A 1149348-nucleotide genomic window follows, 5' to 3' on the forward strand; every position below is an offset into this window, starting at 1 on the left:
TGTATTTTAAGTAAATAAAACCACGAAATAAAACGTCAAGAATGGGCAACTAAGGGCATTAAGCTTTATACAGCAGAAGGACATGAGGGAAGTACACTAAGATGTGTTTAAATTTATGATTCCAGGGAGCTAAGAAACGGGTACGTAATCTCCTCACAGGATTCCTTGCTGACAGGTCTACTTGGTTGAGCTCTGTGAATGGCTGAGCCACCACCCTGTCCGTTCCCACAACCCCAGAGTCTCCAGTCAGGCCAGGCTCTAGCACCACAAGCCCACATGCTGAAATCCACTCCGGGTCAGCCGCAGAGGCACCCAGACCAAGAGCCTTTCCTCCATTTCCCTTTGTGCCTCCCCTCTGCCCACAGCCTCTTATTTCATTTCAAACACAGCTACTACAACACGCTTTATTTCACTGGAAAAATCTGTATAAAGAACCAAATCTGGTTCCCATGAAGAAAACATTTACCACAGCTTAAATAAACGTTAAGGGAAATGGGAGGGTAAGAGTGCCCTGCCTTGTACTAGCTCTGTCACTGCCTCAGTCTGAACTCGGGCCCTGTGTGACGGAAATCACAGGCGTCCCAGAGAATTCTCTGCCTGGCCCTCTGATTAGGCCTTAAGAGCAGCTGTCATGTCTGCTTTCTGGCCCTGAGAACTGAAATCCTGAGAGCTGCCATGGTAGGTAGTTATCAAGAATGCATTGGTAAACAATGCAGAAGAGACTGCATTGGTGTTTTCAGCTAGTCACACAAAGGCAGTGACACTTCAACTAGGAAGGAAAATATATAATTTTATCAAAAAATAGTTCTAATATATAGAAAAACATTTCAATCCTCTGGGGCCTTTGCCCCTTATTTACATTCACGAAGCCACTGAGTGAACCCAGGACTGACAGGGGAGCAGTGAGGTGGGGCCTCCTCGGTGGGGCATTTTGGTCGCCTACTTTCTAAGCAGACGAAGAGAGAGGTTAAAGCAGTAGGAGAGACATTTGCTCATTTTGTGACAGGATGGAGAGGAATCACTAGTGGCGAAAGCAGCAAGACAGTCCTGGGTCAGTTCTGACTCCCCACAAACCCCAAGACAGATCTTTGAAAGCTTGGACCAATGTCCTGTGTCCTTGAGAACCAGTGTTGTTAACAAGTGGCTGATCTGAATGCTTTGTTGCCATGGAACCAATGTGGCTTATATTCTTTTTTTCACTGTTTCTTCCCTCAAAATCCAGATGGATAAGGTATTGGGTGGGGAAAGTACCAAACAACTGAGGTGACAGGAAAGGGTCATATGGAGAGGGCACTACACCAGCTTCTTGGCCTCAAAGAAGCTCTTGAGGTGACGCATCTGCCAGATGCCAGTGAGGATGAGGATGGCGGTCTGAGCGATGGACCACCACAGGACTCTCTGGTTGGTGCTCTCACTGATCAGACGGAAGCGCTCTTCACGATACTGCGTAGGACAATGGATGCAGGATTAAATGTGTAGGAGAGACAGTCCCAGCATTTGTGAGGCCCCTCCCTCCTGTGCGACGACTCAATTGTGGGACCAAATGCCTTTTGAAATGCTGCCTCTGGTTCCCCTGGAAGTGCCCCAAGGAAGTGACATGCTGCCCCTCCACAAGCATCTCTGCTAGGACAGAAATCACGCTCTTACCATTTCAGCAAGATCCCAATGTAAAGAGGTAGGCAATGGCTATTGATAGCGTGTGAACTGTCCTCTCTACCCTTTATTCTACGGAGCTGAAAAAACGGCTGATAGCCCTTCGTTCCAGTCTTTGAACAGCTGATCTCCCAAGCAGGGAAGGCCCCAGGCAGAAACTTCCAGTAAGTGTAGTGGGTATAAAGGTCAACTGCCATGTCCAAGTACAGTGACATGCCCTTACCCTTTGGTAATCCTGCTCCTTCTGGATCTGTTCCACCTGATCCAGCAACTGGCGGGCTCGGAGCTGCAGCTCTGTCAGTTTATCCTTGGCAGCAATCTCGGGGTAGTTGTTGGCATGCTCCCCGACCTGGATGTCTAGATGCACACGCTAGAAGGAAACAGGGTTGGACCCCAAAGTCGTAAGGTCAGAGACACTCTGTGGTTATGGTGTCTAAGTGGTGGGACCTCCGATGGTCTGTTCCAGGCTATGGAACCCACTCTTGTCCCTGGCTGTGGGACAGAAGGGCAACGTCTATTTCTTGCTTGTGACTGTGCCAGAAAGTGTTACAAATGATAAGGGTAATAAATCAAAATTTTGTAACCAAGTGAGAGATTCTGAGCTATGGCCAAAGAGAAAATTCTCTTACCAGTCTGCCGCCAGCAAAGAGAGCCATCCTGGTAGAGTTGGAGTGCAGGCAGATCTGATGGTCACCAGGAGTGTGGGAAGTGAAGGTGAAGCGGCCCTCTGAGCCGTACTGCCGGGACAGCACCACCTGCAGCACAGCAGTCAGTGAAAGCCCCCGCCTCTACTCTGACCTCTCCAAGTGCAAGCTCATGTCTTCTGAGCTCTGTCCACCCCAAGAGCTCTAGTGAAGGTGGCCTTACCTTGCCTTCAGGGTCTTTCACCTCCACATGCATGCCCAGGCCGGGGGTCGAGGGTAGGAAGATCTCCTTCTGCTTATCCCACATTTGGGTGCGGTAGTTCCCTGCGGAGCAGACGGAGCTGTCACAACCTACCTAGTCCGTCTGGCTCCCACGCTCCGCGGGGCGCCGCGGTTCCCAGGACGCCGGGCAGGGGGCACTGCTCCCCCGGCCACGGTCCGGCGTCCACAGGGCGCCGCTAGGAGCGGGGAGCCGGACCGCGTCGGGAGGACACGCAGGGCCCTGTCCACCCTCGCCCCGCCTGACCGATAACCATGGTCTCGTCGGGGATTTCCTCGATGAAGCAGCGCTTTTCGGTCTCGCCGATGTGGAAATAGAGCCCTCGGGCGCCCGGCGCGCACAGCGCGATGAGCAGCAGCGCCAACAACCCCATTGCCCGCCGACGCCCAGCCCAGCCACCTGCCAACGCGCGCCCCTCCACCCAGGGCGCATGCGCGCACCTGCGCCCAGCTCTCAAACGACGCAGCAAGACCCGGCGCAGAATACGCGTGCGCGGTGACTCCCTCCCTGCGTCCGCTCTGCCCCGCCTCGCGTGCGTCTTCCAGGCCAGGATGCACAGCCGAGGGGAGGGTGCGCACGCGCAGGACGCTCGGGGCTTCCCTCCCGCTCTCTGGCTGCGCAGTCTGTTTGGTCACCGGCCAACGAGCGGTTTATACCCAGTGCGCATGCGCGCGCCCACGCCCCGCTCCCAGTAAAGGCGGCACGGCGGAGTGGAGAGTAAGCGTGGACTGACGCCTTCTTTGCAGATCCTGCTTAGAGTTCTGCTGGCCTGCGCCGGGGCTTGTGTCCCAGATCTGGACGGTTGGAGGGCGGGCCCCAGATCTGGAAGATTGGGTCCCCCGGGGCGTCCGGACTCGGGGTCCGCGCAAGGCGGGAAAGTCGGAGCCCAGGGGCCGACGGGCACTTCCCGAGACCCAGGCTGGGCGGGTGTCGGTGTGAGAGCCCTTCTGGCGTGCAGGGGCCTTAGGCGCGTCCGGTGCCGCCTGGAGGAGAGGCCCGCCCGGCCTTTGGAGTCCCTGACCCGGGAGAGGAGGCCTTGCCTGGATGGGGCTGCAGTCCAGCCGACAGGAAACGACATTCCGAGCCAGTGGGGCTCCAACAGACTTTTAGGTGTTCCTGATTTTAGGAGTTTGTCGGGGTTTTTTTGCATGCGATGTCGGTGTTGCAGTGGTTATTTTCTGACACTCCCCTGCTAGGGGTACACACTGAAGTATCCACAGATAGTCACCCGGGGGTGCTGACCTGGGAGAGGAGGTGGAGATTGGGCTCCAAGTGAGAGATGTGTGGGAGGAGGGACGATGCGAGATGGTCCAGTTGTCGCTAGACTGCTCCCGAAGGGCGGGGCGAGGCTTGGCGGCGTCTCCGCCTGTGTTCTCCAGCCCGTGTTGCTCTCTCAATTTGTCCGACTGCCCATTGTCCCCTAGGTGAAGGTGATATGGGACATGCAGTCCCTTGGACTGCGGGTCTGCTCCACTGGCCCGCAGTGGTCTGGGGCTCAGAGTGGAGAGAAATGTGGAGCAGAACGAAACCTGTCCTCGTGGCTCCTATGGGCCCGTGACAAGTGCAAGTGGGGGCCCATTGCTTGCTCTGCTGCCTGCCTTCCTTGCTAAACACAAAGAAACCCTGTAATAGCGTGCTTAGTGTTGCATATGCTCCTATTTATCGCGTAAGAAGTGGGATTGAACCAAAGCAAACATCCTTGTGGAATTAAAGAAGTTTTACAAGGCAAACCTCCCTGAGGAGCAGCTGTTCTGCGGTGAGGATGGAAAATAAGATCTTTTTAAGAAGCTGGAAATTTGGGTTTCAGTATGAAATCTGATTGTTAAATATTAGCCTGTGACTCAATTCTTCTCTAATGGAATGAACAACAAGGCACAATCTGGCCACATTCAGCAGTCATGTGAAGAACATGTGATCTCATACAAATCCAGTGGGGGACAGTCTTCTGGTTTAAGTGACTTAACCTGTTTGCCGGCTCCTCCCTTCAGGGTTCTCTGCGTCTTTCTCCTTTCTTTGAACAAACTGGTACAACTTGAGACTGAAGATCTGGGCTAAGAAAATTGAGGAAAAGTATGAGGAAAACTCAGAATGAGTAGCTCCATGAGGCCTGTTTACATCTCCTAGTTACAGCACCCCTCTTTTGGGATGGAGGAAGGTGAAAATCAAACCAGAAAGTTTCTTACTGGGCATGGAATTAGAAGAAAGGTTGAAAATTTGTTTTAAATTTTCTAATAAGAGAATTTTGAAACATAAAAGTAGAATAACTACAATGAACTTTCATATACTCATAAATCAGTTTCAACAACAGTCAAGATTTTGCCTTTCTTATTTCATTTATCCCTTTCTGCATTTTTGTTTTCTCAAGTGTGTTAAAGACTCCCTGGATATCATATAGTTTCACCTATAAATATTTCAGTGTGTCTCTAGCAGAAAAGGACCGTTAAAAATACCATTATCATACCCAACACAATTAAAAATCATTCTTTAATAATTCTAATACATAGTATATATTCAATTCCTCCCCCCTCCCCGTCTCAAAAAACTTTGGATTATTTAATCAGGTCTAAACAGGTCTGCTTACTGCATTCATTGATATATCTCTTAAACCTCTTTTGATACACAGTAGTCCCCCCTTATCCAAGGGGGATACATTCCAAGACCCCCAGTGGATGCTTGAAATGTCAGATAGTACCAAACTCTATATATACCATGTTCTTTTTCTATACATACCTCAGGTAAAGTTTAATTTATAAATTAGGCACAGTGAGAGATTAACAATCACAAAATAGAACAATTATACTTTAACAAGAGTTATGTGAATATGGGCCCTCAAAATATTCTGTTGTACAAATTTAATGCCTCTTCCATCTTAAGTTCTCATCATGCACTGTGGTTATAACTTTTGCAGTTTGAGATTCAACAGCAAAACCAGCATGAATTTCTTTTTTCCTTCTTTAAAATTCCACAGAAGTTTTGTCCTTAACATAGATCTTAGCAACTTCAGCATATGATTTTTTTTCTTATTAAGTCAATAACTTTCACCTTTTCAACTTAAAGAAATTTACGGCTTCTCTTTGGCATATCTGAATTGCCAGCATCACTACTCTTGCACTTTGGGGCCATTATTAATTAAAATAAGGTTTACTTAAACACAAGCACTGTGATACTGGGCTAGCCAATCTGATAACTAAGAGGGCTACGAAATGGGCGGGATACACTGGACAAAGAGATGATTCATTTCCCAGGCAGGACAGAGCAAGATTTCATCACGCTACTCAGAACAGCGAGCAATTTGAAATTTATTAATTATTTCTGGAATTTTCCATTTAATATTTTCAGACTGCAGTTGACCACAGGAAGCCAAATCCATGGATAAGGGGGACTACTGTATTAACAATTCCCCTTCCCTTTTTGTTGTTGATGGTGATGATGATGCTATTTACTTATTGAAGCAACTGGATCATTTGATAGAATGATAGAATTTTCCACATTCTGGATTTGGTTGATTGTTTATTCATGTGTCATTTAACAGGTTTCTCTGGCCTTGGTACATCCTTCAAACAGTTAAATCTAGAGCCAAGGAGTTACAGTAAGACAAAATGTGTTTAAATCCATTAAACCCATTACCCTTATTTAAAGCTCAAATTCTCTCATAAACACTTTTGCTATGCTCTTTTTTGACACAATTCCAGTAGCGTTTAGGGGCTTCCTTACATTCCATTTTGTACATTTCCTGCCCTAGACACCAAATCAGCCATTTATCCAAGGAATCCTAATTCACTTTTAGCAAGAAATGGTATCTGTATTTCTAATTTTTTTTTAGGAGGACCCTGAAATTTGTCCTAATTGATGGGTAATTGTAAGAAGATTGCATTCCCCACAGGAAGAAACCTGCCTTAAGTAATCTAATTCCCGAGGTCCCAAACCTTTTCCCCTCAAAGGTGGGAGGCGGGAATTTTTGCCAACGTTTACCTAGGCTAGCTACCCCTTCATTCATTCATTCAGCCAATATCTGCTGAGTACCCATTTGTGCCAGACACTGTTCTAAACCCTGGGAACACACTGGTTAACAAAACACAAAAATCCTTGTCCTCAAGGATTTATCTTGGTTATTGTCTGTCAATAAACAAGATAAATGAGTAAATATATAGCATGTCAGATGGAGATAAGTATCGAGGAGGAGAATAAAGGGAGTATAATGAGTTGAATGGTGGCCTGGAAAAAGACATGTCAATGTATGAGTCCCTGGAACCTGTGAATGTCACCTTAATTGGAGAAAGGATCTTGCAAATGTAATTAAGGATCTTGATGAGATAATCCTGGATTATCTATGCAGGCCCTAAATCCAATGACAAGTGTCTTTATGAGAGACACAGAAGATACCTCACACCCACTAGGATGGCTACTATTAAAAAAAAAGAAAGAAAAACAGAAAATAGCAAGTGTTGATGAGGATATGGAGAAACTGGAACCTTTGTGAACTGTTGTTGGAAATGTAAAATGGTGCAACTACTATGGAGAATTGTATTGAGTTTCCTCAAAAAATTAAACAGAGTTACCGTATGTCCCAGCAATCCCACTTCTGGGTAGATCTCTAAAAGAATTGAAAGCAGGATCATGAAAAGATATTTGCACATCCATATTCATAGCACTATTCACAATACCCAAGAGGTAGAAGCAACCCAATTGTCCATCAATGGGTGAATAGATAAGGGATAAACAAAATGTGACACATATATACTATGGAGTATTATTCAGGCTTAAAAAGGAAATTCTGCAATATGCTACAACATGGATGACCCTTGAGGACATTAGATAAGTACAATGGTGGTTGAATTGAAGGGGAAGGGGAAGTTGCCTAATGGGTACAGAGTTTCCGATTTGTAAGATGAAAATGTTCTGGAGATCTGTTTCACAACACTGTAAATGTACTTAATGCCATTCAACTGTACACTTAAAAAAGAGAGAGACAGAGAAAAGGAGGTGGCCGTGTGATCGCAGAGGCAGGCATTGGAGTGAGGCAGCCACAAACCAAGGAATGCCTGGAGCCACCAGGAAGAGACAAGCAATGAAATTTCTCCTAGACCCTCTGGAGGGAGCACAGCCAGCTGACAACTTGATTTCGGACTTCTGCCCTCTCTAATTGTGATAGAATGAGTTTCTGTTGTTTCTAATCCAGTATGTTTGTGGTAATTTGTTATGGTAGCCACAGGAAACTAATATAGCGAGTGTCTGGTCAGATGTGGGATGGGATACAGAAGAGTGGCCAAGGAAGGTTCCCTGAGAAGATGCTGTGTGAGAGAGGCCCTTAAGGGGCAGGTTACATGGATACCTGAGGAAACAGTGAAAGACCCAAGGCTGTTGTGTGTCTCGTGAATTGAAGCTCAAGGAGGCCAGTGTGGCAGGAGGAGAGAGAGTGAGGGGGAAAGTAGGAGGAAACGAGGCCATAGATGGGTGTGGGAAGACTAGGTAGGGTTCTTAGACCATTTAAGGACCTTGGAAAATAAATGAGAACCTCTTAGGTGAGTTTTGAGTAAGGAATGACTCGATCTGTCTTAGATTTTTTTTTAATAAATTTATTTAATTGTTTGTTTACTTTGGGCTGCGTTGTGTCTTCATTGCTGCGCGCAAGCTTTCTTTAGTTGCGATGAGCAGGGGCTACTCTTTGTTGTGGTGCACAGGCTTCTCATTGCGGTGGCTTCTCTTGTTGCGGAGCATGGGCTCTAGGCACACGGCCTCAGTAGTTGTGGCTCGTGGGCTCTAGAGCACAGGCTCAGTAGTTGTGGCGCATGGGCTTAGTTGCTCCGCGGCATGTGGGATCTTCCTGGACCAGGGCTCAAACCCGTGTCCCCTGCATTGGCAGGCGGATCCTTAACCACTGCGCCACCAGGGAAGTCCTGTCTTAGATTTTTAAATGATCCTGTTCAGGCAAAAGATGCTCATTGTAAAACGTAATCAATGAATACAAAATATTTTTGTAAGTTATGTTTAATTTCAATTAGGCCTTTGTCCATCTTGCAGTTTACAGGAAATTCAGAAGTTAGAAGACGTCATGAGGAAATAATAAGGTAAATCCAGAATCTGGAACAATTGACTCCAACCTTTCAAAAACTAAAGCCAAAAAAGGGGTGGGGGGAAGTGGGAGAAATATAAATACTAATTTAAGAAACTAAAGATGGATAATACTAATTAAGACGTGAACCTTGATTGGACCTTGGTGTGGTAGAATGTCTGTGAAGACCTTCTCCAACAATCCCTCCTATCCCCATGTGCACATGCTGCTCTTCCCACTGAGGAGTGGAATCCATTTCCCCTCCACTGAAATCTGGTTTTGACCCTGTGACTTGCACTGACCAATTCAATGCTGTGGAAGAAAAGCTGTATGGCTCTGGCGCCTGGACCTTAAGAGGCCTTGTGGCTTCCATTTTCACTCTCTTGGAACCCAGATGATATGAGATCCAGCCTGAGCCACCAGTGAACAGAATGAAGCTCTTTTGGATCCTTCAGTCCCAGAGGAGCTGCCCCAGTCAATACCATATGGAACAAAGATGAGCTGTCCCCACCAAAACCACTCTATGCAATTATGCCACTGGAAAAAATGAAGCTACTCTTTATGAACTGATATATTTATAAACATTTCCAGGATATTTTGCTAAGTTAAAAAAGCAAGGTGCCGAAGACAGTACATAGTATGCTATCTTTGGTGTTTGTATTTGCATGAAAAATGCTGGAAGAATATGTAAGACCATAATATAAGTGGTTACTTATAGGTAACATGAATATTCAGCAAATATACACCAGTATGGCTGTGCTGTGTAAACTACAGAATACTTCTGTCCTAGTTAGTAAATGGCCACTCTCCAAGCCCCTGAATTCCCTCCATCTCTGCTCTCCTCCTGGGATACCTGATTGCTCCATGATCCAACAAATAAAGAGTTACCCCTGGCAGGGAAGGGGTCTGCCAGGCCAGCAGATAATGACGTGGATGGTAACAGGGGTAGTGCAAGGGAGACTTTGCAAACTAGACCTTTTAATATCTTTCTGATTTCTGAACCAAATGGATGTGTTACCTAGTTAATAAAATATATTTTAAAAACAAAAGCAGTGCTACCGTGATTCTCTATCACAGCACCTTGTTTTATGGATTTCAAATCATCAATTTCTGTCTTGTTGGTTTACTCTAAAAGGTCAGCACTATGACAATACAGATCCTGCCTGTCTGTTGTGTTCACTTCTGTATCCCCAGCACCTAGACCCAAACTGGTAGAAATATTTGTTGAATGAATGCAGAATGTATATTTTGATGAAAAAGCATACTGAACAAAAGCCACAGGATGCAGTGAAGGCAGTGCTCAGAGGAAAATTTATAGTTGTAAAAGCCTGCATTAAAAAAGAAGAAAGAAATCAATAACCTCACTTTACAATTTGATGAACTAAAATAGAAAGAATAAAGAAAAAAAAGCAAACTAAACCCAAAGTTAGCAGAAGGAAGGAAATAATAAAGATTAAAGTAGAGGTAAATAGGGAATTCCCTGGCAGTCCAGTGGTTAGGACTCTGCGCTTTCATTGCTGAGGGTGCAGGTTCCATCCCTGCTCAGGGATCCTGCAAGCTGCACAGCACTGCCAAAAAAAGAAAAAGAAAAGAAAAAAAGGAAAAAGAAAGAAAGAAAAAATGGCAAATGAGGCTATCTTAAAAATTATATATAAAAAAGTAGAGGTAAATAAAACAGAGAATAGAAAAGCAATAGAGTCCATGGAAGGTATAAGTTGATTATTTGAAAAGATTAATAAAATTAACAAGGCTTTAGCTAGACTGACAGAAAAAAAAAGAAAGATATAAATCACTAAAAAATCAGAAATTTGAGGCATTACTACTGACCTAACAGAAATAAAAAGAATAAGAGAGGGCTTCCCTGGTGGCGCAGTGGTTGAGAGTCCGCCTGCCGATGCAGGGGACACGGGTTCGTGCCCTGGTCTGGGAAGATCCCACATGCCGCGGAGCGGCTGGAGCCTGTGCTCCGCAACGGGAGAGGCCACAACAGTGAGAGGCCCGCGTACCGCAAAAAAAAAAAAAAAAGAAGAGAATACTATGAACAGCTACACACCAACAAATAAAGTAATTTAAATGAAATGGACAAATTCCTAGAAACACACAAATTACCTAAAGTGACACAATAAGGAAAAGTCCAAAAATGGACTCTCCTGGTGAATTCTACCAAATATTTAAGGAAGAATTAATAGCAATCCTACTTAAACTCTTCTAACAAATTGAAGACAACACTTCCTAACTCATTCTATGAGGCCAGCATTACACTGATACTAAAGCCAAAGATAGCACAAGAAAAGAAAATTCAACCAAAATCCCTTATGAATATAGACGCAAAAGTCCTCAACTAAATACTAGCAAACCAAATCTAACAGTATTTTTTTTTTCTTTTTGCTGCGCTGGGCCTTCATTGCTGAGCACAGGCTTTTCTCTAGTTGTGGGGAGCAGCAGGGCGGGGCGGGGGAAGCTACTCTTCGTTGTGGTGCATGGGCACTGCAGTGGTTTCTCTTGTTGTGGAGCACGGGCTCTTGGCACGCGGGCTTCAGTAGTTGTGGCTCGTGGGCTCTAGAGCGCAGGCTCAGTAGTTGTGGCGCGTGGGCTTAGTTGCTCTGCGGAATGTGGGATCTTCCTGGACCAGGGCTCGAACCCGTGTCCCCTGCATTGGCAGGCGGATTCTCAACCACTGCGCCACCAGGGAGTTCCCCCAACAGTATGTTATGAGGATTATACATCATGACCAAATGGGATTTATCCCATGAATGCAGGGATGAGTCAACATAAGAAAATCAATCAATGTAATGTATCACATTAATAGAATGAACGGGGAAAATAAACATGATTATCTCAATTGATGCAGAAAAGGCACTTAACAAAATCCAACACTGTTTCATCACAAAAAACACTCAGAAAACTAGTTAAAGAAAGTAACTTCCTTCACATGATAAAGGACATCTGTGAAAATCCCACAGCAAACATCATACTTAATGATGAAAGACTGAATGCTTTCCCCCTAAGATCAGGAATAAGACAAGGATGTCTATTTTCACCCTTGCAATTCAAGATTGTACTGGATGTTCTAGCCAGGTCCATTAGACAAGAAAAAGAAACAGAAGGCATCCAAACTGGAAAGGAAGAAACACTACCTCTATTTACAGATGACACAATCCTAGATATGGAAACAATCCCAAAGAATCCAAAAGAAAGCTACTAGAGCTAATAAATAAATTCAGTGAAGTTGTAGGACACAATATCAATACACAAAAATCAATACACCAGTAATGAACAATCAGAAAAAAGAAATGAAGAGAGCAATTCTACTTACAAATGCATCCCCCCAAAAATCTAAGAAAAATTTAACCAAGGTAAAAGGCTTGTACACTGAAAACTGAAAACATTGCTGAAAGAAAGTAAAGAAGATAAATAAATGGAAAGACATCCCATGTGCTTGGACGGGAAGACTTACTATTGTTAAGATGTTGTTACTGAACCAAACCAGGTTTGTTTGCTGGACAAGCAGCAAGCCAAACTCAGAGACTCGGAGGTTTGCAGCTGAGAAAGTGTTTATTCACAGGGCAGCCAAGTGAGGAGATGGGAGAAGAAATCTCAAGTCTACCGTTCCAAAGACATAGGGCTTGGGATATTTATGGTATAAAGCTGAAGCATGGGGAGTGTGGGGAAAGGTGATTAGAAATAAGAAGGTGAGATAATCATCATTCTGCACAGGTGCAACTAAGCTACAGGCTTCATCATGGGACACATTCAGGAAAAGGTGGTGTTAGCATGTTCTGAGGGTAGAATTTTTGGCCCTCTGACGTCAAAAGGTCATCAAGTGGACACTTGCTTGGTAGTCTTAACCAGTCTTAATGAGCTCAAACTGGACATAGCTGACTCCAAGTTCCTGAAAAACAACTTGGGCAAACATTTTATTGTTTAGGCTGCAGGACACTTGGAGGACATTGATTGATTGATTTGATTTAGGCTGCACCAGGTCTTAGTTGTGGCAGGTGGGATCTTCCTTGAGACATGCGGGATCTTTAGTTGTGGCACGCATGCATATCTAGTTCCCTGACTAGGGATCGAACCCAGGCCCCCTGCATTGGGAGAACAGAGTCTTACCCCACTGGACCACCAAGGAATTCCCAGAATTTTTTTATAGGAACAATTAAAGCGAGCTTGATCAGTGAAGGCAGGTTACAAGTTTAATGGATCTAACTGATGATAACCCTTGGTTTCAGTTTCAATACTACCCAAATAGATCTACAGATTCAACACAGTCCCTATCAAAAGTCTAACAGTCTTTTTTGCAGCAGTGGAAAAGCCAATCCTCAAATTTATATGGACTTGTAAGGGGCTCCAAATAGCCAAAATAATCTTGAAAAAGAAGAACAAAGCTGGAGAAATCACATTTCTGGATTTCAAAACTTACTACAAAGTTACAATAATCAAAACAGTGTGGTAATGGCATAAAGAGAGCATACAGACCAATGGAATAGAATTGAGGATACAGAAATAAACCCAACATATATGATCCATTGATTTTCAAAAGGGTGCCCAGTCCATTCCATGGGGCGAGAATCATCTCTTCAACAGATAGTACGGGGATCACTGGAGTTCCACATGGAAAAAGATGAAGCTGGACTCATACCACATATCATATACAAAAATTAACTCAAAATGGATAAACAACCTAAATATAAAAGCTAAAACCATAAAACTCTTAGAAAAAACATAAGGGGAGGGGCTTCCCTGGTGGCGCAGTGGTTGGGAGTCCGCCTGCTGTTGCAGGGGACACGGGTTTGTGCCCCAGTCTGGGAAGATCCCACATGCTGCAGAGCGGCTGGGTCCGTGAGCCATGGCCACTGAGCCTGCGTGTCCTGAGCCTGGGCTCCGCAACGGGAGAGGCCACAGCAGTGAGAGGCCCACGTACCGCAGAAACAACAAACAAACAAAAACAAACAAACAAACAAAAAACATAAGGGAAATCTTCATGATCTTGGATTTAGCAATGGATTCTTGGCTATGACACATAACACATTAAGCAACAACAACAAACATGGATAAAATGGACTTCAAAATTTAAAACTTTTATTCATTAAAGAACATTATAAAGGGGACTTCACTGGTGGTCCAATGGTTAAGACGCTGTGCTCCCAATGCAGGGAGCCCAGGTTTGATCCCTGGTCAGGGAACTAGATCCCACATGCCACAGCTAAAAGATCCACATTCCACAATGAACATCTCGCGTGCCACAACTAAGACCCAGCACAGCCAAATAAATAAATACTTTTTTTTTAATGAAGAACATTATAAAGAAAGTAAAAGACAACCTACAGAATGGGAGACAATATCTGCAACTCACATATCTGATAAGGGATTAATATATAAAGAACTCCTCCAACTCAACAATGAGACAAAAAACCCAATTCAGAAAAGGGCAGGGGACTTCCCTGGTGGCACGGTGGTTAAGAATCCACCTGCCAATGCAGGGGACATGGGTTTGACCCCTGGTCTGGGAAGATCCCACACGCCACGGAGCAACTAAGCCCGTGCACCACAACTACTGAGCCTGTGCTCTAGAGCCCGTGAGCCACAACTACTGAGCCTGCATGCCACAGCTACTGAAGCCCACTCTCCTAGAGCCCATGTTCCACAACAAGAGAAGCCACCGCAATGAGAAGCCCGTGCACCGCAATGAAGAGTAGCCCCCGCTCGCCACAACCAGAGAAAGCCCAAGCGCAGCAAGGAAGACCCAATGTAGCCAAAAAATAAATAAATGAATGAATAAAAAAATTAAAAACAAAAAAGAGCAAATGACTCAAATAAACTTTTCTCCAAAGAAGATATACAAATGGCAAATAAGCACATAAAAAAAATGCTTGAGGGCTTCCCTGGTGGCGCAGTGGTTGAGAGTCCACCTGCCGATGCAGGGGACATGGGTTCGTGCCCCGGTCCAGGAAGATCCCACATGCAGCAGAACGGCTGGGCCAGTGGGCTGTGGCCGCTGAGCCTGCGTGTCCGGAGCCTGTGCTCCGCAACAGGAGAGGCCACAACAGTGAGAGGCCCGCATACCACAAAAAAAAAAAAAAAAAAAAAAAATGCTTGACATCATTAGTCACTAAGGAAATGCAAAACAAGACAACAATGAGATCGCCTCACACATACTAAGATGGCTATAATACAATTTTTAAAAGAAAATAAGAAGAAGATGTGGAGAAATTGGAAATGTCATGCATTGCTGGTGGGAATGTAAAATGGTGTGGCCACTATGGGAAACAGTTTAGCACTTCCTCAGAAAGCTAGACATAGAATTACCATATGACCAACCACTTATACTCCTAGGAAATACACAAAAGAATTGTAAACAAGTACTCAATGGATACTTGTAAGCCAATGATCATTGTAGTGGAGCCATGAAGCACCCTGTGGGACCTTCCCAGGGACAGACCCCAGTGTCCCCTGCCTCTTTTTTTTTTTCATATTTAATTTTATTTATTTGGTTGCACCGGGTCTTAGTTGCGGCAGGCAGGCTCCTTTAGTTGCGGAACATGAGCTCTTTAGTTGCGGCATGTGAACTCTTAGTTGCAGCATGCATGTGGGATCTAGTTCCCTGACCAGGGATCGAACCCAGGCTCCCTGCATTGGAAGTGCGGAGTCTTAACCACTGTGCCACCAGGGAAGTCCCTCCCCTGCCTCTTGTTCGTAGAAAAGCTTTAGCCTCCTAGGCCCGCCCCATGTTCCAAAGAACAAATTTAATCAGAGAAATGCGAAAATGCAGAAACAAAGGAAAACAGTCAAACAAGACCAAATAATAATAGTTTAGCCATAAAACAAAGGCAAGGAAGGACCTTTAGTTGCTCCTCAAGGGCCACAGATAATACTCTGAACAATCTCCCTGTTTTGCAGATACGAAAGCCCCCACTAGGTGGAAGAAGTTAACTGCATGCTGACCACAAGCACATAGACCTCAGACCAGTTGGAACCAGGTTGATGTTGCTGAATCCCGAAATCCCACCTAGTTACTCCACCACCAACCAATCAGAAGAATGTCCACGAGCTGACCAGGCACCCTGCAACCCTCTCCCCTACCGTTGCCTTTAAAAACCCTTTCCTGAAAGCCCCTGAGTTCTGGTCTTTTGAACATGAGCTGCCTTTTCTCCTTGCTTGCCCTTGCAATAAATGCTGTATTTTCTTTCACCACAACCTGGTGTCAACCCAGTTTTGCTGCCAGTCTGGTGAGCGGACCCAAGTTTGGTTCAGTAACAGTAGCAGTATTCACAAAAGCCAAAAGGGGGAAATGACCCACGCGTCCATCAACAGATGAATGGATAGACAAGGTGCAGTATAGCGCTGTAATGGCATATTATTCAGCCATGAAAAGGAAGGAAATTCTGACCCATGCTACAGCATAGATGAACCTTGAAAACATGCTAAGTGAAATAAGCAAGACATAAAAGGACAGATAAATACTGTATGATTTCACTTATATGAGGTAGGTGGAGTCATCAAATTTATAGGGACAGAAAGGATAGTAGAGGTTACTAAGAAACAAGAGAGGAGGGGAATGGGACTTTATCACTTAATGGTTACAGAGTTTCTCTTTGGAGTGGTAAAATAGTGGTCATGGTTGCACAACATTGTGAATGTGATTAATGCCACTAAATTGTCCTTTAAAATGACAAATATTATTTCTTTTATATATTTTACCACAATAAAAAGAGAAAGGAAAAAAAATACTGAAGTTTTTTCCATGGTTCCTTCACTTTCTGTCTCCAGATCCTTATCCCACATATCAGCCCAATTTTGTTCTTACAAGCACTTATACTTCCTACAGAAAAAACAAAAAAGAAAAAAACACCTCCTACTTTGCCTTTCCCTTTTAGAAATTTAGAAATCGCTCTAAGTCTATCACACCTGTGAGCAGGTGGCAAAGTCCTCAGTTTGAATTTCAGCCCAGATTCAGACATTTGTGTCCTCTATGGAGCTTTCATGGTCAGATCCCTATGGTCAGATTGCTGGCCTTTGTCACCCCAGTATCCCTGGCTATGCCACATGACACAGCCCTTGTCTTCAAGTTTTGGGGAATAAACACTGAAGAACAATTCAAGACAGGGTGGAACAGCGTTTCCCTAACGTCAGTCATTTGGATGCCACCTTCCCATACTACTATCTAGTTAATGTAGTCTTAAAATGGAAAATTTTATTACAAGAAAAAACTTTTTTAATTATATTCTTTTTTTTAAGATTTTTTTGATGTGGACCATTTTTATAGTCTTTATTGAATTTGTTACAATACTGCTTCTGTTTTATGTTTTGCTTTTTGCCTGAGGCATGTGGGAATCTTAGCTCCCGAACCAGGGATCGAAGCCGCACCCCCTGCATTGCAAGGCGAAGTCTTAACCACTTACCACCAAGTAAGTCCCCCAAAAGAAAACTTTTTATTACTGTAAATCAGAAAACCAGTATCACTTGCCATAAATGTCAAAGATAAACTGTCACAAATCAGGAAGACAAAGTAACTTAAGTTCTACCTATATTATTATCCACCAAAAGTTTTCAGCCTAATTTCTTATCTCTCTTTGTCAAAAAAGGGAAAGAAGAAAAAGTGGAGCTAAGGATACACTAGCACGAAATGAGGCTTTCTCCTTGCTGTAATGAAGATAGAAGAACTGCAAGGGCTTTCTCAGTATGTGATTGAATACAATTTACCATAGTTCATCAAATCTGACCGTTTTCCCCCCACATTTTGAAATAGAGCAGCATCTTACGATCGAGGTGTCCTAGTAACAGTTTTTTCTTTTTCAGCAGTAAGTAAAATAAGCTCTGAAAGCAGATGACCATTTGTATTCGATGAAATGGCATGATACACCGTCCATGCACCACGTGAAGGTCCCCGCGATCCCGCTGCCCACTTTGGGAAACCGTTGTGTCGGCGCTGGGGCTTCCTGGTTCTCACTCCCCCGGGCCACTACCTGCTGCGCCTCGAGCGCGCATTTGCCGATCAAGGTTCCTTTCTGTCTGGCAGCACAGACTAGGTCAGCTCTCCATCAGAGGGCTCCTGACAACCCACTGCAGGAGACACTACTTAGCAACGTGCAGACCCCCTATTCAGACCCGTCACGCGTCCCGGTAGGGACCGGCCGGACGACTCCCGGCCGCAGCCTGGGCATCTGCACTGCTCCCCCAAGAACGCGCCAAGAGCAACGAGGCGGCAACTCTGTGACGTCAAGACCCCGCTCACGAGTTAGGGGCGGCCCCTCTCCTCCCAGGGCGGGGCGGCGTGTTGACGCCACACGCCGGGGCGGGGCCGAGAGTTTGGTGCCCCGGAGTGGGGTGTCGGCGCCTCATTCGGGTGGAGCTGAGTCGGAGACAGGTAGGCTCGGGCTGCAGCCGGGCTCGGCCGGATTTGGGAGGCTCCGCGCCGGTCGGGCAGGAGGCGGGGGTCGCGGCAGGGGGCAAGGCCGCCGCGCCCTCGTTGCGACCGGTACCCCGGTGACAGGGAGTGAAGCTGGCTGGAGCGGGGCTGACGGGGGGAGGTGGGTGGGACGGGGCCTGACAGACGGGCGTGGCAGCCAATGGCGCGGCGGGCGTCTCCTGGCGGGCGGAGATTGGCGGGTGCGGGCGTGCGCAGAGGTCGCGCGGGGCTCGGAGCGGCGCTCCATTGGCTGTAGCGGGCAGGGGGTGGGCCGCACGGCGGATGTGAGGGAATGGGCGCCGCGGCGCGGGTGACCCCCAAGGTCGAGGAGGCGTCACGTGGGAGTCGCCCGGCAGTGTCCTCTCCACACCCGGACGGATGGAAGGGTGGCACGCCCTTGAAGAAACGGCTGCGAATTGTGGGCAGTCCTCCCTTTCCAGAGCGCGGAGACGCTGGTCGGCTTCTGTCCGGGCTGATCCTTTGCTCCTGGGGTGAACCCTTGAGGAACGGATTACCCCGCAGTACCCGCACTTCTTCAGTAGCCCACCGTACTAATCCTCCCTGTGTTCCTTGGGGTGACTCCCTTGAGGAGCGGATTACCCCTCAGTATCCTCTGTGTTCAGTACCCGCTATATCCATCCTTCCTGCCCTTTCCTGGGGTGAACCCTTGAGTGGATTACCCCGCAGCATTTACCTTAGTCAGTATCTCTACTGTACTCAGGACGCACCGTACCCATTCTCTGTGTGCTCCTCAGCGTGACGCCCCTGATGAGTGGATTACTTTGCCGCAGCATACCGTACTCAGTACCTATATACTCAGGATCCCTCCATACTCAGCACCCTCGGTACCCATCCTCTCTGTGAGCTCTTTGGGGTGACACCCTTGATGAGTAGAATACCCTGCGGTACCCTACCGTGCACGGTACGCCACCATACTCCTCTTTCTCCCGGGGGTTTGATAGCTCATGTTGAGATGAAGTGCATTTCCTCGAGGAACACACTAGTGTACCTTTTCCCTTTTACCTGATGTCGGTGTAAGTTGGGTACCGAGACTTAGTAGAAAACCGGTGGCGAGAAACGAGTAGATAAGAAACTGCTTTCTCTGCTTTTCGCCCAGAACAGATGACTCAGGCCTGAGGTGTGAACTCTGTCCTGGGGTTTCTCTGCGCCTTGTTCTGCAGTCCTGCGCCTTGAAGCAGGGACTAGAGGCCCACTTCCAGGTACACTGCTCTGAGCACCTTTAGGATGAATCACCTGGGATGAAGCCTTGTTTGCACTGTGTCAGGACGTGCAGCAGTCCAACCGCACAGATTTTTGTGCAAGACCTGCGCGGTATGAAAGTATATAATACTATTCTAGCTTTGCATATTAGCTGAGGATTAGCTCTTGAAAGTTGGAGAAATATCAGAGTATCCTGATTATATTTTTGAGAGCAGTTTCCAAGTTTCGAGTATTTTTTTTTTCCTTAACAGCTTTATTGAGATACAATTCATGTATCATACAATTCACTCTTTCAAGTATGCAGTTCAGTGGTTTGTAGTACATTTACAGTATGCAACCATCACCAAATTTCAGCACGCGAGATCCGGGATCCAGCCCCGCGCCCCCTGCAGTGGAAGCACAGAGTCTTAACCACTGGACTGCTGGGGAAGTCCCAAAATTCAGTTACTTTTAAAGACTAACTTTAATTTCAGAAATATGAATTTCTGTTGATTTCATTTAAATTTGAATGCACAGTTTATTAAATGTGAAATATTTACCGTGTTTATTACCTGTATATCTTGCATATACATCTATGTGTTTCACATCTGCTTTTAATCAGTCTTAACTCCTCACTGCCCCATTTGATGGAAGTACTGTATCATCTCCATTAAAATTTTAGGTAGTTTTATTTTGGGATAATTGTACAATTATTGAGAAATTTATTTTAGAATGGTATAATTTTTAGAAATTGTACATGCAAATCTATTACATGCAGTTATAACAGATGGTACAGAGAGGTCTCAGTGTCCCTTTACCCACTTTTCTCAAATGATAACATTTTACAAAAACTACAGTATTATATCACAACCAGGTATTGACATTGATAACAGTCAAAATGGAGAACATTTCTATCACCACAAGCATCCCTCCTGTTACCTTTTTATGGCCATACCCACTTCCATCCTGCTTCCAATTCCTTAGCTTCTGGCAACCACTAATCTGTTTTCCATTTCTGTAATTTTGGTGTGTTAGGAGTGTTACATAAGGAGACTCATACAGTAAGTAACCTTTTGGGGTTGGCTTTTTTAATTTAAGCGTAATTCTCTGAAAATGCATGCAGGGTGTTGTCTGTGTCCGCGGTTTGTTCCTTTTTATGCGTCCAGGCTATTGATGTACCACAGTTAGTTTAACTCTCCAAACATTGAAGGACGTCTGGATTGTTTCTGTTCTTTGGCTATTAAGCTGTTATAAACATTTATATACAGGTTTTTATGTACGCATAAGTTTTCCTTTCTCTGAGGTAAATGTCCAAGAGTGTAATCACTAGGTCTTATGGTGGTTGCATGTTTACTTTTTTTTTTTTTAGAAATAGACAAACTGTTTTCCAAAATGACTACCATTTTATATTCCCACCAGTAATGTATTTGTGACCCAGTTTCTCCATATTCTTGCCAGCGTTTGGTGATGTTACCATTTTCTAAAATTTTAGTCATTCTAATAGATGTGTAGTGATTGTGGTTTTAATTTGCATTTCCCTGATGTCTAGTGATATTGAATGTCTTTTCATGTGTTTATTTGCCATGGATAGATCTTCTTCAGTGAAATACCTCTTCATATCTTTTGCCCATTTTGTAATTGGATCATTTGCCTTTTTTAATGTTTCATTTTGAGAATTTCTTACACATTCTAGTCCTCTCCTGGATATGTGGTTTGCAGATATTTTCTCTAGTCTGTAGCTTGTCTTTTCATCATCTTAACAGTATCTTTTGCAGAGCAAAAGCTTTTAATTTTGATCAAGTCCTGTTTATGAATTTTGTCTTTTATGTGTTGTGCTTTTAGCGTCAAGTTAAGAAGTCTTTGCCTGGCTCTAGTTCCTCTTACATACTTTACTAAAAGTTTTATAGTTGTGTGTTGTACATTTAAATCTATAATCCATTTTGAGTTGATTTCTATATAAGGTGTGAAGTCTAGTTCGAGTGGTTTCTTTCTTTTCTTTTCCTTTCATTCTTTTTTTTTTTTCCCTCCCCATATGTATCCAACCAGCAGCATTTGTTGAAAAGACTGTTCTTTCTCCGTTGAATTGCTTTTGCTCTTTTGTCAAAAATCAGTTGATTGTGCTTGTATGGGTCTGTTCTAGAGTTCTCTGTTCTGTTCCATTGGTCTTTTTGTCTATTTCACCATCAGTACCACAAGTCTTGATTATTGCAGCTACATAATAACTCTTGAAATTAAGTAGATTGGTTCTTCCCACTTCATTATCCTTTTTCAAAATTGCTTCAGCTGATCTAATTCCTTCGCCTTCCTATATAAATTTTAGCATAATCTTGCCTATATCTATAAAAATTCTTGCTGGGATTTAGATAGGAATTGTGTTAAAGTTGTTTATCAATTTGGAGATAACTTCTTTACTATGTTCAATCTTCAAATCCTTAAACAAGGTATGTCTATTTATTTAGGTTTTTTCTTCCTTCATCAGTGTTTTCTAGTTTCTAGCATACAAGTCCTGCACATGTTTTGTTAGACTTATACTATTTCCTTTAAAAAAATTTTTGTTTTCATGTGTCTGTTGATAGTTTGTAGAAATACAGGGGTTTTTTTTGTATATTTATCTTGTATCCTGTGACCCTGCTGAATTCACTTATTAGTTCTATAAGTGTTTTTGTAGATTCCTTGAGATTTTGTCATAGATAATCATGTCATCTGCAAATAGTAGTAGTTTTATGTTTTACTCTCTGATACATATGCTTTTTAGTTCCTTTTCTTGCCTTATTGCTCTGGCTGCAACTCTCAGTGCTACACTGAGTAGTAGGGATGAGAGTGGACATCCTTACATTGCTCCCAGTTTTAAAAAGATGCGTTCAGTCTTTCACCATTAAGTATGTGTTTGCTGTAGACTTTTGTGGATGCTTTATATTAAGTTAAAGTTCCCCTTTATTCCTACTTTTATGAGAGTTTTTATCATGGGTGTTGAATTTTATCAAGTGCTTATCTGCATCTATTGATATGAGCATGTGATTTTTCTTCTCTAGCCTGTCAGTATGGTAGATTACATTGTTTTTTGAATATTGAACTAGCTTACATCCCTGGAAAAAACCCCGTTAGGTCATGGTGTATAATTGCATTTATATATTGCTTAATTCTATTCGCTATATTTTGTCAAGGTTATTTATATGCATCTGTATTCATGAGGAATATGAGTTTAAAGCTTTTTTTTCCCTTTTTCTTTTTTCTATCTTTGTTTGGATTTCATTTCAGGGACATACTAGCTTCATGAAATGAATTGGTAAGTTCTCCTCCTTGTATTTTCTGGAAGAGATTGTGTAGGTTTGGAGTTAATTAATCTTTAAACATTTGATAGGATTCTGTAGTGAAACCATCAGGGCCTGGAAATAACATTTTCTTTTTTTTTTCTTTCTGCACTGCGTGGCTTGCAGGATCTTAAGTTTCCCAACCAGGGATCGAACCCGTGCCCCCTGCAGTGGAAGTGCAGAGTCCTAACCACTGGACTGCCAGGGAATTCCCTGGAAATTACTTTTCCAGGAGCTTTTAAATTACATGTGAAATTTCTTTAATAGTTATTTCAAATTGGGTGAGTTGTGGTAGTTTGTACTTTCGTTGAGTTTCTCTGTATCCTTGCTGACCTCGTGTCTAGCTTTTCCATCTCTTGTTGAAAGGGGGGGTTGAAGTTTCCAACTATAATTGTAGGTTTGTCTTTTTCTCCTTTCTCTTTTATTGGTTTGATTCACATATTTTGCAATTATGTTGTTTGGTGCGTACCCATTTAGAATTGCTATATCCTGTTAGCGGATTAACCGTTTGTCATTAATATCTCTGTGTCTGGTAATTTTCTTTGCTCTAATGTCTACTTTATCTGATAATAATATAGTCCTTCTCCTTTCCTTTGATTAATGTTTTCATGGTATATAATTTTTCATCCTTTCACTTCCAACCTTCCTGTATTGTTACATTTGAAGTTTCTTCTATTATTGGATCCTGTTGTTTTATCCATTCTGCCAATCTCTGTTTTCTAATTGGTGTATTTAGGTCATTTACATAACATATCAAGTAATTATTGATATGTTAGGACTTAAGTCTGCCATTTTATCCTTTATTTCCTTTTTCCTTTTTTGTTCTTCTGCTTTCTTTATCTTGACTTCTTGTGGGTTACCTGAACATATTTTTAAATTCTGCTTTTATTTATATGTAGTGTTTTTGAGTATATCTGTTTGTGTAGCTTTTGTAATGGTTGTCTAGGCATTATATATACATAGTTTATCATAGTATACTGGTGTCATCATTTTATCAGTTTGAAGTATAGAAACCATATCTCTGTTAACATCACTTTATCCTACTCCACTTAAAATTGTCTTTTAACACATTTTTGACTGGAGACATATTATGGCCACAGGCGTTAGTTTCTGCAAAAATCCCCCAGTCAGTAATGTGTTAAATATTTCCTTTACAGACATATCATTAGAACCACCTCAGATGTGTTGAAATTTTTGCTTCATCAATCACACATCATTTAGAAGATTTCTAGAGGAAAAGGAAATTATATTTACCCATATATTGTCTTTCTGTTGTTCTTTCTTTTCTTCATGATGTTGCAAGATTCCTTTTATCATTTACTTTCTGTTTACAGGATTTCCTTAAGCCATTCATTTTGGGTAGGTCTTCTGGCAGCAGATTTTTTTAGTTTTTCTTCATCTAAGAAGATCTTTATTCCCCTTTTGTTCCTGAAGGATACTTTTTCTGGATATAAGATTCTGGATTAACAGTTATTTTCCTTCAACACTTGAAAAGTGTTATGCCACTTTCTCCTGGCCTCCATAGTTTCTGGTGAGAAATATGCTATTCAAGTTGTTTGTAGTTTTCAAAAGCTTGTGATGGGTCTTGGAGTGGATTTCTTTGGGTTTATTTTTTTTATTTTATTTTTTGTGTGTGTGTGTGTGGTACGTGGCCTCTCACTGTTGTGGCTTCTCCCGTTGCGGAGCTCAGGCTCCGGACGCGCAGGCTCAGCGGCCATGGCCCACAGGCCCAGCCGCTCCGCGGCATGTGGGATCCTCCCGGACCGGGGCACGAACCCGTGTCCCCTGCATTGGCAGGCAGACTCTCAACCACTGCGCCACCAGGGAAGCCCTGGGTTTATTTTGTTTGGGGTTCTCTCAGCTTCTTGAATCTATAGGTTTATGTCTTTTTGCCAAATTTGGGAAGTTTTCAGCCATTATTTGTTTGAATACGTTTTCAGCCCCTTCCTCTTTCTGCTCCTCCTGAGGTTCTGATGACATTTTATATTCAGCATTAGGTCTTTTGTTATAGTCCCACGTGTTCCTGAGGTCCTGTTCTTTTTTTTTCCCCCAGTCTGTTTTCTCCGTTCAGATTGCGAAATTCCTTTCGTTCGTGTTTGTTCATGTTCATGTTCACTGTTTCTTCTTTCTTCAGTTTAACCTATCCATCAAGTTTTTTATTCTGGTTATTGTAATTTTCAGTTCTGAAATTTCCGTTTGGTTCTTCTTTATATCTTCTTTTTCTTTACTGAGGCTTTCTACTTTCATTTGTTTCAAGTATGTTTCTAGTTGCTTGTGGAAGCATTTTGATGCTGGCTTTTTGAAAATCTTTGCCAGATAATTCTAACATCTGTGTCATCTTGGTGTTGGTGAGCTTCCTCTGACACTGCTGGGGGGGTAGGAGGTGCTGCCTGGTTATGGAGGTAGAGGCTCCTCACCTGGCCCCCTTGGTATCTGTGGGTAGGGACTCCTTGTTACTGCTGTGTGGGTGTAATTTCCCAATTACACCTTTGGGATTCCACCCTGCCTGGGAAGGGAGAGGTGCTGCCCTGTTACTGCTGGGCGAGAGTAGAATCCAGGCTCCCTCCTAGATTGTTGGGGTGGGGAGGGTGGCTCATTGTCACCTGGTGGGGATGGAAGTCCCTGATCTCCTCTGACACTACCAGGTGGAGTGGGAGTGGGCCACAGTGTTTCTGTGGGGTTGGTTGCAGTAGAGTTGTTATTGTCTAAAAGTATTCTGTCCTGCTAGGCTGCCCCATTCCTGGTCCTTTGGCCAGAGAGGGCAGGCTTTTAACTGCAGCTTTTTTTTGGTCTACATTAGTTGGTATTTCTGGGTTGCCAGCTTCTTCAGCATCTAGCCTGGAATATATGAGGCAAAAGGAAAACCGAGAACTCAATGCTCAGTCTTTTGGGGCCCCAAGGCCCCTTCCCAGTCTGTCTCCTCTCCACCTTTCAGAGTCTTATGTTTTGTTTTGTGTTAAATGAAGCATCTCATGTTTTTAGCTGCATTTAGTGGGAAACAGAAGTCCTGTATGTGCTTTTTAAATTTTTAATAAATATTGACAAGTGTCTTTGCTTTCCATAAAAATTTAATAATTTCTACTTTAACCAACACCTTTAAAAAGTGCCTATTTACCTATACCATACACCACTGCATTCAGGGCACCTTTGGAAACACAGTGCCGGTCTGGGCAGGATGGATCAGTCTTCAGACCCATGCACTGAAGCTTGTTTGGGGTTCCCACTTCAGAGGTGGAAGTCCCCCCCAGCAATCTGGTCAGCTACCCACTCCAAATTTACTTCTGTTTAGTTTTACCTCGGGAACTTCAGCTTTTTAAGACATACCATTAGTTGTGGGGTGGGTTTTTTTTTCCTTCTGGTAGATTATAGTCCTTTAGTCATAAAAATACCTAAAAAAAAAAATTATTTATTTTCGGCTGTGTTGGCTCTTCATTGCTGTGCGCGGGCTTTCTCTAGTTGCAGTGAGTGGGGGCTACTCTTCGTTGCGATGCGCGGGCTTCTCATTGCAGTGGCTTCTCTTGTTGCGGAGCACGGGCTCTAGGTGCGCGGGCTTCAGGAGTTGTGGCACGCAGCCTCAGTAGTTGTGGTTCACAGGCTCTAGAGAGCAGGCTCAGTAGTTGTGGCTCATGGGCTTAGTTGCTACGCGGCATGTGGGATCTTCCCAGACGAGGGCTCGAACCCATGTCCCCTGCATTGGCAGGCAGATTCTTAACCACTGCGCCACCAGGGAAGTCCCATAAAAGTACTTTTAAAGTGTGCAAAGTTCTTTCATGTTTGTATCATAATTACAAAAAACATTGAGGGAGCAGAAGTGATCGCATCCTTCACTTTATGGCAAAGGAAACGAACACAGATCAAGTGATACATTTAAGGCTCACACAGCAAGGAAGAGTCACTCTGCCTGTTTGCCCTGCAGGCTCAACCACCCTTTCTGTGTAATAACGGCAAAGTACCTTTGTAGTTTAAGAGTACTCTGCACTACCTCTCAATCCCTCAGTTTATGTTTGATGAGGCATCACAAGTGAAAGACGTTGCATTCTCTTGAGATTCTCAGCCAGTAAAAGAAAATTGGTACTTGTGCTCTCCCCGTACATAATGTCTTTGTATCACTGCTAAAACTAGAATAATGGATTAACAGCGATAGGTATGTAGCAAGCATTGTTTTCTTGATTCATCATGAAAATCTTAATGAGTCCAAAACCAAAAGAAAACAAAAAACAAAAAGTCTCTCAAGGTAAGTTTTTTTAAAATGGTTCTTAGGCAACACACAATGGTAACAATCATTTAATGATGCATGTGCTTTTCCCTAAAAGACTCATGTCCTGAGAAATGCCCAGGCTGTTTTTGCCTCTTTAATTACTCCTCTGCTAGCCAGCATGAGGGTGGTAGACGTCAGGAGTCAGTTTATCTCCTCATCCTGTGAATGGGGAGGTGGCCTTGGGTAAGGTGTGTGCTGCCTGACTGGGGAATGTCCAGGCACAGATAAACTGTTTTATTTTCCTAAGGGCAGAGCACTGAACCCTTAAAAACAAATTTTGCTTTGGTTTTGGGGGTTTTTTTAATGTTATTTTTCTCAAATGTATAGATTTATACTTGCATTTTGAAATTAATGGGTTACAGATAGTGTCACTTTGTGTACTTTATTGATAGGGATAGGCTCGTTTATGTTTCTTCTTAGACTTTTTTAAAAACAACTTTATTGAGGGGCTTCCCTGGTGGTCCAGTGGTTGGGACTCCATGCTTCCACTGCAAAGGGGCACGGGTTCGATCCCTGGTTGGGGAACTAGGATCCCGCATGCCGTGTGGTGTGGCAAAAAAAATAAAGTTTAGGTTTGGGCAAATCTCTTCACAAACATTTAAAAACAAAAAACTTTATTGAGGTATAATTCATATACCATACAATTCACCCATTTAAATTGTACAATTTAACATTTTACAGTATATCATAAGGTTGTGAAACCATCAGCATTATCTATCAATAGTTTTAGAACATTTTCATTCCCTGCCCCCCCCAAACAAAAAATAAAACCCATACCCATTAGTTGTTATGTCTTAGCCTTGCTACCCCCAGTCTTGGGCTTTCTGTCTGTATCAATTTGCCTCTTTTGAACATCTTCACATAAATGAAGTCATACAACATGTGTTTTTTGTGTGTGAATGACTGTTTTCACTTAAAAGTTTCAAAGTTCATCTGTGTTGCAAGAGATATCAACATTTCATTCCTTTACATTGCCTAATACTATTACATGGTATGGCTATACCACACTCTGTATACCCATTGATCAGTTGATGGACATTTGAGTTGTTTCCACTTTGGGGCTCATATAATGCTGCAGTGAACATCCGTGTGGACGTATGTTTTTGTTTTTCTTGGTTGTATACCTAGGAGTGGAGTTGCTGAGTCGTATGGTAATTCTATGTTTAACTTTTTGAGGAACTGCCAAACTGTTTTCCAAAGTGACTGCACCAGCTTACATTCCCACCAGAATTGTATGAGGGTTCTAAATTCTTCACGTTCTCTCCAACACTTGCTTGTGTTGATTGTATCTAATCTAGTGGGCATGAAGTGGTATCTTCTTGTGGTTTTGATTTGCATTTTTTTCCCTAATGACTAATGATGTTGAGTATCTTTTAATGTGCTTATTGGTCATTTGTGTGTCTTCTTTGGAAAAATGTCTGTTCGTATCCTTTGGCAATTTTTAAAAAATTAATCAATTTATTTATTTGGCTGCGTCGGGTCCTAGTTGTGGCACGAGGGCTCCTGGTTGTGCTGCATGCGGGGTCTTCCCTGTGGCATGCAGGATCTTTAGTTGTGGCATGCAAACTCTTAGTTGCGTCATGTGGGGTCTAGTTCCCTGACCAGGGATCAAACCTGGGCCCCCCTGCATTGGGAGCGTGGAGTCTTAACCACTGCGCCACCAGGGAAGTCACTTTTGGCAGTTTTTTGATTGGGTTATTTTTATTTTCATTATTGAGTTGTAAGAGTTCTTATCAGCTCTATGATTTGCAAATATTCCTTTTACTCTTAGACTGTCTTCTCTTTTTTGATGTTGTCCTTTGAAGCACGAAAGTTTTTATTTTGTTGAAGTCCAGTTTGTCTATTTTTTTCGTTGTTTGTCCTTCTGGTGTCCTAACTAAGACACGTTGTTTGTCTCAAGGCTATGAAGATTTATTCCATTTTAACTTGGAAGTTATAAAACTTCTAACTAAGAGTCTTACAGTTTTAGCTCTTACATTTAGGTCTTTGATCCATTTTCAGTTAATTTTGTATATGGTGTGAGACAGGGGTCCAAACTTCATTTTTTCACATGTGGATCTCCAGTTGCCCCAGCACTGTCTGTTGAAAAGACTATTCTTTCCCCATTGAGAATTTTTGGCCCCCTTGTCAAGTAGAAATATTGTTCTAAACCACAAGTCAGAACACTTGGACTTCTTGGACAACCCGAAGCTTTCATGAAAGTGTTTGAACAATTCAGTGTTTCTACCAAAAATGGTGCACTATTCGTAATGTTGACTCTGGAATTGGAAGGATGGAATCTGACCCTACCAAAATCTGAAATGTATATATACCTGCTGTCTGCTCTGTGGGTCCATAAGATCGTGGATAGAGAACAGCTGTTCCTGGTCTTCCCAGGGTGGAGGCCGGGGATGTTGAGCCATCTGCTGAAGGGCAGGTTTTCCGATGAGTCATCTTAAGGGAAGTTTGAAAATTGCTAGTAACAGTGCTCGGCAGCACTGAGCTATTTGTCAGATTCCGTGACTGTAGATAGCTAGGTAACGTGGTTTGTTTATAGTATCATATTGGAAGGACTGCATTGGGAAGAACACATGAAACGAGCAGTTTTGTGCTTGTCAGTGTGGTGCCTGTTAATTGGGTATCGCAGCAACTGAATAATGACAGTTAATGGTGGTGATGATACTAATGGAGGTGATGATACTGCTGTGTTCTAGGAGAAAACCCCAGCTCAGGGGCCATCGAGTGTTTCAAGCTGCCTAGATAATAATGACATTGGAGGAAAAAAATGAGTGTTTTCCTTTGGATCTGAATTTTTAAAAAAATTAACGTGGAAAGCAGCAGTAGTAGTATTTTTGCCATCAGTGTCTTTCTTTGTCTGTCTGTTAGAGAAAATGGGAGTATAGTTGGAGGTAGGAAGAACTACTGAAGTTACTTAAGGTTAAAAAGAAAAGGAATTAAGATTGCATTCTATAGCAAAATATAGGCTTGTTCATCTTTAAATTTTAAGGAGGAAGTTTTTGTTTGTTGTTCAGTTTGTTTTTAAAGTACCTGTTCTGCTTTTCCCTTTTGCTGACCTGTCTTTTCTGAGCAGGAGAACAGGCCAGACACTCTGTCAGTGTCCTTTATGCGTATTCTGATCATATTTGGCTTAAGAGGAAGGGTTCGTATAAACTGTGTAGAGGATAGTTTATGTAACATTTATTTCTGGGTAATTCTCAGCATGTCTCAGAGCTTGGATTTCCTTCAGGCAGGAGTGGAGGTGGGGTGTAATTCCAACTTGACAGCCCCGGCACTTGCTTTAAGGCAGATTTAAGGGCAACCATGTGTTAGGCCAGCAGGCACTGTATCTCAGGGCAGAGGGCTGTGGTGAGCCTCGTCCCTGCCCTGGGGCTCCCTTCCCCTCCCACAGCCTCTTTCGCTTTGACTGGAAGGTGCCGGGATCTTTATGGGGAGAGGAACTGCACAGTGTCCTTATCCCTTCCTGACTGGGTCCCTTCCCGGAGGCATCTGGATTCTGACTCATGCTTGGAAGTGGTTCAAGACCCCTCTGGGGACAGTCTAAACTCTTTCATGATCTGGTGGGTGCATCAGCTGCTTTTGTAAAATGGCTAGCGTATATAGAGTTACATACTAGATTTAGTAAAATTACAATCCTCAAACTCAAGGTCTATTCAACCTTGGGGGAAAGTTAAACTCAGAAAGGTGACCTGTAAAACAGAAGAGCTAGCGCCTGCCTTCTAGGGAGTTGGTGGGGTTCGTGAAGAATCCTAACATGTCAAGTTGATGACCACAGAGCGCCCCAAGGTAGGTAGACACTTGTGTAGTCACTGCTGCCCGTGCTTCCTCCCACAGAGCCCGCTCCCAGTCCCAGGAAACGGGGCTCAGGACCCCTGGCTGTCCAGCCAGTCCACCTCTCCTGCCAGACAAGACGATTCTTGCTCTTCCCCTGTGTTCTGCTCGCCTTTCCACCTCTCTGTCTTTCCTCCTCCTGATTCTTATATTTAGAATGCCTGCCGTTCCGCCTCTCCAGAGCAAAATCCTCCCTGTGCTCCACCCCTTCCCCAAGCTTTCCCAGCTGCCGGAAAGGAACACCTGGGAGGAGCGGCTTCTCCCATGGAGTTGTGTTGGCATTTTCTGTGCCTCTCAAGCGCTCAGTGCTGTCGCTGTAATTTTTAATTTAAAAAATTTTTTTTCTGCTGCTCAAAGATAAATTATTTGAGGGTGAGCAAAATATTTTTCCAATGTCTCCGTGTTCTCCAGAATACCGTGAGTCCAGCGGGTACTCGGTAGTCTCCGAATAGATTAGAAAGTATCTTTCTCATTTTACAATTATATTAATCTAATCATTCATTAATCTTTGTTGCCTTTGCCTATAATTGTTTTATACAACGTATAAACTTACAGGGCGTCACATATTTATCATGATATATCGTATCCCTCAAACTAGATTGAAACTTGCAGGGGAAGACCATACCTCTACAGCTGTGTTCTCTCCTCCCCATGTGGAGCACAGGCCCTGTACATAGGAGGTTGGTCAGTTTGACTACCTCATGCTGTGTCGTGCTCTCTGAAGCAGGGCACGCGGCCACAAATGCATTTACAGGGTCTTTCTCCTCCAGCCACAGTCCGCGAGGTTTTCCCCCAGTAGCCTTGGCTGCTACAATGCTCTTTCTAACTTTTCTTTCTTTTTTTGGTGCAGACGGTCGTGAGAGACTTCAGGACAAGAATGTTTCACTTAAGGACTTGTGCTGCTAAGTTGAGGCCGTTGACGGCTTCCCAGACTGTGAAGACATTTTCACAAAACAGACCAGCAGCAGCTAGGACGTTTGGGCAGATCCGGTGCTATACTGCCCCCGTTGCTGCGGAGCCCTTCCTCAGCGGGACTAGTTCGAACTATGTGGAGGAAATGTACTATGCTTGGTTGGAAAACCCCAAAAGTGTACACAAGGTAAGGCTCAGAGGAGCAGGTGTCTTCGTGTGTTTGGAGTCTTGGCCGATGGTGGCTGGCCATCCAGGTAAGTGCATGTGTTCTGAGGACCGTCAAAAAGGAAGGCAGGCAGGTGGCTGGAAGCCCCACCGACCTGAGTTCTCTGCGTCAGCCCAGCTCGGCCGTCACACCAGGCCCAACTGGAACCGCCTTCTCTGGAGGGGCGTGTCCCTCTCTCCGTGTGCGGCGCGCTCAAGGCCTTGCTCCCTGGAACAGCCAACGTGTTAAACCGGCAAGGATGTAGAGGGCACTTGCACCACTCCCAGGCTCTCACCAAGGCTGCTGCAGGATGGTGATGCTGCAAAGGAAGCCCACGGAAGGAGAGGCCCCGCAGGAAGCTCCTCTGTCCCGCTGTCCTCGGAACACCTGAAAACCATTTCATGTGATTTCTGTATAAATGACATTTTAGATCAGTATGTTCACGTTTTTCTCTTGTATTTGAAAGTAAATTCTGTGAAGGCTTCCTTCTAATTTCTCTGTGTTAACCAGTGAGGCTCTTCCTTAGAGCCTCTCTCTTCACATGTTTACTTGATACAGAGTGTGCCTAGTGGGAGAACTTCTTCACAGCATTTTGGCCAGTGATATTTATGGGTTTTGATGACTGTTTCTTGGTTTTCAGGTCAGGCAGCTGGCCCAGCAGAAGCTGGAGGGTAGATCCCCAAGTTGCTCAGACTCCTTGTGCCCCATTGCGGGGTGTGTGAAGGAGACAGTATGTGTGAGGTGCTCAGGGTCTGCGCAGAGAAAGTGCCCACCGGAGGCTGGCTGTTGTCACTGTTGATCTGGCTCTTTCCTTGTGAATTTTGGGGACTTGCTATCTAAAGGCAGCCTGCTTCCATTGGGCCCTTGAGTGTAAGCTTTACCCTTTTACCCTGAAGCACTAGTGACATTTAGATTGGGTACGTCTGACTGCGGGAGCCACCAGTCCCGTTTCATCAGGAATGCCGCCTCTTGGTCTGAACCTCCTTGCCCAGCAACGTTTCCATGGCAACCTGGAAGGTGCATTGCTCCATGAGCAAGATGAGACCTGGTTTCCTATGGGAGGAGATCTGCGGTATGTTTCCCAAGACTGTAGACAAATGCACTGCCCGGAAAGAAGTGCCTCTGCCTGTGATGTCAGATATTAGCGGTTTCTGAAGACAGTTACTACAAGGTTATCTCTCAAATAAACTTAGCCCAGAGGTTTCAGAATCAGACTTTCATCTTGTGTCCAGGCTGTCCCTTGCCTTCCTTTTCTCAGACGTAACCTCTTTATGGAACCAACCAAGTCTTCTTAAGTTATATTTGGTTTTAGGGAGAATAGCACATGAGTGAGCTATTGCAAGTTAACAGGGATCTAGGTTGGGGAACGTCCGTGTGTGAATGCCTGGTGTCACGGGAATGGGTTGCAGTGGTGAAGCACACTGTGGCTCTGTGGTGCAGAGCTCTGGAAAGTGAGGCTGAAAGCATCACAGTGGCTGTTACCATTATTAGTATTTGTATTAATATCATTATCGTTATTGCTTTAAAAAAATTGTTTAGGGCTTCCCTGGTGGCGCAGTGGTTGAGAGTCCACCTGCCGATGCAGGGGACACGGGTTCGTGCCCCAGTCTGGGAAGATCCCACATGCCGCAGAGCGGCTAGGCCCGTGAGCCATGGCCGCGGGGCCTGTGCTCCACAACGGGAGAGGCAACAGCAGTGAGAGGCCCGTGTACCACAAAAAAACAACAACAACAACAAAAATTGTTTAAAAGACTTATTCTGTAGAGCAGTTTTAGGTTTATAGCAAAATTGAGGGGAAGGTACAGAGATTTGCCATGTACCCCCTGCCCCCACATGCAGTCTCCCCGCCATCAACATCCCCCACCAGAGTTACAACATTTGTTATAATTGATGAACCTACACTGACGTGTCATCATCACCCAAAGCCCACAGTCTACATTAGGGTTCACTCTTGGTGGTGTGCGTTCTGTGGTTTTGGACAAATACATAATGCCATGTATCACCATTATAGTATCATAGAGAGTATTTTCACTGCCCTAAAAATGCTCTGTGCTCCACCTATTCTTGAAAAGGATTTTTATCACATGGTGTCGAGGAAGGTAACACTTGGGGGTTCTCAGGCTGCGTGGGAGGGTCACCGTGTCCATCTGTCCCAGGGGTGAGGACAGCACAGTGAGAGGACTACTGACAGGCACAGATAGATGCAGCCTGCTGAGGAAGAATGCAGAGTGAGGATTGGGTCCTTGGGCTCCGCAGGTCAGACAGAGCAAGCACCTCTTTAGCACCTCTTTGAGAGATTCTGCGGGGGATATGGGTAAAGGATCTCAAAAAAGGACTTTTCAGTTTAATAAGAGAATACATGCAGGTTGGCGTCTTTGGGCCAGATTTTATGTGCTGGTTTCTGTTGTCAGTATTCTCCAGGGGACACAGCGTCTCCTTGAGGGAGAGGGACAGGATGGTGTAAATCAGTGGACATTTACAATGGCAGTGTCCCTCTGCGGCCATCCCAGCAAAGTGGACTTGATCGCCTCTCCAAGTTGAATTAGGCCCAATACCTGTTGTATGCTCATTTTTTGAGGGACAGGATCCAGAGCTTTCATCAGATTTTCAAAGGCATTTGTGACCCACGGAAGGCCTTGGAAATTGTTGGTTTTATTAAGAATGCTTTGTTTGTGCTCTGTGTTAGAAAAAATAGTTTAGGGAGAGATAAAGAAAATTAGGTTTTAAGATTTAGATTGATCATCTTTCTGATCTCTCATTTCTGCATCAGATAAGGGATGTCACATTCCTTGTCCTGAGAGCTGGTTCTGTCATCATTCTCTTCCCTCCCTTTGCAGAGGGCTTATGAGGAACTTCTAGGACTGAATTTTTTTGTGTCCAGCAGAAACAGCACAGATTTAGCATCTTCCCCCTCCCTGCCCTTCTATGCTCTGCTTTCCTATTATTTTTTAAACTTTTTATGACGTTTTCAAACATACGATAGGAGTGTCAATTACAAATTGACACTTAGCATCTACCTCTACAAGGATCAGATTATGAGCTCTGCAGCTGCTGACCTTCAACACCCCCTGAAAGGAGTTCAGGGGGTGGAGATCAGGAATGAAGCACTCTGTGCTCTGGGGAAAGCTGGGAGAACAGGTCTTCAGATAGATATCTTCAGGAGAAGATTTTATGAGCCCAATTCTGTCATCTCCCTGTATCTAGAGAAGCACTAAAATCCTTCATGGTGCTGTCTGCTCCTCGTGACTAGCAGAAACCTTCTGCAAAAAATGTGTGCTCGATTGCATGGACTCCCCCTTCACGAAAATCACAAATATACTGACCTTCCCCCCCACCTCTTTAGAGCAGTTTCTCGGAGCTCTCTGAAATGCTGTCTCCCGGGCTATAGTCCTCATTTTGCCGCAAATAAAACTTAACTCACAACTCTCACGTTGTGCTTTTTTTTTCTTCCCCCAGTTGACAGGAGTGTGAAATGAACCTCCGTGAGGAGACCCATCATGCAACTTCAGTAGCTCTCTGCAGTTTGCCAGTCTTTAAAAATCTATTCCTTCCCCACTTAATTTTCTGTCATAAATGCATCTGAGTGGCTCTATCAAGGGAATGGTTTCTTCACCACACCTAACAAAATTAACAAGATACTTCTCTAATACTATAATCTCATTCTCAGTCTATATTCAGCTCTTTGTGATTATCTTAAAGCTGCCCTTTCACGTTTGACTTTATAATTTACTTTATAATTTTGTCGTATCCCTATCTTTAAAGAAAAATTTTAGGGCTTCCCTGGTGGCGCAGTGGTTGAGAGTCCGCCTGCCGATGCAGGGGACACGGGTTCGTGCCCCGGTCCGGGAAGATCCCACATGCCGCAGAGTGGCTGGGACCGTGAGCCACGGCCGCTGAGCCTGCGCATCCGGAGCCTGTGCTCCACAATGGGAGAGGCCACAACAGTGAGAGGCCTGCGTACCGAAAAAAAAAAAAAAAAAAAAGAAAGCTTTTATTTCTAAATGTTTAATGGTGAATGTTATGTTTGTGGTAAAGTAATCAAGCAGTTCAGGGGTGCGAGCCCCCGAGCGCTCCCCGTGCCTCTGCGCCCAGTTACCTGGGTCTGCCTTTGCACCCCGTTTCGCCGTCCCTCTGCTCTTCGTCCCTTGGTGTGGTCCTCTCCTAGACAGCCATCTCTTCCCCATCATTTTCTCCAGTTCGGCCTCTGCGCTCCAGTCGTAAACACCTTGTCAAGTGTAGCTCGCCCCTTGCCCCCCTAGGACCCGTCAGCCAGGGCCTGTTCTGTCAGCGTGCAAAGCCCTCATTAAGGTCTTGTCCATGTTGGGGACAAGTCAGATGGTGGCATCTTATTTTTGTTTATGTCTTAAAAAGAGTCAAAGCCAGATTGCCCTTGTTAGTGTTTTACACAGACAGGTAATTGAGAGTTGCTGAGCCCTCACCGAGCCCCTCCTGTGCAGCAGAGGCAGGTGCCTGCCCTCACCTCCACCCCCACCACAGTCACAGTGTGGTGTCAGCCCTGCGGGGAGATCCCAGGGTCGGGCCCTGTGCCCTCTCCACCCTGTGGTGCCCTTTGTGCCCCTGCTCACTGAGCCACCACGGCCGTCCTTGGTGCATCGGAGCTCACTTCCCCTGCCTGGGCCTTCTGAGTGACCCCTGCCCACTTCCTAAAAGCCTGTCTTCCTCATCTTGCTGACTGTGTCCATTTCCTCTCCTGCCTTCTGCGGGCTAGCTCCCACGTGTAGTAACAGCTCTCTGGTCCAGTGTGGTCACCACAAGAGCTCTGTGTGGCGCTCGACATGCAGATCCTAGACTCTCGGTCCCACCTCTCTGAGCTCGGCCATGCCACCCTTCTGGGCCGGGCACTTCTGCTTCTTCCTTCCATGCTCGTGAAACACAATGCTGTTATTTTCTGTAATTGAACCAGACAAGCAGAGCAGAAACAGACACACATCGTCCCCAGTATGGGGTGACACCGTTCCTTTTCATTCTGCAGCTTTGAAACTGCCTTGGCTGCACTTTAAAAACTCAGCCGCTGTTCGCCCTAGTTCTTTGCTGGCCTTGGGGAAAAGCACACACGTGGTATACTTCAGGGGCTTTCAGTGATCGAGGCTGTTAAACCTCACTTTGAAGTTCCCCCTCCATGCTCAGCTTCCTAAATCAGGATGAATCTCAACCCTGGTGACTTTTTGTGTTAAATCGACTAAACCAAAAAAGAACATCTTCCCTAACTTCAGTATAGTATTTTACTCTTAAAGAATTTGTGTTTATACCGTCAGGGACATAAAATTAACACCTTTGGAAAGTGTAAGGGTCCTGAAGCAGTGCCTTCACCTTATGTGTGTAGCGGTTCACAGCTCGCGACAGTTTTATTGGAGGACTGCGTCGACTGGCTGCCAGGAGGTGCGAGTGTGCAGGGCCCGCTAGCTCGTGGGCCCGTGGGGACTTCAGTAAGCCGAGCACAGTTAGAATACAGAGTAAACCTCACCAGCTTCTGCAGGGAAGCGCCAGTTGTTCTGAGTTTTGAAGGGTAAGGAAGGGGCCTGGCCAGGGACAGGGTGGCTGTACCCAGAAGAGGCACGTGTGAAGGCAGAGGGCTACAGGGGCATGGTAAGGGTCGGGGGGCACTCAGCGAGCACTCACAGAAGCTCCTGGGAGGCTCGGCACCAGGAACCCAAGGCAGCAAAGTGAAGACCAGCAGTTTGAGCTGCGACATACGTGGAGGCCCCGAGATCAAGCCGAGGGGTGTTGGCTTAGTTTGTGAAACGCTGTGGGAGTGTGGACCCCTGAGCAGTTGGCAGAAAGTGAGGGTGTCAGACGCTGATGGAGAGCTAACTAAGCCTGCAGTGGCCGGAGGGCGGGCTGGGAGTAAAGGCGTGCTGCATCTTTGGGAGCGTGATTTTTTTAATGCCTATCCTTTTATACTGTATTTTAAGCAAGAATCGTGGGTTTTTAAATGTCAGTGATAACTGGAGAGAGAGATCCAGAGCGACCTCAAGGGGAAGGTGGACACCAAGAGCAAGAAAGGAGCGAGTCAACCTCGGGGCCGGGGCAGCTCCTTTTTTTTTTTGGTCGCACCAGGTTTTAGTTGTGGCAGGTGGACTCTTTAGTTGTGGCATGTGAACTCTTAGCTGTGGCATGCATGTGGGATCTAGTTCCCTGACCAGGGATTGAACCCCAGCCCCCTGCGATGGGATCGCAGAGTCTTATCCACTGCGCCACCGGGGAAGTCCCTGGGGCAGCTCTTGAGAAGGGCGCAGCGAGCTCTGCCCCAGCCGCCTGCCTGGCACCTCCTCTCTGGGGAAGGGAAGAAGGAGCGCGTTGTCAGCCGGAGGCGTTCTTTGGGGCCTTTCCCAGAAAGGGGCTGTGGTGGTGATCACATCGTCAGTCCAGAGCCTCTAGGCCACTCACTCCCCGACTCCGCCTGTGCCAGGCCCCCGCGAGGGGTCTGCAGGTCTGCTGGGCTCTGGGCTCTGCCGTCCATGGGCAGTTTCTGAGTTTAGGGCCTTCTCTCTTAAGTGGTCCCGACTCGCAGAGCCAGAATTCTCTCTCAGCCTGAGGCTTGGCTCCGCTGGGCTAGGTCCTCCAGGTGGGGCCATCCACTAGGCGCGTGGGGACCAGATGCCCACTGTGGTCCCGCACAGCCGCCCTTGAGAGTTGCAATTCTGAGTTGACAGAATGCACTGTTGGGTGCGGACCGCCAGGCAGAGGGCAAGGGCTCTCACTTCCTGAGAAATGCCAGAAAAACTGCGTATGAGAGCCGTCACAGGCGTCCTGCGTATAATATTCTCCTGCCGTAAAAGTCTGCTTTCTATGAGCGTTTGTGTAATAAACCAGCCCAAAACTTGGCAACTCGAAACCCCACCAATGAAGTCTTTCTCATGGTTCCCAGCTTCCGTGCAGCTGAGGTTTGGCCAGGCTGCAGCCCCGCAAAGGACCCCCTCACATCTGGTGCTTGGTGCTAGCTATCCACCAGGCCCTGCCATCAGCCAGGGGACCAGAGAGACTCCCTCACAAGTCCTCAGTGTAGCTCCAAGAGGAGAAGAGAGGAGAGAGGAGGAGAGGCTGCAGGCCTTGGGTGCCCCACCCAGAACTCACACTGCCATTCCCACCCATGGCCTTGGTCAAAGCAAGTCTCAGGCCAGCCCCCAAGAGCTCACCCCCAGTGGAAGAGCCACATGGCCACTGCAGGGGGCCTTTTGTGGACCTGGGAGGACGTGTGGCCACTGGGCAGCCTACCACAGTCCTTTCTGTAATGATCTGATGGGGCTACTTCCTTTAGGGCAGAAACCCAGGGAGTATCATTCCTCTATCAGCAGATTCCTTAGAGCAGAGCTGAGGCAGCTTTTCTTAGCTAATCTTGTGTGTTTATTGACATTTTACCTGCACGCCCATACAGAGAGAAGATAGTAGAACTTGTCTGGAGATGTTCTCTTGCCTGTGCTACACTGTGCTTTAAAAATAACAGCATCGCTCTAATCGAGCACAGTTCATTTGGCTTCTGTGGCTGAGGCATCCCCGAGCAGAACGCCCAAGTTTAACTGCTCCCAGTATAAATAGATCTGTGGTGACAGGTCAGGCAGGCCCTGATCCTGGTGCCTCTTAGATGTGGTGGTGGGCAGTGAGCTGGGTCGGGACATGGCCCCGCCCGTCCTCAGCTGGGGACAGTTTGAGCAAGGCCCTGCCTTGGTAGTTGGAGGGGTCTGCAGCCCAGCACTATGCATGTCTTTCGAGACTGCCTAGCCCTGAAGCAGGAACCTTTTGTGCAGGTCTGTGGCTGTCCACCGCGGGTCTTCTCGCCCCCTCACCCCGGGCATCGTCTCGTCGGGACGTTTGGACAGTCCCACACGGTGTTTTCAGGAAAGGCATGGAGCCCAGCAGTTGGCACAGACAGGGCACAGCAGGAGGGTTGTAGACACTGCCCCATGCAGGCTTTTCATACACAGCACAGACATGAATCGCTCAGCTCCACGCCATAGCTGGGCTGGTGTGCACAGAAAGCTAGGCGCTTAGGAAATAATTGCAGAATTTGCCAGCACACTTTCTAAGCTGGAAGAGCCCCTGTGCAGGGTGGGTAGGGAGACGTGCAGCCTCAGAGCAGTGCCAGCTCCCTCCAGGGCACTAGGGTCCTTGAGGAGCGGCACCTCCTCAAGGACGGCTGGCGCTGTCGGCCAGCGAGTCACAGGTGACCATCCTTGGCTCAGGGAGCTGTTGCCTGTCCATTTACTTGACTGAATTAGCCTGAACCCGCCAAACCCTTGTTTGGCCATGCATGTGTTTTCCTTGGTCACTTGTTCCCTTGAATTTCACGTTTGTGGCAGTTAAAAAGCATTGTCAGTATCAGAACATAATGATATGGTTGTTTGTGACAGTGCTGGCATCTGACGTCCAGACCCGGCAGTCATTAGTTTATCAACTGTGATGGCCTTTGAGCCTGGGGTTTGGTCCATTCAAGAGGTGGCCAGAGGCTGCCCCGCCCGCTCCCCCGCGTGGCGTTTACATCAGGGTCCTTGGCAGGGCGCCCAGCAGAGGGTGGTGGTGGCTAGCAGGTGACATCATGTTCTAGACCAGGGTGCGTGATGCGGGTGGGTGGGGTTTGTTCCATAGCTAAGGTGGAGACGAGACAGCAGGGCATCTGAAGGGGACTTTGCACGAGAGAAAGTGGCCTGGCCAGTCCAGAACCCAGAGTCATAGAATTGAGCAGCTAGAATAAGCATTAGTAACCCTGGGGTTAAGCTTTGATCATTAGCTTCTTGAACAAATACGAGTATACCTACAGGTGCTTTTTAAGGTGTAAAAAGCTACACAAGTACAGGGCTGTCCTAAGTAAGTGCTCCCTACCTTTATAGGCAAGGAATGAGGCACAGAGAGCTGACGCGACTTCCCTGGCCCTCGCCCAGCCTGTGGGGGTCAGGACTGGGGCTCCCAACGCCCAGGAGCGGGCGGGCAGCAGGCAGGCCCACTCTGGTGGGCTCAGCCTGTGCGTGGCCCCGGTAGGTCACACGGTTGCACTGGCCTGCGTATCTGACACACATCGGGGGACTTTGAGACGGGGTGGGGAAGGGCGCTTGGTAGCAGGCTTGTGACCCCTCCAAAGCCAAACCCTTCGTGAGCAAGTCTCTGTCACGACCTTCACAGTCAGGAACTTGGCCCTGACACTCTTGCGATCTGCTGACAATCAACAGGGTAAAGTCTGCTTGCCTCACTGAACCACTGACGCCCACGTCCCCTGGTTAGCACTCCCACAGTCACTGAGGTCAGCGCCTTATCTGAGATGAGGACTCTGGACGGTCCACGGTCTTACAGCTGTCACCGCACCCACTGCTGCACCTGACACCCTGCCTAGCACAGCACTTAGCACCACACCTGACACCATACCTAGGACCACGCCAGACCGAGCACCTGGCATCCACCTCGCATCACACCTAACACTGCATCTGATACCACCCCTAGAACCACAGCTAACACCCCCCAGCACCACATTTGACATCCCAGGGAGCACAGCACCTAACATCACACCTGATACCAGCCCTACCACTGCACCTGACATTGCATCTGACACCAAACCTGTCAAGATGTTCGCTTTTGAAGGAGTCTGACCTGTCTGAACTTAACTCAGCAGGAGTGTTGAGCACTTACTATGTGCAAAGCACCGGACCCGCTTCCTTAGACGTTACAGAGAAGGGATGTGTTTGCAGCTTTGAAGAGCTCCCTCTAACTGGGGAGAAGAGGACTGGCGGCGGGCGGCAGGGAAAGCCCGTTGGGGCTGTGAGAAGCCTGGGAGGTGTATGGGGGAGCAGAGGAGCTAATGGCTTTTGAAAACAGACCTTCATGTACTACAGTTAAATGCTTTTAGTTATCTAAAATTAAATGTAAGAATTCTGGTTTCACTTCACCCAGAATGTTATACTTATTTGTACTTGAAATCTATCGTGTTTTGATTTAAGTCATTTCAGCAACAAGTTGATGGCCTTAAACCCATTCATGGGAGGTGGGTGGCCTGCCTATACCTCCGTTGACGGGCCAGGGCTGCTCGCCTCTATGGCACGGAGGCCGCGAAGCTCCACGTGCAGGGGGCATGTGGGACCGCACAGGCGTCCTCTTCTTGAAGTTTTCTCTTCCTTTGGGAAAGGGCCCACTGACCGGTCACTTCAGCCTCGTGGTCACCTGTCCCTGCAGCGGGTCTGCAGACACTTGGTTCTGACAGCAGGGAAGCCGCTGCCAGGGAGAGAACCGGAACTGGCAGCAGGTAGACATACGGGTAAACAAAGCCTCAAGTTCAGATGTGTGCAAACGAGGGCTGCGATTATCAGAGGGGGAACCCTCTCCGGATAGTGGCAGAGCCACAGGTTGAAGATGACGCGGGTCAGTGTGTGGAGAGGGGATGAGCGCCCCAGGCAGCAGGAGTGGGGGAGGTGCAGGCTACTACCAAACGAAGGTGGAAGCCAGTTCAGGTGTGGGGAGGGGAGGGGTGGAAGAGGCATCTTGGAGAAGATGCTGGAGGGAGAGAAGCTCTGCCTCTGAAGGGCGGTGAAACCTAGAAGCCAAAAAAAATGACCTTCATTTTCACAGCCTTTTTTTTAAATCAACTTTTTTTTGAGGTCTGACTTACGTGAAAATTTACCAGTTTTAAGCTGTGGTGCGAGGGTTTTGCAAAGTGTATGCCGCCAGGAACTTTCTGTCACCCACGTGTGCAAACTGATCGGATCTGGTGGAAGGGGGCTTGCTGTTTGTTGGGGTGGGCTCCTTGGGCGGGCCCTCATCTGAGTGCAGGTACCCACACCTGCCCAGAGCGTGCGGGGGAGGGCCTGCCGGAGCTGCAGGGAAGCGTGCGCAGCGGGGGTGAATTACGGGCCTGGAGGAAGCTGCATTCCTGGCATATTCTTTCCCAGTGTTTCCCAGCTCTCTGCAATACTGGTAGGAACCAGTTTTTTCTGACCGCCTCCAGCTTGAGCAGAATTTCAGTCTGTGTCGCTGTCCTCAGCCAATTGAAAATCACCTGGAGTTTTATCCCAAGCACAAAAGAAGGTCAGAGAGAGGAGGCCCGATGACTGCGATTTCCCTCCCCACCCCACTGCCACCCAGGGGCCTGGCCTGCGCCCTCCGGGTGTCAGCCCTGGAAATCCTTTGATTTTATTGTTTGCTGGCTTTGGCAAGGGTAATAAGCCAGCCTGAGAGACGCTGTTTATGTAAGGGTTGCTCTGTCTTACTTAACCTGATCAGTATCTCTGCCTGGTGACCACGCTGTCAGTCCTGCCTGCCTGAACCTCTCCCCAGGAGGCCGTAGTTGGCATTCCAGGTGCTTGGAACATCAGTGTGGTAACTACTCCTACCTCTGTGGCTGCCACTACTGTTCTTGTTATTCAAAGCTGATTTTTCTAAAGAGAGGTGAACTTGTGTTTTTTGCTATGCCTTTTGGCTCTGGGTCTGTCAGCAGCTGGTGCCCATCAGGGCGAGGGGTCGGCGTGCAGCCAGGGGACCCTCTCCATCCAAGGTCTTGTCGTTGGGCGACTGCCGCTGCATTTCTACACATGTGTTCATGCGTTCTGTGGGGAAGAAGACAGTGTTTAAGGCTTGAAGAAAGTTGGGATCCTGTGTGCTGCTCTCCAGAGGCTACTTGGTTTCAGGGTCATGCCCTGTCCTTCAGCCCCCCTGCAGCCCCAGGGTAAATGTCCAGAGCAGGACTTGGCATGGACACACGTAAGGGTGGGGACGCCAGTGCTAGAGCCCGCTGGGGGCAAAGCAGAAACTAGATGAGGTTTTACAAGGCAGGAACGGTGTGCTGTTGGTTCTTGCCGTGCAGGGCTGGGCTGACTCCTGCCGCATCCCCTACCCTATCAACGGGGCTCCTTTCAGTCCAGGCCCTCGGTTACTGGAGGTATGGGTGGGGGCCAGGGAGAGCCCTGGGCCAGAGCTGCTCCCAGAATGCGTGGAGCTTGCATGGCCTGCTGTACGAGCTCACAGAGTCAGAAATGTTTGGGGGTGTCCAGCGTGTCTGCTCCTTAGGCCTGTGTAAGGAACCAGGTGGGTGCCGAGCTTGGGGCCGCCTTACCTTGCCCAAGGCTGCTGATCCTGAGGCATCCTCTCCTTTCTCTCCCAAGAGTAAGTCGGTTGCTTTCTCTGGTGGGCATACTGCTTTTACCCCTGTTAGAGGACTCAGAGGGAGAGAATGGTCTTGGGGTTCCAAGCCCTGGGTGTAGAATGCCCCTGGTTGTCAGGTCACGTGATGCAAGGTGCTCTGCAGTCGGTGTTATGGCCTTTGCCAAAAGAGAACCCCAGAGCTCCCTTCTACCATCAGCTGACATGCTGAAAATTAACCAGAAAGGTAAACACAGTAAAACCTTGAATAGTGAGATATGTTAAAACATTTAAAAATTGTTATTGAGGTAGAATTCACATGTAAAAATTGTACAGTTCTGGTTTTTAGTATATTCACCGTGTTGTACTATCATCCCTAATAGTTTGATTTTTTTAAATTAATCTTTTTGAATACAAAAGGACTGTGTTCTTATTGTAGAATGATATAAACATTCTGGAAAGCTCCCCTCAGAAACACTTTTAGTGAGAGGCCGGGCTGCCTTGTGTGATGCTCCAGGCCTGTGCGCATCCCAGGGGTTTGTGACTGGCAGCAGCATGCAGCCATCTCTCGGACCGTCCAAGTCAGTACGTCTACATGTCATAAAGAGCCTGCCTGAAAAAGCCAGAAGACCTTCAGGCTTCAGGACCAGTCTCAGGGTTTCTGCCCAGACATAGATAGACCCATTCGATACCTGCCCAAGCTCCCAGACGAGCCCATCTGGACAACATCTTGGTAGCACTTAACTGGGAGGGCGAACAAAAGTCTAGTGAAGTTTCTCCTCTCCAGATTTTTCAAGAAGTCTAACCAGAGTTTATTGACAGAAGAATCTTGGAAACTGGAAAATTCATGGCAGAGAAGAAAGACAATGTTTTCATGTTTCTAAACTCTTTGAGTTTTAATATATATTTTTTGGCAATGGAATTTTATTAAGTCTTAGTTTCTCTGACCTCTAAAATTTTATTTTAAGCTTCACGTCTTTGTATGAGATAAACTATTATAGTTCACAACGTCTATGCAGATTATAAATTGAATCAGGGAATTCCCTGGGACTCCAGTGGTTAGGACTCCGAACTTCCACTGCAGGGGGCACAGTTTCGATCCCTGGTCGGGAAACTAAGATCCCACAAGCCGCACAACATGGCCAAAAAAAAAAAGAAAAGAAAAAATTGAATCAAATACAAAATAGCCAAAAATAATAGGAAGAGGAGTTAGTTCACATTAGCACAAAGGAAGTTGAAACCAGTAGTAATACCAGTTACTACCAGTAATGCCAACTGCCTACCAGATTGTGTGCTAAATGCCTTTAGTCTTTACAAAAACAACCTATGAAGAATATATAGATTTTTTTTGTCCTCATCTTACGGATGAAAGAACTGAGCACAGAAATTTAGGTTATTTGCCAAGATCTCAGAGCTCAGATTTAAGTTTCTGCCTCCGACTGCACACCCTGAGCCCTTAATGACAAGACTATTTCTGTAGGGGTCAGTGGGGACGCTTCAGGCTTCACAGGTCCAAGCTCCGGGCTGCCTCTTACATAAAGGCCTTGATTCTCTTTGGGTTTTTTTTGCTTTTGTTTTTAATATTTATTTACTTATTTGGTTGCGCCGGGTCTTAGTTGCGGCAGGTGGGCTCCTTAGTTGCGGCTCGCCGGCTCCTCAGCCATGGCGCACGGGCTCCTTAGTTGCGGCATGCAAACTCTTAGTTGCAGCATGCGTGTTGGGATCTAGTTCCCCGACCAGGGCTCGAACCTGGGCCCCCTGCGTTGGGGGCACAGAGTCTTAGCCACTGTGCCACCAGGGAAGTCCCCCTGATTCTGTTTTATGTCCGGCGAGAAAGCACAAGCAAGCAGGCCTGAGCTTCAAAAGCTGTGCCACGCCTCTGGGGTCTGGAAAGAGGATCTAAATGCACTCAGTTCCCCTGAGGAGGCCCAGTTGGGGTTTGAGGACCTGGGGCAGCTGCAGCCCTAGAGGCAGGAGGGCCACGAGCATTGGTCTTCCGGATGACTAGACAGGGAACAGATGGGGCAGGAAGGCCTCTGTTCACCTGCCTCCTGGGCTGCCTGCCATGGAAGCAGTTGGCACTCACAAGCCGGGCAGAGCTGCTCGGCCTTGGGCCTTGGGGGTTTTGATGGGAGGGCATCTGCGTCGTAGGGTTGGGGTGAGGAGGCGCATCTGAGGGAATGATGGAAGCAGGGGCCCAGCCTCTGAGAGAGCCACCCGCTGGGGGCAGAAGCAGGCTGTCCAGAGTAGGAAAAAGTTGACCCAACCAGGCTACTGGTAGATGGGCATAATCAAGGCTTACCTGCCAAGAACAGTTCTCTTTTTGGCTAAAAATGAGTCCTAGGCCTTAGGGGAGCAACGGAGTGACATGTGTGTTCCTTCTTTGTCTTCAGTCATGGGACATTTTTTTCCGAAACACCAACGCCGGAGCGCCCCCGGGCACCGCCTACCAGAGCCCGCTCCCCCTGAGCCTGGGCTCCCTGTCAGCTGTGGCCAGAGCGCAGCCCCTGGTGGAGGTTCAGCCCAACGTGGACAAGCTGGTGGAGGATCACCTGGCAGTGCAGTCTCTCATCAGGGCCTACCAGGTAAGGTGGCAGCGGCCAGCCATCCATGACAGAGTGCCCCGCTGACCCCATGAAGGTTGTCGCTTAACTTTCACCCCCACCAAACACTAGGCGCTCTCTCTCCCTGCTCTGGGCTGGAGGGAGGCAAAAATGACATATGACAAGAGAAAAGGAGCCCAGGCAGTCTTACCCTGTTTGAGCAGATCTTCTGCCACCTTTAGCACCTGCCCTTATTTCTTCCCATAGCTTGGCAAGAATGATTTGTGAGCAGGGAAACGCGGTCAGTGCCCGGGTGTCAGGGGAAGTGCCGATGCCCAGGAGGGAGCAGTGACCAGGAGGGGTGTGCTGCTCCCCTTCTCAGTTGCTAGGGCCCAAATGCAATAAGACAAAATGAACCTGTAGGGTTTGGGGACAGAAGCAGAGCCCATGGAAGCAGGGAGAGGCAGGTGAGGGGCAGCTGAGCCTGCAGAGGGGCCACCTCTCCAGGAGCATTCCAGTCAGTGGTCAGCCCCGTTGGAGGAGGCTCATGCAGAACCAAGGGCTTCCATGGCCTTTCTCAGAGCCCAGAAGCCCCTTCCAGGATATCCGCGTGGTGTGGAGAAGAGCCCAGAATTCAGACCTTACCACCTGGTCTGTGAGTAGTTCTCAGGAAGAAAGGAGGAGAAATCGGGCCCGGGGAGGCCCTTCTGGGAGCTCCCAGGACATGGGCTTCCCTGCTGCCTCTTCTGGCATTGCTGCAATGTAGCAGGGGTGCCACACCACAGAGTTCTGTCTCCGATGTTCTCTTTCCTGGAAATGGCCATGTGGACCGTTCCCTTCCGCCCACAGGGCCAGTTGCCACAGGTGTCAAGACAGGTAGCACAGGGTGGGTCTGTCCTGTTGGAGCCTGGCAAGTCAGGCTCTCTCCCCAGGGCAAATGACGAGACGCACACCGTTCACAGTGGGCGTTTCTGTAGAAGGAGGCACAGTTGGTGTGTGCTGACCACTGCCTGACTTATTCAGCCTCAGTCATTTCTGTTGGTCTTTAAGTGACTTCTCAGCAACTGCTCCCCTTCCCAAATTGTTAGCAAGAAACAGTGGATAAAGTATCCAAGACTTAAAGAAACAAAATTGGAAGGGATTTTACGTGTCTTTTTGCTTTTAAATGGTTCAGATCAGGCACTGAGGTCCCTGTTGTAGCTGTCTGCTGTTGTGCCCCCTGTGCCCTGACCCACGCAGCAGGGCCACGCCCACCCCTTCCTTAGGGACTTCGTGTTCTAAGCTGACTGGTCTTCGCACTGGTGCTAAAGTCCCCAGCATATCCCATTGCTGTTTATCCAGGAAAACTGTGAAGGATCCCGAGAAGTGGGTCCTTTTAGACTGCCAGGTTTATCAAAACCTGAGGAGCTTATCCCCTTTTTATAAAAGTGCATTTATGCACAATAGTGCTTTAAAACAAACTATTGTAACTCTTTTTACTAACTGACTTTGTTGTTTGGGTTCATTGGCACTCTCAGGGAAAGGTTTGACCAAGTGCAACTTTTACCCCTCGACACAGCCCACAGGACCTGCTTAATGACTGCTTGTATTATTGCTTCCAGGTCAGGGGTCACCACATTGCAAAACTTGATCCTCTCGGAATTAGTTGTGTAAATTTTGATGATGCTCCAGTAACTGTTTCTTCAAACGTGGGTGAGAATTAATCTGTAAACACTAATTTTAATGTAATTTTACTTTTTTTTTTTTTTTTACCCCTTCCCTCTTTTTTTTCTCCTGTCCTTTTGTGTGTGTCCTTCCCTCTCCATCGCTGGCCCATTCATAGATACGAGGGCACCATGTAGCACAGCTGGACCCCCTGGGAATTTTGGATGCTGATCTGGACTCCTCCGTGCCCGCTGATATTATCTCATCCACAGACAAACTTGGTGAGGGTCTGAGAGCGGCCAGCGCTGCGCTGCGTGGCTCCTCTCTCTGTGTCCCAGCCTGTGGCAGCCAGGACGTCCACAGGCGGAAGGGAAAGACTCTTAAGTTTCCTTCGTTCTGATCACTTGACATTTATCAGTCATGTAGCCTTAGTGTGTTTTGGGCAAGTTATTTTTATCTCAGCTTTTCAGCCAGATCGTATGAGCTCAATTATCTAAGTCTCAAAATTGGAAAGTAAAATTTGGGGGCAGAAAAGGTTTGTGGCACAGAGAAAAAGATGACCCACCCAGGCAGGCGGGTCAGAAGATATTCCAGAGACCAGCTCGTCTGGCTTCGGTTTCCAGATCTCAGGGCAGTGCTGCCCCAGACGGGGCACTGCTCAGGACCGTTGTCACACACTGTCTGCTCTGAAGCACGGTGTGGCCTGCCTTTGACAGGGTGAATTCCAGAGCAGGTGGTGCAGTTTGGGTGTCTCGATTCTCAAATGCCGGTGATCATACTGAGGAAACTTTGGAAGGCGTCCCCGCGGGCGCTTGTAGTCCCGCTCACCGTACCCTCTCTGTCTTGAGCAGAGGGGCGTGGCTGGGCTCACACCTGCGGTTGCTTTCTCAAGTTAACCTGTTCTAAGTCACCGTGCTGCTAACCTGTGCTGCAGAAATGACAACGTGACTAATTTTTAAATGGCCAGGTTGTTTTCGAGAAACACTGTGCATGCTAATAAAACTGATGATTACCTACCTGCCTAACGCTGCTCTTTGGGAGGGGATGAAATTTGCCTCCTGAATAACAGTCACTAACGCTTTGTGGTGCCCGAATGCCCTTAGAGGCGTGTCCGAGTTGTGACGTGGGAGGTCAGGCACTAGTCAGGTAAGGCTGGATTTCAAACAGTGTTGGCCCTGGGATTGCTGTTAGAGGTTCATCTCTGCTCCGTCTTCATTTCAGAAACACTCCTAGGTAATGCAGGGTTTCCTCTACTTTGTACCTGCACTTTTGGAAGAAAGATTAGAGAAGCCCTCCTGAATATGATTAAGTAGGGCCAGTTCAGATTGTCGGCAGGACGTGAGCTTAATCCTGCTACTTTACTGAGTGGTGACAACTGTGCACCCCAGAAGTGAGCTGCTCTTTGCAGTGTCCCCGAGGACACTTGGAGCTCCTTTCCTCTTCCTCGCCACTTAGTCCCCGCAGCACCCAGGCCCGACCCAACCTGTGCTCACCAGTGCTGAAGCCCCCTCGGCACCGTGAGTCCCCTCCAGGTCCAGGGCAGAGCACCCCCTCTACGTGAGAGGCCTGCGAGCCCCAGGGCACCAGCTGCCTGATGAGAGCTCAAGGCCCTGTGCCCTGGAGCTGTCTCTCCAGAAAAGGAGGACTGCAGAGCCAGCCCGGCCCAGGCCCAGGCCACAGAGCCTGGTGTTCCCATGCACAGTCAAGCATTTAAACAAGAAAGGCACAGGGGAGGTGGGGTCTCCTTCTCCCATCCGAAACTGCATCTCCCCTGTTCCTTGTGCCATCCCTGGTTGCTAGTTTCTTGGTATCAAAACGGACCTTTTTCGGTGGTTCCCAGCTCATTAGTACTGCCTGGGGAGCCTGGAGCTCTTCTCTGTCCCACGCAAGACTGCTCAGGGTGGGATGGCGCCCGCCGCAGCCCACAGGCACAGGTGGGGCTTTCTTGGAAGCGCCCCCCAGGCCATCCCAGCCCAGGAGTCTGTGAAGGGTGGGAGCCCCCAGGCCTGTTGATGCTGCCTGGCTCCTCAGTTCACAGCTCTCGTCAGGGGCAGGGGCAGAGGCAGGACCTCTGTCCTTCTTCCTAGTTCTTTCTTGGCCATCTCGGCCTTGCCTTACATTCTACTCGGGAATAGTGCCCCGAGTGTGCCCCTGTGAGGTTCTGCGTCAGCATGGCGAGGGTTATAAGCCAGAGACACACAGAGGTGGCCCAGAACTTCCTGAGCTCATTTGAGGAAGACTGGGCATCCTCCAGCTGGGAGCCCTTCAGAAACAGCAGGAGAAAGTTGGGCAGCAGACCCCTCCTGTGCAGGAGAAAAGGTCACTGCATCCCGAGAATTCAAAGTAGTGTGACATAAAAGTCATGATCAGTGGGGTTAGTGTAGGAAAGTTAGTCTTAAATTATCTCACCCTTGATGTATGTAGGTCTTTATGAAATCAACTGGTCCAACGTGACCGCTCTGTTCAGGGACACTGGACAGTCCCTAGAGCACTTTCCTGCCCACCATCTTATCCGAACCTCAGGGCCTGGGTTCGAGCCAGCTCCCTATGTGGAAGCCCAGCTCTGCCAGGACTAGCTGTGTGCCTCTGTCTCTGTCTCCTCGTCTGTTAGGTTGTTTCAGAATTAAATAAACTCCTGAGAATAGTGCCTGGAGCTTACTAAGCTCCATGAAGGTGTGAGCCACTGTGATTGTTAATAATCTTTTGAGATAAGCAGCTGCTGGTCTCTCTGGTAAAGATATATATTTAGAAACCAAGAAATGGAGCAAATAACCCAGAGTGGGTCCCACAGGAGTTGGTAGTAGTAAGGACTGGGCTGCACCCTGAGTGATGAGACAGGGTAGCTCCGGGGCAGGGACCTGCCAAAGCGGGGGGTCGGCGTGGCCCACGTGTTGGTCTGGGGTAAGTGAGTGACTGCAGTGGTGTCCTGTGTTGCACAGAAGCCTTCCCCAAGCCTGCGTCCCACTCGTAACACCTCTGAGCTGCCCTTCCTTTCTCCCGGTGGATGCGGCACGATTTCTCCATCCTCTTGTGGGGAAACCGAGGCCCAGGCGGTGATCACCCCTCAGGTATTTGAGCATTGTGCTGTTGCTGGAGCAACACGAGGGCCAGAGGAACAGCTGCGAGCCTTGGGTGAAGTCAGGAAGCCGTTCCCAAGGGCAGCGCTAGCCAGTGCAGGTCTGCAGGGCGAGTGGGGATGATGTCCCCTCAAAATTTTTTTAATAAGGTGGAAAATATGAAAAGTTTCCACTGAGTTCTTGCCCTTTTCTGACCAATTCTGAGAAGGTTGGGAAACGCTGGCCTAGGTTCCTTATGCTAACATCCTAGAAATACTCATGGCCCCTGCAGTCACTGGTAGAGAGTGTTAACAGGTAGACAGCCGACTTGGCCGACATGCTCCAGCTGCTGGATGGTCCTAGCATGTCAGGGTCACCGTGAGACACGTGCACACAGAACATACTGTGAATGCAACAGAAATATCATTAAGATGGTGGGGTTATCGATTATTTTGATTAAAATTTAACAATTAATGTTAGAACAGTTTCTCAGTTAGGTGTGGGTTATGGTCTAGAATTGTGCGGTGACTGCTTAGGAAAGGGGGGCCTTTTCCCAGAATGTGTTATGTTAGGAGCCAGGTTCCAGGTGTCCCCCAGAAGAGCATCTTGATTTATGTCGCGTCGGGTGGAGGAGAGTTGAGCTCCAACCTGGGATGCCTGGGCACAACATTCCACATTCCTCCCTAGGGAGAGGTGGGAAGTCTCCAGATGGGATCAGGTTTTCTAGCGAGGCCTCTCCTGGTTGGCCCTAAAGAAGGGTCAGCGTGCAGCTTTTGACAGCGAGTCCCTTGGGGTCGGGGTTGTTGCCACCTTAAGTAGAAACAAGTAAACTCCAGACAGCCTGTGCGCTCTTCCCCCTCCAGGCTGCAGTCCTGCGCTGGCATGCAGTCCTTGCTTCGCTGGGGTGAGGACGGGGCGTGGGGCAGTCTTGTTTCTGGCCTCAGCAGAGCTGCCCTTGGCTGGGTGGGGACATGGTGAAAGTTCTCATTAGCTCTTGCCCTCCATTTCCTCTCCTCTTCCAAGGGCAGCATTTGAGTTAGATTCCAGCTTAAAAGTGCCATCGTCTGTGGTTTCTGTATAAATTCTATAGTATAACTATTCACAGTGACAAAATGATTGAAATTTACTTAAATGTGAGACTTAAACATAATTAAAGGAGAACTCAAATTCTGTAAATAGAGAGGAAGGCGTGAAACTTCTGTTTACCATTAGTGTTTGCAAATTGTCAGTCTTAGGAAATGAGCTTGAGTTAAATAGTTAAAAGGGCAATTCAAAAGTCCAAATGATGGCAACATTTTAGCTACTTCATGTCCAGCACAGCAGGACATGAAGTCTCCCCACCCTTCTGACCTTCCAGAGCGTTCTTTCTGGTTGAGTTTTGCCCCCTTGATGGCTGGGAAGAATGAGCTAAAAATAGAGTTGAATTTTAATCTGCTTTCATAATTTCAGAACAATAGAGGGCAGTTTACTTAGCATTTATTGGCAGCTGTGTGCAGTGAGTGTGTGGTGCCACCAGACCACTGAGTGAAGAGTTGGGATCAGGTTCCCCAAGTGACTCAGGAGGGCAGGCCAAGCTAAGGTCATTGTGGGTACCTCCCCCTGCAGGGGTGTCCTCCGTCCTGGATGCCCAGGAACTGGCAGACCAAGGCACATCCCTGCTTCTTGCCGGCTATGCTTCACTTAGGAACAACACGGCCAAATCTCAGCCGTTCTCTGTCTCTCCAGCAGAGCATCTTGTGCTCATCAAGAAGTAATTTTTTAAAATGTTTTAAAGTGCTCAGGTGCTGGGAATCCCTTGCGCTTTCTGTAAATGACAACCAGAATATCTGTTCTCTTTCCATTCTCCTTCGGTTTGTGTCTTTTCTTTGTATTTTATTTTAAAAATATCCAAAAAGTGCAGATAAGAATAAAAGCATCCACGTATCCAGTACCCAGGGTGAACAAATGTAAACATTTTACCATATTGCCTTTAGATTTTTTTTTTAGTTTTATTTCATTATTTTTTGGCTGCGTTGGGTCTTTGTTGCTGCGTGCGGGGTACTCTTCATTGCGGTGCGCGGGCTTCTCATTGCGGTGGCTTCTCGTTGCAGAGCACAGGCTCTAGGCGCGCGGGCTTCAGTAGTTGTGGCACATGGGCTCATTAGTTGTGGCTCACGGGCTCTAGAACGCAGGCTCAGTATCGTGGCGCACGGGCTTAGTTGCTCTGCGGCATGTGGGATCTTCCCGGGCCAGGGCTCGAACCCGTGTCCTGTGCATTGGCAGGCAGATTCTTAACCACTGCGCCACCAGGGAAGTCCCTAGATTTTTTTTTAACAGATGCACGTTTGCAGTTCCCTTTGAGGCTGGCGGCGGGTGGGGAGGTGGCAGGGGAGGTGGGGAGATAGTCCCACAGGCAACTCTTATGGCTCCTTGGCATGGTCGTATGTCTTGATTATGAGGATTGAAGGAAAAAAATGAAGAGTCTTCATCCTTGCCTTAAGCAAAGCATCCATGCTTTTGTGTAGGACCTGGACGTTCCATTGTCTTGAGAGCCACTGGCTCTGAGGTCTTTGGTAGGTGCTGCCATCCTCGAGGGCGAGGAGGAGAGCTTTATCCACTCAGAGCAGGCATCTCCGTCCTCTCTGAGTCAGAGCTCTTGCCATCAGCGTCCAAGGATGCATTGGCTGGCCTTCCTCTCTACTCCCAGGGCAGGGAGCAGCCACAGTGCCAGTGACCATGCTCTGACCCCTCAGTCATCAGGCCCACCCTCCCAGGGAACCAGCGTCAGGAGGCATTTTGTGTGTCCAGATCAACATCTTGATTTTCACTAGCGCCAGGCAAGCTTCCAGGTGTGAGGCAGGAGTGTGTGCAGCTGTGCACGTGTGTGGCTCTCAGCCTGTGTCCTCAGCAGCTGAGTTCCTCCATCCTGGTTCTACCTTCTTGAGAGGGGAGACCAAGGACCTACCTTCTACTCTTTAGAATCCAGCAGGAGCTTGAGGTTTTGGGTCTAGTCTGCTGCCTAGTGCTCCAGTTCTGAGGAATGGGACACAAACATTAGGCTTTTTCATTTTCTTTTCCCCAGTTTTTTCATCCCAAAGCAGTCTGGACTGGGTGGATTTGACTTCCCAGGAGAGCTCTGTGTCGGCCACTTGTTCAGGATGGGGAAATGAGGAGGCCTCAGCTGCCACCACACGGTGGCTTCTCGGTCTCAGGGAGCGGCCTTTCCCTCCTTCAGATTCACCTTATTCCAGCTGTTCATGAACCGTTTCCATGTTTATCAGACCACATATCCCCCCTCCCTTGTTCTCCTTCAGTGTCTATGTCTGTGTGACAGTGTTTGTGCTACCTGTTCCTGCGGTAATGGTGTAGGGTTTTGGGTGTTTGGGGTTTTTTTAAACTAACTCGCCTGTCTTTTTCCCTCTGCACTCACCCATGCTATCCCACTCTGCCTCTCAGATCTTGCAGTTTTCAAGGAACGACTTCGAATGCTAACAGTAGGAGGTATGAAAATAACGAGCCTTTCACTTTTCTGGAGCTGAGGACTTCATTTGAGCAGGATGTGCAGCTTTCCCCAGCATGCAATTTGGGGAAAGTTGACACAACTCTGTCGAGTGTTCTGAAGTTTGTTAATTGTCTTGAGATATGTTTTTCCTGTCATATAGCTGTTATCCAACAGGTAGAGCTACTTACCATGTCATATTAGCTTCTGTCCATTTGTGTTCTGAAGAGCATTTTCACCTCCACGTGTCCACCATCGCTTCGCTGGGCTTCCATCTTTAGCGTAGGCTGTCTTTAGCTCCTGCTGTAGCCAGCGGGGACCTGAGGCCACACTACATTCTGCATGTTGGCACGTCGTTTCCTCCACATCCTGCACTGTGCCTCTGACTGGACTCTGGATTCTTTCAGATTCTGCTTCCTGGGCATTTTTTCCCTTTTGATCTTCCCATGTTTGAAGGACAACTAAAGTACTGATAAAACGTTACTTAATGAAGTAAGGAGTCCTTAATGACCCTTGGTTCTGGGCAGAGCACCTTTGAAGAATCCAGAGTGGGGTGCCGGGGGTCATCTGCCTGCTGTCACTCACCACAGTGGCCAGTCTTCCTTCCATGCCAGGTGTCACTCAGAAGTTCTCTTTTCCTCCATCTTATCATGTCTGTGAGACTCTAGTTTTGATTAAACTTTTCATTTTGAAATAATTGTATGCAGTTATGAAAAATAACAGAGACATTCTCATATGCCTTTCAGCCAATTCCCTCAGTGGTACCATCTTGTAAACCATAGTACATCACACCAGGATACCGACACTGACAGCAGTCAAGCCACAGGGGTCTACATCACTCCAGCGGCCATTCCTGCTGCCCCTCTGTAGCCACACTTACTCCCCTTCTACCCCACCCCCATGTTTGACCCCTGGCAACCACTGTTCTGTTCTCCATTTCTATAATTTTGTCCTTTCAAGAATGTTTTACAAATCACAATATGTAACATTTTGGAATTGGCATTTTTCAGTCAGCATGCTTTTCTAACACTAATTTTTTCCTTCTTAATTGCTGAGTAGCATTCCTTGCCATAGGTGTCCCAGAATTGTTTTAACCATTTACTCACTGAAGGACCTTTGTGTTGTTTCTTCTGTTCTTCAGCTAATAGGGTCTTTTACAGAGCAAAAGTTTTAAACTCTATAGTCCAGTGTATCAATTTTCCCTTTTATGGATCATGTTTTTGGTATCAAGTTTAAGAACTCTTTTCTTAGCTCTAGATCCTGAAGATTTTCTCCTGTATTTTTCTAAAGGTTTTATAGTTTTGCATTTAACATTTAACTCTGTGATCCATTTTGAGTTCATTTCTGTATAGGATATGAAGTTTAGATCAAGGTTTGTTTATTTTTGGCCTGTGGATGTCAATCACTCCAGCACCATTAACTGAAAAGTTTGTCTTTCTTATCATTGAATTGCTTTTATACACTTTTATCAAAAATCAGTTGGACTGATTTATTCAGTGGGTCTGTTTCTGGGTTCTCTATTCTTTTAATAGGTGTGTCTCTCCACCAGTACCACACTGTCTTGATTACTGTAGCTGCTGAACTTTATTTTCCTTTTCCAGAATTGCCTTGGCTGTTCTAGGGCCTGTCTCTTTCCATGTAAATTTTAGAATAAGCTTGTCTACATTTACAAAAACTCTTGCTGACATTTTGGTAGGAATTGTGTTAAACCTATATAGATGAATTTAAGGAGAATTGACATCTTTACTATGTTGCCCTTCAATCCATGAACATAGTATGTCTCACTTATTTAGATCTTTGATTTCTTTCATCAGCTTTTTGTAGTTTTCAGCATACAAATTCTGTACATGTTTTGTTAGATTTACATGTCAGTACTTCCTGTTTTTAAAAAAAATTTAGTGTCCATCTATTCATTACTAATATCTTGAAGTACAATTGATTGTTTTTATGTTGTGTCCTGTGACCTTGCTGAGCTCACTTATTCTAGGATTTTTTTTTTTTAGTAGATTCTTTAGAATTTTGGGGGTAGACAATCATCTCACTTGAAAATAGGAACAATTATTTCTTCGTTTCCAATCTGTTTGCCTTTTATTTCCTTTTCTTGCCCAATTGCCCTGGTTGGACCTTCCAGTACCATGTTGACTAAGAGGCATAAGAATGAACATCCTTGCTTTGTTCCTGATCAATGGTGGATTACATCGATTGATTTTCAAGTATTGAACCCAACTTACATATACTGCTGGAATAAACCTCAATTGGTCATGGTATATAATTCTTTGTGCATATTGCTGCATCTATATATATATGTATTTGTATCTGTATTCATAGGGAATATTGGTCTGTAATTTTTTTTTTCTGACTGTCTTTGTCTGCTCTTGGTATCAGGGTAATTCTAGCTTTGTAAAATAAGCTGAGAAGTTTTCTTCCTACTCTAATTCCTGAAAGAGACTGTGTAGAGTTGGTGTTAATTCTTCTTCAAACATCCAGTAGAATTCCCCAGCAAAACCATATGGGTTTGGATTTCTTTTTCAGAAGCTTTTTATTTATGAATTCGATTTCTTTAAAAGTTAGAGCTATTCAGATTATCTCTTTCATAGTGGGTGGGTAACAGCAGTTTGTGTTGTTCTAGGAATGGTTTGTTTACATCTGAGTTGTCAAGTGTATGTTGTTCATAGTATTCCCTTAGTATCTTTTTGATATCTGCAGGGTCTGTATTGATATCCCCTTTTATTCCTGATACTGGTAATTTGTGTCTTCTCTTTTTCTGTTAGTCCTTTTAGAAGTTTGTCAATGTTACTGATCTTTCCAAAGAACCAGCTGTTTCATTGATTTTTCTGTTTTGCTGTTTTCAATTTCATTGATTTCTGTTCTTATCTTTATTTCCTTACTTCTGCTTTCTTTATATTGTTTTTTTTTTCCTTCTTTTTCTAGGTTCTTGTGGTAAGATCTTATAGATTACTGATTAGAGCCTTTTCCTCTTCTCTAATGTTTGCATTTACTGCTATAAATTTCCCTGTCAGAACTGCTTTAGCTGTCCTACAAACTTTGACATACTGTATTTTCGTTTCCATTCAGTTCAGTGTATTTTCTGATACCCCTTAATATTTCTTCTTTGACTCATGGATTATTTAGAGGGTGTTGTTTAGTTTCCAAGAATTTGGAGATTTTCCTTTTATATTTCTCTTATTGATTTCTAGTTTGATTCCATTGTTGTTGGAGAATATACTCCATATAATTTCAGTTCTGCTAAATTTTTTTGTTTTTGGCTTCATCGAGCCTTAGTCGCAGCACGCGGGATCTTTTGTTACAGCGCGTGGGCTTCTCCAGTTGCATCGCACTGGCTTCTCTCTAGTTGCAACGCACAGGCTTAGTTGCCCCATGGCATGTGGGATCCTAGTTCCGCGACCAGGGATCGAACCCACATCCCCTGAATTGGAAGGCAGATGCTTAACTACTGGACCACCAGGGAAGTCCCTCAGTTCTGCTAAATTTGTTGAGGTGTTTTTATGGCCCACTATGTTGTCTGAATTGGCATTTGTTCCATGGACATTTGGAAAGAATGCATACTCTGCTGTTGTTTGGTGAAGTGTTCTATAAATGTCCATTAGATCCTGTCAGTTATAGAGTCTTTCTATATCTTTGGCAACTTTCTATCTACTTTTTTAGTCGATTATTGAGTGAAGGGCTTTGAAGCCTCCAGACGAACTGTGGGTTTGTCTATTTTTCTTTTCAGTCCTCAGTTTTGGTGTTTTTTTCCCACATATTTTGCATCTCTGTTGTTTGGTGCACGCACATTTAGAATTGCTATGTCTTCTGGGTGGATTGATCTTTTTATCATACAATGTCCCTCTCTGTCTCTAGTAATTTTCTTTGCTCTAATATATATTTTATCTGATGATAATATAGCTACTCCTGCTTTTGTTGGACATGTTTTACATGACATATCTTCTTCCATCCTTTTACTTTCAGTCTGCCTAAATCACTGTATTTGAAGTCAAGCATATAGTTGAGTCCTGTTTTTTTAATCCACTCCGTCAATCTCTGTCATTTAAGTAGTATATTTAGACCATTTATATTTAATGTAACTATTGATATGTTAGGGCTTAAATCTACCATTTTATCCTTCATTTTGTTTGGCCCTATTCATTTCTCTGCTTTCTTTTCCCTGACTTCCTCTAGGTTTTTAAACCTATACTTTAAAATTCCATTTTTATTTATGTATAGTCTTTTTGATCATCTCTCTTTGTGTTTTTAGCCTTTTTAGTGGCTGTTTAGGTGTTATATCACTACATAACTTATCACAATCTAATGGTGTCATCATTTTACCAGTTCAAGTGAAGTGTACTTACCTCCCTTTACATCCCTTCCTTCTCTCCATGTAAAATATATAGTTATCTTAAACATTTCCTCTACATATGTTTAGAACTGCATCAGATAATATTACAAATTTTGCTTCAATCATCAAACATAATTTAGAAGACCCACGAGGAGAAGGAAAGTCTTTTATTTACCTGTATTTTTTAGTTCCATGTTCTTTCTTCCTTCCTCCTGTCTGATTCCTTCTGGTATCATTTCCTTTCTGTTTACAACTTCTTTTAGCCATTCATTTAGGATGACACATTCTCTTAGTTCTCTTCATCTGAAAATGTTTTGATTTCTCCTTCATTCCTATAGGATATTATCACTGTATATAGGATTCTGGGGAAACAGTTCTTTTCTTTCAGCTCTTGGTAAGTGTGGTCCTACTTCCTTCTGGTCTCCATGGCTTCTGTTGAGAAATCCTCTATTATTTTGTCCTCTGTTGTTTTGTCCTCTGTTGAGAAATCCACTGTTATTTGAGTTGTTTTGCCCTCTAGGCAAAGTGTCACTATATTCTGGCTGCTTTCAAGATTTTTTGTCTTTAAATTCAGAAGTTTAATTGTAACATATTTTGACATGGATTTCTTTGGCTTTATTTTGTGAGCTCACTGAGTTTCTTGAGTCTGTGGAGTAAGTCTTCTGCCATATTTGGGAAGTTTTCAGCCTCCCGCTTTCTCTTCTCCTTCTGGGATTCATCAACACAACTGTGAAATCTTTTGTTACAGCATCACACGTCCCTAGGACTTTCTTCCGTTTTTTTTCCCCCAATCTGTTTTCTCTGTATTCTTCAGGTTGGTTGATTTCTGTTGTTCTCCCTTTAAGTTCACTGATCCTCTGTCCTCTGATAATGCCATTGAGCCCGTTTACTAAGTTTTAATTTGGGTTATTATATTTTGCAGTTTCAAAATTTCCCATTTGGTGCTTCTTTGTATCTTAATTTTTTGCAGAGACTTTCTGTGTCTTTGCTGAGACTTAATTTTTTTTTTCATGTCTCTCTCATGTTTTAATTGCTCACTGAAATCATTTGATAATGGCTTCTTGAGAATCTTAGATAATTCTAACATCTTAATGTCTATTGATTATCTTTTCTCGTTCAATCTGACATATTCCTGGTTCTTGTTATAAGTGATTTTTCTTTTTTTTTTAACATTGAAACCAGGACATTTTGGGTACTATGAGATGGGATCTTGTTGAAATCTTTGTTATAGGAAGGCTCCTCTGAACACTGCTCTGGTAGGGAGGGGCCCACCTAGTTACTCCCCGGTGGAGATGGACATTCTGGGCCCCAAAGTCTCTGTTAACATTAGGGTGGGGGAGTGGGCTAGTGCATTACCTCCCAGAGGGAATGAAAGTTTGGGCCTCCTCTTGGGCCTTCTTTGAAACCTTTGGGTGGGGTCAGAGGTCAGAGTGCACTGCAGCCTGACAAGGGTGTTGATGGGGCTGCAGTGTGTTCCATATGTTTGGGTGGAACAGAGCAGTTACAGTCTAAAAGTTTTCTGTCTTGCGAGGCTGCCTTTCTCCTGGTCCTTTAAAGAGAGCAGCTTTTGTTGGGGCTTTTTCTGTCTACACCTGTAGAAGTTTCCACATTCTTTGCTCCAGGTCTGGGATATGGGAGCCCAAAAGGAAACCTAGGGACCTCCTTGGCTGGTTGGCTTTTTTCTCCACCCTTTGGCGTCATCTTACATTTGTTTTATACATGATATCTGGGGTTTTTAGTTGCTCTTGGTGGGGGAATAGGTAGGCATATGTCTATACTACCTTCCCAGACGTCTGTAGATTTAAGTTGTCAAATGACTGAAGAACTCAGAAGCAAGGCCAGCAGTTTTGAAGTTCAGTAGTAGAGCCCAAGAATGATCAGTTCACGGTGATGGAAATGAAGAATCACACATGTGGTGAGGCCAAGGGCTCTTCATGCTGAAAGGTCATGACAAGCCCACGTTCTCCTCTGGGACACACAGGTCGTTGGTTAACTCCACAATCAAAATGTTCAAACTGTTCCCAACAGAGTGTGCACTCTTTGGATACCCCGGTTCCCTTAGCCCCCACTGCTGAGTGTTCCCATGAGCTAGGAAAAGTGTCCCCCAAATAACTCTGGTTTTCCTCCATAAACACTGAGAGCTGGGCTGTGAAGGGCCAGAGCCATGCTTTATCAGGCCCACGTGATGGCCCATCCTCATTCTTGATAGAATAACGGCAGGAAACGGGTGCATAGCTTAACCAAGCCACTCTACCATCACCACCACCACCCCAAGGTGAAAAAAAGCCAGGTTGCTTTTGTTTTAATAAAACAAAAAAAGGTTGAAAAACATAGAATTTGCTTTTAAAAGTTTAAAAAAAAAAAGTGTCCTAGAGCATTAGATAAATAAAAGCTGTGGTTCCCAAGCCAGCTTGAATAGGATCATCCAGGGATGTTCGTGGCGCATCCATGACCAATTGAGTCAAGTCCTGGCATTGGAGCCTGGAAATGTGCATTTTTACAAATCTCCCAAATTCCCTAGAGATTTGGATACACAGCTGTGTTTGCAAGCGACTGCTTGGGTCCCTTACTGGGCCCTCTGTCTTATTTACACTTAATTAGGCCAGGAAATGGGAGACTGTCTGATCTTGCACAGTCAGGTGTTAGAGACTGTGGGTGCTCGTTTCACATTTCATCCTGGCGTCTGGGATTGTGAACTGCACCTTGCCTCACTCCAGCCAATATCTTGTGGGTGGGAGCCTAACCTATAGTGTCACTGGGCAGTTTTCCTCCAAGTCTCTTCCCCTTTGATAATTATTGCAACATGAAACAAGCGCATAATGCCCTGGAAAGAGCCCCTCCGCTCCATCACGTGTTTGTCAGTTTGAAATATGCTTTCAGATGAGGAGGCACCTTGCACGTGGTGCTCAGCAAATAGCAGTGATGAGTCAGTGATAGTCGGTTCCTTAGCAATTAGTCAGTAAATACGTGTCGGTATTGGACTGGGGAGAGCGATAATCAGATCTGTGACTTACGAGCACTGTCTGGAGGATGGGTCTTTATGTGCAGTTGGAGGTCTTCCAGGAGATGGCGCCGTCCTTCATCAGAGGTGGCCGTGGAAGCCTCTGCCCTGCTGCCTGGCAGCTCTCCCGCAGGCCACTGGGCTTCTTGGTGACTGTCCCTCACTTCTCAGTCTCCTAGCTTCCACTCACCACATACAAAAGCCATCACCATTAAGACATATATGACCTAGTCTAGTCCAGTTCCTCATTTTCTACTTGAATTCTCTCCTTAACTGTTTTTCATTTGCTTTCTGATTGACTTACCCAGTGCCTTTTCAAACCTAAATCGCTTTGTGTCTGTGGGGCCTTGAAATACATTTTTCTCTAAATTATGAATAATTGGTGCACTGGACTAATATATGCATCATATGAATTTATTCTCCTTTACCTGTGATGCCAGTAATATACTCAGCTTCTGTTTGTTGCTAAACTTTGTGTTTCTGGCTGTAATATAGTATTTATTTTCATACATAACAGAGGTTTTTATGATTTTGTTCTTCTTTTTTCTCTCCCCCGGGGAGTCCCTCCCCCTTTTCCTAAACTGTGGCCCCCGTATGGCTGTGCCCATCTCTCCTCACCCCCGTAGGGTTCTACGGCCTGGACGAGTCTGACCTGGACAAGGTCTTCCACCTGCCCACCACCACGTTCATCGGCGGACAGGAGTCGGCCCTTCCGCTGCGGGAGATCATCCGGCGCCTGGAGGTAAGAAAACACAAGTCGTTTCCAGAAAACTCCAGTGGACTTGCTAAAAACTTGTGTTGGCAGGAGGCCTCCAGACTAGGTTGTTTTTCTCTTGATCCTATATATTTTTTTAATGTAAGGGAAGGGGAATTGTTTTGTTCTGTTTTTTGCTATTTTGTTGATGAAATTCCATGTTTTTTTATTTTTACAATCAACGATAACAAAATGTAGACTTTGCTTCCGACTTTAAAAAATGTGTCCTGGGCTTCCCTGGTGGCGCAGTGGTTGAGAGTCCGCCTGCCGATGCAGGGGACACGGGTTCGTGCCCCGGTCCGGGAGGATCCCACATGCCACGGAGCGGCTGGGCCCGTGAGCCATGGCCACTGGGCCTGCGAGTCCGGAGCCTGTGCTCCGCAATGGGAGAGGCCACAACAGTGAGAGGCCCACGTACCAGAAAAAAAAAAAAAAAAAATGTGTCCTAAAGCATTAGGTAAATAAAGGGTGTCATTCCCAAGCCAACTTGAATAGGAACGCCTGGGGAGATTCCTGGCCCACCTACGACCAACTGAGTCAGCTCTGGTTTTGGAGCCTGGAAATGTGCATTTTTACAAATCTCCCGGAGATAGGGATACGCAGCTGTGTTTACAAGCGACTGCTCGAGCCCCAGGTTGTACTGATCCAGCATTTGAAAGGGGCAGAGAGCCATGCACGGCTCTCATTTCATCCAGTGCCAGAACCCAGGAGTTGGGCTGTTGTGGACCCTTGGACCTGGACTCCAGGGGTCCCAGCCATAGCACCCCCTGTCCCCAGAGGGCCCCACGTCCAGGGCTCTTCCAAGAGAGCCTACCATTCTGACTTGTCCCAGTTCGGAATACCCCTTCTCGTTGTTTACAGATATTTGTGAACACTCACCCGATGATGGTGGGTTAGGTATGTTTACACGTGACATGTGCGTGCACTGGGCGGCTGTGTGAGCTGACAGAGCTTAAGTATGTTCTTGGTCCTGTGACATAATAATCAACTTGCAGCTCTTTGAATATTTAGAGCGAGTGCAATTTCTTGGCTTCCTAACGTCTCACTAGAGAGAGAAGCTAAGAATCGGCACCTAAAACTCCCTGCCCTTTTCTCCTGGGGATTGAGCCAAGAACAGGAGAAACAAAATATGATCCAGGGGCCCAGTAACTATGTGTCCAAGTTAATAGCTAAATTCATGCTGATAATAATGGAGACATACTGTTTTTGACCTAATAATTTCCTTTGAGCCTTTAATTGTTCAGTAATGGACATACTGCCCATCAGGCAGAAGGAGCACGGGCGTGTTCTCCTGCCTCCATGGGTAAAGGAGGGAGCCCCCTCCCCCTCCCCGCCTCTTCCCTCCCCACTTCCTCCCTCCCCCTCCTCTCCCCCTTTCCCTTCCTTCATTCTCTTCCCCTCCCCTCCCCTCTCCCCTTCCCCTCCCCTCTCTCCCCACCCCTTCCTCTCCTCTCTGCTAGGCTTACAACTCAGACTTGGGTCCCAGGGAAGATGCACCCTTTTTTAAGCTGATGGAGGAAGGTTCAAGGTTCATGTTAACAGACGCTGTGGCTGGGCCATATTTTCTCAAATGTGTTTGTGTAGAAATATACTTTCTTCTGCGGCTCAGTAGATCAGGGCACTGTCACTGTACAGCTCCGGTGGAAGTGGTGACACGCGCTGGCTCTGAAGTCAGGGAAGGCAGGCCAGCACCCCCCATCCCTGGGCTTCTTGTGCATCCAGTTTAAAAGTTCCCAGTTTATCACATGAGGTGTCCTCAGGGAAATATAGTTTTGGAGTTAATGAAAACACCTTAAACACCAAGGTCTTTCCCAGCTCCATTTCCTCTTTTTGTCCCTAGGCAAGATTTTCCTCCTCTTGGCTAGGATGATAGTGAGCGCGTTGTGGTTGGCCATTATTTTGAGTTCAAGCAAATGTCCCTTTGTTTCATTATCATAGAATTAACATGCAGAGGTGCCCACCCCTGCTCTGGTGTCACATCTGGACCCACCACTGGGATCCCAGGTGCATCCTCACCCTGCACTGTGCCAGCCAGTTTCCATGTCTGTTGTGAAAACCAAAGGGGGTCACAGACAGAACCACCAAGCAGAACCCGGCCCTCTAAGTGCTTGGTCAGCATGGCTGCTGCGAAGATGTTGAAAGGCATTTGTGGGCTCTAAAACTTATTGTCGGGAGTTCCCTGGTGGCCTAGTGGTTAGGATTCAGCGGTATCACTACCGTGGCCTGGGTTTGATCCCTGGTCAGGGAACTGAGATCCCACAAGATGTGCAGCGTGGCCAATATATATATATTAATTAATTTTTAAAAATTATTGGCACACCAGGGCATTGCTTTTTAAATTCCTAAAAGCAGTGGTTAAGAATCCTCCTGCCAATGCAGGGGGCATGGGTTTGAGCCCTGGTCCGGGAAGATCCCACATGCTGTGGAGCAGCTAAGCCTGTGCACCACAACTACTGAGCCTGCGCTCTAGAGCGCATGAGCCACAACTACTGAGCCCGCGTGCCGCAACTACTGAAGCCTGCGTGCCGCAACTACTGGAGCCCGTGTGCCTAGAGCCCGTGCTCCGCAACAAGAGAAGCCACCACAACGAGAAGCCCGCACACCGCAACGAAGAGTAGCCCCAGCTTGCCACAACTAGAGAAAGCCCACACACAGCAACAAAGACGCAACGCAGCCATAAATAAATAAATAAATAAATTTTAAAAATAAATAAAAGCCTGCTAACTTAAGTGGCCACTGAGCTGTGATATCCACCGGCAGTACAGGGCCTTTCTTTCTCAGGGTGGTGGGCACAGTCTGACCTTGAGGTCAGAGAACCTGTCTTCCCCAGGAGCTTCCCCATCCCTGGGCTGGTGCTTCTGTCCTCCCACCATGAGGGGAGCATGTCTCGGCTTAGTGGTTCTCACTGTCCCCTCCCTGCCTATTGGGCTCTGTACTCTGTGGAGGAAGTATTTCATGGCCAGGTTCGGAGTGAGAGGAGGTTGTGGGCCCAAACTTGGTGCCCCAGATCACAGCTGGCTCTGTTGCATTTGAAAGGGAGGCCACCTGTTCCTGCCAGCCTTCTGGCTGAGTGGGCAGTCAACACGCCTGGGGGGACATCCCCTTGATCGTGTGTGTGTGCGTGAAAAACAGATGGCGTACTGCCAGCACATTGGGGTGGAGTTCATGTTCATCAATGACCTGGAGCAGTGCCAGTGGATCCGGCAGAAATTCGAGACGCCTGGGATCATGCAGTTCACCAACGAGGAGAAGCGGACCCTGCTGGCCCGGCTAGTGCGCTCCACCAGGTACGGGGCTGCACTGGTCCCGTCAGTGTGGCACAGCCTGTTGACAGGGGTGGGTGGGTTTGGAGCGTGGCCACAGCCCCACGAGAGCAAGGTTGGCCCTGGTGACTTGGCTCTTCAGAGTGGCTTGGTTCCTGTCCAGGTTTGAGGAGTTCCTGCAGCGGAAGTGGTCATCTGAGAAGCGCTTTGGTCTCGAAGGCTGCGAGGTGCTGATTCCTGCCCTCAAGACCATCATTGACAAGTCAAGTGAGAACGGAGTGGACTACGTGATCATGGGGATGCCGCACAGGTACCTGGCTGCCCTTCATGCATCCAGAGCACGGGGTGGGGCACTAGGCAAGCAAAGAGGCTGGCTCGCCTGGAACGCACTTGCACCCCTGTCCTGGGACAGCCATCGCCACAGCATCCCCCTCCCTCAGTAGCCACTGTCACACTCAAGGCCATAGTGGTTTTAGGCAGGCATCTTGGCCTCATGCCCTTGTCGGGATCACCACTGAGGGAGGTTAACCTAGAGGGAAGGCTGCTCGGTGACGTGGAGCGGAGACCTCAGCTTGAGGCGGCAGCGGAGGCTGAGGGTGGAGCGTTCGCCGCAGGCCGGCAGTGTTTCTCCGTTTTCTGCCTTTCTTCCTCCCACCTCGTCGTGGCCCTGGGTGCCGGGCAAGCAGAGGCTGAGTGTCCCATCAGCTCTGCTCTCAGCTCCTCTCGGGCTGCAAACCGAGGCACTGCCTGTCCATCGGGGGAGGAAGGGGCTAGAACAGCATTGCCTGCTGCCCGGAACACAGCTCAGGCCCTGCTCGCTCCTCTGTGTACCAGAGGGCGGCTGAACGTGCTTGCAAACGTCATCAGGAAGGAGCTGGAGCAGATTTTCTGTCAGTTCGACTCAAAGCTGGAGGCAGCTGATGAGGTGAGACACCTGATTTCTTTTAGAAACTAGCATAGCTCCGACCCACACCAGACCCTGGTTCCACTTGTTTCTCCGGAAGCACCTGGGCCTGGGATCCTCCATACCACTCACAGAGGAGGTGGCCGGTGGCCGACCTCCCGGAGAAAAGAGAGATCAGAGGCTTGGCAGCCCCCGCAGTCCTCCCCGCTGGGGTTTGGGATGTGTGCCTCTGGTTGAGGGACCTTCTCCCTGTGCCCTAGGTAGAGCCGTTCTGGGGAAAGGCTTTCCATCCTTCCAGGAATGGGGGTTCTGGGAGGAGAAGTAACACAGGACAGGGCTGTCGTGAAGAGTAAGCATCTCCATGCCCAGGATGAAGACTGACTGTTTGTACCTTCAGGGTTCTGGAGACGTGAAGTACCACCTGGGCATGTATCACCGGCGGATCAACCGTGTGACCGACAGGAACATCACCCTGTCGCTGGTGGCGAACCCTTCCCACCTGGAGGCTGCCGATCCCGTGGTGATGGGCAAGACCAAAGCTGAGCAGTTTTACTGCGGGGACACAGAGGGAAAGAAGGTAAGGCCACGGGGGCTGGCCAGGGGCAGCCCTGAGGCCACATGGTCCAGGACCGGCTCACAGCCTCAGGCACGTCCCAGACCTCATGTTTCTGGAATTTAACAAAATATTCTGAATGGATCTTGAAAGAGTAGCCATAGTATTAATAAATTAATCCGTTACAGATAATGCTTCCTTCCAAGTTGTGATCACCAGAGCTAGGTGGGGAGTAGATTGCTTTCATTGTCACCACACCTGTGGAGAAGCTAGTCTTGTACAGTATCATGGCGGACAAAGAGCCTTTGTCACTGAACAGGAGGAGAGAGTCTTAAGGAAAAGATGTGGGTGAGCCTAAAGGAGGAACTGTAAAACTGACAGATGGGGGGCTTCCCTGGTGGCGCGGTGGTTGAAAGTCCGCCTGCCGATGCAGGGGACACGGGTTCTTGCCCCGGTCCGGGAAGATCGCACATGCCGCGGAGCGGCTGGGCCTGTGAGCCATGGCCGCTGAGTCTGCGCGTCCAGAGCCTGTGCTCCGCAACGGAAGAGGCCACGGCAGTGAGAGGCCCGTGTACCGCAAAAAAAAAAAAAATATATATATATATATATATATATATATATATATATATACTGATAGATGGGAGGAGAGGTGTTCGAGTTTGTAGCAGGGTGGCACCGTTTAGAGATGGAGAACAGCTCGAGTTCCGGGGGGCCCTGGTACCGGCATTTTCCAGGTGTGTGACACTGAATGTTTAATGTTGGTTGGACAGCCTACTTACGTATAGAAATCCTCAGTGGATTTTAACTGTTTGTCCTTGTTTAACCTCAAAGTAGAAGTCTGTCTGTAACAAATTGTACAGTTCTTATTACTTAATGATAACCTCAAAGCCAAGCAATAAGAAAAATCAAGTTTTTGTAATGTCTGCCTGTGCATTCTGGGGCATGTTCAAAGTCAGCATCACCACCCTACTCTCAAGCATCTCTTGTTCTTCCTAGAAATAGGGTCATATGTGAGGAAGCTAACAGAACATACACAATGTGATGTAAAGCTGCAGGTTCACTGGTAAAGAACTTCAGAAGACGTATATGGGTGTGGAAGGAAGTGGAATGAAAGGCAGACAAATCCTCTCATCAATAGAGTAGGTAGTTGTCATATTTAATTAAAGAAACAGCAGGATTTAGGTAGACGGGAAGAAAAGGACATTCTCTGGCGATGAAAGAAGGACAAGGATGGAGGTGGGGTTGTGCTGTGGGCAGAGCAGGGAGGAGCTGGGCAGGGCAGCCTGGCCCAGGGATGCCCTGGAGAGGGGTCAGACTTTTTAGAGGTGGAACCAAGCATTAGTCTACTAGGTTCTATAATTTAAAACACTGTGAGTCTACTCGTACTGTGTTTGGACGGTTAGAGGGTAACGGGATCCCGACCAGAGGTGGCATTGGGAACAGGAAGTGGTTCCTACACCACAAAGAGTGTGGCCCACGGGGAGGGTGTTGGGACATGAGAGTTACTTTGCTGAGCTTGGGGGCCTGGATGGTGCCTCAGAAACTCCAAGAGGGTAGAAAGTGGCTTCCTGTGCAGCCCCCGAGACCACCAGTGACACAGTGGCCGGGGACGGATAGGGAGGAAACCAGCATCAGTGACCAGTGCCTCCAGCATTTCCGCTGTCTGTGGCTGGAACCCTTGCCCAGGCATTTGGGGCCAGGGAAGGGAACAGGATTGCAGAAAACTTTGTGACATCCACGTTCATAAATTAGAGACGAAAAGCCACTCCAGCATCGCTTGCTTAGAATGCTGGAGACGTCCTGAAAAGGAATGAAAGAACTAGGGAGAAGTGGTGGAGGGTGTCTAACATGCTTCAGATGATCACAGCAATCCATCCTGAGGCCAGGAGAGGCTGATTAGCCCTGTGTGGTCACCAGGCACTTGTCTGAGGGAGTGCCCTGTCCATGGGAGTGCCCTGCCTGGCGTGGACGGCCCATCCCTCCAGGCCCCTGCCCCCGCCCCTCTATCTGAGCCCACCCTTGCCTGTGCTCAGCGGGCGGGTCCAGACCCCACCAGTCCTTCACACCTGCTCTCCTGGCTACGCTTCCCAAACCCTTAGGCAATTATCTGATTTCTGTTAAACCCAGAATCCAGGGAGCTGGAGTGTTTGTTACATAACCTTCAGTGTTTCAGAAAAAAACTATGTAATTTCTATAAATGTGGCCAAGGTTGTTCTATAACCTGGTGCAAGACTGAGCCTGACCCAGCTTGGCTCAGGGCTGATGTGGCCCTTGGGGCATTCATGTGGGAAAGCAGCTCCCTAGCGCTGCGGGTGGCCTGCCACGGACGGAGACCCGCTCCTACCTGGGTCCAGATCGGGCCGCCAGGGTGTGTGATTTTAGCAAGCAGCGCTGCGCTGAGGAACACAAGGGACCGAGTGCAACCTAGCAAGGGGCACAATACAGCTTCTCCAGAAGATCAAGAGAAACAGCGTGAGGAGAGGGGAGGCTGACCCTGAGGTGCCCGACGGCAGAAGGCCGAGGTTGTACAGAGAAGGCTCTGCAGAGAAACGCACGTCCTGGCGAGCAGGAAGAGGCACCGTGTCCCCCGGTCGTTTGGGCCCTGGCAAGGCTGCAATCCTCTGAGGAGGTCCCTGCGCAGACCCGACACTTGTGTCCACTTCCACCTGTCCCAGACAGCGTCCCTGTGTCCTTCAGGGCAGGACACATGGGGTTCTGCTAAAAAAAAAAATCTAGATTTTTGTCCCTGAAGAGCACGTGGACCTTCTCTTCCTGGCGCTGCGGACCAGGGAGGTGACAGAAGCTGAGTAAACACAGCAAGAGGGCGTCAAGGAGCAGGGGTGGCAGGGCCGTGGGGCTGTACCAAGCAAACAGGTAATGTGTTGAGGACAGTGAGAACAGTGTCTCACGGTGTAGGAGATGTTTATAAATGCAGAAGGAGGAAGACCCAGAAAAAGGATTGGAATTGGAGGCATCACAGTTGTACAGTGTACAGATTTAGAAATCTCTGTGTACGTGAACCTGTGCATCTGGTTTTTGGCTCTGTGCTGAAAGAGCCTAGAAGTGTGATGTTTCTAGAGTGATGAGCACACAAATACTAGTCTTCAGTGCCGTCCTCCACTGAAGGAACCAGGCTCCTTAGAGAAGTGTCTGATTCCAGGGCTGGGCAGGAACAGCGCAGCAGGGGGCTGAAATCTCTGTTGTGCCAGAAAGCCCGGAGGCCCCCACGAGCCATGGGACCTGTCCAGACGGCACGGGACCCCCACGCCAAGTATGGGGCAGTGTGAGCATCCAAATAACTACAGATCCTGGTCAGTTACAGCCAGCTGAATAAAACAGGAATCCGGGAGCACATATTAATACAAATAAATAAAAGTCGAGAAGGGAAAGCTTTTATGGAATGCCAGCGCGTGAAGGCAGGAGTGACACCTGGCAGCATCCCGGGGTGCCGCTCAGGCTGCTGGGTGGGTGGAGGTGTGGTAAGGAGCAAGATCTAGAAGTTCTCCTCACTGTTCTCGTTACCGAGGAGAAATGGCAAGTTTAAAGGGAGAAACACAGACTTCCTGGTGGTCCAGTGGTTAAGACTCTGCACTTCCACTGCAGGGGGTGCAGGTTCGATCCCTGGTTGAGGAACTAGGATCCCACATGCTGCGCAGCGTGACCAAAAAAAAAAAAAAAAAAGGGAGAAACAGACAGCTACCTGTCCATGTGATCCAAGTCAACTTCATCCACGTGGGGTAGGCCAGCTCTGGCGTCCCCTGGTACGGAATGCACCGTTCCTGAGTCTGGTCACACAGGACCATCGGAGCCCAAGGCCTGTCCGCGACGTGGAGACGGGAGACACAATGGGCTGCTCCAGGTCGAGAGGCTAAAGAGGCGTGGCCCTAAGAGCACGTCCACGTGGGGTCTGGGCCAGCATTGCTTTCCTGATGAGAGGGTCCTGCGTGGTGGGTTCAGGGGTGGTGGGCATTGGCTCTGCAGCAGATGATGGCAGGGTGGCTGGTGTGCAGACATGGAGGGCACCCTCGTGGAGCACATTCTCAGGGGGAAGGGGGTGCTGGGGGGGCCTGGGGGGTCTTTGTGCCTTCCTGCCATTTTCTTTCTAAGTTCGAAATTATCTCAAAATACATCATTTTTTGAAAAGTGGATTGTGACTGAATCTCCAGTGTGCCTTGTGGACGTGGTGGTCAGGACCATGTCACATTTGGGGTCTCCTTTGCATGTCTGCAGGTCATGTCCATCCTTCTGCACGGGGATGCTGCGTTTGCCGGCCAGGGCATCGTGTACGAGACCTTCCACCTGAGTGACCTGCCGTCCTACACGACTCACGGCACTGTCCACGTGGTCGTCAACAACCAGGTAACCTGGGCTCCAGGCGGGCTCTGGGGTCTTTGCAGCAGAGAAGGCTGTGGAGGCCACAGCATCAATTAGACTTTCTCCTGAGGCTTCTACGCTCACATCAGCCTTACTTAGAATGACATGGTTTCATCATTTAATACATTTGTTGTTTTCTGATTAATAAACTTGGACAAACAGGAAACTTTCTTTAAAATGGAGAGATTTTAATTACAGTGTTTTAAGATCATGGTGTTATTTCAGAATATTTTCTTCCATATCTACAAGCATATAGATGGCTTTCCTCTTTTAAGAAACTGGGTTCCATACACACAGTTTTATATCCACTTCTTATTTACCACAGTGTTTTCTCATGGCATTATATATTCTTAAAATATTAATTTTAATGGAAATAATTCATTATAGGTTGTTTCATAAAATAGATATTGAAAAGGTGCCAAGGAAAGAGAAAGGTCTAAAAACAACCTCTGAACTGTGTTTTAAACAGATGACCAAACACAGAGAGTCTTTACTGCTTTTTGGGTAGGGGCTGAGATGCTAACAGGAATGGTCTTCAATCTGGAAGAGTACAGCAAAGACCATTCACAGGGATTGGAAGCCCAAGACACCGGGGGATTTTTTTTTTTTAAAGAAAAAAGTTTTTCCATGAGTAGTCTCCAGAGTCAGGTGAATTCCATCCCAGGAGTTTTTTGCTTGGTTGATTGGTTGGGTTTTTTTGGTGCGGTTTTTTGGGGGGTTTTTTGATTATTTATTCTTTTTTTAAAATTAATTTATTTGTTTATTTTTGGCTGCGTTGTGTCTTCATTGCTGCACGTGGGCTTTCTCTAGTTGGGGCTGCTCTTCATTGTGGTGCGCGGGCTTCTCATTGCGGTGGCTGCTCTTGTTGTGGAGCACGGGCTTTAGGCACGTGGGTTTCAGTAGTTGTGGCATGTGGGCTCAGTAGTTGTGGTGCGCGGGCTCTAGAGCGCAGGCTCAGTAGTTGTGGCACACGGGCTTAGTTGCGCCGCGGCATGTGGCATCATCCCAGACCAGGGCTCGAACCTGTGGTCCTTGCATTGGCAGGCGGATTCTTAACCACTGCACCACCAGGGAAGTCCCTCTCCATTTGTTTAGATTGGGTAATTTCTGTTCCATCTTTAAGTTCTCTGAGTCTTTCCTTTCTCCCTTCCATTCTGCTATAGAGCACCTCCATTCAGGTTTGGGGTTTTTTTCCCTGATTTCCACCCCCCCCCCGGGGGGGGTTTGTTTGTTTGTTTGTTTTTTCAACTCTGAAGTTTCCACTTGGTTCTTTTTGTATCTTCTGTTTCTTTGCTGAGTTTCTATTTTTTCATGTATTTCAGGAATGTTCATAATTTTTATTGAGGTATTTTTATGAAGTTTGCTTTGAATTTTATGAATTTTAATTTTATGGTCTTTGTGAGGTAATTCTAAAATCTGTGTCATCTCAGTGTTGGCTTCTAATGATTGCTTTTTCTCATTCAAGCTAAGATTTTTCTGGTTGTTGGTATAACAAGTGATTTCTTATGAAACCAGACATTTTGAGGATATGTTATGAAACTCAGAATCTTATTTAAACCTCCTGTTATAGGAGGTGTCCTCTGGACATTTCGGGTCGGGGTTGGGGGACACTTGTTACTGCCAGGTGGGGTGGGGTCCAGGTTCCCCACCCCAGGTCTGTTGATACCCAGGGAAGTGAGGGGACGGAGGGTGGGTCAAGGGTGCTTTGTTACTGCTTCCCAAGTAGCCTCCACTAATACCAGGGATGGAGTGGTTGCCTAATTACCAGCAGTCTAGGGGGGCTGCTGGGGACACCGGGCCTTTGCTGGGGCAAGTGGGGGTGGCCACGGTGTTTTCTGTGGGGTTGGCTGCAGCAGGGTGATGATTGTCTAAAAATCTTCTGTACTGCTAGGTGGCCTGTTCCTGGTCTTCTGGCCAGAGAGAGCCACTTTCCTTGAAACGTCTTTTTGCTATGCCTGTTGGCGTCTCTGAGTTGCCTGCTTCCCTAGCCCTAAATCTGGACTGTATGAGGCAAAAAGATAGCCCTGGGAATGATCATAAGTCGTTCCTCGGGACCGGAGGTCCCCGGCTGATCTGCTTGCTTCTGTCTGCCTTCAGTGTTTGTCTTATATATATAATGCCTCGGGTTTTTAATTGTACTTATTAGCAGGAGAAGGAGGGAAAGGTACATCTCCTCCATCTTCCAGAAGTGGAAGTCCCTATGAGCACTTTTTTCTAAGTGTAAATTCCATTTCTTTAGTAAATGCAAGACTATTCAGGTTATCTGTTTCTTCTTGAGTGAGCTCTGGTTACTTCTGTCTGGAATTTTTTCATTTCATTTAAGTTGTAAAATTTATGAGCATAAAGTTTCCAATGTTCTCGTATTAGGGCCTGTTGTTTTATCCCTTCTTTCATTCCTAATTCTGGTAATTTGTGTGTTTTCTCTTTTTCTCGGTTATATAGATTTGTTGTTGGTTTCAAAGGAACAGCTTTGGTTTCATTGCATTTTCTCTGTTGTTTTCCTGTTTTCTATTTCATTGGTTTCTGCTCTTTGTACTTTCTTTCCTTCTACTTGCTTTGGGTTTAATTTAGTCTTCTCTTTCTAGTTTTTTATTTCTTATTCATTGACTTGAAACCTTCCGTCTTGGCAATATAAACATTTAACAGTATTTCAATTTAAGAATCACATTACATGGGCTTCCCTGGTGGCGCAGTGGTTGAGAGTCCGCCTGCCGATGCAGGGGACACGGGTTCGTGCCCCGGTCTGGAAAGATCCCACATGCCCGTGAGCGGCCACTGAGCCTGCGTGTCTGGAGCCTATACTCTGCAACGTGAGAGGCCACAACAGTGAGAGGCCGACGTACCACAAAAAAAAAAAAAAAAAAAAGAATCACATTACACAAATGCAGTACAGGTAAGCCTTTGGTTTGTCAAACTTCTTATGACAGAAGGTCAAGCATTTTGGTTGAACTTAAGTGAGACTGTGTCCAGAGGAGAGAGTCTTAGGATGGCGTAGTGTCTGGAAAATTACCCTAAAAGGAAGCCGTGACCATGTAGCCCAGAAGATGGAAGACTCCTAGAAGCATAAGAGCTGTTTTCAAATAAATGAATGCTTCACAAAGCAAGGAATATAATGGGCAGAGTCAGCACCAATGCATAGCAGTTACCAGGAAGCAGCAGATTTCAGCTGAATGAAAAGAACTTCCAACAATCAGACCTGTTCCTTTTTTTTTTTTTTTTTTTTTTTTTTTTGCAGTACGCAGGCCTCTCACTGTTGTGACCTCTCCCGTTGCAGAGCACAGGCTCCAGACACGCAGGCTCAGCAGCCATGGCTCACGGGCCCAGCCATCTGCGGCATGTGGGATCTTCCCAGACCGGGGCACGAACCCATGTCCCATGTCCCCTGCATCGGCAGGCAGACTCTCAACCACTGCGCTGCCAGGGAAGCCCCCTGTTCCTTTTTTTTTTTTTTTTTTTGCACCGGATAAAATTTAATAGGGTGGGGAAGACACTGAAAACGGGACAGGGAAGAAGGTGCAGAGTCCGGGTTGGGTGAGGGCCTTAGTTAGCCAAATCTGGGGCCTTCAGGCCCACCCAGCTGCATCTGCAGGTTGACGCAGTAGCCCTGAAAGCTGCAGAGCGCCCAGCACATGTGGGAGCAGGGGTAGTGGCGTGGATGGGGGCAGCCAGGGACAGAGCTGCAGGGTTGAAGGAAACAGGGCTCCAACCAGGATAGACCATTTGCCTCTCGCGTCCCCTCTGGCTCTCAAACCCAGCAGTTCCACTTTGTGGGGTTTTCCTACTAGTACACTCACTCCCAAATGTCTTCTTTAAAGATATCACTTGGGGAATTCCCAGGCTGTCCAGTGGTTAGGACTCGGTGCTTTCACTGCCAGGGCCAGGGTTTGATCCCTGGTCAGGGAACTAAGATCCTGCAAGACACACAGTGTGGCCCAAAATATATATATATATATTTATAATATGTACATAATATATATGTCACTGCTGCACAATTAATATCTTAATAAAACTGGAAGAAAAAATAAATGTACAAAACTGAAATAAGTAAATAATATGGAGGGGCATTGTGGGGAAGCTATGACTGCTGCAGCAAGACTAGAAACCAGAGTTTCTACCACTACATCAGTAGGGAGCTGGTTAAGTAGTTTATGATGTATCCATCCATGTGTTACAAGGCTTAAATGAATTAATACATAGAAATTAATATATATAAAGTGCTCAGAATAGTGCCTGGCCCATAAATAAGCACTAATGTAAGTTAACTGCAACTGCAGTGTAATAAAACCATTTGAGAGAGTAGGATCTATATATACTGTCGAAATGAACTATAAGGTACGTTAAGTGGGGAAAAGAAGTGCAGAGCAGAACGTGGAGTATAGCTGCATCTCTGTGTGTGTGTGTGAGTGGGTGGGTATGCGTACACCCACCATATGTGTTTAAAGATGAAGAAGTCAGGGACTTCCCTGATGGTCCAGTGATTAAGACTCCGAGCTCCCAGTGCAGGAGGCCTGGGTTCAATCCCTAGTCAGGGAACTAGATCCCGCATGCCACAACTAAGACCCGGCACAGCCAAATAAATGAATAAATATTTTTAAAAAATAAAATTAAAAAAATGAAGTTGGTAACAGTGGTGGATATTGGGGAGGGCAGCTGGGGGACTGAGGTCTCAAAACTTCGAAGCAGTTCACTTTCTGTGGTGTTCTAGCTGTAATGTTCATATTATGATCACTGTCTTACCTGGTCCCTACCCTCATTTCCCGATGGGGAGACCCAGACCCAGATGGACCCTGGGATTGATCAAGGTTCTCTGTAAATGCTCATCAGAATTCTCCCTGGTACATCTTTTTTTAATGTTCTCATCAGTTTGTGACTATTTCTAATCTTTTCTTTAGTCAGTGTAATAAAGGAGTTTAGTAAAAGCAATTCATCATAAACAAATAAATAAAGAATTCTCAGACTTCTGTAAGAACTACAGTTTTGCTAATGTTTTCTTAAATCTTTTTACTGTTTTTGATAACATCAATCATGACATGGGGCCAGTAAGATCTGTAGCAGGAAAGGAAAGACGTGCTTTGCTGAGGCTCTTGTTTCTCTAAGGACACACGTAGGATTTCCTATTCTGAATTTTTCTTCTAAGGAAGCCATCAGTTGTTAAATGCTTTTGTATAAGAATGTTTATGGGCGGGGTGGGGGGGCTTCCCTGGTGGTGCAGTGGTTAAGAATCCGACTGCCAATGCAGGGGACATGGGTTCAAGCCCTGGTCCGGGAAGATTCCCACATGCCGCGGAGTAACTAAGCTTGTGTGCAACAACTGCTGAGCCTGCGCTCTAGAGCCCGTGAGCCACAACTACTGAGCCCGTGTGCCACAACTACCAAAGCCCGTGTGCCTAGAGCCTGTGCTCCACAGCAAGAGAAGCCACTGCAACAAAAAGCCTACGCACCACAATGAAGAGTGGCCCCCACTCACCACAACTAAAGAAAGCCGGGACGCAGCAAAGAATACCCAAAGCGGCCAAAAATAAAAATAAAATAAATTTTAAAAACAAAATCAAAAAAACTTACTCAAAAAAAATGTTTATCGGGCTTTCCTGGTGGCGCAGTAGTTAAGAATCTGCCTGCCAATGCAGGGACACGGGTTCGAGCCCTGGTCAGGGAAGATCTCACATGCCACGGAGCAACTAAGCCCGTGTGCCACAACTACTGAGCCTGCGCTCTAGAGCCCACGGGCCACAACTACTGAAGCCCATGCACCTAGAGCCCATGCTCTGCAAGAAGAGAAGCCGCCACAATGAGAAGCCCGTGCAGTGCAACGAAGAGTAGCCCCTGCTCGACGCAACTAAAGGAAGCCCATGCACAGCAACGAAGACCCGATGCAGCCAAAAATAAATAAATAAATTAATTTTTTTAAGAAAAGATTTTTCAGGGAAAAATTTAAAAAAAAAAAGAATGTTTATAAAAACCAAAGAGTCTTTGTATAAATTTTGGCAAAGCCGTAGGAAGCAGTATTATATAATCATTAAAATATTTAATATCCTGGGGAAACGGTCACAACATGGTGAGTTTAAATGCAGGTTACTCATGCTGCTAGTAGGAGGGTGAGTGGTACAACCACTTTGGAGAGCACTCGATGGTATTTAGGTGCAATGTTCTGACCCTGTGGCTTAGTTTTCCCTTCTTAGGAGTACTGCAGAGAAACTCAGTGCTTGCTGGAGAAAACCTCCGTAAGAATGTGTACAGTAACAGTGTATTAACCACAAGTTGGAAACAACTAAATGTCCAACAACCGGAGAATGGATAAATGAACTGTGGTATATACTATTCAGTACTTAGATTTCACTAAGCTCTACTACAGGACGTAGAGGTGCATGTTTCAACCTGGATGAACCATGAATATAAATATTGAACAGAAAGCAAGTTGCAAAGGATTTGCACAGCATATAGAGTATGACACCATATGTAAGGTACATAGACTGTATATCTCTATGGTTTAAAAGACATGGAAATACTCTTCCAAAATGTCAGTGCTATGAAAACCCAAGAAAAGCAAGAAGGCTTCAAGATTAAAGGGGACTAGAGAGAGGTGACAACTAATGCAGGGTGATGTGCTGGATTGGATATGGGACTGAGGCAAGAAGGACTGGGTATCGTTAGGACAATTGGTGGAATGTGTCTACTGAGGGTCAGATAACGGTATTCTGTAATATTAAATTGCTTGGGCCGAGAACTGCACTCTGGCTGGTAATGAAATGTCCATGTTTTAGGGAATAGGGACATCTACTACTTACCTGCAAATGGTTTAGGAAAAATGTGTGTGTGTGCGTGCGTGTGTAATGGAAAGAGCATGAATAAGAAAAGGGGCAAAATGGCAACAGTTGGTGAATCTGAGTAAAGACTGTGTGGGAGTTCTCTGTATGCTTTCAACTTTTCCATAAGTCTGAATGATATCAAAATTTTAGTGAACAATAAGCCTAAGAAGATACCATATATTATTTATGGACACATGGAATACATATTGCAACATGTAGAAACTATGTCCTCCACTTTCAGGGCCGTGCTCTCTGTGTGGGGGCCAGCTGTAGCAGAAATGTATAAAAAGTCCTGAAACTGTTAAGATTTGTTCATTTTGGCTTGTGAGTTCATGGGTGATCATTATAGTATTATCATACTTTCTATATGTTTGAAGTAGTCCATAAAAATAAATTTTAGGTATTTGTTTTTATTTTTATTGTTTTGGTTGCATCAGGTCTTAGCTGTGGCATGCGGGATCTTTTGTTGTGGCATGTGGGCTCTTCGTTGTGGCATGTGGGCTCCTCTCTAGTTGTGGCGTGTGGGTTTTCTCTCTCTAGTTGTGGCACGTGGGCTCTGTAGTTTGTGGCACGCAGGCTCTCTCGCTGAGGCGCGCGAGCTCAGTAGTTGTGGCTCGCGGGCTTAGTTGCCCCGCAGCACATGGGATCTTAGTTCTCCGACCAGGGAACGAACCTACATCCCCTGCACTGGAAGGCGGATTCTTTACCACTGGACCACCAGGGAAGTCCCCATGAAAATAAATGTTAAATGCAGGTTATAAAATTACAAATATATGATTAAGTTTTAGTACATCTAAGTGGTGAGGCCTTTAATTTTCTTTTCAAAGAAAAAAATGCTAATGTTAAGTTACCAAAGTACAAAACTACAGAAATGATAGGATCTGAAATTTTATATTTATATTTCATGTGTATGCATGCAAAGAAAATCATCTGGAAAGGAAAACATCAAAATATTTACACTGAACCTGGTAGAATATAGTGACTTTGTTTAATTTTTCATTAAACTGTCTTCCAAACTCTGTTGAACATGTATGAATTTTGTTACCAGAATAGGAAAAAAAAACAATTAAAAAAAAAATAGCCTTTGGGAACTGTCTTAGAGTAGGCCAAGGGCAGCCAAGTGGCCTCCAGCAGGTGACCTTCAGGCTCCACCCTGCCTGCCGTTAGCCCCGCCCTCACCCTCAGACACATACGTTCCTGCTCCTGCCCTGCCCTCTTATCCTGCCCTGCCCTCGGCTCCACCCCCTGTCCTGGTTCCACCCTGCCATTGGCCTGGAGGGTGGGCCTGCTCTGCCCCGCCCCACCTCTGCCCCACCCATGCTCAGCAGCATGCCCAAGCCCCCTGGCCAAGCTGCCTGTCTCTTGCAGATCGGCTTCACCACCGACCCACGCATGGCCCGCTCCTCACCCTACCCCACCGATGTGGCCCGAGTCGTGAATGCCCCCATTTTCCACGTGAATGCGGATGACCCGGAGGCAGTCATGTACGTGTGCAAGGTGGCAGCTGAGTGGAGGAGCACCTTCCACAAGGATGTGGTGGTGGACCTGGTGAGTGACCTTCGCCCGTGTCCTGAAGAGAGGGGTCAGGGCTCCCTAGAGCCAGGGCACCTCAGTGCCCCTCCTGAGGGCTCCTGCATCTTCGGCCTGGGTGACCTGACCTGGGGAAGAAGGTAGTTGGAATCCTGTCCCGAGATAGCCCCAGGTCACTCTCGTTTCATCTCATGTGACAGTCAAAGCAATTCTAGCGAGTGAAGGAGTGAGAGACAGGACCCTAATTCTAGAAGAGGTAAACTGAGGTGTCACATAGGAGAAATGGGGGCAGGTCCTCGTGGGTCCCGGGTCCCAGCCAACATGGTCCGTGATGCTGGCGTCTCCTGGCTGTGTTCAGGTGTGTTACCGACGCAATGGCCACAACGAGATGGACGAGCCCATGTTCACACAGCCGCTCATGTACAAGCAGATCCGCAAGCAGAAGCCCGTGCTGCAGAAGTATGCCGAGGTGCTGGTGTCGCAGGGCGTGGTCAACCAGCCTGAGTATGAGGTGCGTCCCCGGCTCTGGTCCCAGTGGGCCTTTCCAGAGCCAGGGAGGGATAGAGAAGGCCCACCACAGGGCAAATGCTCGCTTTCGCAGAGTAATTAGGATCCAAGTGAGAACACATGAAATATTTACAACTATAGCATTTCGGTGCATAACTTCTTGGAGAGTCCAGGCTACTGAGGCGTTGGGTGAGGGAGGTGGGACCTGAGAGCACTTTGGCACAAGGCAGTGGCCTCCTTGGCTTACAGAGTCCAGTGCACAGGGGTGAGAGGGCGAGAGGCTGATGAGGGATCCAGCTCGTAAAGGGCCTGCTGTGACCTGGTCAGTTCTGGCTGGTTATGAGTGCGAAGGCCCGTGCAGGGTGACGGAGAAATGGAGCAGGGCTGCGTATTCAGGGGCTGTGCTCGGAGCCATGAGAACTCATCCGAAAGAATATGGTGAGAGGGTGGGCGGGGACAGGGCTCCAACTTAGAGCAGAATCTGCAGCCAGCAACTGTGGAGAAGCAGCTACGGGAATGAAAACAATAAAACGGAAGCTTCCCACAGACCTCAGGGGTGATGCGTGTTGGGAGGAGAAGGCCTGGAGGCCAGTGGAGTCTGAGGGACTCTGCACTCAGGAAGTGCAGGCGCGCACTGGCCGTGTGGCTGGCGTGCCCTGTGCAGAGCGGCCCTGACGGCTGTGTCGGGCCCGACCCTCCAGGAGGAGATCTCCAAGTATGACAAGATCTGTGAGGAGGCCTTCACCAGGTCCAAGGACGAGAAGATCTTGCACATCAAGCACTGGCTGGACTCCCCCTGGCCTGGTGAGTGAGGAACGCCACCAGTGAGCCCCCTCCCCGCTCCACAACACCCTGTGGGCCCTGGACTCGGACCCCTGACTTCGGCTCTCGGTCCTGGCCACCGCTGCACAGCATCTCGCGTGTCCACGGCTCCTTGAGGAGTGGCACCTGTGCGTCAGCTTGCCGCTTCTCTGCTAGGCTTCTTCACCCTGGACGGGCAGCCCAGGAGCATGACCTGCCCCTCCACGGGCCTGACGGAGGATATTCTTACGCACATTGGGAACGTGGCCAGCTCCGTGCCTGTGGAGAACTTCACCATTCACGGAGGTAAGGGCGCCACCTGGACCTTTGGAAGTGTTGGGCCGAGTCCAGTGCCAAATGTGTCCCAGCATGAGACCAGTCCTCGCCCACCTTAGGTCCCTGCTTCGTTCAAGGCCGGGGTGGCTGGATGAGGGAAGCCCTCGCCTCACCTCACCCCTGCCCTGGCGAGGTCCTCAGCCGGCGGAGCAGTGGAGGAAGGGATGGGATGTCACGGCCGCTCTGGCCTGGTCTCCACTCAGCTCCCTTCCCCACTCTCCCGGTGAGTCAGGACTCCCAAAAGCTGGGGCCAAAGGAAGCTCAGCTCTTGTCCCGAGAGGGGGTGCCGGGCGGCTGGTGAGCACCCTGTCTCTGCAGGGCTGAGCCGCATCCTGAAGACCCGTGGGGAGCTGGTGAAGAACAGGACGGTGGACTGGGCTCTGGCGGAGTACATGGCTTTCGGCTCCCTCCTGAAGGAGGGCATCCACATCCGGCTGAGCGGCCAGGACGTGGAGCGGGGCACTTTTAGGTAATGGTCCCGGTGCTCTTGTGGGCCCTTCAAAGCATGGGAGATGGAAAGGAAGGGCTCTGGAGTTCCTCTCCCAGAAGAAAATCCCTGCCAGGAGAAAATCGTTAGATCCCATTGCTCAGACCCAGAAGCACCCTTTCCCTGCTCTGATTAGACGCTTTTGTTAAGAACGGGGCTTTGTGCTCTCCCGGCGGTGCACGGGGCTGGCTTCTGCCGCTAATCTGTGCTGTTCTCCCTCAGCCATCGCCACCACGTGCTGCACGACCAGAATGTGGACAAGAGAACCTGCATCCCCATGAACCACCTCTGGCCCAACCAGGCCCCCTACACCGTGTGCAACAGCTCGCTGTCCGAGTACGGGGTCCTGGGTGAGCACCCCAGCCTGCGAGGCCCTCCTCCCTGCCGCCTCCCCGCTGCTTCCCCTGCCACCCCTTGCCCCTCCTCCCCTCCGCCCCACTCTCCCCTCCTCCCTGCAGCCCCCTTCCCGCCCACCAGCTGACTCCTGTCCGGTCTTCTCCCTCCCTCCTGCCCTGCAGGCTTTGAGCTGGGTTTTGCCATGGCCAGTCCTAACGCCCTGGTCCTCTGGGAGGCCCAGTTTGGTGACTTCCACAACACGGCCCAGTGCATCATCGACCAGTTCATCTGCCCGGGACAAGCCAAGTGGGTGCGGCAGAACGGCATCGTGCTGCTGCTGCCCCACGGCATGGAGGGCATGGTGAGGCCCCCGCCCCTTCCCGGCAGACCTAGAACGTGGGAAGGGCCTGCCTAGGACCCTGACCCCGAAATTGGCACCATACAGGCTCTGCTGGTGTTCCCCACCTCCCTTGGAAGGCAAGAGGCAGGTCCTGCTCCGTTACTGATGAGAAGTGGCAGTGCGGACGGGGACCTCCCAGGCTCCGGTGTTCCCTGTTCTCTTCCCTCCTCCTCCGCCAGGCCCTGTGGGGGTCTTGCTTAAGAACCGGGTTTGGAAACCAGGAGGAACCAGGAGTGCTGGGCCCTGTCCTGATGTGGAAACGCCCCCTCCACGCTCCATGTGCAGGAGGAGAAGGAATTAAACTGCCAGCAGTAAAGAGACAGTTTGGTGTTTTTCAGACCAAAATGAGCAAGTTGGTTAAGGAAGAGATGTACTGAATGCAACGGTCAGCATGGGGGAAGCTCCTGATCTGTAACTTGTGTGTCTGGTTCCAGGGTCCGGAACATTCCTCCGCCAGGCCGGAGCGGTTCCTGCAGATGTGCAATGACGACCCAGACGTCCTGCCGGTGAGTGGCACACCTGGGCGTCTGTGGGCAACTCTGAAGGCACGACTGCTCTGTGCCTCTCGGGAGTCGCAGGTGGGCCCCGAGCCTGCTGGTCTCCACAAAGTGAGAGGCCTTCTTAGAGCACAGAAGACAGTGCCGGGCTGCCTCCTGTCATCCCTGCTGCTGTAGAAAGCAGAGGCGCTGAAAGCTACAGCAGAAGCTTCTAGGAGTGATACTGCCTGTATTTTGATTCAGGCAAACAGTTTAGAGGAAAGAACTCTGGGGTGATTCTAGTGAAATTTTAAGAGCTAAAAGGAAATTTGGGGGGTTCTGTTTCTAAGGAACATCAGAATTGGTTTTAGGTAGAACCTGTATCTGTCCCAGACCAGGCAGTAGTTTTCAGAGAAATAGGGATTACATGGGACTGAGAATCCCATTCAGAGCGTGGGGCTGGCTGGCTGAGCTCTCGTCAGTGCCCCCTGTGTGTGCATCTCTGGAGGAGCTGTGGCACCCTAAGGCTGCGGCCATGAGGCCCTCTGCCTTGATGCCCCCTGCGACGGGGTGCTCAGTGCCGCCTGGCCTCTGGCCCTTTCCCTCCTTGCTCCAGGACCTTAAGGAAGCCAACTTCGACATAAATAAGCTGTACGATTGCAACTGGGTTGTCGTCAACTGCTCCACCCCTGGCAACTTCTTCCACGTGCTGCGTCGCCAGATTCTCCTTCCCTTCCGGAAGCCGGTCAGTTGGGGGTGTCCCAGCTCAGAGAGGCCTGGCCTGAGAACTCCAGGGCCCCAGCCCAATGGGAGGATGGACTTGTGGGCGGGTGGTCGTAGATGGTGCGTTGAGCTTGGAGGAGAGCTGAGCCCCCAGGAAGCAGTCTCCTTGGTGAGGTGTGGAAGGGTGAGTAGGAGTGTGAGTGAAGGGTCCAAGGGGAGAATGCCCCCTGCTGCTGCCGGCCACAGTGCAGGGCCAGGCAGGCCCATGGGACAGGACAGCCCTGGCCACAGGCAAGGACGTCAGGAAAGGCTCAGGGGTCTTCCCCGGGTATAGGGTAGGGGGCACCCAGGGCTCCGAGCAGGCTGGGACAGACCCTGGAGGAGTGGATGCCCAGTGTCTCAGGGCGGAGGAGAGGGGACAAGGGGAAACCGCATCGTTCTGTTTTCCTTCTCTTCACCTCTACCCTGCGGATCCCGCTGACCTGACCGTAGAGCTGGGAGGGCAGCATTAGATGCCTGTTCTGAAGGCGAGGCCTGGGCAGCCCCTTGCTGTCGGCCCTCCTTCTGGAATCCTTAGAACCTGAGCCTGTGCTGCTGTGTTTCAGTTAATCATCTTCACCCCCAAGTCCCTGCTGCGGCACCCTGAGGCCAGATCCAGCTTTGACGAGATGCTTCCAGGTAGGCTTGAGGGGGGTGAGCATTTGGAGTGGGTCTTCACTGCTACTCTGTGGGGGGCTTATCCTTGTCAGTCTCACTCTGGTCCTTGCCACAGTTTTTGGTTGTTGGGTAAAGACCACTGAACACGACAGCCTGGATGTCAGAGCTCATGTGCAAATTGGTCAAACAGCATGTCTCGCGTCCCACTGGGGTCTGTGACCCCTGCCTGGGTGCACCCCCGCAGGACTCTTTCAGAGGCAGTGAAGTGAGTCTGAGGTTAGAGTTCACGCTGCTGCCTGGGCACCGCTCCTGGGGGGCTGATGGCAGCTCACCGCCAGGAAAAGAGGAGAAGCACCGGTGGGTAGGGGCTGCCACGTAACATGGCAGCTCAGTGGTGTGAGGTGAGGCCCACAGCACTGAGATTTCCCCCCGGACAGCAGACATCAGGTGGCTGACAGCACACAGTGGCCCCACACAACCCCGGACTTACAGGGCCAGGGGAGCCCACTTGCTCCCAGCCATGGAGCCCCCTTTAATCTTCGGTCAAGGTAAACCCCTTCTTTGGTTTTTTTCCCATTTTTTTTTATTATGGTGAAATATACATAATATAAAATTTACCATCTTAGCCATTTTTAAGTGTACAGTTCAGTGGCATTAATAAACACATTCACGTCATTGTGCAACCATCAACCCCGTCCATCCCCAGAACTTTTTTCATCTTCCCAAACTGAAACTCTGCACCCATTGAAGAACTCCCCCATCACCACCCCTCCCCCAGCCCCTGGCACCCACCGTTCTGCTTTCTGTCTCTGTGGGTTTGGCTGCTCTAGGAGCTGCATGTGAGTGGGCTCATACAGTATGTGTCTTTATGTGACGGGCTTATTTCACTCAGCACAGTGTTCTCAAGTTTCATCCATGTTGTAGCAGGTGTCAGAATTTCCTTCGTTTCTAAGGCTGAATAATGTTCTGTTGTATTTTTATACCACTTTTTGCTTATCTATTCATCTGTCAGTGGACACTTGGGTTACCTCCACATTTTAGCCATTGGGGATAATGGCTAAAATCATTAGCCATTATGGCTAAAATTATTAGTACACCTATGAACATGGGTGTACAAATCTCTCTTCAAGACCCTGCTTTCAATTCCTTTGGGTATATACCAAGAAGCAGATTGCTGGGTCATATGGTAATTCTTCAGGCATACCATACCGTTTTCCATACTGGTTCACAGCAATACACGAGGATTCCAGTTTCTCTACATTCTTGCCAACACTACTGTTTTCTGTTTTTGTTTTCTTCGTTTTTGTTTTTGTTTCATAATAGCCATCCTTGTGACCATGCAGTAGTATCTCATCGCAGTTTTGATTTTTGTTAACCTAATGATCAGTGATGTTGAGCGTCTTTTCATGTGCTTATTGGCCATCTGTATGTTATCTTTGGAAAAATGTTTAATCAAGTCCTTGTCCATTTTTTAATTGGGTTGTTTGTTTTGTTGTTGGGTTGTAAGATTTCTCTCTGTTTACTGGATACTGCTGCCTTATCAGATATGTGACTTGCAACTATTTTCTTCCATCTGTGTGTAGTCTTTTTTTTCCCAGGCCTGTTTGTGTGTTTGTTTGTTTGTTTATTTGCTGCACCACACGGCATGTGGAATCCTGGTTCCCCAACCAGGGATCAAACCCGTGCCCCTTGCATTGGGAGTGTGGAGTCTTAACCACTGGACCACCAGGGAAGTCCCTGTGTGTTGTCCTTGGATGCACAAAATTTTTAAATTTTCATGAAGTCCACTTTTTCTCTTCTTTTTGTTGTTGTCTGTGCCTTTGGAGTCACATCTAAGAAATCACTGCCAAATTCAATGTCATGAAGCTTTTTTTTTTTAATAAATTTATTTATTTTTGGCTGCCTTGGGTCTTCGTTGCTGCGCGCAGGCTTTCTCTAGTTGCAGTGAGCGGGAGCTACTCTTCATTGTGGTGCGCGGGCTTCTCATTGTGGTGGCTTCTCTTGTTGTGGAGCACAGGCTCTAGGTACATGGGCTTCAGTAGTTGTGGCGCGTGGGCTTAATAGTTGTAGCGCACGAGCTCTAGAGCGCAGGCTCAGTAGTTGTGGCACATGGGCTTAGTTGGTCCGCTGCATGTGGGATCTTCCGGACCAGGGATCGAACCCCTGTCACCTGCATTGGCAGGCGGATTCTTAACCGCTGTGCCACCAGGGAAGTCCCAATGTCATGAAGCTTTTGCCGCATGTTTTCTAGTTCTGTAAAACATGCCGTTGGTAATTTGATAGGGATTGCATTGAATCTGTAGATTGCTTTGGGTAGTATGGACATTTTCACAATATTGATTCTTCCAATTCAAGAACATGGTATATCTCTCCATCTTTTTGTGTACTCTTTGATTTCTTTCATCAGTGTCTTATAGGTTTCTGAGTACAGGTCTTTTGCCTCCTTAGGTAGGTTTATTCCTAGGTATTTTATTCTTTTTGTTGCAATGGTGAATGGGATTGTTTCCTTAATGTCTCTTTCTGATCTTTCATTGTTAGTGTATAGGAATGCAAGAGATATCTGTGCATTAATTTTGTATCCTGCAACTTTACCAAATTCATTGATTAACTCTAGTAGTTTTCTGGTGGCATCTTTAGGATTCTCTATGTATAGTATCATATCATCTGCAAACAGTGACAATTTTACTTCTTCGTTTCCAATTTGTATTCCTTTTATTTCTCTTTTTTCTCTGATTGCCGTGGCTAGGACTTCCAAAACCATGTTGAATAGTAGTGGCGAGAGTGGGCAACCTTGTCTTCTTCCTGATCTTAGAGGAAATGCTTTCAGTTTTTCACCATTGAGAATGATGTTAGCTGTGGGTTTGTCGTATATGGTCTTTATTATGTTGAGGTAGGTTCCCTCTATGCCCACTTTCTGGAGAGTTTTTATCATAAGTGGGTGTTGAATTTTGTCAAAAGCTTTTTTCTGCATCTATTGAGATGATCATATGGTTTTTATTCTTCAATTTGTTAATATGGTGTATCACATTGATTGATTTGCGTATATTGAAGAATCCTTGCATCCCTGGGATAAATCCCACTTGATCATGGTATATGATCCTTTTAATGTGTTGGTGGATTCTGTTTGCTAGTATTTTGTTGAGGATTTTTGCATCTATATTCATCAGTGATATTGGTCTGAAATTTTCTTTTTTTGTAGTATATTTGTCTCGTTTTGGTATCAGGGTGATGGTGGCCTCACAGAATGAGTTTGGGAGTGTTACTCTAAGTGTTTGATAGAATTCACCTGTGAAGCCATCTGGTCCTGGACTTTTGTTTGTTGGAAGATTTTCAATCAAGGTTTCAATTTCATTACTTGTGATTGGTCTGTTCATATTTTCTGTTTCTTCCTGGTTCAGTCTTGGAAGGTTATACCTTTCTAAGATTTGTCCATTTCTTCCAGGTTGTCCATTTTATTGGCATAGAGTTGCTTGCAGTAGTCTATTATGATGCTTTGTAGTTCTGTGGTGTCCGTTGTAAATTCTCCTTTTTCATTTCTAATTTTATTGATTTGAGTCCTCCCCCTCTTTTTCTTGATGCGTCTGGCTAATGGTTTATCAATTTTGTTTATCTTCTCAAAGAACCAGCTTTTAGTTATATTGATCTTTGCTATTGTTTTCTTTGTTTCTATTTCATTTATTTCTGCTCTGATCTTTATGATTTCTTTCCTTCTAATAACTTTGGGTTTTGTTTGTTCTTCTTTCTCTAGTTCCTTTAGGTGTAAGGTTAGATTGTTTATTTGAGGTTTTTCTTGTTTCTTGAGGAGGCTTGTATAGCTATAAACGTTCCTCTCAGAACTGCTTTTGCTGCCTCCCATAGGTTTTGGATCGTCATGTTTTCATTGTAATTTGTCTCTAGGTATTTTTTGGTTTCCTCTTTGATTTCTTCAGTGATCTCTTGGTTATTTAATAATGTATTGTTTAGCCTCCATGTGTTTGTGTTTTTTACGTTTTTTTCCCTGTAATTGATTTCTTACCTCATAGCATTGTGGCTGGAAAAGATGCTTGATATGATTTCAGTTTTCCTAAATTTACTGAGGCTTGATTTGTGACCCAAGATGTGATCTGTCCTGGAGAATGTTCCATGTGCACTTGAGAAGAAAGTGTAATCTGCTGTTTTTGGATGGAATGTCCTATAAATATCAATTAAGTCTATCTGGTCTACTGTGTCATTTAAAGCTTGTGTTTCCTTATTAATTTTCTGTGTGGATGATCTTTCCATTGGCGTAAGTGAGGTGTTAAAGTCCCCCACTATTATTGTGTTACTATCTATTTCCTCTTTTATAGCTGTTAGCAGTTGCCTTATGTATTGAGGTGCTCCTATGTTGGGTGCATATATATTTATAATTGTTGTATCTTCTTCTTGGATTGATCATTATGTAGTGTCCTTCCTTGTCTCTTGTAACATTCTTTATTTTAAAGTCTATTTTATCTGATATGAGTATTGCTACTTTGGCTTTCTTTGATTTACCTTTGCATGGAATATCTTTTTCCATCCCCTCACTTTCAGTCTGTATGTGTCCCTAGGTCTGAAGTGGGTCTCTTTTACACAGCATATGTCTAAAAGCCTGTGTCTTTTGGTTGGAGTATTTAATCCATTCATGTGTAAGGTAATTATCGATATGTATGTTCCTATTACCATTTTCTTGTTATGGGTTTATTTTTGTAGGTCCTTTTCTTGTCCTGTGTTTCCCACTTAGAGAAGTTCCTTTAGCATTTGTTGTAGAGCTGGTTTGTTGGTGCTGAATTCTCACAGCTTTTGCTTGTCTGTAAAGCTTTTGATTTCTCCATCGAATCTGAATGAGATCCTTGCCAGGTAGAGTAATCTTGGTTGTAAGTTCTTCCCCTTCATCACTTTAAATATATCATACCACTCCCTTCTGGCTTGTAGAGTGTCTGCTGAGAAATCAGCTGTTAACCTTATGGGAGTTCCCTTGTATGTTTTTTTTCGTTTTCCCTTGTTGCTTTCAATAATTTTTCTTTGTCTTTAATTTTTGTCAGTTTGATTACTCTGTGTCTCAACGTGTTTCTCCTTGGGTTTATCCTGCCTGGGCCTCTCTGTGCTTCTTGGACTTGGGTGGCTATTTCCGTTCCCATGTTAGGGAAGTTTTTGACTATAATTTCTTCAAATATTTTCTCGGGTCCTTTCTCTCTCTCTTCTCCTTCTGGGACCCCTATAATGCGAATGTTGTGTTTAGTGATGTCCCAGAGGTCTCTTAGGCTGTCTTCATTTCTTTTCATTCTTTTTTCTTTATTCTGTTCCACGGCAGTGAATTCCACCATTCTGTCTTCCAGGTCACTTATCCGTTCTTCTGCCTCAGTTATTCTGCTATTGATTCCTTCTAGTGTATTTTTCATTTCAGTTATTGTATTGTTCATCTCTTTTTGTTTGTTCTTTAATTCTTCTAGGTCTTTGTTCTTTAATTCTTCTAGGTCTTTGTTAAACAGTTCTTGTATCTTCTCAATCTTTGCCTCCATTCTTTTTCGAGGTCCTGGATCATCTTCACTATCATTATTCTGAATTCTTTTTCTGCAAGGTTGCCTATCTCCAGTTCATTTATTTGTTTTTCTTGGATTTTATCTTGTTCCTTCATCTGGTACAAAGTCCTCTGCCTTTTCATTTTGTCTGTCTTTCTGTGAATGTGGTTTTCCTTCCACAGGCTGCAGGATTGTAGTTCTTCTTGCTTCTGCTGTCTGCCCTCTGGTGGATGAGGCTACTTAAGAGGCTTGTGCAAGTTTCCTGATGGGAGGGACTGGTGGTGGGTAGAGCTGGGTGTTGCTCTGGTGGGCAGAACTCAGTGAAACTTTAATCCGCTTGTCTGCTGATGGGTGGGGCTGGGTTCCCTCCCTGTTGGTTGTTTGGCCTGAGGTGACCCAGCACTGGAGCCTACTGGCCCTTTGGTGGGGCTAATGGCGCCAAGGAGTACTTCCCAGAACTTCTTCTGCCAGTTTTTTTGTCCCCACGGTGAGCCACAGCCACACCCTGCCTCTGCAGGAGACCCTCCAACAGTAGCAGGTAGGTCTGGTTCAGTCTCCTAGGGGTCACTGCTCCTTCCCCTGGGTCCTGATGCACACACTACTTTGCGTGTGCCCTCCAAGAGTGGAGTCTCTGTTTCCCCCAGTCCTGTCGAAGTCCTGCAGTCAAATCCCACTAGCCTTCAAAGTCTGATTCTCTAGGAATTCCTCCTCCCGTTGCCGGACCCCCAGGTTGGGAAGCCTGATATGGGTCTCAGAACCTTCACTCCAGTGAATGGACTTCTGTGGTATAATTGTTCTCCAGTTTGTGAGTCACCTACGCAGCGGTTGTGGGATTTGATTTTATTGTGATTGCGCCCCTCCTGCCATCTCTTTGCGGCTTCTCCTTTGTCCTTGGATATGGGCTATCTTTTTTGGTGACTTCCAGTGTCTTCCTGTCGATGATTGTTCAGCAGTTAGTTGTGATTCTGGTGCTCTCACAAGAGGGAGTGAGTGCACTACCTTCTACTCTTCCATCTTGAACCAATCTCCGCATGTTTTCTTCTAAGTTTTATAATTTCAGTCTTGTGTTTAGTCTTTAATCCATTTTGAGTTATTGTGTCTGTATGGTGTAAGGGTACAGCTTCCTTTGCATGTGGATATCCAGTTTTCCCAGCACCATTTGTTGAAGAGACTCTCCTTTCCCCATTGAATAGTCTTGGTTCCCTTGTCAAAATCATTTGACCATATACGTGAAGGTTCATTTCTGGTCCCTCTGTTGTCTTCCATTGGTCTATATATGTCTTTATGCCAGTACCACTTTGATCTTGTAGCTTTGTAGTAAGTTTTGAAATCAGGAAGCATGAGTCCTCCAGCTTTGTTTTTCTTTTTTCAAGATAGTTTTGGCTATTCAGGGTCCTTTGGGATTCCATGAATTTTAAGGTGGACTTTTCTATTTCTGAAAAAATGTCATTGGGATTTTTTTTTTAAGACGTATTATTTATTTAGGCTGTGTTGGGTCTTTGTTGCTGCACACGGGCTTTCTCTAATTGCGGCGAGCGGGGGCTACTCTTCGTCGTGCTGAGCAGGCTTCTCATTGCGGTGGCTTCTCTTGTTGCGGAGCACGGGCTCTAAGAGCATGGGCTTCCGCAGTTGCAGCACGCGGGCTCAGTAGTTGTGGCTCACGGGCTTAGTTGCTCCACAGCATGTGGGATCTTCCCAGACCAGGGCTCGAACCCACGTCCCCTGCATTGGCAGGCGGATTCTTAACCACTGCACCACCAGGGAAGTCCCTGTCATTGGGATTTTGATAAGGATTGCGTTGAATCTGTAGATTGCTTTGATAATATTAACATCATGGCAACATTAAGTCTCCCGATCCATGAACATGGAGGACTTCCCATTTATTGGTATCTTCTTTAATTTCTCTCAGTAATGTTCTATAGTTTTCAGTGTACAAGTCTTTCATTTTCTTGGTTAAGTTTATTCCTAAGTAATTTTATTTATTTGATGCTGTTTTGAACAGGATTTTTTTTTCTTAACTTTTGGATTGTTCATAGAAGTACAACTGAATTCTGAGTGTTGATTTTCTATCCTGTAACTTTGCTGAATTCATTTATTAGTTCTAACAGGGTTTTTTTGTATGTGGAATCTTTAGGGTTTTCTACATGTAAAACAAACAGATAATTTTATTTGTTCCTTTCCAATTTAGATACTTCTTAGTTCTTCCCCCCCCCCCAATTGCTCTGGCTAGAAATTCCAGTGTTACGCTGAATACAAGTGGTGAGAACGATCATCCTTGCCTTGTTTGTGTCTTAGGAAAATGCTTTCAGTCTTTCACCATTGAGTATGATGTTCGCGGTGGGTCTCTCATATCTGGCCTTTCTCACGTGAAGGTAGTTTCCTTCTAATCCTAGCATTTGCGTGTGTACGTGAATGTGAGCATGTTGTGTGTTGCTTATGTGTCATTAAGGGAACCCCTCATTTTGAATGCAGCTTCCTGAAGTCGGCCTTGTTCGCAGGGGAATGGTCCCGGCCGTGAGCATCTGAGTATTTGCTCTAGTTTCCAGTGTGGCAAGTTTTAGTATTTGTAAACTTATGAGGAGTCTGAGCAGAGTGGTCATGGGATGGTCTTCTAGACCTAGTTGTCCCTGAAGTCTGAGGTAGGTCGTTCTGAAGAATGAACTGATGTCCCTTGCTCCTCAAGGCTGGCCTTGCCTACTGTGCCGGTTAGGCTCTCTCAGCGTGGATTAATGCAAGGGCATCACAGGCTGGCGAGTGGGGGAGAGCCCTAACCCTCAGAAACTAAATGTTCTGGTGTCAGTTGTGGCACAGCCCCACCTCGTGGAGGGAGGGCCCTGGACACCCTCAGCCAAGTCCTGAGCAGAGCCCCAGCTGTGGGGATTCTCTTGTAGGTACCCACTTCCAGCGGGTGATCCCAGAAGATGGCCCTGCAGCCCAAAACCCAGAAAACGTCAAGAGACTTCTCTTCTGTACCGGCAAAGTGTACTATGATCTTACCCGAGAGCGCAAAGCACGGGATATGGCAGAGCAAGTGGCCATCACGAGGATCGAGCAGGTGAGGGCAGGTTGGTGCCCAGGCCGGTCCTGGCGTTCCTCCTCTGGGTGTCTGGACCCCAGAGCTTTCCCAGAGTTTCCAGAACATCCTTCAGGGGTCACTGAGCTCCTCACCTGGGACACCAGCCCCTCTAGGACACCAGCCTCGCCCAGTACTCTGAGCACCTTCTCCTGACAGGAGCTCCTCTCTCTCTCCCCAGCTGTCGCCCTTCCCCTTCGACCTCCTGCTGCAGGAGGTGCAGAAGTACCCCAGCGCCGAGCTGGCCTGGTGCCAGGAGGAGCACAAGAACCAAGGCTACTACGACTACGTGAAGCCCAGGCTGCGGACCACCATCAACCGCGCCAAGCCTGTGTGGTAAGGTCGCGGGCAGTCGGCTGGGGCCCGGGGAGGGCAAGGGGGCCCGGGCCCCTCGGGGGCCTTCGCCATCACCGCGCACTGTCGCTCCCCTCAGGTACGCCGGCCGGGACCCAGCAGCGGCTCCAGCCACCGGCAACAAGAAGACCCACCTCACGGAGCTGCAGCGCCTCCTGGACACGGCCTTCGACCTGGACGCCTTCAAGAAGTTCTCGTAGATGCTGCCTGGGCTCCGCCTCACGACCGCCCCTTGCTTCTCCACTACAGAATAGTGCTCCGCGCTGCCCCCGCCTCTGCCCGTCCCTGCACCACACACACCCCCTCCTCGCTCACTTAGGAATTAAGCCGCTCCCCCACGTGCTCGGCTGCCCCCAGGCCAGGTGCTCCCCAGGCTCTGTGACTTCTGTCCAGCTGAGCAGCCTTCATGGAGGCAGTGGAGAGCGGGGGGAGGAGAGGCAGCCCCCGCAGGAGTCCTGGGAGGGTCACATCTGCCCTCACCCCCGGATCACCCCCAGGGCCCGCCTCATGTGGCACACCCTTGTGCTGGCGGTCCCTGTCACCCAGCAGGGTGGCTTCCTCTCCTCAGGCTGAGCCCAGACCCCTCAGAGGAGCCACCACGGTCAGAGGCTCTGTGGGGTGGGAGGGCTCTGTCAGGACCCTCGCCGCGCAGTGAGCAGAGGGCACTGCCGCGGGCTCGCTGGTGGGAGACGGCCCAAGACTGACCTGCACAGAGAGGGCGGGTCTGCTCTCCTCAGCGTCCACTTCCTCCCCTCGAGAGGGTCTCGGGCCGTGCACAGGGGCCGTGCACACTCCACCCGCCTGGAGCTGGGTGGCACCTGGGCCCGTGGGGCGTGCGTGGCGGGAAGCGCCACTCGGGGCTCTCGGGCGCAGGCGCAGGCTGCTCATCTGGGTCCTGCCCTCCCTTAACCTCCAGTTCCACCTCCTTTCCTCCTTCCTTCTACACGATGGAGACTCCGAAGCAACCTTCTCTCTGCTGTGCCAAAGCTGGTCCGAAGGGGAGAGGAGGGCCAGGAGTGAGGGGCAGCACTAGGCCGGGGGCCAGCTCCCCTGACCTGTCACAGGGACAGATCTGATTTATTTATTTTGGTTAAAAAAAAAAAATAACGAAAACAACTTTGCATTGCATTTGGCTTGACCCATAAACTAAGTTATCCTTGGGCCTGTGTGGTGTCATTCTTTCTGCTCCGCCCTGCCTGGGAAGCAGCCCCTCCTCGCTGCAGGGCCTGCGTGCCTGCGGGGCAGCACAGGGGTGGCGGCGCCGCCTCCTCCCTCCGGCCTGGCCTCGCCGTCATCGTTGCAGACTGTGTTGGACACACCCTGGTTTCTGAGTGTCCCCTGCTCCCAGGTCCCCCAACACTCCACCTAAACTAGTACTCTGCAGTCTGTGCTTCAGCCAGCGTGGGTGGTGGGCTCGCCCTGGGACATTGCTAGCAGTCTCCAGGAGCCCAAGCAGCTCATTGGGCCTCTGGAGGGGAGCCGGCCATGCCAGCTGAGCCCTTATGAGGCCGTGTCCCCTCTTGACAAGAGCCCCACTGCCTTCAGCCCACAGGACGCCAGCCTTGGTTTTCTGGGGGTTGGAGAGGTCCCGGCACTGAAAAAGAGCTCAGGAAAAGGCCTGGGTGTGGACATGGGGGTACCCTCCAGCAGTGGGGCCCCCTGCCGTTCACCACATCCTTTGGGCCACACCCGGGTCCCTTGTCCTTGAAGGCTTTTCAGAATGTCTTCATTTTGTCCTGTGGCTTGCCCAAGAGTCTTCCGGGCCTGGCATGCCTTGGGCAGGTAGCAGCAGGGGAAAAGCTGTCACCTGCCCCTGTGCTCCTGTGTGTGCTCCAAAACCAGCACCCTGTCCCCGTGTCTGATGCGGTCAGCCAGGCAGATTAGAGCTAAAAGGCAAAAAAGGAGTCAGGAGCCCCTTTCCCTGGAGAGAATTCTGGCGCTCTAAGGGGGCAGCTGTCCCCATCCTGCACTCTGTGTGGTGAGTTAGGGTTCCGCTCTTACCCCGAGGCAGAGCACATCGGGGTGAGACACGAGATGGAAGTTCGCCCTCACCTCTTGCTGCTTCTAATCTGGTCGGTGGGTACAGGGGAGCCAAGAGCCCAAGGGGGTCTGGGCACTTCCTGGTGGGGTACCTGAGGGAGTCCAGGGCTCCCAAGAGCCACTGGCCCATCTGCAGGAGCCGAGGCAAGGGACAGGGCGAGGGACTTGGGTCTCTCCCACTCCCACAGCTCTGCGTGGGTCTGCAGATGAGGGGCAATCAGGCCACACTGGGCCACCCGCCAGACAAACGCTTCTCTGGTCAGCTGTGTTCTGCTACGGTTCTCAGTCGCCCCTTTCCTAAAACGAAAAGAGCAATGGTGAGAAGGAAGAAGCCTCATAGTCTAGGACAGCAGCCTATATGCTTAGACTTCCAGAGGACCCGGACCAGTGTGTGAGAGCATGCATGTGTGGGTGTGTCAGTGTGTGCACGTGCATGTGTGTGTGTGTGTGCGCACGAGAGTGCCTGGGCCACTTGACGTGGATTCCTGGCCTTTCTGGATATTAAAGGTCCATCTGGGCTTCCCTGGTGGCGCGGTGGTTGAGAGTCCACCTGCCGATGCAGGGGACACGGGTTCGTGCCCCAGTCCAGGAAGATCCCACATGCCGTGGAGCGGCTGGGCCCGTGAGCCATGGCCGCTGAGCCTGCGCGTGCGGAGCCTGTGCTCCGCAAGGGGAGAGGCCACATCAGAGGCCCGCGTACCGCAAAAAAAAAAAAAAAAGGCCCATCTGACAGCTGCACCTGTGAAAGTGTAGGAAGAGGGTCAGCCTGCCACGTCCCTGTTCCCGGGAGCGGCCCCCAGGACAGGTGGGCCTGGGGGGTGCTGGGGGGAGAGGAGGGGCTCGGGGTGAGGCACAGGTGGGGCTGAGGCCTTACCCATAGTTCACCCTTGATGTGTCAGGTGTCCACCCACTGGGGTGATTTTACCTCCATTGGAAGTGGAGTTGGAATCAGTGTCAAACCTATTTCTGCCCTCAATTAGGTGGGGCTGCCCAGTAGGGTAGTATTCACCTGGGACCGGACTACAAAGCTAACCACACCTCAGATTTCCCCCAGCTCTTGGCCCCTGGGAGTCCCAGCTGCCACACCCAGCTGAAAGGAATGGGGTCCAGGTCCCCTCCAGCAGGGCTGCTCTGCCCCTCCCCGCGCGGCCTCACCCCCAGGACTTAACCCTTGCACTGTAGTCTACCCTCCCCCACGCCCTCGCCTCCCCCAGGGCCTCACTCCCACCAGGGCAGACCCCTTCCCCGCAGCCCCATCACCTCCCCCCAGGACCTCAACTCCCTCCTGACCCTTTATTTAATTGATATATTTGACATATAACATATTAGTTTCAAGTGTACAACATAACGATTGGAAACCAACAAGGACCTACTGTATAGCACAGGGAACTCTACTCAACATTCTGTGATAACCTATATGAGAAAAGAATCTGAAAAAGAATGAGTATATGTATGTGTATAACTGAATCTCTTTGCTGTTCACCTGAAACTAACACAGCATTGTAAATCAACTATAATCCAATAAAATTGACGGCATGATGATTCGATATTTGTATATATTGTGAAATGGTCACTACAATAAGTCTAGTTCACGTATGTCAACACGTTTCCATTTTTTTTTCTTGTGATGAGAACATTTAAGAGTTTGCCCTTAAACAGTTCTCAGTAATAATGATCTTAAGGGAAAAAAAGATCAAACTGTTATCAGGCAAGAGAAGTAACAATAGCAAAGATAACAAATCACCTGTTATCCAGACTCCCAGTTCTGCTTCTTTGGTAAAGACTGGCCTGAAGCACTTTCTTGAGCCATTTTGCAGAATTTAAGCCCCCCTCAGGTGCTCAACCACGAGATCAACAGGAACCTAAGGTTAATGATGATGTTGACGTCTTCTGACCCTCGTGACTTCAATCAAGTAAAGCTTGGACTCTCTCCAATACCCAAGCCGCTACATGAACATGCATGTACTCTTAGCTTAAAACTTCCCCAGGTTTGCTCTTCGGGGAGAAACTGTGTACGGTCAGGCCACTCAAGGTGGCTGTTCTCTTGCTCTCTGTCCATCCCCTGCTCGACCAGTGCCTGCTTCACCTACATGCCGCTCACAGGACTGACCTTCCCACTTGCTCCAAACCCCAGCTAATGATTCTTCTTATCAAAGGGGCGGTGAGGGGCGTGCCCCTCGGCTGGTTTCCCTGGTAACCGATGAGCCAATCTGACTCATCAATTCCCCCTATAACTGGCAACCTCCCCCGCCCCCCCCCCCCAGAGCGTCGACTTCCGCCAAGTCCAGCACGACCAGCGGGGAGTCGCTCCAGGACCTTGCTCTAGAACTGTAAGCTCCCCCATCCATTAAACCATTGATGTCTCTGTGGCTGACTCTGGGCTCTTTCTCAGGTCTGGAAGCTGAACAGGTACAGGCCTCGTAGGCCTGTGGGATGTAGCCCCACATATATATTCCTTGAGGAGGAACTAGGACTCTGTTTTTTATCACTGAACTATTGTTTCTTTTTTTTTTTTTTTGCGGTACGCGGGCCTCTCACTGTTGTGACCTCTCCCGTTGCGGAGCACAGGCTCCAGACACGCAGGCTCAGCGGCCATGGCTCACGGGTCCAGCCGCTCCGCGGCATGTAGGATCTTCCCGGACCGGGGCACGAACCCGTGTCCCCTGCATCGGCAGGCGGACTCTCAACCACTGCGCCACCAGGGAAGCCCTGAACTATTGTTTCTTGATTGCTTCTCCCTTGTCCCTACACTCCCTCACTATCCTTAAGATTTTTAATTACTGAGACCTGTTCAAGACCAAGCACTCTGGTCTGGCTTAGATCACAAAATGGCTTAGGCTAAAAACGTCTTCTCTTATGTCAAGAAAGCCATGCCTGGTTCTCTTTCTCTGGGACACCCTAACCTATCTGCTTACGTGGAGAGTCTGACATATCTCGTGGCTGTGGTCCCCCCTCACCCGATGAGTCAGAACTCTCAAAACACGGTATTGGGGCTTCCCTGGGGGCGCAGTGGTTGAGAGTCTGCCTGCCAATGCAGGGGACACGGGTTCGTGTCCCGGTCCGGGAAGATCCTACATGCCGCGGAGCGGCTGGGCCCGTGAGCCATGGCCGCTGAGCCTGTGCGTCCGGAGCCTGTGCTCCGCAACGCGAGAGGCCACAACAGTGAGAGGCCCGCGTACCGCAAAAAAACAAAAACAAACAAACAAAAAAACCCACGATATTGGTTTTCTACCCTGCTTGATTGGTTTCAGTTTCCTATTGCCTATAAGGAAAATTATGAAGCGCCTATCAAATAAATTAGGCAGTCATCAAGAGTATTTTAAAGAATTTTAAATAGTTTTTACCAAATCTACAAATAATGCATCCATCCTTACAGTTTGGCTCATTCCTTCCTATCATTTTTTAATGCCTTTAAAAATACTTTTTTTAGATTTCCCAGCTAACGCTGGGAAATCTAATTTGACACATTCCTTTATTTCTATCTACACACACTTAGTTGTTTTGGTTTAATCATGTGAGCTTAGTTGCTGACCTCATGACCCTTCACCTTAAATACTTCTCCTTGACAGTCTCCTAAGAAGAAAGGCATTTTCCAAGCCCACAATGCAGCCATCACTCTCAGGGAATTTCACATCCATTCAATGCTATTATTATCTCATCTCTGGCCCTTATTCAAATTTCCCTAAGTGTCCCAATAATGTCTTTTTTTTTTTTTTTTACCCTCTTCTCTCTTTTTAAAAATTTATTTATTTATTTATTTTTGGCTGTGTTGGGTCTTCGTTGCTGCGCACGGGCTTTCTCTAGTTGCAGAGAGCAGGGGCTACTCTTCGTTGCCGTGCGCAGGCTTCTCGTTGCGGTGGCTTCTCTTGTTGTGGAGCACGGGCTCTAGGTGCGCAGGCTCCAGTAGTTGTGGCTCGCGGGGTTTAGAGCACAGGTTCAGTAGTTGTGGCGCACGGGCTTAGTTGCTCTGCGGCATGTGGGATCTTGCCGGACCAGGGCTTGAACCCACGTCCCCTGCATTAGCAGGTGGATTCTTAACCACTGCGCCACCAGGGAAGCCCCCCCAATAATGTCTTTTTCCTCCATCCAGAGTCCAATCAAGGATCATGGCACTGCATTTACTTCTTGGTCTTTCTGGTGTCCTTGAAATAGAGCAGGGCCCTGTGGGGCCCTCTAGGGTACAAAAGCCTTTGCATGTCCCCCGTTTCTTATTTATAGGAAAAAGGCTTCAGCCTCCTAGACCTTCCCTGAGTTCCAAAGGGCAGATTCAAACAGTTACTAATTATGGGAGTGAATGAATGCAGAAACAAAGGAAAGGCAGTCAAGAATTTCTCATGATTCGATTCAGGTTGAACCTTTCTGGCTGGAATTTCCAAATGCAGTTTTCTGTATCAACACTGAGCATCGCACCAAGGGCATAGGATGTCAGCTGGTCCCACACTTGGTGATGCTGACTTGGTTAAGGTAGTGTCTGATCCATGTCTTTATTGTAAAGGTACCTTTCTCTACTCATAATGATTAGTGGCTTGTGGAAGATTGTCTGCTCCATAAATGTTTTTTACCAGCTAGCATCATACAACTTTGTATCCTATTTTTCTTTTCTATTCTTTCTTTCTTGCTTGCTTTCTTGCTTTCTTGCTTTCTTTCTTTCGGCCATGATCCCACGGCATGTGGGATCTTAGTTCCCCGACCAGGGATAGAACCTGTGCCCCCTGCAGTGGAAGTGTGGAGTCTTAACCACCGGACCACCAGGGAAGTCCCTCTCATACCTTTAAATATTTCAAAAACATGATTTTGGGTGCCGCATAAATTCCAGCCTATGGGGGTGTTTTACTAAACTATTACCTAGGAGAATTGAACTATTGGCTTACTAATGAATGCTCCACAACAGTGGGATTTTTGTCTGTTTTACTAGCTGCCACATTTCCTGCGCTGAGAACAGTGTCTGGCAAATAGAAGCTCAACAAAAGTTTGTTGAATGAATGAATACAGCTTGTGTCTAATTTTTCAATATCATAGATAATGCCACAGCAAGCATCCTTTTATATAAATCTTTGCAGCGTTTATTTTATGAGGATCACAGATAATGATAATAAGAAGGGAAATGTTTGTTAATAGAGTGAAAAAATAAGGATGCAAAACCACATAAAGGCTATAATCTCCAAACCACACAGATATGCAGAGAGAACCATCAGAGATAAAATAGACCAAAATAACAAGGATTCTCTCTCAACATTTGTGGGTTTTTTTGCGGTACGCGGGCCTTCCACCGCTGCGGCCCCTCCCGCCGCGGAGAACAGGCTCCGGACGCGCAGGCCTAGCGGCCATGGCTCACGGGCCCAGCCGCACCGCAGCATGTGGGATCTTCCTGGACCGGGGCACGAACCCGCGTCCCCCGCATCGGCAGGCGGACCCCCAACCACTGCGCCACCAGGGAAGCCCTCTCTCAACATTTGGACAGTGGAAGGTTTTGATTTGTTATGAACATTTTTCTGTATTCTCTACAATTAGAATATGTCGCAAAAAAAGTAGCAGTTTTTTCTTTTAAAAGTTAGTTTTGCAAGCCAAGATCACGTCAAATTATTGTGCTTAAGAGCCATTCATAATAACTGAAGGTCCTGGTTAAAAACCAAATTCTGGTTTAGGCCACATTAACTGCAGGAAAGAGCAGACCCACAGAAGCCCCCATGCTGTGCTAGGCTGGCCACTTTTAGAATATTGTGTCCCGTTCTTGGTGTCACTTTTTTTTTTAATTTTTACTTTTTAAAATTATTTTTAGCTGCATTAGGTCTTAGTTGCGGCACGTGGGACCTTCATTGCAGCAGGCGGGCTCTTTCGTTGTAGCATGTGGGCTCTTCGTTGTGGTGTGTGGGCTTCTCTCTACTTGTGGCATGTGGGTTTTTCTCTCTCTAGTTGTAACGGGCGGGCTCCAGAGTGCTTGGGCTCAGTAGTTGTGGCACGCCAGCTTAGTTGCCTCATGGCACGTGGGATCTTAGTTCCCCGACCAGGGTTCCAACCTGCGTCCCCTGCATTGGAAGGTGGATTCTTTTTTTTTTATTATTTAATTTATGTATTTATTTGGCTGTGCCGGGTCTTAGTTGCGGCATGCGAACTCTTAGTTGCAGCATGTGGGATCTAGTTCCCTGACCAGGGATCGAACCCAGGCCCCCTGCATTGGGAGCACGGAGTCTTAGCCACTGGACCACCAGGGAAGTCCCGGAAGGTGGATTCTTTACCACTGGACCACAGGGGATGTCCCTCAGTGTCACTTTTAAAAGGATACTGTCTAACTGTCGTGCATTTGAAGGAGAGTGGTCAATCCGTATGGGGTCTGGAAATCCTGTGGCTGTTAACACTTAAAGAACTGGGCGTGTTTGTCTTCCAACAGCAGATTCCAAGGGAGTAAGTTTCTTCTAATACCTGAAGAACTGTCAAATAGCAAAATGAGGATTCTCATTTTATACAGTTGTAGAAGGGAGATTTTAGGAAGGCAGATTTTTTTCCAGTAAATAAGGGAGACTTTTTTTTTTTTTTTTTTTGGCTGCATGGCTTTCAGGATCTTCGTTCCCTGACCAGGGATTGAACCTGCGACCCCTGCAGTGGAAGAGCAGAGTCTTTTATATTTATTTATTTATTTATTTATTTATTTTGGCTGCATTGGGTCTTCGTTGCTACATGCAGGCTTTCTCTAGTTGCGGCCAGCAGGGGCTACTCTTCATTGCGGTGTGCGGGCTTCTCATTGCAGTGGCTTCTCTTGTTGCAGAGCATGTGCTCTAGGTGCGCGGGCTTCAGTCGTTGTGGTACGTGGGCTCAGTAGTTGTGGCACACGGGCTCTAGAGCGCAGGCTCAGTAGTTGTGGCGCATGAGGTGAGTTGCTCCGCGGATCTTCCCGGCCCAGGGATCGAATCCATGTCCCCTGCATTGTCAGGCAGATTCTAACCACTGCGCCACAGGGAAGTCCCAGAAGAGCAGAGTCTTAACCACTGGACCTCCAGCGAAGTCCCCTAAGGGAGACTCTTCTAACAATCCACATAATCGAAGATGGGAGTGGGCACCAAACAGCATCTCCCAGTGGCATTGGGAGGAGGTAACAGAGCTGCCTGCAGAGTTCAAATGCAGCACCCTGGTGTGGCCACTTCTGGCCTCTTCCAGGAACCTGCCTGCAACTCCCCCAAACTCACAGCCTCTTGGAGGCAGAAGACGGTCAGGTTCCATGGGGTCTGCCTCCCCCTTCACGCTCTCTCTTCTCGGGGCCAGCTCTCTAGAGAATTCCCCCCTCCCATTTCCCAGCATTCCCATCCTCCGGTCTTGCTTTATTTTTCTTCCTAACCCTTGCCCTGATGGAAACATTGTTACCTGGTGAGTCATTTCCTTCTCTTTGTCCCTTCTAGTGGGGCCAGAGAGGACTTTCAAACGTGGTCACTGGGGCGTTCAGAGCACAGACCAGTGACTGGCACACAGCAGGCCGGCCATATTTGTTCAATGAAGTAATGGTTCTCAAAGGATACAGAGCACAGGGTTCAGATAACCTTGAGGGAAGAAATTTCAGCAATATTAAAAGTTAATTGTGGGACAAGCCACAACTACGGAGCCCGCATACCACAACTACTGAAGCTTACGTGCCTAGAGCCCATGCTCCGCAACAAGAGAAGCCCCCACTGGCCGCAACTAGAGAAAGCCCCCACTCAGCAACAAAGACCCAACGCAGCCAAATTAAATAAAAATAAATAAATAAATGAAGAATTGTTTAAAAAAAAAAAGTTAATTGTGGGACTTCCCTGGTGGTTCAGTAACTAAGGTTCTGCACTCCCAATGCAGGAGGCCGGGTTGGATCCCTGGTCAGGGAACTAGATCCCACATGCCACAACTAAAGTTCCCGCACGGCACAACAAAGACCCCATATGCCACAACTAAGACGCGGTGCAGCCAAATAAATAAAAATTTAAAAAACAGTTAATTGTGAGACATCCATTGATAGAGGAATGGATAAACGAAATGTGGTATACACACACAATGAAATATTATTCAGCCTTCAAAAGGAAGGAAATTATGCCAGCTGCAACAGGGATGAAACTTCAGGGCATATGCCAGTCACAAACAAATATTGTATAATTCCACTTCTAACGGGTCCCTAGAGTAGTCAAATTCAGAGACAGAAAGTAAAATTGTGGGTGGGAGGGGGATGAGGAATTATTGTTTGATGAGTACAGAGTGTCAGTTTTAGGAGATGAAAAAGCTATGGAGGTGGATGGTGGTGATGGATACACAACAGTGGGAAATGTGCTTAATGCCACTGTACACTTAAAACTGGTTAAGATGGTAAACTTTGATATTGTATTTTACCACAATAAAAAAATTGTGGGTAATCGGGTGAACGTGGTCTTCCTAAAGGAAGGGTAGAAAATAGTTGCAAATAAAGGCTGCTAATAGCATATGAAGATGCCAACTGATCAGAGGTTGCTTCATCTGGCTAGAACTCGAATGACTTTAAGAATGCTTCAACAGGGCCGCCCTCTGGGAAAAGGGAAGAACAGCGAGGAAAGCGACTTGTTTGGTTCAGCGTGGTTTTCCTTACAAGACCCCTCCCAGAAGTGGCCGGTTGACACCGGGTCACCTCCGTAGGCCCCGCCCTCTTCTAGGCCCGGCCCCGTCCCACCCCTCCTCCTGGACCCGCCCTCTTTCTGGACCCGCCTCCTCCGCCCCGCCCCGGCGGAGAGCGAAGAGGAAGCGCGGGTGACTCTGCAGACGCCGCGTTTGGAAAGGTGTGAAGGGGGCGGGGAGCACAGGTCGCCCCCAACCCGCCCTCCCTCCCCGCCCCGCCCCCGCCCCGCCCCCGCCCGGCCCGCCGCCCGGCCCGCCGCCCTGGCCTGCGCAGGCCCGCGGCCACTCGCTCCTGAGCGCCGGCTCTGGGCTCCACTGCTCTGGCCTGGGGGCGGGGCCGGCGCGCGGCGTCATGCATATGCATGAGCAGCGCGGCGGCTCCATTGTGCCCTCGGAGCGGGCGGTGGCGAGATGGCGCGGACCGCGGCGGCCCCGGGGCGGCGGGCGGCGCTGAGGGCGGGCTGAGCGCATGGAGCGGCGCGGACCGTGGGCCGCGGCGGCGAGGGGCCTGGCCGGGCCGCTTGGAGGTGAGCGGACCGGGCGGGCAGGTGCGGGCGGCGGGGGCGGCAGGTGCGGCAGGTGCGGGCGGCGGCAGGTGCGGCGTCCCCGGGCCCGGCTCTGCAGCGCCTCGGCGGGGCCCCGGCGGGGCTGGAGCCGGCCCTGCCGCCCACCTGCCGCACCTGCCGCGCGTGCGTCGTGGTCCTGGGCCGACTGGCCCCGTGCGCGCCGAGGCGACCCTTCACCTGAGCCTTTGTTGGGGCTGGCCGGAATCCGGCCGAGCACCCGAGGGGTCTGGGACAAGAGGCTGACCCGGGCCCTCGCCCAAGCTGGTCCCGCTGCCTCTTCTCCGCGGTGTGGCCTGAAAGCTCACCTTTCGGGCCCCTCCGGGCCGTGCGCGCCGCCGGCACGCGGATGTAAGGTCCGCGGAGATAGGCTCTGGGGCTGGCGACCCTGACCTTCCAGCCCCCAGCCGTGCTTTTGGTGGAGATACCCTGTTCCCAACAGGACATATTGAAGTCAGGCGGGAGGGTGTCCTGCCCCCCGGCGTGTCTTGCCTTAGCCTCCCGCATCTGTTCCCTGCTGCCCTGTACCCCCCACCGCGCTACCCTGCTACCCCTGCCCTGCTCTTCCGGACCTTCCCCTGCTCTCCTACAGCCTGCTCCCCATACGCTCTTCCCGGTAGTTGCAGAATATCCATGGTGATGTCTTTAAGTCCTTCGTATAATATTATCTCAGAAGATTTCACAGGGAAATACACAGAACATGTGACTCGATCTGTAAGACAGTTGATAGGGCGAACACAGACTCACCCACCAAATCCTGTCATACTAGAACCAGAGAGCTTCCGTTGAAGAAGCTTGAGAGAGGTAATAGGATAAGTGAAGGAATCTCAGCCTCACCCCGTGAGTACTGGCCTTGGGGACTTGTCACACCCAGAGGGTGGCTCTTGGCTGGGAAGAGAAAGGTGAGATGATGAATGACAGATTCAGAGCCACTCGTGAAAGACTGGTAGGGTATGCCCGGGGAGGATTCCTGATCATTGGATTGATCGCCAAGGGCAGCCAGGCCTCCCCATGGAGTGTCCACTAGCGCTTGGGTCCAGGATGGGATCGGGGGCTGATGACTTAAAGGTGGTCACGTGTTCTCCCTTTTCCTAGTCCTAGAGTGGCCACCACGTACCTATTTTACACATTGTAAACTGAGGCCCAGAAGAGTGCAACCCTTCAACTGTTCTCTGAAATGACCCACACCTGGGCCATTCAGAAATGCTCATTCCTGGGCATTTTGGATGAACTCTTTTTTTAAAATTTATTTATTTTATTTATTTTGGCTGTGTTGGGTCTTCGTTGCTGAGTGTGGGCTTTCTCTAGTTGCAGCAAGCGGGGGCTACTCTTCATTGCAGTATGCGGGCTTCTCATTGCGGTGCCTTCTCTCGCTGTGCAGCACGGGCTCTAGGCGCGCCAGCTTCAGTAGTTGCAGCACGCGGGCTCAGTAGTTGTGGCGCACGGGCTTCGTTGCTCTGCGGCATGTGGGATCTTCCCGGACCAGGGCTCGACCCGTGTCCCCTGCATTGGCAGGAGGATTCGCAACCACTGTGCCACCAGGGAAGCCCCTGGATGAACTCTTAACACTTATGTTAGTCAGTGTGTGGTCTCCCAAGTAGAGGGGCAGGACTTTGAGCCACTGGAGCATGTGAGCCCCCCCCCATGGTGTCCTGCGATGCTCGAGCTATCATTCTCCGTTCTGAGCGTGTCTGGTGTTCCTCTGGCTGGGGCCCGTCACTGGAACCCTGGGAACTGTGGGCCCCCTGCTGCGGGGGGAGGCAGCGAGTCCCTGCCCTCCTGGGGTCGGGTGGTGTGTCGCGGGGCCTGCTGCTCCTGGGTGACTAGGCCGGGGTAACGGAGCGGAGGTAGAAGAGGGTGGACCCATGTTAATTAATGTCTGCCTTTGGAGACTGTGGTGCAGGCGCTGTGAGGTCCTGGGGAAGAAGGGTCTGGGTAGTGAGCTGTCTGTAGCTCTTTTTCGGGAGGAAGATGTAATCTGACCCCCAGAAAACCCTGTGGCCTTCTAGACTGACCTCAAGCCAGGACGTTCTGCCGAGGTCCTGGCTTCCAGTGAGTGTCCGTGTACAGGGAGAGCCCCCAGCCGGCAGGAAGCACACACACCCAAGCTCTTTCTTACCTCTGCCTCTGAGGCCAGGAGGTGGGAGGAGGGTCTGTGCTCACAGCACGCCTCTCCCTTTGTCAGGAGCAGAGGGTCACGGGGTCCCTGACCTGGAGAGTTTGGGGCTTCTCAGGGAGGAGACCAGACTTGGTTCAGGAGCTTGGCAGGAAGTCAGGAAGTCACTGCCCCCGCACAGAAAGCTCAGGGGGAACTGGAAATGTCTGTGGTCTCGTCCACAGCCGTGGGGCTGGAATTCCCCAGAGTCACGTGATGTAGGAAGTTGCCCTGGGCCCCAGGCCAGCACCCTCCACGGGGGGCCCCCCCGCCCTGCACCTGCCCTGTCCCCCTCCTCCCCAGCTCCCCTGGGCTCTCAGATTGTGGTCCGAGTACCAGCAGCGGCAGCACCTGCAGACTTGTTAGAAATGCACGTCTTAGGCCCCACCCCACCCTGCGAACTCAGAGTGGGGCTGAGCAGTCCTAGATTCCGGCGTGCTCCACCTGCCCTGAGGCTCTGACCCAGGCGGGGGGCGGGGGCTGTCTTCCCGTCTTCCTCCTGCTTTTCCCTGTCCTTTGCTTCTGGGACAGCAGAGTGGGCCTGGCCAATCCAACCAACTTTGGGAAAGGATTGCCCTGGGGATCTCTGTGGGGAGAGAGAGCTAGTCGCGGTTGTACATTAAGTAAATTTTTATTTTGAGAAAATTGTAGATTTATAAGCAGTTATAAGAAATAACACAAAGAGCTCTGTATCCTTTACTGGCTTTCCCTAGTGGTAACATCTTGCAAAACTGTAGCACAGTATCACAGGAGGGTACTAACTCCATCAATACAGTTGAGATACATGTATTTCCATCCCCACCTTCTTATATTCCCACTCGCTTCCCTTCTCCCCACGTTTAACCCCTGGCAACCACCAGTGTGCTCTCCATTTCTATAATTTCGTCATTTCGAGGATGTTATATAAAGGGAATCATACAGTGTGTAACCTTTGGGGACTGGCTTTTTCCACACATCATGATTCTCTGGAGATTCCTGCAGGTTGGTGCCTGTATCAGTAGCTCTTCCTTTTTATGCCTCCAGGCTCACAGTTGGTTAACTCTTCACCGCTAAGGGACATCTGGGTTTCCATTCTTTGGCTATTAGGAATAAAACTGCTGTAAACATTCACGTCCAGATTTTTATGTGAACATAAGTTTACACTTCTCTGAGATACATGTTCAGGAGTGCAGTTGCTGGGTTGTATAGTGGCTGCATGCTTAGTTTTATAAGAAACTACCGAATCGTTTTTCAGAGTGGTTGTACCATTTTATATTCCCACCAGCCATGCACGAGAGATCCAGTTTCTCCTAGCCAGCATTTGGTGGTATCACTATTTCTTATTTTAGCCATGGTGATAGGTGTGTAGTGATACCTCGATGTGGTTTTAATTTGCATTTCTCTGATGGCCAGTGATGTTGAACATCTTTTCATGTGCTTATTTGCCGTCTGTATTTCTTCTTTGGTGCAATGTCTTTTCGTGTCTTTTGCCTGTTTTCTCATTTTTTTTAGCTTTCGCATTTTGAGAATTCTTTATGTACTCTAGATACTAGTCTTTTGTCAGATACGTGGCTTGCAGATACTTCTTCCAGTCTATAGCTTGCGTTTGCATCCTCTTAGCAGGGTCTTTCACAGAACAAAAGTTTCCAGTTTTTCCTTCTATGGATCATGCTTTTGGTGTCAAAGCTAAGAAAGTTCTTACGGTTTTGTGCTGTACATTTAAATCTGTGACCCACTTCGAGTTAGTTTCTGTATAAGATGTGAAGTTTAGGGTTTTTTTGTTTTGTTTTGTTTTTGTCTTTTGCTTGTGAATGTCCAATAGCTCCAGCACATTTGTTGAAAATGCTGTCCTTCCCCCAGTGCATACTTTTTGCACCTTTGTCAGAAACTCTGTCTGGGTCTGTCTTGGGCTCTCTAGTTTGTCCCATTGACCTGTGTGTCTGTCCCTCTGCCAATACCACAGTCTAGAGCAGCCCGCCTGTATTCTAAGTCCTGAAAGCGCTGCGTGTTGCTCCAGGCCCCGCTCAGCAGGTTTAGGGGGCGTTTCTGGCTGTTGGCAGCGCTCCCCACCCCCAGCCTCCCACTGCAGTGTCACCAACCTGGGGGTTGTCCTCGCTGGGGACAGCCAGCCTTCCCTTGCCTGGCTCAGTGATTCTGGCTCCGAGGGCTGAGTCCAGGGGCCCCTGAGCCCTCTGGAGCCACCAGCCTCCTGCTTTCTTGGCCTTTGCTTCCTGGTTGGCATGTGGTCTGGGGCCCGACTCCTCTGGGAGGGGCGTCAGGAAGGAGAGCAGGGCCAGGCGTGAGGTGGGCAGGCACGCCAGCTGCCTCACTCCTCTTGTCTGACCGGTCCATCACCTTCCCTCCCAGCCCTGGCTCTGCTGCGATTCTGGGAACCACTCACCCCAGTGCTCTGTGGGAGGCCTTGGGCCCAAGTCACAGCCCTCACTGTATCCCCCACCTGCGCTGGGGCCCTGGTCAGGGACTCGGCCCCCGCGTGCCGCCTTCAGGACTGTATTTACAGAGGACATGACGATGTAATCCTGCCTCGCTTGGGCTGCCCTGACGGTGAGGTCCTGGTCAGTGCTCAGGAATGCGAGCCTTGGGGTTGGGTGGGTGGCACTGTGAGTGCTGAGGCGGTGGGATTGAGCCACCAGAAGTTAGCTTGACCAGGTGGTGTGTGTGTGCGCGTGAGGCCTTGCAGCCCCTAGAAGGCAGTGGTGCTCTAGGTTGGAACCTCGACCCAGAGAAGGCAGACAGGGGCGTCCCCGGAGACCCCCAGACAGCCACAGCCAACATGCCTCTGTGGTTAGGCTGGGTGGAGGTGCGCGTGAGAGGTGGCCCTGGCGGTGCCAGCAAGGGCCCTCGGCCTGGTTGGTGAAGGGTTTGCTTGTGGAGGTGTCGGAGGCGTTGGCAGCCAGGAGGGGCAGCTGACTGCTGCCTTGCTCGTTTTCTGAGGTGCTAAGGGGAAGAGAGCCAGCCCCACAGAGTGGGAGGAAGCGGTGCCCCATCCCGGCACGGGCTCACAGGTTCCATGCGTGTCCCCCGGCCATGGCTGCTGTGTCCCCACTGGACCCTTGCCATGTCTGTTGGGTGCCCACCAACCCTCCGCCCTTTGCGCTGTGTGTGCGTCCCCGCCTTGTTGGGAGCTCACCGTGCAGGTCACCGCGATCTGTGGGGGTCAGTCTTCCCGCCTTGCCCCTGTGCGCACACCGCCCTTCTGCTGCTCTGGGGAGAAGCCCTGGGGCTGGGGGGCTGCCAGCCAGGGATGGGCTGCTGGCTCCACACCTAGTTCCGGCCCCTGCCTGGCCCCAGGCTGCAGGTTAGCTGACCTGGTGCTGCACCCCCACCCCCACCCCCACCTCCGGCATGCAGAGGCCCCTCCCCATAGTGGGCAGGCCCCAGACCCTGAGCAGGTGACGCCTGCTGTCTGGCACTCCTAGGCCTCTGGCCTTGTCCTCCCCGCCCCCCCCTCGGGTGGGGTGGAGGCAGGGGATTCTGGCAGCTGGGTTCTGCATGTCCCCTGGCTTTTATGCGTATCCAGGCTTTCGTGTGGGGGAGGGAGAACGTGGAAAGTTTGGGGGATCAGAAAGTCTGCTTCCAGAACCATTCCGGGGGCTCCAGGTGGCAGGGCCCGGTCAGAAAGGGTCAGTGCTGGCTTCCGGGCTGGGGCTGGGGAGGGCAGAGATCTGCCAGGGTGGGCAGCGCGGGTAGGGCCAATGCTGGGCTTCCCTGAGCCCCCTGAGCGGGCCCCCGGGTCCCCGTCTCACCTGCCCTACCCTTCATCGGTTGGAGCAGAGGAAGGACGGGGCTTGGTGCTGATAGGGGTCTCCCGTCAGCATCTCCACTGACTTCCTTCCCTCCTGTCCCAGCAGCCAGAGCATCTGAGTCCCACGTAAGCACCAGTGAGGGCTGCTTCCTGCCACCCACAGACCTGGCCTTAAGGCTGCTCCCAAGCCAATGAACCCCATGAACCCCATGAAACCCGCCCTGCCCCCCGCGCCACACGGGTGAGTGGGGTCTCCTGCTGCCCTCCCCGCTCGGGCCCCAGGACACGGGTGGGTGGTAGAGCGGGACCCCTCTGCTCCCAACCTTCGCTTCTTCCCAGGCGGGGTTCTAGGCACCTGCGGCCTCCTGACCGAGCCTCCCCGCCTGCCCCTCTCCTTGTAGTGATGGTCCATTCGCTTATGAGGCGGTGCCTTGGCAACAGAGTGCCACTCAGCCAGCAGGATCGCTGTCCGTGGTCACAACCGTGTGGGGAGTCGGCAACGCGGCGCAGAGCCAGGTGAGCCCACACCTGGGCCCCGCCCCGAGGGGCGCCAGAGCCCCCCTCAGATCTCGGAGAAGTGGAGCCAGGGTTTCCTGAGTCTCCCACGTCCTCAGAGACCAGTTCTTCCACACGTGGCGTGGGGTCTCTTCCTGTCTTCACCTGGCCCCCACACCACCCCACCTGTGAGCAGCTGCACCCCCACTGGACCACCCTCCCCTCTGCCCCCGCCTCCACCTCCTCACCTGCCCAGCCTCTCCTTTCCAGCACTTTAGAACCACGGCATGAAGCAAGTTGTTTGGATGGTGTCCTTTGGTGATTCTTGCTTCCTTGTAGGTTTTGGGGAACCCTATGGGCCCCGCAGGGAGCCCCCCCGGCAGCTCCATGATGCCCGGCATGGCAGGCGGCAGCTCTGCCCTGAACTCCCCGCAGTGCCTGGGACAGCAGGCGTTCGGTGAGGGCGGTGCCAACAAGGGCTACGTGCAGCAAGGGGTGTATGGCCGCGGGGGCTACCCCGGGGGCCCCGGCTTCACCGCTGGGTAAGCAGGACCGCTCCCCTGGCAGGCGTGCTAGGAGCCCTCTGGGGGCGACGCTGCTAACTTGCTGGGTGCCTGGGAGCTGTGTGACACTGATGTGTTGAACGTTGCATCTCTGCGGCTCCTGCCGGCTCCCAAGCTAACGAGGGGGGTGTGTGGGAAAGAATGGGGCTCCCCTCGGGTGCCGTGTACCGCCCGGGAGATGGCAGGGGAGCGCCTCTGAGCTGAGCCGTCTGTCTATTACAGGTATGCGGGCGGCCCGGGGGGGCCGGGGGGCCTGGGCCTTCCCTCACAGGCCGCACGGCCCTCCACCGACTTCACTCAAGCAGCGGCGGCTGCTGCCGTGGCTGCTGCTGCCGCCACGGCCACGGCCACGGCCACGGCCACCGTGGCCGCCCTCCAGGAGAAGCAGAGCCAGGAGCTGAGCCAGTACGGAGCGGTGAGGCCCCGCAGCTCCTCCTGTGCGGCCCGTGTGCGTTGGTGCAGAAGGCAGGGTCTTGTCAGGCAGCCAGGATTGAGGCCCTGGGGACACGCACGCTGTGTGCCGGGGCCGATGAAGATGAGGCGGGAAAGGAGTAGGGAGCTGAGGGGAGAGAACCCAGGCCGGGGGGGGTGAGGGGGAGCCCGCCTGCAGGGGGTGGGCACAAGGCTGGCGCCCACAGCGGTGGGTAAGGCCTGGATGGTTCCTCTCTTCTTTTCCCAGATGGGGGCCGGACAGTCTTTTAACAGCCAGTTCCTGCAGCACGGCGGTCCCCGGGGGCCCAGTGTCCCCAGCAGCATGAACCCTGCCAGCGTGGGAGGGCTGATGGGCCCCTCCGGCATGAGCCCCATGGGCATGAACCCCACCCGGGCAGCGGGCCTAGCGCCCCTATATGCAGGGCAGCGCCTGCCCCAGCACGGGTACCCTGGGCCCCCCCAGGCCCAGCCCCTGCCCCGACAGGGCGTCAAGAGAGCCTACTCCAGTGAGGTGAGTGGTCAGGCCCCCCACCCCGAATGCCCTCAGAGCCGTTCTGTGGAGGGAGAGTCGGCTGTGCCTGACAGGGTGGGTACCGCCCTCCCTCCCCGGGAACGGGCTTCCCCAGCACCTCTTCTCCTGGCCATTTTGCCTCTTTCCTCCTTCAGGTGTATCCTGGGCAGCAGTACCTGCCAGGAGGCCAGTACACGCCCGCCGCCACCCAGTACGCGCCTGGCCCCGGGCAGCCCCCCGCCCTGTCCTCCTATCCTGGGCACAGGCTGCCCCTGCAGCAGGGTGCGGGCCAGTCCCTGTCCACCCCCAGCCCCGCGGGACTGCACTACAAGGTAGGGCCGCTTCTCCCGGGCCTCTGCAGCCCCTGCTAGCCCACGCCAAGCCCTGTGGGATACAGGCGGACCTTGAGGCAGCCGGGGCTGGCGAGTGGGCTCGCGTGTGCTTGGGTGGCCGAGCAACCAGGAGCTTCCCGGGGGCCCTGATCAGCGTAGGGCAGCTCCCAGGAGGGGAGTCCAGGTACGAAAGGCCCCTCTGTGAGATTCAGTGTATGGAGCGGCACCCACACCACCTGTGTGTCCTTCAGGGACAGTGTCCCCATCCCCTCTGCTTGCTGCAGAGAAGCCCAGCGAGGGGACAGGCCAGCGGGGCCAGGAGCTCTTGAGGGGAGGGGCCCAAGCGATAAGAGTGCCGCTGGAGGGCGGACAGGAGGTGTGTGTACCTGTGTCCTTTCAGCCTCTCTGTGGCTTCCTCATAAACCCCTCTGATGCATGGGGTCAGCTCTTTTTCTGTAGTGGTCATTCTTAAAATTATGAAATCAGCACGTGCTCCCTGTAGATTATTTAGAAGACACAAAAAGCGTATAAAGAAGAAAGAAGCCAACGCCCGTGTGTGTGGTGGGCCCCCCTGTCCCCAGCCCTCTCCTAGGGTCAAGTCCAGGACCCTGTGAGCGCTCAGGGGCAGGCGGCAGTCCCAGGCACACGCGGTTTTCTCTCCTGCAGCCCGCAGAGCAGTTCAGTGGGCAGGGTGCCCGCTTCAACGGGGGGAGCGCCAGCTACAGCCAGCCCGGCCTGAGTGGGGTATGGGCGGCGGGAGGCCCATGGGGTGGGTACCTGGAGAGAGGGTGCCCAGGCAGGAGGAGGCGTGGACTCCCTGCCCGTTCCTGGTCTGACCGTTCCCATTGGGCGCTCCAAGAACAAACTCTACCCCTACACCACTCCACCTTGACTGTTTGCTCAACCCCACAGCCCGCCCGTTCCATCCCCGGCTACCCCAGCTCCCCACTGCCAGGGAGCCCCACGCCGCCCATGACCCCCGGCAGCAGCATCCCCTACATGTCCACCAGCCAGGAGGTCAAGTCGCCCTTCCTGCCCGACCTCAAGCCCGGCGTGAGCAGCTTGCACCCGTCACCACCCGGTGAGTGAGGTCTGCTCTCAGGACAGATGGGCAGGGCTCCAGACAGTCCTGCAGGGACCTTGGCGGGGGCGGGGGGCCTTCACCTTTATTTTCTATTAATGGACCTCTTTGCAAATCCATTTGAAGCATCCATCTCCTCTGTAGGAAAACAGCCATGTGCACAGTTTTGTGTATGGTTTCAGGGGCCCCCTGAAGCCCACTTCTGGTTAAGAACTCCTACTTTCTGGGAGACCACTGCAGCAGCAGTTGGGGGTCCTAAAACCCTAGCTTGAGCACTAGGGTGACAGCAGGTGGCCCGTTCGCACCTCTTCTGTCTCCTACCCCCTCTGAAAGCACCAGAGGCGCCATTTTTTGGGGTTGGTGGGGCATGTTCTCTGGTCATGATTCAGGGATCATTCTCGGGGCTCCTACTGGAGCAGGACAGAATGGCGGGACACCAAGATCTGTTCCCGTTGGAGGTGGAGGCCGAGCCCAGGGTCCCGGGAGAGATGCTGCCCAAGCCCCAGCCCCATGGAAGGGGAGGAGGGGCCACAGCCCCCGCGATGGGGCGGGGGCAGGCCGCTCGGCCTGGTGGCCATCCTGTAGGTGGCCTGCTCACACCGGCATGGCCTGCTTCCAGGCAGTGGCCCCTGTGACGAGCTGCGGCTGACTTTCCCCGTGCGGGACGGGGTGGTCCTGGAGCCCTTCCGCCTGCAGCACAACCTGGCCGTAAGCAATCACGCTTTCCAGCTCCGTGACTCCGTCTACAAGACCCTGATGCTGAGGTGAGTGGGCGCCTGCCCCCAGCTTGCAGCCCCTCGCACCGCCCCCTCGCTCTCAGCATCCATCCTTCCCGTGCAGGCCGGACCTGGAGCTGCAGTTCAAGTGCTACCACCACGAGGACCGGCAGATGAACACCAACTGGCCGGCCTCGGTGCAGGTCAGCGTCAACGCCACCCCGCTCACCATCGAGCGTGGCGACAACAAGACCTCCCACAAGCCCCTCTACCTGAAGCACGTGTGCCAGCCGGGCCGCAACACCATCCAGATCACCGTCACGGCCTGCTGCTGCGTGAGTGCCCTCCGCGGGGCTGGGTTGGGGGCGTCATGGCTAGAGCAAAAGGCACTGGCTCTCCTCCTTCCCATCCTGGGCCTTGTAAGTAAAGGATCTCAAATAAAAATGCCCTTGCTGCTTTCGGGTTAGGTTCAGTGACTAAATTTGATGCTCATGTTAATTATGTAAGGGAAACTAGCTGAGCCTGCCTCTTTCCTGGAGGAAGCTCACAGGGTCCTGAGTCCCAGCTGACCCTGAGTCTTTGTTAAGGAGTCATTCAGGTTCCAGCAGGCTCCGGATCCAGGACTAGAAGAGGCAGGATGCACTTAGCTGCACAGCACTGATCAGCCCGGGTGGGAGGGGGCAGAGGCGGGCAGCCCCGATGCAGTTCTGGGATGTTTTCACTTGGACCAGCGTGGATAAAGGTGGATGCTGTAGGCAGGGCACATTCAGGGGCCTCTCAGATAATTGTGTTCCGACAGAGAGGCCGTGGTTGGTGCAGACACACAGTGAGCTTTCCAGATAGGTGTGGGCCTGGTCCCCTGGGCTCCCCGGGGAGGGGCAGCAGGTGGCCTGCCTGTGCATTAGCCACAAGAGGAGAACGGGCCTGCGCTGCGCCTCCCCGGGCCACGTCCCGCTGACCGGGTCCTCCTGTTGCAGTCCCACCTCTTCGTGCTGCAGCTGGTGCACCGGCCGTCCGTCCGCTCGGTGCTGCAGGGTCTCCTCAAGAAGCGCCTCCTGCCTGCCGAGCACTGCATCACCAAGAGTGAGTGGCCCTTGTGTTCCTCGGCCCCAGGCAGCCGGCCCCAGGCAGCCGGCCCCATGACAGACAAGGCTGCCTTCTCTGGGGCGGGGGCTGCATGCCGAGAGCAGCAGTCAGCCCTGGAACGCCCCTCGGAGGTGCTGAGCCAGAAGTGGCCGGGTCCCGCTTGGCGGCCCTCAACCCACGTCCTCCTTTCCCCTGTCGATGTCAGTAAAGCGGAACTTCAGCAGCGGCACCATCCCTGGCACCCCTGGGCCCAACGGAGAGGACGGGGTGGAGCAGACGGCCATCAAGGTGTCTCTCAAGTGCCCCATCACCTTCCGCAGGATCCAGCTCCCTGCCCGAGGCCATGACTGTCGCCACATTCAGGTAGGTGGCCACTGCAGAGCTTTGCCAGAACTTCCGTTGCCCTTTAACTGTCTTCAGCGGGAGTGGCCTCAGCACCTCGGCTGGCAGGTGACAGGACAGGCCGGCCAGTGGGCAGGTGGCCTGGCTCCCCTGCCTTCTCCCCTCAGACTGGGCTTTTGTTTCTTCTAACATTATTCTAAGCCTAACAGCGGTTTCACTGCGTTCTTGGGGCTCCGATTTTAAACGGCATCCTGGATGCAGGGCACTGTCCTCTCCCCGCCCTGCCTCCAGGAGCAGCGCCTTTGTTTGTCTCTGCAGAAACGCTCTGCGTGCAGACAAGTACGTGCACACACACCCTCCACCCCCCCGCCCACCTTTTGGTTACATAAGCGGTAAACATCGCTCTGCATCATGTTTTTCCTCCACACCACGTCCTGGAAGTCATTCCCTGACTGGGCAAAGCTGCCCAGTTCTTGCTTTGGCCACACGTCATTCCCAGGGAGGGCTGCGTAGGCTGTCCCGTCTCTTACATCTGTTAGGATGATGCCGTGGTAAAAGCCTGGGAGCCGAGCCTTCTCACACAGGCAGTAGATAAGCCCCAAGTTCCTGAAACCACAGAGCATGGCCGAGTTGGCCCGGCCCCAGTGTGAGGAACTGTCTCGCCCTTTCTCTGCAGTGCTTTGACCTGGAGTCCTATTTACAGCTCAACTGTGAGCGAGGGACCTGGAGGTGCCCCGTGTGCAAGTGAGTGTGTCAGAGACGGTCCCCACGGCTCTGGGGGCGGGTGGCACCTCCTCTGAGGCTGTTAATGGGCGTTTCCTTCCACAAGCCAGGTGTGGGGCTCACAGCACAGGCTAGGAGGGATGGAGTGGCTCAGGGCAGCGACGTCACGCAAGGTTACCTCACACCAGGGGCTGAGACATGACAGGGCCTGTGCCCGGGAAGAGGTTGGGCCAGCCCTCTTAGCTGTGTGTCCCCTTGGTTTTCTACAGCAAGACGGCATTGCTGGAGGGCCTGGAGGTGGACCAGTACATGCTGGGCATCCTCATTTACATTCAGAAGTGAGTCTCCTTTCCTGCAACCCCAGCATCTTTGGTCAGCAGAGGGCAGCCCTGGGACAGGTGGGGAGATACCCCATGCTGATCCAGCGTGGAGCGGGCTCGACTCCAGGCCGTTGACGGAATCCACATCCGACCCAGGCCCGCAGCCCACAAGCACGTGGAATGTGCTGGGTGGCCACAAGCATTTGAGTGGGAGGTCTGCCTAAAAATGGCCCAGGGCCAGGAGAGGCAGCAGGACAGGTGGTGACCAGCCCTGCATGTCCCCGCCCAGCTCTGACTACGAGGAGATCACCATCGACCCCACGTGCAGCTGGAAGCCAGTGCCTGTGAAGCCTGACGTGCACGTCAAGGAGGAGCCGGACGGGCCGGCGTTGAAGCGCTGCCGCACCGTGAGCCCCGCCCACGTGCTCATGCCCAGCGTGATGGAGATGATCGCTGCCCTGGGCCCTGGGGCCGCGCCCTTCGCCCCCCTCCAGCCCCCCTCAGCCCCGGCTGCCGGCGATTACCCCAGCCAGGGTGAGTACAGGGGGCTTGCCCTAGAAACAGACGGCCCTGGGCAAACGATCCGTCCTCTCCCACCAGTCTGCCGCCTGTGGACGTGTCACTCCGAGGGCCGCGAGCCTGGGGGCCTGGTTGGGGACTTGGCGGCATAGGCGCAGCCTCGGCCGAGCCGGCGGGGATGGGCACAGGGCCTCGGCCGCAGCTGCACGCAGCCCCGCAGTCGGGGACAAAGGTCTGTGATGGCACACTTCCACGGGCCGGCCCCGTCCGACCGCGCGCGGGAGTGTCCGGGTGCGGTGGGTCCCATTCCTGTCCCCTCGCAGCCTCCTGGCAGTGTCATCAGCCAGCTCCCCCAGCAGCAATGAGAAGAAATGCCCTTTGCCGAATAGCAAGTTCGTAAAGTCAGACGTTCTCTGGGTGAGCTCAGTGAGTCCTGCCCACGCTGTGGCTGGCCTGTTTCCGTGCTCTACCGGCATGAGCCCCCTGGCTCTCCTCTCTCAGCTTCCAGCTTCCTGGGACCCGGGACGTTCCCCGACTCCTTCCCGCCCACCACGCCCAGCACCCCGACCCTTGCTGAGTTCACCCCGGGGCCCCCCCCTGTCTCCTATCAATCCGACATTCCCAGCAGCCTCCTGACACCGGAGAGATCTGCCCCCTGCCTCCCAGGCCAGGTCAGTGCCAAGGCGGGGGGCTGACAAGCTGTCCACCCGGAGAGCCCCTGGGCCATTTTACTAGGTTCTTCTCTCCTCCTTCAGATGGCACCAGCGGGTCACCTGGACCCGGCCCATAACCCTGGGCCTCCGGGGCTGCACGCCCCCAACCTTGGAGGCCCCCCAGGGCCCCAGCTGCACCATCCAAACCCTCCCCCGGCATCCCGGCAGCCCCTGGGCCCGGTGAATTCGGGTCCCATCGGTGAGCTGGCCTTCAGTGCTGCCACAGGCATGATGGGGCCCCCCGTGTCTGGGGCAGGGGAGGCCCCGGAACCGGGCCTGGACGTGAGTACTGGGCCCCGTGCTGGGGAGCACTTGGAGCCGGGGCTGGGGTGTGGCTTATCTGTCATCCCAGGGTCCACATGCTTCATAGAAGGGAGGACAGTGATACCACCGTGACTTCCAGACGCAGGGAGAGCTGGTCGGGTGACGTCAGCGCTTTTGTTGACGAGTGTGAGGTATCCAGAGTAGCCGTGGGTGACTGTGTCCAGACATCTGGCCCTGGGGACCTGGGTGCCACCGTGGCATGGGCAGAGTCCCCGAGAAGACTTGGCTTGTAGCTGGTGACCCTGGCCTTAAGGTCTGATTTGACCTGTCTGACTCACAGGTGGTATGTGAGCCAGACTCAGTGCAAAAAAGACAGGTGACTGTCTCTTGACCATGGTAAATGAATACAAAGTTCAACGTGAAAAAATGTAGAAAGCACAGCTCAAAGCAGAAAATCCCAGGGAGTGGGATCCCACCTTCTGCATTCGCCCTGTTCACGTCAGGGACCCCTCACGGTCCTGGGTGTCCCATGTTGTCCTTGAACAGCTTGTCACAGGTGATTCCTGGTCACAGAGCAGTCTTTCGCTGGAAGAGCCCCTGTGCAGAGCAGGCTGAGGGGCTCCAGTGCCAGCCTGTGTCGGGGTGAGGGGTGTGCCGCATCCCGGCTGGGGACCCAGGCCCAAAGCTGGCGGGTTTGCTTTGTCCTCAGCTGCTCCCAGAACTGACTAACCCTGACGAGCTGCTGTCCTACCTGGGCCCACCCGACCTCCCCACAAACAGCAATGACGACCTGCTCTCTCTCTTCGAGAACAACTGATCCTGTTGACCACCTGGCCGACGGGGACATGCCCGCAGATGTCACACACCCTCCTCTCCAGCCCGGCCCCCCCGACACCAGCGGCCCTCCCCACACGTACACCTGGAGCCAGGACGCGCCCCGACGCCTGGCCCTGGAGGCTGGAGGCGGCCCTGCACTGGCTGGGAGGGGACCCCTGGGCGGTGGTGCTCGCTGGCCCAGTTTGCAGCTGCAGAACTGTTTTTGATGAGATCCCCAGCCCCGCCCTTGTCCCTGCCCCGTCCACACCCCACCCATGCTTGTCCAGCCCTGCCTGGTTCATGCACACCTGCCGCCCCTGGCCCCCCGACCCCTGCCTGCTCTCACCGGCCTGCATCTTGTCCACCGTTGACCTTTTTACTTCAATGACCCCTTGGCCCTGGGCCGGTGAGGAGCGGGGCTGCTCTGTCCCGGGGCCCCGTCTCGCCCAGCCTCCTGTGGCAGGGGCTGGGGGTGTCCCTCCTCCCACCCGAGGCTTCAGGCTGACGCTGGCGGTGGGGCCTCTACAGCACAACAGTGTACCTAGCGTAGAAACGCTGACAGATGTAGGGTGGCTGGGCCTCTGTGCAGCCGGGGCTCCTGCCCTGGCCGTGTGCATACAGCGGGGGGGGGGGGGGCAAGCTCCCTCCTGCTGGAGGCGGGGCTCGGACTCGGCTCCCCCAAGCTCCCCTTCTCCGTGAAAGTGAAGAATTGGTCTCGCTGTGTTTTTTAAAACCACACCTCTCCCGTGTCCGCCCTGGGGCCACGCCAGGTGGGGGAGGAGCCGCCGCACTGCAGGTGCAGGGCCGAGCTGTGTCCCCTGTCTGCCCGTCTCTATTAAAGGACTCCCTCGTGGTGGACCTGGCGAGTCCCTCCTTCCTGCTCCACCTGCGTCCTGCGCCTGGGCGGGGCTCCCTGCTCCAAGCCAAGGCCCAGCTGTTCGCAACCCCGGGTAAATTTCCTTGTCCCTGGAATTTCCCAAGTTGGCTTTGGCAGGAGAGCTGTTTGGTGAAGTGTCACCAGGGCTGGGAGACGCATCTGCCACCACGTCACTGTGTGGGCTTGCCTCAGGCAGGGAGCCAGCTATGGGGCCAGAGGCCTCAGGAGGGGCCGGACCGAGTGCCTTCGTCTGTGTGCTAGCTGCCTGAGCCTCCCCGAGGGCCTTCCTGTCCAGCAGAAAAGGCTTATGTGTCCCTTGGGGGAGGAGGGAGGGCGCCCCCGGACACCTGCTGCGGGGGGAGCGTCCGGTGTGGGCGGGCTCCACGTTGCCCGCTGACATCTTGGAACCCCAGGTGTGGGCCTTCTGTCGCTCTGCAGCCTTGCTTCTGGCTTTTCTGGCTGAGGGAACGGAAGTGGAGAGAGGCTGAGGGAGGAACGGCGCCCCCAGTGCTGCAGGGAGCAAAGAGGCAGGTCCCGGGGTTTGCCCAGAAGCCCAGACCCAGCAGAGCCCACCCCCAGGGGGTGGGGGGCTCCTTTCTGGTGGATGTTAGGCACAGCTGGGAGCGCTGTCCCACTGTGTGGGGCAGCTGTGCACCCTTGGCCTGTGATGTGCTGGGTAGAGTGGAGAGATCGGGAGATGGGCTGCTCGGGCTACACCCACAGAGAGGTCGGGAAAGGTCTGAGGGGCACCTCAGCCCCGACGTCACCGTGGCCACCTCAAACAGTGAGGGATGAAAGCAAGGTGTGGGAGTTCACGCGGTGTGATGCCCTTTTTATAAAGTGCAACACCAGGTCTGCATTTCATGGGATCCGCACACGTGCAACAGGAAGGAAAGCAAGGCGGTCAACACAGTGGCCACAGTGCTCCCTGTGGGGACAGCACAGGGGTGCGTCTGGGGAGAGTGACAGTGGCAGTGGTGTTCTGACCCTCAAGGGGAGCGGTGGTTTCACGGGTTTTCACCTTATGCTTTGTGTTATATATCCTTACGAACGTACCAAATATGCAACTTAAAAAGCTACCTAGGCCTGACAGACACACAGAACACCCAACAACAGCAGAATACACGTTATTTTTAAGTGTATGTGGGACGTTCTCCAGGAGAGACCACACGTTAGGCCGCAAAACAAGCCTCAATAAATTACCAAGATTGAAATCATACAAAGTACCTACTCTGACCACAGTGGAGTGAAGCTAGATAAGAGAAGGGAAACGAAAACTCACAAATGTGTGTAAATGAACACTCTTCAACAGTCAGAGGGTCAAAGGAGAAATCACAAATAAATTACAAGATAAAACACTACACACCAAAATCTAAAACACAATGAAAGCAGTGGTAAAGAGGGAAATTTATAGCTGTAAACGTCTACATTTAAAAAGAGGGACTTCCCTGGTGGTCCAGTGGCTAGGACTCCATGCTCCCAGTGCAGGGGGCTAAGGTTGGATCCCTGGTCAGGGAACTAGATCCCACGTGCTGTGGCTGGGAGTTCGCATGCCCAAGTAAAGACTCTGCATGCCGCAACTAAGACCCAGCACAGCTGAATGAATGAATGACTACAAAAAAAGAAGTAGCAAAAAAGAACTCGGTTAACCTAACTAGGACTGAAGGCAGTAGAAAAAAGAAACTAAATCCAGAGCTTGCAGAAGGAAATAACTATTAAACAGAGGGAATAGGAAGACAATAGAGAATCAACGTAAGCAAAAGTTGTTTCTTTGAAAAGCAACAGAATGAACAAGCCTTTAAGCTAGATTGACTAAAAGAAAAGAAACAAATGACTAAAATCTGAAATGAAACTTGGGGAAATTACTACTGACCTTAAAAGGATAAGAGAATACTACGAACAATCGTGCACCAACAAATTAGATAACTTAGATGAAATGGACTAATTCCGAGAAATACAAATTACCAAAACTGACCCAACAAGAAACGGAAAATATGAACAGACCTACAAGTAAGGAGATTGAATCAATAATCAAACCTCCCCCAACACAGAAAAGTCTGGGACCAGATGCCTTCATGGGTGAATGCTACCATTTAAAGGCTTATACCAATCTTTATCCCACTCTTGTAAACACTGCAGGGGAGGGAATACTTCCTGAGTGTTTCCTCTCGGCAGCTCCCTGCCAGCAGCACTGCCATGTTCCTGGCCTTCTCTCGCTCCAGGCTCGGTGGCCTGTGTCCTCTCCCTGCAGCAAGGGGCTGCCACCCCTGCCCCCTCAGCTCTACCCCCTGCAGCCCTGTCCTCCTTAACAACCTTTCAAGCTTGGGTGGTCCCTGAGACCATTCATCCTGCCTGCCACGGGTTCTACGAGAGAAGCAAGGACATTGCGGCAATGGCTGGAGGGAGGAGTCTCTAGACAGGATCAAGGGAGTGTTTCATGGGCCCAGGGACTGCTGAAGCCTTTTTTCTTTTCTTTTTCTTACTGTTTAACCTTTTGTGTTGGGAGTCATTGGCCACTGGCCTGATCCACTTTTTTAAGCTGACATACAGAACTGAGTTCTGTAAGGTCATACACCTGTGGAACTGCTGTCCAGGTGAAGACAGATGTTTCCACCATTCCCCCCACCCCCTCAGCTACTGCTGCTCTGGCCTCTGTCACCAGAGGTGAATATGGCCTGGTCTTGAACCTGATATAAGTGAATCATAGGTCTGCACCCCTGGGTTAACTGACCCTTAAAGCTCATGTTTTTATTTTCATTTAACTCTAAGTTGTTCCTAGTTATGACTAGCAGTGATTAACACCGCTCCCCAGCCTCCGACACCCAACTCTTTCTGGCCAGGGTGCTCCTCTGCTGAAACTCTCTCCATGGGGTGTTAGCCACGACCCAGGTTGCAAGTGACCATGACCCACTCGGGACCATCTTGGGGCAAATTATGGACAAAAAGACCAAAAAAAAAAAAACCAACTGCCACTTCTGAAGAGCCAGGAGCAAAAACGGTGTCAGAAGCAAAAGCAGGGTACTGTGCGTGCCCCCTGCGCACAGCACCACCGAAGGGTGGGCAGAACACCCAAGCTGGACCCCTGGACACACCCCTACCCTCACCCCATGGAAGGAACCAGCTTGGCCCCGCCTAGGGGAGCGGGCAGGGGAACCTGTTGCTTGTTCTCTCTCCCCGCTGCTGCAGCAGGGGCCCCAGTAAAGCCTTGCTTGAATTTCTTGTCTGGCCTCTGGTCAATTGCTACTGATTGGGGAAGGCCAAGAACCTGGTCAATGTCAGGGACAGCTGGACATGGGCAGGCACACCCCAGGATGGCATTCCTCCCCTTCTGAAAGGTTTGTTCTCCAGACCTGAGCTTCCAAGCCTGGCTCAAGTTGACTCACCACAGAAAGGCACTGACCGTCTGTTTGCTTTCCGGTCTGGCTCTGGTTGGCTCAGCTAGGGGGGCCCCCGTGACTAGAGTGGGATCATGAGCGCTTCCTGAGAGAGGGGTCAGTTTTCAGAAGGGGGTGCAGGTGGCCCCCAGGTGCCCCAGGATGAGGTCCACATTCCTTAGCCCAAAGCCAGCCCAGCCTGGCCTCACCTCCTCCAGCCAGGCTTCCCGGCCACAGAGACCAGCACCTCTGCCTCCCCACTCCCCACCCCGTCTGAAGATTTCCAGGTTTCTCAGTGTCTTACCCTAGCTTAGGCTTTGGTTGAACTGCCCCTTCCCCAGGGAGCTCTGTTTCCAGAATGAGTCGGAGCGTCTTGCTCTGGCCATGGTTCACCTGTGGGTTGCTGTCATGGTCCCCATTGTAGCTGATCAATTACAGACAATTATAATTTATCTTTGTGAAGTTAAAACATAGTACAGTGAACATCCACACCACCTTTGGATTCACCAACTGTCAATATTTTGCCCTGTTGCTTTACTGTTCTCTCTCACTCCCTCCATATATCTGTATTTTTTAATGCACACACTCGCTTTTTTTGTTGCCAGCTTCAGAAAGTAAGTTGCAGAGAGACATTTCATCCCTACTTTTTTTTTTGGCCGCACCATGCAGGATGCAGGATCTTAGTTCCCCTACCGGGGATCAAACCCACGCCCCCTGCAGTGGAAGCGCAGAGTCCTAACCAGTGGACCGCCAGGGAAGTCCCCACACTTCATCTCTAAATACTTCAGCACACATCTTGGAAAAACAAGAATGTTCTGTTATAAACACGTTACCATTATCACACCTAAGAAAACGAACAGTAATTCCATAGCTTCACCTATTATATTCAAAGGTCCCATTTGTCCTAAAATGCCTTTTATCACTTCTTTTTTTTTTTTTTTGCAATCCATCAAGCTTCCTTGATTCCATCAAGGTTCACTTTTGCAACTGGTTATTAGTCTCATTCAATCTAGAACAGTCTTTGGCCTTTTTTTCCCCCTTACATTGATTTTTTTTTTTTTTAACAGTTCAGTCAATTCACCTTATAGAATGTCCCACATTCACCTGGTTGTTCCCTCCTGGCATTGTTCACTTTCTCCTTTATCCCCTGTGTGTCCTGTCACTTACAAGGGAAGTCTAGAGCGTGGTTAAACATTCTTGGTCAGAGGAGATCATATAAGTTTTTAATCTGTTTTCCCCATGAGACAGTGAACTCCATGAGGGCAGGGAGCAGATCTCTCCTGTGTCCTGGATTATTCCGGTGCCCAAAACATTTGTCAAAGAGATTAAGGCAGGAACGAATGGGCTGGATGCAAAGCTGTCTTCTGGAGGTACATGCGGCCTGGCCCATTCTCCCCGAGGGCCGCCGCGTCTGCTCACCGCCAAGCGCCTCGCAGGCACGCAGAGCTTCTGCCGGCATCTTCTCCACTCAGCTTGTGACTGTCCCCTGCTAGGGACTGTGCCCTGCAGGGCCACTCTAGGACACTCAGCAGGTGTCCAGGGAGCATTTGCTGGTTTGATTGAGGAAGAGTTTGGCCATCTGCTTCGATGGCTGGTGGCAGAGCTAGATCCAGGCACAGTGACCCTGCTCTCTAGCTGGACCCCTGCCCGCCCCCCCCACAGAAGCGGCTCCCTTCCCAGCTCCTCTGCAGCTCCTCATGGCCCCCTTTGGGTGCTGGGACACTGGCTGACTGCGACGGGGCCACCTTCTCCATACTGCTCTTCCTTCCTGTGGCTGGACGTGGATGGCGGTCAGGATTTGACCACGAGGTGGAGCGGGGTGGTGCAAGCTCTGGTGACGCCAGCAGGACTGGAGAACCGACCCTGCTGATGTCAAAACAGGTCCATGTGGCCAGAGCCAGCGTTGTGTGGTATTGTCTGTCTATAGCCAAAACTCCTCCTGACTGAGCCCGCACAGGACCACAGAGCCCGAGGTTTCTGGCGGCTGGTGTCTGTCTGCTCTTTTCTCCTCCACCCTCTCCGCAGGAGCCCAAGACAGCAGAGGCCTCGGTGGAGCAGCCGTCACCTGCCAACAGTGTCACCGTCTGCTTGACTTCCTTGCAACATGAGCAGGAAACACTGCTTTTGTACAGTAAATACACACTCATGATAAAAAATAAAACACGAAAGCGACAGGAACCCTCATTCATTGCTGGTGCGAATGCAAAATGGTCCATCCACTTTGGAAGACAGTTTGGTGGTTTCTTATAAAACTCAACATACTCTTACCATACAATCCAGCAGCTGGGCTTCCTGTTTTTTTTTTTTTTTAATTTTTTTGGCCACATGGCACACGGGATCTTAGTTCCCCAACCAGGGATCGAACCCGTGCCCCCTGCAGTGGAAGCACGCAGTCTTAACCGCTGGACTGTCAAGGAAGTCCCCGGGCTCCTTGGTATTTACACAAAGGAGTGGAAAATTTATGTCCACACGAAAACCTGCACACAGATGTTTATAGCAGCTTTATTCATAATTGCCAAAATCTGGAAGCCGCCAAGATGCCCTTCAATAGGTGAAGAGATAAATAAATTGTGGTACAACCAGACAATGGAATATTATTCAGCACTAAAAAGAAATGAGCTGTCTGTTGTACACCAGTAACTTTTGTTATATTGCACATCAATTATGCTTCAATAAAAAAATTTTTAAAAGACATAGAGGAACCTTAAATGCATAGTACGAGGTGAAAGAAGCCAATCTGAAAAGAATACATACTGTATAATTCTAACTATATGACATTCTGGAAAAGGCAGAACTATGGAGACAGTAAAAAGATCAGTGGTTGCCAGGAGTTGGGGGCTGAAAGATAACAGGTGGAGCACAGAGGGTTTTTAGGGCAGTGAAAATACTCTGCATGATACTGTAATGGTGGGTACATGTCATTATACATTTGTCAAAACCTATAGAATGTATCGATACAACACTGAGAGAACCCTAATGTAAACGGCGGGTTTGGGTGGCTATAATGCGTCAGTGTAGTTTCATCGATTGTAACAAATGCACCACTCTGGTGGGGGATGATGATAATGGGGGAGGTTGGCCAGGGGCAGGGGTGGAGAACAGGGGATATATGGGAAATATCTGTACTTTCTCCTCAATTTCCCTATGAGCCTAAAACTGTTCTTAAAAAAGTTTCTTTTTAAAAAGTCTGTTAAACAATTGGTACCTTACATATTATTTGTAAATACGATTCTTAATTATTGTTACTGACTTTAAAAGAAACAAACAGCCTAAACAGGTGGAAAGCAGGAAGGACCCCTATACGGTCTGTCAGAAGTCCTCTGTGTGCATGGAGTCCAGGAAGACATCTGCTGTGTCTAGGGCCCCTCAGAGTCTGGAGTCCTGCCCAAGCGGCCTCGTTGCATTGTAAGGTCAGCTGTCTCATCATTGGCTATTTTCAGTGGTAACCAGCAGCCTCCCTTGGTGAAGGGGCCTCTCCCCTACTGTATTTGTAAGTGGGCTGCAGAGTAAGGACATTCAGCATGATTTCAACATGGTTTTAGCCCCCATTGAGGGTCCTTGACGATGCCCATGATTGCACTGCAAAGTGATTTTCCTCCTTTGATCTTTCCTTCTATATGCATTGCCTGGAATTCTGTGAAGAGCGACCCCACCATACATACACTTGTTATTTAGAATCACTGTGGACTTGGATTGGTTTCTGTCCAATGTGTCGTAACTACTCTCATTATTCTTCTTGATACTTAAATTGACCCGAGTTTGACAGGTGGTACCCTGGCTCCTCGACCCATTTGGACTTGAATACTCTTGCTTTCTGGCCCAAGCTGTTCGGGGCTCACCTTGCCCTTTCCCTGCCTCCGACCTTTGGTCGGGCATTTTCCCAGTGGTCTCTGGTTTCCTTGCATGGGAAAACCACATATTTATTTATTTATTTATTTTTTTGCAGTACGCGGGCCTCTCACTGTTGTGGCCTCTCCCTTCGCGGAGCACAGGCTCCGGACGTGCAGGCTCAGCGGCCATGGCTCACAGGCCCAGCCGCTCCGCGGCATGTGGGATCTTCCCGGACCGGGGCACGAACCCACGTCCCCTGCATCGGCAGGCGGACTCTCAACCACTGCGCCGCCAGGGAAGCCCTGGCTCTTCTTTATTGTTTCTATCTCTCTGTTTAAAATCTCACCTGTCGTGACACCATCCACCCTTTGCAGTATATCCTGTTACACATTTACCATGGTTAAAGTCTCTTGTCTTATAACACAGGCTATGTCTGGGTCTGGTTCTATTGATTGTTGCCTTTCTAGATGATGGGTCACATTATCTTGGGGTTTGTTTGTTTTTGTTTTTGGTGTCTACATTTAGTCAGAGTTCTCCAGAGAAACAGAACCAATAGGAGATATACATATTTGTTTGTTTGCTCATTATAAGGAATTAGCTCACCTGATTATGGAGGCCGACAAGCCCCAAGATCTGTGGGGTGAGTCAGCAAGCTGGAGACCCAGGAGAACCAATGGTGTAAGTTCCAGTCCAAAGACAGGAAAAAGCCAGTGCCCCAGTTCAAAGGCAGTCAGGCAGGAAGGATTTGTCACTGAATACCAAGCACAATGTGTAAAGAATAGCAGTGGCTGAAGTAAAGAGTTGGATGCCCAGGAAACGGCACATCCTTCTGTGTTGGCTGTTGGTGCTGGGCTCAGCCCATCTGGCCTGTGGGTGAGCTGAGTCTGGACTTTGTTGCTGCTTTAGATTCAGCTCACCACAGGCAGCAGGATCAGACCTTCCTTTAGCAGCGCTGGCATCTGAGTGTGTGAGGGTCTGTTGCGGCAGGCCCGGTGCCCCAGCACCTTGGCGGGTGGTCTCACCCTGCTCTTTCACCTCCTCAGTGGTCGACGGCCATTGCCTGGCAGTCGCTGTGGCCTGGGGACACCTGTAGTGTTTCTCTTGATCCCCCTGCTCTCAGAGGCCCCATGTGCCTGTCCTTCAGGAGGTCTCAGCTCTCCTGACACAACCCCACTGGTACACGGTGTAGGGCCTGGCATGTCCACCCTCAGCCTCCAGTAGCGCCACGTGCCTGACCCTCGGGCCAGGTCTTACTCATGATGCCCCAGGGCAGACAGTCACTCCCAGGTGCTTACTGCAGAGCCCTTGTCCTTGGAGGGTCTCTCAGGACCCCTGCTCCTCCCCCAGAGCCTCAGGGAGTCTTCTCCATCTCCTGGACCAGCCTCCCGTCTTCCTCATGAGCACTTGGTGATGACTCTTGGAAAAGAGCCAGGGGGTGAGTGTAAAGTCCCCTGTGTCTAGGGCTCCCAGGGATTGACGGTTTGCCACCAAAGGCAGTGGCAGGGCCAGCGACCCATGCAGCCACACAGGGCTCGGTGCTCAGAAGGGCCCTGTGCTTGGTTTAATGCTCTGCCATCCCTGTCTTGGAATCCTTGACCATTTTTGAATAAAGGGCCCCACATTTCATTTTGCTATGGGCTCTATATATGACGTAGCTGCTCTTGGACAGAGGACTGAATGGTCCCTGCCTCAGTTTCCCCTCCTGGTTCTGTCCTCACCTGCTGTAGTTCCACCTTCAGCATTAGAGGAGGAGGCCAGGATGGTCACCACAGGAACGTTGCTGAAATCACCCCAGGAATTTGGAGAACTGAGCTTTGTGAGTAATGTTGACCTTCCCTTGGTGGTCAGACCCACACACACGTCAAAACTGAGTGTGAGTTATCACGCAGCCAAGTTGAGATCCAGCCAATGGATACAACCTGGGCGCTCAAAAAAAAAAAAAAATCATGACACTATCAACAGAATGAAAAGGCAACCCACAGAATGGGAGAACATAGTTGCAAATCACATATATGTTAAGGGATTAATATCAAGAATATGTAAAGTATTCCTAAAACTCAACAACAAAAAGCCAAACAACCCAATTGAAAAATAGGTAAGACTTGAATAGATGTTTCTCTGTTCAAAGAGGACACACAAATGGCCAAAAACACAAGAAAAGATGCTCAGCATCACTAATCCTTAGGGAAATGCAAGTCAAAACCACAGTGAAGTACTGCCTCACACCCATTAGGATGGCTATCATAAAAACAAACAAACAGAAAATATAACGTGCTGGTGAGGATGTGGAGAAACTGGTATGAATGTAAAATGGTGCAGCTGCTGTGAAAAACAGTATGGCAGGCTTCCCTGGTGGCTCAGTGGTTAAGAATCCGCCTGCCAAGGCAGGGGACACGGGTTCGAGCCCCGGTCCGGGAAGATCCCACAAGTCGCGGAGCAACTAAGCCCGTGTAACACAACTACTGAGCCTGCGCTCTAAAGCCCACGAGTCACAACTACTGAGCCCGCGTGCCACAACTACTGAAGCCCGTGTGCCTAGAGCCCGTGCTCCTTAACAAGAGAAGCCACCGCAATGAGAAGCCCATGCACCGCAAAGAAGAGTAGCCCCCGCTCACCGCAACTAGAGAAAGCCCGCACGCAGCAACAAAGACCCAACGTAGCCAAAAATAAATAAATTAATTAATTAATTTAAAAAACAGTATGGCAGTTCCTTAAAAAATTAAAACAGTATTATTGTCTGATTCAGCAATTCCACTTCACAGTATATACACAAAAAGATTGAAAGAAAGGACTCACCCATGTTCATAGCAGCATTTGTCACGATAGCCAAAAGATGGAGGCAACCCAAGTGTCCATTGATGGAAGGATGGATAAACAATGGAATATTATTCAGCTACTAAAAGGAAGGAAATTCTGACACATGCTACAACATGCATGGACCTTGAGGACATTATGCTAAGTGAAATAAGCCAGTCACAAAAGGACAAATATTGTATGATTCCACTCACATGGAGTTCCTAGAACAAGCAAATTCATAGAGACAAGCAGCAGAAGAATGGTGGGTGTCAGGAGCTGGGGGAGGAGATGGGGAGTTAGTGTTCAGTGGGGACAGAGTTTCAGTTTGGGAAGATGAAAAAGTTCTGGAATGGATGGTGGGGATGCTGCACAATAATAGGAATGTACTTAATGCCTGTGAACGGTACACTTAATAGTGAAAATGGTAAACTTTATGTTATGTATATTTTACCATAATTTTTTTAAATTTCAGGATGTGGCATGGTGGTGAGGTGCACAGGGCCCAAAACCAGGTAGAATGGACATCTGGCTATACCTCTTCGCAGCTGTGTGAGCTTGAGGAAGTTACTCAACTTCTCTGAGCTTCTGTCTCCTCTTGTGAAAAATAGGGAATTCCCTGGTGGTCCAGTGGTTAGGATTCCATGCTTCCACTGCAGGGGGCACGGGTTCCATCCCTGGTCAGGATTCCTGCATGCCATGCCATGCAGCGCCGCCAAAAAAAAAAAAAAAAATCAAAATAATAGTATCTACTTCAAAGGACTGCTATGAGAATTAAATAATGATCGTAATAATGGCACCCGATATTTTCTGGAATCTTGAATTAACTAACTTAGGCCTCATTTCCCCCTTTTTTGGTTACTGTGCCCCTTTCTGTGTTAGGGAAATTCCCCACCTTATGTGAGAACACCAGACACCACCTTTCCCAGCCTCTGGTGATCTGGGGTGATCCAGGGAGATTGGGAATGATCTGGGCTTCACTAAGCAGATGCAGCCCCACCCCGGTCCCGCCCTGCCATCAAATCCAACGTTTGGGGGGTGGTCCTCCCCCAGGCCAGGCTGAGGTGGGTTTCTCCCTGTGTCCTGATGTGCAGGTTTCCTAAGGGCTGAGAACTCCCAGTCCCTCCCAGTCCATCCCTTTTCTGCCGGGTCAGCAATAGTTGTTGCCTCGGATGTCGCCTGCTGTCTCCCCAAAGCAGCCATCTTGCCTTCCTCCTTACTATCAGAAGCCGGGTGGCTCAGGTGGCAATGTGCCCAGATCAAAATATTCATCTTCCTGGATTCCTGCTGCCAAGGGTGAAAGCCGCTGGGTGGGGCTCCTGGGAAAGCTTTGCAAACAAGGCTGTGATGGCTCCACTCCCAAGCCTTCTGCCCTTTTCTTTTTCTCCCCCTTCCTTAGTCTTTGCGGCAGTCAGACGATCTTGAACATGAACTTGGGGGATGCAGGAGGGGAAGGGAGGTGGTGGCACCTGTGAAGCTGTGAAGTGATGGGGCTGGAGCTGAGGACGGGGTGGCGGGGTGAGGAGTAAAGTCCTCTGGGTTCCCTGACGTAAGAATTGGAGCCCTGCATCTTTTCTTATGTAGCAAGACTACTCAGGAGTTATTTTGTTATATTTTAACAACTGATATTTAATGTATTAAACTACAATTTAAAATATAGTTCTTCAGCTTACACATAATATTTGTCTCTTTATAGGTATGGCAGATTTGAACTCTTTTAATATATCTTCAAATATTTAAACTGCATTTATAGATGTAATACATTTGGTTTCCTTTTAAAGTACTTCATTGTCCAAATTAACAATGAAAAAACCTCCCTGGGCATTAAACAATTCTGATAAACTTTTAAATAGGTTGAACCTAAAGTTCTCTTAAATGTTAAAATGCAATATGTAGGGACTTCCCTGGTGGCCCAGTGGTTAAGAATCCGTCTGCCAATGCAGGGGAGACGGGTTGGATCCCTGGTCCGAGAAGATCCCACATGCCGCAGAGCAACTAAGCCTGTGCGCCACAACTACTGAGCCTGCGCTCTAGAACCCATGAGCCACAACTACCGAGCCCTTGTGCCACACTACTGAAGCCCATGCGCCTAGAGCCCATGCTCCGCAACAAGAGAAGCCACCACAATGAGAAGCCCATGCACCACAAGGAAGAGTAGCCCCCGCTCGCCACAACTAGAGAAAACCTGCGTGCAGCGACGAAGACCCAATGCAGCCAAAAATAAAAGAAAAAAAATGCAATATATAAACTTTAATATTTCCAGTTGAAACCACAAGTCTAAATCAATTTTTAACTACACAATTTTAAAAGCAGTTATTGGGTGGAAACAGGGAGTTACTAAAAATGGGCACAAGGTTCTTTCTGGGTGAGGGAAATGTTCTAAAATTAGATTGTGGTGATATCTGCACTGCTCTGAATTTGCTAAAAAGTCACTGGATTGTACGCTTAAAACAAGTGAATTTCATGGTATGTAAACTACATCTCAAAAAAGCTTCCATACCATGAAATTCATTTGTTAAAAGCTGTTAAAAAAGAAAATGCAGGGAATTCCCTGGCGGTCCAGTGGTTAAGGGCTCCATGCTTTTACTGCCGAGGGTGAGGGTTCGATCCCTGTTTGGGGAACTAAGATCCCCACACGCCGCACAGTGCAGCAAGAAAAAGAAATGTATACATAAGTCAAAGAGACAGAGAGAGAGAAAAACAAAACAAAACAAAAAACTACTGCACATTTTACCACCTAACTCAGGTCAGTAATGCCCTGGCTGGCCTGGCTGCAGACAGGATCCTTTTGGCCACGCCTGCATGCCTGCCACAGAGACCCCCGTCTTTGGGGCCTGCAGAGGACATAACCTGGCTTCCCCTCACTGCCTCTAGCCCTCGCAGGTGGAGGGTGCCCCTCTGAGTTCTTGGTAGAAGAAGTGAGTGAGAGACTATGATGATGGTGAAGAGAAGGGAGGGCCCTGAATAGTAATGTGAGGGAAGTCATAAGTGACGACCTTATTATTCATTCATTTATTTCTTAGGAGGGGTTCCTAACTGCTTTAAGGTTCAGAGTGGAGGAGAGAGAAGTTGAGGGAGTTTATGCCTGAGGGCCTCGGGTCATTTTTTCAGTGTCAGATAAGGACAAGCAGCTTCCTCAAGGTCAGAAAGCACCGGTGCTGGGGAATGGGCAAAAAAGCAGTTGCTAGTTCTGGCTTTGCTAATACTCCTAAGCTGGTTACTCTGAGCAAGCTACTTAACATGAAGGATGCTCACTTTCCGCATCTGTAAATGGGGATTCTGGGGTGGTTGTGAGAACAAAACCGCACTCTTATAAATTCTGAGCAGATGCAGGCTCACAATGCCATTATTAATAACGATGGCATGATGCCAGACACTGGATTTCATCTTTCATAAGGACTCTCATTTGCTTCTCACAACCCTATCCTGGTTTTGGAGATACTAAATAACATTCTGAATGTCAAAGGATATATAAATTTTCTTTTCAAGGTTTTCCGAACAAAAGACCAGGGCCATATAAGTGCATTTAGTACTAGTAATAAAAGTATTATTAATATCTTTGCCTAAGGGAGTTCACTTTTCTTTATTTAAAAAATAAATTTATTTATTTTTGGCTGCGTTGGGTCTTTGTGGCAGCGCGCGGGCTTCTCATTGCGGTGGCTTCTCTTGCTGCGGAGCACGGGCTCTAGGCGCCCGGGCTTCAGTAGTTGTGGCATGTGAGCTCAGTAGTTGTGGCTCGCGGGCTCTAGAGCACAGGCTCAGCAGTTGTGGCGCAAGAGCTCAGGTGCTCGACAGCATGTGGGATCGTCCCGGACCAGGGCTCAAACCCACCTCGCCACATTGGCAGGCGATTCTTAACCACTGCACTCTCAGGGAAGTGACAGGCTCTTGTTTTAACGTCTTCCTCCTGGAGAAAATTCAAGCAGAGTGTGCAAGATATTTTCGGAAAGTAGGGTATTTTGGAAGCATTTCATAACCTTTCAGACTAGGGGAGAAAGGGGGAAGGGAGAGAGGGCGGCGGCTGCGCCTCATCCTCATCTGCAGTGGGAAAATGGTGATGCCCAAAGCCACCTGGCCTCCCAGAGCGGCATGGGCCCTGGACCCCGAGCGACCTTGGCGGGCGGCGCGACCTTGAGGCCTGCGTTTGCCTCAGTTGCCCCCTCTGCGCGATGGGAAGACGTCCTGGCCGCGGGCCCAGGCAGGTGCATGTCTCTCGGGCTCCCACCGACCCAACCGGCCCACCAGGGCGGTCTCCAAGTCCCGTCCCCAACACGGTCGCCTCAGCGCGACCCCACACCGCAGCGCGGAGACCGAAGCGGCGGGCGGGAACCTGCCTGCATCTGCCAGCGCGCACGCGCGTCTCCCGTCCCTCCTCTCCGGCGCCATCTCCACCCATAGGCCCAGGCACACCGTCACTTCGACTGACCCACGGTCGCGATTGGCCAGAGACGAGGCGCGCGACCGGCCATGGGCGGGGCCTGAACCGGCTATAAAAGAGGCGGGCGGTGGGGCTCGTGCTGCTTTGCAGACGCCGCCACATCGGAACTTCCCGCGCAGCCCAACCATGGTCAACCCTACCGTGTTCTTTGACATCGCCGTCGACGGCGAGCCCTTGGGCCGCGTCTCCTTCGAGGTTGGGGCGGGCGGCGGCGCGCCGGGTGGGCCTGAGCGGGCGGCGGGGGGGAGGCCGAGGGGCTGGGTGCGGGCGCCCCGCCTGAGGAACGCGGGCGGCGCGGCGCCATTTCCTGACGAGGGGCCATTTTGGGAGGCCGGGGGCGGCGGGTAGACAAAGGCGGGGCGGGCGGGGCGGGCGGGGGAGGCGCGGCCGCGCCCTTCCGGCCGCGCACGTGCTCGGGCCGCGAGCCGTTGGCCGCCGCGTGGGATCGCGGGGCCCTGAGGGTCGGCAACGCCCCAGACGGAAGGCGGGCGCCGGCCCTGGGCAGCCGCGACCTTCTCGGGGCCGCCCTCGAGGACTCGGAAGCCGCTTTCTTCGAGCCGACGCGGCGGCCGCACCTGAAGGCTGCCTTTTCCCGCGCCGGGCGCGCCAGGGCCGGTGGGGATAGCAGCCCATCCGTTGTCCCGAAGGACGCTTGCTAGTTCAGGGTTGGGTTATAATAAGGGTGTGGGGTCGGCCGGCTCGAGGGCTTCCCCGGGTGTTTTAAAATCGCGAGGTTGATGTAGAGAGAGGCCCCTCCCCGCCCCCACCCCGAGCGGAAATGTGCCGGCCGCCTTCCCTCCGCTGGCGCCGAGGCCCGCCTTCCGCTGCGGTGACGGCGGGTGGGAGGCGCCCGGGCCCCTCCCGGTCGTCCCCGCGCAGAACAGGCTAGTCGAGACCGGCAGAGCGGCAGGCCTTCTGCGCTGGTTTCCTAATTAGTTCAGGCGTGTTACGGGTACTTCTTAATCAGTTTGTAATCACAGCAGGGTAGCTAAGTAAGTCGGCGGGCTCTTCAAACGGTAAATGGGATTCCGTTCCAGTTAACCCAGCATGGTAGGTCTTGGGGTGTAGCCCTAAGTGGTTTTATCCTCTTTGACCACTTCTCAAAGAGCCGCCAGTGATCAGGTTGTAGGATCTCCGCCCAAGCTTAGATAGCCCCCCATGCAGATCAGTCTGTAGCCCACTCTCACTGTATTCAGAGCTAAGAATTGATAAGGGCCCATGTGGAAACTTGCCCTGACGTAAAAACTGGAGAAATATTACATCCAGTAGATGTATACTCCACCTTTATCCGAAGTCAGCTGATAATTGGCCAGGGGCCACGTGGAAACTTGGCCTGAGCCTAACTCTTTGTAGCATGTGTGTCTCAGGTTAGCCAGAGGGCTTAATGGAAATGAGATAGGCGCTCTGACAGATCCCTTGGTGAGAATGGAGGTGGAACTGCCACTGCGAGCTTTAACTTTAGTAAGGGTCTAAAAGGGAAACGAGTTAGTACGAGGGTTGGAGACACGTTAATACTTAAGAGACCGTATGTTTTATATACAGTACTTAGAAGCTAAATAGTAAGTCTTCTAAGAAACATCCAGGGATTTCAGTAGATGATTTAAGTCACGGATCTGTGGAATAGTTCATTAAGTACTTTAAACTGTCTTTATTGCAAGGGCTTGCGTTTTCTATGGTATTTAAGCTTTTTTAGCCAAAATGTTTGATATATGCAGGAAAGGTTCGAAGCAGTTGTACTAGAAACCAATCTTTATTTTTTACCCCACTACTAGGTAAGGGACCTGGAAACCAAGAAGTGACTGCTCATCCAATCCATAAAGCTATGTTAACAGATTGGAGGTAGTAGCATTTTCATTACCAGTGACTAAAATTACAGCTATTTACTCCCTGATCTTGCAGGAGTACTTGCTATTCTTGAAAGTTCTTGTCTTTAGGTTCAAGTTGAAGTTGGGGGAGGTGATGTACCTTTGAGAGACCATCTATCTGTTTAGAAGTAGGTGTGATACACATAAAAGTTTTAAGTCACTTTTTAGAAGCCTCACACTATCTGAGTCATTCCTGGTTCTGGAGTTTTGGCATGTCTTTGGGTGTCATGTTGCTAACCCAACCCCGCAGGACCTTAAGGCTGTCAGGAGCCGTTCTTATTTGGGATTCAAAGTAATTACTGAAGAAGCATTCTCTTCTAGTGAGAAAATGAATTTATGATTCAGAGGCCCCTAAAGACAAGGGTACTAAGCAACAAAATATGTAAGCAGATGTTTTTCATTAACTGTCATTTTCTCTTACAGCTGTTTGCAGACAAAGTTCCAAAGACAGCAGGTTAGTTTTATTTCTTTTTTAAATGTTTAACAAAGGTATTCTGATTTTAACTGTTGTGTCTATATACATATACACTTTATTTTAACAGAAAACTTCCGTGCTCTGAGCACTGGGGAGAAAGGCTTTGGTTATAAAGGTTCCTGCTTTCACAGAATAATTCCGGGATTTATGTGCCAGGTATGAAATTTACTGATACTGATTTGGGTTCTCTTAATTTGGGATTGAGCCAGAACATTTCAGGATGTGCACATATGGTCTGTCTGCATTGGTGCCAGTCTACTTTTATACTTTGTTTTCTGTTACATTTGTCTATTTGACAATTTTGCACTGATACCATGCCATCTAAATTGCTGTGGTCTGTAATAAACAAATGTTTTTTTTTTTAAGTGCATATATGAACTAAAATGTTAATTCTACCATTTTGGTTCCACTTGACCCTTTTAATTAGTTTAAACTTGAGTTTTAAAGTTTGAACCTTGCAGACTTGGCATGTTTTCCAGCTGTGTTGCCAAAAGTGACAGGTTCCTCTTTTATGTTCACAGGGTGGTGACTTCACACGCCATAATGGCACTGGTGGCAAGTCCATTTATGGGGAGAAATTTGATGATGAGAATTTCCTCCTGAAGCATACGGGTCCTGGCATCTTGTCCATGGCAAATGCTGGCCCCAACACAAACGGTTCCCAGTTTTTCATCTGCACTGCCAAGACTGAGTGGTAAGAGCAGAACATAGCAAAGGCAACCTTTCCCTGCTGTTCCTGCTCTAAAGTAGTAGAAGGGCATGAATAGTCACAAATTTAGATAGTGCACTATAGAAAGTGAGATACTCTAATAGCAAAACAGGGCACTTTGTTGAGTAGTTGAATTTAAGAGTGGTGCTTTCATCTAATTAGCATGTGATTTGTTGGCTCTTTTTTAGGGGTCCATTCTAAAATTAGGATTAACAGTGATTAGAGACTCTTGGAGACCACCTTTTTTAGACTGGCTTAAAGTAATCTGGTGTTGACACTTTTTTTTTTAGGTAAAAGGATAAAATGTTTCCAGTATTTAACTAGTCGGCGTTAGCTAGTGCTAAAAGCTGGATAAACCACTCTTCTGGTCTTCTCTTGCTTGGGTATGCTATATTGATTTGTGGGACACTGTTCTTATCTCAATGCACAATGCAGGCTGCTTATTTCTCTCTATTTCATTACTACCTGCAGATCGGAGGTAGTAATGTTTATTCTTCTGTTTCCAGGTTGGATGGCAAGCATGTGGTCTTTGGCAAGGTGAAAGAGGGCATGAATATTGTGGAAGCCATGGAGCGCTTTGGTTCCAGGAATGGCAAGACCAGCAAGAAGATCACCATTGCTGACTGTGGACAAATCTAATAATAAATTTGACTTGTGTTTTATCTTAACCACCAGACCATTCCTTCTGTAGCTCAGGAGAGCACCCCTTCATCCCCATCTGCTCCAAATATACTATAATCTTTGTGCTCTCATTGCACTTCTTTGGGTTCCATATTTTCCTTATTCCCCTCCAAGTTTAGCTGAATTGCAAAGTTAAGTTTATGGTTATGAAATAAAGACTAAACAACCGTTGTCTGTCCTTGTTTGGTTAGGGTATTGATGTAGATTTCATTTTTAAGCAGCAACACGTTACTTCTAAGACAACAGTTGCTGTGTTTGTTTAAAAGTATCTTGTTTTTTTGCTTCCCTGATCCAAGAATAAAGTTTTGCTGATCGAGTATCCCAAGGGCAAGCTGTGAGTGGAATACGGAAGATGTAGGCTCAGGCAGGGAAAAAAGGTGGAACTTCAAGATTGTGACCATGTTGGAACAGTACTCCTTTAAGGATGACAGTGGAAAATTCTCACTTGGCACATTTAGGGTTATCCATCAAAATTACTATAACAAATTGAAAATCAGCTAATTTTAACAAAGCTTAATTTGAGCGTATTCTGTGGTGGCCCTCCTTGAGGGAAATATGTCAAGCTTTAGCCTCTGTGGGGAGGGGTCTTTGGACCATGTTCTTGGGATCTCTAGCTGTTTGAGAATGTAGATGCAGAGTACAGGGCTTATGACAGCTTAATTGTGAAGTTCAGTCCGCTAGAGAAAGGCAGGCAGACCTGGTGTGGTACAGTCTACCTGCAGAAGGCATCTGGCTCTGCCTTGCTCCAGACCAACTGGTGACCAGGTAACTGTCTATAGATGAGGGAACTTCTCCCTGGCTAGTTGTAGAGGCCGTCATGGTCATTTGAGGTCTTCTCATTCCATTGTGCAGACCTGGTAATCTGAGCCATAATCTGGTCCAGTTGAGGTCTTTATGTTCGTGAACATGGTTTCCTTTAAGATCAAGAACTCCCCTTGGGAGGCCTCCCCAGTTGCATACTCTGTCCCTCCCAAGAGGCCCTTTTTTTTTTTTTGAGGTCACTGATTTTGTGTTTATCACTCTATCACCTATGTGTGTCCCTAAAAACAGACTGTTTAGGTTTTTTTTGTTTTTTTGCAGTACGCGGGCTTCTCACTGCTGTGGCCTTTCCGGTTGCGGAGCGCAGGCTCCGGACGCGCAGGCTCAGCGGCCATGGCTCATGGGCCCAGCCGCTCCGTGGCATGTAGGATTCTCCCGGACCGGGACGTGAACCTGTGTCCCCTGCATTGGCAGGCGGACTTGCAACCACTGCGCCACCAGGGCAGCCCCATACTGTTTAGTTTTGGAAGGGTAAGTGGCTGCTACGTTATGAAGGCCTCCAGGACAAGGCAAGGTGAGCAGAATCGATTACAGTGTGGCCTCAGCTTCCCTGAGCACAAGAGCTGCTGCTTCCAGAGAGGGCCAGCCACGTATCCAATAAGGTAGGGCTCACCCAGTTGCTTTAGCACACCTCAGAAAATAAGCAAAATCCATACAACCTGCAGTGTACGGTCCTTATTCAGATTTCCCCCACTGGTTCCGGAGGTGGTTTTATTTTTGGCTGCGTTGGGTCTTTCTTGTGGTGTGCGGAGTTCTCATTGCCGTGGCTTCTTTTGTTGTGGAGCATGGGCTCTAGGTGCCCGGGCTCGGTAGTTGTGGTGCACGGGCTTAGTTGCTCCGCGGCATGTGGGATCTTACCGGCCCAGGGCTTGGACCCGTGGCCCTCTGCATTGGCAGGCAGATTCTTAACCACTGTGCCACCAGGGAAGTCCCTAGAGGTGTTTTTAAAATCAGCTTTATTAAGGTATGATTTACATACAATCAATGTATTTAATAATGTGCTCTCCCGCCCACACACCCCCCCCACTGCCCCCAAGGATCCAACCTAGGTTCACACACTATTTGATTGTTAGGTCTCTTTTGTCTCAATCTAGAACAGTCCTTCCACTTTTTAACATATTGTAATTTCTATTAATGTTAAAAAAAGGCCTATTGAGATAATTTATACACCATAAAATTCAACCATTTTAAGAGTACAATAATTTTAGTGAATTTACTGAGTTGTGCAACCATCACCGTAATCCACCACACCAGGAAGACCCTGTGCCCATTTGCAGTCCCTTCTGCTTTCACTCCCAGTCCCTGGCAACTACAAGTTGGCTTTCTGTCTCTAGATTTACCTTTTCTGGACATTTCATATAAATTGAGTCCTACACTGTGTGGTCTTGGCCTCTTGCCTTTTTTTTTTTTTTTTTGACATCAACTCCTTAAACAGTCCAGGACATTGACTTCGTCGAATGTCCCTGATTTTGGAGCTACCTAAGGTCTCCATTCCGTGTTACTTGCTTGTTCCTCTGGCTCTTGTATTTTCTGTAAACTGGAAATTAGGCAGAGAAGCTTGAATGGACACATGTTCAACATTTTATGCAGGAAGGCGTTGTAGGTGATGCTATATGCACTTAATCCTGTTGTCAGATAGCATATGATCTCATGCTGACTCAACAGGAGGTCTGACTGCTCCACTGGAAAGGTACTTTATATTCTTTCTGCTGAGTAGGTAACCTGTGGGATGTGTGAAGACCCTGCTCCCAGACCTTTCACCTGATTATTTTCTTTTAGCATCAGTTAATGATCTTCACCTGAATCAATTTTTAAAAAATAATTTTGGCCATGCCACGTGGCTTACAAGGTCCAAGTTCCCTGATCGAGGACTGAACCTGTGAGTGAGGAGTCCTAACCACTGGACCACCAGGGAATTCCCCTGAGTCAATTACTCTGTAGTTGAGAAAAATTGAGTAATCTTCTAATCTCTCTCTCCCTCCTCCTACCACTGTGGATTTTCATTAAACGTGTTACGAACAATTGCACTCATTATTTTTTATATTTATTTACTTGGCTGTGCTGGGACTTGGTTGCGGCATGTGGGATCTACCTCCCTGACCAGGGATCAAACCCTGGCCCCCTGCATTGGGAGCTCGTAGTCTTAACCTCTGGACCACCAGGGAAGTCCCTGCACTCATTGTTTTTGATGCTCAAATCATCCCAAATTTGGCTAGTACAAGCCCCTCTAAGTTGACCTCTGTGGCTCTTTGACATGATTCCAGTAGCCTTTAAGCCCTTCTGAAGTTTATGCTTCCCTTCCATTACACAGCATCCCTTCCATTACACAGCAGTTGGAGGCCTCGGAAGTGCCACGGATATTCAGATTTTTCAGCAGCCCGAAACCAAACCCTTCATGTTAATATGTAAAATGGACTTTAGACTTACATAATTATAAATGAGTTTTTCGCATACACTAACATCTGGCCAGACGTTTGGAAGTCAGTGGGGCAGTCTCAGGCATTATAACATGTCCAGCATTGCCCCCATCCACTGTCAGAGGCCCACAGATTTCCAAAGTGCCTCCTGGCTAAAAATCACTGACGTAATGAGTTAGGATGCAGCTGTTAAAAGAACAAAGTAGGGACTTCCCTGGTGGTGCAGTGGGAAGAAATTAAATGAGTTGCTGTGGCAGCTATAAAACATCTGGCAGAAGGTAGGTAGTATTCTGCATTATATGAAAGGCAACTCAGACATGAAGGAGACATGGCCTTACAAGAAAACAATAGACAAATCGGAGAGTCTTTTGTAAGGAAAAATAATATGCTTAAGATATATATGTGTCAATTATTTTTTAAATATTTATTTATTTATTTTGGCTGTGCCGGGTCTTAGTTGCAGCACTCGGGATCTTAGTTGAAGCATGGGGACTTCTTAGTTGCAGCATGTGGACTCAGTTGCAGCATGCATGTGGGATCTAGTTCCCAGACCAGGGATTGAACCTGGGGCCCCCCCACAACTACTGAGCCTGCGTGCCACAACTACTGAAGTCTGTGAGCCTAGAGCCTGTGCTCTGCAACAAGAGAAGCCACGGCAATGAGAAGCCCACGCACCGCAACAAAGAGTGGCCCCCACTCAGCGCAGCTAGAGAAAGCCCACGCGCAGCAACGAAGACCCAATGCAGCCAAAAATAAATAAATAAATTTAAAAGAACAAGGTAGTGCATCTCCAAAATAGCCTCAGCTAGACTTTTATTTGAAAACAACAAAGAGCAGTAGAACACAATATAACACATGCTACAGTTTTTGTAAAAAGCAGAATGAAGTGTATCTTTGTGCTTGTACATACCCTTGGGAGGATACAGAGAAATGTTTCCCAGTGGGTGTGTCTGGGTAGAGGGGTGAAGGCCTGTGGGCAGAGAGGACTTTGTCACCACACATCCCTTTTACTTGTATTAAATATTTAAAATTTTAAAAACATACATTCTAAAATGAATCAATAGTACAGTTGGTCTTCCATATCCACAGGTTCTGCCTCCACAGATTCAGCCAACCATGGATCAGAAATACTGGGGAAAAAAAATTCCAGAAAGCAAAACTTGAATTTGCCATGCACTGGCAACTATTCACACAGCATTTACATTGTTTCTGCAACTATATACATAGCATTTACATTGTATTATGTATCATAAGTAATCTAGAGATGGGTTAAAGTATCTGGGAGTGTGTTCCAATGTTGTGTGCAAATGCTACACCATTTTGTATAAAGGACTTGAGCATCCTGTGGATTTGGATATCCAAGGGGTCCTGGAACAAATCCCCCATGGATTCTGAGGGATGACTGTATTTGGCTCACTTCAAAATGCTTAATATAAGAAAGATATTACTGGGACGTCCCTGGTGGTCCAGTGGTTAAGACTCCACGCTCCCAATGCAGGGTGCGTGGGTTCGATCCCTGGTCAGGGAACTAAGGTCCTGCATGCTGCACGGTGCGGCCAAAAAAATGAATAAATAAAATAAAACAATTTACTTTAAAAGAAAAAAGATATTACCTAAGTGTCCATCGACAGGTTAATATATAAAGAAGATGTGGTATATATACACAGTAGAATACTACTCAGCCATAAAAAGAATGAAATAATGCCATTTGCAGCAACATGGGTGGATTATCATACTGAGTGAAGTAAGTCAGACAAAGACAGATATCACATGACATCACTTATATGTAGAATGTAAAAAATGATACAAATGAACTTATTTATAAAACAGAAATAGACTCACATAGAAAACAAACTTCCGGTTACCAAAGGGGAAAGGGTGGGAGAGGGATAAATTAGGAGTTTGGGATCATAATATACACACTACTATATATGGAGTAGATAACCAACAAGGACTTACTGTTTTCAATATCTTGTAATAACCTATAATGGAAAAGAATCTAAAAAAGTATATATATATATATATATATATATATATATGACAGTCTCTTTGCTGTAAACCTGAAACTGACACAAAATTGTAAATCAGCAATATTTCAATAAAAATTTAAAATATAAAATTTAGTAGAGAATAACAAAAAACAATAAAAAATAACGATATTGCTCAAAAAATTACTTTTTCTAAAACAAAAACTAGAAATCATTCCTGATTATATGGGTAAAATAAGACATACTTTATTTTTGGCAACGCTGCGTGGCTTGCAGGATTCAGATTGAACGCATGCCCACTGCAGTAGAAGCGCGGAGTCCTAACCACTGGACTGCCAGGCAATTCCCTTCTTGTTCATGTTGGTCAACCTTTCAATCAGATGTTAAGTTGTCTGCAGAGGGGTGACTGTCCACCCGTTTATACAGCAGAAGTCTCTCCTGGCAGTCAGGACTGAAGGTGATGAATTGAAAAGTATTGGTTAAAAATAATTTGGGAGACTTCCCTGGTGGTCCAGTGGGTAAGACTCTGTGCCCCCCCGACCCCTGGTCTGGGAATTAGATCCCGCATGCATGCTGCAACTGAGTTCGCATGCTGCAACTAAGAAGTCCCCATGCTTCACCTAAGATCCCGAGTGCTACAACGAAGACCTGGCACAGCCTAAATAAATAATAAATAGAAATAAAAATAAATATTAAAAAAATAATTCTGACACATATCTATCTTAAGCATATTATTTTCCCTTAGAAAAGACTCTCCGATTTGTCTGTTGTTTTCTTGTAAGGCCATGTCTCCTTCATGTCTGGGTTGCCTTTCATATAATGCAGACTACGACCTACCTTCTGCCAGATGTTTTATAGCTGCGTCAGCAACTCATTTCTTAAAAAGGAATTTGTGGGCTTCCCTGGTGGTACAGTGGTTAAGAATCTGCCTGCCAATGCAGGGGACACAGGTTCGAGCCCTGGTCTGGGAAGATCCCACATGCTGTGGAGCTACTAAGCCCGTGAGCCACAACTACTGATGAAACATTTTGGATGTGAATTGGGCCCCTGAAATCCCACACTAGTTGGTGGGGCGGTATTGCTGGTGTTAGAAGCACATAGGATTCGAGGGAGACCCGTTCTGAAACCTCAGCTTACCTGGGTTTGCCACCTACATCTACTTCGAGCCGAAGTTACTGGCTGCTTACTGTGACTCTGCTGCCACACTGGCCCCCAACCCACCCCTCGCCACCCCCTCGAGTCCATCAGGCGTTCCTGGCCATTTCCAGCGCTGGCCTGAGGCGCCCCCAGTCTGGACGGGCCTGAAATCAGTGGTGTTCTGGGAGGAGAGCAAAGGTGAGTGACTGGGGACCTCTGTTCTGGGCCCCAAAGGGAGGGAGGAGGGCAGAGGACCGGCCCTGGGGGCTCAGATCCAGGTGAGCCTGCAGCTCAAGGGTGGGGCTGCACCAGGGGTCCAGAAACCAGCCCCAGCGATGGTTAGTGATGCAAAAGAATGAAGAATCAGTCTCACTGTGTAAGAGCCAACTGCACTCAGTATGTGAACAGCTTCAGTTTATTAGTCACTTCCCATGATGCACATGAAACACGTCGAGAGGAAGTAGTGCACATATACCAGTCACAGGACTAACTCCCGTTTAGGTACCCCCGGATATTAAAGTTTGACATTTTATGGAAGAACACTGCTCGCCACTCCTGCAGAGGGCTGGCTGGAAGAGTCAAAGAGGCAGCAGAGGAAGCAAATGTGCTGGAGAGGCTGGCGTCAAAAGCCCTCTTGTTGTACATTTGTTTGGGTTAATAAATATTAGAAAAGGTAGAGCCGTGAAAGCTGCACAGGGTTTTGATGCTACACCAGCTCCGGAACCAGCTCCCCATGAGAGCAGAGGAGTGCACAGCACAGCCTCTGGCATCAACTGGGAGGAAGCTGAGCACCAGGTGTGCTGGTGTAGTCAGCCGCCTGGGAGAGGATGGATCAGTGACCTTGCAGAGGACGGATCAATAACCTTACGGAATTCAGACCAATGAGCTTTTAGAAGAACAGATCGATGACCTTGTAGAAAGGCAGATAAATGTGAGTGACCATCTCAGGCTGGGCTGGAGAGACAGGAAGTCTTATTTTCTCCTCTTCACACCTAAGGAAGGATGACGGATAGGGAAGACAGGAACTGACTGGGGTTTATTCCAACAGCTTGTGAATTTTAAATGGCTCCCTTTGCCCTCTGGCAGCAAATTTTTAGACTAAGCCGTGACTCTGGGGACCTCCTCCTGGGTCAAGGCCACAGGGCCCAGGGTCCTCCCAAAGCCTTGACTGCTCTGGCGGCAGCACTCCTGGTTATGGCAAATGGTTCTAACGTGCTGCCTTCAAGAGGCTCTTCCGTGAGGCCCTGCCTCTTTGGCTGAGCTGGTGAAGGCCGTCCCCTTTCTCTGGAGTAGAATACGGGGTGTCTATCCAGACCCAGCTCCCTTCATTCTTGGGTTGTCGATCCTAAGCTCTCTTCCCCTTCACCTTGTCCTCCATGTGGCTACCATGCTTTTTTTTTAATTGAACTATAGTTGATTTACAATGTTAATTCCTACCATACAGCAAAGTGATGCGGTTACACATATATGCACCTTTTAAAAAATATCCTTTTCCATTATGGTTTATCATAGGATACTGAATATAGTTCTCTGTGCTATAGAGTAGGACCTTGCTGCTCATCCATTCTGTATATACCAGTTTACATCTGCCAACCCCCTCCCCCTTGGCAACCACAAGTCTTCTCTAGGTACTAGGCTCCTCTTTTTCTTTTAATGCATTTTGCTGAGCATTAAAAAAAAAAAAATTATTTATTTTTGGCTGCATTGGGTCTCCGTTACTGTGCGCAGGCTTTTCTAGTTGTGGTGAGCAGGGGGTACTCTTTGTGGCGGTGTGCAGGCTTCTCATTGTGGTGGCTTCTCGTTGTGGAGCACAGGCTCTAGGTGTGCGGGCTTCAGTAGTTGTGGCGCATGGGCTTAGATGCTCTGCAGATCTTCCTGGACCAGGGCTAAAACCCGTGTCCCCTGTATTGACAGGCGGATTCTTAACCGCTGCGCCACCAAAGAAGCCCCACTCAGAAACTTCTGTGTCCACCTCTGTCCCCCCACTTAGGCTATGAGCCTCCCGAGTGGAGACCGCAATTTATTTTTTAATTAAAAAATAATCATTAATGAATTTTGGCTGCATTAGGTCTTCACTGCAGTGTGTGGGCTTCTCATTGTGGTGGCTTCTCTTGTGCAGAGCATGGGCTCTAGGCGTGTGGGCTTCAGTAGCGGCACAGGTTCAGTAGTTGTGGCTCGCGGGCTGTAGAGCGCAGGCTCAGTAGTTGTGGTGCACGGGCTTAGTTGTTCCGCGGCACGTGGGATCTTCCCGGACCAGGGCTCATACCCATGTCCCCTGCATTGGCAGGCGGATTCTTATCCACTGTGCCACCAGTGAAGTCCCTCAATCATCTAATATAATGAACAACATGATCTGGTCTAAGAACTTCTCTAACAAGAAATAACTGGACAAGCAGAGAATAAAAACAGCAGGCAAATGAGGGCCATCTCACAGACGAATAGTTGTTATAAAACAAATATAGTAAAATATTAATTGTAGAATCTAGGTGGTAGGTGTTAAGAATTATTCACTGTATAGTTAACTTTTCTGCATATTAAAATTTTTTCATAATAAAATGTCAAAAAAAGACCATCGTACTATCAAAAGAATAAAAAGGCAACCTACGGGGACTTCCCTGGTGGTCCAGGGGTTAGGAGTCTGCCTTCCAATGCAGGGGACACAGGTTCGATTCCTGGTTGGGGAACTAGGATCCCACATGCCGCGGGGCAACTAGGCCTGTGGGATCTAGAGCCTGTGTGCCACAACTAGAGAGCCCCGTGTGCCGCAACTACTGAGCCCACACACCACAACTACAGAGAAGCCCACGCGCTAAAACAAAAGATCCCGTGTGCTGCAAATAAGACCTGATGCAGCCAAACAAATAACTAAAAAAGAAGAAAAAAAGGCAACCTACGGAGTGGGAGAAAATATTTGAAAATCATGTATCTCATAGGGGGTTAATACCCAAAATATATAAAAATAACTCATATGACTCAGTAGCAAAAAAAAAAAAATCCAATTAAAAATGGACAGAGGGTTTCCCTGGTGGCGCAGTGGTTAAGAATCCGCCTGCCAACGCAGGGGACATGGGTTCGAGCCCTGGTCCGGGAAGATTCCACATGCTGTGGAGCAACTAAGCCCGTGCACCACAACTACTGAAGCCTGAGTGCCTAGAGCACGTGCTCCGCAACAAGAGAAGCCACCGCAATGAGAAGCCTGTGCACTGCAGAGAAGAGTAGCACCCCACTCACCGTAACTAGAGAAAGCCCGCGCGCAGCAACAAAGACCCAACGCAGCCAAAAATAAGTAAATAAATTTATAAAAAAAAAATGGACAGAGGATCTGAATAGACATTTGTTCTAAGACATACAGATGGACAACAGGTACATGGAATGATGCTCAGCATCACTAATCATCAGGGAAATGCAAATCAAAACCACAATGAGGTACTGTCTTGTTTAAATATAAAAAGCCTTCTTTTTAAAGCTTTCTTTTAGAGTTACCTATTAAAGTATTACAGGTGCAATATGATGGCTGGGACATGCTTTAAAAAAAGCCAGTGGGAGGAAGGGGTGTATAGGTGAAGCAAGATGGACCAAATGTGGGGGTGAGGCCCCAGAGCACATGGCCCAGTTGTTCTATTTTTTTTCCATCAGAAAACAAAAATACAATCCTGGGAACACAGTAGGAAACAAATAATTACACTACCAAAAGGAAACAGATATTTGAAGCAATTATCTAGAAAACTCTAGTAAAAGACCCTATTCTCTGATAGGTTATTTTGCCTTCTTTTCTATTGCTTCTTTGGTTTCTAAAAACTACTAAAACTTCACACATGGATAATCGTAGATCCTTTCAATATAGAAGCTTCTTCAAAATATGTGCCAAGATTCAGTAAAATCCACACTTAGAGACAATCCTGTAGGACAAACAACTCAGTTTCTTCAAAAATTATAATAATAAAAAAGAAACCTACAGATTAAAAAGAAATTTAAGAGCTATCAGTAAAATGTAAGACATAGTGTCTGGATCCTGATTCAAACAAACCAACCGTAAAATTATGAAACAATCAGAGAAATCTGAATACTGACTGGGTATTTGTTATTATAAAATGTGTTAGCTGTCTTAAGACAATGGTATTGTGGTTATGGTCTAAAAAGTACCCCATCTTTAGAGACACATGCTTAAGTATGTGGACATGAAAATAAAGCATGCCTGGAATGGGATTCAAACCAATCAACTGGGATGGGTTCAGGTTGGGGATACAAGTAAAACAAAACTGACCACAGGATAACTGCTGAAGTTGCAGGATGAGTACACAGGGGTTCATTATACTATTCTCTTTATTTTTGAAAATTTCCATAATAAAATAAGTTTTTAAAAATGAGAGTTTTGTTTTGATACTGTTGTATTATAAAACATTAAAGAATTTCCATTTTTAATGAAGACTTCCAGACTTCCAGAAAAATATAATTTTCTGATGGACCGTTAACTGATACATTAACTTAAATCTTACAAGTTACTTAGAAACTGACAAACAAAAATAATTTTTAAAATATTGTACAAATTACTGAATGTTACTGTATCAATAAAAGATCACTAAAAGCTGGAATTTTAAGCCAAAAGCAGACAACTTTGATCATCTTAACTTCAATTCTAGGTAAGGGTGTGGGCTCTGCAGTCAGCCAAATCTAGGTTTATATCCTAGTTCTGCCCTTTTCTATCTATTAGATAAATGTTTTCTGGCAAGCCATTTAACTTCTGTGAGCCTCAGGTTCTACATCTTTAAAATGGGGGTAATAAAATTTCTTCATCAATAAAGCGCTTAGCACAGGGCTTGCCACATAGTAAGTGCTCATTAAATAATTCAAATAATTCCACTATCCTTCATCAATTCTAAATGCATGTTTTCATACTCTAACATCTCTGAAATTGGGATGCATCTCATAATTGATGGCATATTATGGTTTAATTGGCAGTTTTTTTCTTTAGTGGTATGTAAAATAATTGGTGCCTACTACTAACAGGTAGCAGCCAAGATTCAATATAATATGGTATCAATCATGATCGAAGTAGATTCCCAATTTCTGTTTTAAGATTTTTCTGAATATATAACCAATTTGAAATTTAAAAAATTTTGAAGTATGAGCAAAATATTTTCAACACAGCACAAACAGAACGGTTTAGAGACAAATTACTTTTTTAAAAAATGGTTTATCAATTCCATTTTTGTATAAAACACATGGGAGAAACCTAGCCAATCAACACACAACTGTTGCTACATGAAAAGATATTTTTATCAAACTTCGAGTCTAAGAACATACAAATGTTTCTTTTTCATATCTACAGTAAATTGTCTATGCTTTTCCACTTAACTGTTTTAAAAATTCCACATATCCCCATTATTTCTTCTGTCCCAGTTACAGTACAATGACGGGGAGGAAGAAGGTTGGTTAGAACAACTCTCTAAGCAGTTTTCTGCTGTCCCTTCTTTCCAATCAGAGACTTGTGGATGTGAGGGATCACACCTAGAATGAAATGAAAAGAAACAGTATTAGTAGAAAAACTTTAAGCTGGCTATATCTTTTTTTTTTTTTTTGGCTGCACTGAGAGGCATGTGGGATCTTGAGTTCCCCAAGCAGGGACTGAACCCGTGCCCCCTGGAAGCATGGAGTCTTAACCACTGGACTGCCAGGGAAGTCCCTAAACTGGCTATATCTTACCACTTTAGGGCTTCAACCCCAAAAAGCAATTATATAAAGAATGAGGACCTCCCTGGTGGCACAGTGGTTAAGCATCCGCCTGCCAATGCAGGGGACATGGGTTCAAGCCCTGATCCGGGAAGATCCCACATGCCGCAGAGCAACTAAGCCCATGCACCACAACTACTGAGTCTGCACTCTAGAGCCTGCGAGCCACAACTACTGAGCCCACGTGCCACAACTACTGAAGCCTATGTGCCTAGAGCCTGTGCTCCGCAACAAGAGAAGCCACTGCAATGAGAAGCCCGCACACCGCAACGAAGAGTAGCCCCCACTTGCTGCAACTAGAGAAAGCCCACAAGCAGCAACAAAGACCAAATGCAGCCAAAAGTAATTAATTAATTTAAAAAACAAACAAAAAGGCTTTTAAAAAAGAATGAAATTTACTTAAGTCCCCTTTCACATTCTGATTCTGTTAAAGTATCTATACCAAGGGGTCCCCATCTTGGGGTCTGGGAACCCCCCTCTAAAACTGTATGTAAAATGGTGTGATTTTATGTGCTTTTTTTAGAGAAGAGTAACCATAGCTTTCAAGAGGTTCTCCAAATGTGATCCAAAAAGTATTAAGAACCACCAATTTATATCTCACCTTCACTGATCCTGACTCATTCAATTATCTCAGCTCTGATTTTCAAGAGCATTTTAAGCAATTTCTCATGATCATTTTTCAAACACAGTTTAAAGGATATGGGAAATATTTTAAACACCAGGTTTTAAGTCTCACATATGATATTTAGATGAAGAACTTGCTAAAATAAAAATAGCATTGTATATGGCTACAAGGAGAAGAAATATGTATTCAGATCATAATGAGAAGTCTAGAATTGTCAGACTTAACACTTTTGGAACTTAAGTTTCTATGTTCTCTAGTTGGTGATACAAATGTACTGGATCATCTATCTGAATTATCTATTAGTTAGGCCAGTTAACAATCTAGGCTGAAGAGGAAATAATACATACCACCCCCAGCTATGGTAGCCTTGATAAGAGAATCCAACTCTTCATCACCACGGATTGCAAGCTGCAAGTGGCGCGGAGTGATCCGCTTAACTTTGAGATCCTTGGAAGCATTACCTGCCAGCTCCAGCACCTACAAAGCATCCGTTAAGATAGCACATCAAACAAGGGTGAAGTGTTTAAGGATTCAGTTTAGGCCTGCAATTATAGCTAAAAAGAGCACTACAGCATCTACACACAAAACACACAAGATACATATATAAACCAACACTAAATTTTTTCCAAATTTCTATAATGCTTTTATAGAACTCTTATTACTCCATTTCGTCCTTTTTTTTTTTTCTTTTTTTTTTTTTTGTGGTACACGGGCCTCTCACTGTTGTGGCCTCTCCCGTTGCAGAGCACAGGCTCCGGACGTGCAGGCTCAGTGGCCATGGCTCACGGTCCTAGCCGCTCCACGGCATGTGGGATCTTCCCGGACCAGGGCATGAACCCGTGTCCCCTGCATTGGCAGGCAGACTCTCAACCGCTGCGCCACCAGGGAAGCCCCATTTGGTCCTTTTATATTCATTCTCTGCAAGAGAACTAGAAACTTGAGCAAAAATCTACTTCTATAGAAAGAAAAAAGACAAGAGATAATATCCCTTAGCCAAGAATCTATTCAATAAATGTGAACATCTAGAAATATATTTTAATATACCCATGTAGTCTATTTTTTCATGGCCCTTAACAGCTGAAATTTATTGCTTAGCACTTGTAGAACAATTTAAAAATATAATTTAAAATAATTTCTTATTCAGAGTTTTTAACATCACTGGGCCCTATAATCTGTAGGCAATAAGCTAGAAGCCCTTTATTCTATAAGGGCAATTTTCAACTAGAGGAATTTCAAAGTCCCAGTTGGCCATAAAATTGCATTTTTCTTTTCTTTTCTTTTTTGCCTCCATAGACTATACTGGCATTATAAAACCTTTGATGGAAGTAACACAAAAATAACTCCACAGAACCTCCTCACTTAAACAGAGTGGTGGGAAGCCTCGGTGTACATCCGAAGCAATCAGTGTGCTTTAAAAACCACCAGTACTCTCTACTCCATTCTCCCTTGCAACCTTCACTGGTCTGGAGTGAGGCCTGGCACCAGTATCTTTTGAAAGCTTCATAAGTGATCCTAGTGTGAAGCCAACGTTGAAAAGTGATTACCCCTAAACTTAGATTTCAGTATTTTCTTTACCTCTATTATTGACTAAAACCCCAAAATTAAATATTTGGAAAATACACATTGACTGCATATGTGTGTATGTATATGATTATTATTTAATCTTAAACTAAAAAATCATAAAGTTCCTAAGAATATAGATAATGGGAATTTAGATGGGACTTGAAAATCTGAACCAGAAGCCTATGCCTCTACATGAGTGCACAAAATGCATACCTTTCTGAAAAGTCTGCAGGTAAACAAATAAAAACTGGTATAAGAGTGATAAAGCAGAAAGGCTCTTAACTAGTACCAATACAAAAACATTACCAACACAAAATCCCTGCTTGTGACATAGTGAAGTTGAAACTATCAATGTTAAATCTCCAATAGGAAAATAAATGACTTGGTAAGGTTAATGAAATGACAGCAGTGATAATTAACACACAGGTTAAAGCTAAATCTTTCAACCTAGCTCCCAACCACATCTTTCTCAAGTAGGAAGCTTCCCCATTTCTATTAGGTTGGCTATCTCTATCAGTTGACTTGCTTGTTACTCAACTTACTTCCCCTGCTTGGAATGTAGTTGAAGGAGTTTCATGGCTTCCCTTTTGTTTTCCTTAGGAGGGATTAGAATGGAGGAAGTAGTAGTCCATGACCTAAGAATTAAGAACTCTTGCCCAATTAACTTATCTTCCTGAAAAGTCAAACTGAGTAAGATACAGCATTTTATGCATACAACCATGCACAGAACCAGAAGGTTGCTTAGGTCTTTTACCAAATTTTGTTATCATAATATAGTTGTGATATTTAAAAAATATGTATCATCACACTGCCAAGACTTCACCCCACCTCAAATCTTTATTAACTAAGAGTTATGCTGGGGCTTCCCTGGTGGCGCAGTGGTTGAGAGTCTGCCTGCCGATGCAGGGGACACAGGTTCGTGCCCCGGTCCGGGAAGATCCCACATGCTGTGGAACGGCTGGGCCCGTTAGCCATGGCCGCTGAGCCTGCACGTCTGGAGCCTGTGCTCCGCAACGGGAGAGGCCACAACAGTGAGAGGCCCGTGTACCGCAAAAATAAAAATAAAAAAAAGGGTTATGCTGTAAAAAAAAAAAAAGAGTTATGCTGTAACTTCACAAATATCACCTATCGATTATATACGTATTTCAGAGTTCATTTAATTAGTAGTATGGTATTTAAATTATTTTACACTTGTCACGTCACTTAAAAATATGGATTATTGACCCTTACTTAACTTTAAAAAAGAGCACACCAAAGTTCTATTTGACACTGGTACTAGGTAACAGGCTGATAAGATACATCTAAAACCGCTATTAAAAGAAACTAACAAGAGTTTGTCTTTTTTATTTCAAACCAATATTCCATGGGTTTTAGCCATTTATGTCCAAGACACCTCCAGGATTCCCATATATAACATTTCCCCCACTAACCTCAGCAGTGAGGTACTCCAGAATTGCGGCACTGTACACTGCAGCAGTGGCACCGACCCTTCCGTGACTTGTGGTACGAGTCTTCAAATGTCTGTGGATGCGGCCCACAGGAAACTGAAAGAGACCACCCAAATGGGAAGCACTGAAGTCTTAACATCACACTACTGAATGTAATCAAAGGCTGAATAATATGAGTAAAGCATGAACTCAAAACCAACACCATTCTCCCATTGTGACCCTTTCTTTCTACTTTCTGAGAACAGGCACTTTCTCACCTCCAAAGTTCCCTAATCCCACTTGTCTGTGCCTTTGACTAACCCCACTCCCAACTTTCTTAAGGACCTTCCTTACCCCGTTACTGCTCCATCATTCAACAGCTCCAATTGCTTCCTTTTCGCTGGCTCCTTTCCTTCTGCACACTTCACTTAAAATGTCTCCACGTGTCTACAGCAACTGCCTCCAGTTACAGTCTAGACATCTCCTTTCCAAAGGCAAGATTTAAAAGCAAACCCTGAAACCCCTTTCTTGTCACCCATTTTCTCCCAATCCAACCCTGGCTTCTGTTAAACACCATTCTGAAAGACGAGCAGTAACATTTTAACTACTAAAATCTACTAGCCAGCAAAATCTACTTCCAGATTGCATCCTTAAAGAGAAAAGGCATGACTGTTTTGTTTACATCCTTCCCTAATTCTAAGCTCCCCGAGACCAGGATCCATGTCTTACTCCCTTCTGCATCCTCAGTAACCGCATGTTACGTCGTCTGACACAGAGGACCCCAAAAACCATTTCTTCTGGGCTTCCCTGGTGGCGCAGTGGTTAAGAATCCGCCTGCCAATGCAGGGGACATGGGTTCGAGCCCCAGTCCGGGAAGATCCCACATGCCGCGGAGCGGCTAGGCCCGTGCACCACAACTACTGAGTCTGCGCGTCTGGAGCCTGTGCTCCGCAACGGGAGAGGCTGCGACAGTGAGAGGCCCGCGCACCGCGATGAAGAGTGGCCCCCGCTCGCCGCAACTGGAGAAAGCCCTCGCACAGAAACGAAGACCCAACACAGCCAAAAATAAATAAATTTAATAAAAAAACAAACAAGCAAACAAAAAAACAAAACCATTTCTTCTTAGGCCGAAGCAATTACATAGTTCTAATACGAACTCTGACTACTCCTCAGTCTTTTCATTCTTTGACTCAAATACCACATCAAATATGGTAGGGGGTCCACCAATGCCTTTCTGATCCTTTCTCATGCTCGACTTAGGAAACTTATCCACAGCACAAGCTGCCAATTTTACATAAATGACCTTAAATTTCTAATTCTTTTCATCACCTCTCTTGGAAAGCTAGACTCAAATCTACAACTTTTGGACATTTTCATATGGATGTTTTGGTGGAACTTCAAAACGACTGCAGTTAAGTTTATTATTTCATAACTTGCCCCTACTACAAACTCTTCTGCTCCTTAGGGTCTAAGCCTTAGAGAAACTTCTCTTTGACCGTCCTCTCAATCCCATACCCCTCCTCCCATTTTTGGGGAGCATACACAAGCCTTCTATTCTTTTCCATCCTACTCAAGTTCAAGTATGTTATTACCTTATTCCTAAACCACTGCAATAGTCTGTATCTGTCTTGCATCTCCCACTTCAAGGTAAGGACACTTCAAATAAATTCTAATTGAGATTTGCATGATGTTCTAAAATACAGAACGTACCCACCAAGTACAAGTTCTCACCCCCCCTTCCTTCAGTATCATCCAGATCATGTCATCCTCTTCCTCAAAAACTTTCAATGGCTCACTACTGCCAAGAAGATAAAAATCCTAACCTTATAGTCTGGACTTCAAACTTTCCTGTTTAAAAAGTATCTCTTACATGTAGGGAATAATTCTTACTCATCCAGAAAATTTTGAGTTTGTGGATTAAATCTGCAACAATTTAAATATACGAAATTTGAAACCATTTAGGGCTTTGAGTATATCACTGAGTCTACACTTGAAGGTATCGGGGAAAGATTCACAGGACTAGTGGACAGTTCATTATTCTCTCATCCTGAAAGCCGATGTACCACGACAAACACTCTTTAAAATAAAAGCCACAGCATACTCACTTCAATCTGATACAATTTATAAAAGAACTAGGAACATAATTATAATCTAGAAATAATAGATTTTAAGAGAGCAAAATCACCAAATTCATTTAAGATCTTTTCATAACTTGTCCTTGTTTAGAAGAAGAGAATACAAATTATATACAAGGGAGTTGCAGGACTTCCGTGGTGGTCCAGTGGCTAAGGCTCTGCACTCTCAATGCAGGGGGCCCGGGTTCAATCCTTCGTCAGGGAACTGGATCCCACATGCCGCAACTAAGAGTTTGCATACCACAACTAAAAAAGATCCCGTGTGCCACAACTAAGACCTGGCGCAGCCAAACAAACAAATAAATAAATAAGGCAGTTGCTTTGTGGTTTATATTTTGACCAATTAATCTCATTATCAAAGGCCAGTAGTACAAGTACACTTTTGTAATTAAAGAAACACCTATGAGTCATGAATTATAACAGTAAAGAAAATAATGAATTACAACAGCATGGATGTTACCTGTAACCCAGCTCTCTGTGAGCGAGACACTGCCTTAGCCTTGGCCTTCCCACTGTCCTTTCCAGCTTTGCCTCCAGCCTAGGTGGAAAAGAGTTCCAGATGAAGAATCGAAAATGCTATTTCAAAACTATTTAGGACTACAAATAAACTTACCTACAAAACAGAAGTACAGTTACAGATGTAGAAAATAAACTTATGGTCCCAGGGGGTAAGGCGGGAGGAGGGATAAATTGGAGGATTGGGATTGACATATACACACTATTGTATATAAAACAGAGAACTAATAAGGACCTACTATATAGCACAGAAAACTCTACTCAATACGCTGTAATGGCCTATATGGGAAAACAATTTAAAAAAGAGTGGATATATGTATATGTATAGCAGATTCACTTTGCTGTACACCTGAAACTAACACAACATTGTAAACAACTATACCCCAATAAAAATTTAAAAAAAAATTAAACTTAGGAAATAAAATTTCTTCTAGTTTTACTTTAGGTAGTTAAAAAAATCTAGGTGATCTTCAATTTTAAATATACATGTGTTATATCTCCATTTATTTTATTTTTAAATAATTTTATTTGTCCCACAACTGATGATGTCCATTTTTTTTTTTTGGCTGCACCCTGCGGCATGTGGAACTTCCTCGACCAGGGATTGAACCTGCACCCTCTGCAGTGGAAGCGGAGAGTCTTAACCACTGGACCATCAGGGAAGTCCACTATTTATTAATTTATATAGAAACAAGGTCAAACCTTAAATACTTTTTAAAAATGAGATTTCTAAAAATTTGAACATATTTTTCAGACTGAAGAATCTTCATCAAGTCAATATAACTCTCATGCTATAAGTATTTCATAATAAAATAATTTAAAAAAATGTCAGTGTGTATCATTTCCACAGAAATATTCAGAACTTAGCTCTATGGGGAGAAAAAAAAGCATCTTAAAAAAAAATTAAACAGAGAATTACTCTATGATCTAGCAATTACACTTCTGGGCACATACCTAAGGAATTGGGAAATATCAAACAGATATTTTCTATACTATTTGCTATTTTGTTTATATCAGTATTATAAACAACAGGTAAAAAGCAGAAACAACCTAAATGTCTACCACAGAAAAATGAATAAACAAAATCGTGGTATATACACACAATAGAATAGTATTCAGCTGTAAAAGGGAAGGAAATTCTGATACATGCTACAACATGGGTAAACCTTGAAGACATTATGCTAAGTGAAATAAGCAAAAGGACAAATATGTATGATTCCACTTACATGAGGTACCTAGTCAAAATCATAGGAACAAAAAGCAGAATGGTGGTCACCAGAGGCTGGGGAAAGGGGCAGAATGGAGAGTTACTATTTAATGGGTACAGAGTTTCAATTTGGGAAGATAAAAAAGTTCTGGAGATAACTGGCAGTACACTGAAAAATGGCAAAATGGTCAACTGTTATGTGTATTTTACAAAAAAAAAAGGGACATACAAACTTATTCTTAAGGGGTTAAACAAATACTACTTTCAACTGATAAAGAAATATTTCTCAAATAACATGAATGGTCACAAACAGGACACAGTATATAAATGCAATGGGATATTATGCAGCCCTTTCAACAAATGAGTTACAGATATGTGCTGATAAGGAACAACTCACAAAACATACTTGTGTAAAAGGCAAGGTATATGCAAGTGCAGTGAGCTTTTGTTTACATAAAGTGGAGTACTGTAGAGTGTGTGTACATATACATTTCTAGAAGGTCACACAATACGTCAGAAAAGTTATTTGCCTCTAGGGATGGAATACTAAGGATCTGACTTGAGAGGGAAACCAATATTCTCTTTTGGGCTGTTTGATTTTACTACTTAAATCTATTATTTCTTCTCTGTTAAAAGAAAAATTAGTTAAATAAATCAGTTTACATGATTGGCTAGTTGTTTGAGGATGTTTTTGAAGCAGAGGTTAAGCTTTGAAATGGCATATTCCCTTTGTCCCTTTGTAATGGTTTCCTTAAAATACTTTTTAGGCTAAAAATCCCCCCCCCATGTTTATCTCCCAAAACCATATGGGGGAGTAGCCATATATTCTCACTTCTTCAAATAAATCTTTTCAGCTCTATTTGCCCTGCTGTAAATACATTAAAAAAACCTCTCAGTTGGTGCATGAGTCTAAAACTATAATCACTCTCTATGACAATTATGAAATTAGTAGTTATCCATTAAAAACTACCAATTGCAGGGCTTCCCTGGCGGCGCAGTGGTTGAGAGTCCGCCTGCCGATGCAGGGGACATGGGTTCGTGCCCCAGTCCGGGAAGATCCCACATGCCGCGGAGCGGCTGGGCCCGTGAGCCATGGCCGCTGAGCCTGCGCGTCCGGAGCCTGTGCTCCGCAACGGGAGAGGCCACAGCAGTGAGAGGCCGGCGTACCGCAAAAAAACCCAAAAAACAAAAACAACAAACCAAAAAAAATTACCAACTGCAAAACTTCCCAGGCTTCCCAATTTACTGCTCTTAAGCAATTTTATCACTTCAAATCCATCATACTTGCTATTTAACCTATTTGCTTTTTAAGGAAGTAGACATGAAATCAGTTTTTTTTTAAATCTCAGTGTTAGGACTTCCCTGGTGGTGCAGTGGTTAAGAATCCGCCTGCCAATGCAGGGGACACGGGTTTGAGCCCTGGTCCGGGAAGATCCCACATACCACGGAGCAACTAAGCCCATGCGCCACAACTACCGAGCCCACATGCCACAACTACTGAAGCCCGCGTGCCTAGAGTCCAAGCACCGCAACAAAGAGTAGCCCCCGCTCGCCGCAACTAGAGAAAGCCTGCGCACAGCAACGAAGACCCAACGCAGCCAAAAATAAATAAATAAATAAATAAATAAATTTTTTAAAAAAAATCTCTAAGTTAAATGACTATTTCCGTGGTTTCCGGATACATTTCTCATACTTAACAAAAACAAAGTCTTATGGAATCAAACTTGTGCGAATATAAAATTGTACAGTAAAAAAAAAAATTGTACAGTAAATAAATTTTTCACAACCCCCTCAAACTCTGTATGTACACCCTCCAACTTCACACATTCATTTTAATATGTCTGATGACTGATTGAGAAACAACATACAAGCACCATAAAATTTTTGATTCTAAGAACTGTGTTAGTATTAACCTGGGTTAAGCATCTCGGTAGAAAATACGCCTATGGAGCCAACTGGAGTGTATTTCAGTCAGGAAAAGTTGAAAACTGGATGCCAAGAAACTTGCATACTAGTTCAACAGATAGATACATGCTCACGTCCCCTCAAGTTTAAAATTCTCAAAACAAGAATGACAACTCCACGCCTCCTGTATTTTTAGCTTATGCGACCGTGCATGTATTTTTAGCTGCTGGTAAAAGGGACAGCCAATATGTGGCAGGTCGCTAGAAATTAAATGAGTGACACCTTCGAAACCAGCAAGGACCAGGAGAATCATCCGCTTGAGCAAATCAGTTTACAGACAGATCTAATCTGTGCCTGAGTCGGCCGGCGGAAGCGCTTCCGTTAACTGCACAACTACAAGTCAGAAACGGGGTGCGACCATCCATAAGGTCGAAGCCAGATCTAAGACGCGAGAACGTCACAATAACCACAATTTCTGTTTGTGGTTCAGCCCCGGGCAAGGCTGTCTCCGTAGGGCGCTCGGGCGGACACTGCTCGTCGCCTCGGCATCGCTGCTTCGCTCCCGCGCGGGGCACGACCACCTTCCAGCGCCTTTCCCTCTCAACTTCACAAGGGGCCAAGTTCCCTCCTCTCGCGTTTCTAAAAACCGCACTTTTTTTTTTTAACCGACGCACAATTCAGGAGTCAAAGTCGGTGGCAGGGGCAGCGGAGGTGCTGCAGAGAGCCAGGGTTGTCCCGCTCAGGGCCATCGGCCTCGGCCCGCGCACTCAGTTCGCGCCGGCGCCGCGGCGGGCGAGGCCGGGACCGCGGGGAGCCCCGCCGCCTGACGCCAGCCCAGCCGTCGTAGTCGCCTGACGCCCGCCCGCCTGACGCCCGCCGCCTCAACAGGTAGCGGCGCCGCCTGGCCATCGCCACCCACCCGGCCGCCCCGCAGACTTCACCATGGTCTCGGCCGCTCCCGCCCTCGGTCCCGCCGAGCCACCGCCGCCACCGCTCGCGCAGCACCGACCACCGCCGCCGCCACCGCCGCCGCCGGAGTCCGGACAATAACCGGGGCCCGCCTCGCACCACCCCAGCCAATGCCCGCTCGCCTTGCTCGTTTGAACCCCGGCGACCGCCCAATTGCGCGCCTCCTTCTAACCAAACCCCGCCCCCAGCACCTCCTCCCTAACGGCTGTTTGTTTTTGCACACGGCACGCGGAGGCGGAGCCTCCGACCCCAACACAGACGCGCCTGTGCGCGACCGGGGGCGGAGCCAAACACCACTCTCCGCCTGTCTCCAAGGCCCGAGCCTGACGAACGGAGACACTGACCAATGAGAGCGGAGAGCTGGCGGAAGTCAGCCAGTAAGAACATCGCCCGCGAGCAAGGAAGGCGGGCCTGCGGGAACGACAGCGGGATTAGCCAATAGGTGGAAAAATTGGTGGTGGCTTTGGCTTTCCCGCCCTTTCTCAGCATCGGCTCTGGGGTTGCTGAGACCTGTTTGGGAAGGAAAGGGTTGCTGTCGTTGCTTCTGCTGGCTGCTTTTCACAGATTCCGAGGGTTTCTCCGTGCTAGCGGGAACTCCCTCCGCGGCGGGCACTGTTTCCAGGCCTGGCAGCCCTTCTCCTCAGCGCCTTCCCGCTGGCGTTAGGTTAGCCGCCCAACCTAAAGGAAAGAAACTCGGAAATGGGGTCGGCGTCCCCGCTCCCGCTGCGAGATTGAGGGAAGGGCGCGAAGGAGGGCTTGTCTGCCCATGGCCGCTCCCCCCGGCTGCCCTCCCCCCTCCCCAGGCGGCGTGCGGGCCCGGTTGTCCCCGGGACGGCACAGTCCGCGGTCGCCGGGGCCCAGGCCCGGGCTCGGGGCCAGTTCTCACCCGCTGCAGTTTGAAACCTTTGCTTCTTTTCACAGTTGTCTGCACTGACCGCGCCGGGCAGCGTTCCGGGTGCGCGGAGCCGTCCGTCCCCGCGGAGATTTGGTTCTGGCGGGATTTCCCCAGGCGGGCATTTCAGAAGTATCACCAGGTGGGCAGATGCTGTCCCAAAGTGAGATTTCTCTTTCGTCTGACACGGGGGACCCTGAGTCTTTAAGGAAATGTAACTTGAGTTCGAGGAGAGGAAGGGGCTGAGCTTCTAAGTAAGAGTTTGGAAAAATGCGAGTGAAGGTGTAGACGAGCGTGAGGAAGGAGGGGCCTTTCAAGGTGGAGGCAGAGAGCAGTGTGCCCAGATGAATGGAAAACCTGACAAGTAGGTGGAAGAGTTAGGAGTTAATTCAGTAATCAGTAACCATTGTTAATTGCTGCCCCTCCTTTCCTGTTTCTGGCCTGAGTGACTGGCATTACACGTCTGCCAAGGCATCCACCTGTGAGTTCACCGTCAAACAGTCACCGAGTGATTTGTTGGCACTGTTTGGAGGCGCTGTGCTGGGTATTGGGGATTCAGGGGTTGGCAAAATAGACCTGTGCCTGCCCTAACGGTCCTTGACAGCAGGGGTCAGATGCTACAGAAGTAAACAGGCAAATGTGTGAATTACAAGAAATGCAAGTGCATGGAAGGGAAGAAACAGTGCTTTGAGAGAAGCAGAGTAAATGGAATTTAGAAAGGGTGTAATTTAGCAGTGTTCCACGAAGAAAGAGCAAGTATAAAGGCTCTTGAAGTGAGAAAGACTTGTCCCTTGTGAAGGGACTTAAAGCAGGCTAGTTTGGCTGCTGTAATTCTGACCAGATCCCTCTACTTCCTGAATATCAAATCTGGCTTTTTTTATTTGCTGTGTGTATTGCCACTGATTCAGTTTAGCCTTTGTCATTTTTCTCCTGGATCAGTGCAAAAACCTGTTAACTAATGTCCTATTCTCTTCCTCCTTCATTGCACCCTCCACTCTTTCTAAAATACAAATCTTACTATATCTTCCTTTAACCTCACTGACTTGAGAACAAAATTCAAACCCTTAGCATGGCATAGAAAGCCCTACCTTTTTCTGGCCCCTGCTCATCTTATGTTTTGTTGCTTCTCCCTACCACCCCTGAAACTCCATCTTGCCTTTGCACATGTCTTTGCTTGAAACAGTCCTCAGTCTCAGCTTCTCCCTGGCTAACTTTTAATTATCTTTCAAGGGCCACCCCAGACATCACTTTCTTCAGTATGTCTTCCTTGACACCCCTGATTTGGATTAAGTGCCCTGTATGACCCAGTGTATTCTACTGTCATCAGTCCTTGTCATGCTGAATTGTGTTGGTCTGCCTTGGCGCGCGGAACTCTTTTTTTAGGTTGTCATTGTTTGCTTGGTACAGTACCTAGTACCATGAAAATGTCACTTGGCTAATGAAAAGAAAGAATACTAACTCATGTTTAGGCCACTTAGATAGGCAGTGTGGTCTGTGGAAAGACTTGAGTTTGAATCCAGACTCCTTTACTTACTAGTTGTGTGATCTGGGTGAGGGATTTAATATTATCTATTTTGTCATTTGTAAAACTGAAAATAGCAATACCTATTTTACAGGTTGTGACCGAGCACCAATTCAATAATGTATGAGAAAGTATTTAGCACTGTACCTAGCGTGTAATAAATACCCAATAAATGTTAACTTCTTTCCTTAACAGGAAATTCATTTTCTCACTTGCCACTCTCTACCCCTTAGCCTTCGTGTCATTGATTCAAATTTTGATGAAAATGGAGTCAGATTGACAGAAACTGGTTCTCATCACAGACAATAGTAATCCCTTTAGTGACTTATACATCTTGTTTAGAGATGAATGAAATATATTGAGGCCCACAGACTGAAGGAAAATGGATGGAAGTTTTCTGGCATCTGTAAACAGAAAAACTGCCTATTAACTATTTTATAAAGCAAGTGTGTTAGTGAATAAAGTCTAATTTACAGTGAACTAGGGTTGCAAAGAAGGCAGCATGAGCTCATAAGGAGCACATCTAACCAGAGAATCTTAGGTACTAGCATCTATAAATTATAAATACTAAACATTAACAAATGATTCAGCTTTGCTGGATTCAACCCAGTAAGATACAGTGGAATGGTTCTCGTAGTGTGGTCCCTAGGCAGCAGTATCAGCACCACCTAGAACTTGTTAGAAATGCAGATTCTGACCCCCAGCCACACCTACTGAATCAGAAAGTGGGGTGGGGCTCATCAAGGCCTGCAGGGGATTCTGGTGCACACTAAAATGTGAGAACCACCAGTATAGTACATGTAATATATATAGTATATAGTATAGTATAAGCTATGGTACAGAGTTCCAAAGCCCTTTTCAAAACGGAGGCACTTATTCCTTCACCTCCTGAGAGTGTTGACCGATCATTGCCCGGTAGTCTCTTCCCAGGAATTGTACTCATCCAGAAGGAGCTGCATCACCCAAGGTTAACGCCTTTTCAGCGGGCAGCCTACTTCCAACGACTGGTGGAAGTGGGGTAACTGCACAGCTGCTTTGCCTTAATTTGGGACAACTCTGAAGGGCCGTTCCAGCTCCAGAATTTTCTGTGTGATTAACACCAGTGCTTGAACTGTATGGCAGTTCAACTTCTCCCTCTACTTAATCCTGCTTCCTTCATTTTCTTATAGTAATGTTGCCAAGAGTATTACTGTGGAATCACAGTAAACTTCTTGAAGGCAATTAGAGTCTGCTGGGAAGCCTGATCTAAGACGATGGCTTTTCTCTGCAAAAATTTAGTTACTTTTTGATAGGGCAGTATATTCACATGTACAAAAATTTAAAGGTACAAAGGCTGAACAGTGAAAAGACCTTCTCCAGTTATCCATTTTACCTATACATAGGCAGCCAGTGTTGTCAGTATAGTAGAAGTATTTCAGCCTTTAGAGAGGAGAGCCTTAATGATTACCTAGTTTTTGCGGTGCACGGGCCTCTCACTGTTGTGGCCTCTCCCGTTGCGGAGCGCAGGCTCTGGACGCGCAGGCTCAGCGGCCATGGCTCACGGGCCCAGCCGCTCCGCGGCATGTGGGATCTTCCCGGACCGGGGCACGAACCCGCGTCCCCTGCATCGGCAGGCGGACTCTCAACCACTGCGCCACCAGGGAAGCCCTGATTCCAGGAGTTTTTAATCCCTGTGTTCAGTTTTAAATTTCCCTTTAACACTGCAGTACTCCCCCTAAATATTATAAAGCCTTTAAGAGACAGAAATTTTCTTCTAGTCAGTCTAGTAAAGGACAAATTCTTTTTATTTTTTAAAACATCCCTGCTCTTCCCTTGTGGTCCAGTGGGTAAGACTCCGAGCTCCCATTGCAGGGAGCCCGGGTTCAATCCCTGGTTGGGGAACTAGATCCCACATGCATGCTGCAACTAAAGAGTCCGCACGCCGCAACTAAGAAAGTCCGCATGCTGCAGCGAAGATCCATTGTGCCTCAACTAAGACCCGGTGCCGCCAAAAATAAATAAATAAATATTAAAAAGAAAAAAAATCTCTGGAGGTTTATGCCAGATCCCAGTGGCTGGGCAGCTATTTCCACGAGCCAGAACCTGCCGGGTTCTAATGAGGTCAATCAGGATGCAGTATCCACCTACCTACATTCAGCTTTGTGATTCTGAGGCTGGGACTCTGCAAACATTTCTGCTTTGCCTTCTGCTTCCCCGCTAGGCTTTGCCAGTAGGGAGCACTAGAGGGAAACTCCAAGAGTGGAGGAGGGAGAAGGGACTTTTTCCTTTCTGTGTGCTTTCTGTCCCTCCGAGGATCATCACCCAGCCAATGCTTCTTTACTCTGGCAGCAGCAGTTCCTTTGGTAGGAGCAGCTAAATCAGCTTTTCCAACATTTGTGAAGCCAGCCTCATTGCTCCCTCCCCCTTCACGAGCAACCAGCCAGCTCCTTCCTTAGAGGTTTGAGTTCTTCCTAGCTTCACAGGGCCCTTCCTCTAGGTTTCTAAGGTTTTCCCTTTGTTTCTTCAAGGTAACTACTATTTGTTAACCTCTATGACACCTTAGAGTTCTCTTTTTACCCTTTAACAGTTAACTTTGTATTCAGTTACCAATACTTTGTTAGTTCTCTCTGTTCAAATAACTGGTGTTTTCTGCAACCTGAATGGACCTTGACTGATAAGCCTATGATATATATATTTCCAGTTTTTTATTATGGAAAGTTTTAAACATATACAAAGTAAAAATAGTAAAATGAACCTGGTGTTCCCTTCACACAACTGTAATGATCATCAACTCATGGCCACTTTTGTTTTATTTTACATTCATATATACATCTGCCCCTCCCCTCACTGGATTATGTTGAAGCAAATCCAAAGTAAAGGAAAGGGGCAGCAAATCTTTTTACAGGAAAATAGTTTCCTTACAAAAACCTTGGGTCATCTTGAATTTGTGCAATGTGCATGCATTGCTTACCTAAACAAGACAAAAAAGAGCAAACAAAAAGCAAGCAGAATGAAGAAGAAAAGATTAGAGAGAAAAATAAATGAAATAGAGAAGAAAAACAATAGGAAAAAAATTAATGAAATCAAAAGTTGGTTCTTTGTAAAGTTCAACAAAATTGACAAATCTTTAGACTGAACAAGAAAAAAAGAAGATTCAAATTACTAAGAAGTTAAAGGGGAAATCACTACTGACCTTACAGAAATAAAAAGGACTATCAGGGAGTACTTTTGAACAATTGTGTGCCAGTAAGTTAAATAACCTAGATGAAATGGGCAAATTCCTAGAAAGATATAATAAACTACCGAAACTGACTCAAGAAAAAAATAGAAAATCTGATAGACCTATGACAAGTAAATTGAATTAGTGACTTAAAATCTTCCTACAAAGAAAAGCCCAGTCTTCACTGTTGAACTCTATCAAATGTTTAAAAAAGAATTAATACCAGTCCATCACAAACTCTTCCAAAAAATAGAAGGGTACATTTCCCCATTCATTATATAATGCCAGTGTTACTCTAATACCAAAATGAGACAAAGATACAACAACAAAAAACCCCACTGGCCAATATCCTTTTAATCCAATCAATATGCCATATTAATAGAATAACAGGCAAAGACCACATGATCATCTCAATGAAGGCAGGAAAAGCATATAACAAAATGCAACACTTCATCAAAAAAAAACATTCAACAGCTAGGAGTAGAAGGGAACTTCTTTAACCTGATATATGTCATCTGAAAAACACACAGCTAATATACTTAACAGTAAAAGAATACTCACTCCTGAGATCCGGAACAACATGAGGATGTCTACTGTTGCCACTTTTATTTAACATTGTACTGGAGCTTCTAGTAAGGGCAATTAGGCAAGAAAAAGAAATAAAAGTCATCCAGATTGGAAAGGAAAAAGTTATCTCTTCACAGATGACATGATCTTGTATATATGGAAAATCTTAAGGAATCCACTTAAAAAGCTATTGAGGGACTTCCCTGGTGGTCCAGTGGTTAAGACGTCGCCTTCCAATGCAGAGGGTGTGGGTTCGATCCCTGGTTGGGGAGCTAGGGTCCCACATGCCTTGCGGCCAAAAGACCAAAACATAAAACAGAAGCAATATTGTAACAAATTCAATAAGTCTTTAAAAATGGTCCACATCAAAAGAAAAAACTTGGGGGCTTCCCTGGTGGTGCAGTGGTTGAGAGTCTGCCTGCCGGTGCAGGGGACACGGGTTCGTGCCCCGGTCCCGGAAGATCCCACATGCCTCAGAGCAACTAAGCCTGTGCGCCACAACTACTGAGCCTGTGCTCTAGAGCCCGTGAGCCACAACAACTGAGCCTGTGTGCCGCAACTACTGAAGCCCATGCACCCAGAGCCTGTGCTCCACAACAAGAGAAGCCACCGCAATGAGAAGCCCGCACACCGCAACGAAGAGTAGCCCCCACTTGACACAACTGGAGGAAAGCCCACGTGCAGCAAGGAAGACCCACGTGCAGCAAGGAAGACCCAAAAGAGCCAAAAATGAATAAAAATTAAAAAGAAAAAGAAGCTTAAAAAAAAAAGTCAGTTGTGGGACTTCCCTGGTGGTTCAGTGGTGAAGAATCCACCTTACAATGCAAGGGACGCAGATTCGATCCCTGGTCAAGGAACTAAGATCCCACATGCCATGGGGCAACTAAGACCGTGCGCCACAACTACTGAGCTCTCACGCCTCAGCTAGAGAGCCTGTGTGCCACAGACTACAGAGCCCACGTGCCCTGAAGCCTGCACACCACAACTAGAGAGAAACCCACACGTCACAATGAAAGATCCCGCATTCCTCAACGAAGATCCCGCGTGCCACAACTAAGACCCAACGTGCCAAAATAAGTAAAATAAAAAAATAAATAATAAAATAAATCTTTTAAAAAGTCAATTGTATTCCATATATTAGCAATGAATAAACTGAAAAGCACTTCCATTTATGATAGTATCTAAAAGAATAAAGTACTTGGGAGTAAATTTCACAAAAGAAGCACAAGACATACTTTGAAAACTACAAAACATTGGTGAAAAAAATTAAAGATCTAACCAGAATCTCAGCTTGCTTCTTTGTACTCATTGACAAAACCATCCTAAAATTCATATGGGAATATAAGAGAGCAAGAATAGGCAAAATAATCTTGAAAAAGAATGAAGTTGGAGGACTCACATTTCTCGATTTTAAAACTCATATCTGCTTATTTTCATAAAAGTAGAAATATTACCTTTTAATAAATCAAAGTCTTGGGCAAATGCTAAATCTTGGACAAATGGGACACGGAGACAACAGACAAAAATGGGACTGTCTAGAACAAACACTACCTGTGGGAAGGTTGGGGATGGATGGAGACAGTTAAGAACAAGACTTCTCAATTTCCTTTTCATTTTCTTTTGATTTTGAAATATGTAAACATCTATTTTAAAAGTTAAAGAGAGGGCTTCCCTGGTGGCACAGTGGTTAAGAATCCGCCTGCCAATGCAGGGGACGTAGGTTCGATCCCTGGCCCAGGAAGATCCCACATGCCGCAGAGCAACGAAGCCCGTGCGCCACAACTACTGAGCCTGAGCTCTAGAGCCTGCAAGCCACAACTACTGAGCCCACATGCCACAGCCACCAAAGCCTGTGTGCCTAGAGCCCATGCTCCGCAACAAGAGAAGCCACCGCAATGAGAAGCCCATGCACCACAACGAAGAGTAGCCCCCACTCGCTGCAACTAGAGAAAGGCTGCGCGCAGCAACGAAGACCCAACACAGCCAAAAATAAATTAAAAAAAAAAGTTAAAGAGAAAAGCAAGAGATAAAATAGTGTATAGAATGCCATCTGGGGCTTCCCTGGTGGCACAGTGGTTGAGAGTCCACCTGCCGATGCAGGGGACACGGGTTCGTGCCCTGGTCCGGGAGTATCCCACATGCCGAGGATCCCACATGCCGCGGAGCGGCTGGGTCTGTGAGCCATGGCCACTGAGCCTGTGCGTCCGGAGCCTGTGCTCCGTGATGGGAGAGGTCACAACAGTGAGAGGCCTGCGTACCGCAAAAAAAAAAAAAAAAAAAAAGAATGCCATCTGTTTATTAAAAAAAAAAACCCACCTGTCTATAGTTTCTTCTTATTTTAAAAAATATTTATTTATTTGGTTGCATCAGGTCTTAGTTGCGGCACACAGGATCTTTGGTGCGGCATGTGGGCTCAGTAGTTGCGGTGCTCTCGGGTTTAGTTGCCCCCCAGCATGTGGGATCTTAGTTCCCCAACCAGGGATGGAACCTGTTTCCCCTGCATTGGAAAGTGGATTCTTAACCATTGGACCACCAGGGAAGTCCCTATAGTTTCTTTTTTTTTTTTAAACATCTTTATTGGAGTATAATTGCTTTACATTGTTGTATTAGTTGCTGCTGTATAACAAAGTGAATCAGCTATACATATACATATATCCCCATATCTCCTCCCTCTTGCGTCTCCCACCCTCCCTATCTAGGTGGACACAAAGCACTGAGCTGATCTCCCTGTGCTATGCATCTGCTTCCCACTAGCTATCTATTTTACATTTGGTAGTATATATAAGTCTATGCCACTCTCTCACTTCGTCCCAGTTTACCCTTCCCCCCCCATGTCCTCAAGTTCATTCTCTACATCTGCGTCTTTATTCCTGTCCTACCCCCAGGTTCTTCAGAACCTTTTTTTTTTTTTTAGATACCATATATATGTGTTAGCATACGGTATTTATTTTTCTTTTTCTGACTTCACTCTGTATGAAAGTCTCTAGGTCCATCCACCTCACTACAAATAACTCAATTTCGTTTCTTTTTATGGATGAGTAATATTCCATTGTATATATGTGCCACATCTTCTTTACCCATTCAAATAATATGGAACGCTTCACAAATTTGCATATCATCCTTGCGCAGGGACCATGCTAATCTTCTCTGTGTTGTTCCAATTTTAATATATGTGCTGCCTAAGTGAGCATCCTATAGTTTCGTTTTAAACAATATTCTGAGGCTCCTCAAATTTGACTTGTAGTCAGTGAAAAGACAAAAGTATAAGAAATTCTCTTTTTATTCCAAGTAAAAAGTTTCTCAGCTTGCTGTAAAAGAAAAGGTTAGGATTATAGTATGTAATAGTTTAACACAGACATTTGGTCAAAAATGAGTAAGAAATAAAAATTCTATTTTTTATTTATTTCTATAAAACCTATAGCTATCTTTTGGGTAGGTTCCTAGAAATGGAATTGCTGGATCAAAGGGTAACTTCTTAGGTAATTTGCTAGGTATTGCCAAATGTTTTCACAGGGGATTTTGTGGTCCCACAGCAATATATGAATGTGCCTGTTTACCCACAGAATTGCCAATGGCTGCCAATGGAGTTTGTTGTCAGACGGTTGGGTTGGTTTTTTTTCCTCAGCTGGTAGGTGGGAAATGGTATCTCAGTATAGCTGCTTAAATTTTCATTTCTCTTATGAATGAGATTGAACATATAACTATGGACCATTTGTATAGCTTTTTTTCCTGTGGATTGTCTGTATCTAGTTCTTATACACACGTGATTTGCTTTTTACCTTGATGTATTCAGAATCCCCAGGACCCAAATAAAGGATCCAGAAACTGCCATGGCAGAATAGTCATATTTTCTTAACTGTTGCCACTCTGCCTGTAAGTAAGGCTATAATGCCACAAAATAAATAGTTCTAGCACAGGGAACTGAAAAACTGCCAGTTATGGAGAGTTTAGCTCTTCTTCTGGGAACCTGGATCAGTCTGGAGAGTTGTAACTGGAACATTATGTGTGTCAGTCATCTATTAGTATTTATTGAATTTTAACAACGGTAGAGTACCTTCTCCTGAGCATAGTAACCTGTGTGCTCCTTGTTTCAAAGTTAGTACAGTGAAAACATCACAATGCCCGGTCACTGAATCCTGGGAAGACCAAGTTTGTGGGCTTGATGGGCACGTGGAAAGGCCCCCTGTTGGGCCTAAAGAATCAAAGAATGACCACTGCCTCCTGCTCTACTCTGGAACACACCCTAGCAATATCAGGCCTGGTCCTTAGAGGGCAAATGAAAGCAGCTTTTAGGGAAAATAGAAGAGCTAGCCCCATCAAAGTGTGACCTTTGAAGGCTAAATCGTAGGTGCAGTGTAGAAACTCCAAAACAAAAGCCCCCAAAATTCCCCATAAACTTGTTTCTTGTCCACAAAAGAGAAAACCTTGAGCTGACGAAAGCTGGGGAGAGTTGAGCAGTTGTATCCGAAAGAGAACTTGCAGTCCCCACCAGAAAAGGTATGGTGTGGAATGAGGAGTAGACAAATGAAATCCCACTGCTCTGATGAGTCACTTTCCTGAGTGATGTCACCAGCTGGGTTTTCACTGCTGGAAAGTCAGCAGCTGCTGGACTAGAACATTCCACATTGCTGACAACAGATCTCCTTCCATCAGAAGACTGTTTTCTTTTATTCTTCCTCAGAACCTAACATGCTTTCTCTTTTTACATTATTTATACTAGGGTGGGGAATCTGCCTTTCTGACCTGAACTATGCATTATAGAGGACACTATATATTCATAGGGTGGTTTCTGAATTCTGAGCAAAATCTTCAAGATCAGAAGCAGCTAGATGTAGGTATAATTTTTTTTAATGTACAGACAAAAATACCTCACTGTAGGTCTTATAACAAATTATTCATTAACAATAATTTCTTAACACAAAAGCTAAGGGTAACTGGGTCCCTGTACCCAGCTGAAAGAATTCTCAGCAATCACTTCATTTATTGACTTATTAATTTTATATGCAAGTTGTTTACCTGAAAGACAAATACACACAAAGTAGAACAGATCTGTGAAATGCAACCAGCAAATGCTCCATTTATCAGAACTCACGGAATACAGACATTTTCTCTAAATCTGGAGGCTGGAGAGTTGTTTTACCACCAGAGAAGGTATATTTGCCTGTGCCAGATTGAATGGAACCTAAAATAATGAAAATTAAATTACTTTTCAATTTAATTTCTGCATAAGAGTTGTTGGCTTTGTGGCACAGCTTAAAAATATGTACATTAGAAAATACCACAGGAAACAGCCATCAATGTACCTAACATGAACTCCTTATTAAACCTATTTAGTTAATACATTTTTTTCAATATATATCAATACATACATAAATGTGATTCGCCATTTAATACTGTTGAGATTTTTTTAAACTAGCAAAAAATTTCAAAAGGATGTACGCTAAATTATTTAACAGTAGTTACCTTTAAGAAGTGGGTTTGGAGAAAGAGAGCACATTCATTTTTATTTCTTTACAGTGATTCTCTTCTGTTCACATTTGTTAAAATAAGTATGCATTAATTTTTTAAAAAATATTTATTTATTTGACTGCGCTGGGTCGTAGTTGTGGCATGTGGGATCTTTTTTTTAGTTCCAGCATGTGGGATCTAGTTCCCTGACCAGGGACTGAACCCAGGCCCCCTGCATTGGGAGCACAGTCTTAACCACTGGACCACGAGGGAAGTCCCTGCATTAATTTTTATAATGAAGGAAAGTTAGGAGATTATAACTGCCAAAAACAATGCCCGTCAATTATGAGGGGTAGTGAATAAATGAGGCCAAAGACAGGGCAGTTTTGAGGGTGGGATATCTAGGGAGAGCTTCCTGGAAGAGTCTCAAAGTTGAGAAGATGGGGAAGCCTGTGTGATGGTTGTGTCTTGGCCAGTCTTGTACCCATGGGCTCGAGAGCTTTAGTCCATCCTCCCCAACCTCTGTTCTATAAACTACCCATGGGAATCCTGATCTATAGTTGAATAAATGGACCACTGCTCATTCTTACTGACTTGGCTATTTCTTGGTTTGACATCTAGGATAGGGAAAATACAAAATGACATAAAAGGAGCTATTTTCAGGTCCACATTGCTTTATGTCACTGATTTCGTATTGAGTACCTACCTGGTTCCAGTCCACTCGGCAATGTGACTTGTGTAACCATTTGTGTTCTGGCGAGGACATGATTTTAACAGATAGAGGGTGTGCTGTTGGTACTTATGATTGAATTGGGGATCTTAAGCTGTTTGCCCTGATAGAAGACTAGCATTTTATTTTTTAATCGTTGATACAAATGAATCAAATTGGCATGTTTTTCTTTTATCTTTTTTAACTTGGGGAACTATTTTAAATTTTGTTCTCAGATACGTATCCTGAAAACAATGAGTGTGACCCACAGTTTCTACATCTGACTGCCTTCGGGCAGAAATCACATGAGGTTCTGCAGAGCTTTGTGGAATACCTGTGGATTCATCACGTGTCATCTTAGGCTCCTAGCATAGGAGTGTTCTCCTTTCTGTGGCAGTGTGGTATAGCAGATGAGAGAACCAATTTAGATGTGTGTTCACTCTTGCCACTGACTAGTTTGGAGCCTTTTATTGGGCCCACTGAGAGGTCTACCAGAGTACTACAGAAGAGAAGTTACCTCTTGAGTGGGGAATATCTTCTTTTATGGTTTCACTGCTGCTGTTTCTTTAAGGAGTAAAGGCCTGGGCCAGGAATGATGTTGCAAATCTACTTCTTTATTTCTCGACTGCCTGGATTGAGGCTTGGTTACTAGTGAGGGAGACTGGTTTACTCCGATCTCATTAGGAACCTCTCACTTAAAAAAAAAAATTTTTTTATTTATTTATTTATTTTGGTTGTGCCGGGTCTTAGTTGTGGCACGCGGGCTCTTCGTTGTGCCATGTGGACTCCTTAGTTGCGGCATGTGGGAATCTAGCTCGCCGACCAGGGATCGAACCCGGCCGCCCTGCGTTGGGAGTGTGGAGTCTTACCCTCTTGACCACCAGGGAAGTCCCTCTTCATCTTTTTTTTTTTAGACAATTTTAAAAATATTTTATTTATTTATTTTTGCGTTGGGTCTTTGCTGCTGCGCGTGAGCTTTCTCGAGTTGAGGCGAGTGGGGGCTACTTTTCATTGCAGTGTGTGGGCTTCTCATTGCCGTGGCTTCTTGTCGTGGAGCACGGGCTCTAGGTGTACAGGCTCAGTAGTTGTGGTGCGTGGGCTTAGTTGCTCCACGGCATGTGGGATCTTCCCGGACCAGGGCTCGAACCCGTGTCCCCTGCATTGGCAGGTGGATTCTTAACCACTGCGCCAGCAGGGAAGCCCCTCTTCATCTCTTCTTGATGGAAGCACGAGCAAGGAGGAGCACCTACTGGACCTGGTCAAAGCCCAGTGCTAGTGCTCACTACCCGTGAGCCTGGAGCCCGTGCCCCGGCGACGGGACCTCGCCCCTCCCAGGTCCTGACTGTATGATGAGAACACGGACCAGGGCTCTGAGCTGATTCTCCTACTCCTTCCTTCCTCTGTCCACCTACGCTGGGCCCACTTCCTCCCTGGGGTCTGGGGAAGCGACTTCTCAGGATTTGAGATCGCACAGAGGTGTTTTACTGAGGAGGGAGATAAGTCTAGTAAGTTTGAGCTGCAACCCATCCTAGCCTCCTGAAGACCCAGGGTCACGTGAACCAGGACTTTTGAACCCTAAATATACCTCAGCCCAATGTGACTTAGTTCCTTCTAGTTCTTCCTAAAAGCTTTCTGTTCTTTCTCCGGACTAAACTGTAAGTTCCACTCGGACCGTGGACCATATTTTCTACACCTAGTATATAATACACGGCATATAGTAGCTACCTAATAATGAACTGAATGAATGAATTTACAAATGGTATGACCTCACAAAGGTTATTTAAAAAGGTTTCATCACTGACCACCAGGTGGCTCTCATTTTCTTGAGAACCAAAGGCTTGACTTCTCTGGGGAAACTAGACACTGTTGTAGGACCTTAGGATTTTTAAGTGTTAAAGATACTAGCTCAGTCACGCTATTAGTTTATGACAGATTCGGGGATAGTACCTAGCTTACAACATCCACAATACCGAAACTATGAAGTAAAACCCCTATTCCTTGAGGCGCTGGCTCCAATAGAACTCCTCAGGTTATAGCCTGGCTACATCTAGTCCTTAAATTTGTTAGGTGACAACTTCATACCAAGCTAAAAAATTCAGCGGGGCTATGGCAGAACTAATGCGTCAGGGTAAAAGCTTCCTGACCTCTGTCAGTTGGTGGCAAGTGAGGTAATTTTTACCAGAACTTTTGTGATTTCTGCAGCGAGTCTCAAAGAGTGATCCTCAACTAGCAGCATCAGCATCACCTGGGAACTTGTTAGAAATGTAGCTTCTCAGGTTCCACCCAGATCTGCGCACTCAGAAACTTGGCAGGGTGGGTGGGTGGCGGGGGTAGGTGGCTCAGTAATCAGCTCTCCAGGTGACTCCAGTGCACACTCAAGGGTCCTCTGTGCTAGTAAAAGCCCCAGATTTCCCCAGTGAGGGGGCTACCAATACAATGCTCCATGATTCCATTTGCAAACTTTTCCCATGATTAGTTATTTGGGGGTTTAAGTGGTAGTGCGGGTAACGTGGGCAACAGGAGTCACAAGGTGAAAGCCGTATGTTCAGGGAATGCTCTGCCATCCTCAGTTTCTTTTATTCCCTCTAGCAGAGATTCCCAGCCTTTCATCCCTTTCTCTTCGTACCGCAGGCCACTGGTTCTCATCCCTGACTGACTAGACTCCCTTGGAGTCTCAGGAATTAAGAGGTAGAACAGAACGCACAAAACACTGGGTTTATGTCCCCCAAATTCTGATCCAGTTGGTCTGGATGGTGCCTGGGCATGAGTATTCAAGGCTCTCCAAGTGGTTCTGCAGTCAGCATTGAGCACTGCCAGGTCAAAGAAGTGGACAGTCACAGGAAAATTACATACGTGTGTGGGCTGGGGTGGTGATAGGAGTAATTTATAGTAAGAGCCTCTAATACAGAGATCGATCATAGGGAGAACTAAAGGATTAAGCTATCTTAGGTCTTTTCCAACCCCACCCCTTATCTTCAGAAAAGCATGATTTACATACCAGTCTAGTTCAGTGGTTCTCAAAGGGTGATCCAGAAACCTACAGAGGCCTAAGACTTTTAGGGAGTCCAGAAGTCTAATCTACTTTCCTAACAACATTGTTAGCTGCCTTGTTCACTTTCATTCTCTCACAAGTTTTTAAGTTTTCCAGAGGCTAAATGATGCGAGGTCACTGCTCTATAGCAGATGGAACACGTACTTATGTTGTTTTTGTCTCGGAAACAATTCAGTTTCTAATAGATAGGTATCAATTGATAAAGCCCTGAAAGATAAAAGCTCCTTGAAGGTCTTCAGTAAATTTTAAGGACGTAAAGGGGTTCGTGAAACCAAAAAATTTGGAACTACAGCCAGGATGCATGGACATAAAATTTTTATTTTTCCTTTAGCTTGGGGTATAGGAGACTGGCCTAATCTACTCTCTAAGCAGTCAGTTATGATAAATGAGTGAACACATGGGGTAGCAGTTTCTTTACAGCCTTTGGAAATGATAGGGCCTAAAAGCAGGTAGAATAGAAAGAAATTAGGGGAAGCAACAAGTGGCCCGTCTGGAATATGAACCAAAGTATGAAACTATGTGCAACTTTGATTTACTCCACAGATTGCTTACTAACTAGAAAAGGGTTTTGGGAACCCAGAGGGTCTAGAACTGGCTGTATTTCAGATGAAATGTGCAACAGCTTTTAAGTCATTTCAAGTGGGAACTCACCCAATTCCAGACCCATTTACGAACCCCAGCAGATGGTGTGTGGTATTTCCCTCCTGGTCACCACGTAATCCCTTAAATTAGAGACACCAGCACAAGATTATCATTCACTTTTTCGCATACTTTATTTGTTACAAACATACAATTTTTTAAATATAGACTGTAAAACTCCATCTGCAAAAGTCTGCTATTGTAAGGAGTGCACACCAGCAGTAAGGATTTTTTCTCTATGAGTTTTTCTGTCAGTTTTGCTAGTTAGTGGTAAATACGGGACCCGCCATTTTACAGACCTGACTGAAGCTTCTGGTTGTATTCACATTGCTCTATTGAAGCAGCCCTGCTCATCTCTAAATTGACCGGAATTTGAGCTTCAACCTCCAGGCAGTGAGATCAACAGCCCATCTACACTCTTTGAACGGTTTCCAGGAAGTATGATTACTGAATGGGTACTGCATTTCACGGATTTGTTTGAATTGCCCATGCAGCTCTGTGTTTGTTAAAGTGCATTCTTCTTTTAAAAAATAAGAGGAATAATCTTTACTCTTTAACCAAGGTACTTAAAAAAATGAACTTTTTGGTCTCTCAGCAGATATTCCCAAATTGATCCTATCACTACAAATTTTAGTGTTCTATTTACAAATATTTATAGGGTAACAGGCGTAGGGGACCTTATAAAATTAAAGGTGCATTTTCTCTTGAAGCAGAAATCAGTTCTACAAATTCATACATAGGAGTACACACTTGGTTTACAATGCACAAGCATATGGATATTTACAGAGACTGAAGACATCCTCCAAAACCCCCTTTAAAAGTAACTTCTAAACTCTACTTGTAAATCTAGATCAGGAAGCTCTGTCTCCTGCTATCAGGATTTGGTTTTAATTCATTCAAATTACTTCCATAGATTCTCTACTGGCAGGACATCAGTCCCAACTTTGGAGTGAAGAAAAATCTAGTTTAAGGAAGCCCCTGGTAGATATGACTGGCAGTGAAGGTTACTATAGAAAGTGTGTCATCTGGAAATATATATCAAGATGGATAGACTTCTAGAAATGGTCTTGGAAAAACGTCTGCATGAAGGTGCAAAAGGAAGAATTCCTACTAATCATTGTAGAACTTTAGAAAAAAGAAGTCCAAATACACTGATAACTTTAGTTATTATTCAAATATTGATAATCATTGGAAAAATACTCAAATTTACTTGCCTGCTACCATAACATGCAAAACTCTTTTTAAGTGTGCCCTGTACTGATTTAATATCAGTTTCTGGACTTTTCCCAATCTATTAGCTTCTAGGAATCCAGAGAGCTTTTGACACAGAGAGAAAAGGGAGAAAAGGGTTTAACGCCTCATATCTGAACAGTTTAAAATGAAATTCTCAAATTCCTACGATACAAACGTACCTGTTTTTCAAGTTTCTTGGGACTCTCCCTGCAGTTGTATGTCCCTGAAAAAGGAATTTAAAAAGGGAAGAAATCTACTACTTGCCACTCTATTTCCAAATATGTGTAAAGATTTTTCGAGCCAGCCTGATCTTGAAACATAGGGCAAGACTGGGGATAAGAGTTTGCCTTTAAGAAATAAGAGATGATCTAAATCAATTTTCTTGAAAGGTTTACCCATTAATGTCTTCGAAATAGGGAAGAGAAAAAAAGACAAACTCCTTCTTTTGCAATATGCTAGTGGACAATGAACTTGAATAGGTCTATTGCTTTCTCTTCAATACTCTGGGCCCACATTTCATCATACTAAAGGTATGATCAGCCCTCTCTTATCCATGTCAATGGATATTTTACATATAACATAGGGAAAATGAAATATGTTCCTAGATGCAAAATCCCACGTTAATCAAAAGTAGAGTCATACTCTTTCATCAAATCATTTGTTAGAATCACCTATGGAAAAAAATATTTTTGCATCAAATAAAGCTCTGCCCTCTTGTTATTAGAAGTCCTATTGAGCACTGACACTACCAATTTGGCATTTGCTATTGTTTTAACATGGCTTTACCTATCCCCACTGGAATGTCTAATCTGAGAGGCGTTAGATTTTCAAATGAAAAGTAAAAGATTGCAAATAAAGGTGATTACATTGATGGCATATTCTCTATTTCATTAGGAAATATAAAATACATTCATAAAGGTCTTACTTAGATCAGGGGTACAGATATCAATTGGAAATTACTAGAGTAATAAGTCTTCATGATGCAGTAGTATTTTCCAAATTTAATTTTCATACTGACAATTGGACCACATTTACTGAAATAAGAGTCTGTTAAATTCATCAGTAATGAAACTAAGTTTTAAGACTGAGGGCTGGGAACAGCAACTTTAACTAAATAGCAGACAGATACTGATATATCAAGAGAAGTCATCGTTCAGTCTATCTCTTGAAACTTCTGGGGGCTAACACTTGAAAATTAATGACTTTGCTTTTCTAGATTAAAAACAGGGAAATGAGGTTATAATTTGCCATTTCCACCTTATGTCTGGAATTTCAAATGAGGCATTGTCATGTACTTCTTTCTTCTGTGTCTATATTTTTCTTTAGGTAAATGTGGTTTTTTTTTTTCTTTTTTTCTTTTCTACAAACAATCCCCCCCGCCCCCCCCCCGTCCCACCCACACACCCATTATCCAGTTTATTCAATGGGAACAGTAACTGTTTAGGAAGACAGCTAATTGATTTACAGTACTCTAAAACCAACCCTGAAAACTGGTAATCTCATTCATTTACTATAACTTCAGTGCTGTTATTGACAGAAAAAAAAGTTACCTTAAGGCTCAAGGGAAAGTAACTTATTATATTGTGAATGCAGCATTATTTACTCTCCCATCCATTGGAAGCTAGCAAAATGCATTCTAGATCAATAATACAAACTTTCTAACATTAGCAAAGATTTCCACTCTTCTTACACAGTTAGAATGATATTCATAAGCAAATTATCTAGGGGAGCCTGAGAAACCATGATCCATATCACACAAAGATTCCATGTATTCCATGATCAAAAAGTGCTTTATCTTTGAGAAATATGTCAGGGTTAAAATGGAAATATACAATGTAAAATCACGAGACACTTTCTCAAGTGAAGTACAAAGTGGAAAAGGAGCAAAAAGATGGGAGGCTCTGCTCTCTGAACAGGCCTTATGCAGGTGACGTTTAGGGTGTACTAAATTAAAATTGTTTTAAGAGTTAACAGTGGAATTTTACACCACTATATATATTCTAAAACCTGAGATTGGACATCAAAGCAGTCAACTTTTTTATCACAGCAATTCTGATACTTCCTAAAAACAGAAGACAACTCGACTGAATTAATAACTCCAGGGTCAAAAACATTAACTTTCCCCAATCAACAAGGAGACTGATCACAAACGCATTAGACACTAAGAGTGCTGCAGAATGACTCTCGGCAAACGAGTCATTTTACATAAGCAAAAAGTCACTTGTTTCCTTCCCCTTCTCACCGATCAAGGCCACACTATTTTCAAATGAATATCTACTGAGAGATCAGTTGTGCATTGGACAAAGTACCATAATTGGGTTAAAAATGAAAACAAAATTTACAGTGAAGAATACCTATGTGCATGACTTACACACTCAAGCTTCTTAATTTCATCCACCTCAAGAGCAAGGTAGACACAAATGAACAGTTACCTTTTAATACCTTGTGTAGAGCACATTCTACCCCCTGTAAAGCCAGTCAAGGTCATATTTAACAAAGCATCCTCAGCAACTATAGTGCCTGAAGTGTGCAGCCATTTACAGACCACTCAATATGAGGGCATTATTATAACCAGCCTCTTTTGCCCACAACCCTGCATTTTCAGATAAGCCAGGAAAATTGTTTTGTTTTTTGAGAAAACTGAAGCTTGAATCTCTTAAAAGACCTGCAATTTATTGCAAAGTGATTGAGAGGTAACAAAGGAAGTAGTAGGTTAATAGGCTGCCTGCACCAAAGCCTCTCAGTCATTTTGCAGTAAATAATTATGGAAAGTGACTTGACAAGTAGCCATGTGTGCATCACAGCTACAGTCATTTACACCACCTACATGCCTCCCATAGTAACATAGGGTGTCTGGGTTTTTGGTTTGGTTTTCACTTTGATTTTTTGGTGCCATACAGATTTACATTTTGTACTGTGCAGCATATGCACTGAAAATGTTCTTTGCTGGCTAGAACTGCCATTCTACTTGAATGATAGGTAGGGACAATAGAAACCAGAAGGGAAGAGGAGTATCTTGACACAGATTTTTGCTCTTTTGATTCTGTTCCTGAAGTTTGATTTCTCATGTCTGTAACTGCAGTAGTTTGAGAAACAAACATTCTACCAATTATCTGAAGAGGAATTTTAGTTCCCTACTTCTCAAGAATATGACTGTTTTGAACATGTGATTAGCTGGGATGTTTGCCAAAGCTGAAAAACAGCCCTAAATCACTGTTCATAATAGTGGTTGAAAGACAAAACAAAAAAATTGGTTTCCCATAGTCTGTACAATGCCATTTTCTGACTGGAATTAACAAAGATCATTTCCTTTAATAAGCAATACTTTGAATGAGTTCTAAAAGCTAGCCTGTTACTATCACCTGTTTAACAAACCACACACCAAGTGTAGTCTCTATGCTTTGCAGATTTCTATTGTCCCTAGTACTGGAATGAGGATCAGTGAATGCTACAATTAATCCACATCCTCCTGTAATCTTCCTGCAGTGAGAAGAGGCCGTGAACCACCCCCTGCAGGAGAAACAAACCTTTGAGATTGGTTAAGACTTAAAAACCCACCACTATGACGTTTACCACTTAATCTTACATAGGCAGGTCAAAATTTTAATATAAATTACTTTTTCCAACACATAGCTTATGCATTCTTTGCTCCTTTTTTTGGAGGATTCTCAAATTGATATCTAAAGATTTACATATGATATACTACTGTTATATGGTCTAATGACTAAGAAAATTTCTCTGGTAACCAAAGCTGATGCCATATATGGTAGTGTTCTTGGCATATACTCTATATGCCTCAGACCACTTCCACATTCTTTCTGTTCAGCTAATTATAGCTTAGTAGCCACTGGTGAAGGACTGTGAAGACCCTGTCATTTCTACAGAGTAGAAAGGGCAAGGCTAGTTACTGCAATTCAGCCAAACAAAAAGAAAAGAAAAAAGAATAAACCAACCCCTTAGAAAGGAGAGGTACTGCACCTTTGCAAAACTGAACTGGCTCACAGCAGCTGAGCAACAGAACCACCACTGAAGCAGGAAAACAAGTTGGTCTCTACAGGAATTATACATGTTTTGAAAATGAAAAAGTTACAGCTATCAACTAAGAGCTGCAACCTTAATTTTCATTGCTGCCTCAGAGTTTGAAACTTAAACAGTTTCTGCAAACCTAATAATGCTTAGTTTCTCAGCTCCTTTACTAAAACTATTTAGGGATTTGTTCTCCGCAGCAAAGAAATAAACACTCAAAACACATAGGTAAATACAGCAGGACATTATTGAAAACAGCTGCCTTGTAGTACAAAATACAGTACAAGTATACAGATGTCATTAAAACATCAAAAATACTATTGCTCCCATACAATTTAGGAAACATTCTTTGCAACGGAGAAACATTTTTTAAAAAAAGAAATGCTTTAAAAAAAATCTGTTTAAAAAGTCTACTGTGGATGATGAGAGTAGAGAAATAGTCTGAAAAGGGCACCAATGTTTGTGGCTCTTCCACTATTTTTTAAAAATCTAAGATGAGATATTCTGAATCAAATCTAATTTTTAAAAAAGCCTAATTTTATATACACAATTATTCCCTCCCTCTCAGCCACTAATTCATGAAAATGACCTTTTTGTATATTACTCATTTCCCAATAAATACAAAAAGATTGTATAGACTGAATACCAAAATAAGATAATAAAAAGGGTATGCAATAAATTAAAAGGCAGCTCAAATAAAGGGCAGGCATGCAGTTAAAAAAAAAATACTAAGATTGTGGAAGTGGGGTTACTTGCCTCCTGGTTGAGAAGGTGTTGCACAAAGTATACCTGAAAACTTTGGAAAGAACATTAGCTCCCATTCAATTCAGTTACCTAGGTTCTGACACTTCTAGGAATACCTTTTGATGGGGTGGGATTAACTTGATTAGTAAAGATCATACTGAAAATCCATTTAAAATATAGAAGAGGCGATCCTTGAAAACCCCAACTTTTATTCTTGAAAGACAGCTGGATAAACTGGCAAAAGGCAGTTTTGTTGAAATTTCAAGATGGTATAAAAATGCTTCCAGGATATAGTCAGCATATTCACGTTCACTTCAGCTCCATTCAGATGGATTTCAGCTTCCAAAGGGCACGCTACTTGAATCACTCATCCATCGTTTGCCAACTTGATTGTGAGGTACTGATACAATGGATCAAGTTCTTAAAAATTTATTTTAAAAGAATAAATGTTGCTGGAATTCTGGACCTGAGGATCTTTAGTGTTTAAACAAATCCACAGATTAAACTGAAGGTAGATGAAGACTTCAGTTTTGGTTATTTCGAACTTTTCTGTGAGGACTTATATTCCATTAAAGCTCAGGCTTGTAGCCACTGTTCCTTTTGTAGATATCTTCAAGTTTTACGGTTTAAAATCCAGCCAACCAGTGGCTGAAACTGCCGAATTAGCCATAATTCACTGGCTCACACGGTGGAGCCACGGGGATCTGGCTCTCATTCATATCTAAGACATGACCTCCATATTTGGAGATCGGGGAAGAACTTTAGTGAGCAGCAACCAATCCACTCAAACAGTTTTCCTTGTGCTTTATGCCTGATTTCTGCTTGTGCCTACCTCAGCAACCCCCAATGTAAAACTGCTTTTATCTTTGAAAAAGTTTTGCCAACTTCCAAAATATTATAATAACGGATTCTAGTTCAAGGACTGACACCTGAATCCATCTGCATCCCGGAAAATAATTCTGCAAAGACAAGACATGGACCTTGTTCCAGGTTCCATGCAAAACCATTTAAAAAAAAAATGGATCCGACTTGTTTCTGTATTCCCTGGTGGCTTCTTGAATTCTTATTTTGCCCTGTCTATGATTACTTAAAGTTGCATTCCTTTTCATAAAACTTGTACCCTCAGAACTGGGTAACTGCAAATGCCTCTCTCTTCACAAAAATTCCATGAAGATCTAGATCCAAAACGCTGATTTCAATGGAGGTGAAGGGATAAGACACTATCTTAAGACCAGGTTACCCCAGGTATAATACAAATTCAGCTGTCATCAGTGGGTCTGGGTAACTCAAGAGGTGTTCCTTGGCCAATGTGCAAGGATCTACCCCACCCAGGATTATCCTGATGGATTTAGGAACCTCAGCTGGGAAGCAACAGAAGTTGAGACTTTTGCTCAGGTGAGGAGGCGCTGTCGTCCTCTCTTTGTAGGTTGCTGTCAATTCCTTGGAACTTTACTGCTTTTCTCTAGTTGTCCGTGACTGTTCTCTCTTATGGTTATTTCTCTTAATTAACTATATTATTTTAAATTTTGTCTTCTCCTTCTGGGGCCTCCCTTGCTCCCCCTCCACTAGCTCACTGGGATGAACAGGAAGGGGGGCTCTCTAGTGGTGGGGTGGGGAGGCCCGTAGGGGAAGCTAGGCGTTTCAATCCTCATCCACCTCCTCTCCCTCTGACTCGTCTCCGCCGCGTCGCTCATAAAGCTTATCCCTCTGCCGCTCCTGGATCTCTTTCATCTCATCCGCATACCGGCAAAAGGCGCCCCCGAACTTGCCCCAGGCCTTGAAAGGGACGGTAATGGCGTTGCGGTAGGACGGCTTCACCTCGCTCACGCGCAGGAACACTCCGTACTTGTTGCAGCCCACGTCGAAGAAGAAACGCTTAGAGTCCACCGTGATGGAGGTGCCTTCCGGGAGCTCCCCGTACAGGCCGCCCCCGGGGCCCCCGGCACCGCCGCCCGGGCCCCCAGCCAGCTCGTCGTCCTCGCCGCCGTAGTCGTCGATGAGCTTGGCCAGCGCGTCGCGGAACTCGATGAGGCCCTGCGCGGGCAACGCGATGGTCTGGCCGCTCTGCAGGCCGCCGGGCCCCGGGCCACCGCCGCCGCGGTTGACCGTCTGGCGGATGCGCAGGAAGCGGCCGCGCTGGTTCTCCTTGAGGTCCAGGTAGTACTTGCGGTTTTCGCGCACCAGAAACTCGCTCTTGAGCGCGCGCCGCGGCCCACCGCCCTCCTCGGCGCCCGCTGCCGCTGCCACCTGCTCGGGGCTGCTGGGGCCCAGCTGCGCGTAGTGTTCGATGAAGTCGCCCAGGTAGTCGCGGAACTCGGCGGCCACCGCCATGGACAGCGTGAGGCGGCTCTTGGAGCCGCCCGCGCCCACCTCGGCGATCTTGAGGAAGCGGCCCTTGGCGTTCTGCTTCACGTCCAGGTAGAAGCGTTTGTTCTGGATGTCCAGCCGCTTCGAGGCCAGCTCCTGCGTCTCCTGCTCGCCGCCGCCGCGAGACGCGGGCTGGAAGCCGCCGGGCCCGCCACCGCCGCCGCGCTCGCTGCCGCTGTCGCCGTCCGCCATCTTCTCGGCCGCCGCCGCGCCCAGGCCGCCGCCCGCCGCCCGCCGCGCTCGCGCCCCCGCCCTCCGCCCTGAGGCTCGTTCTCCGGGGCCCCCCAGCCTCGCCCGCCGGCCCGCTCACGCACTCCCGCTGCTCATCGCCGGCCGCCGCCGCCACCCCCCATCGCCCCCGTGCCCCGCCCCGCCACTTCCGCCGGGCCCGCTTCCGGCGCACGCCTCCGTGACGCCCCGCAGCCCCGCCCCCCACGTCCTCGCTGCCGGAAGCGCCGCGCACAGCGGCGGCGGGGCGCAGGGCAGTGACGTCACGCCCCGCGGGGGCCCGGGGTCAGGGCGGGCTAAGCTGGGAAGGAGCTCGGGAAGTTTATGAGGGCAGGAACAGTCTGCGTCCTGTTTGTGGTGGTGGTTTCACAAGTATGTCAAAACTCACTGGAATGTACGCTTTAAATAAGTGCGGTTTATTCTAGGGAAATGGTAAAGTTATTATTTTTATAAGCAGGGAGGAATTAAAGGAGGGAGGATATGGGGTCATCTGTACTCAAAACAAAACTAACCTTATAGGATTGCTGGATGATAAGCCGTGAGTGATATTTAGCGTAATACCTGAGTTATAGTGAGTGCTCAACAAATGTGCACTCTTATTTTTAGTTCGTGAAATACCGTACTTAGTGCCTGGAACATGCATGATAACATCGTCACCGTCACAGCAGCATAAGAAAAAATGATGGCCTGAACTAAGCAGTGGTAGTGGGGATGGAGCGCTTAGGAAAGGAGTTAACTTTTAGCAAACACCTATGTAGAGGGACTGACAGCCATTTTACAGGAAGAATACGTGTTTCATGTGTTACGTTGAAGAAACAGGAATGGATTTTATTTTATTTTTTTTTCAGGAATGGATTTTAAAAGTAAGAAAGTATGTCTTTCGGTGGGAGGAGGTGTGTGCTGAGAGTCACTCTGCCTGGATCTGAATCCCATACTAGCTGTGAAGTCTTGAGCACTTCAGTTAATCTCTTAGTTGCCTCATTTTTAAAATGGGAATAATAGTACCTATTTTGTAGGGCTGCTGTAAGAATTAAATGAGATAATGCACATAAACTGGCACAGAAGAAGCATGCACCGAGGTTTTTTTGGAGGGGCGGCGGTTTTTTTGGCCATGGTTCGGCCACGGTGCAGGGATCGATCCCGGGCCCGCTGAAGTGGAAGCCCAGAGTCCTAACCACTGGACCGCCAGTGAAGTCCCTCCCCAAGTATTTAATCACCCTTTCTCCTGTTTCATAAAAAAGACCCAATCAAACAAAATTATATAATAGCTATCAACCAAACACAGGAGAGTCCAGGGGAAAACATCAAATCTGGGCCTTGACCATTTCAATCCTGGAGAGGATTTGGACATTTCAAATCCCTAGGGAAGGAATGTGATGTCAGGCATCACTTGGCCTTCATAAAAGGTGTCCATGAAGCTCCTTCTCTAATTTCTTGCTAACCAGACCACTTCCCTGCATAGGGGACGCCAACAGTCAGTTCATGGGAAGGACTCTCTACCCTTCTGTTCATTTCTTTTTTTTTTGAATGAGCCTGCCCATCCATTCCTTTGTGAGCCTTTTTTTTTAAATTTATGCATTTTATTTATTTACTTTTGGCTGTGTTGGGTCTTCGTTGCTGCACATAGGCTTTCTCTAGTTGCAGCGAGCAGGGGCTACTCTTCGTTGTGGTGCTCAGGCTTCTCATTGCAGTGGCTTCTCTTGTTGCAGAGCAGGGCTCTAGGCGCGTGGGCTTCAGTAGTTGTGGCAGGTGGGCTCATTAGTTGTGGCTCGCGGGCTCTAGAGCTCAGGTTCAGTAGTCGTGGCACATGGGCTTAGTTGCTCCTTGGCATGTGGGATCTTCCTGGACCAGGGCTCGAACCCGTGTCCCCTGCTTGGCAGGTGGATTCTTAACCATCTCGCCACCAGGGAAGTCCCCCCCTCTGTTCATTTCTTATCAGTTTGGTTTTAATGAGTCCGGTTCTATTTAATGAGTTAAATCTATTGCTTTGTTTCCTTTGAAATTTCATTCTTGGCTTTTAAGCTGAGCATCTTCTCCCTTTTAATCTATTCGACAACCATACTTTTTCAAACTTTTTACAGTTCAATTTTTTTAATACATGTGATTATATCATATATTTCTATTGAATATATGATACTCGATATTTTATGTTTAAGTCTAGTTTATCTAGAATACATTTTGGTGCATAGTATGAGGTAAGGAATCTAAAAAATTTCCTCCCAGTGACCAATTGTCCCAGTACTATTTATTGAATAACCCTTCAAGGACAGATCTCGACAGGTGGAGATGAATGTAGGTTATTTTGGGCAGAGGGAACATGTGTTCCCAGATGGCGAGAAGTCTAGTTTGGCTGGAGCCCAGGGTGTGTGAGGAGGGGGTGGTGAACAAAAGAGTGGGAAGCAGCTAAACCTGGGCCCGGCGGGGAGACCTTCATTTGGGGGCAGGGGACTGGGCTGGAGTCAAGGGCGAGCCCCTGGAGCCGTGTGAACAGGAGCGTGATGCCTCCCCTCTGTGCTTGGATGAGGTGACCACGGCAGAGGACAGCATGGGTGGGCTTGGTCAGGAGGCAAAGACCACATTGCCCACCCAAGCCAGAGAGGACTGGACGCAGCTGGTGGAGCGGCAAGGAGCCAGTGGGGCTTTTTGGGGCACGAGAAGGGTCCAGATTTAAAAACCGAACGTGGGGGGACTTCCCTGGTGGTCCAGTGGTTAAGACTCCATGCTCCCCATGCAGGGGCCCAGGTTCGATCCCTGGTCAGGGAGCTAGATCCTGCTTGCCACAGCTAAGAGCCCGTGCAGCCAAATAAATAAATATTTAAAAAAATAAAACATTAAAAACCGGACGTGGGGATGTGAGAGAGGAGTGAAGAGTGGTTTCAGAGTGTGTGCTCTGAGTGACTAGAGGCGAGGCCGTTGTTGGAGATGACAGGGGCACTGATGTGAGACTTCAGAGATCCAGATGCTGCAAACCTTAAGTGCTCTTCCCCTCCGTAATTCACAGTAAACAGTACCCAACAGGAAGAGCTGCTCTGATGCATTTTGGGAATATCAGGTTCTTCCCCCGGAAATTTATTACTTCTTGGTGGCCTTAAGCACTTGCTGTGACTGCCTTTTGGCAAATCCAGCACGAGTGAGTGTGAATCTTAAGTACTGGCATCTTAAGTTTGAGGAACCAGCTGGGTGCCGGAGGAGGGGTGTCTAAGCAGCTGTGGGACCCAGAGAAGTGGAGTCGAGAAGAGGGTCCTCAGCGGAGACGCAGGTTTGGGAGCCGCCAGCAGACAGCGTGGACTTGACAGCAGCTGCCAGGAGGCTGCATAGAGAAAACAGGGACAGGTGAACAAGTGGGGAGGGAATGAGGCCAGGGGTCCGGTGTCACAGTTCATAGGGAACCTACACAAACACTTCCCACCGTCCTGGAAACGTGCCTAGAATCGCACAGCTCTTAAGGGGTGGAGCAGAGGCTGCAGCTCAGATCTCCAATTCTGAATTCTGTCTTTGACGCTGCCACCTTGGGGGGAGCATGGAAGCCGTTTGTCACAGTTTGAATGAGGGCAGGAGTATGGCTTGAGGGGCTGCCCCGGTGACAGAGGGGCTGGTGACTGGCAAAGAGAAGCACGAAGCTGCCTTGTTCAGAGATACCTGAGCCAGCTCCGAGGCTGGGGGAGCTTTGAGGGGGACTGGTTGTTGAGTGAGGTCCTGGAGATGGGTACGGGGTGGGGGGGAGTTGGGGGCTGGCGCTGGGAGGCGAGAAGGCATCCTTTGGCTTGTGATACCAGGGAGAGTGGAGGAGGGGCACAGGAGGTTCTGGTGGAGAGGAGAGCCGTTGGAGCCATTCCTGCGTCTGCTCCAGGGCCCAAGAGTGAGGCCACGTGCTGAGAGGGAGGCCGTGAAGACTTGGGAAGCTTGCACGGGACGGGACGAGAGTCCCTGAATAACCCGGGATCCCGCTAAGGCCGGGAAGAAGCACACTTTCTCGAGTCACTTAGAACAGCTTGGAGGCTGGGCAGGAGGCAGCAGATGGGAGCAGGCCTTGCCAGGTCTGGGGAGACCCCTGAGGCAGTGGGGGACAGGGGCCAGTGTCCTCAGATGGCCAGAGCCTTCTGGTTTCAGGCCAGGAGAAGGAGGAAGCGGTCAGACATTGTAGGGCACACGTTTGTTTTCCTGTTATTTTTCCTATTAAGCTTAAAATTGAAACTCAGAACAATTGAAGAATAATCCTGCTCACGCAGATCTCCCAAATGTTAATATCTTACCATATTGGCTTCCTCATCTCTCTGTGTAGTTCTTCTTCCTCCTGAATCATTTGAGAATAAGTCGCAGACATGATGCCCCTTTACCCTTCAGCATCTTTTTCCCAAAACAAGGGCATTCTCTTGCCTAACCAGAGCACAGTGATCAAAATCAAGCAATCAACAGAGATCTGATACTCTTCTCTAATCGACAGACTTGAGTTAGATTTTGCCAAATGTCCCAATTATGTCCTTTGTAGCAACAGAAGTTCCCGTTGCATCCAGTGGGCCCTCATCCTTCTTTGCTTTACTCTGGAGCCGCTTCTCCCGCAACCTGTCTGTGTCTTTCCCAGAGCTGACGTACCCGAGGGGGGAAGGGGCGTTATTTTGTAGACTGTCTCTCACTTTGGATCCGGAGAAACTTCTTGACTTCAGTCTGAAAACCCGCCCCGCCCTGGCTAGCTCAACTCCCCACGGCAAGCGAAATGCTGCCCGCCACCCAGATGAGCCTTGGTGCCAGAGCAGGGGGGAAGACGAGGTGGTGGAAGGTTCCAGAGTCAGCAAGGAAGGCAGGAGTGGCAGGCGAGACTCGGTGGGGGGTGGGGAGTCAAAGTGTGTTCGTGACCAAACCTGCAGTGGAAACTGCCCGCAAGCCTTCCTGCCGCGCGCTGCTCGGAAGCTGCATGACCCCCTCGCCTGCTCCGTCCTTTCCCATCCAGAAGGAAACTGGACTTAAGAGAGGAAGGCGGTCTGGTGGCTTAGGAGAAACTGGGATCGAGGGGTGCCATCCCCGAGGGCACTGGCACTGGGATTCCCGGGCCGGGAACCCAGCCCTGCAGATGCATCTCAGCTTGACGCGCCGGGGGCCGGTATCCAGCTGGCGTGCGTTGAAGCCTCCAGTGACATTTTCTTGGGTTTGCTGGAAGCAAGTGTGTTCTTCTTGCACAATCTAAAGAGATTGCCTCATCTGGCCTGGGCAGAAGGCCTGCACCTGCTGTTTATTCTAGGGATTTTTGTCTTCCAAGAGGTAGAAAATCAATTCCTTGCATTGGTGTTGGGGTCCAGGGGGCACAGTTTCTCAGCCTTGGGACTTAACTCATAGCCCCACCTCCCTGCCCCCTGCCATAATTCATAGCTCCTCTTGGCCTTAAAAAATAAAATGCTTGGGACACTCGCAGAGGCTGGAGGTGGCTTTAAGCACACCCATCAAGCCCTCTGTACCCCACATTCGCCACCTCCCAGTGACCCCCGATTCCCTGGAAGGGGTACGTGTTCCTTGGAACGTTCCAGGCCTCCACTGCTTCAGTCCCGTTTCCCAGCTGTGAAATGTGTGCAGACCCCTCGGTGGGTGCAGGTGGCACACGAGAGCCCCAGACAGCATTGCCCCGTAGGTGTGATTCATGGGTGTGGCTGAGCTTCCTGTGGGCGTTTCCCTCAGGCTCCGTGTTCTGCAGAGACCCAGTGCTGAGTAGAGAGAACATGAACACAAAACCCAGGAGGACTTCTGTCTTTCTTTGGGAGGCACATTTGTTGGACAAGAGAGTTGAAGCCCCAACACAACCATCTTAAAAGGAACGGGATCCCTAGAAATAGGACAGTCGGAAAATGTATCAGCTGATAATGGATAAGCAGGCCTGAGGAGGCTGTAACTCAGGTCACTAGTGTTTGAACCCACTCACGTCTTAAACAGCAGGGGGCCGGCCTCCATCCCCATGGTCTCTCCTCAGTGACAGGGGGGTGTGAGGGGCCTCCTCCCAGCTGCCCCGGCGGCTCAGTCAGAGCCAGCTGTGCCCACAAAGCCTCTAGTCAGGCCTCTCCTCCCAGCTGCCGTGGTGAACAGGTTTGCCCTTTCCAAGCGCCTTTAGGTCACTTGTGGTCTTTCCATGGAGCTGGACAACAGCCATCTGTTCTGTTTCTTATTTCGTCCAGAAAATCCCAGTGTTCTGTCCCCCGCCTCCTCCTAGGGGTTCTGTTTCAGCTCCCCTGTCCAGCCTTCCAGAAGGCTGTCTGGCTCTGAACCGGGCCCTGCTGGGTTCCTCCGTCTGCCCTTTGTCCAATTAGACAAAGACTGGTGATGCCCAAGTCCATGCTGAGCACAAGCAAGGCCATATGGTCAGGAGATGAAGGTTTCTGAGGCCAGTGGTAATGATGATGACCTGAACTGAATCTGCAGCTTTTAAAGAACCTTTACCTGGTAGAAGTTAGGAACATGGTCTGGGGAAGATGAGAACAAGCCCTATGGGACTGGATTAGAATTGGAGGTATCAACATGAGCTGGTGGTTTCATTACACAGACTTGTGTGTGTGTACATGCACACACACACAGGCAAATAAACACAGAAACACACAGATACACACACATGTAGATGCAGAAATATATACACACACTCAGACATATAGGTATGGGTGTATGTATTTATACACATACAGTTCCTAGAAGCAATGACACCCCAGTAGCAATGAGCACACCTAGCACCCAGACCTTGGTTTCTTAATACCATTCACTACTAAAAGGAACCAGAGCTCCTTGGAGAAATGGCTGGTTTCAGGGCTGGAGGACAGAAAGCACAAGCTGAGCCTGGAATATCTTGTGTCAGAAAGTAAGTAAATGCTCAAAAAATAAGGGGAAAAAAAAATAAGGGGAACATGTCAAAAGGACGCCCCTGTTGGCCAAATCTGAGACAATTTAAGCATCAAATATAGAATGATAGTAACAGACTATAAGCCACTGAATAAAATAAGGTTCCATGTATACATGCTGATATAAATGAGTAATTGAGGGAAAGGAAAGCTCTTCTTTTTCTTTAATATTTATCTTTTTTTATGTCATTGCGCTGGGTCTTCGTTGCGGCTGATGGGCTCCTTAGTTGTGGCATGCAAACTCCTAGTTGCAGCATGCATGTGGGATCTAGTTCCCTGACCAGGGATCAAACCCGGGCCCCCTGCATTGGAAGCGTGCAGTCTTAACCGTGGCGCCACCAGGGAATTCCCAAGAAAAGCTCTTCTTTTCAGTAGAAAGCAAAGTGACAAGTATAGAAGAAATGGTGGAATCTGACAAGCATCAATAGCAATTATCACAGTAATAATTGATTCCGGCAAGAATCATCAATGGATATTAAAAACAGTGGGTGAAAATTTGCTGGGTAAACTGAATATTGACCTAGTCTCAAAGAATCTCACTGTAAGTACGTGTTAATTACAAAAAGAAAAACAGTGACTCTGCAGTGGAGAAACCTGGCAGCCACCACCCTAAGCCGAGTGATCGCGGGTAACATCACCAGGAATGGGACAAATCGACCTCAGGTGTCGTATGATCACAGAGAGGGACACAGGTCACCTCTGTAGTATTCCTACCAAAAATGCAGAACCTGCATCTAGTGTTGAGAAAACAGCCGACAAACCTACACTGAAGGAACATCCACAGAATCACAGACAACTAACTTCAAGAATGCCAATGCCATGAAAGACGACGACTGCAGAAGCGCTTCAGATTAAGGGAGAAGGAAGAGATGTGACGGCCACGTGATTTCTTCGCCATAAAGAACATTATTGGTGAGATCTGAATAAGAAAATAATGTGGTGTTAATTTCCTGATTTTGACAATTGTACTTGTGGTTGTGTAAGAGGTTATCCTTGTTTTTAGGAAATACACCCTGAAATATTTAGAATTAAAACAGACATCATGGCTGCAATTTACACTCAAAGGATTCCGAAAAAGACGCACCTGTACAGAGAGCAACAAAGCAGATGTGGGAAAACTTTAGCACTTGGAGGATGGGTGAAGGGTATACAGGAGTTCTTTGTGCTAGCCTTGCAGCTTTTCTATAAGTCTGAAATTATGTCCCCCAAAGTTAAAAATACATCTTCAAGTTGTCAAAATGTTTTAAAAATCATCCAAAGTAAATTGTGTTGGCCCTCCTTGTCCCATTGTACCCTTTTCATATTCACTGCCTACTTCAGCATGCAGTCCTCTGGGACTGGTCACTTGCCCATTTAGAATCTACGTGAAGGTTTTCGAAGCCTTTCTGGGCAGCAGGGAGTCCTCGCTAGGCTGAAACACACAGCTCGCGGGGTATTCTCACAGCTCCTACATGCTCTGCCCTGTGGTCAGTTATTTCCCAAGGCTTATTTTACTGCTGGTCTGCAAACTCCTTAAGGGCAGGGACTGTGTCTTATCTTTGCGTCTCCTTTACAGTGAATACTCAGTAAATATCTAATGGAATTAAGTTGAAAGGAAGTATGCATCTTTGACTCTCCGTGTCTTTGACCACTCGGTAAATCATGAAAATAGCACGCAGTGAGCAATTACAATTGAGTTACAACTGGGCATCCTGATGATGTTACTGTGTTTTCCCTCCTATTAGAAAATGTGTTCTTTTTTTTTTTTTTTTTTTTTTTGCGGTACGCGGGCCTCTCACTGTTGTGGCCTCTCCCGCTGCAGAGCACAGGCTCCAGAGGCGCAGGCCCAGCGGCCATGGCTCACGGGCCCAGCCACTCTGCGGCATGTGGGATCCTCCCGGACCAGGGCACGAACCCGCGTCCCCTGCATCGGCAGGCAGACTCTCAACCACTGCGCCACCAGGGAAGCCCTAGAAAATGTGTTCTTTTAAAAAATGTCTTTATCGTAGAAAATTTGGAAAATACAGAAAAGCAAAAGTAGGAATGTAAATGATTCAGAGATGGCAGCATCAGCTCTTCCCTGATGAAGAGCCACCCACTACCCGAAGATATCAGTGTCTGTCCTTTCGAGCGTTTCCTATGCAAAATTTTAAACGCGAACTTACACATAGGTGTGTGTATATACATATATTCATATTATGCATACTGATGTCTGACATTAAGTTTTTGTTTTTATTGGCCATACCACACGGCATGTGGGAATCTAGTTCCCTGACCAGGGATTGAACCTGCGCCCCCTGCATTCAAAGTGTGGAGTCTTAACCACTGGACCGCCAGGGAAGTCCTGACATTGTTTTTATTTTATGCACAGAATTAGATTGATCAAAATCTTTGGTTACCATGTATTTTTATTATTAGTCCATGCGTCACAGCTCTCTTTTATCATTCATTCATCAATTCATTCAATAATAATATTGTAATAAAACTCAAGAATTAGAACACTGACAATAATTGACATCTACCCTATGTATTCCTCCCAGGGTTTATCCCCCCACCTCTCAGAGGTGACTGAAATCCTAAAGTATAAAAAATACATTGTTTGTTTTTATTTTTTTAACTTTATAAAAAGGGAATTATACTGTAAGTTGTATAAGTCAGGGTTCTCAAGATAAACAGAACCAAAAGGATATATATATATATCCCTAAAAACAAGGGGGTTGGGGTGCCAAGCCTCCCCATGGTTGAAAATCCAAGTATAATTTAGTCTGCCCTCTGTATCCGCGCATTCAACAAATCACAGACAGTGTAGTACTGTAGTATTTACTATTGACAAAAATCTGTGTATAAGTGGATCCATGTTGTTCAAGAGCCAGTTATATATATACATGGAGAGAGAGAGAGAGATTTTAAGGAATTGGCTCGCGCTACTGTGAGGCCAGCAAGTCTGAAATCTGTAGGGCAGGCAGCGGGCTGGAGAGCCAGGGAAGAGCTTGAGTCCAGAGGTCATCTGGAGGCAGAATTCCCCCTTCCTCAAGGGAATCCAGTCTTTTTTCTTAAGGCCTTCAACTGATTGGATGAGGCCCACCCACATTATGGATGGTAATCTGCTTTATTCAAAGTTGACTGATTTAAACGTTAATCTCACCTAAATAATACCATCACAGCATTTAGACCGGTGTTTGAGCAAATATCGGGTACTGTGCCCTGGCCAAGTTGGCACATAAATTAGCCATCACATAAATAACCTCCTGGACTTGATCTTTTTCACTCCACATTATGTTATGAAGATTCCCACACTTTTTTGGGTTTGCTTGTTTAGCTGGAGTTGATTCACGTTCACTGCTGTATAATATTCCATCACCCTGTTCCATCTTCTGCTTGTGGGCATCAGGGTCATGGCTGCTGTCACAAACAGCCTAGGGGACCCTCTGGCACTTGTTTTCTGGGGTAGAGGTGCAGGGCCTTGTCTTGGGTATATACCCAGGTGCGATTTCCTGAGCTGTGAGGCACGTGAATGTCCAAGTTCATAAGGAAAAGTCAGATGGTTTTCCCGAGTTGTTACACTGGTTTCACTCTCCTCGGCCGTGTTTAAGAGGCCTCTGATTCACAGCCTCTCCAGACCTTGGCATTGTCAGATTCTTCATTTTTGTCATGAAATGGATGAAAAACTCTTCTTTTTTGCCGCGTTGGTTTATGTTTCCCTGATTAACAAGGCCGGGCATCTCTGTGTGTGCTTCTTGGCTGTAGGCGTTTCCTCATTGGTGAAATGCCTATTCGTGGCTTTTGTCCATGCTTCTATTGGGCTAGTAGTTCTGTATATGTTTTTAACACAATTATTTGTGCTCCTGCCCTGCTTACCTCCCATTGCCACCCCTTTGGGGTCCCAGTGGTCCCTCACGCCTTGCCCTTGAGTGTTGAGGGACTCTGAGCCCTCACTGCTTTCCAACAGGTCATGTCCTCACCACAGCCCTCGACCTTCTGTCTCCTTTGGGTTCTCTCACTCGCTCTCCATACGGGCAGCTCTAGCTGGCCATCTTGCCTGCATCCTGGACTCCATGTGGCTGAGACCAGCCCCGGCCCCGGCTGTCCCCACTGTTGGAGTCTCAGCCACACCATCTGCCTCCAAGTCACCGGCTCTAGCTGAAATTACCCTGCAACGGAACCCGACACTGAGAGTCAGAGCCATGGGTCAGCGTCTTGACTATGCTTCTGTTTCCAAAGTCTGGATCCTCCTGTTTTCAGAGTACAAAAGGGTAAACTTCAGGTCCAGGGAGGGGGTTATAACTCTCTCTCTCTTTCCAAACAATTCGTGTTTTCCTGCCTGCCTAGTGGGTTAAGCAATGAGACATCCCCTTTCTCGTCCTCGGATTGAGTTGCTTCTTTGTTTAACACAAGCTTTAGTTCAGGAGATAGAAATACTTATAAAGTATCATTTAGTAAAACTTTCCTGAAATATTAAAGGAAGTTTAAAACGAAAAAAATGTCCTACATAATCCTACCAATTCCCTCCGTTTTCATTCTTCTGGTTCCCTTCTAGTTTCTATCCACATGCGTATCTATTTTTATGTTGTAATTACTGTGTGTAGTTATATATAGTATATTGAAAATGAAATAGTTTCTCCTCCCCCCCCCCGCACTCTACATTACTTTTACATGGCTTGAACATGTCTCCATATTTTTATTGTTATCTTAGTGATCACCAATTTAGATGAACCGGTAGAATTAAGTGTCCTGTGACGGGGGCTCTAGGCTGTTTCCAGTTTTGTGTTTGTTATAAGCAATGCTCCTATGAATAGTTATTTTTACTTGGGAAATCTGCAGGGCTGGCCCACTGGGTCAGAGGTGACGCTCGGACGTCTGCGTTTCCAAATCGGTTTCCTCCACCTAGGTGGCTCACAGTGTAGATTTCCGAAGCTGCTTCCCCACAATTTGTTTTATCGTTTTCCTCTAAATATGGATTTTAAGAGACTGGAAAGTGGGGGAACTAAGATCCTGCAAGCTGCACAGTGCGGCCAAAAAGAATAAATAATAAAAATGCTCAAAGGACTTGAAGAATAGATGTTTCTCCAAAGAAAAAATATATATAAATGGCCAATAAGCACATGAAAAGATGCTCAAAATGACTAATCCTTAGGGAAATGCAAAACAAAGCCACAAAGAGATACCACTTCACACTCATTAGGATGGTTATTACAAAAAAAAAGGAAGGAAAATAAGTGTTGGCAGAATGTGGAGAAATTGGAACCTTGTTCTTTGATGGTGGGAATGTAAAATGGTGCAGCCTTTGTGGAAAACAATCTGGTAGTTCCTCAAAAAACTAAACCATAGGGCTTCCCTGGTGGCGCAGTGGTTGAGAGTCAGCCTGCTGATGCAGGGGACATGGGTTCGTGCCCCGGTCCGGGAAGATCCCACATGCCGTGGAGCGGCTGGGCCCGTGAGCCATGGCCACTGAGCCTGCGTGTCCCGAGCCTGTGCTCCGCAACGGGAGAGGCCACAACAGTGAGAGGCCCGCGTACCGCAAAAAACAAAAACAAAAACTAAACCATAGAGTTACCATATGACCCAACAATTCTACTCCTAGGTATATCCCCAAAAGAATTGAACACAAGGTCATGCAGAGATATTTGCACACCTATGTTCATAGCATCATTATCACAATAGCCAAGAGGTAGAACCAACCCAAGTGTCCATCGACAGATGAATGGATAAACAAAATGTGGTATATACACACAATGGGATATTATTCAGCCTTAAAAAAGAAAGGAAATTTTGCTGTATTCTACAACGTGGATGAAATGTGAAGATATTATACTGAGTGAAATAAGCCAGTTACAGTATAAGTAAGGACAAATACTGAGTGTTTCCACTTACATGGGGTCCCTAGAGAAGTCAAACTCATAGAGATGAAAAGTAGTATGGTGGGTGCCAAGGACTGGGGGAGGAAGGATGGGGAATTAGTGTTAATGGGTAGAGTTTCAGTTTGGTAAGATGAAAAGGTTCTAGAGATGAATGGTGGTGATGGCCGCACAACAACGTGAGTGTATTTAACACCACTGACTGTGCACTTAAAAATGATCAAAATGGTAAATTTTATGTTATTTGTATTTTACCATAGTTAAAAAATATTTTATAAAAAGAAGAAAAAGAGAGAGAAGAGCCCATGAGCTGTGCTGGTGAGACCACATGTATGTGTTGGTTGGACAGAGCCCCGAGGCCACATTTTCAATGGTTTAGTGGCAGGTAAACCCTTGAAGAAGCTTGATGAGGCTGGAGAAGGGCCTAGAACTTTGGAGGAGCTAGGTTAGGAGTTTTGGCCCAAATTTGGAGCTGGGTAGGGGTGGGAGGGTGGAGAGGATGACCGGCCAAGGTAGTCCCAGACATGGAAGGACAAACAGAAAGGGGCTTCTGTGTTGGGTGAGGTGTGCATTAGCCCAAGAGAGGCTGATTTCAGCTTAGTAGGAAGGAAGACTTCTCACAGTCTTGAGCTCTGAGTCATGAGAGAGTTGCTTTGTGGCACAGTGACTCGCCTGATGTGGTCTAAGTAGGACCCGGTGACCAGCTGAAAGTCCCACCCCACCAGAGAGTAACCCCCTGCCAACGACGAATACCTCTGCGGGGCCTGCCAGACGAGACGCACCTCCAGTCCCTGCAGGGCTCTTGTTCAGCAGTGCTAGGATTCCTTTAGTGATCCCAGGGCCTCGGCACCTCTCAGAGGCTGAACTACAGCCAAGCAGCTGTTTTCACCAGGCCCTGTGTTTGTTTTTTTCTGACATCAACCAATTCTCCGACACCAGGTGGGTGTCAAAGGATTCAATTCATTTCTCACATTCACCTCCCGAGTGAGCACAGACCCCACAGGGGGAGGGCCCAGTCCCACAAGGATACCCACACCCTGAAAGCAGTTGGTACAGGCTGCCCACACTTCTGCCCAGCTGACTACAAATTCAGGGGCTCCTACGACCCTTTCTTTCATGTTCCACACATGGCTAGAATGACTCACAGAACTAGGAAAGCACTGTACTTGCAGTTGTAAAGGAAATAAATGAACAGCCGTATGAAGAAGAACAAAGGCAGGTTTGGATCCTCTGGGTGGGGCGGCAGAGTGCACCACCCTCCCAGCACGCGGGAGCGTTCACCCACCCGGAAGCCGGCCCCTCACTGTCCAAGAGCGCTACGGACATTTCATTACGTGGGCCTCAGTGATGAAGCCACTGCCACAGACGGAACTCCAGCTCCAGCCCCCGTGCCCCCCGGGTGGGAGCTGATGGTTCCAGGTCTTTCTGGTGACCAGCCCCCCATCCTGAGGCGAAGTGAATAACAAGAGACACTCCCACCACTCAGGCAATTCCAAGGGTCTTAGGAGCTCCAGGCTGGGACAGAAAGTATACACCAAGTACATATTTCTACTATGTTACACCATGGGTTCAGATCCACTGAGAGCACCTGGTGGAAAGTGCATTGAGGCAGCCCGGTGGTCTCAGAGGGGTGGCTCATCTCCCTTCCTGTCTCCCCAGGGTCCGCAGGCAGACAGATCCCCATTTCCCTCAGTTGAGAAATGAGGGCATTCACTTTAAGGTTAGTTGTGAAGATCAAATGAGGTGTGTGTCAGAGTGCTTTAGAAATGTCAGAACTAGTGTCTGAGTCTGCCTTTGGGCCATTTCTGCACTTGTGCTCAAATACTGAGATTGGGCTTAATGGCAGATGTGGAAATCATTCATTCATCCCACCAGAGCCTTTGGTGAGAATCATTCTTTCATCCCATGTGGCCTCCCACTGAGCCTGGCCTTCTGTTAGGTTATGAATACCCGCCCACCACCTGCTGAGTGTGGCCTTCTGGAAGGGTCCTCAACTTTAAGAAGGGGAGTTCAGAGGGGGCAGACCACCTCCAGATGTCTGGGAGTTTTTCTTCGGGTGGAGATGCCACCAGGGTGTTTGCATAAGAGCTCCCCAGCCCAGGCCAGCGCTGCACTGTAGCATCCAGTGAGGGTTGAGCAGAAAGGCGAGAAACCGGGCAGCCGGCAGAGCGCCCGCGGCCCCTGGTGGCCGCCGGCTGCACCTCGCTCCTTCCCGGACAGGATCTGCGGCCCGGCAGCCTGGCTCTGGGTTTCCTGGTCCATTCACTGGTTGCTCTTGAATGGCTTGCGAGTGCCTGCGGGCCTGCAGAACTCTCGGGCTGTGCTGTGCGCCACCAGCCACAGGGCTCTGAGCACTTGCAGCGGGGCGAGTCCAAAGTGAGGTGTGCAGCCAGTGGCAAACACACCCTGGGTGTCAAAGACAGTACCCCCAGAAGTAGAATGTGATGTTGATAATTTTATATTGGATGCCTGTTGAAATAATAATATTTTCAATAAGTTATGTTAAATAAAATATGATTTAAATGCATTGTGGCTGTTAGAAAGCTTAAAATTCCATATGTGGGGTGAATCCCATTTCTTTAGGTTGGATAGTGCCGTTCTAGACCCTTGGTTCCCAGGCTTTGGGATTTCACGGGTGAGCAAAAGCCCGCCCCCCTGCCCCGCCCCGCCCCGCCCCAGGTCTGACTACCAGTTTGATACTTTGCTAAGTGACGGTGTTTTAAAAAGTACTACCACCGCCATTCCCGTGAGGATGGGCGTTCTGTTATCAGAGATGCAGGATGCCACGGTCAGAGTAGAGAGCCCGCTGAACTGCCCACTCATGGCCCATTGATTCGTTTTCTCGTTGAGTGGGGAGAGCTCTGTCAGGCCCAGAGTGCAGGGCGGCTCTCCGAGGGGCCTCTCTTGTGAATGCGCACACGGTCTTGCCCTCTCCCTTCTCGGCGTCCACGCCTTCTGCAACCCGATACTTGCAGGAGCCCTGCGAGGCGCGGGGACCAGGAAAGGTGAGGAGGCAGAGGACTGCCCAGCCTTGGTCTGTGGGTGTCACCTGGTCCTTAGAGCCACGACCACTGTGCGAAGCTGAGCGAGACCCGGGCAGCTGCAATCAATCCCGAGAAGGAAGGGCAGGCTCAGTCCCTAGACCTGGCCCTTGGAATCCCATCACTGTCCCCTGATCCCTGCTGCCCACCCTGCTCTGCTCAGGGACGGAGAGAAATATGCTAGGGAAGGACACATTCCAGGCCCACATCCATAGGCTCATTGGCGTAGTTCCTTGTCAAGGGTGTGATTTGGGCTCAAAATATTTTTTTTCTTACTGCAACATAAAATACGTTCAGAGCATAAACTTCAGAAAATAGAGTTGACTAAAAGGAGATAGACACACAATGACATCATACAAAAGATAGCACCGTTAGCAGTAAGATCTCTCCTGTCCTGCCCTCTCTGATACACACCCATATATTTTTCAAAACTGTAATTAGAGACTTGCCTGGTGTCACAGTGGTTAAGAATCCGCCTGCCAGTGCAGGGGACACGGGTTCGAGCCCTGGTCTGAGAAGATCCCACATTCCACGCAGCAACTAAGCCCGTGCGTCACAACTACTGAGCCCATGTGCCACAACTACTGAAGCCTGCATGTCTAGAGCCTGTGCTCCACAACAAGAGAAGCCACTGCAATGAGAAGCCTGCACACAAAAACGAAGAGTAGCCCCTGGCTGCAACTAGAGAAAGCCCGTGCGCAGCAATGAAGACCCAACGCAGCCAAAAATAAATAAAATTTTAAGATAAAACAAAAATAAAAATAAAAAAATTAATCAGCAATCATATTAGGTACAATTGTATTTTTTTAAAAAAAGGGGAAAAAGGGACTTTCCTGGCAGTTCACTGGTTAAGACTTCATGCTTCCATTGCAGGTGGTGCAGGTTCAATCCCCGGTTGGGGAACTAAGATCCCACATGCCTCACGGTATGTCCAAAAAAAAAAAAAAAGGGCAAAATACTTGAATAAACATTTCTCCAGAGAAGAGACACGAATGGCCAATGAGCACATGAAAAGTTGCCCAATGTCATCAGTCATCAGGGAAATGCAAATCAAAACCTCAATGAGATACCACTTCACACTCTTTATGACGGTTATTTTAAAAAAAAGAAATAGGGCTTCCCTGGCGGCGCAGTGGTTGAGAGTCCGCCTGCCGATGCAGGGGACGCGGGTTCGTGCCCCGGTCCGGGAAGATCCCACATGCCGCGGAGCGGCTGGGCCTGTGAGCCATGGCCGCTGAGTCTGCGCATCCGGAGCCTGTGCTCCGCAACGGGAGAGGCCACAACAGTGAGAGGCCCGCGTATAGCAAAAAAAAAAAAAAAAAAAAAAAACCACCAAAAAACAGAAAATAACAAAAGGTTGGCAAGGATGAGGAGAAACTGGAACCCTTATACACTGGTGGTGGGAATGTAAACTGGTGCAGCCACTTTGGAACCATCTGGTTTTTCCTCCAGAAAGTTAAACTTAGAGTTACCATTTGACCCAGCAATTCCACTCCTAGGTATATATGAAGAGAATCGAAAACTTACATCCACGCAAAAACTTGTGCACAAACGTTCACAGCACCATTATTCATAATAGTCCACCAAATGTCCATCAACTGATTAATGGATAAGCAAAATGTGGTATATGCAAACAATAGAATATTATTTGTCCATAAAAGAATGAAGTACTGACATGTGCTACCATATGGTTGAACTCTGAAGACATTATGCTAAGTGAAAGAAGCCAGACGAATGGGATCACACATTGTATGATTCCATTTACGCCAGGGGTCCCCAGGCTGCGGACTGCTGGTGGTCCGCGGCCTGTTAGGAACCGGGCTGCACAGCAGGAGGTGAGCCACGGGCTAGCGAGTGAAGCTTCATCCGATGCTCCTGATGGCTCCCCATCACTCCCCACCGCTCCCCATCGCTCCCCATCACTCCCCATCGTTTGCATTATCACCTGAACCATTCCCCCCACCCCTGTGCATGGAAAAATTGTCTTCCATGAAACTGGTCCCTGGTGCCAGAAAGGTTAGGGACCGCTGCTTTATGTGAACTGTCGGAATAGACAAATCCGTAGACACAGAAAGTAGGTTAGTGGCTGCCAGAGGCTGGGGAGAGGGGAATGGGCGTGACTGCCAGCTTCTCTCTGGGGCGATGAAAAGTTCTAATATTAGATAATGGCGCTGGCTGGTTGCACAGCCTTGTTAATATACTAAAAACTACCAAATTGCTCATGTTAAAACGGTGAATTTTGGGGACTTCCCTGGTGGCGCGGTGGTTAAGACTCTGCGCTCCCAATGCAGGAGGCCTGGGTTCGATCCTTGCTCGGAGAACTAGATCTCATATGCCACAACTAAGGAGCCCACCTGCCACAACTAAGACACAGTGCTACCAACTAAATAGTGTTTTAAAAAAATGTTACTTTCTTCTTTAAAAAAAGTGGTGAACCTTGTGTTGTGTGAATTATACCTCAATAAAAAGTGGCAGGAGTGTACGCAAGGATAATTGAAAGAATTAAGTCTACACATTTTTTGAGGGGAGACCAGCATAACTTTACATTTTAAAAAAAAGGCCACCTTTAGGGTTGTTTCCTCATCTGCTAAATGGAGACGGCCTTTCCTGCTCCTGTGGTTCTGGTTCTGGAGGGACCAGACACGCTGAGGGAGCCACCGACTGAGCCACACATGGACTTTTCACGTCCCTGCATCTGGATAAGGCTCACCCGGCATGCTAGACATCTTCCCTAGGGCCTCATGTAGTCCTCGAAACAACTTTAGGAGAATGTTCTAGCAGACTTGTTCTGTTGATAGGAAGCTGAGAGGAGGGCCCATGTCTGGGTTACCCGATTCTAACAGGAAGAGCTGGAATTTTTGTTTTTGTTTTTTAGAAATAGACCCCACATATACAGTCAATTGATTTTTAATAATTAATTAATTAGTTTTTGGCTGTGTTGGGTCTTCGTTGCTGCGCGCAGGCTTTTCTCTGGTTGCGGCAAGCGGGGGCTACTCTTCGTTGCAGTGCGCGGGCTACTCATTGCGGTGGCTTCTCTTGTTGCGGAGCATGGGCTCTAGGCGCGCGGGCTTCAGTAGTTGTGGCACGCGGGATCAGTAGTTGCGACTCACGGGCTCTAGAGCGCAGGCTCAGTAGTTGTGGTGCACAGGCTTAGTTGCTCTGCGGCATGTGGGATCTTCCCGGGCCAGGGCTGGAAACTGTGTCCCCTGCATTGGCAGGCGGATGCTTAACCACTGCGCCACTAGGGAAGTCCAGAAGAGCTGGACTTGAACCCAGTCTGTGGAGCTTCGGGGTGGGTGCCCAAACCCTCAGCTCAGCTTCATTGTAGGGAACGGCCACAGTCTGACATGCCCAGAGCTGGCAGGTTTGTTTTGTGGGTACATGGCCCTTCTGGGGGGAGTGTGTACTTTGGGCATGGAAACTCTATGTGGACAGTTCCCATCCTCAGTGGGAAACCTCAGCAGGTCAAAACACAAGACTGCAAAAGCGGCCCCTTCTGTGGAAGGCGGCCCTCCTGAGAGACAAACCCTTGACAAACCCTCTCTAGACCCAAGCCTGTTTGCTTTCGTTTTCTCACTGACGGGAGCTTTCTCTGCCAAGCTGCCACTCAGCAACACCTCCTGTCGTCGGTCAGTGAGTGGGCCGTGTGTGTCCACCAGGGCCAGCCCCGCACTGGAGCCAGCAGCTGTGGCGCTGAGCAGAGCAGCACCCATCAGGGCCACCGTGACTGGCAGTGAGGACTGACACAAACAAACGATGACAGAAAGCAATGAAATGTCTGCAGGTGACCTGCGTGCGTCAAGAGGGAAGTACTGTGTGTCTCACTAGCTCAGGACAAGGTGCTCCGCAGAAGGGGGCCGTGAGGGTGGGGTGGGAGGGGAATTCAAGGAATAAAGAGCATGTAGGAGAGGACCCGAGGAAGGAGGCTCAAGCAGGTGAAGAGGGCAACAGGGACACTCCTCCCAGAGGTAGAAGCATGTGCAAAGGTCCTGAGGATGGAAGGGGCTGGGGTCCTGTCACCTGAAAGCGCTCTGCGCTTGTGTGTGGGGATGATTCTGGAAGGCCAGCAGGCCCATCTGATTAGGATGCTGCCGTCTTCCTAAGTGCAGTGAGAAGGGGGTGTTAAGCCGGGTGGCATTCTCCACGGACAACTGGTAGCCACGGGGAATTAGACCGCAGCAGGTTAGGATTTGAGAGAAGGCGCAAGTCCAGGGTGAGAAGTGTGCTGATCCCACAGTTACTCAGGGGTGGAGCCAGCTTGCCTCGGCAGGGGCCCCACATAACGGATGGAGGTGAAGGGAGGCAGCAGGGTTACTGGTGTGAGCAGCAGGGACAGGAACACCGGGAGGAAGGGCTTGTCCCAAAGCCACCAGAGTCACCAGAGCTGGGGAGAAATGCCGGAGTAGGCCATCTGGGGGCTTTGGGGGCCTCCAGGCCTCTTCCAGGGCAGGAGCAGCCAGACACAGACCTGCATGGCGGGAGGTGACCCCCCCTGCCCCCCAGGAGAGGAGAGGTGACAGTGACAAGGGGAAGCCTCAGTAAGTTCTCAGCCCTTCCATGACACACCCAAAGGCCACGGCAAACAGCGACCTCTCTCCACACCAACAGGGCACAATCAAACAAGGATGCCCCCAAATTTAGGGTGCCCCAGGAAGAGGAAGAGCTTAGCGTTGGGGACAGAGAAGCCACCTACTGAGAGAGGAGAGGAGAGGGCCTGGGGCTGGAGGGGGCCGGGGCAGGGGCAGGGGCTAGGGAGAGGCTCTGCTAGCCTGAGCGGGGGCGGGTGTGCTCAATCTGGCCTTCCTTGGGTTGGCTTCCTGGAGAAACCCCAGGCATGGGGACGGGCTCCCAGAGTCTGGGGGGTCCTGGCTACCGGTGTCCCAGAGGTAGGGCTCCCAGGCCGTGGGACAGCATCTGGGACAGTGTGTGCCCCCAGTGTGTGCTCTGCCCAAGCCCCGTCCCAAGACGGCCCTGGGACCCCCAAGCTTCCCCAATGGCCCAATAGGAACAATGGAGTCCTACAGGAGGGGAGGAGAGAGAAAGAGACCAAGGCGCTGGGGACATTCGGAAACCCAAGAGGGGCAGCCTTGGATTCAGGGGTCAGCAGAGGACATTGGGGTGACATTTGCCAAATCGGCAGTGGCTGGAGACTGTCCGCCCCCCGACACAAGCCTACGCCCATCACAGACTCAGCGTCCTTTATTGCACAGCGAGACTGCGATCCTTCCCCGGTGTGGGTGCGGGTGGAGAACCCCTCGACCAGGCCCCGGTGTGCGCAGGTAGGCCGGCTCAGCAGTCCGGCCACAGGAGGGTGAAGGCACCGCGGCTGCAGCGGAAATCCGGCTCTGGCTGCTCCGACTTGGGCTCCACGGAGACCAGGCGCCGAGCCCCGCGCTGGGTCAGCGGGATGCAGTCGGAGACCCGGACCTCCAGGGCCCGGCCCTCCCTGAAGGATGGAGGTCAGGGTCAGGACGGGCAGGGCTCCGCAGCCCCGCAGCCGCCCCCGCGCCCCGAGACTCACCCCTGGCAGTGCGCGGCCAGCACGCCCACCAGCTCCCCGACGCGGTTATCCAGTGGCGGCCGGGAGCGGTGCAGACACACCACCAGGTCGTCGTAGCCCCGCGCGTGCAGCACCACCAGCTGGTCCCGCCCGCTGGTCACGCTCAGCCCGGTCACCTGAAGGGGGCGGGGTCTCAGGGTCAGGGGCGCAGCAGGCCCTCCTCCCCAAACCTGCACCTACACCCCACAGCCCAGCAGCACAGGCCCGCCCCCCGCACTCATCTTCCCCTCCCCAGCACCCCGCCCGCTCCCCTCGGCCTCTCCTGAGCTCCCCTCCTCTCCCCCAGGCCCCACAACCCTGCTGTTCCCTCTAGGTCCCCTTCCTCCCTCTCTGGTTCTGCCCATAAAGGCGAGGGTCGGGCAGGGCGCACCGCACACGAGGGCTTTTTGCCCTAATGGAATGTCCTAGATCTGCACAGTCTAACGTGGCGCCACTGCTCACCTGTGGCTCTCCAGCACCCGAATGTGCTGGTGCCACTGACGAGCTGAACTTCTACTTTTCTTTCCTTTTCATTGCATTTAAATAGCCACACGGGTCGTGGCCACCATACCAGATGGTCCTCCAGCCTGACAGTTACACGGACCCCCAGCCTCAGTCCCTGCCCTGGGTTGCCCCTTGGCCTGTGGGAATATGAGCTGCGACTCCAGGGAGCAAGTGGGTCACAGAACTGGACAGAGGGGTGAAAGGCGGGGACAGGGTCCCAGGGGTGGCAGCCACGCACTGCAGCCAGCTCCACGCGGTCCCGTGGCGGAGACCCCCGGGCGGGCACTGGCACAGGTGTGGGGAAGAGGGGCCATTTGGCATTTCGTTCTGCCAAAGAGTGGAGCAGGAGGGGGGCGAGGAGGCTGAGGATGGGGCTCTGGGCCCCCCACCCGTGGGGCAACCGGAAGCCTCTGCAGGCTGTTCAGCAGGGGCGCATGGGGCGGGGGAGGAGTTGTCGTCCTGAGCTGATGCTGAGTTCTAGAAAGCTCCAGCCATCCCAGGTAGGCATGAGGGGAGGGGCCCGGCAGTGCCCAGCAGGACACCAGGCCAGCTAGGGCCTCACGGATGCCCCCGCCCCCGCACAGGGCTCACCACGTCCAGGGGCACGGCCCGCATCACCCGGTACTGCCGGCCCGGCTCCAGCTTGTAGAGGTGCCGGTCTGTGAGCAGAAGCGCCCGGTCCCGGCTTTTGTTGAAGCGATTCACCTGCAGGACAGGTGCTCTCAGGGTCACTTGCCTGCCCCAGGGGGCTCCCCAGCAGGTGTGGCCAGTGGCCTCGCCTCCCTGAGGCCACTCTCTCACTGACGGGGCTGGAACTGACGACTTTTGAAGTTTCAGGGTCAGCTGTGAAACCTCTAAGCTAGGCCTGGGCCAGGGCTGCCACGGGCCTGCAGCCCTGTATCCACTGCTCACCTTTCGGACATGGCTGGAGAAGAGCACGGCCCCGAAGCCGTCCTTTTCCCGAAGCGTCTTCAGTCGCTGAGCAAACAGGCCTGAGGCTGTGGGGTTGTCTGCGGCCTGAGGACAGATGGGGGCTGCTTGGGATGGGGTCTTGGGACCATGCTTGACTGACAGCAACTCTCAGGGAATTGGCACAGTTATCCTTGACCTCAGAGAACCTCATCAGGCCATGCGCCAGCCTCCTGGTGGGTCCACCTGCCACGCTGGCTTCCCTAAGGCCCACCGCATAGACCCCCTGCAGCCCTGAGGTTCTAGGCACACATGTCTGTGCCGTCCACACCACCCACCAGCCCAGCTCCCCACGCCAGGCCCGGGCAGACTGAGAGATGGAAGGGGCTGGTGGGACCTCGCTCCTCCATGCCAAGCCACCCACCTGGGCAAGCCTCTCGCCCCTGAGCCTTCATCCCCTGCAGAATGGGGCCAGGGGGCGGCTCACAGCACCCGCTGTGGGCCAAGGGGGGCCATGGCATGGAGTCAGGGGGCTGTGCCTAAGAAGGGGGATCTGTGCCGGAGACTGGGGGGGCTGACCTGAAAACACAGGAAGGCAAGTGGGAGGAGGGCAGAGGGGGAGGTGCTGAGTAAAGCCCAGGCTAGCTGGTTCTGGGTGAAAACCCTTGAACTTCAGAGGCCAGGGGCAGGAACAGAGGGGTACAGCCCACAGGACAGCCAGGCTCAGGGAGAGGACAGCTGAGGCGGACATGGGCAAGGTTTCAGCCTTGAGCCTCTCCTTGGCACCCAGACCCCACAGCCCTGACACTTACGGAGGACAAGTAGTCCCGGGCCCAGGCCCGCCGGCAGCCCCAGTCCTGTCGCAGCTCCTGCAGGGCCGCCATGGCGGCCACCTTGGCCTTGATCTGAGCCATGTCTGAAGGGGGGATGTTCTTCACCAGCTGCCGGGCCCGCCACCTGGAGAGGGCCAGGTGGTCAGACAGACCACTGTGCAGGCCTCACCCTTCCCTACTCCTGGTTCTGCCCCTTTTCCTGAGAACACACGTTAGTGCCTTTTCATGTCCCTTCCCCCACAGGATAAGGCCAGGCCCCTCAGCCAGGCACTAGCCACCCTCTGTGTCCCAGCCTCCCTGGTCTCAGTGGAAGGTGGCCTCTCCTGCTCTGAGCACGCTGGTTGCCCTTCACACCTCTCCTAAAGAACTCCTACTCAGCCTTCAAAGCCCTGCTCAGTTGTAAAGTTTCCCCCACTTCTAGCTCTGACCCACCACCCTCCCTGCAAGCCTCTAGCAAGGAGATGGAGGCCTGCATCCCCTCCAGATGTCCAGAATGGTGCTGGGGACATTAGGAATCTTCCACCGGCTGTGGGGTGTGGGCAGCCAGCAGATGTGCACAGCCCCCTGTTTTCTGCTTATCCAGTGGGACCACCTGCCTCCTGGCTAGCACCAAGGGGTTCAGATGGCCCGGTCCGGGTGTTCAGTGGGCTCTAGCTGAGTGGAAAAGAGTGAGGGGCGGTGGCAGAGGGCGAGTACCTGCAGAAGAGCGCCTGGCAGATGTCCTGGAAAGGCTGCAGCACAGCAGGGGGCAGCGGCCACACAAGGTCACGGCCGTAGAGTGGGGGCTGCCGTGCAGCCTGGAATCGCCGCTGCATCTCTGCCAGGTGAGCGCGCACCTTGTGCCTCCGGAACCAGCGCATGATGGTGTAGACGGCCCTCAGTCGCCGGAAGTGCCGCCTGGCCAGCGTGCCCCGCCATGCCTGGGGGGCCAGTGGGAGGTGGTGCTCCATTAGGCCCTGCCAGGCCCCGCCTCCCTCACCTTAGGAGACCCCAAAATGGAGGGGCACCCGAGAATGTAACCATCAAAACCCAGACTGAAGAACCTACAAGGCAAGCAGCCCAGCGAACCCACAGATTAAAAGAGACTTAAGCAACGTATAGACCCTGAGTTGAACAGACTGAGGACACGACTGGGGACGTGTGGTTATTGACTGGACAGGACAGCAGCAAGTCAGTGTGAACTTTCTAAATCCTGTTTCTGTGATGCTATTAGGTCATGTTCTTAAAAAAAAAACCCTGTGTGTTATAGGAGATAACAGAGGTAACAATGAAATGCAGTGTGTCGTCCTTAGTTGGATTCTGGGTTTTTAAAAGATGTAATGGAGGACTTCCCTGGTGGCGCAGGGGTTAAGAATCCGCCTGCCAATGCAGTGGACACGGGTTCGATCCCTGGGTCAAGAAGGTCCACATTCTGCGGAGCAACTAAGCCTGCGTGCCACACCTACTGAAGCCCGCGCACCTAGAGCCCGTGCTCCGCAACAAGAGAAGCCACCGCGGTGAGAAGCTCACGCACCGCAACAAAGAGTAGCCCCCGTTCGCCGCAACTAGAGAAAGCCCGTGTGCAGCAGCAAAGACCCAACACAGCCAAAAAAAAAAAAAAAAAGACTGCTCTACCATACCATTTAAAAATAAAAAAATTAAAAGATGTAATGGGTCATAGTGGGACCCTTTCAGAAATTTAAATATGGCCTACATATTAGACATTCAGATGTGTAGAATATATTTTATCAGTGTTAGGTTTCTTTTTTTTTTTTGGCCATGCCCTGCAGCATGCGGGATCTTAGTTCCCCCACCAGAGATGGAACCCGTGCCCCCTGCAGTGGAAGCGCAGGGCCCTAACCACTGCACCGCCAGGGAACTCCCAGTGTTAGGCTTCTTGAATGTGCTAATGTCAGTGTGGTTGTAAAGGTGGATGACCTTGTTCTTAGGATATGCGTGCTGAAGGATCTAGGGGTGTCATTACTTTATATGGTTTGGGAAAAAATACAAATATATGCATATGTGAGTATCTGTATGTGCGTATGGAGAAAGAGAGATAGAGACAGAGAGAAAGAGACGGGGTGGGGAGGGGAGAACATAATTGGAGCAATCCAGGTGAATAGTAATCATTTCCACTTTTCTGTAGGTTTGAAATGTTAAAAATAAAAAGTTATGGGGCGAGGTGGGAGAATCCTTATCCTTTGGGAAGACATACTGAAATGATTATAAATGAAATGATTTGCTTCCGAATAACTGGGATAGAGGTGCGATGTCTACCCAAAACCACGTTGGTCATGTGACGTGGTTGACACAGGGCAGTAGCGTGTGGGAATAGAGCACACCATTCTGCATGCTTTTCTCCAGGTCTGAAATCTTTGAGAATAAATGGAAGAAAAGAAGGAAAAAAGAAAGGAAGGAAGGAAGCCAGATTCCTGAGTGTCTGTTTTGAGCACCTGGGCCTGAGGCTGGTGGCCACGGAACAGAGGGGACCCGAACAACAGCCCCACTTTTTGCTTAAGTCAGTTTCAGTGTTGGTTTGTCACCGGCGAGCAGGGGCTCCCCCGGTACTTGGAAGTGTGCCTGTGCGCCCCCCAGGTAACGCACATCCCCCCAACTCCGGGTGGTACACATCCATCTCTCCTCTCCCCCCAGGTAACGCACACAGCTCTCTCCTGCCCATCCTCCCACGCCCTCCCTGGGGGCCGTCCAGCCCCGCCGCACCTTCTGTAGCAGCAGCACGATGATGGGGATGAGACACGCGCGGCTCTGCTCCAGCGTGACCAGCGTCCGGGGCGAACGGATGAAGAGTTTGCTGTGGCCAAAGGCCACGTCCCCCTGCAGCCCGTGCTGCTCCAGGAGGGCGCTCACGGCCGCCCTATCGGAGCCCAGCAGGTGGTTTGGCCACGTGTACTCACAGGTCATCTTGTACCTGTCACAGAAGGACCGGGCAGTGGGCGCCAGACCCTGTGGAGGAGTGCGGATTCGCCCCGCCTTGACTCGCCCCGCCCCCATTCCCCCCCCAACCCCATGCATGCAGGCTCCCGCCTTGAAGTCTGAAAAGCGCCCCACGGCCCGCTGCTGGAACCCCTCAAGGACACGCCCCTGGGGGAGGGGGCCGTACCTGAGCAGGAATCGAGAATAGGGCTGGCGGGAAGCGAAGCCAGCCCTGCGGACCCTCACGTTCTCCAGCAGCCCCAGGTATGCGACCTGGTGCCGACAGTGGCCCTCGTCCAGCTTCGCGGCCACCTTGTCCTCATTGGGCTTGATGCAGCGGATGTAGAAGGGCTCCTGTGGGGACAAAGGACACTCGGAGAGGCCAGTGTCACGGCCCTACAGTCACCTGGCAGGGGCAGCAGCTGTCTCCATCCTGCCGTCTCCATCCTCCCACGCTGCCGTCTGTCCGCGTGGGGAAGAGGCTCTCAGGGGAAGGGGAGGCTGAGGGCCCAAGGGCAGGCCGAAGGCTGAGGCCAGGAGGAGACTGCGGATGAGGGGTGGCGGGCAGCATGGGACCTGGGAGCCCAGTGCTGGGTGCGGGCAGGAGGCTGGCCCAGAGCCAGGTTCTGACCGGGCAGCAAAGCCCCTTAGCCCTTCCTTTCGCTTCCCAGAGGCCCTGCTGAGTCTCTGGATATTCTGCTGTCCTTCCACTGCCCCCTCTGACTTTGGGCCCCAAGCTCTGTAAGGTGCTCGTGCCACTTTCCTGTCCCTGTGACCCCAGCTTCCAGAAGCTAACCCGTATCTGGGCAGCACCAGGGCTGGGCCAACCCAAGCTCTGAGCAAGGTCTCCCCCAGCCCATCCCCAAGAGGCAATGAGGCCAGGGGAAGGCTGCTGGGACCCCGCATTTACTCAAGCCTCGGCCTGGTCCAGGGCATCTTAACCTGTGCAGTGGCCGGTCCCTCCCTGCTGGAGGGGTTGTGGCTTGCAGCAGAGAGGAAACAGAAGGATCCGGAAGGATCCAGACTCAGGGTGGGGTTGCGGTGGGGGGGCCCGTACCTTGGAGGCCAGGTTTTCCACCAGGGCCACCATGGAGTTCTTGAAGAGCGTGCCAGCCGTCAGGGGGCGCTTGGTCACCTCCGTGATGTCCTGCTGCCCATCTGGCCACATGGCCCGCAGGGTGGGGTCCGCGCTGTGGACACAGGCTGCATGGCCAGCCGCCCTCCAGGACAGCCCACACCCCAGCCTGGCCATTTGTAAGCTTCATGGCCTCAGCTTTGACCCTCAGGCTGTCTGTGAGGGTCAGACTGGAGTGTCTGAAGGCCCTTCCAGCCAGAGGCCCTGGGCCCTCGCCCTCTGGTGCCCACACGCATGCCCACAGAGCCTGCTCACCTGTTGTACAGCAGCCGCTTGAAGTCCTGGAAGAGGGAGTCTCTGTTCTTGTCAATGAAGCCCTCCACCGAGTACCTGGTCGGGGGGGACAGGGCCACTGAGGAGACGGGGCCCTCGGACGGCCCCCAGCATGCCCCTCCCCTCCCCCCACCTGGTCAGCCTCTCTTCCTTCCTCCTCACGTGCTCGTCTTCCTTTCCCTGTCCTTTCTGTCTTCCCTCTCATCACATAAGCCCTCCTCCCTCCAAAGCTTCTCTCCTGAGAGATGCCAAATGTCGCATCACTGAACCCTGGCTCTAGCACATACGTGCGGTGTGACCTGACCCAGGACAAGTTACTGAAACTCTCTGTGCCTCAACAGAGACCACGAGCTCAGAACAGTGCCTACTGAGTTTCCAAAAATATCAGCGATTGCAATTACAACCAGGAACTCCTGAGTCATTGGTCTATTTTGTTCCAGTGGCACCGAGAGCCTCAGATTCATTGTCTCATCCTTTGACTGTTAGAAAGCTCAGTGCTAAAATCTTGGCTTCACTTGCAGCTCCTAGAAAGGCTCAAGGCCATGGGATCTGACTTCTGGTGGCTTCGTCTTTTCGACTCTTATTTCTTCTCCTTGCGAAGGACACGTTGGACACTTGTGCCTCTCTCTGTGTCACCTCAGATCCACTTCCAGGTGAGGTGAGTGACAGGGAAATTAATAATAATCATGGCCACTCCTGGAAGACACCTGGGGCCTCGGTACTCAGTGTGTAGCCTGAGGACCCGCAGTGTCCATCTGGCCTGGGAGCTTGTTAGAGACACAGCCTCTCGCCCCTCTGCTCCTCCTTGCTGGCCTGCACCTTGATGTGCAGGCTTTGCTCAAAGCGTGACGAGAACTGGCCCTGGCCTAGGAGCAGAGGTCCACCCTGGCTGCACCTCGGAATCTCCAGCCCCTCTCCCAGAAATGGGCATTTTTTTTTTTTTTTTGAAATGGGCATTTTTTAAAAAGCTTCCCAGAAGATTCTATGATGCAGCCAGGGCTGAGAATCGCTATCTTAAAAGCCCCATTGTATGTATGCTTTTTACTTGTGAATCTGGTGAAGGGAATATTTTCAGTGCCTTAAAAAGGGGAAGGGGCAGAGGAGGGGGACCAGACGCTCAGTGGGGGGCCCTTACATGACATCCCCTGCATAGTGCTTGATCCGGAAGTCTCGGCCAAACTCCATTGTCTTGTCTGTGGGGCAGAGCTATTGGGGGGGAGGCAGGCCAGGTCAAGGCACAGAAGGTGTGGGGGGATCTGGGGGAGGGGGGGCAGTCCTGCAGAGAAGGCTGAGCCACCGCCAAGGACCCCACCCCCACCCCAAGACAGGCAGCGTGGCACCTGTGGCGCCCTTTCCAGTGCTGGGACCAGCCGGGGGTGCACAGGGCGGGGGAGACCGCAGGGGCGGAGGGGCACCTGGCGGCTGGTGTAGTGCGGGTGGTGGCGGTGGTGCGTGTCCAGGGTCTGCAGGAAGATCCGGTCGGTGATGGGGCCCGCACTGCCGCAGGCCTCATCCAGCACAGCCAGGATGCCCCGGTGGGGCCGCTCCACCAGGTCCACGATGGTGGCGTTGTTGAAGTACTCCACCTGCGGGAGGGCAAACAGGGCAGCTCCCGAGCCCCGTCGGCCGGCCTCATGCCCGAGTTCCTGCCCGGCGCCCGCTCCCCCACCCCCACCCCCACCCCCACCCCGCCCTGCTCTGCACACACCCGCCCGCCCAGCGCCATGCCTCTCCCTCCGGGCCCGCGCTGTGCAGGACGGCCCGGCACTCACGCTCTGCCAGGCGATGCCCTCCCGCTCGTACTCTTCCTGCTCCTGCTTCAGGATGAGCTGGATGAAGAGCTGCTGCAGCTTCTCGTTGCAGTAATTGATGCAGAACTGCTCGAAGCTGGGGGCGGAGGGGCCGCTGAGAGTCATGCCTCGACCGCCCACCTCAGGGCTTTGGCTCCACGGGGAGCGAGCGCAACAAATGGCAGGCTTCCCCGCAAACAGATCCCCAGAAGTCTGCCTGAGGGCGCTGGTGCCAGGCGTCCCAAGTGGCCTCTCTGTCAGGGAGCATCTCCCGCTCCGGGCCGCTCTTTTACCCGCCTGCCCCCAAGTCCAGCACGCACGCCCTGGAGTGGATCTGGGAGTCCCAGCGAGGGGAAGTGAGCCGAGATATCGCCTTCCCAGGCACCAGTGGACGGCGGCACAGCTGAGGCCGGCTTGAAGGCACGAGCCTGGGGCCAGGGACCGATCGGCACTGACGCCGGACCCCCTGCTCCCCAGCCCAGCCGAGCTCCCCAGGACTAAGGCGGCCTTAGAGAGTGGGTGGGGTCAGGGTGTGGTGGCAGGGCTACCCACCTGTTGACAGGGAACACCTCGAAGCCGTAGATGTCCAGCACGCCGATGACTGTGTCCTTGCCGTCGCGTCGAGGGTCCCGGTCCCGGGGTTCCATGACACGGTTGATCCGGTCCACCACCCACTCAAACAGCCGCTGGTACACTGCCTGGGAAGAGGCCAGGAGCCAGCTGCCTCTGACTGCCTCTGGCTTCGTCTCCTCCGGGAAGGCCTCCAGGTTGCCCCCCCCCACCTCCAGAGCACCTTGGCACAGGCGTCCCGGGCATAGCTGGCCTCAGCCGCAGTGTGGCCCTTCTCGATGAGTTCCCTGCCTCCCGAGGCCACAGTGCGAGCCAGCAGGCAGCGCAGCACCATCTCCCGGGGTGTGGCCGTCAGCTCAGCCACGTGGTCCACCAGCACCTCATCAGTCACCGCCAGGCCCCTCTGCTCCAGACTGCCCTCCTCCGGCTCCACAAACTTGATGTTTCCCTGGTGATGCAGGAACCATGAAGTCAGGCTCCGCGCCTCAGAGGAGCCTGCTGCACCCCTCTGCCCCTGGGGGGCGGGGGGAGGCAGGGACGCGGGGTACAGTAGAGCTTGGCTTCTACCACATACACAGCCAGAGAGAGAGAGGGGAGCGCTTCCTGGAGCATGCCAGAGCCTTCCCCAAGGCTTCCCACCCGAACGTCATGCGAATGGTCCCACTGCATCCTTCTGCAGCTGGCTATGTGCTACCCATTCCTCATGCTTCCTCAGAGAGAACTAAGGCTCAGAGGCGCTGAGTAACCTGCCCAAGGCCACACAGCTCTTAGGTGACGGAAGCAAAAGGCCAGTCTGCATGTGTTCAGCTTTACTGAGCCCAGACTGCCCTTGCCTGCTAAGTCTGGGCTGACCTGCCAGACCAGGACGAGGCCCATTCTGGGCACGCAGGGCCCACGGCTCAGGGCCCGGCCTGTGGGAACCCAGAGCCAAAGCAACTCAGTTTCAGCAGAGGGAGAAGTGGGCCGGTTACATGGCTGGTTGTCAGAGGCCAGTCTCCTCCTGCAGGGGAGGCACCCGGCCAGGGCACCACGTGGGGAAACGGCCGCAGAGCCCACAGCCAGGCTCACCAGGTGCAGAATGGCGGCCAGGATCCGGTGCACGGAGGCCACCTCCTCAGGACTGAAGCCAATCACCCGCATGGCCTCCGTCACCGCCTGGTGGTGGCTCTTCTCGTCGCTGTCCAAGACCTGGGGGAGAAAGGTCCCAGCACCCAGTGCCACGCTGAGCCTCGACTCCTCTGTCCCAGTGAGCATGCCCACCCACTGCACCCCCATCCCGGCACTGAGCCCCGATTCCTCCAACTGAAAGCCTGCCGAGTCAGGGCCCCACCAGTCCCTCTGAACCATGCACACCGCCCTGGCCCCTGCTGAAGTCACTGGCCACTAGCACCAGGGTCCTGGGACTAAGCGTGATTAGAGCCTCGGCTCCCTGCCCCCACTCACACTGAGCCCCGCCCCCTGGCGGGTGAAATTATATAGCGCAGGGTTTCTCTGCAGGTGCAGTTCTTGCAGCTCTTTGTCCTCACAGCCCCGCAGCACCTGAAGGACCCGACACCCCTCCGTTAGGCCCCTGAGCTCCAAAGACCCCACCCACGTACGCAGGACAAACAGACGCGTCCTTCAACCACCGCTGACCCAACAAATTCATGGTGTGGGTCAGCACAGTGATGGTGTGGACACTGCCTGAGCCCAGGGAGAACCTACTTCTAGGTCAGATACTGTGTAGACACCACACCTATCCAGGGAAAGACCACTTCAGTGGTCAGACATGGTGTAGATACCACCTGAGTCCACAGAGACCCACTTCAGAGGTCAGACACATTGCAGACATTGCCTATGTCCTGGGAGGACCTACTTCAGTGATCAGACACCATGTAGACACTGCCAATGACCAGGCAGACGCACTTCGGTGAGTCAGAAAGAATGTAGATACCACCCAAGTCCAAGGAGACCCGCCTCAGTGGGCCAAACATGGTGTAACCACCTGAGTCCAGGGAGACACCACCTCAGTGGGTCTAACCCAGTGTAGACACTATCAGTGTCCAGAATCCACCTCAGTGTCAGACATGGTGTGGACACTGCCCTGCCCGCGTCCAGGGGGACCCCACGTCAGAGTCAGATGAATGAGGTGTACACACAGCCACGTCCAGGGAGCTCCCACTGCAGTAGGGGCGGGGCTGGGGCGATGGCACGGAGGGAGAGGGGAGGGAAAGGGACTGTGGGTGGGGCAATCAGAAGGCCTTCCCTGCAGGTCTCCCCCTGCCTGCTTTGGCTCACCAGGTAGAAGGCATGGAAGTTCCTCTCGCCCACGTGCTGCTTGAGGACCCGAGACTGAGGAGAGAGGAGCAGCTGGACAGAGGCCTGGATGTTGGCCCCACCCCAGGGGACCTGTCCCAGAGCCCCTGGGGCAGTGCAGGTGGGGGTGGTGGCTGACCTGGCTTCAGGGGGAGCCCCGCCCAGTGAAGCTGGGACACCTGAGAAGGTAGGTTCCTGTCCCCAGGATGCCAGGCCTGGGGGGCTCGGCGTGGTGGGGCAGCTCTGCCTGGTCCCCCCAAGGGAGGCCTTTGTGCAGCCCACCTGCCCAGGGTCTCAGTGTTAAGGCCCACCTTCTCCAGCAGGTAGCTGTGGATGTGTCCCCCCACGGGGTCTCCTTTGAAGTCAAAGTTGATATCCATGTACTTGCCGAAGCGGCTGGAGTTGTGGTTGCGGTTGGTGCGAGCGTTGCCGAAGGCCTCCAGCACGCAGGTGGACTTGAGCAGCACGTCCTTGACCCTGCGGGGGGCAGAGGGGCTGAGGGGCTGTAGCGCAAAGACCTCGCGCTGGGGGCCGTGCCCAGGTCCAGCATCCCCGTCTGAGGCTTCCCCATCACAGGAGGAGAGGGAGCCTGAGGGCCTGGCCTCACCCTGCGCTGCCCCTTGCAGGCCTTTGACTCTGAGATGCTGGGAAAGGCACCTGCGGGGGCTCACGTCGGTTGTCCTGTAAAGCCTTGAGCCTTGAAAGGCATTGGCCCTGCCTTTCCAGACCAAAGCTGCAGCCCAGTGAGGAGCTGGGTCTGCACGCTCGGCGCTGCCAGCCGTGTATGCTTGGGAACTTCCATCGCTGTTCCCACCCCGCTCCTGCCCCGAACCCCACCTTACCCCACCTCAACAGGAGGAGCCGGGGCTCCCACACAGCCCCTACAAATCCCCGCTGGTGAGCAGCTGGCAGGCAGGTGGGCCCTGGGTTCCTGACCCAAACCCTGACACCCGGCCTGGCATCCTGGGCCTTCCTGACAGGCCAGCCAACCTCTCCACTTCCATCAGGTCCCGGTGAGGCCTCGGCACCCATCTGTCGGCCCTCTGCACCTCACTCCCTTCCTGTCCCTAGGGGAAGGGCACCCACGTGCTGGGCCTCGCCTCTCCTGGGGTCGAGAGGTCCGGGCTGCGGCTCACCTGGAGGCTTGCTGACAGCCACTGAACTGGGCCTGAGCCGGGCTCCATCGTGTCTCTTGCCCCCATCAGGCAGGAGGCCCCTCCCCACCCCCTCCCCAGCCTCACCTCTCCACCTCGGCCCTCTGGCTCGGGTTGGTGACGGCAGCGATGTACTGCATGATGTGCCTGCTGGCTTCCGTCTTCCCTGCCCCACTCTCCCCTGCCGGAAGGAAGAACAGTCAGACAATTTCTGGCTGCTTCCCCTTAACCAGCTCCCGGTGCCCATGCCCACTCCCAGGTGCTCCAGTCACCTCCCCATCATTGACAGATGAAAACACCGGGGCGCAGGGAGGCTGTGAGCCAGAGCCTGGGCCCTGGCTGCAGGGCAGGTACCTGAGATAACAATGCAGGTATCCCTGGACCGGCGCTTCATCGCCCTGTAGGCAGCGTTGGCCACAGCGTACAGGTGGGGCGGCCGCTCATAGAGCTCGCGTCCCTGGTACCTGGCGATGGCCTCGGGCCCGTACAGGGGCAGCTCCTGGTAGGGGTTCACGGACACCAGCACTTCACCGATGTACGTGTAGATGTGGCCCTTCTCGAACCTGGCACAGGCAGGGCCAGTCCTCAGTGCTCGGGGCCTCGGGGACACACACCTAGGTCCCGGGGCATTGGGCCCAGGCGGGAAGCCTTGGGGCCCTGGCCCACCCCCAGGGCTGAGAGTAGACGAGGGAGTCGGGGGGGGGGGGGGGAGAGAGGGTGCCGGCTGACTTGAGACTTCCTGGTGCCGTTTGCCGGGAGTCGCACCCCACACGAGGTGGTGGTGGGATCCAAGCTGCTCTCCACGGGGATCCTGATGTCACGGGAATCATGACTACCCACTTCATTAAGGGACTGACTTGCCCCAGGCCTCACTGGCCAAGGCAGAGCTGGCAGTGTGGGAAGCTGGGTTGAGGACCAGAGCAGATGGGGGTGGGAGGCGGAGGGAGGGGCCTCCAGCTGTTTCCGCCTCAAGACCTGGGCGGGGACCCAGAAGCAGAAGCGACCCAGCCCAGCCCCACCCAGACAGCAGGGACTGGGAGGGGTGCCACCACCCTCCCCCCGGGCGCCTCCTCAGAGTTCTGGGCGCTTCCCTGCAGGAGCCTAGTCACCCGGAAGGGTGCCTGTGTGCATCATCCCTCCCTCGACCCTTCTGCCCTGGGAGGAGCCTGCTGCCCTGCCGGACCCGCCCTGCCCCTGACAGCCGGTCCCGGGTTCCTCTTCCTCAGCTACCTCAGACGGACGCGGGAGTTCCCTGGCTTGGCTCCCTGCATACCCGGGACCTGCTGGAGACAGACTCTCCCATCTGCAAGCTGTGTGGCCCCAGGCTCGGGGTTCCATCGTTAATACGGAGATGGTAATACCTGTCTCAGAAGCTAGTTTATAGGAATGAAGTGAAATCATGCTTAGCTCTCTGCCGCTAAGAGAGCAGCTCATTTCCTGTCTGACTCTCCATCCCACAGCCCTGACCTTGGCTCAGGGCCCGCCTGTGCCTGACTTCAGCAATTGGGGGTCAGTGGGACCTGTCCCCAAGCTCTGCACAGTCACCTTCTACTCTCCCTGGCTGTCCAGGGATGAAGCCAGCTCCTGGTGCCACGACCAACTCCTCCCTGCCCTCTGCCCTCTGGCAAATAGGGCCCCGTGTCTCTTCTACCGGCCATGCCCTGAAGCACTCCACATGCCCCCCTGAGAGTGTCATCTCAGCTTGTCCACCTGCACCCCCCAGGGTGGGCCCTGACCACTTCCTTTGGAGCCCCCAGGGCCCAGCACAGCCCCACTAGGGGGACGGAGCATCCACCCGGTCCGGGGGCCTGGCACCTGCCAGGAGGAGGGGTCAGGAGGCACCTGGGCTGTGTGGAAGGCCCGGGTCTGGGAAGCCTGCTCTAGCACTGGCTGGTTGCCCTGGCCCTGAGGCGACAGTCCTTCCTGTCCCAACGTCCCCCTGCAGTCACGCAGACAGCGGGCTGGGGCTGGCAGAGACCAGCGGGAGTGGGGATGGGGAGAAGGGGAGCCCCTGCCCTAGGTCTACCTGAGCTTCAGGTTCTCCATGAAGTCTTCCATGGTCACTTGGTCCAAAAGCACAAAGTCGGGCTTGCTGCACTCAGGGCCTTCGTCCTCCATCCTGCCGGCGGGAAGCACCCAGGCCAGGTTGCCCCGACCTTCCTGTGCAGAGCAGCTCAAGGGAGGGGTGCTCTCGCACAGGCCCAGCCCTCCCTCCCGCTGCCAGTGTGGTGAAGTAGGAAGTGGGTTCTTGTGGCCCCAGGGAGGGTTTGCCCTCCCTGCCTGCCGTCCCAAGGGGCTCTGAGCCGTGCTTCCTGGTTCCCCTCAGGGCGTGCCTCACGGTGGAAACTCCGACCCTCTGTGATCTCACCCTCGCCCCAGGCAGCCGCGTCTCTGCGGTCCCCAGCCCTGCTGCGCCCAGGCCACGGGTGGGCCCCTGAGCAGGGTTTTCTTGACATGGCGGTGGCCGCAAAAGCCGTCAGCTCTCAGACCTCAGCACTAGGCGGATTTTCGGGTAGGTACATTGCACCTCGACGAGGTGAACAAATGCCGACACCCAGGCCTTTGGGGCAGGAGCCTAGGCAGTACTCCTTCCAAGTGTGACCACGCCGCGATGTGAACCACAAAGCCAGCTTCCAGGCTTAGCCCGCCACAGCCACGGGGCTGGTGGTCTGGGTTCGTCATGCCGAGACCCAGTCTTGCCACTGGTCCAGGCTTCCGGATGTTTCCCAAAAGGGTCCTTTGTGTCCTCGGGGCCCGCCTGCCTGTCTCTCTAGTAGTGAGACCCAGGAGCTGCGCCAGGAGCCCTCCTGTCCCACCTTGGCCCTCACCTCCCAGAGGTGTGGCCTCACTCCTCTCCGTGGAGCAGGCGGGCCCTTGACAAGTGGCCAGACGGGCCAGCTCAGACTTCGACCACACGGCGTCCGGGTTGGGGACACGAGGCAGTTCTCTCTCATCCCTCCCCTCGCACAGGGAAGACAGCGCATTTCCCAAGTTTGAGTCATCCGTGTACTACCTTTGGGATTCTCTACTCAAAAAGCTAGTTTATTTAAGAACTGTCTTTCAGTCAAGTCACTTTTTTTTTTTTTAACCTGAATGAATAAAAGAATTTATTCTATGACATTTAGGGTCTAGACTAGAATACAATTTGGGGTTCATTTTAGCTCGAGACTAGAATAAAATTTCTAACCAAGCGTGATCAAAAGTCTCTTTTTTTAAATCAAGTTTTATTGGAGTATAGCTGCTTTCTAATGTGTTAGTTTCTACTGTACAGCAAAGTGAATCAGCTACACGTGTACATATATCCCCTTTTTTGGATTTCCTTCCCATTTAGGTCACCACAGAGCATTGAGTGGAGTTCCCTGTGCTATACAGTAGGTCCTCATCAATCAACTCACTTTTTAAACTCTGAAACATTGTTTGATATGCAAGGGTTTTTTTCCTTCAGAGACTTTAAAACGAATACATATCTAATGAAATTGTAAAGTGCTTATTTTCAAACGCCTGATAAAACCAAGCCTCACAGCACTGCGCCCATTGTTCTGAGGGGACCCTCCCGTCCGGACCAGGCTTTGGCTCCACCCTGCGCCAGGCCTGGGGCTTCTCGTCAGCAAGTTCTGGTCAAGTTTCATCCTCCCAGTCTCTGAAGACTCCCTTCGCACCCCCTGCCTCTTTGGCTGGTGCTTTTGAAGGGTTTTCCAAACCAAAGCTCAAGAGTACCTGGGGAGTTCTCACAGAGCCTCAAGGTTTCACTTCCCCAATCTCTGGGCCTGGGGTTTGCATTAAATTAACAAGTGAAAAGGATGATGTGGCTGTTCCAGTGAAACTTGAGACACAAACCTGAACTCAATAAAATTTTCATGTCATGGGACTTCCCTGGTGGTGCAGTGGTTAAGAATCCGCCTGCAGGGAACACGGGTTCCAGCCCTGGTCCGGGAAGATCCCACATGTGACGGAGCAACTAAGCCTGTGCACCACAACTACTGAGCCTGCGCTCTAGAGCCTGTGAGCCACAACTACTGAAGCTCACAAGCCTAGAAACCGTGCTCCGCAACGAGAAACCACCGCAGTGAGAAGCCCGCGCACCACAACGAAGAGAAGTCCCCACTCGCCACAACTAGAGAGAAAGCCTGCATGCAGCAATGCAAAAACCCAACACAGCCAAAGCCAAAAAAAAAAAAAAAAGCTTAAAAAAAATGTTCATGTCACGAAATAGTTTTCTTTAGGTTTTTTTTTTTCCATGTAAAGATGTCAAGACTAGTCAAGACTATTCTTAGGTTGGGGGTTGGCCCGTGGGTTAACCAGCCCCAGCTTTAGACCCTGCTGCTGTGGCCCTGCACTTAACTGCGATCAGGACTGTGCTCTCCACTGACAGCTTGCACAAAAGATTTGCCACTCAGTGCCTTATTTATCTGAGGCCAATGACAGCTCACCAGAAATCCTTCCCCGTCCTGGGTCTGGCTGGACCTCTGGGTCCGCTGGTCTCAGGCAGGACAAAGGGTGGCCCTCTATGCAGCTTCCCCGGGGTAGGGTCTGACAAGTTGGGGCACAGTGACAGGTAGAACAAACAGGTGGTCAAGTGAGGATGGAAGGACGGCAGGGAGGTGGCCCTGGGGGCTGAGGGCGGCAGTTTCACTCTCATTTTCCAACCTAGGTCGATTTCAAGATGCCGCCCTCTGTCCAGTCCCTTCGATGGCCCCTCACTCTGGCTCCCCTTGCTGGTGCCACTGCCCTCTGTAGCAGGTCCCCAGTCCCTTTGTTTCTCAGTTCCCCTACACACTGTATCCACTTTAGGATTTGCGTTTACTTCCACCTCATCTCAGAGCACACACACTGTTGGGTAGTTGCAGGGAAGGGCCCTGCCAAGGTGCCCTGGAGCGGCATGTACCCACAGAGGCCACACAGCTCACCCTCTGACGGCGCTCGGGAGGAGCCGCCACCTCTCACTCTTCCTCGTCTGCTCGGGAGGCTGTCAGAAGCGGTTCCCCTGGTACCGGCTCGGAGCTGTGAGGCTTTATGCCCCCGCCCCCTCAGGGTGTAGCTGCAGTGACTTGCGGTGGAGGGACCTTTGGTTACTTTTCCATTCACAACATCACTAACAAACTGAATGTAAACGCGGCTCACTGAATCTTTTCTAGCTCAGTCGGCCTTGGCCTAACCTACGGACATTCCTTGAAAAGGTCACAACGTTGAGCTAAATGGGCTTCCACTGTGAAGTTATTTATCAAATGAAATAGATCGTGAGGGTGCATCACTCATCCTAAAAGTATCAATCCACACACCGTGGACTCAACACTTTGGTGTGTAACCGAGTCTGACCCACGCTGGTGAAGAGGACAAAAGACAGAGAACGCCATCAAGCCAGTGGAAGCTACTCCAGGAGTGGTGCCCTACCACCCACTCTGCAGTCTCAAAAGCAATGAGAGTGGGAGACACCCCAGGGGCCCCCTCAAACTTGGCTGAAACTCCTTCAAGGAGGGGAGGGCCCTCCTCCTCTTTGTACCTAACAGAAACAGAGGCTGGACTGAACTACAAATTTTACACCGTTTTATTAAATCCCTTGTTTCTCATTCAGGAGATGTCAGAGGGGCCTGGGTCCTGATGTACAGTGAAGATCCTTGTTCTGGAAGCAGACAACACGGCACCGAAACCTGGGGTCAGAGAAGGTCAGTCAGACATGCACACCTGGCCCTGAGCCACCCACACCTCAGCTGGGCCAAGAACCAGAAACTCCTGACTCCTGGAAGGGGAGCAAGTGAGGATTTGAACCTGCTCAGAGAACTGTGGTGCAAAGGCCTGGGTTCAAATTCTGCTGCACCTTCACCAGGTATGTCAGTGTGGGCAGGCCACCACCTCAGTTCCCACTTCCTCTTCTATAAAAAACAAGGAAACAGGGGTTACCCTGATGGCGCAGTGGTTGAGAGTCCGCCTGCCGATGCAGGGGACACAGGTTCGTGCCCCGGTTTGGGAGGATCCCACGTACCGCGGAGCGGCTGGGCCCGTGAGCCATGGCCGCTGAGCCTGCGCGTCCAGAGCCTGTGCTCCGCAACGGAAGAGACCACAGCAGTGAGAGGCCCGCGTACCGCAAAAAAACAAAAAAAAACAAAACAAGGAAACAACTTGGAGGCCTGCTGTTAAAATAAAGTGACGTGAGGATATAGCCAGGGACTGTTGTAATTGCCCACTGCTACTGAGTGGCAATAAACAGAAATGAACCTGAGTTCCCACTCCTGACTCCACCATGTGCCAAGAGGCCTCTGTGACAGAGACTTAGTAGCAGCCCACCCTTTCCAGGCTGACACACCACTGACCTAGGAGATTCTTGGGGAAAAGGATGCAGGTTGAATCCAAAACCACAAAGGCAATCAAAATGCCATGCCAAAGAATCAGACCTCCACGAGTCTAGATAGTAGACAACTATCTGTCCACAAAACAGTCTCGGGAGCTTAAAGACAATTCATCTGACACTCAATCACCCGACTTACAATACGGGAAGGTAAGGATAAATGTATGGTTTTGAACCTCTTGACAAGGGGACTTATGGAAAATTAACATATAAAATGGAAGTGAAGTGATTTGCTAGGCCAGACCCTGCACACTTACCACTGCAGAGTCCCCAGAAGAACCTGTCGTCCTTGGAAGGGATCATCTCTCAGGTGTCTTCTAGCTCTCACATCCTGGGATTTCTGCTGCTGAAGCTGGAGCAGGAACACAGGGCAGAGTCTGTTGGGGGTTGGGAGGCTGTGCTTTCAGGAACTGTGAAGGGTCTGACATAACCCCCAGCAATGGCACGTGACAAGGTAGCCCATCAGTTACATGGAAGCTGGTAGGAGACACAAAGCAAAGACAGCTGATTATTCACCACAGCAGTAGGTAGACAGAGCACCAGCGTTCTCCACCAGCCCCATTTCCCTTCGGGTGACACAAGGGGAGCCAGAAGGCACTCGCAATGCAGTGCGCTGCACCACAGAAAAGGCACCCTGAGCACAGGAAAGCCAAATCTTTTACAGTCGACAGTGGGCAGGCCTGCTCTCTGCTCTGGAAGTACTAGCTCGTACATACCCAGGCTGTCTATTTGAACATCTTTGAAAAGAAAGTCAAAGGGCAGCCAGTGCCTCGCTCCCAGGACTGCAAAACCATGAGGCTCACCGACAGTGTCCCGACGGCAGCCCCAGGAGACTGGTGTGTTCAGCATTTGCACTTGGACTGAAGAGAGAGATCCGAGTCTGCTAGAAGCCTTGACCTTCAAGGGAGAAGGTGTGGTGTGACCCCCGCCGTGCAGGAGCATAGGAGCTGTGCTGCCCTGCTATGACCATGCTGGCCATATCCCTGCCTGTACCCAACAGCCCTCGCCCCAAGGCAAGGCCCAGTGGCATTTCCCTAGAACCAAAACTTCCTACCCGCTTCTGGATTCCATTCCTCCCTCCCTCCCTCCATTCCACCACTGCAGAATTTAGCCTTTGCTTCTCTTTGGTTTACCCGCAAATGGTAATGTCCCAAAGGGCAGGGCCCATCCCTATCATTCCTTTCTACTCTTTATTCCTTGCTGCGGGTCTAACTTCACCTTTACCACTCTCTCTGAGCTTCACTTACAACTTCTGTAAGCCTTCTGTTTGAAGGATATAATAAAATAATACAATAAAATTGACCACAAGCCCGGAACAGAGCAAACACCTAAAATCCAAAACGACTTTGGCAAAGACATCAACGTTCTCTAATCTGCCCGGTGCAATATAGTAGCCACTTGCCAAATGTGGCTACTGAGCATCTAAAAATGTAGGTAGGGGGAATGAAAAACTGAGTTTTAAATTTAACCATATGTGTCAAGTGGTCACCACATCAGACAGTACAGGTCTGTATGCTGCCCAGCACACCAGATAGGGAAGGCAGCAGGGAAGTGTCTGAAATTTCTATAACCTTGCTCTGGATGGAGCAGGGCAAGGCCTCAAACCATTTCAAAATTTTTCTTGCAAGCACTGTAGGAATGCACAGGGCCACTGCAGACCCAAGCACGCTGGAGGCTTGCAGCCCACATTCCTTCCAGCCCCTAAAGCTCTGGACAGACAGCCGCACTCCTACTGAGCACCAGCCGGGACCAGAAACTGGGACAAGAGACCACGGGTTGAATTAGGCCTACTTGGGTTTACCCACTGGACACAGATAACTGACCAATAGTAGGAAGGGAAGGACTCCGGACAGCAATCCCTTCTGGCTCAGGGAGTAAGGGAAGGAGCCTTGGGAGAGGCAGCTTTGTCAAGCAGTTGAAAGGACAGGAGTTAACTTTAACTTCATTCCTTACGACCCTGTAAATATCCTTATCACCACCTCATTACACAAAATCGAGTTTTCTTCCACAGTCTTCGCAGAACTGTAGACCATGACACAAAAGTTGACTCTATCCTCATTTTACCCATGAAATAATGGTGGAGAAGAACTGCGGGCCCAGTTCCGGGAATGGGGAGCTGGGGCTGGAGCAATCGCACTTACCAGGCCATCTTACAGATCATCTGCTGCGGAGCAGTCGTGGGCCGTCCACCTGGAGGGGGCACGGGGTCAGCTCAAGCAAGGTCTCGTGTCGCCTTCCTAGTTCTCGCCCCTTGGGAGGCTATACCCACGAGCCCATTCCTCCCGGCGCTGCCTGCCAAGGCCACATGTGTACTCCGAACGGGACCCTCAGAAGCTCGGTTAGAACCACCCTCGCGTTTCCCCTCCAACCGCAGGGCGGAATGGCCCAGGCCAAGCACCCGCAACGATCACCGGACCGACGGAGCCAAGCGCGGAATAACTTGGAGACGGCGCGCCCGCTCCAACTGGGCCCGGCGCCCCGCACCTCGCATCCCAGCAAGGCCCGCACGCCCTACGACCCTCACCTGGCCTCAGTAGATGGCAGACACCGCCTGGGACCCTTGATGGCACTGGATGGCCACGACCCCAAGGAGCAGCCTCACCCCAACTGCCACCCATGGGTGCAGCCGCGCACGCTCCCGCCGCCCGCTGGCAGACGCACGTGGCGTCACGTGACCCGCGCGGCCCTAGGAGATGACGTCACGAGGGGCGCCAGGGCGAGGCTGGGTGCGCGTTAGCTGCGCCCCTCGGTAGTCCCTTGTGAGGCCGAGAGCGGAAGTCTAGTAAACCGGTGGAGACGGGGCGCGCCGCGTTCCTGTTACCCCCGGGAGGAACTGGGGGACCCAGGAAGGCGGGGAAGCGGGCCTCGTAAAGGAACAGGAGGACGGCAGCCAGCGGGGAGCTGGGCGCGGCAGGCTGGTGCAGGCGGAAGGTCGCACAAGTGAGAAGCTGGACGCTTGGTCCCTGTTCAGAATAGGGGAAGACACCCCCTTTGCTTTTAGAATTGAATTCTCTGCCCTTTTCAAAGGAATGTCAATCCCTAATGGCTAAATATGCCCACGGCTAGTCTCACGACTCAGGATTGTTTCCCAAGGGCCTGGGAACACTCTTTCTGAAATGTTATTGTCAAGGGGGAGAAACTCTGATCTCCCAGTGTCCTGGGAGGCTAAGGGCCCACTTGTCACCTGACTCCAAATTGCCCTTAACTATACGGAAGAGTGGGGTTTCTTTCTGTTTTTGCGTCCCTTTTAACTGTGATGTGCATCACATTCTGTCTTTGTGGAGAGGTTCTCTGCGTTGCGAGGAAATTTGGGGTTTAAATATATTTTTTCCACGCAGGCAGAGGAAAGCGCATTGGAAGGTACTTAGACTGGAAAGGGCGTGGCTTGTTGGAAATACAACTAAGCATTAACAGGATTGTAGAGTCTTCTCCATGACGAGCAATGGATAAGAACTACATATTCAAAGGTCTTGAATATAAGGCTACGAAAGCAAGAACTTGGTTCTGTAAAGAAAAGCTGAGTAATACTTGAAACTCATACTTTATGTATAGCACCTAGTAAATACATTCAAGCAGTTTATAGTATACAAATCCCATTATTTTGTTAAATGTCATGAGACAGATAGGGTGGGAACAGATTGCTCACATGGAGACTAACATTCACCCAAAGGGGTTAAGTGGCTTGCTCAAGGTCTCATAGACGGCTAGGGCTTGTTTTATCTCAGATCACTGCTCTGTCCATTCTGTCACTCTGCCATGATGTAATCGAGAGAACCAGGAAGGTAACTGGTTATGGAGGGTCAGAACATGGGTGACAGTGTGGGTGTCTATGTGTGACCAAAAAAGGTGGGCTTGCCAAGGACTAAAAGAGGACAGCTTTTTTTCTGAGATGATAACCAACAAAATTCACTAGAAAGGGGAAGATGTTCCATGGAAACTTTTATCCAAGTAATAAAAAAGGATGCTAAAACATTAAAAACCACATAATCAAAGCTCAATTGCCTTATACTAGGAGGCTGCATGAGACTGGCACAAAGAGAGACAGACCTGTCAGCAATTTCTTAAGTACTTACCAGAATATTGAAAAGAACTTTTTCTAAAACCACATCTCCAAAGAGTAACTCCATTATTCTTCTAAGCCAAGTGGGATGTATGCCTGGAAAGAAAATCAGAGATTTGGCTCTGAAAGAATACACAGAAAGCAATAGGAGCTTCCCCAGTGGCTCAGCGGTTGAGAATCCGCCTGCCAATAGAGGGGACACGAGTTCGATCCCTGGTCCAGGAAGATCCCACATGCTACGGAGCAACTAAGCCTGTGCACCGCAACTACTGAGCCTGCGCTCTAGAGCCTGCAAGCCACAACTACTGAGCCCACGTGCCACAACTACTGAAGCCCGTGCAGCTACAGCTCCGCAACAAGAGAAGCCACCGCAATGAGAAGCCCATGCACCACAATGAAGAGGAGCCCCTGATCGCTGCAACTAGAGAAAGCCTGCGCGCAGCAACAAAGACCCAATGCAGCCATAAATAAATTTTAAAAAAGCAGAAGGTAATAAGCAAGGAGGTATCAAAGTAGGGCTTACAAGGTTTCTTTCACCGGAGGCACACAGGGTGGCTCTATTTCCAAGGGGTCATTATGATTTAGCGTTGGTTTGGTCCTTTATCATTTACAGGCCTGGAAACTGGATATTATAAATGCATTGAGAATTCACTTGAATCAACTCTAAAGAAATTCTTTTCTTCACTAATTAAGTCAATACTGGATTTGTCACATGCACAGCATGGTATGAAGTATTGCATGGCATATGTCGAAGAACAACTCAGAGACATCTAGGTAGTTATTTGCTAGCTATTTAGTTCTCGACAAGTGAGAGGGACAAAAAGGAAAAAGCTGCAGTCAGCCTTGGAAACAGTGAAAAGATTCACTTAAAAAAAATAAAGAGCTGGAATCTTGAAAAGATGGGAGTCCAGGAAACTGTCTTTGAACAGGTCAACTGAGGGTAAATTTTCAGTTGTTCAGGGATTTTTCGAAAACTCTAGCTAGGAAGCATCTGTACAAAGGTGTCTCCAGGTGATGTCAGTGCCTTTCCATCTTAGTCTGGCCTGGTGCACATCATTCCTTTCATTAGAACTCTCAGATACAACGAGGAATCCCGCACAGTCCCTATCTTTACAGGAACTTAACGATCTAGTACAGGAATGTCCTAACATGGTTAACATCAGAGACATATGAATAAAGTGCTTTGGGAGCGGGGGAGGAAAAAATTTCATCCAAAGATTTAGTGGAAGAGGTGATACTTGAGCTGGGTGATAAAATCTAACAGGTAAGTCCACCAGGGACAAACCAGGTGTCCAACGAAGTTTGTTTTATTAATCTCCTGCAACAAGGGAGAATCCCAGGGAATTCTGGGCTGCCTCTCGTTACAAGAGTAGAAAAGGGGTTTTGTAAGGTTTGGGATTGCCCTGAATAATTCTGAGGAGAGGAGAGGGGAAGTGAGGATCAGCTCTAGATTGCGGCTTTCATGAAGTGCAGGCAGTTGAATAACTGGGTCCCAGTCATTTTTGTTCATGGGATGGGGCCACAGAGCAGGCTAGGGAAGTAAGTGGTAAGAAAGCAGTAATCACGAAAAAGAAGGAGGTTGTTGGGACACTTTACAGTCGAGGTGTGACCTTGGCAGAAATGTTGTTCTCAATTACCACTGCAGCTAGCCTTATGTCTGTTACGAGAGACTGACTACACAGACAATGGTCTGACCATTTATAAAAATAGCATTCTGACCCACAAACCGTAGCAACCAGCCCAGGGAACCCACCCCTTCTCTACAGTAGCCAGCCCAGGAAGCTGGCTGTTGTTAAATCAGACCTGGAGGGAGTCAGACTGCTATCTCTAGTAATCCAGGAAAGCAAATGATAACCTCCAAGCAAGCCAAATGGCCAGAACTTGGTCAATAATTTACAGCATCCCTAATTTTTGTTCCCACTTCTAAATTAGGACCAACCAGAGAAAGCCCTACACAGTCCTCCAATCAATCGCATGGATACCCCACTTCTAGGTAGCCCACCTCCAGCCTCCCCAGGCCACACCCCCGACTTTTTCACTAGGAAGCTCTGCCACTCCTCTGCCTGCCTTTGGGTCTCTGCCAGATGCACGTGATGGTGGCTGACTCCTTCACTATAGCCAGCTCTGAACAAATAGCCTTTGCCTGTTCTCATTTAGTTGGTCCTCCTTCATTTCCAAAATTATCACCATCTGATTATTAGTAGGCAAAATTTTACTTGAAGCCTGGACTTGTGTGTGTGGAAATGAGGCAAAGGCGTTCTAATGGGTAGGAGCAGCCTGAGGAGGGTCAGCCTGGGATCAGGTTGTGAAAAAATAGGGAATACATATATTAGTCTCTACCCCCGGTTCCTAGCACAGAGCTCCCACATCGCTTGAAATTTCCTGGGTGATAGGAATGTCTTTGTTCTAATGAGGCAACTCTGGGTGGGCTCCTGGATGGTTACTGGATGGGAGCTGGTCACCAGAAAGACCATGATTAGGAGCTTGAAATTTTCAGCCCCACCTCCCCATCCTCCAGAGACAAAATAGAGTTAATAATTGATCATGCCTATATGATGAAGTCTCCATAAAATTCCAGTAGTATGGGTTTCGGAGATCTTCTAGGTTGCCGATCACGTGGGGGGTGGCTGGGAGAATGGTGTGTTCAGAAGACAGCTATACCCCTTCCCACATACCTTACCCTAAGCATCTTTTTTTTTTTTTTTTTTTTTTTTGCGGTACGCGGGCCTCTCACTGTTGTGGCCTCTCCCTTTGCGGAGCACAGGCTCCGGACGCGCAGGCCCAGCGGCCATGGCTCACGGGCCCAGCCGCTCCGCGGCATGTGGGATCTTCCCGGACCGGGGCACGAACCCGCGTCCCCTGCATCGGCAGGCGGACTCTCAACCACTGCGCCACGAGGGAAACCCTTAAGCATCTCTTTTATTTGTATGTTTATCTGTATCTTTATCATATCCTTTTATAATAAACTAGTAAACAGTAAAGTGTTTTCCTGAGTTCTGTGATTCATTCTAGCATATTAATTGCACCCAAGGAGGGGGTCCTGGGAACCTCCAATTTATAGCTGGTCAGAAGCACAGGTAACAACCTGGACTTTCAATTGTCATCTGAAGTGGGGGGCAGGGCAGTCTTATGGGACTGAGCCCTGAGATGTTTTGCTCTCTCCAGGTAGATATTGTCAGAATTGATTTAAAATGTAGGACGGGACTTCCCTGGTGGTGCAGTGGTTAAGAATCCGCCTACCAATTCAGGGGACACGGGTTCGATCCCTGGTCCGGGGAGGTCCCACATGCCGTGGAGCAACTAAGCCCGCACACCACAACTACTGAAGCCCGTGTGCCTAGAGCCCATGCTCCGCAATAAGAGAAGCCACCACAATGAGAAGCCCAAGCACCGCAACTAGGGAAAGCCCACGTGCAGCAATGAAGGCCCGATGTAGCCTAAATAAATAAATAAAATAAAAACAAACAGTAGGTATAAGGAGCAGCTACTGTTCTGAGGGCTGTCTAGGGAAGACCCCCTCCCCCTCCTCCCAGGCCTGAGGGCCAGACTTTGTTGGAGAGAGAATAGCTTCAGCTCACCGAATGGCAGAGAAGTGCTGGCAGAACTGGCTGAAGTCCACCCTCTGGAAAACTGTTGATGGAGGTGTCTTGATGACCACTCGGATATAAAACTTCCCAGCGTGGGTGCTGGAGGAATCTGCCAGCTGCTGGGTACTGGGTACTGCTGGCAGCCCCGCACTGCAGAGCCAGGTGCTTCGCAGAACCCAGAGCTGGAGAAGCTACCCTTGATGCAGGGAGGTAGGCGCTTCAGAGGCCTCTTTCTGCAGGTGCCTGCCAAGAAAGCTCACCGGAACCAGGTGGCAAAGCCCCTTCCTCCTGCACTGCCTCCCAGCAGTTTCTCCTGGCAAAGCTTCACACTGGGCCACCTGGCAAAGCAGGAATGCTCAAAAGGCCCAGCTCCATGCCGCGAAGAGAAATGAGAGTGAATGTGGAGCTGAGAGACAATATATTGACCACTGGCACAGGAGACAGTACTCAAAAAAAAAAAATCAATTGAGACAAATACTGGTTTGGTGTCAGTTTACATTCTAGCTGTGCTGCGAGGTTCTTACTGCCAGCTTAGTCTAGTGGCAAAATAGTGGGACTGCTGCTGCAGACTCCAGTTTGCAGTGTGCTTTTGGGCAAACCAACCCATTGGGACCTCATCCGTAAAAGGTGGCAGTTATTTCTAAGTGACTGTTAAGGTTCCACTTTTTATTCTGATAGGGTCCGGACGGGCTCGCTGTTGTATTTAAACTTTCCTGACGGGTTTGCCTAAGGAAGTCTGACATTGGAACAGACGAAGACTTAGAAAAAAAGCTTCACTGTGGCCGCAGGAATGGAAGGCAAAACGAGAAAAGAAAAGGGAGTGGGTCTTACGCCCCTTCCCCAAGGCCCGGCTCCTCCAGGAGGCCCCGCCTTCGGTTTCCCGCAGGCCACGCCCTTCTATTCTCGCCGGCCACGCCCACCCGCGGCCCCGCCCCTTTTCAGCCCCGCCTTCCCCTTCCACAGGCCCCCTCCTATAGCCCCACACCCCACCCTCTTCCCGTCCTTCCCTTCCCCACAGGTTCCACCCCTCCCACCGGCCCCGTCCTCTGCTTCCTGTTGGCCTGAGCTCCCTCTCCCTGAGCGCCAGGCAGGCTGGGAAGTTGGCTGCCGTAAAGATGGCGGCAGAATTGAAAAGCTGGAGCAGCTCCCTTGGCCCTGAGGGGCCGAGAGGGTGGGCTGAAGGCGGGGCAGGCGCGCTCGGGACCTCCCTGAAGGAAGTGCGGCGGGATAGGGGCGCGATAGGCGCGCTCCCGCGGCCCTGAAGGGGTGGGGAGGGCAGGCGCGTTCTCGGCCGCTCGCAAGGGTTGGGGGCGGGGCGTGTGGGCCGAAGGGGCGTGCGCACGCGGGGAGGGGCGTGCTCGCGGGGGCGGGGCCGCGCCCTCGGCCCGGAAGTGCGGGGTGCGGGGTGCGGGGTGCGGGGTGCAGGGCGCGGACGGCCCCTGGTGGCCGCGGGCGGAGACTGCGGCCAGGCAAGCAGCGCAGGAGCGGCAGCCGCCGCGGGGCCCGGGCGAGCATGTAGCGGCAGCGGGCGGCGCGGGGCTCCCGGGGCGGGCCGGGCCGCGGGGGCCGCTCGCGGCGACATGGAGGAAGAGGGCAAGAAGGGCAAGAAGGTGAGCAAGCGGGGCGCGTCCTCCCGAAGGCCGGGTGGGGGGCGGGCTGGACCCCAGACCGAGGCAGGCGGAAGGCGGAGGGGCTGGGGTTCGGGGGGCGAGGGGAACACGGGAGGGTCCCTCGGGACCGCCCGTCGGTCTGCCAGTGCGGGGCGTGGGAAAGTCTGGCTTGGGGATGTCCGTGGAGGGGAGTTCTGATTTGGGAGGTTCGGCGTGAGGAGGCTAGGCGTGGGGAGGTGCGGGACAGGAGTCTGGTGGGACTCCAGCGTGGAGAGGTCCCGGGCGGGAGTCCGGCGTAGGGAGGCCCGGCAAGGGAAGTTCCGAGGTGGGAGTCCGGCGTGGGGAGGCCCGGGGGCGCACACTGTTGGAGGTGAGCGTGGCGGGCAGGCCGGGGACCCCGGGTGGACGGCGCACGGTCAGGCCCGGGACAGGGTCGCGGGAGTCGGTCTCCGCGCGATGGAGTAGGAGGCGAGCCCCTGGACAATGGGGTTAGGTGGTCCTTTGCCGGCCGGGCGCGCGGGGGAGGAAGGAGCCACGCCTTTCCGCCCCTTCCGGTCAGTGACTCTCCCCCAAACCCAGGCTCTGCACATGGCCTTGCCCGCGGGTCAGTGACCAGGGGCTGCAGAGGAGCTGGACCCCATTATGGGCCAGAAAGTTTTCCAGGGTTAGCATCTTGAGAAAATGGGGTGTAAGGTTAATGTAGAAACATTTGCTGCTTAGTTGACTTCAGTATTGGGGTACCAAGTAAAAGCAAAAACTTCTTCATGGTACAGCCCGTTCACGGTCCGGTTCGGCCGGCGCGGGTTGAGTTTTGCTCTACCTAATACCAGCTGAGTGATTTCAGTGACGTTACATTTGGCAGTTGGATTTAGGACACAGTTCAAGAGGCTCCTTAGTCTTTGTAATTTTTAAAATGTGGCTTTAATTACAAGCTAGAGTAATTGATAAAGAAACTCAACATTTTAAGGAGACAAATAACCATGTGAGATAAGCTATCCTTAAAATGTAAAATGGATTTCAATGAAATGTATCTTTTTCAAATACAGGCTTTATAATCGAAGTGTCTTACCTGTTATTTTCGTTTTAATAAATGTATGTGCACTTTCATGTGCAAGTTTAAAACAGACCTTGATAAATCCTCTGATCTTCTGCTCTTCAGAGCCCGCTGTGTCCTTCAGTTGGCGATTACTCATCACAAGGTGTCCCATTTTAAAAAGGTATTTGAAATGAAGTGTAGCCAGGTGGTCTTCGGGGAATTGTGCAGTGCTTCTCCTCTCACTTTCTTCATTCATTGTTTTGTTGGGTTATTAATACACATGTGTAATTTAAGTGCAGTATCAGTTGCAGTTACCTACAAAGATGGTTTAAGTCTGGAAAACAGCCCAAGAAAGTGATTCAGCCTGCAAGCATTAGACCACAGAGGGATGCTGCCCACCAAAAAGGGGGAAAGCTGAGTTTATTTAGTGTTTCTACCAAAGCTGGTAGATGCCTTCACAAGAAATGTAGTCAGTTGCATCCTTTCCTGTCACAGGTAGGCAGGTGGGCCAGGGCCCTTATAGGAGAAGGCCTGTCACCAGTGCTCATGGCTGCCAGCGTTCTGTAGATAAGCTGGCTCAGTCCTAGCAGAGGACCAATCCTGGCCACACGGTATCTTCCACAATCAGTCCAAATGGTGCCTGCTAAGGAGAGTTATTCTCTTCATGTGGGTACTAGCCTATCTGATGGGGAAGGATGAGAATGAATTTTTCCCAGAACTTTCAACCAGCTCTGGAAGAAACATTTGAACATTCAGCATATTGAGAGAGACAGAGAAGTGGTGAGACATTCCTGAGCTTTTAGAATAGAATCAGTAAATCTCAAGAATTTTATAGTGGGGGCAATGGAAAGATTCAGGCATAGAGAAGATTAATACATTTCATTGTCTCTATTAGAGGAGATGAGCAGTTATTACACAGTTGCCGAAGCCAGGAGGTTTGTGTTTTCTGTGTACTCTGCCACTGCCGTATCTCATTTTCCTACAGGCAGGCTAGACAGAGAGCTCTGGGGCATAGATTTCTATCCAGGCCACGACTTAGCACACTTTACCTCTTGCTCTCAGCCAATCACAAGCCAGTAGAACCTTCCTGCTCTGCTCCCCCATTCAATGTGAGGTCACCTCCAACTCAGTCAATTTGATGCTTAAGTGGTTCTCATTATCGTAAATTAACTAGAGCTGTCGATTTTAAAACTTACACACAGATTCAAGCAGAAGCAGCGAGTAATGACTTAATAGTTTTATGAAAGTACCATTTGGACATTTAAATTCTCTTTCCAAGTTAGCTTCCTCCAAAAGTGCAGATTTAAGCCTTTAAAAATGTGGATTGATAGGCTCTTCAGGTCTTCAGATGCTTGTCTTGGTGTTCTGTCAAGCAGTTATTCAGGCTTGTTCTAACGTGGCCTGTTTCCTCAGGACAGGACTCATCGAGCTGCCAGAGAACCAGTAGACCAGAGTGGATTTCATATAAAGTGCACAGGTACAGCCCTGTCCTTACTCAGGCTACCTTGGCACACACGATGATGGTGACTGGAGCCAGTAATGTCCCGTGGAAGGTGCTGGGTGATGGGGTGTGGGAGGAGCTGATGAGAAGATGGGGAGGTCTGGGGTATGGACGTGTGGACAGAGAAGTCCACTAGCTGCCAGAGGCGTGGGACCTGGGGAGTAGGAATGACCATGGAGGTCACTGTCCTGCCTGAACGTCCCCAGAGTGACTGGTACCTTTCAGGCCACCATTCCTGCTTGGGGGTTCGGAGAATGAGGCTTCCTCCTTGCAGAGCAGACCCAAGTTCCATGCATTTTGATACTCTTCTGTTAGGATGTAATTCCTTTTTGTAGGAAGCTTAGGTGTACACTTGAGTTGGATTATGTGCATTTTTATAAAAACACTTGACTCAGATGCGGATCACAGCCTTTGGGAAGACACAGTTGTGGGAAGTCACCCTTGGCCCTCAACCTTGTTCAGGTCCCGGTTTCTGCTGCTTCTGCTGCTGTCGGGGCATAGGTCGCACCACAGGTAGCCATGATTTCAGCCTGAACAAAGTTAAATAGTTTTACATTGGTCTGTTTTATTTGTATTCTTTAAATGAAAAAAAACAAAGGTTATAAAGTACCCTAGAAATGTAGGACTTGGTGTAAATGATAATGAGGCATTATTATTAATTTTGTTGGGTGTAATATTTGTAATGTTTTGTCAAGTTCTGATCTGATAGACATATACACTGGGGTATTTATAGGTGAAACAATATGATTTCGGAGATTTGCTTTACTCAGACTAGAAAAAAAAGAGGGGAGACAGCTGAATGTTTTGGCAGTGGTTATTCATTATTCGTTATTCTGCTTACTTTTGTGAATTTTTGAAGTTTCCATAAGAAAAGTGGGGAGAAAAATATTCCTCTAGGTTATGGGTCCCCAGTTATCAGCCCACGTACTTGCCAAATCATCCCTTAGCTATTGTCTGTGAGGAAGTGGGAGTTTGAGCTAGACCAGCCCTCAGGCAGCCATACCTTCTCTACAGGTATGTGTGCATATGTGTAAGTATTTGTATAGCTGAAATGAAAGTTTAAAGAAATAATTATTACTACAAGCAGGGCACTCTGATTTTTTTTATTCTGTTCTTTTTTTTTTTGTTTTTTTTTTTAAACTGCTGGTCATGACCTACTAAATTGCTTTTATAACTGTATTGATTCTGTAGGTGTCACAGCCATAATATGGGTTAACAAAGTGAATTTGGGCCTCTCTACCTTTTTTTATTTCCTCTCGGATAGTTGTCACAGTGATTCTTCGATGGCAGTGTTGCACCCTGGGGTGAGGAGGCCGGAAGACCACTGCAGGAGGTATCTGGTGGAGACCAGACGTCAGGCCGTCAGTAGATGAGTCCAGAATAACTGGCAAACATGGGGCTCATTCCTCTTCTGGTTTGGAGAATTACCGTTTACATAGTATCATGTATTTATTAATTTTCTGCATTAGGAACTGTAAATTCTCTGGTCTTCTTCAGTCCGATTGATAACCCACTGATCATGATAATTTAGGTTCAGAAAGCACATCAGAATCTTCTAGTACTTTTCTATTTCTGCTCTGAGCATCGTTTGAGAGGAAGACATTTTTATGACCAATAGTACTGCAATAGGGGGCTGCTCTGGAATGGGAAGGGCTGTCAGTGTTCTGCCCTATGAGGTCAAGGACAAGTGCCTTCTGTACCCAGTAGGTTTGGTCACTGCAGTTACTGTTAGTCTTTTATTTCTTCATTTCTGTCAGCAATAATAACCCACCTGCTCCATCCTCATCACCATTCTGTGGTGTGATGCAGTTAAGTACTGTAGATTTAGCTGATTGGTGTGAAATCATCCTATTTATTTATTTGGGTGCCTATTACATGCTCAGTACAGTGAGAAGGGCTGAGGCCATCTCATTTTATTTGGAGAGTAAGCTGCTCACACCATGTTAGAGAATGAGAGAGGGCCAGTGCCCTCATATCAGGAGAGACAGGCAGGCATCAGCTAATTCCACCCGGGAGACCATGCATGTGATGTACAGAAGCAGGCAAGGTGGGGACTGAGGCCCTGAAGTGCTGGGAGGGCTTGGAGCCCAGGGTGTTTGTGTGTAGGGTTGGTTTTGGTCCCGGGTGCAGCTGAAGCCATTGGAGGTTTTCATTCATTGCTTTAAGAATTGTTCATTGTCACTGTGCGCCAGGTGCTGGGGAGACAGATGAGGTCTGTGGTCACAGAGATTGAAGCGGAGCTCAGAGGACAGATGAGGATGGATATTAGGAAGTGTGATTTGATAAGAGTGAATAAGGAAACCTTTTTGTTATGAAGGCATCAAGTACAAGTGTAGAGAAAATCTTCTAATGCAGATTCAAATGCCACAATGTCAGATATCATCAATGCATGAGCAGGTTGTTTCAGGTACACTTTTTCCTCATCCACTCCTGCTCCCCAGGTGTTATGGGCTAAACTATGCCCTGCGCCCCCAACTCATATTGTTGAAGCCCTGACCCCCCCAGCACCTCAGAATGCGTCTGCATTTGGAGATAGGGCGTTTAAAGAGGTGATTAAGGATAAGTGAGGTTGGGCTTCCCTGGTGGCGCAGTGGTTAAGAATCCGCCTGCCAGTGCAAGGGACACGGGTTCGAGCCCTGGCCTGGGAAGATCCTACATGCCGTGGAGCAACTAAGCCCGTGCGCCACAACAACTGAACCTGCGAGCCACAACTACTGAGCCCGCATGCCACAGCTGCTGAGCCTGCGTGTCACAACTACTGAAGCCCGTGCGCCTAGAGCCCGTGCTCCGCAACGAGAGAAGCCACTGCAATGAGAAGCCTGTGCACTGCAACAAAGAGTAGCCCCCCGCTCGCTGCAACTAGAGAAAGCCTGCGTGCAGCAACGAAGACCCAACACAGCCAAAAATAAATAAATAAATAAATTTTTTTAAAAAAAGGGTAAGTGAGGTCACTAGGGTGGGCCCTAATCCCATATGACTGATGTCCTTATAAGAAGAGGAAATTTGGACAAAGAGACACCGGGGATGTGCATCCAGTAGAGGGATGTTGTGGAGATCAGGGAGAAGATGGCTGTTTCCAAACTGAGGAAGCGGCCTCGGGAGAAACCAGCCCTGCCGACCCCTTGGTCTCGGACACCCAGCCTCCGGGACTGCGAGACAATAAATAACTTGTTGAAGCTGCCAGGTCTGTGGTGCTTTGTTCAGGCAGACTAAGTGGGTTATTTTGAAGCATACCCTAGACATCATGCTGATGTGACAAGAGTCTAGTGCAGTCAGTCCTCTGCTAGGACTGGTTCGGTGGGACCTGGTCTCATTCTAGCCTGGAGGTTCTGAGGACCTGGTCTCCACTGTCGCCTTAGACATGGATGAGCAACTCAGAGTGGCGGGACCACCTGCATGTGCTCTGTGTGGGCCGCAAACCGCACACTCACTGTGGTCATGTGACCTAGGGTCTGTAGCAGGGGATTGGGCTGAGCCACATTTGCCCAGCCTCCGTGCCATTGTCCTGCCCTGTGTTCTTTGTGGGCACTTTCACTGCTCCGTTTGCTCTTTCTTATCCCTCAGTCCAAGGCCAGTGGCCGTTCTTCAAATGTGACACTCAGTATTAATGGTTATGCAGTTGCGACAGAGTTTAGATTTGGATTTGTCGATTTAGTAGAAATAAAAAGGACATTTCTTCTTAGCTGTGTGCTGGTGCCAAAAATGTTACAGGTTTTCCTCCGAAGTGTGCCTGAACAGTAGCAGTTTTCTCTGGATTGCGTTAAGAATCAGGGCATTTGATCACAGGCATTAGATGTGTTCAGTGCCATGAAAAGAAATCCTCTTTAATGAGTGCAGTAGGAAGTTGGAATTTGGGCTTTTGTTCAAGGCTTAGGATGGTGAACTGCAGTGTGTATCTTGTAACCCGGGAGGCGGAAAGAATAGTTGAATTCGGAAAGTGAGAAAAATGGTCAGTCTGACCCTGTTGTGTTACCTGGTGTGGGAGATGCTGGCTCACCTGTGTTGTTACTTGTGACTCTGAGAAGAAGAAACTTTTATTTATTTGAATCTTTATTATTCATTCTATAGTTTGAAACGACATGCAGTTTTTTCCCCAGATCTCTAATATGCTTCCTGTGGGTCGTTACCATTAACTCTACAGTCAGGTGTGGTTTAGAATATTCCATTTTCCCCTTGCCGTTTACATGGTGGGGATACAGTTTTATTAGTTTAAGGCCTTGGACAGACCTACGTGTCAGGTATGTTATCCTACTTGTCAATGTCAGGAAACGTTTTGGGTCTGACTGTGTCTAAGTGTTTTATTACTGCCGGTAGAGGTGTTGCTCTAAATAGCTCTTACATTTTATGTTCTGAAATATGCATAGTAGATGAAGGCAGGTACATCCAATGTCAGGCCTATTTTAGGCTGTGTTCTAAGCCTCCACATAAAACATGTGCATCTTCAGCGCCACTTCTCGGAAGAGGAGTCTACAGCCACAGTCTGCTTCCTCCGCCCCCCACGCCCCAAGCATTTTATTATGAAAAGTTTTGAATACACCAAAGTTGGAAGAATTTTATGGCAAATACCCATTTACCCACTGCCTAGATTCTACCATTAACATTTGATATATTTGTTTTATCTCATGTCTGCCCATCTCTTCATCCTTCTACCTGTCCATCGACCCATTTTATTTTTCTGATGCGTTTCAGAGTAAATTGCAGACATCAGTTCACTTTGATCTAAACACTTCAGCATGCGTATCATTAACTACAGTTCAGTATTTGTTTACAGTTTTCTTTCTCTGTAAAATTTATGGTGAAATGGACACATCTTAAATGTACATTAGCTAAATTTTGGCAAAAGCATACACCTCTGTAACCCAAACCCCTGCCAAGAAATAGACCATAATCCGCGATCAGAAAGTTCCCTTCCCACCTCTTAGGAGGTCCCTTTCCCAGGCAACCATTGTTCTGTATTTCCACTATAGATTATTGCTGTTTGGATTAATTTCCAATATACATTAGTATTGTCTGAATTAGTTTTATCTGCTCTAGAACTTGATACAAATGGATTCATACAATATACTTGTGTGCAAGAACCTCTACTCAGCATAATGTTTTTGAGATTCATCCATAACGTTGTGTGTATGTTATTGCTGAGTAGTAGTCTGTGGTATGTATATACCACAGTTTGTTTCTCCGTCACCTTTTGTCGGACATTAGGGTTCTTTTTAGTTTTGTATTATAATGAAAAGCTGCTGTGAACATCTGTGAATGACCCATTGTGTGGACATATGTTATCATTTCTTTTGTCGGACATTAGGGTTCTTTTTAGTTTTGTATTATAATGAAAAGCTGCTGTGAACATCTGTGAATGACCCATTGTGTGGACATATGTTATCATTTCTTTTGGACAATAACTACTAATGGAATTGCCCAGTTATCTAGGAACTATATATTTAACTTTGTAAAACACTGACAAACTGTTTCCTACTGAATTTTTGTATGCTAATTCTGTCAGTTATTGAGAAGGGGGGTGTTAAAGTCTCCAGTTATTGTTTTAGGTTTGCTTGTTTCTCCCTGTAGTTCAGTTCATTATGGCTTCGTGTGTTTATTTTTTGATAAATTTATTTATTTTTTAAATTTATTTTTGGCTGCGTTGGGTCTTTGTTGCTGCGCGCGGGCTTTCTCTAGTTGTGTTGAGTGGGGGCTGCTCTTCGTTCTGGTGCGCGGGCTTCTCACCGCGGTGGCTTCTCTTGTTGCGGAGCACGGGCTCTAGGCTTGCGGGCTTCAGTAGTTGTGGCTCACGGACTCTAGAGTGCAGGCTCAGTAGTTGTGGCACGTGGGCTCAGTAGTTGTGGCTTGCGGGCTCTAGAGCACAGGCTCAGTAGTTGTGGCACGTGGGCTCAGTAGTTGTGGCTCGCAGACTCTAGAATGCAGGCTCAGTAGTTGTGGTGCATGGGCTTAGTTGCTCCGCGGCATGTGGGATCTTCCCAGACCAGGTCTCGAACCCGTGTCCCCTGCACTGGCAGGCGGATTCTTAACCGCTCTGCCACCAGGGAAGCCCCCCAGTACTCTCTGAGTTCTTGCTTACGTTTGCCACAAGATGCTCCAGGTTCATCTGATACTTTCTTGTCCAGCCCTGAGCTTGACATTTGTCCAAGGAGCACTGGTTGCTCTCGGTGGAAATGATATTTAGAAACCAAGATCTGGTCAGTAGATGTGCTTATTGCTACTGGGGTGTTATTACTTCTAGATCCTAGAGTTCATAACCCTGATTTGTGAGAAACTTATTCTGATACAATCTACTCCTCTCTTTTGCAAATAGGAACCTCTTTGGTGTTATTTTTTCTTGACAATATTTTCTGGAGCTCTTTCATTATGGGTATGTAGATTCTTTATTCTTTTTTTAGAGCTGAATGGCATTTTCTCCTGTGGATTAATATAATTCATTTAAACAGTAGCCTGTTTATGGACTTTTAGGTTGTCATTTTGCTCTAACAAAAAAATGCAGATATTAGCTTTCTACCAACCTTTCACATGTGTGTAAATGTATTTATAGGATTAATTCCTGAAAATGCAATTATCAGGAAAGCATACGTACATTTGTAATTTTATAGATATTGACACATTGTTCCCCATAGTGATTGTTCCAGTTTTTCTTCTTCCATTTTTTTAAAAAAAATATATTTGTTTATTTGGCTACTCGGGGTCTTAGTTGTGGCATGCGGGATCTTTAGTTGTGGCATGTGGGATCTAGTTCCTTGACCAGGGATCGAACCCAGGCCCCCTGCATTGGGAGTGTGGAGGAGTCTTAGACACTGGACCACTAGGGAAGTTCCTAGTTTTTATTCTTAACAGCAATTTATGATGAGCGTGCTTGTTCTTTAATATCTTTGCCCACATGGCATATTTCCAAGCTGTTGAATATTTGCCAAGCTAGTAGATGAAAATGGCATTTGCTAATAATTTTGGATTTTATTTTCCAAAGTGTACTTAAAAGTTGGTTTTTTAAAAAAATTAATTAATTTTTGGCTGCATTGGGTCTTTGTTGCTGCGGGGCTTTCTCTAGTTGTGGTGAGTGGGGGCTACTCTTCGTTGCAGTGTGCAGGCTTCTCATTGTCGTGGCTTCTCTTGTCGCGGAGCATGGGCTCTAGGCATGCAGGCTTCAGTAGTTGTGGGATGTGGGCTCAGTAGTTGTGGCGCACAGGCTTAGTTGCTCTGCGGCATGTGGCATCTTCCCGGACCAGGGCTCGAACCCTTGTCCCCTGCATTGGCAGGTGGATTCTTAACCACTGTGCCACCAGGGAAGTCCTGGTGCTTTCTGTTGGTTTTATTTATTCACTTATCCATTTTGTTTGATTCCTCAGTCCTCACTCCTCTTTCATGCCCCTCCTTCATTGGCAACCATCCTTACCTGTTTGATGCAGGTCCTTTGGTTTGTGTACCCTTGTAAAATGTTTATTATTTTGATGTGTGGTTTTTTTTGTTTTTGGTTTTGTTTTGCGGTACACGGCCTCTCACTCTTGTGGCCTCTCCCGTTGCGGAGCACAGGCTCCGGATGCGCAGGCTCAGCGGCCATGGCTCACGGGCCCTGCTGCTCCGCAGCATGTGGGATCTTCCCGGACCGGGGCACGAACCCATGTCCCCTGCATCGACAGGCGGACTCTCAACCACTGCGCCACCAGAGAAGCCCTGATGTGTGTTTTTAAGAATCTTTTTATTTTGAAATAATTTCAAACTTAAGAAAAATTGCAAAACTGGCCCAGGAATTCCCCCTAATTCCTTAGCAGAATTAGCGCTGAGGTGGTGGCCTCTATGGAGGCGGAGTTGCACGTGCAATGCCCATCCCTTACGCTCAGCAGGTGCTCGGCGTCCATGTACGCATCTCCTGTGTTGCTTCCATCACATTCCTGATGATGTGCTCACCAGGGATGCGGATAGGTTTCCAAAGGCCGTCCTCTAGGCTGCACTAGTCTCTTCTGGTCGCCCATCACCAGGGGGTCAGGCTCTAGTAGAGATGCTCGTTGACTTTGCCCATGGCAGCGCTTCCTTTGTGGGTGCTTACGCGGGCTCCATGAAGATTCGACGCGTGGATAGGTTGTCACATCTGTCCTGCAGCAGGGAACCTGGATGTTTGGCCCTTGGTCAGTGTGTCCAGTGCATTGGACTGTGGGACACTCATGATCAGCCATGCAGGCAGCTGTAGCCTTCCATGGGTCATGCACCTCAGAAGTGAGGCAAGCTTTACCATCCGTGACCTGGGTCCGGTCTGGTGGGCGAGGCTCTACCTGAGTCAGCAGTGTGGGTAAGGTAGTGGACCTTGCTTCCTCTGGGGCCAGACCACGTGCAGCCTCCTGTTTATGGAAGTACATGGGTTTTACCTTTAAGTGGAGCTGTTCTTTCTGTTGGGCGTTTCTGGGGCGGGTCTCACCTTATGAGAATGCAGTTGGGAGAGAACTTGTTCGAATTGTGGTCGAGCTGTCATCGTTTTGCCTTCGGTGAGCGTTCCTCCCCCTCATCCCATTCCCACCTCGGGTGCTCCTGTCCTTACGGGAGAAGCGCCTTCTGTATCCCAAGGGGCCATCAGGGATTGGCATCCTCTCTGTTAGTGGCTGTGGGGTCAGAGTGTGACATGCTGTCCGTGATGCTGTCCAGATGGCCCACAGGTGACCCGGGGAAGCCAGGCCTTGGACTTTGCTCTCCTCATGACCTGCCCCTTTAGACAGAGGTGGGCGGGTGGCACGTAACCCTCGCAGGTGGTTCTCTCTGGGAGCCATCAGTCTGCTACGACTCCCACAAGAATGAAGTCCCACCGTCACTCGGCACGTGCCAGCCGGGCAGCCGATGGAGGGTTCAGGCAGTAAAGGTCAGCTGTTCACTTTGCCAGGTGTAGGCAGACTGACCTGTTTTCTTGCCAGAGGGCACAGCGTTCTTTCAGAGGGCACTGGTGGTGTCTGAGGTGGCACATCGGGAGCCATCAGTGGCAGCAACACATTCAGGCCTGGTTGCCATGCCAGGTGGCATGGGGACAGCGGCCTTGCTGTTTGAGGGCTCCGTGCACCAGTGGCTTCTATTACGCTGACTGGGTGGAACCTCGGGCCCAGACATGGGTTCAGTAGTGCGTCTTGGCCCTTTTAGGGGTGCCAGCAACTCTTGCCGTGCATTTGTCAAGGCTTGCCATGCAGGGTCACCTACACCAGCCTCCAGGCCCTCCCATCAGTGCCTCGTAGCTTCTCTCCCAGTTACACGGGCCGATGAAAACAGCTAGTGCAGCTCAAATGCAGAAACCACAGTCAGTGTTCAAGTCAACAACACAGGAATATGTGGGGCCTGGGGGTCCTCGCCCTCCTCCCCACGTACCCCAGCCCCCCAGTTCCTGCACCCCAGGCTGGGCTCTTGTATCCGTTGCTGTCTCCTCCCGTCCTGTTGCTCTACAGCCCCTCCAGCCAGCTTGGCTTTTCCCTTCGTCCTGTTGGAACGCCAGCGTATAATAGAAGATCTGTTTACGATTACAAGTACATACTTTAGGGTTAAAATGAACAGAAGCATCCAAAATCTCTATAAGAAAATCTCCTGAAACACACAAACATAGACTTGAAGAAGTGGAAGACACCTGTGTTCGGGTGGGATAGTAGCATCGTGACTGTGTCTGCTCTCCCTGAATTAATTTTTAACATGATCCCAATAACAATACCATGGGGCTTGTTAATGGAATGAGACCACTTGACTTAAAGCTCATTTTTTGTTACGCACAAGCAAGAACAATCTCTGAAGAAGAAAAATGAGGGAACAACCCCAGATTGGGTTGTGCTGTCTCGCCCCCGATTGAAGCTGTGGGGTTGTCCTGGGATAAGCTGCAGGAACAGAGGAGAAAATACAGAAACAGACCCCCCCTCCATGGGGAAACTTGAGTGCCCAGTAAAATGGTGTTTCATAGCAGTGGGGACAACTGAGTAATGGGTGATATTGGGGTAACTGGACAAACGTGTGGAAAAGGATGAAATCAGATCCATCCTTCCTAGTGTACACAAGGGTGAACAACAGATGGTTCAGAGATTTAAATGAAAGCAAAAATAATTAAGCCATAGAGGTACTAGGCAAAAACATGGGTGAATTCTTCAATGATCTGGGAGATGAGGAAACTTTTTTTTGGCCGTATCGCGTGGCTCGTGGGATCTTAGTTTCCTGACTGGGGATCAAACCTGGGCCCTCAGCAGTGAAAGCGTGGAGTTTTAACCACTGGACCGCCAGGGAATTCCCGAGGAAAGTTTTCTTAACTATTATTCAAAATTCAAAGCAAGGAGGGGAAAGACCAGATCTGATAACATAAACATAAGCAAAGTAAAAAGACAACAAATCGAGAAAAAATATTTACAACTTATAAAACAAAAAGCAAATATCCCATATCTAAGGTGCTTCTAAAAATAGAGACAACAAAGGCTGAGGACCTGAGAGGAAAAAACAAGTCAAGAGATGGGAACAGACAGTTCATTGAAAAAGAAACTCAAATGGCTTTTAAATGTGTGAAAAGGCAACTCAGACTCTCGCATAATAAGAGAAATGCAAATTAAGAGCACACTGAGCTACCTTTTCTCACCTTTCAGGCCAGCAGACATCCCTACTTGGTCAGGCATGAGGAACCGGCCAGCATAGCTCCTGACAGGGCATAAGGGGCTATGTCTGGCTGAACTCTGGGGCCGTGACTGACCCAGCATCCCACTTCGGAAACCTCCCCCAAGGAAACATGGGCAAAAACACGAGGCAGTTTGCGCACCAGGCTGTTCATTTTGGCCTCATTCCACCCCTGGGGTGCAGGCTCGCTAAACCATGCTGCAGCTTCACAGCGGGCTGGGGTGGGAGGGTGCAGCGTGGAGCCCTATCTTCGATGATTATCTGGAGGGGAGGGGCTGACCTCTCAGCATGGGCCTTGTGAGTTTGGACCATGTAACGACTTGAAGGATTACAATTGACTCCAAACATTAAAAAAAAATTACTTAAAAAAATCAAAAGCAAAGTATTAGTAAAAAATGGCAAAAACAAACAAAAGACGTAACCCCACAGAAAAGAGTTATTTCAAGTAATTAAATCATAGAAATTCGACAGCAGGCCGACAGTGGGACATACACCAAGGACAAGAAAAGCAATGAAAAAACTTTCAGCAAATTGTTTTCAGTAATCATTTTATTAGTAATAATACTGGTATTATTGCCACTGTTCCATATGTTTTAGGATGAAGTGGAACTATAGTTACATTAACAACATTACACACTGGCTTTCACCAGCGGGGGAGTGGGTGGGTGCAGATAATACCAAAGAATGTGATCAATAACCCTGTAATCCTGCTTTGGGTTGGAAATACTGTGAATTCATGAGGTTTTTCTCTTAAACACAAGGTGCTTATTTCCTCACTCTCTGGTGCCAAGTCCCAGGCGCAGTGAACACCCTTGGTGAGTGGCAGTGGGCCTGAAACAGCACTTTCCTCTAGAAGCAGCAGTGGCCAATTCTAGGTCTGAGGAGCCCTCAGCAGCTGCCAGGGTCCACTTCGAAGAGGCCGCCGCTGGCCGGGGCGGGACAATTGGATCGTCCATAAGATGATGACTAATGGATTGTTTAGCTCCAGCGATTCCAAGGAAGCAGCATTGCTGAAGAGAAAGGATGGTGCATTTAACTTGACTTTTCTGAAGGATCTGTACCTCAGGGTGACCAAGTAGTCGAGGAGGGAAAAGGTCTCTTTATGTAAATGTTTCCACTAATAAATGATGAAGGGATTGTGGAACCAGACTGTTGAAAAATATCCAACTATGAGACAAAGGGGCCAGGCCATAGCCATCAGTGGCAGGTCACTGCCCAATATTACGTGCCCCCTGATGGAAGCGTTCTTGAAAAAACATCGCACTTGAGTGAAATAAAGCCTCACGATCTAACCACCGGTCTACAAGAAATACAGGGGCTGAGAAGCATCTTCAAAGTTCTGACAGAGATACAGCCTGCAGGAGCCAGAAAGTGGGATATTCTACAGGACGACCTGCCCTGGCTATTTAACAAATGCATCAAGAGACTTAAGAATTGTGTCGGCTCAGGGCAGTCTATCGATGGACCTGATTCGCATCTTGATTTGAACAAACTATTAAAAAAAAAATGTGAGTCTGTTGGTGAAAAATTTGAACACCAACTGGATAGTTGAAGATTTAAAAAAATTCCTGTCAAGTTTTAAAGCAAAATAATGCTACTGTGGCTGTTTTTTAATTTTTATTATTATTTTTTAATTTTTTTATAAATTTATTTATTTTGGGCTGCATGGGGTCTTTGTTGCTGCACGTGGGCTTTGTCTAGTTGTGGCGAGCAGGGGCTACTTTTCGTTGCGGTGCACGGGCTTCTTGTTGCGGTGGCTTCTCTTGTTGCAGAGCACGGGCTCTAGGCGGTGGGCTTCAGTAGTTGTGGCACGTGAGCTCAGTAGTTGTGGCTCGCGGGCTCTAGAGCACAGGCTCAGTAGTTGTGGCGCACGGGCTTAGTTGCTCCGCGGCATGTGGGATCTTCCCGGATCAGGGCTGGAACCCGTTTCCCCTGCATTGGCAGGCGGATTCTTAACCACTGCACCACCAGGGAAGTCCCAATATTTTCTTAGCTTTCATCTTTCGCTTTATGTTCTAGGATAGAGTTGGCAAGCTTTTCATGTAAAGGACCAGATAGTAAATGTTTTAGGCTTTATGGGCCAAGAGGTAACATTGAGGGTTTTAAGTAGGTATCACATCAGAAGAGAGAAAACAAATTTCCACATTTTCATTGGTGAAATTCAAAGTATGATAATCACTGGGTACAGTTTTTTTGTGACTCAATCCTAATAGGAATGGAATTCTTTTGGCGGGGGGCTCACGTTTTGCTTAATTGGGGTTCAGAGTTAGTGCTGTCGATCATCAAGATGATTGGAACGTTCGTTTGTAACAGTGCCACCATATTCCGGGTCACTGATTGGGCTTTCAGTTACACCCGTTTTATTATTCAGCGACCGTGTATGTAACTTCTAAGATACCTTTCTTGTTTGCTCTGTCTGTCTCTGTCTCTCTCTCGGCTGTGTTTATGGATGCTGTTCTCCTCAAATGCCTCTAAACCCTCTAGAATTTAAGCCCCCATCCAGTCTGTCCTTTGCCCCCTGTGCTCCCTGCCCTTTCTCTTCCATGCTGACCCTGGTGATCACTGTATCTGTGAAAGCAGGACAGGTTGGCTTGTATGTGCAGCTGGTGGGCTTCCTTTAGTTTCCTGTGTTTCCCCGGGAGGGGCAGCTCTGGGACTTTGGAAGGGTGGGCTGTGTGTCGCATGCAGGGGGACCTCGTGGGGAGAAGGCAGTGGACTCAGGCCCCACAGTCACCAAGTTACGTCCTGGGGGCTGCTTCACCTCCTGAGGTCTCTGAATCTCACTCCTGGTTCCCTTTCCCTCAGGGCTACCTGATTCTGCTCTGCAGGGGCAGCTTTTAGAAAGAAGGAGAAAGCGGAGTCCAGACAGTACCCATGGTGCCCTGTGTGTCTAAAGAGATAAAGGGATAGTCCAGTCAACACCAGATGTTTATTCAAACAAATCTAGTGCAGTACTCCTTACCCGGTTTACTGTGCTTTCTACATCTGTGGCATGTGTAGTGGTAACTGAGGCATGAAATTATTGTTCTGAACCAGTCTTTTCAGAATCAGGAAATACTAAACTTTGTTACAGTTTAAATTGAACCATATGAAATAGCCATTTTTATGGGCAGAAAACTGTTGAAAGTTAGCACTTTGATCAAATCAAATCTAATTTTAATCTAATATTAATAAATCTAATGTCAGTAAAATTGTATTGTATTTGTCATGTTTTGAGCTGTGAATATGGTCACTCTAAATCATCACCCTAATTAACCAGAACAGTTAATTAAGTAGCCTCTCCTATTTGCAGCCCTGCTGGAACATCTAGAGAGTGTAAGGGTCTTCAGCATCAACAAACCCTACTTCTCCTTTCCAGGATCAGATTTGACCCTGAAGGAGTTAAAGTGAGCTTGCTCAAGGACATACTCTTTAGTTTCAAAGTTGCATCTCAAACGCAAGAGTCCTGGAGGCAGGTAGAGGCTTTTGTAGGCTGACGGTCATGGAAAAGGTGTGCTCTGCACAGGCCCCCTGGACTACAGTGCCCTGAAGCAGGCAACAGCCGGCCAGAAACAGCCAGGTCGGCGGGTCCCACCACATAGGTGACAACGCACGTCAGGAGGGGGAGCCCCAGCAGTGCTCTCAGCTTCCTTGCTTACTCTTTCTAACTTTGTCGTTTGGATTTGCAGAATGGTCGGACTTGCAAAATAATGTCCTTCAACTGACTACACGGTATTGGCTAGAAATGTGGGGAGGCCACCCGTGGGCTCTGCGTGCTAGAGGTAGTAAGGAAGATGCACTGGTTTAGTAAGAGGATGGGCTGGTTTAGTAAGAAGATGCACTGGTTTAATAAGTCTGTGCACTGGTTTAGTAAGAAGATGCGCTGGTTTAGTAAGAAGATGCACTGGTTTAGTAAGAAGATGCATTGGTTTAGTAAGAAGATGGGCTGGTTTGGTAAGAAGATGCACTGGTTTAGTAGGAAGATGGGCTGGCTTAGTAAGAATGTGGGCTGGTTTAGTAAGAAGATGTGCTGATTTAATTAGAAGATGGGCTGGTTCAATAAGGAGATGGGCTGGTTTGCTAAGAAGATCTGCTGACTTGGTAAGAAGATGGGCTGGTTTAGTAAGAAGACGTGTTGGTTTAATTAGAAGATGTGCTGGTTCAGTAAAGAGGTGTGCTGGTTTAGTTAGAAGATGTGCTGGTTCAGTAAGGAGATGTGCAAGCTTAATTAGAAGAGGGGCTGGTTCAGTAAGGAGATGTGGAGGTTTAGGTAGAAGACGTGCTGGTTTAGTATGAAGATGTGTGGGTTTACTTTATGTCTTTTCGTGCATGCAGCCTGTTTGGATTTTGCCAGCAGTTTTAGGGTGTTGCCTGCCTCAAACTTTTTTAAAAAACTGTAAACAGCTTCAGTGGGGTTTGCAGAAGGAAGCTGTGGTTTCTGGTCTTCCTGTTCATTCACATGTTTTTTTCAGAGGGAGGGCTAACATCTGACCATATTTTTCAACAAGCTCAGAAGTGAACAGAGGAGAATGCCCAGTAACTATCGGCAGAGGGGGAGGAACCAGAATTCCTCCAGAGAAATTCCTCCTCACACAGACTTTCCAGCGGGGTGTTCCATGGAGAACGAGGTAGGTGCAAACCCAGTGTGGAAAGAGCCGTCTAGAATGATTGTTTGGGTCTTGTGGCCTTTACTTTGGGAAGGTGGGGTGGAGGGTTCCTGCTGGCTTCCGGGTCTGAGAACTGGCAGCCCCAGTGGCCAGCGAAGTGAGCAAGGTGAGCTGTTTGTAGGTTGTTGGGTGTGTCCATCTTCACTTAAGGAGTAAGAGACTGTGGATGTCAGGTCTGCTGAGGAAGAGTGACGTTCATGTAGATTTGTAGTCAGTTAGGACCCAAGCTCTGAGTTGGAAAATGATTTAGGGAAGAGGTCAAGAAAGAGCACATTCACAGTGCAGACTCGCGCCTGGAATTTCACCCGTGACGCCTGAGGGAGGAGGAGTGCCCGGCAGGAGTGGCCTCGGCCGCTGCGTGGACGGTCAGGCGCAGTGTGTGTCACCAGAGCAAATGGCTGCAGTGGGGGAGGTCAGGTTCATGCCTAGTCCTGAGATAGGGAACTCGAGGTCTGTGGGAGGTCCTGGGGCACGGGCTGTGTCATACTCCTTATTTGGGCCTCTGCGGCACCTAAGAAAGGCTCTTTTTCTGTTGGTAGGCGCTTAAGTGCTTAACTTCCTTTTTAAAAAGATAGTGAATCTGTTGACTTGCGTTACAGGGAGTTGGAGTTAAGATAGGCAACGTTGAGATACAGCTTTAAACAGTGGTGCTTATGGGAGAGGATTTGTCGGGGTGCTTCGTGCACTTGGGCGGGGGTGAATCTGGGGAGTAGCCGCTGCCTTGCCCAGCTGGACAGTTGGACAGTGGCTCTGCCCGGCCCACGCGCTGGCCTGGGTGTCTCTCCCTGGTGTTGTCCCGCAGCCCTGCGGAGCCTGATCCCCGCTGAGCAGTCCCCCTCTCCCTCCCTCAGCAGAAGGGGCCCTGGGGCAGGGAAGGGGGTCCCTTGAGGTGCAGCCCCAGTGCCGGGCACATGCCAAGTGCCCATTAGACGTTTGCTGAATGCTGAACTGAAGGACCCCAGGGCATTGCACTTGAAGCCTTTGTTCTGGGGCGGTTTTGTGTTACTAACTAAAGGAGTAGGTAAGGGTGCGTGAACACCGTACTGAGGCATTCGAGGTGCCCAGTGCGGGTTTCCTTCCTTCACTGCCACACGCTTTCTCTAGAACGCGCTGGGCTGAGCACTGTGCACATGGAGTGCCTTGGTGTATGTCACCTTATTATTCACTTTGGTCCGCAAGTAGAGGCCACTGTCCCATGAGCAGTTGTGCTGGTTCCTTCAGCACACGCATTTCATACTATAAGTTAATAAACAGACAGTCTGACGGAGAAGTTAGCCTCTGAGAATTTGTTTAGGAGATGCAGTTGCTCGGAGCCTGGTCACCCCAAGTGAGATGCTAAGTCAGGCTTTAATCTAACAATACCCAAGGCCAGCCTGGCCCCTGGTCCCTCCTCTAGGAAAGCGCTAAGTGGGCCAGAGTTTGTGTGTGTGTGTGTGTGTGTGTGTGTGTGTGTGTGTGTGTGTTGAAGAGCTGCATTTGAGGTTTCCAACTTCAAAAGTTGTTTCAGGCATAAGATGGAAAATGTATTGTCAGAATACTGTAAGCATCTAGGTATCACTTCTGAGCCAGTTCAGAAGTTCTGCACAGTTCTAGGAAGCAGCGTGTGTTCCATGTGAGAAGTCTGCAGGTGCCTGACAGGGCCACTGAAGCCCCGCATCCCCTCCCTGGATCTGTGCCTCGGACCCTCGGTTGGTTCCTTCAACACTCAGGGCCCCCGTTTCTTCACGCGAGATTCGGGTATAGATGGACGCCGGGTGGCACTTGGTGCCAGGGCTCCATTCACGAAGAGAACCCGTGCTTGGCGTTGTGCTCCTTCCAGGGGCTAAATTGCTCCTTTTGTCTTTTGGGGTCAGAGATGGCAAGATCATTTCAGTGATGATGAACATGGGCGCTCAATGAAAATACCTGTTGAGTGAAGGATGAACAATTACACGGGCTAACACCACTTTTTAAAACTCTGTATTGATTTGGAGGCTATTCCAGTGAATTAAAGAATCCACAGTCGTTTAATGGAATCCTGATTCTGTGCATCGGAATATTCTTTTTCTAAAATTAATTTATTTATTTTTGGCTGCGTTGGGTCTTTGTTGCTGCATGTGGGCTTTCTCTAGTTGTGGCGTCTGGGGGCTACTCTTCTTGCGGTGCGCGGGCTTCTCACTGTGGTGGCTTCTCTTGCTGCGGAGCACGGACTCTAGGCGCATGGGCTTCAGTAGTTGTGGCACATGGGCTCAGTAATTGTGGCTCGTGGGCTCTAGAGCACAGGCTCAGTAGTTGTGGCGCACGGGCTCAGTTGCTCTGCGGCATGTGGTATCTTCCTGGACCAGAGCTCGAACCCGTGTCCCCTGCATTGGCAGATATATTCTTAACCCCGCTGCGCCACCAGGAAAGTCCCAGAATATTCTTAATTGTTCTCAGTTTATTTTTTTCAAGCAGAACTTTCTTTTACATTTTCATGTTTAAAAGCAACATAGGCTCCAAAATCCTGAGGTGCCCTCTTGTTCATTGTGTTTCTGGAGAAGCTGAGGGGCCCCCACTGTGCCTGCCATCTCCCAGCTCCCAGCCGTGTCTACTTTCCAGCTCCTGCAGCGGGAGCGGGGCGCACACCTCCTGTGTCACACGCCTGCTGTCCTTGGGTGGGGCAGCCGCCCCCGTTCTGTGCTGAAACAGGGTGAGGCGGCAGAGGAAAGCTGCAGGTTTGCTGGGTGCATTTCTTTACATAATGGTTTCAATATTCCACTTTCTAGGGAGGCTTATCCACCGGTTGAACATATTTGGGATGTTAAAAAAAAAAAGTACATGATGCCTGGGGTATGCAACACTGAGGACTGAGTTAGGGAGGCCGTGTCTGATTCCAAATCAGTCATGCCAAGTTCATGCTTGGCCAGGTGGCCTTGTGTGCAGCCTGGGTTCCAGGGCGGCTCCCCTCGCCTCCGCCAGCCTGTGAGCAGTGGAGGGCACGCGCCATTATTCGTCACGGGGCCTCACGGGGCCTCACGGGCCGTGCCTTGTTGCCAGGGTAGCTCCTTTAAAAACAGGGCATTTGGGCCCTAAAGTACACCTTCGAGGCACCTGGCTGGCAGTTCTCATCATGGATTCAGTCCCTGTTCATCTGCTTTGGGCTTATCTCCCCCGGCTTGACAGTGACCACCTTGAGGGTGGGAATTCCGTCTCATACCCCCACGGGGCCTTCCTGATGCTGACTGGCACAGGCATCAGACACATTACTGCTCCCCTGTAGGGTGCTGGCTCCCAAGAGGTAAAGGCAGCAGAAGACGGAGTGGGGCTCAGCGTAGGGTAAGCTGATCCTTGAGCAGTAGGAGGCGTCTGCAGTGGGCGTCCTGGTTTCCTTGGCCTGCAGGGGCCAAACAGATGAGGCGTATGGACTGGCAGAGGGTCTCTCCTTAAGGTGGGTTGCAGGACTCGGGCTCTGGGTCCTTGCCACACACTGATTCTGTGTGCGGACTGTGACTTTTATGACCCGTCCCTCAACATTAAAATAACAGCATGGTTTGCATGTGGCCTGTGGACCTGGCGATTTGGCACGGGCTTCTTGGTAGGAGGCTGACCTTGGCAAACCCCTTGTCTCAGAACTGGTTTCCTGTTGCTTCCCGGTGTAGAGGAGTAGCGAGGTAGAGCAGCAAACAGGTCGAGCTGAGCTGTTCTCGTGCGCCATCAGGCTCAGAATCAACCGTGGGCTGTGCCCGTGCTGGTTATGATTTGGGGGAGTGAACTTGGTGAGGTTACCAGGTAGAAATGGTGTAGGGACAGATGTTTACTCCGGCCACTTCGGGATATAGGTCGTCTGTGTAACATTGTGCCGCGTGTCTCGGTACTTCCACAGCCCTAGGGCAGTGCCTTGCGCATCACAGGAGCTAGGAGGCTCTCAGTGCAGATAACAGTCAAGCGGAACAGGATCGAAGAGTCATGCGTGTGCCGTTGATCGCCTCGGATGCCAGCCAGAGTGGCAGTTACGGTTCAGGGCCTGGCCTGGCCTGCCCGCAGTCAGGCTGGTGAAACGTGATGTTTACATTACTCGGCTCTCAGTGTCGCTTGCTTTCAGTGTAAACTTTACCATCGGTCTGGCAAATTGTGGGTGACAGTGTCCCACCGTTTCCACGTGAGCCCTACATCACGGTCACCTGGTCCAGACCCCGCCTGCCCCGGATTTCACCTGAAGTGCCTCACCCTCTACGCCACTCGCCGAATTTGTGCTGGGGCTGACAACTCCTGTGGGATCGAGGAGAAAGAAGCCTGAGCGGCCCCGGGGGCGGGCTGTCTGAGGGCTGGGGTCAGCCGTCTCCGGCTCCTCCGAGGAGCCCCCTCGCTCCTCTGTAGTTGGTCTGAGACTGTGGAGATGATGCTCTCCCTATGATGATGCGATTGGTTATCTTGCCTCCCTTAACCTTTTTGTGCTTTTATCTTGTCTCAGCTTAAGTGTAAGCAGTTGTAGGCAGGAACTGTACTCATCCTTTAAAAACAAAATCTTATGGACGATTTCAAATGTAAACAAGAGCAGAGAGAAGTCAATGAAGCCGCACACAGTGCAAGTCTCGTCTAGCGTTGATCCTCCCCAGCCCTGAGGGACTCACATCAGCATCATTCCCCCAGCCCCCCACCCCCCGCGCAGCGCGAAGCGCTGAGGGGCTGCATTGGGATGGGCAGTGGGAACTCGGTGGGTATCCAGTGCGAGGAGGGGCGCTCCAGTATTAGTTGCGGTGGATCAGTGGGGTAGAAGGCAGCTATCCAAGGGCCAAGTGCTCAGGGGTAAGGAGTGCAGGCCAAGGAGCAGAGGAGGAGAGCCGGGCTCCGGCTATAGAAGGAGCAGGAAGAATGCTGGGTCCACTTGGCTGAGGGCGTGTTCTGTGTGGGGCGGGCCCTGCAGGACCTCCTGGAGACCCCCGAGGCCTCACCTGCCTTTGCGGGGGAGTCAGGGCCCCTCTCCATCCTCCATCTGTGAGATTGACAGGCTGCCGAGGTGCCTCAGAGGCATTGTTTGGGGTGGGATATGGCATGTGGCTGAATTTCCCCCTTGCAGAGGAGAGACAGGAATGAGAGCTTTTGGTACATGGTTGGCGACATAGACATTTGTTTCTTGTAAGTGTTGGTCAGAGCTAGGCCTGCCCTAGGTCCCGGCCGCTGTCTGGCGTTGGGTCCTGCCCAGGCAGGCGAGCTGCAGAATCACAGACAAGACATGGAAGGTGACTTCTCGGTCTGGTGTGGGTCACCACCTTTGGGTTTCGCTGCTGTGTTCGGTGAGGTTTCCCTGCCGAGGCTGCACATTGGCGTCTTGTGTTCTCTGGTTTTACGTTCCTTTGCGTGACTGGAAGCGGTCACCTTTGGCCTCTGTGTGCAGGTGCCCAGTGCCCATGCCTGACTCTCTGAACATCTGTGCCCGTGGAGGGCCTGGAGGGCTCTTACAGAGCTGCAGGGAGGGAATCCTGGGCCTTTTTCTGGGGCCCGCAGGCGAGGTTGACTTTATTCTCCCCGCTGTCCCTGGCTCTCCCTCTGCAGGTTTACTTTGATCGCAGGGTTGGTCTCCAGGCCCCTCTAGACACTGACCACGGGGTGAGGTCTCCCAGGTGCTGGTCAGCGCCCTGAGCCCCTGAGGCCCCGGCGGAGGGACGGGAAAGCAGAGCGCGTGCTGCGTTCCTACGGGAGAGGGAAGAGGCGGGCCTTGCGGCTGTTGAGCTGAGTTTCCTATTGATGCCACAGTCCTGGCCACACCTCCCTGCCTTCTCCAAGACCCTGCAGTGAAGTGACCCAGTGGAGCCGGGAGGTCACTTCAGAGCAATGCTGCATTTTTGTCTTCTGAGGGAATCTCCCCCTTCCTGCCCCTTCTCGGCTCCTGAGTTTACTCACCTTGAGAATTGGCCCTTGACCTTGTAAGTGTCCATGAACAGGTGAGGGACCAGCCCCTCGGTGCCCGAGGCGGCACTGGGCCCAGCCCACCCTGGCTGGCAGTAGCCGGCCCGTCTGCACGCGGACCATGGTGGTGCTTCTGGCCGCTTCCGCTTGTTAGCCATGGGTACAGTGCAAAGCCTTTGTGAATAATGAACTCCAATCATTGCCGTTTCTGCCTGCAGCCTGGAATTGTGTCGCCGTTTAAACGAGTATTCCTAAAAGGTGAAAAGAGTAGAGATAAGAAAGCCCATGAGAAGGTGACAGAGAGGCGCCCTCTGCACACTGTGGTGCTGTCCCTGCCTGAGCGCGTCGAGCCCGACAGACTGCTGAGCGACTATATCGAGAAGGAGGTGAAGGTAAGTCCGCGGCCGCAGGACCCGCCTGCCCGTCACCAGCAAAGGCCCCCTGATGCACCAAACGCTGCGGTTCTGGGACCCGTCCCCACTCACACCTCGGGTGGCTCCCACCCGGCGGTGCCCCTGCGGTGGTGTGTCTGACAACTACGTGCCCAAACCCCAGGTCTCTGTCTTCCGGCCCCATTTCTGGCATTCTCTCCAGTAGCAAGCTGCCTCCTTTCTCATAAAGGCTGGCCGTGTGTTTCGGTTCCTTGGTCAAGGCTAAGAGCTATTCCGTGTGCCATTGTCACAGCCTAGGACACGGGCTCCTGAATCCTGTCAAAGCCCGCACCCACTTGTGGGTAAACATGACGCGCACTAGTGTATTGTCAGTGCTTCCCCTAAACACTACATGAAAAGAAATCAGAGAGAAATCAGAGAGAATGGGAAAGGGGACCGCGGTGATGAGAGAGGCCCATACACGTGCAGAGGGAGCTGACAAAGGTGGGGTTACAAGTTCACAGAGCCCACGAAGCTGGACCTGCGTCCCTCAGAGGACGCGGAGCTGTCCAGCTGGACCCGGGGGCTGGGGACGCGTGGAGCACAGTGTGGACTTGGGGGAGGGGTTTGCTCTCACCTGCCACAGGGGGAGGTGGGAGGTCTCCCTGGTAGAGACATGACACTAGGGGGGCTTTAGACGTGGGGACGCCTGGCCCGGAGGAGGGTGGGGAGAGACCCAGTGTGAAGATGAGCAGATTAAGTCAAAGCCTCTGTCCAGAATGGTGAGAATTGCCCACCCCCTTTCCCTCAAGCTTCCAGATAGGCCTACACCCAGGCCTCTCCCACAAGGGGATCCTCGGAGGAGTGCTTTCATGTGGAAGCCACACAACCCGCAGAAGTGCTGCCTCGAATGACCCTGGGGTGACCACCCAGCCAGCCTGAGAGAAGCTGACAGTCTGCACCTCTGCCCGTGCACACGGCTTCTTTCGTGGGCAGTCAAGGAGAAGTACACATTTGAGGAAGACATTTCATCTAAAGATAGAGCCCAGGACAAACACAAGACGTGAACATGAATGTGACAGCAGCAGTGCGGAAACTAGGGGAAAAATAAAAATACATAATGTTGTCGGAAAGATAAGAGGAAATACTGTTAACTGTGAGACAACAGGATAACAGGCGGAGACAAGAGCTTTTGGAATGAAAGGATCTTAACTATATGTTGTAAAAATTCATTAGAGGGGTCAAAAGATAAAGTCAGGGCAGTCACCCGGAAAGAAAAACCAAGAGACAAGGAGATCCAAAATCAGTAAACAGAAGATGAGGGAGGGAAAAAATTATAGGAGCCATCCAGAAGGTTCAGCCTCTGACTCATGAGAAGAAAGAATGGAGGAGAGCGGGAGGAAGTTGTTAAGACAGTAATGGAAGGACATTTTGCAGAAAATTCACCAACAGACATGATTCTCAGATTGAGAGGGTCCCTTTCTGGTCATGATGACCAGACAGTCAGGTTTCTAAAATGTGACCCCTCAGAGCCCGTTCTGACGAGGTTCTTGGGAGATGTGCTGCCTCAGAGCACAAGGACGCACCAGGAAGGTGGGAGATGCAGGTCCAGAACCGGGGCTCTAAGCACGGAAAAGAACAGAGGGAATTCCCAAGATGGGAATCTAAGGAACAGGCTAGGGCAGCTCTGGGAGAAGAGAACACGGATGGTTTTATATGTTGGAGTAGAGGCTGCTGAAGAATTGGGAAGATAGAATTGTACATTGAAAACAAAGCAAGTGGAGGGAAGGGTAGGCCCGTATTACACCATGAAAATTTAAAGTCTGGGGACTTCCGCGTCCAGGAAGAGGGAGTCGACATATTTTTCCCTATTCCTCTCACTAAGTACACCTAAAAATCCTGGACGTTATACATGCAACAACCGTAAGAAGACTCTGAAAGGTAGAGTGACGGCAGACCAGCCAGGGACCTTGGGACCCAAGGGGGGACCCCTTTGGTGAGTGCCCCGGTTCTCTTTTTCCTCATGTATCCCAAGCTTGGAACTGAAGAAGCTGGCGACCCAGAACAGCCAACAGGTGCACACAAAATCCCAACAAAATTCTCTGTCTCTGGCCAAAGGACCAAGAAAGGGATAGCTTAGCAGGACAGAAAATGTTTTACAATACCTGCTCAGTTCCAACCAAATGTGACTGAAAAACCTGTGGCCCCGCTGCTGCCTCTACCAGCAAAGACTGTGTAGGGGCCAGCACCCACGCCAGAGAAGGCTGAGTAGGGAGCTGGGGCTTTATCCCTGATGAACCCCTAGTGGAACTGCAGTGTCAGTGGAGACCATGTGGGGAGCCTGGAATTCTGCCCTCAGACAGCAGCAGTGTGACACACACCACCCCTCATGTCATTGGGCCACTTGGGGAGCCAGAACGCCAGCCATGTCCAGCAGGGAAGAGGAGCCCCCCACTCAGGTGGCAGAGGAGGCCAGTGGGGAGTCAGCCCCTCCCCCTGGAAACAGTGTGCTCCCCTCCCGCTGTGGGACTAGAGCAGATTTCTGACACTTGTGTCCTCAGAGTCCTGGAGGGAGAAGAGACGGGGTGAGGTGGGGCTGAAAAGCTGATCAAAGGAATCATGGCTGAAACTGCTGTGATTTGTTAAAAGACAGACTCAGAGATTCAAGAAGCTCACCACAGACAGGATGAACCCAAAGCAGTCCACACCAAGACACGTCGTAGTGAAGCTTCCGAAAAGTAAAGACAAAGACAGAGTCTTGAAAGCAGTGAGAAAGAACTTTACCTGTAGGGAAAACGGAAATGATAGATTTCACGTCAGAAACCACGGAGCCAGAAGGAAGTGACGACATCCTTCAAGTGCTAGGAGACCCCGAAGAATCAGAGGCTGATGAAAGCACCACAGGCGACCCTGCACCCTCAGACAGCAGCCAGCAAACGGACCAGTTTCTTGAAGAGCACACACTGCCACGGGTCACCAGTAAATAGATCATTTGAATAGTCCTGCAACTATTAAAGAAATTAAATATCGAATTTGAAAACTCCCATAAAAAAGTCTCCAGGCCCAGGTGGTTTCTGGAAAATTCTATCATATGTTTAAAGAGTTAACACTAATTCTACACAGTCTCTTCCAGGAAAACAGAAGGGGAGGGAACACTTTTTAACTCATTTGTGAGGTTAGTATTTCCCTGATACCAAAATCAGTTAGTACGAAGCAAAACTAAATTACGGACATGAATACAGATGCTTAGGTATAAATGTAACAAAGCGTATAGGATTTGTACGCTGAAAACTACACAACACAGATGAAAGGATCAAAGATCTGAATAAGTGGAGAGACATACCACATACGTGGATTGGAAGATTCAACCTAGTTAACCTGTCAGTCTTCCCCAAATTGATATACAGGTTTGATGCATTTCCTATCAAAATCCCAGCAAGATATTTTGTAGATATAGATAAGTGTTCTAAAAGTTATATGGAAAGGCACAAGAAGTAGAATAGCTGGCACGGTTTGAAAAAGAAGAGTTAAAAGAGAGGAATCAGTCCGCCTGGTTTCAAGATGTACTTTAGAGCTACAGCAGTGAAGACCGTGAGGCAGCAGTAGAGGGACTGACGCAGTAATCAGTGGAACAACATCATGAACCCAGAAACAGACCCAAACAAATACACCCAACGGATTTTTGACGGAGGTGCAAAAAGCAAGTCAGGGGAAGGACCGTCTTCTTAGCAAATGACGCTGGAGCCGTTGGGCACCCATTGAGAGAAAAATGAACCTCACACCGAATCTCACACCTTACACAAAAATTAACTCAGAATGGATCATGGTATTAAAGGGAAAAGGTAAAACGATAACACTTTTAGAAAAACACCTAAGAGAAAATCTCCAGGACCCAGGGTAGGCAGAGACCTTAGACTTGACGTCAAAAAGGGAATGATTGGTAAACTGAACATCAAATTTAAAAGCTTTTGTTCTGCAGAGGGCTCCATTAGGAGGATGAAAACACAAGCTACAGACTGGGAGAAGATATTTGCAAACCACCTACCTGCCAAAGGTCTTTCATCTATAATATATAAAGAACTGTCAAAGCCCAATAGCAGAAAAGCCAACAGTCTGATTAGAACATGGGCAGAAGTCATGAAGAGACATTTATTTTGCCAACGAAGACAGTCAGATGGGAATAAGCACATGAAGATGTTCAGCATCACTAGCCGTTAGGGAAGTGCAAATTACAACCACAGAGAGACATCACTGCACACCAAACAGAATGACTGAAGTTAAATAAGTAGTGAGAACAGCAAATGCTGGCGAGGATGCAGAGGGTCACTCATGCCTGGCTGGTGGACATGTAGAATGTGCAGCCGCTCTGGAAAACAAGTGGGCAGTTTCTTAAAAACTAAACATGCAACTACCGTCTGACCTGGCAGTTGCACTCTGAGTATTTATCCCAGGGAAATGAAAATCTGTGTTGCCACAAAAACCTATACATGAATATTAAAAGCAGCTTTATTCATAATGGGCAAAAACTGGAAATACCCCAGATGTCCTTCAGTGGGTAGATGGTTAAAAAAATGATGTGCATCCGTACTGTGGAACCCTACTCAGCTGTAAAAAGGCATGATTTACTGATTGCTTCAGCACCCTCCAGGAATCTGCAGAGAATTATGCTGAGTGAAAAAAAACCAATCCCCAAAGCTACATACTGTACGATTCCCTGTGCATAACATTCTTGATATGACAGAATTATTGAAATGCAGAACAGATAGGGCTTGCTAGGGGTTAAGGAGGAGACCAGGTGGGTGGGAAGTGGGTGCGCCTTGTAAAAGAGAAGCGGGAGGGACCGTGTGATGGAATGTTCTGTAACCTGACCTTCTAGTCACTATCCTGGTTGTGATGCTGGGTGATCACGAGATGTTACCTTAGGTATAACAGGGTGCGGGGTACAGTGGACCTCTGTGTATTATTTCTTACAACTGCCTGCCATTTACAATTATCTTAGAATTAAAGGTTAAAAAAAATTAAAGACTCTGCATATACAAAATTGTGATTTCACTACCTCTTGGCACAGTGGTGAAATAGAATGTACCTAACAGGAGGATATAAGCACCAAGTAATGATTAAGTAATAAATTATCTAAATTGTAAGAAAAGAAAAAAGGAAGGAGAGATGGGGGTGGTGATATAAGGGAATTAACTCTTTCTCTGCCGTAACTGGAAATCAACAGCTAATGTCTTAGATTGATGAATCAGGCAGTAGCAATGTAAAATCGTTACTTAGAAAGTTGGCCCTAGATCCAGAAGACCCTGGAGTTTGCTGCCTCTGGGAAGCAGTTTATAGGGTTGCCTGGGTTGGGACCAGATGGTTGTTTTTTGTTATACATTTCTGGGGACTATTTACGTTTTTAAACTTCCTACATGTATCACTTTGTTAAAAATAAAAACAGCGACGACAACACAATGCACTAGTGGTGAGGAGACTTTTCCTCCCGCCTACTCGAGTGTAGTTCTTTATGGAAAGTATTTTGTATTCGGAATGAACATTACTAACATGAAGGTGAGAGGCACTTAACAGTTGCTCCTCATTTCTGAATGCTTACCTATACGGCAACACTATTTAACATTTTAAATACATTTTCTCGTTGAATCCTCACCCGGCTTTTTTAGAGCAGAAGCATCCTTCCCAGGGTTTCGACCCCATGAGGCCCAGGGTGGTGCAGGGGTGCAGGCTCGGGACCTGTGAACCGACATTCTGGCTTTTAATTCGGGGGGCAGCAGCAGGTAATTAATCACATGTGTGATACCAAACCCAAGATGCTTCTTGATAAGTTTTGTTATTTCTTATTTATTGTATTTTTAAAAGTTGAATAGGTAAGTTATGGACATGGTACAAAATTCAGATGGTAAGGCGATGCCTGGTGAGGAGAGGTCCCCAGTCCCCCCGCCCCCCCGCCCCTGGCAAGAACCATTGGCATCAGTTTCTCGCGTGTCCCTGCACGGGCGGTCTGTCCGTATCCGAGCACACACGTGCATTTATTCCCAAATGATTACCTAGTGCACACTTGGCACCTCGCTGTTTACACGCGACAGTATATCTCGACATATCTTGGTGGGTTGGGGCACATAAATGGGCCTCGTCCATTTCCCTCCCGTTATAATGGCTGTACCACATTTTATGTAACCAGTGATCTAGTCATACATGTTTAATTTGTCTCTGTTACACATTTTACTAACCCTCTAGGATAAATCGCAGAAGTAGAATTGCTGGGTGTAGGGCTCGGTTATTTTTATCTTGACAGACATTTCCAGTTGCCCTTCATGCGGGATTTAAGCTGGTGCACACCATGGGCAGTCAGGACGAATGCCTGTTCATCCACACTAAGGGGCCACACAGTGTACCTGCGGGCTTCTTGATCTTTGCCAGCCTGACGGTCATAGTCTGTTACATTGCAGTTTGTACTTACGAGTGAGGTTGTGTATCTTTTCATATGGTCGAGTCAGATCTCTTAAGTGTCTTTCTACAGCCGCTTTTCTGTTGGGTGGTTGGTGGTTTTCCCATACGTTTTCCCTTGCGCTCAGTGTGGTAGGTGAGTTTGCCCTTCGCGGTGAAGTTAGTTTTAAGGTTTTCCCTGTTTGTCGCTTGTCTTTGTTCAGAGATGTCTCGGTTCTCTAGAAGCAGGGTCTGCAACTGGAGATTGTGTTTGATGATTCAGGGTGAGAACCTTCTCCAGGTTCTCAGGAGAAGGGGAGGGAAGGAAGCAGGATGGGGCAGAGGAAAAAGATGTGTATCTGCCCACTTACGGGCACGTAAGGGGCCCCTAAAGGCCACACAGGCGCCTCTTTGTCCCCAGTGCGTAGCAGCTTCCTCACCTCCTCATCACGATCTGGGCCGGTTGCCCCTGCAGAACAGTGCCACCTTTCTCTGCTTGCTTGTCTGCGGAATCAGGAGGGGACTGCGGTTTTAAGTTTAGATCCCTTTTGTGTCCCCTGGTAGAAGCATTTGACCCCTAGAGCCAGGCTCTCAAAACAGACGGAGCCAAAAGTCTCAGGGCTGGGAGCACACGCTGCCCAAGCGGGTCTCCTGGATTGATGGTGATCAGAGCCACTCCTGCTGCCGTACCTTGGACCCCAGACCCATCCGTTCTGTCCACTGGGGACCAGGCGTGGTGTAATGACCGTTGGTTCCAGATGTGCCCTGCATTCTGAGGAGATGTGGCATCCTTTCAGGTGTCCCCTCCTGGATGTGCCCCGACCCTGTAGAGGACCTTGACGGTGGTCTGGGCCCCTGAGTTTCAGCATTTTCTCAGACCCTCTTTTCCAAGCCTTGAACAGTTTCCTTCCCCTGTGTACTGTTACTCAAGTGAGTGACTGTGAGTCCCTTCGGAGGGCACTGGGGGCGTTGCTGCAGCGCACACTTGTGTCGGTGTTACAGATTCCTTCTCCTGGGGCTTGGCCTTCCCCTCAGGCACTTCCTGGGACTGGAAACCGGGTCAGAGACTGCCACTTTGCGTTGGAGCAGCACACTCAGTGGTGGTGTCCTTGTTTGTATACATGAGGCGGGACCGTGGTTGGCTCCCAGCAGCTCTCTTGCCCCTGGGAACGCTTCTGCTCTAGTTGCATCTCTGTGGGGCCTGCATACCAGCTCCCCCTCCCCGCCATTTGACCATTTACAGTCACCGCCCACTGCAGTGAGCACGCCTGCCTGCCCTGCTCCTGGTGGCTGAGTGCTGCCACCTGGCTTCTGCCCTTGCAGGGTCCTGTCGTCCCCCTCGCTCCAGGAAGCCTAGCGCTAAAGCATCTCCGCCATTAGCTCTCCCCCTGAGAACAGCCACCACAGAGCTGCTGGGCGGTGCCAGCGCCCCTGCCAGCCCATTCGTTCCAGCTCACCCTTGAGAGTGGGGTGTCTTCCCAGCCCTCCCAAGTAGCAGGGGCAGTCGTGGGGTTCCAGGTCTTACACGGTAGGCCCCGTCCAGCGGGCCCACCTCTCTGCATCTTTTGGAACCTTTACCCACAGTTTGCTCGGCAGTTCTGCAATCTCCACTGAGTTTAACATGGGCCTCGTGTTTGCTGAGCTTCTAAGCTGTGCTAGCAGTGCATGAGGGCCGTGTCCGGGCCCTTGACCAGGGTTAAGTGCAGAGCCCCGTAGACACGCTCATCCAGCTGGGAGTCCATCCACCTCCATCCGGCACCTGCTGCTCCATCAGTGTTCAGTCTCTCTTCCCAGCGGGTCCCAATCGTGCTATGTTGAGATTTGATCCCAGGAACAGGTCTTATGGCCAGGAGGGGCGGAAGGGGCAGACCCTGAGGAGAACAGCATTGTCATGAAAGGTGCCCATCCCAGTGAGGCCTGTGTGTCGTTTTTGAGCAAGGGGTGTGTGTGTGTGCGTATGTGTGTATGGGGGTCCTGTGGCTTCTAACAAGTGGGATTGGGCCACTTCTGCAGGCCTAGAGTGTTGAGAAGAGTATGAGATGAGGTTCTCAAGTGCATCTACCTAGGTGTCCCCACCCCACGTCTCATAGAGTCCTGCCCTTCCATCAGGGCAACTTGTTGATCGAGGTCAAATAGGTGGATGTTATAGGGAGGCTGACTTCAGCTCAGTATAAAAATGGGCTTCTCTTGTATCTCATCAGAAATTATTTTTGGAAATACTTTCCGCTGTTTAGAGCTGAAGTGACGAGCTCACCAGCACGTTCCTGTGTTGGCTGCAGTCTCTATAAGGGCGGCAGGAACGGCAGTGGGGTTAGCGGGTGCCCAAGACAGTCCGGCTTTTGCTGCCAGGGCTGATGGAGCTGATGTGACCGCCAGTCAGATGTCCCCTTGGTCTGTGTTGTTCCACCACGTTCATCTCTCTGCAGCTGTGTCCTGAATGTGCTATGATCAGTTAATTGGCACAGCACCCTGCGCCATGTCGTCTCACGGCGGGTGTGGGCTGGTCCCTGACATCGCTGAAGGAGGCGCTGCACATTGGTCAGGACCGGCAGGGGACCGCCCAGGACGGTGGGGAAGGCTTTTGTAAGAACTGTCCAGGAGGCACACTTTGTCCCATCTGGAGTTACAGCAGGAATGAGAGCTGCAATTTTCCTTTTTGACAAAACATGTTTTACTAATACATATTTTGCAGCAAAACAAGTCTCAAATGAGTGAGGACTCACCTCTGTGAAGAAAGTAGAATCCTTCTCGGTGATCTGTGAGCCTGAATTTGAAGTGTGGTGGCACTTTGAGAAAGGCAAGATGGTGGTGGTGACATTGTGTCCCCCAGGCCACGTGGAGGCGGGATAGTCCTTGTACAGTCCTGCAGACATGATAACACCAGGGCACTTTTATATGACCCCAACGTAGGCAATATTTTTTTAATTACTATTTGAATTTAAGCAAAATTAATAATTTGGGATGATACACATCTAGAAGTGGTAACTAATATACAGTATAATACTGATTATGATTCAAAAGTTTTTTAGCAAATGCAATTATTTATTTTATTTTTTTTTTGCGGTCCGCGGGCCTCTCACTGTTGTGGCCTCTCCCTTTGCAGAGCACAGGCTCCGGACGCGCAGGCTCAGCGGCCATGGCTCACGGGCCCAGCCGCTCCGCGGCATGTGGGATCTTCCCAGACCGGGGCACGAACCCATGTCCCCTGCATCGGCAGGCGGACTCTCAACCATTGCGCCACCAGGGAAGCCCGCAAATGCAATTATTGAGTGAAGCTAGGATACGGTTTTTTTATATGGTGAAATATGCATAACAAAATTGACTGTGTTTAAATGTATATTTCATGGTATTAAGTACACTCACGTAGTTGTGCAGCCATCACCACCATCCATTTCCAGAACTTTTTCTTCTCAGAACTTTTCAGTACAATATATATATACACACACCACATATTATTTGTCCATTCATCTATCAATGGGCATTGGGTTGTTTCCAACTTTTGACTACTGTGAATAATGCTGTTATGAACATGGGTATACAAATGTCTGTTTGGGTCTCTGCTTTCAGTTTTTTTTCTTTTTTTAATTGTGTTAAAATGTAGCATAAAATGTACCATCTTAAACATTTTTAAGGACGCAGTTCAATAGTATGAGATACATTCACGTGGTTGTGCAGCCATCACCACCATCCATTGCCTTAACTCTTTTCATCTTGTAAATCTGAAGCTATACCTATTAAACAAAAACTCCGCATTCTTTCCTCCCCACAGCCCCTGGCAACCATCGTTCTGTCTCTGTGAATTTGACTTCTCTAGGAAGTTCACATGAGTGGAATCATACACTGTTAGTCTTTTTGTGACTGGCTTGTTTCACTTAGCATAGTATTCTCAAGTTTTACCCGTGTTGTAATGTACTGCAGAGTTTCCTTCCTTTTTAAGGCTGAACAATATACTATTGTATGGATACACCACATCTCGCTTATCCGTTCGTCCATCAGTGGACACTTGGGTTGCTTCCATGTTGTAGTTATTGTGAATGATGCTGCTATGAACATGGGTATACAAAAATCTCTTTGAGACCCTGCTTTTAATTCTTTTGGGTCTATCTATACCCAGAAGTGGAATTGCTGGGTCATATGGTAATTCTATTTTTAATTTTTTGAGGAACCTCCATACTGTTTTCCACAGCAGCTGCGCCATTTTATATTCCCACCAACAGTACACAGGCGTTCCAGCATCTCTGCGTCCTCGCTAGCACTCGTTATTTTCTCTGTTTGTGTTTTTCACTAGCCATCCTAATGAGTTTGAGGTGGTATCTCATTGTAGTTTGGATTGTATTTCTCTAATGATTAGTGATCTCAAGCATCTTTTCATGTTCTTATTGGACATTTGTGTATCTTCTTTGGAGAAAAGTCTGTTCAAATCTTGTGCCCATTTTGGCATCAGGCGTTTTTTGTTGAGTTTTAGGAGTTCTCAGTATATTCTAGGTATTAATCCCTTGTCAGATATATGATTTGCAAATATTTTCTCCCATTCCGTGGGTTGCTCTTTTACTCTGTGGATAGTGTCTCTTAATGTACAAAATTTTAAAATCTTGTTGAACTCCAGTTTGTCTGTTTTTTTGCCTTTGTTGCCTGTGCCTTTGGTGTCATATCCAAGAAATCATTGCCAAGTCCAATATCATGAAGCTTTTGTCCTATGTTTTCTTCTAAGAGTTTTATTGTCTGCTTGCAGTTCTTTTTACCTAGATATCCAGAGTGGAATTGCTGCATCATATGGTAATTCTATATTTTATTTCTTAAGGAATGACCATTCTGTTCTCCACAGTGGCTGTACCATTTTACAGTCCCACCAGCAGTGCACAAGGGTTCCAGTTTCTCCATGTCCTCACCAACACATTATTTTCTGTTTTTTTTTTTTAACATCTTTATTGGGGTATAATTGCTTTACAATGGTGTGTTAGTTTCTGCTTTATTATTTTCTGTTTTGATAGTAGCCATCCAGATGGGTGTGAAGTAGTATCTCACTGTGGTTTTGGTTTGCATTTCGCTAGTTACTAGTGATATTGAGAATCTTTTCATGTGCTTATTGGCCATCGGTACACCTTCTTTGGAGAAATATCTATTTAAGTCCTTTGCATATTTCTTAATCAGGTTGTCTGGTTTTTTGTTGTGGAGTTATAGGAGTTCTTTATGTATTCTGGGTATTAACTTCTTGTCAGATATATGATTGTAAATATTTTCTTCCATTGGGTAGGTTGTCTTTGCACTCTATTGATGGTGTCCTTTGATGTACAAAGTTTTAAATTTCGATGAAGTCCAGTTTGTCATTTTTTTTCTCTTATTGCCTGTGCTTTTTTTCCCCCACATTAAAGGTTTTTAAAATTGTGTTAAAATACACATAACATAAAATTTACCATCTTAACCATGTTTAAGTGTACAGTTTAAGTGTTCTAACATTCACATTGCTGTGCAACCATTACCACCATTCACCTCCAGGATTGTTTTCACCTTGCCAGACTGACACTCTGTACCTATTAAACAATAACCATGTTTCTCCCTCATCCCAGCCTCTGACAGCCACCATTCCACTTTCTGTCTCTCTGAATTTGACTACTCTGGGATACCTCATATAAGTGGAATCATATAGTATTTACCTTTTTGTGCCTGGGCTTATCCATGTTGTAGCATGTATCAGAATTTCCTTCCTTTTCTTTTTTTTTTGGCGGTACGCGGGCCTCTCACTGCTGTGGCCTCTCCCGTTGCGGAGCACAGGCTCCGGACTCGCAGGCTCAGGGGCCATGGCTCACGGGCCTAGCCGCTCCGCGGCATGTGGGATCTTCCCGGACCGGGGCACGAACCCGTGTCCCCTGCATTGGCAGGCGGACTCTCAACCACTGCGCCACCAGGGAAGCCCTCCTTCCTTTTTAACGATGAATAATATCCCACTGTTTATAACACATTTTGTTTAACCAATTCTTCCGTCAAGAATTGAGTTGCTTCCACCTTTTGTTATTGCCTGTGCTTTTGGTATCATATCCAATAAATCATTACCACATCCAATGTCATGAAGCTTTTCCTCTATGTTTTCTTCCAAGAGTCTTATAGTTTTAGGTCTTAAATTTAGGTGTTTGATCCACTTGAGTTAATTTTTGTGTATGGTGTTAGCCAAGGGTCAAACTTGATTCTTTTGTGTGTGGAGTCTTGTTTTCCCAGTACCACTTGTTGAAAAGATTGTCCTTTCCCCATTGAATGGTCTTGGCACCCTTATCAAAAATCAACTGATGCTGTATATGAGGGTTTATTTCTGAACTCTCTATTCTATTTCATTGCTGAGTGTCTGTCTTGATGCCAATACCACACTGTTGGTTATTGTAGCTTTGTAGTAAGTTTTGAAATCAGGAAATGTGAGAATAGATGAAAGGTAGTATTGATAAATTTAAGAAAGGGTTTGCATTTGGTTTACATGAGCACATAAGAAGAGGATAGGGCTTCCCTGATGGTGCAGTGGTTGAGAGTCTGCCTGCCATTGCAGGGGACACGGGTTCATGCCCCGATCCGGGAAGATCCCACATGCCGTGGAGCAGCTAGTCCCATGAGCCATGGCCGCTGAGCCTGCGTGTCCGGAGCCTGTGCTCCACAACAGGAGAGGCCACAACAGTGAGAGGCCCGCGTATTGCAAAAAAAAGAAAAGAGGATAGAAAGGCCTCTGCTAGCTGCACATCTGACAACGTTCTGGAATGTTCATTTGTAACAACCTTAAGTATGAGCCAGTAATTAGATGTGCTGCTTATTTATTTCTAAACTGTTCTGTCAGAGGGGTGGATTCTCACCGCTGTAGAGAGTGGGGAAACTAATACACAGTTTAGTTTTATTCTCTCCCCCTCACCCCCATCTTAGAAAGGATAAAATCTAAAACTTTTTAGAATGAGTATGCATTTCCCTTTGGAGCTACCCAGCACACTCTGAACAGCTTTTGAATGCAGCTGTTCTGAAGTTTAGGATGCTCATCTGGCTGTGCCGAGACTCAGCCTGTATCTGCCACTGTGCCCTGTGTGAGCTTCTGCCAGTCCCTCTCATTTCTATGCCAGTTTTCTTCTCTGTGGGCAGATGGTTGCCTGGCACAGCAGTAGGTGAACTGGCTCAGGCCTCTGTGTTTACTTTGCTTGCATTTGATAATCCCCAGAGTAACCTGCCTGCTTGGTTCCCCAGTCAGAGAGGGCATCTGCAAACAAAGACAGTTTGATTTCTTCCCTCCCAATCTTTACCTCCTATTTCCTTTTCTTGTCTTACTGCATTATCTAGGACTTCCAATACAGTATTGAAAAGCAGTGGTGAGAGAGGACATCCTTTCCCTGTTCCTGGTCTTAGGCAATCTTAGAGCTTCTTATCATTAAGTATTGATGTTAGCTGTAGGTTTTTTGTACATGTTCCTTATCAAGTTGAGGAAGTTCCCCTCTATTTCTAGTTTGCTGAGAGTTTTTGTTATGAATATTAGAGATTGTCAAATGCTTTTTCTGCATCTATTGATGCCATATGATTTTTCTCTTTAGCCTGTTAAAGTGGTGGATCACATTAAATAATTTTTGAATGTAGAGTCAACTTTGCATACCTGGGATAAATCCCACTTGCTTTTGGTTTATAATTCTTTTTATACATTGTTGGATTTGATTTGCTAATATTTTGTTGAGGATTTTTGTATCTATGTTTATGAGAAATATTGGTCTTTCCTTTCTTGTAGTATCTTTGGTTTTGATACTAAGGTAATGCTGCCTCAAAAAATGGGTTAGGAAGTGTTTTTCTCTTTTCATTTTCTGGAAGAGATTATAGAGAATTGATACAGTTTCTTCGTTAAGTGTTGAGTAGAATTAACCAGTGAATCTGTCTGGGCCCGATACTTTCTGTTTTAGAAAGTTATTATTGATTCAATTTCTTTAATAGCTTATATGCCTATTCACATTATCAATTTCTCCTTATGTGAATTTTGGTAGATTGTGTCTTTCAAGGAATTCCACTGGTGGTCCAGTGGTTAGGACTCTGCGCTTCCACTGCGGGGGGCCTGGGTTCAATCCCTGGTCAGGGAACTAAGATCCTGCAAGCTGCACAGCGCGGCCAAAAAAGAAAGAATTCCGTTGGGATCTGAGAACATACTTTGTATGGTTTCTGTTCTTTTAAATTTGTTAAGGTGTGTTTTATGGCCCAGAATGTGCTCTGTTGTGGTGAATGTTCATGTGAGCTTAAGAAGAATGTGTATTCTGTTGAATGCTGTTGTTGGGTGAAGTAGCCTGTTGATGTTAGTTATATGCAGTTGGTGGAAGATGTTGAGTTCACCTTTCTCCTTAATCATTTTCTGCCTGCTAGATCTGTCATTTTCTGTCCATTTCTGAGAGGGGGGTGTTGAAGTCTTCAGCTGTAATAGTGGATTCATCTGTTTCTCCCTGTAGTTCTATCTTTAAAGTCGGTTTCTTGTAGACAGCATATACTTGTGTCTTGAATTTTTTATCCAGTCTGACAGTTTTTGTCTTTTAATTGGTATATTCAGACGATTCACATTTAAAGTGATTATTGACATAGTTGGATTAATATTTACCGTATTTGTAATTGTTTTCTATTTGTTGCTCTTGTTCTTTGTTTTGTCTTCTACTCTATTTCTGCTTTATCTGGTTTTATTTGAGCATTTTTATAATTCTGTTGTTTCTCCTTTCTTAACATATTAATGATACTTCTTGTTATTTTGTTTTTTATTATTTTATTTATTTTATTTTTGGCTCCTTTGGGTCTTCGTTGCTGCCTACGGGCTTTTCTTTAGTTGGGGCGAGCAGGGGATACTCTTTGTTGCGGTGCGTGGGCGTCTCATTATGGTGGCTTCTCATTTATTTATTTATTTATTTATTATACAGCAGGTTTTATTAGTTCTCTGTTTTATACATATTAGTGCATATATGTCAATCCCAATCTTCCAGTTCATCCCACCACCACCACCACCACCATCCATGCCCCCGCTTTCCCCATTTGGTGTCCATATGTTTGTTCTTTACACCTGTGTCTATTTCTGCCTTGCAAACTCGTTCATCTGTACCATTTTTCTAGATTCCACATATACGTATATGCGTTAATGTACGATATTTGTTTTTCTCTTTCTGACTTATTTCACTCTGTATGACAGTCTCTAGGTCCATCCACGTCTCTGCAGATGACCCAATTTCGTTCCTTTTTATGGCTGAGTAATATTCCTTTGTGTATATATATGTACCACATCTTCTTTACCCATTCGTCTGTTGATGGGCATTTAGGTTGTTTCCATGACCTGGCTATTGTAAATAGTGCTGCAATGAACAGTGGGGTGCATATGTTTTTTTTTTAGTTATGTTTTTCTCTGGGTATATGCCCAGTAGTGGGATTGCTGGGTCATATGGTAGTTCTATTTGTAGTTTTTTAAGGAACCTCCATACTGTTCTCCATAGTGGCTGTATCAATTTACATTCCCACCAGCAGTGCAAGAGGGTTCCCTGTTCTCCACACCCTCTTCAGCATTTGTTGTTTGTAGATGTTCTGATGATGCCCATTCTAACTGGTGTGAGGTGATACCTTATTGTAGTTTTGATTTGCATTTCTCTAATGATTAGTGATGTTGAGCATCTTTTCATGTGTTTGTTGGCCATCTGTATGTCTTCTTTGGAGAAATGTCTACTTAGGTCTTCTGTCCACTTTTTTTTTTTTTTTTTTTTTGGTGGTACGCGGGCCTCTCACTGTTGTGGCCTCTCCTGTTGCGGAGCACGGGCTCCGGACACGCAGGCTCAGCAGCCATGGCTCACGGGCCTAGCCGCTCCGCAGCATGTGGGATCTTCCCGGACCAGGGCACAAACCTGTGTCCCCTGCATCGGCAGGCGGACTCTCAACCACTACGCCACCAGGGAAGCCCCTGCCCACTTTTTGATTGGGTTGTTTGTTTTTTTAATATTGAGCTGCATGAGCTGTTTATATATTTTGGAGATTAATCCTTTGTCAGTTGAGTTGTTTGTAAATATTTTCTCCCATTCTGAGGATTGTCTTTTTGTCTTGTTTACAGTTTCCTTGGCTGTGCAAAAGCTTTTAAGGTTCATTAGGTCCCATTTGTTTATTTTTGTTTTTATTTCCATTACTCCAGGAGGTGGGTCAAAAAAGATCTTGCTGTGATTTATGTCACAGAGTGTTCTTCTATGTTTTCCTCTGAGAGTTTTATAGTGCCCAGTCTTACATTTAGGTCTGTAATCCATTTTGAGTTTATTTTTGTGTATGGTGTTAGGGAGTGTTCTGATTGCATTCTTTTACACGTAGCTGTCCAGTTTTCCCCACACCATTTATTGAAGATACTGTCTTTTCTCCATTGTATATCCTTGCCTCCTTTGTCATAGATTAGTTGACCATAGGTGCGTGGGTTTATCTCTGGGCTTTCTATCCCGTTCCATTGTTCTGTATTTCTGTTTTTGTGCTAGTACCATATTGTCTTGATGTCTGTAGCTTTGTAGTATAGTCTGAAGTCAGGGAGTCTGATTCCTCCAGCTCCATTTTTTTTCCTTGAGACTGCTTTGGCTATTCGGGGTCTTTTGTGTCTCCATACAAATTTTAAGATTTTTTGTTCTAGTTCTGTGAAAAATGCCATTGGTAATTTGCTAGGGATTGCATTGAATCTGTAGATGGCTTTGGGTAGTATGGTCATTTTCACAATGTTGATTCTTCCAATCCACGAACATGGTATATCTTCCCATTTGTTTGTGTCATCTTTGATTTCTTTCATCAGTGTCTTATAGTTTTCCGAGTACAGGTCTCTTACCTCTTTAGGTAGGTTTATTCCTAGGTATTTTATTCTTTTTGTTGCAGTGGTGAATGGGATTCTTTCCTTAATTTCTCTTTCTGATCTTTCGTTGTTAGTGTATAGGAATGCAAGAGATTTCTGTGCATTAATTTTGTATCCTGCAGCTTTACCAGATTCATTGATTAGCTCTAGTAGTTTTCTGATGGCATCTTTGGGATTATCTATGTATAATATCATGGCATTTGCAAACAGTGACAGTTTTCCTTCTTCTTTTCCAATTAGTATTCCTTCCTTTTATTTCTTTTTTTTCTCTGATTGCCATAGCTAGGACTTCCAAACCATGTTGAATAATAGTGGCGAGAGTGGACATCCTTGTCTTGTCCCTGATCTTAGAGGAAATGCTTTTAGTTTTTCACCATTGAGAATGATGTTTGCTGCGGGTTTGTTGTATGTGGCCTTTATTATGTTGAGGTAGGTTCCCTCTATGCCCACTTTCTGGAGAGTTTTTATCATAAATGGGTGTTGAATTTTGTCAAAAGCTTTTCTGCATCTATTGAGATGATCATATGGTTTTTATTCTTCAATTTGTTAATATGGTGTATCACATTGATTGATTTGCATATATTGAAGAATCCTTGCATCTCTGGGATAAATCTCAGTAGATCATGATGTGTGAGGCTTTTAATGTGTTGTTGGATTCTGTTTGCTAGTATTTTTTTGAGAATTTTTGCATCTATATTCATCAGTGATATTGGTCTGTAATTTTCTTTTTTTGTAGTATCTTTGTCTGGTTTTGGTATCAGGGTGATGGTGGCCTTGTAGAATGAGTTTGGGAGTATTCCTTCTTCTGTAATTTTTTGGGAGAGTTTGAGAAGGATGGGTGTTAGCTCTTCTCTAAATGTTTGATAGAATTCACCTCTGAAGCCATCTGGTCCAGAACTTCTGTTTGTTGGAAGATTTTTAATCACAGTTCCAACTCCGTAACTTGTGATTGGTCTGTTCATACTTTTTGTTTCTTCTGGTTCAGTCTTGGAAGGTTATACCTTTCTAAGAATTTGTCCATTTCTTCCAGGCTGTCCATTTTATTGCTGTAGAGCTGCTTGTAGTAGTCTCTTAAGATCCTTTGTATTTCTGCAGTGTCCATGGTAACTTTTCTGTTTTCATTGCTAATTTTATTGATTTGAGTCCTTCCCTCTTTTTCTTGATGAGTCTGGCTAAAGGTTTATCAATTTTGTTTATCTTCTCAAAGAACCAGCTTTTAGTTTTATTGATCTTTGCTGTTGTTTTCTTTGTTTCTATTTCATTTATTTCTGCTCTGATCTTTATGATTTCTTTCCTTCTAATAACTTTGGGTTTTGTTTGTTCTTCTTTCTCTAGTTCCTTTAGGTGTAAGTTTAGATTGTTTGAGATTTTTCTTGTTTCCTGAGGGAGGCTTGTATTGCTATAAACTTCCCTCTTAGAACCGCTTTGCTGCATCCCATAGGTTTTGGATCGTCATGTTTTCATTGTAATTTGTCTCTAGGTATTTTTTGGTTTCCTCTTTGATTTCTTCAGTGATGTCTTGGTTATTTAATAATGTATTGTTTAGCCTCCATGTGTTTGTGTTCTTTACGTTTTTTCCCCTGTAATTGATTTCTAATCTCATAGCGTTGTGGTCGGAAAAGATGCTCGATATGATTTCAGTTTTCCTAAATTTACTGAGGCTTGATTTGTGACCCAAGATGTGATCTGTCCTGGAGAATGTTCCGTGTGCACTTGAGAAGAAAGTGTAATCTACTGTTTTTGGATGGAATGTCCTATAAATATCAATTAAATCTATCTGATCTACTGTGTCATTTAAAGCTTGTGTTTCCTTATTAATTTTCTGTGTGGATGATCTTTCCATTGGTGTAAGTGAGGTGTTAAAGTCCCCCACTATTATTGTGTTACTGTCTATTTCCTCTTTTATAGCTGTTAGCATTTGACTTATGTATTGAGGTGCTCCTGTGTTGGGTGCATATATATTTATAATTGTTATATCTTCTTCTTGGATTGATCCCTTGATCATTATATAGTGTCCGTCCTTGTCTCTTTTTTTTTTGCAGTACGCGGGCCTCTCACTGTTGTGGCCTCTCCTGTTGCGGAGCACAGGCTCTGGACACGCAGGCTCCAGATGCGCAGGCCCAGTGGCCATGGCCCACGGGCCCAGCCGCTCCGCGGCATGTGGGATTCTCCCGGACTGGGGCACAAACCCACGTCCCCTGCATCGGCAGGCGGACTCCCAACCACTGCGCCAACAGGGAAGCCCCTTCCTTGTCTCTTGTAACATTCTTTATTTTAAAGTCTATTTTATCTGATATGAGCATTGCTACTCCAGCTTTTTTTTAATTTCCATTTGCATGGAATATCTTTTTCCATCCCCTCACTTTCAGTCTGTATGTATCCCTAGGTCTGAAGTGGGTCTCTGGTAGACAGCATATATATGGGTTTTGTGTTTGTATCCATTCAGCGAGCCTGTGTCTTTTGGTTGGAGCATTTAATCCATTCACATTTAAGGTAATTATTGATATGTATGTTCCTATTACCATTTTCTTAATTGTTATGGGTTTATATTTCTAGGTCCTTTTCTTCTCTTGTGTTTCCCACTCAGAGAAGTTCCTTTAGCATTTGTTGTAGAGCTGGTTTGTTGGTGCTGAATTCTCACAGCTTTTGCTTGTCTGTAAAGCTTTTGATTTCTCCGTTGAATCTGAATGAGATCCTTGCTGGGTAGGGTAATATTGGTTGTAGGTTCTTCCCTTTCATCACTTTAAATATATCATGCCACTCCCTTCTGGCTTGTAGAGTTTCTGCTGAGAAATCAGCTGTTAAACTTATGGGAGTTCCCTTGTATGTTATTTGTTGTTTTTCCCTTGTTGTTTTTAATAATTTTTCTTTGTCTTTAATTTTTGTCAACTTGATTACTATGTATTTTGGCGTGTTTGTTCTTGGGTTTATCCTGCCTGGGACTCTCTGTGCTTCCTGGACTTGGGTGGCTATTTCCTTTCCCATGTTAGGGAAGTTTTCGACTATAATCTCTTCAAATATTTTCTCGGGTCCTTGCTCTCTCTCCTTCTCCTGGGACCCTATAATGCGAATGTTGGTGCGTTTAATGTTGTCCCAGAGGTTTCTTAGGCTGTCTTCATTTCTTTTCATTCTTTTTTCTTTGTTATCTTCCATGGCAGTGAATTCCACCATTCTGTCTTCCAGGTCACTTATCTGTTCTTCCACCTCAGTTATTCTGCTATTGATTCCTTCTAGTGTATTTTTCATTTCAGTTATTGTGTTCTTCATATCTGTTTGTTTGTTCTTTAATTCTTCTAGGTCTTTGTTAAACATTTCTTGCATCTTCTCGATCTTTGCCTCCATTCTTTTTCTGAGGTCCTGGATCATCTTCACTATCATTATTCTGAATTCTTTTTCTGGAAGGTTGCCTATCTCCACTTCATTTAGTTGTTTTTGTGGGGTTTTATCTTGTTCCTTCGTCTGGTACGTAGACCTCTCCCTTTTCATTTTGTCTATCTTTCTGTGAATGTGGTTTTCGTTCCACAGGCTGCAGGATTCTAGTTCTTCTTGCTTCTTCTGTCTGCCCTCTGGTGGATGAGGCTATCTAAGAGGCTTGTGCAAGTTTCCTGATGCGAGGGGCTGGTGGTGGGTAGAGTTGGGTGTTGCTCTGGTGGGCAGAGCTCAGTAAAACTTTAATCCACTTGTCTGCTGATAGGCGGGTCTGAGTTCCCTCCCTGTTGGTTGTTTGTCCTGAGGTGACCCAGCACTGGTGCCTACAGACTCTTTGGTGGGGCTAATGGCAGACTCTGGGAGGGCTCATGCCAAGGAGCACTTTCCAGAACTTCTGCTGCCAGTGTCCTTGTCCCTGCAGTGAGCCACAGCTACCCCCTGCCTCTGCAGGAGACCCTACAACACTGGCAGGTAGGTCTGGTTCAGTCTCCCCTGGGGTCACTGCTTCTTCCCCTGGGTCCCGATGCGCACACTACCTTGTGTGTGCCCGCCTAGAGTGGAGTCTCTGTTTCCCCCAGTCCTGTCGAAGTCCTGCAATCAAATTCCGCTAGCCTTCAAAGTCTGATTCTCTGGGAATTCCACCGCCCATTGCTGGATCCCCAGGTTGGGAAGCCTGACGTGGAGCTCAGAACCTTCACTCCAGTGGGTGGTCTTCTGTGGCATAAGTGTTCTCCAGTTTGTGAGTCACCCACCCGGCGGTTATGGGATTTGATTTTATTTTGATTGCGCCCCTCCTACCATCTCATTGCAGCTTCTCCTTCGTCTTTGGATGTGGGGTATCTTGTTTGGTGAGTTCCAGTGTCTTCCTGTCGATGATTTTTCAGCAGTTAGTTGTGGTTCCGGTCCTCTCACAAGAGGGAGTGAGCGCATGTCCTTCTACTCCACCATCTTGAACCCTGTGGCCCTCAATTATACTTCTTTATGAATATTTTTAGTGGTTGCCCTAGGGTTTGCAATTTACATTTACAACTAATCTTAATCCGTTTTCCAGTAACGCTACATTGCTTCACAGGTAGTGCATGCACCTTATAACCAAATTAATTACCCAGTACATCTTGCTACTTTTCTTTTGAACAGACTGTTATCTGTTAGATCAATTACAATAAGTAAAGTAGAAGGTATTATTTTACCTTCATTTATTTCTTCTCTCATGTTTTTTCCTTGATGTAGATCAATTTCTGACCAAATCATTTTCCTTCTCTCTGAATAAATTCTCTTAACATTTCCTGCCTGGTAATCATGAAATCTCCCCATTTTTGTTTGCCTGAGAAAGACTTTATTTCTCCTTCACTTTTGAAGGACAGTTCCACCAGATGTAGCATTGTAGGTTGGTGGGTTTTTCTTTCAGCACTGAGTGTTTCACTCTTCTCGTGCTTGCATGGTTTCTGAAGAGAAGTTTGATATCGTCATCACCCCGGCTTCTCTGTAGGTAAGGTGCTATTTGGTGTTTTCCTGTTGCTTACTTCAGGGTTTTCTCTTGGTCTTTGATTTTTTTGCAATTTGAATATGATTTGTCTAGGTGTAGTTTTTGGTTTTGTTTTTTGTTTTGCTGTTTATCCTGCTTGATGTCCTCTGAGCTTCCTGGGTCTGTGGTTTGGTGTCTGACATTGAGGAAGTTCTTAGCCACTATTGCTTCAAGTATTTCTTGTGTTTCTTTCTCCCCTTCTTTTCCTGGTAGTCCCACTACACATTTGTTATACCTTTCGTAATTTTCTATTGTTGGATATTCTGTTCCCTTTTTTTGGTTTGTTTTTTCCCTTCTTTTCTTTTTTCTATTTCCTTTTCAGTTTGGGGAGTTTTTACTGACATATCTCCAAGCTGTGTCCATCTACTGGTGAACGAATCAAAACATTCTTCATTTCTGTTGTAATGCTTTTGGTTTTTAACATTTCCCATTGATTTTTTTTCCTTAGAATATCCATCTCTTTGCAGACATCACCGATCAGTTCTTGCATCATGTTCACTTTATTAGAGCCCTTAGCATGTTAATCATAGTTGTTTTAAATTCCTGGTCTGATAATTCCAAAATCTCTGCCATATCTGAGTCTGGTTCTGATGCTTGCCTTGTGTGTTCAGTGTTCTTTGCCTATTACCATGCCTTATAATTTTTTGTTGAAAGCTGGGCATGGTGAGTGATTCAGGTAAAAGGAGCTGAGGTAAAGAGGCCTTCCTGCCTGGCCCCCAGAGTTTTGTCTGAAGCTTGTCCGTGCCCATGTCCAGCCCTTGGTCAGTCGCCTTCCGGTGCGCCTCCCAGGCCGGCTCCTGTGGCTTCTCCCTGGGGGCTGTGATTCTCTGTCCCCCGTTGCTCTCTCCAGTTTTGGGGGCAGCAGTTTGCCCTGTGACCTTGTCCTCTAATGGATCTGAGAAGACATGTTGATTTTTCAGTTTGTTCAGCTCTTTTCTTGTGAGGACAGGAGTGATGACGTCGAACTGGAGACAGGAAGTCTGTTGTCACCCCGTTAACAGCGACCTTAAACATTCGAGTTAGTGAGAGGATGAGAAATGTTGGCTGTAAGAGAAATCAGTAACCCATTAAATCACATTTAAAAACCGTGTTAATTGGTGGAGATGTGACGTGAACACAGCTGATGCAGCACTGCGACTGCACCACACTCGGGGCCCTTTTCTTTGAGGTTGGTTAGCCAGGTGCTTCATGGCCTTGTGTCACTTCATTTCTCTGTGCTCATCACTCAGCTGCCTGACCCTTCGTGACTTAACACGTTTACTTTTAGCAGGTTGTGCAGAACCATTGTTTTCAGTTTCCGACCATGACCCGGAAACACAAGCCATCCTTGTCTGTCCTTTTATTTATTTTTCATTTTTATTTTTATCTTTTGGTCACACCATGCGCCTTGTGGGGTCTTAGTTCCCCTATCAGAGATTGAACCAGGGCCCCCTGCAGTGGAAGCCTGGAGTCTTAACCACTGGCCCGCCAGGGAAGTCCCTTGTCTGTCCTTTTCGAATCCAGAGTCCACCAAACTAATTTTGAGGTGTCTTTACAGGACTTTGATGACAACATTGATGCAGACTGGTGGGAAGTGTGGGAGTGTTCTCCTCAGCCGGTAGAGATTTTGCTAAAAACTTGGAGCACGCCGCCTTGAGGAGGCCCCCACCGCGAGCTGGGGCGGCGGCCAGGGGGCCTGGTGGTGGGGATGCGCGAGGCTCTCGCAGTGCTCTGCTGGCGCGTGGTGGTGTTGGCTCACCTTCCCCTTCTCATGGCACTTTCTCTCTCCTCCTTCTCTCAGTACTTAGGTCAGTTAACATCCATCCCAGGATACCTGAATCCCTCCAGTAGGACTGAAATCCTGCATTACATAGACAATGCAAAGGTAACCCCATCTGCCTGACTCTGTCCTCCTAACCCTCAGCCCGCTCCACCTCCCAGCCCTGACCTCTGACCCTCAGCCCGCTCCACCTCCCAGCCCTGACCTCTGACCCTCAGCCCGCTTCACCTCCCAGCCCTGACCTCTGACCCTCAGCCCGCTCCACCTCCCAGCCCTGACTTCTGAGCCTCAGCCTGCCCCACCTCCCAGCCCTGACCTCTGACCCTCAATTTGCTCCACCTCGTCACCCCAAGCTCTGACCCTTGTTCTCTGACACCAGCTCTTGGCCCTCTGACCTTGGGCCTTCATGGCCGTGAGGGACGACCCAGTCCCGTCATGTTAAGGGTGCGCTTGGCCCTTGGCTGTCAAGACTGTTCCTCAGTCTGAACATGAACTTTATTCTCCAGACTTGCTCCTGGTGGCTCTGGGCTGTTTCACAATTCACGTTTTTCGAGATATCCAAACCACATGCCACAGGTCTGAGTCTAAGGGCGGTTCCAGAAGGACCCCCCACGTGGTTTGAACACAGCAGTGCCCTGGGGCAAACATGGCTGCACTCTGCTCATGAGTCAGCACTGGCTGTGTGGGCTGCGTGCGCCACACACGGTGCGGGGTCCCAGGGGAGCCCGTGGCCGGGCCCTGTGTTTCTGATGCCGTGTGGTTCCTTCCAGAGAGCCCACCAGCTCCCCGGACACCTGACCCAGGAGCATGACGCTGTGATCAGCCTGTCTGCCTACAACGTCAAGCTGGCCTGGAGGGACGGGGAGGACACCATCCTCAGGGTCCCCATCCATGACATCGCCGCCGTGTCCTACGTGCGGGATGACGCCTCACACCTGGTGGTCCTAAAGACAGGTATGGACCTGGGGAGTGGGGTCAGGAGGGTCCTTGGCAGGTGCCGACCACACCTCTGTCGTGAGGAGTGAGTCCGTGGATTTCACGGAGCTCTGGAGACAGTTTCTGCAGCGCTGGGTCAGCCACTGCTGCCCGCTGTGCCTGAGAGAAGCCCTCTGTCCAGAGAAGGGCAGTGACCCAGGAGGCTGTGAGGAACAGGTGCTGAGCTCAGCTACTGTCACTCAGCGCGGCCCCCGTCCGGGATGCTGACGTGGCCTCTGACACCCAGGCCTGGTAGAGCCCTGGGCGCAGGTGGCCCCACAGGGTGAGGGTGGGCCTCAGCTCAGCCCAGCCAACATTCGGCCCCTGCCTTTGGCCAGGCAGTCTTCCCAAAGCGGGGGGAGCAAAGATGAGACCAGACCAGCAAGGAGCTGTCTGCGAGACGTTCTCAGTGTGTCCGTGTAGGAGAATCAGAGAGAACCTTAAACCAGCCGTCAGCTCCCCTCGCCCAGCCCACTCCTCTCACCTGGCGATGAGGGTGCAGCGCTGCCTTACTTGGCACTGCCGGACAGGCTGCCCGGCAGGTCCAGAGCCCCGGCCTAAGTCCCCGAGAAATGAGGAGAGAAATCACAGTTTCACACATGCCGTGCCCTTCCCGGCGGGCAGTTCTCAGGTTGTCGCTGCAGCACGGACGCCGTCCTGGGCTCCTTTAGGCACTGGCGGCGGCTGGGTTGAGCCCCGGCGCTGCTCATTTCCAAAGGGCCGGTGGTGGGGCGTGAGGGTGGCCCGCTGGACCGGCCTGGGTCGCACGCTGTGCTTCCGGCAGTGCAGAGTTGTATTTCTGCTTGAGGTCATTAGTTCACGGGGATCCGAGGGCTTTGTAAAAGCCAGGGCCCTGGTGAGCTTTTTCATTACTGACTCCTCGAGCTTCAAGGAGTTTCCCGTGCAAGGGCCCGTGAATTCGGTGGGGATGCTGCGGGTCCGTGTGCACAGGTAACTGGAGCGGTTTGTGCAGGTGGCTGCCAGGATTCCTACAGCCCCTCTCCTCTGTGTGGCTGTGGCTCAGCGTCCCCTCCGCAGTGTCACACACAGCACACACACACACTCACACTCCCCACACATGCTTGTAACACCCATGTACATCCTCGCACTCACTCGCATGCACTCACGGGTCCCACACACTCACACACTCTCACTCATACTCGCTAGTTCACACGCACACGCACACACACTGCTGCTCTGTCATGCTGCACTGTGGAGCGAGGTCCCCTCTGTGCTCTGCTTGTTCCTCATTTCCCCGTATTGTGTTCAGTGAGCAGCTCCCGTTTAATGACAGGCATTATTTTAGGTTGAACAACATGAAGCTGCATTTTAATCTACAAAAATGACAATTGAAGGTGGCTCAAACTAGTAGAAAGCATGTGACATGAACGATCTCGTTTAATCGCCACAGTAAACCTGTCAGGATTCTGTTTACTTCCAGTGCTGCTGCTGGACTAACTGGGAGCAGGTCACCCGGCAGGTGGGTGGTGGCCGGCTGGTTGAGGAGCTGGCTGTGTAACTGCTCCCACCAGCGCTGCCCAGCCCCGTGGTAGCTGCCGTGCCCTGCCAGGGGACTGTCCCCGCAGGAGGCCCGAGGTCTGGGGCTCCCTAGGGACCGAGCAATGAGGAAAGCACTCTGGCTGCAGGCCTACCGGCATTTGGGCCGGTAGGAGGGGAGCCGGCCCCCGGGTTTCTTGTGTCCAGGACATTTCTCAGCGTTAACCATAGAGCAGAGTGCTAGGAAAACAGGTAACCGAGTTATTTCTAAGACAGGGGATGAGCTCCATAGGAGAAACTTCCCGAAAGATGAAAACCAGGGCCCTGGGCTTTGAGAGCTTTCAAGTTAAAGGAAGAGAATGAATTCCGTGTCCTGGAGCGGCCTCCTCATTCTAGCAGATGGCCCCGAAGGGAAGCCTCCAGACTGGGGGCCTCCTGGTCTCTCAGAGGCTCCTGTGCCTGTCAGGCGCGCTGTGTGTGAAGTGATGCACGTGGCCGTCCTCAGCACAGGTGCCGGCAGTGGTAGCTAACGCTAAGCGCCTACTGCCCGCAGGCTGGCTGTGTGCCTCCTTCAGCCTGGGCTCTGCTGGCATTTGGGGCAACATGGGGTCAGGGGTAGGGGTCAGGTCTGGCTGCAGGAGGTTCCGTGTGGCAGGCAGAGCTCCGAGGACATGGAGACATCTCGTTAAAGGATGTTTCTGTGGATGTAGGAGAGTGGACAGTGGATCTGAACCGGGACCTGTGGGGACAGCCTGTAGGACTGTGGCTGGATGCAGCTGGGGGGCTGGAGGTGGGCTTGCTTTGCGTGGCTTTGGAGCCACATGCCTGCTTCCTTGAGAGCAGCCATGGGTGCGAGCCACAAAGCTACTAAAAATGTTCTAAAAAAGTAGAACGGAACAAGTGAAATCAACATTACTAACGTATTTCATTTAGCTCTTTATGTCCAGACATCATGTCAGCGAGGTCAGGGTAACAGTCGCTAGTGAGCGCTCACGCAGTCTTTTTTGTCCTGAGACCTTGTGGGTAGTTTCCACTTCGGGTAGCGCTCAGCACCTGTGGCCCGTGGGTCTGTGGGACGGTGCAGTCCGGGGTCTAACCGTGGGATTCATGGGGCTCAGCCTCCACACAGGGTGCGGCCAGCCCTGCTCCTCAGAGCCCTGGTCTTTGCAGGCCCATCCACCCCCAGCATGGCTGTTCCTGGTTGGGTTCCCGTCTCTCAGCTGTGTCTGAGCTTCGGGTGGTCTCCCTCCGGGGTGGGCTTGCGCTGAGCTACCCCGGCATCAGGGGAGCTCAAGCCTTCACCTCCACTTCCTGCTCCCAGGTGTCAGACAGGCCTGGAGCCCTGTTCCTGTAGAAGCTTCCCTGGGCCCCAGGCCCCCCTTCCCACTTCAGGAATTCCCCCTCGCGTCCCACAAGACCTTTTGTGTGAGGAGGCGGTGTGTAGTGTTAGGAACACAGTGGGGGGCTCTCACGTCTAGATCCCTACCTGGCTTCTGCCCCTCACGCACCCTCGGGCCTGGCGCTCTGCCCTCTGTGCCTCGTTTCCCCATCTCTTGTCAGGATTGTGTATTAACCTTGTCACTAGAACCCTGTGAATGCTTTCTTTTGTGTAGATCAAAAGCAGCTGAATATTAGCAGTTTCATATCTCAGCCTAAGATATTCGCACTGTCTGGCAAAGATGCTGGAAGGTCATGTAAGGTGATGGCTTTGAGTGGGCAGTGGCAGGGGAGTGAGGATGGGAGGGTGCTCTTGTGAAGGGAAGGTGACGATGGAGGTGTGCCTGGCTCGGCCTGTTCCCACCTGAGTCAGGTAGGGGCTGCCCAGAGCCTGCTGTTGAGCTCTCATACCTGCCCTAACCTGCCACGGTGTTGACTTTCCAGCCCAGGACCCCGGCATCTCCCCCAGCCAGAGTTTGTGTGCAGAAAGTTCCAGAGGCCTCACCGCAGGCTCCCTGTCAGAGAGTGGAGTGGGGCCTGTGGAGGCATGCTGCCTGGTGATCCTGGCCGTGGAGAGCAAGGTGAGCAGGGTTGGCAGCTGGTACCCAGGCCCTGCCCATGGCCTGCCCATCCCCCCCATATCCTGACCCAGCCCCACCTACAGCTTGCCCAGGCTCCACCCACACCAGAGCCAGCCCCGCCTATATCCTGATCCAGCCCCGCGTACCACCTGACCCAGGTCCCACCCCAGGTCCCACCGGCTCCCAGTCTGCTGGTTTGTTCTTCTCTTGGTGGGCCTCACCGCCCCCTTCCTCCATGCTGACGGGGGCCGTGGTCTGTACCCCAAGCTGTGCCCTTGGGGAAGATGCTTGGGAGCAGGGAGTTGGCCACCCAAGAGCCACCAGCCTCGGGGAGCCCCCTGATACCCTTCTGTTAAGCTTTTGCATTTGTGAGCCCAAAGCAGGGCCGCCCCACCTTAGGGAGCCTCTGATCAGCATCCCTCCTCCCCAGCCCTGCCCACCTGCCAGCTGGGAAGTTCTTCCTCGTGGGGCCGCCTCACTGGCCTGTCCCCACTGGAAGCTCCTGCAGACACTGTCCCGTGTCCCAGGGGCAGAGCCGCCCCAGATGGGACGCTGCGTTAACGGCACACGCGTGAAACACTTGTGCGGTGTCAGGAGTGCCGTCCGTGTGACCTGGCACGGGTGCTGTTCCCTCCCTGCCCCTTTCCCGTGGCTGGGACAGGAGTGGGGAAACGGTGCTGGCTGGAAGCGCAGTGGAGGAGGAGGGCCGGCAGCTGACGCACTTGCGGGTCCAGCCAGCTTCCTGGGTGTGGGCTGGTGTCCTTGCGGCGCCGTTGGGCAGTGGGAGGCGTCAGGCCCTCGGTGCAGGTGTTTGTTCTGCATCTGAGGTGTCGAACGCCCGGAAGCGGCCCAGGAAGCCTCCGCATTGTCCTCCGTTGGCAGGTCGCCGCAGAAGAGCTGTGCTCCCTGCTCGGCCAGGTCTTCCAGATCGTGTACACGGAGTCCACCATCGACTTCCTGGACAGAGCCATATTTGACGGGGCCTCGACACCCACCCACCACCTGTCCCTTCACAGTGGTACGTGAGCAGGAGGGCCCTGCCGCCCCTTCCCACCGGGGCTCACTCTGCCGCGAGCTCTTCCCAGGACAACACCTGGGCAGCCTTGTTGTGCGGTGGCCCTGTGGCCGCCGTCCCGGGGGGTTTGAGCCGACGCCCTTTGTTCCCAGACTTCACTGTTCGTGTTAATCTGCAAGTTTAATCAAGGCGCACATGTTCCCCCCGCTCCCTGCTTTAGGCCACCTGGTGGCTTCCTGCGTAACTTTGGGGGCCAGGAACACTTTTTCTGGAACCACGCCTGGCCAAAGTCACTTTACCAAACTTAGAACCCAGGGCCGGGCGGGGCTCCCAGCGCTGGGGCTGAGAGTGGGTATGGGGCCCCTTCCAAGACGAGGCCTGCCCGGGGCGGAGTGGGGGGCAGTGGCAGGAAGAGCAAGGGGCCCGAAGGCGGTGTAGCCGGACCAGCGCTCAGAGCCGCTTCCTCCGTGTGGGCACCTGGGGAGCGTTTTCCGGAATCTGTGAGCACGCACAAGATGCGTCATTTGCGTGGGAGCCCACTTGAGCTCAGTCTTCTAAACACCAAGAGCATCCACTTTTCAAATGCTTAGTATACCGAGGACCCGTGGCTTCTGTCAGTCAGGTGAACAGAGAGAGAGGTATCGGAGGCAGCGCAGCGGTAGCCTCCGTGGCAGGCAGCCTCTGGTCTTTCTGTGGAGAGTCCAGCCCTGCGCGCCCCCGGCGGCTCACGTGTCTCCACGAACAGCGCAGAACCCTTTGCGTGCTGACGAAGCTGAGGGCGCTTTCTGAGGAAGGGCTGGCTCTCTCACCTTCTCCTTGTCTCGCCGTTCATGCTGGAGCTGCCCCAGCACTGCAGAGACAGCCCGGTGAGCCCGGCAGCCTGTCCTCACGGGCAGGTGGGGAGGTTGAGGCCCAGAGGCCTGCGGCTTCCGCAGTGGGTAGCAGGTGGTTCATTGAGCTCTATTTAAACGTTCAGCATTGAGATTTCCAGTAGTGGTTTTTTTTGAATAAGCTTTTTTACTAAAAAGTACACAGATCATAATTATACAATTAAATGAGTTTTCACGAAGTAAACACAGGATGTTCAGCCTACCCGCGTGGGCTTCCTTCCTGCCGGCCTCCTCTCTGCGTGGGTGTCCTTTGTCCCCCAGCCCTCAGGTCTCCCTCTGGGGTCCAGGCACACCTGCACTCACACCATGTGTGCCCATGCACCCATCACATACATCACACACAGCACACGTACGTACGTCACGTCACACGCGTGCACACACTCCACACAGCACACACGCTCACATCCTCACAGACACTTCACGCCCACGAGCGTGCACACTAGACGCTCACAGCACACGCACTCCCCGCGCGCACTCAGGCACGCGTCCTCTGCTGGTTTCTGCCTCAGGGCCTCCGTGCCGGGTCAGTTCTCTCCTGCTGCTGTGACAGGTCACCACGACAGCTTCAGCCACACAGACTTACTGTCTCTCACGGTTCTGTAGGTTCGAGTCCACCGTGGGCCTCACTGGCTCAAATCAGGGTGCGGGCCAGCGGCCTTCCTCCTGAGACTCCGGGGAGAAGCTGCTTCCTGCCTTTTCCAGCTTCCCGCGGCCTTCCTCCCTCCACGGTCACAGCCATGGTGGCATCTCTGACCTCCTGTTGTTGCAGCTCCGTCCGGCCCCTCCCCGTCCACACCAGAGGGCCCAGGGCACACGTCGAGCCCCCTCAGATAGCCCAGGGCGTCTTCCTGTCTCAGGGTCAGCTGCCCAGCAACCTCCAGCCCCGTTGCCACGTCACCTGGCACGTGCACCTGGGGTTTGGACGGGGGCATCTTGGGGCCATTATTGTGCTCACTGCACACTCCCCTCCTACTGCCAGAAACGTCCTCTTTCTCTCCCTGTCCCCTCCCCACTCCCACGTTTTCTGATCCCTTTTCTCTTAAAGCTTCGCTTGCTGGGTGTGATGGTGCCTCGGCGTCCCTTCTCGTCTGTGTCACATGGACCTTAGGTCATCTCTTTGGTGTTGCCCAAGTAGCTGCTGTGTACCAGGTCCTTTGCTGGTCTGAGGGTCTCAGGCACCCTGAGGCCCCATGTCTGTCCTCGGGGAGCAGCCGTCCACGTGTGGAGCCGCCGTCCACATGTGGAGCCTGGCTGGGTCCAGGTTGGGGCTCAGACCTGCCAGCTCTGATCGTGGCTTCTGCCCTCACCAGCTGTGTGGCATGGGGCAAGTTGCATAACCTCTCTGATTCAGTTGCTCATCTAAAAGTTGGAGCAGTGGTGATGCCTGCTGGGATCAGAGAAGACAAAGTAGCGCAGCCCCTAGGACGCTGCCGGGCGTGGTACCACATCTACCAGTGGTGCTTCTCTTGTCCTGGCCATTGGGGGCCCTCTCCAGCCCTGCCACGTGCCACATCCTCTGAGAACCGGAGCATTGTCCCGCCTCCTGCCCAGCCCTGCAGCAGATGGTGCATCTCACAAGACCCCCAGGAGGAGCAGGCACGGGTGCAGCCCGAGGGGTGCACCCCAGGGGCCTGGCCGGCTCTGCCCATGAGGGCCTGCAGGCTCCCCACCGCCAGGGCTCTGCATCTGCTGCTTAGAGCTTGGACACTGGACTCAGTGCCCCCTCCCTCACGTAACCAGAAGTTTCTGTGTTCTGCACTTTCTGCACAGACGACTCTTCCACAAAGGTGGACATGAAGGAGTCCTATGAGACGGAAGCCAGCACTTTGTGAGTACCCCGCCCCCTTCAGGAGCCTTCCAGTGAGTGGGCTCCCCAGGGTCACACCAGTGACATCATCACTCCACTGAGACCCTGCTAGGCTGAGGGTCCCTTCTGGGTCCTTCCCTGCACGTGTCTTTCTCTATCCGGCCCAAGCCCCTCCCTCCATGACAGGCCCCCTCCTCCTCTCAGACCCTGGCCCTAACTGGGCCCCCATGGGGGGTCGAGGGTGCAGGCACGGGGCAGGGCTGGGGGGCCGCCCACCCACGGCTCGGCTCGCGTCCTTGCAGCTCCTTCCCCGAGTGTGCGCATGCAGGCGGCGTGTCGCCCTTGTCCTTCTGCACGCAGACGGCGCCCCACGCCAAGACGGTCAGTGAGAGCGAGCTGAGCGCCACGGCCGCCGAGCTGCTGCAGGACTACATGCTCACGGTACGCTGCCCGCCGCCGCTGCCGCCGCCGTCAGGAGACCCCGGCCCCAGAGAGCCCACGTGCTCTAGCAGGCCTGTGCTGGGGCCAGCGGCGCCTTGGGGTTAGAACCTCCTTGCGGGGGTGGGGCAGGGCCAGGGAGGGGAGGATGAAGGCGTGCTTCTCTGTGGGTGGGGCTGGGGGTGAGCGTGGGCGCCTTGCTTGCAACTGGGCCTCACTGCCTTTCCCACCAGGTCAGTCTTTGGGGAGGGCGTGAGTTGGCCAAGGCCTGAGCATGGGGGCTGCTCTGGCCTCCGGGGCTGGACCACAGGCCTGTCCCTGGGTCTCTGGTGGTGGACGGTAGTGGAGGACCGGGTCACTCCCTGGAAGGGCCAGATGGGCCTTGTCATCACTCAGCAGATTCTTTTACCCCCATCCCCCGACCTCACGTGATGTTCTCATTAGAAACTCGGTCAGCTGGCTGAGCATCACTGTGGGCTCCAGGGCGCTGGTCGCTGCCCCCCGGCAGTGGTGTGCAGACGCGCCCTCTGCCCGCTTGCGGGCAGCCTGGTCAGCCGCGCCTGCAGATTAGGGCGGATGGTGCGGGCTCCTCTCTCCCCTGCCGGCCGGAGCCGTGGAGCTGCAGGTCCTCTGGGGTCTCGTGGCGTGTGGGCAGGGGGGCGGCAGCGCCGGTCACCACCCCGCCCCGGGCCCGGCTCTCTCGGCAGCTGCGCACCAAGCTGTCGTCGCAGGAGATCCAGCAGTTCGCGGCGCTGCTGCATGAGTACCGCGACGGAGCCTCGGTGCACGAGTTCTGCATCAACCTGCGGCAGCTCTACGGGGACAGCCGCAAGTTCCTGCTGCTCGGTGAGCGCGCGACGGACGGGGGCGCCGTTAGGAATGGGACCAGCCAGCGAGGCCTGAGTGATGCGGCTGGGAGGGGCCTGTCCCAGTGACGGGTGGGGACCTTCCCCCGGGGAAGCGGGAGGGGCCCCACGGGAGCTAGACTGAGGGTGAGGTGGGCGCCGCGCTGCCTGGCGAGGGCCGGGGGAGGCTCTGCAAGGAGGTGGCGCTTGTGCAGGTTTGGGAGGCGGGGCAGGTGCTTGCTGGGCGGGGGAGTGAAGACGCCATTCCCGGTGAAGGGCAGCCTTAGCCGAGGCCCGAGAGCTTAGCACGCGGAGTCAGCACGGCGGGCGGGTGCTCAGGGCCTGCCACGGACAGGGCCCTGGACGGTTGCCCAGGCGCGCGAGGCCGGTATCGCCTCTGCTTTCCCCATGCTGACCCCGGAGAACACGGCTGGTTGACGGTGGCTGGTGGAGGCTCCTGGGTCCTGGGCTCTGCCCCCAACGGTCCGATGAGGGTGCACTGCTCATGGGGGTGAAGGGCTGGAGGTGGACCTGCTGCATCCAGTCCGAGCTCTTGCTGACCCCACTGCACCCTGGAGTCAGGCGCCACCCGACGCTGGGGTCCACAGCCCCTGTTCGTACTGTCCTCACATAGGAGGGGGTCTCTGTCCAGGAAGTGGGTGGTCAGCCGGGCGCCGGGAGCACAGCTGGGCGGCGGGGCCCAGTGCTCGGAGCCCTGCGTCAGCCTCCCCTCCCCTCCCCTCCCCTCCCCTCCGCTCTCTCCTCTCCTCTCCTCTCCTCCATCTGGAAACCTGTGCAGTGGGGCTTCTGTGAGGACTGAGGGGAGTGACGCGAGGGTGTGGCTCCCGGCCCACGCCTGCCCCGCTGCAGAGGCAGGGCCAGGCCAGAGGCAGGCGGGTGGTGGGGTGGCCCCCCCGGGCTGTGGGCTTTTGTGCGGGAGCCGCAGGGTCAGGTGTGCCATGTGTGTGCAGGTCTGCGGCCCTTCATCCCCGAGAAGGACAGCCAGCACTTCGAGAACTTCCTGGAGACCATCGGGGTGAAGGATGGCCGCGGGATCATCACCGACAGCTTCGGCAGGTACCGCCGGGCCATGAGCTCCACCTCCACCTCCACCTCCAACGGGAACAGGGCCGCGGGCAGCTCTGACGACCAGTCCGCGCCCTCGGAGGGGGACGAGTGGGACCGCATGATCTCGGACATCAGCAACGACATCGAGGCGCTGGGCTGCAGCATGGACCAGGACTCGGCCTGATGGCGCCGGGACCCCGCCAGCCGCTCTCCCCGCGTGGGGCCCCGGGCGCAGGTGGCTCTACTGTGAAGGAGGCACCCTGGTGCTGGGGCGGAAGGCCGCACTGCGCCCCCCTGCATGCCACCCTGCCTCGGGAGGGGGTCTTGTCAGCCAGATCCCGGACAGCTGTCATTTTGCACATGACGTTTCTATTGAAACTCTCAGAGACCTTAAAAGAAGTTTACCGCAATGTGAATAATTTATCTCTGCTTGCTAGCGTGTTCCTGCTCCAGTGGGGTAGGAGCCGGGGTGTGCGCTCTGGCCTCTGTCTCAGACCCGCATGCCCAGGCTGGGCACAGTGGGCTGGGCGCTCGTGCCCGCTGCCTAAAGGGAGGGCCTGATTTGGGGTTGTGGACACAGGACAGAGAGCAGGTGTCCTAAGCACATGTGGACGTGAACATCAGGCCCCCGCTGGCGGGACCTGGGCACTGGGCTGTCTGAGGGACGCTGGCTGTCCTCCTCCCTCCCCCAAGCCCCAGTCCCCGGCTCTCATCCACAGTCATAGTGGTCTCCATAGCAGACCTGCACACCACCGCTTCGCTGGAAGCGCCGTCCCCACCCTGAGAGTGCGTCGTCTTGGAGCCCAGGGTCGCCGGTCGTCAGGAAGGCCAGTGGGGGCACTGTGCCTGCCCCTTCAAGGCCCTTTGCCTCGTTCCCCCCTGGGCCCAGCCCCTCCTGTGCCCTTAGGACATGGGGAGGCAGTGGTGGTGACCCCAGGGCAGGGCCGTCGGGTTGCAGGCTGGGGCCTGGGCACTGCTGTGTGGGCGTGGGAGGGCCCAGCTCCAGGACTGCTTCCTCGCCCGCAAGACGCCTGCGCGTTGCTGCGAGGCCCCTGACCGCGTGTGCGGGAAGCACCAGGCTCAGCAGGGTGGGTACTTGAACCCGCAGGAGGGAGGGCAGGGCCGTGGGCTCGCAGTGAGGTCGTGAGGGGACCAGGCAGGGGTCTGCAGCCCGCTAGGCTCCCCCTCTTCTGAGGGGCGGGGCAGGATGGGAGGAGGGGTCTCACACTTGGCTCTGGTCCTGGCTCTCCTGGAGCTGGTTGTGGGCCTGGGTTGGGCAAAGCTAAGGGAGACCGTTGGTAGGTGTTGTCTTTAGGCATGTGTGCAAATCGACCTGCCCTGGAAGCATCTGGAACAGCTAAAGATAGCCACCTAGTCAGGGGCCGGCACCTCCACAGCCCCCCCCTGGGCTTGCGCGCGGAGAGGACCTGGTGTCCCAGGAGTGTCCTGTGGCCAGCCAGGAACTGCTCTTCCTCTCTGGGGGCTCCACCCACACATGGCCTCCCACTTGGTGGTCTCCCTCTTCTGTCCTGGAGCGTGGCTCCCACCCTGCGGATCCCTGGCCTTTGTAGGAGAGAGGAGAGGACACGGGGAGGATGGTGACTCCTAGAGCTGGGCCGTGGTGAGGGGCCAGGAACTCTGGGGCATGAACTGCTGAGTCCCTGAGCAAACGCTGCCTTCCTGCAGCTGCTGCGGCTCAGGGCCCCTGCAGAAAACTCTGAGCCCCTGCGTCTGGGGAGTTCCTTCTGGAAACTGCAGTCCCCAGGCCCACACCTGGGGCCGCAGCCAGGTGACCGGACTGCCCGCAATCTCTGGGCAAGTTGGGCGCCCTGGGACGTGGGGGAGGGACCACCACCCTCTGGGACTTGGGGGAAGGACCGCCACCCTCCTTGGGGCCTGCGTGGCTTCAGGAAGCATCTTCACGCTTCCTCCAACCCGTTGAGCCAGAGCCTGCGCTGGGGGAGCCTTTGGAGGAGCAGAGGCGGTGAGGGGACACCGGTTTATTGAGCAGCAGAGCTTGGGGGCAGGGGTGGAGCCAGGTCTCTGGTCAGCAGCTACATTGTCAGCTCCTGCAGAAAGCGCACAAAGAGAGGGTCACGTTGTGTGAGGCCACAGCGGAGACGGCAGCAAGGCGCCTGCGAAGGGGCCGGCCACTCACCATGATGGCGTTGACGATATCGCTCTGGTTGTCCCTCAGGGCCCGCACGGCCTTGGCCCTTGACACGTTGGCCTGCGCCATCACTAGCTCTATGTCCCGAAGTTCCAGCCCCGTCTCGTCCACCTGGAGCGGGGCAAGCAGGGAGGTGCTGTAGCGGTCCCCTCCCCCGGGAAGAGGCCCCCAGCAAAGCTGCCCCCTCGCGGGGCTGGGCCCTGTGCCCCTGGGCCTCACCTCCTCGTCGTCGTCCTCTTCCTCCTCCTTGCACTCTGGTCTCACCCTCGGCCCCGGCGCTGACTCGGGGACCAGGGCGGAGGGCTCCGAGGGTACCTTGAACTTCTCAGCCGCAGCTCTGTGCACCTGCTGGGACAGGTCCTCGATCTGCAGCACAGAGCACAGCTGTCAGCCGAGCCCACGCCCCCAGCCCCCGCCCCGCGCCCACGGCCGGCCGGGTGGACCTTGGCCTCGCCGAAGACCACGTAGGTGTCCGAGGCCGGGCTCTTGAAGACATCAGGTTTGGCGATGACAAAGAGGATGTTCTTGGACTTCTGGATGGTGATCCTGGTGACCCCCTGGATCTGTCGTAAGCCCAGCTTGGACATCGCCTGGGGGCACAGCGGTCTCAGGCCCAGGCAGCAGCCCCAGAGGTCCCCGGTGGGGGCTGGGGGAGGGGGAGGCGGCGCACTGCCAGGATCACGAGGGCTCTGCCACCGACTCCCGGGGACCCTCTGTGGACCCCCCCAGCTGGCCCCCCGTGTGTACAAGAGGGCATTGGTCCCAGGCTGAGAGGCCACGTCAGTTGACAGCCCAGGCCCAGTTACTTGCACGAGGTGTCCCGTTACTGCCTTTACCCAACGGGCCCCTGCCAATGGACTTCATCGGCCGTGGGGTGCGAAGGGGTCCCCTTAACGCAGCCAGCCCCAGTCCTGGGTGCTTGGGTTGCTGGCCAGCCTAGTCCCTCCCGGGGGGGGGGTAGGGTCCCAGCAGGGCCCCAGCCCACCTTTCGGGCCTTCTTCTCACTGCGGCTCTGCTTGACTTTGGTGACGGTCTCCTCGCTCCCGCCGCCTGCCGGGGCCTGAGGAACAGAGGGGTCTGAGCACCCGAGGGTGGGGCGTGGAGCCCTCCCAGGGCTGTACGTGCCCCCGCGGTTGGGCACCTGGGCTGGGCACTGCGCGGTCCGTGGTCCCGAGAGGTCCTGTTCCTCCAGCTCGGCCGACGACTCCCCGTGGCTGTCCGAGTGCTGGCCGGAGCCCGGAGCCTGCGGCGAGTCTGAGGACAGGGCAGGTGTGAGGGTGGCCTCCGCCTCTGGACAGGGGCCTGGGGGCGAGCAGCGCTGGCTCTGCACCAGGGGCTGGCGTCCCCGCCCCGTGCAGCCCCCAGCTCAGGACACTGCTCCAGCCTGGATCCCCCTCACCTTCTTCCAAACTGTCCTGGTCATCCTGCTGCTTGGCGGCTGGGAGCCCTCGAGGTCCGGCTGGGCTCCGGAGCCCAGAGCCAGGAGGCACTTGGCAGGGGGGCGAGATCCTCGAGGCCAGGTCTTTGGCATGGGTAGCCCCCTTGGGGGCCGCCTTGGGGCTGAGGAGTGGGGAGTGGGGCGGGAGGCTGACCTGCCCGGCCCCGGGGGGATTCTTGGTCCCTGAGAGGGCAGCCACCGCCCGCTGGGCTCTTGCCCGTGGTGGTGGGAGTCCCAGAGAGCCCAGGGGCTCCACGCCCTCCCCCAGGTCTTCCCCGGGGACCTGGCAAGGGCAGGGGGCAGGGGGTGCCACGGGGGGTGGGACTGTCTGCATGAGGACACCAGGAGCAGAGGACTCAGCGCCCTGGATGCTGGCTTGGGGTGCACAGGGCAGGCCCCCTAGGGGGCTTTGTGGAGGCTGCGGCGGGGAGGAGCTGAGGACTCCCAGGGCTGCCCGGACCTGCTGTCCGCTGTGCAGGCCCCTCACGGGCTCTGGCTGCCTTGAGGGCAGTGGAAGTGCCAGGGCAGGATCTTTGGGACAGCTCCCTCCCAGCCTGGGTACAGCCCCTGATGGAGACTCTGGGCAGGAGCCCAGCCCGGCCTCTGCGGCCACAGCCACGGGAAGCCTGGGCCCCAGGGCGGCCCTTCCCTCCTCCACTGGGCTTGGGGGCCCCACCTGGCCAACCTCCAGGCTGGCAGCAGGACATGGCTCTGGGCTGCAGACGACTGCCTTTAGAACTCCATGCCCCTGGTTCTCAGCCCCCGGGGCCTCCTTTAGGGGCGAGCTGGGCTCAGCTCCATCACCCCCATGCCCACGGGCATCAGGACAGGCTCCCTGCTCAGGTGCCAAAAGGCCCTTGGCTACTTCCTCCCCTCTGGAGTCAGGCTCTGGGGGACCTGGGGCCTCCGTGGCCGGCTCAGGTGTGTCTGGGGCCTCCGTGGCCGGCTCAGGTGTGTCTGGGGCCTCCGTGGCAGGCTCAGGTGTGTCTGGGGCCTCCGTGGCAGGCTCAGGTGTGTCTGGGGCCTCCGTGGCAGGCTCAGGTGTGTCTGGGGCCTCCGTGGCAGGCTCAGGTGTGTCTGGGGCCTCCGTGGCAGGCTCAGGTGTGTCTGGGGCCTCCGTGGCAGGCTCAGGTGTGTCTGGGGCCTCCGTGGCAGGCTCAGGTGTGTCTGGGGCCTCCGTGGCAGGCTCAGGTGTGTCTGGGGCCTCCGTGGCAGGCTCAGGTGTGTCTGGGGCCTCCGTGGCAGGCTCAGGTGTGTCTGGGGCCTCCGTGGCAGGCTCAGGTGTGTCTGGGGCCTCCGTGGCAGGCTCAGGTGTGTCTGGGGCCTCCATGGCAGGCTTGGAAGGGCATGCATCTCCGTCCAAGGGTATCCGAGCATCTGCAGCTGGCTCCAGGCCACCCAGATGGATCTGATCCAAGGCCAGAGAGTCTGATCCTCCAGTGTGGTCTGGGTCCCTTTTCTCAGGCGCTGGCCTCAGTTCCAAAGTCTTGCCTCCTTTCTGTTGGGCTGTGGTGGCCATGGGCTCTGTTCCTAGGGTGTAGCCTGTGTCAGCCTGCAAGGCCTGAGGGCTGGCCTTGGTGGCAGATCCTTGGCCAGAGGGGAGGCCTGCATCCTGCAGGGGCAGGGATGCCATCAGGTCCACTTCTTCCGACTGGGGTTCAGGGCTGGCCTCGGAGGCCAATTCCTGGCCCGAAGGAAGGCCTGCATCCTGCAGGGGTGGGGATGCAGTCAGGTCCACTTCTTCCGACTGGGACTCAGGGCTGGCCTCGGAGGCAGATCCCTGGATTGAAGGAAGGCCTGCATCCTGCAGGGGCGGGAATACTGTCAGGTCCACTTCTTCTGGCTGGGGCTCAGGGCTGGCCTCAGAGGCAGATCCCTGGCCAGAGGGGAGGCCTGCATCCTGCAGTGGCAAGGATGCTGTCAGGTCCACTTTTTCCGACTGGGGTTCAGGGCTGGCCTCAGAGGCCAATTCCTGGCCCGAATGAAGGCCTGCATCCTGCAGGGGTGGGGATGCAGTCAGGTCCACTTCTTCCGACTGGGGCTCAGGGCTGGGTTCGGAGGCAGATCCCTGGACAGAGGGGAGGCCTGCATCCTGCAGGGACGGGAATGCTGTCAGGTCCACTTTTTCCGGCTGGGGCTCAGGGCTGACCTTGGAGGAAGATCTCTGGACTGAGGGGAGGTCTGCCTCCTGCAGGGGCTGGAATGCTGTCAGGTCCACTTCTTCTGGCTGGCGCTCAGGGCTGGTCTCGGGGGCAGATCCCTGGCCAGAGGGAAGGCCTGCATCCTGCAGTGGCAAGGATGCTGTCAGGTCCACTTCTTCTGGCTGGCGCTCAGGGCTGGCCTCGGAGGCAGATCCCTGGACCGAGGGGAGGCCTGCATCCTGCAGGGGCTGGGATGCCATCAGGTCCACTTCTTCCGACTGGGGCTCAGGGCTGGCCTCGGGGGCAGATCCCTGGACTGAGGGGAGGCCTGCATCCTGCAGGGGCAAGGATGCCGTCGGGTCCACTTCTTCCGACTGGGGTTCAGGGCTGGTCTCGGAGGCCAATTCCTGGCCCGAAGGAAGGCCTGCATCCTGCAGGGTCTGGAATGCTGTGAGGCCCACTTCTTCCGACTGGGGCTCAGGGCTGGCCTCGGAGGCAGATCCCTGGACCAAAGAGAGGCCTGCATCCTGCAGGGACAAGGATGCCGTCAGGTCCACTTCTTCCGGCTGGGGCTCAGGGCCGGCCTCAGAGGCAGATCCCTGGTCAGAGGGGAGGCCTGCATCCTGCAGGGACAAGGATGCCATCAGGTCCACTTCCTCCGGCTGGGGCTCAGGGCTGGTCTTGGAGGCAGATCCCTGGTCAGAGGGGAGGCCTGCATCCTGCAGGGACAAGGATGCCGTCAGGTCCACTTCCTCCGGCTGGGGCTCAGGGCTGGCCTCGGAGGCAGATCCCTGGACCGAGGGGAGGCCTACATCCTGCAGGGACAAGGATGCTGTCAGGTCCACTTCTTCCGGCTGGGGCTCAGGGCCAGCCTCAGAGGCAGATCCCTGGTCAGAGGGGAGGCCTGCATCCTGCAGGGACAAGGATGCCGTCAGGTCCACTTCTTCCGGCTGGGGCTCAGGGCTGGCCTCGGGGGCAGATCCTTGGCCAGAGGGGAGGCCTGCATCCTGCAGACACAAGGATGCCATCAGGTCCACTTCCTCCGGCTGGGGCTCAGGGCTGGTCTTGGAGGCAGATCCCTGGCCAGAGGGGAGGCCTGAATCCTGCAGGGACAAGGATGCCGTCAGGTCCACTTCTTCCAGTTGGGTCTCAGGGCTGTCCTGGGGGGCAGATCCCTGGACCAAAGAGAGTCCTGCATCCTGCAGGGGGAGGGATGCCATCAGGTCCACTTCTTCCAACTGGGGCTCAGGGCTGGTCTCGGGGGCAGATCCCTGGACTGAGGGAAGGCCTGCATTCTGCAGGGACAAGGATGCCATCAGGTCCACTTCTTCTGGTTGGGTCTCAGGGCTGTCCTGGGGGGAAGATCCCTGGCCAGAGGGGAGGCCTGCATCCTGCAGGGGCAGGGATGCCATCAGGTCCACTTCTTCCAGTTGGGTCTCAGGGCTGTCCTGGGGGGCAGATCCCTGGACTGAGAGAAGGCCTGCATCCTGCAGGGGCAAGGATGCCGTCAGGTCCACTTCTTCCGACTGGGACTCAGGGCCAGCCTCGGGGGCAGATCCCTGGACTGAGGGGAGGTCTGCATCCTGCAGGGGCTGGGATGCCATCAGGTCCACTTCTTCCGACTGGGGCTCAGGGCCAGCCTCGGGGGCAGATCCCTGGCCAGAGGGGAGGCCTGCATCTTGCAGGGGCAAGGATGCCGTCAGGTCCACTTCTTCCGGCTGGGGCTCAGGGCCGGCCTCGGGGGCAGATCCCTGGCCAGAGGGGAGGCCTGCATCCTGCAGGGACAAGGATGCCGTCAGGTCCACTTCTTCCGGCTGGGGCTCAGGGCCGGCCTCGGGGGCAGATCCCTGGCCAGAGGGAAGGCCTGCATCCTGCAGAGGCAAGGATGCTGTCAGGTCCAGTTCTTCCGGCTGGGGCTCAGGGCTGGCCTCAGGGGCAGATCCCTGGCCAGAGGGAAGGCCTGCATCCTGCAGGGGCAAGGATGCCGTCAGGTCCAGTTCTTCCGGCTGGGGCTCAGGGCTGGCCTCGGGGGCAGATCCTTGGCCAGAGGAGAGGCCTGCATCCTGCAGTGGCAAGGATGCTGTCAGGTCCACTTCTGGCTGGGGCTCAGGGCTGGCCTGGGCCTCAGATCCCTGGCCATAGGGGAGGCCTGCATCCTGCAGGGGCAAGGATGCCGTTAGGTCCACTTCTTCTGGCTGGGGCTCAGGGCTGGCCTGGGGCTCAGATCCCTGGCCAGTGGGGAGGCCTGCATCCTGCAGGGGCAGGAATACTGCCGGTTCCACTTCTCCTGGCTGGGGCTCAGGGCTGCCTGCAGCGGCAAACCCCTGGCCTGTTTCTTCCTTCAGGTTCTGCAGAGAGTCGAGGCCCGCCTCTCCCTTCGAAGTGGGGGGCTCTAAGCCTAAGGCAGCGCCGTCTCCCTCCTCCAGGGACTGAGGTGTGATTGTGGCAACAGGTGCTGGTCCCGTGGTGGAGCCTGCCTCTGCTGCCCAGGCCCGAGGGGTCACCGCAGTGAGGCCTGGGGCTTTCTGTGGGACGTGAGGGGCCATAGCAGCAGCGGACACCTGGCCTGGAGCGGGGCCCACCCCCGTTATATCGGAGATGGGTTCCTGGCTCTTGGCAGCCCGGCCAACCTCTCCCTCGGACACCCCAAGAGTGGGCTCGGGGCCCCAGGAGGCGGCCTCACCAGGGCTGTCCTGGAGCAGGGTGGTGGGCTGTGCGTGGGGCTCCCCGCTGTACAGTCTCTCATCGTCACCCCCCGCGTAGGAGGCCGAGTCGGGGTCAGAGGAGGCGGCTGAGGTGTCATCTCGGAAGGCGAAGGCCTCGTCCATGCCCTCAGTGATGGACAGGTCGGACAGCGACTGCAGCGAGGACGCGAACGTGCTGTCGTCCTCGCCCTGCCCGGCCAGGTCCCTGCTGGGGCTGGGGGCTTCCTCCTCGCCCTCCTCCGCCTGCTCCTCCTGTTCTTCCTCGGGGGGCAGCGGGGTCACCTCGACAGCCTCCACCTGGAAGATTAGGCTGCCCTGGAAGGGCAGGAGGGAAGCAGGGATCATCGGGTCGTTGGCCAGGAAGTCCAGCTCGAAGAAGTGGCCCTCCTGGCCCCAGGAAGAGCTGCTGTCTGCCGAGAGGCTGGACTCTGGGGACGAGGTGTCCGGGGTCCCGGCAGGGGGCAGCTCCCTCTCATCGGCCACAGACCCAGGTGGGGAGAAGCCCCAGCCTGAGGGCACATCCAGCCCTTCAGCCGGGGCCTGCAGGCTCACGGAGCAGGATGGAGACGAGGCCCAGCTGTCCCCGTCCGCCGTGATGTAGGAGCCCGAGGGCGAGGCTGGCGGCGAGTTCCCCAGCTCAGCCTGGGCATCCTGGGCCTCCCTGTGGGGCCCGGGGCCAGGGAGCAGGGTGGAGGCTGTCTCGGTCGGGGTGGAGGGAGGGGTGAAGTAGGAATCGGAGTCGGGGGCAGGGAAAGGCACAGGAGGGTCACCCTGAGAACACAACTCGGGGGGTGGGTTCAGGCTGGCGTGCCCACCCTCCCAGTCCCTGAGCTCTGGCAGGGTTGCCCTGGGCAGAGGGGATGCCCGGCACGTCTCCTCGCCCATCACAATCCGGGGCTCCAGGGAGGCTGGGAGAGGACTTTCAGCAGGCCGAACCTCGGGGGGCCCTGGGCTGGGGTCGCCCTCTGCCTGGACTGCCCAGGCCGCGGGGGCGCGTCCCGGCCCTGCATCCCAGCTGGCTCCGTCAGGCGGGGGCCGGGCACCCGGCTTGCTGGGCAGGAACGTGAGCGCTAGGGCACTGGGCTTAGGGGTCAGGACACAGTGCTCCAGCTGGTCCCCCCTCGGGGTGGTAGCCGCAGCCGCATCGCAGGACAGATCTGTGGAGAGAGAAGGGCGTGAGAAGGGCAGGCATCTTCCCTGAGAAGCAGCTCCCAGGCTGCAGCCGTCCCTCCCTCAGACGGGAGTTGAGCACAGGGCTGGGGGCCCGCGGGGGTGGGTGTCCGCTGAAAAGAGAGGTCACGAGAGGGAAAGGCGATTGCTGTGCCTGGGGGAGGATTTCCAAGAGTTCTGACCACGGTGAGCAGCTTGAGGTCTGGCTCTTCTCCGAGGTGCTCAGTAAAGATAAGACCAGCTCCCGTCGCCTCAGACACTAGCCTGCTGACTCCTTGCCCGTAATCTGCGCTGCCTCGGCTGGGCTTGCCAGGAGACGCCTGCTTATGACCCCCCAGGTCAGTGGGCCCCCAGGGAGTAGGAGGCCTGCACTCCACTCAGCTCTGGAACATTCCAGATCTCACGCCTGCTGTGAAGTGGGGCTCTTGCTTCTCTGCCTCATCTCTCCCCTTTCCTCGCTGCCCGCACCCGAGGCCAAGCTGTCGGGGTCTCCCTGGGCTCCATCCCACCCCTGTTCCCAGAGCTGCCACGTGCACGAGGGGAAGCAGGGGCCACGGCGTGTGGTCCTCAGGCAGGACGTCCCAGCTCAGCCAGAGGCCGTGCTGGCAGTGGTGCTGGCCCTCCGGGGAAGCAGAGGTGGCCCTGCCCTGCCCTGTGTGCAGCTGTGGGGGCCTGAGAGAGCGTCCAGCTGAGTCTCCACGGTGGCAGCCACCCCGCAGGGCTGGCAGGCCTGGCTCCCTCTGCCAGGGACATCTGTGGGGCGTCCCACGGCAGTGGACAGGGGCTACCCAGCCCCGGCCACATTCTCTGGAGGGTTCCTGTTCTACCGTGCTCACCCAAGACCTCCCACAATTACAACATCTCCTGTGCCTCAGCTTCCAGTATGCAAAGGGGAGAGTGTCTGCCAGGATTAGAGGGGAGCTTACGCAGGGGCAGCCCCCTCCCCAGGCTGCCCATTGGCTGCAGCAGTGGCAGAACCCGGGCCCTTGGGCCACACTGCTTGGGGTGCTGGCGTGGCCAGGGGGTCCTGAGAAGGGGGTCCTTTGGGTCCATTGGAGTGTGATGAATAGCTAACCCCAGGAGGTGGGTGTGGCAGGCAGGGCTGGGTGCTGGAGATCAGGCTCTTGGCACTGAGCCTGGCGTGGTACCCCTGTGCACCGCACTAGACTCCAGGGCCCCAAGGCAGCCAGAGGGTGAAGCTGGGCCAAGGGGGCAGAGGAAGGGAAGCCAAAGGTCAAAGGCTTTTGTGCCTCATTCAAGGTCGCCAAACAGTCCAAGCAGAGCCAGCCCCACCGGACCCAGAGGGAGGCCAGGCCCCTGGACCCAGCCCTGGTTTCATCCCCAGGGGACTTCTCACCCACAGTCAGGTGCCCTTGGCCCTCCCGGAGCCTCACATGGCTGACCTCCTGCCCGGTGGCCATCCCTGGCTGGTTTTCCCAGGCCCAGGCAGATTCCCTCCCATACTTGCTGACTGAGTCTCTCCAAGGATTCGGGCCTGCACTCCAGGGCTACTGCTCCCCAGGCCATGCTCCCCCAGGGCCTCCCACGTTCCAGACCTCAGCCGGCACCTCCAGCTTCCCCAGGCTCCAGCTCCAGCCCTGTTCCTTCCTCCTGAGCCAGCACCAGTCGCCAGCCCTGAGGCGGCTCTCAAGCATCTGGAGGGGCGGGTGCCTGGTGCATCCCCAGTGGCCGGGGTGCAGTTGACAACCCGCAGCCTCCAGTCCAGAGCTGCAGGGGCCGCGAGGCCCCTTGCTCCCCCAGACAATGGGGTGCGGCAGGGGACCCTGGCGGGGAGCACACGGAGCCCTGGACGCTCGAAGGCCTTCAACTCGCTTCTGGCTCCCGGAGGACATCCCTGCTCCACCCCGCCCTTCCCTGCAGTCCTGAGTGGGGGCCAGAGCTGGGCTAGGATTCCGGTGCCCGGAGGGGCAGGGGACCAAGGAAGGGGACGGAGCGGGGATGGAGAGAGAGAGGGACGGAGAGAGGGCGGGGAGCAGGGAGGAAACGGGGACGGAGATGGTATGGGGACAGGGACGGAGAGAGAGGGGTGGAGAGGGGACGGGGACGACGGGAGGGGTTGGCGGAGACACACGCAGGCGGGAGAGCCCCGCGGCCTCACCTGTGCGGGGCCCTGTTCCGCCCGCCTCCGGCAGCAGCAGCTCGGCGCGGGCAGCTTCCCCCGGCATGGCCTGGCCGTACGCCCGTCCCTCCGTCCCCTGTCTGTCCGTGAGTCCGTCCCGCGGAGCCTGCGCGGCCACCGCCCCTCGGCCGGGGGGTGAAGGGGGTCAGTGGATGACGTCAGCGCCGCCCCGCCCGCCCAGCTCTCTGAGTGAGCGTGCGCGGGCGCGCCAGGCACTGCGGTGCGCCGGGAGCGGAGGGGGTGGGACAGCCTCCTTCCCTCCCCATACCCCACCCCGGCTGCACTCTCCACCCGCGATCCGCGGCCCCGCCTTTCCCGCAGCATCACCCCTCCGCCCCCACTAACGGGAGCGGGGTTCAGGGCCAGTCGGAGGCGTCAGCCCTTAGCCGGGTCGGGAAGAGTCAGAGGGTCTCCAGAATTCGGGGTGCGGGGCCGGGGGGGGTGTTGGAGGTTCTGGGGGGCCGAGCGCTTTGGGGGAGGCGGCGGCGTAGTACCCTTGCTCGAACTCCCGGCCCCCAGCTACCCGGGCAGGGCTCCCCAGCCTAACCCAACGCCTCCATCCAAGAGGAGAGCTGGCGCCGCAGCTCCTCACTGATTGGCTGGTCCTCGCACGTCGGTCTCCGTGGCAACCGCCTCCCGGCTCCATGGCAACCAGAGCTGGCTGGCGGGAGCGCAGCAGGGAAGGTAGGCCTAGCGGAGCTCCGGGCTGACTGGTCCCCGGGGCTCCCCGCGGCTCAGCGCTGTCCCACCCTTCAGCTCTCGGGCAATGGAAAGAAGATGGAGAAACACGCCTTCCTCCATTCTCAGCAACCGCCCCTGCCACACCCCCGAGGACGCAAACCCTCCCCGAGCTTTCCGGAGATGCGCCCTTGCTTCCACGCAGGCCCGCCTGCACTCAGATTCGCCGAGCATCCGCCCTGTGCCAGGCTCCGGGAGACAGACGAACATTGTCACCACCCCAGAGATAGACGAGGGCGGGGGCAGGCAATCAGAGCGGCCATTGTTGCGGAGGGAGTCTCCTCCATCCTCAATCTTCTGTTGGCTCTACCCCAGAGCCCACGGAGCCAGGGGCTGCCTGCTGGGCATCTCCCCGGTGCACCAGGCACCAGACACATCATGTCCCAATCTAAGCCCTGCATCTTGCATCCCTCTCTGTCGCTGGAAATCTGTCCGTCTATCCCACTGGTGGGGGACTCCTCTTCCTCCCTTTCCTCCACACCCATCTTCACCGTCTTGGGTCTTGGAAACATCCAAGAGTTTCTAAGTTGCTCCTTCAGGGAACTCCCTGGCTGTCCAGTGGTTAGGACTCGGCGCTTTCACTGCTGGGTCCCGGGTTCAAGCCCTGGTAGGGGAACTAAGATCCCACAAGCCGCGGCACAGGCGGGGGGGGGGGGGGCGGGGAAAGCTGCGTCCTCCTACGGCCCCTTTCTCATCGCCTCAGCGGAGTCCTTCCTAAGTCTCACTTCTCTGCCAGCCCCTGTGGCGTGAGCTTGTCTCCCTGCTCCTCCTGACTAAGCCAAGAAAAATGCAGGAAATGAGAGACCACCAAAACTGAACTCTCAAAGATGAAAGGAGGAAGGTGAGCTGGTGAGGGACCCCAGGACTGGAGGAGCAGCAGAGCAGCCCGCCCAACAGAAGAGGACCCAAGCCCGGCATTTCCTCACCCACCCCTCCTCCCCACACACAGCTGCTACCAGGAGGAGGGCCAGTGGATGGGAGTCTGTCACAGTTCTAGGGAGTCTGGCAGAACTGGTACGAAGATCAAGGGAAGTCTCCTGATATGGGGTCAAGGGAAGCACATTCCTCCCCACACCGTGGCCTGCCTCACTCAGGCTCCTGCCCCCCCCCCAACCAGAAGCTCTGGCGGATGGGGGCACTGGCAAGGGAAACCCCACCACAGCAGGCTTTCAGCCCAGCAAGCAGGGCTTCCTCCCCCAGGAAAACACCCCCTCCCCGACCCAAGGCACAGGATGGTCCAGCCTAGGAAGTGCCTCCCACCCATTCGAGAGCACCAGCAGGGCCCAGCGGCATGAGACCAACACAGTGCAAGAAAGCCCCTGAATGTTATACTGTCCTTAGGTCCACAGGCCGTGAAAGCAGCCCAGGACCTGCATCTTGAACCCAAACAGGATGACTGCCTGCTAAAATTAAAAATTTGAACATAATAGCCTGTCTGGGATACAATTAAAAAAAAACAAAACACCCATCATACCGCGGAAATCAGGGAAGAACCCAACAACCAGGAAGATCTCATCTAGAAGAAGAAAATTTTTAAGAAACACAGAACTGAACTGAATGAAGATAAAAATACAAAATCAGATTATGTGGTCTGCAGGTAACAGTGCTAAGAGGGATATTTACAGCACATCAGAAAAGGGGAAAGGTCTCAAATCAATCATCTAAGTTTCTACCTCAGGAAACTAGGAAAAGAAGGGCAAAATAAACCAAAACAAGCAGAAAGAAGGAAAGAGCAGAAATCAATGAAACTGAAAACAGGAAAACAACAGAGGAAATCAATGAAACAAAAAAGAATAGTTCTTTGGAAAATTGATAAACTTGCAAGATGGACAAAAACAGAGAAGACACAAATGACCAGTATGCAATGGGGGCTATAATGGTTAATTTTATGTGTTAACTTGACTGGGCTTAGGGATGCCCAGTTAGCCCGTTAAATGCTATTTCTGGGTGTGTATGTGAGGGCATCTCTGGAGATTAGCATCTAATTCAGTAGACTGAGTAGAGATCCTCCCTCACCAATGTGGGTGGGCATCAGCCCATCCGCTGGGGTGGGGTCAGAGAGAAACAAAAAATGAAGGAATGGTGGATTCACTCTCCTCGAGCTGGGACGTCCTTCTCCTACCCTCGGACATTGGACTCCAGGGCTGATACCAGTGACACGCCACCCCACACCCCTCCCCATTCTCAGGCTTTTGCACTTGGACTGGATTTATACCAATGACTATGGTTTTCCTGGTTCTCCAGCTTGAGAAATGCAAATCATGGGACTTCTCGGCCGTCATAACTGCAGAGCCAATTCCTGTAATAAATCTCCACTTACATTTTTCTCTCTGACATATTCTGCTAGCCCTGTTTCTCTGGAGAATGCTGACTAATAACAGGGCTACAGAGTCTGAGGGCATTTCAAGGATACTAAGGGAATGCTACCAGCAATGCTCATAAATTCACCAACTTTGAAGAAACGGACAATTACTTTAAAATTGAAATCTACCAAAAATTCAAACTAGATGAAATAGATAATATGAATAGTCCTAAAACCATGAAAGAAATTGAATTTGTAACTTAAAAAAAGCTTCCCCAAAGAAGTCTTCAGGCCCAGATAGTTTCACTGGAGTTCTACCAAGTACTTAAAGTAGAATTAACATCAATTTTAGACAATCACTTCCACAAAATAGGAGGAAACACTTCCTAACTCATTTTAGGAGACAAGAAATACCCTGGTACCCAGACCATGCAAAGATAGTACCCAAAACAAACAAACAAAAACTGCAGACCAATATCTTCCATGAACATAGGCACAAAAAGTCTAAAATATAAGCAAATCAAATCCAGCAATGTATATAAAGAATTGCACATCATGACCAAGTAGAATTTATTCCAGCTATGCAAGTGTGGTTCAACACTTGAAGGTCAATGTAACCCTCTACACCAACAGACTAAAGAAGAAAAATTATATATCAATTGATACAGAAAAAGCATTTGACATAGCCCATCAGCCATTCAGATTAAAAAAAAAACTTCTCAGCAAGTTAAAATAAACGATAAAAGTCATATACAAAAGCCTTACAGCTAACATCACCCTTGGTGGTGAAAGACTGAATGCCTTCTAAGATTGGGAACAAGGCAGGGATGCCTGTTCTCAACAGAAGCTCCCCTCCCCCCCCTTTTTTCAAACAGTGCTGGAAGTTCTAACCCCTGCAGTAAGGCAAGAAAAATAAGTAAAAAGCAGATGGACCTCAGAATGAAAGCATGAGGAGCTCCACTGACCAGCTCCCCAGTGAAAGCTGGTGAAAATTATAAAACAGGCAAACATTTAAAGCTCCTGGAAAGGGTCTGAAGGGCAAATAGGTGAAGCAATAGCTTATTCAAGATCTATGCTGGGAATTCCCTGGCGGTCCAGTGGTTAAGACTTTGTACTTCCACTGCAGGGGGAGTGGGTTTCCCCCCGCTGGGGGACTAAGATCGCGCATGCCACATGGCACAGCCAAATAAAATAAAATATATGCAAATTTACGAAGAAAGCAGTCTAGAGTATTTGAGAATCCACCGTGTACAGAGTGGTGCGGCCAAGAACACAGGGCCCCTCACCCCCTGCCCCTACCCTGGGGGGATGAGGGCTTTGGCACTTCTTATCCTGCCCCCAGATAGCCGCTGCTGGAGCTGAACCCCAGGCAAGTGTGGCCAAGAGGTGGGGCTCCCTTCTGTTTAGTCCCCACTTGTGGGAGAGAGACTCTGTTTCACCAAAATTGAGAACTTTTGTGTTTCAAAGGCCACCATCAAGAAAGTGAAAATATAGACCACAGAATGGGAGAAAATATTTGCAAGTCATTTATCTGATAAGGGACTTCTTTCTAGAACGTATAAAGAACTCTTACAACCCAATAAGACAACCTAATTAAAAACTGGACGAAGGATCTGAATAGGTATTTCTCCAAAAATTATATGTAAATAGGCCATAAGCACATGAAAAGATATCATTAGTCATCATGGAAATGAAAATCAAAACCACAATGGGATAGCGCTTCATACCCACCAAGATGACTAGAATAAAACATCAGGTAAGTGTTCAGCATCCCTAGCCATTAGGCAAATGCAAGTGAAAAGGTATCACTCCATACCCTCCAGAGTTGCTGCAGGAACCCCTGCGAACACCAAAGGCTGCCAGGGATGTGGAGGTCCTCACACTGCTGCTGGGACTGTAACATGGTACAGCACCCCCCGCACACACTGTGGCAGCTTCTTAAGCAGCATAGAAATCCCATACGACCCAGCAGCTGTATTCCTGGGCACTCATCCCAGTGAAGTGAAAGCTTAGGTTTACACAAACACCCACACACAGCGCTGAATCAGTCTAACAGCAGTAACGAGGAAGGACCTACTGGATGAAACGCCACAGAATGGTGCCCGTGAAGAAACCCAGTATGTAAAGGTTGTATACTGTATGATTCCTCTATAGAACATTCTCCAAGTGACAAAACACATGGAGGACAGGTTGGCGGCTGCGGGTTAGCTGAGAACAAGGTGGAGGTACGAGCATCAAGGACAACACACAGTGTCCTGGTGGTGATGCACGTGTCCTGCATGTGGACCCTTAGTCCCGCCAGTGTCCTGGTGTGCCGTGTCAGAGCTCTACGAGATGTCACCTTTGGGGAAACTGGTAGGGGCACGGGACACCACTGTGTAGTTCCTTACAACTGCAGAGAAGCTGTTCAAGTACCTCAGATAGAAGCCAGAGATCCTGGTGAACAGGACGAGCTCTTTCCTCGCTGGGAGCCCCCAGAGGCGTCCCCGCTGGCCCAGCCCCGCGCCCTTGTCCACACTCGCCCTTCACTGTACAGTGCTCCCTGCTCCCTCATCTTGCCTGGGCTTGGACTCAGCAGCTTCAGAAAGCCATCTTGGCTGCCCTTGTCTCTGGGTGAAGAACCCCCGCCTGCCTGTGCAAGTGACAAGGACCCACGTCCTGTGAGCTGGTGCCTGATGGTTCCCCCGCTACCCCAATGCCTGTGTGCCTCACTCTCTGAGGGACCGCTTTGGAGGGAGCGGGGAACAGCTGGGATGGGGGCCCACAGGAGCGAGATGGCCCTTCTCCTCTGCTCAGCCCCACTCACTCCAGCCTCTCTCCACTCTGTACTGCTGAGGGGCACATGACACTGCCCTGTCTCCAGCAAAGTCTCCTGTGAGGGACTGCAAGAAAGCCCATTTCTTTTTTTTTGGCCATGCTGCGTGGCTTGTGGGATCTTAGTTACCCAACGAGGGACTGAACCCTGGCCCCCAGCTGTGGAAGTGTGGAGTCCTAACCACTAGACCACCAAGGAATCCGGAGAATGCCTATTTCTTTCCAGCATCTGGGGGCGCTGCTGCTGGTGTGGTGAAGGGGCCCGGGCTACGCAGGCAGACAGTTCCCACAATGGCAGCATGACACCACGGCACTCTGGTCTGGGTGTAAGGATAGCAAGGGGTCTCTTCCGGCCCCAGTGTCAGTCAAGTGCACGCCTGTCTTCTACTCAGAGCCAGTGCCTCCTGAGTGACTGGCCTTATGCCACGTGGCAGTGTAGGCCGTCAGGGTCCCCCACTCTCCCAAGACCATCGGATGGGAGGGGAACTCCCAGGACGACTGTCATCAGTAACCACGCCATGATTAGAACCCCAAGCCATGCGCTGAAAACCCCATTGCCCCCCCGCCGGGAAGGTCCTCGTGCGCTGAGGTTCAGCACTGCAGGACTCAGCCTGTGCTGGGGCTGACTGCCAGCCCTGAGCAACAGGCCAGCCGTGCACGAATGTACACAAGAAGGGTCCTCCGTGGGTGGCAGAGAAGCTGGTACAGACAGGCAGCTGATTAAAGATTTATTACCCATGAAAGAACGACCTGCCACTCAGAGATGCTGGCCACCAGCCCACTTCCGGCCAAGGTCCTGCACTGAGGTTTGTCCTCGAGCGTGCCACCTCTGGCCCACCAGTGCTCGTGGCTAGGCCTCCAGGGGAGTCCGGCCCCCTGGTCACACAGTCCTTGCTACGGGACAGGTTACTTGGCCAGCTCCTCTGCCACTGCTTTGCGCATCTTGTCCTTGAGGTAGGCGCTCTTCTGCCATTCAGACTTAAGTTCCAGCCACTCGTAGTATGGGACCTGGGGAGGCAGGAGACAAGTCAGGGCAGGCAGGGACCCCTGTCCCGCCTGCTGCCCTGCACACCACACCCCTGGCCTCCAAATCCCGAAGGAAGAAGCCCACGGAGCTGCCGCAGCATGGGTGGGGAAGAGACCCTGACTTGGTCAGTGCTCAGAGCTGCAGGGGCCCACGGCTACACAGCACCAAGAGCAGCCTCTAGATTTTAAAAGTTGTACCGAAAGCAAAACAAAAAACTCAACAGGAGAGTCACTCATGTGAATCTCCGGCCCCTAACAGGACAGCCTGCTCCCGTGGCACAAGTCTCTGCAGTGAAAAGCTGGAGCCAGGCCCCAGGGCCGGAGCACAGCAGAACCCTGGCTGAGGCACACGTCGGCACGCAGACCTGGGCACCTGGCTGCTCTTACCCGTCTAAGACTAAGAGGCCCTGGCTGTGGAGATGGTAACAGTGCCTATAGCATCAGATACTTAAAAGCTGTGTGACATTGAGAAAGATACAACACCCTTTCAAGCTTCCCTTTTCTCATGTGAAGGGGGAATCCCAACATGGCTGACCTCAAGAGCTGGGGTCCGTGTGAGCACTGGCTCCTCCCATAACCCGACTGGGCTGGAGGCTTCTCCCTGTGTAGTCACCACCCACCCAACAGATACTCACATCGACCAGCAGGAAGCCAGCGGCCAGCAGGTGGCGCCGGGCCAGCACGAAGCGCCCCAGTAAGTCTTTGCTCCTGCTGTTGAAGTTGGGGAACTCCCAGCGCAGGAAGGCCAGCCTGCAGGAAGAGGGGCGCTGTGGGTGCTGACAGCTCTCCTAGGCCCCTGGAGGGAAGAGCGAATGCTGAGGAGCCAAGTGCACGTGGCCCCCGAGGCTTGTGTGGTCGCTCACCTCTTGGCCCCCGGGGGTAGTGGCTGGCTGCCAGAGGGCAGGGCGAGATGAGGGGCCACAAAGGCCCTCAGGGGCAGGAGCTGGCTGTCGGTGTCCAGCAGCACCTCAGCATCTAGGGAGAGCACGGAATGAAAACGTGTTGGGGACTGTCCCCTGGCGTCCAACTGGGCTGACAGCCCCGCCCCTACGATGGATGAACAGAGACCCTGGAGAGCAGAGGGGGCAGGTTTAGAACAGTCCCCAGATGGGACTGCTGGGAGGGGGAGGGGGAGGGGGAAGGGGAGGGGGATGGGGAGGGGAGGGGAAGGGGGAGGGGAGGGGAGGGGAAGGGGGAGGGGGAGGGGAAGGGAAGGGGGAGGGGAAGGGGAAGGGGAGGGGAGGGGAAGGGGGAGGGGAAGGGGGAGGGGGGAGGGGGAGGGGGAGGGGGAGGGGAAGGGAAGGGGGAGGGGGAGGGGAAGGGAAGGGGGAGGGGAAGGGGGAGGGGGAGGGGGAGGGGAGGGGGAGGGGGAGGGGAGGGGAGGGGGAGGGGAGGGGAGGGGAAGGGGGAGGGGAGGGAAAGGGGAGGGGGGAGGGGAGGGAAAGGGGAGGGGGGAGGGGAAGGGGGAGGGGGAGGGGAAGGGGGAGGGGGAGGGGAAGGGGGAGGGGGAGGGGAAGGGGGAGGGGGAGGGGGGAGGGGGAGGGGAGGGGGAGGGGGAGGGGGAGGGGGAGGGGAGGGGGAGGGGAGGGGGAGGGGGAGGGCCCTCACCCAGAACCCAGCCATACTGCGTGGCCACCATGAAGCTGCCCTTGTCGGCACTCCCCAGCAGCCCCTTCAGCGTCTCCTGCAGTTCCTTCTGCAAGGGGGTCACCTTCCTGTCAAGGGCCGAGGGCCTGGGGACCAAGGCTGAGGCTGGCAAAAGGGGGCCCGTGTACTCGGGGTGCTCCAGCTGGGCAGTGGCATTGATATGGAGCAGCTTCTGGAAGGTGCTTTGATCCTTTGGGGACTCGACACCTAACGGTAGAGGATGGAGAGAGAGGGGAGGAGCTAGCGGAGGGCCAGGAGGAAGACGGTGGAGGGACACGGGGGCCAGGTGGGAGAGCCAGAGGCACCCCTCACCCAAGTCTCACCCTGGACTCTGGGCCAGGAGCAGCGGGAAGAGGGTCTGCCAGTCACCCACTAGGAGTGGACACAGAAGGAGCAGATGCTGGGTGAGCCCGGGCTTGCCCGGTCTCCCGGATGGTGAGCGGAGCCCTGAGGCTCCCAGGTGCCCTCCTGGCTCAAGGCTGGGGTGGTACTTGGGATGGGGCGGGGGATGCACAGGGGGCTTGCCATCACTCAGGAGAGGGAGGAATACCCCCCACCGCTCACCTAGAAACTGGGTGTGAAACTCAGGGTGGAGCACAGCCTGCAGCTCGGCCTCCAGCACCTGCTGCAGCACACACAGGGCCCACACCACGTCCACCTGCAGGGCTGGCTCCAGGCCCACCAGCTCTGACCCCAGCTTCTCATGTACCTGGGCAAGGACGGGGTGGGGTGGGGAAAGCAGGTTTGCTCCGTGGCCACAGGCATCCCTGGGTGGGCAGCACCTGGAGCTGCGTTATGACCTGGCCACGCTGAGGCCCAAGGGGGTGATGGGGAGCAACGCTGGCCAAGGTGCTCTTGGTCAGGCTTGGGGCACCCCTGGTGGAAGGTACCAGAAACCCTCCTCATCCCTTAGGCCCAATCTGGACGGCAGCTGTGTTCTCCCCCGCTGCCCCTCCCACTGGCAGGGACCTATGGCACAAAACCACGTCTCCTGCACAGGGGAGGTATTTCTGGCCCTGAGACGAGTTAGAGATTATGAAAGGGGAAGTAGCTGGCTGGCTGGGGCAGTGCCCACCGCGGGGCCCTAGGGTCATACCCAGTCCACTCGCAGGACGCTCTCACCCCTGCAAGTGGATTGAGGTCTCTGAGCCCCAACAGGGCATTGAGGGAGCCCTAGGAAGCAAGAGCAAGGGTCCCCCAGCCCTACTGCACAGTGAGCCGTCGGATGCCCTCCTGACCCTTGGCTGCCATGCTGGATTTTGCGTGTCTCGTCCCCAGACAATCCCTGGGATGCTGGCTCTAGCCAGCTCCCTCCACGTGCCCACGCCGGGCCTTCTTCCTTACTGCCTACACCCGGGGCCCCTCAGCACATATCCGGTCTCTTCCCTCCCTCCCACTCAGTCCCGAGCTGCTCCGAGGAGGGCTGAGCATCCGAGGCAGGGAGAGTGTAGGAGCTGGGGGCGTGAAGACTGTACCAGGCTGAAGAACGGATCCTCCCGTTCTGGGCGGAAGTTCACACGGGCGAAAGCCAGGAGCATGTTGTACAGGTGTGGCAGAGTGATGCTCTGGGCTCTGTCCAGGACGTGCTGGGCCGGTCAGGTAGGACAGAAAGGCCGGATGAGAGGTGCCCGGTGGCCAGTGCCCCATACAGACCTGGCCCTCCCCCAGAGCCCATGAGCTCCCAGCCCCAAGGGGTAATTTACACAGGGCAGTGGGCCAGACCCTATCCTCCCAGAGGCAATCGCACACACAAAAGGCCTCTGACGGCAGCTTTAGAAATACTCCTCAGCCTACAAACACAGTTTCAACCCGCTGCACATAAACCTAAGTGCAAACATCCTCTTTCTTCACAACTCCATTCTGGGGTAGCTGGAAGTTCAGGGAGAGTTCTGAGTGGATTCTCAGCCTCGCTGTCTACACTGCTCCCCACACAGCTATCCAAAGACAGACAAAAACTCCTACGAAGTTTGGTGAAAGAATGGAAGAAACCGTTTACAACTATATTTTCTTTCACTACTAAACCGTATCATTTCTCTCCAAATAAGCCAGAATAAGGACTCCACGTTTGCCACCAGGAAGTGTTTCCAGGCCGGAGGGGGCTCCCTAATGAAATGACCAGGGAGCCGGCTTATGCAGGGGGTCAGGCACAGAAGGCCCTCAAAGCCAGGCCTCAGGCCTGCACCCCAGCTCACCTGGGCAAAGGCCTCAAACAGGGGCAGATTGAGCCACTTAAGGAAGGCAAAGGACTTGGTGCAGCGTGCCACCTCGCTGGACGTCAGGCTAGGAGTGTGGGGCAACAAGTCTGCAGCCAAGCGCTGGAACACCTGCGTCTGGTGGAAGCCGAGTTTGCCTTGGGGACAGAGCCCGAGATTTAACTGGTGAGGATCGGCAGGCCACCCTCAGGCCCACCCGCCACCCACCCTGGTCTCAAGAAGCAAGAGCTTGGTGTCTGTAACCAAATTTATCCCTGAGGCCCAGCAGAGAGGATCAGGGCCCGTGAGTCACAGTGTTTCTGTGGCAGCCTTTTAGGCCAGTGCCCGCCACGGTGAGGCAGGCACCGAATTTGACACAGCTGCGGCCAGAGCTCAGCCCCCGCCCCACTCTGCTCTCCGCGCACAGGGCTCACCATAGGCGTAGGCCAGGTCCAGGAGGATGCCTTTCGTCAGGGGGAAGGGCTTCTGGACCAGGTGGTACGAGATGGCCCGCAGCAAGGGCACCGACCGCCGGTTCTGAGCTGCCAATGTCACCAGCACCTTCCGCAGCTCCTCGGGGCCAAAATGCTCCACCAGCTCCAGGCACTGTCAACCACAGCCGGCAGGGTCAGCTCGACGGCCCAAGGGCCAGGGGTCCCATGCAGTGCAGGCCCTGCGAGACAGTAACTGGGCCTGAGCTTACTAAACACAGGCCCCACCCGTGCAGGGCCTGCCCCCACGCCCACCCCAGGGAGCCCCCAGACGGGGGCGCCATGTCTGCAGCCAAACTTATCCCCAGGCCCCAGGGCAGGGGACCCGGGGCCCATGAGCTGCGGAGCTTGCTGTAGCAGTCATCTGGGCCAGCCCCCGCTACCACGGGAACAGGGGCTGAATTTGACTAGACTGCAGCGCTGGGGGTGGAGCAGGGGGTGGGCAGGCGTGGAGTCTCTAGGAAGCACTAGCCGGAGGCTGAGGCCTGGGGCGGCCCAGGACACACTTCAGGAGTTGCCGGCACGCCGCCTCCAGGTTATGTGCAAGACGCAATTTTGGAGGAATACAAAGGAGTGGGGTTCAGGCTCTGCACCCCCCTGGATCCTTGGAGGAGCCAGTGGGTGCGGAGAGCTGCCTCCAGCTGTCTGAAGCGCCAGTCCCTCCAATGCCATGCCCCAGACTCTGGACAGAAGCTGCCAGGGCTCTGGATCCCAGTACCTTGTCCTCCAGGCGGGTCATCAGAGACTCGGAGAGGTGCCCCGTCTTCATCATCATGGCCACCAGCATGCGGCTGTCATCGATTTCTGCCCAGCGCCGCTCCAGCTGCACCAGCAGCTCGGCCAGCAGCTCCTGGGAGTCCTGCTCCTGCATGTAGTTGGCGCTGGACTCGGCCAGGAAGGCCAGGTGCTTGTACTTCAGCCTGCGCATGCGCCAGCGGACCTCCTGCTCCACCGACCGCAGCTCCTTGGAGGTGGGGGGAAGGCCCAGTGCATAGAGGCTCCGGAGCAGCTTCACGAGGGTCCCATGCCAGACTGCAGTGATCTGGGTGGGGGGACACAGGCAAGGTCACACCCGGGACCCTGCTGACCCTGTGCTGTCACAGAGCGGGCCGACGCTCCAAGCTGGTGGCTGCCTCCCTAGAAGCAGCTCCCCACCTGTCACTTACGCGGGCGCACCAGGCTGCTCCTCCCTCACAGCCTGTCTGGGCCAGCAGGCCCACCACAGCGCTCCCTGCAGGGTGTGTCTCCAGGCCTCAGGGGAATACGGGGGCCACTCGGGGAGCCCTCTGGTCCCACCCTCAGGGAAGGCAGTATTCAGTAGCTGAGCAGGGCTCTGTTGTCTGCGGCGCTAAGGCCCTTAACTCCGCCACTCTGCAAGTCTCCTGAGCCCTCATCTGTGAAATGGGGCTGCACTGCTGAGAGGGGGAGCTGAAATCACACACACGTGAGGGGCAAACAAAAAAGCTGTTGTGTGAAAGGCCGGGCAGAAGGAGAAAAGTATGCGGGACTTCCCTGGCAGTCCAGTGGTTAGGACCCTGCGCTTCCACTGCAGGGGCCGGGTTCAGTCCCTGGTTTGGGGAACTAAGATCCCACAAGCTGCGTGGTGCAGCAAAACAAAAAATAGGTATGAATTTGATCTCAGCATCACATGAGCCTCCAGCGGCTCCTGCTTTTTCTGCAGATTTCCCTGAAGTAGGAAGGCTCTTTAAAAGAAATCTTGTTCACTGCTTACATTTCTAAATACTTTGTTCCTGGTTCATTACTAGTTTGTAATTTTGTTACAATGTAATTTGTTACAAGGTAATTTTGTTCCAAATGTTCAGCCTTATCTCTAAAGCTTATTTTGTGTGTAAAATGTTCAATGAATAACAACTAGAATTATAGTCTTAGAAAAACAAGGGATCTACTTAATTTTTGTTATATTCTCAGTAAGAAATAAAGCTCTACTGTGACCCGCACATACACACTTAACTAAGACAAAAAGTTCCACAAAACACTTCCCTTACTACATGTGAACTGTTTTCTACATTACTCTATCTTATTAAAAACACTTGGCCACTTCCACTACACTTTCATAACCTACAGTTTGAAAAATTTCATTTAATGTGGTCCCTTCCTTGAGCTGCAAGTCTCCTCCTCACCATCCCTGACAAGTGGACACAGGGCCTCGCCCTTCTGGAGCAGCCAGGGGGAGGGTCTGTACCTCTCTGCTGCGCCCCAGGCCCTCTGGCTCCAGCAGACCCCATGGAGCCACAGGAAGAGTCTGCATGAAGGGAGTCCTTCCTCACACGGAACACAAACTGGGTAGAGTCCTGCCCCCAATCCCTGCCACACACAGGTCCCTTCTCTCCACGCTCCACCTTTAAGGATCTGATCGGATAACGCCCATGGGCAGCTCAAGTTTCTGAGATCCTCTGCTAGTCACCCCTCATCTCCTCCAGCTTCAAGAGTGTTTTCCCCCGTCAGCCAGACACTGAGTGGGGGCTATGCAAGCCAAGACTGCAGGGCGAGGGGGAAAGCCCCCAAGGCATTGAGAAGAACCATGCTCGATCCTTCTGCTTCTATTTACTGTGTCTGAGTTGCTTATCTGTAAGATGAGGACAGCAATGTTCACCTAACAGACCTGCTGTGAGGATTAACAAGAGAAAGCAGACCTAATTGGGAAGGAAATCCAAAAAAGAGGAGTTATGTGTATTTGAATAGCTAATTCACTTTGCTGTACAGCAGAAACTACGGTGTAAAGCAACTATATTCTAATAAAAATTAATTTTAAAAAAGAGAAGAAACACATTAAAGTACTTTGGAATCTATAAAATGAAAAAATACCACTGGACGTGGAGGGCCTGAACACACAGCAGAGCTCCTGTCTACACCCGGAAAGTGACTGGATGCTTCGGACTCCGGGGCCTCTGCTGTTTTCTGCTTGTTGAACCTGCAGAAAGGGCTCTCGAACCCACCTGGCTGTTGACAAGATGGAGAAGTTGCCGAAAGCGGGCATCCTGTATGAGCAAGGCTTTGTCTTTCGGCTTCTCAGACAGCAGGCGAGAGAGCTGGATGAGTGTGAGGGCGGCGTGGTTCTCGTGCAGACAGTGTCCGCCACCCAGAAGCTCCAGGAGCTCCTCTGGCCTGGTGGCCTTCTCGATGAGCTGGTCCACCTCCTGGCGCTCAGGGTAGGGAGTAAACACCTGTTCCTTCTCCACAAGCTCTGACAAAGGACCTGGGAGGCGGGAGCTGGATGAGGTAGCCGAGGACGTCAGAGGCTTCTGGGCTCTCCGGGCGAGTCTCAGCTGGCCAACCGGGGACACGGCAGGGGCCAGACGGGTGGCTTCCCTCAGGAAGCACGTGCATCGCTTCACCAGCCGAGCAGCCATGGCGGCCTGGGGGGCGGGGAGAGAAGCCTCCTAACAAGTGACTCCAAAGCCCTGAAGAGAAAAAGAACAGAGAAGGGAGTGGTGCAGAGGCAGTTCCCGACTCCCAAACACAACAGAAGAACCAGACAAATGAAAAGGAGTCATAAGGACTTCCCTGGTGGTGCAGTGGTTAAGAATCCACCTGCCAATGCAGGGGACACGGTTCAATCCCTGGTCCGAGAAGATCCCACATGCCACAGAGCAACTAAGCCCACGCGCCACAACTACTGAAGCCCATGTGCCTAGAGCCCATGCTCCGCAACAAGAGAAGCCACCACAATGAGAAGCCCGCGCGCCGCAACGAAGAGTAGCCCCCGCTCGCCCCAACTAGAGAAAGCCCGCGCGCAGCAACGAAGACCCAACGCAGCCAAAAATAAATAAATAAAATAAATTTATTAAAAATATAAAGAGTCACAGTCACACTCCCCATAAACCAGCCCAAACCTCTCCTTCCTGACTGACCATGCGCATGCAGCAGCGTTTTCTGAAGCAAAAATCTCAGAGGACTTCTGCTTCAGTACATGATATAACCAAATAACGAGACTTAGGAGCATCACTTAGGAGCTTGGGCTGGAGGGTTTCCAGTCCTGGCTGTAGAATCACCTAGGGAATGGCTCAACACCTCAGATCCCAGGCCCAACGCAAGACCTCTTGAGTGGGAGTCTCTGCACACAGGGCTTGAACAGCGTCCCCCCCCCACTTTTTGAATTTTTAAAAGTACGCAGGATTAAAAATTATTGACTTATGGACACGATGAGACAGGATATTTTAAATTAGACTACTCATGGAAAACCCTGGACATATCATCCACATATACATCCCACAGCTTCTGTGGATGTTATTTTAATACTTACAGATTGTGAGTGAGCCTCCCCAAACCAAGCTACACTGTTACTCACCGACCTACTAAACACACACGCGCACACACACACACACACACACACACACACACACACTTTCCAAGAGCAAACCTCCTGAACCAATCATAAAAAGCACTTCACAACATGGCCCAGAACTGTCTTCCCAGTTTTACCTGTTTTTCCTCCCTGGAACACACCCTCATTCTAAACAGGCCTTGCACTTTCATTACACCTGGGCAGGGCAGGGCAGGGCAGGGGAAGGCCTGCTGCCTCTTTTTTTTTAACCCCCCTTCATAGGGCTCGGAAAATCACACCCCATCTTCCCGCACCCAGACAAAAAACGTTACCTCCTCCATGAATGTTACATATCCCGATGCAGCTGCTTTTAACAACTCTGTCCTGCTCACCAGCGTGAATAAATGACCTGGGTAAGGCACCCCGCCGGGGCACGATAAAAGGCGTTATAACCTGGGCCTCCCTCCTGCCAAAGCAGAGAGCGTGTTTGACCTTCGATTTCCGAGAACTTGGCCTGGGACATTTTATTTTTACGTGAGCTCACTGTTGTAGCTGTAGAAAGCTTAGATTAACTGTACATAAAGCAAGAGACTCAGAGAGGAGGAACACCGATCCAAGGGTAACATCCACCATCCACAGAGCCCCAACGGCGGGGAAGCACTGAAAACGTTCCCGACTAAAGACCGTCCTACGAGCTAGCGAGGAAAACAAGTTCAGAAGCCCAACTGGGATTTGTGGAAACACCAACCCAGAAGTTCGGCCCTCAGACGCAGAAAGAGAACGACTTGCACGAAGGCCAGCCAGCGACAGCGCGGAGGACCAGTGCGGGATCGCAGGCCGCCACGCTAGACCTCGGAAAAAGGGCGCGTGCGCACGAGCAGGCGAGGCTCTGGGCCGGGCCCGCCCCCACCCCTGTGACCCCCGTCCCCCACCCCTACACCCTGCGTCCCGTGCGCCCTCCCGGTCTCCTCTCCCGGCCACGCCCCCATGCCTTCAGGACCTAGGCTCCTCAGGACCCTCTTCCCCCCGGCCCCGAGACCTACGCCGCCACCACCGCCGCTGGCGCAAGAGCCCCGGCTGACCTCCATACGTCCCAGCACGGCCCTCGGCCTACGCTGCGCGGCGCGCTCTTTTACGTCACTCGGCGCGCCGCCGGAAGCGAGGCTCGTCGCCTGCCGCCCAGCCGGGAATCACTTCCGGTTCCTTTTTCCTGCTGGGGCGATGTTCGCTCAGGGCGCGGACAGATGAAGTGAGTGACAGGCGCCGAGCAACTTCGGAAAAATGGGAGGGGCGGTGGGGAAGAATAAAGTGTCGAGAAACGGAGGCTGGGAGGCCTGGGGACCCTCTGGTCAGTACCCAGCCCTCATTCGGAGTATAGGAGGCGACGCTTTGTCGTCTGTGCGTGCTTCCCACCACCTCCCACCCCCGCGCCTTACCCGCGGGCTTCTCATAGCCTCTAGAGAAGCCCCGGCTGTAGACTGCCCAGGGCTGGGCTGTGACACGCTGGGAAGGCCTCTCAGCGCAGGTGTGCGGAAATGTAGGCACAGATTGCCTAGATCTTGCAGTTTTTCCAAAAAAGAATCTAGGATTCTGGAATTTTATGTGCAGTCTCTTGACTTTTAAATATTGACGTTTACTTGTAAAAGAAACTGCGGGGTAAGCCAAGCAAGATGTATCTGAGTTGTGTACGTGGACTTGATTTATCTTTCTTCCTGCACGCCTTTTTTTTCTTTTTCGGTACGTGGTTCTCTTACCGCTGTGGCCCCTCCCGCTGCGGAGCACAGGCTCCGGACGCGCAGGCCGAGCGGCCATGGCTCACGGGCCCAGCCACTCCGCGGCATGTGGGATCCTCCCAGACTGGGGCACGAACCTGCGTCCCCTGGATCGGCAGGCGGACTCTCAACCACTGTGCCACCGGGGAAGCCTTGCACGACTTTTTATTTCCATGGAATTAAGAATTGCTTTGTATTTTTGGCTTAAGATTCCAGGGACCTGCCTGGAGGTTTATTTTTAATTTAGTTTTTAAAAATAAACTTATTGGGCTTCCCTTCTCTTATTTTCTGTTCTTTATCTTATTTCTTGATTTATGCCCTTGTTTGGGTGGAGCACATCCTTCAGTACCTCTGTGAGAAATGATGCAAAGGAGGTCAGTAAAGGCCTTGCAGGTCTGAAATGTCTTTATTATATCCTCCTGCTTGATTGATAGTGTGGCTGGGTGTTTTAGAAATCATTTCCTGATTTTGAAGCCTTGGTTACTCTGTGAGCCTCTAGCTTTCAAGCTTTTTGAGTTTATGTGGAGTCCAAAAATTGTACGTGAGGTGTTTTTTCGCCCGCCCTCCTTCCCTTCCTTCTTCCTTTTGCTTCCTGTTTCCTTCTCCTCTCCTCCATTCTTTTCCTTTTTTTTTTTAATTTCTAAAGTATGGAATCTAAATCTAAATCAGTGAACAAAGGATGTTGCAGCCATCAAGCCACTACAGCTGCACCTTGATGGTGAGCCCTGAGGGGACTCAGGATGGGAGGGAACAGGATACTGGCCCCAGATAGCTGAGGTGCATATCAAAGGAATGATTTCAATGAGCCCAGACTAGCATCTTCGCATACATAAAAAGTGCTAAATTAATTAACTTGAGATGCCCAGTTTTCTTTAATTAACAGTAATCTTTTGTTGTTATGACCACCTGGTGTTTGTTACAAAACTATATATCCTGGTTCCTCTTCAATACCTCTTCGGAGCAGTCCCTCAGAGCAATCTGAGAGGCTGCCTCCCGGGTTTGAAATCCTCAGAAAGTCCACCAAATAAAACAATTCTCAACTTTTAGGTTGCGCATTTTTTTCAGTTAACAGGAACCAGTCCAATGAGACCACATATTACATGATTTCATTTATATGCAATGTCCTGAAGAGGCAAGTCTGTAGACTTGAAAGTAGATGAATTGTTTTCAGGGGCTGGGGAGATGGGGGTGGTGGTGTAATGGGGAGTGACTAATGGGTATGGGATTTCTTTCTGGGGTGGTGAAAATGTTCTGGAATTATATAGTTGCACGATTAACTGAACGTATGATGAGCCGCTGAGTACACATTAAAGAGCGAATTTTATGTTAGGTGAATTATACCTCAATAAAGCTGTGATATTAAAAAGAAAAAGAAAGAACGGTGGGCTAAAAAGAAGGAACTCTAGCACATGAGTAGAGCATATTGGCAGTGAACCTCGCCATCAGGCCATTTTCTTGGGTAGCTACTGCTGTCATCTTCTTAGGTCTTTCCTCTTGGGCTGGTGAGAGTTTGCAGAGGCATTTCCAGAGCTGCCAACATTTTGGGAGCCTGGCTGAGGAGGACAGCTGGGTGGGTCGGGGTGTGTGGCCTCAGGTTTGAGCATGCGTATGTTTCCTTCATCATCGTTACTGTTGCTACGGAACAGACGCCGCCGCTTGCTTTATTGTGCTTGTGGATGTTTTGAGGATGGCTTGTCTCTGCTGTACAATGACTGGGGCCTCCACTGGAACCACTCAAAGCTAGAGACAGTCTACCAAGAGCCCGCGTGTGCCAGTCTCTCTTGCTTAGCTCAGGGGTTCAACCGTGGGTGCTCCAGCAAACAAGGGAGACCCCGTTGCCTTTCATGACCAGCCTCAAGAAGCACACAGGGTCTGCGTTCTCCATGGTGGAAGTGGCCACGGCCCCATCTAAACTCGAGGGGGTCTCTGACCTCAGTCTCAAGGGGAGGAGTGCCCAAGGATTTGAGGCTGCATTTCGAACTGCCACAGTCACTCAGATTTTAGCAAGGTAAGCCCACTCTCCCAGAGGGTTGAGGCAATTCATTCCAGATGCCCTCCACTACCCTCTCTGAGGGAAACTTCTGGCCTTTTTTTGATGGGGAGAGATGTTGGAGAAAGGTAGTTACTCGGTTCTGTGGGTTTATTTATTTGGCTGCATCGGGTCTTAGTTGCAGCACATGGTGGGATCTTCGTTGTCGTGTGAGGGATCTTTTTTTTTTAGTTGCGGCATGCAGGATCCTCTAGTTGCGGCATGCAGGATCTAGTTCCCTGACCAGGGATGGAACCCGGGCCCCCTACATTGGGTGCGCGGAGTCTTAACCACTGTGCCACCAGGGATGTCCCCTTATTTCCTTCCTGATTCTACTTGCTAGCACCCTCCACCTTCCTCGTGATCCCAGAACTGCCTTATTGGTGACTTTGAGGGATGGAATGGCCTGGGGTGGGGATCTGACCTGAATGCCCTCCTCGGACTGCAAGGTCCTCGATGAGGAACAAGCCATGGGTCCACGTGGCAGGACATCAGAGCTGTAGGAGATGAGTTTGTCTCCTTCCCAGAGGGAGGGTGGAAAGGAGAGCCGGGATACCTCAGAGCCTTTCTCATCCAACACACTTGCTGACAGATGAAAACTGAGGTGCAGAGAGGTGTGGGGACTCGCCAACACCTGTTCCCATTCCAGTTGGGATCAGGGCCAGATGAGCTGACAGATGACTGTGAGGAGGTTAGGGTACCAATTTGGTCCTACTGCCTGCGCACCCTGTAACCTGGGCCGGGTACTGAACCTGCCTGGCTCAGTCTCCAGGTCTGTCAAAGTGCTACTTGAGGATGTGTGGTCAGGATGCAGGGACACAGGCCTCTGTCGGGAGCCCTCCAGATAAGCCCCCCACGTGGTTACCCTCCCTCCCTTCCCTCTGCCTCCTTCCAGGCTGAGCCTCGCACTCTTGCTACCACCCTCTGCTAACAGCATCTTCCCTCCTGAAATTGTGCCTCAGCTAGATGAGCAGCCATCCTGGTGTGCCCACCGTGGTCCTGGTTTTAGCACAGAAAGTCCCCATCAAGGGAAATCCCCCAGTCCCAGGCCAGCCAGGGTGGTTGATCACTCTGTCCTCAACCTGCCCACTCTCTTTCCCCAGGTGTACTCAAACCACAACCTGCCAGAAGCCCTGGTGCGCAGAAGAGCCCCGACACAGCACGTCTGAGGCTGCCAGTCCTGACGGGCCCGCCGGCCGGGTTGGCCCTCCACTGGTGTCTGGAAACGTGACCGCTAAACAGTCCCCTACACTGACGACAACTTTCCCGCTATGGTAAGAGTAGCCCCCTGCACCCAAACTGGACAAGTAGTGCGCTGTGCTGACACCTGCTTTCCCTCGGAGAGTCTGGAATTTTGGTACACGCTGGGCAGAGGGTGCTTACAAGACCAGGCCCTGATAAAACCCCTGGATGCTGGGTCTCTAACGAGCTTGCTTGGTAGACGCTTCATGCCGGTGGTCCCAGCTTGTTGCCAGGGGATTCAGTGCCTCCAGGGTGGCTCTAAGGGGAGAGGTCTGGAAGTTCATGACTGGTCTCCTCCAGAGTTCACCCCGTGTGCCTTTTTCTCTTTGCAGGTTTTGCTCCGTCTCCTTAGTTAGAATAAATCTTAGCCATGAGTGTGACTCTATGCTGAGTCCTTTTGGAGAATCACAGAATCTGGGGGGTGGCCTTGGGGACCTTGGACAAACCTGGCCAAGGGCTTTCCTCTCAGGAGAAGACTTTCCCTCAGGGCCTGGTAGCATTCTTGCATCTGCAGACCCCCGAGTAAGAGGAGGAATCAGACCTGGTGGCTGTCCCAAAGTCAGCCTGGCCCCAGCTCTTGCTGGGCACATGAACATGTCCTTTCTGCCCTTCTCTGTGTACAGGAAACTGAGGCCCAGGGAGGGCAGGACAGCCCATGGGCACATGGAGAGTGAACATCCAGGTCTCCTGCAGCCGCCCAGACCTCCCCATGCCTCTCCGTCCTGGCCAGGGGCTCGCTCCCAGCTGGGTAGGGTGCTGGGCCTTCTGCCCTCCCGAATCCTGAACACGGCCAGCTTCCAGGGGCCCACAGCCCATGGAATTACTCTTCCAGCCTTCCCCCTGGCCCTTCCTTCCATTATGTCCGTCCTTCTACCTTTCCATCCATCCCCCTTGCCCATCACTCCACGTTGCCCAGCCTTCCACCTTGTCCACCAGCAAGTCTTGCGGAGCCCTCCTGGTGCGGGGTGGAGAAGTGCACAGTGTAGTGTATGGAGTGGGGCCTGGGGGTGGCAGCCTGTGGGCCAGGCACTGAGCCGAACTGATGGGGCCCTTCTTCCAGCCTCTCCTGCCTTCCACCTGGGCTCCTGCTCTGGGGTCTGTAGGAACTGAGTATCTGTGCTGCAGGGGGTGGCCTCTCTCTAGATAGAGCTATGGTGGGGTTAGGGGATCAGCCTAGTAGGGTGCTGGGAGCTCTGGGGTGGGCTGCTGTGAGCAAGCATGGAGAGGTGGTGCAGTGGGGAGAGAACCCCCTTCACAGCCCCTGGGTCTCTCTGGGATGGATGTCCAGCCCCTGAAAGTGACTATTAAAATATAGCGTGTTAATAGAAAATCTGAGATAACTGCCAGTGAAGATAGTTTATCATTCACAGTTCCCAGGAGAAGGAGACACATCCCTCCACGAAGAGCCACAAGGGGAAGCACAGGGTCAGCCAGGAGGTGGGGAGGTGGCGGGGCAGGAGTGGGGAGAAACTGTGGGTTGCTTTACTATGGTTTCCTTGGAAGGAGCTGGAGAGGAAGGATGACAGGCTTATTAGGACCGGCTAGTGTGAGTAATGTCAGTGGGCTCTGGGGTGGAGGGTCTCCCCCTAGTGGTGTGGTCCCTGCACTGTGGCCTTGCACTGGGAGAGTGACCAGGAGTATGAGACCCCCTAGACGAGGCGGTGGGGGTGTGGTCTCCGGATTGCTTACTTTACACCCCCAAGGAGGGGTGTGGGGGGCAGGAGGCTGAGCAAGGTGAGTCAGGCATATCATCAACGTGTCCAGGGTATGCATGTAGGACAGATGTTAGAGCATCAAGTTTACAGAAGCTGGACACGTGGTTAATGCAGAGACTGGGGCGTGATGAGCATTCTCTGCAGGGAAGGAGTCCTCAGCATGGCGGGGGAGGGGGGAGGCTGGTGAGCCCCCCCACCCCGTTCCTTCTAAGCTCAAGTCAGGGTGGGCTCAGGGCCCGCCGGGGATCTTTCCTGGGTCTGGGCCCCGGCAGGAGCGGCAGCCCCGTCGAGGGGCTCAGCTCCATCTCAGACTCACCTCTCTCCCCCAGAAGCTCTTCTGGCACCTGCCCAGCACAGGCAGGGGTGTGGGAGGGTGTGCCCACTGTCCTCCAGCCTCCGGGCTTCCTGGAGGTACAATAGCACCGCACTGTGAGTCCCTTTGCATGGTAGGTGTGGCCCCCTCAGGACCTGTAGCCCCATCTTTCTCACACCCTGGAACGGCCCTTTACCTGCCCAGCGTCCAGGCCTCCCTCCCGTGCGTCCTGCAGCCCCTCCTCTCTGGCGCTGCACTGTGCTCCCAGCTGTGCATTACCCAACTCAGGACCTTCCAACGTGGCCGCCCACACACCCCTCCCACCAGCTGGCCCCCAACATGCCCCAGTCCTGGAAGGCCAGCCTTCTTTCCCTTTTTACTTTTTACCTCCCCTGGGAGCAGCTAGAAATGCAGAATTCCAGACCTCCAGAATTGGAATCTGCATTTTGGCAAGATTCCTGGAGATTGGGGGGGCACCTTGAAATCTGGAAGCCTTGCAGCCTCACCCAGCAGTCCTTGATTTCCTGGAGCTGCTGAAAACAGCGTGTGGGCCCCACCTGCCTTTCTGACCCAGTGGGTCTGGGTGGAGCCGTCTGACACCACCAGGTGACGCTGCTGCCGATGTGGGCCGAACTTTGGGAACTGCCCTAAGCTGCACTTTGAGCCACCTGAGATGGCAAATTGGCCTGGGTGTAGGTGTTTAAAGAACTGAAAGTTGCTCACATGGACTGTAGGTGTCGAAAACCGGGCTGCACATAAAAACTGAATCTGGTCCTTGTCCCTGGCACACAGCTTCAAAGACTCTTGCAAATTCCTGAGTGATAGGAATTTCCTTACAATTTCCTTTTGTTATTTGTAATGAGCCCCTTTCCCATACCCAAGTTTATGCTAATGAGGTGACTCTAGGGTGATTAGAGGGCTGGGGATTGAGTTAATCACCGATTGCTGATGATTTCCTTGTAATGCTTTTTTTTTTTTTAAATTAATTATTTGGCGGTGCTGGGTCTTAGCTGTGGCACGTGGGATCATCATCATTGTGGCATGCAGGATCTTTAGTTGCGGCATGCAGGCTCTTTAGCTGCGGCATGTGAGCTCTTAATTGCGGCATGCGGGATCTAGTTCCCTGACCAGGGATCGAACCTGGGCCCCCTGTATTGGGAGCATAGAGTCTTAATCACTGGACCACAAGGGAAGTTCCTCATAATGCTTATTCAAGAACCCACAAGAAAGCCTTTGGACACAGAAACTCAGGGATCTTCTGGGCTGGTGATGGTTAATGGGCTGGGAGGGTGGCATACCCTGAGCCCACGGGGACAGAGGTTCCTGTATCCCCCTCCCACGCCCTCACCCTATGTGTCTCTTCATCTGGCTCTTCCTGGTCTGTATCCTCTATAGTAGAACTATAACATAAGTATTGTGCTTTCAGAGATCTGCGGGTCGGTTCTACCAAACTATTGAATCTGTGGGGGTTATGGGAACCCCTGAATTTTAGCCTCAGGGCAGCGGTCCCCAACCTTTTTGGCACCAGGGACCGGTTTCGTGGAAGACAATTTTTCCACGGACCGCGGTTGTAGGGATGGTTCAGGCAGTAATGCAAGCGATGGGGAGCGATGGGGGAGTGATGGGGAGTGATGAGGAGTGATGGAGAAGTGATGGGGGAGCTATGGGGAGCGATGGGGAGCGATGGGGGAGGGATGGGGAGTGATGGGGAGTGATGGGGGAGTGATGGGGAGCGATGGGGAGCGATGGGGGAGTGATGGGGAGTGATGAGGAGTGATGGAGAAGTGGGAGCTCTTGTGGGAGCTGCACGGTTCCCCAACCAGGGACTGAAGCCATGTCCTTGGCTGTGGAAGTGTGGAGCCCTAATCCCCGGACCAGAGGGACTTCCCTCTGGCTGCTTTTGTCAGAGCTGAAATGAATTATAAGACACTCACTGGGTGTGGGGTGGGGTATGCACACGTCACTGGAGGCTCTAAACCAGGCTGCCCGAGGAACAGCCTCTAACACCTTGCCCTCTGTGTGTCCCCGAAGCTGGTCAAGGCCAGTGAGGTCTGGCAGCCGCTGAGCCCCAAGCCCTCCCTGCAGCCTCTGCTCATGCTCCCGAGCCCCCATTCCTCAGCACCTCTGAAAGGGGTCAGACCCCAGGGGCCGGCACCGAGAGCCTGGTGGACAAGTCTCTCCCAGCCCAGAGACGCCACCATGGCCCCCAGCTCCCAGCGCCTGGCTCTTCCAGGAGATTCCAGGCCTGCTGGGGAGCTCCTGGGGGCAAGGCCTGTGTGCTTCGCCTGCCCCCCGCCACCCCGGGCAGGTGCCAAGGACAGACAGACAGAGGACCGAGAGACATGAAGCCAAGTGGTTTTTTTTGTTTGTTTGTTTGTTTGTTTTGCGGTACGCGGGCCTCTCACTGTTGTGGCCTCTCCCATTGCAGAGCACAGGCTCCGGACACGCAGGCCCAGCGGCCATGGCTCACGGGCCCAGCCGCTCCGCGGCATGTGGGATCTTCCCGGACTGGGGCACGAACCCGTGTCCCCTGCATCAGCAGGTGGACTCCCAACCGCTGCACCACCAGGGAAGCCCCAAGTGGGTTTTTATTAGCAGCAGGTAGGAGGCATCTTGGGCTGACTGAATCCAAGAGAGAAGATTCTGGCTGAGAGGACTTGGACCGGTCACTCCTGGCAGCCAGGGGCTCTCAGGGATGTCCCTCACTGGAGAGAGCTCTCTGCAGGGGACGCGGAGGCCTCAGAGGAGGTGGAGCCTGGTCACGGTGGAGGCAGGGGAGGGAGGGATGCTGTGTGTGGGCCAGTGAGCCCTCCACACTACTGTCTCGGGCCCTCACTATCGCCCGTGGGCAGGCAGGCAGGCGAGGTCGCAGCTGGCAGGGACTGTTATCTGGGAACCATGTCTCTGGGCTCCTAACCCAGAGCTCCTCCCCAGATTAAGTGGCAAAGGCACAAGCATTGCAGGTGGGCCCAGCTGGACCAAGTCCCACCAAGCAAGTGTTCCTCTGAGCCCCCTTTGCTAGTCTGAGACCCACTCTAACCCAACGGCATCAAGTGCATGCAGAGGCTTGCAGCTGTTGCAGCCCTGGGTCACTGCTGCCTGAGCCCCCGCCCTCTCCTGTGTCTTACTGCCCTCAGGGACCTGCAGAGGCCCCAAGGTCAGGGGAGGCAAAGGGAGAAGCCAAGTCCACCATCCCCAGGGCAGTGTCTCGGGAAGGTGTCTTGAGGGCGGCGTCTCCGGGATGCTTACCTGTGGTGGGGACCATACACCTCATGGCACACGACGAGCTGAAGCAGCACTTCTGGTTTTCCATAATTGGTCATCCCTGGATCACTCGTTTCTCTCTAAGCAGAGCTTTGGGGCCAGCAGGGCCTGCACCCGGGGACAGCGGCCAGCCTTTGGAACAGGTAGTAGGGGAGAGGCGGGCCAGGCCTTCATCGCCCGCTGGCTTGCTGGGGCTGCCCCACTGCTGGTCTCTGGCGGCCCCCAACCTTCACCCCCCCTTGGTGGCCTGGAGCTTGAAGGCTGGGAGGGAGACAGCAGCCCTCATGGATCGCTGAGCCAGGCACTGGTGATGTTGGGAGGAAGTGGGCGAGCCTCAGCTGGGCCTCCAGTGGGTCCAGCAGGTGAAGCGGTGTCATGACCGGGCTTTTATGGGGCCACTGGGGGGTTCACTGAGAGCGGAGTGTGGAGTGCCGGCTCAAGGGGACCCTTGACAAAGCTGGTCCCTCCCTCCCTCCAGATGGGGCTCCACTGGGGCGCAGGGACGGCGGCGTTACCTATGAGGGGGACCATGCAGGATCAGCAGTAGGGGCTCCTGGCGCAGCACCTGGTGCCTTGGGGACAGTTCTCATCGTTGACACAGGAGATTGTGCAGGAATCCTCGGAGGAGGAGCTGAGCTCTGGACACACGCCTGCCCTGCACACAGGATGGGCAGGTGGGTGGGGGGTGGCCGGATCCCGCCTCCCCTGGGGCTCCTCAGGGGAGAGCAAGGTGGGGCAAGGACAGAACCATGGGGGAGGCGGGTCCCCAGCAGCCCAGCGCTCTGTTCTGCTTCTAGGAAAGAAAAAATCTGCCAGAAATGTGACACAACTGACAAAAGTGTGAATCAGCTGTAAAAATTAGGAAACAAGGCCTCAGGCGCACTGCAGGAGGTGGAGTTAAGACCCTGAGGGGCCAGGACAGGCTCCCCCCATGCCCAGTTAGCTGCCCGGTCACTTTTCACCCTGGGACAGTGGCCTGGGCCCTGTGGCTCTAGTCCCCCAGCACACGGGCATCTTTGGGCAGTACTCCACTCTTCTGCTGTCACTGACACACCCCGCTGCGGGGTGTGCCTCCCCCGTTCTCTCCTCTTGTCCCAGTTACCAAACTGCCAGGTCCGGCAGTGTTTCAGGGGCGCACCTGGAGGGGAGGGAGTTCAGGATGACCCTCCTGGGCCTACCTGGCAAGGTGAGGGCCGGGGCCAGCCTGAGGGCAGCCTTCAGGGCGAGCAGGGCCAGGGCCAGGCTGGCAAGACAACGCATGGTGGCGGGTGGCAGGCAGGTGGCAGATGGTGGCTTGTGGCCCCGGGGCACCTTTAAAGGAGGCAGTGGGGGGAGGAGCATGGCGGGGAGGGGAGGGCAGGGCGGGCGGCTGGGGCTGCCCCAGGGGGACCAAGGGGCTTCCGGCTTGGACGGAGCCCAGACTGGGCAGCTGCTGCCTCGGGCCGCATTTGTAAACAAAAAAAGAATTCCTAATAAGGTGGACCATTTTTTTCCACTTTGAAAGTAATGCGTGTTTACTCTGAGAATTAAGAAAATGAAGGGCAGACGAAGGAAGAAATAGAATCCACAACGACACAACGTGGTGTTGTTTTCCGTGGTTGTGGGGGTGCCCTTCAGGGAGAGGGAGTCACGGGTCCAGTTCAGCACACGGTCCACAGGTAACGGAGAAGGAGGAGGAGCCCAGGCGCAGGGGTATCTGGGGGGGCGTTTTATTTCTCCCATGGTGTCTTTTTGTCTTTTCCTGAACATTCTACAGCAAGAACAGGCCGTCTTGAGTTTATGGGCTGCATGTTCTGTGCAGAGAATGTCGGGCATCCGAGAAAGGGAGGGGCAGGGGCAGTGTCAGGGCTGTTTCTGCACAGGGCGGACACTGGGAAGGCCTCTTCCCAGAAGGGCCCGCCTGTGCCCTGTGAGCGGGACCAACACCAAGGAGACGTGCCCCTCCTTCTCTGGGGAAACTTCCTTGATCCTGCTACCCTGAGGGCCTGGACAGGGAAGGTGGCCCCGGGGTGACCACGTGTGCTGATGGTCAGTGCCCACCCCTGGTCCAGGCCATACTCTGCCTGGCCTGTGGCCTCTTGACCTTTGACACAGAGCCCCTCAGTGCTTCCCTGGGTACTCGCGTTTCCAGATGTTTTAGCCCGGAACACCCTGCCACTACGACAAGCAGCTCAGGTCCCCCTGGCTCTCCCTGACTCCGGGCCCCATGTAGCACCGTCTCAGTCCCTAGGACCCCTCAGCAGAGTTCTCGGACCTCAGCCCAGGTCCCTCCCGGGGTGGCCAGTGCCGGCCTTCAGGGATGGGGGTCTGGAGTCCTGGCCAGTGGCGACTTGCTACCTGCTGGTGCCTCTTTACACTGGCAGCTCACAAGATGCTCCCCCTTTGGCTGTTTCCCCTCCTGCAGTCTGAGAAGAATGCAGTGCACAGGTCAGAGCGGGGTACTGAGGTTCAGAGAAGTGAGGGGTGGCCAGGCCACGGTCACTCACTGGCTGGCCCTGCTGACTTTTCTCTCCCTTTTCTCTGTCCCTCCCCCTACCATGGCCGGGAGGACTCAGGGTCCTCCTGGCTCAGATGCTGAGTCTGAGGCCAGGCTGACCACACCAGGAACTCAGGCCACGGGGCCGTGGCCTCATACTGAGTCGCCAGCCTCTGGCTCCCTGGGACACAGCCCTTGGGCTATGGGACCTGTGGTCATAGGGTCACAGGGCCTGGTCCCTTCCTCCTTGACCATAGGGCTGGCTACATACTTTGTGGGGTGCCTTGTTCAACAAGTGGGAAGAAAATGTTGGTAAAGATATTAAATACAAAGGTTTTCCTCTTTTCCACATCTCTCATTTTAAAAAATGGTGTTTTTTAAAAATGTCACTCTAGCTAAATTAAAATTAAATGTTTCTATTATTAGTGTGAATATTACCATTCATTTTTTTTTTTTTTTTTTTTGCGGTATGTGGGCCTCTCACTGTTGTGGCCTCTCCCGTTGCGGAGCACAGGCTCTGGACGTGCAGGCTCAGTGGCCATGGCTCACGGGCCCAGCCGCTCCGCAGCATGTGGGATCTTCCCGGACCGGGGCACGAACCCGTGTCCCCTGCATCGGCAGGCGGACTCTCAACCACTGCGCCACCAGGGAAGCCTCAAAAAGGAGGTTTTAATCAGGAATGGGTGGTGGGTTTTATCATATACTTTTATACATCTATTGAAATTATTACCTATTGATTGGCTACATTTTTAGGTTGAAACACAGGAAAATGCAAATCTTCCAACATTTTTTTTTTTTTTTGCGGTACACGGGCCTCTCACTGTTGTGGTCTCTCCCGTTGCGGAGCACAGGCTCCGGAGGCGCAGGCTCAGCAGCCATGGCTCACGGGCCCAGCCGCTCCGCAGCATGTGGGATCTTCCCGGACCGGGTCATGAACCTGTGTCACCTGTATCAGCAGGCGGACTCTCAACCACTGCGCCACCAGGGAAGCCCACCATTCATCTTTATATTGTGCAATGCCAGTTTAAATGAGAGCACGAGAGCATTTGACTCTTATGTGGAATCACCAAAATCGTACTTTACATCCCTGGTTGGGATGGGCACATGTATTTCATTCTGCACAAAACTTACAAAGTGCTTTCTCTTCACTTTTTTTCCTTTTATTTTCGGATTCACTCTTTTTTTTAAAAAATAAATTTATTTACTTTTGGCTGCATTGAGTCTTCGTTGCTGCGCATAGGCTTTCTCTAGTTGTGGCGAGCGGGGGCTACTCTTCATTGCAGTGTGCAGGCTTCTCATTGTGGTGGCTTCTCTTGTTGCGGAGCATGGGCTCTAGGTGCATGGGCTTCAGTAGTTTTGGCATGTGGGCTCAGTAGTTGTGGTTCTCGGGCTGTAGGGCGCAGGCTCAGTAGTTGTGGCACATGGGCTTAGTTGCTCAGCGGTATGTGCGATCTTCCCGGACGAGGGCTTGAACCTGTGTCCCCTGCATTGGCAGGCGGATTCTTAACTGCTGCGCCACCAGGGAAGTCCCCATGCTGGTCTTTCTGGCCAGCTGAGCTTTCGCACATTAGCATGATCCTATCACTCACCATCCCTCCCCCCAGCCACCCCTGCCATCTGAAATTCTTCCTATACAACCTGGGGGGTGAAGTCCAAACACAGGGTGTGGCATGAATGCCCTTCCCATGAAGTGGTCAAGCGGGAGGGTTTGAATCCATGCCTGGGTTGGGTCCAGCCCTGGCTCTGCTAGTTCTGTGACCTTGAACTACTTACTGTTTCTCACCTGTGCATGGGGGTGAGGCTGTTGCCTAGGGAACCCAGGTGTTGCAAAAGCATTTGGCACCTGGGGCATAGCATGTTAGCGGACATTCCTGTCCTTGACATTCTCTGATCTCTGTGATTTAGGTTGAGACTTTTGGGGCGGTGAGGGCTGTTAGCAGATTACATCTCAGAATGTATTTTGTTATGATCAACACAAGGGCATTGGCTAACGTTGAAGTCTTGCCTAAGATTTGAAGGCTCGAGATTTAAGGCCCCTGGGTAAACCCCTCGTGGAAGGAGTCTGTCCTTGGGAATCGGGCTCTGGTCTCATTTGCTGTGTGACCTCAGACAGGTCGTTTCCCTTCACGTGCCCCTCAGTTCTCCCACCTATGAAACGGAGGCAACGACAGCATCTCTCATGATGGGTAGGTGTGAGGGTTACATGAGGTGGTAAATTAGTGAAGGTGCCTCTTATCTAGAAAGCTTTCTACAGATTTCAACTGAGGTTATTTAGAAGATAATTTCAAAGTTTTTAAATTAGAAAAATAATTGATACACATTGCAGAAAACTTGCACAATTCAGAAAAGCATAAAGAAGAAAAAGAAAATCACACGTGATCTGTGTCCTGGAGCTACCTTGTTAATGTCTTCGTTCACCTTCATCTGGCTTTTTCCTATGTAAGCACATGTGTATCTGTCACATCCCACCATATATACACAGACTGTTCCCCCCAGGCAATCTCGTGTCACTGGGGCTGTGCTGCAGGCGTGGTACAGTCACATTTTACTCAGAGCACTCCCATGCCTTCAAGACTTATGGAAAGCATGGTGGTCAGTGGTGGGGAACCAGGTCACTTCCCTGGCAGGCCACCACCATTAACCCATTTCCTCAGCTTCTAAGAGAACCCTTCACACAGCCATGAGACTGGGACTGCACTTTTCATCTGGAGGGGGAGTGGAGGCCAGCTCTAATTGCTGGGTGCTGGGTAGGCCAGGCCAGGGGGGATGCAGGCCCGGTGGGCTTGGGGGGAAGGGGAGGGGCAAGAGGTGTTGGCAGGCCAGGCCTTCAGGCAGGTTCTCGGCCCCGAGGGCTAGACGGAGAACCAGGAGTTTCCAGGAATGATGTTCCCTGGGCTCACCAGGCAGGGACGTGGGGTCGTTGGGCCCTGGGGGTGTTCACTGGCCCCTCTGGCCTGGCCTCAGCCCATCTTATTCCAAGACCTGCAGGCCTTTTTTCTCTGCACAGCTCCTGTGTGTCAGGATGGATGGGGAAACTGAGGCTCAGCTGTGATCTCCCGGAGCATCAGTTACATGGTGAGCTAAGTGCATAGTGTCCCCACTGGTTCTGTGGGGTCAGCTGGGTTTGGGGTTTCCTCCAAACTCTCATGCCCAAGACCAGGTAGGGGAGGCCACGCCATTCACATGCTTGCCCCTCTCTGTGGGGACCATCACGGCCCCTGGGTGGGAGTCCCGTCCTCATCGGATCTCTCACAGCTCATGAACTTTTCCACACCCTGATCTTACCAAGTCAGTGCATGTAGCGGTTGCTTCTCCTGCCTCTTGCTCCTCTCCAGAGATTTCTTTCCTCCCCCAAGTTTCTCAAGGCTCTATCGGCACCTCTTGTTCAGGGCTCCTGGGTGTGGGGCTGTCGGGGAGCCCTGCCCCTTCCCTCATGATCCAACAGCACTGTGGTCCCCTCGGGCTCCCATGGGGTCTGCTGGGTTAGTGGGACATCCAGGGTGAAGGGTGTGCTGCAGGGGCTGCCGGGTGGTCCTGGTAGGAAGGCTTGGGTGGCTGCGCCCCACGGCATCACCCCTGTTCAGGGTCCCTACTCTTCATCCATTCATCCAGGCTGGTTGTCTGGCCAGGGACACCGGTGAATGCAGCCCTCTGGTCCCAGGTGTGCACTGGTGCAGGCATCTCACCGGCTGGGGACCTGGAGGCTGAGAGAGGCTGGAAGATGTGGACGGTCCAGGGGCCATGAGGGGTGGTGCTGCCAGGCACAAAGAAACGGGGTCTTCTAGGACAGCGGTCCCCAAACTATTTGGCACCAGGGGCCAGTTTCGTGGAAGACAATTTTTCCACGGACGGGGGGCGGGGGGCAGTGGTGGGAGTGGTTCGGGTGGTAATGCCAGCGATGGGGAGCGGCAGATGAAGATTCCATTGCCCACCACTCACCTCCTGCTGTGCGGCCCGCTTCCTAACAGGCTGCCGACTGGTACTGGTCCACGGCCCCGGCGTTGGGGACCCCAGTTCTAGGGGAGTCTGATAACCACGTCACTCAAGTGGGAGGGAGCTGGGGAGGCCGCAGACCTGGACCACACAGGGCATGGAGCCAGGCCAGGTGTCAGGGTGGGTGGGCACGGCCAGTATGTTTCAGAAAGGCCCTCTGCTGGCTGACTGGGAGGTGGGACCGTGAGGGGCAGGGAGACCCCGGGAGAGCCCACTGCCTGTCCTGCTGATAAGGGTGAGGCCTGGGCAGAAGGAATGTGGGACCAGGGGCCTGGGTGTCCTGGAGCTGAGGAAGTGGGGGTCCAGCCCCGTGATCAGGGGGAGAGCAGGGTGGAGCCTCCCGCCTCGTGGTGTCTCCATAAACCCTTGAATCCAAGCCCAGTGGGCTTGTCCTGCCTCAGATGGAGCCTTGGGTAGAGAATTAGCACTAATGGGCGCACAATGGGAGGGCTTTTCAACAAGCCCAGCGAGCCGGAGGCACACCCCTTCCTTCATGATGGGGGCCTGACAGCTCGGAGAGCGGAGCAAGGCTTGCCGGCAGGACAGGGACCAAGGAGTGGATCTGTACAAGCCTGCAGGTCGCATCCCCAGGGCCAGGCCAGGGCCCACAGCACCACCCTGCCGGCTTAGAAAAGAGGCCAAAACTGTTTCCCACAATTCCTGCCCCTAGGAGTCAGAGGTCAGAGGCTCCCACTTTACTCAACAGACATGACAACCTTGCAGCCCTGTCACCTCTATGACATTTAAAATTTTATGTTTGTTCTCAACATTAAAGTAATTGGAGGGACTTCCCTGGTGGCGCAGTGGTTAAGAATCCGCCAGCCAATGCAGGTGCCACGGGTTTGAGCCGTGGTCCGGGAAGAGCCCACATGCCGCGGAGCAGCTAAGCCCGTGTGCCACAACTACTGAGCCTGCACTCTAGAGCCTGCAGGCCACAACTACTGAGCCACGTGCCACAACTACTGAAGCCCACGTGCCCTAGAGCCCGTGCTCCACAACAAGAGAAGCCACGACAATGAGAAGCCTGCGCACTACAATGAAGAGTAGCCCCCGCTCACCGCAACTAGAGAAAGCCCGCACGCAGCAATGAAGACCCAACGCAGTCAAAAAAAAAAAAAAAAAGAGTAATTGGAGATTTTTCATAAAATCTAGCTTTCTTGTGTGGAAATAAACAAAACCAACCAGATGGGGAAGGCAGAGGTGTGTGTTCAGAGCTGGCTGTAGCGAGGGAGTTGCTCCCATCACTTGGTTTGGCAGAGACTCAAGGGCAGGCAGGGCAGTGGGACAGCTTCCTGGAGGAGAAGGAGGGCTCAGGGCTGCCCTGGTGGGGGCTGTGGGCCTGGGGAAGCTGGAGGTGCCCTCACTAGAAGGGGGGGGTCCCATGTGATTGGTTGGGGGAGCGTGTTTGGCTTTCTCTGGTTGGTCCTGAGTTGGAGGTAGGGACTGAAATTAGGGAAGCTGTCAGTTATCGACCAAATTCTGGCCTTTTGGGGCTGATTGTTACAGGGGTTATTGTTTAGCTTCCTGGATTATCCCTAGAGACTGCAGGCTGGCTTCCTGGGCTGGCTGCTGCGGGATGCGGGTCAGAAGTCTGTTTTCTATGTGATTCGGGCGTCAGTCTCACTGGGTCCTCTTGAAGAATCAGAAGCCAGCCTCGCGCTTCTGTAATGGTGGAGAGGCAACTCAGATCCACTTCCCCTTCCCAAGGGCGACTCAGGAAGCCAAGCAATAGTGGTCAGAATTCTCACTGAAAGCATCAAAACCCACAGGATTGGAAGACAGGGACCCCAAGGTAAGCCTGGAGACCTGCCTTTGCGTTCCTGCTCTAGGAAGTGAGCCGTGAACAGGAGCTTTGCTTTGGCCATGTCCCTTTGTCATAGCTGATCCATGACATGGGCTTTGTGGAAGGCCTCCGGGGACAGGGGACTCCGTTACCATTGATCCGTGAGCGCAAGCAGTGCAGCGGAGAATACAGGCACGGGGCCAGACTGGGGCTAGTTCGGGCCTGTCCAGTCTGGGAGAAGGGGACTGAGGCCAAGAGTGGGGAGTGTCTGGGCTTCCCTGGTGGCGCAGTGGTTGGTAGTCCGCCTGCTGATGCAGGGGACACGGGTTCGTGCCCCGGTCCGGGAAGATCCCACATGCCGCGGAGCGGCTGGGCCCGTGAGCCATGGCCACTGAGCCTGCGCGTCCGGAGCCTGTGCTCCGCAACGGGAGAGGCCACAGCAGTGAGAGGCCTGCGTACCACAAAAGAAAAAAAAAAAAAAAGAAAGCGGGAAGTGTCTGGAGGGGCTGGAACGGTGGGAACATGGGGACCGAGGGGACAGCAGCAGAGACAGAGACCCCACGTCTCGATGGTCCACGAAAAGGGCTTTGCACGTTCGTCCAAGTGTGATGGGAATAAATGAAGGGCCTGAGCAGAGGAGGGTCTGGTGCGTGTTTAGAAAGACCTCTTGGGCTGCTGTGTGGAGAACAGAGTGAGGGGTGGGCAGGGTGAGGGGGGAGACCAGGTGGCTTCTATAGCAGCAGGGGTGAGGCGGGGCGCTGTGCGGTGAGGGGCATCCATGCACTTTGGAGGCAGACCCACTGGGACCCGGATATACAGCAAGCCAGAAGCCAGAAGTGTCCGGAACATCAGGGGAGCTGTCAGCTTATGGGAAATGCATGGGGTTTGCAGGGAAGGAGTGAAGGGAGGGGTTCCTGGCTGAGCCCCAAGGCACCACATTTGGGAACTGGTTGGGGAGAAGGATGCAGAACTCCAGGTGGAAGAGGGGTGGGCGGAATGGAAGCACCAAGAGCAGCACCTTCCAGGGGAGGGGACTCCCCCTAGGTGTCCCGGCTGAGCCTCCTTGTGAAGACAAGGAAAAAAGTCCTGAACAGAAAACAAACCTCGCCGGGTAGCAACAAATGATCAGGAGCTGAGTTAGGTGAAAGAAGGACCCCAAGAAGGCTCAGCAGAGCCGTAAGTGGCCTTTGCCCTGCCAACCGAACTTGATATTGAACACAGCCAGCAGGAGACAAAACCCAGGATGTGCCCAAGATGGGGCTCTAAGGACTCAAAGATTAGAAATCAAACTCTCCCACCCACAGAACACGGCAAGGAAAAACATCTCAAACTGTGGCCCAGAACAGAGTAGAGAATATACCTCTTGAGGATTCACACCAAACACGTGCAGCACAGAGCAGCCTGCAGGGGAGCTCGGCGCTCTGCAGACACAGGGATGGCTGATGCCCTTTACGAAGTAAAACCCGGAGAAGAGAAACACTGTGGAGACGGTCGTGTGGGGTCCCGAGGTTCCTCTCTGGAGGGGTGTTTGCGGGGCGGGGCTCTCCCCACTCCTGGTAGCCGCTGCTGGTCTCTGGCACACGAGGGTGGTGATGGTAGGGCCCGCCAGCAAGCCTTTTCGATCTGGAGATTTCTGTCTTAGCGGTAGGCTCCAAGGATGGACGTCCGTGCCTGGGTCCCTCTGCAGCACGGGGAGGGAGATGGGAGAGTGGGGGCAGGGGTCCCAGGTGGCCCCCGGCCAGCCCACCTAGTGCTTAATCTTGTCCAAGTGGGTTTCTGACTCTGGTGGTTAAACAAGGCTATGAATGGATCAGGTGTGGAACAACACCTGGGCTCAAGCTCTTCTTGTGGTGACAATGGCTGTTGTCTTTTTAAAAAAATTTATTTATTTATTTACTTTTGGCTGTGTTAGGTCTTCGTTGCTGCGTGTGGGCTTTCTCTAGTTGCGGCGAGCAGGGGCTACTCTTCGTTGCGGTGCGTGGGCTTCTCATTGCCGTGGCTTCTCTTGTAGAGCACAGGCTGTAGGCACATGGACTTCAGTAGTTGTGGTGCACAGGCTTAGTTGCTCTGGAGCATGTGGGATTTCCCGGACCAGGGCTCAAACCCGTGGCCTCTGCATCGGCAGGCGGACTCTCAACCACTGCGCCACCAGGGAAGCCCTGGAAGCTTTTTGATTACTGTTTCAGTCTCTGTATTAGTGATTGGTATATTCAGATTTTTAAAATTTCTTCCTGATTCAGTCTTGGAAGTTTGTATGATTTTAAAAATTTGTCCATTTCTTCTAGGTTGTTCAACTTGTTGGTGTGTAGCTGTTCATAATATTCTCTTATAGTCCTTGTATTCCTGTGGTATCTGTCTTTTTTTCCTCCTCTTTGTTTCTGATTTTATTTATCAAGGCCTTCTCTCTTTTTTCCTTAGTGAGTCTAGCTAATAGTTTGTCAATTTTGTTTGTCTTTGCAAAGAAGCAGCTCTTAGTTTCTTTGATCTTTTCTGTTGTCTTTTTAGTCTCTATTTGATTTATTTTTGCTCCGGTCTTTATTATTTCAGTCTTTATATTAACTTTGGGCTTCATTTGTTCTTTTTCTAGTTCCTTTAGGTATAAAGTTAGATTGTTTACTTGAGATTTTTCCTGTTTCTTGAGTTGACCTGTATTGCTATGAACTTCTCTCTTAGTACCACTTTTGCAGCATTACATGTTGGTATGTAGTATATTTATTTTTATTTGTCTTCTGGTAATTTGTGATTTCTCCTTCGATTTCTTTGTTGACCCAGGAGTTGTTCAGTAGCATGTTGTTCAGTCTCCACATATTTGTGATTTTTCCCACTTTCTTCTTGTAGTTGACATCTAGTTTCATTCCATTGTGATCAGAAAATATGTTTAATATGATTTCAATCTTAAATTTATTGAGACTTCTTTTGTGTCTCAACGTATGGTTTATCCTTGAGAAAGTTCCAAGTGCACTTGAGAAGAATGTGTATTGTGCTGCGTTTGGATAGAATGTTCTTTATAAATCTATCAAATCCATCTGGTCTAATGTTTCACTTAAGGGTGTTGTTTCCTTGTTGAGTTTCTGTCTGGATGATCTTTCCACTGATGCTGGGGTGTTAAACTCCTCTACTATTGTGTTACAGTCAATTTCTCCGTTTAGAACTGTTAATAATTACTTTAAATATTTTGGTTTTCCTATGTTAGATGCATATATATCGATCATTGTTCTGTCTTCTTGATGAATTGTCTCCTTTATCAATACATAATGCTCATCTTTGTCTCCTGTTACCTTTTCTGGCTTGAAGTCATTTTGTCTGATATAAGTGTGGCTATATCAGCTTTGTTTTGGCTGCCATTTGCTTGAAGTATCATTTTCCATCCCTTCACTTTGAGCCTATGTTTGTCTCCAGAGCTGAGGTGAGTCTCTTGGCGGCAGCATATAGTTGGGTCTTATTTTTTAATCCACCCACTCTGTGTCTTTTGATTGGTGAAGTCAATCCAGTTTCACTTAGGGTGATTATTGATAAATGAGAATTTAGTACTGTCATTCTATCTTTGGTTTTCTGGTTTCTCTATACCTCCATTGTTTCTTTTTCCTTGTGTTTCTGTCTGCCATTTTGGTTTGGTGGTCTTCTTTGGTATTTTTCTCAGTTTCCTTTTTTTGTTTTTTTGTGTGTCATGTCTCTGCTCTGTGTTTATGTTTTCTTGGTTACTCTGAGGTTTGTATAAAATGTCTCATAGATAAAATAGTCCTTTTTCTTTTTAAAAAATCTTGTGTGCCTGCCAATGCAGGGAACAAGGGTTTGAGCCCTGGGCCGGGAAGATCCCACATGCTGCAGAGCAACTAAGCCCGTGCGCCGTAACTACTGAGCCTGCTCTCTGGAGCCCGTGAGCCACAACTACTGAAGCCCGTGTGCCACAACTACTGAGTCCTTGTGCCTAGAGCCCGTGCTCCACAACAAGAGAAGCCACTGCGATGAGAAGCCCATGCACTGCAACAAAGAGCAGCCCCCGCTCGCTGCAACTAGAGAAAGCCTGTGTGCAGCAATGAAGAACGAACACAGCCAAAATAAATAAGTAAATAAATAAATTTATAAAAAAAAACTTGTGTAAATTATTATGGAAATACAGCATCAAAGCTAGCCTCCTAATCTCATCTCCCCCCCACCTTTTAAAATTGAAGTATAGTTGATTTACGTTTTGCTAGTTTCAGGTGTACAGCAAAGCGATTCAGTTACATATATTCCTTTTCAGATTCTTTTCCATTATAGGTTATTACAAGATATTCATTATAGTTCCCTGTGCTATACAGTAGATCCTTGTTGTTTATCTATTTTATACGTAGTAGTGTGTATCTGTTAATCCCAAACTCCTAACTTATCCTTCCCTCCCCCCTTTCCCCTTTGGTAACCAAAAGTTTGTTTTCTATGTCTGTGAGTCTAAAACAGTCCTTTTTCTGCTGATAGTATCTTATTTTCATTTACCTATATGAGTTTCATCCTTTTCTTCTTCCCCTTTTATGTTTTTGTTGTCTCAGATTATCCCTTTTTTTGCTGTAAGTTTGTTACTTATACCTGAAAATGAGATAGCTATAGCTGTTTTTCTGCTTTCCATTTTTTTTTTTTTTTTTTTTGCGGTACGCGGGCCTCTCACTGTTGTGGCCTCTCCCGTTGCGGAGCACAGGCTCCGGACACGCAGGCTCAGCGGCCATGGCTCACGGGCCCAGCCGCTCCGCGGCACGTGGGATCCTCCCAGACTGGGGCACGAACCTGTGTCCCCTGCATCGGCAGGCGGACTCTCAACCACTCTGCCACCAGGGAAGCCCCTTGCTCAAAGTTTTGTGTATTTTTGCCGTTTTGTTTTTGGTAGAAGAGTTCCTTTCAGCATTTCTTGTAAAGCAGGTCTAGTGGTGATGAATTCCCTCACCTTTGTTTGTCTGGGAAAGTCTTTATTTCTCCTTCATTTTTGAATGACAAATTTGCTGTATAGGGTATTCTTTTTTTTAAAAAAATTAATTTATTTTATTTTTGTGTTGGGTCTTCACTGCTGCACGCGGGCTTTCTCTAGTTGCAGCGAGCGGGGGCTACACTTTGTTGCAGAGCGTGGGCTTCTCATTGCAGTGGCCTCTCTTGCTGCGGAGCACAGGCTTCAGGCATGCGGGCTTCAGTAGTTGTGGCTCGCGGGCTCCAGAGCGCAGGCTCAGCAGCTGTGGCACATGGGCTCAGTCGCTCTGCAGCATGTGGGATCTTCCCAGACCAGGGATCAAACCCCTGTGCCCTGCATTGGCAGGAGGATTCCCAACCACTGTGCCACCAGGGAAGTCCCTGTATAGAGTATTCTTGAGTGACAGTTTTTATCTTTCAGTATTTTGAGAATGTCACTCCACTCCCTCTGGACTGTAGGGTTTCTGCTGAGAAATCTGCTGATAGCCTAATTCGGGTTCCTTTGTAGATTATCATTTTTTCCCCGGCTGCCTTTAAATTCTTTCTTTTTCCTTGACTTTTGGCAATTTTAATATAATGTGTCTCAAAGAAAGTCTTCTTGCGTTGAGGTAATTAGGTGTTCTTGTAACTTCATGGACTTGTGTATCCAGTTCCTTCCCCAAATTTGGGAAGTGTTCAGCTATTATTTCTTTAAATAAGCTCCCTTCTCCCTCTCTTCTCCTTCTGGGATACCCATTATGCTAATATTGCCCTTCCTAAAAGATAGCTCTTGTAGGATTTCCTCATTTAAAGGAATATCTTATTTCTCTTTCCTCTTTTCCTTGTATTATTGTTAGATTTCTATCTTCTATCTTGGAGCTCACTAATTCTCTCTTCCATATGGTCTGCTCCATTTCCAGTGCTAATACTCTCTTCATCTCATTTATTGAGGTCTTCAGCTCCAGAATTTCTCTTTGGTTCCTTTTGAGAGTTTCGGTCTTTTTGGTAAAGTGTACCTTCTGTTCATCGTTTTTATTCCTGAGCTCATTAAACTGCCTTTCTGACTTTTCTTGTATCTCTGAGTTTCTTTCTTTTTTTTTTTTTTTTGAGGAACACGGGCCTCTCACTGTTGTGGCCTCTCCCGTTGCGGAGCACAGGCTCTGGACACGCAGGCTCAGCGGCCATGGCTCACAGGCCCAGCCGCTCCGCGGCATGTGGGATCTACCCGGACCGGGGCTCGAACCCGTGTACACGCCTGCATTGGCAGGTGGACTCTCAACCACTGCGCCACCAGGGAAGCCCTGAGTTTCTTGATGACAGCTATCTGAATTCTCTATCAGATCACAATATTTCATGACTTTAAGTTTGGTGTCTGGAGAATTGTCATTTTCTTTTTGTGTAGTGTTACTGTGGTTCTTCGTGTTGTTTGATGAACTGTGCTGGTGCATTTGAGGCTGGACAGATTGGGAATTACAGTCCTTTCTTTTATTTTCCAGTAGGTGGCGCCATCACACAAGTTTTTGGTTTCTCTTAGCTGAGCTGCCTCTGGTTCTATTTCAGTGCACTTTCCAGCTTCGTCTTCTCTGTAAAAAGTGTGGCTCTGTGCCTTCATTGTCATTTCTTGTGCCTCTGGGGGTCATTGCTGCCTTGTTTCTGCCAGGGCTGCTGTCATCCCTGGGATGGTGGGCTCTTTCCTTATGTCTGGGATCCCTGGAGACATAGGCTCCCTGTGGAGGAGGGAAGACGAGGGGAGGGGAGCCAGGGTCCACGGGGCACCTCTCCTGTGTCTGGTGTTGTAAGGTTCCCGGGCTCCATCACTGCAGATGGGGGCGTGTCGTGGCGCCTCAGCGGCTGGGAAGATGGTCCCCCAGCCCTCACTGCCACTGCTGCCCAGTTACCTGTGGCCACGGGTGCCGGTGCATCTGGGACACCTGAGTCGTATGTGCCCCTTCTTCTGCTGCTCCTGGGTTCTCTGAAGCTGTGGGCTCAGCTGCCGTGGTCAGAGGGCTGGGACTGCAGGCAGGCACCCATTCCACTGTTCCCACGGTTCTGTCTTCTCTATTTCAGTTCACCCACCTTTAGATGTACTGATGTGTGGACATTCCCCGTCCTGTTGTGTTGGGCAGAGGAGGCTTTGCTGAGCTGTGGATGTTTCACCGGGTATAGATCGAAGAGGAAGGACAAAGGTAGTTTTCCACTCCACCATGTTTCTGAGGTCACTCTTTAACTTTAAAAGACAGTTTTACAATTACTGAGTGGTAGCATGATCATAATAAATTAATTAAAAACAATTTGGCATCTTCCACGTTCTATTATTTTACATGAATCTCATCTAAAAAATTAAAAAGCAGTTTGCACAGCCAAAGTGTAACCGGAAGAGCCAAATTTGACATGTTGGATCTGTTCCTTTTACTTTAACCTTTGCTTTCCGCCGCTTTTGTTCACTAAAAGGATACTGTCTCTACACAATGGCCTGCCTCTGGGAACCCCGCCCCTCTGCCTGAATGTTAAACCAAAGTGCCTTTGTTCAGGCAAACATCTGGACCCTGTCCACCTGTGGATGGCTGCAAGAAAGAAGAAATTAACACCTTCCCTCCCCAAGGCTGGTCATTCCAGGCGATATCTGCAAAACTTATGGCCTTTTTACTTTACTTCCTCATCTCCTCCCCCTCTGTGCTATAAAAGAAACTGGCATCCAAACCCCGATAAGATGGTTATTTTGAGACTTTAATCTGCCATCTTCTCGATCTGCCTGCTTTCTGAATAAAGTCGTATTCCGTGCCTCAACACCTGTCTCTGATTTACTGGCCTGTCGTGCGGTGAGCAGAGCGAGCTTGGACTCGGTAACGAAAGGAGAAACCATGGATCACACGGGGGGGAAGCATGAAGCTAGACCAGAGGAAGAACCGGCATTTGGGCTCCATCTCTCTGCAGACCAGTGTTCTCCACTGCTCATGCTGCCGGGCAGTTTCATTAAGTTCGGCAAAGACAGTTCTATTCCAGCACTTGATGGCAAAACTCGTTTCCCAGGCTGCGGAGGGGGTGGCTTGGGGCTACCAGATGTCGCGGCAGAGAGCTGTAACCACAGAGAATCCTGAGCCCAGAAGTGGGAGGGGGTGTCAGAGAAGGAGCCAGGGATAGCTGCTCAGAGGAGACGACTCCAGAGCTGGATCTTGGCGTGTGAAGTTGGGGGCAGAGCCAGGTGGAGACAGAAGGCACAGTCATCCAGGGCAGCAGACATGGAGGAGGGCCCCCAAGGCTAAGTGCGAAGGAAATGGTGGTTTCCAAGAATAAGAAAAGTCAGCATCCTAAGTGAACAGCGAGGGCACAGAGACGCCTGGAGAGAGGAGCAGAGGTCCCTTGTGGCTGGAGAGACTGCACACAGCTCTCCCCTCCGGGCTCAGTGCAGGGAGAGCAGACCCGGCTACCTCTGAATCCACTCCTGCCAGGATTCTGCCGACCTCTGTGGGCATCCCTAGCCCTCATCGTCCTGCTCCTTGTGATGTGTGGTCCTCTTGTGCCCACTGTGACACCAGGCGCTCCCGGCCTGGCAGCCCCTCCTTTGTGCCTGGCGGGAGGCTTAACCTCCTGCAGCCAGCCTCTAAATGGCGAGGTCCTGAAGGCACGTGGCCGAGCCCTCTGCACGGCCCACCCCCAGGCAGCCCTGTTTCTCCTCTGAGCTCCGGCCAGCCTCTCTCCAGCTAAGCCTGCACCTCCACCACCAAGCCTGGCCAGAACCCTGGGGCCTTCTGGCCAAGTCCTGCCAATGTTATCCCTAAATACGTCACTTCCACTCCTCACTCTCTCCTACCTCCCGGTCCCTGTGACCTTGTGCCTCAGGGTCCGTCCTCCTAACCGCTTCTCAAAATGCAGATGTAATGGCTCTCTTGCTCACCAGCTTTGGCAGGCTGAGTGATCTGCCAGCCAGAGAGGGTGGGACAGGCATGACCACCACCCATCCATCCATTCATTCAGCAGGTATGCATTGGGCACATACTTTTGACTTGGCACTGTTCAAGGAGCATGCTTCCCACAGGAGACAGACAACCGTTCTTTCATTTCAGCCACAGGGGTGTGTAGGAGAGCAGGGCCGAGATTTGAAGCCAGGGAAGTTGGACAAGCCAGGCTCCAGCATGTGCTACAGAGGGACTTCATGCGAATCAGGTCATTGATGAGGTAAGCAGGTCATGTTATTGAAGGCTCAGGTCTGCCATCACTAATGTGCACTTCAGCCGGAATATCTGTCAGGGTCCAGCTGGAAAAGGAAAGCTTGTTTATGGTGGGACTTTTCCAGTGTATACCTGCTGAGTGAATGGATGGATGGGCAGTGGTCATGTGTGTCCCACCCCTGTCTGGATGTGGTGAAGGAGGTGATTGTAGGGGAGGAGTAGAGGGGGACGGCCGAGGCAGGTGGTGAGTGTGGCGGTCTCTCTGCTGGTCCCCAGGGAAGTGGGGAGCACCTCTGCAATGCGTACATTTCTCAAGCCTGAGAAGGGAGGTTTGGGGAGACGGCCCCGCTCTCTGCCCTCAGGAGACACTGTGAGGACAAGAGTGCCATCGTGGACTGCCACCAGCCTGCCCGCCCCTATGACTTGGGCAGCGCTGCTCCCCAGAACTTTCTCCAGCGGTGGAAGTATGTCCAGTATGCAGCCACAGGAGGCTCTTGAGTACGAGCGTGACTAGTGCAACTGAGGACCTGAAACTGTAATTTGTTTCACTGCGGGTAATTAAACCTAAATAGTCACACATTTCCTTTGCGAGGGATCTGAGAGCCACATCTCCGAGGCCGCATTGCCAGCTGGCTTCCTGTTAGATCCTGCAGTAGGAGGCGTCAGAGGGGGACTGGAGGGGGTGGGGCAGGAGATGGCCTCCTATCTTGTCCTGGCAGGGTCACTCCTGCAGTGGCCAGCGTCCATCTCCTTCCAGCACCCTGGAGCGGGCCTTGTGGCTCGGTGCAGCAGCACCCCTCGGTCAGCCACGCTTGTTCTGTGGATGTCAGGCACGCTGATGGCATCAGAATTTACACCTGTTTGAATTTTGTCTCCCTCATTACTAGCGAGGTGACTGCATTTTACGTTACCCCCGTTTCATCGTCTCCTGTGCCCTGCTTGTTCATACTCTGTGGCCCGCGCACTTTCCTGTCAGGCTGTTACTGATTTGTAGACATTCCTCTTACCTGTTGGATATGAATTCCGTGTGTTGCAAATACTTCCTTTCGTTAGGTGGTTTTTATTACCACTCTATGGTATTCTTTTGTCCTGTGAAAGATGTAAAATTTTATGTGGTCAGAATTGTGCGCTCCTTTATGCCTTCTTGCTATAACCCGGACTAATCTAGCCCAGAGTTAGAAACACATCCTTCTGTAGTTTTAGTAATACTCTGATGGATTTTTTAACGTTAAGTTCTTTTGGTTCATTGGAAATTGTATATGTGCAAGTGTATCAGGTCAGGAATTAATATAATTAATTTCCCTCAAAGCTGACAGAGTGCTCCAAGCCCACTCTTTCCTCCTTGATTTTAAATGCTGCCTGTTTAAGGCCCTGTCCTTTCGTTCAATTTGTTCAGTTCCTTGAATTCTGCTATCGCTCGGCAGTGTGTGTGGTGCGGCATGGCGTGGAGGGAGGGTCAGAGCACACGGCCCAGCTCACGTGGGTACCACTGCAGCTCTGCATGGACCCTGCGCTCCATCTTCAAGGTAAAATCCTGAAGCTCAGAGTTTCAGCGATGTGCTCACTTCACGGACCCTCAGCCTGAGGTTTCCAGCCGAGAGGGCCGGCTCCAAAGCCTGTGTTTTCTAGAAACTCGAGTGACAGGACCGGGGTCTGGGTGGTTCAGAAATGGTGCTCCAGGAGCACCTCAGCGTCAGAGCGCCCAAACCTCTGTCTGGGCTCGTTTTCTCTTCACTCTACACTTTACCTGGGAATCTCGTGCTTTCCTTTGGCTTCAGATACCATCTGGATGCCAAAGACCTATAGGCCTGTTTCTCCACCCAACCTGCCCCCCGGGCTCCAGGCCCAGGCATGGACCTGCCTGGGGACATTCCCCTGCAGGGCTCAAGCAGACCCCTTCCCGCCAGCCCACATCTTTCTTCTCCCCACTCAGGGACCGCCACCAGCACCCCCTGGGGGTTTGAGCTGCCATCCTGGGCAGCCATCTTTGTTTTTTTAAATTGTGTTTCGTTGTTGTGGTTGTTTTTGGTTTTTGTTTGTTTGGTTGGTTTTTTTTGGCTTCACCGCACGGCATGTGGCATCTTAGTTCCCTGACCAGGGATCGAACCCGTGCCCCCTGCAGTGGAAGCGTGGAGCCCTAACCACTGGACTGCCGGGGCACTCCCTGGGCAGCCGTCCTTGACTCGTCACTCGCTCTCACTCTGTCCATCCTTTCTGGAGTCCTGTCAGCATCTGCCGGCTGTGCCCTCCCTGTGGCTAGAGGGGCCTGCTGAAAGCACCACCTAATCAGCTCTGCAGAGCAGGCCTACTGCCCGCAAAATAAAACGGACATTCCCTGAGCGCCCCCTGGGGGCTTCACTGCTTTTGGCCTGGCCCACACTCCTCTGGGGTTGGACCTCCTCTTCCTCCCCTGCGCCCTCTCTCACCTCAAGTGAACCCCACTCCCCTGGGCCTCCCCAGAAACCACTCACGTTGGTTTCATGCTGGTTCCTGGTGTCGGGGTCTGTTTCAGGGAGCCCAAGGCAAGACGTGAGCTGTACAGTAAGTCCCCTACATACGAACCTTCAAGCTGTGAACTTTCAAAGATGTGAACGTGTGTTCCATCAATGTCAGGCATGAGCGAAATCGCAGCTCGCCCTCCGTGTCCTATTGCTGGCGATCCTGCAGCTCTACCATCTCCCACCTCCTCTCCCTCCTCCAGTCAATAACGCTTCTTGCCTTTTCACTCGATGCCAGCCCCTGGATACCAGCTGTTGTACTGGACTACTGTACTTTCCAAGGTACTGCACTGTAAGATTAAAAAGGTTTATTTTTTGTGTTTGTTTGTTTTTATGTATTATTTGTGTGAAAAGTATTATGAACCTATTACAGCACAGTACTACATAGCCAATTGTGTTAGCTGGGTACCTAGGCTAACTCTGTTAGACGTGTGGACAAATTGGACTTACGAATGCACTCTGGGAATGGAACTCGCTCATACGTAGGGGACTTAGCGTATTTGTTTTAGGGTGGGTGAGCTTTCCGGAGCTGCCATGACACTGACCACAAACGCAGCAACTTAAATCCACACGCTTATCCTCTTATAGTTCTGTAGGTCAGAAGTCCAGTTTGGGTCCCTTGGGCTACAGTCAGGGTGTCTCAGGGCCCCCTTCTTCCTGGAGACTCCAGGGGAGGATCCATTTCCTTGCTTGTTTGTGTCACTGGCAGAATTCACTTCCTTGCGGTTGTAGGACTGAGGTCCCCCCTCCTCACTGGCTCTCAGCTTCTGAGGTCACCCACGTTTCTTGTTTTTAAAAATTTATTTTTGGCTGCGTTGGGTCTTCATTGCTGGGTGAGGGCTTTCTCTAGTTGAGGCGAGCGGGGGCTTCTCTTCGTTGTGTTGCACGGGCTTCTCATTGCTGTGGAGCACAGGCTGTAGGTGCGTGGGCTTCAGTAGTTGTAGCACGCAGGCTCAGTAGTTGGGGCATGCGGGTTCTAGGGTGTGCAGGCTTCAGTAGTTGTGGCGCATGGGCTTAGTTGCTCCACGGAATGTGGGATCTTCCTGGAGCAGGGATCGAACTCACGTCCCCTGCATTGGCAGGCAGATTCATAGAGGCAGAAAGTAGAATGGTGGTTACCAGGGGCTGCAGGAGAGGACAAAGGGAATTACTGTTTAATGGGGGCAGAGTTTGGGACGATGAAAAGTTCAGGATATGGATGGTGCTGTTGGTAGCACAACATGTGAGTTCGCTTAATGCCCCTGAACTGTACACTTGAAAGTGGTTAGGATGGTAAATTTTATGTGATGTGTGTTTCACAACGACAACGACAAAAACAACAACAGCAACACGGAGAGTTGAGTTCTGGGCCCTGGGAAACAGCTGAGGGTCAGGTCCCTCTCCCGGCCGGCCGAGGGGGATCTCCCTGCCCCCACTTTGTATACAGACCCTCTGCCGCATCACTTGCGGGGGTCACGTCTGGCGCTTCACTGAGGATGGAGAGACAATGTTTCACCGGCAGGGGGCGCCAAGTACCCGTGCACCTGCCCCGCTCCGCCGGCCTGTCCAGCCAAGTCTCCCACCGTCTGGGTTTTGAGAGGAGTCTCCCAGAAGGAGCCTCGGCTCCTCTCATGCTGGCTCCTGGGCGAGATGCGTGGAGCCGATACGCCCCGTGTTTCTCTGATCCCATTTGCTCACAAACCCTCCACTTAGAGAAGAAGCTCCTTTACTGTCGAGAGAATTTGCTCCTAAAACCATTACAAGAAAAATTATTGAATAAATATCATGAGATTACTGTGTCAGTCAGGGCTGGATCAGGAGAGAGAAGCCACACAGTAATTGGCACGGGAGAGTTTGCTATAGAGGACCGTGAACGGAGACTGGGTGGCCTACGAAGGAACGCAGGACCGCAGCTGTAGGGATGCCTGGTCAGCAGACCCCGGCGGCAGGGGGCCGCACCCTCAGGAGGAGTGAGTCAGGGGCCAGGCGCTGCCTGGGCGCATCATACGTGGGCGTGGGAACCGAGCGTCCCCGTGTCACACGTGAGAAGACGCAGGTGCAGGGGCGGCTGCTTCCTCTCTGGGGTCTCAGACCCTGGGGCCCGGCAGTACAGACAGGGAGCAGCCCCTGTGGGATCCAGCAGTGAGCCCTGTCCCCTCCCCTAGGGGCAGGGGATCTCCCCACCCCATGACACCGTCTGAGCTGGTCTCTGGGTGGCACTGGCTGCCAGGCCACTCGCAGGGGAGAAAGACCACTTGGGCTCACCCTTCAGGGCTCAGCTTACTCCACTGGGCCTGAGCCTACCATGAACCACAGGGGAGGGCCTCGTGCTCGTCCAGTGCCTGTGTTTCCCAGAGGACCTGGCATGGGCCCCGGACCCTGCAGGGGCCCCTCCTCAATCAACACAGCTGCTATTTTCCCATCTGGTGGCCCGTGGCCAGGCAGGGGTGAGGAGAGGACCCTCAGGGAGCTGCCTGCAGGCCTGCTAGAGAAGGTGGGGTCTGATGGCCTTGCCTTCCCAATGCGGAAGCCACCTGCTCAGAGTGGCTGTGCCGCAAGGAGGAGCCAGACGAGGCCGACAGGCATGATGGCTACTCTGGGCCTGTCATGGCCATCTGGGTCCTCCCCATCTCCACCTTCATCTCCACTGTACCGTCTCCACCCCCACCATCTCTATCTCTACCTCCACCACCGTCTGCACCATCTCCAGCTCCACCATCACCATCTCCACCTCCACCAACTCTATCTCTGCCTCCACCACCATCTGCACCATCTCCAGCTCCACCATCTCCATCGCCACCTCCACCACCATCTCCACCTCCACCATCTCCACCTCCACCATCTCTATCTCTACCTCCACCACAATCTGCACCATCTCCAGCTCCACCATGTCTACCTCCACCATCTCCACCATCTCCACCATGTCCACCTCCACCACCATCTACACCTCCATCATCTCCACCTCCACCATCTCTATCTCTACCTCCACCACCATCTGCACCATCTCCAGCTCCGCCATCTCCATCGCCACCATCTCCATCGCCATCTCCACCATGTCCACCTCCACCATCCTCACCTCCAGCACCTCCACCTCCACCATCTCCACCTCCATCCCCCAGTGCCTATGAATCTCAGCACAGAGAAGCTTCTTTGACCTCAATCCTCACCTCTGACCTGAGAATGAGGCAGGGCAGTTATCCCCTTCAGCTTCAGACGGAAAACTCGAAGCTCCCTGAGGGTTTTCGAGCTTGGGGCGGGTTCCTATAAAAGATGATTGGACCTCTTCTCAAGGGTGTGTGAGCTGAACCGAGGGCAGTTGGGGCTTCAGGGGAACAGGAGGCTGGCTGGCTGGGAGACCCTCAGGTGGGTTTCTGGATCCATCCATGTGGGGAGGAGATGGTTCTAGCCTGTGAGCTCAGGGAATCCCCTGGGCCTGGCCTGTTCTCTCTGCCCTGAGGCCCGAGGGCTGCAGCTGGCCTCCCAGAGGTCATCAGCTTGGCCCAGAGGAGCTGGCTGTTTTGTGAGTAGGGGCTTCCATCCCTGGAGGGATCCAGGATACAGCCTCTCCCCCTCTTAAGGGCAGATTGCTTGCGGATGAAACAGCATCGTCCTAGGGCAGCACCCACTGTCATGAGCACTGACCCTAACCCACCTGTCCAGGGTGTCCCCTTACCCAGCCTCCACCGTCCCACCTTCCCCTCTCAAGCTCATCTTTCCACAGGGACAGCCCCTCCTGTCTTCCTGGGAACATCACACCCTCACACCCCTGCACCCAGACCTAGTGGCGTATACAGCAAACACGTGTCCTTCCTCACCATCCTGGGGGAGGCTGGCCCCGACTCAGCCAGGACCTCAGTGCAGCTGGAGGAATGTCGAGGTGACCTCTCATCCCAGGGCCGCCCACATGGCTTCTCCTTGTCCGTGAAAAAGCAGCTCTGCACAGCAACAAGCCAGAGCTGCCCATCTCTTAAGTTCTGGCCCTGGAGTTCCCAGAACGTCCCTTCTTCTGTGATCCACCGACAATAGCAACCACTAATGCCAGCCTGGATCTGGTGGGGGGAGGGGCAGCCAAGAGTCTCTGATGACCTTTGAAGCGTCTCTGATGACCTTTGAAGCGTCTCTGATGACCTCTCTGGAGAGAAGAGGAGCAGCCGGCTCTCAGCAGGGGAGACAGCTCTGCACAGGGGGGTCCAGTGTGCCCAGTGGGTGCCAGGACAGGATGAATGTGGGAGCAGCAGCGTGGGGCCCCAGCACGATGGCCCCTCTGGGACTCTCCCAACCCCCTCCTCACTACCTGCCTGAAACCACCTGCGCCAGCAGACCACGTGCCCTGTGCACGGGGAACGGAAGCCAGGGCCCTGCCTCTCAGGCACTCCCTCTAACGGGGATGCGTGGGCAGCCTGTAGGCCTCGGGAGTTTGCCCTGGGGCACGGAGGAGCTCCATGGAAGTAGGGTGCAGGGACCCGAGTCTACGGGATGGGGGAGGGGAGGGCATCGCAGACAGGGGAGCAGCTTCATCCAGCGCCCTGCCTCCCAGGGTGCTCGTTCCCTAGTACCGGTCAGTGTGGAGCCACAGCCCCAGGCTGGGGCAGGCTCCAGGGTGCTGTCTGATCTGCCCCCCACATCTGGCCCATCTCCCCCGTTCCAGCCTGCTAGCTGTGTACAATCGCCTGCGAGGTCTGGCCTAGCCTCTCTCGTGGAGTGGTGCAGGCCTCTGTGAGTCTGTGGCCTCCTGGGACACTGGTGGACACCTGGGCCGTGCTCTTGGCTTGTCTCCCTTGGTGCAGGGCATCTGAGAGAGGGCAGCTGGCAGGAAACACTGGCCGAGACTTCAGCCCCCGCTGAACGCGTGGAAGGCCTGGGTCACAGGTGCTGAGTCGCCCCTGCATCTGTGCTTGCCACCACCTAGGGCAGAGGCAGGCAGGACGGCTGGTCAATTTTAACTAGCTTGAATTCTCCCTTGAAATAATTCTGTTTGTAATCAGAAAAAGCACAGAAAGCTTCAGTCTCTTATTAAGTGGACTTCCTCACGCAAGAAAGGTCAGTTCAGCTCTTGCAAGGTAGTTGTTTTGCAATGCCCGTACTAGAATCCCTCTACCCAACCCTCCCTCGCAGGACCTGGACTTCGGGGTGGGGGTATTACCCATCTTCCACCACTCAGAGAGGCGGAGCCCTTGTCCAGGTGGGGAGCCCACTTGCTCCATCCCTTTGACTTGGGAAGGGCCCAGGCTGAGAGCTACCAATCCCTGAGGGGGCCCCCATCTTCCTGACCCGGCTCCCTGAACCCTCAGACCAGCACGTGCTGCGGGGTGTGTGGACTGGGGGCACCGTAGGGCAGAGGGGTCCCCACCAGTGACAATGTGACCAGCTGTCCATGGGGCCAGAGTCTATGCTAGGGGCTGAGGGTGACAGAGGTGACCAAGCCAGGTGAAGTGATCCATGGTTGGAGAATCCCAAGTCCCTCCCTCCCTCCCCTCGGAGCCCATGACACTCCTCTAGGTCAGGTCCTTAGGGGTACCCAGTCACTCTCCTGGCCCTCGTCTTGTCCCCTGAGGCCTCCAGAGGGCACAGGGCAGGACCAGGGCCTGAGGACGCGGTTCTAGCCATGGGCAGTGGGGTGTGTGCAGGAGTGCCGCCGGGTGCACGCGTGTATGGCCCCACCCGCTCTAGTCCAGAGGGGTGCAAAGGCTCCTGGCACAGGCGAGGCCCCAGGAAAGTATCCTGGGGGCCTGAGGCCAGTAAGAGTTCGGGGATCAGCTGCGCTCCACCCTGAGGGCTCCTCTCCGCACCCTAACACAGAGATATCCCCACTCTCAGCCAGCTCTCTCCCCAGGGGCGCTGCCCTCGCCGGTCTCATGGCACAGAGACGCACAGCAGTCCTTCTCCAGACACCTTGCCCAGCTCTTCTTCGGGCTGGGGTGAGGGTGGGTGCATCTGCAGGATCCTGCCCGCTCCTTGGCAGGCTGCCCTCACCCGCCCCTCATCTTGCCCCGCAGCCCAGCCGGGCGCGGAGCCTTCCAGGCGCTCACTTGCGGTGGGCCGCGCCCCCAGGGCTGCAGGAAGGGGGCTTGCGCTGGGGAGGGGATCCGTCCTGGGGGAAGGACCGTCCAGTGAGGGAAAACATATTTTGGGCTATAGGGCGCGTCCTTAGGGTACTCGTCCTAGGGATGGGAGCATCCTGGGGGAGGAAGCGTCCTGAGGGGTAGCACGTCCTGGGGGAGCACGACCTGAGGGAGGGCACCTGGGTGGGAGGGAGGCGCATCCTAAGGGGCGCAGAGCACATCCTGGGGGAAGGCACCTCCTGGGGGCGGGCTTTTTGCGGCCCCATCCCCGCCTGGGCTCCGCCCCCGGGCGCCCCTAGCGCCCCCAGCCGGGACTCAGCTGCACCGCGCGCCGCAGCTGGATGGTGCGCCACACAGCTGGACCGCGCGCCACAGCTGGTCAGCCATGGAGACAAGAGCGCGGCGGCGCCCGCACGTTTTCCCGCTACTGCTGCTGCTGCTGCTGCTCTGCGGTAAGGGGACGCTCGGTCCGGCACCGGGGGCCCAACCGCCTCTGGGGCTCTGGGATCCGCGCGGCCTTTGCCTTGCTGCATCCGCACCTGGCTGCACCTCCTCCCCTGCACCGACCTGGGCGAGCCTGGTGCGCCCCGCTCCGGAGGGGCGAGGGGTGACTGGGTGCGGTCCCCAGGCTCTCTCCAAGCCGATGGCGACGGACCGGACTAGGAAGGAAGGCGCAGGGTCTCCTGCGGGCTCTGCATCGCCAGCCGCAGACTCGGCCTGGGCCTGCCCCTTCCATTTGCGATGTCCCCGGCCTCGCTGCCCTGGAGCTGGGGACGCCATGCCAGCGCGACACCCCGAGCGAGCAGCGGCGGCGAGCATGTCCGTCTCCCTCCTCCCTGTGAGATAGTGCGCTCCTCGTCCCGGGGCTCCTGCGTTCACACCAGGCGCAGGGGTGTGGATGAGAGGAATCCAGAACTGGGAGGGCTAGATCTTCCCTGCTGTGCCGGTCCTTCCGAGGACAATGTTTCAGTGTGAGTGTGTGTGCGCGCGTCTGGAGAGACTGGCTGGAGGGGGCAGGGGGCGGCTTTCCGAGGCTTCCCCTCTCAGATCCCTTCTCCAGCAAGAAAACACAACTCCTGGGAGAACACATTGCTCACAAATTGGGAATGGATTGAATGAAAAGGTTGTTTTGAAAAATCGTTCTAAAGAAATCATCCAAGAACAAATAATAGGGTATGCGTGTTTGGGGAGGGCTTCGGTGGGAGAGACTTGCTGAGACTGGGAGTTGCAGAGCAGGGTCTGAGCCTGGCCAGCTCTGGGAGGACGGAGCCCTGGCCTGGGGTTCAAGGGTCTCAGGCCCTGTCCGTGGGGGCCACTGTCCCCTGGGTCCTTTGGGATGCTCCCTTGCTCTCACTGGTCTCAGTCTCCCTGGCTGTAAGATGCAAAATTGGGCTTATTTGAAATATCATTGTCCGCTTTTTTTTTTTTTTTTGCGGTACGCGGGCCTCTCACTGTTGTGGCCTCTCCCGTTGCGGAGCACAGGCTCCGGACGCGCAGGCTCAGCGGCCACGGCTCACGGGCCCAGCCGCTCCGCGGCATGTGGGATCTTCCCGGACCGGGGCACAAACCCGCGTCCCCTGCATCGGCAGGCGGACTCTCAACCACTGTGCCACCAGGGAAACCCCATTGTCAGCTTTGATGACGTGAAATTTGGAAAAGGCTGCATAGGCCCATCGGCATCTTGAACTCTAGGTTACCCTTCCACTGGAGATGCCTGGGGTGGAGAAAGTGTGACTTCATTTCATATTCTGGGGTTAGAGCCCTAGGGTTAGCTGGGTTTTGTGTTGAAGGAAAGGGTGATCGGTGGCTTCCAGAAATCAGGAGTGCACTGATGCGGCATTTCAGCAACCTTCAAATACAAAGCTCTTGGATGGAGGTTTTGGGCCTTGTAATGGAAGCGGAATCCTTTGCTTCACTATGAGGGAAGCTGAGGTTCTCCTCACCAGCCTGTAGCATGGAGTTGAGAAGGCCCAAAGGCAGACCCCGTGCAGAAATCTCCTGTGTTAATAATCTTGGGCTCACGTGGGCACGGTTCTGGAGGCCACCTTGTCTTGTCTTGTTGGTCCCAGTGTCCCCCTCCCATGGAGCCTGGGGTGGGGACCAGGCCAGCCTGTCAGCAGACACAGCCCGGTGCTGGTCTGGTCAGAGTGAGGGCCTCAGGAACTGGCTCCTGACTGCGTCAGGGAGATGCAGGGAGAGGCAAACCTGCTCTTGGTCCCGTGCTGCTTTGTCATAGGTGGGATGGGGGCCATATCAGCCCTGGAGGCTGCTGCATCTTGAAGGAGGGTTTCAGGGCTGCCGGCTGTCTATGCTCTGGATCCTGACACCCTGCTGTCCCTGAGCTGCCTCTGAGCTGTGCCAAGTGGGGGGCCTGGCTTCCCAGAGCGCAGGGCCACAGGGGGGGCCGGTTCCTCTTGACCATAGGGGCCCATCGGGGGCTCTGAAGGGCCCATCAGGGAAGGTGCTTCTTTGAAAATTACAAACCCTAATTCAGAAGCAGTTGCTGCCGTGCAGGGCCCTGGGGTAGTGAGGTCAAGAGAAGTCCACTCAGCTGGGCCTCTGCCTCTGTGTCTGTTCCCACCCGGAGCCAACACTGACCTCAGCTTGGGCTGCTCACTGCTCAGAAGTCAATGTTCGAGAGACAGGAGTTGGTGGGGGGAAAGAGATGCTTTATTCAGGAATCCAGGAACCTGGGAAGATGGCAGACTAGCATCCCCCAAACCAACTCCGCGTTGCCTATCAGAGGGCAGGAGCTTTTAAAGGAAAGCTTCCAGGACGTGCTGGAGACTGCGTGCAAAGCACATGGAGCCGCTTGTGTCATGGCGACAGTGTGATCATCACGCAGGTAGCCTTTCCCCTCTGGTGGCGGTTTTTATCAAGTATGTACAAAACAGCCCAGGAGTATGCAGCAGACACTGTCATCTGTCTTCTTCAGGGAGGGAATAAAGATTCTGTGACTGCTCTATGGCTGATTTACTCTTTAACTTGTTACCATTCTCTAGGCCCAACTGCTATTTTTGTCACTACATGTCTACATCCTTTCAATCATTAATTCTTGAGCCAGGCTTTTGTGACTCAGGGGAGGCCCCTAGGAGACGAAAGCTTTTTGCTACAAACAAGAAACAGGGGACCCAGAAGGGCTTCTGTACCTGAGAGGGTCCTGCAGAGTCCTGCTTGGTTTCAGTCCCCCCTTTTCTTTGATATTTTCCAATCCTGAGGAGGAAGAGGTGCAGAATATGAAAGGGAAGAAAGTTTTGGATGGAAAGGTTAATCATAAACTTAGCAGAGGAACTTGGTTTTGGTTCCGTTTTTGTTTTAACTTTTCCCAAATCTTTGAGGGAATGGGGTGATGATCACTCTGGTTACTTCCTGGTGAAACAAGGCCTAGTCCTGCCTCAATTTGGGGAATTGGACACAGAGTTGGAAATAGTCCCTATTTCCAAGCTTAGCATCAATATTTTGTATTATGAAAACATTACTTCCCTCTTTGATTGCTTTGTCATAGCACCTAGACAAACATTTGAAAATTAGTAGATACATTACAATGAGGATAATAATCAAAATGCGCGTTTGTACTATTCTCCAAATGTATTTTTTCCCTTAATGGTTAAAGCAGACATACAATGTATGTTTAATAGACCGCAAACAGGCTGTTTTAAATTAGCATAAAATTTGAGTTAAATCAGGTAAACCAGAAAGACTTCCCTATACCTCAATATGTGAAAATTTCTTCTGTCATTTCCCCCTTTTGATTGCAAATCTTTCAGTAGAAAGCACTGATGATCAAAGTATCTGTCTCTTGATTGTGTTTGCTGCCTGCCCTGGGTCTATCATGTCCCTTGGTGCTACTCCTACTTTTTGTTTATATGTTTGCCTAGTTATCCATGTTGGGGGAAAACTAATCAGAGATAACAAACAGCTACAAAGGTATGTTGACAGGGAAACATTTTATAGGTTATACATCTTATCAATTATATCAAATTGTCACACAAACATTGCACGTGCTCCAAGCAGTAGACTTAAAGCAAGCAGTGATACGTGTCACGAGTAGTTATACTCTGTGACAACTTTATTAGAGAAATTTTTTCATATAATGTTTTCCATGTAATTTAATAGACCAAATAATCTTAATTAGTTTAATATGTCTTTCTGAGATGGCTCAGGGGCCCTTTGGGAAACTCAAAGTTAGCTAGAGAAAGAAACTTACAGTCTGTTATCAAAGCCGCTCAATATTCCAGGAAAACTTTGTTCTCTTAACAGAGAGAGAAAAGCAAACTCTAGTCCTGTATTAGTTTGCTTTTAAATTCAATCTAATCTCAATCAATCCTGACCATGCACAAAACTCTTTTCTTAAGGTTCCTTTTCCATAAACCTTCTGCAACTTTCTGTATCTATATAAGTTTGTCCCTTATTTTTTCCCATCTAGAAACAATGAGCTCTAGGACAAAATTATTTTCCCTTTTTCTTTAACAAAAATATCTCCATCCTTCTCTTGCTGACAACATATTTTCTTTACATTCTGAAATGATTTCCTTATTATTTTTAATAGTTTAATCGCATATTTATTAGAATTTTTGACCCTTAAAAACCTTAATCGCCAGCAAAAACCAAAAGCCAACTAACTGAACTGTTTGTTATACCAACGTTTTCTGATTGACAAACTTATAAACATGTTCTCTAACCTCTAAAAACATTTCTTAAAAAATACGTTTTTATAGCATAATTTCTCTTTAAAGTGGTTCAAGATGTGTGTCTAATAAACCCAAACACCTTTAGTTTTTTTTTTCTCTCGTAAGACAAAAGAAGATAGACTTGTCTAGCAATCAATGTTCCAGTACTTTATCTTAAAAATGACCTAGACCTTCAAGAAATGTTTATCATTTAACTTAATTCAGAAAAACTCGAAAGTTTCAAGTTACTAAGAATCTGGAAAGACTAAAACATAATTACTTCTAAAGAGTTCACCTAAAAGCTTCTATACCACTTATCTCTATTTTTTTTACTTATGACAGTATCATCATACAAAATTAATTTTCTTGTTGACAAGTTTTTCAGTAGATATAATATGAATTTACTGACTTTCAGTAAACCTAGATGCAATAAAATTATCATACTTAACATTGATGACTCTAAAGACATGTCTGTATTAACTATACTTAAACTAACTTTAATGCTGGATATTAATTTAATACTGAATATTCCCCAGATCACATGAACCTGAAATTCATTTTGGTTAGTTTTTTGTTGTATTTAGAAATGTTTGATTTGTAAGCACTTACTTTTCTTTAAGCCAATTAAGTAGCGCTCATTTACAAATTAGTTTTGGTAATACTATCCAGAGATAAAGACATATAATTATAATGTATACATAGACATACATATATCCAGATAGGCAGAGATCTCATAGCTTCATTAAATTAATTAATTAATTAATTAATTTATGGCTGCGTTGGGTCTTCGTTGCTGCGCGCGGGCTTCCCTAGTTGCGGCGAGTGGGGGCTCCTCTTCATTGCGGTGCGTGGGCTTCTCATTGCGGTGGCTTCTCTTGTTGTGGAGCATGGGCTCTAAGTGTGTGGGCTTCAGTAATTGTGGCAGGTGGGCTCAGTAGTTGTGGCTCGTGGTCTCTAGAGTGCAGGCTCAGTAGTTGTGGCGCACGGGCTTATTTGCTCCGTGGCATCTGGGATCTTCCTGGACCAGGGATCGAACCCGTGTCCCCTGAATTGGCAGGCAGATGCTTAACCACTGCACCACTGGGAAGTCCCATACCTTCATTTTAAAACTTATTCATGAATCAGGTATTTATTTCAATACAAAACTTATTAGTTTATAAATCTTACCCCATTTTTCCTCTCTATTGTGAAACAGCTCTAATGCATAATAGTAGCGTAGTTTAGGGACCCATTAAAGGGCAAAATTTTCCCCCTGAATCTAGGGAGTATTATGGCCAGGTTGTATTACAAAGGAAAATCATCTTTTTACATTTCATTGCTTTGCAACTGGAAGTGGTCCACTTCTGCAGGATGCACCCTGAGGTGCTGCATTCAGAAAACAGATTTTGTTTCCCATAGAAGTCACACTTATGCCCAAGACAAATGCAAAGATACACACAAAGAACAAAATTCAACTCTTGTAGCACAAGAACAGAAGGGTGAAGTCCAACAATTCCCTCGACTTACCCAAATGAGGTTCCCTCTTTTTAACAACAAACAACATACAAATGGAAAGATAGGGAATCAGGACATCGTGTGTCATGGCAATTCACCTGGCCAGTGTAAAACCAAAAATAATAGTTGGACCAAGTTAAGTTTACTTACTTGAGTTTAAAAAGCCTCTCCCCCCATCCTTTTTCACTTTTGGTTGAAGTTCTACTAATTAACCCAAGGCCTACTGCTCGGTTTCATGCCTAGCCCTTGACCAGCCCCTTGGGTCTGGGTGTGAATTCTGGGGGCCTCCCTTTGCAGCAGCTTAACCCCAAGATTATGAGACACTTACTTACTGGCCCTTAGCTTCAGTTTCCCCCACTCTAGTGTTGCAGGAATAGCACCCTATAAAGCGCTGTTGTGATAGCCATTTGGATTCAATGAGTTCAGTCCCCATAACGATGTGCGGGGACCAAGAGTGTGGAATGAAAGGGTTGTGTGTATGGGAAGCTCCCATCAGTGCCTGGCACACATTCTGTGGGCACTCGAGTTTGCTAGCAGCTGTGGCTACCAGCGGCTCACAGCACCCCCAGACAGAGTGCCCATGCCAGTGTGTATGTGTATGAACATGTCACTGTCACTGTTTTTGTCACTGGTGGGCGTAATGTTGTCCTGCTGTTGAGCCACCTCCTGTCACATTGGATTCTGTGGACTCAAGCGAGCCCAGAGGCAGTGGCTGGATATCAAGTACCCCAGCGACGCAGTGATTGCAAGGAGGTGGTTAGCCGAGAGGCGTTTGAAGGTCCTCTGACGTCCCTATGCATCGTATAGATACAGAAACTGAGGTCCAGGGTGGGGAGGGAACTCCTCAGACTGCAGGGACTGGGGGCAGAACCTTTCAGAAACCACACTCTCCCACAGCCCTCGTGACCGTGGCCCATCGCTGCAGAGTCTGCCGAGTCTGCTCGATGCTGATTTGCACAAGAGGAGAACGAGAGCTCCTGTATTTCATTTCCAAGTGACTGGCCATAAAAGGCCTTTCTCCTGGAAATGCATCTGTTTGGCTGTTTCTCATCTCCCAGAGTCTGGAAGTCCCCTAGACAAAAGGAACACAGTCCTCCATTTTCTTTGTTTCCCTGATGGAACCAACTGAAATGGTTTTCTATTTCGACTTAATTCCCGAGACCTTTACTAATGCAGCTGGTAGCTTGAGGGGGTGGCAGCAACACACTTTCTTGGTGTTGTCAGGAATCTGCATCTTTACCTCACTGTTATAACACAGGGCAGGTTGTTGGGTTTGGCTGGGAGCCCCTGAAGCCTGTGCATCAGAAATGGTGCCATGGGCTTCCCTGGTGGCGCAGCGGTTGAGAATCTGCCTGCGAATGCAGGGGACGCGGGTTCGAGCCCTGGTCTGGGAGCATCCCACACGCCGCGGAGCAACTAGGGCCATGAGCCACAACTACTGAGCCTGCGAGTCTGGAGCGTGTGCTCCGCAACAAGAGAGGCCGCGATAGTGAGAGGCCCGCGCACCGCGATGAAGAGTGGCCCCCGCTCACCACAACTAGGGAAAGCCCTTGCACAGAAACGAAGACCCAACACAGCAAAAATAAAATTAAAAAAAAAAAAAAAGGAAATGGTGCCGTAATTACCAGTCTCCCCACCCCCTCACGGAGGGCACCTGTGGTTGATCAGACAGGTGTCCCATGGTGCCTGCCCTGTGCATCCTCACAGCATCCCCTGCCCGCCCCCATGGGCGGGAGAATTTATCCCAGGAAACCTGCCTTAGGATGTCATGTGGTCCTTGACGATACATTCTCAACCTGCCCTGGCCAGGCCCCTGTGGTGCTGGGTATGTGGCGATTCTGGGACACACGGAGATTCTGGGTTCATGGAGATTCTGTCCATGAGGAAGCAGGAAGGAAGAGGAGGAAGGGGCTCCGGTGGTGGGGAGAAGTGGGAGGGGAGGAGGAGAAAGCCCTGGGCTGGGTCTCAGTGATCCGACAGGTGGCCATTGGGTCAGGCTGAGGATGTCTAGGTGTTCCAGGTCCAGGGTTCCGGGTCCAAGGGGTCCAACAGGTCCAGGGGGTCCAGGTATTCAAGGTCTAGGGGGCATCTAGGAGGTCCAGGGTCCAGGTATTCAAGGCCCAAGGGGTCCAGGGGGTCCAGGTCCAGAGGATTAAAGTCCAGGTCATCCAGGTCCATGGATCCAGGTTCAGTTGGGTCTAGATGGTGGTCCAGGTGGTATAGACGGGCCAGGTCCAGTCGGGCCATGGCTGGGAGGAGTGGCAGCAGCCAGCAGGGGCGAACAGTGTGAGACTTGCCTGGCCCGTGCCCATGTGGGAGGAGGGTGGAGCCCAGGACAGCCATGAAGGATACTGAGAGGATACTGTCAGGGGATGACAAGACCAGGCCCAGGAATGGGTACAAGGGCTGGATGTCAGGTGGACTTTCAGAGCCTGTGGTGGGGAGCCTGTCAGTGAGCTGCGGGGAAAAGATGCCTTTGGAACAGGGCAACCAGTGGGAGAAAGGAGCATAGGCTGCCTTCTATCATCTGCCTCCACCTCAGCCTGAGAGCCTGCGTTCCCTAAAGTCACTAACTGCGGGCCTGCACGGCCCTGGACCCAGGGCTGCACCTGGGTTTGGCCCCCTGCCGTGTTACTGAGCAGGTCGATGACTTTCCCCGGTCACAGTGGTCCTGTCTTGCCGGGCTGTTGCAGGGCTCGGCGAGCTGGACCACACTTAGGACAGGGCACTCAGTGGACATCGGTCAGTACTGAAGCGGAGGGAAGCCGGGCGAGGAGGTGTCACGGCAGGTGTCACGGCTCCATTTCCAGATAGGGAAACCGAGCCTCAGAGAGGAGAGTGAGTGCGTCTGGGCTGGGGAGCAGAGCCACGGGGCTGTGTGACTCCCCTCTGACTCTTGGTTTCAGCGCTCCCATTTTCTGTCTCTTACTCTGCAGAGTGTGGGCCTGGGTCTCGCATCACCCACCTGGAGCTTGTCAGAGATTAGCATCTTGGTGCCCCAGGCCTGCGGGGTTAGAATCTTCATTGCACAAGATCTCCACGTGCCTGTGTGCACGTAACTGTGAGCAAGCATTGCTCTTCCCACTTGTTCTCAGCTCTGACAGCACGTTGGAATTATGTGGCCGTAGGGGCAGTTTAAGAAACACCGATTCTTGGTCCCTGTCTCAGGGCCTGGGCTGTGGCCTGGGTGAGTCTGGTGTGCGGCCAAGTCAGACACCTCACGTGGTCACCCTGAGAGACTCAGTCTCTTAAATGATATTATATCAATTCACGTATAGCACAAGAACCTTCCATTTTTGCCCTTTATATTATCACTGTCATACATTTTATTTAAACTTAAGTTGTAAATCCACAATACATTATTTATTTATTTATTTATTTTTATAAATTTATTTATTTAATTTTGGCTGCTTTGGGTCTTCGTTGCTGCGCGCGGCCTTTCTCTAGTTGCAGCGAGCGGGGGCTACTCTTCATTGTGGTGCGTGGGCTTCTCATTGCGGTGGCTTCTCTTGTTGTGGAGCACGGGCTCTAGGTGCGTGGGCTTCAGTGGTTGTGGTTCACAGGCTTAGTTGCTCCGCGGTATGTGGGATCTTCCCGGACCAGGGATTGAACCCGTGTTCCCTGCACTGGCAGGTGGATTCTCAACCACTGCGCCACCAGGGAAGTCCCCACAGTACGTTATGGTTTTTGTTTTCACAGTCAGTTATCTTTTAAAAGATTTAAATATTGAGAAACAAACTTTATATATTTACTCCTAGAGTTACAATTTCTGGTGCTCTTCATTCCTTTGTGAAGATCAATATTTACTTCTGATATTATTTTCCTTCTCCCTAAAGGAAATTCTTAACTATTACTTGAAGTTTGAGTGTGCTTGTAATACCTTCTTTCAACTTTTGAATGTTTGAAAAAACTTTTATTTTTTAAAAAAGCTTTTTGAGATATAACTCACATACCACACATTCACCCATTTAAAGTATATAGTTCAATGTTTTTTAGTATATTTACAGAGTTTTGCAACTATCACCACCATCCAGTTGAGAACATTTCATCACTCCTAAATAAATTCCATGCTCACTAGCAGTGATGACCCATTCCACCAACCCCCTTGGCCTTAAGTAATCTAATCTGCACTCTGCCTCTATAGATTTGGCTATTCTGCAGACTTCATTAAATGGAATCATACAATATGTGGTATTTTGTGACCGGCATCTTTCACTTAACATAATGTTTTCAAGGTTTATCCAAGCTGTAGCACGTGTCAGTACTTCATTCTTTTATGGAAAGAAATTACACTACTACCTCTAGTAGTGTAATTGTGGGGTCATATAATCATTGTATTTTTAACATTTTGAGGAACTGCCAGGAAACTATTTTTCAATGTGGCTGCATCATTTTACGTTTCTACCAGCAGCATATGAGGGTTCAAATTTCTCCACATCTTCACCAACATTTGTTAGATCTTTTTTTTTCTCCCCTCCCCTCCCCCCACCTCTGTTAGATCTTTTTGATAATAGCTATCTTGGGGGGTGTGAAGTGATATCTGATTATGGTTTTGACTTGCATTGCCCTGATGGCTAACGATGTTGATTGTCTTCTCATGTGCTTATTGGTCATTTGTGTATATTTTTGGAGAAATGTTTATTCAGATCCTTTGCCTATTTTTAAATGGGTCATTGCTCTCTTTTTATAGAGTCATAAGAGTTCTTTATCTATTCTAGATACAAGCCCCTTATCAGAAATACGATTTTCATACATTTTCTTTCATTCGGTGGGTTGTCTTTTCACTCTATTGATGGTGTCTTTTGAAGAACAAAAGTTAAAAAATTTGATATAGTTCACTTTCTGTCTTTTTCTTTTGTTGTTTGTGCTTTTGGTGTCATATTTAAGAAGACTTTGTCTTATACAAGGACACAAAGACTTTCTCCTTTTATCCTAAGAATTTTTATAGTTTAGCTCTTACATTTAGCTCTCTTATATGTTTTGAGTTAATTTTTGTGTAAATTGTGAGGAAAGGGTCTAACTTTATTCTCTTGCATGTGTATATACAGTAATTCCAGCACCATTTGTTGAAAAGACTATTCTTTCCCTGGTGAATTGTCTTGGTACATTTATAGAAAATAATTTTATTCTAAAATGAAGGTTGATTCTTGCACTCTCAATTTTATTCCATTGATCTATATGTCTACCCTCATGCCAGTACCACACTGTCTTCATTATTGTAAGATTATTGTAAGTTGTGAAGTTGTGAGTCCCACATAGGCACACATGCACCAGATACACACAGTAGGGCAGCGTGCACATAGACACACACATGTACAAACACACATACCACACAGACATACGTATACACACAACACACATACACACATCAGGACACACACGGCAGGGCAGCACACATATATACATACACACATACATATGTCAGGATACACATGGCAGGGCAGATATACCTACACACACAACACACACAGATGTGAACACAACACACACACACTAAGACACACACACACACATAGATGCACACACATACATATATCAATACGACATATGCACTCCAGGACATGCACAGCAGGGCTTTCTCTTGATTATATGATGGGAGCCAAAGCTGGGGGTCACGAGAGGGAAGATTACGAGGGGGGGAACTGACCCCTGGAAATCGGATGCCTGGAGAGTGTGGGGGGACGGGTCCTGAGGGTTGGACAGGCGGGTGTTCCCAGTGGGAGGAGGGTGTTCTCTGGGGGTGGAGGGGACAGGAAGTGTTGGGGGCAGAGTTCAGGAAGAGTGATGAGAAATCCTGGGGCAGGGGTCCTGCCAGACCCCAAGAGTGTTCAAAGGCCTGGCCGCTGTTGCTGGACCCTGCAGCCCTCAGCCCCTGGCCTCCTGGAGTTCAAGGGGGTGGCTTTGACAGGGTGGGCAGTCCTTACTGTCAAGGGCCCTCTGTCGCTGCCCAGAGGCCTGGGACTGTCATCAGACTCTCAGAACGCTTCCTGGGACATGCTGCGGGTGCCCTCACCCTCGAGGTGCAGTGGTCGCCCCTGCTCCCTGCCCCCACCCAGCCCGGACTCCGTCAGCCCTCAGCCTCTCCACTCCCGGGACCCCTGTCCCTCTGCATGCTGTCCTCTTACCTGCTTCTTCCCATGCCGCCCTGGGAGGCCACGGGCCCTCTGGGTCCTGTCTCCTGGATGCCTCCAAGTGGGTCACTCTTTCTGCACTGGCTTCAACCTCCCCGGGTCACATGGAGGTCAAGGTGAAGGAGGAAGACCCCAGCTGGCCTTGAGGGTCATCAGCAGGAGCCTTTCAAGGCTCAGGCCAGCAATTCCAGCAGTGCTCACGGCTGTCTCCTCTCTAGGGGAGTGTCCCCCAGTGGGCGGCTGCAATGAGAAGCGCATGCTGGCCATGCTGCCCCACTGCGGCCAGACCTTTGCTGAAAGGATGAAGAAGGTGGAGGTCTGGAAGTGGTGCAACTTGTCGGAGTTCATCGTGTGAGTGTCCCTGCTCAGGCACTGGGCCTGCCCTCGCCCTGCCCTCACCCAGCCCACGCCCTGCCCATGCCCTGCCCACAGCCCGTCTGTATCCTGCTGACCGTGTGCCCGTGCCCCGCCCTTGCCCTGCCCACGTCCTGCCCTCGGCGTCTGTGCCCCGTATGCTCCGAGGTCCACTCCAAGCCTCACAGCCCTCCGCTCCCTGCACGGACCACCCTGGCAGTTCCAAACTGGACACTCCAGGCTGTGTGTCCCCCATTCCTCTGAGCGAGGTCATGTCTCTGGGAAACCCTGACACCCACTGCCCTTCCTGAATTGGGTTAGTGCCCTGCCCTGGCGTGCCTGCCTCTCTTCACGGTCCATGCTGGGTGGAAATTGTCATTTTGGGTTTTCTTCACAGCACCGGCCAGGGCTGGGTTTGTAGTCAGGACCAGTGGACCCCAGAGAAACTGAACCCCGCTGGTTTCTACCTGGTGCGGCGGGAGCAGTGCCTCACCACAGAGAGCCCCACGTTCTAGAAGCTCCCGAGGTTTTGATCTCCTCTGGTCACACCTAGCATCAGGTGTCAAGGTGGCCCTTTCACCTCCTCAGAAATCACCTACAGGCTGTGCCCGCCCTCCTCCACTTCCCACTTGGCCACCTCAATCTGGTGCGCTGCTGGCGGCCGCTGCAGACTCACACTGTCCTGTGAGCCGTGCTCGCCTGGAGGCCCCATCCTCCCTGGGAGCCCCGGATTTGCTCAGTTGCATCAACCCTTTCCCCTCCAAGACCCCGGCCCCTGTGCTCTCTGCCCCCAGTGGCTGTTCTAGGGGCTTCCATGCCCAACTCCCCCGGGGATAGTGGCAGGCCCCTCGCAGACATAGTTGTTCGCTGAACCAAACAGTATGAAATTTCTGTGTCTGCTGGGAAAGGGGGCTGGGGGTTCGGGAAGGGGCTTGGCCAGGCTTCTTCTTGTCCTCTGAGCCTGGCCTGGATGCCAAGCCTGGAGTGGACACACAGGGGTCAGGGGTAAGGGAGGATGAGGTGGGCGCTTCCCATCCTGTGCCTTTGTCACCTGCTAAAGCCTCAGCGAGGAGATCAGACATCCAGCCCTGGGGCCTGAGGACAGCAGAGGGGGCAGCCAGGAGGCGGGTCTGGGAATTGGAGAGAGAGGGGCCGACTTCCACCTGAGTAGGGAAGTTTGCCTGGCGGGAGAGGGAGTCTGACGGGGGCGGTTTGCCTCGCTCCTGGCCTCTGCATCCCCCTTTCCCATCTGGCCTATGGCTGCGTCTTCTCTTGCTCTGGAAGCCAGACTGAAGGGAGGACATGGGGAGGCTCTGGGTGACCAGGGGACGCTTGGGAAGCACAGACCCTGTCGTGACCCTGGCTCTGCAATGTCACACAAACAGCAGCTTCCTTGTGAAGGACACCCTGATTTCATCTCCAGCCTGAACTTGGGCTGGCGAGTTAACAGGGCTTGGGAGCAGTGTGTGCAAATGTGTGCATCCCTGCCTTCTGCCTCCCCAGCCCAGGGAAGGGCGGGATGCTGGGATGTGGGAGTTGGCCTCTACAACTCTTGCCATGTGCCTGAGTGCCCGACCTTTCGGTGTCTTTTATCCTAAAAGCGTTTGCTATTAAAATTCGGAGGCACTTCCCAGCGTTCTTGGGAAGCACCAGGTGTGGGCATTTTGCGCCTGGCCCCGTAGGTCGACCCACGGAGATGGGTGTTGTGCTCAGCTCTGCCCCGTTCCTGGCCTTTGGGACTCACCCCGAGACCTCACCGAGCAACGACTATGTGCCAGGCACTTGTCAGGAGTGTATTCACTTCACCTCATTTGGTCCTTTCAGTCACCTTATCGGATAAGAATTATGAACCCCATTTACAGGCGGGGAAACTGAGGCTCACGGAGGCTAAGTAATGTGGACAAAGTCAGGAAGATGGTCAGTGGGCTAGCTGGGATTGAAGGACATTGATTCTTCATCCTGACCCCTAAGCTGCTGTCCTGTGCTGTTTTCTGTGCACGGGCGTCACTCGGGCCACACACCACTCCCCAGCCCCTGCAGGCTTGCTGTCCACAGTGGGGCTTCCCCCAGCTCCATCTGCTTCGTTTCAGCCCTACTGAGCCCTGGGGTGGGTCGGGGCTGGGCAGGGTGTCCGGTTAGAGGCTCTGTCTGGGGTGGCAGGTCACTGACGGGGCCCAGTGGGAGGGGTGGGTCTTGGGGAGTGATGGGTTTGCCTGAGGACCTGCCTGGTGAGGTGTCCCAGAGCCTGAGCATGTCCCAGGGGCCACATCACGGCTCTGCACACAGATTCCAGGCTGTACCCTTTGCTTCCCGCTCTCTTTTGCCTCGTGTGGCTCTCCCTTGTCTGCGTTAGCTGAGGGGTGCAGGGCAGACGTGTGCCTGACCAGCAACCCAAGCGTCTGGACTGGGAAACCGCCCGGGGCTGCCGGGAGGCGTGGGCACTACGAAGGCCTGATTTAGTGATTAGCCGCCCCGTTTCCCACCGCCTTTCCAGGCAGAGACGAGGTTCTGTACAGGAAGCTCCTTGCAGGAAGCAGTTCCTTCCTGTTGCTCAGGCCAGGCCACTCGCCCTGGGTCCACACCGGAGGGAGGAGGGGGGCCACAGGGCCTGCTGCCTGTGGGGATCTGAGGCAGGAGCCTCTCCCGCTCCCATACCTGTCCTGCATGCAGCACTCTGCCAGCTGCAAGAGAGTGTGGGCAGTGGTGGAGCTGGTGCACCTTGGCACGTGTCTGACCAGCCCTCTCACCAGAGCACCTTGGACAATGGCTGCCAGCCTAGGCCACCACTCCCAGGGGCCGCTAATCCCAGGCCAGCTGGCCGTGGGGCTGAACTCTGGGTCCTGGTAGCTGTAGCCCTTGGTTGGCTTCAAGGACCGTCCAGAGCCAGCCCGCTGGATGGACGTGGCTCCTCATAGGTGGTTTGCTGAGTGCCCTTTCCGGTTGACTGACACAGACAGGAAGACCCTGGGGCGGGGGGAATCCCATGTGTCCTGTCAGATGCGGGCTGGGGGACGTGACGTCTCAGAGGAAGACAGGCCGGGGCTGGGCTCACAGGTGGGACACGCTCCCCCAAACCAGGTAAATGAGGGCAAGCTGACTTGACTGGGAGGCCGCTGGTCCTTGGCCTGCCTCAGAGAGACCTCTTCCCCGGGGAGCCCATAGAGTGGCCTTAGGTGACAAGGGCCTTGCAGGTCCAAGTGGCTGTGACTCCACACATCCCTTGGCCTTGGAAAAAGAAGCCAGGCCCAGAGTACCCCCTGGGAAGACTTGTGAAATGCTGGGCCCAGACCTTGGGCGTTGGGACTTCATGTCCTCATAGGAAGCAGGTGACGGGTGTGGATGACCAAGATGAGGCAGGGATGACGTAGGAGATGCAGGACGGGGCATGAGGTGTATTTTGGGGGGCTCATGGCCTCAGAGTTTCCATGCTGGACTCTGCTGCCTCTGTTTTAAGATGGGAGGGCCAGGAGTTGGGCTCGATGACACCGGGCTCTGTGCAGAGGTCATTGTCTGCTGGGGTGGGCACGAGGGGAATCGAGTTTGTGACGCGGCAGCCTGCGAAGGGGAGTAGAACATGGCTGTGCACTTTGGGGAGGGGGCTCAGGGGCAGATGAAAGCGGGGCTGAGGCCTAGAGGTGGGAAGCAGAGCATGGGGTCGCCATTCCAGAGAGCCTCTGGGCAAGGACGCCAGGGAGATGGACCCTGCTGGCCCAGCAGGCCCAGTAGGGCTCAGAGCAGGAGGCCTTCCCCTGTGTCCTGGGGCCATGATGAGAGCAGGCAGCCAGACAGGACTGCCCCCCACTTTCCCGGCGGTCAGGGCCAGAGTGAGGAGGGGCAGAGGAGCCAGGCGGTCAAGCCCTCTGCCTTCGCAGGTACTACGAGAGCTTCACCAACTGCACCGAGGTGGAGACCAACGTGGTGGGCTGCTACTGGCCCAACCCCTTGGCGGAGAGCTTCATCGCTGGGGTCCACAGGCGGTTCTTCCAAAACTGCTCCGTGGACAGGCAACACTGGCAGGACCCCCCAGACGAAATTCTCATCCCGCTCATCGCAGTGCCCATCCTGCTGACCATCGCCATGACCGGCGTGGTGGTGTGGCGCAGCAAACGCACCGACCAGGTGGTGTGAGGGCCCGGTGAGTCCGAGGGGCCCCGCCTGGAGAAACGGAAGAAAGTTCTCCAGGGCTGGGAGAGCCGGTGGACACTCTTCGGCTGTCCCCACCCTGCCTGGGCGGCCTTTGGGCTGGTGAAAGAAAACGTGCCGCGGCTGGAGCCTGCTTGCTGGGCACAAGTCACCGCTGCTTCGCCCGCGCTGTCCCAGGCTGGGCTGGGGCCTCGGGCTTCCTAGCACTGAGTCCCGTGGTGCCCCATCTGCAGCCCCGGCCAGACCCCGCCTCCCAACTGACTCTACCCCTGGCCCCAGCCCAGCCCTGACTCCACCCCTTGGCTCTGACTCCACCTCTGGCCCTGACCCCACCTCCAGCCCTGGCCCCACCCCCAGTCCTGACCCCACCCCCGGTCCTGGCCCCACCTCCCACTCTGACTCCACCCCAAGCCCTGGCCCCACCCCCAGTCCTGGCCCCACCTCCCACTCTAACTCCACCCCCAGCCCTGGCCCCACCCCAGTCCTGACCCCACCCCCAGTCCTGGCCCCACCTCCCACTCTAACTCCACCCCAAGCCCTGGCCCCACCCCGGCACCGCCCTGGAAAGGTGTGCCTATTCCCACCTGGCTGGGGGTTGGGGGTAAAGAGATAGTGAGGGGGTTTTTGTAGGTCCTCGCTTCGCAGGCTTTGAGTCCTCTGTGTAGGGAGCCCACCTAGAGATCTGGAAGACTGAGGGTTGGGTTGGGGGTTCCGAGGAGCCACAGCACAGCCTGAGACCTGCTTTCTGGGGCCACCACCAGGGGCTGGAGCTTCCCAACGGCCCCCCGCTGTGAGCGCGGCCTCGGGGTGGGGTCCCCTGCGCTGTCCTTCTGGCTGAGCTCTGTCTGCCATGTCTGTGCTTTCTCTGAGTAAAGAGTCATGCTGCTTCTGGGGTTTCCAGTTTCATTTCAGGGAATTCCCAGAGACCCCACCTGGCTCTTAGAACCGGCAAGCCCCCCATGCCCATTTTACAGATGGGGAGTGCCTGAGGCTCCCGAATGTCAGAGCTCAGAGTGGCAAAGAGAGCTTCACACCAGGGGAATGTGGGCCGGCAGGAGGCGTCTACCCATCCAGCTTGCAGAGGTTTTGTGCTTCCCACTGGCACCCTGCGCTTTGAGGATGGAGAGGAGACTATCCTTCCAGCGTTTCAAGGTCGCCTAGGGCTTGCCAAGACCCCCACCTGGTCCTGGCGACCTGGGAGCAGCTGGTGGGGGCACTGTCCGCAGACCTCTCGCTGGGCCTTGTCCATGTTCCAGTTCTGGGGCCGAGGCTTTTGGATGTGGGCTGTTGGCTTCAGCACGGTCTTGCTGGGGACCAGAGGTGGGCCATGGCTATGAGTGGACGTGGAGAGAACCTGGCGGGGCAGTCCCTGTGTCCGTCAGAGGCCCCGCCCCCTTCCTGCCCAGAGATGTGCTGGTCCCCTGAGCCTGCTGGTCCCCCCCAGGTGCCCAGCCGTGCGGGCAGGGGCACAGTGTAGGGACAGAATCTGAAACTCCTGGCACTTCTGCTTCGTGAGGCAGCTTCGGCCGAGGACCAGAAGTCTGTGATCTGATCGTGAACCCACGCTGACTCCAGCACATCTCCCGCTACCTGAGCCTCGCTGGTCATCTTCGCTGGACGTCTGCCAGATGACGTGGCCTCTGGAGGCCGGGGTGCGGGGTCAGAGTGCTCGCGGGTCTCAGACCATCTCAAACCTTTAAAATGTTGGCCCTCTTCTCAGATGATGTCCTGGGGGGCGTGGCTGCCTTGGTGGGTGTGCAGCCCAGCCCCTGGCTGGCCCTGGTCACTCCCTGTTTGAGGGCCTCTGGAGCACATGCTGTGTGTGCCTTCCCCTCCCCAGGAGTCCTCACTTCCTGGGTCCCATAAGAAGCTGGGCCCCCACCAAGGGGCTACTCCCGGGTGCACATGGCCGTCAAGTGGCCCTCTTGGCTGTGGACCCCACCCTTACCAAGAGTGGTGACCCTTGCAATCCTGGGCCAGGCACCGGGCCACCCGACCACCCCCCTTAGCTCTACAGTGCACTTTCTTCACTATGCTAACTTTAGAGACCTCCTGGCCCCACTGAGACCTCCGACCCCCAGGCCAGCTCCGTCCAGCTCTGGCTCTCTGCCTTCCCCCCCGCCCAGCCTGAATCCTGGTCAGTGGACTATTGGTCATGCCTTTGCGTGCTCTGTCAGCCCCTTGGCCCTCTCGTCTTTCACTGTGCTCATTGGCAAAGCCAGGGCACGGCTAACCCAGTTCTTTGCCTCCTTGAACCTGCAGCGGGGCTGCTGAATGTGTCGGGTGAAGAACGCACAGGGATGCTGTGTCAGCACCTACTGCTGGGTAACAAATATCACAGACTTCAAGGCTGGAAGTAGCCCAGCTCTGCAGCCTGGAGTCGGGGTCCAGGTTTGCTGGTTCTCAGTGCAGGGTCTCTCCAGACTGGAGCCAAGATGTCATCCGGAGCTTGGGGTTCTTGCCCAGGCTCACGGGGTGTGGCAAAGGCCTGTTGAAGGGCTAAGGGCCCCATTTCCTGTGGCTGTCGGTGGGGCTGCTCTTAGCTGCTAGAGGCCCTGCACATGTTCCTGGCTACATGGCCCCCTCCATCTTCAAAGCCAGCAAAGGAGACTGTACATCATATTGACCCCTCTGACCTCTAGACTTCGATTTATGGGGGGAGTCATATGATCGGTAAGCCCGCCAGGATAATCTCCCTATCTGAGAGCCAGTAAAGTTGAGACCTTAATCACATCTGAGAAATCCTGTTGCCCTGGTTAGAGTTTGATTGAATAATCGGAGAGGGTGTGTGTCCACCAGGGTGGGGACCCCAGGACATCTGGGACCCCCACCCGACCCCAGCCCCAGTTCTGCCCTTCCCTCTGCCTGGGTTTTCCCGGATGTCTCACAGCTCCTCCCCTTCGTCTCACTCCTTTATGTTGTCGCTGAGTCTCACACAATGGCAGGGGGCTGGTTCCCTCCATCTGGCGCACTAAGTGTCACCCCTGTGCCCTGCTTTGTATCACTTGAAGGCGGGTGGGGAAGAGGGTCCAGCAAAGGACGTGGGCTGTGAGTGATGGAGGGTGCAGGGAGCAAGGTGTCTCTAGGGCCGGTCCGGCAGTCTGATGTCCTTTGTGCACTTACTTCTAGAAACATTTATTAGCGTGGGAGTCCCTGGGCACCATTTCTGGCCGAGGTGAGGTTGGGACTCTGACCGAGACAAATGCTCCTTGTGCTGTGTGTGTTTGGAGAGTCTGGAGTTCCCTGCACTGAGGTCCTGAGGGCTGGGGGCCGTGGAGCTGCCGCACTGCTGTGGACAGGACTGGGGGGTGGGAGCCCAGGTGCCGGTCCCCACTCACCTCATCAGGAAGGGAAATAAACCTGCATTCAACATTCACCCTGTTCAAGAACTTAGGATCCAGGAATAAGAGGGATGTCTACTCAAGTTTCCTATTTGAATCTTTCCTCACATTTTCACCTATCCATGAGTTCTTTTCTAGGATCTGGAGGGTCCTGGGTGCCAGGCCCACACAGGGAACGTGTGTGTGTATGCATGTGTGTATATGTGTGTGCATTTGTGTCCCTCTTCCCCCAGCTCCCAGACAAGGGGATGCCATGTCTCTCCACTTTCTAGACAAGGAATCTTGATACGGTATTTCCCTGGGAGGGGCAGGATTTCTCATCCCCTCCACCCCAACCTCCATGTTACAGAGACTAAATTTTAGTCATGAACAGCTGAGATGTCAGGGCTCCCTGCGCCCGGCCAGACCTCACTGGTATTTGCTGGAAGGCTCTACCCCAGGCATGGCATGCTGAGAATACTGGGGCCCCATCAGTGTCTCTTCAGCTTGCCTCTAAAGTGGAGGTTCCTGCCAGGAGAGGCAGCCTGAGAAGACCAGAAGCTGCCGTCCCCACCCAACATCCTGTTCGTAAAGTGGGGGTGTCATGCCACAACCCCAGCTCTGGATGGCGGGTCTGAGATCTTCCCTAGGGGAGAGGAAGCCATAAGGATAGGCAGCTCTGAAGCTCTCTCCATGACAACTGACTTTATTTAGAATAGAGTGTAGGGAAGTCCAAGCCTAAGGGAGCTCTCAAGGACTGTGGGCATTTTGGTGGTGAGTAGTGGGAAGCGGCTGGCAGCTCCACCGTGGAGGTGAGCATGAGAGGAGGCTGGCAGCTCCATAAGAGCACAAGTTAAGCCCCAGGCAGCTGGATTTTACCACCAGAGAGAAGTGGGGACAGAGACCAATGCAAAGAGCCCCAGCAGGGTCAGAGCAAACCTCATAGCCTGGCCTTAAAACCACCCCACCAAGGAGCTCAGATTTGATTGGATTAGAATGTGGAGCATCTATGTCCCAGGTCATCGTCAACACAATGGCGCAGTCAGCCAGACACCAGCGGAGCCTGACAGCTGAGCGTGACACCCGCAGAGACAGCGGACTCACACAGAGATCAGACGTAGGGACATCAACGGCGGCCCTGCGGAGCCTCTGTGGTCCTGAGTGTGTGTGGCGAGCCCAGGGCTGTGCTCTCTGAGAACGACATGTGGGCTCACACTGACAGTCCAGCCCATCCCCAATTTGTCCCTCGTCCTCCAGTACTCTCCGAGAGCACGTGCAGACTTGCCTCTGTCTTACGTACACAGATCAGCCAGGTGCCCCTCCCCTGGAGGGGGTTGGTGCAGGAACCCTCGACGTGTCCTTGACCGAGCTGTGCTCTGTGTGTTCTGTGTGGACCTCTGCACAACGGTCAGGGTGCTGCAGGGGACCACACTTACGACGTGACCTTTGACAAGTACGCGGCCTCTGCACAGGTAGGTTCCTGGTCCACACAGGGCCTTGGGAGGGCGGGATGAGATAACCCACACAGCTTGCTGACCTTGGCACACAGTAGGTGCTCACTGTTGGCTGCTCTTATGGAAAGTCTGGGCTGGGGTCCGGACTGGGGAGTCCCTGGCGTGTCCCTCCGTGGAGGGTGACACTGTGGGAGTGGACGATGTGGGAGTGGACATCCCAGGGGATGTGCTGTGGGATGTGGGAGTGGACATCCCAGGGGATGTGCTGAGTGGGGCGCAAAGAGAGCTTAGGGCAAAGTCCCGAGGGTTCCGACCTTAGGAAGGAGGGTCCTGGGCAACAGGGAGGGAGAGAGAGAACCAGAGAGTTTCCAGAAGGCGTCAAATGCTGCTGAGGGATCCAGTTCATGGAGACCAAGAAGAATCCCCTGGATGTGGTCAGGTGGCGATCCTTGGACCGCTGTCAGAACCATCTCCTGTCCTGCAAGGCAACAGGACCAAGAATATGTCACCCACGGTGGGAGGCTTACGTGGCTTCAGTCGGGTCCTCGTGGGGGGAGGGCACTCCTGACCCTCCTGATGTCCTCACCATCCCCCCAAACAGCAGGCCACGATTACACTGGGAATGCTTGCTGGGGGAGCCCTGATCCTGCTGGGACTGTTGGAGAAGGTTCCAGAAAGAGCAGAGTTGGCAGATGACGGGTGGGTCAGAAGGTTGGGAGATTGGGTGGTCCTGAAGGGTGTGGGAGAGGTGCTGAGGAGGAGGTGGGCAGCCCCGAAGCTGCCACTTTACAAAAAACAACTGGAGATGCGGAAAGGCTTTAAACAAGGCGAGGTTCCCGTGGCGGGAGCGGATTTGAGGGATAGAGGAAGGAGGAACGGGCCCTCTGTGTCGTCACTGCAGAGGCTCCTCCCACCCAGTGCCCTCTTAGTGGCCGGTCTGGCCTCCAGCAAAGCAGACCCACCCTTTCCTCACGGGCAGGGGCCCAAGTGGAAGGAAGCTGGGTGTCCTCTTGGGGAGCAGCGGTTCCCGGCAGGGGGGCAGAGATGCGCAGGGGGAGGGGGGCCGTTTCCCCGCCAAGGTTTGACCCCGCCCCTCCTACGCGCTTATTTCTGGTCCCTCTCATCAGGAGCCTTCTCCTTGGGGCTGGTTTGGTCACCAGGCAGCAAAAGCCTTGAGGCTGTTTTTACAGCTTGCCTCGGGGCAGCCAAGAAGGGGGAGCAAGGCCACCTGAGCCCAGCGCTGCTGCTGCCTCCCCCACATGCCTGGTGTCCAGGGTGCCCGCTCATGTCCAGAGATGCCCACTTGTGGCCAGGGGTGAAGACACCTTCTTATTGCTGTCATTTATGTTCAGTTAACAGTGGATGCCTTTAACTTGCAAAGTCGCCAAAATGAATGCAGTCAGTGGAAGGGGATCAGTCAGAACATCAGAACCGGGGTGGGGAGTTCCCTGGTGGCCTAGTGGTTAGGATTCCGGGCTTTCACTGCCGTGGCCCGGCTTTGATCCCTGGTCGGGGAACTGAGATCCCGCAAGCCGCGTGGCGCGTTTCCAGGAAGACGAAAGAGGCCCCCAAAGGTCACTCTTCATGTCTCTGACCATAACTGGGTAAGGGACGTATGGCTGGCAACTGGCTGGCGCTGTCCCCTGAGCCCTGCGGGAGCAGAGAGGCCGTGTGTGGCTGCACAGGTGCCCGGGGCCTGGCTCCTCCCCGACTTGCCGAGGGGCCCCAGGAAAGTCCCAGGCCTGGCCTTCGGTCAGCAGAGGACGCGGGCTGGCCGCGGGAGAGGACCCACAAAGGCCGCCAGAACCGAGTCACTGGGGCTTTGGCGACTGGTCCTGCCCGAGCAGGGGCTGGAGAGTCAGATGTGCTCAGGACAAAAGGAGGCTGGAGGGGAGGCCGGCTGACATGCAGGCTTGGACCTGGGGAGGCTGTGGACAAGGGGCAACTTCTTGAGGGATTGGGGTCCCCTCCACGCCTGCCTGCCTACGAGAACTCTCCTCATCCGGAGGCTCGGCTCTGCGCTGTTGTGCGGGCTCTGGACCAAACTGTGATGGACGTGCAGAGGCAGAGGGTCCACATGGCGGGTGCCTGGGGTCACCAGGAGGAAGTTTGACAAACGCCGTTCCGGGTCCGCTCTGTGCTCAGGAGCTGCCCCTGACCAGGCGACTCCTGGATTGCGTTTGGCCAACGAAAGGCCCCAGCAGCTTGGAGAGCGGGCGGGTTTCTCCCCATCAGTCCTGCTCCGTCGGCCTCTGCAGCAGCTTCTGTGTGGCCACCCCTCCAGCTAGGCAGCCCCTCCCTCAGGGTGGAGGTGCCGGCTCCTCCCACCATGCCTTTCGGATGGAGATTCCCATCAGCACAGCAGGAAACTGGGCGGCTTTGTTGTTTCTGAGGCTCGTGGCTCTCTGTGATGCTCAAGATACGGTGGAATTCCATCCGAGCTCCTGGAAAAAGCCAGTTCACAGCCAACCAGAGCCCGTGGGATGGGAGGGGAGGGCAGCCTGAAGGTAAGCCACAGGAATGCACGGTTGCCCTCCCACTCCACAGCCCTCCTCGGCCCTGAGTCTGGGAGGAACTGGGGCTGCCGATCTTGTCTGCCCGCCCAGCTAGAGCTCACCAGGGCTCTGTGGCCTCAGGGGACCTCCCTGTCTCGAAAGCCCCCATCTGTCCAGCTGATCTGACTCAGTTAAAGCCAGAAGTATCGTCCCCTCCCCCGTGCCTAGGAGAGATGCCCTCTGGAGTCGGCCTCACTCACAGCCCTGGGCCCCCGTCAGGTACCCCAGGGCGGTCCGGGACAGCTTCCCTCCTAGGGCCTGCGGTGGGCTCAGCTGACCCGCTGCCCGCAGGTGTGGGCTGGCCCAGAGCAGCCTGCCTGGAGAAAAGCCTGCCTCAGGTGGACAGAGCTGCCCCATGGTGCAGTCACTGCCCAGAGGATGAGATCAAAGGCCTAGGGCTGCCCAACCTTGGGGCACAAGTACAGGCAGCGGGCGCCACTGGGGTGCTGCAGCCCCAGGACCAGATTCTGCAGGGCACAGGCATTCGTGGCCACTGGGGCCTCATCTAAACCCGCTCCCCTTTCAGGGGACCCTGAAAGGAGCTTGCGCCTTCTTGTGGCAGCCCCGCAGCCGCAGAGGTGGCTGACTGGCCTGCGGCTGTGGATGGCAGCTGATCCTGGAGGAGGGGCCATGGGGCTCCTCTCTGTTCCCCCAGGATGTTGGGTCCCCCCCCCCCCACACACACCGGCACTGTAGTAAGGAAAGGCGCTGAGAGGCTGGCGGGGTCACAAGGAGTGATTCTTTCCCCATGTGATCTGACCCCAGGGGTGGAGGCCCATACGGTTTGCCACCCCCACCCCCACCCCCAGCCTCCCCAGAGCCTCGTCCCCGCCCCCTCAGTGCCTCCCTCACCAACGCCCAGTCCTGCTTCCCCTCCCAGCCAGTCCGCACCTAGCCAGTGTCCTAAAGTGTAAGTCAGGCCAGGAGGCGGCGGTGTCCTTGGCTCTCAGCAGAATGTGCACGCGCCCCCCCCAACCCCCCCCCCCCCCCGCCCGGTGTAGCCCCAGCCCGCCCCGAGCCACCTTCCTCTGTACCACGTGATTTTGGGGTTCTTTTCCTTGTGGCATTTTCAAAAAAATTTTTATTGGAGTAGAGTTGATTTACAATGTTGTGTTAGTTTCAGGTGTACAGCAGAGTGATTCAGTGATGCCCATCCAAATAGCCACTCTTTTTTTTTTTTAGATTCCTTTCCAGTATAGGCCACTACAGAGTACTGAGTAGAGTTCCCTGTGCTCTACAGCAGGTTCTTACTAGTTATCTATTTTATATGTAGTAGTGTGAAGATATCAGTCCCAATGTCCCAATTTATCCCCTCCCCCCCATCCCCTGGTAACCATAAGTTTGTTTCCTACATCCGTGACTCCTGTTTTGTAAATAAGTTCATTTGTACCCTTTTTTAAGATTCCACATATAAGCGATATCATAGGATATTTGGTTTTCTGTGTCTGACTTGCTTCGCTCAGCATGACAATCTCTAGGTCCATCCATGTCGCTGCACATGGCATTAGTTTGTTCTTTTTTATGACTGAGTAATATTCCTGTGCCTCATGATTCCTGACCACCAGCTCCTCCAATGCCAAGCCTACACACACCGTTCCTGTCCTGATGCCAGGACGCTCTACCCTTCTCGGACTCTGCCTGGGCAGTTACGACCCACCTTCAAGTCTCAACCGAGACTCTACTTCCTCCAGAGGCTGCCTGAGCCCTGGTTAGGGGGGACGCACCCCTCACACTAATGCTTGCATGCAGCCTGCACGGGGCCCTGCACTGCTCTCTCCTGTGTGGGAGACGGGTCTTCTCTGCCTGGGAGTCACTTGTCAGCAGGTCTTGTTACTTTGGGGAATAATTGTGAAAGTGTGCGAGTGTGCGTGAACGTGTGTAAATGTGAATGTGTGAGTCAGTATGAGAGTGTGCGTGCACGTGTTGTGTGTGTGATTGCGTGTGACTGCGTGTGAGCGTGTGTGTGAAGTCAGGGAAGACACATATCGTTCCAGGATGGTGGTTGTGATGAACTGTGTGTGTCCCCTAGATGCATGTGGTGAAGCCCGAACACCCAGGATCTCAGAATGTGTCTTTCTTTGGAGATAAAACCTTTTTATTAAGGTTAAATGAGGTCACATGGCTGGACCCTAATCCCATATGACTGGTGTTCTTATAAGGAGATCAGGACACAGACACACACAGTGGGAGGACCATGTGAGGACACAGGGAGAAGACGGCCGTCTACACGCCAAGGAGAGAGGCCTCAGGGGAAACCAGCCCTGCTGGCATCTTGAGGTCAGACTTCCAGCCTCCAGAACAGAGAGGGAATAAACGTCTGTTGTTTAAGTTGCCCAGCCTTGTGACGGCAGCTGAGCTGACTACTGCAGTTATCGTGACCTGCCCCTTTCCCCGTCAGTGGCCACTAGGAGAACTGGACAAGCCGGGGAGGAAGCTCTCTGCTCCTTCAGGCACCACGCACACTGTTTACAGGATTCTGACCAGAGTGGAGCTGCAACCCTGCCTGTGCATGTGGTCCTTTTCTGAGACTCTCTGATCACTACCAGAAGGCTCTCTGTAGTCATCTGGCCAACCAGAGCCCATCTGTGTACCCTTACTCGGGGGTCTCTGGCCTCTGTCCCACTTCCTGGGGCTCAGTCTCCACGGCTGGACCCACCCCTCTGGGAAGCTCTCATCTCTGTGTTCACCTTTGCACTGAAACTGATCCTTCTGGCTGGAGGTGTGATATAATGTCCTCTGTTCAGATGGGCGATGGCCACCATGTCACAGAGCAGTCAGCAGAGTTCTTAGAACTCCCAGGTCACAGAACGTGATGGCTGCAGGGGCTCCAGCGCTCCCGTAGTGGGTGGAGGGGAACTGGGGGGGAGAAGAGGTGGTCCTGCCAAAGCGCCTGGAGATGGAAGGTGACTGCGGCGCGTCCTTCCCCCGAGCACCGATGTGATTGTGTGCCTTGCTTTAGGCATCGTCCACCCAGGTGGCCCAGGACATTCCTTTGAGTCTCCTTACCGAGTTCCACGTGTCCCCTTTCCAGTTTGTTTCTGCTAAAATCTACTGAGCCCCACTAAGACGCAGGCCATGCACATCATATGTTTGTAAACTGACGCCCACGTCAAGCTACTTGCGACGGGGACTGTGTTGGCCTGAGCTCTGCGTTTCCTCCCATGCTCAGCCCTCGGCCCCTGACCCAGCCCTGCATGGATATGCCTCAAGTCAAACGCCAGCGGATGTTGAATGGACGCAACTGGAGGGAAAGCGGGTTCTGGCCACAGAAGCTGCTTTCTTTGGCCGATGCCCCTCTGCTCCATAGGTCTTGTTTCTAAGCGTTTTGGTTGTTTACAAGGATGTTGTTTTCGTCCGTGTGGGCTGCTATAACAGAATGCCACAGACTGGGGGTTTATAAACGGAAATCATTTCTCACAGTTCTGGGGGCTGTGAAGTACAAGATTGCAGCGTTGGCCGCTTCCGCGCGGTGTCCGGTGAGGGCTCGCTTCCTGCTTCTCAGATGGCGCGTTCTCGCTGTGTCCTCTTTTGGTGGAAGGGGCTAAGGATCTCTCTGAGGTCTCTTTTATAAGAGCGTGAATCCCATTCATGAAGGCTCTGCATTAGAATTTCAACGTACGCATTTTGGGAGGACACAAACATTCAGACCAGAGCAGATGTGAAAGGGACTCTGTCCCCCAGTGACACCAATTCATGGTGGGGAGTAACTGAGACAAGATAAAACAATATTATCATTGCTTCTGCATGTAGTCTATGGTGCTCACAATATGGGGCCTTCGTGGAGGTCTCTTTGTGATACAGATCTGCTTTAGTACAGAAGTCTTACTAATTTTACAGCTGGAAGGTTGAGTCCTCAATCAAGGAATTAACACCAAACAGATATTAGTTATGATCAATAAGATATCTGGGAAGCACAGATGCTGGTCTAGTTAACTAGCATTAATAACACTGTGACAATAAAAATGACGAGGGAGGCCGAGAAAGATCCCCACCTTGGGCCCCCGGTATTTTGGACACTTATCTGTATCTTTAAAATGAATGTGGGTCCTCAGGATATGAGGGCAGTTGAGAGGGACATGCCTGATTGCCCGTTCCAGGATTAATTAAAACTATCTGCGACCGGGTGGCTCTGCACCATTTCTGGAACCATAATAAAAGTACTCATGGCTTTGGCTTGGAACCTCCAAGACTCATTTATGTGTTCATAAGGGTCTTAAGAATTTTATAGCGTTGAGTTTTATAGGTTGAGCCCTTTCAGAAACCATTTTCCCCAGAGCAGAACTTGGTTTAGGGATCCCATTCCAGTATGTCCCCTTGTCCTGGCAGACAAAGATTGCGGGTGTATTACTTCTAACTAAGTGGAAATATCGATTTATATTTTCTATTTTTAAAACAATACACATTAATTGTAGAAATTTATGAAAATCCAGAAAAATAAGAAGCAGAAAATAAAAATTATCATCCCACCACAGAGGTGAACACTGTATATATAAACATACTGTCCGTACTCTCTCTTCTCTATCAATCCCGTTCATCTATCACTTCTAGCACTGCTGTATCTGACCATCCACACCCGCCTGTCACAGTCCCCCTCCCTCACCCACCTGTCACGGTCCCCCTCCCTCACCCACCTGTCACGGTCCCCCTCCCTCAACCCACCTGTCACGGTCCCCCTCTCTTACCCACCCGTCCAACTGAAAGGTGTTCTAGGACATACTCATCCACAACCCCACTGATATGTTTGCTCTTCTATTTTTGTTGATTTCAAAACAGTCCATCAAAAGCTCAATCCAAGATAACCAATAATAGTACAGGCTGAAAAGCAGCAATTGTCTGGAGCTGGTGATGGGTTTTCTGCTGCCTTTGCGTGGGTTGGTGGGTGACCATGTTCCTCAAAATGCATATGTTGAAACCCTACCTCCAGGACCTCGTAATGTGACCCTATTTGGAGGTAGGGTCTTTTTTTTAAAAAATTATTTATTTATTTATTTTTGGCTGCGTTGGGTCTTCGTTGCTGCACGCGGCCTTTCTCTAGTTGTGGCGAGCGGGGGCTACTCTTCGCTGTGGTGCGTGGGCTTCTCATTGCGGTGGCTTCTCTTGTTGCAGAGTACCGGCTCTAGGCGCGCACACGGGCTCAGCAGTTGTGGTGCACGGGCTTAGCTGCTCCGCGGCATGTGGGATCTTCCTGGACCAGGGCTGGAACCTGTGTCCCCTGCATTGACAGGCGGATTCTCAACCACTGCGCCACCAGGGAAGCCCTGGAGGTAGGGTCTTTAAAGAGGTGACTAAGTTAAAATGAGGCCATATGGCTGGGCCCTAATCCAATCTGACTGGTGTCCTTTTAAGAAGAAGAGATCCGGACACAGATACACACAGAGGGAAGACCATGTGAGGATATGGGGAGAAGACGGCTGTCTACGTGCCAAAGAGAGAGGCCCTGGAGAAAACCAACTCTGCAGATACCTTGAACTTAGACTGTTCTAACTCTAAGTGCTGTTCTGGAATAAACTTCCGTTGTTTGAGCTGCCCTGTATGTGGTACTTCCTTTTGGCAGCCCAACAGACTAAGGGAGTGGGGTTGGCTTAGGGCAGAGCTGGCCCCACCTCTCCTCTAACTTGCAGAGTACCCGGAGACAAGCTGCTGCCTGTCTGGTTTTCCTTCTTTGACAGCACAAAGGGACAGATGTGCTCTAAGGCAGAAACACCTCTCTTCTCTGCAGAGAAGTGGGGTCCTGTACTCTGGTGATCCTGAGACCCCATCAGCAGAGGGTCCCTGCCCCTCTGTGGCCTGTAACTTCATGGAAGATGTAAAGAATTACGCGTGTGCTAGAGGCAAAGGAGTGGCAGAAGCTTCAGAGAGGAAGGTACTCAATTTTTTTTTGAAAGAAAGAATAAATGAGTAAAGCACGGAGTATGATTGCAGACCAAAGCGGACGGAGGTGACTTCTTTCTGAGACCAATCACCGGCAGCAGAGATGAAGAACCGGGTCAGAAAGGACTCAAGTGTCCCTGACCCCAGGTGCCCATCACTCAGGACAGCACCCCCTGATCCCAGCCCCGCATCATTCAGGACAGCTCCCCCACCCAATCTCCATCACTCAGGACAGCTTCACCTGCAAGCAGAATGACCTCAGAAAGGGGTCCAGGAACTGGGACAAAGATGAAACCTTTTTGGGAGATTCTGAACTCTTTATTTCTCCTTTTCTCTCTATTCCTTGCTTGTTTCCTAACAGTGAGTTCTTCAGTTCACAGGACGTGTTTGGGGGACACCAGGAATGGGGGTCGGGGAGATGGTTTTCTGTTCCCATGAGAAGGAGAAAGTGGGTGACCCAGGAGACAGGGAGACAGAGGGAGACAGGGAGGGGGCAGTGGGAAGGCAGGGTCCCTCCTTTAGCCAGAAATTAAAAGTGTTTCCCAGTAACAAAGGCACCAGAGGAGGAACATGGGACCTGGGCTTCCAGGAACAAACAATAGTACATCCTTCCTGAATGTTCACTGCATTCTGGGAACTGTGCATAAGCGCCCTGTTTCCTGTGATTCCCCCCATGACCCTTGGGGCAGATTCTATTTTTATTGCTATTATGCAGATGAGGAAACTGAGCCCTCAGCGCGGCTAGGTAATGCTTCCAAGGCCACGCAGCTGGTTAGTGGTGAGAAAAGGTTAAATGCTGGTTTTATCTGATCGCACATACTTTTAACCACCCCCGTATTGACTTGGGCATGAGAGAATTGCCAATGCCTCTGGACAGAGAAACACGGAGCTCACCGTCCCCTCTGCTGGGCTTTGGCGCTTTCTGGCTTTGCCTCCCCTACCCAGCTGGCCCCCGGGGAGTGCAGTGACGTGCTCGGCTGTCTGTAACTGTGGGGTGTCCTGGAGTTGCCCGAGGCTCTTTGGAGCATGGGCTCGTCCACTTCCTCTAACCTGGTGCTAGGTGATCAAGGCAGAGACTCAGGGGATGGTCCTGTCCAGAGTCCCCCCCACCCCACCGCGCCCCCCCCTTATCAGCTGGGGGAACGGAGGCACAGAGAGAACAGACCTGTCCATGACCGCATGGGGGCAGCAGAGGGGTCTAGCCCGTCCCCCACCCCCACACTCCCTGCTCAGTCATTTCCCATCTCCCTGTGCCCGATGCTTATCTTTATTCACAGTAGTTCCCCTGCTCCCATCTTAAGGGGCCACGGTTTAGGTTCTTGGGCGTCAGTCTGTCTGCAGGTGTCTCTGTGTAAGGAGGGCCAGAGCTCTCTGGTAGCGGCACCATCTGTGTCCCAGGCACGGCTGCAGGGCCAGCTTGGTCAGCTGTCAGGGACAGGGCTCCCTGACTTACCAGCAAACTTGTACAGACTGTGTCTCCTCGTCCATCAATATGTGGCCAAGAAATGCAATATTTATAGAGTTGCTGGAAGACTATGAGAACATCTGTGCCTTAGATATCCTAAAACCACCCTGCTTATGGCAGAGCAGCAAGACTGCAAGCAATTGGCCGACTGGGGCTTTGAGGTGAAGACATTGGCTTCTTCTTTAAAAAATTGAAGTATAGTTGCTGAACAATATTATATAGGTTACAGGTGTACAATATAGTGATTCACAATTTTTAAAGGTTTTACTTCTTTTATAGTTATTATAAAACATTGGCTCTCTTCCCCATGTTGAACAATATATCCTTGTAGCTTCTTTTATACCTAACAGTTCATACCTCTTACTCCCCTACCCCCATATGGCCCCCCTCCCTCTCCCCACTGGTAGCCACTAGTTTGTTCTCTGTATCTGTGAGTCTGCTTCTTTTTTGTTATATTCACTAGTGTGTTGTATGTTTTAGATTCCATACTGGCTTCTTTTTAGAGACTTTTGAGAAAACGGCCTTAGTTTACTCACTACCATGCTGGGATGAAGATACTAATTTCGATGGTCATTGGGTCACTCGATGACCTTCAGAAGAAACTCCCTTTTGGTCTGGCTTCAAGAACAGTTGCATTTCTCTTAAGTGACTGGATGGCTTTTTCCCTTTATATGCTGTAAACTGTGTAGCAGGTAATGTTTTCTTTTTCTTATTGGCTACTAGGAAATATAGAGCCACTTTTGGGGCCTGTCTCTGGCAGGTATGCAGAACCTCATGGAACACATGCTGGATATTAACCCCACTCCCTGTTCTGTTTTATGTTTAGACTTATTTATCTTTGACTTTTGTTTTTTAGGTTTTGTATGTATTCTGTAGATCTCTGTAAGCACTTTTTGCAGCAAAGAGGAATATACTTAAATTAATGAATAAATATGCAAATAAATAAGGTTGGAAATGACAAATTTGCTTTTAAACAGGTTTCTTCAATCTCAGGTGTGTGTAATTCAGAAACTGGAAAAAACCTGCAAAGGATGTGCTTACACACAGAGAGATTAAATAATCAGTTTCTAGATTATTAACCTCCATAGAGCTCTTTCCTAAAACTGTCCTGCCTGGGAAGTTTGGTTAAGGAACAATGGGTTGCTTTATTTCCCTTTTACAAACAGCATTCTCCCACTTGACTCACACCTCTTATCTATCCCACTTATTACTAGGGGCATGACGGGGTGAGGGTGTGCAGGGGGGAAGTCTCTAGGATGCTAGAGGGTCCACTTCAAATCTTGTGTTGGGTTGGGAAGGTGAGTGGGCTACTGGCTGGGATGCATGTTCTTTTGTGTGTTGGCAATTTTAAGTTTTGCTTTCAACTCAAGAGAAAGAGGAACCCAGGAAGGGCTAATGGGTGAAGGATTCCCTAAGTTCTTGTGTATTTGAAATGTGTTTCCTGTAGACTTGATACCTGAAGGACAGCTTGGCTGTATTTAAATCCTCCTTCACATTTCTGTTCCTTGGGTGTTTGAAAAATGCCACTCCATTGTTGCCTTGCTTTGTTCGTGTGTTTTGAAAGGTCTGAGGTTAATCTAATTCTTTTGCCTTTTAAGTTATTTTCTTCTTTATGTCCGGAGGCCTTGAGGATTTTACCTTCATCTTTGATATGTAATAGTTTTACTAAAGTACGTCTTGAATTTGGACATTCTGGGTTAATTTTCTCAGGTTCCCAGTGAGCCCTTTATGATACACAGATTCAAGTCTTTTCCTGTTTCTGGAACGTTTTCTTGGATTATACTTTTGAATAATAATTCTATTCCACTGTTTTGTTTTTCTTCCTCAGGGATTCCAGTAATACAAATATTATTTCTTCCATTTCTGCTCCTTTCTCTCTGACTTGCTTTACTTCTTTCTCTTGTGTCATTTTCATGGTTGTTTTGCTGTTTTCTTTGATTAAATTTCTTTGTATTAAATTTGCATTTAGCAAAACACCAATAAGGAAGTTGAGAGAACCCCACTCTTTACTATGCAAACCACATGAGAGTCTTCCTGACACATAACACTGTGCCTTACACCAAGTAGAAAATAAACTCTAAGCAGCCCGAAAAAAAAAAAAAGCTTTGCATTTAAGTCTATTTTCTCTTGGGCACTTTGTGATCTATTCTTTTTTTTTTAATTGCTGAACTACTTTATTATTTTATTCTTTTTTTCTAAGAAATTTCATCCTTTTCTTCCACTTCTCTTCCGAGTTCAATCAGCTCTTTTCCTTTTCTTTCTGTTTTGTCCATTTCTGTTCTTGACATTTGGATTTCTGATTCAGATGGGTTTTCATATTCTCAAATGCTTCGACTATATCTAATTCTATTTGGAGTGTAGACTTACACTTTTCTTCTTTTTCATTTTTGGAGGATAGGTGTGTTTTCCTCTGCTGGTTTGTGTATAAATTCATTTCCTGATGTTTTGCAGCTGTTCTCTATGGGTTTTATTTCCTCTTATTTATTTTATAAATAAAATTCCTAGTTAAGCATGACCCTTTCCTGTCAGTCTGGCAACTACGGTCCTTGGGATGAGAGTTTGCTTTGGGAGAGGGGCTGCAAATCCTCTGATTTTGTGGGATTTTGTCATGCATGACCCTGCACTTACTTCTTCTTGTTTTCCCCTAATTTCCAAAGGACGCTTCTTTCTTCCCCTTTGACTTTTTTGGGAGGACAGTTCCTTTAAATCATGCCTGCCCCTGAACATGATGCCAGCCCTGAAGTTGTTCTTTGGAATTAGAGGGAGCATTTTCAGGCTGGACTGGTCTTGCCTTCTGAAGAGTCACTTCTGCCTGGACCCTGCAGCCCCCTCCTCTCTGTGGTCTTTTTCTGGCAGCCTTGGTAGGGCAGTGGGTGGGACCTTGTGCCGGGGTTTGCTGCCTTTTCTCTTTTTACTGACAGTTATTTTGCAGTCTAGGTATTCTTTATTTTTAAGAAATGTTGAGACTATGGTTTTGCATAGAAATTTCATAGTTAAGTTATTTCATATCATTTGGGGAGAATATTTTTGAGTCCTATGGGTGGAGATTTTAACACCCTCCTTTCATTTATAGATAAAACAATTAGGCCAACAAATCAGTAAAACTATGGAAGATTTAAACAGTACCATCTGTCAAGGTGACCTGATTGATATTTATAGAACACTACACCCAGCAATTGCAGAAACATATTCTTTGCAAGGACGTAGGCATTTTCTCATAAAGAGAGACTATCTACCCGAGCTTAAAAACAAATCTCAATAAATTTCAGAAGTTTAGAGTCATATATAGTGTATTCTCTGCCCACAATGAAAATAAATTAGAAATCAGTAACAATAAGATATCTAGAAAGCCCCCCAAATATTTTAAAATTAAGCAAAAGCTCTTTTAAAGAACCTGTGGTCAAGCAAAAATCCCAAGGTAATTTTTAGAAAATATCTCAACTTAATAAAAATGGAAACAACATGTCAGAGTTTGTGCAATGAGCCAAAGCAGTGTTTAGTGGAAATTTATAGCCCTGAATGCTTATATGAGAAAACAAGCATTATTTATTTTTTAAAACAAATTAAAAAATTCTTTTATTTTCTAATTGATACATGCATTAGAGTTAGAAATTACTATCAAAAGGTTTATAACGCTGCTACTATTACCACTACTACTGACAGTAATGATGATGATAATAACAATAACTGTAACACGGAAAGTCTTCTTTTCCTCACCACCTCTCACAATGTCCTTCTCTCCTAGGTACTGTCCTGATTTTAATACCAAAATTCCTGAAGAAGCACATTTTAAATTAATGACAATTCTACCTTAAGAAGCTAGAGAAAAATTAAATAAGTAGAAAACCCAACAATAAGTAGGAGGAAATAAATGCTAAAGGTAAGAGTGGAAATCAATGAAATAGAAAGCAGATGGCCAATAGAGGAATCAATAAAGTCAAAAATTGACCCTTGGAAGAGATTAGTAAAATTGATGAAAACCTAGCAAGACTGATGAAAAAGGAAAAAGAAAATCCAAAAATTACCTACATCGAGAAAGAGAGAGGGGCCATGATAATAGATCCTACTGATATTAGAAGGAGAATACAGAAATATTATGAGCAAATTTATGTCATTAGGTTTGACAACTTAGATATAATGAACAAATTCTTTCTGAAACCTAGTTTATTAAAATAGACACAAGAAGTAATTGGAATAGCCCTGTAGCTATTAAAGAAATTGAATTATTAATAAAAAAACTTCCTAGAAAAAAATCTTTAGAGTCAGAGGCCTTCATTGGTAAATTCTGTCAAACATTTAAGGAATTAATGACACCAATCTTACATTAATAAAATAGAAGAGGAAAAATGTTTTCTAACTCATTCAGTGGGGCCAGCATAGGTCTGATACATAACAATGAAATTACAAGAAAAGAACATCACAGACCAATATCCCTCATAAACATAGGTGCAAACATCTTTAACGGAATGTTAGCAAGTTGAATCCAGCTGTAGAGAGCAAGGATGATGCACCTTAACCAAGTGGGTTTGACCACAGGAATGCAAGGTTGGTTTTACTAAAAATTCAATGTAAATCATCACATTCACAGAACAAAGGAGAGAATTCACATAGATGTGGAAAACAAAATTCAGTAGCTATTCACGATAACAACTCTCAGCAAACTAGAAAGAGAAGGGAACTTACTCATGGTGAAGAGGAAAAGGAGTGGTCTCCATAGGGTCACAGGGCAAGTGGTCTCAGGGTGCAACCTGAAACACTGTCCGCTCAGCAGGCCTATCCCTGGAGGCAGCACTCAGGGACACTGGCCATGACCTGGACTCGGCTTTGCACTTCCCCGTTAACTTGAAGAGCACAGTGTTGACTTTCCACCTAGACCTTCCCCTCAGGATGGAATGTGTTGGCTTTCAGGTTAGGGAATCCATGTTGTTGAGCAGTCCCATTTCTCATTCTGAATAAACCCACTGGCCCCAGGTTCAGGGCCTGTCATGGTGGGCTGGCTGGCATGACCTGACAGCTGCACCCACTGGATGGAAAGCTCCCAGTCTGGGGACCCAGCCAAGTCCCCACTGCTTCACTAGCTGGCCTCTCCTTCTACTGCAGTCAGCCTGGCTCTTCCTTGACAGTGTCTACCCTGGATGCCCTGAATCTGATGAGGTGACACAGTTGGCAACAGCAAAACCCCATTTGGAGGTGTGCATTACTGAAGTCCGGGTGACGATGGGCAGGTTCCATGGGGAGTGTGGTACTCTCTGGGAGTTGGGGTCTCTGTAGGGTTGGTGGTGGTGACTATCAAAGAATTGTTTTTTCCTTCTTTGTTTTATCTTCACATGGGCATACTTATCTGTAAAGCAAAGAAGAAGCCAGCTTTCTCCAGCACTTCACTTTCTTTTACCAACATATTTGTTGTATAACTGAGTATTGAGCACTGTGTAGTAGAGAAATTTTTCTATCAACATTTTATATGCCTCTACTTTTGGAACTATAATTCATTAGAATTATGATGATAAAATTGTGCAGTGATATCAACCAATATTCTACAAACCCACCCCACCACAGGTTGGGTCTTTACAGGCAGAAATGATGTGGTTGATTTTTCAGGAACCTCCCGCCACCCACAACCAAAATGTTCTGGGAGATTTTCAGGGAGTGACTCCATTGGATGTAACTCCTACTTCCGAACTCATCTCCTTGTCCCCAACATCTCTGGAATCTCCCATGTATCCTTCATTCCAAGAGCTGAAGCTGTCTTCCTAAAACACAAGTCCCATGATGCCACACTCTCCTCTGCTTAGAGAATCCCTCTGACTCCCCACTGCCTACAAAGAAAAGTCCATACCCTGGATGTGGTGTCCTGAGTCCTCTGTAGCTGGGGCCAGGCTTCCTCTCCACACCACCCATTCCAGCCTCGAGAACACTTCTCGCCTCCTGCATACGTGTGTGCTCTCAGGCTGTGGTCTCCATTCTTCTCTCTGCACCTGGTCTCTACTCCCCTCCTCCACCTTCCCTCACTCATCCCCCAAGGTCCAGTTCCAATGAGTCATCCTCCTGGAAGCCTTCCTCTGCTCCCTCCACAGAAGCCCCTCCTGCCTCCTCTAGGGTCCTGGGTCATTCGGCTCTGAGCGCCATCACGGCACATGTGTTGATCATTATAAGGATCTGTTGACAATGTCTGCCTTCCACACTCCTGACCACAACAGCCAGCACCATGCATTCTTGTTAGGCCTCAGGCACTGCTTTAGGTATGTTGTGTATTTCATCTTATAGGACAGGTTGCTACTCTTCCCTCCATTTATGGACAAGGCACAGAGAAATGTAACTTGCCCAAGGTCATTCCTCTTCCCTGAACCCCCCAAGAACCAGCTGGGCGAGGACCCCTGCCCACATCTGTCACTATTCTCTCAGGTGTCAGCTCCTTGCCGAGGCTTCGAGGAACATATCTAATCCACCTCTGAATCCATAAAGGGCCCCCACACGTCCTGGCCCATGGGACTTCAGTGAACATCTAAGGAATAAATGAAAGTGATTTTTGGAAGAGTTCCCAACTGCTCCCATTTTTTCCTCTTTTAAGGTAAGTTATTTAAAAATTATAGAGAAATATACAGACATGGGAAAATGATAAGGAGGTTACTTTTCTCCATAAAACAAAGTAGAATCTTGGCTCTTTCCATTGCCAAGGTCATCCCAGGCAATGAGGAATCAGCAGTGGGCATCAGCACGAAGCATCTTCCTAGAGGTCGGTGGATCAGGAGTCTTTTTTACAGAGAACTTGGTGTAGCTGCAGATGTAAATACAGGGTTGCCTGCAGACAGCAATTAGCTGGTTGAGAGAGAACCAATACAGCACAGACAAGCAGGGAACGAGAACATGCGAGAACCCAGGGGAGGCTGGAAGAGGAGGTCCGATGGGATAGGACAGGTTAGCTGTTTCAGTACCTCTCTGATAGGGAAGGAATCTCATTCTGCATTTCCTATGATTTTTGAAAATAATCTTGGTTATGTTAGCAGCATGGTAACTGTGCACAGAGCTCAGTTCACAGCATGGGTTCACACTGGTAACATTTTTGTTGTTTTCATAGTGAGGCCAACTAAAGAGCACTTCCAAGAAGGACCAGAAGATGGTGAGGCCAGGTGGGTTCTATCTGGGTCCTTGCCTGGTTGCAGGCAAGATTCTGCTGCCCAGATTGGGCAGACGAAGTCAGCATCTCCTTGCCCTTTACTGATGGGGACTCCATAAAACTTGCTCCAGAATGCCTTCTGGCCAACCTGGGCCCCTCAGGCTTGGCTGTCATCACTACGAGGGTCTAGGTTGTCTGCATAGGTAGGACCATGTGCCTGGACCCAGAGCTCTCCCAAATCCTCTCTCCAGGGAAGCAGCAGTCCACACATGGGAAAAGGGGTCAGTACAGGTCCAGGAGGAGCTGGAAGTGTCGGCTAGGGACTGTAGCCTGAGGCCGTCCACCAAAGAGGCAGAAGGAGGAACATCAGTGCATCCTGTCCCCTGCATCCCGGCTTTGGTGTAGGCTTGGGAGGCTGTGCTCAGGTGAGAACTTCCTGGTTGCTGTCGAGTGGTCACAGCCATTGCAAGAAATCTCCATCCAATATTTGGCTTGCGAGAGAAGGAAACTTGGTCACAGGTGGCAGTGGTACTCATGAAGAATGGGACTGAATTTCCAAGCAGTGGGTCCTTCTTAAGACTGGAAGTTACACCAGCAGACTTCCCCAGTTCAGGCTGAGTGTACTCGAAAGCAAGCGCAAAGTGAAGAAACTAAAGACTCAGGAGGACGTTCTGTGGGCTGTTCTGGAAACTAGAATCTACCCAAGAGAAACAAAGACCAAGAGCAGCACTCAGCGAACTACACAAGTATGATGAAATCAAAACATCCACACTGAGACAAATCAAGGCCTGAGTGTGTCGGAAGCTTCAGGGTGCGCCTGGTGTGGTGCCAGCGTCTTTGGGGTTCATGGGGCTTAAAATAGCTGGTAAACAAAACCAAATCAAACCTGATATAGTATATATTATATACTATAATATATAGTATATATACTATATATACTACATATACTATATATATACTATATACTATAATATATAGTATATATACTATATATACTATATATAGTATACTATTTATATTATTATTATATATTATATTTTATATTATATATTATTTTATTATTATACTATTTTATACTATATATGAAACTACAGTTTCATATATATTATTTTATACTATTTCTTTTTACATAAAATAAGATGAAAAGAGATAAGAATATTTAATTATGTTGTTCTTAAGAATCATTACCTGCATTATTACCTTTCCTGATCCAGTTAATGTCTCACTGCTTAGCAGGGCTTTCTTTGAGGCCAGTTTTTTTTTTTTAAGAGACCAGTTTTGAGGCTTGCTCAAAGCCTTTGAGAAGGGCTCCACTCAGCTGTCTCTTTCCCTGGTTCTCTCTGTTAAATTTCTAGTCCCATTTCAGTTGCTGCTCTCATGGAGCTGCCAGCCTCCTCTAAATTGCTCACCACCAAAATCTACATCATGTTTGGCAGCACCCTTGGGCTTGAACTTCCCCATGTTCTGTTCTAAATGAAGTCAGTTCCCCAGAGAGAGCCATAGAGCTGTCTGTTCTCACTGCTTGTCTCTTTCTCTGAGAACCTCTGGCCACTGTTTTGAGGCTGGGGGTCAGGACAGTGGCTTGTCTCTCTTGAAGTGACACCCCACTTTTACACTTGGGGTGATGGGCATATGCAGTAACCTCTGGTATTTGTGGCTTGCCTCTCCTGACATTGAACATTACCTTATGAGTGAGCTGAGTTGAGGACAATTTGGTCCAGTATTCTCAGCCTGCTACACCTGGGTAGAGCTACTGCCTTATCAGTAGGGGTTGGTTGGAAGAAGGGATTCCCAGAGTTCTCAGCCACACTTGCCTGGATTATAGCTGGTGGGGAGGTGAGAAATGCTGGTGGCTTGCTCCTGCTGGGGAATAACTGTAGCCATAAATTGGGAAATGGAGAGAAAGGGAGCCCCATATTCTTGACTGAACCTACCCAGAATTAGGTTCCATCACACTGAGCTCTGGGGAAGGGGATGGTGAGGGAGTGGGTCAGTACTCAAATGCCATTGCATCTCACTGTTATCCCTGAGATTTAGTAGGTTTTCTTGAATAAATGTTTCTCCATTTGCTCTGTGCTCTTAGGATAATTCCAGAGACTCTAAATGACTGCTTTAAAAAATAATTGTCACTAGTTATTGCTGTTTTGCTGAGAAGAGGGCTGTGGAGCTCCTCATTCCACTAGTCTGGAAGTGCTTGCCTTTGATTTTGAAAGATATTTTCACTGGATATAGACGTCTAAGTTGACAGTTTTTTTGGTACTTTAAATATGCGTCACTATCTTCTTGCTTGCCTTGCCTCTTGCTGTCACCTTTGCCTTTCTTCCTTTCTGTGTTTCATGTCATTTTCCTCTGGTTACTTTTAAGATTTTCTAGTTGTGAACATTTTGGTTATGACACACCTTTGTGTATTTTTCTTCATGATTTTTGTGCTTGGAGTTTGTTGAGTTACTTGGATCTGTGGGCTTATCATTTTCATGAACTTTGGAAAAAAATGTGACCATTATTTCTTCAAAAAATTTTTTTCTGTCTGCCCCTCGACATCCTTTTGTTTGGGGGACTCCAATTCCATATTGATTAGGCCACTTGAAGTTGTTCCCCAGCTCACTGATGTGTTGCAGTTTTTTTGAGCACTTTTCTCTGGGTTTCATTTTGAATAGTTTCTATTGTTATGTCTTCAAGTTCACTACTCTCTTCTACTTCCATGTATAACCTGCTGTTAATCTCATCCAGTGTGTTTTTCATCTCAGACACTGTAGTTTTTATCTCTCAAAGTTTGAGTTGGGTCTTTTTAATACTTCAGTGTTTCTATATAACATGTTCCATCTTTCCTCTAGCTTTTTTTTTTAAGTTGGGGTATAGTTGTTTTACAACGTTGTGTTAGTTTCTACCGTACAGCGAAGTGAAGTAGAGTTCCCTGTGCCATACAGCAGGTTCTCATTAGTTATCTATTTTATACACAGTAGTGTATATATGTCAATCCCAATCTCCCAGTTCATCCCACTCCATCTTGCCTCTAGCTTTTTGAACACAGTTATAATAACTGTCTATATATTTTGTGTCCTTGTCTGCTAATTCTAATAGCTGTGTCAGTTTTGAGTCAGCTTTGACTGACTGATTTTAATGTTCATGTTGAGTTGTATTATCCTGATTCTTTGCATGCCTGGTAGCTTTTGTTTAACTACCAGGTACAGTGAATTTTATCTTGTTGGCACTGGGCGTTTTTGTTTTTATAAAAATATTCTTGAACTTTGTTCTTGGATGCAGTTATCTTCATAGAAGCCATTTGAATCTTTCAGGTTCCACTCTGAAGGTTTGTTAGGCTGGATGGAGCAGTGTGTATTCTGGGGAATGATGTTAGACAATTCTTAGTACTTCACTCAATGAACTGCAAAGTATGAGACTATCCAGTCTGGATGGTGGGAAAAGGCACTATTACCAGCTCTGTGCCAATGCTGGGTACTGTTGTCGCTAATCCTTTGAGATGAATCTTTCCCAGCCTCACCTGGTTTCTTCACACATGCACTGACCATGCTTAACTGAAGACTCAAGGGGGACCCTCTGCAGACCTTCACAGCTCTCTGTGCAGCTTGTATCCTCTCTGGTACCTTGTCATGAAAACCCTAAACACCTGAGTCTCTCGCCTGCATCTCCTCAACTCCCCGTCCCTGTGCCACACCTGGAAATTATCCCAAGGCAGTAAGCTGGGACCATACTTGGGCTCATCTTGTTTGTTTTCCAGCTCTCAGGATCCCTGTCCTTCATAGTCTGAGGTCCAATATTTTGAAAATTGTTATTTTATACATTATCTCTTCTTTTTCTTCTTTTTTTTTTCCAGGCATGGCAGTACCTGCATGTCCTGTTACTCCATCTTGACCAGAAACATATATCCGGATCTCATAATGTTTTCTTTTACTCCTGCATTTTCTGTTGTGTCTTCTTCTCAGGGAATAGATTTATATTTCAGGCAACTTTCTATCCCAGAACCTAAGAATCATATATGACTCCTCCCTCTCCTGCATTCCACCTCCATTCAGTCCTCAGAGTCTATCCTTTATGCATTTTTAGCCCTTCCTCTCTCTGTCTTTTCTTTTTCTTTCCCTCTGCCACTGGGCTAGTTCAGGCCACCATAGTCCCTTGCCTGGATTATCAAATTTCCCTTTTCTCTCTTCTCACCCCCTTCACTCCTTACCCAAATTCCTCCTCCTCTTGTATTCAGTGAGTGCTATATTCATCCACCAAGTTGACTAAGGCAGAAACAGGAATCATTCCAGTTTTTTATCTTCTCTGCAAGCCCAATACCTAGCATATTCTAGGTGCTCAGTAGAGATGTTTTGTTAAGATGACTTTTACACATATGAAAAGATATTCAACCTCATCATAATAAGAAATATACAATTTAAAATATATGAAGGGCTTCCCTGGTGGCGCAGTGGTTGAGAGTCTGCCTGCCGATGCAGGGGACGCAGGTTCGTGCCCCGGTCCGGGAGGATCCCACATGCCGCGGGGCGGCTGGACCCGTGAGCCATGGCCGCTGAGCCTGCGCGTCCGGAGCCTGTGCTCCGCAACGGGAGAGGCCACAACAGTGAGAGGCCTATATATATATGAAGATGCCATCATTTTCACTGATCAGATTGGCAAAAATAAAAAATTGATAATACAGTGCACGGGGGAGGATGTGAGGAAAAAGCTCTCTTATATGTTGCTGGTGGGGATGTAAATTGGTACAGGGCACTTCAGCAATATCTGTCAATCAGAACTGGAAATGCATACACCTTTGGCCCACAATTTCACTTCAACAAATTCATCTTACTGAATACTTGTATATATATATATATGTAATCTATATGGACATTCACTACAGCAGAACTTTGGGAGCAACTTGAAAGTTCAAGCAGAATACTAGTTAAATGCAAGGTGATACATTTGTTGTGTGTTGAGTGCGGGTAATCCCCGTGGTGTGCTGTCAGATTCAGAGCACTGTGTATTTCATGGCCCCTGGTGGACCCGGTCCAGAGATGGACAAGAGAAGGAGAGACTGACTTTTCATTTTATACCTTTTTGTAGGCTTTAAATATTGAACATGTACATGTATTATCAATTCTAAAAATGATATTTTAAAATGTGTTGCTTAATATTGTTGGATTCCCCTCTATTTACCCGACCCCAGTACTACATCTGCTTGATCTCCAGGCCTTATTGATTCTACTATGTAAAATTTTCTCAAATCTGTTTCCATTTCTGTCCATCCCCTTTCCCATTTCTGCCTACTCTTCTGCAAAGCCCAATTTAAAGGCCTCCTCAGGCTTCCCTGGTGGCACAGTGGTTAAGAATCCACCTGCCAAGGCAGGGGACACGGGTTCGAGCCCTGGCCCGGGAAGACCCAACATGCCGCAGAGCAACTAAGCCCGCGAGCCACAACTACTGAGGCCACGTGTCACAACTACTGAAGCCCACACGCCTAGAGCCTGTGCTCCGCAACAAGAGAAGCCACCACAACGAGAAGCCCACGCACCGCAACAAAGAGTAGCCCCCACTCGCTGCAACTAGAGAAAGCCCGTACACAGCGACGAAGACCCAACGCAGCTAAAAATAAAAACAAACAAATAAATAAACTTATTTAAAAAAATAAAGGCCTCCTTGTCCTGGGGATCCCTGATCCCCTCCCACTGGTATGAGTTCAGTTCTAGACATGTTAGGTTTTGGGTGCCTGGGGTACCTATCTCAGTTTGGAGCTCAGGAGAGATTTAGACCAAAGATGCAGATGTGGGGGTCATCAGGTACATTTGTGGCTCCATTCTTGGCCACATGAATTGACTGGTGGCTACCAGAAATGATAGGATTTTCGTCTAGGACTGAGGATTGGGAGATGATGTTTCTGGAATGGAATCTTGTGGTCAGGGACAGCTTCTCCCAGGCCTCCAATTTGATACTGGACTTCTGAATAGCTGCAGGAGCTGTAAAAACACAGCGAACTGCATCTAGCAGGATTTCCTCCGCCTGCCCGTGGGACTACACGGCATGTGTTTTCCCAAAGGCTAGACGTCATCCAGAAGCCCCTCCCACAGCTGGTACTGCGCAGGGGTTGGCAGGGGAAGGTGCTTTCCTCCATCATCTCCTGGGACGCCCATGAGAGCTTCCACTTGAGAAGCATGTCCATTCATGACACATCTGCTGTGTGAGGTCAGCCTGGCTGCCAGCCTGGAGGGAAAGGTTGGGTATCAGGGCTGACCCCAGTGCCTTTGCTTGGTATAGCAAGGCTCTGAACTCACCCGGCCTCGACGTAGGAAGAAAGCCTGGCGCTGCTGAGGGCTGATTGACCTGAGGGTCAGGATGGAGCCATGCTGAGCGTGAACTTCAAACAGGAAACCTGCAGGTTTGCCCTATTGTCCCCTTGCTGAATGGCAATAGTTTCCAGCCTCCGAGAGAGGAGAAGCCCTGAACCTGAAACGTCAGAACCGAAGGCAGTAATGAAAGGGCTGGTGCAGCGGGGCCACGGGCACATTCCATTCCCCCTGGGCTATATTAACACCCCCCGTCCTTCAATCTGAGTCTCTTACCTCCCCAGAAGACCTGGTAGGGCCAAAGTCCCCTGCTACCTGTGCCCATTGTACCAGGAGGGATGGTGGTGTTTGTTCAGACATCAAACCGATGCATGTCTGTTTCCCCATAAATCAGGTAGTTCCGCGGGTTCCCTCCTGCTGACATAATTCCACTCCGATAACGGATATGACAAGACGGTCACTACTTGGCTTTGAGTTTCAAGACTGACCTGAATTTCTAGTGAGGCAACAGTCTAGAAAGCCAGGCTTCAAAAGGGGCGTCTAAATTCCACACCTCCCCTTTCAGGCAAAGCTCAGGGTTCCGAGGACGCAGCGTGATGTCAGAGAGACGGGACACAGCAACTGAAGGCTTGGAGACAGGCAGGCCTGGTGGGATTGCTTGGCCTGGCCACAGTCCTCCCTTTTCTTCCTCAGTTGGGGGAGAACCCCAGGTGCGGGGTGGAAACTTGTGGACAGGACTTTTGGTTAAAGAGGAGGATTGACAGGGTCATTTGCCTAAACCTGACTAAAGCTACCCAGGAGGAACGAGAGGATGAAGAGAATAACAGAGGAGACAACAGCCGAGGAGCATTGACAGCACAGTTTGAAGCCGGAAGTGGGTGGATTTTGCAAAGTGGAGGGAAGTGAGACCTAAGTGAGGCCTGGGTGGGCCAGGCCCATAGGAGGCAAGTGGGGGGAGCCAGGTCTCCGGCGGCGTGGGTTGGCCCCGTCTGCGGGGTGAGCAGTGAGACCTCTACGCCCGCCCCCTGCCCTCTCCCCCCGCAGGAGACCCTGTGACTCCAGAGAGGCTGAGGGGTGAAGGTGAGGCTGAGGGCGTGGGTGGGCAGGTGAGGCCCAGCCACCTTCTGTGCTCCTCCCTGGAATGTTCCCCGCTCCTGCAGGGGGCTGGACAATCGCCCCCTGAGGGAGCCACCCAGCTGGGAGGCCAGAGCCACGCACGCTGACCTCTGGGGACCCCCGCAGTGAGGCTGTGTGGCCACGCCTGGTCACCCTACTCGAGGCACATCCGTCCCCAGGCCCTGTCTTCTCACTGGGGCCTCCAGCCAGTGTTTCACTGTGTTCCCTTTAAATAGTCACATGTGGTCCAGGGTCAGCTGACTTCTCCAGAGATCCTCTGTGATTTTGTGATTTATAACAAGAAATACGTATTTGGTCTTCATCCTGTTTATGGCACAGAGCTCCTCAAACCCTTGGAATTCTTAAGTGGTGAGAGTGACGAAGGTGTCTCTTGTTATGTTAGTTTTGGAAATTAATAAATTAATAATTAATAATGTGATTTTGGAAAAGAAACTTCCGGTTGCCAGGAGATCCAACCGTGCAACCATGTGATTAGAGGGTTGGAACTTGCAGTCCCAATACCCCCGCCCCCCAAACTCCGGGAAGGGGTGAGGGGTTGGAGGCTGAATCAGTCATCAGTGGCCAATGATTTAATCAATCCTGCCTATGTAATGAAGCCTCCACAAAAGCCCAAAAGGACAGGGTTTGAAGACCTTCCAGGTTGGTGAGCGCATGGAGATTCGGGGAGAGCAGAGCTCCTGGAGAGGGTGTGGAAGCTCCATGCCCTTTCCCCATACCTTGCCCTGCACATCTCTTCCATCGGGGTGTTCCTGAATTATATCCGCTTATAATAAACCAGCGATCTTGTGAGTAAACATGTTTCCTAAGTTCTGTGAGCTGCTCTAGCAAATTAATATTGAACCCAAGGATGGAGGGGGTCGTGGAACCTCGACTTTAGAGCCAGCTGGTCAGGAGCACAGGTGACAACCTGGGCTTTCAACTGGCATCTGAAGGGAGGGCATCAGTCTTGTGGGATCTGACTCTGTGTCCAGGTAGACAGTGTCAGATTTGAGTGGAATTGTAGGACATCCAGTTGGTGTCAGAGAATTACCTGGAGCTATGTGGGGGTCCCCAGCCCCAAACTTGACACGCACATTGGCATTTGGTGATGGGAATTTTAGCCTCTAACCTGAAAGACAGAGACCAGAGCAAACAGAGCAGACAGAGGAGCTGGGAGGACCCTGAGACTGAGGGGAGGATGGAGGTGAAGACAGACCCCGTCACCACCAACCCAGCAGTGTTACTGTCCTCAGCGAGGCAGGAGGCCTTGCATCTACCCCACTGGATGCCTTTGAAGGCCAGTTCAGAAGGCAAGAGACATGAGAGACACAAAAACAAAGTATCCAGTGGAAGCGTGGAAAGGGAGATCTCTCCCCGTTCACTGCTCTCGCCTCAGGCACCTGTAGTGTCTCTCCCCGCTCTACCTGTCGTCTCTGTCCCTGCGTCTCCCTGTCTCTGCCGTTCTTAGTGTGCCGAACCAGTTAGGGAACAAGGGGTCCCCACACATCCTCAGCAGACCTGCTTCTCTCTCTTTGACAACCACATCTATCGGTGTGGGCATCTGGAAAGAGTGAATATTTACGTTCTCTAGGCTGCAAGGTGGAGGTAGACAAAGGGGTGGGGACCGAGTGTTGGGGCAGCCAATCACCTGGCACGTTGACTCGGCCATTCTCTTCCTGAGGATGCCAGGGTTGTCTGCAATGCCCTGCTGCCACCCTGGATCCCGTGGTGGACATCCTCCACAGACCCCTTCTCGGAGCCCTAGGAGGGTCTCTCTGGAGTGTCTACCCTGGAGCAGAGTTCCTGGGTCTTCTGCATACACCTGCTTCATGTTATGAGTGTCACTATATTGCCTTCCGAGATGACTGAATCCCGTTTGTTCTCCTCCTGGTAGACCAGGAGGATTCCCCTTTCTTCACATCTTAACCAGCACTTGGCATCTTACCCCTTTTTAATTTCTGTGTGTGATTCTATTGGGTTCAAAGTGTCCTCTCCTTTAAAAGCTGTGCTTTATCCTCTTACCAGTGAGGGTGAGAGTGTCCCATAGACTCATTAGCCAATTGGGCTTCCTTTCCCATAATTCCTATTCATCCCCATCTATCTGTTGGAGTGTCTGACTTGCATCATTCATTCCAGGAATTCCTTACGGTCCAGATTTCACTCTCTTGTCAGTCTTAGATGTGGTTTCACCCATTAATTTGTACGTGATGTTCGTCACTGAGCAGAGTCCTTAAATGCATGTCATCAAATGCATCAGTTCTTCACTTTGTGGTTTGTGCTCTTATTTAAGAAGACTTTACTTATTCTTTTTATTTTATTTAAGGAGGCTTTCTTCACCCCTAGTCACGAGGAGATTCTCCATTTTCTTCTCATGGCTTTATAATTATACCTTTCCCATTGAAGTCTTTAATCTGCATGGCGTCTACCTTTGTAAATGGTGTGACATGGGGTCTGGCTTTGTGTGTCTCCATGTCAGGAGCAAGGAACAACACCTGCCATGAAGCTGTCCTTTCTCCTCTGCTTTCCGGCGTTGCTCCCTCTAATAGTTAGCCCCTCAAAGGGGCCCTTTGTTTGGAGCAGAGTTGGCTGCTGTCATTGAGGTTCTGAAGCAGGTCTTGAGGTAGGAGATATATAGGCCCCAGGCTGAGCAGCTACAGCTGACTCCTGCTGAAGCTTCGAAATGGGATACCAGGAGGACCACTGGGCCCTGATCGGGTGCATTCCTGTGGATTTCCCGGCCCGACACATGCGCGGAGAAGGTCCTTGGTCCAGGGTGAGGACAAAAGGAGGGAGAAGATGCCAGCTAGAATCCGTCTAGGCTGAGAGATGCGTGCTCACCCCAGGACCAAATGGTTGACCAGAGACAACCCGGAAAACTGCCCCTATGTAAGCAATCTAAGCCACTCCTATTGGGTGCAACTCACTCTGAGCTCGCCTGTGTGCTCTTTCACAGGTATTTTGTTTTTTTCCACGTGTACTCTGCTTCTTCCACGTGTACTTTGATTCTAAGAAATGCTTTTATCTTTTTCAAAATCTTGGTCTCTTTGCTGAATTCTTTCTTCAAAGAAGACAAGAACCGAGGTCTTTCTTCCAGCTTTTCGCCTCTGGAATCAGTCTGAGTGCCTGGGAGAGCGAGTCCTCCCTCTGCTTTTTTTCCAAAGGGCACTGAGCTGTCTGCAGATCTTTCCTGTCCTGTATGAATTCTAGAATGTCCTTGTTCGCATTCCTCACAAATTCCAGTGAGAGTTTCGAGTGGGATGGCGCTGAATTTGTAGTTTATGCAGCTGCAACTTTACACATACTTGTGTAACAGTTTGACTGCTTCTTACCTTCTGTATGGACGCAGGGGGGCGGTGGTGTGTCTGTCTCCTGTGTCCTTGGCCCTCTGGCACTCACGCACGCAGCATGTGGGCTGCAGGAGGAGCTCACCAGTGCCTTGTTGGATAAATCTGTTGAATGGTCGTGTTAAATAATGATGCTTGGGAAAGCACTTTGCAAACTCGGAGGGGCGCGAACCACAGGCCAGGGCAGCCCGGGGCTCACTTCTTTTTCCCCCTCCCCTCAGGCAGGTGGGGGCTGGCTTCTTCACCTGCGTCATGAGTGATGCCTCCAGCGCAGGATCGGTTTGAGGATCTCAGTGACCCCTGACACGAAGGAAGCACCACATGTAGATCAGCTCTTAGCATCATTGTCGAAGCTGATGTGAAGGGAAGATGATACTAATTCGACTTAAAAAACTCTCCTGATGGCTAAGGGAATCTGCTGGTGGGAGGCTTAGGCACACTTGATGTGTTTTGCCATCTGTCTCAGTCAGCTCGGTTGCCATAACGACATATTACAGACTGGCGGCTCAAACTACATTGATTTTTCACAGTTCTGGAGGCTGGAAATCCGAGATGAGGGTGCCAGTGGGGTTGGGTTCTGGTGGGGGGCTCCTCCTGGCCTCTAGATGGCCGCCTTCCTGCTGTGTCCTCACATGTCACAGAGAGAGAGAGAGAGGAAGCTCTGGTGTCTCTTCCTTTTATAAGGCCACCAGTCCTATCAGATTAGGACCACACCCTATGGCCTCATTTAACCTTAATCACCTTCCTAAAGGTCCCATGTCATCTTCTGAAAGTCACATTGGGGTTACAGCTTCAGCACATGAATTTTGGGAGACACGGTTCAGTCCATAGCACCCTCCTATGGCACAGGATGCGGAGACAGAAAGGTTTCCGTCTGTTTTGGCTGAGACCCCGGGACCACAGGCGCCCACTGCCTCCCTTTGAGGGAGGTGAGAGGTTGGGACTTAGGGCAGCAGGGCTCTGGCAGCTGGAGGGAGGCTTCTTGGGAGACAGGTGCCTTCTCCTGACCTTGAGTCTTCTGGCAGGAGCATCAAAGGAGGCGGCTCAGAGGGTCTGACGTGCATCTCCTGCTGTTCAGCGTGGAGATGCCGTGCTGGGGGAGGGCCTGAGCGCCCCTAAGCCCCTGCCCAGACAGGGGAGGGGGATGCCAGGGGACGTCCCTGCACCCACTGCCCTGCAGCCTGGTGGAGCCCGAGGTGGGCGCAGGAAGTGGCAGGGAGCGAGGCCTTCCCCAGACACTGGTTTGTATGTTGGGCTGGCTGGTTTAACAGCCAACCTGGAGGCTGTCTCAGGACCAAGGTGACTTCTGTTGTCTGAGAGTGACCAGAAAAGTGAGGGCCTGCCTCAGTGCACCTCTGAAGCGAGGAAGGGGGCAGCCCACTGGAGGGGACTCAGGGCAGGGGGGCTGCCATCCTGGAGCCCTCAGGGTTGTCTTCTCAGCCCCATGTCACAGGTGGAGGACGGAAGCACAGAGCGCGCTGGTACCTAGGGCACAGGGATGGGGCTGTGGCCACGGGGCCCACAGGCTCAGTGCGCGGCCCTCTGTGAAGGCGCGGTTCCCACTTCTGTCCCCCGGGGCCGCTGAGGTCCGTCCTTCCCCTTCTGCTCGCCCCAGCCCTGCTGTGCCCCTTGACTCCCCCTGCCTTCCATCTCAGTGACCTCCATGCTTTCAGGGCACCCCCTGAGCAGGGGCCTGCGCCTGGGCGGGGCAAGTGTTCACCCCACTCCCAGCGCTTGGGCCAATGTCCGGATATAGAAGTGCTGGGGCAGTGACCTGGGGGAGCCTGAGGGGGTGACAGCGGCTGGGTGATGGGCAGCAGGAAGACATAGGCCTGTGCTATAAAACAGCTCTTCTGAGCGTGCAGAGGGACCCTCACCCCGAGCCTCAGGAGAGCAGAGCCTGGCCAGGATCCCTGGGAAATCTGGGAGAGGGGAGCTCTGAAAACAGCCCAGGCCAGCGGTTTCCAGAGGCGCTGGGATGTGGGATCTGCGGAGGGGTGGGTTGCGTTAGGCCCAGAAAAGGGATGTTCTTCAGGGTCCTCGTGGGTCAGAGATCCGGTGAGTCCCAGAGAAGGGACTGGTGCGGACAGAGCTCATGGACGAACGTACCACGTTCATTTGACACGGGTTTGGGTCATCTTTCCAGAAAACCCAAACCCTGGTTCACACATAATGATATTTTATATATATAAAAAAGCTTATTTTGAGTAATTTCAAATGTATAGGAGTTGCAAGAAATCCCATAAACTTTTTACCCGGATCACCGACTGTGACCATGGCAAATGAACATCTTGTTCTCCTTCTGTCCACATACCTACATCTATCTGTGGACATTATGTATACGTGTACACATGCTCTCTACGTGCTTCTTCTTTTCTTAAAAAAATATTTATTTTTAAATTTATTTTTGGCTGCGCCAGGTCTTAGTTGTGTCGCTCTGGGTCTTCGTTGCGGCACGCAAACTCTTAGTTGCGGCATGCATGTGGGATCTAGTTCCCGGACCAGGGGTTGAACCTGGGCCCCCTGCATTGGGAGCACGGAGACTTACCCACTAGACCCTTTATGAGCTTCTTATACTCCTTTAAGTATACGTGTATACCAGGACACCAGGCAGTGGCTGGACCATTATAACCGAAGGTGGGGTCTGACTGCTCGCCGCTCAAACGTCAATAAAGAGGCAAGGTTGGCGGAAAGGAAAGCTTGCTTTATTTTTTTTTATTTTTTTATTTTTTTAGCTTCTTTATTTTGGACTCTGGCAGCCAGTGGGGAGGGCGGACTCCCGTCCAAAGGCCTACTGCCCCCCGACAATCCGTGGACAAGAGCTTTTATAGACGGAGGGAGGGTGCTCCGTGTAGAAACATCACAGTCAGCTCTGACAGTCATCTTGAAATTGGTCATGGGGTGGTCTGTTCAGCATCATCTTGATTGTTTTAAGTACAGTTAATCTTCGGTTCCACGGTTGGTTCGTTCCCATTTCTCTGAGGCCAATTATTGGAACTGTGGCAGGTGATGTCATGGCTACGGTCTGGTCATCATGTAGTTCCCTTCTTCCACTTGGTGTGGGTATCAGTGTCTGTAAGACAGCTCCCAGGATATGGCTCAGAATATTATCTGTAGCCCTTGAGAAGGAACTAAGTGTCCTTACTGTGCTTAATGACTGAACTATTATTATGTGGTCTCCTTTGACTGCTTTCCTTTGTTTCTGCATTTTCTCATGTCTCTGATTAAACTTACTCTTCGGCTAAAGGTTTTCCACAAACGAAAGGCAGGCGGAGGACATTGGGGGCAAGGACCATAGGGTCCTGTTTCCGTTTCACCATCACTGGGTAAAGAGATCATGAAATGACAGAGTGGAAACACTGCAGCTTGAACAAAAGCGGGCAGAGCTGGACAAAGGGAGGAGCCATCAGACTTCCCAGATCCTACAGGACGCACGACAAGGCCACTTGGCTGTGAACGTAGGTAATCCTTCAAGGAAAGGGAAGACCGACCTCAAGGCAACTCAGAGGTCAGCAGGGCTGCCCCTCCCACTGCAGACCCAGGGTGCCCATGCTGGGGCAGGGCTGCCTTCTCCTCCAGGCCATTGGGCAGGTGGCCACCACCCAGTGCCTCAGGGACCAGGCTGCCCCCCGTGGCAACACTGCTGCCCGGGGAGCCTAGGAGGTCATTTCTTCCCTTTGCACCCAGGGTCAAACTCACATACCCGGGTCGTATTCACATACCCAGGGTCAAACCCAAACGCCCAAAGTTATACCCTCACCCAGGGTCACGTCCACGTCAAGGGTCAGATCCTCACACCCAGGGTCACACCCAGACACACAACACTCCCAGGGTCACAACGACACCCACGTCCACCAAGGCCACCCTCCTACTATGTTGTCTTGTTCCCCGGCTGGCCTATTTTGGTCTCTCTTGGGTTAGGGCCACGGCTCTGGCCTCTCTGGGGGCTGCAGGTGGGACATGGCTTGGGGGCTGCCTGGGCACTTCTAGGACATGTTTTGGTTCCTGGGTAAGTCCCCCGTGTTCGCAGACTGCCCTCCCTCTCTGTGGCCTCTGGAAGGCCCCTGCGCTGCCGCGTGGGCATCCTGTGACACCAAGGCCCTGAGTCACCCTGGGCGCCCCCTGCTCCCCTCCTGGCCTCGCTCCCCCAACACCACAGCCATCCTCTGAGCTCCTCTGGAGGCCCGAGGTGGGATCCTTCCTAAACCAGGTCGGTTCCAGGTGGTACCCGGCATCTTGGCGGCATGGGGATGGGGATGGAGGTGGTCAGGGAAAGTCGGGAAAGGGAGGGGGCAATGTGGCCACTGTGGCATTTGCCCAGCGCTCTCTGGTTGTGCAAGGGCACACTTGGGCCCATGGCAGCCCCTCCACGTGTCTGCTGTCGATGGGAACAAACCCCAGACTCCCTGGGGAAGCTGGGGGGAGGGGTGGGCACTGGTCCCTCTGGGCCTCCCACCTCCTCCTGGGCAGTGGGCCGCCAGCCAGCCCTACCCCACCCCCTTCCCGCTGGGGGGAGAGCAAAGGCATCATGGCGGGGCTGGGCGCTGAAGTCCGGGGGGGTTTTCCAGGGCAGGGTCAAGGGTCCTACTGGCTGCTGAATCCTCAGCTCGGAGGACTGGACAGTCCCTTGCTGCTCAGAAGACTCCCACCCCTCGGGTGAGCACCCAGGAGACCGCCAACACCCTGGAGCAGGCACCCACCCACCCCCTGCCCGCCCCTGGAGCCCTCCTAGCGTTGCCTGACTGCAGACCTCGCGTCTGGAGCATTGCAGGGAGCGCGGCGTCAATGCGTTTCCTCTTCTGGGTGAGACGAGAGCTCAGCAGCTCCCTTGGCTTCTGAGGAGTGACAGGTAGCTGATGTACCCACACAAATTGCATATAATTTTAGCTCAAAGTGGAGCCACCAAGTTTTCTAGCTGCCTCACGTGGGTGGGTTGAGAGCTGAGGCATATTGCCCTGAGGTTTTGAAGGGATGGGTGAAAGCGTGTGGACTGACTAGGCCGGGCCCTCTGGTGTGCGGGCTGCCCAGCTTTTGCAGAGGTGTCCAGAGCCTCGACCTTCCCCCACCGGGCTCACCCACATCCCCAGCAGGCCTCCCGCCCTGTTTTCTCAGCTTTCTGCCCTCCTGACTCCACAAAATCCCACCTCGCAGTTTACCTGGGCTCAACCTTGGCCCCTTAACGCAGAGGCCGGCTGGGGGTGCTGGGTGTGAGGGGTCTCCCACACCTGAGACCCCTCCTTGGGGCCCTGCACTCACAGCCCTTGGGGTGCTGTGGAAAGGCCCTGGGCCAGCCCCGCCCCTCGGGAGCCTCGCCTGTTGTGGGGAGAGGGCAGAGTCCCGGGCCTGGCCCCCTTCAGGTGCACCCGTCGTATTTCTCTGCAGACGTGGAAGCCTTGCAGGGACGTGGCCCCTACCTCCCCACTCAGGGACCTGGATTCGCGCCCACGGAGGTGACCTCTGCAGTCTTTGGCCATGGCCAGCCTTCAGTGTATGTTGGAAGAATTGGCTGGTGTGCATTTGGCTTTTTAAAAATAAAGCATTGAGTACCATTATGCCATTTATCTTTCAACCACTGCCTTTTGTCGTAGCTGAGCACATCCTTCCCTACTGAGCTCCTGGTCCTTGGGTGGGGGATGAGCCCCCTGAGGGCTGAGAGCCTCCTGAATGACTGCTCTGGCTGATGGAGGGTGAGGGTGCAGAGCCAGGGTTCCGGGTCAATTCTGCCTGGGATATGGGATCAGCCTCCCGTCTGAAAGTCTGGGAAAACCCATTCACTCCTCCATCCATGCCTCCATGCATGCATGCATCCAGCCAGCCAGCAAGCATTTCTCGGGACTGCTGGGTACCAGCAGCACTGAGGGATTGAGGTGGGGTCTTTATTCTGGACTTGCAGTTAAGCCCCACGTGCAGGCTGAGAGCTCGTTCTGTGGAGACGATGGGAGAGGCTCCGTCAGGGACAGAAGAGACCGTGTCTCCCTGGCCGGCATCTCAGGTGCTCACACCCCAACCATCGTCACTCTTGTTTTCTGTGCAGCAAACTAGACGTGGCCCTAGGCAGTCATGGTGACCTTGGACTCAATAGAAACTCTCTCTAAATTCCACTCTGGGCCACACTGGCCCCTGGTGGCCTGAGAGGGCTCTGGCTATGTAGACACCGAGGGCTCTATTACAGGAGGTCTGATCTGTGCCCCTCCAGAGCCAGACCCCACTGCCTCAGCATATGGGTCAAATTATTCAGATAATGACAGCAAAAACACATTCTTGTGTCCCACGCACTGAAGCATTTTGGGGAAAATGGGGTTTCTGATGCCAGCAAACTGAGGGAGAGCTCTGTGTTCAGAGGCAGCAGGGTGGGGCTTTAAGGCTGGCCTCGGGGACAGATGGGTGCTAGTGGGGAGGGGCACACAGCCGGGGGTGGAAGTGGAGACCCTCCCTCAGCCAGGGCCCCCTGGGGGGGGCTGTGGATCAGACTCCTCTCCATCTGGGCTCTTGGCCTAGTGTCACAAAATAAGACAGGTGACAAGGTCAATTCAGACAGGAGCGCCGACCAGAGAGTCCCTGGGTCAGACACTAAGTGGGAACACATCTGCGGGTGAAGGCTGAAGCCGCCTTCAGTGGGCTTTCTCCGGTTACGTTACAAGCCGGGTTTGGATTTTGGGGGGTAGTCCCCATGTTTGCCGGCCTCCTCCTCCGTCATCTCCTAACTACCTCCCCTCTGATTCTGAAACACCCTGAACGGTTCATTCCACAACAAATACTTGCACACGCTCACTGGGTGCTGGCTCTGTAGGAGGCGGACGTTACCGGGCCTCCCTCTGTGGTCAGAAGTCTTGGGGAGACAGTCCAGCCCCGCCATCAGGATCCAGGCCCTCTGCGGCATGAGATCCAGGCTTCTGGGCCACCGTGGGCTGTGCACCTGCAGATGCCTCAGGAGGGAGGTGGAGTGGGTGCACCCCTCCTGGGCCTGCCTCTTTGCTCAGGTGAACGGCAGTTTTCCCAGAGACGTGGCTCAGAAGACGTTCACGGGCATCTCAGTGTCCAGACTTGCCTTCACTGGCACCCCTAGCTGCAAGGGTGTCTGGGAGTCAGCATTTGCCTCTGGACACACAGACACCCTAATAAAGTTGGACTTCCTTTAACGGAGGGAAGGGGACGTACAGGGTCTGCCAGCAGTAGTAGAAAGCAGATGAGTCCTGCCTTCCTATGGGCGGTGGGCGCTGACCAGGAGGCTGACACCCGCGGGACAGAGGAGGCCGTCATCCCAGAAGCTGGGAGGACACGCTCAGGGCAGAGGAGCAGCAAGAGATGCCCCGAGAGGGCTCAGCAGCTGCCGGGCAGAGAGTCCTCTGGCTGAGTTAGGAAGTGGGGTGTAGAGGCACTGGGAGAGCAGTGGGGCTAAGCAGGAGGCGTGCAGGTGGCAGGTGTGACCCCTGGGCGCCGAGGTGTGGTTAGGACCAGCCTTGTTAAATGTTAACAGCGGGTTTAGCTGTCCTGGGGTGTACTGGCTGGATTTCATATCACAGACAGGAAATCAAGCCCCAGAAAGACCCTGTGACTTTCCTGAGTGCCCATGGCTGTGGGCGCTGCACCAGGAGGGCGGGCCCTCCATCCGCCGTGCTTGCCTTCCAAGCCCCCACTGGCCAAGTCCAAGTCATCCCTCCGACCGCCCTGAGCCCACCTTCCAGGCAGTGCTCAGGGGCCCTGGGGCTCCCCACAGAGCCCTTGCTCCTTCCCTCCTGGCGGGTTCAGCAGAGCGGGTCCTGGGAGTCCTCCTCCCTGATCCTCAGGCTTCCAGGTGGAGTGTCCAGATGTCTCCCGACGGGCTCGCCTGACTCTGTTCCTGGGAGGGGCTGTGTCTGTCACCCAGGCCTCTGGACCCCGAGCCAGTGTCCTTCTGGCCTTGCATCGCCGACCTTCCTGCTGGCTTCAGGGCTTGGGCTGTGGTGAGAACACTGTCTTATTTGAGACAGTGGTGTGCAGAGGCGAGAATGGGCGCCTGGCTTCAGGTCCTGGGGTGACGCCTGACGGCCAGCCCTGCCCCCGTGACACTTTCCTCTTCGCATAGCTGGGCTTCAGTGGGGCCGAGCGTCCTTGTGTGGCACAGAGCAAGTGCTCACGAGGGCCGAGCTGATGCTGTTATCAGTACAGTGAGTCTTACATAAACTCAGCCCCACTGTCTGGCCTAGTATTGGGAACACAGCCTGGGGGGTGAGTTAGGAGGAAGGAAGCACCATTTATTGAGCATTTTACTGGGTGTGGAGTGTTTTTCTTTGCTGTTTTACTCAACCTGGAGAACAACTTATGAGGTTGAAACCGTTTTTGTCCCTTTTACAGATGTGGGAAGAGAAGCTCAGAGGGCAAAGGGAGTTGCCCAAGGACACACAGCAAGGAAATGGCATAGCCAGGGTTTGTGCTCTGGTCGGCTTGCTCCACCAGCCATTTTTCTAGGATTCAAGTTTTCCCGTCTAGTGAACTCCAGCGAGCCTGTGTTAGGGCATCTCTGAGTGAGACAGGCTCACAGAGGAACGAGAATGAAGGGGCCGGCCCCCTCCACACGTGCCTCCGGGACCCAGCAGATGCCCCTGCCCCTCCCTGCGGGCCGCCCCCTGTGGTCCCCCACCCTTGCCCATGCACTGGTAAGTGGCCCCTTGGGAGCCTCTTCACTGGTCCCCAGTGAAGCTCGATGCCTTTGTTCTGAGGGCTCACTTCCTGGCTTTAAGCAATTTCCATCTGTTTTCTCCTAAAGCTTCTTCCCCAGCCTGTTCTTCACCCTTCCTGGGCTCCCGAGCCAGTCACCACCAATCTCCACCCGTCAGTTCTCAGATGGCATCCGGTCAGCTGGTCACTGCTCCCACCACCTGGTTCCCAGTCACTGCTCTCCTGGATCCTTCCTCATCTCAGACCTCTGAGGGGGCAGCACCCCAGGCTCTGTCCTCCCAGAAAGCCTCTTTTCTGTTGGCGATTTTCTGTTAGATTTAATTCAATCTCGTGGTTAAAGATCACTATTAAAAACAACATTCTCATGCAAATAGACAAGTTCATATCAAAGTTGGATTTAACTCACTAGTGAGGAAACCTGCAGAGACGCCTAAGAGCTCTTCCAAGTTTGGACCAAGTTCTCCTTAACTGTCCACATTCAACACAGACAATTTCTGGAGATTTGTCTCCTTGTGCTTTTGTACTAAGATCATTAATGGAACATGTCTCTTAGTCAATCACGTTCTACAATGGAAATTAGACATAGGTTTACCTTTAAACACATTTTCCCTATCATGATTATTTGCACATTGATTTCATTCCTCTAAGCTGCTTTCCTCCTCCTCTGAAGATTTCTAAACACTCCCGTGGTCACTCGTGTTACCGGGGCCTTTCATAGTGACCGCTCGTCCCATCTGGGCCCTGTGATCTCCTTGGGCAGCAGGTGTGAGCTGACTTGGCCCTGCCTTGCTTTTTGGTTCAGTCAACCTCCTAAAGTTGTACAAAATCCCACCTGGAGTTTCCTCAAGGATCCAGAAAACTTGTTTTCAGCTTAAAGGATTAACTCTCTTCACCAAGCCTAGACCATTTGTCTGTACCAGTTGGTCCCCAGATCTGCCAGGGGGGCGGGTCTGTCTCCCAGGTCCCTGAAACTTGCAACACCCTGTCTGCTGTGAGGGACTTTCCTCACTTCCCATGATACCAGCCCCAGAACCTCAGAACATGGGCCATCGTTCTCTAGGGATTTCGGGGGCTCGGATTCCGCCTGGGAGCACAACCCCACTCCTGAATGGTGGCTGTAAAGGGCTTGATTGTGTCCCCCCAAAATTCATATGTTGGAAGCCCTAGTGCCCAGCCCTTCAGAATGTGACCTTATTTAGAGATAAGGCCGTTGCAGATGTAGTTAGGATGAGGTCATCCTGGAATAGGACGGACTCCTAATCCAACAACGGGTGTCCTTATAAGCGGGAAATTTGGACAGAGAGGCACAAAGGGAGAACACTACGTGAAGACTGAGGCGGATATCTGGCAATGCTTTTACAAGCCGAGGAACACCAAGATTGCCAGCACACCACCAGAAGCTGGGGTGGAGGCTGGGAACAGATTCTCCCCGACAGGTGCAGAAGGAACCAGCCCTTGCCGACACCTTGATCTTGGACTTGTAGCTTCCAGGACTGGGAAAGAATAAATCTCTGTTGTGTAAACCACCTGGTTTGTGGTGTTTTGTTACGGCAGCCCTAGCAAACTAATAGAACACCCAACTTTAGCAGTGCAGTATTCTTAACCTTAACAGCACGTGACAATTCCTATATCCAAGTTACCATCCCAATGGAAATTGAAAAAGAGCAAATCTGTTTTTATGTAGACAGCCATGTCTAAGTAATAACTCAGTGCACCGTACTTTCTCTCTCTCTTTGTGGAATTTTAATTTATTCAAAAATTTCCAGGTAATCAAAGATCATTCACGAATCATGGACTTAGAGCCCATCAGGCACCTTGGAAATGATATTTCAGCTAACTGTAGCCACACGCTCACTGCAGGTGTCCCAGACCTGTTGGCGTGACTGTGGACCCATGGCATTTGCAGCCCGGTTTGACATGTACAAACTGATTTTATAAAAATAAAGACATGGGCTTCCCTGGTGGCGCAGTGGTTGAGAGTCCGCCTGCCGATGCAGGGGACACGGGTTCGTGCCCCGGTCCGGGAAGATCCCACATGCCGCGGAGCGGCTGGGGCCATGAGCCATGGCCGCTGAGCCTGCGCGTCCGGAGCCTGTGCTCCGCAACGGGAGAAGCCACAACAGTGAGAGGCCCGCGTACCACAAAAAAAAAAAAAAAAAAAGACATTAGTTATTATAATTCAATTTGGTTGAATACATGATTACATCCACAGTGCTAAACGTTTAGTGGAAATGACAGTGACTCATGAAACCAGAATAGGAAATTTAAGACGTTTGAATTAATTCAATTTATTAAGAGGAAACAAACACAATTTGCTTTGCCTGCCTTGTATTCCACACTGTGAATACCATACAGGAGAAGATAAACAGCAGAATTTTTTATCAAGATTAGACCAGTTAAATTTGTCTAAGGATGAACGGTGACATGTAATAGTCAATGAAAATTCTTTGTAATCCAAGAAAAATCCTTGTATAATTCTCCTGTGTTTTCAGAACATAGTGACATTTAAAAAAATCTTGTTTAAACGTCTTGATATTTTAGGCGTTTTTGGAGCTGTTTCCTTTTCACTACTAACTCATCACATTCTTTGCTCTTGGCCTTGTAGCTTAGCAACAGCATCTAAACTCAAGGTGGGTGGAGGCTTCAGTTCCATTTGTCCCTCTGAGTTGGAGTACCCCCTCCACGGCATTGAGACTTTTTCTTAAAGAGTCAGTGTGTTTGAATTCAAAGCACTAGGAGGTTTTCATTTCCTTCTTAGAGGTCTTATGTAAGTGCCTATTAGGATCTGTCAACCAATACAAACAGATTTGCCTTTCAAACGTGAGGCTTGTTGATTCCCTTGGGCAGGGGACATGTCCTTCTGAATCCATCTTCTCCTGTGTTCCTGGGACTGCCTAATAGTCAAGGGCACGGGCCTAAGGACCACACTTTCCAAGCCATCGTGGTGTCTCTGGAAAGACTGCTCCCTTCCAGACACACAGACCTGCCAAAGAAACCAGAACACGGACACTTGCCCAAACACGCCTGCAGTGGAAAACCACAGAAAAGGGCCCCTGCAGGTACACAGAGGCCTGGCGTGGGCGATCGGCTGCCTAATGAATTTCAATGGGGGCCTTCGTCCTCTGCACAGCAGCGGACGTCTTCAGGTCCATCACCCACCAGCACAGTGTGGGCCCACGGGGTCCATTAGGACAGCCAGAGACCAGGGCTCTCCCCGCTGTGGGATGTCCAATGATTACACGGCTAGTAGTTGACAGAGTTGTATTTAACTCATGAACCGACAACAGACCACCTCCCCTGAACGTCTGTGTGTATCTGATGGCAAAACCACACCACAGGGGCCTTCCTCTCCGAGGTTTCGGGGCTGTTGTCAGCCTGCTACTTTGTCAACGAGGGTCATTACAAGCACACAGTGACAGCAGTTTACACTTCCCCACAGCGGGAGTGCAGCAAAGGTTGGCAATCAGAAAGTGCTCTACCATGTACCAAAAGTCGTCTTGTTTGAAAATGAATACAAGTGTCCTTTCACATCTGATCTGGATTTATCAGGCCAATTATTCCCACCCTTGCAACTCCAGCAAGATGGTCACCTGTCTGTCTCCTTACTTCCGGCCCCACCAGGGCCCCAGATCTGCTCCCCTCGGCCCGGCTCAGGCCAGGCCAGGCTCAGGTCCTTACAGTCTGTCTGGCACAAACCCTGGCATCATCTTTGATTCCTCCCTCTGTCTCGCGCATGGCCTGGAAATGGGGGAGCTGGGCTGGGTGGGGACCAAGCCTTGGGGGATTCTTGCATTTAAAGACGGGGAGACAGGATCACCTGGAAAAGGAGGCAGAGGAGACCCCGGAGAGATGGCGTTTGTGAGGTCTTCCAGCTATGGGAGCAGCAGCAGTGACCAATTCTGCCACGTGGCTGGGTAAGGAGGGCCGAAGATGGCCATTGAATTCAGTGACTTTCACTGAATTCGCAAACACCATTTCTTAGAGACATAACTCTAAGTATCCACTTTCTTTTGGAGATTTATTACAGCTTCTTGTTATTTATTCTTTTTTTTTTAAAAAATAATTAATTAATTAATTTATGGCTGTGTTGGGTCTTCGTTTCTGTGCGAGGGCTTTCTCTAGTTGCGGCGAGCGGGGGCCACTCTTCACCGCGGTGCGCGGGCCTCTCACTGTCGCGGCCTCTCTTGCTGTGGAGCACAGGCTCCAGAAGCACAGGCTCAGTAGTTGTGGCTCACGGGCCCAGTTGCTCCGCGGCATGTGGGATCTTCCCGGGCCAGGGCTCGAACCCGTGTCCCCCGCATCGGCAGGCGGATTCTTAACCACTGCGCCACCAGGGAAGCCCTAGGATGACTATTATAATCAGTTCATGCTTTACACCTCACCTGCTTCCTAAAGGGTTTCAAGGCAGCTTAAAAGTATAGGCTGTTGAGAAAGACTGACTTCTGGAAAGGTGAACCCTAGGAACCTACTTTCCCACAAAAGCAGCAGAAATAATGACAAGCCAATAAAACCCAACCGTTTCAGAACTCTGGAAATTAACCAAAGGTACAGAACAAACTGAAAAGCATACATTCGAGAAAAAAATTATCCTGAATTGTCCTAAGAACAGCAGGGGATGTGGTGGTGTAAATTAAGGCTATGACATCTGCCCTTCCTCCCCAGCTCAGTGGCATGAAATGTTGGCAGCCCCGCAGCCAACAGAGGAATGACCATTTTGAGAGCTCCACTAAAAGCCCGAAGCTCAGAACAGAGTCAACAGCTTGACCAAACTAGAAGTAACCTGGAAGATCTTCACTCCCCTGGTATAGTCTCTACTTGATTTGACTCAGAGCTGAGTTCTGAAAAAAGAAAAGCCCTATCCGGGGCTTCCCTGGTGGCGCAGTGGTTGAGAGTCCGCCTGCCGATGCAGGGGACACGGGTTCGTGTCCCGGTCCGGGAAGATACCACATGCCGCGGAGCGGCTGGGCCCGTGAGCCCTGGCCGCTGAGCCTGCGCGTCCGGAGCCTGTGCTCCGCAGCGGGAGAGGCCACAGCAGTGAGAGGCCCGCATACCGCAAAAAAAAAAAAGGAAAAAAAAAAGCCCTATCCTATTACAGAAAACACTAGCAATCTGCTAGTAATATGGCAGCTACACAGGCTATAATTTCAGCTGAGGTGAAAAAAGACTGGCCAAAAATGTAAAAGGAAGACCTGGAGAACTAGATGACCATAGGGTACTTCAAAAAGCCCTGGCACATTCCTGGGCATGCATAGGGCTGCATCCGTGCCCAGGAAGGACCTGGGAAATGGGCAAGCAGGCAACGAAAGCTAAACCGTCTTGTAAATTGCCTACAGTTTCAAGATGGGCCTTTACAAACACACCCCGTTGGCAAAAGGTGGTTCAAGGCATTGAAGATCGATAACTGGCTGATCCCTAAATGATACTGACCTGCGTGACTCATCGGAAGCCAGGCTTAAAAGTAACGAAAAGAACTAAAGCTACGATGGAACTCAATGTGCACGCATTGCCAGGAATACAGAATTAATCCAGGAAAGTCACACAATAAGTAAACAGCAACAAGAACAAGAACAAAAATGAAACAGCGGCAGCAAATTCTGTGTGTGTGTGTGTGTGTGTGTGTGTGTGTGTGTGTGTGTGTGTGTGTGAAAGAGAGAGAGAGAGAGAGAGAGAGAGAGAGAGATTCTCTCATCCTGATTTCATCACTGGTCATTTATTCTTGCCTCCGGGTAAGGGGAGCAGAAGTGCCCTACTCCCTGACCCCCTCCCCTTGCCTCCGAACAGCAGGTGGACCACAGTGGTGTCTTCCCTGGTCCTTCCACCCGCTGCTGTGGGACCCAGGTACCCGGCGTCTTCTCTGCAGGTCCGGCCTGAAGATCCTCTATTTGCCTTCGAGGTGTGAGGGACACAGAGGCACAGTGTGGCCCTGGTGGACCTGAGCACCCTGCCCCTGCTCTGTCCTCTGTATTCTGCTTCCCTGATCTCCAAGAAAGACTCTGACATCTGCATTTTCTCTCCCTCTTTCTGTCTTTCCCAGTCTCTATCTTTTTTCTGTCTCAATCTTTCTTTCCCCTTCTTCTATCTGTCTCTCTCAATCTCTCTGTTACTCCGTCTCTCTCTCTCTCCATCTATCTATTTTAAGGAGTTGGCTCATGTAATCATGGGGCTGGCAATTCTGAAATCTGCCGGGCAGAAGGCAGGATGGAGACCCAGGGAAGAGCTGATGCTGCGATCTTGAGTCTGAAGGGCGTGTGTAGGCAAAACCCCCTCTTCCTCAGGAAACCTCAGTCTTTTTTCTCTTACAGGCTTCACCTGATTAGATGAGGTCCACCCATGTCATGGAGGGTAATGTACTTTGATCAAAGTTCACAGATTTAAATGTTAATCACATCTTAAAAATACCTTCATGGCAACACCTAGATGAGTATTTGACCAAACACGGAGCACCATGGTCTAGCCAAGTTGATACACAAAATGAGTTATCACAGACATCATGTGAGGCTGAAATAAGAGCTTTTGTTTAGGGGACGGGGAGCGGGGCGGGGGCTGGGAGTCTCAGCAATGCTCTCTTGTCCACTCTGGAGTCTTTTGGGGACAGAGGCTCTAGAGAATCTTGGAGAAGCAGCAGCTCCCTCTGGAGGTGGCTAGAGTCAGGACTGCCACCCGGCACCGCAGGCCCCAAGCTTCAGGGGGAAAGGCCAGTGGGTACACAGAAGACTCCTCCCACTTCCGTGCCAGGGCCTGCGAACCGGGAGCTGGGAGGGTGGTCTCCCCTCCCCTTCTCTGACTGGCAACATGAGGAGCAGGGATGGGCATGAGCCCCCGGGCCTGACCTGCCAGGCTTGCCTGGGGCAGGTGGTGCCCCAGAGGTCAGGATCCACCAGCCCTTCCTTCTAGAAGGAGGTCAGGAAGCTGCTTCTCTCTTTCCTCTTTGCACCTGAGGATCCTTCGGGGTAAATGTCTGCTCCACGTCCTGGAAACTGCTTTGGAGGGTATGACAGACGAGGTGTCAGGGGTGGGAAGGGGTCCAGCTGTGGCTGCAGGCTGAACTCTGCAGTTCCCAAAGCACCTTATCAGTGATGAAGGTGAAATATACATACACACGTGCACATACGCACACACGTATTTTCTATCACCCTGACTGACGTGTTTTTAGTTGATTCCACTTCAAGAGGCGGCAGAAAAGGTGTGACTATTGCTCTCAACACCTAACTGGCGGCTATCGTACTGTCAGCAGCACCTGTGACTGTGTCATCAAGAAAAATCACAAATGATTCCATATTGCATTACAGTTGTGGCAGAGAGTCTGAAATGGTTTATTTTCATCATTAAATTTCATAAAATTATGACGCTTGCTGCACACTCTGCTGGATGTTGCTTTATTTAATGCATTAATAAAGGAGCACACGTATCACAATATCCCAACTGCATTGTCTCTGAGATTGTCAGGATCGTATTTACGCGTTTAAAAACATTATTCTGTGCCTAGTCACATCCTTGGCTGTGAGGACTCTGTTCCAACATGTCACGGGGTGACCCCAAACGTGGTTACACTACAAATGACACATGCAGTCAGGCTAAGTTCACAGATAATCAAGGTCCTTAGAGACGCATTCACCCAGGTTGTACTACCCAATGAAAACTTTATATTTTTTAGAAATTAATTTTACTGAAGTATAGTTGATTTACAATGTTGTGTTAATTTCTGCTGTACAGTAAAGTGATTCAGATATATATATATATACAGACACATTCTTTTTCATATTCTTTTCCATTACGGTTTATCACAGGATACTGAATATAGTCCTCTGTGCTATACAGTAGGACCTTGTTGTTTATCCATTTTATATATAATAGTTTGCATCTGCTAATCCCAAACTCTCCATCCATCCCTTCCCCACCCCCCTGGCAACCACAAATCTGCTCTCTATGTCCGTGAGTCTGTTTTGTAGATAAGTTCATTTGTGTCATATTTCAGATTCCACATTGAAGTAATATTGAAAACTTACTTTAGATCTCAGTACTGAAGAATCTAGAATCCACATTTGGTTTTAGAATTGAAGAATCAGGCCTCCATTCCGGAAAAGGCAAGGTGTTAGAATTAAGCCCAGATCATGGACAAGACCACCCTCAAGTGAAGACTGAAGCTGGAGGAGCCAGGTGGCATCGTACCCGCAGCGCCCCCTCCCGGCTACATGCACTCATCAAAGCATTCAGGAACAATCCTTCCCTTGCATTGATTCTAGACTGTGACTTGCCAAATAAACAGGGGTTCTAGGGTCAAGAATGCCAATCTGGTTTCAAAATCAAAGCTCTAGATGCTCCGCCCAGAGGAAGAGAGAACGCACGAGGCCTTAGAATGAAGACAAGACCGGGGACAAGATCCCCGTGATGAGCAGCCGTGGGCATCGAAGTCAACCCAGAATCCTCTGGGGCCAGGACTGGGCACACGGCTCTGCCCCGGAGGTCCTCACCCTTGGCCTCACCCCCCGCCACTCCTCCTGCGTCTCAGCCTTTGCAGCCACAGGCAGGCCTCCTGAAGATGCTGAACAGCACCGCAGGAGCCACAGACCCGAGAGGTACTGCCTGGTCCCACAGGCAGCAGAGCTCCGAGCGGTTAAGGCAACATGAACACGGACCGAGCCTGCGGCAGGCGCCAGAGTAAGTGCGGACGCTGGCAGCGTCACCCCGTGAGCGGATGCTTGATGACAAACAGACACATTGTCTCAGAGAAGCCCCACAAATTACTAAACTCATCACAGACTGATTTCGGTGATTTCACCATAGACAAAACTGCAGACCCTCCTGTTTTTATTTATATTTATTTATTTATTTGCAGTACGCGGGCCTCTCACTGTTGCGGCCTCTCCCGTTGCGGAGCACAGGCTCCGGACGCGCAGGCTCAGCGGCCATGGCTCACGGACCCAGCCGCTCCGCGGCACGTGGGATCTTCCCGGACCGGGGCATGAACCCGTGTCCCCTGCATCGGCAGGCGGACTCTCAACCACTGCGCCACCAGGGAAGCCCTATTTGAAGACTTTTTAACGATGGCCATTCTGACTGGTGTGAGGTGATACCACACTGTAGTTAGATTTGTATTTCTATAATTATTAGCGATGTTGAGCATCTTTTCATGTGCCCATTGTCCTGTATGTGCAGACCACTCCTTAATCGAGTGATCAAGATTTGTGTCCCTGCAGGGGAACACACTGACCCACAGTGTCTCCTAGTAGGAAGCAATGGCTTCTGGAGTCTTACTGTCCCCAGAGCATAAACTAATCGAGTCATGAGGAAATGCTAGACAAAGCCAAGTCGAGTGACTTCTGTTAAGTAACTGGGTGTACTCTTCGAAGGCGGATTGAGTGGTGGTGATAGGCACGGAGAGAAGGCAGGCTAACTCGGGAAATACTCAGGAGATAATCTCACAAAGAGTTCTTTTCTGGACGTAGCATGTGCCACTTTGTTTGTAAGAAGGAACGCACACACACACACCCAATACATAACAGAAGCCTGTTTGCCTGAAAAGAAGGTGAATAAACTGGTAGCAGCGGTAACCTCTGAGGAAGGGATGTAGGAGACAGGCCTACTTTTCACTGTAAATCCTTTTACCTTTTGTCTGAATTATTAAAACGACTCAGGCGTGCAATTTATTTAAAGTTTACTCTTTATTCATGTAAAAAGATGGCCCTTGAGCATTACGTTAAGTGAAAAAAAAAAAACCCCACATACACAAAGAGAGTACATATCATAAAATTCCATTACACCAATTTCAAAAGTTGAAGTGTTTATCGGTAGAGTCAGAGGTCCGTCTGGGGGTCAGTCGCACCCTGAAGTGTGGCAGTGGCTGGAAGGGGTTCCAGACAGCCTAGGAGCTTCTTGGGTGGGTCCTGGACTCACTGTGTTTGCATGTTGTGGAAATCCGGCAAGCTGTACGCCGGTGAGCTGTGCAGCTGTGCAGTGCCCCCTACATGTTGCATTCCAATAAAAATAGTTAATAAAGCCCAACAGTATTGAGAAGGTCTGCGAGGCTCCTCATAGCCTCTGGACCATAAGCTTGGTGAGGAGGGGCTTGTTCACCGTTTGACACCCCTCGCCCGGAAGGGCGGAAGCTTCCTGACGTTCATGGAGTGTGTGGTGAGTTTTCTACCCACAGGGTCTCCCATTTCAGCACTGGACAGCTCTGTGTGCTTTTTCTAAAGGACACCTTCCATTTCTTCTTCTTTTTTTTTTTTTTTTTTTTGCGGTATGCGGCCCTCTCACTGTTGTGGCCTCTCCCGTTGCGGAGCACAGGCTCCGGACGCGCAGGCTCAGCGGCCATGGCTCACGGGCCCAGCTGCTCCGTGGCACGTGGGATCTTCCCAGACCAGGGCACGAACCCGTGTCCCCTGCATCGGCAGGCGGACTCTCAACCACTGCGCCACCAGGGAAGCCCACCTTCCATTTCTTGAATAGATACAAGTTTAGAGCCTGTGATGTGTTTGGTGCTGAGAGCTGCAGAGATGAATGAACCACAGGCCAACCTGGGGGGACTCACGGGTATCCAGGCACAGAAGGAATGACTGGACCGCCACACAAATGGAATGCGGTGGAGAGAAGTGTGGGCCAGCTATGAGAGCCTGGCCCTGGAGCTGGATCTCGCAGGATGCACCGGAGGTAGACGTGAAGAGGTAGGGAGGTGCATTCAGGGAAGACGAGACAAGGAGATCGAAGGTCTGAGTTAGGAAACCTGTTAATTGCAGCGATGAGCTTTCATCTATTAGGGTGCTCCAAAGTGTTACAGGAAGGCATGGTTTGTGGAGGTGTGGACTCTGGGCCCTTTCATCCCCAGAATCTTGGCGCTCTGCTTTGTGGACAAGAAGGGCAGGGCAATGATGCAGGGTCAGCCAGGGGAAAATAACAAGGAGCACTTTGACTCTTACAGCATTTTGGGGTGGGCAGGGCAGGTACTGCTTCTAGGCAGGATGCCCTGACATTTAGAGACAACCATCGTGACATCCTGCATGTTAGGGCTCAAGTTACAAACACCACACATTTAACTAAAAACAAAACAAACATTTCTAATATTAACGACATCATAAAATCATTCATAAGGGGTTGTTTTTATATTTCTTTTTGTTTTTTTGGCCGCACCGCGTGGCTCATGGGATATTAGTTCCCCGACCAGGGATTGAACCCGTGCCCTCGGCAGTGGAAGTGCAGAGCCCTAACCACTGGACTGCCAGGGAATTCCCTGCTTTTATATTTCTTTTGCAGTATTATTTCCTGCATGAAAATTAAAATTTGCGAGAGCATCAATCAGTGCTTATCAAGGTTCGCATTTTAAATATTGTTTTGTTAGGAATTTCAGAAAAGTATAAAAATGAAAATAAGAATTGCTCGTATATTACTATCCAGAGACAATCATTCTTTGTAGTTTGCTGTGTTTTCCTCGTTTTTATATACTATGTTATATGCATTATGCTTATTTATTAAAGGCTAAATACAATATTACATAGGAAATATTAAACAGTATATATTATATGTTCTATTTTACATTTTATCTAATATATACATTTGTCTATATATTTATGTGTTCCGTATACAATGGAGTCCAAATTTAACCAGGTACATGGAATACTGGATAAAGTAAATAGGAACTGGCATTTAAAAATCAACAAAGGAGGTGCAAATTTAAGACTGATTAAAGTATACAAAAACTCTGGAGCTCTGTGTTTAATTTTGAAATATGAACTCACAATGCATTTTGCCTCTGTACTATATACACAGACATACTTCCTTTTATTGCACTTTGCTTATTGCTTTGCAGATACTGTGTTTTTTACAAATTGAAGGTCTGTGGCAACCCTGCATTTTGAGCAAGTCTATTGGCGCCATTTTTCCAACAACATTTGCTCACTTCATGAGTGTGTGACCACGTTTTAGTAATTCCTGCAATATTTCAAACTTCCTCATTATCATTTTGTTATGATGATCAGTGACCTTTGATGTTACTATTGCAAAAAATTTATGACTCACTGAAGGCTCAGATGATGGTTAGCATTTTTTAGCAATAAAGTATTTTTAAATTAAGGTATGAACATTGTTTTTTTAGACAGAATGCTACCACACACTTAACAGACTACAGTATTGTGTAAACATAACTTTTATATGCAGTGGGGAACCAAAAAATCCATGTGACTTGCTTTATTACCATATTTGCTTTACCATGATATTCACTGTATTGCGGTGGTCTGGAACTGAACTGGCAGTATCTTTGAGGTACGCCTGATGTGAAAATTTTTCTGTATATTATGATGTTTTGGCATCTTGAAAACCCTTTCTGGCTGAGGAGAGACTACCCTTCCTGGATCAGCCATTCCTTAGAGACAACAAAGGGCCCATCCGGGAGCAGACCTGTGATATAGAACTCCCCCATCCAGAGCCAGACCCCCTTTGCCTGGACCGTGCCTCCCAGGCGGCAATATTCCTCTGCCTTAATCACCCAGAGGCCAGGCACCAGGCAACTAGGGACCACATCTGCAGCCCAAAGTCCCCCAGAATTATTCAAACCAGTCATTCCCAAGCTGTTTGCTCTGCCCTGCCCTTTTTTCCCAAGGAGACCCCAATAAAGGCGGTGGCCTCGGCTATCCCATCACTTTCGCTTCTGCCTCCTGTTCACCATGGTGCTTCTGCTGTGGCCCTGTGTAGTGTTCTGGGTCTCCTGTCTCTAGGACCTGGAGCTGTAATCAACTTTGTTTTCCTGAGTCTCTCCTTTGTTTCCTCTTGCGGCTGTACTTGACTGACCATCTCATACAAGAGCATAGAACGGCCTTTAAAAATACACATATTTCCTCACTCCGTCCGTCATGAAGGTCTAGAAACCAAATCCAGCTCAGTTGACTGTCTTTGTACCCAGCCTACCACCTCTCAGACTGTGGTCTCCCCCAAACCACTGCCCATTGCAAGGAGCACTGACTCCAATGAGAGATGGCCTATCTTACGCTAGAAGAGGACCATACAGGATGTCTCATCTCACCAGAAAGCTAGTGAGGCTACCTGAAAGCTAGACTGACAACTACCTGAGTCAGGACAAAGGGTTAAATACCAAGTTCTTTTTTCATGGAAATTTCCAGCTGATAAGTGAGGAATGATAGACCGGGAACATAATCATTTTGTAAATAACATCATCAGCCAGGTACCATGTCTCTGATAGAAACACACAAAGACATCCCCGAGTGTGACTGGGACTTTAGATCTGGAGGACTCGCTAACTGGTACCATCGCTTTTCTTCCAGGAGGGATCAGATTGTGAGAATAAGACCAATGCTCTTGTTTTCCCAAAGAAGTTGGGTTCATATCACACACCAACAGAGTATTTAATAGCAGTATCTTGTGAGCATTTGCTACAGACATTGTGCTTCTGGGCTGTGACAGAGGTGAAGACACCGGGCGTGGCCCCAAGGCATTTAGTACAGGGAAGACACACTGAGAACAAACTCAGTGACGTAAAGTAGCCTTAAATTCGTGCCCTCTGAACTGCAAGCATCGTCTGAGGTGAGCAGAAGGGAACCGTCAACCTGAACTCTCTCCGTCACACCAAATTGCCTCTACACCAGATTGCGTCCTGATCTCCACCGCTATTCATGTGTATGTTCGTATGTTCGTTCGTTCGTTCATTCATTCATTCATTCATTCAGTAAATGGGGCGCAGTCCCTTCCAGGCACTGGTTGTGGCTGTGCAGGGTGTGGAGAGAAGAAGGATGTTGGTGGGAAGGTGCGTGCTTACGCAATCAAACCAGGCTAGGAGTGAGGGTCTGCAGATGCAGCTTTGCTGAGAACATCCTGGACCCAGCCCTGGAGTAAACATCTTGGACGCAACCTGGGGCGCTGGGGCGCTGGGGCCCTGCGTTGTGGCCTGGCCTCTGCTGCCCCCTGCCGGCGACGCACTGCTCTGCGGGCACTGAGCTCCTTTCTCACCACTAGCGGAGGATGCAAGGCCCCGGCCTGCTGTTTTCAAACCTCAAAGGGCAGTCTTTTTTCAGTGACCAACAGGCTGCCTTCTTGAACTCTGTAAAAGGAGTGTCTTTCCTGTTAAGAGGGAGTGTATTTTCCCCAGATTCCCTGACATTTGTTTGCCCCAGCACATCTGAGTGTCCCTCTCCCCCGAGGGTCTCAGTGAAACGCTTTGTTACAGAGATTAGAGCTGGAGGGGCCTCAAGGGTGTGCAGACCCAACGTCCTGCCCTCAGCTGAGGGGCGAGACCCCCGAGTGGGAAAGCACACCATCAGCTATCTAGGGGCCGGGCCAGGCAAGGGAGCTGCCCGTCCTGAATTTTAACCCAGGGTCCCCCAGTAACTCACATGTCCTCAGAAACCCAGAGAGGGTCTGACTCTTCCCCTGGGAATCCTGGGGAGAGGACCAGGGCTGGAGAATGTGGGCCTGTGTAGCTCTGAGCTCATTTGTCCCGAGAGGGTGGCTGTATCCCTCAGCCTGATTTGCTGTTTCGGGCACCATCTTCCTTGCATTGCCCCTCAACTGACATGATAGCTTTTTACTTTTTTTTTTCTGGTTTGATTTGTCATCCTAAATTAGAAATAAATCCCAGAAAAGGAGTCAGGATTATCTTAAAGCAAAAGGACAGCTTTATTCTTCACAAGGTTTGCAAACTGTGACCAAAAGTACGTTCCCGGGGAGGGAATGGGCCAGGGTTGGGGGATTTTTAAAAGCAAAAACCACAGAAGCCACCGTTGAGAGACTTGCAAAAGGGGGTTGGATGGCCCTTGTCGCCTGACCGTGTTTGGCTGTCCTTAGAGCTTCTCTTTGGGAACTTTCCCAGGTAGGACCCTTAGCAGAATCAGTAGTCCTTATAGGATGTGTTGTCTTTTGGTGGTTTTTCTAATAACACAGAGTATGTGACTGAACCCCAGGCCTGTCTTGTCTGCTCGGTTCCATTTTATTTTGCGTCTCTGTTGGCCACACTGCATCCATTTTTCTACTGATATGTTCTTTCTGAAGAGGATTCCTCTTATTTCACTTTTCCTTAGGGGATTTTATTTTTTTTTTATGGATTGCTATGAAGCGATATCTTATTCTTTTTAAATTTCAGTGTTCCTAGTGACTTGAATGGAATAAAATAATAAGCAGCCTTTTGAGACCGAATTTTTTTCCCCGCTGAGCATCACGCCCCGGAGTTCCATCTAGGTCGTCGCATGCTTCAATGCTTCATTGCTTTTTTAAAAAGACAATTTTAAAAGAGGAGTTTTGGGTTGACAGCAAAATTGAGGGGAATGTATAGAGATTTCCCATATAGCCTCACCCCACACGTGCATAGCTTCCTCCATTATCAACATTCCAAGCAGAGGGATACATTTGTTACAATCTATGAACCTACAGTGACATGTCATCATCACCCAAAGCACACTGTTTACCTTAGGGTTCACTCGTGTGTTGTGTGTGCTTTGTATGAATCTGAACAATGTATAATGACATGTATCCAGCATTATAATGTCACACAGAGTAGTTTCAATGCCCTAAAAATCCCCTGTGTTCCATCTAGTCACCCTTTCCTCCCCCCAGCTCCTGGCAACCACTAGTCCTCTTACTGTCTCTCTGTTTGAGAAAGTATTTCTCTTTTGCTTTTGAAGAATAATTTGGCAGAGTACGGAATTCTAGATTGGTGGGTTTTTTTTCTTTCAGCCCTTCAAATATCTCATAGTTTGCTTGCATGATTTCTGAGGAGAAATTGGATGTAATTCTTATCTTTTCTCCTCTATAGGTAAGGTGTTTTTTCCTCTGGCTTCTTTCAGCATTTTTTCTTTATCTTTGATTTTCTGTAGTTTGGAAATGATTTGCATAGGTGTAGGTTTTTTGTTTGTTTGTTTGTTTTTGACTTTTATTCTGCTTGGTGTTGTCTAAGCCTCTTGGATCTGTGTTTTGATGTCTGACAATAACTTGGGGGAATTCTCACTCATTAATGTTTAAATATTTCTTCAGTTTCTTTCTCTCTTTCTTTTCCTTTTGGTAATCCCACTAGGTATATGATAGCTTTTGTAGTTGTTCCACAGTCCTTCGGGATTCTGTTCTGCTCTGTTTCTTTTCAGACTTTGTTCTCTTTGCTTTTTAGTTTTATGGGTTTCTACTGATATATCCTCAAGCTTGGAGATTCTTTCCTCAGCCATGCCCAGCCTACTAATAAGCTCATCAAAGCAGTCAAAGAAGTCTGGGCTTCCCTGGTGGTGCAGTGGTTGGGAGTCCACCTGCTGATGCAAGGGACACAGGTTCGTGCCCTGGTCTGGGAAGATCCCACGTGCCGCAGAGCGGCTGGGCCCATGAGCCTTGGCCACTGAGCCTGTGCGTCCGGAGCCTGTGCTTCGCAACGGGAGAGGCCACAACAGTGAGAGGCCCGCGTGCCGCAGAAAAAGAGAGAAAAAAGCAGTCATTCTTCATTTCTGTTACAGTGTTTTTGATTTCTAGCATTTCTTTTTGGTTCTTTCTTGGGATTTCCATCTCGCTGCTTACATTGCCCATCTGTTCTTATATACTGTCTGCTTTATCCATTAGAACCCTTAGCATGTGAATCACAGTTTTAAATTCTCTGGTAATTCCAACATCCCCTGTCATGTCTGGTTCTGATGCTTGCTCTGTCTCTTCAAACTGTGTTTTTGTTTTTCCCTTTTAGTGTACCTTGTAATTTTTTCTTGATAGTTGCACATGACATACTGGGTGAAAGGAACTGCAGTAAATACGATGCCTTTAATCTCGTGGTGGTAAGGTGTAGGGGGAGGAGAAGCATTCTATAGTCCCATGATTAGGTCTCCGTTCTTTAGTGAGACCACACCTCTGGACTGTGAACTTTACAAGTGTTTCTGTTTTTTTTTTTTTCCCTTCTCCCTTAGGTGGGACAGTATAGCCAGAAGGGGCTGGAGTTGAGTACTTCCCTTGGTCAGTTAAGCTCTGATCAACCCCAGCAGGTTAGGCTCTGGTTAACTACTTTCTCCTTGTTAAGAAGAACTGAGTGCTCTGATGTATTTCAAAATGGTTCCTTTTCCCCTCCCTCTACCGGAAGTACAAAGGGATTTTTCTGTGATATTTACTGTGAGAACTTGGCTGTGCTCCTGGAGGTCAAATTCACAAACGTGTAGGGGCTGCCCTGTGTCCCTCTGGGGTTTTTAACTATCAGTCCAGCCCACGCCTAGCTTCCGGTAACTCATTACAGTTCTGGTTTTCCTACCTTGACTGGTTCCTGTGGAGGTTTCTGCTCCAGTGTACCGTGATTTTCCGCATCTGCCTGCCCAATTTTGGAGCAGAGGTTCAGCACGTGACCTCATTTCTCTTACAGCTCTAAGAAGAGTGGTTGATTTTTCAGTTTATTCAGCTTTTTACTTGCTGTTAGAAGAGAAGGGCTACTTCCAGGCTCCTTACATGCCAAACCAGAAAGTGTTCATTACTTTTTATTGCTGAATAGTATTCTATCATATGGAATGTACCAGAATTTGTTCAGCCATTCACCTATTGAATGGCATCCGGGTTTTTTACAGTATTTTTTCTATTATAAATAGAGCTGCTGTGAATATTTGTGTACAGGTTATATGTGAACATATGTTTCTATTTCCCTGGGATAATGCACAAGATTGTAATGATTGGGTTATAAGGCAAGCGTGTGCTGGGTTTTGTAAGAAACTACCAAATCGTTTCCAGAGAGGCTGTATAATTTTACATTCCCCATTATTACATGTGAAATCCAGCTTCACATTCTTGCCAGTTTTGGGCATTACCGCTAATTTTCATTTAAACTTTATTTTTATTTAAAGGTATATATTGATGTCTCATTGTGGTCTTAATTTGTATTTCCCTAATGGTTAATGACATTTACTTGTGTTTGTTTGCTCTCTGTCTCTCTTATTTGGTGAAATATCTTTGGCTTTTCTTCTAATTGGATTGTTTGTTTTACTTTTGAATTTTGAGAGTTCTCACATAGTCTTTATAGATGAGTTCCTTATATATTCTAAATACGAGACCTTTATTGGATAAGTGGCTTGCAAATATTTTCTTTCAGTCTATAGTTTTTTTAAATCAGCTTAATGGACTTTCAAGGAGCTAAAGTTTTAAACTTAAGTCTAATTTATTAAGTTTCTCTCTTATGAATCACGTGTTGGTGCAGAGTGTAAGAACGTTTTTGTTAATGCTAGGTCCCAAAGATGCTGTTTGGTTCTAAAGATAAGTCAGTGAACAAAACAGACACACAACCTTTCCTGTGGGGTTAATTTTCTGGGGCCAGTGGGGTGAAACAGTAATCACAATAAACACAGTAATGTATAGCGTGCTAGTTGGTGAAAAGTTGTAGGAAAAACAAACAGGGAAGGGTGGGGTGCCTTTTGGGGAGACTGCACTTTGGGCGGGGGGCCGCATTTGAGCCAAGGCCTGAAGAAGGTAGGCGACAGGTCTTCATGGAAACCCCGGTTAGGGCGATCAAGGAGGCCAATGCGAAATGAAGGAGATGAGAGAAATGAAAAGAAAGCGTGAAATGAGGGCTTCCCTGGTGGTGCAGTGGTTGAGAGTCCGCCTGTCGATGCAGGGGATACGGGTTCGTGCCCCGGTCCAGGAGAATCCCACATGCCGTGGAGCGGCTGGACCCGTGAGCCATGGCCACTGAGCCTGCGCGTCCAGAGCCTGTGTTCCGCAACGGAAGAGGCCACAGCAGTGAGAGGCCCGCGTACTGCAAAAAAAAAAAAAAGCGTGAAATGAGAGATGCCTCTTCTGGGGTGCTTGAACATACAATCTGACCCCCACCAGGATTCTCACCCATCTCCTTAGAGAAGGCCTTGGTGCTATGTGCAGGGGGCAGAGGGTGGATTCTGGCTGCCTCAAAGCTGAGCCATTGCCCAGACCGCAGAGCAGGGCACATCGGGACTGGAAGTCAGGATCCAGAGGAACTGTGCTTGGGATAGATGAGATTTCCTGAATGACGGAAGTCAACCCCCGCTCTTGAAGGTCATCTGTGAATGCCTCTTTTATTACCTGGGGAGGCTGGCAAGCATCCTCTTGTCTCACAGGAAAAATGCAAATAACAGCAATACCATTTTCACCAAGTTTTATGAGAGTCAAAGAATCCTCTCAGAACGCCTTTCACAGAGGCTGGTGTGTGGGAATACTCCATAAAAGACGTGTATTCTTATCAGTATGGGGAGTGGTGGTTAAAAGGAGCACTTTTCAGGCTCCTCTGGTGAGAGGTGGGGGGAAGTTGGCCAACTTTCAGTTTCTTCACCGTAAAATGGGCTTGGGCTTCTCTGGTGGCACAGTGGTTGAGAGTCCGCCTGCCAATGCAGGGGACACGGGTTCGTGCCCCGGTCCGGCAAGATCCCACATGCCGCGGAGCGGTTAGGCCTGTGAGCCATGGCCACTGAGCCTGTGCGTCCAGAGCCTGTGCTCTGCAATGGGAGAGGCCACAACAGTGAGAGGCCTGTGTACCGCAAAAAAACAAAAAAACAATTCTTTTCTAACATGGATGTTTAGTGCTATAAATGGCCCTCTAAACGCTGCTTCAGCTGCATCCCACAAGTGTTGATATATTGCGTATTCATTTTCATTCAGTTAAAAATGCTTCCTAATTTCTTAAATTTTTTTTCTTTGATTAATCTTTAATTTAAAAACATTTTAGTTAGTTGTAAAAGTTTGAGGACTTTCTAAATATGTTTCTATAATTGGTTTCCAATTTAATTTCATTTTGTGGTCAGAGAACATATTTTTACGACTGGAATCCTTTCAAATTTATTAAGATTTTTTCATGGTCCAGACAATGGTTCATCTTGGTAAGTGTTCCATAAATACCTGAAAAGAATGGATAGTCTCCTGTTTTTGAGCGTTGTGTTCAATAAAAGTCATTTATGTCTAGTTGATTGACAGTGTGGTTCAGGTCCTCAATATCCTTACTGATGATCTGTCTACTATGTGCTCTATCAATTTATTAAGACAGTGATGTCAAAATCTGTGACTCCACCTGTGGATTTGTTTATATCTACTTGTCTATGTAATTTTTACTTCATGTATTTTGAAGTTATGTTATTAGGTACAAGCATTCAGGATTATGTTATGTCCTCTTGATTAATTGGAACCTGTATCATTATGAGAAGATTCTCTTTATCCCTTGTAATAGTCTTTGTTCTGAAATCAACTTTGTCAGATATTAATATGCTATTGCTTTCTTTAGACTAATGATAGCATGGTATGCCTTTTTGCGTCCTTTACGTTTAGCTTATTTGTGTCTTTGTATTTAAAGTAGATTTCCAGTAAGGAATATATACTTGGGCTTTGATTTTTCATTCAATCTGACAATCTCTAACTTTTAAATGGGTTTTGGGTCACTTACGTTTACTGTGATTATTGAAATGATTGGATTTAAATCTATTGTCTTGCTATTCGTCTTCTCTTTGTCCTATTTGTTCTTTGTTCCCTTTATCTTCTTTTGGATCTACTGAATTTTTAAAATAATTCCACACCACTTATTATTATTATTTTTTTAATTATTTTTTTTTTTGCGGTATGCAGGCCCCCCACTGCTGTGGCCTCTCCTGTTGCGGAGCACAGGCTCCGGACACGCAGGCTCAGCGGCCATGGCTCATGGGCCCAGCCGCTCCGCGGCATGTGGGATCTTCCCAGACCAGGACACGAACCCGTGTCCCCTGCATCGGCAGGCGGACTCTAAACCACTGCGCCACCAGGGAAGCCCCCACACCACTTATTGTGTTGGATTATCAGCTTTTTTTGTTGTGATATTTTAGTGATTTCTTTAGAGTTTGTGATATACATCCTTTACTAATTGCAGTCTACCTTTGAGCAATATTTTAGCACTTCTTGTGTGGTAAAAGGAATTTACAACAGTGTACTTTCATTTCTCCCTTTCTGTTCTTTGTGCTATTATTGCAATATACTTTACTTCTACATATGTTATAAATTCCACAATATATTGTTATTATTATTGCCCTAAACATTAAATTATCTTTTAAAAAGCTTTAGTTAAATTTTTTTTGACATCTTTATTGGAGTATAATTGCTCTACAATGTTGTGTTAGTTTCTGCTGTATAACCAAGTGAATCAGCTGTATGTATACATATATCCCCATATCCCCTCCCTCTTGAGCCTCCCTCCCACCCTCCCTGTCCCACCCCTCTAGGTGGTCACAAAGCACCAAGCTGATCTCCCTGTGCTATGCAGCTGCTTCCCACTAGCTATCTATTTTACATTTGGTAGTGTATATATGTCAATGCTACTCTCTCACCTCATCCCAGCTTCCCCTCCCCCCTGCCCCATGTCAGCAAGTCCATTTTCTACGACTGCGTCTTTATTACTGTCCTGTCCCTAGGGTCTTCAGAACCATTTTATTTTTAGATTCCATATCTATGTGTTAGCATACGGTATTTGTTTTTCTCTTTCTGACTTATTTCACTCTGTATGACAGACTCTAGGTCCATCCACCTCACTACAAATAACTCAGTTTCATTTCAAAAAAGCTTTAGTTAATTTTTAAAGTCTTTATAATTTCTCATGTAGTTACTATTTCTCCTGTATCCTTGGCTTCAAAACCTACGAATCTGAAGTATCTGGGCATGAAAGGAGTTGAGGAATTCACCAGAAACTCTGTTCCAGGAGGCTGGAAGGAAAGTGAGGTACAGAACATGCCAGCCGCCTTTCTGGAGAGCGTGTCTAGAAGGAGGAACCTGTGGATTGAGGATGATGTGTTTACACACCGTTAGTGGGTTAATGATGTGCTACAACTCAGCTCCGTAAGCCTTGCACCCCATCCGTGAAGTATTGCCTCTGCTAACAGCACCGTGAAAATGGAACATTTGTTTGTTGGGGTGTAGGAAGATGAAAAAACTAATTATAGTGTCCTCTGGGGGAGCCTGGAGCACTGGAGTCATGGTTACAATTCTAGTCTATGTGGGATTTACTTGAATTATTTTAAAAAAAAATTCTACACTTGATGTGACAATAGTTTTACATAATGAACATTTGTCAAGGGTTTCAAGTCACAGCTTTTATAGACTTCCATCATTTCCTGAAAGAAGACAAATTTTTGGAGTTTTGTGAATCTCATAACAATGAGGGCCTGCCCACGTGGACAACGGATATGTTGTGAGGAATGGAGCTCATTTATGTATCGCTATTGGGAAGCTCTGAAATAACACCAGGGGCTAATCCTTAACCATTGGAATTATCATGCTGCTCCTTAGCTTTAAAATTTGTCTTTAAAATTCATAATAGTACAAAAGATACAGAGAGAGAAATAGGTTAAAAGATCTGAATTTAAACCAAATTCTTGCTGCATAAGATTAATCTATGGTTTCTTTGTCTAAAAGGTATAAAAACTGCCTGGTTTTGTCACTTCTTTGAGTCTCAGATTTTTATGGACTCCTGTACATATGAAATTAAATTTGTTTTTCTCCTTTTGATCTGTCTTTTGTCAATTTAGTTATTAGACCAGCCAAGAACCTAGAAGGGAAGAAGGGAAGTTTTCCTCTTCTACAGAAACATATGTCTGCATACTGACCTGTGCATATACACATGTCTATAAATATATATGCTTGTCCATATATGTCAATGTCCATTCATCTGGGTGTATATTTGTATACTAGGTTAAACATGAGTTCATAATGATGTCTTCACCCTCCATCCTCTACCACATGGTTCAATCTAGCTTTTCTCCCGTGCCGAACTATAAAATGACATTTGAAAAAGGAACTTGTAGATCATTTACTGCCATTTGTTATGTTATTAAAAAACTAGAAATTACATTTTCTCTCTCTTAAAACGATTGGCTTAGAGTGCTTAGTCTGCTATTAACCCAAGGAAGTAAAACGTTTTTTACTTTCTGTAATCGGCCAAGATGGCAGAAACTCTTTATCCTACCAGGTACATCTTTGTGCTCTTGGTGACTTTGTCATGTCCTTCATTAAAAACAGAACATTGAAAGGAATTCCTCAGTTCTGCCATAAATCAGGCTCCTTCAGGCATGTTATCATCTTCTATGTTTATTTAAAATAACATATGTTATTTTGCTTAACTGGTAACCAATCCATCTTCTTAGGCATCTATGGTTCCATCTTAATTAAGTGACCAAATCCCCTGTTATAATTCTTTTGATTTTTTTGTCTCACGGAGATCAAACCCTAAATTCAGGAAAATAATATACTTTGGATTCAAAAAACACTTAAAACCATCCTTGTGATTTCCCATGGAACTGTCAGAAAAGCACAAAGATTTGTTCTTCTATATATAAAATGAGCTATGGTAGAAATAATGAGTCTTTTTGTATGCTTCATATTTCTTAATTAGCTCAACGCTTAAAAAAACTGTACGGAAAGATCTGTCAAATCAAAGGAGAAGTTCAACTTTCCCAAGGTTTCAGGTAAAACATCTTTAATATAACTGTGTTTTAGAGATTGTACACTTCACAGGCAGGTTCTGGAGATAAGTCAATGCCCTCACTCTCTGTAGGATGTTCTTAACTGCAGAAGAAACACTGATTAAATCATATGCAGTAATTATGTACTGTGCTCCCTCCATTTTCCTATTGCTGGTAACTGTAATAAAATAACCAGAGCCTTGTCATCAACAGCTGGTTTCTGCTTTCTTGTGATTGCCTGAAAGCTCTGCTCTAATTTACAGGCTGAGAAGTTAGGTCTTCAGCAAAGAAGGTTAATTTCAGAATCTAGTCCTGAAAGGACTGCACTAGGTACTGTCAACTACTCAGATTCTAAAAATTCTGTACAGACTTTGGACTTAAGCTGATGTTGCTTAGACAACTTTCAGACTGCAACTCAGTAACAAAAAACAAACACAAAACCCTCCCCAAACTCTAATAACACAATTTAAAAATGGGCAGAGGACCTGAATAGACATTTTCCCAAACAAGTCATACAAGTGGCCAACAGGTATATGAAAAGATGTTCAATATCATTAATCTTCAGGGAAATGCAGATGAAAACCACAATGAGATATCACTTCACACCTGTTAGAATGGCAATTACCAAAAAGATAAGAGACAATGTGTTGGTGAGAGTGTGGAGAAAAGGGAACTCTCATGCGCTGTTGGTGGAAGTGTAAACCGGCGCAGCCACTGTGGAAAACAGTATGGAGGTTCCTCAAAAACTGAAAAATAGAACTACCGTATGATCCAATAGTCCTACTTGTGGGTATTTATCAAAAATAATTGAAGTCAGGAACTTGAAGAGATATTAGCACCCCCATATTCATTGTGGCACTACCCACAATAGGCAAGATGTGGAAACAACCCAAATGTTCATCAACAGATGAATGGATGACCAAAATGTGGTCTATACATATACGGGAATATTGTTCAGCCTTAAAAAGAAGGAAATCCTGCCATATATAACAACACGGATGAAGCTTGAGGTTCATGTTAAGTGAAATAAACCAGTCACAGAAGAACAGTTAGTGTGTGTTTCCTCTTATATGAGGAATCTAAAATAGTCAAGTTCATAGAAGCAAGGAATAGGATGGTTGCTGCCAGGGGCTGGGGGAGGAGGTTGAAGGGGTTGCTAACCAACGGGTATGAAGTTTCAGTTATGCAAGATGAATACATTCTAGAGATCAAACATACAACGTCGTGCCTATAGATAACAATACTGTATTGTGCACTTAAAAATCCGCTAAAAGGGTAGATCTCATGTTATGCCTTTACCATAATAAAATAAAATTTAAAAATGGTTAAAACGGTAAATTTTGTTATATGATATTTTCTACAATTAAAAAAAAACCAATGCCAATTTAAAAAAAGATTTCTAGCAAGCTAGAACTGCTTTTTGAAAATAGAATGCTATCCCAAGATCCCATGGAGCAAGAATTAATTAGGTGGGAATGAATGAGCTGATGAGAGAGACATAACTGTGATCATTCATTTGGAATATTGTTGAAACTGCATTTAATGATCTGTTTTCTGATGTGTATAGGGTAAGCCCATTGCTTTTCTTTTCTTACTTATTTCTAACCCTCAATTTTATATACTGTGCTCCAGCAAACTGAAATGAAGTTTTTTTTTATAAGGGTCTTGTTCTCCTTCAATTATTTGGTGATACACCCTGTCTTTATAGTTCATATTATACTGTCATACTTCTTCACTGTGGCCAGAGAGATGTCATGAAAGATCTTGTCAAATGCCTTGTCTGCATCCGGGTACATTTATTTCTTAGACCTTATATCCTGGACCTCCTTCTCAGACGGACCTTACGGAAAAGGCAGCATCCTTCACAATGTGGTCTTTGGGACCCTGTGGGTGTGGAGATATCACTGCTTCCCTGTCTAGATGTGCCTGGGCCTCGGCTTATGTCCCTGACCCTACAGCCTTATCTGGGACCAGCGTAGAGTTCCAGGGTCTGTAGTTTTCAGAACGTATGTAATAGTGGTTCTGATACCAAGGGGTCTGGTACAAGTTCCAGTGTGAGTGAGTATGTGTATGCGGAGGGGGTTTCCCCACACCACCGAGGAATTCTCCACACCACCAGCTGGGTGTCCTACAATTCAACTGGATTCTGACACTATCTACCTGGAAATAGCATTAGATCCCATGGGTTAAGGGCCCAGTCCTACAAGACTGGCCCCCTCATCCTCTCTCCCCAACTTCAGATGCCAGTCTCAAGTCCAGGTTGTCACCTGTGTTTCAAGTAAAGCACTATAGATTGGAGGCTGCAATGACTCTATTCTTGTGTTGCAGGAAGGGGGACCCCTTCCAGGGCCTGAGAGTGAGTTCTTGTCTAACACTCGGAAATGAATTGTCCGGGGAGACACGTGCTGACAAACAAGAGACTATTGGGAAGGGGCACCCGGGCGGAGAGCAGCAGGGTAAGGCAACCCAGAACTGCTCTGCCACGTGGTTTGCAGTCTCGGGTTTTATGGTGATGGGATTAGTTTCCTGGTTGTCTCTGGCCAATCATTCTGACTCAGGGTCCTTCCTGGTGGCACGAGCATCACTCAGCCAAGATGGATTCCAGCGAGAAGGATTCTGGGAGGTTGGTAGGACACATGGACTGGTGCCTCCTCTCTCCTTTGACCTTTTCTGAGTTCTTCCAGTTGGTGGTAGCTCGTTAGTTCTGCATTCCTTACCAGGACCTCCTGTTGTAAGATAACTTGTGCAAGTTGCTACTATCTTGCCTGGCCAGGGTGGTGATTTCAGTCAGTGTTTCCCCTAACACTTGTGTTTGATTAATTCGCTGGAGTGGCTCACAGAACTCAGGGAAACATTTACTTAGTTTATCAGTTTATTAAAGGATATGCTAAAGTATACAGATGAACAGCCAGATGGAAGACATGCACAGGGCAAGGTATGGGGAAAGGGCACGAAGCTTCCATGCCCTCTCCAGGAGCACCGTTCTTCCCAAATCTCCGAGTGTTCACCAACCTGGAAGTTCTCCTTTTGGTTTTTTTATGGAGGTTTCATTACATAGGCACGATTGATTAAATTATTGGCCACTGGTGATTTTTTTTTTAACTTTTTATTTTATATTGGAGTATCGTTGATTAACAACGTTGTGTTAGTTTCAGGTTTACGGCAAAGTGATTCTGTTGTACACATACATGTATCCATTCTTTTTCAAATTCTTTTCCCATTTAAGTTGTTACATAATATTGAGCAGAGATCCCTGTGGTATACAGACACACTGCTATATATATATATATATATATATATATATATATATATATTTTAACATCTTTATTGGGGTATAATTGCTTTACAATGGTGTGTTAGTTTCCGCTTTATAACAAAGTGAATCGGTTATACATATACATATGATCCCATGTCTCTTCCCTCTTGCGTCTCCCTCCCTCCCACCCTCCCTATCCCACCCCTCCAGGCGGTCACAAAGCACCGAGCAGATCTCCCTGTGCTATATTTTTAATGCCCATCGGTGATTGATTCAACCTCCAGCCCTTCACCCCTCCTCAGAGGCCTGGGGGAGGGGTGGGACTGAGAGAGTTCCAACCCTCTAATTGTTCTCCTGGCAACCAGCCTCCATCTCCCCAAATCACCTCATTAATATAACAAAAGACAACTTTATCACTCTCTTCTCTTAGGAAATTCCAAGGGTTTTAGGAGCCCTGTGTCAGAAACAGGACAAAGACGAAAGGAAGCTCTCCTTCCTTGGTTTCTGTATCCACGGATTCAACCAACCATGAATCAAAAATATTCGAAAAAAAATTTCAGAAAGTTCCAAAAAAGCAAAACTTAAATTTGCTGGATGTTGACAACCATTTACATAACATTAACATTATATTAGGTATTGTAAGTAATCTAGATATGTACGTAGTTTATATGTATATAGACGCTGCTTTACATAAGGGACTTGAGAATTCATGGATTTTGGTGTCCATGGGGCAATCCTGGAACCAATCTCCCAAGAACGATTGTATGTATTTCTTAATATAAATCATAATATCACAGTATCTTACTTCTTTATGCTTTTTGAAAATCTGCCATTCTCTTTGATCCCTTCTCTTATCATTCCTCAGAGATTCCCGATAGGTTCACTGGTCTCATTTGGAAATACAGTGGGTTAGAACCTGAGGGGGATTAAAGAGTATTGTTGCTGAAATCTCTGCTTCTCTGTGCACCGATGCCGAACAGAAATACAGAGGCAGAGATTTTGGAGGATGAGAGAGATGGCTTTATTTTCCTTCCAGGCGGAAGGGAAGACACAGCAGGCTAGGTCCTCAAGAACTGTGCCCCTTTCCCTAGGGAATCGGAGACGAGTTTACACTTGGGGCTTAAAGTCTGGAGTATGTGATAAGGATCAAAGTAGTGAAGGTCTTGCTTTCTTTTTCCTTTGCATTATTTCAAAACAGTCATAGCTGGCTTCAGGCAGCCTCCGTAATTGGGGTCTGGCAGTCTGGTAACTGGGTCCGTTTGTCTCTGGTTTATCGGCCGGAGACCTTCTTTCTGAAATGCAAAAGCTACAGGGGGTGATTTGTCACCAGGGGGCGTAGGGGATGTAAGCAACCGGATGTAATAAGGTTAGGGAGTGATAGGCACAGGATGTAACTCACACAGAGTCAGGGGTGACAGGTGCAGAATGTAATTTACGTAGTGTCAGGGAGCGAGGATAGCTTTGTGAAGTCCGAATCTAGTTACAGACAGTACAGATGAGTAACAGTTAAAATAAAACTAGCAGTGATTAACTCTTTCAGGCCAGGTTATGTTTCTTCTCTGGCCTGTTCACTGTTCCCTTTGCTTTCCTTGCGCTCAGGAGAAGGAAAACTTCATTTCTATTTTTGCTGCAACAGTGTCAACAACCAGATTCCAGAAGGCCCAGTGTGCCCCTGGGGTGGTGAATAAACAGACAGAGCAATGGATGAACTGTTGCCTGACTCCAGCTTCTTGTTGACCTTTAGGTTTCCGCTGAAATGACGTTCCCACAGACCAGCCTGCCTGCCCATTCAGTCCCAAACCACTTCCGAGATGCTCTCTTTCATGGCACCTTTGTATCTCACGATGTTCTGTGTGTGTTTGTTAATGTGTTTAATGTCCGTAATCCCCCTAGAGAAACGGCTGGCCCTGTGTCCTCCTCACAGGTCATGCAGCTCTGGGCTCGCCTCAAGCACAGAATACACGAACATGTCTGTTGGGAAATGACAGAGTTTTTATTCTTAGGATTTATACGATTTGTTGAGTAGATGAATGAGTGAATGAACAAATGTAAATACCTCCAGGGTTCAAGGAGCTGCAACGTTGTTGTTGGAAATTGTCTTCCATGGGGGGCATCTAGACCAGAAGGGGAGACACCAGGTCAGCACCAGTAGAAGCACCACAGACACAAAGAGAAGTACCAGCTCCCGTCCTCCGGCCTGGGGGTCCCCCGTGAAATAGTGGCCAGTGGGTAAGTTCTCACTACGTGTGTCCCCACTTCCCGGGAGGACTTTCAGGGAGTCATCCATAGAAAAATTCTTTGGGGAGGGGATGAAATTAGGGATGTCCAGCTGATTCAAAGAAAGAATTAAAAATTAAAAATGGAAACATAACATTTTCAACAACAGACCCGAAAAGTAGCAAAGGAGGTTGCTATAGACCAGCCCCATGAGCATGTGACATAAGGTAAGGTCGCCCTTTAAACCAAACTGTAAAATCAATCCACAGTCTCTCAGAGATGTGCCAGGTCATCCACAAAAGACACGGCGGGATGCAGACGACTTCAGCCAGAGTGGACGTGGCACCTGCTATGTGTCTGGAGAGCTTCTAAGCACTTTGTGGTCCTAATGACAACCATGTGACTCATTTTGTAGATGAAGACACTGAGACACAGGGAAGGGAAGTAAACTGCTCAGCCACCCGGCTGGTAAGCGGCAGCATTGGTACACAGTGCAAGCGGTCGGGCCCAGAGTCTGCCTGTCGTAAGATACCTGCTGTCAAAAATCCAGAAATAGCAAGATTAAAACCACCAGATTCATAAAATTGTATTTACGAGACTTTATTGTACATATAAGAATGGTTCACAAATTCGGAGCTTCCAAATTTAAAACTGATATGAAACTCAGGGTCATGATGTTGTAGGATGTCTTATAAAGTGAAAATGAGGAAGTTTAGCATTTACAGTGATTGGTTATTACAATGGGGTTTCCAGAGGATTGGTTAAAAGTGATTATCTTATACCATTTTTAGAAAGATGACTTGTTTATGATCATCAGAGACATTTACAAGAAATAACCTAAGTTTTGCTTATGTTTGTGAAATAAGCTAGATTTAGTTTTACTTACATGGCTTCAGTGGTTTTGTCTGCTCAGGGAATTCTCAAGTCTTGTCTCCACTTTGTATTGAATTTTAACATTGCACCACATGTGAAATGGTATAACGTTATATGAAGGTAGACATAGATTATTTTAAAATGCATATTGTAAACCCTAGAGCAACCACTGAAAAGTTTAAAATGGAAGATTAAATGATTTGGCAAGAGAGGAGATAAAAATGGAATAATATAAAATGTTCAATTAAAACAGGAAAAGACAGAAAAAGAAGGAAGAAAAGAGAAGACAAAATGAAACAAATAAAAATTTTAGAGTCTGACTATACCAATAATTATTTGAAATATGATTAATATAAATATACCAGTTGGAAGACAGATTTTGTCAGACTGGATAAAAATATAAGACATAACTCTATATTGTCTCCAAGAAACCCACTTTAAATATTAAGACTCAGGTAGCTAAAAGTAATCCACAAAGAGATAGATCACCTATGTTAATTTCAGACTCAGCATTCTACAGAATAAGAAATAGCATCAAGGATAAAGAATGACATTACAGAATGATGAAGGGAAAAGAAGACACAATAATCCTACACGTGGATGCGCCTACGAACAGAGCATCAAAATACATCAGATAAAGGTGATAAAACGAAAAGGAGAAATAGACAAATCGCTATATGGTTGCAACTTCAACACTCCTCTTCCAAGTAATTGATAGATCAAGCACCTGGAAAATCAGTAAGGACCTCAACAGCACCGTCAATCAACTGGATGTAGTTGACATGTGCAGACCACTCCATTCAACAGTAGCAAAATGCATATCTATCTCACACTCACATGGAACAGTCACCAAGATGAATCCCATTCTGGGCCATGAAACATGTCTTAATATATTTAAAGGAATGAATATCATACAAAGCATGTTTTTGGACTACAGTGAAATTAAATTAGAAATAAGTAAGAGAAAGGTGAAAAATTTCCAAATATTTGCTAATTAAACAAAACATTTGAAAACCCATGGATCAAAGAAGAAGTCTCAAGAGAAATTAAAATATACTTCTTACAATATCTTATCTGGTTTTGGTGTTGGGTATTAGTGTAGTGCTGCCCTCATAAATGAGTTGGGAAGTACTTCTGCTTCTATTTTGGGGGAGAGATTTCTAGAAAATTTAACTTAGCACATTTTGGGGATGCAGCTAAAGAAGTTGGTAGAAGGAAATCTATAACACTATATATAAAATGCAAATATTAGAACAGAAGAAGGGTCTAAAATAAGTAATCGAAACTTCCACCTTAGGAAACAAGAGTTTGAAGAGCAATTTACAGCTAAAGCAAGCAGAAGAAAGGAAATCATAAAAATTAGACCAGAAATCAACAACATTGAATACAGGCAAACAAAAGGTAAAATCAATAAAAGCAAAAACTAGTTCTTTGAGAATATCAGTAAAATAGACAAATCTCTAGCCAAGCTAACCAAGAAAAAAGAGAGAAAACACAGATTGCCAATTATGAGAACGTAAAGAATATAAAGCAACAGTAATCAAGACTGTGATATTGGTGAAAGAACAGACACATTGATCAGCAGAAGAACGTAGAAGTAGTCTGACACAAGTATAGTGAACAGACTTTTGACGAAGGCGTAAAGGCAATTCAATGGAGAAAGGATAATCTTTTCAATAAAAGGTGCTGAACAACTGGACATCCATATGCAAAGAAAAAAGGGCCTAGAAACAGACCTCCACACCTTATACAAAAATTAACTCAAAATAGATATAAATGTACAACATCATAAAACTTCTAGAAGAAAATATGTAGGAAAATCTACATGACTTCAGGTTTGGCAATTTTGTAGTACAATACTATTAGCACAATCCATGGAAGAAAAAAATTAATAATTGGGCTTCCTTAAAATTGAAAACTTTAGCTCTGTGAAAGACTTTTGCTTTGTTAAGAGAATGAAAGTACGAACCACAAGACGGGGAGAAAATATTTGCAAATCACCTTCCTGATAAAGGGCTTGTGTCCAGAATAACAAAGAATTCTTAAAAGTCAACAGTATATAAACCAAGCAACACAATTACAAAATAGGCAAAAGATCTAAACAGACTTTTCCCTAAAAATGACGTACAGACGGTAAATGAGCATATGAAGATTCTCAACATCATTTATCATGACAAAAACTTACTGGAATGTCTAAAATTAAAAAATAAAAGAGGTTTATACCAGTTTCTGGTGAGGATGCAGAACAGGAACTCTCATTCATTGCTGATGGAGTTGCAAAATGGTATAGTCACTTTGGCAGAGAGTTTGGTAATTTCTTATAATGCTAAATATAACCTTATCATATGATCCAGCAATCATGCTTCTGAATATTTTTCAACTGATTTGAAGATTGTATCCACAAAAAAAGCTGCACGCAAATATCTATAACAGCTTTACTCATAATCACCAAAAACTGGAAGCAATCGAGATATCCTTCAACAGGTGAATGGATGAATAAACTGTGGTAATTTGTACGGTGGGACATTGTTCAGTGATGAAAGGAATGAGATACCAAGGCATGAAAAGCCCTGCATGACCCTTAGATGGTTATTGATAAGTGAAAGAAGGTAGTCTGAAAAGGCTACATATTGTATGATTCAATTTATGTGACATTCTGGAAGAGACAAAAGTATCGATGTGGTAAACAGATTGGTATCAGCCGTTACCAGGTTTTCTTGGGCTGGGAGGGTTGGATGGGTGAAGCACATGGGATTTTTTAGGGCAGTGAAACTACTCTGTACACTTTAATGGTGGATACATGACACTGTGCGTTTGTTAAAATGGAACTTTACATCACAAAGAGTGAACCTTAATATATGCAACTTAAAAATTCATCTAGGAGTTTGGAGGATCCCAGATGGAATTAATACTGAGAAAGATGGCTTTCACAAACGTATACAATAACCTCATTAAGGGAGTGGGAGAATGAGGACCTAGGTAACTCTGGAAACGAATAGTAACTGTAGGACTAAAGGCAGAAGCTGTTGCTCACGGCACTGTCCTCTGGTTGGTAAAGTTGTTCCTTTTCAGGGCAACAACTCTGAAACCACTCCGCAGATACTGTAATGAGCAATTCAGTACATGAATGGTGGATGCTGGGAGCAGATTTCTCACTACTGCAGAGGGAGGAAGCAGACAAGCAAGGGAGGAAGGCTGTAATGAACGAAGTGGTATTAGATCACAGCCTGAGGGACTTCCCTGGTGGTCCAGTGATTAAGACTTCGCCTTCCAGTGCAGGGGGTGTGGGTTCGAGCCCCGGTTGGGGAGCTAAGATCTCACATGCTTCGTGGCAGAAAAACCAGAACATAAAACAGAAGCAGTATTGTAGCAAATTCAATAAAGACTTTAAAAATGGTCCAATCAAAAAAAAAATCTTAAAAAAAAAAGACCACAGTCTGAGGCATCAATGTGGATTCATGTTTAGCTAGTATAGCTACAGACGGTACACATAGAAATGATCACAGATATCCGTATGCACACGGGTTAGCACACACACATGTATTACATTGCTTTGTGTGCTGAGAAGGCCTAGAAGGAAGGACACTCCAGTAGCAATAAGCACAACCAGTGCCCAGATCTTGGTTTCTAATCCCATTTTCTGATAAAAGGAACTAGGGCTGCTTGGAGGACTGGCTGATTCTGTCCCTGGACAGGGAATATACAGGGTGAGCCTGGAGAACCTACCTGGTACTGCCAGAAGAGGAAGTGTCTGAAAAAATATGGTGATGCCACAGGAACACGGGGACCAAGTGGAGGCGCTCACGATGGCCAAAGCTGGGGCCGATATAGCAACAAAATTAACGCAGTAGTATTGGATTACAACCCAAAGAATAAAATAAATCCACGAGTGTGATGTAAATAAATGGCTGAACACACAAACAAATAATAAGTGGAGAGAAGCAACAAAACTCTTGTGAAGAAAATTCAAATAATTTATGAAGATGTTTTGTCTTGCTGGAAGTGGAACATAGCTCCCTGTACCTTAAGAGTGGGCTGTGCATAGTGACTTCCCTCTCAACAGCACAGCATGGAAAGGGAAAAGAGTGACTGCACAGTGGAGACGTGACCTCAGCCAGGTGACCAAGGTAAGCACCATAAGTCATGTTGGTAGTATGCATCCTTGATATCATGTGATGAGAAGGGCACTCTACCTCTGTGATCTTCCTCCTAAAAACCTATAGGCCCAGTGCAATCATGGAAAAACATTAGATAAACCCCAATTTAGGCAAATTGTACAGGATACCTGATCAATATGTCTCAAAACTGTAAAGGTTATCCAAAACAAGAAAAAGCCCGAGAAACTGTTATGGCCAAGAGGCGTCTAAGGACACATGACAACTAATATCATATAGTGTTCCAGGTGGGACCTGGAACAGAAAAAGGACTGTGGGTAAAAAACTGAGGAAGTCCAAATAGAGTGTGGACATCAGTGAATAATAATGTGTCGATATAGATTCATTAGCTGAAACATACTAAGATAAGATGTAGACTATAACATAATACATATTGTATATAAGACAATACATAATATAAGAATATAACATAAATAGTGGAAACTGGGTGTAAGTTATACGAGAACTCTCTGTGCCATTTTCACAACTTTTTGTAAATCTAACACTAATCTAGAGTAAAAGTTTGTTTTAAAAATATTTCCTTTAGTCATAAATGTCTCCAAAAATATAACGTACAAAGATGATTAAATTAATCAAGTCATTCATGCTTGTTATATAATGTTAATATTCCATATTTCACTTAATAGCGAGAAATTTTTTCATATTTGTATATGAAATAAAAATCCTATTATAGATTTGCTCTTTTAACTCACTATTTTTACTTAATAAATTGAGATCAAATTGCTTTTTGCAAACTCTAAAAGACAGTGATTTCCTGATTATGGAGGAAATCCATAAAACAAATTTATAAATGTTTTATAAATGAAAATGGTGTGTCCCTAAGGATTATTTTTACTGTTGGGAATTAAGGTAGTAGCAATTTAAAAAGGTTTAAAGGGACTCAGATTAATAAGAGCTTTCTTTTTGTGACTATAGTCTCCTATTTGTACCGTGTATGTATGTTCTACCAGTTAAAAACTCAGCTAGGGCATTTTGGTACAATTTACATCTGGATAAAAGCATGTTTATCGTGATCTCTTGGGGACTGTTAATATTATACCATTTAATAACTTTGGGTTAACTACTTAATAACTTAAGGTATTTTGTGTTCAAAATTGGAAATACAGGGCTTCCCTGGTGACGCAGTGGTATGAGAGTCCGCCTGCCGACGCAGGGGACACGGGTTTGTGCCCCGGTCCGGGAAAATCCCACATGCCGCGGAGCGGCTGGACGCGTGAGCCATGGCCGCTGAGCCTGCGCGTCCGGAGCCTGTGCTCCGCAACGGGAGAGGTCACAACAGTGAGAGGCCCGCGTACTGCAAAAGAAAAAAAAAAAAAAATTGGAAATACACAAAAAGTGATTTCCAACTGATTTTTAGTTCTTTCAATTTCTTTTAAGTTATTAAGTAATTCTAGATTTACTCCTTTCTGTTTGATAAATCAATGAAGGTGTTTAAAACATTTTTGTTTGTTTTATGAATGAGTTAAAAAGTTTGAGTAGAAAAGATGGAAAATTCAGAACAGAGAAACAAATTGACTCTTTAAAATATTAATTTTATGCACATATATTTACAATTTAAGTACCAAGCACAGTGGCAATGTTTTTGCTTGTTAATTAGAAAATTAAAACTCAAAAGCTTAGCACTTTGAAATAAGTGCTTGTTGTGCTGAACTGTGACAGATGACATCAACATTCTCTTTTAAAAATCAGCTCTTGTCTTTCTCCCAGTTATTTCTCACTCTAGTACGGTTTCCTGAAAATGCCCTGAGGTTCTTTAATTCATGCAAAGAAGAGCTGTGGTACTGTCTTTTTTAAAAAACCACTGTATTCCTTTATCATCTATTTTTGTCCTTTCTAAGTTTTCTGTCTTTTCCAATCTGGGGTTCCTTTCTGAGTTTTCTTCTCCTTCAACCTCAAGGTGAGAGGATTTTCATCAGAAGCTGTCTGCTTGGCTGGTGCCTCATGGAAGGTCACTTGTCAGGGTCTTTTTCGTTTTGTCTCTGCTGTATTTAAGAAGAGCATCTTCAGGAACAGGTTGTGTAGCCACTCGAGTTTCATGAGATGACATATTCCAAAATGCAAATGGGTTGACTTTGATTTTCTTTACATATATTGAGATACATAAGGTAATTATGACATTCTCACCACCCTTGTCTGCAGTACCCACTGAGTATGACCCCTCATTCTCTACCCACTGTACCGGCAGAGTCTCCCATTGGAAAGGTGACATCCTATTTGCATGTGCTTATATCAGTATCTCTAAGTCTGCTCCACATACTTGTATTTTTAATTTGAGGAAAGGGACTCCCTCTCAAAATGGTGATGATGTGATTCTAAGAGGGGAGATCCCACTGTTTTCCCCCCTCCCACTTCTTGGGCTCAGATGCAGGCACAGTTATGGAAGCACACAGCAGAACAGGACAACTAATGCTCCCGATTTGGGGCCAGAGGAAACACACGAGAACCTCAAGCAAATGGAAAGAGCCGGTGAGATCTTGGTGAGCAAGGAACCTGGGAAAGCGACCCCATGATGTCGTTTATGGGCTTCTGAGCTCACCCCTAAGCCGCGCATGTGTGGATCTGGTCCTACTCAGTCAAGGTTTTGGTAACCTTGCTGACAGGCGGCACCCATGTCTCAGACTGGCCCCTGAGCTATGCACATGGGATAGATCCAAATAGCACTGCAGAGGCTGTGAAAACCAAAACTTTGATCAGGATGTAGCCAACAGGAGGGCTGGAGCTTAGGACTTGAACGTAAGTAGGCTGCCTCCTAAAACAAAAAATGAACATTTTCCATAAAATTTACGTAAGACTTAGAGTTACGTCACTTAGTATTTAAAATTATACAGTTTATAATCCAATATGACTTCCATACATAGAACCTGGACAGTCTCAACCACATGGACAAGCTGATCGACAGAAGCCAATGCTGAGAGGATGGAGCTGTAGGAATTTTCTGATGTATTGGTTTCCTATAGCTGCTGTAACACATTACCACAAACCTCATGGCTTAAAACAATACAACTTTGTCATCTTATAGTTCTTATAGTTCTTGTCATCTTATAGTTCAGGAGTATCAGAAGTCCAAAATCAGCTTCAGTGGCTAAAATCAAGGTGTCGGCAGGGCTGCATTCATTCTGCGGGCTGAAGGATAATCCATTTCTTTAACTTTTCCAGCTTCTGTGGGCTGCTTGCATACTTTGGCTTGTGGTCCCAAATAACTTCCATCATCATTCTCCTTCTCTCAATCTGACCCTCTTACCTCTGTCTTATAAAGACCCTTGTGATTACAGTGAGTTTACCAAATAATACAAGATAGTCTTCCCACTTCAAAATTCTTAATCACATCTGCAAAGACTCTTTTGCCATGTCAAGTAATGTTTTCACAGGTTCTGGGATTAGGACATGGACATCTCTGTAGGGCTATTATTCCGCCTACTGTATCTGGCAAAGACCTTAAAGCAGCGATTGTAAAACTATTTCAAGAAACAATCACAAACATTCTTGAAACCAATGGAAAAATAAAATTGTCATCAAAGGAATAGGAAATATAAAGATACACCATGTGGAAATTATAGCACTAAAAACTACAATGATGGAAATAAGAAAAAACCTCACTGTGTTGGCTCAATAGCAGAAAGGAGATGAAGGAGGAAATAATTAGTGATCTTGAAGATCAATATAAATTACCCAATCTGAACAACAGAGAGGAAACAGTTTGAAAAATGAATGTAAACAGAGTCTCAGACCGTGTAGCATGACAATTAAAGGTCTAATACTCATGTCGTAAGAGTCCCAGAAGAAGAGAAAGAATGTGATGCTGAGAAATATATGATGACATAATGGCCGATGACTTCCCACATCTGGCAAAAGATATAAATAAATGTACGGATTCAAGAAGCTGAGCAAACCCCAAATAAGATAATCCCCCCAAAATACACTCACAAACACATTATAATCAAGTTACTGAAAACTAAATATAAAGAAGGGATCTTGAAAGCAGCCCGAGGAAAACAACACATTACCTACAGCGGAACAACTATTCAAATGACAGTAGATTTTTTATCAGAAATCATCAAGGCCAGAAGAACTGGTCACACTTTTAAAGTACTAAAAGAAAGGAATTGTCAACACAGAATTCTATATCTATCAAAAAATTCTTTAGGAATGAGGATGAAATGAAATCTTTCACAGAAGAAGGAAAACTTAGAGAATTCATTGCCAGCAGATTTGCTCCAAAAGAATTGTTAGAAATTCTCGGGCAGACAGGAAATGATACCAGAAAAACTTAATACATCGGGAATGAAGGAACGTAACAGAAATGTTAATTATCTAGGTAAGTATAATAGATTATTTTTCTTCTCTGGAGTTTTAAAGAATATGATTAAATGTTGAAAGTAAAAAGAATATTATTGTCTAATGGTGTTTTCAATTTGTGTAGATATAATTTATAAGATAAATATAGCATAAAATGTGGAGGGTAAAGGGAACCATACTGTGGTAAGTTTTATATACTTTGTAATTGAGAGGATAAAAATTGATTTCAAATAGAGCAATCACTGACAATATTATACAAACAGATATAGTGAAAAATCACAATAGATAAATTAAAATGGAATATACATAATGTTTAACAACCCAAAAGTAGGCAGGAAAGGGGAAACAGAGGGAAAAAACTCAGAAGGAACAGACAGAAAACAAGTAATAGAATGGTAGACCTAAGTAAATTAATTACATTAAATGTAAATGGTCTAAACACAGCAATAAAAAGACAGTAACAGGTTATGTACTGTTGTATCCTCCTGTCAGAATGGATAAAAAAATGGAACCCAACTATGTGCTGTTCATAGAATCTCACTTTAAACATAATGACATAGGCAAATTGAAATTAAAATGATGGAACAAGAAGAGTTTGTCAGTCTCAGTCTATGACAGGTCATGTGGACAAAAAAATTTGTCATATAAATGACACAATCAGTGTGAGTAGACATTATGAGTCAAGTCACACTCAGATTGTATAACTCAGATTTGATTTGTATAAATCAAAACCAAAGATTTTACTGTCTTCTACAAAATATGTCTTTTACTCAAATACTCATGTAACATTTATAGAAATTGACTAATCTGATGAAAGCCCACCCAATAAATTTATTTCAGATACTGTACTTTTCATCTCTAGAAACTCCATCTGGTTCTTTTAAAATCTTCCTCCCTCCTCATTATGCTCACGTTTTCTTTAACATCCTGTTGTTAGCTTTGCTATGGAGGGCGTAGAGCAGGGATTTTCTCTAACAAGCCAGATAGCAAGTATTTCAGACTTTGTGAGCCGTAAGGCCTCTGTCACAACTTTCCAACCCCAACATTACAGCACAAAACAGCCCTGGACAATATGGAAACCACTGAGCATGGCGGTGTTCCTATAAAGCTTTATTTACGGACACTGAAAATTTGAATTTAATACAATTTTTATTTGTCATGAAATACGATTATACTTTTGACTTTTCCCAGCTATTTTAAAATTTACAAACCATTCTGAGCTCACAGGTGAACAAAAACAGGCAGTGGACAAGATTTGCCTCATAGGTCAGAGTTTGCTGGCCCCTCAGAGCATCCCTTGCTCTGGGCGTCGTGGCATGGTGAAAGGGTCTGAGAGCTCTGTGTTATCTCTAAGGACCCTATGTTTGACTGGTCATGGTGTAAACATTCCCTGACCTGTGTGAGGTCTGGGCATTGTTCTGTTTAAACCACCTGGCCGTTCTTTTCCCAGCCGTGTGGACTTTTGCTCGGTACTTGCCGAGTGCTCATTACAGGCCTTAGTACCTGACAAAAACTCACGGGGCCCCCTGTGGAGGTTTGGGGGTTCTTTTTCTGCATACTGCCTTTCTTCCTGAAACTCTCTCAACTGCCAACAGCCTCAGCCTCCCTCTCTCGCATCTTCTCGCCCCAGCAGGACTGCCATGCTCTTCCCTGGTCCTTCTTCCCCAGGGCTCATGGTCGGGCACTGCATCTTGATGGAAAGTTGGAGGGATGTCAGGGCTCACGGTTCTCTGCTGACAGTGGGAAGTTAATCCAAGTCCTACCAATGGTTTTTGCCACACATATGACTGACATAAAATATTGCAACAACTTTATTCTGGTTAGTGATTGCCTTGTATTTTTCTTAGTGTTTGCTTTTCTTTACATTTGTCTTTCATAAGTTGCAAAGCATTGCATTTTATTTGTTTAATTCTATTTGATGGTCTCTGCTTTTTAATAGGTGAGTTTAATATATTTACATGGTTATGATTATGCATGTTTTTGGACTTAGTTTACCAGATATTTTTTGGCAGTCTATCTGACATGCTCTCTGCTTATTTCTTTAACCTTCCCTCTTGACTTTCACATGGATCACATTTATTTCATCCATTTTTCTCTTCATTGGTTTGGAACTTTACTTTCTAATTCTGTTCCTTCAGTGGTCCTCTTTTTTTTTCTTTTTTTGGGGGGGGGTACTTGGGCCTCTCACTGCTGTGGCCTCTCCCGTTGCGGAGCACAGGCTCCGGACGCGCAGGCTCAGCGGCCACGGCTCACGGGCACAGCCGCTCCGCGGCATGTGGGATCTTCCCAGACCGGGGCACGAACCCGTGTCCCCTGCATCGGCAGGCGGACTCTCAACCACTGCGCCACCAGAGGTTTGTCTTGGGGCAGGTGTGTCTGGGTGCCCACACCTGCACTGGGAAGTGTGTATAGTAAGGGCAAGTGTGTCCTATAACCATGACATCTGCAAGGTGTTGTCTAGAAGCCCAGAAGCCGATATACAAATCTTGTGTCCTGTGTGTCTGCCTGTCTGTGACCTCCCTTTCCTGGGGCAGTGGGGGTGGTGTGTAGTCAAGGGGGGCCAAGGCCACATAGCACATCATTAGCACACATTTGGGTGCGCACGTGCAATGTGCATGCACACAGGGGTGCACACACATGTATTCAGACCACAACATACTGGACTGTAAGTCACATCTAGAAATTGGAGGGTGTTTAAATCAAGAATAAACTGGGCTTCCCTGGTGGCGCGGTGGTTGAGAGTCCGCCTGCCGATGCAGGGGTCACGGGTTTGTGCCCCGGTCCGGGAGGATCCCACCTGCCGCGGAGCGGCTGGGCCCGTGAGCCATGGCCGCTGAGCCTGCGCGTGCGGAGCCTGTGCTCCGTAACGGGAGAGGCCACAACAGTGAGAGGCCCGCGTACCGCAAAAACAGAAAAAAAAAAAAGAATAAACTTGGTTTTCCAAATAACGAATAGAATTAGAGCCATGTCCCTTTTGAGTTTTCCTTTACGCCATATCTGAGAGGATGAGTGCAGACATGACGAGGGCATCTTTGTTCTGCCTTCCCTGCCTCTGACCCCTCCCTGTGGGCTGGTGGGAAGTCATTTCAACCATTCATATGTGGGGGACAGAGGACCCGTCAGGAGGGGCCTGGACTCATGAAGACCTTCATCCTGGGCTTGCGTGGGAAGAGAGAGGTATGGATGTGTGCAGTGTTGAAGCCACTGTTATGTTGGTCTCAAAGAAGCAGGTGCAGAGTTTGTGCCCCAAATTGAGTTGGCTTTAATAAAGTCTGTAATACATGACACTGGCTTAGTAGTTAGGTATGAGGTGGGAGGCCTGGATGGTGAAAAAAGAGAAAGACAAGTACTGCATGATCCCATTCATATGTGGAATCTGATAACATTGAATTCATAGAAACAGAAAGTAGACTGTAAACAGAAAGGTTACCTGGGGCTTGGAGGTGGTCGAGATGGGGAGATGTTGGTCAAGAGTACAAGACAAATGAGATGAATAAGTTCTGTGGAGCTAGTGTATAGCATGGTGAATATTGCTCAAGATACCATATGGTATACATGGAAGTTGCTAAGAGAGTAGATCTTAAAATTTCTCACCACTAAAAGACATGTTTTACCTATGTAAGGTGATGGAGATGTTAACTAACTTTACTGTGATAACCATTTCACAATACATGTGTGTATCAAATTATCAGGTGGTACCCCTGCATCTTACGCAATGTTATATGTCAATTACATCTCAATAAAGCTGGATAAATCAATGAATGGATAAATGAATGAATGAATGGCTTGTGCTTCCTTGAGCCCCAAAGAAAGCAAGTGTTTGTTACGCAAAAATGGGGATGGGACCGAGCAGGGCGACTTCACGGGTGTTTTGGAAATGGAGCCAATACACCAAGTGGATTTATCAACCATGACTTTCAAATTTTGAGCATCTAATCAAGCCCTCACTTCAAAATTGGACCTCGGCTTGGTTCCTCTGTGGCCTCCAGCATGGGAGAGGCAAGGATTGGTACAGCCTGTGCTTCTCTCATTTATCTGCAGGGTCGAAGGCCCAGCCGGGGCCACCTCAGCTGCCAGTTCATTTGCTTTGACCCACTCAGCCCCGCGTCTCTGCAGATGATGAAAACCCAGGGCACGAATATCTGGAGATGAGCTTGTCATCCGCCTGCCCTGCAGGGCCCAGCTGCCTGCACCCCCGTCTCGTGATGGAGCCTGGCCCTCCGGGGGGGGCAGCCGTTCCTGTGGCCACGGGGGAGCTTTCAGCACAGCACTGCCTTGGAAAAGTGATTCTGTTTTCAAACGTTGGCACGGGACTCTTCCTGATGGCCGTGCTTCTAATGAGCTTGAGAAAACAAATAGCTCTTCCGTCAGGGGGAAAGTTTTGAGTGGCAGTTAGTAATCGCCCCGCAGCCCCAGCGGCTGAGTCAGCCTTGGGCCCTTGTGTCCTGCCGATCACCCAGGCCAGGAGCCTCCTGGACCTCACACTGTACCTGCTGCCTCCAGACCCTGCTTCTGCTCACAGGTACCCTCACCATACCTGCACCAACTCAGACCCTATTCTTTCTCTCCTGAAGGATGGTGTGATGAGTAATTTTATGTGTCAACTTGGCTAGGCCATGTTGCCCAGGTGTGTGATCAAACACTAGCCTAGATGATGCTGTGAAGGTACTTTTTAGGTGAGATTAACATTTGAATCAGAAGACTCTGAGTAAAGCAGATGACCCTCTAAAATGTGGTGGGCCTCCTCTAATCAGTTGACGGCCTTGAGAGAAAAGACTGAGGTCCCTTGAGGAAGAGGAAAGTCTGCCTCCAGACTTGAGCTGCAGCAACTCCAGCCTGCTGCCTGCCCTGCAGATTGTGGACTGGCCAGCCCCACAATAGTGTGAGCCAATTCCTTAAAATAAACACCCCTCCTCCATATATATATGATATACACACCTATAGGCTATGTGTGTATTCACTCACTCACACACACACATCTTTGACCCATAGGTTGTTTAGGAGTGTGTTGTTTAATTTCCACATATTAGTGAATTTTCCAGTTTTCCTCCCTTTCTTTATTTCTAGTTTCATACCACAGTGGTTGAAAAAGACACTTGGTATGATTTCAGTCTTCTTAAATTCGTAAAGACTTGTTTTGTGACCTAATATATGATCTATTCTGGTGAATGTTCCATTTGTGCTTGAGAAGCATGTGTATTCTGCTGCTGATGGATGGAATGTCTGTTAGGTTTTTTAATTTATTTTTAAAATTTTATTTATTTATTTATTTGTTTTTGGCTGTGTTGGGTCTTCAATGCCGTGTGTGAGCTTTCTGTAGCTGCGGCTAGTGGGGGTTACTCTTGGTTGTGGTGCGCGGGCTTCTCGTTGCGGTGGCTTCTCCTGTTGCGGAGCACGGGCTCTAGGTGCATGGGCTTCAGTTGTTGTGGCACGTGGGCTCAGTAGTTGTGGCGTGTGGGCTCTAGAGCGCAGGCTCAGTAGTTGTGGCGCACGGGCCTAGTTGCTCCCTGGCACGTGGGATCTTCCCAGACCAGGGCTCGAACCTGTGTCCCCTGCACTGGCAGGCAGATTCTCAACCACTGTGCCACCAGGGAAGTGTCTCTGTTAGGTTTTATGTCTGGGTGACCCATCCACTTTTGGAAGTGGGGTATTGAAGTCTTCTACTATTATTGTATTGTCTTTTTCTCACTGCAGATTCCTTATATTGCTTAATTTATTTAGATCCTCTTTTGTTGGGTGCACATATAGTTACAATTGTTATATCCCCTTGACAAATTGATCCCTTTATCATTATGTAATGACTTTCTTTGTCTGTCATTACTATTTCTGGCTAAACGCTTATGTTTTCTGATACAAGTAGAGCTATCCCTGCTGTCTTTTGGTTTTTGTTTGTGTGGAATATCTTTTCCATCCCTCTACTTTGAGTCCATGTGTGTCCTTGAAGCTGAAGTGAGTCTCTTCTAGGTAGTCCCCTTGCATAGGGGACTGTTTGGCATGTGACAAAAGTGGAGAGGGCTGTCTGGGATGACAGGAGGTGGCTTTCCTGAGCTGTGGGGAGTTTGCTTCTCCTAACGCCTCACTCACTATCCCTGGAAGCCTCAGGGCTTGGAAGATGAATCTGGTTGGGGAAGAGCCTCTCAGTCTATACACTGGTCCATCTGGTTCATCCTATTACTCTCGCTCCCCCCCCACCACCCCCCAAGAAAGAGGAGTTCCTGTCCAGCTGGCTAGATTTGAGCCCCTGATAAACCATGGTTGATTCTTCTGTGTCATCAAAGCATAAAAGCTGATGTGCATTTGTGAATGCTCTCTCTCTCTCTCCATCTCTGAATCTTTTGTTCCTTCATCGTGGATTCTGGACGGAGACAGCAGACCCTGTGCCCTGGATGACTTAAGTCACTCTCTTGGTTACTTTTATTTTTGCCTATCCATCATCTCTTTGGGGAACTGCCCCTTCATCCCCCTATATGTGGTCCGTGTGACCATCTCAGGCCCAGGTTGGGCACATGACTTAGGCCTGGTCAGTGAGAGTGCTGCATTCCTCAGCCACGGTGATGGGCTCAGGGATGAAATGTGACCCAAATCAGGCCCATCATAGCCAACCCCAGGGTGCTGCCAAAAGTACTCCTCTGTCTTTCAGAGATGGCTGGAGCTGAGCACCAAGGAAGTCAGAGGCTGCTGGGAGCCATCTTTGCCAGCAGCTGGAGAGAGCATCCTAAGGGTGAAGGTCAGAGTGGGGGGGGCGGAAGGGGGAGGAAAGGAGGGAAAGAGAGAAGTGGGAGGGGGGACAGGAAGAGGGGGAGGGAGGGAAGAGGAAGAGATGAGAAAGCCAATGCGTTCCACCATCGCTGTTTTGTTCTAGTTTGTGTTTTCTTAAGCTGGTCTGTGTCCTGAGTAAATCTCCCTGTGTCCCACTCCATCTTCCCCAGTGAGGCGTCCCCCAGGAGCACTGGGCTGGCCCGTGTTCCCTGTTCTGCTGTGTTCTGGTGTGGGTGCATTTCTGCCTGGGACCAGGTTTGGCAGAGGGGGTGTGACAGTGGAGCCAAGCCTTCCATTTCCCTGCCTAAGACCCTCTAATGCTGTCAGAACCCTCCCTGACCCCCAGCAAACCTCACTGACCTTTCCCCAGAGCCCACAGGGGCGCCCCTCCTTCCTGCACTGCATGGAGGGACCGGGAGGCCCCCAGAAGCACCGGGGCCACCTGGGCAAGTCCCCGCTCTGAGTCCTGCTCTCTGCTGCCTCCAGCCCGGGGACCTGCACCCCAGGTGGAGGGGGCAGGGTCAGACCTGTGAGAGGAAGGGACACCTGGGCTCTTGTCCCAGCTTTCCTGCGACGTCCTGTGTGGTCCCCCTGCTCTGCCTCCCGGTTTCTACCCTGGGGGCTCGGGAGACACAAACTCCGAGAGCCTTCCTGTAACATCTCATCTTTGTTATCTCATCCATCTGGGCGTATAGAGGAATCACGTCTGGCCTTCGGCAGTTCTTGGGCAGGCAGGTCTGTGGTGCAGCCCCCTAATGGTTGTGAGGGACACCAGGGGACCTGTGTCTGGGGCTCTGAGGAAACGGTCTCCTGGGTGTAAACCAAATGGGGTGGCAGGCAGGAGTCCCTGGCACAGGGTGACTGACCGCTGAGCTCCTGCCTGGCCTGGAGCCTGTCAAGCCCAGATCGCCGCCAGCAAGCCTTGGGGATGGGAACCCCTGTGACCAGACATGTGATAGGCGTCGGGAAGGGGATTTGCAGCGCCTGAGCCTTAAGCTCTCCCACTGGGCTCTTCCCAGCTCTCATCTTACATAACCCACGGGGACATCAGCTCTCAGGACTTAAAGTGAGGCACTTTGTGGAATAGATTCGGTTTACAAGCACTGTTTTAATTTACTTCAAGTAAAAAAGAAGGACTAAGCTAAAACCATTGGACCTGCTTCTGTGCACTTATCCAGTGGCTCACACTCTGCTGTACTTCAGATGCCAAGGAAAACGCGTGTCAGTCCTGAGGCCGGGTTGGTTCTTGGGACCTGCCCAGTTCTAGGTGGATACAACCCAGGTTCCCTTCCCTGCACGGCTGCGTGGGGCTAGTCCTTCTCGGGGACTGTGCTGGACACTCACGGTGTCTCATACTGGTGATGGAAATGCCTGGTCCCGATTCACACGCAACCTCCAGTTAGAGTGGAGTCTCCTTGCCCTTCCTGACTTGAGTTCTGTCCTCTCTCCTTGTGTATCTGCCTCTTTCCCTCAGCCTATGACAGTTTTGACCCCTGGTGGGGTGGGGTGGAGATGAGAAGAGGAAGGAAGGGGGTAGGAAATCTACTGCCTGGGCTTCAGCCAGAGGAGGCGCAGGCATGTGTGGTCCAGGCTGGGCAACCTGCCACCATCCTGCAGAGGAAGCTCTGTCTCTGTCTGCTTCTCTTGCACCCAGAGGTTCATCCCATAGGGGCCGTCATCCCTCTGGCCGCCCCTTGGGGTAGAGTCCACAGCAGCCCCACTCCAGTGTTCTCTGGTATGAGGCTGGCGTCCAGTTCACGTTCAAGGGGAGCATTCCGACAATTTTTATTTGGCAAACACTGCATCTAGTCCCCACAGACAACTTTTGCCAATGTCCTTTGGAAAGGGCAGTATTCCTTAAATAGTCCTCAAGTGTTTCACCTTTGTTATTTAAAAGCCTATATTTAATTTTGTTCCGATTGCCAAAGTCACAGTCTCTGCAGCTGTACAATTACTGTTCTGTATAGGCTCCATCTGAGGAGACTCGAGGTCCGTACCAAGGGTACCTGAGGGCGTCCTTGTTCTGGTGTCAGGAGCCTCCTCATACGTACTGGAATTACACTATGTTTAGGAACTTCTATTGTATCTGGCATTATTTCTAGTGCTGGATTGTTTACATTAAAATTTTTTTTTCTGTGTATTATGATGTTCTGACATCTTACAAACACCTTCTGGCTGGGGAGAGACTGGTTCTTCTGGGTTAGCCAATGCTTAGAGATAGAAAACAGCCCATCCAGGAGCAGTTCTGTGAGATGGAAACTAACCGGTCCAGCGCAGACCTCCTCTTCCAGGAGAAAATATTCTTTCACCTTAATCACCCCAGGGCAAGGTTCCAGGCAACTAGGGACCACATCTATAGCTTAGAGCCACCAGAATTGCTCAAACTAACCAGTCCTAAGCTGTCCACACTGCCCTGCTTTGTCCTTCCAAAGGAAACCTTAATAAAGGCTTTGCCGCTGGCCCTCCCCTCACTCCTGTCCTCTGCCTCCTGACCAGCGAGTGCTCCCTGTGGCCCTTTGTGGTGTGTCATGTCTCCTGAGTGTAAGAAATTTGCTTTTCTGAGCCTCTCTTCTGCCTCCTCTTAGGCTGACTGACTATCTCATAAAAGAACACAGAACAGGTGCCCAGACCAGAAGAAGAGACACGTTTGCCTGTTCCCACAGAGGTCATTTCTTTCTTTCTTTTTTCATTGAAGTATAGTTGATTTACAATATGGTGTTTATTTTTTTACCCAGCCAAACTCAAGTCCACTTGCCCATGCGCAGTAAAGCCAATCTACTGACACAGGGTTATCGTGAAGGAAAGTGTAACATTTATTGCACCACCAAGCAAGGAGTCCAAGCAGCTAGTGCTTAAAAGACCCAAACTCCTCGATGGCTTTCAGGGAAAGGTTTTTAAAGACAGGGTGAGGGGGTGTGTGATCAGCTCGTGGACATTCTTCTGATTGGTTGGTGGTGAGGTAATCAAGAGTTAACATCACCAATTTTCTGTTTCCAACAGCTCTGAGATCTATGTGCATGTGGGCAGTGTATAGTTAATTTCTTCCACCTAGTGGGGGTTTCAGTACCTGCAAAACAGCTCAAAGGACATGGCTCAGAATATGATCTACAGCCCCTGAGGAGGAACTAAAGTCCTTGACTTTGTTTAATGGCTAAACTATTATTATTTTGTCTTCATTGACTGTTTTTCTTTGTCTCTGCATTTTCTCACTTCTCTAATTAAACTTCTTTGGAACTCGGAGAAGGCCCAGGAGTCTAAAGTTTTTCTACAAGAAAGAGGCAGGCAGAGGACATTGAAATTGAGTAGGACCCTGTGGGGCTCCCGGGCATGGAGGCCTCTTTTTGTCCCCCATTTCTTATAGGCAAGACTCCAGCCTTCATGACATTCTCTGAGTTCCAAGGGGCAGATTTGAACAGCTCTTAATCAAGGGAGGAGCAGCCAGGAAACCACCTGAGACAAAGGAGGCAAGAATATACAATGGAGAAAAGACAGTCTCTTCAATAAGCGATGCTGGGAAAACTGGACAGCGACATGTAAAAGAATGAAATTAGAACACTCCCTAACACCATACACAAAAATAAACTCAAAATGGATTAGAGACCTAAATGTAAGACGGGACACTGTAAAACTCTTAGAGGAAAACGTAGGAAGAACACTCTTTGACATAAATCACAGCAAGATCTTTTTTGATCCACCTCCTAGAGTAATGGAAATAAAAACAAAAATAAACAAATGGGACCTAATGAAACTTCAAAGCTTTTGCAAAGCAAAGGAAACTACAACCAAGACAAAAAGACAACCCGCAGAATGGGAGAAAATATTTGCAAACGAACCAATGGACAAAAGATTAATCTCCAAAATATATAAACAGCTCATACAACTCAATATTAAAAAAACAAACAACCCAATCAAAAAATGGTCAGAAGCCCTAAATAGACATTTCTCCGAAGAAGACATACAGATGGCCAAGAAGCACATGAAAAGCTGCTCAACATCACTAATCATTAGAGAAATGCACATCAAAACTACAATGAAGTATCACCTCACACGGGTTAGAATGGCCATCATCAGAGAATCTACAAACAACAAATGCTGGAGAGGGTGTGGAGAACAGGCAACCCTCCTGTACTCTTGGTGGGAATGTAAATTGATACAGCCACTATGGAGAACATTTATGGAAGTTCCTTAAAAAACTAAAAATAGAATTATCATATGACCCAGCAATCCCACTACTGGGCATATACCCTGAGAAAACCATAATTCAAAAAGACACATGCACCCCAGTGTTTATTGCAGCTCTATTTACAATAGCCAGGTCATGGAAGCAGCCTAAATGCTCATCGACAGATGAATGGATAAAGAAGATGTGGTGCACATATACAATGGAATATTACTCGGCCATAAAAGGAACGAAATTGGGTCATTTGTAGAGACATGGGTGGATCTAGAGACTGTCATACAGAGTGAAATAAGTCAGAAAGAGAAAAACATATATCGTATGTTAACACATATATGTGGAACCTAGAAAAATGGTACAGATGAACCAGTTTGCAGGGCAGAAATAGAGACACAGATGTAGAGAACAAACGTATGGACACCAAGTGGGGAAAGTGGCAGGGTGGTGGTGCTGTGATGAATTGGGAGATTGGGATTGACATATATACACTAATATGTATAAAATGGATAACTAATAAGAATCTGCTGCATAAAAAAAATAAAATAAAGTTCAAAAATTAAAAAAAAAAAGAAAAAATAAGAAACCACCCGAGGCAAGATTAAAGGAACCAGAGAAGCTCATCAAGATTAGGAGACCAGGACTTCCCTGGTGGCGCAGTGGTTGAGAATCTGCCTGCCGATGCAGGGGACACGGGTTCGAGCCCTGGTCTGGGAAGATCCCACATGCCGCGGAGCAGCTGGGCCCGTGAGCCACAACTACTGAGCCTGCGCGTCTAGAGCCTATGCTCCTCAACAAGAGAGGCCGCGACAGTGAGAGGCCCGCGCACCGCGATGAAGAGTGGCCCCCGCTCGCCGCAACTGGAGAAAGCCCTCGCAGAGAAACGAAGACCCAACACAGCCAAAAATAAATAAATAAATTTATTAAAAAAAAAAAAAGATTAGGAGACCAGCGACCTGAGCCCCTGCACACGCCCTAATGTTGTCAGCAACCCCACCCTTAGGAAGTATTGTCATAAAACTCCTCATCAAATCCCTCTGGGTTGGGACGCATAGTTTTTTGAGGCAGGAGCCCGCTGCCTGGCAAAGTGATAAAGATACTCCTTTCTTTTCTTCCAAAGCTCTGTCTCCCTATTTCTATTCGGCACCGGTGAACAGAGGCTGGGTTTTCGGCAACAACATGGTGTGGGGAAGGACCCCCATGGGAAGGGGAAGGCCTGTGCTGGGAAGGCCACATAGGGTCCTGCCTGGTTATAGTTTTAGGTGTACGGCATAGTTACAGCATAGTGATTCAGTATTTTTGCAGATTATACTAATTGACGTTTAGACGAAAGCCTTGAAAGGATTAAGATAAACTGGGACATTTCCATCCATCTGGGGGCAATAGCATCTGCTGATGTCCGTTATGGGTCCTGTGCAAACTGACCACCCCCTTCTCTTTTTTACTATTTATTTATTTATTTGGCTGCCTGGGTCTTAGTCTCGGCACGTGGGCTCATCATTGCCACGTGCAGGATCTTAGTTGTGGCATGCCAGATCTAGTTCCCTGACCAGGGATTCACCCCAGGCCCCCTGCATTGGGAGCGTGAGTCTTAACTGCTGGATCACCAGGGAAGTCCCTGACCCCAGCCTCTTCTAATTCTAATTTCCTCTTTGCTTCAAGCATGACAAAGCCACAGGGCATTCAGGGAAAACCTAGTACAGCCTTCCGGGAAGGCAACTTGGCCTCACTTTCTCATTGAATACGCCTCTGTGTGCTGGCTGGGTTGCGCAGTGAGGTGAGGTGCTCTCCTGCCCTTGCTGAAGCCATTTCCACACTCCTTGGGAGACCTGGTGATGACTGTGTCTTAAACAATTTCGTGCTCCAGTGAAGAAATATGGATGACCAAAAAGAAGAAAATCCCCTGTTAGCCCCATCCTGAAGCCCCACCTGTAAACCTCTGAGTCACTTTCAATACCCACACACACGGCTTTCAGGAAAGGGGGCTGCCCTGCAGAATACACAGGCAGCTTTTACAACTTGACGCTATGTGATGAACAGGTTTTCGTATCGTTATATTGTCTTCTGCTACGTTATTTCCACGTTTTGCATAATCATCCCATTGAATGAACATTGTAAATGCATTTAATCAGCACCATAATGTTGGCCAGAATCAATGAAAAATTAATCATTTGGACTATTCATTATTGTAAGTAGCCCCGTGAGTCAAATCCTCATGTGTGCACTTTTCAACACGTCCACAATCACACCTGAAGGCCACATTTCCAGATATGGAATCTCTCGGGAGGTGCCGTACAGAGGCTTGTGATACTTGTTGGATACAATTTTGATACCAAATTGCTTTCATAAATATTGTATCAGTTTCTACTCCTCAAAGAGTGTGTCAGATGCTTTCTCACCCACTGTGTTAACACTGGGATTATCCGTGCTTTTAATCCTTGCCAATTCAATAGGTGAAAAAAAAGTCATCTCATTATTATAATTGGTAATGTTCTGGGCCTGCTAATGGCCGTCAGACATATGCTGGTGATCATTTTTGAAGTCAACCATTTAAAATGTCCTTGGTCGAAGTAGTTCACTTTATAATTTGTAACTGGAAGATTTATAACAAGCTAATAGAAAATACTGATGTAATGTAACTACCTTCAGCTAGAAGGCCACTCTCTGAATAAGACCTTTTCCTTTCAACTGCCGTTAGGGTGAGGCTCTCCAACTTCCATTCTGTCAAATGCAACATTAGTAAGAAAAATTGTCCAGGACGATAATTCGGGTGCTATAGTGACCCCAAAGCAATAAGCAAGCGAGGAATTTGTTATTAAAACAAGAATATCCTCCAACCAACATGGCAGTGTGTTAATTCTCCAATAACATTGTTGCAGGCAACTCAGTGCTTGCTGGTTTCTAAAAGCTGATAAGTGTATTTATTCTATTGTTTTGACTTTGCTGTACTGTGAGTAATTTTACAGATCACTAATTTCAATGCCACAATCTGTAAGCAGAATGAAGTTGCTACATTCTTCCAATTAATTAACCAACAAACTTAATTTCACACTACAGAGTTTTGGAATAGAAAGTGTTTACCAAAATTACCATTGCAAATAATGAAACTGAATGTTTAAAGAACCAGCATTTAGTATTGTCAATTAAGTCTGGGCTAAATGTTAATAAATATAACACAGTGTGGGAAACCATCTGCTGTAGTGTCAGTTTGCTGAGAGCCTTCGCCTCCAGCAGCCTGGTCTACACAGCCTGGGGATGTGTCCTCTGGGAAGCAAGGGGTGATTGCAACTCGTTATGCAGCCACTTCCATCAGGGGACACCATCACTAAACTACCACACACACACATACACACATACACACACACACACACACACAAGTCAGCTAGGTCATTTCAGCTTTCAGAAGGTTCATTTACTGAGTAATCAGCAATGTGACAAGAACCTCATTTAATGAACTTCACGTACAATCTTGCCACGTGTTCATTTTTCAATGTTCTTCCAGACTTTACCCCTGGGAATGCACTCGTCTTAAACATGTGCAAACAGCACATGTAGTTGTCCCTCGGAATCCACGAGGGATTGGTTCTAGGACTCCCGCAGATACCAAGGTCCAGAAATGCCCAAATGCTTTACAGAAAATGGTGTAGTATTTGTATAAAACCTACACGCATCTTCCGTATACTTCAGGTCATTTCTAGATTACTGACAATAACTGACACAATGTTAATGCTATGTAAGTAGTTGCCAGAGCTTGGCAAATTCAAGTTTTGCTTCTTGGAACATTCCGGAATTTTTTTCTGAATAGTTTTGATCCGTGGTTGGTCGAATCTGCAGATGCAGAACCTGCTGATATGAAGGGCCGACTGTATACAATTTCCTGCAATTGCATCACAAATGTCTTTGTTATTACTACTTGGTCCTTTAGTTATCATGCTGGCTTGCTGCGTGATAGTTCTTCACGTGGGTGGGCTGTGATTCGCTTCACTTTTCTTCTATTGTTGCCACTCAAATTGATTCCTATTGCTGAAGATTATTAGCCATGAAGCATGGGGGCTTTTCATAGTTTGGTATAATTTTCTTAGGATGAATTCCCAGTCATTTTGAAACACCAAAGCAAAGGGCAATGAACATTTTAGTGCTTTGTGTTTTTCTCACTAGTATACTGTGTTTCTGCTTATCCCCTTGTCTGCAATGCCCTTCCCGTTCATTTCTTTGGATGGTAAAGCTATCTAAGATAAAGAAACTTTGTTTTCTAGGTTTCTATCCTATCCCCCTGCACTGCCTGTATCTCCTCTAGGTTTCCCTTTCGCCTGCTGTGGAGGCTGGGTTCCCATTTGAGCGTGCGTGCTCTAAAGCTGGTGGGAACTGCTGAGTTCACTCACTTAGTGGAGACTGGCTACTGGCAGGCTTTTCCTCCCCACCTGGAGACATTATCTTTGAGGATATCGGTTCTCAGAAAGGCTGTATTCCAAGGGTGCCCCGCCTTGATGGAGTCTGGGGAGCTGGCCAGGGGCGTGGACCTCTCTCCCTTTGGAGGGTTTGCAGACAACGCTTGGCCTTTGGTCTCACTCCTCACCGGCTCCCGTCCCACCCCTCCTGCTATCCTGCCTCTTGTGCCCCAGACCTGGATCCTCTCTGGCTTCATTTCCCTGGAGAGGAAACCCTCTGTCTCCTGGTGAGAGGTGGAGGGATGAAAAACCAGCACTAAGTGTGAAGAAGGGACTGGGGACCCATCCAGCCTGTGCCCCAGCCCCTCCTGGGTTCCCTGGAGCCTCACCCTGCTCTTTCTGGGTGGCCCCTCTGAAGGCACCTGGATGCCGGTGCCCCGTCCTCTGCCAGGTCACTTCCTGGCCCTTTGCCCAGGCTGATCCAGCTAATAAGGAAAGGAGTCAAAGACTCCAACCCGAGAGGGTTTTCCACCGAAACACCGGTGCCCTTCCTGGCACATGGCTCCCTCATTCCTGCCCTCAGCTTGGTGGTGGTGACGATGGTGGGGCTCTGATCTGGGGCCAGCCTGTGGGCTCCGAGCCTGACCCTGCCTTTGCCTGTGCCATGAGCCCTAACTGTGTTTCAGTCTTCCTCCCACAGCATGTCTACTCTTGCCAGAGGGGAAAGTCGGGGGGCTTGCACCCCACCCCATCAGGGCAACGTTGGAAAAGCTTTGTGGCATGCGCCGGTGTGGGGAAGGGTGGCTGTGTAGTCAGCCTGGTGTGGGCACAGGGGTTGATGCTGTGGAGGTTGAGGAGAAGAATCTGAGACTCACACAGATCACATACGGGTCTTTGAAGGAAACTGCTGCTCTCAGGGTGGAAATATTGCTTTTTAGAGATCTTAGAATAAAAAAGCGATAGTTCATCACAGAAAGCATCTGTGTCTGCCTTCCATGTTCCTGCAGGGGTAGAGCTTGCCCTTCTCCTAGGCTCCCTCCTCTCCCCCCCACACCCTTTCCCACTGCAGCAAGGGAGACCCCTCCTCTCATTAGGACAGCAGCCAAGCCTGGGTTAAGGGGGGAAATCTTTCAATGGTCATCAGGTCACCGGGGCCAGTGGTGCTGGGGATGGCAGGCTGACACTTTTAGTGGCCTCAAGAGGAGAGAAAGCACAGATGATCTTTGCTTACAGGGGATGTGCCCTGCCCAGCCAAGATGGGCAAGTGCAAAGTAGAGGGAGAGTAGGGGAGGCAGGGACCTAGGAGGGCTTGGAATGCTTCCTCCTGGTGTCTGTGAGGAGTGAGGGACTGGGGGACACAGGGAGGCCGACCCCAAATCTCCCCTCACTCCCCTAGCCCAACGGGGTAAGATACACAATGCTGGCATCTAATCCAAGATCACCAGGCATGAAAAGAAGCCAGAAAATAGGACCATAATGAGGAGAGGAATCAAGCACAGAAGCCAACCCAGAAATGAGTGTTTGTGGCGTTGTGCGAAGAAAGCATCCTTAGATATGACACCAAAGTGTGATCCGCGGCCAGACAAACTAAGAAATTGGGCTTCATGAAAACTTAAAACTTCTGATCTCGGAGAGACATTAAGAGAATGAACGGCTCAGCCACAGACAGGGAGAAAGTATTTCCAAAGTAGTATTTAGGTCTGACAAAGAACTTGTACCCAGAATGTAGAAGGAGCTCTCAAAACTCAGTATAAGAAAAGAGACAAAAAGAGAATTAAAAAAAAAAGAAGGCAAGAAAAGAGACAACCCGATAAAAAATAAGCAAAAAATTTTTACATAGATACTTCAAAGACAATATATGGATTGCAAGTAAGCATATGGCTATCCTAAACAACACTAATCATTATAAAATACAAATTAAAACAAAAATTAGGACAGTGGCTTTCATTTCTCTAGTATAAATACTAGAAGAGGGATTGGGGGTACTGCTGGCCAGTTCCCCCACTGCGAAGTTACTCCCTGCCCCCCAGCCCTTCCACACTGTGCTATTCATAAAGAAGTTACTACGTGCTCTCCCCCTTCGAGGGGTGAGGAACAATGCTGCACCACCTTGTGGAGGGGGAAATAAACACCTTGGACCTCTGCTGCAAGAAGCCCTGTCCATTCCCTCCTGTCTACTCATCTATTCCATCATTTACATCAGCAAGAACCCAGGGATGTTTATGCTATCCTTTGTGTTATAATCCAATTCTACATTACTTATTTTGTTACTCAAATTGTTCCAGCTTTGGCCATTAGGAGTCTCTTTGGTTTGCTCCTATGTCACTTTGTGTACTGCTATCATTTGGTGCTTTTTGAGCATTTTCTTATCTTTTATAATACAAGATACTGCAGAATCATCTCATATGTCAATATTTCCTGCCCCAGTCCTAGAATAAGCCACTTCTTTAAGGAGCCCTGGTTCCTTTTACTGAAGAATGCTCTTAGAGACCATGATCTGGGCGTTGAGTATGCTCATTGCTACAGGAGTATCATTGATTCTAGGCTTTCTCAGCAGATGGGGCTGGGAAACATACGTGTGTATACTTACCTGTGCGCGCACACACACACACACACACACACACACACACTCACTCACACACACAACCATCTGTACCTATATTGGGGTAAATATAAGTTCATCGTTATCTATCCAAATTTTATTCCATACCACATGTTCATGTTAACCTTCCCTAGATTTTCTGGAACTTCTAACTCCAACAGTGACACACCTGGTTCTCACCATCCTCTATCCATTTAGTTAAGTTTTCGTTTCCAGTATATATGCATAGTGATTTCAGACTTGTAAAATCGTACTCCCATGAGAAATAACTTTGCCAACTAGAGTGCAGTGCTTATATATGTACTGTTCTTTTTGCCTTGAGTCGTATAGACTCCACTCACTTCCAAAGTTACTGAGGTCAGGACCTCTTCCCCACTCCCTTCAGTGAGATTGGTTCATACTTTCACAATCGAGTTAGATTCTATTGTCATATTCTGCATTCCATCCTGGGAAAAACATACCTGAGTTGTGATCCAATATTCGGGACCCACTGTTGTCACTATATACAGCCCTGCCTTCAAATGCCCACAGGGGAATAGACACTGGAATGTGACTGCAGAAACATCTCCCATTTGTGCCAACCGAAATAGCTGAAACAGAGGCAGAAGTGCCCCTACCTCTTTTTTTTTTTTAAACATCTTTATTGGAGTATAATTGCTTTACAATGTTGTGGTAGTTTCTGCTATATAACTAAGTGAATCAGCTATACGTATACATATATCCCCATATTCCCTCCCTCTTGCGCCTCCCTCCTCCCTCCCATCCTCCCTATCCCACCCCTGTAGGTGGTCACAAAGCACCGAGCTGATCTCCCTGTGCCATGCGGCTGCTTCCCACTAGCTATCTATTTTACGTTTGGTAGTGTATATATGTCCATGCCTCTCTCTCACTTCGTCCCAACTTACCCTTCCCCCTCCCCGTGTCCTCAGTCCCTACCTCTTCTGGCTTTCAATATCTTGCATGGATGCGTCTAATTGGTGAAACTGGAACAGGGGCAAAGACGTGTGAGAAATCTAATTTTTTTTTTGTCCCCAGCCTCTGTGGAAGAGGATGACTGGCCTGGAAAAAATTGGAATGAATGTGATGTGTCAGTCCCCAATCTCCACCACAGGGAACCAGTGCAGAGTGGAGACTCCCAGGGTGGAGGACAATTGCAACGATCCAGGTAGGAGGTGAAGTTGGCTGGAATAGGGTGGGGACAGTGGGTGTGGAGTGAGGGGGACAGATTCAAGAGTGGAGGTGTGGGCAAAGCCAGAAAGACAGCTTTTTCGACTGGGAGAGGCATTCTTTCTCTCACCTCTCTGTAAAAACCCACAGTTGGCAGGTATTACAGCCCTTTATTCCCAGGTTCCATCACTTTAGGTACACAGCTCTATACCCAAGATAGGACCCTATGGCTACAGCCAGCACCCTACTCCAGGTTAATTGTGCCGTGACCCCAATTCCAAGACATCTCACACGTATCTTTGTGGTTCATGTTTCGAAGGTGAAACATGTCTTCTGCAACTGAGAACGGATCCTGGGGGTCGGCATCTTTCTATGGTTGCCTGTGCTCCCTTCCTCCCCCGGAATCTTCACCTTTATCCACACCTTTCGTGAGTAAACTGTGCGGTCTTGCAAGTCCTCCCAAGTATCCAACCCCATGTAATTGCTGCACCTGCACTCAAGCTTTGGTTGGGGCTGTTGAGTCTCTCATTCAGGAGGTGTTTTTCAGTCTTGTATTCAAGGACGGAGCTGGGGTAAGAGCAGAAGCGGAATCCCTTTCCTCCCAGGAGGATTCTTAGAAATTTATGGATGTGTGTGGGGAAGGGATCCACCGAGGTCTCAGCCACACTCATTGCTGACCTGGCTTAGGGAAGCTGATGACCTCCACTGACACGCAGGAGTAAATTATAAGACAATTTGTTAATGTATGTCATTTGTGCAGACCAGAATATTCCCACCCACATGACCCAGTGCCTCCCTTCCAGAAGGTAGACCCATATGGGCGCCAGAAGAAAGAGAGGTTCCTGGGGGCCTGACTGTCACGCTATCAGGTAAGACAACCTGCATCTATTTAATGGGGTCAGTCCAGGGTACTGCCCTGCTGTAAGGGGGACGGCTTTGCCAAGAGGACCAGAGGAGTAAAGGTCTCCCACCTCGCCCGCGCCATGTCTGTGACTTCCCTTGTTCTAAGCTTCCGTGGCACCAGAACGCCCCACGGTAGCCACTCTCACACACACACACACACACACACACACACACACCCTCTCCTTTCAGATAAGACAAGGTGGTCACAGCCAGGAGTCACCAGGGCTGGTGGTTCAGGCACCAACCACCTACACTGTGCACCTGTCCTGCCGCATATCAGCCGGTGGCCGAGCAATTTACCCCGTCTCCCCCCCGCCCCCCTCCCATCCCCTGTGGCTCAGTGCCTTCGTCAACAAAATAGGTCACACGATTGTCATCAGGACCACAAAGTGCTTAGAAGCTCTCCAGGCACATAGCAGGTGCCACGTCCGTTTTGGCTGAAGTCGTCTGCATCCCGCCGTGTCTTTTGAGGATGACCTGGCACATCTCTGAGACGTGGTGGATTGATTTTGCAGTTTGGTTTTGAGGGCAGCCTTACCTTATTTCAAGTTCTCGTGGGGCTGGTCTGTAGCGACCTCCTTTGCTAGTTTTCAAGTCTGTTATTGAAAATGTTGTATTATGTTTCTATTTTTAAATTTTAATACTTACCTTGAATTATCTGGACATCGTTAATTTCTTCCCCTCCCCGGAGAACCTTTCTATGGATAACCTCCTGAAAGCAGTCACTGGCAGAAACCCTCCCTGGAAGTGGGGACACATGTAGTGAGAACTTGCCCACTGGCCACCATTTCACGGTGACTCCCAGATCCTAAGACAGGGGCTGGTGCTTCTCTTTGTGTCTGTGACGCTTCTAGTGGTGCTGACCTGGTGTCTCCCCTTCTGGTCTAGATGCCCCACATGGAAGACACTAATGTTTCAACATCACGAACACTAGGGATATTTCCACACTTCCTCATCCATCTGTTCATCCACTCGATAAACACGCGTTCCATGATTGCCGTGGGGCAGGATGGCAATGGGTGGGAAGACGGCAATAAACAAAACAGGCCAACCTCTGCTCCGTGGATTTGACATTTTGATTGGAATAGCCAGACACCAAACAGGCTGAAAGATGCTGTGAAGAAAGACAAAGCGGCGTAGGCTGACAAAGCACAGCAGGTGACGTGGTATTTTATCTTAGTCTCCTCTGGTAGAGCGATGTTGAACATGGGTGAAGGAAGTGAGAAGTGGTCCCGGCTTCCAGAGCAAATAGGAGATCAAAGTCTCCGCGGAAGAAGCCAGTCTGGCATGTTGGGAGGGTGGGAGGCTGGAGGTCGGGCATGTCCTTCCGGGAAAATGGAGAGCAGTGCCACCTGAGGGCAGGGGGGCTGCACCTAGATCTGGTTAGGCCCTTTAAAAGACTTTGGGTTTGGAAGTGACAAGATCTCACGTGTGTTTAGAAGAAGGAGGCTGGCTCCTGTGCAGAATTAAGAGGGGAAGAGCAGAGGGAGGGGAGTTAAGAAGGCATCACGTTGTTTCAGCAGGTGCGCTGGGCCGTGAGATGTGGCATTGTGGGTGAAGTCTAGGTGCGCTGCATTTGGCGTAAATAAAGGTGGTACCAGGTTTCCGTCTCCGCAGCTAGTTACAGAGGTCAGAGTTGAGGTGCCATTTATTGAGATGAGAATGGCTGGAGGCAGCAGGGTGGGGGGCTGAAGTCCAAAACTGGTGGATGCTTACACTTGTGATGCGTCTTAGACTTCTGCATGGAGACTGAGCAGAGGTGTCGAGTCTGAGGAACTTCAAGTGAATGGCGTGCACATGGAGTTGGCCTTGAAACTGCTGGTGTTCAAAGCCACTGGACTGCAGGAGGGTTGACACAGAGAGCAGGAGATCTAAGGATAGCCCCAGGGCACTCGATTTCAGAGGTCAGTAGGTTAGGAAGAAAGTGAGACGTGAATAATGATGGTGCAGAGGGCGAGCACGGTGGTTTGGGCGGCACTGGGGCTAACGTGGTCATGGTCATCTTGGCGTCATGTCAAGGGAGCCATGATGGTGGTGCTGTGGGTGATAGGGCTGCTCTAGGCAATGGTCACAGTGCTTCTAGACTCTTCTGTTCCTGGTGTGGGATTGACAGTCGAATTGATTCGTCATCTGGTAGCTGCTTTATTATTTATTCTATTATGTCCCCTAGCATGTGAAGAGCCCCTCAAATTGAGTTACACACCAGTCTTTCTCCCAGCTCTCTAATCATCAATTATTCCACACTTGAATGAGTTTTAAAATACATGCAATAAGACGCAGTGGCTTGCTACCAGACACTGCGAGACAAGAATTACATTTTTGAGTCTGTTAATGTAGACTCTTAGGGTGGAACATTAGCTTTAATCTTGTCTCCAGATGCCAGATACCTTTCCTTCTACCCCACAGCACACTGCTAATTCTCGAAGTTACATCTGTTAAAGCTGAGATGGTATCTATCACAGTTGCTTAGAATGATGAGGAGTTATCCTAATGAAAATAAATATCCTGCCAAGTGTCGTTTGCTCTCTGCCGTTTTTTTTTTTTTTTTTTTGTGGTACGTGGGCCTCTCACTGCTGTGGCCTCTCCCGTTGTGGAGCACAGGCTCCGGACGCGCAGGCTCAGCGGCCATGGCTCACGGGCCCAGCTGCTCCGTGGCATGTGGGATCCTCCCGGACCGGGGCACGAACCAGCGTCCCCTGCATCGGCAGGCGGACTCTCAACCACTGCGCCACCAGGGAAGCCCGGTTTACTCTCTTTGAATGCAGTGCTTGGTTTTTCCCAATTTCACATCCACAGTAGGTACTGGCTGGTTCAGCAGTCCAACATGGCAGGGGAGAAAACAATGTCCACCTTCTGCTTGGCTCTGTTCATCTGGGAGCTCTTTCCAGCAACACCTGTAGTAGCCTCAGTAACTCAAAGTCTGGCGTGGAAGTATACTTCTAAGAAGGATTCCAGAAGCCAAGTTCAGTGCCCAGGGTTTGTTTGCGGTGTTGGGGGAACTGCCTGTCCTGCCTCCACTCCCCCATACTGAGCCCCACCTGCTGACCACAGGGGAACTTGCACTGTCCTGTCCCGTTAGTCCTCCCGGCCTTGGACTCTGCTCTTCTTGCAGCCAGAGGTTTGCTATTTCACTCACCTCACTCCTGGTGAAATTTCTGCAGAGCCTGGTGCCCCCGGGACGGTCATGCCTCATCTGTCCCTGGACCCCACCGTGCGGGGAGCTGTTTGTTGGTGGGACCACTGCCTCTCCACACTGAGCCGTGCAGGGACTGGTTTTGTGTCTTATTTACCTCCCTGCTTCCAGCATAAGGCTTGGTGTGAGGTCCACATTCTTGAACTCATAAATGAATGAGGAATGAATGAAAAAGAAATATTCTGAGTTGAGATGGCACTGCCTATCCTGTCCAGGGAAGCCCTAACCCTGTGAAGGCCTCCGAGTCCATGATTCCTGCTCTGTCATGCTCCTGACCCTGGTCTCCATGTGTATCAAACAGGGAGGACAGCCCGGCCTTCCCCATGCCTTCAGGGTGCGTGGTGATACATGCACGTCACCTGGTTCCTGGTAACCTGCTCCAATCTCAGAAGGACCAGCAGAGGAAGGCAGAGCCTTGACCAGATTTACGTGGGGTTGAGAGTATCAGGATTACATGCAGCCTCAAAGCTCCAGGGAGGATTGCTGGAGCTCTCACAGCAATCCTCGGAGATGTGCTCCTGAGACAACAGAGGGCTCTATTTTAGTGGCAGGAGCCTCAAGGTATCTTTTGAGTTGTTGGAGAACAGAAGTCACAGAGCCTCCTGGACGTGCTCATCTGAAGGCTATTTTCAGCAGGAGGAGAACAGAGCGTTGTTTGTAGCTGCTTTTAAGCCATGCCAGACAGTTTCCTGGACCTCTGACTTCCCTCAAAGACTATCATCTAGATGTATCTTTCCTTTTACTCCCAAGAGCCTTCCTGGGGGGTCAAGGAGGAGTCTGTGTTGTGGGTGAGAGGTGGGTGGGTCGGAGGGCTTCCTGACGGCACAGCCAGTACTGGTCAGAGGAATTGCAGGAGGGCTCCACCTTGCTGGCCAGCTTGGCGTACTCATTTGACTGGTGGAGACTCGGCTGCCCCGAATAAGGAAGAGCCAGGTAATGGAAGGATCTCTCCCTTCCTCAGGAGTCTGGATATCTGCTCCTGCACAATGTGCTGCGTGGCCATGGACTAGCCCCTTCGCCCCTGCCTGTTCAGAGTCCCTTGAGGGCTTAGTATAGAAGGCAAGGACTCTCCTCTTTGGCACTGATCTCTGCAGACACAGGAAAGAGCCCCTGCCTCACAGCATCGCTTCTCCTTGAATCTGTGGTTGAATGATGTCAATGGGGGGAGTGGTTCTCACTGGGTCTTCGGTAGCTGAGACGCAGAAGCCAAGATGGAAACTGGAACATGTCCTCGGATGGGGCGATGACAAAAAAATCTGCTTTCTTTTTATCAAAGGTAACATATCCGTTGGTGTGTGGACTTTTTATTTCTGAGGATGAATATCTCTCAGTTTATTTCAATGAGTGCACACTGAGCACAGGCTGTGGGTCAGGCACAGGGACACAGGATGAGCAGGATGTAGCCTGTCCTGGAAAAGAGCTCTGGGCTCAGGTTTGGTCTGAGGGCTCCAAAGGGCCACCCCCTCCTGTAGCCCCAAAGCCAGGCCTCTGGCTGCAGTTGGGTGGGTATGTGACCTTACCCTGGTCAGTCAGATGCTTGAAAATGGAGGCAAAGCTGGGAAAGAAGCATCCTTGGCAGGCGTGGATGGAACGGAAGGATGTGACTGCAGCCACTGTCAGGGAGGTAGGTGGTGGTGCCGGGGGCTCAGTGCCATTCGTACTGTCCACAGATCAGCGTGTACAGGGGGCTTCCTGAGGGCTGTTCCGCCCATGGTCCATGCTTCCGCTCTCCCTTTGCTCCTGTTCATATTCCAATCTGCCAAATAGCTTTTCGATGAATTCCTTTTACTATTGAATCAGTCGGAGTCCGTTTCTGCTGTTCATAATTAGAACCTCAACTCGCTTAGAACTGTAACTCATACAACTTCGCCTCAATTAAGCTCTCTTAAAGCTTTGATGAGAGCCACAGTTGTTCTGGGAGAAACTGGAAAAGTCTGCACACAGTTCAGATGCAGGAACTGAGCAGGGGGCTGTGTCCCTCGTTGAGGGAGCATTCAGCTGGTCTCCATGGGTGGCAGTTAGACCCAGAAGAGTGGTCATCTTATAGGATGTTAGATGTGAAGCAGGAAGAGGAAGGCTTGGGGAATCCTGAAGGGTGGGCTCCTGAGCAGATGTGGGACACGTGTCTGGAGAACTCTCAGAAGTCGTTGGGAACAATTTTGAAGAGAGCAAATATCTCCCAGTTAGGCCAGGGAAAGCTCATGCCATCATAATTTGATGATTAAAACGAGGCTTCATTTTATGGATATAGTACAGGCTCATGGGACCTTGCTCATATGGGTCAGACATTAAAATACAAAAGTTTATGCTTTTGGATAACAAAGGAGTTTTCTTATTGTTTATACTTATGATATTTTCCCAGACTTCTGTTTTCATTGGGGACATTTTTTGTAATATTTCCTAATCTGAATCCTTGTCTGGGGCAAGACTTCTGGAAGGTCTGAATGAACAGCTTGGCAAATCCTGTCTCCCACAAGACATACACAATACTGGACAAAATTGTCAAAAATAATCTCTTAAGGTTTCTGTCAAATTGGCCAAAGTCATACAGCAAGTTGAGAAGCATTAATTCAAGAAAGTCTACTGAAAAAAAAAAAAAAAAAAAAAAAAAAAGAAAGTCTACCGAAACTCGGTTTAAAAAATAGTGGGAGGGCTTCCCTGGTGGCGCAGTGGTTGAGAGTCCGCCTGCCGATGCAGGGGACATGGGTTCGTGTCCCGGTCCGGGAAGATCCCACATGCCGCAGAGCGGCTGGGCCCGTGAGCCATGGCCGCTGAGCCTGCGCGTCCGGAGCCTGTGCTCCGCAATGGGAGAGGCCACAACAGTGAGAGGCCCGCGTACCGCAAAAAAAAAAAAAAATCTCTGATTTAAAACTGATTTAAAAGACAATTTAAAAAACCGATTTAAAAGACAATTACAGGGCTTCCCTGGTGGCGCAGCGGTTGAGAGTCCGCCTGCCAATGCAGGGGACACGGGTTCGAGCCCTGGTCTGGGAAGATCCCACATGCCACGGGGCAACTAGGCCCGTGAGCCACAACTGCTGAGCCTGCGCGTCTGGAGCCTGTGCCCCGCAACAAGAGAGGCCACGACAGTGAAAGGCCCGCGCACTGCGATGAAGAGAGGCCCCCGCTTGCCACAACTAGAGAAAGCCCTCGCACAGAAACGAAGACCCAACACAGCCAAAAATAAAAAAAAAAAAAAAAAAAAAAAAAGACAATTACACAAGACAATAATTATAAAGTTGTTCTGTTGGCCTTATATGAATATGTAAATTTATGACAATAATAGCACAAAAGAGAAGACAAGGAATGGAAATAAACTGGAACAAGGAAATGAAACCAAAGCGTCATATGGACCCACAGGAAGAAATTAAGAGTTGTGGAAAGTTGATCTAAGAGATTCTAAAATGCAATTTCTCCTTCTTCCTTAAAAAATATAAGATTATTATAGTAACAATAATAATAATTATAATAACACTGTACTGTTAAGTTTATATCATATATAGACATGCTATAGATGACAATAATAGCATAAAATGGGGGAAGGGAATAAAGCAATGATGGAGAAAAGTTTCTATATTTTACTGGAATTAAGGTGCTATTAATATGAACTAAATTGTCGTAAATCAGGATACATGTTGAAATCCATGCAGCAATCATTAAGAAAAGAACTCAAACATTGTAGTAAAAAATTCACTAAAAGAATTAAAAGGCACTGTAGGAAAACATATTTAATACAAAAGAAAGTAATAAAGGAGAAAGAATACAAAAGACATGAGATATATACAAAACAAATAGCAAATGGAATATGTAGATCCAATCATACCAATAATACCATTAAATGTGGATAGACACACCATGCAAAAGACAGAAATTGTCATAGTAGACAAGTTAATAAGAACCGATTATACGCTGTCTATAAGAGACATGTACAGACATTCAAGGACACAAACAGGTTAAAAATAAAAGTATGGAGAAAAGATATATCATGCAAACAACAACGAGACAGTTGGAGTGGCTGTAGAATTATCAGGCAAAATAGGTCTTGAGACAAAGGGTCATTTTATAATCACATAAGGGAAAATTCATCAGGAAGGCAGAATAGTTATAAATATATATGCACTTAACAACAAACCCCCAAAATATAATAAGTAAAACCCCACAGAATTCAAGGGAAAACAATACACAATTCAGCAATAATATTTGGAGACTTCAGTACCCCTCTCTCTGTAATGGATAGAGCAACTAAACAGCAAATCAAGGATGTAGAAGATTCGTACAACACTATTGACAAACTTGACCCAACTGACCTCTATAGAACACTTCCCCTAACCACAGGAGAACACACTTTCCTCTCAAGCACACATGGACTCTTCTTGAGGAAAGGCCATGTCTAGGCCATAAAACAATTGGGAAGCAGTTGCAGGACCAGCTGCTGCTTCATGCCAGTGAGGTAAATCAACAGACCACCGCCAACAAAGTGAGTGTGGAGGTCCCAAAACGTACAAAGATTTTGCAATTTTCCTTCTATACTACTCCTTGGGGTTTCTGAGCTCAGGGAAGACCTAGACCTTCCTTTAAAGGACCTCCAACTACTTAAATCAGATCCACCCATAATAATCTTCCTTTTGATTAAATGTCAATTGACTAATTGACTCTAATTACTTCCACAAGATCTCTTCACAGCAGCAATTACAATGTATTTGATTGAATAACGGAGAAAAGGTGCATGTATGCTACAAAATGGCATTTTCCTCCCTACGTCCTCCAATCACAAGGGACTATCCCTTGCAGTATGCTGTAGCCAGAAAGGTACTGGAAAGGGCATTCTAGGGAATGTAGTATAGGATGTAAGGCATTCAATTAATAACTAAAAATCTACCCACAAAGAAAAGCCTAGACCCAGATGGCTTCATTGTCGAATTCTACCAAACATTTAGACCATAAATACTGCTAATTTTTACAAACTCCTCCAGGAAATAGGAGAGGAGGGAATACTTCCCAACTCATTCTATGAGGCCAGTTATTGCTCTGATACCAAAGCCAGACAGATACATCACAAGAAAAGAAAACTCAGACCAACATCCCTTGGGAATATAGTTACAAAAATCCTCAAAAAATATTGGCAAACCAAATCAAGAAATGTATGAAAAGGATTATACACATGATCAAATGGAATTCATTCCAGGAATTCAAGGTTGATTTAACAGCTGAAAATCAATTAGTACAGAATACTAACAAGACAAAAACCATGATATAGACAGAAAAAGCATTTGACAAAATCCAACACCCATTTATGATACAAACTTTGGACTACCTAGGAATAGGAAAAAAAAAACTTCTTCAGCTAGATACAGGGCATTTATAAAAAACAAATAGCTAGTATCATCTTTAAATGTGAAAGACTATATATTTTCTTCCTAAGGTCAGAAAAAGGCAAGGACATCCATCTACTTTTATTCAACATTGGAAGTTCTAGCTTGTGCATTAAGGCAAAAAAAGGAATAAAAGGCATTAAAATTGCAAAGGAAGAAGTAAAACCGTCTTCATTCACAGATGATATGATCTCAGATATGATCTCAGATCTCAGATGATATGATCTCAGATCTCAGATGATATGATCTCAGATCTCAGAAATCCTAAGTAATCCATACACACACACAAACCGACATGAACTAAAAAACAACTTCAGCAAGATTGCAGGATATAAATCAATATACAACATTCAATTGTATTTCTGCATACTAGCAATAAACAATCTTAAGTGAAATTAAGAAAACAATTCCATTTATAATAAATACTTAGGAATAAAATTTAAAAAGAAAGTATAAAACATACACCAAAAATTATAAACACTGTTGAGAGAAATTAAGATCAAAATACATGGGGAGATGCTTAAGTTTATGAATTAGAATTGTTAAGCTATTGTTAAGATATTATAAGCAATATTGTTAAGATGACAGTTCTTCCCAAACTGACCTATAGTTTCCACACAAATCCTATGACATCCTAGCAGTTTTTCTTGCAGAAGCGAACAAGCAAATGCTCAGAATAGCCAGTCCTGAAAAAGAGAAACAAAATTGGAGGACCTATATATAGGTTTATATAGGAATATAAAAAGAACTCTTACAACTTAGTAAAAATAAAATAAATAGCGCAGCAAACGGGCAAAAATTTGAATAGCTGCTGAAAAGATGCTCAACATCATTAAGGAAATGAAAATATCAACCACGAGATCCAATTACATAGCCACTAGTACGGCTAAAAAAAAAACAACAGATAATAACAAGTGTTATAATAACAAGTGACAAGGATGTGGAGAAAGTGAATGCCTCATACTTTTTTTTTTTATGCAACAAATTTTATTTAGCATAGTCAGTCCCAACATTCAGCACAAAAAGAGTTTACAGAGGATAGAAAGTGCATTAATAAAAGCCAGTCTTTACCAAAAGAAAACAGAAAATATATTATTGATTCAAAATATTTTACACTTGAATGATAAACTGCAATAACTTATTCTGGGCACCTACTGAGGTAAGAGAAAGGAAGAGAAGACGAGGATGCTTTAGAAGAGCTCAATCTCCAGCTGGTATCACAGGAGGCAGTAGAGGTCACTAAGACTGGCAGTGTTTCTTGCTTCCTGCATTAATGCCCTCAGCTGGAACTGTTTGCAGGACAGAAGACATACATGCTTCAGGAAGACGTCCAGGTCTATTACTCCCCACCTCAAGGCTTCTCCCAGGTGAAAGATAGTGTCTTCAATAGCATTTTCCTCTGCATACAGATTTAGGATCTGTTTGTATAATGGGGCTGTGGGAATGATAACTTCATCAATATCATTGTTTTCAGATCGATTTTCCATTTTCTCCAGAGTAGAACTGAGTTCTACAACTTTCTTTCTCAAAAGTTCTATGTTTTTATCAACCTCAGCTACTTCTTGATCTAAACAGGTAACCATCTCTTCCAGTTTCTGGGGACCTTTTTTCAGGTCTTCTTCTGTTCGTTTCAAGGCATTGAGCTCTGCCTGGGCACGATCCATTTCCTCCTTCATCCGCCATCTCAGTTTGTCACGGACTGCTGAGATGAGAGAGGCTCGGGCAGTGTGTCCTCGCTGATTGTGCCATCCCTCCTGGGACCAACAATGGTCACAGGAGGCTGGGAAGGGTACTGGGAACCTGTGGTGGCAGGATACTGACCGCCAGGTGGGTAAGGACGGCCTGGGTCACCACTGGGATTGGAAGGGTATCCGGATGGGTATGCAGAAATTCCACCTGGCGTGCCTGGCTCGTAGGAAGTATTTGGTGGCCCTGTTGCCTGGTATGGTGGATAGGATACTGAGATAGTAGGATGAAAAAAGACTGGAGGTTCTTCTCCAAACACTACAATCGTGACTTGAATAAGCCCCGAGTGTGACTGTGAGTGTTTCCATTCGTGTAGATAAGGAAGATATATCTTCCCGTTAGCGTCCACATGCTTTCCTGTTTTAATAGTCATTGAACTAGTAGGCTTCAGAAAACAGATAGGGGGATTATACGGGCATGTGTCCAGCAGCCAGTGGCGTATTGGATTATTTATATGTGTACCTCTATAGGGCACAGGAATTGTTCCCGTCAGCTTCATTAGCTCCCTGGAACTGCCATCATTAAAAACATACGAATCGGGCTTCCTTGGTGGTGCAGTGGTTGAGAGTCCGCCTGCCGATGCAGGGGACACGGGTTCGTGCCCCGGTCCGGGAGGATCCCACATGCCGCGGAGCGGCTGGGCCCGTGAGCCATGGCCGCTGAGCCTGCGCGTCCGGAGCCTGTGCTCCGCAACGGGAGCGGCCGCAACAGTGAGAGGCCCGCCTACCGCAAAAAAAAAAAAAAAAAAGAATCTTTGTGTCACCGATGTACTGCACAGTGAGCCTTCTTAAATGGCTGTTTGCCTGCAAAGGCTGTCTTCATGTCTCCTAGTTCCCACAGCACGACATCTCAGGAAGATCTCATGGCCTGAAGAATCTCTGTAAGTGATTAGGACTCACTCTCTGATGTGAAAATCCCATGGAGTCCACACCGAAACGTCAACCTGATATCCAGTCCGGAGTCCCCTCCCTCCACCCTGCCCTGAGATGTCCCCCGGCACCTGCTCTGGGGAAGGGGGCATGGTTTCCTCTGGCTGGCTTCCTGCAGGGCTCTAGGGTGCCTTTTCTTCCTGGCGTGTTGGGAGCATGGAAAAAGGAGGCAGACAACTCTCCGTGACTGGTGGACTTGTCCAAGCCCCTTGAGGAGGCTTCAACTCGACTACTCACCGGGACCGCGTGCCAATGAGGGAGCGGAGACGGGAGAAGTTTGCATGTTGCTATGAGCACCAGGGTCAGACTGAGGCCCCTGGGGGCTTCCCCAAAGTGGCTATAGATGAGTCGGTCAGGGCATTCACTTTTTATTGGGGTTATTTCCTCAGACCGATATTATCTCAGGGGGAACAAATGCTTTTTGGCTAACTAGTCTGGAGCCCTGAACGTCTAACTGTGCCTAAGGCTCCTGGCACCATCATCTGCTGTGGGATGCTTGCAGCCCACGTGGATGCGCATGGAGCCCGGGGGCCAGCCGGAGTCACCAGGGCTGGCAGGAGAGACGGGTGCTCTGGGGTCCTGTGGAAAGCCCACCCTCTCACCTCTCACAGTCAGATGGAGGTGAAGGTAGGTGTGTTTGTCTCCTTGTGGGTGTGACGGGAGGACAGAACCCGTCGGGGACACCAGCTGTCCTGACTGGTGGGAAGGGTGCTGGGATGCATGTGGGATCCGCGTGGGGAGGGGCTCCTGCTGGGTCCAGCACCATCTGGACAGGGGTCCTGGGATGCCCTCGGGGGCAGTCAGGGTCCACATTTAGCTGAGCGGAGTGGGGTGGGTGTGCCTGGGCCCCTGAAGCTGTCTGGGGTGTGAGGTTACTGGGGCTGCCCTCGGGTCAGCACAGACACCTCGAGGCTGTGTTCCTCGTCCTCTGTCTGAGGCCCGTGCCCCCCGGGGAGGGGGTGGAGTTCACAGGCTAAAGAGGGAAAAGGAGGGTACCAGTTTTTTGTTCTTTGGGACCGAGGGAGGGGGCTGGCTGGAAGTCTCCGTCCTGACACTGGAAAGACCGCCAGGCCTGGCCTGGTTTGGGCAAATGAGGGACCTCAGAGCCCTTCTGGCCTCGCCACCTCCCACCTGCGTCTGGGGCCTCTTGCTCCTCAGCTCTCTGCTATGGCTGGTCCCGCCGCCTCCTGTTCACTGAAGGACTCCTGGAACACAGCCTCACTGCCCCAGCCACACCTAAGGCCAGGCTGCCCTGGGGGCGGCGGGGGAGGGGGAACGGGACACGGGCCAGGCAGCATTATCCCCATTTCACAGATGGTGAAATGCCCAGGTGGAGCTGGGCTCTAGGCTTCCTCTCCCACCTTGGGGCCCCGGGGGCGAGGACAGAAGCAGGTGGAGTCGCACAAGCTCACTGGGGCCTCTGTGGACGAGTGGGGGGAGCCGGCAGGCCACGTCTGGCTGTGGTGATGTTTGTAACTAGCAGCTCTGTTATTGCCATCACTGTTGTTGTTGTTTTGAAAGATGGTCTGAGGGATCCCTCGTGACCAGGCCTGCAGCCCGCAGACCCTCTGGGGTAGGGCTGAGAGGGGCTGAAATGCAAAGCCGTGAGAGCCTCTGGTCCGTCCTCCACGAAGCCCCATCACCCGCACAGAGCAGGGCTGCTGAGAAGCCTCCCCCGTGGATGAGATCTGAAGTGAATATGTTTTACTTTGAAAAAGCACAGACTATTTCCAGACCGGACATTCTGGCCTATTTGAAAAGTGTTTCAATTACTTTCTGGCTGTGAGAACACCCTGAGCAGTCTCTTGGGTTCTCCTGGATCCCAGAAACTGGCTTCCATCTTCATTATAAAACCCAAGCAACAGGGAAGGCCCTGCACTTCCGCTACATAGGTGGAGAATGTCCCTTTAATCCATTTTTGTAGCAGCAAACATAGCTCTCCGGGTCCCCGTGACTGGTGGCGTGGCCCTGGGCAGGCCTCAGGCACGCCGCTCACCTGGGCCTCCTCTCAGTCAAGCAGCATCTGGGTCAGAGGGGCTGGCTCTGTGCCCGATGCTGCCCCCACTTGGGTTTACCAGAGACAATATTTAACTGAGGATGTCCAAGGTATGCACACATCATGGTAACGCAGGGATGCCCAAAACTGCTGTGTTGGGGGGAAGCCCAGAGATGTGGAGGATTCTTGTTTCACGTGTGGGTGGGAGAAACGAGAGGAGCCTTGGAGCTGGACCGTGGACGAGCCAATATGAAGGGAGGGGGCGCTGGGTGAAGAGGCAGGACCAGAAGCCATGGCCCCGCAGGTCCTCGGGCGAAGGCCATGAACTGGGTCTAGCCAGCTGGTCCTCATGGGAGGGCATGTGGTGTCTGGTGACCCTCCGTTCTCTTCTGCTCCCCAGCCACACCGGGCAAGATCTGCCCAGCAAATCAGCCAGGCGTGATGCTAGAGGCACCGGCTGCTTCAGACAGCAGGTGAGCTGCCCACCTGGCCTGGGTGCGGTTGAGACGCTAGCTCTGCCCTGCCCACTCCCGCGGCCTTCTCCTCATTCCACTTTCCCTCTGGCCAACGAGCCGCCTTGTCCGCTGTATGTCAGGAAGTGGTGACCTCGTGCAAGCCTGTGGTTCCCTGTGTTGGTGCTTCACCCGCCCGCCCTGTGGGAGGCTTGCTTGGCTGGGGCTACGGGCTGGGTCGGTGTTGAGGGAGGGACCGCCCCCACTCTGTCCAAACCAGCTAGGCAAGCGAGCACTGCGGACCCTCCCTGCTCTGGACGAGCTCAGAGACCTACCCAGCCGGCTTCATCCCGCAGCCGCCAGGGCCCAGCTCCCATACCCAAAGAAGGAGGACATGGCTCCAGGCACAGACATCGCCAGTGTTCCTTAAGTGGGCTCAGTTGATCTTTTTTCACAAAACACTGGAAAATGTAAATAAGGTCACCTGATTTTAAACTGAGGCCATATGGCATTTAAGGGCCCCCATCTCTCTCTCTCTCTCTCTCTCTCTCATGCACACACACACACAGACATACACACACACGATGGCCATTTCCAACTACTGTTACTAAAATGATGATTCATGGCTTGAGAAATATGAACATTTGAATCATAAGCAATTTATGGTTTAAACACAGTCATTGTGGTACGTTTGGTACTCAGCCTCATCGGGGAAAACAAACGTAGCTGCACATTTCATTAGGGACAGCGTGTCTGGAAAAACAGAAGGTTGTCTGTGTCAGAAAATGCTTGTGGAGAAGGCCCTCTCTAACCGCCTCCTGTCTCATCCCTCACTTCACCCACGAGGAGCGCGGTAGCCGCAGCAGGACCCGGCTGACTCGAATGCCTGTGACAACGGCAGAGCGGTTAGTGCAACGAGTGCACTAGTGACCGGTGTTAACACCCTCTCCCCACGTCGGAACAGAGGTGGGAATAAGGCTCAGGAAAGCTCCCCTAAGCCCTGCCCACGTGGCGGAGAGACCAGCCTACTCGGCAGGGGTGGGTGGGTGAGCCTTGCTCCCAAACCACGAGTGCCCAGAAGAGCTGGAATTGGCCGTCTGGAGAGTTAGGCCACTGCCTCTCCTTTCTGTCCACAGGACAGAACCTCCCACCTAAAAACAGGCCCAGTCAGGGGTGGTGGGGTGAGGGCTCTGCATGGGTGCATTTGCACTGAATCAGGGAAATAGCAGCTGCGTCTTGTGTGTCAGCCACATCTGCACCACCAACATCTGGTTCACTGAGAGGGGCTCCTCCTCAAAGGACCCTGACCACGATGGGAAGAGTCAAAGACAAGGCCAGTGGATGGACCGCACACCGCGTTATTGACTGGCCTTCAGGGGAGAAGCACGTTTCTGGAGATGGCTGAGAATCTTTACGTGTTTATTCTTTTTTAAAAAAATTATTTATTTATTTATTTTTGGCTGCATTGGGTCTTCGTTGCTGCGCGTGGGCTTTCTCTAGTTGCGGCGAGCGGGGGCTACTCTTCGTTGCAGTGCACGGGCGTCTCATTGCGGTGGCTTCTCTTTGTCGCGGAGCACGAGCTCTAGGCGCCAGGGCTTCAGTAGTTGCGGCACACGGGCTTAGTTGCTTCGCGGCATGTGGCATCTTCCCAGACCGGAGATCGAACCTGTGTCCTCTGCATTGGCAGGCGGATTCTCAACCACGGCACCACCAGGGAAGCCACACACGCTTTTTCTTTTTAAAATAACTTTCCTCTTTTTCGTAATCATTTAAAGTTATCTCAAAGGAGAAGCTCCTGGAAACTGTATTCAATATCTTATAATAACCTATAATGGAAAAGAATCTGAAAAAGGATATCTATATGTAGAACTGAATCCCTTTTCCTGTACACCTGAAACTAACACAACATTGTAAGTCAACTATACTTCTATAAAAAAGAAGCTCCCTCATTAATTTTCATACTAAAAAGTTTCTTCGCAATCTCATTATTTATTTTCTCAGATAGATTTTAGAATCTATTGTTTAGTTCAAACAAAGGCCATTGGGATGAAATTGCATTAAATCTCTATACTGGTTTAGACAGAATGGTTATTTTGGGGGTAGATTTCCTCACCCAGACATATAACCCTATGACACAGGCTGCAGTGTTAAAACAGGGTATTTGGGGGGAACTTTGAGACTTTAATCAAGATTTGAAAGTGAGAGGCATGTTTCATCATAGAAAGCAACACTTCTCTATTTTATTTTTAATCAAAATGGAATTTAAATTTCTTCATTCATGATGAGTTTTCAGCCTGTTCTTGTCATTTATTTAAAGCTTTTTTTTAAAAAAAGCGTGTTTTTTTTTTTTTTTTTTTTTTTTGCGGTACGCGGGCCTCCCACTGCTGTGGCCTCTCCCGTTGCAGAGCATAGGCTCCGGACGCGCAGGCTCAGCGGCCATGGCTCACGGGCCCAGCCGCTCTGCGGCATGTGGGATCTTCCCAGACTGGGGCACGAACACGTGTCCTCTGCATCGGCAGGTGGGCTCTCAACAACTGCGCCACCAGGGAAGCCCCCCAAAAAGCATTTTTGAATCTTCCATTTCTTAGAGGAAGGTGTCAGCTCCATTTTAGTTGCTTTTATGTTCTGTGGCGACTGGAAGACAGACAGTGAGATAGGATAGGGAGGGCGGCTATCAGGCTCTGCTTTTGGGTTAAAACCCCCAAATGCACCAGGGTGGGATCTGGGGGTGGAGACGTAGCTGCATCCCTGGGAGGCGCACGGGATGTCATGGCGAGTCTGGGGGGTCAGTGCTCAGCACCTGGACAGCACGTGTGGCAGGACCAACGGGGAGGCTAGGACGTGTTGAAGAAATGCAGACGTGGGCACCACGTGTGTCTTCAAGGGGCAGCCGCGGTGAGGGCCATGTGATGGGACTTCTGCAGACTGAAAAGGCAGAGCAGCATTGCCAGTTTCCATCTAAAGAGTAAAAGTCCTCCCATTGGAGGCGGAAGGTGGAGTGGGCACCCCTCCCACTGGGAACACAGGTGAAGAGGCCGTACTCTGCTCTCTGACCTGGTGGGGATGCTGGGACTCTGGGCTCTGTGGCCATGGGTCCTCTCGGCTCTGCACGGCTCGGCTGGTGGCTGCACCAGGACACCTGGCAGAAGTGGACAAATGCTGGTTACCCTCCCATCGCCTGCATCTGCTTCCTGCATCTGCTTCCCAGCCCCGCGAAGCCTCTGCCCGCCCCTCTCTCCACTCCCTCCCCTCCAGCACCTTCTCTTCCATGGCTCTGGGGACACCCTGCTCCACTCTGCAGCTTGGGGCTCAGAATAGCTGCCGCTCCAGATGGCAGGTGCGTCTGGCTCGGCGTCCCTCCATCCTCTCCTCCAAACCTTCCTTCCTTCCCAGATCACCGAGTTGCAGCCTCGTGCAGGCAGCCAGCAGGCTGGGAGCTGTGCCACTTTGCTGGTCCTCCCTTCCCACCCGGGTCTCCGTCCTCAGCAAACCCAGCGCGTCTTAGCATCTCTGTCTCCCAGCCCTTCGTGCCGCAGCCAGAGGGGTTTCCTGGAACTCAGCGTTGACCGTGTCCCTGTCAGTTCTCATTACTTTGTTTACTCTCTGCTCCTGATCGGGCTCTCTATCATTGTTTTTGCTCAGTGTGGGATGAGAGGAGATGAGGGTGGCCGTCTCCTGTTTAAAAACGATAAAAGATAAGACAAGAACAGGGTGGGAAGTCTTCCGGCAAACGTGCACGGGCGCGTGCCGGGCTACGTGCATTTCCACGATTCTTTCACTTCATCAAAATAGGCACTGTTATCCCTGTCGCTTTTCAGAGGTCCAAAGCTCAGAGAATCTGAACACTGGCCTGGGACTAACTCAACGCTAGTGTTTGCATCTTTCTGATCTGAGTACAGGCCTGTTTCTGGAACAACAGAAACCGTACAGGGAAGAGACAGAAATAAGTTGAAAATAAAATGAGCAGGCGAAGCCATTTTGCTCTTAGCTAAGAAGTTCTAGAAGGATGATGACCACACATTACTCAGCACGCGCCCGCCGGGGCGAGGCGCTGCCTCACACGAGACAAGGAACGGCATGGTCCATATAAAGCAACCCCGTAAAAAGACCAGCACATACCAGCAAGGTCAGCTGAGCACACAGACGGATTCTTGTGAGGTTCCAGCATCAGAGGCTGTGCATTCAGCTTGGCACACAAAATATTCAGGACTCACTAAACGCAAAGACATTTCTCAGTTTGCTTTTGATTTAGTATCCCTGGGGTGGAATCCTGTCTTGTTGATTCTTGCCTCCTTTGGTGTGATCTTCATTGGGTAAAATTGTCAAGAGGGTTAGAAAACAGGAAAAGGCCAGATAGATGCTTGTGACTGAGGGCAGACCTCTCACAGAATTGTGGGACTCCGCGGGACCTGGGGCACGTGGCTGAGGAAGGGACAGCTCAGAAGGCCAGGTAGGGGCTGGTGATTGCCCAGGGCCGAGTCGGGACCACCACCCAGGATCGTGCTGTCCGAGAGCGGTTATCTTCCGCACTCAGCTACCTCCTGCACTTTCCTTAACAGTGTTGCTTAAATACAAGAAGGTCAGACTGCAGCTTACACGTTTGTCAGGCCTCACAGCACCTATCTGGGCGGGTAGATGTCCTCAGAGAATGCCTGCCAGTGTGATTTGGCCTAATTTTTGAAAATGTAAGTAGTGGAAGAAGCAGAATGTTGACGTTTCAGATCATTGTGATCATGGATGTGCAGAGATGGAAACGAGATATTGCCTAGTTAAACTCCCCTGTCTTATTTCTTAATTCTTTTCCAGACCGTTCTTTGGAGAATCGTGATTCTGAAGAGTGATCTGTTGTTCGTCCGTGAAACGGGCATAAATGTGTTTATTTCAAAAGTCGGGACCCGATGAGACAGCATGTAGGATCATTCTGAAAGTGACCATGGACAGTACAAATATTTGCTGACTTGTAATCAGTATGCTAGATATACTGAAATGAGACAGAGGGAGAGAGTCCCAGAATTATCTGTCCTTCCTTAAGCTCCTACTTACTGCTTCCACTCAGTCACTCCACTTTATCTGTCACACCAGCCACGCAGCACTTAGCTGGGGACCCAACCTCTCTAAGCACAGCTGCAGGTTCGGGGGCCTCAGCAATTTGCTACAGTGATCCCAGAATGATGGGCGTCTGACCCCGTCAAGTCCTTGCTGGAATACTACCTTCTGCACGTCACTGAGTGGCCCCTGAAATTGCACCCGTACCCAGTAGCCCCACCCTACGCCTCCCGTCCTCACCCCTTGTTCTTTTCTCCTTAGTGCTTATGAAGCACCCTCAGGGCACTCTGTGAGTCACCTATGCGTTAAGTTTGGTACCTGCTGTCTGTTTACCCTGCTTGTGGGTTAGCTCCATGGGCCAGAGGTGACACATGGTAGGAGCTCAGTAAATACCTGTTGATAACCGTGTGAAGTCCTGCCAGGGAGGAAGGAGTGAAGCCGTGGCACCAGGAGAACCAACAGGACCCCGTGCTGTACCAGCCTCTCACTGAGTTATCTCCTGAATGCCTGCATCTGAGCTGTGAGGAGAGCCTGTGTTTCCTCTTGGCACCTCTGTTTTGTGGTGGACAAGGCAGATAGGTCTCTAGTGGTGACAGAGGAGGGTGGCCCGAGAAGGGACAGAGACATGAAGGAAGGAGAGGCAGGTGCTGCAAGACTCCGTATGGGTCCAAGGGGCACAGGACTCACCCAAGGACAGCCTTCCCAGGAGAAGGTGCAGGAAGCAAGGTGTTCTGGAAGCTGTGCAAGCAGAGGCTGGGGGTGTCCAGAGCTGTGGTCACTGGCTAAGACCTCTTCTCTCCTGGGAGAGTCCAACCACACCCTTCCCAGGCCCCCAGATGGTCCCCCACTCCTGTCTGACAGCCTCTCCAGGGGTGGATCACAGTCAGCTGTGTGTTGCCAAGGTGTCTTGTCCATGCTCATCTCAGCCCTGATCGTCGCAGCAAGCTGGACGGCTTCTCCCTGACCCTCCCGCCTCTGTGCTGGTGGGCGAGCATCAGTGTCTCTCACCCCAGTCACTTCGTCTATAAAATGGAGGATAATGCCTGTCCCACATGTGCCCTGGCTTCCAGTGAGGATCAGAGAGACTAATGGAAATGTTGTGGGTCAAACTGTGTCCCCCAAAGTCACAGGTTGAAGTTGAACCCCCAGGACCTCAGAATGGGACTCTTCAAAGGTCAGGTCTTTAAAAAGGTAATTAAGTTAAAATGGGGTCATTAAGGTGGGCCCTAATTGAATATGACAGGCATCCTCATAAGAAGAAAGGTCAGGACACAGACACGCACAGAGACACTCCGAGGAGGACACGGGGAGAGGACGGTCCTCTACACACCGAGGAGAGAGGCTCCGGGAGAAAGCAGCCCTGCCGACACCTTTAGCTTAGACTTGCAGTGTATGGGACTGTAAGATGAGAAATGTCTGTTGTTTAAGCTGCCCGTTCTGTGGTCAGTTAAAAGACTGACCAAGCAAGCAAGGCTCCTAGCCAAGACCCAAAGCTACCCCCTGGTGGACAGAGGGCCACAAGGGCTCCTCCACCACAGTGACCAGCTCCACACCCAGCCAGGGAGGTCAGCGTTCCAGCTGTGCTTTGAATGCCCGACCACACCATGGGCCAAGATGGCCTATGTACAATTCCAGACACTATACACAGAGACTCTGGGCAGCCCCGCCCCCAGCATGGTGATTCTTATTCAACGATACTCCCAGCCCCTACACTTGGACCCAAGATCAGTGCAACTCTTTCCAGGTCCTGAGGACTCCTGGGAAACCATGATGGTAGACGTCATTCTACCGGCACCCTCACGCTGCACGACTCCCTACCCCAGTCCCCACCACGCTGCCCATCTCTGTTCTCCTGCAGCTGCAGATGTGGTCGCCTCATCCCCGACCAAGGCGCCAGTCAATGCTCAAAGACTACAGGAGACATCGCTGTGGGATATCCTTAGAGCATTGACCTCGTCCCCCCATGGGGGGCCCAGCCCAGCCCCGCCACTTTCACTGATGCATTCCCTGCGATGCTGGGCAAACTTGCGGCCCATCAGCTCCCGAGCTGGGCTACATGCTCTCGGCATAGCTGCATGTGTCACCCAGCATGTGAGAAGCCACTGAAGCTTGGATGCTGTGGCCATCTGGGACCTTCACAGTCACGAATTCTGCTTCAGCGTACTTCTTCTGAGTCTGTGAGGGTCCTCCTGACACTCCCTGAGGAGACGCCCTGCAGTCCTGGCTGAGCGCAACGGCCTGCAGCGTGAGAGGGGCTTGTGGTGGAGGAAGGTCAGGGTTCCTACCAGCCTGGGCGCCAGAGGTCACGGAGGGCCTGCTCGTCCCTCAAAAGCACCCCAGCACATTCCAGGGCCGTCCTCTTACTGGTCACATCGCTGTGCGTGCCAGGATTGAATGTCCTATAACCAAGGCCCCCCCACACGTAGTGGCTTCAAGTAGTGACAGTTTATTCTTTTTCAAGATCACTTGTCACAGTCAGCCCATCCCTGCACCCCCGTGGGCGCCACTCAGGAACCCAGGCCCGAGACTGTCAGCGTTCAGCCTCACAGGGACAGTGATTGGCCAGCAATGGCCTCATGACCTGCTTGGGGCCAAAGAGCGTGAGGAGAAGTGGGGAAATTTCCTTGTTTCGAAGGGACAGCAGCAAAGATAGCCTGTGTGTCCCCTGCAGGACAAGGGCAGGGAGCCGGCCCTGCTGTGCTGCCAGCAGCCTTGCTGTGAACCAGCCTCAGGTGGAGCCCACCCCGGGGCCGCGGTGGTAAGTGACAGAGGTGGGCCCCCGCTGGTCCCCCTGGGACCCCACACCTGTGATTTCTAGCCTGGGAGCCCGTCCCTGTCCTCAGGCTTTCCGCCCGTTGGGGCAGGTTGTGTAGTTTGCAGCTCTGCCACCCGGACAAGAGGCAGGGGGTTGAGATCACCCCTCTGGCCACCTTGGGGGCAGGACTGGAGCTAGGGAGGCTGGGAGGCCACAGCCAGGAGTGGGGCCTGACAGTGGTGGTGCAGAGAGGGCAGGGGGCGGGGCTGGGCACGTGGGGCAGGCAGCGGTGGCATGCAGGGCTGAGAGCTCGATGGGGGTGTCTGAGAGCCATGCTGGTGGAGGGACACGTCAGGAGGACAGGCGGTGGGGACGGCGAGAGCCGGGCCAGACACAAGGCGCCCCAGAGAACAGCACACGTGGGAGTCGCAGCCCAGAGGTACCAGCAGGGCCCTCCCCCTCCCCCCAGCCAAACGTCATGTGACCACTCGCTCTCGTTTCACAGAGTCAGGTCCGGTCAACACTTGCCAGGCCTGGGAGCAGACGCTGCACTGCTGCGACAAAAAAAGAGAAGAAATCAAGGCATTGAGTCAGTCCCTCTTTTTCAGATTTTGGAGAAATTCACAAAGTTAGGAACGTGTATTTCATGAAGGTTTGGTGATCGATGAATTCCCACCGTGCACCTCGTGCGTTTCTAGGCCCCCGAGGAGCACGGGGGCGTCTCAGCGTGTGTCTCTGACGTTTAAAATATCTTTTGGCTCCGGTCTTTTTCTTTCTCTCCTCAGAGAACTTCCCACCGAGAAACAAGGGGTCGCTTCATTTCTGGTCACGCAAGCCACCAAAAAAGAAGGTGGCCCTGGGTATCGGATCAGGGACATCACTGGCGGGGAGCTAACACTTGTCCTATCACACGTGTCTGTAGGTGCTGACCTGGCCACCTGGCGGCACGCCGGAATGTGGCACCCTGTCCCTGAGTGCACACGCACGTGTACGCACATGCACCCATGTCATGTGCCAATGCACGCATGAACTCACATGTGCACACACGCACACGTGAACACACACACACAGACGCACACCGCACCCTTCAGACTCCCCAGTGGCCCGTGTGCTGGGACCTTCGGCTGAGGGGCTGTGCCTGTGACCTCTGGGGAAAGGGTGCTTTCCTGAATCATGCCGCCCACATCTCATCATGCTGATTTCTTTGACGCTCCATTTTAAACAAATTCTGAGATTTCAAAATGCATGCGGTCTTGACCTTTACAGAGACTCGGACGCAGAGGGCTCTCCAGCTCCTCAGAGGGTTGTATGAGGTACTCCCAGCCTAGGGGCCACAAATCCTTCCTCTGGGGCCTAGGGCTTCCGCGTCTGCACCCCACGGGACTGTAGCTCCGCCCACTCAGCCCTGCACACACAGCCTCTTCCCCCCTCTCCCCCTGGAAGCCTCCTCCCTGCACGGCTTCACGCACGAGTGTGCACCCTGTGCCCGCTGCCCCTGCTGTTCCACAGACCCGGTCACATCGCTGCGTCTCAGGACCGGGCCACCCACTATCCGTGTGGTCAACAGGGAAAGCCGGTGATGGCCAAGATGGGGCTGTCCCAGGAGAGCAGGTGGAGAGGCAGCCGCTGAGGTGTCCCCAGAGCCCCGCCCTGGGGCTTGAGTTCAGCTGACCCCATTCTGCGCACATATCCTCCTTTATATCTGCTGGCAGAACAACGAATAAATGCAAACCACTTCCAACCCCTCCCCAGCGGATACCGGCCGTTAGTGTGTGACGGAGCAGGGACGGGTGCTCATGGTGTGGGCTGGAGCACGTGCACTCCAGGCAGGGACCCTGCGCAGGGCATGGTGCACGTGGCTGTGGTGTGGATCCTGGGGACGCGGGGGACGCCCTCACTGAGCATGGGGACGTGGGGGTCACCACGGGCTATGGGGGGTCCACATGTGCTCTTCATCCAGGCCTCACCGCTGGGTGAGAAGGACATCACGACTGCATCCCAGAGGTAGAAAATTGAGGCCCCGCCCAGGCCACACAGGGAGAGACAGACGTGGGTCCTGGTCACCTTCCTAAACTGGGTGCAGCCTGCCGGTCGTGACCTCCGTGCCTGCCGCTGGCGCTGCCCTGGAGCCTGGAGACAGATCGCATGACCCCCACCCCTTTCAGCCTCAGGGGCGGCTCTGGGCACCGGTGCCACCGGCTGCGGAGCGAGGCTGGGGGCTGGAGTGCTTCGAAAGGCCACGCTCAGGTGTCTTCTCTTCGTTGTTAATTTCTATAGCAACAGAGACAGCTCCAAAAAATTAAACATCGTAATCCAACCTAATCGGTGAAGCCATTCTATGGCTTCAGGAATTTTTTTAGTTTCTTGTTGTTTATTATTCCTGTAGGTCCTTAATTACCCTGAGCTGCTGACACCAGCTAAGAGAATCCCCAATAACATAATTAACCTCCCCTTTCCCTGGACGTGGTCAGGAACAGTCCAGATTTCCTAGCTAGATAATAAAATGAGTCTCCTTCGGGGCTAACCCCAAAGCAGGGAGGGTGGGGAACACTGGAGTGTGGACCTCGGCGTGCTGCTGACCTGCAGCCATCTCTTCTTTTATGGTGTGTGAGCTGCCCTCATGTCCCTTCCAGGTTCTCCTGGTTACGTCACCCATCCCTCCCTCCATGGAGCTCGCCAGTATCCTGGATTTTGTCTTAATCGTTCCTTTTTATGCTGTACTGTTTATAGCCCATATTTGAGTCCCTGGGCAGCATGTGTCTGCTTTTAACCTGCGATGGACAGTCTCTTGCTGTACGTCTTGGGAGGTTTGATTCTTTCACACATCTTATGCTTCTTGGACCCTCCAAGCTGATGTGATAGCAGCTGTTGGTTCGGTTCCCTGTGGGGGCAGTTATCCAGGCATGAAGATGGGCCACTGATCCCAGACTAAGACCTGAAGCCAGCGGCCCCCAACCGCGGGGGACCATATGCATGAGAAACAACCTTGTCGAAGGCCATGGAGATTTTCTTTTATGGCTGCGTATCATAACTAGATGAAACTGACTGATTACATATCAAATAACAGTTGAAAACAACAACAAAAAATCAAATCCAAGAGAACAACTTATGATTATCTTATAGGAGATAGGAGAAATTATAGGAGAAGACATTTTCTGTTTGATGAAAAAAAGGAAAAAATATATAATAAATACTTAAGGTATTTATATTTAATGAATCCAAAGACTTGCCTATGTGATGTTTTTCAAAATCTGGAGTTTGAAAATTAATAAAAACTAACAAAAGTAAGCTAATTAAATGTTTCAATAATGATATTCAAGACAGCTGTTGAAATATATATTGATATACAAAAATCACACACAGTTTTATAAGGACTAGAACATGTTAAAAATAGTTATTCTGCAACGGAAGTGGAGAAAAGATGCAGCACCATGAACAATTTCATGTCAAAAGGAATTTTCTTCTGTTCGTGGGTATAAGTCACCGAGTATCACGTTAATGAGGAAATTGGTGAACTCTGGATAAAGGTTCCCAGGTCAAACTGTGCCATTATTTAGCTTGTAACAGCTGCATCAGACAAAATACTGAACAAATCCTTTCTTTAGAAAATTAGAAACCGCAATGAGATACCACCTCGCTCCATTAGAATGGCTGCTATCAAAAAACAGTGCACCGTTGGTAAAAATGTAAAACGGGGCAGTCACTGTGGAAAGCAGTGTAGCGGTTACTCAAAAAATTAAAAATAGAATTACCATATGATTCAGGGATCCCACTTCTGGGTCTATACCCCAAAGAATGGAAGCATAGTCTTGAAGAGTATTTTTAATACCCAAAGATGCAACAACCCAAGTGTCCATCAAAGAATAAATAGATAAATAAAATGTGGTCTATGTATACAATGCAGTATTATTTAACTATAAAAAGGAGGGAAATTCTGACACATGCTACAACATGGATGAACCTTGAGGACGTTATGTTAAGTGAAATAAGCCAGTCACTAAAGGACAAATACTGTATGATTCCACTCATATGAGGTCCTTAGTTTAGTTAAATTCATAGAGACAGAAAGTAGAATGGCAGATGCCAGGGCCTGGGGGAGGAGGGATGGAGAATTAGTGTTCCGTGGGGACAGAGGTTCAATTTGAGAAGATGCAAAAAGTTCTGGAGATGGATGGTGGTGATGGCTACACAGCAGTGTGAATGTATTTAATACCACCAAACTGTATGTTTAAAAATGGTCAAGATGGTAAATTTTATATGTATTTTACCACAATTAAAAATTTAAAAAATTAGAAATTATTAGAGGGAGTTGATTAAAAATTTGCACTCCAATTTACATGGCTTGGTAGGCACTTACGTAAAGGAATATTGTTTTATCTAAAGAATATAAGGGAACTTTGATTTTTATTTATGTATGAATAAAATGTACCATGCAAGTTGGTAAGCCTTTTGCCTGTCATCATACATGTACCACATTTACCGACCGTGCGTTTTTCTGTGAGAAACCTGGCTTCCACAACTTTCTTACATATGATTTCTGGTGCAGTATGTATGTGAGTCTAGACCTGGGATGAAATGACTGTATTTTGAGATGTGTGCTTTTCCAGCTATATGAAGTCAGCACTCGGGGCTATAAATTTCCACTTCAGTAATATTTTTACTGCAGCCCACAGATTATCATAAGTGGTAATCTCATCATCCTTCCGTTCTATTGTCTCATTTCCTTGATGATTTCTGCTTTTATCCATGAAGGCTTTAGCTGTGTGTGAGGTTTTATTTACAAATGTGTGGTGTTTTCCTCATTTTCTTTTTGCAGTTGGTTTCTAACTTAATTGAATTGTGGTCAAAGAAGGGGGCTTATCATTTGAAATTCATGGATTCTAGTAAGCGCTTAACAAGACGGTGTATTGTCTGAATGTTGGTTGCAGTGTTTTATAAACGTTCATTAGATCCAGTTATTCATTTTGTTGTTCAAATCTCCTACGTTCCTACTCACTTTTTGGCCTGCTTGATTGCCCTATTATTGAAAGAAGGGGTTTAAATCCCCCATTATGATAGTGAATTTGTCAAACGTTCCTAGTTTTCTGTCAATTTTTGCCTTGTACAATTTGAGGTTATTTTCTCAGGCACTTGCAAGCTTAGAGAGGTTATATCTTTTTGCTAACACGAACCTTTGATCAGAAACTAATTTGTCTGCTATTTAAATGGCTACATTAGCTTTTCTCTGGTTAGCATTTTTCTGGTGCACATTTTTTTCCCAGCCATCCATTGACTTAAGGACTATCTCTGTGTCTGTAATTTTTGGTCGTGTCTCTTTATAAAACCAACAACGGTTAGGCTGAATTAAAAAAGACAGTCTGATATTTCTGTCTTATAACTGCACAGCTTATCCGGTTACATTTATTCTGATTACTCCTCTATTTGAATATGACCTTATTATCATATTAGGTATGTTTTCTGGTCTGCTCTGTTTTCTATTTCCTTTTATACTGCCATCTTTTTCATTGATTTTCTTTTGTCTTCTTCCGATTCCAGTATTTTTTTAACTTCTTGTTTGCAGGTAATATGCTCTGTGCTGCTTCTTCTAGTGGTTATGCTAGTATATTAACATGTATACTTAATTTTACAGAACAACAGTAGTCAGTATCTATACCTTCACCCCAATAATTCAAGGACTTTAGAATGCTTTATTCCTTATCACCCCCTTCCAATGCACATGCTATTGTTGTTTGTAATTTTTATTTTTCATCCTTATATTTTATCCAGCATTTTGTTGATTCAGTCAGGAAGATCCATTGGGGTACTTAATCTACCAGGCCACCAGAATCAAAGTTCAAATTCCTTTTTAATCTCAACTTTCAAGCCCTTTCTTTGTTTTTTATGGAAGAATCACATGAAGCTCTCCATATTTGTATTTCTCTTAGTAGCCACTTACTAGAAACCCCCTAAATAGATGAAAATCTCCTGCATGCACATAGTTGAAATTACCAACAGTTGAGGAAAGACTGTTTTATGACAACTGTCATTTTAAATTGAATGAATTTCACTTGCTGACATTCTTATTTTTTACACTTAAATTACTGAAAATATTGCTACATGATTATTAATACAATTTGTTTAAATTTGCTTGGTTAATTTTCCACTATATAGTGATCTGTTATTGTAACAACTTTATTTGGGGTTATAATTTTCCAAGAAGTAGCCTTAAGACTTATACACAGATCAACTATGAAACATCTATGCTCTTATTGATAAAACATAGGTAATAAATACGTCCCCCTCAAATTTTCACTTGTACAATAACAATTTTTACTCAAGTTCTTTCTTCATGTGAAAGTGGGGACAGATGGGATAGATGGCCAATATGGTTGTCTGTCCCGCTTATATTAGAGACCCTGGTGGGAAGAAGGACAGGAGATGCTGTATCTAGTCACTTGGGTTCCAATTCTGGATCCACACGATTAGCAGTGTGACAGCGGATGAGCCATCTCACTGTCTCTCGTTGGGATGGCAACCCTTCCAAACAAGATCTGAGCTTATACTCACCCGTCAAGAGTGTGTGTCTATGCTCATCACACCAAGACCAAGACACGGACTTGCACAAATGAGATATGCGAAAAGCAACCAGGGAGATTGATACTTATCATACCGTAGATGGCAAACTAGGTGCAGTTTCCCCTTTCATGAAATTCAAGACAAAGCCTGTTGTCGGGAAGGAACTGGGACAAGGGTACCACACAGGCTGGTCCTAGTACCCCAGGAGTCCCTAAAAGACCACTATGTTGGCAAATGTCACTAGTTTCAGACCGACAGAGACACCATATGGGTAATTAAAACAATGGTCCTCAGACTGTTTTGCTTCTGTAAGCTCAAAGTAATATTGACAAAAATATTAACTTAAATGCTAAAATTAAGTTAAATATTAACTTAAAGTGCTTTTCAAGTTGACATATAAAAATGTTCATTGAAAGGTTAACTACTCCATGGATGTGACCCCTAGAGTAATATAAATATTGAAGTTTTAAAATAAAACTGTGGCATCACTCTTTTAAATGTATCTGAAATCTAAATGCAATAACGTTTAAATATCTACCAATTATCCATTTGAAAATGTATGAAAAAGACTTCCACATCTGGTACAAATGGAGTAATGGGGACCAGGTGACCCTCTTATCAGAGACAACCAAAAAATGGACAAAATGCATGAGATGCTGGTTTCCAAGACACTGGATGTTTAGCAATGTAGGTGAATAATCTCTGAGAGGCAGGAAACAAGTGAGATAAGCACTGTGATTGCCCCCAGATTACTACCTTGGGATAGTTTGACTGCCCAGCAAGGGGGTGCCAGGAGATGCCTAGTGGACGCCCAGGTTAAAGAAATGGAGCTGCGAGTCTGGGGAGATCAAGGCAGCTAGAGTTTGCAGGACAGACTGACAGGCAGGAGCCATTGGCACAGAGAAATCTACAAAGGGTACCCTTTTAGTAAATAGCAGACTGCGGGTCAGCACTTGTGCATGAGAAAACACCTGAAGCTGGGAAAGGACCACCGAAAAGGATTAGAGGTGACCATGTCCACTTGCTTACACCGTGCTGGAACGATGGTTGCTTCCACCACAAAACTGGAAAACCCCATAAAATTTATGTGATGTCTTCATACCCCTTCCTGAACAACTATCATTTAAAAAGTTGACAATATTCACAATAGGCAAGACATGGAAACAACCTAAATGTCCATTGACAGATGAATGGATAAAGAAGATGTGGTACATATATACAACGGAATACTGCTCAGCCATAAAAAAGAACAAAATAATGCCATTTGCAGCAACATGGATACAACTAGAGATTATCATACTTAGTGAAGCAAGCCAGAAAGAGAAAGACAAATACCATATGATATCGTTTATACGTGGAATCTAAAACATGACACAAATGAACCTATCTGTGAAACAGAAACAGAACCACGGACCTAGAGAACAGAGTTGTGGTTGCCAAGGGGAGGGGGTTGAGGGAGGGACTCTGTCGACCTTTGCCCCAATTCTATGCTGAATTCTCCTCTGCTCGAGCCCCTTCATGAATATGCGTGTACCCTCAGCTTAAAACTTCCCCAGTTTTGCTATTGGGGAGACACTGCTTTGGGAAAGATCCCCTGTGTTCTCCTCACTTGCTGCAAGTAATCACACCTTCCTTCTCTTCATCTTTGGCTTGGTTGTGTCTTTTGGCCTAACACCCAAGAGGCGAACCCAGCTTTTGGGTAACAGGACCTACCCAATGCAGATAGGTTTAAGATCACTGGGTTTGCAAATACTGCTCTCACGGTCTGGAACGCTTCCCACCTGTGTGCCTGCAGGCCTCATCTTCACTCCTCCATTTGTGGTGCCGCCTGCCACTTTCTAGAAGCTTCCCTTGCTCATGCCTTCCCCACTTCTTCCTCACACACACCGCTATGGTGTAACCTTTTGCTTCCTTGGATCCTACAAGTCTGTGAGCCTCCTCAGGGCCAGGACCATACCTGATCCCCACAGATCCCCAGCTCCAGCACTGGGTCTGTCACGGTAAATGCTTAATAATGTTTGCTTAGTTTAGTTGAATTTGAGTTATTTTTCCTGGGACAGGCGTAGATAATTGTGACATTTCTATTCAGACCAGCACCTTTAGGCAGGGCTGGAATTCCGGCAGTCTGTTAAGAGGATGTGAATTCCTAACGCAAGTGTCAACAGCAGCCTCTTCCCATAACACTCAGCTGTCAAAATGGGCTTTGATGCTTCTTAAAAGCAGCAGCCTGAACCCTCCTAAAGTCAGAGAACCATTGATTGGTTATGTTTGTACTTCCTGTACAACCAATACCCTGGTTCCAAATTTTACCAACTTTGTAATAATTACCAACTGCTCCAAAACCTAAAAACCAAGCAGTATGATAAATATTAGGTCTGATTGCTTATGCAGCACTTTCCCTCCACCATGCACATGTGAAACAGCTGTTTCACTAGTTACTAATGGATGATGAGCTGAAAAAACTCCTCCCAATAATTTGCACATGAATTTTAATGGGTCCTGGAAAGTGACTAAAACCCTGCTCTCCAGCAACGTTACAAGCTCATGAAGTATTAATGTCCCCATTAAAGATGTATGTCTACTTTTAACAACCTCTTGGAGATGGAGGTTCCTGCTGAGGAAGGTGACATCTGCCACCACAGGGATGAGTTCTGTTCGGCGTGAGCATGTGTGTGTGGTGCCTGAGTCACACGCAGGGACCGCCCCAGCCCCAGACCTGCCAGCACTAATGCCAGATGACAAGCTTGTGGCCTGTTACGAACAGCAGTGAACACAATTATGGAACAACTCGAGTTCTGTGGGCGTGATCTGTTGTGACAGAAGAGTGAGATGTGAGCAAATGAAGTGCACTTAGAGAATCGCAGAATGGGCCATGTTACTCTCAGGCTAATGCTGAAATGACCCCACAAACCTGGAGAAGCCTGTGTGAAGCTGTCCTCTCAATCCAGTGAGTGCTGCAGAAAAGAACGGCCAGATCTATGTCTGTGGGCACTCAGCGTGTCGTTGCTCAAGGCCTGAACCTTAAACAGGGATGGAACAGCAGATACCAGCAAATGGTACAGGGATAGAATTGTGATGAGCGAAAGGACCAGCCCCATCTCCAAAATAACTGCAAAGTGTAGGTATAAACTGGATGACTATATGTCCCCAATTTCCCACGACAATCCTGTTGTCCTGGAGTCCCATATAGCTTATTATTTATCTTGGGTTTTTCATTTTTAATTGTTTTATTATAAGTAGCCACGTTAAGATAGGTGACTCTGGTAGACCACCACTGTCTGCCTCCAGTGGCTGCCACTGTGAGATGAATGTGTGGTGAGCAGAGCTCTGACTTTAACTCCTGATTAAATCTGAAAGGCAAGTAGCATGGCATCGTCTCTGACACACACAAAGGCACCAGGCCACCAGTCTCCACAAGAAAAAAAAAGACTCTGAGAAAGCATCAGCTTTTGCTTCAAAAGTTAGTAGTTATTTTAAGAACATAGCGCTCAAAGGTGAACAATTAAGATGTACAATGACAGAAGCTGCACTCATATATCACTTGAGAAACATGCCTTTTTAGGTCAAATGGCTGTCATTCTAAATTATTTTTTTCACTTCTATTTTTGGATTTTTTGCATGTATCAAAAGTACAGCTGTATCTGTTATTACATGGCCTCCACTTTCAGAAAAAACTTTAAAATCAGTTTAAAAATGTCATTTTTTGTTGTAGTCATTAGATCCTTTAAATAGAAAATTAGTTAATATGAATTGTTTCATTTTTTTTAATGTAATTCAGGGAATCAACACAAAGATCTTAAAAGTTTATTTCATAGAAAATATAACATCTGACATAATTCTGCATGCTACTAAAGTTGATGTTGAAGATAAAATAAATTTTTGGTGGCACTAATATGAACATGTTTTAGTGGAGTACCACTCATAGGAAACCAATGTTCTCACTAAATGAAGAAACCATGGCACAGGAGTGTACTTACTAGATATGTGAAGAAACAGGAAAATGTGGCTCACAGTCCAGAAAACTAAGTCATTAGATGTAGAATCACAAGGAATGCTGCTGCTGGAATCAGCATTAAGGATTTGAAATGCCTACAGTGACTCTGCTTACGCAGTCCATGGGACAATATGACTGTAATGAGTGAAGAGTGGGATTTCAGGAGAGATATGAAAACTAGAAAAGAACCCAGTGGAAATCCTAGAACTGAATAATACGATATCTCAAGTCAAAAATTTACTGGCTAGCCTTAACAAAAGATTGGATGTAACAGAAGAAAGGATCAGTGATCTTGAAGAAAACTGAAGCATGTAGATAAAGAAGACTGAAAAATGAATGGAGCTTCAGTGACATGTTGAACAGTGCCAAAGGGTCTAACATACATAGAAGTGGTGTCTCAAAGGTAGAAGAAGAGGGAGAAATGGAGTTTATACATTCAATAAAATATGCATATATTTGACAAAATTTAGCAGATTTTTAAAAAAAAATTTTATTTAATATTATTTTTTTAACATCTTTATTGGGGTATAATTGCTTTGCAATGGTGTGTTAGTTTCTGCTTTATAACAAAGTGAATCAGTTATACATATACATATGTTCCCATATCTCTTCCCTCTTGCGTCTCCCTCCCTCCCATCCTCCCTATCCCACCTCTCCAGGCGGTCACAAAGCACCAAGCTGATCTCCCTGTGCTATGCGGCTGCTTCCCACTAGCTATCTACCTTACGTTTGGTAGTGTATATATGTCCATGCCTCTCTCTCGCTGTGTCACAGCTCACCCTTCCCCCTCCCCATATCCTCAAGTCCATTCTCTAGTAGGTCTGTGGCTTTATTCCTGTCTTACCCCTAGGTTCTTCATGACATTTTTTTTTCTTAAATTCCAGCTAGCATACGGTATTTGTCTTTCTCTTTCTGACTTACTTCACTCTGTATTACAGACTCTAGGTCTATCCACCTCATTACAAATAGCTCAGTTTCATTTCTTTTTATGGCTGAGTAATATTCCATTGTATATATGTGCCACATCTTCTTTATCCATTCATCCGAAGATGGGCACTTAGGTTGTTTCCATCTCCGGGCTATTGTAAATAGAGCTGCAATGAACATTTTGGTACATGACTCTTTTTGAATTATGGTTTTCTCAGGGTATATGCCCAGTAGTGGGATTGCTGGGTCATATGGTAGTTCTATTTGTAGTTTTTTAAGGAATCTCCATACTGTTCTCCATAGTGGCTGAACCAATTCACATTCCCACCAGCAGTGCAAGAGTGTTCCCTTTTCTCCACACCCTCTCCAGCATTTATTGTTTCTAGATTTTTTGATGATGGTCATTCTGACTGGTGTGAGATGATATCTCATTGTAGTTTTGATTTGCATTTCTCTAATGATTAATGATGTTGAGCATTCTTTCATGTGTTTGTTGGCAGTCTGTATATCTTCTTTGGAGAAATGTCTATTTAGGTCTTCTGCCCAGTTTTGGATTGGGTTGTTTGTTTTTTTGTTATTGAGCTGCATGAGCTGCTTGTAAATTTTGGAAATTAATCCTTTGTCAGTTGCTTCATTTGCAAATATTTTCTCCCATTCTGAGGGTTGTCTTTTGGTCTTGTTTATGGTTTCCTTTGCTGTGCAAAAGCTTTGAAGTTTCATTAAGTCCCATTGGTTTATTTTTGTTTTTATTTCCATTTCTCTAGGAGGTGGGTCAAAAAGGACCTTGCTGTGATTTATGTCATAGAGTGTTCTGCCTATGTTTTCCTCTAAGAGTTTGATAGTTTCTGGCCTTACATTTAGGTCTTTAATAATTTAGCAGATTTGATAAGTTCATCAGCCCATTCATTCAAGAATCACTACAAACCTCAAGTAGTATAAAAATTTCCCTCCCCCTCCTACCACCAAATTCACACCAAAGCACACCAAATACAAACTCCTGAAAACTAAAGATAAAGAAAAAAATTCCTAAAAACAGCCAGAGGAAAAAGACACATTACATACTGGGGGAATAATGATAAGAACAATTCACTTCTCATCAGAAGTACAGTGGCAAGAAGAAAATGGAACATTTTTAAAGGGCTGAAAGAAAAAATGAAAACCCAGAATTCTATATGCAGAGGTTTTCAGAAACAAAAACAAAATAAAGTTATCTTCAGTATACCAAAGCTGAGAGAATTGTCCATCACCAGACTTGCACTACAAGAAATGATAAAAGAATTTCAGGCTGAGAGGAAAAAATACAGGATGGAAATTCAGATCAACAGGAAGGAAGATAGCTAACAATGGTAAATAGGTTGATAAATATGAAAGACTGTTTTTCTTTCATTTAAAAAATTCATTTACAGTCAATTTAATATTTAAGGAAAAACTAATAACTTCATGTTTAGGGATTATAACCTTTTAAAGTAAAGTATATGCTCCCAGTAGCAGAGAGGACAGAAAGTTTTTAAGTAGGATTATGCTGTTGTAAGATTTTTACCTTATACATGAAGTGGTGTACTAGTAATTCAAGGTACATTGTGATAAGTTGTGGATGTATATTATATTCTGTAGAGTAACTCTTAAAACATAATCAAAGATGTATAGCTAGAATGTCTTATTTGTCCTTTTACAGTATTTTGTGACTAGAATTCTTTCATTAAGTCCATGTTAAATCATGGTAAACCAACTTGTCAGTCAAAAAGGAACTATTTCAAGAAATTATATAATTTCAATTAGGTTAGCACCTTCTCCTAAGTTTTAAGGTTTTCCTGGATTGGCATACAAATTATATTGTTATATGATACATATGTATAAAAAGAAAACAGTAATGAGTATCCATATTTGTAAAGATTTGCTTACCTTTCTAATAATTTTCTTGGGATATGTCCCAAGGAAATAGTGAGTTAAAGAATGCGGACGTGTAAGAATTTTGAATTTTTTGGCCAGTGGTCATGTCTTACCTAAGTATAACACACTATCAAACCAGGCAACTGACACTGGTACAATCTATAGACCTTATTTAGATTTTAGTTTCACATGAACTCATTGTGTGTGTGTATGTGTACAAGTAGAGCTCTATGCAATGTTGTCATGTGTAGATTTGTGTAACCACCATCACAATCAAGATACAGAAATGTTCTATCAGCACAAGGATTCCTTGTGATACCTTTTATAGTAACACCCATCTCCCTATCACCACCCCACTTCCCTGGAAACCACCAATGCTTTTGTCCTTTAGAGACTGTTACATAAATGGAATCATACCATATGTGACTTTTTGAGATTGGCCTTTCCCACTCAGCATATACCCTTGAGATCCATACAAGCTGCTGGACTTATCAACACTTCGCTGGCTACACTGCTAAGGAATATTCTGTGGTATGGATGTATCATAGTTTGCTTAAACATTCATCCTTTGAAAGATGTTTGGGTTGTTTCCCATTTTGCATATTACAAAAAGAGCTGCTGTGAACATCTGTGTGCAGAATTTTGTGTGGACATGTTTTCATTTCTTTGGGATAATGTCTTAGTCTGTTTGGGCTGCTATAACCAAATACCACAGACTGGGTGGCTTATAAAAAACAGAAATGTATTTCTCACAGTTATGGAGGCTGGAAGTCCAAGATCAAGGCTCCAGCACAGTCATGTTCTCGTGAAGGTCCTCTTCTGGTTTATAGCCAGCAGCTTCTCACTGTGTCTTCTTGTGGTGGAAGGGGCAAGGACCCCTCTGGGGTCTCTTTTTTAAGGGCACGCATCCTATTCATGAGGACTCCACCCTCATGACCTAATCACCTCCCAAAGGCCCTACCTCCAAGTATCATCACCTTGGGGATTAGGATTCCAGCATATGCATTTTGGAGAGACACGAACATTCAGTCCATAGCAGATAAATACCCAGAAGTGTGATTGCTGACTTGTATGGTAATTGTGTGTTTAATTTTAAACAAGCAAAAACCCTGCCAGATGAATTTCCAAAGTGGCCATACGATTTACATTCCCACCAATGGTGTGTGAGAGATCCAGTTTCTCTGAATCCTCACCCAGCCTTTGGTATTATTTATTTTTAAAAATTTTAGCTGTTCTAATAGGTGTGGAGTGACACCTCATCATGGTTTTAAGTTGTCCTGCCCTATTGGCTAATAATGCTGAATATATTTACATGTGCATTTTTGCCATCTGCGTATCCTCTTTGGTGAAATGTTTGTCCATTTCTTTTACTGTTTCATTTTGAAAATTCTTTATATATTCTTGGTATAAGTCCATTTTCAGATGTGTAGTTCATGTAGTTATGTAGATATGTAGTTATCTGTAGATATGTAGATATGTAGTTATCTACATATTTGTAGATATGTAGTATATGTAGTTATTTTTTTACAAATTTGTTGCTTGTCTTTATCCTCTTAACAGCATCTTTTGCAGAGCAAGGGTTTTAAATTTTGATGAAATTCAGTTTATTGATTGTTTTTCTTTTATGGATCCTGCTTTTGATGTCATGTAAAAAATCTCTTCACTTTCTCCTAATCCAGGTCACCATGTTTCTCCTATGTTTTCCTGTATAAGTTTTATAGTGTTACAGCCTACATTTAATTCTATAAGCTATTTTGACTTAATCTATTTGAATTAATTTATATGAGGCTCAGGTCATTTTTTTTCAATTTAATTTTATAGCCAGCTACCTTGCTGAATTCTTTTATTATCATTGTTATATAGGATTTTCCTGTTAAACTAATATAACATTTGAAAATATAGTTTTATTTCTTCATTTCCAGTTCTTATGCCTTTAATTGTATTTTCTTGTCCAATTGTATTGGCTAATACCTCCAGAAGAATGTTAGAAAGTGTGGGGAAATTGGTCACCCTTGCATTGATCCTTACCTTAGTGGGGATGTCTCTAATATATCTGCAATTAAAATAAGAGCTTCAGGATTGAAGTTTACATTTTATCATTTTAAGGAAGGATTCATGCATTTCTATTTTTCAAGAGACTTTTATTACCGTAAGGTCCTTGTAAAATATAAGTCAAAGTATGTTATTCTTCTGTCTAAAGCCCTCCAATGTATTCCATTTTACTCAGGAAAATCCAAAGTCCTTAAAATGGTTGCTTCTGTACCTGTCAGAAGTCCTTGCTCAAATATCGCCTTCTTAAACAAGACCTAGTGTGACCCCATCTGATTTAAAATTACAACCTGCCCCCTCTCAATTCTCCTACTCCGTTGTGCTTTTACTTTTTGCAGGGCACTTCTTGCTTTCTAGATACAATATACTTTTCTCACTTATTTATGTTTAGTTTCAGTATCTATCTCCCCACAGCAAGCAGTTAGAGGGAGGAGATGATTCCCTAACTTCCTTCTCCATTCCCACCCTCTAAACTTTTGGCTACACCTTCCATTGTTTAAATTCAGTTGATCCCAACTCAGAGGACAAGGAGCCTGGGCAAAGCAGCACAGAGAGGTTCACCTTTTACGGGCCAGGAAAGGGCAGAGAATGAGTCTTGTGAGGTGACAAGCAGAGAATAAACAAAATGTTGAATTTACCTCATAACTAATGGTTGGTTTAACATCTGACAGCAATCATTGTGATTCACCAAATTAATACATTAAAGAACACATGTCATAGGACTGTCTTGATAGATGGTAATAAGTTTTTGATAAGCATTGCAAATCAACATTTATGATTAACTAAAAATAAAACTCTTGGTTCTAGTTTTAGGGCAAGATGGCATGTACTCATTTTTCTCTGTTCCTCCCCTCTAAAAATAACTAAATACCCTAGAAATAATTCAACAGCCATAAAGGGCTCCAAAAGGTGGAAAGAAGGTGAACTGCCTAGGGACATCAGGACTTGACGAAGGACACACAGTGAGCTCACTGGTTTGTTTTTTTTTATCTCTCAGATACCTTGGACTGAGTGCTGGAGATACCTGCAACCAGAACTGCTAACAGGCATGGAAGGAAGGGAGAAAGAGAAAGAGAAAGAGAAAGAGAAAGAGAAAGAGAGAAAAGCCTGTCCTCTCAGGCCAAAAAACCCCTCTAAAAATAATGGGAAAGAGGTAGCCCAGCAGCGATATAACGGGGAGACTCATAACCGGTGGCAGGTCATCAGATCTTCCTGCAGCACCAGCTCCAACAGCTGAAAGTTACGGACTGGTCTGCTTACAGCAGTGGCAGCTCTAGGACCTGGGTGGGTCTGGCTGCAGCAGTCTTTCCCCTTTGCTGGTACTGTGGGGCCAACAGGCCTAGTGTCTCCCCATTATCCACCTAGATCCAGTGGCTTCTGGCCCTCTGTCTGGCAACAGAAGATCCAGGCTTCTCTAGGTCCTCCTTCCAGTGGCAGAAGGTGAGCCAGACCTAGGGTCTCCTGAACCATATCCTATGAAAGAAGGTGGTCCTGGTAAATGCTTCCTTCACCCAGTGCCACTGGCAGAGATAGAGTTATAAGCCCATTTAAACTGGATGACCAGAGAACAGGCCAGTAGAAACTCTTCATCCCACAGGCCCAGCATCCCACCTATACTCAAGGACATGAGTGGTCCAAGGAGGCACCCCCCCCACCCCAGTGGGCAGCATTATCAGGGAGCCAGCAGAAACTCCAGCAGAATCAGAAGAACAAAGGAGTCCTTAATAGCATGGCAAAGGGCTCAGAAACTAAAGCTCGCACAAGTAGGTCAGAGCCTACACACTAAACCTGAACAGGATGACTGCCTGCAAATACAGAAAATTTAGGTAGGACCAAGAGTCTTTTAATATAGTCTCCAAAATGTCCAGGATACAATAAAAAAATCACTCATCAGAACAAGAGCCAGAAAAATCACAACTTGAGTGAGAAAAGATATCAATTGATGGCAACACAAAGATGAATGAGTTGTTAAAATTAACTGAGAATGACTTAAAGCTGCCATCAAAAGTACTTCAAGAATCAGGTACAGAGAAGTGACATCAGCATGATGGCAGAGTAAGCGGTATTAGCTTTGCCTCCCCTGCCCCCCCTCCCCACACCAAACAACAGCTGCACAGCTATCCACAAGCGAAAAGAGTGTTGGGGGTAGGGCTCAAGAGTCTAATTAAGAACTACTGCAAAACAGTGGAACAAAAAAAGGAGAATAACTGCACAGAAGGGATCACTGGGGAGATCGGCTTAGCTGAGATGTTGGAGATGGCTAGGAACAAAGAAGATGGCTAGGATTATCAGCCGTGTGGTAGGTGCTATCTTGGTTCCCAGTGACCTGTTCTGTGGAAGACACTAGAAGTCTTTGCTGCTGAGATAACCAGTAGCCATTTTCACTGCAGATTCCTTGGGAAAGGAGGTGCTGCTACATCCCCCTGCCCAGAAGGAGCCATCATGGGGTTGGGCTGTCACCCTCCAACCCTGTGAGCATCCCGGACCCCACAGCCGCTGTTGCTCTGTGAGCACCTGAGCTCCAGTCCCCAGTTCTGTGGTTGCTCCACAGGCATCCATGCCTCACACATCATTGCCACTGTGGGCTAGTGACAACATGCCTTATGGGAAAAAAAGAGGTCAGCCTTTGTCGCCAAAGACCCCAATAGTCTTTCTGCTACTGCAGCCTTGACTACTGAGGATCACTGCAGTCCTCACTGACACTAACCTCAGCTGACAGTTGCAGAGATGACACTGCTGGGCCCTCCCTAGAGCTGGAACCACCACAGCTTACCTAGCCTGTCCCCTCACACCTACCCACAGGTGAAGATCTTTCCCCACCAGAACTAGTCCATAAAATCTAGAAGAGGTGACTGAGCCCTCAAGTACTCAGACATTAATTCAAGAACACAAGAAACATGAAAAAATCAAGGAAGCATGACACCAATGAAGGAATACAATAATTTTCCAGTAACTGATCCCAAAGAAATAGAGATCTATGAATTCCTGGGAAAATAACTCAAAATAATTGTCTTAAGGAAGCTCAGGGAGCTAGAAGAGAACACAGATAGACAATTCAATGAAATCAAGAAAGCAATACATGAATAAAATGAGAAGTTCAACAGAGAGATAGAAATAATAAAAAAGAACTAAGCAGAAATTATGGAGCTGAAGAATACAATGTATGAAATGAAAAATGCAGTATAGAACATCAACATCAGAGTTGATGAAACAGAAGAAAGAATATGTAAACTTCAAGATAAGTCATTTGAAATTATTCAGTCAGAGGGAAAAGAAAAAGAAAAAAGAATGAAGAAGAGTGAAGAAAGCCATGTGCGTTACGGGACGCCATCAACTGAAACAAGATTCACGTTATGGGGGGTCCCAGGAGAGGAAGAAGAGAGAAAAGGGCAGAAAGCTTATTTAAAGAAATAATATCCAAGAACTCCAAATCTGGGAGAGATATGGACATCCAGGTTCATGAATTCATGAACATACAAATGAATACAAATTTAACTCAAACTTACACACATTATAATAAAACTGCCAAAAATCAAAAACAAAGAGAATTTTGAAAGCAGCAAGAGAAAAATAACTCATCTCATATGGTGAGACCCCTGTAAGTCTATCAGCAAAATTCTCAGAAGAAACTTTGCAGTCCAGGAGAGAGTGGGATGTTATATTCAAAGTGCTGAAAGAAAAAGAAAATTACAACCAAGAATACTTTACCCAGCAAAATCTCCTGCAGAAATGGAGAGAAAAAGATTTTCCTAAACAAAAGCTGATGAAGTTCATCACTACTAGACCTGCCTTGTAAGAAATGCTGAAAGGAGTTCCTCCAGCTGAAATGAGAGGATGCTAATTTGTAACACAAAAACACATGAAAGTATGAAACTCACTGATACATGTAAGTATATAGTAAAATTCAGAATACTCTAATACTGTAATAGTGGTGTGTAAATCACTTAAGTCTTATATAAAGGTTAAAAGACAAAAATATCAAAAATAACTGTAGTTACAATAATTTGTGAATGGATACAAACATAAAAAGCTATAAACTGCACCATCAAAAACATAAAATGTGAAGTAGGAGGAATAAAAGGGTAGAGTTTTTGCATGCAATGAAGCCTAAGTTGTTATCCATTTAAAATTGATTGTGAAAACTATGCTTTATGTAAGCCTTGTGGTAATCACAAAGCAAAAACTTGTAGCAGAGGCACAAAAGACATAGAGAAAGAAATCAAAGCATACCACTATAGAAAATTATCAATTCACAAAGGACAGCAAGAGAGGAAGAAAGGAACAAAGGAACTGCAAATAAGCCAGAAAGCAATGAAAAGATGGGAATAGTAAGTATTTCCCTAACAATAATTACTTTAAATGTAAATAGATTAAATTCTCCAATCAAAAGATGAAGAATGGTTGAATGGATTAAAAAACAAGACCCAAATATATGCAGCCTACAAGGGATTCACTTCAGTTTCAAGGACATACATAGATTCAAAGTGAAGGGAAGGAAAAAGATTTTCATGGCAATGGAAACTAAAAGAGGACAGGGGTAGCTATACTTATTTCAGACAAAATAGACTTTAAGTCAAAAACTGTAACAAGAGACAAAAAGGGTCACTATATAATGATGAAGGGATAAATTCATCAAGAAAACATAACAACTGTAAATTGCTTATTGTAAGTTGTTATATATATAGATAGATATATACACATATATTGATACATATACGTATCTAATATCAGAGCACCTAAATTTATTAAGCAAATGTTAACAGATCTGAAGGCAAAACAGCAACACAATAATAGTGGAGGACTTCAATACCTCACTTTCAACGATTTATAGATCATCCAGACAGAAAATCAATAAGGAAAGATTGGATTTCAATTACACTTAGACCACTGTTGGTGGGAATCTAAAATGATACAACATCTATAGAAAAGAGTATGAAGAATCCTCACAAAAATTAAAATAGAATTAACATACGATGCAAAATTCCAATTCTGGGTATATATTCAAAAGAATTTAAAGCAGGATCTGGAAGAGATATTTGTACCCCATATCCTTTTGGGCCTTATTCACAATAGCCAAGAGGTGGAAGCAACCTAAATGTCCATTGATCAATAAATGGATTAGAAAAACATGATGTACACGTACAATGGAATGTTGTTTAACCTTTAAAAAGGAAGGAAATTCTGACACGTGCTGCACCATGGATGAACCTCCAGGACATTATGCTGACTGAAATAAGCCAAACACAGAAAGACAAATACTGCCTGATCTCACTTACATGCAGAATCTAAAATCGTCACATTCACAGAAGCAGGGAGTAGAATGGCGGTTGCCAGGGGCTGGTGAGGTTGAGGGAGAAGAGATTTGTTAGGTGGGTATAGAGTTTCAGTTTTACGACATGAAAAAGTTCTAGGAATCTATTGTGCAACAATGACATAGTTAACACTTTTGTATTGTACGCTTAAAAGTTGTTATGATGGTAAATTTTGTGTTATGTGTCTTTTACACCAATTTTTTAAAAAAAGATGACTTGGATCTTCAGAGAGGAAAGAACAGCTGGATAGGAAAGATCATGGGGAGTATAAAAGCTATTCTCCACCTCGTGGATTCCTTAAATAAGACATAACGATTGAAGCGAGAGTACAGTATCAGTTGCAGTACTCAGTGTACGCAGAGGAAATACTTGAGACAATTACATTTTTGAGACAGAGATGGGAAAGGGACCTATACAGAGAGAAGGTTTCAATACTTCATTTGAATTGTTAAGACATCAATGACAGTATGTTGTGATAAGTTAGGTATGCACGATATAATGTCCAGAGAAACTCCCATGAAAAATATACAAAGCCATGTACTCAGAAATACTATAAATAAGACATGATGGAACCTTAGAAAAGGTTCAAATACACAGAAGACAAGAAAAAAGAGGAATGAACAACAGAGGAATAAAACAGATAATAAGTTTAAAAATTGGCAGATTTAAGTCCTAACATGTCAGGAATTACTTGGTCTCAGAAGACCCCCGCTGTATACTGTCTCCAAGAAACTCCTTTCAAACACAAAAACACAGGTACTTTAAAGCGAAAGAATGGGAAAAGATACATCATGCTAATGTTACTCAAGAACAAAACCAGGAGTTGCTATATCAATATGAGATAAAATAGATGTAGGAACAAAGAGGATATACACCCAATACAAGATGCACGAGGACTCTACATAAAACTGACACACGTTACTGAGGTAAATTAAACAAGAAATAAGTAATCGAGGGGTAGTCCATGTTCATGAATCCAGGTCAATGATATTTTTTAAAGTCAGTACCCTCCAAGTGCATTGATTCAATGCAGTCCCAGTCAAAACACCAGCAACTGTATTTTTATAGAAAAAAAGCCGATGCTAAACTTTATATAGAAATTCAGAGTGTCAAAAATAACCAGGATACTCTAGAAAACAGCAAAGTTGGAGGACTTACACTACATACATATCAAGAACTGTTAAAAACTCTATTAAGGCGGTTGGTATCGGCACAAAGATAAATAGAATAAAAGTAGTCTGAACATAGACCCACTTTTATAGGTTACTTGATCCATGAAAAAATGGGCCATAAAGAGAAAGGAAATATTATTTTCAATAAATTATGCTGGAGCAATAAGATAGCCACATGGATATCCACCTCACATTATAGGCAGGAATCAATTCCAGATGGAGTGCCAATTTAAATGTGAAGGGTAAACAATAAAACTTTTAAAGGGAAACTAAGAGTAAGGAACAGTGTCATGATCTTGGATTAGGCATTGAAAAACTCTGACCATTAACAAACACAGTAAGTTTAACTATTTAAAAATTTAGAACTTATGCTTAGTAAACGACCCATTAAGAGAATAAAAAGTGTAACCCATAGAGGGAGAAGATATTCACAATACAAATACACTGGGTCCTCATTATTCACAGATTCCACAGCTGTGAATTTGCCTGCTTACGAAAATTTATAGGTAACCCCAAATGAATATCATGGCGCCCTCATGGGCATTTGCGAACGTGCTCAGAGAGGTGACAAGTCTGAGTCACCCCATGGGCACGTTCCCAGCTGAGGTCGAACACCGCGACACCGCCTTATTTCAGCTCATACTGAAAACAAGTGTTCTTTGTGTGGTCTATTCAGTACCATGTTTTAGTTCATATTTGTGCTTTTTGTTGGTGATATCACTGTTTAAAAGGGCCCCCAAGTGTCATGTTGAAGTGCTGTCTATAGTGTCCCGAGCAAGGAGGCGTGATGTGCCTTACGCAGGAAAACACGTGTGTTAGGTGAGCCGTCCTGGCCTGAGTCCCGGTGCTGCGGCCGGGGAGTTCAGCAAGAATGTGTCAATAGTACGATATGCTACATCCAGGAAAAGGAAGAGGAAATGCACCCATCTGTATGTGAGGTCACCGGAAAGTACCAAAGTAACATCTGCAGTGTGTGACTAAGCGGTGGGAAAGAAGACGGGGAAGCGGCTAAATGTGTAGATTCATGAAATGACGACTGATAATAAAAAAAAGGGCAGTGGATGGTGTGGCGGGGGGAGGCTGAGAGCCAAAGAACTTTACTGTCATGTTGCCTAGGGTCCAGAAAATGTAAAACCCTTCTCGGCTAGCGTGGGCTGGCTCGCAGATTTCAAAAGGCGACAAGGCATGAAAATGTCAAGCCTGCACCAGGGGGTTCTGAGCTCAGGAACTAGAGGAAGATTGTCTCGATACCTGTTATGCGTTACAGAGGGAAAAGGCTACGGGAAGAGCAGATTTGAAAAGCGGATGAGACCGTCCTGCTTTACCAGAACATTGGTAAATGAACCCAGAAAACGCAAATAGCGTTTCGGCTGATGAACGTGTTGTGACCAGAGGCTCGCAGGAACCTAAACCCTGGATTTCCCCAGGAGCAATGGTTCAGGGTTCACTGATTCAATATTCATGGCAACTCTGTAGGACATAACTACCTTGAGTATTGAGAATCTACTGTAACTGTAACAAAGGACTTGAACCCAGAATATGTAGTTGGCCCTTTGTATGTGCGGGTTTCATATCCCTGAGGATTCAACCAACCTCGGATCAAAAATATTTTTTAAAAATTCCAGAAATTCCCAAAAAGCAAAAATTGAGTTTGCCACATACCAGCAACCATGTACATAGCATGTATGTTGTATTTGCAGCTGTTTACATTGCATTACGTTGTATTAGGTATTATAAGTAATCAAGAGGTGATTTAAAGTATATGGGAGGATGCGCATGGGTTACATGCAAATACTACACCATTGTGTGTAAGGGCCTTGAGCATCTGTGGATTTTGGTATCTGCAGGGGTCCTGGAACCAATCCCCCGTGGATGCCGAGGGACAGTGATATAAAGAACTCCTACTATTCAATTAATAAGACAAACAACACAATAGAAAAATAGCAAGTGATTTGAGCAGACACTTTACAAATGAGGACATCAAAATGTCCAACAGACATAGGACACATATCATATTCACTAGACGGAAACGCAGGTTAAAATCACAGTGTGATACCCCTGCATACCCACCAGAAGGTGTGTCATCTTTTAATAGCAAAATATTTGAAACAACCTAAATTTTCAACTCTGGGGGGAAGTTACTAAGCTATAACACAATCATGTGTAGCAATATTGCACAGCTAATAGTATCGGTTTATTTCATAGAAGAAAGACTGGAAGGAAATACACCAATATGTTAAGAATGGTTCTCTCTGGCTGGTAGGATTTGAGGTAACTTATTTTCCTTCATTTTTTTCCCATATATTTCACGATTCATCACATAAGTATGACTACTTTTATTTTTAAAAAATTTACATGTGTTGCCTTCTGAAAAAGAATAACGATTTTATCATTCCCATTTTTTTCTAAGGGATAAAGTTATATCTGTTTTTTCTTTTTCTGTCAATACCAGTTTGGGTGTCTCTGCAGGGTAGTTGCTGACACAGAAATTTCTTTTCAAATTAGAGTTTAAAATGTGTTATGTAACATTCTAAATAAATTCTGGGAGAAGAAACTGCATCTCATTCAAAAATAAACATTCCAATTTCTGTGTTGTAATTCTGAATAATAAAAATCTCATCACAGAAATGAGGAGAAAATTGCTTCAAGTCATCTAGCTGATAAAATATAAGTGGTGATAAACATCATAATATATAACAGAATTAGACAATCAATATTGTGCACATAGCTAAGGTTTTACTCTAATATATTATTGGCAATAAATATTCTGTCTTGTATTTGTAAGAAACAGAGGTAATATTACAAAAATCAGATTTCGAAATTTCAGATTCATTAATTATCATCTTCATTGCTATAAGAGAAGCTGAATGAAGTAATTCAATCATACAAAAATCAAATCTTAGCACTTGAACTACAGCAGTAACAGACACGACTTTCATAAATCTCTTGTGAGATATCCAGACATTGATTAGTTATGCATTTGACAGATGGGACCCAGAGCTCCCCGCAAAAGGAGACTTAACCCAGGACCTCCTGGCTGTCCAGCTACAGAGTCTGATCTAGACCGGACAAGGACTCTTTCTTAATTTTGAGGATCCCCCATTTACTCCTGAGGCTGCTCTCCCAGCTCCTAACTGCTTGACTAGAGTGAAGGTGAGGATGCTGTCAGGGACCCTGTCGCAGACAGCATGTCCTCATGGACCATGTTACAGCGTCATGTACGGGACAGCTGGTGCTGAGACGCACCAGGAGGACCAACGCTTATATGAGCAGGTGTGATGAGGGGTCCAGTTTCTGACAGTAGTGGCCTGGAAACAGGTGCAGAGAGGTGGAAAGAAACAAGTGGAACCTTGTATCTTCCCAGAGGATATAAGTGAGATTGTTAATTTGCTCTGTGATCGAAAAGGAAATATATCTGAGGGAACTTTGGGAAGTGAAGGCGTTACACCGTTGGTGAAGCATGAGCTCACAGGGAGCTTGCAGAGCCCTCGGGGGGCCCGGATCCCTCCCTTATGCACTCACTCTGATGGGTGGCAGGAACAGCAGGACTATTCACTAGCGCCAGGTGGCATTCTTCCTAGGGGGGCTGGAGATAGGGTCCCCCCTTACGCATGCAGCCATCAGGGAGTGCCGGCAGGAGCCCATGGCGCTGTTGTGTCCCCAGCAATGGCAGGCTCCAAAGCTACCACTGCATTATTTTTTTTTTTAATTTTTATTTATTTATTTATTTTTTTGTGGTATGCGGGCCTCTCACTGTTGTGGCCTCTCCCGTTGCGGAGCACAGGCTCCGGACGCGCAGGCTCAGCGGCCATGGCTCACGGGCCCAGCTGCTCCGCGGCATGTGGGGTCTTCCCGGACCGGGGCACGAACCTGCGTCCCCTGCCTCGGCAGGCGGACTCTCAACCACTGCGCCACCAGGGAAGCCCCCACTGCGTTATTTTTATCTGGGATTTTGTTCACATGAAAAGAATGTACAGAAATGACTAATGAGCCCAAACCAGCACGGAGCTTGTCACTCCCGCCTAATCCTTTGGGGGAACTCGTCAGCGTGGTGGAGGCTGCAGGAAGGTTACCACACATCCACCTACGAAGTTGAACTCATTTTCAGAGAAATTTCCTTAATTAAAAGAAAAATGATCTGGGACTTCTCTGGTGGTCCAGTGGTTAAGAATCCACCTTCCAACACAGGGGACGCAGGTTCCATCCCTGGCTGGGGAGCTAAGATTCCACATGCCACAGAACAACTAAGCCCGTGTGCTCTAGAGCCTGTGTGCACACCAACTAGAGAGACTGTGTGCTGCAACTGCTGAGTCTGTGTGCTCTGGAGCCCGGGAGCCACAACTAGAGAAAAGCCTGAGTGCCGCAACGAAAGATCCCATGTGCTGCAACTAAGACCCGATGCAGCCAAGTAAATAAATAATAAAAATAAATACATAAATAAATATTAAGAAAAGAAAAATGATCCAAGTAGGTATTTCTTAATTTCAGAAGAACAAATTAATAAATGACAAAAACGTACGTGCACGTATAACCCACGAACCAGAGGGGCTCCCATGACACATGTGACCGTGTCGGATCTCACCTGAGCCCTGTGCTCCTGGAAGCAGCGAGGGGTAAAGGAATCCCCACTGTGAAGAACCCCTTCTCCGCATGCCCTAGATGAGACCCAGGGAGGCCCCTGCTCACCTGGATGAGGCCAGACACAGGCCAGGGTCCCATTCTTCATCTGGTCAACGACCACCTGCACGGCCGTCCCCACTGATCAGTCATAACTGAGCTTGGCATAAACATCTCTCCTTCTTCTGGGCCCCAGGACCTGGACCCCTGGACTAGGGTGGCCTCGGGAAAACATCCTCTGACTACCTTCCCATCACGTTCCCATTCTTCCAGCCTGTTTTCCTCTTTCTGGACAAGAAACCCTTTCTGCTCAACCCCAGAGATGTTGCAGACCTTGTGGTCAGAGCATCTCTCCTACTGCGATAACCTTTGGAATAAGGTCTCCCCTTATTAAGTTGAGATTTTTTTTTTTTTTTTGACAAACCCACTAATTCCATGCCCTGTGGAAGCCCCGAGCTTCCTCTCCAGGTCAGGCCTGAGCTTCCCACGTGGGCCTCAGGCAAGAGTAAAAATAGAGTTTGTATCAAATGACTGGCTCTGCCTGCCTGGTCTGGTGGTAGAACTTGATGGCTCCGGGCAAGCAGGTCTCTTGGACTCTTGGGAGGGCGCCGAGGACGTGTGCGGGAGCCGCCAGCGGCAGCCTGGGCAGGGGCCCTAGAAGGACTCTCTCTCGGCCTCCCTTGCCTCCTGGGCCCCTGTCCTGAGCATCTTTGTGTTGTTCAGGTTGAGCTTCCAAACTAACGAGTCAACTCAAACAACCCGTCACACTAGAAACATAAAACAAGCTTTTACGGGGAGCTGGCTGGGGTGCGGTGAAGCAAAGGCCCTCCTCCAGCATTCAGTGATGCCCGGAGGTCAGGCCCTCCAGCCAGCCTCTCCCTCCAGCCAGTGCTCCAGCCCCTCCCTCCCCTTCCTTCCTCCTGCTGGTGCCGCCCCCTCCATTCCAGGGGGAAAAGGAGGCTCCTTGCCCCGCCTCTTATGGAGGAGCTCAAGCCTTTCCTCCCGGAAAAACCTGGGTTCTCAGGGGGGTGTGGGGATTGGAGGGGCACTTCCCAGGGCAAACATCCAAACTCAGAGACGGCTTGGGGGTGGGAGTGCTGGTGAGAGGGAGAGAGAGAGATTTTCCTTCGTGTGCTACAAATGTGCTGCTTTTTGACCACCAAGCCATCCACACCTCAAGTGGAAGCTCATGAAATCATGGGAAACCAAATTTCACGGAGGAGACAGCAGGTGAGCCAAAACTTATAGGTCAGATGCGGCTAATTCCTTCTAAATTTAGAATTGCTCCCAGCCTGCTCCAGGACTCACCCCTTCCAAGACTCTTTTACATGTTACCAACAGGAAACTACTGACAATAGTTTCATCCTAATGGTTGATTTATTGAATCATTCAACAAACATTTCTTGAGTACCTACTGTGTGCCAGGCACTGGCCCATTCTATGGGCATATACTGGCGAATCAAACAAAAGTCTCTGCCGGGCTTCCCTGGTGGCGCAGTGGTTGAGAGTCCATCTGCCGATGCAGGGGACATGGGTTCGTGCCCCGGTCTGGGAAGATCCCACAGGCCGCGGAGCAGCTGGGCCCGTGAGCCATGGCCGCTGAGCTTGCGCGTCTGGAGCCTGTGTTCCGCAACAGGAGAGACCACAACAGTGAGAGGCCCACGTACCCCACACACACACAAAAAAAGTCTCTGCCTTCACAGAGCTTATGTTCTAGAATCTTCTTGCCACATTGCAGTGGGAAAACCTGGCTGCTCGAGGCCATGAGAGCCTGAGGTGGTCCCTCATTAAATTCCTCACCCACCAACTGTGGGAGGAATTCTGCGTGTCACAGCCTTTCTCTTCCAGCCACTGTGGGAACACCAGCCGGGAGTTGGTGTTCATAGAAGGAGAAACGAGACCCCGCCTTCACCAACTGAGCCTGCAAACCCAAATTCCAAACCCTGTGAAGGGCCTGCAGCTCACAAATGTTACACTCCACCTGCCCTGCAAAGTCAGGCCATGTTGCAATTTGCTTTGTACATTCTGTTCTTTCTAGTAACAACATTTCAGTACATGTTATGGGCTGCACCATGTCCATCAAAATCTGTATATTGAAGTCTTCACCCCCAGGACCTCAGAATGTGATTGTATTTGGAGAGAGGGTCTTTAAAGAGGTGACTGAGTTAAAATGAAGCCATATGGCTGGGCCCTAATCCGATATAACTGGGGTCCTTATAAGAAGAGGTGATTGGGACACAGACACACACAGATGGACGACCATGTGAGGACACAGGAAAAAGATGGCCATCTGCATGCCAAGGACAGAGGCCTTGGGAGAAACCAGCCCTCTCGACACCTTGATCTCAGACTTCCACCTTCCAGGACTGTGAGAGAATAAACTTCTGTCTAAGCTGCCCAGCCTGTTGTTCTCTGTTATAGCAGCCCTCACAAACTAATGCAGTCTGGTTTTTCTCCCCCTGGAGATTTTTTTTTCATACTGGAAAAGGAGTACTGTGCTTTCCCATAGCCGGTCACACACACATGTCACCCTCAGCTTGCTTTCCCCGCATTACCCCTCCCCAGGAATCAGCGCCGTTCTCCCTGGGCCTCACTCCTCTTGCGGACTTGGGGACACAGCCAGGAGCAACTGAGATCCCTGGGTTTCTAGCTTTCTTCCTCTGGGCTTTTCTTCTATTGAGACAGCACATTTTCAAGCAAATTCCCAAGAAAGGGTGCAAAAACAAATGCATTTTTGAATGTTTTGCATGTCTGGAAACCCTGCAGTGAGTCCTCACACTTGATTAATGGTGTGGCGACGGAGTTCCAGGTTGAAACTCACTTGGAATCTGGAATGACTAGTGAACATTCTGATGCCCTTTCGGCTCTGGTGCCTTTGCAGGTGATCTGCTTTTTTCTATGGAAGCTCCTAGAATCTTCTCTTTATCCTTAATATTTTCACAGTCTTAAAAGAGGAGGCTGAATCTGTGGTCTGTTTCAATCATTGTGAACTCTTGGTGGCCTCTGAAACTGAAGACTTTGTATTGTTTCATGGATCAACGAAAACCTCCCTTTTAGTCAAATGATGGCCATCCTGCATTGATCTTCTGTCTCTTTTTAACATTTCCTTTCATATTTTCTGTCTTGTCTTTTTTAGCTCCATGTTTTATTGAAACAGTTGACTTCATTTCTAAAAGGTCTTCTTGTTTCCCAAGTGTTCCTTTGTCGCAGTATCCTATTTTCATATGTTTGTTACATCTTCCTGAACAACTCTGAAAATACAAACTCAAATCCTTTATGAAGGAGCTCTTCTGTTGCAGAATGATCCACGCTTCCGGGTCAGCTTTCCTGTGGATTCTCCCTTATCTTCATGCCCCCTGCTGTGACATTCCTCCTGTGTTCTCCCCACCGTGGTGCCTGAAGTGGCCTCACTCTGCCCCTTTGGCAAGGCCCCCTCCCTGACCACACTGTGATGGTGTGGGCGCAGACCAGCAGGCGGGTCATGTTGTGGGTCCACATTCCAGAAGGGGTGGGGCTGATTGTGGGTACCAGCACCACTCTGGAAACCCTGGGACTTCCCCATTTCTTCAGGGAAGAATCCTCTGGTTTTGCCTTTGGATGGGTGGCTTGCACAGGTATCTGCTGTCTGGACAGGGTGTGGGAGATGTCCAGGGCCTGGAGCTGCAGCTGCTCTAGACGCCGACCTCCCATCAGTGCTGGGTGTCTGTGTCACTCCTACTCCTGGCCTTCACTATTCCCGATGACCTTGAGCTCAGGGCAACAGGGCAGACTTCCGGGATGTTGCCGGCTGTGACATCCCTCGCTCTGTTCACCCATCCACAAACACCGGTCCCCATGCCTGTCTCAAGTCATCCATAGACAGAACAACTTTCCTTCCTCCTTTGCTCTCATGGGTGTATTTTCTGTGCTTTTATGAGGCCATCCAATGCGGTTTCCAGAGGGATAAAAGCAAATGCAATATCAACATTTAAATTATTGCTAGAAGTATGGGTGACAAAAAGGCATCACTTCATGGCTTTATTTTCCATTTCTTTGCTTACTAGTGAAATTTAATTTTTGCCACATATGCATCAGTCATTTGTACTTCCCCTGGGACATGACTCTTCACATCTTTTGACAACTTAAATATTTGGGTCTTCATATTTTTCTTAATTTTGCATGAGCTCTTTATACATAAAAAGTTGTTCACGCTTGTTATAATATCTGCTGCAAATAGTTTTCGGTGTGTAATTTAAGAATAATGGATTCCTCTGAAGGAGAGTAAAGCCATGGTGAAAAATGTGTTCTTATCATTCACTGCTGCATTTGCATTTTATCTAGATCACAGGGCTGTTCATATATCCCTTTGAATTTAACCCAGACTACTCAGCACATCATTCTGATAGCCTCCCTCCACCTCTTTCTGATTCACCTGAGCAGTACAGAAGCCAGATTAAACATGGGTAGTCTGATTTGCCCAGAGAGAATATCATGTGCTCTCTGCAATTACTTGTTACTTAACAACTCGATCTATTTATGTTTATAAGAATTAGTTGGTGCCAATCTAGTTCATGAAGATGCCACTTGATGGTGCGCCATGTAATTGCACCCGGGCTAATTACATAAATCGTCTATTTGTGTTCCAAAACGAGCTTTGAATGCTGTTCTCTTTCAATTGTTCCCCATAAGCAAACAGAATTAGGCCCAGAAAGCCAAACTGAGTGATCCGTGGTTAAGAATCTGCCTTCCAGCGCAGGGGATGCAGGTTCGATCCCTGGTCGGCCTAAGATCCCACATGCTGTGGGGTAATTAAGCCCTCGTACTACAATTAGAGAGCCCGCTGGCGGCAACTACAGAGCCCAGGCATTCTGGAGCCGGTACGCCACAACTAGAGAGAAGTCCATGCACTGCAACGAAAGATCCCGTGTGCCGCAACTAAGACCTGATGCAGCCAAAAATAAATAAATAAATAAATAAATAAAGAAAGAAAGAAAGAAAGAAAGAAAGAAAGAAAGAAAGGAAGGAAGAAAGAAAGGAAGGAAGAAAGAATAAAGAAAAATGAGTATAAAGACAAGCTACAGGTTTGGAGAAAATAACTATAAACCACATATCTGAAAACAGGCTCATATCTAGCATATATAAAGAACTTTCAAAATGAAACAGTAAAAGAAATGGGCAAATATTTCACCAAAGACGGTATGCACATGGCAAAAATGCACATGAAAATATATTCGTTATTGGCCAGTAGGGCAGTGCAAATTAAAACCATGATGAGATGGTTTACTACACACCTATTAGAACAGCTAAAAAAAAATAACAATAACAATATCAAGTGCTGGTGAGGATTCAGAGAAACTGGATCTCTCACACATCACTGGTGGGAATGTAAGTGGTACAGCCACTCTGGAAATTCATTTGGCAGGGTTTTTCGCTTGTTTTAAAATTAAACATACAATTACCATATAAGCCAGCAATCACACGCCTGGGTATTTACCTGCTATGGACTGAATGTTTGTGCCTGAGCCCCTGCCACCAAAATGCATATGCTGGAATCCTAATCCCCAGGGTGACGATACTTGGAGGAGGTAGGGCCTTTGGAAGGTGATTAGGTCATAAGGGTGGAGTCCTCATGAATGGGATGCATGCCCTTATAAAAGAGACCCCAGAGGGGTCATTGCCCCTTCCACCACAAGAGGACACAGTGAGAAGGCTCTGGCTATGAACCAGAAGAGGACCTTCACGAGAACATGACTGTGCTGGAGCCTTGATCTTGGACTTCCAGTCTCCATAACTGTGAGAAATAGAGTTTCTGTTGTTTATAAGTCACCCAGTCTGTGGTGTTTGGCTATAGAAGTAAGTATGGTTTAAGGAGATGTGGAAGGGTGCCAAATTGACAAGGGGTAGACTGTGGTGGTTAACTTATGTCAACCTGCCTGGTCTACGGTGCCCAGTTTATTGGTCAAACACTAGTCTAAACGTTGCTGTGAAGATATATTTTAGGTGTGATTAATATTTAAATCAGTTTCTCAGACTCTACTCAGACATGGAGTAAGGTTACTAATGCTCTGTAATGTGGCGGAGGGGCCTCATCCAGTCAGTTGAAGGCCTTAAGAGCAAAGACTGAGGTTTCCTGAAGAAGAGGCAACTCTGCCTCAAGACTGCAGCACAGGGGCTTCCCTGGTGGTGCAGTGGTTGAGAATCTGCCCGCCAATGCAGGGCACATGGGTTCGAGCCCTGGTCCGGGAAGATCCCACATGCCGCGGAGCAGCTAAGCCCCTTCGCCACAACTACTGAGCCTGCACTCTAGAGCCTGCGAGCCACAACTACTGAAGCCTTCATGCCTAGAGCCTGTGCTCTGCAACAAGAGAAGCCACCGCAATGAGAAGCCCGCACACTGCAACGAAGAGTAGCCCCCCACTTGCTGCAACTAGAGAAAGCCTGCACACAGCAACGAAGACCAAATGCAGCCATAAATAAATAAATTAATTAATAAAAATTTTAAAAAAGATTGCAGCACAGAAACCCTGCCTGAGCTTCCAGCCTGCTGATCCACCCTGCATATTTCACAGTTGCCCCACAATCACATGAGCCAATTCATTAACATCCCTCTCCATTCTATTAGCTCTCTTTCTCTGGAGAACACTGAATAATACACCAAGAAAAAAAATCACTAAACTTGAAGGAAGCCAATAGAAACTTCTCAAACTGAAATGCAAAGAAAAAAAGAGCAGAACAGACTGTGCAAGAACTATAGAACAATATCAAAATGTGTAGCATAAGTATAATTGGAATACCAGAGGAGAAGAAAGAGAAAGGGAGGTAGAAGAAATATTTGAAGTAATAATGGTTAAGAATGGTCCCAAATTAATGACAGATACCAAACCACAGATCCAGGAAGCTCAGAGAACCCCAAGCAGAATAGAGGGTGACAAAAACCACCTTAACTCTGAAGGAAAAAGTGTAAGAATTAGAGAGACCTTTCTGCCAGGAACCATGCAAGAAAGAAGAGAGTGGACTGACATCTTTAAAGTGCTGGAGAAAAAAGAAACCTAGAATTCTACATCTAGAGAAATTATTTAAAAATGAATGAGAAAAAAGTAATTTCTACAACAAAACTGAAGGAACTCATTGCCACCTGACATGCCACACAGAAATATCAGAAGTTCTTTGGGTAGAAAGGAAACTGCATAGATCAGATACCTGTATTTGTACAAAGAAAGGAATATTGCTGGAGAAGGAATAGATGGAGGTTAAAATAAAATATTTTATTTTTCTTGTTCTTAATTGATCTAAAAGTAGTTGTTTTTTTAAACCAGTAATAATAACAATGTATTGGGTGACTAAGTGAGGTGAATGATGACAATGACAGGAGAACGAGGAGGGAAAATGTGGGAATAGCCAGTACCTGTACAACATGGAGCTGTAGAGTGTTGTTTTGAAGGCAGACTAAGGTTAGTTAAAAATGTATAGTGTGGGCTTCCCTGGTGGCGCAATGGTTGAGAGTCCGCCTGCCGATGCAGGGGACACGGGTTCGTGCCCTGGTCCGGGAAGATCCCACATGCCGCGGAGCGGCTGGGCCCGTGAGCCATGGCCGCTGAGCCTGCGCGTCCGGATCCTGTGCTCTGCAACGGGAGAGGCCACAACAGTGAGAGGTCCGCGTACAGCAAAAAAAAAAAAAAAAAAAAAAAAAAAATCTATATCTCTCTATATAGTGTACTCTCTAGGCCAAAAACTAAAAATTTTTCAAGAAGTATAAATGATATGCTAAGAAAATATGAAAATACAATAATATAAAATGCTCAGCTGAACTCACAAAATGCACCAATAGGGAAAAAAGAGCAAATAAGGTGACTATAAAACAGTTACAAAGATAGTAGATACCAATCCATCTGTATTAATAGTCATTTAAAATATGAGTTGTCTAAGCATACCAATTAACAGAAAGACGTTTGCAGAGTGGACATAAAGCCAAACCCAACTATGTTGTCTACAGCAAACCCACTTAAATATAAATATTTAGATAGAAAATCTCCCTAAAGAATGAAACAGAGAAAGAAATACCATGCTACTAATCAAAAGAACACTAATCAAACAAAAGCTTGAGGAACTGTATTAATTTCAGACAATACAGATTTCAGAACAAGAAAGATTATCAGGAATGAAGAGTAACATGATAGATTCTCTAAGAAGCTATAACAGCACTAAGCATGCATGAACCTCACAATACATTAAAAATATGTCAAAATATATAGAGCAAGACTAATAGAACTGAAATGAGAATGTACAAATCCATTTTTGTAGCTGAAACTACAACATGCTTCTGTCAGTAATTGATCAAGGAGGCAGGAAATCAGATGATCTGTTAAAACACTATCAATCAACTTGACCTAATTGAAATTGAGAGAGTTCTCCATCCAACAGCAGAATACACACTCTTCTCAAGCTCACATGGAGCATTCACCAAGGTAGACCACATTCTCAGCCTTAGAACACACCTTAACTGATTTAAAAGAATAGAAATCACACAAAGTATGTTCTGACAACAAAAGAATTAAACTAGAAGTAACAGAAAGAGGAGTGAAAAATCCCCAGATAGATGGAGAGTAAAGAACACACTTCTAAATCATCCATGAATCAGAGTCCAGAGAAACTTCAGAATACTTTTAACCAAATGAAAATAAAAATGATCAGACTTTTCATTTTGATAGTTAGCTGTTGGAGGCTGCACTAGAAGCCTCATACCTGCATGAGAAGAGAAGTCTCCGATCAATAATCAGAGCTACCACCTCAAGAACCTAGAAAAAGAAGTGCAGAATAAACACAAAGCAAGCAGAAGGAAGGGGATAAAAAATATGCGAGCAGAAATCAAGGAAATAAAAACACAAACGTAATAGGAAGACACACACGTCCGTGTGCACGTGCACGCGTGCACCTGAACATCCTCCTCTAGCCTTCTTTCCAAGAATGGACTGAGTTCCTCTCTTTTCTCTGACATCTCCCTTTCCCACCACGGAGAGGTTCTGCCTGGGGTGGACAAGGGTATTCTCTGTCCTCCAGGAACTGGGTGGATGGGCTGTGTCCTCCAGGCTGGGCCCTTGCTGTGTAGAAGTTTCCTATACAACCTGGGCACCTCCTCTCGGGTCATTTGCATGTCGCTAAAATTATTTTGCATATCAAACCCAAACCTTCTTTCTTTTAAAACTCACTTGGTATAGACTCTTGCCTCTCTAACTTCTCCCCTCATATATGTTGTGGCTCCATAAAGGTCAGGATTTCAGAAAGGCAAAAGGATGGTCCATCACCCATTGCTCAGAGCACTCTTCCCATTGACCTGAAGGATGGTCTGGGAAGATGCTCAGCATGGCGGCCACCATCCAAGATCTATTTGTCACTTCTGTTCTAGAGCGTGGTTCCAAGTATCTTTCCCAAATGTCTCTTCCAGTTCTTCACCTGCAGGATGACCACTGTTCTATGTCTGCAAACCCTATTTCCAGGGATGTGCCCGGGGGTTGCTGCCACCTTGCTGGTGATACACCAGCTCTCATCTCTTGTCCTACACAGAATCACCACATCTTTTGCTTAAGGAGCTGCTGTTAAGCCATGTATCTTTTACCTTTTTTTTTTCACTTTTTATTTTGAAATGTTTCAAACATACAGTGGATATTAAAATGAATATCCATATACACACCGCCTAGATTTCACTGTTAACATTTTGTTATATCGCTACAACTGTTGTTTCTAGCTGAAGTATTTTAAACTAAATAACATACATTGTGGCATTTAACCCTAATTATTTTAATGTCCTCCTCTAAAAATCAAGTACCCTTTCCTATATAATACCAATCCTATTTTCCACACCTAAGAAGATGAACAATCATTCTTTGTCATCATCTCATACTTATTAGAAAGTCAAGTGTCTCCTATTGTTTCCAAGATATCTTTAAAATATGGTTCATGGAGATCAAGGACAGAATTTTTGAGTTTTTATTTCTTGTATCACTTTTAAGCTAAATGGACTCCTCCCTCACTTCCCTTTTTCACTATATTGTTGAAGAGGTCAGATCAGTGGTCTTGTAGAGGATCTGTCCTCTGGTGGGTCTGACTGTCCTGCAGTGGTTTAATGGCTCACTGTTTCCTGTCTCTGGAAAGGAGGTCCCTAAGCCCTGAGGTGGTTATGTCTGAACAATTTAAGCAGGAAACCACATCAGGGTTCCACGGGCTTCCTGACTGTTCCTTTTGCTCAAGTAGCTGTCTGGGTTTAGGAGCTGAAAGCTATTGGGGTGCTCATCTGGAACCCTGAGTGTATCTAGCCCCATCTACCTCAGGGCCCTGAGTTATTTCATCAGGGGCTATGAAAGGGGATTTTCTCATCTTATCACCTGTGTTTATTAGCTCGCCTAATGCCATACAGAAGATTGTTTTCTTATCAGCTGGGGCTGTTTAGTAACCCCAAATATGGATTCTGCAGGAAAGGTGAATAAGGCCTTCATTCTTCCCCCTGCCTAACTGAATTTTCAGAGGAAAGCATTGGTATAACTCTTGGTTCTAAAGAAGGCAAGTTAGGGAAGGGCTTTTGTTTGTGTGTTTGCTCTCTTTGAGAATTACGATGAGCTCATGGATTTTTACAGGTTGACTGTGTTTCAGTCAACCATGGTTACTCTCCTTTCCGATGTTTGCTTGTCTCCACTTTGGTTGGTGAGAGCCCTGTTCAGCTGCTCTGGCATCCTTTCTCCTCATCTACGGTTTGTCACGTTGGGCACTTTCGGAGGGCAAATCTCAAGACTTGCCTTTATTCCAATTAGACATGATAGCTTGTTCAAGACCGTTAAGGTTGGGGTGTGCTCAGAGCAGGGGGTCTGAAGAAACAGCTCCTCTGTTTACAGCATAACCAACAGGAATCTGGGTGCACTGTGACAAGGGACACAAAACTTGTGGCCTTCCTATGAACAAATACCCAACCCGTGTCCCTCTGCACCTCCACGTGGCTCTTGCACAGGACTAGTGGGACAGGGCTCAATACTGAAAGGAAAGCTACAGTATTTAGTGGGGGAGTTTGCTGCCTAGAGCCTGTCTGGTCCGTGCATGGGTGGACCATGAGTGGTCTTACAGACATAAAGGCTTAGAACCTCTCTTTTGGAAAAAAAAGAAAAAGAAAAATAGGCTCTATATGCCATTCTGGAAAAGGGAAAACTATGGAGACAATAACCACAGTAAAAAGATCAGTAGTTGCCAGGAGATTGGGGGGAGAGGAGAGATGAATACACAGAGTTCGGAAGTTTTTATAAGCAATGAAAGTACTTTGAATGACATTATAATGATGGATATATGTCATCATACTTTTGTCCAAACCCATAGAATGTGCAACACTGTTCACTTCATTATAGTGAACCCTAAGATGAACTGTGGACTTTGGTGATTATGTGTCAATGCAGTTCATCACTGGCTTAAAAAAAAAAAAAAGGTACCACTCTGTTGATAATGGCTATGCATGTGAGGGGAGGGCGTATACGGGGAATTTCTGTACTTTCCTGTCAATTTTGTAGTAAGCCTAAAACTGCTTTAGAAAAAAAAGTCTCAAAAAAAAATTAACACTCAGGGTAGAAGTTTTTGGCAAAACTTTTGTTTCACTTTTCTATATGTATACATATTAGATATGTGTTTGTTGGATTGTGGTGTAAAATGTATTTTTTAGATCAAGAAAGTTTTCTGATCGCTGTCATTAAGTTATACTGGCAAATAAAAGCACAAATTAACCTAAAAAAAAATTATCATTCTTAGATCCAGGGCTGGTACCCATCCTCCCAGGCCATCTGAACCCCACACCATACCAATCCATCTAATTGCATCTGCAAACTTGATTAACTATTTGGAGATAATTCCATGAGGACAAGAAAATACATATAAGTTTGCCCAAATTTTGTATCACAAGTTCAATGGTATGACTTGCCTTCAGCCTCATGAGAACAGTGAGATTTCCCTGAGGGCCTGGAGGATTTACCACCTGACCAGAGGACAAGCTACAGTGAGGGGACTGAGGGTGGGTCCTAACCAATGAAATTACATAGCCTGATTATCACGAGAGTCACTCCAGTGTCCCCTGGGAAATAGCAGGTTAGATGTGTGGCCCGTGAGCTCCCAAAAGACTGACTGGTAGAAGGGGCACGGCCTGGATGACCCCTCACATCTAAGAACTGCCCTGTAGTGAGATGTGTGGGAGTTGCTGTGATTCCGTAAGATGATGAGCAGCACAGAAGCAGAAATAAAGGGAGACAATGGACTCTGAGGGTACAGAGCACAGCTCTCAGGCTGTTGAGAAACTGACACATGGCACATGGCAGGAGGTGGTGAGTTCTCTTCAGGGGTTACCTTGTGTAATCTGCGACTGTAAGGGAGGAAACTGAGGCACGAAGCATGTAGTAGAGTGTTGAAGCCAGAGTCCCGCAGGCATGCTCTGTGGCTCCCACAGTCCGAGGCGCCCCCCACCCAGCTGGAGCCAGCTTGGTTATAGATGGGACTGGCAGGAAGATGGCATGCAGGACACAGTCTACAATCACTTACTTCTCAGGACTGTCATCAAAGGAAAACAGGACTTCTGCCCGTTAAACCCTAATGCATTGACGACGAAGTCTATCAGCTCACACTGTCACCTAATAGCTCACACGCCCAGTAATTTCACAAGAAACTGCAATCAGCCAACTGCCCCACACCCATCTACGGGGATTCTGAAGCACATCCTTTGCTGATGACTCAGTGTTCGTTTGCAGTGTGTTTGTGGGTTCACGAGGATTCTTTCTTCTTATTACAAAGGACCAAGAGTGATGGGTCCCTGTACTCCTGGTGCAGGCTGGGAGCAGTTCCTCTAATTACAGGTTGTCAAATAGCATTTTCCCTGTTAACAGCCTGAATGGCTCTCACAAAGCGAATTAAGAAGTTTGTTATTTTGCTTGATGTGCCAAAACATGCCCATTAATTTCAGCGAACAGAGAGGGGGAAATACACGTTGACCTACGGGCTGCATTACGAGCATCAAAATATTTGTGTTCTAAAGTGTAGCCTGGAACACGTTCTCTATATTTGCCTTTCCAGATATAGCTTTCATTTAGTTTTCACTCTTGAATTCGGTATAATGTCAGTTTAAGATTCTGAAAATTGTACACAATGTGCTTTCAAGTATACTTTAAAATATGGGGTTAGTTTCCTTTTAAGACTGAATATGCTTTTTAAAATAAAAAGGGTGTGTGTTTTCAGGATTCCAGTACCCTGCAGAATTTAGCCTGAGTTCTTTAGGGTTTTCACTATCTGGTCACTTGTGTCACACCCTTGTCTACGTCCCCTACACAGGACATGCCATTTGCCAGGCACTACTGTCATCTGTACCTGCAATGTCCATGACCTGTTGTTAGACTCTGGAATATTTTCAGCTGTAAGTAATAGAAGAAGAGCTCTAGTGGCTTAAATAAAACAACAACAAGTCAGAGCTTGGCTCAGCAGCTCAAAAGTGTCAGGGCAGCCATTTTAACAATTGTCCTGACCTGTTCCTCATACCACAGCGTGGCCACTGTGGCTCTAGCCATCACATCACCTTCCAGGCAGGAACACACAGCTAACTTCTGCTCACCTCTCGGTGCTCTCCAGACTCTGTCACGTGATCCTCACAGCGGGAAGGGGTTAGGAAAAGGCAGCTGAGCGATTCAACTTTTCAATTGTTCTGAACAACAACAACAGCAACAACATATATATATGTATATATATACACATACATAAAATATTTTCAAAACTCTTTTGAAATGTTCTAAAGGAAGAAAGTGGAGAAGGAAAATCCTCTGCATATAAATCTTGGGGAACATATAAATCTTGACTGTCAGATTTTTTATTAATTTTTTTCTTAATTGGAGATTTTAAGAATAATTTCTGCTCACACTTTAGGAAGTTGGTAAAAACATTTGATTACCAGTCATGCTTACGAACAGGTTTGGGCTACTATTTTTTTCCATATCGAGGCCATCCTTGTCTCTAGGAAATGTAGCATCAGGGGAGAGGTGAAAGCGGAACAGAGCAAACACGGCAGCCTGTACCCAGGGCCCTCCAGGTAAAGGGTCTCTAACAAATAATCACTAACCTGGTAGGAAAGGCCTGGAAGGTTCTGCTCTTCCTTGCACACAGCCTTAAGACTTCAGTGAAGCCGGGGTTCCTGGCTAGCACATAAATCACAGGAAAGAGATGATTTTTTGAGTCGAATCTGGGAAGTAATAGACCATGAAGATTTCACTTAATAACAGCTTTGAATACATCAAGTAGCAGCACCACCTTCAGATCAGGGTTAGGACGGCACTGTGAGGACAGGAATCTCAGCGTACACAGGCCAGGTAAGTGCCCAAGGCCACACCTATACGCTAGACAATGTGGTCCATCCATACCATGGAACATTATTCAAGCCTTAAAAAGGAAGGCAATTCTAACACATGCTCTGAACCTTGAGGTCATTACACTAAGTGAAATAAGCCAGATTCAGGAGGACAATACTGCACCATTCCACTTCACACTCATGGAGACAGGAAGTAGATAAGAGATTGCTGGGGGCTGCGGCAGGGGGATGGGGAGTTACTCATCAGGGGGCATAAAGACTCAGTTGAACAAAATGAATGAGGTCCCAAGATCCGCTGGACACCACTGTGCCTACGGTCCGCAGTACTGAATTGTACACATAAACATTCGCTCAGAGGGTAGAGCTCATTGTAAGTGCTCTTGTCACAATAAAATTCAAATTGAAAAAGAAAGAAAGAGTAAGGAACACAGCCAGGCCTGATTCTGAGGCCCACGGGGTTCTGCTCTGCCCTGTCCCCGGACAGGCATCCACGGGTCCCCATGGACACAGGTGCTGGAGGCTGTGCTCTCTCTGGCGGTTTAAAGAGAGGAGACTTCAGTTCTGCCCTCCATCCTGGCCACTGTGCCTGCCACTGGACCTCGCCCGGCCTGGATGGTGGCCCCTCGTGCAGCTCTCTAGGAAGACCTCGGATGGGATTCTCAGGCCCATTTCCCAAGAGGCAGCCTGCAGCTCTGTCCTTCCACAGACATGAGGCTAAGGCCAAGGTTGCCCTGGGAATGGCACAGTCCAGGGAGCGGGTAGGAATGGGGTGACACCAGAGCAGCACAGGGGAATACCGATGTCCATTTAAGTCATTTCTAATTACCCATGCGTAGGGTCATTGAGATCAAGGGAAAATATTACATGGGACGCCTCATACTAAAATTATTCATTGTGTATCTGAAATAAATTATGTCTCTAAGTTATATCCCGCTTTAATTAATTCTATTTCCCTCTTGACTTAGCTCTCCTTATCAGTTAATTGTTTTGCAGAATTCGCTTATGAAATTCCTTGCATTATTGCCATTTTCCACTTCCATCGAGATGCACCATCTACAGCGGCTACATGCCACTTATTTCATTCCTTCGTCCCCTGATTATTTATTAGTGAGAAGCCGTGCTCAGTGACAGCATGGTGAGCTGGTACCGAGCATGCACTGGCAGAACGTTGGCAGCTCTGAGAACTGGGCAGTGGATTTGAGTTCCGGAGGCGCCTCATAGCACATTCTCTGGTAGAAGTTGCTTTTCCATTCTTCGGGATTCCATGACATCTCTTGCTCAATGACTTTTTAAAATGTTGTTCACCACCCCCCCCCACCCCCCGCCCCCAACACACAAGCATAACAGTTCATTTTTGTTCCCTTCCTCTTTGGGACAACGGCGATGCCCTACTTCTCCCCTCGAGGGGAAGGGTATTTAGTAACATCCACATAAAAGAGAAGAATCCTCGAAGGGGTGAAATCCATTTCAAACAGGGTCATGGCAAGTGCCGTAAGGATGAGCTATTTTAAGTCAGAATTTCCTTTTCTGCTCATAATTAATGCCCCTTGGAAGAACAGCATTGACATTTGAAGGAATAAATAGTTCTTCAAGTTGTTTTAACAGATTCATCAAGTTTCTTATTAAAGGAGTGCTTCAGTAGCTCTGTGGGCTGCTCTGTCAATTTTCAGAATCCTGTTGCTAAAAGGATTTTGAAAACTCTGAACAGCAAATAAGTAGACTTGTTTCAGTAAATCATTTCTAAAATCAGCATGAATTTGGGGGCCTTTCTTCAGAATTAAAGTATGATTGCAACACTTCACATGAACAGGATTCTCTCAACTGCATCTGCTAATGAGAACCAACCATTTTTGAATGTGAGAGAATGGAATACAACTTAATGGCCACAAAATCACCCCAGTCCTTCAATGGCTCCGTTTGAACAGTACAGATGTTGAAGTTAGAGAACCGTTTCATGCCGATGGCTTTGATGTCCATAGAAAGGACCTCAGATGCTCTCTGAGCAGCATTATGCAGAATCTGGGAAGGACAGCCCACACCTTCCATGGTATCCTTCCCTCCCTGCTTCAACTTTGAATAAACGTTGCATCTTTATGCAAATATCCCCCAAATGTGTTTGTGTATCATCTCCACTAAAAGCAGTGCAATTTTTTTCATGAACTCCTAACTCAGTAATAGAAGGTCTGCACAAATTCACCACTGTTACTCAAGGCTCTGCTGGAAGAGCTCTTACACACAATAGCCGTAGAAGCAAGGCTTTTTCAGGAGAAAAATATTGCACAAGCAGCGGGAAAGTTTTTTCTTCATTGTGATGACTTGTGTCTGTGGCTATGCTGTAAAAAGGTGAAGCACTGAGATCTTTGACCATGCATGTATGTATGTAATGTCAATGGCGTGGTTACACTTTTGTTATTGCAAGAGATTTCGTGCCGGCACTTGAGAATTGGCTTCAACGTTGGAATCAGAAAATACTTCTGGCAGCAGTACGGTGAGACAGTCATCTAAGCTGAAGGACTGATGGCTGTGAGCAGAGTGGGAGTCATTACAGCTTCTGCTGCCATCACTGGAGCTGCTTCATATGAGTTTCTGTTAAGCAAAAAAAAAATGTTATACTACATTCTTTGGTACTCTTTGAGGAAACCGTATATCTCTGCTGATTTATGTCTGACTTGTGTCCTGAACCAAGAGCTTCAAGAGAACTTTTCTTCTGCTTAGGAAATGTCCAATGTTCAGAAAACTCATCAGGAAATTTGCACTTGCATTTTGGCATTTGATGCCCAAATACACAAAGTATAAATCATAGGAACATGGCAAGAATCAAAAAGACTGAGTTAGGTAATCTCGCAGCTGCCAGGACACACCTGTCGCTCCCAAGTTCAAACTCATAACTGACCGTAAGCAGGGGGTGGAACCAATGAAATTGATTATGAGCTTGTGAACTAGAAGTAAATTGAACCCGTTGCAGAGAAACGGAACTTCCTGTTTGTCTGCCAGGAGAGCTGGGTTTCTAGGGCTCAGGCTCCCCCATCAGAGCTCAGCTAACGTGACTGAAGGTTTTGGTGGCCTGGCGCTCAGGACCAGTGGCCTTGAGAACCCCCCGTGTTCAGGACTGGTCCCAGGACGAGGGCTGGTGCTCACGGGTGGGCTGTCAGGGCGGGGGTTTGTCCTGGATGCATTTCAGAGACTCCGACATCACTGACTGTGTGAGAAATAAGTGCTTTCCATTCTCAGCACTGCCCTTCCCCAAACCCCATCCCACCTGCGGGAGAGGCCCCCAGGGATCCCCAACCTTTGTCTGTGGAGGTCTGGCTTTCTATTTGTGGGACCACATAAGCGATTCTGGCTTCAATTACTGTGGTGGCAAATTAGCTCTAACTATCAAATTTTTTTGGTAATTTATTGTTAAAAGCTGAATATGGACCATTTAGGGCCTCCTGACATAGGTAGTACAGGATGCAAGGAAAACCATGAAATACAGGTCATACCTTGTAGATGCAGAATGCCTGACTACCCTAACTTAAGATTCTCTGGAGAGAAAGTGGGTCATAGCTTCCCCCTCACTTATAATTTTAAGATAAATGTGAGGTTTGACAGTGAGGCAGGTTCTGCTTCAGATCCTTGACCCCTTGTCACACCTGACGGGAGGGCTCCGTGTCACTGACTAGATGGTGGGGGGCTTTGTGGAACCAGCTGAAGCAGGGAAAGGAATGATACCAAAGAGCCTGGCTTAAGGGCTCCTTTCACCAGCCACACGCCCCCAGGTCTCCGCCACACCCCCAGGCTGCTGTGGACGTGGCCAAGGTCACCAGAGCCCCTCTGGACTCTTGCCGGCGCCCTGGGAGTCTCACCTAGTCAGAGGATGCCTTGTGGCAGGTGGTGATGGGCATGTGTTCTCCAGAGTCTCTACAAAAACAGTCAGACTTTGTAAAAGAGTTTGGTAAAAAGAATCGCTTCGTAGCAAATATGTTAAATGAAAAGCATTCACTTCTCCTGGAAGATCTGTCAGAGTGTGATGAGAAAAGCATTCACCTGGGAATAGAAACAAAAAGCACACGATGCACAGAAGAATGAGATTAATGAGAGCTGTACCAGCTACCAGGGACCTCCCGGAAGGTGTCAGAAGGGAAGAAAGCCACGTGGACGGGATGTGTCACATGTCCGCGGGCAAGCAGGCAGAACGTCGCAAAATGTGATTGTTTTCCCCAAAGTAATCTGTGGACTTAATGCAAACCCAACCCTTTAAACATCTTAAAGGATTTGGGAATGAATGAAACATTTGAGAAAAAAATCCTAAAGATAAAGGGAAAATATATGTGCAAGATTATCAAAGCTTCTGAAACAAAACAGAAATGATCAGGAGTTCCAGCTGCTTAAGATAGTGCTGCTAAGCTAAAATCTGCAAAAGAATATTTAAGCAAAGGTATAGACACACAGATCAAAGGAGAACGAAAACACACCAGTGTCTGAAACTTGCAAGATAGGGTACGTCTCCAAGGAAAGGATAGAAGGAAGGATTTGTTAATGAATGTCCTTAGACCAAGTGGATAGCAATCTCAAGGGGGAGCATGTTGCATCCACACCTTGCATCCTGTGCTAAAATTAAATCCAGCTAAATTAAAGCATTTCATGGAAAAAATAAGATTTGCAAAACTAGAAGAAAACATAAATTATATTATCATGGAAGATAATTCTTTTCAGTTTTGAAGCAGTGGGAGAAATCACAGAGGACAATTCAGATTCTTAAAATAAAAATGTTAAATTGTGATATCACAGAAAAACCCTAAAGTCAAAGGGACAGTAGCTGATTGTTGAAAATATCTGTGTCATGTAGACTTTCCCAGAGCAATGAGAGCTGGGAGCTCGGGTCAGGCAGGGTTGGTTTAGAATCTCCCCAGGGAGTTTTCTGAGGCTGTTTCTCTGTTCCTTTCAGAGGAATAATAATCCTGCTTTCTTAGAATTGTGGAGGAAATGAGCACTGATAATGGATGTAGAGCGTCTGGCATATAGATGCTAAAAATGATAAGTCTCACTGTTACTACATAGATACTACATAGATACAGATAAAGAAGCCCTTACTGACATTTTTATAAGAGAAACGATAACCCCAGAGATAAGCAGAGAAAGGATTTGAAGAGACAAAATCATCCTTTCTCTATTTACCCTTCTATTTAAGTTCTTTCTCCTCCATCCATTTGTAAAAGAAAAATATAATTAGTAGACAATCGTCTGATAAATTGATCAACTCTTTTAGGATTTCTTAGTGTCCAAATGAAAGCATCTTTAGATTATTTTCAAGCCAGTTCAAAATCTGTAAAGAAGTGTAAAGCACTCAATGCTTGCACAGAAGACACCTAAACGGCCATGTCCATGGTCCCTTCATGTGTAGCATCACAAGGAAAGGACAGAGCATCCACAGTCTGACTCAGTGCCCAGAAAGCCCTAAGGACAGGGTCGTTGTTTGGGCACAAGGATGTGTTGTCCTGACCCTGCAGGGCACTGCAAAGGCAGATACGAATTTAACAAGGAGGCTTAACCCTCCTGGTAAAAATAAGGGGGAGATGCCCCCGGCCTTCCTTAGAGCATCTACTTTAGGAAACTTGCAACTGTAAGTTCCTTCCCTTTCCCTTGGAAATATATGGAAATCTGATTATAAACAAAATAAGCTGGCCTCCAGCTTTTACACCAGGAGTGTCTTTCTCCAGGATCCGGAACCACCTCTTTGGAAAGACAACCTCCCAGAGAGATGGCACTCTGGCTCCCAGTGTCCATGGGGGTGTTAGTGTCCCACTAACCTCAGTGGGTGCCTGGCCCCAGGTTGCTAAACTACTCCTGTCATAAGGAGAGGAGATATTTGTTTTTCTTTGGTCTAAAACCAAGAAGCAAACCCAGGTGGTCATCCCCAATTACCGGACGAATCTAGGAGGAGCTACATGTGACAAATGGTGCTGTCAGGTCTCTTACCTGAGAAGTTGTTATGTTTATCTTGGAAACACGTGGGTAGTGGGTTGTATCTGCTTAGAGTCTGAAGGGAGAGGCGTCTTCCTGTCCCTGCAATCTCTCAGCAGGTTGCCTGGGATACACATCCCATTCTGTTTTATTGCTCCCTCAGTAATACACCTGTTTTCTCTGCTCCCTTTCTGAAGAGATTTCCTGGATTGGGAGAAGCTTTTGTTTGCGGTCACATTTCCTTAGCAGCGAGCAGTGGTGTTGGGGGGACCATGGCTGCAGTGCGCTGAGCACAGGGGGAAGACCTCTCCGGTGACCAAACCTTCCGGATGCTTAGTCAGTAAAATGAGGAGCATAGAGGGTTGTCGTGAGAATTAAATACTATATGTAAAATCCAGAAGCTCAGTCTATGCTCAGGGCTCCTGTGTTCCCATCCCTTCCACCCTGGTATGGAAAAGAGGTAAAGAAAGAGGAACCAGGTAGAAAAGGTGCCTGGCTGAGCCCTGCAGTGACAGGACAGGTTCTGACTGTGCTGACCTCAGCCTTCGAGGGGGATCTGAAGAACCAAAGCAGCCCCCCAGCCCCCCAGCCCGGGCCTGACCGGACGACTGGACGGCATCTTACTGTCCATTTTTCCACCGGCATAAGCCTCTGTGTGCCCAGGTGTGCTGAAAAGCAGAAATGTAAAGAAATGTGAGGAGCCTCTGCTTTTCTGAAGAAGCGGAAAGAATTGCTGATCTTACAAAGAAACTTTGCTCCCTGAAGATTTTAGCGCTAATTTCGCACATTTAGAAATCTTGGTCACTTCGGCAGCATTGGAAGCAAAGTCCATATTTCTGGGGCTCATTGACTCGCAAACATCCAGGCCTGATGAAATGGGAGCAAGGCTGATGGTACCAGATTTCCAGAGCCCAGGTGGCAGCTGGTTATGACCCAGAGCTCAGCCTTCTGTCATCTGAACTATTTCTTACCCATCCATCAGTATCGAAAACGTGAGGGCCAGGGTTCAGTGCCTGAAAGCACTTACTCCTTCTGTGGTGACATCCCGGGGGAGGGGGGCAACACTTCAGACCGGCTCCTGGATCCCCATCCCGGAAACCTTACAGATGACCCGAGGAAAACCAAAGCCGCGGAACATTTGTAACCCCCAAACCAGAGCAAAGTGTCATGTGTCCCATGCTGCATGGAGTTTCTGCTAGATGTGCCACAAATGGGACCAGACCAAGGGCTGGGAGGCCTGTGTCCTGGAAAGTGAGCGATGGAGGGCCTGCTGGTAGCCTGTCGTCGGGGATGGAGGAGTGGGCGGAGGGCCGGGGGCCCAGCTGGGCCGCGGGAACAGGGCTGCGCTGCTGAACAGCGTCAGGTAGAGGATGCGGCGTCCCAGGCCACTGAGAAAGTAACGTGAAGTCTGTTAAGAAAAGAGTTTCAAATAAAGGACTGTGGTCCTTTATATAGCTTACGACAGACAAGAGTGCCGCATCTTTGTGAGAACGAAACAGCAGTACGTGCTCAGCGTTTTTAAGGAAATTAAGGGCAATGGGATAATAAACAAAGACTTTTGAGATGACAGGAGGGATGGAAGGTAAAAGAACGACCACGAGGAAACATAATTAACATTTGTGTGTCCGGGCCCCCTTGCTGCTCCAGGATCTCACTTGCCCCACAGTCACGCACACCTGTGACGGGTGGTCCTCGAGAGCACCCACTTTTCCCAGTGTGGGGACGACCAGGCCCTTCCCGATTGGTGAGCGATCCCTCAAGGATACAGTGATGCCAGGGCAGGTTCAGTGAGGCCCAGAGTGCTGACAACGTGCCGGATTCTGTAGCGCCAGGGAAACGCCCAGGACCAGCACATCTGCTTGCTCGTGTTTCTTTCTGCCTTGCTAGGCGCCACCCAGCTCCTTTTTCCAAGTTCAGGGAAAAGCTGAGTGGGCCAGGCCCCTGGGCCCCTCCTGAGGTTTGTAGAAGGGCTGGGAGCTCCGGCCTCAGCCGGGAGGGCGGCACTGCAAACCCTCTCCTGGTCCTGAGGGAGGTCTGTGAGCCAGCCCAGCCCTGGGGAAGGGGCCTCCGTCCCCACTCTCCTGGCTTCCTGGGTTTCCACCGACTCCTCTGGGAGGTGGGGACCGGCTTCACTTCTGGAGGGGATGCAAGCCAGACGGAGTGGAAGGCGGGGAGCCTGGGGGCTGGTCTCGCTCGCAGGTGTCAACTGTGCAGATGCTGCTACACCCGCTGCTCTGGTTCTCGTCCTTCTCAATGCTTTCTCACTCTTTCCTTCCCCCAGCTCTGTCAGCTGCAAACACACACTATTGATTGAAAGACGTTGTTTTAAGAAGCAGGAAATGTGTGCCCTTGTGCACAGGCGGGGTCATCCGTAGCCCCTCAGGACGCAGCCATGTGTCCCACACACTGGAGCCCATATCAAATTATCTCTCCCCCCAGAAAACTAAGCTCTGTGAGGACAGCGCTTCTCTGTGCCGGTGTAGACAAGGGAGGAGGGGATATTTGAATGAATGAATGAGTGAATGAGTGAATGGATGAATGGCATGCTCACTTGTTAGCCCCACTCCACCCCCATGTGGACCAGGGAGGCTGACTCTAGCATTTTGCTGGTGTAGATGACATACTAGTGAGTTCCTAGGGATAAACATCTAGCAATGGCATCTGCTCTGAGCTCCCGGCTTGTCTTGTGGCTCCGGCCCCGGTAGGATGTGCGATCAGGCTGACGGGACCCGGGTCAGAGCCCACACCCCAGCCGCGAGCCCACCTGATGCCGTGCCCCCGGCCAAGGGCACAACCAGGAGACCCTCAGCCGGGTCTAGCTGTTTCAACGTGTCCTTCGAGCTCCCATACTGTGTAACAGCTATGTTCCATCCTATCTCAGCACATGTCCCCTCCTGCCTCCCTCCCCCCACGCCCTATAAACACTGGGGAATATGTATCCTGAGGGTAAGAAGTCATCTATTGATACATGGTTGGCCCTTTCCCGGGAGCTGCACCTTTGATGCCCTCTGGGTGGGGCTGCGACCACAGACAGAGAAGCTGGCCAGGCAGCTCACGGGGAGCCCACTGGCCGGGGAGAGTCCCCGCCGCCAGAGTGTAGACTCCCGTTGCCAGGACCTGCCGGGGCCCCAGAACCTGGGTTCTCTTGTGAGAGTGATGGACACCCCCCAGCGTTCTGCTGTTGGGTTTTATGAGAACAGGCTGAACTGCATTTGCAAAACTTCAGTAGAACAGAGTGCGGTCACCCAGCCCTCCCACGGACGGAGCAAGGCTGTGTTCTCAGGGCTGGGCCCGCAGCTCTGCCCTGGGCTGACAGCTCCAGCTCTCACAGGGCTCCCCTCCAACAGGGAGAGGCCGCCTGCAGGAAACCGGGGCTTCTGAGGGGACCAGGACCCCAGAGCTCAGGAGAGGGGACTCACAGGGCCCTGTACGAGTTGGCGGAGGGGGTGTGGCCAACCCTGGGACGGCTTCAGTTCCAGACTGAGATGTTTCATCGAAGGGGGATGGGAAGCCACCGGGGCTTTGAAGCAGGAAGAGACATCATCGCTTCTTATTTTTTAAGGAAAATCCGCTGGGTAAGGTGGGGTTTGGAAAACTGGCATGGAGGGAAAGGAGGAGGGGGAGGGGAACAAACATCCATGGAAGTGGCTAGTGGGCGCTCCAACGTGAAAACGCTGCTGTGCCGCCCTTCAGGGGTTAATGAATGAAATGAGTCCTCCCCAGGAACACCGGACTTTAACTCTTTTAAATGCTCAGCGCCCTGTGCTTCCCCAAGGTTCTTACATAAGTGAAGCAGGCCCATCCACCTCTGTCCAGAGAGTCCTGGAGGATGAGGCGCCGCCCTGTTTAAGCAAAGTGGAAAAAACGCGTAGGTCAGGCATTGGCGAGTGGCATGGACATATATACACTACCAAATGTAAAATAGATAGCTAGTGGGAAGCAGCCGCGTAGCACAGGGAGATCAGCTCGGGGCTTTGTGACCACCTAGAGGGGTGGGATGGGGAGGGTGGGAGGGAGAGAGAGGCAAGAGGGAGGAGATATGGGGATATATGTAAACGTATAGCTGATTCACTTTGTTATACAACAGAAACTAACACAACATTGTAAAGCAATTATACTCCAATAAAGATATTAAATTAAAAAAAAAGAAGCAAGGGTAGTTAAGCCCCTGTTAAATAAATTTAAAAAAAATAAAAAAAAATGAAGCAAGGGTAGTTAAGCCCCTGTTAAATAAATTAAAAAATAAAAATTAAAAAAAAAAGAAGCAAGGGTAGTTAAGCCCCTGTTAAATAAATTAAAAAAAAAAAAAAGAAGCAAGGGTAGTTAAGCCCCTGTTAAACAAATTAAAAAATAAAAATTAAAAAAAGAAGCAAGGGTAGTTAAGCCCCTGACGGGAGCGGGAGGGACCGCCCTGCTGATGGGGGCCACCTGCCACCCCTGGGTGGAGGTCTGTGCTCAGCCACTCCCCTCCTTCAGGAAGCCCCCTCATCACCTGGGACCTCCTTCCAGGAAGGCCTTCATGGAGTCCCCTCCCCACCTGCCATGGCCTTTGCAGAGTGCTCTGCTCAAAGGGGGAACACAGCAAAGTTTCCCAGCAAAGCTGGATTGAGCAGTGATTTCGCTGAATCCCCAGAAACCCTGGGGTTTCTTCTGCCTCTGGGGTCCTCGGAGAGAACTGTTTTTAGTGAGTGTTTTGTTTCCTAATGTGAATAAATGTGAAAGCCAGGTTGCATGGACTAGAAAGTGCTCTTTCTAAGCCATGCAACTCACCCCGCTATTGGGGAGGGACCCCTGGCAGATCCTTCTGCTCTGCCATCCCCCCAATTCCCCCCCCCTCCCACCATCAAGAAAGCAGGCACCTGGCAGGCAGGGGCAGGAAACCTGGGCCAGGGGGCCGGGTCTTGCCCCGTGAAAGCACTACCTGCGGTGGCACCCACAGTCCTGCCTTGTGCCTCTCCTCCCTTTAAATAAACCCTTCAGAAACTCCTAGCCCTGGAGGGGCCTCCAGACACTCACTCACTCAGGCCACAGATTTTACACATTTTCACAAATGTGTGGTCCATTGAGAGATACACAATTTATCTGCAGACCCACAAAGACAGAGGCGTTTGCAATATGCTGTCCTGCATCATTTAAGGTTCCTGACACCTCGGTATATCTGAGAAATGCCTGCTGGACAGACTCTCTCCCTGACTGAGCTCTACCAGGCTCCTCTGAGCCTCTTCTCCACCAAGGCTCAATCTTGGGCTTCGTGTTCTTCCTGGCAGAGCTGTTTATAGCAAGAACCCTGCTAAACACGTGTAGAGACAGGTCCCCACTTTGACATCTGATCAAATTCCACATCCACCACCCTCCCCGGGTGATGTCTGATCATACTGGCTGCCCTCAGCAAGAATCCTGGGAGGTTGGTTTAGCTAGAATAATCTGCCCACCCTTACCCCTGATGTCTCCTCTTAGTGATTTTCCATCCACTGACCTTGGCTTATAAACTCTCACTTGCTGGTGCTGTATTTGGGGTTGAGCTCAGTTCTGTAATGAGGTCTCCTTTCCCTTCTGCAGTAGTTCCTGGGTAAAATCTGTTTTTAACCTTTTTTTTTTTTTTTTTTTTTTTTTTTGCGGTACGCGGGCCTCTCACTGTCGTGGCCTCTCCCGTTGCGGAGCACAGGCTCCGGACGCGCAGGCTCAGCGGCCATGGCTCACGGGCCCAGCCGCTCCGCGGCATGTGGGATCTTCCCGGACCAGGGCACGAATCCGTGTCCGCTGCATCGGCAGGCGGACTCTCAACCACTGCGCCACCAGGGAAGCCCTGTTTTTACCTCTTTAACTACTGTCTGGCTTTGGTTCTTCCTAACAGCCATTGGGAGAGACATTCTGTTCCTTGAGCAAATGCAGAGATACCTCTTTGCCCAAAAGCAAGTGAGGCTTCAGTATTCTGATGCAATTTTCTGACCTCAGCTGGGTGTCCCACGCTTCAATTCAAACCTGACAGCAACTCCCTGGAGTCAGAGCAGACCCCTCAGGTTAGGGGCAAGGTCCCCAACGAGACTGCCCCACCTCAGATGCCAGCCACCAGCAGGGTCCCCATTTCTGCCCGGCTAACTACTGATTCAGGGCTCACAAGCCCCCTCAGGTTGAATGAGTTGCTGACACCACACGCAGAACTTGGGGAGGCACCGTGCTTGGAGATTACTGATTTATTCCGAAGGGTACGAGGGAATGGCCACAGGAAGAGCGCTATAGAGCGATGTCCAGGAGGGTGCCGAGTGCAGGATCCTCTGTCCGTGGGCCAGAGTGCACCACCCTCCCGTCTGTGTGCTCAGTCCCACAGTGGGCTTTCCTGTTCACCGCACGAGGAGACTCATCCGCTCATAGGTTCCTATGGCCTGAGTGCAACCGCGTGAACTGTGTAGCACAGTGGCTATGTATGGCCACCACTCTGCTGCTGACAGCGCTATATGCCCTTCTTCAAGAGACACAGTGACCATAGCAGCAGCCCTGAAATCCTGACTGGTTGGTAAGCCCTGCCACGTGAGGAATGGTCGTAGGAATAAGGAACACTGCCGCTGGAGATTCCTCAGACATCAGGTTCTACACCAGAAATGGGAACAGAGACATTTCAGCCGCCTCCAGTGGGATCAGAGGGTGGAAGCCACAGAGACGCAGATTTTGGTCCAACTGCAGGAGCGCTAGAGCTTTCTAATAAATAGAGCTGCTCTATGGCAGGATGCCCCCTGGTGAGGTGGTGTTTCCCCAGGACAGAGAATTCAGGGAATTTCAGTGACCATCCGGCTAGCAGGCTGTAGGGAGGGCCCTGCGTTCAGTGTGTTCATCCGCATCTGAGCTCCGCTGAGATGACGTTCACAGACCTCCCTTTGCTTTGAGTGGACTGGGACATGTGGTTCACAGCAGCTCATGTCACTCAGAGGTCGTGTGATGTTGAGGATCTGTTATATCCCTCTATGTTTTCAACTTATGTTTGTTATCTCATTTTGTCCTTGAGTTTCTTAAGGTTCCATTTTATACATACTTTTAACTTTAAAGTTTTCCTGACATACAACAAACCATCTGAATTCCATAAACGCTAAAGGACTTACCCTCAATTCTCCCTGTTCAAAGGTTTTCTTTGTTCTCTGGTCTCTTCCTCTCTTTTCACAATCCCTAAGGAAGAAGATATGAGATTACATTTTAATGTGATTAAAGCACTGGAATGCAGCCGGTGGTTTTTTTGGGAGGTAATTATCACTGGAGTCAAATCTAAACAGAGGTCTCCGTGAAAAGTTGATAACGGTGAGGATTTTGGGTTTTGATTTTTGACTAGTGATTAACTCGTTTGTTTATTTTCTGTGCCTCTACATGGTATTAAACATGACCGACCTCCTCTTAACAACTTGATGGGGAAACCAGGCTCCTGTCCCCGGTTATCAATTTTACCTCGCATTTCCTCTCCTAGGAGCAAAGCCATGCCCAGTCTACCCTCAACTAAACCTTCCGGCCAAGGTTTAGGGCCTGGAGGATGACTTGGTGGCTTTAGCAGACAGCGACCAGGCTAGCTGCAATCTTCCAGGGGACTGGCCGTGCCCCAGTCTCTTTCTTTTCTAGCCCAATTCTATGACCTTCCAATTATTAATCGTGTGTCTCCATATCAATGAGTTTTTTTTTTTTTTTCAATGAGTTTTAATCCTGAGTATATTCCAACATATTTGGTTACTTGGGTCACTTCTCTTGTTATTCTCAGATGTTCCTTGCCAAAAATATCAATAAAATCTTCCCAATACCACCAGCCCTCCCCACCCCACATGCACATGCTATCTTTCCTTCTATGTTGAGGATGGTGGGTGGACATTTACATCCTCTCTTTTCTATTTTCTCTACCCCATTCATTGATCTATTATTACACCAGAAAATCATCAATTTATTGATTAAATGATTATATCTTTATATAATCCTGAAAATTAATCCAGTCCACATAGTCTATTCTTCTTTCTCAGAAATTTCTTTGGGCATCTCAATTACCTACTTTTTACAAATAAACTTGCAGATGACGTTGCCAACAACTTAAGAAAAATGATCTCACCATAATTTTCTTTGACAATTCATTGGACTTTCAAATGAAACACATCTGTAGAACAGCCTGCAGGAAAGGTGGACTGCACATTCAGGTATGTTGGGAAACTGGCTAGCCACATTGTAAAGCTCGAATCTAAGTCTTCTCATGACATCAAAACACATTTTATAAGGATAAAGATTCAGATGTAAAGAATTAAACCAAAAAGTGGGTGGAGTTCTGGTTCCGGGTAAGACGGAGCTAGGGTACTCTGTGTGTCTCTCCCATGGAATGAAGTTATGGATTGTGGACACAGTACCTGGAACAGGGGCATGAGATCCTGACAAGCAAATAATGGTGGACGGAGCTGGGAGATAGACAAGATTTTGAAGTACCATTAAACCAACACTCGGTTCCTGGTCTCTTTTATTTAACGGTGTCCCCTGGGCTGGGCTCAGGCTGCCCAACCAGGAGTAAGCACTGATGTGACCAGAGCCTCAGGAAGAGCCCTCCAGCATGGGCTCAGAGAGTGGAAAAGACAGAGGGGGTGAAACATTCCTCCTTTCCCCCTTTTCTTTGGTTTGTCCATGCCCCAGCCCCCAGGCAGCCCCCCACCAGCAGAGGTGGTGGTAGGGGCAGCAGCAGCAGGGTCCCCAGGTGCTCAAAGTGCTGGAGAAAGGAAACTTCCTTCCAATCGGAGGAGCTGCTGTAGTTCTAGGAGGGAAGGGCGAGCTCCTCCTGCTTCTCTTTTCTCCTTGGCCTCCCTTCACTCGGCCCAGGATGCCGATGCCGTCATTGGAAGTTCAGGGTGGAGCAGGGTAACTGTAGCACCAGGACCAACAAGGAGATGCACAGAGATCAGAAAGTACCAAAGAGATCTCGGGAACGAGGGAGGAAGCCATGTGGTTGCTTGTGAGCTTTATGAACTCCTGACTCCAAACAACACATCAAGGAATTTGAGACCTGAGCCAGGGCATACACCACCTCAAGGCCCCAGGCTGGCTGTGGGTAGCACACGGGTAGGCAGATCTGGATAGTGGTGAAGAGCCTTTGACAATAGAATGGGCACTGAGACCACAACCCACAGAAGGTAGGTTGAACTTGTGGCCTGAACCTGACCTAATCCCACAAGTTCAGGGTACACAGCAAAATTTCTCCGCACACAAAGAACCAGAAGAATGTCAGTTTGCATAGGAAAAAGCAATCAACAGAAGTCAATGCCAAGGTGACGGAGGTGACCAAATTATCAAAGACTTTAAACCTGATCCTATGAAAGTACTTTAAGAAGTAATAGCGCATAATCTTGAAACATACAGAAGGATAGACAATCTCAGAAAAGTAATGGAAAACATGAAGGAGAACTAAATGGAAAGTGTAAACCTCAAAAATACAATAACCAAAACTAAAAGATTTGCATAATGGAGATGAGAGAGTAGTCAGACTTTAACACTGCAGAAGAAAAAGACTGAAAAAAGAAAGCAGTGCCCGAGCCTTAGTGATTTGTGGGGTGCTGCTGCAAGGTCTAACGTTTGTGTCCTGGATTTTCAGAGAGGAGGAGAAAAAGTGTGGTGCAGAAAATATATCTGAAGACATAGTTGCTGAAAACTTCCCAAATTTGGCAAAAACCCTGAACCTACAAATTTAAGAAGCAAACTTCAAGAAGGGTAAACTCATAGAAACACAATGAAAATATATTATAAACACACTAAAGCCAAGAAAAAAATCTTGAAAGCAGTCACTGAAAAATGATGCAGTGCCTATCTATAAGAGAACAATGATTCAAATGATTGTGGATTCTCATTAAAACCATGGCGACCAGAAAGAAGTGGAAATACAGTTTTGAAAAAAAAGAACTGTCAATCCATAGTTCTAAGTTCATTCAGAGAATATCCTTTAGGAAGGAAAGTGAAATAAAGACATTCTCAAATGAAGGGAAACTAAGAGTCCTGAATGCCAGCCAACTCCTCCCAAAAGAATTGCTAAAGAAAGTTACTCAGACAGTAGGGAAGTTACTAGAGGGAAATGGAACATCAGGAATGAAGGGAGAGGAAAAGAAATGGGAAGTATCTGGGCACATGTAGTAACCTACAATTCGTCTCTTGAATTCATTAAAATGTGTTACAAGTGAAAGCAAAAAATATAACACTGGTTGAAAGGGTTGTCAATTTATATAGAAGTAATTTATAGAAAATGGTATTGAGGTGAAGGATAAAGGATTTTCTATGGTGGTTAAAATTCTATATCGCACTGGAAGTGTAAAATATGGATTCTAAGTGGACTGGGAAAAGTTAAGCGTGTGTACTGTAGCCCTGAGAGCAATCAGTACACCAAGTAGATAAAGAGATATACATAGTCAAAACCACAACAGATATATTAAAATGGATTATTAAAAATGTTCAAATAATCAATATAAGGAGGAAAGGGGAAGCAGAAGGATAAAAAGTAGAGGAAACAAACAAAACAAAAATAAGATGGTAGACTAAATCCAACAATAGCAACAATTACAATACATGTAAGTGGCCTAAGCACACCAGTTAAAAGACAGAGAATGTCAGAATGGATGAAAAATGTGACTCAACTCTATGCTACCTGGAAGAAACTTACTTCAAATATCATGAAATAGTTAGGTTAAAAGCAAAGGGCTGGAAAAGGATCTAGCATGCAGGATCTGAGTAGGAAAGATGAAATAGCTACATTATTTTCAAAGTAGACTTCAGAGCAAAAAAATATTATCAGAGAGAAAGTGGTATTCCTAATGATAAAATAGGGTCAGTTTACCAAGAAGACACAGCAATCCTAAATGTGTGTGCACCTAAAATAAGGATTAAAAATACATGGAACAGGGCTTCCCTGGTGGTGCAGTGGTTAAGAATCCACCTACCAATACAGGGTACACAGGTTCGAGTCCTGGTCTGGGAAGATCCTACATGCCATGGAGCAACTAAGCCCATGCACCACAACTACTGCACCACAACTAGAGAAAGCCCGTGTGCAGCAACAAAGACCCAACGCAGCCAAAAATAAAATATATGAAATAAATAAATTTATATGAAAAGTACATGGAACAAAACTCCTACCACTTGTTATAGCTAATCATTCTTAACATTAAGCTTTCTCTATTCAATATATAGAGAGCAAAATCAAAAGCCAACAGAACTGAAAAGCGAAATAGATCCATGATTATAGTTGGAGATTTCAATACTCCTATCTCTGTAATTTATAAAACAAGTAGACAGAAAATCAGCAAGAATGTAGAAGAATTCAACAGCACAATCAACCAACTGGATCTAATTGACTTGTATGAAACACTCCACCACAAACAGAATATACAATTTTTCAAGTGAACATGGACCATCCATCACAATCAACCACCCCCTGCGTCATAATTAAACCTTAACAAAAGTAAAAGAATTGAAATCATTTGAAGCAGATTTTCTCTATATAGTGGAATTAAACTAGAAATCAAAAACAGATAGAAAAGAGGAACATCTCCAAACACTAGGAAATAAAGCAGCATATTTTAAAATCATCTGTGAGTCAAAGGGAAATTCTCAAAGGAAACAGGAAAATGTTATACACTGAACAAAATTGAAATTATACCAGAATCTGTAGGATGCAGCTAAACCAGTATTTGGAAGGAAATTTATACCATTAAATGCTCATATTAAAAAAAAAGAGAGAGGAATGTCTTGAATCAGTAATCTGAGTTTTCACATTAGGAAACTAGAAAAATAAAAGAGCAAAATAAAACCAAAGAAAACATGTTCTAAATAGATATTTATGTCATTGGCAAAAACTTTGATTTTTCCTTTACAGTGTTTGTACTTGTGTACTTTTCCCCCTCTTTTCATATTGCATTGGTTAGAATGCCCAGGAAAAACCTAAAATTTATTGGTGATAGCAAATATTCTCATCTTATTCCAGATACGAATAGGAATGCCTCCCTTGTGTCACCACAAAGTAAAATGATCATTTGAAGTACATTATTCTTTATTATGTCAAGCAATGTTTTTCTTCTATTACTAGTTCAATAAAATGTTTTAAAATTAAGAATGGGTATTGAATTTAATTTTATATGTGTATTATTTATTTTGAAGGGACACAGGTAAATGGAACACAATTCCAATAGCCTTCATCTTCAGAGATAAAGTGATTTTTTTATCTTAGGGGGAAAGGGAGGAAATGAGAAGTGAAATGTAGATAGGAATAGAGAAGGGAGGATTATATTTTCAGTAATTATTATTTTTTTAGTAATTATTTTTTAAAAGATCATTATGATAAACTTTGTAGGGAAGCTTGGTAAAATCCATTTGTTGATAAGACAATATATGAAATATATAAGAAATGTACAATTTCCTTTAAAGAAATTTTGAAACCAAAAGAACAATTTATATGAAAATCTGTAGAGAAGGTAATTGATAATGCATTCATAAAAACTATTGCAATTGCATAATCTATGTATTATAATCTGCATAGTCTTTCAGAAGGTTATAAACAATACTAGCCATCATCTCGAGTTATTTCTCTTTAACTATTTTTACAGCAGATACAAACAAGTTAGGCATATTTCAAAAATAATCACAAAAGAAAAAAATAACTTTAGGAAGCATATGGTGTAAGGAAAGGCTTACTGCTTGTACGAACCCTGCTGCAGACCAAGGGTTCCTGCATCTACTTTCCTGCCACTCTGCCCGTCCGTAAAGTAGGGGATTAGATAAATGTAGCAGAGTGCTGAATCACATGGACCAAGCTTACCTGTCACACCTCTCCTTGGGACAGCCTGACCAAGGAGTTGTGGCCACTTGGCCAGGACCTCAAAGGGGACGTGATGTGTCTTGGTCAGCTCTGGTGGCCATAACGAAACAACACAGAGAGGGGGGCTTAAACAACCAGCATTTATTTCTTACAGCTCTGGAGGCTGGAAGTTCAAGATTGAGATGCCAGCCAACTGGGTTCCTGGCTTGCAGATGGCAGCTTTCTCACTGTGTCCTCACATGACAGAGAGAGAAGAGAGAGAAAGAGACTGTTCTGGTGTTTCTTCCTCTTCTTGTAAGGGCACTAATCCTATCCAGGGGCCCCACGCTCATGCCCTCTTCTAACCCTCATCACCTCCCAAAGGCCCCGCCTCCTAAACCATCACATGAGGCATTAGGGTTTAACATATGAATTTTGCCCACAACATGGTGCTAGTCAGAGTCAAGGCCCACAAGGAACTCAGAGTGTGGCCAGCACCCACTTCTGTCTACATGTCCACCTGAGCCCTGGAGGACCCTGGACGCCTGCCCTAGAGGCTCTGAGCTCTTGTCACCCTGCTTGTTTGAGTGCTGGCCTCTGTACGTCTGCCGGGCCTCCTTTACACCTATGACGTCCAGCGTGGGGACGGGATTGCGCCTCGTGAGGCATTGTGTCAAATCCAGGCTGGGGACCAGCTGATTTTGAGTGAACGGTCATGCCATATGGACAGGAGTAATTTGTTTTGTGGCAATTCTGTTTTTGGGAGGAGGGGCCTCACCATGCGGCGTGAGGGATCTTAGTTCTTAGAAACTTATTCTCTCACAGATCTGGAGGCTGGAAGCCAAGGTGTGGGCAGGGCTGTGCTCCCTTCAGAGGCTCTCACGGAGGAGGCTTCCTGTCTCTTCCAGCTTCTGATGCCTCCCGGTGTTGCTGGGCTTGTGGCCACATCACTCCAGTCTCACCTCCGTCTTCACGTGGTCTCTGCTCTGTGCGTCCCTGTGTGTCCTCTCCTCTCCTTATAAGGACACCCGTCCTCGGACTTTGGGCTCACCCTAAATCCAGGATGATCCCATCTTGAGATCCTTAATTAATTACATCTGCAAAGACCCTATTTCCAAATACAGTCCTGTTCTGAGGTTCTGGGTGGACATGAATTCTGGGGAACACTGTCCAACCTGCTCCATGGTGAAGAATATTATACATTTGTCCTTAGACTCCTAACCCACTTAACCACAAGTAGAATGAGCGTAGCAAAGTAAGAAAAGGTAAATTCTTGCATTCATCTGTCAATGTTAGAGTGTTTCTCTTTTCTCACTTCTGAATAACTTGTCTACTCTATTGTCCTCAGAAGTCTTTCTTTTTCCTATTTTAGCTACGCCAGGAAGAACTGTAATATTTTCCAAGGCCTGAGCTGTCACTGTCATGGGCTCTTACCCTGGTTTTGTGCCTCTGAGTGATATTCTTGGGAAGAGGCAAGTGGAGTAGATCTTGGGCACTGGGAGGAAGGTGGACCTCTGCAGGGTCCAGCACAATTCTAAGAAGAGTCCCCGTGGTCACGTGGCCACCACCCGGGGCTTGGGGGTGTGTCGGTGAAGGGTGAGCTGAAGCACCGATGGTCCTAAAGCAGGCTTGCGGGTGGGGTTGGGCTCAGCCATGCAGGCATGGGAAACAACCGGATCTTTCTGAGAAGAAGCCTGACGCAGCTGTGATCCATGGTCACTGGTGTGTTAGCAGCAGGAGGGACAGGGGGGTCTGGAAGCAGTGCTAGCTCTCCAGAGGGGATATTCTCAGTCTGGACTAGAACCGATGAGTGTGTGGAATGAAGCAGTGACAGTAGAACAAGAAATGAGGGCGATGCGCTATTTATAATAGCCAAGACATAGGAGCAACCTAAGTGCCCATCAACAGATGAATGGTCGAAGAAGATGTGGTCTATTCCTTTTTCTTTTTTTTTTTATTGGAGTAAAATTGCTTTACAATGTTGTGTTAGTCTCTGCTGTACAATGAAGTGAATCAGCTGTATGTATGCCTATATCCCCTCCCTCCTGGACCTCCCTCTCCCTCCCTCCCGCCCATCTAGGTCATCACAGAGCACTGAGCTGAGGTTCCCACTAGCTAATTATTTTATACATGGTAGTGTATTTATGTCAAACCTAATCTCCCAATTCGTCCCACCCTCCCCTTTCCGCCCTGTGTCCACATGTCCGTTCTCAACCTCTACTCCTGCCCTACAGATAGGTCCATCTGTACCATTTTTCTAGATTCCACATATATGCATTAATATATGATATTTGTTTTTCTCTTTCTGGCTTGCTTTACTCTGTATGACAGACTCTAGGGCCGTCCACATCTCTACAAATGAGATGTGGTCTATATATATACAATGGAATATTACTCAGGCATAAAAAAGAATGATATTGCCATTTGCAGCAACATGGATGGACCTAGAGAATATTATGCTTAGTGAAATAAATCAGAGAAAGACAAATACTGTATGTTTTCACTTATATGTGGAATCTTAGGAATAACACAAATTAATTTACTTACAAAACAGAAACAGACTCACAAGTCATAGAAAACACACTTATGGTTACCAAAGGGGAAAGGGGAGGGATAAATTAGGAGTATGGGATTAACAGATGCACACTACTAAATATAAATAGATAAACAACAAGGATTTACTGTACGGCACAGGCAAATATATTCAATATCTTGTAATCACCTATAATGGAAAAGAATCTGAAAAATGTACCTATAAGTGAATCACTTTGCTGTACAGCTGAAACTAAATAACCCTAACTAATAACTCCTGTACCTGTGTGAGGAGCTGCATTCGGAGTCCGTGCTGGGCACCAGTCACGCTTTTCCATGCAGATGCTCACTCAGACAGGTAACTCGCTGTCCCGGCCCAGCTCCCCATTGCCTGCGGGTGGCAGTGGTGGCCCCCATGCTGTGTTGACCTGGTGGTGTGAGGACCTGCTCCCCTTCCTAGAGGAAACACCTGTGGGGCCCTGCAGGTCAGAGCTCCCCACGGTGAAGTTGAGCTCCGCGTGTCCACTGCTCAGGCCTGCCGTCCCCTCCCGCAGATGCTTAACCCGAGGGCACACCCAGCAAACCTCCTGCACACGCGTCCCCATCTCAGAGACAGCCTCTGGGACCACCCAGCCTGCAGCAGGGCCTGGCGATTATAACACCTCCTAGGGAGGTCCCGAGGACTAAAGAGAGGCACGGGTGGGATATGAGCTGCCCCTGGCAGGTGGGAACTAACCAGGGATGTCGCCTTCCAGACAGAGCTCCTGGGGAGGCAGGTGGAAGTTAGGGTGCGACCACGGAGTGAGGGAGATATGCCTTCCTCATTAGCTGAGCGGGGAGCGCCGTGGGTCAGCCGGCTTCACTTCCCAGGTTGCAAAGAAAACAGCCACCGGGTTCCTTTGTTCACCAGGGATTTGTGAAATTGAGGCAGGAGAGGCTGAGTGTGCAGGAGAGGCCAGAATTAGATCGCAGGTGGTCATGGATCTGGAGGCCTTGGGAAAGCGAGCGCCAAATGCAACGTGGAGATCTTAAAAACTACACACTTAATTGCTCCAGAAAGCGCTGCGGTATCAGAACTATATTTGGATTGGAATGGCTTATTGGCAAAATATTGCAGCAGATGCTGGAGGCTTAATTGGAGGAGTCTGCCTGCTCCGTTTCCAGAGATTCTGAGTTTGATGCAATTTAATTTTTGCAAAATAGATCATCTTTTAAAAGGTTGAGAGCTACAATATAAGCCATTTATAGTTGTTAGAGTGGCATTTTTCTTTTCAAAATAATTGAAAGTAATCTGTAATGACTGGGAAAGAATATGTGATTTCTGGGAGCGGGGTGAAGGAGAAACTGCAGCTGACATGCTCCATGTCATTATTTAATTTACCCTTCACACTGAAACTCCCGAAAATTAAATAATTTTCTTTCTCCTTTCAAAATAAATTAGGCATCACAGAAAGCCAGCGGAGAAAATTGATTCTATCTTTTCTAATGAGGATCAAACATTGCACTTGAAAGCCGTGGAGTTTTCAAGGCACGTTTACAAACATCTTTACAGGATATTGCAGTAAATGTTGGGTGATCTGCCCAGCCCTCTTCTCTAAGAATTGTCTTATCTTTCTCCAAGGTTGTCCCCTGAGACTTTGCTTCCTGACCCCAAGACTGGCCGCAGTTGATTGGACTATGGTAGGTCACCTGACAAAAGTGAAATCTGATTTTCTCTGCTGGGTGTAGAGAAAGGAGGTGGGGAGAGACCACAGCAGCCAGACGGTGATCTTGGGAAAAGGAGATGTTTACTCTGGGCGAGTGGTCGTCCCCAGCCCCGCAGGCATCCCAAGAAACAGGGATTGATTCTAGGTCAGAGGTCCCCAGGTGCATCACAGAATGACCCAGAGGGCGTGTGGCTGGGCCCCGCCCCCGAGTTTCGGATTCACTAGGTCAGGTGGGGTCCCAGAATTTGCATTTCTAGTAAGTTCCCTGATGATACTGGTCCAGGGACCACGTTTGAGATCCACTGCTCTAGACAAACGTGGCGAAGCTTCCCGTTCAAATACAGCTGACCCACGAACAACGCGGGGGTTCATCTTCACAATAAAAATTTGAGTATCCCTTATAGTCAGCCCCCCTTGTCCACAGTTCCTCCATATCTGGGTTTCCTCCATATGCATGGTTCCGTATCCCTGGATTCAACCAACTGCTGATAGGATCATGTTGTACTATAGTATTTACTCCAATTATAAGTTGACCCATGCGGTTCAAACCCAGGTTGTTCAGGGTCTGCTATATAGTAGTAAACAAGATTGGCACAGAAATGCAGGCTGGAACAGGGGACATTCTAGGACAAAATAGAGAAGAAAGTCATTCCTCTGCCCTGTCCCTGGCCTGAGGCCAAGAACTTAAAGTAGGGGAAAGTGGAAATGGGGGGACACCCCAGAGTGGGTGTCAGTATGAGCTGCCCTCAGGTAGGGCCTGCTTCTGTGAGGTAGCTAGTCAGACATGAGCAGTCCGTCCTCCACCTGGACACTGGCGGTCAGAGCAAGCCCAGAGATCCTCCCTCCTGTGGCCAAGGACCACGGTTAGGTTTCAAGCCACATCAGGGCCACAGGTTGGTGCAGGTGCACCAAGACATAGACGGTGACTCAAGGTAACCTGGGGTTCACGATGCTGTATTTGTAAGAAATCAGCGTTGTGGTTTCTACCACACACCCCTCCCCCTGCCACCATGGGTTTTGCTTGGGTGCTTATGGGTAAGCATCTGCACACTAAGAGAAAAGTTATATAACCTAAAGCTGTCAATCAACTTGTCAGTCAAATGACACAGGGCACAGGGAGGGACTTTCCACCGCTCCGAAAAACCCAACCCCACCCTGTTGCAGGGCTGCTTCTGGTTTCCAGACAGCCCGCTCTCATCCTTTCTCGGGAGTGACTTTCACTCTGCTTAATAAAACTCTTGCTACTTAAAACTGCTCTATGCCCCTTGACTGATTTCTTTCCCTCGAGAAGGGCAAGAACAGAGGAAATCACTGTTCCACCAGTGACACTTCTGTTGCAGGAAGGCGGACCCCTTCCAGGGCCCGAGAGCGGGCTCTTATCTAACACTTGAAAATGAATTGTCCGAGGAGACACGTGCTGACAAAGCAAGAGACTATTGGGAAGGGGCACCTGGGCGGAGAGCAGCAGGGTAAGGGAGCCCAGGAGGACTGCTCTGCCACGTGGCTCGCAGTCTCGGGTTTGATGGTGATGGGATTAGTTTCCCAGTTGTCTCTGGCCAATCATTCTGACTCAGGGTCCTTCCTGGTGGCGCAAGCATCACTCAGTCAAGATGGATTCCAGCGAGAAGGATTCTGGGAGGTTGGTAGGACACATGGACTGGCGCCTCCTCTCTCCTTTGACCTTTCCCGGTTGGTGGTAGCTTGTTAGGTCCGAGTTCTAACATGACTCATGCAAGTGGTTACTATCGGGCCTGGCCAGGGCGGGCAGCTTCGGTCAGTGTTTCCCTAACACATCTGGCAGTTCAGAAATTCATAAAACAAGATTAAGCAAGGTTTTTTTCCTTTCTTTTTTTCTTTTAAGTGAATTCACATTTATTTTTAGAGATATTGCAATCTATTCTATGTACCGTTGGACAACTTTTTTTTCCACTCAAAAGTATGTCAGATATCTTTCCATTTTGGTATTTAAAGATATTCCTCATTCTTTTTAATGACTACATAGTTTTCCTTACAAAACAAGTACTCTAATCTAACCATATACCTTTTTTAAAAATATTTTCGTTGGAGTATAGTTCCTTTACAATGTTGTGCTGGTCTCTGCTGTACAACAAAGTGAATCAGTTGTACGTATACACGTATCCCCTCTTTTTTAGATTTCCTTCCCATTTAGGTCACCACAGAGCATTGAGAAGAGTTCCCTGTGCTATACATAGACACTTTTCACTTTTCTTACGTATACAAGTTGCTGATTTATTTTAAACCTGTGTACCCCCTGACACCCCTGAATGAAGAGCTATAGAACATTCTCACTGCCTCATATACCTCGTCCATCATGTTCTTTCCTAGTCCATTTCTCCAAAACTGAGGTAGTTGCTGTCTGGTTGAAGGCACCATCGTTAGTGGGGTCGTTCTCGAACTTCACAGAAATGAAAGCACACAGCAGGCGCTCTGGGCCTGGCTTCATAGCCCTCTGAGATTCATCCGTGTGCTGCAGGTAACAGTAATTTAGTCTTTTTAAAGGTGTACAGCCTTGGCCTTTAAAAAAACTTTTTACGTTGAAATAAATGTAGACTGATAAGAAGTTGCAAAAATGGAGAGGTGCCCTGTCCCCTGCAGCTGGTTTCCCTTGTCACAGCCTAACTGTGGAAGACTATTCACACCAGGAAGTTGACACAGGTACACTGTGCATGTAGTTATAGTTCTACGTCGTCTATCACATGTGTGGATGCCTGTAAACGCCACTGCAATCAAATTATAGAACCACTGCGTTATGGCAAAGACCTCCCTGTGCGGCCCCTTTGTAGCCCTGTTTGCCTCTTGCTGGTGTTATTGAGCCAAAAGACACAGCCAAGCCATAGACTGGGAGAAGGAAGGATTGATTACTTGCAGCGAGTAAGGAGAACACCTGGGATCTGTCCCAAAGCACTGGCTCCCCAAAGAGCAAAATTGGGGAAGCTTTAAGCTGAGAGCAGAAGCACATTCATGAAGGGACTTCAGTGGTGGACAGAGTCCAAGCTTTAGGGGACTGAAGTTACGAGGGTCAGAAAAGGTCAAGATCGTCTCCCTTAGGTTCTAGCTGACCTGGTGGTTGAGTTCAGGCTAATCTTTACCATTGAAACAGAACGGGGAGTCTTTGCAACTGACATGTTATCTTTGCTCTTGTTACTTCTCCTGCCTGATAGCAGTCATTTCTTCCTGCCTGCTTTTGTTGCCTTAAGGTTATTAATTACTGAGACCTGTCCAAGGGCAAGCACTGTGGCCTGGCTTAGATCACAAAATGGCTTCTCTTCTGTCAAGAAAGCCACGCCCGGTTCCCTTTCTCCGGGGACCCCCTACCTATCTGCCTACAGTCACCCCAACCTTCGTCCTCTTGCTACCATCCCTGACCCGTGGGAACCACCAGTCTCTTCCCTACCTCATGCCTTTGTCATTTCAAGAATTATAATTATATAAATGGAACAGTGCAGTATGGGATTGCCTTTCTTCACTCAGCACAATGTCCTTGAGGTCTACTCAAGCTCTGTGTGTATCAGCAGCTCTTTCCTTTTCATCACTGAGTAGTATTCCATGGTTTGGATGGCTGGGGAGGGTGAAAGTTCCCTCCTACCCCTCTTGAGTTCTTTTGGCTGGTCTAATAATTAAATTGACATAGGTTAACAAGAGAAAAAGATTAATTTGTATGCACGGAGGTCTCATAGAAATGGGACCCCCAAAGTGACCAAAGCAGGCTGTTTATACATCATTTTCAGACAAGGAAACAATTACTTGTGAAGATTTAACAGAACAAAGGGGCGTGTGCTTGAGGTAGCAAACGAATGAAGAAGTAAGATCTGTATTACAGCTTTCTTAGCCTTGAATCCCCTAACTCTGGTGATAAAGATGCTTTCTGTCCTCCTGGTACAGGGAAGATACCTTCACATGGGGGATATATTTCCTGCTTTCAGAGGGAAAAGGTAGAAGTGAGAGTGTTTTTTATATATTTTTTCCCACCGGCTGTTTCTCAATTTAATTCAAAGCTATCAAATATGCCGCTGTGGCATATCTTGGGGTGGCCTGTCTGAGCCTCAACAGGAGAACTGCAGTTCGTTTTACTACTCATCTGTGAAAGGACGTTTTGGTTGTTTCAATTTTTGGTTCTTACAAATAAAGCCGATATTCATGTACAGGATTTTGTGTGGATGTAAGTCTTCTCTGGGATAAATACCCAGGAGGGAGATTGTTGCGCTGCGTATCATCAGTGGACGTGCAGTTCCTTGAGAAACTATCACACTATTTTTCAGGGTGGCTGTACGTTTTACATTCCCATCAGCAACATTAGAGAAGCAACTTTTCTGCATGCTTGCCAGCATTAGTACCAAATGCTATTATTATTATTATTTTTTGCGGTACGCGTGCCTCTCACTGTCGTGGCCTCTCCCGTTGCGGAGCACAGGCTCCGGACGCGCAGGCTCAGCGGCCATGGCTCACGGGCCCAGCCGCTCTGCGGCACGTGGGATCTTCCCGGACCGGGGCACGAACCCGTGTCCCCTGCATCGGCAGGCGGACTCTCAACCACTGCGCCACCAGGGAAGCCCCCAAATGCTATTTTTATCTTAGCTATACTAATAGATGAGGAGTGGTGTCTCATCATGGTTTCTATTTGCCTTTCTTCTAATGGCCACAGATATTAAACATCTTCCCATGTGCTTATTTGGCCCTTGAATATCCCCTTCCATGATTTCGTATATCTTCATCTTTTGCCCATTTTCTGATTGGAATATATATGTGTGTATATATATATATACATATATATATTTTACTATTGAGTTTTGAGAGTCCTTTATAGATTCTAGACACTAATGTTTGTCAGATATGTGGTTGTCAAAAAACTTTTTCCCCCAGTTTGTAGCTTGTTTTTTAATCCTTTTGATGGGGTCTTTTGCACAGAGAGCTAAGATGTTAAATTTTGCTTAAGTTCAATTTATCAATTTCTTTCTGTTATGAATGTGTCTTTGATGTCAATTCTAAGAACTCTGCAACACACTCTAGATCCTGAGGATTTTCTACTGTGTTTTCTTCTAAAGGTGTTAGAGTTTTACATTTAAGTCTGTGATCTTTGTTGAGTTGATTTTTGTAAGGTGTGTGGAGTGAAACTGAAGTGAAGTTTCATTTTTCTGTCTCTTGGATATGCAAACACTCCAGCAGCATTTGTTGAAAACGCTATCCTCCCTCCATTGAATTGCTTTTATATCTTTCTCAAAAATTGCTTGTCTGTACTTGAGTGGGTCTGTTTCTGGGCTCTCTTCTATTCCACTCATCTCTGTGTCTTTTTGCTGATACCACACTCTTTATTACTGTAACTGTATAATGTCTGAAAGAGTGTTTCCTCACACTTTATTCTTCTTTATTATGTTTGATCTGTTCTAGTCCCTTTGCCTTTCCATGTAAATTTTAGAATAATCTAGTCCACATTTTATACAATTCCTGCTGGGATTTTGATAGAATTACATTAAATATGTATAGCAATTTTGGGAAGAATAACATCTTTACCACATTGAAGTTTTCAATACAAACACTGTATGTCTCACCAATAACTTATATCATCTTGCATTCCTGTCACCAGCATTTTGTAGTTTTCAACATATAAGTTCTGTACACATTTTATTATATTTATACATAAGTATCTTACTTTTTGAGCAGTTAAAATAGCATTGTACTTTTAGTTTCTGTTTCCATGTGTTCCTTGCTAGTAGAGAACAACATAATTGATTTTGCATGTTGGTCTTGTCCTATGACTTTGTTGAACTCACACACTAGTTCTAGGAATTTTTCTTTTTTTTTGGAAATTCCTTGGGATTTTCTACTTGGACAATCATGTCATCTACAACGAGCATTGCTTTTATTTCTTCCTTTCCAATTTCTATCCCTTTTGCTTCCTTTTCTTACTCTATTGCACTGGGTAGAACTCCCAGCACTTTGCCAAGTACAGGTGGTGAAAGCTGACATCCTGACTTGGTTTCAGCCTTTGAGGAAAAGTATTCATTATTTCACCGTGAAGTATAATGTTAGCTGTAGGTTTTTTGTAAATCCTTTTTTTTCAAGTTGAGGTAGCTCCTCTCTATTCCTAGTTTTGTAGATTTTTTCTTTTTTGAGTTTTTTGAGTTATCAGGAATGTCGAATGTTGTCAGATGCTTTTTCTGCATCAATTGATATGATCTTGTGGTTTTTCTTCACTAGCTTATGAATATGATGATTACATTGATTGATTTCCTGAATATTGACCCATCCTTGGAAACCTGGATTAAACCCCACTTGGTCATACATTTAAAAAAAATACAAACATCGATAAATTGGCTTGTTAATATTTTGTCAAGGATTGTTGCATCTCTACTCATGAGGGATATGGTTTATAGTTTGCTTTTGGTACAATGTTGGTCTGATATTGATATCAGGGCCATTCTGGCCTCGTAAAATGAACTGGTAAGAGTTCACTCTACTTATTGTTTGAAACCCAAATCAAATGTCACCTCCTCCAGGAAGCCTGACTCAGCTGGTCCTTTTCTGCAGAGCTCTGTTAAGCAGCATCACGTAAGGACTGGCCACCTGTCTTTATTCACCTTTAGACTCTAAGCTCCTCCAGAAGAGGGTGGGTCCCAAGTTGTCAATGGGAGCAGATACTCACTGTTTTTGTACTGAATGGAAGAGTGAACAGACACACACCTGATTGCAAACTGGAATGTGGCCAGGCTGGGACCAGAGCTCCCAGTGCCATACTGGGCTCTGTGCCGGGTCAAGATAAGGTCAAGATGCCATGCTCAGGGCTAAAGCTTGGTCATCAGGTCACTCTCTGAGAGGGTACCACCAAAGGGGACACGCCCAACAGAGGAAGCCCAGCCTGGAGAGCAGACATGCCCAACCCTCGTGCTTGAGAGAGAGAGGGTGGACTCGGGCCCCGAGGGGACGCAGTCTTCCTCTGTGTTGGGCCACCTCCTCCAGGAAGTGGGGCTCGAAGACTGGATTATGCTGCCACAAGGTAAGGAACCACCAGCAGCTAGAGACAGGCCTGGAACAGACCCTCCCATAGGACCCCAGAAGGAATAGCCCTCCTGACACCTTGATCTTGGACTCCCAGCCTCCAGAACTGTGGGAGAATAAATGTCTGCTGTTTCAGCTGCCTAGCCTGTGATACTTTGTTATGGCAGCTCGAGGACACTAATAAAGAATATACAACATTAATAGAAAAACAGGAGAAAAAAATGATCATTTCAATGGACACAGGAAAAGCATCTGACAACATCCAACAACCTTTCATGATAAAAACACTCAACAAACTAGGACTAGAAGGAAACTTCCTCAATATGATAAGGGGCATCTATGAAAAACTCACAGCTAACATCATACTTAATGGTGAAAGGTTGAACGTGTTTCCTTTAAGATCAGGGACAAAACAAGGATGTCTGTTCTTACCATTTCTATTCAACGCTGTACTTCAGGTTCTAACCAGGACAATTAGTCAAGAAAAAGACGTAAAAGGCACCCAGATCGGAAAGAAAGAAGTAAAACTATCTCTATTTGTAGATGATATGATCTTGTACATAGACAATCCTAAGGAAGGAACTTACAAAATTAAACCAATAGAGCTAATAAGTTGGACCAGTTTGTAGGACACAATATCAGTGTACACAAATCAGTTCAAATAAATGGGAAGATATCCCATATTCATGGATTGGAAGTCATAATATTAAGACGGCAATACTCCCCAAATTACCTACAGCTTCAATGTTATCCCTCATAAAATTCCAATAGCCTTTTTTTTTTTCCCAAAATTGACAAACTTATATGAAAACCCATATGGAAATGCAGGGGCCACACATATCCAAACAATCTTGAAAAAGAAGAACAAAGTTGCAAAGTTGGAGGGCTTACATTTTGATTTCAAAAACCTACTTGAACGCTAAGGTAATCATAACAGTGTGGTACTGACACACAGATAGGCATATGGATCAACGAAATAGAATGGAAGGTCCAGAAATAGACCCAACATCTACGGTCAGCTGATTGCAACAAGGGTGTCAAGGCAATTCAAAAGGGAAAGAATAGTCTTTTCAACAAATGATGTTAGGGTAATTAGATATCCACATGCAAAAGAATGGATTTGGAGTCTTACCTCACACCATATAAACAAATAAATTCAAAATGGAACAAATACTTAAATGTAAGGGTTAAAACTCTAAAACTTTTAGAAGAAAGCATAGAGGTAAGTCTTTGTGACCTTGAGTTAAACAATTTCTTATTTATGATACCTAAAGCATAAGCAACCAAAGGAAAAGAATAAGTCATTTTGCCTACATCCAAATTAAAACTTTTATATATAAAAGGACATTATTAATAAAGTAAAAAGAAAGCCCACAGAGTGGGAGAAATCATATATCTGATAAGTGTCTAGAATGTGGAGTATTTAAAGAACTCTTCTTACAACTCAACAGTAAAAAAATTAAAGACCCCAACTAAGAAGATTAGAATAGGTATTTCTCCAAATAATATATATAAATGGCCAATAAGCACATGAAAAGATGCTCAACACTGTGAGTCATTAGGGAAATGCAAGTTAAAACCACAGTGAGATACAAGTTCACACTCAGTAGGATGGCTGGAATAAGAAGATAGATATTAGCAGGTGCTGATGAGGGTCATGGAAAAACTGACACCCTCATTCATTGTTGGTGGGAATGTGAAACAGTGTAGCCACTTTGGAAAACACTTTGGCAGTCCCTCCAGAGGCCAAACCGGAGGACTCCGCAATTCTACTCTTAGGTATATACCCCAGAGAATTGAAAATACAAGTGCACACAAAAGGTTGTACACAAATGTTCATCACAGCATCATTCATAATAGCCAATCCAAATGTCTATCAACGGATGGATGGATAAATAGCATGTGTTATATTCATACAGTGGAATATTATTCAGGCATGGAAAGAAATGAAGTACTGATTCATGCTATAATGTGAGTGAACTTTGAAAACCTTATGCTAAATGAAAGAAACCAGACACAAAAGGCCACATAATATGTAATTAAATTTATATGAAATGTCCAGAGTTGGCAAATCCATACATAGAATGTCGATTGATTGTTGCAAGGCATCGGGGGTGGTGAGGATGGAGCACGACTGCCTTGAAGTCCTGAAAATATTGCAGAATTAGTGGCAATTGTACAACTTTGCAAATTCATTAAAAACCACTGAATTATCCAGTTTAAAATGGTGATTTTTCTCTTTCTGACTTACTTCACTCTGTATGACAGACTCTAGGTCCATCCACCTCAGTTCAAATAACTCAATTTCGTTTCCTTTTATGTCTGAGTAATATTCTATTGTATATATGTGCCACATCTTCTTTATCCATTCATCTGTTGGACACTTAGGTTGCTTCCATGTCCTGGCTATTGTAAATAGAGCTGCAATGAACATTGTGGTACATGTCTCTTTTTGAATTATGGTTTTCTCAGGGTATATGCCCAGTAGTGGGATTGCTGGGTCGTATGGTAGTACTATTTTTAGGTTTTTATTGAGAAGCAGCCACATGGCACAGGGAGATAAGCCCGGTGCTTTGTGACCACCTAGAGGGGTGGGTTAGGGAGGGTGGGAGGGAGATGCAAGAGGGAGGGGATATGGGGATATATGTATATGTATAGCTGATTCACTTTGTTATACAGCAGAAACTAAACAACATTGTAAAGCAATTATACTCCAATAAAGATGTTTAAAAAAATGGTGATTTTTATGGTACATGAATTACATCTCAAAAAAGGTAAAGACAAAGTAAAATTGAAAGATAAAGAACAAACCACAAAATTATTTAGAATAATTAAAACAAGTGAAAAGTTAATATCTTTAAAATATATAAAGATCTGTTGAAATCCAATTTTAAAACACCACTAGAAAACTCAGTAAGGGACACGAAAAGACAGCAAACAGCCTCATATCAAATGAAAAAGAGATGTAAAGGCAAGAAATAGATGACAAGATGTCTGTTTCACTAGTAAATTAGTTCATATTAGAAGGAGATAAGCATTGATTGCATCCTTACTGTCCCTCTATTTTTTACATTTTCTGCAGTGTGTGTTAGTTTCCTATTTTAGTATAAGAAAAATTCATTTAAAAGCTACATGATGGGTGGTTAGGAGTCCGCCTGCCAAGTCAGGGGACACGGGTTCGAGCCCTGGTCCAGGAAGATCCCACATGCCGCAGAGCAACGAAGCCCGTGCGCCACAACTACTGAGCCTACGCCCTAGAGCCCACGAGCCACAACTACTGAAGCCCACGCCCTGGAGCCCGTGCTCTGCAGCAGGAGAAGCCACTGCAATGAGCAGCCCGCGCACCCCAACGAAGAGTAGCCCTTGCTCGCCGCAACTAGAGAAAGCCCGCGCACAGCAACGAAGACCCAATGCAACCCAAAATAAATAAATAAATTTATTTTTAAAAATAAGGCTACGTGATGCTTTAATTAAGCCCTTGGGGATGTTCAGGGACTGGGCCATTGACAGGAGGGAGGGGCTTCCCTTTGCCCATTTCTCTGACTACACCTGGCTTGTGCGGCACGGTGAACAGGCGGTTCCTTTTGATTCTGTAATAGGATATTAAGCCTTCCTTTACAGGTGGAGAAACTGAGGCTCAGAATACAGAGATGTGACTCATCAAGGGCCGCACAGCCAACAACTGGGAAACAATGGGGAAAGAGGATTCTCCTGGGCCCGTCTCATGCTGTTTCCGCCCCAGGAAACCCCGTTCATGTCCAAACATAATCTTAGAAGGAAGACTCTTATCAGTCGTCGTCCATGGAGCGCTTGGACTGAGGGGAGGGGCTGGTACCCCAGGTGCCGGAGGAAGTTCTCAGACGTAGGCTCCTTGAAGGTGCAGGCCTGCACGGCCCCTCACAGGAGCGAAGGCAGAGATGGAAAATGGGCTGCATCGCTAGGAAGCAGCCAGCCTCGGGGCCCGGAGATACCAGGAGAGCCCTTGGGATGAGGAGCCCTGCCTCAGAACCCAGGAAAGCCGTACAAAGGAGAAGTGACAGTTGGAGCACCCAACAGCAGCTGGGAGCGGCAGAAAGCAGAGCCAGCAGAGATCTGAGGCCCTGTGGGGATTGCCGAGGTGCAGTGGGTGGGCCTCTGGGAATGGGGTCTGCAGGAGAGGGTACGGCTCCTAGAGAATCCTGCTCGTTACGATGGCTGGGCCGTGTGTGTGCCGGCGGCTGTGTATCTGTGTATGTGCATACCTGTGGGTGCCTGTGTGTGTATGTGTGCGCGTGTGCATGTACATGTACCGGTCAGAATGTGCAAGAGAGCAAAGTGTGGGAATATGGATGTCTTACGGCCCACGTAGGCAGGGCCATCAGCCTCGACTCTCAGACCCCAAAGTGCAGCTAACAATCCCCCATCCTGAGATGACTGAGTGGGTATCTCAGGGCAGGAACCACCTGCAAAGTGCTGTTTCCGTGTGAAGGACCCCGTCCTAGGCCAAGGGGCCCAGGGTTCCTGGCTCTCTGCGATCTGCCCCAGGGGAGGGCCCTCTTGGCGGGTCCAGAGCACAGGCACCGCTGAGCACCCTGCCCTGCAGCCTCACTCCCTGCCCCCACTGCTGGGGGCTTCTCACACTTTACTTTCTTCTTTCCAGTTCCCTAAATTTAAGAAGAGGCCAGTGCAGGAGTGACAGCGAGGACCCTGGGACCAAGCCGCCCGACGGAGCCCCGGGTTACTGCTGAGGGACTGCGGGTAAGCCACCTGCAGCTCTGTGCCTCAGTGTACCCACCTGTCCCCATGCCCAGGATCGCTGCCAGGATTGCAAGAGCTAAGATGCCTAGAATGCTTACGCAGGGCCTGGCACACAGCGAGGGTTCTACATACTAGCCCCTGTTATTTATACTCACGGTAGAAAATATGAAAATGTATACAGGAAACTGTATCTTCTGTACATTGAATTTTAACCTGCTTGGAATCATAGGAACGCATAATGTTGACTTTTTACTTTTTCCATTCAGTATGAGTTCATGAAAGCCCGTTGTGTCATTAATAATTTTAGACTCTAAACGCACTGAAAGCTTTCTATTTTTATTTGTATGAATACATGAACTAGACACTGTGGGGAGACCCAGTACTGAAAGTACTCCCCCTGGATCTAGTCAAAATAAAACTCACTGAAATCAACATGAATCTTTAAAGTGATAGAAAACATTTAGGTAAATGTGAAAATTCTTCTTTTAGCTTTCAAATCCTGCTGTGCTGGGTTTAGTGTTGTAAATTAGAGTTCCTGTCCCCTGGTGGTTTGCTGCCCATGGACGGGATGGGAATGGTGAAGTGTTCTCCATTTGCTTTGCCTGTCTGACCCACTCAGAGTGAGACAACACAGCGACCACCTTGAAAATTTAATGGGAAGAGTCACCGCTTCTATAATTGTGTAGTTATATATAGAACAGATTATGTCTGTCAAATAAAATTGTTCATTTCTATTCCTGTTCAGATAATGGGAAATGCAAATTTTAGCAATTTAAAAACATTTTCCCAAGTTTTCAATCAGATTTTAGTGCTTTTATCTCATAAACTGATTGAGGAAATAGAGTAACATAGGCTGTTTAGGCAGAAAGAAATGTTTATTGGTAGTACTTGGTAACAAATACAGCAGGGTCCCTCGACCAGCGGCATCACATCACCTGGGAAATTGTTTAAAATGCACAGTCTTTGGCCCCAGCCTAGATCTACTAACCCGGAAACTGGGAGAGGGGAGGGCAGCCCTCCAGGGGATACTGATGCGGGCTCAAGTTTGAGAACCACTGATTTATAGCGTGGAATTTGGGATAACATTCCCGATTATATAATTCAGCAAAATACACACACACACACACACACACACACACACACACATGCATACACGGACACACATACACTCACATACATACATGCATACACATACATACACACATACAAAAACAGTTTAAGGCTCTCTGACTTTCACAGAGAAAAACAGTGAGCTAGCTATGAGCAGGTTCTTCCTGAATGACAGCTTGAATGTCTCTGCAGCTCAGTTTTTTTCCTGATCTTACAAAATAGGTTTTAAAAAAAATGTGTGTGCATCCCTAAAGTTTCCATAAAGTTTCATAATTTTATCTCTATAGGACTTGCACGTCTTTTGTTGCATTTATTCTTAGGTACCTTAAACTTTTGGCTCTCATTATAAAAGGGATCATTTGGAAAATTCTGTCTCTGTTTGTTTCAGAGGTATAAACACCTCTGTTCTTAATTTTTTTTTTTTTTTTTGCGGTACGCGGGCCTCTCACTGCTGTGGCCTCTCCCGTTGCAGAGCACAGGCTCCGGACGCGCAGGCTCAGCGGCCATGGCTCACGGGCCCAGCTGCTCCGCGGCATGTGGGATCTTCCCGGACCAGGGCACGAACCCGCGTCCCGTGCATCGGCAGGCGGACTCTCAACCACTGCGCCAACAAGGAAGCCCTGTTCTTAATTTTTGATGTTGATCTTATAGCCAGTCATACTGTTAAATATGTATCATGTCTGATAATTTAGGCATGGATTTTCTTGAATATTTGATGTAGAATATCATAAATTAAATAATACTAGCTTTGTTCCTTATGATCTTCCAATGCTTAAAGCTTTCAGATCTTTAGCAACTATTTAATACTGTTTATATTTATTTAATACTATTTATTATAGTTTGCCAGGACCTCGAGTAAATTGTGAAAATAATTTACGAGAATGGGATTCCTTGTCCTATTCCTGAGTTTTAAAGAAAATGATTCTAAGATTTTATCATAAAGAATAATTTTTTGAAGACTTTTATCAAGAAGTCTCCTTCCATTTGTATTTAATTAGATTGATGATGAATGTGTGATGAATTTTATCAAATGCTTTTACTTCATCAATTCAGATGATCATATGGTTTCTCCCTCATCAATCTATTAATTTGGAGAATGATATTTACAGATTTCTTTTCTAATGCTAGCAAAGCGTAATAGCTCATAAAAGAACGTGGAGTGCACCCAGTGTTTCTATACTCTGGAATTGTCTGTGATTCTGGAGAGACGGGTTCCTCAAAAGGTCGGTCGAGCTGACCACTAAAATCTCCTAGGCCTGCTGTTAATTACTGACCTGATTCCTTTAATGATTATGCCACTACTGGAATGTTTCATTTCCTCTTGAGACGTTATTCTTAAGTTATATTTGTCCAGGATCGGTTTATATATGCTTTTAAATACGTTGCCACAGATTCATGAATGGTATCATCTTAATTTCTTTAAACTGCAGCTTCTGTAATTAAGTCCTCTTTTAGATTCTTAATATTTTCTTATACTTTCTCTCCTTTAAAACAATCAACTTCTACAAAGCACTGTCAGATTTATTAGTCATTAAAAAAAAAACCATTTGGCTTAGTTGATTCTTAAGATGGAATATTTGTTTTCTATTTAATTTTAGACTTTTCTTTACTAACACTATCCTCACATGATATTCTTTTTTTTTTTTTTTGCGATACGCGGGCCTCTCACTGTTGTGGCCTCTCCCGTTGCGGAGCGCAGGCTCCAGACGCGCAGGCTCAGCGGCCATGGCTCACGGGCCCAGCCGCTCCACGGCATGTGGGATCTTCCCGGACCGGGTCACGAACCCGCGTCCCCTGCATCGGCAGGCGGACTCTCAACCACTGCGCCACCAGGGAAGCCCCTCACATGATATTCTATAGTTCTTTATCCAGCCTCTTAGGTTGGGTTCTTAGTTTTTTATTTTTAGCCTCGCTTCTTCCTTATTTAAGTATTTGAGGCTATACATTTCCCATTAAATACTGTGCTCATTATGTCTCAAGTTTTGCTATGCAGTATCTTTTATTGTTCAGTTTGAAGTATTTTGAATTTTTCTGATATTACTTCACTTTGAATCATGAGTTATTTAGACATATGGGAACATTTTAACAATCTTTTTATATTTACACACATTTTACTTTCATTGTGGCTGGGTGACTGGTTTGTATATATCTGAGTCTTTGACATTTTTGAGGTTTGCTTTGTGACCTAGTGTTAAATTTTTGTAAATGTTGCGTATGTGCCTAGAAGAATGTATTATTGAATAAACCAAGTTTGTTAATAGTTTCATTCAAATCTTGTTTAGCTTTACTCATTTTTTGTCAGCTTGAATTATTAATAATTGAAAGAGGTGGATTGAAATCAACCACTCTGATAATATGTTCATCAATTTCTCCTTGTAGCTCTACCAATTCTTAATTTACATATTTGGAGTAGACTTTTTGCATGCAAATTTAGAATTATTATACTGTATGGATTGAATGTGTCTCTCCCCCAAATTCACATGTTGAAATCCAATCCCCAATGCAATGGTATTAGAAGGTGGGTCCTTTGGGAGGTGATTAGGTCATGAGGGTGGAGCCGCTGTGAATGGGATTAGTGCCCTTCTAAGAAGAGGCCCCAGGGAGTTCCCTGGTGGCCTAGTGGTTAGGATTCTTGTCTATCACTGCCATGGCTGGGGTTCAATTCCTGGTTGGGGAACTGAGATCCTGCAAGCTGTGTGGCCAAAAAAATAATTAAAAATAAAAATAAAAAAAATAAGAACAGGCCCCAAAGAACTAGTTTGACCTATTCCCACCATGGGAAGAGAAGTCAGCTGTTTGCAACCTGGATGTGGTTTCTCACCAGAACTCGACCATGATGGTACCTTGACCTTGGCCTTCCAGCCTCCAGAGCTATGAGAAAAAAATATCTGTTATCGCGGTGTTTTTTTTACAGCAGGGTGAGCTGACCACCACCTGTATTTTCCTGATGAAACTGTTGATATTATGTTGTGATCTTCCCTGTCCTTAGGAACACTTTCTGTATTAAAGCTTATGCTGCCTGGTGTTAGCCTTGTTACCCAGCTGTCTTTTGCTCAGTGTTTGCTTTTCTTTCCTGTTTCTTGACTTTCCATTTTTGGGTGTCGTTACCTATTAGCTCTTATAATCAAGGAATTACTTAATTTTGTTTCTATGCCCAGTATTTGTCTTTTCACTCACCACACAGTTCAGATAATTTTTCTGGGTTCATTTTCTTTTCCTTGTGGAGTACTCCTTTAGAAATTTCATTATTGTTGATATATTGGTGCAATTCTCTTGGTCTTTGATTTTCTGGAAATGTATTTCATCCTCATTCATGAAAATTTTTTTCTGCAAATTGCACCATTCTCAGTTGAGAGTTATTTCTTCTCAGTCCCTATAAATTGTAATTCCCCGGTTTTGAGGGCTTCTCTTTGTTGTTGTTTGAAAAGTCTGTTCTCAGGCCACCTGTTGTTCTTTTGTAAGTTGCAGATCTTTCCCTTCTGGCCGCTTTTAAGACACTGTGTACTATAGTCTGTTGCTCACTTCTGTAACTGCACCTTTAATTCCTTAAAAAATGTATTCATCATTAGTTGATACTCTGTATACGATCATTACAATATCCCAGGTCTTTGAGGGTCTAAATCCATGGTTGGTTTTTTTTCTGTTGACTGTTACTCTCAGTAGTTTGCTTCCTTATGTCCTTGATGATCTTTGAGTATGAACTCAGGTTCGGTTTATATTAGTCTGAGGAGATACCAGGCGACCAAACCGAGGTGCTTTCTGACAGGCAACATTTAATGATTCTGTTGGTAGCCAAGGGGCACTTCTGGGCTGAATTCCCTGCAGGTGCCCCTTTTCCTTCCCTCCCTCTTCCCTTTTCTAACTTTCAATATAGAAACTTTCAAACATAAGGGAAAGCGGAAAGAGAGTTTTCTTTAACTGAACACATTCGATGAAAGTTATAGACATTGTGAAACTTCATCTCTAAATATCCCAGCATCCATGTCCTAAGAACCAAAACACTCTAGTTCGTCACTGCAACATCATTATCACACTTAAGAAAATCAAGTCAGCTGGCCACCTAGTAATTCCCCAATATCGTCTCAGACCCAGGCCATTTTCATGTTTCCCTTACTGTTCCCAACAGCTCTTTTATGGATTAAAAACTAGGATTCTAGAAATTATCATACGAAGTGAACTAAGACAGACAAAGACAAATATTATATGATATCACTTATATGTGGACTCTAAAAGATAATACAAATGCACTTACTTACAAAACAGAAACAGACTCACATAGAAAATAAACTTATGGTTACCAAAGAGGAAACGGGGGTGAGAGATAAATTAGGGGTATGGGATTAACTGATACCACTATATATAAAATGGATAAACAAGGACTTACTGTAGAGCACAGGGAGGCATATTCAATATCCTGTAATAAGCTATAATGGAAAAAATCTGAAAAAGAATAGATATACATATATATGTGTAACTGAATCACTTTGCTGTACACCTAAAACAAACACAATATTGCAAATCAACTGTAGTTCAATTAAAAAACAATCAACAAGTAGGATTCAATCAAGGTTCATGTGTTGCTATCGGTTATTATGCCTCCTTTATTCTAGACCAGTCTCCCTACCTTTTTTATATAAAAGAAAAGTTTTTTCCCCTAGCACGTGATTTCCCAAAGGGGAGTCCGGGACTGGCTGTACCACCCACACTGGTAAACTCCAGCCCGGGCCCAAGGTGACTGCTCTGGGTCGTCCCTTTCTCCCGCCATCAGGAAGGAAGGAAGAAGTGGAGGACAGCCTGCTCCCCAGCCCCTGAACCATCCCACCCACAACTCCTCAATCAGTCTCCCGGTGGGGCTGACCGGGAGGTGGGGCTGACTCCCGGTGGGGCTGACTGCCTCCCACCCACAGTCTCTCAGGGCATTTGTGGGGGGCTCTCCCCAGTACTTCCACAATGGGCAGAGCACCCCATTTTCACAGCAGTAAGGGAATATCAGTCACTCTCCTTTCAAAATATTGAGGCTGAGAGAAGGGAGGCTGGCAGAGGTCTCACCCGGACAGGTGGAGGGTTCGCTCTGGAAAAGGTCAATGGCAGCAACAAACCCAAGGCGGGTGTAAGGCTGGAGCTGAGCTCTGAGTGGTTTGCAAAGTGAACTGGGCCCCCCACCCCAGTAACTCCCACCAAAATCCAGGTGCAGTGCCCAGGAATGCCCAGCCTGCCCACCATGCTCACAGGTGCAGGTGTGCACACAGGTGTGCATGGGGCTGGGGGCTGCACCCTGCTGAGCACTCGGGGACCTGGGCCACACCCCTTTGCATCCCACAAGCCTTGAGCAGTGGGCTCTGACATTGCGGCACCCTCACCAGTATCCTGATTTGTCCATCCCCCCCGGGGTGCAGTGGCACCTCCGTGAAGCTTGGATTCTCTCTTCCATGACTTCTTAGCATTCTAACTCAGTTTCTGCCTGGGAACTTTTATTTTATTTTATTTTTTAATTTTTATTTTTGGCTGTGCCGCGTGGCCTGCAGGATCTTAGTTCCCTGACCAGGGATCGAACCTGTGCCCCCTGCAGTGGAAGCACAGAGTCCTAACCACTGGACCGCCCGGGAATTAATACAGGATAACTAAGCATTTACCCCCTGCTTGCAACTCTCTGTGGGGAGAAGGAAGCCCTCCCTGCAGGGTTCCAGCTCTCTCTTTCTAAACAATACCTGACCAAAGAAAAAGTGCGTTGACCAGAGTTCACCAGGGAAGCCCAAGACCTGCTTTGCTGTCATTTCTGGCCAGGCCCTGGAGGCAGGCTCTGCATCTTCCCCCAGCAGGCCGGGAACAGGGACTTAATCACTGTGAACTGAAAACACATATAAACTGGCTTGCTTTTCTCTCATTGAGTACAATTTGTCTTGATCTGCACAAGAAATACAATAATATATTATTGTATATTGTAATAATACCCATTATTATTGTAATATTATTATTACAATAATAATGTTTATTTTGCCTATTTTACAATGGCCAAAGTCCTTCCCTGTCTGTTCTGATTTATTCATTAGTCCTCACAGCAAACCTGTAATGTGTTAGATTTCAATCAACCCATATTAAATTACATTTTCCTGATTATAAAAATTTGTCATAAAGAAATATTACTCAGCCATAAAAAGATACGAAACTGAGTTATTTGTAGTGAGATGGTTGGACCTAGAGTCTGTCATACAGAGTGAAGTAAGTCAGAAAGAGAAAAACAAATGCTAACACACAGATATGGAATCTAAAAAAAAAAAGGGTTCTGAAGAACCTAGGGGCAGGACAGGAATAAAGACGCAGACGTGGAGAATGGACTTCAGGACACAGGGAGGGGTAAGGGCAAGCTGGGACGAAGTGAGAGAGTGGCATGGACATATATACACTACCAAATGTAAAATAGATAGCTAGTGGGAAGCAGCCGCATAGCACAGGGAGATCAGCTCAGGGCTTTGTGACCACCTAGAGGGGTGGGATAGGGAGGGTGGGAAGGAGATGCAAGAGGGAGGAGATATGGGGATATATGTATACGTATAGCTGACTCACTTTGTTATACAGCAGAAGCCAACCCACCATTGTAAAGCAATCATTCTACAATAAAGATGCTAAAAAAATTTGTCATAAAATTTTTGTAAAAATTTATGCACAGAAACATGTATAGGAGAGGAAACAAACACCCATATTTTCACCCACAAGAGGCACGTGGACGCCTGGCTTCATGCACGTTTGCCGTTCTGGGTGCCTCGCCACAGGTGGGCGAGGGCGGCCTGAGATTCAGGGCCCCAGCGCTGGGCACACCAGGGACCACAAATGATTGAGTAGCTCGCTCTGACTCAGTGGCCATCACTGCTCTGAAACACGGGACCCTCGGTGCTGTGAGACTCAACGAAACTTAATGCAGGAACATTTGCTGGCTACTCGCTGAGGGGAGCTAAGCCCTGGGTGTGGAGGAGTGGGACGTAAAAATGAATAAGGAGTGGCCATGTGCTCCAGGGGTTCACAAGAGAGGGAGATGCAGGTAGCTAAATAATTGTCCTTCAAGACTGTAAGAGTTTCCTAGGGCTGCTGTAAAAAATTAACCACAAACTGGGTGGTGGTTTACAGTAGAAATGTATCCTCTCCCCACCTGGATGCTGGAAGTTCAAGATCAAGGTGTTGGCAGGGCTGCGCTCTCTCCGAAACCTGTAGAGGAATCCTTCCTCACCGCTTCCAGCTGAGGTGGTGGCTGGCCAGCCTTGGTGTCCTTGGATTGAGGCAGCATCACCCCAAGCTCTGCCTCCGTCCTCACATGGCCTTTATCCCTCTGTGTCTTCTCCTCTCATAAAGACACCTAAATGCAGGATGATGGCATCTTGAGACCCTTAACTAGAGTTAAGTAAGAACTTATTTCCAAATAAAGTCCCATTCTGAGGATCCAGGTGGACATGAGTTCCAGGGGGACCCGGTTCAACCTGCTACAGAGACAGATATTGATGAGTGTGGAAAGGCAGGGGAGCATGGAGGGAATCAGCGTGGGGCGATGGGGGGTCTCCTTTGATGAAGAGGGAGCCAAGTTGACCCTTAAATGGGGATGTGCTGACTGTGTTTTATCTTACCAGTGTCCCAGCCTTTCCCAGTTGACATGGCTCCAATGGGGCGCCAGGCTAATGTGTCTCCCTGATGCCCCCTTGCCTAGGGAGGACACAGGACCCCGACTCTGGGGCTGGCTATCGGGGACTGTGGGCTCCCGGCAGAGTGACTGTCCCAGCAGTGAGCACCTGGGGGCCGCTGGGCTGCCTTTGCTGGCGTGTGGAGGACAGAGCTGCCCTGGAATGACCCAAGGCGCAAGAGGCACCTGCCCTTCCTGGCGTTGCTCCCACGGGTGTCTGGAAAGCATGATTTGGGCCTCAGGACCCGTCAAAGACGTGCATAGATCCACCTGCTGCTCTGGTTTCCACTCCTTTCAGTTGAGCTGGAAGCTTTCTGGCCAATGCAGTGGGTGAAACTCTGCAAGGCAGAGGAGAGGTTTGGAGAGGGCATGACCATGCAGGTGACAGCAGGCAACAGGTAAAGCATCACCAGGCTGAGCTGGGGGCAACAGCACGCAGGTGTGTAGGGGAGGGGGCGGTCTGGGTGCTGGCCTGCCCTGCCTTGCCCAGAGCCCATTCATGCTACGTGCTGCCCGTAGGTGTTCTGCTACGTGGTGCCCGTAGGTGTTCTGTGGTCAAGTTAGTTGAAAGGCAGCGTTCAACCAGGGTGCGTGGGTTTCCTGCCTGCAGCATCTCTTGAAAGCTTTCAGACACAGCGTTTCTTTTCTTAGGGTTTTCCTCAGGACGTGTGTGCTGTAAAAACACGCTTGCGGGATGCTCTGAGGCAATAGGAAGCATCTTTTTTTAGAGCATGGAATGGATAAGACGCTTTCTACATTTTAGGGAAAACGTGCCAGCGACTGAGTGATGGGAGGGAGGGCGGTTCCAGTGGTCCTGGCAGGAAGTGGTGAAGACCCGGATGAAGACAGCTGCAGCGGGCGTGAGTGGAGACGCAGAGGAGGAAGCTATTTCAGGGGCCGGATTCACAGGACTGGGAAGCAGATTGGACGTGAGGCGAGGAAGGGAGGCGTGGAGGGAGGCTGCCGGGCTCCTGGCCGGGGAAAGGCAGTGCCTAGAGACGCAGGGAATCCGGAGCGGGCTGGGGTGGGGTCCCGCTCGCATTTCCTGTGGGCTGACCTGAGTGCTGTCACCAACACTGAGTGTGACCCAGAGCTGCAGCTCTTCAGCACGGAGAAGGGCCAGCTTAGCCAGACCCCACAGCAGTGAGCACGGGGCTGGCGGGCAGCAGCGTGGCTCTGCACCTGCCTCCACCCTCTGCAAAATGCACGGCTAGGAGCTCATCGCTCAGGTGCCCTGGGCTGCATTTACAGCACTTTAAGTCCCTTCCCTGTACAGCAGATGCAAAATGCATTTAAAAATCCTTCTGGAGTTTTGGTTTTCCTTTTAGTCACAGATGGCCTTTTCGGCCTCTGGCTCCTATATTTAACCTATTTAATGAGATTTCTTTTCCAGTAATTCCTGAAACTGGTAATCTCTAATTGGGTCAAATTCTCTACCCACAAGCCAGCGAGTCTATTTTTAGTGCAAATCCTCAGGCTGAAGCTTCCCTGCCTTTTGGGTGCAGCTGTCGCAGCCGACTCTCCGCCATGCAAAGCTTATTTCCACCCCGCTCCCCTGCACGTTTCAGGGTGCGCCTATAGCTCCACCCTCCTGCCTCCCCATCACCTCCAGCCCTACCCTCCCGGGGATGGTTTATACAAATCCACTTAGTGCCGGTCAGCTCAGGTCCCCCGGGTCACTACAAATAACCATCAGCGGCCGGCGTTGGCGCGGGGCCGAGCAGGCACCCTGCCTGTCGCTTTCTGTCCCCGTGGTGGACGGTGCACCAGGATGGGGAGTACTAACAGCATTGTTTCATGAACTGTAAGGACCCCGAACATCACTGGGGAATCCATAGAGAATCCCGACCTTGTCCTTGTCCTTTTCAGTCGGGGGACCCTGCTTGGTTTCAGGGTGCACGCTGGGCACTGTCTCTAGGGTGGGTGGCCCTTGTCTGTGCTGACCGCCCCGTCCTCTCTAGCAGCAGAGGTGACCGTCTGGGCACTGAGTCTGTCCCCTCCTTTCTCCCCGCTGGACAGAGCCACGCTCCTGTGCAGGGCACTCAGCCCCTGCGCGCTCACCGACTGAATGGAGAGCTCCTCTCCCTCGGAATATACCCACGCACACCTGCCTGGAATCTAATTTCTTTTGAACTTAGCAGAAAAAAAAATGTGATTTAGAGGAAACAGGAAGGGGATGCACTTGCTCTGGCTTGTTGAGGGAGGTGTGTTAGTTACATCAGGAAGGACAGCGAGGGCATTGCGGGGGCTTGGATGAGCTGCCTTCTGCACCCGCGAGTGTCCACTGTGGTCTCCCTCCCAGGGTCACCTGGACCCTTCCATCCTACCCGTGGCTGGTGTCCCCTCTCCTGGGGTCATCTGGATCCTTCCATCCTACCTGTGGCTGGTGTCCCCTCTCCTGGGGTCACCTGGACCCTTCCATCCTACCCGTGGCTGATGTCCCCTCCTCATGAGGCCACTTGCTGTCTCACCAGGATGACACAGGAACCTCGCAGGGACCCCGGAGGAGGTCAGTCCACACCCCCTTCCCCACCCCGAGTCTGGATTAATCATCCAGGCCCCACAGCGTGCTCTGGGCCTCAAGAGCTCGCGGCACCACGTCTCCCTGCTGCCGCCGGTAGCCCACTCTGCTGGGGGCTCAGGTGCTGTTCACAGAGCCCAGCATGGCCTGACACCACTCCGCTCACCACAGGTTTCACCCAAGGACATGCCCTGCGGCTGCTTTCTTGGGAGTACTTGCCTCAGTTGTGATCGCATATTTATCTGAGTGATTGCTGGGCTTGGCGCCGGCCTCTCGCACCAGCCAAGAGTCCTGCTCTGTTTGATACCAAATCCTAAGTGACAAGGGCAATCGGCAAAAGTGTCAGTCACACCAACCTCCGCCCGCCAGCCAGGTCTCCCTGCAAAAAGCTGGGACAGTCCGCTGTTATCTGATGCCTTCGCCCCTAGGCCGGCCGGCGACCCTGGCACGGAGGGCAGGACGCTGAGTCCCCCAGGACCGGCGAGCCCACCACCCTGGGGGGAGGTGAGTGGGAACCAGCTCCGGTGCCCCAGTTAGGCTTCTTCCTGCCAGCACTGCAAGGGACAGTGATGTGTGAAGGGACCGAAGTAGGCTGGTCGCCTGCCCGTTGGTCATCCATCCGCTCGTCCATCTGCAGTCCCTGCTTGGACTCGAGGACTCCCTTGCCCTCGGTTCCAGGAGTGGAGCGTCTCCCCCGGGGGCCTCCCCGGGCCTCGGAGTTGTGGTCCTGGGTCATGCATCCAGGCTTTCAGTTGGGAGAGTGAAGTGGCCTCCTAGTTTTCCGGTTAAGGTCGCTGGGGTTGGAGTTCTCTGCCCCCTTTTGACTGGAGGAGTCCTGAACAGATCCCCCGACCTTTTCTAATCGTGGTCCACAAATCATGTTCGCGCGTCCCTCATGCCCCAGACAGCAAGTCCACCAGGAGAGACCCGAGGAAGGCCTGAGAAGCATGCCTGTGGTGGGTGTCGGAGGAACATGCGTCCCAGGCACCCTGGAGGCTGAGCTCCCCCAGGTCACCTGGCTGCAGGGTGTCTCCACTTTAATGGCCCATTGAACCTGTCATGTGGGTCGTTTGATTACCTGGCAATGGTTCTGACAAAATTAACTTTCCTGAACGTAGTTTCTTATTGAACTTTCCCACTTCTTTCCTGACCAACCTGCATTTCCACAGTGGTTCAGAGTCAGTTCACTAGAGGTGGGTCTCTTCAAACAAACCCACAGGGTGAGCTTTGTCCCAAATACAGAGTGGCCAGCGGAATAAGAAACACTCGTCTGGAAGCCAAGTCTCTGGCCAAAGTCCGAGGAACTCAAAGAGTCTGAATGACACTTGACCCATTCCTGTGTGCATGGAACGTTCATTCATGAGAGGCAAAAGCCGTCCACTTTGTGCTTACGAAGTGCAGGCTCTGTGTGCATTTGGGCCTCTCTTCCCATGATAACCCTGTGAGCCAGGGGCTGTTATCTACTCAATCTAAGGAGGACATGAGGCACAGAGAGGTTAAGTAACCTGCCCAAAGTCACACAGCTAGGAAGGGTGGTGCTGGGATATCAGCCCAGCTATGTGACTCAGGGTCCACCACCCCTGTGGTGTCCGTGATGCTGGACCTGGCTCCAGGCTGGGCCCACCCTGAACCACGCCTACGCACAATCTGAAATTGGATTAGTTTCTGAGAAGGCCAGAGCCCTTGGCAGTTGTGAGGCTCAAATGCAAAGATACACATGAGATTCGTAAACAACAGGAAGTCAGACAGAGGCCCAGTGGCGTTACTGCCGCAAGAAGTACTGCCTGCCTGTCTCAAGTGAGGCGTCAGCTCTCTTTCTGAAAGTGGGGAGAGGACTCTGATACCCCCAGAGGAACCAGGAGGCCAGAGGTATACTAGTTTTGTTTTGCTCTTTTTTTGGAGAGGAAAGCTTTTGTTTGGTGACAAGGAGGTAACCGAATGCCCGTCTTCCCAGACCCGCAGGACACAACACGGCCCACGATGGTGCCCTGCATCGGTTCACCTCCGCTGGGGAGGACGTGCTCCCCAGGAGAGCAGAATTTCTCCTTGTGATCTTTGCAACCCCTTCACTGTTGGTCAATATTTACCCTCTGTAACATGGAACATTATCCAAGATAGACCATATGCTAGATGTATCACTCTGCTAGGGCCCCTGTAATAAAATACTGCACACTGGGGGCTTAAACGACAGAAATATATTCTCTCACGGAAGTGGGAGGCCGGAAGTCCAAGATCAAGGTGTGTGGGGAGGGCCACGCTCCCTCTGAAGGTGCTGGGGGAGGATCTGTTCCCGGCCTCTCTCTTGACTTCCAGTGTTGCTTTGGCTTGTGTGTGTGTGAGTCTGTCTGTCTCCAAATGCTCCCTTTGTATAAGGACACCGGTCATATTGGGTTAGGACCCACCTTACTCCAGAATGGCCTCATCTTAATTATATCTGCAATGACCTCATTTCCAAATAAAGTCGTGTTCAGAGGTACTGGGGGTTAGGACTTCAGTATATGAATTTTGGCGGCGGGGACACGACTCAAGCCGTGACATCCAGAGAGAGTATGGGATGTGTGCATTTGACTGTCTGTCAGATAACTTCCCTGCTAGCCCTGACTGCAAACTGCCCACGTGAGGCCTTCTCCTTTCCACCCAGAAGATTCGATGAGACAAGATGAACTTATGAACAGTGCGTGTCCCCACTGTGGCAACCCCTCCCACCAGCTGGAGTTAGGAAGCTGGATCCCTCACAGCTCACACGAAGCTCTGGTGTGTTCCTGTCCCCGGCATTGCACAAGCATCTCCGGGCCTCTGCTTCTTGGTCAACGAGACGAGGGTGACAGATCTTTTCTCCAGGATGCCAAATGGGATGATGGATGTGACAATGACCTGTGAACTGTACCCCATGGCCCTGGCTGCTTTGTCAGGAGGACCACGTGTGGCAGCAAGCAAAGGGCGTGGTGCCTGTGCCTGGATCCCTTTCCATCAACCCTGACATACACAAGCTCTTTAGAAAAGGAGTTGATGCCAATTTTGTCTATTAAATTTGTTGGCCAAGGGAAGAGTGTGCCGTTGATCTGTGAACTTTGCACCCAGGTCGCTTTGTCATATTTGTTTCGTTCTTACGTAGTTTGATCCGTTTTTGGATATCATTCAGCTTTCCTTTCATAAAATCATTAGGATAGAAAATATACTACGTCCTTTAACAAGAGAATATATTCTTGATACTCAGAACTTAAAAAGAAAAATCCTGCAGACTTTGCTACCATTTGGGGGCAGGGAGAAAACTAGATGATGGAAGTCAGACACTTTGCCACATGAGGGGGAGGCAGGTGACCTTCGTGGCTCAGACACGGCCCTCCCAGGGCTGCCAGCTCCATGTGAGGTTGGACATAAACAAACTGATGACCAGATAGAGTGGTGGGTATTAGGGGGGGAGTAGGAATTGGGCTGAGGAAGCCATTAGCTGGGTCAGGGGGAATCGGGAAGGCTTCACAGAGGAGGTGCCCTGTGTGGGGAGGCCATTTCACCAGGAGGGACCCGATGGCCACCAAAAATTTGCTGATGTGAACTGCTGGGGACATGGAGTGGAGGTGCCTAGGCAGAGTCTGTGAGGTGCTGTCTTTATAGCTATTGGCACCGGTAAGGGATTACTTTGGACTCTCACAAAAATGGCAACTTCATACGGCTCAACTAATACCGGTACCAGAAAGATGTGAAACACACCTCAAATTCTAATTCTTCACACCATTGTAAAGCAATTATACCCCAATAAAGATGTTAAAAAAAAATTCTAATTCTTGTGCCCACATAACAATATATGGTGCAGCGGCTCTTACCTCTAGAGTCCCTGGACCCCAGGGAGTACCTCTAAAACAGACCCATGCTCGGGCTGCATTAATTAAACCTGTTTGTCTGGAAGTGGGCCTTGGGAGGGCCTCCTGCAGAGGGCTAGCCTCCTGGTCTCGGGGACTTCCTGGGACCTCCTGGTCCACTGGGGGTTCACACATATGAGAAGCAGCACGGGGTGATGGAGGGGACAGGGGTTCTGCTGTGAGTCCTTACACCTCTCCACACCTCCTGGAGCCAGCTGCTGGCTCTGGGATCCCCATGGTAAAGGGCGGACAGAGGCACAGCCCCCGGGGCCACTGTGAGCACAACTAGGTGGAGGCCGGCACAAAGCCCCTTCCCTTAGAGTGAATGAATGAGTGTAAGCCGTGGGTCCCACGCACGCGCCATGGCAACAGTCCCTACATTTGTCCTGCTGGAAGAAAACATCTCCCCATCACTTGGGTTTCCAGTTTCCTCTTACGGCAAACTGCAGGGTCCCTTCTCCTTTCGACACCCACCCCATCCCTGAACCAACAACCTCCCAGCTTCTTCCCTAGAGGCCTCACCGCTAGGACTCTAACCTGCTCCTTCTGCACCCAGGTGGCACTGGCCACACGCCCCACGGCCCGAACTCCGGCTGGGGGCTCTGCTTGTCGGACTACACCACCTGGTCACTGCTCCTGCACCGCTGCACCCACTCACGGGGGTTGTAGGAACCAGGGCAGGACTTGCCCACAGCCCGCCGTGGGGAGGGTCCCGCGGGCAGAGGACCTGTGGGGAGATGCCGTGGCGGCCACCTTCCTCCCTGCCCCCGGGTCCTTGGGCATCGCTTCACCTCGCAGGGCCCTAGCTATGGATCCGCAGTCAAGCATGGGCCCCACTTTGCGTTCCTCTAGAATAGGGGACCCGCTTTTATTTGGGGGGCATGCAAGGTAAGCCCTCCCACAGGGGAAAAGCGCAACATTTCAGCATTTTTAACGCCCCGAGAGACAGCACAGTGCGTGGCACTGCGCACCAGTGGGGAAACTGAGGCCGGGAGCGGGCTAGGTGGGTGCCCGAGGTTTACGCGGCCCCTCCGGCGGCGGGGGGCCTGGGATGCGGCGTTGGGGTGCGGGCCGGGGCGCGCGCGTGTGCCTCGCGCGCCCAGGCCCGCGGCTCCGAGCTCGGCTGTCGCAGCGCGGTCTCCGGAGGACCGGGGCCGGGGCGCGGGCGGCGCCAGTGCGCAGGCGCAGCGGGCGGGAGGGGACGCGCTCGGGGCGCGCGCGCGGGGCAGCAGGCGCCCCAACTCTGCCCGCCGCGCCCCGGCGCCTCGCCGCCCGCCCGCCCGCCCGCCCGGCGCCCCGGCCGGCGAGGGGCGCGCCCGCTGCATGGCGCTGGGATGGCGGGGGCGCCGCGCGGCCGAGGCGGCGGCGGAGGCGGAGGCGGCGCGGGCGAGTCTGGGGGCGCCGAGCGGGCGGCGGGGCCGGGCGGCCGGCGCGGGCTGCGGGCGTGCGACGAGGAGTTCGCGTGCCCCGAGCTGGAGGCGCTGTTCCGCGGCTACACGTTGCGGCTGGAGCAGGCGGCCACGCTGAAGGCGCTGGCCGTGCTCAGCCTACTGGCGGGCGCGCTGGCCCTGGCCGAGCTGCTGGGCGCGCCGGGGCCCGCGCCCGGCCTGGCCAAGGGCTCGCACCCCGTGCACTGCGTGCTCTTCCTGGCGCTGCTCGTGGTCACCAACGTCCGCTCGCTGCAGGTGCCCCAGCTGCAGCAGGTCGGCCAGCTCGCGCTGCTCTTCAGCCTCACCTTCGCGCTGCTCTGCTGTCCCTTCGCGCTCGGCGGCCCCGCCGGGGCCCACGCCGGGAGGGCAGCGGTGCCGGTGGCAGCCGACCAGGGCGTCTGGCAGCTCCTTTTGGTCACCTTCGTGTCCTATGCCCTGCTGCCCGTGCGCAGCCTGCTGGCCATCGGCTTCGGGCTCGTGGTGGCCGCCTCGCATTTGCTGGTCACGGCTACCTTGGTCCCCGCCAAGCGCCCACGTCTCTGGAGGACGGTAAGTGCCGCGCGCGCTCCCGATCCGGTCTGGGACACACCTGCCCGGGAGGGACTGGGAATGCGGGGAGGAGGGCGCGCATCGCCAGGCTGGGCAGGTGGGGAAACTGAGGCCCCGAATTCGAGGGGGGACGTTCAAGGTCACTCAGAGAATTGGGGACACAGTGGGGGCTGGCACCCTGGGGCCGACTCTTTTCCGAGTTACAGTCCACAAAGCGCTCCTGGGTGTGGAATGTGGAGACCGGTAGACTAGTGTAGAGAGGGCAAAGATTGGCAAGGTCAGGCAGCTGGTGAGCGGCCAGGTGCGGCCAGAGCTCGGGTCCGACGCTGTCTGTCTGCGCCCATCCCCGCAGGAGGGACGAAAAGTAGGCGCGGGGAGCAGGCCAGGGCAGGCAGGATTCCTGCAGGCTGTGCGCACAGCCTAGGGTGCCTCTCCCTCACGCTTGGCGCCTGGAGCCCATGCGGCGCTCGCAGAGACCCCCTCCCAACCGTGCCGCCATGGGGGAGGTGGGAAGGGGGCAAGGACTTTGGCCCCCTCCAGCCACCCTGGCGCCCAGTTGTGGACCCGTTTGGGGTCCACAGGGACAGGGTTTGCCAAGGTCGCACAGGGCTGTGGTCTCTTCCGACCTGCTCTGCCGCAGCCGGCACCCAGGCTCGCAGCGCCTGAACTTTGTCACTGTCTTTCCCTGGCGGGCAAGATCGTTGCGAGGATCCCATGCCGGCTGCTGCCCGTGGGCTCCTCCCCAGCCCAAGGACCCCAGAGGTCTTGCTGCGTGGTGCTTTTGGAGCTTTTCCGTGCAGCCCAGCCTATCCCACCTGGGCTTGGAGGGCCCTGAGGGAGGGTTCTGTTTCTGCCTCTGGCTGCATTTTGGCAAGAGGGCGGGGTGGGTGGGGTGGGGTGGGGGAGCGCATCGAGGGAGAGAAAGGGGGAGATGGAGGAGATGGGGTGAGGAGGGGAAGCTGGACAGATCTGGCTTTGGGAGGAGCAGCTGGGGTGGGGGGAGTGATGGGTGTCAGACAGCTGGGGCTGGGGCCCCACTAAGGACCCACCACCCGAGGACCAAGGGAGGGGCCCCCAGACGGTGATGCCCAGGATGTACAGGGTCAGAGGGGCCCTGGGACACACAAGAGTGACACAATGCTGGACCTATATTTCAGGGCCCAGAGAGGCCAGTGTGTGGTGAGGGCTGGGAGGGGAGGAGGAGGGAGTATGTGGAGAGGGGCTGGGGGGTGGGGGGAAGAGAGGAAGGGAAGTAGGGGTGAAGGGCCGGAGGCAGAGAGGAGGCAGCGATAAAGGCAGAAAAAAGGGAAGAGGGCCAGAGGGCTGCGTGCCCCCAGGGAGGGGAGGAAGGTGATGGGAGGGGGGAGGGGGAGGGGAGGGAGAGGGGGGAGGGGAGGGAAGGGGGAAGGGAGGGGAGGGGGAGGGGAGGGGGAGGGGGAGGGAGGGGGAGGGGAAGGGGGAGGGTTTGTTTCTCCAGCAGGCCTCCTATGGGCTTTGAGTGCGGCTTGTTTGACCTTCGCAGGGGGCACCCCTGTATCTCTCCCCCAACAACCCTCCCATGTGTTGTGGTTGTCCCTCTCCCCCCCCCCACAGCCAGGCCCCCCCAGCAAGGACAACTTCCCTACCAGGACCGGGAGGGAGGCCAGGTCAGCTGCAGGTGGGGAGGGGGCCTGGACAGGCCTGGCTCAGTTCTGGTTGCACCCAGGGCTTCAGTCAGCTGCTTCAGTGACAGGCAATACTATTGTCTTCTTTTTTAATAACCAATGCTTTATGTAGCCTGTAGTCATTCCTTTTAGAGAATTAAAAGATTAAAACAGAGAGGGGGGAGGGGTGCGGGAGGGGGAGTCTGTAAAGGTGCCTTGGGCACTCAGAACTCTGCCCCTCCCCCAGGATAAGAGGCGCGCCTGTATTCTAGGAAGAAAGGGAGACCATCCTGGGGGCGTGGGAGTCGTAGGGAGCAGACATCTGGGCTTCACTGCTACTGGCTGTGATTCCCTGGGCAATGCAGACCCTTCCTTTTCTGAGCCTCAGTTTCCCCACCTGTCTAAAGGGCGTCGCAGCTCCCCTGTAGGGCTGTGGTGAAAGTTCGTACTGGAAAAGCACATATTTGAAATCTCAGGCCCCTTCTGAATCGTTTTGGCTTCTTTAGAATGTGCATATTCAAGCCCATGAGCCTGTACAGGTGGTGGTGATATTGACAGATAGATGGGGATGGATGCAGAGAAATACGTGGTGATCCGGCTGTATGGTGCCCCAGGGATCCTCCCTTCCAATTAGAAAATTCTGGGAGTCTGTGAAATCTGTCCTTGGTGAGCTCTGCAACTTGGTATTTGAGACCAGTGAAGAAGATAGCACCCACGTTTCCGAAGCATGTCCGCTGCTAATCACGCTTCACCGCCTCCCTGCCATCTTGCAGTCCACTCACCTGCTCACAGCGCTGCTCCCGCAGGATGGAATTTGGGGCAGGCAGAAGCCCTGCAGGACACAGGGTAGAGGCCAAAAAGCGGCAGAAGAAGGACTGGATGAATGAGGCGGTCTGTGCATGGGTGCCGCCTTTGCTGCCTATATGCAGCGTGTCATATGCTCGCTGGAGAAAGCGTGCTCTGGGGACTGAGACCGGGGTTCAAGTGTGGGCTCCCAGAGCCTCAGGCCCTCCGCAGGGAGGCTCTAAGGCTTTCTTGCAGCAATCCTGTGCCGCCCTGGTGTGTGGGGATCTGGGGACGCAGCCGTGTGCCTTTGGGCTCTGTAGAGCTGGGGCCAGCCCAGTTGCTGGGAGGCCGAGGTGGACATGCAGAAAGCCGGCCACGTGACTGCACTGCTGAAATTTGGGGGCCTCCACCCTTCCCCGAGAGGGTGTGGCTGTTGCTTTCCGCTAGAGCAGAAAGAATTTGGGGGAAATGGCCTTATTCCCACCTGGCCCAGCACCAAGGATGAGCCCCATGAATGTGGACCGGACTGGGTCCCCCCCCCCAGCCCCTTGCTTTCAGGGCCCCCCGGTTGTACCTAAACACAGTCAGTCACTTTTATTTAACTGGGCAACGTGTCAGAACTGAAGGCATCACGTTCAGGAACACCTGAGGCCTGCTCAGAACCAGCAGCTGGAGGGCATGGGGTGGGGGGGTGAGCACAGCAGCCTGGGGTCCTGGGGCTTCGAGGGCGGCGGAGGAGGGGCGGGGGAGATGCCAGATTTGTCCCTTGTTGACTGACAGAGCCTTGAGGGGGGAGGCTCTGGGAGGAGGTGACTGTGCTCAGGGACAGGTTGGCTGGGGAGTGGCGGGGAAGTACAGTCAGGGGAGTGCTTGCGAAGGTCATTGCCGGGGAGTGATGGTGGGGCAGGAGGGGTGTCTCTGGAGAAGGGTTGCTGGCTCAGGGTGCCTGCTCTGCCCCTCAGGCGCCTTGCCTGTGACGGGTGCAGGGCGCAGAGCCCCAGCTTCCACCCTGTGCTGACTCTCTCCCCAGGGCTCCCTCCCGGATGCCCGCTTTGTGGGCAGGTGGGTCAGGATTGCTGTCTCTTTTCAGAGGGGGGATAGCGAGGGTCCACTGCAGTGTGCAACTTGCAGTGCAGTCTGGTTGCCTATCCACGTAAAGGAAATGTGTTTAGTGCCTGAACCGCAGAAAGGGTAACAAATCGCTGCTGTGCTGGGGAGCTGGGAGCTGGCCAGAATTCCCCCTGCCCCTCCAGTTTGGGCTGAGCCCTTGAGGAGAACGTGAGTGCTGGCAGGTGGAGCCACGTGACCGCCGTCAGAGTCACCATGTGTGCTGGCTGCACCGGCCGCCACACGGGCTTGGGCAGCCATGCCTCCCGCCCCTGTGTGTCTCCCACCCCTCCTCCCAGACCTGTGCCCCTCCCTCAGCCCAGCGCCTCCTCAGGCGGGGCCCTCCCCCCCCATGGCCCCCTGCTCCACTGGCTGGCCCTCGTCCCCTCTGGTCCTCTGCACCTCCCCTCACCCCGCCTCCCTGGACCCTCTCCTGACCAGCCCGCCTCTGCAGCCGTGCCGCACAGCCGGCGCCTCACCCCGGTGGGGCCCCTTCTCCTCTGGCTGGGCTCTTTCCTAGGTGGGGCCCCTCTCCTGCTGCACGTAACCCCCCAGCCTCCTGACTGCCCCCTACTGGTCCCTCCCTCTCCCTCCCCTGCCCTGGCTGGATCCCATCACCCGCTGGCTCACCTGCCTTGGCTCCCGTCGCTGGGCAGGGCTCGGCCCCACACTGACTTACTGCCCCGGCTTCCCACCCCCTGCACATGACAGCCCGGCTGCTCCCTGAGCCTTGGGCAGTGTCCAGTGGCTCCTCCAGGCCTCCAGGTTCATGTCCAGCGGGCATCCCACAGGGCACACCTGATTCCCCAGCCCCCTTGTCTGCTGGGCGGTCCCCTCCCTAAACCTGGTCTGTTTCCATCACAGCTCTGTCATCCTCCCGCCAGGGCAGCCTGCTCAAACTGTAAGAAGCATCCAGAGCTGCCTACACCAGGGCAGCAGGAGCTGGGGCATGGGTGAGGGGGAACCGTCCTGGCGTCGGGCGAGGGTTCCCACCTGTTCCCCCTCTGGGCGGTCCTGTGGGCCCCAGGCTTTCCTTTGTGGCCGCAGGACCCCCAGACTGTCCCTGTGCTGGAGTCTGGCCCCCCGGTGGACCTGGTGGAAGGGACGGGGACCAGGCGAAGCAGACATGGCTGTGAAGCCTCGCAGCTGCTCGGGCTGGGGCACCTTCTCTGGACAGTTCTGTGATCCACGTTTGGGTGCCAGGCCCCGAGCTAGGGGACCAGACCACCCGCCCTCCAGAAAGTTAGTCTCTGGGGACCCCGATCAACAACTGGGACTGCAGTGTGTGCTGGGAGAGTGTGTGTGACCTTCGGAGGCGTGTGAAGGGGACAAGGCAGACAGGGGGCTCAGGGTGGCCTTCTGCGGACAGTGCGCTCCAGCCAAGGTCCTGGATAGATGAGGCCAAGGGGCTGCTGGACCCTGGGGCTGCAGGTGGCTGCCTGAGGGACTGAGCTGGTCACCACGGGGCCAGGGAGGAGGGCGTGGAAGAAAGGGCAGGTGCGGGGAGGCCCTGGGGCTCGGGCCACAAGGAATATTTGGAGGTCTTCCTCAAGCGGGTCCTGTGGGGAAACGTCCCCACCCGCTGCCCTTTCCGTGGGCTTACAGTGGTTCTGGGGTGATGCCCTTCTCCCCTCACATCTGTGAGGTCCAGAGGGTCAGGGCCCAGCCTCTGGGTTGACGGGTCTCCTGCTGGCTCTGTGTTCCTGCAGCTTGGAGCCCAGAAATGTCCTCGGATCATTTCCTGACCCAGATGGGGTGGGTTGGAATTCCCAGCACCGCGGGGGCTCTGCTCCGAGCTGTGGTGCGGTGGGCAGGGGACTTACCCTGTGCCTCAGTTTCCTCCGAGGTCACGCCCGTGGTTGTGTAGGTGCAGGTGGCCCTCTGGGACCGTGGCGTCCCCGCAGCGTGGGCCAGCACTCAGTGAAGTGGGAGTCTCCTCTTGTCATCACAAATTGAGCGTAGCCTATGACCTACGAGTTTTCCCTACCTTGGTGACCCTCTGTCTGGTCTTGGTCAGACGCTGAAAGAGACGCACAGGATGCCGGTGGCAGGCCGTCTGTCCGGACTGTGCCCTTTGGGTGTTCCCATCGCTTCCGGCCGGTGTGCTGTTGGGAGCCCTCCCGTAGCACAGCCCAGCAGCGGCAGCCAGAGGGCTGTGTCTGTGCTGAGGCCTCCCCAGGGCCAGGGCTTCGCTCGTCCACGTGCCAGGCTGGGCAGGGGCTGGCGGTGGGGCAGGAAGGGCCGCATGGCAGCCAGGAGGCCTGGGCCACCACCCCGCCCCTGCACCTCCAGGTGAGACCCTGTTCCCGGACTGCAGTCACCTTAGTTTGCACCGAGGGGCTGAGCCAGGCAGGCAGAAAAGAGCTTCCCGCCCCTAAAGTGCTGGGTTCCGCCATGTTTGAGGATGTGAGTCGCATGTGGTCCGTCGTCTCTCTCACACGCATGTGCATGCACACATACAAACACACTCAAGTGCACACTCACACCCACACAAATGCACATACAAGCACACTCACGCTCATGCACGTGCTCTCACACTCACGTGTGTACATGCATGCACACATAAACACACACCCTTGCACGCTCACACAGGAACACACCCACATGCACACTCACAGGCGTGCTCACACACGTTCACGCAACACACTCTGATTATTTTTACTGTTTTCCGGGTGGACGTGTCTCCCCCGAGGGAAATGGGGCCCGGGGCCCTCCAACTCCACGACCAGTGCATGAAATGACACCAGGCCCCAGGCTCTGCCCAGGTGGGGAGGTCGGGTGAGGGGGCCGTGTGTGTAGGACTGAGAGCCTTGGGGAAGAGTGACGAGGGCCGGGACCCCCACCGGCTGTGTCCCTCTGCCCTCTGTCTGCTTTGCGTCAGTCCAGGCAGGGCAGGCTGGGCTTCCTCGGGCTCACGTCCACGTGCGGGGTGTGGCATGGGGCTGACGCGGCGTCCCCACCCACTGCAGGCTGTCCCTCACTGCTGCGTCTGCGGCCCTCCGGTCTTCGTCCCCCCTGGATCCTGCTCTGTCCCCTTCCCTCCTGGACCCTGTCTTCTTGGATTGGAGAGTGGTGGGATCTGCCTTGATACCGAGCTGTCAGGGTTCTCTGGGCGGGGCTGTGCGGAGCATGCCTGTAGCTCTGGGGGCGGGGCCTCTGCGCGCGCCTGCGCGTGTTGTGGACGTGTGCGCGCGCACGAGTGCACACGTGTAATGTACGTGCCTGTGTGTGCACACGTAGGTGCCTGTGTGTACACACGTGGGTGCATCCTGGTGTGCAGGGATGTGAGTGTGTTCACGTGGGTGTGCCTGTGTCAGGCTTGGTACAGGGTCTGTGGTCTGAAGGCCCACAGCCTGGGCGCAGGGACAGCAAGCAGGGCCGCTGTGTGTCTAGGTCTGGAGTCGGGGGCACTTGCCGAGGTGGGCAGTGCAGCTTGGAAGGGGGCCTGGCCAGGCAGTCGCGGCCTGTGGGGATCCTGTGGGCAGCGGGGCTGCTGCAGGCCCAGAACCAGGGTGCTTATGAGGGATCCCAGGGGAGGGGCCCCTCGTGCAGGTAGGTGGAGGGGATGTCCAGGTGAGGGATCCGGGTGCAGTGGGACAGGATGCCCAGGAGAGTGACCCTGGGGACGGGACTCCCATCCATGGTGCGTCAGCGTCACTGGACATGCTGGGTGCTCCCTCCTGCTGTCCACACCCTGCAGAGGGGGAAGCCCTCCCTGTGGGCACGTTCCCAGTCTGAAGGCAGCTTTCTAGTTTGATTCTGAAGTACAGAGTGACTATATCAGGGTCCAGCTTTTCCTCTGCTGACGTAGACCCTGGCTTCCCGGGAGCACGGCTGACTCTGATGCACGGATGGGTCTTGTTGTTCATGCAGTGGCTCGTATGGGGCCCAAGGCACCATGTGCCCAGGGTGGGGGATGTCAGATGCCACACTCTGGACAAGGAGAATGACCGACCGCAGCAGGGCCTGCCCCCTCGAACCTGGGCCATGCCTGGGACCCTGGCCCTCCGGCCGGCGCTCCTGTGTGGCCTCTTGTCCCGTGCACTGTCCCCCTAGCGCCCTTCTCAGCAGCTGCCTGATGAGCCCGTGTGAGACTGCATTCTTCCAAGGGTGCTTCTCACATCTGCACTGGCAGTCTTGTGCTGCATGTGAGCATCTGAGGGAGGCGTCCGCTCTGGGACACTCTGACCACTGCTGCTGGGAGAACTTGGTCGTGGGCATCGGTGGGAGGGGGAGCCTTGTGCTGGAGTGATGACCTTCTGTGAAATCGTTAGCGCATTTTTCTTAGTGCCTTTGCCTAGTTCCCTTATGGGAGAAACACTCTCTTGTTAAGAGAAGGCGTTGCCTCCTGAATCACCCGTGGCCAAAGGGATCTGAAATGTGTGCTCTTTGAATTTGTTTTGCAAGGTGGCTGCTTTCCCAAACACATGTGCCCTGCTGCGTGGATGAGAAGCTCAGTGAGCACATCTGGGGAATCATTGGTTTAGCCTAAGGATCTGGAAATATCTCTGATGCTTTATTTTATTTTTTTTTAATTTTTAAAAAAATTATTTATTTTATTTTTTTGTTTTTGTCTGCGTTGGGTCTTCATTGCCGCGCGCAGACTTTCTCTAGTTGCGGTGAGCGGGGGCTACTCTTCGTTGGGGTGCGTGGGCTTCTCATTGCGGTGGCTTCTCTCGTTGCAGAGCACGGGCTCTAGGCGTGCGGGCTCGGTAGCTGTGGCTTGCGGGCTCTAGAGCGCAGGCTCAGTAGTTGTGGCGCACGGGCTTAGTTGCTCCGCGACATGTGAGATCTTCCCGGCCCAGGGTTCAAATCCATGTCCCCTGCATTGGCAGGCGGATTCTTAACCACTGTGCCACCAGGGAAGCCCCTGATGCTTTATTTTAAAGCAGATCCTTACCTGCAGGAATCACAAGTGGTTCCTGGGTACTCACTGTGTCCCGGGAGCACCCTGTGCAGTGGGACCTTTTCTGAAGTCCAGTTTGTTCAAGGGTCAGAAATGGGCAGTGGGGTGAGATCTTCTTTGTGGATAGAGTCGGCGTCCAGGTGTGTAAAGGTGAACGGAGGCGCTGAAATACTGCAGGTGCTGTGGATGGGTGGGTGGGACTTGGAGGCACACGGTCCTGTGGCCCAGCTCACTCGTGCACCAGCAGGTGGGGTGAGCCGGGACCCCAACACCAGGAGGTGCCCTTGATGAAGATGCCGAGGGTTACATAGCACTGCGCCTGGGTCCTCCCGCCCCTACCTAGGTGTGGTGACCACAGCCCAGTGGGCCTCAGCCTTGGGGCTTAGAAACCCAATGGCAGGAGCTCACAAGAGCCCATCAGCATCTTTTAAAAAATAACTTGTTTTTATTTTATTTTTATTACGGAAACTTCAATCATACACAAGAGTAGAAGGACCAGCGTGGTGATTTCTTGGGTAGAAGCCCTCAGCTCCAGCAGTTACCGACATTCTGCCCTTCTTCTTTCAAAAGATGGTAGCCCTAAAATACTTCTATTAATTGGAAAACAGAGCTAAAAAGCAATTACATTAATTTGACAACACACCTGTGAGTGATGTGGAAAAGCCAGCTCTGCTTGAAAAGACGACAAGAGCGCCACCCGGCTTGCGGTGACTGAGTAGAGGTGGGAATGAATGGGTCCCCCTGTGAGCACCCTTGGAAAGGAGGTGAGAGGGACCCAGGGGTCTTGGGGCCTGGCCCACAGACCAAACGCACAGTGGCTCGCAGGGTGGGGTGGGGGGCATGTGGGGAGTCAGGGGGTGGTGGAGCGGGGGGTGGGTGCGTTGGGCAGCAGCTCCCTCCTTGTCTTGTGACCGCACTGCCCTCTGTGACTGAGGAGGACGTCCTCGAGCCGCACCCTCGAGTCCACACACCTGGCTTCTCTGCAGGACGGGCCCCGGGTCCTGTGCTGGGGACAGTCTGGGCGGCAGCAGATTGAAAATGGATCAAGTTCAGTGGAGGAGTTTGAATGCTGAGTAGGGTTGATCTTGGGGTGCCTCGGGATTGGGGGGTCAGGAGGCCACCGAGTGAAAGGAGGGGAACCCTTGCGGGCAGAGGCATCAGTGAGCGGGAGGAGTGCCGAGGGGAGAGCGTGGGCTCCCCAGAGCTGCGTGCTGCATGGACCGCGGGGGCATTTGGGGTGCGACACGCTCTGTACGTGGATGGGGGAAGGGGGACAGGGGAGCGGCTGGCCTGGGAAAGTGGGCAGAGCACGGGGCTCCTCGGGTCTCAGGCCTGCCGTGGAGGCGGGACGTTGTCCTGGAGACCACGGGAGTGTGAGAGCAGCGACCGGGGGGTGTGGGTGCAGCAACTGGGGGTGTGGGTGCAGTGACGGGGGGACGATCTTCTGCAGATATTTGAACTCCTTTCCAAACTGCCATGAACCTTTTAAAATTTTTGTTTTTTTCTTTGTGGCGTGTGTGTGTTATTTCCCCTTATGAAGGGTCCCTCTGAGGACACCAGGGGCACACGTTTCCCGTTTAACTGCCCAGCTTGTAAATCTGAAGTGTCTGCCCTTCCTTCCTGAGGCCCTTTGGGGATGGGGCAGGGCCCTCCGGGTGGTCCAGGTCTGACGCAGGCGCTTGTGCTTTCCCTGTTTGGCTTCTTCTGTCTTTACATGCTTGGGGCTGACCAAGCGCCCTGCAGAGGAGCCTTTGCGGGAAGCCCAGCGCAGCGGAACTCCACTGGGGGACAGAGCGTCGGGGGTGTGAATGTCTGAAACTCAGCGCACACGTGCTTCAGCACCAACGGGGTGCTCGGCTCTGTCTCTCAGCTCAGCCCCCCGTTCTGAGCTGGCCCCTCAGGAGATGGGGGTTCGGGGGGCAAGGGTCCCAGGGGCGAGCTGGGCCCTGTGTCTACACTGGGCGTGGTCACTGTGCTGGGGGACTCTTAGCCAGGTGGGATTATGCCCCACCCGCCCGGGCCCTGTGGAATTGGCGCGAGCGTGGGGTCTCCCTTAGGGAAGAGGTGCAGCGCAGACCACACTCCTGGGCCCACGTGGGGACCAGGCCGTGAGAGCCTCAGCGGTCCTGGGGTCATCGTCCCCTGGGAAAGCAGCCCCAGGCCGGGTGTGGTCGTGCTGGTCACTTGTGTACCAGCCCCGGCCCAGCCTCGGAGCCCAGAAGCCAGTGGTCGGGCCCCGGAGGAGGGACTTTCTTCTGGATTGCTGTCTCCCCATGCCAAAGAGACGTCCGTTTGGCTAGTGTCCAGTGCTGGGGGGGTCCCCCCGGAGTGGGAGCCCCTTGGACATCCCCATCTGGGAGGAGGTCCTCTGAGGGGCACCGAGACGTGGCACTAGTCTTGCCCGGGCCGAGTGGCAGTTTCCCACGTGGGCCTTAGAGGCGCCCGGGCACAGTTCCACTGCTGCCGACTGCCGTCCGTGGCAAGAAGCCGTGGGCTCCCCTGGGCTGGGCAATTCTGCCCGGACTGGCTGCTAACTCCCCTGGCCCAGGTGTTGTCTTGGGGCCTTCCCGGAGAACCCGAGGGGTGATCTGCCGCTGTTTCCTTCCTGTGCTGAGCAGTGAGTGATGTTCGTGCCCCATGGGCTCGCCAGGAGTGCATCCGGGCTGGACGGGGCCCGAGATGGGATCACTGCTGCAGGAGTGGTGGGTGATGCCTCCCGATGCCTCCTCCCCTGACTCTCCATCCCTCAGCCTGTGGTCACCTGCATCTCTGAGAAGCTCACGGTGACCCCCGGCCTGTCTCCCTTGTGGTTTCTGCACAGCAGGTGCTAAACCATGTGGTCACCATCTTCAGGGCACCTCCGGCCGGGCCACGAGTTCAGAGAGCTTCATGGGAGGACTTTTTTTTTTTTTTTTTTGCTATGTCACGAGGCACGTGAGATCTTAGTTCCCCAACCAGGGGTTGAACCCGTGCCCCCTGCAGTGGAAGTGCAGAGTCTTAACCAACCTGCCAGGGAAGTCCAAGAGACCTTCGTGGGGAAAGGAAAACTCCTGAACCCTGGGGAAACCCCGGGGGTGGCCGGTTTGGAGCAGTAGATGCATTGGGCGTGTGAGGAAGCTCCCGTCTGGCAAGGTGCGGAGGTTGGGGGGACACCTGGTCCTAATGGTTCACATCAGGGGGGCTCCAGGTGGGTGGGCCCTGGGGGTTCCCAGGGTGGGGTGACAGGTGGTTGGCAGATGCCCTCCCCCAGTCTCCCTGAAGCGTCCCTTCCCACCAGTGATCCCATTTTAAGAAATCCCTTTGATCGGATGAATGGATACAGAAGATGTGGCACATATATACAATGGAATATTACTCAGCCATAAAAAGAAACGAAATTGAGTTATTTGTAGTGAGGTGGATGGACCTAGAGGCTTTCATACAGAGTGAAGTAAGTCAGAAAGAGAAAAATAAATACCGTACGCTAACACATATATATGGAATCTAAGAAAAAAAAATGTCATGAAGAACCTAGGGGTAAGATGGGAATAAAGACGCAGACCTACTAGAGAATGGACTTGAGGACACGGGGAGGGGAAAGGGTAAGCTGGGACAAAGTGAGAGAGAGGAATGGACATATATACACTACCAAACGTAAGGTAGATAGCTAGTGGGAAGCAGCCGCATAGCACAGGGAGATCAGCTCGGGGCTTTGTGACCACCTAGAGGGGTGGGAGAAGGAGGGCGGGAGGGAGACCCAAGAGGGAGGAGATATGGGGATATATGTATACGTATAGCTGATTCACTTTGTTATGAAGCAGAAACTAACACAGCATTGTAAAGCAATTATACTCCAATAAAGCTGTCAAAAAAATATAAATAAAAGAAGTCCCTTTGCTGAGTGCTGCTGCAGTGGGGGGCAGCTCCCAGCTCACTGCAGGGGTGCAGAGAATGTGTGGTTTTCCTGCGGGATGCAGGGCCCACAGTGGTCTGAAGTGGAGTGCAGTGGAGTATGGGCTTATGCCGCTCAGGTTTCCTAGCCGCGGGGGAGGTGAGCTCTTCGGGGGAGAGGGAGAACAGCTGCTTCGCCCCGAGTGAGCTCCAGCCGAGCCCAGTGAGGGACGCAGTGGCTGGCGGTGGGCGGGGGGCAGGGGGAACATCTTTCTGCTGGGCAGACGAGCAGTCCTTGGCCTAGCCATTGTACTTGGGAGAGGTGCTGACCACACACATGGCAGGGGTGTGTGTGTGTGCGTGCGTGTGTGTGTGTGTGTGTGTGTGAGACCCAGGACCCTGGCAGATGAGGACAGACTGAGTGGTCAGTCACCTTGACACGCACACACACGCGCACACACACACACACACACACACACACACACACACACACACACACACACACACACACACACACACACACACACACACACACTGGCTCTTTTATGCCCCCCAGGGACTCGCCATTCCTGTTTGTAATCTAACCCCAAAGATGGCAGGAAGGAAGCTAAGATGATGAGAAAATCCCAAAAGGGAGGTTTCTGATCTTCTCAACTATAGTTTTAATTTCAAGGGCTGGAGTCCACCTTTCACATCCTCCCGTGCAGGCCTTTCCGAAAGTCCCCTCACGCGGGCTCTCATGGCTCCAGTGGCCCCGCCCCCTCCTCCAGGGCTGGCCCTTCCGGATCCCTGTGTCCAGCCAGTGCCCAGGATCTCTGCTGCCGTCGCAACAGTCTGCTCACGTTCTGCCTGTGTCGCAGCCACTCCCTGACTCCTTGGCACCTGTGATGGGGTCCTTGTCCTGAAACCCTGCTGCCCTGAGAGCGTCCTGCTGCCCCTGCCCTGCCGCCCCTTCCACACTTCCCACTAGGCACTTGTCCCCACCTGCCCTGGGCCTTGTGTGCAGGACAAGGGGCGGGTGAGGCCCCGGCCATCCCCCGACCAGCCACAAGCCCGGCAGCCCTGAAGCCCATGACTGCCACCACCCGTGCAGGGCCCCCAAGGCCCATCCACCCAAGGCCTGGATCCAGAGATGTGCCCGTGGCCTGGCGGGCCCTGGAGTTATGTGCCTGTGTTTGGGACGTCCTGGCCTTGGGGCCTCGGGGAGATTTAACCTCTCTACGCCCGTGTCTTCCCCATAAATGGCAGGCCTCAGTTCCGGGCTCAGCCACCTGCCCAGGGCCTGCTTGGGGCCTGCATGGTGCCACCTTTGCTTCAGTTTGTAGCAGTCCCTGCTCGTGTGGCCTCCTGGAGGTTTACCTTCTGCCTCCTAGTAAAGGTAGGCCTGCCCTCCTCCCATAGCCCCTAGAGTCCTGAACAATGGGTTCTCCTCGGTTAAGTTACTGATCTCACAGCCTCTCATGTAAAATTCACAATGATGGGGCTTCCCTGGTGGCTCAGTGATTGGGAGTCCGCCTGCTGATGCAGGGGATGCGGGTTCGTGCCCCGGTCCGGGAAGATCCCACATGCCGTGGAGCGGCTGGGCCCGTGAACCATGGCCGCTGAGCCTGCGCGTCCAGAGCCTGCGCTCCGCGGCGGGAGAGGCCACAACAGTGAGAGGCCTGCGTACTGCAAAAAAAAAAAAAAAAGAAAAAAAAAATCATAATGATGCAACGTTCAGGTGCGTGTAAAGGGGTGGGGGGCAGTGAGCCCTGTTGGTTGTGCAGGAAGCGAAGCTGCCGTGGCCTCGTGCTGAGCGGCAGGGGGAGAGCTGAGGGCAGCGCAGCGGGGCCTGGGGGCCAGGGTGGAAGGTGAGGGTCTTGAAGGAGCTCTAGGGCGGTGTGCCAGGGAGGGAGCAGGGACGTGGGATGGCGGAGTGCCGGCGGTGTTTAGAACTCCCGGTGCGCAGGAGACGCTCACTTGACGAGGGCTCCCAGCCCTGCCTGAGAAACTAGCCAAGACCTGGGCATGTGATTCCATCTGCAGGGCGTGTGGGGTTTGGGGGGCAGCGGGCAAGGGCCCTCCGGCTGGAGAGCAGTTGTGTGCCTTCCTGAGTGCAGGCCGACTGCAGGGATGTAAACGCCTGAGGAGGAATTCTCCCCCCAAGTCTTTGCCCTGTGTCACAAGAGTGGCAAAATATTGGGAAGTGCTGCGAGTACCATCGATACGTCACGGTTAAGAGAAAGATGCGCTTCGTCGTGGTTTCCTGCAGTCACTGAATCAGTGATTCTGAACACACGTCTGACCGACAGAGTGGGTGCCCCGGAAGTCCCCAGCTGGGCCACTCGGATGAGGGGACACAGACAGAAGGTCTAGCCCCCCTCCCCCCGTGCCCTCCAGGTGGTGGCCTTAACCTCCTGGCTGGGTCTGTAGCTTTGTGGTCACTGTGGACGCAGTAAAGGCCTCCATTCCACATGCCAGACCAGGCCTGTTTGTTCTCAATCCAGCCTCAGAGCTCATCTCCTCCCAGCCCCGGCAAGGCTCGCCTGGCCCTCTGGGACCTGGAGTGGCCGGGACAGGAGAGCCCTGCCCGCCACAGGGGACATCTGGACAGTTCATGTTGACTGATGACCCCAGGCGCCCACCCACTGCGCGGTACCAGCTTCTCCCTGCTCTACACTGGCCTTCCCAAGGGGCTGGGGGACCCCCAGTGCCCACTGTGGGGTGCAGTTGGCTGCCTGCCCCGTGGGCAGAGGCTGACGAGCTGCCGTGGCCATGCACACCTGTCGCCAGGTGATCTCATCCTTTTCCCTGCAGTGCTTCCTCTGCTGGCCGTCTGCCCAGGTCACGGGGCCTGCAGGGCAAGGGCTTGGGAGGGGGATGCTCCTGCCAGGCCTGCCCTGCACGCTCCAGTGCAGTTCCCTGGGCTGCGTGATCTGGTCCATGTGTCTGTGGGCTGTGTCCCAGCAGCTCCCACCAGCTCAGCCTGCCCCAGAAGCCACATCACTTTCAGACACTAGGACACGTTGATGCCTTGCCTCTGTTTTTTTTTTTTTTTTTATATTTTTCCCAGTCTAGCTCTTATATTTAGATTTTTGATCCATTTTTAAAAATAAATTTATTTGTTTACTTGCTTTTATCTTTGCCTGTGTTGGGTCTTTGCTGCTGCATGCGGGCTTTCTCTAGCTGCGGCGAGTGGGGGCTACTCTTTGTTGCGGTGCGCGGGCTTCTCATTGCGGTGGCTTCTCGTTGCGGAGCATGGGCTCTAGGCACGCGGGCTTCAATAGTTGTGGCATGTGGGCTCAGTAGTTGTGGCTCGCGGGCTCTAGAGTGCAGGCTTAGTAATTGTGGCACGCGGGCTGAGTTGCTCCGTGGTATGTGGGATCTTCTCGGACCAGGGCTTGAACCCATGTCCCCTGCATTGGCAGGCGGATTCGTAACCACTGCGCCACCGGGGAAGCCTGATGCCTTGCCTCTTATGTGCCTCTCTTGATCGTGGAAAACCTGGGGTCCCTCCCCACTGCCCATCTGACGAGGCATATGAGAGTTGGGACACAGTCTTATCAGGTCTCGTCCGAGACAGCCTGGAGAGAGGTTGGGCAGTGCAGGTGGCAGCACAGGTGTCTGCGTGTGAGTTCTCCCTCTGTCCCTTTCCAGCAATGTGACGGGGCCCAGCCCCCTCACCACCCCTGTGTCCTCAGTTATTCATTCAAGAAATACCAGGCACCTGGTATGATATGAGAGGCTCTATTCCAGGCTCCCGGATCAGTCGTGGACCTGACAGACTGAGGCCCCTCGAGGGGTAGACAGCATGCAGGGAAGGTGACAAGTGAGTTAATATCATATAACGTGTTGGAAGACGGTAACTGCTAAAAACAATAGAAGGAAAGGAAGAAGGAAAGAAATAGAACTGGTCAGCGGGAGAATACTCCAAGCCCGGGTGAGAGTGTGTGCATTTGTAGACACAGGGGTCGGGTCGGCTGTTTCGAGAAGGTGCCTGGTGAGTGGAGGCCCTGGAGGTCGGGGGTGAGCCAGGCGCTGTGTGGGAAAGGGGGTCCCACCCAGGACGCAGGGCAGAGGCCCTAAGAAAGCAGGCGAGGCCGGGGGGACACGAGGAGGACGGGGTGTAGGGGCCTCTGGCCTGGGCCACGGAGGGCTTTGGGTACAGGAAGACTGCGGGTCAGGGGTTCAGAGCAGAGGACCGTGCGGGGAGCCTGCAGAGCTGGGAGGAGCACAGGGCGGGTTAGGAGGTAGCTCGGCAGCCAAGCAGCCGTCGGCAGCGGGGTGTCCGCGCCCCGTCTGTTGGAGACGGAGCCGGGAGGATTTGCTGGTGGGGGCAATGGGCCCAGGCCTGAGAGGCTTCCAGGGGCCCGGGTCTGCTGAGGTGGGAGAGGCTACTGGGGTGAGTGCTGGGGGTGACCAGGGGTCCTGCCAGGGTCTGTCCCATGCAAGGTTGGGCTGGGGAGGGGCAGGGCTGGCTGGCCCAAGCTGAAGGTGTCGATCTGGGGTCTTTGGCACAGGGCTGGGCTCCCGAGGTGAGTGTGGATGAGACGCCACGAGGGGTGGAGTTTGCGGTGGAGGGGGGTCCAGGTGTGAGGCGTGGACCAGAGGAGGCTGGGGAAGGGGCCAGGGGAGGGGAGCTGACGGTGGGCTGGGCACTGGGACCTGAGCGTGGGCTCAGGATGTGAAGGTGGCCCCGCCCAGGGCAGCTGTGAAGGGAAGGCAGGCTGGGGTGCGGCCCAGGCGGGGTGAGGTGAGGCCTTTTCAGGAGTTTTGCTGGAAAGGGGAGAAAGATGGGCCCGCCTGGGAGAGGAAGAGGCGTTAAGAGAAGGATCTCATTTTCAGGGGAAAGAAATAATCAGACGCTTGCTGTCGAGGATGATGGTTGGAAGTTGCGGGTCCCAGTTGAAGTGGGGAGGGGGGGCCCCGCAGGCAGTGGGCAGTGGGACCGGCTGGGCTGGGCAGAGGGAGGTCCCCGGGGGAGGAGGGACAGACGAGGATTCCCTTGTGGCCGGAGGAGCACCCCAGGCACAGGGTTGTGCACGGAGCTGGCTTCGCTTCCAGAGTGTGAGCGGGCAGGGGGCTGTCCTGTTGGGCTGTGGAGTTTCAGCTAGACAAGGAAGAGAGCTGGAAGGGCAAGCCTTCCAAGGGTGGGAAAGGTGCAGGATTGAGGTCCTGGCAGGGCCCTGGCATGCAGGGCCGCGTGGGCTGTGGGAAGGTCCTCGGGGGCCCAGATGCTGAGGCCCGGTGTGCGGGCCTGCTGGGTGTGCCGCGCCCTCTGCAGCGGGGGGCCCTGCCCTTGCTCAGGGCCTGTGTGTGTAGTGCCAGCAGGGATGCCGTGGGGTTGGTGAGGACTTGGCAGTACCAGGACGCCCTGTGGTCCTGCGGCCACGTGCTCTGGGGTGTGGTACTCAGCCTCCACCCCGGCACGTACCCTTCCCCGAGCTCAGAACCCTCTCAGCCTGTTGCCCCCATCCCCTCTCTTCTGGTGCCGGGGTGAACCAACGCCCTCTCCAGGTGACCTCTGGGCCAGATTCCCTCTGCCTTGTCACCCTCGTCCCTGATCGCGGATTAGGAAGCCAGTCTTGATACCTCTCTGCCCCATGGGGGCAGGGGCTGCGCCTCTTGTCGCTGCTGTGTGCCCGTCACCGTGGCTGCTGGTCTGGGGGTGTGTGGGAATGCAGGGGGGCAGGTGTACCGGCAGCTTCTCGTGGACGGCCTCCTCTTCCGCTCTCCTGCGGGAAGATCTCTGGGGCGCGGGGAAGCACGCTGGGTGTGTGAATGTGAATGCAGAGCACCAGGCAGGGGAGACCTGCCCGCTCCCCAGATCGCTGCTTCCGCCTCGCCCTGCCCGCCAGACTCCAGCTGTGGGGTGTGCCGTGGGGCTGTTTTCCATGTGAGCAGCTCACACGGTGTGGCAGGGCAGCTAGGTACTCAGTGACCGCGTGGCTGGGCCTTGCTGTCCCTGGGGGGGTCACCATGGCCGGAGTAAAGGGAAGGTGGGTGTAGAGGAGGTGACAAGGTGGGGCTCCCGGTGACCCAGCCCGCTCCCACTCTGCTCCTGAGTTTTCCCTTGACCAAACTGCCCAGCCTCTGCTGGCCCTTCTGCCCCCAGCCCATGCCTCACGTCTCTGCCCAGACCTCAGTAGGGACCCGCACTCCCCCCCTTTTCTGCCATCGGCCACCTGAGGCCCTGCTTTCTGGAAAAGCCGCATCTGCCAGGTGTGACCTGTGGCGTCCTGCACCCTGTGCTGAGCTGACCCCGGGCGCCTGGCCCCTCAGTTGGACTCCTTATTCTCCACCCGACTGCGTACTCCGCTCGACAGTGACAGCTGGGCGCTTCACTGCAGGGGTCACGGAAGCTGTGGGGCTGACGGGCTGGAGGGCATCTCGGGAGAGGTGTCCTGTGTGTTATGTGTTCTGCATGTTCAAAACCTTAAACAGAGGCTGGGAGGGGCGTGCAGAAGCCACAGGTGATTAAGGGTCTGCTGGGAGAGAAGCGCATTTTGTGCAAAGACTCACTATCGTTTGAATTTTTAGAAACGTGTTCACTACTGCCTGTGGGCGTTTTAAACACGCTCAGTACGCATTTAAATATTGACTCCACCAAACTACAATTTATTGTTTCATATACGCCGGTCTTCCCGCTGCCACCAGAAAAGCGCCTTCCTCTACAGACTGGGATGAGCTGATCCCAGAATACAGCAGGTGGTCCTTTAGACGCAGAAAACGCTGCGTGGTACGGGGGCCAGTGCAGTGCACCGGGGTGCAGCCAGTGCTGGCCACTGTGCCTGTGAGAGGTGGCACAGGCGTGGAAGATGCATTTGTGTTCCAGCCCCGCACCGGGTTAAAGCATGGACGCTCCAGCTAGCGGGACGCTCAGATTTGGAGGTGTTCAGGGGCACAGCGAAGATGATCAGGGTCACATGGAGATACTCGGGGTCACATGGAGATGGTTGGATCGCACGGAGATGCCCAGGTCACATGGAGATGCTCAGGTCACAATGAGGTGTTCTGGGTGACAGTGGGCACCATTTTTTTTTTTTTTTTTTTTTGCGGTACGCGGGCCTCTCACTGTTGTGGCCTCTCCCGTTGCGGAGCACAGGCTCCAGACGCGCAGGCTCAGCGGCCATGGCTCACGGGCCCAGCCGCTCCGCGGCATGTGGGATCTTCCCGGACCGGGACATGAACCCGTGTCCCCTACATCGGCAGGCAGACTCTCAACCACTGCGCTGCCAGGGAAGCCCTCTTTTTTGTTTTTAATCAACTCTCCTTCACTGCTTCTCTCCAGAGCTTTCCATGTTGCCTTTGTGGGAATAACCACTCTGTCTTCACGTTCAAAACTTCTGGGTGTAATGGTTTCCTCGGGCTGTTGTAACTAAGTGCCCAGACTGGGTGGCTTAAACAACAGACATTACTTCTCACACTTCTGGAGGCTGGTTTCTCCCGAAACCTTTCTTCTTGGTGTGTTGACGGCCATCTTCTCCCTGTGTCCTGTCTTCCCTCTGTGCATGTCTGTGTCCTGATCTCCTCTTCTTATAAGGACACCAGTCATGTTGGATTAGGGCCCAGCCTAATGGCCTCATTTTAACTTGATTACCTCTTGAAAGACCCTGTGTCCATATACAGGCCCACGCTGGGGGGTTAGGGGTGAGGACTTCCACGTGAATTTCGGGGGACACACCTTGCGTCCTTTCCTACTGTTCCGTTACGTGACAAGCTTATAGCACAGGTGACCCCTGCACAGGGTGAGGGATGAGGCCTGGCTCGTGGCCATGTGAAACCGGCTTGGCACTGTGGGTCTGGCTGGCGTAGTCGTTTCATGGGCTGGTGGTCGGAGGACGCGTAGGAGCCTCTGCTGAGCTGGGCCCTGTGTGTAGCCCTCTGCAATGTTCTCTCCCCTCCAGCTCGGTGCCAACGCCCTGCTCTTCCTTGGCGTGAACATGTACGGGGTCTTCGTGAGGATCCTGGCTGAGCGCTCCCAGAGGAAGGCCTTCCTGCAGGCCCGGAACTGCATCGAGGACCGGCTGAGGCTGGAGGATGAGAACGAGAAGCAGGTCAGTACCCGGGGTCTCGTCCCGAGGGACATGGGTGGCCCGGGGCGGGGGGCATAGAGCCGCACAGCCTTCTCGCCAAGGGCACTGGGAGTGAGGCCCAGTCTGGCCCGCCTGGGAGTCGGGTAGGGGCCTCAGGCCCCCGCTGGCCCCTCTGTCTCTGTGGACCAGCCCCCTCAGCTGGTCGGAGGAGAGGGGCCAGCTGCGTGGGAGCAGAGGCAGAAGAACTGCCATCCGTGGTCATCCCTGGGCTTCGGCGTAACTGTTGGTGACATGAGGTACGGGGCTGCGGACGAGACGCCCAGGAGGCAGGCCTCAGTGGAGGCAGAGGAGAGCTGGCCTTGGTGCCGCTGGAAGGGGCTGAGCTGCTAGGAAGTGATGGTCACCCTGTGAGCCTCACACCCGCAGCTTGGCCTGAGGCTGCAGAGCACCCTGCCCGGCTCCTGCCAGGCCTGCTGGGGCAGCTGCACTGTCCCCTGTGATCTAAAGGCTTGGAGGGAGCCGGGTGGGTTCCCGCTGCCCCAGCTACCGTCCCCTGCATGTCGCGGGCTCACCGCTTTCGGCGGCGTTTCCTCTGCTGCTGTCCTGGGGCCGCGGGGACGCTCCAAGAGCCCTGGGCGAGGCCTTTAGCTGGGAGCACCCGGACTCCTGTGCTTTCCCAAAGTGCTTGTTTTCCCGGGGTAGGGTGGATGGGATGGGTTTATAAACGAGATGCTATCATTATTGTGAATACAAGGCGTTAAGAACAGACTGTACACTTAAAAATGCACACGCACATTTCCATTTGTAGGTATTATAACGATGCCTAGTATTTACAGTAAAAGTTGGCCATCACTTAGAAATAGATGGCGCATGTATGTTTAGATCGTGTGTGGATCAGCGGGTGGCTCTGTCTGTGGGTGGTGTACGTGTGGGAGATGTGTGTCTGTGAGGCTGTGTGCATTCTTGCGACGTGCATGTGGGCATGTGTGTGTTGTATGCACATGCATGGGCACATTTGTATGTGTCTGTACACGTGTGTTTGTGGATATGTGGGGCATGTGTGCAAATGTATATGTGCGTATATGTGTGCATGTCTGTGTGTGGGTATATACATGTGTGTGGATTTGCATTCACGTGGACTGCGTGTGTGCATGCCTGTATGTCTCTGTACACACCGCGTGCACGTGTGCGCGCGTGTGGGTGTGTGTGCGTATGTGTGCATGCGCGCGTGTGGGTGTGTGTGCGTATGTGTGCATGCGCGCGTGTGGGTGTGTGTGCGTATGTGTGCATGCGCGCGTGTGGGTGTGTGCGTATGTGTGCATGCGCGCGTGTGGGTGTGTGTGCGTATGTGTGCATGCGCGCGTGTGGGTGTGTGTGCGTATGTGTGCATGCGCGCGTGTGGGTGTGTGTGCGTATGTGTGCATGCGCGCGTGTGGGTGTGTGTGCGTATGTGTGCATGCGCGCGTGTGGGTGTGTGTGCGTATGTGTGCATGCGCGCGTGTGGGTGTGTGTGCGTATGTGTGCATGCGCGCGTGTGGGTGTGTGTGCGTATGTGTGCATGCGCGCGTGTGGGTGTGTGTGCGTATGTGTGCATGCGCGCGTGTGGGTGTGTGTGCGTATGTGTGCACGCGCGCGTGTGGGTGTGTGTGCGTATGTGTGCATGCGCGCGTGTGGGTGTGTGTGCGTATGTGTGCACGTGTGCGCGTGTGTGTGTGTGCGTATGTGTGCACGTGTGGGTGTGTGTGCGTGTGTGTGCATGCGCGCGTGTGGGTGTGTGTGCGTATGTGTGCATGCGCGCGTGTGGGTGTGTGTGCGTATGTGTGCATGCGCGCGCGTGGGTGTGTGTGCGTATGTGTGCGCGTGCGCGCGCGCGGGTGTGTGTGCGTATGTGTGCGCGTGCGCGCGCGCGGGTGTGTGTGCGTATGTGCGCGTGCGCGCGCGCGGGTGTGTGTGCGTATGTGCGCGTGCGCGCGCGCGGGTGTGTGTGCGTATGTGCGCGTGCGCGCGCGCGGGTGTGTGTGCGTATGTGCGCGTGCGCGCGCGCGCGGGTGTGTGTGCGTATGTGCGCGTGCGCGCGTGCGGGTGTGTGTGCGTATGTGCGCGTGCGCGCGCGCAGGTGTGTGTGCGTATGTGCGCGTGCGCGGGTGTGTGTGCGTATGTGCGCGTGCGCGCGCGCGGGTGTGTGTGCGTATGTGCGCGTGCGCGCGCGTGGGTGTGTGTGCGTATGTGCGCGTGCGCGCGTGTGGGTGCGTATGTGCGCGTGCGCGCGTGTGGGTGTGTGTGCGTATGTGTGCACGTGTGCGCGTGTGGGTGTGTGTGCGTGCGCGCGTGTGGGTGTGTGTGCGTATGTGTGCACGTGTGCGCGTGTGGGTGTGTGTGCGTATGTGTGCGTGCGCGCGTGTGGGTGTGTGTGCGTATGTGTGCACGTGTGCGCGTGTGGGTGTGTGTGCGTATGTGTGCGTGCGCGCGTGTGGGTGTGTGTGCGTATGTGTGCACGTGTGCGCGTGTGTGTGTGTGCGTATGTGTGCACGTGTGGGTGTGTGTGCGTGTGTGTGCATGCGCGCGTGTGGGTGTGTGTGCGTATGTGTGCATGCGCGCGTGTGGGTGTGTGTGCGTATGTGTGCATGCGCGCGCGTGGGTGTGTGTGCGTATGTGTGCGCGTGCGCGCGCGCGGGTGTGTGTGCGTATGTGTGCGCGTGCGCGCGCGCGGGTGTGTGTGCGTATGTGCGCGTGCGCGCGCGCGGGTGTGTGTGCGTATGTGCGCGTGCGCGCGCGCGGGTGTGTGTGCGTATGTGCGCGTGCGCGCGCGCGGGTGTGTGCGCGTATGTGCGCGTGCGCGCGCGCGGGTGTGTGTGCGTATGTGCGCGTGCGCGCGCGCGGGTGTGCGTGCGTATGTGCGCGTGCGCGCGTGTGGGTGCGTATGTGCGCGTGCGCGCGTGTGTGCGTATGTGTGCACGTGTGCGCGTGTGGGTGTGTGTGCGTATGTGTGCGTGCGCGCGTGTGGGTGTGTGTGCGTATGTGTGCACGTGTGCGCGTGTGGGTGTGTGTGCGTATGTGTGCGTGCGCGCGTGTGGGTGTGTGTGCGTATGTGTGCACGTGTGCGCGTGTGGGTGTGTGTGCGTATGTGTGCGTGTGCGCGTGTGGGTGTGTGTGCGTATGTGTGCGTGCGCGCGTGTGGGTGTGTGTGTATGAGTGTGCTGGCACACACATGCACAAGTATAAAGAGCACGTCTCCTGGGCTGTGCACTGAACGTTTTCCCATGCCAGCATATCGGCGCTGATGCGGAGTCTTCGGTGCTAAGAGACCCTTGAGCTTGGTCCCTTATTACGTTCATCACCTCCACGGGATCCCAGAAGTGACTCTTCAGAGTCCTCTCCCCTTAAATACATCGCCTGAAGTACTGGAAAAATCAACGTGGGGGCCATTCTTGTGTGTTTCTGAATCTTCCTTTGCTTTCTCTGTATTTTTCTGTCCTCTCCATCTCCTTTCCAATATCTTCCTTTCCCACTTTCTTCAAAAAATCACTTTCTTAAGAAAAAATATTTATTTTTACTGAAGTATAGTTGATTTACAATGTTGTGTTAGTTTCAGGTGTACAGCAAAGTGATTCACTTATACGTACATATATATCTACTTTTTTCAGCTTCGTTTTCCACATAGGTTATTATAAAAAAATATTGAGTAGGGTTCCATGTGCTATACATTAGGTCCTTGTTGATTATCTGTTTTATATATAGTAGTGTGTATATGTTAATCCCAAACTCCCAGTTTATCCCTCCCCCCCTTCTCCTTTGGTAACCATAAGTTTGTTTTCTATGTCTGTGGGACTATTGCTGTTTTGTAAATAAGTTCATTTGTATTATTTTTTTATTTTATTTTTTTGTGTTACGCGGGTCTCTCACTGCTGTGGCCTCTCCCGTTGCGGAGCACAGGCTCCGGACGCGCAGGCTCAGTGGCCATGGCTCACGGGTCCAGCCGCTCCGCGGCAGGTGGGATCCTCCCGGACCGGGACACGAACCTGCGTCCCCTGCATCGGCAGGCGGACTCTCAACCACTGCGCCACCAGGGAAGCCCCATTTGTATTATTTTTTAAGATTCCACATATAAGTGATATCATGTGATATTTGTCTTTCTCTGTCTGACTCATTTAGTATGCTAATCTCTAGGTCCAGCCATGTTGCTGCAAATGACATTACTTCATTCTTTTTTATGGCTGAGTAATAGGCCATTGTATATATGTTCCACATCTTTTTTTTAAAATTTAATTTTATTTATTTATTTTTTTATACAGAAGGTTCTTGTTAGTTATCGATTTTATACATATTACTGTATATATGTCAATCCCAATCTCCCAATTTATCCCACCTCCACCACCCGCTCCCCCACCCCGCTTTCCCCTCTTGGTGACCATACGTTTGTTCTCTACTTCTGTGTCTCTATTTCTGCCTTGCAAACTGGTTCATCTGTACCAGTTTTCTAGATTCCACATATATGTGTTAATATCTGATATTTGTTTTTCTCTTTCTGACTTACTTCACTCTGTATGACAGTCCTTGGGTCCATCCACGTCTCTACAAATGACCCAATTTCGTTCCTTTTTATGGCTGAGTAGTATTCCATTGTATATATGTACCACATCTTCTTTATCCATTCATCTGTCGATGGGCATTTAGGTTGCTTCCATGACCCGGCTATTGTAAATAGTACTGCAGTAAACATTGGGGTGCATTTTGAATTATGGTTTTCTCAGGGTATATGCCCAGTAGTGGGATTGCTGGGTCATATGGTAGGTCTATTTTTAGTTTTTTAAGGAATCTCCATACTGTTCTCCATAGTGGCTGTATCACTTTACATTCCCACCAACAGTGCAAGAGTGTTCCGTTTTCTCCACACCCTCTTCAGCATTTGTTGTTTGTATATTTTCTGATATGATGCCCATTCTAACCGGTGTGAGGTGATACCTCATAGTAGTTCTGATTTGCATTTCTCTAATAATTAGTGATGTTGAGCAGCTTTTCTTGTGCCTCTTGGCCATCTGTATGTCTTCTTTGGACAAATGTCTATTTAGGGCTTCTGCCCATTTTTTTTTTTTTTTTTTTTTTGCGGTACGCGGACCTCTCACTGTTGTGGCCTCTCCCGTTGCGGAGCACAGGCTCCGGATGCGCAGGCTCAGCGGCCATGGCTCACGGGCCTAGCTGCTCCACGGCATGTGGGATCTTCCCAGACCAGGGCATGAACCCTTGTCCCATGCATCGGCAGGCGGACTCTCAACCACTGCGCCACCAGGGAAGCCCCCTGCCCATTTTTTGATTGGGCTGTTTGTTTTTTTAATATTGAGCTGCGTGAGCTGTTCATATATTTTGGAGATTAATCCTTTGTCCTTTGATTCGTTCGCAAATATTTTCTCCCATTCTGAGGGTTGTCTTTTCGTCTTGTTTATAGTTTCCTTTGCTGTGCAAGTTTTTAAGTTTCATTAGGTCCCATTTGTTTATTTTTGTTTTTATTTCCATTACTCTAGGAGGTGGGTCAGAAAAGATCTTGCTGTGATTTATGTCAAAGAGTGTTCTTCTTATGTTTTCCTCTAAGAGTTTTATAGTGTCCGGTCTTACATTTAGGTCTTTAATCCATCTGGAGTTTATTTTTATGTATGATGTTAGGGAGTGTTCTAATTTCATTCTTTTACGTGTACCTGTCCAGTTTTCCCAGCACCACTTATTGAAGAGACTGTCTTTTCTCCATTGTATATCCTTGCCTCCTTTGTCATAGATTACTTGACCATAGGTGCGTGGGTTTATCTCTGAGCTTTCTATCCTGTTCCATTGATCTATATTTCTGTTTTTGTGCCAGTACCATATTGTCTTGATGACTGTAGCTTTGTAGTATAGTCTGAAGTTGGGGAGTCTGATTCCTCCGGCTCCATTTTTTCCCCTCAAGATTGCTTTGGCTATTTGGAGTCGTTTTTGTCTCTGTACAAATTTTAAGATTTTTTATTCTAGTTCTGTAAAAATTGCCATTGGTAATTTGATAAGGATTGCATTGAATCTGTAGATTGCTTTGGGTAGTATAGTCATTTTCACCATATTGATTCTTCCAATGGAAGAACATGGTATATCTCTCCATCTGTTTGTGTCATCTTTGAGTTCTTTCATCAGTGTCTTATAGTTTTCTGAGTACAGGTCTTTTACCTCCTTAGGTAGGTTTATTCCTAGGTACTTTGTTCTTTTTGTTGCAGTGGTGAATGAGATTGCTTCCTTAATATCTCTTTCTGATCTTTCGTTGTTAGTGTATAGGAATGCAAGAGATTTTTGTGCATTAATTTTGTATCCTGCTACTTTACCAAATTCATTGATTAGCTCTAGTAGTTTTCTGGTGGCATCTTTAGGATTCTCTATGTATAGTATCATGTCATCTGCAAACAGTGACAGTTATATTTCTTCTTTTCCAATTTGTATTTCTTTTATTTCTTTTTCTTCTCTGATTGCCGTGGCTAGCTAGGACTTCCAAAACTATGTTGAATAATAGTGGCAAGAGTGGACATCCTTGTCTTGTTCCTGATCTTAGAGGAAATGCTTTCAGTTTTTCACCAATTGAGACTGATGTTTGCTGTGGGTTTGTCATATATGGCCTTTATTTGTTGAGGTCGGTTCCCTTTATGCCCACTTTCTGGAGAGTTTTTATCATAAATGGGTGTTGAATTTTGTCAAAACCTTTTCCTGCATCTATTGAGATGATCATATGGTTTTTATTCTTCAGTTTGTTAATATGGCATATCACATTGGTTGATTTGCATATATTAAAGAATCCTTGCATCCCTGGGATAAATCCCAATTGATCATGGTGTATGATCCTTTTAATGTGTTGTTGGATTCTGTTTGCTAGTATTTTGTTGAGGATTTTTGCATCTGTATTCATCGGTGATATTGGTGTGTAATTTTCTTTTTTTGTAGTATCTTTGTCTGGTTTTGGTATCAGAGTGATGGTGGCCTCGTAGAATGAGTTTCGGAATGTGCCTTCCTCTGCAATTTTTTTCAAGGGTTTGAGAAGGGTGGGTGTTAGCTCTTCTCTAAATGTTTGGTAGAATTCACCTGTGAAGCCTTCTGGTCCTGGACTTCAGTTTGTTGGAAGATTTTTAACCACAGTTTCATTGTCATTACTTGTGATTGGTCTTTTCATATTTTCTATTACTTCCTGGTTCAGTCTTGGAAGGTTATACCTTTCTAAGAATTTGTCCATTTCTTCCAGGTTGTCCATTTTATTGGCATAGAGCTTCTTGTAGTCTCTTATGATGCTTTATATTTCTGCGGTGTTCGTTGTAACTTCTTTTTCATTTCTAATTTTATTGATTTGAGTCCTCTCCCTCTTTTTCTTGACGAGTTTGGCTAAAGGTTTATCAATTTTGTTTATCTTCTCAAAGAACCAGCTTTTAGTTTTATTTATCTTTGCTATTGTTTTCTTTGTTTCTATTTCATTTATTTCTGCTCTGATCTTTATGATTTCTTTCCTTCTACTAACTTTGGGTTTTGTTTGTTCTTCTTTCTCTGGTTCCTTTAGGTGTAAGTTTAGATTGTTTATTTGAGATTTTTCTTGTTTCTTGAGGTAGGCTTGTATTGCTATAAACTTCCCTCTTAGAACTGCTTTTGCTGCATCCCATAGGTTTTGGATCGTCGTGTCTTCGTTGTCATTTGTCTCTAGGTATTTTTTGATTTCCTCTTTTATTTCTTCACTGATCTCTTGGTTATTTAGTAACGTATCGTTTAGTCTCCATGCGTTTGTGTTTTTAACCTTTTTTTCCCCTGTAATTGATTTCAAATATCATAGTGTAGTGGTCGGAAAAGATGCTTGATATGATTTCATTTTTCTTAAATTTACTGAGGCTTGATTTGTGACCCGAAATGGGATCTATCCTGGAGAATGTTGCATGCACACTTGAGAGGAAAGTGTAATCTGCTATTTTCAGATCAATGTCCTATAAATATCATTTAAATCTGTTTGGTCTATTGTGTCATTTAAAGCTTCTGTTTCCTTATTAATTTTCTGTCTGGATGATCTTTCCATTGGTGTAAGTGAGGTGTTAAAGTCCCCCACTATTATTGTGTTACTGCTGATTTCCTCTTTTATAGCTGTTAGCATTTGCCTTATGTATTGAGGTGCTCCTGTGTTGGGTGCATATATATTTATAATTGTTATATCCTTCTTGGATCAATCCCTTGATCATTATGTAGTGTCCTTCCTTGTCTCTTGTAACATTCTTTACTTTAAAGTCTATTTTATCTGGTATGAGTATTGCTACTCCAGCTTTTTTTTGATTTCCTTTTGCATGGAACATCTTTTTCCATCCCCTCACTTTCAGTCTGTATATGTCCCTAGGTCTGAAGTGGGTCTCTTGTAGACAGCATATATATGGGTCTTGTTTTTGTATCCATTCAGCGAGCCTGTGTCTTTTGTTTGGAGCATTTAATCCATTCACGTTTAAGGTAATTATTGATATTTATATTTCTAATACCATTTTCTTAATTGTTCTGGGTTTGTTTTCGTAGGTCCTTTTCTTCTCTTGTGTTTCCCACTTAGAGAAGTTCCTTTAGCATTTGTTGTAGTGCTGGTTTGGTGATGCTGAATTCTTTTAGCTTTTGCTTGTCTGTAAAGCTTTTGATTTCTCTGTCAAATGTGAATGAGATCCTTGCCAGGCAGAGTCATCTTGTTTGTAGTTTCTTCCCTTTCATCACTTTAAATATATCATGCCACTCCCTCCTGGTTTGTAGAGTTTCTGCTGAGAAATCAGCTGTTAACCTTATGGGAGTTCCTTTGTATATTATTTGTCGTTTTTCCCTTGTGCTTTTAATAATTTTTCTTTGTGTTTAATTTTTGTCAATTTGATTACTATATGTCTCAGCGTGTTTGTCCTTGGGTTTATCCTCCCTGGGACTCTCTGTGCTTCCTGGACCTGGGTGGCTCTTTCCTTTCCCATGTTAGGGAAGTTTTTGACTATAATCCCTTCAAATATTTTCTTGGGTCCTTTCTCTCTCTATTCTCCTTCTGGGACGCCTATAATGAGAACGTTGGTGTGTTTAATGTTGTCCCAGGGGTCTCTTAGGCTGTCTTCATTCCTTTTTATTCTTTTTTCTTTATTCTGTTCTGCAGCAGTGAATTCCATCATTCTGTCTTACAGGTCACTTATCTGTTCTTCTGCCTCAGGTATTCTGCTATTGATTCCTTCTAGTGTATTTTTCATTTCAGTTAGTGTATTGTTCATCTCTGTTTGTTAGTTCTTTAATTCTTCTAGGTGTTTGTTAAACGTTTCTTGCATCTTCTTGATCTTTGCCTCCATTCTTTTTCTTAGGTCCTGGGTCATCTTCACTATCATTATTCTGAATTCTTTTTCTGGAAAGTTGCCTATCTCCACTTCATTTAGTTGTTTTATCTTGTTCCTTCATCTGGTACATAGTCCTCTGCCTTTTCATCTTGTCTGTCTTTCTGTGAGTGTGGTTCTTGTTACACAGGCTACAGAATTGTACTTCTTCTTGCTTCTGTCTGCCCTCTGGTGGATGAGGCTATCTAAGCGTCTTGTGCAAGCTTCCTGATGGGAGGGACTGGTGATGGGTAGAGCTGACTGTTGCTCTGGTGGGCAGAGCGCAGTAAAACTTTAATCTGCGTGTCTGCTGATGGGTGGGGCTGAGTTCCCTACTTGTTGGTGTTTGGCCTGAGGCGACCCAGAACTGGAGCCTACAGGCTCTTTGGTGGGGCTGATGGCAGACTCTGGGAAGGCTCATGCCAAGGAGTACTTCCCAGAACTTCTGCTGCCAGTGTCCTTGTCCCCGTGGTGAGCCACAGCCACACCCTGCCTCTGCAGGAGACCCTCCAACACTAGCATGTAGGTCTGGTTCAGTCTCCTATGGGGTCACTGCTCCTTCCCTTGGGTCCCGATGCGCACACTACTTTGTGTGTGCCCTTCAATAGTGGAGTCTCTGTTTCCCTTGGTCGTGTCAAAATCCTGCAGTCAAATCCCACTAGCCTTCAAAGTCTGATTCTCTGGGAATTCCTCCTCCCCTTGCTGGACCCGCAGGTTGGGAAGCGTGACGTGGGGCTCAGAACCTTCACTCCACTGGGTGGACTTCTGTGGTCTAAGTGTTCTCCAGTTTGTGACTCACCCACCCAGCAGCTGTGGGATTTGATTTTATTGTGATTGCGCCCCTCCTGCCGTCTCACTGCAGCTTCTCCTTTGTCTTTGGATGTGGGGTATCATTTCTGATGAGTTCCAGTATCTTCCTGTTGTTGACTGTTCAGCAGTTAGTTGTGATTCCAGTGCTCTCGCAAGAGGGAGTGAGTGGATGTCCTTCTACTCCGCCATCTTGAAACTGTACCACACCTTCTTTATCCATTCATCTATCGAGGGGCACTTAGGTTGCGTGCATGTCTTGGCTCTTGTAAATAGTGCTGCTGTGAACATTGGGGTGCATGTATCTTTTCAAATTAGGTTTTCTCTGGATCTGCTTTTCTCTGGTTCTGTCTTGCGTTTCTTTTCTTACTCTTGCTGCCTTTCCTATAGACTACCTAGCATCTACCCTTAAAACGTTTTCGAATGCTTGGTGTGCCCTCTGTCCTTCCAGTGGGTCCCATCTGTTGATGGCGAGGATGCTGGCCATGGTGTGACCACTCTTGCTGCCTGCACGTGCGGGTTCTGCAAGTGCACATCCCTCGCCCTGCACGCACACTCCCGTCCAGGGAACACAGTGGCCAAGCAAGCACTTGTGCTTGCTGCAAACCTAGCCTTCGCTGCTGTACGTGTGTCACCTCTCTGCAGCTCCGAGAGCAAGGAGCTTCTCAGTCCCAGACTCACAGAAGCTCAGCGACGGGTCTGAGTTCTAACCGCCGACCTGATGTTCTTAAGCAGGAAATGTGCAAAATGGTAAATGTCCCCCAATCCCATGAACCCAGCTGAGCGCTCTGTATTTTCGAGTTTCCGTCCTTATGCACATTCTCTCCCCTCATCTTAGTCATTTTGCTGTATACATAATTTTATTTTCTGCATTTTGACTTAACATTTCCCACAGGTGTATCCACTGGTGCCCTAAAGGTCACCTAAGACAGCTGCTGCTTCCTCGTCTTCATGCAGGTCTCTGCATCTGACTTTTAGACACCATGTTTTTAAAAATGTTTCTTTCTCATAAGCATCTTTATTCATATAGACTTGAAGTATCCTTGGTTACATTCTCACGAGTGCAAATATTACAGTGTCATCTCTCTCCCTGTCCTGGGTATTTTCCAAAACATGTTGTGCTTCCTTTTATCTTATAAGTAATACTTAGTTACACCCAGCTCTGGGTAGCAGTGGTTGAGTGGGGTCCTGGGGCCGACAGGGTTGGCGTCACAGGGAGCCTGCCAGAAATGCAGATTCTCAGGCCTGCCCAGTCCCATGGCTGGGAAAGCTGGGGTGGGCCCAGCGTTCAGGGTTCTGGTGTGTATCCCCAGTGTTGCACGTGACCCACTTTCTCCCTCCCTCCGTCCCTCCTTCCCTCCTCTCTTCCTGTTAGAACTCGGTACCCCCCGTTTACTCAGATGCCGGTTCCTTGCGCGGTGGCCACTTTTCCATGCGTGCTTACCGGTTGTGTTTCTCTGTGGAGCGCGTGTTCTGATCCTCTGCCCATTCATGCTCTGACTTTCCTGTGGGTTTGAACGAGCCGCTCGCTAGGGAAAGGCTGGTGTTCCTCAAGTCTGTTCCTCTAGCTGTGCTTTTCTTTGTGTAAAACGTCAATCTTTCACGTATTCCCCCGTATCAGTCCTTTTCCTCTGTGGCTTCACCTGTTGCTGGGAAAGCTGAGCACATGAAATGCAGAAGTGCGGATGGGTCACCCCCGTGAGTTCCCTTGGCTGGTCCTGAGAGGGGGCGAGGCAGTATCCTGACTTGCTATATTTTTTTGATTGGAACCCGCGGATCGTATCACCGGACAACTATCTCCCTGGGAGGCCTTGTCCCTGGCACTCAGGTTACTCCCTGCCTCTGGCTGGGATGCCTGTTTTTAGCTCAGGGAGCCCTGTCTCTTTGGGGGGCAGAAGGCAAGCACCTGGCCTCAAGTGGGGCTCAGCCACCTCTTCAGGGCTCTCAGGCACCAGTAGGCACTTGGTACATCAAAGCCTGCCAGGGGACGGCCTGGCCAGGCCAGGGGAGCCTGCACATGGCCAGGCAGCTCTGCCCAACTCACACCTCTGTGTCAGTGTGAAAACCGCAGTCCCCTGAGTTGCAGGTGAGGGACGCCCTGACCATATGGGCTTGTCTGTGTTTTCATGCTTCAACTCAAGTAACAGAGCAATCCAGTTCCGTAGCCGCTTCCAGAGTCTTCTCCAGGCCCTGACCCAGTAAGGCGGCACCCTAGGTGATGTGAGGGGATATTGGTGGATGCACCCTGGTTCTGGAAGGGGGTTCTGGGAGAGGATGCTGCGGACGAGGTCCAGTTCTGGGAGGGGGTGGGGTGGGGCGTCCAGCTCCAGAAGGACCACTGTGTGGCGGCAGCTGTGCCCCACAGGCTTCTGGGGGGAGGCAGGGAGATGCCGGGTTTGGGCTGCAGGGGCTGGGAATGGGGTCCTTGAGCAAGACCGAGTCAGGGAGGCACATGAGCGGTGAGACGGGGCGGGGCATGTGCTTGGTGGTCAAGGGGCGGCGTGTAGTTTGTTGTGGCCTCAGCTGGAAGGAGATGGGAGAAGGTGAGAGGGAGGCAGGGCTTTGCCCTCGGTGGAAGGTGGCGCACCGGACCGTGTGGCGGGGCCCCTGATGTGTCTGAGCAGGACAGAGAGCTGGTCAGACGCAGGTTGGGGGGCTCAGTGCGGAGGCAGGACTTGCCCTAGAAGCCGGGCAGGTTGTTCTTTCGTCTCTCCCCAGATGAGTGTCCACCCAGGTATGCCGAGGAGGCTTCTGCAGGCAGGAGAAGATTGTGCTTCATGACCCGAAGCAGGGGTTTCTCCGGAGCCCCCCTAGACGTCCTCTCTCTGGGATGCACCTGCAGGACAGGCCTGCGTTTGTGTGGCCACCACTGGCCGGCCAGGGTTTGCGGGAGGGGCGAGTGAGGGACCTGCTGTGAAATGCAGACACGCAACCTCAGAACCCTCGCCTGGCCCAGCTGCTGGACCCTTTTGTTCCGGGACAGGAATCAGCAGATGGAAACTGTTGAGAAGCATGGCTCCCACTGCAGAATCCCGGGCAGTAACTTAGACGGGATTCGCAGGTCCTTCCCCGCTCTGTACAAATCTGATGCCAACGCTGTTCTCGCCCAGGTTGATCGGTTGCTTCTTTTTTTTCTTGAAGTATAGTTGGTTTACAATACTGGGTTAGTTTCAGGTGTACAGCAAAGTGATTCAGTTACGTAGATTTTAGGGTGCGCTTCACCTCAAACCTTGGGAAGAGTCTCTGACTGTCTTAGGTACGGATGCCACTGTGAGCTCTTACCTCTCACCCGCCTGCAGCCAGGAAGGACCCGTGGGCATTCCGTGCCTGTAATCACTGATTTTTGCAGCAACACTGAGAAGACAGTGATAATTGTACCAGAAATCGGGAGCATCTCCTCCCCTCCCATAGGGTTTAGAATTAATAGCCCTGAAGTTGCTATTTGAAAAGAAAGTCCAACTGCTTTGGCTACAAAATCTGAGTGTTTCTTTATCTCCTGCCCTGCTCCCTGCAGACACGGACAGGCATGTTCTCCCCAGACCAGTCTCCAACAGCAAGGCCTCCTCCCACGTTTTCACAAGTGGGAATATTAGAAGCGTTCTTTCCTCCTCAGGGCAGCCCGCAGAACCAGAGGGGCTGGAGAGGATGGGCAGGGGGCCTGTCTGCTTCATTGGACACACTCTACTTCTAGAAGGTTCTCTGCTATATTTTGAAAAAGCTACTTGAGTTGTCAGTGACCCCTCCTCCCACCGAATCAAAACAGACAGCGGCCCCTACGCAGGGGTGCCCTACTCTGTCCTGTCCCGCGGGGTTGTGGCAGAAAAGAGGAATGTGTTTGATCGGAAGGTGTTCTCTCCTCTGGGTTCTTAGATCTTTAAAACTAATTTCAGGCCCCTGTATTGCAGTTAAGCATGTAAAAACTTTGTTCCGTTTTGTAAACCCGAGAACTGGGGCTGGCTCGGAGAATTTAAATGATGTAGGAAGGGCAATAACGCAAGTGACAGAGCCGTTGGTGGCAGAGTGAGGAGAGCAGGGGCCAAAGCCCAGAACCCCCCCCAAACCAGCTGTGGCCCGCTTTCTCCCTTTACATCCTCGTGTCTCTTCAGCCACAAAAAAAGGCTCACACAGATGTTTTGGGTTGATTGATATCTGGATTAAAGTATTCCAGAGGGCTGTGAGGGGTCTTTTAACAGGACTCTTTCAGTTTCAGACAAAAGCATCAAAAATTGGTTCTTTGACACAGAAAAACTTTAGAGAGACTGACCAAGAAGAAAGAGCAGGTACGAGATGATCCGGGATGGGAAAGCACACGCCCTAGGGATAAAGCCAGGTTAAAAATAGATGAGAGGGAAATGCTAAGAGGTTTTTTTTTTTTTTTTTTTGCCAGAATATTTGAAAACTTAGACAGAATGGACAAATTCCCAGAATGGTGTTAGTTACTAAAACTGATTCTAGAAGAAAAAGAAAGCCTGAAACATCCTATGATCATTAAAACGATGGACTCAGTAATGAAAAGTTTGCCAAAAAGTCATCACCAGGTCCCAGTGGTTTGACAGCTGAGTCCTACAAACTTCGAAGGTTTGTAGGATCACCCATAGGACAGAAACTCCTCTGAGCACAGGATAACCTTGCTCATGGTTCTGGAGGATGGAGCTAGGATTCCAGAATCTCAGTTATGCAGCTCAGACTGACACGCAGGGGAGCAGCCCCTGTGTCCCCAGGCTTGCGTTCATGAGTGGTGTCAGCCCCGAGGCCCTTTGCCTCTTGGTGCCCGAGTGGGTTGGGAGAGGCCCAGCTGGAATCCCTGTGGGGGTAGTCATTCATGACTCTGCACATCTGAATGCTTGGCCCATGGCTCTGGAGACCCTGGGATGGAGGGAACCTGGTCTCAGCAAGATGTGGTGTAACTGGATGGGAGACAGAGAGCAGCAGCAGTTGGCCCCTGTGGGGAGGCCCAGCTGGAGAATGGGCGTGTCCGAGGGGCATGCTATGTGTAGGGAGGGTGGGACGTGCATTGGAAGAGTATTTGGTTGGGGCTTTGAAGGATGTGTAGGAGTTTGCCAGGTAGGGGCTGGGAGATGGGGAGCAGTGGGTGGCATTCATAAAGCGAATGGGGGTGGGGCGCACAGGTATTACTTTCCAGTCAGGGCTGGCAGGTTGGTAAGCTGCAGCTCTGTCTTCCTTCAGCTTGGTGAGAGTTGGGGTAGAGCTGGAAGGGCTGCTCCACTGGGGGGCAGGGACCACCTGGGAGCCTTAGGTGATCACAGCTCCCCACCGGGGTCTAACCCTTAGGTCTGAGCCTGTCAGAGCTGGTGATCCTAGGGAAGGGGGTGAGAGGCCTCTGAAGGTCACCCCTTAGCTCCTTGGGGGCCTCCTTTCCTGCCGTTCCCCGTAGCCCAGCCAGGGAGCCTGGGCTTGCAAGGTCCTACCCCTGAGATCAGCATCCTTGCCCTGACTGTACAGGCCACTGCTCCAAAGGCCCTGATATTCCTCAAATACCATTATTAATTCGTAATTCTAAAATTACCTATAGCTGTTTACAAAGCACATATTCAGTTGTCATCCTAACAAGGTAAATAGGACAATTTTGATTTCCCATTGTGAGGACATTTATCAAGAGGAAGCAAGTTTCCTTTTCAGTGATATAGGATGGATTTTGAAAGAGGTCTGACTCATTCACAGCAACTTTTGAAACCACTATAGTCGCTATTTATTTTTAATTTACAAAGGCCTATTGATCTATAGTTTATGTATCAGTACTATTAAGTTCAATATAAAGTTCAAAACAACTAAATGGTTTTTTTGATATTTTGAGTGTGTAACCATCACAATAATCTAATTTTTGAATATTTTCATTGCCCCAAAAAGAAACCTGTACCCATTGGTGGTCACTCCCCATCTGCTCTTCCCAGACCTAGACGCCACTAATCTATGTTCTGTCTCTGTGGGTTTGCCTGCTCAGGACATTTCACGTAGCAATACATGGAATCACACAGTATGTGGTCTTTTGTGTCTGGCTTCTTTCACTGTGCGTACTGTTCTCAGGGTGCGTCCGTGTTGTAGCATGGGCCAGTGCTTCACTCCTGTTACAGCTGAGTAGTATTCCACTGTGTGGACGGACCATGCTGTTTATCCATTCATCCGTTGATGGACGTCTGGGTTGTTTATTCTATTATTTTTCCAGTCTGTTTTTCAGTTTGGTTAATTTCTACTGTTTCGTCTTCAAGTTCACTGAGCTTTCCCCTGTCCTCCCCATTCTGTTGTTGTTGCCATCTGTTGAGCTTTTTATTTCAGATTTTTTTCCAGTTCTAAAATTTCCATTTGATTCTTTTTTTGTGTCTTCTATTTCTTTGCTGAGAGTTTCTGTTTTTTCGCTTTTTCAGACATGTTTGTAGTTGTTCGCTGAATCATTCTTAGGATGACTGCTTTCAAATCTTGGTAGTTATTCTGATCATTCTGTCATTTGGTGTCGGTGTCTGTTGACTATCTTCATTCGTTGAGATTGTTCTGGTTCTTTGTATGATGAGTGATTTCTGATTGGAACCTGGACAGTTGGGGTGTTACCTATGAGACTCTGTGTCTTCTTTGAAAGTGGGGACCACCACCCCAGTACTTCCTAGTGGGGCTGTAAGTCCAGGCTCCACACTGGGCCTTGGTTGGGGTTCATGGGGGTGGGGATACCTCCTTACTGCTGTGCAGGAGAGAGTTCTGGCTTGTGACTTGGAAGGAGCAGGAAAGCCTTTGGTCTTCACTGACTATGTGGAACAGTGTGAGAGGTGTGCCGCATGTTACCAGATGGGGGAGGCCAAAGGCAGGGGTCCCTGCATGGCCTCTCTGACACCCCAGCCTGGGGTTGGTGCTTCCTCACAGCCTGGGGAGGGTGGAGGTTTGCAGATATTTTTGGAGGTGTGCCTGGAGTGGGACCATTCTTGTACAGCAGTTTTCTCACAAGGCTGCCCCTATCCTGATCCTTTGATTAGAGAGAGCCGACTTTTGTTGGAACTTACTGCCATGCCTGTTGACATCTCTGGGCCACCCACATGTCCAGCACTCAGTCTGGGTTATGTGAGGCAAAAAGAAAGTCCAAGGACTTATCTCCATGCCATCCCTGGTCCTGAGGTTCCTGCCACCTCCTCTCTGCCTTTCACAGCCTTGGATGACTGTTTTATGTGTAACGTCCCGGACTTTTGGTGTACTTAGTGGGGGGAGCAGGGAAAAGTACATCTCCATCTTTCCGGAAGCAGAGCCCTCACAATTGTTGTTTAAATGTATTAAGGATAATACGTTTAAGTCCCATTTTGATAATCAAGAAAAACACTGAGGTTTTTATATAGCCTTCATAGGACGCTGGGATATTTGATATGATCCATGTTCATAAATCTGTCCCTTTGATTTCTGGCTTTGTATCTTATTCCACTGGTTAGAACTCATTAGCGTAGCTGTCTGCTCCTAATGTAATGAAGGTCTCATTGCTGCCTGAGGCTTTAGGGCTGTGTTTGGAATTGGATTTCAGGTCTTATCTTTAGGATGTCAGAGCGCTACTTTGTCTTAGGTTGTTCGCTGGATTTTTTTTGCTTTTAATCGGGGATGGGTGCTTGACCTTTTCACGTGGCTGCTTCGCTCCCCGTGGGAGAGGCTGTGTGCTTCTCTCTAGTCTTGATTATTAATGTGTGTTGGCTTTAGGCACCATCACTAATCTTGTGGATGGAGTTCATGCTGGGCCCTTGGCCAGAAATATAACCCGCAGTTAGGAACTTCATACAACAGTGGCTTACCCAAGTGAGATAACCCTTGTCTCTTACGTACGTATTCCAGGGTAGGCACTTTATGGCTGACGTGGCAGATCTGATCCGTGTAGCCCTCACACCCCAGTCTCCATCCAGTTAAACGGTCTCTGCCATCGCTGGTGTGTGGCCTTCATCCTCCTGAACAACGATGGTCGGTATAGATCCAGCCATCACGACTGTATCCCCAGCAGCAGCAGAGAAGAGGGAAGAAGAACGAGCTGTCCTTAGGGAATATTCCAGAAGCTTCCACAGGACCCTTCAACTCCTATCTCCTTGGCCACATCTAGCTGCACAGGAAGCTGGGCAATGTAGTCTTCACTCCAGGTCTCCAAGTCCCCCAGTGAGAATAAGGGGCTGGATCGTGGTGCTGGTGGTGGAGAAGGGATCTGGGGACAGCACTGACTCTGCCGCAGCCATCTGTCCTGTGCCCCTCGCTGCACTGGGTGTGCACGCCTGGGCCACCAGCAGCCCTCTCCTCTGTCCTCTGGGATTGGCACCTGCCTCTTCATCACCTCTTGCGTCTGGGGCCGGTCAGTGTCCCTCTGCCTTTTCAGTCCTTCCTTCCCTCCTGGTGGCTGCCTCGGTTTCCCTGTTCTAACTCCAGATGGTGCCGGGCAGCTGAGGTGATGGAGAGACCAAGAGTGGGGCGGGCTCCCTTCCGCAGGGGCCCCCGGGGGGAGGCCGTGGCTCGCTCAGGGAGAGCGGTCGGTTCCGAGGCTGTGAGACGGGGCACGTGCAGATCCCCGACGGTGCAGGAAGGAGTGAGACGGGCGCCGGGGAAGCACAGTTTCGCTTGTTTGATTTGGCTTGGTCAGCACCTGACTGGTTTTCCAGGTGCAGGTGACAGATTTTAAAGATGCAGGAGACAAGAGAGCGAAGCTGTGAAGAGCTGTCACCGGAGGTGCTGGGAGGCGTGGTACCAAGTAGGGACCCCTGAGGGTCAGCCAGGGCCTGAGACGTTCATCCCCTTCTCAGGACACCCTGCTGAGGAAGTTGGTGTGATTTTCACCCTGACAGACGGGATGGGATTGTGACGGAGCTTGACGAACCGCTCCGAGAGGCAGAGCCAGGATGTGAGGCCAGGCAGCTGTCTTGCAGGCCCTGGGACTCGCCTTTTCCCCGACACCTCTGTGCGGGGCTCTGGGGTGCAGGGGCCCAGGGTTGTAGACGCCCACGACACTGGGGCTGCGGGAGAGGGCACAACTGCCCTGTGTGTTCCCAGGGCCCTTCCTGGGCGGCCTGCCCTGTCGTCCAGCTGCTTTTGTTTTCCCACCTTGCATCTCAGGGCGGTGACAGTCTCTGGAAGCTTCCAGGTGGTCCTTTGATGGTGGTCCGAGTGAGCCCCCTGCCGAGTTCCCTCCACCTCAGGACAGCCGGTCACCTGCAGAGGCTCCTCTCCATGGGCCGTGCTCGGGCTTGTCCCCAGTGGCCCCTCTGCTAAGGAATGGCCGACGTCCTCCCATGCAGGCTCAGGTCACACACCAGCTCCCGTGCCCTGGGCAGTGGGACTTTCCGTCCCTGAGGCTGTCCCCGAACACATGCTCGGACCGGCGCTTCTGTCTCAGAGGGTCCTCTCCCCATGTGGCCATGGACAGCTGTGCTCTTGCGATGTCCCTCCTGAGTGTGGAGGTCTGTCCAGCCTGGAGCCGCGTGGGGACCACAGTGGGTGGGGCCCCCGGCATAGACACGGGCCTCGCTCAGGACCCAGGGCCCCGGCCACAGCCTGGCTTGCCTGGGCAAACACGCTCCGCTCCACCTGGCGTCTGGCGGGCCTGGGCCTGGCCTCCCTCCTCAGAAGTGTATGTGGGGATGCGTCGCCTGGGGAGACTCTTCCAGTGCATCAGATACATTCTCCCACCTTAAAATAAATGTGTCACCTGGAGCCAAGGCGGAGAAGCCCTGACACCCACACCCCAGGCCGGGAGGCGGGCGGGGCTTTTAGGGTCTGTGACTGTTGCCCTACTGCTGCTCTGGTTGTCCTTCAGAGGGTGTCGCGCAGAGGAGCGTGAGGGATGTGGCCTCACACTGCAGGGTGGACCTGCGGTCTAGGAGGGTCTCAGGGCCTGGTGGCTGCACCCAGACCCTGCTCCGGGTGGGCCATGCCAGGCACCCACGTGGCCCCGTCGGAGCCTCCTCCATTGACCGGACAGGCCGAGGCCGAGGGGCTGTGGGCCCAGCCTGGGGGCTGCTGGAGGGAGGGAGGGGCTTCCTGTGCCCCCTCCCTGCCCCATGTTCACCCTTGTAAGATGTCCACCTGATTCCAAGCAGGATCTAAATTCCGATCTTTTGTTTTCTTTCTGAAGCAGAGTGGGAGGGAGGGGCTGTGAAAGGGATTGAGGGAGGAGTGGGGCCTCAGTCCAAGTGTCTAGAACACGGTTTCTCAGATACAGTGTGGCCAGTGGGTCTGAGGCCAGGGGCGGATCCACCAAGAGGAGGAGGAGTGGAGGCCAGAGGAGGAAACCGAGGGCCCGGAAGGGCGACAGCGTCCCCAGGGCGGCACGGCTCCTGTGGATAAGCCCAGACGTTTGCTCCATCCTCTGGTGGGGACGGTGGGGGGAGGAAATGTTTGTCTCCCGCAGATCGGGGGAAATCAGAAGACAAGAAAGACCAGGAGGAAGTGCCACAGTGTGTCCAAAGCCACTTATCTCTGTGTGAACCTGGGCCCCCGTCTGCTGGGGCACAGGTGCTTTCGCAGCCCACCTCGAGGCCCCTGTTAGGGCCGTGTTGGACAGGTCTGCTCGGCGGCAGCGACACTCCCTCCCCGTGACCCGCTGCTCACTGAAGCTGGGGCTCACGGGCGGGCCGGGAGTTCTGGAGGCGATGCTGGTGCCTGTGCAGTGCTCTGGGCGCGGGTTCCCTGTGCGGTGACAGCCCGGGCCTGCTCACGACCCACCTGGGGCTGGGAGCGTCCGTGGGACTGGACCACGTGCCGGTCACGTGTGAGGAGGGTCCGAGGCCCCTCATGGAGGGCAGCTTCCCGGCACCAAGGTCACTGGGCTGGGCGTGTCCAGGAATCCTCGGGGGGAGCTGCCGTGTCACGTGGGCCCGTCTCTCCTGTCCAGGAGCGGCTGCTCATGAGTCTCCTGCCCCGGAACGTCGCCATGGAGATGAAGGAGGACTTCCTGAAGCCCCCCGAGAGGATATTCCACAAGATCTACATCCAGCGGCACGACAACGTGAGGTAGGGCTGGCACTGGCCTGGCCCTGCGATGGGCCTAGGGAGCACAGGTGGGAGGGGATGGAGGTGGGGGGGGATGGAGGCGGGGGGTATGGAGGTGGGGGGAATGGAGGTGGGGGTATGGAGGTAGGAGGTATGGAGGTGGGGGGAATGGAGGTGGGGGGTATGGAGGTGGGGAGTATGGAGGTGGGGGGTATGGAGGTGGGGGTATGGAGGTAGGGGGTATGGAGGTGGGGGTATGGAGGTGGGGGGGATGGAGGTGGGGGGGATGGAGGTGGGGGGTATGGAGGTGGGGGGGGTGGGGGTGGGGGGAATGGAGGTGGGGGGTATGGAGGTGGGGGGATGGAGGTGGGGGGATGGAGGGGGATGGAGGTGGGGGGATAGAGGTGGGGGGATGGAGGTGGGGCGTATGGAGGTGGGGGGTATGGAGGCGGGGGGTATGGAGGTGGGGGGTATGGAGGTGGGGATAGAGGTGGGGGGGATGGAGGTAGGGGGTATGGAGGTGGGGGGCTATGGAGGTGGGGGTGATGGAGGTGGGGGGGATGGAGGAGGTGGGCAGAGGGTGCTAGTTTAAGGGAAGGAGGGAGCAGGTGTGGGTTAGGAGCCCAGGGGAGCACTTGCCCAGCAGGGAAGCAGCTCCCACAAGGGGGGTGTGTTGGCTTCTCGGGTGATGCATTTCACAGCTGCCCTTTCCCATTTTCTCATTTCTCCACCTTCTATTTCCTGTGTTGGCTAGAAAGGGTGGGAGCTCTGTTCCTAAGCCAGGTTTGGGCAGTGGCCATTGGGCTGGGAATTTGCCTGCATCAGGTTAATAACTGAGCATTGTTCTAGTTGCTGCCGGGCTCTGGGGTAGGCGGTCTTCTCATTCTGTTCATCTCATGGCAGCCCCAGGAGCTAGGGATTGTTATTCCCATTTTATAGGTGAGGAAACTGAGCCCTTGGAGTGAATCAACTTTCCCTGGACACTCTGAGGTTTGCTTGTTTGTTTTTAAAGATTCTGTTAAAAAGCAATGAATTGTATTAAGTCATGCATTCCCTTTTAAAGTACCTGGAATAGATAACAGTGTTGCTTGTCTGGGAATCATATCGATACTTTACATAAGTGTCACTCAGGCAGGAGATGGCGGTTTGAAGGACCCCCTCTCATCCTGGAGACTTGTGCTCCACTGCTTACTGCTTGTACTCAAGTTCCAAGCAGTCTGCCTCCCTCAGCATTTTTTTTTTTTTTTTTTTTTTTGCGGTACGCGGGCCTCTCACTGTTGTGGCCTCTCCCGTTGCGGAGCACAGGCTCCGGATGCGCAGGCTCAGCGGCCATGGCTTACGGGCCCAGCCGCTCCGCGGCACGTGGGATCTTCCCGGACCGGGGCACGAGCCCACGTCCCCTGCATCGGCAGGTGGACTCTCAACCCCTGCGCCACCAGGGAAGCCCTCGCTCAGCTTTTGATAAGTCATTATATGGTTCTCACTCATCTTAGTTTCCACGTGCTATTTGCGCTTCTGAATCAATCCCCTCTTCTTTCTTCTTCCTTCTCACCTCCCTCCCTCCCTCATTCCTTCCTTGTGTGTCTGGATAGTCCCTGGGGAGGACTGCTGCAGCCTGGCTGCATCCGCGAAGTGGGTGTTGTGCCTTCCCGCAGAATCCCCGGCTTCCCATGTCATTGCTTCCCTGTGCTCTGTCCCTCCCGCCTGTGAGCTGTCTTCCCCGGATGCTGAGCTCCTGAGGACAGGGACCTGGGGTGTAAGAGATCCTCCACGCATGTTTGCCTGCGTGCGTGGGGGACGTTGGGTGCTTCGGGGGTGACGTTTCCCACAGGTAGTGGAGGAGGACAGGCAGGGCAAGCCCTGGGGGCTTTCCTAGCATGGGGGTGAGCAATGCTCAGTCGGTTTTTGAGGAACGAAGTGAACGGGCAGAGGCTGAGAAGCCAGTGGATAGAGGAAGGCCTGTGAATGCATGGCTAGTTATAGAGAAGGAAGAAAACACAGTGGCTCCTCAGAGATGTAAATAAGCCTGAATTTTATACCAAGACAGAGGGGAAAGAAATCGGTGTTGTCTATCTCCGCCCACTCTTGCAATCCCTTTTCTTAGCTTCTCAGTATCAGTGACACTTCTCTACCCTAGACACCCAGGTTTTACTCATTCATTCATTCATGACACAGGTGTGCATCCCCCTTGCTCTGTGCTCGGTGCTGTGGGCATATAAGCTGGGCCTGCATCCTTCAGTCCCTCACAGTCTCAGTGGGCAAAGCTGCCCTGCAGATAGAGGATTATAACTGGACGTTCGGCTCGTCATGGGGTGAACACAGCGTCTTTCCAAGCTGGGGCAGGGCGTGGTTGAGGTGGGGCGAGGGCCTCGTCAGGGAGAAGCTTCTCTGAGATGTGGGTTCCTGGCCCCTGCCTGTGAGGTGGGTCGCTACTCTCTGGCATGAGGTGTTATTGAAAATGCAGAACTGAGGTAAGATCTGGCATCAGGAATTTTAAGATATGAACACAATTGTGTAAAAAGAACAAACCACTTTCATTCCACATCACTTTCTTCATTTAAACTGGAGATGCATGTTTAAGTCTCGCAAACCCCTCCAGTGTACCATGTGTGTGATTTCCCAAGTCTCACAGCTGAGGGTGCTTTTGGCTGTAGGTGACAAAAGTTGGCCATGCAGTGTCTTCAAGAGCGAGGGGCTCTCTTTCCCCTGGGGCGAGAGGTCCAGAAGTGGCACCTGGCCCTGGTCCGGCAGCTCCGTGATCAGGCCCCATGGCCTCTCCCAAGGGGGTTCCGTGGAACACCTCGTCCTGAGATAGGCCCCTGATCCCATCTCCCTCGTCCCTCACATGTGGGAGGGTCAGGGTGCTTGGAGGACTCGTCAGGAACCCCAGCCTCTCCCAAACGTACGGCTCGGGGAGGTTCTCCGTTGTCCTACAAGTTCTCTGCCCTGCTTTGGTCCTCATTACTTAAGCCTTTTAAAGTCTTTCTAGCATCCAGGATGCCGGCTGTGTGCTATGGGTGGGCACTGACTTGTTTAGACTGACCCAGGTACTGTAGTAAACGGACGCCCCGCATATAAGAGGGGTTGCCCCCCCCATAGCCGACTGAGGGGTGACCCTGCGCGCAGCACAGGACTCCCGTGAGGCTCAGATGGGGCCTGGGCCTCAGTCGCCTGCATCACCTGTAGGAGGTGTGGAGGAGGGCTGCTCATTCCATAAGAGCACGTCACTTCTGCTCACCTGCCACCAGCCACGGCCCCGTCACAGGGCCACCCTGGGAAAAGGGACAGGCCTAGTGGGCGTTGAGCTTCTCCCCTGTGTCTGGGGGACGCCGAGTATATAGACAGCATGCAGTGGTCACTGCTGCTCCCCTGTGTCCTGGGAGGAGCTCTGAGTGCCTCCGGCATTTCCTCCCTCTATGACCAAAGAGTCCCCCGGCTTCTCCCAGCCTCAGTCTCCTCACCTGTGACACGAGAACAGCGGAGCCTTCCTTTTCCGCTGCTTGAGGAATCAGCAGGGGGCTCGAGTTTCAGGTGACGTGCGAAGGTAACGTCCGTCTGAGTGGCAGGAGCCTGTCGGTCTGTCGGCGGAGGAGGGCAACTGGTACCCCTTTGTCTTGCAGCATCCTCTTTGCAGACATCGTGGGCTTCACGGGCTTGGCGTCGCAGTGCACGGCCCAGGAGCTGGTGAAACTCCTCAATGAGCTCTTCGGCAAGTTTGACGAGCTGGCCACGGTAAGCTCAGCCTCTCCCTTTGTCCGGAGGTTCACTTGAGTTGCTCCCGGGGTGACGATGTGCCAGGTGGATCCCCGTGTTGGAGATGTGACCTAGGCTGGTTGGGACGCGGTGTTCGCCCGTTGTTCCAGCCTCACTGCTCGCTGGTTCCTTCCCTGGGACCTGAGCGCTGCCTTTGCAGACAGGACGGCGCTGCACCAGCACAGGCAGCGCCTCCAGTGAGGGGCCCCGGCGGCACGAGGCACCGGCTGAGCTGCGTGGTCTTGCGCGCAGGCCGCCCTCCACCTTCTGTCCTGTGGCGCGTGTCGCTTGGGCTGGCCTTGGTGGAGGCTCTTCGGAGCAGGCCTGTGCTGCCCTTTTCCGGGCCCGCTGCCTGCGCTTGAAACTTGCCTGCTGGGGGTCAGTTGGTGACGTCTCAGGATGCCTGGCCCCCTTGCTCGCTGCGGGCTGAGCGCCAGGGTTTTGAAGTCTTCCTGGAACAGGTCACATCTAAGGCCGGCAGAGGTCAAGCCGAGGCTAACGGCCTCACTTGCAGCATACGCAGGCCTGGGACCCCGACCCCCACCTGCCCTGTCCTGCCAGGACATGGGGGAGACACAAGGACACGGACAAATTCACCTTCTCCTTCAGCCTCGCTCGAGGTGGAAACAGAGGCCCCTGAGTGGGTGGTTATGAGATGGAGGGAGGGAGGGAGGGAGGGGTCGGCCGGCAGATTCTGTCGAGGTCAGACTCCTTCTCAGAGGAGGTGACAGTTAAAGCCCTTGGAAGGACGAGTGAACGTCCCCTCAGTGAACAGGGTGAAGAGAGGACCCCTGGCTGGGCCTGGCTCATGCAGTGGCCAGGAGCCCTGAGGGACGCTGGGTGGCGGGTACCGCGTGGGCCGCAGACTTGGACCGGCCTCTGGGCAGGACACAGAACACCAGGCCCCGGCCTTTGCTCTTGCCTTGCAGGAAGAGCGAGCAGCGGTCACACTGCCTGTGATGTCGTTTTGCTGGGCATGGAGCTGCCTGTCCTCGAGGCCCTGGCAGCCTTTGTCTGCGCGGCCACTGGACTTGCTCCCGGGAGCGAGGCTGAGGTCTGTGCAAACACGTGCCGCCTCGCCTTCCTGGGAGAAGGCCTCCCGGGCGTCCTCCCGCGGACAGGGCTGCATAGAAGAGGCGGGGAGGGCGTGAGCGTGGCCTGTGCCCGGGCCTCCAGCACCTTTTGCCTTTGGGTCAGGATGTGTGTTTTGTCCGATGCAGGGGGTGACTGGCGGCCGGGGACTCTCACAGTGCTGCTTGGGAGCTTTCTCAGGCCTTCTGCTTCCTCCCCCCTCACCAGGAAGCTTCTGGACCAGGGTCCCACTCGGCCCACCAGGGCCTCTTTTCTGAGCATCTGCTGCTGACGGGAGGGCCTGTGCTCTTTGCCTCCTCGTCCGATTCTGTCTTCCCAGCAGCTTGAGGTCAGCATCATGGTCCCCGAAGGATCAGGGCCAAGTTTGGTCAGTGATTCGTGGTGAGCAGTGCCGCCTGCCCCTCTGCTGTCCTTGGGAGACCCCCCTGCTCCAGGTCTCTCAGGACATAACCTGCTTCCCAGCCACCCAGGAGGGCCCAGGAAGTCTTTACGGATTTTCCGCTGGTCCTGTGTCAGATACCTGATTTGCAAATATTTTCTTCCCCACTTTGGCCTGTTTGTTCATTTGCTGACAGTGTTGTATAAAGGGCAGAGATTTTAGTTTTTATGCAGCCCGGTGATCACTTTCTTCTTTTGTGGGTGTAGCGTTCCCAGAGGTGGGCAGTCTGATGGCCGGCCCCACCTGTGCTGTGTTCTACTGGAACAGACGCAGGGCCTACCCCGTCCAGGGGTTGGAGAGATGGGCCTCCCTGGGTGGGAGAGCACGGGTGGAGATGGTGCCCCGGGAACACCCAGGTCTTCGTTCTCAGCATGAAATGTGTGATCTGGGGGCTCCCTGTCCTGTCCTCTTCCTTCCTAGAATACAAACTCCGTCTGTCGCTTTGCCAGTTTCTTCTGTTTTAAATCAGCTGCAGGTGTGAGTGTCACCTTGAGTTCCAGGCCTGTGCCCTCACCCTGGCCCTGGGGACACCTCTCGGGCCCATGTCCCAGCTGTGACATCCATTGCCCCTTTCTATCGGCACTGCACCCAGGGTGCACATGGCAGGGTGTCCACTGGGCCTTCTGGGGCATCACACGTTCCCTCAGAATGTCTCAGTGTTCCATGTGTTTCCTCAGATTGTTACAATTTGCCTTTTTTGTTGTTAAATTTATCCCTAGGTATGTCATTCTTTTTGATGCAGTTGTAAATGGGATTATTTTCTTAATTTTACTTTCTACTAGTTCGTTATTAGTATATAGAAATGTGACAGATTTCTGTATATTGATTTTGTATCCTGCAACTTCACCGAAATCGTTTATTAGTTCTAACAGTTTTTTGATACAGTCTTTAGCGTTTTCTGTATATAATATTATAACATTTGCAAATAGAGACAGTTTTACTTCTTTTCCGATTTGGATGCCTTTTATTTCTTTTTCTTGTCTAACTGTTCTGGTTAGGACTTCAACACTATGTTGAATAAAAGTGGTGAGAGTGGGCATCCTTGTCTTGTTCCTGATCTTAGAGGAAAAGCTTTCAGCTTTCCACCAGTGAGTATGATGTTAGCTGTGGGCTTGTCATACATGGCCTTTATTATGTTGAGGTATGTTCCATCTATACCCACTTTGTTAGACTTTTTATCATGAAAGGATGTTGAATTTTATCAAATACTTTTTTGCATCTATTGAGATTGCTATATGATTTTTATTCTTTATTTTGTTAATGTGTTTGTATCACATTGATTCGTGTATGTTGAACCATCCCTGGAATAAATCCCACTTGATCGTGCTGTGTGATCCTTTTAATGTATTGTTAAATTCGATTTGCTGAAATTTTGTTGAGGATTTTTGCATCTATGTTCATCAGGGATATTGGATAATTTTCTTCTTTTGTGCCATCCTTGCAGGATAATACTGGTCTTGTAAAATGAATTTGGAGGTGCTCCGTCCTCTTCTGTTTTTTTTTAGAGTTTGAGAAGGATTGGTATTAATTCTTCTTTGAACGTTTGGTAGAATTCGCCAGTGAAATCGTCTGGTCCAGGGCTTTCCTGTATTGGGAGTTTTTGATTACTGATGCAGTCTGTTCAGATTATATATTTTTTCGTGATTGAATCTTGGTAGCTTGTATATTTCTAGGAATTTATCCATTTCTTCTAGGTTGTCCAGTTTGTTGGTACGTAAGAGATTTTCTCTTTTATTCACTACTAGGCTCTTTCACCAGGACACTTACTAGTGTCTGAGATGTTGGATTAGATACTTTTATCAAGGGAAGTGCACACCCTCCAGAGAACAGGTGCTGCACACACTGGAGCCTCATGGTGGGTTGACTGGAGTAAGAGATATGTTAGGTGTGTGTATGTGTACGCATGTGAATGAGCATGTGTATATAAATGTATGTGAGTGTGTGTGTACATGTGAGTGCATTGTATATACGTGAGTGTGCATGAACGTGCATGCAACTCTGTACATGTGTGCATGTGTGTACACGAGTTAATACGTATGAGAATATGTAGGTGTACGTGTGTGTACATGTGTGTTAAGTTTTTGTTTAGTTTTTTTTCCCATCTATGCTCCTGAAGGATATTAGTCTGTGGCTTTCTTTTCTTATGTTGTTTTTATGTGGTATCAAGGTAATGCTGATTTCATAGAAGAGTTGGGAGTATTTCCTCCAGTTCAATTTTCTGGAAGAGTTTGTGTAGAATCGGTATGATTTCTCTCTTAAATGTGTGGAGAATTTACTGGTGCATGGAGTTTTCTTTGTGGAAATTTTTAACTATAAATTCAATTACTTTCAGTAGGGCTCGTGGGGTTATTTATTTTTTTCTTGAATGAGCTTGGTGCTTTATAATCTTTCAGGGAGTCTTCCCATTTAACCTAAGTTGTCAAAATTATTAGAATAAAGTTGTTCACACTATTTCCTTGTTATCCTTTTAATATTTGTAGAATGTGTGGTAATGGCACCTGTCCCATTCTTGATTTTGGTGATTTGTGTCTTCTTTTTGTCTCATCATTCTGGCTACAGATTTATCAGTCTTATTGATTTTTTAAAAAGAATTTGCTTTTGGTTTCATATATCTCTATTTCAATTTTATTAATTTCCTTTATGTTTTTTTTCATTATTTTGTTTCTTCTGCTTATTTTGGTTTTCATTTGCTCTTCTTTTTGTAGTTTCTTAAGGTAGCAGCAGAGACCATTGTGTTTTAGATCTTTTTTCCTCTTCTGATATAAGTGTTTAATGCTGTGGACTTCCTCCGAAGTACTGCTGTAGCAAATTTCTGATATGTTGTGTTTCTATTTGTGTTCAGTTCAAAATACTTTATCATTTTCCCTTTAATTTTTCTTAGACCCATGGATTATTAAGACGTTTGTTTTTTGAGGGAGTTTGCAAAGATCTTTCTGTTTTTGACTTCAAATTTAATTTGATTGTGGTTGGAGAGCATACTTTTAAAATTCGAATCCTCTTAAATTTATGGCCCAGAATATGGGCTTCACTCATTTGTGTGGTCTACATGTGGCATATTTCCACGTTTTATCTTTTTTTTCTGTTTAATTTCCTCTAATGTTTCTTTTTCTCTTTTTTTTATACATTTATTTTTTTAAATTTATTTATTTTTGGCTGCATTGGGTCTTCATTGCTGCGCGCGGGCTTCCTCTAGTTGCGGCGAGCGGGGGCTACTCTTTGTTGTGCTGCGCGGGCTTCTCACTGCGGTGGCTTCTCTTGTTGTGGAGCACAGGCTCTAGGCACTGGACTCAGTAGTTGCAGCACACAGGCTCAGTAGCTGTGGCTCATGGGCTCTAGAGCACAGGCTCAGTAGTAGTGGTGCACGGGCTTAGTTGCTCTGCAGCGTGTGTAATCTTCCCGGACCAGGGCTCAAACCCATGTGCCCTGCATTGGCAGGTGGATTCTTAACCACTGTGCCCCCAGGGAAGCAAGCCCTCCTCTAGTGTTTCTTGCAGTGTGGGCCTGCGGGTGACAAATCCTTTCAGCTTTTATATTTCTGAAAGAACTCTTTATTTGGCCTTTATTTTTTTGAATTTCTTTTTTGCTGGGTATAGAATTCTAGGTGCAAAGGTCTTTCCCCCAGAACTTTAAAGATGCTGCTCTTCTTGTCATCGTTGGTATTGTTTTCAACAAGAAGTCTTCTGTCAGCTCTTTGCTCCTCTGTATGAAATGTCTTTTTTCTCTGCCTGCTTTTAAGATTTTCTCTTCGTTGCTGGTTTTCAGCAGTTTGATTTTTGACGTGCCTAGCTGTGGTTTTCTTCAGGTGTCTTGTGCTTGCAGTTGATTGAGCTTCTCGCATCTGTAGTTTTCATAATATTTGGGGAAAAACCCTCAGTCACCGTTTTGCAAATACTTTTCTATGCCCGTCCTCCTCTTCCTTCAGGAACGCCAGTTTCACCCACGTCAGGATGGTGATCTTGTTTTATTTTGGGGGTTCTTTTTCTTTCTGTTTCATTTTGGACAGTTTCTACTGCTGCGCCTTCAGGTTCACTAATCTTTGCATCTTCAGCGTCTAACCTGCCACGTACCATCCGTTGCAGCTTCCAGCTCAGACATCATGGTTTCATCTCGGATCTTTCTTCCTTCTCATTGAGGTGACTGTGAGGAAGCTCAAAATTAAAATGGCCTCATCCCCTTCTAATTTATTGCTTTTTTTCTCTGTCCTTTTGTGCATGGATGTTGTGGGTTTTAAACATATTTTTGTTCTAATCTGCTGGTGTCCTGTTTTGATGAGCACCTGGACATGTTTTTCTCACATGTGCTTGTTTTGTGTCCAAGGGCCCGGTGAGGAGGGTGTGGTGACCCCAGGGATCCAAACCCACCCTCCTTTACAAAGGTATCTGCCGGGCAGTTAAACAAACACAGAGCGTGTTTGTCTTAGTCTCCACAGGAGCTGACGTTTTATTTACCCCGATCCACGGCTGATGACCGCAGATGTGCACTATGTTTTTGACCTTTCCCCCATTTATTGGATCCATTTTAGATTTGTGTTTGCTCTGATCTCCGTGTGTATTTGACAACTGGCTGCACCCTTTGGGTTTATGGAGAAGCCCCTGTCCCAGGCTCAGCCCTGCTCCACCGCCACCTGTTGGGGACGGGGCCCTTCTCTGGATCAGTTTTCTCTGCGGGAAGATGAACTGGCCGGGTGAAGCAGACGTTCATCTGGCTGGTTCGGGAGGTGTGGGCCAGCACGGAGGGTCCTTGGTGTGCCCACTACAGAGACGAGCCTGAGTCCCTGTTGTCCTCTTATCCGCAAGGCCATCTGGGCTGGTTGTGGCCCCCTCCTCAGGGGTGACAGGCAGATGAGAACACAGTCCTTAGCTCTGGTCATGACCCCGGGAATCCTTCAGGGACTGTTTCCAGAGAGAGCTCATTGCACTGTTGTCAGTTCTCAGTCCCGAGGTGGCGGTTGCCTGGCACAGGATGGGGGTGCATTGGATTTAGGACAGTGCTGGTGGTGCCCGGGGCCAGGAGGCTGACCCACACGCGTCATGGGTGGTTAGCGAGCGCGGGCAAGTGCGGGAGGCATCCCCTCTCTGGTCCGAGCATCCCCGGGGATGCTCAGAGTCTGCTAAGGGGCTCTCCCTGGGGATGCCCGCCCTTGGGCTTGGCCAGTCTGCGCTGTCCCTGAACTCGGACGCTTCGTGAGCCTTTCTGGCCCGTGAGGACCTGACACCGAGGGGCTCCTGGACAAGAGTGTAGGGGGTGCAATTCCTGAAAGATGACTCTGATGACCTGTGTCAGTGAGGACATTATTTTTCAGTTATTTGTGTTTTTCTGGATGTTTCTGAAAGGGACCCATGGAAGCTGGTCCAAGGGCAGAGCTCCCTACCCAATTCCGAGCTACTCGGGTGTGTGTTCAGGTCCATCCTTCCTGTCCCCCCTCATCCCTCCTCCTGGGGAGACTGTCCTCGGGATCATTTCAGAGGGTCAGGCCTTCCTGCTCTGACACCCTGGTCCCGTAGCTGCGCAGCGTTGGCCGCGTTCAGGCCTGACACGTGCTCGTGGGTCAGTTGTGACTCTGCTGGACGGTGTTCCTTTAGCAAAGCCACCTGTGCACCTGCTGTCGGGCAAGGGGTGCTGGAGCACAAAGACGGAGTCAGGGAACTTACAGCCAGGGTACTTACAGCTCCGGTGGGGAGACCTGGAGCCAATTTTGCAAAACCAGGATTTGCTGAATGAGATGTTTGCTAGAGTGTGGTCAGGATGTAAACAGACATCGTGAGCACAGCCTGGAGGGGGTGGCGGTGGAGCTGTCACCAGAGCTCAGCTTGGAAAACTGACCCAAAGGAACGATTTTAAGTGATCAAATAACATAGAGAGTAGGATCCCAATTTTCACACTGTGTGTGCACACACTTATGTGAGTGCCAGAGAGAAAAGGCTGGAATGAAATATCCCAGAATACCTGTGGTTATTGCTGAGTTGTGATTTTTAATTTTCTGAACTTTCTGCATCCTTGATGATGAACCTGGATTTCTTTCATTATCCCTTGATTAGCAGGGAATAGATATTTTTTCTTCTTTTCTTTCTTTCTTTTTTTTTTTCGGTACACGGGCCTCTCACTGTTGTGGCCTCTCCCGTCGTGGAGCACAGGCTCCGGACGCACAGGCTCAGCAGCCATGGCTCACGGGCCCAGCCGCTCCGCGGCATGTGGGATCTTCCCGGACCGGGGCACGAACCCGCGTCCCCTGCATCGGCAGGCGGACTCCTAACCACTGTGCCACCAGGGAAGCCCCAGATATTGTTTCTTGAAAAGCCAGTAGATGTTTGGAATTTGAAGGAGTCTGTCATTCGTATCAGGCCACCTGTAGAAACTCACCACCCTGTCTGCTGGGAGGAAACCTTCATTCAGCAGCTGCGGTGGCCCAGGTCCCTGTGTGGGGAGATGTGCTCTAGGCAGAGGGAGGAGGGTGGTGTGGAGAGCAAGGTTCACTTGAGGCCTGAGTGGGGAGCCGCGGTAGAGGGAGAGGCAGGGTAGCCTGAACGGGCCCCTTGAGTGCCGTGCACAGGAGGAGGACGTGTCTCCTCCACGTATCACCAGGGAGGCACGTGTTCATACTTGGCTTCAGAAAGCAGCTCCCGGTCCCTACTGCATGCCAGCATTGTCCTAGGTGATAGGGGTGCAGCATGAATAAGCCAGATGTAAACCCTGCCCTTGAAGGCTTCAGAAAATTCACGCAAGCACAAAGGTAGAGACAATAACGTCATGCCCTCTCCCCCGGCACCCACAACCCATCCTCGACAGTAACTAACGTCTGGCCAGTCTTGTTTGGTCTGCACTCTCCCCCCCAGGTCCTGCCCAGCACCGCGCAGCACGCTTGCATCCTTGGTGAGTAGCTCTTCCACTGAGCACGTTATGGCCAGCACCACCTCAAGGCCCCTGTCGCACCCAATTGCACTGACTGCAGTCACAGAGTCCTGAGTCTGGCTCTGGGCTTGGTCACCCTGCTCGTCTCAGACGTGTCTCTTCTTCAGAGCTGGTTTGTTCCAGTCAGGGTTCACATGAGGTGGACGTGTGTCTGGATTGTACCCTTGGGTGATGACACAGAGGCTAATGGCATAGAAGGATGCTCTATCACTCATGGTCCCCGAGAGGAGGGGACACACCAGGCCATCAAAGGTCACAGGGGACCACCGGGCGCCCAGGTTGCAGAGGGGGCTGGGAGAGCAGGGCGGGGCTATATTGGCGTTTCCACGGGAAGAGGGGGCAAGCAGACGCAGGGCTGGACAGTGTGGATAGTAAGGGCTCTGGGCTGTCGGTGTTCCCTGCGGTCTGGTCCCTGCCCTGGTGATTAGGGTGGGGACAGTGGCCGGAGTGTGAGAGCCCGCAGAGGAGACGTGGCCTCTGATCCGCCGGTGTAATTGGAACAAGCCGTTGTTTGTCTCCGGGAATTAGCCAGCCCTGCGCGGTGGTCATCGTTCCCTGCCAGCGAGGCCCCCGAGACGTCAGACCTTCATAGGATACAGAAAACTAAAACCTGGATGAATACACACACCGTATTCCGTGGATATGCCAAGCGTTTCTTGGTTTCGGTTTTTCCTTGTTAAGCCTCCTGCCTTTTGTGGCGGCTCAGCCCCAAGGCTGGGTGTGTCCTGTGCTTCTCCTGAACCAGCAGACCTTCTCTACCTGCCTTAGATCCTGGGCTTGCTCATTTGTGTTGACAGCCCTTCCCTGGAGCGCAGTGCTGTCCCCAGTGCACCCCTCCCCACTGGCCTCCTCCCTCCAGGGCGTGTGGGTTTGAGGTTCCCGTGTTGTTACCCGTCTCCCATGACATTGCACCCGAGGGTCACAGCAGCTGCCTGGCGAACTTGGCCCATCGGTGTTCACTCTGGTTGCCACAGTGGTAGTTTTCGGATCCTGTTGTTTCCTCTGCATTTATTAGCTTGTGGTTCCTTAAAAACGAAGCACATTTAGTCCTCAGCTCTTGGGTTATCCTCAGTGGATGCTTGGTTCTTTTCATTTCTTTATCAAGTTTCAGGACTAGAACCCTCCGAAGGGGTGAGCCGTGCGGTTGCCTCCTGCTTCCTCTTGACTCAGCCCGTCCCCTCTGAGCGTGGTCCTGTCTCACAGATGCGGCGTTTTCCGGAAGCCCTAGTTTCTTCCACTGGGAAATGGTTTTTCCAGCCTGTAATCTGGGTGGTCTCCGGTCCTGGGACTTTACAGGAGCCAGACATGGAAGATATGTTTTAGAAAAAGAAAAATTCATGAATGAATTCTCAGTTCATATTGATATTTCCAATTCACTTAACTTCACTCCTGTGATTCTTAAATTTGTGTCCCTTTTCCTTTGATGCTGGAAACCCTAATGACAGTAATAGAATTTTTTGTTTCATCCTTTTATATACAGTTGATTCAAAATAGCATTACCAATATTATTCCCCACAATAAGACCATTGAATAGAATCTAAGATTTCTTTAGTGGTTGCTCTCGTTACCTTGCCCTTGAAGGACATCCCACTAGATATCCAGTCAAATACGTGTTTTCCTGTCACTTGTGAAACCACTTGTGAAACCACTTGTGAATTGTGCTACCAACGTGGTCCCAGTTATTTCATTTTGGTTTTATTTTTAGGCACTGTTCTAAATTTATGCTGTTCTAAATTTAATTTTTCTTTTTTAAGTACATCAACTATTTGCACGGCTCTGTCCCACAATGCAGACCCTGAGGCAAGATACGCGGAGAGAGGGCTGACCCACCCCACCATCGCCCCCCGCCCCGTGCAGTTAGGCATCTGTGCCCTGTTTTGGGTTGCTCCTCCTCTGTTCCTTTTGGACACCAGGAGCAGAGGTGTACATGTGACTGTTTATTATTGGAGAGTGTGCCTCAGTGGGGCCCGTTGATGTCTCTTGGGCGTGGCTGAGGCTGGAGAAACTTCCGGTCCTGAGTTAATGCGGCTGGTCTCTGCTGTAGGACAGACGTCTGTGCTCTTGGGTTCCAGCTCTGTTGCTCCTGTGTGGTCCCTCCCCGTGGGCAGGAAGCCCTCGGAGCTCAGGGTCCTCGTCTCTTCCCTTCGCTTGTGTCCGCGGTCCTTGTTGCAGTGGGTGGAGCACGTGGGACTCAGTAAAAGGAACTGCAGGAACGATCTATGGAAATGGAAGTTGAAATGATTATGTGTCCTACTTTCCAGCGATAGCCGTGGTTTATATCTTGGTGCATTTCTTTTCAGCTTTGTGCGGACGCAGCAGGTTAAACGCTGAGACAGCCTCCTAGAAGGAACATTTTCTAAAATCTCTTATTTGGTTTTCCCACGGATGGCCCGGCACCGTGCAAGGTTAACACCACTTGGCCATTTGGTTTTGCATGCAGTCACCTGGGAATCAGGTGCAGTCACTGGGTCATTTCAAGCTCTCTCTCTGCACCTCCCCTCCCACAGGGGTGCCACCAGGTCTTGGGAGCTCCCCAGTCTTCCCAGAAGCCAGCTGCAGTGTGGGGTGCACATGATGGCCTCTGACCTCTCTGGACCCCGCTGTTTCAGAGCCGGCCTCAGAGGGGTTTGGGCCTCTTCCGGTTCTGAAGCTGCAGTGGCTCTTCCTGAGATCCCACTGAATTCTCTGCTTCTTCCTGGGTCCAGGGCTGGGCGGGCAGGGTCACAGAGCCCTTGAGTGTGGGAGTCTCTGCCGTCCTCTCGGGCAGGGCCAGCCAGGTCCAGAGTTGACCAGCGGGCCTGCAGACCATACCTGGGAAGCAAAGGAGACCCTCCTGCCTGGATCCCCCGGCAGCCCCTGTGCTGCTCTGAGGGGGCTCTGTCCATCATGTCCTGTCACTCCTGTCCCTTCCAAGCAAGCCCCGCCGGCCCTCCTCCTCCATTTTCTTTCTTTGCTTTGGCCGCGAAGCAGCTGTTCAGGTGTCACAAACGCTCCCTGCGGGGGAACTCCAGGCGCTGGCTTTCAGTATTTACAGGGAAGACGTTGTTATCTAAAACACCAAAAGCAATGGAAAACATCGTTTTTTTGGTCTCTTAAGCTTGTTAACAAAAGTCAGGAGAGTTGAGATTAAAAAACAAGGGGACGGGTGAGCATTTCACTTCCCCAGTCTGTTCTGAGCCCGGGAGGGACTGTCTCAGGATGGTCGCCAGCGACACATGTGTCGCTGGCGGGCCGTAGTTATGCCCCTGCGTGTGTTGGCTCTCCCCAGAATGCGGTGGGCCTCATCTACCTGTGAGCCCGCGGCCTGGATGTCACTTGCTAGATGCCCCGTCCTGCCTTGGAGAGCAGCCCTGCTGGGCGTAGGGGTCACTCCTGAGGCTCGCCAGGGACACCAGTTGCATTCATCACAGTTTACAGCGACAGGGTCCTTCAGCACCTCCTGTCCTGAGGGGTCGGCCAGCCCCACAGAGACTCCCTTTTCTGTGGCGGCCACTCTTGAGTCTCTGTGTCAGGTATGACAGTCGGGCTCATAGGGTGGCTGCTTGGGGGGCAGCCCCACCCACGGCCTCTGATTTCCCTTGAAATCTGACGGCACAACTGCCACTTACGACCTGCCCGTAGGATTTATGGCCCATTCACACACACACACACACACACACACACACACACACACACACACACAAGCGCGCGCGCGCACACCTGCCCGCTCAGTGACCTTGTACTGAGCACCTTCCAGTCCCAGGGTCAGAAGGCTGGGGTTATGGGGCCTGGAGGTGGCTGGGAACTCTGCAGAGCCAAGCTGGGGGATGCAGGGATGTCCGCAGTCACCCGCACTCAGCGTCCCACGGAGATGCTGATGGGTGGGGAATACCTGTCATCCTCGAGGTCCCCAGAATCAGGGCTTGGTGACCTTAGAAATCTTCTGCAAGAATGCTGCCCACGTGGGGTAGGTGCTTGTGCGGGCTTCTCAGAGGGAGGGGTCTGGATCACCAGATGGACAGCTCGGAGGGGGCTGGACGAGTCAGGAATCATGAGCCTTCCACCGAGGGTCTCTGCGCCTGGGGAGGGTCGCGCCCCTGGCAGTGGACCCTCATCTCATCCTGGGCGCTCGGGTCTAGTGAAGGCAGCCCGACTGTGAAGACGGGGCACAGATGTATGGGGCGAGCTGCCCCTCGCTGGCCTGCACGGTGTGTCCTGGCAGTGATGGTGGGGACAGGTGAGGACGGACACTCTAGAGGTGCCAGAAGAGAGCCCGGGCTGCCTGCTAGCCTGGAGGAGCCTGGCCGGCTGCCTCCCAGGGGCTCTGCAGTGTGGACGTCTGCACCAGGCCCTGGGTTCCCAGACTCGGTCACGGGACAAGTCAGCCCTAGCACGGCCTGCCCATGGAACGCTGGGAAACAAACCCCTTCTGCACACCAGGAGGCTGGTGTCTTAATGGTTAAGTGGCTGCCCCTGGTCTCTTGAAGGATGAGTGGCTGGACCCTGGACCTCCCTGAGGCCAGCTCCCTGTCCACAGGGGGAGCTTGTGGGGCTTAGCAGTGACCGGGTCTTCCCCAGAGACCACCCGACAGGTGGAAGTGACTGCTCTTCTCTTCCCGTTTGACCGACTGTCCCTACATTGAGGGAGGCCCAGGGCTGGGGGGAGCTGGGCACCCAGCCATTCAGTGGCCTGGGCCATCTCTCAGGAGAGCAGCAGGGTCGCTGGCCCTTGTTCCTCCCCGACCCTCTGCACCAGTGGACAGCGTCCTGCAGAAGAAGTGCGGGCCGTGTGTGAACCCGTGGGTGGTGAGGGCTGAGAATTCTCATCCCAGGGCACTGTGTGAATTCACAGCATTGGAGAAAACCTGCAGGAGGTGGCTCCTTTGTAAGAAACCAAAGAGCAGAATTAAATACAAGCTGTAGAAGGTGTTCTCAGAGTAGGGTCGGCAGAGCTCTGGGCTTTACAGGACCATCCGGGGGGCTGTCTGTCCCGGGGGCTGGGAGGTCCGTCTCATCCACGGACGGGCTGCGTGAGGCTGATCTCCTTCACAGACGTGCACAAGCTCAGGAAACATGATGTCATGAATGGTAGAACAAAGAATCCAGCTGTCTCCTGTCAAGACAGATACTGGAGACTTGCAAAAGTGAGAACGATGCCTTGCTTCTCATTTGTTTCTGTTTGGGGAAGTGTCATAATTTTTCAAACAGTGTTACTTATGTTAATATATAACACATTTGCTATTGTTACTTTAAATGCTTTAATACGTTTTAAAAAATCTCTCAGTTGCAGCTTTTCATGTGGTAATAGCCATAGCTGTAACCTGCTTACATGAAAACTTTTTATGAGGTCCTCAGTTATTTAGGGGGGGTTTGAAGGGGTGTTGTAAACAAAATGTCCTAAAACTGCCGTTTTAATGCTGTCCTTGAAATAAAACTGACAGTCACCGTCATAATCATAGCTGACCCCAAAGGACTGGTGCAGGACAGGTGGCAGTAAGCGTCTGGCGTGTCTCTCTGTCCTCAACACGAGGGCGAGGTGGGCACTGGCATTCTCCCCTTTGTGTAAGTGCGAGAGTAGACCTTCTGCAGTGTCGGAGGACTCTCCAAGGTGTTCCCCGTGGGTGGTGAGGTCTGGGCTCAGGCCCCGGCTGGTGGTTCTCTGGGGAGAGCTGCTCACACGGCCTGTGGACCTGGACTCTGGGTTAAACCACGGGCACTCAGATGCGTGTGGCCTGCCCTTCCCGGGCTGGCGAAGGAGCCTAGCATGTTCCAGTAGGGCCAATCACATGGTGATCCGAGGACGGGGACTGTATTAGCCCCTCTTGGGAGAGGGGGCCCCTCCTTGGGGAGAGGACCTGGCTCCCAGGCATGGGGTGACCTCCCCTCCTTGAAGGGCCTGTGGGGTTGGCCTGGTGATCTGAAGGGCAGGGGAGGTGGACCCCTGTGTGGGAAGAGGCTGAGTGCGGGTAGCGGGGACGGCGTGGGGTGCCCCAAGGCGACCCTCATCACAGCCATATAGGGGCCACCTGCCCTCTCGAGGTACCCTGACTGTGGGAGAGCCGCCTGGGCCCTGGTCTAGGTCGGGCCTTGAGCTCAACGGTCAGCGCACCTGGTGGTGGCAGAGGCGCAGGTGCTCGGGCAGCCCCAGGTGCGTCACTAACATGCCCTTTGCCCTCTCGCCCGAAGGAGAACCACTGCCGTCGCATCAAGATCCTGGGAGACTGCTACTACTGCGTGTCCGGCCTCACTCAGCCCAAGACGGACCACGCCCACTGCTGCGTGGAGATGGGCCTGGACATGATCGACACCATCACGTGAGTGCCCTGCCGTGCAGGCCTGCCTTGTCCTGGCCAGTGTGTCCGAGGTGGGTCACCTGTGCTGTGGCTGCGGAGACCCAGAGCCAGGCGGCGAGGTGCTGGGTGGAGGAGTCCCGCCTGCTCTGTGCAGCTCTGCCTCTGTGATTCCCTTCTTTGCATTTTGTGGGGACTGCATTTCCCTGTCCGCGGTGATCCAGGGTATTGCCAGCTATGCGTTAGTCAGGCCAAAAGAAATGACCCTTCGAGCTTAGCCGGATAAGATGTTCAAGGAGTTGATTGAGGGAAAGGGTTGGCTCAAATCCGGCCGCGTTCCAGTTGAAAAGGAGTCCCACGTGCTTGTCCACGCGGGCAGGTGACCAGGTGTCAGGGGCTCTCTGTGGAGAGAGGGTGGGGTGGAGCAGGTATTTCTGGAACACGGGGGGCCTGGCCTGCTCCTTTCTTAGCCACCCTCATAGCCCTCATCAGGCAATGAGGAGGTGGGAGCCTTCCGTCTAGTTAAGGAGGGTGTGGAGCTGGGAGGTTGGGCTGGTGGGCGGAGCTTAGAGCCACATCCCGGCTTCTCGACAGCCTGGAGAGATGGCTTCAGCTCTGTGAGATGGGGTCACCAGGGCCTGCTGTGGTTTCACACTTGGGAGCAGAGAAGTAATAGCACAAGAATGGAACGCGATGGGATGAACAGCAGGCTTAGCTGCACAGTCCTTGCGAGGCAGACGGCGGGGTCCACACACCTGCACCCTGTGTGCAGAAGCCGGGCGCTCAGCACCTCGCCAGCGTGCTCGGCCTGGTACCCCGCTTCTCAGGAGCCAGGAGCTGTGTGTCGGTATTGCCTGGGCAAGTCGAATCCCTGAGGCCTGCTCTGCCCGGAGAGCCAGTGGCAGCTGGTCCGGGCTGTGGTCTAGGATTGAGGGTGGAAAAGCACCCCCCCCCCACCAGGTGATTTCAATATGCAGCCCTTGCTCTGGAGAAAAGCTGAACTGGAGAAGAGGCTGGTTGTTGGCCGGCCTGCTCTTTGGGGAGGCCAGAGGTGGCCCTGGGTCGCGGGCACAGCGCCGTGGATGACCTGGAAGCAGAAGAGACTGCAGTGCCGAGATGTCCCTTGCCGGGGCCACAGAGAGGTCTGCTGCAGGCCTGGGGACCTCTGAGTGGACAGAGGACACCCAAAGGCCGGAGGGATGGTTGGCAAGGTTATGAGACTCCTGAAGCCTCTCGTGCAGACGCCGTGCGTGGTGACGCAGATGCTCAGGTTCGGGGGATGCGCGAGCCCCACCGTAGGGGTGTTGGACCACTGTTGTCAGCTCCCTCTTCAGGCGGACGCTTTGCGGGCAGCACATCCACCAGGGTCGCTCGCTTCAGAAAACAGGGCAATCCACCGCGACCCGTGTGAGTGCAGGACCGACGTGTGTGGGTCAAGCGCTGCTGCCGCCGGATAGAGAGGAGCTGAAGCAGGAATCTGTAAAAACCGAGGAAGAAGTCTCTGAAAGGGCAGGGGCAGGCAGGCGTGCAGCCAGACCGACCCTGACCTTGAGTGAGACCGGAGGGGTCGAGGGTCTTCTCCCTGGCCAAGAAGTGAGGAATGATCTTTTTCCACTTGGTAGAAAGTTCATTTCTACGGGGAAAACAGTTGAAAGATTTTCCATGCTCCGTGTAAAAGACCGAGTGAAGAATACAGCCTGAATGTGGAGTCCCAGGGCTCTTAACCCCCTCCCAGGGGAGTGGCAGTGCCCGAGGCCCTCTGGGCTCCTGCTTGGGGGAATCTGGCCCCCATCTGCCCGCAGCACTCAAATCAGATCCTCCTTTCAAACTGTGGACCTCATTAAGGTGTGCAATGTGCTCTTAAAAATACACCACATGTTAATGGTTGTTGGTGTGATTTTTAATAATAATTTAAAGTCATATATATATTCCCGGTTTTGGCCAGGTGGCACCTGACTGTGGGAGGAATGGAGATAGAGTGGGAAGAGCCTTACGTGCCCAGCAAGTGTGGTGACTGGCTTTGTCTTGCCCCTGCAGAGCTGTGACCCTGGCTCTCAGTTTCCCCATCTGAAAAACGGGAGTGATGGCTTCATGACATCCAGGGCTCTGAGCGAGCTTGGATTGGCAGAGGCCAGGGCAGTGGGACCAACCTCGTGGCCACGTCCAGGCCCTGCGTCCTGGTGGTCAGGGGCTAGTTCTTGACCTTGAAGGTTCTGGGGAGGTTTCACCAGGACTCCTGGTGGTGTCATGCTGCTTGGACCTGGGTCTTTGACCGTAAGTTCTGCGGCCCCTCCCCAGGGTACCCAGGCCTGATCCTGCCCCCCCCACCAATGGGTGTGCTGCCCATGTGAGATCTGTGCCTCTACCCTTTCCTGCACCCCAGTACCAGCTTCCCTCTGTCAGGCCTTGAATATTAGGTCAGACCCAAGGAAACTGCTCCTCTAGTCTGGTACAAGAACGCTTCCAGATGCAGCTGTTCCTGAGTGGGCTGGGGGCTTCCTGCCCGAGGAAGCAGACAGGACCCCTGGGTTCCTGGCTCCCCATCCTTGAGGTGATGCTTTGGTTTCCTCGCATCCCTGATTTTCTCTGCTGTGACATGCAGAAACCGTGTTTGCATCTCTGAGCTGTTGTGGGAATTAAATGGGATCCCAGGTTAAATGGGCTGGCATGGAAGATGCTGGGTCCCCAGCCACTGCGGTCATCAATTCATTAACCCCCAGAAAAGGGAGCCAGCTGAGCTGCCGCTGTCCCTCCCTTGGGCTCCAAAGCGTCAGGATTCTGTGCACTTACAGGAACAGGGTTTGTCCACTCCACGGGGAGCACCTTGCCCGTCACAGGCATTAGCAAATCACGAATCAGACCTCCACAAACAGTCAGGGTACCGTTTTGCTAAATCCTTCATCCAGACGTGACTTTGCTTGTGGTCTGGGTATTTTTGGTTCACTATATTGAGTTAAGCAGAAGTAAATGACATGTGCTCTTCCTTCCCTGACCCGTCTTTGAGCTGGTAAGGCCAGCTTGCCTGGGCTCAGGTCATGGGTAGACCCGATGTGCCCAGGCTGGAGCAGCCCAAGGCTGGAGGTCGAATGAGAAGAGATGGCCGAGTGACAGAAGTCATTTCTGATTGTTCTGGAGGCCTGGTCCTCCCCATCCTTCAGTTTTCTCAGTTCTTGGCAAACGCTCTTCAGTGAGACAGGTTTTTTGTTTTGTTTTTTTTCTGTTTTTCTTTTTCATACAATTTTTTCTTAACTCATTGTGGTGGCTTCTCTTGTTGTGGAGCACGGGCTCCAGGCACATGGGCTTCAGTAGTTGTGGCTCGCGGGCTCAGTAGTTGTGGCGCACGGGCTTAGATGCTCCGTAGCATGTGGGATCTTCCCAGACCGGGGCTCGAACCCGTGTCCCCTGCATTGGCAGGCGGATTCTCAACCACTGCGCCACCAGGGAAGCCCGACAATTTTTCAATTGTAGTATAGTTGATTTACAATGTTATGTTAGTTTCAGGTGTACAGCAGAGCGATTCAGTTACACATATATGTGTATATCTATTCTTTTTCAGACCTTTTCCCCTTACAGGTTATTACAAGATACTGAGTGTGGTTCCCCATGCTGTACAGTAGGTCCTTGTTGGTTATCTAGAGTGAGACAGTTCTTGAGGCAGGATTTATCTACAAGTGACTGTCCAGCTCACTGCACGTCTGCTGTTCCCCCAATTGAGAGCCTGCTCGAAGGGGTGACAGACGGGGCGAATTGGTGGAGTGTCCTGGGCTGCACAGGTTGGGTGGAGGCTGGCAAAGGCCCTGCGCACTGGGGACAGGAAGGCCTCCTTGAGGAAGGTTGGACGTGGGTCGCAGCAGTCCCCCTGCCCTTTGCCCTTCCACGACTGCAGAAGTAGAAATGCTTAAAATGCACAAAAACATCTTTTGCGGGTTTACTTCTTTACATTTCCCAAACTCATTTCTTTTTGTGAGTTAAAAAAAAATTTTTTTTAAACCTTAGTTTTCTTGTTTCAGTACCTTTAACTGGCGATTGGCAAACGAATGAAAAAAGAGTTAAAATTGGAAAAAAAACACATTTAAAGTGTATACAACTAAATAGGTAGTAAAGATATGTGAACAGTCAGGCTTCCACAAAACCTTTATTGTAAATTCGTGGCACGCAGGCTTCTGAGGTTATCAAAGCTGGATGCCCGGGACCCTGTGTAGACGTATCTGGTTCTACGGTCCAGCCTGGCCCCCTGAATACGGAGGATGGTGAGGCTGGGCTCGAGGGCCAGCTGGGAAGGCAGTGTCTCGGCACGCCTCTGGGGCCCTCGTGTGCCATGGTTTTGGGGGACAGGCCCTCGGTGGGTGACGCGAGCAGTTGCAGGCAGAACTGCTCCTGGTTAGAAGACAGGCTGGGATGGGGGGGAGGTTTGAGCGGAGGCCGCTCGGGGCGGGGGGCCGTGGCAGGGACTCCTGGCTGGCAGGAAGCCCTGCCAGGCTGTGGGTGAACAGTGTGCAAGTGGAAGTCAGGGTAGGGCAGGTGGGCTGTGTCCAGTGAGCCTCACGCATGCTGTGGCATTGCTGACAAATGGGGTTACCCTGGCCCCCAGGTCCTGTCCCTTCCTGGTCGCAGCCTGCGGTTTTTGATCTGAGGACAGGACGTTGGCATTGAGGCAGCCGAGTGTGCACGAGCCAGGCTAGGGAGGTGGAGCTCTGGGGACCCAGCCCGAGGTGCACCCCGGGTGTAAGTGTTTGCTTCTTTAATGCTGCTACTCCTGTTATGATGATGAATAAATCCTGGATCATTAGTAAGGGCATCACGCATCAATAACCTGCTAGGAAGAGATCGTGGGATAGTTTCAGAGTCCCTGGGGATGCTAGTTTCAGAGTCTCTGGGGAAGGCCCAGCCTTCCCGCGGGGCGGCCCAGCTCTGTCCTCTCTTCTGCTGCACAGAACAGGCTCCTTTGCTGTCAGAGGCACGTGAGCCAGGGCTTCGGGACTTTCCTTCTCTGTCGACCTCCTTGCGATGTTGTGGACTTAAGTTGTGTCCTGGTGGCATTCATTTTGTTTCAGATGAAGATTCCCAGTCTCTTTATTTCCTCATCATCTGAAGCCCCTCGTCTTTCTTTAGTCTTTTAGATTAAGGGTTTTTTTCTTGGAGGGCAGCGAGCTGGCGGTGGTCAGCAGCTGTGTGGGCGAGGGGAACTGAAATCTCATTCCACACCGTTTGCTTACGAGGGTCCAGGACCGGTGTTACACCAGGCCCTGGGAAGCTCGTGGCCAGGACCCCTTGTGGATGGCCTCGGGTCAGCAGGCGGCAGGCCAGTCCAGGCACAGAGGACTTCCAGGTACCGAGCGTGGAGGCAGGCTCACGCGCAGTGACCACCAGGTGGGATGGGGCTAGTCAGGACACTGTGGACGCAGGTGGGCTGTGGAAGCTAAGCCAGGGCAGGAGGTGTCAGCTACCGCCTTCCTTCTCCCTTGGGCTGACACCAAACCCAAGGGGCCAGTGGCGGGCGCTGTGGCCGGAATGCATCTGTCCAGCGGCTAAGCCCTGTTACAGCTTGCAGCCGTCGCGGGTGGGGTAGGTGGGAAGTCCCAGCCGCCTGGGACAAGACACAGGTGAGGAATGGCCTGGGGCAGCCCCTCCCAGGATGCTTGCAACCCACTCTCTGGGAGGGCCCTAGGATGTCCGCCAAGCCTCTGGTCAGTACAGTCAGCCCGGCCATGTGGCCATGTGGCCGCAGTAGTCTCTGATGGAGGCTGACCCAGCGGAAGCAGAGTGACAAGGGTCTGGGCAGGGACGGGGGTGGGTTTGCTGTGGTGAAGGATCTGGGAGGGCTTCCTGGCTGCAGCATCCGGGCTGGGCCTATGTTCTGTTTGAACAGGGTGGGATGCACATGAATCAGCCCTGAGACTTGGGGCAGGACTGAGAGTTTGCTCACAGGCTCGGGGCACCTGCTGTATTGTGGGGGCAGGTCTAGATGTGGTTGGACTACAGGGCAACTGCTGTTGGGAGGGGACGGAGGGTGGGTAGTCCATGTCGGGCTGCCCGAGGGTGGTGGCAGCGTGGCCCTGTGTGCCTTTGGTCTCCCAGTCTGCCTTCCCTCTCACAGCCGATGTCCTAATCATGGGGCCGCTGTGTCCCCGAGCCTCAGCTCCACCTTCCTGCCCTTCTTGCTACGGAACGTCTCCACCGGCCGGAGAGCCCCATCCAACACACGTTCCGGTCGGGGCCACCTTCGGACCCGCCCAGGGTGGGGAGGGCTGGGGGCGCCGTGGCCGACCCCCTCCCCGCCCTCACGGCTTCCTTGCAATTCTGTCCCTTGGAGCACACCAGCCAGGCCCGACATTGCTTCCTCAGCGACATGCTTCAGACTTTTTAAAGATTAAATAATCTCTTGCTTTTGGGGAGAAGTGGAAAGTCCAGCAAAGTGGCATCAGAGGGCCTCCCCGTGGCTGCGGTGCGTCCCCCGCGCTCTGGCTGTGCGATCACAGGCCCTTTGCGTACTTCCTGCATCTCACTTCACCGTGGGCCTCGTGGGGCTGGAGAAACCATGCAGGGCGTCCTCGTTCCTTTAAAAGGAACTTTTAAAACCACCTCCTGTTTCTTCTGACGCTTGCTTCCAGTGACACTGCCCCCCACCTCTGAGGGTGGTCCCTCCTGGGGCCCTCAGGGCTTCCTGCCAACCCTTTCCTCAGCCGGGGCTGGAGCCCAGAGACACGAGCGCCTGGGGCAGTGGAGCGCGCGTGCGCTGGCCCTGCGGTCTGATTTCAGCATCCGCGTGTTTCGTCTTGTTTTCTCCCTTGAGCTGACTGATGCACCGTTTGCACCCCACAAGGTCCCCCTGTTGTTCGGGGCAGGTTTGTGGAGCCTCGCGCCTCCCCACAGGCTGGGTCTGCAGCCCACCCTCTCAGGGAACTCAGGGTCAAACCTTGACCGTTCCCAGGGCTCCTGGGACCCTGTCCGATGTTCCCCGGGGCTCTCACGCTGGCCCCTGGCTAGCAAGCAGGCACGAACACCCCTGATCAGGTCAGTGGTACCCAGAGCGGGATCGGGGTCCTGGATCGGGGCCTTGGGCTCATTTCTCTTCTGCTGCTGCTCTGGGTGGGGAGGGGGATAGGGGAGGTGGGATGCCTTGTGAGATGGCCAGTGGCCAAGGGAGCAGGGGGGAGCCAGCTTGGAGTGACCCCTGCCCACCAGGGCCCACAGCTCGGGGGTCAGGCTGACTAGGTCAGGAGACCCGCCTCCCGCATGCTCCCGCTGCCCTGTGCTCCTGGCCCTGAGGGAGCAGAACACGGGGCCCCAGCCCCACGCCCTGCCTGTGTTTGCTGCAGGTCCGTGGCCGAGGCCACTGAGGTGGACCTGAACATGCGTGTGGGGCTGCACACCGGCAGGGTCCTCTGCGGGGTCCTGGGCCTGCGCAAGTGGCAGTACGACGTGTGGTCCAACGATGTGACCCTGGCGAACGTCATGGAAGCCGCCGGCCTGCCTGGGTAAATCGGGAACCCTGAGGGTAGGGGCGGGGGATTCTAATTCAACCTTCTGCCTGGGGATCTGGGAATGCCCGGCTGTCCCAGCCCCACCCCCAAGGCCCCAAAGAGAGTGGGCAAGCCGACCCTGGAGGAGGAGACTGAACGCTGCCCCTGTGGTCTGCCTGGCTCGGAGCTGTCCTGCGTGCTGAATGTCGCTTCTCTTTTTGCTTTCTTTCTCAGACTTAAAGTGGAAAGTGTTCTGCCTTTAGAGCCCCACTAGGGAAGTTACAGATTTTCTTCTAGAGTGAGGAGGGTGCATTTCTCACTGGTCCGTGCACTCCTAATGCTTTCTAATTACAGTCGCCTCCTTTGGTCTCATTTTCTTCAAACCATTCCCCAGAGCCAAGGCATCATGTACGGTGAAAACATTAACCCGAGAACTGAACGGGACCTCCCCGCCCTCCACGAACGGTGGGCAGCAGGGGGACGATGTGACTGAGAAGAGGGGGCTCTGAGGCACACTCCCATGGTCACACCCTCCCGATTTCCGCCTCTTAGAGGGGTTGGCAGGCCGTGCTCGCAGCTGCTGCAGGGCCCAGCTGCGGTTCCCAGGGGCTAGAGCTGAGCCTTAGACTCCTGCACACGCATGTCTGCTTCTGTCTTACGAACCTCAGGGCAAAGCTCTGTGCCCTCCGCTCTGCGGGGCCTCAGGGCCCCTCTGGCCCTGGCTGCCTGTCCCCAGCTGTCCTGTTCTCACCCTAGAGACCTGGCGTCCTCTGGGCCGCATCTTCCCCCCTCCCTCCTGGCCTGACTTTTTGGGGGAGGTGGCGGAAACAGGTGACACCTTTCCTTGTGCCAAGGCCCTAAGCTCGGCCGAGGGACCAGTGGGTGACATCCAAGGCCACTGGCTCTGGAGAGCAGCTTTGAAATTGCAGGAAAGGAGGGCTTATGGGGCTCCAGGAAGCAGCAAGCCCGGAGATTAGAATCCAACGAGCCTGGATCCACGCTAAGCCTGCCACGGGAGTGGCCGCGGCGTTTCTAAGCGAGCTCAAAAATCGCGGCACTGTCATCTGTGACCCGGGCTGCCTCTGAGCGTCCGCCTGGGGGGACCCTCTTGGCCACCGACCCCTCCTTCCACCAGGGCCCCGTCCTTCCAGCACCCCTCCACTCCTCCTGTTCTCCACCCTTCAGAGCAGGGTCTCGGTGCGGGGGGGAGACACCTTCTCACTGCGCCTGCCCCTCGCCCTCTGGGCGCCAGAGTGAGTCCCAGCAGCTGCCCGCCTGCAGCCCCGCTGTCCTGCACAAAGTCCAGGCCCCTGGCCGGCCAGGTGGCGCCAGGAGCCGCCCACCTCCCTCCTCCCCTGCCCACTGAGGTCTTTCAGCGTTCCGCCTGCCTTCGGACAAGCACACGGACCTTCCCACCGCCAGGGACCCCGCTCCGCAGCCCCCTCACCTGGCCAGGGCGTCTTTCAAGTTCCGGCTGACCGGTAGCTTCCCTCCTTCCACTCTACCTACCAGTCCCGTGGTGGGGGGCGTGCATCCTGCCTGCCCTGCTCTCAGCTTTGCTTCTTTCTTCCCTCCTCCCCTCCACTCCCCCTTTCGGAGACACCCACCCCAGGAGCACAGTGTTTACCGAGCACCTGGCTTTTCCAGGACGGGGGAGGGTGATGTCGGCAGCGAAGACAAAGCCCTCGGCCCTGGTGGGGTTCACGTTCTTGGGGGGCCACAGGGGGGATGCAGAGAGGGGAGCACGACACGGGGCCGGGGGGAGGTGCCTTTATCACCTGTCAGCCTGGGTCTCCTGGGCACTGAGGTCAGTTTGGAGCTGGGCGGGGGTCTGGGGCGCTCACAGGCCCTTGGGGGCACTGAGACCCTGGCACTGCACACGGAGCGCCAGGAGGAGGTGCAAGGAGGAGGGAAGATGATGAAGGTCCGAGCCTGAGAGCTCCTGAGAGGAGGGGAGCGCGTCAGGAAGAGGGGCAGGGGAGGGTGGGGTGGTGAGAGGGAGTGCGGGCAGCCGGGAGGAGGGCCGGGCAGGAGGGAGAGCCGTCAGCTGCGTTCAGTGCTGCAAAATGAAGACTGGACACCAGATCAGGTGTGTGCAGCCAGCGGTGGCCTCAGCAGAGGGTTCAGGGCACACGAGGGCCAAAGCGTGAGTGCCTGGCTCCCAGGGAGACAGAGCATTGCGACTCTCCCCGCAGGGCAGGGGGCGGAGGGGAAGGAAGCTGGCCTGGGAGGGGCTGCTGGAAAGCTGCTCTGTGAGTGGGGACCAGGGGCTGCTGAGCCACCCTCCCCGGTGCCTCTAGAGGCCTGGCACATGAGGTGCGTGCACCCCTCGGGGTCCTGCCTTGCCCTTGCAGCGGGGCAGGGGGGGAATGTGTGTGATGGGGCTTTTCCAGTAACCTTCCGAGAGGCCCCTGGAGATGGTGTCCGCCCTGGAGCTTCTCAGGGTTTCCTCACTCTGCCTCTCTTTAGGTTTGCTCTTTCTTGCACTATTCTTAATGTGATGCCTTCATTCTTTTAAAAAATTTTATTTTATTGAAGTGTAGTTGATTCACAATGTTGAGTTAATTTCTACTGCACAGCGAAGTGATTCAGTTACACGCATATATATATATCAATACGTTCTTTTTCATATTCTTTTCCATTATGGTTTATCACAGGATATTGACTATAGTTCCCTGTTCTGTGCAGTAAGACCCTGTTGTTGATCCATTCTCTATATAATAGTTAGCATCTGCTAACCCCAAACTCCCAGCCCATCCCTCCCCCTTCCCCCTTCGTCCTTCTTTTGCTTTCTTCATCCACCCACCTATCCACTCATCCATCCTCCATACTTCCTCCATCCACCCATCCATCCTCCATCCATCCATTCTGCAAGCACTTATCTTCTATTCATTGGGTATTTGGGGAGTGTGGCTGGTCAGACAGACAGATGGACGGGCGGACAGATGGGAGGAATGAATCACTGCTGTGTCTTTACCCCAGCATCTCATGCTGGGACCCCTGGGACTTGATTCATGGACTCCTTCCCAAGGCCGTACACCCTGAGTGGTTGCCTTGGAGAGGCCAAGGCCAGGGAGGGATGGGGCACCTGTCTGCTTCTTGGTGGCAGGAGACCACACAGCCCTCTCTGCTGCCCTGAAGCACACACGGCTCCTGGTCAGCCCCAAACTGAAGTGCTGGATGCATGTTCCAGGCTGCCTGGAAACAAGTGAAATTGGGTCCTGAGCAAATGGCCTACCCGCGCCCCCCACCCCAGGGGCCCTCAGGTAGGAACCATGATTGGGGTCACCTGCGTACCCCACCCAGCTCCAGGGTATGGTGGAGCCCACTCCGCCCCAGGTCCCACATCTCCCCACCCCTATTGTCTTGGACAAGACAGTCTCATCAATAACTGGGCTCTGGTGCTGCAGGCCTTAGGGATGGCAGACACTGGGCGTCCCCACCCTATGTCTCCAGGGCAGGCGAGCTAGCGTGGCTGTCTTCACTCCCACCACCTGTGTTGGGGGAGGGATCGCCCCATGAGCGGTGGGCGGCACTTGGAAGTGAGGTGGCCCTATCCCCTTTAGTGGCCTTGCTGCTCAGGACCAGCCAGGCCTCCAGTTTCTCCCCAGCCCAGGCTGAGAGCCTGGGTGCTGTCCATTCCCACCATGTGCTTTTAGGGCAACCTGCACCCGAGACCCCTCCTCTTTTCCAGAGCCTGAGATGCTCTGCGCTGAGAGCGGTCGCTGGTGTTTCTGTCTCCCTATTGGCCCCTCAGCTCAGTGACAGGACTGTGCCGTCCCTCTCTGTGGTGGAAGGAAGGGAGGAAGGAAAGGAGGGAGGGGGACCAGTGAATGAATGAGTGGACGTGCGTGCATTTCTGGAGACCGTTGATGCCGTTTGCAGTTCAGGGCCAGGCTGATGGGGTGACAGTGTCCCAGGTGCCCTCAGGGCCAGCAATGGGGGGATGCTCACTCCTGCCTCAGTGCCCTGCATGTGTCTCCCCGTCCCCGACCGAGGAACTCAGGAGACTGTTTGGGGACGTGAGGGCTCAGGTCTTTGCAGGGAGTGTTTTGCATGCTGGGGAGTTTGTGTTTCTCCCTAAGCCCCAGTGCTCAGGCCTTGCTAAGGGCCGGAAGCTCAGGCCACGTGTCTAGGTTACGTGGAGACTGGGTTTTGCTCAGGTTATGCTAACAGAGGATTTCTCCTTCTCTCACCAGAAAACTCACTGGGGTGGGCGTGAATGCCGCGCACACGGCTCTGTTCCCACCCGCCCACTTTGTGTGGGGACAGCGTGGGCCTGATGTCGGGCTGGGGTCCTCCCGCCCTGGGGGTTTGGCTTCTCCCCTCACCTTGCTCCCCTCTCCTTCCCTCATCGTCCTTTCTGTGTCCTCTGACACTTGCTTCCTTTGTCCCCTTCAGTTCCTCTTGTGTCCCTCTGGCCCCTTATCCCCTCTGCCTGCAGCCCTCCCTGTTCTTGGTCTTCCTTTGCACACTTCCCCCTCTCTCGTGGGGTCCCTCCCCTGCCCCATCCCACCTGTCAGTCCTCCTGTGCGTATGCCCCAGGGAATCTGAGTGTTCCTTCCAGAGCTCTGCCAGGACCCCGCAGAGCATCGCCCGGATGCCGCCCAGACCAGCTGCGGCCCCGCAGGGGAGGCTCCGTCCAAACCTCCGCCTCCTTTTCCGTAGGAAGGTTCACATCACAAAGACCACCCTGGCGTGCCTGAATGGTGACTATGAGGTGGAGCCGGGCCATGGACACGAGAGGAACAGTTTTCTGAAAACTCACAACATCGAGACCTTTTTCATCGTGCCCTCCCATCGGCGAAAGGTGGGCTGCAGAAGGGGTCCTGTGCGGAGCCTTCTTAAGGACTCATAGCTCCAGATCGCTGCTTCTCAGGCCCTGAGCTCTGCGCACATGGGAGGGTGTCCCCGCTGACCTTGTGTCCTGGGCCTGGCCTGTTGCCCGTGAGGGGAGGACTGTGGGGGAGGGGAGGGGATGGAGCTTGGAGTCAGGGCCCTGGGGTCCTCGAGGGCTGGGCCATCCTGAGTCCTACCGCACTTCCCTGGGCCTTCACTGCCTCTCCTGCAAATCAGGTTTGAGAACCCTCTGCAGGAGGTCAGGGATGGGGTGCGCTATGAATCGAGGGGTGCTGTGCACACAGGAAGGCTCGTGACCATCCTGTGTGAGCACTGAAGGTCACTCTGTCCTGGGAAAGTGATCTGGACACGATTGAGGGTGACCGAGCCACTTCCGGGGCTCAGGTGAGGGGCACAGGACTCAAATGAGTGACGCAGGACTCAGGTGAGGGGCACAGGACTCAGGTGAGGGGTGCAGGGCTCAGGTGAGGGGCATAGGGCTGAGGTGAGGGACGCGGGACACAGGTGAGGGGCACGGGACACAGGTGAGGTGCACAGGACACAGGTGGCCACAGTACTTCTTCAGGATACAAGCAGGTCAGGGAGAGCTTCGGGTCTCGCTGTCCTGGTGCATCCACGGGCCAGTGCTCTCCAGGCCAGGATGCGGTGGCACCCATGTGATGTGGGAGCTGGGGATGGGTGTGGCACTGGCCAGGGGAGAGAAATGGGGCTCAGGGCAGGACAGGCAGGGCAGGGTGAGCTGACTTCTGGAGAAGGGGAGTGAGTGTGTGAGGGAAGGGCAGGTGTGAGAGGTTTGGGTGACCAGCTGGGGTCAACCTGGGGACATAGGAGCAGAGGGCAGGGCACCAAGGAGGAAGGCCTGCGAGGTGCTGCCAGGATGCAGGAGGTTGTGAGTCAGAGGAGGGAGCCTTGGTGCCATGAGTGGATGCCGCCCCACCCGTCATACAGAATTAAACAACAGCGTCAGTCATGGCTGCGGTTTGAGGGTGGGAAGGATGGCGAGGTCTGTACAAGGAGCAGCCCCTTGGGAGAAGTTTGGGTTGAGGAGGAGAGAGAAGAAGGTGAAAGGCAGAAGGGTAGGTCTGCAGGAGGGACCCCGGGGGCCAGTGGGTGACACTCATCAGGGTGGTGCTGCCCCAGCTGGGTGATGTCCATGCATCTGCCCCGGGATTCGGGCATCGCTCTCGTTTCAGAGGCATTGGACGTAGTTGAGACCTGCGTGTTTTGGGACTGGGTTGCCGGTTCTGTTCCCTGCTGGGTCTGGTGAGCCGTAGGTCCTCAGCAAGTGGCCTGTGATCTCCCTGCCCCGTTAAGTTCGTGCTCCCCGCCCAAGAGATAGGACGTGTGTGTCGGCTCACAGCGTTTCTCTTTGCTGCACGTCCACACAGATATTTCCAGGACTGATTCTCTCAGATATAAAACCGGCCAAGAGGATGAAGTTCAAGACCGTGTGCTACCTGCTGGTGCAGCTCATGCACTGCCGGAAGATGTTCAAGGCTGAGATCCCTTTCTCCAATGTCATGACCTGCGAGGACGACGACAAGGTAGGCGGGCCCCACCCCCGTGTGCCGGCCCCGCAGGGAGTCCCTGTGTGTCTGTCCTCCCAGTGCAGTCCTGCTGTGGTCGCCTCCATTAGCCCTCGCCCTTCACCTCACACAGTCTTGTAAATGCTGTTCGGAGCTGGGTTGCTTTTGCTTTCCTGCAAAACACTTTTCATTACGTTGTGGGTTTTTTTTTGCAACTTGGCATTCCATGGATTTATCGGTAAATTCAAGCCACAGTCCCCCAGCCGTTGTTTAAATCTGTCCTCAGGATATCTGTACGTGTCAGATATTGTATCGCTGGTTCCGGAGCCCCCGACCTCCTCTGTCTGCACCCCGAGAGCCTCAACGTGGTGTCACCCCAGCCTTGCCCTTCACCTCCATGGAGAGCATCTCTGGCCATCCCCTCCCTCCCTCTCTGGCTCTCATATCAGAGGCCGCTCCTTCCTGGGTTAAGTCCCTCTAGTTCGTGGCGCATGGCCTCCAGCACCTGACGGAGGTTCCTTTTGTGGGTGTTCCTGCTGGTGACCTGGGTGCAGGATTTTCCGTCTTTCTTCTTGGGTTGGTCAGAGTCACCTTGGTCTTTAGTCTGCTGGGATGGGGCGAGGCCTGGGGTGAAAGCCTGGAGCTGAGCGGAGGCAGCATTGTGGCTGGCGGGGGGATCCTTAGTGTCTGCTTCAACCACACAAGCATACTGCCTGTAACCCGGGGCCAGAGACCCTGATCCCTTCCCCCCCCAGGGAAGACCCCGGTCCTCTGGGGCAGGAGGGCCGCGTCCCGGCAGCCTGGGGTGAAGCCTGTACTCCGCCACTTCGTCAGCAGCTTTGAGCGTCCTCCCCGCGTCCTCTTGTCATTGGCCCTCCAGTCCCCTCACCAACGGCTATGCCTCCTGAATATTCTGACTTCACTATCACCTGTGCTCTTGGGTCTGCACATCCGTGACTGATTGCCTGTTTCCCGAGATTGCATTGCCGCTTCTGCACTCTCATTTTCTCCTCCGTGTGGGTTTTATGCCTTTAAAAGGAATTCCCTCACCACAGTTTTAGTGGCTTTTCAGGAGGAAGCAAAACCCCGCTGACTCTCGCTCGTGGTGCCTTATTCTAGAGGGATTTTCTTGTGATTTTGATGATGAGCTCCTGTTTGGGAAAACTTTATCTGGAGATGCCTAAGAGCTCTGTTGCTGGTGAATTCCCTCAAGAAGATGGGCCTTTCCTCTACTGGCCTTGCAGGAGGCTAAATGCCTGGCTTGTGGTTTTTAGATGTCCCAGGTGGTACGCAGCTAGGTCTAAGGCCAGCTGTCTTAGACAGAACCCACTGCGTGGTCTCTCCTGGTTGGTGTTTGCTGACGGAGCCTCTCAGGGTCTGGGGTTCAGCCGGAGGGCTTTGACCTCACTGCCCATCTTGCTTGGGCCCCTGGATTTCTGTGAGCCCCATGAAAGCTTGATGGTACCATTCCCTGGCCTGCATTCCTACTGTCCTGACGCTTCTGGCCTCTGGTCATTTTCCTTACTTTCTTGCCAGCTCAGTTGTACATTTCAAAGTATGTATGAGTTATTATATTTACCCAGAATTTGTAACAGGAGAACTCTCAGGCTTTCTTGTTAGCCAGATTTAATCACTGTCTTCTTCCTGCAGTACACCCGGCCCCAGCCCCCTTGATTCAACTTGACCCTCCCGCCAGGGATGGGACTGGGGGAGGGTTATGAGGTGCACAATTTAAATATGTGTCCAAAACTCAGTATCAGGATGTGCTTCCCTGGTGGCGCAGTGGTTAAGAATCTGTCTGCCAATGCAGGGACACGGGTTCGAGCCCTGGTCCGGGAAGATCCCACATGCCACGGAGCACCTAAGTCCGTGCGCCACAACTACTGAGCCTGTGCTCTAGAGCCCGCGAGCCACAACTACTGAGCCCACGTGCCACAACTTCTGAAGCCCGTGTGCCTAGAGCCCGTGCTCCACAACAAGAAGAGCCACCGCAATGAGAAGCCTGCGCACTGCAGCGAAGACCCAACACAGCCAAAGATAAATAAATAAAATAAATGAATTTATAAAACAAAAAACCAAAAAAACCCCTCAGTATCAGGATAAGTAATAGTGCAATATTTTAAAAAATCAAATGTAATCCAAAAGAATCCACAATGAATGAAAAATCAAATTTTAGTTGAAGCCTGGGCAGTGCAGAGCCATCATCCTGGAGCCTGAGGCAAGGGCTGGTGTCCCCAGGACTTCTTAGGGGGGTTGGGGTGCGGAGAGGGGAGGGAACGCGTCATTCCTGCTGGATTGCCCAGGGTGGTGGAGTTAATAAGGCTTTTCCTGGGGCAGAGCCTGCTGACCTGTGAAAGGAGCCTATGACCCCTGGATTCAGACTGTGTCTGATGAACCTGCACAGCTAACATCAGCCTCTCCTTCGCTGGGGTCGGTGGCTCCTTGGTGTTCGCACTCGGACCACAGAGCGCCAGTAACACCCCCGCCCCAGCCATGGCTCCTTAGGTTGGGGAGGAATCGCACACCTGGGCTCAACGCCCAGGACAGGAGCTGTGCAGCTCCTCCCGTCCCTCCCATCCCAGGGGTTGGGGGAGGCAGACCTGCTGTGTGCAGGGCCCCTTCCCTCCCTCCTTTTCCTTTTTTTTTTTTTTGCAGTACGCAGGCCTCTCATTGCCGGGGCCCCTCCCATAGCGGAGCACAGGCTCCGCACGCGCAGGCTCAGCGGCCATGGCTCACGGGCCCAGCCGCTCCGCGGCATGTGGGATCCTCCCGGACCAGGGCACGAACCCGTGTCCCCTGCATCGGCAGGCGGACTCTCAACCACGGCGCCACCAGGGAAGCCCCTTCCTTCCTTTTCTTCCAGCGTCAGGAGTCACGGTTGGATTCCTGGACTCCTCGTCCCTCGAGCCTCTCACCTCCCCAGCTTTGCAGCCCTCCCGCCTCCCTTGGGAGCGTGAGTGGTGGTGTCCTGGGTTTCGTCCTTGGCGCCCTGTCCCCGCAGTCTCCCACGGGTCTACCCTGTGTGCTCAGGGTCCCCATGCCCCTCTCCGACACACCCGACATCTCTGGTGCTTGGGACACCTCCGCCACTGCCTGGCTGGCTCCAACGGAGGAGACCGCAGCCCAGGCTTGCGCTCTGCTCTCAGGCGCCCTCTGCACCCAGCCCGCTTCTCTCTCCGTCACGCCGCCTCCTCCAGACTCTGACCCCTCGTCCGCAGGGCGCCCGATTCCGGCCTCGATGCCCCCTGGGCAGCCTCTGTGGGCCCAGGCAGCTCCCCTGCTGGGGAGACAGAGAGCACAGACTCCATGGGCAGGTGCCGCAGGCTGGGAGCTGAGCTGGGAGCCCGGGCCTCTGCTGCCCTGCTCTGTGCCCTTTCATTGACACCTGACCCCCGCGATTAGTGAAAACGAGGATGGGGAAGGTAGAGGGCTGGCACCGTGGAAGGGCATCAGAGGGTGAAGACAGGGCAGGCGGCCTGAGGTGGGGGTCCATGGTGGTCCTGGAACGATGGGGTGGAGAGGCTGTGCACGGGCGGGGCCGGCCACCAGTGGGGACATTTGGGGAGGATGACATGAGTGCCCCGTCTGGTGACCCCCGAGCAGAGCAGCCCCTGCCCTGCAGCCGTTCTCCCCGGCGGGTCTCAGATCCTGCATCTGCTTTAGGATGAGGTCTGCCTCATCGTTCCTGTTCCTGTCTTCCGTTTGCTTTATCCGCACCTTGAGCCTGACCGAGGGAGCCTTGGAGATGGAGCTGGGGAAGCCGGCGGGATCAGGGCAGTGGGTTCCACTGTCACCTGTGCCGAGTTTGTGAGACATTGTGTCCCAGGTTCTGGGGGGTGACTCAGATGTACGTGGTCAGCCTCAGACCACAGCGCACCTGGGGTTCCCGTGTTCCTAGCCTCTCCTGGGTCAGCGGTGTGGGAGCCCAGGGCGAATCGGCCGCTAGGTGGCGATACCGTGCACGCACCTCCGGCCAGGGACCTGGGCTTCGGGGTTTGGTGTCAGGGCTCCAGCGCAGCTTTAGGGTACTTCGCGTCCAAGGTACTTCTCTCCAGTAAATCCAACCCCCGCATGCTTACGCTTGTCTGTTTCTTCCTTCAGTATTCCTTTCTGATTATAAAAGTAATTTATTGTGGAAAATATGGAAAAATACAAAAATGCACAAAGAAGAAGATGAAAAGCCTTCATCTACAATCCGATCACCCTCAACCAACCTATCGTCAACATTTTCGTCCTTCTAGCTTCTTAGATGTGTGTATATTTATAAATTTCTACATAAACTTGATGGGATGATATACAATCAGTTTGCTGCTTGTTACTTTATTTTCACTTGCCAGTGTATCATAAGGGTTTCTTTATATTATTGACTATTCCTCAAAAATAGAATTCTCTAATCATTGTGTAGATTTCCAGCCTAGGGAGAGACCGTTTACTTACTCAACTTCCACTCAACTTCCATTGATACTTAGGTCATTTCTGCTTTTATTGTTTTTTTTGGATTTTTTTTAAGCAAAATAAATGATTCACAGCATTTTTTTGCTCACGAAAGTGCACTTACATCTCTGGTCATTTTGTAAAATGGATTTCTCTGAGTTGAGTATCTGCGAGAGTGTAGCTGGTTAGAGATTGTAGCACCAGTGTTACCTGTAGCAGCAGGTGGGAGACAAGCCTCCCCCTCCCTGGCCAGCGTGGGGAGACGCTCTCTATGGAGTCCCCTAATACTGCCGGTAGATTTGCCCCTTCCAGAATGTACACCAGGAGCCTTCCAGTTCTCTCTCTGCTTTTAAAAAATGCTGCCTCTCTCCTTCTTTTCAGATTTAAAATTACCTAAGCATATTTATTTTAAAATACAAAAGTAACATGTACCCGTGATACAGAAAGTCCAATCCCCCGAACTGTTTACCATTTTGTGTTTTTTCTTCCCCCCCCCAGAAAAACCTGGCTGTGTGCTAGAAGGTTAATGCCAATAAGACTTGACCTATTTAACTGTCCCAACGCCCTGTCTTTTCACTCAGTGACAGACCTTGGAGATCCTGGAGGCTTGTACCAGGGGGCCTCCACCTGCAGACAGACTTGTTTCCCGGTGCCTTGCTGATGCGTGGGAACATGATTTCCAGACTTCTTCTCTTGGCCATCGGTGCTGAGAACATCCTTAAATAAAAAAAACTTTTTATACATCTTAGTGAACTTTACAAGGATAGCCTGCGGTAACTTCTTTGTAGTGAAATCACTGCGTTAAATGGTGCATGTATTTTAATTTGTGATCGCTGTTGCCAAATTGTTCTCTCCATGTTTTCCGCACTCACTCTTGTGACAGCTTCCCCAGCACGGCCTCAGCACAGTTTAAGCATTGTTCGTTGCTTCATGCCGTGTCTCCCTTCCTGATCTGTTTCAAGGTCTGCAGAGGGCCTTTCCTACCCTGTTTCCCAGCTTTTTGTTTTAAAGATGGCTCGGAATATTTTAGAAACATAGTTTCCACCATTACTGCTTGAATTTGATGAAGATCAAATTCTAGCTTATGTTTGGTCCATACTTATTGAAACTGATTGTAATAACTTTTTTACTTCCCTTGGGTTTCCTTGATATACAGTGGTATCACTTTTAAATAGTGATAATTTTTGTTTCTTTTTTTACATCCTTTATTCAATGATAGTGATGAGTGGCATTCTTTTTTTCATTCTGGCTTAATTAGTTAAAACAAATAGAGTTTTCTTATTAATTGTGATGCTTTTGGTAAGAACTAGTAATGGGTGCCCAATGATCTCAAGAAAGTAGTTCTGTGAGTGAGTGTTTGCACTTGTTAAAATGAGAAGTAGATATTGAATTTTAGCAAATAGTGTTTGGTATCTATTGAGATGATCATTCTGGTGGCTTTTCTTCTCTGACTCTTACAGGGTAAATGGTATTACAGGCTCCTCCAAGGTTTCTTTGACATCTAGTAGCTTTTTACTTGCTTTGTGTCCCCACCGAATCAGGATGCCCCAGGTATAACCACTGCAAGGGACAGCGGTTGGCTCCCCTCTCTGTCACCACAGTGATGTGTGTGCCACTCTTTTGTCACTGGCTTTTAGTTGTCGCAAGAGGACACTCTGACCCCTGAGGTGACAGGCTGACCTGAGGTGGATCTATATGTCCATCAGCCCCAGACAAACCAGACCAGAGCACAGTCGCCATTGGCCACTTACCTTCTGAGCTGAAGGTCACTTACCGTGCTCGAGACCCAGGCCAGGTCTGCCCACCTGGGAACAACCTGCACTGGCATCCGGAAAGCTGCTGGACAGAGCAGAGACACTCGCTGAGCTGGATCTGGGCATGGTGTTCTCATTGCTTAGGCCTCAGGAAAGACTTCACGCCTCAGGACGGTTTCCAGGGGCTCGTAGGATTTCTCGTCTGAGATCACCCGACGGAGCCATCCCTCATGGCCCCGCTCGAGAGCTCTGTGCTTTCAGCTGCTGCCTCCCCTCCTGGCCAGTTTTGGTTCAGCCCTTATGCTGGCCCTTGTCTGGCAAAACTCCAGTGGGTTCCAGTAAGAGGTTCTGCTCTTCCTTGCTCCCCGACAGCCCACGTCCTTGAAGTGGATTAAACCCCGAGCTGTCATCCATGACGATCCAGCCACCACACCATTACCATTGTCCCCCGGGGAGCAAGGGGGCGTCGTGTAGACCCTAACACGTTCATAGTTGAAGGTAAGGTGGCAGCTTTACAGCCCACTTCACAGTTTAGATGAAATGGACAAATTCCTGGTAAAACTCAAAAGGGCAAAAAGACCCAGGCAAAAGTGGAAATGTGAATACTCCTTTGTCTGTTAGGAACTCAAGTCTTACTAAATTGCTTCCCAGGAGGAAACTCCCAGCCCGTACGGCTCTGACGGTGGGTTCTCTTGGTCATTGAAGGAGTTCTAGTGCCCCCTCATATACGGACTCTTGCAGAGAAGAGGAAGGAGAGAACTTTGCAGCTGCTTCAAGGAGGCGGTGGATACCCCCTGATGAGGACGCCCCTTGGGAGGCGTGAGCCTGGCCCCTGCCCCTGCTCTGGGAGAGGTTCAAACAAGGAATTCTTCGTGGAAAAGGGTGGAGAAAAGCCGCCAGTTCTTAGGCTGATGAGTCATTTCTAGAAAGTCGTCTGTGAAGTGATAGCATCAAGCCCCTGGGGTGTCCCTGTCCCTTCAGTAGATGAGGGTGGATGGCAGGGCCGCTCATTGGGCCCTGTGGGGAGCTGGATATGTGAGGGGACTGGGTAAGACCTGGGGCAGAGCAGCCGCCTGCTGCCTGCTCCCCAGAGGGGCTGATGCTGGGCAGAGACCGTTTCTCAGACCATGGCCTTCCTGGGGTGTCAGGTGTGAAAGGAGACCTGAGACGCAGCTCTGTGCTTTGCAGGCCTGGGCACACTTTTACTGATCTCAGCTGCTCATATGCTTCAGGAAGTTGGGTGCCCAAGCTCAGCCCCAGGAAGTGCATGCCTGCCCAGTCTACCCCAGGCCAGGGTTTCAGCTCCATGCTGTGGGAATGCCCCATCTTCCCTGTCCCCCAGTTCACCACCCTGTCTTCTTGTAACTACCACACCCCATGGCAGGTAGAGGGCAGATTGGGATTGGAGGAGCAGATGGGTCATAGCATCCAGGAATGCCGCTTCAGAGATGTGTGCTTTCGGAGGTAGTGCTAATCAGGAGTGGGTTTCAGGGCATATGAAGAAAACCCCAATCATGGTGGCTTGAACGAAATAGAGGTGAGTTTTCTCACGGATAAACTAAATCCAGAGAGCAGGCAGTTCAAGGCTAATGTGGTGGCTTCATAAGCATCTTGACCAGACCCTTTCTCTTTCATTATTCTGGCTTGGCTGCTCTGCCACCTCATGGCCCAAGATAAATGCTGGGGCTCCAGTCATTACATCTGCATTCCAGCCAGCAGAAACAAGGCAGAGCTGGCAAAAGGCATATCTCTCTCCTCTTGAGGATGCTCCCTAGCAACACTTTTGCGTATATCTCATTGGCCAGAACTCAGCCACACAGCTGCACCAAGCTGACAGGGGAAGGGGAGAAAGGCAGTGCATTGGCTGAGACCAATGCCTTTATAGAACTTGGGTTCTGTGACCAAGGGGGTATGAATGTCGGGGAGACTGCCAGCAGTCTCCGCCACGCACTTGCATCTGAGACCCTGACATCGGTGGGTCCATGGAAACGTGCTGGTGTGGATTGAGACCCAGTGGCTTTCTTAGTGGCAGTGATACAGAACATTTCCATCACCACCAAGGTCTCGCCCCGCTCGTGGTCACACCTTCTCCCTCCTCACAGCCATCCTTAACCCTGGATCCCACTAATCTGTTCTCCATCCCTATAACTGTCACTTGAGAATGTTGTATAAACGGAATCACACAGTGTGTGACCCTTTGAACTTGGCCTTTCTTATGCTCAGCTCTATGCTTGGGTCCTTCCAGGTTGTTGCTGGGATCAATAGCTCCTTCCTTTCCGTGGCTGGCTGGCATGCCGGGTTGGAATGGACCACCTTTGTTTAACCACTCACCTGTTGAAGGACATTTTGGTTGTGTCCAATTTTGACTATTACAAATAAAACTACTATAAACGTTCAGGTACAGATTTTTTACGTGGACATAAATTTTCATTATTTTTGGATCGATGCCGAGGTGTGCCATTGATGGGTCATATTTGGTTTTGCTTTTTGTTTTGTTTTTTTAAGAAACCGGCAAACTGTCTTCCAGAGTGACTGTACCATTACACATTCCTATCAGCAACATATGCGCGATCCAGTTTCTCTGCATCCTTGCCAGCCCTTGGTCCTGTCACCACTTTTTTTAAAGAAAATATATTATTGTTCTAATAAGTGTGCGGTGATGTCTCCTTGTGATTTTATTTTGTATTTCCCTGATGGCTAATGATGTCAAACATCTTTTCAAGTGCTTATTTTCTTTTTTGTGTGTGTGCTATTTTCTTCTTAACAACTTTTATTACCAAAAGATACATGTTCCCTATTAAAATTTCTAGCTGCATACTGATCTAGGAGCGTTTTCTCAATGGAAAGAGTCTTTATTCTGACTTTTATCTTTCTGACATTGTAAGAAGATTTTAATATCACTGATTTATTATTCCCCTCTGCTGTCTGTACAGCATTTCATCTACAGATCTTTACACGTGTGCAAAGATACAACAAACAAAGCACAGGGGAGAATTATGACAGTGAATTTCCAAATGGTCCTCACAAAGCTACTTTCATGTCCCCCCAAATTTGAGGGGAGTAAGAAAAACTAAAATACAAAGTATTAGTTATAAAATTAAAGAGATACTTCATACTGTAAAGTAGATACAGGCTAGCTCTGCAAGGGAATGACATTTAATTCACTTTTAAAAAGAAATAAAAAACGGCTTCCCTGGTGGCGCAGTGGTTGAGAGTCCGCCTGCCGATGCAGGGGACGCGGGTTCATGTCCCGGTCCGGGAAGATCCCACATGCCGCGGAGCGGCTGGGCCCGTGAGCCATGGCCGCTGAGCCTGCGCATCCAGAGCCAGTGCTCCGCAACGGGAGAGGCCACAACAGTGAGAGGCCCGTGTACTGCAAAAAAAAAAAAAAAGAAATAAAAATATGTGTTTATGTATTTCAAGATTTAATCCCTCATATAAAATGCTATGCTTTAATATTGATCGAAAAGCGAGTGCTTATATTTCTATCCATGTGTTTTTTTGGCCACACTGCCCAGCTTGTGGCATCTCAGTTCCCTGATGAAAGCCCAGGATCCTAACCACTAGGCCTCCAGGGAGCTCTTTGTATGTTCTCTTCTTTGGTGAAATGCCCCTTGTGTCTATTGTCTGCTTTCTAACTGGATTTTATATTTTCATGTTTTGTAATGTGATCCATTCTGAGTTAATTCTTTTTATAAAGTGTGAGGTTTGAGTTAAGTTCATTTTTTTTGCTAATGGATCTCCAATGGTTCCAGCACTATTTGTTTAAAAGCTTTGCTTCTACCATTGAATTGCTTTTGCACTTTTGTCAAAAATCAGTTGACCATACTTGTGTGAAGCTATTTCTGGCTCTCTGTTCTGTTCCATTGATCTATGTGTCTGTCCTTCTGCCAAAACCATATTGTCTTGATTGATATAGTTATATAGTGAGTCTTAAAATCAGTAGAGCAGTTCCTCTCACTTTATTCTTTTTAAGAAAAATAAGCTATTCTAATCCCTTTGCTATTCCATTTAATATTTAGAATAAGCTTGTCTAGCTACAAAAAAAAAGAATATCCTGCTAGGATTTGACAGGAATTGACAGTGCGGGGAGGATTGACATTTTCACAATGTTGAGTCTTCTTATCCATGAGCATGGTATGTCTGTCCATTTATTGAGATCTTCTTTGATTTCTTTCACTGGCATTGTGTAGTCTTCAGCATACAAGTTCTGTATGTGTTGTTAGATTTACACCTAGTATTTCATTTTCTCAGTGATTATAAATGGTACAGTATTTTAGTTTTGGTCTTCAAACGCTCATAGCTAGTATAAAGAAATATGGTTGATTTTTTATGTTTATCTTTTATCCTATGACCTTGTGGAACTCACTTATTTGTTCTAGGAATTTTTTTCCTCCCACTGGGGTTTTCTGTGTAGACTATCATGTCTGTTTCTATCATGTCTGCAAATAGGGACAGTTTCATTTCTTTCTTTCCAATCTGTTTTCCTTTGATTTGCCTTCCTTGCCTTATGGCACTGGTTGGGGACACTGTATTGTATTCAAGGTGAGGGTGAGCCAGAAATCTCTGCCTTACTGCCGATGGTAGAGGGAGAACCTTTTACCTTTGAGTGTGATGTTAGCTGTAGGTATTCTGGAGATGTGCTTCATCAAGTTGGGGAAGTTCCCCTCCATTCCTAGTTTTCTGATCATTTTTATCATGAGTGGATATTGAATTTTGTCAAAGGATTTTTTCTGTATCAGTTGATATGACCATGAGGTTTTCCATGTGCTGGTTAATATGGTGTTAATACGATGGATTGCATGGAGGTTCAAATATTTAAACAGCCTTGCATATCTAGTAAAGGTCATGGTGTAGGCCTCTACTTATATATTGCTGAATCCTATTTGCTAATGTTTTGCTAAGGATTTTTGCATCAATATTCATGAGGGATGTGACCTCAAAAGTGGTTTTCCTTTTTTTAGTACTGTCTTAGTCTGGTTTTGGTATCAGTATAATACTGACTTTATTATTTATATAAATTTATTTATTTTATTTGTATTTATTTTTGGCTGCATTGGGTCTTCATTGCTGCCCGTGGGCCTTCTCTAGTTGCAGCGAGCCAGGACTACTCTTCGTTGCGGTGTGTGGGCTTCTCATTGCGGCAGCTTCTCTTGTCGCGGAGCATGGGCTCTAGGCGTGTGGGCTTCAGTAGTTGTGGCATGTGGGCTCAGTAGTTGTGGTTTGTGGGCTCTAGAGCGCAGGCTCAGTAGTTGTGGTGCACGGGCATGTGGGATCTTCCTGGACCAGGGCTTGAACCCGTGTCCCTGGCACTGGCAGGTGGATTCTTAACCACTGTGCCACCAGGGAAGCCCCTAATACTGACTTTACAAAGTGATTTGGGAAGTGTTGACTTCTATTTTCTGGAAGAGATTATATAAAATTGAGGTTAATTCTTATTTAAATGTTTGGTAGAATTCACGATGAAACCATCTCAGCCTGGAGACTACTTTTGCATGAATTTTAAAATTATGAAGTAAATTTCTTTAGCCATTATAGGGCTTTTCTAGTTATCTTTCCTGTTGGGTGAGTTCTGGTAGTTTGTATGTTTCAAGGAGTAGGTAATTGATCTAAGTTGTCAAATTTATATGTGAACTATTGTTCATAGTATTTCCTTATATCCTCTTGATGTCTCCAGGGTCTGTAGTAAAATTATATTTCTTTCCTGAATTTGTTAGTGTCTTTCTTTCTTTTTCTTTGTCATGCTTGCTAGATATCTGTTGATTTTATTGACATTTTCAAAGAACCAGTTTCATTGCTCTGTGCTGGGCACTGTCCACTCCACATGAGCAGGGGCCCTTAACCCTCCACATGGTACCACCGCACAAGTGCCATGTAACCCCACTTACAACACCAAGGATGAGATAACTCCTGGGATCTCGCTGCCAGCAGGTGGCTGAGGCGGGATTGCATCTCAGATCCCCAAACCCGGCCCCCCAGACTCTGCAGTGGGCGAGGACCCAGGAGGAGGGAGCATAAGAGCTCTTTTCTTTAATAAGTGTAGAATTTGACACTATCCCTTCCTTTCTTTCCGTGACGGGCAGCGGAGGGCATTGAGAACAGCCTCAGAAAAACTCAGAAACCGCTCGTCTTTCTCTACAAATGTTGTCCACACCACCCCTGGGACACGCGTCAACAGGTACATCAGCCGCCTCCTGGAAGCCCGCCAGATGGAGCTGGAGATGGCGGACCTGAACTTCTTCACCCTGAAGTACAAGCAGGCTGAGCGAGAGCGAAAGGTGAGTGTCGGGGGGCTCTGGGGGGGCTGGGAGTGAACGTGGGTGGCCCTTCTCGCTGTAGTTCTAGGCATCCCTGGCGCCCTCGGGAAGACCTTGGCGTCTCCAGGAAGCTGGGCGGCTGACGGTCCTTTTCTGTGTCTTCTAGTATCACCAGCTTCAGGACGAGTATTTCACCAGCGCCGTCATTCTGGCCCTCATCCTGGCCGCCTTATTCGGCCTTGTCTACCTTCTAATAATCCCGCAGTAAGTACTGTTCCGGGTCCATCAGTCAGAGGAGAAGGTCACCAGGAGTCCTTTTCTTTTCAAGTTCAGGTTCGACTCCCGCGGTCACACTCCTGCGGTGCCCTGGCCTTTGGGGATGGCCTGAGCCACGCACCAGTTCTCCATTTACCGGAGGAACTAGCTGAGCACGCCTGATGGCAAACGTGTGGAACGCTCACTCGCAGTTTTTAATTTTAAATGTGCTCAGTTCTCAGACACAGTATATTTTCAGTGACTCTGTCCACACCACATGCGCCATTGACCTCATGACAGCGTCTGCAGCAGGAGACAAACAGGGCACCAAATGGGCACCCTGGTGTCTAGGTGCTTCTCATTTTCAGAAACGTTAAAATGAGGAAAAGCAGGCTTTGGAAAGGAACAAAAGCATAATGATTTTAATAACATTTAGTCATCGTCCCGAGTGGAGCAATTCTCCTGTGAGTTTCCAGAAAGCACATGGAAGCCGCCCCCCCCCAACCCCAGGACACTGCGGACACACAGTGGCCATCTGCACGGCCCTATGTGGGGATACAGCTTTTCCTAGAAAAACCCTTCCCAGCTGACGCCCAGTAAGAGGGTGGTACCCAGCAGCCAAGTCTGTGCAACCCCAGCCCTTCCTGCACAGGGAAAGCATCTCTCAGGCACTCCCAGGACTAGAGAGACCCTGGGGGGCTTAGAAGTTGGGGTGGACACAGAAAGGGCTCCTCCCCTAGAAGAGAGCCAGCATGGACAAGTCCCCAGAGACCGCTGTTCCTTCCTGGGGGCCAGCGACTGGGTGAGGCAGGGGAGGAAGGGTGGGTTCCCAGGCATTTCTCGGGCACACCTCGCCCGGCCCAACCTGCAGTGCCCACGTGTCTTCTGTCCTAGGAGCGTGGCCGTCCTCCTCCTGCTGGTGTTCTGCATCTGCTTCCTGGTGGCCTGTGTCCTGTATCTACACATCACCCGGGTCCAGGTATATGTGTGCTCGTGTTCTCTACCTGCTCGTTACCTAGTCCAGGTACCAGTGTGTGTGTGTCTTGCACCTGCACATCACCTGGACAGGTAGGTGCATGGCTTCTGCCTGCCCTGTTGGCAGGACGGGTGGGGTAGTGGAGGCAGTTCGTCTGCGTGCCTTCTTGGCAGGCGGAAAGAGCTGTCCGCATATTGGGAGTTCATGAAGCCCGTCATGATATGCCAGGTGCAGTTTGGAGTTCTGGGAAGGTGCCCCATGGACACAAGGGTGGGTGATTGGTAGTGACTGGATAAACGAACACAAGGTGTGACGCTCTTCTCTGCGGATGGAGCGTCCTGTGGCTCGTCCTGGGTTCCCGTCCTAGCCTGGGGCGGCCACACTCTCGAGGATGCTTCATTGGCTATGGAGCCAGGGCTGAGTGCATGGCCCCGTGTCGCCCATGGCTCCTGGAAGAGGGCTCTGTCCTGGTCCCGCACGCCTCTCTCACATCCTGAACCTTCATTTTCAAATGTCCCCTGTCCCCACTAGACCCCCACGTGTCACGTCTGACCGACCCAGGGTTATTTTTGCACAGTTGTTGAAAACAGCTACTTCTTGAGAAGATCGGCTCTGGTTTTATTTATTTACATTTTTTATTATTCATGGGTAACTTGTTGAGTTAAGAAAAAGTGCTATTTATTCAAACCACATTCCCAGCTCTTTGATTTCATAGATGGAGTGGCGTCTGGTTTGGTAAACTGGAATTTCCCACTTCAAATAAGGTTGCTTTATTCACCTAATTTCAAGTGAAAGCATGGCAAGTGGATGCTGATTTCTTAGCCCATCCCATTCATCCCCCGTGTTCAGAATCTGTGCACCTGGTGGACCGTTTTCCTGGAGGAGGTGACCCTGGCTCCCCCAGCCCCTTTCTTTCCACCCACACCCCCCTCCTTGCCCTCCCCCATGGGCTTGAGCATTTTTTCTAGGTGTGCGATTTTGACCCATTGCTTCATGGGTCCGCTCAGAGCGATGGTCAGGAAGCAGCGGGGTGCAGCATGCATGGTCCTGGCAGCAGGCAGCTGCAGGTCGCCTGGCCAGCGCGCGCCGGTTCAGGGGCCAGTTTACACACTCGCACACTCCCCTTCGCAGGCCCTGCGCCGGGCTCTGAGCTCACCATGGGGCTTGTGCAGAAGACTGGGCGCCAGGCGACAGGAGGGGTCAGACGGCAGGCAGGCTCTGGCTGGGGAGGGTGGGGACAGGCAGCGGGGGCAGGGTCGTCCCGCAGAGGCCAGCACGTGCTGAGATGGGGAGACGTGAGTGGTCACGGCTGTGCACGCAGGCGGGAGGGTCCATTGCAGCTGAGCATCCCCGAGAAGGCCTGGGAATCAACTGGGCAGAGTGCCTTCCTCTGTGACGTAGAAGCGGCCACAGCCAGGGCGTGCAGCCGGTGTGGCAGCTCCATTGCTAGGGGCTGCCAGCGCGAGGGCCTCAGTGTCTCCGTCCGTGAAAGGGACGGGGACTGGAGCTGATATTCATGATGTACTGGGAGCAGGGCCTGGCACACATTCTTCCCGTATTTCAGCCTCACTTTTCTGTCCGCCGTCCCAGTCACCCCTTCGTGGTCCCCTGAGCGAAGGTACCGCTCAGGAGGTGGGGCTCCTGCCTTGGGCTTCCTGCGCTCCCTACGGCCCTGGCAGGGCTGGCCTCCGGGGAGGAACAGTGCCCTGCCCACCGTGCCCCCGGCCCGGCCCACCCTAGACCCCGCGAGCCGCCTGCAGGGGGTGGGGAAGGCAGGGAGGAGGTCTGCAGTGGTGGTGAGATTCCGCTTACACTGGACGTCGTCGATGAATGGACAGTGCCTGGGAAGTTAGAAAACCTGTAGGTTTTCCCTCCTTGGGGAGGGAGACGGAGCCTCAGCAGAGGACAGTGACCCTCCGGGGACAAACTCGAGGGCTCTGCTAGCCCCTGAGAGTGCCCCGCCGTCCCCGTGACGCATCCTTTTCTACCTCAGCCCCAGTGGCTTCTGCAGTGCATCTGTGTGGGGTTGAGTTCATGTATTTAGCATAGGGTAAGTCATATTTTTTTAAACTTCAAATTGCAACTCTCTGGGGGGCTGTGAAATTGGGGGTTTTTTTGCTTGTTTTTATGTGTGGTTTTTTGGTTTTTTTAGGTTTTTGTGAGATGTGAACAAAAGGAATGGAATAGGAATGAATGAAAATGCCATCCTACATCAACTGTAGTCAGGGTTTCCCGGAAGTTTGCTTCAGTTGTGTGTACCTGTGCGCCGTAGTGTAAAACGCAGTTCTTACTACGCTTGATCTTAGCCAAAGGCTGATGCCAGGTTTGATGCCTGGTCAGAAGCCTCTGAAGCCCCGCCCCCATGGGAGCACGTGGTCTCTGGCCACGCCCTGTGCTTCTCTGGGCCCTCAACACGCATGGGCGGAGAATAAGCCGAGAGCGCAGAGGCAGGGCTGAGTGGAGAAGGCTGCGGTTGTGTAGTTGTCGCCTTTGCCTAGGTCGTTGAGACTCTGCAGCCTCGCGGCTCCGGCGGAGTGTCGCCCGCATTAGGACTGACCTTCCACGGTGCCGGGCGGTCACCCCTCCGTTTGCCGGCCATCTGGCGCGGCCGCGGTTTCTTCCGTGTGTCACGCCCTGGTCACAGCACGCTCTACGGCTCCGCTTCTCTGCAGAGCACAGGGCAGGGTCTCGCTCTGCATCCCCTTGCCTCGCGACCGTGTCACACTGTTGGGGTCCTTTGTGAAATTCAGCTCAGGCTGTGAATCCCCGTCTGGCCGTGGGGTCCTGGGCGCTCAGCCTGGCCATTGCTGCAGAGTCCCTTCGTGAGACAGTGACAGCATGCTCTGAGGATGTGGCAATGATAGACAACCCCCTGGGTCACCTTTGACTAATTGTGGGTCACGTTCTGGGGGAATTTTCCATTGTTTATGTCAGATCAGCTACCTTTTTTCTGTATTATGACAAACTATTTTTCATGCTGTTTTTAGGTCTGTGGAGATGTGTGTGTGTGTCTGTGTGTGTGTGTATCTGTGTGTGTGCGCCTGTATATTTGTTTTTTTGCTCAAGAACTAGTAAGTTGACCCAAATTAACTGTAAAAAAGGCGGCCAGCAGTCTTAAAATGAACAGACAGCCCTTCTTATCATGCCTGTGTTCCCACCCCTCTCGTTGCTCCCAGCAAACAAGCCCCAACTCCACGTGGGTCCTTGTGTTGTCATTATTAATTTCCAGAGAGGTATTTTAACTCTTGTGCATTCAATCACACACGTTCGTAAGATCAGGCAGTTAGCATGGAGTGAAGAGGGTCTCAGTATCCCGAGGCTGGCCGTCACAGCTCTTCACCATTGTGTGATCCAGGGGCGGCCTTAAGCAATGTTATTTTGCAGGTAACGGAAGAACCAGCTCAAATGGTCTTAAATGATAAAGGGAATTTATTGTCCTATATATTCAGAAAATTCAGGGGGAGGGAGAGAGGGAGGGGAGGAGGGTGGGCCCAGGGCTGGTTTTATCCAGTGACTCCATTCAACTACCTGAGACCAGTTTCTCTCTGGGTCTTCTAACTGCCCCTGTGTGCCGGCTCAGCCCAAGGCTGCCCTTCCTTGGGTGGCCCAAAGGCATCAGCAACCCAGCTGTACATCCACGTCCACCCTCCAGGCCCGGAGCGGGACGCACCGTGGGCGGGGCTTGCCCAGCCTTGGCCAGTGGCCCTCCACTCATAGCCTCCCGAGAGACATTTGTCCTGTTTCCACCTCTCCCGCAGCACCAGGGGCCAGGCCCCACTCCCGGTGGCGGCATCTCCAGGGTTTGCTGAGTAAAAGGGTGAGCAGCCCGTGCTTCTTGGGGCTGGGGGCAGGAGTCCCCCTGAGCGTCCACGGCCTTGCCCAGGGCTCAGTGGGAGAGAAGACTGGGATGGGCGTGACGCAGGTACTAAGACAGTGGGGCTCACACCGCCGCAGAACAGCTCCTCTGCGTGAGGACCTCAGAGGAGATCTGTGTTTCAAGGAAAATACAATAGTACTGAAGCCTAGAACTGGGACCCAGATCCACGTCCACCACTGTGTGAGCTGGAGCGGCCCACTCTGTGTCTCCTGGACTGGAGAATGAGTGGTGTCTGGGCCGCATTTCCTCACCGGTAGAGCAGGGTCGGTAATGATTCAGACTTCACAGCGGGGAGGATAGAGGGATAACCATGTAGATGGTCCCGGGCTCCCTGGCTGGTCGGTGTTTTCTGTAATCTCCCTGTGGTCTCTATTTTCGTTTTCGTTTCTAATTTCAGAAGTGTGAGTCTAAGAAGAACGTCTTTTATCCATGACATCATTTTTTGAATATTGCAAAATGTGTTTATTAAATAGACTTAACATAAGACTTCTAATAACTTGACAAAAATTTTATAAAGCCCGTGTGAAGAAAATGATAAAACTTAGTTAAAGCATGTAAGACACAAATAAATGGAAAGTCTTACCATTTCTGAGATAGAAGGATGCAGTATTCTGAACACGTCAAGGTAATCTGTTCAGTGATTGTCAGTGCCACTCAGCGTCACAGCATCTTTTTAATTTAAAGACTTCAGTTTTCGTCTTTTTTAGTTTGGGCAGCTTTTCCACCGGGGAGATTAATTATATGAAAACAGCCAAGAAAGGTGTGTGAGGGATGAGTAGTCGGTGAGACTCTAGCTGCCTACAGGTGGCTCTCAACATCCCGTACTGTGATTTACTGTGAACACGATTGACTTTGTAACAAGAGGCCGTTTTCTCAATAGCATTTTGTTGTTCAGTGTTTTCCAGGGTGCCTGACGATCCAGATCCGCACCGTCCTGTGTATATTCATCGTGGTCTTAATCTACTCCGTGGCCCAAGGCTGCGTGGTGAGTGTCTCTGCTGAGCGCGGGGCTGGGCGTGGTGAGAGCCGCCAGGCGCAGGTACGTGGGGGGCCCTGCGGGGACCACCCTGGAGGGCCCGGCCCTGGGCTGGGGAGGGAAACAAGGGGATCGGAGGTGGGCCTGGGGGTGCTCAAGGAAGTGCGGGGTGGGAAGGGGACGTCACCCAGTGCAGGACACGCGATCCTCTTGGGAATGGAGGCCCGGCCTTCACAGTGCGCAGAGGATGAAGCTTGGGCAGAGAAACAGGAAGGAGGGGGTGGGGGGAGGGACAGGTTGGAGCTGAGTGGTTTGGGAGGATGGTAGGGGTCTCATGCCCCCAGGCCCAGGCCCTGGGGAGCCTGCCCCCTCTTGGGTAGTCAGGAGACTAGAAGGGCCGGGAGCAGGCAGAAGTTTCCGAGGCCCGGCTGATGGCGCTGGGGGAGCGGGTTGGAGCGGGAGGCCGTAGGGGGCTGGGAGCAGGGCGCGAGAGTGTTCTGAGTAGGGCTCCTCCCACGCTCCTGGGTCCTCTGTCCCCCTTCCAGGTGGGCTGCCTGCCTTGGGCCTGGAGCTCCAGTCCCAACGGGTCCCTGGTGATCCTGTCGTCTGGGCGCCGGGACCGCGTGCTGCCCGCCGCGCCCTGCGAGTCTGCGCCCCACGCCCTGCTGTGTGGCCTCGTGGGCACCCTCCCGCTGGCTGTATTCCTGCGGGTGTCCTCCTTGCCAAAAATGATCCTGCTTGCCGTGCTTACCACCTCCTACATCCTCGTCCTGGAGCTCGGCGGGTACACGAAGGCCGTGGGGTAGGTACGCTGTTCCGGCTAGAGCCGGTGGCCAGGCATCGCCTGTGTCCACGCGAGGGGCCCTGTGTTCCGATTTGCTGAACAGAAGCTCGCCGGTGCCGGGGCTTCTCCCTTTCTTCACTTGGACCCACGTTCCAGCCAGTCCTCGGGTTTCCCCGGGGATGTGGCTCTCCGCCCGGGTCAGTCCCGGGCGCCGCTGGGGGTGTCGCGTCTGAGGGGCCTCTGGGGACCGGCCTTGCGTTCGGGACACTGACGTGGGTTTCCTTCCTTTTCTTCCCCAAGGGGTGACGCCGTCTCGGGCCGCAGCTTTGAGCCTATCGTGGCCATCCTCCTGTTCTCGTGCACGCTGGCCCTGCACGCCCGGCAGGTGGACGTCAAGCTGCGGCTGGACTACCTGTGGGCCGCACAGGCAAGAGGAACCCCTCTGCTTCCGTGGGGTGGGGGGGCGGGGGCCCCTTGGGAGAGGTGTCAGGTGGAGGCTCCCGGCTGGACGCTGGCGGCTCTGTGGGTGGAGCCACTGGGGCCAAGGAGCAGGAAGGCAGGCAGGCGGGGGGCAGTCTGACGAGCCCTGTGCGACGGTCAGAGTCTGACTGCTTTGCCAGCGGTGAGCAAAGGCGTGCTGGCAGAGGGGTGACGGTGCAGAGGGGCTCGGCCTCCGCTGGCCGGACGCGACAGCGGGTCTCATCAGGCTCGTGGAAAATTCCTGAAGATGCCGAATCTCGTGTGGCCCGCTCCAGATTTAGGTCTGTGGTTGGGGGCCGGGACCTGATGTTTTTACAGTGCATGCTGGGGAATTCTGAAACGAGAGGGAGAGACACGGAGGAGTAGCAGACCCGTGAGCTGTCCTGGGCCCTGAGCCCCTGTGTCAGGTGATGACCTCAGAGCACAGGCGCACCGGGCATACCCAGGGCCACTTCTGGGCCCAGCCCAAGTCACGTGTGGTGTGGTGTGTCTTCGAGCCCCCTCATCACCTGTTCCTTGTCCCCTTGTCACCTGCTCTGTGTCCCCGACTCTGGGAACAGAGGGCTTCCGGCTTTCTGGTCCAGAGGCCAGACTCCATCTGTGTAACTTGCACACTTCCTGGCTCTGGACACATTGCTTCCCCTTGGTTTCCTCGTCTAAAAATGGGGAGGCGGGTGTGCAGTAGAACAGAGGCTGCAGGAGAGTCTTCTCATTCTGACACGTGAAGAAGCAGCCCTTGGCTGTCTGAGGGAGTTCATTCTGTTCAGTCCTCACAGCAGCCCTGCCCGGGAGGCGGGATTACAGATGGGGCTCAGACACGGATGTGACGTGCCCAGGGCCAGGGCTGGAATGACTGGAGGTCCCAGCAGGTCTGTGGTGGGTGGGAGCGTCCGCATACCAGGGACCCTGTGTGCAGCCAGGGCCCCAGTCCAGAGCCACGTGGCTCTGAGCCAGGTGTCTGGGTGCACCCCGCCGTCACCCCACACTCTCCCCGCCTGCTGGGGGGCCCAGGCTCCTTTTTTTTCTGCCTGCCCACACCCTTGCTTCAGGAAGACGGATGACGCCTGTCCGTGTCCTGCGGTGGAATAGGCAGGAGGTCAGTGGCTGAGGCCCTCGCTGGTCAGCTGTGTCGGGTGGGCAGGAGGTGGGCCTAGAGTTAAGTGGTCCTCCTCGGGAATCCCACAACTCCACTTGGGGTCCCTGGTCCGCAGTAGAATGGAGTGAGGACCCTAATCCCATGTGGGAGTGTATTGGTTGGGTTCTGCAGAGAGGAGGTTTATTCCTGGGATTGGCCTGCGAGGTTACGGAGGCTGACACGTCCCGCCGTCTGCCACCTCCCGTGAGAGAACAGGAGTGCTGGGGTGTACGTAGTCCAGTCCGGGTCCCAAGGTCAGAAACCGGGAGTGCTGATGTCCGAGGGAGGGGGAAGATGGACGCCCCAGCTCAGGCTGAGAGCGGAGTGCCCCTCCTCTGCTATTTTCTTCTCTTCAGGCCGCAGGGGATTGGATGACGCCCGCCCACATTGGAGCGGACGACCTCCTCCCGCAGTCCAGCTATTCAGAGCTAATCTCTCCTTCAGACACACTCAGAAGGGATGCTCACCAGCGATCCGGGCACCCTGTGGCCCAGTCAGGTTGACATATGCAATTAGCCATTGCAGTGAGGAACGATTACAGTTCCCTTCCCAGCAGGCTTGGCGCACAGTCTGTGCAGACACCGTGTTACGTCTGACAGGCTGTAGGCCCCACTGGGCTCTCTCCGGAGCCACTGCTGGGTGTTCTCCCTGTGGGAAGGAGGGGCGGGGGGGGGATGGGAGGGCTGGCGGAAGGCAGCGGCCACTCCGGTGGAAACTACTGTTCACCCTCTAGTTTAATTAACCTGGAAAAGACAGATGCTACCAAAACAGGTTGCTGTCTGCACACCAGGGCAGGTTGTATTCAAGATCATGAGAAATCATTCCATTACTCTGCGTAAACAAAAGAAAGAAAATGTGCGTGTGCGTGTGTGTGTGTGTGTATCTGTGCACACACAGGTATGCTAGGTGAAAAGCATGGCTTATTCATTCCTTTTTATACAGCAGCTTTGCTGAGGTGTAATTCACATCCCACGTGGTTCACGCGCCCATCTAAAGTATACGATTCAGTGGCTTTCAGTATATTCACAGCATCGCGCAACCAACACCACAGTCAGTTTGAGTACATTTTTACGCTGCCCAGGGAACCCCCATAACCATTAGCGGTCGCTCCCCATCTCTAGCCACCCCCAGCCCCGAGCCAGCACTCGTCTACTTTCTGTCCCCGTGGATTTGCCTGTTTCTTTATTCTTCAGCCTGTACTCTTAAGTCAGTGCCTGTTCTGGACACAGACTCCCTGTGTGCGGCCAGTGGGAGCCCTGAGCCAGCCCTTGCTGGGACAGACCCCTGATTCGCAGGGGCCTGTGCCCCAGCCCTGTCTTCACTCCATACCTGGATTCCAGGTGGGCAGGAGGCCGCTGAGATCTGAGCCCCCTGGCTCCCTCTGCACAGGCAGGGACCCCCCAGGTGGGCTCTCTGGAGAGCACTGGCCCCAGTTCCTGTGCAGCTTGGGCAGGGCCCCTGGTGAGGGCGTAAGGGTGGGGACCCACCTGATTCTGGGAAGAGCCTGGGCTTCTCTGGGCCTCTTGGATGCTTGAGACTCAACTGTGGGAGGGTGAGGGGCTGGCGTCGAGGAAAGGGGACAAGGTGTGTGCCAGGAGGGGGAACTTCCCAGAGACCCCGGGGGGAAAGGGTGGCGGGGAGGCCATTGAGGGGTCAGAGCCCCCCGTTCTCTGTGGGCAGGGCTGACTGCTGGCCCCAAAGCCAGGGTGGCAGGATCCCATCCCTGTGTCTGGAAGGTGGCCTGGCCATGGAGTGTGATGGAGCAGGGGCAGGGGGAGGCACCCCCGGGTGGGGACCCCACAGTCACAGGGGCCACCAGGGGGCAGCTTGGAAGTGGCCCTGTAGAGCCCGGCCATGGTTGTCCATCAGGCGCGGGGGTTGCGGTAGAGGTGGGTGTGGTCTCAGGCACGTAGCACTCAGTCTGGGCAGAGGGCAGAGGGCGCGCTCCAGACCAGTGAGGTCAAGAGAGCTAATGGCACTTGGACCATCTGAAAGGTGGGGCGGCGATAGGACAACCCCAGGCTGGTGCAGTGCCCAGGGCACCACAGTGGAAGGGGTCCTCAGCACCTGGGACAATCTGGGCCACCAGACAGGATTCACGACCTTCAACCAAGGGACACAGCCAGCCCCCAGTGACCATGCTGGGAGGGACCCAGCCACGCTCTCCTGCCTCCCTCGCAGCCCCTACTGATGTTCCCACCGGCCGAGCCCGGCCAGAAGCCAGCGGCAAGGGGGCCTGTAGGTAGAGCCCTCTGGGTGGGTCCTGGGTCAGCACAGACGCCAGGGGAAGAGGCCGGCGCACACCATTCCTGGAAAGGGGATGCGGCTGCTGCAGTTTGCCAAAGCCGCGCCAGGTAAGGGAGGACGGCCTCTTCGTGGTGGGCTGTGCCGCTGAACTTGGTCTTGTCCGGCTCCGGCCGGGTATCCAGGGTGACCGGGCAGGCTGGTCCCCGAGATGTGTCTACTGGCCGTCCGCTGGGCCCTCTGGTTTAAGATCTTTCAGTTATGAGTAGCTACTCAGAGCTAGAGAAGAACGGGCTTAGGATGAGCCAGGAAGCGCTGGACCGGCTTGGGGGTGTGGGAGATGGGGTTTCCCACTCGTTGACTGGGTGCCCGTTCTGGACCTCACGCTCAGAGAGTGGGATTGAGGCCCTGGCTGTCGGCTCCCCCAGCCGGGAACCCCTTCCCCCAGGCAGGCAGGCAGGTTCTCTCATCTGGATTGGCAAGAGCTGTTCTTGGCATTGGTGTCCCCTTAAATGTTACTAAGTCCAGTGGTTGACCCTGTCCTGGGGTCCTCTGCCAGCGATACCCCTTGCACACCCGGCCCCACGGTGAAGAGTGCTTTCCAGGGAGTCTGGTGCAGGAGAGAACCTCTGTGTCATGGGGGAAGGGTTGCCTACATGGAACACACTGACATATTTTTCTAACGATGTGTAACGAGAAACGCCTCACTTTCCTGTAAACGCAGCAAAACAAGGAAATTTCTAGACTTTGCCCATTTGCCCTCTGGATATTTCAGCATGTTGTGCAGAGGCACATCAGAGTGCCTCGAACTGTTGCAAAATTGCCAGACCAAAGACTCAGTGGGTTAATTATTTATTGAGACCCAGCTGGTTCTATAAACCTAAATAAACAGATAGGCTTTTCCTTCCTGACGACTTCCTCAACCTCTTAATCTGGAACTATCGGAATGCCTTTGCTCCAGTGATTTTTTTTCTTTGAACTCAGTAGATAATCATGATGACACTTATAATTTTGATTATGATAAAAATTTCTCTCTCTACAATGAATGCCTATTCCGACGGTAATTCCCACTTGTGCAGCGGCCATTCTCAGCACTCGGTGGCCGGGGGGAGCTCAGACCTGGAGTTCCCAGTGGCTGGGCTGAGCTGAGGTCTGCTGCAGCTCCTTCTCCAGTCGCTTCCCAGGCTTCCTTTCTCCACACGTGTGACAGGCCCGCGGCCTGACCGGGCCCCCAAGTTGGTGACATTAGCCTATAAAGATAACACCTGATAGAGTCTTGGGGATTTTGGAGGAGTTACCTAGGGAGAGGTTCTGTCGCTGTTGGATGGTGTTTTATATATGTCAGTTAAGTCAGGTTCTGATTTTCTCTCTAGTCATTCTATCAAGCTTTGAGAGAATGGTGTTGGAATTTCTAACTACAACTGTGGATAGAACTTGTTGCAGTTCTATCAGTTTTTGTTTTATGTATTTTGATGATCTGTTATTAGGTGCATAAATATTTAGGATTATGTCCTCTTCATAAATTGAAACCTTTTTCCTCTGATCAACAAAAAGTCGCTCTTCGGGCTTCCCTGGTGGCGCAGTGGTTGAGAGTCCGCCTGCCGATGCAGGGGACACGGGTTTGTGCCCCGGTCCGGGAAGATCCCACATGCCGCGGAGCGGCTGGGCCCGTGAGCCATGGCCGCTGGGCCTAAGCTTCCGGAGCCTGTGCTCTGCAACGGGAGAGGCCACAACAGTGAGAGGCCCGCGTACCGCAAAAAAAAAAAAAAAAAAAAAAAAGACGCTATTGTATACCTGTGGGCTAAAACCAAAAACTCCAAATAAATATCGATCCCTATTCCAGGTAATATGCTTAGCTCTGCAGTCTGCTTTGTCTGATATTAATATAGGTAATCCAGCTCTCTTGTTATATGTTTTTCCATCATTTTACTTTTAACCTATTTGTATCTTTTTATTTAAAGTGGATTTCATATAAGCAACATACAATTGGATCTTGCCTTTTAATCGAGCTGTTCCGTTTACAATTAATGTGATTATGGATGTGGTTGGATTTTAATCTTTAATCTTCCATGTTGCTGTTTCCTGTTTGTCCCATCTGTGCTTTGTTTTCATTTTCCTCTTTTTCTATTTTAGGTTAATTAAATATTTCTATTATTCCACTTGATCTCCCTCTTTTCTTATTAGCTCTAACTCTTTGTTGTATTTTTTTAATGGATACTTATCATAGCTTGTCTTCAAGTGGTATTACACGACCTCACATATAGTATAAGAACCATAACAACAGTATGTACATCGGTTTCTTCCATCCTAGGGATTTTGCCATTGACACCATCATAGATTTTATTTGTACATATATTATAACCCCCCAAATATATTATCATTTCCATCATAAACATTAAAGTCTATTTTAAAGATATGTTATAATGAGAAAGAGTATTTTTTGTTTACCCATATAGTTATGATTTCTGGTGCTTTTCATTCCTCTGTGCAGATCCAGGCTTCTGTCTGTTGTCATCTTCCTTCTGCCTGAAGCACCCACTTTAATGTTTCTTGCAAGTCTGTTGGTGATGAATTCTTTCACCTCTTGCGTGTCTGAAAAACTCTTCATTTTGCCTTTGTGGTTGAAAGATACTTTTGCTGGGTATAGGATTCTGAGTTCATGATCTTTTTTTTCTGCTCAGTGCATTAAAGATGTTCCGCCACCTTTCGTCTGGCATTGCTTTTAACGATAAGTCTGCTATCATCTTTATCTCTGTTCCTCTGACCCCACCTCCCCTCGTGTTTCACCCTCTTGACAGTGGGTGGGGGGCTCCTCTGGATGTCCGTGCCCTGTGTGGCCTGACCAGCCTGGTCCACCCTGAATCTCCACACTTGTCCCCTCTGCAGGGCAGCCGCTCTCTATGGAGACAAGCACCGTCATTGATCACCTGCCCAGCTGATGCAGTTGTTGATGCATGTCTCACAGAGTGCCTTCTCCTCAAGTGAGACTAAATTATCAAAGGGAGGCAGCTAGGAATGATTCAGTTCAAGAGTTAGAGATGAAGTCCTTCTCACCTGGGGACTGATGACCTCTGTCTCAGCTTCTCTGTGTGCTTTGGAAAGGCCCTTTCCCTTTCTGCGCTTCCCCAGGAGGAGGTGGTTCTCAGAGCCTGGGCGTCCCGAAGAGGGCTGTGTGTACCCCAGAAGGCAAGTGAGATAGCACAGTGGGGTTTTGGAAGAAGACATCATGATGTTAGCTTATGTGTGAACTTGGCTGGATCACGAGGTGCCTAGTTATTTGCAAAGGTTTTTCTGCGTACGTCTGGAAGGGTATCTCTAGATGAGATTAGCATTTGAATTGGGTTCAGTAGAACAGATTCCCCCTCCTAATGTGGTGGGCCTCATCCAATCCATTGAGGGAGGCCTGAATAGAACAGAAAGGTGGAGGAAGGGAGATTTGGAGCCCCTCTCGCCTGACTGCACGATCTGGGACATCGTCTCTGCCCTCAGCACCCCGGTTCTCAGACCTTCAGGAGTCACACCACCAGGTCTTCTGGGTCTCCGGTTTGCAGACAGCAGATGGTGGGACTTCTCAGCCTCCATAATCACGAGAGCCAACTCCTCCTCATAAATCTCTTCCTGTATATCTATATCTGCCCTATTCTTTCTGTTTCTCTGCGGAACACTGCATAACAACATCAAAAGTTCTGTTTATAGTGAGCGAATCTGAAAATTAAGAAACATGCTTTCCTCGTTGAAGAATGAGCTGGCTGGGTCGATCTCACCCTGGCCAGATGTCACTTCTAGGACACAGGCAGGGACATCACTGCCCAGGCATAGCGAGGCCGGTGCCACCCTCACTCAATTGCTCATTTTTAGCGAGCTGTCCTTAACTCCAGCTGCTGGGTCAGGGTCTGCTTGTTCGGCTGGTTAGACCGAAAGCTTCACAGCACCTCATAGGGGTCACACCGAGAGTCACAGGGCACAGCGGCTCACTGGTCATCTGCCGGGAGTTGTCAGGTTGTGCTATTTTTTGTTTTTGCTCTGTTCTGTTTACCAAAAGATAGTGATCCCAGGCTGGGTGCCCTTCTGAGATGCCATGTAGCTGTCTGTAAGTGTCCCCTGGTAGTTAATTTCTGGAAGGTAAGCTGCCATAATCTGTCCTATAGAGTCAGGGGTCAGATTTTTGACACGTGAGAAGGAACGTGCTTTTTTAATTTAATTCTTTTTTGAATTTTTTTGTTGAAGTATAGTTGATTTACCATGTTGTATTAGTTTCAGGTTGGTCATCTATTTTATATATAGTACTGTGTATATGTTAATCCCAAACTCCTAATTTATCCCCCCTCCTCTTCCCCTTTGATAACTAAGGAAACCATGCTGTAGAAAAAACTTTTTTTTTTTTTTTTTTTGGCGGTACGCAGGCCTCTCGCTGCTGTGGCCTCTCCCGTTGCGGAGCACAGGCTCCGGACGCGCAGGCTCAGCGGCCATGGCTCACGGGCCCAGCCGCTCCGCGGCATGTGGGATCTTCCCAGACCGGGGCACGAACCCGTGTCCCCTGCATCAGCAGGCGGACTCTCAACCACTGCTCCACCAGGGAAGCCCGAGAAAACATTTTGAAAAGGGATGTTGGATGTGTCTCTGTCGTGTGACTTTGTTTACAGGAATAATGTATATTACCCACAGCTCTTTCTTACCAGTACTTCCTGGCTGGTTGGAAAGTCTTACAAAAAGAGAAGTTCAGTGGATTTTCATCTTATTTGTGAAAAATATAACAATCCAACTTCTTCTGCTTAGTTTGTAAGAAGATAGACATTTATCAGTCAGATTTCAACAGAAACGTTCACATCCGTGGATGGATTAAAAAGTAGTTGATTATTTAGAAAGAGAGTTAATCTGATAGCCCATAAATCTGAGTTAGCTGTAAATAAATTGAAATAAACCGAAATTAGAACGAAAGCTTTTCAACACACAAAGCGATCAGTCAAAATTTTTTAAAAAGTTGAAGCATATTCAGTTACACTGCATTCATTAAAACACTGTTAACGTTAATATTTTGGAGAGAGCAAAAATTTTTGTGCCATTAATAAATTTCTAAACACCTGTTAGTTAAAAACTATTATTTACTTTCTCTTTACCTCATCTTTCAAAAAACTTTCTTTTGTGTGTCAGTGCACACGTGTTAACAGGAAATTAATTATATGTGTCTTAGGAGAGGGTCCCGTTTCCCTTGTGAGGCCTTTCTTCCCCACACGGCTGTGTCTGCGGATACCCATCTCAGCCGCTGTCCGCAGCCACAGCCCTGTCTGCAGGGTCCATGCTTGTCCGAGCCGGATCCTGGGGCTCCTGGGCTCCTTCTTCTGTCCTCACCTGCAGCATGTCTACCCGCTTTAAGGGGCAGGACGAAACCTGTCGTGCATCAGCCCCGTTGCTAACTGACGGCTCCTGTGGACCACACATCTTGTTTTCCCAGAAAACGCCCTAGAGGAGGCCTGGGACTCCTGGCTGGGCCCCCTTCCTCCTGGCAGGTGTGGCCTGAGGCCTCCTCACATCCACGCTTTTAACTGGTAGAATCACTGCATGAAATCCAGCAGCGTGTAGCCGACCCCTTCCACTGTTATTATAATAACAACACCAAAAATAGGTGACACTCTTCAAGGCTTACGAGCTAGCACACGCCCTCCTAACCCCTTGATAGGTAGGAATGGTGCCTCTATGAATGGGTGTTTCATTTTATGACGAGGCAGTTGGAGCTCTGTACCCGGCCGCTTGAACCAGGGTGTGCTGCCCTCCACGGTGTGGGTTTTGGTGGCGGCCGCAGGCCATCAACACGGCATGCCTGTGACATTGTCACTGCATTCAAGAGCTTGTTGCCCCTGTAATGCTGATGTAATGTCCCCCCAGTTGAGCTCCTTCCCTGGCTACGGCCAGGTGCCGGATGTGGAAGTGGGGGACAGTGACCCACAGTGATCCGGTGGCCTCCATTTCTGAGGGCTCGCACCTGACCTGAGGCTGGCCTCAGCACTTTGCCACCATCGCCTCTTGAGCCCTCATGGTGCCCAGTGAGTGGGGCCATCACCGCTGGTTGCATTAGTCTCTCAGGGCCCTGGAGCTAAGAGGCCAGCCAGCTGGGACCCGTACCGCACCTGCCATCTGCTTGGCCGCGTCCCCCAGTTGGACCTGCCGGCTTCTACCCTCTGCTCCGCTGGGTCTGCCCCCCCCCCGGGCCCTGTAGCTTTCTGCTTGTCTCAGCGCCCAGAGACTTGTGAGTCCTGCTGAAAGCCAGGAGATTCTAGAGGACGCAGGAGCTTAGGGAGGGTCCACCGCTGGCTTCGGGCATTCCCAGTGAGGCTGGCAATGCTCTGGAGACATGTCGGAGGCTGCTGGAGGCCTGGTGTGTCCTGGGAGTGGGCACGTGCCCCACAGAGGGCTGCTTCAGGCCTCTGGTCCCCAGAAGATGGCTGGGGGTAGACCCTGGAAACTGGGGCCAGGCCCCTTATTGTCTGTCCTTTGGAAGCTCTAGCTGAGCCGGGTGGTGACTCGTCCAGAATTGCGTGGATCCTCTGAGCCCCTAATGTTGATCTAGTCACTGCCTGGAGGGGGCGTGGAGATGAGCCTGGTGGAAACTGTTGGCATACTTGGCATTTAGCTTGGATAGCAGAAAGAAGCATGCGTTACAGGTGTAATAATTCAGAGCTCTCATTAAAGAGGGTAAGGCAGACATTTTTCGGGAGTGTTGCGTCAGGCGTAGGGACCAACCACTGCAGCGGAAGAGAGAGCGCGCTCAACCCAAAATAGAGGGCGGGCAAGTGGGGCTTTGTAGCCAAGGGGCAGGGTGGGGGGCGGTGGATGGGAAACTCCCAAAGGAGGCATCCAGCGTGAGGGGGCTTCCAGCTAAACTGACCTAACAGGATCCCTGCTGAGAGCAGGCCAAGGTGATCCGACATCACCTGGCTGGGCTCGGAGATGAGGAACGCGATCAGATATCCGGGGTGATCAGAGGCCAAGGGTGGGGCGTCGTGTTAAACTGACTAAACAGGGCTCTTGCTCGAACTGGACGATGCAGAGATGAGCGTGGATGCCCCGACGTCAGGGCACATTGGCGAAGAGCGTCCAGAGTCTGGTCCAGGCGAGAATCTTGCTGCATGGCGGGTAGTCGAGCGAGCAGGGAAGCGTGAGTGGGCGGGCCAGTGGCTAACGGAGGACCACTCCCCAGGCAGAGGAGGAGAGGGACGACATGGAGAGGGTGAAGCTGGACAACAAGAGGATTCTCTTCAACCTCCTGCCGGCCCACGTCGCCCAGCACTTCCTCATGTCCAACCCCCGCAACATGGTGAGCACCGAGGTGGAGAGGCCCCTCGGCCACCCCAAGGGCAGGGTGGGAACTAGACCATCTGAGGCCCCTGGGCCATGGGGGTGACAGGTGCCCAGAGCTAGCGTGCCCTCCCCTTTGATCCTGGGAGAGAGCACAGCATCCACTGTCCCCACAGGGAAGGCGAGTGGGCTTCAGTAAACTGCACACGAGGTTGGGAAGCGCCGTTTCAAGGCCTGCACGTCCGGGGTGGCCCCCTAGAAACTGCCGCACCCACCCGTAGGGCCGGCGGTTCACTCCCTTCTCTGTGCTCAGGGCTGTCTGGGTTGCTCAGAACATCCTAGTGGCCGTGACCTACTGCAGTAAAGCTCTGGGACCACCCAGTCAGCATAGGGCAGGGCTTCCGAAAGCCGACTCAGCAATAAAGAGGCTCCGGCCGGGCTTTCAGGTCCTAAAGGCACAAACCCCCAGGCTTCGCTTCACTAGCTTTGGCCTGAAATAGCTCCAGGGCTCATGTTTTCGTCCCGCTGGGCTGGGGGCTCTGCACCCACCTGTGAGCTGACTTACCTCGTGTGGGCCTAGATCCTCCGAGCCCCCTCCTCGTGTGGCACGGGGTGCCGGCGCGTCCTGGCAGCCACGCCTCAGGACTGGTCCGCAGGCCCTGCTCCCAGCGCCAGCCCTCAATGCTGCTCTGCCTGCCTCTTCAGTGCCTGACCCAACCTTTGACCCCCAGGACCTGTACTACCAGTCGTACTCGCAGGTGGGGGTCATGTTCGCCTCCATCCCCAACTTCAACGACTTCTACATCGAGCTGGATGGCAACAACATGGGCGTGGAGTGTCTGCGCCTCCTCAACGAGATCATCGCCGACTTTGACGAGGTAAGGGCCGCCCCACAGTCCTGACCCCCTTGGGCCTGGGCCGTCCTGGTGCCCCTCCTCCAACCGAGTCCTGAATTGTGTCCACCGATGTAGCACGTTGCTCTGTGGATGGCAGGGGGGCAGGGGGAGCACGTGCCTTTTGTCTCCTTGGGAATCCCAACCAGCCGTGACAGCTGAGGAAGGAAATTGGCCTTAGGATATGGGGAGGGTGGGTGCTGGCGTCTGTGCCCTGCCTTCTGAATGTCGAGCTCAGGTGGGCGGCTTCACCTGCAGGTTGTGGGGGAGGGCAGGCACCTCTGCACCCTCCAGAGCCAGGCTTCCAGTCTGCGCCAGTTCTGCTTCCCTCCCTGGGGCCCGTCTGCCCGCTGGGTGGTTGTGAGCTCAGCTGCTGGGGGACGGGGAGGACGGGGGTGCATTCCGTATGGCTCCTCCTTGGCGTCTCTTTTAAGCACCTTTGCTGGAGCCCCTGAGGCCTGCGCCTCTCAGTTCAGCCCCAGAACTTGTCTCATGCCTACATGAAGAAGACACACTGCTTTCCAGAACGTACCTGTCTGCGGTTGCTCCTGGCGGCCGTGCGCCGCCGTGACTTTTATAAGATGTTATGTAACCTTTAACAGTTTTGTGTTTCAAACAAAGCTCATGGACAGAGACTTTTACAAGGACCTGGAGAAGATCAAGACCATCGGAAGCACCTACATGGCTGCCGTGGGGCTGGCGCCCGCGGCCGGGACCAAGGTGAGCACAGGTCGACAGGTGGGCCCTGCTCAGGGGCTGGGCCCCGGCTCTGCCCCCGGCTCTGCCCCCAGCTGCCCAGGGACCATGGGCAGGCCCCCCACTGTGGGCCTCAGTTTGCCCTCTGCACTGGATTAGGGCAGCAGCCTGCAGGCTGTCTTGTCAGTGGCCCGTTCCGTGTTGACCTTCTGGGGAAGGTCAACACAGAAGGCCGGGCACAAGAACTACCTCCAGCCCTGCCCCCTTCCTGCCACCCTGGCCCATCCTGGCAGCCTGGCACCACTGAGTGTTCCCCTTTCCCGGTTCAGGATTGTGAATAAAGTCCTCAGGTTGCCCCTATAAAAAAGGCAGAAAAAGAGAGGAAGATGTAAAAAAAAAAGTGTCATGGATAGAAAGCAGTTATACATATGGTAGATGCTAATCTAACTATATCAATAATCACCGTAAATGTGAATGGCCTAAATACACCAATTAAAAGACAGAAACTAACAGAGCGGCTAAAAAACAAGACCCAGCTAGGTTTTCTGCAAGAAACACACTTTAAATATAAAGTCACAGATACATTAAAAAATAAAAGGATGTAGAAAGAGATACCATGCTAGCACGGTTAAAAGCTCAAGTAGCTATCTTAATTTCAGACAAAGCAAATTACAGATCAAGGGAAATTATCAGGGATGAAGAGGTACATTATAAAGGAGTTAATTCTCCAAGAATACGTAACAATCTTTGATATTTATGCACTTAACAACAGGGGGCGAAAACGGATAGAACTGCAAGGAGAAGTAGATGAATCCACTGTTTTTGTTGGAGACTTCATTACCCTGCTATCAGTAATCTGTAGATCCAGTTGGCTGGAAATCTGTAAAGAGAGCTGAACTGAACAGCATCGTCAATCACCTGGATGTAATTAACATCTATAGACTACTTCATCCAAGGACAGCAGAATATACTTCTTTTGAAGCTCACATGGGACATTTACCAAGATAGGCCACATTCTGGGCCATAAAACACAGCTTAATAAATTTAAAATAATTGAAATAATGCAAACTATATTCTTAGACTAGAGTGGAATTAAAGTAGAAATCTATTGCTAGGAGATAATTGGAAAATTCCAAAATATTTGGAGATGAAGCAGTACACTTCTAAGTGATACAAAGGAGAAATTAAAAAAAAAAAAAGAAATCTCAAGAGAAGTTGAAAAATATTTTGAACTAAATGAAAATAAAAATATAACTTATCAAAATTTGTGGGGTGCAGGAAAAGCAGTGCTTAGAGAGAAATTTATGTCATTGAATTCATACATTAGAAAAGAAGACCAATCCAAAATCAATAAGCTTCCACCTTAGAAAAGTAAAGTAGAGCAGTATAAACCTAAAGCAACAGAATAAAAGAAATAATAAATATCAGAGCACAAATCAATGAAATCAAAGACAAGAAATCAGAAAATCAATGAAACCAAAAGTTGGCTCTTTGAAAAGATCAATAAAATTGATAATCTCTAGCCATGCTAACCAAGAAAAAGGGAGAAGACACAAATTACTAATATTAGAAACAAAAGAAGGGCCATTTCCACAGAACCAATGGACATTTAAAAGATGTTAAGGGGCTTCCCTGGTGGCGCAGTGGTTGAGAGTCCGCCTGCCGATGCAGGGGACGCGGGTTCGTGCCCCGGTCCGGGAAGATCCCACATGCCGCGGAGCGGCTGGGCCCGTGAGCCATGGCCGCTGAGCCTGCGCGTCCGGAGCCTGTGCTCCGCAACGGGAGAGGCCACAGCAGTGAGAGGCCCGCGTATCGCAAAAAAAAAAAAAAAAAAAGATGTTAAAGTATATTGTGGACAACTCTATGGTGCTACACTGGAGGTCCTGGCCAGTCCAATAAGGGAAGAAAAGTAAACAGAAGAGTTATGAATTGCAAAAGTAGGAACAAAACCATCATTCTCAAATTGCTCGCATGTTTAGAATATACAGTGCTAAAATGTTTACATATGAGCTGATAGAATTTTTAAGTGACTTTACCAAACTTGCTGGATATAAAATCAACATAGAAATTTCTATTTTATCTCTGTATCTTAACTACAGACAATTATGAAATCAAACATTTTAAAAGTTACTATTTCCAACTGGTATAAAAGTATAACTATGTGCCCACAAATTTGGTAACTTAGGTGAAATGGACCGATTCTCTGAAAGATGCAATCTGCTAAAACTCACATAAGAAAAATAGATAATCTGGGTAGGTCCATATCTATATTAAAAATTGAACCAGTCATTAATAACCTTCCAAAACAGAAAGCACTGGGCCCAGTGGTTATTTAGATCAAAGATCTAAATAAGTCAAGAGATACTCGTATTTCTGCCTAGGAAAACTCAGTATCATTAAGATGTCAGATTCCCACTTGATCTGTAGATTTAATGCAGTCCTGATGAAAAGTGCAGCAAGTTATTATGTGACATTGACCAACTGATCCTAAGTTTACATGGAGAGACAAAAGACTGAGGGTAGTCAACACAACATAGCAGAAGCAGGACAGAGTTAGAGGACTGACACCACCAGAAATCAACTTGCCATAGAGCTGCAGTAATCAATACAGTATGGTTTTGGCAAAAGGGAGGCAGTCAAATAAACCAGTGGAACAGAATAGAGAGCCCAGAAATAGATCTACATAAATATCGTCAACTGATCTTTGACAAATGGAGCAAAGATAGTCTTCAACAAATGTTGCTAGAAAAATTGAATATCTATCTATCTATCTAAATTATATTTTTTAAATGAATCTAAACACAGACCTTACACTGTTCACAAAAATTAACTCAAAATGTATCATAGGCCTAAATGTGACATGCAACACTATAAAACATCTGGAAGATAACATAGGAGAAAATCTAGGTAACCTTGGGTTTGGTGATGAGTGTTTACATACAGTACCAAAAGCATGATCCGTGAAAGAAAACACTGTTAGATTGGACTTAATTAAAATTTTAAAATCCTGCTGGTGGAAAATACTATAATGAAAAGACAATCCATATACTTGGGGAAAATCTTTGCAAACCACCTATCTGATAAAGGCTTTGTACCCAAAATATTACAAAGAACTCTTAAAATTAAGAAGACAGATAGCCCAATCAAAAAGTGCTCCGTCCAAAGATGGGAACAGACACTTTACCAAAGAAGATATACAGATGGCAGATAAGCATATGACAAGATGCTCCCTATCATATGTCACAGGGAAATGCAAATTAAAACAACGAGATACAATTTCACACCTATTAGAGTGGCCAAAATCCAGAACACGGACACTGCCACATGCTGGTGACGACGTGGAGCCGTAGGAACTCTCGCTCATTTCTGGAGGGAATGCAAAATGCTGCAGCCACTTTGGAAGACAGTTGGAGTTCTTACAGAACTAAATATGCTCTTACCATAGGATCCAGCAATCACTCTCCTTGTTACTTATCCACAAGAGTCGAAAACTTATGTCCACACAAAATCCTGCCCAAGGATGTTCATAGCGGATTTATTCATAATTGCAAACCTTGAAAGCAACCAGGGTGTCCTTCAATAGGTGAATGAATAAATAAACTGTAATACATCCATACAATAGAATATTATTTAGCACTAAAAAGGAATGAGCTATCAAAGCATGAAAAGACATGGAGGAACCTTAAATGCATATCATTAAGTGAAAGAAGCCAATCTGGAAAAGCTACATACTTTGTGATTCCAACTGTATGATATTCTAGAAAAGGCAAAACTATGGAGACAGTAAATAATAGTTTCCAGGGTTTGAGGGAATAGGTGGGGGATTTAGAGGACGGTGAAACTATTCTGTATTCTACTACAATTATGGATACATGAAATTTTGCATTTTTTAAAACCCATAGAGCACACAGAGTGAACCCTAACGTAAACTGTGGACTTTAGTTAATAATAATGAATCAACGTAGGTTCGTTCAGTGGTAACAAATCTACCATAGCCTAAAGCAAGATGTTAATAACAGGGGAAACTCTGTATGTGTGAGGGGTGGTACGGGGGTAGTATATGGGAACTCTCTACACTTACCTGCTCAATTTACCTGTAAACCTAAAACTGTTCTTTAAAAAATTGTCAGTTAATTTTTTTTTAAAAAAGCATTAATTCCCCAACTTTGAGGACTATGGAAATATTCCTAAAACAAGAAGAGCAAGTAACCTTGATATCATTAGAAAAAGAAAAAAATTTACAGTTGTTTTCTCACAAAAGAGAGGATCTGTCCACACAACACGATGAAAGAGATGGAATCAGTGTGAGGAAGGAGGGCTGGAACTGCTCTCTGCTGTGTGAGCAGTTGACTCAGACCCCTCTGCTCACCTTACTTTGCTTGTTTCCAATGAGCTGGTGGCAGCCTTGTCTGAGCAGTGGGACATCTGGTCTCCCACCACAGGGTTCCCCCCCGCCCCCATTCCTGCAGATGGGCTCTGCCTGGGCTCAGATGGCCTCAGTCTCTGCCCTCAGGAGCTGGGAGCCTTGGGCAATAATATTCCTGCTCTGTTTCAGTCTCTTACCTGTAGAATGGGATGATAAACACACACTAGGGCAGCTGTAGGGTGCCACCCAGTCAGCCCCAGGCCCAGCCAGCAGGGCTGCTGCATGGTTGACGTGGGGGTCAAGTCCCTGATCCTGTGAGGGGTACAGCCTGGTCCGCCCACCCCCGCAGGTCACTGGCTGAGTGTCCCTGGCCCCTCTGCCCTTGCACCCGTCAAACATAACCCGTGTCTGCTCACGTCCAGGCTAAGAAGTCCATCTCCTCCCACCTCAGCACACTGGCAGATTTTGCCATCGAGATGTTCGACGTCCTGGATGAGATCAACTACCAGTCTTACAACGACTTCGTGCTCCGTGTTGGTACGTGGCTGTGAGCTGTCCCATCTTTCGGGCCAGCTCACCCTTCCTGCACGGGCCCCGGGAACTGGTGGCCTGGGCTGTCCCCTGGGAGCGGGGGTCATCGGTTCAGGCTCCCTTGTCTTACAGGAAGGAGGATGGTACCACCCAGAGGAGTGCACGGGACGCAGGGACAGCTGGGTCCACCTCAGAGCTGGTTATCAGTGACTGAGGACCTGGAAGAGTCATTGTGCAGCTTAGGAAACGCAGGAGAAATCTTGATTGTCTTAGAGACTCTCAGATACACCTCTGAGTCCACACGTAGCTGGAGGAAGGTGCCCCTGTCCGCAGGCCCGAAACATTGGGGCCGAGGCTGTGCAGAAGCCCAGGGTGCAGGCTCAGGCTGGGTCTTTGGTCCTCCTGGGTTCCCTGCCTTGCCTGCGAGTGAAGAGGGGAACCACCCGGGGTCTAAGCTCCGCTCTAGCTCTTATCAGACTTGTAGGGTTTCTGTTTTCAGTCTTAAATTCACTTTTTTCTGGGAATACAGGTTTACCAGAAAAATTTGTATTAGTCGAGGATATAGTTAAACGAGAGATGTCTTTCTTTCTCTCTCTCTCTGCCGGTCTTCCTTTCTGTCCTTCCTTCCTTCCTTCCTTCCTTTCTTTCTTTCTTTCTTTCTCTCTCTCTCTCTTTCTTTCTTTCTCTCTCCTTCCTTCCCTCCCTCCCTCCTCCCTCCCTCCTTCCTTCCTGCCTTCCTTCCTTTTTTCCCTCTCTCTCTCTCTCTTTCTTTCTTTCCCTCCCTCCCTCCCTCCCTCTCTCTCTTTCTTTCTCCTTTTTTCCTTCCTTCCTTCCTCCTTCCCTCCCTCCCTCCCTCCCCCTTCCCCCCCCATTACCTACTAGTCCACGATATAGTTGAACAGGATATTTGTGGCTGTTTTACAGTTCAGATGTCTAGTGGCCTTAAAGAACAGCACTTAGAGCTGGGCTTGAGCACAAGGGGTGGTAGCCTGCAGAGTGGGTAGAGTTCTGATGTGCTTAAACACGGTGCTGACTTAGCCCTGGTGCCCGGCCCGAGGGACGTGCTGGAGGTAGGGCCAGAGCACCCTCTGCGCCTCACCCCCGGGGTCCAGTTCTCCTCTGGGGCTGCGGGCTTGGATTAATAGACGTAAGGGTCCATCAGGGAAATTCTGTTTCTTACTCTCCTACTGAGGTCCCATAGGCCAGTCGCACCTCTGCTCCCGGATGGCCGGTCACACAGGAGGCTGCATCCTGGCTCAGTCTCGTCCACATGGACTGGGGCATCTGGGGTGGTAGAAGGGGTCCCCCAGGTCCCACCAGCCATCTGGAAGTGGCCCCTTTGGGGCTCCTTCCTGGGCTCCCACATCCACCTAGCCTGAGGCTCCCAGCTCAGCCCGTCCAGTTCCACCCCTACCTCCTCCCAGAGATGCTAGCACCCACTGCCCCGGCTTTGGGGGGTTGACTAGGCCAGCGTGCTGAAACGGTATTAACGCGCTTGGCTAAGCTCAGGAAAATCGACGCAGAGTACTGAGTCAGAAGGTGTGCTGGGTGTCAGCCCAGACCTGGCTGCAGGGGCGACTGGGGCTACTTGGGCCTGTGTCACTGTCCAGGCCAGTTGGACCCTGTGCCACATAAAGACAAGGGCGCCCTGAAAATACGTAGTTCTGGGCCCGACACCCAGAGGAGCTGAGGGGATCCCTCATCCAGGGGACCCGTCTGAGCCACTGTCCTTTCTGGGAGAGGGAGCTGGGGGCGGAGGGACACGCTGTGGCCCACAGCCTGAACGGTCAGCCTTCCGATCCGCAAGGCTCGGCACGGGGTCGCCGTTCCAGGAAACGGGACTTTTGCCCAGATCAGGGCTGCTTCCTGACGGTGTGGCATGCAAGCAGAGCCCGGGAGCTGCCTCTCGGCGATGCTCTGGGGTCCCTGCTCTGGGGAGGGGCGTTGCACTGCGTGACCCCAGGAATCCGTGACCTCCCACGGGGCTGCTCCTCCCTTCGGAGGCTTCCCCACTGACGCCCCGCGCGCGACTGTTTCCAGGCATCAATGTTGGCCCCGTGGTGGCTGGAGTGATCGGGGCTCGCAGGCCGCAGTACGACATCTGGGGAAATACGGTCAACGTGGCCAGTCGGATGGACAGCACCGGCGTCCAGGGCAGAATCCAGGTCAGTTCACTCGGAAGCCCCCGAGGCACAGGGGCCCATCCTGCCGGCGGGAGGCTGAGGTGGAAGGGGCGAGGGTCGGGCGGGGGCGGCCGCCCAGCCCCGCAGCCTGCGTCCTCCCGTCCCGGTCTGCCTCTTCTGGGTAGGGACACGGAGCCGCGAGGCTCAGTGTGTCTGCAGCCTTGGAGGTTGGCCTCTGTGTGGCCAGGCGCAGAGATGGGGATGGCGAGTGATGGCTCCCTAGAAGGGAAGGGGCTGCCTCACCGTTTGAAGGGCAGGTGCCGTGGGGCCCCCTGACCTGAGAACCCGCGGGCGCTCGCTTGGGATGCGAAGCAGGTGCCCTGGCACTGGCTGGCACTGAAGGTGTAAGAGACAGTGGCCCCTGCGCTTCGTGGTATGTGGCCGTGCGGTTCCGCTCTCGGGATTTCCCTTGGAACAAACATGCAAGCGTGGGTCACACGGAGGGAAGGAGCCTGTCCCCCGTGTGTGGCTTCAGTTGGCCTCTGGGGGCCCGGATGGATGGGGCAGAGAACGCAGCGCTGGGTGACTAGGGCCACTGCCCTCCTGCTGTGGCCTGGCCTTGAGGTAGCCACCAGCTGGCAGCCAGTTAGCACTGGTCCTTTACTTGATCACAAAGTCTCAGTCCTCCGTAGACCCTGCGAGACACGTGCATTCACCCCAGGTTTTGAGAGAGGCACTGGGGTGCGGCCTCTGCAGGATACGGTTCCAATGAGAAGGTTGCCTGCCTGGGGCCCTCCCGTGTCATACCTGTTCAGTTCCCGGGGCCCCCGCCTGCCTTCATCGGGTGCTGACCCTCGGACAGGTACCTCGGTGGGTCCCTTGGATCCGTCAGCTTAAAAGACAGCCACCAAAATCTCCCTGGGGCTCTCCTGCTCGGAACACAGGCGGGATCTGCGTGCAGCCTCTCTGCACCTCTGCATTCTTTCCCGTAAACTTTTCTCACGGTGTTGGTATACACATGTCGGAAAGCGGACCATCTTAGCTGTTGTTAAGTGCACAGCTCAGGGGCGTTAAGCGCGTCCACGTTGTCGTACTGCCGTCCATCCCAGGACACCGTGTTCCTTTTCTAAGAGGATCTTTCACCTATGTTTCTCGCAGTCTTCCCCAGGAGCTGGTCATGCCCCAGGGGACACCTGGCGGGAGCCCCCTCCACTCTCCAGCCTGGCTTCTGTCCAGTGCCAACATCACATCTCTAAGTTTGTAACATCCGATCTGCGTCGGCCACCCCTCTGCTCAGAACTGTCCCTGCTCCCTCCGGCCTCCTGGGAGGGCTGTTTGCCATGGCAGGGACTCCGGCACGCCATCCAGCCTCTGCCGGCTGCTGGGCTGTCCGGCGATATCTGTGTCTGGACTCCCGCAGGGCAAAGTCCCTCGGCCCGGACCTCCTGGAGGACCCGCATCGCAGGAGGTCTTAGCAGACCAGGGCCCTCCCCTCCCGCCCTTAGGCTCAGGTGGCAGCACCCCACGCACTTGGGACAGGGCAGGACAAAAGCAGGGCTCTGGTGACATTTGTCAACCTGGGTAAGACCTGCAGTCCCTCCATCTGGCGGCCCACGTGACCTGGCCTGGCCGCTTGGCCACCCCCTTGGCCGAAGGCTCTTTCCCTCCAGCCCATCGTGCTCGTCATCCCAGTTTAAAGGGAGAAACACTTATGCTCCACTGTTGTATGGTTCTCGTAGGTGTTCTTGGTCACAGCCCAGGAGAGATCCCTTCCCTTTGCCAGCCCAGGTTAAACCTTTGGTTCTTTTAAAGAAGTGAACAAGAGACTCACATATTAATGATGAAGGTTTGCAAAGAGGTGTCTTAACTTTTTCCTGAGGATAATATCTAATCAGATATCACCTGCCCAAATGCTCATTCCTTAGTCCTCAGCTGGGAGCTTTCTTTCTTCTGTGTCAAAATTCCTAAAAAGGAGACCCCTCCTCACACCTGCTGTCCCAGGAGAGGCAGACAAGGGGGTTCTGAGCAGACTAAAGTCCCCGGGGCATCCCAGGGCTCCGTTTTCCAAGGAGTACGGCAGCCAAGAGAAGGTTGACTGTGACGATACCCAGGTTCCACCTTGGCCATCAACTTCAGGACCAAGCAGGTGCTTCCCAGGAAGTGTCTCCGTGGGAGCCCAGCACCCTCTCTCAGGCAGAGCGAGGTCGGTGTGGCTGCAAGGTGGGTCCCCCCCACTGCTGGCCGGGCCTCACAGGGAACTCTAGAGAGAGTTCCCAGCCCACCTCTTCAGAGACACAGGGATTCTCATGCAGGTGGCTGAGAATCAGACTTCACAGGGGACTCCCTCTCGGCCTCTTGGGGACCTCGTGTCTCCGAGCCCCTGACCTGGACCCTTTCTGGGCCCCCCATGGTGACGTCATACACAACCCTGATTCACAGCCTGGGACTTCCTGGCTAGAATGTCAAGGCTGAGAGATGCACAGGGGCGGCGTGCAGCCCGAGCTCCCAAGCGGCCCGGAAGGACGCCCAGGCCCGAGCCCACCTGCCTTCAGACCTCGGCTTTACTGCACGTGCTGGTGGGTCATCTTCACCTCCAGCATTACTTTGTGCGATGATCTGAATATTTTGTTACCTCTCATTCTTCATAAGACAAGAGAATACAGTGAGAGGAAAGAGCTCACGTAAGGATAAGACTCAGAGATTTTTGTCAATGTGTATCTTGGGCCTTAAGCTGGACGTCAGGGTTCTAGGAAGGCCAGATGAACAGATGAATTGTGGGTTGGTTCAATCGTGAAAGGAAAGAGCACAATGGAGCCTTTGATCACAATAGCAGGCCTCTGAGATCACCTTGTGTCTCAGAGGCCACATCTGAGTGGTGACCTTTGTGACAGTGGCACCTCCCCTGTGTCACCGGCCAGCCTGTGGCTCAATTCCATGAAGGACTCTGGGGTGCGCTGAGCCCTGCTGGGGACCTGAGTGAGGCTGTGTGGCTCTGGCCCTTGTGTGGCCTTGGATCGAGGTCTTTGGCAGCACTCTGGGGAGTTTCAGCACTCCCCACTTTTTCTTGACCGTCCAAGTCTTTGTGAATGTAATAGTCATCATCAAGTTGACCAAGGGACTCTTCTTGTAAGTGGACGACATGCTTCTCCTTTACAAGGTCTGGGAGGGACCACCTGACCTGCTCCCAAGGCCGAGAGATGCAGCCGACCTGGTGAGGGTCTAGGCCTCAGGCACCCACCTGCCGTTCTCCATCCCGGTGGGTGGGCGGCGGCAGCCCTGGTGAGGGGCCGCGGAACTTTCTCCAGAACACCAAGCAGCCCCCTGCCCCCCGTGCGAGCACCAGCCAGTGCCTTGCTGATGAAAATCCACAGAAACTGGCGGAGTTAATTAATTAAGGGGAACGATACATCCTTGGCCCCTTGTTGTGGGTTGAGCATACTCTGTTCCATGCCCTCTGTCTACACTGGATCAGCCAGTTTTGCTTGTTTGTGCCATGAGGGGAGCTGAGGGACCCCCTCCCAGCACTTGCAGATCCATCGGCAGATTTCACTGTCCCGGGAGCTGTGCAGGTTGTGATGTTCCGTGGTCATTTTTGTTTCCTGAACTGCGGGCAGGTTTCTGGCGGGCCTTGGTTACCTCCCTCCCTCCCTTCCTTCCATTGGTCCCTTTATTCTTTCATTCAGTGAGCACTCATGAACACCAGGAGCCTTGGTAAGTTGTGCTGAGACAGACCTTTACCGTCGCACGCGAGAAGCAGGCCGACGGTTAGCGAGGGTGAGAGCCGCGTTGGGGGGAGGGGGTGGGTTCAGGGTTCCAGCGAAGCCGGCGGAGAAGAGAGCAGCCCCTCTGCCCAGCTCTGCTGGGGACTGACACCCTGGGGATGCGAGACCCTGGCCTCAGGGTGGGCTGAGTCGTTTTAAATAAAGACGCCAGAGGTGGGTGACTACATGGGGTGGGGGAGGGGGGATTTTCAGAGCAGCAGCTGGGAGTCGGGGTGACGGGGAGAGAGGTGGTCTCCGCCTTCAGTGTCAAGTGAGGAGAATCCAACTGATTGTGTCCTCTTCTGTGTACAGAACCTTACTAGAAAGTGCTTTCTTGCCCTTTACCTTTTTCATAACTCTGTGAGGCAGGAAGTTTTTGGCTAAACCCTTGCCCGGGACCTGAGCATCAGGAAAGTTAAGTCACACCCCTGTTGTCCCTGGGAGAACGTGCCCTCTGCCCTCTCGTGCTGGTGGCCCACAGAGGCCCCAGGGGTCCCTGGCAGGTTGGTGTGAGCCCACCGGGGCCCTGAGGGTTCCGTGCCAGCCACGGGGATGGGAGGCGGTGCTGTCCCCTTCCAGCTGAGCTGCTACCTGCCAGTCCCAGACCCTCGAAGACGTGTGGGGTTACCGCGTCCCGAGGGCCCTGGCGGCACAGCCGGAGCCCTGTGTCCAGGCATCTGGTTAGGGCTTGGGGTGATCACGGAGCTCACACCGCAGCCCCTAGGACCGGGTCCGTGTGGGCCCTGTCCAGCCCGCCCACCCACTCTGGGCACCCCCCATGGCGAACGCTGTCCTCTCCTGCTTGTCTAGGGCCCCGTTGAGGCCCCTCTGAGTCCCCTGCTTTCTCTGCAGGATCACGTCCTTCTCGCCGAGTGACCATAGGAGGGGCACAGGACCCGACTTGCCGGCCGACCTGGGGAAGCCAGAGGCCGGGCGATCGGGTGATCAGTGCAGGTCGGGGAGGGACCCTCTCGTGGGCTCCCCGTTGACCAAGAGTGACGCCCGCCTTTCTCCACTGTAGGTCACGGAGGAAGTGCACAGGCTGCTGCGGCGGGGCTGCTACCGCTTCGTGTGCCGAGGCAAAGTCAGCGTCAAGGGCAAGGGCGAGATGCTGACATACTTCCTGGAAGGCAGGACCGACGGAAACGGCTCCCAAAACAGGTCCGTGAACTCAGAGCGGAAAATGTGTCCTTACGGGAGAGCCGGCCTCCAGACCAGACTGGCCACGGGCCACCCCCCGGTGCCCCCTGCGGCCGGCCTCCCAGTCAGAGCCGGGCCGGGGGCTCTGCAGGGCTCGGGGCTTGCCCCCTGCCCCCCAGGCCACCACCTGCCCCCCGGAGCAGCTGGGAAGGAGGCTTAGCGGAGCCCACGCGGGCCGCTGGGGGCACAGCGCACAAATGCTCGGGGCGTTGGTGGCCTCGGGGCTCCCGCAGGGACCAGCCCGGCCAACAGAGCAGGGCCGGGAACCAGTGGCCGGGCTGGGGAAGGGGGACTGTCCAGGCATGACCAGAAGCAGCTGGGCAGTGACTCGGGTGAGGGGAGAACCCAGACTGAGCAGACGCCGAGGCTTTAGCAGTGTCTTTGTTTGCTCCGTCCTCTTCTCGGTGTCCGAGGGAGGTTGGCTGGGTGAGCTTTGGACGTCGGGACCGTCGGGACCGTCAGGACGTCCACCAGGGCCACAGGCTACAGCGAGAGCCTTGGAGGTCTGGCTGGCAGAGTGACTGGGCTGCCCAGCTCGTGTGTGCCCGGAGACGGATTGGCATCAGCCCAGCTGTGTGGGTCCCGTGAGGGCAGCTCCCGCCCTGGGCGGTGGCCTGCAGAGCCCAGAGTAAGAGTCAGGACTCTCTTGGCCAGAGCCAGAGCTGGGCAGGCCTTCAGTGGACGGTTTGGGAAGAACTGAGAAGCCCCTGTCCCACTGCATGGATGGTGGTGGCCGCTGGCTTTCGTCGAGGTTGGGTTTTTGTTAAGAGCCAGAGGCAGGTCTTCTGGAATTCTTGGGGGACCCTGCAGCCACATCTCTGTGACCAGCATAGTTCCTGTTCCACCTGTGCGCTCTCCACCTGCCCTGCTGAGCATATCGGCTCCTGTAAAACCTGGACGTTCCCTTTTCTGCCCACGTCACTGTGTTTGTTCAAAGGAGAGAAGGTGGTCGGTGTCATTTCTTACCTCTTCTGCCACGGCATCTTGGGTTCCCGTACGCTGAACAACAGTGCAAGGCTTTGTTGATTTTGAAAACAAGTGGACCTCGCAACCATGAGAACGCTTCCTGGATGGAAGGCGTTTCTCTGGCAGAACCAGTCCCTTGGACGTGGAGATTTGGAGTTAGTTTATGGCTGTCGGTACAGATGTCCCTGCTCCGGTTTGCAGGGAAAGTGACTGCAAGTAATTCTGTGCAAGTCTGGGAATCTCCTACCTAGGCATCTCTGCGGTTGCCATGGAGATGAAGAATGCGGCCATGCTGGGATGGGCTCCTGGGCGTGGGCAGGGATCTGGGAGGGCCAGTGGGAAGAGACTGGCCAGAAATAGCTGGACGTGGAGACCTCAGCTCTCGACTGCAGGGAGGAGGGCAGCTTGAAACTGGAGGGAACCTTCTGGGCAGGCAAGTCAGTAGGGGGATGGCCATGCAGAGACCCAAGCTCCGACAGCAGCCCGGAGGGTTCTGTGGGTTGCAGGGGAGCCCTGCTCGGCAGAGTCAGCAGGCCTGAGGGTCCCATTCCACACCGCTCTCCCTGGGGGTCCCGACTTTTCAGAATTGGGACAGGGGCTCACTCTGGACTGAGCCCCATGGGGGTGGCTAGTGGCGTCCCCCGGGCTGCCTCCGTTGTGGGTGTATGACTCGTGGCTGTGTGGGTGTAGCTGACAGGGCCGGCCACTTAGCCCATGTGGACGGGCCAGTGACAGAGGCGGGCAGGTGGACAGTCTTTCCTCAGATGTGCCCTGGGTGAGAGCTGAATTTCCTCCCCCCTCCCCTTACAGACAGAGCACAAGCTGAGTCATCTCCAGAGCCCTCTGAGCACACGGCCTGTGCAGGTGTGCACACCTGCGTCCAGCTGCGGGGCTGAGACCCTGGCCAGGGCCCTGCTGCCCACCTGCTCCCCATGGCCGAGCTTCCAGCCCAGGGCAGGGCGGGAGGGGGGTGGACAGCGCAGGGGATCCTGACCCTGCGAATATGCTCTGTCACATGGCAAAGGGGGCTTTGCAGAGGGAATTCAGGGCTTGGGGCAGCAGCTGAGGAGAGGATCCTGGGCCATCTGAGTTAACTCAGTGTGACCAATGCGACCACGTGGCCCCTTAGAAGTGGACACGGAGGCCGGGGCAGTCAGGAAGATTCGAAGCACGAGGTCGCTGTTTAAAGATGCGGGGCCCGCAGCCGGTCGAAGGTGAGGACGCCCCAGCCATCAGCCGGTGAGGAAGCGGGTTGTCGATCCCACAGCTACAGGCCTTGAATTCACATCACCCTGAGCGAGGTGGACTCTGAGCCCCGGGATGAGAGCCCAGACTCGCTGTGCTGGGACCTCAGGTCCACAGAGCCACGGGACCACCCCCCCCCCCACAGGAGTGTTGGCAAAGCCACGGAACGCGTGGCCAGCTGTCACCGCAGCCGCGGGAAGCCATCGGGGCCTCGGCTGTTCTGCAACGGCGAGGTCTCCCCTTCGATGAGCAGAGCCTCCTTCATCATCAGCAGTTCCAAACCCTACCTGCTTCCTGTGGGCCTAGGGGCCGTGCTCAGCCATAATGTTCCTTGGGGTTTGGCCAATGACTTCCTTTTTATTTGTGATAAGACTGTATGATATTGCCTTATTTATTTTTAACCTTGTACGATATTCATGTACAAATGTTAGAGCCTTCCAAGTAGGATTCTCTCTAAATTATTTCTTTTAAGATGCTCTGTAAATAGCGCACCGGTCTGCCTATTCCATTCTGACCAAAATGAAGGTAAACCCGACACCCCGTGTGAACAGCACACTTTAGCCGATGCGCGAGGTTCCTAGTGCATCGCCCCTGCTAGGCCAGGCTGCTGCTGCCCTTTGGAATGACCCCATCCACGTGTCCCTTCGAGACCCTCGCATGCCTCTTGTGCCTGACCTCAGTAGATTAGAACGCAGCCCCGAACTGCCAAACGCTTCCACGCCCCTGACCCTGGGCCAGTCCACTCCAAGGTCTGTGTCCTGCAGGGTGGACCCCACGCCCCCCAGACCCAGACACCCTGAGCCTGCCGTGTTTATCGGACTCCAAAGCCACCAGGACTTCCGATACCTTCTGTCACTAGAAGCAATAACTCTAAACTGTACAGACAGGTCTGGTCCAAAGCAGATTGGTGATTCAGAGACAAGCCATGTGTACAAGTTTCCCCAAACTGAAGAGCACACTGTTGGGGGGCTGACACCCCCAAATCCGGGCTGACGTGCAGGCTCGGACAGGATCTGGCCAGCCTTCGGGGACACCTCGCTTTGTCTCCCCCCATAGGAACCCTGCACCACTGTCCCAGTAGCGACCTAGATATAATATTTGAATCCCCGCTTTAACCTGCCACGCGGGAAGGAAGGGCTGGGTTGGCCTGTCAGCCGTGTCTAGGTTTCCTCCCCGGCAAGTGGACCCGTCTCATTTCCAGGGTATGCCCGCCCTTCTGCAAAGCGTGTTCTGTGATCCCCTGAGTCTCGGGGTCCTGCGGGTCTCTCCCCACATGACAGGCCCTGCCCGGGACACCCATGCGTGACCCGTCAGGCAAGCACTGCCTAAGTGTGCGTGCACCGCGCGGGAAATGCAGGTTCACACGCGTGTGCCCTGCATCCAGCAGTTTTCTTACCGGGGTATCACAGACCTGCTGTCACACGTGTCATTCTCGAGTGTGCAGACCTATTGGTTGTGTATGACGAGCCCCCCCCCACCCCCGGAAACTGGCTTGCCCTGGGTTTTGTAATGGCTTCAGTGAAAAGCAACAACAAAAATGACCCCCAAATCCAAACTCCACAGAGGCAATTGGTTTCAAAATATTTGCTTTGGTGAAGTAAATGAGGGGTGAGCTGTGGCCGACTGGCAGGTGGAGGACACGACCGTATCCCTGGGCCCGGACATCCCCCCTCCACAGCTGCAGTTTGCTTTGAAAGTCTGTGCTAGCCGTTTCCCGTTTTCAATCAATACTGCCGGTTTTGTAGTGGATGATGAAAGACGTGCCGTTTCTTCATACAGCCTCCTGGGTTTGCATCTGCCTTCGCAGGACCTTAGGCTGGGGGTGGGTCTCAATCAGATTCAAGGTCTGCTGGGGCCTGCGCTGCCAGGCCCAGAGGTCAGCAGGCGGGACTGGGGGCCCACGCCTGGGTGTTGGGAGGCCAGTCGTGGTGGCTTGGGCCTCCACACTGAGTTTGGGAGACAACAAGGAGATGGGCTTTACCTGAGGGACTCTGCTGACACAGGGCCCATTGTCCCATGACATGTGTCATGAGCAAAGGCCAGGCCAGGTGCCCAAGGGTTGGCCAGGTGGGCCGTGCGGGGAGTGGAGTTGTGCATTTCCCCAGGATGGATTCAGGAACTTGGGGCTGGTGTCCGAGGCCTGTGTGGGTGCCCACCTCGGGAGTGCTGCCAGGCAGTTGTCCCCCAGCCCCGGGTCCCCCAAAGCAGGAGGACCTCCTTGATTCTGTGTGGACTTGACAGCCAGGAGCCACAGGCAGACCCCGTGCCTGGGAGACAGTGTGGGTGGGAGAGTAGGATGCCGTGGGTACCCCAGTGGCCAGGGCTGGGGTAGGCATGGCCAGCCGGGTGGCCAGTTAAGCCAGCTACGGACCAAGCTGCTGGAACCTGACCTAGATTTCAGTCTCGGGTCAGGGGCCATGCGGGTGCACCCCAGACAGCCGGCACACTGGGGACCCCTCACCTCCAAGAAGCCACAGGAGGCTTTGGAAAGGATTCAGGGAGTTTTTCTTTGTCTCCTGTCTGTGCACAAACTGAGACCTGTACTGGAGACAGGTCCTGTGGTGGGATGAGGAAATCTGTCTTCTCCATCGTCCATTTCGTAAAATTAACAAACCCAATTTCAGGTGCCCCATTTGGGGCTAGACCTCCCTAAACAACTTGACTTTACGGCAGTGGAACAGACATTCGTATTCCTTAATTTCCCTGAAAATATAACGCATCTGTTCACTAAGATAAAAAATAACTTTTCTGCCAGAGGCCAGGCTTAATCCAAGTTTGTGTGTGTGTGTGTTGTGTTTGCATGGCATGGCGTAAGCAAAATTAAAATCAATTATTTGTTCCTAGGATTAGGATGGATTCATATAAGAAACAAATGAACTAGGGATACAGACAGATGGCTACCCCCCAGGGCATCGGGGGAAACCGCCCCTGAGTGCCCCGACCCAGCTCTATTTCCTCTAGAAATCCTGACCTTAAAAGGAGGAGTAAGGGCAGGGGCAGGGGCAGCAGCTTCTCGGCCAGACACAGAGGCAGCCTTGACCCCCGCCGGCGTCCACATGGTGCCCGGGCCTCCGTCTACAAGTACTAGAGAACCACTAGAGAATAAGAAAGTCTTCCTTCCTCCCTCCCCTCCTTCCTGGAATCTCTCCACAGTATCAGTACAAAGTCCAGGGATGTCAGGGCACTGAGCTGATCCCGTTTTCTGTTGTTTGTGTGGTCGTTTTATTTCTGTTGTGTTTGGGGTTCCGGTGTACACTGAGGCCTGCGGGGAGTGCCGCAGGAATTCTGGAGGGAGGAGCCGGCAGCCCCCCCACCCCCACCCCCGCCTCCCTCCCAGTTACCCGGGCAGCCACTTGCAGGCCCGGCTTCAGTCTCTGGGCTGTGCCGTGGGAAGAGAAAACAATAGACAGGTGGTCTTCGGGGGTGTGGGTCGCAACTGGCTGGAAAAACACCTTGGGAATCAGACAACTGACCCCAGTGGCAGCCCCCTGGTCTCCTGTGATTACAGCAAGCTCAGTTTCTTCAGCCCTTGATGGTGGCTATCCGTGTAGATATAATTCTTCATTCCTTTGTGAAATTCCTGCACTCCCCCTGATTCAGTGTGTTCTACACTAATAAACACCGGGAAAGGCTGGGTCGCTCTCCTGTATAGTTAAACTACGTCTCTGGTGGACTCTTCACGTGACTACAAACTAAGGGAATGATCATGACTAAGACCCGTAGCTTGCTCGGCAAGTACACCTTTCCTGCGCTTCTCCCGCCCCCTTGCCTCCAAACATTCTGCAGAGGGAGGCGTGGTTATGCTCCGCATGTTGTCGATGAGGAGTCTGAGGCTCAGAGAGGTTACAGACTTGGACAAAGTCACACAGCACTGTGTGGCAGGACCAGGATTCATCCTGTTCCCATCCATTCCAAGCCCCTGGTTTCCCATTCTATTCGGCACCTCTTAACTAACTGAAATCGGCAAAGTTGTGTTGGTTTGGGTGGAGCCTTTAGCTCTTGCACACACAAGTAGTGGTGGTGCCTGGCCGGCTGGGTCTGAGCAGCCAAGCAGGCTCCCAGGCAGCGGGTTTGCCCCACAGCCCATCCCTTGGATGTGCCCAGGCACAGAGTTGTCCTCACCTGGGCCTCACGTCAGGACGGTAAAACAGTGCCTGTCTCTCCGCTAAGCCCTGCCTCTGCTTTAACAGCTGATCCCCGGCAGAGACTTAACAGTGTTGGGCCTGAAGAATCCCTGCCTTGTCTTGTCATCCTTTCTATCCTAAAACTATGTCCTGTAGCACCACCTGCCATCGTGTCTTAGAAAACACAGACTCTCCCTCAGTGAGGACAGTTGTCTTATCTCCTTCTGTAAGGCCTCTCTGACATCAGCCAGGGGGAGAACCGGGGCCCCCGGGTGCCCCCAAACTGCACACGCTTCTCCACTTACAAGGAGCCAACCCAGTCCCCAGCTCCTGGTCAGAGTCCTCCAATGTCCTTGTCACGCTATGGCGTGGTGTAGGCGGTCAGTGTTCCTTCCTGGGGATCAGAGGACGCCCAACAGCAGGTTTCACTGAGAATACACAGAAGGCGAGACAGGGACCACCACGGACGGTGAAGGATTGGCAGCCATCCTGCACAGGTGTCCCCGCCTCTCCCAGGCTCTGGCTCCCGTGGTTCCTGGCAACTCATCTTCAGATGGGTTGGATTCCAGAACAGCTGGCAGTCGCATCTTGAGAACTGACGTTTAAGCAGAGAGCAATTCCTAGACTAACCCTGAGAGATCTGTCCACCTCTTGGGCTTGGTGAACGCGTGCAGGGCAGCCAAACAGAGAGCTGTGTCTGGGGCTCTCACTCCCTGTGGTGCGAGCAGTGGGCAGTGGGCCCACCAGCATCCAGAACTTGTTTCTTGACTCCCACCAGCAGCCCGCACGCGATCTCAGGCCCGGACACGAAACACATGTCTCAGGGGACTGTTCCCACATTCTGGGAATCCCGGGGAAGCCACCAGGGCCTCTTGCACAGGCCGGGGGTGCCGGCACTCCCCAGGCATCAGCCCCAGAGAGGCACGCGGTTTTGTCTTCATCCCTGTTGAAAGTGTGGCCGCGCGAGCCATTTGCACTCAGCATCACATGCCGTGAAATTCCTAACCGTGTGAAACTTACTTTTGGGATTCCGAAACACGCAGCATGTGCAAAGGGGCAGGCCCAGGCCACCACGGGTTGTCTGCCGGCAGGCTGCAGAGCGTCCCGTCACAGCAGATCCTGGACCCTGAGCCCGTGCAGCTCCTGCACTCCTTCTGCAGTGTCTCCCCTCGGCCCGAGCTCCCCCCGCCAACCTCTCATTCACTATGATTGCACCCCACCTTGCACAAGCGGAGATTATGTACCGATTACCACCCTCTCTTAGCAGCAGATTCCACTCTCGTTTAAGGTAAACCCAAAGCCCACTCTTGGATTTTCTTTACTCACTGAGAAGGGTTGTGTGAACCCCTCGGCCCTCCTCTGTCCCTCCAGGGAACACAGAGTGGGCCGGGGTGACATGTTCTCCTGCCAGTAGAGCTCACAGAGGATGCTTCTTTAGATGTGGAAACGAGATGTCTGTACCAGAAGGACAACAACTCAATATCACTGGGTAACTTCTCATGATAGATTTGTATAATCAATACGGGTCTATTTTTACGTCCACTGAACACTGTAGACTACCTACCAGTCTTTTCCAAGATTGTTAAATTGAGACAAGTAATTGAATAATTTGTCCTATTTTTATTTTGAAAAAAAAAAACAGTGAATGGACTGAAATGTTAAATGTGAATGTACATTTCTTAATTGCAACTTTTCTACTGAGTGTTTGCACTATACTTTCTGGAATCTTATTTAACAAAAATAAAGGGAAAAAAATTGCTTGACTAAACTCCGTGGCCATTTTAATTGAAAAACTAACAGTTGTGTGGATGTTTTAAAGACCCTGGGACATGTTCTGTAATTTTCTAAAATGCTGTCACCCTGTCCTTCCTCGGGGCCCTGGTGTGGGCCCTGCTCCTCCGACGTGACAGGTGGGCGCAGTGGATGGACACGCTTCGGCTCTTTATTTATTTATTTTTGGCTGCGTTGGGTCTTTGTTTCTGTGCGAAGGCTTTCTCTAGTTGCAACGAGCGGAAGCCACTCTTCATCGTGGTGCGCGGGCCTCTCACTATCGCGGCCTCTCCCGTTGCGGAGCACAGGCTCCAGACACGCAGGCTCAGTGGCCATGGCTTACGGGCCCAGTTGCTCCGCGGCACGTGGGATCTTCCCGGACCGGGGCACGAACCCGTGTCCCCTGCATCGGCAGGCGGACTCTCAACCCCTGTGCCACCAGGGAAGCCCTAGGCTCTTTTTGATTTCCGCACCTAAACATGAGAATCCAGGGAAGATAAGTTTGTATTATTTGCAATTCCCCATGACTAGTCTCTCTCTGACGAGTGTCCTCTGGCTCTTCTAATCTTTTATAAAAGAACAGGGAAAAATCTTGCCTGCCTGAAATGAAATATGAAAGTTGGGGTTCAGTCTCACTATTGACCAGCTGTGCACCCCTGCAGACCTAGTGAGTGGAGGGGCTCTGGGGTCCTGGGCCCCTTGAGCAGGTGGGAATGGCCACCTCCAGGCAGAGGCCACAGTGAAACAGCACAGCCCAGGGCTGCTGGGCACAGAATTTCATGGAGTGAGTGACATCTGTCATTGTGATTTAGGAAAAAAAATCCATCCCAGCCCTGAGTGGAGTGTGGTCCCTAACTGTGGCAGATTCTGAATCTCAGGCATCCTCAGAGAATGTCAGTGGACGCCCCTGACCACACCCTGGCCCTCCTTGAGAGCAGGTTAAGCTGTATCCCTGCCCTGGACCAGCAAAGCTTCCTGCTGGACGAGCCGGTGAGTGGTGTGAAGAGTGGCCAGGAGAGGAACACGGTCACCACGGAGAGCTGAGATCTGCGGGTGAGAGCCTGGACCACCGGGAAGCCGTGGGCAGAGGCGGGCGCAGGAGAAGGGACAGGAGGAGAGGTGGGGTGCGCAGGCTTGGGGCTCTGGAAGTGCCCAGCCGTCTGACGGGTTCTGTGCTCTGCGGGCGCGTGGGGGGCACCTAGTATTGGAGGCTGTGAGCCTGGATGTGCTTGAGCTGCAATGGCCACGCTGCGAGCTCCGAGTTGCTGCTGGTGAAGAGAAATTATTCACTGGCCACTTGTTAAAATGGCAGGGAGGAGTTTACTCAAGGCTAGTACAAAAGTGGGGAGAGATTGGCCTCCACTCTGGATACAGCAGAGACAGCTGAGGATTCTCGGCCACCGGGCAGAGTGAGGGGCTCAGTGGATACAGAGTGACTGAGAGGAGCTTGGTCAGATGCCCAGGATGGTGATGCTTGCTGTAGGGTAAGCCACGGACTTGGACATCAGGGGTGGGGGGCTCCTCCATAAGCCACTTAGCAGGATTCCTTGCTAAAACTGGGCTCTTGGCAGGCCAAAGTTAGGTCAGGGCCTAACAGAGAAGAGGAGCTTGACCAGAGTGGTTCAGATGAAAACTGGAGACGCCCCGGGTTTTGGAATCCTGTCCATTAGGAATTCTGTCGGCTCTATCTTCCCGATTGATCGTCCGCATCTCACGTCACCTCCTTGCTGGCCCCATCCTGTCCAGCCTGTCCCCGCTTTCCTGAGTTACAGCAGAGCTCACTAAGCATTCTGGTCACTGAATCTGCTCCCCATGTCTATTCAAAGGCCAGCGCAGTGGTTCTCTTAGAATGCCAATCAGATCGTGACTCCTTGACTCAAACTGTGCGGGGCCCCCAGCTCACGTAAATGAATGGGGGTCTGCCTAGGAGCTGAGACGCTCTCCTTGGGCTGCCCTTGCTCTTTGCTGTTGAGGCCCCTCCGTCTGCAGGGATCCTGGCTGCCCAGTGATGCGCCAGACATGCTCCCCCACTGGGATCAAGGGCTCCCTCCGTGGGACACGCCTCCCTGGCTCCCACCAGACCCCCTGTTCCTCCAAGTCTTTGCTCAAATGTCAGCTTCCCCAAGGGGCCCCTTCTCTTCTGTGGTTAAAACTAGCCTCCCCACCGCTCGCTGCACTTTGCTTTCCGCTGGCCGTCATCACCTCCAAATATGCCTACGATGTACAGGTTTTGTCTGTACTGCTTCCTGACCCCTCACTGGAAGGTAAACTCCTGAGAGCAGGGATTCTGTCCTTTTTACTCATCTACTCAATAGAAATTTATCAAATGAATCAATGAATAAACAGCGTGACCACTTAGGTGGCCATGTTAGTCTCCTGTAACAAATTACAAAAAACTGGGGGGCACTTACAACAATAGAAATTTTTTCTCTTACGGTTCTGGAGGCTAGAAGTTTGAGATCAAGGTGTCACAGGGTTGGTTCCTTCTGGGGCTTGAGGGAGACTCAGTCCCATGCCTCTTCCAGCTTCTGGTGGCCCCAGGTGTCCTGGGCTTGTGGCCGCATCACTCCAATCTCTGGTCTTCACATGGTCTTCTCCCTCTGTATCTGTGTCTTCTTTACTGTCTGTCACTGGATTGAGGGCCCACCTTAGTGCAGATAATCTCATCTCCAGATCGTTACCTTAATTATATCTGCGAAGACCCTTACTCCAAATAAGGTCTGCTATGGACTGAATTGTGTCTCCCCAAAATTCATATGTTGAAGCCTAACCCCCAGTGTGGCTGTGCTTGGAAATGAGGTCTTTAGGGAAGTCATTAGGGTTAAATGAGGATCAGAGCAGAGAAAACTTGAGTGGCCCATGGATGTTGATGACGATGATGATGGTGGAGAAGAAGCACCCCCAGCAGCCGCAGCAGGAGAAAGAGAGCTCTGAGCACCCATGTGCATTAACCCATTTACCCCCGTCACACCCACACCACACTGTAACCTACATTTATGCCTTTGAACAGGCCGTGCTCTTTAGGGACACACAAGTGAGTTGTTCTTTTTTCCTGAGCAACTCCTGTTTTCCCTGGGCTGACATATCCCTGCCCAGCATCCCCAGGGCCCGGGGTGGAGGAATGTCCTAGGCAGGTGTTCACAGATGCCAGCAGTGAACCTCTCCCAGCCGGTGCTAGTTCCTGCTGGTATGACTGTCAGATAAGCAGTGCTGAGGCAGGGAGGGTCTGGGAGAAATGGGAAGGACTTTGGGGACAAGTGGGAAGCAAAGGAAGGGATATCACTGAGGGTTACCAAGGGGCAGGAACGAGGGGACCTGAGGGTTGGGCAAAGGATCCAAGGAGACTCTGGAAAAACACCACGGATGAAACCAAAGTATTTATACCCCTAAGAGACACAGGGTCATATCCTAACTCTGTATGGGAGAGTTCCTCAGTTTTATCTTCCAAAGCTGCTATGGAATTATTTGTTAGATTTTAAATTTCTGAGGCGTCTTTTATTTGCTGGGTATGTCTCTCTATGGCATCCTATTATTTCACCACTATTCCCTTAAGACATACTTCAGGTTCTCTGATGTTTTCTTCTGCCTTCATAACCTGTTGCCTATATTTTTGTGTGTTTCAGTCTCTCTCATTTTTTATTTATACATTTATTTTATTTTATTTATTCTTTTAAAAAAAATTTTTGGCTGTGTTGGGTCTTTGTTGCTGCACACGGGCTATCGCTAGTTGCGATGTGCAGGCTCCTCATTGCGGTGGCTTCTCTTGTTGCGGAGCATGGGCTCTAGGCATGCGGGCTTCAGTAGTTGTGGCTCTAGAGCGCAGGCTCAGTAGTTGTGGCGCACGGGTTTTGTTGCTCCGTGGCATGTGGGATCTTCCTGGACCAGGGCTCGAACCCGTGTCCCCTGCATTGGCAGGCAGATTCTTAACCACTGCACCACCAAGGAAGTCCCCTCTCTTTCTTATTTGAATTGAACATTTGCCATCATCTAAAAACTCTGCATCTGTGGATGGGGCTCGTCTCCTGTGGGACAGGCTGAGCTGTTAATGGGGTGCCTCGACATCTCTCTTTGGGGAGGTGCCCCATCTCCTCCTGGGACTGTGGGCCTGGCTGCATCCATAAACTGTAGGGAGACACCTAGACTCTCAGTGTCCAGTACATAAATCACCCTATACGCACCATGCCTGTCAACAATTAGAGCATCCTAGCCCTTCAGAGCTCCTCCTACGCCCCCCATGAGTATTCCCACCCTCCTCAAGGGTCATAACAATCTTAAAAATATTACAGATAAAGAAGACGTGGCACATATATACAATGGAATATTACTCAGCCATAAAAAGAAACGAAATTGAGTTATTTGTAGAGAGGTGGATGGACTTAGAGACTGTCATACAGAGTGAAGTAAGTCAGAAAGAGAAAAACAAATACCGTATGCTAACACATATACATGAAATCTAAAAAAAAAAAATGGTTCTGAAGAACCTAGAGGTAGGACAGGAATAAAGATGCAGACGTAGAGAATGGACTTGAGGACACGGGGAGGGGCAAGGTTAAGCTGGGACGAAGTGAGAGAGTGGCATGGACATATATACACTACCAAACGTAAAATAGATAGCTAGTGGGAAGCAGCCACATAGCACAGGGAGATCAGCTCGGTGCTTTGTGACCACCTAGAGGGGTGGGATAGGGAGGGTGGGAGGGAGACACAAGAAGGAGGAGATATGGGGATATATGTATATGTATAGCTGATTCACTTTGTTATACAGCAGAAACTAACACAACACTGTAAAGCAATTATACTCCAATAAAGATGTTAAAAAATATATTACATAACTGGGTTAAAAAGTACAATGTGAGGGGCTTCCCTGGTGGCGCAGTGGTTGGGAGTCCGCCTGCCGATGCAGGGGACACGGGTTCGTGCCCCGGTCCGGGAAGATCCCACCTGCCACGGAGCAGCTAGGCCCGTGAGCCATGGCCGCTGAGCCTGTGTGTCCGGAGCCTGTGCTCCGCAACGGGAGAGGCCACAACAGTGAGAGGCCTGCGTACAATGTGAGAATCTCTCTTCTAACCAGGGAATTTAACCCATTTACTTTGGTTATGCTAAATTTGAACTTGAACCACCTTGCTTTTTAATGTTTTGTCTTGTTTTTCTGTTTTTTTCTTTTTATTAATTCACTTTCTTGCACTTTCATTGATTCACTTTATTGTGAATATTAAGACAGAGGGAAAAGAAAATTTCATTATTCACAGTATTAATTACTATATTATACCCCAGTCATAATAAACAACACTTGAACCACTATCATTGCCCTACCCTGATTACATGCTATTCTTACCCATTATTTTAGTCCTGTGCTTTTTAAAATCTCACAGAAAGATACTAATATAGGCATACATTAGAGATATTCAGGTTTGGTTCGAGACCACCACAGTTGAGCCAATACTGTAGTAAAGTCCCATGAATTTTTTGGTTTCCCAGTGCATGTAAGAGTTATGTTTACACTACAGTCTATTAAGTGTACAGAGGCATGTCTAAAAAACAATGTATATTCCTGTCTTACCCCTAGACAGGAATAAAGACACAGACCTACTAGAGAACGGACTTGAGGATATGGGGAGGGGGAAGGGTGAGCTGTGACAAAGCGAGAGAGAGGCATGGACATATATACACTACCAAACGTAAGGTAGATAGCTAGTGGGAAGCAGCCGCATGACACAGGGAGATCAGCTCGGTGCTTTGTGACCACCTAGAGGGGTGGGATAGGGAGGGTGGGAGGGAGACCCAAGAGGGAGGAGATATGGGAACATATGTATATGTATAACTGATTCACTTTGTTATAGAGCAGAAACTAACACACCATTGTAAAGCAATTATACCCCAATAAAGATGTTAAAAAATAAATATCATTTTAAAAAAACAATGTATATACCTTAATTAAAAAATACTTTATTGCTAAAAAATGCTAACCATCATCTGAGTCTTCAGTGAGTTGTAGTGGTAACAAAGATCACTGATCTCAGATCACCAGAACAAATGTGATGATGAAAAGGTTTGATATATTGTGAGAATTACCAAAATAAAATTAGCAAATGTTGGAAAAATGCCACCGATAGACTTTCGATGCAGGGTTGCCACAAATCTTCAACTTGTGAAGAACACATTATCTGTGAAACACAATAAAGTGAAGAGTAATAAAATGAGGTATGCCTGTATTTTATTTTGATAGTTTAAAATTTTAATTTATACTCCCCATTATTTTTCACCAGTCTTTCTTGCATCTCAGACTAGCCTGCTGGGATAATATTTCTTGTTCCATCTTTTAGGAGCTCCTTTAGCTCAAGCTGCAGCAATAAATTAACTTTATGTTCATATGCAAATCTCTTCATCTCCCTTCTTAAAAGATGAAAAACAGGGCTTCCCTGGTGGCACAGTGGTTGAGAGTCCGCCTGCCAATGCAGGGGACACAGGTTCGTGCCCCGGTCTGGGAAAATCCCACACGCCGTGGAGCGGCTGGGCCCGTGAGCCATGGCCGCTGAGCCTGTGCGTCCGGAGCCTGTGCTCTGCAACAGCAGAGGCCTGCGTACTGCAAAAAAAAAAAAAAAAAAAAAAAAAGATACAAAACAAAACTGTGTACACAACTATCGGTTGACAGTTTGTTCTTCCCTGAAAAATTTGAAATATTATCCCATCCAAGTTTAGTTGATGCTGTGAGGGATGGCTTCCATCACTGCTTTGAGAAAACTTGTGTCAATCAAGTTGTTTTTCCTTTGTGTGTTGTCTTAGGGTTCCCAGAGAAATGGAACTAATAGGTGTGTGTGTGTGTGTGTGTGTGTGTGTGTGTGAGAGAGAGAGAGAGAGAGAGAGAGGGGAAGAAAGAGGGGGAAAGAAAGAGAGGGAGGGGGAGAGAGGGAGAAAGGGAGAGATGGAGAGAGAGAGATTTATTTTAAGGAATTGGTTCACACGAATGTAGGGGCTGGCAAGTCCAAATTCTGCAGGGCAGGGCAGCAGGCTAGAAACCCAGGGAAGAGCTGAGACTGCATCTTGAGTCTGAAGGACATCTGGAGGCAGAATTCCCTCTTCCTCATGGGACCCCTGTCTTTTCTCTTAAGGCCTTCAGCTGATTGGATGAGGCCCACCCATGTCATGGAGGGTCATCTGCTTTACTCAAAGTCTGCTCATTTAAATGTTAATTTCATCTAAAAAAAAAACCTTCACAGCGACATTTAGATTGAGGTTTGACCAAACAACTGGGCACCATAGCCCAGCAAAGTTGACACATAAAATTAACCTTCACCTGTGATGTATAGCTTTTCTCTGATAGTGTCTTTAATTTCAAATAAAATCAACTCCTAGGAAAGAGATTTTAAAAATCATTATGAATAGCACAATATCCCAAAAGGAAAAAAAAAAAAGGCATTTACAGGATTCTCAGAGAAGAGATACAACTAACTAGAAAACATATGGACATATGTTCAACAGAACTCTCAGTGAAAGAAATGTAAATTTAAAAAACTTTTCATATCACCTTTCAGTTTGGTAAATGTTTTGGTTTTGTTTTTTTTTTTTTGCGGTACGCGGCCCTCTCACTGTTGTGGCCTCTCTCGTTGCGGAGCACAGGCTCCGGACGCGCAGGCTCAGCGGCCATGGCTCACGGGTCCAGCCACTCTGCGCCATGTGGGATCTTCCCGGACCGGGGCACGAACCCATGTCCCCTGCATCGGCAGGCGGACTCTCAACCACTGTGCCACCAGGGAAGCCCCAGTTTGGTAAATGTGTTAAAAGAGTTTTTAACCCTAGGAAAGCCACAGTGAGCTCCCATTTGGGCACTGCTCTTGGTAATTTGTACCTCACTTGGTAACACATAACAGGGACCACAAAAAGTATATTCTTTTTCCTGGTGTAGTTTCTATTCAACTTAAAATGAGACGTTGTCTCAGTTACATCCTTAAATCCAGTAAAATAACGTCAGGATTCTACATCACAAGGTTGGTAGACATGGGCACAAAGCATTTTGTACTAAGGCTGTTATCACAGTGTTATTTATAATGATGAAAAATTGGGAACATACTGGTGGACAGAATGCTAAAACGAACCCCCAAGAGTCCATGCCCCCGTATCTCTAAATCTGTGAAGGGATGAGATATCACCCCCCAACCACAGTTGTGGGATTGGATATGTTACCTGGCACACTGGACCTCATAAAAGCCCTTGAAAGCAAGGAAATTTCTCTGGCCGGTGACAGAAAAGAAAGGCAGAGGGATTTGAAACGTGAACAGGTTCCGTTGTACGGTTGACAGCTGAAGACGGAGTAGGCCATGTAAATGGGGACGGCCTTTGGGATCTGAGAGTAGCACCCAGCCCACAACCAGCAAGGAAAAGGGGCCCTGAGTCCTACGACCACAGGGAACTGGGTTCTTCCATTCTCTCCCAGGTGCCCCAGGTGAGAGTCTACCTTGATCTCACCTGGAGAGATCCCAGGCAGAGGCCCAGCTGAGCCACCAGAGCCAAGCAGAAGAGGTGGATTGCTTTGAGCCGCTACGTTTGTGTTCACTTGTCATGCAGCAGTAGAAAACTAAAACACAGCAGAAGCTAAGATACACTAACACACAAACAAAACATCCGGCAATGGGGAAATTGGAACACGTAAGGCTGGCGTGTCCATACAACAAACGCAGTCTCCACACAGCAGTTTTCTGAACCACGCTTAGTGACAAGGGGCTGCACATGCTGTGTGGACTACACACTTTGTGCATAGATATGATCTTTGAGGGAAAAATGTGTTATTTAAATAAAGCTTAGAAATATCTTCTCATTTTAAGTTAGATAGAAACTGCAGCAGGAAGAAGGAGGCATTTCCTTTCCTTGTATGTTTTAAAACTGCATTTTCTGCAAAACAGACAGGTTTGTATACATAACAAGAGTTAAGGAAATCATTTTCATTCCAAATAGTGGTATAAGTCACACCCATGCTGGGCTCTAAATGAACATCACTAGTGTGATTCCCAAGGGCTACCGTTAAGAGATTTGTCATTTTGCCAATGACAACCATTCATTTGGAAATCTTGCAGATTCTCATTGTACATCCCACCTGAGCTGGCAGTACCCGTTGTCCTGAGTGCCTCGACCTGAGGATGTCCCCTCCTGTTCATTCCCATCTTCTCCCAGGCCAGCCCTCCTCCGAGGATACAGTGGGGTGCTGGGGGTCAGACGGACTCCGCTCCACTTGCGCGATCTGGCCCTCGGGCAGCAGACTGGCCAGCACAGGCTTGTTCCTCTGCTTCCCGCCACTGCATTCCAGTGGATGGAACTTGTGCACAAACACCTGTGTTTAACTTGGGAGATATTCAGGAGAATTGCACTTTAACTAGTGGGCCTACGATACTTACATATACTCCAGTTGTATGAATGTAAGAATCTGTTTTTTCGGTTCGTTTTTGGGGGTTGTTTGTTTTGTTTTTTTGGCCACGCCATGTGGCACGCAAGATCTTAATTCCCCAACTGGCGATCGAACCCACGCCCCCTGCATCGGGAGGGCGGAGTCTTAAGCACTGGACCACCCGGGAAGTCAAGAATCTCTTTTGTTAACACATAGGAGAGTGTGGACAAAAGATGTCCCCTGCCATTTCAGTGAACAAAGGATGTTGCAGTCCTCAGCCACTGCCGCTGCTCCAACGGTGCACCCTGAGGGGATTCAGGATGGAGAAAAACTGGATGCTGGTCCTGGATAGCTAAGGTGCACATCAAAGGAATGATTTCGAGGACTCCAGCCTCTTGCGTCTTCCCATATAGAAAAGCACTAGAGGCTTTAACTTGAGATGTCTGCTTCTTTAATTAGCAATAATATTTTGATGTTCAACGACCTTTTTTTTTTTTCAAAAACTGTGATATATCCTGGCTCCTCCTTTACCTCTTCAGAACCATCCCTCTGAGTGATCCAAGAGGCTGTATCCAGGCTTAAGTCCTCAGTAAGTCCACTGAGTAAAAAAATTCTCAGATTTTAGGTTGTGCGTTTTTTTCAGTCAACAAGACTCAACATAAATATCTAGGAAATTATCTCAGGGGTAAACCTTTTTCCTGAGTCCCTGTAATTCCCAGTCTTTCAAAACAAGCTTCCCCAAAGTCCCTACATTCTTTTTCTTCCTCCCTAGACTCATTCTCAATCAGATTTCTTTTAAAGGATGAAAACAGATAGAATTCACTTGGTTACACGTCTGAATTACTTTGCATCAGACACAGACTTTGGGAACAGTTCTCGTGAAAATTGTTTATTTTTAATGACAAAGACGGGAAGGAATTACACTGAAGTATTTGATCTCCATGTTATTGCAATTATAGGTAGCTTTTCTGCTTCTTAATTTTTCAAATGTAACACAAAAGTATGAACTATTTTATGATCTGGTAATTGTTATAAAAAAGGAAAAATGAACAAGTCGAATAGTCAGCTTGTAAAGGAGAGAGTAGCTCATAAAACTTAAATGTTTAAACACACTACACAGTAAATAAGTTCTTGCCAACATATATAAGAACATCAACAGAGGAAATTTGAAGCAACTATCCCAATAATTGCAGCCCTCAGCCTGCATCTAACCCCCTGTGAGGAATCCCGATCATTCCTTCTTTATTCAAAACCTCCACACAAATGAAGCCTCTTCCAGGGAGCATCTTTCTGATCTAGAATGCCCTCCACCCACCCAGCAGCTCCAGAGTAAGACTCTTCCCTCTCTCTTAGACCATCCTCAACCTTGCCGTCCCTTGGAATCTGCCACCTCCTGTCGTTTCAGGCCAGCCTGAGGCTCTGTTTAGGGTGCCCGGTTGGACTCTGCTCTAGCAATAGGCTTTATCTGCGTCCCTGAGAAGACCCAGGTCACGGATGACTGGCCTGGAGGATGGGCTGCGGAGGCAGCACACGATGGCACTGGAAACGTAAGCGTTTTTGGTTTTTAGAAGGAAGAAAAAAACCACTTTTAAAGTGGAGGGGTGGTGTGAAAGCATTTACAAGGATAAAATCTAGCTCTGTATTCATAATCACAACGGGTCCACTAACAGACGTGTCTCAGAAATGCCTGGACCTGGGACGCTGATGCCGGGCTATGCTGACTGAAGTGACCTGGGCACCCGTTGTTTTTTTTCCTTACAGTATGAGGGTCACAGAAACCTCCAGCCCTTTCGTGGGATCTTTATCCTAAGCAGTGAGGTAGAGAGCTCAGTTCTAGAGAAGGACGGGACAGGAGACAGCCCCGCACAACTGCAGGGGTTTAAATTCCTCACCCCGCCCCCCAATACCCTAAACAAACCAGCAACCACAAAGTCTCAGAATGCCCTCCAGTTGAGAGCCACTGTTTTGGCCTTTCCTGGAGTGGCAGTCTAAGACCCTGTCCTCTCCAGCTGGGTGGGCTGCCTAGCTCCTTGGTATTTACCTGTGAAACTTGGTCCTATTCCCTACATTGTGTCATCCCAGCATCTCAGGCTCATCTGGCGGTGCTGGGGAAGAAGACAGGGCAGATGGGTTACGTCTCATCTCCGGGTATCTCCAGGGTGGCCCTGGGGCATCCACCTCACCTGTCTGTACCTGCTTCCTCTATCCCCTCATCTCAGTTGGCGCCTCTGAAAGCCACATTTGGAATCTGAGTAACAAGATCATACGCCAGTTCCTCCCAACCCACCCAGAGGTGCAACGGAGGTCAAGGTTGGACCCAGAGCAAGTCCTGAGGAAGGTGTGGGGTTGACAGACAGACAGACAGTCGGATGGACAGATGAGTAAGTCAGGCCACAGCAGGAGCTCCCGAGCACAACTGCGTCCCGGTCCCGGGGCTGAGCACTCAGTCGTCTTCGATGGTGAGTTCGTGCTGGGTGGCCTCCTCGATGCTCTGAAGCTGATGGATCTCCCACTGCCTCAGCCGCTCTGTCTGTTAAAAGAAAGGCATCTCTGAGGTCTACCTTGTAGGAGCACTGACCTTTGCTAGAGACAATCTGTGTTGGAAAAGCAGGTGCCCACCCAGGGCTGCAGACCCTCACACGGGTTGACTTTCGGGCACCACCCAGGACTCACAAGTGAGAGCTGGCCTCGCCAGCGTCCACGGCTCTGCCCCCGCATGCCGGGCACCATGACCCCAAGACGGAGCTAGCAACCTCCCAGAGGACCGAATCCCAGTGTGGGGACAGGCAGGTATGTGAGTGGATGGGGTTAGGACCCCAGGGTCTGGGTCTGACAAGGGCACAGAGAGGTCACTGGGGAGGGGACAGGAACAAGGAGGGACCAGCTAGGCATGGTCCCTAGGGGAACGTGAGGGGTGGTTGGCACCTGCAGATAAGTGAGTGTCTGTGTGAGGCTGTCTAGACGGGCCATTTTCCTGCTGTGTTTTCAAAGGGCTCTTCCAGAGCTGCCCAGGGCAGGGGAGGGAGGGAGAGGGTCCCCAGGACAGCGTGGGGAAGATGGAAGCAGGATGACTTAGGTTGCTGAACAAGGCAGAGGCACATAGAAAGTGGAGGGGGGCAGGGCTCAGGTGGCTTAGCCAGATCCTGTGGCATTTGGTGTGGGGACTGGATCTCAGAGGACAATCGTGGAGGCGAAAGGAAAGAAGGCTGGGGTCTGCCGGCCACCGATGGCAGGCCCGCTGTGGGTCAGGGTCCCCCAAATACCCTGAAAGTATAGAAATAGAGGCAAGCCCTAGGGGCAAAATGAGGAATGGGAGAGCCTGGTGCCGTGGAGGACCCAGTGTCTGTCCCAGGGATTGAGGAAGAGGGTCTCTGCCTGCATGGAGGGGCTGCACTGCTTCTGGGGACCCAGGCTCAGCGGGGGGTAGGTAGGGTTTGTGGCAATCTCCCCCCACCAGAAACAGTGAGACCTGCAGGCCCCTTCTCTCCTTCAGCTCCAGAATATTCCAGCCAGGCTCATGCTTCTCCTAGCAGAAGGACATTCGCTTGTGGGGATACTGACCAGTGAGGGGAAGCATCTGTCCTGCAATGGAGAGGCAGCCGAGGCCCCCGGGCAGCCTCCGGTCGACAGGTCCCACCCAGAAATGCACACAGAGCTTCTGATCTGCTGGTAATTACCTACTCCTGACTACAACCAGGCACGGTCCCGAGACTCAGCAGGGTGTGGAGGGTGGCATCAGAAAAACTCACTCCATGAGCAGCGGCCCCAGAAAGGCAAGTGAAGCCAAGCAGAGGGGGCCAAAGGCCAATGAGAGGAACTTATGGGAACGAGGGAGCTCCTGGAAAGTCAAGTCGTCCTGCAGTAGGTAACCTTGGAAGGTAGAACCGAATGACACAGTAGGTAACCTTGGAAGGTAGAACCGAATGACACTCTGAGAAGTAGGGTGAAAAAGTAAGACAGGAAAGAGAAAAGAGACCACTAGGCGATGAAGATGACACGAATAAATGAAAAGATATTCTGTGCTCGTGGACTGGAAGAATTGATATTGTTAAAGTGTCCATGTTACCCAAAGCCATCTACAGATTCAGTGCAATCTCTATCAAAATTCTAATGGCATTTTTTACAAAAAAATTTTTATGAACAATTTTAAAATTCATGTGGAACCACAAAGGCCCCCACAGAGCCAAAACAATCTTGAGAAAGAACAAAGCTGGGGGCATCATGCATCTCCTGATTTCAAACTATATTACAAAGCCATAGTAATAAAAACAGTATGGTATTGGCATAAAAACAGACACATAGATCAAAGGAACAGCATAGAGAGCCTAGAAATAAACCCATGTATATATGGTCAATTTATGACAAAAGAGCCAAGAATGTACAATAAGGAAAGGACAGTCTCTTCAATAAATTGTGTTGGAAAAACCAGACAGCCACATGCAGAAACAATGAAACTGGAACACTATCATACACCATACACAAAAACCAACTCAAAACGGCTTAAAAACTTGAATGTCAGACCTAAAACCATAAAAGTCCTAGAAGAAAACATGGGGGTGAGCTCCTTGACAATGGTCTTTGTGATGATTTTTTTTATTTGACACCAAAGCAAAGGCAATAAAAGTAAAAACAAACTAAAAAGCTTCTGCTCAGCAAAGGAAACCATCAACAAAATGAAAAGCAACCTATGAAATGGGAGAAAATATTTGCAAATCGTATCATATCTGATAAGGGGTTAATATCCAAAATAGATAAAGAATTTATATAACTCAATAGCCCCAAAGCAAACCCAATTTAAAAACGGGCAGAGGATCTCGTGTGAAAGGCAAGGCAGCAGTGTCCACAGCAGTGCCCCTTCCCGAGAAGCTCCTAGAACATGAGGTCACCAGAGGACCAGCTGAGGGGCTGGGAAGCAGAGCTCACAGCGGGAAGGGACCAGGAGACCCTCCACCCACCAGGACCCCGAGGTCGGCCAGAACAGGGGAGCAGGTGCGGCTGCAGGGGCTCGTGGCTGAGAGGAGGACAGAGCAAGGGGCTTTCTGGGGACTCCCACCCTGTGCTATCTCATCTCTACAGCACGGGAAGGCAGGCTATGCTAAGGAGTTTGGGGAGCACATGGGAACCGTGGGAGGCACATATTTCATGGCACAAGCAAAGGTCCTTTCCGTGGGGTCACGGGGACCCCTCAGAGTTGGGGAAGGATGGGATACAGGCAGGGCCCTGAGCTGGACGATCTCCTCCAGTCCTGGTGACCTCACAATGCCCAGGCCAGGGGCCCATCAGTGAGGAAAGGGCAGCGTTTGCTCTCTCAGTTGCCACCAGGATGCTTCCCAGGGGGCCTTGGGCAGGGGCCCAGAGCTCCAGGGGATGGGTCGGGGTCAGGTCCTACCGCAGCAGCCAGTCTCTTCAGGTCCCGTGGCCTCCTCCTGGCTGTGTTTGGGATCCCGGGCAATCTCGGGTTTGGTGGCGATCTCCTTGCTCGGGGGGACCTGCGCTGCTGCTGCTGCCGCCGCCGGGTGACCGAGGCTGGCATGGGTGGCTCTTCCTCCAGCGCAAAGGGGTCCGAGTTGGATCCTAGCTGCCCACTGGGCACCTCAGAGGCCCGGATGGTGGAAAGCCGCCTCTTTCTGAGGGGGGCCTTGGGGCTGAGCTCTCCCGGGGACGAAGGGAGGTCCCAGGGGGAGCGCACAGGCAGTGGGGACCCGCCTGCAGAGCCCCCTTCCTGGCGTGAGGGGACGTCGCCCAGTAGCTCTGAGTGCCAGCTAGGGGCAGCTCCCTCTGGGGTGCTGTGCTTTAGGACCCTTGTCAGGGACGTCCGTCTGGTCACGGAAGAAAAGCCCTCATCCTCAGAGGAGCTCAGCTCAGGAAGCTGCCAAAACAAAGCACAGAGGTCAGCATCCCAGAAGGTCACAGCAAGTGGAGCCTCGGGCCCGGCACCAAGCCCCACCGGGCACATTCCTGAGGTACAACCATGAGGCAGACACTCCAGGGCTGCCCCAGCGAGGGAAGCTTCCAGCACAAGATGAAACCCATCACAGGACAAGACCACACTCATGCTGTGCCTGCCTTTTCAATAGTTGTGTCTTTTTTTGGTGAAAATTTTAAGCATCCGTCAGAAAGATGGTTTTCAAGGATAGGACTGAAAAAACAGATGACTTTCAGGTAATACTTTTCAGGAAAAAAAAAGTTTGAAATGTCAATGAAATCATCTCAACATTGAAACTCAACATGAAAAAACAAAACTGCGGTTTTGGGTACGTAAGTGGAATTGTGTTGTGCAGGTGCAGATGCTGAGAGTGGGGTGAGGTGTGATGCTTTTGAAAAGCTTGATAATATCCCAGTGCCAAACCCCACGACAGACAGCAGCGTGTCCATCGTGGCCACCTTTTTTCTTCTTCCAAAATAAATCCTTGACTAAACCATTAGATGTGGTGAAAATACAGTCTAGGGAGGGCTTCCCATGGACGCATTTATTCCATGGAGTGTGCTGCAACGTTCAAAATCTGTCCTCCTGGATTTCTCACAGTATTCTTATGAGGTGGGTGTGATCTGCATCAAGGAACGGAGGGGAACATCAAGGCGGGGTGGGGTGAGTGACCAGAAGCAGGTAAGTGGAAGAGACGAGCTGTGGATCAGAGCTGTTGACGCCCACGTCTGTGGAGGTCTGGCTTCATGCACCAGGATGCCTTGAGCTCCGCCAGAAAGCAGGGAAGAAGTGCCCCTTCCTCCTGGGAGGATGAACTGATCACGATCATTTACATGGCGTCTTCTGTGTAGCCCTTGGGGTCCTTTCGAACATTGTTTCCTTTAGCAAAAATGCTTAGAATGGATTAACGTAACTCTAAATAAACCTGAAAGATAAGATTTACTCCAGAGAATGAGTTGGTATCAGAAACTACCAAACTATCTTCCAAAGTGGCTATGCCATTCTTCCATCCCTTCCATCCCACCAGCAGCGAGGGAGAGTTCCGTTTCTTCCACACCCTCACCAGCATTTAGTACTGTCAGTTTAAATTTTTTTTTAATAATAAATTTATTTATTTTATTTCTTTATTTTTGGCTGAGTTGGGTCTTCATTGCTGCGTGTGGGCTTCCTCTAGTTGCGGTGCGCGAGCTTCTCATTGTCGTGGCTTCTCTTGTTGCGGAGCACGGGCTCTAGGCACGCGGGCTTCGGTAGTTGTGGCACGTGGGCTCGGTAGTTGTGGCACGTGGGCTCAGTAGTCGTGGCTCGCGGGCTCTAGAGCGCAGGCTCAGTAGTTTTGGCGCATGGGCTTAGTGGCTCCGCGGCATGTGGGATCTTCCCAGACCAGGGATCAAACCTGTGTCCCCTGCATTGGCAGGCAGATTCTCAACCACTGCACCACCAGGGAAGCTCCTAAAAATTTTTTTAAATTTCAGTTTTCTAATAGGTGAGTAGTGGTATCTCATTTGCGTAGTTTTCATTTGAATTTCTGTAATATCCAATGACATTGAACATCCTTTCATTTACTTATCATCTACTTATCTTGTTTCGTGAAGTAAAGTTCAAACAGCTGCCACATCAAATGCAAAGAGAAAAAACTCACCTATTAAAAGACTCTCAGATTGGATTAGAAGGAAAATCCAACTCCACCCTGTATACAGCAATAGGCACTGAAGATGAGGTGTTCAGAAAGTTTTGAAGTAGAATGATGGCAAAGACAATCAGAGAAGAACAAGTGAAAAAATTCAGCGACTTCACTATTTATATTGGAAAAGGCGGAATTCATGGCAAAATACATTAAGATCATAAAAGTACAGTGTAGTAAAAGCCAAAATGCTTTTCTGTTATAATTATCTTTGCACCAGACAGTATAGCATCCACACTCATAGAGCAAAATCCAAGGAGAAATAAGGAGAAACAGAAATAAAGTAGTAAGGATAATTCACTTTTTTTTTTTTAGCCCCTGCTAGATCAAGGAGAAAAATAAATGATCCAAACCCCTTGGAAGATAATCAACACTTATCCAAAGAGACTAAGTCTTCCTACTTCAAACAGGGACTGAGATCTCAGAATAAAGACGTGGGCTGAGGCGGAAGGTTGGGCTTTTACAAAAAAGAAACTTCAAGCGAAGATATTCTTTTTTTTTTTTTTTTTTTTTTTGCGGTACGCGGTCCTCTCACTGCTGTGGCCTCTCCTGTTGTGGAGCACTGGCTCCGGACGCGCAGGCTCAGCGGCCACGGCTCACGGGCCCAGCCGCTCCGCGGCATGTGGGATCTTCCCGGACCGGGGCACAAACCCGTGTCCCCTGCATCGGCAGGCGGACTCTCAACCACTGCGCCACCAGGGAAGCCCTAGCGAAGATATTCTTATTAACAGGAGCTACTTTTAACTAACCCACTTATGAAAGTGAATAAAGAGCCAATAATTCAATTTTGGAAGTTTGATGTTTTTTAATAAAGCGATATTGTAACATATTGAAAAAATGTTTTAGTATTACAGAAAAAATGATTTAGTATTGTCTTACAAATATATATACAAAGCTTACAGATAAAAAATTAGTATTGTTTTAAAAAGATGGTCTCGAGGGCTTCTCTGGTGGTGCAGTGGTTGAGATCCGCCTGCCGATGCAGGGGGAGCGGGTTCGTGTCCCGGTCTGGGAGGATCCCACATGCAGCGGAGCGGCTGGGCCCGTGAGCCACGGGCCGCTGAGCCTGCGCGACCGGAGCCTGTGCTCCACAATGGGAGAGGCCACAGCAGTGAGAAGCCAGCGTATCGCAAAAAAAAAAAAAAAAAGATGGTCTCGACATTCATATGGGAATATCATATGGGAAAAGGTAGGCTTTCAAAGGAGTAGGGAAGAGAGGTTTTTTTTCTTTTCCTCTTTGCATGTTGTTCTGACTGGTCAGTCATTTGGAAAAAAACCAAAACAATAGTAAAAACATGTTCCTACCTCATACTTTATATGAAATAAATTACAAGGCACTGAATATTCTTAAAAAAATCATAGATTACTAGGAAAAAGCAGAATAATTTTAAAAAATCTAAAACAAAGTTGGATTCTTATTCACATCATTCACCATGATAAATTCCAAATGGATATTTAAATGTATAAAAGCAAAGCTATATAAGAATTGGAAGGAAACAGTGGTGAATTCCTCTGTAAATTTGTCAGGAATAAGACTTTTTAATAACTCATAATACAGAAGCCATAAAAGAAAAGAATAAACTAAATATAATTTTTTAAAAAGATGATATACTAAATGAAAAAAAGATAAAACACAAGTTCTAGAAAAGATAAATAAGGTGTTAATTTTCTAATATCTAGGAAAAAACCGACAGCCTAATGGATAAATGTGCAAGGACCCTTAAGTGTTTTATATACAATTTTTAAAAAAATATACAGATAAGGAAAGATCTCTTTGTTTTAGGTAGAGTCCTTTTGTACAAACGGAGGGAAAAAAAGAATCTAAAGAAAGTTCCAGAAGAGGCTAAAAACATGATGTTTACTTATGCTGCGGGCTGGACCGAGGGTGGCGGGAGTCACTGTGTACCTGTTTATGCTTTTTTATTTTGAAACCATGGGTACGTATTACCTCTTTACAAATGAAAAAGAAAAGAAAGCCCTACTTGGCTGGTGAAGAGACAGGCACACCGAGAATCAGAAATCCCCTCAGGAATCCCCTGGTTGGGACAGAAGTGGTTGAGGGGTCTCGAGTCAGCTGGTCCCACTGGAGCCAAAATACAGGGTTATGAAGGTCAGGTTTTGAACTTCCCCTGGGGCCTGCGACCTAATTGTGCAGCCCCGCTTTCCATTTCGCTTCTGGAGCAAGGCGTTGCATGGGTTCCCCTCTGCTGCCCACTGCTTCCCTGGGCCTCCAGGCTTTCCCCAGAGAGGCCGAGACCCAGGACAGAGGGTTTGGGGGATGAGGGGTGTGGGGGGCGGGGGGCAGCAGAACAAGGGAATCCCCTCTGATGTCTCTGGGATGGTGCATTGGGTGCCGTGCCTGGGAAGGCGGGGCCTCCGAGCACAGGTTGCCCGTCGGGGAGAAAAGTGGGCCTGGGTCCCCAGGCCAAGGACCAGGAGGCCCCCTGATGCCAGCGCAGGACCTGCCCGACCTACCGGGAGCTCAGGCGGATCCTGCTTCTGCCTCAGCCGGCGGCAGGAGCTGGTGCCCCCCTACCTCGGCCACCTGCAGGACCCCTCCCCTCCTGCCTGGTCCCCGGCACCCCACCAAACCCCCACCCTCCAGCCCCATCGTGCCCCGGCTTACCTGCACCCCAGGCACACCCAGAAGCCTCCCTCTCCACCGCCCCACCTCGACCCTGCCTGCACGCCCGCATCCCCCCTCCTCGCCCCCATCCTGCCCTGGGCTACCTGCGCCCCGGGGTCCATCCTGCTTCCCAGCGGGGACCAGATGCCTTGGCGAGCTGCAGTGCACGGCGAGCCCCTGAGCCCTGAAGTACCCGCGGGGTCCACGCAGGCGTGCAGGAGCCCACCTGTATGCAGTCTCCCCTTGATGACCCCGCAGGTGCAAGAGCCACGCAGGGGTGGAGCCCCGAGCCTTGAGCGGCTCCACCTGGCAGGTTCCTCTGTGTGCAACTGGGTTGTGTGTCCGGGCCTTCAGGAAGTCAGGGCCCACAGGTGGGTGCCCTCACAGCGTGCCAAGTGGTTTACCAACATTGCCACCACATCCTAAAGGAGTGGAGGTCATCGCCCCACCTCAGTCCCCAAGGCATCCGAGACCAGATAGGCCCTGTCGTGACTGGAGTGCAGAGTCAGAAGGTAGGACAGCTGAGGGTGACCGCAGCAATCGGACTCCGCAGTCCCAAACTTGAGCTGATTGGAACTACTCCAGGGCCTGTTGGAGCCCCCAGCTGGGCCCAGCCGCAAGTAGGTCTGCACGAGGACCCATAATTGGCATTTCTAACGACTCCCAGGTGACGCTGAGTGAACGAATGGTAACACCACTTCAGAATACTGGTCACTTAACACACTAACCTCCCACCCCGCCTTAAGCATCTTGGGGGGTGGGGAGGGGCTGAAGGGAGGATGCAGCAGAGAAGAGCAACAGCCGCCACCCTGAACCCGCAGCCTGTGAATGTTGGTTCTGAGACATGATCTCAGCCTCCGAGGAACCCAGAGCAGCATGTTTATTATCCCCATTTCAATGAGGAGGAGACTAAGCCGCGAGGGGGGCGGGGTAGCTTCTGAAGATCATTTATGGGCGCCTAGCAGAACCACTAAATCCTCACCCTCTGAAAAACCTGTTCTCGGGAAAGATCTGATAAACGCGTTCACTCTCAGGTGTGACTAATAATACTTTAAAATGAACAACAACAACAGAAAAGACGAGAACCCCAGACTGTCTGACTCCAAAATCAGCATGCTTTGCCCTTGCTACTCTTCTGGTATTTTTAAAAAGTATTATCCATCTGAACTTTGCCACTAAGTTGCTGTGTGATTTTGGGTGGCTGGATTTTGTCCCCGTTCTCTCCTTTGTCTTTAAATTGAGGCACTATCTGAGGTCATATCCTAATGCTTTGAGATCCCGGAATCCTGGAGGCGCCCAAGAGTGTTGAAGGAGATTGTCAGAGACAGGGGTTCTACTGGGGACCCATCTCCTTCTGTTGGCACAGACCATCACACTGGGGAAGCCCTCCAGGCTCAGGTGCTGTGGGTGGTGGAAGGGAGCCCTCGCCACCCTGCTGCTTGGGCTCTCGGTGGCCACAGCCCTCCCGGAGGGCAGGTCAGCTTTCAGCGTTGGGTGCAAGGCTTGCGAGCACGCACGACCTTTGAAGGGGCAGTTCCACTTATAGAAGCATCAGGAGACAATGAGACCAAGTAGTCACTCATTTCCTCTTACGTCTGTGAAGCGTTAATTTTAAGAGCCCTGATAGAAGTGCACACACATCTAAGGACAGGAATGCTCTGCAGCCAGTAATCTGTGTGTCAACATGTGTACACACCTGTGTACATGTGCACGTATGTACACACATGTATGCTTGTGTATGTAAATACACACTGTAGACAAAATGTTCATAATATATTAAATGAAAAAATGCTGTAGAACAGATGGTATAGTGTGATCCCGTTTTAAAAATCACACATATACACATCATACACACACACACACACACACACACACACACACATCCAAAAAGACATTCATGGAAATGGGAACACTGGTAATATCTAGGAGGTAACATGATGGGAAATTTTAACATCACTTAAATCCATTTTACGTTTTTCTAAAAAAAACATGTAATTAGTAAATAATAATTAAAAAATAAAGCTCACCTGGTACAGTCCATCATTTTCCAGATGGGGAAACTGAAGATTGCAGAGGGGAAGAGTTTGCCCAAAGTGCTGGAGTGAATAAGGTGGGAGCTGCCTGGACACTGTCCAGCACCCTGAGGTCTGGCCCAATGTTTTCTGCTGCATCAGTACACCCCCAGGGTCCCCCTGACCTCATGGCACCTGGGCACGCTGCTTTGAGTATAACGTAAGCCTCTTCTGTTTGTGTTTGTGAATGAAAACATTGTGAAATCTTCAGTGTGTGCCCAGAGTCGCATTAGTCTAGCACACAGTGTTACCTGTCATCAGTGCCCTTCACTACAACATCGGGCAGCCCTCTGGGGAGATGTGCGGGGGCCTGGGCATGCACAGGGGCCCTGCAGGGACTCCAGGCCTGGCCCATGGCAGAAACTGACCCACACCCTCCAAGCTCCTGATCTGTGCCGAGAGCCCGCTACATCCCTTGTGTTGACTCCCAGAAGCCCGAATTCCCCTCACCGTGCAGGTGAGGACCTGGGGAGGCTGAACTCAAGTGTGATTCAAGTCCAAGTTGCGGGCACGCACATGCCTGCTAGTCTGCCACGCTGAACGCTGCATTACGGATACAAATAATGCTCCTGGTGTAAGAAGGGCTGCTTCAGAGCCTGGCTCTGGTCATTGAGAAGGTGTGGGCCCAGGCCAATGAGAGTCATCCCACTGTGTGTTCTGATCATGTGTAGGAATTCCTCAGTACGATGCTGGGCACATGGTAGATACTCAGCAGCCGGCAGCATCTTTTGTCAGCACGCCTGCTGCCCATGTAAGACTTGTCATGCTCCATCAGTGGTTTCCATTTCCACCGTACACTGGGGCCTCTTCTGAACTCCAGCACAATGAATTACTTATTGTTTCTGTATTGTATATATTTTTCTTTTCTGTATAGTATGATGTTTTGGCACCTTACAAACCTTTCTGGCTGGGAGAGACTGGCCCTCCCTGGCTAGCCAATTCTTGGAGATAGAAAAGGGCTCATCCAGGAGCATGTTTTTGATATATGGGAACAAACCAATCCAGAGTCAGGCCTATTCTATCTGGGCTGTGTTCCCCAGGAGGCAAAATTCTTCTGCCGTAATCACCCCAGGGCCAGGTACCAGGCAACCAGAGGCCAACTCTATAGCTTAGAGCCACCAACACTATTCAAACTAGCCAGTCCTAAGCGCTTCACCTTGCCCTGCCCTGCCTTTCCCAAGGAGACCCCAATAAAGGCCATGGCCTTGGCTCCCCCCTTGCTACCGTTTTCTACCTCCTGACCACGCTGATGCTTCCCCTGTGGTCCTGCATGGTGTGCTGGGGCTCCTGCATCCAGGACCTGGGAGTGAAATACATGTCTTATTTCTAAACCTTATTCACATCTACTCCTGTGGCCCATCAACTTTACAATTCCATATCTAAGACATAAATTCTTAGCACAGTTTCTACATAACTGATATGCTCAATGTTGCCTCTGACCCCAGGTTATAAATAAGAGGCTAATAGTTGGTACTCTTTGTAAAGCACAACTGAGGAGAAGAAACATGTAAACTTCATTAATAAATAAGTGCAAAATATCATAGGACAAGAACTGCTTTAAAATGATTCAAATTTGCAAAGAGAAAACGCCAAGATACTCTCCAAAACAGAAAGCACCAGGTCCACATAGACTTCTACTTAACATTTAAGGAAGAAATTATACTAATTCTCTATAACATTCCAGAATATAGAAGCAGAGGAAAGAATTTCTAGCCCATTCTATGAGACCAGCATTACCATAACACCAAAACCAGATGAAGACATTACAAGAAAAGAAAACTACAGACCAATATCTCTCACTAACATAGAAACAAAAATCCTCAACAAAATATTAGCAAATCGAATCCAACAGTGTACAAAAAGAATCATATGCCTTGACAAAATGGGATTTACCCCAGGTATACAGGCTGGATCAACACTAAATAAATTAATGTAATCTAACACATCATAGGCTAAGGAAATACCATACAATAATAACAACATATATAGAGAAAACATTTGACAAAATCCAACACCCATTCATGATAAAAACTTTCAGTAAACTAAAAATAGAAGGGAACTTCCTCAACTGTAAAGAATATCTACAAGAAAACTACAACCAAGTCATACTTAATGGTGAGAAGCTCAAAGCTTTCCCAATAGGATCAGGAACATGGCAAGGATGACCTCTTTCACCATTACCTTTCAACATTGTACTGAAAGTCCTAGGTAATGCAATAAGACAAGAAAAGGAAATAAAAGTATATAGATTGGGAAGGAAGAATTCAAACTGTGTTTATTTGCAGATGACATGGCAGTCTATGTTAAAAAAAAATCTGGAAGAATCAACAAAAAGAATCCTAGAACTAATTACTTATTATAGCAAGTTTGCATATACAGGTTAATATACAAAAGGCAATCCCTTTTTTTCTTTTTTTGAATTTTATTTTATTTATTTTTTATACACCATGTTCTTATTAGTCACCTATTTTATACATATTACTGTATATTAGTCAATCCCAATCCCCCAGTTCATCCCCCCCCATATTCCCCCCTTGGTGTACCTCCGTTTGTTCTCTACATCTGTGTCTCTATTTCTGCCTTGAGAATTGGTTCATCTGTACCACTTTTCTAGATTCCACATATATGAGTCAATATACGATATTTGTTGTTCACTTTCTGACTTACTTCACTCTGTATGACAGTCTCTAGGTCCATCCACATCTCTACAAATGACCCAGTTTTGTTCCTTTTTATGGCTGAGTAATATTCCATTGTATATATGTACCACATCTTCTTTATCCATTCTTCTGTCGATGGGCATTTAGGATGCTTCCATGACCCGGCTATTGTAAATAGTGCTGTAATGAACATTGGCGTGCATGTATCTTTTTGAATTATGGTTTTCTCTGGGTATATGGCCAGTAGTGGGATTGCTGGGTCATATGTTAATTCTATTTTTAGCTTTTTAAGGAACCTCCATACTGTTCTCCTTAGTGGCTGTATCAATTTACATTCCCACCAACAGTGCAAGAGGGTTCCCTTTTCTCCACACCCTTTGCAGCATTTGTTGTTTGTAGATTTTCTGATGATGCTCATTCTAACTGGTGTGAGGTGATACCCCATTGTACTTTTGATTTGCATTTCTCTAATAATTACTGATGTTGAGCAGTTTTTCATGTGCCTCTTGACCATCTGTATATCTTCTTTAGAGAGATGTCTATTTAGGGCTTCTGCACAATTTTTGATTGGGTTGTTTGTTTTTTTTAAATATTGAGCTGCATGAGCTGTTTATATATTTTGGAGATTAATCCTTTGTTGATTCATTTGCAAATATTTTCTCCCATTCTGAGTGTTGTCTTTTCATGTTGTTTATAGTTTCCTTTGTGGTGCAAAAGCTTTTAAGTTTTATTTGGTCCCATTTGTTTATTTTTGTTTTTATTTCCATTACTCTAGGAGGTGGGTCAAAAAAGCTCTTGCTGTGACTTATGTCAAAGAGTGTTCTTCCTATGTTTTCCTCTAAGAGTTTTATAGTGTCCAGTCTTACATTTAGGTTTTTAATCGATTTTGAGTTTATTTTTGTGTATGGTGTTAGAGAGTGTTCTAATTTCATTCTTTTACACGTACCTGTCCAGTTTTCCCAGCACCACTTATTGAAGAGACTGTCTTTTCTCCATTGTATATCCTTGCCTCCTTTGTCATAGATTACTTGACCATAGGTGCATGGGTTTATCTCTGGGCTTTCTATACTGTTCCATTGATCTATATTTGTGTTTTTGTGCCAGTACCATATTGTTTTGATGACTCTAGCTTTGTAGTATATTCTGAAGTCAGGGAGTCTGATTCCTCCAGCTCTGTTATTTTCCTTCAAGATTGCTTTGGCTATTCAGGGTCTTTTGTGTCTCCATACAAATTTTAAGATTTTTTGTTATAGTTCTGTAAAAATTGCCATTGGTAATTTGATAGGGATTGCATTGAATCTGTAGATTGCTTTGGGTAGTAGTCATTTTCACAGTATTGATTCTTCCAATCCAAGACCATGGTATATCTCTCCCTCTGTTTGTGTCATCTTTGATTTATTTCATCAGTGTTTTATAGTTTTCTGAGTACAGGTCTTTTACCTCCTTAGGTAGGTTTATTCCTAGGCATTTTATTCTTTTTGTTGCACTGGTGAATGGGATTATTTCCTTAATTTCTCTTTCTGATTTTTTATTGTTAGTGTATAGGAATGCAAGAGATTTCTGTGCATTAATTTTGTATCCTGCAACTTTACCAAATTCACTGATTAGCTCTAGTAGTTTTCTGGTGGCATCTTTAGGATTCTCTATGTATAGTATCATATCACCTGCAAACAGTGACAGTTTTACTTCTTCTTTTCCAATTTGTATTTCTTTTATTTCTTTTTCTTCTCTGATTGCTGTGGCTAGGACTTCCAAAACTATGTTGAATAATAGTGGCGAGAGTGGACATCCTTGTCTTGCTCCTGATCTTAGAGGAAATGCTTTCAGTTTTTCACCATTGAGAATGATGTTTGCTGTGGGTTTGTTATATATGGCCTTTATTACATTGAAGTAGGTTCCCTCTATGCCCACTTTCTGGAGAGGTTTTTCTTTTGTAAAATAGGTGTTGAATTTTGTCAAGAGATTTTTCTGCATCTATTGAGATGATCATACGGTTTTTAGTCTTCAATTTGTTAATTTGGTGCATTACATTGATTTGCATATATTGAAGAATCCAATATATGTGGATGATTGGTCTTGTGATTGGTCTGTTCATATTTTCTATTTCTTCCTGGTTCAGTCTTGGAAGGTTATACCTTTTTAAGAATTTGTCCATTTCTTCCAGGTTGTCCATTCTAATGGCATGAGTTGCTTGTAGTAGTCCCCTATGATGCTTTGTATTTCTGTGGTGTCTGTTGTAACTTCTCCTTTTTTCATTTCTAATTTTATTGATTTGAGTCCTCTCCCTCTTTTTTTTGTTGAGTCTGGCTAAAGGTTTGTCAATTTTGTTTATCTTTTCAAAGAACCAGCCTTTAGTTTTATTGATCTCTGCTATTGTTTTCTTTGTTTCTATTTCATTTATTTCTGCTCTGATCTTTATGATTTCTTTCCTCTACTAACTTTGGGTTTTGTTTATTCTTCTTTCTCTAGTTCCTTTAGGTGTAAGGTTAGATTGTTTATTTGAGATTTTTCTTGTTTGTTGAGGTAGGCTTGTATTGCTATAAACTTCCCTCTTAGAACCGCTTTTGCTGCATCCCATAGGTTTTGGATCATTGTGTTTTCATTGTCATTTGTCTCTAGGTATTTTTTGATTACATCTTTGATTTCTTCAGTAACCTCTTGGTTATTTAGTAACATATTGTTTAGTCTCCATGTGTTTGTGTTTTTTATGTTTTTTTCCTTGTAAATGATTTCTTATCTCATAGCGTTGTGGTCAGAAAAGATGCTTGATATGATTTCATTTTTCTTAAATTTACCGAGGCTTGATTTGTGACCCAAGATGTGATCTATCCTGGAGAATGTTCTGTGCGCACTTGAGAAGAAAGTGTAATCTGCTGTTTTTGGATGGAATGTTCTATAAATATCAATTAAATCTATCTGATCTATTGTGTCATTTAAAGCTTCTGTTTCCTTATTAATTTTCTGTCTGGATGATCTGTCCATTGGTGTAAGTGAGGTGTTAAAATCCCCCACTATTATTGTGTTACAGTCAATTTCCTCTTTTATAGCTGTTAGCTTTGCCTTATGTATTGAGATGTTCCTATGTTGGATGCATATATATTTATAATTGTTATATCTTCTTTTTGGAGTGATCCCTTGATCATTATGTAGTGTCCTTCCTTGTCTCTTGTAACATTCTTTATTTTAAAGTCTATTTTATCTGGTATGAGTATTGCTACTCCAGCTTTCTTTTGATTTCCTTTTGCATGGAACATCTTTTTCCATCCCCTCACTTTCAGTCTGTATATGTCCCTAGGTCTGAAGTGGGTCTCTTGTAGACAGCATATATATGGGTCTTGTTTTTGTATCCATTCAGCGAGCCTGTGTTTTTTGTTTGGAGCATTTAATCCATTCACGTTTAAGGTAATTATCAATATTTATATTTCTAATACCATTTTCTTAATTGTTCTGTGTTTGTTTTTGTAGGTCCTTTTCTTCTCTTGTGTTTCCCACTTAGAGAAGTTCCTTTAGGATTTGTTGTAGAGCTGGTTTGGTGGTGCTGAATTCTCTTAGCTTTTGCTTGTCTGTAAAGCTTTTTATTTCTCTGTCGAATCTGAATGAGATCCTTGCCAGGTAGAGTCATCTTGGTTGTAGATTCTTCCCTTTCATCACTTTAAATATATCGTGCCGCTCCCTTCTGGCTTGTAGAGTTTCAGCTGAGAAATCACCTGTTAACCTTATGGGAGTTCCCTTTTATGTTATTTGTCATTTTTCCCTTGTGGTTTTAATAAGTTTTCCTTGCCTTTAATTTTTGTCAATTTGACTACTCTGTGTCTCAGCATGTTTCTCCTTGGGTTTATCCTGCCTGGGACTCTCTGCACTTCCTGGACTTGGGTGGCTATTTCCTTTCCCAGTTAGGGAAATTTTTGACTACAGTCTCTACAAATATTTTATCGGGTCCTTTCTCCCTCTTTTCTCCTTCTGGGACCCCTAAAATGAGAACGTTGGTGTGTTTAATGTTGTCCCAGAGGTCTCTTAGGCTGTCTTCATTTCTTTTCATTCTTTTTTCTTTATTCTGTTCTGCAGCAGTGAATTCCATCATTCTGTCTTACAGGTCAGTTATCCGTTCTCCTGCCTCAGTTATTCTGCTATTGATTCCTTCTAATGTATTTTTCATTTCAGTTATTGTATTGTTCATCTCTGTTTGTTCTTTAATTCTTCTAGGTGTTTGTTCTTTAATTCTTCTAGGTCTTTGTTAAACATTTCTTTATCTTTTCAATCATTGCCTCCATTCTTTTTCTGAGGTCCTGGATCATCTTCACTATCATTACTCTGAGTTCTCTTTCTGGAAGGTTGCCTATCTCCACTTCATTTAGTTGTTTTCCTGGAGTTTTATCTTGTTCCTTCATCTGGTATATAGTCCTCTGCCTTTTCATTTTGTCTGTCTTTCTGTGAATGTGGTTTTCGTTCCACAGGCTACAGAATTGTAGTTCTTCTTGCTTCTGCTGTCTATTCTCTGGTGGATGAGGCTATCTAAGAGGCTTGTGCAAGCTTCCTGATGGAAGGGACTGGTGGTGGGTAAAGCTGGGTGTTGCTCTGGTGGGCAGAGCTCAGTAAAACTTTAATCTGCTTGTCTGCTGATGGGTGGAGCTGGGTTCCCTCTCTGTTGGTTGTTTGGCCTGAGGTGACCAAGCACTGGAGCCTACCTAGCTCTTTGGTGGGGCTAATGGCAGATTCTAGGAGGACTCACACCAAGGAGCACTTCCCAGAACTTCTGCTGCCCGAGTCCTTGTCCCCACAGTGAGCCACAAGCACCCCCTGCCTCTGCAGGAGACCCTCCAACACTAGCAGGTAGGTCTGGTTCAGTCTCCTATGGGGTCACTGCTCCCTCCCCTGGGTCCTGAAGTGCACACTGCTTTGTGTGTGCCCTCCAAGAGTGGAGTGTCTGTTTCCCCCAGTCCTGTCAAAGTCCTGCAGTCAAACCCCCCTAGGCTTCAAAGTCTTATTCTCTAGGAATTCGTCCTCCCATTGCCTGACCCCCAGGTTGGGAAGCATGACGTGGGGCTCAGAACCTTCACTCCAGTGGGTGGACTTCTGTGGTATAAGTGTTCTCCAGTTTGTGACTCACTCACCCAGCGATTGTGGGGTTTGATTTTATTATGATTGCGCCCCTCCTACCATCTCATTGCAGCTTCTCCTTTGTCTTTGGATGTGGGGTGTCTTTTTTGATGAGATCCAGTGTCTTCCTGTCGATGACTGTTCAGCAGTTAGTTGTGATTCCAGTGCTCTCGCAAGAGGGAGTGAGCACACATTCTTTTACTCCACCATCTTGAACCAATCTCCAAATTCAATTCCTTTGGAATACAGCAATAAATAAGTGGAATTTGAAATTAAAAGCACAACACCATTTACATTAGCACCCTCCAAAATGAAATACTTGTGTATAAATGTAAGAAAATATGTACACAATCTATATGGGGAAAACAATACTCTGATGAATGAGATCAAAGAAGAACTTAATAAATAATTTAATAAATTTAATGGAATTTAATCATGGTTAGGAAGACTCAATATTGTCAAGATATCAGTTCTTCCCAACTTAAATATGGATTCAAGACAATCCCAATGAAAATCACTAAGTTATTTTGTAGATATTGACAAACTGATTCTAAATTTTATATGGAGGTAAAATACCCAGAAGAGCCAACATGATGTTGATGAAGAACAAAGTGGGAAGACTGATATTACATGACCTCAGGATTTATTACAAATCTATAGTAAATAGATTATGACATATAAATGTATAATTCTATAGCCTAGAGTGTGATATTGATGAATTAATAGACAAATAGAGCAGTGGAGCAGTTTAGGGAGTCCCCACATAGAATCCCATTAATATCATCAACTGGTCTTGTACAAAAGAACAAGGGTAATACAGTGCAGTAATACAGTGCAGGTAATACAGTGCAGACTAACAAATGGTGCTGGAACAAACAAATGGTTTGTTCTTTTCAACAAATGGTGAAAAGTGTTTTCAACAAATGGTGCTGGAACAACTACACATCTACAAGCAAAAAAAAAAAAGAAAAAAAAAGAAAAAAAATCTAGACACAGACCTTACACTCTTCACAAAAATTAACTCAAAATGGATCACAGAACTAAATGTAAAATGCAAAACTATAAATTCTTAGAAGATTACCTAGGAGAAAACCTAGATGATCTTGGGTATGGTGATGACTTCTATAGATGCAACACCAAACACAGGACACAATAAAACAAAAATTTATAAGCTGGACTTCAATAAAAGGAAAAACTTCTGACCTGTGAAAGAACATGTTAAGAGAATGAGAAGAAAACCCACAGACCAGGAGAAAATATTTGCAAAGGACAAATCTAATAAAGAGCTGTTGGCTAAAATGCTAAAAGAACACTTAAAGCCCAAAAATAAGAAAACAAACAACTTGATTAATAAACGGTCAAAGGCCTTACGAGACACATCCCTAAAGAAGATAAACAGATGGCAGCCAAGCACATAAAAAAATCCTCCACTTCATATTTCATCTGGGAAATGCAAATTACAACACAGATACAGGCACACAACTATTAGAATGACCCCAACCCAGATACTGACAATACCAACCGATGAAAAGTTTGTGGAGCAAAAGAACACTTATTCACTCTGCCTGGTGACAGCACCCACAATGTTCATGCTGTAACGCGGGTGAGATGCCCCCATGATGTGCACATTTGATGTAGGTGACAGCGCCCTATGTGATGGACTAGAAACTGTAATGCAGGAGGCAATCCCCCACTTGTCGGCCCAGGGTCCCTGCCTTTTGCCCAGGTCAGAGAATTAGCAGAGTTGTGTAACCTCATGCCTGGAAGGCATGAATAAAGTACTACTTTGTTGCTGAGTTCTGTGGGTGGGAGACACCCTGTGGCCCCTGTGTGGGTTCGATGGGGCTTGGCGAGGGGGATCCCGGACGTCTGAGGTTGACCGATGTGTCCATAAACATATTAAGGTCTTTGTGCAGAGAGCTGGAGAGTGTGGACTTCCTGGGGGACATCACGGGCCCAGTCTGGTGCAGCAGCCTTTTCTCCTCATTGAAGTCATGGACACTTTTAACCATCTATGAAACCACAGAACTCATCACCAAAAAATGATCATCAACGCTTAACCATACAACATTATGCCTAACATAGCAGAGAGGCTAGGGATTTCCCGCAGCCCATGGGCAGACTCTTCGCTGCTACACGGGGCAGTGAATTCTGGCTGGAAATGACTCACACGGTTCATCTGGGGTGAGCAGCAGAATCGAGACGGGACGGCTCAGGTCTCTTCTCTCCTTCCAAGATTCTTCCATCGCCTCATGCTGCCCACCCCGCCCAAGTACGGCAACGACTCTTCTATCCATCACCCTGCCCTGAACTCTCCGCTGCCAGCTTCTTACGGTGTGGTTTTGAGTGGCAGTGGGATGGCGTGGGTCTTCTAAATGCCCTCAAACTTGAGCGAGCATCAGGGTCCCCTGGGGAGCTTGTGAAAACAGAGGGCCAGCCCCCATCGCCAAGCTTCTGGGTCAAGGGTCTGGGTGGGACCTGGGAGTATGCATTTCTATGCAGGCCCAGGTGATGTGAGTCTGGTCTAGACCATGACTGAGGCCCCTGGTGCAGGAGGAGGGCAAGGGAGTGATTACCCGTGAGCGCCATCCACGTGTCTGGCACTTGTATCCCAGCCCCAGTGGCACCCCAAATGGGAATGCAGGGTGGGTGACCTGCCAAAGTAGAGATTAAACCCTGGTCTTTCCACGGGGCCCTCGGGCTCCGACCCCACCCCGGACACACTGTTTGAGCTCCTGTGTTTAGGATCTGGGCTGTGTTGACGTGACAAAAGCGAGGTTTGCTTTTCCACTTTGATTAGCAGGGGGAGTAGACTTGCCCTCAGTTTGCGGAGCGGTGGCCTTCATTGCTCAGGAGCCGGGCAGCAGGCCAGGCCTTTGCAAGATTTGCATCATTCGCTGTGTCCATCGATCGCGGAACACGGCAGAACATCTTTTTGTGTTTTTCCCCCTGGGTTAAAAACAACTTCCCTTGGAGGTTCCCCTGGATTGCAGCGATCTCTCCCTTTGAAAATCTGATTTTGCCCTTGACCTTTGCATTGTTTTTCAGAGCAGCGATTGCCCAATTTTCCAGCTGGTGGTGAGTAAGCAGCTCGTAACACGGAGGCAGAATTGGAAACAGCAGGTGACGGAAGGCCCCACGCAGTTTCATCATCCTCTGCTCTGTGAGCGCACCCTGTGGCTGCGGATGGTGGTGACAGCTCACATTTATGCAGGGCTGACTGTACCAGCCTCTGCGTTATCCCCATTTTACAGACACGGAAACTGAGGCGCAGGGAGGTTACGTAATACGCAGGCCGTGGAATCCAAGATGCCAGCACAGGAGGTCTTGCTGGGGAGCTCCCACGCCTGCCCTTTAGGGGTTGATGAAACGCTTGGAGCTGAGTTTTTGGAGCTGCAACCAGAGGTGGTGTGCTGTGAAGCGTCATGAAATTAGCAGCAAAGACGCTGTGTGCAGCCCCCTTCAGGTCCTGTCTTCTCCTGGGGCCACACAGAGAGACTGCTCAGATTACATGCAGCTCCTCTGCTTTTCTGTGATGGCAACAGTGGTCTCCTTTCCTCTGCAGGCAGAAAATTTACAATGCGGGGTGAAGAAGCAGAGTGCCAGGCAGCTTCTGTGTCCCTGGAGCTCCCCGAGTGTAATGCTTTGTCTTGCCTAGTTGGTAAGATACAGATTCTGTAGCTGGCACTGAAAACTTCCCATACGTACCCCCAAAGCTACTTTTCACCCCTGTCCCCCCAAATATACTCCCAATTGCCCTCGCACACACAGATAATATTGGCCCTTCCTTACCTCATCCTGACGTCTATGTGGTTCAGCATGAAGGGTACCAGCTTCGGTTTGGGCAAAGGGGGGCTTCACCCCCAGCTGGTGTGATAAGCCCTACCTCTTGAGCTCTTGGGGAGGACCCCTGGCAAGTCTGGCGAGCACAGCCAGGCGCCGGGTACCTACAGTTCACGTATAGGAGACCACGGCTCCCCATCCCCCCACCACGCCCTGCTCCCATGCTCTGCATCCAGGAGTGCCTGGTTCTTGGACTCTAGAGTCCTTAGGAGGATGGGCTGGGGCACCATTAGTGCCCTGGGCATGGATGGGGCAGGGGCCTCTGTGAGCCTGTCCCCTGCCCACCCAGCCTGGCAGGAGACACACAGGTAAATGCAGGTTTATGTAGCTCTTCAGCTACTGTGCCACTAAGCCATTGTCACAGTCTTCGGGAACGCAGAGGGGGCACCTCATTCTACCTGGGAGCTGCCGGGAAGGCTTCTCAGGGGAGAGGAACTTCAGGTGGATCCTGAGGGACGGAAAAGGGGCAGAACATCTTCACCAACACCGTGAAGATGTGGATGACAGAGAGATGTGGATGATAGGGGGACGCGGACGGTAGGGGGACGTGGACGGTAGGGGGACGCGGACGGTAGGGTGAGGAAAATTCACTCATGGAGAAAATTCACTCAGCAAGAAGAAAGTCATGGAGGTATGACGGTGGGTGTTTTTCTTCTTGAGTTGGGATGGAGGGACATTAAGCCTGGAAAATGAGCCGGAGTCTGCAGGGCTGGGATTAGGGGAGGCTCCGAGTCTATGACACGTAGGGAGGGGCTCCCTCCCCCACCACCCTGCAGCTCAGTGCCCCCAGCAGGAGCGCCCCCTCATGCTAATAGGGACCAGACCTTGGGGGTCAGACCACGGGGGGCACGGAAGGCCAGGCCAGGCTGTGGATGCCAGCCAGTGGGCGGTGGGGCCTGGGATTCAGGATGCACCCAGAAATGAGCACAGCAGAAGCTACCTCTTGACCTTCCAGGAGAGAGGGGACAGATGGCCCACACAGGCCTCGAGGAAGAGCCCTGTCCATTTGTGTTGACGGGGTTGGAAGCAGGGAGAGCTCTCTCTGGGTTGGTGGTCATTTGGTTTGCTGCTGCTATGAGGCAAGCCTAGGAAACATTTGGGAAATCGATTCACCAGGAGAGGAATTTCCACTACGTGCAGGATGAAGGAGACCTCAGAGAGGGAGGGAGGGACCTCACCGGGCGAGTGCACAACTGGGTGAACTGTACAGGGCTGGCAAATTGCCAGGCACACAGTAGGTGGGGCCCAGATATTTACCAGATGATTATCTCTTTCATGTGTGTCATTGAGAAAACGTTTCAAGTGGGCAGGCTGATTCTAAATCGAGGAAGTCCAGAGAGAACATTCAGAGCACAAGTTCTTTTGGGGAAATGAAATCCTTTAGAAACTCACCTCAGAAATAAAGTGAAAAAAGTCAAAACCATTGGTCTGCTCCTGAACCAGACACTGACCTTTGCTTCGTAAAAATAATGACCAACATGACCGTGAACATCCAACTGCAACTGTTTTCACCAACCTTATTTTGATTGTTCCTGAGGACATGCTGGGGGGCAGGGGTGACAAGTTATTGATATAATAGTGGCAGAACACAAGGCAATTAACTTTCCCAAGGCCACAGAGCCAATGAAGTAGCTAGAAAAAAAAGCTAGTAAATTAATTTCAATTTGTTTCTTTTTGAGATAGATAATATAACTGATAATGTAAGTACCTGACAATACCAAAGAAAACATAGTATTTACTAGATAATGTGAATCTAGAAGGATGGAAAAGAGTGTGAAGGGAAAACCAGTCTCTTCCCCAGTCACCTAATTTCACACCTCCCCTCCAAGGCAGGCAGTGTAGCAGTTTCTTCATATTCTTCTCAGAATACTCAATACATTTAGGATCACAGTGACATATACATTCCTATTCCTTTTTTTGTACACAAACAATGGCATATTCTGTGCCTTGTTAGTTTTACTTCACTTGGAAATTTTACTTAACTTGCATAATATTACAAACCTTGGAGATTTTCCTCCATCAGTAAATATACAGCTGCCTTGTTCTTGTCAGTAGCTGCCTGGTTTCCAGGGACCGGGCGCCAGTGAGGGCACCTGCAGTACCTGGACAAGGGCAGGGCCATATCTCACTGTCTTTGACGGTACAGTGACACTTTTCTTTCCACTCAAGAGGATATTCAGAAACAGGAATTCTAACTAGAGAGAAAGCCTTGGTCATCAACTCCTGATAAAAATCTGGTCTGAGGCTGAAAGTCAGAGGAAGCTGGGGTCTGGGCTTGGTTCTGCTCCCTCGCCCTGTCTCTGAATGGCCCCGAGTCCCTCTCTCTCTGTAAGCTCAGTTAACAAGGTGGGTCTCTGGGGGCTGTGGTGACATTAGCGAGGGTGGCATCAGCCCTGGGAGGAACTGCCCCTTTCCTTCCTTCTTTCCTCCTGGGAAAGGCTCTCAAGACAGCAGTTAAGGGGCCCGTTGGTCTTCTTTCTGCAGAGGGAGAAACAGTTCTGGGCTTTGCCACTGAGAAGCTGCCAGGGCTTTCCAACACCTGGCTTCTATCTAAGCCCATCCTTCTTTCCTCTGCCTGGGCCTTGATTTCCCCACTTGAAAACTGGCCAATGCGCTGGCCTTTCCCAGCTTATCTCTCTTGCTTTCCCTGGGTCTTCCGGGGACCGCCGGCAGACTCAGCCTGAAGATGTCCCTTGAACGAAAGAAGCAAGCGCCACGCTCCACTTGGCTGTGCGCTCCTGGCTGGAATTGCACTTTGGCTCCAGGTCTGAACCCTAGCGACAGGACAAACACTGTCTGAAACCTGGACCGTTTGCCCTCCTTCTACCCACGGTTTGCGCAGGGCAGTGCGCCTACAACCAAAACAAACTTATTTTGAACACCGGCCGCGAGCACGCGGCGCCGCCAATCATTAACCGCTGGTTCAGGTGGCCCGGCCGGCGCCCTTCATAAGGCGCACCCGGTGCCCAGCGAGCATCAGCCACCGCTCAGCCAGCATCGGCCAGCGCGCCGCCGCCACCGCCTAGCGAGCACCGGCTCCTGACCGCCACCGCTGCCTGGCGATGCCCCAAGTCCCGGCTGTCCGCGCCTGGCCGCTTCTGCTCTCGCTGGCCGTTCAGCTCGGCTCAGCCGCTGACGCTCCCCAGCCCTGGCGCTGCGCGCCCTGCTCCGCCGAGAGGCTGGCGCTCTGCCCTCCCGTGCCCGCCTCGTGCCCGGAGCTCACCCGGCCCGCCGGCTGCGGCTGTTGCCCCACGTGCGCCCTGCCGCTGGACGCCGCATGCGGCGTGGCTACTGCGCGCTGCGCCCATGGGCTCAGCTGCCGCGCCTTGCCTGGGGAGCCTCGGCCCCTGTACGCCCTCACCCGCGGCCAGGGCGCCTGCATGCCCGCGCCCAGTGCCGAGGCCACAGGTACCAACCGTCTCCCCGCCCGGGTCCCTCCCCTGGGACAGATGGGGTGGGGACTGGGGCGGGCAGAGGGCTGGGGCTCCACCAAAGCTCACAGCCAGTGGGGAGCAAACCCGGCCAAGCTCAGAGCTTGCAGCCACAACCTGTAAGGGGAAAGGATTTGTCACCCAGATGAACTCCATCGTTGTGTGGTCCTGCAGGGGGCGCTTAGGATAAGGCAGGACACACGCAACTTGGTGGGAGAGCTGGGGGAGGGAGCCCAGACCACCTGGGCAGCCCACTGATCTATAGAAACCCAAAAGAGGGAGGCGATGGGGTGCCCGGGCAGCGGGGTGCCACTCCAGCCGCCCCTGGCTCTCCTCCCTGCCAATGCATTAGTTTCCGGGAAGACGTGCAGTGGGAGCCTGTACCGCTGGCCTCCTGGGAGGTGTTTGGAATGTCCTTTGAAATATATGTCCTGTGCAGACAGTATGTGCTTCCCAGATGTTTACAGAACATAATGTGAAAGTTCAGGCTAAAAACGTCACTTGCGTTCATTGTCATAGAAAAACAGTGGTTGATGTGTGTGCTGCCTCCTCAGAACTTGACAATCAGAACTTTCCTGAATTTAGCAGTGATTTACTTGTAGTGGGAAGCAGAGGAAATACACCCACCTCTACCCCATCTCCCTATCTCCCTGTCAGGGCAGCTGCATGTCCAGTGATTCCGTGATTCTTGGCGGGATCTTGTGGCTCTATGCCCTGATAGGGATCTGCTGGAGCGCGTCACCCTTCCAAGGTGGGGACGGTTTTCCTCCTGGTTCTCTGCTTTCAGAGTCATCTCTGTGGTCCTCAAAGGAGAGGGTGTCCCCCCGGGTTCCCTCAGGAGAGCCAGTTCTCTATCATTCTGTCCATGCACCAGATCCAAACCCTAGGACTCTGCAAGAAATCTGGTGACCCTCCCTCTTCCCAGGGTTGCAAAGAATTCACTCTGTGGGAAGGCAGAGCCCCTGGAAAAGAAGAGAGTAGAGCGGCAATCTAGACCCCACCTCTAAACAAACCCTACCACCTGTTCACAGGGAATTACTAACATGCCCATTTTATGGATAGGAAAGCTGAGGATGGGGTCAGGAATTGAATTGTAATCCATGGCTTTCTCAGGGCTCCTCCCGGGCTTTGACACATGTGCATGTGGCTACTTTAGAAGCAGAAACACGGGGCACTCTTGCCATTGGTATTGCTGTTGGGTCATCCCTCTACCTGGAAGCCATCAGAAGTTCCTTTAAAGTGGGAGTAGGCAAAACTACATGGCCATCCTGTCCCAGTCCGGTTTTGTGGGAAGGGAAGCAGCTTCAGGGGAGGGGGGCACAGGGGCAGATGCTTCGGAGGAAGGCTCATGGGTTTTCGTTTTTCCATTTTCAGAGGCAAAGGACCCTGCCACCCTGGAGAACATGTCCCCTGAGAGCTCAGAGATGACCCAGGAGCAGCTTCTGGACAATTTCCACCTGATGGCTGCGTCCAGTGAGGACCTGCCCATCCTCTGGAACGCCATCAGTAATTATGAGAGCATGAGGGCCCTGGAGATCACAGACATCAACAATCGGAAGGTGAGAGCCTCGGGGTAGGTGGAGCCTCTAGCTTGAATCTGCTTGGCCCTGCAGGTCCGGTCCTGAGCCCTGGATATAAACAAGTTCCTTCCCAAAGCCTAACAGACATTTCTCAGCTTAGCTTTGGGAACTTTTAACCCAAGGGCTTTCAGCAGAGGAGCCCTCTGGATGGAAAGAAAATGCAGTTCGTGCTGTGCAACCTTAGATACATTACTTCACGTCTCTGAGCTCATCTCTAAAATGAGGGTATCAGACTGGCAGTGTCTAAAGAGCACTGAGCTATTCTTAACATCCTCCTCCCCCATCCCATCTTCCCCCCACTTTTTAAGAAATTGTGGTAAAATATTCATAACATAAAATTTAGCATTTTAATCATTTTAAAGTATAAAGTTTAGTTACATTAAGTACAGTCACATTATTCTGCCACTATCTATCATGACCGTCCATCTTGAGCACTTTTTCATCTTCCCAAACTGAAGCTCTATCCCCGTTAAGCGCTAACTCCCTTGTAGCATCTTAATTGATGTATGTTTTTAGTCCTACCACTTGAGGGCGACAAAGAATCAAAGTTGGAGTGACTTGGGTTCATTTGTGAAAAAAAGAAACTCACTTCTAAAAACATGCATACCCAGAAAAGTGGAGATTGAACCATTTTCTAGACACTTCAGAGTTTAAGCTTGAAATGATGACAAATAGAGAAAAGTTCATGCTTATCTCAGATTGTCCAGATGAACGCCTTAATCCTCAACGAATTTGGTTCATGTGAACTAACCTTGTAGATTACAGAGGAACGTTGTTCAAAATTTAGAAATCTCTGCTACTAAGTTCTCCGTTCACAGAGTTGTGCCCATTCTCCTTTCAACCAGATGACTGATGCCAGAATTACTCACGGCGGGCAGGAGAGTCGGAGAGCTCATGGCATTGGTGATGCTCTTGTCTCCTGCAAGTGTTTAGTGAATGTTCAGTGAGGGAGGGCATGGGGTTCCCATCCTTTATCTTAACAACTCAGAACAGAGACTAACCACCCTCCTTCTATAGGTGAGAGAGTGAGGCCCAGGGAAAGTGGGTCCAGGCCTGTCCTCAGAGCCCACACAAAACCTCTTACATCCACTCCCCTTTTAGGCTAATAATACACTGTTTCTTGTCATTTATCCCAACGTCAAATTTTTCTTTCAGGAGCCCTGCCAGCGAGAACTCTACAAAGTGCTGGACAGATTAGCCAGGGAGCAGCAGAAGGCAGGAGACAAACTTTACAAATTTTATCTGCCAAACTGCAACAAGAATGGATTCTATCACAGCAAACAGGTATGTGCATCCTCACGCGACAGCCCCTGATGCCCACACCCCAGCCAAGCGCCAGCCTTTCAACAAACAGGGTGTCCAGCTCCAAGTGAGCAACGTAAAACCACGTAACAGATCATATTACGCAAGACCCACCCCTCTGGGAGTAGGAGGCACTAGCCCCCTGGTAGCCTGAAGACCAGCTCCATGCTCAAAGCCTGTGTGCACTCGGGGGCCCTGAGCTGAGTGTCGCTCCATCAGCTAGCAAATCTCAGCAGGTGGGGACCTTCACGTTCTGGATCTCAGTGTCTCACCTGTAATAGAGAGGAACAGGACAATTCTGCTTAGGAAAGTGAGTATCTGTCTGGACATCTCTTACGTTCTGGATCTCAGTGTCTCACCTGTAATAGAGAGGAACAGGACAATTCTGCTTAGGAAAGTGAGTATCTGTCTGGACATCTCTTACATTTTTTCTCCCTACAAAGGGAAATGAACTTTATAATTAAATATAATAGCATTTTTTTGGCTTGCCAGATAATAAGTGAGATGAAACAAACCAAGACCTAATTTTGAGGAGCCCTTTAGGACTCAGTGAAGCCTAGGTTCCGTGGATATTTCTGGGGGAAACTGGGGACCAGGAAGAGCTTTATAACAAACAAGGAATTTGGCAGGGGGTACGACAGCAAGGTTGGCCACACATGGGCAGGCTCCCTCTGGGCTCAGACGCTCTGCCGTAGGGGCCGTGAAGCAGACAGTTCTGCACACGCTGTACCATTCAACACACACGTGACATCCTTATTGCATTGGGCACTTACCCTTAGTCTCTATTTTACGAAGAGAACCAGGACGGTGTAGGATTTGCCCTCAGTCACGGTCACGGCCGGTTGGGGATGCCCATGGCCTGGCTCTCAGCTGCCACGCCCTCCACACGGCACTGGGCAGCACGGAGCTCCGCCGCCCTCTCAGCTTCACAGGGGCTGCTGCTGACCTCGCTTCTTTTCTTTGCAGTGCGAGACATCCCTGGAAGGAGAGCCTGGGCTCTGCTGGTGTGTCTACCCTTGGAGCGGAAAGAAGATCCTGGGGTCCGTGGCAATCAGAGGGGACCCCAAATGCCATCAGTATTTTAACTTACAGAACTGAAAACAGATGCAATATGATCTATTCCTTCACATGAAATATTTAAGTACATATGATATTTATACTCTGGGATACACACACACTTATATATATATAGAGATGTATATGTATATACCTAGGAATTACTTTTTATACTCCACATATGACTTGATATATAAAGCTGTAGTTTATTTATTCACCATAAATTTATTTTTTTCTACACAGTAACTTGTGTTATATTAATTTATATATCATGAAACACTTCCCATCACATTGTATGTAAATACTTGTATTTTAGCTCTTCAGAGGTTCCTGCTTCCGTCTTAAAGAGCATAGGAAAATGCTGCCGAGGAAATGCAAAATCAAACGTGTAGCAGTGATTTTCTTTAAGTGGTTTGATGGAGGACGGTTAGGCTGTGCTTAAGAATGATTCACTCTGTTTATTCCATGGATCTGTGTTTCGCGTAAATTTGCAGGCAAACGTAAATGTTGATCATGTAGTCAAAGCTACATGTGATGGTGTTGCTACGTGTTAACATATGTATTGCAGATATTGTCAAACACATGAACACAGTGTAAACACACTGGAATAAATATCCCACACTGGATCATTGCTATCGTCACGGACATTTGTTGAACATAACGTCTTCTTCCTTCCTGAATTCCCTCCGTCCGTCACCTCCCCTTCTGCATGCAGCGCTGGCGAGTCCAGTCTGCAGGTTCCTGGTCCCCAGTGCTGGCAGGTCTGCCCTGCCCACTGAGGGCTTCCACGCCCGGGGCAGCCCTCCCTCCCTCTGCGGCCCCTAACCTCTCCGCTAGCTCCTTCCCTTCCTCTTGTAAATAGGCCAGGGTTTCTCCTATCTTAAATGCAAGACAGAATCACTTCCTTAACTTCTCCCTCACCCGTCTTCTCTCTGACTCTGCCCAGCCTATGGCCCCTGGAGGGCTTCAGTGGCGCCCTCCAGGGCAGCACCCTGCTTGCCCCTCTGTTTGCACGACTAAGACCTGAGCCCAAGACATGGGTCCTCTGTCACGTGGGTTCCTTCCTTCCTGACCCCCCTTCCTTCCTGCCCTGCTGACTGCTCCTTCCTTTTCTCCCCCTGGATGGGCATCTCATCCATCCCAGCGGATCCCAACCGGCCCCTCCCTGCTCTGGGCTCCAGCTCCCTACCTTGGGTCTCCCCCATCACCCCCTGACCCCCACAGCTGCCATCCTCCCTGTGCCGAGCCCGCAGGACTCACTATGAGCTCAGCCCTCAGATGCGTCATTCAAAATATATCAGCCTGATGTGTGTCAGCCACGGCCCCATCCCACCCTGCTAAAAATAACCGCGTGGTTATCGTCGTGCTCGCCGTTATCCTGTGATGGCAACGGGAGCTTTTCTCAGCGCTTCAGCCCCCACGAGGGCCCTGTAGGACCCAGTCTGAAGGTCTGGACTGCACCTACCCCTCAGGTGTGGGCTCAGGAGCGACGCTGGGGAAGGTGGACTTCCCTCCCCACGATGCGCAGGAGGTGACTTCCGGGCAAAATTAAAGCGACACAACTCTGAACTTGAAGGCACTGGCACAGCAGCGCCTACAGGGGGTTCTCAGTCTCAGCTGAAGCTGGGGGTATTCATCCACCTTGACCATGGCATGTTTGGGTGGTTAGTCAAAGGTATCAGTTAACTTAGACTGGGCGGGGGGCGGGGCGCGAGGGGCAGGGCGGGCAGCTCTGTCTAGTCCCAGGGCTTCTGGACATGCTCTCATGCAGCAGTCGTGACCAGCAACAGTGTCTCATATTTCCAGTTCCGGTTCCTTTCAAACGAATCAGGAGTTGATGGGCATTTGGGAGGCAATCTAAGAGTCCTTCACGATTCTAGTGCCCCCATCTTTTATTGTTGTTGGGTCCACCTGATTCTCCAGCAACTACTCAGCAGCTCCCTTGGGTCAATCCTATTCATAGACAGGACAGCTCTCTCTGCTCACACGTAAAAGTCATGCACCCACATGTTGAGTTATGTAGTCACAACAGCAAGTCCCATGGGTTCACACAGGTCTGGGGGTAAATGGGCTCTGGGGACAGCTCCTGGGGGGACAGAAGGATCTCTGCTCCAGCCATGTTTGGAATCTATTCCACGTCTGATCCGGGCCATAAGCGTTATTAATAGGATGGTTTCTGTGGCCGGGTCAGGCCCAGAGCATTGCTGCACTTAGTCATGACAGCAAGCAGAGGCAGAAGGTCCAAACGGAGCCCCTCCCATGAAAATCATCCTGCTTGTCCATGCTTTTGCCTCTGTGGGTCTAAATTGGGACAGCACTTCCCTACTTCCAAGCTTGGGAAACTCTCAAATCTGAGACAGGTAGAGCAGTGCTTAGAAGGAAATTTACAGCTATTAAATGCCCCTATTATTTATTAATAGGGGCATTAAAAATCTCATAAAAACTTTATGACGCTGAAAAAGGAAGGCCAAACCAAACCTACGTCAAGCAGAAGGAAGGAAATAATAAAAATGAGAGTGGAAATAAATGAAATAGAGAACAGAAAATCAACAGAGAAAAATCAAGGAAACCAAAAGCTTGTTCTTTGAAAAGATCAACATAATTGGCAAACCTTTAGCTGTATTGACCACGAAAAGAGAAAAGACTCAAATAACTAAAATCAGAAATGAAAGAGGGGACATTACCACCGATTTTACAGAAATAAAAAGGATTATAAAGGAATATTATGGACAATTGTACACTAACAGATTGGATTATTGAGACGAAATGGAAACATTTCGAGAAACACATGAACTACCAAAACTGACACAAGAGGAATTAGACAATCTGATTAGACCTATAACAAGTGAAATGATTGAATTAGTAAAGAAAAAACTACCCACTAATAAAAGCCGAGATGGCTTTGCTGATGAATTCTACCTAACATTTAAAGAATACTAATTCTTTAAAACTCTTCTAAAATTTAGAAGATGAGAAAACACTTCTCAATTCATTTTGTGAGCCTACATTCATAAAAAGTTTTACCCTGATTCCACACCAGACAAAGACATCACGAGAAAAGACAACTACAGAGCAAAATCTCCTATGAATATGGACACAAAAATCCTCAACAAATTACTAGTAAACTAAGTCCAGCAACATATTAAAATAATCATTCACCATGACCAAGTGGGACTTATCTCAGGAATGCAAGGTTGTTTTAACACCCTAAAATCAATGAATGCAATAAACCATACTACTAAAATAAAAAAAACAAAAATCACATGATCATCTCAATAGACTCAGAAAAAGCATTTGATAATATCCAACACCCTTTCATGATAAAAACATTCAACAGACTAGGAGTAGAAGGAAACCTCCTCAGACTGACAGAAGGTATCTAGGAAAACACCACAGCTAATGTCATAGTTAATGGTGAAAGTCTATATGCTTTCCCCCTAAGATCAGAAACAAGACAAGCATGTCTGCTCTCATGACTTCTCTTCAACACTGTAGCCAGGAAAATTAGGCAAGAAAAAGAAATAAAAGGCATTCAGATATAGGAAGAAGTAGAACTATATCTGTTTGAAGATGACATGACCTTATACGTAAAAAATTCTAATAATCCACTAAAAGACTATTAGAACTAATAAATGAGTACAACAACATTGCAGTATACAAGCTCAATATAAAAAAATTAATTGTATTTCTATACGCTTGCAATAAACAATCAAAAAATGAAATTAAGAAAATTTCACTCACAAGAGTGTCAAGAATAAAATACTTAGTAGTATATTTAACAAAAGAAATACAAAATTTATATTCTGAAAACTACAAAATCTTTTTGCAAGAAATTAAAGAAGATCTAAAGAACTGGAAAACACGCCATGTTCATGTATCAGAAGACTTGACATTGTCAACATGGCCATACACCCTAAACTGACCTACAGGTTAAGCACAACCCTTTTCAGAATCTCAGTGACTTCTTTGTAGAAACTGACAAGCTGATTTTAAAATTCATATGGCTTTGCAAGGGTCACAGAATGGCCAGTGTTTTTATTGAAGTGATACAATACCTTTCCTCTTCTCTTCAAACCTACTTGTGATATTTTTGTTTCCAAAGGAAACTAATCTACTTTTTTGTTTACTTTTTGTTACAACTGTGAATTCATAATGTCCCAGGGTACTGGCCACTCTCTCAGATGATGTGTGACGGTCTGTGTCTACATCTGAAGTTCAAGAACACAGGTGCAGGTGAAGGATGGGCCAAATGGACAGCGTCCAGCACCGGAAGTCTGCATCTGGTCATTCTTACCCTCCCCTGGCCAGGGAGGAGCTCTGGGGGAGGATATTCCTGGTGGACACTTCCCAGTGTAGAGAGGGAGACCTGGAAGGGATAATCTGAACTTCGTACGTTATCACTGGCGTCTGTCAGTGTCTGCCCTGCCTGGATTTCACTCCTCAGGACACCTGGACCAGGTGTCTGTGTAGGTGTAGGGCAGGTACTGAGGGCACTAGTGGGGACAGGGCCACAGCAGCCTGTCCCTTTGGTTTAATGCTGCAGCACTGCCGGCTGCCTCCTGCCTCACCCCCTTAAAATCACCTTTGGCTGCCATCTGTCTTCCCAGGGGCTTCGCTGTTTCCAATGACCTTGAAATTCTCCTTCAGGAATCCACAGCCACCTTCCTGGAGGTGCCGGAGGTGTTTCCGGGGCTCAGTCTGATGTGCCTCTCAACCTGAACTTGTGCAGAGGTCCCGAGTCCCCCCTAAACTGTCTTCTCCTGTTTGCTTCTTCAGGGGAAATGTTGCTTTAGTTGCTCAGACTTGCTGTCATTCCTGACATTCTACGTCCACCTTCTCACCCTCACATCCAGTCCATGCCTTATATCTGCAAAACATGCGCTGACTGGGCCGCACCTCAGCCCCCCAGGGCAGCACTGGTCCGATCTGCCGTCTCCAGGTTGAGGCCTCCCAGGCCTTGGCTTCTGTGGGGCCGCTGGACCAGCCTGTCACAGCTCAACAAGGTCACCCCCCTCTGCAGCCTCCCAGCCCCCCATTCACTCAGCACAAATGTCAGGGCACTGGGGTCCCGACCTGCCCGCTCTCCGGCTGCAACTCCATCTCCCCCCATCCACCCCCCTCCTCCTGCCTCGGACAGGGACACTGGGTGGCTCCCCGCTCAGGCTCCGGGGGCCCGCTCCCTCACTGCCCCCAGTTCCCTCTCAGCTAGGCCTTCCTTCACTAGCTTTTCCAAATTAAACAAAACCCCAAAAATATGCCTCCGCCCGCCAACAACAACAACAACAAAAGAACATTCACTGCAGGCTTTTTAATATTAAGAAGGGGACATACAGGTTCTCACGTCCGATGCTGAGAATGGTAAAGAGGTTATAAGTTTTACCCTGAGGCAGACGTTGTGGGTCCATTAAAAAGACGCTGAGGTACACTAAAAAAGAAGAAAGTGAGACAGGCTGGGACCTGGGGCCGGCGACACTTTGCTGCAGTGCTTACACCTGCACAAACGTCTCCTCGAGCAATAGAAGACGAAGAAACTGTAAGGGACTAAAAATAACTGCACGCATGCGCAGTTGGGGGGCAAGTATGAACAATAACATACAAAAAGGCCACAAACCAACCGCCCTTTCTGAGGTGCTGGGAGCAAAAGCAGGGTGCTGCACACGATCCCAGCACACAGCACCAGCAAGGAGGTGTGCAGATCACCGAAGACACCCCTCCGGCCCCACCCCGCCATCGGCCCCCACCCTCACCCCATTGAAGGGACCAGCTACCCCGTGCCTTGGGGAGCGAGCAAGGGCACCGGTTACTTGTTCTCACTCGCTGTCCTGCCGCAGGGGCCCCAGCTTGAGTTTCTCATCTGGCCTCTTATCAATTTCTATTACTTAAAAAAGAGTCCAAGGACCCACGTCGGTAACAAAGGGCAGGGAAAACAGAAGCAAGGACGCCGCTGGACGTTCCGCGCCCCCCTCTGTTTTCCCACACATTCATCTCCCACGGGCCGCGAGTCCCACTGGCTCGCCTCGTTTACTGTGTTTCTCTACAAGAGCAGCGATCCTGCGTGTTCTGTTCACTGCGTGCAGACCATGCCAGGACCAAAGCCGTAGACCGTATCGCTGGTGGAACGCGGGGCCAGGAGAGGAGGCCAGGCCACCCCCGAGGTTTGGGGGTACGGCTGGGCCGTGGAGACGAGCTGTGGGAATGGGAGCCTGAGATGCTCACGGGATCAGACCCCACCCTCCAACTTTGGAAGCAGATGCCTCCCCGGGCAGTGGGCCACCGCTCTGCCACACGGAAGCAGCACACTTTTCTAAATAAAAAGGAATCCATTCATGTTCACTACGGAAGTTGTTGAAACTGTAACTATTTAGACATAAAATAAGGACGTTATCTACATTCACAGTGTAACCAGGTTACCGTTTTGGTGCCTTTCCGTTCGGTTTTATGTGTGTGTATGTGTATGTGTGTGTGTGTGTGTACGCAATATAATTGCATTTTGCTCTTCCTTTATCCCACCATGAGCATCTTTCTGTATTATTACCATCAAACACATTTTAGTGGTGGCATAATATTCCTTTCTATGGATGTATTTCAGTTTAATATCCTCATGCTCTCTGGGCACATCCCCTTTGTGCCTTTAGGATACGTTTCTGGAGAGGAATGGTTGGTTCAAGGACTTTTGAACACATAAGAAAATGGCCTTGGACAGGTTGCCTTAACACTGAAGCCCCGTTTCATGACACCCACGTAAGCCCCGTTTCAGTACCCACGATTGGTAATTTTCCAGTGCATTTATTTGCTAGCTGAACCCTGGTAAGGGGTTGCCATAGCAACAGCATGGCCTTGGCCCTGGTGAGTGGGGAGCCCAGATCACTCATTTCTTTGTGCCCTTGGGGGATGGTGGCTGAGGACTCATGGTACTTGGGGCTGGCGATCCTGGTGGGGGGGTTGGTGAACCTGGGAGGACTGCCCAGAACTGGAGGCTTACTGCAGACGTGACGGATGCCAGCAAGGCCACAGGCTGGCTCCTTGGGTTCTCTTGCCAGAGATGGAAGCAGGGAAAGTTCCGACTATAGTCGGAACATCACTGCCCTCTGGGTTATTTCGTAACACAAAACCCGGAACCGGTCACTAACAAGGGGAAGGGGATTTCTTTATGGTAAAAACTTTATTTACTATTTATAAATACATTGCAAGACGAACTTTTCAAAAATACCTTTTTTTTTCTCAAAAACTTAATTAAAAAAATAAAGGAAAGCTAATAGGTAGGCAGAACATCTTGAGATCCCTTTGTGTTCTCCAGGAGGGCTGTGTGCAGCGTGCATACAACCAGAGGCTACAGTGGGGCGGCCGAGGGCCCCTCCCCACTCTCCTGCCAGATCTGGAGGGTGGCCTCCGGGAGAGCGGCTGCGCCCTGTGCACGAGCCCCCTCCCTCCGTCGTGGCCGTGTTTATATTCTCTAGCATTGCTTACAATTTGTCTAGGATTATCTAGTATAGGTGCTATCATATCTGGACGATGACGTATACACTGTGAACAGTCATGAAGAGGGTATTCTCTCTGCGTGTACGTGTGACTTAGAAAGAAAAGAAGGAAGTCCAAGTGCAGCAAAGCAAGGGGGATTCTCTGTGTTCTCCCAGTGTCCTCGACCGGCTCCCCAACAAGCCATTCGTCTTCCAGGTTAGATAGAATCATTATTTTTTACATTGTGCCAAGGAGGACAAAAGGGGAGAGATGAACATAAACCTCTTTTGTCTTTAAGGAGCTTATCCTCAAGAATACACTTGCTCTTGAATTGTTGAGTGGGAAAATGCTATTTTCTGCAGTCATTGGAGAACAAGGCTATTATCTGTGATGCCCCTGGCTGTCACCCTGCCCCCCTGCCCCACGGGGCCTCAGCAAAGGCTGTGTCTTCAGGAAGCTGCCTGACAAAGAAGGGTCAGAAATCCCCACCTTTGTAGGTTCCCAGAGTTCCCTAGAACATTCTTGGTCATTATTATTATTATTTTTTTGTGCAAGATTCCACCTTATTCTCTCCACTAGTTTCCAAGCAGTGCAGGTCCCTTGAAGATACAAAATATCTTCTTGGTCCAGGGACCCCGGCCCTTGCTTCAAAGATGTAGCCCCAGGTGGGTGCGTCGTGATGTGCAGGCATCAGAGGGCAGGGCGTTCCTCTTCTCCATGAGGCCTTGTCTCATCTTACACGTGGGGACGAAGCGCGCATCTACATAAGCAACACTGTCGCTAAGGCATGAAGTGGAGGGTTGGCTGCGTCGGCAAACACGTGGGGAGGGTTCCAGGGTGGTGTGAGTTATGGCCACGCCGTGCTTGAGCTTACAGGTATTTTTATAGGAAGGAACAAGAAGAATCAAACTGCGTTTCACTGACTACTGGAAAGTGGAAAGATGCCAAGTTCACCATTTGGAAGAAAACTAGGCATTTCAAACATCTCTTTCTAAACTTTGGTTTAAAAAAAAAAAATCAATTCACCACAAAAAGAAATTGAAATCGAGGCTGTAGCCAGCTGCTGATCATGTCCTTGGCAGTCTTTTGTGCAAAATAAGGCATATTTGAGCTCCACATGAACTAAAACAGAAAGAAAAAGGAATGTATTGAAATAACTCCCCCCAAATCAAAAGGGCGCGGTGCCCACGCTGGGATCACAGGCGTGATACCCAGGCAATTGGCAGGGTGGAGGCTCATTCCACACTTTTTAACAAAGCGGAGAACACCACGAGACGCCCACAGTGTTCACTAACACAATCACCCTAAAATTATCATTATTTTTTCCAACTTGCAAGGCAACAGAACTTATCACTAAAAATGACAGTTTCTTCTGTTTACTTAAATTTGTCTTGAGACGATGAAATATATTTATCTTTTTCCCCCCGATAGCTCTCTCATTTATGAAAAAAGATTTTTAAATATGATTTCATTCTTCCACGTGATGGTTTGAAATTTCATTTTCACGTTAGATTTAAATAAACTTTATTAACATGCTATTAATCATAGACTCCCAGAATAGCCATAATGTATTTTACTGGGAAGAAAAAGCCACGTCTTTTAGAAACACATTCCTCTAACAAGTTCTTTTGGATGAAAACAGTTTACATGTGAAGATAAATGAACCATCAGGCTCACGGCGGAAAAGCTTAACTTTGGAAATCTTACGTTGTGTATGAATGTTTAAGTGTTCTAAGTTCTTTAAAAATGAGGCAATGCTATATTTAAAATGGATAACCAACAAGGACCTACTGTATAGCACGGGGAACTCTGCTCAATATTATGTAACAACCTAACTGGGAAAAGAATTTGAAAAAGAGCAGATACATGTATATGTTTAACTGAATCACTCTGTTGTACACCTGAAACTAACACAATATTGTTAATCAACTATACACTAATGTAAAATAAAAAGTTCAAAAAAAATGAGGCTAAGTATCTCTAAGACAAGCTGGCCACAGACCCTCTTTCCTGCTCTGGTTTGGGCGGGTTGAGGGCTCTGTCTCGTGTGGGTCTGTCCTCCAGGCCAGTGCCGCTTCTGGGTCGCCAGCCCCTGGGATCTATAGATGCCCCTCCCACCAGGCTGGGTCCTGCGCCCCCTCGGATCCCACCAGTGCCCAGGGCTTACGTGGCCGCAGTCTACTTGCTCTCCATGCTGTAGCAGTGCACGTCCCCTTTCCCCTTCACGTCGAAGCCCGGGAGGGGCTGCCCGTACTTATCCACGCACCAGCAGAAGCCCCGCTTCCTGCCTTTGGAAGGGCGGCACTGTGGGCAAAGCACAAATGATACAGTGAGTCCCGGAGAGGCCCCGCCAAGGGGGTCCTGACGACAGGGGCAGGTGGTCAGCACCCAGGATGGTTTCCCAGCACGGCCTCTGCTATGCTGCGGAAGCACAGCTGATCAAGGCCTTGTGTGCACAGCGTGTGTCTGGGGGCATGCTGGGCAGGTATGAGTGCCCCAAGAAAGCAGGGGTCCTGGTGGTTTTGTGTCCCTCAGGGTCTCGCTGGGGTGGACATTGGCCCCTGTTGGTCCTACAGGTCTATCTGCTGAATGGGGGGAATGATAATGTCCCATCTGCCCTGTGCTTGTCACATTTGGGTCTTTCAGACCACACCCCAAGCTGTGTATATGGTACCTTCTCAGGGTGAGTTTGCTGAATAAGGACTCATAGAAATATATGAAAAGGCAAAGAGACCAGTGGCCACTGAACAGGATGGGGCCCTCTAATCGAGGCCACTCCCACCAACACTCTGAACACGGCCCTGTGTTCTGTGACTAATTCCGTAGGTGCTGAGGTAGGAGTCATCCAATGAGAGAGTCCATTGAGATGCTCCCATAGAGTGGTCTGAAATCTACAGAGGTACACTCAGTATGCCTTAAAATAACAATGTATCTTATCCTTTACAGCTGGTCACCACCAGGAAGGCACGGGTGTGGAAGGGACCAACATGGGACCTCAGGGTAAGCCTCCTGCCACAGCAGCTCACGTCAGGCTTCTTGGAAATTCTCTACAACAGTTAATAAAAACATCCCTCCACGGTGCAGTGCTCACGTGTCTGGGTCCCTCTATGGCTAGTAAGAGGCTCCAGGGAAGCCTCGCGTTGCCCTGTGGGTCGGGAGGCAGAAGCGGACAGCGGGAAGATACCAGGATTTAGGGATTTAGGGGATGCCCCTCGGAGGTCTTGGATGTGGCAGGGACCGCAAGCAACGGCGGCAGCCAGAGCACTTGGGTGGAGGGCTGGTGTCTCCTCCGCGTAAGCGGACGGTGGGAGAGAAAGGAGCTCGCGGACCGTGCTCACCTGCTTTTTCTTGTAGAAGCCCTTCTTGTCGCAGTTGGGGATGTGGATGCCCCGGGGGCTAAGCATGTTCAGGAACTTGAGATGGTTCAGCGTGTCCTCCATTTCCCGGCGGCAGGGCCCCTGGGGAGAAAACTCAGGTTACCTGGGAACTCCCCGTCTGACAAAACCCTGCAACGCCCGGGGAACCGGCCACGTGCCCCTGAGCATCTCTGCCCGACTTAGCTGTCACCGTGCCCACGCAGCTGCCAACCAGGGCTCCCTGTCTCTCTTCTCACTCTGCAGAGCGAGGCACAGAACTGGGACAGGGACCCACAGGCCAGGACACTCGGGGGCCACGTGAACAGCTCTTGTGAGAACACCTCTCTGCCCTGCAGGGGCTTGGAGAGCAGTACACTGATTCTCAGGAGATCTCTGCCATAGGGGAGGGTCAGTATACACTGATTCTCAGGAGATCTCTGCCCTAGGGGAGGGTCAATAGCCCTTCTGTAAGGATGGGCCCTCGGCTGCCCGCTCAAGCAGCAGGACCACCGGAATAACTGCCGGGGCTCTTGAGTAAAGAGCAACCCCGTGATCTCCAGATGCCCAGGCCGGGCAGCCCCACCCTCAACAGCAAAAGGAAAAGCGCTCACGTATTCCGTCTCACGCTTGGACTCGGACGAGAAGTTCTGCGTGTCTGTGCTCTGAGACTCATAGTCGACCTTGTAGCGCTGGCTGTCCTTGGCGTGTCCTTTCTTGATGACGTCCATCTTGGTGTGGACGGGGTGGAATTTGGAGTCGGGCACCCTGTGCGTGCTGGTCAGGGCCTGGTTCTCTGTGCTCCCCACGCTGTGGCCTTCCTCTGACTCACTGCCATTTCCTTGAAAGACACAAGGGAGACACAGGCTTGAGGGTCATTGACATTTAACGACGGAATCTTACCATTTTGACCAAGTCCGAACCGAATGGAAATGTGATTCAATAATTCCAAGTTTAGAAAAACACCTCGATAAAGTATTATTCCATAATACTAGTGGTGAATGGTACCCCCTTGGTCTCAAGAAGGCATCTCTTAAAAATGAAATCTGACACGTGCTATTACAAAGCAGGTGCTGCTGAAGAAAAATGCTTTTCGTGCTCTCAGCTTTCAAGTACCTCTCATCCTCCACCAGGAGGGGGCAGAGCCGAGCCAGGGAAGGCGCCGAGGCCCACTCAGAAATCCCTCGGGGATGCCCCAGTGCGGGCCTCCCCCGTGTGGACTTGTGGACAAGCACATCCTCTGCCCCACCCGGCCCTGCTGAATCAGAAGCGCTGGGGCGATGGCAGAAACCTGGGAGTCAGCAAGCCCCAGGGATTCTGATTCCAGCCCGTCCTAAGTGCCGCCAGGCAAAGGGCTCAGACGGGGAAACTGAATTCTCCACAAAGCGCCTTTGCCTCAGGCCCCTGGACTCATGAGGCATGTCGGGTAGTGTTTCATAGGTCTCGCCGTCACATCTCTCACTGTCCGTGCAGGGTCTGGAACACCCACAAGAGCTGCACAGACCCTGCGGATCCGGGGGCACTATCCTGGGTGAGTCCTTCCTTCCTTGTCTGCATAGGAGCAAATGGGATGAGGACGTCACCAAACAAGGCTTAACAATCCTTTGTGCCAAAGAGCTTCACTCTGAAAAGGAAGCCGCTTCTGCACATCTCTGATTGTAATCAAACTAACGAAGACACACTTGCTATTGATATTGGAATGTCCACAGCGTCACTGGGATTTGAAGTATACTGGCTAAATTGCAGCTGATATGGAAGGAGAACGCTCTCTGTTCCTTTTCCAGGATGAACTTGGGCCGGCTAAGGGAGAAGGGCCAGTGGGGAGCCGCTTCCTCTTGCCTGGTTCTGTGCAGCCAGGTAACTGTCATAGGATGACCTCACTGATGAGCAGAGTCCTGATGCCTCCCCCTCCTAGGTGGGGCTCAGTTCGCTATCTGATCCCACATCTACTACCCCTGGGGTGCCAAGCGCACTGCTCCAGCTGACCTGTTCTACCCTCCCGAGAACTGGCCCATCAAGGTGGCAAGCCTGCTCACCTGCCTGGAAGCCTGCCAAGGCCTCTGGCTCTAGGCTCCGAGGAGCAAATGTCTAGCTCTGGCTTGGAGAGTGCTTCTGGAGGGTTGAGAAGGGCTGAAAGATACTCTGCTTCTGTTGCAGAAGCCCTGTTCTCTCCTGGAGGCATCTCGGGCAGGTGCGCTCACAGGGGTGTTTGGGGGAAGTCCTCGTTCTCTCTGGGTTTCGATCACCCGGGAAAAGAAACAGTTCCATGAGGAGAAGTTGCAAAGTTCCCAAGGGGTCTGGTGTTTGGGGAAGCACAAATTTATCCAGCCCAGCAACCGACAGAGTAAGCTTTTAATTGGTAGAATTTGGTTTCAATTTCCTTTCATCTTAGTTTTATTTGTTTATTTTTTCCACGGAAGTACTGGGGCAAAGGGGATGCTAAGAATATGCAAATGAATATATTTGCATTTCTTTTCCAAGAACTCTGAGTAATTTCTTAAACTTCCTTGGTTTCTTTCTAATGCCTGCTGAGAGAGGAAAAGAAAACCGTTCCATTTAAGCCACAGATAATTTTCTTAAACTTTTGACTGTTATTTAAATGTACCCCCCCAGGTGGATTTTAGAAGTCACTTAGATCTTTCCGTAATTTTATAATAAACCCCATCAACCTATACTGTGGAGCTACTAAGACAGTAATCTTACTTCCCATTATAGTCTAGCCAAAAGTTACAACATCTATAAAAACTTCTAAGATCACTTTCTGAATATCCAAAAATGAACGGTAACAATGAAGTACACACACAGCAAACGCCCCAACTGCCCTGAGAGACAAATGCATCCAGCAATTCTAACCAGTCTACCGGAGCCAGTATATGTTTCAGGCAGTTGTAATTTTACCTTTCCACGAGTCCTGAAAGGAAATAGCCTCACCTGGGAGTGGAAATCTGCAGGTAAGGAAATTATAAGGGGATTTCCATCCTTCTAGCCCCAGATGGGGGCTAGCCCACGGTGGCCTGTCCAGCTGGTGGCTGGAGGTGAGGGCTTTATCTCCTAGCCTTCAGCGACGCGGTAAGTGCATTCACATACCTGAGTGAGGCTGGCTAAGCGTGCTTGAAATTTAGAGGAACACCTGCCAACTCCAGAGTCATTTCTTTCTGAACGTCAGGTTGTCCGACCCGGTTCCCACCTCGCTGCTTCTGGGACACCCCCGGGCCTGAAACTGCTTTGCAAACCGTAAGTCTGTGTAATTCAGTATTTTTAAAGCCAGCTACCATTTCCCTCAACGTGCCTGCCCACCTTCCCCGTCCAAATCCGCCCTGGCCCATTCCCTGCGCCCCCGGCCCCGCAAGCATCCTCGGCATGGACACGCTCGCTCTTCGTTCGTGGGAAACAGAAGTCGCGGTACGGAATTGGGCCGCACAGTACACGCCCACGTTTCGGCGCGGCGCCTGCATGAATGGCTTGAGAATCTCCTCCGTCCAGGATCTCTCCATTGACCGTTAACCTCTGCATCCGCTCCCTCCCTGCCCAGGAAATCTATAACCCATTTTCGCCGAAAGCGCTTTACAATTTACAAGAACTCTGCACTCAAAGAACGGAGCGAGTAGAGGGCCGGTTACGGAGGGTCCCTCAGGCGAGCGCCCTCGCCTCGCGGGGCTTCAGCTTCCCCACTTACAACCCTTGGGGTGGGAACAGCAGCGAAGTCTCCACAGAGGTACCACCTTTGGCCTTGGCCGAGGGGCGCGCTTCGGCGGCGCACCTGGCGTGGGTAGCTCACCTGGCGCGGGCGTTGCGGGCAGCAGGTAGGCGCGCAGGCGGCCGGCGGCGCTGGCGTTGGCGCAGATCCCGCGGCCGTCCAGCAGCGCTTGTAGCGGGCGTGGCTCGCCGGGCGGCGGCTGGCAGCGGAGGCCGGAGCCGCAGCGCTCGGTGTAGACGCCGCAAGGCTGACCCTCGCGCAGCGCGCACGTCAGGCAGCAGCCACAGCCCGGCTCGCGCACAAGCTCGGCGCACGGGGGCGCAGGGGGAGGTGGCGCGCATTGGGCCAGGGCACGCGCGTCGCACGGCTCGCAGCGCACCACTGGGCCGGTGCCCGCAGCGCCCGCGCCGGCCCGTGCCGCTGGCGGCCCGTGGAGAAATGCCAGCGCGGTCAGAGCCGCAGTCCAGAGCGCGGAGCGCGCCCTCAGCATGGCACCCGCCGCGGAGATCCGATGCTGGGCTGGCCGGGGGACGCAGGGACGGGGCGACAGCGAGCGGCGCGAGGATGTGGGAGCGTGGCAGGAAGGGTCCAATCCTCAGTGCGGAGCCGCCGCGCTAGCATCTGGGCAGCCTGGGTGCGCCAGCCACTATATAGAAGCCGGGTGGCCGAGGACACGCCCCGGAACGGCGCGCCGTCTGCGGGGAGGGGGGCGGGGGCGGGCCGGCGCGGACCCGGATCCCCGGGCCCGCGCCTCGCCCTGTGCGGCCTGGCCGAGTGCGGGGGCGCGTAGCGCGCGGCCGTCCGCGCACCTGCTTCGCTCGCTCATGCCCGGCGCCCCCCCCACCCCCCCCAGAACCCCTCGGTCCCCGGGAACTCGGCAGCACCACCACCCCGCCGTCCCAGGTGCCTCCGGCCACCCAAGCGCTTCGGCCACCCCGGCATCTCCGGCGCCCCAGGCCACCCCAGCGCCCCCGACCTTGGCCACCCCGTTGCAGCCGCCCTTCTCCCTCTGTGCCCCAGGTTGAGGTCGCTCCGTGGCGAGATGGTGTCAGGGAAACTGGTGAGCGCAGCTCTTCACCGTGTGTACTTGGCAAAGCTTTGCAAAATTTAATTCCTTGGGTCGGGGGATGAATTTCTGAATGAGGATACCCGATTCGCATCGGGGTCTCGGGGAGCCAAGGACTCGGGGTTTTATCATTAGCACCTACCTCCCCCCCCCCCACAAATGCGCGTCTGCAGGTGCGCACGTGGTTTTCGTCCTTTCCACGTAACTTCTCAAAGAGGTGAGGGCTCACACTTGCCGTCTGTACGCAAGTACTTGGTTAGCAAAGTGGGCCGGCGGCGAATGGGTCCTTAGCAAGGCTTGTCAGAGATCTGACATGACGCCTGTTCTTGTTTTAGGCATTGTTTTCAAATAGAGCTTACATTCACAACAAAAGAATATAAAACCCAATAAAGCCAGCACTGCTGAAGCGTGATTAATAACCTAAGTCCTTAAAATTGGTGATTTCCACTATCATTTTTTCAGGTCACTTTGTATTCCTGTACTAAGTTTCCTGCGGTGCGTTGAAGTGGAGACTTTGGAATTCTCGCTCATCTGTGCAATGTAAACACTTTGCACTAGGGGGGGAAGTCCGAGAGCACAATTGCGCCGGGAGGTCTCGGTGAATCTGGTGGGCCGGCTCCGTGCGGATCTTTTCAACTGTGTCTGCGCGCCCCTTCCCTAGGTGACCAACAGAGGACGCCAGTGGTCCAGGATTGAATTTGGAATTACACTTTCAAGGCTCTTACAAAGGGCGTGTGGATCAGCAGTGGGAAGTGGCGAGACCACCGCGTGAGCGGACTTTCCTGGACGCTGTAGAAAACGGATACTTGCCCTAGGAGGAGGATCGGTGTCTAGGAGGACCCTTTTGCAGTTTGCAGTAGAAACAGCAAATCAGGACCTCCTTGCATTCCCTCCTCCACCCCGGGCAGAGCTCTACGCAGCCGTGGGTGAAGTTAACACGGTCCCTACTCTGTGTGTGTATGTGTGTGTATATATATATATGTATGTATATATCACCATACATCGCCTCCTTTTAGTAAATTGGGAAGGCCGATTTACTCATAGCAAATAAATAATAAAATAATAGTACTAACTGAGGCTTTACAAAGGAGAACAGATAAAAGGCAAACAGAGAGGGTCTTGTCTCCCCCGGCCCGCAAAGGCACAGCCCCTCATGTCCCCGTCGTGCCCCACCTCCTTCCCCATCACTCAGGCTAGATTGCCCTGTTTACTGTGAACTGTGCCATAACCATCGCTGTCTATTCCCTTTCTCCTGTACCACTCCTTGTACCTGTATGTTATCTGCTTTGACAGCCAAGAACAGGGTCTCCAATTTCATTGGAAAATTGAAACAAAACATGTGTTCCTCCTTAATAGCTAACCATGGAGAACTTGACTCTGATATTCCGGCCGGTTTCTGTATCAGAAGATTCTTGGGGTGGCAGGTCCGCCTCTGTTTAGCACAGTGTTATACCCGGGGCTGAGCTGGTCTTTGGTCAGTGTGACATTTTTTATCAGCATTGTCTATTTTATTTTATTTTTGGCTGCCTTGGGTCTTTGTTGCTGCACACGGGCTTTTCTCTGGTTGCGGCGAGTAGCAGGGGCTACTCTTCGTTGCGGTGCGCAGGCTTCTCATTGTGGTGGCTTCTCTTTTTGGGAGCACGGGCTCTAGGTGGGCGAGCTTCAGTAGTTGTGGCACACGGACTCAGCAGTTGTGGCTCACGGGCTCTAGAGCGCAGGCTCAGTAGTTATGGCGCACGGGCTTAGTTGCTCCGCGGCATGTGGGATCTTCCTGGACCAGGGCTCGAACCCGTGTCTCCTCCATTGGCAGGCGGAGATTCTTAACCACTGCGCCACCGGGGAAGCCCATACCAGCATCATCATCTAAGTAGCGGACAAGGGAAGCCCAGGGAGAATGTCTAAAGTCACAGACCTCGCCGTGCAGTTGGAGAAAAGGTGAGTGTTCTGCGCGGAGTCCCTAGGGGGCGCCTAAGCGTCGGGATGTCCCTGAACAAGCCAGAGACCAAGAAAACTAAAGGTTACACTGTAACTAGCAATAACATTCCACAACAGCGTTTCATAGACTCTCATGACCTTTCTCGTGAAATCTTGCAAAGTGAATCTGGGGCAGTGATGTGGGGAGAATTGTGTTTCAATTTTTAATCATTTTTATTTCACAAAACTGCAGGGAACCACAATCCCCTCCTCCCCCCACCATGGAATGTAGTTGTTGCAGGGAAGACTTGGGGACTTGGACGGGATAAAACTTAATTTTGTGGCATTCTAGTTAATTTTGTCAAACTACCAATTCATCTGGCGTTTGTGGTTATTAACATAAAGTGGTTGGTAGGAAAGATGGCTTTTCCCCTGGTGAAGGTACTTGGCATAAATTGCTGAATAATTGTGAAGTAGCAGACAACAGTTGACATAACAGACAGGAGACAGGATGGGATATATCCCTTTTCACTAACAAAATTCAGTTGGCCTGATTATGAGGGGTGATTGCTGGGTCAGCCTGCCTATCTTCACCTCATGACAGAAGCCACTCATTTCTTAGAGCAGCTCACAGGCACCTTGTCTCCATATGACGTCCACCTCCCTTGCTTCTCTTCTGCCCTAGCTGGACACACCACCCTATGGTCTCTCTCCCTGCCCCTAGCAGCAAGACCTCTCTTCTGTGTCCCAGAGGTATGACTGTCAGGTTTACCTACCACAGTAGACTCTGAAACAGAAATGTCCTAACTCCTAGAGGGGAGTGATGTTATGGACCTAGTTTCAGGGATCGGTGCCACTCTGCCTAAAGCTTTGCCATTTCCCGCTAGAGGAGGTGTGGGTGGGGAGAGGGAACCTAATTTCCCCTCCATCAGATGGCCTGCTAGGTAAGTCTCCTGAGTTTGGGGATGCATTAGGACATTACTGCTGAGAAGAACACTAGAAACGACCCTAACCTACAAATGACACCATTAAGAGTTTATCTGTCCGCAAACAGAGCACTTCCATGTGCTGGCCACAGCGTCCCACAGGCTGTCTGGAGAGACTGATGGGGGCCAGACAGTGGTGTGCAGTGTGACCATGAGAAACACAGAAGAGTTGACCAAGTGTGTTTGTGACCCAGGGGAGGGGGCACAGACTCTCCTGTGTGGTCGAAAGGAGCTTCAGAGAGGTGAGTTGAGTCTTAAGGAGGGATATGAGCTTGCAAGGACCGCAGCTCTGTGTGCCTGGAGGGATGAGGGAGGCCTTGGAACGGACAGCATGGGTGTTGGCACGTGTCTTTCAGAGGAGGTGGAATTCTGAGAGGGAAGCTTGATAAAGTGGATTGGGAAAGTGGCACCAGTGGCATTAGAGCCGGGGACTTCAGAGTTAGTGCCATCCTGCTTGGTCTGACAATTTGGAGATGGATGAAGGGCTTCCAGAGAAAGGGCTTGGGCACGTTGTAAGCAGAAGACAAGCCTTCTGGGCTCCCACCCGGTGAAAGGCAGGTTTCTGTTCAGCACAATGATTCCCTGTCCACAGCCTTTTCTCTCACAATAGCATTGCTGTCCCCATGGGCCCTGGCACCCATGCCTGTGTAGTCATTTACAGGGCGAGGGCTGCTCCTCTGTTCTGGTCGTTCACAGGGGGGCAATTCCTGAGTCTGTCTCAGATCCAGCTTTTGTTCAAGGCTGGAACTTCGGGAACTAAGAGGGAGATTGGGACCTTGATCACAGGAGACCTGAGTGTTTGCCCACCCTTGCTAGCTTCTGACCGGAGCAGGTTCTGAACCTTGATTCCAAGACCAGGAAAGAGCACTGCTGTGTATCTCATGGCATCCATGGAAGGATTAGCTCTTGGACACAGTAATGCCAGTACATGGGAAGTCAAAATTTATTCCTGTATTTACAGAGCCACCTGAACAAACCTTAAATTAGAGGATTTACTCTCAAATGGATTCCAAACCAAAGCCCCCCACCCCCCTCCAGATTCCTGACTCGTTAGTTCAAATGTTAACATGTTTCCAGTTGCTGCTCTCTTTGGGGATGGTATGCAGTGGTCAAACTGGCCATGGGCATAATAGGGTCTTTCCCTGGCCGATAGGGAGCAAGGAAGATTTGGGGGGCATTTTCCATTCAGCTGGTTTGCCTCTGGCACTGACACCAATCCTGTCACCTCCCAACCAGTGATCTCCTTTCTGTTACTCTAGTTTGCATTTTCTAGAATTTTATATGAATGGAATCATACAGTATGGACTCTTTTTCCTCTGGTTTCTGTTACTCAGCATAATTATTTTGAGATTTATCCCTGTTGATGCAGGGAAGAATAAAGAGTTCACTTCTTTTGTTGTTGAGTTGAATCCCATTGTATACATACAACCCTGGCTTTTTAAATATATTAACTTGTATATTTGAGTTGTTTTCATTTTTTGGCCATTAAACATAAAACTTCTGTGAACATTCATGTACAAATATTTGTATGGGTGCAAGTTTTCAGTTCTCCTGGATAAATACTAGTAGTGGAATATCTGGATTATATGATATATAATCATATATATACAATACATATAAAATATCATATATGCCCAGACATTTATATATATTCATATATAGAATATTTATACACATATATGTGTGTATATATATATAGATATACTTGATGTTTTATGAAATTGACAAATTGTCAAACTGTTTTCCAGAACGTTTGTATCATTTTACATTCCCACCAGCAGTATATGACAGTTCCAGTTGCCAACACTTGGGATGGGCAGTCTTTTTAATTTTAGCCATTCTATTATTGAAGTAGTGGTATCTCATTTTGGTTTTAATTTACATTGCCTTAATGAGTACAGAAGCTGAGCATTTGTCTTGTGCTAATCTGTCATCTGTGTATCTTCTCTCTTCTGAAGTGTCTGTTCAAATTTTTGCCCATTTAAAAAATTGGGCTGTTTGTTTTCTTATTGAGTTTTGAGATTTCTTTATACATTTTGGATACAAGTCCTTCTTTACTGGATATATTATCTCCCAATCTATGGCTGGTCATTTAAATTTTTATCAAGATATTATGAAGAGTGAAAATTTAAATTTTGATGAAGTTCAGTTTATCCTTTTTTCTTTTATAAATTATGCTTTTAGTGTTATGTTTAAGAAATCTTTGCCCAACCCAAGGTCACACACCAGGGTTTATCTTGTTTTCTTCTAAAAGTTTTATAATTTTACCTCTTACATTTAGGCCTATGGTCCATTTTGAGTTAATTTTCAAATTTGGTGTGAGGTATGGATTGAAGTTATATCCTATTTCCTATTGTCTTCATTTTCTGAAGACAATCCTCCACCGAACTGCTTTTATGCCTTTGTTGAAAATCAGTTGTCTATATATGTGTGGGTATAATTTTGGGTTCTCTATGCTCTTCCACTGATCTATTTATTATGCCATCTCTATTTATTTATCTTTCTGCCAGTATCACACTGTTCTCATTACTGTGGTTCTATAATAATCTTAAAATCAGATAGTGCTGGTTCTTCAAATTTATTCTTTTTTTTAAAAAAAAATTGTTTTGGCTCTTTTAAGTCTTAGAATTTTCGAACCAAATTTTCAATATAGATAGATCTATCTATATATATCTAGATATCTATATCTATATCTAGATCTAGATATATCTACCAGCATTTTGGCTAGGATTTCTCTGATTCTAGAGATCAATTTGGGAAGAATTGACCTCAATAATATTGGGTCTTCAGACTCATGAACACAGTATATATATCCATTTATTTTTCAGCGTATAAGTCGTGCATGTGTTTTGTCATACATATTTCTAAGTATTTCATATTTTTGGATGCAATTGTAAATGGTATCTATCTATCTATCTATCTATCTATCTATCTATCTATCTATATATATATATATATTTTTTTTTTTTTTTTCCGGTACGCAAGATTCTCACTGTTGTGGCCTCTCCCATTGCAGAGCACAGGCTCCGGACGCACAGGCTCAGTGGCCACGTCTCACGGGCCTAGCCGCTCCACGGCATGTGGGATCTTCCCAGACCGGGGCACGAACCCGTGTCCCCTGCATCGGCAGGCGGACTCTCAACCACTGCGCCACCAGGGAAGCCCATAAATGGTATATTTTTAAGATTTAAATTTCTAAGTTTTTATCACTAGTATACAATTGATTTGGGTATATTGATTTTGTCTCCTGCAAATGTGCAAAACTCATTTATTAGTTCTAGTAGTTCTTTTTTTTTTTCAGTTCTAGTAGTTCTGTTATGTATTACGTCATCTGTGAATAAAGAAGTTTTACGTTGTTTTCCAATCTGGATGCCTTTTATTTCTTTCTCTTGCCTTGTAACACTGACTGGAACTTCTAGTATGATGCTTGAAATGGTAAAAGAGGACATCCTTGTTATGTTTCTGATCTTGGGGGAAAAGCATTCGGACTTTTATAATCAAGTATGATATAAGCTGTCGGTTTTGCATGGGTGACAATGATCAGGATGACAAAGTTCCTCTCTTTTCCTGTTTTGCATAGAGAGCATTTTATTAGGAATGGATGTTGACTTTCGTTCAATGCCTTTACTGCATCTATGGAAATGATCATATAGCTTTTCTTTCTTAGCTAATTAATGTGGTGAGTTACATAGAATTATTTTCAAATGTTAAACCAGCCTTGCATTCTTGGGATAGCACACACCACCCCAATCTCTTCCCTTAGCCCCTTGGTCTTATTCTTTTATATATTGCTGAACTTGGTTTGCTAAAATATTTTTTCAGAATTTTTGAGTCTGTGTTCATGAGAGATATTAATCTGTAGTTCTTTTTCCTTGTAATATCTTATTTCTGGGGGAGTTTGTATAGAGTCTTTGATATTACTTCTTCTTTATATAGTTGGTAGAATTTATCAGTGAAACCATCTGGTCCTGACGTTCTCTTTATAGGAAGTTTTTGATTTGTTTTGTTTTGATTTTCTCTCTGCAGGCCCCGAGGGTGGAGCATCAAACAACAGAGGATTATTCTCAGGTCCTCAAACCTAGTGGAATTTGCCCTGCTGGGTTTTGGACTTGGGACCCATGACCCTTTTATTCCTTCCAATTTCTCCCTTTTGAAATGGGAATGCCTATCCTATGCCTGCCCCACCACTGCATTTTGGAAGCAGATAACATGTTTTCTAGTTTAAAAGGTCTACACATGGAGAGGAATTTTGCCCCAGGATGGGTCATACCCTCAGTATCACCCATCTGGGCCATTTAGGCAAGTAGATTATGGGATGTGGAACTTTTTGAGTTGATCATATTTAGATGAGATTTTGGGATAATTCTGGAATGAAAGATTTTAAGATGAGGTGAATGTATTTTGTATGCAGGACAGATGCCAATTTTTGGAGGGCAGAGGGCAAAATATACTGAATTAAATAGTGTTACCTTGAAATTCATGTACACATGGAATGTGAACTTATTTTTAAACATCTTTGCAGATGTAATTAGTTAAGATGAGCTCATATAGGATGAGAGTAGGTCCTAAATCCAGTGTTAGGTGTCCATGTAAGAGGATCTCGACACAGACACAGACAGAGGGGAGAACGCCTTGTGAAGAGAGGCAGAAATTGGGGAGATCTAGCTATAAGCCAAGGAACGCCAAAGATTGCCTGCACCACCATACGCTAGGGGAGGTGAGGAATGATTCTACCTAATGTCTTAGAGGAAGCCTGGCCCTGCTGTCACCTTCCTTTCAGACTTCTGGCCTCCAGAACACGGAGGTAATAAACTTCTGTCATTTTAAGCCACTCCATTTGTGGTAATTTGTTAGGCAGCCTAAAGAAAGGAATATATTTTGTACTTGAAACAATGAGATTGGATGAAATTACCAAAGCAGTGAGTGAGGTCATGAGAAACTAAAAAGGAAAAAAAAAGCCTGAGTTATCAGCGAGGGAAGGAGAAAAACCAACACAGGTGGGAGGAGAAAGGGGGAAATAGAGATCACAAGCATGGGAAGGGGAATGGCTTGGGAAAATGGTAGCATTAAGGACCCACTGGAATGTCATGAATTTAAAATAAGACTAATTAGCATGACCGTGTCCTGTTCTCCAGCTCTATTCAGCAACAGGTGCAAAGAGCTGTCAGACAGTTGGACTTAACAGGGAGTGGTTTCCCCAAGAGGGTGAGCTGAGGGGAGATGGACCAGGAATTGAGACAGGCGGGCTATGAGTGACCACAGACTTTAAGTTCAAAAATCAGTTCTCCTTTCAGTTTGATCAGCTTTTGCTTCGTGTATTTTGAGGCTCTGAGTCCGGCATATATATTTTGGAATCCTGTGAATTGACGCTTTATCGTCACGCAATGTTCCTCCTCACCTTGTTAACATTCTTTCCTCTGAAGTCTGCTTATTTGATGCTAGACACTCCAGTTTCTTTTGATTATTGTCTGCATGCTATACCTTTTCCTATTCTTTTATTTTTTTAATTGGCCCACTTAAGAATTAGACAGTTCTTCTTTTAGAAGAAGTTGAGAATTAGACAATGAAGTCGTTCTTTTTTAAAAAGTGTGGGTACATCTGTTTTTTAAGGACTAATCCCAGATACTTAATTCATTCAAGTAGTTTTCTATCCTCAGCAATCAAACTTTTAAAATAGTTACAGTGTTCAGCGAAAGAGTTGTCAATGCTGTACGAAGGGTAAACTATCACTAGTATTTGTGTCCATTTTATAAGATGCAATTTGTGAAGAGTTTTATAAAAGTTCACCTATGTATATACAGGTAATTTGCCTCAAAGAATGTCTTAGAAACACAGTATAAACATTTATACTATAGACAGAGTTCACTGTCTCCACTGGGGCTGTCCACAGAATCAACAGGTTTTCTTGAAAGCAGGTACAAAGTGACGTCAGCACAAGATCTGCTGGGATGACTGCCCCATAAAAAGGAACAGGCGTGGTTATCTGTGGCTTTTAACCTTGAGCCGCAGTTAGGCTGCGGATCCCCACCCTGGCGATCTAGAGTCAGCAGGTGGAGATGGCAACTTCTCCAAACATTGTATAGACACTGGTTTCCTGGCTCTGATGGAGACTTCGGAGGCCATCAGAAGTCCATGGGCTCAGATCCGGGGCAGGATGAACCTTGACATCCCACTTTCCCCCATCAGTGACCGGCCACAGGTCTCAAAGTCTGTGTGCAAACATCTGGATGACCACCTGGCTACTTGACAAACCTCCCGTGGTTGTCTTCCTGACCTGTTTATGGCTTCCTCCTTGTGAAGGAAAATCCTTAGAGAACATTTCTGTTCTCTTTTATGCAATGTGTTACATTCTCTGGCTTTTAATTTCTTTTATCTTTTGTTTTCCACAGTTTGATTATGAAGTGTTTGGCTATGATTTCACTGGAGTTTATCCTCTTGAAGTTTTCTCACTTCTTGAATCTGTAAATTTGCATTATTCATCAATTTGGGGAAGTTTTCAGCTATTCTTTTTCAAATTCTGTTTTCTCTGCTGATCTTTTCTTATCATCTTCCATGTTACTTTGAGATTGTTGTGTACCTCTCTGGTGCTCTGGTCATAACACATTTGTTTTGGATCTTTTTTTCTCGCTGTTGTTTAGACTGGATAATTTCTATTAATCTATTTTAAAGTTCATTAACTCTTTTCTTCATGATCTCCATTTTGTTACTGAGCTGATCCAGTGAATTTTTATTTCACATATTACATTTTTTCTTCTAAAATTTTCATTGAGTTATTTTTTACATTTCCTTTTTCTGTTGAGCACTTTTCTTTCACTTGGAGGTTGTTTTCTTTGGCCTCATGGAGCATGGTTTTAGTGGCTACTTTACGTTTTTGATCATTTCTACGTCTGGGTTGTCTGGAGGTTGGCCTTTGTCGACTGTCTTTTCTCTGGAGAATTATTCATACTCTCCCAGCTTTTCTGCTGTGTGTTCCATGCAAGAAATGTATGTCCTTTAGACCCTAGGTGCAGGGTCCTCTTATAATCTTATGGGGAATGTTGATGCTGTTGTTTGTTTGTTTATTTATTTTTTAGCAGTATATCACCTTGGTTAGGTCCAACCACAAGTTCTGTTTCACGCTCTGTGGCCAGTGGTTCTAATCTCAGTTCTGCTTTAAAGATTTGTGATGCTGCTTTGGGTCTGCCTCAGGCCTGAATTATACAGGGGTTATTCTGTGATGTGGGCTCTGGTCTAAATCTCAGTTCAGTTCTCAGAGCATTTGGGATGCTGCTTTGGGTACCTCCCATTCACGTGCCCCTTGGGGATGGAGGACCCACTTCCAGGATGGCTTAGTGACATGGCTGTTGGCAAGAGGGTTCAGTTCCTCACCACGTGGGTCATCAAGCTGCTAGTTCATAACATGCAGTTGGCTTCCCCAGATCATGTCATCTGAGGCAGAAGGCAGCCGGGACAAGAGCCACAATCCCCTTTAATGACCTGCTCCTCAAGTCACAAACTGTCACTTCTTTATTCATTAGAAGCAAGTCACCAAGACCAGCCCATACTCAGGGGAGGGGAATCAGGCTCCGTCTCCTAAAGAGGGAATACCAATCAATTAATTATTGAGGGAAGAATATGAACTTTCCAATTACATCTGTGGACTTATCTGTTTCATCTTTTATTTCTGTAACTTTTTGCATCATGTATTTTCAAGCTTTGTTACTAAGTGACTATACACATTTAACATTGTTTGTCTTCTTGATGAATTGATTCTCCTTTAAAAAACGAGTTCTTGGGCTTCCCTCGTGGCGCAGTGGTTGAGAGTCCGCCTGCCGATGCAGGGCACACGGGTTCGTGCCCCGGTCCGGGAAGATCCCACATGCCGCGGAGCGGCTGGGCCTGTGAGCCATGGCCGCTGAGCCTGCGCGTCCGGAGCCTGTGCTCCGCAACGGGAGAGGCCGCAACAGTGAGAGGCCCGCCTACTGCCAAAAAAAACCCCAAAAAACAAAAACGAGTTCTTTCTTTGTCTTTGGAGGTACTGTTTTTCTTGAAGTCTGCTTCATCTGATATTGATTTAGCCACTGAAACTTTCTTATAATTAGTGTCTGCTTGGTATATATATTCCATTCTTCTGCTCTAAGCCTAATGGTTTGTTTATATTTAAAGTGCATCATTTATAAATAGCCAGTAGTTGGGTCTTTCTTTGATTTTTAAACGTAGTCCGATTATCCTTGTCTTTAAAGTGGAGTGTTTTTGTTAATTAATGTTTAATCTAATTATTCCTTTGATTGGGTCGAGTTCACCATTTTCCTGTTTACTTTATTTGTAAATGGTACTGATTTTCCTCTTTTCTTTTTACTTATTTGTTCCACTGAATCTTCATCCCCCTTCTCTTTTCCTGCCTTCCTTTGGATTCATTAAATATCTTTTGGTTTTCCACTTTCTTTCCTCTGTTGGCTTTTTGTATTGTTTTCATTGTTAACTTTAAGATTTTGTGTGTGTGTGTGTGTTGTTTTTATCTTTAACTTTAAGATTACAGTGACCCCACTAACCGTTTCTCAGGAAACCAGGAGTTCCTATCAGACCACTTCTCAATGTGAGAACTTCAGAACAACGTAACTCTGTTACCAGGATCTGCACTGTTGTGCTGTTGTGGTATGTGTTTTACTTACACACATGCTATGAAACACACAACACATGCTATTATTTTTGCTTTAAAAAGAGTCTTACATATATTAAAAATATTTTTGTCTTTGGCCACGTGTCGACTCACGTGGGTGACTCCATCTCTCTCTGGAGACACGTGTTTCATCTCAGATCATCCCCTTCAGCCTGAAGATCTTCCTTTAGTATTTCTTTCAGTGTCGGAAGGGTGCTGAAGCCTTCTCTCAGCTTTCTTTTTTTTTCTGGGAATGATTTATTTCATCTTCATTTTTAAAGTCTGTATTTGCCAACTCTAGAATTTAGGGTTGGAAATCTTTTTCTTTCAGCATTTAAAAAAAATTAATTAATTAATTAGTTTTGGGCTGAGTTGGGTCTTTGTTGCTGCACGCAGTCTTTCTCTAGTTGTGGCGAGCGGGGGCTACTCTTCGTTGCAGTGCACGGGCTTCTCATTGCGGTGGCTTCTCTTATTGTGGAGCACGGGCTCTAGGCGTGTGGGCTTCAGTAGTTGTGGCTTGCAGGCTCTAGAGCACAGGCTCAGTAGTTGTGGCGCACAGGCTTAGTTGCTCTGTGGCATGTGGGATCTTCCTGGACCAGGGCTCAAACCCGTGTCCCCTGCATTGGCAGGTAGATTCTTAAGCACTGCGCCACCAGGGAAGCCCTCTTTCAGCATTTAAACAGAAGATTTCATTTTCATCACTCTGGCTTCCTTTGTGCTTTAGGAAAAGTCACCTGCCTTTCTTTTTGTTGTTACCCTGAACATAAGTTGTTTCTTTTCTCTGCATGCTTTTACCCAGCTTCTCTTTTTCTTTGGTTTTCAGAAGTTTGACTAGGGCATGCCCTGGTATAGATGTTTGTGTTTATCCTTCGTTGGATTTGTTGAGCTTTTGAATTGTTGGTTTGATGACTCTGACAAGGTTGGGAAATTCTCACTTATCATCTGTTCAAATGTTTCTTTTGCTCCTTTATCACCCTCCTATGAACTCAGTTACATCCTTATTAGACTGTTTGATATTGTCTACATATCTATGATGTGATGCAGTATCTGTTTTATTTCTTTCTATGCTTCAATGTGAGTCCTTTCTATCGACTTATCTTGAGTTCACTGATTCTTTTTGTTCTGTTCAGCCCCCTGTTAAACCAACTGAATAGGTTCTTAATTTCAGTTATAAGGTTTTTGAATTCTAGCATTTCCATTGGGATCTTTTGCCTAGTTTTTCATTTCTTTGCTTAAATTATCCATCTTTTAATTCATTTTCCTATTCTTCTTTGATGACTTTAGTATACTTATAAGTTATTTTAAATCCTTTTCTGCTAATTCCAAAATCCGTGTCATCTCTCAGTGTGCCTCTGTTACCTGTTATTCCCTTTATTGTGGCTTTCATTTCCTTGTTTCCATGAACATCTGATAATTTTGGTTTTACCCTTGACTTTGACTATAAAGAACAGTGGAGAGGGTGACCAGAGTCAGGAGCTCATCCCTTTGATCCAATCAGGAGTTAAGCTGGGCCATGGCTGGTTTGTGCTGTTAGTAGTTGCAATTCATTTCTGGTTTCAAACATCTTGAGGGTGACACCAGATTCCTCTCTGAAGTAAAGGCTTTGGATCTAAATGCCTCCAAACTATGGAGATATCCCTGTCTCTCTTTGTAGACTAACCTCCATCTTCTCAAGTGGGAGAATCGGCACATGTGTGAGCTAGCTCTTTTTTTGGGGATCCTCCAGATTCCAACCCATTAAATCTCTTCATCTTGGCCAAGTTGCTCATCTGCTCTGCAGTGATCTCAAGGAGGAAAGCGGCCATTGATCTTTTCTTACCTGGGGAGGGATTAGAACTCTTCCGGAATTCAGTAAATTTGGACTTCTTTATATCTGCATATTTCTGATAGGTTTAAGTCACATTTTATTTTGTTCTAAGTGTATCTTCTTTTCTCATTGTTTTTCTCATTGTGAGAAAACAATGGGACGTTTTGGTGAGAAAACAAAGGGGTGGTCTTTTTACCGTTTTCTGTATTCTGCCTTGAAGCAGACGTCTCAATCATCTTTACAGATGCATGGCATTTCCTCAGGTGACGTGCGGTCACTTTCCCAACTAGATCCTATTGATTTGGAATGTTTCCAGTTTTCTCTTTTCTGTTTTTTTTTCTTTTCCTTTCATCTTTTTGTATTTTTGTAAAATACTGCTGCAGTGAGTAACCCTGTGCATATGTCTTTTTAAAATTCTTGCCAGTAAATTCCTAGAAGAGACGTTGCTGGGTTGAAGGGTAAATGCCTGCATGATTTAGCTAAATTGCCCTCCACAGGGACTGTGACATTTTGCATTCCCCCTGGGTTTATGGGAGACAGTGTTTTCTTTAGTCTTGCCTCATTATATGTGGTCAACCTTTTGAATTTTTGCCAATCTGATAGGTGAGAAGTGGTAACTCAGTATACTTGGAATTTGCTTTCCTCTTGTTCTCAGTGAGTCAAGCATCTTTGCATATGTTTAAAGGTCATTTTCAATTCTTTTTTTTTTTTTGTGAACTGCTCTGTAAACTTCTTGTTCTTTTTCTTCTCTCTTCTCTATAGTAAGAAACTTCGTATTTTAAGGCTATTAATCATTTGTGATGTAGGTTGCAAATTTGTTTTTCTTTGCGGTACGCGGGCCTCTCACTGTTGTGGCCTCTCCCATTGCGGAGCACAGGCTCCGGACGCGCAGGCTCAGCGGCCATGGCTCACGGGCCCAGCTGCTCTGCGGCATGTGGGATCTTCCCGGACTGGGGCATGAACCCGTGTCCCCTGCATCGGCAGGCGGACTCCCAACCACTGTGCCACCAGGGAAGCCCCGGTTGCAAATATTTTACATTTTAATTTTTTTCTGTCGTTTTAATGTTTTGCACAGACTTTTGACGATCCATCTGGAAGTCTAATTCTTGAAGGCCTCAGTAGTCACTTCAGACACAATTGGACTCGTCAGATATTTTTCACTTATAACGTAGATTTGCTGCAGGATCTCAGAAAGCTTTCTTTGACACATCTCAGTTTTCTAATAATCCCCTTTAGTGGTTTGGCCACACTGAGTTATGTCTTAAAGACACCGTACTACTTCTTGCCTTTTGTTTAGGTGCTCAGTGCCTTTCCCTTCCTCTGGCAACTTCAAAACAAGGCTGAGTGGTTACCACCTGTGCCAGGCCTTCCCTGACACCTCCAGACTTTTTACTACTGTCCTCTGTGATTTTCCCGTGCTCCCATCATAGAGCTTATGCTGCTTTTAAGAAAATTGATTACATGCCTGTTTCTCCTCTTCAGGGCAGGGACCAGATCTTACTCAAATCCTGAATCAAATCCCAGGTCCTGAACCCGGGTACTCAGTGAATATTTTAAAGGTGGAGAAAGACATATGATTTGGCTGTGTCTGCTGGGCAATCGGGATGTCGGGGGTTTTAACCCATGATGGTGGGCCCAGTATCTCAGTGACCAGAAGCAGGGGTAGGGGTATTTAGAAGTCAGAGGTCACTACAGGAAAGGCAGGGGCCTTGATGTGGCGTCAGGGTCAGGATGGACTGCTGCTGTGGTCATCTAGCAGCTGAATCGCCGGGGGAGGGGGCAGATATGGGAAATAAAAGCACCATCGGTCACTCCTTGGACACTGATTGTGTGGCATTCTCTGTGCTAGGCACCTCAGTTTATAATACTCAGTCCCTGCAGCAATTATTTCAGACCGGGAATCAGACTCAGGGAGCCCCTCCGAAGAGGCCATTAAAGTGGGTGGTGGTGACCCTGAGGGTGCATCCTCTGTTCTCCTAGCTTGAAGTGCGTGCCATTCTCAACCATAGGATCGTGCCTTCATTTAAGATTGTCTTCCAATGCAATTTCTAGTAGGACTTCTCAACGCAGAGGCCACTGCTATTCACCAAATAGATGAACCGTGCTCTTACTTCTTGAGTTTGCGGACATAGGATAAAAGCCTCCGGCTCTTTACAGGGGGAAACCTGGCAGTGTGTTGGAAGGCAAGTGGGATGCCACCACTACAGCTGCACAGGTGGGATTTTACCCACTGTGGGTTATTTAGGAAGATACATGTTCTGCTTTTTGCACCTTCTTTTAAAAAAATGATGTATTTCTTAATTGCACAGCCTGTCCCTGTCAGGGCAGACAGAGGGGCTCCTGTGCGGCCAGACTGACACAGAGTGGGAGATGGAGTTCTGCCCTGAGTCCATGGTGTGCCACCCTGCAGGGCCTTTCCCTGCCTGCGCTTCCTGTGTGGGAATTGCCTATGGTCCCTGCTTGCGGCCTGGGCACAGGGAGAGCTGAGATGCAGCAGTTCCAGACCGTGCAGCCACTGGCCTAGACTCCGTGGGTACCCGGGGCCAGCAGTACCGTGAGAACAAAAGTACAAGTACCCGACAAGGTGGCAAGTCATGCATTTGTTTTACTTTGAATATTATTTCAATAATTTGTATTAATCTGGAACGTCTTTTAGCTAAGCACACATGCAGAACCGTGAGAGGGGCTCTCCGGAGCAACACGCCCCATGGCAAATGCATTGGGGGTTGCAGCGATATGTCATTGGGAGAGTCTAGTCATCCTGGGTTCTGGGGAGACTATCTCCTGCATGTGAAGTCTGGGCTGAACCCAGAACCTGGAGTTTAGAGAACGCCTGGGAGAATAGGAGGAGGCCGTCCTGGTCAAATATTCCAGAGACTTACAAAAAAAATAAAAACGTCCTCTGTTGCGTGGGCACATCAGCTGCTTTTAAAGAGTTGGTGGAATATTTATTGTTGGACAAGATTCCATTTCTCAGTGAGGCAGTGGGAAAGATTTCTGACCTCCCATACTTTCCTCATTCCATGTAAAACAGCCTTCCCGAGGACTGTATATGTGTGTGTGAGCGTGTGCGTATGTACGTGTGTACACACGTATGAGTGTGCAAGTGTATGTGATCGCGAGTCTGCATGTGTGTTTTGTGTGAGTATGTGCCTGTGTGATGCAGACACAAATCCACATTTGCCGATTTTATCACTTGTTTTTAGTTTAACGAAGTATTAGCTGAAGCCATAATGAAGCAATAATTATCAAGATTGGCAAAAGTGCAAGCATCAAGTTAAAAACAATTTTAATGGCCAAAATAGGTTGTATTTTGTTGAAATGCAGTAAATAATTTTCATTAATTTTAGGTTGAGGGAGTTAAAAAAATAAAACCTGTGTAAAGACTTCTGATTAGCCCCACCCCCGCCCCAAATTTTTGCTAAAGTCCTGGCACAATAGGAAATTTATTTAAAACGTGGTCACTGTAATTTTCACAAATTCATCAGCTTCGAAGCACTCAAAGAAACGCGTTGAAACATATAAAATAAATTAAGAATGAGAGTGAGTAACTTCTCTAAAAACCTGCAAACAAATAAGCAAATTCCCAGCCCCACAGAGGCAGGCCATATAAAAGTGAACCCCAAATAGTGCAGACTATTTCCTGTGTGAAATATACAGCATGTTGCTTGACCTGAGTAAAGTGACAGGGCTTTGGAGAAGCCGCCAAACCTTGCCTAAATCCCAAACTTGAGAGCCTTTTGGCTGGTACTTTGTGTTACCAGGGCAAGGTAGTCAAGCAAATCTAAATCCCCACTGCTCTGAACACCAAAGCTGTACTTTCAAACGAATGGCTGGGCCTTCCCTGGTGGCGCAGTGGTTAAGAATCCACCTGCCAAGGCAGGGGACATGGGTTCGAGCCCTGGCCCGGGAAGATCCCACATGCCGTGGAGCAACTAAGCCCGTGCGCCACAACTACTGAGCCTGCGCTCGTGTGCTACAACTACTGAGCCCACGTGCCGCAACTACTGAAGCCTTTGCGCCTAGAGCCCATGCTCTGCAACAAGAGAAGCCACCGCAGTGAGAAGCCCGCGCACCGCAACGAAGACCCAACACAGCCAAAAATAAAAATTAAAAATATATAAATTAGTAAAACAAAAAATACCGAATGGCTGTGCTAGACCCTGAATATGGCCTGTCCTGGGAGGGAGGGGTCGGGGGGCGGATGGCCCCTTACTGAACTTCCCTGCTGGGGGCCCAGGGCTCTGGCTGGTGTGATGCAGTCTCCCAGCCCAGACACATTAATGGGTGTAGGGTCCTAATCACTCTACCTAGCCAAAGGGTATTCAAAATAAGAATAACGCTCAGATAAGTGTGGCAAAGTGTGGATAGGGTGTGACCATTTGAACGGGGGCTCCTTGTGCCAAGAGAGCTCTGTAGGAGTCTTTGGGGGCTTCCTGGTGGGAGCAGCTTGCCTTGCAGGGTGAGGCTGGGTGGGTGCAGGGTCACAGGTTGGGGTCTGGCCCAGGTAGGAGAAGTGAAGGTAGGGTCTTGGAGCAGGCCATCCATGTGGTGTGTGGGTGGGATGGGATGGGCTTGGGGTCCTGATCTTTCCTCTCCTCTCCTCCCCGACTCTGCCCTGCACCACTGGGACTTCAGGGTGCTACTGCCCTCCCCCTTCCCTCCCTCAATGCAGAAGACAGTCTTATCAGGACTTTGCGCCTGGCCTGTGTGTGCTGGACCTGGGTTCTGGCCCCCATGGGAGGCCCTGTGTGGTTGGCCCGTACACAGGGCCTCCTATGGGGACCAGTGGGATCCCATCTCTGGGGTGGGATCACACCTCTGGGGTGGCTGAGCTCACACAGCCTCTGTGTAATCCTCAAGCATGACGGCCTTCTCCACTTGGCTGAGTTACGGACATACAGAGCTCACCAAAGTGAGGTCACACCACCCACATGTTTGTTTTGGTGAACAAAAAATGTTTCCTGCTATTTCAGTAAACAGCAAACGTTGGCAGCCATCAGCCACTGCAGCTGAGGCCCGCCCTCCCCCTCCCCCCAAAGGTGCACCCTGAGGGGATTCAGGATGGAGAAAAACAGGATACTGGCCCTAGAGAGTTGAGATATATATCAAAGGAATAATTTCAATGAGCCCAGACTCTTGCATCTCCCCATACATAGAAAGGCACTAAAATCATTAACTTGAGATGTCTGTTTTTTTGTGATTAGCAGTAATCTTTTTTTTTTAAAATTAATTTATTTATTTTTGGCTGCATTGAGTCTTCGTTGCTGTGCGTGGGCTTTCTCTAGTTGCGGCGAGCGGGGGCTACTCTTCGTTGCGGTGCGCAGACTTCTCATTGCGGTGGCCTCTCTTGTTGTGGAGCGTGGGCTCTAGGCACGTGCTTCAGTAGTTGTGGCTCACGGGCTCTAGAGTGCAGGCTCAGTAGTTGTGGCGCACAGGCTTAGTTGCTCCGTGGCATGTGGGATCTTCCCGGACCAGGGCTCGAACCCGTGTCCCCTGCATTGGCAGGTGGATTCTCAACCACTGCGCCACCAGGAAAGCCCCAGCAGTAATCTTTTGATGTTTTGGCTACTTTTTTTTTTTCCCAGCAAAAATTCCTATATATCCTGGCTCTTCCCTTACCTCTTAGGAACAATTTCTCAGCGCTAGCTGAGAGCCTGTCTCCTGGGCTGTAGTCCTCAGTAAGGTCCTAGAATAAAACATACTTCTCAACTTCCAGGTTGTGCATTTTTTTCAGTTGACATTTTCATGCTGAAAGACCTGGTGTGGCTTCTTTCCTGAGAAAGACTTTTCCCTGGAGCTATGAACAGGCACCAGCCTCTAGGACATTAGTCCTGGAGAGATTGTTTCCCTACAGGTCTGGGACTGACTCCCTTTCTTATCAGGGTCCGTACAGCCTGTAAAGGAGGGTTTAGTTTTACAGGCCGATCCTTAGAACAGACCTCGTCTCCTGATCTGTCCTGATGGTGGGAGCCCTCGTCAGCCAGGGTGTTCACAACCTGGGGATTTCCACCTGTTCAGACTTCTGTCATCACGTTGTATAAGATGCTCTGGTCACCCTACCGGTTACTTATCCAGCTAACCAGTTTGAAGAAAGTAATACTCTAAGGAAAAGTAATCCTATAATTAGTAACTTATGTTGTCGAATTTTTTTTAGTCAAAAACGTCATTAGTATGTTAATTAATATATGAATGCGAATTCATGTTAATGTACTATTCTGACACCAGCTACACTTCTGATCACCAACTCCCATGTTGGGAGTTTTTCCCACACCAAGGCAGCTCTCTGACACCAGCTGGGTGTTCTGCAGTTCAGCTCAATTCTGACTGTCTACTCTCAGGTAACATCAGATCCCACGAGACGGTACCCCTTCCCCCCAACTTCAGATGGCAGTCACAAGTTCCAGGTTGTCACCTGTGCTTCTGATCAACTGGCTATAGGTGGGAAGTTCCAACGACCCCCTCTGTGGGTTCAATTCATTTGCTAGAGTGACTCTCAGAACTCAGAGAAGCATTTGACTCACTAGGTCACCTGATTATAAAGGCATAAAAAACTCAGGAATAGCCAAATGAAAGAGATTCGTACGACAAGGTACGGGGAAAGGGCATTGTTGATGAAAAATTAATCAGTTGATCTAAGAAAGAAATGGAAAAGTTTATTCAAGCCAAATGGAGGATTATAGCCCTGAGAGAGCATCTCGGAAAGCTCCGAGAACTGTTCAGCCCATCAGAAGTCAAAGCACGGTTATATAAGCCTTCCGAGACAGAGGGCTGTACGTTAAATGACATATTATGGACAGTTTCCACAATCCAGATCTGTAAGTACAAAGTGGTGGGTCATCCCTGTAACCCAGCAGGACCCTATGGGGCCTTCCCGGGACAGACCCCTCCCCCATATCCTCTGCTGTAGCTCCTCTCTGAGGTACCTAGATAACAGTATGTGATGGACATTTCCCGAGTTGCTTTACAGACGCTAACCCCCCCCCCCCGGAAATGGAAGATGTTAACCACTTGATGACCTTGAGCATGTAGCCCCCAGGCTTACTGGAGACTAAAGATCGATAAGGCTGACCCCTGTGACACCAGCCTGTTACCTCACCATCCACCGATCAGAGAATTGCGCACAAGCCGATCACATACCCTGCGACCCCCCAACCCGCCAAAACGTGGCCTTTAAAAATGCTTTGCTGAAACCCTTCAGGAAGGTTGGGGTTTTGGCTTTACTGTGTGTGGGCATGCAGACCCAAGTCTGGTTCCATAACCTTGTGACCCCTTACAAGATCAAGAAGGAAGGTTATATTTTCAGGAGAGGCCAGGAGAAAGTTCTCTTTATGGTTGAGCAGGGATTCCTTCTGATGGGAAGGTTAGGTCCATACGCACTGCACATAAACAGTGGTGGGAGAGAGGAGGCCAGAGAGCAGAGAAAAATTTTATGTTAAAATTTTTCTTGGCTTGCCATAAAATATGAATTTTATTTCATAGCCAGATGGAAGAGATGCATAAGGCAAGGTATGTGGAAAAGGTGTGGAGCTTCCAGGCCCTCTCCAGGAGCACCGTTCTCCCCAAATCTTCATGTGTTCACCAACCAGGAAGCCTCTGAACCCTGTCCTTTGGGTTTTTATGTAGGCTTCATTACATAGGAACATTTGATTAAATCATTGGTCATTGGTGGTTGATTCCACCTCCAGCCCCTCTCCCTTCCTGGAGGTCAGGAACTAAAAGTTCCAACCCTCTAATCACGTGGTTTGCTCTCCTGGCAACCAGCCCCCATCCATAGGGGCTTTTCAAACTCACCTCATTAACATAATAAGAGATATTGTACCATTATCGCTCACATTGTAATAGGGCAGAGCCAGATCTGACTGCGTGTTGGATCTGTTCCTTTTACTTTAACCTTTGCTTTCTGCTGCTTTTGTTCACTAAAATGATACTGTCTCTACAGAATGGCCTGCCTCGGGAACCCCGCCCCTCTGCCTGAATGTTAAACCAAAGTGCCTTTGTTCAGGCAAACATCCGGACCCTGTCCACCTGTGGATGGCTGCAAGAAAGAAGAAATTAACACCTCCCCTCCCCAAGGCTGGTCATTCCAGGTGATATTGCAAAACGTATGGCCTTTTTACTTTACTTCCTCATCTCCTCCCCCTCTGTGCTATAAAAGAAACTGGCATCCAAACCCTGATAAGATGGTTACTTTGAGACTTTAGCCTGCCAGCTTCTCGGTCTGCAGGCTTTCCGAATAAAGTCGTATTCCCTGCCTCAACACCTCGTCTCTGATTTATTGGCCTGTCGTTCGGTGCACAGCGAGCTTGGACTCGGTAACATCACAGGAAATTACAAGGGTTTTAGTTGATCTGTGCCAGAAAGGGGATAAAGACCAAATATATATATTTTATAATAAAATCCAATAGCACAATACGTTAATTATTAATCAAATCCACCAAAAAGCTGGTTATAAATCCAGTTTTAGAACATGTTTTGAACCTGACATATTCTCTCTGCCCCCAGGGAGTGGTTGGAGACACACTTTTTGGCCCCTGACTCCTTTGTAAGATCCCTACAGGGGTCTTGAACGTGTCTCTCGGAAAATAGGCAATTCTGCTCCCAGACCAAACACTGCTAAATTCCCGGTGAGTGGCTACAACTTCGTTTTCTGCAGCAACTGTTTCCAAGGAGTGCTATTAGCGCTGGGTGGAAACCCACCAGCAAATCTGCTGTGAGGGATTTTCAGCTTCACTAGAAGCAGGAAGCCACAGTAATATCCAAAGTAGAGCCTGCCTGGTGCAGCCTGACCAGCTAAGCTGGTTAAATGTTTGGTTGTGATTTGAGGGTCTAAAAACTTTGAATGAATGAATGGAGTTCTTGGTACATCTTCATTGATGGCTGTCAGTTTCAAATGAAGAAAGAAGCTTCTGAAGGACTGTACAGATGAGGTGACAGGCTTAAACACTGAGCAGAAATAACAGAGCAATAATTTTTCTACTCTTTTAAAAAATGAGTCCCTTCCTGTGATCCTACGGGATGTGGAAACTCAGTTATTTGGAAATACCAAGTACTATGTAATCACGTAGGTTCGCCTCAAAGAAATGAAAACGCTGATTTACCTTTAAGAAAATTTAGGAAAAGGTAATAAGTGCAATTATATATCATCATTTTATATCAAAGTAGTACCTTTCCAGAAGGTTATTTGCTCCTGTGATCAGAGATTTCCCCAGGTATTAACAGATTAGGACTCACTAGAATATCTGCTAAATATCTTGCCTTGGTGGAATGGAAGCCCATCGCTGCATAAGTCAGTTTTGTTAGCGCTGTCTTCTAAGTCCAAAAGGGCAAGTCTTATTGCTTTTACAGCTACTCTTCTTATTACAGAAGCTTTTAGAAGGATGAATGTGCTTTTAGTTAGATTGAAGGCGGAGGAAGAGACTCAGTACAGTGGCTGAGTCAGCGGGCAAATACAGCTGGTGGTCCAGGGTGAGCCAGCGCAGGTCCTCTAGTTTGTGGTTTAGGCAGCATTTAGGGTTGTTCTTTTCAGTGACGTTGGAATTGCTCCCAGGCCACAGCCCCACTTCTGCATGAATTACTTCTGTGCACACCTGTTGGCAAGAATGGAGGCTGCGGTCATGCCAGGCAGCCCAAGGGCCTAGGGAATGTCCAAGCTCAGGGTTCCCATGACCCCAAAGAGGGTACACTGCGGTTTTCCACAAAGAGGACACACCTTTGGGCTTCCTTCTGCCTGCATCTTTTTTTTTTTTTTTTTTTAAGCTGGGATATAGTTCCTTACTACACAAGGATCCACTGAGCCTGTTGAGAGAAGGAATTTGCCAAGTTCCTTCCTCCACTTGAGAAAAAGAATCATCATAAAAACACGAGTTCACATTTCAAATTCGGTCTTTCTTACGCGTCACGTCCCCTCCAACAGGTAGTCTCTTTCCAGCGTTCCCTCCAGCCTCCCCTAAAGCCAAGGGTGGAGGGACCGGCCTGGCACATCTCCCAAAGTGTCTTGTCTGGATTCCTCAGTGAGAGAGGACTTGGACCAAGAGAACAGAACCTCATTCTCTGACACGGGGGATGCCAAATTCATACTTGTTGGGAAAAGGAGCCCTTAGCCTGCAGGACTATGGTTTTACTGTTCCTAATAGAACACTGAACTCTCCAGCTTCCCGAAGCCCAGGGCAGAGGCATCCCTCCCCTCAGAATAGCTGGCTGAGCTGCAGCCGTCCCCTCATGAGTGAAGTTTTGCTCCAGGAAAACCCAGCTGCCCTGGCAACCCACCAACAGCTTGCCACCTCCAAAGTGGACTCACGGGCCCATCGCTCTGACTTGAACGTGACCAGGTGGTCTTGCACCGAAGTCTCATTCTCGGTACAGGTGAGAGGTTTTACGTGACTCAGGTGTCCCGCGTGACTCACCTGTGAGCTTACGTTCGGCTGCCGTAGCGGGAAATGTGCAGGGCAGCGCTGGACGCTCTAGCCGGGACCAGCTTCTCCCCACGTCCCCTTGTTCGCTATTGAAAACTTAACATTAGGAGAGAGGAGAGGGCACCTCCGAACACACGCCCCTTCCCAGAGGCTGGGGACTCAGCCTGATTTCGTCCCTGGTGAGGCTCCACCTCACCCCCAGGCACCTGGCTGTCTGGCCTGTCAAGTTCACACAAGGGAGATCCCACCAGGAACCCCTGTCCCCCTCGACCCACAGAGGGTGTCAGGCAGCCTCCTGCCCCTTCTCCCAAGGGCGCTGGGCCCAACCTGCCTCTCGCCCCCCCGCACCTGCTGTTCCTCCAGATTGGTCGTTGTCGTCCTCTGCCAGGGTGCGCATCGGGGCAACAGGCAAGGCCTGCTCCTTGGATCGAGGGGCACTGATTAAGGGGAGCTCACAGTCTCTCTCCCTTCCCTTTCCATTTTTCAGAGAAAGACTCCGACAACGTGGAAGTGTAGAGTGGGATGTGCCAGTCTGCCAGACTTGCCCCGCCCCCTCCTGTCCCCACCTGCCCTTACCTGCCTTCACCTGTCCCCACCTGCCCTGCCCCGCCCCCTCCTGTCCCCACCTGCCCTTACCTGCCTTCACCTGTCCCCACCTGCCCTGCCCCGCCCCCTCCTGTCCCCACCTGCCCTTACCTGCCTTCACCTGTCCCCACCTGCCCTGCCCCGCCCCCTCCTGTCCCCACCTGCCCTTACCTGCCTTCACCTGTCCCCACCGGCCCTGCCCCGCCCCCTCCTGTCCCCACCTGCCCTTACCTGCCTTCACCTGTCCCCACCTGCCCTGCCCCGCCCCCTCCTGTCCCCACCTGCCCTTACCTGCCTTCACCTGTCCCCACCTGCCCTGCCCCGCCCCCTCCTGTCCCCACCTGCCCTTACCTGCCTTCACCTGTCCCCACCTGCCCTGCCCCGCCCCCTCCTGTCCCCACCTGCCCTTACCTGCCTTCACCTGTCCCCACCGGCCCTGCCCCGCCCCCTCCTGTCCCCACCTGCCCTTACCTGCCTTCACCTGTCCCCACCGGCCCTGCCCCGCCCCCTCCTGTCCCCACCTGCCCTTACCTGCCTTCACCTGTCCCCACCTGCCCTGCCCCGCCCCCTCCTGTCCCCACCTGCCCTTACCTGCCTTCACCTGTCCCCACCTGCCCTGCCCCGCCCCCTCCTGTCCCCACCTGCCCTTACCTGCCTTCACCTGTCCCCACCTGCCCTGCCCCGCCCCCTCCTGTCCCCACCTGCCCTTACCTGCCTTCACCTGTCCCCACCTGCCCTGCCCCGCCCCCTCCTGTCCCCACCTGCCCTTACCTGCCTTCACCTGTCCCCACCTGCCCTGCCCCGCCCCCTCCTGTCCCCACCTGCCCTTACCTGCCTTCACCTGTCCCCACCTGCCCTGCCCCGCCCCCTCCTGTCCCCACCTGCCCTTACCTGCCTTCACCTGTCCCCACCTGCCCTGCCCCGCCCCCTCCTGTCCCCACCTGCCCTTACCTGCCTTCACCTGTCCCCACCTGCCCTTACCTGCCTTCACCTGTCCCCACCTGCCCTTACCTGCCTTCACCTGTTCCCACCTGTCCCTATCTGCCCTCACCTGTTCCCACCTGTCCCTATCTGCCCTCACCTGTTCTCACATGTCCTCACCAGCCCTCACTGGCTCCCTCTTTCCCCTCCCAGAGGTGGACGTGGCTATCGATTGGTGAGTGTCGCACAGGACCTCCCCATGCACCTCTGTGACGTGTAGAATTTCACCGGGACTTAACCAGGATTATGACGCACCTGGGGGTGTGCAGCAACCTGTTCCCTACAGCAGGTCCTCAGCTCTTTCTACGCCAGCACACATACCTCTATTTCATCCTCTTAATGGCTGCGAGGATGACTTGACATATTGAGCTTTTCCCCTTTATTCAGGAAGGTGAGTGTTCCATGAGTAAACCGTGTGCAGTGGATTGAGGCTGTGAAGCTTTTAATCAGCTAACAATCAATGTGACTGGTGTTGGAAATCAACGAAAGTATCTGTTGTGTGCTGAGCTTCCCAAGTGAACCTTTCCTTCCCTTCTGACTAAATTTTTTCTTTTTTTTTAAATTTAATTTTATATTGGTGTATAGTTGATTTATAACATTGTGTTAATTTCAGGTGTGCAGCAAAGTGATTCAGTTATACATATACATATATTCATTTTTTTTCAGATTCTTTTCCCATATAGGTTATTACAGAAATGACTCACCTTTTTCTGCTAAAAGTCCAATTGTGAGGAAAACTCAATGCTCTTTAGAGGAAGAATCTCATTAACTGAGCAGTATCCAGGTGACCATTCTGAAAATTTAGTTGCAGGGAGATGAGGCTGTATCGTGTTCTATGTTTTGCTTTTCTCATCTCTTCGTGTGCCTTTCCCCCATGCATGGAGCTCTCCTCACTTTCCCGAAGGCTTTGCAGGAAGGGACCCCGGGCATCTTGGAGGAGGTTCTCAAGTCAGTACAGAGTCTTTCGACTCTGAGCATGTGTGCTGTGTGACACAGCAGGCCAGGCTGTTAAATCCGACAGGATCATAAATAGTGCAAAGCTCTATCAGTGGTTAACACTCTGGCTTTATCTGCCTGTCCTCATCCTATGCATGACACAAAATATTTTATTTCATTGAGGACTTGGCGCTTCCATGGCTCAGATGCAGAAGGTTTCTGAAGCTTCGCCCGCATTGACCAGAAGGATCGCCGTGACTGAGTGGTTATAACCTCCAGTCACTGCAGGTGACTTGTCTGTGCAGGTGTTTGCCACCTCCTGCGACCTAGCGGTCTTGTGCTGCCTTCCTGGGCCATCGAAGGAGAGGCATCAGATGCCCCACCAAGGGGCAAGGAGGCACCTTATTAAATAAGCCAGATGGGTGGAAGTTTTCTCGCGTGACAGTTTCCTTGGGCATCTTCCCGCAAATGTCTGAAGTGTCCCAATCCACGGAGGAAACTTCCTCTCCTAAAACCCGGCTCTTTTTGTGGCGGCAGTGTATTGTCCATTGCTTTACTGCTTTGTTTCTGAAGTTGACGTGGCCTCGTACTGTTCCAGGGATTGACAGTGAGGCCACCACCCCCGCCGGGAAGGCATTCTCAGAGCCCAGCACTGCTGTTTAGAAACCATACAGTGTGAGTCGATTTCCAGGTGCTGTGTTCATTTTCAGATCGGTTTTCCCAGCAGCAGAAGGTGTGGGTTGGAGCCCCTGGCCTTTTGGAGTTGTTTTTGGAAAGGAAAATGACCTGCGGGCAGTTCCCTTTAAGCCAGAGGCCTTGTATCTATCACCAAACAGGTACCTGACATTTATTGAGTGTGAAGGCTGCCAGGTGCCAAGACAGAGGCTGAGCACAGAGTGGTGGAGAGGGGCCCACCTCCTGAAGAGTCAGGCTTTGGGGACCTGATTTCAGGGCTGGGAGGTGAGAAGTACAGGGGAGGCCTCTGTGGTGCTGCTGCCTGCGGCTTGGGGCAGGCTGCCCAGACCAGGCCATGTTTGGGCGTGGCTTGGACGGTAACGAGGAGTTTGCAAGGAGGAGAGGTGGAGAGAGCAGAGGTGCAGGAAGCCCCGAGAGGCCCCATGTTTGGGACGGGGGAGAATTCTGTGAGGTCGAGGAGGGAAGTCTGGGGGCACTTTGGGACCAGACGGTGGGTGGTCCCCCGTGTGGCCTGCACTGCATGTGACCCTCATTTTCATACCCTGCTGCCATGAATTTTTATATTATTGTCCTTTGTTTCATTTTGGCAGGACGTGTTGATGGACTTCTAAAAATGGACGGGACTGTTATTCTAGCCCTTCGTGGTAAAAGCCTGAGGGCCTGACTGCTGCTGTCCTCGCAGGCTTCTTCCTCGGGGCCAGTTCTGTTCCTGTTTCCAGAGCTGCTGACCCTCTGCAGAAGCTTCATAAGTCAGGATGGCATTCAAGTCTGCCACCTGGGAATGTACCAGAAGGGCTAACGGGTTTGGGCGGCTGTGTGCATTTCTCATCCCGCTCAGGAGGGGAAACGTTGGGTGTGGACCGCAAGACCTCTGTGGGTGTGAAACACTCTGGTCTCGGGCAGGGAACTAGCTGAGACCCTCTGATGATTTGGGTGCTGACATTAGATAGAAGTAGGCAGGAGTGCCCAATGACAATAGCGGTGACCCTGGAGTCTGCCACGTGCCTCTCCTTTGCCTTCTAGGCTCGAAGCTCTCCTCCCTTCCTCTATTCTGTTTGCTTTGCTTTTTATTTCACTTCCCTCATCCTGTCTGTTTCTCTTATTTCTGAGAAAATATACTGGGTCACCTCTCATTTAAATTCACTGACAGCTGTGTACCCACAGAGCCTGAACTACTGTTAAAGTCATCTTCCTGGGTACCTGGGCTCCTGTCCCCTGCTCTCAGTTTCCTTAGGACTTCTGGGGGTTCCACAGTGTCCTCTCACAGAAAAGCAGCCCTTTTATTTTGAGGGGCTGCCTCTCCCCATGTCTAGAAGCATGGTTTTTGCTGGGGGCTGCACTTACATCCCTCAGTCAGATGTCACAGGCAAATGGGTCCTTCCAGGAATGGATGTGTGACCCACTGCGGCTAGCAGGAGCGCTTCCCGGGGGATATTTCTATGTGGAGCTGGCAGGGAAGACAGCTGTCCTCTGGTCTTAAAGCCGCAGGTTGTAGACCTGGAGAGGCTTCCAGCCTTGTGGAAGAGGGTGAAAGACTCCCTCTGTAATGGAGCAGAACCCTATGGGGCCGTCTCAGGACAGACACCTCCCATATCTTCCACCTGCTTCTTGTCTGTAGAAAAACTTTATCAGGGAATAAATTTAATCAGAGAAGTGAAGAAGTGCAGACACAAAGGAAAATAGTCAAACAAGACAAAATAATAATAGTTTAGCCATTAAACAAAGTCAAGGACCTTTAATTCCTCCTCAAGGGCTATGGTTAATATTCTGAGCTATATCCTTTGAGATATTTTGCAGATACTGAAGCCCCTATCAGGTGGAAAAAGTTAACTACATGATCACCAGACTGTAGCCATGACATAAGCTACTCCACCTTGCACAATGCCAAGAACTGGCCTCAGGGAAATGGGAACAAAGGGACCCTGGAATTGAAGGGTAAATGTACTTAAAACCATCAATATGACATCGATCAGACCATTGCATGACTAATATCAAGGTGATTTTTGGAGTTGTTCTGTACATGGCCACTCCCCAGCCTCTGCATCCCTGAAACTCCCCTTTAAAAGTTCTTGCCCCTGATCAACAGTGAGGATTTGGTTCTTTGGGACATGAGTCCACCTTCTCCCCAGGATTGCTGGCTTCCTTAATAAAGCTATCTTTCTTTTGACCCAACACTTGTCTCTCAGTATTGGCTTTTGAGCAGCGAGCAGCCGAACCTGAGTTTGGTAACACTTCCCTGAGAGAATGATCCGTCACAAACAAGGAGAGAAAGAAACAGAAATAGAGGCCCGATGACCACATTTACGCCTGAGGCCTGTTCCCTTCCTCCTGGCCCCTTCCTCTGTCCTCACCTGCCCCTCCCCTGCTCCCTCTGACTTGTGGATCCTCTGTGCTGCTGTGCCCTTCAGAGGATTCCTGTGGAAAGTGATGTGGCATCTGGACTCTCATGGTCAGTGGGGCACGGCATCCTGGGACCACGGCACCGCCCTCACTTCCGGACGCCCCAGGCCCTCTCCCAGCATCTGAGGCAGCATCTCGGCCCTTCCCAGCTCTCTTCAGAGAGACCGGCTGCCCTAGGGAGGCCCCCTCCTCACTCTGAATCCCAGTGATTCCTCTACAGGAATCACCCCATTCCGTACTTGCCTTTTGATTTGCTCTCTGCCCTACGAGGAAGTCAGTGCTGTGAGAGCCCACCCATCTGGGACCCACTGGCTGCTGGTCCCCCAGGGTGGGCACAGAAGCTGCCGAATGAGCACAGATGAGTGTGGGATGGGTGGGTCCCCCTGGATCCTGCTGTCCCTGAAGTGACTTTGCTCTGACCCTCCCAGCGCCTTCTCGTGTGTGCCCCTAGACCTCCAGAAGCTGTCTCTTTTTCATCATACCCACATTTCCCTGCCCCAAAGGCCAGGTTAAACGTAGTAAAATTGGGAGCACTGACCTGGAACTAGGAACCGAGGGAAACACGGCATCTGGGCCCAGTAGGTGTTCAGAGCTGGGTTGGGCCTGAGACCTCGAAGCTGAGTCTTCCACAGGTCCCAGGCCAAAGGCCCAGTTTTAGGAAAAGCCCTCTGGACGCTTGATTTGTGTCCCTCCTGCCCCCGACACACCTGCTCTCTGATTTATCAACTTCAGCCTCATCAGTAACCTTCCCAGTAGAGGATATCACCTTTGTCTCTTCCTGTGCAGTTGGACCAGTAGGCTGGACACCGAGAGCAGGAGAAAGTCCATCCCCTTGGATCAGCCCTGGATGTGCAGGACCTCAGTGGAAGGACGGTACCAGCATGCAGCTGGGGACCCAGCGAGCAGAGTAGAGGGCTCTGCAGCTGGGCTGTGGGGCGGGAGGTCACAGCACCCGCCTAGGACAGTACAAGTCCTTGATACAGGGAGTGTGGGCTTCAGCAGACCAACGTGGGTGGTAGTCATTGGATTGTGGGGTCCCAAGGAGCCATGGGGGCTGGTGAGGGTGTGGACACTTTGAGTTTGGTCACAAGGTCCCCGGGTGTGGGGTGAGACTCGTGGAGGAGGAGACTGGGGTGCTGCTGGGGCCTCCATCAACATCTGCAAGAGAACTGGGTGGGGGGGACACCCAGGCCAAGGTCATTCCCTGAGGAGGGGACCCAGAGCTGATTCAGAGGAGGGATCCAGGATGAGGACATGAGGAGGGGTGAGCAAGAGCTCCAGGCAGCTGAGACACAGCTGCAGCACCTGACCCAGCAGCTCACTAACCTCACAGAGGCCTGAGCTGTGCACAGAATGTTCTCGAATGCCCCTCCCCCCTGCACACCCTGGGGAAGTGGGCACAGAGCTCAAATGCCCACAGTCCACCTTAAAAGCGTGAGCATGCTTTTTATTCTACCCAGTAATACGTCTTTTTATGTAAGGTAAATGTCATGCTTTCGATTATTTACTATGAAGGAAACGTAACGCTGCAGAGCCTCGTTTAACCTGGACTGCAGCGTCTCGAGGTGGGTTCTGTTATTATTATCAGGGAGACCTGGAGGAGTTAGGAGCCTATCGTCACACTGTACATCCCAGAACCAAACCTCAGGTCTCAACCAGATGGGAATAAAAGCAGCCAGCAGTTCCTTGAGGGCCAGGGCCTGTGGTGCCCATGCCATGGTGCCCTGTGTCCTAAAAGGGGAATTGCGAAACACGTGGGGACTGCACCCCATGCCTAGTATCAACAGGCACCCCCGTCCTGGGTTCCGTTAACAGATGGTGTCCTAAAACCCTGTGCTGTGGGCTGAATATTCCTATCCCCCAAATCCATGTGTTGAAGCCCTAACCCCAATGGGATGGTATTTGGATGTGGGGCCTTTGGGGGGTGATGAGGGTCAGATGATGTCGTGAGGTTGGGGCCCCCATGATCAGATTAGTGTCCTTCTAAGAAGAGACACCAGAAAGCTTGCTCCTCTCTCTCTCACTTTCCCGCTCTCCCCTCTGCCACGTGAGGGCAGAGTGTGAAGATGGCTGTCTGCAAAGCAAGAAGGGGGTTCTAACCAGAACCCAACCATGCTAGCACCCTGATCTCAGACTTCCCACCTTCAGAACCCTGAGCAATCAATGCTTAGGCCGCCCACCCTGCGGGACTTAGTTCTGGGGCCCAAGCTCTCTAAGACACCCTGGTTCTCTGCCTGCACGTGTGCAGAACCCTTCTGTCACCACCTGGCCCGCACTGTCTGTTGTGATCAATGTCGTGGGGGGTGCCCAAAGGGGCTGGGGGCAACCTGGAGGTGACCTTTGGACAAGTCCCTTCTCCCTGAGTTCTGATGGGGCATCAGTTCTGCCTGGGGAGCCAGGAGTCAGAAATTCAATCTGGAACCCAGTGTGCCTGGGCAGAGTCTGCCATCTTCCTTCAGGAAAGGATGGCGAATTTCTGCAGATTTCCAGGGCCTCCTCTGTGCTGACAGGAGGGAGCCTCAGCTATCCTTGTGGAGCCCTGATGACCTGTGTGTGGGGAGGGCACGGTGTGAGTTGTAGGTCACATGGGGCCTCAGGCTGACCACTAGGTGCCACTGCCCGGGGGAAAGTGCTGGCTCTCTGCACGCCTTGTGCGGAGGCTGGAGATCCCAGAGATTCACAGCTACTCTAGAGATAGGGATACGGGTCACAGAGCTATGGCTGTCAGAGCCGAGGGTATTGATCTCTCCCAGAAACAATGTGGTGCGTGGGATCCAGATTCACCACCTTCAGACATCGTCCACGGGCTCCAAGCCTGCCTTCTGCATTCTCATTCTCCAAGTCATCCTTTGAAGGGGGCATTATCTCATTTTTAGAGACAAAGAGGCTGACGCTCGGAGAGATTCAGTTCCATTTCTGCAGACACACAGCTAAGCGAGTGGATGGCAGAGCCGGGGTTCAGAGCTTTCGGGGCCCCCAGGACCTGCCTTTCTCCTCGGTGCCTGACTCCCCTTTCGCAGTAGGGGTACTTCTCCCCAGGGACTGACGTTTTAGTCGGGGTGGTGGTGGTGACGGTCGGCCACCATAGAACGTTGGTGTGAAAACTCTGTCCCAAATCGTGTGTGCTCTGTGACACGCAGGGACCACAGCGCCAAAGGGTCCCCACCCTGCAGGAGGGTTACCGAGTTCAAGCTCGCCGCACGACAGGCCAATAAATTGGAGACGAGGTGTTGAGGCAGGGAATATGACTTTATTCCGAAAGCAGGCGGACCGAGATGGCAAGTTACTCAAAATAACCATCTTATCAGGGTTTGGATGCCAGTTTCTCTTATAGCACAGAGAGGGGGAGGAGATGAGGAAGTAAAGTAAAAAGGCCATAAGTTTTGCAAATATCCCCTAGGATTGGCCAGCCTCGCGAGGGGAGGTGTTAATTTCTTCTTCCTTGCAGCCATCCACAGGTGGACAGGGCCCGATGTTTGCCTGAACAAAGGCACTTTGGTTTAACATTCAGGCAGAGGGGCGGGGTTCTCAGAGGCAGGCCATTCTGTAGAGACAGGATCCTTGTAGTGAACAAAAGCGGCGGAAAGCGAAGGTTAAAGTAAAAGGAACAGATCCAACATGTAGTCAGATCTGGCTCTGCCCTGTTACAGGAGGGCCCACACCCCCGCCGGGGCACTGAGCTTCCAAGGGCCAGTGGGATGCACGGGCCTTGCCTCTAGACCCCCAATAAGGCAGAGAGGCAGTGCCATTGCCACCTGCGCTTCCCGCAGGTGCTGAGACCCCGAGGACCCGGCCAAGAGGCCCACAGCTCACAGAGGGGCACAGAAGTGCTGGGCTGTGCCCCAGGCCTTCCGGGGCTAGGCCGTCTCCTCCCTGCCCTGGGTCTCCCCTCTCACTGCCTCGCTTTCTGTTACCAGACATCCTCAGAGGATGGGTTTGGATGAGGCCCGTGGGGGAGGGAAGTGTGAGCCCTTTGGTGGTGAGGGGGCAGCATTCAGGCCCTCGTCAGGGTTTGTGAATATTGGAGGAAGTGTAAAGTGAGATTACCGGCGAGGAATCCGAAACCTGAGGTTCATCTCGAGACGCCTCTGGGGCTCCCCACTCGCCCCTTCTCTCTCTTCTCCCGGACCACCAGTGTGGAGTGAAGCATCCACCAGAGCCCAGCAGGACCGGGCACTGGGGATGCCCAGAGTGCTCTGTGAGGGATGCCCAGCCTCAGAGCACCAGGCTCCATGGGTGCCCCAGGAAAGTGTTCCGACTAGGCAGGCCCGTTGGCCATGACCCCACCATCTCCCGTGGGTGGCTCGGGCTGGGGATCTGGTGGGCACCCGTGGCTGTGTCCAGGTTCTGAGCCTAAATTTCCAGCATGTCTGAGTCTGGGCCTTGGGGGTGGGTTTGCAGAGAGCAGCATATTCCCAATGGGGGCTTCCTGTTCCCAGGCGGAGGCTGGAGACAGGCTGGGGGCACTGGGGCTGGGGGCAGGGTTAGCAGAAACTCAATGCCCCGGGGTCTGGACGGCAGCGCCAGCTGTTCCTCATTCCATTGTGTGAGGAGCTTAATAACACAGGGTAATTCAGCCCAGGGGCAGGTGCAGCAGATGCTGGCAGGGTAGGGGAGGCCCCGTAGGAGCATGATGTCATCGGGCTCCCAGGTGGATGGGGTTTCAGGAGGCCTAATGTGGCCACATTTAACTGATGAGAATTAAGGTCCCGGGAGGGCAAGTGAGGAGCTGATGTCATGGACATACACGGGGCGTGGGAATCATTCTCAGTGACCTGGAAGCAGCTCTAAGCCTCAGTCCCTCGTCTCCAGCTGCCTCCCTGTCCTGCCAACACCACTCACCCCCAAACGCTCAGTGCTTCCCATGACCCCTGGGGCGGCCCAGTGTCCCTGGGCTCCCTCCTCGGGGCTGGGGGTGGGGTGATATGCACCCATCCCTCTCCGGGTCATGGGACAATGGGAGCTGCCTGGACATTCTCTGAAGACACCTTGAGAAAGGGCATCGTCTGCTTTTCTGTGGTCACGGGCACGTAGAATTAAGACCAGGATGGAGAAGTTGCAAGGAGAGAGACTGGCTCATCTAAAGAAAACATTCCACCCCAAATAAGTGCTGTTCTGCCCTAATGGAAGCATCTCCCACACTCCCGTGCCGTCTGGGAGAGATGGGTGGCTCTTGCCCATGGTAGGACTCAAGCCACGGTGGGTAGGCAGCCGGATAACCCCACACAGCCCTTCTGACTGCAGAATGCTGGATGCTGTGCTGGTGTTCAACTTCCCTCCTGCCTCCACTGTCAGCTCTTCCCTGACAGTGATAACGAACAGGACTCTGCGGCTGTACCTCATGTACTTTGTGTCCACGCCTTACTGTAGCCTCACGGCAACCTTCAAGGTAGGTCTGTTAGCCCCATTTTATAAGGATTCAGGACTACCCAGGCTCACGGCTATGAACTAGCTGGGATTGAAGCCTAAATCTAAGCCCCTGAAGCCGCTACTCTTTCTGCGTCCATCTCAGCCCCCACCTTTGCCCAGCTGACCTGGCGCCACTGGACAGTCTGGCTCAGGACCCTGGCCAGGGATGCAGGCGCGTGCCGGGCTCCACTGGGGGGGGTGCGGGGGGGTGGAGGTACCGGGGTTCAAGACCTGAGGGCTTCTCTCTGCCCCTTGATAGTTCCCTCAGGTCTTGTGACTCCTTCTCAACACCTGGGCTCCCAGAGAGAACTTTCCTGACCACCGGCTAAAGCAGCCTCTCCCATCCCCTTCTGAAGCTGCCGCCCCGCCCCGCCCCGGTCTCCGCAGCACCCGGAACACAGGCTCCAGGGAGCAGGGCACCGTCCGGCTCACTCAGTTCTGGGACGTGGACCAGCGCAGAGGAAGCACTCAGTGCTTGTTTGCTGAATGACTGCAGGAAGGAGGCAGGAAGAAGGAGAAGGCCCTGCATCCTCAACCAATTTGCTTTCTAATGTGGGTGGAGTGGAGAGATGCAATGACCAAACCAAAATGGCCAAGGTGACTTTAGGTTGTGCTAAATGAAGCTAGAGTGATAGAGAGGATGGGAGGGCCTGTGGGAAGAATGGCACTCGATTTAAGACTGAACAATGTGAGGGGTCAGCCGTGGAAAGAACAAAGGAAGGCACTGAAGGTGGGACAAGAGCTCGTGCAAAGGCCCTGAGGCAGGAAACAACTCAGCAGGTTCAAGTACAGAGCTGAGGTGAGTTCACTTGGAAGGAGATGCACCCAGGGAGGATGGAGGAGCCTGGGTGGGCCCCTCACATCCTCTAGGGCCCCCTGAGTCACTGGCCTGGGGCTGTCAAGCTCCGCAGGTGCTCCTAGAGAGAAGCCGGGACACACACACATACCTGATCCACAGGGGCTCATCGGAGGATCTGGGCAGTTGATCCTCATAAATGGTCTGTGAAAGAACCACCCCAAAATGCAGGCATTCAGCTGGGTCCATTTTCAGTGCATGGACTTCACAGCTTTTACATGTTCCTTCCTGACGTTATGAATCTCGATTTCATGAAACCAAGAAGATTCATCAGGAAAAGAGAACTGTGCCGGCTGAAACGCTGTTGTCATGTTGAGTCATTAGACATTGCCCAAAAAAAAAAAAAAAAAAAGAATCCCCCTACCTCTTTGCTAACCATTTTACAAGAAAGGAGTCTATGAAGTATATTTTTTGAAAACAACTAGTGCCCATGACCATGGGAAGTGCAGGCAATGAGGAAGCCTCCCCTCCCCAGGCTGGGGGTGTGCGACTCTGAGCTGTGACCCGCAATCCCGCTGTTTCGTGTGAGTTGTTCTTGATTGATGGACAAAGATAAGCCCAGTCACACCCTTTGATAGGAACTCAGGGATTCAGTCCCATCAGCTTCACACAGACCCAAGGCTCATGTGTCTAAATTATGGGAATTTGGATTTGGCCTTGGCTGTCCACCACCAGCATCAGGAAATCTCTGAAAAGGAAACCACACAGACTCCAGCTGTCCAGGTGTCGTTTACCAGAAATGGCTCCAGGGAGATTTTATTTACAAAAGAATGACTCGCGCTGCAGTGTAAGTCCTTGACCGGCAGCCTGCAGCTGTCCAGTGTGGCTCAGGGGGTCCAACGCCGGGGCCCAGCTGAGCCAGACCTGGTGGAACCCGCCTGTGATGGGGAAGCAGGTCAGGGACCAAATGGGGCTGTGGTGACGAGGTGGGGCTTCAGAGCAGCTGCCCTGTTCACAGGCTGCTGGCCATGTGCTGGGGGATCAGACCAGAGCATCACGGCCTGTCCACACGGGACAGCCTACTTCTTTGAGCCTCGTTTTCTCATCGGAAAAAGGGATGGATTATGGAAGCTGCTTCTTCATTTATTTCAGCTACACCTGCCTCTGCTCCGGCCAGGCCCTGGGGCAGCGCGGTTAGGGGCAACCCTGGTTCCCACCTAGTAACCCTCACAGTGGGCCTCCAGCTGAGTCTCCGCTCCCGCAGGGCAGGTGACCTTCCTCCCCCATCCTTGCACGTAATAAACGGACAGCCACTGGCCCTGCGCTGGACTGGCCTTCTGGGTGCCTCAGGGCTCCTGGGCTCCTGGCCTCAGGGGCAGAGGTCCCAGAAGAAGTTCTAAGAATAGCAACCTTTCCAGGACTGTTACTTCCAAAGTCACACCTGACTTTGCAATACTAAATAAATATGAACAAAGCTGATGCTCTCTTTCTTGCTAAAACGTCAACCTTTTCTAAAATCGATGTTAATAGAATCCCAAACCTTTGACCTGCAGGAAGCCCCTTCTTTGGAATACTTGCTAAAAAGCTGGTATCTCATAAAATAAATTCTGAAGAACTTAGGATGCAGTCTGGGCAAAGTCATAATCCAGTAAGAAAATCTTAAAAAATGTTTTTCTTAGTTTCTTGAGTAATGGAGTTTAGACTTTACAGAGAGCCGAGTTTAATATCTGTTGCTATTTCATATTATTTAACCAAAAAATCTGCCCTCCCTATTAGGATGATTTGCATATTCAAAGAGTTTTCTGCTTTCAGGAAAAATAACAAACAGTGCCGTCTTGATTAGGTGATTATTTTGCTTCAAGTCCCGAGGGCTCCCGATGCCCTTTGGAAAAAATCCCAGGTGCTGAACAAAGCTCTCACCATTCAGTCTTGCCTTTTACCACACTGTCCACCCGCCTCCACACAGAACTTTCTCCCCTGAAAGACGACTATCTCCTCCACGGGACCCTGGTGATCTCAGGGGTCCACACAGGCCATGGGGCAAGGCTGGAGCTATGGCTGGACACAAGTCTTTTCAGAACGTCTTGTGGTCCTCCCAGACCCCGGGATCAATTGTGAGGGGCTGCCATCTCTCAGTCGCTTCACTGGATCAAGGAGGCCATCACAAGTGTTTTCTCGTTTGCCTCCTGGATTTTGAGGATGTGTGAGGCCTCCTCCTCACCTCCCTTTAGAAGACAGAACTGCTTCCCTGTTGCGTGCCAAGGTATCCCATCACTCACGGCCTTCTCTGTCCTCTGGCCCCCTCGTCTCAGCACCACCTTGCGCAAGGACCTGGGGAGCTGTGGCCCCTTTTGCTTCTCTTCCTCCCCCATCCCTGCACATAATAAGCTACTCTGGCACCAGCCAGAGGGTGGCCTGAAGCCAGCTGCACAGCTGAAAGGCCAGAAGGATCCCTACGCCAGCACAGAGGTGGGATCTGGGCAGCAGAAGCAGGGCCACGCCATCACAGAGCTGGAGGGTGGGCCTGCATACCCTGACGCCTTAAACAAGGACCTCTGGTTTCCCATCACATGGCCCGGGTTCTGGAAAACACTGGGGTGACCCTCAGGGCAGAGGGACCGGCTAGGCAGAGCCAGGGTCAGGGAGGGGCTGCTCAGGGGTGGCTGAGGGCAGGAGGTGCACCTATGGAGGTGAGATGGCCCCAAAGAGTGGCACTTCCCCCTCAGTCCCAGGGGACGTGGAGCCTGAGCGCTTGGCGGGCCCTGTGGTGACCTCCCCTTGGCGTGTGCACGTGCGTCCTCCCGACCCTGGGAGGGGTTGTGAGGGAAGGGCTGGGGCTGCCGAGGCGGGTTGGGGGTAGGGGGGCTTGGGATACATGCATCAGCCCTCACTGGTCAGGAGGTGTAAACCCTGAACCCTTCCCAGGCATTTCAGAAACGACCCTCCCAAAGGATCAGTTTAAAAGCGGGAGTGGCCACACGCGCGCGCCCCTGAGTGGAGCTGTTCTTGGTGTAAAAACCCACTTTTCCCCTCTCCCCACTCCATGGCTGGGCCCGAACCTGGAGCAGCAGCCCTGACAGGCCTTGCCCTCAAGTGCCCTGTCCAAATGGGGTCCAAACAGGGTCTCGGGAGCTCTCGGACTGCTTTTACTCTTGCAGAATCCTGCAGGTTGAAACAGGGCATGTGTAAGGCTCTCAACTTTGCTAAGGTCAGAAGTTTTTGACTGTGAGTCCTTGGTTGGTAGGTATCACTGAGGCCCCCTGGGCCAGGCGAGAGCAGGTGTGTTTACTTTTGATTTTGGGGGCATGCAGGCCTCTTGAGTCTCTTCAAACCCAGAAGGCACGTAGGCCCCTTGGGGTCCTTTCTGGTTTAGAAACTTTGAGCTGCTGGAGCTTGGCGTCTGGGTTGAAACCAGAGAAGAAGTTGGCAAAACGAAGGTTGGAGAGAGAAAGACCAAGGCCTGGTTGAGTTTGGTTCCCTGGATCCAGCAGTTCCCGAAGTCCACACCTCAGTGTGAAGCAGTAACTCTTGTTTGTCATTTTGTGTAAGCCGGGTTGAGTTGAATTTGTGCTACTTGGAGCTAAAAGGGTCCTGAAGAATCTAGCTACTCCTGAGAAACATCACAGAATGGTGGGTGCATCCCTCCCCAGGGGCCCACACTGGGGGACAGTTTGTGAAAGGGGAATGGAGAAGGCAGTGTTTTCTGGAGTCCAATCAAGGTGAACAGGGTGTATCCTTAGGAAAAGACCAAATGCCACAACTAGCCAGGCTCATAAAGGCCCTTGAAGGCAAGGAATACCAGCTTTTATCCGTGGGTTTGCATCACAACTAAAGTCGCCGTTCTGTCATCACAGCAGAAGGGGGGTCGTCCCCCAGAGGCCCAGGGGAAAGAGACAGGGCACCAGCCTCTATCAGCCACCGCGGCGCTGCCAGGAGAGGAAGCTCTGATTCCAGGTGGTCCCCCTGCCCCTGATGGCAGGAAGCTCCCCACAAGGGGCCCTTTAACACGTCCCAGATCAACGTGGAAAATCTTTGAGAATGTGCAGGCCACTTACTCTAATCCTAACAGTGACTTTCTGAGCCATGCCTTGGCTAATTTGGGGATGAAGAGGATGGAGACCTTACCAGACAGAATAAACAGGAGAGTGTTCCTTTTAACCTTGAAACCTGACAGATCCACGCTCTTGGGTGTGTTCTCCTCCGGAGCACGTGCCTTGGTCACTGACCTGGGGTCACCGTCTGCGGGCATGCGGATCTGTCAGCTTTTGGGGAGCTTGGTTGGTGGGAGCCTAGAAGGGCTTATCCCCTTGTGTAGCCTGAGGAAAGCCAGGTTTATGGACCTGAAAACAGAGGCACAGACCCTGCAACAAATGCTTCTCATTGCAGTTTAAGTTCCCAAATAACGTAACCAGTGTAATCTTTTTTTAAAAAAACTTTTATATTGTACTATAGTTTATTAATAATGTTGTGTTAGTTTCACGTGTACAGCCAAGTGATTCAGTTATACGTGTATCTGTGAGTTGTTACAGAACATTGAGCAGAGTTCCGCCGTGCTATACAGTAGGTCCTTGTTCCTTATCCATTTTAAGTATAGCGGCCTGTACAGCAAGTGTATAGCAAGTTGCCACCAGTTTCTGATTTCATACTTAGGAAAAAATTCATAAAATGTGTTTGATTGGTAAAGAGCTAAGGTTGAACACGCCAGTGGACGTCCATGAGAGAGGTAATCGGGGGCGAGAGGGCCAGTGGGAGAGGAGGGGATTGAGCTTGGGGACAGGAGCAGAAGGGAACAAGAGATAGGGCAAAACAATGCAGCGCGAGGAGGGGCAGTCAGCCCCGCAGCCAGCCTCTAAGAGCTTCCTGACTCTGGGCCTCACAGGCAGCAACCCAGAGGCTCGTCTTTCATTCATTTCCAGACCCAGGCTTCTCCAGCTCCCTGCAAACTCTGCTTCCAGCCTCTGCTTTGAGAAATGGTGTCACATCTTGCAAAGTTTCTCTCTCTTTTAAAAATTTATTGGAGTATAGTTGATTTACAATGTTGTGTTAGTTTCAGGTATACAGCAGAGTGATTCAGTTATACACCTGTCTATCTATCTATCTATCTATCTATCTATCATCTATCCTTTTTCAGATTCTTTTCCATTATGTTTTATTTATTTATTAATTTTATTTAACATCTTTATTGGAGTATAATTACTTTACAATGGTGTGTTAATTTCTGCTGTATAACAAAGTGAATCAGCTATACGTTTACATATATCCCCATATCTCCTCCCTCTTGCGTCTCTCTCCCTCCCACCCTCCCTATCCCACGCCTCTAGGTGGTCACAAAGCACCGAGCTGATCTCCCTGTGCTATGCGGCTGCTTCCCACTAGCTATCTATTTTACGTTTGTCCATTATGTTTTATTATAAGATATTGAGTCAAGTTCCCTGTGCTGTACAGTAGGTCCTTGTTGGTTATCTATTTTATATATAGTAGTGTGTGTATGTTAATCCCAAACTCCTAATTTATCCCTCCCCCCACTTCCCCCTTTGGTAACCGTAAGTGGGTTTTCTATGTCTGTGTGTCCATTTCTGTTTGAAGTTTCTCTTTCTTAACTCAGTTCATGTGTAAATGAGGCCCCGTCAGCCAAGTGATTGCGATGTGTAAGGGCATTCCTAGCAGAAAGAAGCAGAAGTGGAGGGGAGAGCAGACACCTGGAGGCTCAGCTCTGAGCAGACACATGCTAACACAGCCCTGGGCACACCGGGCCAGCAGGCCCTTGACCTGCGGCAGGTGGGAACTTGTTAGCGTCCTGAGGAATACCTTCCTCTGATGACTGTCCACCTGAAAGTATCATTTGGACTGCTGCGTTGAGAATGGACATTGGAGGATAAGGTCGGACTGAGGGAGATGAGTGAGAAGGCTGCCACAGTCATCACAGCATGGGGCGAGGGTGGAGGTGTTGGTGAGGAATTACAGAGAGGCGCCCAGAGACGGCATCATGGTCATCTGAGGTGCAACACTGCCCGTCGAGGGCTCTAGAGGAGAGACCGAGCGTCGGGTGTGGGCACGTGGAGTTTGAGATGTAGATGAGACACATATGTGGATGGGGGCGCTGCAAGGGAATACACGAGTCTGACCTCTGTGTGGAGCCAACTCTCTCCTGCCTTCCCTGTCTCTCCCCAGCAAAGAACTGTCGATGAAAACATTAATCAATAGTCAACCTAAGAAAGAAACGGAAAATTTTATTTGAGCCAACCTGAGGATTATAACCTGGGAGAAGGTCTCTCAGAGATCTTTGAGGACTGTTCCAAAGAGGTAAAGGGGGAGGCCAGTATACATGTGATTTTGAAGAAGGGGTACATGTAACCAAGCACACATCTTGGTAGAAGGCTACTGCTATTCTCGAGAAACACGTATCTTAGATAATAGTTTCGGTGCTTTTATAAGTATGGGAAGATGCAACAAACTGGGTTGATAAAAATTTCTCCTTAAAATATCTGACTATCTGATGACTGGTTCTGCCAGTTTTTTTTTTTTTTTTTTTTTTTTTTGCAGTACGCGGGCCTCTCACTGCTGTGGCCTCTCCCGTTGCGGAGCACAGGCTCTGGACGCGCAGGCTCAGCGGCCATGGCTCACGGGCCCAGCCGCTCCGCGGCACGTGGGATCTTCCCGGACCGGGGCACGAACCCGTGTGCCCTGCATCGGCAGGCGGACTCTCAACCACTGCGCCACCAGGGAAGCCCTCTGCCAGTTTTCTTAGTGTACGAAGTACCTCATCCTGATCTTTGCCCCAGATTCCTTGCAGGGTGTATTGTAGGTCAGCGACTTCAGTGGCTAACGACTTGATTCTTGTAGAACTGGATGGTGGACACTATTCTTTGTTTTAAGATCCCTTCCCTTTCGATCTTAGTTAGGATCAAGGTTTGGGAGGCATTTTGTGACCGAGTTGTCCCATGGTGTTAGGAATGCTCATTCCCAGGTCCGGCGAGGATTTCATTGATCGGCCACTCAATGTGCTACTACTGGACTAGCCCTGTTAACAGTAACCCAAAGTCTCTTGACCGCCTGTCTTACTCGTCTCCTGTGGTCCAGGAAACGGTCCCCTCTTGTTGCTTCTCCCCATATCTGGACTTGTTACATTATTACAGTCGTTGATCTTATAGAACTACATATTTGATCAATTGTTTCAAGTCACCTAATCATCTTTGATTTTATCTGAGACTCAGTCACACATTTGGTAATGCAAGAAACTCTACTCTTATAAAATAGCACAATACAGGTAATATAGCTAGTAACATTAATATGTCATAAGTATTTAAGCTAAGAACTTCCATTACATACTGCCCAGTATCTCCCCAGGTCATCTAACTAGTCTGTTCTGCACCAATTGCTACCTTTAAGGGAAATGGTACATGGGCATTGCACATAGAGTTCATCAAAGATGTCTGCACGTACAAGATGAGTGGTGGGTCATTGTGACCCTTTACAGGATTGAGAAAGGAATGTTGTCTCCTAAAGGAGCTACAAGGCTATGAGAAAATTGAAGAAAATGAAGAAAATTTGATCTTTATGGTTGAGCAGATATCTCTGCCATGGGGAGGTTGGGTCAATGCATCATACAGAAGAACAATGAACACTAGAGGAGAAGGAGGCGGCCTCAATGGGCAGAGAAAATCTTTATGTTTACATTTTCTTGTCCTGCCTTAAAATATGACTTTTTATTTCATCAAAACAGACTCAGATCTTCAGTGACCCATTAGGCTCTGGGCAGACACCCTAGTGTAGCACTTTTATTGAGATGTAATTCCTGTGCCCATGTACCTTGTAGTTACACATTCAAATTGGACATTCAATGTTTTTTTTTAGTACAGTCACAGAGTTATGCAACCATCATGACAGTGTAATTTTAGAACATTTTTGTCACCCCCTCAAAAAACCAGGACCCATTCATTACCAGACAGTCTCCATTCTTCAGTGTGGTGCTTCTAAATATTGATTATTCCTATTTTTTAAGTCTGTCTGTAAGCCCTTTAATGATAAAGAACCCCATGGTATTTGTTTTTGTGTTGCAAGCCTATCAGAATTATTCCAAAATAGCTTTTGTATGAATGAGCCATACTTTTAAACAGAAAGGATTTTAAAGAATATGACCCAAGGATTGTGCATCTTTAAGAAACGATGACCCTTTTGCATTTTTGTGCTATTTATATGTCTGTTGAAGTATTTTTCATATCTACTTGAGAAACTGGTGGGAGGCTATGGAGATAAGTGATGATTGCTTTTTTCTTCTTTGGCTATATTTCTCTAGCATCTGTTGTAAACAAAACAGAGAAAAGAGCTTTTCTAAAACTGGTGCAACTATCTCAGATTCAAGGAAGCCAATGATAGAAAAATGTAATATCAAAGTTCAGATTATTATAAATACATGGCATAAATCACATCTGCTCATTAAACTTAATTCCAAGGAATAATAACAAAAGCAAAGAGATGTTGAAAAGTCTCTTGGGAGAAATAAAGTAGCTGATAAATTCTTGGTTTTAACTGTTGTATGTCATGAGGATGCTCTGTCTTGATTTTGGCCAAGTGTGTAGGGACCCAGACTACACACGTTGGAGCTGGAGGACACCACAATGGAAACCTCTTCCAACATGTCCATTTCAGAATGAAGAACTAGATAGTGGTACCCTGGGACCTCCAGCAGGTTAGTGGCAGGGCTCACCCAAAGCAGGGAGCCATAATCTATTAGTTCAAACCAGTAGGAATTAGGTGCCAACTAGGACTGTGGGGTAGACCACTCATTTTCAAACATTATTTTAAGGCTAAGGAACGTTTTGTCAAATAAAGGCTTATGTGGACCAACAGTAAGAAATGATTAGGGCAGAATAGTTCTGATGGGGCCTGGGGGCTGTCTGGCTCCCCTGGTGCAGTTGTGCCAATTTGACTTAGTGAGTCCTGAGAACATCCTGTGAACATTCATCGCTCCCCTGTGCCCATCTGGAGCACAGGGCCTGTGCCCTCAATATGATCCCTGGTTTGCTTGTTCCTCTTTCCTTCTCAACTGTGGAATCTCTGGACAGAATGATTCTATCTCTCATGAAACTGTTTGTCTCAATTTATGACCTCAGGAAAGACTAACTTAGCTCTCCTACCTGCCAGGTACTTTTCAAGGTGCTAGAGATACAGCCCTGAGAAAAACAGTTGTCTTATGCTCATGGAGCTAACGTTCTACGGGGCAAGGGTGTGCAGAAGCATAATAGTTAAATAGGAAACAGCTATGTGACACGTGAAGATAAGTGCTGTGGAGAAAATGCAGCAGAGGGAGGAGTAGAGGCAGTGCCGGGGCAGCTGGAGTGGCTAAATTTGCAGTTTGAGAAGGCATTTCTAATAAAGTGACATTACATAGATCTATAAAGAAGTGAGGGAGGAGCCATGCATATCAGGGAACTTAGGTGCAACGGCCCTGAGGCAGAAGCCTGTAAGGTGAATTAGAGGAACCGCAATGAGGCCAGCACGGAATAGCACTGAAACAGAGTGAGTTAGGAGATGTGAACAGAGGGGTCTCAGTGAGCCAGATTATGCAGGGCTCTGCAGGCCATAGTACGGGTTTGGGACAGGGACACAGGAGCAGAGGAGTAACACAGACTCACTTGGCTTTTGAAAGACTCACTCTAGCTGCTCTGTTGAGAACACATAATAGAAGACTGAGCATAGAAGCAGAGAGACCAGTCAGGAGGTTCCTGCAGGAATCCAGGTCAGTAATGGCATATCCATCCTTCCAGTTCATCAGGCCTCTCAGCTCCACAGTTTTCATGACCTAAATTCAAGTCTATTACAAACAACTGGCTCCACCTTCTAAATAGTCCTGAAATCTGTCTGCCTCTCATCACCTCCTCTGCTCCTGGTCCAAGGTACTCTCATGTCTGATCTCATTACTGCAATTGGCTTCCTGGCCTTACTCCTCCTGATAGTCTCCCATTGACACGGTAATCAGCGGATCCTTTAAAATGTAAGTCAGGGGAGTGATGTCATTAAAAATGGCAGATTAGGTAATTTCAAAACTCTGTTCCTCCACTAAAGCAACAATTAAGCTGGAAAAAACTATAGGAATTAACTTTTTCAAATTCTGTAATCTAATAAAAACTTTACAAGAGCCAGGGGAGTGTTTTACAAAGAAAGAAGATCCTAAATTTCAGTATGAGAGCACTGTGGCATTTTAACTTACCTGCCTACAACCTTCTACTTCCCAGCCTCAGGGTGGCTATGGGGATGTTGGTGTGTGTTCTTAGTGTGACTTGCTGGTTCCAGAGGAGGCAATATAGACCTTGGTCTCAAATACGTATGGTTGTGTGTCTGTCAGGTTTCTCCCTGAGGGATTGGTCAGGAGCTTTGTTTCACTTGCCTTGGAATTCTCAGGACTGAAGCGGCCTCTTGGATGGCATTTATGAAAAGCATTTAAAGGCAAATATACAAGCAGCAGCTGCCTGAGGCAAAGGGTAGCAGATGGACAAACAGCAGACAGACTGGAAGGCTTAGGTAGAGGTTGGATAAAGGATATAAATGAGGGAATAAGGCTTTGAAAAACTTGCACATATACTAGAGAATATAGGAGGCCACACATATGCTCAGGGCTGGATGTATGCTCAGGAAAGATTGGATAAGGCCCTAAATTTCATCTCTGGCTGATCTTTAGGCTCTTCTCAAGCAGGAAATGAAGGCTAAGGCAGAGTTGTAAATGACGAAAGCATGGAAGCACTGCCCAAACACATAGCCATCTGCAAAGACTGGGAGAGTATTTTATTATGTTGGCTTTCAGTCACTTAAGGAAATCTCTGTTAAATCACTAGCTGACCACTAAATGAACAGAAGTGAGACTTTAGGGACCACCGTAACAAAGAACAGTCTTTACAGAAACAGTTTAGAAGAGTCACTAAATAAACAACTATAACCCACAAAAATCAGCAAAGAACAAACTCTAAGGAGAAGGGGATTATGATTTCCAGAGTTACCACATTATAATATTTTAAATGCCCAGTTATTAACAAAAAGTTGCAATCTATGCAAAGAAACAAGAATGTATAACCCACTCACAGGAAAAAGCAAAAAGAAGAGAAATTTTCCCTGAGGAAGCCCAGGTATTGGATTTACTCTGAAAAGACTTTAGATCAATGATCTTAAATCTGCTCAGTGAGCTAAAGGGAACCATAGACCAAGAACTAAAGAAAACCAGGAAAATGATGTCTAAACAAATAGGGAATATTGCCAACGAGACAGAAAATATAAAAATAAACCAAATAGAAATTCTGGAGTGGAAAAGTACAATACTGGAAATGAAAAATTCACTAGAGGGGTTCAACAGCAGATTTAAGCAGAAAGAAGAAAGTATCAACAAACTTGAAGATAGCTCAATTTAGATTATCCAATCTGAAGAGCAGAAAGGAAAAAGAATGAAGAAAAATGAACAGACCCTAACAGACCTGTGAAACACCATCAACTGTACTAACATATGCATAAGGGGAGTCCTAGAAGAAGAGGAGGAAGAAAAAGAGGCAAAAAAAAAAAAATTTAAAGAAATATGGCCCCAAACTTCCCAAATTTGATGAAATGCATGAATTTACCCCTCCAAGAATTTAAATGGACTCCCATCAGGATAAATACAAAGAGATCTACACCATGGCACATTATAGTCAGACTTTCAAAAGACAAGGAAAAGAGAGAATGAAAACAGCAAGTGAGAAGCAAATTGTCATGTTCATGTACTAGGGATCTCAAATAAGAATAACAGCCAAGTTTTCCTCAGTAAGAGTGGAGGTCAGAAGGAGTTGGGATGACATATTTAAAGTACTGAAAGAAATAACTGTTAATCAAGAATTCTATGTCCGGCAAAACTCTCCTTCAATAATGAAAAGGAAATTGAGACATCCCCATGTAAAAAAATGCTGAGGACATTCATTGCAAGTGGGCCTGTCCTACAAGAAATGCTAAAAGGATTCCTTCAGACTGAAATAAAGGGACACTAGACAGTAACTCAAAGCCATAATAAAAAATAAAGAATACCAGTAAAAGTATCTACAGAGGTAAATATGAAACCTAGTATGACTGTATTTCTGGTTTGTAATTCCTCTTTCTTTTTTTTATACAATTTAAAATTCAGATGCATAAGACAATATAAATTTATGTTAATGGACACTCAATGAATAAAGATATATGTGTGTGTGTGTGTGTGTGTGTGTGTTTCTGTGTGTGTGTGTGACAATAACAACATTAAGGGATGGATGGGACTGTAAAGTGTAGAGTTTTATTTTTTAAGCAATTGAAGCTAAGTTGGTATTATTCAATCTATGTTGTTAATATTTAAGATGTTAATTGTAATCTCCAGATTATGAATTAGGAAGTAACTAAAGAAAGATTTAGCTAAGGAAATAATAAAAAACTATTAAGAAAGGAAAATGACAGTGGAATAAAAATGGTACACTAGAAAAAAATCAAAGACAAAACAAGGTAGTAATGGAAGAACTGAGAAACAAAAAAGATATAAAACATAGAATATAAATAACAAAATGGCAGAAGCAAACTTTTAATAATAATTACTTTAAATGTAAATGGATTAAAATACCCAATTAAAAGGCAGAGATTTGAAGCCCGTATTGAAAAAAAACATGATCCAACTATGTGCTGTCTACAAGAGACTCACTTTAGGTACAAAAACACAAAAATGCTGAAAATAAAAGGATGGCTAAGACATTCCATGCAAATGCTAACCAAAAGGTAAAATGAAGGGGAGAAGGGCATGTGATGATGGAAGCAGAGAGGAGTGATGTGAACAGTTGCCAAGGAATGCTGCCACCTCTAGAAGTGAAGGAATTAAGGACACATTCTCTCCTGGAGGCTCTTGAAGAAACTAGCCATGCTGACACCATGATTTTAGCCCCTAAGGACACATTTTGGACTCTTGCCCTTTAGAACCGTAAGAGAATAAATTTGTGTTGACTTAAGTCACTAAATTTGTGATAATTTTTTTACAGCCGCAATTGGAACCCAATACATAATCTCAGTGAAAGCAGAGGTTTTTGTCCCTCTTTTTTCTCCCTTCTCTACAGAAGATTCAGGACTTGGAATAGTCTTCAATAAATGTTTGTTGAGTGAAAGAAGTGAAGCCAGATGTTATGGACCAGATTTAGTAGGTTGGCTAAATGCTGTGAGGAGAACAAGTGGCAGTTCTGTTGGCCTTGCTTCTGCTTGCATGAGGAAGCTCTATCATAGGTCAAGAATGAAGGTGAAGGGGTTGAGGTGCGTTTGAAGGGAAAAGAGAAGGTGTATCTCCGGGAGGTGTTGGACTAGGTCATTAGCATAACATAAATTGAGATCGTCAGCATAGTTGTATGCTTTTTTCCAGCTAGGGCCGTCGGGCGGCCTGGAGTTGGCAGAGCCACATTTAATCAGACTTGGAATTTTTCTAGGGTAATGTGATAGAGGCAGAGTGGACAAAGGAGTGGGGATGATCGCAAGGAACTTATCATAATGATGAATCCTGCCATCTAAGGTGGGTCAGGAGAAAATGAGGACATGGAGTGAAATGCTGCCCAGATACATGGATTGGAATTCATAATGGGTCTCAAGGTCTTTTTGGAAAAGCAGTACTAGAGGGAGCATGCTCCAATGGTAGAAGGGGATGGAAGGATGTCTTGTTTGAAACTGAGTAGACTGAGGAGCTGTGGTCATCAACAGTGTCAAGGTAGGGGGGTGGCTATGAGGGTGGTAAGGCTGCGCAGAGGATCAACTCTTTGGAGAAGAGGAAGTAAAGGAAGGGAAATTCAGGCACCAAAAGGATGACTCTTGTGGGTATTAAAAAGAGATTGGAGAGATCACGGTGATCCAGGTGCTGAAACTACCAAGCAGTGCAGGGGAAGGACCAGTCTAGAGAATACTGCAGAAAGGAGGGGTAATGGATGACAATCATTCATTAACAAGAACATGACTGAATGTGCCATGTGCCAGGGACTTAGTTATAGGTTCTGACAGGAGGTTGTAGGGAGGAGGACTGTAGAATGATCTGGAAAAGTCAGTGAACAAGGAAGATTCCTACCCTACCTCCAGGCCCACTGAGTTGGGGGCTGTGGAGAAAATAGCAAACTGCTATGAAGGGTGCAGGGGCAGCAGAGCGAGTCCAGGGTTAGTTGGAACACACCCATGAATAAGGACATTGAACAAGAGGTCAAGTATTTTTGATGAAAGGCAGGTGTCTCAGTTTTCACCTGAATGTCCAGGCTGCCCATCCCGGCCTATGTACACCCTTTTATGGACTGAATGTTTGTACCCGCCTAACATTTATATGTTGAAACCCTAATCCAATGTGATGGTTTAGGAGATGGGGCCTTTGGGAGGGGATTGGGGTTAATGATTTCATGAGAGGATGGGACTCCCATTATGGGATTAGTGTCCCCATTGGAAGAGACACTAGAATTTTTTCTCCCTCTCACTCTTCCATGTGGGATGGCGTCTATGTGCCAGGAAGAGAGCTCTCACCTGGAACAGAATTGATATGATCTTGGACTTCCAGCCTCCAGAACTGTGATAAAATAAATGTCTTGTTTAAGCCTTCAACCTGTGGTACTTTGTTACAGTAGCCAGAGCTGATGAAAACATACCCCTCCTCAGCACCTGAGCCAGGGGGACTGGCACACAGGCTCTGGGACTGGAGAGACTTGGGCTCACCTGCACTTAATCATCCACCTTGCTCTGTGGTTCGTGGTCAAGAACTGCCTCTGTGACAGCCCCACCAGGGGCAGAAAGCCCACCTCACACCACATCTGCTCCTTGTCCCATGTGTCTTTCCCATCTTGGTATCCATCACCACCGGCTGTCCCAGTGTTCAGACAGCAGCCCAAGCATGGATGTGGCTGCTCCCCTCCCCATGGCCAGGAGCCTTGAGAACCACATCATGCCATAGTCCAACTTTCCTCTCATGCTCCTTAGCCTACATGCTATAAACACTTATAAGGCTGTGAAATGGGCTGAATTGAGAGCCCCCCCTCCCAAATTCGTATATTGATGTCCTAAACCCCAGGGTCTCATAACATGACCATATTTAGAGATAGAGCCTTTAAAGATATGATTAAGGTCATATGGCTGGACCCTAATCCAATAGGACTGGTGTCCTTATAAGAGGAGGACATCAGGGCACAGTCACACTCAGAGGGAAGATGATGTGAGGACACAGGGAGAAGACAGCTGTCTACAAGCCAGGGACAGAGGCCTCAGGGGAAACCAGCCCTGCCGGACACCTTGATCTCAGACTTCCAGGCTCCAGGATTGTGAGACAATAAATATCTGTTGTTTAAGCTGCCCCATCTGTGGAGTTTTGTCACAGTGGCCCCAGCAGACAGTGCTGGCTGTTGTCTCTCTGGACCTTCACCTGCACATCTTCCCAGGATGGCCTTTCCCTGATCTCTACGGGGACAACTCCTACTCATTTTCCGTGACTTCGCTCAGGCATTCTGAGAGGTTCAGGAAGCTTCTCTACAACACCCAGCTAAGCTATCCCCCAGGGAGCCCCCAGCTCCCTGGCGACCCTCCCCAGGACTCCCCACATCATGGTCCAGACTCCTCCTGGACCAGATTCCTTGGGCGTCCAGTTGTCTCTGTGCCGTCAGTGCCCAGTGTGATGTCTGGGGTATAGAAAGTGATCAGTGGACTTGTGTGCAGTGCGGGAACACACGTGTCGCAGCGGCAAACCAACGGGGAAATGGAATCAATAATTATCACAGAAAGCACAATAGTCTATTTGAGTCAGACACAGCCATGGCGGGGGTGCTGCCCTGGCCTTTTGATTTGAATCAACTAGTAATCGCCTTGATGGTCTAGTTCACTTCGTATCCTTGACATGACTATGACTTCAGTCAAAGATAAACAGATCCATCTTTAGGGGAGATTTATTTGAACTGAGGCGAGGAGAGATACATTCTGTTTTTGATGCCCATCAAAATGTCTTATTGATTTTGTTTTCAGAAAGCAAGGATGACATCATACACTCTTGTTATTTATGATTTCCAAGGGGTTCATGGAAATTTTTTTTTAACCAACCAGGAGAACAGCTTTTTCATTATAATACAACTTTTTGGGGAAAAAGCATTCCCTGGCCTGTGTTTCATTTTAAAACTAAAAAGGCGAAAATAGATTATAAAAGCTAAATGCCACCAATGTCCACAGGAAGCTTTTGAACCCCATTCCCTGCCTTCTGGGTGCAGACCCTTGTTACACCAGTGCCTGCAGAGCCTGGGTGCTGCCTGGCCCCATCCCACCTGGTCTTGGAGGCACCTTCTTGAGCACCAGGCTTACTGGGCTGGGCTGTGTTGTAGCCCTTTGTGAGCTTCCAGCTCCATGATGTTGCAAAACAGCCTAGCTTTTAAGTCTTGGGCTCTACTTGGAGTTTGTATATAGAAGGAATTTGGAAGAATGAATCACATAAAACCATGTTTATCCAGCCCTATGCTTCTCCTGTTGTTGTTGTTGTTTTTTTTTTGGCTTAACAAAAGGAGTTTATTTGTCTTACATATGAAAAAGTTCAAGGGTTGGTTCAGCAACCCAACAATATCATAAAAGCCCAGATTATTTCTATCTTTTCACTCTTCCACCCTTATTATTTCCATGATATCTTCTCTCAAAGACTCATAGCGGTCATCATTAATGTCAAGGTATGGGGGTGGCTATGGGGGTGGCGAGGCTGCGCAGAGGATCAACTCTTTGGAGAAGAGGAAGTAAAGGAAGGGGAAGTCAGGCACCAGGCACCAACAGGATGTCTCTTGTGGGTATTAAAAAGAGATTGGAGAGATCATGGTGCTCCAGGTGCTAAAACTACCAAGCAGTGCAGGGGAAGGACCAGTCTAGAGAATACTGCAGAAAGGAGGGGTAATGGATGACAATCATTCCTTAACAAGAACATGACTAATCTTAGTGGAAATGATTTCAGTTTTTCACCATTGAGAACGATGTTGGCTGTGGGTTTGTCATATATGGCCTTTATTATGTTGAGGTAGGTTCCCTCTATGCCTACTTTCTGGAGGGTTTTTATCATATTGGGTGTTGAATTTTGTTGAAAGGTTTTTCTGCCTCTATTGAGATGATCATATGGTTTTTCTCCTTCAATTTGTTCATACGGTTTTTCACATTGATTGATTTGCATATGGTGAAGAATCCTTGCATTCCTGTGATAAACCCCACTTGATCATGGTGTATAATCCTTTTAATGTGCTGTTGGATTCTGTTTGCTAGTATTTTGTTGTAGATTTTTGCATCTATGTTCATCAGTGACATTGGCCTGTAGTTTTATTTCTGTGTGACATCTTTGTCTGGTGGCCAGATGATGGTGATGGTGATGGTGGCCTCGTAGAATGTGTTTGGGAGTGTTCCTCCCTCTGCTATATTTTGGAAGAGTTTGAGAAGGATAGGTGTTAGCTGTTCTCTAAATGTTTGATAGAATTCACCTGTGAAACCATCTGGTCCTGGACTTTTGTTTGTTGCAAGATTTTTAACCACAGTCTCAATTTCAGTGCCTGTGATTGGTCTGTTTATATTTTCTATTTCTTCCTGGTTCAGTCCTGGAAGGTTGTGCTTGTCTAAGAATTTGTCCATTTCTTCCAGGGTGTCCATTTTATTGGCATATAGTTGCTTGCAGTAATCTCTCACAATCCTTTGTATTTCTGCAGAGTCAGTTGTTACTTCTCCTTTTTCATTTCTGATTCTATGGAGTTGAGTCTTCTCCCTTTTTTTCTTGATGAATCTGGCTAATGGTTATCAATTTTGTTTATCTTCTCAATGAACCAGCTTGTAGTTTTATTGATCTTTGCTATTGTTTCCTTCATTTATTATTCATTTGTTTCTGATCCAATCCTTACAATTTCTTTCTTTCTGCTAAATTTGGGGTTTTTTGTTCTTCTTTCTCTAATTGCTTTAGGTAGAAGGTTAGGTTGATTATTTGTGATTTTTCTTGTTTCTTGCAGTAGGATTGTATTGCTATAAACTTCCCTCTTAGAACTGCTTTTGCTGCATCCCATAGGTTTTGGGTCGTCGTGTTTTCATTGTCATTTGTTTCTAGGTATTCTTTGATTTCCGCTTTAATTTCTTCACTGATCTCTTGGTTTTTAAGTAGTGTATTGTTTAGCCTCCATGTGTTTGTATTTTTTTTACAGCTTTTTTCCTGTAATTGATATCTAGTCTCAAAGCATTATTGTTGGAAAACATACTTGATATGATTTCAATTTTCTTAAATTTACCAAGGCTTGATTTGTGATCCAAGATATGGTCTATCCTGGAGAATATTCCATTAGCACTTGAGAAGAAAGTGTATTCTGTTGTTTTTGGATGGAATGTCCTATAAATATCAAGTCCATCTTGTTTAATGTATCATTTAAAGCTTGTGTTTCCTTATTTATTTTCATTTTGGATGATCTGTCCATTGGTGAAAGTTGGGTGTTAAAGTCCCCTCCTATGATTGTGTTACTGTCGATTTCCCCTTTTATGGCTGTTAGCATTTGCCTTATGTATTGAGGTGCTCCTATGTTGGGTGCATATATATTTACAATTGCTATATCTTCTTCTTGCATTGATCCTTTGATCATTATGTAGTGTCCTTCTTTGTCTCTCGTAATAGTCTTTATTTTAAAGTCTGTTTTTTCTGATGTGAGAATTGCTACTCCAGCTTTCTTTTAGTTCCATTTGCATGGAATATATTTTTCCATCCCATCACTCTCAGTGTGTATGTGTCCCTAGGTCTGAAGTGGGTCTCTTGTAGACAGCATATATATCTTGTTTTTGTATCCATTCAGCCAGTCTATATCTTTTGGTTGGGGCTTTTAATCCATTTACATTTAAGGTAATTATTGATATGTATGTTCCTATAACCATTTAAAAAATTGTTTTGGGTTTGTTATTGTAGGTCTTTTCCTTCTGTTGTGCTGTCTGCCTAAAGAACTTCCTTTCACATTTGTTGTAAAGCTGGTTTGGTGGTGCTTAATTCTCTTAGCTTTTGCTTGTCTGTAAAGGTTTTAATTTCTCCATCGAATCTGAATGAGATCCTTGCTGGGTAGAGTAATCTTGGTTGTAGCTTTTTCCTTTTAATCACTTTAAATATGTCTTGCCAGTCCCTTCTGGCTTGCAGATTTTCTGCTGAAAGATCAGCTGTTAACTTTATGGGGATTCCCTTGTATGTTATTTTTCCCTTGCAGCTTTTAATATTTTTTCTTTGTATTTAATTTTTGATAGTTTGATTAATATATGTCTTGATGTGTTTCTCCTTGGATATATCCTGTATGGGACTCTCTGCACATCCTGGACTTGATTGACTATTTTCTTTCCCATATTAGGGAAGTTTTCAACTATAATCTCTTCAAATATTTTCTCAGTCCCTTTCTTTTTCTCTTCTTCTGGGACACCTATAATTCGAATGTTGGTGCATTTAATGTTGTCCCAGAGGTCTCTGAGACTGTCCTCAATTCTTTTCATTCTTTTTTCTTTATTCTGCTCTGTGGTAGTTATTTCCACTATTTTATCTTCCAGGTCACTTATCCGTTCTTCTGCCTCAGTTATTCTGCTATTGATTCCTTCTAGAGAATTTTTAATTTCATTTATTCTGTTGTTCATCATTGTTTGTTTGCTCTTTAGTTCTTCTAGGTCCTTGTTAAATGTTTCTTGTATTTTCTCCATTCTATTTCCAAGATTTTGGATATCTTTACTATCATTATTCTGAATTCTTTTTCAGGTAGACTGCCTATTTCCTCTTCATTTGTTTGGTCTGGTGAGTTTTTACCTTGCTCCTTCATCTGCTTTGTGTTTCTCATTTTGCTTCACTTACTGTGTTTGGGGTCTCCTTTTTGCAGGTTGCAGGTTCGTAGTTCCCATTGTTTTTGGTGCCTGCCCCCAGTGGCTAAGGTTGGTTCAGTGGGTTGTGTAGGCTTCCCGGTGGAGGGGACTGGTGCCTGTGTCCTGGTGGATGAGGTTGGATCTTATCTTTCTGGTGGGCAGGACCACATCCGGTGGTGTGCTTTGGGGTGTCTGTGAACTTAGTATGATTTTAGGTAGCCTCTCTACTGTTTTTTTTTTAACATCTTTATTGGAGTATAATTGCTTTACAACGGTGTGTTAGTTTCTGCTTTAAAACAAAGTGAATCAGTTATACATAAACATATGTCCCCATATCTCTTTCCTCTTGTGTCTCCCTCCCTCCCACCCTCCCTCTCCACCCCTCTAGGTGGTCACAAAGCCCCGAGCTGATCTCCCTGTGCTATGCAGCTGCTTCCCACTAGCTATCTATTTTACATTTGGTAGTGTATATATGTCCATGCCACTCTCTCACTTTGTCCCAGCTTCCCCTTCCCCTTCCCCATATGCTCAAGTCCATTCTCTAGTAGGTCTGCATCTTTATTCCCGTCTTGCCCCTAGTTTCTTCATGACCATTTTTTTTTTAGATTCCATATATATGGGTTAGCATGCGGTATTTGTTTTTCTCTTTCTGATTTACTTCACTCTGTATGACAGACTCTAGGTCCATCCACCTCCAGGCAGCCTCTCTACTAATGGGTGGGGTTGTGTTCCTGTCTTGCTAGTTGTTTGGAATAGGGTGTCCAGCACTGTAGCTTGCTGGTCATTGAGTGGAGCTGTGTCTTAGTGTTGAGATGGAGATCTCTGGGAGAGCTTTCGCTGTTTGATATTATGTGGAGCTGGGAGGTCTCTGGTGGACCAATGTCCTGAACTTGGTTCTCCCACCTCAGAGGCTCAGGTTTGACACCCGTCCAGAGCACCAAGACCCTGTCAGCCATACGGCTAAGAAGAAACGGGAGAAACGAAAGAAAGAAAGAAAGAAAAATATAAAATAAAATAATTAAAATAAAAAATTATTATTAAAAATAAAATTAAAAATTAAAAAAAAGAAGAGAGCAACTAAACCATAAAACAAATCCACCAATGAAAACAAGTGGTAAAAATTTTACAGAAAAAAAAAAAAACCCAAAAACGGACAGACAGAACCCTAGGTCAAATGGTAAAAGTAAAGCTATACAGACAAAACCACACAAAGAAGCATACACATACACACTCACAAAAAGAGAAAAAGGAAAAAAAATATATCTATATATTAAAAAAAAAAGGAGGAAGAGAACAACCAAATCAATAAACAAATCTCCCAATGATAATAAACTCTAAATACTAAACTAAGATAAACATAAAACCAGGAACAAATTAGATGCAGAAAGCAAACCCCAAGTCTACAGTTGCTCCCAAAGTCCACCTCCTCAATTTGGGATGATTCGTTGTCTATTCAGGTATTCCAGAGATGCAGGGTACATCATGTTGATTGTGGCGCTTTAATCCACTGCTCCTGAGGCTGCTGGAAGAGATTTCCCTTTCTCTTCTTTGTTCTCACAGCTCCCAGGGGGTCAGCTTTGGATTTGGCCCCGCCTCTGCGTGTAAGTCGCCTGAGGGCGTCTGTTCTTCGCTGAGACAGGACGGGGTTAAAGGAGCCGCTGATTCGGGGGCTCTGGCTCACTCAGGCTGGGGGGAGGGAGGGGTGCGGATGCGGGGCGGGCCTGTGGCAGCAGAGGTGGCGTGACGTTGCACCAGCCTGAGGCGCGCCGTGCGTTCTCCCGGGGAAGTTGTCCCTGGATCCCGGGCCCCTGGCAGTGGCGGGCTGCACAGGCTCCCTGGAAGGGGGGTGTGGAGAGGGACCTGTGCTCCTACACGGGCTTCTTGGTGGCGGCAGCAGCGGCCTTAGCGTCTCATGCCCGTCTCTGGAGCTCCTTTAAGCAGCGCTCTTAATCCCCTCTCCTCGCGCACCAGGAAACAGAGGGAAGAAAAAGTCTCTTGCCTCTTCGGCAGGTGCGGACTCCCTCCCAGCTAGCCGTGGCGCACTAGCCCCCTGCAGGCTGTGTTCACGCCGCCAACCCCAGTCCTCTCCCAGCACTCTGACCGAAGCCCGAGCCTCAGCTCCCAGCCCCGCCCGCCCCAGCGGTGAGCAGACAAGCCTCTCGGGCTGGTGAGTGCATGTCGGCACCGATCCGTGCGGGAATCTCTCCACTGTGCCCTCCGCACCTCTGTTACTGTGCTCTCCTCTGCGGCGCTGAAGCTTTCTCCCTCCGCCACCTGCAGTCTCCCCCTGCGAAGGGGCTTCCTAGAGTGTGGAAACATTTCCTCCTTCACGGCTCCCTCCCACTGGTGCAGGTCCCGTCCCTATTCTTTTGTCTCTGTTTTTTCTTTTGCCCTACCCATGTACGTGGGGAGTTTTTGGCCTTTTGGGAGGTCTGAGGTCTTCTGCCAGCGTTCAGTAGGTGTTCTGTAGGGGTGGTTCCACATGTAGGTGTATTTCTGATGCATTTGTGGGGAGAAAGGTCATCTCCACGTCTTATTCCTCTGCCATCTTGAGGGTCTCCCCTCACTTGTCTTGTTAATCCTCATTCCTGAAACCTGTGTGGAGCTTTTTACAATAATTAGTCACTTAAGGTTTTATTTCCTTGTCCCGTTGTCTTGGTGTTTACTGTCTGTTTCCCAGGATACTGACAAGGAAATGAAAAGGGCCCTTGACACGCTCTTTACGTGGTCTCTGCAGCTGTAGTTGGCAGAGGGGGACCTCTGGTTCACGGCAAGAAAATAGAGGTTCAGGTGGCCAGTTTGGTTTCTTGGCTGCATTTTCATGTGAGTTTCTCTCTCTGGGCTACACTTCATCTCAGGGGTGCAAAGGATTGCTAGACATGGTAAACAAAGGCAGGGATGTGGCCAGCGATGTGTGGTAATTAGAGAGAATGGTTTTCAGGAGAGAGAATGGCTTCCCCAGGGACACCCCACCTTATCATGGAACACTGGTGTAGAGTCATTGAATGATGTGTGATATTAACGTGGATTGTCCAAAACACCAAGGACAGGGAAGATGTGCCATGGAAGAGAACAGTCTGGGAAAACATCCTCACCTCTCCAAGCCTCAGTTTGTCCATCTCCAGCAGAGAGGGAGGAATGTGTGCCCGGAGGTCCCGAGGCTGGCACTCAGTCACGTGTATGAATGCTGGCTCTGGTGCCTGAAATAGCTGGGGTGCAGCAGGTGGTGATTCCCGCACACCTTCATGCTCCCTGGTCTTCCACTCCAGACTCCTCACTCTGCATGGTGCAGAGGGCGCCTACTCAAGTCACACAGCCTTGAGCTCGAATACAGGGTCTTTCTTTCCATGACTGTCTTCACGAAAATTCTCTCACTTTTACAAGCCTGTTTCCTCTTTTGTAAGAGGGCAAAAATATCTGTCTCATTGGGTTGTTTTGAAGGTAGAAAAATACTAGGAAGCATCGAATGTATTTCTAGTTCATTGTCATACTCAATTCATGGTAACTATTATTACTTTTAGAATAAAATACCTCTCAACTCCAGAAATGCCTAAAACATATTGATATTTTGATTTCTAGAACTGTCATATGCCAAATGCTCTTGGGATATAAAATTCTAATTTTGTGGAAATCAATTTGTGGGTCAAAGGGTTGGGAAGAAAGATACATCTTGTTCTGTTTTTTCTTCTTTTACTCTCTTCTCACAAAGTAAGAAACTGATCACTGGCAACCCTAATTTAAAATAGTGCTAAACATAAAGTACAAGTGACAGTGCTTATTTATTCTGGGGCTTTAAAACTATGCATAGTGAAAAGTGTCCTAGGCCAGGGGTCAGCAAACATTTTCTGAAAAAGACCAGATGGTAAATACTTCAGACTTTGCAGGCCATACTGTCTCTGTTGCAAATACTCAACTATCTCATTTTAGTACAAAAACAGCTGTAAACAATACAAAAATGTTGAGAATGGTTACGTACCAGTAAAACTTTACTTACAAAAACAGACAAAGGGCTGGATTAGGCTTGTGGGCTGTAGTTTGCCAACTCCTATCCTAGATTACACAGTTCAGCTTCCTATTAGCTGTGTGACACTGGCTTGTCACGTTCTCCTGCGGTACCTTACTATCCTCGTTTCAAAAAAGGGTCAGTCTGAAGATTCTAAAACAGTATGAAAGTGAATATATGCAAACGAATCCAGCACAATGCCAAGCATGAACTAATGGAACACTCTCTGGTCTTTTCTGCCTTTTATCCACGTTTCTATTCTTGATTAATTAAATTCTGGAGTAGTGAAGGCATTTTATGTCATCTATTTGTAGCGACCGTGTACTGTGTTGGGAAAGATTCTGAGACTGTCTGGGCTTGGCTGGGAGGCCCGTTCGTGGCTGATGGCCCATTCTTGGGTTAAGCTCTCTTCCTGTTTCCCTTGTTATGTTCTTTGTAGTTCTATTATTCAGTCATTTTCTTTTGGTTTCTTCTCTCCGCTTTGTCCCTATTTATTATCTCACAGCACCCTTGCGTTCATTTATACTGGGAAGTGCTGATACTTATAATGCTGGAGTAGGGAGCAGATGTTGGCATGACTGTGTCTTTGGAGTTTTGTGTGGTTTAAAGTCTAATTTTCATTTGATGATTCATCAAAACGTGCATTTTCGTGGATCAGTATTTTCTTAAGAAAGATGATAAAAATGTTTCTACATGTATGTTTGTGAGATGTTGTCAAACTTATTTTAGACAAGACTCTTTCATTTTCTGAGATTCGTCTGTTCTTTTCTTGGCCCCCAGAATTCTCATCCTGAGTGGGATGAAGATGATGAGACCACATCATTTTCCCTGGCTTTCCTCATGTGCCTCCCACAGCGGGGGAGGTGGCCTCCATCCATGCAGAGGGCAGGGAATGCTGGTCCAGTCCTACAGAGGCTTCATGTGCAGGTCAGTGTTTCTGGACGATTCCTTTTCTGTGTTTGTAAAGTTAGGCGATTGCCACAAGACTGCGTTTTGACACCAGTGCAGAGTTCAGGAGTCCTGAAGACCACCCTATGTTTGATAATTCACTAGTAGGACTCATAGAACTCACTGGAATCTGCTCTGCTCGTGATTATGGTTCATTACAGTAAAAGGACATGGATTAAAATCAGCCAAGGGGAGGGAGGTGGGGGCAGAGCTGAGCAGGGTTCCAAACAGGGAGCTTCCATCTCTCTCCTCCTGGGTAAGTGTGGGTGGCATTAACTCCTGCTGGTAGTGCTGCGTGATAATACACACACAGGATTGACAACTAGGGACACTCACCTGGGTGCTGGTGTCGGAGTTTCTCCTGGACCTTGATCACGTAGGCAAGGTTGACCAAACTTTGGTCTCCAGCCCATCCAGAGGAAGAGTGATGCTGCAATGGCCCAAAGCCCCCAGGGTGCGGGCGACCTTCCTGGTTGGCAGTACTCTGTGTGCTGTCACATGTCTTTGCTGGGAGGACCTGGTGCTGCCCTTAGTTCCCCTGGGACAGGACAACAGGAAGCTCTGCACTGGAACCCTCCTGGGCTCAGTTGTCTCATCTCTGATTTTAATCTGTGTCCTTTAACTGTAAGAAAACTACAAACATGAGGATAACAGCTTTCAGCGAGTTCTGTGAATCCTTTTAGTAAACCAGAGGGTGGTCCTGGGAACCCCCAGACTCTGCGGTTTATGTCAGAAGTGGGAGTGGTATTGGGAGCTGCCCTTCTAACTTGATAGTTGGTGTTAAAAGTAGGATTCACTAGACTGACCCTGTCTCACTGAAATATGTGGTTTGGGAAAAATGAGAGTGAGGTGGTGGGGACTGGAAAACATTTGATTTCTGGAAGGGCTTGGAGTCACCCATGGTATGAAAATGCAGCTTTGCTACAATCAGTTAATGGAGGAAAAAGTTACCAATGGAATTTAGAAATGATAGATTCAATTTTTGAGTAGCTGGCTCACTGACTGCATAAAGAAATGCAAAGTTAACTGGAAATAAGCCAAATATACAATCCCTTAGCTATTGTATTTTTTAAGAGTTAAAATGAAAATAAAGTATTAGGGAAGATCCTGATGCTGGGACAAGCTTGAATTCCAGCAAGTCTGAACTATAGCCACTAGTCTCAAGACTGCTACCAAAGGGAAAGTCTTACTGAAATGCCAGACAGCTAAGAAGTTTAGCATGATTTGTAAGAGAATGAGGAAAGACAAAGTAAGAGTCAAGGGATTTATTCCAGCAAGTTGGACAACTTTGAATGGTTATTAAGAAATGAGGTTTTAAAAAAAAGTGAACGTTGATGGGGAAAACAAAGGTTTTAATGCAGCACTATCAGAGACTGGGTGGGCAGACGGTAGTCCGGGGTGCTTCCCCAGCATGGAAAGGTCCAAAATAAATCTACTCTATTTGCCATACTTTGGAAGAATTAAAGAAGGCTCAGGTGACGATGAGAAACTTGGACTTGAATTGTCTTGGTCAGTGGCCCTACAAGCTAATCAGTGTAAGCATTGACTAAAGAAAGCGCCAGGGCTTTTTGTCCTGACTCCAACTTTCTCTTTCCTACCTGATGCAGTGGTCCCAGAACCAGGGCTGCAACAGCAGATGCTGAGAGCCAGCACACTTCCAAAATAAGGAACTGTTAACTTTATCTTTAAATCTTATGTCAGAATTCCTAGGGATTCTTGATTTCAGCCTCTATATGAAAATTAGAGGAATTAGTGGAATCCCCATCTGGAAAAATTGGGGTTGACAGTGAATGCAGCTGTTTGCCTCATTGTTGAGATAGCCCACCAGTTCTGCACCAGTGTAACCCTGCCCTACATGAATGGGCTTGGACTGGGTTGAGGCATTGCTAGACTAGTATTACTGCCTGCAGTTGGACCAATACTAATTAGAAGTCCCTTCCAAAGGTGGAAAAGTGTGGGTAAAAATCAATGACAAATGGAGAGAAGGAGAAAGAGTAGCTGAGGCTGAAGGGATGAATAAAAAGGTTATGCCACAAGGACAATCCAGTATTACACTGGTGCCTTGAGAGAGATTCAGAGCAAGAGATGATATTGTCTTTTAGCTCAGTGATACCGGATGCCCCAGATGGTGAAGCTATATGTTGCCAAGACAACTTCTCCTTTTGGAACCTGACAAGGTCAAACAGAAGCCTGCAAACCTGAATGGCATTGCTCTGGGAGACATTTGGTCATTTGGTCACATGTGAAGATGACCCGGACCAATTGTTAATGACTGAGTGTGACTTGTATGACACACCAGTACCTTTTGACTCATTTTCAGGTTACATCTACTACTGTCCTAATATGTGGGTAACGCTAGCCTTTTTGGTAGGATTCAACTTCCTTGTAGGAAGTTTATGGAACAAGTTTATGATGATATTGACATTGATGAGCAGATGCATCAGGAGACTGGGCTATGACATCCTCAGGATGTAATATACGAGTGAAAAACGACAGGCAGAGGAGGATTGGGATTAGCTAACCAGAAGTTAACTTCCATGCTAAATAGTTCTGCACAAACTTATAATAAGGAACAAATAGCTGCAGATTGGGGTGAGGGGTGAAGAGTAATCAACTTAGTAGGAAAATATGGACAGTGTATGAAATGACTTTATAGGGTGGATTAGTTGTTTCTTTAAATCTGTCCCTACCTGATTCTGACTCTTCCGTATGTTAGGTGCATTCATACTGATACTATTGGTGTATCTGTCACAGAAATTCTGTACAAGATGTGGATGTTCAGATAAATATAAATATTTTGCTGTAAGAGCTTTGGGTGTTTCTCATCAGGGAAGCTTACCTGATCATCACGTCCAGAATTTTTATAGGGCCTCAGTCACACAGACATGGTTGATTGCCCATGTGGACACTTTATTCTCCAGCCCTTTCAGGAGTCAAGCTGATACTCCATGGCCAAATGGCTCCACCATAAATTATGTTGTTAGACAGCCCAATGTGGCTCAGGACCCAGGTAAACACTCTTATCAACAGAACATTCCAAGGGCCTAAATATCACTCCTAGGAGCCTGGGCAAAGGACAGATTCCTCTTTGGGAAGGTTAATTCCTCACTGCCCAGTGTCAGTCAGTGGAATAGGACCCAGAGCATATTCACAGTTTAGGATTTAATACAGCAGAAAGTGTAACAGGCATAGATGTTGACATGGAAACATGGCTGCTCTAAGATTCTGCAGGTTCTAGTGGGAGCTTGTTGAGCTCATTATCATGCAGTTACAAACATGTTGAGCTATGTAGGATTTCTGAGCGATGACTGATTGCTGATCCAGAATTTGTTAAACACATATTGGAAGACTAAGAAGCCAAGAAGGAGGCACTGAGATAACCCAGGAAACATTAGGTTTGCAGAGGTCAGAAGGTGACCTAGGTGGGTTTGGATCTAAGAGATGAGAGTGTAATATCCAGCCCACACCTTTTAATAACAGGTATTTTTCCTACCTTCAGGGCTGGCCTCTACTCTCACCCACAGGATCTCCAAGTGGAGAGAAACGCTTGCAGGCAGTGACCTTTGATGTGTACCTGTCACTCCTTGCTCTGTCCTGAAGAGCAGTATATGACGTGTCTGCTTTCCCATTCCCCATGCATCCCCTCAGGGCCCCTGCTGCACTACATGCCGAGTCTATGGGACCCCTCGCCATCCCCTCCCCTGTCAGTCATGGTCGTTCTTCCAGTGCAATGCCTGTGTGGTGTATCCAGTGGGCTTTGCATGGTGCAGACACAACAGCCCTGTGCCTGGGAGTTTGCTCAATATAGGTTATTAGGCAGCCGTTCAGCAACTCTTACTTTGGGAAGAGTAAATGAGGACTGTATTTTTATTCAAATGTTTCTTCATGTTTTCATTCATTCACCCGGCATTTTTTTTCAGCATTTATAATGCAGTGAATGAAACACTTTGGATAAAAAAGAGTATAATCAGTTACTTAAATAATTCAGATACACTCCTTATCTCAGGGTGTAGAAGTTCCACTGAGGCTGTTTCATCCTGGGTGGAAATTGTGCATCGAATTTGTAGTTGCAGGTAGTCTAGTCCTTCAAAATGAGAATTATCAAAAACATGGGACTCCTGAATCTTTCAGGAATAGCCAATACAAAAACTTCTCTGGAGTTTAGGACACAAGGAATTCTCACAGAGAAACAACACGTGCTGAAAATCAAATCACAATAAAGTGTTGAAAAAGATATGCCGAGTAACTTCCAGTTTCACCTCCAAGATGCAGAGCTTGTGAATGGTGGTCGCTAGCCTTACAGCAAGAAGAAGAAAAAACAAATCAGCAACTTTTACTGGACTCATCCGAGAAGTGAGGTCACAGCACAAGCTGTCCCCTCAAACCTAGAGAGGCAGATACATCCAGAGAGATGAGGCAGAGGAGAGCCACTTACCTGGAGCAGAAGACACTTGATGCCATAAGCTGATAGAAACGCTTAGCTGTAACGTTCACTAACTTTTGGAGGTCAAGGGTAAGCTAACCATGAGGGTGAGAAGGTCCAGGGGCTCAGTGATATAAGGAGCACCACACTTTTGCATACTTTTCTTCTAGAAATTCATTTGCTAGGGCTGCTGTAACAGAGTACCACAAACTGAGTGGCTTAAAATGACAGAAATTTATTGTCTCACAGTTGTAGAGACTAAACATCTGAAATCAAGGTTTAGCAGGGCTGTTTCCTTCTGAGAGTTGTGAGGGAAGGATCTATTCCATGCCTCTCTCCAAGCATCTGGGGGTCTCAGGTGATTCTTGGCTTGTAGATGTCCATTGTCTCCCTGGGTCTTCACATCTTCTCTCTGTGTCTGTGTCTCAATCTCCTCTTCTTATAAGGTCACTGATCATACTGGATTCGAGCCACTCCAGAGACCTCATTTTAACTTAATTACCTCTGTTAAGACCCCACTTACAAATAAGGTCACATACTAAGGTATGGGAGCTTAGGACTTCAACATGTATTTTTGGAGGGACACAATTCAACCCATTGCAGAACTCAAATGGGTTCTCATGGGGAGGATTAGAAAAAGCTCCCGATATGGCCCTGGTGGGGTGAAGGGGAAGAGTAGCCATTGTGACCCTCTTCCCAAATATTCCCCTTAAAAAAAACATAACCTCCAGGAGGAAGGACCTTACCAGAGGACAATTCTGAAACCTTATCCCCTGTGAGGGCAGGGAATTCCACCCACTCCAGCCTGTTTCAGCATTGTCTCATTTAAGGAAATAAAAGTCATAATCAACTGGAGAGTGGCTTCAAGGACAGGGATTAAGGGGCATAGGGAGGGGTAGTTCTACCCCTTGAGGGAAACCAGAAATACTTCTGAAGGACACACACCATGACACAGACCAATCAAAGTACTGAGATGTAACCAGAAGATTAGAGAGTGCGCTTTCTCCCTCTCACCATATACCATCCTAACAAGCCACCAGTAATAATGAGTAGATTACAGCTGAAAAATTTGAAAGACAAAAACTCTCTATGAGGCAGTTGTATCAAAGAAGGGGGTCAAAACAAGCTGACTGGAGGAATTTGAAGCCTTGGGTGCCTATACTTACAGCAAACATTAAATATATTTCAACACCTAGCCAGATATACACACATCTTCAGGATAAAAACCTGTTTGTTTCAATAACTCTTACTCTATACAACATGTTTGTATTTTAATAAAAAATGACAAAGCATGCAAAAAGACAAAATAAACAAAACAAACTCAAGAAATCCATAATCTAAAGAGACAAAAACTTGTCAGGACTAGAGTTGATAAGACACAATGGTTAGAACTACCAGACAGTGATTTTAATATAACTGTGTTAAGTGCTAAAATAACAATAATTTAAAAATATAATGTGCAAGGTCAGATGGATAATGAAAGAAAAGAAAAGAAAACTATAAAAATGTATCAAAAGGAAATGCCAGAAATAAACAAAACAGTAACAGAAAAGAAGGATGTCTTCGATACATCCAAGGAGAGAATTAATGAGCTTGAGTGTAGGTCAATAGAAACATCCCCAAATCATACGCAAAGAAAAAATTAGCAGTAAGAATAGTGATAAAAAAGAATACAATGTCCAAGAAATGTGGGATATTGTGAATAAATGTATAAAAAATTTTAAATGCATATAATCGGAATGCCAGGAAAAGAAAGAGAGAATAAGGTAGAGAAAATATCTGGAAAAATAACAGCCAAAAACTTTATAAAATTTATGTCAGACGACAAACCACAGGTCCAAGAAGCTAGACAAACACACTGAAACTGCAGAAAACAAAAAACAAAGAGAAAATTTTGAAAGAATCCAGAGAAAGGATGCACAACTTACTTATAAAGAAATAAGGATAAGTACTACCATAGATTTGTCATAAGTAAGTATGCAAGCAAAAAGAAAGTGGAGTAAAATCTTTAAAGTGTCAAAAGAAAAAATATTCCTACAGAGAATTTCATAGTCAGTGAAATTATAGCCAGTCATTTCTCAAAAGTGAAGCAGAAATAAAGACTGTCAGATAAACAGAAAATGAGAGAATTTATTTTAAGCTTATCTGCTTTGGAAGAAATTCTAAAATAAGCTTTTCAGGAAGAAGAAAAATGGTATAGATCAGAAACTTGGATCTATATAAATAAGGGAGAGAATTTGAAAAAAACCCAAATAATTGTAAAAGATATTTTAATTTTCTTATTCTTATTGATCAAAAAGAGAGCTGTCTCTTAAAGCAAAAAGAGTAATAATTTGGAATTTTATAGTATATGCATAATTAAAATGAATAACAACGTCACAAGGAATGGGAGGGAGAAATTGGAAATATTCTCCTTAAGATACCTGCACTACACATGAAGTAATAAAGTGTTATTTGAATATGAATTTAGATTATTTAAAAACTATTATAAGTGATAGGGCAACTACTAACAAAGTTACAAAGAAGTATAAATTATATGTTCAGAGAGAAGTTAAAATGGAATCAAATAAAATGCTCAATTAAAACATGAGAATGTAGAAAAGGGAGAAAAAGGAGAATTAAGGAACAAATGCAATAAATAGAAAACAAAAAGATGGTTGATTTTTATCACTAAACTTAAAGATGACTGGCCTAAATTCACCAATTAAAAGTCAGAGATTGTTACAGTAGATTAAAAAAAGGGGCTGAACCATATGCTGCTTACAAGAAACTCATTCTAAATATAAAAACTCAGGTAGGTTAAAAGTAAAAGGGTGGAGAAACTTATACTATACTAACACTAATCAAAAGAAAACTGTAGTGGCTATATCAGTTTCATATAAAGCAGATTTTCAAACAAGGATGATTTATTAGAAATAGAGAGGTGCATAACAGTGAAAAAGGGGCCAATTCTGCAAGAAGATATCATCTCCAACATGTAGGCACGTAACAGCAGAGCCTCAAATACATGAAGCAAAATGAACAGAACTGAAATGAGAAGCAGGAAAATCCACTGCTATAGACTGAGGCTTCAATAACCCCCTATTAGTCATGGATAGATCAAGCGAACAGAAAATTAGCAAGGATATATATTACCTGATTGTATCATCAACCAACCTGATCGAATTGGTATTTATAGAACATTTCATCCAACAACAGCAGGATACATATTTGTCTCAAGTACACAGGGAACATTCACCAAGATAAACCATATTCTCAGTAAAAATCACACTTCAATTGAAAGTAATAGAAAGTACACAAAATACCTTTTTAAGTAACAATGGAATTAAACAAGAAACCATAGGAGAAAAATAGCTGAAAAATACTCAGATATGTGGAGATTTAACAACACATTTCTAAAAAAGTCCAAGGGTCAAAGAAAAATTAAAACCAATTTTCATTTATAATATAACCAGTACAAATAAAATACTTGGTAAAAATCTAACAAAATGTATATGCGAGATCTCTGTGTGTAAAACTAAAAAACACCAAAGGAAGAAATCACAAAAATATTTAGATAAACAGAAAGATATTCTGTAACCATGGATTGGAAGAATAAATATTGTTAATATATCAGTCTTTCTAATTTCATCTATAGTGTCAATGCAATCCCCATCAAAATTCTAGCAAATAATTTTTTTTTGTAAAAACTACTGAACTTAGTCTATAATTTATATGAAATGCACAGGTACTAGAATAGGGAACACAATTCTGAAAAAGAACAAAGTTGGAGGACTCACAATGCCAGGTTTCAAGACCTACTATAAAACTGTGTTAATCAAGAGAGCAGAGTGAAAGTACAGACATATAGACCAATGGTACTACCTGAAGAACCCAGAGAAAAATCTACACAGATTTGGTCAACTGATTTTTTACAAAGATGCAGGGGCCATTTATTGGAGAAAGGAGAGTCTTTTCAAAAAATAGTTTTGCTACAAGTAGATATCTACATGCAGAAAAATGAACCTCAACCTTTCTTCATGCCATACACAAATATTAACTCAAAATGGGTCACAAGCCTAGATATAAAATACAAAACTATAAAACTTCTATTAAATAGGGGATAAAATTTGCTTGATCTTGGTGATGAGTTTTTATTTTATTTTATTTTTTAAAATAAATTTTATTTATTTATTTTTGGCTGCACTGGGTCTTCGTTGCTGCACGTGGGCTTTCTTCGTTGCTGCACGTGGGCTTTCTCTAGTTGCAGTGAGCAGGGGCTACTCTTTGTTGCAGTGCGCGGGCTTCTCATTGCAGTGGCTTCTCTTGTTGTGAGGCATGGGCTCTAGGAGCATGGGCTTCAGTAGTTGTGGCTCGTGGGCTCAGTAGTTGTGGCTCACGGGCTTAGTTTCTCCGCGGCGTGTGGGATATTCCCGGACCAGGGCTCAAACCTGTGTCCCCTGCATTGGCAGGCAGATTCTTAACCACTGCGCCACTAGGGAAGCCCTTGATGAATTTTTAGATTTAGATACAACACCAAAACACTCTCTCTGTAAGAAAAAAGCTGGTACGTTGAATTTTATTAAAACTTAACACTTTTTCCCTCGTTAAAGACACAATGAAGAATCCAAGAAACTCAAACTGGGTATTAAAAATATAAAATAAATAACTAAAGATAAATGAGAAATTTAAAAATTCATCTGAGAGCACTATCAGTTATTTTTTGTGAGTAAACCAAAAACATTAAACAAAATTGAAAGTTTCTTAGAAAAAATATAACTTAGCCAGAAGAAACTCAAGAAAAAAATTAGTTTAAAATATTAGGCCAAAACTGTGTTAGAACTAACTTCTATGAAAAAGTTATGGAAAAGTCTGCACTTACGTTTTATAAGCTGTCACAGAATGTAGCTTAGGAAGAAAAATTGTCAAAAGCATTTGTGATGTTTAGAATAATCTTGATCCACAATTAGACAAAGACATGAAAACCAAGGATTATAGGTACGACTTATTCATTCATTTTTTCTTACATTTCACTAGCATCTACCATGTAGCACCAGGCACTATCCTGAAGCTCAGGATACACCAACAGAACAGATGAAGAATTCTGTCCACGTGGAGCTCCCTTTGTAAAAGGGAGAAACAAAAAATCAATTAATAGAATAAGTGAGTAGGTATCTTAGCGTATTGGGTGATTAATGCAATGCAGAAAATAGAGCAGGTTAAAGTTTTACTGGTGTGCTGTTGGCTTTGCAATTTAAAATTAACTAGTCAGGGTAAACTTTAAGAATACCTTTTCTGACATGGCTTGCAGAGGGGTGAGGGATAAGCCATGCATTTATGTGGAGGAAGAGGCAGAGGGAACAGTCACTCCAGAGGCTCCCAGGTTGGGTCCTGCTCAGCACAGACTAGGAAGAATAAGTAGCCCAGGGTCTGCAGCAGAGTAAGAGAGGGTGTAGGAGGTGATCACATGGGGCCTTCTCAGCATGGCACAGACGTGGGCTTCTACTCTACATGAGATAATCTGCCATTTCCTGGGTTTGAGCCAAGGAGTGATAAACTCTGACTTTTTTTATAAGGCTAATTTGTTGCGAATGGATGATAGGAAACCATGGTGTGAATAATGGGACCAGTTAGGAGGTTCTTAGAGTAATACAGGTCAGATAGGTTGTTTGCTTGAGGAAGGGCAGTAGCTGTGAGCATGGTGAGAAGTGCTTGGATTCTGGCCTGTTTTAAACCTGGACCCACGGGATGTACTTATGTCGAATGAGATAGAGTTGACTTAGGGTGACTCCAAAGTTTTTGGCTTGAACGACCAGAAGTTGTCATACAGAATGGAAATATGAAAGGCTGTTGGAGCAGTTTTTAGGGGGTGAGATTAGGAGTGAGGCTGTCTTGGCCATGTTGGGTTTGGGATCTATTAGGCATCCTAGTGTGGGTGTTGTTTGGGCTACTGGATGGACACATGGAATTCAGGAGGACGTGTGGGCTGGAGAGGGAAAATAAGAATCACTGGCTTTGAATGGTCTTTGAAGTTCTGTGTCTGTATGAGATTATCCAGGGAATGAGTGTAGGTAGGATGTCAGAAAACTACAGATGGAGCTCTGGGCACACTGACAGGAAGAAAAGAGAGACCGACAGGAGGGGTGGGTGAGGTTGATCCCTGGAGCAGGCAGAGAACCAAGAATGAGTGACGCTCTGGAAACACAATGATAAAGTGTGTCCAAAAGAAGGCATTTGTCTAGTGAGTCAAACAACGCTGGTCAGGTAAGATGAGGATGGACATTTGACTGTGGGTTGCCAACATTGCTGATGACTTGACCAGCACAGCATTACAGATACAAAAGTCCTAAAATAAACTTAAGAGAACTGAAGCCAAGGATATTCAGCAGATGTCACGACTGTGTTGGGTTTATCCTGGGAAAGCAGAGGTGAGAACGGGAGAGGTGAGTCATTCTGCCATCCACCTCGGCCTCCCACCATGAAACACCTGAATGTCCAACATGTCAGGAAATTCTTGAACCACAGTAGCCACACATCTGGTCTGTTTTATCTGTCTGTGTCCCCGCAGAAAATCTTTCATTAACCCTTTGTTGCCTCCCAGAGAAAGTCTGAGCTCTTACCTTGCTGTGCAGCCTTTCCATTCTCTGCCCCGTCTTTTTCTGCAGGCTTGTTGCTTATGATTCTTTGACCCTATGTGCATCCTACGAACCAGCCATACCGACTTAGAGTCCTCTGACCAGCTACACGAGGTGGCGCTTCCACATTATTACATGTGCTTGTGGATGACACCATTGTTGCTCGGTGAATACCCAATTCTCCTCCACAGTCTCTGCAATAGTCTCTGCAGTGTTGGGAAGACTGGATACCCACATGCAGAAGAATGAAATTGGACCCCTATCTTACACCACTTACAAAAGTTAACTCAAAATGGATTAAAAACTTAAATGTAAAACCTGCAACTATAAAACTCCCAGAAGAACATATAGAGGAAAAGTTCCTTGACATTGGTATTGGCGGTGATTTTTTTTGGATATGACACCAAAAACAAAACAAAACAAATCCCAAAACAACAACCCAGCAACAAATACAAAAATCAACAAGTGGGACTATATCAAACTAAAAAAACTTCTGTACAGCAAAGGAAGCAACCAAGAAAACGATAAGACAATCCACTGATGGGAGAAAATATTTGCAAATCATATATCTGATAAGGGGCTAATATCTAAAATACATAAGAAACTCATATAACTCAATAGCAAGAAAAGCAATCTGATTAAAAAATGGGCAGGGCTTCCCTGGTGGCGCAGTGGTTGAGAGTCTGCCTACTGACGCAGGGGACACATGTTCATGCCCCGGTCCGGGAAGATCCCACATGCCACGGAGTGGCTGGGCCCGTGAGCCATGGCCGCTGAGCCTATGCGTCCGGAGCTTGTGCTCCACAACGGGAGAGGCCACAACAGCGAGAGGCCCGTGTACCGCACAAAAAAAAAAAAAAAAAAAAAAAAAAAAGGCAGAGGAACTGGATAAAAATTTATCCAGAGAATACATAGAAATTTCTTACAGGTACATAAAAAGATGCTCAGCATTACTAATCATCAGGGAAATGCAAATCAAAACCACAATGAGTTATCACCTCACATCTGTTGGGATGGCTTTTATCAAAAAAACAAGAGATAACAAGTGTTGGTGAGGCTGTGGAGAAAGGGAAACACTGTGTACTGTTGGTGGGAAGGTAAATTGGTGCAGCAATTCCCAGCTCTGGGTATATATCTAAAGGAACTGAAAACAGAATCTCAGAGACATACCTGCAATCCGATCTTCATTGCAGCATTATTCACAATAAGCCAAGATACGGAACAACCTCAATGTCTCAGGGCCTGGTTAGAGCAAAAGGTGGAGGAAGTCTGAATTGGCTCTCTCTGTCTGACTGCTTGAGCTGGGACACTAACCTTCTTTTGCTCTCACCCTGGGTCTTACACCATTGGCTTCCCTGGTTCTCCAGCTTTCAGACTCAAGCAGAAATTTGCACCAATAGCTTTCCTGGGTTTCTAGCTGGTAGACAGCAGATTGTAGGGTTTCTCAGCTTCTGTAATCTCATAATCATCTGAGCCATTTTTTAATAATATTATATAAATTATATTTATAAAATATATGAATATATAAATTATACAAATTATAATATTGTGTTAGTTTTAGGTGTACAGCAAAGTGATTCAGTTATATATATATATTTGTCATATTATTTTCCATTTATTTTCATGGCTATTGTAAATAATGCTGCTGGGGTACAGGTATCTTTTTGAATTAAGAGTTTTCATCTTTTCTGGATATATGCCTAGCAGTGGGATTGCTGGATCATATGGTAACTCTAGTTTTAGTTTTTTAAAGAACCTCATACTGTTTTCCATTGTGTTTGTTCCAATTTAGATTCCCACCAACAGTATAGGAGGGTTCCATTTTCTCCACACCCTCTCCAGCATTTATCATTCATAGGCTTTTTGATGATGTGAAGTGATACTTCATTGTGGTTTTGATTTGCATTTCTCTAATAATTACCAATGTTGAGCATTTTTTTCTGTACCTGTTGGCCATCTGTATGTCGTCTTTAGAGAAATGTCTGTTTAGGTCTTCCACCCATTTTTTTGATTGGGTTGTTTTTTGTTGCTGTTGCTGTTATTGAGTTGTATGAGCTGTTTGTATATTTTGGATATTAAGCCTTTGCCAGTCACATTATTTGCAAATAATTTCTCCCATTCTGTAGGTTGTCTTTTCATTTTGTTGATGGTTTCATTTGCTGTGCAAAAGCCTTTAAGTTTTATTAGGTCCCATTTGTTTATTTTTGCTTTTATTTCTTTTGCCTTGAGAGACTGACACAGATCTGTATTTTTTTTTTTTTTTTTTTTTTTTGTGGTACGCGGGCCTCTCACTGTTGTGGCCTCTCCGTTGCGGAGCACAGGCTCCAGTTGCGCAGGCTCAGCGGCCATGGCTCACGGGCCCAGCCGCTCCGCGGCATGTGGGATCTTCCCGAACCGGGGCACGAACCCGTGTCCCCTGCATCGGCAGGCGGACTCTCAACCACTGCGCCACCAGGGAAGCCCAGATCTGTATTTTTGATAAAATCTATAGGTGACTGTAATCCAGAAACACTAGTCTAGAATATATAATTTCCACAATGCAAGATTCTTGAGATAGGATCAGCTTGGTAACAATCAAGACCAGCAAGGGTGTCCAAGGATTCTAGAGTTTTTTGCATAATGAACAGTCGAGTTCTTTCCACTGACTTTCCTTTTAATTCTCCCATTCTCATCACTAATATATTTTTGGTATACTTTATAGTGTCCGAAATGTCTCTGAGGCTCTGTTCACTTTCTTCATTCTTTTCTTTTTGAGCTCCTCAGACTGACTGATCTCAATTGTTGTTTCTTCAAGGTCACAGATTCTCTCTTCTGTGTGCTCAAATCTGCTGTTGGACCACTGTAGTGAATTTAAAAAATTGTAGATATTGCACTTTCCATCTCCAGAGTCCCTATTTGGTTCCTTTTTATATTACCCTCTTTCCATTAATATTCTTTATTTGTTGAAACATTGTTCTTTTCCTTCAGTTCTTATCCATGGTTTCCTTTAGCTCTTTGGGCAGATTTAAGACAGTTGATTTAAAGTCTTTGTCTAGTAATTCCAATGCTTGGGCTTCCTCATGGACGGTTTCTATTAATTTCCTTTTGCCCCCTGTGAATGGGCCATACTTTCTTGTTCCTGGCATGTTTCCTAATTTTGTGTTGAAAAGTGGACATTGTGAATGCTATGATGTGTCAACTCTGGAAATCAGATTCTCTCTCCTTCCTGGGGTTTTCTGTTACTGCTTGCTGTGAGTTGTTGTTTGTTTCATGATTTTCTGAACCCTGTTTGTAAAATCTGTATTCTTTGTTGTGTTAACTGAAGTCTGTGTCCCATTAGCTTAGACTCCCAGTTTCTTCAGACTGGCTCTGTGTTGGGGCACTCCTTCCATGCCTCACTGGGCATTTACAGCCCTGCCTTAGCCTTCACTTCCTGTTTGCACAGTCCCTGAGGGTCAGTCAGGCATGAACCTTTAGGGTTTTCTCAGGCCATTTCTAAGCATGCATCCATCCCTCTGGAACTAGCAGCCTGCCCCAGGGAAATGGGCTGCTACCCTCATACCTGCCACTTTTCTTAGGAGTGGGGGAAAGTAGGAGGGCAAATTAATATGCCGTAGCCCTCTTTAACACAACACAGTGCTTCTTTCTTCATTGAGGTTCCCCTCGTTGTTGTAAGTTATGGACTAGATTCCAGAGTTCTGCAAAAGTTGATTCTGGCAGTTTTGTCAGCTCGTTATTTGTTTTTATGGAGGAAGAAAGATGTGGAGTTTCCTACTCTGCCGTTTTCAGTGATGTCTAACATATTTTAAATCTCACTTATACACAATTTCGTTTAATACACCCTTTATTTTACAAGTATTAACATCATTGAAATGTTCAGCAACTCTGTTTTTCTGAATTTTTTCCCCTTTTTCCTTCATTCCCAGTACTATACTCTTTGCTTGTATGTGTAGATCTCCATGCTAATTTAAATACTCTGTATGTGTCCTTCAAGCCACTAGATATACATTTGTCTACAGATACGGGAATTTTTGAAAATGCAAAGTTGTCTTTTGTGGCATCAACAAAATTAGCACAGAGTTCTTTCCCTCTTTTCCCACTGAGTAGCTGGAGCATTTAGTCTATCAAAGATTTCTGACACTTTGTGGTAGGGCCTTTGGTTTTTCTCCGTCATTGTTCTTAATCCTAGAAAATCACATCCATCTTGGAACATGTTCCTGTCCATAGCACATTTTTTTTCTGGTTCAGCGCAGGGACTGCAGTCCCAGTGATATTTCCTGAACCAAGACTTCTCCACCTTCATGAACACAGGGTCAACTCCAAGTATGACACAGAATCACTTCAGTTATGTGTGTGCGTGCACATACACACACACGTACCATCTTTGTTCTATATCCCATTAATCTTCAATTTCTAATGCAGGAATAGTTACTGGATTCCAGAGACATGCAGGGAGATAAGGCACACATAGCTCTCTTACTGCAGAAAAACACAGGTTGGTATTTACCAAGCCCTACGCCAGGTTACACTGTCATCCTGCAAAGTTCCCTGGCTGACTTGGGAAGCAGCCAAAACTTCATGAGAAGAGGTGACATCCAAAACGCAGCTGAAAGATGAGTGGAATTACGTAAGTGGAGGAAGGAATCGCTGGCTGAGTGACCCGAGAATGAACCAAGAGAGGGAGGTAAGAAGCCACACAGGGATGAAGCGTGAGTCAGGATACTGAGAAAAGCAAGGGATCCTTGGGTACCACGGGTGAGTCTGCAAATACAATCTGGTATCGAATATGAAAGCTATCTTAAGTTGTGCCAAGGAGATTGGGAGAGAACTGGCAGCTCTGTGGGGGGCGGAGACCAGCTGGGAGATGCTCAAAGCCAAGACAGAAGAGAGGTCATTGCCACTGTGCAGCTGAGAAGGATAGAGGGCAGCTGCAGACATGATGGAGAGCAGGATGCAGGTTGAGGAACCCTGGGAAGTTGAGGGCTGCAGGAAGTTGCCAACAACTAGAAATTTCAGAAGTATCGTGACCAGAGGTGTGGATTAAGTGTGTGTCCATGGCACAGTATGAAATTGCTAAATTTCACCCCCACTTGGGGATGCACCAACACCCCCAGCATCATGATAGGCAACATTCCCATAGGGTGACAGGTTCAAGGCTGGTGGGAATGGATCTCAGACTAACCCACTGACACCCATGCCACTGAGTGTCAGTGTCCTGCTGGCGTCTGAGAACAGGATGATGAGAAGCCTCACCTCCTGCCCTCCAAGCGACAATGAAGTGAGGAGGCATCTTTCTAACCTGAAGTTTCCCTGAATCAGATGTAGCATTCTGTAGCCCAGGAGGCCCCAGAGCAGAGTCCTGACCCTGGTAACTTGTGTCCTCTCTCTTCTTTTCTTGGTCAAACCACAGGACAACATGCAAACTTGATTTCCTTAGCTAATTATGTATACAATTTTTCTACATATACTTTCTATGACTTTCCAGGGCTTTGGAAACAACTTGAGAAAATTACGCCATAAAATCAACAAACAAGATTTTAAATGGTTTTCCTTTCATAAGACATGATGAACCACAATTAGATAAAAATGTCATTTTACATTTCAGGCCCTGCTGGTACCACTAAGTGCTACTTTTTTTTTTTTTCCTGTGGATTTGTCTTCAGTTGTAGAAGAGAAAGGCATACGGTGGTTTGGCTCCAGGAAAGAAGGTAATGCGCATAGAAGAAAATGCACAGGCAATTTAAACCCAGCTGTTCTGAATTTGGAATACTTGAGTGTGGGGACAAATGATTTGCAGTCACTGAAGTCTCAGATTTCAATCCATTACAGCAGAACGAGGGGTGAGTTTCAAGCAACCACAAATCCTGCCAAAGCATTTGTAATGTTGGGCAAAGCCACGTTTCCAGAGCACAATTGCAACTTCTTAAGTAATTCTTTCTCAGATGGACCTTAATTGAGACAATTTTTCTGAAAAGAGTCAATGCTTTTAAAGTCGAGAAAGAAAAATGGTAGTTGAAAAAGCTCAGGATTAGTAGGAATGTTAAAAATGGAAAAATAAGCCAAAGTCAGATATCAGGGTGTGATCAAAGAGTAAAAATGTTCAAAACCTTTTGGGCAGCACTTCTGGGTTATCTGAATGCCAGGACACATCCAACCAACTCAAAGCCATCTCATAAAGTGCTACTCCCGTGCCCTCCCTGTATTTGCAGACTTGCAGTGGCCGGTGTAACCCAGACTCAGGTCCCAGTGGTCAGGGACACCACTGTGAGCCACTCAAGTCAGGTCCGCAAAGCGGAGAAGAGCTTCCCAGCACCAGGGGAAGTTTGTAGCTGGTGCATCTCAAGTGCCTGGCCCAGGCTGTCGATGAGGGAGAAAGCAGAGTGTTTTCAGAGATATAATTTATGACCCTGAGGTGAGTCTGGACAGAAGGCGATGTTTTCGTGAGATGCAGCCAAACGGTGTGGAAATGCCATGTGTGAGTTTCAGCTTTACTAACTGCTTGGCTTTCAGACTTAAGGCCAGTTGATCGTGTTCCCTGAACCTCAGTTTGCCCATCTGCAAAGTGGGGAGAACAGTGTCCAGCGTATACTTCGTGGGCAGTAGGTGCTACCTGTGCTCACATGTTTATCCCCGGCACGTGCTGACAGGGTCCTCCACACCAGGCACTCTTCTAGAAAAACTGGCAAACAGGACCCTGGCCCTGTTTTTGTGGGATTTAGACTCCCATTGGGTGAGGAAAGGAGAAACTAGACGGGAAAACAAGTAAGTACTTAAGATATTCTCAGAGCGACTCATGAGAAGGCATCAGACACGTGCTGAACTGGTGGGAAGAACACGTAAGTAGAGGGAGCAGTGATGCCAAAGGCCCGAGGCAGGAATCGCAGAATCACTGGTAGCGTAGAGCACTGTTCTCACTCTTCAGCTGTCTCAGCATCCCCTGGGGGGGGGTCTGGTGAAAACATCAGGGGCTGGGCCCCAGCTCAGAGGGCTGGGCCCGGGAATCTGCATTTCCAATTAAGTTCCTTGGTGACTGTTGATGTTGCTGGTCTGGGCTCACATTTTGAGAAACACTGGGGTAGAAAGAAGTGCAAGTGGGGAGTGGGGCAGGGGAGACCTGGGAGGGAGGTGGGCCTTGAGTGGTACAGGGTTTGGATTTTATTGATTGAAGTGGAAGCCGCTTGCAAGGTGGCTCTGGTGTTTTGTGGAGAGTGGTCCTTAGCATGGTAGCAGGGGTCGGGGGCTGGTTGGGTCGGGCCAGCGATGCGGGTGGTTTGGATTTTCGGGAACAGTGCAGAAGGCTGTTTCTGAGTTATATTTTGGACGTAGACATGTCGGGATGGCTGATGGATGGGATCTGGGATGTGAAGGAAGAAAAATAAGGAGAAAAGGATGACGACCGTATACACGGCCTGAGCAACCTACAACTGGTCAAACGTAAGTGAAGACCACTGGCAGACGCGTGTCGGGCAGGGGATTGGGTAGGCCAGCCGTGGCACATAAGAGCAGACATACAGACTCACTGAAGAGTAAGGCCACCAAGTGCAGCAGGCTGAGCTGTCAGAGGCTGGGGCTAGGTCCGTCTCCGCCCGCAGGCGGAGGGTCCTTCTGCGGGGCTCTGGTGGACAAGTTAGTCCTGCCACGTGGTTCACTGATGGGTCAAACTCTGCCCTTCTCTGTAATATTCCCTACCCCCATCAGAATATTATCTGGAAATCAGTACTCTGGCGGGTACCTCTAATGCCCACCCTTGGAGATCACCAGGGAAAAGTTTAAGAAGGGTGGTGTGATATCGAGGAAAAACAATGGTGTTTAGAACACAGACCTGGGCTTCTCTGTTTCCTCCTTCGAGGCCGCAGGCATGATTACTTCACGTCTCTGTGTCTTCATTTTCTTTTTCGAAAACCAGAGAGGATGATGTCCACTTATTTCCAACTTTTTGAAGATGGCATGAGATAGAGTGTGTGGAGGTTTTGTCAGTCTCAAGGGCTATGAGAAAACAGAATGTTTATTATTATTGGCGTTTCCACTAGGAGGTTGTGAAAGCTCTTGATGAGTTGTGAATTATTTCATAAGTGGAAGATGTCGCTCCGCATTTATAAAACGTTTGGGTCAATTCATGAGCTCTTGGCTCTGTGTGGTGCCCGTGTCTCGCAGCTCACACGCCTTGTCAGACAAATTGTCTGGTACATTTGAGTGTCTGCCACGGGGGATGAGTAGCTTTTGGAGGGTAGAACAAGGCTATCTTGGATTTCCTAGTCCTCTGATTTCGCCAAGGTATTTCCTGACCACTGTAAAAAGAGGCAGTTCTAGATGCAAAGAAACTCTGGTATTGATATGACTCTGGCATTCCAGGGAAAACCCACCAAATGAAGACAAGAACTGTGATAGAGGGTGTGCACAATTTTTATTGGTTCGATGGCTATAATTCTGGAAACAGATTATCCAAATCTGCAAGTAATTTTAACATTGGATTTGTAAGGAAAATGTAGTAGCATGTGAAACCTCACTGGGCTTGCAAAATGAAAGAATCACGAACACTATGAATTCACTGTTTCTTATGGAGGAATCAAGTCTGGTTGGTAAGTTCAGGTGGATGCACAGGATAGGTCTCCACCCTGAACGATGTCGCAGGACTCCAACTTTCACCACAGCTGCCATCTGTGAGTCTTTTTCGGAAATTCCTGTTTCTCTACATCTGATCCCTTTCAGGGAGCCTGCAAATGCTTGCCGTCCACCATCATGATAACTGCTGTTTACTGAAACTTACCATATGCCTGTCGTGCCCACTGTGATGACCCCTTTCCCTCCTGTTTGTAATCCTAGCAACAACCTTTGAGCCAGGAGCTAGAACCGTCTTCCTTCCACAGCTGAGCACACAGAGGCTGAAAGAAGTGAGTCACTTGCTGCAGGTCCATTGCTACAGAGCAACGGAGCGGGGTTTGACTCTCCGCCTCAGACTCTTGCGATCCCCAGTGGGATGTGGGTGCGAAATAGCGCTTCTGTTTGTTTTCCACTTTAACTTTGCTACTTCAGCAATATGGAAGATTTTGTTTTATAATTTCTATCTTTTGAAAAACACTTGAAAAACCATTTCCCAGTGCTTTTAGAATACGTAATTTAAAAAATCATATGGTTGTTAAAATGACTCAATTACTTTATTATAACCATACGTTTGACAATAATGAAAGAAATGTTCTAGCAGATTTTCATAAATTGTTTTCAAGTCTCATAAGCCTGTGCTACAACCACGTTCAATTAACGAAACCTTCACACCACTAGTTATTTGATACATCTCTACTAAACTGAGAACTCCCTTTCAGAGTATAAAACAGAAGACTTCCTGTGGAGACACTGCATTCAGTTTTCCATTCTTGAACAGATCATTGCTGTTCAAACACAACGTCAACCAGAGATCTTGTAAGATGTGCTTTGCTGAGCAGAAGACTGTTCTCAGTGAGGAAGCTGTGGACGCCAATCTCAGATTTCTCCACCCAAGAGCTCCATCAGCGGAGCGGGAACCCATGAGGGGTTTTGGCAAGGGAGGGGGTGATCCCAAAGTGCGAAGCAAGAGTAGGATTTCTTTCATTTCGCAGTTTGGGGTATGTATGAGTTTGTGTGTGTGAACGTGTGTGTGTGCGCACAGATATACCCATGGACATTCAGATATAAACATAGATATACACTGGGTATATCTGCGCGTACACACACATGTATATATGCATAGATATAACATTATGGTTTTCTTTATAAAACCTTTGTTGAATCCGCGTAAGCACCCATGCCTTGTCCACTTCTTCCCTTAGCGTCTAGTAGGGCCCTTGGCTCAGAGCAAAGTTTTCCATAAAGGATGATGGAATGAGTGAATAAATGAATGGATACAACCTACACTGAAAAATAAGGTTTTACCTGGTTATGAAATAAATACCAAGTGTTTATAGTTTGCAGAGTCTCTGAATGCAGCTGCATGGGGCTGAGTGAGGAAAGAGAAGACGAAAAGTTAGTGTTGCTGTCCAAGGCTTGCAGCTTGACATTTCTGCTTTGCTCCTGGACGGCTGCATCACCACCGGCCATCAACCTGTTCGAAGACCAAAGATACCACACTTGAGTTGTCACGTGCCACCAGTGTACTCCATCAGTGCTGTACCCGCAGTCAGTAAACATCTGTTTCCCATATTACCTTGGGCAGATAATGTTAGCTCTTTGATTGGTTTGATTGATTTATACACACACACACACACACACACACACACACATACACAATTTAAGAGCTCAGCTGATCCTTTTGGTACCTGAGGTGTTTAATTGACTACAAAACCAGTTGACATGTAGCCTCAGGGTGATTTTTCAGTAGTACTGGATAATCCCTAGTTTTCCTTGGTGAACAGAGGACATAAAAAGATCACCATCCTGGTTTGATAGGGTTCTACTTGCTATAAATAGCAGCCGTATTTTATACTGGCTTTGTCAGCTGGAGCCCAAACTGCCACCATTTTCCACTGGAGAGACTTCAACCATCTAGTTGATTATTCTTTATTTTCTTTGGAAATTTCTTCTGTAACAAAGCCTGTTTCAAGCAGCCGGAGCCCATGCCAAGAAAATATTCTCGAGGCTTCATTCTTCTGCGTCTGCATCCCTGAAGCTCCGGCTCCATAATTCATCCTCAAGCACCAGCATCACGCCCAGGACTGGCTTCCACACTGAGGGCATGTGGCACCTGAGGATGTCTGCACAGCTGCCTGTCCAGGCACCGCCCTGCAGCTCTTTCAGGAAGCAGTGCAACATTAGGTCCATGGCTCCTCCATCATTCACGTCTGCAGACGCCAGAGCAATAGCTCCAACTTGACCTTGGCATGTCTCTGCCGCTTCAGTCTCCAGCTTCGTGAGAGATGACATTTCCATACAGTAATATATAGCACAACATCTGAAATCGCCAGGATAACTAAAACGAAAAGGGAAAAGTGCTCATGGAAATGAACAGACTTTAAAGACCGTGGAGCTGAGGGCAGACGCGGGGACCTGGAGCTGCCCCTCTCTGTCTGCTGAGCGAGCGCCGGCCAGCCTGGCGCGTGTCTGAAGGCAGGTCAGACCCCAGACTAAGAAAGAGCAGAGGGCGGCAGGGGTCGCATCACTGTTATGGCTTGAACTAGAGCATGTCACTTTCATTCTTTAGAATCATGTTTGCAGGGCTGTCAGCCAGGGGCTCGGTAGTGCTTCTTGGGTGAATAGATGGTGTTGCTCCTTTCTTGTTAGGGACTGGATGGTAGCACCTTCATACAGGGGTTCAAAATGTGTAAACAAGAGCAGCCCAGTAAGGAAGAGCGAGCTAACAGCATCAGCCTGTTGCCTCCACCCCTCAGAGAGACCCCCGGCTGCCCTCTGAAGCAGCTCACCCGGTGCCCCCAGATCCATCTCCACCCATCCTTCCTCCTTCTGCCTCTCTCTTCCTGTACATCCACAGAGGGCTTTTGTCCCTTCCTCCAGGGCCTGGAGCTGAGTCAGGTCCTGAAGAAGGCTGAGGCCAGCTCCCTGAGAAGCGGCCGAGCCTCAGAGAGAAGCACGATGCCCACCCGAGCTCGTTATGGATGTTTCTGGCTACCTGACCTTGAGCAAGGGCATTCCTCCCAGAATCTCTTTTCCTCATAAAGTGGGGAGGAAATAATAAGGTTATAAGGAGTTAGTGAGGATGTGCATAGATGGTGTCACCTGGCACCTGGCCTGTAGTTGTAGCCCAATAAATGGTGCCTCTGTTGTTATTACTTCTTAAAGGGCACATATAGACACACAAAAATACATGCACACGTCAGTGTACACATGCGTATATGCACGTATGCACACACACGTGTGCGCAGACACACATGCATATGAGCACTCGTGTGCGTGTGCACATGCATATACACACGTGCATGGATATGTGCGCATATGTGTATGTGCACGTGTATGTATATGTGCAAGTGTGTGGGTGCACACGGAATGAGTCTTTAAGGAAGCAGAAAGTGGTCCCATTTTTAAATTATCCTAATTCTAAAAACAAAAAAGGTGTCTTACTTCTGGGCGGCAGAAGATGTCTTATTTCTGGGCAGCGGGGGGACAGTGAAGTCTGTAGAGCTGGGAAAAGGCTTTCAGCAGCAGCCCCTGAGTAGTGGCGGGGGTGGGATGGAGAAGGAAAGGAGGTGGGCGGGGCCTGCCTGAGAGCGGAAAGCCCTCCGCCAGCGTGCGGCCCTCTGCCTGCTTCCTTCTCCCAGGCTGCAGCTGCTCAGCACCCACCGCAGGGTCAACCTGCTCCTGACACAGAGGAATGAGTGGAGTTGGGTCCTCTTTGTTGCTCGCAACCTCACCCAGGTCCCTGTTCTAGAACTCAGCTTCTCTTGGCTTCCTCTGTTTTGGCAAAATACTCAGAGCTCCCAGCTTTCCAGCCAGTGTCCCCTCTCAGGACCCCCAGGAACTCCTCCCTGCGTCCAAGCCAAGGCAGACTGTGCTTTCCTGCCGCCTGGCTCCCAGATGACTCTGCCCCGGCTTCCCCAGCCCCTCTGTGTTCCTGGCCCGGCGTCTATTTTCAGTAAGCCCGAGCCACTTTCTAGAAGAAGGAGGAGAACAGAGTCAAAGAGTGAAGAAATGAGTATTGCCTGATGCGGTCGAAGGAGCGGTGAGACTCGCACTGACATGGGAATGAGGACGCTGTCTACCATCAGGAATGTGCAGAAACTTAAATGAGACAATTCAAGAAGCATTTCCCACACTGCCTGACACACAGCGAGAAATGCTAGTAATTAAAAATGACCACGATGTTAAAGAATCGCTGGGGTCGTTATTCTTGATCGTTGCAAATCAGAAGGCGGTGCCTTAGCCATGCAGTGTTTCCAAGGTGTTGAATGTGAGGTGGGCGCCATTTTCTAGGTCAGAAGGGAAACCGGTTTGGGAGGGAACAAAAGCAGGTTCTCTTGTGTTGATGGGAGAACGTGAAGGAGAGCCGCCTCCTGGCAGCAAGAGCTAGGAGTGTTCGGCAGTGTGCCTAGGGCCGTGGCTCTTGCAGTAATTAAGGGAGGAGCCACTAGATGGGGCGGCCGTTCTGATGCCTTGGTACCTACGCAAGCAACTGAAACTTAAGCCAGAGTCATGCATCGACTCTTGGAGAATGGACAGCTGGTCACACACAGCCAACTAGGCTGTCCCAAATAAGGCAACTGAGTAAGCCATCACCAGTCAAATAATCTCCTTGCTTTGCTTCCTCGTCTTTTCTGTCAAACTTCTCCCCAGCTCCTGTTGGGGGAGGCCCCTCACCACCTTTGGTTTGGTGCTGCCTGATTGGAATGGATGCATGCTCAGATAAACGCTTGGAAGTTGTAAGGCGTCTCAGTTTATCTTTTAACACTGAATGAGAGAAAGGCGGTGAGGAGTGGGCGGAACTGACCCTACTCTAATTCCCAATAAGATGTAGGAAATGCAAAGTGACAGAAACCCAAGACTGGCCAGTGGTGTTCTTCCCCACAGGTTCCTGTGGCTCTAAGCTTGGGCACTGGGGCAGTGCTTCTGGTGGGGCTGGTGCTGTCCGCACTCGGTGAGGGGCAGCTCATCCCCAGGCGTTCATCCGTCACCCTGTCCTTCTGTGTATACTCATTCACAGAGGAAACTTGAAACCCACATATGTCCTCATGAAGTGTCCCTGAGCATCTGGTCATCTCGTCACCGCTGGTCATCCCGGTGATGTCCCTCATGTCCTATGGGTGTCCTGTGTGGGGTCTGGTCAGGGCACCGTCCTACTGCTGTGAATTAGCACCCCTGGAGCATCAGGTAGCACTCCACATAGGGAGGTGACCTACTCTGGGCAAAGCGATAGCATCAGCTTCTACAGCCGACTTTCGTTTCTTTTATAAGGCCTCCCCTAAGCCTCTATGCTCAGTGAAAGCGTCGTTGGGATGTTTGGCAGTAGAAGGCAGGGAAGAGAGACCTTGGAGAGTGAGGGCAGGGCTGCAGCGGCGGGAGGTGCGCCAGTTCTGGGTCATCTCTAGGGAGAACATTGTCTGGTTTCTCTCTTTCCCATTGATCTGCTCTTTGGTTCCAAAACTTCCTTTCTCATAACAGACCATATAATCCAGAACAGAATAATTTTTCCCTTAACGTATTGAAATTTACCATACATGCATTCTTAAGGGTACATATCTTAATGTAGAAAATGACACAGTTGAAGAAAATATATGTAATACACCTGATGGAGTTCAGCCAAATTAGACAAATGATGACGAGAAGGAAGTAGAAACAATAAAAGCTTACCACTTTATATTTCCTGGTTAAAAAAATTTTGACATAGTTTTACAAACATAGTCTGTACCCCTGCATACCAGTCATGGAGAGCTTCTCTCTGCCCTTACCCAGTCAATTCCCCCCTGGGATAATCGCTGTTCTGACTTCTAGCTCTGTGGGTTAGCTCTGTCTGCTACGGTTTCCATATAAATGGGAATATATCGCATGTCCTCTTCTGTTTATGGCTTCTTTCACCCAACATTGTGTCTATGAGAGTTATTGTGTTGTTGGCTGTAGTAGTAGTTTATTTATTTTTGCTTTAGAATATTCTATTGGATGAATATAGCATAATGTACATCCGTTGATGGGCATGAGAGCTCTTTCCAGCTCTTGGCTACTAAGCATAAAGCATTTTTGTATATGTCTGGTGGTTCCCGTAGATGCCTAATAGTGGAATTGCCAGGTCTTAAATCATCTACGTGTTCAGCTTTAGTAGATGCTTTCACTTTTCCAAAGTAGTTGTACCAGTTTCTACTCTGACCAGCAATTCATGACTTTCCACATCCTCACAAGCACCTGATGTTATCTGGCATTATCAGTTTTCTTTCTTTCTTTTTCTTCTCTTTTTCATTTTCACCATTCCATTTCAGTTTTCATTTGCATTTTCCTGATGGCTAATGATATTAAGCACTGTTTTACATGCTTATTGACTGTTTGGGCTCTTTTGTGAAATGTCTGTTCAAGTTTTTTCCTTTTTTAATTGGATTATGTGTCTCCTTACTAATTTGTAGGAATCCTTTAAGGGTTCTCAGTAAAGGTCAGATAGATGCCTTGGAAACATCTTCCCTCTGTCTCTTAGGTGGATCACCCATTCACTTTCTTCATTGTTTCTTCTGATGAATATTAAATATTAAATTCCCAATTTAATAATATCCAGTCTAATAAAAATTTCCTTTAAGTTAGTGCTTTTTTTGTCTTGAGTAAGAAATCTTTTCCTACTCCAACATCAAGAAAATAGTTATGTTGTCTCCAGTGAGTTTTACAGTTTTGCCTTTGATATTTGCACGTACAGTCCATCCTGAGTGGATTTGGTGCCTGGTGTCAGGTGGGGTCACTGTGTTTTCCCACAGGTTCTCCAATGGATCCAGCACCATGTGTGGAAGAGCCAACTCTTTCCCCCATGGCTTCTGAGTGGCATCTTTGCCATAAATTATGTAACTATATTTGTGGAATCTATTTCTCCATTTTTTAGTAGAATACAGAGTTTTTAATATTTAACATTTTCTAACATCAAGCTGGACTCAATTTATTCCTAAATAAGTGAAGCAGTTATAACTGTAAAGTTGTAAAGGGCCCTTAATAGTGCTTTAAGGAGCTTAATATAATTTTATTTTTGAACAAGAATTTCCACAGCCTATAATTTTTCCAAAAAATTTCCAAAATGTGAAAATTGTTTATGGCAGAAGAAATTCAGGGTATTTGTATTGACATCTTGATACCAGGTTATTTTTTTTTAGGTGCTCAGCAATGTGTGCCAAGCATGGTGCTACCATTTTAGGAGAGATGTAATGAAAAGAGTCCTACCCTCCAGGAGTCCCACCCATGAGGACTTCTAAAGCCAGAATTGTGCCTTTCCAGTATGTTTTTTAATCACTAAACTGGAGAAACAGAGAAGATAATTCAGCTTCTCCATCTTTGTATCTCTGTGTGGCCACATGAAGCCAAATAGGGAGGCTTACCTCTGTGGCACAGGAGGGGCGAGTCAACCCCTTGGACCAAAAGCAATCTGTGAGGCAACTCCTGGGATTCATGAAGGAGTCAGGAAGAAGGAGCCCAAGAGCTACCTTGAATTCTTGCCAAGGCCCCCATTCCTTGCATGTAAGCATTGCCCTTCACACATACTCACTTATTTCTTTCGTAATACATGGTTTTCCCACCATTGACTAGCCCACTAGATAAATTCAAGGCATTTTACAAACTGTGTTTCTTGAGAATTAGTTTTACAAATTCAGTTCCTATCAGAGGTCTCAAAGTTTGGGACAGGGAGAGTTCTCACTAAAATCTCAGAATATGTGTTGGGTAACTAAGATGTAATGAGATCACGGTCAGATGTGGTCAACCATCAGTATGCCTACTCATCTCACTTTACACATCTCAGTCCTGGAGGCTACCATGTTTCATAACATGTAGTCACTCAACTCATGCCTGTCTGGATTATTTTAAAGAAAAATGTTTCTTTTTTCCTAGATATCCAGGTTTGACTGTAATACACTTTACAATTAAAATTGTTGGCATGTTTTGTGTTCCACCTGTTAAAAACTATGTTTTTTAATGTTGAACACTGTGGAACTATCCCATAGTGTCAATGGCACACATCAGCCTCTAGTATCCTATCTATAAAAATTTATTTGTTTATTACACTTATTTTTATTGTCTCTCTCTTTTTGTGGTAAAACATATATAATATATGTGACCTTCTCTTCCTAGTTTGAGTGTTCTTGTCATGAAATGATGTTGAATTTTGTCAAATGCTTTCTCTGTATCACTTGAGATGATCATGCATCCCCTTCATTCTGTTAAAGTTGTGCATTACACTGATTGATTCTAATATGTTGAACCATCCTTGCTTTCCAGGAATAAATCCCATTTGGTCATGGCATATATAATTCTTTTAATATGCTTTTGAATTCAGTTGGCTAGTATTTTGTTGAGGGTTTTTGCATCAATATTCATAAGGGATATTGGTCTGTAGTCTTCTTTTCTGGTAGTATCTTTGTTTGGCTTTGGTATTAGGGTAATGCTGGCCTCATAAAATTAGTTTGGAAGTATTCCTTCTTTTTCAGTTTTTGGTAGAAGTTTCAGGGGAATTGGCATTAATTCTTCTTTAAATGTTTAGTAGAAGTCAGCAGTGAGACCATCTGGTTCTGGGATTCTCTTTGTTAGGAGGTTTATGATTACCGAGTCAATCTTTTACTGGTTATAGGCATTATATGTCTTTTATTTCAGGAATATAAGTTCCATGCAGTTTTGGATCTTCTGTTTTGCTCACTTATGTGTTCCATGCACCTAGACCAGTGTTTGGGACATAGTAGGAGCTTAGCAAGTAGTTGCTGAGTTGGTCTATTAAGACAAGATTCTTTCCAACTCTCTGGTCTATTAATCATTGTGTTAATTTCATTCTAAAGCTGATTCACACTAAATGGGAGAGCAAAGCAGCTTCCTGGAAGCCCCCAGCAAGTCTCTGTTGCATGTCTTTGGGAGTCAAAGGGCTCTCCAACCTTGAACAAGTATTTCAGAGATGGGTTGCCCACTGGCTTGGGATAATCAAAGGCCTACCCCAGAGCCGAGGTGGCATGGATGTTGGGGTGCTGCCCATAAGGCCCACCACTGCTGCTGCTTTCTAGATGGATGAAGGTGACGTCCTCCCTGGTGGGGAGGCCTGGCAAGGTGAGCCATGAGCCTGTGAATCATACAGATCAGGGAAAGGCAGGAGGTCTCTCACTATTGGTTGTGGATTTTAGGACAAGATGGTGGAGAGCAGATTGTGGCTCTGAGGTTACATCGGCGGTGTAAGGTCTCGCACAACACCCTCAGAGCCAGAGGGGCCTGAGGTGACTATGAGAAGCAGAAGGAGGGCAGGGGACAAGAGTGGTGGGGAGGACAAGGCCAGCAGAACAGGTGAGAAAGAGCTGGCACTCCATGCTTATGCATGTAGGGTATTCATGGTTTGTAGGAATTTGTTCCTGGGGGTGTGGCTGGTGAGAAGTTTCCCAGCTTATTCAAGGTTTTGTGGAGGAACAGTTCCACCCTTTCCCTAGTACCGGCACATTTTGGTTTGTTATCACAAAGCTCAACATGGTTGGAATTTTTCTTTTTTGTGATGGTGAAAGAGAGAGAGAGAGAGAGAGAGAGAGAGAGAGAGAGAGAGAGAGATTATGAGGAATTGGCTCCTATAATTAATTATGGAGGCTGAGAAGTGCCATGATCTGCCCTTTGCAAGCTGGAGACCCAGGAAAGCCAGTGATGTAGTTTGAAAGCCTGAAAGTGAATAGATTCCAGTCCAGATCTGAAGGCAGATAACCAGGAGTGCTGAGGAGGGCAGGAGAACGATGTCCCAGCTCATCCATTCGGGCAGAGAGTGAACTCAACCTTCCTCTGCCTTTGTGTTCTGTTCAGTCTCTCAGAGGATTGGATGATACCCACCCACCCTGGGGAGAACCATCTGCATTACTAGGTCTACCAGTTCAAATGCTGATCTCTTCGAGAAACACCCTCATAGACACATCCAGAAGTAATATTTAAACAGCTATCTGGGCATCCCTTAGCCCAGTCAACTTGACTCATAAAATTAGCCATTGTGATATGAACTAATAAATATTCTCATCTTAAAGTAAGATGAAGTGACTTTTGCCTTGGATGCCACTTTAAAGTGGGAAGTGTCCTTAAGGATGGTTTAGGCCATTATCCTCATTCTCGGGTGAGGAAATTGGTATAGAGTGAGGGGTCATGGCCTCTCAAGGTCAGGCACCCTGTCTTCGCACAGCCTAGACAAGAAACTCATACTGTAGTTCCCAGTGCAATATACAGGAAAATCACAAAGCATGCCCTTAAATATTATCCATGTGGTCCTTACAACACATCCATGGAACATTTAGGGCAATCTTGTTCTTGCTCTGTGGGCAGTGGGGCCTGGAGGACTTGAGTCATGGGCCCACACCTTCATTTACAAGCTCAGCATGAAACCCAGCGATTCTGGGACAACAGAGCCTATTTCCTTAACCCTTTTATTATTATTTAAACTAATTATGTTTTCCTTAAAATATAATTTAAAAATAGTTGTTCTTTCATTTAATGTCATAATGTATAGCTGAAACTGGAGTTTCTATTACAGATTCCCTTCTCCTATCACAAGTGTTTGAAATTATCCAATTGAATAAGTATGCAAAATGCCATTTTATATCCCTAAAGCCAAAATATGGTTTCCATTGATTTGGAAAAGGAAACATGTCCTTTAATTTGAGCCCATGTGTGGAGCATAAACATTTGTTTCCCATTACATCTTGAGCTGTCCTTGGAATTCTCTTTCTAGTAATGCTCAACTCAGTTATATATGGACGCTTTCTCAGTAGACTCTTTTTAAAGTTTAATTGGAGATGCAACTCTAAATGAATGAACTCATGGCTTCAAAGACTTTGGAAAATATGTAGTGATACCCAAATGGCAACTTAAAATGAGCTTGATTATGTGACAGGCCAGAAACAAAGGCATGGCCTGAGGGCCTTTTGGGCCATGGGTGCCGTGGAGGCACATGGGGACATACACACTAGGAAAAAGTGTGTTCAGGTTTATTATTCATATGGATATGTCTAGTTCATATAGAGGAAACCAAAACATGAACAAGAACATTACAAAGTGCCTTCCCTTGTGTTACACACGCTGACCCCAAAGGATGTGTCTAGAGGGGACACGGTTCACATATTTGAACCCTCAGATTTTAGAAATTAAACATGAAAATCTGGAGGAGAGCAGTGACTCAGTGAGGTTCTCCTCGTCAGCTGGTGTTCTAGCCAGGTCTCCTAGGTTCAGATGTACTGTCATCTCTCTGATATCCTATCAGTATCTTCTGTTCACGTAAGTCCCACCCCAATTTGAGAAAATAACAGTATTCAGTCACTTTTTCTTGTTCTCTCAGATATATAATGCCTATGAAACAGTTTTTGGGGACAGTAAAGAGAACTGGGACTGGAGGTGATTACAAGAAAGACTATATGACTCAAACTCTGTCAGCTTCTTCAGTTGTCTTGTGATGATCAAACACCTACCTTGAGAAGAAAGGCAGGAGGTAAGATGTGATAGCCCTGCACTAATAGGAGGGGCATAGTTATTGGTTTTGCAGTTTTCTAGGCTTTGGGGAAATAACTGAATAACACAGGTAGATAAGGCAGTTCCATACCTGTTAAGAGGACACAACAAATCAAACAACAACTTCACTTGCATCCTTCTTGTGGTCATGGATTCATTAACAGTCAGCAGCTAAGTATGTGGACTCTGGATCCAAACTGTCTGGATTTAGTTGTTGGCTCAGTGTGACCTTAAGAAACTTACTTAACCTTGCTAAGCCTCATTTTTTTTCTGTGGAATGGAGATAATAAAAGTATACATGTTAGAGAGTTTCCATGGGGATCACATGAGTTACTACAAGTAAAGTGTTTAGAGTAGTGGTCCCCAACCTTTTTGGCACCTGGGACTGGTTTCATAGAAGACAATTTTGCCATGGACAGGGTGGGGGGTGGGGGGGATGGTTCAGGAGGTAATGCGAGGGATGGGGAACGGCAGGTGAAGCTTTGCTCGCTCACCTGATGCTCACCCCCTGCTGTGCTGCCTGGCTCCTAACAGGGTATTGGGGACCATTGGTTTAGAGTTCACATCCTTAAGACCTTGCTAATTATCATGACAATAAATAGTATTAGTTGTAGTTGCCATGTGTGTATAGTATGAAATAGCACATCAGAATGTATATGCAGCTTTCGTTTTCATTGAGTGTAGATTTAACACCTACATCCGGCTCTGCTTCCCCTTCCTTCTACACAGAGTGGTGACATTAGCATGAGCACCAAACTTGCTTTTTCAATATTTTGACAAAAATGAACCTACCAGATATAAACTAGGGGGGGATTTGTACATACTCAAGGTCACTCAAGTGATTTCAGCTGAGTACAGAACATGTGGAGTAGGTCTGAAAACTGACATAGTCTCCCACCTGCACCAGAGCAGTCGGCATGGGAGCAGTGGAGACATTCCCATCATTTCTCCAAAACCATCTCAGTGTTGCTGGAGTGCTAAGGCGAGCCAAAAGTCAGGTCAAAGTCCACCTGGAGTAGAAGACCCATCAAACAGGAGGCTGGCAGTGCCACCTTCTTGTTCATCTGGCTTGGGCAGTGCCTCCCACCACTCTCTAATTCTTCATCTCCTACTTGATATTAAGCTCGGAACTGCATCTCTAGGCATGAGCCAACAGAGAAACTCACCACTTTCTCTGTTAAAAACAGGGAAAACGTTTTAGTATTAGAGGAGATGTTTCCATTAAAATAAAAGAAACTGGGTGAAATGTTTGAGTTCTTCAAGTTAAAGATGCCAGTAAGATCCAAGAAAAAAATTAGAGTAGGCAGTAAGATGGATTAGCCCGAAATAAGGAAAGATTTGTTGAGATCCTAAAAAAATGAGTGAAGCAGTGCATAGCAAATTCAACACCACAGAAAATATAATAATTGAGACTAAGTATTAAAGTTAAAACAAATTTTAAAAATGCTTTTTGAAAATATAAATTATATAATATAGAAACAATAGTGGTCTAAAATTCTAGATAAATGCTAATAAATTTTGAAATTTAGGAATTGGAAAACTATCCTTAATTTCTCATATGATACCCAAAGGATATAGTGTATGATTCAATTTTCTTAATATAACAGGAAGGATATTTTCCTCTGCCTCTCATCCTGAATAAGAACTGAGTCAGGTAAGCATAGTTTCAAATATTTTTTAAAATGAATGTTACTCACTAGTAGAATACTGAAAGTTTATTTAATTTCTGAATTTCCTGAGAAGTAAATAAACACCAAGATACAATGTATGTAAAATAATAACAAATCCGGTATAAATTTCCTTCTAAGTACTCTCTTCACTGTATGCCATAAGTTTTGGTATACTGTATTTTTGTTTTTATTCATCTCAAAGTATTTTCTAATTTCCTTTGTGATTTCTTTTTGACCCATTGGTTGTTTAAGAGTGAGTTATTTAATTCCCACACATTTAAAAATTTTCCCCATTCCTTTCTTTTATTGATTGCTAATGTAATTCCATTGTGGTTGGAAAACATACTTGGTATGATTTAATTCTTTTAAATTTATTGAGGCTTGTTTCATGGCCTCTATCCTGGGGAATATTCCATGTGCCCTTGGGAAGAATGTATAATCTGCTGTTGGTGGGTGGGGTGTTCCATATATGCCTGTTGGGTCTATAGTGGTGATAACTCTTTCATTTTCTTGTTGCTATTCTGACTAGTTGTTCTCTCCATTATTGAAATCCAACTATTGTTGGATTATCTCTTTCTGCCTTCATTTTTGTCAGTTTTTGCTTCATGCATTTTGAGACTCTGTTTCTAGGTGTGTATATATATTTATAATTGTCATATCTTCTGATGGATTGATGCTTTTATCACTAAAAATGCCCTTCTTTGTTTCTAGTAAACATTTGTGTCTTAAAGTCTATTTGCATAGCCACTCTAGCTTTCTTTCAATTATTGCTTGCATGGCACATCTTTTTTATCCTTTTGTTTTCAACCCATTTTGGTCTTTAAATCTAAAATGTGTCTCTTAAACAGCATACAGTTGGATCATGTTTTAAATCCATTCTGGCAATCTCTGCATTTTGACTAGGGTGTTTTATCTATTAACATTGAATTATTACTGAAGGTAGGATTTAATTTTGCCATTTGCCATTTGTTTTCTGTATGTCTTATGCCTTTTTTCTTCCTTTATTGCTCAAATCCTGCCTTCTTTTGTGCTAAATAGATATTTTCTAGAGCACCTTTTAAATTTCCTTTCTGTTTCCTTTATGATAATTTTAAAAAATATTTATTTATTTTTATTTTTGGCTGTGTTAGGTCTTTTTTGCTTGTGCACGGGCTTTCTCTGGTTGCAGTGAGTGGGGGCTACTCTTTGTTGTGGTGGCTTCTCTTTGTTGTGGAGCACGGGCTCTAGGTGCATGGGCTTCAGTAGTTGTGGCACGCAGGCTCAGTAGTTGTGGCTCACAGGCTTAGTTGCTCCGTGGCATGTGGGATCTTCCTGGACCAGGGCCCAAACCTGTGTCCCCTGCATTGGCAGGCAGATTCTTAACCACTGTGCCATGAGGGAAGTCCTGTCTTTTATGATAATTTTGAATAATTTTCTTGAGTTATTTTCCTAGTGGTTGATTTGGATTACAATTAAATTCTCAACTGGAAATAATCTAGTTTGGTTAGTAGTTTAAATTAGTAGTAACTTAAATTTAATAGTATACAAAAGCTTTGCTCTAATATACATCTGTTTCATCTCTTGAGTTTGTATTATTATTGACATATGAATGACATCTTAATAAACCTATCAACAGTTTATATAATTATGACTTTATGCAGTTATCTTTTAAAACAGAAGAAAAGAGTTATTAATAAAAGTAATTTTATACTGTGTTTCATAGTACCTCTGTAGTTTTTTGTTTTTTTATTTTGTTTTTTAACCAGTGCTCTTTATTTCTCTGTGTATAATTGAGTTACTGTTTAGGGTCTTTTTATTTCAGCCTGAAGGACTCCTTTAGGATGAGAGAACAACACATTCTCTCATTTTTTGTTAATCTGGAAAGGCCTTAATTTCTTCATTTTTAAAGGATAGTTTAGCTGTGTATAAAATTCTTCGTTGGCAGTCTTTTTCTTACATTTTGCAGACATCATCTCACTTTCTTCTGGCCTCCATGTTTCTCCATGAGAAATCAGGTGTTCATCCTACTGAGATCCCTTGTACATGGCAAATCCTCACTCTTCTGGTCCTTTCAAGGTTCCCTCTTTGTCTTTGACTTTTTTCAATTTGGGTGTGGCATGTATAGGTGTATAGATCTTTTTTAGTTTACTTTACTTGTAGTCTGTTGAGCTTATTGTATATGTAGATTCATATTTTTCATAAAATTTGGGAATTTTGGACCATGATTTCTAAATATTTTCCTTCTCTATCCTCTCCCTCCTCTTCTTCTGGAACTCCTCATTATTTATATGTTGGTAAGCTTGATGTTGTCCCACAAGTCTCTGAGGCATTTTTCTTCACTCTTTTTTTTCCTGTTCCTCAGACTAGATAATCTATATTGAGATATCTTCACCTTTGCTGGTTCTTTCTTCGTTGTTTTTTCTGCTTTTAGGGTTTTTAGCAGAATTGAAATTTCCATTCCAGATATTGTACTTTTCAGCTCTAGAATTTCATTCTTTTTTATAATTTTGACTTCCTTATTGACATTCTCTATGTGATGTCTCTTGGTGAGACATCATTGTCATGCTTTTCTTTAATTCTTTAAAATAGTTTCCTTTAGTTTTTGAACATATTTATAACAGCTTATTTAAAGCCTTTTTACACTAAGTCTAAAATTTAGGTAGTCTTGAGGTCACATTCTGTTGTCTTCTATTTTCTATTGCATGTATGGAATAATTTCCTATTTCTTTGCATGTCTCATACATTTTTAAAAAACTAGACATTTATATAATATATTGTAAAAACTGTAGCATCAGATTTCTCCACTCCTTCATTATTCATTGTTTTTTCTGCTTTTAGGTTTTTGTTGTTGTTCTTGTTGTTGCTTATTTGTTTAGTGACTTTCCTGGACTAATTAACAGATTCTGTATTCCCTGCAGTGTGGGTCTACTGAGTTTTCTGCTATCTTTTTTATTTAAGTTTCTTATTTTTAAATTTTGAAAATCAGCTTCCTGGGGTAACACTAGGGTCAATATAATTTAGTGGACAGCCACTATGATTGGTCAGATTTCCTTAAATGCTGTGGCTGCATGACTTTGCCCTTTGCCAAGGTCTGCCTTCAAACTTGAAGGATTTCATAAGACAGCCTTAGCTGTCATTTGCTGCTGGTGTAGAGTTTCAAGATCTGCCAGGGTGAGTGACTGGTGACTTCTGCTTACCCAGGTTTTTCTTGGTCATGCACATAGCCTAGGTGTCTAGGAGTGTATTGTAACCTTTCAAAAAGTTCCCTATGGTCATCTAGTTATACAGGATTAAAGTAATTTTCCCCACCAGGCTTTTGTTTGCTCTAACTTATATCATGCCTTTAGATGGTTGAGGTGTTGCCAGAAATAATTGTTACAGTAATGCCCTGTGAGTAGGTCCCCACCCCTGCTGAACTAAGCTCTGAATCAAATCAAAGAGTCATCATATTCTGGGAATGTAGACTTTTAAGGTAGCTGAAAGTTCAGACAAGATATTGATTGTGATCCGGGGATGGTACTTTTCACAAATCTCTAAAAGTGGTCATATCTATTGTCTGCAATGTTCCAGGTTGTGGTTACCTCTTCACTGAGCTGGAGGAATAGCTCTAAGTTAAAACATCACTGGCTCTATTGTCTTGCCAAGGGTTTGTAGTTTCCTCTGGAAGGATGATTTTTATTCTGTTCTGAATATTGTTTAATGGCTGGCATTCTGAAATGGTAAATTTTATGGGTTTGGCTGTATGTTTGTGTTTTTTTGTGTGTGTGAAAGTGCAAGTTCACTGAAGTTTTCACTCCTCCATTCTGGAAGTTGATCTCGACATGTGTTACTTTATAACTGGAAACATTTGGCAATTTTAAAGGGACTATTAATAAATCAGAGGAAGTTCTTCCCCCTTTACTTTGCTGAGTTGACAGTTGTTATTGTCATAAAAACCACCGTGGCTTGTAATTTATTGTTATCCTTCATGTGACTAGCATGACATGGGACTTAGGGTGCAGGTGCAATCCTTGTTAGGTTATTTCTGTCTTAAAATTTTTATGCTCATATTCATTAATTTGACTGACATTCATTGAGCAGTGTGGAGCCTATAAATGTGATAAAAAGAATCCAGTCTTTGCCTTCAAACAGCAAAGATATGTGGAAAAAGTACTATTTAAATAAAAATTGGCAGGGGAATTAGAACATTCTTAACTCATGCAGATTTTAAGCTTCTGTACAGCGAATTTGAACACTGGGGTTATTTTGTAAGCGTGGAAACATTAAAATTCACTGTACGTAAAAAATATATTCCTTTACAACTTATGAACAGAGGCATTCAACTTATGAACAGAGGCATCCAACTTATGAACAGAGGCATCCAGAATTTCAGCACCCAGATAGCCATGCCTGACATGGCTTGTGTGTGTCTATAAAATGCAAACAGTACAGAAGTTTTAAACTTGTCGCCAATATTTAAAACTTTCGATTCAAACCGCACTCTCTTTCCCCCAAAGTAAATGCTGTTTAAGATTTTCAGATTAGTTTAAATGTACTAACGGGGACTCTTTTAGATTTGTTTAAATGTGCATATCTGTGTATAATTCAATATTATCTACGTACACGTGCATCCATCTATCTGTCAAAAGAAAAACTCAAGAGAGAAGTAACTTAACACTGCCCCAGCCTCACATTCTGTTGTAAAGAGACAGAATGTTCCAGTTAGAAAGTAGAAAAAATGTTGAGTGGAAGAGAAGCTAAAACCCCACCCTACCCACATACTTAATGATAGAACAACATGCCTTATTTTGTACTCAGCAGAAAGAAAAATGATCTCCACTAAGTTTGAGCAGCCTGATGATATCCTGGCTGCCTCAGAAGCCGGTGAGTCCCTCACATCCAGGAATAGAGTAGCCTCTGTTCTCACATAGAGCAACAGCTCTCAAGTATTTGGGCCTCAGAATTCCTCTATACTCCTAAAAATGGTTGAAGACCTCTGAGAGCTCTGGCTACGTGGATTATGTCTATTGATATTTACTGTCACAGAAATCAACACTGAGATCTTAAATTATTATCCAAGTAACAATAAACCCATTGCATGGACATATATAACATATTCTTAACAGAGATGCATCTTCTACAAGAAGTAATGACAGAAATGTCTCTGTTTTATAACTGCAAATCTCTTGAATGTCTAGCTCAATAGAAGACAGATTCTCCTATCTGTTTCTATAGTCAGCCTCTTGTGATATCACACATGATGTGAAAACCTCTTCTGTACACTCATGAGTGAATGAGATTCAAAAAGGTAAATCACACATCATTGTTACTGTGACAATAATTGGACCATTCTGGACTCCTTGAAGGTTCATTGCAAGCTCCACAGGGGCTCCTGGAGCTCCTTGAGGACCACAAATCTAGTGTGAGTTCAGGAGTGAGTTTCTTGAATGGTGAGATCAGAGGTCCTTGGGTGTCTGCTACTTCATCACTCGGTGTCCATAAATTAGGGAAAAGTAATAATCATATTTTCTACCTTTGATATCATATATAGTCTGGTATCATTTGACCAACTGTTTCTCACTCCAGTAATAGACTGCTCTGTGTATTCTTTTAATCCCTGTAAATAGCTCGCACCTTTAAGAAATGTGTTAATGTTTGTCACTAATGGATCTGAACTAGCTTGTATAGATCTATCAGAAATGAGATTTCAGGTGGCAATTCTTTGGGATGAAAGTTATTTTATACCTTTGATAACAGTGACACATGTGTTGGTCCTATATGACTAGAAGGTTCTCTGAGGCAGCCATATATCCCAGCTCCATGTCTCCTGCAGGCCTTAGTCCAAGCCCTTCCCGTTGGGCTTCATTGAAAGAATAAACCCACACTGAGTTAATAAGAAGTTATTTTCATGCTTTTATTTCCTAGACATTTTCTAAACTTTTCTTAGAGAATCAATATTAATGATGGACCTATTTTATGTAACGAATAAGGTTTTTAAAATCACTTATTTTGGAGAACAATTTTGGTCCTATTGGCAATATTTCTTGATTGTTCCTGGGTAAGGCTATTTGCAACAAGCTTGGAGTTCCCTGTGCTTCAAGACCCTCAGCTCCCACTGGGCTGTGTCTCCACCTTGACTCCCCATTCCCCATACCCCATCCCGCAGGAGTCCAGCCACACACAGAATCTCTGTATTAACCCCTCTTCTTCCTGCTTCTCCCACAGACTTTCCTTGGCCAGAGCCCTCTGGAGTGGCTGCTCCTATCTCTGAGCTAACATTTGCTTCTCTCTGAGGTTTTTACTTCACATTCTGCAGCCGTAAAACTTACCCTGCCTTGGGCTTCCCTGGTGGCCAGTGGTTGAGAGTCCACCTGCCAATTCAGGGGACACGGGTTTGTGCCCCGGTCTGTGAAGATCCCACATGCCGCGGAGCGGCTGGGCCCGTGAGCCATGGCCGCTGAGCCTGCGCGTCCGGAGCCTGTGCTCGGCAACGGGAGAGGCCAAAACAGTGAGAGGCCTGCGTACCGCAAAAACAAACAAACAAACAAACAAAACTTACCCTGCCTCTACCTGTATCATTGACAGTGAGGCAATGACTGTGGACTCCCTTCCCCAAAACAAGCCCTGGTGAACAGTGAGCTGATGTTGGTGATTCTGTGGGTGTGTTATTTTGCCTAATCATGGACCCTTGGCTCCTGAGACACTTATATGTGAAATCTGGACACGCTCAGTGGGCGCTCAGGGGAGAGAAGTGTTTGAAAGATTAGCCCCAAACCTTACATAACGAAGTGAATACAATGATCAGCCATGATGCTTATTTGAAATATTAGAAACAATATTCAACTTCCAAAGAATATGTGTTTGGGCCCTGTTATGGCTGAATTATGTCCCACTCCAAATCCATATGTTGATGTCCCCAGTACCTCAGATGGGCAGATAAAACCATAAGCTGAGGATTCCTAGAATATAGTCATTTGCTTTAGAGGAGACGATTGCCACTGGGCAAGTTCCTGCACAACAAGAAAAGATGTACCAGTCAATTCACCTAACAAATACGTGTTCCCTATTGTCTATCGCGGGTGCTGGGCTGGATGGGGGAATAGAGTCTGGAACTGAGTCCAGCTGAGGGCCCCATGATCAACCAGTTCACAAATGAGTGAAGGTGAAATGACAATGAAAAGCCTTTGTGGGAAAGGCACAAATAAGGGGCTGAGTGAGTGAGACCACTGGAGGGGCCTCTTGGGAGGGCTGGTCAGGGAGGGGTCTCCAGGGAGCAGGCCTTTCAGTGCAGCCTGAGGATGAGAAGGAGCTGATGAGGAGGGAGACCAGATGTGCAAAGGCCCCGGGGTGGCGAGGGCATATTGTTGGAGCCCCTGGAGGGGGAAAGTGCAGGGTGTGAAATGCAGGTGGAGAAGCGAGCCAGATGCCCAGGGTCCTGTCAGCCACGGTGAGGCATCTGAGTTTTACTCTGAGTGTGTTGGGGACACAGTGTGACTTTGTGAACTGAGGAAAGTGGGATCCTCATGATTTTGGAAAATCCCTGGCATCCACAGGGCATTGGTGGTGATGGGTGGAGCTGGGGAGACATTCGGCCTCCATCCGGGTCACAGGGGCTGGCAGCCAGTGCTGGAGCAGCGGCATGTGGCGGGGGGGAGCAGAGCACGAGGGGCCTCCTTCGCTCTGCCCAGTGGGCTTCTGGCCCCAGTCTGCAAGTCCAGATGCCAGATGTGGCTCTCCTTAATTCTCAATATTCCTGAGAAGAGGAATTTTAAAAAATGTATTATTTTATACTGAAACATATATTTTAAAAAATTTATTTATTTAAAATTTATTTTTGGCTGCGTTGGGTCTTCGTTGCTGCATGCGGGCTTTCTCTAGTTGCGGCGAGCGGGGGCTACTCTTCGTTGTGGTGCGCGGGCTTCTCATTGCAGTGGCTTCTCTTGTTGCGGAGCATGGGCTCTAGGCATGCGGGCTTCAGGAATTGTGGCCCTTGGGCTCAGTAGTTGTGGCTTGTGGGCTCTAGAATGCAGGCTCGGTAGTTGTGGCGCACGGGCTTAGTTGCTCCGCGGCATGTGGGATCTTCCCAGACCAGCGCTCAAACCCATGTCCCCTGCCTTGGCAGGTGGATGCTTAACCACTGTGCCACCAGGAAAGTCCCTGAAACATAGTTTTTTAAAAGCCAAAGATATAGAATTGTACATAATGTATTTAATTAGAATCAAAGCCAAGTACTTATTTTAATAACTAACATTCATTTAGACTTACTCTCTGCTGGACTTTGTAAAATACATTTCACTTGCGTGTTCTCACGTTATCTTCACAATAGCTGTGTGGTAAATTGTTATTTCCATTTCCCAGATGAAGGAGGTTTTATGGGCCTTAGTTCCTTTATTTTTAAATTAAAAGTATAACATAATAAAAAGTCATGCAGCTATTAGATGAAGAGACACACAAATGTGTACATATATGCACGCACACGTGCACATGCACAGTAGCCATGAATAATGCACACACATAACCGTATAGCTAGAACATACGTGGTGTAAGCGTCAGGGCTGTTTGCTAATTGCTCACACCTCGTGTGGTTGGCTGTGTGGTCATCTCTGGCTGAGGAGATGCAGCCCATACTCTCCTCCAAACCTTCAGTGTGGTTTCCATTTTGAATACTGATCCTTCCTCACTAGGGTCTGGGAGAAACCCTTAGAGAAAGTAGGCTTGGGTTTTGTTTGGGAAAGACTTTGTCTGATGCCAGTGGACACTTCCTCCTGTGAACTCAAGGTACCTGTTGTTTTCAAATCGCATCCTGTCTTAGGAGGAGGGGCCGCCATTGAACTGTTTAGGGGCCACTGGCTGTCTTCACACCCCCATGTGCTGGAATCATCCATTCATTCTGAAATTTATTCACTGAGAGAAAAACAATGTGGTGTTGGAACTTGCTTGGTTCAAAGGCCCTGAACATCAAGTGAAATAAAAGTGACGCCTGTCTTCTGTCACCTGTGACTCTCTCCCTCTTCTGGGCAGAATGGACGGACACATAGACAGAGCACAGTTCTCCCCTCAGAGCCTGGACAGTGGTGCCTTTCTGTGTGCTCATCTCCTGGCTTGGGACCTGGCATGTGGAGGGCAGAGGAGGTGGCTGCGTTAAATTTAGTGGATTGAGCCCTGGGCTGTCTCTGACTGTCCTGGACTGGCCACCAGCCCGTCTGATGGCCCCGGATCCCTGCTAGGTAAAGGAAGATGGCAGCAGATGGTGACAGCAAGATAAGCAGTTAAACATAGAGCAGATGTGGGTAAGGCACACGCTTCCTGGCCTGCACCCAGAGCCCACACCCAGGGCTATGGCCGTGTGTCCTCCTCCGGAGAAGGTCCACACCCTGTTTCCTGAATCCTCTGGTTTCTGTCAGCTTACAGCTTTGCTGGGTTTTTCCAGGAACTTCTCTCCTCTGCTCTGCATTGATTTCCAGCCCCAGGCATCCCTACTGAATGCCTCCAAATTCCCAACAAAGGTGCATCTTTGAATGCTAAAAATGAGTCATCAGAGTTCTTGGGAAGGCTAGAATCATAAATTATGCTGTATTTTTCATAGCACTCTATTTACAGGTTCTTAAATAAGGAGTGGCCAAATAATGAAGAGTGAATCAGAGATTTTTCTGTAAAATAAAAAGCAATAATAATAAATGCAATGCATGGTTTATTACTATTATGAACTAATATATTATGACGTGGTCATATGTTTCGACAATATATCAACATGCTCTCTATAGGATACAATCATTTGATAAAAGAAACAAAGAAGGGAATAGTAACACAAAATAAATGCCAAATAAAAATCATTAAAAAGTTGAATGTCAATACCACAAATATTTAATACGAACCTTTATCATTCTTAAAACGGAGGTTTATTTTATCATAACAGTTAAAATACACTAAGCAGGCATTACCTTATCCAAAAGCCTTAATCTTTATTTCATGACAAATAGCTCAGACATACAAAAATTTCTTTCAGCTTTCATTGGCGCCGCTGGTCAAATTATCCAGAAAATATCTTCAAGTTGGGCCTTTGTGTGCACATTGCTTCTTATAAGTTCATTTTCTTTTTCATTTCTTACTTACTTGCCCTGGTTTTGGTTTTGCCATAGAAATCAACATTGTTTCTGCTGCTTCAATTGCTACATCTATTTCTCGTCTCACGTTGAGAAACCTTCACTTTTTCTCTGTGCATTTCTTCTGTTTAATCACATTTTTAAAAAAGTCTATCCATTAATGAGTTTCCCAAAAGAGCGATTTCCTTTTTGTTTGACAGCAAAAAGCTGTCCCTTTCTACTTCATCTAAATAGCAAACTTGAAAGCAATTTATTATTCCGCTTACAACTTCATAATATTCTTCTTTATATAAACAACTGACCTTCAGCTGTCATAAAACTACTTTATTCATCTGGAGGGTTTTTAAAAACTTCTGAATTATTCTTTATAATATATATCCCAGTGTGTTTTGCTCTCTAAAATGACTTGCCTTATTTATTTTGGGCTCTTGAATATTTCTCCTACAAAGGAAAATTTCTCACTGGAGAATTCAACAGTTCTGTAGTTTTTCATCTACTGAAAATTGTGGAAGAGACATCGTCTTTTCAGATAACACTGATTGGGTTTGGCTTCATCATCTAAATCAGGTTATTCTTTCATCATGCTGGTTTCTGAATTTCCACTGAATCTCCTTCTCCTGCTATTTGTTTCTGATGCTCCAACTTTCAACCTGTTCACCTTAAGACAAACCTGTTGTCAGAACCAAGTGAACTTTGTGTTTGTGGGACAGCTGCTAAATCACCAGTGATGACGTCCTGAATTTTCTCAGAGTTGCTGCTCCATCACTTCTTGTAATCTGTAGTAATTATCTATGACTTAGAAGTTATCTACAAACTTGACAATTTGGAAGAAAAACATCAGGTATTATCTCCCAGTTTCTGTGGGTCAGGAATCCCGGAGTGGCTGAGCTCAGTGGCTTTGGCTGAGGTCTCTGCAGAGGCTGCAGTCAAGCTTAAGGCCAGGGCTGCAGGCATGTCAGGCTTGATGGGACAGGCCCTGCCTCAAGCATCACCCTGTGCTTGTTGGTGGGCCTCAGAAGATGCACGTCCAAGTTCACCCACATGGGCCTTTGCACAGGGTTCCTTGAGGACATGGCAGTTGGCTTCCCTGTGCTTACTGGACTTGGGTGACTATTTCCTTTCCCATGTTAGGGAATTTTTCCACTATAATCTCTTCAAATGGTTTCTCAGACCCTTTCTTCTCTTCTTCTTCTGGGACCCTTATAATTCGAATGTTGGTGCATTTAATGTTGTCCCAGAGGTCTCTGAGACTGTCCTTAATTCTTTTCATTCTTTTTTCTTTATTCTGCTCCTTGACAGTTCTTTCCACCATTTTATCTTCCAGCTCACTTATCCGTTCTTCTGCCTCAGTTATTCTGTTATTGTTTCCTTCTAGAGTATTTTTTTTTTTTTTTTTTTTTTTTTTGCGGTACGCGGGCCTCCCACCACTGCGGCCTCTCCCATTGCAGAGCACAGGCTCTGGACGCGCAGGCTCAGCGGCCATGGCCCACGGGCCCAGCCGCTCTGCGGCATGTGGGATCCTCCTGGACCGGGGCATGAACCCACGTCCCCTGCGTCAGCAGGCGGACTCTTAACCACTGTGCCACCAGGGAAGCCCCTAGAGTATTTTTAATTTCAGTAATTGTGTTGTTCATAACTGTTTGTTTTGCTCTTTAGTTCTAGATCCTTGTTAAGTGTTTCTTGTATTTTCTCCATTCTCTTTCTGAGATTTTGGATCATTTTTACAATCATTACTCTGAATTCTTTTTCAGGTAGGTTGCCTATTTCATCTTCATTTATTTGGTCTTGTAGGTTTTTACCTTGCTCCTTCGTCTGTAACAATATTTTTGTCGTTTCATTTTTGTTTTTTGATTGGTGGTGCTGTATTCCTGTCTTACTGGTTGTTTGGCCTAAGACGTCCAGCACGGGAGTTTGCATGCAGTTGGATAGAGCTGGGTCTTAGTACTGAGGTGAGGACCTGTGGGAGGCCTCACTCCGATGAATATTCCCTGGGGTCTGAGGTTCTCTTTTAGTCCAGTGGTTTGGACCTGGAACTCTCACCACGGGAGCTCGGGCCTGACCTCCGGCTGGGAACCAAGATCCCACAAGCTTCGTGGCATGGTTTAAAAAGGAAAGAAAAAAAGGAAGAAAGAAAGAAAAAAAGGAGCATAAAAAACAATATAAAATTAGAAATATAAAAAGTATATTAGGAAAAATAAAACTATAATTAAAACAACTGCAACAAGGTAAAATAAAACCACAACAGAAAAAAAAAAAAAAAGGGTGGGGGGGAACAAGCCAAAAGGAGAGAACAGTAACAAAGTATAAAGAATAAAATAAAGTTAGAAAAATAAAAGATTTATTAGGAAAAATAAAAATATAACAAAATCAACAACAATGAATCAACAAGCTAAAACACAACCCCAATCTAAAAGAGGAAAACAGGAAAAAAAAAAAAAACCCTTGGCTGTGGGGGTGGAGTTTAGGCAGGGGTGGGACTTAGGCAGGGGTGGGGTTAGGGTGGGGCGGGACCTAGGCTGGTGGTGGGGGGGTGACGTTTGAGCGTGGGGCAGGGCCTAGGCAGGGCGATGTTCAAGGTTGGGGCGGGGCCTCTGCTGAGGACCTGTGTGGAAGGGGAGAGGCAGTACTTGGAAAGGAGGGCCTCTGGAGTGTGGAGTTTGGGAGTTTGGTGGGAAGGCCCTGAGTGAGGGTGTGTGGGTGGGGTTTAGGCCCAGCATGTTGGAGGGGGTCTCAGAGGGGGTCTCCGAGTGTAGAGGTGGGGCCCTGTGTGGGGGTGTAGGGGCGGGGCTTGGGCTCTGCATGGCAGGAGGGAGGCTCCGAGGGCAGAAGATTAGGCCCCAGAGCCCAACAGGCTTCCCAGTGCCTAAGTGGACAGGGAAAGCACTAGCTGCGGTCCCTTCTGTTCCTTCACACCCCTCCCTCACCATCTCCCCCAGGGTCACCCCAGATGCAGCAGCTGGACCCCTATCCGTGGGTGGGTCCTGCTGTGTGTAGGAACTCCTCCCCTCCCCCAGCCACCCCTCAGGGGTGCCGGTTGCGGAGGTCCGGCCTTTACTTTTGCTCCCCCTTCCCTCCCTCCCACTCCCTCAGGACCTGCATGGCTGGAGCAGGCCTCGGTGGGCAGAGGATCGGGCCCAGGATCTCAGCAGGTTCCTGGGGGCCCAAGTGGGCGGGGGAAACCTGGCCCTGCTCCCTTTTGATCCTCTGCCCTCCCGGTGGTTCCCCAATTTACCCCTTTGCGTGTGGGATCCCTTTCCCTCCCCAGCCGCCCCTCAGGGGTGCCAGTCTCGTCCAGCCTCCACTTCTCCTCCCCCTTCACTCCCCCCAAGCGCCACATCCTACCTGGTACCTGGGGGTTCCTCCCGTCCCCTTAGGTGTCCGTGGTCCCCCACCAGTGCCTGGTAGGTGCCCTGGTTGTGAGGAGACGCGAATTCCGCATCCTCCTGGTATGCCATCTTGACTCCGCCCCTAGTGCCTCACCTGTTGATGGACTTTATGGCCATTGTAGTCTTTTGCTAAGAAACTTGCCCTAATAAATTAATTCTTTCAATTTTTTTCTAAACATTTTAAACTTAGATTTAGAAAATATGTATCAAATTACCCCTCTCAACTTTTGAATAAATAAAACATATTTTATTACCTTATATCCATATGACTTCGGGAATTTTTATCTTTTTGAGATTTAGCTCTTATAGCCAAAGTGGGCAAAAGTTTGCAGTGGGGGTAAGTTGATATAGCACTTTTTTTTTTTTTGGCTCAGAACAATGCCTGATAAGTAACAGGCTATGTTGCCCAAAGTCTGATGCTTGCTTGATTGATATTCATGGAAATATGCATATCACTATTTTCTACTAGCATTTCTAAACTTCTTATAATAAGTGCTATTTAGTGCAACTTGGTAACACTATAAGAAGTATTGAGGTAGAGGTATAATAAAAATAATGAAACAAACAAAAACATCTTAAAAACAACATCACAGTGGCTTAGCTTTTCTTTCCAGAAAATAGAGGTGAAAAAATTCAAAGTTAAAGCCCACAAAACAAAACAAGATTTAAAAAACAAAAACAAAAAGAAAATGAAGAATACCAGATTTTAAGAGAAAGCCTCATTGAAATCTCACTGACAGAACTAGCATATTGTTTTTTTCTCTGTGGTTTCTGAACCCAACCAAATGGCCACACTTTGACCAAGTGACATTTTATTCTACTTCCATAATTGTTATAATTGTCTGTGACACAAGTAATTTATTATGTGTGGATAACCATTGTGCAGTTGGTCATATATTTTTTACTCTGATCACGCAGCTTCGACCACAGATGATTGTGTGTTTCCTCTTCCTAATGGCTCTGCACAAGCCCAGAGAATTGGGCAAATGAACCAGCTATCTGCAGTGTACACACAAGTTACTTGTTATGGATAACATAAAATATACATATATATACGGAGAGAAGAGTAAAATGAACACCATTGCTTCAGCAACGATCAGTTTATGGTCTTCCTCACTTCCCCCAGACCTAGATTATTCTGAGCAATTTCAGATATCTCAACAATCGCAAATATTATTTCATGTGTATATATTTCTGAATGTATCTCTAAAAGATAAGAGCTTTTTCTCTTTTTATCTAAAACAATCGGTTGACATTCTATCGCTATAAATTTTGGGGGTGACTTTTCTTTTCCCTTCCTTTCTCTCTTCCTGTTTCCCCCTTCTCTTTCTTTTCAATTTTTTTTTTTTTGCAAATTATTTGATAAAGAAACCAGGTCATCTGTCTTATAGAATTTCCCATGCTGCCTTTTGATGACTGCGTCTCCTTGGTGTGCTTTGACATGTGCTTCTTTCCTCGTGTATTTCCTTTATGGTGGTTAAATAGACTTGATCATATTCAAATCCAATCTTGTGGGAGAATCTTGCAGCATGGTCTCATGAGCACCCATCAGGTGGTGTCTCTTCTTGTGAAGTGAGCAGCGTGGATGATCACTGCAAAAATCTTTCATTTCAGTAGAGTGCAAGGTGAGTTGATGGCAAAACTCCACTGAGAGGAACAATTTCTAGAGAGTGTACATCTCTGCTGGGGTATGCCCCAAAATCCACCCCCAAAACAAAAAACTAGTTTAAAATTTTTTTTTAAATTTAAGTATAGTTGATTTACAACGTTGTGTTAATTTCTGCTGTACAGCAAAGTGATCATATTTTTAGTGGTGCTATTGGTTTTATTTAAAAACCATCCAAAAGCCATTTTTAAGCTGACAAAATTTTTGCACTCTCTTAATTGTCGATTTTCATTTTTATATTCACCAAACACCAAAAGTGTACCTATTCTAAAGAACCATTACAAAGCTGCTGTTCTGAAACAAGGGGTCCATTCTTCCAGGCGTAACTCAGAAGCTCCCCTTCTGTAGAATCTTTCCTGAATTCTCTACTCACACTTAGCCTTCCCTCCAGGGAAGCAGTGTGAGCTTGTGGCACAGGCAGTAGACAAATTGGATTTGAATCTGGACTCCACTAGAGTGGACCTTGGTTCGCTTCCTTGTGTTCTCTTAGCCTCTTTTTAAATATGTTATAGGGAGTAATTGTACCTTCTGTCAGAGTGGGTACCAGGCACAGTTAAAGCTCTTCCCTACATTCTCTGTCCTCTATCTATGCTGCTTCTGTGATTCTTTGAGATTTCACACACACGTATGCATGTATGTCTGTATGCATATATTCACCTGACACTTTGAACATGGTAGGTCTTTTACTATCAGAATTGTTAAAAGGCAAATGTAATTGCTTAGAAACTGATTTCCCAAGTGACTCTTCCATTCCGGGGGTATATTGAGCCTTCAGAGTTCCTGGGAGTTGAAAACTATGGTTTCATTATTTGTGTTCAAGTCCTTTCCTACAAATTACTAACCATGGGACTTGGGGTGAGGCAGTTGGCTGCATCTCTTCTCAGCTGTGGAAATCAGCCACTTCTTCCTGCTAGTCCAAACAATGATTTAGCTACAAACACAACTTAGATGTAACCATCATGAGGGCAAAGACCTTGGTTCACTGTGCATCTCCAATAATAAGAGGTTTGCCTGCAACACAGTAGGTGCACAACATATGTTGTTGAAAGGATAAATGCAAGGCCGTTGCTCTGCTTCACTGTGGAGGCCATCACTATGTCATGCTCTGCATCACTGCCACCTGTGGACACTGCAGTTCACAGCCCGAGGAGCCATGGTGATGGGCCTGAATGAATGAAATGCTTTCTGTAGAGGGTTCACACTATTTGATGACTCCTACTACTCCTAAATATACATATATGATAGGATATGACATGTAAATCACAATTCCAGTTCTTTACATCAGCAGCTGGATGGATGGATGCTTAATGCTCAAATTTTGAATGCTCTGATTTTTCTTAAACTATTTAAGATCTACTATAATTTTCCAAAAGTAAACTAAAATTTCAGCTTTTTAAGTAAAAGTAATTTTGATTTAAAATTATTTTATTCTTTCTTTTCTCTTATTTACCTACTCCAATCCTGCCCTTCCCCACTTTCCTCTCCCTACTGGTAACCACTAATTTGTTCTTTAGATCTGTGAGTCTGTTTCTGTCTGTTATATTCATTTGTTTTGTTTTTCAGATTCCGCATATAAGTGATAACATACAGTATTTGTCTTTCTCTGTCTGACTTATTTTACTAAGCATAAAACCTTCTAGTTCTATTCACGTTGTTGCAAATGGCAAACTTTCATTATTTTTTATGGCTGAGTCATATTCCATTGTGTATATACACCACATCTTCTTTATCCATTCATCTGTTCATGGACACTTTAGGTTGCTTCCATGTCTTGGCTTTTGTAAATAATGCTTCTATGAACATTGGGGTGAATGTATCTTTTCGAATTAGTGTTTCTGTTTTTTTCAGATGTATACCCAGGAGAGGGATTGCTGGATCATACAGTAGTTCTACTTAGCGGCTGCACTAATTTACATTCCACCAACAGTGCACAAGAGTTCCCTTTTCTCCACATCCTCATCAACATTTTCTATTTGTGGCCTTTTCGAGGATGGCCATTCTGACAGGTGTGAGGTGATGTCTCATTGTGGTTTTGATTTGCATTTCTCTGATGATTAAGGATGCCGAGCATCTTTTCAAGTGCTTGTTGGCCATCTCTCTGTATATCTTAGGAAGAATGTCTGTTCAGGTTTTCTGCCAATTTTAATCAGGTTGTTTGTTTTTCTGATATTGAGTTGTATATGAGCTGTTTCTATGTTTTGGATATTAACCCCTTATTGGTCATATCATTTGTGAATATTTTCTCCCATTCAGTACATTTTTTTAAATTTTGTTGATGGCTTCCTTTACTGTGCAAAGCTTTGAAGTTTAATTAGGTCTCATTTGTTTATTTTGCTTTTGTTTTCTTTGCCTTAGGAGACAGATCCAAAAATTATTGCTAAAATTAATGTCATACAGTCCTCTGCCTATGTTCTCTTCTAGGAGTTTTATGATTTCAGGTCTTACATTTAGGTCTTTAATCTATTTTGAGTTTATTTTTGTATATGGTATAAGAAAATATTCTAATTTCCTTCTTTTATGTATAGCTGTCCAGTTTTCCCAGCAACACTTATTGAAGAGACTATCTTTCCTCCATTGTAAATTCTTGCTTCTTTTATTGCAGATTAATTGACCATAAGTGTGTGGGTTTATATCTGGGCTCTCTGTTCTGTTCTATTGATCTATATGTCTCTTTTTTTTATGCCAGTACTATGCTTTTTTGATTGCTGTAGCTTGAGAGTGTAGTCTGAATTCAGGGAGAATATAGTAAGTCCCCTACATATGAGCGAGTTCTGTTCCAAGAGTGCACTCATAAGTCCAATTTGTTCATAAGACCAACAAAGTTAGCCTAGGTACCCAACTAACACAATCAGTTATATAGTACTGTACTGTAATAGGTTTATAATACTTTTCACACAAGTAATACACAAAAAATAAAAAAACACAAGAAATAAAGGAAACATTTTTAATCTTACAGCTCAGTACCTTGAAAAGTACAGTAGTACAGTACAACAGCTGGCATCCAGGGGCTGGCACTGAGTGAACAGGCAAGAAGAGTTACTGACTGGAGGAAGGAGAGGAGGTGGGGGATGGTAGAGCTGAAGGATTGTCAGCAATAGGAGATGGAGGGCAAGCTGCAATTTCACTCACTCTTGACATGAATAGCATAGGTTCTGGTTCCTTGCTGGATTCAATTATATCTACCCTCTTGAAAAAATGATCCAGTGATGTCCGAGTAGTAGCTCTTTCTTTCTTAACATAGATGACATGGTATCACTGGATTACATTTTGAACGGCTGCTGCAACCTTCGTGTATTGTTCTTCGCTTGGGTCCTGTGCCTCAAAAACTAACAGTGCCTCCTCACATAAAGAAAATCCCCTTGCCATTTGCTGTGACATGAATCTCTTTGGTTCTTCAGTTACTTCTTCTTCCTCTTGTTGCTCCACTCAATTATTTTCACTTTTGTTTCCATCGTTATCATTTGGCACTTCTTAGCAGTACCAGCTGCATCACTGCTGCTTTTACGCCTGCTTCTAGACATCCTGGGCTTGAAATAAAGATACAGTACTACTGTAAAAAGATACCGTACTACTGTACTCTATATAGTACTATACAGTAAAGTACATAAAGCGCAACCACTAGTAGAGGATGCACATACGTGACAATGTATGCCAGACATGTGAACTAACTTATGTGATTGGACATGCGAACGGACGTTCGCATCTTTGAAAGTTCGCAACTGGATGGTTTGTATGCAGGGGACTTACTGTAAATTATTTTATTCTTACTTGTATTTTTTTCCCTTAATAGATATTTGGAAAGTTTAGATAAAATAACTTTTTGGAAAACATACCGACAATTTCTGTATTCTTTGCATTTACTTCAAGTTAAAGTTTTGAGGAGAATGCATTCAATTTTGTACACTTTGAATTAATGACATTTTATTTCTCAAGCCTTTAGATCAAGTTTTGGCAAACTACAGCAGGAGAGCCAGACCCCGTGCAGTGCCTGTGTTGTTGAGAGTTGGTGCACACCACATCTGCTCTTTGGCACGTCTGCGACTGCTTTGCTCTGCAGCGGCAGAGTAGCTCCTTGCTGAGGAGTTGCAGAGAACCTGGGGCCACCAAGCCTAAGTAGCTACTATGTGGCTCTTATCAGAAAAAGTTTGCCAACCCTGAATTAGATCCTCACTGTCTACAAAATAGAAAAATATTGATTAAAATGATAGAACTTATGATTTCATAGAAATAAAATCTGTACATTAATATGTGTCCATTACTCATCTGAATATGGCTACCCCATGAAAAGGATATCCGAGTATACACAGTAATACTAATTATATTCACTAATTGATGGCGTTTTGCTGATTTTCAGTCATATAAAGACCCACTTTATACATATTTTTGTTTTGTCATTGAGAAAGTATAATTGTCAAGAAAATAGAATAGGATAGATTTTAATTTAAGAGATTGATTTATAACTTAAAAAAATAAGGTATATAGTGTGTTTTTTCACTTTGGCCTTGAGCCTTCTAAATGCTAGGGCTGGTCCTGGCTGTATGCTATGGTTTAGAAATTAAGCAACTTTGATTTCACAAATCTTATGTAATTTTCACTATGTAACAAGAATTGTCACTACACAAAGAAACTGAGTTAAATTAAAATTGAATTATGTTAAAATATTGAAATTGGGCTTCCCTGGTGGCGCAGTGGTTGAGAGTCCGCCTGCCGATGCAGGGGACACGGGTTCGTGCCCCGGTCTGGGAAGATCCCACATGCCGTGGAGCGGCTGGGCCCGTGAGCCATGGCCGCTGGGCCTGTGCGTCTGGAGCCTGTGCTCCGCAACGGGAGAGGCCACAGCGGTGAGAGGCCCGCGTACCACAAAAAAAAAAAAAAAAAAAAAATTGAAATTGGAGTGGTGTTATATTTTAGAAAGTTGATAACTATTAACCCTTTAAATGCAAATATATCATAAATGAACCTATTTATGCTGGACTATAAGTAACCCATGTATGTTGGGACCCAGTCATAATTCTACTACCCTTTCAAGGGTTCTCTTGAGGTGTTTGGTGAAATTGCATAGCTACCAGTTTCCTAAAAGGCTTGGCATATTATGGGACAATTTTTTCATATAATCTAGAAAATTTTTTCCAAACATCAGCCATTCTTCTACTACAATCATTTTTCCCCCATGTATCGGTATTGCCTGCACTATAATTTACACTTGAATTGACACATTTTAATTATATAAATTTATTTTAAACATTATATTAGTGCCATAAATAAAATAAGAATTACTTATTATAATAATTAAATATTTATATAGGTAAAACAATTTAAAACATTGTTTTTCACATAAATTATTTGGAATGCACCAGTAGTACATAGAACACACTTGGAGAACAAATGAGCTATATAAACTTGAATGTGTCTCTACCCCACCCATCTACCTTACCAAGCCACATGTAACTAGAATAATACAGATGCATTAGGTTAATCATATTTGAGATACTTTTAACTACCACTTACTTTCATTTCTGTTATTTTCATGTGAGAGCTTACGATTTAATCCAAACTGGCAAATAAAATGTTTTATTCTCCTACTTGTCAAATATACTTTCAAAATGCCAAACTGAAAGGTATGTGTAATCTATGGTTTTTAATGACTAGAAGGGTCTTCTGTTGGTGGCCCAGCTTATCAGGTAACTATAGTTAAGGAACAAAGCATCCATAAATCAGTGCTGTAAAACAATAAGAAGTTATGACTTGGACTTCCCTGGTGGTGCAGTGGCTAAGAATCTGCCTGCCAGTGCAGGGGACATGGGTTTGAGCTCTGGTCCGGGAAGATCCCACATGCCGCGGAGCAACTAAGCCCATGTGCCACAACTACTGAGCCCGCGTGCCACAACTACTGAAGCCCACGTGCCTAGAGCCCGTGCACCACAGCAAGAGAAGCCACAGTAATGAGAAGTCCGTGCACTGCAATGAAGAGTAACAGCTGCTCACCGCAACTAGAGAAAGCCCACGAGCAGCAAAGAAGACCCAATGCAGTCAAAAATAAATAAACAGATTTACTTTTTTAAAAAGTCATCACTGTTAGTGAGTCAGTAGATCAGCTGGGAATGCCTGCTGTTCTGGGCTGAGTGTGGCTGATGTCAGCTGGGCTTATTTGTTCTGCAGTGGGTTGGTGGGTCAGTGACTCTGGGATGGATCCCCTCACAAATCTGGTGGTTGGCTGGCTATAGACTAGGGGAATGGAGACCCCTGGGCTTTGTGTCCTCCATTTTCCATCAGGTGAGCCCAGGCTGGTTCTCATAATGCTGTGGGAAACCTAACACAGTAGGTCTAAACACGCAATGTCTCTTGAGGCCTTGGAACTGGTGAATCATCATTTTCTCCATAATTGGTTGGCAGAAGCGGGTCATAAGGCCATCTCAATTCAAGGAGTGGGAAAACAGACTCCATTTCTGGATGGAAGGAATGGCAAAATTACACTGCAAGGTCTGAGGATACAGGAGGTAAGGACTGAAGAAGTGCAGTCAGTTTTGCAATTAATCTACCACAGCCAGCAACATTCATATGAGCAGTAATACATATATATATATATATAATTTTATATTTTTTACTTATTTAAAAATCTTTGTTTCTTACATAAAGTGATTGAAGGGAATAACACTTAAAAGGTAAAATTGAAACATAAAAAGTGGCATAAAATAAAAGATAAGAACTGCATAAGAAGTGAATTTAAACCATTTACTATGCCCAGGGTTTCTGATCATTTTTTTTTTTGAGCGCTTTTGAGGGTCTAGCCCATGAAGTCAGGGGTCTTCCTGGGGTCCCCTGGATACTTCTGGGAATGTGACTTCTGTTATCAAGCACCCCATCCGGCAGTCAAGTAAGTCAGCCACTGCCAGAACTCCAATTGTGGAGAAGAATCAAATGCTTCTCTGTGTGCCTCCTGGGCTTCAGGTAGATGAGGTCATGAGGGCAGATAGCTGAGTGAGCATCACTTCCTTTCCTATCCCAAGACCTCAGCTTCAAATACGGCTCATCCACAACCATCCCTACCAACATGTCAGGTGTGGAAGGAAGCTCAGGGTGCAATGTCCTATGGAGACAAGGAAGCAGGTGTTAACACACCAGGCGCTCATCCTCCAGTGATAACACCTCAGGAAAAAAAGTGTGAGTTATAACTCATGAATTTCTCTTCAGCTATCACACAATAAAAAGACTGGATTTACTGCCCTTCCTTAAAACACCTACATAACCAGCCAAAATATATGGAACAAGAGGTTTGAGATATAGAACAACAGGCAGATCAAGGAATGGATCCCTTAGAGAAGGTAAGTGAATGAGGTGAGCCCCATGAGTGCCCAGCTCCTCAGGATGGGAGGGGAGATCCCCAATGTAGCCCAACGATATCACTGAGTGAAGGGACAGAGTTTAAGTGTGTGGAGTAGCAGATCCAAGCCTGGGAGAAGCGAACACATTGAAGACCAGCAGCTCAATCCAGGTGAGCACAGCTCTGTGAATACGTGTGAAGAAACTCCCAGAACAGGGAAGGAACCAGCATAAAGGAGGACCTGGAGAAACGCCCAGAGTTTACACGGGCTGGTGATAGTTTGTGATCCCACCAGCGAGAGCAGAAAGACCTCCTGATACATGAGCCACATATAAAGTTCTCAAGAAAGTGCTTCTTTTGTAATGGGGTCAAATTAGCCCTAAACCAAATGGACGTATTAAAGAAAAGACCCAAATCCAATGATGAATTATTAATTCTCTAAAATGAAAATTACACTGAATGAGATTAACAGCAGATGAGAGGGTGCAGAAGAGAGAAGTTTAGTGGACTTAAAGGAATAGCAATAGACACTCTCCAAAATAAAACACACACAAAGGAAAAGAAAGACTGAAAAACGGAACTGAGTAACAGTGAGCTATGGGACACGTGGTTGAGCACATCTGTCATCAGAAGAGAAGAATAAGGGAGAAATAAAAAAAATGAAGAAAGGGCATTTGAAAATTTTCCAAATTTAATGAAAGCTGTATTCCAATTCCAGAAAGCTCAACAAATTCCAAGCAGAAGAAACATGAAGATAAGCCCACCAGGAAATATTACAGTAAAACTGCTAAAAATCCATGACAAAGAGAAAATATTAAAGGCAGCCAGAGGAAAAACACAGATTATGTATTGAGGAGCAAATGTGAACATGACAGTGAGGCATCTGAAACAATGTAAACCAGGAAACAGTGGCACCACATCCTTAAAGCACTGAAGGAAAAAAGCTGTCAAACTTACAATCCCATACATACAAAAAAAATTTTTTTAATCAGGAAAAAATAAATACTTTTTTCTCAGCATGCAAAATCCTAGAGCAGTCATTGCCAGCAACCAGCACTACAAAACACATTAGAGAAAGTTCTTTAAGGAAAGGAAAATGACTCCAGATAGAAATTAGGATGTGCAAAAAAAGAACAAAGAATGCTAGAAATTATATATATATACACACACACACACATATATATGTATATACATATATATATAATATGCTTTTTTCCCCATTTAAAAAAATCTCTGTAATGCTAATTGGCATTTTAAAACAAAACATATAACATATTTTGAAATAAAATTCCCTCCAATGATAGTACAAAGTCTGGGAGGGATGGAAGTACACTGTTGTAAGATTCTTCGATTCTAGGTGAAATGGCATAATAATATTTGAAGTTAGACTGAGATAAGTTAGAGATATATGTTGTAAAGCCTAGAACAACGACTTAAAAAGAGAGGGATATAGCACGATATTCGAATTATATTCTATTAAATTAGAATCATAAAAAGTATGTGATTACTCCAAAAATTTCAGGAAAAGAAGAAAAAGGCAACAAAGAAAACACGGGAAAAGAGAAAAATAGCAAGATGGTGGATTTAAACCAAACCATATCAATAATCACATTGAATATGAATGTCCTCAACATTCCTATTAAAAGGCAGAGATTGTCAGGTTATATATGATCAAATCCCAACAATATACTCCTTGTACAAAGGCACTTTAAATAGAAAGACCCACAAAATTAAGAATAGAAAGACTCTTAATTTTAATAGGTTAAAATTAAGAGGATGAAAATACATACCATGCTAAACACTAATCAAAAACAGTTGTAATAGCTATATTAATGTCAGGTAAAGTAGACATCAGAGTAAGAAGTATTATGAGGAACAATGAAGATTATTTCATAATTGTAAACAGGTCAATTTGTGAAGAGGATGTAACAATCCTAAATGTCTGTGTAACTAATAACAGAGTTTCAAAGTATATGTAGCAAAAGTGATGGATCTGTAAGGAGAAATAGACAGTAGTATAGTCAAAGATTTCAGTCCTCTCTCTAGAACAGATAGACCAAGAGGAAAGAAAAATCAGTAAGTGAATTACACTGTCAGCCAACTTGACCTAATTAACATTTATAGAACATTCTTCCCAATAAGAGTAGAATATATTCTTTTCAGGTGCATATGAACATTTACCAAGATAGACCATATTCTGAGTTATAAATAAACATTAAAGGCTTCAAATTATACAAAACAAATTCTATAACAAAGGTACAATTACATTTTAAATCAGTAACAGATATCTGTAAAATGCTCAATATTGAAAACTAAAAAAAAAAAAAGTTCTACATGTCACACCAGTCAAAGAAGAAATCACAAGGAAAATTAAAACTATTTAAATTCTGTGAAGCTAAGATGTGGACTTTCTATCAAATATTTGTTTAGTCAGGAATACCAATGATTTTCAACCAATAACACAGTAGTGAAATAATGATCTCCTGAACGTAAACATGAGATGACTCATCTCTTTGCCCTCCACTCGTGGTAGAGAGATTTTATTTATTGAATGAATGATTGGAGGAATGTATAAAATTACAGCTCATTCTCAAGGCCTGAGGGTTGAGAATAATGATGAGTCACTCCCGGTTTTAATATTCCACATTTCAAAACCAATATTTTTTCAGTATTATTATGGGTGCCATCATTACTATTGTTAGCATATGGAAGTTCTTTGTTCTAAAACAACAAAATATACTCTCACGTTACTATTATAATTTGTATAATTGTTACATTGAACCCATATTTCTTAGAGTAGGAATATATTTGTTTTTATTCTTGCATGTATTTAGCTCCAGGAAATTTAATTATTCTTTCAGAAGCTGCACTTCTCAATTGATGTTTATAAACCTTTGTTTCAATGCCTGCCTTAAATTAGGAAAGTTCATAGTGTGGTCTTCTGGACATTTCACAAGGCAGTTCAGTCTGTGACACCGGTAAAGAAACACTAAATTGGTTGATATTCAAAGTCCTTCCCTTTATGCTGACTGTTTAAAATAGGTTTTTTTCTCATTTTATCAAAATACTTTACAGATAATCTAATATGTGCCAAGCCTTAGGATAAATATTAGAAAGCAAACATTAATAAAATACTTTTTACTTTAGAAACAATTTGAAAATGGAACAAAATATCAATAGGTAATTGTACCTGGAATGGGTGAGTGAGGAGCTTGGACAATTCTCTTCCTCCCCCCAAATAATATTACTGGACAAAAACAATCATCTCAGGACGCTAAAGTCGATCAAAGGCATACAATGAATTGAGAATCATTCATTCAAGAAAAGCTACTGAACCTCAGTTAAAAACAGTAGGAATCTGTGCTATTTCAGCTTGGGGGTGCAGCCATTTTCCCCTCACCTCTTATGTTACCCAAATCATGGGGCAACCCATGAGAACAGGCATCCCTGCTGCCAGATGAGGATGACTTGATTTGCAGTGGGGCGTGGAAAAACCCAAGCCCCCAGGGGCATTGTCAAAAGTAATAGAAATTTCAATGGCAAATAATCAGAGAATGCTTGAGGTTGCAATACTGACTGGGATGTGCAACACACTGGTAGAACTTCAAGAAATGTAGCAGAGATACTTGGAACATGAGATGACTGTAATGGGTCTTGCTAAGCAGCCTCATATCTTTGATGGTATTGAAAGCTGTATATATGTGCAAGACTTCACACACGCTCAGGAAAGATAGAGCAATCCCCAGCTACCTACTCATTGTTGAATTAATGTGAGGCCTTGCACATGCAGAAAGCAGAAGCTGGGAAGACTTGTAAAATGCCTGGACTTAAAATGCATTTCCCAAACCAAACACAGATCCACTGGGAAAGGGTGGGAATCTCACTGACTCAAGGATTTTAAGCAACACCTTTGATGTTGCCATGATGACCCAGAGGCAAGCCCTAGGAAGCTGGATTAAAAATAAAAACAATTTTCTTTTGGTACAGCCACTATGGAAAACAGTATGGAGGTTCCTTAAAAAACTAAAAATACAGTTACCATACGATCCAGCAATCCCAGTCCTGGGCATATATCCAGAAAAGATGAAAGCTGTAATTCAAAAAGATACATGCACCCCAATGTTCATAGCAGCACTATTTACAAAAGCCAAGATATGGGAGTAACCCAAGTGTCTATCAACAGATTAATGGAAAAAGATGTGGTACATATATACAAGGGGATATTACTCAGCCATAAAAAATGAAATAATGCCATTTGTAGCAACATGAACATAGGGGTACATGTACCTTTTGGAATTATAGTTTTGCCCAGGAGTCGGCTCATACGGCCACTCTATTTTTAGTTTTTTAAGGAACCTCCATACTGTTTTCCATATTGGCTGCACCAATTTACATTCCCACCAACAGTGTACAAGGATTCCCTTTTCTCCACTCCCTCACCAACACTTGCTGTTTGTGGTCTTTTCGGCGATAGCCGTTCTGACAGGTGTGAGGTGACATCTCATGGTTTGCCTTTTTCTGATGATTAGTGATGTTGAGCATATTTTCATGTGCCTGTTGGCCAACTGTATGTTTTCTTTGGAGAAATGTCTATTCAGGTCTTACGCCCCTTTGTGTTTTTGATATTAGGTTGTGTGAGCTGTTTATATATTTTGGATATTAAACCCTTATTGGTCATATCATTTGGAAATATTTTCTCTCATTCAGTAGGTTTTTTTTGTTTTGTTGACAGTTTCCTTTGCTGTGCAAAAGCTTTTAAGTTTAAATAGATCTCATCTGTTTATTTTTACTTTGGTTACCATTGCCCTAGGAGACAGATCCAAAAAAAATATTGCTACAAATTATGTCAAAGAGTGTTCTGCCTGTGTTTTCTTCTAGAAGTTTTATGGTTTCAGGTCTTATATTTAGATCTTGCATTCTTAAGTTTTAGAATGTCAATTTAATTCCCATATATATATATATATATATATTTGCTGAAATATTTTATCTTTTTAACAATTTATCCTACTTTTCCTCTACATTAATAAACATATTTATTGCAGTTATTTTTAAATCTCCAAATCTAAATTAATTTTGAATGTGCGTGTAGTGTCCTCTTTTCACCCCACAGTCCATCCTCTTCTTACATAACTAATCATTTTTTAATTGAAGTTCAGATATTTTATATTAAAAAACTATAGAGGTTCCAGATTATGCTGTCTTCCACCAGAAAGATGTTTTTCCGTTTCCCTGATCATCTTAATTCAATCATGAATAGAAGAGAGTCAAGGGTGAGTTGCAGTTGTGGTAAGGCTCAGTTTTCCTCTGGTATATTCTCATTTTTAGATTGGGACCTCTTGAGCTAAGTGAGATCAAGGCATACTATTGTTTCCTCATCAACAAGACACTGGGAGGATTTCCACTATAACTTTGAAAGTTGTACTTAACTCTTCAGCTTTTCAGTACATGGAGTATGAAAATACTTTGGTAAAGTTCTTGAAGAAGAGATCAGTTGTGCATCTGAGGTTCCTCCAGCCACCAATTTTATTGCTCCAGCTCTGGTCAGGAACCAAAAGTTCTGTTGATTTTCCAGTCCTGTAGCGGCAGCCTCCGCCAGGATTCAGCCTTGTGTTCTCAGCCTCTGGTCATGAGTAATAATTTTAATAGCAAAAGTTGTTAAATTGCATTATACTTCTCTTTAAAAATTACCCTAAAACACAAAGAAAGCTGAAAAGCAATGCAATCCCCAACAGGAACTCACGAACATACCTAAAAAGGACTCCAATGACCACAGGTCTGAGAAAGGACCTCCAGGCCATAATTCTTCAAGTATCATGACAACTTGAGAGACAACCTGATGTTTGTGACTTGGTGCCCTGATCTTTCATCAACACTGTTTGGTAGCCCAGAGAAGCAGAGTAGGAAAGATAAAGGAGGAGGCATACTGACATGCCATCATTGTGGAGAGCAATCCCTAGGTAAGAAAATACAGGGGAAAGTAGTAATACTCTGAGTTAAAACTAAGTTAAAGTCACCTGTCTTGGTTGGCTTGGGAGATGATAAGAATTATAACCCACAAAAATGTAACTCAGCGACAAAGAAATTCACTTTGAACCAGGAAGCATACCTTCTGGTGTGAAACACTGATTCGCTCGTTCGAAGATGCGTGAAGATCTAAAGATGTGTATATCCATGCAAAACTACCATTGAGGCGCTATTCAAATTCTACATTATCGGACACTTCATGAAAGAAGAGCAGAACAGACATTCTTCTCAGAGAATATTCACCAAGAGAGACCATTTTCTGGACACAATTTAGCAAATTTAAAGAAAAGAAACCAAAAATGTATGTTTTAATTAAACAACAGAAATTAAACTAAAAACTAATAATGTAAAGCTAGCTGGAAAATTCCTAAATATTTGGATAGTAAGAATACACATTAAAATAACTCACGAATCAAAGAGTTATTAGAAGAAATTAAAAATATTAATAACTAAATAAAAATGAAAATACAACATCAAAATGTGTAAATGCAACTAACACAGTGCTTAGAAGGGAAATTATAGTATTAAAGTGTATATATTAGAAAAGCAGAAATGTATTGATAACCCAAGCATCCACCTTAAGAAACTATAGAATGAAGAGGAAATTGAACTTACAGCAAGCAGAAGAAAGGAAGTTCAAGAAATTAGAGCCTAGATCAATGGAAAACAGGAAAATAGAGAAAATCAACAAAGCTAAAAATAAGTTCTTTGAAAAGATCACTAAAATTAATAAACTTCTAGCCAGGTTAACCAAGAAAACAGAATATACAAATTCCCAACATCAGGAATGAAAATGGGATCATCAGTACTGACCCACATGCCATTAATTTGATAATTTACATGATATGGACTGATTCCTTGAAAGATTCAACCTATTAAATTATCAAACTAACTGAAGCAAAAATAGATACTCTGACTCTCCTTACTTTTACTAAAGGAATTGGATAGTCATTAAACACACAGCAGAAAAGGAGTTGTCAGGCCCATATAGTTTCACAGGTGAATTCTACCAAGCACTTGATCCTACACAGTTTCTTCCAGAAAATAGGAGAGAACACTTCTTAACTGATTTTATGATGCCAGAAGTACCCTAATACCAAGACCAGATAAAATTATTACAATAAAGAAAACAAACAAAACTACAGGCCAATATCTTTCATTAACATAGACAAAATAGACAGAAATCTTTAACAAAATATTAGCAAATACAATTGGTTGTGTTAAAAAGGATAACACAGAAATCAGTGTCTTGAAAAGATATCTGCACTCTCATGTTTATTTCAGCATTATTTCAATAGATATGGAAACAACCTAAATGACTGTAGACAGGTGAATGAAGAAAATGTGATTTATATATATAATATTATAATGGATTATTTTTCAGCATTATGAAGAAGGAAATCTTACCATTTTCTTTCTTTCTTAAATTAATTGATTATTTATTTATTTTTGGCTGCATTGGGTCTTCGTTGCTGTGTGCGGGCTTTCTCTAGTTGCTGCGAGCCGGGGCTACTCTTCGCTGTGGTGCACGGGCTTCTCACTGCAGTGGCTTCTCTTGTTGTGGAGCACGGGCTCTAGGCACACGGGCTCAGTAGTGTGGCACACGGGATTAGTTGCTCTGCGGCATGTGGGATCTTCCCGGACCAGGGATCGAACCTGTGTCCCCTACATTGGCACGCAGATTCTTAACCACTGTGCTACCAGGGAAGTCCTAAATCTTGCCATTTTCACCAACATAGATGAACCTGGAGGACATTATGCTAAGTGAAATAAGCCAGATGAAGAAAGACAAATACTGCGTGATTTCACTTATATATGGAATCTAAAAGTGTTAAACTCACAGAAACAGAGAGTAGATTGGTGGTTACGAGGGTTTGGGGAGGAGGGGGATTTGGGGATATGTTGGTCCAGGGGTACAAAATTTCAGTTACACAATAAAAATACATGATTATAACTCGTTCAGAAAACGCATCTGACAAATATCAAAACTCATTTATGACAAAAGTTTTCCAAAAAAAACCTAGAAATATAGGGGAAATTTCATAACTTAATAAAGGGTATACATAAAAAAAATCCCTTACAACTAAACATCATATGTACTGGTGAGAGAATGAACATGTGCTTTCTAAAATAAGGAACGAGGCAATAATGTTGTTTCCCACCACAATTATGGAACATCATACCAAAAGTTTTAGCTACTATAATAAGACATTGAAAGATCTACAGATTGGAAATGAAGAAGTAAAGCTTTTTCTTTATTCTTAGACAACATGATAATCTATTGATAAAGACCCAAAGAAAACTACACATTCTCCAGGAGAAAAGGAGAAAAAGAATCTGAGGAACAAGTGGCAGAGGAAGAATATCCACCTGAGAACCTGCTGTTTTGAAGCAGATGAAAATGGTGACCGCAGATCTTCTTGTAAGACAAGTTTAAATTCTGGTCAGTGAGCACTGGATATCAACAAAAGAACAAAGCACAATCCACAGCAAGCATATGAGATTAAAAAGTATCTGTGCACTGGGAAACGAAGCACTAAAATTCTTTTTAAAAAGGGAACTAAAAAAACACAGTAGAAGACTTTAATTCACTAAGAGATAAAGTGGAAAAAATGAGTTTGAAGAAATAATAAGCACATTATCAAGGCAAGTCTAATTGATATATGATAATTTCTATAGCTTGAAAATAGAAAATACACTTTCTTTACAATTGCCCATGGAAATTCATGATAATGGACCACATATCTGGTCAAAAAACTCCATATAGTAGAAACAGGATAATGTTCTCTGACCTCCATGCACTACAACCACAAACTGATAAAGTAATTTAAAACAAAACCCTACCACCTAGAATTTAAAAATACTACTGATAAAAAGCAAAACTATCTTTACATCTCCCCTTGGAAACTAAATTCATTTGGAAGAATATAAAAAAAAATGAACAAAATACTGCACATAGGAGTTATGAATTATAATATTATTAAGGAGGAAATTTATGTTATTAAATACAAGAATTAATGTAAAAGTGGAAAACATATATAAATTGATTGGGAATCTTATTTAAGGATCTGTGGCTAAAAACAACACAATAAATCCAAGAAAAGAGAATGGAAGGATTGAGATAGACACAAATGAAAATTAGTGAGTCATAAAAGAGAAAATGTTAAAAAAAACATATTAACAATAAAAATAATTTAGCCAACTCTTTCATGAAAAAATAATCAAGTATCTACTTGTCTTAAAATTCTCAGAGGAATTCTATCTAGCATACCTTAAAAATTAGGCTATTTTAACGATATTTAAATTATTGTAAAATTTGAAAGAAATTAAGCTTTTTTTGAAACCAGCATAGTATCACTACCCAAACTCTTAAACATATACTCAGCCATAAAAAGAAACGAAATTGAGTTATTTGTAGTGAGGTGGATGGACCTAGAGTCTCTCATACAGAGTGCGATAAGTCAGAAAGAGAAAAACAAATATCATATGCTGACACATATATATGGAATCTAAAAAAAAAAAAAAGTTCTGAAGAACCTAGGGGCAGGACAGGAATAAAGACGCAGCCGTACAGAATGGACTTGAGGACGCGGGGAGGGGTAAGGGTAAGCTGGGACGAAGTGAGAGAGTGGCATGGACATATATACACTACCAAATGTAAAATAGATAGCTAGTGGGAAGCAGCCACATAGCACAGGGAGATCAGCTCGGTGCTTTGTGACCACCTAGAGGGGTGGGATAGGGAGGGTGGGAGGGAGACGCAAGAGGGAGAAGATATGGGGATGTATGTATATGTATAGCTGATTCACTTTGTCATATAGCAGAAACTAACACACCATTGTAAAGAAACTATACTCCAATAAAGATGTTAAAAAAAATTGTTGCTTAGGGCTAGGTGTAGAGCAGGTGACATGAAAATTAGAAGGTGACAGCTACAGGGTACTGGGTTTCTTCCAGGGTGATGAAATGTACTGAAATTGATTGTGGTATGGTTGCACAACTGGGTGAATATACTAATAATTAATTAACTGTATACTTACAATGAGTGAATAATATGGTATGTGAATTATATCTCAATAAATCTCCTCCAAAAAAAAATACTAAAAAACTGTAGTCCAACTTCATTTATGAACATAAATGCAAAAATCCATGAATACTATTAGAAAGCCAAAGCCAGGAGCACAAGAAAAATATATTCTAAATAAGAGGAATTTATTTCAGGAATAGTTCAATATAATAAGACAATGTGTTAGTGTAATATAACATGTCACAATACAATACAATATAATATGTTCTAATTCATCACATAGAAGAAAATAATATTGTTACCAACATAGATGCTGAAAAGGCAATGAAAATATGCATCCCTTCTTCTTTATAAAGGAAACAAAAACCTTTAATGAAATTAGAATAAAAAGATTCTCATTTTTTTTTTTTAAATTTATTTATTTATTTAATTTTGGGTGTGTTGGGTCTTCGTTTCTGTGCGAGGGCTTTCTCTAGTTGTGGCTCGTGGGGGCCACTCTTCATCGCGGTGCGCGGGCCTCTCACTGTCGCGGCCTCTCTTGTTGCGGAGCACAGGCTCCAGATGCACAGGCTCAGTCATTGTGGCTCACTGGCCTAGTCGCTCCACGGCATGTGGGATCCTCCCAGACCAGGGCTCGAACCCGCGTCCCCTGCATTGGCAGGCAGACTCTCAACCACTGCGCCACCAGGGAAGCCCAAGATTCTCATTTTATAAGATGAAATAGCTAGTGTTATACATCATGAGAAGACATTTTGAGATTTTCAGGAAAGTCCTGGAGGTACTAGTGATGAAAAGAAATTAGAGAAACTATTGAGATGTAAAAATTGGAAAAGAACAAGTCAATTTGTATTCACTGGAAATGATATAATTGTATGCAGGGAAAATTTGAAAACTGAAAATTATAAAACATAATTATAAAACAATATAGAAAGATAGCTGAGTACAAATATATAAAAATCATATCTCTCATGCGTCAAAAAGAACCAGTTAGAAAATATATCAAAGAATATATTTCATATATAACAGAAAACACATTATGAAAAAGTATTAAAAATAAATTTGCAATGAGCTAAGAAACTAACAAACTCAGAAAACAACACACTGAGTTTCAATAACCCCTGGACATTATATGTTTCCACATTAACTTAAAACTTTAGCATGATCACAATGAAATACTGCACTTTTTAAAATTTTTTTTACATTTGACAAGTTGGTTCTAAAATCTCATGTTAAGGGGTAAAACTATACAGAAATATTTTGAAAAATGGAGAATGAAAAAGGGGCACTGGCCCTAAGCAGATAGAACAACATATTATAAAGCTATTATAATTAAAACAATGTGACAGAGATCTGTGAATAAATAGCATAAACAATAGAATGGAATAGAGTCCAAAAATAACACAAACAGAAACATATAATCTAGAAAATGAGTTGGGAAGTGATAGATTTTCCATAAATGACATTGAGAAACTATTGGAAATTTGACACTTAGCTCATTTCTTACAGCAAAATAAATTTCAGATGAGTAAATTGTTTAAATACAAAAATAATGGCCTAAAAATACTAGAAGTAAACATGGAAAAACACTATTTTTAACAGTCTTAGAGTAGAGATAGCATGTATCAGCCTATAAGACATTTGAGGAAAGATTCATAAATTTGAATGCCAATATAGGAAATACATTTCACTCCTTATCACAAAAAGTGAGTTTCCTTGATATTAAAATATCTCCTAGAAAAAGAAAAACACAACCTCTAGATAAATGTATAATAGCCCGAGCAGTTTACAGAAAAGACATAAATGTTTAAATATTTGACAATAAGTTCAGTCTCACACAGAACAAGAGAAATCTTTTATTTTTAATTTAAGAGATTGTCAAAAATATATTTTGGAAAAACTCATAAATTACATCCTCTCATAAATTTATAGTTCATGTATAAATTGCTAAAACATCTATGGACAATAACTGAGAAATATCCATTGAAGCAAAAATATTCTATTTTTACAGAACAATTCTAGTGTTGAGGGTTTATCCCACAGAAAAATTTTACGCTCTTCTGAAGTGACAGATGTACCAGAATACTAGGGCACCGTTGTTATCAATTTCATGAAGTTAAATTTTCCTTTGCAGAAAAGGGAGTTATTAATCTTCATATATCTGATTGCCACCCTGCATACCATTCTCCTCTAATAGGCCTGAAAATATGCTATGGAAGAATATGCAGTTTCCTGTAGGACGGAACCTCCCAACTGGCGGACCATGTCTCTGTGTCTGAGATACGGCAGGCACACCTAAGCAGTCACTGCAAAGCCCAGTGCCCCACCGCCACTCACATTATGAGTTCTGGTTTGCAGGGGGGACCGCTCATCATCGCAGAAGCTGTTCCCTTGTGTAATGAGGACACCGGGGATCCGTGGGGCCTCTATCATTAATGCCTATGTGACAACGTCATGGGAACAGATTGACCTCAGCCAAACACAGCAACACAGATTGCCTTGATTTTTCTTAAAGCCAGTCCTTTCAAATAATTAGTGAAAGCAGAGCTACTTTACTGGCTTTTAGGAGAACAACTGTGCTAATAAAAATGGCTAACAGGCATCAGAAAGCCCTGTTATATGAGGACGTGAGATGCTAAGTCTGGAGGGGTGATGTGTGAGGGAACTCGATCACTGTCCCCCAACTTATAAGACAGTATTTTTTTTTTTTGCAGTACGCGGGCCTCTCACCGCAGTGGCCTTTCCCGTTGCGGAACACGGGTCCAGCCGCTCTGCGGCATGTGGGATCTTCCCGGACCGGGGCACGAACCCGCGTCCCCTGCATTGGCAGGCGGACTCTCAACCACTGCGCCACCAGGGAAGCCCTATAAGACAGTTTTTTCTACGACGTTTCTGAGGGCGAAGTGGAAGAATCAGACACCAGTGGGAGGAACTGGCGCTGGGAGGGGGCACAGCTCAGCAGAGGGTTTGGAGGCACTGGTCTCACAATGGAAAGCACTGCTCCAGGCCGAGAGGGGGAACAGCCACCAGCCCGGGGCTCACTGAGGTCTGGGCATGGACAGCTCTCTTCCCTGGGGCCCTGGAAGCATCGGGTCAGTCCAGAGGTTGCCATCTTACCTTTTTTTTTGTTTGTTTGTTTTTAACATCTTCATTGGAGTATAATTGCTTTACAGTGGTGTGTTAGTTTCTGCTTTATAACAAAGTGAATCAGTTATACATATACATATGTTCCCATATCTCCTCCCTCTTGCATCTCCCTCCCACCCTCCCTATCCCACCCCTCTAGGTGGTCACAAAGCACCGAGCTGATCTCCCTGTGCTGTGTGGCTGCTTCCCACTAGCTCTCTCTTTCACATTTGGTAGTGTATATATGTCCATGCCAATCTCTCACATAAGACAAAGACAAATGAATTCATGCCATCCCAGCTCGGAGCCGAGGGCAATTTCAGTCCCATGGCTACTCCGGGTGCAGGGCTGCAGGCTGGGCACTGTGCCCACGTGCTTCAGAGCTCATCTCGTCTTGCCCGTTAAGAACGAGAACGGTGCATTTCAGAGTGCTTGTTGCATCTCTATAAACGCTCTGTCCCTTTGCAGGAGGCAGCAACCAGCCATGTGAGAAGTGTCCCCATAGTTCAGGGCCATGCAGCACGCAGCACTTGCAGGCCAAGCCGGGGCAAGGCAAGTGAGGCTGAGTGGAGGCAGGTGGCCTCCCCAGCAGAGAGCTGAGGACGCAAAGGGCAGGCCTGGGGAAGAGGGTCCCGGAGCAGGAGAAAGCAGTGCTAGACCCAGAGGCAGAAACGGTGTTGGGATGGCCGGAAACTTCCAGAAGGCCACACTGCGGTAGCCAGCCCTGCTACACAGGTGTCTCACAGGGGTCCGCAATCCCTCGTGACCACACGGCTCTCCCCACCCTACTGAAGGACAGTGGGTGGTTCTGCTTCCCTCCGTCACCAGTCACCCTGGAAGTCGGTACCACTCTCTCCAGGGAGCTTCTGGACCAGACCGTGCTCACTGGGCTCCATCAATGTGATAAAGGAATTTTCACATATTGAGGTGCGGGGAGGTCATTCTGGCTTGTACATGAGTTAACTTGAATTTTACGCTATAGCTAGAACAGCCTGTTTGTGGCCTAGCAAACATACATTGTACATCTGCTTTAATTATTAAGGAAAAAGGCACATTGACCAGAAGTAAGGAATGTCCATGTTAAAAATAAGGATTGAATGCCTCCCTTCCTGGATGCCAATGCTGGTCCTCCTTCCATGATAAGACTCCCTTTTCAGGGGCCAAGTCCTTACTGATGCGCTGTGTACGTGCCGATCTGTTTTTTTTTTTTAAACCCTGACTTGTTTGATGTTCTTTGTTCTGACAAGACAAACTGTGCTGAAAACCATGCTTCTCCGGAGCAGTTCCTCAGAGTTATCTGGGAGGCTGTCTTCCGGGCTATGGTCCTCAGTCTGGCTCAAGAAAACCTCTTTTCTATTCCTATTATAGATGTTTATTGATTATTTTCATTGACAAATGCAACGGGCATTCACTCCCCAGGTCACTTTGTCTTTGTTTCCTGGCCAGAGACTTTCCTTTCCTTTCTAAGCTTTATTGTTGTGTTATCCAGATTGTGAGGTTTAGAGCATTGCGATCCTCTTGGGAGGGCGGGTGGGCTCAGGTTCCCAGGAGCGAGGCTCCGGCTGTGGTCTCCCACGACGACGGCCTGGACTTGTCCCTGTGCCAGGTGAGCAGCCCATTCAACCCGAAGCTCAGTCCCTGGAGGGTGTCAGGTGTGCGTCCAGGCAGGTCCCTGCCATCCTGCCCTCAGACTTAAACCTACCTGAGGCTTTTGCATTCACAGCACGAAGGTGCTTCTTTTGTGCGTTAATGCGGCACCATTTCAATACGTGAAAATCAGGACTCTCTCTTTTGTCTACTCTCCTATTGTTATGGAACATTTGGATTTCTTCTTTTGTCAGTTGTCTCTGGATTCTGTTGCCCGATTTTTCTCTTGGGGTATACGTTTTCCTGCTGGCTTGAAAATTATGCATCTTTTGTGCTGCCGGAGAACAATCAAAACCTCTTAAATTACCTGCTTTCAGCAGTCTCGCTAGAGTTCAATGTAAAATCATTGAGCTCTTATGGTTTTTATTTTTAGATTTCTTTGGTGTGTGTGGCGTCAATTTTATAATTTCTCTCATAGTAATGGGCTTTCCTTATTTTCTTGAATGTATTTTGGAATTGTTTTCTCTAGAAATGTATCTATTTCAACAAGATGTTGAAATGTGTTCGTGTAGCAGGTGTGAACGAGAATCAGACATCATGATGAAAAGATAAAAGTTACTTCATTTTTATGTTGCATAATTTTTATGAGGCTCCCCTGCAAATGCCATTGCAACACAGCCACAAATAATGATAAGAAAAATCCAATCTGGTAGCCTCAGTGTGTTCTGGAAATTTTTTATTCACTTTCAGTTTGGAACTCTATTTCTAGGGCAAATATTTATCTCTATACAAGTTCTATCATCACCAAGCACTGTCCAGCTGTGATGATTCTCTACTGCCTTCCCTGAGGCTCGAAGGCCTCCTCAGAGCCCCCAAAAGGCAGCAAGAAGGAAGGGAGTGCTGCCCGCGGCTCTGCAGCCTGCCAGCCCTATCTGTGTCTGATGGGAGACGCCCTCCACCCTGCTTTATCATGGGGGCATCACTGCTGTCCAGAGAACTGGGCAGGTCTCTGCCTCAGCTGCCCATGTTGAAGCTTCTCTGAATACTGGCCTCCCCCTCCCCTGACTCCAGGGGTGCTCTCCCCCTGCAGCTGAACTTTAGTTTGCCAGATGGCCCCTTGGGACCTGCTCCTGTGAATTTGCGCTGTGCCTCTGGGCCTTGATGAAGTCTATATGTCCCTGACCAGCCCTTCTCTGGGGCCCTGACCCAGGAGCTCTCCATCCCAGCTGCGTGACTATCCTGACCTTTCATGCCCGTTTGGCTGAGACATCTGTGAGCCATCTACTTTTAGTTCTGAGGCTAGAAGCCCAAATGAAGGTGTCAGCAGGGCCATGCTCCCTTGGAGATTGTAGGGAAGAATTCTTTCTTGCCTCTGTTTCCAGCTTTCTGTGGCAATAGCAATCCTTGGCATTCCTTGGCTTGTAGATACAAGCTGACCTGCACCAACTGATATGATTATACAATTTTCTTTTCTTTAGCATGTTTATGTGGCCAATTAATATTTGATTAATATTTTTTGAATGTTGAACCAGCCTTGCATACTTGGAACAAATTCCACTGGGAAATGGTGTATAGTTGTTTTTGTACATTGCTTGGTTTCATTTGCAAATACCTTGTTGATGATTTTTGTGTCTTTGTTCATAAGAGATACTGATCTGTAGTTTTCCTTTCTTTAATGTGAAATATTAAAGTGAAAATTTGACAGTGAAATATTTTATTCTTTATAAGTGTTTGTATAAGTATACAATTACAGTCTCAGAAAATAAGGGCAATATTTACAATTTTTGTGCCTCTGGTTGTGAACCATGCTTTTAAATCATACATGTTCCAATTCATTCAGATTCTACTATTTTCTTTTTTTTTTTTACTTTTACTGGAGTATAGTTGATTTACAATGTTGTGTTAGTTTCAGGTGTACAACAAAGAGATCCAGTTATACATATACATACATTCATTCTTTTTCAGATTCTTTTCTCATATAGATTATCATAGGATATTGAGTAGAGTTCCCTGTGCGATACAGTCTGTCCTTGTTGGTTATCTATCTTATGTACAGGAGTGTGTGTATGTTCATCCCAAGCTCCTGATTTATTCCTCCCCACCATGTTTCCGCTTTGGTAACCAGAAGTTTGTTTTTGATATCTGTAAGTCTGTTTTTGTTTTGTAAATAAGTTCGTTTGTATCTTTTTTAAAAAAATTAGATTCCACCTGTGAGTGATATCATATGATATTTGTCTGTCTCTGTATGACTTACTTCACTTCTATTCTCTGGAAGAGACTGTGGAAAATTGGTATTATTTCTTCTTTAATTATTTGGTAGAATTTGCTAGTGAAACCATGTGGATGTGATGATTTTTTAAGAAAGTTTTCAATTTTCAATTCTTCAGTTCCTTTTATGAATATAGGCCTACTTACTTATCGATTTATCCTTGTGAAAATATGGATACTTTATGTCTTTCAAGGAACTTGTCAGTTTTCTCTAAGTTATTAAATTTGAGGGCATAGAGTTGTTCCTAGATTTCCTTTGTTATTCATGTCATGTCTGTGGGGTCATTAGTGATGAACTTTCCTTCATTTAAATGTTGGTAATTTGTGTTTTCTATATTTTTGTTCCTAGTTAGCCTGGCTAGGGGCTTATCAGCATAACTGATCCTTTCAAATAATGAGCTTGGTTTTGGTGATTTTCTCTGCTGTTTTTGTTTTTAATTTCATTTGCTTCCGCTCTAATTTTTTATCACTTTCCCTCTGCTTCCATTAGATTTATAATGCTGCTCTCTTGTTAGTTTCCTCAGTGTAACCTAGATTAATTCTTTTGAGACTTCTTCTTTAACCCATATTCTATTTAAAAATGTGTGCTGTTTAATCTTCAAGTATTTGTGGATTTTTCATCTATATTTCTGTTATTGATTCCTAGTTTAATTCCATTTTGATCTGAGAACATACTTTGATTGCTATTTTCTTACATTTATTCAGATGTGTCTTATGACATTGAATTTAATCTATCTTGTGAATATTCCTTGTGAATTTAAGAAGAATGTGTATTCTGCTGTTGTTGGGTAGAATACTCCATAGATCAGTTTGATTGATAATTATGTTCAGGTCAACTACATGATTTTCTACTGTGTTTTTCCTAGCCATTGCTGACAGAGGGGTGAAAAAAATCTCCAACAATAATAGTAGACTGCCCATTTCTCATTTTAGTTCTACCAGTGTTTGCCTCACATATTTTGAAGCTATGTTTTTAGGTGCATACACATTAAAGATTGTTATATTTTCTTGGAGAATCGATTCCTCTAATGTTATGTAATTCTCTTTATCTCTGATAATTTTCCCTGTTCTGATGTTTTGTTTCTGAAATTAATACAGCTACACCAGTTTTTAAATTATCATTAGCATGGTAATCTTCTCTTCCTTTATTTTTAACCCAAGTCTTTGTAGTTAAAGTGGGCTTGTTGTAGACAACAGATAGCTGGGTCTTATTTTCTTTTATCCACTCTGACTATCATTGCCTTTTAATTGGTGTATTTAGACCATTCATATTTAAAATAATCATTGACATACTTGGATTGACACATACCATGTTTGTAGCTGTTTTCTCTTCATTATACTTGTTCTTCATTTCTTTTTTTTTCCTCCAGACTGCTGTCTTCTCTGGTTTTAATTGATCATTTTATATGATTCCATTTTGTCTCTTCACCTAGGGTATCAATTAAGTCTCTTAAAAAATGTAGCGGAGGTTCTAAAGTTTGCAATCTACACTTTCAAGTATTCTGAGTCTACCATCAAATAATACTAGACTGTGTAGTGCATGTACCTTGTAACATATTACTCCCTTTCCTCCCTTCCATTCCTTATATTCCTTTCATTAATTCAATTTATCCATAAGCTATAATCACCCAATACATTGCTACTATTAATTCTGTAAACAAAAGTTATTTTTTAGATCAACGAAGAAAAGGAAGTCAAAGATTTTCATTTACCTTCATCTACTCCTCCTCTGATCTTCCTTTATTTATGTAGATCTAATTCCTGACCTGAATAATTTTCCTCCTCCCTCAGACACATTTTTTAACTTTTTTTGTTTTGTTTTTTGGAAGGGTAGGTCTGCTGGAAACAAATTCCCTCAGTTTTTATGTGAGCGTGTGTTTATTTCACATTCACTTTTGAAGGGTAATTTCACTGGATACAGAATTCTAGTTTGGTATATACATATTTTTTCAACACTTTAAATATTTCACTCCACTTTTTTCTTACTGCATGGTTTCTACTAAGAAGTCAATGTAATTCTTATCCTTATCCCTCTATAGGTAAACTTTATTTTTCTCTGGTTTCTTTCAAGATTTTTCTCTTTGCTTTGTTTTTCCATAGTTTGAATATGATATGCCTAGGTGCAGATTTTTTTTGTTTGTTTTTTTTTGTATTTCCCTGGATTGGTGTTTCTGAGCTTCCTGGATTTCTGGTTTGGTGTCTGTTATTAATTTTGAAAAATCCTTAGCCATTATGTCCTCAAATATTTCTTTTCCTCTCTCTCTTTCTTCTATTTCTGTTATTCCAATTAGGTGCATGTTATATTTTTTGAAACATATTCACTCTTTTTGGATGTTTTGTAATATTTTTCTTTATTTCTCTTTTCATTTCAGTTCAAGGTGTTTCTACTGACATATCTTAAAGCCTACTGTTTTTTTTTCACTCTGTCCAGTCTATTGCTGAACTCATCAAAGGCATTCTTTATTTGTTACATTGTTTTTTTTTGATTTGTAGCATTTCTTTTTGATTCTTTCTTAGAGTTTCCATCTCTCTGCTCACATTACCTCTCTATTTCATGTTATCTAATTATTCTATTTTAGCTCTTAATATATTCATCATAATTAAATTCTCTATCTGATCATTCGAAAATCTCTGCCACGTCTGAGTCTGGTTCTGATGCTTGCCCTTTAGCATGATGTAATTGTCGTTGAAAACCAAATGGCATGGTCTGATGGTGATTCCCGAGGCTCCATCTTCTCATGTGGGTTAAAATGCTTTCTCAGCCTAGCTCACCTAGATTTCTTATGAGAGTCAACTGAGAAACCATACAGATAGTGCTTTGTAACACCTATAATAATGTTTAGGTGGAATTCAGATGCCAGCTCTGGTCTTTTGGCTTGGGAGACTTCAATAAGACCTCTAGAACTTGAATGCTATGGTTTGTTGTGAAACTCCAAGCCTTCCTCTCACTTGGTCTAATTTAGTTCTAGGTCCCTGTGCTCCCACCAGTCTTCCTTCAGTTCCTATGTCTGTACCATGTGTGTCAAACTTTGTAGATGTAACATTTACTGATCTCTCCATAAATGGAAGATCTTTGCAAAAATACCAGATTTTACCAAGGTTTTGGGTTGTCATGGATTGCTAATTCATCTCACGCAGTACAGAAAAACAACTTAAAAATGAAACTCTCCTTCTCTTTATTCCCTCGGGTCCTCCCCGACCACCTCTGAGGGTGGCTTTGGAGCTGTATAGTCCTGTGTGGCCCTGCCCCCTGAGCTCTGCGGTCACAATCTTCTGCTGTTCCTGCCTCACCCTTCCTCCTTCTACTTTGTTCTCTTCATTCTTCTGTTTCCCTTCCTCTCAACGATCAAATAACACCCCCCATGCCTCATCCAGAATATTCTAGCAATCATACACTGGTCCTAGGGCACTGTTGACCTTTTAGGAAGCTCTGATCCAGGTGTTCCCCAGTTGGTTCCAAGGAACGGGGGTAAAGAGCTGGCATTTCTGATTTTCCTATGACTGTTAGGATTTATAAGGCTCTTCCAGCTATGTATTTTGTAGTATACATGATTTCAGTGATTCTCTCAGAATCGGAAAAGAATGGAAATGGATGCTTGCTCAATATTATCCATACTCCATTAACATCTTTCTCAGTCATCCATTGGAAAGCTGTTGCAGGTACATACTGGTAACAGTTTCTAAGCCTCCATGGTGGATACATACGTTATAAGTGAGATTATTTAGCTGCAACTGAGTAAGAGTATTCTGAAGTGTTGTTGGGAGCCGTGCTTTCAAATAGTTTCTAAACACGTCCAGTTTGTTCCATGATGTTAAATGCCCTCAGAATATGCACATAAGGTATTGTCACAGCCTATACTTTAACCGTGCAGCGCCCTGTAAAAAGCGTAGCTCTATGTGCTTTCTGACTATAGAGAGCTTCTGTATATAAACAAATGCTCTCCAAAGCAAATAACAGATTAAACACTCCAACTAAAAGGCAGAGATTGTCAGACTTGATAAAAAAAAGCCAAAAGCCTGGAAAACCCTGTATGCTGTTCTTTAATAGATTCATTTAAAATATATGGAATCAGTTGAAAGTAGAGAGAAGGAAAGAAACCATCCAAACCACAAGCTCATGGAGATGGGTGACAATATTAATATCAAATGAAATCGACTCCAAGATGAAGAACGTTGACAAAGATCAAGGGGATATTTCATAAAGACAAAGGAATATTTTATTAGCTAGATCTGATAATCGGAAATGTGTATGCACCACCTCATAATGGAGCTTATGTAAAATCATAACCAAGCTTAAAATCATGAGGCAAAATTATTATAATGGAACATGATGGAATACGAGGGAGAAATAAAGCTGAGTGTAATCACGACAGTGTAGACTCTCACATGTAAGGGCAATTGCTTTCCAACAAAGGTGCCCTAGTAATCCAATTGGAGAAGGATATTCTTTTCAACAAGTGATTCTGAAACAACTTGATGTCTGCATGGAAAAAATAAACCTCAATCCTTACCTCACATCATACTAAAAAATGATCTTGAAGTGGGTGATAGGCCTAAATATAAAAGCTAAAACTACAACACTTTTAAAAGAAAGCATAGGAGAAAATCTTTATGATCCTAAGGTAGGGAAAGATTTCTTTTTTTTTTTGTGGTACGCGGACCTCTCACTGTTGTGGCCTCTCCCGTTGCGGAGCACAGGTTCCGGACACGCAGGATCAGCGGCCATGGCTCACGGGCACAGCCGCTCTGTGGCATGTGGGATCTTCCCGGACCAGGGCACAAACCTGTGTCCCCTGCATCGGCAGGCGGACTCTCAACCACTGCACCACCAGGGAAGCCCAAGATTTCTTACATAAGACACCAAATCACAAAGTCTACAAGAAAAATAAAACCTGATAGATTAGACTTCATCAAATTTAAGACTATCTGCTCTTCAAAAGATACAATTAATAAAATGAGTATTCAAGTCACAAACTGTGGGAAAGCTTCACAGTACACAAAGACTTGTGTCCAGAATACATGAATCTGCTCTGTAACTCAGTAATAGGAAAACAACAATCCAACAAGCTAACGAAAAGGGGGCAAAATATTTGAATAGCCATTTCACAAGAGGAGATGTATGAGTAATCAATAAGCACACGAGAAGGTGCTTGATGTCACTAGTAAGCAAGGAAATGCACATTAAATCCACAGTGAGGTACCACTTTGCATCCCTTAGAATGGCTAAAATGAAAAAAACTGACAAACTCTGTGTTAAGATATGGAGCAACTGGATCTCTCATACATTGCTGATAAGAACATAAAATGGTCCAATCATTTTGGGAAAAAGTCTGGCGGTTTCTTGTAAAGTTATACATACAGCAACCCTATACTCTAGCACTTCTACTCTTAGATATTTTTTTCTAAGAGAAATAAAAACACATATTCTCAAAAAGAGTTGTACAAGAACATTCAAAACAGCTTTATTAATAATTGCCCCAAACTCGAAAGGACCAAAATGTTCATCAACAACAAAAAAACTGATACACAAGTTATGGTATATCTATACCATAGGATACTACTCATTAATAAAAAGGAATAAACTACTGATGCGTGCAATGACATGGATACTTCTCAAAAGCATAGTGAGTGGAAGAAGCCAGGCACTTCATGATTCTATATATATGAATATCAAGAACCAGAAAACCTAATCTGTGGTGATAGATATCAGAACATGTGCTGCCTTTGGGAGGTGGGAATTGATTGGAAGTGTCCATGGGGAAACTTTCTGGGATGACAGAGATATTTCATATCTTGACTGAAGCATGGGTTACAGAGGTGTATACATATATCAAAATTCATTTAATTGGATAGTTAAAATCTGTTGATTTCAATATACATATTGAATAAATTTTACATCAACATAAAATTAGAAGCATTCTTAGTGTCAGTCATCCAATGTCCTATCAGGTCCTTGACCCTGGCATAGTTTATCTGTCAAATATATGCATTTAGCTATCTTTGTAGCAATGGTATCATTACAATTAAAGTCTGAGTTTCAGTGCAAGATACCCTGTAGCAGCAAGAGATAAGCATCTCTCTGTATCCTGTCAGAGAGGCTGTTTGGACAGTCAAACATTCCTTGAATGGAGAGTTGGTTGGCCTGAACCTGTTATTTTTTTTTCCCCAAGACTTTTGATGCTGGTAAGTAAATTTAGCATTTCCTCTGTCTTTATAATTCTGTTGCCTTCATGTCATTTATGTGCCATGGGTAGTGTGTAAAGGGGCCATGAGCATGAGAAGGAGGGAGGGAGAGTGTGTTGAGGAGAGATTTTGCATCAATTAATTGTATTGCGTTACTGGAAAGTTTGCAAGCCAAGATGGATTCTACTGGTTGGGGTTGTCGTGGGCAGAAATAGAATATGTAACTAACCAGGGATTTGACGATATGGTTAAGTCTCCTTTCAGCTCTCATTCATCCCATCATTCCTCCCTGCCCCCACCACTATGCCAGCCCTGGGATATACATGTGATTCTCCTTGACCCTCTGATGCAGAGTACCATTTAAACACGTGGTTCTGGAGGCCCATGTTTATCTTAAGCATGTACATCCACTTCCGTGTAGAGAGAACAGATGTGGCTGGGACATGTGGCCTGCCGTTCTTGCTATCTGATGGCACATTTTCCTGCATGTCTATAAAGCGGATTCCCTGTAGGTGATGCTGCTTTTAGCTTTGGAGTTTCTAGATGGGAATCTTCAGCAAGGTGGAATCAGCTTTTGTGTGTGTTTCTGTGTAGAGTCTGAACATTTTCCTGATCTACTTTGAAAACATTCCACATTCAGCAAAACATCCAGGGAGTACAGGGGCAGTCCCCAGCTGGAGCAATCACTCACCAAGGTGAATGATATAGAGGGAGTTGTGTGTTCCCAGGTGGGAGGGTCCAGGTACTGGCTGGGCCTCACCTGGTGGTGGGACCTTGGGTGATGTGTGGGAGCACCCATAGCTCTGTGTCCTTGTCTGTGAAATGGACATTATGACCTTGTTCTATCCTGAGATGGCCCCCGTGTTCCCTGAGTTCATGTGCACAAAATGCTAAAAGCAGTGCTTGGCACCCTGCATTGGATCGGTGCTCGTTATTTTATTCTTTGTAACATTGTCATCTGAGACAACATGGTAGAGGTTGGAGAGGAATGGCCACCAAAATGTGACTCAGGAGACAACTGGTCTTCACTCCACCAGGGAGGAGCTGGGTGACTCGGGGAGTTATTTCTGGACTCTGTTTTACTTCCCGTGCAAAATAGGGCAATGGATTAGTGGGTTTAGCTTGGAGCCCACCCTGCTCTTTCAGTTGTACTACCTTATTCTGTTATTTCATACTTTATTCAATATCCCAATTAAAGCAGTCCTGTATTTCATCAACTGCTCTCATTTTAAGCAGACCTGAACTTTAAAAACCACAGAAGAAATTAGTAGTCAATCATGTGCCTTTGAAATTGGGTGAAAGTAATCATATTAATTCAATTGAATCCCTTTCTGGCACCAGAACTTCTACAGATGCCTGCCTCAATTTCAACTCCGGGAACTGGCCGACATAACTGTGTGCCAATTACTTTGAAGAATCACCAGCTGATGCAAGTGTGAAGCTAATTACCAGATGCTCCACTAATTAGTAGTTAAATAGGTAAGGAGAGGGATATAAAAACAGGACACTAAACTCAGCATATGAACTCACACGGGTAATGGAGAAATTGAACCGAAGCATATTTCTTGAAAAGAGTGTTCCCTATATTTGATGGGTATCTATTGGCTTTAATCTCTCTCTCTGTCTCTCTCATTTTCTCTTCTTCTCCCTTACACCTTCTCCAAGAAAAGCTCACGTGCCCATCACAGGCACAGCATTATTAGTTGTAGAAATGGACGAGAGTGGTCCCGTGGCTCCGAGGTCCCAGCTTGGTGTCAGGAGCAGTGAGTGGCTGGGGGAAGCGAGCCCAATGCTCTGAACCCGATGGGCACAGGGACCTGCTGAAGGGGAACCAAGGCAGACTAAGCCTTGGAGTGACCCTGAAGTCTGGTGAGCATTAACTGAGTCCATGAGGAAAGGAGGCAGGTTCTATGGGACAGAGCTGATAAGGGAACTAAAGCCAGGGCAAGGATGCTCCCAGAAGGACAAGCCCCACCGATGAGGGTGACCAGGATGCGGGGGTCATCTAAGCCCCTTGATCCATGCTGGGGAGCTCTGCTTTCATCCTGGGGGTTGAACTCCCATCGAATCCTTTCTCCTTTTGTTTTATTTTATTTTTTTGTAAAATATGCACAATATGTAAAACCTATTTATACCACTCAAAGAATAATGCTAAAATGAAAACCAAAGGACACAAAGCCTAGCTTCAGAAGGAGAGCTTAGCAGAGCTTTTGAGCCCCTGTTGAGGCTACCCCAATTACTTCCCCTTCCCCTCCCCATGTTTTGTGTCTCTTTCCCCCTACTCTTTAGTTTTATCACGTATATATTTCTCTAAGCAAAACATTGCCTGACTTGAGTGATGATGAGCTTTTATGTAAGTGGCATCATGTTTCATGTGTCCCTCTGACACTTGTGTTTCTTTCTCAAATGCAACATGTATTTGAGATTTATCTCTACTGACTTTGTAGCTGAGATGCATTCATATTCCCTACCTTATACTAACCATTGTGTTAACCTATCACAAGCCACTCATCCGCTGTACAGTATCTTGGTAGGCATTTGCGTTGTCTCCAGTTTTTATTTTCATCAACAGTGCTGCTCTGAATGTCCCTTAACATTGCTGCCTCTCAATGTTCAGCTATGCTAAGTAATGGAAATCATTCAACTGAGTACCACCAAGAGTCCTGACAACACCCCGTAAACGGTGATGTTGTGAGTTATTCACATTCCTTTTAATATGAGAGACACATTGGAGAAGACCATTCTGGCTGTGGGTTGAGGGCTGGATTGGAGCAGGACCGATTTACAGTCAGGGAGACCAGGGAAGAGGCTGTTGAAGGGTCAGGCTGGGAGGCCCAGGGACCTAGAGAAAGCAGCGGCAATGGGAATAGAAGTCAATGCATTCAGAAATACCCGCAATCAGGCTTGTGGGTGGATTTATTGGTTGAGAAGTCAAAGCGGAGTCCAGAAGGATTTCGAGATTTGCTACAGACACTGGCTGCAAGGTAGTGCTGGCTGCTGAAACAAGAACTCCCAGAGGAGCGGGAGAGTGAACCAAGGAAGAGGAGGTGGCATCCCCTGGACCCTCAACTCTCCTGACAGCGTAGTTAAGAAAGTTAAATATGATTTCTACAGAATTATACCCCCTTCCCCAACCACTTAGCCCATTCCCTGGAACACAGTAGGTGCTCAATAAAAATGGATTGCTGTTCTTATTCTCACAATGTCTCAGGAGCAGATATGTTGCCAGGAGTGTATACTTTAGTTCCCAGAGCTCCCAAGAAAAAATTGGGAAAATCAGTCTTTGAACATACCTTTTTTTAAAAAAAAAAAAAGAATAATAATATTTATTTCTTCACCAGAGCTGGTTGTTCTCTAAATTAAATTTGCTGCAATGGAGTTTATGAAAAGTGGGGGAGTCTTTCACTTTAAGAAGGACGGAATGGAAAATAGGTGAGTGGAAAACCTAGCTGTACTCTTCCTAGAGTTGATTGTTCCACTTCTATTTTGCATAATTAATGACTTAATTATAAGAGGCTATATTCTGGTTATTTCCCATTTGTTCTGAGTGCTGGAAGGTTCACCTCCATGGACTGTACCAACTAGGCTCCCTTAACTTCTTTTTTTTTTTTTATACAGCAGGTCCTTATTAGTTATTTATTTTATACATATTAGTGTATACATGTCAATCCCAATCTCCCAATTCATCCCCCCCCCCGCCCCTCCACTTTCCCCCTTTGGAGTCCATATGTTTGTTCTGTACATCTGTGACTCTATTTCTGCCTTGCAAATCGGTTCATCTGTACCATGTTTCTAGATTCCATGCACACAGTTTTTTAAAATGCAAGTGTTTTCATTTAGAGACCAGAAATTGCTTGCAGCTTTGCTCTCTCTACACAATTCATTTCATCTAGAGGCTGATTCTTTCAAAAAATGATTTAGAGTAGTTAACTGCATATTTAATCAAATACTTTGCTTGGTTGGGACACAGTCCCATGAATTTCTCACCTATTAGCTTAGCTTTTGCCTGTTTAAAATTGCTCATGGAATTTTATTATTATTATTATTATTATTTTGGCTGCGTTGGGTCTTCGTTGCTGTGTGCGGGCTTTTCTCTAGTTGTGGCGAGCTGGGGCTACTCTTCGTTGAGGTGTGTGGGCTTCTCATTGTGGTGGCTTCTCTTGTTGCGGAGCGTGGGCTCTAGGTACGCGGTCTTCAGTAGTTGTGGCTCGCGGGCTCTAGAGCGCAGGCTCAGTAGTTATGGCGCACGGGCTTAGTTACTCTGCGGCATGTGGGATCTTCCCAGACCAGGGATCGAACCCATGTCCCCTGCGTTGGCAGGCGGATTCTTAACCACTGCGCCACCAGGGAAGTCCTGCTCATGGAATATTTTTCAAAGGCAAACCCAAAAGCACAACTCTTTAGCCTGCATTGTGAGAGGATGGACAGCTCATTTACCAACGAGTGTAGAAGATTCCTGAAGACCCAGGACGTGGTTCTGAATTAAACTCAAACCTGATGGACCGAGTCAGTCAGCCGGTCTTCACTTGCACTGTGGTCCTTCAGACCCAGATCTCATTCGAAAGCCCACGCCACCCCCCTCCCCTTCCCACGCCTGTCTCTTCCTCCTCTGTCTCTTCCTCCTCACGTGTTGCCCCCTTCTCCACGGCCACACGTCCGGCTGGTTCCACCCCAGGAAGACTCGCCCTTCTGTGTCTGCTTCCTCCTGATGCCAGATGTGCTGCTCTTGGATCTGGGAGCGTCACATCGACGTGCCAACTGCTCTTCCTGCCTCCAGATGCAGCCAGCTTATCGTCCCCTGTCCTGGCTGCCAGAGTCATCATTCCAAATCTAAGAACCGACTGATCACATCACCGTTATGCTTAAAAGCCTCAGGCTGTCCGTCCCTGCCACCTCCCCTCCTTCCTGGCCTGCAGCGTGAAGGCTGAGATCCTGAGAACAGAAGCCCTCAGGCCAAGTGCTGAGTCGGTATTTCATACTCCTCACCTGTCCTGAACGCGGGAACCCAGGCAGCAGCTTTCCACCCCTCCTGACTATGCCATGCCTCTCTTTCCCTCTGGGCTTCTGCACTGTCCTTTCTTACTCCTTTCATGCCCTTCCTCCTTCTGCCAACAAGGTGCTAACCATTCTCTAAGGCCAGGTGGATGTCACCTGTCTTCCGTTGTGTGCTCAGGTCTGTCTTACTAGAGTGAGGGTCTGCAGAGCAGACACGATGTCTGATGTCTCGTTAACTTTATGTCCCTAGTGTGATCCCAGTTACCGTACTCCATGGAGGGCAGTCCTGGGTGGAAATCTCAGAGCTAACTTTATTTTTCTGTGGGTACTTGGCAAATTACATAACTCATCTTACCTACTTACCTGTAATAAGGAGGATAATGAAGACGACCACTCCAAGCCACTAAGCCAACTCAGCGGGATAATACAAATATGAGTGCATACTCTTCATTCATTCAACAAATATTTGTTAAACACCTATTTTGTGCTAGGTTGAAATCTTCCATAGAGCTTATAGTTCCCAGAGGAATACCCATATAAAAAAACATAATTCCACAAACAATCATTTCATCACATTTTTGAATGAACAATGCAGACAAGCAGAGGGTCTAGAGACATACATAAGAAGCCTACCTGACTTAGTTGGGAGGTGGTCAGAGAGGGGATATGATTTAGGTTGGGAGCAAGTAAGCAACATTGCAGTCGCTTGAAGCCTCAGAAGCGTGTTTCTCATGTGACATTCCTGGACTAGTGTTCTGGTCGGCAGCCATTCTCTTCCGTGTGGTCACTCAGAAGCCAGGAGGGCCACTACTCTCTCATTTCCAGTGTGTGACTTGCCTGTGGCTGTGAGTATCACCACCTCTCAGGAGGGGATCGCAGGACCCAGATGAAAAGAGTCACCATGACTGCTGCTCACATGGCATTTGCCAGAACTCCATCATCGGCCACTCTGGGCTGCCAGGGACGCTGGGACATGGGGCTGAGCTGTGTGCACTGAGAAGGAAGGGAACATGGGTTTGGCGCCCGTCCAGCGATGCTGATGCGGAGGATGTTCCTCACCCCTGCAGGACGCTTGGAAGTTGATGGACAAGGAAGGTGGAAGCATGCTCTGGCAGAATCAGTTGTGCCCATGAGTCTGAGCAGAGTGGAGCCTGGCTTGCAGTGGAGTGCAGAGGGCAGTAGGCTTTCACTCACTCCCTGGTCTCCAGGTGGCCCTGTGGGGTCAGCCAGTGCTACAGCCAGAGCCTGGAGAGCAGCTGTGTGCCATTGACACTTGTCTGAAGAGCAAAGTTTTCAAAACAGACATTTCCGTGGGTAGATTGCTTTCATATGACCCCTCTTGGTACAGGATGAGGAATCTAGGGAGAATCTCAAGGTGGCAGTTCTGCAGTGAGACCTGGCAGGTACTTGGGGCATGAGGGCAGCAGGTGGTGGAGGGGTTGGAAACACTGGCCCGTCCAGGTGGCGGGCTGGTGCACCCACTCTGGGCATCACCACAGTGACTGCAACTTTCGTGAGCCATTTATATTATACAAGCATTTCATCCTAGGATGCATTCCAAGTAAAGTGAGATGTGGATCAATTAGAACATGAAGGAAAGACTGTGAAATATGTTTGAAGTAGTCTTCCTCTGTCTAGAGCAAACTTTGAAGAAAGGCAAAACTTTTGAGTCCTTATGACTGTTCTGTGATTTTCTGTGAGAGAGGAAATGCTTTTACAGAATGATTTGATAATAGAATATGCCTTCATGTACTACTGACAAAAGGACATTAGAATAGTCAGTGTATCAAAAAGATATTTTCCAAATAGCTTTGAGTGGAAAATGCTCATTTTCTCTTTTTCTCTCTCCACCCTGTGCAGGCTCTCCCTCTGTCTGATTAACACGAGCTGTGTTTTACGTTTCCTTCCTCAAGAATCACCCTGCTGGCCCCCGTGCAGGTCCTGCTGGGAAGGCTCACTTCTCATCAGCTCAAAAACCACAAGAAAGAGCAGTCGGTCATTTTTTCAGTTGATACGCCACAAACATGCTCTCTCCCGTGGTAACTGGGTTTACACGCAGATGGCTGTGGCAGAGAGCCTCTGCTGGGGAAGAAAATGGATTTTTCCATTTAGGCTTGTTGAAGGCTTTGGAGACTCCTTCAAAGTTAGCGTTTTGGCTCACAACACAACTACTGCAACTTGGTCTTAAAACTGTACAGATTGTCATTCATCCTTTTCTTTTGGGCAGACTTAACATGGTTGTCAGTATCTCAGCTGGTCCCGACTTGCTGGTACCACAGCTCCGGTGATACCCACAAGGGATGAGTGAAACAGAGGGAAGGCTCTGTAAGGAAGAGCCCTCCCTCCCTCCCCACTTCCTCCTCTTCTCTTCTCCTCCTGCTTCTTTCTTCTGTGATTCCAGAAGTTTGGCACTTTTGTGAGCATCTCACAGTAACAGCACCCATGGGCTGTATTGTCCGCAGCATCAGTTACACAGCAGGTCAGTCCCACCCCTCCGCTGAGGTGTCCCAAGAGCAGGGAAGTTTCTCCCTCCACTGTTCCATGGCTGGCAGTCTTTGGGACTTGTAGCTCAGACGTTACCAGCTGCTGTGAATTATTTCCATTCAACCACTGACTCTCCGAGCTGGACTCCCTTCTGAAATATCTTTCCAAGCCTCCACATCAGCTGTAGGGTCCCTGGGAAGGAAATACAAGTTCTTCCATAAAATAGAAGAGGAAGGCATACTTCCCAACTCGTTTCAGAAGACCAGCATTAACTTAATACCAATACCAGACCAAAGCTCTATAAGAAATGAAAATCATAGAACTAGATCTCTCATGAAAAGTCACAGTAAAATCCTTCATAAAATATTAGCAAGTAGAATTTATCAAATTGCAGAAAGAATCATGGCCAAATGAGTTTTATTTAGTGAATACAAGATTGTATAAGCATTGGAAAATCAAACAGTGTAATTCATCATATTAAAGGAATAAAGGAAAAAAGCCCTATGATTATCACAATGGATGCAAAAAATTATGTATGTATATAATTTTTGTATGTATATTATATATACGTATTTATCTATACATGTATGTAGGGATAGATAGATGATGATAGATAGATAGACAGATAGATAAACATAATTCAACACATATCCATGATTTAAAAAAATGAACTCTTGGCAGACTAGGAATAGAAAGAAACTCCCTCAAGCTGATAAAGGGCATCTATGGAAAAGTTACAGCTAACATCAAACTTATCAGTAAAAGATCAAATGCTTCCCTTATGAATAGGAACAAGGCTAGGATGCCCACTTTCACTGATTCCATTAAACTGGAGATCCAGGGCAATAAGGCAAGGCAAAGAAACAAAAGTCATATATTAGAAAATAGGATGTAAAATTGTTTTAACAAGTAGCATGTTTAAATTCATGGAAAATCCTAATGAGTCTACAAAATTCTATTAAACCTAACATGCGAGTTTAGCAAGGACACAGAATACAAAGTCTCTACACAAAAAATTAGCATACATACAATAGTAAAGAACAATTGCAATTGAAGTTAAAAAAATCATACCATTTAAAATAATAGTCAGAAATATATTTAATGAAATATGTGCCAGGTAAAAAAATATTACTCAGAACAATGAAAGATGATCTAAATAAAGAGATATACCATGTTCATGCATCAGGAGACTCAACATTATTAAGATTTTAATTCTTCACTCTCCATTTCTGAGATTCGAAAAAATCCCAATTAAAACATCATTTTTTTTTGTTTTATAATTGACAAGTTGATTCAAAAATTAGAGGGGAAGGCAAATAGTATAAACTATCCAAAAAGTTTGAAAAATGTGAATGAAATTAAAGAGATCACTCCATGTTCTTTCAATACTCATCATAAAACTACGGTAATCCAGATGGTGTGGCGTTGGAGAAGGAAACTTGTAGGTTAGTGGAATAGAATAGAAAGTATAGAAATAGACCAACTTGACTTTTGACAAAACTTTCAATGTAATTAACTGGAGAGAAAATTGTCTTTTCAACAAGCAGTGTTGGAAAAACTGGATAAGCATATGTGAGGATAAATGAACCTCAGCCCTCACTTCATGCCATACACAAAACTTAGCTCACAAAAGTCACTCAGAATGAGTCATAGATTTAAAGATAACAGCTAAAACCATAAAACTTCTAGAAGGAAACAGTGGAAAATTTTTTATGACCATGGGATAAGCAAGTATTTCTCAGACAGGGCACAAATTATAGGAACCATAAAAGAAATAATTTCTAAATGTGACTTCATCAAATTAAAATCTTCAATTCCTCAAAATGTACTATTAAGAAAATGAACATATATATGTATTTTTATTACCTATCTGACAAAGGACTTGAATATCCAGAATATTCAAACTCTTACGATTCAGTAAGACACATAATCTGATAAAATGGCAAAGGTTTATTTCACTTAACATAATGTACTCAAGGTTCATTCATGTTGTAGCATGTGTCAGAATTTTCTTCCTAAGACTGAATTCACATTCTGTTTATCCATTCATCTGTTGATGGACAATTTGCCTCCATGTTTTATCTGTTGTGAATAATGCTTCTATGAACATGCGTGTGCAAATATTTTCAAGATCATTCTTTCAATTCATTTGGGTATATACCGAGAGGTGGGATTTCAGAATCATATGGTAATTCTACTTGTAATTTTTTAAAAATAAATTTACTTATTTATTTATGGCAGCATTATTTATGGCTATGTTGCTACACGCGGGCTTTCTCTGGTTGCGGTGAGTGGGGGCTACTCTTCATTGCAGTGCGTGGGTGTCTCACTGCCATGGCTTCTCTTGTTGTGGAGCACAGGCTCTAGGTGCATGGGCTTCAGTAGTTGTGGCTCACAGGTTCAGTAGTAGTGGCACACAGGCTCTAAGAGCGCAGGCCCAGTAGTTGTGGTGCACAAGCTTAGTTGCTCTGCAGCACGTGGGATCTTCCCAGACCAGGGCTTGAACCCGTGTGCCCTGCATTGACAGGCGGATTCTTAACCACTGTGCCGCCAGTCAAGTCCCTCTACTTGTAAATTTTTGAGGAGCTGCTATACCGTTTTCCACAGTTGCTGTACCATTTTACATTCCCACCAACAGTGTACAAGGATAGCAATTTCTCCACATCCTTGCCAACACTTCTTTTCAGTTTTGTTTTGTTTCATATTAGCCTTCCTAAACGATGTGAGGTGGTATCTCATTGTAGTTTTGATTTGCATTTCCCTAATGATTAGTGATATTGAGCCTCTTTTCATGTAATTATTGGCCTTTTGTATATTTTCTTTGGAGAAATATCTATTAAAGTCCTTTACCTGTTTTTGAATCAGGGTTGGGTTTTTTTTTTTTTTGGAAAGTTTTAGGAGTTCTTTATATATTTTGGATATTAATTCCTTATCTGATCTGTGATTTGCAAATATTTTCTCCCAGTCTGTGGTTTGCCTGTGGGATCTCTGTTGGTAGTGTCTTTTGGTGTACAAAATTAAAAAAAAAATTTTGTGAGGTCTAGTTTGTTTATTTTTTCTTTTATTGCCTGTGCCTTTAGTGTTATATCCAAGAAATCACTGCCAAATCCAATGTCATGAAGCTACTGCCCTCTTTTAATCCAATAGTTTTATAGACCTTAGTCTTATATTAAGGTCATGGATTTGTTTTGACTTAATTTTATATATGGTATTAGGTAGGAGTCCAGTTTCATTCTTTTACATGTGAATATGCAGTTTTCCCAGCACCACTGGTTGAAAAGATTGTCTTTTCTCCATTCAATGATCTTGGCAAACTTGTCGAAATCATTTGACTGTTCTTGTGAGAAATACTAAACGCTCACTAGAATGACTAAAATTAAAAAGTATTATCAGCATATATATTTTTTGAAAATAGAAAGTGGTACAACATGATGGAAAACAATTTTGCTGTTTCTTTTAAAGTTAAACATTCACTTACCATACAATCTTGAAACTCTATTTTTAGGTAATTACCCAAGATAAATAAAAGCCTATATCGACATAAAATGTATATACAAGTGTTCAAGGCAGCTTAGCTTATAATGACTCCAAACTGAAAACAACTCATGGATGGATAAACAAACTGTGGTATGGTCATACAGCAGAACACCACTCAGCTGTGAAAAGAAATATAATGCTAGAACACACAACAATATAAATAAATCTCAAAAACATGCTCGGGGGGGAAAAAATCCTGACCTAAAAGTGTGCGTGCTGTATGACTCCATTTTTATTGAGACTGTAGGGAGAGGAAATCTTGTCTTAGTGTCACAAAGCCTATCAATAATTTCCTGGTGCTGAAATAGTTGAGCATTGACTGAGAAGGGATCTTGGAAATGTCTTATTAATCTAATGTTTTACTATTATTATTTGTGGTGGAGATCACACAGGGGTATTGTTTTGAATGTTTTGTTTTTGTAATTATACAGACTCCAGAGGAAAACTTCTAATGGGAACATGGGAACTCCTGTTGGAACACTTACATGTGTGTATACACACACGCACATGGAACCTGTGAAGATACACAATGTAAAGCTGACAGCTAACACCACTGATTAAAAAAAGAATAAACGACTGAGCACAAAACAAGCCAATAAGGTATTACAGTGGAATTATTTAAAAATCTTTATCATTATTAATAATATTAACGCACGAGTAGCTGCTACTTCTTGGGTCCCTGTATGTACTAGCTCATTGTCACGACAACCTTGCAAGATGGATATTTTAATCCTCCTTTTATGTTTTATTTTCTTTTAACATCTTTATTGGAGTATAATTGCTTTACAATGATGTGTTAGTTTCTGCTGTATAACAAAGTGAATCAGCTATATGTATACATATATCCCCATATCCTCTCCCTCTTGCGTCTCCCTCCCACCCTCCCTATCCCACCCCTCTAGGGGGATACACAGGGGTATTAATTTGTTTAAACACAACCAAATAATATATATATATATATATATATAATATCTCATCACAAAATGCCTCCAAATAATATTAAAGCACTTTTTGTGTGATGTAAGACCCTTACAACAATATACTCCTATTACATGTCTCCCTACCTTTGTGCTATTTTTGGCATAAATTTTACTTCCTCTTTTGTCATAAACCCCCAAATTCATTGTTAGTGATTTGCTTACCTAAAAAAAGTTAATAATCTTTTAAAGAAATTTTATAAACAAAAAACCTTCAGTAAAGTTGCAAGATACAAAATCATATGCAAAAATCAGTTGAATTTTCATACATCAACAAAGAACTATCAGAAAGAGAAATTAAGTCAATTTCATTTACGGATAGCATCACAAAGAATAAAATACTTAGGAATAAGTTTAACCAAGGAGGTAAAAGATCTGTTCACTGGAAACTACAAAAATTTGATGAAGGAAATGAAGAAGACACAAATGGATGGAATGATATCCCATATTCATGAACAGGAAGAATGAAAATTGTTAAAATGTCCATATTACCTGAAGCCACTTAGAGACTGAATGCAAACCCTATCAAAATTCTAATGTAGTAGGGCTTTAAACTCTAAATGATTTTAAGATTATGTCTAAACCGAGGGTCAGCTAACTTTTTCTGTAAAGGGCCAAATGGTAAATATTTTAGGTTCTGTGAGCCAGATAGACTGTATCGCAATTCTGTATATTCAATTATGTTAGTATAGTGAGAATCAGTCATAGATTTTGTGTACATGAATGGTGTTGCTGTGTTCCAATAAAACTTAGTTTACAAAAACAGGTAGTCATGGATTTGGGACAAAATGGCATAAAGTCATCTCTCCTTGCTTCTCTCACTAAGTACAACTAAAATTTCTGAAAATAATATAGTAGAGAGTCAAAAGAAAACTCTGAAGGGTAGAAGGAAGATGTCAGACTGGCTAGTTACCCTGGGACTTGAGAACAATACAGAAACCCAGTGTCTCCTGACCTCCACCTTCTGAGTGGCAGAAGGTAACCCAGATCCAGTATCTCCCAATCCTCCACCCACTGTCAGAGGGTGGCCTGGGCCTGGGGTCTCCCAGTCCTCTACTCAGCAGAGGGAACGTCATGTTTGGCTCCTCCAGAACCTCCACACAGTGTCAGAAGATGAGCTATTAGGCATTTCCCACTCCTGATGGCATCAGCAAACTGGAACAGGAGCCATGCTGACACTGGGTGACTCAGAGAGTGGGTTTGGGGAAATAGTCTCAGACCTCTGGGCTGGCATATCCCCCTCCCCACTTAACAGCACCTCATACCATAGGGAGGGAGTTTTCACCCACATGTGTGGTACCAGCATGGATAGCCTCAGGGCTCCATATGCATTATGGGGACCAGAGGAATCCCTGGAAACATTCTCCATCCTGTGGGCTCCCACTTAGTGGCATCAGGCAGACTGGGGAGGAACTTTTCATGCATTTGGCCCAGTGACCATACCTCCCACTTAGACATATTAGGCCCAGGGAAACACAATTTGTCCTTGAAGCCCAAGTAGGGTCTGAGAGGAAGCCCCAGAAGTTCCAGGTGATTAAAACAGTACAGAATCATATTGCCAGGCATCTGAAAATTGTCATTAGAACCACAGCTCACAAATGCAGCCAAGAATTTGCATACTAAACCTAAGTAGAGTGACTGCCTACTAAAATTGAAGGCCTAAGTATGAGACAGAGTCTCCCAATATAATATGCCAAATTTTGAGGATACAAGGGACATTCATTTATGCTAAGAACCAGGAAAATCACAACTTGAATGCGAAAAGACAAGCAGCAGATGACAACACTGATCACAATCAGGTGTTGGAATTGTCTGACAAAGATTCTAAAGCAGCTTTCATAAAAATACTGCAACAAGCAAAAATTAATACTGTTGAAACAAATGAAAAAATAGCAAGTCTCACCAAAGAAGGCATAAAAGAGAACTGAAAGGAAATGATGGAAAAGAAACATAACAATTGACATTTAAAACTTACTGGATGGGTTTGTTAGCAGGATGAATATGAAAGAAGAAAGTATCAGTGACTTTGAAGTTAGAGTAGTAGAATTACCCAATCTGAACAATGGTGTGAAAATTGTCTGTGAGACAGTAACATAAGAACTAACATTTGTATCATTGAAGTCCCAGAAGGAGAGAGGAAAAAAATGTGGGGTTGAAAGAGTAATTGAAGAAATAATGGCTGGAAACTTCCCAGATTTGACAAAGGGCATAAATCTACAGATTCAAGAAGCTGAGTTAATTCCAAGCAGGATCAACCCGAATAAATACAAACAGAAACACATCATAATTGGACTTGTGAAAAGTAAAGACCAGGGGGAAAATCTTGAAAACAGGCAAAATAAATCATGCATTATTCAAATGACAGAAAATTTCTCATCTGAAATCATGAAGGCCAGAAGGACATGACATCACATTTTTCAAGTGTTGAAAGAAAAAAAAAGAAGTGTCAAGCCATGAATTTTTACATATGGTAAAAATGTACTGTGAGAATAAAGAAGAAATAAAGGCATTCTCAGATGAATGGAAATAAGAGGATATGTTGCTAGCTTACTCTGACAGAATGACTGAGGGAAATTCTCCAAACAGAAAGGAAATGATAAAAGAAGAAGACTTGGACGGGCTTCCCTGGTGGCGCAGTGGTTGAGAGTCCGCCTGCCGATGCAGGGGACACGGGTTCGTGCCCCGGTCCGGGAAGATCCCACATGCTGCGGAGCGGCTGGGCCCGTGAGCCATGGCCGCTGAGCCTGCGCGTCCGGAGCCTGTGCTCCACAACGGGAGAGGCCACAACAGTGAGAGGCCCGCGTACCACAAAAAAAAAAAAAAAGACTTGGAACTTCAAAAAAGAAAAAAGAACAACTAAGTGGGTAAAATAGGAATAAATATAATATTAGACTATATAAATAGAATAGACTTTTTATGAATTTCTTAAATCATACTTGACAGTTGGAGCAAAAATGATAGCACTTACTAACGTGATGCTCAAGGCATGTAGAGGAAAAACTGAAAACCCAGCTCAAATGAAGGGAAGCATCTCGGGGCTCAGACCTTGGACTCCTGTGGAGGGAAGATTCCTGAGAGGTGCCTGACTGAGAACGAGAACCATCTTCCAAGTTTCTGAAGAACCCGAGTCCCACAAACTGATATCGAGAGCAGAGATGTTGATGGATATTCCCCAGCACCCTGACTTCCAGGGCAGTTTAGAGAAGCCCAGCTGTGTGACCCAGGGAAGGAAACAAAGTCAAAGCATAGAGGTTTCATAGAGTTGACAGCCCAGGGCCATCATCCTTCGCTATGGAAAGAGGAGTTAGCCAGTATGTTGGGGGAAAAGCATAAAGTCAGCACACATCTCAGTGCAGTTCAGAGCATTTCTAGAAAACAGATGTTTTATACATATGGTGATTGTGGCAGGTATTTCAGCTGATGTTCAGACTTTCACTGGTGCCAGAGGTTGACACGAGAGAAGCTGAAAATCGCCCCTGGGGAGAACACTCTACTCATACCAAGACGTAGGTGGCAAGCCCACCTTCTCCGGCACCAGAAAATTCAGAGTGGAGGGAAGCCCTCTGACTGTGGAGAAAACCTCCAGATACAACTAAAAACTTATTTGGCATCAGAGAATGTAGAGGGTGCAAGGCCTTCTGCTGGAGTTGGGTGTTATTCAGCATGAGAGATTCCATGCTGATAAAAGACTTCTACAAACGTAATGAATGTTGGAAAATGCTCAATGGTGGCTTCTGCTTTATAGCACAGTGGAGAACCAAGCTGGGGTGGGCTTTGTGAATGTCAGAAGGATGGGGATGCATGCAGTCAGAAAACCACCCAGGTTCAGCACCAGAACTCCCAGTGGGAGAAACCTTACGAGTGTCGGGTGTGGGAGATAGCCTTCCAGTGGGGCTCAAGCTTCAGTTTATTAGTTTCAGAAATCACTCGGTAGAAAGAAAGCCATATACCCTGAGAAAACTATAATTCAAAAAGAGTCATGTACCACAATATTCATTGCAGCTCTATTTACAATAGCCAGGACATGGAAGCAACCTAAGTGTCCATCGACAAATGAATGGATAAAGAAGATGTGGCACATATATACAATGGAATATTACTCAGCCATAAAAAGAAACGAAATTGAGTTATTTGTAGTGAGGTGGATGGACCTAGAGTCTGTCATACAGAGTGAAGTAAGTCAGAGAGAAAAACAAATACCATATGTTAACACATATATATGGAATCTAAAAAAAAAAAAGATTCTGAAGATCCTAGAGGCAGGACAGGAATAAAGACGCAGATGTAGAGAATGGACTTGAGGACATGGGGAGGGGGAAGGGTAAGCTGGGACGAAGTGAGAGAGAGGCATGGACATATATATACTACCAAACGTAAAATAGATGGCTGGTGGGAAGCAGCCACATAGCACAGGGAGATCAGCTCGGGGCTTTGTGACCACTTAGAGGGGTGGGATAGGGAGGGTGTGAGGGAGACGCAAGAGGGAGGAGATATGGGGATATATGTATATGTATAGCTGATTCACTTTGTTATACAGCAGAAACTAACACACCATTGTAAAGCAATTATACTCCAATAAAGATGTTAAAAAATAAAAAAGAAAGAAAGAAAGCTTCCCAAGGCACAGGGCCGTGTGCAGGGAAGCCCCACTGTCGCATCCTGTCCACCCCCTTCCTCCTTCCAGGTCTCCTATGCACAGCTCCCCTCACTTGCTGAAATGACCACTTCTCCACCTGCCCTCATGGCACATTTCTCTCAGGACCTTGTTTCCCTAGGTCATCGCCTCTCAAACCTGAATCCTCTGTTTCTTTCCTTGGAACTTCCTCATGTTCCCAACACCATTGAGTTATCTGTGCTCCACTGGCTTCCCGACCATGTCTTTACTGATACTCTTCCTGCCTTGCAGAAGTGATTACTGCTTTCTCAACTCCTTTATAATTTCTCACATCAATGACCCTGCTTGATGACTCTCTTCTTATCCCCTGGGAAGGAAATGGCACCATTTGTCTTTTTTTTTTTTTTTTGTGGTACGTGGGCCTCTCACTGTTGTGGCCTCTCCCGTTGCGGAGCACAGGCTCCGGACATGCAGGCTCAGCGGCCATGGCTCACGGGCTCAGCCGCTCCGCGGTATGTGGGATCTTCCCGGACCAGGGCACGAACCCGTGTCCCCTGCATCGGCAGGCGGACTCTCAACCACTGCACCACCAGGGAAGCCCCACCATTTGTCTTTTATAGTGTCCTCTTTTGGCCTGTACTTCAGTCTACTCCTGCCTCTGGGGTTTCCGGAGTTGAAAGGGTTTGCAGAACATTTGGGTTCTTAGGGGATCATGACATTACAATGTGATGGGTCATTGAAATTGGAGAAATTGGGGGGAATGAAAGGCCCATGGAGGGGGTAGTCATAGAAAGCATCCAACGGTTGCTTTTGGTATGAAGGAGGACGATTTGATGGGTCGGGGGCAAGGCTCACTGTGGGGACCTGAACCTTGGGCTTTTTTTATTGCTTGATAATTTTCATTGCACATTAGGAATGTCCCAGGTGACGTTGCAACAGACCAAGTGAAAAGAATGTGAAGTGATGATCAGGTATTGATAACGAAAATGTTACGTCTTTAATTCTTGGAAAGGATCACAGTGCATCTGTTTGGGTTCCTTCTCTATTCCCAAGCAGATGTTCAACTTCAGCCTCTGCTCCAACATGTACAAACAAAGAGTGGCACGGCTGGTGCATTTTGTCTCTAAAAGTGCACTTGGCGTGGGCCTGTGGGCTTCAGGCTGGGAGCATGAGAAAAAAGGGAAGAGAAACCTGACCATGACCTGCTCAGAGGGTGTCTGTTCCTGCCCCACATACGATGCCCTTCTTCTCTCTGACAGGCTTGAACTCCTCCAGATTCCTCTGTGATCTAATATGAATTTGGGGTTGGTGGTACTTCTGAATTAACTTTATAATGAATTACTTTCATAGCACCAAGAAATGTCTTAAAGATGCTGATGTTACCAGGTGTTGTTTCCTTGCAGTGGTTAGAGACCCTGACCGTCCTGGACAGCAGCTTCTTAGAATCGCTGCATCAGGACAGTGTAGCAACATGGGAAGGTTCTTTAAAAATACATCAGGCAGAAATAGTGTTCTGAGAAAATGATAAATATGTTGTTATTATAACACCACAAGATTCTCTCTGCAAGACAGGACACAGGCAGACACAATAGACACAGGCAGACATTTTAAAATGTATTTAAAAATACATTTTGGTCCGGTTTATTGACATATAGTTCATGTTTAGTAAAATTCACAGTTTTATGAAAACATTTTGTTGAGTTTTGAAAAATGAATATAGTTGTGTAAACAAGTTATAGAAAATTTCCATCATCCTCAATAGTTCCTTCAGTGCAGGAAGAAATTCAAACAGTTACAAATTAGAGTGGTGGGGTATTGGGGATTAAAAAAATTTTCATTCTTCAATAATGTTTGTACACTAAGCAAAATTCAGGAAAAGAAAAAGGAAAAAACAAAAACATGACCCCCAGCTGTCATCAACATTTCCAGGATGTGCAAGGTGGTCCTTATCCAAATCTCCCCTTGGGTGCCCAGAGGGGAGGTATCAAATGTGGGGGACCAGTTTTGATATATATGATTTATCCAATTTATTTCCCCCAAACAACTTAGAAGAAAAGCATTAAACAGTAATGGTCTCAGGGTTTCTGCGAGGATTGCAGTTAGGAGGGGATGTAGGGGGAGGGCCTAACTGCCCCATCTTCAGGATGGAAAACCTTCCAGGTGGAGTTTGGAGGAGAACACGTTATCAGAAGAGTATCCATGGGTCGGCCCTGGGCGAAGATGTGCCTGTGGAATCCTCGTCATTAGAGACCATGGGTTTGTGACTGTGGTGACTTTTATTTCTCATTAACTTGTTCCTTTATTAATTCAATAGACATTTAGTGTGTGTGTGTGTGTGTGTGTGTGTGTATATATATATACATATAAAATCTATACATATGTATATGTATGTATGTATTTGCCATGTTACTAAATTGTCAATATACTCCTACCACAGCACTTACGCTTTATTCTAAAAGCAGCAAAATGGGTCATTCTTTCAGATGCCCGGCCAGCCTTGTTAGTGTTTGGTACTTAAAAGATATTCAGGTATTTTTGGATAAAGGTTGTATGTAGCTCGTAGATGCGTGAAATGATGTGGGGAAAAACCCCTTACATACAACATAACAAAATAGTGTGAGCAAAGAGGGAAGTCTGTTTGCTTGCGTAAGTGAGCGACCCAAGGTGGTACCTGGCAAGCAGGGCTGATGGAGGTGCTTCTCACGCCCCATCCCCAGAACGGCTTCTCTCAATGATGTTTGCATCCTTCTTGCCTGACCTCTCTGTGGGGTGGAAAGGAAGTCTCTGAACTGTCAGGTCTTCAGAGTCCATCCTGGAAGGAGAGGGGTGCTCTCTTGTCTTCCTCGGGGTTCCTGAATGGACCCCAGTGGAGCCCAGGTCAGGGGACCAGGGGTCTCTGACTGGTCAGTTTCTATGGCTGTAGACGGTCAGGATTCTACAGTCTACCTGACAGGCCCCACTCCAAACTTACATGAAGAAGGAGAAGAAAATGTCCCTAAATACCAGGCAAATGTTGGGGACTCATTACTAAATGTAGACGAGCTCTTTTATTCTCCTGACTTCTCTGCTGCTGTATTTATTGAGTCAGCAGTGATTGTTTTTATTGGTAAGAATATTCAAATATAGAAAAGTACAGCAAATACTATAAACACACACATATATACATTACCCAGAATTTGCTCTGTGACACTGGATAACTAGCTGAATTTCTGAGTTTCTTCATAGTTGAAACGAGAAAAGCAGAGGCAGAGTGCTGTCCTCACCGCCTCATATCAAAGGCCCCTGCTGTCAGTGTGACTTGTCACTGCTGATACCATCTTGATCACCTGGCTGAGGTCGGGGCCTGTCGTTTCTCCACCATAAAGTTACAGTTTTTTGCCTAGCGTTCCATACTCTATTCTTTGGCGGGACATCGCTGTGTGCAGCTCACACCTAAGGAGGGGCAGTCATACTTTCCTCCTAGAGGGCAGAGAATCTACATAAATTAGTTTGAATGCTTTTGCACTGATGTGTCTCTTCTCCCCCATTTATTTATTTATTCAGTCTTTGATTTTTATCAGTGTGGGCTCATGTTGACTTATTTCCTATTTTGGATTATAATCCAATATTACTTAATTTTGTTCTCAAATTGTTACAGCTTTGGCCATTGGGAGCTTTCTGGTAGGTTTCTGTGTCCCTCTGACATAGCCCCATCATCGTGTTTGTTGTTATTGTTTTTTTAGTACTTCCTTACTTTCGGGCTCTATAAGATGTTCAGGCTCATCTTGTATATTTCCTGCCTTGGCCCTAGAACCAGCCATTTCTCTGAGGACCCTTGGTTTCTTTTATTAGACAATTTTGTTAGAAACCAAGATCTGGATGCGAGGTATGTGTGCTTGCTGTTACTGGAGTGTAGTTGCTTTGAGTTTCAGCTCACAGAGCAAGACAATATGTAAACACACTAACCCACGTGTGTTCATCTTTTTCTATAAAAACTTCTATAGGTATCCATCTGTATTTATATTAGATTAAGCTAATCGTGAGTTCATACTGTAATCCGTCTCCAACTGTAATCCGTTTCACATAGATTGTTTTAGCCTTCTCCCCTTGCTTGTCTGAAACTTCCACCCAACAGTGAGAAACCCAGCTGCCACCATCCACCATCCATTTACTTAATCTTTCAATCCCAGTGTGCATTTATAGCTATCCAAGTTGTTCTTTCCACTCACTTTTTAAGCTCTCAGTTCTTTCCTGCCTTGTATCAGTGTTTATGCGCTGGTCTTACATACAGGTTTGTACCTGATTCTTCCCTATTTTGTAGGACCCCCTCAGAAGGAGTGCTTCACTTTCTGAGGGATAAATGGATGCAAACTTTAGACTTCTGTTAACAAGAAAAGCATGTGATGATGGGTATGAACATGAGTAGGAGGCAGCTGGAGTGAAGAAGGTGTTTCCAGACTAAAGAATGATACAAAATTAGCAAGGTGGATGACATCTGGGTCATGCGTCATTTCCACATGAAACACAAGATGGCAAGTCTCTAACGCAAAAGTCCTTCTCGCCCTGTGAAAACCCTAAATGACGTTGATTGCTGGCACAAAAATGACTTTTCCTGGGCTCATGGGGCAGAGGAGTCTGCAAAGCAGAGAAGTGAAGCAATGACTGGGTAAGTCAGGGGCAAGGGGAAAGGTAGTAAATAAATCATGAGTCCTTTAGCAGAAAACAATCTCTAAAGGCTTGAATATATGCTGTGGCTGTTATTGTTTCCCCCTTCTTTTTCTTCTAAATGGCAACATATTATGTTTGTAACATATAGCAAATATTTAAAAGATATTTTCCACTGATATATCACTCGCTGCTAGAGGATATGGTTTGAGTTCAACCCTTTAGCACCAGTGAAAAGACAAACAGACCAAGTGTGCTTAAACATTCCTCTGTGGACCCAGGTTGCAAGTTTAGAGAAGCTGCACTTTTGTCATCAATTTTAAGGCCATATGGCAATAGCTAAATTTTAACTAAGGAAAGAGACGTTTTGTTACTTCTGAGTATTCTGTACACAAATGGAAAGAAAGAGCTCAGTAAACCCTTAGATATGGTGAGAACACAGTGCAGACCCTTAGCTTTCCTACTGACATATTCCTATGTCTGTTGGTGGAGTGGTAACGATTATAGAACCATCCCTGCAATGGTAGCGTGCTCGACGAACGAGATATTACAATAATTGCAAAGAACATGTGGTCTGCTAAGGATGAGGCCTGAATGTGTAAGAAATGGAAAATAGAAGGCTGTAGTTGTTGGTGCCTATGCTATAGCAGCACATTATATATACATTGCTGAGCACATGAATCACATATATGTGTGAATTGATGAAGGATGAGAAAGGGTGATCTATAAATAGGGGTGTTGGGCAGTGTGGCTGGAAGGTGCCCAACGATCTCCATAGAAACAGCTCAAAAGGGCTCTATCCAAGCTGGGCTCATGGGCAATGCTACTGAAGATGCCAGCACGAATAGAAATGCTCCACTTTCAAGTGTTCAGCTGGATGAGTTTTGACAAATATTACAGAGGCGAGACTACAACCCAAATCAAGATACAGAATGTTTCCATCTCCTCAAAAATTTTCCTTGTGCCTTTTTCAGTCAGTCATGCCACTGGTTCCAGCACCAGACAACCACTGACTAGATTCTGTCCCTGTACATTGCATTCTATGTTTTAAATTTCATAAAGATAGAATTATGCCACGTGGAGTCTCTTATGGCTGGCTTCTGTTCGGAAACAATGCTCCATGAGTGTTTTCAAGTTTTCACGTGATCAGGGCTTTTGAGGAAAAAGTCCTGCCAACCAGGGTCGAAGGATGTAGCCATGTCGGGGAGGTGAGAGCCTGTGAACCTCTCCAGAGACGTTCACAGTGTATCTCCCCTGGAAACACTAGATTACATTCCAGAAGGTAATGGACCTGAAGCCCTTCCCCTTCCTTCCCAGGAGAAGACCTGGCTACATCAGTAAGATGGGGTTACTCTCTCTTCTTCTTCAGAGGGGAGGATGGACAGCAGTGTCCACAGACCAAAATTATACATTTGGCATTTTGGAGCTCTTCTTCCAGGGTACAAACCCCACTTCATGCACAGGTGTCACCTGCTCTCATGGCATTAGCCCGTAGGGAGTGGGGACTTGGGGAAATCACAAGGTATTCTTTGAGTAATTAAAATTCTGTCTCTAACCTGGAAACCATGTGTATCTTGTCAGGCAAACCAACCAACCAACAAATAAACATAAAAAATCTTAACTTCTCTCACACTGCCTAATGTTTTAGCGACTCCTTTTAGTGTGTGCATCATTGTTTCTTGTTATCACGGAGTAGTATTGAATTGTATAGATATACAACAGACTGTTTATCCACTTGCTTGTTTACAGAAGTTAGGGCTGTTTCCAGTTATTTTAGCCTAAGTGCTTAACACCCAATAACAAGGGTTCAACATATATAAATATTTGTGTGTATGTTTGTGTGTGTGTGTATTAAAAAACCAGTTTTAAACTTTCCCTGGAAAATTTTCATGATGGTCTACCTTTGGGATTTTCTTTCTATTTCATCTTGACATTTTGGGCAAAACTTTCATTTTAATGCTTAGACAGATTCTCCTTGTACATTCCATCTTTAGCTTGCATACATGTGACCCTGAATGCCAGATGAGCATTTAAAATGAAGGCAGGCACTCATGTGCATCTAGCTAAGGTCCAGGGAAGGGAGACCTGGAGATGTTAGCAAGCAAAATTTTCTCATGATTACTGCAGGCATGACGTATCTTTTGTTTTCATCCTTCACTATTTTAAAGAAGTTTATTTTGAAGATTTGTGTGCAAGACTTTCTGAGAATTTTTTCATTTCACTTGGGTAAATATCCAGGAGTAGAACCGCTAGGTCACATGGAAATTGTGTGTTTAACTTTACTAAAAATTGCCAAACATGTCCAAAGCGGTGGTACCTTTTATGTTCCCACCAGATCTTCATCCATGCTTGACATGGCAAGTGCTATGAATTTCAGCTGCTCTAGAAGGTATGTTATGGTATTTGTGTTTTTCTGACAACTACTGATGTTACACGTTTGAACTTTGTCACTGAATATCTTGTGTTGGAGAACTTTTATTCACAGTCCTCCTCACATCAAAATGTGGAGGATTCTGTCTTTTTCCAATACGTCCTATCCACGTGAGTATTAGATTTACGAACACGCAACAGGGAGGTACCACACCAGAGATGTAAGCTACCGGGATTTTTTTTCTTTTGCCAATTAACACTTCAGCAGCCTTAATCGTACTTTATGCAGACTTAGTCATAAATAAGGGTTGTTTGTTTCCAGCACATTTTAGATTTTAAATGGCTCTTCTCTTGCAATGTTGGCATCTCCCATAAATATTTGACCATTTTCAGCTCCGCATGTGTTAGGTCTTGTTTCTCCTCATGGAATTAAACCTAGTCCATTCCAGGTAGCATGACGTGAGGCACATCATTTGGTGCTTCTGAAACTGTGGTCCACACTGTGACATGGGTGCCATGTCTCTGCTCTCTGAACTGGGCACCGAGGACAGGGATCTCTTCACAAGCAAACCTTGCAAGTGTGTGTTACTACCACAGCAGCTACGTTTTGGGAGGAAGGGCAGCTTCTCTAATGTGGCACAAAAGCAGTTTGGGCTGGTCATGGAACTGAAAGTTCTCCACTGGGGTGAATTACTATTCCCACCATGTGCTGGGGGTGCAAGGGGCCACCCTCACCCCTCGAGAGCACTGCCTGCTGATGTGCATTGCCTGGAGCAGAAACGGGGCACCTGGAGCCTTCCAGGGTGGCACCCTCCTGGTATCGCCTGCTTCACAACTAAGGCAGCTGAAACTACACAGAAACCTGCTTTTCTACTCCCCACACTCACCTGTCATTGGAGCTGCGGTGCCCCAGGCAAGAGATTAGTGGGCTTTCACCATTTAGGCAGGGCTGGCCTTAGTAATGCTTGTTAGGGAGATTTCCAAATGGAGTAGGGAGAAAACACATGGTGCCTCCCTACCTTCCTAGGTGATCTCACCCTTGAGTAAGAGAAAGTAAGTGAGAACCTTAGGGCAAATCAACCAGGATTCCGAGGAAAGAATTTCTGCAAAGCAGAGCAGCACTTTACCCATGGTGTGGAGTCACCAGCAGGGCTCACATCTGGAACTTTCCCTGACCACGAGATCATCGGGTCCTGAATTCACCAAGGGGGACTTGTGGCCAGAGCGGGTGTCAGCTCTGCAGCACAGATATCTTAGAGTTGGAGTCACTGGATGACTGCTCTTTCACTCTTCCTGTCATCATCCTACTTAAGAAATTTAATATTTACAAACCAACAGTATTGCATTCTACCTGACTCACCGTGTTTCTGGGTCACTCTCTGCTGCATATGTGCATGGCACAAAATTAAAAAGACGGAGCAGACGTCAGCTTCCACCATTGTCCCAACTGTTAATGAAGTCAGGTTTGGCTGCTAGTTGCTTAAGAATCCAATACTGAGAGACAAGTGTTGGCTAGGGGGAAAGATAGCTTTATTGAGGAAGCCAGAAATCCTGGGGAGAAGGTGGACTCATGCCCCAAAGAACTAACTTCCGTTGTTGATCAGGGGGCAAGAGTTTTTAAAAGGGAGTTTCAGGGGTGCACAGGCAGAAGGAGGGGGCTACATGCAGAACACCTTAAAATTAGTCATGCAGTAGTCTGATCAATGTCATCTTGATTGTTTTAAGTACAGTTAATCTTCAGTTCCAGGGTCAGTTTGTTCCCATTTCTTTGAGCTCAGTTCTTGGAGTTATGGCAGCTTATGTCATGGCTATATTCCAATCGTTATGTAGTCAACTTCTTCCACCTGGTGGGGGTTTCAGTATCTACAGAATGGCTCAAAGGATATGACTCAGAATATTATCTATAGCCCTTGAGGAGGAACTAAAGGTCCTTGATTTTGTTTAATGACTAGACTATTATTATTTGGTCTTGTTTGACTGCTTTCCTTTACTTCTCCATTTCTCATTACTTCTGCATTTTCTGATTAAATTTATTCTTTGACTAAAGTCTTTCTACAGGCAAGAGGCAGGCAGAGGACACGGAGGGGTGGTCTGTCCTGGGAAGGTCTCATAGGGCCCTGCTCTGTTATATAACCATTGTACCCCCTTTCTGGGGACAGTCACCATTATCAGATTCCTATTTATCATTCCAGATACACAGCCCTTCCAAAGGCTCATAACCAGCCTTTCTTTATATGCCAACACTGACACATGCTTCCATGTGCCAAGAGTATATATGGATAACATGCAAATAATAAACACACTGGACATGACAGTCATGGAACGGTAGCATTTTGTTTAATGGCTTTTTAGAATTCCTTTCTACAAACTGATTATAATTGATTGAATCATTTCCCTTTGATGGATATCTAGGTTGTTTCCTATCTAGTAGTATTGAGAAAAAAGTTGACTGTCATATGCATCAATATAGATACCTAACTTCTCATATGTGGCACTATATGTGTTGGATAAATTTTTTAGAAATGGAATTCCTGGACAAAAACTATATACATGTTTAATTTTTATAAAACAATGATATTTCATTGTTGTTTCAATTTACATTTCTCTCACTACAATGGTGGTTGAATATATCTTTTTTTTTTTTTTTTTTGCTGTACGCGGGCCTCTCACTGTTGTGGCCTCTCCCATTGCAGAGCACAGGCTCCGGCCGCGCAAGCTCAGCAGCCATGGTTCACGGGCCCAGTCACTCCACGGCATGTGCGATCTTCCCGGACTGGGGCACGAACCCGTGTCCCCTGCATCGGCAGGTGGACTCTCAACCACTGCGCCACCAGGGAAGCCTGGTTGAATATATCTTTATTGTCTTTTCTCCTTTATGGGCAATTTGGTTCTTATGCTTTCATGCCCCAAATATTCATTTTTATCTTTGAAGTCCAGTCAGTTTATTAATATATTTATAGGTATGCTTTGCCCTATGAAAACTTTCCCTGAGATGGAGTGTTTTTTTAATGATTAGATTCATCTCATGTTATTTCTGGAAAATTTTCTTGAATTATGTCTTCAGTTTTTTTTCCCTTTCCACCTATATAGTTTGTTTCTACAATTATACCAATTACATATTCATGAAACTCCTTTGTTTCTTTCCCCTTATCTAACATTTTACCTTTAGCTGTTTTAAACATTTATTTCCATTTAATTTTAGCTGCATTTCTCAGGACGCAGAGAAACGTCTCTTTTTAAAGTTTGTTAGTATTTATTTCCCTTTCGCTGCCCCCATTTTTTTTTTTTTTTTTTTTGCGGTACGTGGGCCTCTCACTGTTGTGGCCTCTCCCGTTGTGGAGCACAGGCTCCGGCTGCGCAGGCTCAGCAGCCACGGCTCACGGGCCCAGCCGCTCCACGGCATGTGGGATCCTCCCGGACTGGGGCACGAACCCGTGTCCCCTGCATCAGCAGGCGGACTCTCAACCACTGGGCCACCAGGGAAGCCCTGCTGCCCCCATTTTTAAGGGTTATCTTTTCTCTGTTTTATCATCATGTGCCTGCTGGGCTCTTAGGTTTTTACTTTGAGCTCTTGGACATTTTCAAAGCAATTAGTTTGTAAACTGTGACTCATCCTGTTTGTTGACTCTGGTGGGCGCTTGGAAATAATTACCAATAATGAATTTCTGAGTTCACATCTATAAAACGTAACTAACACATTTTATATGATATTTTAAAATTGAATTTTTAATTATATTTTCATTAAAATGTGGTTTGCAAATAAAATTCTCATTTTCTTCATTGTATTTTTTCAATTTCCAAATGAAGAAGGGTTAGAGACACAAACTTTGGCTCTTTAGAAAGGGTTAAGCATGTTTTTAGAGCACTGATTGTCTTTTTGCCCTACAGATCAAGACAGCTTGCCTTCTGAGATGAGGAGGTGGGCCTCTTACTGTTTCACTCATTTGGATAATTCACAAGATTCTTAAGGCCAAGTTTTTGGATTTGTTTCATATGGGGACACTTCACTGCCTTCTCTCACAACAGACTAATCATCCCTGTCCTAAGAGAAAGCCATACAAATCCACCTAAAGCATGAAAAAGTTTTACACAGAAAGTCCCCTACATATAAATGAGTTCTGTTCTGAGAGCACATTCATAAGTCCAATTTGTTTGTAAGCCCAACAAAGTCAGCCTAGGTACCCAAGTAACAAAATGGGCCATATAGTACTGTACTGTAATAGGTTTATAATACTTTTCACACAAATAATACATAAAAACAAACACAAAAAATAAAGAAAACATTTTTAATCTTACAGCTCAGTACCTTGAAAAGTACAGTAGTACAGTGCAACAGCTGGCATCCAGGGGCTGGCATCGAGTGAACAGGCAAGAAGAGTTACTGACTGGAGGAGGGAGAGGAGGTGGGAGATGGTAGAGCTGAAGGATCGTGAGCAATAGGAGACAGAGGGCAAGGTGCAATTTCATTCACACCTGATGTTGATGGAGCACATGTTTGCATCTTTGAAAGTCTGCAACTGGAATGTTTGTATGTAGGGGACTTACTGTACTTGGAGTTTCAAATCTGCCTTGCCTGCCTTTCTAGGTGAACCTGGGGAGGTGACATTCCTCCCCCAGGCCTCAGACCCTTTATATGAGAATGAGGTCTGGACAAGAATTCCAAGAACTGCTTAATCCTTAACATTCATGACTGTGGGGCATATTTGGTTTGTGCTGGATGTTCTCCATTGGCCCCTCTAGTCCTGTTTCCTACTGGGCTGACCTCTGCAAGTGGCATTACTGGGCACCCTTGACCTCTAGCCACTGGTTGGTTGTGGCCAGTGGGAATTAAGTCCAAGGGATGGACATTTCTCTACTGTTGGCACAGTCAGATGGGGCCTGGAAAAATGTCTCGTGGGTATCATTTAGGCGAGTCTTGATTCCGTATCTAGATCAAAGAAATGAAATATAAACACCTTTCAGTTTGAAAGTTCTATGAACTATGAACATATGCAATACAAATTTTAACCTGTAATTTAAATTTCAGGGTTAATTTTCTGAGAATTATCATTCCTTCCTGTGTTGAATTCTATAAAACATAACATTGTTCCTTAAACACACACACACACACACACACACACACACACACACACACAATATTTTTAAACTGAGTAGCAAAATAATGAAGATTGTTCCAGAATATTCAAGTCAGACTATACTTTGGACTTATTTTCTCAAAATCACAGTAATTCTCCCACAGTGAAGAGGAAAAACTCCATAATTTAAATCTGTCATTTGAAAGTATATTTTCTCCGAAATGTATATTCTAAGTTTTGCTTTAAAACCATTCAAATCATCTATTTATGAATATTTCTTTGATTTGTCTAAAAATTTGCTTATTTTTTCCTCTTTGGTTCAGAACACAGAGAAATAGTATGTGCCAATTAGCATGGTATATCTGCAGTGTTTATATTCAAAGTTTAAAAAATTGCTTTTCTAAATATGGAACTAGACACCAGTTACGCGAGCTTTCGTGGCCATAGAAATTGCACTCATGGGACCCATAAGGTTAGTATTACATTGGAACAGATGATTACCTATAATTCGCAGCTGTAGGGACAAAGCTTTGTCAGACCACGTAATTGTATAACTTCATTACAAACCCCCTGCAGGAAGTCTGAGGGCCAACATGGGATTCCTGAAATTTATGGACAGAAGCACGTGCAGTTTATAAGAAAACTCAAAACAGGTGGAACAAAATTGGAACCTCACGGGCTGAATGAACTCGCTCGCCCTAAACAGCTGTTGTAGATGGTCACGGTTTTGACAAATAGCAGGCACGTGGCTTCATTCTCACGACTTCATTAGAAAGAACATTGTGTCTTGATGAGAGTTGCTGCTATATTCATCAACTTTTAAAATATGATTACACAGGAGAGACTACAACTCATGGGTAAAAGGAACTTTTTTAGAAGCAAATAATATTTGTCAGGGAAAATCTCGAAGAATTCACTCATTCAAATATTGGGTTGACACTGGTTATTTTGATTAGAATAAGTGGAACCAGGTCACGGTTGTGAAGGCTTTCATAAAATGTCTATTTTTTCTGTTCATTCATAAATTGTACAGGAACCATTTGCTCAATCATATTGTCTTTTACTAGGCTAGGTTATTAACGCTTTTGTCTTAGGTCCATATTTTACCATGCTATAAATAAAAAAGAGTACAAAATATAATTCAAAATATTGTATAAAATGTATTACTTATGTTTTCTAGATAAAAATTCCATTAATCATTCCTTGAGTTTCATTCATTATTGACATCAACTTAGCAATTACTTGCTAAGTGCCCACCAAAATAAACAAACATAGAATGCTTTACAATTTACAAAGCTCTCACTTTATTGATCTCATTTGCTCCTTGCCAAACCCTGAGAGGTCAACAGGCAGGTGCTAAGATCACCCCGTGTTACAGAGAAGGCATAGGGGATGTAGAGCTTGTCCAGTGATGAATCAGGGGTAAACAGAGGAGCTGGGATGCAGACTCAGATCTTTTGGGCATAAAAAAGTTATTTTCCCCTGTACCCTGCACCTCCCGGGACTGCGCTAGAGCTATGAGGAGTGTCAAAATGGAAGATGAGAGGTCTCTTACGTAGAATTGGAGGGGCTTACAAACCAGTTGAAAAGAGGAACAGTTGGTTAGGAAACAATCCAGTGAATATACATGTTTAGAATAAATCAATGATTCAATGGAGATCTTTTAAATTTCTGCATTGAAACCTGTGAGTAAAAATAATACTGACTTTCTAGTCTACTGCTGGGTAGAAGATGGGACATGATTTTGCATTTTGGATCCAGTAACAACTTGCTATGTCTTTTTCCTCAAAGTTACGAAGTTGTACAGAAGCCCAGGTTTCTCATTTATTGAATAAGGAAAATAATTCCCACCTGACACAGTTGCCATGAGTATTAAAGAAACTCTTATGAAACATTCTTTGTCCTGCCTGGCACAGCAGATTCCCTATAAATGGTTAGCAGGTTTGTAGTATCAGCTCTAGGGCAGGGGTGTCCCCAGATTATAAAATCCTTGAGCCCTTCGAAACGATGAAAAATGCTTGAAACTGCTCCCTAGGTAATGCATGTATCTTTTTCAAAAATGCTTTTGGAGGTACAGGACTTTCCATGTTTCTACCCCCAGTTTAAAAACTTCCTTAAAGTTTCATCTGATCCAACTATATCAATAATCACTTTGGATGTAAATAATCTAAATGCAACTTTATAGATTCAGTGCAACGCTAATCAAAATCCCATCAAGTTATTTTATGAATATCGACAAAGTAAAGTTGATATACAAAGGCAAAAGACACAGAATAGCCAACACAACTTGTCATTGCTTATAGAATAAAACCGTGCTCAACACTGAGTACTTAAAAAAACATAGAAGATACTTCCTAAGGAACCTGGAGTCTGGCAGGTTGGATAGATGGGTAGGTGGATAGATGAAAGGATTCCACTTTCTCTAAACCCCTGCTAAGACCCTCAGGTCAGAACCTCTCTTCCACGGTTATGGGATCTCCACAAGGTGGACAGTCATGCTCTGTAGGTGATGTGTGTGTTTTCATCCAGTCACTGGACTCTGAATTCATTCAGGGAAAGGACATCTTTATTCAGTTCTGGGTCCCAACTGATTAGCACAGTGCCTGGAATAAATGTCACCTTATTACCTGAGTCACCCTTCTAAAATGTAATATGAAAATCATTTCATGCTACTGACAAATTTGGGGATGAACTCCATGCCCTACACTGCGCCAGGCAAGGCCCTCATGCCAACTCAGGCTGGCACCTGCTTTCTTATGGACCCTTATTTCTCACCTCGCCCCTCACTGTGCCCCTGGGCCTTTGCACTTGCCAAACATTCTGTGTGTAAGGCATGCCCCTTCTTTCATTTCCTACTCATTCTACTGGAGCCCTGGGGTCATCTCTCCTGGGAGGCCTTTTCTGACTCTCATATCTGAACCCCCAAAATGATCAGGGGTGTATTTATGTCATCTGTCTGATGGGTAGTATGAAATAAACCAATATTTACTGAATGGTGAAAAGGAAGTTCAATGTCAACCCTGAAGCTTTCTCCCTACTTCCAGTTTGCCCTTGCACAATTGATTCTTCCACGGCAGCCAGGGCGTCAGGCAGAAGAGGCCACTCCCCCCAGCATCCAGCCCTTTCTACCAAGAGCAGGACAGCAGCTCCCTCTGCAGCCCTGTCTCCCGGGTCCACCTTTGCTGCCTCTCAGACCCTCCTCAGTGATCATGGTGTCCTAGTTGCACTGGCCTCATTCGGCAGCTCTGTGCGGGGCCTTTGCCGTCCCCTCTGCCCGTGCTCTTCTCAATGTGTCTGTAGGTGACTTGTGGGCTGGCTCTTGAATTCAGATCTCAGCTCCAATGCCACCCCCTCGAGGGGCTTCTCTCCCCCATGCCACCTGATCTAAAGGAGCCCTCAGTGACTGCCTGAGACTGTTCTCACAACTGCCTGAGACTTTCCCTTTTGCTTATTACTTATCCCCCAACCCCCAACCAAAAGAGTGCTGCCCCGGCAGTGCCTCTGCTCTGTCCTTGAGAAGGTGCTGTCCCAGTGCCTGGAGCACTACCCAGCATGCAGCGGACACAGAATGAAGGCTTTCACATTTAGGGAACTGCTCTGAGAATATTTCAGATGAACGACTGAGATGTGCAAAGCTTGCCTACCTACCCTCACAGGTCTATACGACGTGGGCTTATGGAGCGAGCAAACAAAAACTTCCCTCGTGATAAATTCACCTGTAGAAAGTGCATGTCCAGTGACAAATATTCCATAAATTATGCGTCAGTGAAGGGAGAATAGACTTCTTAAATTTGGTGTGATTTGCAACTTGAGAAGACCAGTAATTACGTAGCTTCCTTTTTTTTTTTTTTTTTCTGTTTCTTCCTCCGGATTGATATATTTCTCATGGATTCACAAGGACAAGATAACTTTCTACAAAGGTAAAATTGCTTACAGAAGGTTTTGTCCCAAATAGGTGAGATAAAAAATCCCCCAGACTCAGGCCAGGAGGCTGGAGGAATTTGGAGGCTCGAGAGTGATGAATTCGAGTTCATAAATATGAAGATTAAATCTGCAATGATGCCTGCATTGAAGACAAATTCATGCTAGTAAAACTCTCCTAGGTAAGACGGAAAGATCACCTGGATTCAAGTTCCAGCTTCCTCATGTTGTACAAATTGATTTAAACACTCTAAAACTCAGCAAAATGATCAGTAAAATGGGATTATATCCTTTATTCCCAGAGTACTGTTAATATCGAATAGCAAGCTACATGGGAAAACTCAAAATGAAGGTTTATTATATTATTATCCCTTGGTCATAGCAAGTGCTATGAATCTAGTAGATGCTTAATGAATAGTTGATGGTTTTTTCCTTTATCTCCTCCAAAGGGTAATCATTCAAAAGCACTTCCTAAGATTTTAATCAAGCACAGTGGTGGGAGGAATAGCATTAAGTTTTGCTGGATCATCATAAGGGAGAATTTCCTTGTCTGAGGTGCCAGTGCTGTAGCCTCATCCTCGCTGTGAAGCTGCCCTTGCTTCCATAGAACTCGACGCCCCATCAGGATCATAAGTGGGCTAGGCTGGGATTTGTCCTGCTTCCCACGCTTCTGGCTGATGGGCTCACTTCTGGTTTCAGTCATAGCTCCACTGTCTGGGGCTATGGTAGGATGGCCAGCCTCCCTGGACTGTGGTGTGAGGACAGGCCTTCCACACCAGTGGATTAGTAGGCACTGAATGTAAACGTGTTTAACCTGGGGTTTGCCTTTGGGGAGGGACTTTGGAACCATCTGCACTGCAAAGGGGTCAAGTTCAAGCCTAGAACTTCATTGGCTGTTTCTGCCTTTTTTATATGCTAATATAGTCTTTGATAAACTTGCTGGTAGAGTCCCTGTGCTTTAAGTCATGTCTGGGGGGCCTCGAATCACTGCCTGGGTGTATTATCAGTGTTCTGATAATCAGTGTTCTGATAGAAACAGAACTAATCTATCTCTATCTCTATCTGTATTTATATATCTAATATCTATATCTATATATGAACTGGTTTATACAACTATAGACTGGCAAGTCCAAAATCTACGGGGTGGGCTGGCAGGCTGGACTGGGAACTTGCAGTTCTTGCAGTTCAAGTCCAAAGGCCATCTGCTCACAGAATTCCCTCCTGCTCAGGGAAGGTCAGTCTTTATTCTATTCAGGTTTTCAGTTGATTGGATGAGGCTCACCCACATGATGGAGGGCAATCTGCTTTACTCAGTCTACTGATTTCAATGTTAATTTCACCTAAAATCACTCACCGAAACAATCAGAGTTGTTTGACCACATATCTGGGCACAAGAACCCAGCCAGGTTGACATACAAAATTAATCGCCACAGTGGGATCCTGGGAGACTCTCCCACTGAGCTGGAAGTGGTGTTTTTCCAACACCATGGCCCTTTCTCGCAGGCCAAGCTTTGACCATCTCCCTATTATATTGGAGAACGGTGTCCTATCCAGAGAGGGCAGCAGTAACTGTCACTCTGTGCCTGATTTCCTCAATGGACATGGAGAAACGGCTGCTATGTCTCCTCAAAAGTGTTCAACACATTTTCTCCAAAGCACAGAACCCTACACACAATGCTACCAAGGGTTCTGCACCCAATTCCAAAGTGTGTTGGGTTTATTTTTCCCATGCATCCATGCTGACACCAGCTGGGTGTCCTACAATTCAACTCCATTCTGATACCATCTACCTGGAGATAAGGTCAGATCCCACAAGTTAAGGACTCAGTCCCACAAGACTGCCCCCCCATTCTGATGCCAATCTCAAGTCCAGGTTGTCACCTGTGCTTCTGACTAACTGGCTATAGATTGGAGGTTCCAGTGATCCTCAATTGGGTTTGATTAACTCAGAGAGACACTTTTTAAGATTTTTTAATTTTTATTTTTTTATGGTACGCAGGCCTCTCACTGTTGTGGCCTTTCCCGTTGCGGAGCACAGGCTCCAGACGTGCAGGCTCAGCGGCCACGGCTCATGGGCCCAGCTGCTCCGCGGCATGTGGAATCTTCCCGGACTGGGGCACGAACCCGCGTCCCTTGCATCGGCAGGCGGACTCTCAACCACTGCGCCACCAGGGAAGCCCTGTCACATGGTGTTTGCTTTATGTGTTTAGGTTCTGAGGGATTACAACGTTGAATGCAAAAGTGAATGTAAATGTTGAATGTTAATTTAGTTACAATGACGAAAATATGACCTAGAAGGATTGAGGAGGAGAGTACTTAGGTCCTATCAACCGAAAAAGTAATCTAAGAAAGAAATGGAAAATTTTATTCAAGCCAATTTGAGGACTATAACACAGGAACAGCCCCTCAGAAAACCCCGCTGGTTAGAGGTCAAAGCACAGTTATATAAGTTTTAGAGACAGAGGGTGTACATTTAGAGACGGAGGGCTGTACACTAAATGACGTATTATTGACAGTTAACACCATCTAGCGAGTGGTGGGTCATGCGTCAAGATAAGGAAGGAAGGTTATTGTTTAAGGGGTAGTCTTGTTGGTGCTAGAAGAATGTTGCTTTTTATGGTTGAGCAGGTATTTCTGCTGATGGGGAGGTCGATGCATAATGCAGACACACAATGTACAGTGGGGAGAGAGGGGGGGCCAAAGGGCAGAGAACATTTTTTATGTTTAAATTTTTCATGTCTTGCCATAAAATATGAATTTTATTTCACAGCCCAGAGTTTGAATCAATGCAGTAACACACACTGGCCTTTCAATCTGTGAACTGGAATGAAGGAATAGAGTCAACGGGCCCATTCTAGGTCTTTCCCTTCTTCAACATCTGGTATCTGTGAAAGATGGCCATCTGTGGTGCAGAGTAATTTCTCTGCTACTTCAAATTTGCTTCCTTTTTTATCTGAAAATAGGCTGATTTGATTAAATTTGATTAATCTGTGGAGTACTGAAATAGCCACCTAAAATTTTTTTTCCTCTAAAACCATGAGTAATACGACAAAATAAAGTCCTGCCCTGGCTTGTCCTTGGCAAGGTGGCCGTGAGCAGAGCCCTGTGTGGATGACTCATTTCTCAAGCTCAGGAGCCTCCTGCCTGCCCTCCTGCCCTGCGATTAGACTGAGGCCCTGGGGGAGGGGGCCAAGGCATCACCTGGTCTGAGGGCTCAGACCCCAGAGTTACAGTTCTACCCTCCCAGGGTGGAAGGGTAGCAGGGCATGAAGGTCCTGGCAGTCAGCATATTGGTCCTGGGAGGAGGTTTAAGTCAAGATGAAGGTGACATAGAACACCAAAGTGAGCTTATCACGTAACAGGAGCAATTTAATTTTATTTTATCTCAGTTAGTTCTTAATACACTTGAATGTTTTACAGAATTAAGCCCAGACTCACAAGGTGGCTCTAGCTCAACACGGGGCTGAAGGAGTCCTGGACCCAGAGGTGCGGGACCACGCTCAGCTCTTGTCTGCCCTCCTGCAATGCTGGGCACCATCGCCTGAATCTCACAGCCTGTTTTCTCATTGTCACGGTGCAGACACCAAACCTCTATGGCCTCCAGAAGGGCTGAGGGAGGTGGCAACCAGCTCCTGGCCCAGGCATGGATATCAAGGATCTCACATGCCAACAAATCTGTAGGTAATTCCTTAAGAAGAGTTCCTGGAATGTTCAAGTCCTGATTAAGGCTTGAAATCAAATATATGAAAAATTAGGCTGGAAGGAACTTATAAGTCTTATAACCAACCCTTATATCCAATACTTGAATCCTTACCCTTATCCCCACCAAGTTCTCCTCCTGACTTGGTTTTAAACTCTTTATACTAGTGAGCTCACCCACCCTCCCTTCCTCCCTTCCTTTCTCTCTTCTTCTCCTTATATATTTATTATATATATTTATTTATATATATATTTATTATATATATATATATTAACCACATGCCAGATAGCATTGGCACATGGGTCCTGAAGAAAGACGGAAGGAAATACACAGACACATTTAAAAAGAAAAATAATACATTCCTCGTCTCCTGGAGTAGGGACTGGATTGGTCATGGTGGGGAGGGAGGGGAAGCTGAGGCAGAAGGCGGACCTGGACTTGACCTCCAAAAGCCTGGATGTGATCCTAGGCTGTCCGTGCTTGGAGTTGGTCCTCACACCTGGTAGGAAGTGGCCTGGCTTAGAAATAACTCTGAGAACAGGTGCTGAGTGCAGAAATTCTACTCCCAAAGACGTTTTCCTCTGCTTTTTATCACCTGGGGTCAAAGGACAGAGCCCTTGCTTGCACTGTGGTCTGATCTTCTGTGGGTTTGGGGGTGACAGGAAGCAGGCAGACTCTCTCCCTCTCACTGAGGGGGAGTGGCACCCTGTCCTCGCTCCAGAGGCCAAGTCCCGATCAAACCCAGTGGTTCTACCAGCACCACAGATCCACTGAAGCAAGATTATCATCCTCCCTGCGCCCTAGGCATCTCCTTTCTTCATGTTTTTTGTTGCGGACCTGCTCAGTTTTCTTTCCGTTTCAATGGAAGAGTTGCCCTTCCTGTGTCAGAGCATCGAAGCCCTTTTCTCCCTCATCCTTCCTCTCTGTGCCCTGCGTGTTGGCTCTTATTCTGGGCTTTCACATACAATTGGTGTTTTCTCCCTTTCACCTCTGTCTGCTGCCCTGATGCTCACATTCTGAGCCCTTTCTCTCATTTATGGCCTGTCTTTCAAACATGTGGCCTTTCAGGGGCCTCTTTTTTGTCAACGTCTAGTTGGCGCTGAGCCTTCACTGGTTTGTTCACTGTTGTCTTCCAGCACTTAGGGGACGACAGCTGGTCTCCTGCCGAGATCAGTAAGTATCTGTTGAAGGAATGGAGAGACTGGGTGGCAGCCTCGTAGTTGCACTGTCCACCTTCACGTCGTCTTCCCCTTCTGGGATGAAGGTCTAGGGATTTTGTGGCTGGAGCTGCTCCAGGTCTTTGCTCAAAACCTGACAACCCCCATCTTTAGCAGGAGTCAGCATGAATCTTTAGGTTAAAGGTCCAGAGAGAAGGAAGCTATAAACAAACAAAAAAAAACCCAGATGGAACCAGCTGGGACCACGATGGTGATGAATCTGACCTCCAACAGACCCTGAGTCTCATTATATGCTGATTTTACTACATTAGCATATTAAGTGACACACCCACCGGTGGCCATGATGGGGCATTAAGGACCAAAAAAGGATAAAAAGGGAGTGGTACCCCACTCCCTCAGAAAAAGCCCTGCCCCTTCCCTGGTAGACTAATGCATAACCTCCCCATCATTAGCCTCATTACTCCTCCCCTTGTCTTTACAAGGGGACATGAGAACAAACCATGGTGAGTAATAAGCACAGATCAGGCTGGAGGGAGGCATCCTCACGGACCGGGGGTGGAGGGTGAGGGGGCTGAGCTGAGTCTTCCTGGAGCCTGGGCCTTGGCACCCAGGCCTTCCTCTCTCAATGCAGCTCCTGCTTTCTCCCTCCACAGCCAGAAACAAGATGAGTGATTACGTCTCCTTACACCCTATTCATTTCATAGAATGTCCTTATACCATGTCCTGGGTAAATGGGCTCATTTGGGGCTGGCTCTAGTAAGATCAGTCCTGTTAACACCTAATCACTTGAGCTCTCACAAGGCATTGCTGAGTTCTTTGGTCTAGGACATGGCTTTGCTATGTGCGTTCTGAAGACCTTAAGCTATTTTGTCTCCATTCTTTGCTGATGGTTTGGCTTTCTGAAGGCCTCTTCCCCTGGCCTCGTAGCCTTTCATCAGAGGTCCTAAAAGTGTGGTCTCCAGACCAGCAGCCACAGGTTCACTTAGGAACTTCATGGACATGTGAATTCTTGGGCCCCTCCCCAGGCCTATGCAATTGGAAATTCTGGAGGCGCCCCCAGCAGCCTGGGTTTTGGCCAGCCCTCCTGTGACTCGATGCAGGCGAATCCTGAGAACTCATAAATCCTCGCAGGTGAGTGTAGGGAGGATTGGAATCTGGGAAGTACAGGGAGGGGGCATCTGAAGTCAGGAGGACCCGTTCGGAGGCTGTTAATTGTTCAGACCAGAGAAGATGAGAATCTAGGCTGGGGTGTGAAAGGTGTGAATGGGCTCTTTATGTATTCACAAGGGGAACGGCCCCCCTCTGGTCAGGGTCAGTGGTGTTGACCCTGCTAGTCAGCCATGACCTTGAGTGACTTTGCTCCTTCCAGGCTGCCCTGGATGCAGGCTCCAGACCCAGGAACTTTTGCCCTGCCCAACCTGTCACTGGGTCAAGGCCCATCCTCTGGGATTTGCTATCATCTTCTTCCCCCACCAGCGAGGCTCAGCCAACCTACCGAGAATCAGATCCTTGCCAGTTCCGTCCCCTGGCTGGAGTCTACCTGAACCCCTATAGAGGGACCAGTTTGCTTTGACTGGGTCTTAGGGTGTACCCCCAGCTGCCACACTTCCTCCTGGTCTGTGCCTCCTGCTTGGACCTCTTTCTGATCTCTTCTACCCAGCCCTGCTCTGGACTTCTCAGAGCTCTTAGAACATTGGGCTTGGAAGGGAAAGAGGGTATTTTCTAGGGCAATACTAATAACCCACTTTGTTTTCCATTGTTTCTATTTCCACAGTTATTCAAAGGCATGTCAGGCTAACTACCTTTTATCCTTGGAATTAATTTGTAATGTATTGAGACTCAAGGTAATCTTAACTATCTATGTGACTGTCTGACAGCCGGGCTCTACTCCTGGCATCTCCATTATGGATGTATGAAAAGAGGGCAGTGTGGGGTTCATTGTGCCAACGGTTAGGGGTGAAGCTGGGGTGTAGCTGTTTTCAGTCTTGACCAAGCTAGGAGGGCAATAAAATCAGGCTTTCTCATGGGGTTTCTGGCTCTTCCATTCCAAGTTACAGCCAAATATGCTTTTCTGGGGGAGGTTTGACATTTCCATTTCCTCTCCTGGCCAGAAACCAGATTTTATTAATTTTTTTAAGGAATTAAAGTTTCTGCAGAATTTGAAAAAAAAATGGTATAATTCAACTTTGTTTCCTGATATCGGCAAATGTTTGAGAATTTATTATGACTTCATCAATCAATTATTTCATCTCTAATAAAGAAAAACAATAAGAACCATACTCTCTTCCTCAGAAAGTAGATTTGTCAGCAATGAAAAGAAATGGATTTTCTTCTATAACGGATATATTTTTCCGTTGTAACCCTAAAATATATAGACATTTCAGAAAGTGGGGTAGGGAGAGAGACCAAGGTCAAAGAGCACATTTATGAAAAGAAGATGCTGGGTGGCCACCGGTGTGTTTGGTGCGTGCGGGTCCAGTGATTGTGTTTCACCTTCCTGGGGCAGCAGAATGACCCGGAAGTCTGGTATTGCTGTTGTCACTATCTCCTCAGATTTTGCATCGTGAAGCCTCACCTAGAACCATGCCCAGGTTGTGTGCTGCAGGCTTGCTTCCCACAGGTCAAGTCCAGCCCACAGGAGTGCTGGGCTTACAGCATCCTTGGAGTGCGCCCTCACATCCCTCCTATGGTGTAGATTGATTTATCCAACATATTTTCCCCAGGTGCCTATTACGTAGAGGTCTCTACTGGGGGCACTTAAGACACACTGCTGAACAAAAGAGATCCCTGCTTTTACAGAATTTAGGTTCGAACAGGGAAAAAACCCTCAAAAACCATAGACAGGTTACGTGAGTGAATCACAGAGGAGCTGGCAGGTGCTGAGCACCAGGGCAAAAAGAAGCCAGAGCAAACTACAGGGATGAAGAGTGACTGTTGACTATTTATTAGTGAGAAGATGTGCTTAATGTCAGCAGTATGAGCTGGTCCACCGAGCATGCACAGGCAGAAAGTCGGCAGCTCTGAGAACTGTCCAGCAAATTTGAGTTCTGGAGGCGCCTCATAGCACCTTCTCTGGTAGAAGTTACTTTTCCATTCTTTAGGATTGTGTAGCATCTCTTGTTCAATGACTTTTTAAAATGCTATTCATACACACACACACACACACACACACACACACATACACACAAAATCACACCACTGTCAATTTTTATTCCCTTCCTCTTCAACATTACACAATATGATTTTACTTGTTGCCATGCAGGAAGAGTTGTTAGTAACACCTGTGTCAAAGAATTCTTAAAGGGATGAAATCCATTTCAAACACAGTTAGGACAAGGGCCATGATGATTATTCACTTCAACTCAGAATTCCTTTTTCTGTTTATAAGCAATGTTGTTCCTTTTAATAATAGCCTTGGCGCTTAAAGGGATGCATTTTTTGTTCAATTATTTCTGTCATGCATTCAACAGATCCCCTTTAAGTGCAGTAATGTTATTTGTTTATCTTTGGCAGCAGAAATCTTGAAAACAATAAACAAGAAACAGGAAGACTTCACTCAATGAATTATTTAAAAAGTCAACATGAATTTAGGGACTTTTCTTCAGAATTAAAGTATTAATTCACTGCTTCAGGTAAACTGAAGATTCTCTCAAGGGCATTTGTTAAAGAGAGCCAAGTGGTTTTTAAATGTAAGCAAACACTAAATGCCAACAAAGTCACCAGGGTCCTTTAGCTTGCCCAGTTTGAACCATATAAATGCTGAAGTTAGAGAACCATTCCATGACACCGACTGTGATGTCAACAGAAGAATATCAGATGCTGTCTGAGCAGCATTATGCAGAGTCTGGGAAGGACAGCCCACACCTTCCATGGAATTGTTCATGCCTTGCTTCAACTTTGAATAAACGTCGCACCTCTGTGCAAACATCCACCGAATGAAAGCAGTACCATTTTTTTCCCCCGTTAACTCATGACTCAATACGAGAATTTCTGCAAAAATTTCTATTCTATATATGAAGTCTCATCTGGAAGAGCTTTTACTCAGAATAGTCTCATAAGCAAGGTGTTGTCACAAGAAAAGCTATTGCACAAGCAAAGGGAAATTTTTCCTGCACTGTGATTTTTTTCTATCTTTGGCTATGCTTTAAACAGGTGAGGCGTTGAGATCCTTAATAATCTGTCATGGGAAATGGAGGGATTACATTTCTAATGATTGCAGTCAATTCCACCCTGAAGTTTTCTACCATCTACCCTGGAAGAGAAGCTTGGTTCTGAAAATATCTGGGCAGCTCTTGCTGAATGTTGAGCTTACATACAGGTAGGGCTGCACAGACCAGTGTTTGATTTTAGCCAGCTTGGTTGGGGCAATCTCTTTCCGTGCTGTTATTTGGCGTTCACAGTTAGTGTTTTAACTTCTTGCATTCCATGAAATGCAGAGAGGAGAGGAGAACTAATCTGTGAGCCAGAGGTATTTTCTAATTTTCATAGCTCCATTGTCAGAACTTGTGTGTTCTCTCCCGGCCTCAATGAGCTATGACACACTGCTATTACTTACTGCCCTGAGCCATCCGTGTGTTACCCACAGGCTCAGTTGGCAGGTGCTTGGGCTCTCACTGCTTCTTTCCATGCACCTCTTCACGGAAAAATTTCAGGAAAGATATACTATCTGAGCATATTAGAGAAGCTGTCACTGCTCACAGCTCAGCTTTGTTGGGAGGATCAAGGTTCCTCGCGGAGATCAAGAACACCTGCCGTGGGTTCTACATGCGTCAGCAGAATCCTCCTCTGAAGGTGAACAGTGAGTCATGGTGATGTGTTAGGTTTCATATGATCAGAGATCATGCAAGTGTCTCCTGGAGATGAAAGAGACCCTGAGGGCATCTAATCCAATCCTTTTCAGATGCAAGAGCCCTTCCAAGGTGTACAGTGAAGCACCACCGTGATGCTTACGCAGAACCACCGGCTTGGCTACACTGTGTTCTGCACAACTCTAGGGGGTGCTGTACATGCTCTGGTATTGTGTGCTCTAAGCCTGTGTGGTCCTGTCTGACATCTCTGGTTGATATCCTCTTACAAAAGTTGAGAAGTCTGTCACGTGTATGTTTATGCCTGAGTTGACGAACACCTACCTCTATGGCTGATGTCACTCAATGGAGTGCCCATGGTCAAGTCCGAAATGCTCTGAAATAATTATTTTTATGTTTGATTTGATCATAATGGGCCAAATGGTTTCCTCGTGTCTTGAAGCCTCCAGTGATAAAGAAAACACAATTTCTTTTATCAATGAGTCCATGAGAAAGGTAGTTCGTATTGAGTCAAACACACTCTATTTTGTTATAGCTTCCCTGCCCTTTAAAGCTTGTGTTGGATCAAGTTATCCCAGAGCAGACACTGAGCCAAGGCTTCATGTATAAAATAATTATTAAGCATCTGCTCCAAGAAGAAACTGGAAAAGAAAAGGGGCTGGGGATGGATGGGGTATAGGAAGGAACCAATTAAAATCCAGGCAAATATCCAGGCTCAGGTGACACTTGGGGACTTTGGGGGAGGAGCAGTGTGTTTGCAGAAATTCTTCCCCTGAAGGAATGAGGTAGGCTTTTATTCTCCTGCTGGAATGAGATATTAACTTGGGCCACCCTGGGGATGTCAACTGCCCTGTACACTCAGTCCAGTAGCCTGAGGGCAGTCCTCTGAGGAAGGCCCCAGGTGGCACTAGAATCAGCCCCCATGGAAGCCAAGGATGGTGCTCAGAGCTGGGAAAAGGATCTGAACACACTCAAGGCCCCTTGTACAGTCACAGAGTCTAGGCTGAATACCACCTTGATTCAGCCTTTTATGTATTTTAGTGCCACTCTTATCTTGAGGTATAACATTTTGCTCAGGAATATATTATGGTGCGTGAACGTAACATGACCAAGGTTGCAAAGTTTTAGCACTCCTGACTTGGCTGACTTCAAGTCCAAATCTAGCCCACACCCTTTGAAAGTGTGCCCTTTACAAGAGGGTGTCTGGTGTAAATGGCTGAGTTTATAAAGTGGGAATACACTTGGTTTATGAGCCAGACTTGATGTTGAGGTAGACAGAAAGCCAACAGGAATGGCAGAGTTTCACCGTAACTGTCTGTAGAGTTCTGACCAAACACTGTCCTGTTTCTTCAGGGCTGTGAGAAGTCCACTCAGACCATATAGGTGTGTCCTCCACACTGCGTGGTTGCTGTCTCCACTTCCAGGGGTCTGAAGGAATGTTACTTTGTTCTAACTTTGTACATAAATATGTACCATGTGACCCTTTAAGAATGGAGAAGACATTTTCTGTAAGATCCTATTATTAAAATGGCAGGGTTTATTTTGTTTCATTATTTGCCTCCCAAGATGTAGAGAATTACTGCAATAAAAAATTATTCTGCTCCTTGAAGAAGGCTGCATGGGTCTGGAGAGAAAATTGGATTGCTCTGGCCATAGAAACGTCCAGTTGGGAAATCTCCCACCGGGCCTGCAAGCAATACACCACGGGCAGCAGAGTACAGCCTTCCCACAAAAAAAGGAAAGCACTCAGAACAATAATTCAGTCGACCAAAGGGCCTCACAAGGAGTGCAATTCCTGTCACATCAGCCTTTCGTTTGGTTCTTTTGTTGCCCGTGTCATTTTCTCTGTTTGGAATGTGATTCCTTCAGGTTTTACTATTCTGATCTCCTCTTCCCCAGATGCTTCTGTTTAAAGTTGTCTCAACAAGCTGACTCTCCAACAGCCAATGGACAGTCACGTTACTTACCACTATCATAGAGATGTGCATCTGTGGCTTGTCAAGGCAAACTAGACATAGAATAAGACAATTTTGTTCTTAGAGATAAAAACAAAAAAGAGACAATGTTTGTGGACAAGAGGGAGGAGATATGGACAGAATAAAGTAAGCCTAGGAGGATAACTATGTACTTCAGGGAGCCAATGCCACTTCCCTGGACCTCAGAGTGTTTGTGTGTCTCATGCAGGTGTAGGGAGACTTAAGGGAGCTGCAGTCTCCCCACTGTGTTGTGTGTACAACCCTTCAATGCCAAGGGCAGTGCTTGAAAGAGAGGCAACATGATACCATGATAAATAAGGTCCTATGAGAAACTATTGAGAAAAACTGGTTGTAACCACGGAACAGTTATTCTAAGAGGCAATGAAAATTTGAATGACGTCATATAAGGATAAATGTTGACATTCAAGAGCTATACGATTGCGAAATATTAGTGTCTTATGTTTATTGAATCATGTTGTCTCATTTTTACAGCTCCCCAGAGAATTGAACGGGATGAGAAACAGCCCTTGAGGAAATACTCCCAAGGAGATTGTGGTATATCATTTGCGACAATATTAAATTTGACCTGTGGTATATACGACAAGAAACTTTTTTTCTCCCAATCTCTGTCTTTTACTTCTGAAAGTACATTACGTCATCCCTGGAGTTTTGTTGTTTTTCCTAAGTGTAATTTTAGCCCATTTCCAAGAAGCTCGTATTAACATTTTGGGGGGATTCTGAATATTGTAAAGTCTGAAAGACCTATGCTTCAACTACTAGAATCTGAGAATCATGTCACTGGCCACATGCAGTTATAGCCTAAAGCATCATGAGGAGGTGGGATCTGTAGGATCTTGAAGGGATGTGAAATGGGGTCTGTGGAAGGCATCTTAGGCAGGGGGGCAGTGGGTAGGAGACAGCAAGTCATTCCATGAGGTCAGAGAGCAGGAAGGGGAGAGGGCTAATCAGACCACCCTCTCTCACTTCGAAGGACCTTGAACCTCATTTTATAAGGAAATCTGCATTTTGACCTGGTGTGTAGGTCAGGAAGATTACTCTGAGTATTTGTGCAGAGCTGAATGGAGGTAGGATCATCAAGAGAATAAGACCTAAGTAGGTGAGGGTGGTAATAATCTTGACAAAGTGAATGGAGACCCAGAGGGAGACTAAAGAGGAGGGGATAAGTGGATGGAAGTGAGGCTTGAATTTGCAGGTATGGTAACAAGGGAGCAGGTTGGATCTATGTATGGAGGAGAGGAAGGAATCAGCGATGGTTCTGTGGAGTATATTCCATGGAATACTGACGCTATCCAAGGGGAAAGGACGAGAGGAGGAAGACCAGGGGCAGCAGGCACAGGTGAGGGCCATGTTGGATGTGTTGGGCTTGCTAATAACTCAAGGGGAGAGGACCCCAGGGCAGGTGCCTTAGGACCCTGGTGTTTTGGGGTTTGAGGACCATTCGTGGGCGGCAATGAAAGCCTGGACAAGCTTGGCCAGGAAGAGCATGTTTAGAGTGAATGAAAAGGGGATGAGGATTGAATTGGGTGAGTCCACATATCCAGGACATGGGCAAGAAGGGGGTTTGCCTAAGTGTGTCCAGAGAGGAATGTGTTGGAAAGGAGGGTTTCCAGAAGCAAGGTGTGGTCAGCAGGACACATTAGGGGAGGGGAGCAGTGAAGAGAGGACACTCCTGTGTCAGGCCCGGGCCTGGCAGGCCCACAGGAGGTTTGCCTGGGGGGAAGGCTTTGGATGAGGGGAAGCAGGTCACTGGCCTCGATCCATGCTCCCCCAGCCACGGGCTCAGCAGCCAAGAAAGAGTATCCAGGGCTGCTCTTCCTGGCTGGTGCTGATGTGGGAAAACACGTTTCAGCTTCTTGTCACTTCCTCCCTCAGTTCCTGCTGTAGGGAACCCTGCCCTCCTGCCTGAGTGGGCTCAAAGGGCAGGAAAAAGAGTTTTCCAACGTGTTTGGCAGGAAAGGGGCACCATGCTGAGGGGAGAGCCCTGGGCAGGAGGAAGATGAGTGGGCATCGCCTCTGGTCCTCATGGCCCCTAGGAAGCTGTTATAAGACTGTGGTGTCTTAATACTAACGTCTTCTGAGGAATCAGAAACAACTGAGGGATCTCGGGTGGTCACTCCTCACTGTCGGGGTGAAGAAGTGAGGTCCAGAGGAGAGCTGAGTGCTGGGCCCCGCTGCACCTTCCTGCTTTGGGTCATCTGCTTGCACTCTGTGGGGCAGGAACAAGGGGCTTCCCAAGAGGTGCCACAGTTGCCTGGGGGGGTGTGGAGCTGGGGTTTTGTGTGCACACACTTGTGCGCTGACACACGCTCCCTGGCATGGGGTTGCGAAGCTGGGCCTATGAACCAGCGGAAAGGCCCATACCTGCAGTTTGCCTGTTAGCTCCATGCTCTGTGGTGCTGCTTGTTCAATGTGCCTTGATGTGCAGGGCCACCCGGCTTTGGCCACAGTCCACCACCCTGAGCCTGGTGCTTGGACCCAGGGGCATAAATTCTGGGGAGGAGAGACTAGGGATAAAGAAACCTGGGGAGCCTTCTTTCCTTTATGCCTAGGAAAACCATTCACTGTCCACATCAGAGTGAACACTATAGATGATGTAAGTACACAGCTTGTTTCTGCATTATTGTGTTTATTTGTTTTTACTTTTAAAATTTAATTTTTACCTTTAAGACTTTACTCTTGGAGGGTGGAGTCAAGATGGCGGTGTGGTAAGACATGGAGTTTGCATTTCCCCATAAATAGGGCACCTGCCAGATGCTGGTGGGAGACCTTGATGCCCGAGGAGATGGGAGGAACCCGCAAGCGAACTGTTCTCTTTTTTTTTTTCCTGCTCTGCATGGTTTGGAGGACCTTTGTTCACAAGACAGGGGTCAGGCTGAAGCTCCTATGGTGGGAGCTCTGAGTCTGAACCACTGGACTAACAGAGAACCTCAGACCTCAGGGAATATTCATCAGAGTGAGGTCTCCCAGAGGTCCTCATCTTGGCACCAAGACCCAGCTCTACCCAACAAGCTACAAACTCCAGTGTTGGAAGCCTCAGGCCAAAAAAACAGTAAGACAGGAACACAATCCCACTCATAAAAAAAAAAAAAAAGGGATGGTAAAAAAATATGTCGCGGATGAAGGAGCAAGGTAAAAACCTACAAGACCAAATAAATGAAGAGGAAATAGGCAATCTACCTGAAAAAGAATTCAGAGTAATGATGGTAAAGATGATCCAGAATGTCAGAAACAGAATGGAGGCACGGATTGAGAAAATACCAGAAATGTTTAACAAAGATCTAGAAGAACTAGAGAATAAACTAACAGAGATGAACAACACAATAAATGAAATAAAAAATACACTAGAAAGAATCAATAACAGAATAACTGAGGCAGAGGAACGAATAAGTGAGCTGGAAGACAAAATGGTGGAAATAATTGCCGAGGAGTAGAATAAAGAAGAAAGAATGAAAATAATTGAAGACAATCTCACAGACCTCTAGGACAACACTAAACACACCAACATTCAAATTATAGGGGTCGCAGAAGAAGAAGAGAAAAAGAAAGGGTCTGAGAAATATTTGAAGAGATTATAGTGGAAAACTTCCCTGACATGGGAAAGGAAATAATCACCCAGGTCCAGGAAGCACAGAGAGTTCCATACAGGATAAACCCTAGGAGAAACACACCAAGACACATATTAACCAAACTAACAAAAATTAAATTCAAAGAAAAAAATATTAAAAGCAGCAAAGGAATCCCCATAAAGTTATCAGCTGATTTTTCAGCAGAAACTCTGCAGCCCAGAAGGGAGTGGTAGGATATACTTAAAGTGATGAAAGAGAAAAATCTACAGCCAAGATTAACCAGCAAGGATCTCATTTGGATTCGATGGAGAAATCAAAAGCTCTGCAGACAAGCAAAAGCTAAGAGAATTCAGCACCACCAAACCAGCTTTACAACAAATGCTAAAGAAACTTCTCTAGGCAGGAAACACAAGAGAAGAAAATGACCCACAAAAACAAACCCCAAACAAGAAAATGGTAACAGGAGCATACATACGATAATAACCTTGAATGTAAATGCCCCAACCAAAAGACACAGACTGGCTGAATGGATACAAAAATAAGACCCATATATATGCTGTCTGCAAGAGACCCACTTCAGACCTAGGGACACATACAGACTGAAAGTGAAGGGAAGGAAAAAGATATTCCATGCAAATGGAAATCAAAAGAAAGCTGGAGTAGCAATACTCATATCAGATAGACTTTAAAATAAAGACTGTTACAAGAGATAAGGAAGGACACTACATAATGATCAAGAGTTCAATCCAAGAAGAAGATATAACAATTATAACTGTTTATGCACCCAACATAGGAGCACCTCAATATGTAAGGCAAATGCTAACAACCAGGAAAGGGGAAATTGACAGTAACACAATAATAGTAGGGGACTTTAACACCCCACTTACACCAATGGACAGATCATCCAAACAGAAAATAAATAAGGAAACACAAGCTTTAAATGACTCAATAGACCAGATAGATTCAATTGATATTTATAGAACATTCCACCCAAAAGTGGCAGTATACACTTTCTTCTCAAGAGCACACAGAACATTCTCCAGGATAGATCATATCTTGGGTCACAAATCAAGCCTCAGAAAATTTAAGAAACTTGAAATCCTATCAAGCATCTTTTCTGACCACAAACCTAAGAGATTGGAAATCAATTACAGGAAAAAAACTGCAGAAAACACAAATGCATGGAGGCTAAACAGTGCACACTAAATAACCAAGAGATCACTGAAGATATCAAAGAAGAAATAAAAAAATACATAGAAACAAATGACAACAAAAACACAATAACCCAAAACCTATGGGATCCAGCAAAAGCAGTTCCAAGAGGGAAGTTTATAGCAATTCAATCTCACCTCAAGAAACAAGAAGAGAAATAAGAAAAACCTCAAATAAACAATCTAACCTTACACCTAAAGCAATTAGAGAATGAAGAACAAAGAAAACCCCAAGTTAGTAGAAGGAAAGAAAGCATAAATACAGAGCAGAAATAGATGAAATAGAAACAAAGAAAATAATAGCAAAGATCAATAAAACTAAAAGCTGATTCTTTGAGAAGAGAAACAAAATTGATAAACCCTTACCCAGATTCATCAAGACAAAAAGGGAGAGGACACAAATCAATAAAATTAGAAATGAAAAAGGAGAAATTGTTGAATCCAGGAATCTAAACTGACACATCATAATCACCCAAAGCTCGCTCCTGGCATTGTTCATTCTATGAGTTTGGACAAATGTATAATGACATGTATCCATCACTACAGTACCATACTGAAGTTTCACTGCCCTAAAATCCTCTGTGCTCTGCCTATTGATCCCACCCTTCACCCATCCCTAGAAACCTCTGATCTTTTTACTGTCTCCATAGTTTTGCCTTTTCCAGAATGTCATGTAGTTGGAATTATACAGTCTATAGCCTTTTCAGATTGGCTTCTTTTACTTAATAATATGCATTTAAGTTTCTTCCATGTCTTTTCATGGATTGATGCTCATTTCTTTAGCACTGAATAATATTCCACTGTCTGGATGTACCACAGTTTGTATATCCGAACCACATTGTGCTTCCAATTTTGACAGTTACGAATAAACCTGCTGTAAACATCCATGTGCAGGTTTTTGTGCGGACAGAAGTCTTTCACTCCCTTGGGTAAATATCAAGGAGTGTGATTGATGGATTTTTGTTAATTTTTAAAGCTTGATGTATAACATAACTATAGCAATTACAAACTATACATTTATAACACAAATAGTGGAGATTTGAGATTATTCTAAATTAGCACAGAGAGTTGAGCTAGAAATACCATTCATAACAATCCCTTATGGTTTCACTGTACTTTCAAGAATTTGCTCATTTTCCCTTTTCAAACCCAAGGCTACCTGAGGATGAACTCAGCATGGGCCTTCATCCCATTTTATGAATGAAGAAACTGAGGCTCAGTACAAGTAACCCCACTTGAAGGCCTAGGTGCCTCCAGTTCCTGTGGCTGTCAGCCTTGACATCGTCCACTCCTGTCTGGTGGGTAGGGGGATGGGAAGGAGAGCGTTCCAGATAAATGCCCTGTTCTGGCCCTTCCTGAGCATGCCTGAAAGGGCAGTCAGCTTCCTGTCATGTGGTGTGCGATGCCCAGAGAAGGTTCTATGGAGGAACAGGCTCAAGCTTGGAAGGGTCCCCTGGTTGACATCAGTGTGCAGCCCACTGGAAGCCACGAAGACAGAGCCGAGATCACAGCCGAGCCGCTCACTTACCCCAGTGGGGACGTGTGGTTGCTGCCTTGGTCCTGAGGGACGCTTCCGGGTGGTCCTCAACTTGATTTGTATGTTCGGCTCTTTGTTTGTGATCTTGTTTCACAGCTGTGTTAATTTCCTTTTCATTGGCTCCAAGATGATAACTTGAAATGCAAAGCTCCTAGAGATGGGTTTGGGACTCTGACTATACTGTCTGGGTCCATTCCTAATGATAAGTCAGTGCTGATTGTAATTTCTACTCTAGGTTGCACTGCTAGTTTCTGCATCCAGATGTATTTAGTTTGACCAAGAATGTGTGCTACGTGACTTTCAGGAAAGCATATGACATTTCAGGAGAATACATTTCCTTATGTAGGAATTTATACCACTTGAAAGTGAAACCTAAAAATGGAGATTTTTATACTGAAATAGCATGATTTCCAGCCATAAGTTTGCCTCTGATTTGGAGGCAAGCAATGAATTAAGATTTTTATTTATGCACTCTGGGAAAGTGGATCAGTTATCAAGTAATGGGTAACAAACAACTCCATAGTTTAGTGGCTTAAAACAGCCGCATCAGTCTGTTGCGTGGGTCAGACATGTGGACTGTACCCAGCTCTGTGTTTCTTTGCTGGTCTCGCCTGGGGTCACTGGCAGCTCCAGTCATCTGAAACTATGCTGCCTGGTACAGTGGCCACCAGCCACATGTGGCTCTTAAAATTCAAATTAGCTTAAAAAATAAAATTTCAGATCTTCAGCCACACTAGCTACACAGGGCCATGGAAAAGAGCACAGCTATGGAACATTTCCACCAGCACAGAGAGTCCTACTGGACGGACTGACCTACAGTCTTGATTGGGGCCGCCTGGATTAAGATGGCCTCTGTCCTGTGTCTGGTGCTGGTTATCCCATGGGTTATAGATGTCCGAGGCTGGTCTGGGCTTCTTCTCATGGGGGCTGGTTTCAAAACCAGCAAGAGAGGAAGTGACTCCCGATGTCCAAGGTCCTCAAAGCCTCTGCTGAGATCGTGTGTGTTCATAATCCGTTGGCCAAGGCAGTTCGCAGACCAAACCCCGAGTCAACCATGGAGGGGCCCCAGGAAGGGCACACATTCCCAAAGGCATGTTGGAAAGGAACCTCCCAATCTACCAAAACACTAAGACTCGCACGCTTTTTGGAATTCTCAATAAGCACTTTTTTTTGTTGAGCCCTGGGCAGTTTTTAAAGCTTCATTAAGCTCTTATCTTCACTGGGCTCACGGTAGCCAGTTTCACAAGGCTGCCACATCTCCGCCCCATGCACCACCTTCCCTCCAGTATCCTGGCCAAGGGGCACCCCTACACGGGACACACCATTCCACAGCTGTGGGAGGACAGAGTGGTTAAAGCACACAGTGGCTGTAACTCTTCTGCTTGCGTGCAGATGGTACTGTCATCGCCCCTTCCAGTGGGCAAGCCAGTCATATGATCATGCCCATCGTTCACCATCCATGGGGCAGGGAAGACTCGTCCCACTGGGGCCTGCAAACAGCACACCACGGGCAATGTGCTGATGGGATTTATAACAAGAAATACATATTTGGTCTTCGTCTCTGTTTCTGGCACAGAGTTAATTAAACCTTTGGAACTTCCTAGTGCTGAGAAGATCTAGGTGTCTTCTGTTTGTTAAACGAGGTAACTTTTGGAAAGCCTCTAGGTAACCTAAGGTTGGAGGCTGGTTGTCAAGAGAAACAACCACGTGATTAGAGGGTTGGAACTTTCAGTCTCACCCCCAGCCTCCAGGGAGGAGAGAGGTACTGGAGATTGCATTCAATTGCCAACTGCCAGTGATTTAGTCAATCATACCTGTGTAATGAAGCCTCCATAAAAACTCAAAAGGACGGGGTTCAGAGGGCTTCTAAGTTGGTGAACATGTGGAGATTCAGGGAGAGTGGGGTGCCTGGAAAGGGCGTGGAAGCTCTGTGCCCTTTCCACATACCTTGCCCTCTGCATCTCTTCTATCTGGCTGTTCCTGAATTATATCCTTTTATAATAAACTGATGATCTATGAGTAAAATGTTTCACTGAGTTCTGTGAGCTGCTCTACAAATTAATCAGACCCAGAGAAGGGGTTCTGGGAAACTGGGATCTATAACTGGTCGGTCAGAGGCACTTGGGCTTGCGATTTGCGTCTGAAAGGTGTGGGAAGTCTTGCAGAACTGAACTTTCAACCTTCGGAATCTGAAGCTATCTTTAGGCAAGTAGCGTCAGAATTGATTTAATTGTAGGACACCAGCTGGTGTTGGAGAATTGCTTGGTGGTGTGGGAAAAATCTCCACACATTGAAATTGGGTACAGAACCATCGGGCAGGGATGTGTACACTTCCCGCAGGAAGAGGAAAATCCACTCAGAACAATGAGTGAGTGAAATCCCCGTCACAGTTGCCTTCCTTTTGGTTCTTTTGTCGTCCTTGTTATTTTCTCTGCCTGGGACACAATTCCTTTAGGTCTTAGTGTGCAACTTCCTCTTCCCTACCTAACCCTTCTCTCTAAAGTTGTCCCAAAAAACCTGCTGCCCAACAGCCAATGGATATGCACGTTACTTAACACTATCTTAAAATTGTGTATCTTAAACATATGTTGTTTGCACTTACTATAATTAAGAAAAATAATTTCATCACTCTATACTTTGATGGCAGAAAAATCGATATTTAATAAATATTTGTTTAATAAAATGAAGGTGAGAAGACAAATTATTATCCCATTTTCTTAATGAGTAAATTGAAGTTGAACATTGTCTGTACATAAGAAATAAAGCCAAATGGTACATAAAGAAGAAAAGTCAATAATCTACCCAACAGCCTGGTAATAACAACTTCTAACATGGCATCTTCCATGTAGTGTTTCACTTCTCACGTGCAGTTTCACAAGTTCAGCACAGGTGTATTACTGCCTTCCATCAAGCTTTGTTTTAGGTGCTCAGACACCACCAATGAGCAAGATGGGTAGAGATCACCACCTTCCTGTGCTTAGATTTTTGGGGGGAGAAAGGCAATAATAAAAAGAGCAGGTAAATGATGTGGTAGGTTGGAGGGGGAATGGGCAGAGCAGAGATGACATAGGGTCTGATGCCTGGGGCTGGCTGGGCTGTAGTTTCCTAGTGTATTCAGGTGGGCCTCGCCTGGGAGGTGAGGGGTCAATCCAGCAGGCGTTCTGGGAAAAGGGCACCAGGCAGGGGAGCAGCTCAGGACAGTGGAGGGAGCTGGAGGGGGGAGCAAAGAGGTTAGGGGTCAGCGCCCTGGAGACCGTCCTGAGGACCCAGTTCTTCTCAGTGACAAAAGTGATATGAGCTTTCTTACATTTTACAAATTTCATTCTGGATTAGGGCGAACATCTGTACCTATAGCTATAGCTGTGTCTATATCTACATCTTATTTTTATCCTGTCTTCAACTTTTAACATTACATCAAAAGCCTATGTCATTTATAAACCCTTTGTATATTTTACATGATGACCATAGAAAGCACTCAACAGTTTGGACTTTGGGAAGTGCACAACTCTATTTGTGGAATTGTCTGTTTAGGGCCATGGAACCAAGATGGCTGGTGTCAGTCAACTGGGGCCTAGTCTTGGGTCTAGAAAAGGTAGCACTGAGGCACTGACTGTGTACCATCTGCCTTTTAAAATCTGTCTATCTATCTATCTATCTATCTGTCTATCTATCTACCTATCATCTATCTATTATCTACAAAGGAGCCCCTGAAACTCACAGCTACTTCATGATATTTGGTTATTAGATAACAATAATCTCACAGAATACAAACTTTAGACAAGGTTACTCTGAGACCACAAGAAAAGGAGACAGAATAAGGTATCTTCAAAACTGTGTCTATATACAGACAAAAATGAGGTCACTGCAACCCGCAAAATACTAATATCCCCCTTTTACAAAAGAAGTGACTTCTACTTATTTATCCAATCATAGAATTGCCCCCGCTTTCTGACAGCATCCAATCTAGAGCAAAACCCTGTCTCTGTGGACCCTCCCCCAAGTTGCCCACCCAGCCCAAATCCTGTCACAGTTTCCTTCTTACACATTTAACCTTCCGTTAGAACAAGTTCACAGTAAATGTTGCTTACATTGGTGTTGCAAAAAAGCAAAACGCATGGCAGCCTCCTCACCTCTTCAGCTTAACAGTTTGCCACGTGCACTAAGTTCCGTCGGTGACTGTGTTTGGAAGAGCATCCTTAGGGAGAATGCGTGGCTGCATTACCTTGAGCCCTGGGTTCCCCAGTTTTGAAGGAAGCTGATGCTCATCACCTGTCCCATAGTGTGAGTAAACTGGGCGGCGAAGGTAATGGATAGAGATGGACGTAAAGAACAGTGCAGCATCAGGTATATGATGGTCGTGGACCTGGGGGTGAAGGAGCCTGTCGTCAGGGGGACAGTACCTGGCAGTGGAAGGCATCTGGATCTGGGGAATGAAGAGGTCGGTAGGTATGTGGGATGGCAGGAATCTTCCCAGAAGGAGCCTTGGTGAATTGTGTGCCTCTGCTTGGCTCCCTGGAACCTCCTGGTCCCAAGAATCTGCACTTCAGAAAGGGCAGCCTATGTTCAAAGGCGCACACACAGTGTGCTCCTGCCACATGTCCCACTTCCGCTTGCATGTGTTCCTGTTCCTCCAAGATAAGATTTAGCATGAGCCTCTGTGGTTTCAAAGGCAGTTTGTTTATAAAGAACTGAGGTTTAGACAGAAGGTGAAAAAAGAGAGAGACACTGAATTTCTTCTCTCAAAGGATGGGTGCCATTGATAAAAGTCAACACAGAATTTGGGGTGGGGGACTCCTCTCCCATGCTTTTTTTGTTTGTTTGTTTGTTTTTGTGGTACGCGGGCCTCTCACTGTTGTGGCCTCTCCCGTTGCGGAGCACAGGCTCCGGATGCGCAGGCTCAGCGGCCACGGCTCACGGGTCCAGCCGCTCCGCGGCATGTGGGATCTTCCCGTACCGGTGCACGAACCCGTGTCCCCTGCATCGGCAGGTGGACTCTCAACCACTGCGCCACCAGGGAAGCCCTCTCCCATGCTTTGATACCCACTCACACACAGGGCCAGCCTCTCTTCTCTCCCACCACACTCACGCCAGGGGCCAAAGCCTAGACTGATCATAAACCTGCCCCCTGAGTGAGGATAGTGCTGACCTGTGCAGTTACAAATATGCAGAGAAAGTCACCTATGAAATAGGAGGCTCTGGAGCAGACATGGTCCGGTGGGGTCACCTGCTGAGGGATGTGCCAGGATGTCCTCACACCTGTTGATGCTCTTGCATGTGTCCCCCCTTCATAGGTGCACGGCAGTGTAATGCTTTGGTGAGCAAAAATAAAAAGCAGGATGCAGGTCTTACAAGAAAGTAAGTTGTACCGAGGGCCAGAGTGAGCAGTAAAGGAGTATGTTTTGCTCCTATCCTTTCCTAAACACTAAAGGGCTTCCCAAGCCTAAGCGTGAAAAATATGAGTGCTTTCTTAGCTTTTAATTTTTTAAAAAGCAAACAGTGCTGCCAGTTGCCCCACTCACGATGTGGCATTTTGGCTGGAAGACGATCGCTTCACCTCAGACACTCAGATCTTGCAAAGGGATCCTGGGCCCGAGGGCATAGAAACAATGATTGCTAGTCAGAGGGACCCTGAGGTGAGATTCCATGGGATGGTTGGGTTCCCAAACCCCGCAACTCACCCACAGGGTCATCCTGGACCAGTCACCATGAGCTCTGGGACCCTCATCCGCTGTGTGTGGATGTTGATAGCTTAGGGTGATTCTGAGAGGGGAGGTATTCTGTGAAGTTACACAGTAGGATGTGTATCTGTCTGTGTCTGTATCTCTATCATCTATGTATCTATATCTATGTCTACATCTATATCTATATCTACACAAGAGGAGATTTATGATAAGGAATTAGTTCATAACCTTACGGAAGCTGAGAAGTCCTAAGAGGTGCAGTCAGTGAACTGGGGACCCCGGAGAACTAATGGTGTGAGTTCCAGTTCAAAAGCCAACAGGCTTGAGACCCAAGAAGAACTGATGTTTCAGGATGAGTCCAAAGCCTGGAAAAGACCAGTGTCCCAGCTCAAGTGGTCAGACAGTAGGAGTTCCCTTTTGCACTGTCTTTTTGCTCTGATTTCTACTTCGATGGATTGGATGAGGCCCACCCACATTAGGGAGGGCAATCTGCTTTCCTCAGGCAACAAACTCACAGTTAATCTGGTACAGAAGAAACACCCTCCCAGACACACCACGAATAAGGTCTGACCACTTGTCTGGGCAGCCATGCCCAGTCCAGTTGACGCATAAAATCAACCCTCACAGTCACCTAGCATGTCTGGGAAGAAGAACAAGTGAATTGTAAGGATGATGCCTGCAGAAGACATAGGAGTGAGTGCTGTGTGTGAAATGGACCGGACACATGAGTATCTGTCCGGCAAAGTCAACAGAAGCTGAGTGAGGGCAATGCAGCTAGTACCTGGCCACGCTCCCCACCCTGCTTTCCTGTAGCCTCTCTGTCAAGTTTTCCCAGAGCAGCATCATTAGTAGTTTCCTCCTGAAGCATGAGAAACAGCCAGACATATAGTGGTGGCTGATATCACTACAAATGTGTCTCAGAGCTCGCCCCTCTCCTGCCTTGTCCAGAGGGGCCGGTGCTGGCTGGGGAAGGCTGGGATGTCAGCACCACAGTGTTCTGATCAGAATTTGCCTGCCCTTCCTAAGGACCTGCCTGTTAGGAGTCCATAGCTTTGTGAATAGAGAAGAAGCAGTTTTGAATGGAATCCTCCCCAACATTGGAAGGTAAAGGAGGCATTTTCAAGAGAACGGCTTTGAAGGAGGGGACAGCACAATACAGGATGGGGTCTGTGTTGACAAAGGCACTGGGCAGAAAAAATGGAGGTAAAAATTCACCCTTCGTGCAGATACGGTGGGAGCCCAGAGAGGTCGGTTTCGAAGGGCAAACATTCTATACCACCTTATTTTAATTCAGGGTCCTTTTCCTATAATGTGAAGTTACATGTGTGAAAACATGTGTTTCCTCATCTCCAGAATAATGAACACAAGTAAATTCTCACGGCTACTCAATACTTAAAAGCTTTTGCAAAAGACAGCAATCTGTTTTAACTTTTAAAATTAGTTTACTGAATCTGTGAGAAAATGTGGCCTTTTTCTTGATGACTTTTTTTTTCCTAATGCTTTGCTTAGCTTTTCAGTAGGAATTATGTTTGTGCCCCACTGCTTTTCAATGGAAAATTTACTAAGGAAATTGAAAGTCGGATGTAACATTTGTGGAATTCAGTAATTCAAATGCCTCATTTGATGAAATTAGATAATGCTAAGATTCAACTGCAAGAATTTGCAATTTCAAAAACTTAGAGCACAGGATGCGTTTTTACTGTTTCAAGATGGAAACCAAAATTTCAGTTGCTTTGTTTTTGCTCCAGGGAGAATACAGATGGTCCATGTGGCCGGTCAATTTAGTGGCTCTTTTTTGCCCCATCCCTTCGAAACGCAGCCTGGTATGGCTTTTCATACCAGCCTCAGCATGTCTTAACTAACTTTATTACCAGTGCCTGGTTTACAGAACCCACTCAATAAGTGGTTGTCGAGAAGAAGTGAGTAGATGGACAGAATCACACTGGCTGTTGACATCAGGAGAAAAAGGAGGCCGTGGCTGAGTACACTTTTCTTCTGCTTGTGTGCAGCCCGATGAGAAAGTGCTGTGTGAGCCCAGACTGGAAGGGAGCTGAGCCTGGATCGATATGCGACTTGGAGAAAAATGATAGCTTCCTGTGGTTTCAGTAAAAGTCAACGCTGCCTGGGAATAGGTTCCCTTTGAAATAGGTTATCTTCAAAATCCCATGGTGGTTGATGTTTTCAGCCTACTAATGTTCATAGACATACACTTTAAATTTGGTTACCCCACCCTCGCGGCATCACGCAGAAATGGAATTCTTGCTTGTAACTTGTTGCAGGAACACCCCTTGGGGGGCTCCCTTTGGGAGTTTGGGAGGATATGGGCTTGGCCCAGGTGGAAGCACCACCCATCAGGATTCACGGCATGTCTCCTGGCTGACCAGCTCTTTGCGGGCTTCTGTCTCCCCAGCCTAGGTCTGGGAGTGAAAGCAGGTCCCTGGATCAGGAGAGGTCCTGATGACAAAGACCAGAGGACGCTTGGCATTCTCTCAGGCCCTCCGTTTCACCATGGCTGACCTTGACAGCTTCATAAAGTTGTTGCTGGCTTTGGAGATGGAGGAAGAGGCCACAAACCAAGGAATGAAAATAGGAACAGCTCCCAGCTGACAGCCAGCAAGGAAATGGGGCTCTCGGTTCCATAACATCCAAAGAACTGAATTTTGCCCATAATCCAAATAAGCAAGAAAACATCCCCTAGAACCCCTGGAAAGGACACCTTGATTTTAGCCCGGCGGGACCTGTACCAGACTTCTGATCTACAGGACCGTAAAATTGTAAATCTGTGTTGTTTTGAAGCTGCTACAGTTGTGGCAGTCCATTTCCGCAGTGTAGAAAGTGAATACAGTTATGAATATTCCCTGTTCCCTGAGGAGGACATCCTTGTTCAGAACATGCTCGACACTGTTGCAGGTATTGGTGGCGATGCCAGGATGTCCCACTTCAGCCCCCCACCCCGTGGCTCGTCCCTCACTGCCCTTCACACCCTGTGAATCAAGTCAGTATCTGAAGTGTGTGGAGATGCAGAAAAGAGGCTGTTCTCCGTGCAGATACTCTGCACTTAGCTCAGACACGTGTCAACATACACAGGGAAGGGAAAAGGCGGGGGTATTTGTTGATTTTCTGCATGGTCACGCCAAAGGTGTGCGTCTCCTGATTTGGGGTCATCCTTAGGAGCTATCCCCACATTTGAGAAGTGATTCAATGGGAAATTCAAGTAGCAAGAATAGAATTGACATGTGTGGATGGCTACCATGTGTCTGGAACTTCTAGATATTTTCACTTTCATTATTTTACTTCAGTTAGTCACTAAGATATCATTCACTCATTCATTGCATCCATCCGCTCAACAGATGTTTTTCTGATAAATTTCTATGAACAAGGAATGATTATGCCACATGCTCACGGTTCCATGATCTACAACAGATATAGGGCTGATTTTCAGGGAACTTTCACTCAAATATGAAATAAATACACTAGTAATTTCAAGTGGTGGTGAGTACAATGAAAAGAACTAACAGGGTAATGTGACAGTGGCCAGAAAGAGGGACCTTTATCATTTCATCTCAACATGATGAGAGTGAGAACCGTGCAAAGACTCCAGTCAAAAGAAGCTCTACGTGCAAAGGCCTTGTGGCAGGGGGGAGATTGCTATTTTTGAGGTCACATGCTTGTTGAACAAAAAGAAAGCCAATGTAGTTAGAGGGCAAGCAAAGAGGAATAGATGAGGAAGGAGAAATTGATATTACTTTACAAACGATGCAGCCGACATTTAGACAAATTAAGTTGGCTAAAGTCACGTTACTGGGTGAGCATCTCTTCATTTCTTGTTCCTGTCTCCTGCTAGATTTCCCAGGCACATTCTAGATTTCTTTCCTTCTTAAGATCTTAAGATATCAATCGTCTCTTCTTTCTACTTTGTCTCAGTTGAGTGTGCCAAACTTCTATTTTAAGCAACCCCTCACTAATACATGTTCCCTCAAGCCATGGGACCCTGTGCCCTCTTTCATGTCAAATGTTCTAGAGCGAGTTTCCTTTGCTCGTTGCTCTTCCTTACAACACTCCAGGGGCAATTTCCCTCGGAGTAAATGATATTCCTTCCACTTGACAATGCCAGGAATACAGTGGTTATTTCTGGGTCCTGGTTCTACTTCATCTTCCAGCTCCCGTCAAGGCTGGACTTCCTTGGCTCCTATTACATCGCAGGGTCCTGGCTTTGCTTTTCCTCTTCGGGGCTTCTTTGACGTCCTCTGTGCCTAACTGGAGATCCTGAAGACAGCCCCCAACCCCTTCTCTGGTGGGCTCTCCTGAGGCCTGGACGATGACTTTTGGGTGCGCTTTTGGAAATAGAACCTCTCCTCTGAACTTCACGGGGGCACATCCAGCCGGGGCTCGCTGGACATCCACACTTGGATTTCTCCAAGGCTTCGCTAGCTCATCAAACATTTCATCAACCATGAAATCCTGCCCCAGATGTGGTCCTTTTCCATGGTTTCCTGATCAGTGGATAGCAACCCATGCGCCTGTTACTCCAAAGTTTGAGAGTCATACTGGACATTGCATCTCTAGCCATGATCATGTCCAGCTGATTTTTCTTCCTAAGTGTCTTTCAAACCCATCTGTCTCTCTTCACCACCACTACCTCCATCCTGGTCATGCTGCTATCACCTTCAACCTTGAGACCCCAATTGTTGATTGCCCCTCACTGACTATCTTACCCCCAGAAGGCCCCCTCGTCCAATCCATTCTCCACATATGGCCAGAGTGATCTTTAAAAACTATAAACACATATACACACACACTCACACACTAACACACAAGTACACATTCACCCATGTGTGTGTATGTGTGTATATATATATATATATATATATACACACACACACATTTCATTGCTATAATTACCAGCAAATTCTTGTATAGTTTACATGGTTTAAAATGTTTCTTCCTCTCTAGATTATCTTTCCTCCCTTACTATTTTATACCCATGATGTGGACTGTGAATAAATGAATTAAAAGGTGTGTTTCTTCACGGGTGATGATATAAGATGGGAACGTTGTAATTTTTGAGTTTGGTTTCTGGTTAGTCTAGTCACTCTGCTACTGGCTGAACCACGGTTTTTATTCTAAATCGAAAGCTTTCTTGGAGTAAACACTTTGATGACAGAAATATGTTCCCACCTCTGGGTAGAAAGGTTACAGTGGTGCTCACACCCCGTCATCCCTGTGTCTGCACGTGCTGAGAGCTGTCTCCTCACCCTGCTTGCTGACCTGATGCAATTATCAAGGAATCGTGTGTGGCTTGCTTGCCTATTCATTTATTTATTTAACTTTATTGAGATATAATTGACATAAACATTATGTAAGTTTAAGGTGTACAGTGTGATGATTTGATACGCTTACCTATTGCAATGTGATCACCACCGCAGGGTCAGCCAACACCTCTATCCATCAGATTTTTTTTTTTTTTGCAGTGAGAACAATTAAGATCTAGTCTCTTAGCAACTTTGCTGGCAGCGTCTGGAAGCCGTTCCATCCAAATATCTAGACAGCAGGCCTTAGGGGCCAGAACTTGATATATAAATGGTCTCTAACCACCTGCCCTCCAGTGGCCCATTGACTTGTGCTGATTGAGATGCACAATTTGTGACCAAAATGAGAAATCCTGAGCATTTTACTTGGGGCTAGTCACATTACTCCCTGCCTGAAATTTTGAAAATAAATAATATTCATTTCTATTTCTAGAAAGGCAGGAAGCAGCCAGATTTTAAAACCCCCCTCCATATTTTTATTTTATTTTTTTCTCTCAAATCTTGCCCACAGGGAGTTGCGGGTCAAAGCTGTGAGGCTCGGCTCTCAGAGGTGATTTGCAGCTTCTCACACGCTGCGATGGGCCGGGTGCAGGGGACCAGAGGACGCGGTGGGGACACAGCCCCTGGGGCCCCTTTCTACCCCACCCCGATGGCTGGGGCTCACTCTCGGGGCACGTGCTCCTGTGAACTCCGAACTCGCTCTGACTACCTGGCAGAGTCACGTGGTACCTGGGGGTGGGGACCTGGCCCCTGCACTCTTATTGGAGAGCAGGGATCCCTCCACACGTCTAGGAAGGAACCTGCAGCAGCGCCTGGAACTGCGGCGTCGGACACGGGAGCTCTCCTGAGTGAAGCAGCATCCTGACATCAGCACCAAAGACCTTGGGCAGGCTGGGCTGACAGTCTGTGTGCTTGGCGCCCGTTTTGACAAGATCACGGCATCTGGGGCTCTTGGACTGAGCCCCCTCGGGACTGCGGAGAGGGGAGAGCCAAGGTCACGAGAAACCAGCTGGTGATCGGGTGGTGAAGGGCCGGAAGCAGGTGCGTGGGCATCTTAGGGGCCCGGTGATGCTGGAGGAGGCAAGTTTCCGGGGGCCTCTGTTCCTCACCTTTAAAACGGGTAACAACACCCGCCTTAGAGGTTGACAGTGAAGCAGCAGCTGCGACCGTGCCCAGCGCTGGAAGTGTGCAGGCTGGAGCCTGTTTATTGAGGGAAAGCGAGACACGCTGCAGAAAGAGGGGGTCATTTTTCCCTGGAGCAGGTTCTGGGTGGGAGGGCAGGCATGTAGATGAGCGCTGGGTGGGATCCCCACCGCTCCGCTGGTAGAATTGGGGACACCAGCTCTGGGTGGGGTTGAGAGGTCCTTGCGGCCAGGATGCCGCTCTCCTATTTTCACAGACAAGGAACTGGAAACGGAAAGGGATGAGATGAGAAACCCCCGGCTTCAGAGAGAGCTGCTCCCGGACGTGAGCTAGTGTTCATTTCAGGTGCTGGTGGCCACATCCTAGGAATGAGTGCCTCCTTCCTATTCACGGAAACAGAACACATGGATGGAAACAATTTCATACCTCATGATTTCCCTGTTTTATGTTTTGCTAGCGGTGCATTTTGGCTTGATTTTTTAAAAACAATTATTATTATTCCTATTACTGCTAATCCTAACAATGATGGTCATTTCTAAAGAGTCAAGAATTCGTCTCGGTGTTTTAACATCTTTAGCTCTGATGATAAGAGCAAGTCTTTGACCTGAAGTTTATCCTACTTAGTATGAAAGAGTGAAATGATACCAAGCACCAGGGTGCTACTGGGCGGGGATCCGTGTTTGCAGGAATGGCATCTTGGATGAATGCTGGGGGGAGATGGGGAACCCGGGAGAGGCCCTGTGTGCACCGGCACGTGTGTGGGGTTTGGGGTGGGGGTGGGAAGCTGTGTGGGGGGCTAGGAGGGAAGAGGGGGAAGGTGGAGACGGGGGGGAGTTAGTGTGTGGGGTTTGGGGTGGGGGTGGGAAGCTGTGTGGGGGGCTAGGAGGGAAGAGGGGGAAGGTGGAGACGGGGGGGAGTTAGTGCAATGGGCAGCCATTCTCACCATCAACCGCTTTTTTTTAAAAGAATTTATTTATTTATTCATTTATTTAATGTTTGGGTATATTGGGTCTTCGCTGCTGCACAGGGACTTTCTCTAGTTGCTGAGAGCGGGGGCTTCTCTTGTTGCGGAGCATGGGCTCTAGGTGCACGGGCTTCAGTAGTTGTGGCACACGGGCTCCAGAGCACAGGCTCAGTAGTTGTGGCGCACAGGCTTAGTTGCTCCGCGGTATGTGGGATCTTCCCGGACCAGGGATCGAACCTGTGTCCCCTGCATTGGCAGGTGGATTCTTAACCACTGCACCACCAGGGAATTCCCAACTGCTTTTACAAAACCCATGGATGCAGTTAACAGGTTGAAATCAGTGGAGTTCTGTGGGAACCAGGGGGTAGACTGTGTATGTACTGGGGAGCCTTGGCACTGATCCTTGACCGTGTGGGCAGAGTGGGAGGTGGACAGAAGTAAAAAAACAAGTAAAGTTGTAGGAATCTTCAGAGGTTCATGAAAATTGACGTGAACCATCAAAGGCTGTGAAATTAGGTTTGGCCAACTTCAGTCTGATGTTTAAGTGACAAATGAAGGGTAGGGCCATGCAGGGAGGAGGGAATAGAGGTTCTGAGTGTTTAGGTAACAACTCACACTTGCAGAGAAACACTGGGCTTAAATTCAGTGTTTTTATTTTTTTTAAACCGAAAGCCCGTCTTCCTCCCATGAAGCTATTATAAATTAGCATTTTTCTAACATATATGCACTAGTTGGTGTCACAAAGGATGTATATGGCCACTGGTTTACAGCTATAGATGGTGAAAATGGCTGTAGTGGCTCCACCCCCATCTTGCTGCTCTCCACACTGTGATGATGCAGCCCTTCCCCTTAAGAGGTGGAGACCATCGCTCACCCCGAGTCTGGCCTTGTAATGATGCCCTGTGATCAAAAACCCCAGCAGAAGTGATGCTGGGACCATTCTGAGTTTAAGCTCTGCACACGTGCCCCCCACCCGCTCTGACACATTTGCCAAGTAAATAACCCCGTGCTAGTCTGTTGGGTGATCAGAGACCTCGTGGAACAGACATGCCCTCCCAGCTGAGGCCCACCCAGGCCAACTTGCTTCCAGCTGGCCAGCTGCTGACCTCAGACATCAATGAGACCAACTGAGATGGGAAGAACCACTCAGCTGAGCCCACCACCTTTTACCATCCCCACATCAAGAGGTGAGTAAATGATAGTTGTCTTCGAGTCACAGAGTTTTGGGGTGGTTTATTACACAGCAGAAGCTAACTGGCATAATTCTAGTGCTTTTTTTTTTTTTTAGATTAACAAGAAGAGTTAACTTTAGGGATCCGTGTTAGAAATTATTGGGTCTTCCTCATCTCAGTTAAGGGTTTTTGGGTTTTGTATTAGAGCTCCCTCCACAAGGATGGCTGTTCTTTAAAATATTACTACATCATGAAGAATTATGAGGACTTGTTCAACACGTCTGAGCGTGTCGGAGATGGAACTCACATTGATGTCTCGAATTTAATCTTCTTTCACACTTATTTTACAGATAAGAAATCCAAGGACTCCCTGTCACGTGCTCTGTTTTCTTTATTTTATTTTATTTTTAATATCTTTATTGGAGTATAATTGCTTTACAGTAGTGTTAGTTTCTGCCTTATAACAAAGTGAATCAGTTATACATATACATATATCCCCATATCTCCTCCCTCTTGTGTCTCCTCCCACCCTCCCTATCCCACCCCTCTAGGTGGTCACAAAGCACTGAGCTGATCTCCCTGTGCTATGCGGCTGCTTCCCACTAGCTAGCTATTTTACCTTTGGTAGTGTATATATGTCCATGCAACTCTCTCACTTTGTCACAGCTTACCCTTCCCCCTCCCCATATCCTCAAGTCCATTCTCTAGTAGGTCTGTGTCTTTATTACTGTCTTACCCCTAGGTTCTTCATGACATTTTTTCCCCCTTAGATTCCATATATATGTGTTAGCATATGGTATTTGTTTTTCTCTTTCTGACTTACTTCACTCTGTATGACAGACTCTAGGTCCAGCCACCTCACTACAAATAACTCAGTTTCATTTCTTTTTATGGCTGAGTAATATTCCATTGTATATATGTGCCACATCTTCTTTATCATGTGCTCTGTTTTCAATATCAGGTTTAGATTTCTAGGCTCAGTTTTAGTAAACCCAGTAAAAAAAAAAATATTAGGGAAATATCCTCCTTCCGTCAACTAAGTCAGGCTCTGTGTTGTGGCCATTTCTCCAGGAAGAGCTCTGTTAAGTGATCTATTAGACAGACATGCAGGGCCGACCTGTGCCATCCCTTGATCCCTATGCACAAGTGCAGGCTTTCCTTCTTGGAGGAAAGGACATTGACTCTCAGAAGCTCAGGCTTCACGCAGGCAGACCAGCTCGTAAAGGACAGAACTGCAGCCTGCACCCAGCTTGAGAAGCAGACAGGCAGGTCTGCTGCATCCACCACACTAGGATTGTGGGGTTACGCGCCTGCAACTCCTTACCTCAAAGAGACATGAACTTACTTCTCAGCTTGTGAACCAGTTGATTTTGGGGAATTTGGGACACAGAAGACTGTGGGTTCTTTGAAAACCAGTACATGTCCCGGGAAACCAGATTCTAGACACCCTAGATACCTCCTAACAGCAAACAGCTCCTGTTTCCATGGAAACACATACCACCCTGTACCAAATGGGATGAATTTTTTTTTTTGCGGTACGCGGGCCTCTCACCGTTGTGGTCTCTCCCGTTGCGGAGCACAGGCTCCGGACACGCAGGCTCAGCGGCCATGACTCATGGGCCCAGCCGCTCTGCGGCATGTGGGATCCTCCCGGACCGGGGCACGAACCCGTGTCCCCTGCATCGGCAGGCGGACTCTCAACCACTGTGCCACCAGGGAAGCCCGGGATGAATGTTTTAAAGTAAACGTACCACAGTGGTTGTAAGCCCTCGCCTATTTTCGGGAATCTGGCATCAGTTTCTATGGTAACTCTTGTAGCATATTTCAACATCCGCCAGGTGAAGGTTACTCGTGGGACCGTCGGCTCTTTTTTTGTAAATTGCATCACTGCCCTTCTCACCTACACGTTCCTCTTGTTGACAATAAAAGTAAAATTGCGAATATAAAATCATTGCTACTTTTTCAAAAGACCCTATATTCAAGGTATAGAGTAAGTAGTGTAAAAAATTGGTTACATTTAACTATTTGCCTACATTGTTACAGCTGGTATTTTCAAAAGGAAAAGACACTGGTGTACGAGACTGGTACTTATTCCATTTCCACAGTGTTGGAAGATCTAATACCTGCCACTCATGGGAGGTATTACAAAGCACTTGATTCTGAATCAGAAGAGAGGATAGTTATTAGAAAGCAGCCATCTTGTGATAGGCCAGCCTCTGAAGCATGTTATTCCTTTAATTTCTAAGTCAGTTTTGTTCTGTTCAATTTCGGTGAAGGGAACTGAGGGTCCCCAACTTGAAATAATTGCCCCGGTTGCACAGCTAGGACCTTGCCTTTTATTCTTACCAGTTGTCTCTCGACCTGAGCTCTTTCTTCCACACCTTCTGTGTCCACCTAGCCCCACAGTTATGCCCAGCTAAACTGGGACAATTACAACCAGATTACTAACTGCGTAGTCTACTTGGCCAGTTAAATGGATTTTATTTGTGTTATGTACTTAGGTAATGTACTATCAACCATATGGAATGTAAGTGAGGTAATTATTTTAAAAGCACATGCTTGTTAAATTGGAGAAAGGGAGATACCGAAAGCTCCATTTTACAAGCTGAGCGGCATAATGACGGTAAATTTCTGAATGTTTACTGATATTGCCTATGACCAGGTACATTTAAGGAGAAATATTTGGAAGAAAATTATACCTTACCTTTGATTCAAGGTGCACATGAACGATTGTACACATATAAATGTGAGCTAAGTTTAATCCTTTTCCTACATTGTTTTCTTGTTGATGTCTTCAAGACGGACAGGCATGGCATGTGAGCCTGATCCTGTCATTTCACACTCATCACGAGACACCTCCTTGGATTCTCTCTATGCAGCTCTAGGCAGGTTTTACGTGCCTGGTTCTCAGGGGTGTGGCTCAGATGGCTGGCTGTGAGAATTCTTTCCATTAAACCACTGGTGCCTCGTAAAAACACGTGCTCATCACAAGAGCTGTGCCCTGGGAACGTGTGTCCTGGAGAGGTCCAGTTTCTGTAAGAGGGACGGTGGCCAGTACCCCACCGTCTCTCAAGGACTCGGCAAAGAGTTTAGGGGATGCATTTGATCAACGATGTGGAGTTGTCATCTTTTACTCACTTGTGTCTGCAATGTAACCAAAACATACCGTTAGGTAAAAACGTGCAACTTAGTTAATTTCTCCTGTGGACTCATCCAGCACTCTTAGAAATGTGTATGTACTTGAATAGAAAACCCGGGCATTTGCTCACAAGTAAGAGATACTTCTCAGTTCTCACAGAACTACCCCCGTACCCGGGGTTGGAGGGATTACACTGCTACTCTTCTGCCATTTCAAAAACAGTTTCGTTCATCAGTACCTTTTTTTTTTTCAGATTCCATATATATGTGTTAGCATAGGGCAGGAATAAAGACGTAGACATAAAGAATGGACTTGAGGACATTGGAGGGGGAAGGGTAAGTTGGGACGAAGTGAGAGAGTGGTATTGACATATAGACACTACCAAATGTAAAATAGATAGCTAGTGGGAAGCAGCCGCATAGCACAGGGAGATCAGCTCGGTGCTTTGTGACCACCTGGATGGGTGGGATAGGGAGGGTGGGAGGGAGGCTCAAGAGGGAGGGGATATGGGGACATGTGTATGCATATGGCTGATTCACTTTGCTGTACAACAGAAACTAACACAGTATTGTGAAGCAATTATACTCCAATAAAAATCTGTTTTAAATAAAAGCTTCGTTCTCTTGAAAATATATGCTCTAAAGATTTCTTGGATAGAAGTAGCTGCTCTGCCAGTGATGGGAAATCCTAGCTCAACTGCTGTTTTTATATACGTCTTTCCCCAATTCCAAGATTATTTTCATCCCCTGGAAAGTGTGAAGCATTTTTCAAAAGAAATGTACCAAGAATGCTAGCATTCTGAAGCATGGGGTTGGGCAAGTCCAGTGTGGAAAGGTGATGTGTCAGCCACGGCAACGTAAAGAGCAGTCGTCACAGAATTTGTTTTAAAAACATGATTCTTGGGCCAAAGTTATGCATGTTCATTAGTAGGCATTAGAAAATCTAATAGTTATAAAAGTAATACAAAGGGTATGTCGTATCGCTGCTCAGGCAAAACCAGTACTGACACACCATTTTATTTTCTGACCCATAAGTGTACACACATATGAAAACAAAAATAGGGTTTATAGTGAATATACATAGCCTTGTCTCGTGCTTTTAAAAATATCACATTGCTTAACTTGTGAGCATTTCTGCACATTTTGCACATTTTTTTCCTGTCTTTTTTTGTTTTAATCTGTCACTCTGTCACTGGAGACCGACAAAGCTAAACTGGATGATAGTATAAAATATACCGGTGATACAGTTGAGCTAGATTTGACATTATGTGTTTCTTTAATTGGAGTCAGAGTTATTCTCAGAATTTTGTGAGATTTCTAAAAGTTAATTGTTCATTTTGATAATACTAAAGAATAAATTAAAATGTAAGCATACTTTGGATTATGTGGATAAAAATATCATTTTCCAGCACTGCCTTGTGGTTCCAAAACCAAATTTGTGCCTCTGTTTAAGATTGCTTTGTTGTCAGGAAGCATTAATTTCATTAGAATCAGTCATTTAAAAAGAGAAGGGGCAGAGTAACAGGTACTAATCCAAGCCTATTTCAAATAAGGCCAGTATTACATTCACCATGAAATTAACTCAATGTTACATTTGCCTTGGTTGGTCTTCTGGTTTGTAAACTTAATTACGTTGTATAGAAGGGTATTAAACCATAACCCACAGTGTCTTTTCTTTACTTTTTATTTATAAATAATTACAGATTCACTTTAAGGAAAGTTGCAAAGATAGTACAGAGAGGCCCTGTGTTCCCACCCAGTTCCCCCATTGATAACATCTTACATAACTACGGTATAGTATCAAAACCAGGAGACCTATGTTGGAGCAATCCACAGAGCTAATTCAGATTTCACCAGTGTGTGTGTGTGTGTGTGTGTGTGTGTGTGTGTGTGTGTGTGTGTGTGTGTGTAGGTCTATACAATTCCATCATGTGTGTAGATTTGTATAACCAACAGTACCATCAAGATACAGAATTGTTCCATCACCACAAAATCTCCCTCATCCTAACTTGGTGAATGTTCCAGGTGCTTGAAAGGAATTTGTATTCTACTGTTGTTGGGTGGAGTGTTCTATAAATGTCAGTTAGATTCTGTTGGTTGATGGTGTTGTTAAGTTAAAATTATCCCACTTTAAATCTCAGTAGTACTATGGTTGAAAGACTCTGATCAGTTAGCTTTTTCTAGACATTGAAGCACAAATAACCAGGGGCATGCAACAATAACAATGTTTCTCCTGCATCTGGGGGCTTAGCCTTTCGTCCCTTCTGGCTGGGCTCACTCATGGTTCCGGGGATCAGCGGAGGGTTGGCTGAGCAGGTCTAGGTGAAGCTTGGGGTGTCTCACTGCACATGTCTGTCGTAATCTTCTGTAACCAAGGGGCTAGCATAGGCAGGCTCTTCTCCTGGTGACTGCAGAATACAAGAGGGAACAAGCAGTTACCAAGACTTTACTTATGTCATGTCTGCTAGTGTCTCATTGGCCAAGTGTAATCACATGACTCAGTCTGGGTTTGGGGAATTATGGGACCCATAGTTGGAGAGCTTGCATCTTGACTTGGCAGAGAGCATGGGTAGAACTTGTGCAGAAGATTTGGGACCATTAATGCAATCTACCATATCTAATATTAAGTTTGTATGTGTTGTATATTTTCTTTTTTTGTGGGTGTACAGTTTATAAATGATAATTGGTTTTACTTTTGCCTCAATATAAAATCACTTTTAATGGAGGAATATGACACATTTACATTTTGTTGTTATAAGTGATAGTTGTATTATTACTATTCAATCTTATGTACCTTCTTTCCCCACCACCCCGTTTCTGCTCAGTTGTGGAATATGTCTCCTTTCTTATATATTTCTCTAATATTCTGGAAGTTATTTATTCTTTTCCACTCTAATATTGAATACAGTTTCCCTCTAATGCCCAATGTCATTCAGTTTATATTAAATTCCTCTAATCAGTAAATAAGATGAATAATTTAATAAGCTATTATTTCTATTAATTTCCCCCAGTAATGATTTCCATTACAGTTCTTGATATCACTCATTCCCCTAGGGCCAGTTTAATATTATCTTGTACTTTTAAAACAGTATTTCATTTCTCTCAAGAATTATTTTGTTCCTTACATTAGATTTCCAACCAAAATGTTTGCCATAACTTAGTTTCTCTTCCAGTCACTGTCATGAGTTCTGTGCCTTGATTAACCTTTTGCTTGGCTGGTGTTAATTTTCAGGCAGTGATACTCAGGAAACGTATGTGTTGATGTTCTATGCCCTGGGTACCTGAAAATGCCACTCTTTTGTCTTTATTCATGAAAGAAAACTTATCCAGAAAATAAATTCTAGAGTGAAAATAGTTTCTCTTAAAAATTATTTTTAATTTACAACCTAGTGGAATTGGAAACCAATACATATGTATTTTGTAGACGACTTTGTTTCTTTATCTACACACCTTCATTATTTTTAAAGACCGTCAAGGTGGTTTCTTTTTTCATTAAGTTATGCCTGTACCTGGTACTTGAATCTTTCTTTGGTTCAGATATTTGCCCTCATTTCTTTGATCATCGATTTGGCTGCATTTCTTCATGTTCTTTCGTGATAAGAGCCAACGTGGCTTCCCTGGATCCATTCTCCTTATTCCATGGCTTTTCCCAAACTACACTCCTCTATTCATCCACCTTCCTCCACATTTTACATGAATGCTTCATGTTAGCCTTTTTTTTAATAGCTCAATATCTCACGTTGTCTATTCAACTTTGTGTTGTCTCTGTCATTATTTCTAATTGAGCTTGCCTGTCTCTGTCTACTTCACTTTTTGATTCCTAATTTTCTTTTCCTCCTACTGAATGCTGGTTCTAATTGGGTGACTATAATATCATGTTCTGTTCATCTTTGTTGAGAACATAATTAGGAACTCTTCTGCTTTCCTGGGGAAGATGTTTTCAGCATGGAGCGTTTCTTTAGATTCATAAGAGCGTCACTCTTAACAGCAATTTCTTTTTTGCCTTCATTTTTCACCATTTTGGAAATGGCTTTGACCATATTTAGTATTGGGTTACAACTCTGGGAGCTGAGACAGAGCATTTATAGTCTCTGAGTGGTGCAGGCATCCACTCAGGGCCCCAGTGTGCCATTCTCTCTGCTCAACAGTGTTGACAGGGTTGGGACAACTAGTCAGTATCCTGAAATTATCCAGTGCCTTGGTGGGGTCCAATTACTTCTAGATCACAGAGGCGAGAAGGGATGTCTGGTGTTCCTCCTGTCCTGCCTCATGGACCTTTGCAAACACCCACCTTTTCCCCTCTAAGCTCAGGGATGTCAGGGAGGTCAATATCTTCCCAGACAGCCTCATGGCTTTGTACTCACCCTCTTGGAAGTCCTTCATATTGGACCCATGAATTAATTTATCTGGCATCAATTCCTCACTGTTTCTGGTACATGGATTGGTCATTCCCAGCATTGTTTTAAGATTTTCTATATTGTATATTCTACTGTGGCAATCTCAGAGAAGACTAAGTAGAGAGACACATGTTACTGCCTGTATCTTGCCAAGAATTCCTGACCTTTTTCTTTATTAGGAATCTCTTTGGAAAGCTTCTTGGGAAAACATCTGAAGTGGAACAAAGTTAACTGACCCAGAAAGGTGATTAAAAAATCCCAGAATTCTGTGAAAGTCCTGGAACCGAGTTCTCCCGTTGTTTACACAGGTCTGTCTGGCAACACAGACAGGCATGTCTCCCTTAGCTCTTTTCCTGTACTTTCTCTCTATTAGATGGATGGTTGGAATACCTATGTACAGCCCCACAAGCTCTGGTTGTAATGTTTGCTACCTTATTTATGTCTATAACAATTCTACACGTCCTTAAGATTCAATTCTAGTGCAAGTTTCTCCATGAAGTTGTCTGCTTCCTCTCCAACAGTCAAAAATAAGCAGGTGGCTGGGGAATGTCCGTACCATACTGACAACTATATTTGGGTATTCTTTTATCCTCCCCTTTCAGGAGAGGTAGTAATGATTTTCTTAATTGATTATGTAAAAAGCTCTATTGTTTTGCACAAGATATAACCACGAGGTCCTGGCTGACCCTTTCACAGGAGTTACGTGTGTTTCTCTCACGCGAAATTGGGCTTCTAACTCAAAGACATCACAATACTCAACCTAGGAGTTATAAGAGTTAATGTTTCCTGTTTAAGCATAGCTTGTTGTCAACACTTCAAATACTCATAATGAGCATGTGAGTGCTTTAGGTTGTTCTTCACATGTCTGTCAGAATGGCTTTTTTTTAAACAAAGATCTGTGTTTTTTACTATTCATTGTAGCAAAATTATTGTCTCCTTAATTCCATCATCACTTTCAGAGTGATTCAGATAATCAGAAAACCTTGCATTTTGAAGCAAAATCTTGACGTACGTATCATCGGCATAAACGTACCTTTATAATCTCTCTCTCTTTATGGTACCTGAATAGACATAAACATGTGTCTTCCAGAATCAGAAAAAAATTAAGGCTGGAAGATACCCTCGCACACATCTGATGAAAGAACAAAGGTGCCAGGAAGTGAAATGCATTTCCGGGTCACAGCGACTTCGCGGTGGAGACCGGCCTCTTGGGGTCTATTTGGGTCATGCAGTGAATGACTGCAGGGGACGTGCAAATCAAAGCCACCACTTTCGGACACTCTGGAAGTGTGTACTAAAGATGAACACATGCACACCCTTGCACCCAAGCTGTTGCACTTCAAGGTCACCTGCATACATATAGAATCACCAAAGACATTACAAGAATATTCACACGAGCAGTGTTACACTAGCTCCCAACTGGAAAGGATCCAATGGCTGCAAACTTTAATGGATATGTATATTTTGTTGTAGGCCTACAATAGAATACAATGCAGCTGTGAAAAATAACAAATTACTCCTTCTTACAACTTGTATGAATATCACAAATGTGATGTCGAGAAAAAGATTCACACTGTATGATTCCATTTATTTAAAGTTCAAAAAGTCAGAAATGACCAGTGGCGCAAGTGGTCTGCAAAGCGGTCATCTCTGTGGGGACTGTGACAGAGGCAGCGTAGCCAGCACTTCTGTATCTAGATGTGTGGGTGGCAGCGGTGCATTGACAAATCCTGCACTTTTTTCAGTGTGCATTATGCTTCAATATACACAAATATTTACAAAATATTCACAAGTATAAACGCACACGATCTGTGACTTTTGTCAAACCCCTTTCCCTCTCAGGGCCTCGGTGTTCCCATCTGTAAAATGGGATGGATACGTGAATTATTTCCCAAGGCCTGCCTGCTCTAACGTTCCCTGTTTCTCCGCTCTCAGTTTCTGTTGCAGACTTTGTGGGCTGGGCGAACGCCAGTGGCACATGGCGGGGAGGGCTGAGCTTCCCTGGAGACACCTGTGCTCTACTTAGTGCTGCGACCTCTTCCCCAACAGGTGGCCGTTTGGCTGCTGTTGGGGATTTCCCCAGGGTGAACAAGCCCCTCTTCATTTTGAGAAGAAGTCTCATCCACTTCAGAACTGTTCTAATTATTGAAAACCTGTCATACATTAACGTGGAATGTTCCCTCCTGTCACTTACTCTCCAAATGCACCTACCTCTGATTTCTGACCCGGAGCAAAACAAAACCTGCTGTCCGGGGCCTCTCCGGGGCTGGACACAGGACAGTGAGTCCCCCCTGGTCTCCTCCGTCGGGGCAGGTGCCCTCACGGGACACCTACTTGCCTGGCCCCCCCCCAGGCTACATCATTCATCCTCATCATCCAAGCATCACCCCTGAGGTCAGCTCACTCTCCCGCGTACACCTGCCCATCACATCTACATCGAATCCACATGTGGAGCGCAGACGGGGTGTGACGACAATGACACACAGCTTGTTATTTGGCACAGTGGATGGGGTTGAAGTGTGTGTGCGTGCACGCATGTTGTGTGTACACGTGTGTCCTGTGCTCCGTGGGTGCGTTTACGTGTGTGTGCACTGAGTGTCCACTGAACCGAGGAGGCACCCCTGTCACACGCCCAGCACAGGGCCTGGCACAGGGCACGTAACAGCAAGTATTTGTGTGAATGAATTAAGCACTGCACGGTGTGACATGTGTGCTCTATTTTCTCCCTCTGCTCAAATATAGAATTCTTTCATTTTTCTAGGAGAAGCCAATGGGGCAGGTGGAGTTGGTGAAGCGGATGGTGAGGACCACGTCCCCCCACCGGGAAGCCCACTGGCCCGTCTCTCTTCTCCCCGCCTCTGGTCCTCCTCTGGCCCGCAACGCCTTCCAGCACCGTCTGCTCAGGGTATTTACCTGAAATTACTCTCGTGCAAGCTCTGGCACCATGATTCGAACCTTGTCCAGAGGTTGGTGACTGTGGCTATAGAAGGTGACATCCTAGGGAAGATGAGGTGGGTGGAGCTCTGAGGACATGGCTCTTCCTGGTTTGGTCCATGCATCCAATGTCCTCCCTCCCCACCTGGTTGCCTGTGGCTGGAAGGGGAGGATCACTTGGCTGTGAGCCTTCGGCCACAGAGACACTAGAACGAGGCACTTCCCTCCCCACTGCATGACTGGGGAATCATGTGACCAGCATGAGCGCCGCCTGTGTAGACACCGAGCTTTGTCTGGCCAGCTTTTCTGTCTACATCTCAGACAGCATTCTGAGTGGAGGGCTTGTTTCCTTCTGATAACCTGCTTTTAACTACAAATTGGCACGATTAAAAAATATCCATTATCATCTTTTAAAGAAAAGTAGCATCGTGTGCAGTCACCCTTTGGGGCTGGGCACCCATGGGGATGGGGGTGACAGGTCCAGCAGGCATCGGCCTCCCCCTGCAGGCCACGTCCCGCTCTTCCTCAAAGTCTCGCTTTGAGTACATGCAGTGTTTTGATAACACAATTTCCTTAGTTTTTAAATTCTAAGAAGGCTTGCAGTGAACCAGATTGTGGAGCTGGGACCGTGATAGTTTCATTTATCCTGTGAAATACTGAGAAAAATTGTCATATTTCGGGTCAGTTGAAGAACCTTGTTACCAAAACACGAGGCAGTATGATTTCGCTGATCTCATTGAGATCAGGGCTGTAAAAACTTCAGCAGGAGTGTCACCACAAAGGCTGGATGCTCTCTGAATTCAAATAAAAGAGCTTGCGAGAGTCGCTTGGGAAGGCAGTGTCTGGCAGATCACACCTTTCCTTTGGCCAGCCACCCCACTCTACTTTTTTGGTGTTTGCCCTGCCAGACGTGCCATGCTCTACCCTGAGGAGCCTTCAGTGACTCCCCATTGCTGGTGGGATGAAATCCAGGCTTCCTTCTCAGCCCTGCTCAGTCTGGTCTCCTTTTCTATCTGGCCTCTCCCCTGATCACACATTCTAGAGCCAGCCTCCAAAATTTGCCATTTCTTGAGCTACACCTTCAACTTTCCAATTTCAAGGCATTTTTATGTTTCTTGGCTCCAGAAAGCCCTTGTCACCATCTGCAAATACCATTGTTCCCATCCTGCCCTCACGATACCATCTCAAGACCCTCCAACTCCATGGCAGAGCCCTCGTCTCCTTTCATCAGAATTATTAATACACGCATCTGTTCTTCCAGGAGCCTGAGTCCCTAGATGCTACTTACTAAAACAAAGTCTTTGACGTTATCCACACTGCATAAATGTTAAGGACTTCATGAACCACCCACTTTTCTGTTTCATGTCACAGTTTACAAAACTGCACTTCACAGCAATCGTGGGAACAGTCATTTCATCCTGACTTTGACACGTGGGGCTGGTAGCTGGGTGGGGTGATAGGCTGCTCAGAAGGTGAGGGGTAGTCTGGTTGCAGATCAGGTCTTTGACTCTCGACTTCTCCGCACACGGGGCTGTTCTGTGTTATCACAGGATCAGGCATAGCTCAGGCGAGGCTTGCTTCCTCCCACGTGAGTTTGCAGGGGTGTGAGAGGGCAGATCTTACACCAGAGGAGATGCTTCTTCGGCTCCTTGGCTTGGGTAATTCCTGGAACCTGAGAGAATTGGCTTGAATACTCAGGAAATCAGATTAGAGGGTGATCTAGAGAGAGCATCTAGAGTATGCTTTAAACTCTGGACAGAAAGACACCAGAATCCACCCAGATGAGAACAAGTCATTTTTAGAACCTCTGCAGAAGTGTTCTGTATTCTCTTTGACCAAATGGCTTGATTTGTATTAGTCCTGAGAAAGGTGTCAAATTCTACCTTAGTTCCTTTAAATCTTCTTCATATATTTTAATTTACCTTTGACATTTTTATTTGTGGCTTTCCTCTTTCATGTTAACACTAAAATATACCCTCTGTTAAATAAAAATTAAGCCCCTCCCAGAAATCACCTATAATTTCTACATCTTAAAACACCTCCTATCATTTTTCTCAGATAAGCACTTTTTTTTTAATACCATTGAGAAAAGGAAATACGAGTTTGTAACCAGTTTTCACTTAAATGGTAAAGTACACATTTCTACCTAGTCTTCCTAATTTTCTCCTCTGCCACAGTTGTAGCTCTTCCTTCCTGGCTGAGTCTCAACCCCCGCCCTCCCCCGCTGTCCATCCTCAGGGGTCTCGCACATGCTCTGGGGGCTCCTCGGCTGCGGTGCACGTTGCAGTCTGTTGTATGGATTTATTCAGTCTACTCTTCTCAGCATCCCTGTGTCAGGAACGCTTCTCCCAGTGCCTGTGTCCTCTGGGCTGAGTACGGTGGGACCCAGGTTCCCTCTGTGCTGAAGGATGGAATACAGAGATAGAGGATGCTGCCCGTTATTTAAGAGATGCTACTGGCAATGGTGTGATGTCTGGTGACTGACTGTCTTCTTATTTAGCTTTTGGGGTAAAACTATATGTAGACATATATCCTTGTAAAGGAAGACAAGATTCATGTGTTTCCTCAAACAAGAACATTTACTTTTTTTTTTTTTTTTTTTTTTTTTTTGCAGTATGCAGGCCTCTCAGTGTTGTGGCCTCTCCCGTCGTGGAGCACAGGCTCCGGACGCGCAGGCTCAGTGGCCATGGCTCACGGGCCCAGCCGCTCCACGGTATGTGGGATCTTCCCGGACCGGGGCACGAACCCGCGTCCCCTGCATTGGCAGGCGGACTCTCAACCACTGCGCCACCAGGGAAGCCCCAGAACATTTACTTGATAGCGAATAAATGTACTCCTAGTTGGTCACGGCTACACAATGAGAAAATATCTGGAAGAAAAGTGAAAATTGAAAATCGAATGATTGTGACGTTTAGTCTAGAAGCCGCCACACACCCGGCTGTAGTCAGATAGGTTTTTCGGTTTGCACGATTGTTCTGGCATGTGGAGCTGACCCTGGAGAAAGCCTGTGCTTTCACCCTGCCCGCCATCTTCATCAGAGAGCTGACAGCTCATGGTCAAAACGCTCACCTCTGCAGAAGGCCTGCCTGCCACCCCTCTCCCCTCAGACAATGGCTGCACCAGAGGAAAGACACTCACAGACGGGTCAGGGACAACACTGCTTGCCAAGCCCCATGGTAAGTGCTTAGTGTTTGGACTGACCTTATTCCTCCAGAGAGGAGGAGTAAGTTATTAACTTTGAACTTGTCTGTATCCATTATGAAATTGTTCTATCCCAAATTTCATATAAATTTAGCATGTGATCATTCGCCCTTTCTTTTTTTTTTTTTTTTAAATAAACCATGTTATTGAGGTATGGTTGACATACAAAAAGCTGTACATACTTCATGTACACAACTTGATGGGTTGGAGATAAGTATACACCTGTGAGACCATCACCAGCATCAACGCCATAAACACAGCCATCACCTCCAAAAGTTTCCTCCTACTCTCTTTAGTTATTGTGATGAGAACACTCAATATAAGATCTACCCTCTTAGCAAACTTTTAAGTGTACGATATGGTGTTGTTAACCACAGGCACTGCTTTGTACAGTCAATCTCTAGGACTGATGCATGTTGCATACACCGAACTCTGTCCCCTTAGACCAGTGGTCCCCAACCGTTTTGGCACCAGGGACCTGTTTTGTGGAAGACAATTTTCCACAGCTCAGGGGTAATGTTTCAGGCGGTAATGAGAGTGATGGGGAGCGATGGGGAGCGATGGGGGAGTGATCGGGAGTGATGGGGAGCGATGGGGAGTGATGGGGGAGTGATGGGGGAGTGATGGGGAGTGATGGGGAGCGATGGGGAACGATGGGGAGCGATGGGGAGCGATGGGAAAGTGATGGGGAGTGATGGGGAGTGATGGGGGAGTGATGGGGAGTGATGGGAAGTGATGGGGGAGTGATGGGGAGCGATGGGGAGCAATGGGGAGTGGCAGATGAAGCTTTGCTCGCTCACCCACCACTCACCTCCTGCTGTGAGGCCCAGTTCCTAGCCCTGGCCAGGGGGTTGGGGACCCCTGCCTTAGACTAATACTTCCCACTATCCTTCCCCCCAGGCCCTGGCGACCACCATTCCACTCTCTGCTTCTCTGAGTTTGACTTAGATTCCTCATCTCTGTGGTGTCATGCAGTGTTTGTCTTTCTGTGTCTGGCTTATTTCACTTAGTATAACTCCTTCCAGATTCATCCATGTTGCACCAAATGGCAGGCTTTCTATCTTTTCTGAAGTCAAATAATATTCCCCTGTGTGTATAGACCACATTTCCCTTATCCATTCATTTGTCCATGGGCACGTACGTTGCTTCCACGTCTTGGCTGTTGTGAATAATGCTGCAGTGAGCATGGAAGGCTTTCAAAGCCATGTCTGCCCTTTCCTCTCAAATGAAGAGGAATTTTAATACTCAAGTAGGACTCTTTCTCTTCAAGGTAAGGGCAAACTTGGGGCCCTGAAGGAAGGATGGGGTGAGGGTAGGACACCCCCTCCACCTGCAGTTTCTGGTCTCAGGTTCCTAAGTTGTAAAGGGGGTGGTGCGTCTCAAAGCACAGGGTTGGTTCTCCACGTGCTTTTCCTAGGCTCTTCTCTCTGGTCGACATACTTTGGCCCTTTTGGTCTTCTGGAAGCATTTCTAAATATTCAGCTTCTTTGAAAGCCCACCTCAGATGCCATCTCATCCAGAAAGCCATTCCAGACAGTTTGTTAACAGAGGCCTGACCCGTCTTCTCTTTCTCTGTGCTTTGCTGGAATCCAAGCCCCTATCTTGCTCCGTGTTTTCATAGCACGTATTAATGGGCACATGGTATGTCATTTACTTATTCCTTACGTTTGTTACTCAATGTCCCCTGCTGGAAGGTAAGCTCCATGGAGACACAGATTTCCTTTTCTTGGCTACTATTTATTTGTCCATTTATAAATTTTGATGGTGCGGGTATATCATAGGCAGTTAAATAAAATCTCTGTTGAGTAAATATTGTCACCTTTATATAGAACAGCACTGTGATTTATGAATTGACGTACTTGTCTCCTGAGCTACAGTGAAAGCTATGTGAAGACAGAGGCTGTTTTCCTCCTTGTTGTACACATGGACATTCCTAAAATGGGTGAGAACCTGAACGGAAGAACCAGGGGTACAACTTGTATCTACCAGCTCAAGGCTGCTCCAATCTTACTACAGGAGCCCTCAGAATTTCAAGTTCATAGCACAAATTACAATACAGATTAAAAAAAATTTTTTTTTGATGTGGACCATATTTAAAGTCTTTATTGAATTTGTTACAATATTGCTTCTGTTTTATGTTTTGGTTTTTTGGCCCCGAGGCATGTGGCTGTGATCTTAGCTCCCTGACCAGGGATTGAACACGCACACCCTGCATTGAAAGGCGAAATCTTAACCACCGGACTGCCAGTGAAGTTCCTGATTTTTTTTTTTAATAGCGCACTTGAAGGGACTAACGACGTACCTTACAAGTAAACAGTAGTAACAACCCTAGTCTCCTCCAGCAAGTGGAGTGTCTCCCGTATCTCTGAACTGCTCACAGGGTAGGGCTCTGTCTGGGAAATCTGTCTGGATACTCAGGGACTGTAGGAGAAGACCCCCTTCCTGTGGCATCTGCTCAGCCTGCAAGATTCCCAGGAAGAAATGATGAGTTTCTACTGATGCCCTGTCATGCCATTCTTCCCCTTTCATCATTTCCGAGCTTCAAGTAAAGACTTAGTCTATACATACCGAGGTGCATGATCCTCTAAGCCCAGCTCTGTCTTATAGAAAGTTCAGTGAGAAATGATTATGTGCTGCTCCTGTAACTGGAGATTCACTCCCCTGGAGCGGATACTGCCTTAGAGACACAGCACCCGTCACCTGGAGAGGGTCATGGTCACTTAGAGACCAAGAGTGCCCACGACACCTGGGGATAGAATCTCTTCCCCACGCTAGACCTCCTGAAAAAGCATCGACATTTAAAAAAGAGCCAGAGGATTTAAATGCCCACTGAAGTTTGAGAAGCACAGTGATTCAATGCAGGCTTTACTGAGCTACACCCTTCATTCAAATTAGCTAACTCCTAGGTTCATTCTCACTAGCTTAAAGACCCATCCCCACTTAGCTCACAGGCTAGAACTTATGACTTGAGCAAATGTGTTGAAATATGGAGGGACCGTGAAACCTTGACAAAGACAAACAGGCAGCTGTGCAAACGTAGAGGAAACTGTTCAAATGAGATTAGTACCTGGAATTGCATTCATCGAACAACGGAGCATGGGCATTGTTTGTAACAGGGAAGTGACGAATGACTCATGCGTGTCTAGGATGGGCTAACGGGAAATGGCTTCCTCAGTTCCAGTCAGGAGAAAAGGATGTGGATGTGGATTCTAACCACTATTTGAATAATTTATTTGAAAGAATGGGGGTTGTAAACATCTAAACAGAAGGGCTTAGGACTGAAATGTACACCCACTTTAAATAGAAAAGTTCCTGGGTCCCATTGCAGACCTACTCAATTAATATCACCATGGGTGGTCCGGGGAATGGTAATTTTAAAGAACAACTCTTTTGGTTTTAATGCACCGACAAGCACAGAAGCACAGACACAGTCTGGCACCCCCTCCTATGGGTGAGACACCACGCAGGCAAGGACTCCCACGTTTGTTGTTTGCATAATGCCCCTGGTGACTGGATGTCCTGCTCCCAAGGCCGTCCATTTAGCTTCCTTTAGCAGTGCTTTGAATTTTTTTTTTTTGTTTTTTTTGTTTTTTGCGGTACGCGGGCCTCTCACTGCTGTGGCCTCTCCCATGGCGGAGCACAGGCTCCAGACGCACAGGCCCAGCAGCCACGGCCCACGGGTCCGGAGGCTCCGCGGCATGTAGGATCTTTCCGGACCGGGGCACGAACCCATGTCTCCTGCATCGGCAGGCGGACTCTCAACCAAGCAGTGCTTTGAATTTTTACGTGGAGTTTAAAATTTCTCAACTTTATTTTCCCAAGCTGAATAGAGTTCCACCACTTAAGGCCAACAGAACAATTCCTATTCCATGTTCTGCCCTGCTTTATAATTGGCTATGAAAATACTTCTCTTCTCTACTAAAGAAAGGATCACATCACCTTCTTTTAAAAAAATAAACTGTTAATTTTAGAATAATTTTATGCTACAGAAAAGTTGCAACGAGAGTAGAGAGTTCCCATCTACCTCACACCCTTTTCCCTTGTTATTAATCTCTTACCTGACCATGGCATATCAGTTACTACTAATGGACCTGTAAGATGTTGGTTGCACGTTTTTATAAATGTTCTGTATCAGGTTGAAGCAATTCCTCTCTGTTGCTAGTTTTGTAAGCGTATTCATCATGAATGGGTGTTACATGTTGTCAAATGTTTTTTCTGCTTCAATCGTTATGATGATATAATAATTTTCTTCTTCAGCCTGCTGATGTGATAGATTACACATTAATTGATTACAGACCTTAATTAATGGTTACAAGCATGAATTTCTTTTTGAACCTAGAACAAGTCTTGCATACCGGAAATAAATCTTGCTTGGTCGTGGTATATAATTCTTTTTGTACATTGTGGTATTTGATTTGCTAGTATTTTGTTGATTATTTTTGTGTCCATGTTCATTAGAAATATTGGTCTGTAAATTTCTTGTAATATCTTAATCTGGTTTTGGTATTGGGTTAATAGTGACATCATAAGATGGGTTAGGATGTGTTCCTTCTGCTTCTATTTTTGGGAAGATATTGTAGAGAATTGGTATAATTTCTTCCTTAAATGTCTGAGGGGATTCACCACTGAAACAATCTAGGCTGGTGCTTTTATTTTGGGGGCGGTTTCTAATAATTGATCCATTCAGTAGATGTCAGATATTCAGGTTATCTATATCTCCTTGTGTGTGTTTTGTTAGTTCATGTCTTTCAAGGAACTGGTCCATTTCATGTAAGGTATCAAATTTGTGGGCATGGAGCTGTTTGAATTTTTCCTTTATTAACATTTTCACATCGATGGGGCCAGTATTGATAATTCCTCTTTTATTTCTAATATTAGTAATTGGTGTTTTCTTTTCTTTTTCTTGGTTAAACTGGCTAGAGGTGTATCCGTTTTATATATCTTTTCAAAGAATCAACTATTGATTTCCTTGACCTTTTTCTCTATTGTTTTCCTGTTTTCAACTCCATCGGCTTCTGCTCTAATTTTTGTTATTTCTTTTCTCCTACTTGCTGTATGCATAAATTCCTCTTATTTACTGGTTTCCTAAGGTAGATTATTGATTTCAGATCTTTATTCCTTTCTAATATATGCCTCAGTGTGATGTTTCCCTGTAAGCACTGCTTTGCTGCATCCCACAAAGTTTGATAAGTTGTATTTTCATCTTAATTTGGTTTGAAATATTTTAAAATTACTCCTGAGATTCTTTTTTGACCCATGAGTCATTTGGAAATGCGCTGCCCTCTTATGTTCTGTCACTGTGCCTAAGCATTAGCGTTAGCCCATGTTCATGACCGACACACGTGTCTTTCAGCTCAGGCTTGGAACTTCATCTTGTGACACCACTGGCTCCTGGACCTCCTTAGGGTGATGACAAATATTTTGAGCCCTGCACCACTCTATTTTCCCATGTCCCAAGCAGAAGTTATCATCAAATTCTTTAATATTCCTTTATCTGTATAGTTTCAGTGTCGTTGGCTGGGCCTTCTTCCAACTAGTCACTGAAGATAGAAAATTAGATCTCATTCTTGACTCTAATTCTATTCTTTACCTTGTATATGTAATAAATTCCCAAGTCCTACTCATTTTAATTCCTAAACATTTCTTGAAATTGTCCCTCTTTTCAATCCTTTTGTGACTCCCCGGTAGAAACACTCTTCATCTCTCAGCTCTGCTACTGCTCAGATTAACTGGTCCTGGCTTCCAATTCACCTCTCAATTCTCTTCTCCTTATAGCCACACACCAGTGATGCACAGACAGCCATTGTGATGTGCTGCATCATTACTGAAGACTATTATCTGGGTTTCTAGAGATGGACAGAATATGGTCCAGTCTCCTTGGCATCATGAACTTGTAGCATCTACCTGCTCACTGCTCCTTGGTTCTCAATCTGCATCTGGCAGCAGTAAAAGCATTGTCACTCTGTCTTCACATAGGCTGTGGCCTGGCTGTTGTTTATGCTGCCCTGTATTGCCTACCAACTTCTTTTCTTCCCTTCTTTATGTTTTTCTCTCTGACGTTTCATCTTTATAAAGTCTCCTGACACTCAAACCAAACATCACCATCTTCAGTTCACTTCCCTGGAGGGTCACAGGCTGGATTAGGTGATGCTAAGTGGGGTTCCCCACTGTGCCAGAGATGATGTTTGCAGAGAGAGCTTCACCATCCTGAGACTGAGGTTGGATAAGGCCAGTGGGCTCGGAGCAGCCTCCAGAATCTGGGAGTCTGGCTGAGAAGCAGGATCCATAAGCCCAAGGGAACTTCTAAAGGGAACAAAGCTAAGCACTGGTGGGAAAAAAAAGGGGGAGAAGAGAGGACTGGAGCTGGCCGAGCAGATAGAGAGAGGAGCCTTGGGAAGCAATCCTTCTGGAGAAGAGTGTAGAGAGACATTCTGAGTCCTGCATGATGGGACCCCTCCTAGAGAAATCCTGGAAGGCTGGAGATGACAGGAAATGCTGGGGAAAAAAAGAAGTGATTTCATTTGAATCCAAATGCCGTCGGTTCCCATGGTGGGGCGGGAGGAAATGACCAACTGGTATTTGAGTTCTTTGAGCATCCTTTAGCATGTCTGATTACCTCCTCAGACGTAAGAGAGTGACTTGAACTTAAGAGCTATATAGTATTTATTGCTCTTTTCCTAGCCTCTGGCAGACTTCCTGGCAGAGAGCAACTCGGTAAACATCTGTTAAATTGAAAGAACATTCAATGCCTTATTCCCACCTTTCATGATGCCGAGAAGACTGGACTATATTCTGTCCATCTCCAGGGAGCCATTTCATGTTTTTAAGTAAGGATGCGCCAAGGTCAACAATGAATGTTGAAGGTGTTTGTTGTGCTCCTGGTCACACTTGGCACTTAACACTTCTAATTTTCTCCCCCTTCTCAGATCAACTTTACTGCCTAACTAGTCAAAGTAGAATTTTACCTATTTGCTTTAAAGAGATAGCCATACAATATACTTTCAGTAATTCCAATAATACGATAAGTCAATTTTCAGATTTTACTCTTACCATAAGGGTAAGAGTACCATATGAGGAACATTCAATTACAAGTCTCCGTCCTTGGAAAATGTGGGCATTTTGTTTTGTTAATAAAATTTTCTTTGCTAGAGTAATGTTGCAGCCTAAAGAAGAAAAGTTGCGTGTTAGTTTTCTTTTTTTTTAATAGATCTTTATTGGAGTATCATTGCTTCACAATACTCTGTTAGTCTCTGTTGTACAACAAAGTGGCAGCTATATGCATACATATATCCCCATATCCCCTCCCTCTTGAGCCTCCCTCCCACCCTCCCTATCCCACCCCTCTGGGTTGTCGGTTAGTATTATAAACTTCATGGCTTAAAACAATGCAAATGACTTTTCTTCCAGTTCTAGAGGTCAGAAATCCAGTATGATCTCACTGGTGTAAAATCACCGTGTCAGAAATAAATAAATAAAATCAGTGTTGGGGGGCTGATTGCTTTTGGAGAGTTCAGGGGAGAATTCGTTTCTTGCCTCGCCCAGCTTGTAGAGTCTGCTGGCATGCCTCGGCTTGTAGCTGCATCTGACCATCTTCACATTCCCTCCTCTTTCCTCTGATTTCATGCCTCTCTCTTATAAGGACACTTGTGATTATTCTGGGCTCTCACAGATAATCCAGGATAATCTCCCATCTCAAGTTCCTTAACTTAATCACACCTGCAAAGTCTCCTTTTGCCTTAGAGGGCTACATTCACAAGTTCTGGGGAACAGGACATTGAATACTTAGGGGGCCTTTACTCAGCCTACCATGACCTTGTCCAAACTCTCATTTATGGTGAAAAAATGGAATATGGGGATGAAAAGACTCCACTCAGATCACAGAACCAAGAAAAGAACTTATTCTCCTGTTCTTATTCTCCTAGTTCTTCCCAAAGCACCACTGTGGCCTCACCATAAATGTAACTAACACTCATCTGGGGATGAGAACCTTTCATAAGCACTTTCAGAACCTATGAAGGCAGCGTGACTTTTGTAAAAGAGTGAGCAATATTTTAAAGACTGCTTCTCCAGCATGTTGTATAATACTACGTTGTAGTGCAATACCAAAATGTCTCCATAAATTAAAAAGAAAAAAGCTTTTAAAAACTCAACAAATAAGCATGCAAATATCTTATAATGGCTAATAATGGAATCCTAAATGGTTCTAATTTTGGAATAAAGAGAAGGGCAAATATGTGCTAAAAACAGAACCATATGTGAATTAAGATAATGACTGGCAAGGCAGGGATGTCAATTCAGGTCATTCCAGGCCATTCTCAACACCCTTGTGGCCTATGGAACACAGGAGGGACCTACTTCTGTTTCCCAATGACCCCTATTCCTCTAAGATCCTCATCCATTCATCCTTGAGAAACACAAGCAAAGGAACTCAGAGGTCCAACCCCTCTTTTCAAACGGGGTTGCTCTGGACAGTCAAGGAACCAAGGTGGGAGAACTTTACTTCACACTGGAGAGTGTTTCTCTTCTGCCCGACAATCATGGGATTTGAGAGCCTGTGGGTCCTGCTCCATCCCTGTTAGCCCCAGATGCTCTTGGGTCCCACCAAAAGTAATGGCCGGGCTGCAGTAAAGACAATTTATCCTGACTTGTGGCCCAGGAATCTTCCTACATTGTGTTGACTCAAGTTGATTCCAAGTTCACAAATTAGAAGCTGAGGTTTACAGAGACTAAGCCAACCCTCACCCCCTGCAAGGGGTGCAGCTAGTAAGAAACACATCAGTCTTCCACTTCCGGTTAGTGTCAGTGCAGCGTTCCTTACATCCCAAGACTAAGGAGTGCATTTCAGTTTTGAAAAACAAGACCATTGAAGTGGTTTAACTTGGAGCTGTCTGTTTGTGTCCTGGACTCATCATGCTATTGAATCCCAACTACTAGAACCTTGACCTGGAGTTTGATTATGTCCTTGGTCCTCCTGATGCCAGCTTCATACCCTGACTGCCCTCCCTCACATTGCACTTACTCCTCACTTTGTCCGGAGCTCTTCCAGCTTTCCTTTCTGGTTTCCTTTCTGTGTATACTTTTGCTTGCATTACTTTCTTCTTTTATTTTATTTAGCACCTAGTCTATGCCTGCCATTATGCCAGAACTACAGAAATGTATATGCCACAGTACTAGAACTCAGAGTCCCTGGATTAAAGCCCAGAATGGTAAGAGTTCTCCCAGAGGCAGGTTTTTTTTTTCTTCCAGTTTTATTGAGAAATAATTGACATACATCACTGTGTAGGCTTAAAGTGTACAGCATGTACAGTTTGATTTACACATATTGTGAAGTGAGTACCACAATTGTTTTAGTTAAGATACGTCATCTCATATAGATATAATAAAAATAAAAGAAAAATATTCCTTGTGATGAGAACTCTTAGGATCTACTTTTTTTTAAAAATAATTTTCCTATATATCATACAACAGTGTTAACTGCAGTCACCGTGTTACACCTCTAGTACTTAGTTATCTTATGACTGGAAGTTTATACATTTTGACCACCTTTCTCCAATGCCTCTCCCCTGCCCTTCATCCTCCGCCTCTGGCAACCACAAATCTCTTCCCTTTTTCTATGAGATAGCTGGGTTTTTTTGTGATTTTTTTGTTTTTAGATTCCACATATAAGTGAAATTATACATATATGTATTTCACTGACTTATTTCATAAGCATAATGCCTTTAAGGTCCAACTGTATTATTTCAAATGGTAAGATTTCCTCGTTTTTTATGGCTGGATATTCCATTTTATATACATACCAGAAATTCTTTATCCATTCAGCCACCGATGGACATTTAGGTTAGTTCCATGTCTTGGCTACTGCAAATGATGCTGCTATGAACATGGAGGTGTATATTTTCAAGTTAGTGTTCATTGTTTTTTGATATATTCCCCAAAGTGGAATTGCTGGATCATATGGTCATTCTGTCTCTAATTTTTTGAGGATCTCCCGTACTGTTTTCCGCAGTGGCTGTACCATTTTACGATCCCACCAACAGTGCACATGGGTTTCCTTTTCTCCACATCCTTGCCAGTATTTGTCATCTCTTGTCTTTTGGATAAAGACCCTTCTAATGGGTGGGAGGGTGATATCTCATTATGGTTTTAATTTGCATTTCCCTAATGACTAGTGGTGTTGAACATCTTTTTCCATGTCTCTGTTGCCCATTCATATATCTTGTTTGGAAAAATATCTGTTCAGATTCTTTGCCCATTTTTAAATTTGATTATTTGATTTTTGCTATTGATTTGTGTGAGTTCTTTATCTATTTTGGATATTAGCCCCTTAGCAGATACCTGGTTTGCAAAAATTTTTTTCCCCATTCTGTAGGTTGTCTTTTCATTTTGTGAATGGTTTATTTTGCTGTGCAGAAGCTTTTTAGTTTGATGTAATCTCACATGTTTATTTTTGATTGTGTCGCTTGTGCTTTAGGTGTGATTTTTCAAAAAAATCATCAAGGAGCTTTTTTTCCTAAGTTTTCTGCTAGGAATTTTCATGGTTTCAGGTCTTACATTTAAGTCTAATTCATTTCAAGTTAGTTTTTGTGAGTGGTGTAAGATGAGGGTCAAGTTTCATTCTTTTACTTGTGAATATCCAATTTTCCCAGCACAATTTGTTGACGAGATTGTCTTTTCTCCATTGAGTATTCTTGCTTCTCTTGTCAAATATTAGTTGACCATATAGGCTTGGGTTTATTTCTGGGCTCTGGATTCTGTTCCATTGATCTATTTGTTTGTTTTTATTCCAGTACCATACTGTTTTAGTTATTATAGCTTGAAATCAAGAAGCGTGATGCAGAGGTGGGTGTTCTTAAGAGGTTTAAAGATCTATGAGCGGAGAGGCATTGGCACTGTTTAGGGTCATGGGAATGCTTCATGCTTGAATGGAGAGAGAAAACTGTCCAAAGGATATTGTGGGGCAAGGCACCTTAGAAAGAGCAGACAGATTTGCCAAACACTTTGAGGTATGAAACAATTAGGAATGTTTAGGAAACCATGAGTTCACAGTGACTGTGGCTTGACTGTGAGGGGTGAGATGAGGGGCTCCAGGAACCACATGAAGAACTTTGTGTCTTGGTGACACCCCTCCTGGGTCACTGTCTACACTGGGTGTTGAATCAGGTACCATCTCTGCTGTGAGTCTCCAGATGGCAACTGTTTTGAAAACAAGTCTTTTTTTTTTTTTAACATCTTTATTGGAGTATAATTGCTTGAAAACAAGTCTTGAAAATAAGTTTTTCTTTAGAACTTCTAGAGGTTAAAGGACGTCCCTAGGAGCTTCCTTTCTACTAGTTGTTTTTAATCTCCAATCACTGGCCCCAAACAATGTCAGGCCTTCTCCATGTTCAGCTATCCTTGGGGAAGTATTTCTTTCCAAAGGCTGGTGTGAGCAAATGACCCGTCCACCATGAGGTCCTGTAAGGTGACTGTAGTTAGTAGTTGTGACGTGGTGTCTGCAAGAGAGTAGAAGAAGAAGGCGGTCCAAGAGTGCTCCAGGCTGGAAGAGTTTGCTCCCATCTGGGCAAATTCATTGTCATCCTTTTATCCTGGGTTCTCCAACAGTACAATGACCTGCATGGCAATCTCTTAAATAGAATTTTATGTCAAGGGCAATTAGTCTGCTAGGTAGATCCTTACTGTGCTAACAGTTTGGCTTTCTGGTTTGTATCTTGTCTCTTGGATATTTGATCTGCAGGAATTGGCCTCTCCTTGGGGTTTGGGACCCGAAAGGTGTAGTGCAGACCCTTTGGAGTTAGGGAAAGCCCGCAGAGGGGAGTTTAATGAAAGAGATAGTGGGTCACCGACTTCAAGAACAATCTCCCCAGCTACTGAACTTGGCATCTGGGCACAGGCCAGCATCAGAATTTGTCAAAACTACACTAAACTCTCCCTCTGCCATGCAGGTTAATAGGTGGGATCTCAGATATGGAATCCAAGCAATTCACTGTAAGGACGAGGACAGAGAAATATCCAAAACACACTTGAAGAATTTGCATTCACTTTCCCATAAGCACATTTACTTCATATGTCGAATTTGGGACCTTTGGGGACAGTTTGGACAATGAGATCAATATGAATAAACTTTTCTGCTTTTTGGTACCCTTTTCCTTGTGGTGAGTTTCTGGTCTTATGGTCTGACCATTTGGTGATATATGTTAGATGAATGATCTCTCTGATGTGAGAGAGATAATGGAGAATATAGTTTGTTATTCTTTTCTGGTTTTCTGTTTGTCTATTTATGAGCTTAAGTCAATTAAGAATTTTGTACCAATTAGAAGGAAAAAAAAATCTCTCTGAGATTTTAACTGGGGAGTTTGGGTGTTTAGTGCTGCCCTGTGGCTGAAGTTGTAGAACAGAAGCTATAGGTTCTCTCTGTGTCTACGCACCTGTACTTGATAAAAGAACTTTACCTTCATGATGTCATTGTGAAATGTTCTCCTACTTCCATAGAGAATTAATAAGTTCTATTATTATGTTTACCTCTTGATGTAAGAAAAAGTGATCAAGGTTTCACATCTTGATCATAAAGTAACAAGTGGGTTAGCCAAGGTACAGACACATGCGGTATTGACTTAGACAAGCAGACCCAAACAGGCCTTCGCTAGGTGACAACCTGAAGTCTAGTCTTCAAAGACGTTTTTCATCCTTAAAGTACTTACTTTGGGTGAAGGATTTGCTCTCGCTCACCATCTAAATGTTTTAAAACATTTTCTAATTATTTTGCATTTAACTTTTCAAGAAGTTGTTTTTAACTTGGCAAGCTGGTATAAATTCCAAAGCAAGAGTGATAGCTTACTTTTGACAGAAAGAAAAAAAAAAACCTTTATTTTGTGAGGAAAGGCCAGTGGAATCCCTTCAGTATAAGATGATGGCTGGAATTTTGCAAAACTGTTTGCTCTGTGTATGTGTGTTATATGTCAAAAATCTCAATCCAAAGACATTTTGAAATATTAACTTTTGGGGGCATAGCATAGAAAGCACAAATTAACTTGGAAAGAGATCTTATTTGAATGTATTAAATGTTCTAATTCATGGATATGATATGTCTTTCTGCTACACAAATTTTTATTTCTTTCATTTTTAATGCTAAGAAAAACTCGTGTACCATTATTGAGTTAACTCTCATTTTTTGGTTGCAAATTGGATTTCTTCATTATATTTTCTATCTTATTGATATTCCTATGGGAACATATTGACACTTCTGGATTTATGTAATATCTAGTAGTTTTACTGAATACCTTTGTTTTTCTATGACTATTTTGTTGGATGTTTTTGTAGGTAGTCAATATGATGCTATATTGTTTGAAAAGTAGTGAGTTAGACCTTTTCAATAATCAGTCTTCTTATATTTTAATGTAATCACAGTGATCTCTACGATTCTATTAAATATTAGCAGCACAGCTTAGTTTTTATTAAGTCTCTCCATAAGCAAATCACATAAATCACATACTAGTTCCTTTTGAGAAGGTGTGTTGTTTGGCTCTGTTAGTCCTTTAGGAGACTTTACGCCTAGTACAAAAAAACACTGTACATTTATTAGGTCACAGTAATGGACCAGGTGCCTTTCACAGAGAATTGAGCTGAATGCTCAGAACAGCTGAGAAGAAGGTGTCATCACCCAACTGCTGACATGAGAGCAGTTAAGGATCTAGTCAGGGTTGCACAGCTGGTGGGCGCTGGGCCTGGGGTCTCCCCATCTTTTGTTCGTGCTTTCTCAAGGCAGCACAAGACACGGGTGTAGTGACTGCTGGAGCCCAGAAGAGAGAGGGGTGAACCTTAACGTGGGGTTCAAGGACTTCAAAGAAAAAAAAAAGCCTTTGGCTAGACCTGGAAACATGGGCATCATAGCAACAGGCTGAGCTAAGGAAGCATTCTGGAAGGGGAGATGGGGCCTGCACTTTTGAACCGAGAAATCACTGGATAACTCTCAAGACTGGTTTCAGTGCAGAATGCAGAATGTCAACTTGTTGGGGGGAAAGACAAAGGAGTCAGGGGGTGCATTGCCCCTGGGAGCTTGGGAGAATTTGGTGGGTACAGGACAGTCTAAGCAGGCTGCTGACCTGGTCAGATGGAGGCTTCAGTCAGGTCAAGAAGAGAAGGAAGTCTTGACGTCAGGTGCACCAGCAGTTAGCAGGCTGCCGCCTAAGTAAGGGGAAGAGAAGATGAAGGACAGCACTGAATGTCAGTGAGATTTGCAAAGAGTAGATGTGTGTACAGTGTCACAGATGGAAATCCAATACGATTTTTCACTTACGCGTTCAGGTAATATCGCCTGGACATCATGAGATTTAAGTTGGTGAAGAGCTTCCACCCTTTGGGGACAGAGGCATCTTCTCCACAAAGTTGGAAATGACAAGCCCATGAGGGATGAGCTGCCCAAGTGCAATAAGGTGGCTTGAAAAAAGAGATACTCTTCAGCTCTTGGGATCCCAGAAAAATACTTAGATGTGGTGATATTGGAGCTGATGTTATGATATGCATAATGGGAATGCTGCAACAGATATTTTAGTTAAGATTAAAGGTCGCTCACACTTGCACTGGAATTTATGCTCTGGAAGTAGATGGAGGAGCAGGTAAAGGCTGGAGAATTGGGTGGAGGTCTTCTGTGCTAAGCGGGAGCTCAGCCGTCCTGCTGGATAAATGTCCTTTCATCTTCCAGGAGGCAGGAGCCAGACTCAGGCTTTGAGCCTTCTTGGAATGCAAAGCAGTGTCAGAAGCGTGGGGAGGGACACCCTGGTCACATAGATTGGAGTCTGTCGAGCAGCAGAACAAGAAGAGGTCTATGGGAACATTGGGTGGGCTCTAGGGACCCCTTCCAGAACCTACTTCCTCTCCCTGAGGTCCACAGCCCAGAAAAATGACCTCCTGTTTGCTGTTCGGACCACATGGCCCAGTAGTACTAGGGTGTCACTCTGTATCAAATCTGAGAATCGTAGACTGAGCCATGGTCCTTGGAGCTATGACTGAGTGCCGCCGCAGCTGGAGTCACGAGAGCATCCCCGTGGCTCCTAGACCTGTGTGCACTCCTGCATCCTCACCTGGTGATGTCAACTCCGTGCTATTGTCCTCCACACCACCTGTTCTCTAAGCCCCACAGACCATAATTTCAGAGCAGGGAGAGGGTGTGACCTGGCCTGTCCCAGGGTGTCCCTGGATTTGGTGAGTGAATGAGTGGATACATTAATGACTGAACCCCCTTTCAGCTGTTTATTCATAATTTAGATGTTCCTACGTGGTCACCCCTGGACATCCACCCCATTTCCTTCCTCCTCCCGCCCCCCTCCCTTGCTGCAGGGTTGCAGGTGTCCCCCACCGCTGTCCCTGACTCCTGTCCTGTCTTGATTGTTGGTCACCATCTTCCAAAATCTTGGCCATGTAGTAGACCTTCCCAGTACTTTTCCAGCCAAGAATCATGTGTCATCTGCGACGTTTCAGTGATCAGTCGATCATTTACTGATCAGTGATCAGTAAACCCCCCTCGTCCTGTTTCAGTGCACATTGCTTGCTTGCTTGGTACGGCCCACTTGCTCCCCCTTTGCCTCAGTAAATATGCCAGCAACGTTCACAGAGTGGAATGTGTGGATTTGGTTTTCCCGAGCTCTCTAGAACACACTGCTGGGTGAGTTACTCTGGTCAGTCCGGTGACATTTCTCTGGCTTCACTTTGATGCAAACAGAGCAATTTGTTGAGTTGTGTGTCTATCTTACCATCAGGTGACCAGACTGGCCTAATCGTGATACCAAGACATCCTGCCAGCATCTTTCCATGGAAATGTGGGTATCTTTTGTGTTTCAACTGCTATTCTGACTGGTGTTCATTAAGGGACAACACTGTGGGGAGAGCAGAGGGACAGCGGCTTTGCCTCTGACAGCTGGGCATGCCAGCCTTGTTTCTCCTGCACGGCTGCAGAAGCCCATGGCTTAATATCTCTGAACCCGGCTTCATCCACTAGAAAAGGAGGAATAACAATTAAATCTTGCAGAAATGTGGTGAGGACTAATGATAGAATTTACTCAGTAAAAATAAACACGGATCTCAACCACAAACGATAGCAACAAAATTGACAATGGCAGCAATGGGAGTGGACGCTGATATTTTCAGAAGAAATTATGTTTGTTCACTGCTCTATGAGACACTTCTGTGGCCAAAGTCTTGCCGACAAGTAAGTCTGATGCGATGTCAGCCCCCTTCCCCAGGGCTTACATTAGCAGGGGCGTTAGAGCCCAGTTGGCACTCACTCTTCTTGCCCTGGCGCTTGGGTAGGTTCTGTTGCCCCTGTGCCTTTCTGAAATGAAACATGAGGCTTCCAGCACGTTCTGCCTCTTAGATGGCTGTGTTGGCCAGTTGCTTGGGATCCTCAGGGCTGTCTAAATCCTTCTCAGTCTTTTGGTCCATTTCAGTGCTCAGCTCAGAGAATTGCTGACCCAGAACATCTCTCTTTGGGCATCTCTACCCATCTGTCTTTCTTTAGGGTTAATTTGGTCCATTTGTACCCCCCGCCAAGATTGTGAAACCCCTGCGTGCAGGAACTGCATCGTGATTTTGTGACTTGTTCCTTTCCCCACCAGCTCACAGGATACCTCTGCACCCATCTACCTGCTCACCTGGTCCAAGTGAAATCCACAGTCAGCAGACAAGGTGCTTCTCAGCTGTGGATGCCTGTGGTTGACAGATCTCTGGATTCTGTGAGATGAAGTGTCGAGTTACCCCAGCCAGCAGGGCTGGAATATTACTGACACATGGCCATTGGTCACCTCCCTTTTTAAGGATCCATGATGGCTTTGAGTGTATGGGAAAAGGTAAAACCACACAGGGTCCATGACCGTCCTGAGTCTGCATCAGCTGAATCTAAGGGCATCAGGAATTGCTCTGCCAAAGACTGGCTGAGACAGGGGGACTTCTGTGAAGATTTTTCAGGCTGAGTTCATATATCATGCTAGTCTCATGCCCAGACCCCTGTCTCTGTCTGTCTCTGTCTCAGTGGGTATTTCTGGTCTTTCCTCTCACATGGCATTCTCCGACTTTCTGCAAAGCCAAGAGGTCAGCGTGAGACAGGGAAGTGTTGGGTCACACCATAGAGTGTATTCCTGGCCCCATCAGGGAAATTGGGTAATGCGGGCATTCTTAGTGAGGAAAGGACCGTTGGCAAGAGAAAGGCGTTCTGCAAATGTGTGGCTGTTTACAGGGATGTTGTCCTGAAGACCTGGGCAGGGTGGGAACCAGTAGAAAATTCTAGATTGTCCCCCTTTCTGAAAGGTGTCAGCCACTCATGATTGATTCCAGGTTAATATGAGGGACGCTCTTGAGGCTTGTCTCAGGAGTGGACATTGCTGTGAGTACAGCTGTATGTGGGACAAGATAAAGGAGGCAACTACACCTTCATTCTGGAGGGGAGGGCCCGGGGCTTGGGAGTGGGAGGGAACGGTGGATGCACATTGCTGCCTCCTCCCTCCCCACCCCCGCAGCGGGCATCCTTTTCTCGCCTATGTGTCCAACTGCTCACTCCACCTGGGCTCTGGGATGAACTTGCCAGGACGGGAAGGTCACAGGAAGGGCAAGTTTTTCTTTCTTTTGGGACCCTCCCTAATGCAAGACTGCAAAAGCGCTGCCCTCACCCTCCTCTAACTCTCTCTGCTTTTACTTTCTTTAACTTTTTATTTTATATTGGACTATAGCCAATTAACAGTGTTGTGATAGTTTCAGGTGCACAGCAAAGTGACTCAGCCATACATATACATGTATCCATTGTCCCATCCAGGCTGCCACGTAACATTGAGCAGAGTTCCCTGTGCTATACAGTAGGTGCTTGTTGGTTATCCATTTTAAATATATCAGTGTGTACATGTCAATCCCAAACTCCCTAACTATTCCCTCCCTACTCCCTTCCCCCCCGGTAACCATAAGTTTGTTCTCTAAGTTTGTGAGTCTGTTTTTGTTTTGTAAATAAGTTCATTTGTATCATTTCTTTTTAGATTCTGCATATAAGTGGTATCATATATTTCTCTTTCTCTGTCTGACTGACTTCACTCAGTATGACAATCTCTAGGTCTCTCCATGTTCCTGCAAATGGCATTATTTCATTCTTTTTTATGGCTGAGTAATATTCCATTGTATATATGTACCACATCTTCCTTATCCATTCCTCTGTTGATGGACATTTAGGTTGCTTCCATGTCTTGACTATTGTAAAACTGCTGCAATGAACATTGGGGTGCATGTATCCTTTCGAATCATGTTTTTCTCTAGATATATGCCCAGGAGTGTGATTGCAGAGTCATATGGTAGCTCTAGTTTTAGTTTTTTAAGGAACCTCTATACAGTTCCTCATAGTGGCTGTACCAATTTACATTCCCACCAACAGTGCAAGAGGGTTCCCTTTTCTCCACACCCTCTCCAGCATTTATTGTTTGTAGATGTTTGATGACCAGTATGAGGTGATACCTCATTGTGGTTTTGATTTGCACTTCTCTAACGATTAGTGATGTTGAGCATCCTTTCATGTGCTTGTAGGCAATCTGTATATTTTCTTTGGAGAAATGTCTATTTAGGTCTTCTGCCCAATTTTTTGATTAGGTTGTTTGGTTTTTTGATATTGAGCTGCATGAGCGGCTTGTATATTTTGGAGATTAATCCTTGGTCAGTTGCTTCGTTTGCAAATATTTTCTCCCATTCTGAGGGTTGTCTTTTCATCTTGTTTCCTTTGTTGTACAAAAGCTTTTAAGTTTCATTAGGTCCCATTTGTTTATTTTTGTTTTTATTTCCATTTCTCTAGGAGGTGGGTCAAAAAGGATCTTGCTGTGATTTATGTCATAGAGTGTTCTGCCTATGTTTTCCTCTAAGAGTTGTATAGTGCCTGGCCTTACATTTAGGTCTTTAATCCATTTTGAGTTTATTTTTGTGTATGGTATTAAGGAGTGTTCTAATTTCATTCTTTTAGACGTAGCTGTCCAGTTTTCCCAGCACCACTTATTGAAGAGGCTGTCTTTTCTCCACTGTATATTCTTGCCTCCTTTATCAAAGATAAGATGACCATATGTGTGTGGGTTTATCTCTGGGCTTTCTATCCTGTTCCATTCATCTATATTTCTGTTGTTCTGCCAGTACCATATTATCTTCATTACTGTAGCTTTGTAGTATAGTGTGTAGTCAGGGAGCCTGATTCCTCCAGCTCCGTTTTTCTTTCACAAGATTGCTTTGGCTACTCACGGTCTTTTGTGTTTCCATACAAATCGTGAAACTTTTGGTTTTAGTTCTGTGAAAAATGCCATTGGTAGCTTGACAGTGATTGCACTGAATCTGTAGATTGCTTTGGGTTGTATAGTCATTTTCACAATGTTGATTCTTCTAATCCAAGAATATGGTATATTTCTCTATCTGTTGGTATCATCTTTAATTTCTTTCATCAGTGTCTTATAGTTTTCTGCATACAAGTCTTTCGTCTCCTTAGGTAGGTTTATTCCTAGGTATTTTATTCTTTTTGTTGCAGTGGTAAATGGGAGTGTTTGCTTAATTTATCTTTCAGATTTTTCATTGTTAGTGTATAGGAATGCAAGAGATTTCTGTGCATTAATTTTGTATCCTGCTACTTTACCAAATTCATTGATTAGTTCTAGTAGTTTTCTGGTAGCATCTTTAGAATTCTCTATGTATAGTATCATGACATCTGCAAATGGTGACAGTTTTACTTCTTCTTTTCCTATTTGGATTCCTTCAATTTCTTTTTCTTCTCTGATTGCTGTGGCTAAAACTTCCAAAACAATGTTGAATAATAGTGGTGAGAGTGGACAACCTTGTCTTTTTCCTGATCTTAGTGGAAATGGTTTTAGTTTTTCACCATTGAGAATGGTGTTGGATGTGGGTTTGTCATATATGGCCTTTATTATGTTGAGGTAAGTTCCCTCTATGCCTACTTTCTGGAGGGTTTTTATCATAAATGGGAGTTGAATTTTGTCGAGAGATTTCTCTGTATCTATTGAGATGATCGTATGATTTTTCTCCTTCAATTTGTTAATATGGTGTATCACGTTGATTGATTTGTGTATATTGAAGAATCCTTGCATTCCTGGGATAAACTGCACTTGATCATAGTGTATGATCCTTTTAATGGCTGTTGGGTTCTGTTTGCTAGTATTTTGTTGAGGATTTTTGCATCTATGTTCATCAGTGATATTGGCCTGTAGTTTTCTTTCTTTGTGTCATCTTTTTTTTTTTTTTTTGCGGTGCGCAGGCCTCTCACTGTTGTGGCCTCTCCTGTCATGGAGCACAGGCTCCGGATGCGCAGGCTCAGTGGCCATGGCTCATAGGCCTAGCCGCTCTGTGGCATATTCCTGGACTGGGACACGAACCTGTGTCCCCTGCATCGGCAGGCGGACTCTCAACCACTGTGCCACCAGGGAAGCCCTCTTTGTGACATCTTTGTCTGGTTTTGGTATCAGGGTGATGGTGGCCTCGTAGAATGTGTTTGGGAGTGTTCCTCCCTCTGCTATATTTTGGAAGAGTTTGAGAAGGATAGGTTTTAGCTCTTCTCTAAATTTTTCATAGAATTCACCTGTGAAGCCATCTGGTCCTGGGCTTTTGTTTGCTGGAAGATTTTTAATCACAGTTGCAGTTTCAGTGCTTGTCATTGGTCTGTTCATATTTTTTATTTCTTCTTGGTTCAGTTTCAGAAGGCTGTGCTTTTCTAAGAGTTTGTCCATTTCTTCCAGGATGTTCATTTTATTGGCATATAGTTACTTGTAGTAATCTCTCATGATCCTTTGTATTTCTGCAGTGTCACTTGTTACTTCTCCTTTTTCATTTCTCATTCTATTGAGTTGAGTCTTCTCCCTTTTTTTCTTGATGAGTCTGGCTAGTGGTTTATCGATTTTCTTTGCCTTCTCAAAGAACCAGCTTTTAGTTTTATTGATCTTTGTTATTGTTCCCTTTATTTCTTTTTCATGTATTTCTGATCTGATCTTTATGTGTTCTTTCCTTCTGCTAACTTAGGAGTTTTTTTGTTCTTCTTTCTCTAATTGCTTTAAGTGTAAGGTTAGGTTGTTTATTTGAGATGTTTCTTGCTTCTTGAGGTAGGATTGCATTGCTATAAATGTTCATCTTAGAACTGCTCTTACTGCATCCCATTAATTTTGAGTTGTCGTGTTTTGATTGTCATTTGTTTCTAGGTATTTTTTAATTTCCTTTTTGATTTCTCCACTGATCTCTTGGTTATTTAGTAGAGTTTTGTTTAGCCTCCATGTGTTTGTATTTTTTACAGGTTTTTTTTTTTCCTGTAATTGATATCTAGTCTCATAGTGTTGTGGTCGGAAAAGATACTTGATACAATTTCAATTTTCTTAAATTTACCAGGGCTAGATTTGTGACCCAAGATATTGTTTACCCTGGAGAATGTTCCATGAGTACTTGAGGCAAAGTGTATTCTGTTGTTTTTGGATGGAATGTCCTATAAATAGCAATTAAGTCCATCTTGTTTAATGTGTCATTTAAAGCTTGTGTTTCCTTATTTATTTTTATTTTGGATGATATGTCCACTGGTGACAGTGAGGTGTCAAAGTCCCCTACTATGATTGTGTTACTGTCGATTTCCCTTTTTATGGCTGTTAGCATTTGCCTTATGTATTGAGGTGCTCCTATGTTGGGTGCATAAATATTTACAACTGTTATATCTTCTTCTTGGATTGATCCCTTGATCATTATGCAGTGTCCTTCTTTGTCTCTTGTAATAGTCTTTATTTTAGAGTCTATTTTGTCTGATGTGAGAATTGCTACTCCAGCTTTCTTTTGATTTCCACTTGCATGGAATATCTTTTTCCATCCCTTCACTTTCAGTCTGTGTGTGTCCCTAGGTCTGAAGTGGTTCTCTTGTAGACAGCATATATACGGGTCTTGTTTTTGTGTCCATTCAGCCAGTCTATGTCTTTTGGTTGGAGCATTTAATCCATTTACATTTAAGGATTAAATGTAAGGATTAACAATTATCGATATGTATGTTCCTATTACCATTTTAAAAATTGTTTCAGGTTCGTTATTGTAGGTCTTTTCCTTCTCTTGTGTTTCTTGCCTAGAGAACTTCCTTTCACATTTGTTGTAAAGCTGGTTTGGTGGTGCTGAATTCTCTTAGCTTTTGCTTGTCTGTAAAGGTTTTAATTTCTCCGTCGAATCTGAATGAGATCCTTGCTGGGTAGAGTAATCTTGGTTGTAGGTTTTTCCCTTTCATCACTTTAAATATGTCCTGCCACTCCCTTCTGGCTTGCAAAGTTTCTGCTGAAAGATGAGCTGTTAACCTTATGGGGATTCCCTTGTATGTTATTTGTTGCTTTTCCCTTGCTGCTTTTAATATTTTTTCTTTAATTTTTGATAGTTTGGTTAATATGTGCCTTAGTGTGTTTCTCCTTGGATTTATCCTGTATGGGATTCTTTGCGCTTCCTGGAATTGGGTGACTATTTCCTTTCCCATGTTAGGGAAGGTTTCCACTATAACCTCTTCAAATATTTTCTCAGACCCTTTCTTTTACTCTTCATCTACTGGAACCCCGATAATTCAAATGTTGGTGTGTTTAATGTTGCCTCAGAGGTCTCTGAGACTGTCCTCAATTCTTTTCATTCTTTTTTCCTTATTCTTCTCCTCTGCAATTATTTCCACTATTTTATTTTCCAGGTCACTTATCCGTTTTTCTGCCTCAGTTATTCTGGTATTGATTCCTTCTAGAGAATTTAAAATTTCATTTATTGTGTTGTTCATCATTGTTTGTTTGCTCTTTAGTTCTTCTAGGTCCTTGTTAAACGTTTCTTGTATTTTCTCCATTTTATTTCCAAGATTTTGGATCATGTTTACTATTATTATTCTGAATTCTTTTCCAGGTAGACTGCCTATTTCCTCTTCATTTGTTTGGTCTGGTGGGCTTTTACCTTGCTCCTTCATCTGCTGCATATTTCTCTGTCTTCTCATTTTGTTTAACTTAATGGGTTTTGGGGTCTCCTTTTTGCAAGCTGCAGGATTGTAGTTCCTGTTGTTATTGATATGTGCCCTCAGTGGGTGAGGTTGGTTCAGTGGGCTGTGTAGGCTTCCTGGTGGAGGGGACTGGTGCCTGTATCCTGGTGGGTGGGACTGGATCTTGTCTTTCTGGTGGATAGGCTCATGTCCGGTGGTGTGTTTTGGGGTGTATGTGAACTTAGTATGATTTTAGGCAGCCTCTCTGCTAATGGATGGGGTTGTGTTCCTGTCTTCCTAGTTGTTTGGCATGGGGCATCCAGCACTGGGGCTTGCTGGCTATTGGGTGGAGCTGGGTCTTAGTGTTGAGACAGAGATCTCTGGGAGAGCTCTCGCTGATTGATATTACGTGGGGCCGGGAAGTCTCCAGTAGTCCAATGTCCTGAACTTCGCTCTCCCACTTTGGAGGCTCAGGCCTGATGACCAGCCAGAGCACAATGACCCTGTCAGTCACATGGCTCAGAAGAAAAAATATAAAAAAATAAAAAAAAAGAACAGTAAAATAAAAACAATAATAGAATAAAGAAATAAATTTAAAAAAGAAGAGAGCAACAAAACCAATAAACAAATCCACCAATGATAACAAGCACTAAAAACTGAAATAAGATAAACATAAAAATCAGAAAGAAGTCAGTTGCATACAGCAGACCCCAAGTCTACAGTTGCTCCCAAAGTCCACCACCTCAATTTTGGGAACATTTGCTGTCTATTCAGGTATTCCACAGATGCAGGGTTCCTCAAGTTGATTGTGGGGATTTAATCTGCTGCTCCTGAGGCTGCACAGGGAAATTTCCATTTCTCTTCTTTGTTCGCACAGCTCCTGGGGTTCAGCTTTGGTTTTGGCCCTGCCTCTGCGTGTAGGTCGCCCTCAAGCATGTTTCCCGCCCAGACAGGAGGCGGTTAAAGCAGTGTCTGAGTAGGGCTCTCTTGCTCTCTCAGGCTGGGGAGAGGGAGGGGTACGGTAGTCATAATTGGAATGTGGGGCGAGCCTGCAGCATCAGAGTTCAGCATGACATTGTAACAGCCTGAGGTGTGCTGTGTGTTCCCCCGGGGAAGTTGTCCCTGGATCTCAGGACCCTGGCCATGCATGCTGCACAGGCTCCTGGGGGGTGTGGATAGTGACCTGTGCTTGCACACAGGATTCTTGGTGGCTGCAGCAGTAGCATCAGAGTTTCATGCCCGTCTCTGGTTGTCTGAGCTGATAGCCATGGCTCACACCCATGTCTGGAGCTTGTTTAGGCGGTGCTCTGCCTTCTGTGGGCAGATGGGGAAAGAATTCCCCCTCCTCACACACCCTGAAACAATGGTCTCTTGCCTCTTAGGCAGTTCCAGACCTTTTCCCAGACTCACTCCCAGCTAGCTGTGGTGCACTAGGCCCCTAAAGGCTGTGTTACAAGTCAACCCCAGTCTTATCCCTGGGGTCTGACCTTCCAAGCCCAAGCCTCAGCTCCCAGCCCCCACCTGCCCCGGCAGGTGAGTGGACAAGTCTCTTGGGGTGGTGAGTGCTGGTTGGCACCAATCCTCTGTGTGGGAATCTTTCTGCTTTGCCCTCTACACCCCTGTTGCTGCACTCTCCTCTGTGGCTCTGAAGCTTCCCCCCTGCCCACCCCCGGTCTCCGCCAGTGAAGGGGTTTCCTAGCATGTGGAAACCTTTCCTCCTTCACGGCTCCCTCCCACTGGTGCAGGTCCCGTCCCTATGCTTTTGTCTCTGCTTTTTCTTTTTTCTTTTGCCCTACCCAGGTATGTGGGGAGTTTCTTGCCTTTTGGGAGGTCTGAGGTCCTCTGCCAGCATTCAATAGGTGTTCTGTAGGAGTTGTTCCACACGTAGATATATTTCTGATGCATTTGTGGGGAGGAAGGTGATCTCCACATCTTACTCTTCCACCATCTTGAAGGTCCCCCCTATTTTCCTTTCTTGCTTTTCTTCCATCCTACCTCCCTCTCCCCCCACCCCTCCCCCTCCTCTTGTTTCCCCCTCTCCCTGCGTTTTGTTTTAATTGCTTCACATTTACAAACTGAGATTATCTGAAGACTTAGTCTCAGATTCTTGTTTTGCATTGTGCAATAATAATTATGCAGAGATAACAATATGGTTTGTGAATCTGCCTTCATTGTTTCTTCCAGCCAAAGCTGTCCTCCTTTGAGAATGACTTTTATGTTGCTAGTTTATAGTCTTGAATAATGCTTTTAGAAAGGGTCTGTGTTTGGTAGGTTTTCTGAGTCTCTGTATGTGTAAGGCTTTCCTCCTCCCTCCCCCTCCTCCCCTTCACAGATGAACTCCAGAGAAGTTGCATCAGGAGTATTAGGTTCACAATCATTTTCCTTGAGGACTCTGACCTGCCCTCCTACAGTATACAGCGTTGTGGATGACGGCTAAGGCCATTTTATTCTCATTGTTCTGAAGATAATGAACTTCTCAGAGGCTTTTAGAAATGTCCCTTTATCCTTGACATGAAGAAATCTCCCTGCATCTGGCTGAATCCCCCAGAAGCAGAGGCTGATGGAGGTGAGGTGCCAGGTGCTCACCTGAATTCAGCACTTATGGGAGGAGGGGAGAAAGAGGATGGGGCTTGACAGCGCCTTGGGCCACCTGAGTGGCATCTGATATTTCTTCCATCAAGTCAGTGGGATTTAGATTGAGACAAGAGACAGAAACGTGCACTCATTCCACACGTTTGGTCCATTCTTGTCTCTCCCGAACATGTCCATCTTCTGCTGCCCTTTACCCATCACAGAAAAGCAGGCTCTAGCTTCAGCTCCTAAAGCTTACACACACACACACACACACACACACACACACACACGTGCACGCACTGCCAGTCTCCTGGCTCTCTTATTACTCATGGGGCTCCCTGTTTCTTCACAGCCCAGCTCTGTGGACAGAAACCTTGCCTCCTTTATGCCTCCCATGCTGCCCTCCATGATGTCCCCATGGAGCAGGTGGGCTGGCATGTGAAAGATGCTGGGGCACGACTTGACCGGGACCCAGGTGTCCTGCTGTGGCCGTTCTGCTCTTGACTCTGCACTTTCAGCCATGTCTTTTTATTTGGGAAAGGAAAAAAAAAAGGTAAATCAGAGAATTATCTTCCTGAACTTTGAAATTAGAAGAGTTACATTTCTACCTTCCACTCATTTAAGTGCACCAGGGACCACAGTGCCCACGCTTCCTGCACTGATGCTGGGGTGCACTCGGGCGTGTCCTGACACTCATGGCCATCCATCCATCCAAGCGCGTCTCCATGGGGATGCCCCGTTCCACCCCACCCTGGAGCCCTAAAAGTCTTCACCGCTTCTCTAGAAGTTGCCAAATGAAATCACTGGTTGCTAAATACAGCCCAGAGCATGAGCTATTTTCTTAGATGCCTGAGTGAGTGGAGTCAGTGTCTGCAGCCTCCCTCTGAAGAGAGTGAAGATAAATGCCTTTACTTATCTCCAAGAATTTGCATAGCACGAAAGTGCTTGGAGAGATATATTCCAACCTAAATGATTTCTTATTACACGTTCCAAAAAAAAAAAAAGACAGAATGATTCAGGACAGCATTCTTAAGTTTTCTTCTTGATAGAAACCATTTTTCTTCTTTTTTGTTTAGTATTTTTTAAAATTGAAGTGTAGTTGATGTACAGAGTTGTGTTAATTACTGCTGTGCAGCAAAGAGATTTGGTTATACATATACATACATTAAAAAACATATAGTCTTTTCTACGGAAACCTTTCATGAGCAATGACTACATGCAAGGCATTTTGCCAGAGCGTAGGGTATCCAGAAGAATTTGGTTTTGACACTTCCAGGAACTTATGGTCAAGCAAGGATGTGGGGCATGTCTACGAGCTATGAAAATGGAATGCAAGGATGACATACAGATAAGGGTAGGAGTTTGGAGAAGGAGAGATAGGGTGTGAAAACTGGGTCAGATCATCCCTGCATCCCCATCTTTCTCCAAAGTCCCCCAGGCCGGAGATTGATCCCACCCACCTTGCGCCTGCCTCTCCTCTCTCCCTCCCTCCACCCTTGCCTGTGTGCCTGGAGCCTGCAGTCACCTTGGTCAGCCAGATAGTCTGGGTTCCTCATCTGCTCTGCCCACCCCTGGGTTCCTCTCCTGGCTCTCTGCCCCGCTTCACAGGTGTCCCCCTGTTTGAGACCCGTGCTCATTTCCCTCCTCAGTGGGATTCCCTGAATATCTGTGTTTGCTCTCATCCCCTAAAATGCAGGTACCTCAGGACAGGCCTTCCTGCCTCCCGCTCGCCCAGGTGGTTACCAGGAAGCAAATGGGGCTCTAGATTGTTACTCTTTCTGGGACCCTGTGCCTAATTTTGATTTCATCATTTGTGTCTTTTTCCTAAGGACAGCCCCCAATCCCCAAATTATGTCAAGGATCCCACAGAAACCGTATCTGCGTCACCTGCATTCCCAACTCCTGAAATAGTGCTGGCGCTCCCAGGGTGCTTGCTAAATCCTGCCGCTGTCCCCACCTTCCTGACTCAGTGCTTCCTCTGTCTGTCTTCTCCACCAGCTCCTTGGAGACCATGTAGGGGTCAGTGTGCATGAGGCCTCCTCCAGGGGCACGCAGCCAGCGAGCCTGTCATGGCTTACGTGGGCCCCAGGAGCTTTCCGAACTGCAAACACAGGGTGCAGCCCTCGCCCTCACGGCTCTGTGAGAAGGGCGAGCCTCGTTCTTGGCAGAGCTCAAAGGACTGACATGTGGGGTCAGGCAGAGCTGAATCTAGTCTGCACAACCCTGGGTGATTCCCTGAAAGTCCCTGGGCCTCACCATCTCATGGGAACCCGGCCATCCCAGCACCCACAGCAGGAGCGGTTGGGGAGGAAGAGATGACGCTGGGAAGGAATGCAGAGGAAGACAAGCTTGTGGAAAGGCAGAAGCTACATTAGAAAATGGTTTTCTCAGCATGTCTCCCAGGAGATTGAGACAGTGAACAGCACTTATGCAATGTCAGCACAAATTTGAGAGAGGCTGAGTGAGAAGGAAGCCTAGGGATGCTCTTTTCCCACCGGCTCATCGGACAGTTGAAGGAACTGAATCTTGTAGCAGCCAAAGGTCAAGGAGGGTCACCCAGCCTCACTGTCCAGGGCTCAGGCCCCTGGACACCCAGCGTGGGAGCAGGACAGGGACTGTGGCCGTCAGTGGCATCCATTTACTTTACGGGGTGCTGAATGTGAGAATAGTGCCAGGGTGGGGATGCATGACCAGGATGTGACGTGTGGCCCAGGAGGCCAGACATCAACTCAGGACACATGAGACAGAGCTGGAGGTGGAGCTGGGCATGTGGCAGCCAGGGTCCTTCACGGGACCCCCGTGCTCGGCCCTCCGCCTGCAGCACGCTGACCTGACCCCACAGCTCCTCTCCTCCTGGCCCTGAGATGTGGCCGTGGTCCCCAAACCTGTCATCACAAGTTGTACCCAAAGATTGAGGGAGATGAATTCAGACAGAAGACCCCGTTCCTGTTTAAAGGAACAAAGGTCCTGTCTCAGACAGACTCTAGTTACTGGTTGTTGAGGAGTGATGTGGCCTGGGGCCTGGGCTAGGAGCCAGGTGAGAAGGCTGGGCACACTTGGGCGGTTGTGCCCAGGGGGGCGGGCCAGCCCCACATGCCTGCCCTGTGCTCCCGGCCTCCGCTGGCCTCGACATCACCTCCTCTTGACACCGTTTCTGTGTGGAGGTGGGGAAGGCAAGGTGACCTCCCCAAGCCATAAGGGAGAGAGGGAGAGCCCGGACATTGCAGATGCATGGCCGGCTGGTGAAATTCACCATCTGAAAGGAAACCCCATTTGTCTCCAGACTGGGCAGGCTGTCTGTTCACGATGCCTTTGGGGCCGGCCTACTATGCCCGGTGGCTCCAAGTTCCTTGAGGGTGTCCCCATCTCCATCTGGTCTTCCAGGGGCTCCTAGTGCCTGCAGGGATTCTGATCCGGTGAGGGAGCAGGAAGCCTGCATCTGAAGAGGTGTGAGAGAATGTGAGGCATGCTCCCTGTGCAGCCTGGCTCCTCTCTGCGCTGGGGTCCTTCTCTGAGGATGGATGAGAATGGGGGACCCATGGCCAGAACACAGATTTACAAAGGAGCGTGGGTCTCTCTGCTTACTGCACATGTGGAACCAGCTAACCTGACTTACTATGTTTGCAGTTCTGTAGTAGCCATTTGATCTCGTTTTTCCTTTCTGAGCCCTCATGTGACAGTTCTGGGATCCTGCGCCTGACCTGCATTACGCCCTGGAGAGGGGGCTCCTGCCCTGGGCCACGGAACTCAGGCCATTGTCACAGGACTTACTGCATCCTGGAATAAGTACTCCACCCCATCCTGGTCTCTTAGAAGGTCACAGACAGACAAACAGGGCAGCTTGCTCTCGGGACAGACAGGGGCATGGGCTCTGGGGACACTGTGAGAATGGGGCTGCCTTTATCTATTCAGGCTGCCATGATAAGTGCTATAGATCAGGGAGCTTAAACAACAGAAGTTTATTTTCTCACAGTCCTGGAGGCTGCGAGTCCAAGATCAAGGCGTGAGCAAGGCTGGTTTCCCCTGAGGCCTCTCTCCTTGCTGTGTAGACGGCCGTCTTCTCCCCGTGTCCACATGTAGTCATCCCTCTGTGCTCGTCTGTGTCCTGACCTCTTCTTCTTATTAGGACACGAGTCCTATTGGATTAGGGCCCACCCCAATGGCCTCGTTTTACCTTTATCACCTCTTTAAAGACCCCATTTCCAAATACAGTCACATTCCGAGGTCTTGGGGTTTAGGGCTTCAACAATGGATTTGGTGTGGCATGATTCCTCCTTTATCAGGAACCACGCAGTGGCCAGGATTCCAGAGTGCTGCCCCTTCCGGTTATGCAGCAGGAGTGCCTGGTGCCCCACCCTGACTTCTCAACCCAGGCACCTCCTTTCTAAGCATCAAGCAGTTTGTGTTTCCTCAAAAGTCACACTCTTTCCCAACTCTGAGCTGTTGGACAAGCTTTCCCTTCTCTCACTCTTTACCCTCAGGGTCCGCCTAATGCACTGCCACCAGTGGCCACTCCCGACTCCTCAACAGCCACGTCAGGGGGACCTGGACCAGAGGGGCCACAGGTGCCACGGGGTGTCTTCCTCCCCCGTGAGGCGGGCAGGGAGTTCACCCCAATATCATGTACACGATATACGTGCTTCCTAATGAAAAAGCTTATCTCTGGTGGTGTTTCCAGAGCATGTGTCTGAAGTTTGCTCCTAGAAAGGTGTGCTGGGCAAGTGAAGGGAGTGAAAGCCACTGCCCTGGCCACCCAGAGAGCCCAGCCCTCCCACAGACTCTTCTGCCCAGGGGTTGGCCCAGACACACCAGGAATCCAGCAGAATCTTGGTATCAATTCTAGGTCTTCGCTAGGAAATGCTATGGAAATGGAGATAAAGGAACTGGGGCAGTCCGTCTCGTTTCAGTGACAGGGTTCTGTTATCTCCCAGTCTGTGTAGGTCTGTGTTTCCATCTCTGGTTCCCTGGTCTAAGGAGAGGAGGTGCCACCCCAGGACCTGGAGCGGGATGTGAACGTGCACGTGGCGGGTGAGGGGACATGTGCTTCTGTTGGTGGGAAGGAGGCCTGGCAAGCAGGGGACAGGGCCCGAGCGGCTGAGTGAGCTGTGGCCTGGTGCCGCGTTGTCCTCTGATCCTGATGGGCGGCAGCTGCTGCTTGTGCCCTGATGGGACTCCAGTGTCAGGATCATCACCGATCTCCAGGGCACAGTGTCTTTGGGGAACCAGGCTACAGGGAGGAAGGGCATGAAGAAGGCATAGCAGCCCAGGGAGTCCTGAGCCAGTGTGTAGAGCTGTAAAGGCATGGCACAATGACGGAATACACACAACATTGCAGAAACCACGCGTGGGTGTGCAGTGTAACCTGATTTGGCTGAAATATCACAGGACCCTTAGTCCTAAGCTGTTTTTCTCCACTCCTGGGAGGACTGGTGGCTGGCAGTCCTGGTTGCTGGGGGCATCCCGCAAGCCTCTTTCAGTGTTTGTGGTTTCGAGAAGCTGGCTCAAGCACTGTGTCTTCCCTCAGCATCCCAAGAAGGATGAAAGGGGGGCTTGTCCTCCCTTCTTTCATCAGGGAGCATGTTTGGAGGCAGCTCCAACATGCTTACCCACCGGCTCACAGCTTCACGCCCTGCCAAGCCCTGGTCCAGGTGGGTGGATGGCCTTGATCGTGCCCTTCCCCATGCAGGAGCCGAGTTGGGGCCTTTTGTAAGGAAGAGGGGGAGCAGAGGGTCATTTGGTAAGAAGCAGCAGCGTATGACAACAGGGAACATGGCACCGAGGCTTTTTAAAAAGAGCTGAAAGCTCACCAGGAAACGTATCACCTCACTGAATTCACACAAAAATCCCGCCGCATTAGGGAACTTGGGGGCCATTCTGCCAGAAGTAGGGACCTCACCACACTGAAGCAGCCCCCCACGTCTGAGGGAAAAGTGTGGCGGCAGAGCAACCACACGGGGGTCCTGGCTGATGCTCTGGGCCTCACGTCCACCACCGTCCATCCCAGAAGTCTCTCTCCACAGCTGGGGAAACCACCACCGGGTAGGGTGGTGACAAAAATCCATATACAGGAGCACATGCATCCTCACATAGCCCAGACATGGAGCCAGCTGGAGGTCAGCCCTTTCTGGGGCTCCTGTCACAAGCCCTGCTACTGTTCGCTCCCTTTCTCACCAGCCAGGACTCTCAGAAGACAAATGGCACAGGAGCCACAAATTCCACTGAAGAGAAGCCAGTGGCAGAGCCCCGGGTGCAGGGCTGAGGATGCCTGGAGGGGTGGCATCCCTCCCTGGGGAGGTCGGGAAGGCCATGAAAGGTCTTCAGGGGCTGAAGGAAGACAAGTGAAATCAGGAAACAGGCCAGAGGCAGTGGGGATACCCCGGCCTCTCCAGGCTCTCTGCACCCGTCGAAACCAGTGACAAAGGTCAGTGCTGGTCCAAAGACAGCATGGGACCGGGGGATGAGGGGCTTTCTGTAGCCTTGACTATTGTTTTAAGATATAGGTTTTATTCAGGTATGGTGAGGACCACAGATCAAGAGACAAGTGCCACAGAAAACAGAGTTTAAGACTCACAGATCCTAAGGCGAAGGAACACGCCACAGCAGGAAGTACCACGTGGGGAAGCACCAGGGCCAGTCAGGAAGAGGTGGGGTGGGGGAACATGGCAGCGGCCTTTCCTGTGGCTTCTGCAGGAAGGGACGGGCAAGGCAGGTGAGCAGGCTCAGGAATGGCTAGTGTGAATAATTTCAGCTGGCTCTAGAGCATAGGGATGTCTTGAATTATCTGGTACCTGGCCCTGCAGCAATTAGGGCAGAGGAGATTGGACCAGAGTATAAGAACCTGATGAGAAGAGGTGGCTGGGGGTTGAGATGGAGACTGAATTGGTTGGTTTGCAAATATAAAACACACAACTGCAGTAGAGTTATTTACTATCTCTAGGGATTGGTTAAACCTTGGAAGGGCCATCTTTCTAGGGCCAACAAGGCCCCAAGATGCCAAAGCCTCAGAACACAGGAATAAAAGACATTGTTAACACATCTTCAGGCCTCAGCCACCTTGGGTGGTTCAGCTTCCAGGTCCAGACCACAGGGGCCAGGATCCCCTTTGCTTCAGGAAAACTAAGCAAGCAAACCAAAAATCAGCCCAAAGAAAGCCAGGCTACAATCAAGGACAACGTCAGCCCTAGTGAACAGGGAACACACAGATTGCTGTAAATCAGGGCTGAGCAGGCATGTGGACCCAGCGTGGTCATTAAGGGCCAGGTCTGAGATACAGCCGCATTGCTCACACCAGCACTGACACTGGAAGCAACCAAATGGTGGGCTAGTTACCCTCGGGAGGAAAATTCAACCTATGTTTTCTCGCGATGGTTACCCGGCCATTGATAAACAGCTAGGACGTGAAAATAAAGCAGGACAAGGTGACTTAATGACCAGTAGTGTTTCTTTCTTCCCATCTGCTGCCATTGGCACCAGGCAGCTTCCAACACTCTGGTGGGTGAAGATCTGTACCCAAATGCACTGGGCCCAGAGCAGCAAGACCGCGGGACAGAACCCCCTGTAGCATGTCCTCCGGAGGATGGCTGCTGTGACTGTGAGGTCAGAGCCCCTCCCCCTCCCAGTCATCCGGTGGTTGCCTGGCCCCAGGCCCGTGCCGAGCTGCTGCTGGGTGTTGCTTCTCTTCTACATCCCTGTTAGGACGTCGTTTCCACCCCCTTTTACTCCGAGGTGGGCTGTACCTCTGCCTGCTATGCAGACCGCATCTCACCCTTGTTTTGCTTCCCTGAGCTCCCACCCTGGGACCCCAGCACCAGATATATTGTGCCCTTGGCATCCCGGCATACAACCTGCCCCTGACCCGAGGGGGTTCCTCCTTCCATGCTGAGATCCTAAGCAGGGTTAGTTTGGTTTGGGGGTTCTTCCAATACTGTAGAGAACCTACTACATGTAGATCCTCACAGTAGTGTTCTCACCATTCCCTTTTCCCCACAAATGTCCTGGGAACCACTGGCACACCCATTCTCTGAATGAGGAAACTGAGGCTCCCAGGTTAGGGATTTGCCGAGTTCCTTGACCCTGTAAGTGGTGTCGTGAAGATTCACATCTGTATTTTCCATCAAGCACTTTCCTCCATGCCCTGCATGGTCCACGGCTAACCCTTCCCAATGGGCTCTCAATCCAGGACACCCCCCAGAGCTGTGACTGCCGTGTCCAGAGCGCATTTCTTCTAGAGGCTGGAGGAGGGATCCTTGGCCTTTGCTTAAGAAGAGATTCTAATAAATCTGCTAGAGAGTCCTTTCCTGGGAGGAGAGACAGAGATAGTGACAAAGACAAAGACAGACAGAGACCAAGACAGAGACAGAGACAGAGATAGAGGGAGAGAGACAGAGACCCTCTGAGGAGCGATCTGGGGCCTGTCTTGGTGGACGAACCCAGTGCACAGGCTGGTGTGTAAGAATGACCTCACAAAGGAGCAAGGGGCTCTCATGAACAAGCTTCCTGCTGGGCCTTAGGCAGAGAAAGGCTTCCCCAGTGAGGAGAAAGGATATTGTCAGATTCTAGTGGCCCTGAAACATCTTCTTTGACAACTGAAGTTCCAGTGGGCCAGCAATGTCGGAGGCCGTCTGTTGAGTGCCCTTGTTATCTGACCTTCCTGTGAAAGTCTGGGGCACCTGAGCCAACGTGGAGGCTTATGTAAGAGGATTTTAGAAAGGAAAGCTTTTTGAGGCAGGTAGTGAGGACTTACCCACAAGGAGGCGGGACTTCCCTCCTTTCCTCGTGGCTGAGGGATGAATGGCCCAGGATGATGCTGGAACAAAGGCCCATTCACGGCACAAGCTCCACTGTGCTCCTTGGATAAGCAGGACTCTGACCCTCAGAATCCCAGCACCATGGTCTTGCCCCTGCTCCAAGACCCCAGGCCCACCACCTGCCGCCCTTCTCTGTTTAAGCTGCAGTGCGATGCTGCAGCCAGGGGCCGAACCTACTTTTCTCTGGTGGAGACAGTGTGTGGGTGCCTGGCTGGTCCTTTATTCAGAAATTCTCCTACAGACAGGTCCTCAGCCACTGAATGGCTGGATTTGTCACTTAGGTTCGGCCCAGCAGCAGCGCCTGGGGCTCTGGAACTTTCTACACCATCACCAGGCATACATTCAGCAGCAGGGCCAGGGTTGGACCAGGAGTGTCCTGTTCTAGCCTCTCACCCCTGAGCCTTTTCACGCCTACAGTGCTTCCTGGCCTTTCTTGCCCTGTTTTCCTGAGAAACCCCAATTCACCCTCAGCTCTCTGTGCCAACAATACTCCCTGCCCATGTCCTCCCCCGAATCAACCTGACTCTGTTCTCACACTTGGCTCTATGTTCCCGGCGAGTGAGTCTGTAACCCTCCAGGACAGCTGCGATCTCTCCTTCTGTTGTTGGATCACAGCTGTAATGTGATATCTATGTGTGGTGTTTTTAATCATCATCTGGAGAAGACCAAGGAGAATCTAACCCACCTGCCCAGCCAACCCGGGAATCCCCAGCCTCACACTTATCCTCATGCCTTGTCTTGGCTTGTCCTCTCCTTGGTGTACCCATCCTCATGTGCAAGCTCTGATCCTTGGGAGAGAACTAGAGCTCACAGTCTCCTTCTAACCCAGCGGCCTGTGTGTTCACAATCATTTTCATCCTAGTGGCGCATGCTCACACACTTCCCTTTTGTGCGTGTGTGAGGTCACTTCGTCCCCATAGCAGCCCATGCAGGGGGAGGCTGACACCATCCTACACATGTGAGAACCAAGAATCCAGTGGTTCAGGAACCTGTGGGGCAGCCACACACCAGGGATGGAAGGCTGCCTGCCTTGGACGTGTCCTCGGACCCATCGGAGCCGCCCTGCGCACAGGTGTTGGACAAGGGGTAAGAAGGAAAAGATAGTTCTCAAACACAGCGAGAAAAAAAATGGAAATAAAGTAGCAGGACATTAAAGAAAGGAAATCTCGGAAGGTAAGGAAAGGTGTCACGTTGCTACATCTAAGGGGGGACCACACCTGTCATGAAGTGTCAGGTCTGAGAGATACAGTCTTTGTTCTGATTGAGAGAAATAGTCAGGACTTGGGCTTAGGATGGAAAGAGGGTGGTGCTCCCGGAAAGACCACACTGAATTGTGAGACTGATCTGCAGCCAGAGAAGGCCATCCTGTCCCAGGTGGGTCTGGTGCCACCTGGCATCTTGGTTTCTTAATCCTGCACGAGGGACAACCTGGTCTCTGGGTTTTTTGGATCCAAGTGAAAAGGCTCTTCAGCTGCTCCATCAATGGGTCCAGAGACATGTCCTGTACTGAATTCACGTTCACTATAGTTCAGAATCTTTGAATCGTCCTTTCTTCCTCTCATTCTCTCTCGTTATTATGGCCTATGAATTTCATAGGAAGATGAATATTGTTCGTTATACATCTTTGTTAAAATATTGCATGTTTTTGCCACTAAGATTTTGCATCCTTTTTAGTACTTTCTGTTATGACCTTTTTATCTGACTTTAACTTTCCAAGATTTCCGTCTCTGTGGAAAACAATTGCTTTTCTGTCTCTAAATCCAGGGTTTCTCACTGCTCTCTGAGGAAGCTGCTCTTCTGTAACAACTGTGTCAACATTTCCATTGCCTAATATTTAATGAACATGTTTCATTCATCTGTTGCAATTACAGTCCTTTTTTCCTACAAAAACCAACAACTAAGTTTTAATATAGAACAGTTATACCACGATTATTAGAACCATGTAGCACACTATTCTTGGAATATCCTTTTACAATTTTAGCATCATATAGATGATCTGAGTCTCAAAAAATGAATTTTATTGTTACTACTGAATTAGCTGGAAACATGGCTCTTAGAAAACACCTGGTGTGCCCCTTCCCCGAATCCCTGTCCCTCGGGGATTTCTTTGTCCTCCAAGGTCGGTCAGCCCACAGGAGGGGATATGATGGGAGTGGGAGGGTGTAGTTCCTTCAGCCTTTCTGAAATGCCCCTTCTGAGTGCTCTTTGATCTCTTCCTCTCATTCTGTACAGCTGGACAGTCACCCAATTTTTCCTGTCACTTGAAAATAAAACAGATGTGGTCCCACTGAACACCACGTGGTCTCCCAAGAGCGACAAGAGAAAGGCTGTAGGTTCTGCCCTTTGACTGGATAGGTGTGGATGCTGCTGCTGTGTTTATGAATAAGGCTCCCACCCTCTAGGCTGGAGATGAGGGGACCAGATGGAGACTCTCAGTGCACGTGTTAAAAGGGGCCTTTGCTTCCTCTGCAAAGGAGGACTAACTCGCCTCTGGGTTCGTGGAAGTCTCCCTAGAAGAGGGGAGATTTCTTTGAAGAGATATTTGCACGGCAAGGAGCTTTGGAGGTGGGCACCTAGAATCTGCATTTGGACTCAGCTGTAGTTTACCGGGAACAGAGTTAAGATTTCCCAGGTCACAGTGCTTTCCTTGGTTCTGTTTAAAAGCGCTGGAAGTTTTCTGTTCATGTGCATCATTGATCCTGTGACCAAATGACTCTGACCGGGTCACTCCTGGGTTGGGAAGACAAGAATCGTTGTCCTTGGAGCAAGAGCCATGCCAGGAGGACCCGCAGTCCCTGCAGAATCGGCTCCCCGTGCCCACAGTTCACGTCCTTCATCTTCTCTGGAGGTCCCCTCACTTCTGCTCGGGCTCTGCCTGGTCCCTCCCTGGGGTGCCCTCTGCTCAGGTTCTCCTGCTGCCTCCACCTTTCAGAGCTGCCTTCTCCGCCCACCCTCCTACCACTCCCCACCCCTGCCCAGCACTCACACCCTTCCTAAATTCCCCTTCCTTCATGGGTTTCTTCCTCGCATCTACCCTGGCTCCTCTCCTCTGTACATTTCATATTTTAACCTCATTTAGGGTCTGTCTCACCTACTAGAATGTGACCTTTGGGAGGGCAGGGATTCTTGTCTCTTGTTTTCTGAAGTATCTTTGGCACTGGTGACCTGGATGGGCATGTAGTAGGGGGTCAATAAATAGGTGTGGAGTGAAGACGTGGATAAGGTCCTGATGAATTATTCCCTGACTTAATCATCACAGAGGCTGAAGGTGAAAACAGGTGTTCTCTGTGGCATCGGTGTGGTGTTTCCATCCCTGACCCACCGTCCAACGCGTCCAGCTCCTGTCCTCCTTATCTTCAGCTGGAGGAGAGCCAAGGTGTTGCAGTCTGGCTCCTCCCTTTCCAACCAGGAGCAGCTGATAAGGAGAAGAATGGCAGGAGGACTTCTGTGTCCTGTTAGGTCAATTATGAGGCTGCCTAGACTTCACCTGAATCAAGGGGGTCTTGTTCTGCACCAGAAACCAAGCAGATCACAGAGGGCACACACTGACCCAGTAGGTGGACTTGTCCACTGATGCCTGAGCTGGTCAGTAGCCTCAAGGGCTCAGTCCATGTATGGATGGCAGAAAGGAAGCCCATTAGTCTTTCCCTCCCTCTTGCCCCTGCCACTTGTCTCTGTAGCATCTGAGCTGGAAAATCAGGAAAATCAGTAGGCTTTCTATAGGAGCCAAGCAAGCAATAAGGGCCAAGGAAGGAATTAAGTGTCGCTAGTGTTGGTAACTTGACTGAAGTATCATGAACTCTGGGCAAATGGAAGCCCTGGAGCCTCCTGGGAGTGAGGGTCCAGTCCCTCTCCGCTCGTTCTCCAGGCCCGGTTCCTGCTTGCCGGGTTCCTGTGAGTTTGCTGTCAACCTCAGACAGGGTACTCTTTACCAGAACTTCCAACCCCCATTCCATGAGGTCACCTGGTTGCAGAGGAGGAAGGAGCTGTCCATGGGGTCAGAGGGATGGAGGGAGGGGCACAAGTGGGCTGTAAGCAGAGCCGTGGACATGGGCCTTACAGAATGCACGAGTTTTTGGGAGATGAGGGGAGGGCGGCATTGCAGGCTGCAGAGAAGTCATCATCTTCTTCTTAATTTTCCTGAAAAACATTGTTTCAGAATGAGGGGCACCAGATTGTGATGCAAACTCAGGACTCTGACCTTGGAGCCTAAATGGAAAAGAGAGCATGGATGGAAGGACAGCCACAGCCCAGGGAGACCAATGTGCTGCGGTCCAGTGTGAAAAGCTGATGACTCCGTGGCAGACCTGCATCAGGGCTCTCCCACCTTCAGCAGCAACCTCAAAACCACCTTGCCAGGTGGGTGCGTGTGACTTTGTTTCACAGATGAGGGGACTGAGGTGCAAAGAGTACGATGACCGTGCTCAGGCTCACATAGATCCCAGTGACTCCACAGATGCCCAGTAACCCAACAGCTCTGACCTTTCTTTCCTTTCTTTGTTTTTGCGTGCACCTCTTCAGGGCTGTGCACAGAGCAAGTTAACCGACACCTATGCAAATGGCCGAGCCCACTGGGACATGAGGCAGAGAAGCAGAGTGATGAAAGTGCTGTCCTGAGACACATAATCAGGAGTTGTACCCATTCCAAGAAAGACCACCATTGATGGCTTGACTCTGGGAAGGTCACATGGACGAGTTGACATTGGATAGGAGCCTTGAGGGTGCATCAGGAATGCATGAAAAAGAGATTTCCGGTTCCAAAAGCCCCATCACCCTTGGTATTGTCAACTAAAAAAATGCACAGCCTAAAAGTTGAGTATTATGCAAAAGTGAGGACCTATGCCTGGGATGCAGCCTCTCACCTCTGAGACACTGCTGCCAAGAGGTAAGGGAGGAGACAGGATATATAGGAGTTTTTGCAACAAAGACCAGGTACTTGATTTTCTATGTACAGGAAGATGCAAGAGTCTGGGCTCACTGAAATCATTCCTTTGATATGCACCTTGGCTATCTGGAGCCAGTATCCTGTGTTTTCCCAACCTGAGTCTCCTCAGGGTACACCATTGCGGGGTGGGTGCCGTGGCTGATGGCTTGATGGTGGAAATCCTGTTTCCATCCTGAGTTCCCGCAGGGCTCACTGTCGGGGTAGCTCTAATGTGATGGCTTGATGGCTGCAACACCCTTTGTTTACTGGTATGGCAGGGAACATTGTTTTCATTGACAATATTTAGTAGCATTTTACTGGTTGCAAGGTGCCTCATACTTATTTTGTCCTCAGGCATTACACAGTGATTTTCATGGAACCACACAGGCACATGGGCAGAGCTGGGAAAATGTGTGATGGACAAGGAGAACAGCAAGGAATCTGGAGAGAGAACAGAGCAAAAGACTTGCAAGTGCTTGGGGCCTGGGCTGGCCTTGGAGAGTGGAGAAAAGGAGCTGCTGTAATCTACCACCTGCAGTGAGAGCAGTCTGAAACCAGTTCTTTGAAAAGATGAATTAAAGTGGTAAATCTCTAGCTAGGAGGGAAGGGGAAAGGGGAGAGAGAGAGAAAGAGAGAGAGAGGAGAGAAACAGTGATAGAAATGAAAAAGGGACACCACTAGAGATCCAACAGACATTAATAAAAGACAATCAGGGAATACTAGGAACAACATTATGTCAGTAAATTTGACATTTAGTTGTCTAAAAGACACAAAAGATCCAAACTGAATTTTATTCTAGTAATATTAAAAAGTCATTGAAAGGTGTTATTTTGTGGCATATTTATCTGCAAGTCATCCAGGGAGTGCAGAAAGAGACTTGAACAAGGGAGGCTGGCAACAGAGGGGATTAAATGTGGGAGGGGTTAAATGTGGGAGGGTCTGGAGGGAGAGAGGAGACCCCGAGGACACGTCAGCTGGAGAAAGGTGTTACTGCTACAGGGGACCTAGAGGCAGAAGCACAGGTGAGATGTTTGGGAAAACAACAGTTCAACGTTGGAGACAACGAGGGCTGACATAGCTATTATCCAAATATGGAGAACTCATTAAGGGGTTGTGTGTCTGACCCTGCACAGGAGAAATGTTGGGCAGGGATTCACCAGTGCGGACATTGTCAGCATGTCGGGCTGATGTTAGATGAGTGAGTGTCCTTGGAGAATGAAAGGGGATTTGGGAGAGGGGTCGTAAGAGAGGAAAGCCAGGAGGGTGTGAGGTCTCGAAAGCCACACAGAGGAAATGTTTTCTTAAAAAGTGCTGCATTTACTGTGTCAAAGTTGATAAAGTTGAATTTATTAGGGACCCTGGTGAGAACATTTCCACTGGAAGAAAGAAAACCTAGCCTGACAGGATGAAGAATGGAAGGACAAAACTCTGAGACAGAGAGCATCATCAATTCTCTTACAGGGTTTCACTGTAGGGGAGGAAAAAAAAACGGTGCAAAGGTGAAGAATATTTAGACCATGTTACTACATGATGAGAGAGAAAAGTTATTTCAAAAGCGAGGGAGAATACGGATCTTATGATGCTGTTGGTAACTGCTTATTAAATATTGATGGGGTTGAATTGGAAATTTTCTACAGAAATCAAGTATGCAGAAATTAAGCTATATTTTAGATGCCGGGATGCCCTACTTAATCGCATTACGGAGTTAATTCTGCAGAATGAAAAATCTTTTATGAAAGAACTAAGCCCTGTGCTGCCTTTCTCTTGGAGTCCACTTGCCCTCTACCTGGCAGGGCATGGCCCACCTGTGCTGGCTCCCTAGGTTTGCACCTCTAGTTAGTGCCCAGGTTGGCTTGCAGATGCTTTGATACATTTTCTCTATAGGGAACTTGAAACAAAAGGTCAGACAGGAACCTGAAGTCATTCTTAGCATCAAGGAATGTGTCTGAATGAACAAAGCCGTTTTCCAAAAGCTCGTTTTACAGTGATTAAGACATTTCTTGAGAGAAAGTCTAGAATTTAGAAATCTTTTGGCATTTCTGGCGTAGCAGAGCTTTTTCCGTTCAGAAGTTCTTCCACTGCCTCATTATTTTTAAAATAAATGTTTACGGAAAGACATGGTTAAAGAAAAACAGAGCTTAGCAATTATCGCTATTCTGATTCTTTCTCCTTAATTCCTTAAGATTTTAGGTTGGACCTATCCAAATATTTTCAACATCGAACAACATCGCTTATCAGTGATTCTCATTGCCAAACGAAACTGATTTTAATCTGTATTAAGCATTCGAGGAACTTTGGTTGAAAGTGTTGGGAAAAGAATATAACTCACTCCTCACTCTCATTCCATCTTCCTTTGTTAAATATTTTTTGAAAGCAACCGTGTAGTGAGAACTGTGCTACCTGATGGGGATTCAAAGATGAATCCAGTACACGTGCTGCCCTTTAGGATTTCTGTGAAACCCTAAAGGGCAGTTACAGAAAGAAATGACCACCACCACCACCACCAACACTGGGAGTAGTAATGAGCTCCTTCTACTTAGTGAGTGCCAGGCTCTCTGCTAAGCACTGTACATGGATTATTCCCTCACTATCAAAAGCACTTACCATGATTACACTTATATATCTTAGATGAGGAAACTGAAGCTCAGAGAAGTGACATTTCCAGGCTGTCACATGGCTGATGAGCGACAGATGTGTGGGCCACTAGAGGCCACACTGAGCAGAAAGACCCAGAGCCTAGCTAAGGGGAGAGCCTGGACGAGGTGGCACCAGGGGAAATCCTTCAGAGATAAGTAGGAATAAGTCCAGAGAAGAGGGGCTGGGCAAGGCATTCCAATCAGCAGGGAGAAAATGATGGAAGGTCTGGGGGTACAAAAAGTGGGTGGGGAGGGGATACCGCATGAGTTACTGCTGCTGCTGGGAAGCCGGAGAGGGATGGGGGTGACCGAGGAGGATGGAGAGGTTCATGGAATACAGGGCTTTGTCAAGAAGATGGGATGTAATCTAGTAGGCATTGGGAGGATATCTGGGTAGGGGAGGGCATGATGGTTAGATATTCCTTTGCAAAGAACATTCTGGTTGTTCCACAGAGATGAGCCCCAGGACAGGGAGGCAAGCTAGTGCAGGGTCTCCGTGGGCTGACCAGGTTGATGTCCTAGATTGGAAAGGGCAATGAACAAACACTTGGAAATAACCATGATACAGCTGGGGGAACACTTGCTTCTGGAAGGTGAGGTGGGAAAGAACCAGGAATGTCTCTCAAATTCCCTCTTTGGGTTCCTGTTTTTTTTTTTTTTTCCTTTTTCTATTTTATTTAATCCTCATGTTAACTCCTTGTTACATGTGAGGGTCCAGTCAAAGAAAGGTTCTGCTTGTGGAAAGATTGGTCCTTTCTGAGCACACTCCCAGCTTCAGAGTGATCCCATGGGAATGTGAGAGGGTGGGGACCCCTGCCCAGGATGCACACCAATGACCAGGTGACAGGTTTTGCAGCCAGAGCCTCTTATAAGCTCTTTGGAGGCTGGACTCTGTTATTTTTCATTTCATGGCACACATGTTGCCTGAGAGCCTGCTCTCCTCTCTCTTGGTCTTTTCTTTATGATACAAATCTAATTCTGTTAAATGTACAAGGGCCCTTCAATACTTGAAAACAGTGGTTTGGGCCTCTCTGTAGCGAGCATTCTCACCTCCATCGCTGCTCTCCTCCACTTTTGATTTCACTGGAAACCCCACCTCTTTCATCCAGAGCCCATGCTTCCCCTGATACAGCCAGGGACACAAATTTATCGTTTTTTCTTCTTTGTTTCTTTGGTTTGGAAAGCTGCTTTCTACTCCTAAAATGTACTAATGATCTACTAACGTCCAAATCCAGGACACAGTGTCGATTTCGGTTGGTGCCAATTGCAATGGCGGAAGGGACGCTGTGGGTTTAGGGTTGGGGTTAAGGTTGGGGATAGGGTTAGGGTTAGGGTTAGGGTTAGGGCCAAGCCTGCTACCTAGAGGACTCTCATTCTCTACTATGGAGCTGAACATTTTTTTTTGGAGGATAGGACTGAATCAGAAGGAGGCAAGTGAGTCTAGGCTCCATGCAATAATACTCTCTAATATTATGTAATGCCACTGGCCTGTATTAAATACACAATTTTCTGGGTCCATACTTATTTTATTGGAAGGGTATAAATGGGGATGTGAACCGTAAGTTGAATAGCATGACTTATGGAATGTCATCAAACTTCAATCTTACTTTTATCTGTTACTGTCATTTAAAATTTTTATTCAGTGTGAGTTTTCTGCAAGCTGCTAGGCAAAAACTCTAGCCAGATGTAAGCATTTTTTTCCTGATTCCTTGAAAGAAATAGGGAGTTTTATGTTAATGTTTTATGTTACTAGGGAGTTTTAGGTTAATTTTGATTTGCAAAGGAGATTCTCAAGTCAGAAATTATTATCCTCCCAGTCAAAAATAATTATTAACAGTTTGATCTTTAACCAAATTTAAGACTTTTCTTCCTGGCAATGCAGACTGAGAAGGGCCAGTTAGTGAGGAGTACATTTCCAAAAATATATTTTTTAAAATTAAAAATTATATATGATTTAACAGTATTTTAAAATATATTATTTTAAAAATATTTAATAATTTTGAAATAAATTTTAAATTATTTTAAAAATATTACTTAAACATTTTCTTTAGCATCTACTGAAATTAGTGCCTCAGCTGGACTTTCAATTTCTTATCTTTTTATACTGGCTAAAAGTAAAGCATCTACTTAGATCACCATATTTATTGCTTCTTCTGCTTGTTATAGATTATATTGTTGACTTTGAAACATGTCACCTCACTTGCTTGCCTCTAAATTATATTGATATTTAATGAAAGCCCCCAAATTAATGATATCACTATTTAAACTCATCAAGAATGGAGAATACTCTCTAATAACTAAACCAAACCCTGAGCAATGATTTAATGAGATGGCCTCTGTAATCCCCTCCAACCCCCATCTCTACCTGAAGTTTTATGAAAAGCTAAAGGATAAGAAAGCCTTTGATGCCTATGAGCCAGATGAAAATGTTCTGTTGGATGACTTGAAAAACAATAGCTATTATGCTGCTTATGTAAAACCGTACACTTTGCAATTTAGGACGAGACAACTTGGCATCCATCTGAGGTCACAGCCACCACATTAATTACGATTTTTTTCTTTTGCGAAGCTCCTACTTTTGCTTGGTTTTTTTTTTTTCCAAGGAGAAGGGTGGAGAACACATATCATACATTACTCAGGGCCAAGCAAATTAGTGTTACACAATCTCAGTTTATCAGCTCAATTATCTTGTATCAAGGAGGGTGTGTTCAGTTATTCAAATCATTATGAAAATTCTTTTCCAAGCTGTTGCCAAATGCCTATTCATGGAAAACACCTTTTCTTCATTTAACTTAACCCTCATTCTCCTTTATGTGGAACTGATATCATATATATATATACGGATTGCTCCTTTTTGTCCAGCTGAATTATTATTTTCTTTGAACTGACTGTCAAAGAACTGGCAATCCAGGTTGATTAAAAAAAGACAATAACAACGAACAGCAGAGACTGTGGAGGCACCTGCCTCCTGGGAGGATCACATCACCCAATCTAAACCATGTCTTTGTCTTCCAAAAGCAAGGGAGAGGAATTCCAGTTTCTCCCACTGACTGCCTTCTTAGGATCTGATACAGGACTGTTGTAGTTACTCCCCTGGAAGTAGATAGGACGGCCTGGGAGCAGGATGGAGGGGCAGCCTGGTCCAGTGGGAAAACCATGGGCTTTGGAGTTCAATGGGCTTGATTCCATCACTTATTCAGGATATAAACTCGATCTGATTCTCAGTGTCCAAAACTAAGAACCAGGAATAACAATTACCTCATAAAATTGTGGTGGAAGGCTGTCTGCTCCATGAGGTCACTCATTGAATGATAGCTGAACTTTGAAAACTTAAGTACAACTCCTACAGATTCCCTTAAATTATCACCAGACTACAGCCCACTCACACCTTCTACTCTGCAAAATGGGAAAGTGTTCCCATCATAAATTCCCCTATGCCATCTTGCCCATTTAATTTGAAATAGCGTTCCTTTTAAAAATGACTTTAGTTAACAGACATCAATGATGCTTTCAGACATGATTTAATAATGGTTTTATTTGGTGCATTTCTTTTGTTTTCATCATGCCCTGCATTCGTTGTTTATGGTTACCTCACCTGAGCATGGAGTTAGCAGGATTTAGTCTGGGCCTCTGCTGCCACGTAACGTTAGTTCAGTTCCCACACCCACATCCATATTCTGAATGATGAATGATTTCCCTCTTTACCTTCCCAATCATGATTTATCAATATATACCATTGCCCAAACCTGTGTCTTTAGACCAGACCTGCCTTCTGAACTCCCAGTGTGTCCCTGCAGCCTTACACTTGGCCTCTCCTCTGTGATGTCTCATGGACAGCTCAAATCAACGTACACAAAGTTGTTCTCATTGGTTGCCCTCCAAACTGTTTCTTCTAGTAGGGTCATTTGGCTTCCCCCTTTAGGGAATAACACCTAGCTTCCTATGCGTGGGAATCATCCTAGATTCTGCTTTACTCCTGTTCTTCCATCTGAGCTCTCTCTGTTATGCCTGTGAGTGTCATTCTTGTTTTTAGTGTTTTTTTGGAACATATTGTTATTTTTCTTTTTAAAAATTTTATTTTATATTGGAGTATCGATGACGTACAATGTGTTAGTTTCAGGTGTACAGCAAAGTGATTCAGTTATATATATACATATACCTATTCTTTTTTCAGATTCTATTCTCATATAGGTTATTACAGAATAGTGAGTAGAGTTCCCTGTGCTATACAGTAGGTCCTTGTTGATTATCTATTTTATATATAGTAGTGTATATATATGAATCCCCAACTCCTAATTTATCACTTCCCCCCACCTTTCTCCTTTGGTAATCATAAATTTATTTTCAAAGTCTATGAGTCTGTTTCTGTTTTGTAACAGAAACAGTTCATTTGTATCAATTTTTAGATTCCACCTGTAAGTGATATCATATGATATTTGTCTTTCTCTGTCTGACTTACTTCACTTAGTAAGATCATCTCTAAGTCCAACCACGTTGCTGCAAATGGCATTATTTCATTCTCTTTTAATGGCTGAGTAATATTCTATTTATGTATGTACGACTTCTTCTTTATCCATTCATCTGTTGATGGGCCCTTAGGTTGCTTCCATGTCTTGGCTATTGTAAATAGTGCTGCAATGAACATTGGGATGAATGTATCTTTTCGAATTATGGTTTTCTCTGGATATATGCCCATGAGTGTGATTGTGGGATCATATTGTAGCTCTATTTTTATTTTTTTAAGGAACCTCCATACTGTTCTCCTCCATTCCCTATCCTTCCTGCCTCTCCCTTTAGCCAAGATTCTTGTTAAACTCTTACTCTGTCTTGACAAGATACTGCAAAAGTAGCCTAATTTTCCTTCTTGTTTCTAGGAATTCACCGTACAATACACCCTTCATATTTCTATGATAGGTGACTTTTCCAAAATAGAAATATGACTTCAGGTCTCCATGCCTGCTTGAGACACTTTTATGGGCTTCTGCTTCTGGCCAAGATGGAATAGCTGGGATTAGATTAACCTTTCCATATGGAAGAACTAAAAAAATGGATAAAAGATAAAAAGCAATGGCCTTCCAGACATTGGGCATGAGACAATGGATAGCAGTGGTATCTAAGAGACAGGAATCACCTTCACACCTGGAGACAGTTAGTAGGACAGGACATAGGGAGGGGATCTCAGCAGAACCTGGCCATCTTGCTGAGCAGAAGACATGAAGCTTGGAGTCCAGGGAAGGCAAGTTGCCCAGACTTCTTAAGACAGAGTTCCAGAGGCAGAGAGCTTCACCTAGAGAGGTCGCCTGACATCTGTAGATGTTCTCCTCTAGATTCACCAGAGTACTGTCAGCAGGTGTGTGAGGGGACTCTGTGAAGCTAGGGAAAGAATAACCTGCAAGGATGGAAGAGAACACGAGCTGTCACAAAGGGCTCAGAGTCACAAGGCATCCAATTGGATGTCATTAGAGTGGGAAGATACAACCCAGGATGCAGAGAAAATTAATCAAAACTGGCCCAGAAATGACAGAGATGATGGGACTATTAGTCAAAGGCATTAAAACAGTTATTCTATACCTTTGAACAATTATTATAACCTTATTCTACATGTTCAAGAAGATAAAGACAGAATGTGTTAAATAGAGACATGGAAATATATTTTAAAAATCCAACTTCTAGAGTTGAAGACTGTGATATCTGAGATGGTAGATACACTGATGGGTTGAATGGCAGATCAGACAAAGCAAAAGTGAAGATGAGTGAATATATAACAATAGAAGCCTGTCGTGGGTAAGATTGTGTCCTCCAGAAAGATATGTTCAAGTGTTGGAAATAGAGTTTTTACAGATGTAATCAAATTAAAATGAGGTCATCCTGGGCTGAAATTTAAGCACAGGCACACGGACTGAACACCATGTGACAACAGAGGCAGAGATTAGAGCAATGCAAGCACAAGGCAAGGGATGCCAAGGATTGCTGACAACACCAGAAGCTGGAAGACGCAGGACAAAGTGTTCCCTGGAGCCTGCAGAGGGGGTCTGGCTCTGTTAACACCTTGACTTCCAGCTTCTGGCCTCTAGAAATGTGAGACAACATGTTTCCATTCTTCTAAGCCACTCAGTCTGTGGTACTTTGTTACAGCAACCTAAGAAACTAACACAGAATTATTTAAAATTTAAAAAGAGATAAAAATACTGAGAAAAATTTAGTGAACAGAGTATCTGTGAACTAGGAGACAGCTTCATGCAGCCAAATACACATGTGACTGTAGTATCCAGAGGAGGGGGCTGGAAGGAATATATTAGAGGAAATAATGGCCACAATTTTTCCAAAACTATAAACCCGCAGATCCTGGAGGCTCAAAGATACCAAGCACAAGAAAAATGAAGGAAACTGTACCAGGCACATCATTATCAAATTGCTTAAGAACAGGTGATAAAGAGACCATCTTAAGAGTACACAGAAAAAAAAAGGTATTTTAGGTACAGAGGAACAAAGCTAAAGATGACTCATTTTTAGCTGTGATGGGAAAGAGACTCATCAGAATGATTTCTCATCAAAAACCACTCATGCTAGAAGTCCATGAGAAAATATTTTTAAGATATTGAAAGAAAAAAACCAAATCAATTAACATAGAATGCTTTAATTTACCCAGTGAAAATATCTTTCAGAAACAAAGGAGAGAAAATGAGTTTTCACATATCAGAGCAGAAGGCCACAAAGAGCAGACCCACACTGTGAGAAAGAAAGGCCTTCCGGCAGATGGAAGTTGGGCCTTCAGATGCACTGGAAATGATGAGACATGAGTGAATGTAAAGATGTTTTCCTTATCGTTTTATTCCCTTGGAAAGATAATTGACTTTTTAAAGCACAAGTAGTAAGAACTTACGGTGCCATTTACCACAAATGTAGAAATAAAATATATAACAGTAGTAGCACCAAGGCTGTAAATTTCTTTTACTCTACATGAAGTAGTATAACACCCCGTTAAACATGGTGAGTTGAAGATGTATACTATAAACCCTACACCTACTGTAAAAATAGCAAAATAACATGTCAGAGTTACTAAGTCCACAAAGATGATAAAATAGAATCTTAAAACTGCTGAAAATGTTTTCAACTCCAACACAGAAAGAGTTTGGAAATTGTCACAAACATGATTAACACACGCACACACACACACACACACACACACGGCTGTACGAACTGAGAAAAATGCCTTTTCCTGGGCCCATCAGAGAATTAAGGTTATAGGGCAAAACTTTACCCTGAAATTGCGAAAAATAGTTGAATACAGAGACTCAGAATCAATATTGGTTCGTCTGGGGCAGAAGCCACTGGGCCATAAACTGGTCATTTGAGAAATTTCTGGAGGTGGATTGCAAATGAGTGTGGTCGTAAGGAATTCCCGGGGGTTACACACTTAGGGGACACACACTTCCATGGGTTTTACCTCCAAGAATCCCAGCAGGTTCTCATTATGAAGAGCAAAGAAGAAAAAACACCTCCTGTTTCTGGCAGGAAGATGGGACAAGTTATCATTTCCCCAGAGCGTTCTTCTCCATCACAGAGGCCTACTCTGCAAGGGCAAGGACCTTACCCCAGCTTTATCAGACCAGGGTTAAGTACAACGACCTAACTTCACCACTCTCTCTAAGAGGAAATAAAACTGAAGGAAAGTTGTGAAGGTCATGTCCCAGGGGCACAGAAGCAGGAAAAGCTGAGATTTATAAGATTATAGAATGCTTCCTCTCTCCCACACCTGACCACCACATCCCCAGGGCTCTAATATAATATAATAACAATGGGTTATAATTAAAAGAACCACAAGGCTCAGACCCTATTTCAGAGACAATTTAAGGGAAACCCTGAAGCTGTGGGGGAGACAGAAACAGGGACACTGGAGAAAATGGAAGCTCTGGTGCCTGCAGGGACAGCAAATACTAAACTCAGCTCAACTCTTAGCCAAAGGAACTGAAACCTCACTCTAGAATTATATTTACTTCAGTTCCTATACTGACATATCATATTTAGGTTCCAATGAAAAAAGTTCCAAAACAGGCTAAAAGGCAAGGAAAAAAAAATAGTATGAAGAGACAAAACAAACATCAGAATCAAACTCAGATGGGCAGAGATTTTGGAATTATCAGACAAGGAATTTAAAGTAACTATGAATATGTTGAGGGCTCTAAAGGAAAAAAATAGACAACATGAAAAAACAAGTGAGTAATGTAAGCAGAGAGATGGAAACTCTAAGAATCGAAAGGAAATGTTAGAACTCAAGAGCAGCAAAACATAAATGAAGAATGTCTTTGATGGGCTCATCGGTAGACTGGGACATGGTGAGGAAAGAATCAATGAGCTTGAAGATATGTAAATGGAAACTCCCCAAACTTAAATTCAAAGAATTACAAAAGGAAACAGAACACAATATCCAAGAATGGAAGGATAATTTCAAAAGGTTTAACATATGTGTTATTGGAATGCCAGGAGAAGAGAGAAAGATACAGAAGAAATATTTGAAGTAATAATAGGTGCAAATTTTCCAAAATTAATGACAGACACAAAATTACAGATCTAGGCAGCTCAGAGAATATACCACATAAATAGTAGCAAAAACCTGAACCTCAGCATGTCATAATCAAATGGTAGAAAAGCAAAGGCAAAGAGAAAATATTGAAAGAAGCCAGAGGGGGGAAACATTTTACATAGACTTGAACAAACATTAAGAATCACATGGTACTTCTCATCAAAAACCACACCAGTGGAATACTGAAAGTGTTAGAAAAAAAAAAAAACAGACAAAAACCTAGCAACCTAGAATTCTATATCCAGTGAAATGTTCCTTCAAAAGTTTTGTCAAGAACTTCCCTGGTGTTGCAGTGGTTAAGAATCCGCCTGCCAATGCAGGGGACACGGGTTTGAGCCCTGGGCCGAGAAGATCCCACATGCTGCAGAGCACCTAAGCTCAGACATCACATCTACTGATCCTGAGCTCTAGAGCTCATGAGCCACAGCTACTGAGCCCATGTGCCACAACTACTGAAGCTCGTGTGCCTAGAGCCTGTGTTCTGCAGCAAGAGAAGCCACTGCAATGAGAAGCCTGAGCACTGCAACGAAGAGTAGCCCTCGTTTGTTGCAACTAAATAAAGTGTGCGTGCAGCAATGGAGACCCAATGCAGCCAAAAATAAATTAATTAAGAAAAAAAATGTTTTGTTGAGTAAAAATTATTCACAACCTAAAAGTTGAGAGTTATGTTTTATTCTGCAGGAATTTTTAGCACTTCAAGCCAGGAGGCAGCATCTCAAGTAACCCTGAGAGAACTGCTCTGAGGAGGTGAAGGGGGAGCTAAAATATATAGGAGTTTTGCAACAAAGGGCAGGTAGTAGGAACAAAAGATTACTATTAATAAAAGAAAACTAGCGCTTTTCTATGTATGGGAAAATACAAGAGTCTGGGTTCACTGAAATCATTCCTTTGATATGCACCTCAGCTATCTGGGGCCAGTACACTGTGTTTTACACCCTGAGTTTCCTCAGGGCTCACAAGTTTACCATCAGCTCTGGCTGCAATCACTGTGACATCCTTTGTTTACTGATATGGCAGGCAATATTCCTTCTATCAGTTGAGAGAAATAAAGAGGTTCTCAGACAAAAACTTAGGGGATTCATTGCCAGTAGGTGTAACCTACATAAAATCTTAAAAGAAGTACTTTAGGGAGAAGAAAAATGTTATCAGTCAGAAACTTGGATCTACAAAAAGGAAGGGAAGAATCAGAGGAGGATTAAGTATATGTAAAATAAAATCTTGTATTTTTCTTATTCTTTTTTTTTTTTTTGCGGTACGCGGGCCTCTCACTGTTGTGGCCTCTCCCATTGCAGAGCACAGCCTCCAGACACACAGGGTCAGCGGCCATGGCTCACGGGCCCAGCCACTCCGCGGCATGTGGGATCCTCCCGGACCGGGGCACGAACCCGTGTCCCCTGCATCGGCAGGCGGACTCTCAACCACTGCACCCCCAGGGAAGCCCGATTGTATGCACTCTTGATAAGATATCCTGAAAATTGCCTCTGTGATCTTCCTCCTAAATTCCAATCCAAAACAAGCATGAGAAGAACATCAGGCTAATTCCAGTAGAGGGACATTCTACAAACTATTTCTTAAAACTGTCAAGGTCATCAATAACAGAAATTTTGAGAAACTGTCATAACCAGAAAGAGCCTGAGGACACACAGGACAGCAAAAATGTAATTCTGTATCCTAAGTGGAATCTTAGAAAAGAAAATATGCATTAGGTAAAAACCTGGAAACTCTAAATAAACTATGGACTTAGTTGATAATAATGCATTCATATTGATTCATTAATTGCCACAAATATATCATCACATTGTAAGATGTTAACGGGGTGAGGTGGGTACAGAGTATAGAGGAACTCTCTGTATAATCTCAGTTTTTCTGTATATCTAAAACTATTCTAGAAATAAAGTCTATTGGAAATTTTAAGTAAGGTAAAAGTATGGCAGAAAAAGAGGACAAAGGAAAAAAGAACACATAAGACACACAGAAAGCAAAAAGCAAAATTGTAGCTTTAACCCAAGGATGCCAACAATGTCAGATGTAAAACGTCTGAACACCTTAATTAAGAGGCAGAACTTGGGACTTCTGTCTCTGGATAGGTGCAGGAGATATGCTTTTCCCTACTCCTCCCAATAAATATAATAAGCACCCTGGCATTATATGTCAAACATAAGAAGACTGTGGAAGAGAAGTAGGCAGGCTGCCCAGGGACCTCAAGATTCCAGGAAGAACATGCTGGTGAGGCCTCTGAGCTTTCTCATGCCTCATCTATTCTGGACTTGGAACCAAAGGGGCCAGGGCCTCTGAAATATCAATACCAAAAAATGCCCCCAAAACACCTGCTTTCTCTGGCCACAGGGCCAGGAAAGGGCAGCCTATCACACAGAAAACTTTCAGACTCCAGCTTCTCTTCCCCAGCCTCAAACTACACAACAACTGTAGCTCCACCACCTCTGATCCCAGAAATGCCACACAGGAATCCTCAGCATCCACCCTCACCAGGCTGTAAGGAGACACTCCAGCCCTTCTCGGGGAATGTCAAAGGAGGCCAAGCAGGGTCCAGGACACTCATTCCTGGCACTGGTCACCAGCACATATTCCCAGGTGTGCGTGGAGGCCATGCAGGGTCTGGATGTCCTCCCTGGCCCCTAGGTAATGAAGCACCCCTTACCCTCTGCACTGGGCAGTGTCAGAGAGGCCTAATAGAGAGTCAGGACTCTACCACTGCACAGCCATAATTAAGACACCCCATGGCATCAGTGGAGGCCACGGGAGGAGTGGTGATAAGGTGGTCCTATCCCACCCAAGCAGTGAGGAATCAGTGGTGCCTGAAGACCTTTGGAGGAGACAGAATTCCCACACCCACCCAGAAGTAAAAAAGAACACCCCCAACTTGGGTGCCAATGGAGGGAAAAGGGAAACTGGAACCCCTGCCTGGACAGCAGCAAGGTAGTAACCACCCCTTCCCCTGCCAGACTGATATTAGAGAAAGCCAGCTAACACAGGGAGTCTCAGTAAGGTCCAGAGTTTCATATAATGACCCAAATGCCAATAAAAAAATCACTTATCATAACAAGAATCAGGAGATCTTAACTAGATAAAAATAGACAATCGACAGATGCTAACTTAGAGATAACAGAGATGACAGAGTTATCTGACGATGATTTTAAAGCGGCCATCGCAAAAATGCTTTAATGGGCAATTACAAACACCCTTGAAACAAATGAGTAAGTAGAAAGTCTCAGCAGAGAGATAGAGAATACAAAGACCTAGGCTGTGAAACTGAAGGAACCAGTGAAATGCAAGATACAACAATAGAAGTTGCCCAATTTGAACAACAGAAATAAATAGAATGAAAAAATGAACAGAGCCTCAGGAACCTGTGGAACTATAACAAAAGATCTAATTCTTATGTCATTAGAATAATGGAATGAAATAAGAGGGAGAGGTAAGAAGTACTTAAAGAAATAATGGCTGAAAACTTCCCAATTTTGGCAAAAGACTTAAACCCACAGACTCAAGAGACTGAAAGAAGTCCACAAAGGAAAAAATCAAATAAATCCACACCAGGACATATCAAAGTCAAATTCCTAAAAATTAATCACAAAGAAAATATCCTAGAAACTGTGATAGAAACTAACACCTAAATTACAGCTGAACTAGAGCAAAAAGAAAAAAAAAAAACAGGGACAAAGAGGGACATTCTATAATGATAAAAGGGTAAGTCCACCCAGAAGATACAGCAATGTTAGTATAGTCACTAAAGAACAGAATGGTGAAATATGCAAAGGAAAAAGAACTAAAGAGAGAAAGGGATGAATTCACAATTATAGTTGGGACCTCAGCACCCCTCTCTCAACACCTGATAGGAGAATTAGACAGAAAATCACCCAGGACTAAAGAATTCAACAATATTGCCAACCAAAAGGATGTAATTGGCAATATACAGTGCACTGCACCTCAAAAGAGAAGAACACACATTCTTTTCTAGAACTCAGGAAAAGTATACCATAAAACCAATTTTGAAAATGTTCACAAAACGGAAACCACACACAATATGTTCTCCAACTACAATGAAATGAAACTAGAAACTTAAAATAGATGACAAGGAAATCTTCAGATACTTGAAAACTAAACAACACACTTCCAAATAATCCATGGGTCGTTCAGTGAGGAAATTTCAAAAGAAGCCAAGTGGAAAATAATTTGAACCGAGTGAAAACAAAATTGCAGTATACAGATGTTTGCAGGACACTGGTAAAGCAGTGCTGGGGGATATATTTATATCACTAAATGAGTAATTAAAATAGGAGAACTTTCAAATTAATCATTTAAATTTCTAGATCTAGAAACTTCAAAAGATGATAAAAATAAATATAGAACAAACAGAAGGAAGAGATAATAAAAACAGCATAAATCAGTGAAATTGAAAACAGAAAAACAATAGAGAAAATTGAGGAAAGAGAGAGGTGTTTCTTTAAAAACATCAATAAAATTGACAAACATCTAATAAGACTGACAGAGAACAAGCAAGTTAAGACATAAATTATACATATCAGGAATTAATCAAGGGGATGTCACCACAGACCTTGAAGACTGAATAATAAGGGAATACTACAAACAACTTTATATATATAAATTTGATAACATAGAAGAATTGAACCAATTTCCTCCAGAAGCTAGCACAATTTACCCAGTATGAAATTGACAATTTGAGTAGCCCTTTAACTGCTAAAACAAGTGAATTTCCACTTAGAAAACATTTTGAATTTCCATTTCCCCCCTGCCCGAATCTCTAGGCCCAGATTGTGTCACTGAAGCATGCTACCAAATGTTCAAATAAGAAAGAGTATTCATTCTTTACAATTTATTCCAGAAAGAAGAAACGGAGGGCAAACTTCCTAAGTCTTATCATGAAGCTAATATTACCCTGTTATCAAAACTGGACAAAGGCAGCACACATACCCACAAAAGAAAACTATAGACTAACATCCCACATGAATACAAATGCAAAAATTCTTAATGAAATACCAGCAATTAGAATTCAGCAATATATAAAAGAATTATGCACTATGACCAAGTTGGATTATTCCAGGTATGAAAGGCTGGTTCAATCTTCACATATCAATTATTGCAATGCACTGTATTATTCATTAAAAGAAAAATCACAGGATCATATCAATTGATGCAGAAAAAGTATTTGGCAAAATCCAACACATATTTGGGATAATAACTTAGCAAGTTAGGAATGAAAGTGAACTTTCTCACCTCGATAAAGAACATATATGAAATAATACAGTTAACATTATTCTTAATGGGAAAGACTGAGTGCTTCCCAACAATTATATACTGCATGTTTGTGTCTCCTCAAAATTCATATGTTGAAATCCTAAGCCCCATGTGATGGTTTTAGGAGGTAAGGCCTTTGGGAGGTGAGTAGGTCATGAAGGTGGAGTCCCCGTGAATGGGATTGGTGCCCTTATCAAGAAACTCCAGAGAGATCTCTCACATTCTCCCCCTTCTGAGGATAAAACAAGGAAATGGCCATCTCCCACTTGGAAGAGGGCCTTCACCAAAACCCAACCATTCTGGAACCTTCTCTAGAACTGTGAGAAATAAATTCCTATTGTTTATAAGCCACCCAGTCAATGATATTGTGTTATAGCAGCTGGAAAAGACTGAGGCACCCCCTAAGATGAAGGACAAAGCAAACATGTTTGCTCTCAACACCCTTATTCAACATAATGCTGGAAGCTTTAGTCCGTATACTGAGACAGGAAAAGAAACAAAAGGCATGCATAGCAAAATGAAGAAATAAAAGGGTCTCTGTTTGGAAATGCCATGATTATCTACATAGAATATCCCAAGAAATCTACAATAATATTCCTAGAACTAATGAGTTCAACAATGTCATATGATAAAAGATAACCCTACAAAAATCAATTATATTTCTATATACTAGCAATGACCATGTGGATAACAAAACTAAAAACACTATACTGTTTAAAACCTCTCAAAAATATACATGTAAATCCTCACAGAAAGGAGGACCCAACATAATTCTGAAGTCAGTTCTCTTCAAATTAATATACAGGTTTAAAGTAATATCTATCAAAATCCCAGCAAACTTTTGCAGGTATAGTAAGATTATTCTAAAATTTTTATGAAAAGGCAAAGCAACTAGAACAGGTAAAACAATTTGGAAAAAGAAGAATAAAGTAGGAGGAATCAACCTACCTGATTTTAAGACTTATTTACAATAATAAAATTTATTTGGCATTGATTGACAGGATTGAGGTATAGCTCAATAGAAGAGTATAGTGAACCCAGAAATAAGCCTCTCAAATATGCCCAACTGATTTTTTTACAAAAGGTGTAAAAGCAATTCAATGATGCTGGAGCCACTGGTGAGCCATAGAGAGAAAAATGACCTCAACCTGTCTCACACCTTAATTACAAAAATAAACTCAGAAAGAATTTATTAACTTTTTAGCAAATATGCTAGAACATGTGGGTATCTATACATAAAAAATTAACTATTTTCTTTTGCATAATATGCCAAAATTAACTCAAAATTGATCATAGACAAATGTAAAACATACAACTATGAAATGTCAAGAAAAAAACTTAGGAGAAAACCTTTGTCACTTTGGGTTAGGCTAAGAATTCTTGGAAACAATATCAACACATGAGCTGTTAACGAAAAAAAATTGATAAATTGGACTTCATCAAAATTAAGAACTTCTCTTTGAAAGATACTGTTTCAAGAATGAAAAAATAAATCACAGGCTAGGAGGAAGTATTTATAAATCACAAATATGGTAAAGAACTCAATACTTCCTTCCTCCTAGTCTGTGACATTGGTACTGCTGATCTTTAGACCCCACTGTGTGTAATGCTTAGATTTTCTTAAAAATAAAAAAATCACTTCCTCTTATTAAAAAAAACTCAATACTAATAAAACAAAAGGTTTTAAATGACAGAATTTGAACTTCACTAAAGAAAGTATGGGTGGTGCAAAAAAGCACATGGAAATATGCTTGACAGGGGTGGTCTTTAGGGAAAGGCAAATCAGAATTGCAGTGAGTTACACTGCACACCTACTAGAATGTCTAACATGAAAAGATGGTCCATACTTTGTGTCGACAAGGATGTCAAGAAAGTAAGAGTCTCATACCCTCTGAATGTAAACAGTGCAGCCACTTTTGAAGACAGTTGTCCATTTCTTAAAATACTAAACACAGCCTATGACCCAGTCATCCACTTCTAAGTTTTGCTCAAGAAAAATGAATGCATATGCACATATGAAGACTTGCACACAAATGTTTCTAGCATTTTTATTTATAATAGCTCCAAACTATTGAGAAACCACCCAAAAGTCCATAGAGAGGTGAATGGAGAAACAAATTGTAATGTATCCCAGTTGTGGAGTAAACTCAGCAATAAAAAGGAATAAAGTACGGACACATGCAACTCTGGATAAATCTCAAAATAACTATGTTTAATGAAAGAAGCCAGCCAAAACAGAGTACATACTGCTTGATTTCATTTATAGAAAAATCTAGAAATGCAGATAACTCTCTAGTGACAGGAAGCAGATCAGTGTGGTGGGGTGGGAATGGGGAGGAGTAGAGAACGATGAGAGGGACTTACAAAATGGCCTGCGGCTCAGTCATTGCTGTCCTCGGAAAGCCTTTCTGATTGATTACTGTTCCAGCAAGGGGAACAGTGCTTACGCAAATAATGATGCCCATCACCTCAGCAGCCTTCCTCCCTCAGCCAAATATAACTCCTTAACCAATAACATGTCACAAATTTCAATTTACTTGATTATTTTAAACAGAAAAAAACAGTAATGCAGAGAGGTGGATCTTCTCCTTCCCCAGCGCGGGGCTCCTCCTGGGGGCGAGCTCACTCTCTCCCTGGCCCCTGTGCCTGTCTCTAGGGCAGCTTGGGGCCGGGCCTCTCTGCCGGTGGCTTCTTGTTCGTGCCAGTGTGCGGAGAGGCGTTGCCGTCTTCTGCAGCCTCAGTCACATGATGCGCATGCGCCGGGCAGGTGCATGGCGACAGCTGAGGGTCCAGATGCCGCAGGAGGACCCGGCGGGACCGCCCACATGGCTTCCTACCTCCAGCTCTCTCACCCCACAGCCCTTTTTCTTAAACATCACCAATAACATTTATTTTTAAATTAAAAAAAAAAAAAAGACTTCCTGCAGAGAAAATACCAATTTCTCAGATATGACCTCTGCACTCTTACACACCAACGTAAAACTCCAGCAAATATTTTAGTCTAACATAAACCACGTGAATCACCAGCCACCTGCTATTCTGCACACTACTCCGTGTACGGAATAGCAGATGACTGGTGATGCACATGGCTTACGCTGGACTGACTTGTGCCTCTGAAGTCCAAGCAGAACACCTGATGTAGCACTTGGACATCAGCAGCGCAAGTCACGGGGGTCCTCTGTGAAGAACCCAGCCTCCTCTTATGCCTTCTAGGCCCCTTTTTGTAAATTGTTCTAGCAAATCCTTTTTATAATCAGTCTTTGGGGAGAGAGATGATTAGCTTCCCCTCCAAACCATGGACTCCTTTATGTGGGGCATCCTTCCTTGGTGCCTCGCCGTCTCCGTGGGGAGGACCGGCCTGGCCCCTGGGGACTGTGCCCACGTAGGCTGAACCGTTGAGAGGTTCAGATTGAAATTATTATCATTCCTCTTCTTTCCAGCTGCCGGAGCAGCCGTCTAAAATTTAGCCACATGAAAAGAAAGTAAGTAGAAACGTAGCCGTTTGTAGTCCAGGTTTCCTTTTTCTCCAACCAGGCCTTTTTTTTTTTCTTTCTTTCTTTTTAACCACTAAATCCTCTCTGGAACTGACAGGAAAGAAATGAGGCTGGAAACCTGAACTTGCATTGTCTGCCTCTGCAATCAGTGGTGCGTGTTTCCTTTGCGAGAATCCTCCCTGACTTCTCAGGCCAGGATGTCCTCGGCCAGCCGGCAGCTGTGAGGAAGGCGTTAGGACCGGGTTCTGGGAGGAGGGAGGGGAAGCCACGGCTGGGGCAGAGGGAACGCTCACATCCAGGGCAGCCCAGGCGGCCTGCAGCCTCGAGGGGACTTGGGACCGTATGCCCTTCCTCCACGACCCCCTGGGGAAATTCCAAATTCCTCCAGGGCTCTCCTGCTGCCCCCAAGTCCATATCTCACAGGCCCATCACTTTTCTGCAGGAACATGCTAATTCCATTCTCTGTGATTTCGTTTTCTATTCCAAGGCAATTCAGTAAATCCTAATGTGCTCCTGCCACTTGTGGGGCAACTTGCTCCGTGTTAGGAACATGCATCCTGCGGGCCGGGGTGGGGCAGGGGTGTATGTGGGTGGAGGAGGGACTCATAGATAAACCGAGTGCTATTCCCTAGGGAAGGGTTGTGCCCAGTGTGTGAACCATCAGGGCTGCGGGCGGGAACTGTCAGGACGAGATTCCAGGAGGAGGATTTAGCGGGTGTCACAGTGGAATAAGGAAGGTAGGCCAGCCCAACAGAGGTGATGACACATACACGTCACCTAGCGGTTCCCTGTATATCCAGTCCCTGTGCGCCTAGAGGGTCAGTAGCCTGCTCACAGGGCCCTGCCTCTCATCCCTCTTCTGAGGCCTCCCTGCCATCCCGCCCCCGGCCCCCCCAGTTCACTCCATCAGCAGGCCCCTTCCTGGAGTCTCACTCCTCAAATCTCTGTCTCACCCAGACCTCCTTGCTGAGCACCAGGCTACAGGCCATGGCCCAGGGCCTGCTCTGACACCGCCAACAAGCACGTTCACATTCCCCAAGGCTCTTCCCCCTTCAAACCTTGATCTCCTTCCCATTGTCCCATTCTCCCATTTTAGCAACTGACAAATCTGGAGGGCCCTGACCTGGGCACAAAACCCCACCTCACGAGGCACCACAGGTTCTACCCGCCGAAGACCACACGTGCTCAGAGCACAAAACTCCCTGCTTTCAGGATCAAAATTTTTAAAATATTTTTGCAAATTTGAATAACGTTCAGGGATGAAGATACACCAATCAAATTTCTTCTCTTAGTATTCAATACATGAATTTAATTCTATTTACATATTTGAAAGCAAATATTTTATCATCACATTTGCAAGTTTTGCTCTCATATTCTTGCAGCTATTCTGTACAAATTTTTCAAAGACCTTTTAATGGTATGATTACCAGTGTTAGCGCTGCTTTTTCTTTTTTCTTTTTAATAGACTATTTTTTAGAGGAGTGTTCCTTTTTGACTTATTGGCATTCCAACTAAGTTGTTTGAGGTATAGTGTTTTCTGCATAATTACATATGGTGAAACTGTAATTTTTACTTCAAGAAGGAATTACCCAACTGGGTAATATAAGGGGAGTTGTTTTTTTCATACTTTCTGTAACTGTGTATTTAACATGTCTAGAAAAAATAATATGACTAGTTAACATTTGTATAGAGCTTACTCTTTGCCAGCCAGTTTAAGCACTTTATATATATTAATTCATTTAACCATCACACCTACTCTATGAGGTAAATATTACTGTTATTGCCATTAAATATACTACCCAAAGCATATTTAGTAATTTGCTCAAAGACGCGAAGCTAATGGGTGATGGTGCTGAGTTTTAAATCCATATTTCTCCTGCTCATAAACAATTTTAGTTTCTTTAATGTTTTATTATGAACTGTTTCACATGTACACATTATTTAACTTGAGTTTTCTGGAGTATTTTTGCTGAGGTACAATTCACATACCATAAAGTGTGGAAATTGTAAGTGTACAGCTTAATGCGTTTTGACATATGCATGCATCCCTGTAATCACCTCCCATTTCCCTCACCCAGAAAATTCCAACCTGCTGCTTTCCAGTCCACCACCCCCTGTTGTCAGAGGCAGTCACTGTCCTGAGTGTTTTCACTTTGTTTTCTCTTTTGGAGGCAAAACCAAGGAGAATCCAAGAGAATGGACTCAAAGGAGACCACAACCCTTTGTCTCTGGCTACTATTGCTCAAATGTGGATTCATCTTATTGTGTGTATCCAGTTTTTGCTTTTTATGGCTGAGTGCTGTGCCATTGTATGGATATAAAGTAATTGGTTTAATTGTCATTTTTTTCACACTTTTAGCTGCCTGGAACATTTGTATACAAGATGTTCTGTGGACCTACATTTTTGTTCTGGGAGTTAAATACCAGGAATGGATTCTGGGTCGTCTAGTTGGTGCATGTTAAACCCTGTGAGAAATGGAAGTGGTACTAAGATTTGTATATTCCTATTAGCAATAATGAGGTTTTCAGTTGCTCCACATCCTTGTCAACACTTGGCATTGTCAGTGCTTTTTCATTGTGGCCATTCTGTGTGTGAAGCGCTATCTCGTTTGCATTTCCCTAACGACTAATGATGTTGAGCATTAATTAGCAATATTTTTTTATTCTGTGAAGTGTCTGTTCAAGTTTTTGCAAATGTTAATGTGGTTCTTGTGTTTTAGTTTATAATACATAAACTATTTATATAATAATAATTATCAATGATTAATAATAATTATGTATACAAGTCTATCTTACAGACGTTTTCTTCCAGTCAGCAGCTTGTCTTTTTGTTATCTTAATGGTATCTTTTTATAAGCAGAATGTTTTAAGTTTTGATAAAGTCCAAATTTCATTTTCCTTTTTTTCGGTGGAGTAGCACTTTTTATGACTTGATTAGGGAAACTCTACCTAGCACTGAAATCACATATATGTTCTCCTCTGATTTCTTTCTAGAAGTTTTATAGTTTTAGCTTTTACATGCAACTCTATTACGTACTCAAATTATTTGTTTGGGGGTGGTGCTGACATGAGGGGGTCTATGTCAGTTTTTCACTATGGGCTTAGCCAGTAGTTTTGACATTTTTCTTGAAAAGGCATATCATTTTCCCAATGAATTTTGCCCAATGAATTACCTTGGAAACATTGTCAAAATCTATTGATCATATATGTTTTTGTCTATTTTTGGACCCTATATTTTATTCCATTGATTTACATGTCCATCCTTATGCCAATATCACATTGTAGTTCTACTATAAGACCTATAATCACACGGCATAAACCTTCCAAAATTGTTCTTTTTACCAAGGTTGCTTTGGTCATTCTGGAACCTTTGTATTTCTGTAAAATGTGAAAATATCAATTTATGTTATTATGCTGCTGGAATTTTTATTGGGAATATGTTGAATAAATAGATATATTCTGGGATAAAGGACATCTTAATTGAGTCTTCCAACTCAATTAAGCTTAGTATACATTTCAATTTACTTAAATCTTTAATTTTTCTCAGTAACGGTAATTTTTAGTGTGGAAGTCTTGCACATATTTTGTTCAACTTATTCCTGTGTATAGTATCTTTCTTTAAATTTATTTTAAAGTTATTTGACATTATTACATTAACATATGATTGATTTTTGTTTGTTATTCTAGAGTCCTGCAACCTTGATAAGTTCACTTATTATTTCTAATAGTCTTTAGTAGATTCCACAGAATATCTATATATGCAATTATACCACCTGAAAAGTGTTATTTATTTAAACTATTTGTTTATCTTTGTCTCATAAGGCTAGTAAGGATCTCTATGTGGTATACTGTTGAATAGAAGTGGTGCTGAAACTATAAATTCTTTAAGATTGTATCTGTCTGAAAAGTGTGAAGAGTAATCTCACTGAACATAGAATTCTTGGTTGGTTCCTTTTTGTCTTTGATCACTTTAAAAATATTGCTCCATATTTTTCCATGTTTGGAATGTTTCTGTACTCAAAAGTAAAGCAAGCATTTATTTTCAACTTGGTTACATGTATGTAATGCTTATCTTTTTCTCTCCAGTTGCTTTTTTTTTTTTTCCAGTCCGCAGGCCTCTCACTGTTGTGGCCTCTCCCATTGAGGAGCACAGCCTCCAGACGTGCAGGCTTAGCGGCCATGGCTCACGGGCCCAGCCGCTCCACAGCATTTGGGATCTTCCCAGACCTGGGCATGAACCCGTGCCCCCTGCATTGGCAGGCGGACTGTCAACCACTGCACCACCAGGGAAGCTCGCTCCAGTTGCTTTTAAAATCTTTATCTCTGGATTTCAGCAAATTTACTATGATGTGCTTTGCTAAGTTTTTGTTTGTTTGTTTGTTTGGTATGTGTATATATCTTGCTTATAATTCACTTAGATTCTTGTATATGTGGAAATATAGTTTTTATTAAAATGGGAAAAATTGGCCATATTTCAATTTTTTTCTCCCTCTTGCTGGGACTCCAAATACAACTACTTGGGGCCACTTGGTATTGTCCACAACCCAGTGAAACTCTGTTTTACATTTTTTTAGTTTTTGTTTCCCTCTGTTTTCATGAAGCAACTAATCTGCTGTTATTTCCAACCAGTAATATTTTACATTTCAGATATGTTATTTTTTATCTTTAGAAGTTGCATCAACTTTTTTACATCTTCAGTTTCTCCTCTTACTATGGTTCATTCTTTTCTTCAAATTCTTGAGCATATTTGTAATATAACTTCATCATAGTCCCTGCCTACTAATTCCATTATCTCTGGCATTTACGCTTCTATTATGATATCAATTAACTGATTTTTTTTTTCTGGCTATGGCCCACTGTTCCCCACTTTATCACGTCTACTTAGTTTTAGATGAATGCTGGAAATTGTGAATGTTGCATTCTTGAGTGACTGGATTTTTCTTTTTTTTTTCTAAAGTGTGATGAATTTTGTTTTGACAGACATTGAATTACTTGAAGATTATAAGCTTTGTTAGAGTGGATCTAATTTAGCCTTAGTAGTGAAGCATGACTGTTCTGGCATCTCTAATAAAAGCCTGAGCTTGGAATGTGTCATAAACAAAAGCATGGTAGGTGGAGATATGAGTAAAGATTCTATCTGTATTTTTCAACTGGTACTTTTCTCACCAAGGTTATGAATAACCCTCTGATTGCTGAATTCAGTATTTTTATGTTCTTTACCTTTCAGGCTTCTCTACCACATTTGATTGTTGGCCTTTCCCTCCTGGAAATGCTCCCTTGCCTCAGCCTCCATAAATTTGCTTTATCTGCTCCTCCTCTTCTTCATATCTTTTCTGTCTGTGTTGTTGCATTCCTCTTAGAACAACCTCCCGACTAGACTTTGCAGTGTCCAATCCCAATCTCATCTAATTTATTCTTTGTACTATTATTTGTGTCACTTCATAAAATTCAAATTTTATGTCACTCTCTTGATTAAAAGTTTTCTAAAGCTATTTATAGTCTTTAAGATGAAGCCCGGACTGCCCTGGTGGTGCAGTGGTTAAGAATCCACCTGCCAATGCAGGGGACATGGGTTCGAGCCCTGGTCCGGGAAGATCCCACATGCTGTGGAGCAACTAAGCCCGTGCGCCACAACTACTGAGCCCACACTCTAGAGACCGTAAGCCACAACTACTGAGACTGTGTGCCACAACTACTGAAGCCCATGTGCCTAGAGCCCGTGCTCTGCAGCAAGAGAAGCCACTGCAATGAGAAGCCCTCACACCACATCGAAGAGTAACCCCCGCTTGCCGCAACTAGAGAAAGCCTGCACGCAGCAGCGAAGACGCAACACAGCCAAAGGTACATAAATAAATAAATAAATTAATTAATTAATTAAGAAAAAGATGAAGCCCAAGCCTTGAAGTTTGACCACATAATCTCTAGTAATATGTTTGTTGTTTGTCCTTCTAGCTTCATTTCTTTCTATATTTATGCAGGGACTCCTCTATTCCCGGGTTGACTTGTAGGGTTGACTTGTAGATGTTTGAACATTCTAAATTTTCCCTTTCCCTCTGTCTTACCACTGATTCCTAAGTTATTCATCCTCTTTTTGCCTGGCTCTCCCTACATATTCATCACAAGCCAGATCAGGCATTACCATGTCCAGGAACCCTCACCTATAACTGATGCAGCAGACTTCCCCATGCCCTCTTTGTGGTCCCTCACACTGTATCCTGCACAGTCACTACACTCCGATCGTGAATCATAAGTACCTTTTTGTTTGTCTCTATCTCCTACTGGACCGCAGGTTTCTTCAAGACAGAGTCTGGCTCAAAGCAAACATCAATAAAGATCACTTGAAATGCCCCTGGAGAGGAAAGATGAGTAAAATCTGTATCATTAGGTGCAAAGTCAAGTTTAGACAGAGTTGTAAGCAACTGACCCATTTGTACTTGGTTTAGAGTATGTGTTGTAAGGCAATGAAACATAAAATATGTCTGGATAGGAAAATAGTGGTTAGATTGGAGAGAGCCTTGATGTCAGACAAGGGATGCTGGATTCAAAGGAGACTTTACAGGATTTTTAAAAAGATAACATAATCAGAATTGAGTTTTGGAAAGAATTGTATTGAGCAAAAAAGCAGGACAAAATTATCCATGGGAACAAGAATGAGAGGAAGATCCAGAGGAGAGCTGGGTACATTGGTCCAGGTCAACCAGAGTCCTTCCTCAGTATTTTTCAAGTGTGTATAATTAATAAAAGCATGAGCTTTAGAGTCCACAAAAGAGAAATTTTAAAAAGCATGTAAAAAATTTACACTTCAAATGTAAATTTAAAAAAAAAGCACAGGAGGAATTGTCAAGTGTGAAATAGGTAAAAATTAGATGTCAGCGTTTCCTGCTAATGGAGGAAACTCAGCAAAAGAAGCTGTGGGAGGAAGTGAGGGTCTGCATCCCTGAGGCCAGTTAACTAGTGTCCCTTGTGCTCTGTTGAAAATGCAGTACCAACTCCTCCCATTCCACACGATCCCCTTCATAGCGGAGGTGGATCCTGAGCTGATATTTTGAGTTTCCAGCTTCTATGTCAACATTTCAAGGCATTCACACACAATTTGGGAGACAAAAGAGAAGAAGAAGCCATTTTCCTCCAGCATCAGCTTCAGGCAGTAGCTGAGGTCATTGATGGTGACTTTCAATGACTCCAAAATTCCTTAATAATCATCTCCTTGGGCACTAAGTGCATCTACTATGATTGGTAGTAGTTTCCCTACAATCTTTGCACATTATAATTTTAAAAAATAGTCTTTTGACCCTTCTCCAACAGACTTTTCAATGGTTATATAAGTCTTTAATTGCCTACATTAATTATATCTTTACTCAAAATATCTAAAAAGGCTTCTGTTTTTCTAAATGAACTATCACTGATAGAGTATTTGGTTTCGGAAGGGATTTGGAGGTAACAAGAACCACAAAAGTGAGAATTTGAGACTGACTATTTAACCAGGGATTGTTTGAAGGTAGAATTAATTTTACCCCAGTGGAAAATTGGACACTAGCTGTTGCAAGCATAGAGTCACATTAATTATTACCACTAATTATCTGGAATGCAGCACCAAGGGAAGGCAAAGCTTTGGTAGACAAAATGATTAGCATAGTGGAGAATTCATTGTGATGGTGAGGAGGGTACAAGGACTAGGGGGTGGACAGACTGCTTGTCACTACTCAGGAGTACATAAGAAGAGAAAGAAACAAAATTGAGGATTTAAAATTCCAGAACAAGGCACGGTTGGAAAACTAAGCAGTTTCTGTGTCTGTCTCTAGAGCATCAAATATCTCTTGTAGCTTCAGGTTCAGTGCTTCCTAAAAACTGCATCAGAGTTTGATCTTTGGATTTGCTGAAGTACCACACAAGGTGATTTGACGTCTTGACAGATTGCTTAAGTTACAATTACAACACTGGGTGGGAAAGGTGAGACCCTGACAATGAGAATGGAAACTTTTGAGCAGATGCTGATGAATCAGAGTGCTCCAAGTCCTACATTCCTCAGGTTTCCTTTACCAATGAAAGTATGCTAAAGCTAAATAAGGTGACTGCCTGCTAAATTAAAAAAAAAACATCCAGAGCCTTCTAGAATAATAAACGTATGCAGGAAAAATAGAAAATCACCCAATATAACAAGAAATAGGAATATCATAACTTGAATGAGAAAAGACAAATTGTCATCAACACTAAGATAAATCAGATGTTTAGAATATGACAAGAACTTTAAAGTAACCATCATAAAAATAATTCAAAAGAAATTAAAAATTCTTTTAGAGAAATAAAATATAGAAAGACTTAACAAAGAAGTAGAATTTATGTAAGAAGATCCCAACGTAAATCATAGAACTAAAAAATGTAATAACGAAAACAAAGTAATTGTCTGAATGTGTTGATAGTGGAGTGGAGATGTCAGAGAATAGAATCAATGAACATGAATACAGGTCTAATGAATTTAATTAATCTAAACAGCGGAGAGAAAATAGACCAAACAATTAAACAAACAAGAACAGAGTATGAAGGACTTATGACACAGTAACCAAAAGTTAACATTTGCCTCGTTGGAGTCCCAGAGGACAGGAGGGAGAGACTGGGGTTGAAAGAGTATTCAAAGACATACTGGTTGAAAACTCAAATTTGGAGAAGGAAACAAACCTATAGATCCAAGAAGCTGAGGAAATCTTAAGCAAGATAAACACAAAGAAGTCCACACCAAGAACACATCATAATCTCTAAAAACAAAAAGAAAAAAATCTTGAAAGCAACCAGAGAAATGATTCATTCATTACCTATGGGAGAACATCAATTCAAATGACAGCAAATTTAACTTCTGAAACCATAGAGACCAGAAAAAATTGTAATAAAATTTTTCAAGTACTGAAAAATAAAATAACTGTCAACCCAGAATTCTATTAACATATCTGGTGTAATCATCCTTCAGAATGATTGAAACAAAAGTTATAACACCATCTGACATTCAAGACAATGATGTTTTAAAAGTGGGAAAGATTTGGAACCTAAATGGAAGTAAGTTTTCCATACTTCACTTGAATTGATAAAACATTAGTAACAGTAGACTGTGATAAGTCACATGTGTATATTGTAATATCCAGAATAACCACTAAGAACATCTTTACAAAGAGGTACATGAAAAAACACTATAGATAAATCAAGATGGATACTATAAAGGAAGGAATAACCCAGAGGAAAGCAACAAAAGAGAAACAGAGAAATGAGGATTAAAGGAAACAAGTAGATAATAAAATGTCAGATGTGAGCTCTAACATATCAATAATTATAGTAAATGTAAATGGCAGTAATCTACCAATTAAAAGGCAGAGTTTGGCAAAGTGGATTAAAAAATTCTCTATTGCCCTATTAGAAATTCATTTCAAATTTAGCAACATGGATAGACTGAAAATAAAAAGAGGGAAAAAGATAAACTATGGAAACATTATTTTTTAAAAACTAAGAGTAACTATATTAATATTAGATAAAATAGACTACAAAGAAAAGAATAAGAGTCAAAGAAAGATATTACATAATTGTAAATGATCAAAGCCTATAGGAAACCCCAAAACATAAGAAGTAAAAAATGACAGAGCTAAAAGGAGAAATAGTTAAGTCCACAATTATAGTCGGAAACTTCAACACTCCATCTTAGTTACAGTTATATCTACCTAATAGCAAAAGAGCAAGTGTATAAAAGGTCTCAGAAAAATGATTGCTCAATTAATAGGATCTAATATATATCTTATTCAACAAGAACAGAATATACATTTCTTTCAATTGCTCAGAGAATATTCAATATATGTATGTATATATGGAGAGAGAGAGAATTGAATGAAAATGAATATACACCATTTCAAAATAGATAAGATGCAGCTAAAGAAGTGTGAAACAGAATTTACAGCACTAAATGCTCACATTAGAAAAGAAGAAAAGTCTTGATAAATTGTCTAAATTTCTACCTCAAGAAACTAGAAAAAGAAAACCAAAAAGCAAGTAGATGAAAGAAAATAATAAAGATAAGACTAAAAATCAATGAAATAAAAAACAATAGAGAAAATCAGTGAAACAAAAAGCAGGCTCTTCAAAAAATATCAATAAAATTGATTAGCCTCTAAAAAATAACTGACAAAAACAGAAGAAACAAACAATCATCAATATCAGGGATGAAATCAAGGATATCTCTAAAGATCTCACAGCCTTTAAAACAATTCTAAAGTGACACTGAAAACAACTTTCCACTCAACAACTTGGATGAAATGGACTAATTCCTCAAAAACCACAAATTACCAAAAGTCAGCTAAGATAATCTGAATAATTCTACAACCATAAGAGAAATTAAATTTGTAATTTAAAGGTTCCCAAGACAGGAATTTCTAGACACACATGATTTTACTGGAGATTTATACCAAACATCTAAATAAGAATTAACACTAGTTTTACATAATCTCTTCCAAAAAACAGAAAAGAAAAAAATACTTTACAACTTATTTTATGTGGACATTATTACCCTGATACAATAATGCTCAAAAACTTCTAAGACACTACAAAAAAAATAAAATTAAAACTCTCATGAGCTCAGATATAAAACTCCTCCAGAAAACATTAGCAAATTGAATCACCAATAAATAAAAAGAATTATACACTGACTGTGGTATTTATTTCGGGTATGCAAGAATAGTTTAACATTCTAAGATCAATATAATCTACCATATCAACAGGCTAAAGAATAAAATTTAGATAATCACATCAGTTGACAACAAATATAATTTAACAAAATCCAATATCCATTTAACCAGCAAGTTAGGAATTGAGAGGAAGTACCTCAACCTAATAAAGAACACAAAAAAACCTCTACAGCATACAGAATACCAAACAGTGAAAAACTGAACACCATCCCCTTAAGATCAGGAACAAAGCAAGGCTATCTTCTCTAATCACTTTTATTTCTCAACATAGCCCTGTGCATTGTAGACCCTGAAGTAAGGCAAGCAAAAAAAAAAAAAAAAAAAAAAAAGCCATAAAGATTGGAAAGAAAAAAATAAAACTGTTTTGTTTGAAGATGACATTGTTGACTTCATGTAACACCACCAAAACCACTATAAAAAACCCTCCCAGAGTTACAGGTAAGTTCAACAAGGTCCCAAGATACAAAGTCCGCATACAGAAAACAATTGCATTTTTATATAATAACAATAAACACATGGAAAATGAAATTAAAATATAATACCAATTATAGTCATTTCTAAGAAAATTAAGTACTTATATACAAGCATAACAAAACATGTACAGATTCTATATGATGAAAATTACCAAATACGAATGAAAGAAATTAAAGACTGCCAAACAAAATGTAGAGGCATACTATGTTCATAAATTGCAAAATCAGCATAGTAAAGATGTCAATTATCCCAAACTCACCTTCAGGTTTAATTAAATTCCTATCAAAATCTCAGCTATGTTTTTGTAGACTTAGACAAGGTTACTCTAATAGTCATGCAGAAAAATAGAGGCCCTACAATAGCTAACACTATTTAGAAAAAGAAGAAGAAAGTCAGAAGAATCACTCTACCCATATTACTTCCTATTATAAATCTGCAGTAATAGAGATTGATTGTTATTGACAGAAGGTCAGATACATAGATCAATTGAACAGAATTTAGAACCCAGAAATAGACCCACATAAGGACATCTGAATGATTTTTGACAAGTTGAAAAAGGAATTCAATGGAAGAAAGGTAGCCTTTTCACAAAATGGTGCCAGAACAACTGGACACCAGAAGGAAAAACAAGAAAGGAGTGTCAACCTAAGTCTCACACTTTATGCAAGTTTATCTCTAGATGGATCACAGACTGAAGTAAAAATGCAACACAATAACAGCTTCAGAAAAAAAAATAGGAGAAAATCCTCAGGGTTTAGGGCTAAGTAAAGAGTTCATAGATTTGACACAAAAAGTAAAATCAGTGAAAGAAAATTTCATCAGTTGGACCTCATCAAAATAAAAATCTTTTGTTATGTGAAACATTCTCTTATGAAGATGAAGAGACAAGCTATAGATTGGAGAAAATATTTGCAAACAACATATCTAACAAAGGACTAGTATCTTGAATACATAAAGAACTCTCAAAATGAAACAGAAAAAAAAAGTCCAGTTAGAAATGGCAAAATACATGAAGAGACATCTCATCAAAGAAGATGTGCAAATGACAAATAAGCCCATGAAAAGATGTTCAACATCATTAGCCTACAGCAAAATGCAAATCAAAACCACAATGAACAATTACTACATGCTCATAAGAATGACTAAGATAAATAGTAAAAATACCAATTGTAGGTGAGAATGTGGAAAAGTGGATTAATCATACACTACTGGCGGGAATGTAAAACATTACAGGCACTCTGAAAAGCAGTTTGATATGTTCTTATAAATCCATCCATGCAACTGGCTAAAAGGTACATATGATCTCAGTATTTTCCTTACATCTGCACTTGAACCAATGATTCTCTCAAGAAAAATTTAATTAAAAATATTAGCCACATGTTATCCTCATCTTTGTTCCTCCTATGTCAGAACAATCAGGCTTGAGACAACTTGGAAAATCCTGGATCTTGGCTCCCATATTTAGTTAATTGATTAGCCAACACTTACATCATGGTTTGCATTTTACTTCTTTATCAACCTATCAATACAAAGCACAATTCTACCCACCTGGTCCATCTGAACTCTTAATGATGTACAATGTGAAGGCAGATTCCCCTTTTCCTTACACCTCTTGCTTTCCCCACTTTCTGAAGTCTGATAGTTCTCTCCATAGCACCCTGGGTGCTGCCTCTGTTTACTGTGTTCTTCCCAGGCAATCTTCTCCCAATTCCCATTGTATTTCAGCCTGGAAAGGACTTTATTTCCCAGGGTACTTTGTGTTATTTTTCTGTTTTTCAGAGTTGGGGACATTCACCTAGTTCAGAGGATGAACGTGTGTGATTCTAAAATTGGGTCTTTGTCTATAGAAAATGTCAACTTCTGGAACATCTGCTCTTAGCCATTTACTTCAGTAAACGAAAACCTGAGGACCCCTGCACTATGATTTTTTTCCTGATTATATTTCCCATCTCGCTTCCTCAGCTCCCTCTCTCCCATCTTTCTCTTTACCCACACTTTATCTACCCTTATCTAGGGTCACTTTGCCTGGTTCCTCCTCTCTGCTTTTTCATGCTATTTCTCCTTCTAATATATACTTAACTTCTTCTTTGCACATGCCTATTTTCACCAACAGCTTAAATGTTACTTGTGTCATGAGAATTTTCCACAGCGATTTCCTCTGAAATTCCTAGTTTAAGCTGTGCCTATCTTATGGCCTTCCTGCTCTCTTGAACATGGCATCTCTAATTTGTAGTAAAATTATTTATGTAAAGTTTATCTTTTCTGCCAAGTAGCTCCATTTCCTAGAAGAATGCTTAGGATATAGCATTAGCTCAATACATATCTTCTCTCTGAATCATGATAAAATTAATTTTATAAAAAAAACCTTTCCATTGTAATAAGCAGTTCTAATTTTCAGAGTTATGACAAGGTAATGAAATAAAAAAGAAATTCTAAATTTTCCCACTTTGGTTAAATGTTAAAACACAGTGACCTTTAAAAATTTAGTATATTATGGCTTTAAAAAAACTAAATATAATTTTATTAAAATTTTTCTGGTACATTTAATGAGCCAATATTAGAACATTATTATGAACTAACATCCATAGCTTATTCATATTTCCTCAGTTTTCTCCTAATACCCATTTTCTGTCACAGGATCTCATACATGGCATCACATGACATTCAGTCCTCATGTCTCCTCAGGCTCCTCTGGTCTGGGACAGTTTCTCAGATCTTTCATGTCTTTGACAACCTGGATAGTTTTGAGGAGGACTGATGAGGCATTTTGTAGAATGACTCTCAAGTGGAATTTGATGTTTTTCTTATGGGTAGACTCGGGCAATGGGAGGAAGACCACAGAGGTGAAATACCCTTCTCACCTAATCAAGTCAAGGACACATCCTGTAAACACAGCTCATCATTGTTGATGTTGACCTTGATCTCCTGCCTGAGGGCATATTTGTCAGGTTTCTCTTTAAAAGTTATTATTTACAATATTGAGGAATTTCTTTGTGGGTTTATAGATTTAAAATAATGTCTCAATAAATGTAAGAACACTTTAGAGAACATTATTTTGCTTTGATGACTATTTAGAGTGGATGGTAAGTTTGAGATTCCCAAACTGGTCTTTGTTTCACTTCCTTTGCTATTCTATTTCTGGGCCAATTCAGTCACAGTTGTAGCTCTCTCAAGCACATCTATGTAGAGGAACTTCAAATGTATAGCCCTTGCAATGACATCTATTAGAAGTTTCAAGACTCTATGACATAATTCACAGCAAGATCCTTTTTGATCCACCTCCTAGAGAAATGGAAATAAAAACAAAAATAAACAAATGGGACCTAATGAAACTTAAAACCTTTTGCACAGCAAAGGAAACCATAAACAAGACAAAAAGAAAACCCTCAGAATGGGAGAAAATATTTGCAAGTGAAGCAACTGACAAAGGATTAATCTCCAAAATATACAAGCAATTCATGCAGCTCAATATCAAAAAAAAAAAAAAAAAAACTCAATCCAAAATGGGTGGAAGACCTAAATAGACATTTCTCCAAATAAGACATACAGATTGCCAACAAACACATGAAAGGATGCTCAACACCACTAATCATTAGAGAAATGCAAATCAAAACTACAATGAGATATCACCTCGCACCAGTCAGAATGGCCATCATCAAAAAATCTACAAACAATAAATGCTGGAGAGGGTGTGCAGAAAAGGGAACACCTCTTGCACTGTTGGTGGGAATGTAAATTGATACAGCCACTATGGAGAACAGTATGGAGGTTCCTTAAAAAGCTACAAATAGAACTCCCATACAACCCAGCAATCCCACTACTGGGCATATACCCTGAGTAAACCATAATTCAAAAAGAGTCATGTACCACAGTGTTCATTGCAGCTCTATTTACAATAGCCAGGACATGGAAGTAACCTAAGTGTCCATCGACAAAAGAATGGATAAAGAAGATGTGGCACATATATACAATGGAATATTACTCAGCCATAAAAAGAAATGAAACTGAGTGATTTGTAGTGAGGTGGATGGACCTAGAGACTGTCATACAGAGTGAAGTAAGTCAGAAAGAGAAAAACAAATACCGTACGCTAACACATATATATGGAATCTAAAAAAAAAAGGTTCTGAAGAACCTAGGGGCAGGACAGGAATAAAGACGAGACATAGAGAATGGACTTGAGGACACGGGGAGGTAGAAGTGTAAGGTGGGATGAAGTGAGAGAGTAGCATTGACACATATACACTACCAAATGTAAAATAGATAGTGGGAAGCAGCCGCATAGCACAGAGAGATCAGCTCGGTGTTTTGTGTCCACCTGGAGGGGTGGGATAGGGAGGGTGGGAGGGAGACACAAGAGGGAGGAGATATGGGGATATATATATATATATATATATATATATATATATATATATATAGTTGATCCACTTTGTTATAAAGCAGAAACTAACACACCATTGTAAAGAAATTATACTCCAATAAAGGTGTTAAAAAAAAAGAATTTAAAATTCATTTGTAATTGGAATAATAAAATTCCCTTAGGAAACTATACTGTAATTAAAAAAAAAAAGAAGTTTCAAGACTGCATTTTTTGAATGCCATATATTTCTCATTGTTACCTCACATTTATCATTTTTAAAAAATTACACATTTTATTACTTTGCACACACACACACAGACACACATGCCCAACATAGTTTTTTTTTTCTCCTAGGTCCATTACTTAATTTCACAGTCTTATTACCTACTATATCATTCTCACTGGATACTTTAAATTCATTATTAAAACCTTTCTAAAACATCAGTTTAAATACTTATATTGATTTATCTTTTAATTCTTTTAGAGAAAATGATTAAAGATATAGCAAAATTTGTCTGCCTTTGTAATTATGTTCTGCCAATTTCCATGAAAATATAGGAAAATCTGAATGAATTTATTTTTACATAATGTTTTGTAAAGAATCAAACAAGTTTAGAAAATTAATAAGGAAACATCCACCTTAAACCACACGTTAGACCCGATGGACTTAACAGATATATATACAAAGCATTCCATGCAAAAGCAACGGAATACACATTCTTCTCAAGTGCACATGGAACATTTTACAGGATAGATCGTAGGTTAGTCTGCAAAACATGTCTTAATACATTTAAGAAGACTGAAATAATATCAGGTCTATTTTCTGACCACAGTGTTATGAAACTAAAAATTAGTTACATAAAAAAACTGGAAAATTAACAAACATGTGGAGATTAAACAACATGCTATGAACAATCAATGGGTCAAAGAAATAACAAATACCTTGAGACAAATGAAAATAGAAATATACTGTACAAAATTTTGTAGGATGCAGCAAACGCATTTCTAAGACAGAAGTCCACAGGGATAAATTCCTACCTCAAGAAATAAGAAAAGTCCCAAATACACAATCTAACTTTACACTTCAAGGAACTGGAAAAAGAAGAAAAATTGAAGCCCATAGTAAAAGGAAGGATATAACAAAGATCAGAGCAGAAATAAATGAAATAGAGACTAAAATGACAGTAGAAAAGATCAATGAAATTTAGAGCTGATTCTTTAACAAGATAAACAAAATTGACAAAACTTTAGACTTACCAAGAAAAAAAGAAAGAGCAAAAAATTAATAAATTCAGAAATGAAAGAGATGTTACAACTGATACCACAAAAATACAAAGAATCATAAGAGACTGCTATGAACAGTTTTACAACAAAAAATTAGACAACCTAGAAGAAATGGATAAATTTCTAAAAACATACAACCTATGAAGAATGAAACATGATGAAATAGAATATCTAAGCAGACTAATTACTAGAATGGAAACTGAATCAGTAATTAAAAACCTCTCAACAAACAAAAGTTCAGAGCAAGACAAGTTCATTGGTGAAGTCTACAAAATATTCAAAGAAGAATTAACACAAATCCTTCTCAAACTCTTCCAAAAATATAGAAAAAGGGGGAACTCTTCCCCCTCTAAAATGCTGAACTCAGCATTACACTGACACAAAAAACAGACCAGGGTGCCGTAAGAGAAGAAAATTATCAATAAGAACATTTGTTGCTATTGTGAGTTCAAAATTATACAGTCATTTATATATTTCATTTTGAAAAATCACCTGTGAGTTACTTATAAAGTTTATGATAGGTGCTCTCCAGAAAGTGGGTATAGAGAAATGAACCTCAACATAACAAAGGTCATATGTGACAAGCCCACAGGTAACATACCCAATGGTGAGAAGCTGAAAGCATTTCCTCTAAGATCAGGAACAACACAAGGATGCTCACTCCTGCCACTTTTATTCAAAATAGTATTGGAAGTCTTAGCCAGAGCAATTAGTCAAGGAAAAGAGGCAAAATGCATCCAAATTGGAGAGGAAAATTAAAACTGTAACTGTTTGCAGATGACATGGCATTATATATAAAACACCCTAAAGATGCCATCAAAAAACTCTTAGAACTAATAAATGAATTTGATGAAGTTGCAGGTTAAAAAATCAATATCAAAAATCTGTTGGGCTTCCCTGGTGGCGCAGTGGTTGAGAGTCTGCCTGCCGATGCGGGGGACACGGGTTCATGCCCCAGTCTGGGAAGATCCCACATGCCGCGGAGCCGCTGGGCCCGTGAGCCATGGCCACTGAGCCTGCGCGTCCGGAGCCTGTGCTCCACAATGGGAGAGGCCACAACAGTGAGAGGCCCGCGTACTGCAAAAAAAAAATCTGTTTGCATTTCTATACACTAATAACAAACTATGAGAAGGAGAACTTAAGAAAATAATCCTATTTTAAATTGAGTCAAACAGAAATTTCTTTCTTAGGAAGAAATTTAATGAAGTAAGTGAAAGACCTGTATATTTAAAACTATAAGACAGTAATGAAGAAAATTGAAGAAAGCACAAATAAGTAGAAAGATATTCTGTGTTCATGGATTGAAATAATCAAGCGTTAAAATGCTCTCACTAGGCAAGACAATCTACAAAGTCAATGCAATCTCTATCAAAATTCCACTGGTATTTTTGAAGAAGTAGAATAAAGAAATAGAATAAATAATCTTAAAATCTGTATGGAACCACAAAAGACCCCAAACAGTCAAAGCAATCTTGAAAAAGAAGAAAGCTGGAGATTTCACATTTCCTGATTTCCAACTGTATTACAAAGCTATAATAATTAGAACAGTATGGTATTGGCATAAAAACAGACACATAGATCAATGGAACAAAATAGAGAGCCCAGAAATAAACCCACATATATATGGTTAATTAATTTATGACAAGGAGCCAAGAATACACATCAGGGAAAGGACAGTCTTTTCAATAAATGGTGTTGGAAAAACTGGACAGCCAATTGCAAAATAATGAAACTCAACCTCTATCTTACACCAGACACAAAAATCAACTCAAAATGGATTAAAGACTTGAATATAAACCCAGAAATTGTAACACTCCTAGACGAAAACATAGACAGTAAGCTCCTTGACATACTAAGCTCCATGACTTCAAATCCTTGATGATTTTTATTGAATCTTACACCAAAAGCAAAAGGAACAAAAGCAAAAATAAATGAGTGGGACTAAATCATCTAAAAAAGTTTCTGTGCAGCAAAGGAAACCAGCAACAAAATGAAAAGGCAAACTACTGAATGGTAGAAGATATTTGCAAACCATATACCTGAAAAGGGTTTAATATTACAAATATATCAAGAAATCATGCAATTCAATAGCAACAATACAATCTAATTTAAAAATGGCAGATGATCTGAATATTTTTCCAAAGAAGATATACAGATGGCCAACAGGTACATGAAAAAATGCTAAATCTCATTAATCATTAGGGAAATGCAAATCAAAACCACAATGAGATATCACCTCATACCTGTTAGAATGGCTGTTATCGAAAGACTAGAAATAGAAAGTATTGGTGAGGATATGGAGTAAAGAGAATCCTTGTGCACTGTTGGTGGGAATGTAAATTGGTGTCGCCACTAAGGAAAGCAGCATGGAGGTTCCTGAAAAAATTAAAAATAGAACTCCATATGATCCAGTGATTTCACTTCTAGGTATTTATCTGAAGAAAATGAAAACACTAACATGAAAAGGTACAGCTCCATGTTTATTGCAGCATTATTTACAATAGCCAAGATATGGAAGCAACTTAAGTGTCCATCAATGGAGAAAGAAATTTATATTTGTAAATTATATATACATGAATATTATTCGGCCTTAAAAAAGAATGAAATCTTGCCCTCTGAGGCAACATGGATGGACCTCAATGGCATTATGCTAGATGAAGTAAGTCAGAGAGAGAAAGACAAATACTGTATGATCTCACTTATCTGTGGAATCTAAGATTAAAAAAACAAAATGAAAACAAACAAAAATATCCCAAGCTCATAGTGTTACTGAGTCCAGCTCATACTGCCCGATGCATGACAGGCCAATAAATCAAGAGAGACGTTGAAGCAAGGAATAGTGACTTTATCTGGAAAGCCAGCAAACCGAGAAGCTGGTGGACTCCTGCCCCAAAGAACTATCTCGCCTGAGTTAGAGTTCAGGCTTTTAAACTGAAAGGGAAGGAAGTAAAGTCAAACATTTCCTGGTTCCGGTCAGCCTCCGGAGGGGATGTGTTGATTTCTTCCTCCCTGCAGTCATTCACAGGTGGGCCTGGTCAGGATGTTTCCTGCGAGCTAAACAAAGGTATTTTAGCTTAATGCTCATTACTTGGGAAGCAGAGTTCCCAGAGATGGGCCATTATGCATAATTTAAGCTTATAGGCAACATTACTTGTAATAGAATACAAAAAGTTCTTCCCTGTTACAATAGACAGGGAACAGACTGGCGGTTGCCTGCCAGAGGTGGGGCTGGGGTGGGAGAAATAGGTGAAGGGGGTCAAAAGGTCAAAAGAAAAATAAAAGCAGATAAGTTAATTTTAAAATGAAATATAGTCTGAAAATATCCTTATTTTTTTCCATTGCCTTTTAAATCCTTGCCACTTTTGCTTTCTTTTAATGCTACTTTAAATGTTATGGCAAAAGCTTAATAAACCAAAGTGTTCCTTTTAATTTATTCTCCAATGTAAAATACCCTTTTTAAAAATAAATTTAAGGTTCATTTTTCTCACTGTTAGAAGAACTAGGATTTTCTTCTTCTGAGTTAAGCTTTAATGAACACGTGAAGAAATAAAAGTCACTGCAAGTTTAGCTTCAACGTGGAATACAAATTCTTCCCCTAAATACATTACAGGTGACATCACTCACCCCCGCCCGGGCACTCCCTATGCAGTGTGGCCACAACATATTCTAACTTGACACTGAGGACGTGAGGATGCCTTTCTCTGTAACCCAAGGAAGTAAGCATTCAGTTTCAGCTGGAGCACACCTGAATGACTTGGCCTTCTTCTAGTTGCTTGGATATGGTTTGTCAACATCCTATTGTTGGCCACAAACCTTTGCTATAGAACTGATCACCCTTTTTCCCAACCTCATCCTCCACCTAATGCTTACTCATTCTTTGGATTTTGACTTGAAAGGAAGACTCCTAATTCTCTAGACCAGGTCAGGCCCCCCTGTTGAATGTTCTCAGGGAAAACTTCACCCTTCCTTTGTGGAACTTCCACTGCTGTGATTTCGTATCTACTGGTCCCGCAGTTTGATTTATGCCTGTCTTGTGCAGGTTTCAAGATACAAGAGGGCAGAGACCATCTCTGTTTTGTGCTCTTGATTATAATCTCTATAAAAATGAATAAGGACACCCATCCTGCAAGTATCTGCGGGCGCCTGGTGAATGCTAAGCTCTCTGTCAGGTACTGAGGACACAAACTTGAGCAGAGAGAACCATTTAGATGATGGGTCCTACCAGATTTAGAGCGTGGTGGAGGCAGTTAGGTGGGCAATTGTCATGTGTGCCCGGGTGGGTGATAAAGGCCTCCTTTGTAGCAGGAGATCTCATTTCCAAAGGCTTGAGAAATGGATGAGTGTTCAGGAGGATAGAAGGAAGATTTCCAGGCATGGAGGTTTGAAATAGTCTGGCACAATTGGCTTCATGTCTCCTTAGAAGCCCTCTATTACCCCTCGCCCCATAAAAAGAGGGAAGATTCAGGGAACTGAGAGACTCGGGGTACAGGCTGCAGCACCAATCAGGAAAAGAAGAGGGAGGAAGACCAGATCCCAGGGCAGGCGGGGTAGCAGGACACACAGACCGGGCTCCCAGAGGCCTTCAGAGCCGGCCACATCAGGCCTCCTGTGAAAGATAACCATGGCCTCAGGGCGTGGTCTGGGCCCTTCCTAAGCACATGCTCTGGGAGGAGTGTTCTGTAGGCAACACAGGACTCCGTAGGGCTTGGAATCTGCTCTCCCTGAGACCAGCAAGGTGGCTCTGAGAAACAGGAGCCCAGGCATTACATCCCTTCCTCATTCACCGGGCTCCTAGGGCCACCAGGAACCACCCTAGCTCATCGTGGTGACCTTATGATTTGACATGCTAATCCTGAGGGTGGGGTCATTGTTCCCATTTCAGAAATGGGGAAATTGATGCTCAGAGATTAGAGTGATTTACTTGAGGATGCACAGGTGGGCAGAACCGGAACTTTGAGTTATTGCTATCCTTTCTTGTTGTAGGAAAAAAGTTATTTGTGATAATTTCTGTTTCTTTTCTTTTATAGGAAAAATACACGTTATTAGAAATTTAAACTTAATTTCTAGAAGGCTACAGAAAATTGTCATTACCCCTAGGGAGTTGGGATGAGTAGAAATAGGAAGTTTTATGGTTCATATTGCATCTTTTAAAAATCATTTTGGAATTTACTGTATGTATATTTAAATTATAGAATAAATTTAATAACAACAGAATTTACAAAGGAGCCACCACTAGAATAAAGGACATGGGATGCATCATTTCTAAATAAGAGCAAATGACAGCTTGAGAATCTTGTGAAAGATGAGGAAGAAATAAATATGTAAAATATCGAACAAACAAAACAAGAGATGAAAGACCTCAAGGAAACCGAAACAAATGGAAAACTTTACTATACTCATGAATAGGGAAACTCAATTTTCTGAAGAGGTCAATTCTACTTGAATTGATCTATAAATTCAATGTAATTATAATCCAAATCTCAATGCACATTTTTGTTCTGTATGTGTTTTATATGAGTGTGTAACTGCAATGTTAATTCTAATATATGGAACAGCAAAGGGACAAGAATAGTCAAAACATTTCAGCAGAATAAAAACAATGGAGGAAGGGTGACATCAAATAGCAAGTCATATTTATTTAAAACCACAGGAATTAAGACAGAAAGGCATTCACATGGAGACAGATCGATCAAGGGAACACAACTGAGAACTTGGGAAGCTTGATTTATGAATGAGGAGAGGCAAGTCAAGAAAAGGTACTTGGGGAATTGATTATCCACATGGGAAAAAATAAAACAATTGACACAGGAGTGAACATGCATGTGGTGTGGAAAGCGGGACGTGGTGGAGGTTATGGAAACCCTACATCCACCTGTTCCTCCACCACAGTGTCCCTGATGGGAACCTGCCTCTGCCCTGGGCTGGGCCCCGTACTTCAGGGCATCATGACCCCTCATCTGGTGTTTGTTTACAAGGCCTCAGTAATTCCAAATGGACAGGTGGCTCAACACAGGACAAATAGGTTTTGAAAAATGGAAGTTTGCTGAGTGGTTTGAGACATTTCTTTTCTGCTGAGGCTGAGCTACATCTGCTCCCGTGATGGGCTGGTAGAGGGGGCATGAAGCACTGTCTGCTGCTGTCAGCCTTTGGCCACCAAAAAGGCTGGCCTTGGGGTAGAACCAACATATTTTTTGATGGAGCCAAAGACAAACTGGCTCTAGATCAGAACTCTGGCTCTAGATCAGCTGTGCCCAGTGGAACATAAATTGCTGTATACATAATCATGAATTTTCTAGTAGCCACATTTAACAAAGCAAACAGAAACAAGGGACATACATTTTCATAGTACGTTTCATTTAATCCAATATATCCAACATATTATAATTTCAGCGTGTGATCAGTATTAAAAACATTGAAAAATGTCACATTTTTGGTACTAGGTTGTGAAATCTGGCATGTGACTTAGACTTCCATGACGTCTGCCTCACCTCTGATTCCTGTTATGACAGCAAACTGCCTACATGCAGAGGTCAAGCTGTGAGGAAGGCTCCTTAGATGGTGGGCAGCATAAATGAAGCTAAAGACAAATGACGGAATAAGATAAAATATTTTCAGCGTATGTAAGTGTAAAGAGCTCTACTACATCCATAAGAAGAAAACAAAGAACCTAGAGATATAAAGATGCAGGGCACAGATATAAATACTTCTCCAAATATACACATCCTATAAAATAAGACAATATGTCCAATCTCAGGAGTAAGCAGAGAAATGTTAATTAAGACGATATCGAGATAACGTTTTTGCCACTGCATAGGGAAAGTCAAAACACATCCATGGTTCTCAAGTGTGCGGAAAGATGTTTTGAGGAAGAAGAGTGGTGTGATGGGGGCTAGGCTTCCACACTCGCTGGTGAAGCTCAGACTACTTTCCATTGTACTCTACAGCCAGGTGATAGCCAAGAATGCAGGTTCTGCCGATGAAACCCTCCGGCCACAGCCTGAGACTCAGTATCTAGTGGTGCCAAGGAGCAGGGCCAGCCTGAATTCCTCCCTAGTGCCACCGCCACTCCCTAAAGGCAGTGCCTGTAAGGAATCCGGGAGAAATAACCCCTCCCTCTCTGTGCACATGCACGACCTCTCGATGCATTTATGGATATCGTCACCACCACCACCCACGATGCAAATGATCGGGCCTTTATTTTTTTTATCTGTGTCTTTAGAGCCTAGCAAAGGGCAGTTCATGTGGTCAGCTGCTGGAAATAATTTCTAATGAATGAATCAGAACTGAACGAATGAGAAAAATGTATGAATGCTGACATAAGCCCGGGGAATCTTTATTTTATATTGATTTTGTTTGATTAACTTTTATCATCCTTCTCTCATGTGCCTAAAAGTGATGGAATTTCTTAAAGCTCTGGTTTCTTCAACAGCTCCTAAAACATGTCATCAGACTCGAGGTTCATATGTGTGGCACCGTAAGGACCCTAGAGCAGGAAGCCAAGTACAGATCTTTCATCTCCAAGGCACCCTGCCCTGGGTTACTTCACGTTGGGTTCTTTGCAGACAGCAGCTGTACAGCCAACATGTTCGGAATCACGGTAGCAGCAGGTTGGTCACTGGCATAGCTGCATGGCTCAAAGGATGGATTATTTCTCTTCTGTGCCATTCAATATAAATTGGGGTAGTTATATCTATACAGAAATTTCTTCTTGCTCTTTTTAAATGAAAGTAATTCTGTTTAGCAGTTTGTACTATAAACTTGAGTGGATATGGCCATAAAGACAATCGTCAGTTTATTTCAGTCCTGAAAGTGTTGATTTCTTCACATTGGAGAGGTCTTTTCTCATGGAGCCACTGGAAAGTGAGCCCCTCAAACAGTGATCCCAGTGACTCCCCTGAATCTGAGGATATCATGGACAGTCCTGCCACCGTCAGCAGTGGCAGGGAGTATGAATTTATTACATTTTCCATTGTTTGGGCTCCATATTCTAATTGAATGTCTGCTCTGAGAAGTATGCTGTGAATGTTAACAAGAAGGGCTGACAGCCCTGGAAAGACCTGACCCAGCACTGCCTCCTGTTTCCTGTGGGCCTCTGCTTTCCTACTCTGCTTTGATGTGGGTTTTGGCACACAGAGCTCAAGCTAGAATGATTTGGAAATGGTAAGAACAAAAGCAAGTGGAAGAATGTGCTTTCTGGGTTGGTCTTAGATGAAGGGACTTCTCGTTTAGCAAAAAATTCTGTAGGTGTTTTTATTTATTTTCTTAAAAGACTTTCAACAGTTACAAACGATTTCACTTACATGTGAACTTCCATGCTGAGAAGGAAGAACCACACTGAATACCCATATCTGTGTTGGGGAGCATTTTGTCTGCATTGAGCTCCAAGCAAGATGGGGCCTGTGTAGTCAAGTGATGCATAATAAGAGTAATGCTGGTGACGGAGAGAAGGCTGCTGCTGACGTTACTGACATTCTGCCAATCCCTATATACTTGTTAGGTCACTGAATCCTCATAACCTACAAGACTGGCGCTGTGACCAGTTTCATAAAAGATGGACAAAAATTCAGAGAGATTCAATAAATTACCTCACATTTTATAACTCATAAAAGGCTGGAAATTCAAACCAAATCACATAATTAAATCTGGTTAATTGTCTAAGATTCTGTTGCACATTTATAAAAGACACAGGTAGTCTGTCCTTGGATTAATATTGGCCTTTCCACTGCTGAGATGTTACTTCCCTAAATGCATTTGTTTTCATCATTTTATTTATCTGATTCACAATTACTGACCACCTACAACATAGCTAGCTCTATAAAAAATCCTAAATCTTTCTCCATTTTAAAATGCGATTGTTCAGTTAAGTTTGTCAATTCTTCATTCAAATATGCTTATTCAACATTGTTTTCCTTTCTCAGTGAACACAGTTTAGTCTAAAACTGTATCACCCTAAATTTTTGAGATTGTCCTACTTTTAATTTATCCCACTTTTGCACATTTTCTTTCTAAACTATCGTTTTGCACAGCCCTATGCAAAATGATATTCAATGCCTCTTTCTCCTTTAAGTTATAAAATGTAAAATATTTTCCCCACATCCAAAACTCCAAATAATTCATTGTTGAGTTATCGCCTGCATAGTCTTGAGGACGGGTAAATATTAAAAGGCTGACAATTCCGTAATTAGAACAACTGGAATCTGTCTTCTTCCCAGGTGTCTGTCCAAGTCCTTCACGAAGGAAGGCTTTGAAAGGCAGGCATTTGATGAAGGGCCTTCTTTTGTTTCTTCCCTGAGACTTGAGTAAGAACCTCTGTATTAACCAAGTGTGTCCCCAGCTTTCTGAGGCATAGTCATCCCGTAAACAAAAGTACACGCGTTCAGGATGAGAAAATGGATTTCTCCTTATTTGATACATGAAATCTTTAGAGTGTGGGGATTTGCACTGAGCTTTTGGACATTTGGTTGTGGACTCTGCCGTCCTAAAGATGCTCAGGTGCTGATCTATGCCCGTGCAGGTGACCCCACATGACCCCACTGTCTCAGGACCCCCTCTTCTCCCTGTCCTCTCTCTAGTGAAGCTCTGCTCCTTTTATAACCATGGAAGCAGGTGGTAACTCTGCTTTGATAACAGGAAGAACATGGGAAGGAAGTTCTAACGGAGACGCCAAGATCAGACCCCACCCCTTTGAATTCCACAATGTTCTTCTAGGGAACAGGTGTAAGCCCAGCATCTGACCTACTTTCAGAGGGAAGAGGAACCAGCAACTCTTCCTCTGAAGAAACGCCTGGAGTCCATCTCCTCCTACTCAACATTTAGGACCCTGAGAACTTGAGGTCCAAGCAAAGAAAGCATTTCCCCCCTTAGTTTAGTTTTTTTCCTCTCAGACATACTCCGAAGTTCTGTCTCCTGCCATAGAATGCCCCAGTGTGACTCACAGTGTGAACATCTCACCTCTTCAGCTGAAGATCCCACTCCACCCACGGGGGCCATGTTTTTGCTTCAGCTTTGGAAAGACAATAGCACCAAACACATTCATAGGATACTGCACGTTTCCCAGTCTGGGCTGTTCCAGATGCAAGCTAGCAAAGGCACATTCCCAGGTGGTCCTGAGAAACCCCATTCTGATCTTCTGATGTGTTTTATATATCTTCCCATCTTCCTGTCTCTGTTCCCCATTGCCCACGAGCAAGGGCATATACATACCCATTGAGACCCATGGCTGCTGTTATAGACTGAATGTTTATACCTCCACAATTCATAAGCCCCAATTCCCAACATTATGCTGTTTGGAGGTGGGACCTCTGAGAGGCAATTAGGTTTAGATGAATGAGGTCATGAGGGTAGGTCATAGGATTAGTGCCCTCCTAAGAAGAGGAAGACTTTGGTTCTCTCTCTCTCTCTCTCTCTCTCTCTCTCTCTCTCTCTCTCCCTGTCCCGTAGTGAGGACACAGAAGTCTGCTGTCTGTAAGCTGGGAAGAGTGCCCTTACCAGGAATCCAATTTGTCAGCTCCTTGATCTGGGACTTCCAGCCTCCAGAACTGTGAGAAATAGAGGTCTATTGTTTAAGCTGCCCAATCAGTGGTATTTGTTATGGCAGCCTGAGCAGACTAAGGTAACTCCATCTCGGGAGAAATACTTTTCAGCGTAAAAATGCTCTTAGAAAGGCAACCATTTCTGATGAGAAACAAACTGCAGAAATATAGCCAGGAAGTCACTATTTAACCCCACAGATCTGAGAGGCTGTCTGTCTTATTTAGTTCTATTTCTAGACTCTTCAGCAGTTTGTAGGTCTATTCATATGCGAATGCCAATAGGTATAATGATCACCTATTCACTATGTCTTACTACCTGATAAAGTTGATACCTTTTTAGATCTGTTTCTTGTTTTTCAGAGTTCTACCCATTCTGGCTTTATTTTTCTAAATGAATTTTAAAATGAGCTTCTTGCTTTTCGTTATTGAGACTGTGTTAAATATTGCAATTAAGTTGGGTAGAACTGTCCTTTTTGTGACGTGAAGTCTCCTATCTCAGAATATCACACATCTTTTCATTGCAGTAAGTGTACTTTTGGATAAGTAGGCTTTGCACATTCCTTAAATTAATTCCTAGGTATTTAATCTGTTTTTATGACTTTTAAATGGATGATTCTTTCTCATGAGTAAATCAGTTGCATTCTTTAGAATGAAAGTGTGAAAACTAATATACCAATTTTCTGCATAATTAACTTTGGAGAAAGCTCTTTCATAGCCCCTGCACTTCTACATCATTGTGTAGAATATTTGAATAATCCAGTTTATTTTATTAACAAACATTATAGAGGACTTACTGTATTGTGGATACTGTTCTCAGCAATTAAAAAGTATTAAAACACTTCATCCTAATGGCAGTCCTCTGAGATCAGTACTAGTATTTCCCTTATTATAGAGGGGACACCACTGAGCCACAGCCACTCAGCCATGGTCACACCCTGGTGAGCGTCAAGCCGAGACCAGGATCCAGGCATCAGAGTCTAAGCTCGTGGTCACAGTGCTGTCAAGTTATCTAATTTCAAATAAAATTACATCCAAAATAATTTTTCTCTGTTGTACAGAAAGAATGAATGTGAAACGTCATGTGCTAGTATTTAAATGTTGATAAAACTTGGAGAGCACCGAGCTTTGCCTGTTTCAAACACCAGAGGGTCAATCAAGCACCAGACCCAGCAGGTCACAGCCACTGCTGTGCTGATTACAGCAGCCCAGACGATGGATTCCCATGTGGGTCTGCCTACCAAGTCTGCTGAAACCTACAATTTTTAATCAATGTCCAGGAATAACCTATTTTAAGTAATCATATGATACAAAAATAGAAAGTCTGAAATAAAAAGTCTTACCATGTCTCTAAATAATATTCCAAATATGGTTTATTTGGGGACACTTTATTTTGTTGTTTTTGTTTTGCACAGAGAAATTGACTTTGTTAATGTCTGATGGCATGGGACTCCCTTGATTGCTCTTCTGATTTTGTCCTTTAGTTAATTTATTCTATTTATTTATGTTTAACAGGGGAGGGGCTGGAGGCAAATTAAGGCAAGTCTATTTTTGTTTAGTCTAGTTTGGACCCGGGGCTATAACGCTTCACCACCCTCCCCTCCCTTTTTCTCCTCTCCTACCCACACCCTCTCCTGAGGGTGTACAGCATCTGCAAAGAAGTAGCCTTAAAAAGAGAGTATTTAGATTATTTTTAAGATAAGCAGTTTCAGCAAAGTGTAGAGTTAAGAGAATTGAGGCTGAAACGGCTGGCTGACTTGCATTGGCTGCCCAGCTTACAAGTAGCTGGGCAGGACCTAATGCAGACTGTTCATCGTTACCTGATACCGCCTTCCAAGTTCATTGTGACAATGCCTGACATTGCTATGATCTGTGTATGAAGAACACGTACAGTCCGAATCTCATGCCTTGTTTTCTCATGCTTCAATAAGCTATGCTAGAAATATCTCGCTATGGAAACCACGCATTTTACATCCTTGTACAAAATATTCTTAGAGATCACTAAGAACTTTAAGTACATTATTAAATTAGGTGATACTGAGGCTTTGTATCTCTTCTTGGTCTACTTTGGGATATTTTATTTCTTGGTCAATGACTTTAAAGTTTAGTTTTTCCTTATGTGTAAGACAGAGACATTATCATCCTCATTCTGAATCGTGGAAGGGGTGGCCAGAGGAGTAAAATTATGAGCCCCTGGTCACATAGTTTGCAAGAATCCATGGGTGTTTAACTCCAGATATATGCATTTCTCACTCTCTGTTGTTGACTCTGTGATTCTCATCCAAATATATTAGATCCAGAGCCCACTTACACCGCTACGGGGAGCAAAATTTATCACCCTGACACGTGTCTCTTGGCAGCAGGATTAATTTAGGTTGATTATTTTTAAGAAACAGAAGACATAGGAAGTCTTTCTTTTTACCTTCCCCTTAGCTGCCTAAAGAAATTAGAAAAAGGACTGGTTCCTGGAACAGTGCTCTATTATCAGAGATACTTGCAAAGAATATGGGTGAGGGGTGGTAAGTGAGGGCCTGGAGATCAGAGTCCATTCTGTGTGGCATTGTCTCTGCATGGTCCAGCAAATGTTTTTTTTCATCTCCGTGTCAACTGCCTTTTTCCCCTTTGAAGTCCCAAACCATTACCCCAACATCTTCTTTTGTCATTAGCAGAAGCTGGTATTTAAAGTGAGAACTTTGGCCATTTTGTCAAGTTACTTGGTTTTCCTGGGTCTCTCCCATGTATATATGCCATTCAACTTTGTTCTTTCCCCTGTTAATCTGGCTCATGTCAATTTAATTCTTAGACCAGCCAGAAGAACTTAGAAGGGTAAAGGAAAACCTCTTCCTCTCTGACAGTTTAGCCTTTTCTTTTGCAGTTATGTGCATTTTCCACCTTCAACATTAGAGTGTTCATCTCTAGAAGTTTTATGTGTGTCTTTTTTAATATTTTCCATGTCTGTACTTACCATGCTCTTCTTTCCCCTAGCTTTTCAAAGATGTGGAATACAGTTATAATAACAGCTTTACTTTCCTTTTCTACTATTTTATCATCTGTCATTCCTGGGCTGGTTTCATCATTATGGGTTCTGTGGCTTCTTTACATATCAGCTAAGTGTTTATTAGATGCCAAACATTGCGAATGTTACATCATGGGGTACTGGAGATGTATTGCTGTTATACTGCTGTTTGAGCATTATTCCGGAACGCAATAAATTATTGAAAATAATTTGGTTCTTTCAGATCTTACTTTAAATCTTTGTTACGTGGAACCAGACCCAGGTCTGGGACTTATTCTGGCCCACTACGGTTGCGTTTGGGTGCTATAACTAATATCCGGTGGATGATAAGACTTTCCACTCTGCTAGTGGGCAATAAAATTATCTTTGCCAGTCCCTCTCCCTCCCATGTGAGCTGTGGGATTGTTCCTTCCCGGCCTCGGTACTTTGCTCACACCCATGTGCAGACCTGTGCTTGCCTGAGGCTGTGAGCTCCCTGGCAATCTCTCCGTTTGATCTTCCCTCCCTGGGACTCTGCACGTGGCCACGGGGCCTCTTGACTCCCAGCCCCTTCTCCTCAGCTCTGGGCTCCCTGCCCTCTCCTGTGATCTGGAAACTTTCTCTCTAGGCAGCAGCTGAGACAACCTTTCCTCCATCCTAGGGATCACTGTCTTTCATTGTCTGATATCCAATGTCTTGGTAACCATTGCTTCATGCATTTTGTCAGTTTCTTTAATTATTTCAGTCAGGAGATAAGTCTGTTCCCTGTTAGTCCATCTTGGCCAAAAGTGGCATTTTTTTAAAACAAAAAAAGATCTTTGGTCAAACATTCACAATGCATATATCATCCCTTCCTCCCTCCCTCCCTTCTCCCCCTTCCTTCCCTCCTTTCTTCCTTCCTTCCTTCCTTCAGTCCTTCCCTCCTACTTTAGCAGGAGACATATTGTGTCTCATCCCTTTTCCCCACTTACCTAAGGTACTGTTATGGGCGAACTGCATCCCCCCCAAATTCAGAGTCTTCACCCCCAGAACCTCAGAATGTGACTGTATTTAGAGACACACTAACTGTATCTTTAAAGAGGTGACTAAGTTAAAATGGGGTCACCTGGGTAGGGCCCTAATCCCACATGACTGGTGTCCTTATAAGAAGAGAATACTAGGACACAGACACACACAGAGGGAAGACCATGTGAGGATACAGGGAGAATAGGGCTGTCTGTGTACACGCCAAGGAGAGAGGCCTCAGGGGAAACCAGCCCTGCTCTGAGAGAATAAATTCCTGTCGTTTAAGCGGCCCAGCCTGTGACATGCTGTGGCAGCCTGAGCAGACTAATGCCCGTGTCTTCTCTGGACCACCCTGGGACTCCCTCCCCTGCAGTCTTACCTGTCCTGTTCCCATACCAGCAGGCCTACCAGTAGCAATGTGGAAAGCTGGTCAGGGTGGGGTCCCTGTGCTCAGCCATGCCAGGTTAGGGGTCCCTCCCTTACCAGGGGTTCCCCTATGGCAGCGCCCTGTTGGGGATTGTGCTTAAAGTCTAGTTTCCACAGCCCAGATTTTGGGCTTCTGCTCTGGCCCAGTTTTTAATGGATCCAGCCTCGCTTTGACGCCCCTGCCTTTAGGAGCCCATGAGCTGACCAGGTTTTGTGGGACGTGAGGCTTGTGCCATTCAGAGAGATCCTCTCTTTAAAAAGGATGACACAATCATGAGTACAAAATCACAAATTCAAACTTAGGTGCAAACTAGAGTTTATTTAGAATGAGAAAAGAAATCACAACAAAAATTTAAAAACTGGACAAATACCATACACATTTCTTTCAGTTCAATTTCTTATAGTAAGAATACTTACTTCTGATCGTATCTGAATTTTAAAATTCAGATACAATAATCTAAACAATATAAAAATTAATCTCAAAGTACACATTAACTGAACACATTTTTTATGTGCTGCTGTGTGGTTTGGGGCTACATAAGTGTATTCTCAAATGACTCCTATAGGAGACCAGATATCCCGCCTTCCTGTGCCTTTGTGGAGGGGTTCGTTGCTGGGACTCTGATTTCTCAGGCTTTGTCTGAGATCCTGTCTGGAACCACCAGACTTCATTCGGATGAGACGTGTCTGATATTCTGACACATTCTGACAGGTCAGAGTGTGTAGAACGGGGAGCTCACACACAGACAGTGCCTGCTGTTGGTTATGATGATGCAGTTTGGGGCTGTCATCGAGAGGCATGAGACTCCAGTTAAAAGGCTAAGACGCGTGTGTGTTTGTCTATAATTGTGCCCACTGAGTCTGTTCCTCATAAGGAGGGGACTTCTGTGCAAACGAGCAGGAATCGCTCACGTCTGATGTCCAGGAACCAGCGTGTGTCTGTAGACGCTCTGAAGGTTTGCATGCCTGCTTTGCCTCTGCGTATTACGGACCTTGTTTCTCATCCCCTTCCTGCAGACCTCCTGCAAGAGGCACCTTGGGAAGACTTCATGTTTCTGAGTGACTTCTGTCCTTCATCTTTGAGTCCAGATGCCTGGAGAGGGGCACCATGGATGCCCTACATAGATTTTGAAAAGCTATGCCTGATTTGGGATGGCTGCCAATGACCTAATTGTACAGGACCCAGTTGTCACCTAATTTGAACCACACAAATGCATCCACTCAACCTAGCTTATGGATGCAGTTTATACCATTTCCTGCCCCTCTTTACCTGAACCGCCCAAATGCCCACAGTCCTACCTATGCTGCTGACATTGTAGAAGTGTGCAGAAGGGACCGGGAGGGGGGGTGAAAAGAGACAGTATCCCCAACAATTGCAGTTAAAATAGCTTCCTTTGCAAATTTTGCTGAATCCAAATCTATAAGTCAATGAGCGTCAGTGTGTTGTGAGGGGCCCTTTCAGGGTCTTGGAAGGGGCCCAAGCAGGGGCGGAACTCTGAGACTGACACTTCATAAGCTGCTCAGTAAATCTGCCCTTGTGCCCCTTCCCCACCCCAAGGTACAAAAGTCCAACATCTAGCCCCATCGTGTGCCCTACTATAGGGAAACTTTCAAGTGCAATTGTGTGGAGTACAGATACCCTTCCACTGGACTTGACACTGACTCTTTCTCAGATCCTTGACCCTGGGAGCTCCTGCCTCAGCCTGCACTCTACCCCCGCCATCTCCCCCAACCTGCTGTCAGTGGCCCTGTTCTTATCCACCTTGTTGGGACTGAAGACTTCTAAACACACTTCAAACAAGGCGAGATGGTTACAGAATGTAGTGACTCTTTGGAAACGAGGGTAATTTTCAGGACCAGTGGTATGTGTCAGAGCCTTGGCGGTTTACCAAATACTCTCACGTCATTTTCCTCCCAACCCTTGTAGCAACCTATGAAGTATGTGAAGTATGGACAGTCATCCCCTTGGGTCTTAGCTCAGGTTGCTGTAACATATCACTGCCGACTGGGGGCTGAAACAACAGGCACTGATTTCTCACAGTTCTGGAGGCTGCAAGTGCAAGGTCAGGACACCGTGGTCAGATCCTGGCTTTCAGATGGCTGTCTTCTCACTGTACCCTCATGTGGCAGAGAGAGAAGTTCTGGTGTCTCTTCCTTTTTTTATAAGGACACTTATCCTATCACAGGGTCCCCATACTCATGACCTCATCTAGCCCTAGTCACCTCCCAGTACCATCTCCTACCTATTCCTACCTACTCATCTCCTACCTACTCACCTCCTAGGACCATCACACAGGGGGTTAGGGCTTCAACATATGGATTTGGGAAGGGGTGGGGGAGGCGAGAAACACTTCAGTGCATAGCATCATTTTACAGATGGAAAAATGAGGTCCCAAGCTTGAGGAAGGATTGACTTAAATTCTGGTACTCTGACGTAGCTACCAACTCCACAAGTGCACCGTGGAGACCCTTAAGTAGGATGTAAAGGCCCCAGGGAAGTATCTCTGCTTTGTTGGCTGAAGGACACCAAGCTCCTCTACACAGGTGTACTCCACGAATGCATCGTTACCTGTCAACTGGTACATGGCTCACCTCCACCCCAAGAGAAGCACTCTCGTGAAACATCATGACCCAAAGAGTCAAGTGTGCACAAACTCTTCATCAAAAATAATTTTCAATTCTCAACTTCATATCATTGGGGAATTAAAAGTAATTTTTTTCTTCCCATATTTGTTCTTCCTAATATAATAAATATGTCATCTTGTTTATCGTTTCATAGAAATTTCCAGTGACCCATTTCCCAGAAATTCACTTTGTAGTTACTCTGTTTATGTTCAATGTTATTCAGTCTACACTTCCTGAGAAACAACATACATTTTCAAATGTGTCATCTCCAGGCTCATAAAAGGAATTTAGCCTTTGGCTTTTTTTTTTTTTTAAGTACATAAAAAGCTTTAGTGTTCCAGGGAACATTTCTATGAAATCTCATAGAATTTGAAAACAACCAGAATTTATTTCTTTTCTTAGAACTATCAAGTGCATCAAATACAGCAGACACAAATCAAACCTATAAAAATAAAAATAGATGGTGTGTATGAATTTGCTGCAGGGATATCATGAAAGGTGTGATTCCATTTAGGAGAAAGAAGAGACCTATATGGTTAAACTCTAAACAGTAACATGCCCAGGAGGGTGTTATATATGACAAGGAGACCAGGCATCACTAGGAATCAGAATACATGGAAACGTGGGGATGTCAAGGAACTCATGCTGTATTATCATGGCTTTGCCCATTGTAGCGTCCCATAGATGCTGTCCCACTAATTCATGCTTTGAAGTCTGATGTCCAGTCAGTCAAGGTGAGACTTCTTCCCCTGTGATTTCTGCCAAACGTAACTTCTGCCAAAGTGGTTAAATAACCTTCCACTTCCAAGAAAAGCCTCTCCTTCTCCTGGCCCCCAAAACATATCTACCTAAGGAGCCATTCCCTGTCTCCTGTAGACTCACCAGGTCTTTGGACTTCTAGGGCCAGGAAATGCTAAGGAGCAGTCTACTCAATGAAATTGAGCTACTGCTGGATTAGGTCATAATAAACAGGCTATTTTTCAGGAGAATTTACCGGCATTTAATGTGCTCTGACATACAGTGGAACATTCAAAAGTAGGATATATAGAGCACAGGTAGCACCTGGTGGCCACTGTGGGCCTCGCTCTGTGAGTCAGACTCATACTCAACATCATGTGTTTCCAAGCTGGGCTTGATGTTATATTTTTCATATGTTTTAATATAACTTTTCATATATTTTGATGTAAATTAAATGAAAATATTTATATAATATAAATAAAATATAAGTTTAAGATAGATTTTGAAATAACAGGAATAAAATTTTTTTCATGTTTTAATATAAAAAAAAATACAGATTTTTTTAGTTTATCTGATGAGGTAGAAGTGGTTTTCCTCGCCTAACAGATTAGAAAATACATGTAATACATAGATTAAAATGACAGTAATTAATAGATATTTTGGGGAACATACTGGGAGGTTATGCAGATATCCTGTTTCCCCTAACAGTCTCACCACTTTGGGCATCATCAGTGGATCTTGCTTACAGTCATTATTACTGTGATGCTCTAATGCTGATCTCTTTTTTCCCTCATTCCTTCTGTTTATTAACTGGGATTCTTCTGTTAGGACGATTTCTTATTTATTTATTTACTGTTTATTCAACCATTCATTTATAGCAGTGTGGTCTCATGGGTGTTTATTTTATTCTTTGGGTTTTATTTTGTTACTTCAGTTGTTCCAGCATTGGTCGTTGGGAAGTCTTTCAGGTTCACTTGTGTGTCCTTTTAATGAGTGCTTTTTGCTTGTTTGCTTGTTTGAGCACTACCTCACTTTCTGGTATGACACTGTGCTCCAGGCTCTCCTTATATTTTCTCTGTACCAGCCCTAGCAACAGCCACTGCTCTGAGGGGCCCTGGTTCTTTTACAGGAGAGTGGGGTTATAAACCACAGTTAGGATGAGACAGGCTGGGACCTGGGACCCTTTGCTGCAGTGCTGCAATGCTTGCACCTGGACAAACCTCTCCTTCAGCAACAGAATACAAAGAAACTATATGGGACTAAAAATAACTGCCTGCACGCACAGTTGAGGCAAATTACGGACAAAAAGATACAAAAGACCAAAAAACTCAACTGCCATTTCTGAAGATCCAGGGGTAAAAACAGGGTACTGTGCGTGCCCCCTGCGCACAGCACCACCAAAGGGGTGGGCAAACCACCTAAGCTTGACCCCTGGACACACCCCTACCCTCACCCCATGTAAGGAACCAGCTTGGCCCCACCTGGGGGAGCGGGCAGGGGAACCTCTTACTTGTTCTCTCTCCCCCCTGCTGCAGCAGGGGCCCCAGTAAAGCCTTGCCTGAATTTCTTGTCTGGCCTCTGGTCAATTGCTACTGATTGGAGAAGGCCACGAACCCTGGTTGGTGTCAAGGGCACGGAGTGTGTTTGTTGTTCCTGGGCTGTCATTGTGTCTAGAATTTCTCGGCAGACAGAGAAGTACCCGTATGTTTACTCACCCATGCACACATGTCTGTATTCATTCCAGTACATGTCTATTTGTACATGCATATGTACTGAAATAAACATGAATTCACACTGTTGTTTCTGATCCACATCTTCATTCTAGCTTCCCTCCTTGGTTACTTATAACTTCCTGATCTGACGGTAAACATCCTGGACTCTCATTACTTACAAAATATTTACTATTTTGTCCAACTATAGTCTACATGAAAGTTGTTTCAGAACTGCTAGAAAACACCTAGTGAGAAACAGCTGTACCCACTAGCGTGTTTGTATTTACACCGTAGTTCCTTTGGTCTCTGCCTCTCAATGTCTTGTGACTCTTCCCAAAGTTACTTAGGTCAGTTCCCTTCCCCTACTCTTTAGTGTAGTGATGACATACAATCATGGTTCCCCTAATATTCTAGTTGATCTTTTATAAAACTTTGCATACTTTGGGAAGTCAAATCTTCGTGGTATAGAGCTTATGGGTTTTGACAAGAACAGTCATGTGTCAACCAACACAATCACCCATGCACAGAGCTGTTCCCTCACCCTAAATTCCCTGTGCTGTCCCTTTGTCAATAAACCACCACTGGCAGCTCCTGGCAACCACTCATCTGTTTCCTTTGCCATAGTTTTTTTCCAGAAGGCCATATAAATTGAAGCATATAATAGGTAACCTTTTAGGTCTGGCTTCTTCCATTCAGCAAAATACATTTAAGATTCATCCATGTTGTTGCATCAGTCAACAGCTTGTTTTTTTGATTGCCAGCAATCATCCATTGTACAAATTCATCAAATCTTGTTTACTCGTTCATCTATTGAAGGATATTTGAATTGTTTTCATATTTGGGCAATTATGAATGTTGCTGCCTTAAGCTCTTAGGTACACGTTTTTGTCAGAACATAGCGTCCACTCTTCTTGAGTAAATATTATGAGAGGGTTGCTGGGTCACAAGGTAAGTATATGTTTGCTTTTACAAGTAACTCTTAGATGATTTTTCAAAATGACTGTATAATTTTGAACTCACAATAGCAATAAATATTCTTATTGTTCTATATCCCCATGACCATTTGATATTATCTGTATTTCTTATTTGAGACATTCTAATGGCACTGGCATTGTGTTTTTAATTTGCATTTCTATAACGATTAAAAATATTGTGTATATTTTCAGGTGCTTATTTGCTATCCATTATCTTCTTTTGCAAAGTATTTGTTCTTATAGTTTGCTCATGTTTAAATTTGAGAAGTTTGTTTTCCTATTGTTGAGTTTAAAGAGTTCTTCACATATTCTGGAAACAAATCTTTTATTAAAAATGTGATGTTCAAATATTTTCTCCTTTGGTATGTGGCTTACCTTTTTACTCTCTTCAACATGTATTTTGCAGAGAAAATGTTTTTAATTTTATAATTTATTGTCTATGCCAAATATTTCTTTTACAGATCATGTTTTTGATGTCACATCTGAAAATTCATCTTCAAACCCAAGGTCACACAGATTGTCTCTTATATATTCTTCTAAGTTGTCTGGTTTTACATTTTACATTGAAATCTATGATGCATTTTTAGTTAATTTTTATACAAGGTGTCAGATTTCTGCTGAGCTTCATTTTTTTTTACAGAGGTATGCTCAGTTATCCCCACACTGTTTGTTAAAACAAGTAGTCTTTCTTCACGGACTGGTACCGGAGTGTGTGGCCTGTTAGGAACCGGGCCACCCAGCAGGAAGCGAGTGGCAGGTGAGCAAGAGAGTGGAGCTTCATCTGACGCTCCCCATCACTCTCCATCGCCTCATTACAGCCTGAAGCATCCCACGTCTCCCCCCATGGAAAAATTGTCTTCCATGAAACCGCTCCCTGGTGCCAAAAAGGTTGGGGACTGCTGCATTAGACTGTCTTTACATCTTTGCCAAATTTTCTTTCTGGGCTCTCTATTCTATTCCACTTATCTACATGTCTATCCTTCCACTAAAACCCCACTATCTTGACTACCATAGGTTTAAAGACAGTCTTGAATTTGGGCAGTGTGAATCTTCCAGCTTTGTTCTTTTGCAGAATGGTTTTGGTCCTGCGACTTTCTTAGCATTTCCATATACACTTGAAAATTAACTCGTTGCGGACTATTACTCAACCATAAAAAGGAACGAAATAATCCCATTTGCAGCAACATGGATGGACTTAGAGATTATCATACTGAGGGAAGTAAGTCAGAGAAAGACAAATGTCATATTATTTCACTTATATGTGGAATCTAAAAAAAAATGATACAAATGAACTTATCTACAAAACAGAAGTACAGTTACAGATGTAGAAATCAAACTTATGGATACTGGGGGTAAAGGGGGGAGGGATAAATTGGAAGATTGGGATTGACATATATACACTACTATATATAAAATGGGTAACTTATAAGGACCTACTGTATAGCACAGGGAACTCTACTCAGCACTGTAATGGCCTATATGGTAAAAGAATCTACAAAAGAGTGGATATATGTATATGTATAACTGATTCACTTTGCTGTACACCTGAAACTAACACAACATTATAAATCAACTATAGTCCAATAAAAATTAAAAAAAAAATTAACTTGTTGGTATCTACAAAAGAAAAACCCTGCTAAGAGTTTGAGATTCTGACTGTGTTTGAATTAAATTTATAGGTAAAAATTTGTAGGTAAATTTATAGGTAAAATTAGGGAGAACTTAAATATTAACAATATTGAGTCTTCCTATAAATGAGCATGATTTATCTCTCCCTTAGTTTAGATATTTTTAAAGAAATTTCTTTCATTAGAGTTTTCAGTTTTCAACATACAAATCCTTCTGCTTGCTTTAGCCTAACTTTGTTCTTCTTTCTAAAGTTTCTTAAGGTGGAGTATTAGGTTACTGATTTCAGATTATTTTTCTTTTCTAGTATAAACATTTACATTTCTCACTAAGCACTGCTTTAGCTGCCTTGCACAGATTACAGTATGGTTTGTGTTTTCATTTTCATTAAGTTCCAAGTACTTTTTTGGATTCTAGCTTTTTTTAGTATCATGATTTCTGGCTTAATTCCATTCATTCCATTTATATGGTCTCTATTCTCTTAATTTGTTGGGAGTTGTTTTATGACCCCCAAATATAATCGATCTTGGTGAATGTTCCATGTGCATTTGAATCATAATGTATATTCTGCTGTTTTTAAGTGGAGTATGTTATTACTATCAGTTAGGCCAAGTTGGTTTATAATATTGCTTAGGTTATGCATATCCTTACTGGTTTTTTGCCTATGCATTGTATGAAATATTGAGAGAAGTATGTTACGTTTCAAAGTATAATTGTGGATTTATGCATGTCTCCTTTCAGAACTACCCATTTTTGCCTTATGTGTTTTGAAGTTCTCTTATTCAGTACATATATGTTTAGGATTATTTTAATTTTTTGTACGACTGACACCTTTATTATTAGGCAATTATTACTTTATCCCTAATTAATCTTATTTGTTCTAAATTCTGCTTTGTTTGAGATTAATATAGCTACTCTAGTTTTATTTTATTTAGTATTTGCATGGTCTATCTTTCTTCATTCCTTTACTTTTATTTATGCCTTTATATTTAATGTGAGTTTCTTGAAGATGCCATGAAGATAACTTTTAAAAATCTAATCTGACAATCTGTTTTTTGAATAGTGTGTTTATTCACACTGTTCACATTTAAAGTGCTAAGATTGGAGTAACCCTGTCTTACAAGCTATTTCATAGGACTTTCTTTTCTGTTTCTGCATTTTCTGCCTTCTCTAGGTTTAATTGACCATTTTGTAAGATTTCATTTTGTCTCCTCGATTGACTTATTATTTAGTTTTAAAAAAATAACATTTTTTAGTGGTTTCCCTATATTTAAAAATGTTTGATCTTATAAATTTTGCCTGAAGTAGTAATCTCATGTATAGAATAATTTCTGTGCACAGATATATTAATAATTACATTGTATTTGTAACAGAAAACATTTTAAAATTCTGTAAATGTCTAATCACAGGTCAAAAGTTGAATCAACTGTGGTACACCCTTTGGTAAGACGATTACACCATATTACAAAAATGATTACACAGCAGTTGGAAGGATGGATTTAAACAAAAGTACGTGAAACAGACATAGACAAAGACACATGGGTTGAAACCACGGCCTACTTACCAACTGTGGCATCTCAATCTCCTTATCTATAGAGTCGAATAATGGCATATTGTCTCACTGGGTTTACTGGTGGGGACCAAACGAATGACCCACAAAAACCCCTACACATAATGGTGTCTCAGGGACTGGAGAGAACATGTATTAATTTGCATTCTTTCTATGTGAAATTCATTGTGGACTGGAAAAAAAGTGTTGACGAGTCTTTTGTTTGAAACTTAGCTTTACCACTTACTAATTATACAATCTTGGTTAAGCTTTTAAATTTTTCTGTGAGTTATTTTATCTAAGAGGAAACAAACCACCCACTCACAAGGTTGCTGAGAAGATTAAATAAGATGATAAAGGGTCTGACGTAAGATTGGGCACAGAGCAGGAGCTAGTTTATCTCCTCAGTGAGCTTTGTAGAAAGAATATATCTTTTTCCTTTCTTTAGGGCACAGATTCTGTAGGTGCTGATCACAAACACCGGGAGTTAATAATGACTTTTGTTTATTGAATTAAAAATTGTACTATGATTTGCTGAGGGCTTGTTATTTACCAGGTTCTTGATATGTATACAAGAATTTCATGCCAGACATAACTACAAAGACACAAAAACAAACTTTTCTAAGTAGAAAATGATAGTGCTAGAGGTTGGGGAGTGATGTAGGACCCAGTCTTTTAAGATTTAGGATAGTTTATTGCAATGGGGTTTATTGCAATAAATCACATATATTCACAGAGGACTTTCAAAACAGTCTTAATGAAAGTCATTTCTTCACTTGGAAAGAAGTGGAGGCTAAGACACTTTGATGTGAGGCTGCAAACAAGAGTTCAGCTGAACGACGTAAGGCTGGTCCTCTTTGGTGAGCACAGTCTATAAAGAAATGTGGTCTCATTTGTTTTACCTCTTTTTTTAAAAAAATAAAAAACACAAAACTAAGGAAGTTTCTATCTTTCATTTACTTATTTAAATGACTTAGCTTTGTCACATTCTCTTTTTCTTGCACCTGTGCTCTAGTGGAAAAGATATTGTCTAAAATGAAGACGAAGAATACATTCTGTATTGTCCCATTCAAACAAAATTCTAAAAGGAAAACTAGTTTATAATGACAGAAAACAGATCAATGGTTACCTGAAGATGGGGGCGGTGGGAGTGAGGAACGAGATGAAGGAGAAATTACAAAGGGACGTCATGAGGAAACTTTGGGAGGACACGGATGTGTTCTCTGTGTAGGTGTCGATGATTTCAGGAGTGTACATATATGTCAAAACCAATCAAAGTGTTCACTTTAAATATGCAGTTTATTGGATGTCAATTTCACTCCACTGTCATTCTTAAAAATATATAAGAAAACAAATAAATAAGTAAAATGGAAAAAATAAAATAAAATGAAGACGGGAATTCTCTGCTCTCAGTCCGGCTGGGGGCTGGGGTTTTCCCAAGTGAACGAAAGGACTGAGATGCTGAGGGTACTTGCCGGCACCTGGTAACAAAGACTTCATCCATTCAGAGTGGAGAGGCAAATTGGGATGGATTTTATATGAAGTGCAATTGCCAATTTACTTTTCATTAAGTATCAGGTCTTTTGAAAGATATAATTTATACTGGATGGGATCAGTTCAGTTGTCTTTGCTGGTGACTTAGTAACCAGAGGACGAAATATGATGTTGCATTTTATTGTTTAAGTATGGGTAAAAGACCAAATGAATACTTTAACAAGAGTGTAATAAGATTTTTACAATGAACAGGACTTTAGAGACTAAATTTTCTTTACAGGTACATTAATTTAAAAAGAAAAAATCCATCTCATTATCAGAATGGGTTTTTATATACATGTAGAAAAATGAATGTGTATGTATATGATCTAGGCATATAAATGTTTATTCAATTTACGTGCTTGAGAAAACTCACATCAGCCTTATGGGGTTGGGGATATAGGTTGGGGTGAAATGAACTGAATAACTAAGACTCCAAAAATAAGTTTATCTGTTTTTAATCTAGTTAATGAGAAGAAGTCTTGTAAGTATTGTAATTTGAGCTAAAGAGTTGAAGTTCACAGCAGAACCCTTCGGAGTTGGAGTAGCAGCTCTGCAGTGTCTAGCAGTGAGGCCTCAGGAGAGCTGCCAAATACCTACTGACCTTCATGTTGCTTCTCTAAAACCAGGGAAGTGATCTCTACCAGTTTATTGTGAGAGCTTTTTATGTCATAACTTTCAATGAACATTTAAGGAGGTTTCAGTAGGGCATTGTTAACTTCAGACTATTGGATTCTTACTGGATTACAGGTCATTACACTTGTATAACTACAAGTTGTTAGTCTATTGACGTCTGTGCCTATGTAGCCTTTATGTTCTTTCATGTAGAACATTTAACCAATAACAGAAGGATATTGGAGACATGGGAGAAGGGCTTTTACATACAGGGTATCCATATTTTGGACCAAAGCCAGGGAGGGGTGTGTGTGTCAGAATCACTATCAGGAATTTTTTTTTTCCATCAAGAATAAGAAAGCTTCAAATTCTTTTCTAGTTATACAAGATATTGTTAAGTATAAAAAGCAAAATGTAGAAAAGTTTTAAGAGAACGCAACCCTCTCTCTGTATGTTTGTATTCTTTTATTATGAGCGAGAAAAACCACAGAAGGCAGAATACTAACTGGTTAATTGAATAAACTGAAATTAGACTGGAGAGTTGAGACAAAGATGCAGATGGAGAGGGGGAGAGTAGAAGAAAGCCATCAAAGAAAATGGAAAACATCAACCTTAGACTATAAATATAATCTTGGTTCTGTTTTTGCAATTATGCAAACTACTATGTGCTTACATACACAAAGAAATTTAATATATTAGACCATGACAAACCTATCCCTTTGACACAGAGCTCTGGGAAGCCCTAAGGAGACAGAGATAGAGGCTGTCCTAACAAATGAAGAGCCCAGATGGAAAAGCCAGAGGATGAAGAACAGAGAGGTAGGTGCCTGGCATTGTGAAGAATTCACCAGGAGTAAGTATATCTCTGTGGAAGTGGAATTTTCAGTGTCTTGGTAGGAATAAAAGCTTTTGATTTCAGATAGCTGACATCCACCTGCAGACCAGAGAGGAACTGTATCAGTGTGGAATGCAGATGAGTGTCGGCTATACTTGCACAAGGCAAAGAGAACAGGTAAACAGAACAGACAGGCAAGGGACTCTTTTTTGAGACATGCCTGCCTGGAGACAGTGCTGATGGAGAATTTCCTCCAAGGTCTAGGGAGACTTCATCTGGACAATAAAAGAACACGAAAAACTTTTAAATCTAATGCACCTTTCCTGAGTCAAATACATTTGCTTTAGAGGATTTAGTTCTGTACTTTGTTTTATCAATACACATTTGTAAGGGTATTTGTTTGGATTTGCATCCAGGTCAGCGTTCTGTTCACTCATTTTTCCTCTTGGCCCTTGACCTTTCTTCTGGGATAATCTTCCTTCTTCACAAGTACCTGCATTAGAAACTCCTTTAATGTAATATTTTTGCAAACTCTTTCCTTTTTTTTTTTGACCGCACCATGCAGCATGTGGGATCTTAGTTCCTCCACCAGGGATTGAACCCCTGCCCCCTGCCTTGGGAGAACGGAGTCTTAACCACTGGACCAACGGGAAAGTCCCTCTTTCCATTTTTTGATTATATTTAAAAGTCTGTATTTTATTCCTTGAAAGATAGTTTTCTTTGTACATGTACTAGGTGGACAGGGAGATTTCTCTCACTTCTGTCTGATGTTATTTGAGTGTCTTATTTCCTCCATGGTTGCTATTGAGAAATCTATATTTTCCCTGACTTTTATTTTTTTGGAAGTCTTCTGTTTTTCCTTCCTGGCTACTTTGTAGAGGTCTTCTTGTTTTCTGCAGTTGAAAAATAATATGCTGGTAGCAGATTTCTTATTATTTAATTTATAAGTATGCATTGATCTGCAGTATCCTGTTTTTTATTGGTTCTGGACAATTTCTAGCCTTGAGCTTCTGAGGTTACCTCTCTTCCATTTTCGCTCTTCTCTCCTGCTAGGACTGCTCAGATAGGTGTTAAAATGCAACTGTCATCAGCACTGTTCATCAGACTCGTCCAGCTTCTGGATGCCTGGCTTGCCAGGAAGGGTTGCCCTTCCTGACCTTTGGTTGCCCGGGGCCACGTGGTGCATTCCAGTCAACGGCCTGTAGGCAAAAGTGATGCGTGCCCTTCCAGCCTGCAGGTTTAATTGGCAGTGGAACCCTTCCTTCTTCTACGTGGAACCCTTCCTTCTTCTACCAACGTGAACAGTACTCCAAGTTGTGGCAGTTTCAGTAGTGGAGGTGTCAGAGGAGGATGACACTGCATGCAGGCCTCTAAGGACTGAGGATGGACTTGTAGAGTGAGCAGGAAGTCACATGTGCTTGTTTCAAGGCAGTGAGACGTTGGAGTAATTTGTCACCATAGTTTTACTAAACCTGGCCAAGCCGAGAGACCCTCTCATTATTTCATCCATACCCATTAATGCCTATTTTATGTATTTCATCTTATTCCATGTATTTCTCTTACTACATCTTTCATTTTGCTAATTATTACTTAAGTTTAATATAGAAATGAATTTAACAACTATGGGTTTGTTTTTTCTTTTACCATGTGTACTTTTTCTAATACTCTTATGTTGATTAATCATTTTTACTCATGCTGTTTATTTCTTCAAATACATTGCATGTGACAATGCTCTATTCTGTATCTGAAAATCCACAACTCTGTAGTCCTTTGGGATATAATCTGTTATTTGTTGTTTCTGTTAATACTCAGTCCTAGTTGTTTGCTTTCTCCTGGGTTTTGTGAACTTGGATTATAAGTTTATTGTTTAATCTGGGCAGCGGGATCCTTGTAGACCTAAATTAAGGGTCAGAGAAGCATTCCCCCTCCTCACTCTGCATGAGAGTCTTGACTCAGCTTTCTGGTCAACCTTGTCCTTCTCCATAAAGCTAGTTCCCAGGCTTAGTTTCTTGTTTGCTGTGAACATCTCTCCCTCCCCGGGGAACTCAACCTCTCCTGCTCTCCTGGCCCCCTGCAGCTCTGGCTCAGTCAATCCCACCTCCTTTATGCTTCAGCATCATCTCGTTAATGTGGTGTGTGTGTGTGTGTGTGTGTGTGTGTGTGTGTGTGTGTGTGTGTGTGTGTGTGTGTGTGGTGTTTGCTTTGTTTGGAAAAGGCAAGAACTTGGGGATCTCCCTCAGTATTTGAAAAAAAGAAGGCAATATTTCAGATTATGTCTATACTTCACTGCATTGCTCCTAGAGAACTAGAGACTTTTAAAAAATAAACCTTCAGTGTGATGTAATTGACATATATATAAAACAATTCAATAATTTTGTTATATGTTTGTGTGCATAAACCCAACACCACCATCAAGATGATGAACACATCCATCACTGCAAAATGTTCCCTTGTTCCTTTTGAACCACCCCCCACCTCTCCTCTTCTTAGGCAGCTACTGATTTGCTGTTACCATCAATTACTTTATATTTTGTATAATTTTACAGAACTGGAATCATACACTGTGTACATTTTTGTCTGCCTTCTTTACTCCATATAATCATTTCGAGATTCATTCGTGTTGCTGAGTTGTATCCCATTGTATGGATAAATCAAACTTTGCTTATTCATTCATCTGTTGATGGACATTTTGGTTGTTTACAGCTTTTGTCCACTACAAATAAAGCTGCATGAACATTCCTGTATATGGACACATATATGATTTAATTCTTGGGTAAATTGCCTAAGAACTGAATGGCTGAGTCTTGTAGTAGTTGTATACTTAACTTTATAAGAAACAGGCAAACTCTCTTCAAAGTGTCTGCACCATTCTGCATTGTAGGAGAGTTTCAATCCTCCCCCTAATCCCCACCCCACATTCTTGCCAACACTTGGTTCGGGCAGTCTTTTCAGTTTTAACCATTCTAATAGGTGTGGGTGGTATCTCATCGTGGTTTTAACCTGTATTCCCTGATGATCAGTGATGTTGAGCAACTTATCACATGTTTATTTGTCATGTGGAATCTTTATTTGACAAAGTGTATATTCGTATATTTTGTCCCTTTTTAAAATTGAGTTGTTTGTTTTCTTGTTATCTGTGTATTGAGATTTCTTTTTATATCATAGATTCAAGGTCTTAATCAGACATATATATATATATATATATTTATTTATTTATTTTTATTTATTTATTTTTTTTTGCGGTACGTGGGCCTCTCACTGTTGCGGCCTCTCCCGTTGCGGAGCACAGGCTCCGGACGCGCAGGCTCAGCGGCCATGGCTCACGGGCCCAGCCGCTCCGCGGCATGTGGGATCTTCCCGGACCGGGGCACGAACCCGTGTCCCCTGCATCGGCAGGCGGACTCTCAACCACTGCGCCACCAGGGAAGCCCTCAGACATATTTTTGATAAATGTTGTCTCTCAGTCTGTGGCTTGTCTCTCCAATCTTTAAACTCATTATTTTAGCTCATTTTATTCTTTTAACTCATTCAAAACAGCTGAAGTATTTCCTGTTCATAAAGTCCAATTGATCATATATTTTATGATTTATGCTTTCAGTGTTGTATCTAAAGACTCTTTGCCTAACCCAAGGTCAGAAAGATTTTCTCCTATGTGTTCTTTGAGAAATTTTATAGTTTTAGGTCTTACACTTAGCCCTCTGATTAGAGGCTTTTGATGCTCATTTTACTGAGTGACGGTGAACAAGTCACAACATTGAATTGGATCCTACTTTCCTCAAACATGATAAGTGGGTTGGGAATGAGGCAGTTGATGGGAGAGCAAGATATGGCAGAGACACGCTGAAGGCAGATGGGAACTCAAAGGTACACCTTGTGCTGTCCATCCTTCTGTTATACAGATTTTTATAGGGGAGTATAAGTGACTGTTCACAACAACGATAAAAACATGAAAACGACTTGAAGACCAGTACAACTTCAGAAAAAAAAAAACGTAAAAAATCATAATACGCATTTTTAGGGTAGGAACCAGCTTGAGTATGTTTACCCCCCAGGCAGGGGACGGGCGACTCCCCACCTGAGTTCCTGCCTTCTGCCTATGCTCTTTAGAATGCCATCTGAGTGCTCCTTGCAACAACCTCCCTGAACAGGTAAACCCAGATACAAATGCCTCACTCAGGAGGGCTCCTCTTTAGTCTTTTCTACAGGACTGAACCCATAATCCAGCAAAAGCCACTTCTGAACCCTTACAGTCCTCCTGCAGCCCACTGTCTGCCTGAGCGTTTCTCAACCGGGACATTAGAATCATTTATACTTAGCTATTTCTGTTTTCCAGAAGAAGAAGGTGGGGGGGGGGAGGGGGAGGGCGAAAGGAAGAAGCAGCAGCAGCAGTCTGGCCTCCTGCCTGCTTTATTCCAGAAGGAGGTTAAAATTACAACACGAAAATGTGAAGGCAGAATTTACCCAGTTTTGTCTTTCTACAGGGTGCCTTTCACTGGGGTTGTCACTAACGGGTCTTTGCCAGTACTTCTGTGACATGCAGGCTGGACCCTGTGCTAGGCAAGGGACGAGGGGAGGGGACAGTTTTATCTGCTCTGCTAAGCAGTAGCCATGGGATGACCTAACAGCCACCCATAGGAGAGTCATCTCAGACCATATCTATTTTAGAATTTAGAAAATCAAAGCTCTTAGAGTTCAGCTAACTTGTTCTGGGTCATGCAGAAAAATGGCACAGCTGGGGCCCTGAACTCAGTCACCTGGTTCCAAATCCACGCCCGAATACAGAAAACATATCAAAACCATAGAATTTATTTTCACTTGGCTTTTCTTTTTTAAGGACTAAATTCTTGGTAGCAGAAAGAGCACTTTTGGTGGAGTCAAAGCACCAAGATTCAAGCCCTCCTATTCCATTATTTTGTTGTGTGAGCCTGGAAATGTACTTCCTGTTTGTGCCTTAGATCATTATAGAATAATCTTTAAATGTACTCTCAATCATGTAGCCACTGGCATACCTTATATGAGACAACCAAGCAGAGTATTTTTTAACTAATCTCCTCCGTATGTGACCAAATTCTTTTCACTAGTCACGGGATCATCTGTAATAATGATTATTTTCTAGATTCATTCTTCAGTGATAAAACAAGTAACTGCTTAAAAAAGAATGCTTCTTTTTACAATTCATTCATCAAATGCAGTAGCATATTGAATATATGAACTACAATGAGGTCTCATGGAATAAAGAGACCACAGCGCCCAGAGTGCACCCTGCTTTGCTCTTCTGTTAAATTTTAAACACAAATAAGAACTCCAGGTGGTCATGCAGAATGAAAAAATCCAAGCAAGGCAGGCTTTTCTCTGCCTTTCTTTTTTTTTTTTTCTGCGGTACGTGGGCCTCTCACTGTTGTGGCCTCTCCCGTTGCGGAGCAGAGGCTCCGGACTCACAGGCTCAGCGGCCATGGCTCACGGGCCCAGCCGCTCCGTGGCATGTGGGATCTTCCCGGACCGGGTCACGAACCTGCATCCCCTGCATCGGCAGGCGGACCCCCAACCACTGCGCCACCAGGGAAGCCCTATTCAGTATTATTGTTTTTTTTTTTTTTTTAAGTTTTCTCCAGACAATGCACCCTTTATCACCTGCATGTGGGCAGGGGCATTCCACTGCCCTGACCTTGGTATAATTTTGCACGTGACCCACTTTCATATAATTACATTTTGCTAGAACTCTGTGTTATTGGAGACCTCACAGGTCTGCTTTCTACTCCTCTGGCATTGGGTGAACAGGAACCTTCAACTCTAGGACTAGAGATGACTTGCAAATCAACTTTTCTCTTCACAGAGAAAGGCTCACCTTGACACCTGTAATTAAGAGATAGTATTTTTTTTTTTTTTTTTGGCGGTACTCGGGCCCCTCACTGTTGGGGCCTCTCCTGCCGCGGAGCACAGGCTCCGGACGCGCAGGCCCAGCGGCCATGGCCCACGGGCCCAGCCGCTCCGCGGCATGTGGGATCTTCCTGGACCGGGGCACAAACCCGTGTCCCCTGCATCGGTAGGCAGACTCCCAACGACTGCGCCACCAGGGAGAAAGTAGGGAATTCCCTGGTGTCCAGGAGTTAGGACTCAGTGCTTTCACTGCCAGGTCCTGGGTTCAATCCCCAGCCGGAGAATTAAGATCCCACAAGCCACGTGGGTGGCAAAAAAAAAAAAGCAAACGAGAGAGAAAGTAAACTTCTAAGTTCTCCTGACTAAAAGGAAAGGGTCCTTACCTTGTTTTTCTTCTAGCAATGCTTCAGACTCAGCAAGGTGGACTGAACATTGACTTTGCAAACTTCACCACTGTTAACCAACAACCTCTAGATATGCAGGGCACTGATATTTATTGAATAGCTACCATTTGCATGGTCTGTCATTCTCTTTTTATGAGAGTAAGTGGAGGCCTTGGTTTCCAAGGACTCCTAGATAAGAACACAAGAGATGGCCCAGACATCCAGATGCCAGGTTGCCTTGACGTCCAGCAGAGCTCATCCACATTTATAGCGATGGCCAGGCTCGGGTGAAAACACACAGCCAGCACAATTCAACTCAGAGCTGCCCCTGGAAATAGCTCTGCTGGCTTCAGGGTGTGGTGCAAATTGTCGATTTAATCTACAAAGCCTCTCTCCTGCTCTAGGCCAGAGGAGCCGCCGCACCCAGCGGGAGAGGCGCCAGGGCCCCATTACTCAGACCCATCCTCCCGGAGAAGCACAGTCGACAGCTGGTCCCACCGGGCATGTGGGCAGCGTCATCCAGGCCCAGGTCCAGGCCCTGTAGGTCACACTTCTCCTGGTGACATCTCTCATGGAGCTTGGAAGGGATTTCATGTGTGGGTGGGTTTCCCAGGAAATTACTGATGCAGGCGCATTTTTGCTGCCTGGATACATGTGTCTTTCTCTGTTTGGCTATGACTCTACCTGGTACAGACATCATGTAGCTCTGTGCCTTGATTTTATCTGTGTCCCTGTGCTGATGGGCACGGCCTATTTTCTCAAAAAAAAAAAAAAAAAGATTGTTAATTTGAATTAATCAAGTGGTTACTTTTTTCTTAAATGTGTCCTTTGAGAACTAAACCCATTTTGATCTGGCCTGGGAATAAATAGTAACCACCACCGGCCACCTCCACCTCTCAGCTTGTTCATACCCTGAGCAAACCTGTCAGGTTATTTTCAGCATTATTTGTAACCATTCACACTAAAACGATATGCAATAGTGATATGCAAATTGTTTTGGGGAAAATTGAATCAACTGGTCATGCCCCAAAGGGTGCAAAACCTAAAAATAGCAAGTGAATTCCTGGACACAGAACAAGCCGTGTCTGACTTCAGCATCTGGAATTACCCATCTCTTGCTGGAGAGGAACTCTCCTGTCCCTAATTCACAGGGACTCCGTTGGCCTCTGTCAGCAGGGCTCATCTTCTGGGCCCATGGTGGGACCAGTGCAGACAGGCCCACCTACCAACCACGAGGCTGCCTCAGGTCCACACAGGGCTGCCAGCTCAGGTCCACACAGGGCTGCCAGCTCAGGAGAGCAGGCACTGGGCTGCCGTTGGGTTTCCCTTGCTCCTAGGTGTCTGTTCATGTCCTGATATTTATTTATAGCATTACCAGTTTAATTTCTGAAACTCTGAATTTCAAATTTGGGCTTGAATTTGAAAATTAAACAGCCTCAAAAATTAACATATATACACTACTATATATAAAATAGATAACCAACAAGGACCTACCATATAGCACAGGGAACTATACTCAATATTTTGTAATAACCTATAAGGGAAAGGAATAAAAGAATATATATATATATATATACACACAGATATACTACGTATATACATATACATATATATGTATCTGAATCACTTTGCTGTACATCTGAAACACAACATTGTAAATCAACTACACGTCAATAAAATAATTAAAAAATTTTTTTAATTTTTATTTTTTATTTTTTAATTTTTATTTTAATTTTATTTTAATAAAATAATTTAAAAAATTTTTTTGCTATAATTCCTTAATTCCTATAATTCCTATAATTTGCTTAATTATAAGCAAAGTTGGGTCACTTTATAAAACTTTAAGTGGCCTTTGGGTTTCCTTGTCTGTGAATGTTCTTTGCTCATTTTCCTGGTTTTCTTGTCCCCCATCCTTTGAATATTTGTAATGACACGCCCACATGCAGACATTCTCTCTCTCTCTTTTCCCCTTTTCTGCCACATCTGGCAGAAAAAATGACAACGTGCATTTTATTTTATGAAAATGTACGTTAAAAAGAATCCTTGCACAGTGTTAGGAGTGGTGGGGGTCCGTGGCACACCTGGCATAGAGTGCTCGGTTGCTCACCTCTGCTCAGTTCAGGCATTTCAACTTTGTAAAGGTTATTTTTAAAAAGGCCAGACTTGTGGTCCTGGATGAACACAATGACACCCAAAGAAAACTCTGGAAGGTAGTAGGAAGGTGGTAAGCTAGACTAGGACCCCAAGATAGTAGGAAGAGCACTGTGGCATGATGTCTGGTCCCCCCTCACCTGATAGAGGTGCCCCTCTCCACCCTAGCAACAGAAGGTGGCCCAGGTGGGTGCATTTCTCACCCGGACTGATGGGAAACCCTCTCAGAGACACAACCCCCGGGGAGACTGATGGGAGACCGGAAGCCAGGGCTGCCCTCCTTCCCTCCTGGATCCAAAGCCCGTTTTCTACTGGAGAGGCCAGGGTGCTCAGGTGAGAGAAAGGTCCCATTCCCGGCAAGGAGCCTTTGTTCCCCAGCCCAAGCCCTTCACACTGCTCAGACATAGGAGGGGTGGCCAGCTGGTGGAATCCTATTACTTCCTTTCCTTACAGATAGCAGGCTTGTGGCTAACCCCTCCCTTCCTTAGGCATCACAAAAGTGGTGAGGAGGAAACCCAGGCATCAGATAAACCAAGGACACCAACTAACACAGAAAGTCTCTGCAAATTAAACTTGCATTAGAACCACAGCCCGCAAAGCAGGCCAAGAACCACATGCTAAGCCTAACCAGGGTGGCTGCCTGTTAAAGTGAAAGGTTAAATAGGATCCAGAGTCTGCTTACATCATAGACAAAATGCGCAGGATACAATAAACATTACTAAGAAGCGGGAAAATCACAGCATGAATGAGAAAAAACAGTCCACTGACTCCCACACCAAGATGAATCAGTGGCTGGAATTGTCTGACAAGGGTTGTAAATCAGCCATCAGAAAAATGCTACAACAACCTATTGGAAATCCTCTTGAAAAAAATAAAAAATAGAAAATCTCAACAAAGAAATGGAAGTTATTAACAAAGAAACAAACAAACAAATAACAACACAAACAAGAAAGAACCAATTATTGGGTGGGCTCAAGAGTAGAGTAGAGACAACAGAGTATAAAGCTGATAAAATCAGGGATGGATCAATAGAATTTAACTGACCCAAACAATTGAGAGTAAATAGGCTGGAAAAAATGAACAAAGCCTCAGGGATCGGTGGGACAATAACAGAGGCTGAGCATTCAAGTTGAAGGAGTCTTAGAAGCAGAGGGAGAGAGACTGGGACAGAAAGAGAATTTAAATAGATGTTGGGTGAAAGCTTCCCAAATTTGGTGAACAACACAAACACACAGACTCAAGATGTTGAACAAACTCCAAGTAGGATAAACCCCAATATATCCATGAATCCATTATAAATAAACTGTTGAAAATTATAGGCAAAGAAAAACATCTTGAAGAACGAGGAGAGAGATAATGCATTACTATAGGGAACGCTAACCCACATGACAGTAGCTCTCTCATCTGAAATCACAAGGGCCAGAAGAAAGCAGAACACTTTTCACAGGCTGACAGAAAAGAGCTGTCAAACACAAATTCTACATCCAGTGAGACTATTCTTCAGGAATGATGGGGAAATAAAAGCCATTCGCAGATGAAGGAAAAGTTAAAGTCTATGTGTCTAACAGACATCCAAATACACTATCAATAAACCAAGACGCTTCCCCATAAAACATTCAAGAAACCCAAATGAAGCAAGAATCAAGGAACAGAGGAATGAGACCAGAATAAACAAACAGAAAACTAATAAAAAAACGGCAGACTTAAAAACTAACACTTTAATAATTACCTTAAATATAAATAATCTAAATATACCAATATAAGACAGAAATTAACAAAGTGGATAAAAAAGTGACCCAACTATATGTTATTTACAAGAAATTATGTTTCAGTTCAAGAACATAAGTTGTTTGGAAAATAAAGGGTAGAAAATATATGCCACGCAAATGCTAATTTTTTTAAAAGCAGGAGTGATAGTAATATCTGGTAAAGTTGACTTCAGAGCAAAGAATATCTGTAAAGACAAACAGGGACATTAACCTAAGGACAAAGGAAGGACTCCACAGGGAGACACAATAATCCTAAATGGGTACACATCAAACAACACAGCCTCAAAATACAGGAAGTACAAGTTTATAGGAATAAATAGAGAAACTGACAAATTAACAGTGCTGGTCAGTGACTCCAACACTCTCCTCTCAGCAACTGACAGAGCTACCAGCTAGAAGGTAAGCAAGATTTGAACAGCACAATTGATCAACAAGACCTAATTGATGTATAAGGAGCACTTCACTCAATAACAGCAGAATAGGCACTTTTCCAGGTGCCTGTGGAACACGCACAAAGAGGGATGAATCCTGGTCCCTCAAACAGACTTCAGCCCATTTAAAGAATTGAAATGATGTACAGTGTTCTCTAAGCATAATGGAATAAAATTATAAATTAATAACAAAAGACAACAGACACCATTTGGAAATTAAATAATATACTTCTGAATAATTCATGAGTAAAGAGAAAGTCTTAGGAGAAAACAATATGTATAGTACTGAATGAAAAATGAAAACACATGTCCAAGTATGTGAGATGCAGTGGAAATAGAGCTGAGAAGGAAATTTATGGCATTATAGTGTACAGTAGGAATGAAGAAGGGTCCTAAAGGAATAATCTAAATTCCTTCTTCAAGAAAAATAAGAGCAAAATAAACACAAAGAAGCAGATGGAAGAAAATGATTAAAAAAAAAATCAATGACATTGAAAATAGAAACACATTAGAGAAAAAAATCAATTTAAAAAATCTGGTTTTCCTCCAAATCAGTAAAATTGATACTTCTAGAAACATCAGAAAAAATAAAAAGAGAACACGGAGATCACCAGTATCCAGAATTAAATGGGGGTATAACACTACCGATTCTGCAGCCATCCATAAGATAATAAAGGAAAACTGCAAACAACTTTATGTTCACACACTGCAAAGTTTAGAACAAATGAACCAACTTTTTGAGAACCACCAACTACCAAAACACAACCAAGATGAAATAGAAAATCTGAATATGCTTATAACCATTCAAGAAATCAAATTTGTAATTAAAAGCCCCTGAGAAAGCAAGCTCCAGGGCCAGATGGCTTCACTGGAGAATTCTGTCAAGCATATAAATAAAGATTAACATAATTATTACAAAACTTCTACAGAAAACAGTAGAGGATGGAATGCTTCCCAACTCATTTTATGAGGCAGTATTACCCTGACAGTAAAACCAGAACAAGGCAGGAGAGAGAGAAAGAGAAAGTACGGGAATGGGGGGAAGAAGAAGGAAGGAAGAAAAGAAAGAGAAAACTATAGACCAATGTCTGTCATGAACACAAAACTCAACAATACCTTAGCACAGCAACATAACAATATCTCAAAAGAATTACACACCATGACTAAGTGGTATTTATTACAAGTATGAAAGGCTGGTCCGACATTTGAAAATCAAGCAATGTAATCTCCCTATTCCGTCAAGCGGAAGAAGAAAAATCATATGATCGTATGAACTGGTGCAGAAAAAGCATCTGGCAAAATCCAAAATTATAATAGAACTCCCAGCAAGTTACAAACAGTAGGGGGAATTTCCTCAGCTTGGTAAAGAATATCTGCAAATTACCTACAAGTAACATTATACTTAATGGTGAAAAATTACTGATTTTTCCTTAGGTTTCAGAACAAGGCAAGGGTGTCCACCCTCACCAGTCTTATTCAACATAGTGGTGGAAGATCTAGCCAGTGTAATTAGGTAAAAAATAAATTAAAAAAAAAAAAAGTAAAAGCATCCAGATCAGAAAGGAAGAAACAAAAATGTCCCTATTGCAGGCTGCCTCGTTCGTGGGTAGTCTCTCAGGGCTACTGGTCCCCATGGCGCCACATCGTGAATAACTGGATCGCTAGATTCCCTCCACCCTGGCGTGTACCCTAGAGACCAGGAGACGCCCCAAGCACCAGCTTACATTCTGGAGTAGGCCTGACATGATATTTGTACAAATGAGGGGTCTTACCCGCCAAGATGGCCACGGAGGGTCACAAAGTCCAAGCGAGAGAAGTGGAGAGTAAAACTCAGTGCACCTGGGCCAGGCTCTGGACCCAGAGCTCCTCCTTTGAGACTTGCTCTCTGTATGGTTTCAGTGGGATAACTAACCCTTCCCTACTCAATCCCTTCATCGTTTTTTTTTTTTTTGCGGTACGCGGGCCTCTCACTGTTGTGGCCTCTCCTGTTGTGGAGCACAGGCTCCTGGACGCGCAGGCTCAGCGGCCATGGCTCAAGGGCCCAGCCGCACCGCGGCATGTGGGATCCTCCCGGACCGGGGCACGAATCCGTGTGCCCTGCATCGGCAGGCGGACCCCCAACCACTGCGCCACCAGGGAAGCCCAATCCCTTCATCTTTAAATTGGAGGCAACAATTGCCTACCCTGTAAAATTTCTATTACAAAATTAAATCAGTCGATCTGTGTAAAGCGTTGACAGTACTGCTTGTCATGCAGTAAGTGGACGGCAGATGTAAACCACTTAGATGCAAGCATATTTATCAGTGGATGCCTGCAACCCTGTGTTGAGAATAAGTCTGAGTGAGAGCTCAGAAGCAAGGAATGCTGGGATTGCCTGTGATTCTCCCACAACCTGCGACAGAAGCTGGTCATCCACATCTCCTTTCATGGATACCGGAGAGGGGCCCAGGTGGGGAAGTGACCAACTCCTGGATAGCACAGCCACTCAGTACAGACCAGGGGCTAACACCCCATCCTTCATGTGACCTATTCAGTTGTCTTTTCTCTCATTTCACAATTTGCTATATTTTCTGCAGATCAACTGCTGTACTGTAATGTGACACATCAGTCACCAGGGCATCTTGGCGTGAATGTGGGAATGCTTCTTAAACTTCCTAGGTATATTCTACAATTCCAGACGGGCAGAGTTTGAAACTAGTGCTTATAACCAGAGCTGAGACTGGTCGTGGCTACCTAATTTCCATTTTTCCTCTTCTTCTCCATGAACACACCCACTGTTTATTTCAGGTAGCAATGTCCCAACTAAAAAGTAACATTTTCTTCCCCCCTTCTAGGTGGGGTCACCAATGTGGTGTAAACATAAGTCATTAAGTGAGGCTCTCCGGTAATTTTCTTAAGGTCCTGACCCAGCTGGTGTTCTTTTGCCCCCTCCCCGCACTTTTCCCTACCTGGAAAGTTGACAGAATGATGGGGGCTCCAGCAGCCACCTTGGGTTACATGACAAATTAGAAGAAAATCACGCTGAAGGGCAGAAGGCGCCATCTCACAGATGAGATTGTGGAGCTGGCTCATCAGCTCTGCACTTCTACCTCCAGACTTCTTTTATGAGAGAGAAATTAACCTCTGTATTTTTTTTCTTTTTTTTATTAATTGTGATATTTGCTTTATTGTGGTGGCCTGGAATTGAACCCTCAATATCTCCTCAAAGTATGCCTGTATAAAGCTAATTTTAATTTGATATGGTAAAATGTAGAGATTTCATTATGAATTAAGTATTATAACCTCAAACGATACAGAATTTGGAATGCTAAAGTCCTCACCCTCATCATCATGATCAAGGGACTAACACACATCTAGCATTTACTATGTGACAAGAACAGTTTTAAGTGCTGTACATATTTGGTTTACCCATTTAATTCTCATAATAATCCTATGAGGTTGTGGCTATTAGTATCCTCACTGAAGCACAGAGAGTTTAAGTAACTTGACCAACATCACACAGCCAGTAAGTGTCAAGGTTGTGATTTAAGTCCAGGCAGTCTGACTCCAGGAGACAAGTCAAGACATTCATTGTCTTTCCTTTCTTACCTATAGTCTTACTGTTTGGCACTGGACTCCTCCTTCATTTCAGGGAAAAAAAGTGGAAAATCCATATTTAACAATTAAGCAAACTAACCATAGACTGCAGTATATTTCCAAGCTGATAGGGGATTGTTCAAAAAGCATATTTGTGGATGCAGTTTTTAAGAAAGTCACTATAGGACAGATGTGGGACCCTTGTTATCTGACGACTGCTACTTGCCCAGAAAAAAATTTAATCAAGGGATCCTTACAGAGTAACAAAAATCACAGAGTGATTTTTTTTTATCCCCCTGGAAAAGTAAAGACCCTTTGGTTTAAAGGCACTATTGTGCTCTCTCCTTGAGGTGTAGAGATGCTAAGAACTTCTGTAATTTTGAAACCACTTATTTGAGTTTTCTGTTTCTTGAAGCCAAACCTAATCTGTATTGAATATTATAGCCTAGAAAATGCCCAGGTTAAAAGTCAACAAGGAAAGCTGGATTTTATCTGTCTTTCTTCTCCTTTAGCTCATCCTCCGATGCAGAAAAAATCTGCTGAGTGAGGTCCACAATGCAGGAAACTCCACAAAGCACACATACACCTCATTGTCGTTTGGTCAATTGATGTTATGATGTGCCTTTATCATCTCTGAAACAAATTCCCTTTTTGGAAGAAGCAGACACTCATTACTAGCAGGCAGGGCTGTTAGGAATATTAAATGAAATATATATATATAATATTATATATACATAAAATGTATGAGATATATGTGATAAAAGATAATTTTTCCGATATCTACATTTACAATATAATAGTATTTACAATAATATCTCCATTTGACCATTGAGAAAGCAGGCTTAATGCAAGAATTGACCTGAGGTTTTCACAGCCAGGAGATAACAAGACTAGAATCTGATCCGCTCCAGACCAGCTCTTTCCCTTAACCTGCCACAAACCTAGATTCTACTAGAGGATCCTAGACTTCACAGTTTACAGATACTTTCCAGATATCCTCATGATAGCCTGGCACAGGATGAATAAGCCCACAGACCAACAAAAGTGTCAGAAACATCCAAAGCTACCCCATTGTTTGTTTGAGCCCTGAAGACTCCTCCAAGTCTGTTTTTAGAACTCACAGACTCCCTCAACTTAGCTTCTGCTTCCCATTGTTCCTGAAGAGCTACAGATGGGAAATTTTTTCCCTTGACCGTCTCCTAAGAATGCCACTCATTCCTTTTATGACAGTGTGCGATGTTGAGGTTACATTTTATTTTAGCAATTGTGTCTTGAGACAAAAGTCAGACTGTCCAGTTTCATGAATGGAATGGAATCTGGGGCAGGAAATGTTGACACAATGTCTCCTTCTAAGTGATTCTCTATGTGGCTGAATGCGTGGGATAGGGCAAGCAGATAGTTTGATTTGTGGAACTGGATTTGGTCATCATCTTAAATTGTCTAGACAATACACATCTGGCTTATATATTGCTTGCTATATTTCCCTTGGCACCTTCGAGCCCTTGTCATAGTTTCCATGATGGTACTTGCCCATCTGGGGAGCTGTCATGCACAGTTTGGCATGGAAGGTGGTTATAGGTTATGCCTCTGGAAGGAGTGAGTTTAAAACCTGCCTGTGTTCACCCCAGCACCCCAACATACTGGGACTCTTGTGCCATAAAGACCATGTGAGGGGCTTCCCTGGTGGCTCAGCGGTTGAGAGTCCGCCTGCCGATGCAGGGGACGCGGGTTCGTGCCCCGGTCCGGGAGGATCCCGCATGCCGCGGAGCGGCTGGGCCCGTGAGCCATGGCCACTGAGCCTGCGTGTCCGGAGCCTGTGCTCCACAACAGGAGAGGCCACAGCAGTGAGAGGCCCGTGTACTGCAAAAAAAAAAAAAAAAAAAAAAAAATAGAACATGTGAGGATGAGGGGCCACAGGTAACTGCCTCCTTTTACATAGAAGTGGTCAGGTAAGGGATTCATGACTTGCCAGTAGAGGCGAAACTGCTCTTAAGCTCACAGTGCCCTTATTCCTGATCTTGTTATCTCTCCCTACAACTCCAGATCACTCTGGAAACCGTATCGTATTTATTCCTTCAAATCACCCGGTGAGGTAAGGATTAACCCATTTACGAATTCGCAAGGTAAGGCTTAGTCGTGTAACTACACTGATATCATAGCAAGTACATGGAGGAACTGGGATTCAACACACACTAACCAGCACTAGCTGTGCTTATCCTCCCACTGAGTTTCCAAGGCTGACTCAAGATGAATTTTCAGTGACATTTTATGCTTGATTACAGCGTTGGCCTTCGTGCACAGTGTGACATTCTTTATGTTGACACGAGCCTCGGAGCTGGACTTAAAATCACGGGGGTGACTTATGCTGTAAGAACAGTACCCTCCCCCTTCCTCTCCGATCCCCTTAAGTGGCCCTGGTTCAGCAGTGGCCAGGGCTCCTCTGACTGTTCTCCTCTGAGATAGTACCTCCCAACCTCCAGCCCCTTACGCGAGTCAACAGCATCCGTTATCACCACAAGCAGAGAAGGGAAATGGGTATTCTAGAAAGAAACAATACCTGGATCTGAATAACGTATGTGTTCACCAATCTGGTATACTCCTTTTACGTGGTTCGGACTTTGTTGACAGCACCAGGCACTAGATACACATCATGACTCTTAGTACATTTAATTCTCATACCGGCCTTTACAGTCAGTGTTCTGGTGTCATTTTTTGGATAAGGGAACTGGATTCAGAAAGGTCAAGTGGAATACTCAAGGCTGTTGCTTTGAATATGTAAGTGAAGCTGAGTGTGTTTGCCTTTCTTGTCTTACACTTCATCATTTGCAAAAGGCTAGCTCACACATTCCCCTCAGTTTTTCTTTTGACACGTTCATCTTTCTCATACATTTAAAACATTTTTATTGGAGTAGAGTTGATTTACAATGTTGTGTTAGTTTCAGGTGAACAGCAAAGTGAATCAGTTATACATCTCCATCTATCTACTCTTTTTAAGATTTTTTTCCCATATTACAGAGTACTGAGTAGAGTTCCCTGTGCTATACAGAGTACTGAGTAGAGTTCCATTACAGAGTACTGAGTACTGAGTACTGAGTAGAGTTCCCTGTGCTATACAGCAGGTTCTTATTAGTTATCTATTTTATATATAGTAGTGTGTGTATGTCAATACCAATCTCCCAATTTATCTCTCCCCGCTTACCCCCAGTAACCATAAGTTTGTTTTCTACATCTGTAACTGTATTTCTGCTTTGTAGATAAGTTCATTTTTACCCCTTTTTTAGATTCCACGTAGAAGCAACCTCTCATACAATTTTGTAAGGGCTTTTAATGGACTGAGGATAGACACCACTGGTCTTCTGGGTGTGATGCTCAGATTTCTCTAATTTGGCACTTGTCTTTTGGCTTTGGTTATAGTGAGGTTGGCACCCAGAAATTTTGACTGGAAGAAGTAATAGAAATTTTTTTGACCTTTCAGATAACCTACCTTCTCGGAGTCATATAACTTCAAACTCAGAACTAATTTCCAGGTACAGACGTGCCCTCAGTAGCTGTATATTTTCAGTCTAGTTAGTCTAGTTACTCAGATTCCTCATCTGCAAAAGAAGTTTAATATTAGGATTAAATGAGATAAAATACACAAAGTTCTGAGCACAGTGTCATGCATATAGTGAGGACAATGTAATAATTCAGTTTCTGTTCCTCTAGGTAAAATACGCTACCAGCACCTCCCTGTAAATCTGTGCCTTTAAAATCTCACATTACACTCCTTTTTTATTGCTTTGTGTTCAGGTGTGCACATCTAACAGGCAAGAATAGATGCAACTGTCAAAATTACACTGCACTGTCAAATGCAGAGATACAGAGGCGGTCTAGTTTGTATTCGAACATGATACCAACAAGTCTTTTGTTTCATATTTTCTGCAATTCCATGAAAATTTTCATAGAGATGAAGATGATTTGAAACTCTGTTTTTCACCTCCAAGTACCTAGGAAGGAGGGGCAGTATTTTTTTTTGTTGCCATGATTCAAGGCATCACTTGACATTGTGGAAATCATGGCTGGCAATAAGCTCTGCTTGAAAGGAACCAACACTTTCTTATCACAATTTCCCCTTCGTAGGCCAACAGGACATTTTACTGGCGATCTCTGAATCAGGAAATGTAGCTTTAGTCAGTTTGGCAGAGCAATTAAGGAAAGGGTCCGACAATGCATGTTTGCTCATGGGATGCACTCAAACCGTTTCAGGAACCACTATTTTTGACTAAGCATAAATGTTTTGGGTGGAGACAAGAAAACACCTTTTGATTGATGTAGGATTTGTCTGTCTCCTCCAAGGCTTTGGAGGTTCTCACAAAGTCTCACATCCAAATCCTTTCCTGTACGTTGTGCCAGGTGCTCCATTTTTGTCATTTACCTCCCTAATCCCGTTGGCTGTGTCGTTGCCTCTGCTATGGAACTAACATAGTCATTTGCCGCTTTTTGGTGATGTTTGGGTCCTGCTGGCATTGGTATTGTCATTGTTCTCATTTTTATTACTTGAACCCTCAGGAAGCATAGTCGCAACATTTACAACAGGAGAAATTAAACTGGCAGATCTCGTTGCAAAGCATGGTGGTTAATCCACAGGTAAGGTCACAGATGGACTGTGGATTACGATACATCTAAATCGCACACGCAAGTTCCATCAGGAGATGGATGTCATGGATGACCCATTGTTAGATACTGCAAATCTTGGTCACCAACGTCAGTGGTCAGAGGGAAAAACAGTCATTGTGGTTTTCATCCCCTATTCTGTGGGCTTCCGTATGGGTTTTGTACTTTCCCTCTAATCTTCTGCAATAATTGTTGAAAACAGGACTTTTCTTATGGGAGGAGTGGTGTCTTGGGATGGGGGAATTTGGGCGCTAAGCTAGGACAGTTCAGGCAAATCAGGACCGTTAATCCCCCTGGCTAACAGGACAGCTGACACCAACCACCAAACATGTAAGAAGCTGAGATGTCCTGTCCACTTCAACCTTCCAAGACTGCATCATCAGCCAACATCCGGCCACAGCTGGACCCAGGAAAGAACTGCTTGGTAGAACCCATCCACCCAAGAACTGTGAGATATGGTAATTAATTATCTTTAAGCATTAAGTTTTGGGGGCTAATAGGTAAAAAGCAGAATGTAAGTGGAACACTCAGGAAAAGAATCCCAGTCACAAAAAGAGTTTTGCTATATATAAGTCAGCATCATAAAGGAGTGGGGGAGCTCCTTTGCAGAGAACCATGTAGTAAAGGGTACGGGCAGGTCTCTCCCAGGATGCACAGCAATTGGATGCTCCGTGGTTGATCTGGCAGCTCTGTGGTTATGAGAGATTCCCTCGAGGCTGTGCTTTTAGGACAGTCACTCATGGTACCCTGTGAGCACTTGCAGTAACAAAACCATGGCGAGTCTTCTCTGTTCGTCTTTTTCTGAAAAAAAGCAGTTTGAAGTGGGTAGCAAAGGGTTTTTCAGGGCATCACTGAGGAAATAAAATCAAACAACTGCGGAACTCTAGGTTCGGCGAAGCAGGCAAACCGAAGATGAATTCAGATGCATATTTGGTTCCAGGCAAAAAGGGTGCCAAGTGCCTGTTCTGGATTAGGATTTGTGTTTGCTGCTGGGGACAAAAAGAAACTTAAAATTCCTTTCCCTTGGGGAACTCTTAACCTAGCCAGGGAGAAAGACATGTAAATAAGCACTTGCTACATCGTGAGCTCATGTGTGTAGAAACCTGGAAGGGGAGGCTGGGCTGCAGGCAAACCCACCGTCTGAACTCTGTGACGTCAGCCCCATCCCTTTCCTTTCTGGGAGTCGGCAAGTGGGATGATCTTGCTGACCTATAGGACCCTTGCTGATGAAATGAGGCAGAGTATGTGAAATCTTCCAGGGCTCTGCTTTGGAAACTGTAGGTTCATAAATGTGGGATTTCTCCCCTCCCCCTCCTCCGTTTCATGAACATTTCACATCAGTTTCTCAGCATCAGCTGCTCCTGGTGGATGTGTGTCAGCCCCAAGGTATTGTGAGGTGCGCTTTTTCTCAGGGTATGGGAAGCCTGCTCACGCAGTTTCCTTCTTGATGACTCACAATAAACGTGGGCAGTTGAAGGTTCCAAGGATGCCTACCATTTAAAAAAGAACATTATAACTCTTTCACCTAGCATTTCTGGAATTTGTTTTTTACTATTGCATTCTTTTTTTTTTTCTTCCAGGAAACACCTTTCAACTTCTCATCAGGTACGTTTCGTAGAATGTGACTGTCCCTGATAGCCTGCTTAAACGAATAAAGATCTTTTTATCAGTGCTTGTGCAGTTTCTAGAATGATCAGTCTAGAATGAACCTTGTTCAGAGAATCCAAGTTTGGAAAAAACTGCCCAAAATTGTCCTGAAGGACCACCAATTCTTGAAACGTCTGGTTCCACCAGGACTAGTGCAAAGTCCTTGTTTGTGAAATTTAAGGTATCCCAAGAAAACACAAAGGCCAAGAAGGCATTAGAATCAATAGCCATTCTAGATAATAGTCTAGGAAGTTAGGAATCAGAGGCTGTCTCTGAAATTCAGTTTCTTATATCACTAAAGCAGTCATATTGCAGAACTAGGTCACATTTGATGTAGTTGCTTTACAATCCAAGACAGCAGAAGGCAATTTCTGTCACCACCATTTTTCAAAGTCATTCTGAAAATTCTAGGGAATGAAATAAAAAGCAACAACTTATTTGAGTTGAATTCCAACAGGACAGCAGACGGAGTTATTATTTGCAGATGGTACCGTGGTCTTCCTGGAAAACTAGAGAGAAATTTGAAAAAGACTACAATATTTGAGTTCAGTAATGTGATTTGTTAAAAATAAATATACAATGAACACTATTTACAATAGCCAGGACATGGAACCAACCTAAATGTCCATTGACAGAAGAATGGATAAAGAAGATGTGACACATATATACAATGGAATATTACTCAGCCATAAAAAGAAATGAAATTGAGTTATCTGTAGTGAGGTGGATGGACCTAGAGTCTGTCATACAGAGTGAAGTAAGTCAGAAAGAGAAAAACATATACCGTATGCTAACATATATACATGGAATCTAAAAAAAAAAAAAAAAAAAAAAAAAAAAAGGTTCTGAACAACCTAAGGGCAGGACAGGAATAAAGACGCCGATGTAGAGAATGGACTTGAGGACACAGGGAGGGGGGAGGGTAAGCTGGGACAAAGTGAGAGTAGCATTGACATATATACACTACCAAATGTAAAATAGATAGCTAGTGGGAAGCAGCTGCATGGCACAGGGAGATCAGCTCAGGGCTTTGTGACCACCTAGAGGGGTGGGATAGGGAAGGTGGGAAGGAGATGCAAGAGGGAGGAGATATGGGGATATATGTATATGTATAGCTGATTCACTTTGCTATACAGCAGAAACTAACACAGTATTGTGAAGCAATTATACTCCAGTAAAGGTCTATTAAAAAAATAAAAATATACACACATAAATAAGTTCCTAATGTAGTAGTTACAGTTCATTAGACAATGAGGCGATAAAATGATTCTTTTCATCAATAAAATGATTCATGATTGTCAGAGAAGTATAAATTTCTTAAGAAACATATAGGACCAATATGAAAAAACCTAAAGGGTTTGCTACATCCCATTAAAATTCCAAGCCTTCTTGCTTATGTCAGGTTCTTGGTTTCGTCTGAGAACAGATGGAAAGCACGTTCTGGCAGCCCAGGGATATGGTCCACTTGACCATGACCGGGACGAGGACAAGGGAGCCAGCATGGCCACAGGAGAGAATCTCACTGGTGGGTCTTGTTAACCTAGTTGGGGGGTTCCACAGTATGAAGAGCAGACGGCGTGGCTCTCACATGAAAGTGGTAGCTGACATTCTGGTAGAGGCTTGTTCTGGTATGGCTGTGGGGTGTGTGTGGGAGGGCCTTCAGGAGGAGGGTCCAGGAGTCCAGGTGGAGACAGAGTCATGGTCTGGCCTGGGGAGTTGCTGAGTGGGGGAGAGAAGGGCTCATATGAACAGATGGATTCTGCCATCAATGGCTTTGGGAAGAAGGGCTAACCTTTGCAGATGTATTAATATTTACTTATTTATTTAGCATTACATCATGTACCAAAATAAACTCCAAGTGGATTGAAGATTCAAATGTGAAAGGAAAAAATACCTATAAAGCAGCAAGAGAAAAATGCAGGCCAATATAACCTTGACACGAAGAGGAAATATCTACGTCTTGCTCTATATCAGAAAACATGAGATTAACTACAGGCATACATTTTAAAGTGACACTTCTTCATAACTAAATATAATACAAAGATAGCAAATCCTATAAATATGGGGGAAAAAACCCCACAACATGGGTGTGAGAAACTTGGAGTGGCAGAACTCCAATTTCTACCTGAACACACAGCCATCTGGGAAAAATGTTTCCATTTCCTGGGCACCTTGGAAGCTATGGGTGTCCAGTGACTAAGCTCCGTCCAGAGAGTGGGCATGCTGGGAGGGCTTCCAAGGAAGATACTTAAAAGAGAGGGAGTGGGCTCATCCTGCTTCTTCATTATTCCCCACTTCCTTCTGCTGATGTCCCAGAAGGTGGATGTGATGGCTAGAGCCCCAGCAGCCAAGTTGGCCTGTGAGGTGCTCCTAAATATGAAAGCCACATGCAGAGGGTAATGGTGCAGAGAGGTAGGTAAATACCTGGGCCCCTGGGGCTACCATATGAGCACTTAAGTGCCTTCCCCCAGACTTCCTTCACTTCACAGAGAATTAAGTTTCTGTTTTGGTTGAGCCACTCATATTTCAGGTTTTTCTGATACCCACAGAAAACAAGATTACTCACAGTGGCTTACTAACCTTAAGGAATTTTGTAGGGCTTCCCTGGTGGCACAGTGATTGAGAGTCCGCCTGCCGATGCAGGGGACATGGGTTCGTGCCCCGGTCCGGGAAGATCCCACATGCCGCGGAGCGGCTGGGCCCGTGAGCCACGGCCGCTGAGCCTGCGCGTCCGGAGCCTGTGCTCCGCAACGGGAGAGGCCACAACAGTGAGAGGCCCGCGTACCACAAAAAAAAAAAAAAAAAAAAAAAAAGGAATTTTGTACACCAATAGCCACAGAGAAAATCCCTATGAAAAACAAGCAAAGAGCATGAAAAAAATTCAGAGAATTATAAATGTACAAAAACATGAAAGATGTTTCACACCATTCATAGCTAAAACATTTCAGTTGAAAGTAAAGCTATTTCTTTTTTTCACGTGTGTAAATACATGTTTAAGTGATAATTTCAAGATTAGGAAAGATGCAGGGCTGCTATTGAGAGAGCAGCTTGTTATAAATTCTCAAGAGGGCAGTTTTTAATCTCTCCAAAATTGTTTCTTTTCTATTCAATATTTTGTTTTCAGTTGTAGGTCTTAAAGATGTAATTTACGGATGTACCCATGAGAGTGTTGTCCAGGTAATGGGAAGAACAGGAAATATAGGAAATCAATGAAATGTTTGGTTCATTCAATTAATGAAATATGGAACAGCTGCTACACTTATTGCAGAAGGGTGATTAATGAAATAGAAAGATTTTTCAAAATGTGTTATGAAGGTTTAAAATGAAGATGAAAACCAGAAGATTCTCATTTTTATAATTTCTGCTAAAATATAATTAAAGATTTCTTAATCTCCTCTTCTATGCTCTATGCCATAGTAGCACTGGATTCTACCTCTCATCTCTCATCCTATCATAGTCAAAATTTCTGAATTAATTTTTCTATATTAATTTTTTTTTGTCATGAGCGGTTTATTTATTGAGAGAAATTTTCCTTGAGCCTGTATTATTTGCTGGAGAAAAGAAATGATTTCTGAAAGTTACAATCTCTTTTAAGCAAAGAGGGTTAATCTGTAACAGTTACAACATAACCATGCAGTCAATAAAAATGTATTCAGAGCCTTCCTTCAAGCTGGGTTTACAGCTAGATTAAAAAGCCATTGTCCCTGTCCACAAAGAATCACAGCATTTTGGTATTATAGTTGCCTTTTGAAGTTTTGAATTATCGGTGTTATCTGAGACGCCCTAGGTGTACACAGTCTGTGGACATGAACGGTAGTCATCATTGGAACATGAAATGCTGTAATTTCACTGGTTTTGTTCCTGATTGGTGACACGGGACCCTTCGTCATTTGTAAGATCCCCTACCAAATACTTTCAGGGAGACCCAGAGGCATCTTAAACATGTGGGACCTCCCCCTAGAGTCACTTCCCCCTAGAGCCATTGTTGATCTGCTGTCTGTGGTCTGTGTGCCTGTGAGCTGCGTAGCTGTTTTTGACAAAGCTGGGGAGAATGCCTTCCCCTCTGTGTTTCCCTCTGTGAGGTTCAGAGTGTTTTATTTCAGGCAAACAAACAAACACCAAGAGTGCTTGCTAAATATATTAATTGTTTGTATCTTATATTTCATTCATGTGTTAGCCCAGTACAATCTGACCTGTATTCCTAACCCACCACTGAAAATGTCCCTGTTCTTGGGCTCTTTTGGGAGGTAATCCTTCTTCCCACCTGTCTTTCTTGCTCAACTGTCTGTTGAAATCTCTGGCCACTCTCTCACCCTTGAACTCTGACGGACCCCGCACAGATAATGCGAGCTTTACACCTGCAGGTACCTCTTCTGGGATTCCTTCCTCTACCCTGACTTGGTTTAACAAAAATCAACTTGTTTGGAAATATTTAAATTTGGATGTTTCTCCGAGGTGGGAGAGAGAGGTGGTTAGCTTTTAGGCCAGTAACAGAAACAGGACTTGGGGGAAGATAGGCAGTGGGCAAAGATGGTGAGTCTAGTTTTGGATGGAGATCTAGGTAGAAGTGTCCTTTAGGCAGCAGGAGTTCTGGTTCTTGAGCTCTGGAAAAAGGTTGAGGCTAGATAAGGTGCACCAAAGTTACAACAAACAGAGGTAGTAAGCGCATCTGGAGAGAGAGCTCTGAGGAGGAACAGAACCTGGAGAATGACTCCATTGAAGAGCAGCCTGGAGAGAAGGGCAAAGAGACAGGAAAAAATACAGGAGTGTATTGTGGTGAAGGATACGAAAAAGGTTATTGAATATAGTTATCTGTGCTATACTCAATAACCAATGATAAACCATAATGGAAAAGAGTATTTTAAAAGAATATATAAATATATAACTGAATCACTGCTGCACTGCTGTAGAGTAGAAATTAATGTGACGTTGTAAATCAACTATACTTCAATAAAATATTTTTAAAAAGAAAAAAGAAAAAGAAGGAAGGATATTGAGACAGAAGGGGCAGAGGCTGAGACGGCAGAGGCTGCAAGGCAGACAGGCTGCAGGGAGGGCTCTGGGTGGTGAGCTTCAGGTGCAGATGCAGGATGGTTCATGCTGCTCAGAGCCACTCTGGATCTGCGGAAAGGTGCCTGCTGGTTGGTCAGTGCGGTAATGCCGAAGGCTAAAATGCACAGCATAAGCACATTGAGACAATTGATACATCAATTTCATAAGTGTTGGGGAATTTGGGGCAAATGTTCTAACTATTTCACCTACCCAAGTCCTAGTACCAAATTTATATGATATGATTGAAAACATCTGAGGTATAAATTCCAGTGTAGAAAGTAGGTGTATGAAGTCAATGAATAATTGTATTCTTATGTAGCTAAGGAAACAAAAGTTCACCATACATTTTCTGTGTTTTAAAAGTAGAAACCAAAATTTACCATCTTTAATCTGAGCTGTACCAGAGAAAGGAAATCTCTAATGTCTGGAAGCATATGTGCCCCAAACCTGGCTTTGGTATTTATTACTTTTGAGACATAGAGCAAAGTCAGCTTTTTTTGACAGTGAAATGGAGTAATGAATAGCCCCCTGCCAACTTAAGTGGGTTTTTGTTACAATAAAATGAGCTAATGAGCATGAGAGAGTGTTGCAATCTGTAAAACATTCTTACAGGAATTCTCAAATTCTACAAAAAGCAGGACTTTTCTAGTGATGGATTTTTGAGATTTTGGCCAAAGATATTTTAGGCAACATGAGTAAAGAGAAATTTCTCTCCTCAAATCATATCATGAATTCTTTTTCAACCTTGAGATTTTGCATGAACATCAATACACGATAAAAGAGGATGGTCAGTGCACAGGTCCAGTGAGAGGAATCCTGAGAAGCAAGTAGATGAGGTCCCTACTGTGTGTTGGCTGGTGGCCGCCTGGCTGGTGTGCTCCAGTGGCAAGAAAAATATAGAAACTTCTATAGCAATTTAAAACTGTGTATTATTAAAAATTTGGTACATCACATTTCGAAATTAATGCAAGAAAACCAAAAACCACAAAACAAAACAAAAACCAAACCTGGTCCTGCATCCCATGTAGTTTTGGAAGCACTAGTGTCAAGAAAAGAGGACAATAGATGATATTTATATTAAAATCCACCAGAAAACATATATGCAAGTGACATATCTTTTCATCATTAAAGCAATAAAAAAATCACACATACTTTTAAAATACATTTGACTATATATATATATATATGTATATATATATGTGTGTATACCTTCTAGAATATAAGAAGTATTAAATTGAAATATATAGGAAAACACTATGGTATAAAGGATATTCTGATTAAAAAAGGGCAGATCAAGAAAAAGTACAAAGCTGAGTGAGAACTATTAAAACTCCAAGAAACAGCTGGCAAAGGCTATGGATTGATTAATCTCATAAAAAGAAGCAGACTTTATTTATGTAAAGAGCAAATGATTGCTAACGTATTATTAATTATATATTTTAAACAAATAATTATTATGAATTATTTTGAAGCATTGTTTTATACTTCAATAAAAATCAGAACAACGAGGCAGTGCTATGAAGTTGTGATGAAGTTTGTGCACTTCAGGAAGCCTTGGCATTTTAGCTCATATGCCTTTTTGATAAATGAAAGAGAGTAAAAAGTAACAACAATGAAACACTTAATTACCTACTTGCTTAAATTCTGGTATATATCTAATTATAATGCCCACTGGGTGTGAAGGTAAGAGGTTAGAGTCACTGTAATGGTTTTAATATTTCTCCTCTTCTTAGAAGTCTTCATTAAGCTTTACTTTTTAAAGGTCATATTAAAATTGCTATTTCCATATCCTCTCTTTGTTTAAAAATTCTGGAGGTTTTATTTTTTAATCTCCCCCTTTTTTTAAAAAAAAAAAGACTTTATTTCTTAGAGAAGTTGAAGGTTTATAGCAAGACTGAAGGGAAAGTATAGAAGTTTCCCCGTATATTCCCTGACCCCAAACATACAAATCCTCCCCGACTATCAACATCTTGCAACAAAGTTGTACTTCTGTTACAATCAGTAAATGTACATTGACACATCATTATCACCCAAAGTACATACTTTACAATAGGGTTCACTATTGGCATTGTAAATTCTACACAATAAGTTTCACTATTGGCATTGTAAATTCTACGGGTTCTGATAAATGTGTAATGACAATTTCTGCATTCTCTTAACATCAGTTATAATATCGAATATGCTATTTTGAATTTCATTATTCCTTTCTAAAATAATGGCACACATACACTAGATTCATTATGCTAAGTAAATTACTAGTGAGATTGAGAATTGGGGAATCCATTTTGAAGAATTTTGTATGTAAGGAGTCCTAATGTGTTAACAATTTTTAAGTAAAAAAAATACAGTTTATGGAAATAATGGAAGACCTCCCAAAACAACAATTATTTAAAAGTAACTTCCTTTGTTTTTCAATTTCCCATCATTACTTTCTCCAGCAAGCTAAAGCCGACTGCATAGGTCAAGATCTATCCAAGATGTTACTTCCTGGCTGAAACCGTGAACAGCTTCTCCAGAGGTCAGGTGTTCCTGGCCCTTTGCACACACTGCTCTTTTTAGGAAGAGCCTTATTTTCTGTGTTGGTGAGTGTGTTTGCTTCCTCCTACACAGTGACATTCTCAAATAAAGTAACTGTGCTATGCCTTTTCTTTCCCTTTTCACTGTTTCCTTTCTTTTTATTTAAAAAAAAACACTTTTAAAAATTCAAATTATTAGACAAAACAAAACAAAAAATAGTTCACCCATTTCTCTCACTCCCCACCACTTTTTAAAAATTGAAGTATAATTGACCTACAACACTATTTTAGTTTCAAGTGAACAACACAGTGACTTGATATTTCTACATATTACAAAATAATCTTGTTTAGTTACCACCACCATACAAAGGTATTACAGTATTATTGACCAAATTCTCCATGCTGTACATTTCATCCCTGTGACTCATTTATTTTGTAACTGAAAGTTTGTAACTTTTTAATCTCCCTCATCTATTTCTCTCATGCCCCTACAATCCTTTCCTCTGGAAACCACCTGTTTGTTCTCTGTATCTATGACTCTATTTCTGTTTTGTTATATTGTTCATTTGTTTTGATTTTTAGATACCACATATAAGTGAAATCATACAGTATTTGTCTTTCTCTGTCTGACTTATTTCACTGGGCATAAAAATTTCTATATCCATCCATGTTGTCACATATAACAAGATTTCAGTCTTTTTCATGGCTATTATTCCATTGTACCACATTGTACTACATATTTATCCATTCGTCTATCAATGGACACTTAGGCTGCATCTGTATCTTGGCTATTGTGAATAATGCTGCAATGAACATAGATATGCATGTATATTTTCAAATTAGTGATTTTGTTTTCTTTGGAAAAATACACAGAAGTGGAATTGCTAGATCTTATGGTAGCTCTATTTTAAATTTTTTGAGGAACCTCTGTACTGTTTTCCATTGGGGCTGCACTAATCCCATCAACAGTACACGAGGGTTCCCTTTCCTCTGCTTCCTCACCAGTACTTGTTATTTGTTTTCTTTTTGATGATAGTCATTCTGACAAATGTGAAGTGATATCTGGTTGTGGTTTTAATATGCATTTCCCTGATAATTACTGATGTTGAGCATCTGTATGTCTTCTTCGGAAAAATATCTATTCAGGTCCTCTGCCCATTTTTAAATGTATTTTTTTGAGGTTCAGTTGTATGAGTTATTTGTATCTTTTGGATATACATCTTATTGGATATATCATTTGCAAATATCTTCTACCATTAAGTAAGCAGCTTTTTTGTTTTGTCAATAGATCCCTTTCCTGTGCAAAAGCTTTAGTTTGATGTAGCCCCATTTATTTATTTTTGCTTTTGTTTCCCTTATCTGATGAAATATATTAAAAAATGTTATTGCAAGGAGCATACTCCTCATGTTTTCTTCTAGGAGTATTATGTTTCTGGTCTTATATTTAAGTATCTAATCCATTTTGAGTTTACTTTTGTATATGGTATGAGAAAGTAGTCCAGTTTGATTCTTTTACATACAGCTTTCCAGTTTTCCTAGCACCACTTATTGAAGAGATTGTCCTTTCCCCATTGCATATTCTTATCCCCTTTGTCATAGATTCATTGATCATGTGAGTGTGGGTTCATTTATGGGCCCTCTATTCTGTGTCCATCTGTTTTTGTTCAAGAACCATACTGTTTTGATTACTGTAGTTTTGTCATATAATTTAAAATCAGGGTGTGTGATACCTCCAGCTTTGTTGTTCTTTCTCAAGATTATTTTGGCTATTTGAGAACTTTTGCATTTCTGTACAAATTCTAGAATTATTTGTTCTAGTTCTGTGAAAAATGTCATTGGTACTTTGATAGGGATTACATTGACTCTGCAGATTGCCTTGGGTAATATGGTTATTTTAATAAAATCACTTCTTCCAATCCATGAGCACAGTATACCTTTCCATTTGTGTGTATTGTCTTCAGTGTCTTTAATCATTGTCTTTACAAGTCTTTTACCTCCTTAGTTACATTTTTTCCCTAGGCATTTTATTCTTTTTGACGTGATAGTAAATGGAATTGTTTTCTTAATTTCTCTTTCAGATTGTTCATTCTTCTTGTATAGAAACACAATAGATTTCTGTATATTAATTTCACATTCTGCAACTTTACTGAATTCATTTATTAGTTCAAATAGTTTTTTGGTGGCATCTTTAAGATTTTCTAGTATAGCATTATGTCACCTGCAAACAGTGACAACTTTTCTTCTTCCTTTCTAATTTACATTTCTTTTATTTCTTTTTCTTGTCCAATTGCTGTGGCTAGGACCTCAAATACAATGTTAAGTAAAAGTTTTGAGAGTGAGCATTGTTATCTTATTCCTTATCTAAGATGAAATGCTTTCAGCTTTTCACAACTGAGTGTGATGTTAGCTGTGAGCTTGTGATATATGGCCTTTATTGTGTTGAGGTATGTTCCCTCTATACCCACTTAGGTTTTTTTTTTTTTTAAATCATAAAAGGATCTTGAATTTTTTCAAAAGTTTTTTTCTGCATCTATTGAGATCATATGATTTTTATCCTTCAATTTGTTAATGTGGTCTATCACATTGACTCATTTGTAAATATTGAGCCATGCTTAGATTCCTGGGATAAATCCCACTTCATCATGGTGTATGATCTTTTAATGTATTGTTGAATTTGATTTGTTAAAATTTTTTGAGGATGTTTGTATTTATGTTCATCAGTGATATTTTCCTTTTTATTGGTGTGTCTGTCTGGTTTTGGTATCAGGGTGATGATGGCTTCATAGAATGAATTCAGAAGTTTCCTTCTTCTTCAATATTTTGGAAGAGTTTGAGAAGAATGGGGTTAGCTCTTCTTTAAATGTTTGAAAGCATTCTGTTTCTTTTTTTTGGTAGTATTCTTTATTACAAATTTAATTTCATTACTGGCAAGTGGTCTGTTCCTGTTTTTTATTTCTTCCTAATTCAGTCTTAGGAGACTGTGTGTTTCTAGAAATTTATCCATTCCTTCTGCGTTGTCCATTTTTTTGGGCATATAATTGTTCATAGTAATCTCTTATGATCTTTTCTATCTCTTTGGTGTTGGTTGTAATGTCTCCTTTTTCATTTCTGATTTCATTTATTTGGTTCTCTCTTTTTTTCTTGATGAGTCTAAAGGTTTATCAATTTTGTTTATCTTTTCAAAGAACCACCTTAGTTTCATTGATCTTTTCTATTTTTTTTAGTCTCTGTTTCATTAATTTCTCTTCTGATCCTAATTACTTTTTTGCTTCTACTCACTTTGGTTTTTGTGTGTCTGTCGTTGATCTTTATCTAGTTCTTTTAGGTGTAAGGTTATGTTGTTTATTTGAGATTTTTCTTATTTTCTGAAGTAGGCTTGTATTGCTCTGAACTTCTTTCTCGGAACTGATTTTGCTGCACCTCATACAATAGATTTTAGATCATGGTGTTTCTATTTTCTTTTGCCTCCAGGTATTTTTTTATTTCCTCTTTGATTTCTTCAGTGACCCATTGGTTGTATAGTAGCATAATGTTTAGCCTCCAAGTGTTCATGTTTTTTACAGTTTTTTTCTTGTAGTTTGGAAAAGGTGCTTGATAAGATTTCAGTCTTCTTAAATATATTGAGACTTGTTTTGTGGCCTACCATGTGATGTATCTTGTAGAACGTTCCATGTTCACTTGAAAAGAATGTGTATTCTATTACTTTTGGATGGAATATTCTCTATATATCTATTAATTCCATCTTATCTAATGTGTTGGTTAAGGCCAGTGTTTTCTTATTGAATTTTTGTCTGGATAAATTGTCCATTGATTTAAGTGGGGTGTTAAAGTCCCCTATGATTAGTGCATTACTGTCAATTTTCTCCTTTTTGTCTGTTAATATTTGCTTTACATAGTTTGGTGCTCTTATGTTGGGTGAATATATATTTACATTTGTTATGTCTTCTTGGGTTGATCTCATTATCATTATACAATGTCCTTCTTTGTTTCTTGTTACAGTCTTTTGCTTTATAGTCTAACTTGTCTGATATAAATATTGCTATGCCAGCTTTCTTTTTGTTTCCACATGCATGGAACACCTTTTTCCATGTGCTTAGTTTCATCTGTGTATGTCTTTGGTTATAAAGTTAGTCTTTTGTAGGCAATATATATAGCCTTTTAAAAAATCCATTCAGCCACTCTTTTGATTGAGACATTTAGTCCATTTACATTTAAAGTAATTATTAATAGGGATATACTTATTGCTATCTTGTTGATTGTTTTCTGGTTGTTTTTTTTTTTTTTGGCAATACACGGGCCTCTCACTGTTGTGGCCTCTCCCGTTGTGGAGCACAGGCTCCAGACACGCAGGCTCAGCGGCCATGGCTTATGGGCCCAGCCGCTCCACGGCATGTGCGATCCTCCCGGACCAGGGCATGAACCCATGTCCCCTGCATCGGCAGACAGACCCTCGACCACTGTGCCACCAGGGAAGCTCCTTTCTGGTTGTTTTTATAGTTCTTTTTTTGTTCTTTTCTTCTTCTTTTGCTCTCTTCCTTTGTGATTTGTTGACTATCTTCAGTGTTATGTTTGGATTCCTTTCTCTTTTGTATGTGTGTCTATTATAGATTTTTGGTTTGTGGTTACTGTGACATAGACATAGATATAGTTACAGATATAGGTATAGTTATAGTTATTTTAAGTTTGAATGCATTCTAACAATCCTGAGTTTTTATTCCCCCACCCCCCATTAATGTTCTGGACATCATATTTTATATCTGTTTGTTTTATGTATCTCTTAACTGCTTATTGTGGATATAAATGATTTCACTGCTTCTGTCTTTTAACCTTCCTACTAGCTTCATAGGCAGTTGATCTACTAGCTTTACTGTTTGTTTTTCTTTACCAATGAGATTTTTCCTTTCATAATTTTCACATTTCTACTTGTGGTCTTTTCTTTTACGCTTAGAGAAGTCCCTTTAACATTTCTTGTAAAGCAGGTTTAGTGGTGCTGAATTCTTAGTTGTTGCTTGTCTGTAAACTCTTTATTTCTCCTTCAAATCTGAATGATGGCCTTGCCAGGTTGGTTTTTTTTTTTTTTTTTTTTTTCCTTTCATCATTTTCAATAAATTGTGCCATTCCCTTCTGGCCTGCAAGGTTTCTGCTGAAAAGTCAACTGACAGTCTAATGGGAGTTCCTTCATATATGACTAGTTGTTTTCACCTTAGTGCTTTTAAGTTTATCTCTTTATTTTTAATTTTTGTCATTTTAATTACAATGTGTCTTGGTGTGTTGCACTTTGAGTTGATCTTGTTTGGGACTCTCTGTGTTTCTTGGACCTGGATATCTGTTTCTTTTCCCAGGTTAGGGAAGTTTTCAGCTATTATGTCTTCAAATGGTTTTCTGTCCCTTTCTCTCTCTCTTCTTCTGAGACCCCTTTAATGCAAATGCAAGTACACTTGATAATATCCCAGAGGTCGTTTAAGCTGTACATATTTTTTAAAATTCTTGTTTCTTTTACTCTGTTCAGTTTAGGTGATTTTCACTGGTCTGTCTTTCAGTTCACTGATCTATTCCTCTGTATCGTCTAATCTACTGTTGATTCCTTCTAGTGTATTTTTATTTCAGTTATTGTGTTCTCCAGTTCTGTTTGGTTCTTCTTGATATTTTCTAGCATGCTGTTACCTTGTCACTTTGTTCATCCATTCTTCTCCTGAGTTCATCAAGCATCTTTATGTTAATTACCTTGTATCCTTTATTGAATAGATTGCTTATTTTCACTTAACTTAGTTCTTCTTCTGGGGTTTTATCTTCTTCTTTCTTTTAGAAAATATTTCTCTATCATGTCATTTTGCCTAATTCTATGCTTTTATTTTTATGTATTAGGTAGATTGGTTACATTTCACAATGTTGGAAAAGTGGAGGCATTCTATGGGGCCCAACAGCACACTCCCCTCTTTTCGTCAGAGCTATACACTCTAGAAGTGCCTCCTGTGTGGGCTTCATAGGCTCTTCTGTAGTGGTGAGGCTGACTTCTGTGAGCATGCAGGTAAGCGGGGCTAAGCCCCAGCCTGGTTGGCTGCCAGAGCCTGTCTTGTGTGGAAGTTGATGGCTGCTGGTTAGTGGTTTCAGGTCCTGGCATGGCTGGCTGTGTGACCTTGGGAGTTCTGGGACTGGTGCTGGCTTGCTAATGGGCAGGGCCCAGTCCCAATGAGGCTGGCCCCAGGGCTACAGGTCCTGGGGGTTTGCAGGGCTTCTGTCAAACTACTTGTGGATGGGACCACATCCTGGTCCCACTCCACTGGTGGGCAAGGTTATGTTTCTGCAAGCAGCAGGTCTGGCTGCTTGGCCTAGTGGATTTCAGAACTGGTACTAACTGACTGGTGGGCAGGTCAACCTCTGCTGCTAATAGGTTAGAGGGGGACTCCAAAATGGCACTTGCCAGTACCAATATCCTCCTGGTAGAATGAGTTAAAAAAAAATGGCTGCCACTAACATCTAGGTCTGTAAGGGAAGTCCTAGTTGCTTCCTGCCTCTCTCAAAGGCTCTTCAAAATCAGCAAGTGGGTCTGACCCAAGCTGCATTCAAATTACTGTCTCTCTGCTGGGTCTGGGGGCCTGTGAGATTTTGTACGAGCCATTTAAGAGTAGAATCTGTTTCCTACAGCTGTCTGGCTTTCCCATATGCAAGTCCCACTGGCCTTCAATGTCAGATGTTCTGGAGTCTTGTCTTCAAGATGCAGGACCCCAGGATTGGGGAGCCCACTGTTGGGCTCAGACCCTTTTCTCCTTTCTCCAATTATATAATTATATAATTATAATTATCCTCCTGTTTGTGGGTTGCCAACCCGGGTGTGTGAATCTTGATTATATGATGTCTCCACCCCTTCTACCTGTCTTTTTATGGTTTCTTCTTTTTAACTTTAGTTATGGAAAAGTCTTTTCTGCGTGTTCAGCTCATTCTCATCAATAGTTTCTCTGTAAATAGTTATAATTTTGGTGTGCCCATGGGCTGAGGTGAGCTCAGGGTCTTCCCACTCCATTGTCTTGGGCATTCCCATGTTCCTTTTTGTTTTTGTTTTTTTTCTTTTTTGCTTTTTTTCTCTCCTCCCTCTCTCCCTTCTTTCCTTCTTTTAATTCCCTTTCACTATCACCATACTTCTCAAATAGTAGGTGGTCCCTTAAAATATTTCCAATAAATATTTCCATACATGTAGAGGACTTATACAAACAAACCTCTTCTAGTTTAGTAGGAATGTCAATATAAAACAAATACCATATTATCAAATATGATAATTATTCTCATTAAAGATTCAGACTAAATTGTTAAAATTATAATTTGTATCTGGGCAGTAGAATGTGTCATTTTATTTTTATTCTTGTTTTTGTTTATTTGTATTAAAAAATTCTAAAGCAAACTTATACTATCTTAGCATTAAGAAATTCTGCTTTTAAAAAGCATCCAAACACAAATTTATTATTGTTTTTGTTGTTGATTTTTGCTGAGACACATACCAAACCTATTTTGGGGTACTAATACAATAGCTGTGGTAAACTAGCATTTGGATATGCGTAGACTCAAAGTCAGTTAATGTACATGGAGTTCATCACTTTCCCCAGGTAACCTCGCTGTAAAGCTGGTAGAAGTAAATGCTGCAGCAGAAAGTTTTGTGGCCCCATACAGTGTGCAGTGTTAATAACCACTCTCCAAAGCAGAAACAAGAGCAGTCTTCTGAAGGCACAGGATGAGGGTGTGGGAAGCAGATAGGAGAAGGGCTCTGGTCATCTGGCTTCAAGTCTTTGCACCTCACTCACCTCGTTGGAATGTTTAGAGTAACAATAAACTGAATGAGCACCTCATCCCTCAAGGAGTATGAGAAATTTTGAAATTTCATTAGCACAGCAAATTATCTTAATTTGGCTCTAAATTGTCATAGAAGTTTTGTTTCCTATTTTTATATTTGAAAACCATCCATAAGCTAATTTTTTCCATGGAATACAAATTGAGTTAGAAGCCAATTTGTCCTAGTTATAACCACAATGAAGAAATGTGCTATTGGGTTATAAATTCTGAAAAAGTGAAAGTGCATATTGGAAACAGTGACTCAAACCTAAGCTGAAATCATTCGTCTCCCACAGTGATCTAACTCAAGCCCCTGATGCGTCGAAGTATTTTAGACTATCTCTTCCACAGGGTTCCTTAATAAAAGTTAAAGGAGTTTCTAGCACTCTCGGGGATAAAGCAACTACTATGATACAATTTAAAATTTTCAAAATGCTTTTTTTTCAGGTAAAAGAGTGCTGAGCTATAATTCAGAAGTCACAGGTCTGGTTCCCCATTGGGCCATTTTGGGATGGATGATCTTTAGCAGGTCCCTAGCTTCACATGACCTCATTTCTCTATTAAGTGAAATTGGGGATTCTCATCCCTGTTCTGTCTACACCATAGAGTAGCATGGAGAATTGAATGAAATGAGGAACGTCCAATTGCTGTGCACACTTTGTCTGCAATGCAAGAGCGAGGAATCACAATAATCTCAGAGGAGACCATTGAGACTTGCAGGATTATAACACAATATCTGTCAAAAATCTAGAAAATAATAGAAATAAACTTGAAGGACTATCTCTTGATTCTAAGTCCAATGCTCTTTCTGTCACATAACTTTTACCATTAATGTACTGTGTGGCATCCTTAGAAAAGTGATCCACTGAAAAGATCATTTAGTCTTAACTTCTTCACTATGTGTGTTTCATACGTAATAGAGTGTGTGGGCTGCCGAAGTAGAGAGAGTTGGACAGCTGGAAAGAGTGTCACTCCCAATCTTACTACAAGAACAAACCTGGGTAACCTGCAAATTAAGGACTTTTGTTGGACCCAGGAGAGAACTAAGGTCACAGGGTAAACAACTAACATGAAAAGGGAGACGCAGTACCTGGTACCTGACCATTTACTTATCTGGAGCAGATGCTTCCAGATAAGATATTAGCAAGACTGAGCTAGAGATTATTAATGAACCACTCAAGGTAGTGTGTGGGGTGGCATGAGTAGCTGGGTCCCTGGGGGTTTCAGACTTGCACATTTTTCCTTCAGGGACCCCCCAAAATGGGGATATTAGGGGAATCCTGAGAAGCTTCCCATGAGGTGCTCTGTAATGGAAGGAACAGCAGCCAGCTCTCTGCAAAGACCCATTGCTCCTGTCTCCTTTAAAGACCACGTGAGGGGGCTTCCCTGTTGGCACCATGGTTGAGAGCCCGCCTGCCGATGCAGGGAACACGGGTTCGTGCCCCAGTCCAGGAGGATCCCACATGCCGCAGAGCAGCTGGGCCCGTGAGCCATGGCCGCTGAGCCTGCACGTCCGGAGCCTGTGCTCCGCAACGGGAGATGCCACATCAGTGAGAGGCCCACGTACCGCAAAAAACAAAAACAAAAAAACTTACTCCTAGGTATAGCAGTATATCAGCTATCGTAGTTAGCATTTCTTTGTTTTATGTTGCTATTTTCAGTTTGTGACTATCACTGTGGTAGAAAAATGTATTTGATTTTTGTATTTAAATTATCTATTTGGCAATCACACACACACACACACACACTAAGAGTATGTCAGTTGATAAGTTGAACACTAGAGCTTGCCAACATAGATAGAGGTATATTAGGGTTATTCTCTTTCTCTAAGCCATTTTTTTAAATGCAACTGTGTGTAAAAATGCACTATATATTTTATGGACGTGATGCCTGAAAATCATGATATATGATTCTATATATATGCATATAATGTATATTATATATGTATATATTATATATGTATTATGAGAGAGAGATTTGAAACTTGTATTTCTTATTTAATAATATATTGTACTGGAGACATTTCAGTTTGTATAAATCATCCTTATTCTTTTGCTGCAATTGCTTAGTTTTACATGCCTTTTTTACATAACATAGACCGATTACCCTTACACACAATCTCATGTGTGTTGTAGGATAAAATATGAAGCACTGAGTCACAAATTCAAAGAGTTTGCATATCTTAGACTTGGACAGACATCAGCACACGGCTCCCTGAGAAAAGAAGTGCAGATCTTCTCCGTTGTGACCAGCACATGCTCAGACCATTTCCTCTCACTCAAACAAGAACTGGATACTGTATCCACATTAAGTGCTACTTTTGTTGAGATTGGCGAAGTTGGACTTTGATTAATCTGACAGGTAAAAAAGATACATTATTTTATTTATTTTTAAATTTCCCCAAATGGCTCTAATCTGTATCATCTCTGAAACAGAGGATAAATCAGAAACTCATGAGAGGGCTTCTTTTTGAAATCACTGGTCTAGTTGACCTCTTGGGCCCTGTATAACTCTAGGAGTCTGTGAAATGTGTGCATAAGAAGCTATTTCCACACAGTATCTCCCTTTTGTTAAATATTTACAAATACATATCTTGAGTAGGAAAAAATTGTATTCAGTCTTGTCTGTGTTTCTGTGAATCCTCTGCAGGTCTCAACAAAGCCACAGGTAATGATTGCGTTGACTGATAAATATCGTATCAGAACCAGCAAAGCCTCTCCACCCTGTGAGCTATGATTCCGAGTATGGTGATAAATTACTCAGAAACACACCACGAGGTGTAGCAGTCCTGGGGATTTTTGTTTTGCCCAGAAACATTGAGAACAGGTGAAACAGTAGGGTGACTCAGCATTAAATCACAACCACTGATGTAATTCCCTCCGACTTCTGAGGAGTTCCTTTAAATTATTCATGCCTCTTGTGTATTCAGTCCCCTTCTCAGGAGACACGTCTGTTCTAATGATCTTTCTTTTATGTTTCTGTTTTAATGTTCTAAGTCCTTCCTAGGACTATTTCAGTGGGATTGATGGTAATGATGATCATATTTCTTGATGTTTTGGGGGAGTACTTATGGAATAAGTGTGATGTGAAAGAAATTATTCTGTAGATGTATGAGTTTAAAAAAGGTCTTTCCGGGCTTCCCTGGTGGCTCAGTGGTTGAGAGTCTGCCTGCCGATGCAGGGGACATGGGTTCGTGCCCCGGTCCGGGAAGATCCCACATGCCACGGAGCGGCTGGGCCCATGAGCCATGGCCGCTGAGCCTGCATGTCCGGAGCCTGTTCTCCGCAACGGGAGAGGCCACAACAGTGAGAGGCCTGCGTACCGCAAAAAATAAATAAATAAATAAATAAGGTCTTTCCTTTAGGACTTGAGGAGAAAAAAAAAAAATGCCGTAGGTGACAAACACTAAATCAATACTCACAGTGCCGTGAGAAAAGAGGGGTTGGATAATTAATTTTGCCTGGGGAATATGAGGGCATAAAAATCTGGGACATTTATAGAATGGAGACGAAACTGGATTTGATTATTGAAGAATACATATATTGCAGTCATATTTGGGGAATAAAGGGCATTACAGGGATTGGCGATGAACTGAAATAAACTGAAAGGCTCCTGGCAAAGTTGAGGTCTCAGTAACTCTTGAAGGAGGTTCCCAGAGGTGGGTGCTTTAGGTAGACTTCTGAAGTGACCCAAAGTCCCCACCTCCCGGGATTGGTGTCAGCATGCAATGTTCTCCCTTGGATGGGGTACTGGACAAAGTGACTTGCCTCTAACCGGCACAGTATGGCAAAGTTTTGGGGGTGTGGCTTCATGATTAGGTTATAAAAGACTATGGTTTCCACCTTGTTAATCTCTTGCTAATCTCTCCATTGCTTTCTTCGTCTCTTGCTTTGTTGAAGCAGGCTGCCGTGTTGGAGGAACCCAAATGACAAAGAACCCAGAGGGCAGCATCTGGTGAAGAGCAAGCACAGAAGTGAATCTGGCCAACAGCCATGTGAGCTCAGGGGCAGGTCCTTCCCCAGTGGAGCCTTCAGATGATGACAGCTTGGCCAACGTGTTGATGCAGGCTGTGACAGACCTGGGACCTAGGGTGACCCTCCATCCCAGGGTGCCCAGGACTGAGGGGAGTGTCTGGGATGCAGGATTTTCATTTTTATAACTGGAACCATCCCAGGAAAACCATCCCAGAGTGCCCTGGACTGAGGGGTTTCCTGGAATGCTAGATTTTCAGGGCTGACACAGAGAAAATCCCAGACAAATTCAGATAAGTTGTTCATCCTATGCAGGGGACCCAGGAAGCTGTGTCTGGATTCCTGATCCATAGAAGTTGTGTGACAATAATGCATGCTGTTTACAGCTGCTAACTTTTAGGATGGTTTGTTACCCAGCAATAGATAAGGAAGTGAAAAGGGATCAGGCTGAATTCAACGAATAGATGAGAGAAGCAAAGTTTTGTTTTATGTGGCAGAGCAGGGAGTTTAGATTATTTCATGGGCAATGGCGTGCGATTGTGACTTCTGAGTAGGAAAATGCCATGCTTGATCAATGCTTTGTAAAGGTGGCAAGGTGGTGTGAGTTTCATTCAATAATAATTATAGTAGAAAATTGAAAATAATACATACAATCAGTACTTAATAGGTGCCAGGCCATGAACTTTGTCATTAAAAACATTATTTCATCTTTCTCAAAGCTCCGTGTGTTTTTGATCCCCATTTCAGTACAGGGGAACATAAGGCCCACAAATATGGAGGAACGTGTCTGTGGTCACCCAGGCAGTAAGTGGGAAACAGGATTTGGATCTTAGTCTGTGAACAACTGATGAGAGCGACAGCAGAGTCAGAGTTTAGGATTGATGGCATTTTCAGATGTTCAGCAATGAATCAAGTCTTCAAGTAGCATGAATGTCCTAGTCGTAGAGATGTCAAGGGGTAATGATGTTCATCTTCATTTAAGAAAAAACAAAACAGGATTTGTTGCCAAATGGAATGTAAACCTGCGTGCCTGAATGTCCTTCCCAGAGGGTCACCTAGTGGATATTTCCGCCAGCTCTTGTGTGGCTGTGTGGACATGGGTGGACATGAAGATTTCCTCCAGGAAAACAAATGCTGCTTTGGGTGAAAAGAACAAATGCCAGTAAGAAAGACAACACTGTTAACGTGGCCAAGCTTCAGTTAACTTAATCAAAGGAAAAGAGGTGGATGATCAAGCCCACAAATTTGGAACTGAGACAGAGAAATAAAACTGGTTCCCAGGGACCTGCAGTACTTGTATGCACTGCTAATGTGAAAATAATGCAAAACTCCTGGAGACTTTATGGAACTATGGATGTTTAAAATGGCCCTGCAGAGAAAAATAAAACACAAGTGGAACCCTAATGATGGAAAAAAATTTTTTTTTTAACTTTCAGGTATATTCCCAGATAAGAATGAGGACAGACAGTGTCATGGCTAAATTTTATAACAAAATAAAATTTCTGTGAAAATAAGTTTACATTAAAAAAAGTAGTAAAATTCACATAAGATGTGATGACATATTTTAGCTCTCACATTAACAACATTTAAGAAGTTTTATAATATTTAGAGTTATTGTCTATCAAAATTTAAAAACTATATGACACAGAGATTCCACTTAGAATTTTTCCTACAGATTTCATGCACAAGTGTGCAGACTTAGGAAGTTTTGTCTGTACCAGCAAAACATTACTCATGACTTGATCATAATTGATAAAGTACTGGAAAGTTCCTGGTGTGTATACACCTTGAAAATCCATGCGAATATTAGAAAGAATGAACTGTGCTGACACGAAAACAGCTTGAGGGAATATTATTAAATATTTTTGCCGTTTTTAATTGAAATATACTGGACATATAACATAAAGTTAAGGTGTACCCATTTTAATTCTATCCATTTGTATACTGTAATATGATTGCCATGATAGTGATAATTTGAACCTCTATCAGGCTATATAATTATCAATGTTTTTAAAAGCAGGGTATCTGCTTGTGTTTCTATCTCCAGTATATATATATATATATTTTTTAAATAAATTTATTTATTTGTTTATTTTTAGCTGCGTTGGGTCTTTGTTGCTGTGCGCAGACTTTCTCTAGTTGTGGCGAGCGGGGGCTACTCCTCGTTGCGTTGTGTGGGCTTCTCATTGCGGTGGCATCTCTTGTTGCGGAGCATGGGCTCTAGACGTATGCGCTTCAGTAGTTGTGGCTCGCGGACTCAGTAGTGGTGGCTTCTGGGCTCTAGAGTGCAGGCTCAGTAGTTGTGGCGCATGGGCTTAGTTGCTCAGAGGCATGTGGGATCTTCCCAGACCAGGGCTTGAGCCCATGTCCCCTGCATTGGCAGGAGGATTCTTAACCACTGCGCCACCAGGGAAGTCCTCCAATATGTTTTTTAAAAAGTAGATAAAAAGGTAGAGAAAACATTAGAGCTAGAAAGACAGATATAGAGACAGAGACAGAAACTGGGGTAGAGGTAGAGATCCCCTCCCTAGGGTGTGAAATAGATGGAGCTGGCCCAATCTGTACATGCAGGCAATCTCTGGAGGCAGCTGCAGGAAGCTGCTGATGTTTTCTTTCTAGGGAGCAGGACTGCAGACTTAATATCAGCTGGAGACTGACAAATACTTTATCTTTAAATTATGAAATATTTCAGACATATACACATAGAAAGCGTAAACACCATTATTCACCCTAACTGCTTACAAAATAAAACATTCCAAAAACCATTGCTCTCTGCAGCCTTCAGTGACCTCTTCCCCTCTCTTCTTTCTAGAAGCAACCATTGCCTGGGTGTTGTTTATTACATTTTATATATGCTGTTATATACATATAGGAATCTCTAAAGATCTGTAATCTTTTTGCATATTTTTACATTTGTGGAATAGTATCCTGATATAGTATCCTTTTACAACTTTCCTTTTTTCGGCTCTTATTATTTCCACCCCTCCCCTTGGTATATTCTTTCAGGTTATTCTATGGTTCTTTATCTAACTTTATCTTTTTCTAAGAGTTTTCACACTTTTTTCATATTGATGCATGTATTTCTAAGGCACTCATTTTCAGTGCTTATACTATTCTACAGAATGAAGAAATACCAATTTGTCTACACTTTCTCCTGTTGCTGCACATTTAAAGCATGTCCATGAGTTGTCATGAGTGGAACGTTGCCATGAAGATTCTTATGCACGTTTCACAGGCCCCTGTTTGTGGATACGTTCATAGGAGTGGGATTGAGAGTTGTATGAGAGGCCCATTTTAAAAAAAAATTTATTTATTTATTTGAAATATAGTTGATTCATAATGTGTTAGTTTCAGGTATACAGCAAAGTGATTCAGTTACATATATATATATATATATACATATTCAGTTACACACAGACATATTATATATATTCTTTTCTCATATAGGTTATGACAAAATATTGAGTGTAGTTCCAAATTCCATTGTGTGTGTGTATATATATATATATATATATATATGTGTGTGTGTGTGTGTGTGTGTGTGTGTGTATATATATATATATATATATATATATATTCTTTATCCTTTTATCTGTTGATGGACATTTAGGTTGCTTCCGTGTCTTGGCTGTTGTAATAGGAGAGGCACATTTTCTAATTTCTCAGATCTGTCAAATTTCTTTTCAGTTTACAGAAGTTACTTACATATTAATAGTATTCCCTTTGCTCCACATTTGTACCAACATTTTCTTTTGTAGAAGTTTTCAGTTTTGTTTTGGCCTATGTTCATGAAGCTGTATCACAATCATCTTAATTCCCATTTCCCAATTATTACCAAGATCAGTCATATGTGGTAGGAATTCCTATTGCCGTTTCATGTTCAGTTTCCCTCTGTATCTAGGCACGTGGAAGAATGCACTGTGTAGCCTTAATTTTTATCCTTTGTGGGTGAAGAGGTTAAAGAGAACAGCAAATGCCATTAGCTCTAACTTTAGACAAATTTACATGTGGTTTAAGGCCTCTTCTGGAAGGCAGCAGCCTTTTCACGTTGACACATTATTACCCAGAAAAACGTTATACTAATTCCTTTTTTATATCGAAGGTGTTTTTGTATAAACTGTAAAAAATCATGAGTTTTTTTTCTCTTTAATCTTTATAGTAGTGAATCACAGGAATCGATGGTCTAATTTAGAATCAGCTTGTAATTCCTAGAAGGAACCCAACTTGAACCCAACTTGGACATTACCTTTGTTTTTTATTGTTGGCTTAGGTTTGCTAAAATTCTGGTACGGTATGGCCATCCATGCCCATACATAATTTTGATCTATAGTTTTTCTTTTCCACATATCCTATTAGGATTTATATTGTAATTGTTCTATCTTCTTCAACTTATTTGGGGTGTTTTCCTTTTTTTATTGAGGTATAGTTGATGTACAATATTATACGAGTTTTCCTTATTTTTTTATTCTCTGGAAAGGTTTGTATAAGATTGTAATTTTATGTCCTTGAACTTTTGATACAACCCACTTGATAAATGTAACTGTTGTTGTTTCCTGTATATTCAACGTTGTTTCAACTGATTTAATGATTATTAGTCCATGTTCATTTTCTATGTCACCTACAATGAGTTTTATGAAGTTGTGTTTCTTGAGGAAACTGTCCAATCTCTTTATTTAAAAATTTATTGGCAGGGCTACTACTTGACAGGGACACTTGTTCCCTGCTCGTTCTTGCTAAACACAACTATAAACCCAGGAAATAATGCAAGAGTCAAACAAAGAGAGGCCTGAGAAGTAGTGAGAGGAAGGGGAATGGGTTGGACCGCGGCACTGGAGTGGCAAGGCCTCTTAGCTCTTTCCGTCCCAACACGAGGAGCCACTGTGGCCCAGCACAGCCCGACCCCAAACTAGCCACAGAAGGCAACTCAGGGGTCGTTACTCCCCTGGACTTACACCACCAGTGAGCTGGCACCACAGCAAGGGGACCAATCAGGAGACCCATGAACAATAAGCCCCCAGGGGACACGTCCTCTTTCCCCACTGGGCCTAAGACAGCCCTCCTCCACTAAGGGATACTGAGGTCACTGGGAAAAATGGGCAGGAGGGACCCCAACACAACAAGGACCTGGCCCGGGAGCCTACTTGTCCAGTCCCACAGGCCTGGGACTCCCTCTTAAACTGAGACAACCAGGCAGCCGGGGCAGCAACCAGAGGGACACAAGCGGCCTAGCTGGTGGCTTCTTTGTCCCCATGAGATTGAAACTGGGGGCTGCGAGAGACACCAGCATAAAGGATGCCACCGAAAACTGGAATCATCCCACATTGTCTTCAACAAGTGAATGGTTAAACCAACTGGTGTTTTCATTCTATGGAATCCTGCCATTCTTTACCACACAAACCTGGTATCAGATCTGTCCCAACACACTCTCCCTCCATGCTGATGTGACAGTACAAAACTTAGAATGGGCTTCTTCTGATCATTCCTTCCTCTCACAGGTTATTTTTGTCCAGCAAATTTCCACCTTGTTATTTTGCTCCCCACAAAATTAGCCATTGTGATCATTGTTTTCTTTTATTTTTATTTTTTGCGATACGCGGGCCTCTCACTGTTGCGGCTTCTCCCGTTGCGGAGCACAGGCTCTGGACGCGCAGGCTCAGCGGCCATGGCTCACGGGCCCAGCTGCTCCGCGGCACGTGGGATCTTCCCGGACTGGGGCACGAACCCGTGTCCCTTGCATCGGCAGGCGGACTCTCAACCACTGAGCCACCAGGGAAGCCCCATTGTTGGTTTTATTCATAGTCAATACTTGAATAAATTATTGACATACTTACACATTTTTTTTCGGTTCATAAATTCTTCTGGAATATAGACAAAGATATCATGAAGACAATATATAGTCTGAAGACAATATAGAATAAAATGAGAAAGTTTAATAGAAATCTTATTAGACTCCAGAGAAGAGAGTAGGAGGAAGTGTTAGAGACAGGGTTCAGAGAGTTTTCCTAAACTGATGAAATTCTCAAGTTGAGGAAACTATCTCTTCCTTTGAAAGATTTTCTCCTTACATTGAAGTTTCCCAGCTTCCCAACAATGTGTTTACTGTAGAAGAATGGAAAAGAAGATACACCAGACAGGCAGTGCTGCTCGTTGCTGCTACTTTACCCAGTGATTTTTTAAAAATTCTGTTTTGTTGCTATTTTTCTGTAGCGATAGCTTGAACATCAGGGAGTGTGCCATGCTCAACAGAAAGGGAACCAGTTACTACAGCGCCTGATAATACAGGATGCGTCCTGAAACGAACATTAAACAAAAATGTGAAGTGCTCTGCTGGAAATACAATGTCAGCAATTATTTCTAATGATAAACATCTTGATTGTGAATGAAAAACGTTCCCTGCCATATCAGTAAACAAAGGCTGTTGCAGCCATCAAGCCATCACATTATAGCTACCCCGACAGTGAGCCCTGTGGGAACTCAGGATGGAGGCAAATGAGATGCCCACTGCCAAGCTCTCAGCCACTGCAGTCACCCCCAACTGTGCACCCTGAGGGAACTCAGGGTGGTGAAAAGCAGGATACTGGCCCAGAGAGCTGAAGTGCATATCAAAGGAATGATTTCAGTGAGCCCAGACTCTTGCATCTTCCCAAACATACAAAAGTGCTAATTTCTTTGACTTGAGATTATCTGGTTTTCTTTAATTAACAATAATCTTTTGATGTCCCGACTACCTGGTCTTTGTTGCAAAAACTCTTATATATCCTGGTTCCTGCTTTGCCTCTTTGCAGCAGTCTTTCAGAGCCATCTGAGAGTTCTATCTCCAGGGCTTGAAGTCCTCAGAATGTCTGCCCAATAAAATGTATTCTCAACGTTTAGGTTGTGCATTTTCTTTCAGTTGACATGATCTATAATGTTCAGCCGTTAATCTTATTATCCTTCAGAAAACACTTATTTTTATGCTGCTGTGTTCAAAAACCATACTGTGGCTGAGAGGAACTCTTTCTCTCACACACAAACAATAACTCTAGTAGCTGTTGTATGCCTTAATTTCTCCTGAAGTCAAACCCCATTTCTTCATCTTCCCTAGAAGGTGTGACCGCATGGATCATGAATTACGCACCTTCAGTGACTAATGAGGTATATGGCAAACTGATCACCAAGTAATAATCACATGGTATTCTGGACGTATCCTGACACAGGGACGAAGTGCAGACGAAAGAATGTATTAGAAACACACGAGTTTGGCATCAGCTTGCCTCTGATTGTTTTTAAACAAAATGTTTTTAAAATCATTATTCTGGTACAAGATCTGTTGAAACAAGTTACTCGCATTCTAAGCCCTTTCACATAGAAAATTTCGTTGGCGAGCTCAAAGGTAAACATATACATAGAGTGAGAGATTATGTTCCTTGTGAAATAGTGTTAAAAATTGGGTACTAGCTTTCAATCCATTTGTATTTGCTCAATGTGCAAGAACTAAACACCTCTGGTTTGTAATGTCAAGAGTATTTTAACAGAAATCATTCTTTACTTTTTGCTCTAAGCTAATTCAATACTGCCTAATAAGCACCTGTACTTCCTTTTAATTCATCTTTTTGTTCATTACATCACTTACACAAACATAAGTTACGATCGTTCGCTCGCAGACTAAATTTTGCCTCTCTACATTCATTTTTTTTCTTTTAATAGATCTTTGTTGGAGTATAATTGCTTCACAATGTGTGTCAGTTTCTGTTGCACAACAAAGCAAATCAGCCATAAGTATACACATGTCCCCATATCCCCTCCGTCTTGAAGCCTCCCTCCCATCTTTCCTATCCCACCCCTCTAGGTCATTGCAAAGCCTATCTCCCAGTACTCTACAGTCTTTTAAAGACATCTTTTTCAAGAATCCTAAGTATATCAAAGAGGGGACCACCTGTACTTTTCGAGGGTCTTTTAGGTAGGACAACACTGGCACCTAGTGGCACATGTTATGGAAGGAGGTGCCTTCCAGAGACAGCCAAGTGCAAATCTCCCTCCGTTCATCAGTTGGTCCTCAGGGCTTGGATTTACTAGTCCTTAAAAATATACATTTTAGTTGCACAAGTCGCAGAGTTCTAGGTATCAAAAAACAATGAGAGAGTAAAAATACTGTGCTGACTTTTAAGAACACAAGTAGTAGTTTACCAGTTTTATCGTCTGTAGTGTGGTTGGTCATAGAAGAAAAGCTGATGACCTTATCAATGGCCCACACCGTCTTGTCTAAAGTATTGGAGTAGATACTGTAAGGAAAGCCCCGCTCCAAAACCAAACCATTTTTTTATGTCCTAGAGGTATTTAAGACCTAATAAGTATGATGGGATATTTATCAATTCATACATTTAAAAATATTTACAAGTCATTTCCTCGGGCTCTGTGAGAGATGCTGAGAGTGGCAGAGAAAGAAGTAAGATGGAATTGGAGCCCAAGATCATCTTCAGGTTCTTGGAGAAGGTAATTCCAGCAGCTAATTCTCTATCCCACACAGTGAAAAGGGATAAATATGGGTGAGAATTATATAAGCAAGTCTCCAATGGTCAGAGGAGGACCTGGTGACACCTCAGTGGGTCTTAAATAGTAGAAAGAGTTGCACATGAGACCGGAAGAGGAGGTTTCCTGATCACAGTCTAGGTGTCAGGAAACCAAGGGGTATAAAGGGAAAGAGGTCAATATAGTTAGTGCTGAAATATGGACTTCAGGAAAGGGTGCAAGAAGCATCCTGCTGGGCGCAGCAGGAAAGGCCTGTGATGGGGGCTGGGGGAGTGGGCACTCTGGAAGTCCCCCAAGTCCTCTGAGCTCCCTCGGCAGGTTGAGCTCTGTGGCCGTCAGCCCTGTACCCAGTCCCCTTGGACCTGTCACTCTATGGCTTTCTTCTGTAAGCTGAGGGCAACGTGGCCTCCTCTCTCAATTCCCCAGCTAACAGAGAGATTTCAAACACCTGTCCTATTATCAGATCATGTGAATGACATTCAATTAAGAGGGAAAAACTTATCACTAGAGAGAATCTGGGGGTTTTTCGAGCGAACATGTAACATGATAAGATTGTTTTCTGGAAAGGTGAATCTAGCTCCAGGAAGTAGAATGGGTCGTAGGTGACAGAGTGACATCCATAAAGCATTGACAAAAGTTGGAGCGTGGATTCCAGTGGGAGGGCAGGGAATTAACACTAGAAATGCTTGGCCTTGGGGTTTAGTGTCCTGGGGGGACAGCAGAGAGGTTACTTCTAGGTTTCAAGTGTGCTGCGGACAGAGGGAGGGCACTTTCCTTCCACTAAATAGAAACACAAGAGGAAGAGCAAACCCCAAGGGGAGGCCAACCAGCTAAAGTGGCAGGTGTCAGGAGCCCAGTATTGATGGTTGTGTGTGTGGTGGCAGAGGTCCGTCTTTATAGGACCTGTAAACTGTGGACTTGGCCATCCCAGGAGGCCATGGCAGCTGTCGGTGTTAGTGGTGAGGACAGGACTCCTGGGACCCACGCTGAAGGAGTTCTTGCACAGAGTCCTCGGCCGATGCTCAAAAGAGGGACAGAGTCCCCACCTGTAGGAGGAAGAGTGAAAGCGTAGCCCCGCCCAAGTCCTGCGCAAGGAGAGAGGCAGGATCCTCCCAGAACGAGGCTCCGAGTTGTGTTGGGGGGAAACCAGGTCTGGGCCACATGGACCTTCTGCTGTGACCTGGAAACTTGCCCAAGGTGTCCCTGGGAGGCTCGGGAAGTGAGAGGGATTCATTCTGGGGCAGATGGAGCCAGGAGGGGCAGGAGACCCATGGGGGGCGGGGATAAATGAGGAGCTCCAGCCCTTGAAAGAAACGCCTTTACTTCCTCCCTCAGACTGGCTCCCGGTCACAGGTCTGAGAGCTCCGGGATGGGTCCAGGGTTTGGCTCTATAACCTGGGCTCCATTTCCACTCTGCTACAGCCCCAGCACAGGTAAGTCACAGCCACCGGATGGAAGGCAGTGCCAGAAGACACGAGACAGGGACCGGCTGGCTCAGTGTGGTCTCTACGACTAACTGTGGTTTTTAGGGGATAGACCCACGCACCCGGTGTGTGCACTGGCTGCCCCTCCAAGCAGCCCATGGCGGGACTCTGATGGTGGGGTGATGCGTGAGCAGGCAGTCCTGCCAGCGGTCGGCCGGGCGCACGCACGCACACCCGAGCGCACGCTCAGCCCAGAGCCTTTGGTATTGATTTCTGACTTTCTACTCCCTAGCCCGTCTATCATCACGAGCCCTCCGTTCTGCTTCCAGCTCTCTTCTCCATCACTTGCTGTGTCTGCGGCCGCTCTGCCCTGGCCCGAGCCTTCCGCTGGGGCTTGGGATGCCACGCTGGAGTCCCAGCACCTTCTCTGCTTGGCTTTAGTCTCTTCGAAGTCTGCTCTCCCCAGAACTGAGCGATGTTTTTTTTGTTTGTTTGTTTGTTTTTTCTGTACGTGGCCCTCTCACTGTTGTGGCCTCTCCCTTTGCGGATCACGGGCTCCGGACGCGCAGGCTCAGCGGCCATGGCTCACGGGCCCAGCCGCTCCACGGCATGTGGGATCTTCCTGGACCGGGGCACGAACCCGTGTCCCCTGCATCGGCAGGCGGACTCTCAACCACTGCGCCACCAGGGAAGCCCCTGTCCATCCTGCTTTTGATGGACGTTTAGGTTGTTCCGATTTGGGGGCCACTGTGAACATTCCTGTAATATACCGTTGCGCACAACAGTATTCGTTTCTGTTGGGTGTCTCACTAGGAATAGTTAGGGTAGTACAACAACACGAAATACCCCATTTCCAATCTGCTGTGTGGGAGGACAGACACCACTTTGCCCCCAGTGAAAAGTGTGCCCTTGATTTTGGACATCAGGCAGTTACCACTTCAGTTATCTGGGGCAGCTGAAGGAGGCTCCTACCTGCCCTGTTCTCAGGGCCAGTCCTTTGTTAGACTCCTAAGACCCGACCTGGATGTGTTCTGAGCTCGGCCTGCAGCTCTGTGACTTGAGGTATGGACCATGTATTCTTTTTAGGCGCATGCAAAATTTATTTATTCACCAACTTTAGTTTGTTCCTTTGTAAAATACAGGCGGTGGGCCTAAAGATCACCCGCATCTACTTCAACATTCCTAACAAGCAGACCTACATTGGGCCTTAGTTTGAATACCTCCCCTTAAAGGAAGCTCACTACCTCACAGCACAGATGATTCCATGCTCACAAGTTGAGATCATTCACAGCCCCCTTCGTGAGTCTAAAATCTGTGTGTGTGTTGGAACCACCCTTGAGTCCTGGCCTAAACCTCTGGGCTGCACGGAGAAGTTTGTTTTGCATCAGAGTCCTCTAGAACAGGAAAAAATTCAATAGCAGCAAATAAACAAATTAAAGCAATTTTCCCTGTTAAAGTGTGCACTAAATGCATTTACTCTTCAAAATGAAAATATTTACCACTTCTCCTAAGTGATTGCCATGGAACCCACAGTCATTAAGTTCAGAGAAAAACTTCCCAGTCAGAAGCTCAGCTCTCAACAGGTAAAGGCAGAGCAGGAGAAAGGCTGTAATTATAGGTTAAGCGTGGTGAGAATTCCCTGTTATCAGGTCCTGACCTAGCAATAACTGTGTGTCTGCACCATATCTGGAGGAAAAGTAAATCTTTCAATGGGCTGTCTAGAGGAGGTTGGTGTCCAGCATGGAGAGGTGGAGAGGCAGGTGGGTTTTGGAAAATGACTTACTTTGTCAGGATGAGGCTTGTTTCCCAAAGACAATGGTGTCCAGTGGTGTTTGTTCAGAGCTCACAGGGCGGGCACAGGTGTACAGCTGTGAAATGACACCTTCTTGAGGGAGATCATTACCCTCATATTCAGGCCATGAAACTAGACGAAACAATGAATGTCTCTGCACTTTCGTTCCCTGAACTATACCATTTTTAATTCAAAATAATAAAATAAAATTTAAAAATATTAAAAAACCCAGTTTTAACAATGTAGTTCTTCTTTCCTGTACCCTCATCCCTACCTTTCATCGTTGACGGAGGGGGCGTTTTCCTGCCGTCTGGCGCAGAGATCTAATTTGTATCCACAGCTTATCCACTCAGCTCAGGGACGCTATTCCACTGACTTCCCTGGCTTCACTATTTTTCCTTTATTCTGTCCCCACACTCCACCTCCATCCTGGCTGACCTGGTCATCCCTGCTTTCTTTTAGAGCCACCTACATTGTGACTCTTCCACCTTGGACTCTGAGCTCCTGCCAGACAGAGACTGGAGTAAGGTCAGCTGCACTGCAACGAAGACCCCACGCAGCCAAAAATAAATAAAATGAAAAAAAAATAACATCAAGTATCACTAATCCTTAAAATTATACAAAATAGCTCTTGAAAGCTATTTCTCTGTGTTCCTACTCCATATTCTATTCCCCAGGGTGAATTTCTCTTATTAGTGTGATACGTATAATTCTAGGATACTCCCAATCTCTCTCTTCTCCCTCTCTCATTTTTGTTTGGATTTGAAAATAGTAGGAAAAATTTTATTTCAGTTTCATTTTTAATGTAGTAGTATATATGTGCAACTTCCTCTAAGAATCTATAAATGTAAGTCATTCACTGAGTGGCAATTTTATCACTTAACTAATGACAGTATCTGAATTTCTTTATCACATTTATACAGACAGACATTTTAGACGTCTTAAACAATTGTATGCTATCACAAACGATGCTGCAACAAGTACCCTTACCCTTTACCTTTATGTACTTACATTATTATTCCCATAGTCTAGATTTATAGATGTGGGTAGTTGTCCCCAGGGTTCTTCCATTTTAAATTTAATCCTGACTGCAATTTATCTTCCAATTCATATTATTACCAAAGCATGACAATTTCTGTGTTTTCTGAATTTCTCTTCAGTTCTGTTTTTAGTGAAGTTGTGTATCTCTTAGTGTATTTTATCAGCCATTTACATTTATCTTATGAAATGCATATTTGCTTCATTCCTATTTTTAACTTTGTTTTATATCAGTCAAGATGGGGTAGAATATAATTCTCAGTAGGTGAAAGATATATATATAGCTTTATCTCAGTAGGTTAAGATATATACATATATAGATATACACATATTTTTACATCTATTCATGTTTTACTGTCCAAAGTAACTTGCGTATCTATACCTTACTTCAAAGAGTGAAAAACAGTACAAAAGCCTACCTGAAGCAGATTATTAAGTGAACTGACAAATGATCCGAAATCAAGGTGTTGGCAGGGCCACGCTCCCCGTGAAGGCTCCAGGGAAGGATAGTTCCTTGCTTCTTCCAGGCTTTGGCATTTCCCAGCCTCCCTTGTCCTTCCTTGGCTTGTGGCTACATCACTTTAATTACTGCCTCCATCGTCCTGTACTTTCTTCCCTCTGGGTCTCTGTTTTCTCTGTTTTATACAGACATCAGTCATTGGATTAGGACCCACTCTAATCCAGGATGACCTCGTCTAAACTTAACAAATAACATCTGCAAGACCTTATTTCCAAATAAGGTCACATTCTGAGGGTCTGGTCAAACATGAATTTTGGGGATACCCTACTCAACCAATACTCTGTGTGTGCGTGTATTTTCTTGAGCATATGACCATGCTCATATGTGTATGCAATCATTAAGACCATGAGTTCTTTCATAAAATAAAATTGGGAGTTTGGGATTGACATACATGCACTGCTATATTTAAAACAGATTACCAACAAGGACCTACTGTATAGCTCAGGGAACTCTGCTCAGTATTTTGTAACAACCTAAATGGGAAAGAATTTGAAAAATAATAGATACATGTATATGTATAGCTGAATCACTTTGCTGTACACCTGAAACTAACACAACATTGTTAATCAACTATACTCCAGTATAAAATAAAAATTTTTTAAAAAACCAACTAAATTAGGGCTTCCCCGGTGGCTCAGTGGTTGAGAGTCTGCCTGCCGATGCAGGTGACGCGGGTTCGTGCCCAGGTCCAGGAAGATCCCACATGCCGCGGAGTGGCTGGGCCCATGAACTATGGCCGCTGAGCCTGCGTGTCTGGAGCCTATGCTCCGCAATGGGAGAGGCCACAACAGTGAAAGGCCCGTGTACCGCAAAAAAAAAAACCCAAAAAACAAAACCTAAATTAAAAAAAATAAAGAATCTAGGAGATGGGTGAATCCATAAGAATGATTTCATCTTCGCTCTTCTCCCCAAATCAACATGCCATTTGAGTGTCACATGGCGTGTGGACTTGCAGTTTCCACTTGAAAAGTGGCAGAAATTCAGGATTTACAAGGCATCCCCTCTTATTCTAAGAAAGCATTTCCCTACTTAAATCTCATTCAAGACAAAGACATAACTGAAAAAATGGAACGTTGACTATGTTCCTGCAAGAAAAGAAGACTCAACATCATTTCATCAGTGATCCACCTGATAAGTCTATAAATTCAATGCAGGCACCAAATAATTCCCATCATAAAGCAATTCAGGACTTGTCAGGTTATTTCTAAAGTTCAGTTGGAACAACAAATGCTCACGAGAGAAAGTCAAAATTTGAAAACAAAGAATGTGTTTTAGGACTTTAGCAATTGAAGAGTATGGTAGTCCCAATGACAAAACCGGGGGCAAGTTGAGTAACAAAATAAATATACTGATAACCCAAAGTATAAAATAAATATTTGTGAGTCCATAGTGACACAGAGAAACAAATCACTGAATAAATAAATAAATGGCAGGGGTGTGCAAAAGAGGCAAACCTCCTACAGAGAAGAATTCCAAATAACTTACGTAGATACTTCCCCTCCAGGAAGCTGAGGGTAATTCCCCACTCTTTAAGTGTGGGTTATGCTCCCAAAGAGGACAGTATGGAAAGAGGGTAAAAGAGTAGCTTCACAGTGGAGACACCTTGCAGACATGACCTTAGTCAGGTGATCGAGGTCAGTGTCAGCAGGGTAGTGTTGGTAGCATGTACCCTTGATATGATTGATGAGAAGGGTACTTTACTCTGTGGTCATCCTCCCCCAAACCCATATCCCCTGTCTAACCCTGGGGAAAACATCAGACGCATTCTAATGGTGGGACAGCCGGCAAAACACGTGGCCGGTATCCCTCAAAAGTGTCAAGACCATCTAAAATGAGGGAAATCTTAAAAACTGTCACAGCCATACCTAAGTAGAAATGACAACTAACTGTAATGTGGTATTTCAGGATGGGATCCAGGGAAAAGAAAGACACATTAGGTAAAAACTAAGGAAATGTAAATAAAGTATGGACTTCAGTTAATAATAATGTATCTGTATTGGTTCATTATTACAAAAAATGTGTCATACCAAGGTAAGATGCTAATAATAGGGGAATCCGGGGGGTGGTTATATGGGAACTCTGAACTGCCTTCACTATTTTCGTTTAATTGAAAATATCTTTATTTAACCTTCATTCTTAAAAGATGTTTTTACTGGATAAAGAAATCTGGGTTGACAGTTTTCTCTTTGAGAATTTTTCCCCCAATTATTTTTATTGTGATAAAATATGCATAACACAATATTCACCATCTTAAGCATCGTTAAGTGTACAGTTCAGTGGTATTAAGTACATTCATATTGTTGTGCAACCGTCACTGCCATCTGTACACAGAACTTTTCCATCTTGTAAAACTGAAATGCTGCTCCCATTAAACATTACCTCCCAAATATCCCCTCCCCCCAGTCCCTGACAACCGTTGTTCTTCATTCTCTCTTTACAAATTTGACTATTCTAGGGCCCTCATATAAGCAGAATCACAGTATTTTTCCTTTTGTGACTGGCTTATTTCACGTAGCATAATGGCCTCACGGTTCATTTATGTTGTAGTATGTGTTAGGATTGTCTTCCTTTCTAAGTCTGAATAATATTTTTTATTAATCTAAATTTGTTCTAAAATAAAAAGCTTATTTAAAACAAATTAAGAAGAGTGTGACATAGCTATAGGAAAAGGAACAGAAATGTAATTATGGAGCAGACTAGAAAGCATTGATGCAGACCCATCTATGTATTAGAATGTGGTCTATGGGAAGAATACAGATTCAAATAATTAGAGAGAAAAGATACTTTTGTAAATCAGCTGTTCATGTGAAAGAAAATAAATTTAGAACATTATCTCAAATGATACACAAAGTATATTCTGCATGGAGTAAAGAGCTAAACATAAAAACAAAATGTAACGGAAGATCAAAAATGGAATTCAAACAAGTATAAAATACTCCAGGAGATATTTTTATTAATTTGAGGGCACAGAAAGCAAGACACAAACAGCAGGTGTTTTTTATTTTCTTGTCTTTTTGTTTTTTCTTAAACTCTCACACCCAAACTTCTTCATTCAACTTCTAGTCCTTATTTCAAATTCTGGCCTACAGAGCAAATTAACATAGCAATTTAAGGCCCTCTTTTCCATAAAACCTTCTGATATATGAAAACAGCTCTAATTTATGGGCAATCAAGCTGTTGGCAAATATTTTCTTACCTGGGTAAACTTTGCCAGCAGCTTGATTGCCCATAACCAAGGGCAGCTTCCTTTGCTGAGCTTGTACAACTGTCGTCCTGAGCAGAGCAGAGATAGTCAGCATCACGTGGTCACCGAACGCTGTGTCCAGGGGTGGCCTGACAGCGGGCCCAGCGTGTTGGGCCTGAGTTCACACCACAGACTGCGGGGTCAGCTTAGTCAGTAGGCTTAAGCTTCATTCTTTTTTAGAAAACAGTGGTCAAGTCTATTCCCCAGCCTCTGTACAGATGCTATTAGCCTAGAAAATAGACTTCCAGTTTTTCTTGCTATTAGAGGTATCCAAGGACTCTTTTCTGGTGAATTGGTTTCAAACCAGTGTCATGAGGAAATTTTACTTTCCTCATAAAAGACGAAGAAAGATCGAGGTCTTGAACTGCAGCACCCTACTGAAGAAGGAAAAAAAGGGGGGACAGGAGAGCCCATGACGACCCAACCGCCTCCAGCCGATTTCTGGCTCTGGGAGAGAGATGAGTACCCAGGCACGGAATGCTGATTTCTGAGCTTTCTGCCTCCCACCCCTCCCTGTTCCCCATCCTCAGTGCTCCTTCAGCTCCTGGAGATTTGCCATCTTGCAGCAGCCAGCTGACTCTTCCTCCATTCCAACCTCCTTAGAATTTACTTTCCTCTTACCTTTTACACTCTGCCTATTTTAGATCAGATGATTTCTTTTTCTAGTGCCCTGGTTCCAAACTGGGGTGGGGGGCTGAGAGACATCTGGCAGTGTCTGCAGACATTTTTGGTTGTCAAGGTTGGGGAAAGTTCTACTGGAATCTGGTGGGTAGGTGCTAGGGGTGATGCTTAAGATGCTGCAATGAACAGGACACCCCCTGCTACCTCTGCCCCCCCAACACACAAAAAAAGAATCACCTGGCCCCAAATGTTAATAGTGCCAAGGCTGAGAAACTGGGTCTAGAGTATGAACCTGGAAGTCCGACAGTGGTCAGGGAATTCTCCCTTTGTCTTTGCTGTGAGAACTGTACTGTTTTTCCAACCATGACTCACCCAATTCTTTGTGAGCCTTTCCCCATGCACATGATTAATACCCATTCTGAGGGATTCTGTCCATGTTCACTTGAATTTCAACTTGGTCAGCCTCCCTAAATTGCAGCTCTGCCTTTTCATCTTATACCTTGTCTTTGAAATATCTGAGCTAACAGAGACTTCTCTATGTAGGTTTTTTGGTTTTCAATGAACACTTCTTTCCCGAGTTCATTCATAATCATTAGACAGAAGTTCACTGGTTTAAGAATTGCCAAGCCTACAGTGGTTTTCTTAGTGACAACGACTTAAACATCAAGGGCTGCAACTCTCCGCACGATGTGAATGGTGGCCTGACTTGTCCCAAGTCTCAGAGTTGTTACGCTGTGGGGATGGGCTAAAATGTTCCAAGTCTTAACAGTCCTTCATTTCTTATGAATAGTTCTCCTAATTTCTCTCTGGGGTTCATGTCAAACATGTTTATTATCTTCTTGACACTGCTTTTCTCAAGCTGTATGTGTGTGTCTGTACAAGTCCTATGGTGTGCATTTTCTTCTAGTGATCTTCTAGTGATTCTGACTTTCTTCAGAAGTCATGAATCCCTTTATGGTTTGTGCATTAAGTGAGTGAATTTGGAAATTGCACCCCCGAGAGGCTTATCTAGAGAAAAGAGAATTGTAGAATTTCTTTATTTTTTTCCTTCTGTATGTTTATTCTAAACTTTTGGGTTTACAGTGAGGAGCAGGACGGAGGTCTGAAAGTGTCATATCATTAATGCTGCACTTACAGCCTCCAGCATCTAAAGATAACAACCAAAACGAGTCAGGAAGAGAAAGGATTTACAGTGTTTACTCTCTCCAATAATTCTGGGTTTATTTACACAATAAAATGATAAAGTGTTTTGAACCCTTGGGCCAGGTCCAGTGGTTCTCTGTTTGTTTGCTTTATAAGAATGTGAGGCGGAGTCTTGGGTGGGTGCCCTTGGGAATAGGTCATTGGCTCCCCTTGCTCTTTGACTTCTGCCATGAAATTCCAGTGCAGTCATCATCAAGCTGGGAGCCAAGTCTTAGGGTTCCATGGGGCTCAGCCTGCCCAGAGCCTTCAGTCACAGCATTCCTCTCCCCAGTGCCCTGCAAGGGTAGCATGTGTTCACCTGAAACCATGTCACCTTGGGGTTCTTAAATTGCCATCATCATTCTCTGATTAGAATTGCATCATTTCTTACCATTATGGACATGGTGCTCTTACCATCTGTTTTACCGGTCAACCATTTCTTGTCCTACTTTATGTCCTGTGGAGCTGAGAGGACAGGGTACATCAAAGCCCTCACCACTGTGTCCTTCTATCTTTGTCCTGTCCATTTTCCTTTCATTAGAACTATTGACAAAATAGTTCACCATCAATGTCACTGCCTCATCACTCATCTTTGAGTCTATGGATGAAGCTTCTACCTCCATCATTTCATTGGAACTGCTCTGAAAATATTGTTCAGTGATCTAGCCACCAAATTGAGGGGAGAAGTTTGCTTCTCTGTTTAACTATTCTCAAGTTCTAGAAACACTCTCCTCCCCTAGCTCCAAGATGCTCCCCTCTTAGTGCTACTTTGTTCTCCTTGATGGATCCTAGTTTTCCACTTACTATTTGGATATGGTTTACCAAGGTTTTATCAGTGGCTCTCTTCTCTTCTCATTACACATATTCATTCTGCATGGTTTACTTTTTCACTTTTTTTTGAAAAACAAAAAATAAAAAAACTGTCCAGGTGGCATAGACTGAACCTCCCCTCTTCCCAAATTCCTGTGTTGAACC

The 1149348-nt window shown here is 47.4% G+C and overlaps 16 protein-coding genes, 3 long non-coding RNA genes, 5 other non-coding genes and 1 pseudogene across 67 annotated transcripts; 10 read left to right on the forward strand and 15 right to left on the reverse strand.

The window, feature by feature from the left end:
• Positions 1-390: 390 nt before the first annotated feature.
• Positions 391-18674, reverse strand: TMED4 (transmembrane p24 trafficking protein 4). The gene is made up of 7 exons (XM_060156193.1): positions 18662-18674; positions 17862-18285; positions 2824-3029; positions 2521-2621; positions 2283-2408; positions 1877-2023; positions 391-1443 (listed from the first exon to the last, which is right to left on the reverse strand). Exons 1-7 carry the CDS (start codon positions 18672-18674, stop codon positions 1294-1296), a joined length of 1167 nt encoding a protein of 388 aa, XP_060012176.1. The 3' UTR covers positions 391-1293.
• OGDH (oxoglutarate dehydrogenase) lies at positions 17924-94892 on the forward strand. 5 transcript variants are annotated; one of them, XM_060157438.1, is made up of 24 exons: positions 17924-17993; positions 31483-31731; positions 46218-46409; positions 48190-48292; positions 54503-54547; positions 62509-62624; positions 65769-65923; positions 66063-66209; positions 66734-66824; positions 67201-67380; positions 71587-71715; positions 79905-80084; positions 80425-80577; positions 81275-81377; positions 81552-81680; positions 82029-82179; positions 82420-82547; positions 82716-82894; positions 83368-83439; positions 84026-84154; positions 84738-84810; positions 93197-93360; positions 93560-93714; positions 93812-94892. In XM_060157438.1, the coding sequence occupies exons 2-24, from the start codon at positions 31510-31512 to the stop codon at positions 93930-93932; spliced, it is 3117 nt and encodes a 1038-aa protein (XP_060013421.1). In that variant the 5' UTR covers positions 17924-17993; positions 31483-31509; the 3' UTR covers positions 93933-94892. The 5 variants fall into 5 exon arrangements, with proteins under 5 accessions (XP_060013421.1, XP_060013422.1, XP_060013424.1 ...); XM_060157439.1 differs by lacking the exon at positions 17924-17993 and adding an exon at positions 19173-19255; XM_060157441.1 differs by lacking the exons at positions 17924-17993; positions 48190-48292 and adding an exon at positions 47969-48059.
• A 9623-nt stretch (positions 94893-104515) lies between these two features.
• ZMIZ2 (zinc finger MIZ-type containing 2) lies at positions 104516-120607 on the forward strand. Of its 8 annotated transcripts, none has more exons than XM_060157412.1 (19): positions 104516-104534; positions 110943-111077; positions 111238-111352; positions 111671-111873; positions 112117-112309; positions 112574-112837; positions 112993-113169; positions 113836-113913; positions 114082-114250; positions 114870-115014; positions 115091-115301; positions 115944-116049; positions 116258-116415; positions 117071-117138; positions 117387-117455; positions 117727-117971; positions 118458-118627; positions 118712-118951; positions 119643-120607. In XM_060157412.1, the coding sequence occupies exons 2-19, from the start codon at positions 111028-111030 to the stop codon at positions 119748-119750; spliced, it is 2769 nt and encodes a 922-aa protein (XP_060013395.1). In that variant the 5' UTR covers positions 104516-104534; positions 110943-111027; the 3' UTR covers positions 119751-120607. The 8 variants fall into 8 exon arrangements, 7 of the variants coding, with proteins under 7 accessions (XP_060013395.1, XP_060013397.1, XP_060013399.1 ...); XM_060157414.1 differs by lacking the exon at positions 104516-104534 and adding an exon at positions 104747-104900 and having other exon boundaries at positions 118712-118868; XM_060157410.1 differs by lacking the exon at positions 104516-104534 and adding an exon at positions 104748-104900.
• Positions 120608-135157: 14550 nt separating this feature from the next.
• PPIA (peptidylprolyl isomerase A) lies at positions 135158-138779 on the forward strand. Its single transcript, XM_060157418.1, has 5 exons — positions 135158-135257; positions 137351-137381; positions 137470-137558; positions 137924-138096; positions 138618-138779. Exons 1-5 carry the CDS (start codon positions 135189-135191, stop codon positions 138748-138750), a joined length of 495 nt encoding a protein of 164 aa, XP_060013401.1. The 5' UTR covers positions 135158-135188; the 3' UTR covers positions 138751-138779.
• An 11548-nt stretch (positions 138780-150327) lies between these two features.
• LOC132524875 (histone H2A.V) lies at positions 150328-161308 on the reverse strand. 3 transcript variants are annotated; one of them, XM_060157419.1, is made up of 5 exons: positions 161203-161308; positions 157094-157171; positions 154502-154615; positions 151856-151985; positions 150328-150661 (listed from the first exon to the last, which is right to left on the reverse strand). In XM_060157419.1, the coding sequence occupies exons 1-5, from the start codon at positions 161203-161205 to the stop codon at positions 150600-150602; spliced, it is 387 nt and encodes a 128-aa protein (XP_060013402.1). In that variant the 5' UTR covers positions 161206-161308; the 3' UTR covers positions 150328-150599. The 3 variants fall into 3 exon arrangements, with proteins under 3 accessions (XP_060013402.1, XP_060013404.1, XP_060013403.1); XM_060157421.1 differs by lacking the exon at positions 151856-151985; XM_060157420.1 differs by lacking the exon at positions 157094-157171 and having other exon boundaries at positions 161203-161293.
• A 427-nt stretch (positions 161309-161735) lies between these two features.
• Positions 161736-174016, forward strand: LOC132524885 (uncharacterized). The gene is made up of 3 exons (XR_009542076.1): positions 161736-161894; positions 162152-162264; positions 173804-174016. It is a non-coding gene; the product is annotated as an uncharacterized LOC132524885 (long non-coding RNA).
• LOC132525008 (U6 spliceosomal RNA) lies at positions 170495-170601 on the reverse strand. Its single transcript, XR_009542143.1, has one exon. It is a non-coding gene; the product is annotated as a U6 spliceosomal RNA (small nuclear RNA).
• Positions 174017-183453: 9437 nt separating the features above from the next.
• Positions 183454-185847, reverse strand: PURB (purine rich element binding protein B). The gene has a single exon (XM_060157444.1). It carries the CDS (start codon positions 185818-185820, stop codon positions 184903-184905), a length of 918 nt encoding a protein of 305 aa, XP_060013427.1. The 5' UTR covers positions 185821-185847; the 3' UTR covers positions 183454-184902.
• Positions 185848-206788: 20941 nt separating this feature from the next.
• On the reverse strand, positions 206789-221661 carry MYO1G (myosin IG). The gene is made up of 22 exons (XM_060157443.1): positions 221542-221661; positions 219870-220078; positions 219603-219696; positions 218673-218838; positions 218344-218397; positions 217510-217605; positions 217135-217254; positions 216290-216514; positions 216049-216194; positions 215479-215593; positions 215122-215292; positions 214842-214912; positions 213689-213763; positions 213356-213488; positions 212486-212652; positions 212086-212293; positions 210082-210305; positions 209365-209509; positions 208556-208660; positions 208235-208348; positions 207122-207276; positions 206789-207046 (listed from the first exon to the last, which is right to left on the reverse strand). Exons 1-22 carry the CDS (start codon positions 221631-221633, stop codon positions 206890-206892), a joined length of 3042 nt encoding a protein of 1013 aa, XP_060013426.1. The 5' UTR covers positions 221634-221661; the 3' UTR covers positions 206789-206889.
• On the forward strand, positions 215501-223318 carry LOC132524884 (uncharacterized). Its single transcript, XR_009542075.1, has 3 exons — positions 215501-217312; positions 218318-218548; positions 218682-223318. It is a non-coding gene; the product is annotated as an uncharacterized LOC132524884 (long non-coding RNA).
• Positions 223319-225042: 1724 nt separating this feature from the next.
• On the reverse strand, positions 225043-228544 carry LOC132524882 (uncharacterized). The gene is made up of 5 exons (XR_009542074.1): positions 228383-228544; positions 228000-228048; positions 226662-226755; positions 226116-226335; positions 225043-225163 (listed from the first exon to the last, which is right to left on the reverse strand). It is a non-coding gene; the product is annotated as an uncharacterized LOC132524882 (long non-coding RNA).
• Positions 227408-227540, reverse strand: LOC132525036 (small nucleolar RNA SNORA9). Its single transcript, XR_009542165.1, has one exon. It is a non-coding gene; the product is annotated as a small nucleolar RNA SNORA9 (small nucleolar RNA).
• Positions 228545-234967: 6423 nt separating the features above from the next.
• CCM2 (CCM2 scaffold protein) lies at positions 234968-294084 on the forward strand. 13 transcript variants are annotated; one of them, XM_060157424.1, is made up of 15 exons: positions 235027-235115; positions 236275-236332; positions 237565-237628; positions 238917-238985; positions 251072-251162; positions 252716-252873; positions 258996-259169; positions 283143-283226; positions 283892-284075; positions 287475-287611; positions 288494-288629; positions 291287-291344; positions 291626-291764; positions 292206-292607; positions 293578-293788. In XM_060157424.1, exons 6-15 carry the CDS (start codon positions 252775-252777, stop codon positions 293644-293646), a joined length of 1482 nt encoding a protein of 493 aa, XP_060013407.1. In that variant the 5' UTR covers positions 235027-235115; positions 236275-236332; positions 237565-237628; positions 238917-238985; positions 251072-251162; positions 252716-252774; the 3' UTR covers positions 293647-293788. The 13 variants fall into 13 exon arrangements, with proteins under 13 accessions (XP_060013417.1, XP_060013413.1, XP_060013409.1 ...); XM_060157423.1 differs by lacking the exon at positions 251072-251162 and having other exon boundaries at positions 252759-252873; XM_060157432.1 differs by lacking the exon at positions 258996-259169 and having other exon boundaries at positions 235028-235115.
• Positions 294085-295663: 1579 nt separating this feature from the next.
• On the reverse strand, positions 295664-305504 carry NACAD (NAC alpha domain containing). 2 transcript variants are annotated; one of them, XM_060157436.1, is made up of 9 exons: positions 305418-305504; positions 299111-303285; positions 297244-298918; positions 296986-297098; positions 296830-296904; positions 296288-296434; positions 296064-296210; positions 295833-295955; positions 295664-295743 (listed from the first exon to the last, which is right to left on the reverse strand). In XM_060157436.1, the coding sequence occupies exons 1-9, from the start codon at positions 305482-305484 to the stop codon at positions 295729-295731; spliced, it is 6537 nt and encodes a 2178-aa protein (XP_060013419.1). In that variant the 5' UTR covers positions 305485-305504; the 3' UTR covers positions 295664-295728. The 2 variants fall into 2 exon arrangements, with proteins under 2 accessions (XP_060013419.1, XP_060013418.1); XM_060157435.1 differs by having other exon boundaries at positions 297244-303285.
• Positions 305505-312007: 6503 nt separating this feature from the next.
• TBRG4 (transforming growth factor beta regulator 4) lies at positions 312008-322105 on the reverse strand. Of its 5 annotated transcripts, none has more exons than XM_060157448.1 (11): positions 321977-322105; positions 319606-320070; positions 317367-317690; positions 316592-316763; positions 316158-316315; positions 315441-315551; positions 314530-314674; positions 313927-314172; positions 313182-313293; positions 312954-313068; positions 312008-312300 (listed from the first exon to the last, which is right to left on the reverse strand). In XM_060157448.1, exons 2-11 carry the CDS (start codon positions 320017-320019, stop codon positions 312199-312201), a joined length of 1899 nt encoding a protein of 632 aa, XP_060013431.1. In that variant the 5' UTR covers positions 320020-320070; positions 321977-322105; the 3' UTR covers positions 312008-312198. The 5 variants fall into 5 exon arrangements, with proteins under 5 accessions (XP_060013431.1, XP_060013432.1, XP_060013433.1 ...); XM_060157449.1 differs by having other exon boundaries at positions 322016-322072; XM_060157450.1 differs by lacking the exon at positions 321977-322105 and adding an exon at positions 321682-321785.
• Positions 316409-316542, reverse strand: LOC132525032 (small nucleolar RNA SNORA5). Its single transcript, XR_009542162.1, has one exon. It is a non-coding gene; the product is annotated as a small nucleolar RNA SNORA5 (small nucleolar RNA).
• On the reverse strand, positions 316929-317065 carry LOC132525033 (small nucleolar RNA SNORA5). The gene has a single exon (XR_009542163.1). It is a non-coding gene; the product is annotated as a small nucleolar RNA SNORA5 (small nucleolar RNA).
• On the forward strand, positions 321970-791079 carry RAMP3 (receptor activity modifying protein 3). Of its 14 annotated transcripts, XR_009542077.1 has the most exons (6): positions 321970-322182; positions 325838-326008; positions 326600-326724; positions 336752-336819; positions 346499-346617; positions 790886-791079. XR_009542077.1 is itself a non-coding variant. In XM_060157455.1 (5 exons), exons 1-4 carry the CDS (start codon positions 324550-324552, stop codon positions 336781-336783), a joined length of 492 nt encoding a protein of 163 aa, XP_060013438.1. In that variant the 5' UTR covers positions 324360-324549; the 3' UTR covers positions 336784-336819; positions 790886-791079. The 14 variants fall into 14 exon arrangements, 10 of the variants coding, with proteins under 10 accessions (XP_060013438.1, XP_060013439.1, XP_060013443.1 ...); XM_060157455.1 differs by lacking the exons at positions 321970-322182; positions 346499-346617 and adding an exon at positions 324360-324713; XM_060157456.1 differs by lacking the exons at positions 321970-322182; positions 346499-346617; positions 790886-791079 and adding exons at positions 324360-324713; positions 343302-343568.
• On the reverse strand, positions 327359-332528 carry LOC132524890 (whey acidic protein-like; annotated as a pseudogene).
• On the reverse strand, positions 482835-586841 carry LOC132524942 (tumor susceptibility gene 101 protein-like). The gene is given in 4 exon segments (XM_060157541.1): positions 482835-483583; positions 483586-484153; positions 487820-487871; positions 586469-586841. Coding segments are annotated over 4 exon segments (1497 nt in total). The 3' UTR covers positions 482835-483079.
• On the forward strand, positions 532115-532244 carry LOC132525044 (small nucleolar RNA SNORA11). Its single transcript, XR_009542173.1, has one exon. It is a non-coding gene; the product is annotated as a small nucleolar RNA SNORA11 (small nucleolar RNA).
• ADCY1 (adenylate cyclase 1) lies at positions 586851-705429 on the forward strand. The gene is made up of 20 exons (XM_060156220.1): positions 586851-587495; positions 607694-607843; positions 628826-628944; positions 632544-632655; positions 647282-647409; positions 654705-654863; positions 659517-659658; positions 661097-661252; positions 673506-673700; positions 673846-673943; positions 674829-674913; positions 679683-679772; positions 680309-680565; positions 680848-680974; positions 691602-691718; positions 692431-692577; positions 693214-693312; positions 698077-698191; positions 700226-700350; positions 705091-705429. The coding sequence occupies exons 1-20, from the start codon at positions 586851-586853 to the stop codon at positions 705427-705429; spliced, it is 3405 nt and encodes a 1134-aa protein (XP_060012203.1).
• CCDC201 (coiled-coil domain containing 201) lies at positions 725194-735154 on the reverse strand. The gene is made up of 3 exons (XM_060156221.1): positions 735011-735154; positions 728140-728619; positions 725194-725280 (listed from the first exon to the last, which is right to left on the reverse strand). The coding sequence occupies exons 1-3, from the start codon at positions 735152-735154 to the stop codon at positions 725194-725196; spliced, it is 711 nt and encodes a 236-aa protein (XP_060012204.1).
• On the forward strand, positions 749718-754650 carry IGFBP1 (insulin like growth factor binding protein 1). Its single transcript, XM_060156222.1, has 4 exons — positions 749718-750063; positions 751461-751645; positions 752822-752950; positions 753935-754650. Exons 1-4 carry the CDS (start codon positions 749718-749720, stop codon positions 754064-754066), a joined length of 792 nt encoding a protein of 263 aa, XP_060012205.1. The 3' UTR covers positions 754067-754650.
• On the reverse strand, positions 761168-769153 carry IGFBP3 (insulin like growth factor binding protein 3). The gene is made up of 5 exons (XM_060157445.1): positions 768614-769153; positions 765450-765676; positions 764821-764940; positions 763650-763786; positions 761168-762604 (listed from the first exon to the last, which is right to left on the reverse strand). The coding sequence occupies exons 1-4, from the start codon at positions 769020-769022 to the stop codon at positions 763661-763663; spliced, it is 882 nt and encodes a 293-aa protein (XP_060013428.1). The 5' UTR covers positions 769023-769153; the 3' UTR covers positions 761168-762604; positions 763650-763660.
• Positions 791080-1149348: the final 358269 nt, after the last annotated feature.

The sequence above is a fragment of the Lagenorhynchus albirostris genome, chromosome 8 (assembly GCF_949774975.1).
Source record: "Lagenorhynchus albirostris chromosome 8, mLagAlb1.1, whole genome shotgun sequence".
NCBI classification, from domain to species: domain Eukaryota; kingdom Metazoa; phylum Chordata; class Mammalia; order Artiodactyla; family Delphinidae; genus Lagenorhynchus; species Lagenorhynchus albirostris.

Bases quoted from the DNA above. Each gene is read 5' to 3' on its own strand.
- TMED4 (XM_060156193.1), bottom strand. The intron at 2,409-2,520 runs GTAAGGCCACCT...GCTGTGCTGCAG, and splicing joins TGAAAGACCCTGAAGGCAAG to GTGGTGCTGTCCCGGCAGTA. The intron at 1,444-1,876 runs GTAAGGGCATGT...TGTCCTACGCAG, and splicing joins AGGAGCAGGATTACCAAAGG to TATCGTGAAGAGCGCTTCCG.
- OGDH (XM_060157438.1), top strand. From the start codon at position 31,510: ATGTTTCACTTAAGGACTTGTGCTGCTAAGTTGAGGCCGTTGACGGCT. The intron at 46,410-48,189 runs GTAAGGTGGCAG...GCCCATTCATAG, and splicing joins CTCTCATCAGGGCCTACCAG to ATACGAGGGCACCATGTAGC. The intron at 81,378-81,551 runs GTGAGTGAGGAA...CTTCTCTGCTAG, and splicing joins GCTGGACTCCCCCTGGCCTG to GCTTCTTCACCCTGGACGGG.
- ZMIZ2 (XM_060157412.1), top strand. From the start codon at position 111,028: ATGAACCCCATGAACCCCATGAAACCCGCCCTGCCCCCCGCGCCACAC. The intron at 112,310-112,573 runs GTGAGGCCCCGC...TTCTTTTCCCAG, and splicing joins AGCTGAGCCAGTACGGAGCG to ATGGGGGCCGGACAGTCTTT. The intron at 112,838-112,992 runs GTGAGTGGTCAG...TTCCTCCTTCAG, and splicing joins AGAGAGCCTACTCCAGTGAG to GTGTATCCTGGGCAGCAGTA.
- PPIA (XM_060157418.1), top strand. From the start codon at position 135,189: ATGGTCAACCCTACCGTGTTCTTTGACATCGCCGTCGACGGCGAGCCC. The intron at 135,258-137,350 runs GTTGGGGCGGGC...TTTCTCTTACAG, and splicing joins TGGGCCGCGTCTCCTTCGAG to CTGTTTGCAGACAAAGTTCC. The intron at 137,382-137,469 runs GTTAGTTTTATT...TTATTTTAACAG, and splicing joins CAAAGTTCCAAAGACAGCAG to AAAACTTCCGTGCTCTGAGC.
- LOC132524875 (XM_060157419.1), bottom strand. The intron at 154,616-157,093 runs GTAACATCCATG...GGTCTCTTTCAG, and splicing joins CACAGAGAGCTGGGTTACAG to TTTCCTGTGGGCCGCATCCA. The intron at 150,662-151,855 runs GTATGTATTATT...ATTTCATTCTAG, and splicing joins GGCTACCATAGCTGGGGGTG to GTGTGATCCCTCACATCCAC.
- PURB (XM_060157444.1), bottom strand. From the start codon at position 185,820: ATGGCGGACGGCGACAGCGGCAGCGAGCGCGGCGGCGGTGGCGGGCCC.
- MYO1G (XM_060157443.1), bottom strand. From the start codon at position 221,633: ATGGAGGACGAAGGCCCTGAGTGCAGCAAGCCCGACTTTGTGCTTTTG. The intron at 219,697-219,869 runs GTACCTGCCCTG...TCCTTCCGGCAG, and splicing joins TACCTGCATTGTTATCTCAG to GGGAGAGTGGGGCAGGGAAG. The intron at 208,661-209,364 runs GTAAGTGTCAGG...ATCTGTCCTCAG, and splicing joins CCCGGGACTACTTGTCCTCC to GCCGCAGACAACCCCACAGC.
- CCM2 (XM_060157423.1), top strand. From the start codon at position 238,936: ATGGCAGTGTTGCACCCTGGGGTGAGGAGGCCGGAAGACCACTGCAGG. The intron at 283,227-283,891 runs GTAACCCCATCT...GGTTCCTTCCAG, and splicing joins ATTACATAGACAATGCAAAG to AGAGCCCACCAGCTCCCCGG. The intron at 292,608-293,577 runs GTGAGCGCGCGA...ATGTGTGTGCAG, and splicing joins CCGCAAGTTCCTGCTGCTCG to GTCTGCGGCCCTTCATCCCC.
- NACAD (XM_060157435.1), bottom strand. From the start codon at position 305,484: ATGCCGGGGGAAGCTGCCCGCGCCGAGCTGCTGCTGCCGGAGGCGGGC. The intron at 296,435-296,829 runs GTGGGCTGGGGC...CTGTGCCCCCAG, and splicing joins GTGAGAAGAAGGCCCGAAAG to GCGATGTCCAAGCTGGGCTT. The intron at 296,211-296,287 runs GTCCACCCGGCC...TCTGTGCTGCAG, and splicing joins TGGTCTTCGGCGAGGCCAAG to ATCGAGGACCTGTCCCAGCA.
- TBRG4 (XM_060157448.1), bottom strand. From the start codon at position 320,019: ATGGCTGCTCGGCTGGTGAAGCGATGCACGTGCTTCCTGAGGGAAGCC. The intron at 317,691-319,605 runs GTGGGTTCGAGA...CCCCCCACCCAG, and splicing joins TCCATCTTGTCAACAGCCAG to ATCACTGCAGTCTGGCATGG. The intron at 314,675-315,440 runs GTACAGTCTTCA...GTCCTTGCCCAG, and splicing joins AGGATCCGTTCTTCAGCCTG to GTACATGAGAAGCTGGGGTC.
- RAMP3 (XM_060157452.1), top strand. From the start codon at position 324,550: ATGACCAGCCTCAAGAAGCACACAGGGTCTGCGTTCTCCATGGTGGAA. The intron at 326,009-346,498 runs GTAAGAGTAGCC...TCTCTATTTCAG, and splicing joins ACGACAACTTTCCCGCTATG to TTCACCCACCTTTAGATGTA. The intron at 346,618-790,885 runs GTAGTTTTCCAC...CTGTCTCTACAG, and splicing joins ATCGAAGAGGAAGGACAAAG to AATGGCCTGCCTCGGGAACC.
- ADCY1 (XM_060156220.1), top strand. From the start codon at position 586,851: ATGGCGGGGGCGCCGCGCGGCCGAGGCGGCGGCGGAGGCGGAGGCGGC. The intron at 654,864-659,516 runs GTAAATCGGGAA...CCTTTTCCGTAG, and splicing joins GAAGCCGCCGGCCTGCCTGG to GAAGGTTCACATCACAAAGA. The intron at 674,914-679,682 runs GTATATGTGTGC...TTTGTTGTTCAG, and splicing joins TACACATCACCCGGGTCCAG to TGTTTTCCAGGGTGCCTGAC.
- CCDC201 (XM_060156221.1), bottom strand. From the start codon at position 735,154: ATGCAGCAGAAAACATTGGGCCAGACCTCAGGGTGCTGGACAGTGTCC. The intron at 728,620-735,010 runs GTGAGCTTTATT...TTGTTTTGGCAG, and splicing joins AAAATGATGGACTGTACCAG to CTTCCTGAGCTGAGCTCCTC. The intron at 725,281-728,139 runs GTAGGACCTGAC...TTCTTTTAACAG, and splicing joins TGAAGAGACTGGCTGCTGCG to ACAGAGCGGCTGAGGCAGTG.
- IGFBP1 (XM_060156222.1), top strand. From the start codon at position 749,718: ATGCCCCAAGTCCCGGCTGTCCGCGCCTGGCCGCTTCTGCTCTCGCTG. The intron at 751,646-752,821 runs GTGAGAGCCTCG...TTTTTCTTTCAG, and splicing joins CAGACATCAACAATCGGAAG to GAGCCCTGCCAGCGAGAACT. The intron at 752,951-753,934 runs GTATGTGCATCC...TTTTCTTTGCAG, and splicing joins GATTCTATCACAGCAAACAG to TGCGAGACATCCCTGGAAGG.
- IGFBP3 (XM_060157445.1), bottom strand. From the start codon at position 769,022: ATGCTGAGGGCGCGCTCCGCGCTCTGGACTGCGGCTCTGACCGCGCTG. The intron at 765,677-768,613 runs GTGAGCTACCCA...GTGTCTTTCAAG, and splicing joins GCCCGCAACGCCCGCGCCAG to GAAATGGCAGTGAGTCAGAG. The intron at 763,787-764,820 runs GTGAGCACGGTC...CTTTGCCCACAG, and splicing joins GCTTCTACAAGAAAAAGCAG to TGCCGCCCTTCCAAAGGCAG.